This window comes from Cyanistes caeruleus, chromosome 17, assembly GCF_971803275.1.
Source record: "Cyanistes caeruleus chromosome 17, bCyaCae1.hap1.1, whole genome shotgun sequence".
NCBI classification, from domain to species: Eukaryota; Metazoa; Chordata; class Aves; order Passeriformes; family Paridae; genus Cyanistes; species Cyanistes caeruleus.
Genome location: NC_141717.1, coordinates 12,323,868 through 13,461,376, shown reverse-complemented (window position 1 = coordinate 13,461,376; position 1,137,509 = coordinate 12,323,868). Strand labels below are relative to the sequence as shown.

At 44.9% G+C, this 1,137,509-nt stretch overlaps 20 protein-coding genes and 12 long non-coding RNA genes across 86 annotated transcripts in view; 16 read left to right on the top strand and 16 right to left on the bottom strand.

The window, feature by feature from the left end:
* TNRC18 (trinucleotide repeat containing 18) overlaps positions 1 to 53,029 on the top strand; it is a 53,975-nt gene extending 946 nt beyond the window's left edge. Inside the window, exons 2-28 of one of the 4 annotated variants that reach the window (XM_086853759.1) lie at positions 15,682 to 15,807; positions 16,182 to 17,993; positions 21,055 to 21,157; positions 21,560 to 21,765; positions 21,967 to 22,113; positions 22,624 to 22,805; positions 23,576 to 23,999; positions 24,486 to 25,433; positions 26,081 to 26,256; positions 26,953 to 27,089; positions 27,553 to 27,681; positions 29,489 to 29,663; positions 30,683 to 31,043; positions 33,450 to 33,737; positions 40,812 to 41,054; positions 42,978 to 43,420; positions 44,237 to 44,401; positions 45,199 to 45,340; positions 45,688 to 45,805; positions 46,065 to 46,140; positions 46,497 to 46,605; positions 47,508 to 47,624; positions 47,891 to 48,055; positions 48,604 to 49,910; positions 50,216 to 50,452; positions 50,925 to 50,999; positions 51,568 to 53,029. In XM_086853759.1, the coding sequence (XP_086709885.1) occupies positions 15,682 to 15,807; positions 16,182 to 17,993; positions 21,055 to 21,157; positions 21,560 to 21,765; positions 21,967 to 22,113; positions 22,624 to 22,805; positions 23,576 to 23,999; positions 24,486 to 25,433; positions 26,081 to 26,256; positions 26,953 to 27,089; positions 27,553 to 27,681; positions 29,489 to 29,663; positions 30,683 to 31,043; positions 33,450 to 33,737; positions 40,812 to 41,054; positions 42,978 to 43,420; positions 44,237 to 44,401; positions 45,199 to 45,340; positions 45,688 to 45,805; positions 46,065 to 46,140; positions 46,497 to 46,605; positions 47,508 to 47,624; positions 47,891 to 48,055; positions 48,604 to 49,910; positions 50,216 to 50,452; positions 50,925 to 50,999; positions 51,568 to 51,774 (8,618 nt within the window). In that variant the 3' untranslated portion in view covers positions 51,775 to 53,029. Of the gene's footprint in view, positions 1 to 15,681; positions 15,808 to 16,181; positions 17,994 to 21,054; positions 21,158 to 21,559; positions 21,766 to 21,966; positions 22,114 to 22,620; positions 22,806 to 23,575; positions 24,000 to 24,485; positions 25,434 to 26,080; positions 26,257 to 26,952; positions 27,090 to 27,552; positions 27,682 to 29,488; positions 29,664 to 30,682; positions 31,044 to 33,449; positions 33,738 to 40,811; positions 41,055 to 42,977; positions 43,421 to 44,236; positions 44,402 to 45,198; positions 45,341 to 45,687; positions 45,806 to 46,064; positions 46,141 to 46,496; positions 46,606 to 47,507; positions 47,625 to 47,890; positions 48,056 to 48,603; positions 49,911 to 50,215; positions 50,453 to 50,924; positions 51,000 to 51,567 lie in introns of all 4 variants that reach the window. The other 3 variants (XM_086853760.1, XM_086853758.1, XM_086853761.1) reach the window with 3 other exon arrangements.
* Positions 53,030 to 53,481: 452 nt separating this feature from the next.
* Positions 53,482 to 61,519, bottom strand: SLC29A4 (solute carrier family 29 member 4). 3 transcript variants are annotated; one of them, XM_086853763.1, is made up of 12 exons: positions 61,444 to 61,499; positions 60,859 to 61,027; positions 59,328 to 59,497; positions 58,552 to 58,683; positions 58,327 to 58,440; positions 58,118 to 58,246; positions 57,660 to 57,734; positions 57,029 to 57,294; positions 56,807 to 56,942; positions 56,091 to 56,278; positions 55,591 to 55,831; positions 53,482 to 55,516 (listed from the first exon to the last, which is right to left on the bottom strand). In XM_086853763.1, exons 3-12 carry the CDS (start codon positions 59,485 to 59,487, stop codon positions 55,374 to 55,376), a joined length of 1,584 nt encoding a protein of 527 aa, XP_086709889.1. In that variant the 5' UTR covers positions 59,488 to 59,497; positions 60,859 to 61,027; positions 61,444 to 61,499; the 3' UTR covers positions 53,482 to 55,373. The 3 variants fall into 3 exon arrangements, with proteins under 3 accessions (XP_086709889.1, XP_086709888.1, XP_023792608.2); XM_086853762.1 differs by lacking the exon at positions 60,859 to 61,027 and having other exon boundaries at positions 61,444 to 61,519; XM_023936840.2 differs by lacking the exons at positions 60,859 to 61,027; positions 61,444 to 61,499 and adding an exon at positions 59,608 to 60,029.
* Positions 61,520 to 71,502: 9,983 nt separating this feature from the next.
* Positions 71,503 to 98,558, bottom strand: WIPI2 (WD repeat domain, phosphoinositide interacting 2). 8 transcript variants are annotated; one of them, XM_086854980.1, is made up of 13 exons: positions 93,481 to 93,627; positions 92,062 to 92,226; positions 89,465 to 89,547; positions 84,535 to 84,704; positions 83,230 to 83,326; positions 82,563 to 82,660; positions 82,076 to 82,168; positions 81,215 to 81,285; positions 80,447 to 80,554; positions 79,524 to 79,688; positions 78,402 to 78,509; positions 77,111 to 77,241; positions 71,503 to 76,299 (listed from the first exon to the last, which is right to left on the bottom strand). In XM_086854980.1, the coding sequence occupies exons 5-13, from the start codon at positions 83,273 to 83,275 to the stop codon at positions 76,187 to 76,189; spliced, it is 933 nt and encodes a 310-aa protein (XP_086711106.1). In that variant the 5' UTR covers positions 83,276 to 83,326; positions 84,535 to 84,704; positions 89,465 to 89,547; positions 92,062 to 92,226; positions 93,481 to 93,627; the 3' UTR covers positions 71,503 to 76,186. The 8 variants fall into 8 exon arrangements, with proteins under 8 accessions (XP_086711106.1, XP_086711100.1, XP_086711099.1 ...); XM_086854974.1 differs by lacking the exons at positions 92,062 to 92,226; positions 93,481 to 93,627 and adding an exon at positions 98,145 to 98,558 and having other exon boundaries at positions 76,986 to 77,241; XM_086854973.1 differs by lacking the exons at positions 92,062 to 92,226; positions 93,481 to 93,627 and adding an exon at positions 98,145 to 98,558.
* A 4,109-nt stretch (positions 98,559 to 102,667) lies between these two features.
* On the top strand, positions 102,668 to 119,592 carry MMD2 (monocyte to macrophage differentiation associated 2). 6 transcript variants are annotated; one of them, XM_086854972.1, is made up of 7 exons: positions 102,668 to 103,166; positions 114,489 to 114,570; positions 115,200 to 115,360; positions 115,446 to 115,520; positions 115,800 to 115,901; positions 116,147 to 116,216; positions 116,359 to 119,592. In XM_086854972.1, the coding sequence occupies exons 1-7, from the start codon at positions 103,120 to 103,122 to the stop codon at positions 116,434 to 116,436; spliced, it is 615 nt and encodes a 204-aa protein (XP_086711098.1). In that variant the 5' UTR covers positions 102,668 to 103,119; the 3' UTR covers positions 116,437 to 119,592. The 6 variants fall into 6 exon arrangements, with proteins under 6 accessions (XP_086711098.1, XP_023792603.1, XP_086711096.1 ...); XM_023936835.2 differs by having other exon boundaries at positions 102,829 to 103,166; positions 116,658 to 119,592; XM_086854970.1 differs by having other exon boundaries at positions 103,036 to 103,527; positions 116,658 to 119,592.
* A 1,626-nt stretch (positions 119,593 to 121,218) lies between these two features.
* Positions 121,219 to 145,899, top strand: RADIL (Rap associating with DIL domain). Its single transcript, XM_086855190.1, has 16 exons — positions 121,219 to 121,310; positions 125,056 to 125,160; positions 128,148 to 128,706; positions 134,116 to 134,411; positions 135,440 to 136,093; positions 136,262 to 136,299; positions 137,287 to 137,447; positions 138,088 to 138,200; positions 139,027 to 139,264; positions 139,719 to 139,891; positions 140,171 to 140,321; positions 140,589 to 140,779; positions 141,602 to 141,989; positions 142,073 to 142,212; positions 142,942 to 143,081; positions 143,642 to 145,899. Exons 2-16 carry the CDS (start codon positions 125,125 to 125,127, stop codon positions 143,745 to 143,747), a joined length of 3,384 nt encoding a protein of 1,127 aa, XP_086711316.1. The 5' UTR covers positions 121,219 to 121,310; positions 125,056 to 125,124; the 3' UTR covers positions 143,748 to 145,899.
* Positions 123,397 to 130,922, bottom strand: LOC147650070 (uncharacterized). Its single transcript, XR_015277601.1, has 4 exons — positions 130,808 to 130,922; positions 126,802 to 130,724; positions 126,572 to 126,657; positions 123,397 to 126,018 (listed from the first exon to the last, which is right to left on the bottom strand). It is a non-coding gene; the product is annotated as an uncharacterized LOC147650070 (long non-coding RNA).
* LOC147650069 (uncharacterized) lies at positions 136,099 to 139,506 on the bottom strand. Its single transcript, XR_015277602.1, has 2 exons — positions 139,216 to 139,506; positions 136,099 to 137,776 (listed from the first exon to the last, which is right to left on the bottom strand). It is a non-coding gene; the product is annotated as an uncharacterized LOC147650069 (long non-coding RNA).
* Positions 145,900 to 146,237: 338 nt separating the features above from the next.
* On the bottom strand, positions 146,238 to 155,615 carry AP5Z1 (adaptor related protein complex 5 subunit zeta 1). Of its 4 annotated transcripts, XM_086855194.1 has the most exons (18): positions 155,491 to 155,609; positions 155,146 to 155,283; positions 154,575 to 154,764; positions 153,497 to 153,638; positions 152,490 to 152,602; positions 151,830 to 151,998; positions 151,021 to 151,161; positions 150,621 to 150,658; positions 150,379 to 150,541; positions 149,965 to 150,143; positions 149,325 to 149,467; positions 148,710 to 148,769; positions 148,433 to 148,582; positions 148,116 to 148,227; positions 147,622 to 147,719; positions 147,228 to 147,360; positions 146,884 to 147,098; positions 146,238 to 146,639 (listed from the first exon to the last, which is right to left on the bottom strand). In XM_086855194.1, the coding sequence occupies exons 1-18, from the start codon at positions 155,586 to 155,588 to the stop codon at positions 146,375 to 146,377; spliced, it is 2,547 nt and encodes an 848-aa protein (XP_086711320.1). In that variant the 5' UTR covers positions 155,589 to 155,609; the 3' UTR covers positions 146,238 to 146,374. The 4 variants fall into 4 exon arrangements, with proteins under 4 accessions (XP_086711320.1, XP_086711317.1, XP_086711318.1 ...); XM_086855191.1 differs by lacking the exon at positions 148,710 to 148,769 and having other exon boundaries at positions 155,491 to 155,615; XM_086855192.1 differs by lacking the exon at positions 148,710 to 148,769 and having other exon boundaries at positions 155,500 to 155,609.
* Positions 155,616 to 159,965: 4,350 nt separating this feature from the next.
* Positions 159,966 to 213,714, bottom strand: FOXK1 (forkhead box K1). Its single transcript, XM_086855195.1, has 9 exons — positions 213,307 to 213,714; positions 186,577 to 186,774; positions 176,082 to 176,238; positions 174,681 to 174,827; positions 172,760 to 172,953; positions 171,457 to 171,623; positions 170,520 to 170,801; positions 168,145 to 168,369; positions 159,966 to 165,907 (listed from the first exon to the last, which is right to left on the bottom strand). Exons 1-9 carry the CDS (start codon positions 213,687 to 213,689, stop codon positions 165,687 to 165,689), a joined length of 1,974 nt encoding a protein of 657 aa, XP_086711321.1. The 5' UTR covers positions 213,690 to 213,714; the 3' UTR covers positions 159,966 to 165,686.
* LOC147650068 (uncharacterized) lies at positions 206,708 to 209,257 on the top strand. The gene is made up of 2 exons (XR_015277600.1): positions 206,708 to 206,790; positions 206,878 to 209,257. It is a non-coding gene; the product is annotated as an uncharacterized LOC147650068 (long non-coding RNA).
* Positions 213,715 to 239,626: 25,912 nt separating the features above from the next.
* LOC147650067 (uncharacterized) lies at positions 239,627 to 249,431 on the bottom strand. Its single transcript, XR_015277273.1, has 2 exons — positions 249,302 to 249,431; positions 239,627 to 246,357 (listed from the first exon to the last, which is right to left on the bottom strand). It is a non-coding gene; the product is annotated as an uncharacterized LOC147650067 (long non-coding RNA).
* On the top strand, positions 239,912 to 251,288 carry LOC111936103 (cytochrome P450 3A9-like). The gene is made up of 13 exons (XM_023936830.2): positions 239,912 to 239,997; positions 242,653 to 242,746; positions 243,304 to 243,356; positions 244,464 to 244,563; positions 245,110 to 245,223; positions 245,500 to 245,588; positions 246,559 to 246,707; positions 247,547 to 247,674; positions 248,330 to 248,414; positions 248,745 to 248,905; positions 249,331 to 249,557; positions 250,359 to 250,521; positions 250,672 to 251,288. Exons 1-13 carry the CDS (start codon positions 239,927 to 239,929, stop codon positions 250,768 to 250,770), a joined length of 1,533 nt encoding a protein of 510 aa, XP_023792598.2. The 5' UTR covers positions 239,912 to 239,926; the 3' UTR covers positions 250,771 to 251,288.
* A 16,477-nt stretch (positions 251,289 to 267,765) lies between these two features.
* On the bottom strand, positions 267,766 to 272,821 carry LOC147650066 (uncharacterized). Its single transcript, XR_015277597.1, has 4 exons — positions 272,304 to 272,821; positions 272,074 to 272,194; positions 271,245 to 271,416; positions 267,766 to 270,625 (listed from the first exon to the last, which is right to left on the bottom strand). It is a non-coding gene; the product is annotated as an uncharacterized LOC147650066 (long non-coding RNA).
* Positions 272,822 to 274,599: 1,778 nt separating this feature from the next.
* Positions 274,600 to 286,815, bottom strand: LOC111936102 (cytochrome P450 3A12-like). Its single transcript, XM_023936829.2, has 13 exons — positions 286,657 to 286,815; positions 285,731 to 285,824; positions 284,571 to 284,623; positions 283,369 to 283,468; positions 282,860 to 282,973; positions 282,178 to 282,266; positions 281,447 to 281,595; positions 280,862 to 280,989; positions 280,461 to 280,545; positions 279,664 to 279,824; positions 279,264 to 279,490; positions 277,687 to 277,849; positions 274,600 to 275,731 (listed from the first exon to the last, which is right to left on the bottom strand). The coding sequence occupies exons 1-13, from the start codon at positions 286,725 to 286,727 to the stop codon at positions 275,636 to 275,638; spliced, it is 1,530 nt and encodes a 509-aa protein (XP_023792597.2). The 5' UTR covers positions 286,728 to 286,815; the 3' UTR covers positions 274,600 to 275,635.
* LOC111936101 (uncharacterized) lies at positions 286,772 to 299,330 on the top strand. The gene is made up of 3 exons (XR_015277598.1): positions 286,772 to 288,263; positions 288,635 to 288,740; positions 297,298 to 299,330. It is a non-coding gene; the product is annotated as an uncharacterized LOC111936101 (long non-coding RNA).
* Positions 294,460 to 679,600, bottom strand: SDK1 (sidekick cell adhesion molecule 1). Of its 6 annotated transcripts, none has more exons than XM_086855185.1 (46): positions 679,193 to 679,600; positions 677,299 to 678,665; positions 570,149 to 570,308; positions 564,595 to 564,701; positions 560,546 to 560,693; positions 498,167 to 498,300; positions 448,477 to 448,588; positions 447,314 to 447,504; positions 438,753 to 438,836; positions 433,444 to 433,638; positions 432,138 to 432,254; positions 431,716 to 431,883; positions 429,623 to 429,725; positions 428,363 to 428,539; positions 420,264 to 420,400; positions 413,492 to 413,639; positions 412,503 to 412,643; positions 408,862 to 409,043; positions 401,211 to 401,326; positions 398,047 to 398,239; positions 395,021 to 395,119; positions 390,342 to 390,533; positions 388,345 to 388,466; positions 381,108 to 381,217; positions 378,533 to 378,683; positions 376,507 to 376,744; positions 370,626 to 370,741; positions 370,178 to 370,367; positions 368,260 to 368,358; positions 359,691 to 359,885; positions 355,547 to 355,748; positions 353,647 to 353,750; positions 351,522 to 351,592; positions 346,570 to 346,705; positions 344,638 to 344,697; positions 342,524 to 342,625; positions 327,657 to 327,772; positions 325,791 to 325,977; positions 324,924 to 325,061; positions 321,766 to 321,927; positions 320,534 to 320,659; positions 312,300 to 312,464; positions 309,537 to 309,674; positions 307,485 to 307,605; positions 307,146 to 307,275; positions 294,460 to 300,703 (listed from the first exon to the last, which is right to left on the bottom strand). In XM_086855185.1, the coding sequence occupies exons 2-46, from the start codon at positions 677,756 to 677,758 to the stop codon at positions 300,428 to 300,430; spliced, it is 6,819 nt and encodes a 2,272-aa protein (XP_086711311.1). In that variant the 5' UTR covers positions 677,759 to 678,665; positions 679,193 to 679,600; the 3' UTR covers positions 294,460 to 300,427. The 6 variants fall into 6 exon arrangements, with proteins under 6 accessions (XP_086711311.1, XP_086711310.1, XP_086711313.1 ...); XM_086855184.1 differs by having other exon boundaries at positions 679,200 to 679,600; XM_086855187.1 differs by lacking the exon at positions 344,638 to 344,697 and having other exon boundaries at positions 679,058 to 679,463.
* On the top strand, positions 511,862 to 514,090 carry LOC147650065 (uncharacterized). The gene is made up of 2 exons (XR_015277599.1): positions 511,862 to 511,998; positions 512,819 to 514,090. It is a non-coding gene; the product is annotated as an uncharacterized LOC147650065 (long non-coding RNA).
* Positions 679,601 to 679,817: 217 nt separating the features above from the next.
* CARD11 (caspase recruitment domain family member 11) lies at positions 679,818 to 783,326 on the top strand. 6 transcript variants are annotated; one of them, XM_086853633.1, is made up of 30 exons: positions 680,905 to 684,153; positions 685,391 to 685,595; positions 686,858 to 687,139; positions 691,338 to 691,524; positions 692,411 to 692,605; positions 733,480 to 733,545; positions 760,291 to 760,503; positions 761,098 to 761,235; positions 761,876 to 762,201; positions 762,547 to 762,726; positions 764,268 to 764,420; positions 764,514 to 764,639; positions 765,140 to 765,337; positions 765,830 to 766,009; positions 766,794 to 766,838; positions 767,026 to 767,080; positions 768,296 to 768,405; positions 769,555 to 769,658; positions 772,293 to 772,345; positions 772,888 to 773,020; positions 773,504 to 773,705; positions 774,141 to 774,267; positions 775,346 to 775,586; positions 775,998 to 776,094; positions 777,149 to 777,244; positions 778,185 to 778,317; positions 778,854 to 779,033; positions 780,189 to 780,313; positions 781,133 to 781,248; positions 781,809 to 783,326. In XM_086853633.1, the coding sequence occupies exons 5-30, from the start codon at positions 692,563 to 692,565 to the stop codon at positions 782,011 to 782,013; spliced, it is 3,645 nt and encodes a 1,214-aa protein (XP_086709759.1). In that variant the 5' UTR covers positions 680,905 to 684,153; positions 685,391 to 685,595; positions 686,858 to 687,139; positions 691,338 to 691,524; positions 692,411 to 692,562; the 3' UTR covers positions 782,014 to 783,326. The 6 variants fall into 6 exon arrangements, with proteins under 6 accessions (XP_086709760.1, XP_086709761.1, XP_086709763.1 ...); XM_086853635.1 differs by lacking the exons at positions 680,905 to 684,153; positions 685,391 to 685,595; positions 686,858 to 687,139; ... (1 more) ...; positions 692,411 to 692,605; positions 766,794 to 766,838 and adding exons at positions 679,843 to 679,959; positions 736,447 to 736,505; positions 737,309 to 737,388; positions 739,927 to 740,049; XM_086853637.1 differs by lacking the exons at positions 680,905 to 684,153; positions 685,391 to 685,595; positions 686,858 to 687,139; positions 691,338 to 691,524; positions 766,794 to 766,838 and adding exons at positions 679,852 to 679,959; positions 736,447 to 736,505; positions 737,309 to 737,388.
* Positions 783,327 to 802,286: 18,960 nt separating this feature from the next.
* GNA12 (G protein subunit alpha 12) lies at positions 802,287 to 843,430 on the top strand. Its single transcript, XM_023936823.2, has 4 exons — positions 802,287 to 802,843; positions 814,274 to 814,489; positions 835,279 to 835,329; positions 836,271 to 843,430. The coding sequence occupies exons 1-4, from the start codon at positions 802,523 to 802,525 to the stop codon at positions 836,838 to 836,840; spliced, it is 1,158 nt and encodes a 385-aa protein (XP_023792591.2). The 5' UTR covers positions 802,287 to 802,522; the 3' UTR covers positions 836,841 to 843,430.
* A 4,744-nt stretch (positions 843,431 to 848,174) lies between these two features.
* AMZ1 (archaelysin family metallopeptidase 1) lies at positions 848,175 to 864,334 on the bottom strand. Of its 3 annotated transcripts, none has more exons than XM_086853632.1 (7): positions 864,263 to 864,334; positions 856,192 to 856,511; positions 855,409 to 855,576; positions 854,420 to 854,548; positions 853,917 to 854,080; positions 852,335 to 852,511; positions 848,175 to 848,877 (listed from the first exon to the last, which is right to left on the bottom strand). In XM_086853632.1, exons 2-7 carry the CDS (start codon positions 856,493 to 856,495, stop codon positions 848,308 to 848,310), a joined length of 1,512 nt encoding a protein of 503 aa, XP_086709758.1. In that variant the 5' UTR covers positions 856,496 to 856,511; positions 864,263 to 864,334; the 3' UTR covers positions 848,175 to 848,307. The 3 variants fall into 3 exon arrangements, with proteins under 3 accessions (XP_086709758.1, XP_086709757.1, XP_023792590.2); XM_086853631.1 differs by lacking the exon at positions 864,263 to 864,334 and adding an exon at positions 857,039 to 857,223; XM_023936822.2 differs by lacking the exon at positions 864,263 to 864,334 and having other exon boundaries at positions 856,192 to 856,764.
* A 10,063-nt stretch (positions 864,335 to 874,397) lies between these two features.
* Positions 874,398 to 886,288, top strand: LOC147650064 (uncharacterized). The gene is made up of 2 exons (XR_015277524.1): positions 874,398 to 875,619; positions 881,047 to 886,288. It is a non-coding gene; the product is annotated as an uncharacterized LOC147650064 (long non-coding RNA).
* BRAT1 (BRCA1 associated ATM activator 1) lies at positions 878,902 to 887,519 on the bottom strand. 3 transcript variants are annotated; one of them, XM_086855026.1, is made up of 13 exons: positions 886,789 to 887,519; positions 886,329 to 886,483; positions 885,463 to 885,610; positions 884,209 to 884,593; positions 883,999 to 884,118; positions 883,435 to 883,526; positions 883,077 to 883,195; positions 882,404 to 882,590; positions 882,206 to 882,279; positions 881,520 to 881,622; positions 881,149 to 881,247; positions 879,987 to 880,165; positions 878,902 to 879,799 (listed from the first exon to the last, which is right to left on the bottom strand). In XM_086855026.1, the coding sequence occupies exons 1-13, from the start codon at positions 886,964 to 886,966 to the stop codon at positions 879,074 to 879,076; spliced, it is 2,565 nt and encodes an 854-aa protein (XP_086711152.1). In that variant the 5' UTR covers positions 886,967 to 887,519; the 3' UTR covers positions 878,902 to 879,073. The 3 variants fall into 3 exon arrangements, with proteins under 3 accessions (XP_086711152.1, XP_086711153.1, XP_086711154.1); XM_086855027.1 differs by having other exon boundaries at positions 885,463 to 885,607; positions 886,789 to 887,371; XM_086855028.1 differs by lacking the exon at positions 885,463 to 885,610 and having other exon boundaries at positions 886,789 to 887,494.
* On the top strand, positions 887,401 to 914,947 carry IQCE (IQ motif containing E). Of its 11 annotated transcripts, none has more exons than XM_023936817.2 (22): positions 887,406 to 887,563; positions 889,290 to 889,337; positions 889,952 to 889,994; positions 890,954 to 891,094; positions 891,387 to 891,518; positions 892,494 to 892,564; positions 893,092 to 893,205; positions 894,351 to 894,421; positions 894,645 to 894,717; positions 895,128 to 895,177; positions 897,753 to 897,910; positions 898,371 to 898,426; positions 898,714 to 898,922; positions 899,706 to 899,810; positions 900,558 to 900,660; positions 902,903 to 902,998; positions 903,217 to 903,240; positions 904,133 to 904,228; positions 905,240 to 905,370; positions 906,059 to 906,174; positions 910,346 to 910,437; positions 913,725 to 914,947. In XM_023936817.2, exons 1-22 carry the CDS (start codon positions 887,522 to 887,524, stop codon positions 913,812 to 913,814), a joined length of 2,061 nt encoding a protein of 686 aa, XP_023792585.2. In that variant the 5' UTR covers positions 887,406 to 887,521; the 3' UTR covers positions 913,815 to 914,947. The 11 variants fall into 11 exon arrangements, 6 of the variants coding, with proteins under 6 accessions (XP_023792587.2, XP_023792585.2, XP_086711157.1 ...); XM_086855031.1 differs by having other exon boundaries at positions 910,346 to 910,465; XM_086855029.1 differs by lacking the exon at positions 913,725 to 914,947 and adding an exon at positions 912,246 to 913,554.
* Positions 914,948 to 919,621: 4,674 nt separating this feature from the next.
* On the top strand, positions 919,622 to 991,754 carry TTYH3 (tweety family member 3). Of its 6 annotated transcripts, none has more exons than XM_086855019.1 (15): positions 919,622 to 919,933; positions 956,587 to 956,756; positions 963,612 to 963,723; positions 964,340 to 964,560; positions 965,331 to 965,426; positions 967,944 to 968,016; positions 968,379 to 968,454; positions 974,799 to 974,854; positions 976,150 to 976,242; positions 976,358 to 976,450; positions 977,257 to 977,393; positions 979,256 to 979,432; positions 980,329 to 980,404; positions 982,450 to 982,551; positions 987,841 to 991,754. In XM_086855019.1, the coding sequence occupies exons 1-14, from the start codon at positions 919,811 to 919,813 to the stop codon at positions 982,528 to 982,530; spliced, it is 1,584 nt and encodes a 527-aa protein (XP_086711145.1). In that variant the 5' UTR covers positions 919,622 to 919,810; the 3' UTR covers positions 982,531 to 982,551; positions 987,841 to 991,754. The 6 variants fall into 6 exon arrangements, with proteins under 6 accessions (XP_086711145.1, XP_086711146.1, XP_086711151.1 ...); XM_086855022.1 differs by lacking the exon at positions 919,622 to 919,933 and adding an exon at positions 940,533 to 940,692; XM_086855020.1 differs by lacking the exon at positions 982,450 to 982,551.
* A 7,211-nt stretch (positions 991,755 to 998,965) lies between these two features.
* LFNG (LFNG O-fucosylpeptide 3-beta-N-acetylglucosaminyltransferase) lies at positions 998,966 to 1,010,446 on the bottom strand. The gene is made up of 8 exons (XM_023937145.2): positions 1,010,004 to 1,010,446; positions 1,002,879 to 1,002,927; positions 1,001,950 to 1,002,049; positions 1,001,656 to 1,001,809; positions 1,001,480 to 1,001,565; positions 1,001,041 to 1,001,206; positions 1,000,730 to 1,000,815; positions 998,966 to 1,000,642 (listed from the first exon to the last, which is right to left on the bottom strand). Exons 1-8 carry the CDS (start codon positions 1,010,397 to 1,010,399, stop codon positions 1,000,576 to 1,000,578), a joined length of 1,104 nt encoding a protein of 367 aa, XP_023792913.2. The 5' UTR covers positions 1,010,400 to 1,010,446; the 3' UTR covers positions 998,966 to 1,000,575.
* Positions 1,010,447 to 1,059,202: 48,756 nt separating this feature from the next.
* On the top strand, positions 1,059,203 to 1,064,432 carry LOC147650063 (uncharacterized). The gene is made up of 2 exons (XR_015277302.1): positions 1,059,203 to 1,062,295; positions 1,062,409 to 1,064,432. It is a non-coding gene; the product is annotated as an uncharacterized LOC147650063 (long non-coding RNA).
* Positions 1,064,433 to 1,067,153: 2,721 nt separating this feature from the next.
* On the top strand, positions 1,067,154 to 1,069,951 carry GRIFIN (galectin-related inter-fiber protein). The gene is made up of 4 exons (XM_023936361.2): positions 1,067,154 to 1,067,165; positions 1,068,571 to 1,068,650; positions 1,068,742 to 1,068,904; positions 1,069,790 to 1,069,951. The coding sequence occupies exons 1-4, from the start codon at positions 1,067,154 to 1,067,156 to the stop codon at positions 1,069,949 to 1,069,951; spliced, it is 417 nt and encodes a 138-aa protein (XP_023792129.2).
* A 13,140-nt stretch (positions 1,069,952 to 1,083,091) lies between these two features.
* On the top strand, positions 1,083,092 to 1,085,354 carry LOC111936092 (galanin receptor type 1-like). The gene has a single exon (XM_023936816.2). It carries the CDS (start codon positions 1,083,173 to 1,083,175, stop codon positions 1,084,499 to 1,084,501), a length of 1,329 nt encoding a protein of 442 aa, XP_023792584.1. The 5' UTR covers positions 1,083,092 to 1,083,172; the 3' UTR covers positions 1,084,502 to 1,085,354.
* An 11,477-nt stretch (positions 1,085,355 to 1,096,831) lies between these two features.
* Positions 1,096,832 to 1,097,091, top strand: LOC111935822 (uncharacterized). Its single transcript, XR_002867876.2, has 2 exons — positions 1,096,832 to 1,096,949; positions 1,097,033 to 1,097,091. It is a non-coding gene; the product is annotated as an uncharacterized LOC111935822 (long non-coding RNA).
* A 1,462-nt stretch (positions 1,097,092 to 1,098,553) lies between these two features.
* On the bottom strand, positions 1,098,554 to 1,100,614 carry LOC147650062 (uncharacterized). Its single transcript, XR_015277381.1, has 2 exons — positions 1,100,465 to 1,100,614; positions 1,098,554 to 1,099,775 (listed from the first exon to the last, which is right to left on the bottom strand). It is a non-coding gene; the product is annotated as an uncharacterized LOC147650062 (long non-coding RNA).
* Positions 1,100,615 to 1,113,523: 12,909 nt separating this feature from the next.
* CHST12 (carbohydrate sulfotransferase 12) lies at positions 1,113,524 to 1,122,460 on the bottom strand. Of its 4 annotated transcripts, XM_086854887.1 has the most exons (3): positions 1,122,382 to 1,122,460; positions 1,121,022 to 1,121,104; positions 1,113,524 to 1,115,285 (listed from the first exon to the last, which is right to left on the bottom strand). In XM_086854887.1, the coding sequence occupies exon 3, from the start codon at positions 1,115,188 to 1,115,190 to the stop codon at positions 1,113,940 to 1,113,942; it is 1,251 nt and encodes a 416-aa protein (XP_086711013.1). In that variant the 5' UTR covers positions 1,115,191 to 1,115,285; positions 1,121,022 to 1,121,104; positions 1,122,382 to 1,122,460; the 3' UTR covers positions 1,113,524 to 1,113,939. The 4 variants fall into 4 exon arrangements, with proteins under 4 accessions (XP_086711013.1, XP_086711010.1, XP_086711011.1 ...); XM_086854884.1 differs by lacking the exons at positions 1,121,022 to 1,121,104; positions 1,122,382 to 1,122,460 and adding an exon at positions 1,120,611 to 1,120,730; XM_086854885.1 differs by lacking the exons at positions 1,121,022 to 1,121,104; positions 1,122,382 to 1,122,460 and adding an exon at positions 1,120,467 to 1,120,623.
* Positions 1,122,461 to 1,122,595: 135 nt separating this feature from the next.
* On the bottom strand, positions 1,122,596 to 1,132,079 carry LOC111936089 (uncharacterized). Of its 3 annotated transcripts, XR_015277462.1 has the most exons (6): positions 1,131,754 to 1,132,079; positions 1,126,640 to 1,126,823; positions 1,125,023 to 1,125,127; positions 1,124,377 to 1,124,525; positions 1,123,588 to 1,123,730; positions 1,122,596 to 1,123,102 (listed from the first exon to the last, which is right to left on the bottom strand). It is a non-coding gene; the product is annotated as an uncharacterized LOC111936089 (long non-coding RNA). The 3 variants fall into 3 exon arrangements; XR_015277463.1 differs by lacking the exon at positions 1,123,588 to 1,123,730; XR_015277461.1 differs by having other exon boundaries at positions 1,123,588 to 1,124,525; positions 1,131,754 to 1,132,040.
* Between the last annotated feature and the right edge of the window lie 5,430 nt (positions 1,132,080 to 1,137,509).

The window sequence follows — 1,137,509 nt, the reverse complement described above, 5'->3', positions numbered from 1 at the left end:
TTCCCCCTTCTCAACGCGCTTCATCCTCGGGCAGCCCCATGGCTGTATCTCCATTTAAAAAAAAAAAAAAAAAAAAAAATAGTAGACACTGAAATATACGCAGTTTATTTTTTTTTTTTCCCACAGTCAGCTTTTTATTTATTTGTTTAAATTACTTTTGTTTTTTGGAGGTTTTTAATTTTTTAACCCTTTTCCGAGCTCCCTTTCCCAGCGGTCGCGGAGTCCGGCTCTGCTGGGAGGACGCTGCCGCACTCTCCTGCCCACACCTCCTGCTCGCTGCTTTCCCTGGGAGGACACAAGGCATTTCTGACCGTTTGATTTCCCTCTCTGGCTCTATTTTTAATTTTTTTTTTTTTTTTTTACCCGCTTTCTTTCCCCTGGGCGTGGAGAGGTGACTCGGAGTTTACTTTAGGCGTTGGGAGGGTGACAGGTTTTGCAATAATAAACCTGCTTTTCTCCCAGCCGCCCGGGATGAATGACTTTGAAATTTGCAAACCTGATTGCCAACATCTGCAGAGAAGGAAGCAGCCTGAATCGAGGGAAAAAGATTTATTAGTTTTAGACTAGGTGGCAGTGCCAATTTCCCAGGTGCTAAGAGGAGAGGTGTAAAGTGAATGGGGCTATGAAGCCAAGCACATGGGCAAACACCTTTTTTCTTTCCCTTTTGTCTTTTTTTTTTTTTTTTTCCCTTTTTTTTCCCCCCCCCCGGTTATTTTTTCCCCCCTCTCCTCCACCTCCTACTGCGGCAGAATATGATCTTCGCAAAAATTCATCTGGACAATCTCAAGCCAAACCGAGTGTGGGTTCTTGGTATTTTTAAAATTATTTTTTATTGAGTATTTTTTTTTTTTTCCATGTTTGTTTCTTCTCCCAAAGTTTCCTTTTCTGAAATCCAGGTAGGATTTTTCCCAGGAGGGAAGCACAGAGCTCTGACCTCTTCCAAGCTGACCAAGCTCTGTGATGCCGTCTGGGAGCTTTCCTACCGCACTGGGAGAAAGCCTCAGATTTGTGTCCCCTCGCAGAGAGAGTGGGGTGTGTGATACCTCCAATTATTTCTTTATTGAATTCTTATTTTATTTTTTAAATTATTTTTATTTTCCTTTTTCCTGACAGTTGTTTGAAATCCCCTTTCCCAGCATCTCAGTTGCGCCCGGTCTCCCCGGCACAAAGCTCAGCTTTTGTCACGGCAATTCCCAGTCAGGCAAAACTTCATTAAAAAGATTTGTACAATTAACAGCCGAAACTCCAGTTAAACCACAGCAGTGGGATAGGCAGGGATATTTTTGTTGTTGCTGTTTTTTACGGCTTTAACAATATCGCCTGAAATGATGATTGCTTCCTGCTACAGAGGGGCCCTTTGTAGGTTTGCATTCGCAGTGCTGTTGCTGTGTGGTTTTGGTGCTTTTTTTGTTGTTGTTGTGTTTTTTTGGGGGGGGGGTTTGTTTTGTTTTTAGGAGGGTTGGAATGCAAAGGCTTGTGCAAGGGGTTAAGAAAAGTGGGCAGGAGGCGAAGCCTTTAAATAGAGCCAGTTCAAACCGATCCTTAAATTCCGCCGGGTTGAAGAAAGAGACTCTTGAATCTGTCCCAGCGTCCTCCGAAAATAAATACGCCCCTGTAAAAATAGCATGATTGGCCATATTTGAGAATGCAGTTATGGCCGGCACCGACTCCTTGTTTTTCCCGTACCTTCTGCTCGTTCGGGCAGCCGGGCTCTCCTTCCCCAGCCCCTGTGTCCAGTGACCCCTGGCTTGGCTCCTCTCCGGGGGATTTCTGCTCCATGGCAGCGTTTTGGGGGCCGGGGGGGACAGGGATAGAAGCTCCTTTGTTGGAAGTGCTTGGAGGGAGGAGGGAGCTGGAGGCTGAGGAGGGAGCTGAGCCAGCCCTGCATGCGGGGATGCCATTCCCTGTCCCCCCCTGTACTCTTGGGCATCTCCCCATCCCTGAGGAGGGCAGGGGGTGCTCCCCCGATGGGAATTGAGGAGGGATAGCAGAGGAAAGGGACTGTTTGCAATGGAATTTTATGCCTGGAGCTCGCTGGGAAGACGAAAAAGGCTGCAATCGATGGAACGAGGCAGCTGAGTCCATTAAAGCAATGGCTCGCTCCGCTCTGCAGCAGCTCAAAATACGGAGGTTTATAATTTTACTCCTTCCCTATGCCACTGTCTTTGGGTCCCGGTCTGGGCTCCATCCCAGAGGAGCGTGTTGTTCTTGGCAGGCTCTGTGTTTTGGGGGAGGTGGAAAAGGCTCCCTCGGACAGATTGCGAAGGGCTGCTCTGGGACCGTGTCCCTGCCAGGCAGCAGCCAGGCTGTGTGCGAGCAAGGATCATACCCAAAAACAGACTCCTCGAGTTTAAAACAATGTTCATAGCAATTAATAAAAATGGGCTTTTTTGCTGTGTGCTGAGGTATCCCTTCTTGGGTGGGGGGCTGCAGGAACAGATCTGTGTTTATATAAAAGGATGCTCAGCCTCTTCCATTAAAATATGCTTCAGAAACACTTTTCAGGGCTCGGGAAAAGGGACACGCCACTATGAGCAGGGATGACTGTGTTAAATCCAGCTCCAGAGTAGTGGCTGGAAGAAAATCGGGGCAGACAGAGGGGAAAGATTTTGGTTTCCCTGCTTTCCTACTTCACATTAGCATGTGCATTCAAATGCAGGGATTTAAGGCAGATTGGAGACCGTCCTTGCTTCCAGGCCTGCTGTGCCCGGGGAGAAGTTTTCCAGACAGCTGGGCCAGGTAGGAGCATAGGAAAAGAAATAAAAATGCCCTTCCATCCCCCAGGACAGTGCTGCTGTGCCAGCAAAATCCCGCCGTAGCCATCCTTATAATGGCAAAATGGTGCTTCTGCTGAGCCCGCAGATTTTGCAGGAGGCCTTGCCGTCGGCAGTGCCAGTGGAAGCACAATTCTCTCATCAAACTGCATCCATGCTAAACTCACTTTGCTGACAGAGAGACCGGGATAGCACGGGTTGGGCACCGGAGCCATCCGTGCCGGGCTCCTCCGCGCTGCTCGGAGCGCGATGGCTCCTGGACCAGCCCGTGGTTCAGCGCGGCTCCTTTAGGTCCTGTTTTGATGGTGCAAGGAAAATACCATCGGTGTTTAATGGCCCTTGAAATCGCGGTTCCCCCTCCCTGCCTGCCCAGGGGGTGGTTCGAGGGGGGCTCCTTGGGGCAGGGACACCGGGAGGAATGTGGACGGGCCAGAGACCTGCCTGGGAGGATGCTTCCCCTCCCCTGGGGCCCTGGTGAAACGAGATGCTTTTTGAGATGTGTTTTCAGGCAGAGCAGGGAGTGTGCCTGTCCCAGTGGGGCTCGGGGAGGTGGTGCTGGGCAGCGATGTTGTGCTGGGTCCCGTCACACGCTGCTCTTCACACTCGGCATCCCCGGGGGTGGAGGAAGTGCTCGGCCATGGAGTGATGTCCCTGCAGCTCCCTTGGGCTGGCGGCCAACTTGCAGGCTGTGAGGAAGGCAGGAGCAGTGTCTGGGCTGAAGTGGTGGAAAAGGCACTTGCACGTTTTTGGGAGTCTCCCACCCTGAGCTCCCTGTTTTCTCTGATGTCCCAGTGGTTTTTCCCAAGGTCCTTTGGTGGGCTGTGGGGTGGCATCTCCATCCTTCAGGAGCAATGGGAAGGACTGTCCAGCCTGTGCTGCATACTCCGTTGTAGTGCCCATCCCAAGCAGTGATAGCTGGTTAGGGATGTTGGGCTTGGAACATGGACAGGAGCCCAAGGGCCAATGTGGTGACGTAAACTTGCTCGGAGCAAGGTCCTGCGGGATCCTCTGCTGTGTGAGGCTTTCCAACACCTTCCCAGGTGAACGGGCAGGAGTCTGTCCTTGCCTCTGGTAACAGAAGGCTGGTAAAGGTGTCATTTATTAGTGTGGTTTCTAGCAGCCTTTCTCCCACTTGGAGTGAGCCTTGCCTCCTACTCAGTACAGAGTCTCCTTGGTAGGGTCGGAAAACCACTGGTCCTATCCCTGACTGATGGTGTGCCAGAGAAAATCTGATCTGGAGGATGAGCCGGCACTAGAAATCCTAGCCAGGGGTGGCATGGGGCACTGGGTAGGTCCCTGGTGTTGGGGACAAGCTCCTGCTCTTTCCCAGCAGAGCAGCTGTTGGAGAAATGGAAATCGCTGGGAATTAATCTCACTGCAGACGTGGTTAGCAGAGCTGGGCTTTCGTAAGGGAAATTTTAGATCTTCTTGCTAGGATAACCCAGGGTAAAGCTGAAATTAGTTTATAATTATATAGTAAATAACCCCCCATCTTGTCATTTCACCATCTTCCGATGAATATGGAAATGAACATTGTTAAAGGGAATTAACGTCATTATGGCAGCCTTCCAGGTGAGCGCCTTGCGGTTCGACCGCGGCCGGCGCGAGGGTGTCGGATCACCTCCCCGAGCTGGGGTTAGCGCCCGACGAGTCCAAACAAGGCCCCCTGTGTTTTCACCGTGTACTAAACTGGTCCAGTTAAAGCTCCGGGCAGGAGGTGGTGCAGGGAATCGGGGCCAGCCTGGCATGTGCTGACACGAAAGCTGCCGTGCCGGGACGAGGAGATGTTGGTCTGGGTTAGGTAACGCGATCCAGCATCGCCTGCTCGAGGTGCTGAGGACAAGGGAGTGCTTTGTTCAGCCTCGCTGCTGAAACGGAGAGCGCGGTGTGCCCTGAACAACCTGAAAATGCAGGCGGGGTGGAGGAGCCGAAGGCAGCCCCGAGTTCCCTGCCCGTTGGATCCGGGGCGAGGGAGCAGTGCTGTGTCCAGCTGCACAGCTTCTCTCTGCTTTTCCAGATGAGGATGCTCTTTAAAAAGCAGAGCTGGGGAGGGGACCGCTCCGATGTGGCTGCCTCACCCTCACCACGAGTTACTGGCAGTTTCCTTCTCCCGGCGTTTCCTCCCATCCCCACGATTCTGTCTGGCTGCGCTCCGGGATGGCACAGCTGGATTGTCCGCAGGCATCGCGACGCACCCACCGACGCCGTCCCTCTCTGCTGTTTATTTGCTTTGCTTATTGTTCGCTTCTCCCCAGCTCTTAAACACCAGGGGGACGGCAGCCACACAGCCCCTGGAGCTCCGTGCCCGTGGGGGACGCGCGGCAGGAGCCCCCGATCCGGCAGCGACAGTTGGGCTCGCTCCCCACGCCGCCAGGATCAGCTGTTGGGTGCACAATATGCTCCCGTTTTCCTCTCCAGCTGTTGCTGCTGACGGTTATGGGAAGCGAAAGGTACTTGAGAGTTTGGCATCGCTAAATCAGGGAAGTGATGGGCAGAAAGGAAGGGCTGAGGGGGGGCTATGTGTGTCTGAGGCTGGGTTTTGTTTAAATCCAGACAGATTGAAATAGTGGCAAAAGGATCGAAGTGACCTTGGGAATAAATTTTATTGCCAGCGTAGCAGTGGCCAAAGAGCCATTTTGAGGGAGCTGGATGCAGGCAGGCAAGCCAAACATGGTGGGCTCGGAGCAAGGGAAGGAGCAATATTCAGAAGGGAATATGTCTTTTTAGAGAAATAACAGAAATTTTAAGGCACTTAGCCCTGCCTCTCTGGAGCTGTATCCCCGGCAACTTCTGCAAAGGCTGCTCCTGCTTCTGTCTCCATCCATCTTATCCTGACACATCCCTGCCAGCAAAGAGCCCTTTTTACCTTCGGTAGTTGGATGTATTGCTCCTAATTCCCTTCATGTCCCCATCCCTTCTCAGCAGAATTCCCTGTGACTTGAATACGCTTTTAACGCATTTGATTTAATTGCTTTTAATTAAAAAAAAAATAAAAATGATATCGACAGTGTGCTGGGGAGGAAGGGTTTTGGGGGGATCGGGCTGTGTGCCGCTCGCAGGCGCTGCCGGGCGCTGTGTGTGGATGTAGCAGCTCCCGTGTTGTCGCCAGGCAGTGTGTGTCATCCTGGTGTTTGTGTCCTGCTCTGCTGGGTGTGGGGACATCCCACCTGCTGTGTCACGCACAAGCCAAGCAGATAATGCTCCAGCGAGTAGAGATGCGGGCGGGTGAGTGAAGCAGGGTGCAGGCTCCTTGCTGGGGTGCGGGTGGAAGCCCCGGCTCTGCTGGGATGGGAAGGGCACGCTGTGCCAGGCTCCTGGAGCGTGCAGCGTGCCGGGGTTTCCCTTTGCAATCCCCGCACTGCAGCGGGGCTTTCTCCCTAATGAGATTAGTGACACAAAGCAGCAATTCTTCTGCTACTTTTAATGGATGTTCGGGGTTTGTGTGGGATCGGAAATTCCTACTTTCATCAGATGAGCCTTCTCTGTGACTATTTTGTGGACAGATCTTCCTTTCCTCAGCTTCAGGGCTGACAGTCATATTGGCACAAGTGTTTCCTGCCCCCCTCTGCTGCCTGTTCTCCTGAGCCCTGGACACGATGGATTTTATCTTCTGTCCTGCTTTGAATCTTGCCATCACCCCAAGCTGCTTCCATCTTGTGGAGGACACAAAAGTTTGGTGGCTTTCCTTGGACACACTAAACGCAGCTGGGGGGAGGGAGAAATGCAAAAGTCACTCTTGAACCCTTTTTGCAGGTCTCCCTAGCTGAGATGTGCAAGCACATTCGTGTGTGTATGTACATATATAGGGCACCCGTATAGTGCCTCACCTGATGGAGGACTGGCTGTCCCTGCTTGGTGTCATCGGGGCCAGCCTGGCAATTTGTCAAGAGCCCAAGGGCTGTGCTTCAATTTGAATACGGATTTGCATAATTCATCAGGAATTAAACCATGCTGCCATAATATTTGCCCGTGTGTTTATCTCCCATTATCAGCAGAGAGGAGGTGCGGGGTCCTGGGCGTTTGCTGGTCGCAGATACACCTTTGCTTCACGGTTCAGTGCCTTTTCTGGTGCAGAAGAGGTGGGGTGGGCTGATGTTCAGGAGGGTGTGGGAAGGGCAGGAGCCTCTGGAAGGAAAAAAGGTGTGGGGTCAAAAGGAGAGGCTTGGAAGAGGCTGAGCTCTTGAGCCTGGTTTCCTAAGGAAAAGAGTCTTATGAGATTGTGATCCATGTGTGGATCCCTTTCTTCCACCCCCAAATGCCTGCAGCCTGTTGCTGAATTTTTCCCAGGGTGGTTCAGATCCCTGCAGATGCTGTTTAAGTCAGTGCTGGGCTCTGGGAGAGGGATGCATTCACTCCTGTGGCACACGGATCAGCACATCCAGCTTCACCTTGCACTTACTGTGTCCTGGCTATGTATGTATGTATGTATCCAAGGGGAATCATGGAGTCGGAGCTGATGAATTCGTTTGGGTCACTGGCAGTGTCCTTGCTGCAGCCCTGGGGTGTCTCTCAGAGGCAATCCCCTCTTTCTGCTGGCCCCCTGTGTTGTGCTCAGTGACTGCTGAGCACGCAGGCAGTGGTGGTGTGCCCAGGTCTGATCGTGGGGCCGTGCCTCAGTTTCACCTTGCAGTGCCACCCCCTTTGCAAAGCACCCTGAGAGGTGCTGAGCCGCAGCAGCCGCTTTGCAGACGAGGGTTTAAAATAAGCACCGACGGAGGCTGCGTCTCCCGGGCTTTGAGTCATCCCGGCTCGTGCTGACTGCGCCTGGCAGGAGCCTGGGAGGCAAAACAAACCCACATCCAGCTGCCACCTCCCTGCCAGATGTTACTGGTGGTGTGGCTGGCTGGGTTTCGGTGGTGGACCCACCAATGGAACAGATGGAGCTGCTGTGGGGAGATGCCACCTCGCAGGTGGCTGTGGTGAAACCCTGGTGGAATTGGTGGCTTGGGGCAGTCCTCAACTTGGGGACTTGCAGTTGGGCCATTGGGAGGAAAGGGGTGAGATGAGGAGCCCTGGTCTGGCACTGTGCAGGCCTGGGTTTGCAGGATGGGGGTTGCTGAGGTTCCCTCCAACACTCCTGACCTTGGCACCATTCTGTCCGTGAGCTGTTACTGTGCTGGACAGGAGGACAGGCAGGGAGGAACCCAGGGGTGATCCTGCAGTGAACCCCAACTCACCACCCCATGCAGAGGTAAGGCAGCCAGGACAGCGGGTGTCCATGGCCAGGGAAGGGAAGCAGAGGAGAGGAGCAGGCAGGTGGCATTTACCTTTCTGTGGGCACCTGGTGCGTGTCCAAGGCTGGTGCTGCCCATCACACAGCAGTGTTTAATTTCTCAATGGGAGGGCAGGGAGATGATGCTGCACAGTCCCATTTAACCTGCTGGTGACCTGATCTTAAGTCATCGTGGCTGAAAATAGACCGTGTTCCCTCCGGGGCACGGCTAATGGTGCTGGGAAAGCTGGGATCTCTCTTTGAAGGCTGATTTAATTGCTGCTGGCAGGCACGGTGCAGGTGATGTGGGGACCAGCACCGGTGCCATCCCACAATAACCTCCCCCACTGAGCTCCTGTAGCTCTCCTGGCTCTGGCAGCGAAGGGTAACGAGCTCTTTTCTAATGAAGGCACGGGACAGTGCGTGGGTGGTGCTGGGTTAAATGCACAGGCAGGGCTCAGGGAGGGGGGAGCTCGCTTGTTTGTATTGTCTTCTGCACTGAGTTTGGGTGATTTAAAAAAATAATAAATTATTTAAAAGTGAGGTGGGTTAAATTTCTGTGCTTAGGAAGGAGGGGAAGCACCTGTACTGAAAGTGTGCATCCAGTGCCAGGAGCAGAGTCAGCCCTGTGCTGGGACACAAGTGGCTAAAGAGTGTTCAACATGATGAAGGGTGAGCCAGAGCAAAGGCATTTTCATGCTGTCCTCGAAAATCAGGAGAGGAAGGCGAGAGTGCAATCTAGCATCCAGTTTCTGCATTCCTGGGGATTCTGCTGATCAGTTTGAGAGTTTAAATTATTATTTTTTTCAATTTCCATACAGCATTTTAGTAAATGTACAGCTGAAGACTCCACCATGTCACTCCTTGCTGTTCAAGGAGAGCTGTGTGGTTGTGTAGTGAGAGCTTGGAGGTTTTGGTGGACCCCCATTGGAGTGTCAGGTTTAATTATGGCAGTGGAAAAGGAGAGACATCCAGCGTGGAGGGGGATTTCAGGCTGGGGGCATGTGGGAGAAGCTTCTGCTGTAGCAGTTGGCAGTGACCCAGGAGCACTGACACTGGTTTGAGTGTCAGGATTAGCGTGGGACCAGGTAAGTGCTTCCCAGACCTCATGTTTCAGGCTGGGTGGACTGGCTGCATATCATGTCAAGAATCCCACTGGGGTGGTTTCCATCTTGGCCCCTCCAGTGTGAGGAAAAGTCACCTTCATTTTGCCGGAGCGATTTGTGTCCCCACCTTGGTGGGTGGCTTCTTGCTGTCCCCATGGAGATGCTGTTAATGGGGAGCTGGTCAGTGACCTTGTGGGGGATCTTCAGAGTGTCCTGTTGGTGTCCCTTTCCTGAGGCATTGGCACACATTGGATTGCCTTTGTTTTGTTGCATGGTGGAAACTAAGTCTCCAGGACATTGGGGCAGAACCAGGCATGAACACCAGTCCCTTGAGCCACTTCCCATTTTCTCCTCCTCTGCCATCTCCAGGCTGTTGGGGCTGTTCCAGCTCCAGGGTGAGGAGGTGAGCGGCGGGGCTCGGCCTGATGATATTTATTTACATGGGAGCAGGGATCCCCCCCATGCCCTGTGCTCACACCCTGCCCTTCAGTGTCCTGTGGCTGTGGGGGGCTGGTGATCCACCACCAGGGTGACACAGCAGGGAAATCGTGGCATGGCATCGGCACCGGGGGAATGGCTGAGGGAGGGCTGGTCGGAAACCTGGCGCGAGCGTGCGGCGTTCCTGTGCTGACGCAGCTGCGAGTGATAGTAAATATTGAGCAAGAGCCACTTAAAAATAAAGCAGCCTGGACACAGATTCCCATGTGGAATAAAATAAAATTAAAAGAAACAATAGAGAGCTGTGCTGAGCTGGAGGGAGAATTCGCCTTGGCTTTTAAGGTAGTGATTTTTGCAGCTGAAGGAAAGCGGCGCGGCGCTGTTCAAGCCAGCAAAGTCTGGGAGTGTGGACCCCCCGCCGGAGGATGCTGTCTCCGAGCTCGCCAGGGCCCTTAGAAGATTAAATGGGGAGTTAAATTGCCCTGGCTGTTCTGGATCCTGGGGATGGGATCGAAGGCTTTCAGGGGATGCAGAGAATTGAGGTTTTAAATTAGGGCTTTGAAGCTCCTGCCAGTCCCGTGGCATGGGGTGTAAATATGGCTTTTGGGGCGGTTTTTGGCGCAGAGAGTGGTGGGTTGTGACAGCAGCCTGGGGCTGCTGGGGACAGGGATAGGGACCAGCCGCCGCTGGAGTCCAGGCACATCTGATCCGAGGGCTTTGGTTTCAGCCTGGCATGTTCAGGAGCTCGTATCGCTGGTGTCTCGTGCATGGCACAGAGTCAAAGCGGCTCCGGTGCCTCGGGTGTCACTGGAGCTGCCCCGGCAGGCAGGGGAGGAGGTGGCAAAGATTTACACTGTCAGCACTCCGGCTCGCAGCTGTTTGCAGCCATAAACGTGTGCATGAGGAATAGCTGCGGCTGTGCCTCACCGAGCTGCGTGGGGCAGAGATGGGGAGGTGTGTGCTGGAAGCCCTGAAAGTCTTCCCTGGGAATCTGCTGCTTCTGCAGGGAGAGGATGAGGGATGCACCGATGAAGGCAAGCACAGGCAGCTGGGGTGGTGTCCGTCCTGCTGGTGGTGGGAAGGTACTGACTGTGCTTGGACTTTCCCTGCTTTCCTCCCCTCCCTGCCTGCCAGGGAGGATGTAAGCGTTTATCCAGCTGTTTGTGGCATGGACTGTTGTCCCAGTTGGCTGCCTGTGAGGCACTGCGAGCTGGACTGGGGAAGAGGTGATTGTGCTCCCGGCCAAGGGCGGCTGCAGCTCCTGCTCTGTGCTGCACACAGCAGCCAGCTGAGAACTGGCTGCAGCCAGGCTGCAAATCTCCCTTGAGTGCCCAGAGTTCAAAACATCCCATGGAAATAAACCCAAATTCTCGCTGCTGTGTTTCCCAGCCCTAGTGGGCTCAGATTGGAGGGTCCAAGGGGTCAGGCTTTGTAGCTCAGGCTCTTCTGTGGCCACAGCCCTAGCAGAGCACTGCGTGGTGCCAGCATGAGTCCTGACAGTGTGTTTGTCCATCATGGCCCGGGGAGGATGGGGCGAGATGCTGGCGGTTGGAAATATTTCATAAATGGCAGAAACGTGTAACGGGCAGATGTGGCTGATGGGGGAGATTTACTTCACTTTTCCAGGGGTGCTGGAGGCCACTGGTCTTCCGGTGCCAGGGCTGTGGCTTCTCAGACAAGGATGGCTCATGCCCTGGGCTCAGCTTCAGGGTGTGTTTTGCAGCCAGCAGTACACGTGGCCACCTATTATCCCACACCAGCCACCGGGGCTGTCCAGCTGTGCTGGACTTGCTTAAAGGTCTTTTCCAACTGGAAAGCTGTCCAAAGGCATGAGCAAAGGCTCTCTGGATGCTGCTTCTCTGTGGTGTGCTGGTGCTCTTGGTTAGTTCGGAAACATGGAACCAGACTGGGAGAGTGAATTCCCCACTGAAGGGTGTCTCTGTGTTGCTCCCACTTGCTGCTCTTGACCCTTCATGGGGGTCCAAGTGAGCCATCCCCTCTGTAGCAGGTTGGCAGCAAGTGTGGAGGGCAGCGTGGGGATGCTGAAGGTGCCAGTTCACCTACAGCAGAGGAGGGGTGGAGCAGCTTTCCCAGTGCTGGCACACACCCGTGTCACCTCAGGCATGTAGCCTGGCTCATTGGCCGGAGCTGTGTCCACAGGGGAGATATGTTCAGTTCCAGCATGTTGCCTCTAGCATGCCCTCCTCCTGCCTGGCTCTTTCACGACCCAGGCTTGACTGACTTGTCCAGCTGGGACTGAATTTTAGGCTTGAGGTGTGAGGGGCCAAGTTGGAGAAAGCTCCACAGATTTAAAACTCCAGTGGCAGCCCCCTGTGCTGCAGGCGTGGCCGCCCGCCCTCTTTCTCCAGCTCTGCCTGGCAGTGCTTTCTGTCCACTCCCTCCTCGCAGGGACCTTTGGCAGCCCCAAGCGGGCTGAGCACGTGGGGTCTGTTTCCTTCCCACTTCCCCCAGCGTGACCTCCGGCCTCCAGACGTTTGGTGTGTGGTTTGTGCGGTCGCTGGTATCTCATCTCCTCATCGGTCACATCCCCTCTCGGTGGTGAGTCACTCGAGGCCGTACCTCTTCCCCCAAACCCGTGCCGTTTTCGAGAGCTGAGCAAAGATGAAGAAGATGTTTTCGAGTGGGCTGACACATCTGGACCCGCCAAGTTCCTCTAATAACAGCCCTTAGTGATTTATGTCTCAATTTTGCAAAACGGGTATGTTTTATAATCTTGGAACTGGAAAGGAGGAGGACAGGTGTGCTCATCCACTGCGGCAACTGGAGCATCACAGAGGTTGCATTTTGGCTGCTGACTAAAGGGATAAAGTGATTTGAGGGACAATCTCTGTGCTCTGAACCCTTTTACCCTCCAGATCTGGGCTGCTTTGGATCATGTGTGTCCCTGCTGGCATGAGATGGGTGTTGGTGGTGCCTTTCCCAGGCGGTCAGAGGCTGAGCTAATGGGCACATGCATGTGTTTGGCGTGGTGTAACTTGGCAGGGAAGGGGGGCACAGCCAGTCTGGGCTTGGCAGTGTTGCCAACTCGCACCTCCCTGCCTGTGCTGTGGTGCCAGACCGCCTCTGGGCAAGCAATTGGCTGAAGGAGCGTGGCTCAGCCTGCTGAGGCCTGTCGGCGTGTCTCTGGGCAAAGCGGATCTTGTGCTGGTTCAGCAAACACTCTGGCCCCAGGCAGATGGAGATGGTTGTGGTTTCCCCTTTTCCCCTCCCTTTCTCCTGGCAGAAGCCCATGGTTGGGGTGAGCTGTGCGTTGCTCACTGCGGTAGAATTTCTCCCCTTGGCATCGCTTTCTGGCACGGAGATCCAAGGAGGCAGCGACTCACCCGCGGCCGCCTCCTGCGAGTGCAGCTCCTCAGCACATGGAGGAGCAGCTTCACCTCCAGGTCCTGCCCGGGGCACTGGGGCAGCAGGTTTTGGGCTACGTGCGAGTCTTTATGCCAGCAGCCTGTCAGCATGGCTGCTGGAGGGCTGTACGGAGGAAGGGATGTTCTGGCAGTGCCTCGAGGCTGGATTTGCATTGGGTTCATCCCCAGGAAAGCTGTGGTTCAGATTCCTTCTCCCTACTCCAGCTCTGGTTCCTGGCAGGGAACAAACCAGGTAAATACAGCCTGTGCAGCTTCTTCAGGCCCTTTGCAAGGGAAAACAGTGTCGCTGGTAGACCTGAGGCTGGAGTTCAAGTGTTTCTCTGGTTTTGCTGATGCTCAGCTGTGTGATGCACCAAGTCATTGCACCTGCCTATGCCTCAGTTTCTCCACCTGCAGAGCTTTGGAATGTGCTTTGAGCTCCTGTGTTGGGCTTAGATCTCTCCAAGGAGTAGCGCTGCTGTTGTGGGCTTCTGGAAGTTGCTGGGAACAGCTGCCTGGTCTGGTGTGAGGTGGCTTTGGGGTTGGCTGGTGGCATCAGTTCTGCTGCTGTTTCCCAGCTGGTATGGTGACACTGCCCTGCAAGGTTCCCAACCTGTCCATCTGAACCTGTCCCCAGCCTGGACACTTTGCATTCCCCTCCTGCTTCTGCAGTCCTGAGCTGAGACGGGGTCACTCTAGCAGGATGTGATGATGCTGACCAGAGAAGAAGCCCCAGAACATCTGGAGCTGGGACTGAGTCTGTGTTATCCCTTGCGGGATATGATGCCAAAAGCAGGGAGGTGCCCTCGTAGGACCACGGATGTAACTGGTAGCAAAATGCCTCACATCAAAAAGCTGTGTGTAGGTGTCCCTGTGCCTGATGGCAGTGCTGGAGTGTGTTCCTTCCCTGGAGCCCTGCAGGTGGCTTCATGTCCTTACACCACGTGCAAGTGGGGACATGCCATGGGCATCTGTGCACAGTGGTGTCTGCAGCATGGGATGCGTCTCGCTGTGATCCCCGTGCCGGTGTTTCCGCCTGCTGGAGCAGCTGGGATTGATGTCTGGCTGGGAGAAGGGGCTCACGTGGGGACATGTGCGGCCGGAGCCTCCAGGCTGGTGTGGCATGGGGTGCTCCAGGGGCTTTGCCATGCTGCAGACATGTGCTCTGCCAGATGGGACTCCCCTTGGAAATGTGTCACTCCTGCTCCAGATGCTGGCTCCTTGCCAGCCCAGTCCTGCAGGAGCGGTGACAGTGACACTGACACGGCCGAGGCATATACAGTGTGGAGCAGCACTGCTCATAGAGCTCTCTCCAGCTCTGGAGTAAGAAAAGGTGTTTGGAAACGCTTCAGTGTGAAGGTTTTGGGGTTACCAAGGAGAGGCGTGAACGTGTGTACGCGTTTCGCGCCTTTGCAGCGCTGTGCTCAGGGTTAAACAGCAGGTTTTACCTGCTGGGAACGGGCTCTGCGTTGAACTGCACGGGCACAGCAGCTCCCCTGGTCCCGCTGCTGGAGGGTTGGCGTGTGCGGGTGATGCCGCTGGGATCTGTCGGGCGATGGATGCGGGCCAGGAGCTGTGCGGAGCGCCGCGTCGGTGAGGCACATATGCCGGGATGCAAACATGTACGCGAAAGAGATCCTGGCTGTCTAAATAATGTGAAATATTGACTAGCTCTCGCAGATGGTGCTCCACGTGCAGCTTCGGCGGCTGAACTTCTCCGTCTCCCCTTGGGTTTTGGTGTGATGTTGTTTTGAGCCAGTTGGATGCCGGACTCTTGACAAACTTGTTGCCTGGTTGCTTTCAGTGGGATCGTTGAATTTGGGGGAAGTTGGTTGTTAATGTGGGCTGAGAGGAAGGGAGAAGGGTTGCAGAGGGCTTGACTGGTTCCTTGCAATTCTCCTGATGGCTTTAACTCAGTTTTTAAATTATGGCATGGACTGGGATGCTGGTTCTGGTGAAGGGTTGGGTTTGTAGTGTTGCACGGGTGTCGTTTGGTGGCAGTGTTGGAGAGGAATTGCTGCCTGTAGCAAACAGAGTGTGTGTTATTACCACTATTACGGTGATTGTATTCACTGAGGAAATGCTGATGAGGATGATTTGCATGAGGGCGTTGCTGGGGACCCAGTGTCCAGGACATCCAGACCACTGGCAGCAGGGTCGTGAGGATGTGCTGCTTTCATATCAGCTCATGGATGGTTGTCACACTTTCTCCTCTGTTTTGCCTTCCTCTGGGATAAGATGCTGGGTTTGGTATGTGAAAACGCACTTTTTGTGAGCTCCTCTGGAGGATACTCATGTTTTCCCAAAGCATGTAGCCAGTGCTGAGCACCTGCAGCAGGAATGAGCTGTGTTGGCAAAGCTGTGCTGGCAGGAAGGTCTTATCATGGCTCTGGAAGCATGTCGAGGAGTGTCCTCACCCACAGGTTGCTGTACTTGTGATAAAACATCTTATCGGCCAGGTGGTTTGGTCAGTGAGCCCTCAGGTGTCAGGCTGTGCTCAGGAAGCAGCATGCTCCATTTGCTGCAGAGCTGGAGCTCCACAGAGGTGCCTGGGTTGAGCTGGGGGACCTGCAGTGGGGGGTCAGTTCCTGCAGTGGGGTCCCCGAGCATGCTGCCCTGGGCTGCGTGTGCTGTGTGTCACCGCGTGCGTCCCCGCCACCGCCGCCGCTCCTGGCGTGCGAGGGACCGACAGCCACAACAGTCTGTGCTCCTGCGGGGCTCGTTCCAAGGCAGCGTGCTGCTCGGGATAAAACATGTTTCCCTCTTCTGTTTCCCGTTTTCTGCAGGCTTTTCCCATCTGCCTAGCGGTCTCTACCCATCGTACATTCCCCTGAGCCACCTCGAACCTCCCAGTGCCGGCAGTCCGCTCCTGGCCCAGCTGGGACAGCACAGCCTCTTTGAGTCGCAGAAAGGTGAGTCTGGGACCCTTTTGGGCTTGTTTGGGTGCTGGAGCAGCTGGATGCTGGAGTGCTGGGGGTGAAGGGCAGGAACTGCCTTCGGTGGTCAGCCAGGGATGTATCCTGGGCTGAGCAGTACCAAGGTTTTGGATATGGCTATCCTGTAGGAAAGCTGACCAGGTCCCTCCTTGAAGGCCCAGTATGCACCAGAGACAGGGCTGTCTTGCATCCCACATGGAGGAACCTGCTTGGTCTCCTTTGCTCTGGACATTTTTGTTTAAGACATCCTTGAAATCCATTCTTTCCTGGTTTGCTACCTCTTGCCTGTCTCTGTGTAGGACTGAAGGGGTTGGAAGCCTGTGATAATTTTGGTTGCTTTTATTCTGCAGATGGATTCTACCTGTCCAGCCATGCAGGCCAGTCTGCTTTGCACCCACAGCCTCCCCTCTCAAGGACTGTGGGCAGCCACACGTCGAGCACTTTGCTCCGGGAAAAGGACTTTGGGCAGCTGCACAAGAGCTCGAAAGAAGGCCTGAAAGACCCCGGTGGGAAGGAGCGGGCATGCCGGAGCGATTTGTCCCTACCCTTTGCCAAGAAGGAGAGCAAGCCGAAGGAGGAGCCCCGACCCCGCAGTGTGGTCGACCTCACACAGGACACCAAGCCCGACAGCGACCGGAAAGTGAGCGTGGTGGAGAAGGCGGTGAAGGTTGGCGAGCGTCTCTCACCGTTCCTGGCTGAGCACATGCCAAATCGGGGCGCAGGCAGTGGGGAACCCAAGTCCAAGAACCCGTTGCAGAGCTCTTCCCTCAGCAACTGCAACGGTGGTGGGGACCCCATGCTGAAGGTCCTGGGTGCCGAGCAGGACCGCTGTGCCAAGGATCCCGCTCGACACGATGAGAACATGAGGCCTTCTGCGCACGCCCACGCGGAGCGGCTGAAGCGGGGGGAGCCCCTCCTGCCCTCTGTGGGCGCTTTGCACATCTCCTGTAGCTGTCCATCCCCACACCCCTCGCAGACGGGGAAGATGACGCCGGCCACAACATTCCCTCCGCAGCCCGTCCATTCCAGCATGTACACCATCTTCCCACCGGCCAAGGAGCTGGGGAGGGAGCACAAAGTAATCGCCCCCACCTTTGTGCCTTCGGTCGAAGCCTACGACGAGAGGAGCGGGCCCATCCAAATCGCCTCCCAGGCCCGTGACAACAAGGGGAAGGACAAGGACCTTGGCAAGGTGGGGGTGCTGCAGTCACCCACGGAGCGGTGCCTTGCAGATGCCTCCCGCACACTCTTGTCCCAGGACTTTTCTTGTCACAGTGATGCCAAAAGGATGGAGGTTCTGAGAGAGAAGGGTTCGGTGATCAGGACGAACTCCATGGCACTGAAGAGACAGGTCACTTCAGAGCCCTTCCTCAACCGGCCGGGGCTGGGCTCTCCGGAGAGCAGGGAGTTCCTGGCCTCCAAGGATTTGCTGAAGCCGAGTCCGGAGGCAGAGCATCGCCCCTGCGAGCGGGACCGCTTCCAGCGATCCAGCTCCAAAGAAGCAGCAAAGGTCTACGGCACTTTGGACTCTTCCCGGCAGCACCTGGACCACGGTCAGCTGAAACCGCCCGAGCAGAAGTGGAAGCCCTTTGAGATGGGCAACTTTGCCACCACGCAGATGGCGGTGCTGGCCGCGCAGCACAACCACGTCAGCCGGGTGGAGGAGGAAGCCAAGAAGGTGTACCTTGACCCCAGTGGTTTGCCGCGGTCCTCGGTGGTGGGCTCGCGGGGCGCCGCAGACGTCCTGCACCCTGCCTCGCACGGCGAAGGCTCGGCCATGCAGAGCCTCATCAAATACAGCGGCAGCTTTGCCAAGGAGACAGCATCCCGGCAGAGCTGCGGCAAGAAGAGCCCCTTTGGGGGTTTAGGCAATGTGAAGTTGGACTCTGCACAGCTGGGAGCCTCCAAGGTGCAGCAGCTGCTGCTGCAGCAGCCTGCAAAGCAGCTAAAGAGGGACCCTGAGAGACCCGAGAGTGCCAAATCCTTCGGCCGTGAGAGCATCGGCTCCCAGGGCGAGGTGGAGGTGAGGCACTTGCCTGTTGGCATTGCTGTGGCTGTGGCCCGGCAGAAGGACAACGGCAGCAGCAGCAGCAGCAACAGCAGCAAACTGGGGCCCAGCTTGGCAGACCGGGATCGCTCGCTGTCTCTCAGCAGCATCAAAGGTAGGTTCCCTAGGGCTTGTCTCAGGGCATCCCTGGAGGATCTGGTCTCTGGGAAGAGCAGCCACCCAGTGCAGGCTGTGTGCCATGAACTGCATTTGGCATCTTCAGCTGGGTTTGCCTCCCTTGCCAGCCAAGGACATGTTGTAAAGCACAGTAGGAAGCAAGACCCCCTGTGCAAGATGTAGTCAGTCCCCTGTCCCTGCTTCCATCCCCTCTGGCCACCTCTGAGGACAATCCTGCTCCATGAGTTTGATCCATTAGCAAAGGTAGTGATGGAGAAACCTCTCAAACCACTTTTGTGCTGGTGTTGTAATCTCATGATTTCGATTTAAGCCGTGGTGCTGGCAGGAGGGGGATGGCACCAGAGAGATTTTGCTTCTCTGCTTGGCTTGTATAGCAAGATAACACCCGGGGGCTACCCGGCACGGGGCTCTGGTGTGCCAAGGAGCGATGCCAAAATGAACGGCTGGCGAGCAATGCTCGGCTTTCCAGTTTTAGCCCTTGCCTCCCCCATTTTTCTGCCTTCCCCCCCCCCCCCCCCAAACTTCAGTGGAAAGAAGCAGTTTCCCTCAGGCAGCAGCCCCTCTCCCCATTCCCATTGCCTCCCAGTGCCCTCCCCACAGCCGGGCGGGAGCCGGCCGAGGACCTCGTGGGCAGCACAGGGAGCTGTTTGTTCAGCCGTTCAATCGTCCCAGACGCTCCCAGCTTGCGTTAAATGTAATTTACTGAGCCGAACTAAAAGGCTGCAAACAAGGGTTGAATTCTGGCAGGCCTCTGGGCTCGTTGCTAAGTGATGCAGTTGGCTTTCAGACAGAAAACAAGACTGCTTTTCTCCTCCTCTCGCCCCCCAAATGCTGCCCCCCCTTTGTGTGCCAGGAGATATTCGTCTAATAACATTAGCTTGCTTGCGCTGAGTGGACGGTGCTTGAATGTTTAGACCTTTTAAGAAGGAGAAAGCAGGCTTTAGTTGGCTAATCTGTAGTATTTGGCAAGTAAAATGCAAGTATTTAGTACTGGGCATTGGTTGTCAAGGGAACGGACCTAAGCCTTTCCTCCATGCATAACTGATTGAATTTTTCTATGCAGTCCGTGCGTCATGTTCATATATATAGACAGAATGATCATTCACTGTCTGGACAATCATCGTTCTGTCCAGAAAAGGGACTTGTCCTGTTGGTGGGATGGAAGCTGGGCGGGAATTAGAGGTCCTACAGTGTTTGTGTTTGGATGGTGGGGGTGGAAAAAAGATGATAAACTCGTCTAGAAATAATGGAGTGCAAGGAGTGTAGATGGGAGAGGGAGGAGCGATGATAAAATAACAAAATAACGCCTTTCTAATGAAGGGCTGGGGCTGGGGGTTTACTCACTTTATGCCAAGGAAGAAAGGGAGGCTGTGGACTCTCCAAGGAATTTCTCCATATTGCTGACACCAAAGAGACAGCTGGGCATTGACTGGGGGAAAGAAAGAGGAAAAGGGGCTCCAAAGGGGAAAAAACCTGGGCTGAGGTGTGGAAAGGGAATGCTGGTGGAGAGGCAGTGGGAGGTCTTTGGGCTCCAGAGGGATTTGTGAGCCCCTGTGCTGTGGAGGCTGGGGAGTAAAAGTGAGCAGTGGAGGCTGTGTGAGGCATCATTCAGTGAGTCAAGGAGGGGCTGGTTGGGGTTGGTTGGGCTGCACGTGGTGTCCTGGCAGAGATGTGGTGACCCTGGAAAGTCCTTCAGGAGGGAGAGCTGTGTGCCAGGTTTTAAAGCATCTTTGTTTTCTGCCTGGAGCCCATGGAAGGAGCCTTGGGGAGAGGAGCTGGGAGAGATGTTGTCTTGTTCCTGGATTCCTTCTGACAGTAAAAGCTGAGGGAATTGGAGACTTGACAGCAAAAAACCCATGGGCTGTCCAGGTTTGTGGAAATACACACTAGAGCTCTCCTTGGAAAGACTGCCTGTCAGCAGAATAGACTTGATGTTCCGAGATGTTTTCCCATGTGCCAAACCATATCCAGACAGGAGAGTGAGGACCCTGGGAAGGGCTGCTGGGGTGCAGTCCTGTGAGGCTGAGTGCTCTCTGCGAGCAGGGCTGGGATTTAGGAGCGGATTGTATCACCAAAGCATAGTGCAGAGAGGGGCAACAGGGAATTGTATGAAAAATGAGTATGCAAGAAAGAAGCTAGGGAAGAAACTAGGGAAAAGCAAGCTTAAAATCAGGCAGTTGGAGGGAAGACCTTGGATAAAGGGAAGGATGGACCCAATACCTGGTCCTGGCAGAGCCAAGCGAGGCTCTGCTGCTCTCTCCTGTGAGGGTGCCTCCTAACCTCTCACAGATGCAGCTGCTACCATGCCAGGCTGTATTTGCAAGAGCTGTGCTGATTGTGGACAAGTGATTCCTCCAGCCAAACATCCAGCTTCCCTTTTTGGATTCCTGCCCTCATCTGCCATATGTGTCCCTGCCTCATCCGACCCTCTCTTGTTGCATGTCTCGAGGGGGATGCAAATTCCTGCTAGTGGTTGAATTGCAGAGTGGAGCACGCTGGTTTTGTGAGGATCTGTATTGTTGGTTCTGCCTGTTGCAGAAGGACAGGGATTCAGAGCATACTCAGTGCTCCCAGACTGATTTACAAGATCAGAAGATGCTTCAGAAAAGTGCAGAGTTAAAATCCTTCCCCTCTCTGAGATGTGCTAAGCAGGACTATGTAGTTTGATGCAGGATTTAGCTGCATCTTGGCTCTTGTTGGGATGGGAAAACTGTCCTTCAGCACAGTGGTCCCTTTGGTCCTGTTGCTCCCAGGCTAGTGGCTGTGCTGGCCTGGGAGACTGACCTGGCATGGCAAGTAGTTCCTAGATGTCTTGGAGGCACGAACCTCAGACTATATGCACTTGGGTGCTACCAAGAGAATATCTTCATCACACAGAGAGCCTTGCCTGGTCTTTCAGGATTTGAACCTGGAACATCCTTGGGGACGCTGGTGTTTGGGTACACTGGCTCTCAGCTACTCTGCTCCATGCCCAGAGGAGAGGGGACAACTTTCTCCAGGCCATTTCTCCTGTCTGATGGTGCTGGGTTGTCTCTTAGGACATGGACGCTCCGAAGATGACTGTGGGGATGAGAGGAGCCGCCACCGGGACAGCCACCTCCTGGCAGGGCGCTTGGAGCGGGATCAGGAGAAGCTGCTCAGGTGAGGCTTGGAAGGAGGTGAGATCTTTTGCCATAGTCACAAGCTTAGCTCAGGGACAACCAGTCCAGAGAGGACACAGGATTGCATCCATCCTGGTGTAGGTGCTGGCACCAAACTTGCTGGTTTGGAGAGGGATGCTGAGCTGGGTACACGGGGCTATAGGCAAATCCTAAGTCCTCAGCAGAGCAATCCTAATAGACAGCTGCAAATCCATGTCTGCTCCAAAGGGCTGGAGAGATGGAATGTTTTATTCTAGACTTGACACTTCCATCATAGCTCTCCTTGAGCCACTGACCCTGCTTTGCAAACAGTGGTTCTGCAGGCTGGTCCATACTCCTGGGCTCCTCCATCACTTAAACCTGCTCTCACTCTCTCTCTCTCTCTTGCCTCCTCCATCCCCAGAGAAAGCAAGGAGCTAGCAGATTTTGCCCGAATACACCCCTCCAGCTGTGCCACGAATGGTTTAAACTCCAACCTCATGGTGACAGGAGGCCCAGCCCTGGCGGGCTCCGGGCGCTGGTCTGCAGATCCAGCTTCGCACTTGGCAGCCCACCCCTGGCTCCCCAGGACAGGGAGCCCCTCCATGTGGCTGGCTGGCCACCCCTACGGTGAGTACCCTGGGAGGGAGCAGTGTCCAGAGGCTGTTAACACCAATGAAATCCAGGGAAAAGTGTTGCTACAGCCCAGTGAGGCTGTTTGATGAGCTCAGGGAAAAGGGAAAGAGGCATTTCGGAGCATTAGATGACTTCTCGTGTGGGTGGGAGCTGTCTGCATCCCCTGAGTTGTGACTTTGGTGTTTTTTCTTCCAGGACTTGGTCACCCTTCCTTGCACCAGGGCATGACTCCAGGCTTCCCCCCTGCCATGGGGGGAGCTCTCCCTTCTGCCTACCAGTTTGCCAGAGACCCACAGTCAGGGCAGCTCGTTGTGATCCCCAGCGAGCACTTGCCACACTTTGGTAAGGATGTGAGCTTGTCCCAGAGGACATTCTTTGACAGCTGTGGGAAAAACAGACTTTGGAGAGGGCCAGAGAGGATCATACCTACCAGTGGGGACCAGCAGCCACAGCTGTGGGGTGGGTGTGAGCAGGCCTCTCGTTAAGGTGTGTTCTGGAGATGGAAACATGTAATCCTTAGCAGTGGCTCTTCATCCCCTGCAGGACCCTGCAGAGTTTGAGCCCTTGGTTAGGAGAATCTATTCCTAGGCTCAGGCATGGACAGTCAAACCAAGGGCTGGAGAGCAAAGCAAGTCCAGTGGCCCTAGGGCACAGGGGTGGTGGGATTGGGACTGCAGAGGGGAACACAGCACACTTTTTCTTCTGGTTTGTGGTTGTATTTCTGCACAGCCTGGTGTTTGGCATCCCCTACACTCTGGAACTTTAGAGACCATTTCCCTGAGCGATCCTGAATCCTTTATCCATCCTTACCCTGCTGTCTCCCTGACTGCATCTCTGCTCATTCCACAGCAGAGCTGATGGACCGGGCACCACCCCTGTGGCCCGCTATGTACCCCCCGACCAGGAGCTCCCTCCAGCACGCTCACCAGCTGCAGCTCCTCTCCCATCAGCAGCTGCTGCGGCAGCACGAGCTGTACATCCTGCAGCAGCAAGCAGCCCACGCCATGGAGCTGCAGAGGAGTGCCCAGCTCGTGGTATGTTCTCAAGAACTTCTTGCTTGGCCATGAAACGAGCCTGAAGTTGGAGTGTCTGGGGAGAAAATGAAAACACAGGCAGCTGTGCCTGTGTGGCAAGTGTGTCTCAAGGGTATGGATGCACTGAGTGATCCTGCCCTGGTCTCTGGGATATGAAGTATTTGGTGTATCCTGCAATTAGAGTGGGTTTGGAGGGGTTTGGTGTAGAGCCACTGAGCAGTGCTGTCAGAAGAGCTCCCCAGCAGCAGCAGTGAGACCTAGATTCCTTCCCATGGGATGTCTCTGTATAGTTGAGTGCTTTCATCCCTGGTCACCCCCAAACAAACCTCCTGAGCAGCTCAGAGAAGCAGCTTCAGGACTTGCAGCAGTCACACTGGCTCCTGGAGAGAGCTCCCATTCATGAAAAGGTTTTGGAAGCCAAGAGCTTTCATTTGGGTGTTTTACACCTGTTCATTTTTATAGTGGTCCTCTGGTTTTCAGCCATCATTTTACATGTGGGTTTGCTAGGCTGGAGGCTTGGAAATAGAAATGGTTTCCTTTGGCTGCAAATGGAAGCTGAGACATTCTTCTCATGACTCCTGGAGCTGGGAATTTGTAACAAAGCTATTGCAGATCAGTGTCACCCTCCATCAGATTGGTCTTCAAAAGGTCTTGCACTGGGGGACGTGTTTTATTCCACTGCATATTTGATAAGACCTTGTTTTGGTCTTGCTTGGTGGTAGTGCCACTTTCCAGATGCTGTGCTGAGTTTTGCTCTGTTCTTGTCACAGGAGAGGTTGAAGGCAAATGAGCAGCGTGTGGATATGGAAGAGAAGGTGACAAAACGGAGCCTGGACAGTGCCAAATCAGGCCTTTCCTCCTCTGCCCCGGGACTGGTGCACCGAAAACCACCTGTGCTATCTCCCAGTGCCTCCACGTCCTACAGCAAGGCTGTGAGTCCACCTCCCCTCTCTCCCAGGGCCTCACCCGTGTCTGTGCTCAAAGCTGAGGTGATCCAAAAGATGGAGGAGCCACCTTCGCAGCCAGCCTACTCCTACCCCGCCACCCCCAGCTCCCATCCTTCCAGCCCACCCCCTGCCTCTCCACCCCCTGCCCCTGCCATCCCTCCAAAGGAAGAGGCACCCGAGACCGTGGAGAAGAAAGACCTGGAGCTGGAAAAAGAGGCTGCTGGTCCATATCAGGCCTTGTTCCCAGGTAAGAGAGCCCTGCTTTGGCAGAGTCCCGTTGTGTTTGTGCCTGCCTCCCTTTTTCTCCTTGGCTTTTTCCTGCTTCTGTCCCTTCCCCTAGGGAAAGCCACATAACTCCTCTAAAAGGCAGGGGAGAGGGAAGAAGCAGGGCTGTTGTGATGGACTGGGATTGGTGCCTGGGGCTGTAGGCTCTCTTCTTCCCTTGGGCCGAGCCTGGGTTGGTTCTTCCAGGGCTGGAGTCCCAGTGGGAGAGGATGCAGGAGGCAGATCTCTCTCCAGTTGCATGAAAGTGCTGGAAAGGTGCAGAAGGGACCTCTGAGGTGCTGCCTGTGGCAGCTTGTCAGGAGAGAGGTGCCCAAAGCAGCTATTGCTTGAGAACGGGAAGAGACCAAAGATGATGGAAGCAAAGGGAGCTGACTCCATGCCTTAGTGAGAGAGAAGTTGCTTTGGAGACTCAGCCATTACACAGTCTGTCCCTTCTGATATCTTGCAGAGATCCCCCCTGGATACCCATTCCAGTCCCTGCCTCCCTCCTTTGGAAGACACTATCCCTACCTCCTCCAGCCCCCCGCAGCATCTGATGCGGATGGCCTGGCTCCTGACGTCCCGCTGCCTGCTGAAGGCTCTGAGCACATGGATCTTTCCTCAGAGGTCAAGCCCATCCACTTGTCTCCGTCCAAAATCCTTGAGCCCATCCAAGCAGCAGCAGAAGAGGAATCCTTGGAAGAGAGGGTGAAATCAGAGGTGCAGATGGAGGAAAGCCAGGAAAGCATCTGTGAGCAGGACATGGGGACTCTGAACATCACCACCTCTGCAGCCGTCCCAGTGCAGAACGTGGACAATTGCAATCTCCTGTTGCACCAAGGCGAAGCCCTGGGTGCTATGGAGCAGGAGCAGGAAGACCTCCAGAGCTGCCCACCTCCTTACCAGGTTGTGGCCTGTCCTGCAGAAGCAGAGGCTGAGGCAGAGAGCGGGAGTGGAGCAGAAACCTGCTCCATGCACATGGACTATGACGGTTTGCTCGTGCATGCAGAGAGCAAGCCACCGGAGATGGAATTGACGCCCCAGCGGGAGGAGGCCTCTGTAGCCATGGATCTGCAGAGCTCTGACGTGCCCCGGGTGAGGGAGTTTCCCAGCCTGCCTCCTGAGGAGGGGGAACAGGGGCCAGAGATCCCTTCCTACGCAGAAGAGGCAATCACTTGCCAAATCCCAGATCTGGACATCAAGCCGGGTGACCCACTGGCTGGGATGAATGCTTTGGTGGCTGCTACAGAAATGCCTCAGGCTTGTTCCTTGTTGACTACCACCACTGTCACTCCACCCCAGATGAAGGTGGAGGTGTTAACTGACCAGACCCTGGAGCACTCCTTCCTGCAAGGGATCACTTTGCTGAGTGAAATTGCAGAGATGGAGCTGGAGAAACGGAAGCAAGAAATGCAAAGTAAGTTTTGAGTGGGGAGTCTGGTCAACTTTGGACCATGCTGCGTTTCCCAGCTTATTGTCCCTGTGCTCTCCATGTGGGCAGAGGCGCAGAGTCACGGGTGGGATCCCTTGCAGTCTCAGCCAGGCAGCAAGGAGAGCATTGCTCTGAGTTGCATGAGTAGCTGGTACTTCAGATGGGGTTGGAGCAGGGTTTTTGTTGCAGCAGGCTGAGCTACGTGTGGCTTTTGTACTGCTCTCCCTTCCAAAGGCCCTCGCCATGTCTAGACAGTTTGTGGTATGCGTAGCGGAAATGGAGCCCCAGTTGCTGAGAGCTGCCAGGGCAACACCCTTCTGGCAGGCACTGAGTCCACAGTCTGTTGGGGTTTGGCACCAGAGGCCCCAGTAGCTCCAGATGACGCTTTCCAAGAGCTTGGCAGGTCCCGAAAAGAATCTCACCTTCCAGTAACTTCCTGAGGTGAGAAGTGATGGGAACTGCCAGTTACACCATGGTTGAGTACAACAGGGGATCTCAAGTGGGGGCCGAGGGTGGCTGGGGGCTCCTTGAGCAGCCATAGTTGAGAAAGGGCCATCAGCCCCTCCTTGTGCCTGTTGGAGAAGCAGTCTTGGAATGTGATCTTCTATAGCTTTTTTTTCTGTCCTTCCCAGCAGGTCCAGAGAGTTTCCCTGTCCGGCCAACACTGGAGAGTTTGCTGGCTGCCAGCACCCACATGCTCATGGAAGTACTTTCCACCCCCTTTATGGAAAGTCTGAAAACCATCCGGCTGCCTCGAGAGCTGAATCCCAACAAAAAGTACAGCTGGATGCAGAAGAAAGATGAACCAGTAAGTAGCTCTTAGTGTGGTTGAGCCTGGAAAGCCCCAGTGCATCCACTCACACATCTCACTGTCCCAGCCCCAGTTTGGGGGCTCATGCTGGCTCGTGCTGCCCCCCTGCATTCAGCAGAACAAGCTGGTTGTTCCCCCATGTCACATTCCTGGCTGCATAGGAGTCAGTGGGCTGGAATTTAGGTTTTTCCCTTGTTTGTGAATCAGGGTTCAGCAGGACCCTCAGCAGCCCTGGAAGTGGTGTTTTAATGTGGAACCAGAGGAACCTGTGTGTTACTGTTTTTGCCAGAGGATAAATAAAAATAGTGGCAGCAGAGTTTTTCCATGTTTATTTTTAATTTGCTGACTCTTCCCTGTGGAAGAGACTGATAAATTATTTTGTACTGAGCAAGTAAGTATTCCAAGATAGGGTATATTGTTATCTGTCTTTTTAAACAAGGTAAAAAGAGCATTTTATCGTGCAGGTTCTCCTCCAGGGCTGCAAACCCTCAGAGCTGATGCCATCCAGTGCATAAGCCACAGAACATCTTTGCTTTGCTGTTTTTCTTGGGTACCACCCTGGGGCTGTGCTGGTGGGCAAGGGGTGTCTGCTCCCCTCTCAGCACAAAGGGCTTTCTGCCAGGCTGCACACCTTGGCCATTGCCAGGGCACCCAGTGGACATGTCCTGACCCTCTCTTGCCTCCCCACCCCAGATGTACTCCATCAAATCAGCCATTGAGAACATGGATGCCATGGAGCTGGACTACAGGATGAGGCTGGCGGAGCTGCAGCGGCGCTACAAGGAGAAGCAGCGGGAGCTGGTGAAGCTGCAGCGCCGCAGGGACTCTGAGTAAGTCAAAGGCTGCTCACCCAAGTCTTGGTTTTTTTCCAGCTGGGCACTTTCACTGCCTCTCGGCCTGGGAGAGAAAACTGCCCTCCATCCCTCCCTGCCTCCTCTCCTCTCCTCCCGGTACATCCCGCCAGAGCTTTGCACAGCACACTCCTAGGCTATGTGACACAACAACCTGGTAACTGGTGACTGCAGCTGGGAGACTGTGGTAGAGACAACCTTGGCTTCAGCAGCTCAGTTTAGCAGTTTGGTGGCAGGTGAAGGTTCTGGGTTGGCTCCCGTTCTTGCTTGCTTTCTTTTAATTATTTTCCCTTTTTCTTCTTTTTGGATTTATTTTCTTTATTTTTTTCCCTGTTTGTTTTGCTTTTAGGTTGCAAAATTTGCTTTTTTTTTTGTTTTGTTTTGTTTTTTGTTTTTTTTTTTGTTGCCTTGGTTAACAGTGAAGCGTGTGGTTTTTTTAAAGGGAAAAGCATGACGAGAAAAGTAGAAGCTTGGCGAGAAGAGGCCCTGGAAGGCCCAGGAAGAGGAAACTTGGATCAAGCGCTCTGTCACCCATTAAGGAGAGAGGGAAGAGTGACAGCAAGAGTGGAAAGTAAGGCTGGAATTTGGGGAAGACGGGAACATGGCAGGGTCACTGTGCCAGGGTCTGACTTGGGGAGAGCATCTCGGATGCAGCGGGGGCTCGTTGTGTTGGCAGGCCGGCCGCTGGCTGCGGCGGTGGAAGCGCGTGCTGGTAACGTGAGTGTGTCCTTTCGGTGGGAATGCAGTGCCAGCGCCCTCCCTCCCCGCAGCTAGAGCGTGTGTCTGGTGTTGGGTGCAGGCAGGACAGGTGGATTTGAGCAGCTGTGAGGTGATATGGCTGGCAGGGAGCTGTAGGTGAGGTTTTGGAGTTGGGGAGCGTGTCCTCATGTGCTTTTAGGAGAGCAGATGTTGCTGTCAGGTGCTGTAGAGTCAATTGTAGTGGTGTTGGTGTCAAAACCGGGAAGGACAGTGTTGTTATCTACTTTGTAGGACCTTTCTGCTGTGTTTCTTCCTCTCTGTTCTCTGAATCAGTGGGAGCTGGTTTTGCCTGACATCCCTCTTTCAAGCATCTGAATTATTCTGTACTCTGCTTTCTACTCTTTTACAAGTCCAGCTGCTCTTGTTTGGATCTCACCATTGTTGGCCATCTATCCTACCATAGATGGCCTCTCCAATGGGAAGGCATTTCCAAGCTGCCTCCCTGCGTGCTCCATGTTTTCACAAATACTCTTTTCAAGACTGCAAATCAGAGTCAGGTGCCCAGCTCCCACTGACCAACGCTTCTGAAAGTCTGTTCTCTCGGTGGCTCCGTGTTTTGCTCTTGGTGTTTGGGTGACTGGACAGGCTGGAGGCATCCAGAGGCACTGGAGTTGTGCATGTGTGGGTGCTGTGTGTGTGCATGTCCCTGGATCACAGGAATGCTGGAGCAGGCTGCTCTGGGACATGGATGTGCACCCTCAGCCAGTGTCCAGGGCCTTTGGTGTTGGTTTAGCTGTCTGTGCAGGTCAGCAGAGCGGACAGAGGGAGGGGAAATGCCTGGAAGCTGAGGAGGCTGCCCCGTGTCAGTGGCTTTGTGGTGGTGGTCTGACCAGCAGGTTTAGTGTGAAGGAGGCAGCAAATGAGAGCTTGAAATGGAAGCTTGGTAGGAATCTTGAGGTATTGACTGATCATCCATAGTTACTGGAGATGGCTGGGGAGCTGGGAAAGATGTGCTTATAGTCTCACCTACTTTATTTTTTATTTTATTTTCTTATTTATTTACCCTCTCCTTTCCCCCCAAATCCCAAAGCAAGTCCAGTGACGTAGATCACAAGTGCCTTTCACTAGGGGCCTGACTTGGAGACTGGAGTGAGCCAGTCCTTGCAGTGCCTTTGTCCCTCCCTGTCACCCCATGTGGCACTTCCTTGCCACCTCCAGCTCATACCAAAGCAACCAAAGCAAGTGTCTGGGCAGTGAGGCACCTCCCTGGGCCTCAGAAGTCTCTCTCTGCACCTCCAGAGTCCATGGAAGTAGAAGTGGGAAAAGACCTTAAGGGCCACCTCAGCTGTCAGTCCTTCCTGTTGCTGCTCTGTACCAAATCAGGCACTTTTTGGTGGCTGTTACCGAGACACCAAGCACTTCCTTTTAGAGACCACTTTGCTGGTCTCTGATTTCAGGCATCCTCATCTCTCCTGGTGGCCAGGAGTGTGCACAAAGGGCTCCTTGGCTCTCCAGTTTGGTGGGAAACCTTGTTCAAACTGCTGTTACTTCACAGTAGACTTGGCTCCCACTGAGGATCCCCACTGTCTTAGGAGGCATTTAACCTCACTTTTGAGCTTGGTGGGGACCACAAGGAGGAAAGCCCCCCCACCTTGACCCGTCCTGTGCTTGGCTTGCAGACTGAGCAAGTCCTTGTTACTCTCTGAAGACTCTGAGACTGGTGAGGGCATGAAGAAGAGGCACAAAGGGGCCCTCCCGGAGGAGGACGAGGATGTGGAGAGCAGCAGTGGCAAGATGAAAGGGAAGAACCCAAGCTGGGAAGAGCACGATGCGGCTCCCAGCTTCTCAAATGAGGTCAGTGCCCTCATGGGGAACATGGAGCCAAAAGCCCATCTCTTTCCTGCTTTGCTGGTGTTGGCTTGGACTCCTGATCTTTCAGTGTCTGCTTTTCAGTCCACATGGGTTTAGATGCTCCTCAAGAGAGGATTGTGTGCAGTGGAGGGGCTAATGTTGGCTTACAGAGGTTGAACCTCTTTGGAAGGCAGCAGTCAAGTGCCTTGGAGCCAGCCAGAGCATTCAGTGCTGCACTGGCTCTGAATCCAGAGCAGGGCTTCTCTTACCCCTTTGCCTATTGAGAGAGCACAGGGAAATGGATCTCCCAAAGCAAGGGAGGAATGGGAGCACAACCTTGTTATTTCAAATGCAGGATTTTCTTCTGCTCCTGTTGAGGCAATGAGATATTTACTGGAGCTTTAAGCTGCTGATGAAGTCCAAAATGCAAGCAGGCAAAGTACTGAGTTAGAGCTGCTGTTATCTAGCTGTAGCACATGTAAAATATATTACTTTTTTCAAGAAGCAAGAAAATACCGAGAAGGATGTAACAGCTCTGGCTGTAGTGCAGTGGTGCTCATCCTCATGCTGAGAGGTATTTGGGTTTTTTTGGCATTCCAGCCTCTGGAGCTGGTTGATAATGTGGAAATCCGTATTTATTTGGCTGGTTCTTGGGTAAAGAAGATTTTTAATCCTTGTGATTTAGAGAAAAGCTTGTAAAACCAACCCAAACATACCCTAAAAACCAGGTGGTGCAGAGAAAAAAGAACGCCAAAGTATGTTGTTCCATGAACATATTTGTTTTGGAAGAACATTCAGGTTTCCTATGTTAATCTTGCAATTTTGTAGAGCTCAGTAAGAGTAAAACTCTACTGTTTGCTGACATCTTCCTCTTCTTCCTCCCTAGAACCATGTTGGGTTATGGCAACTGGGGCTGAGACTGATTATCTACATGCATGACACAATTTGGAGGGCTATTAAAATCCCTCAGGTCTGCCATATCTGCTCTATGCTCACCTTGTCTCTTCCTTTCACCTCGGCAGTTAAAGCTCAAAAAGAAGAAGGTGCCATCAGATCAGGAGCAGCTGGCCAGCAAGCTTGACAAGGCCCTGTCTCTCACCAAACAAGACAAACTCAAATCTCCCTTCAAGTTTGCTGACAGCTCTGGGGGAAAGCTCAAAACCAGTGGAGGTGGCAGCAGGTACCTCCCAGCTCATGAGGCTCTGCCAGGCAAGGAGGAGAAGAACCTGGCCAAGAACCTGGGCTTGTCACTGAAAACTGCCAAGGAAGGTAAAAACAAAGTGACTGCCAAAATGAAGAAGATGGAGGTGGGGTTAAAAGTCAAAAATCAGCTCAAGGTTTCCCATTCACCAGCAATATCTGAAGTTAGCAGCTACTCCTACAGTAAGTAACCTCTTTTGTATCTCTTCTATCTGTAGGAGGGATTGTGGTGGGAGTTTCTGGCCTATTGAAAGGGGTCTTGCAGATGGGTCTGGTTTTGCTCAAGAATGAAAAGTGACCTTCTCCTCCCAGTGGCTGCTGCTGCATCTTTGGGGTCAGTGTGGGCTGTCTGCCCATCTTGCTGTCCAAGGGGAAGCCACGATCAGTGTGTCTCTTCCTGACCTGTGCTGTATTCATCATCAGTGGGGAAAAACACTTAAAGAAGTTGACCCATGCTCTTGCTTTTGGTGGGAGTAGACACTCTTCTTCTACCTGTCAGATGAGCAGGTGGAGCCTCTTCTCTAGGAGGTAGTTGACTTTTGAAGTCCTTGCTGAGTTCATTTGGCTTGGCTTTAGGATTATGCCATGGAATCTGTTGGAAAGGAAAAGCCTGCCAGTGACACTGATGTTCCTGAGCATCCTCCTGCCCTTCAGTGTCACAGCTTGCTTCCTGGCTGGCTGTGCTGAGCCTTCCCATCTGTCTCATCGGTGTTTGTCCCCACCCCACATCAGTGTGGTTATTGTTAGTTCTGAACCCAGAGTGTGCCTGAGGTGAAGGTTCCAGCAACTGACCCCTGTTACAGAAGGAAAAATCTGAATTGCTGACTGTGTTGGGAAAACAGTAGAACCAAACATAGGAGAGTCTTTAACAGTTCAGGCAGACATTGGGGCAGAGTTTATGGTCTGAGACCATTGTGTAATGGTCTCAGCTCACTTGCACACACATCTTTCCTTTTGCTTGCAGCTATTTAAAACCATGTTAAAACCTTTATGGGGTGTTTGTGTGCATAACAAATATATCTCCTGGTGCAACACTAGTTTAGAAATTTCACTAATGGGGAAGATGAGCTAGTGACTCTCCAATGGAACAAATGTTTGGCATGAAATTAGCCATTTAGATGGCAAAATAGGAGTCATTGTGTCCACTGGACTTGAACACAGCCTTTGGCTTATTGTGCTGTACACACTACCCAGCAGTTCTCTTCCTGACTGTGCTTTACTCCCAAGGACAGACACATATCTCCTAAACTGTGGGTTCTGCAGCTAACGGGAATAGGAAGGATGGGCTGTTGCTGGAGCTAAAGCCTTGGCTCATGCAGAGGGAGCTTTTACAATGCCTTCACACTTGGCACTGTGGTTTCATGAGCAAAAACTCCCTTTCAGACCTAACAGAGCTTCTATCAGACCACTGTCCAGTGTACCATTCCTGGTGTAGGAATGTTCCCCTTTGTCACTCAGGTCTCAGCTCAGGATTGTTGCGACTGAGGAAACAGCTCGGCTTTGGTTTTTCAGCTGTGTGCAGGTTCAAGAGAAGGGCCTCAGCCTGTCATTTCGTCACTCAGGCATGGTGAATTTGGGGAGGCAGGTCGAGCATATGGCAGCACCTCCCATGATTGGTGGGCTGCTCATGTGGAGAAGGAGAAGTGAGACTGGTGCCAAATCCTTCTGCCTCTTGACCTCAGGATTTTCTGTCTTGAGTCCTGAAAACTTTGGGCATAGATCCAAAGGGTGAACCGAGCATCCTACTCCCACAAATTTTAAGAAACGTCAGGTGTCCAAAATAATATGCATGTTTGGGCTTTGAGCCTCCTAAACTTGCCATTCTTCATGTCTTCCTCTCCACAACCCAGTGCACTGGAGTTGGGGAGTGATGCCACAATGTCTGTAACGTTGTGGAGATGAGGGCAAGTCCACCAACGGGGAGGTGACAATTTACACCCACTTCTATTGCATCCGTGGGTACCATATGCTTTTTGTCCCTTTCATCAGATACCAGAGGGGATGGCTGGATAACTTCTCACTGCCCACAAGGCTTAGGAGCTTCGTAAAACCGTGGTTCACCGACCGAGGAGTGGCTTGGTCCCTGCTCTTTCACGGTGTACGCCGTGGAGCATCCGAGGCAGTGTGTTTGGAGTCAGACATTTGGAGTTATGCATCCTGCCTTCTTGGCAGCTGGGCTTGCTCCAACCACACGTGTTGAAAACCCTTTGCGAGAGGTGGTTCATGTAGAAAAGGAGATTCAGGTCAAGAGTGTTGAATACCACCATAATCAAGGCAAATTCAGTTTGATGGTCCAGTTGTTGACAGTTGATTGTTACTGTGCCTTTGGTGGACATTTTCATAGTGGAAATGTTTGCTTCATTTTTCTCTTGCCAAGCTAAAAACACTCTTTGGATCTTGAGGGAAGACAAGGAGATGGAGAACATTTGTGATAGAACGTAGGAAATGTGAATTTCTATGGTTGTTGAGCACAAGGCTTATGACGGAGCACTTGGGCAGGGGTGGACAGCTGTGGCACCAAAACCCCCCAAAAAATCCCCAAACCCGCATTCGGTGACGTAACGCTCTTCCCACCCGCTTTGACCACAGATACGGACTCGGAGGAGGAGGAGGAGGAGGGATCCCTGAGGGACGAGTGGCCAGCGCAGCCCCCGTCCGCTGCCAAGCCGCGGCCGCCTGGCCTGTACAGCTCGACGGGCAGGAAGGGCGGCCGGGCGGCCGGCGGCCCCAGGGCGGCTCCGCGCAGTGCGGCGGTGGCCGGGCGGCCGCTGAGGCCGAAGGCGGCGGCGGGGCGGAAGCAGCCCTTCTGCCTGCTGCTGAGGGAGGCCGAGGCGGGATCTTCCTTCAGCGACTCCTCGGAGGACTCATTCGATCAAGGTTATTAATTTATAGCAAACGCACCCCGTGCCGCGGCCGTGTGGGAGCGGGGCGGGGGCGAGGGGCCTGGCGGGCCGGGGTCAGCCATTTTGATGGTCGGAGCCAGGGCGGCCATCTTTGTCCTTGGCAGCGTAGCCTGCTTTATCACCCCAACGGTTATTTTTTTATCCTTTTTGTATCTGTATCGTTGTGATATTTTTACTGGCTGGCTCTTTTAGAGCTTTTATATCGACTGGCTTTTAGTGTCCACCTCTCCCTACTTTCCTGTTCCCTTCCTCCCTTCAGTTTTAACCTCACTTCCTTCCTTGCTGCCACCACCACCATTATATTATTATTATTACTATTATTACTATTATTATTATTATTATTTTAATTATTATTATTTTATTTTGGCATGAGCCTTGTTGAAGTTTGAAAGGAGCTTTTTTAATTACTTTCCTTTTTTTTCTCCTTTTTCCCCCCCTTTTTTCCCTCTTATTTTTCCCTCCCTTTTTCTTTTTCCCCTCTTGCTTCTTACCTCCCCTTTTTTTTCTGCCTTTTTTCTCTTATTCTCCCCCCCTCTTTTTTATTTCTTCTCCCCTTTTATTTTCTTTTTTTTTTTATTACCGGGGTACTGTTGTGTGGCCGTGTGACTTGATGTTTGTACTGCAATTTGGTTTACCAAGCTTTATTAAACATACCGAGTTCATTTTTAACTAAACCTGTGTACCTTGTCTCTCTTGCTGTGTCTCTTATCAGGCGATTAGGTTGCCGCTTCACTCCATCCTGCTCTGCATCCCCCTCCTGCTCCCACTCCCCATCAGTAGAACTGGAATTAACCTAGTCTGGGGTACTCTCTATTATTCAAATATCCCTGCTGCCTTTGTCCAGATAAAGCCTAGGCTTCCCCCTTTCCCCCTGACCCCTTTAAGTTAATTTTTTTTTTTTTTTGTTCACCCATTTCTGGTTTTATCTTTCTTAGTTTGTTTTGTAATAGACTCTCTCCAAGCAGGCACATAAAACATGGAGGCACCGACTCCTTGTTGTTGCTGCAGGAGGGTGCAGGGTGTATTTAACAGCCAGAAATTTTTCTTTGTAATTTTTTAAAGTGTAAATGTCAAGTTTTTGTGTCTCTTTTTGGGTGGTAGTTTTGTTTTTTTTTTACAGATGCCCAGACGTAACCCAGGGTGCTCAAGGATGTGGCAATTACTGCATTAAATTTGACTCTGCAGTTTCCCTCCCTCACCCTCACCCCAATTTTTTTTCTTGCAGCTTTTTTTTTGGTCAGCCTGTCATTAGTACTTCAGTGGGAAAAGAGATTACTTGAGACTTTTCCTCCAGAGACACAAGGGGTTTCTGTTTTAGAGCACACTCATTAAATAATAATCATGGGGAAAGGTCATTTTAATGAGCCCTCAGCTCCCGAAAGAAAGTAGCTTGGCTGGGCTGAATGCAAAGCAAGAGCATCCCCAGTTGTTATCTAAGTTACATGGCAGAGCTGGATGTAGCCCAGCAAAAGCCTTTTAGTGTTTTACACTGCTCAGGGCTGTTAATTGAAAAACAGGGCTGGATAGTTTTTTTTGTTTGGTTTTTTGTTTTGGTTTTTTTTTTTTTTCCTGAGTTTTTTGATGTTAATTTCCTCTGTGCACCTGTTTGTTTTTTCTTCCCTCCAAACCCAACCTCCAAAGAAAGATAATTAAAGCTAAAAAAAAGAAAAAAAAATAAGAAAAAGAAAGAAAATTATCAAACACAGAAGAAAGATACAGAATGTTGATTTGGTTTGATGTGGCTCTGGGCTGGACCCATCAGTACATTTCAAAGAAAACCCAAAAGAGAAATACATGTGTCAAAAAAAAAAAGTGAAAGAAAAAAAATAAAAAATTGTTCTTTAGAGAGCCCAAAAAGTTATGGGGATAGTGGATTTTATGTAAAGCTGAGATTGCCACATTTCCATGAAGAGTCTGCGTTAACTTCCATTCTTCCCTTCCTTGTTCCTTCCTGCATCTTTTCTTTGTTTGTTTTGCTGCTGTTGGAAATTTTGAGGATATCAATCCCTTTTAGGTGCCAAGTTCTTGAGGGGGGTTTTGGGTTTGCTTTTTGGTTTTGCTCCAGGTAAGCAGAGAGGTAACTTGTCCCTTTGTTTATTTTTCAAGTAACCTGTCTGCTTTATTAGAAGAAATAAACTAAAAGTCCCAATTTTATAGGATAAAATCTGGGGAGGGGAGGGGGTATGGGAGGAGGTTGGGGAATCTGAAACAAATGGGGAAATGATTGTAAATCCCACTGGGGTGTCATTTAATGGTGGGGAAACCAAAGATGCAAAACCCCCTGGGGTGGGAGGTGGGTACGGAGAGGGAGGTGGGAAGGGATTATTGATTACAATTTGGGTTTTTTTTTTTTCCTGAAAATATTTTTTTTTATTTTTTTGTTTGGTTTTTTTTTGTCAGAAGCATTTCTTGAAGGGATATTTGGGTAATAGGGTTTCTAATGGCTTTCCCTGAATACTAAACCGATTAATAACCTCAGCTTTTCTAGAAGTGCTCGCTTTCTCCTTGCAGCTGCTTGACCAACCCTTTCACCCCTGCCCCTATCCATGATGCTTTGAATGTCTGTGTCGGTCTCTTGCATTTGCTCTCACGCTGCACTAAAGAAGCAAAGTGGTTGGCTGGTTGTAGGGCAGACACTTCTCAGCGAGGGTCACTAGCCATGAACCTGAACCTTGACCATTGTTATGTAGGTAGGCAAAATAACTTTTCTTTATGTCATCTGTCAGCCTCAGACGTTTCGATGTTGCCTCCATGAATAATGACACGTAGCTTTTTTGCATTCTTTTGGTTATTTCAGTTTTGAAAATGATTGCTGTCCGTTCTCAACTCTCCTCTGTCCATGAAGAGTCTCGCTTGGAAGGTTTGCCACGTGCGTGTGTGTGTGTTTGAGGACTCCAGAAATGCTTTGCTGTTTGCAGAACAACTTTTTGGAGAACACCTTAGCCCAGCCAGGGAAAGGATTTGCAGATGAGAGTCCAAGATGCAAACCTTAAAGGTTTCTGGGCCACGGTGCAGAAATGTCCCTGTGTCAGGGATATTGCTTGGCCCTGCAGTATCTGTGTCAAAGGTGGGATTAGCTGCAGAAAAATCTGTTTTCTGTCAATCTGGTTTGACATAGATGAGAGGGGGACACGCTGCTTTCTTACAGACCAAACATCACGTTGCCACTCTTATCAGAGGCAAAACTTGTGGCTTTTAATTTAGTGACCTTGGAGAGGAGACTGCTGATGCGGGTTAAAACCCACCAGGATAGGTAATTCCTTGAGCTTTCTGAAACCAAAAACCCATAAGTCCTCCCTCCTCCATACTCTGTTTTCCTTTAGAATTTAGTGCCTTCTTCTCTGTTCTCTTTTTCTGATTTGCAGGATGCTTTTATCCAAATTAAAAAAAAGCAGTGAGGGGTAACCAGTTCCCTACACATTCCCATGTGATAGTTGTAATATTTTTTAATTTTTCATAAGCACTTCTGGAGTCAACAGCACAGCACATGGAGGGGGAAAATCTTCCAATGAAGAGAATTGGCTTATTAAAAAGAAAAAAAAAATTAAAAAAATAAAAGGTACAGTCTTAAATTGGACACTCATAAATAAGTAACCTCCAGAATTTGGACAGATCACAGAAATCAGATGTTAATGACCCAGTAGCTGTCTAAAGTCTGCCTGTACTTAGCCTGCTTTGTATGCTGTAGGCCTGCTTGGTGTTATGAGAAAATCATGCTGTTTATTTTTACAAAGTGAAATGACTGTTTTAAGTGTGTGTTTTTACTCCCTCCCTTCTCCAGCCTTTCCTCTTCACACCCCCCTCAACCTGTCTTGTTACATACATCAGTCTCTAAAAACCAAATTGCTTAACCAACTTCTGTTCATCATTAACAAATCTTCATTTACTGCTCTCCTACAGTGAAATACCATGACTGCTTAGCTGTTAAAAGCAATGAGAAAACTTAACATTCTTAACTGGGTTTGGGTTTTAATTCAGTGCAGGTAAAAATTAAAATAATCTTCGGCTCCAGTTTATCTGGCATCAGTAGCATTTAAATATGAATGTGTTGTTTGTTTTGGCTGTGGAGTTGTATGTACATGTGTGGTTGCATGTGTGGGTATACACACACATATACATGCTCTTAAAAATGCCAATTAGAAAAGATATTTTTAACTTTGAGCATTTTTTTCCCTTAGCCTCTCTCAGCGTTAACAGAATTACCATTCAAGGAAAAAATGATTTTTTTTTTAATTGTCTTTTTCCCCATTGCTAGCTAAAAATCACCTTTTCAGAACAAAAGAAATATTGAGGCTTCAATTGTGTGAAGGCATCTGTGCACAGTTAATTTTAAACACACACATAGTTTGGTAGGAGTAAAACTCCTGCTTCCCATTAAATACAGACACCAGTCTCTCCAAGGAGCTGTACAGATGGACAGAGAGCACCACCAGCTTATTTGTCACCATGGCCAGAAGTTTGGGGACTTACTTTAGAATCATGTGGGCTTAGAGCAGAGCCCCAAATGTCTTCTTTTTGCTTCATTTGTTACTTTTTGTCCCTTGGAAAATCAGAAAGAAGAGGAGCAGGGATTGGGTTGTGTATGTGGAGTGGGGTTAGCAAGATCTATCCTCACCATGAGAGGTGGAGGAGGATAGATCTGTGCTGTGAATGTGTTAAAATGGGGTTATTTTCAGGCTGGAAATTGTATCTCCTGCAGATAAAAATAAAAGTGTTGTGGTAAAAATGCTGACAAGGGACTGTCTTCAGTTGTCTTTCCGTAGCGTGACGCCGTGTATGAGCAGGAGGTTGGAATAACCACCAGGCTCCTCATTGTATTGTATATTTTCTGTAGCCTGAGGTACAGCCACTGCCATCCTGGCTTTTAAATCTGTTTTAGCTGAGTGCCTCTGAAACATTGGAGATGCTTTTGCCCTTGCTGAAGGAATGGTGCTGCTGGGCAGTTGATGTGGCTGAGCCAGTGGGGGTGGACTGGTCATGGAGGGATTTTCCTGCAAACTTTCCCCTTTTTTTTCCCCCCCTGTTTTCCTCCCTAGCTGCTCACTGAGCCACTCTCTGCTCAGATACCTCTCATGTCTGAGGGGCTGTACAGTCATGAGGGGCTGTACAGGTTGATTTTTTCATTTTTTCTCCGTTTTTGCTGAAAATTGCTGGATTTCAGAGCTAGATGGGATGGATGGAGAAAGTCTTGCTACCCCACAGAGTGTCACTGAACTTGGGCATGGTTTTGCTGCTTTTCAGGCAGGTGGTTTTCACATCTCAGAATAAAGTTCATCTGGATTTATTTTCTTTTTGGCAAAATGTGATATAAAAACAGCAGTTGTGCCCTGTTTTCTGGTAGGAGAAGGAATCTGATCCCAATTTGCTGTGGATTTTTTATTTTTTATTTTAATGTGTTTTTTATGCAAGGAGTGAACAGGGCTGTGGATTTCTTGGTATAGACTGCAGGACTGTAGGTTTAGTAGCACTTTCATATCACAAGTAACCAGTCTGAGCAACTGAAATGGGGAAGGAGTTTTTATGCAGTTAAAAATTAGTATTCTGTGACTATCAGATGTATGCTACAGAGATAAACCATCCATGTTAATAAAAAAAAGTAAAAAAAAGCTGCCAGTTATCTCAGTTGCTAAAATACAAGGTTGAGAACATTGTTTTCTGATATTCCTGTTTTTTTCTAATATCATGGAAAAATAACACTTGTGTTATTGTGATTTTTTTTTCTGAGCAACCAAGTGTTGAGGACGTTTTTATCTATCCCAGAGGGCATATGTGAAAAGAAAAGGATTTTCATGTTCATTCCAGCTCATTTTGAAGGGATCTGGTTTCTCATTTGGCTGGATTTCAGACACAAGGATAGTGGCTGGTAGGAGCTGGGGAGTGGGCTCAGAACAGGGCTCCTGCTAGTGGTGGAAATTTTCCAGCAGCCTCAGTGATCCTACTTAAGCCCTCAATTTCAAGAGAAATGAAATATCTTTCCCAGACACACTTTTCACAGTTAAAAATATATTTTTTTATAGATCTCTGTGCTCATATATGTGTGTGTATAAGTGTGTGTGTGTGTGTGGTATATGTGCATTTGTGAAGTGGCTTGCTCACCAGCACTCACTGGATGAGATGCTGTTAAAATTAATTGCCTCTGAGCTGCTGACATGACAGACTCTTGGGAAGCGCTGTAGGGAGGGAGAGGTGCCACTCTCTGAGCATCTACCCCCAAAATACCTGCTGTGTACACACCCTAGAGGAAACCCTCAGCCCACTGCTCTGCAGGTGTCAGCCGAGACAAGCAGTGAAGCTGATTTCTTTGCCAGAATTAGATTTTGGCTGTGGGCAGCTCTTCCTGCCTGTGCTGAGCCCAGCTTCCCTATCCTGAGCTGTAGAGAGGGAGATGAAAGGCAAGGAGAGTTCTGAGGCAGAGGGTTCAAACACTGCTCCTTGTCTCCAACACTACCTACACTTTCCTCCCTTATGCATTCCAAATCCATTGCTTTCAAATTATTATTTCTACCCCCCTCTTTGCATTTTTGCTTCCTGCCCCTTCTCCTCCCTGTGTTCCCCTTGCCTCCCGCCATGGCACAGGCTGCTTTCTGGTATTCCCCTTCCATGCTGATCTCTGGTTCTGATTACACTAATGGATTTCATTATGGAGGAAGTGTTGGTGGGCGGGAGGGGAATCCCACAGCTCCCAGGTTGGGATTTTCAAAGGAATTAAGCTTTTAATTCCTCCTGAAAGCTGTAGGGAAGGGGTGCCTGGCATCCTTTTCAAATCTGCCAACACCCTGCTCTTCCCTCCCTTGCCCTGAGTGGGTCGTCTTTGCCGTACCCTGTATTGCTGTGTCCTTCCAGGGTGGTGACAGGCAGGGTGACACCGGCTCTATGGCTGCAAGGACACACGTGTGCCCGTGGCCAGCATCTCGTGGCTCAGTCCTGGGGGGCTCAGTGCCGCTTAGGTGGGCACAGAGCAACAGGAGAGTTGCGGTTCGGGATGGGAATGTGGCTGGCGCACAACTCCGTGAGATTTGTAATGGGCTCCCTGTTTTCTGCGTGCCAGATTCCAGCTCGGAGGAGGAGGAGGAGGATGACGACGAGGAGGAAGAGGAGGAAGCAGAGGACTATGGCACGGATGGCACAGACAGGCTGTCGTCACCTGCCCTGGATGAGAGTGGCTTGGGCCTTCTGGCCAGGTTTGCTGCCAGCGCCATGCCCAGCCCCATCGTTCCCCCTCCGCTTTCCATCATCCAGCTGGAGGCCAAGCAGAAGGCAAAGAAGAAGGAGGAGCGGCAGAGCCTGATGGGTGAGTTCTGTGGTGTGGGGTGGTGCTTTGGGGGCAAGGTGGAGGGTTTGGGAGGTCCCAGCTGTGCTGCAAGAGGGCAGGTTGTGTACCCTGACACTGAACTGCCCTTTCTTTGCTTTGGCTGCTTGGTCCTGATGCTGAAGGTGGAGAAAGGGGCCTGATAGGGAAACAAAAACCAGTCACGGACATGGCAGGTTAGCAGCTGCAGCTGTGGCTTCCCTAGGGACAGCTGTGGCTTTGTCAAAGTTTCCTCTTTTCCTACTTGGCAAATTCTCAACAAGACATGCTGCAAGGGCAAGCAGTGGGATGCTGCATCCCCTTGGACAGAGTGCAAAAGGCAGTGAAGTGCTGTTAAATTTTAGGGAAGGAAGCATATGCTAAATGCAGCTGATCTTGGATACCCAAGGGAAGCACAGACACCCAAGTAGAAGAAAAGCTCTTTCCATCAGCCCATCCCATTAGCTTCCTTATAGAAACCAGCAGTGAGACTTGAAACAAGCATTCCTTCCTCTGCTCATGTATTTGCAGTGCCAGAATCTGGGTTTCTGCCCTGCCTCTGTCTCAGTTCCTATGTGTTGGGAGTTTCATTTCTTCCCCTCCCCATGCCCTGCTGCACAAGTGCCCATTGGTGACATTGTTCCTGGTCAGACAGATCTATATGGGTTCCATTTATAAATTCTCTATTAATATTTATTAAGTGATAATGGAATTTATAGCATGCTTCAGAATGGAAAATGATGTCCTCCTCAGGAGCCTGGCTTGTTTTAGCACTGTTTCCATGCTATATTAGGCTTTTGCCAACTTGTTCCAACTGCCTCTGCTAAGAATTTATTGTCTTGTAACCTGCCCTCCTTGAAACTGGAAGCATCTAGAAATTACCTCCTGCAGTATTGAGAGAGGAGAAGAAGTGTTTTAATTTCCAATGGGTTTTTCATTTTGAGCCTTGCCAGCTTTGTTTTTGACTTGCTGGCTCTTTTTCTCTTCATGCTGGGGCTGTCTCAGGGGAAGAGGGTTGGGTAGAAGATGAGAGCAGCTTCCTGCAGACTGAATTTACACAGGAAAGTGAGTGTATTCAAGAGAAGATGCTCTCCTTGCTTGTGCCATGTACATTTTCATTTTCCCACATGAGTGTTGTTTCCCTGCCTCCTGCCTGCATTGCTGGGTGTGTAAGTGCTGCCTCAGTTTCTCTTCTGCCCCTGGAAACACAATCTTGCTTTCCTTTATCAGGTTCAGGGGAACACAGTGAAGGTGGGCAACATCTTGGCATTACTGCAGAATTTCAGGCCTCTGGGTACTGCTGTGCTCACAGTGCTGAGCAGAGGACAGTGTGAGGGGAATTCCATTTGCCACAGACAAAAGATCATTTACTTCTCTTGACTTTAAGGCAACTACTTGAGCCAGTAAAAAGATCTGTGGTGTCTGTTGGCCAGTGGGAAAAAATAAGCTTGAAATACAGGTTTATTCCATTTGTTAAAAGACATTGTTCTCCTGAAACAAAGGTGAAACTGGAGAGGGCTCCCAACCAGGAGGGAAGGAGGGATCAGCTTATGGGATTTATGCTTGCTTTCAGTTGAGCAGCTCCTTTTTGAGGAGGGGCACATTCAAGTATCTTTTCGGAGCTGCTCTGCAGGATTTTGCTTGTGGGAGAAGGGAGAAAATGGAGGCAAGGAACACACTGAACCACACTGCCTGAATGATTGGGCTCTGGTCTGGAGCAGGGTAGGCTTATTTCCAGGGAATTTCCACAGTGTTTTGTGGCTCAGAAATGGAGGTCTGAGGGATGTGGAGATTGGAAAGGGGAACAAGCAAGAGCTCTATTGAGCAGGCACAGCATCTCCCATGGAGCTTAGAAGTTTCCAGCAGGATGTGTCCCCTCTTGTCTCAGCCAGGGCCTTGACTGATGGTGAAATCCTTTGCACCTAGGGACAGAGTTTGAGTACACTGACTCGGAGAGCGAGATCAAGATCAGGAAGAAGTCTCCTTCAGGGCTGCTGCGTGGGAAGAAGGGGCCGCTGGAGTCCAGCAGCATCCCGCCAAGCCAGGCCCCCAGCAGCCTTGACTCCGGATCTGGGAGCGCTGACAAGGCCAAGCTGAGCTCTGAGAAAGGCCGCAAGCTGAAGAAATTTAAATCCCCTAAGGACTTGAGCTTTGAGTTTGGGCTGGAGGCCAGCGATGATGACCTGTGGAACCGGCGCCGCAGCGAGCGGATCTTCCTCCACGACGCCACCACGTCCTCGGCCATGCTGACAGCCACGGCGCCTGCCAGCTCCACCCCGGTCTCCAAACCTGGCCGCTGTGGCAAGGGGGCCCCCATGAGCCCCAAAAAGGAAGGCAGCAAGGGGAAGGAGAGAAAGGAGCTAAGCAAGGTGAGGAATGTGCTGGCCAGATTGGTGTTGAGACTGCTGGGAGCTGAGGGAGAGGGGAGGGAAATTAACTCCACTGAGGCAGAGGAGGGTTGAGTCCTGTCTCAGCAGTTGTTTGGCTGCCCCTTGTCAGCACTGTCAGCCCCATGTACACCTGGAGGCTCTGTCTGATTTGGATCTGGCTTTCAGGGAGTAAAAACCTGTCCTGTTTGCATAGGGCTGGTTCCTTCTGTCGTCCTCCATGTCCCAAATCCATTCTGTTTGGATGGCTAGAGTCAATGATCCTGCATTAAAACAGATCCTGTGAAATCTCTCTCCCACTCTGCATGAGCTTGTCCTCCTGCTGACCTGTGGCCCTCAGACTGGACTTTAAGGCTGTTCACCTTTTATATGGTGACTTCTGAGGTCTGTCCCTGGCTGGGGGTGACAGTGGGCTTGGGGTTACTGGCTTTTCATCTAAGCTGAATGCTTGACTCCCTCTGGCTCCAGTTCAGTTCATGGCAGTGTTATGGAAGAACACTGATGGGGAGAGTTAGACAAGTTAGTTGTGACATGAGGCCAGCTGGGATCTTCTTGAAGCTCTTTGGAGGATGATTTGATGGGCAAGAGTTGCTCTCCAGGGTAATGAAAAGCTCTTCCCAAAATGAGTGAAGCCAGAAAGCAGAGCTGGGAGATACAGGATGTGATGTGGGCAGTGCTGTTTGCTGAACACAATCCTACTGTGCATAGCCTACCTTGCTCCACCTTTTCCCTTTCCTTGGAGCCAGATCTTTACCAGGCTTCTCTTTACTGATGGAAGTGTTTTGTTTCTATTTTTAGCAGCGGAAGAAGGGTAAAGAAACACCCTGCTGCTCCTCCTCCTCTTCCATGTCTCCCCCTGGCATCCCCAGCTCCCCCTCTGATGTTCGGGTCAGCCTGGCAAGTGCCCTGGGCTCCATCAAGAAGAGCAAAGCTAAGGTGAAAGCCAAGGAGGTGAAAAAAGAGGTGAGGGGCTGGTTCTAGTATGGCTGGACTGGAGGGTGGCTGGCAGAACCCTGCTGCATCCTGGACTGTTGCAGTGTGAGGGAGGGAAGACAGAGGTGCAGGTTTTACTGGGTGTGTTACAGGCAGAGGGCTGGTTTGAGAACCCAAAAATCCAAGCAAGACTCAGAAAGTACCTGCTGCTACCATCTGGTGTTCATTTGCCTTCATCCCCCAAATCAGTGAGCAGGCAGGACTTTCTCTAGTGCTGCCATGGGGTGGAGGGAGAGCTTGCATGGACAGCAAGGACCAAGGAGATGGTGATGGAGTAGCCTTGCTCAGCACTGGGTCACAGCTGGTTCCTGCTCTGCTGCTGTAGCCTGTCATCTCTCATAACACACATTGCTGTCTTCTCACATGATTTCTGTGTGATGTTTATGGGCCTGCGTGTAACAGCAAGGAACAGATCATGGAGATTGGAGAAGAAATAGGAACAGTGCCTGGTGCGTGTTCAGTGAAGGCAGAGGCTCAGGAATGCTGTGGTGAATGCAGAGCAAAACTACAGCTCCACAGCATCTCTCCCAATCTCCAGGAGTGAGGATGTGGGGAACAGCTTTTGGTCAGCTGCTGGTGATGCTTGGGGATAAAGACAGCAAAAGGGTTGGATACACCCACTTAACTGTTAGTGAGATGAACATTCCTGAGGATGGAGACAGGTTTCCTCAGGTTATCTTCAGGTTATTTTTTGCTGGCTGAAGGTGAGATGGTATCACACTGTTTCCTGTGGTGATCCAGCTGATGTGCTGCTTGCTCTCCTGCAGAACCGAGGGAAAGGAGGAGCTGTCAGCAAGCTCATGGAGAGCATGGCAGCAGAGGAGGATTTTGAACCCAACCAGGACAGCAGCTTCTCAGAGGATGAGAACATCCCACTGAGCATGCTGGTTGAGAGGCCACCCACACCAGGTAAGGGCAGGATTTTACAGGTAGAGAAGCTGGGCAAGTTTCCCAGAGCTGCTCAGAGGACAACTGTGCTGCTTTCACACATTCCTCATCCAAAGCCATGAGTCTTTGGGATGGAGATACCATTTCTTCAGTCAATTCAATGAAAACTAAGCCTGACCAGCATGGCTCACTGTGACGTGTAGTTGAGGCCCAGTCTCTGAGTTACCCTATTTTCATTTACTGGCATGCTATTATTACCAAGAGAGGGGACAGTGGTGCTGGGAGTACAAAGTTTTCTTCTCCCCTCACTGTCCCTTTCCCATGTGTGGTGCTCTCTATAATCCCCATCTTGCTGCAACACCTCACAGCTCCCCGCTCCTGCATCATTGACAAGGATGAGCTGAAGGATGGCCTGCGTGTCCTCATCCCCATGGATGACAAGCTGCTCTATGCTGGGCATGTCAAGACAGTGCATTCACCAGACATGTGAGTTGAGGGGCTTCCATATCCACCTGGGATCTGCCAGAAAATGGGGACATAGCTGCTGCATGGATCAGTTTGTGTAGAGCTGGCTGCCCAGAGACTGGCAGTGTCTGGCAGGGAGGGAAGGAGAGTTCACTCTGGTTTATCAGCACTGAGGGAAATCCAATTATGTCTCATTAAGTGCTCTCACATCTTCAGAGGGAGGAGCTGGTTGGGGTGGTGTCTCCCCAGTGCTGTGTGTGACCGAGCCTTTGTGTTTCAGATACCGGGTGGTGGTGGAGGGCGAGAGGGGAAACCGTCCCCACATTTACTGCCTGGAGCAGCTCCTGCAGGAAGCGGTATGTGCGGCCAAAGGCTGCCTGTCCTTGGTGCCCATGCCCTGTTCTGGGGTGGGGGAGGCTAGCTGGAAGCTCTCTCTCCTCCTCCAGCTGCAGGGAAGCCCTGGTCCTGCCCCCATGGTCAGTGTGGGTACTTGCTGCCCCATGGCCAAGCTCCTGCACTGGCAGCAGGCACTAGTCCTGTTCCAGCAGGGGTGGTCCTTCATGCAGCCCTGTGAGCACACAGGAGGCCATTCCCCAGCAGGGAAACTGTCCCTTGCCTTCTCCAGAGCTGCTTTGCTCCATGCTAGGTGTTGTGGGATGGTCTGTGCTGGTGCCAGGGTGGTCAGTAATTGCTTTCCTCTTGCCCTGAGCAGATCATCGATGTGAAACCCCCTTCAGTGCGGTTCCTGCCCGAGGGCACGAGGATTGCAGCCTACTGGAGCCAGCAGTACCGCTGCCTCTACCCAGGGACAGTTGTCCGAGGTAAGGCTGCCTGGCTGCTCTGTGCTGTGAACCTGGGATGTCTCTGCCCTGTGTGTCCTCAGGGATGTCAGGCTTGTCTGGGGAAGCTTGAGTGTCCTGGAGGTCACGGCTTGGCCTGTTCTCCAGGTCATGCTCTTCTCATTAATGATGCAGATTTAGGAACATCCTGCAGGTTCAGGAAGAGGTTCGAGCAATTTAGGAGCTTAATATATCAAGGACATTTAATACATTTCAGAAAGTCAGAATTTATTCCAGGCATCAATTATTTCTGAGGCTGTGGAGGTTTCTAAATCACCTGGGCTCCCACAGCTTTGCTCTGACACCAAATTCTCCAGTCTGGTCTCATTAAAAGTTGGTGAATTGCTCTGGACAATTCTGCCATGACTGGTCTTGTTTTTGGGCTCTTGGTCATACCACATGTATAACAGGGAGTAATTACTTATAATTTATAAACCAATAATGCTGATACAAGTAGAGAGGGTGAGAACACAGCTTATTTCTCTTGGAGAAAGTGAAAATAAGAAGCTTATGATAGCTGAGAATAGTTACAAAACACAGGTTAAAAAAAAGATGTTTCAGTGAAGGGAGAAAAGTGAATTTCTGCAAGAATAGAGGGAAATAATGGAGAGAGGTGGGAAGTCAAACTGGAATGGCTGTTATGTTTTGGAGCAGTGCTGCTGGTGGGGAGTTTCACACTGAGTGGGCTGGTTTAGTATTATCAGGGACTTTCCATTGCAAAGTGAGCCTTCTGCACCCTCCCTGCACAGCCTAGGAAAGGTGAAGTGGGATGCTTTGCAGCTGGTGTGGCACCCCTGTCTTTCCCCACGTCTCCATTTCCCTTACAAGGGGTTTGTACTCTGATGTTTGTTCCTAATCCCATCTTCTGCTCCCCCATCCCACAGGAACCCTGGATCTGGAGGAAGATGGTGATCTCATCACAGTAGAGTTCGATGACGGGGACACGGGACGCATCCCACTGTCTCACATTCGCCTTCTGCCACCTGACTACAAGATCCAGTGTGAGTCTTGCTGTTCAGGTTTTTTGCAAGACACTTCCCACTCTGACATATTTGGAGTTTTGGGCCACATTTTGGGCCAAGTTCACAGACCTTCAGTTACAAAGATTACACCATCAATTATAGAACACAGGGCTGGGGTGGGATATCACCCATAAGGAAACAGTCCCAGTCCCCATTGCAGGTTTGGTTGGGATACTTTCACTATATCACATATCTGTTTTAGGTGTTATTTGACTGCATCTGAACATCTCTTTGACCTGTTCCAGGTGCTGAGCCTTCCCCTGCACTTTTGGTGCCCAGCACCAAGCGCCGTAGCCGTAAATCCAGCAAAGACACTGGAGAAGGAAAGGAGGGAGCTGCACTGGGGTCAGAGGAGCCCGTGTCAAAGGGCAAAGGGCGAGGGAGGAAGCCGAGTGTCAAGGCCAAAGCTGGTAAGTTGCCACACCGCCAGGCCTGGAGCTGAGGGAATCCTTGCACTGTTCCCCACTGTTCTCCCCAGGTTAGGGCTGTTGCTTGGAGCAGGATTTGGGTGAGGATGGATGCATTGCTTGAGTGCCAAGCCTCCATGCATCTCGCTCTGCTGTGGCTATAGTTTACAGCAGGCTGGCTTGGAAGGTGGCCTGTGCTGTGACAGCCTCCTTCTGTCAGTCAGGGATGTGGAGCAGAGGCCCTTTTTCAGCTGAGCATCTCTGCAGCCATCAATAGGGCCAAAGGTGCAGGAGATTTGTAGTTTGGTTCTCCTGAAGTTGAAGCAGCACCCCTGGGCATTGTCCATCACTTCTCACAAGTACTGGCACCAGGCCAGGCTGTTCAGTGAGCAGTGAGGACACCCCCTGTGTTCCTTTGGGGGTACCTGAGCAGGCTGGAACAAGCCATGCTTGGCCAGAGACCGGTCAGCACTGGTGTCTGGTTGTGTCTGAGCTAATAAAGCCCATCTGGAGGGATAACATCATGTCTTTGTGATTCTTCCCCTCTGCAGAAGAGGCTGCCTTGCCTGAAGAGAAGGATCAGGTGGAGTCTTCACCTGTTACCTCCTCAGTCCCAGAGAAGCCTGCCTGCTTGAGCAAGCCAAGCATGAAGGGGTCACGAAAATCACAACCGCTGCCAACTGGAGGCTCTCCTGCTCCCACAGAGGAAAAGCGGTCAAAAGCCAGCAAAATGAAGATCTCCACAAAGCTGCACAGCCCCCCACAACCCTCTTACCAGCCTGCTGTGTTTGGCAGCATCCTCGGCACGGAGCCCTACAGCGATCTCCCAGGAACGCTGGCGGCCTTTGGCTCCGGCGATGCTTCGGTGTCCAAAGCCAAGGCCAAGAAAGGGCGGCCCACGGAAGAGACACAAGAGTTTGGCACCATGGTCAAGGCTCAGAGGAAGCATGACAACGAAATCCTGATCAAGCTGGACCATGAGGGTGTGATGTCTCCAAAGACAAAGAAGATGAAGGAGGCGATGAGGATGCTGGAGGACTCAAACCTGGCCAGTCGCAGAGATGGGAAGAGTCTCTTGGGGCTGGGCTATTCTTCTGCAGTGAGTGTAGAGGGTAAGCAGAAATCTTCCCGAGCCAAGGTGGCTGAGGGAGACCCTTCCCCTGCCAGCTTTGGAGGAAAGTTTGATGCCTCAGCAGAGAGTCTTGCTGCTTCAAAGGACCAGGAAGAAAAGGCTGCAGCTCCAGCAGCTGTGGAGGAGTCTGAGAGCAACAGCAGTGACAGCAGCTCGGACTCAGAGGGAGAAGAGGAGGCTGAGAAGAACCAAGGGGAAGCCCAGGACAGCAGCTCAGCCAGCTCAAGAGCATCCACCCCTCTCTCTTCCTCCAACTCCTCCTCTTCTTCCTCTTCTAGCAGCAGCTCCTCTTCATCTTCATCTTCATCCTCTTCCTCCACCTCATCAACCTCTTCTTCATCGAGCTCCAGCTCTTCTTCCTCCTCTACTACCGATGAAGATTCCTCCTGTAGCTCTGACGACGAGGTAGCTGAGGCCCAGCCGAGTTCCTCGGTGCAGCAAACGCTCCCACCCAAGCAAACCAAGCAGGCAGGGAAATCCCGGGCGTCCTCCCACCCGCAGAGCCAGAAGCCGCCGGCGCAGCAGCCGGCGCAGCAGCCGGCGCAGCAGCCGGCAGCGCCGCAGAGCGGCAACAAGAGCCGGCCCAAGAAGCGCGAGGGCATCCACCTGCCCACCACCAAGGAGCTGGCCAAGCGCCAGCGCCTGCCCTCCGTGGAGAACAGGCCCAAGATCGCTGCTTTCCTCCCGGCACGGCAGCTGTGGAAGTGGTTTGGGAAACCCACACAGGTAAATGCTTCTCCAAAGTGCTTGGCACTCAGCACTGGAGCACCCTTCTGGTGCCTCTTCCCTTTTCCTGGGGTGGTGGGAATGCTGGCGTGGTGTGCCAAGTGTCCAGTTTGCAGGGAGGTTGGGGTTGGCTTTGACTGTTGAGGAAGCCATTCTGCCTGGTGTGTCCTTCTGCCCCAGTTCCTGTGGGAATACTGAGGCTCTGCCAACAGCAAAGGGATGCATGCAGGACAGGGCAAACAGTGGTGTGTAGGGAAAATACGGGTGATCCCTGGCTGACCACCTGCATGGTCCTCTCCTGGCAGAGACGAGGAATGAAAGGGAAGGCCAGGAAGCTCTTCTACAAGGCCATCGTGCGGGGCAAGGAGATCATCCGCATCGGAGACTGCGCCGTTTTCCTCTCCGCTGGCCGCCCCAACCTGCCCTACATTGGCCGGATCCAGAGCATGTGGGAATCCTGGGGGAACAATATGGTGGTCCGAGTCAAATGGTTTTATCACCCAGAAGAGACCAACCCTGGGAAGAAACTCAATGAAGGCAAGGTAGGCTGGTCTCCTTTGCTGAGAGGGCTGCAAACCTTTCTCCCTTTTGTTTCCAACAGTGAGGAAAGCACCCAAGGAGGAAAGGCCCAGTCTATTACTGTTACCCTGAAGGGGGTGGCCTCATTCTTTCTTCTTGTGGGGGCTGCCTATGGCGTGGGCAAGCCCTGTGTTGGCCCCATGAAGAAGGGAGGGGTGGGTTTCTTTGTATTAGGAAATAAAGACTTTAGTGTTGGTCCAAAAAGAGTGTCAAGAGTCAGATCAAGCCTTTAAAGTGTAAGAAGGATGGGCGTGGTGCTCAGAAACACTGAATTTTGCACGTGTGCAGCTGGTTTGCAGCAGGATTTATTCCTAGTAGCGGTGGGCAAGGGCTGAAGTTCCAAAAGGACATGTGGTGGGCAGGAGGTGATGGCATGGAAAAACAATGAATTCACCAGGTTTTAATTTCTGTTTCCTCTTTTCTTCTTGGGCACAGCGCTGGGATCAGAAATCGGGCAGGAGTCTGTCCACAGCTTTGCAGGCATCCAACCAGAGGAAGGACTTTATGGAGGTTGGTGAGACCAGGGGAAGGCTGGGAGGGGATGCTGGGTTCCCTGTAACACATAAATACTGCTGAGAAATGCCCCCCAAACTTCTCTGGCTCTTTCTTTTTTTGCCTTGGCTGCCAAGCCTGCAGTGCCCAGGACTTGGGATGAATATTTCTGGGAGGGTGGGAGTAGCTGCAGGTGCTGGGTGTGGGGAGGAACAGGGAGCTGGTATCCAGAACCCATCTTTGCGTTTGCATCCTTGAAATGGGGATGACAAACTCCTGGTCTCTCTATTTCCCTGTATGTGTGCTTGGCAGCTGCAGCATTCCCATCAGTGGGAGCCAAGTGAAAGCAAAGGTTCAGGTTCAGTGGGCTGGAGGGATTGTCCAAGCTGTCCATGGGCCTGTGCACATTCCCAGTGCCCCTTCCCTGGGCTGGCTGCTGGAATGAGTGAGATGTTCTTGAGTGTGAGCAGAATCCTATCCCATTATGATGGGTGTTTTTCCTACTTACTGAAGAGGATGCTGTAAATGCTGTGTGATCTAATGGCTCCTTTTTTCCCACCTCCTTCCTTCTGTTCCTGTTGTGCAGAGAGCCCTCTACCAGTCCTCCCACGTGGATGAAAATGATGTCCAGACCATCTCACACAAATGTCTTGTTGTTGGTCTGGATCAATATGAGCAGATGCTAAAGACGAAGAAATACCAAGACAGTGAGGACCTCTACTACCTTGCAGGGACCTACGAACCCACCACGGGCATGATCTTCAACACTGACGGGGTCCCTGTCATCTGCTGACTGCCCAGGGGACACATGCCACCCCCTGGGAAGGGATGGGACAAACCTGAGGACGTGCCTGTTCAGACGACATGATTGTTTCTTTCAATGCTCATTTCTGTGTCACACTACAGACAGGAGAGCGCGAGAGACACGAGGAGGAAGGAGAAGGCTGAAGAATGGGGTTGGGGAAGCAGTTACAGGACTTGAGGAAGATGCCATTGGGGGTGGTGGTGGTGCTTGAACCCCGAGGCTCTTCTGGAAGTGGCTTTAAGTAAGGTGACACTTGACCAACTTCTCCCTTCCTCCTTTTGGTCCAGGAAAGCACATGGGTCTCGTGATCATTTCACCAGCGGGACCCCTCAGCAGGAGGGATCCCTTTTGTGTCATTTTCCCCATCAGTAACTCGGAAGCCGCCCGCGTGTGGAAGGACCCTCTTGCCTTCTGCGTGCGCTCCTCTCCGTCCTTATATTCCCTTTCCGGCTTAGTTTCGCATGACCCTTTATAGGAAGGACAGGGTGAAAGAGAAAGGAGATGAGTCTCTCTCAGCGCCTCGTCTCGATCCTCTCAGCGCCTTTTTGCCGTTCCCTTTCCCTGGAGGCCTCTCCAGCAGCGTGTGGAGCAGGACAGGGCAGGGCTGGCCCCAGCACGGAGATGGCAGGAGAGAATCCTCTGGGCTGGGAGGAGCCAGGTGGAAGAGGAGCCAACATCCAGTCTGGAACACTGCCTTCCCGCTGCCTTGAACAAACGGTGTGAACCCTCTGCAGCTCTGCACCCCTTCTGCCCTGCGAAGTGCTGGAGGGAGCAAGGAGGTGACACATGGCAAAGTGAGACCTCGTCTTGGAGCGTGCAGTGAAGGGGCAGGAAGTGGCTGGGAAAAGCTGCTGCTTGGTGCTTGGAAGAGAGAAGATCAGAGACCACTGGATTCTGGCATCCCCCACCCAGCTTTACCTGCCATGCCTTGCCTGCACTGAGACGTGGAGCTGCTGGGAAGCTTTGCCCATCATTTGAAGGGAACGGGGACAGTGTGTGAACCTGGCTGTGCCTGCCTGCGGCGTTCCTACAGCCAGAGCCCCGCTGCCACCTCGGGCTCAGGGACCGCACCGTTCAGCTTCCTCCATCCACAGAGGAGCTGAGCTCCCCTTGGGCACCGCCACTGCTGCTCCGGGGATAAACCTGGCGAGAGGAAACACCGGAGAGGAACCTGAGGAGAACGACGCACCATCCTTGCACTTAAAACAAAACTCCAAGAGACGCACTGATCTTTGCAACTCCCGACTCGCACTACGGATCGCCGGGACGCGGAGCGCGGCCCGGCTCGGCCCAGGCTCCGGTGGGGAGACGCTCAAGCCAAGGACAGATTGGAAACTTTCCACCCTGGCTGCGTACCAGAGACTGGAGGCTCAGGGGTGAGGGACAGCCCTGCAGAGTTACTCCTCATCCTTTAAACAAACACCATGGTGCTGAGCTCGTACCATCTCCACCCCGGGCCACCGGTGCCTCGGCACGGCGGACAGTGACGGTTCTAGCCTGTACAGTTTTAATGTACCAAAAGACTCTTTAGCCCTCCTGTATTATAAGTCTTTAAATGGATTCAACTTTTTAATTATAAATATAAATATAAATATATATATATAAATATAAACTTTTTAAAACTGTGAAAAAAATTATGAAATTATAAAAAACAAAAAAAGAAAAAAACCCACAACGGCAGAAATGAACACAGTCTGACGTTTAGAATATTATTTTTTATTTCCTGTTGGATTGTGATTGTAAATGATCTGGGAACAGGCACACCCCCCACGCTCAAAGTGTACTGTACTTCTAGAAGCAAATTGTGTGAGCATATTTTAAAGAGCGAGAGAGAGAGCGCGCGAGAGAGATTTTATGCTAATGTTAAATAGAAAGCACTTAAAACCCACTGCCTTCTATGGAACACAAGGATATTTCAGACAATCGAGAGGAAAGGAGAGCCAGGTTTTTGTCTTTTTGTTTTGTTTTGTTTATGTTTTGTTTAAAACAATTTTTTTGGCATTCTGTTTGTTGGAGAATTCAGTGTGATCTTTTTTCATAAAAAAAAAAAAAATCTAATTGAAAAAAAGCAACCCAACGAAGCATCTTTCTTTGTCTCACTTGTCCTGACCACAGGGTTGTTCTCCCCTTGGTGGCAATGATGGCTTTTTGGCTCAGCCCCTGCCCTGGAGAAAGACACAACCCAGGTGCCTGGTGGCTTTTTGGGGAGAACCCGTCTGTGTGACGTGGTGGCACCGATGGACAGGACTGGACACTGGAGTAGAGGTGTGTGCTGGACAGGGCCTGTGGGCTGGAGGTGTGAGTCCTCCCCCTGCCACCATGCTCAGGATGCCGAGGATGAAATGCTGGATTTGCTCTTTTTGGTGTGAGCTGCACTTCATACAGGCAGGAGCTTGGCACAGCCAGACCCTCCCGTGCTGCGGGGGCCGGGTCAGGGCCAGGCCTGGCTCTCACTGGCTCCTTGGGCTTGATTCCCTGCGAGCTGGCACCCGCCAATTGGCACAGTGAGGTGTAGCTGGTCCCAAAACGTGGCGTTGGCACCTTCTGATGTTTTCTGTTCCTCTTGGCCTGTTCCCTCTCCTGTGTGCTGCCCACGGCAGTTTGCAGGCTGGCAGGAGTTTGGTGTAACCTGGTGACGTGTTCAACCACCCCAGTGGGCCCTGAAGATGGGGAGCAGCACAAGGGGCACCCCAAGACCCAGCAGGACAAGCAGCAGGCACCACCCTGTGTGTATTTCCCAGCTCAGCCCATCACCAGCAGTCAAGTGCCACTAGGGGCACAGCTAAGGTCCAGCCATCGTTGCAAAGATATTTTAATTATTTAATCAGCTTTACTTACGTCCTGTGCAATAAATCTTGAAGCTCAGCAGTGGCCTGCAGGTGGCACTGGCAGTGTTGTAGCCTTGGGACCCCCCTCTACCCCTTTCAATGGGACAGATTCACAGTGTGGGGTGGGGGGAGGCAAGACCCTGCCTCTCTTGAAGTTGAGGGGGTAAAACAAGATACAATAAAAAAAAAAAATAATCTTTTTTCCCCCAACCATCAGAAGTGATTCGCATATTTAGGGAGGGACTGTGATTTCAAGCCATTCCTGGTGAAAACCTGCAGCACCATCAATGGAAGTCAACACCCACCTTCCCAGAGCCACTGGGGACTGAAGGAGCTTTTCCTTCCTCTCTTGCTCCTCTTCTTCCTCACCAGCCCTCCCATCACTCTCCTCCCCAGTGCTGGTCCTATTCCCTTTGGGATTTGGCAGTATTTTCATCCTCCTGTCAATGGCTTGGCTCAAACAGATCCCCAGCCTTTGCTGGAGAGCTGCGCATTGCTGATGGGGACACCCCCAAAAGCAACAGGAAATGTCCCTGGGGTGGGAGGAATGTCACCCCAAGCAGTGGCCCTGCACAGTGCCTGGCTGGGCAGCACAGGCCGTTTTGGAACGCCACAGCCCCGTGCTGACAGGATACCAGTCCTTGTCCATGCTGGGGTGGCTTTCTGGCTCCAGGCTCCCTCCTTGAGGAGGGATGTGGGGCGCTGGGGACCATGGTGGGAAACAGGTCCCATCCTGTCCCCATTGCCCCGCCCCAGGGCTCAGTACCCCGAGGTGAAGGAGCCGTTGGAGGTTTCGGTGTAGAAACAGGTGCTGTGGGAGGTACTGGTGAGGCTGTAGGCAAAATACGCCACGGCCGAGCCCAGCGTCAAGCCCGTCATGTAGGACACGGTCATGGTGTTCCCTGTGGGAAGGGACACGGGCTGTCAGGGGGCTCTGGCCACACCACCTGGGATTCCCGGCAGGGCTCGGTCCTACCTGCCAGCTCCCGCTGCTCCGGGCTGACTTTGCCTGCGGCCAGGATCATGGGGACGCTGCCGAAGTAGCCGTTGGTGATGCCCATGAGGAGGGAGAAGATGCAGGGCCAGGCGGGGTGGCCGAAGGTGGGCTGCCCATTGGGGTAGACGCACATGATGAAGAGGGGGATGAAGACCACACGGAGGCAGGAGTAGACGAGGAGGTGGGTCCCTCTCCAGTCATAGGGCAGGGCAGCCAGGATCTGCAGCAAGGGGCAGAGACTGCTGGGGGGATGAGGAGGTTGGGGAGGGCCCTGCGGTGCCCAAAATGGGGCAACAAGGAGAGGAGATGGTGGAAAGACCGCCTGCTGTGGGAACCTAACCTTGGCCGTGCTGGTGAGCACCAGTCTCACACTGGTTAGACACCCATGGCTGGAGATGACCCTTGGTGGAGCCAAGTGGCTCAGAAAGAGGACACCAAAGGACAGATGCCCACTGTGCTGGCTCTGGCCTCTCTCCTACCTTGCCAACAAAGTCAGAGAGGTTGAAGATGGCCATGATGAGGATGGGGAGCCATTCTCCCAGCGTGCAGTTGTGGATCTCTGACTCCAGCCCGGGAAAGAGGCACAGGGTGATGAAGTAGGTCATGGCGATGGACAGCATGTAGGCCCAGATGAGGCGGGACACGACGTAGCGGTAGAGCAGCATGTCTGGCAGGGACAGACAGCACAGCTCAGCCAGAGCTGCAGCCTGGTCCCTTGCAGAGCCTGACAGCTTTGCCTGATCCCCAAGGGCACCTTCCAAAGATGAGTTTTCCCCGTGGTTTTGGGCACATCATTAGGAAAGGGATCATGGAATCATAGAATGATTTGGGATGGAAGGGACTGTTAAAGATCATCCAGTTCCAAACCCCTGCCATGGGCAGGAACATCTTCCACTATCCCAGGTTGCTCCAAGCCCCTTCCAGCCTGGCCTTGGACACTTCCAGGGATCCAGGGGCAGCCACAGCTTCTCTGGGCACCCTGTGCCAGAGCCTCCCCACCCTCACAGGGAAGAATTTCTTGATAATATACCATCTAATCTTGTCCTCTTGTCAGTTTGAAGCCATTTCCCTTTGTCCTGCTGTTCCATGGCCTTTTCGCAAGTCCCTCTCCTGCCTTGGGGATGATCCTCCCCCATAACTCTGGGTCACTTATCCCACCCCACGGGCATGGCTTTCCCCTGAGCCCCCCACTCACCTCGGAAGCTGGGCCAGCTCCTCTTGATCTTGGGCCGAGGGACATCGAAGCGCATGTAGGTGCCACTCCCAGCCAGCTCAGCTTCGGGGCCGGGGCTGCCCTGGGGGGAGCTCGGCTGCCCCTGCTCCCGGTTCTCCTGGATGAGGGGAGAGGGGACAGCAGTGCTCAGGTGCAGTGGCAAAGAACCCAAGGGGCCGGCAGGGAAACCCACCCTTGGCTTACAAATCGGACATCCTCGGAGGTGACATCGTGGTGGACGCGGTAGCCGGTGCCGGGGTCGCCGGCCCCGCGGCTCTCGGGGAGGCCCTTGCGGGAGCAGTCGGTGTAGTAGCGCACGAAGCGGGTGCGCTTCACCAGGAGGTGCAGGATGAAGCATGTCAGCTCCATGCCGATGGAGATAAAGAAGAAGATGACGGTGTTCTCCTTCTCGTCTGACAGCAGCAGCTTGGTGAAGATGCGGCTGAGCGAGATGATGACCCCGGCGGTGCCTGGTGGTGTGGGAGAGCTGTCAGCGCTGTGCCCCACTGAATCCCAGCTCAGGGGTCCTCATCATCCCCCACTATGTGGATGTGATGCTTCCCGGTGTAGAGGAGCCACCAGCAGTGATTTTTGGGCAATAAAAGTCCTGGCAGACATCCCCACCCCCAGCCTGGCGTGGCAGCGCAGGGACTTAGGAACCAGTAAACATCCTGGTTTGCTGGGGAGCACCCTGGGGTGGCCCTGATCTGCTGACAACCCAGCTGGGCTGTGCTGGGGCCAGTGGGGACCCAGGTGTGACTCATTGGGGCCCCAGGAGAAGGTGCCAAGTCCATGTGGTGGGATGTGGACGTGGTCAGTGGCTGTGGGTACTTACTCTCACCAGTCATCACTCCCTGCGTGTAGCGCTTGGGCAGCAGCCCCGTGTAGCCATAGAAGCTGGATTGCTGCACTTCAGGAGAGATGCACAGAGGGGAGAAGGAGGGATTATTGCTGCAGCCGAAACTCTGGGATGGGGAAAGAAACCCCGCAGGGAACCCGTGTGCTGTGCCAAGCGGGAGCTGCTCCTTCCAGCAGCCTCCTTGCTCCAAAAGCAGGAGGGCTTTTTTTCCCTCCCTGGATGCTCCACTATGTCTGTTCCCACCCGGAGTGGCCACCAGCTGTGGGGGTTTGGGATGCCACCAGGGTGGCCCAGATCAGTGGTGTCGGTGACCCACACATGGTTTGGTGCTGGTGCCCCTGGGCAGTCCCACAATGCCTGCACAGAGGTGGAGGGGATGGGGCTGTTTCCCACCCCTACCTGCCATGTCCCAGCCCAGCTGCTCTGCCACATACCTGTGCAGCCAAAGGCCACCACCCCGACAGCCACCAGGTTGATGGCGTAGGCTTGTCTGCGGCTGAACAGCTCCAGCCACACGTCGCAGATGCTGACGAAGAGCAGGGGCCCCAGGGCGAAGAGGTAGCCTGTTGGGGGGGAGACAGAGGTGGTGGCAGGGGCACAGCACGGGGACAGCACTGCCTGGGGGTGCAGGGACCCCACTCACCCACGGAGATCCGGGTATGCAAGCTCAGCAGCTCCACCAGGGCGTTGTTGAGGATGACGGCCACCAAGGCCACCAGGATGTAGGTGAGGCTCATGTCAAAGACAATGGAGGTCCCTGAAGAGAGGCAGGTGATGGGGGAACAGGAGTTCAGCTCCCTTGGAAGCGGGATTGAGCTCTCTCCAGGTTTGGGGTGCCAGAGAAGTGCTGGAGCTGCTGCAGACCTACCTGGGTATTTGTGGTGCAGGTAATCCACATCGGTGATAAAGCTGTTGTAGGGCAGGAGAAATCCCACCCCAGCCAGCAGCATGGCAAAATAAATCCCATGGTATCGATCCTGGGGCTCGGGGTCCTCAGAAACTGCCCCAAAAGAGGAAAAAAAGGGAAAAAGTTGTGACGGTGGCACTGCTGCACCCCTGGGATCCACATCAGACCCTAGCCTTGAGGCAATGAAACAGCTCAGCTCCCTGTAGATGTACAAATAAACAGCCCCAGCTCTGAGAAGTTCCTTCCCTAAATAAAGACATTTCAGTGGAGACCCAGGAGGCAGGAAAACATCTGGGCTTTGGGGGTCTGGTGAGTTTTAATTGCAGCCAAACAAGCTGAGAGCCAGGCAGTGCAGGTAACAGCACAAGTCGAGGTGCAGGCAGGGTCAAGGTGGATGTGGAGGTGGACAGGGCTGCCTCAGGATGTGGAGCAGGGCTGGAGTGAATCCCAGGAGTGTCCCTGAGTCCTGCATGATGAAAGATGAAGCTGCAGGCTGGGGATGAGCCTGGCAGAGCCAGGATACCAATCCTCAACTCCTTGCCAGCCTGCAGAGCCCACTGTCACGGGATGTACATGGATACAAAAAAGGGGTGAAAAAGGGTAGTGGGCAATATTGGGGCATTTCAGGCTATTCGTGGCTATTAAACCCATCCCAGGAAGGGATTAACCCATCCTAAGTGGGTGGGAAACCAGCAGAGAACCTGGCTGTGGTCAGGTTGGGCTGTGCCTGCCCTCACCTGGCTCCATGAAGGTGAGGACCCCCTTGGCCTGGCTGCCCCTCTGCAGCTCATCCTCCTCCAGCTGGTAGCTGTCGAAGCTGAAGCTCATCACCACGTTCCCCTCCGGCGTCGCCGCCGGGCTCAGCTCCTTGAAGCGCTCGGCTCCCACCGAGCCCATCGTGGCCACCCTGAGAGGATGGAGAGCAGTGACACCCCCGGGGTGCCCACACAGGAGCTCCTGTGTCCCCCCCGGGTGATGCCAGGGGTCTGCAAGGGACAATGGCACCTGAGCCTTCACCTCGCTCTATCACAGCCCTTCTGGTGTTTTTTTCCACCGAGGCAAACGGGATCCACCGACCTTCTGAGCAAAGTTTGGCTTTGGGGTGGTGAGCAGCGCTCGTGGGGGACCCACAGGAGCCACCCCCGAGGCACAGCCTGCCGCAGCAGCTCACTGGGATGCTGCCGAAGACAAACGCCACTGTGATTTCCAAAAGCAATTAGAGAAATTAATGGATGAAAAGCACTCAGGGAAGGCGGCTGCGGGGAAGATCCCGGCTGCCTCGGGAAGCCCTCGCTCCCTGCAGGCAGCACACTTGCTCTGCTTTTTGCCCTTTTCAGCATCTCTGGTGCCTGGGGCTGGGGCAGAGCCTCCACACTCCTGCAGCTTTTAGAGAGGGGATGGGATTTGACCCTGCTTTTTTCAGATCTGCTTCTCTGGGAGATCAGAGCCAGCACAGACCTGCTCTGAGAGCTGCCAGAGACCCCAGCATCACACCTGAGAGGGCCCGCATGGAATGCATCCCAAAATGAGCTCTCCAAGTACCCGACACCCTCCAATAACCCCACCAGAGCCACCCAAAACACGGTTCATCCCTGTGGTTCACCCCAGGGGGCTGCTCTGAATTCCTTGCCTGTCCCCAGCCCACCTCCTGCAGATCTCCCTGGCATCCAGGGGTGGTGGTGGTGGTGAAAAAAATCTCCTCCGAGGCAGTAGGTTGAGTCAGGCAAGGGAGGAAAAATCAATGACAGTGATTTCTTTGGTCTCCCTGCCAGACATGGCGTTTGCAGGAGCAGAGAGGTTTTCCAGCTGCCAGGATGTGTTGGATGCTGGAGGGCCCTGAGGTGGGGGGCAAACGTGGTGCCCACAGACCCTATGAGTGAGTTCTTGAACCCTAAAACGCTTCTCTTGCTGCAGGGGCTGGTGCACAGGGCAGCTCTGCCCCGGCTCCGAGGCTGTGCTGTCACAGCACTGCTGGGGGGCTGGCATGGGGACCCCCTCCCGCACCCCAAAACCTGGGGTCCACCCCAAAACCCCCCATCCCAGAGCGCCACCAGCAGAACAACCCAGCAGGGCACGTTGTTTTGGGGACACCGCTCCATCCTGCTGCTCCCAGAGGAGCTGTCTGCAATCCCCTTCACCCACACCCTCCCGTGCCCGCTGCCGCCCCAGGCAGTAAAACCCGGTGGGAAGCATCTCCCGGGGTGCCGGGAAGCCTGTTGCAGGGTTTTTCCATAGCAGGAATCCCAGCTGGAAAAGCCTCGTACGTACTGTGTGTGGCCCAAACTTGGCGGGGCCGGGAGCGGAGCGGGATGCGGGATGCGCTGCACAGCCGCGGCTCTGGACCAGCCCCCGGCGCTCTCCGCCTCGCTCCCCCGAGCATCCCTGCGCTGCCGTCAATTGCATTCTCTCCTCCCGCTGGATTTACATCCGTCTGCCCCTATGGATTTACACCCTGCCACCCCGGAGTGGGGGCGGGGGTGGGAGGTCTCCCCCGAGAGGAGCCCTTGCCCCGCTGCCCCCCTGCTCTGCGCGACCCCCGGGCACCGCAGCCCTCCTCTTAGGGCACAAAAGCGGATTTTGCTCCGGCGGGAGGGTCCCCCGACATCTTGCCAGCGGCGAAGTTGCCAAAAACGGGGGAAATTCAGTAGCCCACGTCCCCGGTCTGAAGGAGAAGCTCCCGGCCGGGCGGAGCGGGGGGAGCGCGGCCCCGGCCGCGCCCGGAGGATGCTCGGGGGGCCGGGAAGATGCTCGGCGGGGCCAGGGCGGGCAGGGGCTCGGGGCGGCGGTTTCCCCTCCTTTCCCCCCGTTCCCCGGCGGTCCCGGCCGAGCACAACAGGTCGCGGCGGTTCTTACCTCGCTCCGCAGCGGCGGCTCTGCGGCACCGGCGCTGGCCCGCCCCGCTCAGCCCCGGCGGCCGCCGGCCCCCGGCCCCGCCATACCGGAGCCTCCCCGGGAGGGGGCCGGCACCGAGTGCGGCGGCGGCGCGGAGCGGGGGCGGCCCCGGGTCTGCCTCCCCCCGCTCCTGCCTCCCCCCGCTCCTGCCTCCCCCCGGGTCTGCCTCCCCCCGGTCCTGCCTCCCCCCGCTCCTGCCTCCCCCCGCTCCTGCCTCCCCCCGGGTCTGCCTCCCCCCGCTCCTGCCTCCCCCCGGGTCTGCCTCCCCCCGCTCCTGCCTCCCCCCCGGTCCTGCCTCCCCCCGCTCCTGCCTCCCCCCGCTCCTGCCTCCCCCCGGTCCTGCCTCCCGCTCCTCCCCCGAGCCCCCCCGCCGGCCCCGGGGCCGCGGGAGAGGCTTTCCCGATGCACGCCCATACCTCTGTCTATAGGTACCGCCTATAGGTACCGCCTATAGGTACCGGCCAGAGGTGCCTCAGAGAGATTTCGGAGGTCCGGAGCTAATTGCAAAGAGAGATTAATTAGGAAGAAAGCCCCGGAAATTTCATTCAGGCCATGAGCCTTTCAGGGAGAGGGTGACTGCTGCCCTGTGAAGGGTTTTGTCTAAAGGGGGCTGATGGAATCAGGATGGATGGGTGGACAGATGGGTGGACGGATGGATGGAGGGATGGATGGATGGATGGATGGATGGATGGAGGGATGGATGGATGGATGATGGATGGATGGATGGATGGATGGATGGATGATGGATGGATGGATGGATGGAGGGATGGATGGATGGATGGATTACAGCTCTGGCTAGCAGAACAGCAATCCCCCAGCTTTTTGAGGAAAAAGCCAAGAGGGTCTCTGCTCCCCTCCAAAACCAGGGAATGGAAGCAGAGGAGGAAGGCAACCAGCAACATGGGGCAGGGTGGGTACCCATCCAGGGAGAAGACACGTGTTCCAAAGGTGGGTGACCCAGGCAGGTGACCCAGGTGTCCCCACCCCTCCTGGGCTGGGTGAGCTGGCCCAGGCTGCAGGCTCCATCACGGGGAGCTGATGCTATCAGGTTTTCTCCAGGAGCAGCAAGGCACAGAGGGGGGAACTCAGCAGGTGCCCCCTCCCAGCAAAAACTGGACCTTGCTGGGCTCTCCCCACCGGAGTGTGTGAGGATGGAGGCAGCAGGAAGGAGGGGAGGAACCATCCCTGCTCCCAGCCGTGGCTGCACCACGCCGGGCTGTGAATTACAATCTCCTCGCAGTCAATAAATGCTGCGTTGTGTAAATCAGCGTGTGGGGCCGGGGATGCGCTGCTGCTGCTGCTGCTGCTGCTGCTGCTGCTGCTGCCACCAGAGGAAATTAGAGACACAACGCCTGTACCGCCCCAGCCGCCCTTCTGCTGCGAGGGGCTGAGGAAGGGGGCTCCTGCAAATTCATCACAGGGAAGAAAACAGGCCAGGTGGAAATTTCCATCTCTTCTCCTTGGCTGAAATAGCCGGAGTTTGGCTCAAAGCGCACCCGACTGCTGTGCCAAGCACGGCCTGGAGCCGGGGCTCAGCCTTCCCTGCTCCCCTCTGGGCTGAGCACCTGCACAGCTCGGCCCTCTGGTGCAAAGGGGGATTTTTTTGGGCTGTTTGCTCATCTCTAATTTCATTAGTGTCATTGTCAAATCTCAAAGCACTTCACTCTGCTTGGGGTACATCCCCTTGCCCTACACCAGGCTCCATCACCCTCTTCCAGGAACCTTGGAAATGTGAAAAAAAAGGGGGGGGTGAGTGTGGTGGGGGTTCCCTGGCCGTGTCTGCCACTGGTTGGCACCCAGACAGTGAGAGTGCTCCATGAAAAGAGCAGGATGAGCTGGAGCATATGTGCACCCGCCTTTTCCCGGCGCTCGCCAGGCAGCATTACTCACCACAGGGATTCCCCCCAGGAGCTGCTTCTCCCCATTCCAACGCCCTGGGAACACAACCAGAGGTGCTCCTGTAGAGACAACCAAGCTGGGGGGAGCATCTCAGCCCCCAAATGGATGTGGATGGATGTGGTGTTCACCAAGCTGGGTGGCAAAGGTCAAGTTTTAAACCTCTCTCTAAAATCACACGATCAAGAGATCCCTGTTTAAGGGGACAAGGGGGTTCCCTTCCAACTACTCCTGCTCTGGGTGTGACAGAGCCATGCTGGGATACCCAAGGAAATTGATACAGCTTGGAATGCCACAGGGAACACAGGAAGAACTTCCCTGTGACCTCTGGGCGCTTTCTCTCTGCTTTCTCCATCCCCAAGGGCATTAGACACAAACTGCACTGTCCCCCCCTCCCAAAATGCCCAAGGTGCCCCCTGAGCATGGGCAGGCTGAGCTGCCTCTGCCTGACAAGGGTAGGGGGGTCCCATGGGCTGTGCTCTCCTGGAGTTTTGCTGGGCTTTTCAATTTTTTAAGCTGGCCCTGAATAATTCAACTCCCACATAGTTGGCTCAAGGTTGGTGAGCTCAGATGCTCCTTGGGTTTCTGCTTGACCCACTTTAACAGCCAGGAGAACCAGCCAGGCATGGTGCTCCTGGTCCCTGTGGCATCCTGGTCCCTGTGGCCTGAGGGACATCCCTTACACACAGCCCCAGCCTGGAGTCTTTCCCCCTCACCCCACACCCCACACCCTCATCCCTCATCCACACTGCGGATTTTTAGAGGTATTTTTTCATTCTCTCTTTCTCCTGCCTCTCCCTGCTGTCCTATGACTCCCAGCACGAGTGGGTGCATCCCAACAGTGTTTGCAGGATTACAAGGAGGGATTTGCTTGGCTCCATGAACCAGCCAACACCCTGTGGCCACCTCTCTTTGCTATGCAGAGCCTCACCTCACTTCCCAGGAGCCTGGATGAACATTGACTAATCCTGCAGGCAGAATAAGAAGCTGTTGATTCATTTGGCTCCGAGATGCTGGATTAGGACAATCTCCAGAAATGTCCTGTATTGTTTTTTTCCTTGCCCTTCCAGCCGAGTCAGGTTTTATTAATCATTGCTGTTGCAGAGGGGAGAGGAAGGAGAGACCTTTCAGCTGTCTGCACACCAAAAACCTCAAGCCAAGGCTTTCATCTCCTGGGGACCATGGGAAGGGGCTGTCCCTACTGTCCTCATCCCTGTGGGCACAGCCACGAGCCATCCCTTGCTCAAGGTGCTCCTTAAGCAAGCTGTGCTCACCCTGCCAGGCTGCCCTGGTTATTCTGTGCCCAGTGGGTGCCCCCTCTGCACCAGCTGGGGTGGGGGGCACTGAGGGGAGCAGGCAAAGGGATGAACCAGCTGCACCCCCTTTCCCACAGCCCCTCTCTCAGTGCTCCTGGGAGCTCTGCAAACCCATCTTTTCCACTTCACGGGAAGAAGAGGCTGCTCTCAAGCCTGCAATCCCCTCTTGGAAAAGCTCCTTTAAATAGCACTGCACCCTTTGCATCCTTCCCCGGGGTCTGCTCCCAGCGCTGGCCGAGCGTGTCGTGCCAGCACCGGGAGCATCCTCGGCAGCAGCGGCTTTGCGTGGGGACGGCGGGGATTAATCAGGGATGCTGCCTCTTGGCCAGAGTCACACTTGGGGGATTACTGGGGCCTGCAAGGAGCGGGGAGCAGCCAGGGAATTTGTTCAGTGCGAGTGGAGGGGTTTGTCACAATCCGATTGCAGGCGAACAGAAATCCCCAGTGCTGGCAGGGGCTCAGCACTGGAGGCCGCAGGGATTAAATGGTTTTTCCCCAAGCTTTGCAGCAAGGCTGGGGTGGGAGGAGATGCTCTAAGCCCAAAGCTCTGGGTTTAAAACCTCCGTGGAGATGCAGGGGCTGAGCTGAGCATCAGCTTTGGGGCACCCAAGCCTTGTCCCAAGGCCAAGAACCAAATTCTTTCACGTGGATGCCCCAATTCTCCTGCAAGGCATTACTCTGCATCCCTCCTGCCCTCAAACCAACCTGGGAGAGCTGGAGAAACCCTGGGAGGAGACCCATGGCCTTTGCATTCCCCCTCGCTCCTCTTTGTTGGAACAGATTTGCATCCATCACTAATTAATCCAAGACGAGCTCCTAATTCAGCTCCTTGATTGCAACTTTGCATAATTGCTGCACGCACAGGCAGAGTGGCAGGACGGGATAAAAAAAGGAGACAATCAGCGGTGGGCGGAGAGGAAAGAAGGCCGGGAAGGGCCGGTTCAGCTCGCTCCCACTCTCCGGGCTATTCACAGACACAGGTTGAGGGAGATTTTTCTCTGGAAGGAGAAAATGTGACATTTACCCTTGGAGGGGGTGTTCACCCCGGGTTGTGCTCACCCAGCAGCCACAAAACCTTCAGGCAGTGGGAAAAGCGGGAATTACAGGCCAACCCTTTTTGGTATTCCTTTCCTTTTTGCTGCTGTCCTCCTCCCCAGGCTCCCCTTTGCTGTGTCCCAGCACTGTCTGGAGCTTTCAGAGCGAACATTGCACAGAGGTGAGCAGGGCAAATGCATCCCCCTGAGCCAGGCTCCAGCCTCCTCCCCCGGCACCCCCTTGCCTGTAAAGGCTGTTAACTCCCCAAAACAAAGCCCAGAGGCTGGTGAGGGTGGACTGACCTCAGCCCTCAGTGGCACAGAAAGTGGGAAAAGCCCAGCTTTTGCTGCCGGTGATGCCCAAGCCATTGCCAGAGGGCTCCAGCAGGCACCCTGAGCATCCGCTGCCACGCAGCATGGACTGGGTGTGCACAAACCAGCTCTGACACTGCCCCAGGGCTTCTTCTAGCACCTTCCTCTTCCTTCTCCTCTCACACCCCAGCCACAGCCATCCCCTCTCCAGTGAGCAGCTCCACACACCCCGAAACCTGAGCGACAGGGCAGCAAACAGCGGCGGACAGCTCAGCCTGGCGCTCCCCATTCACGGCCTGCCCTGCAAAAGAAAACCTTTCAGCTCCAGCCTTTTTTTCTTTCTGGAAAAATGCAGCTCCCATCACCGAGGCCCCTTGGCTGGCCCCACGGTGGGGGTTGGAAGGGGGTTTGGGCAGCCAGGCCCCTCTTAATCAGCCGGGGCATGCATGAAGCCTAATGCTGTCGCCAAGATTTGGGCACTATTGACACACACGGAGCATTAAACTCCTTACGGGGGATTTGCATAAGCTCGGGGAGGGAGGAAGAGCTCGGAGAAAAGTGTTGACAATGGGGAAGTAAATGCATTAAAGTGCTTAGGGGGGAAAAAAAAAATCTGATAAAGGAGTAAACCAGTTAAGGGAATATATTACTCATAGCCCCGTTATTCAAATCCCGCCTTATAGGAAATCCTCTTAAAGCGATCAGCTGATTGTGTGTTAAATTCCTAATTGAATAATAAAGGAATTATGTATTTCTTCCATAATGGCACAAAGATGGGAGCCCTCGAGGATGCTCGGTGAGGGGGGAGCTGGTGGCAGAGGAGATGAGGGGAGAGGGGTCTTGGGGCAGCAGCATCCAGGAGATGTGATGGGAGATGTGGGAACTGGGAGGGATGGCTGGGCAAGGGGAAAGTCGCTGGGCTGAGTGTCTGTGGGCAGTGGAGAGCTTTGCTAGGATGGCTTCAGGAATGACAGTGCCCAGAGGGAGAAAGATGTGATGGAAACCCAGGGCTCCTCCACTGGTGCAGGAGCTGAGAGGAGACACCAGACGTGGTCCCTGGCCTGGAGCTGCTGAGGAGCAGAGGGAGGGCCCACATCCAGCCCTGGATGCTGCAGGAGAGGCTCAGCCCCTGCTGCCCCCTCCTTTCCCCAGCCCCTGCACGGCCTCTCCTGATGCTCCTGCCCTTCCCCCCAGCCCCACGCTATAAATAAGATGCAAAAAAAAGGAGAGAAAAAAAAGAAGAAGCAAATAAGAAAAGAGCACATCACCTGGCACTCAGGAGGTGAGGGAGAACAGCAGGATTGACACACACCAAACCCTCAGACTGTGCAAGGAGGGTGGGGGTGGAAAGGGGGGGGAGAAACAAAAGAGCTAAAAATAGCCCAGGGAGCTGCGTTCTTCCCGGAGATCATTTTTTTTTCCTACCCAGCTGTTTCATTTAATAAACAGGATGATTTATTTCTTTATTTCTCCCTCTCTTTACTCCACTTTTTACTTACGTTTTTTATTCAGTCAATGCGACTTTACCCATCCTCAGGTCTCCTTTAAATGCAAGGTAAAAGCACGAAACCAAGGGAAAAAAACCCCCTGAAATCAACGACCTCGATGCCTCCAGCAACATCTTGTGTTGCTACAGCTCTTTATAGGTAATTGAATATCCCAGAGTTGCACCTGCTAATGCAAACTCTGATATCAATAAATGGCACAGTGAGGGCAGAGGCAGCAGCTGAGAAAACAAAGCCCCAGCGCCCAGCAAGCCCCAGCCAAGCTCCAGGCTGCCAGAGGCTTTTTGTTAGGCAGGACTGGGTTGTTGGAGCCAGGCTGAGGTCCCAGTCCAGGGCGAGTTGGGAGCTGGAAGGAAGCAGAGCTTGAAGGGAGATGGGGATGGAGTTATCCTCAGGGAAATGACCTGTCTAAGCCAAGCTTGTGCAGGGCAGGGAGGTGCAAAGCCCAGATTCCCAGGGGAGACCCCCGAGCCCTAGAGCAGCTCACAGGTTTGCTCCACTCACATCTCCAGCAGCGCCCGTACCTCCTCCTCCTCCATCCCGCATCCTCCAGCAGCAGCCAGGGAAATCAGGGATGACAGGAGCAGTTAATTTGAGCCTGCAGAGGCCATCTTCCCGTGCATGTGTTGTTTTGTTTCCAAATAGACTTTGAATAATGAATTTCGGATGGTAAAGAGAAAAAAAAAAAGCTTCTCCTGACCTCTTGAAATGCAAATTGCCTTTCACCCTGGGAGAGATGAAAGGCTGTTTCCTATCTGAAACAGGTAAAAAGAGGTGAGATAACATCCCTGGCTCTGTCTCCTGGCTTTCATTTCCAAAATTGTTTTCGGGTAAGGAGAGGAGAGATGCTCTGCATGATTTCAGAGTGCTGGGTGCCCACAGAGAGCAGGGCAGTGCTCAGGGGACACTGGGGCAGAGAGCTCTGTGTCCTGAAGAGGGAGGGGACACAGCCCGGGCTCTGTATTTCCCTTCACAGCATCCCTGCTTCAGGCTGCAGCCAACAGCAGAGCCTGTGGGGCCAGGTGAAGCCCAGAGATTTGCTCTCCTCTGCCAGAACTCAATGTTTGGGCCCAATTCCAAAAGCTGCAGCATTATTTGCTCAGGAAAACGCAGCAGAGCAGCGGCACAGCCACACAGCCCAAGCCAGACCCACTCTGCTCTGGCCCCACCGCATTCCCCTCATCCCAGCACAGCTGGACCAAGCTCCAGGCAGGAGCTGGTGGCACACACAGCAGTTTTGGCTCAGGGATGGGTGAAGGCAAACACAGATCAATATTTTTTCCCCCCTCTCATGTTTTGCTCTGGGTCAAGGAACACAAGTTCAAGGCAGATGCCCCCACAGAAGGTGCTGCAGAGAGCTGCTGAAGAAGGGATGAGGGATGTCATGGGAGTAAACAAGGCAAAGAGCATGGATGCACCAAGGGGAAAAGTCTGGGATGCTGCCAGCAGAAGAGTAGGGAGGTTATGGGAGGAAGAAGACTGGAATGCTGCTAGGGAGCATACAGGGATGCTCTGGAGGAGAAAAGGCTGGGATGCTCCCAGGGAAGGAGCAGGGATACTCCCAGGAGAGGAAGGAAAGAACATGGATGTTCCAGGAAAAGAAGATTGGGATGGTACCAGAGAAGGGAAGAAAGAACATGGATGCTCTGGGGACAGAAGGCTGGGATGGTCCCAAGGAAGGGACAGGAGCACTCTGTGACCCCAGGCCCCTGCACAACAGCAGAGCACAGCCCCACTGCTGGCCCCTAGAAACCTTCCCTTCACCAGCCACAGGCACAGGCTCCTGGCCCAATCCTCTGCCTGCCCTCCACAGCTAAAATAAATTATCAGCCTTGAGCTGGAGCTCCTGAGGAGCAGCAGCTGATGGTGTCACCAGCCTCCCTCAAGCAGGGAGGAGGGGACAGCAGTGACAAGGAAGATGCTGAGGACTTACACACCAGGCTGGCACTCAAAACTGACCCTGTACCCACTGTGTGGACCTGATCACATGGATAAAAAGTGGATCCATGCCCCTGCATCACCTGGTGCTCCCCAGCTCCCAGCTACTCTTGTGAAGAAATGAGTCTCTCCCAGGGCCTTCCTTGCCCCTGCAAAACAGTATCCCAAATATCAGAGTACTGCCAAAACCCTCTAGCTTACTTTATGGACTTACCTAGATACAGCAATCTCCAAATCCTTCATTATAATCCATAACTCTCTGCTAAAATCCCCCACCCAAAACATAACCCAGTGCTGGAGGAGCCAGCATCAGCTGTCCTCAGCTCCAGCAAGCTGGGCACAATGCCCTCATCAGCTCACAGTTCATTAATTAGTCAAAAAAGCCTCTGCCAAGGGCCTGTCTGAGATTTGTGTGTGTTGGACGTGGCACAGGAGAGGTGAATGCTCAGGGACCAGCTGAGTGTGGGTGCTGCAGAGAGGGACAAGCTGCTCCCAAGCCTGGGTAGGATCAGAGTGGTGCTGGTGCTCACCTCTGGCCCCAGTATCTGCTTTCTGCCCACTGGCTCTAAAAATGAGTGATGCTGCATCCACCTTGCAACCCAGCCAGGCCAGGGGCAGTGTGAGCTGCTCTGCCTGGTCTCTCCCTCCTTCCTCTGCCCCCAGCAGTGTGTTCAGCTCAGCCACAGCCCAAGTGGGGCTGTTCACACCAGGATTGTGCTCCTGCTCTATCTTGGACTCAAGTCCTGAGAGTGAAGGGTGCCAGGACCTGGCCACTGGGCAATCATCACAGCTAAACCCAAAAGCCTACTCAGTACCAAGAGAAAGCAAGGAGGAGCAGAGGCACGAGCCCATGTTTACTCTCGTAATAACAGAAATAATTGGAGATGGGATTGCTCAGTCCCTTCCCTGGAAACTCATGCTCAGAGGGTCACACTCAGTACCAGCACACAGATGTGAAACTGCTGTCCTGAAGGCAACCACAGCTGCCTGTTTCAGGGCTGGGCATGACCCACTGTTCACAAAAATTTTCCCCATGCTTACTGGAGAATATTCTGCTTTGCTCCTCTAGGGCAGGAGCAGAGGGGCTGTTGGACCTCCCAAAGCATCAGTGGGTCTGGATGACTCCATCCACCTGGGACCCAGGGGACAGAGGAGCTGTTGGCATCACCACAGCAGATGGAAGTCACTGCCACTTCCTGAATCCACCAGCAGCTCCCCTCAGATCTTCAGTTTGCTGCAGGCAGGAGACAGGGAAACATCACCAGCAGCCGAGTGAACAGTTTGGAGACTGATCTGAGCCAATTTTGCCTGGAGCAAAGGGAGGCACAAAGCAGCAGCGACAGGGCAGCATTGCCCTCCAGAGCTGGATCAGGGGAGGCAGCGCCTGCAGCTCCTCAGCAGAGACCTCACCATGAAACAGCCGCGCAGGAGAGCAGGGGGATCTCATCCTCATCTCATCCTCGTGTGCTCCAACACTGCCAGCAAGAGCAGAAAGGCTTTTGCTCCTCTTGTCCACCCTGATCAAAGGATGCTTTGCAGGAGGAAGGATACAGAAGCAGGAGCCGCCTCCTCTCCCATCTGCAAGGGCTCATCCACATCTTCCTCCAGGGCTTGAATGCGAGAAGCAACAAGCCTGGAGCGAGAGCACAGCGAGCGGGCTGGGGATGAGAGCACTGCTTGAGATGCATCCCATGGAAAAAAAAAGGAATAAAAGCACTTATCAAACTCACCTGAGCAGCATGAGAAAAATACACAAATGCAAGTCCTGGGAAGAGCAGCTTTAAGGAAGAACAAGAGGGAAAATTACATTTGCAAGCAAAATGTGCCAGGAAAAACTCAGCCTGTCCTTTCCCAGTCCCTGCAAAGCCCAAGCTGACAGTGCCTGTGGAGAGCAGCTACAAAGCACAGCTGAGAACGAGGGCTTAAAACTTCTGCTGTTCTGGTTTGGGCCACACAGCCTTACCCAGATCTTATCCAGCCCCATCTCCAAGTAGCAAACAAAAGGAAGAAGACACAGAATACTTATCACAACACAGATTTAATTTCTTATGCAGTTATAAAATTACAAAGAGCGACGGGCTAGCAGTGAGAGCCAGACACTTGGTGAGGTGGAATGTTAGACAGATTTTTCCACTTATTGACACAGATACCAAACAGTCAGTGAGCACTGCAGGATGCAGGGTTTTCTCCAGGTAAGGAAGCAAATGCAAGAGCAAATAGATCCAGGGAGACCTAGGGCTGAGTCAACGCCCCACAGAAACCCAGAGCTACAGGTCTGGGGAGAACTCCCCACTCCTGAGTCGGACACATGCAGGGTCCCTGCGGCCACATGGCCAAAGCCACAGCACTGACACCTGTCACGAGCACAACGGCAGCTGTTTGCAAGCCAGAATTACAACTTCTTACCCCTTATTTTCAAAGCAGTGTAAGATGAGATTTGCCAGTTGGAAGAGCATTAAAATGAAGGCATGTCATGATTAGAAAAATAGGAATTTGTTGAATTCCTTTGGTTGTACAACTGGAATCTGAAGAGATTTATTTACAGTCAGAGCCATGCTTTCATTGCAAGCCTTTCACAGGCCAGCAGATTCCAGGAAAAGAAAGGCCTGCTCTCCACATGTGGAGAAGACACTCAGGCCTTGCTCTCAGATATTAACAGGTTAAATAAAGTTGACTGTTAGCCAGGACAGCTGGAGCACAGAATAAAACTTCCCAAACCTCTGCAGTGATTAATCCCCACCAATGCTTTGGACAAAGACTCCTTTCGCTCTGCAAACAGCAGTGGAGCATCTGCACACACCAGTGGGATACTGAACAGCTCAGCAACCCACAGGGAAAGAAATTCTACTGTCCTACTGCATGCTGGTCAGTGCTAATGCCATTATTTGAGCCAAGAAAGCACAGCATGGGACACAACAGAGTGCTGTGCTTGGGCTCGGCGCTCACCCAGCCCGGGGCTCCTCTGCTCACTCCTCCCTTTTCACTATTCCACACAGGTCAGACCAAGTTTCCTCTGTGCAGACACCTGTCACTGCATTAAAGGTCTTCTCAGGCATTTATTTGCATTCAGGCAGACTTGAAAAGCCACCAGCTTTACCCCCACCCTCTGCAAAACACAGCCAAGAAACTCGCCGTGCAGGACCCAGAGCAGCCAGGTACAAGCACACACCTGATCCCAAAGGGAGCACTCGTGCCAATGTCTTGTCAACAGGGCATCAGAACAAACAGCTTTTACCAACCTCTTGATGCTTTCTACTTCCTCCTCCTCCTCTGCCAGGCCCTGCCTTTTAACTGTTAGATTCATATCTATTACTTATATTTTGGAAACAGTGACATAAGAAGAGACCAGGGCAGATAAAAGCTTTCTGCCTCAGAACTTGAACTACAGAGTAAACAGACAGATGTTGAGACAGCAGCTGAGGACCTGCACTTGCTGCCCATTTGCACATCAAGAGAAACAGCTCCTTCCCTACGGTACTCACTGGGAACTGATCCCACTGCAAGCTAAGACCTGAGTTTAGGATTCCAAGTTTTTCAGTGTTCCCCCCTCCCCAGCTTTGGTTGTTTCAGTTCTCTGCCTCAGCCCTCCACTGAGTTAAAAGCTATCAAGAAGTACAGCCCAAATGGAGAGAGAGAGAGACAGGCTGTACAGAAAAAACACTGTCCTTCCAAGGAAGGTCAGTCTAAACTGAGAGGGGCTGCACAGGTGTTCCCATATCCTGTGACCAGGAGCTTGTGGCCACAGCACAGGGCTCGAGCCTCCTTGGATTACCCTGGGTCTGTCAGAGCATCACAACAGAAATGTTTAATCACCACCTGATTCACAGAGAACAACAGTGCAATCACATGCTCCACACTCAGGTGAGGATGCAGCTGCAAACAGCATTTGTGGTTATGTTTAAAGGAAAAAAAAATAAATACAGAAACACATCTTTGTGTCACTGGGATAAACCCCCAACCTGAAAGGCTTCTAACTTTGGTAGCACACCACAACAGGGTGGTTACTGAGGGCCTAATGCCATCACAGGGAAATTATATCAGTCACATTTTATCTGAGAAAAATGTTCATATCCTCATGCAACGAACTTAAGACAAGCTACTGTCACAGCCAGTGGTGACCAGAAATGACCTGCTTCCCCCTACTAGCTGTTCACTAACTCAGAACATTAATATTTTTGCTCTATAAAAAGATTTTTTTAGTTACAACAGCAAGAAGATACTTTTAACTGACTTTCAGCTTCTACTTAAGAGTGAACCAAGTAGGGCACAGCAATTCCACAGTGTGTGGCTCATGAGCAGGAACACACTACAGCATATGGAAGACACAAATACAGCAAATATGGGATCTCCTACTCACCTGTGGAAAATAAGGCATGAAAATTAAGAAGGAAATAAAATTAGTACAATAAATGATCTCCATTTTTAACAGTAAAGTCAATAATTACATTTACGGGTGTAACATGGCCTTTGTTACACTCAAGAGTTGTAAAACTCATGTGCTTAGCAGACCTGTGTTGCTGGTGCATGTTTACTGCTAACTGTGCTTGTGGAGTCTAGGCCAAACCTCCAAGGGTGTTATCAGGAATGTTAACCAGCTTTAGTCTGGAATGAGCAGACATCTCCTGGGTGGTTCAATTTGCCAGCAAAGTTCACTGAGCTTATATTTACTTCAAGACTTGTATTTCATTCTGCAGCTTGGAACACCACAGCAAAGCTGAGAGCAGTAAAGCAGAATATAGATAAAATAACTGCACACCATGGAACTGAGCTGTCAGCCAGACCTTAAAGTCAAGAGACTAAGTGAGATTTCAGCATGACTCAGGGGTTTGCTATGAACGTGCTGGGTTCTGGAGAGGACACCACAAGCCACTCCTACTTAGGACAGTCAAGGATTTGCAGTGAACAAACAAGCCTGATCCCTTCTCTCCCACACACACTTGTGTACAAACACCTTCCACTGACGTGGACTCACAGCAGCCTCCCTGACAGAGCTCTCCTGGTGGGGCTGCCACCTTCTTTGTACCTGTAGAGGCAGGGAAGCCCATCTGCCCACACAGGGTTTTGGGGACAGAGCCCACTGCTTGCTGCTGCTCCAGGGAAGACTTGTTCATGGTGCTGAATCCTGAACATCACTGCCTAGCTGTGGTAGGGAGTTCACACATAGCTGGAGCACTCAGCCTCTGTCCTCCTCTCAAGATCTGCAATTTCCTTGCCTCTTTTTATATTTACTTCTTTGCAAGCAGTCAGTAGAGGGAAAGGAAACAACCCACACTGCTACATGGAAGGCAAAGCAGGCTTGTTTTGGCAAAGGGAAGTAACACTCACCAAGTACTTCACTAATCACTTGCTCAATAACTGTTATCCAAGACTTAAGAGAAGGCACATTACAACCCTAAAAATAGTCTGCAGCACTGCTCAGCCTTGGAAAGCCCTAGACAGTGTCAGGACAGTTAAGGATTTATTCCAAAACTGCCGAAGAAACTACCAGTCCTTGAGTGTATCATAAGAAGTACTCTGATGAGAGGGGGAATGGAAAAAAAACACCCAGAAAGAAAAGCATTGTTCTGCAGCAGTAGAGAACCCAGAAGTAAAGTGAATTTTCAAAATCATTTATATTTACAATCAGTATCTGAAAAAAAACCAAACCAATAACTTTCACTATTAGAGCAGTCTCAGCCCCAGATTGAGAAGAAGCAGGAATTGAGAGCCTTCTAGCAGGAAACCTTAAGGCTGTTTATAGAGCTGGGCTGCCAAACTCTACAGGGACTTCTCTCCAGCCTGACAGAATCCTTGCTTTGGATAATTTAAAAAGGTATAAAAAAAGGTTATTGCTACTCTGCCAAGAAAACAGGACAATCTACAGGAAAGAAAGTGCATTCCAAGTCTTTTCTCAAAAACCCACAAGCTTATCAGCCACCACAGGCTACAAACACCCAAGTACCAAAGGTGTACAGACAAGATTCTCTAACCTTTCCTCATTCTAGCTCTTCTTCCTGCAGCAATTCCTTTCCTTCCCTGTAAAGGCACTTTCTATATTCTATATCCTTACGCAGGGAAACACTTCCAGTTTTCCATCCCAACAAACAGAACAGTCCCACAAATACACAACATTCAGAAGGAATTTTAATTAACAAAATGGTCCAGGAAAGGGAAGGGAGAACCCAAAAAAAACAGGCCATTGCATTTGAAAGGTTGCATGTCAGTCACTAGGTATGCCTGCAAGCCCATGCACAGGAAACCATTTGGACCTTTGTCAGTGCAGAACTAGTCTCAGCTTCCAGAACCACTTCTCTACTCCTTCCTTATGTAGGCTAAATATTATATACATATATAAAAAAAATACAAACTTGAGTTTGTTATAAAGTGGCTTCTCTCTCTCTCTCCCCCTCCTATGCTTGCTTGGCACATGAATGCATGCAAAGCTAAGTAGGCTCTGAGGGCTGCACAAACAGCAGGTTTTGGCAACAAAAAAAAAAAAATAAACACAGCTAAAATAGATAAGCAAGATTAAAAGCCACTGAATTGAAAACCATATATTTTTCCAATTGTATAGAATTAGAACTACAGCTACGACTTAAAACTGTAAGAGTCTGTCATCCTCTCTCCCAACTCATGTCAAAGTTCATAGCAGCATAACACGAGATTCCTCAAGAAACGTCAAGCCAGTGTTCTCTGCTTCAGGAGTGAGTTCACAGGTCCAAGTTTAGTCTGTCCGAAGGATCATGGGGGGATGCTCACTGTCTTCGTCCAATCTAAGTGAGTTGGTTTCATCCTCCAGGCAAGCTCCACCCACAGCACCCAGGTCATCTGTATAGGCTGGAGAGAAAGAACAAGGAGTTGGGAAATCAGCAGCAACAAACTAAGGCTTGGATCCAGAGTGGATGAGTAGAGCTGAAGTACCAGGCATTACTTGAAATAGTTTCACTGCCACCCTATGTTTGTTTTTATCATGACTCTGTTTCATGACTGTTTCTCCAAGCCAAGAGCAGTTCGTGATCAAAATTAAACTCCTGTGTGTGTGCAATGCATCCTGGAGCTTTGGGCAGGCTGGTGTTTTCAGTCTCCACTGATGCAGGGCAGTACAGACATTGGTATGTGCTGACTGCCCTCCCTTGGCAGCGTGCAAAGCTGGGTGCCAGATGTGGAAAAGCTCCACTGACTTGGAGAGCTGCAGCATTAACCAAGTTCTCATCCTCTTGATTCAACATAGCAGTGAATCAGGCTAAAAGGTCACTGTTCCCATAAAGGAACAACAACAGCATTTATCAACTTTTAATAATTTATTTTTTTTTTTAAAAGGGAGCAGAGCTATAATTCAGTGCTTTGCACAAGATCTGGGTGCAGAACTGCCTCAAGAACCGTGTGGCAAGTACTGAAACTATCACTACAGCAATCAACCACAACTCAAGACAAAATTCTAGCCCGAAAGCAGCAAAGACAAGTGATCCATCCACCTACAGAAAGCTACTGCACACCACGAGTGCTCTTTTCCTACTGCTCACCAAGGCTCCACCTCGCACGCGTGGTTACGCAAAGCTCGGTGCGGACGTGGACCAGCTCACGCAGCCATCTAGAAGGAAGCAACAGGCAGAGGTGCTCCCTGCCCCATTCCCAGCCTTCTCCTTACCATGCCTGGTGGGTGAGGAAGGCACATATGTACCTTTAGTCACAGCAGCACTGTACGTCTGCGCTACCAACGGCCGGTCGTGGGATGCAGACTCCAGAATTTCATTGGCGGGCTCCATGCTGCCATCGAGCCTGCCAGGAAGGGAGAGATTAGCTGGAGAGGTGATCTGCCTGGGCACAAGACAGCTTGAGCTGCTAGCTACAGGAAAATAGTTCATCTGATGTGCAAGAATAACGTATATAGAAATGCAACAGGAGGAATTTGGTCCTTCTGTTCCTGAGGCCTGGCTAGAAAGCACCTGACAACACTTGGTATTTTCTCTGAAGACTCATCAGCATCATGTTTGCCTCTGACACAGCATCAGGATCTAAATCCTAGCAGCTCATAGCAGGAAAAGAAGACTCAAAACAAGACTGCATGATTAAAAAACACCATTCCAATCAGCAATATTATAGGTTATCTTGAGCTCTGTCACAACAGAGGCAGTTGCTTCATACACAGATAGCCCTCTAGAGAAAGTGATAGAGCATTTCAAAGATTCAGAGCTTGGTAAAAGCTTCCCTGTATGAGGCTTCACTTCATCTCTAACCAGAGGTCATGCCCTCAAGTGTTCAGATAAATGTATGATTCTTCACCGTAACTGTAGGTTGACCAAAGCTGCAAACCTAAATTATTATCAGGAGTTATTATCTTTAATTCTATGATTGATCAAGTAATTTGACTGTATTACCCAGCTTTTCCTGCCAACCCTTATTGAAAAACAGTGCATTGTCCTACTTCTCCAAGTGTTCTACAGTACTATTACAGAACACCAGCTGCCTGGCCTATATGCAAGGAAGTTTAATAAGGACACCAGCAGAGAGGGAACAGGGATAATTTCATAGGCCAGTTTCCCCTCTGTGAAGTCAGAGTAAGATCTTTCTCATGTTTGTAACCACCTCATTTATTGATGAAGAGGATGGTGTCACATGTTTCAAATTCTTGTTTAAGTAACTCAACTCAAAGTGCCAAGAGGAAACAGGAGCACAGAGAGAACAGCGATTGATCCCTCCCTGCACTGGGACAGGGTTAAGTTTCTGCTGGTAAAGCGGTGCTTGGTGTAGTGGATACCTGGAAGGAAGGCTCAGGGGGATTCTGAAGTTACTCATTCATGTCAGAGGTCTGGAAAAAGATTAGTTTGAAGAAATGAGCTGTTCTAAGTTAGACTTTTCCAGAACAGAACTGAATTTGAGAAGAAACTGGATTTTGAGAGGAAATAAAATACAACAGTTCTCAGCTAACGTGGACTTACTTGTGCTGCTTCATTAGTGTGCACTCGCCTCCTTCCTGGGGGTCTAAGTTGTACATGTAGAGATACCCATCAGCAGCTCCCACCAGCAAACGAGGGATCTTCTGAATTCTACAAAGGTTTAGAGTAGAAGTTATTAAAGAACAGATTATTAAATAACATAAGTAAGTATATTCTCCTCCCTTCTCATGATTTAATGGTTAGACTTGATGTCAGAGGGTTTTTCCATCTAAATGACTTTAAGGCATTATTTTCCACCCTTTTGCTCCTGGACAGGGGAAGCTGGTAACAGTTAGAGCACCCAGGAAAGAGCTGTGTGTAAAAAATTTACAGCATAACCACATTTTTGGGCTAACAGGATGCCACAGGAATCAAGCAATTACATAGAACTCAGTAAAACAGATTCAGAAGTTACCATCCTGTTATCAAGCTTTGTGCAACTCCAGAGACAAATATTCTAACGGGAAGGATTTACTTATTTGAGAAATGTTACAAAGCTTAATTATTGCTTAAAGGGTGCTTTGAGATCAGAGGAGTGAGAGTACAGACATGAAGTCAATTTAGCATAAAAAACTATAAAACCCCCACAAAATAAGTTTACTACTGCTCATTACTATTACTTTGGTAGCTGTGCCAAATGGGACCTGCCTTTGAGGAAGACAGCATAAAAGATTAGATTTAGTCCTCAAAATTAACTTTAATGAATGCTATGCTGTTTTAAAGACAAGAATTATATGAACTTGCTTTCAAAGACTTCTTTAATGGTTAGGCTGGATTGCCTAATTTTGCAATTCACTAACAACATACACCATCACTCCCCATAGCACTAATGGAAGCAAATGCCATAAAAGCCCACGGGTTTGTTCTCAATATTCTTGTTTCAAAATTAAAAGACATCTTTAAACAACACTTAGAAATGGGCTATTCCTATCCAAATATTATGTCCTTCCCTCCTTCTCTCACAGGACTGAGAGGTGCTAGCTCTGCCACATTGCTCTTAAACTGGAATGATCACAGGTGACCCACTGCTCTGCTGCAGATGAAACTGTGTTTTACAGTGGCAGCCTCTCCAGAGCCCGAGCATCCCAGCAGGGTGGGGAGTGCAGGCTCCATTTCTGTACTCACGTGGCAAGTGCACAGATGTTTTTGTGCCCACAGAAGGGCAGACGGACTGTAGCAAAGGCTCTACCCTGGTTGAACATCTCTGTTACTTGAGAGGGCAGATAGCTCGTTGAGGCCATCAGCACTTTTCCAAAGTAACCTGTCCAGGTTGTAGGCTCTTCCTGAGGTCTACAAAGTCAGAAGAGAAAAGTGACCCACTCTGCCTTCACTTTAGAGAGAAAAGTGTGTAAACACTTGAAAACATTTCATTTTAAAAGATATTAAGCAGCTGTTTCTCTTCAGAAATAACTAACACCCTTGAGAATTCTAACACACTTCATTTAGGCTACAGGACAAAATGTGTCCTCCAATACCCTCAGCCTGTTATTTAAGCATGTTTGATTATAAACTGGTACTTCTGCATATAAGACTGCCTTTTATAACATTCATTATACAAGAGCAGAATCTACTGGAAAGCGCTATGCTTCAGGATTTTATTAATTTGTTTATCACTAAGCAACAATTTTGTTTCAAATAACTTCCACTGAAATGGAATGAAGACTGTCCTCTCAAATCATAAATAGGAGCATTTTACAACTTAGTGCCTTTTAAAGCCTTATGCAGCTGGAAGGCATTGCTGAGATAGCTCTTCCCATATGGATGTCAAGGAAGGTGAAACAAATGCAACTGAAAATGTTAAAACTGCTCCACATTCCTCTGTGAAGGATGGCCAAGTTCTCTTTGGCAGAAAAACACCTTTTCTACTCAGTGGGAGAACAGTACACAGCTCAGCTGCAGTTGCTGATTCATAAGTGACTTCTTATGCCCTTAACTTTACAGTAAAAGTTCAAAAGAAGTCTGTCCACACTTTTGAGAACTCTTTCTGTTGAGTAAAGTCAACTTTGAAGCATTTTCCTTGAAAAATCTAAGGCACCTTTGAAACCTACTTTTCTTTCACAGTCTCAAGTTTGAAGATATGCACTGTCTCCGTGTTACTGGATGCAGACAGAAACATGCCATCCATGCTGAAAGCCAATGAACAGATGCTCACACACCTGGGAAAAAAGAAAAAAAGAGAAGAAAAACAAGGAAGTCAAACTATTTCGCTTGGTTAAGGTTTCTAAAGTCACCAGTACTTTGCAAGTAAGAAAAAAAACCCTTCAAAATAAGCATTCTGAATTCTCTGATAATTTCTTGAAGCTATTCAAGCATAAGATTAATGATGTTCAGTTTGATGTTTACCAGATATGGGATCAATTAGTAACATTCTGAACTCTGTCTTACCCTTTAAAAAGTACAGTAAAAGCACAGACTTATTGCTACCACAAACCACAACACCATTTCACAATGGCTATCAATGGCCACAGCATTAGAAGGATTTAAAAGAGATTAGGAATATTAGATGTACTGCCTCCAATTTCCATAACAATACAATATATCCTACAAAAGGTGACCCACTTTAAACAAGTTCCCTCACCAATAAATTTTTAAAAGGCAAGAGGGAGTACAATTCTGACAGGATTGATTTGTAGAATAGTCAAGTCCAAAGGAATGAAATTGGAAAACATTCAAGCTGAAACTGTTATAAGCATACATGCAGGGATGAATGAAGATGAAAACAGACAAAAAAATCAGGATGCCAGCTCAATTGCTGAATATACTGGAAGTCAACCATAAGGAATGGGTGTAAGATAATTAACCCAGCTGAACTTTACCTCTTCACTCCCCTTCGGAATTCAAAGAGTTTCTGTCCCTCTGGAATGGAAAACACTCTTATTACTGTCCCCTGCAAAGAAAAAAAGTAAATAGATCATTTTTCATTTCAAGTTCATTTATTGTGCACTAGCTCTAGTGAGCAGAGTACAACTAGAAGCAGCAAACCACTTTGCTGTTAACTCATTGCTGTGATGCAGCCCAGATACTACATGAAGTATTTATGGAGCTTGTTTGTAGGATGTGTTTGAAGAGTACAGAAACAAGAGGTGGGAGCTACTAATGCAGAGAACAAGCTGTGCATCAAAACCAGCCCTTCTTATCATATTTGATCATGAAAACGAGCACACTAGACAAGTACCATGAGTGCAGTCACTTGGATGTCTTTGTGCCTTTATCAGATGCAATCAGTTATACCTTTATAGCCTGAGCTTATTACCCAAACAGCAGAGGCTTCAGACTCTAATTTACACACATTACATGAACAATTTGTCATCACATGCCAAAGACTAGTGAGGTGCTTCTCTCTATTTGGATTTTAACTGTCTTGTTTTCATTAAGAAGACAGCATCAAAACAAGACAACTAATTTCTAATAAGTATCCTGCACTAAAAGGAGAAAAACTCAGAGGACTGCCCTAATTACATCCAGATTAAAATATTTTATTAAAATAACCTTATTATCCAACATGTCACAGCATGGAAATAGTGTCAAATATCAGTAACAGATCTTAACTTACATTTCCCGTTTTAACTGTAAGCCTTCGTTTCTGGCACTTGCACATGGAACTGTGCACACTTAAAATACTTAATGACAAATTTGATTTTTATCACTGTTGGCAAGGCAATCAAAAGCTCCCTTACCTTTTCTGAGGCTGTGGCAAGTTTAGTACCACTTGCATCAAATGCCAAAGCAGCCAAGGGACTATCATGAGCTGGGATCATGTTGGCAGCTCTCTGCAGTGAATCAATAAAACAGAACCTTAGAACAGTACAGGTTAAAAGCTACATGTGACTGCATATTTAAGCAATTCAAGGCAAAGTCTTACTTTCTGGACAGCAGCTTCAATATTTTTTTCAGTAACTAAGTACATAAAATTATCACTGAGGCATATACAGAGTACAAGCAGCAGGAAGACAATTCAAATAGAAATTACTTGGTTCCACCCATTTGCCCAATTCTACTCAATCAAATCTAGTATTAGCACTTGTAATTTCTTTGCTGACATTCTGTGAAGCAAGAGATGCTGCAAACTGTTGCACACAAACCTAAGTGTCCAATAATTCCTCTTTGAGCAAGTTATGTAATTTGCAAAACCTGCATCTTAAGAGGTGGAAACAGCATTCTTACCAGATTGATGGTGTCAAAGACTTGTACTTCTCCAATAGTTGCACTTCCTGGATAGGCCAGGTAGCAATTATCATTGTTTATTGATAAAGCACACAACCCTAGAAGGGATGCAGAAACAGGATTAGAAACAGGCAAATTCCAAGACTTATGCAGTAAACCCTTCTGATTGTGTGCTTGAGTGTCACAAAAGTAACTCAAATTATCAACAGAAATAGAAATAAAGATGAGTAATCTCAGAGTCAACCTGCAATATATTCAACTATTTAGCATAAGTTTGTTTAATATAAAACAGAAAAGAATGCCAATAGAATTACAATAACTGATTAAACAGTAGAACTTCCCATGTCTGCCATGATTCCTAAAGCATTAACCTGACAAAGTCTTTAACTATACCAAGTTCTGTCAAAATCCAGTTTTTATCTCCCCTGGTTTTTTTCTAACATTTTGACACATCCACTCCAGGAGACCAAAATGCTGGGAAGATGCAGTTTAGTGCAGAGTCTGCTTCTTGTTCTCAGCTGGATCAAACATGTAGGCTTTCAGACAACACTCATATTAGTTACTGTATTTGAAAGCAGAATTAACACCATGGTTCCCTGTAGGGAACCTCATACACTGACACAGAAAGCACTTTTCAGAGTTCTGCTGATTCTACCACCACATTTACCTGCAGGATTGGGAGGTGTCTCCCTGATTGTATGTAATACCTTCATGTCTCGTATGTTGTGTATATAAAGAGACTCTTCCAGACATACTATCAGCCTCTAGAAAAGGGAAAGAGGACAAAATGGTGATGTGGAAATGGAGTTCACACAGATTTATCAATCCTAAAAAAAATCTATCCCAAAATGCAGCAGGTACCTTCCAATAGAGGAGAGGTTGTACCCACCTGATGGGGAGAAGTAAGAGTCTGACAGAAGATACACAAGATCCAGCTCTTGACACAAACACTGCCCCATGGTCACTTGAACTGATCACTGCACCCCACTTCCCTCAACCTCACCAGTGCAAACCCAAGACATTCCCATTACTAGTTTAAGCCAGCAAGCCAGAAACCTTCACTTAATTCTTATTCTGTACCAATTTACATGTGGAAATAATGGAAACTACTTTCTGCTTTTGCTAAACAGAGAAAACAGACAAGAGTTTTTAACCATTCATAAAGCCTATAACTTATCCATAATAATTTGTGAATGGTGTTTTTTTTTAAAAAACTCTTACTAAGTCCTTCATCATCTCATTTACTTTGTAAACTACATGTGGATGACTAACTAGACATTACTCATTTTACACTAACTGCCTGTGCCAGAAATCAAATTACCCACTCTTTCTCTCATGACTTTAAGCCGGAAACCCCTCCTCCCACACTCATTTTTTGGGGGCAAAGATAGACATTAAGATTTTCTCATTCAGATGCCATTCTTTCTAGTTTGAATGAACTGGCTAAAGACAGACAAGCCTGTTTCTGCTGAAGAGCCTACTCATGGTTTAGTCATACAGCAAACTATGCTTCCAGGTACTTGAAAAATTCACCAGTTGCGTGATGTTTTTTTAGATTTTATTTTTTGAGAAGAATTCAGCAAACAGCACTTGCAACCATAACAATTTAATAGATAATTTTAAATTTTGGCCTGAAGAGAAAATGTCAGTTTTACATACTTTCAAATTTAGGATGAAAGGATGACTCACACTGGAATGGACCTCAGGAGGTCTCTAGTCCAGTGTCCTACTCAAAGCATAGCCAGCTTACTCAGGGTGTTTCCCCAAGTAAATACATAAACACAGAACCAAAAATACTTAATCAAATACAAGTACTGAGATGCCATACAGAAGCCACACTTGGAAAAGTACTACTAAATTTCAAGTAGCAATTCTGTCACTAAAGGAAGGGACATCAGTCAGCAGTGGAAGTGCCAGAATAAGATCCACAACCCCTTTCCCACACTTCCACCTAGGCAGAACCACTACTCACCTGTCTATTGAGTTTGACAGCCAAGATGGTGTTGGAGTAACTGTAGTTGCAAATCTCTGTCCCCTTCTTAAAGTGACAAACTTTCAGCTTGCGTGGAGCTTTAAGGCTAACTATGGCCACCAGACTACTGGAGAAGAGCCTCTCCACAATGCACACATCTTCTGTGTCAGCTGGGGAATCACAGGAACGAGGGAAAAATACAGAGGGACATTTCAGGGAAGAAGAATGATGCACATCAACAGGAAATACTGTCTAAGAAAATCATAGAATCAAAGATTCAGTCCATGTAAAAATACAGTTTAACACCACAAACATTCTGACACAACAGCTCAGAGTCAAGGTGGGACATGGGACAGGCTTTTAAAGCAGAAAACCTACACAGTGAATGCTAATTTCCAAAGATTTCCTCCCCCTTTCCCAAGGTGTTACACAAGTTTATGGTTCAGAACAGTGTCTACTCCTCATGCTCAGAATCCAACAGAAAAAAAAAAATCCCAAAGCTACAAAACCCAGAAAATTGTCAAATTCCAGAATTTTACAATCTTCTTTTATCTCTGCAGAAATTTAGGAAAGCAAATTTTTTGGGGCTTTTTTTGTGCATGTGTCTGAGTTTTGTTTTTAAAGCTGTATTATGCTTGAAGTGGTTTCTGATGACCCAAACCCCTAGCATTTCCATTTACCTCTCCATGAAGAAATGTTACAGTACAAGACTGCTGCAGCCACCAATTAGCATTTCCACACATATCATCTTTTACCTGACAGGTCCTAAGAGCAATTTGTGCAGGAATCACTGATGGCCAGCATTCATGCAGAGCCATAAAACATCAGATTTGCCAAGTGTTTCTACTATGGGAGCACTGAAAGCAAAGGAGGAACACAAATCCCTGTGTGAGGAGACAGCAGGAGGGAGCAAAGCCCAGGATCCCCGGCAGAGAAGCACTTTCAGAGCATTTGATCACAGCATTGGACCATGCTGGCAGGAGGCCAAATCCCACCACCAGTTATCCTGACATCTGTGCCTCCCTCTCCATCCCATAAAGCTCCTCTCCAAAACCCCAGGAACACAGTGGACACAGTTTTCAGGGCAGTGAGGAGCTAGAGAGAGTTTTACCATCCTCTGCAGCTCTTTCACAGCCACTGGCTACACCTGCCCTTTCATTACAGAACCCAATCAAGACAAGCGACTTGAGCACTTGGCCTTGATCCATCAGAACAAATTTTTCAGAAGTCAGCTTCTGGATTAGCTCAGTGCTTAACACATTCCAAACCATAAAACTGCCAGTAAAAAAAAAAACAACAACAAAAAAAACCAACCCAAAAGAGCTTGCTTCTGAAGGCTTCTGTTTTGGCCAAGAGAAACATTAAGTAATTAATTTGCACTGTTCCCATCAGCAGTGACAGAAATTCCATGAAAAAATGTTCTGTTCAGCATTCTCAGTATATGACACTGCCATCAGTGTGGGACACGTCTGCTTTCAAAGTACTTTTTCTGGGCAGTTATTTAAAGAAAATGAACAGAAAATATTTAATGTTCTATTTTTTTTTTTTTGAGAGAAGCAGCCTGCTTATGAAAAAGGAGCAGGTTTACACTCTGCATTTTCAGTACTCCATGCTACATAATTGACTTTTATCTACATCTTGTATTTAATATGGTACTTTTCCAGAGAAGACATAACAGCTCACAGAGGCTTTGAAAATTCAATTTTCTCATGCAACAGGGATAATGCATTTTAGTAATTACTTTGTTTTCAAGAAATTGTTCTCCATTTCTCCGATACTACACAAAACACATGAAAAAGAAATACAAAAATCTGCTTCAATAAATGTATGCAGAGACTTTGAAATGCAGAGGTCCATGTTCCTTGAATCAGAGAAGTTACATAAAAGACTCTCAAATATTTTACAGGATGGTTTATCAGCTTTCCATCTAAGCCTGGAGTCCTTCAAAATGATGACAACCTTTTACAAGAGTCAGAATACCAGCACACAGAGACCAAACCCCACAGTCTGCTCTGATCTCCAGGGTGAGCACAGCTCCTTTCCCAATCCAGGGACAAGTGTTCAGACACAGCTTCTGGGATTTATCACCCTCCCAAGCTGGCAGGAGAACTGGTATTTCAGAAGAAGAACAGCAGCAGAGATTCATATGGAAAAAGTGCTGCCCTATGCTGCACTGATGGGAAGGGTGGGCAGCAGGGAAAGCACACAGGGAAGAACACTATGAACAACTAAGCCACCAGACAGAAGAAAAAACTTTCAATAAGCAAAATGCCTCAAAGGTATTGATAATCCTTCAGTCTCACCATAAAAAGATTATAATACAGACAGTTACCTTTAGAAAAAGGCTTTGTGATGGGCATTTAATTAAATCCACTTTAAAATTACAGGATGCACCTCTGCTCCTTTGTCTTCCTTTAACAGGAAGAAGAGATAAAATCTCTTCACAGCTGCCAAGTAATTTATGCTTCCCAACAGCAACTATTCAAGAGGGTACCAGGCTATACTGCCCATCCTGCTGACCTGAATTAATAATATGTTTAGCAGCACTAAAGCCCTATAGCAATGCTGTTACTCAGGTTTGGTTTTTTTCTATTAGTATTATCTCCTTTACACCACACAATTGAGCATTGCCAGAAACTCAGATTCAAAACAGAGTAAGAACAAAAAGAACTGCAAAACAAATTAAGTATCAGCAGCGAGGGGAGAACAAGCAAACACATAACAAGATTAGTTTCATAAACACAAGCATGTAGCATCACAGACAAGAGCTGGTTAGAACCAGCTAGATTATGATCAGCTGTGCCTTTATTCCATTTTTAATCCAAGAACATGAAGCATGTTAGAAGCATTTATTAAGCCTTAAAGCACCCTCCAATCTAATGCTTGTTTTCACAGTGGGATCAAGTGCACAGGGAGTCAGGAGATTTGCAGTCAGAGGAGAAATCAGTGATGGGAGCAGCTGAAATCTCCCATCTCTTTTTGTATTCCTCTCAAAAACAAGACAGCTGAGGCATATTCTGCAGTTTAGTTTAAACACCTACACAAGAGTTGGCAGATCAATCTTCCAGAAGAGAAGGAGGGGTCCTTAGCAGGGCTCACTCAACACAAGAAGTCTTTAGACTCACTTAAATTAAATTGGGAAGTGGGAGGCACCGTATTTGAGAGGCCTCAGGATACCTTTCCTTGAGGAAAGGAGGTACCCAATGCACAGGAAGCCCTCCACCCTCATATCAAGTTTTAACAGGCATGGTTTGCAAGTCCAAGACTGAAAATGGGTTGACTCACACAAAGAAAATGAAGGCCTCTTGATATTTTGATCTGCTTTGAGTCAAGACTGCCTGGCTCCCAGAGGCCAAACCATCAGATTATTTTGTAGTGAGAGGACAAAGAGTAATGGGTTCAAATTCATAGAGGGGAAATTCAGTACATGGAAAAATTCTTCCCTGTGAGGGTGGGCAGGCCGTGGCACAGGCTGCCCAGAGAAGCTGTGGCTGTCCCATCCCTGGAAGTGTCCAAGGCCAGGTTGGACAGGGCTTGGAGCAACCTGGGATAGGGGAACTGGATGATCTTTAAGGTTGTTCCCAACACAAAACATTCTACTAAATGTTACCTCATAATCTGTGCTCAGCTGTCACACACTTAACACTCAGAAAAGTTAAAATGTCCAAGAGTTTAAGTCAATACAAGCATCCCAGAACAGTCTGAAGACAAGACTGGAATCAGCAGGTCAAAATTCCAATTCCAGCTGCTTTTATCAGGTTATTGCAAGATGTTGAACAAGGCACTTTATCCAATCTGTACTTTTTCTCTCAAGGACTACCCAGTGCAGCCGACCTCACAGGATATTTTTCAGTGTCTCGTGTAACAGAGAATCATCTCCACCATCTCCTGGGGTGATATGAGGCCAGATACTGTAAGTGCCTGACATACTGCAGAGGTCAGGTACATAAACTCCACAGCAGAAAATGGAATCCAAGCCACTTATTAACCAGTACAACCAGACCATGACTCAAATAGGAAGATGTAGCTACAACACTATTTAACCCAACCACAGGTGCCTAATTTGAACCTCACAATTACCTCTCTCCATTGACTGTGTACAGAAGCCGGCTGTCATCCCAGGTAATGGGTGATCTGAGTCACACCCCATTTCCAAATTTGACATGCCACAGGGTCAGGTCACTTTGGGAATGGAGTCTGAGGACAACTCTGTCATGGGATCCCACTATAAATGCTGACATCACAGCAATTGGTACCACCTGCTCACATGGAGTTTACAAGAAAGCAAGGATACTCATGCATAGCATTCATAGCTGACTTATTAGCATCTCAAAAAAGGGAAGTCTATGAACTGCTGGCAGAACAGGGGATACCACTTCTCCCACAGGCTTCCCTCCATTTCACCTCAGATCCTACTCAACTGTGATCATTATAGAAAAGTTATGGGAATCTGAGTTATTCACCCTTTTGGATGAGCAAGCCATCATGCTAAAGAATAATTTTCTAATAAAAAATATTAGGATTAAAAATATAATTAAGGCTCTGTTTTCTTATTTGATAAAGGTGTATTAGCGCTTCCATGCCCCAACAACCAGTATAAAGACCCAAAATACATTCTCTCACATGAGTAAATTATTATTTTATGCCCAGCTATGTAACCTGGCTGGGCATAAAATTAGAAAAGCAGGGCTGTCATAGCTCATAGTACCAAATGTCATATCATACCAGCTAAATTTAAATACAGAACATTGTTTCATAGTTTTACCCTGCCTGCAATTACTGTTTTGTATTTATGTGATATTAACACTTAAGGTTCCTTTTATGACAGTATCAAACAACCTGTGAAAAAGTGAAACATTTCTTGTTCTTCCCAAATGAAGCCAACTGAGGAGACTAAAAAAAATAGGAAAAGAAAAAAAAAAATACTCACTGCATTCATAGATCTGCTCTAATTTGTCCACAGAAGAAAGGGAGAAGAATTTGTAGCCTGATTTACTGCCAACTGCAAGGGATCTGCAAAAGAAACAAGCCAGTCAGGAACATGAATTCCATCAGCTGTGATTACCCTTGGACAGATTCTTACCCACTTCTAAATCTCCAGCTGGATTAGCTCAGTAAGGAAAGTGATAAAAAGTTTGTCCAAAAAAGCCATAACAGACACAGACAGCTACCTCAATTCTGATTAGACCAAACAGCTTCAGAATTACAGAATTTGGGTGTGGAATTCAGCTTCATGTTTATGAAATAAGAGCTCAGAGCCTAAAGTAAACCTACTGCCCAATTCTCACCGGTGATTTCTTCACACAGGCTAAAAGCTTTAGTGTGGAGGGAAGATGATGACTTGAATAATGTAATGCAAACCAATTACATCATTGCCTCATCATTAGAGGTGACCTCCAAGACCTTTTAAACTGGGCTGTCTGGGGATTTTTGTTCTTTACAGTGTAACCGTCCCCGAGCATCCCAAAAGAGTTTTCATATTAAAAAAAAAAAAAAGTAATTAAAGACTGCCAACTCTAATTTTCTCTGGCTTTACATGATGATGTTCTAGCACCTCCATTGTTAGGTCTCAGCCTTACAAATACTCATACTGAATCTTTGATCAGAGGCACCCTCTAAAAAGTGCCAGTCACTGATATTAAACAGATTGAACAATAGCAGAACATTAAAAAAACTGACTAAAAATCCTTCTTTCCTCCATTACTCAATTTTCACACTTAGCTCACAGACCATTTAATTGCTTTTCCAGCCAGAGTCAAAGGCAGGTCTTAAATTTTAAGCTAGAAAAACCTTTAGCCTGTCTTGCAGGTCTTTACACATCAAGGCAGCGGACAATGGCTCATTCTTGTGTCCCCTCCCCATTTGGAGGACAAGTTTATGCCACAGATAAAGAAAATTAACAGTAAAATTTTTACAGAAGTGCATTAGTATGCTTATAGTTCATATATTTCTTACTGCCAAGAGACATGGAGGAAAATTCCAATAAAATACATTTTGATACCCTAAATTGTGGCAAATCATTCAACACAGGGCTGCAATCCAACCCTGCCAGTCAGCTTGCCAAAAACGCTTTTCTGAACTCAGCAGGATGATTCTCTACAGCTCAGATGCACTAACAATTAATGCTGCATTTGGAATACAATGAAGATTCCTAGATTTCATGTTCTTGCTGTATTTTCCACTCGTGGCTCCAAAGTGAGTCTTTTTTAAGTTTCAGCATACCCAGAAGATTAAAAATTCTTCCTCATATAGTTCACCTTCTAAAATTAAGCTATAAAATCAACTTCCGTAGGATGGTATGACCTTCTCTTCTACAAGAAAATACAACTGGCACAATCTGGTTAGGAAATTATGTTTGAGAAGGTTTAAACCTTCAAATTAAAATATGAACCATGCAAGCAAGAGATTCAATTCCACAGATTCAATAACCAAGATATTAAAAAAGCATATTAGTCTTAAAGATAGAGAAGTGATCATAAAACAAAATTTTGTTCTCGCTTCTCTAAGTCACCCTAGAAATACTGAATTTAATTTTCCTCCAGACAAAATCAGTATGTTCAGCAGTCTCCATCTGATTAACCACCAAAGATACTTCAGTGGTTTTGCTCAACTACTTTTGTACAACTCAACAAAAACTCACGTTATCTGAAGAATACCCTGGAACTCTAATTTGGTAAAACAAAGCAATGAGTCAGCTTCCCTTATATCATCTACTGCTTTCCTCAAAAGAAAGTTTAACAAAGAATGACATCAAAACTGTCACTTTGCAAAGGTAAACAAGCACTCTGCAGAATTAAAAATAAATGGAGTCACAAGACTCCTTGCAATATAAACGATCCACAAAAGATCCAGGATGATTCCCTCACAGAGAATCCCACACAGCAGCTATTTGTATTACTAGGCAGAACTGATTCCTGAATTGTACTTACTGCTTTAAATTCAAAATACTGCTGAATCACTGTTTTACCTACAGCATCACTGAAAGCAGTAAGGAAGCCCATTTTTCTTGTCCTACAAGGATATCTCATTCAAACGAGCTGTAGACAATGGCAAACAAGAACTGTGTACATGATAAAAATCATCAGACTGAGTAGAACCCAAAATGCAGAAGCACAGAATGGACCTCTCCATCCATGACAACTGCTTTTTGTTATTTATTTCAGGATCGAGGTGATGAAGTCACAGATTATTTGTTTACATAGAGCAGTTCAAGTTTTTAAATCCATTTCAGCGCACAAGTGTAACTGGAAAATAACCCCTTTTTCTTCTGGAACAGCAGTCTTGCTTTTGGAGGGTTTTCTTTGTCGGTTTGGTAATGTACTCTTAAATTACTTCTTATGAAACTACTGGAAAAAGGCTTTTTATATGTAATAAGAACCCACTAGGCTGAATTATACCAGCATAATCACAGTGATTTAAATCTCCCATCTTCCTCTGCACTGATATTACACTTAAGCCCTTAAGACACCCCACAGCCATCTAAATGGCCAAATCCACAAAACAAGGACCTAGCCAAAATTACCTCACCTCTGAAAAAATGTGCAAGCATATGGGGAAGAAATATGATCGATAAGCCATTCAGCTCTTGCTCAGATAGACAGAGGCCAACAAGAAGCTGCTGTGGTTTATCAGAAACTCCTTTTACAGCATGTTATGCTTTATGATCACTGATTTTCAGAAGCTGATGAGAGACTGAAATTGAAAATAAAATTAATATTCTCTAAAACAGCCTTTTTTTCTTCTAACATTATGCTATACACATGTGGGTTTTTAGCTCTATTATGTGTGGCCTCTATTACACACTTTAGACTGTAGACTCTGAGCTATTTCATCATTAAGATTGTCTCCTCAGTACAAAATTATCAATATAGCCATGATTTATAGAACTGTGTTTATCCACTTTTTGCAGAGATAATGCTGCTGACTGATCCAAGACTACATAAATCTTGATAGTACTTTCAAGACTGACTACCATAAATAATTAAAACTATCCTCATCAAGCAAACAGTGCTGGGAGATTTCACACAGTCATTGGAAGATGCTGACTCTCTCTCTAAGTGCACTCCCCTTAAGTGGCAAATCAGCTGCTTCAATCTCTCTGGCTCTTTAGGAACAAGTTTTTTCAGCTGGGTTAGAATCCTAAGGTTTTCTTTTGTTTCTTTAATATACATATAGAAGGAAAAAGCCCAGTTTTTCCCTTTCCATATCACAGAGAACCTTAACTACTAATCAGAAATATTCTACATTAATCAGAAAGTTCCTAACAAGGACAGCTCTCTCAAAGATTAAATCAATTGCAGCTGCAGCATAAACATGACTCTAAAAGTCATTACTACTTTAAATAACTGGTTAATTAAGCCTACTTTCATTATGATACAGTCTCATTATACTAATGTTCCATCTCATTTCAAAACCAATGTAAATTTCCACAGACAAAGCATTCTGGCTTATGATGAAGAGGGGGAAAATAATAATGATAATAATAATAATAACAACAATAATAATAAAAGAAAAATCAATGAAGACATAAGAATTGCTAAAGAATTACTAAGGAAATGTATCTTGCTTTATTTCCCCCTCCAAAATACCTGCTGTAACATCTCAAGGACATCTCTTAATATCGAAGGTCATTATTTTGGAAAAGAGATACAGAACTTCATACATTCAATGTTTTTGTCAGCAACATTCTGACAACCCACAGGAGATTTTCTCATTATTCCTGCATTAAAAAACCCACAAACATAAATCTGCTACAGCAAAAGGAGACCACGCCTGCTCATCACTTAACATGCAGGCTGGGACAACAGAAAGTCCATAATCCAAATAAATATCACTATTCTTGGGCCAAATCCCCATCCAAATGGTCACACAGTGAGGAACGGCTCCTCTGACCAGCCCCCCTCAGCTGCTGTGCCCTCTGCAACAACAGCAAGAAACACAACATACGGTTGTCTCTCTCAGCTATCCTCCCTGAGTGTAGGAGCTACGTGACCGCTCTGTCCTTCCTTTTTTTGGTCTGTGTTTAGCTTTAAGGTCTCCTTGGAATAGAGAGCTCTCCTGTCCTCAAGGATCACGGGTGAAGGACACCTGAACCTAGGAGAAACAAAGGCAGAGGAGTGAATGCTCAGCACCTAACCCTTGTTCCTCCCACCACAAGCAGTTCACTACAGAGATCCAAACATCACAGAATAAGGGAATGAGAATACAACTTCTGGGACACAAAGCATGCCAGATGCATATAGAGACAACAGCATTTGCTCACAATGTAGAATTAAATTGATTTATTTGGGAAATAAAGGGCAGAATTAAATTGGAAAGAAGAAATACACAGCCTGATACCTGTAACGTGTGACTCTACACATAAATGAAAACAGAGCCTGAAGAAATCCTTGCCAATAAGGCACACACCAGTGTTTTCCTTAGAAGTCCAAATACAAGGTTTCCTCTTCCCCTTTCATCAGGAGTCTGTTTTCAAAACTGCAGTGACTACTTTGTTTCCAAACGGTGTCACACAATTACTTATTTTAAAAAAAGATGACTAAAACTTGTCTAGTCTGCCCACTGGTGTTATTTCACAAGCAGGCTGTTTGGTGGGGTTATATTTTGTGGGTGGGGGGAAGTGGGTGCATATTTGTAAATTGAATGCAAACACCGTTTGTAAGTACTTCCAAAGAACACTTGTGCAACAGTTTAAATATTGAAAGTTTTACCTCTAATATAGATACATATAAGCTCTGGGATCTTGAAGTCATGCTTTGCTTAAAAGTCAAACTTCTAAACCATTAGCATTTCCCTTATGAGATTCAAGGCTTCTATGAGTTTGTGAGGTGTTTAATTTTTCATAAATGTATCTGTGCTCAGTTTTAGCAGTTCTCCCAGAAGTAACACAAACTGCACTCGGGTTTTTCTTCCCAAGTACAATTGTTAAAGATTTACAGCTGCAAAACCTACCTAGCACTGAGGCCACCCACAAGCTTCCACTGCCTGGTTTTGCTGGGACACCCGAATTCCGATCGGTTGCTCCACTTTGATCTGCAAGCTGGAGCTTCTGCCTCTCAATCAGGGAATGCCAGTCATGCCAAGTTGTGCAATGATTGATTCACTGGGGAAAAGGGCTAGGTCCAAAACAAGCACACTAACATCTTCTGAAAATACCCTTCTCTGTGTTTTTACTTAATGAAAACATTGTATCAAAGAGAAGCCACAAACCAACCGCTTCTGCTGCATTATAGGTGAAGTGTTTTCAGGCAGAGTTCCAGTCCCAGCCAGTAATTCAAAACTCTCATGTAAATAAAGCTTAGGGCAATGTGGGATAAACAGGCAAGACAACACTTGCAATAATGCAGATACTATTCCAAGAGACAATGTCACTACACACAGCATCCACGAATGAATATTAGCCAAGTCTGGGAAAACCAAGCGACTAAAAGCAGGATAGAGGATATCTGCTTCAGTTGCCAGGGATTGCAACAACTGGGAAAAGCAACTTTTATGATGACAACATTCTTCTACCAGCAATCCCATTTCCCAAGACTGAGAGCCACCATGAAGCTCATCTTCCTACAGCAGGGAGTAAATAATTACCAAATCTTCAAAAAACCAAAGAAAAGTTAGCTTGATACTTATTTTCAGCAGTAACAAGCTCCATCTTTTCCCAACACACGGAGCTTACTCTTTCAGGTAAGCAAGACAGTTAAGCCTGAGTGGAACTGGCACCTTGTTAGGATGAAGGTAAAAGCTTTAAATGTAGTAATAACAATGAGCCCATGTCATTTATTTTCCAGTTTTGTCTGTCAGCAATTTTTCTAATTACTGAAGCACCTTAAAGCATGATGTGAGCTCTACTGACTGGGCAGACATAAACAAAGCTTCTCTTTCATATACTGCCTGAAAGAATATACATTTGTTTACCTTGCCTGTCTGGAGAAGGGCTCCAGTTACCTGTAAAAGTTGAAAACAGGTGAGCTTTCTGAGGCCCAGCATGGGAAAGTATAAGTCATTCCTAATAAGTTCTTTTCAGCTCTTCTCACCTGGTTAACTGTGATCTAGATCTATAGAATAGTATACTATGAACCCAGAGAGCTGCTTTCTTGTTTCTCTGCTCAAACAAGAAACTAGGAGAGACCACGGGTGGGAAACAGAAAAAGAAATAAATTAAATAAACTTCTGTTTAAAGAATGTACATAACCACTAAATTCTACTCAGTTTAGGAACTTGAATGCAACTTGGTTGTTTGGGCCACTTACCACATCAGACAAGTGTTTCACTGAGAAGCTGCTCACAAAGGCATCTGCAAGACTGGTTTTATACTTACTACTTTGTTGGGGAAGTTTTATTTATGACACTGTAAGAAGAGACTGTTCCACATCATCAACCACCTCATTTATCTCAAATTAAGTGGCCTTTTAAATTAATCTCAGAATTTTCAGATGGAAGTATGAAAAGGAGCTTTTTTATATTTCTGTAATTTCTAAATCAGACACTTGAATTCACATATATTCAAAAATGACACAAAAGACCCAGTAACCCAAAACTTGGAATTGCAAAGGTCTATGGGCAAGGTCTGCCTCATATAAAAGATATAGCACCAAAATTCTCATCAGCTAATCTTAAGGTGATTTATATATCAATCATATTAAAAAAAATATTAATTTATTGACAAAATGTATATTAGAATACCAAATACAAAAAACTAACTCCAAACCAGCTACCAAAGAACATTTTTTTGTTATTCACAAAAATGAAATGGGAAAAGTAGTGCAGTAGCACACCCAACTGAGGAATGAAATCATTAGCCAGGTGACCCTTTTCTCTCCCTATAAACTCAGTTATAAAGGACTCACCCCTGCACTCCTTAAAGAAAGATTTCAAGGTGCACAAGCCAAAACCCACCTAGATAAGTTTAGGTTGTATTTGGTTTCTTTTTATTTCTGTCTTGGTTTTGTTCTAAAGTCAACCTGCAACTCTTTCTCAAATTAAGTGGGGATTTTTGGTCACAACTCCATGATCTCTAGATACACAAAGGTCTCCACAAAGCTAAGGTGCATCTGAAAATGCAGGGGTGCCACACTGGAGAACAGAGCTGAACTTCAAAAACTTATATAATGACCTTTATAAACTGCAGAAGAAAGAGGTGACAAATCCCCTAGTTATTATGACTTGTTGTTTGTTTTGTTTTCCAGTAATATGTGAAAAATGAATGGTAGCTGGGCAAAACTTGGGCATGTTTTATATGGACAGAGAGAGTGAGCTCTATATGGCACCCACTGAAAAAACGTGAAAAGCAGTTGCAAAAGTCTCTGGCTTGAATCAATATATGGATAATAATTTACTTACAAATACACAGAGCACTACTGCTCCCTGCCACCATTTACCACAACTTATTTACCACCACATTCTCTTGTCTCAAACCTATCAAGCTCCAATTGCTCATCTCTTCACCCCCAACAAAACCTACAAGAGCAAACAGAGTCTCTCCTGCTGTGATGTAACTGCTTGGCACTCACCAGAAATAACCTTCTCACCTTCACAACTCCCATATGTTACAGGACATGCTGAGGACAGGCACAGATCTCCCTCGTGAGGGCAAGATATTGTTGCTTGCAAAAAGAACAAGTTGTTAAAAAAACAAACCCTCCACCACACACGTGGGCTACACTTTGTGATGCCAATCTGAGATCATTTCCTCTTACTCACTTCCTAAAGCAAAACTCCTTTCTCGAGTACAAGTTCTTTCAGTTCTTACTCCCCAGTTTCATCTCTCAGGATTTAAGACTGTGCAATCCTTCTTTAAATGATCCTCAGTGCTCCAATCTCAACTAATAGGGGGTTCCTAAATTAAAACTATTGCTTTATAATACCTCATATAAAAACTAATATGCACTAATTGATCTAAATATGCTGCAATGATTAAGTAATTTGCGAGACGTGCAGCTTGAACCATCCAAAGCCCAAGGAAGTAGAGTTTCAGGGATCAGGGAAAGGCCTCTTTTCAAAATCAAAACCAAATGTAGCTTGGGCTCATAAAATACCTTCAAGCCAAAGTCTCAGTGCTTCAACATAGCAGGTCACAATTAAATAACTGTATGAAAAGACAGCTGTGAGAAACTTTTAGATGAAGTCTTGGCACGTCCTGGAAGACTTGGGGCTTCATGTCAGGCCCTCCCAGGGCTGAACACCAGCAAGGAGCAGCAGGAGCCCTCCTTCCGTCCCCTTCCCCAAGGAACACTGAGCGATGCCTCCCAAGCCGGAGCAGCAGCTCCCGCAGGGCAGCGACCCGGGGCAGGGAGAGGGCACCACGCTGCCACAAGCCCACAGCTGCGCGTCCCGGCGGAAGGAGCGGCCTGGCTCCGCGGCTCCACAGTGAAGCCGGAGGGCACAGGGAGGCCGTTCCCAGCCCTCCTCCCTGCGGGGTCCCCGGCCCCGCTCCAGCCCCGAGGCCCCGGGAAGGGGCGGCTCCAGCGGCGCTCCCCGCCATGGGAAGGGGTGGCACCGGGGAGACCCCACCACGCCCCCCCCATCCCGCGGCCAGGCCTTCTCGGGGCCCCCCCAAGCCGCTGCCCCCTCCCCGGCCCGGGTCCCCTCATTCCGCCCCCCTCAGCCCCCCTTACGTGTTGTCCTGGTTGAAGTTGGCGAAGAGCAGATGGCCGCTGCCGGCGTCACCGCTCTGCCCGGCCAAGTTCATGGCGGGATGGCCCTCGCCACCCCCGTCCGGCGGGGGGAGGACGAGGAAACACCTCCAGAAAGCTGCACCCTCAGCCGCGGCCACCCCGGTCCCGCCGCATCCCCGCCGGGCCCTTGTTTACACGGCGGGCGGCGGAGCGGCCCCCGCGCCTGCGCCCTCCGGCCCCTCCCGGCCGCCGTACAGCCACGGCGCCTGCGCACGCGCGGCTGCGCTGAGCGGGACGTGTTTGGAAGCTAAGCAGGGTCCGCCGCGGCCGGCGGTGGATGGGAGACCCGGGAATAGCCGGTGATCCCCGGCTCGGGCGCGTCCCCGCTGTCCCCAGGCTGAGCGCGGCCACCACGGTCCTGTCACGGTGGCCTGGCGGTCACACCCCCGCTGTTCCCGCCTCCCGTGCCTCTGCAGTTCCCCTTCGTGCCACGGGATGGCCCCGAGGCTCAGCGGATGAGCGTGCGGGGGCTCCGGACTTGGGAATAAAGGGAATAAAAAAGTTGGGGCTGTTCAGCCTGGAGAAGAGAAAACTGCGTGGAGAGCTCAGAGCAGGCTGCAGTATCTGCAGGGGTTCTTGGTCAGGGTTTGAAGGAATAGGATAAGGTGGAATGGATTCACATTGAAGGGGGAAATAGATACACAGAAGGAATTCTTTACTGTGGTGGTGGTGAAGCACTGGAACAGGTTGCAGATGTTCTCCCAACCCTGGCAGTGCCCAAAGCCATTGAGCATCCTGGTCTAGTGGATAACACTATTTATTTAATATATATAATATATTAATTATATATTATATATACATATAATATATATAAATATATTAATTATATATTAAATATATATTAATATACTAATATATAATATAATTAATATTATATTATATATAATTAATATATAATATAAATATATAAATAGTATATAATATAATTAATATTATATAATTAATAATTAATATATAAATATATAAATAATATAAAATATTATATATATATATAAACGTATATAATCCCACAAATTGCAGGGGGAAAAAAAAACAACTAAAAAACCCAAACCAAATCAAACAAACAAAAATCGCAACAAAAAACCCCACCCACCTGGAACTGAAAAAGCAATTACTGGAAACAGGATCAAAATCAAGGGATTAGTATGGAAAAGGGTGTTATAAATGCATATCATATTATTGGCTTTTCACAAGTATTATAATGAATATTATATGTATTAGATTAGAAAATTTAGCTGTAATAATGTAGTCTTTATTTCTGTTATTAATGAAACTTAGAAATAGTGGTATGATACATGTATGTTAAGCTAGGACATAGCATTAAAACAAAAACTACTTTTGTTTGTGTAACCCAAAGACTGAAAAAGATAGCTGGAGATCTTTTTTTCTTTTGTAAACTATCTTATCCAGATGAAGACAGCAGTGACCAGAACTCTGGGGGGGGAGGAATTAATTGCATTTCTGGTATCAGGGAATGTAAATCTCGATGGCACCAAGAAGATTGATCTATTGGGAAGGGGGCAAGAGAAAACTAAAGAGAAGAACACCAAAGATCCTAAGAAGAATGTGTGAATATGTATGAGAATTTATGGATATGTAGTAGGATTCTGTTTTTAAGGGACAATCCTTTGTTAGTAAGGTGTGCTCTCAGCTGAATGCAGAGACACCCAACCGTATCTGTATACTTTATTTTTTTTCTCCTAATTGTTTTTTTATTAAACTTTTAAATTCTATAAAAATTATGTGAACCTCGTTTTTCACAAGGGCAAATCTCGCAAATACGAGCCACCAGGTGCTGGGTTTGTGCCTCTGGGGCCAGCTGGCCCCATGAGTGATGCTCATGGAGCAGTGTGGAGTGATGGAGCCTCCTCCTCACCAGCCTCCGAGGCAAAAGGACCTCCAGCTACTGGCACGGAGATCCCTCCAAATGACTTAAACCCAAGTGGCTGTGCCCCAGCTCCCTGCTACCCTGTAACCACCCTGCCACATCCACCAGAGCCAGTCCTGTCCCCCACACTGTGCCCCACAGTCACCTCTGCCTCCGCTACACCTGCCGCCAGCACATCCACGTGTCCTGTAGCTCTTTCTACCCATCTAAAGCCTCTTTTCTCCCGGGGAGACTTTCCCTGCTGATGGCAGATTTTAGTCTCAAATTGTCTCTTTTTATACCTGTTGGCTCTGGCAGTTTCATATGCAGGAAGCTGAGATTTCCCTGTGGAAATGGGATGACAGCGTGTGCTGCCAGGAGAGCCCAACGCTGCCGTCTCTGCAAAGGTGGGGATGCTCCCACTGTTCACTGCTGGCATCCCCTCCCTCAGGGACAATGCACAGAGGTGTCTGCAGCTGTGGAAATCCTGCAGAGAATCACAGAATATCCTGAGATGGAACACACACACACAAGGATCAGAGTCCTGGCCCTGCACAGACACCCCAACAACCCCGCCCTGTGCCTGAGAGCATTGTCCAAATGCTCCTGGAGCTCTGGCAGCCTTGGGGCTGTGACCATTCCCTGGGGAGCCTGGGCAGTGCCCAACCACCCTCTGGAGGAAGAATTTTTTCCTAATATCCAAACAAAACTCCCTCAGACAGCTCCAGCTGTTCCCTCGGGTCCTGTCACTGGTCAGCAGTGAGAATAGATCAGAATGAAGGAACAAAACATCCCTGGGCTTCATGAGCCATTCCTCATCTGAAGGAAAACTCTGCAAACCCCCTCTGTTTGGTGACATTAAAAATCAGGGTACCCCAGAATACTGGAATTTCTCCTTAACACCCTTACAGTTACTCAGATCTTTGCAAGGTGGGGAGTGCACCAAGGATGGGAGAGGAAAGAAAAACAAGGTGGGCTCCTGGGCAGAGTACATGAGGAGAGATGCTGTGCAGGGAGGGGACACATCCCAGTGGGGTTCAGGTGGTGTGAGCATGGACATCTCCACACCCCACCTTGGAGCAGCCCCTGGCTGCCTGTGATTCTGTCTGCCAGGTTTGGAGGTGTTGCTGGGGCTGGAGCCATTCCCCAGCACGATGCTCCAGGCTTTGGTTGCCATAACAACTGGATTCAGGCTTCAAAAATAGTAACTTATTTTTCATTCAATTTGCCTTTTGCCCTCTGAGATGGATCTATTTTGGGATGGATGGTTTGCTTCAGGTGTCCCTTGCCAGCACTCTTGGCTGTGGGCTGGGGGCTTTGGGGATGGGGGCTGTTTTGTAAAATGTGGTTTGTCGTCCTTTCTTCTTCCTCTCCTCTTCAGGCCCAGAGAACAGGTACAGCAGGGCACAGGAATCATGACATAGGCTCTGACAGAGCCCATCGTCTGGGGAAGGAATATGAAATAAAATCTTCCCAGATAAGTGGCAGAGCGTGGGAGATGTTTTCAGAGATGATCTCACTCTGCATCTTAGCTTGGACCTGCCACTCTCAGCCAGGGCTTGGATGTCCCAGATACCCTACTGAAGATGGGGTTTATTTTGTTGCCATCCCCATTGGTGTCCTCCATCCACAATGGGAATTGTGCAGGAAGGCTGAACCTGCTGCTGGCTCCTGGGGTGCTTCTTGTGTGCCTTGGGGACACCCCACAGTGCAGCTGCGCCTGCAGCATCCCCTGAAGGACTGAGCTGCTTTTTAGAAGGGGTTGGAGAGGGTGCCAGGATTAATTCATGCCTTGAATTCCTTCCTTTTTTGTCTGCTTTGGCTTTTGGAAGATGTACGTGCGCTCGATTTCCCATGGAAACGGCTGTACGAGCACAACCCTTCCCGTCAAGATGTCCTCAGCTGTTCCACCTTCAGCATCACCACGGCTTCAGCAAGGAGAGGTGGTGTTGGGGTGAGCAAGACTCTGCTCCTCCAGTTGTTGCCCACCTCTCCTTTCTTGTCCCTTGGCTGCTGGCCTGAGGGTGCCTGCAGCCCCTGGCACACCAAGGACAAGGATGACGCCCATCTGCCCCCAGACAAGCCCCCACCACCTCTTGTGTCCCTTCTGAGCTGCCCAACCTCAGATGTACCTCGGGATGTCACCTCCTGTAGGAGCCTGCCTGAGGGATGTACAGGAGGGAGAGGTGAAGGCTTTAGGGTGGAGATGGGCTGATTTTGGGGTCCTTAATCCTTGCCTTGCTGTCGTGCTGCTTTACCCCACTTCTCCTGAGCCGGGGGGGATGCTGGGGCGCTGGAGTTGTGCCCCCACCCAGTGGCACCACTCAGCGATGGGGCTGAGACACAGCCACCCACTCCAGCTGGGGCTCCTGGAAAAGAATAGGGAAAAAAACCCCCATTAAAACCAAATAAAAATAAGCAAAGCCAAACAAACCAGCTCCTTGGGGATAGCGCTGCCCGGGGCGGCCGGAGATGCTCCGAGGACCCTCGGGGGGACCCTGTGGTGGGCAGTGGGGCCGTGGGGAGCAGGTGGGTACCGGGGGAAGCGGCCCGACTGCCGGCACTCGGCTCTCTCCCCCTCCCCGATGCTTTAATCACATTTTCAATTCAAATCTGCTGCTATTTGATCCCCCGGGGGTGGCAGCGGGGAGGGTGGGGGATATTTTTAGCTGTGCTTAAAGCTGCCGGGGGGCGGAGGGAGATCGCGCAGGTTGCTGTGGCCGGCAAGAGTTGGAAGGGATTCCCCCCCTACCCCCCTTTCTTTTTTTCCTCTTCCTCCTCCTCCTCCTCGTTGCACATCCGAGGGCGGCAGCGGGGCTGGCTCCCCCCTCCCGGAGGTCGCCTTTGTTTTCCCCGTGTCGCTTCTCCCGAGCAGCCGAGGGGGCGGGAGGGGGCCGGGGCCGGGCTGGGCTGTGCCCGGCTGGGCTGCACCGCCTGCCCTTTCTCCTCCTCGCTCGCCGAGTTGCTGCCGCTCCCCCGGGCAGCGTTCTCCCCCCGCCCCGGGGCTGAGCAGCCGCCGCCCCCCGGGACCCCCATGGCACCGCCGCGATGTTCGTGTCCCGGCTCCTGGATTTCCAGAAGACTCGCTACGCCAGGTAAATCCTTCCGTGCGGCCGTCCCCGACCCCCGGTGCTCGCCGAGCCCCCCGGACAGCCCCAAACCCTCCCCGGGCTCGGCTCCGCTGGGATGGAGCCCGAAAGGACCTTCGAAAGCTGCTGAGCGCCTCAAAGCACAGGGCAAGTGCGGGCTGGGCTTTCGGCTACCTGCTTTCCTGCATCCCTAAAGGATTCTCAGCATCCTTGGGAGCCTTCGCTGCTTTTCGCTGAGTCTAACTTCACTGCCGCTCTCCCGCTGCCGGGGGAGCAGGATCCTGCCTTCCCGAGGGAGCAGAGCCTGGCGCTGGCTCCGAACCCCCCTTGGAGGGATCATTGTGCTCCGGGGTCCCGCTGCACCCAGGTGAAACCCTCGGGCTGGCTCTCCCAGCCCGGACCCGCAGGCTCAACAGGGTTCCCGTGGGATGCAGAGGTGCTGGATCCTTCTCTCCCCTCCATGAAATCCCCAGGGAGGGTTCCCAGCAGCAGCTAGGACTTGTTTTAACAGCTCAGGTGTAGCAGGAAACCTCACGGCGTTACCTGTGCAGGGGGAAACCTGAGGATTGCTGGGCACAGGTCAGAGGGCACTTGGCCACACGCGCTGCTGCGGGATCAGATGTGGCCTTTAGGAGGGAGCTGGCAGGTGACACGGGGACAGCATCTGCTGGCAGCCCGCTGTCCCCCGGGTGGCCGGGATGGGTCAGATGGCACCGGGTGCTGCACAGATGGGGACCAGGGAGCTGCTGGGGGTGCTCAGCTCTGCACCGAGGACACGCTCCCAGCTCCCTGGGACTGGGCTGGGGATGTTTTGCTGCCTGGGTAGGGTCTCACAGAGCTGGCACAGCTCCTGCGGGCACTGAGCTCTGTGCTGCCACTTCCAGACTCCCAGTGGTCCTGTTAGGGGCAGATAGCAGAGAAAAACTTGTGTGAAAAGAACTTGTGATAGTGTTTCTCGCCTTCTCCAGGCGGGATGGCGTGTGAGGAGTGTTTGTCTGGGCTGGGTAAGGACAGGAGACCATCCTCCGACCCCCTCCAGCCGTCAGCTCCTTTCCTTCCAGGTGTCCCACGGGGAAAATCCATGCTTGCATCTCCAAAAACCTGCCTGAAACATGGCCACTTGCTCAAAGACCGTTTTGATGCTGTAGCTGCCTCCTGATAAGCTTTGCTTGGGGGAGAGGCAGGAGGCACCCAGCGGATCTGCACAACGTGCCTGGTACAAAACCTTGTGAAAAATGGAGAATTCAAGACTTCTCCCCCCACCTCTCAGCTGGCATGCAAAGGACAGAGCTGGGGGAAATGGAGCTGAGCAAAGCTGTGTACCCCCCAGAGCAGGAGGCAAACCGTACCTTTACCCCATGGCAGGGGTGCAGAGGCTCTTTGGGAACGGGGCAGCAGATCAGGGGCTGCTCCACTGACACCAGCCTCCCCCAGCAGAACCCATCTGCCAACCTGTTGCTTGATTTATCCTGAAGCAGCTCCAGCCTTGCTGTGGTCCTTTCTGGAGACAGCTTGTTAAATGGGATGAGGCACTACAGGGAGCTGTGCAGGGACGGTGCCCATGTGTGGGGCAGGGGCCGTGGGGCACAGGAAGGGGCAGATCCACAGGGAATCCTCCAGCTCTCACTGTGTGCCAGGGCTGGAAGGGGAGCAGCAGGAGATGGGTGCTCCCTTGGCTTTCACCCCAAGAAAGTCCCCAGCACGTGATGCTAACCCAGGGCTTCCTGTATCATCGCAGAGATCCTCTTAGCCCAGTGCTCAAAAATAACAGTGGGATAATCCCCGTCCCCCCCGCACTCCGTGCACACCAGCTCTGCTCTCCATGGAAATGCTCTGCTGGGGAATATCCAAAAGAAACCCTAAAGCTGCTTCTTCCTTTGTGCCAGGGATGCTCTTTCAGCTGAGCTCTGAGGTGGGAATTGGGGCAAGCAGAAGCCAGGGGACTCACGGTGGCACGTGTCCTTCATGGCAGCAGAAGCATCTCAAATCCTGTGTTCAGTCTGCACTACAGGAAAGATGTTGGAGTGCTGGAGCAGGTCCAGAGAAGGATAATGGAGCAGCTGAGGGAGCTTTGGGGGGCTCAGCTTGGAGAAAAGGAGGCTCAGGGGGGACCTTCTCACTGACCACATCTCCCTGACGGGAGGGTGAAGCCAGGTGGGGGTCAGGCTCTGCTCCCAGGGAACAAGGGACAGGATAAGACAAAATGGGCTCAAGCTACAGCAGCTTGAGTTTAGATGGGATATTAGGAAAGATTAAAACAGGCTGCCTAGGAAAGTGGCTGAATCACCATCCCTGGAAGTTTTCAAAAACCAGGTAGATGTGGCACCTGGGGACGTGGTTTAGTGCTGGGCTAATGGTCTGACTCCATCTCAGAGGTCTTGTCCAACCTTAACAATTCTATGATTCCATCTTGCAACATCTTTTCAGAGAATGTGGCTTATGGTGTTCCTTGAAAAAACAAAAAATATCAAAGTTTTCCTAGTGATGGAAAAGCCTGGAACAGGCTTCATTTTTTTTCTTTTTCATGTCATTTTATCTAATTTTGAGTGAGGACCAAGAAGGGAGGAACTTGGCCATTGATACATCCACCAAAAGGAATAAATAAAACAGTGTGGTGATGAAAGACCTGTTGTGTGAGAACAAAGAGATGAAAAGCAGTGATCAATGTGGGAACGTTCTGTGAACTGCCAGGAGAAAACTCAGGGGCTGGAGGGTCACTAGGCTGTCTCCAAATCCCTCCTGGCTGGGTTTTGGAGGTGCAGAGGGGAAGGAAGCAAAGGGAGGAGCAGGGCACAAGGCACCATTTGAGCACTGAATGGTTTTAAATGAGAAACTCGGTGGTTTCTGCTCTGCTGTGGGGCCCAGGAGGCTCTGCCATCACGGACACCATGGAGAAATGGAGTTTCAAAGCACAGTTGCTGCAAGATTTTCCCTGTCACTCACAACCTGCACCTTGACCAGCAATATCCATCTCCTGCCCGACAGGCTGGGTTTAACCAGGACACCAGCACAGCACAAAATGTGAGCTGATGTGATTCCTCCTGCTTAATCCTGCACTCCCCCTCCACCCTTCCTCCCAACTCACCAAAACAGTGTTGGGTCCCTCCCAGACCAAGGGATCAGACCAAGCTGCACCTTTATCACCAGGCTCATTGGTCAGGTTACACTGACCTGGTAACCAAACCCTCCTCGTGCCTCACCACCAGCTTTGACCCTATTTTGGCCCAGTTTTAACTCAAACACGGTCTGGTCCTTCCTGCCCACATAGCTGCCATGGGGCTGAGTATCTCCCAGTGGAGACACTGAATGCTTCCCAGACTTTGGGCATCCAGAGCTGTAATTGGAAGGAAACATGATTAATCAGGGAGCTGCTGTATCCGGCCAGCTTCAGCATCTCTGGAGCAGCAGTGGAGAGGGTTTTGCTGGGAGCTGCAGGGCACTGAATCATCCTCACAAACTGATAGCAGCTCCTTTGATTTGTTCATGTAAAAGGCTCCAAACCTTGCTGTGTTTGTTTGGCTTGCCCTGCATGGAGTAACACAAAGAAGAGCAAATGGGAAAATCCACATTAATGTCTCAGCCCAGGAGCAGGGGCCTCTGGAGGGATCTCTGTGGGTGCATGGTCCAGGCTTGTCCTCACCTCCCTGTGCCTGCAGTGCAGGCATTGCCACCTCCTCACCAGCATGAGGGGATGGAGGTCTGAACTGTGCGCTTCCTTAAACCCAAATCTTCCGAATTTGGGGAAAGGCAGCTGGGAAAATCTTCCTTGTTTCTCCCTGCACCCGTAATTCTTGAGCAAGGAGACATTCATCAACAATTCCAGCATCTCTGGCCAAGATAGGAAGAGGAGAACCAGCAGGAATAGGAAATGTTGGGGTGCTCAGACCCCAAACACAAAGAAACCTTGGGGAGACCTGTTCCCCATCGCTTTGCCATGAAAACATGAGCAGCCCTCGCCTGCTCCCACACACTCCAAGATGCTTCCCAAGAGCTCTGCTTTCCCCACAGCCCACGTGGGATGAAGCAGTGAGAGGGGAAATGCTTTCAGTGTTGATAACACAGCCTGAAGCTCCTCGAGGGGCAGGGGCTGCTCACCTTGCAGGCACCAGCCCCATCAAGACCTGCCAGTCTGTCCCCAGCTGGGCAGACAGAACCCCCTGATGCAAAAGACACTGCTCCAAGAGATGGGGAGGGCCCCAGAATACCTGGGAAAACCAGGATCAGCTGATGTTACCAACCAGTTCCACGCTGGTTGCTTTGTGGGGCCAGGTTGACTCGGATACCCTCTGAAAATGGCACCAGGAGTTACCCCACGTAGCTCAGGGTGCATAACTGGAGCCAGGCATCGAGGACAGGCTGAGGTGGGGGCCACCACACTGAAGATGTGCATAAATGGGCAAACCAAGCCCCATGCCCTGTGCTTTTGGGGGAAGGATGGTCTCTTGGCTGCCTGGGAAGCACATGATCTTTCCCCTCCTTCAGCTGGTGTTGGATATCAGCCTGATGTGATTCTTTGGCACAGTTTGCTGTGTCCAGCTTCACGAGGTAGCAGCCAACACATCCCATGGGAAATTCAAGCCACTCTCCAGCACGGCAGGTCAGTGGCTGTGAGAAATGGGGCTCTGCCAGGACTGCTCCTGGGCTCCCTCCTCCTCCTCCTCCTCCCTTCCCACACCCCCAGCTCCCCAGCGAGACAAAGCCATGCCAGCAAGTACAACTCCCAAAGAAAGGAAGGGAAAAGAGCACAACTTATTCCAGTCCTTCCCTCCTGAGGGGTGCCTGGCTGCAGCTGCACGAGTTTTGTTGAGCCCCCAGAGATGCTGCTGCCAGGGGATGGATGCTCAGGGCTGGGTCTGAGAAAGGCAGAAGAAACGTGGCCAAACACACAGATCAGGTCTCTCCAGGTGTGACAAACTCAACATTTTCATGCAGTGGGAGTCCAGGGCCTGCTGGGCTCTCTGTGATAACACTGCAACCTCTCATGATAACACGATATCACGGTGTTGTGTTCCTGGTGGATGAGTCAGATACCACTGAGTTGAGCCAAGCAGTGCTGACCTTCAGGAGAATTTGGAGTCAACTCTGTGCTCCTGTTCGAGTTTACAGCCCAAGTTCACTGCTGCTGAGCAAAGGATTTTATTCAGAAAGGGATCATCAGGTCAGGGCAAGGAGCTGCCTCCTCAATGTGCTGAGCAGCTCACTCACTGAGGCACAGCAGCATTAGACACAGCCCTACTCTCTGTTGTAAGTAATACTAATGGGAATCTTACTATCTGCATGCTTGGCTGGTGAAGTACATGATTTTCCTTCTGTGCCTTCGCTGTCCAGAGGCATTTGCTGAATAATTTACAGATATGATTTGTACTTGAGCGGCCTCTGGAATTTGGAAGCAGAATCCAAATGAAAGCCTGGCTGTGTCTCTCAGGCCGTGCTGTGGGGAGATTTTATGAACCTGGGACACGGTCACCTGCCCGTGTATTTCACAGTGACAGCCAGGGTTAGAGCCTGGGGAAGCTCCAGCCCTCAGACCATCCAAATCTACTGCCAGCAGGCACAGGATCCAGTGGTCACGCTCACTCCTGCCCACCTTGGGCTGTTGCAGTTAAATAGGCAGAGCCAGCTCAGGATTTATCCCACTAACTCCTTGCTCAAGGCAAGGCAGCAAGGAACATGCACAATGACTTTCTGAACAAGAAATTAATGAATAATAGAGGGTTTGCAGTTCTGGAAACAGTCCTTCCAACATTCACAAAACACCTGGGACATCAGAGTCATTTTGTGACTAATCAGCTGTTGTTGGATGTCTCATGAGTACCAAATGAAACAAGAAGTCCCAGCTCAGAAAGTAATTTGGGAAACACTCACCAATCCCATCTGTTGTGCATAAACAAACAGCTCTGCTGTGGTTGCAGGGTCATGAATCGCCTTGGAAGAGTTAGAGATACCATCTACATAGAGAGCTGGGGGGTAGAAGAAATATCCCTGCCCACTGGTTGGGAATATGGACAATTAGCACCCTGTTGGGAATTACTGCTGAGTTTCCACCACCAGCCAAGCCCTGCTGGGTGTATATGGGCTCTTGTGGGTGCAGAAATGGTCAATGCCTGCATCCAGCATGGCTTGGAGCCTCCTGTGCTCGTCCCTGCTAGGCTGAGGAGCAAGAAAGGAATTGTGTGTGCCCTTGGTGTGTCCAGGGGAAGAGCAGCATATTCCCTCCTGCACCTTCTGAGGCAGCAGGATGTATCAGGGGGTTGCCTCCTCTGTCCCTTCTCAGGGGACATCTGTGCCTGTGGCTCAGAGCCAGGTACAACACGGACCTGGCTGAGTGCACGGTGTCTGGGAGCATCTCTAAGTCAGCACTTGCTCGTTGTTTCTCAGGGCATGCAGGCTGTGTAGGGCAGGGATGGTCTGCAGCCAGCCCAGGGTGCTCCCACACGTCATGGTGCTGGGAATGAGCAAAACTGGGATGGGAGGAATGAGGTGATGGGTGACAATTTGATCTGCAGCCTGTTTTGAAACAGGGAAAGCAAGGCTTGCACCAGGGGGATCTGGGTGGGTCACTCCAGAAATCTGGTAATCTCCTAATTTACCCATGAGACAGGTAGGGAAATGCTGGCTTAGATAAAATACCTTCCATTTCCTGCTCCCTGCCAGCTCCTTGGGCTAGGAAGTGTGACAGAGGAAAACACTGAGTTGTCCTGCCCCTCTCCCAGGGGACAGGCTGGAGTCACAAGAGGACATGGACAGGTCTGCCCCATCTCCCCTGGCCCAGGAGCTGACCCCCAAGCTTCCAGCAGGCACAGCTCAGCTTTGCCAGGCAGCAGCGCCGCGTGGGAGCGTGCAGGCACTGAGCAATGGGCATGGAAGGGAGGTTTCAGCTCCCAGTGGGTGCCACGCACGTGCAGCGTGGGTGGTTCTGCAGATGGCAGTGCCGGGCAGCCTCGGCGTTCCTGCCTCCCATGGCAAACGTTCCCACGCCAATGGGCAGGGAGGAAAAGCAGGATTTTGCGAGCATTCCTGGGCTGGATAAAGCAGTAAAGTCTGGGGGATGTCCTGGGCTCAAGGTGGGCCATGGGTGTTTCCTCGTGGTCTGAGCCCTGTGATGGTGTGCTGTACACAAACAGCAGCCAGGCTCCACGCCAGCTCACACCGCTCCCCAGGACCCAGCTAATTACAAACCACAGAGCAGCTCAGGGCATTGAAGCCTCTTACCAGGGATGCAGCTGGAGCGTGACCAGAGTCCGGATCAGAGGCAGAGCACTTGCCAAGCCCCAGCTTACGGGGATGCCACCACAGCAGCTCCCACGTGAGCACGAGCCCAGGACCAAGCCCTGACATCTGTGCTGGGTGTGCAGAGCAAAGCCAGGCCATGCACTGAAGAGTCAGAGGCCAGTCTGCCCTGCAGGGACTCATCTGCCCCATCACTGACACCTCAGGCATCACAACACTTATCCTTATCAAGGGACAGCCCCAGCAGGACTTATCACTCACCACTGCTCATCCAGCAAAGCCTCAAGCCTTCCTCTCTGACCACCACCAGGATCTTCCTCTGTTGCTTTAGAAGCAGTTGTGACATCCAGTCAAAAGAGGAAGGAGAAATCATCTCACCTTGCAGCCAGATCCCAGGAACTTCCCAGCAGGGAGCACAGCTTGGAAAAGCCCTTGTCCTTGGGCAGGAGGGTAGATGCACGACAAATCCATCTCCACAGGCTTTAGGCCAACTCCTGAGCAAGCCCAGCCCTTTTATAAGCCATTTTCAGGTGAAACCTGTTGAGGTGAGCCGTTCTGGGAAGATTTGTATCACCTTGGATAACCTTGGGCTTGCTGACTGCTCTTTTGTCCCCTTGGCACCCAGCCCACAGTGCACAGACACATGCACAGCCTGATTTATGGCAGGGCTGGGGAGGGCAGGTGTTGGGCCAGCTCTTTCCAAGGGCAGAAGCCCAGCTCACACCTCCCCATCCACATCTTAATGGTGATTTTACACCCTCCTCACTTTATCCACCCACTGGCTTGCCCAAAGGATGTCAAAATTGTTATCCTCACTTGGAGAGAGGGGAAAGGGGAGTGAGAGGGACGTGAAGAGATATGGCAGAGGCCAACCAGGGACTTGGGTCAAAAAGCAGGGCTGAACCCCACCTGTCCCAAATTGCAGCCTGGCTTGGGTCTCCTTTGGGGCCATTCCTCACGTGTGCAGGGGACAGCTTTCCTGCAAGTGTCCTGTGGCTCTGCTTGGTGAGCGTGGAGTGGCTGGTTCAGGTTCTCTTGGTGCCCTCAGGAGAGCTCAGATGGTCCCACATGAGCTCTCCTGAGCAATAATTTAACTGTGTCCCTTTCTTACCTTCTTCCCACCCCGGCAAAAGCAAGAGCCACACAGATCTGCATGATTTTTGAGGCTGGAATTTTGTTCTTGGATAGAAGTCTTTTAAAAACACAGTAAAAACCCTTAAAGCTATATTACAAAAACCCCAACCCAACAGAGTGGGAGAAAGAGCAGGAGAAAGGAACAGGCCTGGGAAGCCAGCTCTGTATTTTGCCCCGGTGCCCAAGGACAAGGAGCTCTTTGTTTCCCTGGCCAGAGCCTGCTGTACTGGCCCTTTTCAGGCTCCCTCCCTGGGAAAGGGGCCAGGGGAAAGCAGGCACAAGCAGGGCAGGCAAAATCCCTGGGGCTGCTGTGAATAACCCCTGGTCAGACCCTCAGCAGCCTCCCCTCTTCATAGAGGCAGTTGTAGGGAGTCTGCCAGGAGCAGCACCAGGAGAAGGTGCCCGGGAACCCTTTGGCTCCCTGCTTCCCACACCCCATCCCTGGAAATGAACATGCTCCTGTTCCTGCTGCTCAGCTCTCCGTGGGCTTCTCTGTGTCTCTTGGACTTTGCCATCCTGGAACACCTGCTGAACTGCACTGGAGCACCCAGGGGTGTGTAAACACCTGCTCGTGGCTTGCTGGAAGAATCACAAGTGCTCATTCCAGGTGTATCCATCTGTCTGTCCAGGCTGGACAGTGCTTTGAGGCTGGTTCTGCACACTGGTGTGGCAGCTGTCTGCAGGCTGGGGATGCTGCACTGCCCTGCCCTACACCCACACCAGGGATGACATGAGCTGGTCCATAAAATCCCAGGAGGGTAGGAGGGGAAGTGGCCTCTGCACCCCTGGGAAATAAGGTGCAGCCAGGGATTTATCCTGCTTTGCCAGGAGATGTGCAAACACCAGCTGATCCCATTTCTACAGGGCACAGAGGACCACAGAAATGTGCCAAATTAGCCCCAAAACACAATGCAGATCCCAAAAGTGGGGCTCAGGTTTACCCAGCACGGTGCAGCCAGGTCCCACATCCGTGATGTTCCATTTCCCACCATCCACAGGATGATGCTTACTAGAAAGCAGGCCAGGAAAATAAGAGCAATCTCTCCCCAGGTCAAAAAAATGTTCCTCCTCAAGGCTATTGCCCCTCTAGGAAAAACAGGAGTTTGTGGTGTCTGGACTTCAGGAACATAAATGCTCTTCAGCCTTATTACAAGGGGATGGCTTGGGTGGTCCTTCCCGTCTTCTATTTGGATATTTGAACCCCAGGGACACCTTCCCAAAGGGTCTGGGTGCCCCCCAGCCCTGGGGAGGGGGCTGTGGGATTGGTTCTAGGTTGCTGCTCTGAACAGCACCAGCCAGAGCAGAGGGGAGATGGAGCAGGCTTTGTTAAAATCAATAAATTCAAGGAACAGGCCTTGAATGTGTTTCCTCAGCAACTGTGACGTCACGTGGACGTCTGGCCTCCCCTTCTTCCCCCCCTCCTTCTTATTATTACAAGGGAAAATAAAGGGAAGAAGACAGTGAAGGGGAGCTGGGGACAGTCTCCTGGCAACGCTGGGGACAGCACCATCCTCCTGCCAGGGGGACATGGCTCCAGCACAGGCAGCCCTGCCAGGCCTCGTGGCTGCACTGGTGGCATGGAGAAGGCATCCCTGGTGTCCCTGGGGTGGAGGTGACAGTGCTCTGGCCACAACCATGTCCCCAGGGATGCCCAGCTTCTTCCCAGCCCTGCTGAGCCCAAATTTACCCTGTGTGAGTCCTTGGTGAGCAGAGCAGTGGGGGCTTGGGGCCTGCATTCCCCCTGTGAATTGCAGACATTTTTTGGTGATGAGGACCGTGAATGTCTCCCCACAGTGCCAGGCTCTGGCAGGAGGCACGGCAGGGCAGGGGACAGGGTCACTCTGTGGGCTGTCACTGACACCTGCTGGGTGCCCCTCGCCCTGTTGTGGCTGCACAATTCCCCCCACACCAAATCCTTGTCATTTGAGCTATTTAACCCACCCTGGCTCAGTTTTAATGGGCAACAGCTCAGGGAGTGGGGCCAAGCAGGAGGGAGGTGGCAGAGGAGTCCACACAGGCGTGGGTGGCTTGGGGACAGGGAGAGGGGACTTTTCCAGCCTTTCCAAGCATCCCAGGCTGAGGCATCCCCCTGTGCCCAGCAGCAAGGTCTTGCCAGCCCCTGAGCCCCTTTGCTGGGCTCAACTCAGCTGTGAAACGCCACAGATGGTGCTGGAGCTGGGGGCAAACAGGGTCACAAAGCAATTAGCCCAGGTCCTGCCGAGCAGCCCCGCTCAGCTCGGCTGTCCTGACCTGAGCCACAGCAGGAAAAGTCTTAAAAACCCTGATTCTCAGGACCAGGGAAGGGACCCCCTCCATTTCCCTGTTTCTCCTTCCCTTTGCCAAGCCTCCACTGCTGTCTCCTGCCAGAAGAGGGTGGTGAAGGAGGCTTTGCTCGGAGCTCTTGTCCCGGATGCACATTTAATTTGTTGTTACATACCCAGCAATGGAGTGACACTATTTTTTATCTCTGTGTGTTGGCCCAGCAGGGGAAATCAATACGTTCCTGTGAACGCCAAGAGCAAGCTGATGTCTCCTAAGACTAAGAGAAACAGAAATAAAGATGCAGGCTCCCAAGGGAGGGCAGTAAGCTTTCCCTCACAGTAATCTGTGTTGGGATGTGCAGCCCTGGGGGTAGATGCAGGTGGTACCCAGAAACCAAAGGCATTGCAGGGATACCCTTGTTGCTGGGGCTCTTCCCACCTCTGCCCACAGCACCTGGTAGAGCTGGCTCCTGCCTTCTGCTCTCCCAGGAGCTGCTTCAGCCTGAGCCATGGCTGAGCAAGACCTGGGGACCTGGTACTTGGGGACACGCTGTGCTCTGGTGTCACTTCTGTGGGGTAGCTGGAGCAAAGCTGAGCCATGGTAGGGCTGCAGGTGGGGGGTGGGCCTGTGCAGACCCTTCCAGAAGGGTTTTACTCCATCCCTGTCCCCTGAGCATGTTTCTCTCCCTGCTTCTCGCTGCAGGTTCATGAATCACCGTGTCCCGTCCAACTGCAGGTACCAGCCCACGGAATACGAGCACGCAGCCAACTGTGCCACCCACGCTGTGAGTCCCTGTCCCTGTGTGAGGGAGGATGGTGCCCAGAGAGATCTCTGGGGATCCACTGAGGAACCTCAAGGGACACCTAAAAACTTCTGTGTTCAGCCCTGGAGCAGTCACTGGGAGTCTGAGGGCTGTGATGAGGCAGAGGTGCCCAGTGTGCTCCTGGGGACTGGGATGTTCTCCCTCCTCCTGCCCTGGGAAGTTGATATGCATCTCTCTTGCTCTTACCCTCCGTGGCCCTGTGTCCCTGGGGAAGCTGGCTTTGGGCTTGGTGGGGCAGGGGTATTTTCAAAGCTCCCTGAAAATGGATTGTTTCACAGCAAGAACTGTGACAGCTGCCCATGGGGCTGCAGTGGGAGGGACCTCTCCCCCCATCAGGGTTTCTTTTGGGAGCTGACAGTTCCCACTCTGAGTCCTGGGAGATGACTCAGAGACAATCATCCTCCTTGTGCCTTCCTCCTCCTCCATACCTTCTGGACAAACTATTTTGGAGCTGCACCATGCAGGGAGGGACCCTGACTGCCCCTTACAGGTGGTAGCTTTGACCAGAAGCTAAAGAAACACCTAAAAGGAAAAGTGGAGGCTGCTCAATGGAAATGCAGAATCAAGAGTGAGTTTGCTTCCCCTTCCAGTTCTGGATCCTGCCCAGCATCCTCGGCAGCTCCATCCTCTACATCCTCTCTGATGACCAGTGGGAAACCATCTCAGCCTGGATCTATGGCTTTGGCCTGTCCAGCCTCTTCATTGTCTCCACCATCTTCCACACCATCTCCTGGAAGAAGAGGCATCTCAGGTATTGTCCTGGATTGCCCAGGGCTTGGGAAAGGGGAGAGGGTCCAGATGCCCCCAGTGCTGTGACCCATCTGTCCGTCCTGCAGGACTGTGGAGCACTGCCTACACATGTTTGACAGGATGGTGATCTACTTCTTCATCGCCGCGTCCTACGCTCCCTGGTGAGTTGCTGGTGGCTGGGGGCCTTCACCTGGCCCCACTGAAGGGGAAAAAATCATCCTGGTTCCAATAAATAGAGTTTCCCTCTCTGGCTTTGCTTCTTCTTGAGGCCATACCTTACCTCTTTCCACAAAACCTTCAACTCCTGTAGATTCCAACCTCCTGAAGCTGAAGTTACAAGTTGGGAAGACCCTTTGGTGGGACAGCCATGGGGGTGAGGGGGTGAGCCCAGCCCAGGGTGCTGCTCTAGACCCACCTCACCACAGCCCTGGCTCTTGCAGGTTGAACCTGAGGGAGTTGGGTCCCTGGGCCTCCCACATGCGCTGGATCATCTGGATCATGGCATCCATCGGGACCGTCTACGTTTTCTTCTTCCACGAGCGGTGAGTGCAGGGACATGCTGCCGTGAGTTGCTTCCTCCACGTGGTGGCACCAAATAAAAAGCCAAAGGCCCCAGACGTGGCCCCGAGATCCCAAGTGCCCGGTCCCAAGCCAGTCCACACATGAGGACATGGGACCTGCCGTGATGGCACCGCCACCCCTTCCCCTCTAGCGCTGCTGTGGAAATTACAAGTGTAAAACAACCTCTCTGTGTCCCTGCTCCAAGCTGCCTCTCTGTCTGCTGCAGGTACAAGCTGGTGGAGCTGGTGTGTTACGTTATCATGGGCTTCTTCCCCGCCTTGGTCATCCTTTCCATGGTAAGCCAGTGCTGGGGAGCACTCGGGCTCAGTGTGAGGGACAAACCCCAGGAGGGATTTGAAAACCCAGAACAGTTTGTCTCCAGGCTGTGTGAGGGGTAAAGCCATCCCTGGTACCCCGTGGCTCACCTTGGTTTTGCAGGTTCTTTGGATGCCCAGCAGGCACCACCTGCGTCTCTCCCAGATCTCCTGCCTGGGCCCCATTGTCTGGAAATTGTAGGATCACAGAATCATAGAATGGTCTGGTTCGGAAGGGAACTTAAAAATCATCTAGTTCCATTTCTCCTGGCCCTGCTGGGTCCCTGCTGTCTTGCTGGAGAGGAGGGGGTAGCAGAAGGCAGAGAAGTCCAGAGCTGCAGCTGGACAACCCTTCTGCTCTTAACGGGGTGGTGGGGAGAGGGCAGACGCCCCTTGGCCTCACTGAGCAGAGCCTGCCCCCAGCCCAACAGGGACGGCCTCCTGGAGCTGGTGGCCGGTGGGTTCTTCTACTGCCTGGGCATGGTGTTCTTCAAAAGCGACGGCCGCATCCCGTTCGCCCACGCCATCTGGCACCTCTTCGTGGCCATCGGAGCTGGCATCCACTACTACGCCATCTGGAGGTACCTCTACCGGCCCGGAGCGCTGGACACCAAAACCTCCCGGTAGAAGCCTTAAGGACATTGTTGGTGCCACCTGGCATGTGGGGACACAGAGGGCAGCGGGGACACAGCCTGCCCCGTGGGCTCGCCCCAAAGCGCCCCCTCACCCCATGGACAGCAGCCGCTGGTGCCCTTCCCGCACAGACAGGAGAGCCCAGAGGTTGATTTTAAATGCTTTTCTTTTTTAACCTCGGGAACTGTTTATTTTTTTAGGCAAAGGTTTCAGAACACAGTGACTGACTGGGCTGTGGGTGATAGGGGAGTGACCACTTCGCTCACTCACCCGCTCTCGAGCGTCCCACGGGACTGGGAACCTTGGCCCCACATGCCCCTGGCTATGACACCCTGGGTTTGGCTACTGGAGTCTTTAGTGTGTGCCACTGAGGGGACTGGAGGAGTCAGGATGAGGGGAGAGACCCAGTGGTGGAGAGGGATGTGGTGACATCCCTGCACCACCCGGACTGGCTCCTAAATCATCCCAAGTCCTGTCAGCACTGCCAGCTCCATCCCAAGTCCTTGAGGGGATGGTCCATACTCAGCAAGCCTTACAAGAGATTGAAACTTGAATCTCTTCCAGGGCATCCCAGTCCCTGAGCACTGGGAAACCCTTTCTCTAAGCCAATATTAAGTGCACAACTCACTACATCCCTGGGATCCCCCCATGGACATTTTCTCCCTGGTTTTCCTCTCCGGCCTCGGTGCCAGTGGCAGCCTGGAGCACAGCCCTGCTCCCAGGCCCTGCTGCACGTGTGCCTTCAGCAGGGAGCAGAGCTGGGATCTGGCTCCTGGCGTCTCCCTGACTGGGGTCAGCCCCTCCATTTCATCCCTTTCTCCTCGAGGGAGGGAAGTGAACCTCCTTGGACTGGGATCACGGGGCGAGCTGCCTTCCCTGCTCCCATTTTGCTGATGAACCTATTGCTCATCAGATTTAATTCCACTTTTGGAAAGATTTCTGGCATTTTCAGGATTGCTGCAGGGCAGGAATGCATCCACACGAAGCCTGGGTGTGAGCTGGGACAGAGAGATCCTAGTGATACTCAGTTTTAAAATGCCTAACCATGGCCACAGGCCAAAGAGACATGGAACATCCATCCAGCAGAATGGGAAAACCACACCTGATCCTGCTCCCCAAACACCCTGACAGAGCTGCTGGAGCCAAGGAGGGTGTGGTGCGTGCTGGGCTGTGCCTGCACCTTCCCCATCAGCCTCCAAAAGAATCAATCACCTCTTTTTGGCCTTTGATTAATCACAGCCTCTGGTTTGATGTGGCAAGTGAAGGAGATCTGCTGCCACCATCCCACATCTCCTGCAGCATTCCAGGGAGCTGGGCAGAGCTTAGGGCCCCCCAGCCTGTGGCACCCCAGGACTGGCTCTCCAGGGCTGTGCCATTTTGCAGCAAATTACCAAAGAGGAAGCATCTGGATACTCACCCCCTCCTGATGTGCTGCCTGCGGTTGCCAGGATGGCAAAAATATCCGGAGGGTTTTCACTTCCATGGGCAGAAGGTTCCTGTAAAAGGCTCTGGGAGCTGTACCCAGCACCCCAGCCTGACCTGAGGCTGCTGGGGGTCAGTGCCCAGGGCACCCCAAAGCAGCCTTTGGGCTGGGGCTGCCCTTGGGGTGATGGGTGGTCTTAGGGATGGGGGTGAACGAGCTGGTGTGAGCCCAGACTCTGCTGCTGCCTCTGCCCAGCCCTGGCCCTGCCACCTCCTGCAGATGGAGAGGTGGAGAAGGACAAGCTGTGAGTAACCAGCAGTTGATGGAGCATATCTGGGGTTGGAACAGCGGGATACAGAGGTCCCAGAATGGGAGATGCCATATTTTCTGTCTGGCAAGTCATTACCCTTCTCTGTGCCTCAGTTTCCCCATCTGGAATATGGGGGCAAAGACCCTGACCTACCTGACAGGGCTCGTGTGAGGACCCTGTGAAGCACTTGGAGGGCAGCCAGAGCTTCACAAACACCTGCTCCAATTTTCACTGAGTCTGGGGGAGCAGGTTCCCAGAGCCACCGTGGGGCACGGTGACAACCTCGGCTTAGTGTGCCTGGCTCTCCTCCTTCTCTGTCACCAAATCCCACGGGGAGCCACCCTGGGGTCAGACCATGCAAACAGCAGCCACAGGCAAATGTCCCCAGGCAGGAGCTGAGGATGCCCAGGGACCACCAACGTGTTTTGCCCGTGGGCTTCATCCCAAGGGATTTATCTCAGAAACTGTTTTGCCATTGTGGTCTTTTTGGCCCTAAATCTGTCCCAAGGGCTCCCGAGGCACAGGGAGGTGCCAGAAGGACCTTTCTGAGGTGGCTTCATCTCAGTCTCCTGCTGAAAATCCATGGCAGGAGAGATGCCCGGGCAGGAATGGATGGTCGGGCTCTGTGGGGAACATCGCCACCCTGCCTTCAGCCTGGATTTGCAGAGTGAGCTTCTCTGTAACTGAGAGGCTCCCCCTCTTCTCTTGTTCCTAAATCCTCCCCTGGCAAAGCATGGGGGACACTGAGCAAGTTCTTGGATTGTCCTCCTGTTTTATACTAATTTTAAATGACTCGTAACATTCAGGGTGTTTGTGGAGGAGGGCTCGAGGGATCTTTTTAGCATCTCATGTTTTCACCATCCATCCTTGTTCAAGCAGTATTTTATATTTAACACAGTATCGGGTCAAACACAAACAAATGTAAGGAAGATAACGCTAGTGGATATTATTTCATGTGGAGTAGGATTGAAATAAAAACTCAAGATACCTCACTCTTGCCTGCTTGTTAAATCAAAATTAGTTCCCCTGCAGCATCAGGAAATAAACTCATTTTCTGTCTGACTCATCCCACATGGTTTTGCTCCCTGGTGAGGAGAGGAGCCACTCAACCAGCTGCAGGGTGCTGGGATGCTGAGCACTGACTCACCTTGGTGCAGGGATGGCATTGCCGGCTGCTGAACAAACAAACAAACAAATAAATAAATCAGTGAGTTTGCTGACGGTGCCCCTGTGCCCAGAGGTGCTGGCTGAAAGATTCATCAGCATCTCATCACAGCAGCTTCAGCACAGAGCCTGCTCCAGCCCTGCCGTTCCCTCTCCTCTGTGGCTGAGTCAGAAGTCGAGGTGTGGAGCCCCAGGGCGGGCACTGGGGGGGATGAAGGATGCCAGAGCCACGGAGGAGAAAATCCGTGGCAGACTGGGCAGAGGGTAAGCACAGCTCACTGCTGATCCCACAGAGGAAAACCCACCCAGCAGCTCCCATCAGGTTCTCCCGTGGGCTCTGGCTCCTCTCGGAGGGGGAGGATTTACCTCAGTGCTGGAGCTGCCTGCCCTGGCCTCTGCACATCCACTGTCTGCCCTCTGCCATAATTACACCGGGCTCAATTCCCCCAGGCTGCCACGCTCAGCGGCTTTCCCAGAAAGCCAGGAAGGGTTCCCTGCTTCCAGGGGCAGCTGAACTCACCCCAAAACCTGACCCACAACTTCCACCTCGCCCATCATTTCTTTGCTGCTGGCAATTGGGCTGGACTGGGAGGCCTCCTGACTTTGCTTTGGTGCTGTCATTCCCAGAGGGTGTCTGGGTGGTGGAATTGCTTTCCCACCCAGGGCACCCCTGGACAGGGAAACACCCCTTCACCGAAAGGAGACATTTTCACCAAGGAAAGCAGAGCATCAGTGACCATCTCAACTCGAGCAACTGCCCAGGGCAGTAACGATCCATCCCTTCCTCCTTTCAGGCACCATCCTGTGTGCAGCCTCAGCAGTCTCCAGGTCAGCTCTGGAGCTGGTTTGATAAAACCTGTTTGGCCAAAGGCAGCCTGTGCAGCTGAGGTGCTGCTGCCTGCAGAGCCCTGCCTGGCTCGCTCCTGCCATTTTCATAGAATCCTAGAAAGGCTTGGGTTGAAAGGAACCTTAAACCTCATCTTGTTCCAACCCCTGCCATGGGCAAGGACACCTTCCTCGAGACTGAGTTGATCAAAGCCACTTCCAACCCGGCCTGGAACACTTCCAGGGATGGGGCAGCCACAGCTTCTCTGGGCAACCTGTGCAGAGTCCCTCTCCATCTTTCTTGGAGTCCCTTTAGCCACTGGAAGAGGCTCTAAGGTTTCCCTGGAGCCTTCTCTCTCCATCCTGATCACCTCCAGCTCTCCCAGCCTGGCTCCACAGGAGAGGTGCTCCAGCCCTTGGAGCATCTTCACAGCCTCACTCCAGCAGCTCCACATCCTGGCCTTTCCTACATCCCGACCCTTCCCCAAATCCTGCCTTTTCCCAGTACCGACCCTTCCTACATCCCTTCCCCATTCCCGAGCCTTCCCCGCTCCCGTTCCCGTCTCCTGCCGGTGGCAGCGGGCGGTGCCGGTGTTTCCGCACGGGGGAGCCGCAGCCGCGGTCGCTCCGCCCCGGCGGGACCGGCCCGAGGTCCCCGCCAGCCCCGGCGGCTCCGGGCGCTGCCGCGCCGGGGTCGCGCCGAGCCTGCCCCGCTCCGACGGTGAGTACCGGGGCCGCGGGGGGAGAGGGAGGACCCTACCCCAGGGACCCCCCTTTCCTGGGGGGCAGATCCCCGCCGCTGTGTCCCCGGACGCCCTCGCTGTGCCGGGCCGGGAGCGTTTGTTTCTCGTCCCCTGGGAAGCGGAGGCGGGAGGAGCGCGGAGCTCGGGGCTTGTCCGGTTGCCGTGGGAGACCACGGGGAGCCGCACCGGGCACGGCCGGCGGTGCCGGGACCCGCAGCGCCCGAGGGTCCCCGGCCCATGGCCGGGAGCCTTCCCCACGCTGCCTGTCCCCGGGGATCCGTGTCCCATCGCACATCCCTCGGGATCGTCCCCGCTCCATCCCCCTCGGGCTCCTTCTCCCCACTGAACTCTCCTTGGAATCCTCGTCCCAGTTCCATACCCCTCGGGATCCGTCTCCCCACTGCATGTTCCATGGGATCCCCCTCCCAGTCGCATGCTCCTTGGGCTTCTTCTGCCCCTTGCACATTCCCTGGGATCCCTTTCCCCATTCCAGACCCCTTGGGATCCTTCTCCCCTTTGCGTGTCCCTTGGGATCCGTGTCCGCTCGCACAGCCTGGGATCCCGCTGCTGTCCCTCCGTTTCACCTGTATCCGCCGCTGCGGTGGCATCCCAGCCCGTGGCAGGGAGCTGCTGAGATGATCTGTGCCCCTGTGAGGCTGGAGCAGTTTCATGCTGAGCTGTAACTTCAGCAGAGAAAACTCAGGGGAGTTTGCTACTTTGCTTGGGAAGTGCTTATTTTCAGCTCTCTCCAGGACCAGTTAATTATCACTGGAAAAAAAAAGAAAAAAAAAATTATTGCTAAGATCTTATAATTAGGCAGCCTACGGAGACTGTGGAGCTCGGGAGGCAGCAGAAAGCAAATGCTTTTTGTGCAGTGTTTCTGGGGTGTGTGAATTGAGCTGCCCGGGCACAGGGCTGGCATTTGCGCTGGGGCATTGCCGGAGAGCTGGTGCACGTTGGCGGCTCCCTGCCAAATAATTACAGGGAAAAACAGAACCAAGAAAAGAAAACCTGCTGAAAGGACTCCCGTTGTCCTTGTGGAATCAGGTCCCAGGCTGTTACAATGTTTGTGGAGCTATAGATGCCTTTGGGACAAGCTGTTGGTGTTTGCGGGACCGGGGCTGCGGGGTCCAGGCCTGCTGCTAATAATAACGTGGTAAGGAGTTTACCCACCCTGATCCGGCTAAAGACGGCACCGGGGCAGGCATGGACATCATCAGCCTCCGGTCTGCCCCTAGATTAGATGGATAAAACTCGCACAAGGAAAGGCTGGGCTCTGGAGCGGAGACTTGATCCCAAAGGGAACAGAGCGGGGGGCTCCGCTCAGGGGTTTGGGTTTGCTGAGATGGGATCTGCAGAGGGGCAGGATTTGGAGCCCAGGGCAGGATTTGGAGCCCAGGGCAGGATTTGGAGCCGAGGAGCGCACGTCAAAGCCACCGCTGCCAGGGCGTTCTCATTTCCTTTGCTCTCCGAGTTCTAATTTGTTCCACATTGCAGTGCCGGAGCGGCCTCTCCCTCCACTTGCAGCATCCAAGCTGCGGTCACTGCTGTCAGTCCGAGGCTGCCACTCCAGAGGTTTCCATAAAATAAAAAAATAAAAAAATAAAAGAAAGGCAGAAAAAAGAAAAAGAAGGGGAAAAAAAAAAAAAAAGAAGAGAAATTTTTCAAAGATCTGAGGAAACAGCTTTTCTGGTTCCTGTTCTGGAGTGGTTATAGCTGAAATCTCACCACCCATCCGTGTGCTGGGATGAACCCCGGGGAAATTCCAGATGATTAAAAGGTGTTTGAATAGTGTTGTTGCTCTTCCCAAAAGGGAATAAGATGACCTGGTAGCTACAGGTTGATTGGCTTGATAGCATCCCCTCAGGGATAAGAGGGAGAAACCTGGCTCAGGCTTGAATTGATTAAAGACTTCAGCACCAGGAATAAATTCCTGCCATCCAACGTGGCTATATGGAAAATAACTCCTGGCAAGTAGAAATTATTTCAGTCTCCAACATGAGAGGTGACTCTCAGGCTGTAATACACTTCTGAGAAGCATTTGAGTTATGGGAGGTGATATTCTTGTAAAAATCTGCACTTTCCAGTATTAAAAAAGTCAATCCAGTCCAGTATTTAGAGCTGACATTGTACAGTGTCAAGAAAGCTGGTATTAAATAAACGTGATCCATTCTCAAGGCAGTTATCAGGGAGATTATCACTGCTGGGCACTGCTAGCTGGTAACATGGGCTTGGTGTTTTTATCACTAATCTGGAAGAAAGGAGATAGAAATGATTTCTGGAAAAACCTGGATCTGACCCAGAGCAGCTGAGTGTTAATGGTTTGTACAAATCTGGGTGGTAAGCTGAGAGAGCGAAAGGCATCCTAACTGGAGCAGAATGGAACATGGAAATCTTTTACACCCAAAAATAATAACTGTGCCTGTATGTGGTTTCCTGTCCCTAATCTGGATGGTGAATTTTCAGCTGGAGCTGCCTGCAGATGCTGGGAGAGGCAGCACAGGGGTTCACCAGGCAGCAGTTTGGGAGGTGGCTGCCTGTCTGTCCCCATTTCTGCACCAGAGAATTGAAAATTTTCAGGATAACATGAAATTTTCTCTGGGGAAAAAAAAAAAAATAGCAGTTATTTGCATTTCTGGTCAGAACTAAATTTGGGCTTATGGCAGCTCCTTCTCAGCAGAGGAGATGTGGAATCCCAGGAGAAGGGAGCAAGGGGCTACAGAAAGGGTCTTACAGCTGGAGAGGAGGGAGCCATCCAGTGAATCCACTCATAAATCAAATCAAAGAGGAAAGAAGAGGGCTTGGCAAAAGCATCTAAATACTCTCGCAGAGAAAGAAATACACAGTAGCCAAAATCTCGTTAATTAAGCAGAGAAAAGATGGCAAGAATCAATATCTGGCAGCTGAGGGCAGGCACGTTGGAAATAAAGCATAAATATTTTACCAGGAGGAGCGATTAATCATCGGAAGACACGTGGAGCAGCAGAGGTGGGGTCAGCACCTCTTTGCCTTTTGCACCACCACTGGCAGAGTTTCTGCCACAGCCCCGAGGCTGGGCCAGCAAGAGGGACTGGATCGAACCACACCGAGGCCCTGATTAGGTGATTTAATTAGAGGATGATGCATTTATCTTTAATCATGGTGGAGCCATGGAAAAGAGTAGTTCTTGTGCCCTGATAGCTCTTTCCCAGGAATATCTGGCAGGGTCTTAGTTTAGTTTGTCTCTGGGTTACCAGTGGTTGTATTCTCGCAGATCTGTGGTGGGAAGGTGAGGGGACAGTGCTTGGTGGCTCTTCTTGATGTCCAGCAAAACAGGCTGAGGTTCAGGGAGACAAATCTCGGTGACCACCCAGCATGCTGCTCACTGCTCCAGGGCTTGCTTGTCCACCCGTGGGTCAGAGCATCCCCAGCCTGGCATCCCTGGGGACACGTGTGCTTAGGAGAAAGAGATAAAGGCCACGGGGCTGTTGCTGGTTCCATCTCCTCCCCTTTTCCTTTCCTTTCTTTTCCTCCTGCTCCCTCTCCTTTCCTTTCCTTCCTCCTGCTGTTCTCTCCCAGTCTCCCACGCGATGGGGTAGGTGCTGTTGGTTACAGGGGGTATAGATGTGGTTCAGTAGCCCACGGGCAAACATCAAGACCGTGTTGCAGAACCTCTGAGCCTTCCAAACCCACCACACTGCGAGCAGCCGATGTCCAGGACCTCTCCTCCTCTTCCTCTCTCAGAAACGTGACAGACGCCTGCCCAGGATGATGCACAACGAAGGGCAAAGATTGTTTTGAGAAGGAGGATGAATGGAAGGGAAAAAGGCACGTGAGAAGGATGGCAAGGTAGGGAGAGGCTTTTCCTGAGCGCTGGGTGGGGGCACTGGGAAGGAGCTGCTCACCCATTACGGGAGCAGGAACCTCAGACCCGAAGGAAAGTCCCTGGTGGTTGCAGGGTCAGGGTGATGGAAGGACATGTGGTGGCCACGTGAGTACCAGGGGCATTTGTCACAGCTCTGCAGAGCTCAGACAGAGCTGGCTGTGGAAAAGGGCTGGTTTTGGTGTGATCAGGCACTGGCTGTGCAGAGGTGAAGGATTCCTGACAGACCTCGCTGGGAGGCAATCCCAGGCTTTAATTCATGCGTGGCTCTTAGAGAGACAATGCCCTGAACGCTGGAAAAAGGGACTGGTGGGAAAGTCAGGGTCATGCTCCATAGCTGCAGGCTCGTGTCCTTCCAGGGAGCTGTCCTGCAGGGAGAACGGCGCTCAGCTGGGCTGGGGATGCCCAGGAGAACGTGTCCCACTGGCCGGCTGGATGGTGTGATGCTCTTGCTGGCTTGTCCCCGGGCAGCTGGAGCATCCCTGCTCCCGCAGCAGGGCTCAGAGGGACTGCACGTAGCAGAGATTTCCTCCTGGTGGGAGATGCCGGTGCCCAGCGTGCCTGAGCGCACGGATGTGGGAGGAGGGCATTTCCTTATCACCTTATCCTGTCCATCAGAATCCTCAGGGGGATTAACACCGGCTGTGTTCAGCTGGCTCCAGGAGAAGGTTGTGAATTCTCAGGTCACCCAGGCTGGTGCCTGGTGAAATCACACCGGTGCTGCTCTAGATGCTGAAAATTGGGGTGACCAGGCTGGCACCTCCTCCTGATCCAGGCTTCTGAATTTTCCCCGTGAAACGTCTTTCCCCCGAACTCTGTAGGAGCTGCGTTTGATAGAAAGAACAGAAAAATAGCTGAGCTATAAATAACACATTCAAAACCAGGCAGGGACCTGCAAGAAGCAAGGATGGTGTCTCTGTGATGTGGGCTTGGAGGAATGATTTTGCCACCAGCAGATGGTAAAAGGTTTCCCTTTTGTGCTGGGGGTTCAGGGTGGAGGAGATTAAATTGATGAAACCAGTGATTTGATGACAAAGTTTTGTCTTTTGCATCCTTGATGACAAGGTCCTGTGGGGACTCTGGGGCAGTTTTCCTTCTGGTCAATGTTAATGAGGGCTGGCAGGGCCGTGCTGCAGCCTGGGGCAGCTGTTCCTGAGCACTGCCAGTGCCCTGACCTGCTCCCCAGGTCGGGGCTGCCGCGGCACTCCCAGGAGATGTCACACAGCAGACATCAAGGGATGTCCCCAGGGATGTCCCCAGCGGGAGCAGCAGCTCCGGGCTCAGCTGGAGAGGGAGGAGCAGCGGTGTGGGGGGAGCCAGAGCCCCAACCCCATCCCTGACTCAGTTTCCCCACTTGCAAGGCAGGAGCAGCCTTACCTGAACCCGGCGAATTTGGGTGAAGTTCTGGGACAATATAAAACACAAGGTCCTCAGCCCTGCTGTCCTGTGCCAGGACTCCTGCCCTTCAGCACACCAGGAGTCAGTTTTGGAACCAGCAGGTTGTGAAGAAGAACAAACCCCATCATTTTCATGTTCCTGGTGGGGCTGGGAAAAGGGAAAGGGGTAGCATTGCAGGATTACACAGCTCCCAGCCACATCCTTAGCACCTGCTGCCTCAGTTTCCCCATCTGCAGCATTCCATGGGCCTCTGGCTGCGGGATGGGGGGATGCACATCCTGCAGCCAGCCTCCACGCGCGGCTGGGAGGTGGTTTCTGGGTTAGAAGGTGACCTCTTCCATTAGCAGCAGGGACGCTCTTTTTTCCTGAATTAGATGGTGGTTTGGAAGCTTTCCAGGCCCGACATCATTCTGCCTGATAGCGCTGAGCTTGCTCCAGAGGCGCGGCTGTGCCCGAGCCAGTCGGGGCCGCAGCTGTGGGAGGCTGCTGGCACCTCGTGTGTCCCCAGGAGGAACACCCAGATCACCCCAAGTGCTGCATCCAGGCAGTTGGAAACACGGAAATATCCCCAGCTCCGATAGCTGTGGATGGGACATTTTGGGGTTTCTCTGTGTATGCAGGGAGCACCTGCATGTTACAGATCCAGGGGTAAGGGAGATCCCAGTCCTGTCCTGATCAGGAATGCTCAGATTGTCTTTCCAGACCTCCCTGGCAGCCAGGGTGTGTTATCAGCACCTGTGGGTTATCAGCACCTGTGGGTTATCAGCACCTGTGGGTTATCAGCACCATGCAAGCACCAGGCACTGGTGCAACCAGGATGGGATTTCAAAGCCATTGGCAGATGGTGACAGTGACATCAGGCAGGAGCGCTACCCACCTAAATCCAGAAGTTATTTGTGGCTCCCAGTCCATTCCAGGGGGTTGAGGAGCACTGGGAGCTGCCACACGGCCTTGGCCACATCTCCTCTGGTCGCTGCCCGCTCGGGGCTGCCCTGGGCTAACGTGACAAGGGCAGCCTTGCCAGCGATGCCACCCTGGGCCTGAACGTCCTCCACAAACAAGCAACAGCCAAGAGATTTGCCAGAGTCAGGACATTTTTAGAAAGGCTAATTAAAGCCCATTTTCACCCCGTGCCTCTCGCTGAGCAAAAGCATTTAGCAGTGACCTCAGAGTGAGTGAATTTGCACTTGAGCTTTCTGTTTCACCTCTAAAAAATGGGATTGCTCCGTAAACTCGTTAGTGAAAGTAACTCTGATGCTTTGGCTCCTCACCAGGATGGGCCCCGCCAAGTCCCGCTGGGCTCTGCTCTCCCCTCACTGCATTTTGCCTGAGTAAGAGGGACCTTGGAGAAATATGGGGCATCTCCAAGCTGTGTTTTCAGGGGCAAATCGAGCTTTTCCACTGGTGTTTTGGGTTACACAAGGGAAATGGCCCTCCCTTGATCTGTCACCTTGGAGGTGACAGTGGCTCCTCCGTGGCCACCAGCTCGCTCTCCCCTGCTGCACATCTGGCCTCCAGAGCGCTCACCTTCCCCTTTGTGCTCTTCCCTGCCCAGCTGTGCTTCATGACCACCTCTCGCACCATGTTTTATGGGCCGTCCTCCACCATGGCTCCGCCGTCCAAGAACCGGCTGAAGCGCCAGAGCCGGCTCTTCTCCCAGGTCCTGTACCGCACCCTGAGCTACAAGGACCGCGGCTCGGCCTCCGCCTCCCCGGCCGCCGCCGAGGACGACCCGGCCGAGCTCTCCACCCAGCTCTCGGCCCCTGGCATCCTGAAAATCTTCGGGGGCAACATCTGTGCGGGCACCAACTACAAGAGCGTGCTGGTGACGGGCAGCTCTGGTGCGCGGGAGCTGGTGAAGGAGGCCCTGGAGCGCTACGGGCTGAGCCAGCTCAGCGCTGGGCAGTACGCGCTCTGCGATGTCATCGGCCGCTTCCAGGGCCCCGAGAAGCAGTGGCAGACAGAGGGGCTGAGGGTCCTGGGTGACCACGAGAAGCCGCTGCTCATCCAGGACCTCTGGAAGCCCAGGGAGGGCTTCTCACGCCGGCTGGAGCTGCGCAGGAGGGCAGAGGTGGAGGAGATGGCGGCCAGGGACGTGGACACCACCACTGCAGGTCAGAGCTGGGTGTGGGGCAGGGAGAGGGGTTGGGATGCACCCCCAGACCGGCAGCTTTCACGCGTGGTTTGGGTGCAGGGGGTGGTGCAAGTGGGAGAGTGGCCACATTTCCACATTTTAGCTGCAAGGCTCCTGGGTTGAGGCAGGACTCTGCACTCTCCTGCATCCTGGGACCTCAAATATTTACCCCAGCCAGTTTAGGGGTTAATAACAAACCCTGCCCATGGCTGGGGAGCAGCAGGCCAGAGCATCAGTGCTTTCCTGCTCTTCCCATCAGTGAAGCAGAACCCCAGCCTCGTGCTTGGCAGAGCAGTGCCCTGCTCCCCTGCATCCCCATCTCCCTCTGGGTATCCCCCAGGCCTCACACCCCAGGCAAATCTGCAGGAGCAATTAAGGAAAATGAAAAGCTAATGAAGACAGAGCAATGTAGGGCAGGAGAGCCCCTGCAGCAGTGCCTGATGGAGGCCAGGGCTGGCAGGAGGAGATAAGTGCATCATTAGGAACCAGCAGGTTAATAAGCGACCCCAGCACACAGTAATGAAGCTTTCCTCCTCCCACCCTCAGATAAAAGCCCTGTGAGGATGAGGGCAGAAAGGTTTAAAATCAGATTTTTACTTGTACAGTGTGCTTGCTGGGTCAGACCTGCTGACAGAGGGGTCTGGACCAGGCTCCAGAGGTGTCAGCCACAGGGTTTTGCTGGGATGGGCCCTGAGCATGCAGAAAAGGGCTGTTACTGTCAGAACTAAACTGATGGTGATGCAGGATTACTCTGTGTGCTTGGCAAAGAAGAGCCAAGTTTCTGCCCCACCAGCAGCAGAACAAATGGTCCAACCTGTCCCACACCAGGGGGGAGCTCCTCTCCCACCCGCCCTAACAAAGGCTGGAAGGAACTCGAGCACACAGTGAGGGAATCCAACCACAGGCATTCCAGGGAAGAGCAGAGGCAGCTGGAGCCTGCCCAGCTGCAATTTTCCACTGGGATTTCACCTGGTACTTGAGGAGACAGGGCTACCTCCATCCTCACCATGTCCAGTCTGTCTGCTCAGGGAGATGCCACAGGTGGACACAGAGGTGGCTCCTGCCAGAACTTGGGCCAAGGAGGTGGATGCTCTGCTGATCTCTTCAGCTCTTTCTCCAGCCAGGATCAGAGAGATGTGAAGCGCTTTGGGAGAGCAGCGACTCTAAAAACAGCTTCAGTTGAACAGAGGGAAGGGCAAGTGCCCAGTGTGGTGGTTGCAGCACACGGTGGGCAGCACCACGTGGCAGCTCCCTGCCAGAGACCAAGGTCACATCCACTTGGCCTCAAATCCTCCCCCTCAGATGCAGAAAGCAACTTTCCTCCCTGTGACCTGGATCCTGGGTGGGATGGGAGCCATGGGAGTGCAAGGCTCCCACACAGGCAGGGGGAGCAGCAGGGTCTGGGCTGCCCAGCACGGGTCAAACTGGCCTGGGACTGGCACCCTTCGGTCATTTCTGATGGAGGAGCAGTTCCTGATAGGATCCTGTGCTCTGGATCTGGAAATAAGCCCGTTATGCTTTCGTTATCACTTCATTTGTTTCAGCACTCCTGGGTGGGGCTGTGGAAATTCCTCATTTTTTAACCTTTGGGCATTTTCCATAGCTGACCAAGCTCTTCCAAGACAGAAGCTACACCCACAGTCAGGCTGTCTGCTCTGCAGACTACACAGCCATAGCTGCCTCACCTGGTAAAATCTCACTCCTGCAGCCCTTTCTTTTGGTGGCCCCAGGGGCTCTGTCACCAGTCTCACCCTGTGCTGGTGGCCCTGGGACCCCCCTTTCCTGCCTCATCTGCAGGCTGCCAGGAATGAATGTGAGTGATGCAGCCTGTGACTCAGCACCCCAAAAGACACAAAACTCCTGCTGTGGGGGGTATTGACTATGAGTGCCCTCCACCAGGGTCACCCTTGTCACCAGGCTCGGGCTGGCAGAGGTCCCCTTGCTGAGCAGCAGCTGCCTGCCCAGGGTGGTGAGGCACTGGCATGGAAAACACAACATCTGTGCAAAAATAAAGGGACTTCAGGCTTGCAGCTCCCTCAGAGAAAAGCAGAGGGGTGCTCAAATCATCCCCAGGGCAATACCTGCAGGCCCTTCCCCACACAGGGCATCGCTGGAGCAGCAGGACTGGGATGGCTGGGACCACTGGGGTCATGCAGGTGCATCACTGGCTGGGGGAAAGGCTCCTCATCCATCCGTGACCTGTCAGCAAATAGCTTAAGAGTTTTATCTGCTCAGTTACCCATTATCCTAATTAGTTTATTAGCTGCTTCCCAGTGGGGAGGACGGTGCTGGCTCCTCATTCCACTAATTAGTAGCACAGGTAGAGCCCTGCTCCTTTTGGGGAGCACAGAGGCAGAAGTCATGGAGTTGTAGGGAAAACACCCCCAAACTGTGGGGTGCTGGAGGGAGGTGCAGCACTTGGCATCTCAGTGGCATTCATTTTCCAAAATATCCCATTTTGTACCAGGTCCCATCCTAAGTGGAGCTTTCCCAAGAGGCTGGAGGCAGAACTGCACATCACACATCTCCAGAAACTTGGGATTTAAGCCTGTTATTCTCAAAGATGCTCTGGCAAGTGCCTTTGAGGATCTGGCTTTGATATACCTTAGCACAACTGCATGCAGAGAAGATTCCCTGCAGAGTCTGCTGAGCAATTACATTAGGAAGGACTAGCCTGGTCTTAGTCCCTCCTGGGTACCTTCAAAGCATTTCTTCTTTCCTGGGGCCCACGGAGTTATTTGTTGATTTATTTCTCAGCCAGGAAAAGCGAACCTCTTTCCTCAGCTGGAAAAGAGGCAGATCCCAGCCAAGATCCCAGGCACCACAACTAACAGCTTTCACCCTGGGCTGCAGGATGGGTTTAGAGGCAGCAGCTTGGTGGGGTCTGGTGGGTGCTGCCCACAGGGTGCCCAGCTCTCCCCAGGGATGAGATCCCTGTGTTAGAATCTGATTAGTGAGAGATGCCTCTGCCTGAATTGAGGTGCAAACGAGACAAATGCTGAAGTAAATAATACAGATTTTATTAGCAATCAATGTGAGGTAGAGAGAGAGAAAGAAAGAGAGAGAGGGAAAAGAGGGGGGACAGAGAGAGCACTCATGTTTTGAGCTGGTGGTTTCTTGGGTTGGGGTTTTGATTCTCCCCCTGCCAGAATTGCCTCTTACCCAGTCAGGGCTGATTCAGCACAGTTGCTGAATTGCTTCTATTAGTTTCTTCCTTATCTTGGGAGTTCTGCCAAATGTCCTTGTGGCCTGTAAATTCTGTATTCTTTGTGCCCACTATCAGTGGTACATCCTTTTTCCCAAGCCTTGTTAACCTCTCCCTTGGCCTGAGATCATTGGAGCTTGTCTAGCCCCAAACTTTAACAAGGCCTAATGCCCTGACAGTAGAACCCCCTTTACAGTCCAAATCCTGGCTATCCAGGGAGGAATGTAATATTTGTGGATGCTCTTTAACTCCTTACATGCTGTTCCCATCCCAGTCTCCATGTGGATTCAGCAGCTGCTGCCTCTGCCCTGGTCACGCTGCACTGGAGATGTTCAGACTGAGTTTTGGGTGGGGTTACCTGCACCTGCTTGGGAGGACAAAACAGTACCAAAGGATGAAAAAAACCTAACCCAGTTTTATGGAGGGACTTTGTTATACTCAGGAAAAGAGCTGTGTTTATGTTTCCAGCTCAGCCCCGGGGATAGTGGGAGCCTGTGACGGGGGCTCTATCAGCAGGGAAAAAGCAGCTTTTTCCTACACAAAATAAATACAGAAGTTTCCTTTCCTCTCGATAAGGGGCTGGTGATGGCCTGTCTCTGCAGGCAGTGGGACCCCAGTCCTGGCAGGCCCTGCTCTGTCCCACTGAGCTCAGCAGAAGCTGCTCCCCAGGATCCGGCCCCACTGCTGCCTGCTCCCACAAGGATCTGCATTGTCCCAGCCGTCCTTCCTCCCTCTGGCCCATTTCCACACTGTGGGTTGGGGTCAGGGCTGCTGGGGGGAGCTGAGCTGTCCTGCAGACACGTTTGGGGTGGCCTTTGGCATCCCCAGCAGCGTGGCTTGGGTGGGCTCGTGGTTCTCCCTGGATGTCCCATCCGTGGCCGATTGCCTTTTTAAGAAGGACACGGGGCACGGGACTTTGGGGTGGCTTTGACTGTGCCTTGCCCTAATCCCAAGGCATGTAAACAGCAGGGGCTATTTTCTCCCTGTCCCACCCCCCTCCCCATCCCCATCTCTTTGATTTTCCCAGCAAAGGAGCGCTCCATTTAAAACAAACAAACAAAAAAATGTATTTCTGAACCAGCAGCCCATTCCTCACCAAATAAGGCAGATGATTTTTTAATTTTTTTTTTTGGATCTGAGCTTGTGAGTGTCCCTTTAAGCAGCCCTGGGCACTGGGCTCTCTGCCGTCCCCAAATCCCTCCGGCTGTCCCCAAACCTCACTGTCCAAAGCCTCCTCCCTGGTCAGCCGAGCCAGGAGCGGGGCTCTGGCTCCGGTGCTGCACCGACAGCGCTGCACTGCTGCTCCTGCAAGCAAATCCTTTAGGTTTTTCCCCCCTCTCTTCGTCCTCCCCGAATGCCAGGAGGCTCCCAGGACGCTGCCCAGCTGAGGTACGAGCATCGCCCGTCGGACACACAACTTCGCATTTCTCCTGCGGAGCTCAAGCCACGCTTGCAGCGCGGAGGGACCCGCGGGGACCCCCCGGCTCTGGGGGTGCCATGTGAGGGGCTGCTTTTGCAGCTCGGCCAGGCCTATTCATTCACTCCGGCTCCTGTTTGTCTCACGGAGAGACAGCTCTGCCCGAATTGATGCTTGGGAGAAGTTAATTACAGCCTGTTCCTGCTGCAGCCGGGCTCCACTGCAGCTCCCATGCCTGGCTGATGAATTCCCTCCGGGGAATTTGGGGGGGGTCCCTGCGGTTCCCACTTGCTGCTGGCGACCGAGTGCCGAAGGGCTGAAAGCCGAATCCAGGCTTTTTCTTCTTTTTTTTTTTAGCAAAGATTGAGTGAAATTTTTTTTTCGGAGGGATTTCCTCTCCCCCCAGCCCTGCAGTGTGGCCAGGGCAGATGGGGGGATACTATGGACCGGCTGCTCTCCATCCAGTGAGGTTTGGGGGGCCAGGGAGGGCTGGGACATCCCCTTTTCTAGCGGTGACATTAGGACACTAAACTCTCCGCGCCGGTGCCTTGGCGTCACCTTTCGGGGAGGGCAAAGGAGCAGGGACATGGAGGCAGGGTGGGTGCGCAGCGCCGGGAGGGCTCCGGCTGCTCCATCCCCGCTCGGAGCCGCAGCATCCCTCCGGATCCTCCGGATCCCTCCGGCCGCGGGGTGTGCGGCGGGGCGGGGGTGCTCCCGGGGGGGCTGCAGGGGCTGAACGCCGCTCTGTCTCCCCCCCATCCCCGCAGGCATCAACGCCCAAGCGCGGAAGCTGCAGCGGCACCGGGCGCGGGGGGCCCGGCGGGCGGCGGGGGCTGAGCGGCGCGGGCCCCCCCCGGCCCTGCGGCGCAGCCTCAGCGAGACCAGCCTGGGGACCCCGGCACGGCGGGCAGGGAGCGGGGCCGGGGCCGGGGCCCGGCTCCAGAGGCACTGCTCCACCCTGCCCGGCAGCCCGGCGGCGGCGCGGAGCGGCGGCAGCAGCATGCGGTACTCCCTCTACCAGTCCCCGCACCTCCTGCTCCTGCAGGGCTACAGCCAGCAGCATGTAAGCACCGCGCCGCCTCCTGCGCACCCCCCCCGCTTCCCTCCCACCCCCCAAAGCCCCGGGGAGCGGGGCTGCTTGCATGGCCGGAGCTGCTGGGGTCGAGGGAGGTGGTGGTGTTTGTGGTGCGGATGAGCATCCTTTAGGAAACGGGCTTGGGACTTGCAGCAGTGTCCTCAAGTCTGTCCCCAGCCTGTCCCCAAGTACGGGGGACGCGGAGGCAGGAGCCGTGACCCCCTGCGATGCCCCAGAGGGATGTGAGGTGATCCCCGAGCAGCATCCCTGCCCCGGCCCGAGGGAGCCCTGGTTCTGCGGGTGGTGGCTGAGCTGCCCCGTCCCCTGTCCGGCTGCTCCCTGATGGGATCAGGGGCTGCAAGGAGAACGGTGCGTCTGCTGGAGGCGCTTGGAGAACTGCAAAGGACAGGCTCGGCTCTTGCAGTTAATGGCTACTTTGTGCCCTTTGAGTATTCGGCTGTTCCAAGCTCCTTGGCAGGGTGACACCGGCACTGCGGGCATCCCGTTGGTGCTGCTGGGGAAACTGAGGCAGTTTCCTGGTGGTACCCAGCTGCAGACAGGCTGCAGGGAAAGGCAGGGCCAGGGGTGGATGCTCTGACCGGGGTCCCACTCTCCCCATGGGCAGGGGGTGCAGGCATCGCTGCAGTCTGGGGGGAGAAGGTGGGAAGGAAAAGCAGCTGCAGAAGGGATGAGGAGGAGAGGTGGAAGGAGGGCTCCTTCTGCCCAAAGCAGCCCCATTTACTGCATGCCCAAAGTCCTTGTACCCATTTATTGGTGTGCCCAAGGCAGGGATCCCAAGCCCGAGACTGCTGTCCTGCTTGGCGGCGAGGAGAATAAAAAAAAGAAATGTTTTTGCCAAAAGAAATGTTTTTGCCATGCAAAGGTGCATGGGGGACAGCTGGGGACAGCGAGGGGACAGCTGGGGACAGCGGGAGGCTGCAGCACTCACTGCATGGCAGGGAGGACGGTCCCTTCTCCCCCCTCCCCGGTTCATGCTGCGTCTCCTGGCTTGGCAGGACAGCCTGGTTTACCTCCTGAACCGCGAGCAGCACACGGTGGGCCAGAGGACGCAGGCGAGCAAGCCCAGCATCAGCCTGTCAGCCCCCGACATCCTGCCCCTGCACTGCACCATCAGGAAGCTCCGGCCTTCCCGGCATCGCTCCGAGGAGAAGCTGGTGCTGGAGCCCATCGCCGGCGCTGCCGTCTCTGTCAACTTCTCGGAGGTGGCCGGGCCGGTGGTGCTGCGGCACGGGGACCTGCTGTCCCTCGGCCTCTGCTACCTGCTCCTCTACAAGGACCCCATGAAGGCGCAGCCGCTGCCGGCGCAGACCCTGCTGAGGCTGCGAGCCCTGCACCCCGAGGGTCCCCACGTGTGCGGGGCGTGTGGCAGCCTGCTGAAGGACAAGGAGGCTGCCAAGAAGAGGGGCTCCTCGCCCCACGGTGGCCCCAGGACACCCCGCAGGAGGCTGCAGCTGGAGTTCGAGCCGGCGGCCGAGGATGTGCTCCTGCGGCGCATCATGACCCTGATAGAGCCCGGGGGGGACGACCACAAGCTGACACCCGCCTTCCTGCTCTGCCTCTGCATCCAGCACTCGGCCACCAACTTTGAGCCAGGAGACTTCGGGCAGCTGCTGCTCAAAGCGGCCAAAATGATCCAGAGGACGGTGTGGGTCAGTCAGCGGTGGGACGGGGTGTTTGTGGGGTGGGGGTGTTGCTCAGCCCCTCCCTGGGGGGTTCTCAGCCTGGGCTCTGGTGGCAGCAAGTGCTGATGGGGGTGATGCTCGGGCCACCCCATCCTGCTGGTTCTCACCGTGCTTTCCCCTTCTCTCCCTGCCCAGGAGCGGACGCGGGAGCTGGCTGAAAAGCAGTCTCAGCAGTAAGTGTGACCCTCCTTGTTCTGCCTCAAAACAGGGGGAATTCAACCTGCTTCTTCCTCCATGAGTGAGGGAAGTTTGTGGCTGGTAAAACCACACTCCCAGCCTGTCAGCAGCGATGCATGATGAGTTTTCCTGCTACATCTCACACATTCTGCTCTCTGGTCCTTTAACCACAATGCCTGCACAGAATGTCTGGGTTTGGAAAAGCTCGGGAGAGAACAGGACCTGCAGCAGCTCTGGGGTTTTCTCTGATCCAAGATCTGGCCAAGGCTTTGTGGCTTCATCCCTGAGTGATAGAGTAGGAATGCCCCTTATGCATGAGCCTGACCTTCCTCATGCTGGAAACCCCTCAGTGGAGCTGAGAGGGAGCTGGCACTGCATGTGTGCATCCAGGGGTGGTGGCACAGCATCCCAGTGCCATTCTGGGACAATCACAGTGGTACAAAGAGCTGTCTCCCCAGCCATTTCCAAAATGCCATTTCCAAAACGCACTGTTGGTGCTTGCTGTGAGCTCTCCTTTAGGATAAACTTCATGGATGATTCCCAGGCCCTTCCTATAGCAAGAAAAAGCAGTTTAGCAGTTGAGAAATTTTCTCAGATGCTTTTTATTTTATTTTTGACCAGTCCAGGGCGGGTGAGCTGAGTTTAAGTGTCCAGAGCACATACCTCTGGGGAAGGGCTGCTCTTCAGACACAAGTATTTGGCACAGTCCATCTCTATCAGGGGAAATCGGCCCCAAAAGTGGCATCCCACAAAGGCCAGGCGGCCTTGGTGAGCCCAGTCCCCACAGGGTCCCCTCTGCCACCCCATAGAGCAGAAACCACAGAACTTTTCCTTGCAAAGGGTCCTTCTGTGGGGAGTGTTGCCTTGGGGGTGGGGGGATGTGAAAGCTCTCTGGCATTGCCCCAGGCTGGCTGTTTCCTCCCCAAAAGCCTGAGTGGGGATGCTGAGGAGCAGCAGGTGTAACACCTGCTGTGTCTCCCCAGCCAGGACCCTGCCACCCTGTCCCGCTTCACCATCACAGACCTTCTCCCAGACCTGCAACACATCGTCTTCTGGATGGCCAATGCCATCGAGATCCTCTACTTCGTCCAGCAGAAATCACCCACCTACATCCAGAGCATGGAGGAAGAGCTGGACATCAAAGGTAAGTCTGGATGCAGAATCCTGTCTGTTTTTCCAGCTGGAGCAACTCTGCTAATCCCCAGTCACAGGTGGTGGTCAGTGCCCTCGAGATGCTCCATTTAACCCTCTGTAATCCTCATCAGCAGGGACATCTCTGTGCTGTGGGCTGGGGAAATCTGTGGGAGGAGCAGGCTCACATGCTGCCGTGGTGCTGCCTGGCTGCAGAGCCAGCTTGAGTTGTGTTCACACACAAGGATCCCCTGCCACCACAGCAGCTTGTGGTTAATGATCCGGGGGACTTTCTTCACCCTGGATCTGCAGGTAGCCCTGCAGAACTGCTCACTGGTGAGCCTGTGTTAATGACAGCAAAAGGAAAAAAATAAAAGGTGTTAAACCAGCCTAAGAAACTTTTTGGTCTATGCAAAAAGTTAAAATGCTCTTAGGCCAGGCAGGTGCTGGAAGGAAGGCCTGAGCTGCCAACAGTGACGGGAGCTGTGGGGGATGGCAGGTGGGAGCTGCCCCGGGCCAGAGGAGCCTCTTTGCCCTGTCAAGGGATTCCGTGGGGATGATACAAACCTGGAAATTCTCATAACCCACACCCTGGGAGCTTGGGGGCCTTGCTGCTGCAGGATTGCTCCCTCATCCTCCTCCCCTCCCTGCAGGCTCCAAGGAGTCCCTGTTCTCCTCGACCATCACGGCCAGCGAGGAGGCGATGACGGTGCTGGAGGAGGTGATCATGTACACCTTCCAGCAGTGTGTCTACTACATCTCCAAGGTACAGGCCACACGGGGCCAGCACGAGCATCCCCAGGGCTGTGCAGGAGGGGTTTTTTTAAGCTTTTACTCCTTGGCAGTCGCACCACGCTGAGGTGTTTTCCTTCGGGCTGAAGTGCCCCGATTTTTGGTCGCAGCCCAGGAAAAGTATTGAATTACTGCGGCGCGTTTCCTTGTCTGCAGTGCAGCGGCTCGGGGGAGGTGTTTGGGGAGGGCTGCTTGGCTCGGGCCAGTGCAGTATAATGGTGTGATTCAGGGCGTGATGGAAAGGGGCCCCTGGCCCGCTGGACCGCGAGAGCCGGGCGGCAGCAGGAACAGAGCGGGCAGTGTGAGGCACAGAAAGGCTGCCCTGTGCAGGACAGCTCCCTGTCCACTGGCACATGAGGGCTGCTCCTGAGCCTCTCCAGAGCTGCACCTTCCTGCCCTGCGCCCTCCCCTTCCCTCTGCCCTGGCAGAAGCGAGTGCGAGGCACTGCTCTCCCATTTAAGCATTACGGAAAATCATCCCCATTGATGTTGATTTCTCTTTCACCCTTGTGCCCAACTGATTGGTTGCTGCCCTGGCTCACATCAGATTTTAGCTGGCATCACACACCATCTCTTCCAGCTGCTAGAAGTGACCAACATATTAATTTTTATAACTTTTTAAAGTTTTGTACAACACCGGAGCCCATGGAGGCAGGGGGTGAATAGGAGGAGCAGCTCCTTGCTGGAGCAGCACTGGCAAGGTTTGCTTGGCTTGAGGAGCTGAAGGAAAGGCTTGGCTCGTGCAAAAATAGAAAAACCCAACAAAGTGAGTTTGCTGTGAGCTTGCTGCTCTCCCTGCAGTGTCTGTACGTGTCACTCCCTGCCCTGCTGGAGTGCAACCCCTTCCAGAGTGAGTGCCGGGAGAGCTGGAGGGGGACCCCGCCGCTGCCCGAGGAGCTCCGCAGGGTCGTGCTCATCTACCAGGCTGTGCTGGATCTGCTCCACCAGTATGAAGTGCATGCCGAGATCACCTCCCAGATGTTCGCCTACCTCTTCTTCTTCTCCAACACCCTCCTCTTCAACCAGCTCCTGGAAAAGGGTCAGTCCTCCTTGAACTGGGTAACGCGTAGGGGACTGAGTTATGGGGACACCTCCCAGTCCATCCCAGTGCCACCTGAAGGGGTACAAGAAGGAGGGAGCTGGAGATGGGCAGATCTCAGCATGGTTACAGGGAGGCCAAGCACAGACTCAGCTGCTAGCTCCCCGTTCCCAGGAGAGACTAAACCCCACAAGGATCCCATCCCCATTCCACTGCCCCTTCTACCCTGAGCAGAGGAGGCTAAGGGCAGTTAATATGGGCAGCTCATTAATAAACTAGAGCAGCCTGAGGTGCTCATTAGCCCTCATTAACACAGCTTCCCCATTTAAAGTGCCAGGCAAGGTCCAGCCAGCACCAGGAATTACAGGCACAGGATGCTGGGGACATTAACCCAGGGCTGGGGGACAAGGGGGGCTGTTCCCTCATATGGCTGATGGATGCTTTGCCTCCTCAGGCTCCTCTCTTGGCTGCTACCACTGGTCTCAGGGGGTGAAGCTGCGGGCCAGCATGAGGCTGCTCCTGGAGTGGCTGCGCAGCGCTGGCTTCGAGCAGCTCTCCCAGCAGTTCTTCGCCAAACTCGCCAGCGTGGCCAACCTGCTGGCCATGCCCGGCTCCCAGCTGGTGCAGGTGAGCAATGCCCAGCCCAGGGCTCGTGCCATTGGGTAGGCACAGGCAGGAGAGCTCCTGCTCAGTGTCTGCAGGCTCCCTACACTGATGTGTCCCTTCTGTGACCTGCCACCAGCTGCCCTTCCCCAGGGTCCCAGTGGGCAGTACCTGGGAGAGGATGCTCTGGTTCTCTCCATCTTGCCTGACGTCTCCCTCCTGTGCCCCCTGCAAGCTCCTGCTCCTCAGAGGAAGCAGTTTCTCACCTCTGCCATTTGCCTCCTGCTCTGTCTCCTCACACAGATGAGCTGGCCATCCCTGCGAGCCGAGTTCCCCGCGCTGAGCCCTGCGCAGCTGCATCGGGTGCTGAGCCAGTGCCAGGCAGTGATGGACATGGGCTGCATCTCAGCGTGGCAGCCCAGCGAGGAGGAGAGCCCAGCCACCTTCCAGCCCGGTGAGTCCTGCTCAGCCTGCTCCAGTCACCCCCAAACAGGTAATTCCCTCGCCCTTCCTGGGCAATTGGTAATAACCATAGCCCCGAAATTCAGATACTGCAAAGGATGCAAAGTGCCTGAGGCTTTTTCTGCTGTCCCAAGTGAGGGATGCTGCTGGCTCAAGCTGACTAAATCCCTGATCCCAGTTGGGAGACTGGCTGAGAGCTGGGAGGCAGATGTGGGGTGCAGCCTGAGCCAGTGCTAACCTGCATCCCTCTGCCTTTCAGATGAGATGCTGGAGTCCTTCGACAACCACCCACCCATCATCCTGCCCAGCGGGGGCTTCAAAGTGGACCTGGAGGTGGAGACGTTGGATGACAACATCTACAGACACCTCCTTTACATCCGCCACTTCCTCTGGAGCCTGCAGAGCAGGAGCCCCCACACCAGCGAGGGGTCAGCCTCAGCACTCCCAAAGGTAGCCCGTGTCCCACGGGGGGGTGTTCCTCTCCTGGGTGGGCAGGAGGGTCTTGGGTCCCTCTACAGACCCCTCCAAGCCCAGAGCCAAGGGCTTGCTGCCCTCGCCTGCAGCCTGGAGCTGTGGCAGTGCCCTCATGGAGAGCTTCTGGAAGGATTAGTGCTGCTAATCCCCCAGCATGGGGGGCAAGGGAAGGTGAGCTGGGAGGACAGGCTCTTCCCAGCAATCTCGTTAGCAGGGAGGAAGGGGAGATGTCTGTGGGCAGAGCTCCCATTCTCCCTGTGTGTTCCCTGTCCTCCCTGCGCTGCACCCTGCCTGTCCCCAGCAGCCAGGCTTGCACAAAAGCACTAATTAGCTAATGCCTGTAAAGCACAGGGAGGGTGATACGTGCTGTGGGTGCTAAGCTCAAGTGCCATGTGGAGGCTGTCCCTCCAGCAGGTCCCCTTCTCCTGTCCCATCCTGTCCCCATTCCCTGCAGCACACACAGGCACCACTGCCTCCTTCTGTCACCCCGGGGCCACATTGCCCAGCCCTTGTGGCACAGGAGGAGCTGTGCTACCCCAGTGTCCCCTTCCAGTGGGATCCCCCAGCAGGGACATGAGCAGGAGTCCTCTCCTGCCTGGCTGTAACATCCCCAGCACTGCCCTAGCCACCAAATGGGAGCTGGGAGCTGTGCTGGGAAGCCAAGCCAAGCCTGGCAGTGTCTGAATTGCCAAAGCTTTGGATGGATTTGGCAGCTAGGAGAGCAGCAGGGTGGTGGGGTACAGGTAGGGAGTGAAAAGCGCACACAGGGGGTTCCACAGCATTTTCCTCCTTCTTAAGAAAGAGGCATGCACGACGCCGGAGGTGCTGGAGGTGAGCGAGGGCCCGGTGGCCACCCTGGGGAGCCCCATTGCCCAGGAGGATTATCGCTCCCTGGGTGGCTGTGCCGAGCAGAAGGGGAACCCCCAGCTCTGCCTGACCCCCAGCCCCTGTGAGCCCCCCACCGGCGAGCCCCAGCTCCAGGAGAAGCTCAAGCAGCTGCAGCTGGGCAGGAGCCCTGTCCCCAAGGCTGGCACGGCGCCCACAGACTCCTCGTGCCTGCTGACACCACCCACCACCCCCCTGAACTTCGACTCCATGAGCCCGGGGTCCCCGCAGGGCACCGGCAAAGGGCCGCAGGACCCCCGGAGGAACGGCATGAACGGCACCAAGGGCAGCACCCCCGAAGGTACCGAGAGCTGGCGCTGCCCCGGGGGTGTGAGGCTGGGTTTGGGCCGTGCCAGGGCCGTAAGCCGCTCTCTCCGCTGCCAGGCTGCTCGCCGACCCCCTATGACTACCCCACGCCGGAGTCTTCCAGCCGCAGCTCTGCCACCGACGACTTCTGCTACGTCTTCGTGGTGGAGCTGGAGAGGGGACCCATCGGGCTGGGGATGGGGCTGATCGACGGCGTGGTGAGTTCTCAGCTGCTGCCCCTCACACAGCTGGAGTGGGACATGTGGGACGTGGTTTGTACCCCAAGAAAAGCCAGTAAAGAAGCTGATGGCTTCTCACGGGAGCTAGGCTGCTTCTCCTGGGGACAAGGAGGCACAGAGGGATCTCTCAGTGGATCTCTACTCTTAGGTCACTGTGCTCTGCATGCAAAGTCCACAGCTGTCCTGCAGCTGGGAAGAGCAAACACCCTCAGCTCTCTTGCGGAAGGAGAATGACTCAGCCGAGGTCTTTCCTCCACCCTTCAGTGGTGGCAGGGGAGCAGAGAGGCTTACAGGGTGTCAAAACAGCTCCTCCCTTGCATAAGGAGAAATCTGGCATTCTGGGGTGGATCATCTTTTTAAATGGTCAGTAGGAAACAGAGCATCACCGAGGCCTGGGACAGCGTGAGCAGAGCTCCCATCCCAACACGGCTGCAGGTTAATGATGCTTTCCTTACTCTTAATTAAATTGAACAAGAGCAGACTGCCCCCACATCTCCTGTGTATAAATTGATATAAAACTAAAGGATTTATGTTTTCCTTCCTGTTACTGTTAGCACCATCCCCATCATGTTCCTAACAAGGTCCCCCTTGCCACCAGGCTTGGTTGTGAGCCCTGGGGGAGAGTTACCCTGCCTGGGAAGCTCAGCCCTTTGGGTCACACAAATCTTTGTGTCCCTTTTTTCACTCGTTTCCTTCCCCTGCCAACAGCACACCCCTCTCTGCTCCCCGGGGATCTACATCCGCACCCTGATCGAGGACAGCCCCGCGGCCGCCGACGGCAGGCTCTCCATCGGGGACCGCATCCTGGCTGTCAACGGCACCAGCCTCATCGGGGCAGACTACCAGAGGTGAGTCTCACCTCTCCAGAGGGCCTGGGGTGGTACCAGCACTGCAGGAGTTACTGTCAGGTCCAGGTTTCTGGCTGTTTTGCTGTGAGAGTTGCCAACGCTGCAGTCCTTGCGGTACCAGCAAGCTGCAGGGAGAGGAGTGACCTGCACAGGACACCAGAGAGGGGGCAAGGCTGTGGGTTTGGAAGAGGGATTACAGAGCAAGAACCGGGAAGCTCACATGGGAAATAAATAGAGCTCCAGAGGTGCATGTCAGCAATGCAATGCTGCAGCCCCATCCCACCCCAGGTTTCCTCTTGAAGGTGTTGGGATGGGGCAGCTCAGAGGCAGAGCCCAGGTGCCCACAGCACAGAGCAGCTTTGGCCTTGTTTGCCCTTGTCCTGGCACCACTAACCTGGAGGCCAAGCCCTCCACAAAGCTACAGGCAGGAGGGGAACAGCCCCTGCTTGTAGCCCTGAGCAGGGTGATTGGCAAAGGGGGATGTTTTGTGAATGTCCATGGCTCAGCAGGCTCCTGATGGAACCAGAACTCACCTCTGTCCCTGTTGCTGCTCCCTGCAGTGCTGTGGACCTCATCCGCTCCGGAGGGAAGAAGCTGCGGTTTCTGGTTGCCAAGTCAGACATTGAAATAGCCAAAAAAATCAGTTCCAGCTCCTCTTCCTCTTAGTCCTTGTGGTACAAGGATCCTTCTGCAGCAGCTTGTGGCTACAGCTCTGGTAAAGGCTGACCTCAGGGAGCCTGGAGTGCAAGAGGGAGGACCAGGACTCCACAACAGCTCTCAATGTGCTTTTGGACACTTTGCCCCTGCACTGCAGCAGATGAAAGGACATGCAAGGATGGTGCACGCTTTTCCTACTGCACAGGCTGGGAGCATCGTTCTTGATCCATTGCCCAGCCTCACCTGATACCCAGCACCATCCTTCTCAAGAGTTTTCCTCTTCCTTTGTCCCCTCTGGCAGGGGGAGGGAATGGAATGATCCCACCATGGGGACTTGTAGGCAGGCTCCTCTGTTCCTCTAGGCTGGCAGCCCTGTGTGATATTTTATGCTGGCATGCAGAAGGTATGAAATACCTTTGGGTTTTGGAGAGAACACGGGGGGCAGGCCTGGGCTGTGCTGTGGCAACCTGAGGTGCTGGCACATCAGGCTGGAAAAGTGTGCCCAGCTCTGGGGGTGTGAAGGCAGCACAAACACCCGGGAGTGAGATCCCACACAGGATGCATTGCCAGGAGTTAATTCCCCTGGTGCCATACACTAGCTCAGGTGCCTTTCTGCTGCTGGGCTAGAGCCCTGCTTCAGGATGGGAAGCAGCTACAGCAAAGGGCTGACACCACCAGCAGCTCCTGTGAGAGCTCCCTGCAGAGAAGGACTCCCTTGCTCTTGCTCCGCAGATTTATTGCCCGGCTCTGGCACCACAATCCCAGCTGAAGGCTGCCAGGACTGATGGCAGAATATTCCCACAGAGAACTGGTGCCACCAGGAACCGGAGTGACCCAGCAGCACTCGGCACTGCCACCAGCCCAGGCAGACAAATGACAGCTTGGCACCACGTCCTGCTCCTCCTGCTCCAGCATCGCCAGCCCAGGCAAGGCCAGCCTGTTCTGTGCCCTGCTCAGAGCATCTCCCAGGAGCGTGCTGCTGAAATACCGACAGGTGATGATGGACAGCAGAGACTCCCTTTGGGAGGACACTTGTGAATACCCCAGGAACCGCTCTGCTCCTGCTGCAGACCCCGGTGTGACTCAGCCGAGGGCTCAGCTCCATCGTGTGGCTGCCCGGGGCCCCGCACAGCCGGCTCCTGCCCGAGTCCTCCCTCTGCTTTTAGCACCATTAACGGGATAAACCCGACCTGATTTCCGCATATAGACAGATACTGAGACCTAGTTTAGCTGAACCCTATTAAAACAGCCTGCAGCAAAGCCCTCCATCACACCCTGCCCGGTGCAGGCTCTGGCAGTGGATCAGATACTCACATGGCATCTCACAACAGTGCTCTGAGGATTGTGATGCTAAAACAGGGTTGGCTTTAATTACGCCTCGCTGCTGCAGTTTTGGTTCCTGTGCTCAGTCTTGCACGTCGTAGGAGAGGAGAGATGTCAAAACACTCCATGCAAGGGAAATGCTCCACTACTGGATTTCAACACAGCCTGGCCTGCTTTTCTAGGCAAGAAGGACCAGGCACCTTCTCTGAGACACGAGTGCCTTGCTGCTCTGCTGGGCCACGGGGTGCTGCCCCAGCACGGACTGGGAGCAGTGCATCCTCCTGCTACTGACTCAGCTCTAACAGGCAGGTGAGCAAAGGCTCAGGGCTCCTGGTGATTCACTTCACTTTCAGTCAAGTAGGTATGCTGGCCTGTCATCCTCCACAGAACTTGAAATGGGCTTCCTAAAGCCCCTGGGCAAACTGCATGCACTCTTTACTCCCCTCTGCCCCCGAGCCAGGGCTTGGTGGGGAGGTGTGGTTTGCACTAGACAGTGCTGGGGCTGCATCCTGGCACGTTGCAGCGGTACCAGCGCAACCCACTGAGCACCCCTGGAGCTGGAAAACAGCCCCAGAGCTGTGTGTCGCTCACAGTGCAGTCAGGTATGGAAACAGACTGTAAATAAACCCTGCTATTTACTAGTGTGCATGAGGGCTGGCTTCTCCCAGGAGGAGCAGTGGGATGGATTGACTTCCCTGTGTTAATACTGTACAGCCGAGATGTGTATAAAGCTCTGGTGCAGGTACTGAGCACAGCATGGCGTCTGTCGGACACGGTGGATGTTAAGAAATGCTCTGTGTCAACAATAAACTGGATCAATAAATCTCTCTAAGCCCTGCTCTGGCAGCTGTCTCTTGGATCTCTCCCTTTTCACTCCAGTGGTGAGGGCTCCCAGATGTGGTGGAGTCAGTCCTGCTTCCTCCTGACACAGGCCTTTGCCTGATCACCTGCATGGAGAGGCAAGAAAAGCAGCACGTGCAGGTGTAGTGAGAGCAAAGGGGAGGGGAGAAATACATCTCCCTCCAAAGGAACAGGGTGTGCTGGCAGGCTATTAATGCACCATTCACTCTCCTGCAACATTCGCACAAATCCACCAGGATTTTCAATGCGTGCTCACCAGGAAGGGATAAGACAAGCTTAGGAGATAAAAAAGCAACAGGCACTAGGACACAGAAATACAAACAGCCTCAGCTCTCCTTATTCCTATTCTCTGTTTCATTCACAAACATTTGTTCCTCTTTTCCAGTTAAGATCAGGGCCTCAGCCTTGAGTGTCAGCAATGTCCAGTGATTTACTCCAGAAACCTCCTGCCCTCACACTGGCATGGAGCCTGGAGCAGGCTCCAGGAGCTGGGTGACCATCCTCAGGGCCAAAGGGAGGGAATCATTCACGTCCCTCTGAAACTGTGTGCTGGCCACAGGAGGGGTGAACACAAACTGAGCCACGCTGGGCATTTTCAGCAGGTTCATGAGCTCAGTTGCTCGAATGAGGATCTCCTCAAGGTCTTCCTCGCAGTAAACAGAGGTGACAGCAGGGCTCTGCACAAATGTCCTCATCTTGGACAGGAACATGGACACTCTGCAGGAGAGAAGGACACAGACATCAGACAGGTATTTTCACCCAGAGAGGTCACTACTTGTGTGTAAACTCCAACAGACTAGTGCAGGTGACAGAACATCAGCCAGCAGCTGAATCCCACTCCTTCAAACTGAGCCCATCCATTGTCCTTTTTCAGTTGCCAGACTCAATTATTAATTACCACCACCAAACCCACATTTGGACCCACGAGACCTGAACCTTTCAACCCTCTGCCAGTGCTCACCTGGGGATCAAGTCCTGGCTGCGGGCTGCCAGCTTGGTCAAGGTGGCCATGAGGACACTGATGGCACGGGGGGCACAGCTGGGGGTGCTGGCCTGTGGCCGGAGCTGGGTGATCTCAAAGAGCACAGCCTCGAGGGTCTCGAAGAAGCGCGTGATCTGCTCCACTGTGCAGCGCTTGTCGTAGGACACCGACAGGTACTCACCGATAGCCCACACCTGGGGCCAGGACACAGGGAAGCACAGGAAAAGGGAATGGAATGATTTTTAGGGAATAGAAAGTCAGGTTAGCTAATGCTAGGAGAGAGGAGGAGAGGGAAGGTGAGCAGCTGTGGCAGCCCTGCTCACCATGTGGGTGAAGATGGCCTCCTTGCTCTGGATGTTGCTGACGGCTCCAGAGAACTCCAGGATCTCCGTGGACAGTTCCACCACGAGCGCAGGGCGCAGCCTGCAGAGCATTGCCAGCTGTGAGCCCAGCACCCTGGAGCAGAGAGAAGGGCACAGCTCAGACCAGGCAAGGTGGTGATGCCCAAAGCCAGGAGGGGCTGGCAGCACCCAGCCACTGGCACAGGGCTGTATCTTCAGGATGTTCCCAGCTGGGATGAAGGTGCAGCCCCCATTTTGCACCCTTCAAAGATATGTCACAGTGGGGACTGGGCCAAAACTGAAAAGGCTCTTGGGCTGCCCTGGGATGCCAGGAGGAAGGGCTGGGAGCTGGGCTGTGCCTCCTGTCTCATCTCACCTGTACACATCCTCTTTAAACGCTGGGATCTCATAGAGCTGGTCACTCCTCTGCAGCAGCAGCACCACCAGCTGGTTTATCAGAGACTCATCTGCAAACTGAAAGCCAGCCCTTGTTTCAGCAGTACCAGTGACATCCAGCAGTCAAACCCCAAAATAAAGAGCCAGGTGAGAGCTGGCAGAGAAACTGCCTGATCTAGGAGGGGGGCAGTGCACAAAGCAGGTATGAGGCTCTCACTGTGCTCTCATCTCTCTCCTTTACAGCTGGCTGAGAGCACAGAGTGAACCTGACACTGCTCCACTGAGCTCTTCAGTTCCTCTGGATCAAGCGGCCAGCTCAGTGCTGGCTCATGCCAGTACCAATCCCACCCTCCCCTCATGCACCCCTCTCTTGGAGCTGCAGCATCTTCACAATTTTGCTTCTGTGACTGCTCTTCACATAACAAGAGATCCCTGTGGCATAACTGGGAACCAAACTTCCCCAAAAGGACCCACCTCTGCCACCACCCTGAAAAAGAGCTCCAGTAAGACAGGGACAGACTCTGCACACTGCACCACCCTTGGGCTGCCAGCCAGGGATCCCAGCAGCTGCCGAAGTGGAACCAGACTGTGGGCAAAAGAAAAGTGACTGTTGAAGGTTTGTTCCCAGTTGCCCTTCCCTATTCCCCACAGGGCCTTTGAGTGCTGGCAAAGCTGACAGAGGGAAGAGAAATCCACCTCAGGCCAGCTCAGAGCAGCTGTGCCATTCCCAGTGATGCCAGTGCTGCCTCCCAGAGCTGGATGGCTGAACCACACTCCAGGCAGGCTCCTACCTCTCGGGGGCATCCTGGGGAGCAGACTTGGTGCGGAGGAGATACTGGAACATGCTCTTGTAGAGGGGATGGCGAAAGGCCTCCAGACACGTGGCTGGCTTCCCAGCTGGGTCACCCCCAGCCTTCTCAGAGGCAGGAAGAGCAGCTGCCCTAGCAGGGAACACACAGAATGTGCTGCACTGTGACAGTGGGCCAGGGCAGAGCTGGGATCCTGAACACTGTTGTGGTTGAACACAAGTTGGTCTAATCTGGGCTCTCTGGAAGCCAGAGGGACAACCTGATGAGCTCAGGTCCCCCATATTCAGGCAATAGTTCCAGACTTGCTTCTGTGTCATGCCTGGAAAAGGGAAAAATGACACTGTATCCCCCAGTCACCCAAGCCCACCAAATCCTGCCTCTTTTCTAAGCACTTGAGAAAGAGCTGTAATGTCAGGAGGACAAGGCAGAGCAGAGGTAAAGCCAGTTCCAGTCCTACCCCATCTTCATGGAAACTCACAGCTCATAAGATCTCAGGAAGATAATTCTGTGTGCCTCCAGGAAAACAGAGCAAAAAAATAGGGCTAAGAGCAGGAAAGGAAGACCAGGTATTTGACCTCTGTATTGAAGTGGTAGCTCATGGAAGCCTCAAACACGTGGCAATCATTTGGAGTTGGACAGGGAGAGGGGATTGGTAACAGAGACAGTCCAGTACTGAAATGTGAGAGCTGGTCACCTTCTCTTCCCATGTACAACACATTACTAGGAAAACTGGCTGACATCTGTGCAGCCTTGTGTTAACCTGACTGCAGTGATGCCTCTTGCTCTGTGACAGCTGAGGCTCAGAAGTGTGCACTGGGCTTTGGTCAGTGGTATGGTGCTGATAAACAAGTGAAAGGAAGGGAAGGTGCATTACCTCTGCTGGATGTCCAGAGCTGCTGTCAAACAGGGCAGGTCAAGCAGCAAATGGAAGATCTCAATGGTTGTGCCTGGATCCAGCAGAAATGGGAGAAGGTCCACAAACTCAGAGATCAGAGGTGGGCTGTTCCATGCCAGGAACTGCAAGGAACAAGCACAAACTGCTGCACTATCCCTGCTGCTCCATCACACACCCAGACAACTCCACACTGTGACCAGATGGGATGGGGAAGGGAAAGTCACTTCTTCAAAGCAAAACCAGAGAAGACTGAGGGTTTGGTCAAAACCCAGGAGCCTGTTAGAAGCTCAACACAGGCCTCTGGCAGCTGGTTCAGTGGCTGGCAAGCTGCAACTCACTCAACTTTTCCAGAAACAAAGTGCTGTGTCCTGTGTTCACTGTGCTCCCCAGCCCCCTACAGTCCTGCCAACCCAGACTCTTCTCTCCTGGCAGTGCTAAACACACCCAGAACCCTCCATCCCTTCAAACTCACTCATTTTGTAACAATCCTCCTTGCCTCTGCTCTCCCTAGCACTGCCATGGAGGCACATGGAGGGCTCTGCAGTGCAAAAAGGAAGTTCTAGGGCACAGAAGGGGATGTGAAGCAGGCTCTCCCCTCTGCTGCTCCAACACATTGTACCTTGAAGAGATTTGGGAAGCTCTGCCTGAATATGCTGGAGGAGTCTGTGAGGAGCTGGCTGTTGTCTTTGCAGAACTGGACAAATTCGAAGGCCAGTGATGGGTTGTGGAAGAGCTGAGCTGGGATATCAGTGAGGAGATGTTTGTAGATGGCATCCGAGTCCACAGCTGCCAGTTTGCCTGGGAGGACACAGCACCTTGCTGAGCACAGCTCACCCAGCAGCCCTGCCAGGGCTCCAGGGGCTAAGAGACATCTGGGTTATGTTCCTCTAAAGAGCAGGGGACTCTCCAGCTCCTGGGTCTCCTGGGGTGGGATCATCCATACCAGAGCACAGGCAAGACTGCCAGGACAAAAGGCTGTGCTGGAAAAGGCATGACTGAATTGTGCAAGAGGGGGTGGGAGCTGAAGACTTACTGTGGTTCAGGAAGAACTGGGCAATGGGCAGCAGGGCCCTGGCATAAGTGGCATCCCCACAGATCCTGCTGTGCAGGACTTTCAGGAAGGAGACAGCACGGCACACGTAGGAGGAGTCCTGTTTGCAGATGATGTCCATGATTGTCACTGCCTCAATGAGACACTGCAGGAGAGCAAAGAGTAAGACTGGAATGGAGGAAGCCACAACTCCCAGAGTTTGAGCCCCACCTCTGTGTGCTTACAGCTTTTTGCAGGTCTCCATCTTCTTTCTTCAGGGGTCCTGCAGGAGAAATTAGTCCAAGTTAAGCCTTAAGCTCACACAGGAATATGAGGCTGTCAGTTTGAGCACTAACCCTGGCTTCAGGGCAGGCAGGAACACACACTGATCCTACATTCAGGCCAATGAGAACCAAGTTCCACAGCCTCCCCTGTGAGAGGCAGAACATGACTGCTGCCTCCAAATCCTTCCCAACACCCCAGCTCAGGGCTGGTCAGTGACGTGCCCCAGCAGCAGGCCCTATTCCTAGGAGCCGAACTGTGGATTCCAGGGAGTGAGATCCCAGCCCAAACATGCAGCAAACCAGAAATATTTTGGAGGACACTCCCAAGAGGGCTCCCAGGAGGGATCATGGCAAGACTCACGCCGGTTGCTCTGCTCGATGAGGCGCTGGCAGTACTCGAAGGCTTTGTCCCGCAGACGCTCCCCGGGGGGAAGCAGCCGCCCAGCCGTGGCTGTAGTGGAGACCAGGGATGTCACACACCTGTCCACTCCTGCTTTGTCATCTACACAAGAAACATCACACGTGTCAGCTCGTCACTGGCAATGTCACCCACGCAGCCCAGCAAGAGAAAGGCAGCTGACTGTCCCCAGGTGCAGAGTGAAGAACAGCTGAAGGAGAAGGGAGTGTTACAAGAACACTAAGGAGATGCTGTCTCCCACCACCCAGGCCTTCTTTCCTAGGAATCCATGGGGCTTTGTCTGAAAACAGGAGATTCACCCAACAAGTAATTCCCCAAGGAGGGATCAGTAAGTATCAGTCAGGAGGTTTAATGATATTCCTTCCCAAACCTTCCCTGCTACTAGTCCAAAATCTCTGAACTCTTGCCCATATTCCTGTCACTTAGAATCACAGAATGAAAGGATGCTTTGGGCTGGAAGGGACTTAAAGCTCATCCAGTTCCAAAGCTCCTTCTAGGGGCAGGGACACCTTCCGCTATCCCAGGTTGCTCCAAGCCTTGTCCAATCTGGCCTTGAGCACTTCCAGGGATCCTGGGGCAGCCACAGCTTCTCTGGGCACCCTGTGCCTGGGCCTCCCCACCCTGAAAGAGAATAATTCCTTCCTAATATCTCATCAGTTTGAAAGAGAGATTGCTGGATTGCTGGTGCAGCCACCTCATATGACATCTGAGAGCACACAGCCCTCTTGGGGCTACAGACCTTCAATCCCTACCTGAATTAAGGGTGCTCAGCTCCTTGCCCCCATAGCACAGCAGCCAGTTTCTCAGCATGGAGAAGGTCTGCACGTTGAGCCACTGGTCCTGTGTGTAGTGCTGAGCCACTGAGAGCACTGTGAAAAAGTCTGTGGCAACAGCACCGTCCACCTCTGTGATAGGAGCAGGCTGAGAGAAAAGATGCAGCAGGTCAGAGCCCCAGGGAAAGGCTTAGAGGGCAGGGAAAACCCTACTGAGCCCACAGAGACAAGTAGCCCTTGTCTGGGTTCCTAAAGGAGGGCAGGTATCCAGAGAGAGAAAAGGTAGCTGTGCTGGATCCTTCTCCCCAGCTGAAACACTCAACTTTGCTACTTTGACACTGGTCCCAGTCACCTTTAACTCTGAAGCACACGGACACTAAAATACTCTTCTCTAAAAACTACTTCAAGGATCAAAGCTCTGGCTCTACAGCTGAACTCCTAAATCTAAGAGCTGTAAATCCCCCTACTTTGCTTTCCCATGTGTCTCAATCCCACAAAAAATGCTGAAGAATAGCATCACTTCTAGGCTACTGTTTTCCAAAAGAAATTCCAAAAGAATTCTGGGAACCCAAACCAGCAAATAACTAACTAAGGCTAACAAATGCCCTTGTGAGGTCACCATGGCAACTCAGCACTCACCTGTTTGGTTTTGGGACTGGAGAAGAAGCCTCCAGAGGGCTGAGCCATTCCTTGTTGAATGCTTGCATACCTCAGCCAGTCAGCCATTTTTTTACTGACAACATTGGTCTGCTCTGTACAAGGGAAGTAACAGGGTCATTGCTAGACTGGACAAAGAAGCAGCCTCTGCAATATGGCCCTGACAACCCTCAACTGCTGGGCTTTTTCTCCAGCCTGGATCACTCTCTGATCCAGCAATCCATAAAGAAATTGGTACCCCAAGGTGGATGTCCATACTCCTCACACTACCTCAGTCAGGGAGTCAGTGCTGGAACCAAGGACTCTGCTACCAGATCACTCAAGAGATGCTTGTTCCTTTGTCTCCATTCACAGCTGCTATTAGGAGGAATGTGCAAAAACACTGTCACTTTATTCAGGCAGTGTGTGGCTTCAGCTTTGCAGCCAAAGGCACAACTCCTTCGCTGGGAACTCACAGAAGCTGGGACAGGTGATCCTTCCTGCTCTGCCAGCCCATGCACCCAGCCCAACATCCTCCCCAAAGCTTCTGCAGCACACAAACCTCACGGGAAACTCGCAGAAACTCACTCTGGCTCACAACTCCCCAGCATTTTAAGCCTGGGATGCTCTCCTAGGTCAACTCACCACTACCCATGCAGTGCTGCCTCTCTGATGAAGAGCACCTCTAGCTGTTTCTGCTGCTCTCTTGACCTGATGCACAGCCACATATCTGTTTCTCTCTCTCTGCTTGATGCTCTTCAGGATAGCTACAGTTTCACACTCCTGCTGCATCTGGAGACCTCAGCTAGAGTACATGATCCTGTTATACAAATCCATGGCCAGGATTTGCATGGCCCAGTCACAGTTCTGTGTGGTGGAATACATCTCACACAGTAAGTTCCCTTTCCTAGCAGAGATGTCACTTTTGACAGCAGTTTCCAACTGAGAGCCTTCTGATCGCTACCCAGATCACAGCCAGGTGGCAATCTCAGCCCTTCCTATAGATTTACCTTCTGTTAGAGATTCTGGTGAAAGGCTGATGACATTTGCCAGGACAGGAAGAAGGAACCGAGCACTCTGACCCTCAGGCAGTCTTCTTTCAAGGACTTTCACAACACACTGCCCCACAGCTGCTATTTCACCCTTATTTTCCTGAAAAATAAAGCAGAGGTAAAGATTGATACTCTACCATTACTAGAGACAAATCTCCTCCATCAGGCATCAATACCAAAGTCAAACAAAAAAGGAACTCATAGCACAGGGGATTTTACCACATTTTACAGAGATTCTCTGCAATTTGAGTTCACAGATCCCAAACTATAGGGCTGCTTATGTGTGTTTTTACATTGGGGAACTGCAGGACAGTCTCAAGGCTGGATATGGAAGAGTAATACATTGCTGGTTCCTGTTTCATTTCCTTTAGTCAAGTAGACTCAGATGAATGTCACAAACACTGGAGCCATTTCTAAGCACACAGTGAAACTCAGAACGAGAAGCTGCACAAAAATATTTTAACTTTAATAGGTACAATTAAAGTAAAAGAAGGAGAGGAAAAAGAGTAGTTTCCAGCTTGTTCCCTAGGCAGTGCTCAAAAGCAGGAAGGTCCTCATGTTTGGTTCTCTCCATGGAGAATCTGGACCTTTGAAGTATCATTTGCATTTACAGAGTTACATGTTTTATAGGTTCTATGTATGTTTTTTATATGTGAACATGAAAGCCAATATCATAAAAAGAATAAAAAAGAATATCTAAAATCTTTTTCTTTCCTCCCCAGGTTCAAGCAGCCCTGATTTGAAATCTATTCCAGCAGCCAGCTCTGAAGGATTCTTTTTTGCTTCCAGGACATCAGTGTCTAAACATTACAATTTTAAGCAATTTTGTTGTTAAGTGCTACACACAAAAATTTGCTACTTTTTTTTCCTATGCAAAGTAGAATAATGAGATCCCTTAAATGAAGATTGAAATGCCTCTGCTTTTTCTTACATATTCCCAATTGATTTTCACTCTCCTTGAGCTCAGGAGCAGGGAACAATCAAAGAGCAAATCCATATTGACAAGGGAAGATCTCTGACTTGACAGGTCATTTACCTGAGCCAGAAGGACGGAGGATACCAGGCTCAAGAGCTTTGTATCCTGAATCTCATCACAGGAGAGGAGGATAAGATCATTGCAAGGTGACATCTCTCTCAGGATGGCAGCACACAACACCTGGATCTGCTCAGGACTTTTGGGTAAGCACAGCACTGTCTGCAACAGCTGCACAAACTTGCCATCAAGCCTGCAAGAGTCCCAGTAAACATCACTGCAAGGCGAGAAAAGATGCAGATGTTTATTTCCTGCATATTTTCGGCTTTGGGATGATCCCCCTTGACAGGGACTAATGCCACTCATCACCTCCATTTCTGAGTGCTGCTCCTCAGTGCACTTCGACAGAGGGCTCAGTGACACCAACACTTGTTAATGTTGCTGCAAAAGGAGATGGGCACCTTCTGCTTAGCAAGGGGGTGAAAGGCAAAGCGGGGCGTTGTGTTTAAACTGAACTCAGGATTTTCAAGGCAGCGCGTTATTTTAAAGGCCTAACCCACACCCTTCCTTTCCTTTTGGTTAGGAAGGTACCGCTCTGCTCCTCCGAACACCCGAGACACACAGGGGCACTCACTTGCGGGGGTACTTGGTGGCGGCCACGGTGAGGTGCAGCCTCTGCAGCCCATCCACAGCCTCGGGGCCCGGCTCGGGGCCCTGCAGCAGGGCGGACACACGGGCGGCGAATCTCCGCAGCTCCTCCTCCTGGATCTCCCTGCCGGGGGACTCGGGGCTGTCAGGAACCCGGGCCCCCATTCGGGAAGCTCGGGGCTGGAGGGTTGGTACACACCGCCCTTCCCTCCGCCCGCCTCCCCGCTCGGCCCCGGGAGCGCCGCTCCCTCCGGCACCCCCGCCCGGCCCGCGGGCTCCGTGGCGCGGCTCCGTGGCGCTGCCCCGTGTCCCCCCGTGTCCCCCCGTGCACCTCGCCTGCCTGAGGAAGCTCTCGGCAGCCGCCGTGAACATCCCGGCCCCGCCGCCGCTGGGCCCGTGCCGCGGTACGCGGCCAAAGCCGTCCCCCATGGCGGGCGGTGCAGCCGCGCCCGCTCCGGGGGCACGCGGCGGCTGCTGCACCAAGGTTCCGCCCGGCGGGAAGGCTCGCAGAGCCGAGGGGCGACCAAAATCCTCGCTGGTGGCTCCTCACGGACTGCTCCAGGTGCTGCTGTCATCATTCCCCACCTCAGGAGCATGAGGACAAATCTGGCTGCGAGGCCACCCCGCCCTAGGCACTCAGACCTATGGAGAACATCATTACACAGCAGAGATGAGGGTTGGGGCTTCTAAGGGTGTGATGGTAAAAGACGATTTATTTCCTACAGCCTGTTCATAAAACGGAGCTTTCCAAAACAGGTACGAGATGTTAAACCAAGCTGCTCCGGTCTTCAGCACTCCCAGAAGTTAAAGATCCACCAGGACCTTCTCTCCTGCCTGCTAACACGGCTGAAGCTCTCAGCACCATGCTGAACCTGCAAGGAGAAGCCAGGGGATGGAACTTGGCACTTCGGTAATTCCCTGCTCTGTGCTCTCCTGGCATTAAAGTTCATTAACATCATACCTGGGTAATCAGCCAGCAGGGCAGCAGCACGGGTGGAGCCAAAGACAGGATAATTCTAAAAGATGACCCCCCAAAAAAGGGCTTTGGATGAATAGATTTGCTGTGTACTGTTATTTTTTAATTAGTTTGTCAATTAAAAAAAATCCACCTCGTAAAAACTGAAGGGAGACTACAAGAAAGATGGAGAGAAACCTTTTACAAGCGCATGGAGTGACAAGGGGGAATGGTTTCAAACTCAGAGGGCAGGGTTAGATGGGATTCTGGAAAGAAATTCTTCCCTGTGAGGGTGGGGAGGCTCTGGCACAGGGTGCTGTCGCTGTCCCTTGATCCCTGGAAGTGTCCAAGGCCAGGCTGGAAGGGGCTCGGAGCAACCTGGGATAGTGGAAGGTATCCCTGGCCATGGCAAGGATTAGAATGAGGTGATTTTTAATGTTCTTTCCAACCCAAACCATTCTGTGGTTCTAAAATTCTATGAATTACAGCTACTTTATGTCAGCTGAGGCCTTAGAAGATATTCCTATTTAATTCTGGAGCTAAGAATGTTAGTCAAAATAAACCCAGAACTTAAATTGTAGGTGCATTAGGAGGACAAAGGAGGAAAAGTCTAACTACAAGACAGATAAAGTACTGCTTTCTCTCCTCACAGGTTTAAATGAAAACAATAATTATAAATTAAAGGGGAACGCACTGGAATAGTTAAACTTTCAAAATAACAATGTTTCACTTCATGACAAAACAAAAGCTGGAGCTGGAAGAACAGTTTATAAGCCCCAGGGGAGGCATCACGGACCTCAAACACACAGGTCCATATGTTCACTCTGCTGTGAGTCAACAGCTGCCCAAATAACTGACAAGGGATCAAAAGTGGGGTGTCTGAACTCTAAACAGTGCAAGGTGTGCAGACACACACTTCCTTCCTACATGGAAAAAAAAGGAAAAAATATTAAACACAGTCCCCTCACTGCTGCAGGAAACTCAACTCCCCTGTGATGCTAGACTGGAAGGATCCAAGTCTGTCACCCAAAAACAGCGAAGCAATTTCAGGGCGTTTTCTCTTTCATATATAATTTTATTTCTGGTTATAGAAACAAATGCTAAGAGGAGAAGCAACATTCCCCAACCACATACATCAAATTAAGGTAACAGAACAGTTAAAATAAATGGAAAAAAAAAAAAAAAGTAGAAATTTAAACCTTTGTTATAGCTTTAAAATATTAACGTTCTCGATACATTAGAAATCACATTCAGATCTCAAATTACTTAAAAAATGTATGGCTCTATATTAAAAAAAACAAACAAACAAAACCACTGTATCCCATTTGATGTGGAAACACAGGTCCTGCTCCTGGGATGCAGGATCCCACACACTGGTGGGAGCCACGGCTGCCTTGGACATCTCACAGGAGCAGCGCTGCAAACATGGCCAGAGAAACAACATGAACTTCACATCCACTGCCCCACATGGAGCTTCCCCCCTTGGGATACACACCTGCTTTTTAAAAAGCACTGATAACGAAAACAAGTCACAAAAAAAAAAAATAAAAATAAAATAAAACAACAACTTTTGATATCAGCTGTAAAAAAAAAAAAAAAACAACCCCACAAACCTCGAAACATCTGGCTGGAGGTGTCTTGCACAGGCAACACCAGGAACTGAAATGCAAGCATGGCTTTAGTTTCCCCTTTCAATCACCTTCTTATTTTATAAAATAAGTGCCAAACTGAGGTGAAAGGGGTAAGGCTGGCCCAGATCTCTGTAGCAAACCCTTCTGTGAAGCCATTGAGGTATTTCAGGTTCTCCTCTCAGCCTTCCCCGGGGACTCGGTGGGAATGAGCGTCTGCAGAACAGGGGGAAAGTTGGATTTTTCTGAATCTGTTTTTTACTAAGAGCAATTATTCAGAGTTGGATCTGAATTTCCAGCTTTACCATCCATTGCTCACACACAGCTTTTGATTTATCCCTAAACAGCTTTTATCAGTCCTTTGGATAACAGTCCTTTGGATAGCTACAGACTCTTAAAATGCTCTTTTTGGCTACGTGGAGGTTGGCTGGCAGGCTGGACAAATCCAGCCTCCCCAGCACAAACTGCATGTCCAGAACCCAACACAACATATGGTCTTGTAAGATTTTCATATTTTAAAGCCATTTTCTGTATCACTGTATTTGAATGAGTTTGGTTTTGCTTTTGTTGTTGTTTTTTTTTTTTCTTTTTTTACATTCTGTTTTCTATTAAAGCAAAAAGATCTTACAAACAATACTCTGGTTCCCTCTACTTCAAGCCCATTTGAGGGAGAAAAAAAGGAGAGATTAAGCAAGTTCAGGTTTACAGTAATTCAATTGCTACAGAGCCAACTTAGCAGCCTGCCCACCTCCCAAGAGCAGCATATAAATCAGCAGAACATCAGGATGTTCTGCACCAGACTTTTAGCAGCAAGACAGTGAAACAGAAGGAATTCTCACTTTTTCTGCTCCATTTAAATCTCATTTTTCTTCAGCTACCAGACATTTCTCCTCACTGTTGCCTTTAGCTTTAAGGAAGGCTCTGCCTCAGACTGCTTTAAGTGAAACTGAGGTGGGGTAGAAGCAGGACAGAGATCCAGATCACAGCATAACTTGGCAGCAGACACGAGGCAACAACAAAATATTAGGGGAAGTCTGGGTTTCACAGGGGCTGTTTTCTGCTGGATGAGGAGGAAAGCTGCTTCCTTTCACTGCTCCTATTCTGGTCACTCTTCCTATCACCAACCCTTGTCCTCCCTGAAGCCCCATCAGCAGCCAGTGATTGCTGAGGTGAAGCTTCCACTCAGATCCTCATAGAGAATTTCTGCTTCTGGAAGAGCAATTAGGATTAGTCAAATATCACCTGCTTTTATTCTAAAAAGATCCAAGTGGTTCAAAATACACCCTTCTGTGAGTTTAGTGATCCTTGTGGAATTAAACCACACCTGAACTTTGGCCAGTTCAGTAAAATTTACTCCCTGTGAATGGAAACATTAAAAAAACTCTTCTGTGCTTGTTTTTAAGGGGATATAGACACCATCACCCCACAAAGAGACAGAAGCATGATAAAAGGAAAATAATCTCACCACAGAGGAAAAGAAACTATTTCCTACTGCCCCATTGTTAGCTTAGCCACCTGACAGGGAGGAATTCCTCAGCCTTACAGCATCCTCGTGGACCACCCATAAATCTCTTCTGTTAGAAATAAGGTCCCATTACTTACAGAGCAGAATCTGTAAAGAACTCCCTGATACTGCATTTAGAGAGAACTGCAGACAAAAAGGGATTCCAGCTTTCACTAGTGCCATTTGGGGGTTTTCTTGCCAGAAAAGCAGCGTGGACTGGGGTTGCTGAAAGCAGGACAAAGCCAGAAGCAGGGATCCTACACAAGGAAGATGCAAGTACCAAGTTGCCTCTTCTGCTCTGCGAGAGGAATGAAAGCAATCACTGAAGTAAAGCTGCTTCCACTGGCTGCTCACATTCATTACAAAAATAGGTTAATCGTTCTTTCAGAGTCAGTGCCTGGTACAGGAATTTACCAACACACTGTATAAAAGTCTGTGTAAGTACCATTTAAGAGAAAGAAATAGTCATGGACCATTTATATATCTACATTGACACACACGCTTACACACTCACACATTAATAAATATAGATTTCATGTTTACACAGATCTAATTTAATATTCTCTGAAAAAAAAAATATTTAAAGGGTTTCTTCCTTAGCTGCCACCCATGAATTGTCAATGGTTTTTTTTTTCTGTCTTGAGAGCAAAGGGATAGATTTGGCTCAACCACCCTCGTGCTCTGAAACTTAAAGTGACACATAAGGAGAGGACCAACCATACATTCTGAAAGGTTTTAATTCAGTGTTGGTAAATTGAAAAGGTATCAAAAGAATTTTCTGAACATATAAATACAAACGTCAAAAATTGATTCGAAATTTGGAATTTAAATATAGTGCTCCAAGAAAACCAAGTATTTTTCAAAATGTCTTGCTCAGGCCAAAGTAAAACGCTCCCTGGTGTATTATTGCCCCATGAAAGACACCCTAACAGAGAAATCCCACCCTCACAGCTATGAAATTCCCACTGCTGATTATGGCATGAGGGTGTATCCACACCTGTATGCACAAACACGTGCACTGAGCTGCAAACAACCCACCCAGCAGAGAGAGATGCTGATCTAACAAGTCACAGCCCAGAGATTGCCCAGCTGCCTTTGCATCAGGTGCAGATCAACATGCAAGGAGGCATCGCCTCCCAACCCCACCAGCTCCAGCAATCCAGATGACCTTGTAGTGTAACAGTTTTCTGCAGCACAGCTGGCTCCATTGGAAGCTACACTTTCCAGCAGTAGTGTATGCTATAATAGCAGCAGCTAGGGCTTAATTTTTCACCCAGGACACAAAAAGTTCTACAACAGATTGTTTACTCATGTAACTGCAACCTAACACAAGAATCCTTGCCAGATGCAAACCTTCAAGCAATGGAATTAATTTAGGAGCTGGATTAAAGGACTCTGGAGTTGACAGCAAATAGAGGGGGAAAACTGATGAGGAGCAGAAATAGGAGCTGCCCAAGAGACTGGCTGGCAAGAGAAGACAGATCATTTACTGAAGGATGGCATTTACAAACTCAAAAACTCAATGTGCAACAAAGGAAAATTATGAAGCAAGTCCTGTTCCTTTAGAGGTTCATTCTTAATGCCCTAGTCCAATTTATTAGCAGCAGGACCTAAAAAACCTCAAAGATTTTGAAGCAGGTAGAAACTCAAGGCAAGTTCCACATTGGATTGAAACTATCACTTGATAAGATAAAGCACAGGTATCTCTAAAAGTGATCAGGATCCTTCAGTGCTGCTTCCTGCTCAAAAAGACCCAAGCTAGGACTGTCCCTTGGAAGTGAGGGACAACATGGTTACATCTGCACAAATGAAATCCAGTTCACTCTGTGATTTGTTCCTTACTCTTTAAACTTGTCTTGCAGAAGAGACCAAACAGGTACTGGGCTGTACTGGCAAAAGTGTAGCTACTAGGCCAAGGAAAATTATTCTCTTCCAACCCATCCAGCATTTTCCAGATCACGTCTGCAGCACTGCCTCTGTGTTTGGGCTCCCCAGTACAAGACTCACAGTGACCTCCTGCAGCAATTCCAGCTGATGGACAAGAACAGACCAAGACAACCAGGCTGGTTCAGCCTTAAGAGAAGGAAGCAAATTGGAAAAAATCTTACTGGAATCTTCAAGTAGCTATTTGCAACATTCAGAGGAGGCAGAGCTGGGTTCTCCTCAGAGGCAAGGAACAAAGGCAGCTGCATGGGCAATTCTTATGTTGCTGAGAAGTTTTTACCTTGTGTGTGTGGATTCTCTAAGGAAAGACACAGAACTGCAGCTAAGTGAAAACTTTGTCATCCAAGATGCCCAAACCCAGGTATAGCAGGGAAACACTTCTCCTTTCACCCTACATTTTGACATTCACCTACACACTAGCACACACCAGTGACACCAAATAAATACCCCCTTGCTAACACAGATGAAAAGCTCAAACACCAAGTGAAAATCCCCAGCAGGCAGGGAGAAGTGCTCCACACCACACTGCATGAGAGCTCAGGTCAGATGCTCTCACTTGCTTAGATACAGGTCCCTAGCCTTCTGTGCTCCAAGTTTCATTCCATTGTGGGCATCTCCCTACTGAAAAAGGAAAAAAAAAATTGGAAATTAACTCTGAATGACAACTCTAAGTCAGTACACAAGACCAAACATGCAAAATCAAGTTTACTCCCCACAAAATCTGATGCTAGACCGTGACATTGATGGCAGAAGCACTGCAAGAGCTTGAGCTGTTACTTCGTTCCTCTCACAAAGCTTTAACATGTCTCTGAAAACACTCTCCTGAATAAGCTCTGCCCAACAGTAACATGTTTAGAACACTGCATGAAAATTAATACAAGGTAACCAAATTGACCTTTCTCAACCTGCTCTGGAGCTCCATGTATTCCACAGGTATTTTCATCCTTGAGTCCTCAGGTAGAGCTTAATGCAAGGTGCTGCTCCTGTCAGTGGATAAAAATGACTGGATATGCTACAGGGGACAGTGTTAATGGTATGGGGGAGGGAGGAGTATGGGAAGGAAAAAGAGTTGAAAAGAATATATGAGCTAATCATGAACTTCAATTTTGTGCTCAGCACTGTGCTGTGTTATCACTAAATCAGATTAAATTGATCTTTCTCTAAAAAGCTTTCAGTATCATAAGAGCCAAGGTCAAGACAAACATAGTGGAATTCTGGTGGAATAAAACAAAGAACAACTGCATCCAGCTCTTGCAAACTGGAGCAAAGAAAGTTGCTATAAACTAACTGTGATCAAAGTAGAATTAGTCAATGTCATTGCCTAAGGTGAAAAAAAAAAATCAGTAGGAATTGGTGGAAAGTGAATTCACACATTAAGAACTTGGCTTTATAGTTTTTCCAGGTCTAAGTTATGGCAGTTTAAATATTCAATATGCCTTGACCTTCATTACATAGACAGCAGAAAATCCAGTGAAGCCTCCACCTTCACTTCCCCTCAAACCTTCTTTAGTTAACATCATCAAAGAGGAGATGCAACTTTTTAGACAATAAAAACAAGTCAGATTATCAATTTAAAATAATCCAAGTACTGCTTATAAACATTAGGGTAAACATTTTCTTTCTAGCTGAAGACTTAATTCTACCACTACATTGATTTTCACGCCTCTGCAGTCTGGAGAATCAGGACTGGTATGTAAAAAGAACGACTGAGCAGCGTTGAAAGAATTCATCTGGAGGCCTGAAACAAGATGTAAAATGGATGAGGACCACACTTTTCCACAGCTCTCAACACGATTTAGCAAGAACAGTTATTTTACCTGGTACCAGGCAATGTTTAGGCAAACCTACAAAAAAAATCTGCAAGTGGCAGGACTGCTTCCTACAGGGATGCAGCAGACTGATAAAGCAAAACCCTCCTGACAGGATGAACTGACAAGTTCCAGACATCTTAAGCAGAAAAGGGGACCAGAACAAAGACATTTGCTTATCCTCAGCTCCCATTTGAATCAGCAGGCATTGTGAGCCACGAAAAGAAGAAAGTGTTACTCTGTTCTAAATACTCAGGAGGCAGATCTACCCATGCAACCTGAGGACAGAGCTTCTAGAGGTATCTATAAAGCAGCAGCTCTATGGTGGATGAAAACACTGTCACTTAGCTGGTATCTTTGGTGCTGGATTAGTTTACAGGAGGTCAGGGCTTAATTATTTAGACTCTTCAAGAGAAAAGCATCAGCGAATAAAAATCCACAGAATCTTGGCAGCTCCACATCCTGAACAGTTTTCTGTTGGTTTTTCATCTTGCTCTGACTCACCCAACGTTCTGGAAACCCAAGGACTCTTGCTCTTCCGGAGTGCTCCCAAGCCTCGGGGCCATTTCAGAGGCGTGCCTGTATCTAAACCAGCAGTCACCCCAAAGTAATGATTCACCACAGACAGACTGTGCTGCACTCTCACTTGTGCCTTCTGCCTTGAAGTTCATTTTATTGGCTCCTGGCTGTGAAAAGGCTACAGAAAACAGAGCTAATCCGTGCTTTTCTGCTGCGCCACACCTTGCCTTCCTAGCGGGAGAAGGGACAGCTGGAGGCCAGCCTGCTTCAATTACTTTGTGGTCTCTAACAATCCTCCTTCACAAAACCATTTCAAAGCACTAAAATCCCATCTAATAACTTGTCACTAAGGGCACACACCTGAATCCTGAAAGCCCAGCTGAGATAAATGATCTGTCATGAATATTTTATGTGTCTCTCTCCGCAGAAGTAACCGCAAATCATGAGACCAAGAAATTCTTTCCTTCTTTCAGCAATATTTCTCACAAAACAATGGACTTGAGAATTAAACATGTCTGGGTTTTATTCAAGTGGTGGGACTTGGTTATTGAATAGGATTTGGCAAAGACAAAGGAAACCTAGAAGGGAACAAGTGATGCCAGCTGTTACCTTGTGGATTTCCTCTCCAGATTCCAGCAGGCACTGAAGGGCTGTGCCTTACCCCTAATCCCCATGGATATGCTGACAGTATCATTTACTGCACATTGGAGAAGGCATTCTGCAATGTTTCTGCAGTGGGTTTTGCCTCTCTGCCTTGTCAGACTGCACAGGACAGATGGGGGATGGATGACCCACCAGAGGCACAGCCCACCCCTCCCAACTCTCCGTTGCCATTACCAAAGCTGTAACATTTGCTAAATTAAAAAAATCTCTGCTGTGCTGCCAGAAGACATGTTAGCCAAGGGGACTGCAAAGGGTGTAAGGCCAAAGGGGTTTGCTGGAGGCTACAGGCAGGGGTGGATTTCTTTGCCAGTCTTAAGGTGTCACAAGCACCCAGTGCTGCACATTGGCTGGTGAGTCAAATCTGCCTTCCTCAAAAGACACCCTTGTACTACGTGAGGAACCTGGAATACAGTTTGAGTAAAGGCCTCCTCCTACTGGCCAACCCCAATGGTCCTCAAGGCAGGAGAGACTGCTTTAGTGCAGAACATCACCAATACTTTCTCAAGTTCACAAAGACAGTGGCCATGCCTTCACTATAGTGCTAATTTGAGCAAAAGCTGGTGCTCCACACAAGCTGTGATCAATCAAATGCACACAGAACCTCCTGGAGACACCCTTCCCCACGTGATCCCCAGGCATCACAATACTTCGGCTGTTGTCCAGAGCAAGTGATGAATAATTGTAAGAAATTATTTGTAAAGATACAAACCCCTTTGTTTTTAACATCTTTACAGGAACCAAGTTAATACAGTTCCTCTGGCATCCTATTTATTCTCCCTCAGAGGGAACGGAGAGAAATTGCATCTGGAAATCCAGGTGGCTGAGCCCTGTAACTCTTCCTCCTGAATCCCCATATAAATAAACATTTATATTCAGAATTTTCTGTTTTAAAAAAACAGAATAATTTGCCTTTTTTTTTTAAGCTTGGTACCATGTTTCTTTAATGTTGTTGTGAGATAGTGCACCCATCTTTCAGCATTTGATTGCCTTAGGTGACCTTTTTAAAATGGTCCTATGGTTGAAAGCTCTCAGAAGTGTGGTATTAAGGCATAGAACGTGAGGAGTTTTCTTTCCAGGGAGCAGACTGTATTTGTATTACATTCCTTTAGGTTCTGAACTGCAAATTCCATCCCCTCAGAGCCAAAAGGGGAAAAGACAGTTAAAAATATCCCAGCAGTCATACAATCAGTTGTCTGTATTTTTCTGAATCTTAAAAAAAAAAAAAAAAAAAAAAAAAAAAGAGAAAAAGGAAAAAAATATCCCGTAAGTAGAGACAGAACAGAGTTCCAGATATGGGTTCTTGGGAGGGATTTTTCCATTCTTTTTGGCACCTTGTGATTCTAACAGCTGTTGCCCTCCCACTGAAAAATCTGCCTTTAAAAAGAGCTCTTTATCAGCTGTGTTTTGAGCTGTTACAGTTGTGGTTGGTTTCCTGTGAAAGCTGCTTTAGGGCTCCTGCCATCCCATGCCCACCCCGCCATCACTCCAGCTCCTCCCACCGGTTCTTCATTCACTGGTTGCCTGTCCTTGTGGCACTGTGGATGTGATGACTCCAGTCTGGGCTGGCACTGCTCCACTGGGCTCTTCTATCCGTGGTCTTTTCACTTCAGGCTCACTGGAGGAGGCTGCTGCCGTCTCTTCGGTCCCTGGCTCGCAGACCCGGCTGACTACAACAGGAGTGGACGAGCTGGCCTGGGCTGCAAGGAGCTGCAGTGGATTTGTAAGAGCTGGGAAGGAGGATGAGAAGCAGAATTAGTGAGGAGAAGCAGAACAAGCGTTTGCTATTCCAAGAAAAGCAGGAAAACAAAATCCCAGCGTCAAACGTGACAGCTGGCACACGGACAAGTGTTGTTTCCCCGTGCATTTGGAAAGCCTGGCTTGCCTTGTCCTTCCCTTTCCCCCTCCACAACCTCAGCTTTTCAAGTTTACCAAACCAACAACAACCCCTCTCACAGGAGAAGTTCCTTCTTCCCATCCACTCTTCCCATCCACTGCCAAGCAAGGCATTGCTAGCTAAGTATTTGTCCCCAGCAGGGGAGGATCAAGCCCTAGTTAAAATTACAGCACATCTCTCTGAGAGGCAGTTCTGATTGTAGGTGGCCAGAGAATTTCTCATGAACTCCACCATCCATGTGCTGGGCCTTTTATCTAGAGGTCTGGAGTCTCTCTTGAGCCCTGCTCGCACAAGAAGAACAAACCAGACTGTTGGGAAATAGAATCCAAATATTGAGGGTACTGACATCCCACTTGTAAAAGGGGCAGGAAAGAGCTTACCCTAGACAACCACATTATTCCCATCAGAACTGGGATCAGAACATAGAAATTTTTGGCTTCCAATCTTGTATTGCAGCACTGACACAAGGTCTTACCCTCCCATTAATAAAAGTGGTAAGAAAAAAGATGATTTAAGTAGCAATTCTCTGTAAAAATGTCTACAATTCCTAGTTCCAGACAGAGAATGTGCTTACACACTGACTTTGGCACACACCACTGCTTGGAAAACAAAACACATGCAGTTTTTGGACTCTGCATCAATCAGAGAGGAAGCCAAAGGGGACTCAGGAAACAGCACATCCTCTGCCCTCCAGACTCATTTGCAAAGGATGGAATGACTGAACATCAGTGCTGTGTTCACTGCTAAATGCATGAAAAAAAAGGAGCCCTAGGATAAATAAACAAAGCCAACAGAACAAAGGCCCTCAAAGCCCAGTAACTTCTACCAAGGCATGAGAAGAAAGCTGTAGAGTATCAAGAGGATGAAGAGAAAAAAAATAGGGTAAAGATGAGGGCAGTCAGCAATTACAGATCAGTGACTTAGGGAACTTAAATCAAGCAGTTGAAGAGAAGTTAACTTAGTACAGATGAGAATCAAGAGACTCAGGCTTTATTTTGTGAAGCAGAAAATTTACTGCCACTTACAAAAAAAAACTCAGATGCAACTGGAATACTTCCCACTTTGATGAGAGTTATAAAGCTTGGTGAAATTAAAATATTTTAACATAAAAATGGTAAATAAAAAACTGTGTGATTCTATATTAGACAAATGCTACTGCTGGTTAGTAGAAGCTTGACCTATCTGATCTATTAATATCTTATAATAATTGCATAAAAATCTTTATCACTATCGCTTTTTCATAGTTCCAATGAGATTCTTGCAATTCAAGTGCATGCCAGGTGATAACTGTGAAGAGTTATGGCAGGAAATTCTGTAGAAACATTCCTACTCTCATGAAAGGCATCCAAAGCCCAGCAGTGCCCTTCATTTCAAACTCCCAAAAGCACCAGCCTGAGGCAGCAGAAGTGCTTGGCCTCTCAGTGAAAAAAGCTGTGAGAAACCTGGATATTCCCATTCCCAAATTAATAAAATCTGAGGTGCAGAGCAAGCAAGAGGAGGCTGCCAAGACATGGCTTGTACGGAGTTTCAAAAAACCATGCTTGACAAATGACTAGAACACATCCTGTGTATACAAAAATCCTACATTCGTTCACCTAGTGAAATAGATCTTGTTTCTCTCAGGCTCTAAGACTGTAAGATGGGAAAGTATGTTATTTCTTATTACTCTACAGAGTCATGTTTCACAAGATCTAAAGACCACCATGGAAATTTCATTATTTGGCATGCTGCAAGCAAAGGCTGTTGGTCAGAAGAAAAGAAATTAAAACAGGCTCTCCACAAGAATCACTGACACTTTCAACAAATAACCTCAAGTGGTAGAGAGTCTCAGTACCAATAACACAAAGGAAGGTCAGGGCTTTTCTGCAGAGAACAGAGCTTTTCCCCCAGGAAAGGGAGCAGAGGTGGACAGAAAGGAACCTCCCACTGACTGACAGCCCTAGAAGTGGAAGCATTGCAATACCTTTGAGATGGACACATGGAATAACTCGATACACAGAAAGCAAGAGGAGAAAACACTGGCAGCTTTACACCCTGGCTGCTGAGCTCGGGGAGCAGTGCCAGACCCACCGTAGGTGCTGCCGGCGATGCTGTTGGTGGGCACGGCGTGTTTGCCGTTCTGGGTGACCGCCCGCACCGGGAGCTGGTGCTGGCCCAGGGCCACCGGAGCTGCCTGCTGCAGGATGGTGACAGTCTGCCCAGGGACACCCTGGGCCATCTGACTGGCCACGGTCTGGATAACACGGCTGGCTGTGGGGATCGTGGCAAATGCGATCGTTGGCTTCTCGTCCATGCCTGCGGAAGAGACAAGGATCAGTCGCTGGCCTGGCTTAGAGGCAGGTTTTATTCTCATTTACACTTCAGCAGGAATACATACACCAGGACTGCAACACCTCAGCACCACAGAAGGTCAGGGATGAGTATTTGGAAACACTAAAGTACTCTCTATTACACATTTACTCTATCAATATTAAGAACATTTTTCTTACCATATAAGCCACAAGAAAAAATAAAAAATAAAAAATCAAAAAATCAAACCCATCAATTTGACCCTTTGCCCTAATAAGGCAGCACTTCCCTTATTGGCACATCACAGCTGTGATATGGACAGCAAGCACTGCAAATCTCATAGCTTACTTTGCAATTTCAAACAAACTGGCCTGACTTTCAATACCACACAGCAGGAGAAGGCATTAAGATCTTAAACAATGCCTGGAGCCAAAAGTCTGCAGCAGCTTGCTGTCAGGCCTATATAGAGGTTGATTTACAAGAAGGTCTTCCTACAATTGCCAGGTTTTTGCTGTGGAAGTATAGGAAAAAAACAGGATGGAGGAAAAATAAAAAATAGAAAAGGAGAGCAGAGTTCCTAGGCAGAGGTAACTGCTTGGAGAGCACTAAACCACTTTTCTCACTTCCCAGGATAAGTAAGGGGTTAATTCAGCAGGTATGCAACAGATACAGGCATGCAGGAAAGGAGAGGAACCATTCTTCCAGGGGCTCTGTGTGTCTCAAAAGAGAGAGAGCAGGAAGCACAATCTCATTAGTCCTGCAGGAAAAGAAGGCCTCTCTCATTTTTACATTTGCACACAAGAGTGGAGTTAGATGGGACTAAGCACTGAGCTGAAACCTGCAGGCAAGCTGATGGGAATGGGGAGAGAAAAGGCAAGAAAAGCAAGGAGTTCAGGAAGGAAAATGCATCAAGCAAGGAAAGTAGAGACTACAAAAGGATATGAGTGGGATAAGTAGAGAAAGAACAAGTAACAGCAAGAACCAGTAAATGAAAGAAGGGAGCAGGTGACAGGCAGCTGCAACTGCTAGTGCTTCAGGAACATGTATGGGATCCAGACAGGAATTTCTACAGAATGCAAGTGAAACTCAAGCAAGATAACCAGTGCTGAACTAAAAATGCCAGTGGTCCTGCTGCTTCAAGAGGGAAAGCTCTTTGTCATTTTTTCCTTCCCTTAGAGAGAAGGACCACTGTCCCACCGCCCACACAAAAGCAGTCAGAGAAACCAGCCTTGCTGCTGGTACAACATATACTGACCTCGTAGCACTAAGACCTTCTGAAACGGGGAGCAGACAAGGTGTTGTCTAGATCACAGCAAGAGAATATTTAACTCACTAAATCCCCCAAGGCTGGAATTTCCAGCTTAGGGACAAAAAAAAGGCCTTTGTTCTAACTGGTTTTTGAAGACTGCTTTAATGGGGCACTGCCTGCACTTCCAAAAGCACATTCTTTCCTCTAGGAATCCAGGCCTGTAAAAAAGAAGGGCTCAATCATTTATTTACAAAGCCATCCTGAAGCAGAGTTGTAGCCTTTCCCAGCCTCTCTCTTTTGGCTGGAAAATACACACACTTTCATAGCCAATATACAGGCATAATATTGGTATTGGGGATAATTACCAAAAAAAATGGAGAGACAGAACAAGGAGGAATGGCTTCAAACTGAAAGACCAGGTATAGATGAGATATTAGGAAGAACTTATTTCCTGTGGAGGTGGTGAAACCCTGGCACTGGTTGCCCAGAGCAACTGTGGCTGCCATATCCTTGAAGTGTCCAGGACCAGGTTGGATGGGGCTTGGAGCAACCTGGGATAATGGAAGGTGTCCCTACCTATGGCAGGGGGATTGGAATGAGATGATTTTCAAGGTACCCTCCAATTCAGATCATTCTATGATTCTATGGTAATAAGCAAATTTCAAGCGCTGTATGTTTTCTCAGGCTCCAAAGTTTGTTAGTTTTGCTCCCCAGGAGACACGGGAACACAGTTTTTCTGCTCTCTGGTGGAGACAAAAAATGGATGAGCTCTCATTTGGTTTATGTTTTACCTGAAGAAACATCTTTTTTAATGGCTCAGTGCCTACTGAGTGAAAATATTCAACCACTCTCTCTCCTAGACTGCTCAAGACTTATTAGCAGAGTAGCAAGGGAGGTGAAACGCTACCTCGGTGGTCAGCAGCTAAGTCCAACACTGCTCCTGCAGCTTCATGAGCTCCTCCTGCTGTGCCCTGGTTTGTGAGGATGTATCCATTTGCAGAGTTTGCAGAGGAGGTCACCACTCGGACCATGGTAACTGTGGGAGCTTGCTGAACGACATGGATTGCGTGGCACGAAGGCTGCTGAGAAGTCACTATGGATGCTGGCATGTAGGCCACTGGTTTGGCCACCAGGGTGGATGGTCGGGGAGGAACAGCCATAATCACTGGCTGGGCACTCACTGGAGATCCTGAACAGAAAAGAGAAGCACATGTAAACAGGAGAGGCAAAAAGACCTCCATTTATTTCATCTGGGCACTTCCAGTCTACTCAGTGCTTCAGCACTGGCAGGAAGGGAGTCAGAAACAAACAAACAAAAAAAATCAAAGCTTCAAAAATAAAAAACTTCTCCCTCATGTACAAAAACCTTACTTGTCATCTTGTATTCTGTGAATAAAACCATACTAAACATTAAGAAAACACCCCAACCCAAGCTTTCCTTAATGAGCTCTGCCTTCCAACCTCATGCTACACTCCAGGTCAGCACAGATGACAAGCAGGTATTTACCAGGCCCTGGCCACAGCACCAGAGCTTGGTGTAGCCAAGCTGATCTTATCCAGAGGCTGGTAAATGAGAGCAAGTGAGCTGTGTGTTACTCTGCTGTCAGATCTTTACAGCCACGTAGCTCAAGGTTGGATCAGCTGTCTCTACACATTCTGCCCCTCATTCAAAGTGGAGTAAGAAAAATGGGTTGAAGTTGTACTTGCACCATCAGTCTCTAACAATAAAATGGAAAGTGAGTCCTGGATCCTCCAAAAAGCACTTGGAGAAGCCTTTCTAGGGTGTCCTCAGCATGGCACATGGGCCAAGTGAACAGCCAGCCTCTGGAACAAGAGCTACTCACCGGGTGCACTCTGGGAATACCGATACTCTGGAACTGAGGCTAACTTTGACCCAAAGTCGTGATCATGTGGAATGGGTGAGCCCTCCCGTGACAGGCACTCTGGAGTCTGTAGGCCACTAGAGTGAGGGGACAGCAGGCCAGGGTGAGTAGGGGAGGCAGGAGCACTCCTGAAACACCAAAACATAGTGTTGAAAAGTGCAGATGCGTTTTAACCACAAGACAGCAGCAGAGACCCAGAGTTATGTCCAGTACAGGATTCTCTAGGAAGGACAGCCTTTCCTCCACACCACCCACTGCAGTCCTGCTGGGAAGAGCTGAAAGGTACACAGGGACCCCACAAACACTCCAGCTCCAAATATTGTTGAGTTATTCCTTGCTGAAGGAAACTGGAGCCTTCAGAGAAAGGTGAACCTTTCATTGTTAGACCCACTGCTGACAGAGAATCCCCAAATCTGAGCCACATGCTCAGATCAGTTTTATAACTTGAAGTTATTCTCAAAGTATCTATATCAGACTTTGAGAGTGACAGGGAGGAGAAGAAAGATGCAAGTAGAGGCAAGAGTCTGGCCCTGCATATGCTTACAGAGCAGTTGCTTCCCCTTCTCCCCTGTTGCTTCCCTCCCCAACCCCTTGGTTCCCCCATCTCTGATCCCAAATATGTGAGGAATTGTACATTTCTTTAATGATAAACCAGAATAAAAATCTGAAAAATTCTCCTCCTGTTTCCTCCACATTTTAACAGAGAAAATAGGAGGTGTGGGAGGAATGTTCCATGAAACTGCTCCAGCTAGTGCTGAATTCCAAGTCTTCTCCTCACAGCTACAGGGCTCAAAGAAGCTGTCACTGCACAAGGCAGTGGAGCTGACTGGAGCAGCCACACACAACTCCCATTGCTTCACTGCTGACAACCACCATCAACATGATCTTCCCTATAGGAGAGTGTTTTAAATACCACAGAAGCTATTCCCACTATGATCTAATCCACATCTAAACACAGCTTTCCTGAAATCAGAGATTGGCATCTGAAAACACTCACTCCAGTGATAAGTGCTTTGAATTTCTTTGAAATGATGCCAAAACAGATATATTATTTGATGCATTTTTGCAGTTTGAATCTGGATTTTTTTTTTTTTATTAAACACTTAAGAAGTCAGGACAATTTTCAGATTATGCTTCAGGACTAACTATATCACCTCTCAAACTATAAACAGAAGCAAAGTTTACTCACTGCACTTCAGGAGAAGTTTTAGTTTATTTTCTTTGTAATGAGTTTGGGAGAGAGATGAGAGAAAACTGAAGTTACCTGGAGGAGAGAGGCCCAAAAGGTGTTCGGAAGCAGGACACTCCTCTTTGCCTTCTTTTTCTAAATGCTTGTTCTACAAGTTTGGCTTCAGAGGCAGGGTCAATTCGCCAAAAGGAGCCCTTTCCAGGCTCTTCTTGGGAGCGTGGGACTTTAATAAAGTAACGGTTCAAGGAGAGGTTGTGCCGAATGGAATTCTGCAGGAAGCAGAGGAATGAGGTGATTATTTTGCCATGTAGAAGCATGTAACAAAGACAAATGGGCTGCACCACACAGCTTGGAAAAATAAATCCAGGCTGCCAGAATCAGTGTTGAAGGTAGAAACAAGTCACTCAACTCACACGGCTCCAAAGTCACAGGGGAACAGCAGGAGAAAACCTGGGGGAAAGTGTCAGAGTTTCTCCTAACCAAGCTGAAAGATGGGTTTGCTTGGTGCTAACCATTACTTAAATACATCTGGAGCCAGTCAGAGCAGTGACTTCTCTGTGGAAAGCCATGAAAGCAGAGCTTTTGCTGAGGCAGGGGGAAATCACTGTAAACCACATCAGAACTCTCTCAAAAGACAGGCTTTATTCTCGGCAAGTGGAAAAAGCTGTCTGAGCCTGTGCTAACTGCTCACCTGCCAAACGATTACCAGGGTGCCCAAACATGCCCTAGAGGACACTGCATCTCACAGTAATCACAATGCAAGGCAGCCAACATGCCCTCAGCCAGCTCTGGGAGGAATCCATGAGCTCTGTGGCACTCTGTAGCTCTCTACATGATGACAAGACTGTTTATCCTTTCCATTGCAACAGCTCACCTCTGACAGGGTGTAGCGTTGCCTTTTGGGGCTGGGGAAGGGCTCAGCAAGCCCCTGTGTGCACAAACTCATCCCTCTTCCACTTTCAAAACAAAAATAAAGTTTTTCTAGCAGGTTTAGACAATCTCTTCACTGGTGAAGCCTTACAATGCCACTGGAGGGGAGAGAAAAAGGCAACTTCACTCCCTACTGAAATGCAGCTCTCTGAAGCAGGATGCAGCAACTGGTTCACAAAGCACAACTCTGCCGAGCAGGTTAGGGCAGGAAGTGAATTCCACAATTAATTAGAACTGCAGGGAAAAGCCAGGGAGGCAGAAATGTATTTATTCCAACTGCACTCAAAGTGCACCAAGCAGTTCTGCTCCTGCCAGTTGCACACAGTGAAATCAGCAGCTGCGAGAGCCTTTGCAGCTGTATTAGTGTATTACATTCAAATGCCAACACCCATGGCAGAGGTGTGATGCCAAGAAAAAGTCTGAAAGCAGGTGGAGTTGAGGCTCCTGACACTTTGGAAGCAGCCCTCAAGTGAACACTGAAGTTTGATTTAGCATGTGCTAACTACATCCAAGCTCTCCTCTGAAGTTGCTCAGATTTCCCTGAGTACCACAAGGAGTACATGGACTCCTAGTTTCCCAAGTTCCCACTCAAATTCAGAACTTGCAAACTGTGACTTAGGCAATGCAGTTGATACACTGGGAAAACAAAACATCTGTAATGATTTAAGGTGCTATAATTAAAAACTGGAGCCTCAGTTTTAGGTTGGATATCCTCTGCTTGGAGAAATCAGGCCAAAGATGAGGTGAAGGATTAAGCAAGTATCTGGCCAGAGGAGTGACAAGCAAGGACGTAGGGAAACCAAATACAAAATGAAAGACACAGGAATACAGCATTAAAAGAGAAACCAGAGAGCCCAACAGTAACACACTACATTGCCCTACAAAGTATTCAAAAAAACCCAACTAATCACCCACAAATGAACTAGTCAGCTTGTGTTAAACAAATTCACTCTGGGAACAGTCAAAGCAGCTCTATTCCCAGTGCCCCAAATCTTTAATAAATGCATTTCAAAGCAGATAAGCCATGTCAAAGTAGTTTAAAAGCTTGTCAGTGTCAAGAACTCACCTGCCAGCCTTTGTCAGCAGTCCTGTAATACGGATAATGCTTGGTAATGTGGGCATAGATCCCACTTAGTGTTAATTGCCTGTCCTGTGCTGAAGATATAGCCTGCACAATTAGCTGAGCATAAGAATAGGGTGGCTTGGATTCATCCTAAGCAAGGAAAAAACCAAACAAAAATTTAGTCACTAACTAAGAATTCTTACACTGCAGTGTACCACAACACAAACTTAAAAAGCACATTGGGATGTAATTTTCACTGATGGCAAGAGAGCAGCAGGGCAAAGAGAACATCAGCTCTCCCACTGCTGTTTTATGCTGCCACCACCCCATTTAGCACAAGCATTTGTGTGCAAACAGCTACAGGGCTGAGTCAGATGAAAGTACCTCCTTCCATCTCCCCACAAACACACATAAACCCCAACTTCAATCTGATTCCTTTCCCCACCAAATTTCTCACACATGCTTACACCAGCACAAGGGAAGGGGTCAAGACAGGCAATTGGAATGAAGAACTAGAGTACAGGTACACTCATTGCTTTCTGTGTTCATGAATTAAAGCCCTCAGTTCTCCCAGCTACAGCTCCACTCTGTTAGAAAGGTTTCAGGCAGTATGTTATCAGCCCTCCTCCCAGCAACAAGCCCAACATGAAACCTGATGCCACTCCTTCCCTTCTCCAGCAGGATTTGTTTCATTCTAGGAACTTTAATTTGCTTGCTAGATCTCGTATTTCCAACTCTTTGCATTACTTCATCAAGAACAACCCTTCTTGTCTCAAGGGAGAATTAAGTCTACTAAAAAAACCCATCTAGTAGTGTGCTCCTCCACCCAATCCCAAATCAGGTGGTTTTGGATACGGAACTTTTAACTTTGATCTGAAGATCAGCTCACCAAAATTACATTTTATCATTCTAAGTTATTTTTAAATCTAAATTCCACTTGCTACTCTCCTCGTTTAACGCCTACTTGACAGGCCTTCATGTTTCTTTCAAAGTCTGACTACAGACTTTTCATGACAAGGATCTGGGTTTCTTCCCCTGCTTCTGCTTTCTCCAACTGTGTTTTGCAAAATACCATTAATTAAAGAACAAAATGAGATGTTGAATTTTATGCGCCTCCTTTTTATGGGATCTTGATTTATCAAATAAGCAAAACAATTATTCTTGCTTAAACACTTTAGTGAGTGATTTGAATACATTCTGGGCAGCTAAGAAAGCAGAGACTACCACAAAGCCAAGGACAATTTGAAGGAATGACCTCAAACCCCTGCAGGATACTGTACACAGCACCCTTATGACCAGGGTGTTCTTAAACCCCTTTTAACTCTAACCAGGACAAGCAATAAAGCCCCAGGTTTTAATAATCCTCCCAGGGAGCACTGCAGGGTAAATAATGTTTGTGTGAACCTTTGGGCTGTCCCCGCCAGATGCATCTGCCTGCTGCTCTGATGCTGCCTTTGCCGCATACTCTGCTGCCAGCTGCAGATCCGAGGTAATGTTGTGAACAAAACGATATCCTGAGGATCCAGCACCACGTGGACTGGCTGGGCAAGAGTTGGGAACACTGGAGAGGCAAAAAAAGAAAAAAAAGAAATACAGTTGTTACTTCATTTATTACCAAAGCATGCAGTTCTTACTCTCGAAGGTACAGTAAAGCTCTCCGGCCATGGAGAACCAGATGCAATGGCCTTACTTTTACCCCTGTGGCTTATCCAAAGCCCAGACAGACTGAGAAAAAAAAACCACCAGAGATAAAACTGGAATTTCTACAAAATCCTGACACTCCCTGCCATATACACTTCCTGCAATCACAACAGAGCAGTGTTTCAAAGTATTAAATAACTCCTTTGTGTTTAGAGAAGCACTTGAAAGTTCAAACAACACAGAGAGTATCAGGGATGAATATTTAAGTAAATGAATAGTTTGTTATTATGGAACAACACACCAATCTCCTTGAAACACAGATCATATTTAATCAATCCTTCTAACAGACAGTTCTACAGCATCAGAGCTAAAAGAACCCAGAGCAGGAATCTGCCATGGAAGTCTCTAACATCAAATCTGAGCTTCACAAGAGCATACCCTGACACCACACAGCTGGAGACAGGTGTTTCCTTGATTCACCCCACACTCATGCAGCCAGCAAAGGGGAGCTGCACTCACTGCCTACACACAAAGATAGCCCAACATCAGTTTTGGCTGGAAAAGGCACATTCAGAGTGGCAGGGCCACCACAAGATGGCATTACAGGAACGGTGACTGAGCACTACAGGCTGTGAAAGGTGATAAAATGCTACAAACACATAAAAGGGGGCTAAAATTTGCAACAATCACTCAGGCACACAGAAATGAGTGCTACAAGATGAGAACTAATTAGAAAGGCTTGTCTAAGGATCACATGTCCTTGATTTGTAGGGTTGGAAGAATTAAAGAACGGTTTGGATTGGAAGAGACCTTAAAGATCACCTTGTTCCAACCCCCTGCTGTGGGCAGGGACATCTTCCACTGGACCAGGTTTTTCCAAGCCCCATCCAACCTGGCCTGGAAGGATGGGAAGAGAGGGATGAGTCTGGGAAGCTGAAATTCCCTTTTTCTCTCTCTCCCTTGCCCTGTGCTGTCCAGAATTGAGAGATTCAGTGCCAGAACAGCAGGATGCACAGCCAAATCCCAGGATTACAAATGTCTTCTAGGAGCAGAGAAACAGTAAACAAGAAAGCAAACCAATACACAGAAGATTTACATAGCAAAACGAGCAGTTCAAATTGTATGAAAAGATGCAAATTGAAGCTCACAGCTGGAACTAGAATTCAGTAAAACTGGCATAAACAATCCTCTTACTGGTGAAATGCCCAATAACTGACACACAAACTGACAAACAAATGCTGACACTCATCAGAGCACTGCACCAAATGCTGCATGAAAAAACACAGAACATTGGTCCCTTCCTCAAAAGGTGACTGTCTGGATAGCTTCTCCCACATGCACACAGGGATGGAGAGGAAGCAGTGAGACAACCCTTGTTTGCTCAGTGGGCAATACCTTGGTTGCAGAAGCAATTTGTTAGTGTAAGGAATGACCATTTCCTACCACAGTCCAGCCTGTAAACTGAGAAGTGCTGCTACTCCTTGTGGTGTCTCTGCAAATGGCTGCAGTGCTGAGCTCAGCACAACCCAGACTGGTTTCTTTTAAAAGTGAATTACAGAATGGGGAGGGGGGGGCTGGAGGGCAGAGGAAAGGCAGCACAATATCCAGCCACAACAAACCCTTCCAAAAGGGAACCCAAGCTCACCCCTGTCCCATATACCAGCTTTGTACAGCACCTGGTAACCCTTCCAGTGCCCACCAATAGTCCTGGACATTCATGGGTGATGCTGTTCAGGAGCACAGCACATGGTAAAGCTTTCAGCTGGTGCAAGATATAAAATGTGGATGAGCCCATATTTACAGATCTCCCTTTGGCAGCGATAAAGGCATTTCTTACCCAGCCTTTCAAAGAGCAGAGACCTATTTGTGCAGGAAAATGAATGAAAATTTGCTACTCCAAGCTTTGGAAGTGGGTAATACTAAACCACAGAAGACACTCATGATGTCTTAGTATTCACATGAGGAGTTGGTGTGAATTTAATTATTCTGCTGTCATTTTTCAATAGCTTCTTCATATACACACTTCTTATAATGTGCAGATAATTACAGCTGAAAGCCATTTTCCTACATGAAACAATGACGAACCAAAAACACGGCGATTCTTTTTGTGTTTGGCACCCGAGCAATTATTGTAACACACGGGCTAGAAATGGAATAGGATGAAACAGAGTTTTCTGATTTTGTTATTTGTCTGCAGAAATACACAAACAGCAAACCACAGAGACAGAAGCCAAAACTCAGGACAAAGATATGGAAGAGAGAAAAGTTCTCCAATAAATCCATGCTCTGCAGAGCTGTATTTCTTGATTTTTCTTTTCCTTTTTAATAAATACATAAATAAAAATAGATAGAAGAATTTATTCCTTTATTCTAGATCAGCAGAGCAAGCAGCTCAGTTTTTGTCTCTTCAGCTCTACCTTCTGAATTTTAAGAACAATCTCTTGCTTAAAAAAAACAAACAAACAAAAAATCAAAGGGAGAAACCATCCCTTGCAGGACTGTGACTCTCTGGAGTGTTGACAGAGCCCCTCCAAACTAAAGTGTTAATAACTTGTAGAAAAGCCAGCTGCCCCTTGGGACAGCCACAGGCCAAAGATTTGGAAGAGATATTATCTTTTATCAGAATGAAGCACTTTTGTCCAGGTAGATCTGCTTCCTTTCAGCCTGGATCAATGATCAAATCAAGAGATGTGGGGACAGAACAAACACCAGCATTTAGGCACTCCGTGCACAGACAGGGTAACACATGCTGCTGAGTGTTCAAGCTCTCAGTCAATCATCACAGCTCTTCAGAGGGGAGGCAGAAAGAGCTGACTACTGGAAAAAACAAGGAGACACAATCTGTTCCCCTCCCAACATGGGACAGAAGGAGTGAAGAAACAGTTTTACTAAAAATACTCCTCTGAGGGTTAAGTTAAAATTAAACATTAGTGCAGTCAAAAGAAAACAAGCAAACACAATGCAGTGACATCAGTTTCCTGGAGTTCCTGGAATTCTCCTCACCACCCAAAGCCAGGGGCTGGCCAGGGATGCTTGCATGCACTCACACCCCCTTTAAAAATATTATGAAACAAAGAGTTTTCCCTACAAACACCTGTTTGTGCTATAAAATAAAAATCAACTGCAAGGACAGTAATAATGATTTGTTGGACATTAACAGAGCATCAATGCTTGGCCATAACTTGATCCATGTTGATGCTGTGACCTTTCACTGAGAAAAGCACAGCTAGGTCTGCAATTTCACCCTGCTCTGACATCCTACCACACTGCTGTGATCCATGCTCACTGTCCATGCTGGCAAACCTAGCTTACAATCAATCCAACCTAATTTGGGTTAAGATTGTTTGTTATGGAAGAGAACATTTTGGAGAGGAAGCAAGTGTTTTACACCACTGAAAGACATACAGAGCATGGAAGCAACCCAGCTGCAGTTACCCACACACAGTCTTAATCCCATAGTACCATGCTTAACGCCCCAAGTGCCAGAGATCTTTGATATCCACTGAGGATTCAGCATCTCAACTTGAAACAGTGACTGCAGGCAGCCACTGAGCCACAGTTCTCTAAATACCACGCTGGGAACTCAGCTTTAGAATCAGACTACAACCACGTGCTGAATCACACCAGACCTCTGCAGCATGTTTTCCATTTCAGACTTAACCCTTCTTTGGCAGGAAGGCCAGAAAGATGAGGGCTAAAGGCAGTCTCTGCAATACACTCACCCATGGAAGTGGAAGGATGCCTTTTAAACATGGGGCTTGAACGTTCTTTGTAACACCACGATTCACTTTCAACTCCTGCCAAGAGGAACCCGGCCTGTAAGTTCACAGCACTTGCTAGCAGCAATTAACTCTAAGCTGCTGGAGAGTGTGTACAACGTGCTGCACTGCTATTGGAATGTCTACAATCAGTTTGTTTAACCAAACAATCGGCCTGCAAAAATAGGGTGTACCACTGTGTGCATGGTGCATTCACACCAGGACACCGTGTGGTGCTTGTCTACTCTCATAAAAAAAAGAAATGAAAAAGGATAGAGCAGATCTAGAGAAGGTACTGACAGGGCTAAGTAGGATGATTAGAGATATAGAATGGATTTTGTACAAGAAAAAATTGTTTAAGAGAGAAGCTGAGGTGCAAAGTGACAGAGCTATAAAAACAAGAGAAGTGTTTAGCTCCAGGCCTCTTACACCAAAAGAGATGGTGAGCACAAAATGAAACTAAGCAGCATGTCCAAAACAAAAGAAAGTGCTTCTACTTCTGTGGCTACCCTGTGGAGTGACATGCTGTAAGACAGGGCTGGTGATAAAGTCTGTGTGAACGGAAAAGACCAGTACACAAGTTCTTGGGGTGAGACAGGGAAGTCACCAGGGGCTTTAGAAAACAGGTAGTCAGGAAGTCCCTGCTTCAAGGCAGTCTCCTGTCCAAGAAAATGGAGGCAAACTACACCTAAGTCAGCATTACTCTGTTTTCTGTGTTCTTATGTGATCCCCAAGATACCCATGTCTGAGGCAGAACACTGCTAGAGGGATCTGTTCCCTGGGCACACCGAGATTCTCATGTAAAGATTTCCACAGCCTCACAATACTAGGCACGTTTTATGGACTAGGGGGTAATAAAAATAAAAATGAAGCAACAAGTGCTTACATTATTTATTTATGATCATATTACAAGTCTGTGAACAATCTGGAAACCGAAACACTCCCAAATTCCAGTGCCAACTTCCCCAGAAGGAGAGGCAGTAGTAGAATGCAGGAAAGTTGCCTTATTACTCAATCAAGGGATCAAGCTATGAAGGATAAATTTAAACCAGGCATAAGGAAAAGGTACCTATCCTCTCAATGACAAAGAGGAAAGATTACCTGGGATCCCATAAAAATTTGTTCACCTGATTTGGAATCTGCACTGCTAAAGAAGAACAAAACCATTGCTGGTTTAGGATATGGTATTCACATGGTAGTGCCTTTGAAAAATTCCCACGTGCACATTTGTGAAGCAGGTACAGAGACAGAGCAGGGATAAAAGTTACAGCCTTGGTAATGCTGCCAATATACAGATTCCAGTCTGACTGAGCATTTTTTAAGCCCCTGTTGGGCACTGAGAAAAAAAAAAATAAAAAATCACCATTTCTTAAAATCTTCCCCAGTCTCTTCCTCGAGTGCCAGCTGGAGGTGTGCTGCCCTAAGCACAAGGACCATGGTTAGAGAAACAGCACAAACCTCTGAATACCCCAATACTCCACTTCATGAGCCTGCAAAAAGGGGCACGAAGATACAGGGACGCTTTTTATGTGCAATAAGCAAGAATCAGGTCAAAGTACAGCCCTTGGACTTGCGAAACAAGCCTTTCCACGATACACCAATCAGCAAGAATGGCTGAGAATCCTCCACTGCTCTCACCTTCCCCGGCCTAGCCCCAAAATCCTAACTCAAAGAAAGGCAAGTTCTTGCACGTTGCGCGTTTCAGACAGGTTTCAGAAGCAATCACAAGTGGTGAGACTGCCAAACCAAGCTGGATTTTGATGTGAAAGGAGAAATCTGAGAGCTGCCTGCTTAATGCTGAAGAAAACCAAAGCTGTCGAACAAGCCACAATTGAGAGAAAGTGAGCTATCCACGAAAGGTGAAATTGTTATTACTCTTCAGTGCTCCAGTAGTTCCCCTGGAAAGGAAGTGACTTCACTCTGACTGTGGATTCAGTGAACATTTTATACTCATTGGGGAAGAGGAAGTGCTCCTGTAGCTGGTGACATCTGCAAGCCTTCCTCCAGCACACGGCTTGGCACATCTCCTCTAGCACACAGTCCATTATCTGCAATAAACATGCATAGGAGCTCCCCAGCCCAGCACAGACTGTTGCTTCTCCTATGTGATGTATATGCATCATCCTCCTTGGCTTGTGGTTTGGAGACTAGGGTGATTAAAAATAATCACCTCTCTGTCCAACTCTGTGGGAGTTGCCTGAGCTGTGCATTCTGCCTGAGTGCAGGAAGTAATGTATAACTGAGACAATGCAAAAGAGCCTGCAAAAAACCTGCCTTGGAGCTCTTCAGCGGCGTTTCAGTTCAATGGCTCACAGTGCTCTGAGAAAAGGCAAAGCCTGAATGAAGCAGAGCAGGGAATATTTATGCATCCTGCTCCAGTGAGTGAATGCATCCACTGAAGCCAGGCTTCATTCAGCCTCCCCCTATACACACCTTCAGAGTAAATGTGCAAATGCAGAGTAAATCCCAAGGGTTGTGAAACAGCAGTGCATGGCTATCCTAGAGCCTATAAAAAGCACCCCCCTTTTTCCCAGCCAAGTCTGGATCAAAGCAGAGCCAGCATTTGCAGGTCTGCTGGAACATGGCTCACACACACTCTTGTCATGCTTTACGGAATAAGAGCTCAATACATAATTTATCTACTACACACGCTTGTGAAGTAGTAATTACACTACGCATGCATAAGAATCAGACAATGAATTTAAATGACCTGTTAAAGGCCACAAAACAAGTTGGTGGCTAAGTCAAGATAATTGCAGCTACCTCTGAGTAATCTGCTATCAGAGCATGCAATGTGTTACTGGACTCATTTCTCTTAGTGAAAAAAGTACCATATGAAACCAAGCAATTCAGCTCACACCTTCTGGTTTACTAATCAAGCTTATAGAACAAAAGAAGTTGATCTTTCATTATTCACACCATTAACTACACTGTAAACTAGTTAACAAGCCTTCTAATAAGAAAGGGCATATTAAACGTGGGCAGGCATATTAAGTACAAACAGTTGAAATACAAATTTGGGTTCACATACAAATATTTACCAGCTTAGCTGTTAACACTGAACCTCACTTTTCAAGCAGTGGCTCTCACAGGGCCCTAAGGACTCTTACCCCTACATGTCAGAAATTTTTTTACTGATAAAGACTATGTTTGTGAGCTAAGAATCCATGCCTTTTCTGTGAAAAACCCAAACAAGTACAAAACAAAACGTTCAAGCCTGAAGTTATTCTATTGCAGAGATAAGCCAGAAGTAGCACTTGTAAAATATGAATAATAATACCGACCTCCATAGTACGACATTTAGTATTTCTGTATTGCAGTGTGTGTGTATCTATAAATCTATCTAGACATTGATCTCACTGAGAACACAACTGCTGTTTAGAATAGGGAAGCAAGTACAAATAAAGAATTTAATTTTCAAATATGAAAACCATCCCAGCTCTGAGGGGCAAGGCTGCAGAGAGATGCAATTTGGTAAACTGAGTTAAGTTACTGCTACAGGGCCATTAATAATGACTGGACTATAGTAAAAAAGAAGCTAAACACTATAAATCTGAACTCCAAATCAGCAAGACTTTGAGACCAGGAATTGAGCCCTGCATCACACCTTGTCTCTGTAGATCTGATAATAACCCAAGCACAAGCCACTCTGCACACTGGGTTGCAACAGAGTGTCACATACATGTAGATACTGTGCATTTATCACTAAATCAGGTAAAGGTGTTTGCGTATCACTAAATCAGGCAAAGCTAAGTGTTTGCAGCATAGGTAAGAAACTCCGCAGAACCACTGTCACTCAAAGAGGATCCTCCAAATCCAAGGTGCAGAAGCTTAAAGCCATGTACTGACAGTCAGTTCCTTAAATCCTGAAATTGTGACTCAGTTTTATCTCCCAAAAAGTAGAACTGAATTCAACCAAACCCCATATGATTTTCACAGAGCTTTTCAATGCCTTGAACCTACTGAGGAGTGATTTGGTGCTACTCTGCCCTTTCATATGTTGTGTAAAATGGCAGGCTGCTTCTACTGAGTTCTTACAACCACAGTGGCCTTTTCCTTTCTGGAAGATGCAAGTCTGACTTTTTTGAAAAGGAGTTTTGAACTCAAAGCAGGAAGAAATAATCCATGCCTATTCGTAACCCTCACAGCATGCTGCCAACCAACATTTTCCCTTACAGCTGTACAACAGCATTCAAAACACATCCACACACAGCCCCTCCTGGAGACAAAACACCTATCTGAGAAAACAGTGAGCACATTTTCTCCCCAGGAATAAGCAGGAATCTTGCTTTGCAAAGCTGCTGAGGGTGGCAGGTTTGGTTTTGTTTAACTAAAGCTCATTCCCTCTCTAGGCACTGCACTTTGCAGAGGGAAAATAAATAAGCTGGAAAAAACCCAGAAGCATGCAGGGGAGAACCTGCAGGGAAGCAAGCTGCAGTGTAAACAAGGAGGCAGAGCAGGGTTGGGGGTCAGGAGGGCAGGGCTGGATCTGGTTGGGGGAGTGCAGGTACAGCCCCTGCCCTACACCAGGGTGGAGGCAGGAAAAGGGGGCCAGGAGCCACTTTCCAAAAAGGAAATTTCACCCTGCCCAGGATTTCCAAACTGCAATAATTTTCCATGGGCCAATCAGGGAGGAGCAAGGCAAACGCACCAAATTAGGAAAGTAAATACTAGAAGGGGGAGAGGAAGGAGGAGGAGAACCCAGCAACCACCTCCCAAAGGCAGCACTGGGAGAGGGGTCTGAGTTACATGCTGAGCCCCACCAGCCCTCCCAGCTCTGCCTCTGGGAAGGAGGAGAGGACACTGTGACAGCCTCACCCAGCACTGTGAAGCCACCAAGAGAGCAAAGAACTGCCCTGGAAGTCAGATGGCCAGAATGCATAGCTACATGCTCCCAAAGGAGCATTCCCTTCTCAGGCAGAAACACCCAAATCACTTCCCAGAGCCTGGCCCACAAGAGAGAGCTGCAAGATCCTGCTGGGGGAGAGGGGAAGGCTGGAGGGGCTGAGCAGGGATGTTTACAAACGTGTCAGCCCCTCCTCTGTAAGAGGAACTCGGAAATGAAAGGGCTTCGGCAAGCGAAACCTCAGATGTCTTTTGAGGTTTTCTGAAGCCTTGGCTGGATTAGCTTCTGCTCAAGACAAACGGATGCAATCATTAATCATCCTTAGTAAACACTGCATTAGGGGCTGAGCACAATTCAACACTACTATTTCCACTTTCTCCTTATGCAAAAGAAACATTCTCAGGGAATCAAATACCGGTTGCAGGCATATGCCAGAGTCAAAAGATACAGCCTCTGTTAGTAACACAAACCACACTGTGCTGCTTTGCACAAGATGACTGAATGGAAACTAACTACCATATGTTGGCAAAGGAACCATCCCCCTCCCCTCCCAGCAACAAGCTTCATCTAAAAAGAGAAGGTTAAATATAAACTAAAAGCAGTCCCTGAACAGAGGACTAAAACCACAGCTACCTCCAGCCCCCTCTTTCTAGAATATCTGCACTGCACATCTGTGCAGCTCTGTAAGACGGTCGGAAAAACCCAAACAAGCCTCCAGATCATGCAAACCCAAACTGGCTTCATTGTGACACTGAAGTCTCGGTCTCAGCCACACAGATTTGAATACTACTCACTGAATTAGTGCTGTCAGAAGAGATTTGCATATTATACCTTTTTACAAATGTACAGACAGGAAAACAACCCAAAGGCTACTACTATTACCAGGCACACTCTTGCTATTTTGATGCTCACAAGTTTTAAAATTCTAATATATCATTCTATACCACAAGTCTCCTTGACTTTATAAATGAATTATACTTCAAGTAACAGATTTAACTTTAGAAGATTTCACTGAAACACTGTAACCTCAACTCTTTACTGAAAAGGAAGGAAAATACTCCATACAATAACTTGATGTTCAGCTTATTTCTACTGCACATCCACCGATCAGATAATTTACAAAACAGGATACTCACCCAGATGTACATTTAGATTGCTACAGCCCCATAGTACATGGTCAGCATCCTACCCCCATTTCCTTCCATTCCCAGGAAACTGCATGCCAATGGCCACCCTTGTCCCTAACTTCAGATAACAGCAGCACCACCCAGCAACAACAGAATATTACTGAGATAAAAATAAAACAGGCAGTCTTAAGATAGAAAGTATATGCCTGCTTTCTTTTCTCCATGCATATAGGTAGCTCTCAATAAATATTTCTAATTCCACCGCCAAAGATAGACTCTATATGTAACTCTATAGTGTGAAACCAACACTCACGTTTACCCTTGAGCCCTCTGAGCTCTTAAACAAAACCCTTGTGCCCTACTGCCAGCCACCATAGTGTATTTTAGCAGTCTTCCATTGTTTTGAACATCAGAGATTTAACCATCAGTTGTTTTTAATGGGGCATTTCTTGCACCAAGGACACCAAACAAAACAAGGGCTGACAGACTGATGCAGGAGAACACATTTTTGAGAATTAACATCTTACCTGATAGTGCCTGTGGGGGATGGGAGGGGACTGACCATGCTCCGGAGATCCGGCTCCGGGATGTGAATCTTCAGAGGTGAAATCTGAGGGTAAAGCGGCCGAAGGGGATGTGTTGAGGCTTCCTCTTTTACTTCCTCTTTATGGTATAAAGATGTGAACTGGATCTTTATAACCGTGCTAGGAAATCGGAAAGTACATCTGGAAGGGAAAGAAAGGGGAAAGTCAGTTTCACACATGATACTGAATGTATTTAAGAGGCTTTGTATGCAGTTGACGCATCATTAATTAAAGTCCACCATTCTCTACTGATCTTTCTGCCCAGTGTCTTGGGCAGAATTACTGATCACAGTAAATCATGGGTCATCTAGAGATGGGATGCAAGCTGAAGGTTTGGGTAAGTTCAGTGATTTCCTCAAGGCCATGTATTCAATCAGTGTCTAAGCAAGATGCACTCCTGTAACAACAAACTCTTGGGTTCCTTCTATGTATCAAGCACTAGGATCTATTTTTAATTAGCTCATTGCATACATCTCAGGAAGATCCAAGTCACTAAAAGTAGCAAACCACAAGCAGTAGGGAGCAAAACAGCCATGAAGTCCAGGCAGAGCAACGAACAGCCTCCAGGTAAGACCAGAGAGCGCTATTTAAAGACTTGTCTCTATATACTGTATAATTGTTATCCATTTATATTTGTGCACATGATGTTAAAGGATCATCTAGCAGGTTTCAGATTAAAATGCATTAATTTAGAAGTGCCTCCCTTTAGGGTTACAGCTAGCAGGTTTAGAACAGGGCCCCTGCAAGCCTGTGGGGCCTCATTTTTTCTCTAAGTAACACTTCTTTCTAGTTGTTATTTAGGAAAAAAAAATAACCACACATCTACAAGTGCAGCCTTCAGGAGACACTTGGAAATGCAAAAGGAATTAAGCACTGACATTTTCCATATTTGAACAGAAAGCTTTCTAATTTCCAATGTCTACAATGAGCACAGGGCTGTTAGAGCGAGTGTTCTGCAATTCTTCTTATTGCACTTTAATTAGACAATCATGTGCAATCAATACAAGCTTTCCAGGGATCATTTCACTGATACTAAGGTTAAAGCAGCAGGAAATATAAACCAGGTTTCACCGTGGGAAAGGCCACAGAGCACAGTAATTGTGCTGGATTCCAGCATCTTGCCTATAGAAGGAAAGCAAGGGATTTGGTGTTGTTCTAACACTAAGTGCTGGTGTGGGCTAAGCAGAATTCTTGTAGCCAGTACATTATTGAATCCTTCCAGGTAACAGAACAAGGTGACAAGTAAGTCAATGTGTTTTTGTGACCACCTTATCTTAATGCTTCTATTGACAGAAATGCAGCTCTAAAACACGCTTGCTCTTGGTTCTTTGGCACAAGCTGGTTGTGCTGTAAGCTAATGCTCAAAATTATCGTTCAGGCATGGGAAACTCATTCCCATCTCCCACCTCATCTCTCAAATGAGCTGGCTCAGCATTCAGTGGCTCACAATGGCTCTGCTAGTACAGCAGGAGTTTGCATTGCATTTCATTCACTTCAGAGGTCCTGCCACCTGCACTCATTAATGCATTAAATAAGAACATCATTGCTGGCAATGCAGCCTAATTGTGTTTATCTAACCCTTCTTAACAGGGTTCCCTGCAGACTCAACATGAAGGCACAGATCAAAAAAGCAGTGTTGGTGCCTTGCAGTGTCTGCCAGCAGCAGGCACGAACCTCCTGATATGAACCTGAAACAAGGATGTTGAGCCACTGCCCTGGATTTTAAGCTTTGTACTGCTACATGGATTTGCTTAAAAAGAAAAAGCTCAAAGTACATATATTTGCAATAAGCATCACATGGACTAAGGCTCAAAACCAGTATGAGCAAAGCTTCATCATTTCTCAAGCCCTTATCAGAGAAAAGCTGAGTTGCCTGCCACAGAGCGATGAAATTCTCTGCTGTAACACCAACTGCTCAGCATTTTCCAACACCTGAGTCAAGGACAAGTCTCTGTTCAGCAGTGCTCAGTGCAATCCCAGGCAGTTTTGCAGCATTGCTGAGGCCAGGAGATCCCCCACTGCAGCTTTGTAACAGTAAGGAGCTCTACCCCACTGCCACTTATGTCTTCTTTTTCAGAAGGACCCAGTGATGCAAGAGCCATAGCTCCTAAATTGCTCTGAGGTGACGGTAAAGTAACTCCTTAACTCCACTTACTGATGCTGCAGCAATATTAGATAAAAAGTGATACGTGCACCCAAACCACTGTGAGAGGCTGTTCCATCAGCCTGTGAGTGTGGACAATCTTAAGAAAATCTGTTACCTTTCCAAAATCATGGGTCAAGCTGAAATGTGAAGACTAAACTAAGGCAGTAAACGTGCTGCAAAGGCCCATCCAGCACTGCTTTTCCTGCGAGCCTCCCCAGAGCCACCCGATCCAGCCATGTGATTTACCCGCAATCTCAGCCTGCAACCAGGGAGAGAAACAGAGCCCGGGCTGACTACACAAGCAAACAATTTGTTGGCTGCTGTGATTTTGTTTTTGCAGACAGGCTTCTCAGTTCGCTGAAGCAGAACCCAGGATGTACAACCAGCTTTCATGGATTATGGTAACTAACAAGACATGGCCATTTTGTAAGGAACTAGTCCCAGGAAAAGCGGGGAGTGGAGATATGCAAGAGTGCTCACAGCTTTAGGAAGTCCTGCAGCCTGCTCTGTGCTTCAGTACTGACATGGCCTGCAAAGCCAAGCTGGAGGTAATGTAGCCAAAGTTATGCTTTAATCCTTGTCTTGGGTTGCAGTGCAAGATGGAACCAAAAGTATGTATTCCATTACCATCTGTTAAAAACAGGCAGTGTTCTTCATCTCTTCCAGGAGCCATCCTCCCTCCAGGGGGATATCTGCTGTTAATGAGCCATTGAGTCTCACTGCAGGACTGATAAAATGACAGCATCTCAGGGGGAGGAGCCAAGCATTCCTACCTGGATATAATCTGAGACTGGGAACACCGCAGGCAGCCTTTCTCCACTGGATTCCCAGAGCAAGACCAGACCCATCTACACCACCACTGGACCTTCAGAGGAAAGCTACACCCTTCTACAGTGTCACTGCTTCAACAGAACCTCATCTGTCACCCCAGGAGGACAGCAGCCACCATTTAATCAAACTGCTACCAGCACCCTGACCAGCAGGCTGTCAGGTTCTATTCTGTGTCAGTGGGTTGTTTTTGTACAGCAGCATTTTTATTTTAATTTTCCTAGTAAAGATCTGTTATTCCTATTCCCTTATCTTTGCCTGAGAACCCCTTGATTTCAAGATTATAATAATTTGTAAGCAGGGGAGTTTTCTCATTTTTCCATTTCAAGGGAGGTTCCTGCCTTCCTTAGCAAACACCTGTCTTTTCAAACCAAGACACTGATGTAAAAACCTGCAACCCAAGAAATGGAAATACAATGCAAAGCAGATTGTAAATTCCTGCGGAACTCCTCCCTTCCCTCAGGGGTGAGAAGGTGCCTGAGATTAAGGTTATTGTTTCAGTCTGTCACAACCACCACAGCAATGCAAACAGGGGCACCAGCACAACCCAAACCACTGCTTCAAATCAACACAGCCTAATGCTGGGGGCCCCTGTCAGTGAGAAATCAGAAAAAATATGATTCTGGAAGCATCTCATCGCAGGAAGCTCACTTTTCATTACATTGAACCTGAATGCAGTTTTAATAAACTTTTCTCTTGTTCCCTTAATTACCCTCTTTCCAGCCAAGAGGATAAACTTACCACGTAGTCCTAGTTAGGAATGAAGCACATTAGTGCAGGACTTAAACCTTTGAGAATTGCACTTCTACAGAAGATAAGCAGGACAAGACAGATAACTCAAGCAGAACTGAGCATGCATTCCTTAAGATAACTGTATATATTTCAGGTTATTTAAACTGAGTTATACTATTTGATCCATGTTGCATGATTCCTATCAAAGATGCAGTAACAATTTTTACTCCTGCTTAATATTTTCATTATGAGAAAAAGATCAAATCTGAAAGCACAGATTAGCCTAAACATAAAAAGCATAATGAAGTTAACTAATATTTCCAAGGGTGCCCAAGAAGCAATTCTTTCAAGCACCTCTGAAATTTCCAGCTGATCAGATGGATGAATTAATGGTCTGCAAAATCTTTGGTCCTGTCAGCAGCCAGAAGAGCCTGCCTCAGTTACAGATCTGCTGAATTTACTCAATAACCTGCTACAAACAGGTAGGAGCTGCAATCAATCCCTGGCCATAGAAGTCATATGGACTGAAATCACATTTATGGTATGGCACATACATCAGTTCCTTGTGGGAAAGGATTCCAATTTCTCTAGGATGCCTTGCAAGGCAGTGAGAATAGAAAGCTTTTTTTTTTTTCTTAGTGCTAAAACTCAAAACACACAGCCTCCACAAACTGCACAGATACAGTTCTTGCCTTCTTAGACTACAGGCAGGAGAGAGTCATAGAAAATGGATTGCTGGCTCTGAGTGCACAGAATCCATAGCAAGTGGCTGAATGCATGCTATATATACATGGGAGACTAAGGGGAAGAGGAGTGCACATTCCATACATGGTTACAGTCACATAAAAGATGTTGCTAGAATTTTGTTTGCTTGTTTTACACAAGACAGATTTTCCCCAAAGTTTCCTGGGTGAGCTCCTCCCACTGACAGCACAGCTTCCATGCTATTAGGCATCCTTCATGTGGTGAACCAGTGACAGTGACCACAAGCATTTCATCTACATAAAGTCTGAAAATAAAGTGCTAGGAAACACTAGACTTTACATAAACAGTCACCCTACAGCAGACTTCAGGAAAGATGGTTAGGGAACAAAACCCAACAAAATGACTACACACCCTGCATGGCTCTATAAAAAGCAGACATTTTCCTCCTCCTCAGAGCACCTTTTACTCACAGATGCAAAGGGAACGGAGATGCATTTGCCAAAACATAGTACCAGGTTCAATAGAAACCACTACAGTCACTGACTTCTTTGTTAAAGCACCCTGAGTGCTGTTAGCACCAAACGACTTCTGCTAAGATCTGCTGCATGACAGCAACAAAAGGCTATTTAAAGATTTTAAAAGGACTCAGGAAACTGTGCTGGATTTATGCTTTTACATTTATACTGAGGAAAAGCACAGTGACAAAAGAAGATAAATCATGAGAAAGCCAAGGTGAAACATATATATAAAATATACATATAACACGCATATATAAAACTTGAAATGATATTCCTATATATTATGTTATATGTATAAAAACCTAATGTAGTATGTTATGCTATATATAAACATCATTCCAGTTCATCATGCAAAAGAAATAACCAGAAAAGTAAGCTGGAACTACTACACATGTAATCAGCAAGTTGGTACCATCTTTGTCTACTTTATCTCGCCATAAGTTATGAAATCCTGTTATTCCTGATTGTTAGGGGTATAACTGCACCAGTAGCATCTGTGCTACAGTGCTGAGATGCAGGTTGAGCGAGAAACACTGTAGGAGGTGCTCTGTTAAAAATATCACTTTTTACAATTTGAATCAGACAGTACCAGAGACCCCAGGTTTCATTCAAAAACCTGCTTAAGCATGATTGTCTCCCTTCCGTGCAATGGCCTCTTTTCTTCTTAACCATGCAGTTACTGTAACCACCTGTGTCCATCACAAGTATCTCAAGCCTTCCCTCCATCTCTCTGACTTTCTATCAGCATAGGGCCAGCAGAACCAGGGCAGGGATTGTCCCACTGCAAGGTGAGGCTGCACCTCAAATGCTGTGTCCAGCTCTGGGCCCCTCAGTCCAGGAAGGACATTGAGAGGCTGCAGTGTGTCCAGAGAAGGGAACAGAGCTGGGAAGGGCCAGGAGCACAGTGTCCATGAGGAGCAGCTAAGGGAGCTGGGAAAGGGGCTCAGACTGGAGAAAAGGAGGCTCAGGGGGAACCTTCTGGCTCTGCACAACTCCCTGACACTAGGGGACAGCTGGGGGGGTTCAGGCTCTGCTCCCAAGTAACAAACAACAGGACAAGCAGAAATGGCCTCAAGCTGTGCCAAGGGAGGTTTAAATTGAACATTGGGAACCATTTCTTCACCTAAAGGGTTGTCCAACACTGGAACAGGCTGCCCAAGGCAGTGGTAGAATCACTGTCCTGGAGGGATTTAAAAGACCTGTGGATGTGGCACTTGGGGACGTGGTTCAGTGGTGCTGTTGGCAGTGCTGGGAGAATGGTTGGACTCGATGATCTTAAAGGTCCTTTCCAGCCTAAACAATTCTGTGATTCTGTGATATGTGGGGACTGGCCAACTCTTGAGAATGAGGCCGTTATCTCTACAATCAGTAAATACCTTGGATTCAGCAAAAGTGGCCAGCCAGAGCTCTAATCACAGCATGTCCTGATAATACAGAACTATGCCATTACTGGCTAGAGTTTGACCAAGAATGCCCACAAAAACCCTTGTAAAAGAGAAAAAAATCTCAAACAACCCCCATGAAACAGCTGTTTCTCTGTTCCCTGTAATTTCTCTGAAAATCATTTTTGTGCCAATTACACATAGCTCACCCCAAAGAATACAGTACTATTTCCATGCACGAAATTCCAAAATCATGTTGAGTTTCTCAGTACAAGTGAGAATTTGCTGTCAGTCATCTCTGTCAGCCTATTACCCTTATCAGCTATTTCAAGATACCTGACATAATTCTGCTGGAGGGCAAGATGGATACTTGTCATCCTTTCAGTGAATGTGTGCCATAAACACCAAGATTTCAGGCTACAATCAATGTGCAGGTGCTGTACAGAGAAGCCATTACAGAAAAGTTCCCAGTTACCTTCTGTAACCCATTTTCTTCATCTTCTGTAACCAGCTAAGCAAAGCACCACAAGCCTGCATCTATGAAAATCCTAAATCCACTCCCTATTCACAAAACTCTTTGAAGCAGTGTGAAAGGATGTGCCTTGGACAACATAAAAGACTCACTGGGAAAGTTTAAGCACTACGCACCAAAAATGAAACTAAATTTGGTTAGAAAAAGATAAACAGTTTACTTCACTTAACTAAACATATATCTAAGCCCTGAAGGTCTGCCCACAGAGAGATAAGCAAATTGAGACAAGAACAACTACCTGAGATTCTAATTTCTTCTAAAACAAGGCTCTGAGAATTGCTGTGACCTCTGCAACAGCTGAGCTGGGAGTATTTATTGCCCAAGACTTGTTGCTTTGTGATGCTGCACTCTGCCCAGGGACAGCAGTGCTTTTCAGAACTTCAGCTTTTCCATAGCACAAAGCCTCACTGCATCACCCAGTACAAAACAAAGCACTTCAACTGCAAAATATTTAGAAGGATGTCTTCCATTTCAGTAACTAAAATAACCAAATCAACGTTCTCTACCTTCATAAAAATAAACTCTACCCTTACATCCCAATGGCAATAATCAACAAAAGTACTTTGCTCAAAATGATTATGTTGCTGGAACAAAGCTGTCTGAAGCAGCAAAATGGGCAAAAGCACAAGTACAAAAAACCACCTTTCAATCACAAGTGAATTAAAATGAATATTAGTTTGAATGATTGTCATAACACCATACAACAAACTCTGAAAGCTGTCTGAGCTGTCACCAGAGATTAGATACCATTCACCCCTCCTTTGCAATAAAATAATAACAATAATAATAATATTATCCAACATTTCCTGTTCCATTCCCTACCCTACAATTTTTTCCCCCTAAACAGCACTTAATAAGCAATACCAATAAGAAACCAGTTATATCATCCACTTGGGTAGTGCTATCTCCATTCCAAACACAAAAGTTAATTGCACTGAGGCTACAGAGAGGTCTGGAGGAAAGATAAAGGAATAAAATGTATCTGTTAAGTCTAAATACACATCACAAAATAAGCATATGACTATCACCATGGTAATTTAAGAGTCACTATAAAGCTTTTCTTTACACATCTCTATAGGCTACAGGACACAGGCAGTGTAACTGGCACAGTTTTAGGAGTGTTTGGTTCATTTTGGAGATTACTGCAGTCTAAAAGTAAAGAGTTTTCTGTATTTGCTATTTCCCTTTCAACTGTTCTACTGCTCTGAGCAGTTTTAGCACAGAAATCCTACCGAAGACTTACTCATAAAGTCCTTTATCAAACACACAGAGGAATACCTCATGCCTGGTAAAATCGTTTGTTGTATACATGAAGAGATAAGCAAAGGGTCTGCAAGTAAATGGTGACGTCCAGAATCCACATTTGTTCTTCCTGTAATGAATCAACTCAATCTGAAGAAAAGCAAGACATGCACTTGGCCAAACAGCAGCAGGCCAAGAAAATAAACTGCAGAGCTGCCTGCAAAAATGCCTCTGGTATTATCCACTATTGTTCAGTGAGAGGAAAAGCTAGAAAAATCACTGTTACTCTTTGTAACGTAACTGACAGAAAATTAGATTTAAAATGTACTGAGATCATCTGCAAATAAAGGAGTACAGTGATCTCCCCCACTGCTCCTATGATAGAGCAACCCATTGTAATGTTTGGTCATAATTATTCTGTAAGTCACCACATGAGTTTAGATCTGGAGGACTGGTTCCTAACCTCAGAGTTACCCTAAGCTCACAAATCACTTGCCTTGCATGCTTTGTAGCACACTCACTGTATTTAATATATGCTGTCATGCTTAACACTGCAGATACACAAAGGAGTTCATCTGTCAGCCAAGACTGAACCAGAACTGCCTGTGTGCATATGTGAGTGAGCTCATGTTTGAAATAATTAGTTCAATTCAGAACACAGTGGTCCTACTTCTACTTCATGAATTTAAATTTTTTTTCTGTTGGAAACTTCTTCCAGAAAAAGTTCCAGCCAACTATTTCCACTACCACATTCTACCAGATGCACAAATAGCTGAACATCACTTTTCTGGGGTCCCTGGAATTACCCAAGCATTAGGTACTGCTCCTGTACTAGAAATAACATAAATCCAGTTTTAGTAAAGGCAAACTCACACTGAAGTCATCAGGAATTCCTCATACCCGATCCAGTCAAATTATTATTGACTACCCTGTAATTCCAGATTACTGGAAGGATTTTCTGTCCTTTCCCTGAAATACATCTCAGTTAGCTGGAAATCCTCATCTTTCTTGGACTTGCTGGGATGAGTAATGGGAAACTGAGTAAAATTCTGTCTCACGTGGATGGCTCACTAGTTTCATCTGCCTTAAAAATAATCTCCCCAAAGAGATATCAATTGTGTCACTAAATCTCATGTAGATTTATTTTAACACAATCTGATTTTGTCCTGTAAGAGGCATTTCTTTCACTCTTAAAACCATTCCTTCTCTTCTGCCATTTCCTCTCAGTATCTCCCTTGTGCCAACAGAACCACCCAAACTTCTGCACAGCAAGGCAAACCAGGTAGCTGGAATAATTATTAATCCCCTTTTTTGTTAGAAATAAATTGCCAGGCAATCAGATCCCTTAGCCTGCCTTCCAGATGGCATCACCAACACAGAGAAGGTGGAGGGGAAAAATATCAAGCAGAGAAAAGAGAGAAGAAGGTAACAGAAAAAGTGTTGCAGATTTTTAGTAGACTACAAAAAAGACAGAGCATGTAACCACAGACTCAGATTTAAGCATCACATGATCCAAAGACTGCATTCTCCTTTCAGAAAACAAACTGCAATTCATTCACTTTGAGAAAAGCTCTGGTCTTTTTCAGGCAAATCACATCAGCCACATGCTGATACTCTTGGGCTGGAAATTTTCAAGACTTCCTGAATCACAGAAGTCACCATTTTTTTTAATATTCAGCCTAATTATTTCAAACCCCAAGTCACTCAGCTCTGTACAAGAGGACAAAACAAAGACCAAAAATGTTTTCTGCATTCCAACAGGAGCTTCCTGTGGCCGTGTACCCATGGCAATCCTCCCATGGCAACTGGCAGGGTCCGTCTGCAGGAGCAGGTTTGTGTTTATCTCAGATGGGATACACAGGCTCTGCATGCTGCAAAATCAATGCTTTTTAGTACCTTTGTGCTTCCTGAGCTTATTCACTGAATGGCCTTGAGAAAGCAAGTGCAGTAAGATGGCTGAACAAGGACAATGCTTCAGGAAAATTCAAAATTGCCATTTCTTGGTCACAGACAAGACCTTTTCTTTATGCTCCTTGGTACTGTTTAGCTGGAATTGTATGCACGATAAAGGACATTTTCCCTTAATGAGAAGGCACCCAGGTTACACTGGGATTTGCCTAACTCTGCAGATCACCGAGCTTAAAACAAGGTTTCCAACACAGGCAGACAAAATTTCAGATGGGCAAAGAGCGTGTGCAGGCAAGTGTATCTACTTAAAACAAATACTACCAGCAGCATCAGGCAAAAACCACAACATATGAATAGTTACGTCTCTTAAAAGCACCAAGTAAATTAGCTGTAATGAATGTTTCTATTGAGCACAGTTGCACAGGGCTTCCCTCTATGCCATTTCATCAAGGTTCAAACAATTGAGAAACACTTCCACATACAGGCAGATTTTCAAGCAGGAATTTTAGCAAACTCTTTTTGAAGCCAGCAATGTTCACAGCAAAGTTTGGCTAAACTTCTGGGATTTTTCTCCCTGCCAGCAGCAGGCACACACACAGATGTACACAGAAAATATTTGTGATCCCTCAGTCCTTGCAGACATCCCCTCTCACAGCAGTGAGAACAGCAAGCTCTCGGCCACTGCCCATCCCAGGAAAAGGCAGCAAGTGAAATTCAGCCAAATAGGTGGTGAGGGGGAAGGAGTATAAACACCCCCAGGCTGATAAGAAAGACTAAAAAGGAAAAGAGATCCCAGAAGCCCAACCCAAAGAACTACAAAATGCTGGCTTGGTTCATATATTATCTTCTTTAAAAGCAAACAGAAGTGAGCATTTTGGTTTTAGGCTCCAACAAATGGATGCTAGAAGTAAAACCTTCAGGAGGGTTTGCACTATAGATATCATGCTGTGAAACTTCAACAGTCATTTTATTCTACACATCTTCCCCACAATTTCTTATCTTTCTTAGCAATCTTTTTAATTGCTGTCAGAGAGCAAATGGATAAACTGATTCAATTTTTCATTCAAGTGAGAGCATTGAAGGCTGTTTCACACTGGAGAATTAGCAGTGAAGAGCTGAATTTTTGTACATATGTCTTTATTTTACATTCCTTACATCTCTTTATTAATGTTCTGATTTCACTCTTTGAAAATTATTTGAGACATCAAGCGCAGTTTCACTTTCAGATTCTCCCCTTTGAGTAAAACAGCACAGAAAAGCGAAAAAAGAGCAAACCAGGTAAGATATTATAGGTGCTACTTTTTCAGTGTAATGAAACACCGCAACAAGGTCAGGGAATAAATTCATGGAGTATCAAAGTAGCAGCTCACAGAAGAACAGGGGAGAAACTGCCAAAACTGCTGAGAAGGGTGTTTCAATCTGCTAATGGAGAGCCAGCAGGAATAGCAGGAGGCTCCCTCTGAAGTTGCCACCCTGCCTGGAGAATTAACATTATTGACAGGTGTTCTCCAGATTCTACTATCCCCAGCTTGGCAGGACGCTTCTTATAATAATCCTGGTCAGTCCAATGCCAAAAAAAAACCCTACCAGGAGCTGCTCCAATGTTCTCCAGAGAGTCCTCAAAGTGCAAATGGTCAGGAATGTGCATTCTCAAAAATGACCTTTCTGAAAATTTTTCAGCAGCAACTGTAAGACAGCTCTGTCTGTTCATTCACCTTACTGCCTGCAAAAAAAGCTGAAGGATATTCTCAAAATACCACCACCATCACCAGTTATTTACAAACTCAATCCACACCAAACTAGGGATTAATTCACTTATCTATTTAAAACATAAAAAGCCTCAACTACTAAAACTATTGTTAAAATTGATCCAGAAAAATCTTGACAATTATTTTCAGACAAATGATAAGCAAGATGATGGCTTAGTATAATCAAAAGGCTATAATTAATAGGCTTTTATAACAAACACCATTAAGATGAAAGGGTCTCTGTTGAAGCCCACCACAAAAGTCACCTCTTAAATACTCTTAAATACTTAAATACAACACAACATGGCTGTTACTGGGTGCCCATCCAGCGGGCAGAGACAAACAAAGAGGTGGTGCTGTAATTGTACCTCCCTCAGCTTCACATTTCAAAACATTGGAGTCAGCTTCAAAATATGCCATTCATTCCAAACCAGGAGTGCTGGGCACAGGGCTGCCTATCAGAAGACAAATTCCTGCTCCCTTCCCGAGTGCTCCTATTCCTTTGCACACAAGCACGCTGCAGGTCAGCAGCACACAGGGCACATTTCATGGAGTACAGCCAGTGAAGATCTAACTCGAGTCTGCTAAGGTGCTAAATGTAGGAGCCTTAGAAGGTCCTGCCTACACCCACAAAAATCAGATGTGATTTTACATCAATATAAATAAATCTGCATCAATGACATCTACCTTTTGATCAATACTGGGTAGGGGTTTTGCTTGATTTTTTTATTAAAGGCTCCCCAGGTTGAATTCTGGCCCCACTTCCACCACAGCATTACAGAAGCTGCTCTGTTCTGCTGTCTAGTCCTTACTATAAACAACTTCATGTCTCTGAGCACAGCTGAGTTACAGTGAACTTTTTTCTGTGTGTCATATGGCAAACCACATCTTCACCCAGCACCACACTGCCAGACAATTCCACTCTCTCATTTATTCTGCCTTTCAGCTTTCCAGTACTGAAAAGCCCTGCAGTTGCACTCCCAGGGGTATTAACAGACCTGCAGAGAACATTTAGTAAAATGTCCTAAAAGGCTAAAATTAACCATAAAGCTGCTGTTTATTTTGAAGCTTGGGAACAGGGAGCTGTTTTCTGTGTCAGAACGAGTGGCCTGACATCAAAACCCTGATATGAAAATTTTCCACCGAAGAAGTGGGCTGGCACAAAGAGCAGACGAGGCTTTTATTTAAATGAAGTTGGCTGCCAGCACCAGAAAGTTTCACTATCAGCACTGCAGATGCCTGATACCATCTGTAACACACAGCAAGCCTATTATGTTATTTTGTTGTGTGTGTGGTTGTATACATAAAAATAAGGAGAGTTAAGAGACTATATAACACACAACAGCCTGTGTACCACGGCTGCTCTAATCAGGTATTCCAGCCTGTGGAGGTCTAGATCCAATCTTAATCATTTCTCCACCAGCCAAGAAATATTTGATCTTCAGAAAAAACGTAAACTACGTGCAACACGTGTGTGTATCTCACTTGTATAATCAAATCTTGTAAGTGCAAAAATCCCTTTCCATGTTAGGTTAACCAGTCTGTTAATTTTTTAGTATATTGTCAATATTCTGTTTTTTTTCTTAAAACTTGAAAATTATCAGTATCTGTGACTTGCAAATAAATAACCAAAACTTAACATGTGACATATAGACTCTCCAAAAGCTAAATAGTTATCTGATTTCTACATAGCTAAGAGGGGCCAGGAAACAAACTGTTTTAGTTCCAGAGAAGGCTTTTTAAAATGAACTCAGTGTTTTTAACTCCAATATTTCTGTATTTTGATTTATTTTTCTAAATAATGCTCACTTTCCAATCTTCCATTTTGAACTTCCTTGCATTCCTTATAACAGTGTTGTTTTTCAAGATGTCTTTTTAAAGATCACAGCTTAAAACTCCTGTCGGTCACAACCCCTTTAGCATCTTTCAAATCCTGATTTCTCTCTGTGGAGATCAGCAAGCCTCTACCACCAAGAGGAAAATAAAATCCCCTCCTTAAGAGCCATGGGATGTTTCCAGAAGGCCCAGCTGAAGAGAAAGGAGTGCATCACCTACACAAAGTGCCTTGCTCGAGCTTTGACTGTGTCACACAAAGGGAAAAGGCTGTGCTGCCAGGGATCAGTCCCCTGCCAGTGTTTTTGGACAGCAGCCCCTGGGACACACCACGGCCACTGCACAGACACGTGGATGTCAATAACATCACTACCAGCTGCAAGTAGACACAGATGACCAGTCAGCCACTCCCTCCTCCCAGCCTCCTTTGTGTCAATAAATCTTAACCTAGCTGTTTGAGCAATGTTTAATCATAAACAGTTGGGAACATGCTCCAGAATATAAACAAAGGTGAGTAGGAGAAAAATGGAGTGCAGAACCGAGGATCAGTCACCACTTGCTGCTGAGCCAGGTAACAGAGGGAAACAAAGAACTTCTGGGGAACAGCACACAAACACCTGGTGTTCATTTAAAGCAATGACCATGCAACAACATTAAAGTATCCAGAATTGGAGCCACTGAAGGATTTCAAGGACTAAATGCATTAACATTCTTGGTTCTCATAAAAACAAACAAAAAAGAAAAATTAAATTGCTTAGAACACCCACTCAGATGCATGGAAATAAACTACCCTCATTGATCTCATCCCACTGCCATTTACAACAGTCATCTTGATTCCCTTCTGTGTTGCTAATCAAGCTAAAATTAACTCCTCTCCTGCTTACCACACATGCTAGAGCCACAAAAATCAACACAGGGGGATTCAAATCAACAGGAAGCAGGATGAATTGTTTCTCTCTACAAGTGCAGCCCACCTTGCTCATGTGGCAAACGTATATTTGGGATTTACGGGATCTCTCCAGGGATTTTAACCACATTTATCACGGGGTTGTGTAGTTGTTTAGGCTGGGTGACAGAATAAATAGCTGAACACTTCAAACACTTCTGAACAACTTCTAGTCATTACTGGCCTCTATGAACCTCTGTAGAACAAGCTACAAGAAAGTGGGGATTTCAGTCCTATTCAGCCCGTGTCCATCTTGGAATAATCAACATTACACTTGTCACTCCTGCCCTGACTGAGAGCTAAGACGTGTCTTAAGGCAGCATCTCCACAAAGCCCTGGAGGACTCTTCATTCCCAGAAATTTGGAGCTTATTCAGAGGACACAGAGCTTCATTTATGTGGTTGTCACTCTACCAGTACTGGTAAAAAAAATAAATACCATATCCAAGTGTTCAGTTCTAAAGCAGCTCTTCATTTTAGATCCCAGTGTGATGTTTTAAAGGAAAAATACTACACCAAACCAAAATCCCAACCCTACCAGATAACAGCCATTAAACAAAGCTGAAGTACAGATCAAATTGGCAAAACTATGGAGTGGAACAGAAGTTTAAAGAGAAAAGTGAAGATAAATATACTTCAAGTGTATGCCTGACAGCAGCCAAGGTTTTATGGTATTGGAAAAATACAGAACAGTGATAAACAAGGTTAGTCCATCCACCCCCATAGTAACTTGCTGTCCTATTAATTCAAGTGCACAATGAAAGGCAGCTCTTATGAAACAATGCAGGATGACATTTAATTCTGTGTTCTGCTCTGGCCACCTCATCCTGCATCGATCCATTTTCAGACACCAAATTCTACACTGTAAGGCTGAAATGGCAGACACTGCATGGTCTTGGGTCAGGAGCACGTTCTGCTCAGCCCTTGTATGGCCTCAGAGGTCTGACGTCTCTCACCTTCCAGGATTTCTCATTCCCCACTTTCCCCAGTCCTAATGGAGCACTGCCAAACCACAGTTCCCAATCCCAATGACAACATGTAGTCCCTGGCTGCTTTGAGACTCCTGGACTGTGGCTGACATTGCTTTTCAGAGATGTCACAGAAACACTCAACACCAGCTCTGGAATATACACACACATTTACCCATTTTCTGATGCAGTGCACCAGAAAAAGCTGTCTAGCCCCCATTCACACTCAATTTTTCCCTGCTCCAAGATAAACCTTAAGATAAGAGCCTAAGTCTGGCTTCCATTCTACCACAGCAGAGACCACAAGAAGTGACTCAGCCTCTACCACTACCTCTCATTCCTTCCCTGCTTCTGTGAAATTCAAGAGCGCTTCTGAGAGGCTTTCCAAGCCTCTGCTGGTCCCACTGATCTTGGTTAAAATGAAAAAGGTCAATATTAACTATTTTCCTTCTTTGCTCATCTTGGCAGAAACACTCAACTATGTTTCCCCCTCAGTCTTAAACCACAATTAACACCTACCTCATTGCCAAAAGAAAAAGCCCCACCTGCACCCACGCTCAAGAGGAACTTCCCTAGACCAGCTTCTACACACAGTTCTGTTTTCAATAAGAAATTAAACAGCACACCAAGAATTAAATATGTACTGACAGTATGGAACTAACTGCAGGGCCACAGTTGGCCTCTACAAGAAGCACTGGTTATTAATTTCCATACCTCACTCAATACCAAGAATTTTAAAACTTTCCTTAACTGCCATGGAGCTTTCAGCTGCCTGCAGATCCTGCCTCTTTCACCACACAAGTCTGGCCACTGCTGCCACAGGCAAGCAGCAACTTCAATTCTACCCCCATTTTCATCCCATTTCCTCGAGAAGACTCTTCCTTCCTTACAAGTATCCACACTCTTGGGAAATTTTTGTACCCTGGAGAATAAGGGGAAACTAACAGTTTTAAAATAGCAGTTCATAAAATCTCCTAATAACCTTTTCAGAGAGAGGCACTTGTTTCAGCATCTTTGCTGAAACACTAGAGCAGTTTGATTCTCATGTAAAATCTCATTTACAATGCCATCAACTTTCTTCTAATGGACCATTCATCATGGTAGGGTTTGCTTTCAAGTAGCCAGCCCAATACCTTGAAAGGTCTCACACAAGTCATTTAGCAGACTCACCCTTCCAAAGCCAGGGAACTACCTATAAACACATTAGGAAAGGCTGTGCAAAACAAAATCACCTCAGTGAAGCTCAGGAAAAATATCCTAATTTCCACATATATATGCCAGAAAAAGCCTGTGTGTGGGATGGTACTAACCTTTGAATTCAATCAGACTCTCTAAGAGGTCTCTAACATGCAGAGCATGGCTATGATGTATTTTCCTTTGAGGCTGGTTCAGCTCATTTAGAAAGTGATTTGGAAAAGCTAATGTACTATTTATGTACATTATAAAAACTACCCATATGGAGTTAAAACTTTGCAAAATGTTCACATAAGTCCGCTTCACTCCCTCTGAAGACATTTCACAATCCATTCAATACCCAGTAGAGGAAGCCAGGATTACTGTTTTAAAACAGCTCTGAGGGTAGTTTCAATGTTTTAAAAGCTGACAACTTCTAGACTGAGAGCCAAATAAACATTTGGGGCAACAGAGAGCCTCTTACACAAGTGTCTACAAAGTGACATCCACCTGCATCCTTCCAAATACTGATTTAAAATAAAGGTTAAAAGAGAATCCCAGGCACAACCTTCCCTCCTACTAAAAAAGAGAATATTTTTACTATGATTCAGATGATGATGTACTGAATTGGCTCGTGAAAGACCACCTAGCAGGACATGGTTAAGATTTGCAAACAATAAAAAACAATCACAAGATATCTAAGGTTTTTAAGTCCTGCCACCATATACAACTGTGCTGAGGGGTTTAATCCTTGAAAAGAGTTTAACCAAGTGAAGTGACAATGACTCTTGAAAAACACAGCACATGTGGAAGTTGTCACCCCAGTGATTTCATTATTTTTAAATTAGGAAAATTTTAGAGAGTTATCTTGTCATATTACTAGCATAGTTTAAAGCTACCTTTCCTTTGTTTCAGAAGAATATACAGAATTAGGGAAACATTTTACTTTAATGGATTTACCTTACCTAGAAGATTTATATGAATTTCAGAGTTTGCAGTATCAGCTTTTTGCAAAACAGAATTCTGCTATAAGTTTGTTGTTTTTTTTTTTTTAATAGGAATGCTCATTCTTGCAATGGAGAACAAAGCAGGAAGAATTTGAGGAGAAGAAACTAATCCCTTGGAGAAGAGGATGCATCCACTTGGTGACAAGAGACCTCAGATTCAGAATCAATATCCACCAAAACAAACTTGTTTCCCAACTTCATCCTGTGGCTGTTTGCAGCGATTTTTACACAACTGTAAACAGATGATATACAAGTCTAAACTACTCGATTTTGCCTATTTTCAACAGCCAGCCTGCATATGCCTTGTTTATACAAAACACACAGCAAAAAAATGATAGCAATTCTTTTATTGAACCACTAGCAATCAGGAATTTTCTCCTAAGAATTCCTACGCTTGAAGGAAACTTCACTGCTTGCCTTAGTATTCCATAAAGACATTAGCAGCAAAGCTTGTGCCAGCCTTTGACTTCCTTTGCAGGTCTTCCCCAGGACTAAAAGAGTTTCATTATCTTGTCTCATTAGAGGGTGTCTGAGGGAGCCATGGGAAAAGAAGAGGTATAGTAATTACCCAGCTGAATGGACAGGGCAGAAGGAGGCAAAGCCACCCAATTGCCAGGCTTGTTGACAGCCAACACCCCTTTACTCCTGGTGGGCAGGCAGCCACCAGCACCATGTTACACCAGCCATGAGACAATTGAAAAAAGCAACGAGATCAATAAATAAATAGCAGTTGGCACACCTCCCACACCAAGAGCCTACCCTTACTAGCTCGGGCTACGCCTCAAACTGAATATGAAAAGCAAAATCATTTTTGGTCTACCCATCAGGTAGAAACAAAATTTGCTTTCTGTGTCTAGTCCTTTTCTCCTCCCACGCAATCAGGATTCCGAGTGTGTAAGAGTCCAGAGTTCTTATGCCCTCGAGAGAGGAAAGGCCTGAAGTTGCTCAAGAACAATTCCTTTAGCAAGTGCACAAACTGGCTCTGCAGGGAGTCCAGTCCTACTTAGACAAACTCTTGGTAGCTTCTGTATGTGGCCTGAAGGGAGATAGAAGATTAAAACAGTTTGTGTGGGAAGATTTCCCAAGGCTCTCCTTGAAGTGGCATGAAGCATAAAAAAGGGGTACAGCTCCAAGGTTGTATTTCAGAGAGAAGGGGAGGGACATCCTTTTCCACTTAGCCCACCTCTGTAAGGCTTTTTGTCTCCTCATTCTGTCCTAAAAGATGGAGTGGACTGTACTTGCACATGAAAACAGGCTCTTATTCTAGAAGATTCTTGGAGCAGGATAATAAGTAGTAACAATGTGCTTAAAGTTTCCTTCCACTTCTCCTCCTATCCTAATTACACAGCATATATTAACAGAACCAGACAAAGACTGTCCATCTTTGCTTCTTCAGCTAAGGCAGAGCTCCTAATTAACTTCAACATTATTTCTCCCCAACTGTCAAGATGTCCTCAAAGAACATGAAAATTACATATCTGGTACATTTAAAGGAGGGAGGAAAACCACCAAAGTAAATTGCACATGCACAACAAACCAACCCAAGAAATTAAACTCGCTTTTAAGTTACTAAAAATAGACAGGATGGGAGGGAAGGGACTATCAATCAAACTTTAGAGTTGCTGAATATTCAAAGAACAGCCTTGTAATAGACTGCTCTCTCAAGATTGCTTGAAATTTTTATGATAAAAAATGCACATGAAAAAAGGAGCAGAAGGATAACGAAGAGCAAAATACACATGACAGAAGTGGATAGAGAGTATTAATTAGGCCATTAAGGTACTTAAATGTTTTACTGTCCAATAAAATATGTACTTCATAAAAATTAAGTGCCACGCAGAAGGAATGCACACATTCATTTACTGAGCTGTTCTGAAGAAACCAAAGATGTGAATTACTAGCAAAAAACATTTGTGAACAAGAGTGAATAGACATTAGTAAAATTGTATTTGTACTATGAAAACAAAGAATTTACAACTGGATAGAAATTTTCACTCACATTTACTTAAGGGAGAAATTCATCTGCTCTATAAGCATCTCATCAATCTGCTTTTATGAGGAGTCTGCAGTCAACTGAAATAGGGAGACTTATAAATACTTGAAAAAAACAGTTCAGTGATTAATACTGAATTATTGACTGAAGTCAATGCATTAAGACCAGACAATAATTTGTGCTCACAATTAGTCGATTAACCATGTCTGGAAGTACAGCAAGATGTCTTTTCATAGCCCACATTCAAGAGACAGAAAAAAATGCTTCAGCTTTTTCGTCTTGCAAATTTGTCAAAGAAAAAAAAAAATCATTGCAAAAATGACACCCAGACCTTCAGCTCCACATTTTCCCTGGTTTCAGTCTTGCAATCAGTTACATCAGGGCCCATCAGCCATTACAGATGCATAAAACAACAGTTTAACTGAAGTTTACCTGTCAGAAAACACTGCAGAAGCTCAGGGGACTTCTAAGGCATTTGCTGCAAAGCATATGCAACTGTAAGAGAACAAAGACCTTCACCACCCAATACAGTGTGGACGAAGCTTTATAGCACATTTCACTGCCATACTTTTCTTTCTTTACAGTGGATATCCCAGTCATGAGTCTGGAACCTCAGGAAACTCCTGAATGTACAGGGACTGAACCAAAATAACAAAGCTGGTGTTGGGCATGGTTACATGTGAGAGAAGCCTCTGTGCTCTGGACAGCTATTAAGGAAAAGGAAAGAAAAGGGAAGGCAAGAATCTGTACTAAAAGCAAATGAGAAGTTTTCTCCCTTTTCATTAACATCACCAGCTCAAAAGCACATGATTTTTCTTTCTTTAACCACATTTCCACTTGGATTGGAAAGGAAAGCTGTCTCATCCATGTCTAACCATCAGTGAGGTGAAGTTTTTGCTCTTGGAAGCATTTCTGGTTACGGAGCCCCTTGGCTCTGACAGCAGAACACCCAGACACCGCTCAGACACTGAGCTAGAAGGAATTCAGAGTAAATCACCACATGCCAGAGGAACTGATATGGAGCTGAGTGCTAGCAGAGATCCCCCCAGAATAGGAAAGCCAGCTGGAGGGAACTCTGAGCGGTTTAACAAGCACCTCACCAGTCTGTGTCCCCTTTGTCACCTCATGCTGTCAACAGAGCAGCCCCATAACCCTCGCTGGCCCCGCGCTCTGCCATCGCTGCACCAGCTCCTCTGAGAACAGACACAAATTACCACACCTGGGCCAGCAATGAGCCTTTATTTGCACGGCATAAGCGGCAAATTCGAGCAGTTCCCTGTTCTCTACCAACATCCTGTTGCCACATCTACTCCTCCAGGAAACTGCAACACCGAGAGAGAGAATTTGGCGTCCCACAGAACGGCTCAGACGCCAAATGGCCAGCGGAGCAGTTAGTGGGAGCTTGCTTACAAAGACAACAGGCACATTAATCTGCTTGTCATTTATGCTTTCAGTTATTCAGTGCAAGGCTGCTTATCACGTTTACTGAAGAGGGAGGGTACAAAACAAAGCAAAAAGCATTATTTTGATTTGTTACCAGAACAGATGCTCTACAGTGAGTACGCTCACACAGCTGGCACCAAAGTAACTAGGATATGAATTACTACGTATTTCATCATTTTTATTCCCCGTTTTCAGAAAAGCAAAAACTTTCACATTCATTCATCCTCTAGATTTATATGAAAACACAAGAGTACCCACAGGAAGGAATCCACAGTCACCTAAGGATACGTGTCAAGATTAAGAGTTTGCCAGCACAAAGAAGTTACACCAGCACAACTTGAATCCACATTTATGACTTTATAGCTGAGACTCCACACAAAACTTTACAAGACAAGTGTGGCATGTTCTTGTTAGATTAATCTTTTCACAATCAACACATCAGCTAAGCTGAACCAAGCCTGGTTTAAAAGAATCCATAAGGACATATACTGAGTTTTGCATAACCTTAGTTTATATTCACAACCTGGCTTACAGCACAGCTATTTTTGAATCAACAAATTGAGCAGCAGTTTTACATGAGAGAAACTTTTCCTTAAATGTTTAATATAACTCATGACAAATTGAGCTGCTTAGCCAAAAATTACTACTTGACATAAATTCCATAATTAAAATCAGGTAATCCTTTATCACATCTTGCTGTGCAACAAAAAAACCTGTTCTCAGGTTTTCAGACAGCCTTTGAAATTAAGTAAGAGCATGAAAAATACAAGATGAAGCACTAAGAAAGCAAATCTTTAAAGGGTTTCTAGCAAGAATAAAAACCACCATCCACAAGCTGTAGCACAGCAAACAACGTATTTCAAACAAAGAACAACAACAACAAAAAAATAGTTGCAAATGCAGATAATGCAATATTTAAGAAGCAAAACTACCTGAGGAGTTACCAGAGACAACATACATATGCAGCATTTCAGAAACAACTAGTTCTGCAGTCGTGATTATGTGGTCAAAGCATTTCCTTAGTGTGTGTACAGAGGGTGTGCAGCTGCCCCCAGATGTAAGGACACCTTCCCTCGTACCCACCGTGATGGCATCACTCCAACCACGAGAACGGAGCTCGAGTGCTTGGTGAGGTCACCAAAACACTGCAGTGCATTGTGCACATCTCCCTTTTTCCAGAAGAAAACATTTTTTTAAACTTGAATTAGTACCTTGAGTTTCTGGCTATCAGACTGTATAGCCACATCCCTTAGAAACTGGATCTGATTCTGCATTTTCTGATTGCTAAACCCCAGTTGCTGAGACACCCCCGCTACCCAAATACCGAAGGGAACTTGTGTACTCACAATATGGAATGATTAATGCACGTGTAAAATTCTGCAGGATCAGCACCTTGGTGTGTGGTCAGAGTATTGGACTATTTATTTTTGTCAAGTTTATTGAGTACCTAGAAAAATCCCATTATAAATAAAGCAGCATGCTCTTAATAAAACTTGACATGCATGCTAAGTTTTCAATTTATAATGGGGCTTATATACATTTTTTTTTATTTTAACTCTATGTTTTAATTTGATTTCATGCATCCATATATTCATTTCCCTCGTATTTATTCTCAAGCTAAAAAAGCTCCTCCATTTATTTCCCAAATGCTAAAAGAACTACAGGTTTAAAAACTTGTTTTTATGCTTAGAAACCTCATACTGAAAGAACACATTTACACTGAAAAACACCAACTTCAGGCTCCATTAATTATGCTACTGTAAAAATTCTAATGGTCACAGAAGCAATAAGCAAATATCCCATGAAACATTCCCAGACAAGCATCATTTTCCAATCTATTGAGCTCACAGTTCAAAAAGCTCAAGTGCTATTATCAGGCTATGCTCAAGCAACATTTGCAGGTTTAGTCAATAGAACTTTTGTGTTTAGGAGCATCTGAAGACCTGACTCATAGCTACTTAAAATTCAGGTTAGCAAGTTTAACTTTCAACTGTTACAGTTCCTTCTGTTCTGGGGAACATAATAAATAAATAACTAAACAAATGCTTATTTTAGTTACTGGAAATGCATAACTTGCTATTGCAAATTATTTTTAAAACTGAGTCTATTTTGAAGACAACAAAGAAAAAGTTAATAATTCATCATAAAGGTGATCTTGTAAACACCTGATTACACCATAAATTTGAAGAAATTCCTGTCTTCAACAGGAAAAAATACTCCAATTAATGGTTCCTGCCCTTACACTTTTGCTGGTATCAAGAGTTTTTAAAATCTAGTGCATATTCTCCTGGTAGTTTTGACTTCCTCTCTCTCGTATAGAAAAATACCCAGATATTTATCTACAGATTTCCAGCTTCTACCAGCACAGCTAAAAAAACACCACAAGCTATAAAAACAGTTTCTAGCAAATCCTTAATTTGATTTGAAGCACTTATTTTTGATGTAAGTACTTCCATCATTTCATCTTGATTTATATTTGTAACGTCTGCTGTAGTGTAGCACTTATTAATTAAACTGATTAAGGATCTTCAGCTGTACCACAGGTCCTCCACTCTTCCACCCACTTTGTTCCTAACTGTCATTAACCTCTAGGAAATGTCCTCTTTGTTGGTTATTACTGTTTAATTATACTGTATAGTTATGTCATCACATCTGTGAAATACAACCTCCCATAACAACACAGCTGTGGAATATGATACTCCTGCCCAGCAGTAAAATCCTGGTTACAGCAGAGAATCCACACACACCACATTGATGGAGGAAGTGATACAAAGCTTTTCAAAAGCCCTTGATTTTGAGTAGGGCTGTTGAGACAGGAGGTAAGTACAGCCTTCAAGAGAGGTCTCAAACTCCCCCTCTTTCCTCCCATCCCTCCTGACAAGATCCTCTGTACATTTCAGGAATTACTTCTAAACTTAGCAATGAGAAGTTCTATACAGAAATAGTGAAGTGAGAAGGAACCTCAGGAAACAGAATTTATGAGCTCACCATCTATTTTTTAACAAATAGTATGAACTACAACTGAAAGACACTTTTTCCTGGAACCCTCTGCTCCATTCATGATCTCATGATGCACAAGCATTTCCTTTTGTAATGTATTTGCTTGTAATGTAACACCAGCAGAGACTGCAGTAGTCCAAAGAAAACAGCACTTTGCCCATTTCTGCCATCCTTTACAGGTGTGGAGGGAAAAGGGAGGACAACCACTCAAACAACTGGTTTTAGAATATTACCAGCAAGAGCTCCCCACATCACAAGGACCTCCCTCTAAAACACTGGATGGAAGGATCACTAATTCCTGAAATTAAACATAAACTGTACATTCTGCTGGTACACGGAAAAGGTGTGGCTTTACCAAACACAGCAGGAGTGTTACCATAATATGCAGAAAACATTGTGTATGTGTACTACAACCTGTCCTCACTTTGTCCTCCTTCTGACAACATTAGCTGGCAGTAAGCACACAGGCTTCTCTACAGGAAAGAAATGGCACTTTATGTTTACTGGGGAGAGATTTGTGTGTGTGTGTGTGTAGAGGGTGACTGGGAGAGAATTGTCTGATTTTTCAAGAGTGGAGATAACGAGATAACAGAAGACAGTTTCAAGCCTCAATCAAGACTGTGTACACCAAGCTTCAACAAGATTTTCTTTTTCCTCGTCTGGGTTACAAACCCTTGACTGGCCAGTAAGGAGTTGTTTACCTGACAGAAGCAAGGGGGCAAATTCCTTTAGATTGATGCAAAACATTTTCCTACTCTGGAAGTCAGAAAGGGAGGAGCACCGAGTTTATTTATGTAGCTCAAACAGCAGCCAAGCTACGAGGATGCCTTATTGTGTAGAGTTCATAAGTGTACATTAAACTCCTCCCTTTAAAGCAATGCAGAAGGAAAGTTGCCATTCCCGCTCCAAGGAGCAAAGGGGAGAGAAATAAGCAACGAAGGTGCTGTTTGACATAGTTTTCTATCACAATGCTTATGATTAACCAAGTGAAGAAACAGAATGACAGGGAGGAGAGAGCTTGCACAGACACCAGAGCCAGAGGGAATGACAACAGAAGTGCCCAGGGCTTTGGGTGGTCTTGTTTTACAAAGCCAGATTAATTAACCAGACACTAAAGGACATCTCTTTTAGAAAATGAACACGTTAGAAACCAAAATGCCTAAGAGAGAGAGCAGCTAGGGAGCTATAACGAAATTACTAAGTACAAAATGAAGCAGCCTGCAGAGGAAATGAGTAATTAAAAAACCCTCCCCTGAGCGACAGGCTGGTGAGAGAGGGATAACTCCAGGACCCTGGTGCTGGAGGTAAACAGTACCAAAGCCAAAACGTGACAGATGAAAACAGATGTTTTATACAAACAACAACCCCCGAACCTCCTGCCTTTACAGCACACTCAGAGATGGCATTAGGCACAGTCAGTCTGGAACAACCTGAGGGGATGTACCCAGGAATTACATCACCCACCAATATCATTCTGCTGCCCTGGGGTGAAGCACTGCAGTCGATGGACAGTACTCAGCAACTATAAACAATGTTTTCAGAGGAAGAAATGGGGTAACATCAACCTCCTTCCTCCTTCTGCAAGATAATTTAACAGAGCACCTGGTAGCACAGTAAACCCTTCTGCACTCCTCTCCCCTTCCTTAAGGGAGCAAAGATGCTTTGGACACCTGCTGTCCTGGTGAGCAGCATCACCTCCAGCCTGGCCTGACTCCTTCTCTGCTGCTCCAGAGACACCAGGAACAACACCCAACTTGCCAACCCTTAAGTAAGCAATTCTGGCAAAGTGGTTTCCAACTTTTTCCGCTAGATCTTTTCCAAGGAAGACAAACCTTGGGCGTAGCAAGTTTCTGCCCACTGAAAATCCTTCCTTCTTCTGTGTCTTTTTGAAACTCTTAAGAGCCACCAGTTGAACGTGAGTCTATCTGCAGGCAAGCACCGAGGATGATGACCATGGGGGACATCCTGTAGCCAGAGGCTCACACTTTTCCCCAGATATGGTTCCCTCAGAGGGAGTAACCCCAGTCCCAATGAACACCATCCCTTTTCTCAGCCATGGACCGCAGCAAGGCCGGGAAGGTGAGGACATCCCATGTTGATGCTGAGGACTTTCTCAGGCAGATGTCCCTCACCACCACCTCAGGCCCTCCACCAGGTGAGTGGTCCTCACCCACTGTGACCAACTTCACTGTTCCCTAAGGCTCTCTGTGAGCAGGGGGATCCCTCATCGCTATCTCAAGCCCTCCACCTTCTTCAGAGGCAGACCCTCACCATCCTCTCAGACCCCTGGTGGCCAGGGAGACCCTTGACCCCTATTTCTTTCATCAGCTGTGGCCCCCCACCATCACCACAGGCCCTTCTGGCAGACACACATCCCCTGCATGGGACATGGGCAGCTCATCGTCTGCTCCGTGGGGCTGGGGACTTCTCACCGTCCCCTCCTCGAAGAAGCCCCCGCTCCGCCCAGCCCCACGTCCCCTCCCGGGACAGAGGGTCCCTCTCCACCCCTGGGGCCGCTCCTGCCCTGCGGAGCGAGCCCGGCCCCGCCGCCCCCGGCCCCCGGCACTCACTGCGGCGGGAGCTGCAGGGCCGGGCCGCCGCGGCGCTGGAAGGCGCCGTCCACGAAGACGCCGTTCTTGCCGAGGCAGCGCAGGTAGAAGTGCGGCTCCTGGAAGCTGAGCTGCAGGTGCCGCCGCGAGATGAAGCTGGAGTGCCCCATGTTGACGTCCACGGAGCCCTGCGAGGAGTTGCGGCCTATGGTGACGGCCGGCTGCCGCATGAGGAACTCGAACTCGCGGCCCTGCAGCCGCGCCAGCACCGGCCCGGTGCAGGCGGCGGGCGGCGCGGCCGGGGGCGGCGGCCCGGGAGGGGGCGCGGCGGCGGGGCTGCAGGGCGCCGAGCGCAGCGCCAGCAGAGCCCGCGCCCCGCTACTGTCCTCCCCGACTTCGGCCATGTTCCCCGGCAGCGAGCGAGCCAGCGTGCCGGCCTCCGGGGCGGGGCCGGCGGGGCGGGGATGGCGGGGACGCGGGGCGGGGCGGGAGCCGCGCCGGCCGCCGCCTCCCCCGGCAGCTCCGCCGGGCGCGGCCGCCCCGCCGCGGTGCGGGCCGCTGGGCGGGGGCGGCAACGGCGGCCGCGCGGCGCCGCCTGCGGGCCAGGGCGGGCAGCGCAGCGCGGGCAGGTGTGAGGGAGCGGCCCCGGCCCGGCGGCTCCCGGCGGTTAAACCGCTCTGTGCCCCCCACAAACACCCCCCGAGCCGCGGGCTGCCCCCGCCGCACATCGGCCGGCTCTGGGCTTTCTGCGGGTATGGGGCAGGTCCGTGCCACGGCACGCTTCTGGTCACTGACATGGGCTCGATTCAGCGGCCTTTTGCTGCCTCTCCATGGAGTCATAGAATGGTTAGGGTTGGAAGGGACTTTAAAGATCGCTCAGTTCCTGCCCCTGCCATGGCAGGGACACCTTCCACTGTCCCAGATTTCTCCAAGCCCCGTCCAGCCTGGCCTTGGACACTTCCAGGGATCCAGGGGCAGCCTGTGCCAGGGCCTCCCCACCCTCACAGGGAAGAGTTTCTTCCGAATATTTCACATAAATTTCCACTCTTTCAATTTGTACCCATTACTCCTTGTCCTATCACTGCAGTTCCTAACGAAGAGCCTCTCCAAATCACCTCACCAACAGCTCCCTGTGCTGGAGAGATGCCCCAGGCCCAAACCAACCCGCTCCAAGCATTTTGTGGGGCAGGGACACATACATCCCCTGGCTGGGGTCTGGACTCTGACATGAACTGGGTTCAGTGGCCTTTTGCTGCCTCTCTATGGAATCATAGAATTTTGGCTTGGAAGAGACATTAAAACATCTGGTTCCATACCCCTGTCCATGGGTAAGGACACTTTACACCAGACCAGGTTGCTTGTAGCCCCATCCAATCTGGCCTTAAACACTTCCTTAATAACCCTGGACTGTTTGCCAAGGCTTGCTGAAGGAGAGATTTATCCCACATACACAAAGGTGTGAGGTTTAAAACACCTTAATGCACTTTCATAGAGGTTATATATATATATATATATATATAAATATATACACTCATATATGAATGCATATAGTGTTTTTATATAGCTTTATACTCATACAGATTTTCATTATAAGGGACTGTGTAGGTTGTTTAGCTTGCATTACAGCATTTCTTCAAATTACTTTTTTATATTTCTGTATGATTATGTATTGTATTTCTATCTATATTTATATTAATGATAAAGGTCATGTTCTGTGCCACAACAGCATATATTTGGCTCATACATAGTCTGTACTCTATGTACATTTCCATATATACATATATCCAGATTAAACAGATAAAATGTTTCTGTATAGGTGAACTGGTGATACTTTGCAGAATCCTGAATAGTTAAGTAGTCAGAAAATACAATGAATTTGAGAAACTTGGGAGAGGGAGCAGCTATAGTTTTGTATTGCTTCAGCTTGTGTGGGGAATGTGTCAGCTCGTAGCAAAGCTGTTCAACAGCTTCAAGGAGATGGGGGAAAAAAAAATCCCATAACTGGTCAAAAGTGCAGAGCAAATTTCAGCAATGAAAACTGTAATTAAACGAGCTGGAATCAGTCCAGGACCGCAAGGTTAACATCCCTCTTCCTGGAACATCTTCCCTGGGATGTCTAATGACTGCTGAGCAGTCGAGACCTGCGTTAGACATCTCACCCGAGACACCATCTTCGGTGAGTGCTCTTTGCCTCTGCAGTTCAATGCCAACCGAGAGGAAGAGAGAAAAGCACCATCTAAAAAACACCAATCCCACTTCCCCCACACCAGTGTCAGCTCTGCAGCGAGACTCAGCCGAGCTGGGCACAGCAAAAGGTTGCAGGAGAGGGGGGAAAGGCATCCACGGAGGGGACACGGGGAGGAGGGAGGTGGTCTGAGCTGGGATCTGAGCTGTCTGCCTGAGCTCCTCTCCTGCCCCAAACTGCTCAGCATCAGCAAATGCTTGTGGCCAGAAGACAAAATGTGGCCATCAGGTAGAGCCAGGGTCACACACTGCCTGACAAGAGTTGGCTCAGGCTTTTACTCCATCCACCCCTGGATGAGTGTGCTGTTACCTGAACTTAAATATGGACCCAGGCTGAATGGCAGCAAGCAGGGTGAGACCTTATATCAGAGCAGCCTGACCTGCCAAAAAGAAAAAAAAAAATTAGAAAGAGAAAGCAGTTCCAGAGATTTTAATTCATGTCTACAGCTTTTCTAAAATCCCAGATTTGACCAGAAGGACCCTGAATGGACCAGGAATAGGGTGAGACTGTTACCAGATGTTGTCAGTAACTGTTTCTAGGGCTGCCTGGGAAAACACATTGAGGGCAGGCTGGGTCAGGGCAGGAGCCAACCCCTGCCATGGGTAAGAGCAGGGCCCTGGTTCCAAACACAGGAGGTGCAGGGAAGCCCTGTGTGGCCCTCTGATGTGGGGCCAAGAGATGTGTTACTGCAGGACTGTGCACTGGAGTGGAGTTACTGTTCCCACATCCAATGGGTTACAGATTTCTGCAGCTCCAGTTAGGGAATAACCCGAGGGCTGACACGTGAGGCTGGCTGTGAAGGTCCTTGCCCTGCTCAAAGGCTCCCCAGCTGCTCAGGGCAGAGCTGGAACAACATTGCTGCTCCAGGGCTGTGGAACTGGTGATGTCAGTGGGCATGTCCACATGTGTCATGGTCATCTGCAGCCACTGGGACACTCCAGCCACACCAATTGATGAGATTTTTTTCTAACAAGTACTTTCCTTTCTACTTGGAAATTTCTTCTGAGTGGCATTTGCTGCTTAAGCCAGCACCACTGCCGAGATAAATCCCAGCTTCATGCACAATGTGATCAAGTGGTGAACAGAAACAGGATTCCTCTGAGCTGCCTGGTGGGCTGTGCTTAGCACCATGTCTCAGCAGCCCGTCTGCCTGCGGCATCCTTTCCCTAAGCTTCTAACAGAGGGCTCTGCTTGCAGCCTCCAACGCTCTGCTCAGCTCTAATCTGCCCTGCAACAGCATCAAACCAAGGGCCCTTCAGCCACAGCAACGTCTTGTGCTCCTCCAGTCAGCTAATCCTGCTTAAAGTCAAGCTGGCTGCCCCGCTGTAAATGCCTGATGTAAACGCACTCAAGATTGTTTGGATGAAGTTTATCTCGTCCTGCATGGCTGGACTTTATAGTTGTTCATTTTCCTCGGCGGCGTTTTAGATGGATGTGTCAGCAGATGTGGCCAAACTTCTTAATTCCATGAATTGCCTACCAAAATATTCGGGTGGCCAGGAGATGCCAGCCAGGTTTCAAGAGCTGTAGGGAGATCAGCACAGTCCTTGTGCCACCTGAGATGTGGGTGTGGGAATGGCACCTTGGCTATCCCTGGCCATCCAAACTGTCCTGCTCCAGCCAGAAATGTGCTCAGGTCCTACCATGGTGTGACACCAACACAAGCACATGCAGAAATAATCCCTCCTGGCACTTTGTAGAAGCACCTTGAGCCATTTTGAGATGCTGCCCTGCCTCACCTCTCTGTGCAACAGGACAACCTGAACTGGGAGGATAAATCAAACATTCAAACAAAGCAGCTGTGAGAGCAGAAAATAGCTGGGATGGAGTAAGGGTTACTCAGAGAGTGGTGTGAAACCCAACTGTCCTTTGTCAAATATTTGTTTGGCTGTGTGTCATCGCTGACTGTCTCAATACAGCAAGAATCTGTTTCATGCTATCAGTTGTGGGCAAATGGATGTAATGGGTTGTTATGGTCACCCAGATACCACTGCATTGGGCAAACACAAATCTTGCAAAAACAGTGATAAAAGGGCATGTTTCTGCTTTTATCTGCTGGATGGCGTCTGCTTAAAAACTCTGAGTTGCTAGAAGTGAAATGCTGCATTTCTATAGCATTTCATATGGCTGTTGCTCACTGTTCTGATGCGTGAGACTCAATACATATTTATCAAGCTCCAATTCAGCAAGGAATCTGCCCGGCTTCAGCACTGCAGGAAATCTGTTCTACCCCCAGACCAAAGCATCATTGAAAAGCAGCTTTGACAGAAAGGAATGATGAGAGCTGCACACTGGGCGTGAGCCACTTGATGTATTTACCCAGCAGCCAGACAACACATTGATGCTCACAATGAAAGGCAGCCTAATGTGCACAGCCCTGACCTGGGAAGGAGGAGGAGAAGAGTGAAGGAAAGCAATTACTCCAAGGAAAAGAGTCTGCTGTCTCTGTGCCAGCCCAGTCCAGCATTTCTCCTGAGCACAGTGCCAATGTAATGGGGTTAATGGCGATAAGGCTTCCTCTGATGTAAGTGTGCATCATTAGCAAGCGAGCAGAGACTTCAGCACCTGCATCACACAAACACTTTGATAAAATACAAAAGAAGAGGGCACTGTTCCCTCAAATTCCAGCCCATCTCTCTGCAGCAATTTTTCCCTTCCCCTCAGCCATCAAGTAGGTTTTAAATGCTGTTGTGGTTTTTGTCCAAACAGATTTAGAACAGTGTAAGTGATGAGCAATATGCCCCGATCTGTGGAGCTACTTTCCCCAGCACACCTGTGCTTGGGAGCAGCCTCACTTTTCTCTCCAACTGGGTGGGTTTTAATTGTGCTTTGTGTCTCAGTGAAATCACTGTGATGTGACACAGGAACAAAAAAGGGGTTGTGCTTATACACATCTGGTAGGATTTTCTTCTTAACCAACTTCTGCAGGAAGTTAAATAAAATTAATTGTTTTGAAATATATTCAGGCACACTACGGTATCTGATACACACTTGCACGGTGTATAACTCAGGCTCTCTTGGGCTTTCTACCTGTTTTCTCAATTCTTTTGCAGCAGCTGTGCTTTTAACTCAATCCTTATGTCTCTCAGTGATGACCCTTGTGCCTGATCTGAGACAACCACATAAATGTCCCTGCCTGCCCAAACAGCATCCGTGGCATGGCTCTCTGGGAGGAACATGTAAGGCTTGCAGTGGAATTGAGGATGTGAGCTGGCATTGAGGGTTTGGGGAGGACAGCCACACCCTAATCCCATCTGTGACACCCATAAATACCTTCTCTCGGTCAGAACAACTTTACAGATCTTTCACTGTGGCTCTGAGCCAGGTTTTAATCCAAATGGGCTGATAAGAAAGGGTTGGCCTGTGGAGGAGGTGATCAACTGATAGAAGAATTCTTTCTTCTTCAGAAGCTTGAAGAAAACCACATCAATGAGTCAGAAATAAGGAGGGAGCACTCACACTCCTGAAAGCACACAAAGGATACAAACCCTCCATTTTCTCCCCTAACCCCAATAGGTTGCTAAGCTGAAGGCAGCAGGATCAGAGAGAAAAAGGCAGGCAAACATTGTGACCTATAGCGAGGGGACACTGCTTAAACCCTGCTCGTCAGGGCTGCCTCCTGTGAGGTGCTGCGTGCCCTGTGCTGGGTGCTGAGCAGCAGCCCTGGTGCCTGCAGAGATAGAGCTAAATGAGATGCTGTGTCTGTTAGCTCCCTCCCAAGAGCAGCACAGCCTGCAGAGACTGTGCCTTCTACAGTAATGAAATTTTTTCATTTTTAAATCAGCTGTGATCCTGTTTACTGTAAACTCCAGCATGCTCGAAATGTTTCTATCACAGTTTATTTAGGCTTCAGAGAGATTTTTTTTGAATCACACTTATCAAGAATATATTTTCACAGCACGCTCTCTGAAACACAGTAAGGACCTAGAAACATCTGATGCCCAGACTCTGCCATTCCCTAAGATATTATATGATCTGCTCATTCCCTGTGAAGAAATGCTGTCATTTTCATAGAATCCAAGCCAGTGCCTGTCTGATGCATGACACCTCACTTTGGAAGGCCTTGAACAAGACAATTTCTTGTCAAGATACTTTTACAAAAGCAATACCATTTCATGGGTTGTAGTTAAAATAATTCATACATTTTACACTGCTCTGTGTGCTTTGGGCTTTAAACCTGCTTAGCTAACTTAACTTTCATTTTGGCTTGAAACTTGGACCTGGGTGAAATGCATAACACAAGCCAGGTCTGAATTATTTGCTTTAGTTCTTTCTGAACGATCTCATTTTGTCACTATCCAAAGATGTGAACAGAGGCAAAAAAAGCCACCACATACTTTTCAACAGCTGAAAACAACTGAACCAGTAAGTATAAAATCTGATACAAAACACAAAGCATTTCAGCCCAAAAGGAATATGGCTTTGGACTTTTATGAGCCACTGCAGCATATAGTGCCTGTCACTGCTGAAAACAAGCTCCATGCATTGTCTAGAGGGTTGGAAGCAGCTGATCTTAAATATCTTGCTTTACAACCTGCCTGAGAAGCAAGAGGAGACAGAAAAGCTACAAAATTTGCCCTGTATTTTTATAAAACATTTAAACAAAAGGCACAGGATGTGCATGTTTACTGTCCCAAATCCTATATCACGTTCCACACCTATGAGGATGTATCCATCGTGAGGTGCAGCCAGTGCAACGTGCTGCCAAAACCACAGCGGGCACGCCTGATCCCAGCATCTTTCCCCTGTTATCACAGGCATAAACCACACAGGGAAGGTCAGGGCAGTCTGGAGTCAGTTCCAAAGCCAGAATATTGTGTGTGTAAATGGCCTCTTTACTACTTCACCTCTATGCCATGACCCAGCAGCCCGGACTCTGCATCATCCCAGCCTTTGGAAATGGCTGTGTGCAGGTGCTTCTTCAATGAATTCCCCCACCAAAATAAACAGCCTCTCTTTCTCTTTTAATCAGCTGTCACCTATTAACCTGCTTGATACCAAAAATTTCCCTTCCAAAGGGACCAAAAGAAACCCCACCAAGCCACGCCATGAAAATAAGGAAAATGTCTGGATCCAGCCTTTCTCACTCTGCTCAAGGCTCCCTGCCTGGAGCATCCCAGGGATGCATGTACACCATGAACATTCTTTTGGATGGATTGGAAGGAAGGAATAATGATGTGGTGTTCATGTGGCACTGTTTTCCTCAAGTAAGAGATAGAGGGGAGGAGTCCAGTGCCCAGACATGGACACAACCAAGGTGTCCAGGGATCCATGTGGGAACAGCCTGGACTTCAGCCTCTGTGTAGCATCCTAAGAGAGGAAAGTTGAGTTGCTGTGATCTATTCTTAGCTTTGGCTGTGCACATGGGTTATCCTTGAAGCAGGGACTAGCAAAGGCACTTGTAAACCATAATTGCTTTCAGTGGGACCTGAGCATCTTTTGGGATCACTGGAGCCTCTCAGCAGGGAGCAGATGCTGCAGGAGGGGCTCTCCTAAAATATCCTGCAGTTCTGCAGACACCTCTAAAGCACTGAGCAAACCCAACTTCTGCTTATAGTTCCAGCACTAATGATGGTTCCCAGTAAAATACTGGATGAAGCGTGGAACTCTGCTTTTCCCACTCTGTGCTCCCCTTTTCTGGTTGGTTGCATTCATTAGGTGTGTTAATTAAGGACATTTGGTGTAAATGCTGGGAAACCCTGGTTTTACAACCATCAGGCACTCACTTTCAGGACCCACTTTCACCTTTAGAAAAACATCTGCTATAAACAGTTTTACTCACGTTACTAATAATACCATACTCTATTAAAAATGAAAGGATTTTAAAAATCTTACTTGTCCTCCAGTTTGGCCAGTGAAAAGAATCAATGAGATGTGTGTCACTTCAGTTTGGAGCACTTTTCACTCACCAGTTCCCTCATGCTGATGAACTTGCTTTACAGGAAGGAGAGGTCATGTTTACCTGCTTAAAAACTCCACCTGTGCACCCTGGAAACTGAAAAAAATTAAAACCTCTCAAAAAAAAAAAAAAAAAAGAAAAAAAAGAAGAGAGAGAGAGGCAAATAGGAAAGCATGAAAACATTATTGATTTTCTTCTTATAGATACATGTTTTACAGAAATGAAACTGCTGCTGAATTTGACTGATGACATTCTTCATCAACAAGATAATAATCATGTGAGAACTTAATGGTTGAATCTAATTCAGTTTATGTTAACAGGAAATCACTATTATGGAGTAACCTTTGATGAGATTAAAGATGTTATTTTCCTTTTTCAAGGTAGGATTTAAAACCCCTAACCATTAAAAGTAATTTACAGAAAGTTTAGGTTATGGGCAAAGTTTGCATTAGCCAAGCTAAAAGATAAAAATAGGAACTTTGTAGCCTTCAGAAATGTTGACTTCAACATCGACTGTAACCCCAAGGGCTCGTTATGCTGGGTTATGTGTTCACTTTGGGCTAGAAAGGGAGAAACCAAGAGAATGTGATTTGAAGCAGGTTTATGGATTTTTGTACCTTTACTTTCTGTAAAGCTCAGGGTGGAAACTGGGTGGATGCCAGTGGGTTCTCCAAGGCATCCTGGAGCCCCTGGTCCCTTCAGCCCCTTTAATTCCCAGCATCACTCACCCTGGGACACAATCCCTGGTTACAGAGGCACCCAAGATTAGGACGGTACCACCGCTGCTTGTACCGAATCCTTTCTGCCCCACTCACCCAGAAGTTGTTTTCCCTCATCATTTCTCCCCATTAGAGGTTTGCTCAGAAGCCTGCAGCAGGCACACTGGCTGCCAGCCTCCATTCCCTTTGGGATGTGCCTGGTTGGAGCCTGGGCACAGCCACAGATGCCCATTTGTGCTGCCCATGGCATGGGGAGCACCCCTGGCAGCACTGGCTCCCAGGCTCCCATGCCAGACCTTCCTGCTAAATGCCCAGCATGATAATTTGGGATTTTATTCTTCCTCCACCTTGCATCCTGGCTGTAATAAATTGGAGTGATACTGTCTCAGGCTTTCTCTGTGCTTCTCCTGGAGCTTCTAAAATTCAGCATTAGCAAAATGTGCCACTGGAATAAGGTCTCATAAAATATTGTTAGGATTGCTAGGCAACCCGGAGGCACGCTGGTAGCTGAAAGGAGCCTTAAGTGGGCGTAGCGAGCCTGTGCTGGAGTCTCAGATGAAAAAGAGAGGGTATTCTTTGTGTCTCCATGCTGGCAACACTTTGCCTTTGATTTTCTTTTGGAAAGAGGTTGAGATACGCTGCTTCCAAATGCACAGAGGTACATATCTGTGTAATTGTTGCTGTGCCGGCCTCTAACCTCAGATTAATCAGCTGGATGAGAAATGCACCTATCCAGGGCTTTTCAATAGCAATAAAAGTAAAATGAAGTTTTTATGGCCATGAAAATACCCATATTCCAGCTGCTTGCATCTTCCAAGGGCTCATTTTGTGAGAAAGAGAGGCCATGCTCAATAAGAACTTGTTTTATGAGGCCACTGAGGCGTTACCTCAACCCCTGCACACGCTGCAGTGGTGCTTAATGCAAACCGACTCTGGAAGGAAGGGAAACAAATAAGCACACAATTTATTGGCAGGGTCTAGCACGAGTAATCGGCTATTTGCAGATACACACGCAGGAATTAAAGGAAAATTGAACTGGGCTGGCAAGAACTTTGGGAGGAATTACTGTAGATGTAAATAGCTGGGGGTTACTGCTTATTTTGTTAGCTAAGAGGCTAAAGGGAGTTTCTGGTTTAGCCCTTCCTGCCTTTACCTCGAGAGCAGGAGGTCCTGCTCCCAGAATCTGTATCTCATCTCTCCAGGAACACCTTGGCTTGCCCAAAGACCTTCAGCCAAGCAGGCTCCAGTCCATCCTTGGGCAAGTCTGCTTTGCTTCCACCCCAAGCCAAACCTCCAGCTTGCTGCACTTTCCTTAGAGAAAACCCTGGAAAAACACACACACACACAGACTTTGCCAGCAAACACAGCACCCAGGTGCTGAAGCTGTCCTTGTGTCTGGCTTTTTGCTCCTTCCACCCAGCATTGCCAAAGGCAGATCCTGGTGGAAGGTCTTGCAGAAGGTGGATGTGGCTCTGCTGAGAACAGCTGTCTGTGCCAGAGGCCAGCCTTCCAGCCACGCTGAGAGTGCAATTTGTTTCCCAGGGCTTGGTTTAGCACATCATTTTCTGTTAAAACAGCCAGTGGCCAAACTGACTAACACATTGCCTTGGGTTGCAGTGCAAGATGGAACCAAAAGTATGTATTCCATTACCATCTGTTAAAAACAGGCAGTGTTCTTCATCTCTTCCAGGAGCCATCCTCCCTCCAGGGGGATATCTGCTGTTAATGAGCCACTGAGTCTCACTGCAGGACTGATAAAATGACAACATCTCAGCGGGAGGAGCCAAGCATTCCTACCTGGATATAATCTGAGACTGGGAACACCGCAGGCAGCCTTTCTCCACTGGATTCCCAGAGCAAGACCAGAACCATCTACACCACCACTGGACCTTCAGAGGAAAGCTACACCCTTCTACAGTGTCACTGCTTCAACAGAACCCCATCTGTCACCCCAGGAGGACAGCAGCCACCATTTAATCAAACTGCTACCAGCACCCTGACCAGCAGGCTGTCAGGTTCTATTCTGACTCTGTCAGTGGGTTGTTTTTGTACAGCAGCATTTTTATTTTAATTTTCCTAGTAAAGATCTGTTATTCCTATTCCCTTATCTTTGCCTGAGTACCCCTTGATTTCAAGATTATAAAAATTTGGGGGTCGGGATTTACATTTTTCCATTTCAAGGGAGGTTCCTGCCTTCCTTAGCAAACACCTGTCTTTTCAAACCAAGACACACATCCATCTGCTCAGTCTGTCCAGCTCCTCCACAGAAGGACTGCTCCCAACCAGATCCTTTCCAGAGGTTACAAACGGCTCCCCCTCCATCTCCAGCGCTCTTGGGTGACTGAAATCCCTCATTCAGACACTCACAAACCTCACAGACACTCACAAACAAAGGAAAGCACTCCTTTCCTCCTGTGCTGACACAGGGCTTTGTCTGCTCCCTTACTGGTGCAACACATTTCATCAGCACAAATGGAGGCACTGAAAATTAGTGGTGACAACAGGAGATGATGATTTTTACTCATCCTTTGTAAATGAAACCATTCCTCAAGCATCCAACACACCTAGATATTTTGATACAACACAGAAGGTAGATATGCATTTCCCAAGACTATCAATAAATCTTCCCATGAGGCTGTTTTTGGGATGAGGCATCATGGACATATTTTAAAGATGTATGGATGTGTGACTTGGGGATGTGTTTCAGTGGTGAGCCTGGCAGTGCTGGATTAATGACTGAACTTAATGATCCTAAAGGTCTTTTTCAACCTAAATAATTCTACAATTCTATGACCCTTTCTGTTGGAAGCTGCTCTTGAGCTTGATCTTGGAAAACAGAGAACTGATGGGAACAAACCTCAGATTCCCACAGTATTACAAGGTTTCTTAGATAACTACAGGTGGTATAGATATAAATACCCCTTTTATTTCTCACGTCCCTTTCTAGCCAGATTTAGGTCAGGAAAGAAGTCTGTGAGGTGTTTATTCATTCCTGGCAGCGAACTGGGTGATTTTTCTGCTCTGTTAACATTGCAGGTCTCATGATACATATTTCAGTACCAAATGGCCCAGGCCAGAGCTCTTGGCACTGCCACACTCTGCCCCTCCAGCCACAGGATGCTGGTGAAGTCACGAGGAGCACAGTGGGATTTCTCCTGTGATCTCTTTTTCTTCCCCCAGTTTCACAGGTCAGTTTTGGAGGCACGTGAAATTAGGCCAATTTCTTAGTTTCTTTCTCTTAGTTTTCTCAGCAAAGCTCCCTCTTCACAACGAGCCAGAGATGGGCTGCTCCTCAACATTATTCTAGCAGTTATTTTAATAAAAAAGGTGGCAGCTGGAAATGTAAGAAGGATGGGAGCCAGGCACCTTAAGAAATTATAATTGCAGACTTGGAGCAGTGCTAAGAGTTAACAGAGAGATGTTTAATCCAATTCTCAGCTTCTATTTTAGGATCCTTTTAACTTTCAAAATCAAAAAAAAAAAAGGAAGAGGGGAGGGGAAGAAAAAAAATAATCTCCATCACAGTGCAATTTCTCAAGCTTGTTCACAGCCCAAAGGTGAATTTTTTGTTCAAGGAGTCTGAAGAAAATCCATTCAGCTGTTTCAGAGGTTTCAGAGCATGAAAGCAACATCTGGTTAAAAATCAAAAATAAAGAGAAATTCCCTTTGCTTATCAGAGTAAAAATGTGTTTTTGTTTCACACCTCTGATTTGGTGTAGCTTGAGCTGTCCCCAGGAGAAAGGTGGCCATTTTTGCATTGATTTGAAGGGGATGAAATTGTGTTACAAGCCCCACAAAAAATCATAATCCAGCCAGACAGGAGGGCAGGTGATGCTCACACCTCCACTCCCATCCAGTCCAAAACAACATGGACCATGGCCCCTAAATTGCTGATTTAATTCACGAAGGTCTCCCACAGCCTGCTGCCTCCTTTGGATTATTTTTTTTTGGGTCGTGATGTGATTTTTGGAGCGTGGTTTGCTGTGCTCTGCGCTGCGCTATAGATGGCACTACAGGATGGAAATTGCAGCCTCTTTGCTCTGGAATAACAACCCTGGGCTGTGCTGGCTCCTGCAGCTTGTCCCGGCGGAGGAAACCAGCTCACACCGCTAATTTCTGCAGCTCTGCCTGCTAATTTCACCCCGTTTTTCACCTGGTTATTAATACCAACACAAACATGACCCCCAGAATAGAGAGCAAGCGTGACAAGGAAGCTCTCTGTAAATTAAAAAACCACACAAATGCTCAAAATCCGCTGGCAAATTTAGCTATCCTGTTGCAACACAGAAATATTTTGCATTTCAAAGGAGGCAAGCAGTTGATTTCTCTGTACATCACATCTATGATAAAACTCTGCCTGTACTGAAGCTCTGCTGCTGTAAATGAAAGCACGAACCCTCTCATCGTCCCATCAGTATTTACAAGGACTCTAAAATCTACCCAAATCTAACCATGTGCAACAAATATTTCTGCTCTCTTTGTAGAGTTCCCTGGAGTTCTGGGACTAAAAGTAAAAAAAAGAAGCAAAATCCCACTCAGGTCTGCAGTAAGAGACGCGATGCTGGCAGGAATAGGGACGCTATGGAAGAGATCAGGGTGGGAAGTGAAGAATATCATAAGCAATTACAGCAAAATGCTTTTGGAAAATCCCTCCAGGTACCCAGGTGCATCTGTCGATGCTTAAACACCTTCAGAAATCTGGCCACCAGCCTGGTGCTCCAGATGTTAAAAAAACCTCCAGCAATCAGAGAAGAGTAAAAGGTGTAAGAAAGACAAATTCCTTTTGCCATTGGCAAAATGAAAGGAAAACATGACTATTTTAAGGATTTGTGTGGAGGAAACTGCAGACAATAAATACCAGAAGCTGTTCTTTTCTTCCTTTGGAAAATGATGCTGGAGGAGATTAGGCACCTGCAGAAATTTGTTGTTTCATTCCAATGAAATATCCAAGAGCTCCCATCCAGCAGTGCCATCCCAGGACTGTGTGGATGAACCCCTGTAACTCCCTCTGACAAGGAGCTGTGCAGCACTTCTCTCCCACAGGAGTTTAATGTGGTCTTACACATCAAGAGGATTCAAATGACAAGAATGAAGGTTCGAGATTCTGATGAAATGATGTCCTGGCACATCCATCAGACTGCTCTGCTGTCAACAGAACACCCATCTCTGGAAGATGAGTGTGTTTTATTTTTACAGTGTTGGGGAAAAAAAAAGCAGGGAAAGAAGAAAAGCAGCTGTCCTCGAGTCTAATACTACACAAGTGTAACTCTGAGATGAGACACAGCCAGATACATGAGAGGAGGGCACAAGTGCACCCAGCTCTGTCTGAAGGCACGGGAGTGGGGTGAAGCCTGCACTGTGTGCAAGCAGACCTGGGACTCTGCAGAGCACAGCAGGAGAGACAAGACGAAAGACTGAAGGAAGATTCATTCCTTGCCAGCAGCATATGCAGACTTTGTGTGCCAATCCCTCAGCATTCATCTCGGAGAAGCAGATGTGGACACGAGTGAGAGGGAGCAAAGTGTAAATCTGAGCCTGCATGGAAGGAAGGACCACGGGGAAGATATTTGCTAAGCACGGGGCTGGGGGGATGCAGGGATGCAGATGCTGATGTTGCCCAGGCAACACTCACTTTTGCAAGGCGCCCCTTTGTCTCTCCTGATTTTTAAGTGTGGTTCTCACTCTAAAATGCAGATTCTCCAAGCTGTTAATAAGACTTATTATCTCCTAATGCTCTTCCCCTGTTTCTTTTCAGAGGCTGTTCCCAGCAGCACTGCTTGTGACTGACTAACACAGGAAATTAGGAGCAGCTCCACAGCTGTGGCTGCACAGGGTGGGAGAGGAGATTTCTGGAGAGAGGCAGAAGCAAGAACTGGTGCTGGGGTGGTGGGTGCAAGACACCCTGAGCTGCATTTCCCACCCCACTGAGCAAACAGTGGCTGTGGAGCCGGCAGGATTTAGGGGAAGGATGAGCCTTTACCAAAAGCCTTGAGTTTCTCCTTCATAAAGTCTTTCTTCCAACTTTCAGAGCCCCAATAAAGTTGCACATGGTATTGCTGCTATTGCTCTGTGCTGACTGCAAGGTTTCATGCCCAGAGCACAAGATTTAATGCTGCACTATCCCCAGCCTACATCTGTGTGCAGTGGCCAGCGTTTGCTCCCTCCAGAGTGCTTCCAAAACTCAGGGCTGACATCTCCCAGGAAGCACTGGGGATGATCAGTGTTTTCCCCAGGATGTTGTGCCCTGGTTTGCACTAATTATGAGATGCTGGTCCCATTATTATGAAGCAAAATTGGCAAGTGCTGGAAAGAGCATCACAAAAACTGGTGGAGTGGTAAGATTGAAGTGAGGTGGAAATAATATCTGCTCTGTATGGGAGGCCTGGATTTGCTAATTGGACATGGCTAAGGTCAGTAAGGTAGAGTGAGGAGAGCAAGACATCATGAGGGGGATGAAACTACCCTTCCTGATGAAGGGGCAGGCAGGAGATTCATGGGATAAATTGTGTCTCCCAACCAGAAAACAAGACTCAAACACAGTGAGAGAGAAATCACAGCAAGCAAGAAACCTCATCCCCAAGTGTAGAGGTGGCACAGAAAGAAGTGGGGCAGCTGGAGAGATGCATTTGCATTTGGAGTGGGGATGGATGAAAGCAGGAGCTTTGCTGCCTTGTGAAAAGCCCCCAGATTTCTTCTTCAGCCCAGCCTGGGTGGCTGCTGTGATCCCACAAGTGCAGTGTGACCTGCCCTGGGTGGGGGACAGAGCTGGCAGCAGCCAACTTGTTTTCATTGTTACGTAGCATTTGGTCGCCCTATTTTGCTGCTTTCTCTTTGATGCAATGAGCCTGTGGGGAATAATGCTCAGTGGGAGATTGCTTACGTGGTTTCTAACCCATTAGTTCCTTTTGTTGGCTGTTGCCTCAATAAAAAAAGAAGAAGAAGAAGAAGAAGAAAATCAAGGGAAAGTAGTTCAAGGTGTGAAAAATTCACGTGGCAGAAAAATATATAAAAAGTTATTGGCTCTGTCCCCCTTGGCTCCAACCTCAATCTTATCACCAAGCTGTGCATCTTTCCTTCTATTATGACACATATTGACAGGGAAATTCTGTACAAAAAGCCAGCCTGCTCCTCTCCCCTCCACCATGAGAAACTGTCCTGGCTTGGGCTCACATCGTTGGCATCTGATTTCAGCCTAGCAGGGTGTTTCACTACCAATAAACATCTTGTTTTCATGTGAAGAGCAGCTTCAGCTACATTCTTTCCCATCTTTTGTGAGCATCAAAGGCTCCGTGTAAAACTTTTTATTGATCACATAAATAGCAGCTCTGCTTCCCTACAGGCCCCGTCTCCACAAAGTGTTTTGATATCTGGAGAATGAAAGGCTCAATAGAAAACGGATTCCCTTGGTTTTCTGGGACTCTGAACACTGGTTTCTGCTCTCCTGGTCTGGGGAGGAGGGTGAGGGATCAGGGAGGGAAAGGTTTGGCTTGTTCTGGCTGTGTTTGAGGCAGTTTATACACGGAAACACTTTGTCTGCAACAAAGGCGGGAGTAAAGCCACTGTGCAAAGAGCTGGGAGCGATCATTAAAGATTTAATTGGTCTGAAAGCTTCCTGAAATAGCAAGGAGAGACTTAAACCACACCACTTGGAGCAGGAAGCCTCCCAAGCTGGACAGCATGGGTGGCTTTGCTGCTCAGGGGTGCTGGTATGGTGTAGGGGGAAGTCCCTGCTGAGGAATTCCCCAGGGATGGGATGCCTTGGCCCTTCCAGGGCATCCCAGGCAGTGAGGAGCAGCTCCTTCACATCCCCAAGAAGCTGTCTCATGTCTCTCAAGCACAGACTGAGACCTCTCCCTGCATTCCTTCAAGGCACTGCTGAGATACGGCAAAGGACTGCCCCAAAATGCAGAACCCAGACGGGATCCTTCCCATCCATGTCAGACCCATTGCACAGTCACCTTTTGGGCAAATGAAATACAAAACCTCTTCAGCTGCAGCCATGCACAGCTCACGGGGAAGAAGATTAATGGGAGCTACCAGAGAGCCTCATCAGTCCTTGTTCAGGAATCAGAAATCCCAATCGAAGCCTGCCGTGACTCACAGCCGTGTGCTGGCACAAACTCCACCTCGTTTGGATGAAAAAGGGCAGATCCTGTTCGGAGCCGTCTCAGAAAACCTTTGTGGCTGTGGGTTTATCACTCCAGGCTGAAAGGGCACTGAGGCTTTGCTGACCTTGCAGGTGGCAGAGTGTGACAGCCCCACGGGCAGCAGGGCTCTGGAGGGGTCCAGCCCAGCAGATGCCCTTGGCAGGTATAAAGGCTCCGCTCCTCTCAGGTGCTGCATTCTCAATTAATTTGAACAGGAATTACTTGAGATCCACACGCCTTGGGGGAAGGCAGGGTTTGAGGTGCCTGTGCTCAGCTCTTGGGGCCAAAGAACAGATTTGTCTCTAACTCCTGAGGTGCTACCAGGTCCTCTGTGGTGAATCTGTTAAACTCTCCTTGTCCAGGAGAGGAAGATGCTGAAGCATTTGCAGGCTGGAATTGGGTGGCCAAGCCAAAGTCTAGCACCCATTTCACCTCAAGTACCTAATCCTGAGTACTCAGAAAACCACTTTTCAAAGCCTCACCTACAAGAGGGGACAATGGTGAGTTATGGGGGTTTTAGTTTGCTTTGCAATTAGGAATTTTTGGGATTTTCTAGTTTTTCTTACAGGGAAAATCCTCTTGCAAACTCAAAGGTGAAGCTTGTTCCCACACCAGTGTTTCCCCTCCTCTGCTTCTCAGACAACTTTATTTGTAGGATGGTGATAATGAGAATTCTACTGCTATTGATTTTTTTTAAAAGCATATATAACTTTGAAACACTGTAGATATTGCATGGACTTTGGAACAAGATAAGAAGAGGTAATCACATTCACAGTACCTCTAGCCCTTTAATTAGTCTGGACAGCAAAGTCTAGCTGTATTCCTAGAGCAGACTGACTACCTCTCCTGAATATTCTCATTTTCTATGCAAATGTGGAGATACTGGAGGTAATTCAGCACCCCACAGGGATCTAACTTCTGACACTGTATTTTTATAAGAGAAAATTGTCATGGCCCTGCTTGTTTGAGACTGACTGCTGCACAGCTCTGTGGAATGGGCTGGAAAACAGAGAAATACAGGCTTGACTTCTGCTGAAATAGTGAACAGTATCCCTTTCTCAGAACAACCTTAAGATGGAGCAAAACTGTCAAGCTGTAACAATGTACTGCAGAGGAAAAATAATAGAGAACAGAAGATGAGAGGGTTATAGCCCGGCTTCCCAGAAACCTGATTGTGAAAGGATTGTCCCTGTGCATTTGTTCTGGGGTTTGCAAAAGACTCTGGGACCCAATTCCCCCCCATCATCTCCTGGGAATGGCTCATGGAGGGTGAGGTGCTGGAGCCAGGGCAGTGCCCTGAGCTCTGGTGTGCAGAGCCTGCTGCTGCCTCGCTCCTCACCCTTCCCTCCGGTGAAATCAATGGATTAAATGAGCACAAACGAGGCTGGAGCTGGCTCCGTGTGCTGGGGTGAGGCAGTGAGGAAGCTGGCCCCGATACATCCATCTGAAGCCTTGTATTGAATCGCAGCTGACAGCTCCAATAATGATAATAGATGTGGCCGGAGCTGCCTCCTATTTGGAGGAGGCCAGGTTCCTCCTCGCTGCTCTCAGGCAGGCTCACCACGCTGCCAGCTCTCATCTCCCAGGCATTCTGAGGGGTCCAAAGGCAAACCCTTCCCCTCACACTGCCAAAGCCCAAAAGGATGACAAACTAAGGCCTGGCTACCCCACACTGTCAATCCAAGTCCTCACTGGGGTCTTTGCAGGAATCCCTCCGGGCTCAGAGCCTCACTATCACCCCAGGATTCATCTTTAATTTAATCTAAAATTTCCCTGGCTTGGCCTAACGTGAGAAATGGTACCAGTGGGATGCCATAAACACATCCCACAGAGCTCTTCTCCAAGCAGAAGCTGCTGCTGCAGATCCAGCCAGCTCCCAGCCCACGGAGCCAAGGACAAGCGCCAAGGATGCCGAGTGGATCTGGGGACACGGCGTGGACATGGCTATTTCAGAACCTGCAAAGCCAGCCTAAGCTAACCCAAAGCTCAGTGACACAAAGTCAAGCTACATCAACATGAAAGGCCTCAAGAAAAAAATAAAAAAATCATGCAAAAAACTTCAAGGATCTGGGCTTCATTATGGCATTATCCATGCACACATGCTGAAAATCCCTTCGGACGCTTCGCCCCTGCAGCCAGCCATGCTGAGTTAGCCGTGCCTGAGCCCTGCAGTGGGGTTTAGCAAGGCTCAGGTTTTATCCCATATCCCAACCCCTGCTGAGCTGGGGTTGTGTCACTAAACAAGCCGGGTCAGGTAGAGATAGAGTAGCTCAGGGATGTTTGTAAAATAAAGGGAGATGAACCCTAAAGCAGAGGGCATGCCATGTGTTTGGGGAGCTAAGTCAGCAGGGAATAAATTGGGCTGCCTGCAGTAAGTGATGCTTCAGGGAGGAATAAAGCAGGGAAGCAGCTGGGACAGGTGCCTGTCCCTGCATGGGGTCCCCAGCATGTCCTGCTCCCCTGTGTTTATGCTGTGACAGGGAGCTCACCAGAGCAGCCTCAGGTTTTATGGTGTGTACACATTATTAGTGCTTCACGAGTAAATAATGTCATATTTCATTGTTTATTGCTGAAAATGCACAGGAAAAGGCTAAAGCCTGAAAAGCACGGGAAAATAATTTATGTGGGAGGAATGAATTTCCCATCATGTCAAAGCTCTGCCAGAATTTATCACGGTGCCCTTCAGTTTGGGTCTCTGTCCAACATTTTAAAGGTCTGCCTTTGTTATACACAGAGGCATGGGGAAGCTGAAGGTTATTGGGAAGAGTGGGAATTGCTGCTGGCTTTGGAGCAGGAGAGAGGAAAGCATAATGTGAAGGCTCCAAAAAGCCTTCCCCTACTTAACATGGAAAATAAGGAGCAGTGACCACCAAGAACCATCCTGGTGAAGGGATGAAAGGCAGGAGGTTCAGCAGTGGCTCTTCTTGAAATGCATAAATCGGGATGGAGATGGACAAGGGCCACTGGCCACACTGCTGGTAGTGATCCATATCTTAATAAATATCTGATTCCTACTCTCCACTCAGGCACTCAGCACTGGTAACTCAGGTCACAGATGTAAGGATTTCTTGGCTGTATAAGGATTGCAGGATGAGGCCGTGAAACTTCAGAGAAAGGTTTTGAAGCTGCTTTTCCCTTCCTGCTTTTTCCTTGAGAACCTGCCATGCTGCTGGGCAGGAGAATCAGCCTTAGGGAATAACTCTGTTTTAAAGCTACTATTTCTGTCCCTGCCATTTATAAGTGTCTTGTCAGATTTGCACCTGAATCCATCTCCGAGGTGTCGGTACCAACCAGCGTGGAACCACAGCCGGAGCGCTCTAGTGAGCACACGGCAAACTATTCTCCAAAATAAACTTCTCCCTCAATCTACAGAAGAGCTGGGACAGCCTGCTGTGGAAATAAACACCCCAAAAATTTGGGGCTTTGGGGCTGGAGGTGCCCCCACCAGCCAAGCCAGGCATTTCTGTGTAGAGGCAAGGTGCCTCCTGCCAGGGATGCGGAGCTGGTGCAGACAAGTCAGAGCCCAGAGGGGCACAAAATGGCATAAAAGCAGAGAAGGACCAAATGAAAGTCTCCTGCTCCAGAGAAACCAGATGTCCAGTTTCTTGGGACTGGTGGACATTTTTCTGGTGGGACTCATCCTCTCCCATGCTTCTATTAGGGATTTCCAGGCTCAGCCAGGTGAGCATCACCACACCATTTAGTGACTGGTTAAACATTCAACCAGGCAAACTGCAAGTCAGGCTGAGAGAAAGGTTTTTACATCCAGACCTGCCATCAGAACTGTGACATCCCAAAGGACTTATTTGTGTGAGCCTCTGAGTTCAGATAAGCCAGTTCCAAGAACCCTTTGACCCAGGTCCATGCTACTGAGTACTTTAAACTCCTTTGACCCCTCAGAATAATTTCCAATCTGAAATAACTATGATGCAACTTTTTTCTTTCTATTTTTTTTTAACAGACTATCTTAACACAAATACAAAAGGACTAATCACAGAGTGATTCAAACAACAAGCCTGTATTTTGCTTGCATAAGATGATTTTAGGGATTGGTTTTTAAAATAACAAAAAACAACCAACCAAACAAAAAAACACCCCAAATACCCAACCTGACTAGGCTGAAACCTTCCACCCTGAGAAACTTCTGTTTAGAAAACTAAAGAGAAGCAGAACATATCAGGATGTACTGACATGTGATATGAAAATAATGCCAAGATAATCCTTTTCAGACTTTGCAGGTTGCTGGAAGCAGATCAGGTAGTTGATGGAGGGAGTGGCAATTTGGAAACACACCTATTTAGGTGAAAAGCATTAACTGCCAATCATCTCTGTTATCACAGAGCCCTTTCAGGGACCTCCAGGTGTGACATCCCTGACATGGAGCACTTTGGCACATCCTTGTCAGGAGAGCTGCCACATCTCTCCCAGCCTCGTGTCAAATGATGGAGGCAAGTGATCTGTGGTCTGAAAAACACACTGAGAAAGGATCCTGGTTTCATTTATGACAAATCCTGGAGTCTCACGGTCCTTACTAACTGTGTAACTCCAACCATGATGGAGCTGAACCTAATGAGCTAATGGGAGCAGGTCACCCTGCGGGAGGCTGCAGCGGTGGCAGGGACACCGAGTGGAGACATGACGTTATTCCTGCCTCGGGCACAATCTCAGGCACTGCTTTGCATAACAAAGTCCTTCACAAACCCGATGATTTGTCACCCTCTCAAAGATCCATCCTCTGAATGAGTCAAGTGCCCTGACTTCAACAGGCTGAGACATCCCAGTGCAGAACTGACCTCCCAAAGCTGAGTCCTGACATCCCAAAGCTGAGTCCTGACATCCCAACGCTGAGTCCTGACATCCCAGTGCAGAACTGACCTCCCAAAGCTGAATCTTGACATCCCCAAGCAGGACTCTGCTGGGCAATGACTTGTGCAGCCACTTCTTGGGATGACTTTGCCAAAATGATGGCACAACAAAGCACCACTCATGCAGTTTCCCCATCAAATCATCCTCCCAAAAATATCCAGGAAAGAACATGATCTCCCCCTTGTTCTGGAAATACACCTCACCTACATTTGCATTTGTCCCTCACCTGTATTTGCCTTTGTCGGGGATTTTTGCTGCTGTTCCTTTGTGGGATATAACCTTGTCTTTCACTGCATTGTAGGTAAGAAGTCATGGGTGGAGCTGGCAGGGTGTTTTGTTCTTTCTTAACTCATTCTAAAAGGCTAAAGAACCTGGAGCAGGCTTTGGTATTGGATTGGGCAAAAGAATGCAGTGCTCAGAGTTAATTAGCCATCCAGATTTCATACAGCTTTTGTAGCTGTCGTTTCTTGGAATGAAAAGAAATATAATGATATATTGCAAAGATTATGAAGGAAGATTGGGATATATCAGGGATATTACTTTAACTGAAAAAAACATCAGGAAAATGTCCTAGTTTCTGTGTGATTCCAAAGCTCAGTATATGGAACAAAACATCCAGGGGAATTAATTACGTTTTTGTTGAGGTTTTTTTGTGAGCTTTTTAAATCCCAAGGAAATCTATGTGCAGGAGGGTATCAGTCATCTATACACAGAACTACATAAAGTATCATTAGAGAACCCTCCAAATACATTGATTTTTTTTTTCCCCAGCAGTAGTGTATCAATATTTTCACCACTGCAAAAAAAAAAATGTAACCTTCATTATGAAGTATTTTTCTGTGGGTAACTAAACCACTGCATATCAGGGAAAAATAAATAGTTGCCTCCCCACATCTGTGTAGAAAGTGAATTTGCACTGCTCTGGCAGAAGAGCTCTGTAAGTTTAATGTATTACTCCTTCCTCCCACTGGCAGCTGTCTTATCTCACCTCATTTTACATTATCTGACCTTTTTTTCCTCTCTTAACCCTATGAAGTAAAGACTCCTGAGCTTCCCAGGCCAGGACTGTGTTCATTTCCAGCCTAGCAGTTACTCGTGGCTGGATTATTCCCATTTGTCTCTGTGCCAACACCATAATTTGATTCAATAGCTCATCTACCTGGCATTTATTCTCGTAGCAACCTCCTTCCAGCCCAGCTATCATTTAGTCAGACTAAACAAACCAAGGGGTTTGGGGGCACCTCTCCAAGGGAGTGAAAAAAGCCCCTGATTTGCTGGACCCTCCCTTGACTGGACTCCAGCAAGTCTCTGTGTTCTAGCACTGGGCTGCTCTGAGTCAGGCACAGAAACAAGAAGATCTTATGGCCAGAACATAAAAATATATAATAGTGGACTTTGAACTGCAAAAAATCTTTGTTGTTGTTGTTTTTTTCTCCCCCTTCACTTCCTACTGGTTTGATTTATTCTGAGCATCCTTTCAATGCAGCTGTTCAGGCAGTTGAAAGTCTCTTGACATAGAACTGGCTGATAATATTAGCACTGGTGACTTCAAAAGGAGGTTAGACACAGCCTACAGTGAAGGTCCTGAGATATTCCACTGGTTTATTATTTGTCCTTTTGAAAAATGAGCCTGAGTTACAAACTTGGGTTTTGTTTACACCTAATATTAAATGAAATTAATGTGGTTCGTTCAACCCAAGGTAATATTACTCTTAACTGTCCTTCCAGAATATCTTAAATTACTTATCAATACTGAAGCTAAATCCATGTCACTGCTTGCCAGATTGGTGTTTCTCCAGGGCAGAAATCTGCCTCCTCCCTGCCCTACAGAGATTAGCTGAGCTCTGCATGATTAGCAGCAATTTTTATTATCTGTATCTAGAGAGTTTAAAGTACTCCATAATGGCACAATTTCCCAGCAATATTTATACCCTGAGTAGCACCGCAGAATCTCTGCTGGTCCAGCCCTGGGAATCTAAAACGAATTCCCCAAAGTATCTCAGGAGAACCTCTTTCACAATCATACTCAAAAGTGAGTTAGACCTAAAGATTCAGACTTTTCCAGCCTGGCCTTTGCTGTACCCATGCAGTCCTTTTCACCAGGAACACAAAATGTTTTCCATTTTTTTCCTTCCCCTCCAACAGCTCCTTCTCTTCTGAGCTGCTCGTTCCTCTCCACACCTGTGCCCCAGTCATAATTGCTATTCCACGGCCTCCTTCCAACCCCTACATCCTTTGGTTTCACAGCTTGTGAAAGAAATACATGCTCCTCTATTTTTCTGCCAATCCCCAGTCATTATTCCACAAAAATCCTGCCTGCTTATCACACCTTGTTCACAGCCTGGATTTGCAGCACTCCCTTCGTTACGCTGCACGTAACAACGCGTTGTTATTTTGCTTTCCTGAAAGCCATTAATCCATTAATCTGAGCTTCTTAGGGGCATTAGAAATGGGAAAGCAGCTCAGTTCTCTTCTGAATTTGTTGCAGATTTTGGCTTTTTTAACCTCTCAGCCTGTGACCATTCTGGAAACTCAGTGACCACAGCCTAAATGACAAGGGGTGAGCGTTGTGTGTGTCATTGTCACCCACGAACAGGACCCGGGGTGGCACCAGCAGGGTGTTCCCACAGCCAAAATTGGGGGTTGCACCTTCTCCCTGAGCACTCTGCCTCTGCTCCAGACACCTGGAGGGCTCCCCTAAACCCATGGTGGGGTGCAGTGGACATCAAAATGTCCAGGAGAAGCCGAGGATGGGTGTAAGAGCCTGCGGTGGTGAGGACTAAGATGTTATAAAGCATTTGGAAGGGTGAAGGAACAACTGTGCTGGACCCCCAAGCATCTTAGGGGATACCACAGCTGGGGGTTTACAGTTTTAATAGAGTGCACATTTGGGCATAAATTGGCTCTGAGTTGGGTTCACATGTGAAAATCAGTCATTCTTTCCCAGGTCATTGACTTTCCCTCAGCATGGATTAATCACCCGTGGATTTTTCTGTTTATCCACCAGCTTTCTCAAGGGGATGGTGGGGTTGTGCTGTTTGTTTGAAGTCAATAAGCACAGTCCATTTGGCAGAGACCATCAGGTCACCCTGCAAAACCACAGTAAGAGTTTGCACCTCTGGTTTTTCATACCACTCTTCCCAGAGTCTATAATTACCCCTAAAAATGACTCAAAGAGGACAAAGATTGAGGATGGAGATTTACTGAGGATGGAGAGCCCTACAACAATCCCACTTCCTGAATAAACTCTGTTAACCTATTTCCCAACACAGTGAGTTGGGAACATTTGGGTGTCCAGTAAACTCAAATTTCAAGGCTGTGTCAAAATAGGGAAAGAGGAACCCTGGAGCACCAATCACTGCTGTGACCAGTTCCTGAAAGGGAAAACACCTCTTGAACCACATGCTCTTGCAACATCTCTGAATCAAGAAAGGCAGGACCCAGCACAGGCTTGGAGAACTGTCTCATGAGCTCATCTGCTCACGTCAAACTAAAGCAAACTGTGTTTATTACAAAATAATCTACACCTGATCTGTCTCCAAAGGTCAGAGCAAAGGCAAAATGATACACAAATGCTGAGATAAGGCAGATGATGCTCCTTGGAACGTGAACTGGGGTCCACTGCTCAGTCAGTGCAGCATCAATCACAGCCACGTCCTTGCAGACACAACACTTCTGACATGCCAAAAAATTCAAACACCCACCTACTTGCCTCCAGTGCAGACAGTAAACTCCTTTCTGAAGACAGCAGCTCTTCTAATATAAAGGGAATTGCTCATTTTAGAATCCTAAACAAAGCCCTAAAATTGCAGTAGTGCACATCTATGCAAACCACGGAACTTCCTGCCCTGGCTTGATCCCCATTGACAAACACCATCCAAAGAGCTCCATTTTCTCCACATCATAATTTCCTCTCAGCACATCCACACCTGCTCTTGCTTTTCAGCACCATCCTTACAGGACAGCCTGTACAAAATCCGTGTTTTCCCTTTTTTGTGCCTTTTCCCCAGCTGCTGCAGAAGGGTGGGCACGGGTTTTATTAAGGAGCCAGGAGTGGTGCTTTGGAAAAGGTGGCACTTTAACTGCTTACAGATGTGGAGAGACAGTATTTCTCTTACAAAACACCTGGCCACAGGCCAGCAAAACAAGTGGACTGGACTTCTACAGCCTTCAGAGGGGACAAATTCCTGCCTGAGCTGGGAGCTGCTCCTGACTCACCGCAGGCAGCGCTCGCACTTCACAACATCTCCTCACAATATCTCTCTGAAAGAGAGATATTTCAAACAAAATCTTAAATTCTGTCAAAGTTGATTCATCTGCCAGAAAAGCTCTTGTCATACAATATGTGAATAACCTTTTCCCTTCTCTTTCCCTTTTGTAAACCAACCCTGACACCTGCTTTGGGATTTACCTTTTCATTGTAACTTGTTTTTATTTGGTTTGGTGTAGGAGCCCAGGGGCATGAGTCAAAGTAGTTATTACTTACAACAGGGAAACCAGCTGAAATGTTTGGTAACACATGCATTAAATAACTTAAACTTTAGACAGTCCAGAGAGGCACTTGTCTATCACATGAATGGTGTTTTTCAGATTAGCAGACTTTTCTACCTTTGCCTTCCACTCCTCCTCCTCCTTTCGTGAAGAAGGGAGGGCCCCTAAATCATATGACTAGATAAAAAAGATTGCACAGTATGAAACACTCCCACTTCCCACAGACGTGGGACAAGCACCCAAAGGCAGAACTCAGAGCCAGAGAAGAACTGAAATGAACCTGCTGCCTTCGCTCTCCACAGAAACATGGGCCCTTATACTTCTTTTTGTGGCCCTCCTGCTAGTGTGAGTAAAATATTCTTTATTGATTCTCTGCTCCTGCCATTTCTCTCTTCTTGCCATTGCTCACTTTCACTCAATTAATCTGTTGAAGAGTAGCTGTGATTTCCAGTTTTCCAGCAGCTAACCAGGCTCTGGGATGTAGCAGGGAAGTTTAAAGATTGTATAGGTGTGTGATCTTGCCCCAAGGTTTGGAGTATTCCCATCCAGTCATGAGGCTGCTGCTAAGGATCAAAGGAATAATTGAATAATAATGATGCCAGGTACTGGTTACCATCAGGGTGCTGCTTTCTGTCAGGGTCCTGATCCATCAGGTTATTCTTCACAGACATCCAGCTGTGCCTCCCTGGCTGAGGCTGCTCTGCAGGCGGATGACCCTGCTGCACAGGTGGAGAGCAGCAGAGAGGCACCAGGAAAAGAATATTTGTAGGATCAGTTTTTACTCCTTCTGGCTTCCTCCGTGGTGCCCAGCTGAGATTCTCCTCGGGGGCACCTGGACCAGGAGAGGTCCTTTGCAGAGGTTTGGTTTCCATCCCATGTCCCTCCTCACGGCCACCCCTGCTGGGGGCAGGAGTGGAGCACAGAGCAACATCAGCCACCTGCTCCTGGCTCTCCAGACAAAATCCCACAGCAGAAATTCACCCCCAGTGCTTCAGGGGAGCCCTGCTAGTGAGGAAATACTGTCCTTGGCCTTGCTGGTGCCTGCAGCAGAGCAGGGCTGGTAAAAACCCCTTTGCTGGGACAGAGTTTCCAGCAGGGGAGCACTGCCCTGACAAACTGGGCAGTTTTGACAAGCCCTGAGGCAGAAGGCAGAGCCTTGCCAGCCACAAGCCCCAACAATTGATGTGGTGCACACGAGCACAGCCCATTTGTCTGCCCTGGCAACTCTCCAGCCACGCAGCTCAGCAAGCTCAGAAAGTTTTAGCCGTGTTTTTCAAATCTGTTCCTGTGATTTGGATCACTCAAAAGCCTGTTTGGGGCTGACTCTTACAAAAAAAAACAAAACCCAAAACCAACCCAAACCACACCAAAACAACGAAACCAAAAAAGCCACCCTTGATCTGGACCCAAAGTCTCATATTTCAGTAACTCTGTGGCTATCTAAAATTGCTGGTTACCAAACTTGCACCTTCTGCAGGTACTTGTAAATTCTGTTGTGGCAAAAGGGACTAAACCCAGATCTTTGTGCTCTGATATTAGAGCTAAAATAGAAATTTCATTGCCCATTAACACAGCCAAGTTATTTAGGTGCTTTTTGTCCACCTGGGGCAACACTGTTCCAGTTCACACCTGAGGGAATATCAGGAATTTCTGGTTCACATCCATGGTAGGAAGAAGTAATGATTATTCTTTGGCTTTACACTGAATGCTCCTTTTCAATCAGCACAAAACCCTGACATGTTTTAGTTGTAGGAGTGTTAGACTACATTTTCCTGGCCATGTTTCAAGAGGTTTAAGCCTGTTTTCCTACAGTATTTCTGGGCTTTGTAACCAGCCCAGCCTGACATTTCCTGGTCCTCCCACAGCCCTGGCTACCTATAAACATTACAAATGAGAGTCCACAAACGTTTGATTCCTAGTACTGAATTAACCTTTGACAAAAAAGATTAAACATTGACAAACTGATTTCTGTGAAACCTGAACACACCCAGCTCCCCATTTTTCACCTCTGGTGAAAACCCATTTTTGGACCATGAGGTGGGATTTGCTTTTTTAGCTCTGTCAGAAGCTTTGCTGGTGGGGACTGATCACATTTGCTATCCCCAGAATTTCAAAAGCCATTGCTAATTGTAAGGGAGACCTTCCCTAAGTCTCAACTTAGATTTTGGCTTTTCAAAGAAGCATCCCCAGGATCCTGCCTGAGCAGCTGCTGCCTCTTGGCCTGAAGAGGATCTCTGATAACATCCCCCTGCCAAACCTTCCCTATTTTACATCCCTTCTGCAATGAACTGCTCACTTGGGAAGCTGCAGCTACTAACTAAAACCAAATATTTTGAGGAGCTCTTTCAACACAGCCAAAGATGAGCTTCAAAGGGCTGCAGCCCAGGCCCTTGTTGAGAAAGAGAAAGCCCCGAGGTAGAGGCAGTAACTTCAGAGCTGCCAGGAAGGGTGCTTCAGAGGAAAGAAATCTGCAAGGCTGTCAATAAAATCTAAAGAGAAAACCATCAAGACAAGGCTTCCACTGAGCTGATGCTGGACTAAGGGAGGGAGAACAATAAATGAAATTGAACTGCAGTTTGACAAAAGCCCTGCTTGGGACATAATTTCTGGCATTGCTTTGATTTCTCTTCAATAAAAACATGCAAGCTTGGTGTTCCTCCTTCCAGCTCCGTTTTCTGCCTCTCCTTTGGTAGGCAATGAGCTCCTCACAGGACTTTTGCTAAAGACTTGTGGAGATGCTGTCTCCACAGGTGCTCTGGTGGAAACAATTGCTTTCACACCAAAAGGCTCCCTCTGAAGCTCTGTGTGAGCCTTACCATGGTTTTTAAGTAGTTTTTTACAGGGAAATTTTCACTTGGACTGCTTTTATCCCACTTCTTGGATCAACCTCCTCCCCCTCACCTCCCAAGGGATGTTGCTGCAGTCTCCAGGTTTAGGAGATTACAGATTACAGCCCCAAGGCCACAGTGATGTAACACTGCTGTCTTTTCTGTCCCACAGATATGGGACCTGGCCATTTGGTTTGTTCAAGAAACTGGGCATCCCTGGGCCAAGACCTCTGCCTTTCTTCGGGACATGCCTGGAATATCGCAAAGTGAGTGCCTGGAGCCCTCCTGGCTCCAGCAGCCGCTGCCTTTGCTGGCACAGCTGCAGCTCAACAGATACACAGGGATGATAACTTATCTCCAAATGCCAGCTCCTCTGTCACGCAGGGCTTGTGCAAAGGCCAGTGTGGGATAAGGCTCAGCAGCACAGACCAAGGGGCATCCCCAAAGGAGCACTCCTGGCTGGCTGATTTCCAGCTGCCCTTTGCCAGCGCCCTGGCAAACAGCTCACTCAAAGCACAGAGCACATTTATGCTTCATCGTGGCTTCAGAGGGAAGGAACGCTCCTAAAGCAGGTCTGGACATCAGTTTAGAGCTATTTCTCCCCACCCACCATCTCCAGAATCATCCCCTCCACTGCATCCTCTCTCAGATAATTCAGCACCAAGACTGCCAGAGCTCAAGGAGCATTTGGACAACACTCTCAGACACGTGGTGGGATTTTTGGGGCTGCCTTGTGCAGGGCCAGGTGTTGGACTTGGATGGTCCTTGTGGGTCTCTTTCAATCCAGCATAGTCCATGACAATTTTCAAATTGCTTGCCACAGGGTTTCCTGGAATTTGACAATGAATGTTTCAAGAAATACGGGAAAATCTGGGGGTGAGTATGAACCACTGATCTCCTCTGAGAGTAAAACTAGAATCTGTACAAAGGGGAGAAGATATTCATTAGGAAAGCTCCCTTTTCTCCACCTGCAGCCCTGACAGTCCCAGCAGGATGAGAACAGGGACAAGGTGCTGCTGGTGGCTTATGTTGGAGGCTGGTGATGCAGAGCTGTGTCACTGCCTCATCATGCAGAAACTATTTTGGCCAATACTGTGAAAAGCAGTTTAAATCTTGGAACAAAAGGCTCTCACCTGCCCCTAACAAAATAATCAGCAGAACTATTGACTTAAGCAGGATCTGGAGCTGGGAGGTTGGGTTCCTCTGGTTTACCAACAGCACAGGAATGTGACTCCCTTTGGAGCTGATCCAAGGAGTTCCTGGTGCTGCTGATCCCTGCCTGCTGCAGCAGGAGTTGCTGCAGGTATGGCTGCTCTGTTCTAGACACCTCCTCCCACAGCTTTTATCACTGCTGTTATAACTTAGGTTACTACCTTGCATATTCTGTATGATGCATCCACTGGTCCCTACAGCAGCTTTAAAAAATGGAATCTGGAAAATATATCTTAGCCCAAATGTGTAGAGAGCACAAATCAGCTTAATCTACATCTGTTCCAGGAAAGCATTCAGAGCTGCCAGCTTGAAAAGACAAAAACAAGGACTGAGTTTCATCTCCAAGGATGTCTCAGTGCTGTCAGCCCAAGTCTCCAGACACCCAACTCAAGAGCCTGAAAGGGGTCGAACAAGTTTCCTCCTAATACTGTAATGTGTTTAAGTGCCTGGAAAAACACAGAGAGTCGGGGGAGGAAGTGAAGACACTTGCTTCATTTAGTATCTGGTGCTCTGAGCAACCGAGCCCTGCTCATTTCCCAGTGACTTTGGAAGGTGTTTATCCCCCTTTATCATTTGCAAAACCCAGGTGGGAAAAGGTCTGGGAGTCCTTTTCCATCTCCACTTTCTACATGCCTGTATTCAGACAACAGAGCAACAAGGCTGGTGATGGAAGAACATTTGTTCAACACATTTTGTCTGGTGGGCACCAGCCAAGCCTTACACTTCAATTATCTGGGGTTATTTACCTGCCTCCTCTTCTCCCCCCACCAGGATTTACGATGGCAGACAACCCACGCTGGCTGTCACAGATCCCCAGATCATCAAATCTGTGCTGGTTAAGGACTGTTACAGCACCTTCACCAACCGCAGGGTAAGGGCAGAAGTGTTGTCATCCACCACAGAGTCCAGGAAAAGTGCAGGAGGAGACAGGACATCCTTTGGGAACGGCTGGCTGCACTATAGGGATTGCTGAACACGACCACTGCATGTCACTGTTCCCCTGCCTTACAGCCTGGACTGCACACACGGGCTGCAGAGGGAGCAGACCAAGTCTGTTCTCACACCTATCTGTGTATTTATGTATCTTTGGATGGATTTGGGTCTGTGTGAGCGTGCAGGAATCTGTAAGGGTGCACAGCAGCTGGGATGCTGGGATGGGAGGTGGTGGGTACCACACAGGTGTTGGGCTGATCAGACTTGTTCTGGGGCTGGGAATGGCACCTCACAGCTGCTTTAGTGTGGGGAAGGGGATTATTCATGGATGTGTGTCTTGAGAGAGGCTGTTTGGCAGGTCACAGCCTGCTGCCAGCAGCTCTGCCCCAGGAAGAGCCTGGGCAGGGGCTGGCACTCCACATTCCCACCCTGCAAGGAGGCTGCTCCCTTTTCTGGGGTTAACACCTTCTCCTTTCCTCGGCAGCGCACGGATCTGGTCGGGGTGCTGAACAATGCCATCTCGCTAGCTGAAGATGAACATTGGAAAAGGCTCCGTACTGTGCTCTCTCCAACCTTCACCAGTGGGAAACTAAAGGAGGTAAACCAGAGGGGCAGGTACAGACTAAACCCGAGTCAGCAAGCACTGTTTTCAGGCTGAGATTATCACAGGGGTCTGATTTCTTTAGTCAGAGCCCAACAACTAAGCTGGCCTGTTTAATTTATGCCTAACTGAAACCAGAAAAGTCTTAAAATAAAACCTGAGCAGAGAGATCTTATTTGTAAATATTTGTGAAACTCCCTGTAGTCCTCATGAGCGTGTGTAAAGGAGTAAAATGTACTGTACTGAAGCGCCCATGCCTGGTTTGTGTTACAGATGTTCCCTATAATGAAGCACTATGGGGAAGTTTTGGTGAAGAATGTTCAAAAGCAAGTGAAAGAGGACAGCTCAATAGCTGTAAAGGAGTAAGTAACTGCTAAGAGCAGCAGGCAGAGCAAACCTTGTTTAAAGTGCTGTGGTTCACTGGCTACCAGCAATGCAGATCTTTCCCTGGGTCAGCCAGGGCTCTGAAAGGAGGAATGGGACTTGCTGAAAGCCTGACTGGAAATTTAAAAGGGGGAAATTTAATTTGGATGTTAGAAAACTTCCCAGAGGTAGATAGGAAGGAAAAAGCTCCGGCACAGCTTTGTGAATCCACAGATATAAGATAACTCCAAGCCTGGCAGGAAAACCCAGTTTCTCCTGCATACACTCAGGATCTCTGTGCAGCACCTTCTCCTCCCCCAGGCCATGGAGGCTGCTGACCTCTCTGTGCCACGCAGAACTGAGGGATGCTCATCCCTCACATGCCCCACTGCTGGGGGAATGAGGCTGTAGGGTGGCCCTGAGTGTTTCTGCCTCATCTGTGCCCTCCATTTGGCTCTGGACAAAACCCTGTGTATTGCACCCCCAATTGCAAAGCAGAAATGCAGCAGGGGCAGCTGCACACCTGGAACCACAAACCTGCAGAGTTTCCCTTGAACCAAAACCCTGCAAGGGGAGCTTGGACAGCTTGGACCAGGGGGCTGTGCTGGGTGGAACTGGACCACTCCCAGGGCTTGTTTGAGGCAAGGTGTGCTGCCACTCCTCCTTCAGAGGTTACCAGGCTAAGTTCCACCTTCTGTCCTTCCACTGGCCTGTTCCATGTTGTTGTAAATCCTTGGAAAAGCTGTCTGATTTCAAAACCTGTGCAGGCTGGAAAAAAAAAAGCTCTCTAAAAATCTACGCCCTTCTCTGTAAGCGCTGCTCAGTACCACAAAGCCAATTTTCTTTTCAAACCTAAGGCAGGAGGTCTTATGAGACTTTATATTTGAATGTCACATAGACATGAGGAAAAGATACATTCACTCAGTCCAAATATTTAACCACAGTCTATTTTTTTCCACTTTCCCTCAGCATCTTTGGGAGCTACAGCATGGACGTGGTCACCAGCACTTCCTTTGGGGTGAACATTGACTCCATGAACAACCCCAAGGACCCCTTTGTCAGAGAGATGAAGAAACTGGTCAAGTTTGACTTTTTTGACCCAATCTTTATCTTGTCATGTAAGTGACTCCAGGTTTTGCCTGGATAACTTCCCTTGCTAGGAGTGAAGTCCTACTGCCCCTTATCCCATCATTTCCTCCTTGTGAGCCTCATGCTGAAACCCTGGGGACGAGACGGGTAAAAGCTTCCTCCACCTTTGGCATCCACAGCGCAATAAACTTATGAACCACCCAGAAATATCCAATTAGGTGCTGGGAAATTATTCAAAGATTGAAAAGCAAGTGAGGCTTGAGGAGAGCGCTGCTATCTGAAATCCATTTTCTGGGAAGGAGCGCTGAGTGGGGACTGTAATTAGATACAATTTCCTCCAGTGCAATAGCTTAGCAGCAGTGGACCTTAAATTAAGGTTAGACACTTTGCTGAAACCCAGGGAAAGTTTGGATCTGTGCATAGAGGAGGTTCTGGTGCTGTAGATTTCATCAATCTATACAGAATATCAAGACCCAGTTTCTGTGAGGAAGGAAATGCTTTGAAAGGGACTTGAAAATGTTTGCATGGTCACAGCAAGGCAGTGAACAGCTCAGCCTGAACAAAGAGCTCAGAATTTTCAATATTTCTCTTCTGAGTTACTTCTGTTTCCAGAAGTAACCTGTCCTTAGAAAACAGAGCCTTAGAAATAGGAGGTGGAAAATGCCTTGGTCTTCTCTTAAGTGAATGATTATACCCAGCTTGGTTGTGCCCATTTGCCACAAAAACTATTCCAAGGGAATGAAACAGGAAAAAAGTTCGTGCTTTTCTCAGGTAAAGAAATTAAAAAAGGAAATCATTTCCCAGGAGCATCCACAGCTATCTGTTATAAAGATATTTACAGAGTGCAATTTTCTATTTGTTTTTTTAGTTATTTTCCCATTCCTTGTTCCTGTCATGGCCAAGATGAACGTAAATATCTTCCCCAAAGATGCCGTAGATTTTTTCATGAGATCCATTGCCAAAATTAAGCAGGAACGTGAAAAGGAGGCTCACAAGGTGAGTGGGAATTTGAGAGCAATTGTGGCAGAAAGTACACTGAAGTGAGACATAATTAGGGTGATGATATCAAAGGTGAAGCCAAAGTACAATGACTCAACAAAGCCCTGAGCCTACTCAAGTGTAAACACTTCATTTTAATACTGTCAGAAAAGCCCCACCTGACCTGTCCTGGCAGAGAGTCAGGGGGACTTTGTACATCCGTGATCTGAAGCTAAATCCAGATAAAGGCTCAGCAGAATTGGACTAAGCCTCAGTCTGCAGCACTTGTAATGAGAGAGTGAGAGACTCCCTGAAGGAGATTAGGCAGAGGATGGGAGAGTGCAGAGTAAGCAGCACATCAACAGCAAAATCACCTTTAGGGTTGTGCCTTCCCCATTCACTTTGCAAAATCTGCAGCTGCTTCCTGACAAAATTCTGCCTTTTAGAGTTTGGATCCCTTTCATTCAAAACACTGCTCTCCCACCCAGTGGCTCAATGGATAGGACAGGCAGGTTTCCAAAATAAAAAGTAAGCGTCATATTTTTCAGTAAGGAAGTGATGTGCATTTTGGGGATGCTCTCAGTCTAAAAATTGCACTTAGGCTGTGAAATCTGCTTATCTGAGCCCTCCAAGGAACCTGTCACCAAAGAGACTCTCCTGCTTTCCCTCACAGGGCAGGGTGGATTTCCTGCAGCTGATGATCGAGTCCCAGCGCTCAGACAGCCAGGGGAACAACGAAGCAAATCACTCAAATAAAGGTAACAACACCCAAATCCTCAGCATGGGCACGGGGGCTGTGGGAGGTGTTTGTGTCACCATCACCTTCACTCACCAGCTCCAGATGGACTCAGTCTCCTGGTGCCAGCACCAGGGCTAAGATCCCTGTCCAGAGAGCAGGACTGCCATGTCAGTATTTATACTCAGGAAATCACCTGCCTCCTCTATAAAATGGATTTTTCCAGGCAGGTGGGGCAGTTATAAAAACATTATCAGAAAACAGTGTCAACAAACCTGCCTCGACACCTCCTGCTGCTGCCTGGTCCTTGCTGAGACCATCAGCCAACACTGCTTTTCCCATCTCCCCACAGCCCTGACCGACACAGAGGTCCTGGCCCAGGCATTCATCTTTATTTTTGCTGGCTATGAGCCCACCAGCAACAGCCTGGGTTACCTGGCCTACGAGCTGGCCCTGCACCCTGATGTGCAGGAAAAGGTGCTGCAGGAGATCGACACCGTCCTGCCCAACAAGGTAAGGGGGACCCTGAGTGATGGGGAGCACTCCCTGACCCTGCTGCCCCCCCTGGTTCACTCAAGGCAACGAGAAATCTTCAGCTCCTAAACACCATGGATTGCCCAGGAGCTCTGGGGAACACACACTGACACAACTCAGCCCTGCAGTGATTCTCCTTTGGCAGCTGGAACTTTCCAGCCACCCCAGCTGCTCAAACCCGTTTGCCACACTCTGCACCCGTGCACAAGAGCATGTGGATTTCCAGGCATTTCCATAACTCAGGGGTGAAAAAACAAAACCAATCTCTCAATTTCTACCTAGCATTTTGTCCTTCAGCGAGTCTGGGTCCAATCTGGGGCAGTGGGGTACCAGATACTCTGGTTCCCACAGTCATTTTAGGACAACCCAACATACCTGGTGACCTTCCTCCCGCTGTCCTGCAGGCTCCTCTCACCTACGACGCAATCATGAAGTTGGAATACCTCGACATGACAGTGAACGAGACGCTGAGGATGTATCCCCTGGGGGGGAGGATTGAGAGAACCTGCAAGAAAGACGTGGAGATAAATGGAGTGACCATTCCCAAAGGAGTCGTGGTCACAATCCCACCCTACGTCCTGCACCGCGACCCCGAGTTCTGGCCCAACCCAGACGAGTTCAGGCCAGAAAGGTACAAAAAGCTTAACAAAAGGGAAGAAACATCACACTGCTTTTTCCTCAGTAATTAAGCATTAATCTCTGATTAGCTTCCTAATGGTGTTCTTCCCATCTTTTTACAAACAATGTGGATGAGAAATTGCAGGCTCGTGGGAATGTCATTTTGAGAAGAAAATGAGCTTTGTGCTTAAAGCAGGGTTTCAAACAGCATAATCTTATTGGGAGAACATCACCAATACCTCACAGGATCTTGTGCCCAGTTTTAAGCTTCCTGAGAGGGGCCAAATGTGGAGGTTTTGTAACTGCTGGCCATCTTCTGTATTATCCTCCTTGTTGAACCTGTTCCCTTCAAGCTTCTACTAAATATGCCAGACTCAACCCTTCCAGAATCTCCTTCTCTCCTTTTTTTCAAGGATAACCTTCCCTAGCTGGTCATTTTTGTAACTGATATTTATTTACTTCTCCTTCCCAGAGAAACTGAAGCCATAGGCTGCTCCTAACCAAAACAGCTCCTGGTTCTTCTCTCTCTAAATACCACAGACAGCAAATATCTGTCACTGCGGGACAGGATGTGGCCCGGATTTTCACCTTGCTTCCAACTTTTACTAATCTGGATGGACAGAATTAAAATCAAACCCTCAAGTGGGACCCCACACTGTCCTGGGCAAAGGTTCAGTCACAGCACTCAATTTCTGGGGTTTTTCTTAGGAAAAACCCAAAGCAGGCTCTGCAGGGTGAGAGATCCCTGGATAAATAAGATGTGTAGGTTCTGTGGTTCTGCTGCCTTCATTTCTCTTCCCCATCCATCATCCAGGTTCAGCAAGGAGAACAAGGGGACCATAGACCCCTACACATACCTGCCCTTTGGGGCTGGTCCCAGGAACTGCATTGGGATGAGGTTTGCTCTCCTGTCTCTGAAAGTCGCCATCACCTCCCTGCTGCAGCGTTTCACCTTCCAGACCTGCAAAGAGACCCAGGTGAGGGGCACCTGGAGGCTGGCACGGGCTGGGTGCCAAGGCCAGGTGCTTGGCACTTCCAGGCAGCTCAGATCCAGTGTGAACCTCTCATCTATCTCTGCATATTTCACTGATCCATCTCCACCCGTGTTTTCCCTCTCTCTGCTGCAGATCCCGATGAAGCTGAGCTCAGTGGGGCTCCTAACACCAGAGAAACCGATTATTCTGAAGTTGGTGCCCCGAACCAGCACTGAGGCTGCCAGGAGCTGAAACCCAGGCTCAGCCCCCCAGCATCCAGGGACTGCCATGCTAACAAAGGGATCAACACCACAGGAAATCTCCTCTACACGTACAGACACAGAAGAGCAGCTCCAGTTAATTCTGGAAGCAATTTCTACATATTTACTAATAAACATAGCTGTCAGAAACGTGACGAGCATCACTGGGCAGTGACAATACACAGTCTCCTTCATTTTGATTGCAAAACAAGAAATAAATCCAAATGAGAGGCTGATCATCTACTTCTAAGGGGACTTCTCCATCTGGAGGGAAGGAATTACTGCCACATCCAAGAAAAACAAGGTGTGATGGAAATTCAGACTGCCAGACCTCACCGGGCAGGGACGGGTGCTGTTCTTCTGGGTGTATCCATGCTTGAAATTCCATGTGTTCTAATCGAGACGACTGGTGTGAGACTACACATCCTAGTTACCAACCCTCTCCCGTGCCATGTGTTAATTAAACTAAAGTGTGTACAAATACTGTCATTAAAAATGTTTGAGAGCTGCTCTGTGTTGTGTATAGCGGCTGATCACTTCCTATTTAAAACCCGTATTCAGCCTCAACCCTTGAAATTATCCATGTACATTGCTTTCCACTTAATTTAATGAATCTGATCCTTCATTTAACGCCATCAAACCCTCCCATTTGTACGGTATTTTACAAACACTCCAGCTCCCACCTCTTACTTTGATTAAGAGGTTGCCTTCAGTTCAGCACTGGCCAACCCTTTCCCATGCTGGAGTGACAGAGGATGGATGAGAGAGAGCAGCAGCTCCCAGGAGGAGGGGACAGCCCTGCAGGAGAGCCAGTGCTCCTGGAGGAATGGTCTGCACACAGCCTGGAGCTGAGCCTTTCCTCCCAGAGCCATGGATGGGGTTTTGTCAGTGCTTGTGGTGGGGTTTTAGGTGCTTTGAGCTGCTCCTGTCACCAACAGGATGCTCTGACCCGATGGCTCGTGCCACCCCTGACCATTTAAACAGGGAATATCAAAAAGCAGCTGGGAGGTTCTCCCAGGTCTGAGTTTAATAGCCCAGTCCCCCCCAGTAAATTGTGCTGCTCTTGACACCTACTAACCAAAACAGATATTAGTGAAATGGGAAAGGTTTCTACAAGAGCTGCAAATCAAATCAAGTTATCCCTTAACTTTCTCCTGGCACCCTTCATTCCACCCTTCATTCATCCATATTTGCTGGATCATGGTCTGCAATTTTCTCCTGTGGCAACCAACATGCTTTTCTCTTCAGTCCAGCAGACAAAACTGCAACATGATCCAAATGCTGCAATCCCACATAGCACAAGTTTATTCAACAATTCAGATCCATTCTTTACCAGTGAATATTCAGGGGTTTGGGAGTGGATTCCTCATCAATGGAAATCCCCAAATCTAAGCTGTCCATTTTTCTGGAAGATACAGCAACATTCACCAGGCTCTAATTCAAGAGTCAGCAGCTTGTGCTGTCCCAAAAGGCAGATAAAACAATTATAGTGCTCCCTTCTGATCCATCATCTGTGATGGACTGTTTGGGTTGTGCTGTGTACCCAGCAAGGCTCTGAGGAGTGCTGCCAACGAGGCCCTGCCCCAGTTTAATCTGCTGCCCATCTCTTTCCAGGGGTTAGAAACCATCCCTGGGAGAGCTGGGCCTCTCTCACTGCCTGTGATGCTGCAGTGGCTCGGACGGGGAGAATGCAAAGCATGGACAAATCAGTTTGAAAAAGTCATTTTTCTGTAGAAAATCTGGTGCCAGGCAAAACTAACTCAGGCTGGAGGAGAGGGACGGAAAGAGGAAGCTATCATCAAAGCAGTAAACCACTTACATGCCAAAGAGCTGCTCTGAAGTTATGAAAAGTCCTTTTGGCACCTGATGAGCAAGCCCAGGTGCCTTTGCAGGAGGCCCAGAAGCACAAAGGGTTAATGCAGCCACACCCCAGGCCAGGCAGTCCCTTCCCTGCATGGGGCTCTCCAGGAATGAAGTCATTAAGTGCAACTGTACAGATTATTCTTCCAAATGTGAAAAATGTGACTAATTTTCCGGCTTCAGCCAATTATGACCTGCCAGGACTATCATAACAGCCCATAAATAATGTGTAACAAAATCATGGTAATGAGTCTTCTAGAAGAAAATTAGATCCTCCGTGTCTTAACTCCATAAAATTACCCTGCTTTTAAGGGCTGCCTCCATCATCCCCTCCCCTTCCCACTGTTTTGCTGGTCAAAATTGTTGAGAAAGTGACTGGAGTCTGCTGGTCAGAAACCTGGCATCCCTCAGGTTTCACTGGTTTGGCTGTTTCAACTTTAAATCAGGCATAGCACTGCTTAACTCACCTCTTGAATGGTTTTTGCTGATAAAACATTTATTTTATCTGGGCTCCTTGCTGATTCATAAAATCACAGAATCTTTATGGTTGGAAAAGGCCTCTAAGATCATCAAATCCAGCTGTTAACCCACCACCACTGAGTCATATAAACCATGTCCCCAAGTGCCACAAACACTTCCTTTGAACACTTCCAGGGATGGAGATTCCATCACTGCCCTGGGGAGGTGCTTGAGCACCATTTCTACACATCCTTGGCAGGCCTGGGACATTGAATTGTCACAAAATAGCTGGGTCTCATCAGAGGAAAGAAAACAGTGTAAGGTAGAAGTTAATTGTGGGTACACTTCTGTTTCTCTTCCTCACCCAAGTCCTCCCAAAGACCAAGTAAGGAAAAAAGAATGAAGAAAATTGCTGTTTCATCATCATTTTTCATGCAGTTTTCTTAAAGGCTTTACAGCCTTGTCTCAGAGAAGTTATTTTCACATGACTGCAGTGGAACAGAATCACACCCAGGGAAACACCAGCATCACTCAGGAACCTCTGTAAATATACAGAAATATATTCCCTTTAGCACAGAAAAGACCCTTCCACAGGAGTTTTGTACCCCATGGGATGAGAACTGTTACTCCCTCAGTCCTGGTGAAAGACAAAGGGTGGTTTGAAGTGGGGAGGTTTGTTTTCCTGTTTCCCAGTTAAGTACAGCAGAGCCACCCTCGCTCCTAGCCCACCCAAATGATGTAAATGCTTCCAGCTGATTGCAGTCACCAAATGGATGTTATGAAAAACAGGTTTCCTGCTTACAGTGAGGGAGAGTTTCCTGTGCTTCACCAAATCACTCATGAGGTATTTCAACACCAGGCTGAGCCCTGACAGAGAGAAGAATGGTCTGACTATTAGCAAACTAAGTGTCCCTAAAGTATTGAAGTCCTTTGCAATTCTGCTGTGCCTTTGAAGTGAAAAATGAAACATTTCCAGGCTTATTTCACCTGAAAGGAAGAACAGGCAGCGTTGCTCCTTTTCCCCCTACCAAGGCACAGTTTCTGTGGCACCAGGAGCCTGCAAGTCAAGGGACACAAGTGGAAAAGGCAGCACAAGCAGGACTGGGATTGATCTCAGTCCCTTCTTCCTCCCTCCATCTCCCTGGCAGAAATCACAAGCCAGCGTGGGGAATTACCAGATAGATTGGAAACATGGAAAACCTGTAGCTGAATTTATGCAACCACATCACTTTTCTCTGCTGTAATGGAGAGAATTGGATGTATCGAATTGCTCACCACAGAGATATGGAATTTTGAAAGCCCTTACTATTGCACAAATGTTGACAGGATATTTTATTTACTGCATCATTAGAGGTTAAAGAGACTCATTCTCCAAAGGATTCATTTTTTCAACTCTTAATATCAATTAAAGCTAATTTCAGCTCTAGCTAATGATTAACGTAAAATATGGAAAAAGCTCTAACTGAGCATTTCTGTTCATTACTCCAGTTCTCTTGTATTGCTGGGGCACTTTATAGGTACTGATGCAGCTTTGTATCACCCATGACACAGATAAATTTCCCTTCCAAGGTTTCCTTTGCTTTGTTTTGTTCTTGAAAATGTTGCAAATACGCTCAACATACCTTTGATGACTTGGAACTAAATTTTAATTTAACCATTTCATAGCTGATGATTAGAGATGTTCTCCATGGGCTTCCCTGCATGGCTGGGTGCAATGCCTGGATACAAAAGTACCTTGTTCCAAGGCCTGCAGTTTTCATATCATTCATATATATAATAAATAAACCCACTCTGAGGTACCTGTGCAGCCACAAGTTTGCAAATGGAGAGGGGAAGACACTGTAACTGCTCAAGGGAAAATGAAAAACCTTGCCTGCCACTTATGAACTGAAGCCAGTCCAGCACAGCTGGATGCATTTACCCATCTTCACTTGGCAAAATACTGATTCCATCCACACAGCACAGAGAGCCCAGGAAAATAAGCTACACTTCATCTCCTGGGCTGTGTCAGATGTTTGTGCAGCCCAGCTGAGGGGACACACCTCAGCTCCCCCATCCTGGGGCCATCCAGCTGGTTTTGCTTTGAAATTGGAGGTAGCAAAAGTGGAAATGACTTTTGGAAAACAGAGCACAAAGGCAACCCCCAGCATGGCCAGCACAGTCCTACACTAACTCGCCACGAGCTTGTCTAACCTTTTCAGGACTTGTCTACTTGTATCCTAATTTTAGGCTATTTATTGTTAACAAGCACTAATCTGGGATCAATCAGCATCCAAAGGTCACAGCAAAAGCCAGAGGGAAGGCGAGGAGTGGTACAGATGCTCTGAGGAAGGTCAGCTGCTGCCACTCAGGCTGTTCTCAGGGGTAACCACACATCAATCACCCCAGCAGCAGCCTGAACTACATCCAGGGGACTCAGCAGAGCCTGCTGCTCCCAGGGATTGCAGCAGCTCCAGTGGAGACCTGCAGGATGCACAAGTGGGAAAAATGCACGTGGAGCTGCTCCTTGCCAAGCAGGGGAGCATTTCCCACTCTGGCTGTCACACTCCTGTGCCCAGCACAGCTCTGGCCCAGGGCTACAGGTGTCTCACACGGGCCACTGAACAACCTACACTCATTTTTCCTCACCTTTTCAATCTGCAAGTGGCTTTCTCCTTCCCCTCCTGCATTTTCATGTCTAGCTTTCAGTGTCTGGAATTCATTCGGCCGGGAGGAAGTGAAACCACTCTCCTAAGTGGAAGAGCCACCTAATAAAGTTTTAATGGAAGATATCATTTCTAATCTTTACATTACATTAAAAGCCAGCCGGGAATTGAAAGCCCAGGAGGGTTAGGAGTGTTGGAAACACTCAGCAACACAGCCTTATCTTCAGGGAGTTCACAGAATAAGTGTTGCCCTGAGGAACAGAATTTGCAGCAAGCAGAGAGCCACGTGTAGATATATGTATTTATATTTGTGTGCATATCCACACACCCAAAGGGCAGAAGGATTTCTTAACCTTTGGACAGACTCTCCAAATCCAGCTGGGAGTGTCTGAGGTGATGAGCTTGGAGTCCAGGCCATGGCATGAAACATTTACCCTCTGTACCACCAAAATGCTCATCTAAACACCAAAACCACTGCCATCTTCAGGGTTGGGTTTTTTTTTTTTTGAGGTGACTTACATAGAATTGGTCAGTTTGGGCTCTTCAATAACCCACAACCTGAATTTAAGAAACCTTCCCACCACCAGTTCCTTGCTGTGCTGAACCTCCACACAACAGCAGGAGCAGTTTCAGAAATCTGTTTCCAGGAGCAATAGCAGAACCTGGGGGTTCTCAGGCTCCCCGTGGAGGGACAGAAACATTCAAGCACATATCAGACAGACAATTAAAATGGGGCAAAAGAGTACCATGCATTTTTGGAGCACTGGCATTCCAGTTTAAAAAATTGACCTTGAAAATTTGGGTTGGCTGAGAGGGACCACGCTTAGCAATTGATATTCCTTCTCCCAGGTGACAAGTGGTAGGTCGAAAGAAAACAGCATCAAGTTGCTCCAGAGGAGGTTTAGGTTGGATATTAGGGAAAATATCTCCATGAAAAGGGTTGTTAGGCATTGGATCAGGCTGCTCAGGGAAGTGGTGGAGTCTCCATCCTTGGAAATGTTAAAAACCTGTGTAGATGTGGCACTTGGGGACACGGTTCAGTGGTGGGCTTGATCTTAGAGGTCTTTTCCAACCTAACCAATCTGTGATTCTGTAACCACCACCAAGAGAAAAACATTCAAAAGCTGTTTTAAACCAGCAAAAGCCAAACTTCAAAAAACACCAGAGTATAAATCTTCTCAGGGACCCAGCAGGCCCCAAGGTGGCAGCAACGAAGTTTCTGCAGCAAGAACGGAGAACTTCCAGAGGCAGGGACCTGCCAGGGTGTCCAGACAGCCCCAGGGAAGTGCTCAGACCCTCTGCTGTGCTGACCCTGCTCTAAGGACAGCGAGAACAATGAGAAATTAAATTGCACCGTCACAAACCCCAGCACGCAGCAACTCCTGGCACCGCTTGGGTTTGTTTATTGTGAAGCCACGTTGGCTTTGTGTTGGGTTTTCTGCCTTTTCTCTGCTTGCTGGCAGCAGCTCCAGAGAAGATTTTTGGAATTTTGCTAAAAGTTTCAGATATTGGTTTCTTTTGCAGCACCTGCTCCTTTGTAAGGAGCTCCCTCCAGGCTCCCTCCCTGAGCACACACCACAGCTGCACAGAGCATTATTTGCCACATTTATTATATAATCACCAAAACGTTGGAGGTTTAAACCTTCTTGTCTCTTGCCCACCTCTGAGCTGGCTCCCAGGTGGGGTTTGAGCACCAGCAGCTGGTCCTGCTGGGCTGCTCTGCCCCAGGGGAATGTTCCTGTTCTCCAGATCCCCCCATGGAGCCACAAGGAAGGAAAATAAACCCATGGATCAGCCTCCCCTCGCTGCTCCTGCTCACAGCTGAAAGAGCAGTGCAGGGGAGAATCCAGCTCTTGGCTGGACACGTGTCTGAGTGAGATCCACACGTGCTTCCATCCCTGGGCAGCCTCATCCCCAAAGCCCTGAGCCCTCCCTGACAAAAATCTGCTGAATTCGTCCATTTGAGTATTCATCTTCCACTTGAAATTTCATTTTAAATCCTTTTTTTTTTTTTGTAGGGGTTGCTGGACTTCAGCCAAAATCGCTTTCAGAAATCTGGGAAATGTGAGAGGGGCTGTTTTCTATAGGAAACCTCACCTCACTTCAGGCCTGAAGTGCAGCCACCATCCCAGTCCCAGGGAGGGTCTGGCAGAGGGAGCAATCTGGGCTGCACATCATGGACCTCTTAGCCTGGCCTGCCAGCTGAGAAACCCCAAAATGTTCAAGGTTGATGGTTCCCACCGAAAATCAGTAAATAAAAAAATTCTGGTTTTGGGATAAGCGGGATCTGAGATTTTTTTTATCATTCAGGTGGTTTCTCAATTAAAGTTTCGTGGAACAGAGTGGGTACAACCAATGCTGAGATGCTGGGAAGAGGGAGCAGCAGCTGAGCCAGAAAGGATCTGAAGCTTCAAACACACCACAGGCAGTGGGTGGGCTTTTTGAATAAGGAGAAAATTCATTAACTCTGTGTCAAAGATCACACAGAATTTAACAAAAATCTTAAGTAAAAGATGCCAAGCATTTCTGAGGAGGCCTCCTGGATCTTTCCTTCAAGATCTGCAAAGAAATGTGAAGGAAATGCTCCACTTTCAGCACCACACTGTGAGATTAAATGTTATCCTGCTACACATTCTTTTTTTATAGCCCACTTTCTATTTTTATTCCTGTTCTGCTGTGGAAGTGTTTGCTAATAATATATGATAGGATGCTTTGTCATGAAAAAACCTTGTATCATTTATCTGTTTCTGAAAAAAGAAATTCTCAGTACAAATCTAATAAGGGAAAAAAATCCTATTCTAGCTCCTGTTGGAGGAAAGGGATTGATTTATGGAGAGAGATGAAAAGCACTAAGTATGTATTGCTTGGCAAAATGAGGAATTGTAGAGAACTGTCTTTATGCATTTGAAGGGTGTAAACATCAAAGAGGCAGAAGAGCTATTTAGAGCATTAGGAGGAGGCACATCTAGGAGACAAGAGCTGAAATTAAATGAACATCCTTAACTTAAAAATCATACTTCTGCCTGCAAATCTATTTCCTGGTATTATTACTTGCAGCACTCTAATGAGTATAAATGAAGCTTATAGAAAAAAACACCTAATCTATTTTTCATATCCGATCAGCAGATCTTCCTGCAATGTTTATGAAGCCCAGATCCGGCACCTAATCCAGAAATTTTGGGAGAAGAGCATCCTTTAAGCCTCCTCCTCCACCTTCCTATTGCCCAGCAAATGCTGATGGGTGCACTGGGTGACTCTGTGCCCATTGCAGCCCGTGTGGTCAGTCTGGGATCAGGGAGCTGTGTGGGTTTAACAGCTTTTACTGCAGCTGAGGGATCACTCTGCTCCTGAACAACCCTTCTGAGAAACAGAGCATCCTTGCTCATGCCCTGCAGGATGCCCAAGCCTGTCTGCTTGGAATTCAGATAATTGCCCACAGACCTGAGCTGAAGCATCAGGGGAGGAAAGGCTCTGCAGCAAATCTTAGCACAACGCTCCCAAAACGCTGGAGTGGCGCCTGGCCCGACAGCCCAGAGACCCCAAGGACAAAGTTTTGCTCTCCCACCTCAAGGATGAGGTTCTGCACTAAGGAGGGCTCAAGGACAGAGTCTTGTTCTCCTTTCCACAGGGCTTTGTGAGCCCCCTGTGCCCACCTGGGTGAGCCGACCCTCAGCCTGGCGGGGCTGCACGTCCGCATGGATGTGCCTGGATAATTGGAAATGGCACGCAGCTGGAGGCTCAAAGAGATGAAAAACATCACTTGCTTACACACCTCCCTTCTGATTCCTACCAGCCAGCCCAGAATAACAAGGCCTGTCCCTCTCTGTGCCTTTTCTCAGCAGCATTTCACAGGTGACAGATGCTGGAGGTGGCAGGAGAGGACTCCCCGCTCTCCCCAGAGAAATCCTCAAATCCTTCCAGAATTACAGGCACCATTTATATTATTTTTTTTCTGCACAGATTTTTAGTCTAAGGACAAGACTGCAGTCTCTTATTTGCCAGTAAAATGAAGTAAAGGAGGTGATTTCTGTGCTCCCTCCCCTCACCAGCAGGAAAAGAGGTAAAGCCCAGGGAAGCAGAGGCAACAAAATTGCTAAGTCAGATCACAGAGGCCACGCAGGCTGTGACTCCCCAAACATCCTGATCCCTTCAGCCAGAAGCCACTTCATCACCAAACAAAGCATTTCATGTGCATAAATAAAAAGGAAGAGAAATTATTTCAATAAGCTTCTGATAATAGCCAAGGTTCACAACTGAATCCGTGATATTTTAACAGAAAGCATATATTAATGTAAAATAAACATGATGCCAGTGAATGACAGCCTCTGATTTATATTCCTGATGTTTCCAGCCCTACAGCATCATAAGAACATTGTAATAAGAAATGTTCAGCAGCAGATAGGAAAGGATGGATCTCTGTGGGCAAGGAGGGAATTACGTTGTTTCCTGGGGCCACCGAGGTCCTGCGCTTGTTCACATCCAGAAACATCAGTTCCTAAAGGGATGGAGCTTCTGATGTAGCCACAGCTCTGTGCAAAGCCTGAGCAGCTGAGGAAAGCTTATCCAAAGTGCAGGGCAGCAGCTGTGGTGCTCAGACACGGGCAGGGGACACAGGGCTGGGGCAGGGCTGTCCCTGGCACTCACTCCCAGCATTTGCAGCAAACTCAGAGTACAAGTCACAAACCCAAAAAATCAAAATAATATCTTACCATGCTGGGGGAAAGGCCACATTCCTCAGGTGGGTGAGGGGGGTCCTTGGGAGGCATGGTCCTGCTTTCACTGGAGACCTGAACACCTCCAGCTGAGCTCAGGAGAGGAAGAGCACAGCCAGGCTGAGCTTAAGTGGGCTCTGGGCCTGTGGTGGGGTGTGGAGCCCAGGTGAGGCTGGGCAAGGTCTGCCTTCCCCACCCAGGAGGCCTTTGTCCATCCTCAGCTGGAGGAAATCCCTGTCTGATAGTTCAGGGTCTGTCTAGTGGAGGTCTGGGGGTCTCCAAGTTTGGAATAAATGCCAAGAGAATCAAGGGATGCACAGCACAGGTGCTCACCACCCACCCACCAAAGCCCCACTGGTGACCCCCAGTTTATACACTGAGCACGGTGCCCTAAGGCAGGAATATCCCTTTGGCCACTTTGGGTCACCTCTCCTGGCCATGGAAGGCAGGAATATCCCTTTGGCCACTTTGGGTCACCTCTCCTGGCCATGGAAGGCAGGAATATCCCTTTGGCCACTTTGGGTCACCTCTCCTGGCCATGGAAGGCAGAGCAGGAGACACTGAAAAGTCCTGGACTCGGGGTGAGCTCCTCTCAGCAACAGCTCAGCCATCGGTGTCACCAACACTGCTCTCACACCCAACCCAGAGCACTGCACCAGCTGCTCCAGAGAAAATTAACTCTATCCCAGCTAAAGCAGGACAGTTTCCTGTGCCCTTTGGTGTCCCCTGGAGCAGCCACTGTCCCTGCAGGCTCTCAGCAGTGGGGCAGGAACTGGAGCAGAAAGGCACTAACCCCGCAGGAACCACCCTGCTGAGAGATCCCTGCTGCCTCAGGCTGCTGCAGGAGATGCACCACGCCAGGGCACGTGGCTCTCCGAGGGAGAGATGAGTCCATTTATTTCAGGAGAGGATTTGGCCTCGGGCTGGAGCTGTTTTGAGTAAAGTTGGACGCGGTGACCTGTGGAAAGCACTTGTTCAGCACCTGGTTCAGTTGAGAGCCCAATCTGCAAACAGTAAAATCTGGATGCTCTACCAACCAGAACATGTCCAAACACTGTCAGAGATTTCTGGTGAGGTTAGAATTTTCCTGTCTCTTAATGGAGTTCCATCCTCAGGGCACTGTATCCATTTCACAACACATTTCACTGTCTCCTACATAAACATCCTTCCCTTAGTCCTTCCCTTTAAAGGGTGAGTGTGAACAAACTCCCCAAAATATCTAAAGCTCTTCTTGTGGTCAGGTATTAAAGCTAAGGCACAAGAAACATGCTCAGAGGTGAGGAGGTCACAGCAGAGAAAGGAAAGTCTGGGCCTGGGAGCACCCAGCAGAGAAGAAAAGCTGGAAGAGGAAGGTGTGAAAGATTGCCTTGTGCTGGCACACCATGGAGATTGGTGCATCTCACACACCCAGACCAAAAACCCCACTACAATACAGCCAAAATGAGGGGAGGCTGATGAATGAAGCCATTACAGGTGACAGGGGACAGAGACACAAAGCAGAGGAGTTGAAGTGTTGCTTAATGACTCGTGTGGAGATGTGGAGGAGAAGGTGCAGAGACAAAACATCCCAATCACTGTCAGCTCCTAATGGGTACAAAATGCTCATTGAAAACCCAGCAGAAGGTCACTGGCCCCTGGGGAGTACAGGGATGAGGCAGCAGCCAGAAACCCTTGTCCTCTGTGTCACCACAAATAGCCCTGAGCCACCTCTGGACACATTTTGGTGCTTGGGAACATGTGAGTGACCTCAGTGAGTGAAATCAGGTTTGTTTCAAAAGTTCACCTTCCTCCCCTGCACTGTCCCCAGCTGGGGCTTGTCCCACTCACTGGGACACGCTGTGGCATGAACTGCTGCCCAGGAAATGTGGGATGGGGGTTTTGGAAGCTCACTCCCCTCTGTTCACCTCCCCATCTCCTTTAACTGTGGGACTGTGGGATGAGGAGATGTGGCAGGGCTGTCTGGGATGGCTCTGCTCAGAAATCCTGGCAGAACTGGCCTGTGGCAGAGCTGTGCGAGGCTGTCTTTCTCTGCCCAGGGTTTCTTCAGCTTGCCATGAAACTCTGTGGGCTCAGAGATGAGTCAGGAAAGTAAGAAGCAAGACCCTCATCCAAAGTCTCCCCCATCCATCCCCAGGCTCCTGGAGGGAGGGAGGCAGGCCTGTGATTATTCACACAACCTGGGTGCAGACAGGCTGGGTGCATTCTGTGGGCACTTCTGCATGAGAAATGCTTAAAAGAGGAGTAATTATAGAAAAAACTTGTCTAGTAACTGAAAGAAAAAGCAGGAAAGAGTAAGCAGGTGTGACACTGCCTGGGGTACGTCAATCAGAGCAGGGCAGTGGAAGATGAGCAACTGCATCAACTCTTCCTGGGAGCTGCCAGCTCTGTGTCTAAATTGCATTTCTCAGCAATGCTGAGGAGCACTCCCCCTTCTCTCCAAGCCCAGGTGACAGAAGGGCTCCTGGGAGGTCTCTTTCCCTCATCCCTTCTCACACCTGCCCGCTCACCTGGGAACTGCTCCCTGCTTTGGGACCTCCTGTCACCAGCCCAGCACAGCTCAGGCTCTTCCCTCAGGACCAAATTCACTGCTCTGGTAAAATTCTGGCCTCTGCTTTGGCAACAATGGGGTAGCTGGAGATCCAAACACAACTATTTGCCTTTTTAACCCTATTCAGTCTTGTACTTCATAAATCTTGTACAGATTTGCACTGTTTGGGGGCAGGAGGATGTGGGGAATACTCTTCATGGAGCAGCAGAGCTGTGCTGCATTCCTTCATCCCTCAGACTGAAAATGTTTCACCAACTGATTTAATTACACGAAGCTTATGCCGGAGTTATGGAGGGATTATCTGAGTTTTATCATGGTTATTAGAGAATGATTATATTGTTACTATTACAGAGTTACAAAAAGTAAAGAGGAATCACAGGAAACTTGGCAAGGGCTCATTAGCAGTGTGGTAGTGTCTGCAGAAGCTAATTAAAAATGTCTATACCTCATAATAACCATTTATCTCATCAGAGCCTCCATTCCTTACGTCTCTTTCTCTGGATAGAGTGAGGGGGAATGATCTCTGCTCGCTGGTGAATGCACACACAGCAGCACATCCCAGCCTGGCACAGTACAAATGGCTTTGTTCTGGGATGTGAAGCCACCAGAGCTGCTCTTGCCTGCCTGAGCTGGGGCTGGCTGTCCTTGCCTTGCTGACAAGGACACAGAGATGCTCAGGGACCTCCTGAGAGTCACTTCAAGAAATATCTCAGCCAACCATCACATGCTGGGTGTGAGAGGATGGAGACAGCGAGCCTGGAGGAGGTGCTGGTTGGGAGGCATGAAAACAGCATGAAAGCAGCACAATGGCACAAGGGTTTGCATTTGCTGTGCCCAAAGTCTGCAGGTACTCTGCAGGTACCTCTGGTCTCAGCAAAACTCTGGTCTGAGCCGCTGACCAGGCAGGCAGGATTTCCTCAGACAACATCTGTGTCTCCTCTGTCACATCACTCCTTCTTCAGGCCTCCAAAGCAAACAGAAAAATGACACAGCTCCCAGTTAATCTGTGTTATCTGGAAGAAGAAATCAAGGTGAAATTCAGTTTGTCAACAGGGGTGTGAGTGCTGACAGGAGATGGATCGGAACAGGCGAATGCCAGCTGTAGTTTTGCCCGACAAGTCATTTCTCACACAATGCCTGGATGCTGATGGATATCCTGGAGGTGATGCTTGATAAACTTATTTTGGGTTGGAGTTTAAGTTGAAGGGGTCTGTAGGGAAAGCAGAGGAATAAATCTCAAAAGCCATGGTGGTTGTGATACCATTTTCTGCTCTGCCTCATGGTCCTGGCCAGCACGGAGGAGACAGAGCCGAGAGGCAGAGCCAGCCTGCCTCACTCTCCAGGGAGAGGGATGTGCTTCCACTTCTCAGCCCATCCAAGCTACCAGCCCCTTGGATAGAAATTCCTCGTCATCTTTAATCTTTGCACAAACTTTCAGTAAAGCAGAAGGAGTGGATGCTCAATAAGGAAATCCTCGAGCCCATCCCAGGTGAGTCAGAGGTAAAATCCCCCTCAGCAGCACTGAGATGATGCTTCTCTTATCAGCAGGGACCAAGTCTGAAACCCACTGGCCTCCAGCAGAACCTGGCTGGACCTCAGTGCTCAGAGATGCTGCTCCTCCTAGCAAGAGTTCCCAATCTCTTGCCCAACTAAAGGCTCTCCCCCGACCTCTGCTTGATACCAGCTGACCAAGGTTTTACTGTGTCTCTTTGCCCAGACAGAACTCTTACTCATGACTTTTGGCAGAAATCAAAACAATTTTGTCCCAAAGCATACATTTTTTATTGTTCTATCCTAAGGAGAACCTCTGTTATTTCACCTATTACTGTTACTCTTACTGCATGTGAACACAGATGATGAGTAGTGCCTGCTCCCATCCAGCATATCCAGCCTGACCTCCTTGGCAACTGGGAACACTTTTTCTTGAATCCAGTCAATTAAACCTCACCACTGCGCCTGTTGAGCAGCTCTGTCTGGCTCTCAGAAAATAAAACCAGGTACTGAAAGCCCTAGCACGTCCCCCAGAAGTATCACCCCCCCTTTTGAAAACAACACGATAAAAATCTGGATTTTGCTCCTGCAATTTCTGCACACTTTCTCCTTTTCAGCTTTCCCTGCCAAACTCCATCCTCAGCTGCATTCCTGCCTGGCTCTGTGTTGTGTCAGCCTGTCTCCCAGACATCCTCTGCTTTCTCAGGCACACAGCAGCCCAGCTGCTGCCCTAGATGGGGAAATCTCTTCTTGCACTGGCAGCAGTCACTAACGGCCCTGGTGGATGAAGCAACCCATGAGTCACTTCCACAGCTTTTCCAGGAGATGCTGGAGGCAGAGGCAGGACACTGAGCTCAGCTGAGAGTTCCCAACACAGGAGAGTCAAAGAGCTGTTGTAATGTTTGGGTGGCCAAACATGAGTCATTTCCAAGCCTAGATCATGCTTTTCTCCATTGAAATCAAATTATCTACTAAGCCAAACCAATAATTCCTAATGAAAACAAGCTGGAACAGCTTGCCTGAAATGAGGGGAGTTATGAGGAGCATGAACTTCTCTCCCCTTTGAGTTTATGGGGTGTCCCTCACACCAGGGACCAGGCTGAGAGAAGAGGTGTGAGACAGCACATATCCCATCAGATCCTGTTCTCTGAGACTGGAGTTTTGCAGTGCTGCAAAATCTCACCTGAAACAAAAACAACGCCAAAAGCCTGATGGAGGATCTAGATTTTCCTGTGGTAAATTACTAAAAGAGTAATTAAAGTAATTATGCAGTTGAGAATTGTTCTCAATTGTTATCTGAGAATTAGCAGAGATAAGCAGTGGGTGCAGGCTGAGAAAAGCAGGATTTTACACACATTCCATGCATGGAGCACGAGGTGTCCTGACAAACCCACAGAGCAGACATCAGCTGAATGGAAGGAAGAGCTTTGAGCAGGGAAAAATTAGGAGACAGAGAAAGGGAGGGGGATTAATCAGCATTAGTGGGGTTTTCAGTCCCCAGCTCCCCTACAGAAATGGAATTGCTTGATTTGCACAAGGTTACCCATTATCCACCCAGGCTTTCACCCCTCCCTTTCCTGGGAGAGGGCAGTGATGTCCTGGTGCTGCAGCCTTGGCTCCAGCACCCAAGGGTTAATCTGCTCTCACTCCCCACCTCTTTAAATACAAGTCATAAATGTGATTGTTTGCTTGCTTTTATTGCCAGAGCTGCAGCTCTCCTGGAGAAAATACACCTTGCTCAAATACACTGGAGTTTTCCAAAGGGAAGTTTAAGTCTCCTTCAGCAAACGTAACGGTCACAGGCTTTAAATCTTACGATGTGGGCAATAAGCTGTTATTGGCCACAGCCAAAATAATAGCCAAAAGCTATTATTGCCAGAGCATAAAAGCAAAATACAAGGCCTCACAGCCCAGAGCCTGCAGCTCCAAACCATAGATGTAACATAACTAACATATATAGATGTAATTCTTTGTATAGCTGCCATAAATACACGGCACATACCTATGGCACTTGCATACACACATAAATAAATATATATATGTATTTGAAGTGGCCACAAACAGTATTGGAGAAAAACAAGTCTCTGGTTTTCATTACCACCTGTAATTCCACCTGGGCCCATTACTTCTTTCACTGAAGTAATGAATAAAGTAATAATTCTCCCTAAAAGCTGTGTGGTCACCAGCCTCACATATCAATGGAGCACTGGGAATGGGCATTAGGAGTGGCCAGATCCAGGTATAAGAGCTGAATTTTTCCTCTCTACCCCAAATTCAAGAGAAACCTGGCAGTTTTAGGAGATATACATTTATTTTTGAGCTCTAAGCCAGAACAAAGTGGAGCTGGGATGTGGCTGCAAGCATCTGGAGGTGCTCGTGAAGCCAGCACTCAGCATGAGTTGAAAACTTGGCTTCGTGTCCCTGAATAAGCCAAAAATAGTATTTTCCATAGGGACTAAGTGACCTCCCTGCTCCCTTCCTAACTCTGTGTGCTTTATCTGATGGGCTTCAAGGGATTTCCTCCGATTATTGCCAACGCCTCTGGAGACACATTCAAAAGGATCCTGAGCGCCTGTTAAACCTCTCCCTGTGAAGTCAGCCCGTGGAGAAACCTCACGGAGGAGATGTAAATCTTGGGAGGGTTTATAGCAGCTCCTCCAACATCTGTAATTCCTGTATCAGCAAACACTTTACACATCCCTCTGGGATGTAGAGGAGAGAGAGTTATTTCAGAAAGCAACCACTTAACAGCTACAGCTCTACGTGGCAGCAAAAAAAAAAAAAAAAAAGAAAAAAAAGAAGTAATCCCAAATAGCTTTCCTAATTCAGGCTGTGTTAAAATGTGTATATATATATATATGAACTTACAGCATTTCACTCCCATGGTCATTTTCCACTGGCTGCCCATGGATAAACTCTCAGTCACGTCCAGACCCTGCCGTGCTACGACTGCTGGAATAGTTAAATATTCCTGCTGGCTCTCTTCTAGTGGTTTTCCTTCCTAAGAGAGGAAAATGATTGCCCTGCTCTGGATTAAAGGAGGTGAGTGGGTTGAGAGCAGAGTTTTATTGGGTGGTAAGAGAGGCAGCAGAAGTGGAATAAAAAAATGAGGGAGAAGGAGGAGGGTTTTGGTGCATGTTGGCATTTTGATAGCACACCTAATTCGGGCCAGACTAAACCCTCAGCCTGCTTTGGTTGCAGAGGGATGATGGGTTTGCAGCCTATTTTATAAACCCCAAATGTATTTTGATAAAAAGTGCCACAGCTATGAAAGGAATCAATACAGCAGTGCCTCTGTGTGTGTGTGTTTTATATTAAGACTTAGTTGATGACTTCTCATCATTTGAAAGAAATGTTCAGCCTCGGTGCTTGAAATTATCCAGCTGCAGCATTTTCTACTCAATCCAATCTCCAGTTAATTTGATCCTTCATTTATCTTGAACAAAGTCTCCTAATAAAAACATTTGTATTACAAATGATACACTTGATCAATGGGATTGCTTTAGGCAAGTATTTGATAATTTGAACACTAGCTATAGAAAGTTCTCATTTAATCAATGTGGCTGGCCAAAATTTGGAGGGAGAGAAAGCCCCAAACCTGCACATCACTGAACAGCCAGACTATAATTACATATCAGGTTATTTAGATGTTCTTACCAACATTATTGTAAGAATTGGCCAGTGTAATTGGTGTGATATTAGCTTTAATTATTTTTGGTAACACAATTAATTATTTAGTTCACTCAAAGTGACAAGAATGGAATGAATCAAAATAAGGAGCTGGCTGGGCTGGGAACTATTAATTTTCTTTCAATCCCATGATTCCTTCAGTCCAATCAATGAGATAAATAGGCAGATGGAGAAAGCCAATGGACACTTCCATTGAACAGGAGGATCATCCAGGTCCCAGGCAGGTCAGGAGATGACACTGGGCCCTTCACAGGGGCTGGGAAGTTTCCCTTGGGATCACTCAGGTCTGAGATGATGGTTTTCCAAACCTACAGGATCTTCAAGGTCACGGGCTGCTCTGCTAAGGGTGATGTGTTCCCCCCAAGGCTTGTGTCCAAAGTAGGAAACATTATCCCTTGGCAGCCAAAGTGAATTTCTGCTTTATTGCATCTGTTGCTATCCTTGGATGCTCTGAGAAGAAATCACATTGCTTGGAATGTTAGCCTGTGTTTATTTTCATTAACAGTGGTATTAATCAACACTTCCCTCTATTCTCCACATTTCAAGGCTCAGAGATGCCTTTGAAAAGCAAAGACAAATTCCAGGTCAGGGTTCCTGTTGTTGGACATTATTATATGTGGGAAGTGAAATTATTCCTCTCCTTGCTCAGATTTGTGCATGAGTACTGAAAAACTTCTCATAGCTCTCCTACCTGAGGAGCTTTAACACAGCCCCCAGCAGGTATACAACGAGAAAAGTTCAGAAGGGCTAAAAAACATGCACAGTGTACACCAGACTATTTCACTTTGTTTCTTCAGCCCTTTTAAATCAGCATTCTTAGGACTTCATTCGAAGTGGGAGACAGGAAGCAGCGCAGCGAGGACTCTCTGCTGTCACATCATGCACGGAGTTGTACAACACAACAGCCTCAAATCTCTTTCAATCCATCACTTATTTCCCTCTAGAAACTTTTTTTTCCTCCCCCTCCTTTCTGGGTTGTCTTTGACTGTTATTTATTTATTTGGTTAGTTGACTTCAAGGGACATTTCTGCTGGCTGGATAAAGACGTTTTACAAACAAATGCAGGGGAACATTTCTGATGAGGCTGCGGGTCCCCGTGGGCAGGTAAAGCTCTGTGTCACTCAGCTCTGCTCCATCAGGGAGCAGCGTTTTTCACAGCTGCTCCACCAACAGGCCCCGAGCAGGACCAAAGCAAGAGGAATTAAAGGGCTGCTCGAGGTTCTGTGGGGCTCTAAGGGCTCCCCTGGGGAGGATAAAAAAGAATTAGAAAGGGTTTTACTGACGTGGGTATGTTGCCTGTGCTTTGATGCGCACGCAGAGAGTAATTGTAAGTGTGGGGAGGAGGGTTCTCCACAGCTGAAACTATCATTTATACCCTGTGGAGAGTTAAAAAAACTCTCAGCAAAGAACATGGGTAGGCACGACGGCCCAAGGCCCAAACAAGGGCTACTAAACAGGCAGAAAGGATTTATAAAGCAGCAATAGATAACATTGCTCCATTTCAAAGAGCTCCACAGCTCCTGCAGCACCCCAAGACACCGAGAGGGAAAGACACCACCATCAGCAAAACGTGTGCTGGAAAAAAACCACCTCTGGGCAAGTGTGCAGCTGCCAGGGGAGAGGCAAACACGGAGAGGCATCAGCTCAGCATCTGGAGGGGAGAGCATCTGCTGAGAGACACCTCGACGCTTACTTGGAGTGAGAAATCATCACTCTGGCTGCAATTCTTCACGAGCCAGACGCACAAGTGAATGGAATCCACACAAATGAGGTCGTTAGCATAACTGAATATGCTCTTCATTCCTTCAAGAATGAAAAATATGAGTAATTCCCTGGCAAGGCCCAATTACAGCCTGCCAGCACTAGCACATGGGTAATATCTATTATGAAATAATAAGATAACATTAATAAGATTCCCAGAAAGGACATTAGACAGCTAATCTCACGACTGTGTACAACTGGTTTAACTATCCAGGCTGTCTCCTGCCTGCATGGCTCTGCGGTCTCCAGGTCTTTTTTGTCATTTTCACTGGGAAAAGTTCAGGTCTAGCAGCTTTTAAGCAGGGGGTTCTGAGTGGGAGGCAGGGTGAGCGCTCTGGGAGAGCTGAGAAACACAGGGTAGCTGCTCTCCTTCCAGGGGATTCAGTAACAGCCATAAACGTGAGAGCTCCAGCAAAGAATCCCACCACCCGTGAAATGTCCCTGTAGACAGAGCCATGCTGGCAGCTGTATTTTGGGTCATTAACCTGGGTACACAGGCAGGTGCTGGCAGAGCTTCCAGCCCCTGGCTGCGAGAGCACCTGAATAATCCTTGATTTTCCCCCGTGTCCTCGTGTCCTGAGGCACAGCACCCAGAGCTGGTGTACCAGCACAGGCAAGAAAATGGGTTTTATCTTTCAGATGAACATCACCCGACCTTCCTGAGACACCCACAGAGAGAAGCTGAAAAGAGAAGAAATGGACAGTAAGACGTACACAGAGTTGAACATAACAACAGACATTGCTCAGAAGCCTGCTAAGCCGAGATTTCCATCACTGTAATTTAACAAAATGCATCTCAGGCTCTCGTAAGGAGCATCCAGCTCCCCGGGACCAAGGACACGTCAATAGCAGCAGTCAGACCCCAGGAGTTTGGCAGGTGGCTGAATTGGCTGGGCAGCCTCGCTGGTCCTGCTCGGGGAAGGAAGGAAGGAAGGAAGGAAGGAAGGACGGCGGGTCTCAGCACAGAGGGCTCTAATGAGGATTAATAAGGCGTGTGAAGATGCTCTGTAATTGTCCGGCCGGCTGTTTCCTTTGCACCTTATGCTGTCGTTTATGCTCGTGCAAAGTGGCTGTAAAACGCCCCAGGCCTGATTCAATAGAACTCTGCAGGTTCCTCACACAGGTGTAAATTGTTCTGCGAGGTTCAGGGCACTGTCTAAATGCAAACTAATCTGATCATATCTGGTGCCTCTTTTTTTTTTTCTTCCTTTTTTTACTTCTGTAAACTCCTCTGCAGCCAACTGAACATTTTAGTGCCTAATAAAGTACAGAATATCAGATATTTCGTGCATGAACTTACATCCTAGAAACAGAATTCTCAGCGCTGGCCTGGAGGAGAGCTGGAGCTGCATCAAGATGCTGTGACTGGACCACCAGCACAGCAGTCCTGTGTGCTGGCTGCTGCCCACAGCCGTGGAACATCCACATCAGAAACCTCAGGGGCTGCTGCACAGTGACAACCAGCCTGAACCCTGGAGAAGCCATGAAAAACGAGCTAACGACATAATTTGGGAGGGAAGGGGCAAAAAACAATGCCTGACCTTGTTCAGACATAGGAAAAAAAACAACTGCAGAGCTACAGCAGATGTAAAATGAGCCTGAACTAAAATGTATGAGCTGGTATTACAGGGAATAACCCTTAAGAGGTGGAAGGCTTTGATAGGCGCACTCCTACAGGTAGCTTCAATCCCTGGCAGCTGCAAGGCTTCGGTAATGAATGTCAGACTGCTGGGCAGCTGTGAGGGGAATAAACAGCTATTTGCCTTCAGTGGAAGTAGCATCAGTTTGACATATGACATTCAAATGATACGAGCTTTAGAAGTGTGCCTAAACGACTGCTGTTTGACTTGGAACCTTGAGCCCGCCGAAGCGGCATCGCCGCCGTTTACCTTGGCTCTGTGGGGGATTGAAGCACTGAGCTTAAAAATGAAAGATCAAAGTGTTTCTGCAAATTCAGCCCGCAGTTTGTCGTGTGTCCAGCTGCTAGAGAACGTGTGCTGGAGTGATGAGAGGGGCAAAGGCGGGTCCTCCCCTTGCCGTGGCCTTTGGCTCTGGTGATGTGAGACTGAGGGGACACAAGATAGGGGATGAAATTTGGGGAATGGGATGAGAAAAAGGGTTATCCCCACCTGGTCCTTGCCACAGCACCCCCTTCTCCTGCCATCCTCCTCCTTCTCCATGTTGGTGGGTTCCTCTTCGAGGCCCTTTGCATTTTGCCTTGCAGGACACCAGCCCGCCCTGCACCATCTCCTGCTCGTTTTAGAGAAAAAAGTGATGCCAAAACTTACCTGCCTGTTTCAGGAGCCCTTGTTAGATCAGCCTGTCAGCTACCAGCACTCACAACCCCTTGCTAACCTACCTGCTCAAGTGCTTTGGCTTGCAATCTTCACACTGAAACAAGAGCTCAGGACCAAAGTTGCTGGAGGAAAAAATCACTGCTTGCTGACCTTTGGGCAGACTCTGTGGGCTGATTATCTCATTGATTTTAACTGAATTGAGCATTCAATACGGGTGTCTGGAGGCCTGTCTCTCCTCAGCAGCGCATACAGCACAGCACCAGCAGCAATAATACAGACAACCTCTGTGCAAGGCAGGGTCAGGGGCTGGAAAGCTCCAGGTTTCTTGTAAATTGTGGCAGTCATGATTAGCCCACCTGGACTGATGATCCACCTGGGCCTGGCCCCAGGAGCACTGGAGCACATGGGGAGCCCACAGCGAGCATTTCAGGGAGGGAGCACCCTGTGAAGTGCAAACAGGTGCTTGGAAGGAGCCAAAATAACTGAAGCAGAAATGGGTGGGAGCAGATTGGAGCGATGCCACTTGAGGGGGACTCTCCTTCCAGAAGGAGCTGGTGCTGAGCTGGAGCCTGTTTGCTCTGGGAAGCAGGCTCTGCTATAGGAGGAGGATATGCAGAGCAGAAGATGATTTTAGGGGGAGTGGAGGACTTGCTTCAAGCTGTCAGCAGCTGGAGTATATTAGGGGAGCTCCTGAAGCACATCTGCTTTAGTGCCCTCCTAAAAGAAACCCAGTTGCCCTCCCTGGGATCTTCCTAGAATCTGAATCAAAGCATGGCATAAGGTGGACACACATCAAATTTCACTATTGCCCAAGTGTAAACAATTTTAAAGAAATTATAGGTGCAGGTAAACTGAGACACCGGGCTGTGGAAGAGCACAGCTCCTTTTCCCCTGGATATGGGGGACACCAAACATCTCCCAGACAGCTGCTCAGTCTAGAACACACCCAAGAAACAGCATCCTAGGTACTGAACCTGCTGGAAAATTCAGCGTCCAAGCATTTCCCCACTGCAAGATCCCATCCACGCCGCTCCCCAAAGCCGAATCTGTGGGCAAACCTCCCTCTAGGAGACTTGGGAACCCATACAGATGTGTGCTTCTGGCTCTTCAGCACAAAATTCAACAAAACAAAGATGAAGTGTGACAGAACTCCACAGTTTTGTCCCTTTGCAGAACCCCACCAGGTGCTGAGGGATGAGGCAGTGCTGTGTCCATCCCTTTGCAGGTACAGCAGCGTTCCCAGCCCAGCTCTGCTCCCTCACTCCCTTGGCATGGGGTGCAGTGGATGAAGATGCCTTTGAACAGAAATGTGAGGGGCTGAAACCCTGTGACACCTCCAAGTGAACTGTATATTTCCAAAATGTTAAGCAGCTTTGTGAGAGAGATTATCCTGAAGGATGTTTTCCCGTAGTGTTGACATTTCTGTTTGAGTGATTAATTCCAAAACGGGCATGGGGTGAGGAGGCAAAATCCTTTTCTCACTGCCTCTGGGCAAGCTCTAGCCTTTGCCCCAGCAAGGCCACTAATTCATCCCTTTGACACTGCAGGTGACTTTGTCACCCTCATCTTGGTCACTTCTCAAGGCCTGAGGATTTTCCATGCCCCTTTTTATGAACCACTGTGATGGCACAGGCACTTTCCAGCTGTTTGTCCTCGAGGAGTCTGACTGCCTGTACATTTTGTCCATGTGCTGTCACAAACACCCTGCCCTGACTTTGGAAAAGAGGACAGCAACAGCTGAAAACAAGGATGGATTGTCATTTTTGGACACTGGTGGCAGAAGGGCGTTGCAGTGCTGCAGGTGACGATGGCAGAAGGGGAGGCCATGGCTGCCTCAGCTCCTGGGCATTTTCTAACCCTCTCACCCAGCTCATGGATGACTCTCTAGGGAAGCAGCCTCACTCCTCCCCTACAGTTCCAGTCAAGGGTGTCTTTCACTTTTAATTTGCTGCACAAAGGTTATTATATCCCTTCTGAGGTTTTCTACTCAATTCCTAAAAAATATAGAAAGTATGAAAAGAATATATATATATATATATATATACATATGAAAAGAATATATATGTATAATCTATCTACCTCTATAAAAAAGAATATAAAAGAAATATAAAAACTGCTATGAAGTGAATTAAATTCCTTTTGCAATAGGAATCACTTCACACCTTCAATGACTCTGCTCAGCTGATCCTTTTGGGCTGTTGTACCTTCAAATCTGCACCTCCAAGAGCAGCTCTTAGGATTTATGGTGCCCACAGGGACTCATCCAGGATAAAAGTTTTCATCACCTGTCCAAAGGCTTATGAGATCTACAGATGGAGTCAGTTGTGTATGGAGAAAGCACAGCAGCAGAGACTGGTATCAACTGGGCACAGAAGAGACAAGTGAATTTTTTATTGCAGTTAGCATTTCAGCAGCAGTTTTTGGAGGAATAATACGAAATTTTAGATTGTACAAAAAATTATAAAGTTTGGCAAGACTTTGAAGCTCTCAACAGGCAAAGGCACCTTTCTTCCAGACAGGATTGCCCAGAACATCTGAAGGCTCTCAGTGCTGCACCCTGCATAATTATTAATTAAGCTGGTCTTACAGTGGCCTGATATAAATCAGACTAAAAGGTGTCATGATAACAGCATGGGTGGTTCCTCTGTTGACAATCCCTCCCATGGCAGGTGGCTGCATGCCCACGATAGAATAAGCAAACAACCAGGAAACACATGCGGGACCCTTTTCTCCCACTCTGCAAATCTCCAGTCCTTAGGAGTAACTGCTTCTCTCTGGGCTCCTCCAGTTAACTCATCTGCACTTGGAATCACACAAAAGCCATCTAAAATAATACCAAAATCTAAATAAATCAGCATCAGAAAATCTGCTGCAGGCATTCAGTCCTGTAAGGACGTGACCATTTTAACACTTGTCAGGGTCATAGCACAGAGCTGAGGAAACAGCCCTGGACAACTCTGCATTCCCAGGAGAATAAAACCAGAAGACACACAGAGTCACCCAGCAGGCAGTGGGAACAGGAGAAGTGGCAGCATTACTTAACTATGTGCAATTTGCTCTCCCCATCTTGATTTAAATTACACTGCCAGAAGAGACTGACAGTGTCTGGAATCAAATTGCTTAGAAAAGTGCCTCTTCAGAGAGGGAGAAAAAAATGCCCAAATAACTCGAGTGCAAATGGTCTTGCAAAATGCCTATTGTGACTGGGGACAGCAGGACCTGGGGCTCATGTTCATTAGGACAATGCTCATGTAATTGTGCTGGGCCAAACCCCCATGAAATGGGGGGGGTTGCTCCCCTGACATTCCTACAGCGCACACATTAACCTGGTCTCCTCTCAAGAGCTGGAGGAGGCACCATTAAATAAGAGTCTCTTGCTCTGTTCCTGCTTCCTTCACTTCTTCAGGTCAGCCTGGGCTCTGGGGACCATCTTCAGGACAATGGGCTTCTTTGGCTGCATGAAACCTTTTGAGTCCAGGACCAGTGGGATCTTGAGCAGGAGGGGAAAAACAACAAAACAGCCATGTCAGCTGGGAGAAAGGACAGACAGGACAGCAGGAACCCTACAGCTCACACACATCCCAGCTACCTCTTGTTTCCAATGCATTTCCCAGCTCACAGGTGTACTTAGCACCATCACTATTGCTCATGCAAAGCAGCCACCAGCAGGTGTTTAACAGCCCTCAGCTCTTGGATAAACTGGTTGGTGAGTGCTGGCTTTCATGTGGTGAGGTACAAAGAGCTCTCGGTGCACTGATCAACAAGCTGCACGTGGAGGGAAGAGCAGCCAAACCCCACCCAGGGTGCTGCAGCTAAATGGGAGCATGCAGTGCCATTCTGCTTAATGCAGAGGTGTGTCAGTACTAAGAGCAGCTAGATCATAATGGGAGCTGGTGGAGCAATAAGCTCTCCAGGAAGAGCAAAACTAAAATTACTGCTCAGACCGAGCAGCAAAGCAAAAGCATCCTCAACATGCAAGGTTTCCACGGGGTGGGCTGGGAATCTCATTAGAAATGTTTAAAGCTGGTATTGGAGGGAGTCATCTTGCAGGGGAGGGAAGTGTGTTTTAAGCCTCCCTCACCAATGGATGCTGCTCATATCCTAGCTCCCTCTCTCCCCATCAGGACCAGGGTGGCACATCCCCAGCCCAGCAGGGCACATTCACCCCCCAAATCCCAGTAAGCTTTGTTTCAGGACATTTCAGCAATATGGCTTGGAGCCCAATGTGCCATCAGTGGAGCAGTGAGAGGCTGCAGCTTCCATACACATGTTCCAAAGGGATGTTCCAGCAGGAAAATTTCCCTCCCACTCTGATCTGATGTACATGACACCTTCTGTAGAAAAAAGGCCTGAAAGAGCCCCATAAACCTATGGGCACCAATAATACAATACATATTTAACTTGTCTCCTTTTAATTAAAGGCAGTTATGAAAAGAATCAATTTTATGGATTGCAGAGGACTAGAAAAATGTCATTAGACTTGGGGGAGGGTGGATAGGTCACTGCATTGTTAATGGACTATTACAGTCTTTCACCTCCAGGTTACTAGTTGAGCTGCAATCTGAATCTGCAGAGATTCCAGCTGAACACCCGTGCCAACTAATAATTTAATAAGGAGTTTTCTGTTTCTTACAACAAATGTCCTTTGAGTGACTTGTTGCCCCCTCTGCTCTGATTTCCCAAGCTCTCCTCACCAACAGAGTGTAATAATGGCCCAGCCTTTTGCAGCAGTGAGTGCAGGGAGCTGGGTCAGGCTGGAAACACCGTGGTGCCGCCTGCCTGAGGCACAGGAGCTGCTGTGCTCTCAGCAGGGCTGGACTGACACATCATTTCCAACAGCTCCTGCATTTATTTCATGTCAAACGCTGCCACCCTGCAAGGCCCATCCCATCAGTACTGAATGCAGCATTTACTGGGATCCTGGGCAAAACCATCTCTGGTGGAATCCTGCAGAGCCCCAAAGAGGGAGAAGGTCACCAATTCAACCTTAACCCAGATTGTGCTTGCTTGAAAATTGCTACCCTTTAAGGACTTCCCTGGCCCATAAGAGATGAATTTTGATGTCTTGGGATGTCCCACAGAGAATAGCCATGTTTGTGTTGCAGAACACAGCTTTGGAACAGGCTGGGGGATATTCTTTTCCTGCTCTCTGGAGCAGGGTTTTCCTAAGCTGGGTCAAACAGAGAAAAAGTGCACTGGGGGGGAGACAGCACCCCACAATTCAGGTGCACCTGGAGATAGGCACTGGACTTCAGCCTAAAACATCCCACCAACATTAAATGTGCTTCTGTAGGGGCTTTTTATAAAGAGCATAAGTAACTTGTGGTGAACCCCTTAAAATTAACTGAGAAGATTTTAACAGTTATTCCCATGTAAGAGTAGGACCATGTCAGAGGGTCCTAGACATGCCAGAGGATAAATACACACATCACCCCACATCCTCACCGGTGTGTCTTTGCAGGGTCTGAATGAGAAGTTCTGCAACAGGACAACCACAGCCACTTTCACGACGAGGAGAGCAAACCTCATCCCTATGCAGTTCCTGGGGCCAGCCCCGAATGGCAGGAAGGTGTAAGGGTCAATACTCTCTTTGTTCTCTTTACTGAACCTGATTATAATTAAAAAAACTGAGTTAGCAAGAGCCACTCTGTTTCAGGATATGTCAGCTTCCAAACCTGAAGTGATGAGGGGTCTGGGAAGGGAAAAGCTTTTTGTGTTTCTGTGAATATTAGAAGAATCCAGCTAAGTCCCTGATTTCTGCCTCAATAGATACGTTATGCCTCTGCTTTCATCCTACTGCTCAGATTTGGTTGTGCAAATCCAGGTGCATTGGGTGTCCTGGGAATACCTGAAATACGCTAATGGGATTTCATAACTGCTCTTTTCTCAGAACTCCCTCTCAGCTCCAAAACTGAACCCAGATTTCAAACCCTAAACCACACAGGTCTACAGCTCCACAGCCTCCCTGTAGATCAAAGGACCGAGTGAACACAAAGATGTTCTCCCCCTGTGTGACTAAAGGCAGGGCTGCTTTTGAGACATGCCAGCCCCATTCCTTTCCTCATCATGAAAAACAGGGAAGAACAATCAGCCTCACAGAGAAATTTGCCACTGAGCATTTTCAGTAATACTTCTTAGTGATCAGTTGGTTTTCATGTCAGAAAGCTTTTCATTCCCAGTACATGAGGTACAAACCTCAGCCATGCTAAGTCAGAAGTGAAGTATCTCACTACTGAGACACCAGCACATCCCTCTGATGAACTCCCAGCAAGGCAAGTGAGCCCTAAAGAGCTCCTGTCCAGCTGCCCATGCCAAGTTTGACAACTGGAATAAGGATGTGGCTGCTGGAGCAGCTGGTGTAGCCTGGCCCATTGCCAGAGCACTCACATTTAGGTGTTTCCTTCAGTTCCATAGGTGCTTCTGCCTGATACCACTGCCATGTTTTGTCTCAAAGGCCACCACATCCCCACACCAGGATTAGTTTCCAGGGGTATTTATTCCTGGTGCAAGGGAAGAGATCTAGTTGTGCTCTCTCTGGACCAAGCCTCAATGTCTTGGTGGCCACCTGAAGATTACCAGGTTCATGGTATCACAGGTCAGTCTTAGGCTATTGCCTCATTTTGCAGGGTCTGATACAGTTCCTAAGCAAAGATTGCTTCATAACTTGAGTTAAAAATTAAGTTTTATTTCCTACCCATCTTTGCCCTTCCACTGCTGATTTGCAGGGCATTGTGCCAGTCACCCAATGGCTCTTGCTTTAATATCTGGCCATAAACCCCTCAGTGTTACAGCTGCTGGGAGCTGCTCTCACTGTTGCTCCCTTCAATGCAGTTAATTAAATTCCATGCACAGTTTATGGATGTAGATCATAAAACTCCCCTCACGGTAATGCTGGGACTAGATGTCAGACAATGATAAATGCTTAATTTAAATGTTATAATCACGCATTCTCCACTTTTGCTGCCATTCCCACTCCCAGGGCTGAGGTTGAACATGCAGCTATTCCCCCACGTGTTCCTCACCTCTCAGGCCTGAACTCGTCCGGCTCCGGCCAGTACTGCGGGTCCCGGTGGAGCACGAAGGCTGGGATCACGACCACCATTCCCTCTGGAATAGTCACTCCACTGAGCTCCACAGTCTGCTTGCAGACCCTCTCGAGCCGGCCCCCAGCAGGGTAGAGCCGGATGGATTCATTCACCACCATATCCAAGTACTCCATCTGAGTGATGGCGCTGTACGTGGGAGTGGCCTGGGAGAGGAATGGGAGGACTGAGAACACAACACTGCAACTGCCAGCCCTGCAGCCCCCCAGTGCTTCCAGGGAAGGAGGAATCTCAGTGCCAGCACTTCTGCCACTCTGTTTCCAGCCTGAGTTTGCAACGCAAGTGGCAACAAGCCCAGCATCTTCCCCCACTCCTTTACCTTGTTGGGCAGGTGTGCATCGACTTCGTCCTGGAGTCGCTGCTGCACGTCAGGGTGGGTGGCCAGGTTGTAGGCTATGTAGCTGAGGGTGGAGCTGGTGGTCTCATAACCAGCAAAGACAAAGATAAGAGCCTGAGCCAGAACCTCTTCATCATTTAATGCTGAAAAAAGGCATAGAACCACATACAGGAAGCTGAAAATTACAGTGATTAACCCTTGGGAATTCAGGATCCCAGTCATCAGTCTAGGTAATGCTACTCCTAGCTACATGACAGTTGGTAAAGGGAACATCCAGCTTACCCTGCACAAAGGGGTGCAGGATGCAGTGCAGTGTGTCCTACAAACACCCTGTCCTGGCACCTCAAAAATCTAAAAGCATCCTGCCTTGAGTTGACAGACGAGGACCATGCCTTGACTGAGCCTTTATCTTCTTATTTACCTAGGATAGGGAACAGAGATGAGCTCATAGGTGAGCAAGGTACACACAGCATATGTGCTTTGTGTACTTTTTGATATACAGCCAGCATTGCTGGCCTTCAGAGACAACAGAGTAAGAAATGGGGATAAGGAGATACTCACTCTTGTTGTTCTTTGTTGCACAAACACACCTCAGAAGTTATCCCAGAAAATGAGATATAATAAAAATATGGCTGACCTATGATAATCATCATTATGGCCCCTACTACTGAGACCTTGAATCTTTCATGGGATTAACAACTAAAATCTCTTCCTACTTCTATTAAATGGATAAGGAACTACTGCTTTCTGCTGAGAGGGGGACACATGTCAAGACATACTTTTGTCCAAGTTGGTCTCAGCAGACTTGGGGCCATCATGTGAGTTCTGTGATTCAATCATGAGCTGCAGGAAATCCACGCGGTCCTGGAGAGAATCAGAGGCAGAGAAGATGTGGGTGGAGAGGAGGCAAACCTTGCCCAGGGACCAAAGTCCCTTGCTGAGATACCTGCTCCACTCACAGCTCATGGCTTCAGTACATGATCAGGTCTGGACTGCAGACCCTCCAGGAACACAGATACTTTCTCCACTTGGATGCCCAGGCAGGGCATGGTTCTGGCCTTTCTCTGATTTGGTGAGCTTGGAGAACAGGTGACACACCACAGCTTCTGAAGATGCCACCAGGTTCCTCCTGCACTCAAGACCTCTCCAGAAGAGAAGAGGCCACCTAGGCTGGACTCACCGTGCTGCTACCTTTTTCCCGTTCTGTCTTCATTTTTGTGAAGACGTTCTTGAAGAAGTCCATGACGTCTGAGGGTAACAGAGTCACCTTCATCTTCTCCAGCACAGGGATAACAAAGGGGAACAACACTAAAAGGAAAGAAGAGACCAATGCACTTGGGCTCAAAGGGCCCCAAGAAAATCAAAACTGGCACAAAGCATTGAAAGGAGTGGTACATCTGGACCTTGACCTTTTTTGTTGCCTCCATCCCTTTTTACCTAACCATGGCTGGGATGCAACAGCACTTGAGAACCTCCTCCATACGTTACTTTATGACCACAATGACCACACTAAGTGCAGGTCTCTGTGATAGAGAAGGGCTCCACCATCTCTGCAAACAGGGAGGACACTGCCAAGATCCACATGGGCTGTACAAATCCTGGCTGTGGTTTCCCTGGGGAAATATTTCTGCAGATCTGAGACTGTAAATCAATCTTGCAAAGTGTTGAGCATCTCCCATATGGCAAAAAGCTACTAAGAGAGCTACCAGAAAATGCAGCACCTTTGACATCAATTCAGGGCTGTATGAGATGAGGTTTCTCATACCTAAGAGTAAGAACACAGGACTTAGGAAACTGAATTGGAGAAATTTCTTAATGTTGGTGACAAAGGGGTCATTGGGGTTGTTCATGGAGTCAACATTGACACTGAAAGAAGTGCTGGTCACCACATCCATGCTGTAAGCTCCAAAAATGCTGAGTAGAGAAGAAGAGAGAGTGAATGAGATGAACCCAACCACAGCAGTAAATAAGAATTCATCTAGGAACAATTCTTGTGAGAGGGAATCTCTCTTAATGCACAGTCCTAACACAGTAGGTCTGTACTGATCTGGCAGTAAACATCATTTTATTTTTGAAGTTTCCCCATTGCATTCATTCCCCCAGTTTTTCTCAGCTTCTAAAACCCAAGCTGTAGTTTGAAAGCACTGAACTGCAGTCTAGGGTAACAATGACTATATTCCGATTTTCATCTGTAAAAGAGATTGCAAAAATGACATCCAAAAATACTGTATCTTGTGCAGCTTCTAGAAAAACGCTGGGAAATGCTTCCTACCTCAAAATACATCCCCAGTAAAATGAAATGGGGAAATGGCACAGCTCTCCCATTTGAGAAGAGCAGAGCCCAGCAAGCCCACTGCTGAGGAACTTGCCAAGCCCAGAGTTTGCTTCCACAGCTGACAAGGGATCCATGTTGCAGCATGGAAAAGGCTCTCCAGAACAGCCCCTTCCCCACACTGAATACAAACCCTTTCCTGTCAGCCCCACATAGTTACTCACTCCTTTGCAGTCACGAACTCATCATTAGCCACTTTCTTCTCAATGTTTTTCACTAATTTTTCACCATAGTGATTAATGATATGGAACATCTGAAATGCAAACCAAAGCAGAAAGCACTGTTGACTCTTTCCCTGCCACCAAACAAGGTTAGGCCACATGGCCATATGCCACTTGCCACATCTGGCTTGGGGAGGAAGGGTAAGCAAGGGGAAGGTCTCATTTCCAGGCCTCAGACATTGCTTTCTCTCATCCTAGCAACCTGTCCAGAGAGCTCATTTGACTAGATCTGAACAAGGCTCTCCTCCAGAAAATCCACACACAGCTCCTGCTCCAGTTTGGCATCCACTCCAGCTGGGAGCGAACGTGGCTCCTGGGTGCAGGGAAAATGGACAAGCCTGGTGTGGGTGATGTGTTTAGCAGGATGAACATACAGGCCACAGGGCCAACAGCCTCAGCTTGCAATGCCTTGTGTGCTGTTTGATCCCTCATCCCCTTCTCCTGGCTCCCTCCCCAGGACAGCAGACAGAGCCTGTATTGCTGAACGGTACCAACAATGCAGCTGCTCATGGATGTGCTCCTGGCAAACAGGGCAACTTCCCCATTTGAGGGGAAAGTCTGCACTCAGAAACAGCTCAGTTCTCTTCCAGCTGTGAATGCAAAGTACCAATGGCCTGGGCTTTACCTCCTTCAGCTTCCCAGTGGTGAAGGTTGGAGACAGCACTGTACGAATTCTCCTCCACTGCTCATCTTCAGCCACGTTGAGGGCTGACTGCAGGATCCCGTTCAGACGAAAATTCTGCACAGGGCAACAGGACACAGGTGAAGGTTTACAGCCCCCTTCCATGTGACAGAAATGCAAAGAAAAACCTTCCATGGAGTATTGACTCAGGCCCTGAAGTTATGTCAGCTCTATCTCAACCACCAAACAACAGAAATGGAAACAAAAGTCTAAAGAGTCATAAATGACATCAGTCCTTAGGGCACATCCAGGCTGACAGCCCCATGTCCCAGCCAGAGTGGCCCCTACACCTCCCTAACAGAGTTTTGATGTTGGTACCATCAATAAACTGGGGCACATCAGAGAGCAAGTACTTGCTGAAGGGCTCAGAGGAGAACAGAAACCAAGAGGAAACTCCTTTCTTGCTGCATGTGCTCTGTACTGGACAGCAAAGCACAGGACTAGGTACCTACCCGGCGATTAGTAAAAAGGTTGTAGCACTCTTTCACCAGGATGTTTTTGATGAGTATGGGGTCCAAAACAGCCAGCACAGGCTGCCTACCATCATAAAACCTAAGCCAAGAGAAACCCACAGTCAGTACATCCTTCATGGTCAGGTGGAGCAAAAGCAGCCAGCTCTGTCCATGGCCAGAGCCACAGCAGAAAGGGTTTGGGCCCTCTGACAAAACAGCTAGAAGGTTGAAGCTGAAACTTGTTTATTATATAGTTAAAGAGGAGAAAGGGAAAGAAAGTGGCAAACATGGGCAATAGGAGCATTTCTAGCAATTGTTTGTGGTACTGAAGAGTTGCCAAAGCTGTGTGGATTTAGATAAAAGGCAGCTTTTTGCCACAATATTGATCCCCTGCACTTGGGCTGTCTGAGCTGTTTCCACTATTGATGGCTGGAGACAAGAAATCCACACCAAGCAATCCACCTGTGGAGGAAAGAGATTTCCTGCCTGAGCTACAAGGCACTGAGAGGCGAAAAACTCATCTGTCTCCTCCATTTTCCAATCAACAGAGACAGAAAAACTTAAAAGTCATGGTGTGGGCTAAAGGGCAGGGAGCCCTGGGCCACAGCTAAGGGAAGCTGCCATCTTCAAGAAGCTTGAGAACATTTAATCTTTCAAAAAAATGCACCAGGTTTTGTGAAGCCTCCCAGGATTTTTTTTGCACAGCAATTTTGTTTTGGTTTGAGAGGTTCTCAGTAGAAGCATGATAAGAGGCCCCTGCACAAAACAAGCACTGTGCAGGGAGCAGGGAGTCAGGTTGAAAGGTAGCTTGTGCCCCAGCTCTGGGAGAAGCAGGGAGCAAGATGAAAAACACTGTGGCAGCCTGCAGCTTGCTTTCTGCTCCAGACACACAGAAGAGCAGCTTCAAAGGCAGAAGGCTCAGTTTGACACCAAGCAGTGGAGGTGATTTTCAAAACTTATGCAAAGAAATGACCCTACAAACTGGCCATCACCATGCCAGCCCTGCACCACAGTGAAATCCCAGCAGGAGAAAAGCCTTGGAGAGATGGGTGGAGACTTTCCTAGTGGTAAACCTCGATTCTCCCAGGCTGTCACTGCTGGAACTACAGTGCTGAGGAATATAACATCACTGTAACCTTTTCCATTCTATTCTGGGGCTGTGGAGCACCCCAAACTGGTAGCTTTGTTCTGCAGAAACTCACCCCCAGATTTTTCCATACTTTTCAAAGCACTGCTGATCAAAATTGTGGACTCCCTGGAAAAGAAGAAAGGAGAAATGAACAGCTTGCCAGTGAAAAGTGATCAAAGCAGGCCACAGCTGGCAGCACAGTGCATCCCATGGCACCATTATAAGTGGCAGAGGTTGAGGTTGGGAGGTGCATTGTCCTCTTAAGCATCACATAGATGCTTAGGGGACATTTGCATTGGAGAGAAAAAAGAGAACAGAGTAAAAAAAAAAAAAAAAAAAGGCACTTTCAACTTCCACCAGCCAACCTGATCTAAAAATGTAATGAAGACAAGGTATGACAGGGTACAAAGTTTTACTGAGCAGAGTTAGAAGGCAGATCTGGATCCCAGGGTGCCCTTTCACCTTCAGCTCAACAAGTTAGAGCTGCTGCTGCCTTGTCCTCATATGATCTTCCTCTGCAGTTACTGAGCTGAACACAGATTTTTATTTTGTTTCCCTTAGGGTTTTAACTGATGTTACATGTAACAATGAAACTTATGGAACAGGTAAGGCTCACTAAACCATTAGTAAGAGACAATGTACATGATGTAAACCCAGCAAATAAAAGTGAAACACCTCTTTTATTGAAGCCACTACACTTGTTCTGCATTTGCAATGAGCTACCTGGGTTCAGCTACTGCCTTGTCATTTGATGAGGTTTGGTAGCTTGATAATGTTTGAGTATTATTTAAAAATGTATTTGTCTGGTTTAGTTTCAGGCTGGCCCAAAAGTAAGTGGTTGGATGAAGCATTTCTGGGGGTAATTTGGCCTCTTCACGTTAATGATAAAAAGGGCAAAGAAACACGCAGTTCCCAGAAAACAGCAGTCTTAGGAATCTCTCCAATGATTTTTTTTTTGTTTCCAACAGAACTTCAGCTGCTTGAGAGCAGGTAGAAACACAGTGAGAAACTAAAAATTTAAATTACAAAGTAGTTTTAAAATACAGCACACCTCATTCAGGTCAGCCTGAACTTTTATGTTCTCGCTGTGCCCGAAGAGCTTCCTACCTAAAAGCATAATTTTCATCTGACTGAAACAAGGACAAAGGAAAGAGCTGCCCAAAGAATGGGGAAAACAGCACCAGGCACAAGAAGGGTCTAAGGCATTAGAGAGCAGCAGCTGCTGGTACTCACATGCCGGTACTCCAGGAAAGTTCCCACAAATGGCAGAGGCCGTGGACCAGGAATGCCCAGCTTCGTGAAGGTCCGGTAGGGCCATATCCCATAGCTGCCAAGCAAAGAGCATGTGAGAAGCAATTATGCAATGAAAAGAGAAGATACTTCTTCCTGAGCACAGAGAACTGCTTAAATAACTGGTTTCTGTCACTCAGGGAAAGCTGAAATTATGGACCAGCAGCAAATTATGGATCTGCTGAGGATACTCTTTGCAGTAAATGCAGGATCGCTTGGGGTACATTTTGATGGAAGACAAGAGCTATAAGAAGCTGCAGCCCAGCCTAAGCAAACTAGTATACCTGCGAAGCTTAGGGCTTACTCAGGGCTTCATTTAGCCAGCTCAGACAGCTGTGGCTCAGGTGACTCAGGAGAGATCTCGGAGCGATTGAGTTCTGAAGCAGAGACCTGCCCTTGTGTTTGTCTTTGCAAAGACCTCCTGCGATGCTCAGGTGGCCACGCTACAGCAGCATGGCAGGGACATAAATTACCACAGCAAAATTAAGTTTTTGCCTGTATAGCTCACTACAGCTCCCCTGAGCCACATAAGCCGAAGTTTTGCCAACAGAACTACTTAATCGGGGGGTTCAGCTGGCAGCAGCTCCGGCATCACCCTGCCTGCTCCCAGCCGGCACAGCCCAAGGACGCCAAGGGCGCTGTTGTCTTTAAACACCCCAAGTTACTCCTTCTTGGGAAAAGCTAAAAAAAAAAAAAAAAAAAAAAAAAATCAAACATTTCCTTTAACTTCCCTCCACGCCCGGCCCAGCTCGCTCCTTCCGCCATGCCGGGAGGGCAGGGCGGGGTCCCGGGTGGTTTCAGCCCTAATTCACCCACTGGCACCGGGCTCCTCTCCTGCCCGCTCCCCCAGAGGACCGGCCTCTACTTACAGGGCCACGAGGCACAGGAAGGCGCCGAGGAGCAGCCAGGTGACGGGGGAGAGGCTGGGCAGGAGCTGCATGGTTCCCGCAGTGCTCCCTCCTCTGCCGCCGCCGTGCCCCGGCTGCGGCCCGTGCCCGCCACACGTCAGGGAGGCGGCGCTTCCCCGCCCGCCCGGTGCCTCAGGGCCGGGCCCCGGGGCGTCCCCCGGGCTCGGGGATCTCCGGGACTGACGGTGTCGGACCCCGCTCCCCTGGGGCTGGAAAGTGCAGGAAGGGCGATTTGCGCAAGCCTAGCAAAGGGCGGCAGCGCCCCGAGCTCCTCGTGTTGCTTCTGGAGGGACGAGGAGCCGTTCCTGTGTCCCGTGTGCCCCAGCCCCGGGGGTGCCTCCTCTCCCACCTCCGTGTGCCATGCCCTGTTTCTCCTGTTTAGGGTCCAGGAGGGGAAGGGGCTGGAGGGGACCTGCACCAAACACCAGCCCGGGCTGCAAGGGGCTCGTTGCTCTGAGGCAGATCCCCTGAGGGATGGCAGCATGGCTCTGTGCCGGTGGAGCTCCCGCCTGAGCGGGGCAGGGCCGTGTGGGCAGGCGGTGCTGCGGCCTGGGCGAGCCGCGGGCACGGCTCCAGCACTGCCGGCCCTGTCACCTGGGCATGGATCCCCACATCCCCCCTGCCCCGGGCGTTCTCTCTGCACTCAGAGATGATGCACAAGATGATGACATTTGGCCTCAGGCAGCTCAGTTGCCCCCTCAGACACAGACACGGGGCTGGCTGCTTTCCTGTCTTTTTTTGAGGCATGGGAAGTGCGTTATGTGTGTAGGGACACAGTGGAGCTCCTGGCCAGTTTAGTTCCAGCGTATGCAAACACCCTGTGCTGGGGGTGGGTGTGGGGATGGGTCAGGACGTGGTGTCCTCTGTCCCCGTCACACTGGGAAAGGCCACAATCTCTTTCTCTGTCCAGTCCAGCAGTGACCCCTTCTCTGTGTTCCCTGAGCACACTGTAGACCCACACGGACCCAGCCAAGCACCTAAGCACATCACACTCACCTGCATCAGACCTGACTTTGGCATGCTCGGCCCTAAGGAAACCCAAGTGTTTCTGCAATTACCTGCCAGTCAGATCTCACGTGGCTCTGCCTTCAGGCCAGCAGTGGATTTTGCCTCTGCCCAAACATTTCTTTTGCCTCATAAAACACATGCAGCATGTGCTGAACTGCCAGTGGGTTCAGCAGTCACCTCCACACTTAGGCAGAAGAGCTGAGCAGCGGCACTGCCAGTTTTGGTAGGTCAGTGTCTCAGACATCTCCAGCATTGCACAGCCATGATGTGCTCAATGATTCACATAATCACTGGCTGGCACTAATCTATTAACCATTTTATGGAGGCACATCCCTGATTCCTGCATCTCCAGGCTGCTCTGAAGTGCTGAGCTGTAGCAGCTTTCTTGACAGGAACTTTATTCTCCATTTTATGGGATCTGCCCCTTTTAAGACACCTTGAAGCACATGTACTTGGGGAGTTATCCTTTCTCTTGCATCCAAAGGCTGGTTCTTCTCCTTGACAGGTCCCACACCAGAAGGACATAAAGAACAGCAGTGAGAGGCAGCAGGAAAAACCAGGTGCTGGAGCAGTAACTCCCAGGCTGGGATTAGCTGTGTTTCTTTTCTCACACAAGCCCTTTGATTTTTCAATAACTTTTAACAGCTGTTGTGATTTCTCAGTGGGAAGCGGGTTTGTGGTTCACTGTTTTCTCCTCTCTCACACAGAAACTGAAGCAAAGGCAGACTTCAGAGAAGAACAAGGATGTTAGCTAGCCCCCAAAATATGTAAATAAACTGCACAGCATCTTTGCATGCAGGGAAATTACTAATTTGTCCAAAACTGGTTTGAGTGGGAGCAATTTACTGATTTAGAGGTATGGTTCCCTGTGTGGCTGGTAAACCTCTGCAAACTCCTTATTTGTCTGACTTTTGGTTTGGTTTTTTTGCAGGTCTCTTGAAGTGCTGTCTCTCTCCAGTTCCCCAAATTTGAGAAAATCATAGTTGATAAAATGTCCACCTCCTAGTCAAAATTGCTGCTACGACTCAGAGCTGCAGGTGGGGTCATTCTGAACACTCACTGTCAGATAATTTTATACAAATTGCATGTATTAAAGTGATGCTTTTATCCTTACACAGCCCCTTAAAAGACCAAATGTGGTGGTATACTCTGTACTTACTGAGACTATTTTTTAAATGCGAATATCACTGAAATGGCACCCAGGAGGAATAAAGCAGAGGGAAAGACTCTCCAGATCATTCTTCTGGCACCATTTAAAGGGGTTTAGCATTGTGGGCAAACAAATTGCACAACAGGGCTGCAGGTGAGGGGCTGCTCTGGCATCCCAGCACCTTGTCTAAGAGAATGGAAGAAAAATTGCCCAGGTTTGGGCTACACAACTCTTGTCTGTCCAAGGCTGGTGATCCAGCAAAAACATCTTGTGGTATGAAGGGGGAGCAATGAGTGCACCCCACTGCACTCACACAGCAGATGTGCTAAAACAAGTGAAAAATAGCATCAGCAGTCTGCAAGTTGACATCAATGCTGCTTCTAATTCACCTCTTCCATAAAACTGTCACTTCCCCTCCTCCATTTCAGGTAATAACTTATTAATAGGAGATGTCTCCAAGAGAGCTGCTAAACCCCATTGGTAGGAGTCATGTCAATTCCAGTGACCTCTCTGATGTGCTGGTCTACAGGCATGATTATATATTAAAAGGCAGAGCTGGTTCACAGCCCTTGTGATGTTTCCAGGGTTAGAGACCTGTACCTATGAAGGACCCAGAGTGGTCCAAAAGCAATGTCCTCCTCTGGGTCACGAGCACACGTGGTCTCAGCCTCTCTGACATCGCCCTTCTTACTGACACCAACATAGTGCCACTGCTTCCCCCATTAATAACAAATCCCAAGGGCTCTGAAAAGGCTTGCTGGAGCCCTGGTGATGTGCACAGTGCTATTAAAAGACTGTTTATTCTTATGCCCTGGGGAGAGGAGGAGCAACTGAGTGTGACCCTCTTCCCCCATGGCAGGGTGTCCTGTGATGGTCCTGGGCAGCACTGAAGCCATGGCCCTGCCCTCCCACGCTCGTCCTCTGGCCACCATGTGATCCCTCACACTGCAGTGGTTCCTGGCATGTTTGTCCTTGCTGTGCCACCCTGGCAACAGTCCCAGGTCAATATTAACTCAGACATTATCTACCACTCCTCTTTGCAATGGCACAGCGCTTTCATGCACTGGGGACTCTTCTTGTGTTTGTGTTGGTCACCCCGGAGCACAGCGCCCTTCTGCTGTGCCAACCCTGCACTCCTGAGCTGGGAGGGAACAGCTGGCCAAGGAACTGATGTAAGTGGGGATTCAAAAGCTGATGGTCACCATGGCTAACACAAACAGGACACAGGAACTGTGATAACTGGCTGTAGTCACCAGTAAAAATGAGACAATGCAGCTTAGACTATCTGGAGGAGCAGCAACTGAACTGATGGGGCACAGAGGTTAAACCTCATGAAGAACTTTCTAAAAGCTTTGAGAGAGAAACAAAAATTTTAACTAGAGGGTCCTCCCTGAAGGAGGGGTGATTTTACTGCTGCTTGGTGGGACTGAGTGAGGCCAAGGGGAGAGAAGTCCTGCAAACTCCTGCAGAAGAGTGCAGAGCACTGGTGGAAGGACATCCCCTGCATCTCAGGCTCTCTGTTAGAGAGAATGAGACATTATCTTGAAAATAAGATAATGCTTATTATCTTATTTGCAAGATAATGTCTCATTAGCTGCTGTGTTACAGACACAAAGGTTTTTCTTTCCTCCACATACTATGGGAAAAGTCCTGTTGTAACCCACACAGTCTTTCTAACAGCCATAGAAAAATGTCATGTCCATTAATAACCAAGCTTTAATTCACTGACTGTCCCATCTTTAACAATTCTCTTAGTATTTTCCTCTCATCCCACAAATGGCATCATGAGCTGTTTATTCCTGGCTCTTCCTTACAAACCTTGCTCTCAAATGAGGCTCTTGAAAGGACTAAATGGGAAAGCACCAGATGTATGACATCCTCAAAGAGCTCCAGCAGCCAAGGAAGGACCAAGGGCTGGCACCAGCTTCTGCCTTCCCTCTCACCAAGCCCAAAACCACACTTCATGCCTGGGTATTTCTGAGACCTCTGCAGAGCAAAAAGACCACATTGCTCCTTTCATCCAGCAATGCTGCTGAATGCTCCTGAAGCGGCGACAGCTGAAACCCATCTCCCTTTCACTCCTCTATAATTTCTGAGCAAGGATGGAAAATTACAAGCCACAGCCAGTGTTAAAGTATAAAACCAATTCTGGAAAGCACGGCGGGGCAGTGCTGTGTGCACTCCCTGCTCATGCTTGGACACCAGCTCCTCCAAGGACAACTTCTCCTTTGCCTGTCTCACATTGTACCAGAGAACAGCTCTGGCTTTTCAAACCTCCCAGCTGGTAGCTCAGTCTCACTGCATGAAGCAGCCAGTGCTTTCCAGAAAGTGTCATTGCACCACTTGCAATGACCTCAATTTCTACTGAGCCATTTCCAAACCAGAAGTCAAGGCAGAAAAAGACAAAAATCATGACATGACCCTGAAGCCATCATCTCCAAACACATGACATGCAGCCCATTCTACCACCATCCCCTTACCTCCAAACCCGCCCTATCTCACGAGAACACATTAGAAACAACCCAGTGTTCTGGAATCTATTTTAGAGCCAGGATCTCTGTTCAGCCAGACCCAGCACTCACAGCCACATCGCTGCCCAAGGGCAGAGTTTGGCCCATTGTTTCTGTCTCCACTGCCTGGGTTCTGGATGTTTTCTCTGGACACATGCTGGGTATGTACTCAGGGCAGGGTGAAGCTGGCTCTTGAGTCATTTGGCATTGTGGACTCCCTATAAGCAGCTGCTGGATGTGAGCCATCCCCAACATGTTCAGGCACAGTCCTTGAGAATCTGAGCAGGTATGGCTGGAGGCTTATCACTCAACCTCAGAGGATTTCTCTATTGCAGCTAAAGCCGAGCATTTGGCTGGTTGGATTAACCCTTGGTGGCTTTTTGAAATGGGCTTCATTGAAAACAAGCATCTTTCTCTCACCTTTTAATTTCTTCTGTGGTGTGGAGACAGGTATGGATCAATGAAAGTGTCCTCATCGATCACTGTGGATGTTTTTTGCTGGACAGAGGATTGAAATTCTGAATCCTTCCTCTCTGCAAGTGCTCCCCACAGCTGGGGATAAAACATTTCCGGATTTACATCAGGTTATGTGAGGTTTAATCCCAGAGGATACACTCTCCCAGCAGATTAAATCAGTCTCATAAATACATCTGAAAATTTGCCCTCATTTATCCCAAATTTCCCACAGTTCAGCTTCTCTGATGACTCCCATTGCCCTGCTCCTCCCCTGCCCCACACCTCTGGGGTGTTTGTACCAATCAGATGTGTTTGTACATTCATAAAAAATTACTCAGGATTGAAAAAGTTTGTATTTACAAACTTTATATATACTGTTGGAATTAGGCTCTAATTAGGTCAGTCATGTTCCCCTGGTAGGGTAAGAATGATAGTGCTAGAAAACAGACAATTTATAAAGACCCAAAAATAACTCATCCTGCTGTTCTGTAGGAAAGATGTGTTTTCTTTGCCCTATGCTGAGGACATTGCAGTCAAGGCCACTTGGGCACACTGATAGCAGCCACACAGACTGTGGCTTGATCCCACAGGCAAAACTGACCTGTGCCTCAATTTCCTCCTATCAAAAGTGGGATATTCATCCTTCCCAATTTGGAAGGGCTGTGGTGAGGTCGCTTGTGTTTGTCAGGCATTTTGTCACTCTTGGCATGAGGCCCCAGGCTGTATTACACAGGCTGTTTTCCCCAGCTTGCCTTTTAGCCTTATCTACACCTTCAGTGAAGTGCAAAAAGGGCACAAACTCAGATTATGGAAGCTCAGGGTAAAGAACAAGTCCTTGGCTTTGTCCCAGGTGCTTTTCTAGGGTGTGTGTCATCAGCATAAAGGTTGCACAGAACCCCTTGGAAGTTGCACAAAGCAGGGAATTACCTTTGAGTGACACAGTGGGTGTTGGTCCCTTCTTCCTCTGAACACATTTTTGTCACGCAAACACGATTTGCAGCTTCCTCATTCCTCCACAGGCAGGTGCTGATCCTCGGATTCCACAAGACTTCACAGGTTTCAGCGCTGCTGACAAATTTGCCTTGTAAAGCCTCGAAGAATGACTTCACAGTCATTCTAAATCGTCTGATTTAGGATTATCCTAACTCGTTAACAAATGGTGATGAACATGCCAATTGCCTGCTTAATGAAGGTTTCTACCAGGCTGGGAAGTCAGTGGCCACACCGCCTTGGCTTGGAGGGACGTGCCCAGCATTTCCAAGTAAACAAGACAGCAAAGCTAAAGAACTCCTGGAGCACAGTGGACGTGAACAAAACCCCAACAAAAAACATGTGTTCACATGAAGTTCCTTTTGATTTTGTGGGAAATGCAGGTTTGAAATGAAAATAATTAGTGAGGCAAGAGGAAGAGAGGAAAAAAATAATAAAAACAAGAGTCAGGCTTACAAAAGAAAAACCAGAAAAGAAAAGGAGCAAGGAGAAAAATAAATAACCCTGGAGCAAAAACGCAGAGGGAAAAAGAGGGAACAAAAGAGACAAATAGCAGGAAAAGGATCAGTAATGAAAGCCCAGATTACTCGATTCAGTCAAGCCAGTGCTTGTGCTGTTCAGGGCAGGGCGGGAAGCCAATCTGTTTTCTCTGGTATTGTTTAGGCTACGAACACCGTGGCAGATTTCCCATCCACTCCCATGTTTATGTCCGTGCTCAAATCCTAGCCACAAAAACGTGTGGGAGAAACACATCCCGAGAAGAGTAAGGGCTGGAAGCTACAGCATGATACACTTCGGAGCCAAATGGCCCCAAAAAAGCACTTCTGCACCTTCTGGCAATTTTGCAGGATAATGTCTCGTTCACAAAATGCTGTGGCGGGAGGATTTTCATCTTCAAAATGGGTACAGTGATACCTCTGGGTTATTACAAGCTCCCAGCTGCAAAGGACTGCCTGTATTTATACAACACTGCATTATTTATAATATCCTTTTCAGGAGAAGGAGGATATGAGTTCTTTCCTTCACAGTTTGACTATTTTTTTTCTTCCCTCTCCCACTTGGAAAACATTGATTTCTTGCCCTCATTTCTCCCACCAGAGCTGTAGCTGACCTGACTGTGTTTAGTTTACTTCTGGAGGCAAGATGCTCAGTGGTTGAAAAGCACAACCAAGCACCCTGGAGTAACAGAGCTGCCCTGATTTCCCCCAGCTGGGATCTGCTCCTGTCTCCCCAACATCTGCACCTTTGTGGGAACTGATTAACAACTGCTACAACACTGCTGGGGAGGGGACAATGGCATAAAAAATGTTGGTCCCATGGGTTTCTGTTTCTGGGTGGGTTTTGACTCTCCTGTACTAAGGATCTGAGGAAGTTTATTGCTGCAAAATAATAAAATATTTAAGACTGATCAAATTTTGTGTGGAAACTATTTGAGAGTGTCAGCTTAGCTGAGAAGTACCAGAGGTTGTAAGATTTTACAGTCTAGAGCAAACAGTGAGGAATTCCAGTCCATGTTACATTCTCAGTGTCCTGAGCTGTTAACCCATGAGCATGCTGGCAAGGTACCCAGAAACTTCTTCAGCAACAGAAGAGTCTGGAATAAAACTTTTTTTTCCCTTCTACAGAACAAATGTACCAAGGACACAGATGTTTCCAAAAGGGTTCTTTTAATCAGAAGCAAGTCTGCAAAAGAAGAAGTAACTTTCTCATATAAAATAGTGGAGTGGTGAAGGTGAGGCTAACAAGAGGTGTGGAACAAAAATCCAGGGCAAATCTCCAAGGAGACACTGAATTAAAAGCAATGATCCGATAACCGGAGTACACCGAAGGGTAGCTCAGACACAGCTGTGTGAGGTGCTCCTACCCCTAAGCTGACAGCAGATACCAAATCAGAGGACAGACACCAGCCCAAGAGAGGCAAAGTGACCAGCTACAAACTCACCAGAATATGGGGTTCTTGCACCTTTCTGCTACCTGAGAGCTCCCACTGCACTGTGACAGGCCCCAGCAAGGCCCAGGGGTGTAATGACATCACAGGGAGCCCTGGTGGCACTTCCCACCTGCAGAATGCCACCATTCCATGGTAGCAGAAATTCCCAAATCTAGTGAATTGGACACAAATGGGAAAACACCTTGATATAGAACTCTGTAACCCCATTCCTGTCTGTATCCAGTGATTCAAGCCCCAAGAAAGTGCACAGTGATCAAACAGCATTGAAATAACGAATTTCCTGTCAAGTCTTGAGGCCCCAAGGCCATTTAAAGTGGGAAAGTGGCAGCTTTGAGTAGATAAAATTCTGAGTCAGAGCCTGAATCTCAAGTGCTAATGGTACTTCACTCTTTGTTCAAACAAATCTCACCTGTCCCAAGTGTCAGGTGTGTGCTTATCCACTGTGGCTCTCTGCTGTCGGGTGCGGCAAACTCTACACCTGCACAAAGTGCAAAGCAGCTTTCTTTTGCTGGGAGGGCAGGGGGAGGACAAAAGGAGTACAGAAATACAAAGAACAGAAGGGACTGGAAGTGCCCAAGGCCAGGTTGGACAGGGCTTGGAGCAACCTGGTCCAGTAGAAGGTGTCCCTGCCCACAGCAGGGGGATTCATACAAGGTGATCTTTAAGATCTTTTCCAACCCAAACCATTCTGGGATTCTATGACTTGTCAGGTGGAGCCATTTCAGGCTTGGGGTGAACATGCTCCTAATTCCAGGGTGGTTTTCATAAGGAGGTTTCAATGGGTTTTCTGGAACCACATCATCACACGTGTGGCTTTGTTTGAACACCACACCAACAAACCTTTCCCCACCTCCGGAACCTCGTAGCTTCTAGGAACGCCTTGATAATGTGTGGATTCCACATGTGCTGGCAACAACCTATACAAGCAGCCTTAAGGAATGTGACTGAACTAGCAGGAACTGCAGGCTGAGTGGAGCTGTCTGCAGTACAACCTGCCCATGTCCCAACACTCTGTGGTTCTTCCTTTCCAAACATCACCCCTCATTGCCCTTCTGGATGCTACTGGTACAGGAGATCAGTGAAAACCGGAGGTCTTAGCATCTTGGTCACTCTTACACACCACAGGCTTCTGGATTTCAAGGTTTCTAATGCCTCTGCCAGAGGTTATCTTTCTTATGTGGTTGTTTGCTTTCTTTTAAAGTTTTTGATAAATTCCTTTTCTGAAAGGATTTTTTGCCGACAAGTTGCCCTGTATATCTGAAAGCAATGTGTGGGAGAAGACACCAGTGCTCTGAATGTATAAAGATCTCTCCCCTCCTTTTCTGGAAAGTGGATTAGATAATCTTTGGATGACCCAATGGATTTCTTGAGGGAAGCAATGGCAAGGATAATAAATGCATCCCCATGTCAAGATACTTAGTCCAAACAATTGCTACAGCAGCTTCTGGCAGAGACCTTGGTATAAGGAAGAAAAATGAGATCTTGGCACATCTGCAAAACATCACTGGTTTTAACACTCAGAATGAAGAGGGAAAAGAAAATCTTTTGAGTAATAGATTAGTTTCTTTTCTGTGTGTTTTTATTTCTTCTCTCCAGTCATGCCAGCTGCTCCCAAAAGTGGGATCGCTGGCCAAAGTGCGATTCCTTTAGTAAATGCTGATCAAAGCCTTTGCTCTCACCTCTCCCTGCCCTCCCCATGAAGGCATTCCACAAGACATGACTGACTTGGAGGGTAGGGAATAAGACACTGTCACTGATGAAAGCAAGGGAGTGCCCTCCCCTGTCCCTTGTCACCACTGCCATTTGTACCTGCACAGCGCTGGCCCTGCCCAAACATCAGAGCATTAAAAGGCAGGAATGGAAAATGCTCCACCCAAGGGTGTGGGCCATGGTGAGGACACAGGACTGTGACACAGATTTTGGGGGGGATAAAATGCTCTATTCAGAGTGGGCTGGAAGAGCACAGCTCCTTTCATGTGTGCACTTCTGCACGTGATTTACGACAGGGACAAGCTGAGGTTTGGGGCTGGGAGCATTGCTGACAGTGATGACTGGTGTCACCTCAGCCCTGGCAGGGGGTGAAGACCTGGGCACTTTTTACCTGCAGGAGACTGGATATTGTTATGGCTGTTGCATGAAAAACAAGCTCCTATTAAACCACTCCCTGAAATGTCTCCCTTGGTCATTTCATGATGCTGCTTTCATTTTTCAGTAATAGCCACCAAGAGACCTGAGAAACAGGGGAAGTGAAATAAATAAATAAAAATAAAATATCCTAAGAAGGCATTCTAAACATAAGCCTTCATTTTTCAAGACTATTCTAAACAGGAAGATGGAAATGGAAGCAAATTCAATGGGTGAAGTTACTGTAACATGACAACTAATGTTTAAAAGTTGTATTTCAAGGCTGCAATTCCCAAAGATTGCAGCAATGAAATAGAGCTCTCTTCTTAACTGATGGAGTATTTCCTTCCAGATAAAACAATTTCCCTGATATGTGAAGTAAATAAAAGCCACCTATTAACCATATTTTACAGGTTGAGCGTGTTAGCAAGAAGGTGGAGGCATCACACATGGAGCTACACAGGATCCTGCACAGCAGAAAACACATCCTGTGCTCAGCTGAGGGCTGAGCAGGGCACTGCACCTCCTCACTCTGCAACTGCCTATCAAAAATAAACCCATGTGTCACAACAGCCAGCTCACCAACACAACATAACCAAGACTGACAACAGTGTGCACGAGAATGGGACAGAAATACCTTTGTTGGGATCAACAGGTCCTAAAGGAATCACACCTAACCTGGTATTTTGTCAGCAGTCAGAAGAAAAGAGCCACACAGCCAACTCAGCAGGTCCTCAGCAAGCTCAGGCTTTTTAGTTGCAGCTGGTTCTGAGAAAAAAGGAACAGTCTTTTCTCACTTTGTATAGATTGTGCTGCTCCCCATGTTGTCCTTCAGTGGAGCAGTGGCCACAAAGTCCATTTCCTTTATTCCCTGTTGTTTTCTTGGATTTTTTTCTCAATGTGGTATCAGATCAGCCCCAGGGAGTAACTGCACCCTACACCAACTGAGATCTGGCAATATTCAGAAGATGTGCAGTTATACTATGCTTTCCTTTGGAGCAAAGTCTTCGGTGTCCCATCTACCTCCTACTAATTTACATCCCTAAAGTCCTCAGTGGTCCTTGAAGAGCTTCTCCTGCAGCACTACCTCTTACACCTGTTGGACAAGTGCCATTAAATTTCCAAGAACAGTTGCTGTGTCAAATGTATAAAAACATGTTTAAAATATGTAATCTGATGCAGGAAATGACAAAGGAAAAGGAAAACAAATCAGAAAGTCACGTAGATAATTTTGTCTAAGAAACAAAAAACGCAGACTGAAAACAAATTTTGGCAGTTCAGTAATTAAAGCAAAGTCCATATGGCTTAAGAGAACAGTCAAAGTGCACAGAAGGCAGTGGGTTTTTTGTTTGCTTTCCTCTTCACAGCACACTCCAAGTCATCCTCTTTGGAGCCCCATCTCCATCCCACACACATCCTACCCAGGTGCAGAGAGGAGGATGACTCACGGGTTTTTGGCTCAGCCGCGTCTTTGTGAGTCCCTTGCCATCTAATGAGCTGCAGATCATTATCCCAAACTCAAAAGCCCTTAAACACACCCACTGGAGTTTTTGGTTTTTAACTTTTTCTTCCTGGAACCTTTGGAGAGGAACAGCAATCCAGTGCCAAAGCTATGCAGAGTCTGCATGCACCAAGAGCAGCAGTGCTCGGAGGCAGTGCCGGAGAGTAAAAGCAGTTCTGAGATTGTTTGCCCTGTCCAAGAGGCACTGAAAGGTGACAGCAAGGCTGAGCTGGCCCTTGGACCTCAGCTGTTCTGGTCAGGTGCCACCAGGACACTCCCAACCAGGCTCCTGGGCAGCCTGGTTTCAACAACCTGCTCTGAAGACACCGCCTCCCCCTGCCACAGATGTTCCACATCCCTTGAGAGGACAGGGACAATTTTCTATGGTAACAATGCCCACATGAGCCTTGACAGAACATTTGCAAGCACCAATTTTCCTGGCTTATCCACCTGGAAGGAAATGCCAGATCCTGGCATGGCAAGGACTCTCCTACTTCCAAAATCACTTTGCAAACTCTTATTATCATAAGTCTGCTGACCCAGGACTGTTGCTACGTCCAAGGGCTGGACTTGGATTCTTTCAATGCCTGACAACTTCCTTGTGAGTAAACAACCTGCCACTAAACATGACAGACTCAGGAAAAGGATAGAAAAGAAGAAAACAAAAAGTGAGCTGTACAAAAGGATGGAAAATAAACTAATAATCTCCTCTTTTCTTTCGAAAGGCTGTAGTTTCAAGTGCACAGAGCAGGCTGTAAACGTGCACAAGGTAATTCATGACCCCGATGCCTGAAAAACCTGGTTAGCTTTATTTGGAGACACTTTCTTGCTTCTCCCAGATATGAAGCTGCAGAATCAATAAAAGGCACCTGTGGACACCAAAACTAACCCAGTCTGTGTGGGGTGTCTTTGTATTTAAAAAAAAATAAAATCAAACAAACCCTGCCACTGTGTACTTTTTTACAGACCAGTAAACAGAACTGCAGAGTCTGGGTGAGAAAGAATGCTCAACTTCTGTTGGCAGGGTGTGGTAAATCTGATGATCAAAACCCTCATCAATTAGTAAACTCTCTAGGTTGTCACTGCAATTTTAATTGAAAAATTCCTTTGGCTTGCTGGGTTGTGTCCTTTGACTCTTAAAAAATGACTGATTCAAATGGTACATGCAGTCCACAAGGAGGATTAGAGCCACACCAAAAATAGACTGACCTTACATCTGAATTCTTCCCACTTGCTTCACCCACCACTGCCTACAGCACTCTTTTGAGCCATCTCCTCTTCCAAAGGCCCTGGAGTTGGAATATTTAAAGAATGCAGCAGGTCCCATTTGAAGAAGAAAGAAAAGCAGGTCAGTAATTCAATAGAAATACACCAGTAGTGAGCTTAGAGCAGTGATACATCTGAGCCTACATTGGTCAGCCAGTGCTCCTAATGTGTGGAGCAGTGAGGAGAAGAGAGGAGGTGTCTGCTTTTCACCTAAAAATGTGTCCATTTTCTATGTTTTACTACTTTACCTTGATGACAGAGAAAAATTAAAAAGAAGAGAAAAAAGAAAAAAAAAAAAAAAAAAGAGTAGAGAAAAAGGAAGGTAAAAGGAGCCTGGGAGGTTTTATGTTTTCTCTTCAAATCACATCACAAAGTCACTCATTGCATCTAGGGAATTCACCTGCTTGTTTGGGAGCGGTGGGACAGGAGGAGGGGAGAGAAAGAAAGAGGGAAGGAGAAGGGCATGGGAGCTGCTTCCTGAAGCAGTGTTACAAAAAGTGGTTAAAAAACCCCTACTATTCACAAGTGGTTAAAATCATCACTGTTCAGAATTCCTTTTTTTTCTTTTTGTTTTCTTAAACAAAGGTTCAGCTAGTTGAGCTCCGTGTTTTTATAGAGTTGATTGTCTTCAGAAAGAAAAAAATAAACCCAACCAAAACACCAACAACCCCAGCCTCAGGTGTGTTCCCATCCGTTTTTCTACCCTGATAAGAGAGGTCCCGCACAGTTCAGCATCCCGGGCACGCACACGGTGACTGTCCCACCGTGTCCCCAGCTCAGACAAACGAGGAGAATCCTGTCACTGGAGTCCGGGAGCCGGGAGCGGGCTGTCCCGTCGGGGTGTACACCCCTCCTGAGCTCTGTGTCGTGATGACAGTCTGGAAATAGGGTTCTGTCTCGCTGGCCGTGCACTCCTCGTATCTGTAGGACGCCGGGTGCTGCTTCACCCCTTTCTGCTGCCGCTTCCAGGAGTTGTAGTAGGTGGGGTCGCTCATGTAATGGTTCACGAAGGAGTGCTTGGGCAACTCGTCCTCGTAATCCGAGTCAGTGACCTGGGGCATCAGGAAAAACAGAATTAAATAATTGGTCATTAGCATCGATGAATTTTTTAGCCTGTTGTGCTCGGAGAGAAATGAGAGGCAGGTTTAGCATCACCGTGTAATCACCATGTAATGTTAAGGTAAGAGGGATGGCAGTGCAAGTGTGGTACGTGCTTCTGCTTTAGCCAGGCTCTGCTGCTGGAGGGAGAGTCCCCTGATGATAAATGACAGAGAAATCCCTTCTAATTCCCTGCAGAACAGTGCAGGGGCAGGCAGGAGCTCCTGTTTGGGCACAAGAAGCAGGCAAGTGTAGAGAGGTCACAGTGAAACCAACAGCTTTCAATCACAATCAGAAATATTGCAATTATAGCTGAGCATCTCTCGTCTGATGGAAGGACAGCAGGGATGCCTTCCACACAAACGCTCTGGTTAACCAGGCCGATGTTTGGGGTGGCCAGCCCAAGCTACCTGCACAGGATCTAGGTGCTAAGTATTGAAAATTAATTCTTTAACTGGAAGGGAGTTAAATAAAATCAGACTTTTTTACAGGCAAATAACACTATTTGCATGTTCCAGCTGATTATTGGTGGTACAAGGTACACAGCCAGCGGTGACAGAAGAAAGAGAATGCAAAATCTGGGAGAGAAGAGCTGCCAGGCAGGAGGGGCTGCTTCCTTGGGATGAGTCAGACCCAGCTCTGCGCTCAGAGCGGATCCTACCCCTGAAACATTTATGCACGGTGGCTGGAGAGCTTCAAAGCTCCCATCAATATCAAGCAGGAGCTCTATTGAGATGTAACCAGATAAGCTCTGTGCATCTGCCCCTCCTCTGAAGTGCTGCTGCTGGGATGCAGCTGGAGGAATCACAGAGGGTTTGTACATCTCTGCTGAGCACAGAGACCACGGCAAAGCTTGGCCACAGAATCTCAGCGCACATTTTCCTTCTGTTCCCACTGACGTTCCCACCAGTAACAGCCCCATCCCATCCAGCACTCAAACATTTACCCAGGCATTTCCAGATCTCACACCTTCCCTCCAAATCTCCAGTTAGACCATGCAAAAGCTTTCATTCCATTCCCTCCCCCTGCAATAACCTGCATTGCCAATTCTAGAGGCAATTAAATATCAAAGTAGGAGCTGCCTAAGATACACAAGAGAGACAGGTAAGTGCAGCTCATCGCTGTTCATTGCTGCAATTAGTTTCAAAAGGTTGGTGTGGTTCTGATCTATGACACCACCCAGCAAACACACATCCTTCTTGATCCTGCCTGCCACAAAACTTGTCTCTCCTCCTCTAAAGCGCCTTTTTAATGGTCTCTGAAGAACAATCCTCAAATGCCTTGTGAACCATCGTTTGAAAAGGGCACAGCATCCATCATCCCACTTCTTTGCTTAGGTAGCTGCTTCAATACTGTTCTGTGCCCATTTTCCAGCACAGAGGGTGATGGACAGAGCTGAGAAATTTTTCCCAAGGCTTTCCAAAAGTGAGCAAAGCAGCTCTTTACAGCTTTGCAAAACTTCCTTTCCACTATTACCCAGGCTTTGGCTCTTTAGGAATTATGTACTGATTGATTTTTAAGAATGAAAAGCTTCAGGTGCCTTGACAAGTAATTACTAATACAACAAAGCCCTACCAGCATTTAATAATTATTCCAGAAGGAACACAGCAAGCCTGTCTCCTAGAAAAACACTCCTTTGCACCAGCTGCCAGGCTTGGGAAGCCAACACCCGACTCCCTCCAAAGACCTTCCTGAACAGGTGGTTTTTGCAGCATTCCTGGAATATCCCCAGATTTGGACCACTTCACAGCCAGTGGGTGCAGAGAGCAGCTCCAGAGTCTTGGCACTGCTGCCAGGAACATCCTGCCAGCACTGGTCTGTCTGTTTTTGCAAGGGGCTCCAACAGGAGAGCTGTGGATGGCTGCAGATGTGGCAGCATGGCAGGGCCTGGCAGCAGGAGCTCAGGCTGGTCCTCAGCTGCAGACACAGCCAACTTCACCAAACCCTGGTTCTCTCTGTACTCAGCAGGAAACAAGTTATTACACTCTGCATCAGTCTCCAAACATGATGCTGTGTGTCCATAGTGTAATTTTAAGGTAAATGCCAGGGAAGCTGAGGGATGGAAGCTGATGTGGAAGCCTGTGCATCCTGAGTAGAGACAGGTGGATTGCTCACCAGGAGCAGCACCTGGAGGTGTGAACTCCTCCAGCTCCTGTGGATGTGCTCTCTCTATCAAAGACACTGCTCTCCTGTGTCTTCTGACTCCTTCCCACCATCACTTTTACTGACCCAGACACACCAAGGAAACAGCCCTGCTGAACAGAGGGATCGCAGCTGAGCTGAGGTGGCAGAAGCATGAGGAGCAAAAACACCCCCACAAACTTCTAGTGGCTCTTTGTGAGTCTTTCTGATGTCCCCATAGACACAGAGGATCTGTGGGGCTGGATAAAGCCAACTAAAAGGCTGGAAGCCATAAGGAGAAATGCAAAGAAGCATGTGACATGACTTTATAGCTGTAATAGTACTATTGTACTAGTACTGCAACCACTTGAGCTCTGTCCATCACCAGCAAAAAGACCACTCACTCACAAAACTAATATAATTTCTGTTCCTAAGCCAAGTTCTTTCAAGATTGCCAGAAGTCAAAATAAAGAGGAGAAATCTCGGGAACACTTTAAGATGAGCTGCTGCTGTTTGAAATTGAGGTAAAACAATACCACTTGCTGATAATTTGTCCACTAATTAGTTCATTATACCAATTGAAAGGGAACACTAATTTGGTGTAAACAAGGCCAGAGTCTTTCAGAAGGAACTGTCATGAAACATATAGAGCTACAGTAACTTCAGCCTTTCACCATCATTCAGCCTGATGCTGGAAAGAATAACCTGCTTGATAGTGTTGATACAACATATTTTTTCTGTGTTTCTTTCAGAACAGGCAGGAACTGACTATTTTGTCCGTGTTTCTGAAGTATCTCCTAAGGTCTGCTCTCAGCAAGACTCCAACAACCACCCTTATCAGCGAGGAGTGCTCTAAACTGGCATTCCACAGCCCGATGAAAATCAAGGAGAAGTAAGATAAACCTGTTTAGCATGACAATACAGACAGCTTATACTAGAGGATTACTCTTTAGTGGTTTTTAAACTATTGAGTAAATAGAAATGCTGCAGGGCTTTCTGCTTTGTTTTCAGTTTTCTCCTTTCCCTTCGACTGTGGCTGTGTTACCTTGGAAACCTCCATGGGCTGGGGCGTGATTGGGTTTGTGGTGACATTACACACTGTCAACCAAAGGTGCATGGATGTCTATGAAACAACAAATACAGAAAATGAGAGGCTATTTAGGTATATTTTTCATAGCATAGAATGCACAAGTGCCACTCAGAGGCAAGTCAGCCACCAGAGTGGGCTGGCTTAGTCAGTGGGAAATGTGATAATAAATTTGATAATAATTCCAGTTATCCTTTTAAGTGACTACAAAAGAAACAGCCTCATAAGATTACTTCTAAAAGTGTATATAACAGCAGGATTTTTTTTTTTTTTTTGTTGGCCTGAAATAAATATGCTGTAAAAGAGACAAGGTAACCCAGTATGCAAAATATTTCTCTGGACATGGGAACCCACTCTTATTTTATGTGTCACCTGCAGCTGGTTTCCACATAGTGCCCAACTTGTCAAAATCACTGGAGAGATTTACTGGGAACAAATTAAACCCTATTCCCTCTGAAGTGTTAAGTGGAAATTAATACCTTCCTACAGAGCTGAGAAAGCCAAAGCCAGTCAGACTGCAGAGAGCAGTGGGACACCCAGAGCATCCAGCACTGACTGATAACGTGTGCAACCTGTGACAGTATTTTCTCCTGGAAACAGTTTTTGGGAGACCACAAGGACATGTGAGAAGAAACAAACGTGCTCCCCTCTCCTCCTGCTCTGACTTGGCTGGATGACACTGCAGATGTATCATCAGATTTTGATATATGGTGATCACCAAATTTTTTCAGATTATCTGTCCAGAGCCTTGTCCACTTGACTCATTAACTAAAAGCCTATTATTATTAATCATTTAGAATTTACACTCATAACAGTCTCCTGCTCCGTACCTGCCAATTAAACTTCTTTAACCTCATTAACAGTACTGGTGCTTGGCTTTCATGACATGGAGTAAGTTCACCACTTGATTTATGAATATTAAGAGTCCTACTTGATTTCCTCTTTGTTTCCGTGTGTCTCTCCTCTCCAGGAGGGAGCTTGGAGGAATGCTCCCAGGCAGCTGTGTTTTAAGTGCAGTCAGTCAGCCCAAGAGTTCTTCATGTTTAGTAAACCCCAGGAGACTTGAAGCCAGTGAGCTTCCTTCTTTTCCATATGAAATCCTGACACCTCAGGCAACAGGCGTAAGACTAAGCAGTAACACGGTGACAAGTCGATTGAAGGCAAAGGCACAGTTTTTGTCCCTGCCTGCCCTGATGTGCATCATATTAAGTGGAATTTGAGACCCACACACAGATGTATTAGAGGAAAACAGCATCATGACCCTCTGCTGCAGAGGACCAAACCTGGATAGAACTCTTACATGAAAAGAATCTTTAACTCTTCATCTAATGGCAAACGTTTCTGCCTGCTAAGACAGATGGAAAATCTGAACCTCTCAGAAAACAGAGCTTGCCTATTAAGATCTCCCCTGAGAACAGAAACTAAAAGAAAATAAAAGACAAACAGGAAGCACTAACAGGTACAGGAACACTTGAAAAGAGAGTGGTCAATCATCTATGCCCACCTCTGCCCCAGCCCGCCCTCACTCCCTGTCTGCACCTGCCAACATAAACAGCATTTTCAGGCTGATCAAAAGGCAGCATCTCCTACTGCTACCTCTACTGGGAGCATATGAACATTTCATGACTAAAAGCACTTCCCACCACAGAAAAACCCAAACAAGCATCAAACACATTAAACAGGCAGGCTGCATATCCAAGCCCCAAGGAAAGACAGGGGCATATTTTGTGCACATACTCACGTGCCCACCCACATTCACAAAATCACCAGGATCTCAACAGCAATACAACAGTAAATAAACAGTATCAATAGCCCAAGAATAAACCCACCAAAATCACTTCATTCTCTGCTGTACAAACAGTGCATATAGGAGGCATAATGACACCCTGCAAGGAGACTTCAGCACATCACCAGGAAATACCACACGGGACATTGAAATTAATGTCAAAAGGTGCCAGCGCTAAATTCACGATCATGCTCAGCAAACTGTTTTAATGACAGGTTTAATGCTGGGTTGTTACAGTGACATGACCAAAGCACGGTGGGTTTAATCTGGAGGGTAATGCTGGAGCATTGCAGAGACAGCAGCTTGAGCTGCACCAAGGAAAGCTGCCTGCACAATGGGTCGGCCACAGGGCAGCACAAAGCAGCAGGCTGTCGGTGGTAATTAGCAGGAGGTGAGAGCTAGGTAGCCAGGAAAAGCAGCTGTAGCTGCAGGTGCAGAAAAGCTACAGATGAAAACTGTCATCTTCTTTCACTACTTGCTGCCTGTGATTTTTTCTTGCTGGAAGGGTCAGGTTTGGCACGGTTTGGCCCACTGCTCGCTTCTTGCGCTGTCAGTTCGGATTCGTCAGGATCTCAGCTGACAGCATCTGATTTTAGAGACAGATTTACCTTTCTGGATCTCCTTTGAAGTCTGTCTATTCACCCCTGGCCACTGCTGGACTTTCACAGACAGTGAGTACTTTCTTCCTTCTTACAGGGAATGTGAAACACAAGTTGGAGCCCTGCCAGATGGAGAATGCTGGCATGCACCACCTTCTGTGGAGAGCAGCCCAAAGGCAAGGCTGGGGTGGCCAGAGAGCTGAACAGGCCCTCGCAGCCATGGCCATTTGCTCCTTGGCAAGTTACTCACTCCCCACCTACTCCCTCTGTAACCAAGGCAGTGGCTGTCACCTCTCAGACTCTTCTGAATCGTGGGCTTTGCTGGAGCTGTGAAACTGCAAACCACATTCCACACTCCAGTCAGTGCAACAATCCAAAGCACATCTCACCTTTAACCTTGCCCAGACAGTAGCAGGCTATTTTGCAGCACATATGTGTTTTCCCAAAAGTGCTCCAAGTTTGCAGCCCACAGGCAGAAGGGGGTTTGCAGATCCTTCCAGAGAGGTCAGCACACACTCTGAGACTGATTGCACTTATCTTTCTACCTGAATATCTGCCAAGGCCAGGTCTGGAATCTGCCCTGGCTGGGTCCTGCTTATCATTCTTTCCTTTGATATTTTTATTTTAAGATGTCATGAAAACAGCCTGGCAAACTGAACCTTTTAAAATCCGTGAGACAGACAAACAATGACCAAACAGCATGATGCAGGTATGGGACTGGGATTTCAAAGGCTTGCCAGGATTCAGCATGGAAATGACTATCAGCAGTGTCTGTGCAATGTGAGGCAGAGGGAAATCCTTACCTCTGACTCTGACACCTCCAGGGGCTTCTCGTTGAGGCCCAAGCCCTCGGTCAGCACAGCCCCGTTGTACTTGTTGCAGATATCCTCATCAGAGTAGTGCAGCCCCCCTGGGCTTGGCCGAGGAGGAGACCTAGGAAATGCAAAGGATGAGTGCTTGGGATGTTGTTATTCCCCTGGAATTAATGAAATCACGATTTGAAGACAGAATCACAGCTTGAGGCAGAGACTTGGGTGTTTAAGTCTGTCCTCGATTCTTCAGTCTCTCCCTTTTGCCTGTTTAACAGTGTTTGAAGCTAGAAAAACACACATTCCAAAAGCACAGCATTCCCAGCTTTTTACCTGGTTCCATTTTTCTTTGAGAAGGTGCTCTTGATGTTCAGGTGTCTGCTGTTGAGCTCCAGAGCAGTGAAGCCTCCATTATCCAGGGTGACCGACTCCTCCACATTGGAGATGGTTTTACCTGGAGCCAAGAAATGAAAGGTTCAGCTGAAACAAAAACACTTTTTCCCCAAATAGAACTGCAGGAGCAAACTTGTCCTCCTTTCTGTTTTATGACATCATTAATTATTTGAAATTCTCTTTACTTTTCTTACTGGCAAGTGAGAACAGTGAAGGCAAGGAGTGTATCAGGAATGTGAAGAGGAGAAAGAAGTCATGGATGGATGGATGGATTTAATTGAGATTGAAGTATCTAATCTAGCACAGATAAACTGTGCTCGAAAAGTGCTTATTCTTGGTTTTTGACTATAAATAGAAACCAGGTAACTAATTTAGGTGGCTACTGAAGATGTCCTAAATCAGGTGCTGTGAATCCCATTCCATGCTGACTGGAGCAAAGAAAGAGAAAGTAAAACTAGAAAAGGTAGAAAAAGAAGAAGAGATGAAAAAAAAAAGGCAGGAAAAAAAGCAAGAGGCAGGAAAAAAGCACTCTTCCATTTGTAAGTGGAGAGCAAATGGGAAAAACATGCTGCAGCTGAAATGAGGATCAGGTATGGAGAAATGACCAGACAGTGTAAGGCAGGAATGAAGACAGGATGGGAAGAAGAAGGAAAACACAGCCCAGTATATAATTTCTTGTGATCAAATCTAGCAGGAGCTTGTTCTCTCCTGTGCTCATCCTCTGTCATCCTGAAGGTGTGAGCTGAGCCCGTGTCCCAGCGAGAAGGGCTGGCTGCCACTTTGCAGCAGACATGCTTTATCCTCAGCTTCAATTTCAGTGCTGCATTAAGGCTCTGTGAACATGGGTATCTGACAGCACAGGTCAGACCTGCCTTTTCATGTCTGTCCCCCAAACACACAGTAAAACTAAGAAGATGAGAGGTTTCCTATGAGCTGTGCATACAAATATGTAATAGTATTAACTTGGTAAAATGCCACGGTATGCATACATCTTATATCTCGTGGGACTGAAATCTGATTTTCTAACACTTGTTAGAAGTGAATTACAAAGAAAGAGAAGATCTTCACTTTGGGACTGAATTACTAAATACTGCTGGAAGACTTCATTACATTAATCCCTAAGAACAGGTAGTGCAGAGACCCATCCACCTGATTCTTCTCATTAAAGTGCCTTTTCTGGCACCTCCTGGCATCAGAGAAATTTCTTGCTGCAAGTGGGGGAGGCTATCAGAGAAATACACATGTGAACAATCCTCCTAGGACTTTATCATGTAGGGAGAAGAAAAGGTAAAAACAATAGTCAGAGCTCTCAAGAATGAGGCGTTTTGAAAGGGGACTATTTGGCATTCCAAGTTACAGAGCAGGTAGCTCCTCTTTCCTTTCAAGAGAGAAGACTGGTAAAAAATCATCACTAAAGGAAAATTCAAAGCTTGATGTTCACTAGATGTTAAAATTTAACAGATAACCAAGACACTTCCTGGCTGCTTGGCCCCCAGCCCAGCAACTGCAGCTTGGCTTAAGGAAGGAATGTGAGATGTAGGGCACTCAATACAAAGGAATTGTGATATAGTCCTCACACACAGAGATTTAGAATATCAACATTGTTACAGCCATGGAAAAGCAGAATCTTTCTCCTTCTCTCCGTCTTTCAGGGAATTATGACAAAGTTAAACAAAGTCTCAGCTAATTCCTGATTTATTCCTTATCTGCCAAGTGTTTGACCCAGACTCTTTGGCTTTTACTGCAGTCCCTGGGACTTCCAGAGTCTGTCCTGTCTGAGCCCATGGCTGGTCAGTGTCCAAACCCTGATCCAGTGTGGCTACAGACAAAAGCCATTTCTACCAAACCAGACAGCAAAAAGTTCCAAGTCTTTCACCAGGCAAAATAGCTCTAAACACAGTCCCTGCTGAGGAAATCAGGGGTTCAAAGGAAAGGTAATTCTGATCCCCACAGCTGCTGAGACTTTTGCACAGCACAGACATGATGCCTTACCTCCATTACAATTCTTGTACTTCTTGCTCTGGCCGTGCAGGACCAATGCAAACACCACCAGGAGGATGAGGATGAGGCTTGAGAGAGCCATCACCAGCAGAAACCACCACTCCTCATAGAAAGGGGCTTCTGTTTGTGCTGAAAGAGCAAAAAACAAATAACAGGTTTTCTTTATGCCCCTTTAAAATTTTCTCTTGTTCCCCACATTGAATGATGACTGCAGTGGTGCTCAGGGGAGAGAGGGTTCACACTCTTGAGGGGCTTGCTGACCCTTCTAAAATGGTTTGGGTTGGAAGGGACCTTAAAAATCATCCAGTGCCACCCCCCTACCATGGCAGGGACACCCTCCACTATCCCAGGTTGCTCCAAGCCCTGTCCAACCTGGCTTTGGACACTTCCAGGGATGGGGCAGCCACAGCTTCTCTGGGTAACCTGTTCCATCTCCACAAGCACCTTTCACACCCCTGGAGCAGCTCCACAGGCCCTTAGATAAGAAGTTACCACCAGGAGAAGAGAGGCAGGTTTCTTCCCACAGCTCTGCACGGCTACATTTCCTGACCATGGCAGGCTTGGCACTCCTGGGTCAAGGGAACCACTAATACACATGCCATGACCCATGATTATTCCACTTCTTGGGAGGCTTACCTTGCCAAAATGCTGTTCAGTGGCCCTTTGAAAAATACAGCTAGCAACAGGGAACAAAGTTCAGAGTCTTTCAGTATCTCCTAATGGAGAACTTCCAACTTCCAACACTCACTGCTGCTCTATATCACTTCTCCATCCACTAAGCCAAGCCTGATGTGCAGCACAGGGGTATCAATTCAGTTGCCTGGGTTTTGTGCAGGCTCAGGTCATTTCATCCCATTTGACCTCAAGGGACAACACATAATGACACAAACTTGCCCTTCCTGGAGTTACCTCATCAGCCTTGGGTTAAAGTAATAAGTATTGTTGTTTTCTTGCAGTGATTCTCTTCATCCTCCCTTGAGCTCCCTCAGCTTTGGGGAAAAAGTGCAGCTTCTGAGCATGAGCCAGCAGTTGATATAATTTCCCTGTAGTCCCTAAGGTGGAACACCACCTGGCAGGAATGGGTGATGCCAGGAGAACAACCCAACCCCTCACTATCACCAAATCCTCTTTCCCTGACTGTCCCAAGCCTGGATCTGAATTAAAGTCTGTTCTAAGCCTGACAATATGAGCTCGAATTTGTTCCAGATCACTGGGTATTCTGCAGCAGGGAAAAGCTGCCACACTTTTTCTTTGCTAGGAGGCCAGTCCAGGCCAATAAAATCCTAGAGACAAACTGCACAAGCCATGCTGGGCTGAGCAGATTCAGGGCAATTTAGACCTCCCTGTGCCAGCTGAAGTGGCCAGCCTAAAATGCTTTTTTTATACTTTTATGACTGTGAATCTCAATGGAAGCCTCTTACTTTCATGCAGCAATTTGAGAGGAACAGAAGCATCAAAAGGAGGCGAATTAAATAGTTCTCTTCAGGTGGAGAACTTAACAAACAAGCAGTTTATTTATAGAAAGCATCACAAGGAGATGCATGCCCTGCTTCAGAGGAATAATGTCTTCGAGCAAAGGAAAGGCTGACATGATTGCTGGTCCTTTACACTGTTAAACCTCTGTGAAACCCCAGACAGGAAAAACACTGACTCTTGGTGTTTGAAGTGGGTTGTCCATGCCCTTGTCCTGAAGAAGAAAAGCCAGGGTAGCACTCACAGTGAGATCCATGGAAGCTCTCACAGGGTAAGTGGTTAATTGTGTCAGGACAAGCGCAGCAGCCGCGATGGCGAGAGCAGCGCTCGCTACTCCTGCCTGCTGGGGAGTTACTGAATGGTGTTCATGCCTTTCACTGGAGCAGCAAAGAGATAAAAGCCACTCCAGATATTGGAGCAGTGCCAGGTTCTCAGGACTCTCCAGAATTTTGAATCACAAAGCCGCTTTATCAGTTTCTTTTATTCCCCTTGTCTTTGCTGACACAGCAAGGATGAAACTTATTGCTCAAAAGCAACCTTGAGCTTGGGGAAGAGGAGACCCAGCAAAGCCTTCCCAAGGGCAAGGTCTCTCACCTCTCCACAGGCCAAGGCACTCCAGCTGCCCAGCCCAGGCAAACTAAAAGGAATTTGATTTTTAAGGTATTCAAGTCCCTTTGGAAAACCAGAGGGTTGGGCTGCTCACTGGGATTTGGGAAGCACATTTAGGTCATAGCCCTGTGTTTAAGCACAGGAGAGCTGGGAGAGTGGGAAAAGTCCCAGATCATCAGCAGCAAGGTGATGGGACTGGAGGCATCACACTGGACCAGGAATGCCAGCACAGAGGATTATCAGGAATAATGTGAAACTGCTGTATTTGTGAGAGCTAAATACAAAGTAACACAAAAAATGTTTATCAGAGTACAGAGTAAAAAAAGAAAGCAGAGCAAACATAAAACAGACTAGGAATGGAGAAAAAGCAAACAAATTGTAGACTCTGCAAATTAGTCTTATGACGAGATCTGACATAAACACTCTGAGTAGGTTCTTTATCAAGCTTAAAAATGGCATGTGCATATTTTTCTTCTTGAGAATCAAACATACTGTCATTTCAAAGCTTAATTCACCCCTGTGTTACTCCAGTTTTATCTTAAAACAAGTGAAAACAAGCTGTCCTTGATTATTTGCTGCAACTAGAGAGTCTGGTTTGTTTCTTTTTCCCCTCTTCTCCCTCCGCCTCAGGAAATTCCATTGAAAAAGACTTAAAAAAAATTCCATGATTACCTGATACTGCCACAGAAGGAACACTTGGCTCTCCATAGCCAAATTCGTTGACAGCCACCACCCGAAATTCGTAGGTGACCCCTTGTCTGAGTTTGTCCAGGCCCACTGTGTAGGAGGTGGCGCTGCGAGGAATGTCCTTCACAAACATATCCCAGAGTCCTTCATCTAGGAGAGCAGCAAGGAGAGAAATGGCATCAGCTGTGTGCCCTGGGACTTCCACCTGCTCACAGAGATGTTGTCATAAGTGGTGTGCTGGAGCCACAGGCAGGGACACACTCACCTGGAGGCTGCCCTGTGGTACACACAAATGTCAGAATGCCCTGCAAGCCCCATCTGTGAATGCATTTATTCAGGATGGGATCTCTTCATAGCCCAGATGGAAGAGGTGTCTAAAATCAGCAGCAGCACCCACACAGACCTGAGCTGGCTGGAGCAGCTGCCACTCCCTCCTGAGTGGGTAAGGTCACCCATCAGCACATCTGTCATTTGACAGATCAGGTAAACCCAAGGCAACATTAATGAGTCCTAATCACAAAGGATTTTGTTTGCCTTTTACATTGCAAAATTTGCTTTGTTGTTGAAGCACTCAAGTGAGGCTTGGGCTAATGTAAGTCCTGGGAGGCACTGTGGCCTCGTGTGAACTGGTGCCAGGGGACTGGTGTCACTGGAGTGCTGCTTGTTCCATGACAGCAACAGTGTTGTGCCCTTTGCATGGCAAAGAGCTGGTGCTGCACTCTGTGCTCTGCACTTTTAAACAGAAATGAGTTTTGTTTATTTATATAAAGCTGCTGAAGTTGTTAGAAGCACAATGCCATTCTGATGGGAGGGTTTCAGTAGGGTAATTTTGGCTCTCCATAGCTATAATGACATTAATCCTGTTTCACATCCTGACCAGGCACCATTCCCATCCTTATCCACACCTGTAACCTCACATTTACTACACTGCAGCGGAATGAACTTTCAACGAGAGGGATGTTGGTTCCAGAAGGAACAAAACCAACTATAATTAAAAATACCACTCAAAATTTTTGAGGACAGGAATCAAGCATTAATTTGACTGATTAGCTTCCTGGCAAAAATTGGTGCTTAGCATTTCTGCTGAGAAAATGGAGTCTCTGTCTACACATGGGGCCAAACCCTCAGCTCACCTACCCAGCGTAGCTCTCACAGGCCTGACCTCACAAGTGTCCCATGGGCTTTTACTTTCAGCTATCAAAGCAGCTCCAGCACTATGTATTTTTCTCTCCATGTCCCACAGCAGCGGGAACAGGATGATAACCTCTCCACAGACACGACTTCAGAGTGGGAGCTGCCCGCTTTGAAAGACAGTCCTCTGCACCACTCGACTCCAGAGGCAGCAGGACTTGTGTAGCTCGAGGTGTTATCAAGGTAACAATAAAGCAGGAGCCAGCAGTGTCACCCTCAGTGACTCGTTCTGCTGCTGCAGCGTGAGGCAGGAATCTGTTCTCATTTGCTTTGCCTTTACCTGAGTGTAACCTAATTGGAGTCACTGCAGCTATTCCAGAACTGTGCTGGTGTAGCAGAGCAAGATCTGGCCCTCAGCCTACTCCTGTGCCACAGGGAACAGCAGCAAAGATGGATTGATTAACACTGCAGGTGCATTTCCATGTGAATGTTTTAGCTTTGGCACCAGTAAATACCGGCTCAGTGATCTGCACCGCGCTGCACGTCTGGTGACACACACAGTGAGTAACAGCCCCCAAACCACAGCTTTTCTGGTCAGGAGGATTGGCAGTCTCAGAGGATGCAAAAAGCAGGCTGGAATGTTATTGTTCCAGCTGCATTTGAGAAACACCAAAGAACAACAAAAATAGGTAATTTTCCTGCCGTGCTTAAAACTCGGACCAATACATTATTCACCAGCATGATCAGAGCATAATGAAGTTATCATAATGTACCATTGTTATGTATTAGCTGGGTATTACAATGGCTATAAAACAAGAGATAAAATATTGACTTCCCTTTTACAGGGCAATAGAAGCCGAGATTATTTCTACCACATAAAGTAACAATGTAATAAAAAGGGAGTTTGGGATTTAGTTTCTCTGAAGAGGGTGGAGTGAGGGATGCATTTTCAAAGTTGGATTGTTGCAGCCACTGATACTCAGAAGATGCATCTCACTACTATAAAATATTGCCATATTTGCTAGAATTGCCTAAGCTTTCATAAACACATTTGTAAACAGCAATAAGAGAATTTGAGCCCATTGTGAATTGTCTGAAAAGCAATTTGTTTGCATTCAAAGCCACTTAAACAGGGGAAGAAAAAGCAACAATAAAAGTGAATGTTCAGCACTCATTACAACAAACATGACTGTTCAGACACACACTTTCTCACTCATTTTCTCAAACCTATCAGGGTGCACACTGCAGAAAACCCAACAGACCAAGAAGTGTAAATTTAACTGTTCTGTAAAGCTTGCAGTAAGTTGGGAAAACCACCCCTGAGAGGTCAACATTGCATTTCCTCCTCTCTGTCCCCTTGGCTATGGTGGTGATGCTGTGGGGCAGCAAAGGATCCTTCTTCAGAGGTATTTCTGTCTCACAGGGACTCAGAGATGCTCTGGCTGGTGGCCACGTAGTCACTGGCCCAGCTCCCTTTCATTCACTCTAAGAATCTTTATCAAAACTGTTTTTTTTCCCTAGGGTAAGACTATCAGTGCTGAGTTAATGGTTGGACTCAATGATCTTGGAGATCTTTTTCAGCCTTAATGATTCCAAAATGGGACCCAACTCATTGTCCCTGGGGTCCCAGAGGTGCTGATGCAGATACAGTGGGCAGATGTCCTAAATCTTCCCCACTGCTGACCCCTGTGCACAGCACTGTGGCTTGCCAAGCCCTGGCCAACCAGATTTTTAGTTCCAGAGCCTCAATTAATTTACCTGATATCCACCTGAAACATCCAGACCCCTTTTGTAGACAATGATCACAATCAGATATATCCAAACTAAATAATCACTTTATTCCAGCAGTGAACTTTGTGATTAAATATTGAACACACACTTTCACTGCACCTCTCCCCCCATCCTGAAAACCAGATGTGCTCTAAATGTTAGAAGTTCAGCTGAAAGAGAATTCATTAGAAGGTCACCTGTGATAGCAAAGACTGGCCTTTAAGTTCAGGAGAAAATCGTTAGTGTACCACACAAAGCATTTTCTGCTCAGTTTAGGGAGGAAAGATGCACATGCCGTGGCTGGGACATCAGCTGGGTATTAACTCTTAGAAACCTCTGGGAAGAGCAAAGTTTGCAGCACTCTGCAGGGCTCAGGTGCAGGGCTCAGAGGGACATCCCGAGGGAGGCTGCCCTTGCTTTCTCTTTTCAGTCACATCAGTCCCCATCTTCATTCCCCGCTGCCTTTCTCTGGCCACTCAGTCTCTTAAACATGCGATGGAGAAGCGAGCGCTCTTCAAAAATGAAAAATTTTCCTTTGCTCTTTGTTTCTGCCCAGTTTTCCCCAGCCCTGCCCCACCCCAGCTCCTGCTGATGGGAGATTTGCTCTTCACCTCCCAGCCTCGATGCCTCGGTCCCATCTGAGCTTGATGTTCAGAGAGGATCTGAGTGTCAGGGGAAGGTGAAGCCACCTCTGCCCTAACGCAATGTCCAGCCCATGTTGGAGAGGAGCTGCTCTGCTGGCCGTGGCCCCGTGGCCAGCCCAGCGTCACAGGCCATTAATCAGGGTCTCCACGCTAAATAAAGCTGTCACTCAGCGAGGGAGGCTCCCAGCTCCACTAAATCCAACCACTGACAACCCAGGACATGGAGAGCTGTCAGTTATTTGGGTTTTAAACACCAGCAGTCCCCTCTCAGAGCAGGAGAGCTGGGCCATAAAGCTCCCTCCTAATTACACATTAGAAGGTTTATGAGGGGAGAAGCTGCTGAGAGTTAAGGCCCGGCTGAATGCCACTGGTGTTCCTCCTACAGAGGACACGATTAAAACGTAGCTCTGTTTGTCAGAGGCAAAGGGCTGGATTATCATGCAAAGCAGTGGAAGGACAAGAATGGGAAGTGAAGGCTGACAAACTGTCAGCCCCGGTGTGTCGCTCGCCAGCAGAAGCGAAAAAGGCCCCATGGCAGATGCCGGGGATGCAGCTGCACCCTTCACTTTGAATTTACTGACTTCTGCTGGTTCGTGTCCATGTTTGACACTGCGCTCCCTCATTTGGTTAAAAATAAATAGAAAAGGAAGAAAACAGAAAAACACTACTCAAGACACCAGAAAAGAAACTAAAGTGAGAGCTGCCCTCAGGGCGTGGGAAGCAAAACCCAGCATTTATGAGGTAGACAATTCCCACTCCAAGTAGACGGGTTCTTTCCCAAAATGTCTGTTGTCTTCATGGAACTCATCATCTTGAAAGCTGGAGAGAGCCTTTTTACAAGGGCATGGAGTGACAGGACAAGGGGGAATTGCTTCAAACTGCCAGAGGGCAGGGATAGATGGGATATTGGGGAGAAATTCCTCCCTGTGAGAGTGTTGAGGCCCTGGCACAGGATGCCCAGAAAAGCTGTGGCTGCCCCATCCCCTGGAAGCGTCCAAGGCCAGGCTGGATGGGGTTTGGAGCCACCAGGTCTAATACAAAATGTCCCTGCCCATGGCAGGGGGATGGAACTGGCTGATCTTTAAGGTCCCTTCCAATCCAGACCATTCCATTAAGGTGCAATTCTCTTCCAGTTGCCTGACATCATCCCCTGCTTGGGAAAAGCACAAAAGGTCCAAAACTGTGGTGGGGAGAAGAAGCAGAAAAGGAAATCTCCCTCTACTTGTCCTGGCTCAGGGAGGCTTTCTGAGGGACAGAAGCCAGGAAGATGTGTCACTTGTGGACATGGTTTAGTGGTGGACGTGGCAGCGTTTGGTTTATGGCTGGACTTGATGACTTCAAGTCTTTTCCAATTGAAATGATTCTGTGAGGCAGATTGACCCACACAGCTGCTCTGCACAGGCAGATCCAGGGGTGGAGGTCTGCTGGGGCAGCTCCACATCCAGGTGCACTCCTGGCATGTTTCACAAACACCTCCCTTGCAGACGGGGGGCACCGGGAAGGCAGCTCTGGCTGAGACTGCTGGGGATCTACAGGACACATTCCCACCACTAAAGCACAGCGACAGGAACCTTTGGATGTGACCTGGAGCTGGGAAAAGAGGGGTGAAGCCAGCTGCTCCATTCCTCCCAGCAGCACTGGGAACCTTAACATCGCTGTGCCATTTGTCTTTTGCTCTGTATGGAAAAGCTGAGGGCACAATCTATTCCCCATTCCTCAGCCAGCACAGCTGATGTCTGGGGAGCACTTACAGTGGCAGAGACAGAGCCTGCTTAATTGCATTTCTTGTAATGCACAAGGAGCTAAACTGGAATCCATTTCTCCAAGGACAGAGAAGTTGAAGGAAAAGAAAAACTCTTCTGTTTCTGTAATGTCTTCCTCTAGCACAGATCACTCTGGAAAAAATACTGGTTTGCCTGCTTCATCCCTGTGTATGAGTGTACTCAAAATGCAGAGGAGGTAGTGAGCCTGATCACCTTCCATAAAGCCAGCAGAGAAACAGGGAAATCAAATGAGCAGTCTCAGCTGCCTGCTGCCACCATTGCTAAACCCAGCAGGGCAGCAGAGCCCTGGGAGACACAGCAGGGCTCCACAAAATTCGAAGGGAAGTGACAAAAGGGAGTAGGGCTTGCCATTTCTGACAGAAAGGCATCCTCCTACTCTGATGGAAGACTCTTGGCAGGGAGCTACGGCAGGGAAAATGAGATGATACAGCATTTAACGTTTGGGGTAATGAGGCCTATAATAGATGACACTTGAGATGTGAAACACTAAGGTAGTGGTATTGCATTTAAATATTGGCAACAAGCTAAAGCTTTTCATCTGTCTGCTCAACGCCCCTTTTTTGACCTCAGAAGGATAAATATCTTTTCCTTTCTTGGTTTTATGTGAAGAGCACAAGTCAACTGCTCTTCTCTTGGAACAACTCCTTAAAAACAAAGGTTGCTCCAATCCACACTCTACTACCTGTATAAATCAACATGCAAAAGCAAATTCTTAGAATGATATTAAAACAGGAGCTGCTCCAAATGACCAGCCCTGAGAGGAGGAATTAGTTCCCTGCTTTTGTTAAGCTCGTAATTCAGATTTCAGACTCTTCCATGCAGAGATGAGGAAGAAAAGCGGCACAGAGAGGAAGCCAATGCTTGGGTGGAATAAGCAAATCTTCCAATTAGTCTGTCTCCTCTCCTGGATCACATTTCACGCTTCCTACAGCTGCAACCAGAACGAAGGATGAGAATCCAGCATACAAATGCCGAGTTCATTTGCTACAGCAGTATGAATAGGATTAAAATAATCTGAAGAGGAATTAAATGCCTCAACAGTCAGGTTGCAAGAGTGGGAGAATAAGAGCTCTTGTGTGCGTTTCCAGGATCAGTGGAGAGGGGCCAGCAGAAGTGACCCTGGGTTAATGCAGCTCAGACCTGCCTTGGAGGGACTATTTTCTTCCTGCTCAAAAGGAGTGGGCCCCAAATCCTCCATCCTAAGCCATGAGCTGTGAAATGTTTGTTCACTTCCAACGGGGAGTCAAGTGGATGAGTTTCCAATGTCACCACTCCCATGGGCTGGATTGCCAAGCTTGCAGATGATGGGCTGCAGGTTTCCCCCTAAAATACTCTGACTCACAAAAAAAAAACCTGTCTGGGGGAAATGTAAGCTGGTAAGTGATTTTAAATGAACAGGTTTGGTTTAACTTGCTACCTAACAATGCTGTTCAAAATAAGAAAATAGTTTCTGCCTCAGAAGAAATAAGGACAGAACTCAAAAAGCTGATGTAGGTGAAATAGAAGCAGTGTCATGACTCTAATTAAAAACAAACTTCATCACTCTGGGAAACCCCAATGCTTTGAGAAGGTTTGTATTTCCCTCGCTTTTATTTTGAAAACAATTGTCAAATTAAATGACAGAAATAAAAATATTTTTAGGATCAGAGCAGAGCCTCACTACAGATCAAATTCTATCAGATGCAGGTATGGAAATCTGCATCTTCAGAGATGACCTCAATAATTTTCTTACTGGTCTGGTTAAATGTATTTAAAATCATTGGTTTTAAATGCAACCTTATATTCAAGACACTAACAAACAACAGGATCCTCCACCTAATCAAACAGATAAGCATTCATTTAATCCATATATAATCAAGCAGTGTGCAAGCACCTAGAAGTGAAAGGGAAAGAACCAGCAGCCAAGATGGTTATGTCAAGTATATATCATATCTAATTTCCTTCTGTGCCAGAGTAGCAGACCTTGTCAATAGAGGAGAAAGAGCAGACATCATCTATCCTGACTTCAGCAAAGCTTTTGACTTGGTGACATTCAAACACGGCCCACGTGGAACGAGGAGCTGGTGGATGTATCACCAGCTGGAAAACTGATCCTGAACAGAGTGGTTATCAACATCCCCTGTCAGAGTGGAGGGAAGTTATCAAGGGAGATTACACAGAGGCCTGGCAGCACTCACTGGCTTTCCTTAATGACTCAGTTCCCAGGAAATCTGTGCTCTTTGAATTTACAAGGGCTACCAAGCTGCAATCAGGCTGGAGCACACAAATTACCTTGTCCAAGTGGGGGAACATTCTGGGAAAAAAGCAGAGAGCAGCTTCACTAAGATACAAATCCCAGGAGCAAAGGAGCTCTGGGAAAGCACCAATAAAAACTGTGGTGATGGGGAATTCCTTCCCCCTGCCTCAACGCCCTCTCTGCAGAACAAATGGGGGAAGAAATGTGGTGTATGTGCTGCTGAAGCCCTGGCCCTATTATTAACATTAAAACAGTAATTAGCTGCTGTGCTCTGCTGCAGAAGGAGACAGATTTCTATCTGTGGTCCTCAAAATACAGCTCACAAATACTTATTAGTCCTTGCTCACGAAAGATGCTGTAAGCATTTAAATGAGTTTTAATTATTAACTCTATTAGTTCATCTGTTGGATGATTTTCCAGTGATGTAGCACAGTGAAAGTCAGAGTAGTCGGGGTAATTTTCTGTGACTACTCCTAAAGAGGAGAAAATATGCTAAACACATAATAAACCACTAACATCTTAATACTGGCTGGAAATACATTCTCTCACAAAATCCCATTACCTTACTGGGATGACAAACAGCCTCTCCAGTTCAGCAGGGACTGAAGGAAGGGAACTGATGACATCAAACTCCCTGTATTTCCCAGGGCTTACCTGAGGGTCGTGCCTCTATAATGTAGCCAGTTGTGGGTTTTTCTCCTGAATCTCCCTCAGTCCATTGCAGCGTCAGCCCAGAAGCAGATTTTGTCACCAGGATTTCCTGAGGGGAGCCAGGAGACCCTGAAGGAGGAAAAGAGAATAGAAAATGAGGGTGCAGCATGAATTGCTTCTGCTGAGAGAGGGGAAAGATTATCTTGCAGTGTTGGTCAACAAATATGCATAATAAACCAGCTCTATGGGCTACTGACCTGATTTCTTCACTAGCTCCAGTAACAGCAGTTACATATCAATGGGGTTTACAGGTCATAGGATCATGGAATATCTGATGTGGAAGGGACCCACTAGGATTATCAAAGTCCAACTCTACAGGTGATAGCCCCAAGAATAAAGTAACTGTGTTAAGAAAGCAAGAGGAAAAAGGGCTTTCATTTTACCCATTGTCACTGCTATTTCTCATTTCAGAGGTGAAACCATGAGGTTCATGGAGAGATTCATGGGGACAGGCACTGCCCATTGGCTTGGGAAGATACAATGGTCAATTTAGAAAGGATTCCTGATCTACACTTGGTCTGTGGTGGGTTAGGCTGTGGAAGTGGGAAAAAAATCAGAGCTGTGGCCACTGCACCAATGCTCTGTGACTTACCTGACAGGTTGGTATCATTGGATGGCATTTACCTTGTTGGATTATCTGTTTACCAAAGTCACTGATCAAATGGGAAAACCAGCTCTTTTGGGTACAAGCCCTGAACCAAGTGGGGAACGCTGCCCTGCAGCTGCTCTTGACACAGCAGGAAATCCACAGATCTCTCCTGCTGCATAAACCAACGTGTCAGGAGAGAACAATTGTAAATTCTTTTTGGTTTTGCATCCAGGAACCTCTGCTGGCTTCGGCAGCTACTCCAGTTCTGCCTCCCACTGCAGAGCAGTACAGTCAGAATTATGCACTGCTCTGTCAGGCTGCAGCTCAGAAATCCCTGGCTGGCCTGTTTGCATTATGATTTATTCACAGTATTCTGTTTATTCACATTAGACTTCTAGGTTTCAGGAAGAAAAAGGAAACATGTTTTTCGAGGCAGTTGTGAAACACACTGAATCACATCCCGTGACTCAGCTTCTCCTTGGAGCTGGAAACTCACGTGAAGCCCTGAGTGCAGCATTCCCTGCTGGTGGCCTGTGTTTGTAGAAGTGATCTGTGACTTGTGATTTGTTTTTACAGACCCCCTCACCTTCTGCTGGCCCAGCTGTGATGTTGGCTTGCAGCTCAGGTCCATAGGCGATGGTTCGGGCTTGCACTCGGAATAAATAGGTCATGCCCTTGGTGAGATCCCGGACCTTCAGCCAGCGCTGCCAGTTCCCCTTAATGTCCACAGTCACCACCTTGCTCACCCCTGGAACAGCCACACAGAGAAAAAAATAAGAGGGAATTTCATTGCAAAAACAGAAATCAAGTGGAGCTTATTACATCTAGATGGTAAGTAAAATCATCTAACAGTTTGCTAAGAAAGTATTTCTTACAATTAGCAGGAGTTTAAGTAGTGATAATAGGCAATTTTCAGCACTGATAAGTATAATTAGAGTTTAAGCTTGATAAGTGGGTACTGACAAGGAAAAAACCTTACAACACAACTGGGAAATTACCAAGAGACTACATGTAACTTCACTAATTATTCTGGGAAGAAAGGAGAAGGTAAACGAAGAGGAGTGCACATTCCAGATTGCTTCCCAAGCAAGCATTTCTCCATTGCTGCTTCCCCAAATAACCTGCAACATGGTCTGGAGGAGGGAAAAGGGCCAGGTTTGTCCCATTCATCTCATCCTGCCACATCCACCATCCCATGTGGATGCAGAGTGAAGGATGAACCTTGGAGCTACAAACACCACGACAACAGGGGATGCAACCGAAGCATTGGGAGCTTAAACAAGGCTGGAGCTGTGACTTGTGTCTCATTCTTCTCACTCTCTCAGAATTTTTCTTACAGGGATCAGTTAAAATCAGAGCTGTTCCCTTCACCAAGGTTCATAGCTAGTTTCACCTTTAGGTTCTCAGTGGTGCATAATGGACCGAGAGTGGTTTAAAAACAAAAAAATCTGTCTTTCACTGAAATTTTCTAGAAGTAAGTCATTATAAAAGATTTTACAGAATAGAAAGTTCAAATTTAGAGTGTATTTCTGGTGGTTTTTTGGGTCTGTATATGTACATGACACATTTTAAACCAAGAAGGTAGGAAGCAGAAGGGTTTTCCCACTAGAAATGGCTGCCTGCTAGTTTATCTTTCCAAAAAATGCAGAAGGAAGATATTTTCAATCCAGATGCTTATTTTATGCAAATCAAGATGATGCTTTCAGTTTTAATCACTTAAATAAAAAGTAATGTCCAAGTGATTTCTGTTCAAAGTCTTCTTCCAGATACGATTTATAACTCAGGGAATCTTTTCCTTGGCTAACGAGGATGCAGTAAAAGTGCTTCCTCCTTCCACAGGTGAACTATTTCATTTCTCTGAGACAAATCAGGAGGCATTTGTCATTTTCAAGTTATGTTCCAAAAAGAAAAAGGGAAAAAAAAACCCTGTTGAAAAAGGCTCCGGGGCAATTTTGTTGTCTATTATTGTGTAAAACTTAACAGTGTAAAGCTTAAACAACAAAAGGTCAAGCAGGGATAAGACTGTGCTAAAGAACAGAGCACTGCTGGAAAGCTTGGAAAAATGGGCAGGTAAGTGGTGGCTGATGAGTGGGAAGGCAGAAGGTGCCACCACAGGAGGATGCTCAGCCAAAAATCAAGGATGGGTGGAAAGTCAAAATATGAAAGAGAAAAGCTCCAAAAGAGGGTCCAGTCCATCCAGGTTGGTGCACTGCAGTGCTCACATGGAAGAATGTGGGACATTTACTTAAGAGCTGGACTTGATGATCCATGTGGGTCTCTCCCAACTTGGAATATTTGTGAGTCTGTGAAAATGATGGCATCAGGGAAGGGATTCTTTTCCATGGCAGGAGAATAAAAATCTTTGCTGGAAGAAAAATGTTGGCACAAGAGCAAATGGTGGGTAAAGACTGGAAAATAAATTTAGGCAAGTGTTTTGCATCTGAGGAAGAACCCTCCATAACCTCCCTGCTCACATCAGAAATCTTCCAGAGGGGAAGGAGAGACAAGCTGGAATCAGAGGTAACACAGGCAGAGGTGGGGAAGAGAAGAAAGGACAACAAAGGTTCTGAAGGATGTTAAGTCACATACATGCATAGAAAACATGATTTGACATTTCCATATTTTCAGGGGAAGAAAGTATTCTATAACATTGTGTAGGAATGAAGAAAGGGGAGGAAATGCCCAACCAGCCTGAACCTCCTGCACACCCTGTGCACATTTCTTGGCCAGAATTAGAAATGCTTCCTGTATTAGCTCTTTGTGCTCAGACCTGCCAGCCATAAAGGCTGACAGTGCTTTTATTCTGGTGTTTTTAATCCTGAGTTTAACTTTCTCTGTCCATGAGACATGGAATATCCAGACAATATAGATCATTATTCCTTACAGGAGAAGCAAATACAAGTGATTGATATCCTTATTTCTTTGGAAAAGAGTTTAAAATGGATTGGCAATGGCTGAAATTACTCTCCCTGCTGTCACGCTGCCAAAGCTGGACATCCTATTGAACTATTGGCAATCTACCAGGAATTTAAAAATATTAATAAGGCCATCCACAAACTATGTCATCTTTTCCAATTCACCTTTGGAATGAATTTACATTTGTTTTCAGAGAAACTGCCAAATCCTTCTCAGTTGCTGTTCTGGCAAATTAATGGAACGTTTGTGGCCAGGACATTGTTGTGGTTTAAGTGAACTCTAGTGCTGGGTTCAAAATGCTGCCTGAAAACTCTGTGTGAAGAGACACAAGCACGTCTCTGTCCTGTTATCCTCCCTCACAGCAGAGGTGCTGCCAGTGATGACCGGCACATTTGATGCCTGGGCAATCTCTGTGATAACAGAAGTGACACATGATGTGATAAGCAACACAAATGTGCCTGACAACTATTCTGGGATGGAGCCTACTCAGCAGTTTCAAAGGCAACACGTGGAGACAATCAGGCACTCCCAGGCTGAGCTTCCTCTTCGCCCAGACCAGGTAATGACGGCTGTAAAATGACTTTTCAAATCACACAGGCTATAGTTTGTGCAAGAAAATGACAGAAGACAAGACAAAAGCTATATTCCACAGTATTATGGCTCGCTGAAGCGTTTTGGCAAAAGTGGAATTGTTTTATTTACCCTTTGCCACCTGGCTTCTCTCGGAAAACGGTAGGGAGCAGGTAGGAAATCAGGCAGAGATGAAAGGTCCTACAGTACTATTGTGTCATTTCTCCATGAATATGCATGATCAGAGGTCTTTCTTACCCTGGACAGGAGCCAGAGGCTCGTAGACAACTCGATAGCCCTGCAGGACTCCATTTGCTGCTGCTGGCTCGCCCCAAGACACGTTGAGGGTAGTGCAGGTGATTTCAGAGAAGGCCAGGAAGCTGGGAGCACTGGGTGCTGAAAGGATTGCACACAGATTGAATTGCAGCAGCAGCAGTCAATCTGATATACATATATATTATATAAAACATTGCTTTATTTGCCCAGCCTAAATCTAAAGGAAACAAGCTGAGAATTGGATTTGTCAGTTGTACCCAAATGTTCTATAATCAGTCAGAAATGTAGCCTGTCCTAAAAATACGGGCAGTCAGCTGCAAAACTGAACCTCCACAGCAAACAAGGAGACAGGGCATGGAAGGGAAGGGCCCTCAGAAGGGAGCCACCTCCTTTTCACAGCCACCACCAAGGGCATTGCCTTCACCCTGTACCAGAGCATTCCCAGCCCATCCAGCACAGGGACTGCTCAGCCAGTCAGGGAGGCTGCTGATCCAGCTTTAAAAAAAAAATAGGGAGGAATTTTAAAAAGCATGCTAATATTCTCACAGGAACACCAGGGCAACTTCCAGGCACAGGAGATGAGTTCCTTCTGATCTCCAGGTGTGGCAGCAGAAACCAGAAACAGAGCCACAGACTGTTTCCTTCTGGACCAGCTTAGTTTAGGGGCTGGTCCTTCTGCCACTCCGTTCTCATTTCAGCTGTACCACTCCCTTTCCTCACACTCCACTGATCTGACGCTTTTTTCCCTGCTTTCAAGACCCCTACAACCCAAATCCAAACAGCTGTGCCCTCCTGCACGCCCCCACTTCCCCTGGTGTGTGCCCAGGTGAGCAGGACAAGGTCCCGTACCCGCCTGGTGCGTCCTGCCCGGGGCAGGGCTGCTCCGGGGGCCATCCCCGGCCGCGTTGAAGGCGGAGATGCACACCAGGTACCGCGTGTGGCTCGTCAGGTTCTTGAGCCGCACGCTCGTCTCCGGGAGGAACAGGACCTTCACCTTCTCCGTGTCGTTCAGAGAGTCGCTCTCCCAGTAATAAATCTGTTGGGACAGCGAGATGGAATCCCAGCATTATTAAGGTTGGAAAAGGCCTCTGAGATCATGAGTCCAACCATCAGCCCCCAGGTTTGCCACTAAACCATGCTCCCAAGTCCCACATCCACTCGCCTTCGGAACACTTCAAGGCTTGGTGATTCCACCACCTCCCTGGGCAGCCTGCTCCCATGCCTGACCACGCTTTCTTTTGGAGAAATTTTCCCAAATATCTAATTGAGCCTCCTCTGGCACAACCGGAGGGCATTCCCTCTCATCCTGTCATGTGTTTTAGTACACCTAGAAAATATTTGACCATTGTAGCTACAAAAAACCAGAAAGGCAGTGTAATCTTGCCCTGGACTCCTCTGCTAGTTGGGACACTCTGGTTTATCAGCACATGCCAAATCTTTTCCTTAGCAAATTCCCCTGAGTCCAATGAGACCACGTAGCAGAGTACATCACCCAGAAACAAAGGCTGAAGAATATGGCTTAATGACAGCAGGTATGAGCTGCCAGGCTTCAGTGAGGACAGGTCAGTTTAAACACTCCCTGCAATGCAAGCTGCCTGTCAGCAATTGGCATCCTGATGGTCCACAACTCCCCTCTGCACACTCACAGCAGTCACACCACTGGTGTTCACAGCACAGCCCAGCCAGGAAAATGCCCTCCTGAAGAGGGTAACAAAGATTCTCCCTAAAGTTCCTTGAGGTGCTTTTACCCCTTCTTCCATTACATAATTTTTACCCTGATGCCATGAAATTAGGCTTCAGAGAAGTTGTTTCCAAGTGGAAAATTGGTGCCAGCCCTACTTATTGGACAGGCCTGGCAGTGAGAGCATTACAACAGGCCAAAGCAAGCCAGAGAGCTGAGAGAACAAGCCAAGGCAAGACTCCACCTTGGCTCTCCAAGCCAAGCTGCTGAAGCCATCTATAAACGTACAAAAAGGAAAGGACAGGGATTGATATATAAGGATGCTTGTTGCTGCCAAGAAGGGATGCCAGATTATTCACATTGGCTTGGCTTTCCTTCACTTATGGATCTAAATTCATGGAGAGAGGCAGAGCCAGACACTGAACCCAAGCCAAGCTCCAGTGTTTGTAGACTTGCCCATTCCCACTCTCTGAGGGTCCATTCTCATGCTGGAGATGCTGAGCAGCGTGTCTCTGCAACGTGCTCATCTCCTGCAAACCAAACGCAATTAATACTCTGATTTAATTTTGTTAGAGTTAAGGAAATAAAACAATGCTTCCAAAATCGGACCTGGCTCAGGCTTCCAGGTGAGAGAAAGTTCTGCTCTTCCTAAAGGCTTGTAGCATTTGATGGAGGTAAAGCTCAGTTAATTTTCTTAAAGACATTTCTTGCCCCCAGCTCTTGTGTATCGGTGTTGCTTTTTGGAGTAGATATGTTGCCTGCATAAGTGCAGCTGCCTCCTTATCTGCATTCCCTGTTTCCCCATGCTCTCCTTCTCCATAAATAACGACACACTCTCCCTTTTCTCTCCTCCCCCCTCCCAATCTCATTCTCTTTCTTTTGGTTTTGGGACTTGCTGCCGTTCCCTACTGCAGCCTGAGCACTGTTCTAATTTGCCTTATGCGGCAAGGGCGACTGCACTTTGTAGAGCTCTCTCACAAGTAAATAGCAATGCCAAGCAAGATAAATGAAAGCAGTAGAAATGGGAGGATTGCCTTGTAGCCTTGGATGTTCCCGTTCTGGCTGTCGGCAGGAGGGGGGTCCCAGGTGAGCTCCAGCTGGCTCGCGGAAAGGGAGTGGACTTGGATGTTCTGTGGGGCCAGCGCCGGTGCTAGGGAGGAAGGAGGACAGAAGAATTAACAGTGACAAGCAGAATTAGCTCATATCCAGGTTTTTCATTTGCAGAAAGACCCAGGACAGACTCTGTTTATGCCACAAGTCAGCAGTGAGCCAGCCCCAGGGTATCTGCGTCATCGGGATGTCTCGGCGCAAGAGGAGTGAGGAGCAGCTGAGCCTCGGGACGTGGTTGTGCTCTGCTCCACGCAGGCTGGCTTAGACACTGAATCAACTCAATCCTCCCAGCAGCTTTGGAAAAGAAAGGAAAATTTTGCCTTGGTTCCCAGGTAGTTTGGGGCTCACCTTTAGCAGTGGCTGGTGCTCCTGATCGGCTGTTCCTGGTGAGCAAGGCAGCCCCTGCCACCATCAGCTCAAATGCCACTCAGCAGCAAGACTTTGGGCCAAAATACTGCCTGAAATTACCTCCAAACCCAGTCAGCTGCTAATCAATTCACTAACATTTTATGTGTGACAGAATGACTTTTAGTTTCCTACTATGACTTTTTGTTAGCTCCACTTTGATTATACCTTCACATGCACACACCGACCCTCTTTGGCTCCTGATGACATTTCTTGTTTGCATTGTGCTCTGCTAGAAAACCAACTTTTGAGTGCACAAGGGTCACTCCATCCCTTCCCTTTGTCAGGATCCAACTTGGTGCAGGTGGATTTTCCTCCCCAGCAGCTACTGAGGACGCTCTGTTCTCCCGACCTGCTGTCTGAGCCTCCGGCAGGTTTTAACAAAGCAGCTCCTCCTGTTCTGCTCACAGAGAAGGCGCCGAAGCGTGTCCTGCTCAAACTCCAGAAGTGGGGAGAGAAAGGCAGGGCAAAGGCTACACTCCTCCTTTCTCTGTGTTCACAGTGCCATAGCCTTCTGCCAGACCCCCTGAGAAAGTTGTCTCTGTTCTCTCTGTCCCTTTCTGGGCCATAAATAGAAGTGATAAAATATTCACCGCTTGCACTGGATAGCCCCGGTTAGCTGCTCCTCTGGAGACTTCTTTCTTAAGAGAGAATGACCTTCATAAGCCACACTTTTCTACCAATACTCCCTCCCCCCAGAGTTATAAAATAAAAAAGTAATTAACACCCACTCAGCCTGACACCAACTATTTATTTTGTTCTAACTGTGTGGTTTCCATATTATCACTGCCCACCCTGCCGTTAATGGAAATGTTAATAACCAGCGCCAGGTTGTTGTGACAGATGCTTGGGCTCATTATCAGAAATTCTTATTTACCGCTCCATTAAACGACAGAATCGCACAAAAAAACAATTCAATCAAAACTAACTGGAGGAATTTTAACAGCCACATTAATAATCCAAAACATAAATAAAGTTAATGTCTTTTGCATGTTTGCCATCGGCAACTCTATTGCAAAATTATTGCCATACAATTAAAACGTGAAAGGTAAAATTGAAAATAGCCTTTGTCCCAGGGCTCAGTTAAAACTATTTATTTATTGTGGGTTTTTTTTTTTTTGTTTCCTTTTTGGCTGGATGGTGAATACATGAGGTGACAGTGACCATCAGTAAACCCCAGCTTGGTCACAAGGGTGCACTTGTCTAATTATTGCCCTGCCTTCTGTGCTCGCTGCTTGGCTGCTTGCCCTCTGTGCAAGGGAGCGCTGCTAGGGACCAAAAACCTCAAGATTTGGAGAATTTCACAGCACAAACCATAGCGTGAGGCCAAACTGATCACAGAGAGCACAGCTGAGAACACATCCCGGAGATCTGCCAGGATGACACGCTCAGGGAAACAGGAACATGTGCAATCACAGAGGAAAAAGGGTCCCTTTAGCAGTGTATCTCCTTTCTGGGGAGTGACACTACTGTCAGTCCTGAGCTGACAGCTTCACAGAGCTCTCAACACCCAGCTCCTACAAGAGCAGCACCTACAAGAGCATTTTTCTTTGGATGCCACACGCCAGCCTGGAACAAATACTGCTTCTGAGACGTGACCATCAGAGGAGACGGCGTGTACAGCCCACTGCCAGAAAAACACTGCTTTTCCTCAACCCCTTCATGCAGCACATGTAAGACACACAGTGGTTAAAACCTGCCAGTGATAACTCTGCACTCTCGACTGGAGCTGTGCTTCTGCTGGCACAGCGGCAGAAAATTTGATGGGAGGAACGAAAAAAAAATATGTGTGGAAAAAGACATTTCTCTTCACTACCCCAGAGCCTCCAGGAGATGCAAATTGTTTGGTTTTGTACCCTGTGAGTCTGTCCTTCTGTTCAACTTTCAAAGGCTGATGTGTCTCTCCTCCTCTAAGCACAGATTTCTTGTTGACAGCGAGGGACAGCAGAAGAGTGCTGCTGACGCTTGATGTGGCTCTGTGCCGACAGCACATTCCATTAAGGGTGAAGTGAAATACTTCAAAAAGAAGGAAACACATCCCTGAAGACCCCACCTGTTTGCAACCCCAAATCATTCCGTGAATGTATGGATAGCCTGTGCCAATAAAAGCGAGTGCACTTTAAAGGTGAATTCAAAAGGCTTTTTACCTTCTAGGAATGCACTTCAAGATTACTGAGCTCGGAATTTTTCATGGCTGTTGAAATCTCAAATACATAAAAAGCAAGGTTAGAGCTGCATACCTCACACTGCTTTAGGTGTTAGTGACATTATCAACTATAGCAGGAGCGACACAGACCCCCGAGGGTCCAAACACAGCTCTTGGCAGGTGGAAAGCATTTCACTTTCCCTGAAAAAAAACCATCTGTGTACTCATGAAGGCGAATTCCGTGCACGTATCCTGCCTTGGAATCTCATGCAGATATTTGTAAACATTTCTTTTCTTATCTGATTTCAATTTACCTTTGAGATTGTCTCCTTGAAACTCTCTCTTAGCAAGAACGTAAGGAGAAAGACTGAGCAGGTTGTATAGTAATTAGTAACAAATAGTAACAAATATGGGCTGGGCTGCTGTTGGCAGGATCACGTAAAGACAACAAATCTATCCAGAAACGTGGTGAGAGTGTCAAAATGAGCCCATAAATAAAGTTACACATCTAAATCCACATTTAAACATATCACTGCCCTCATTTCCCAGCTGCACTGAGCAGCCTCTGCTCTCACTGCAGGCAATTTGAGCTTGCAAATGCTTCTAACCTTTAAAGTGAAGGTGCTTTAAATCCCCAGTGGCCTCCCTGCTCCAGAGCTCTGTCTCTGCAGAAGGCTCACCCCAGCTCTTCTCACTTGGGATATTTGTTCTCTGGGCTGTGTGGCACCCAGAGCTTTCCATCACTATGGAACTACTATTCCTTTTCCCAGTGACAGTTGCCACGATGCTCTGTGGCACAGGTAGGCTACAAATCCTTGTGATTTATTGGGCAAACTTGGTAACTGGTTTTGTGAAGCATTCCTCACTGCTCTTATACCTGCTCCAGTTTCTGGGTAGCAGAGGATTTCTCCTCTACTGCTTTTCTAATTGTTTCTGCAGTGGCAGTGTTACTGGCAGGACATTCACAGACAAGTTTGGGGCAAGATTTCCTGAAATTTTCTGATACTCCCATGCCATTTAAATAAATAAGCAGGCCAAAAATGAGGAGAAAAACACAGTGAAAGAGACTGGAGGATTTCCTGTGCATCAGCTTGATCCCTAACAATCCCAAGCAAATTTCTGTTTTGTAAAGACTTCTGATCCTTTTCTATGTAGCAAGTGTTTCCCCCCCGGTTCTTCAAAGCATGAGTTGGAGAACATGCCTGCCTTTATTCTCTAGTAATCAATATGTTTGCATTTTGGTGTTAGCACCCAGAGGCCAGAATCTCATTGCACAATGTGCTTCATAAACACAGAACAAAGACACAGCTCCAGGCCCCCAAAGCCTCTAATCTGTCTCCACATTACAATGGAGGGGTGGCTGCAGCATGTTCTGAGTATCAGCTGTAATTTTACCTAGCTAGTGATTAACAGCAAGGCAGAAAGCACAGCAGTATTTCAGTTCAGCTGTGCTGATGGGGAAATCTTGCACACCTGAGCCCCCAAAGTTTACACACTGATTCCAGTCATAGGAAAATAGGGCTGAAAGGGTTTGGAGAGGACTCGGACATCCTTCTCCTGGGTCACACTGGGATCAGCTCACTGGTCAGATGTGCACATAATCTCAATCACTGACTTCTTTCCAGATTGTGCTGTCATTCCCACACAAACTCTGCCAGCATCTCTCTACTTTAACAACTCTTAAAATAGGGGTTTGTGTAATACCCATACTTTAAAAAGAAACAAAATAGGGATATCTGTAATATAACAATAACTCACAAAATAACTCTCGTATTATTCTTTTTGATGCCTAACCTAAACCATCCTCACTGTATTGAAGTTATATCCCTGCAGTGACATGGAGATTGCTTCTTCTTCAGCTGCACCCACTGCCTTCAAGTCACAGTGCAGATAAGCAATAGTTTAGTGGATTCTAAAGCCAAACACAACACAAGAAACAGAAGGTCACCAGATAAAGCAGTGAGGCTGATCTGCAGAACAGGCAAAGTGGAACACAAGGGGTTTTCCTGCAGTACAGGCTTAGAGAAGAAATGTGAGGATGGCACCTCCCAGGAATGACCAAAAAGGTGGATCTGCAGATGTCTGCAGTCGCTCCTTGCATGAAGGAGAAGTGGCATGAGAGAAAAATGTTGTGTTTACTGGCCATTTTCTTACGGTCTGGGAAAGAGTGGTGGGAGGATTGGAGCTTTGCGGTGCGTCAGGAATGCTGGTGAGTGATGCTGATTAGCTCAGTGACAATTAGTCAATTGTGCTTCAAAACCAGCTACTGCGAAGCTGCTTTCCACTGTGACAGAGCACCACAGGCTATATTTAGAATGTAAAACACACTTCCCACTAATTTCTGGCTGTTTTAGGCTGGGCTTCAACTCCTGATGGAAGGCAGTGCTTTTTCCACGGGCTGTGCTCTCTGTGGTTACTCAGATGTGGCTCAGAGGCACCAAGAGAGGCAGAGCCACATTCCAGGGATGTGGGTCTTAACCTCTCCAACACACTCCATTTGCTACGTGTGGCCTGAGTGCTCCTGCCCTCTCCTTTGGCACCACTGCTGCCCTGCCAGGCCTGTGACACTCTGACTTCATCAGGCTTGTGGCACCCTGAGACATGAAATGAGTCTCAGCAAAGGAGCAATCTGGTCTCCACATCATTGAGATGTTCAACTGGATGGGGGAGGAGGCTAAAACAGCTGTTCAAGCCAGGTTTTAGCTGGAAATACCCCTTTCCAAGGGATATTGATGTATCTTGATTGGCATACAAATGTATGTATAGATCAGTGTAAGAGAAATTGAAACATCTCCTCATGTACCAGTGGAAGTGAACACAAGAAAAACTTGAAAAACATTTCTCTCACCTCCATGAATACTGATGAAGACAGAGCAAAAATGCAAAAATAGAAAGACGTAGAATAGAAAGACAAAAAAGAGAAAGACAACCCATTATAGTGGAGAAGAAAGGGTGAAGAGGAGAAAGTGAACAGCTGTCAGGATAAGGGCTTTGGGAGTCTGGAACACCTGCAGCTGTTTTACTCTGGCCATCTTGTCTGGGTAGGCAAACACTTGGCTCTCTCTGCATACCACATTTAGTACAGTAGCTATGTTTTGTCACATCAATTTTTTAAGGGTATTAAAGTCATGAAGATACATAAATTAAAGCAGCTGCAAAGGATCCCCAAATGTAACATCCCCAGCTTCTATGTTTAGCACTGGGAAGCTTCCCAACGTTGGCACAGGTATCTTCAGCACCAGCAGAGATACAGGAGGGAGGGGGAGTGGAGGGAGGGAAAGATGACATTCCTGCAAACTGAACTCCTGCAAGCTGAAGTGAAACAAGGACTAAAAGTGGAGTCTCTTTTCCATGGACACAGATCTAGAGGCTTATCTGCCACTGCCCTTTTTGAAGTGAGGAACCATTCTCATCCTGTTCCTCACTATCTCTTACAGTGGTGGTGAAAAGACTTGCTGTGATCCCTAATCTTTTAAAGTGGGGTTTGTATTTCCTATGTGAGTGAGCCATGTGCAATCTGGGAATTTCATGGGGCAGACATGATCTGGGTGATTACAACCATGGCAAACCTCACAGAGCAGTGCTGTGAAAAAGCCTGTAAACAAAAACTACACACTTTTCTTTTGCTGAATTCCACAGTTCTACTTAGCAAACAGCACCCTAAAACAAGCTATCACATTGCATACTGAGATTATCCATCAAGGAAATGAGAGAGCCCGGCCCAAAAGTAAAATCCTCACAGAACTGTCAGACTTCCTCTGGGAAGGGTGTACAGGTGGTTAAAACAAGAAAGGGGTGAATAATAAAATGAGCTTTTCCCTCTATTTCTTTCATGTCAGCAAGGATATGATCACACACAGGCAGGCAGCCTGTCAGTCAGCAGAGATGGGCCAGGAGCAGGAGCAGCAAGAGCCTGCCAGCATTTGTATGCACAAACAGCCATAGGCACAAAGCTGCCAGCTAAAACCCCCTTCTCTTACACCCATGCAAATCAGGGGTAGCTGCTGCAGCCCCCTGTCCCTTACATCCATGCACACTGGGAGAAGAGGAGCACTGAGGAGCAGAAACAGTTTGTAAGGAGAGCAGTGCCAGCTCTGATGAGGGCAGGAATCACCCCCAAGAGGTGCTGAAGGTTCAAGGGATGGTGAGGAGCTGCTGTCTGATCCTCTCGTGTGCACTGAGAGCAGAACAGGGTGGGAAAGCACTGCCCTCCGCTCTCTTACAAGTCTACCCATTGGAGAGGCAAAATTACTGATTTCAGATTATTTCCCCAAACTCTCCAGGACCCAAAATTCCTCCTCCTCTATTTATAGTCACGTTCCACTTATTATAATTTGTTAATGCCACATTTGAACATCATAATACCACAAGTTCATGGCAGCTGACAAAAGCACCCACTTCACATCCACCAACAGCAATGGCAGCACCTACTGATCTAATCCTTCTGCTTCACTGCAGCCAAGAGAGCGTATCAAATAATCTCCACTGGCTTTGCCATCTACCAAATGTCAAAAGCTAAATCAGAAAAAAGTCAAAGGGCACAGGTGAGATCTGCCCCTGGAATAACCTTTCTCTGTGGCTTTAATGCCAGTTTGGGTAGCTGACCCCCACGAGGGATTAATTTAGAATTTACAGATTGCAATGGTCAGGGAACTCCAGGGAGCCCACAGAAATCTATGTTCTTGTGCTCCTGGGGAGAGAGAAATTAAATTTAAATTTTCTTGACTCTCAGTGAGAGTTTTCTCTTTCTTTCTTTCTCATCCCCGAGATCATCGCTGCGGTTTTACACCCCCATTCCATCTCAGTGCCTGGACTGCCGCGACCAAGGTATTTTAGACTATTGCTCATTCATACTTAAGAAAAGCTGGCAACTTTTTTTGTTTTCAGTCTACAACTGGAAACCTGAAAAGCCTTCACTTCTGTGATTGACGACGGATACAGCAAACAGATGTCAGAGAAGAAAACCAACTGTGTTTCTCCACAGCTGGCTTCACAGCAAAGCTGTACAGAGGAGGCAAAGCCACGGGAGTTGAGACCCATATGAAAATACTTACGGCACAAATTTTGCTCACATATCCCAGGATGGCTGCAAACAAGCAGAGCAGGACTGCACAATTAGGCAAAATAGGAATTTGGCTGCAAATATAACCCTTTAGTCAAAAGCACTCCAACTCCAGCCTGTGCCTGTTGGAATAGGAGTTATCAGCCAGGGGCTTCCCCACTTCTTTACCAGGGCGATTTCTGGTTCGTTTGACTTTATTACTGATTGCTCATGTTTTTTGAAAGGAAGGTTAATTCCTGTGCTTTTAATGGAGTGGCTGTGCTGTTAAAGCTCTGCACACACGATCAGGCTTTCCTGTGCTCTGTGCAGGGCTGTGCCTGCTCTTCCCAGCCCATAGAACACTGCAGCACAGCACTCATCTGTCCTTCCCCTCCCAACTGCAGCACTGAGCCATCAGCCCTCACCATGAATCCGGCCACGGGAACCTGCCCGTCTCGGCCTACAGAAGGCACCAAAAAATCAGCCTGAAATGGTCGTGGTTGTGAATTGATCAGCAGAGCAAAGCTGGCAGGCAGAGCCCAGCACCTCCCAGCCCTGCCCGGCCAGGGACGAGCCGCAGCAGCGCATCAAAAACCGCCGGGATTTTTTTGCTAGGACGGAAAAAACATCTTTCCTACACCGAGACGTGATAAAAAGAGGCAATTAGACCCGAGCTAAGCAGGAGCTGCCGCACTGCATAAAGCATCGTGCTGTACCAAAGGCTGCTGATGACCAATATTAACAATTTAATGAGCTGTTAATGAGGCGCGCGCTCGGCTTTTACTTGCAGCACGAAAACATTGCAAATCATTTTAGGGAGCTTCTGGAGTGTCAATGGAGAATTAAAGATGTCAAATAAGCCCATCAAATCTATGTCTCAATCTGGACACTGCTTTCCAGTGCATTCACTTAAAATTCCTTCTCCTATATGGTAGAATAACTTGCTTTGACAGCACTACGACTCTCAGACTTTGCTTCCTTCTGCCTTGACATTAGATTTCAGTCTCCAGAGAGCTGCAGGGATGTCTTTTTGACATGTTGACATTAAGGACACTTCTTCCACAGACTCACACTGGCACGGTTACTTTCTGTCTTGCCATTGTAAGAGAAGCTACTGAGCTAAGCTACCAAATCTGGAAGTCTAATTAGCAAACCTTCTCATCATCTGTAAACAGATTAAGAATATAAAATTACCCTTAAAAAATAGTCAGTTTGAGTAGGAAAGGGAGCCAAGGCTTACAGAGAAAATTCATTTCCATAACTCCCCAACATTGTAACAATACCAGTAGCACACAAGCAGTGACTAATGCTTTAATGTGGGCACACTTCAGTTTGTTATTTTTTACTGTCCTGTCACAGCCCTGCAGGATTAGATCCCACAGCCAAGCGCTATCAACACTCCTGTTACCTCCAGTGGAGGGCACTGAGGGAAACAACAAATCCAAATTGGACTTGCTGCAGACAAGCCCTTAGTGGAGCCCCTGTACATAGAGTGAACTTGGAGAAGTTTAAAATCCACCAAGAAACACTGATGGGATGTGCCCAGTGGCCAATCCTGCTCTCAGAAATGGGATATTGGCCTAGTGGCTTCCAAGAGAAACTGGAAAGAGGTTACTTGCCCAATCCAAACAGGAAATGTATCACCACTTCTTTCTTTCCTTCCATCTTCCTACAGTTTGCCTTTCTTCCTCTGCTCTGGCTTTACTCTGTCTTTTTATGCTGTTGGAGAACATGGCTTGCATTTTTAACTCCAAGCTGAGAGGAGACCTTCTCCTTCCTTGGAGAGGAAGTCTCTGGGGCAGGATGGCAACCCAGTGTCTCTCCTGGAGCAAGGCATTCCCAGAATGACAGGGGGAAGCTCATCCAGAACCGAGCATGACATTGGAACAGCTCTGCACATTCTTTAAATTTAAAGGGGAGGGGAAAAGGACAACCAGTTTCAAACAGCCTGCTGTGCCCCAAAAGTAGCCTTTTGCTGATGTCCAGATGTGTCAGCAATTAAAAGGCAAATACCCCATGATTTCGAAGTCTTGGTACTTTTCAAGTGCCAAAGTTGCCCTTTGTTTAAAGTTTGAGCAAGTGAAACCAATAATTCATTTACCATTCTATTTCCCAGTAGCTTCCCTCCATCCGCTTTTGTTTATCCAGGGAAGATTCCGTCCCCTAGGCTGACAGGTTTGCAGACTAGTGCAATGTGAAATGGCCATGATAATCCTTCTCTTCCCTTCTCCAGTGGCATCTGGGATGGCACTGCCCACCCAGCTCTTGCAGCTGTGCCAGCAGCAATGTGCTCCTATCTGCAGAGGCACAGCCAGCCCACGTGTCCCACTCAGATAGGGGAAAACAGCCACGGGCTGTGGCAGGATGCAGGCTGCCAGCTGGGATGTGCTGGAATGTGCTGGAATGCTGTCATTCCTCTCGGAGGCTGCTACCAAGGAGGCACAGGGGACTCCACACAACATCTCCTGTGCTGTTTGGGGCAGGGGAGGAGGAAAAGCTGCTGTGCTGTAAGAGAAAGGGGGGCCCCAGGCAGTGCTGAGGGACCTCCTTCTCCAGAAAGGGACTGAGATGATACCAGGGGGGGAATCTGGAGTGCACACATAAAATAGTGAGGCCTGAAGGAAGAGATTAAAGCACTCAAGGGCAAAGGAGCCTTGTCCTGCCAACTTCCCCTGCCTTCAGCACAAAGGGATGCTGCCCCAGCCCAGATAACCAGCTAAGAAGGGGCAAGAGCTCTGTGCTGGAAGCAGTTTCTAAAGGGGAGCCAAGTACTTGGAATCAAGTCTTTACTTCCTTACAAGGTTTCTTTATCATGGCTCGCTCTCTCAGTGCAGCCTTTTCTGTCCCAAACCTACCTCACTATTTTTAGTTTTGGAGCTTTCCAGGTGGTTTCTATTTCTGGCCTGCAAAATGCTGGAGATGGCCAGGCAGCTCCAAGTGCTGCCCCTGACGTTACTGGCAGAGCAGATCTTCCCTCCCTGTGTCAGCTATGGGTGAATAAAATAAAGTTTGTGAAGTCCAGGAATACCTGTGGAGCTGCAGGCAGGAGGGCAGATGAAAATAATTACACATCACAGGAAGAAATTTGGTGTCTGGTAGCTTTCCACTAAGAGGTGGATTCTGCTTTTGAAGATAGGTAAGACGCAGTCATCACTGTCCCATTCCTGTTCTTTTCCAAGCTACAGTTCCACTTGGAAGAAAATGAGAGGGCCAGGTAACATTTTCTGAAAGATGATGGTACAGGCCAAAGTGGCATTTAAATGGAGGACTTCTAAACAAAGGGATTTGTCTCCCAGCTCTTTTTACTCCTTGCCTTTCCCATTACAGAACCAGCTCTCAGAGATCATCATTAAAAAGAACAGCAACAACAACCCAGCCTCATCAGTTCTTGTGAATTCTGAAGGTCACCAATGTCACCATCAGTTATAATGACACACATCACTCCCCTCTTCACACAAATGGATTTACAACCTGTTTAAAGGCTGATGTCTCTCGGAGCACTTCACCCCTTCTGCCACCCCCTCTCTGCACACACTCACTCTACTCCAGCAACAGCTGCTGGAAGAAATGATGAATTCCATTACTTTTCATCCAAAACAGCTTTGCAGTATATGGGAGAAGCACTGAAGGCTGCAGGCTCGTTAGCACAGGATTTGTATTGCCACATTTTACTTTATTCACCTTCCCAAATTAGGTGAAGCACGTCTGGCCCAAACCTGTGATTTCTGTTTAATTAAAATGCAGGTAGTGGAGTCTCCCGAACTCCAGAGCCCCCCACACAATCAGGTAGTGACAGCAACCTGGTAGAATAATGCTCTTGATGTAGTGGCTGCTCTAACAGAGTCTTAATTTCAGTGGAGCAGAACAGCACCTCTGGTAGCAGCTGCGTTTCGGGCTGGGATGAATATCAGTACCCAGCCTCTCGCTGAACACTCACTGCCTCCCCAATCAAAGCCAGCATCCCTGACAGCTGAACTGTTAAATGAATTAACAAGGCGAAAAGGGGGCTTGCCAGCGGGGCTGCGACTCCCCTCCTAATTTCTGCAAGTGGTGGCTTTCAATTTTTCTGTCATTTGTCAGGAGATGCACATGGTTCTCTAATGAGCAGGGCAGAGCTGCAGCCAGCTCTAAAAAGGCAGCATTAGAGGATCTTCTGAGCCTTGGAGGAGAGGGATGCAGATGCTTGAGGCAGGTGGGGGAAGGACACGGGCTCTGCTCCGACTGAACAAGCAGCACATCCTTCCCAGCTGTGCTGAGCTCAAGGACTCCCAGCCTGCTCTCCCATCTTGGGGAAGAGCTGCTCTCCACACCAGTCAGTTTTGCCAATATCCAGGCAGAACTCAAAATGAAGCCTTTGATCTTATGGGCTACTCAAAAAAGGAAAAGCATTTCCTCCACCTGTAGAATAAAATAAAAATCCCACCACCAAAAAACCCCAAAAGATCCAAACCACTGGCATCCAGCTTTCCTGTTCACCAGGCAAGTTGGCCTACAGAGGTTTTTTCACTCAGGTCTGGCTCATTGTTCTCTCCCAGAATTTCCACCTGCCCATCAGTCAGAGGCAGAGAAGACCTGCTCAGGCTGCCCAAGGGGGCAGTTGGCTGGAGCACAGCTCAGGAGCACTCCAGGGCTGGAGAGAAACTCCCCATTTGGGTATATTTTGCTCATTTAATTGGCAAAACTTGAAGAAGGTTCGTTTTAGTGGCTTTTCAGGTGGTTCCATTACCTACTGGAACTTTTATTGTAAAAATACATGTATGATTGTAGGAAAATTTTCAGATCTAACAGGGGAGAGCACAAGAGGGAGGGAAGGAATCACAGACACTTCTCCTTCTGCATCCCTCTGTAGGAGCTGAGCAGCACAACCATCAGCAACACCAACACCCAACAGAAGTGGGTATTTTGACTGAACTGGCCCAAGCCCAGCACATTTCCCCAAAGGCACAAAGGCTGTATATCCCTTTTTACGAGCCAGAGAGGAATGTTCTCCCCTCTCCCAGAATTACTGCAATGCTTAGGGCAGAACAAGGCCCCATTTAACAGCACTGAGACAAGAGCTACCCGAGAGCTTCAGCCCAGGGACCGGCCACCTTCACGCACTGTGCCCAGTGCTGTGCCTGTGTCAGCACTTACTGCTTACTGGGAAGCTTTTCTCTGTTTTTAACCTGGATGCCCCATTGCTGGAGCTGAGCAGACCCATTTTTTTTCCAGCTTTCTGCTTAACTGCCTTTACCGTGGGTAAGAACATTGAGCAAACAATAACAGCAAAAACCTTGTATTTCCACAGCACACTTTAACTCAAAGGTGTCACAAATCAATTTAAAACTTAAATTGCAATACCATCTCCAATCACTTTACTCACAGGATAAATCACAGCCAGTTCTGGAGGTGGAAGAGGCAGTTATATAACAAAGTGTAATAACTTCACACAACAAGAGTGAAAATCGGCAGGAAGATCCTACATTCATCATCTCTGCTGGGTGAACATGGATGGTCCCTTTCCAGAGGTAAATCCTGGAACTCCAGAACAACAGCCAAGTCACACACTACAACTTCAGACACACCAGTCCTGCCTGGGAAAGGAGGCCTCCTGGATATCAGAATCATTGAATTGTTTGAGTTGGAAGGGATCTTAAAGCTCCTCTAATTCCAGCTCCCCTTCCTTCAGACACTCAGGGGTCCTGTAATTATCTCAGGGTCCTCTCAAGTCTGCCTCCTCCCACTGCCCCGTTCTCTGAGTTATGATAGGAAGATCTGGACTGTGGGATTAAAAGCCACAATATAACAGCATTTCCTTGTTTTCCCCAGCTGATTTCTCATGCTGTGTACATGTGTATAAGTGCATGTGCTGGCTCCATTTGCAGCAGGGAGATACTCAGCTCTGAAACAAAAATGTATTTTGAAGCCAGTTACAGTTGGCTCCACCTGGGACTTTCTTTGCTGCAGTTGCAGAAGTAAGTTGGAGCAGCAGCAAACTAGAAAAAAATGTAAATATTGCCAGCTGTCTCTCCAGGACGAGGCTGCTCTGATTAATTTATGATGTTTTCAAAGAAAGATGGTGAATGTTGCACCATATTTGAAATTAAAAGGTTAAGCAGAGTTTAAAAAAAGGCACAGTAGAGTTCTTAAAAAAATGCGCTTTGCTTGGTTTTGAGCAATAGAATGTTTAATGACTAATAATGAAATGAACTGGTGCTGGCTTTGCTAGCTGCTCCATCCCATGGCCCTGAGACAGAGGAACAAAGTTCAATCAGCTCCGTGGCTGGGCCAAGCAACGGGAGGGTCGAGCTGCCCTCCCCTTGTTCTGAGCTTCAAACGCTGCTGCTGCAGAAACAGAGACCATGACTAACGAGGATTTCAGCGCCAGCCTGTCTCCAGCTGGGATCACCATAAACACAGCCCCGCTGGCAGGGCTGCAGGAGGGCATCAGCTATTCCAGTGCTGCCCTTCCCAGCTGGAGTTTCTGGGGGGACAGAGTGGCTGGGGGTTATCTGGGCTCTGACAAACCACCCGCTTCTCCAGGCGCTCACAGAAGCGTCTGCTCAGCTCTTCCCTCCTGATTTCCACCTCCAGCCTTCCAGTGGGGGGATTTTAAAATGATCAAAAAGGACTCAGGCACCAGACCCAGCGTAAGGAAAGGCTGGAACAGTGTCACTGACTGGGATGCAGTGACAGTCTGCACATTCCAACCCCTGCCTCCAAAACCAGCATTAAACCAGACATGGCCATACACAAAAACACAGCCAGGTGTGGTGGCAGGCAGTGTCTCTACACAGAGGGTTATAAAATAAAAGAACCAGCTTTCCAAGTCTCCCTTGTTTTGTAGTTTTGTTTCTTTTCCCTTGTGGCTTTCCTGTGCTCCACTTTTCACTTCTTTAACTTGAGTCAATTTTTCCCTCAAGCTAATTTGGTATGAACAGTCATCCTCCTGCAACTTCAAAAATATTTTCTCTTCTTTCTTTCAAATGCCCTTTCTTCCCTCCTTCCACAGATCAACTGGTTTTCCAATGGCCAAGAAAACTGCCAGTGCCTATTTCAGGAGAGTGGGCAACAAAAAATTGTCAGCAATAACAACTGGGGAGTTTTTCAAATAATCCCATTCCTGGAAAATTATTGAACATTATCTGGGGAATACTACAACATGCTGGTACTTGAAAAAAAAAAAAAAAAAGAAATCAACTGATTTTCTTTTCACCTACCTGCTTCACCCACAAACACTTCCACTGGTGTGCTGGTAGGGCTCTCACCAATGACATTATATGCTGTCATTAGTACTTCGTATCTCTTGTATTTCTTCAATTCTGAAAAAGATATTACATATTAATATTATATATTAAGATTTATACTCTATTACAGCTATCTTTTAGACTCCCAACACCTCTTCATCTCCAGACTTGTCTCTCAGAAAATGTGGCAATAGAAGAGAACAATAGTACAATGTCTACTTCAATCCTTCCTGAATTCACACATCTCGACAGTATTTGCATCGTTTTGAATGATATTTCTGATGAAATGGCAGGATTTTGCAGTGTTTCCTCACAGTGTTGCTCCAGTAAGAGGAGTAACAATTTCTCTAGGAATATAGGCATTTCTTATGGATAACTAACTAGAGGAACATGTCTAGGTCATTCTTAAGTTCAGAAGATGGCAGGATTTGGCTTTGAATGTCACCATAAGGTCTCATTTTGATCTGCACTGCTAGGAAAGAGCCTGCCTGGCCTTTGCCTAATCCCTGGAATGCTCATTTAGAGGGAATTTGGCAACTGCACTGCTCTAGAACAGCTGAAGCAGGTGCAGAAGGAGAGCTGCAGTGGGAATCTGGAGTTCCACTCCAGGTACTCCACAGGGATCTTCTCCTCCAACGTGACCACAGCTCGACCATCAATCGCAATGAGACAGGAGAATCTGAAGGCTGGACTCCATTTGGCCACCAGGCAACAAATTTGTTTGCTGACACAGAGAAACTACTCTGACAGATGAGGCAGGAGAGTGAGAGAAGCGTGAAAAGATCTAAAAAACCCAATTGTTTGTGGGTAATTAACAGACACAACCAGGGCGGAGCAGAATCACATCAACGTCATTAGGGGAGGCAGCGCCTGAGCAGTTTCAGATTTTGCATTTTCAGGATGAAAGAATCAATCCCAACAGATATATTTATCATCTACAATACTTAACAGGGAAATTAGAGTAAGAGAGCAATCAATAATATAAATTGCCCTATTTAAATGAGCATTGAATTAAGACACGCATGGCCAGAGGTCCAAATTTCTCCCTTTGCCAATAATTTTCCCTGCTATCTATGAATCAGAGTCTCCTTAACTCGGGGGCTGACAGTATGCCATTGGTTTGGTGAGGTTCAAAAAGCCCAATTAGGCAAGTTTGTCTAATTTCAGTGTTACAGAACCATTTATAAATGTTGTGCTCCAATAGCTGACTGTGAGTTCAGCATCATTCCCCAGTCTCAGGCACACTGTAAATGATATCTAATATATCCCCATTTGTTTTTAAGGTGATATCACTAAATTTGGATTGACTGCAAAAGATGGAGGAAGCAAATCAGAAATAACAGTGCCGAGTTAATAAACAAACAATGGTAAGATACACACATATAGTACTGGGCAGCTTGCACAGGGAAACTTTATTTTCTGCCATGAGAAGTCACAAGGGAGATTTTAGTGTTAACTGGATGTGGAAGAAAATGGAACACGAGAGTTCATGCATGCAACTTTCAGTGGGGATCAGGCTTCATTTTTTTCTTTTTTTTTAGCCCATCACAATCTGTGACTCAAAAGCCTTGGGCAAAACCTATCTAGTGAACCATCATCACCACAAAGCAACTTGCCTTTTAACTCTGTCGAATGTTATTTTATTCATTTCCAATTGAAAACACCTCTGGAGATGCACATAAATTCATTGGGCCCTTTCTAAATTGGCTTTGTACTCCATGGAATGCCCGAGCATGGCAATGCTTGAATCATAGAACTAATGATGTGATACAGCTAAACTCAGATGGACTACAAAATATGTAGCAAGTGAATCAAAATTCATTTAGCATCAGCAATACTGGGTTGTTACAGTCAATAATGTTTTACCTTCCCAGCAGCCACATTTTTACAACAGCTACCTACTTGCATCATCGATGTCTCTGGGTGTAGGGGAAGCAAAGACTTAAAGAAAAAGAAACTGGAGAAGGCCCAGAGTCATTAATCTGTGTTGATTTCTGCTGGATCCACGGAGGAGAGCCACAGGAGTTTGCCCATGGTATATTTTGAACCATTACAAAGAGTCTCAACTGAAGGCAATGTGCACTTACGTGTTAATTCATATGTCGTTAATGCAGAGCTGCTGTTCACTGTCTTGAAGCTGCTTTGGGCTATTCAGGGTAAGCAAAGCAGAAAGCTTGTTACAGTGCAAGGAAATAGTTATTGCAAATGATGTACAGCAGAGACAGAGGCAAATGAGGCAGCACACCCATACACAGTTTAAGCTTTAGGAATATACCTTGAAGGGCAATAAAATCACATCACTCTCTCGTAACACATCGAGAGCATCTCGCCCACATGGGGCTGTTTCATTTCCTCCTCAAACAGAGGATACACAAATACACAACACAAAGATGTTCTGGCTTTTAGATTAAATAGAACAAATGAGTGAAAATGAAATGATTTCTAGGGGCGAAAGCTCTCAGTGGTGCGTTACATCCTGATTTCTCAAGATGCAAAATTCAAAACCTGAAGAGCTGCAGAGTACTGAGCTGGAACCTGGACCACCAAGTGAACACTCACATCAGGGCAGGACCTGTTTCTTTAAGAATGAATTTGATTTCCCACAGTTTCACTTAAAGAATTCAAGATTCCTGCTGTGAGTGAATTGTAATAATATGCTAAACTGTGCAAAACTGTGGGTCAGTGAGGAACAGAGGTGTTCTAAGGTGAGAATTATGAGGAGAAAGAGGGACATTTATCTTGAAATACAATAGTCTCCACCCCTTGCTCTCCCTGTCTCTTGACTCCCTGGAGAGATACAGCTCATTTTTTCTCCTCTACAGTGATTAGGAACATTGCTGCAGGGCCAGACAAGAAGAGGAAAAAGACAAAACTGGTTTGTTTCACAAGCTCCCCGTCTTGTGAGAGCATCCAAATTCATTATTTCATAATGTACACTGCTAGTAATTCAGTTTTTGTCTGAGAAAAACTCTTCTGCATTCCTACACCTAAAAAAATTTTACATCTCTGTCCTGGCTCAAGCTGCTCAGTTTGGGAAGTCTCATTAGCTCTGACCACATAAGTGAGGTCAGAGTTAGGTGCTTCCTTTATATTTAAAGCATCCACTTATCCACACCCTCATTAAAATTCACTCTTGCTTTTGTAGAAATCACTTCTATGGGTTCAGGAAAGCATGGCAAATGATGTAAGATATTGAAATAGTCTCATTGAACCCTATTCTGCTGCTCTTGGAATATTATTTTATCCTGAATATTCCAGGGACATCAAAGAGGACAAAAGCTGGTCTCTCCATGAGCACATCTCATTGCTGGACCTTATTCCTCAAGCTACTGAGTGTTCACATGTCTGCCTCACATCATCTTATTCTGCCTATTCTTCCCTCTGATTTCCTTTCTAGACTTTATCTAAAAAGGTCTTTTCATTTTTTTCTATTATTCCTCTCCCTCTCCACCTTCTTTCCATGTGAGCCATAAATCCCAGTGACTGACATGGAAAGGAGGCACCTAAAAATTCTTGCTCATTTTTGCTATTTTCTTTTGAAATATGGACAAGCATTTTAAAATTATAAAAATTCTATTTTAAAATTCTCCTCAGCTGTTTTCCTCATACTGTTAAAGGAAAAAACAAAATGTCAATTATAAAAACTATTGAAAAAAACAGCAAGAAAGGAAAAAGTTGCCAGCTGAGGAAAATGAAGTATCTGTCATTTAAAGGTGGAACAAAGTGTAGCAGGGTAATTATGAAGTGGAGGTAGTGGGAAGCAGGAAATCAGAGGGTACATGGGGGAAAGACCATCAATTCCAGCACGCTGGCAGAGATCAGCACAGACCATTACAATGCTGGTCACACTGAAGTCACTTGAATTTTTCAGCATCTTCAGGCTGATTGTGTAAAACCTGAATAATTCCTAGCACTCTTAGACTTCCATTTTATTTCCATGGGGCAAGAGGGGGTGCAGTGCCTGGTGCAATGACAGATTACCATAGTGGGATATTTTAAGGTCTAAACCACAGGCTTACGTGTGAGCTCTGCTCTTAGAGCTGAGGGGTTCTGGATGTTCTTGGATTCTGTCCCAGGCCCGGTGTCGTAATCCAGCTCCCGGTAGTAGATGCGGTACCCCAACAGGAGCCCGTTCAGACTCTCCACTTTGGGGGGCTGAAAAACATCCACGTGAACAACAGGCTCGTTAGGACCACATGGCAGCAAACATCCATCACCAGGGGCTGTGGCTCTGTGCTCTGCTCAACACAGACACCAATAATGCACAGGTTGGGTGGTTTGAAAAGCACAGGTTAAAGGCAACTTTGAGGATTTTGCTCAGCTGTGGCCATTGCAAAAGGCTCTTGACTGAAAAATCCACACCATGAACCAAACTCCTTTCCTTCTTGGCCCACAGAAACCTGGCTGTGATGGAAAAGTATAAATAAGCACTCCCTGGAGATGCAGGTTGCCTTCCACCAACACTGGAACACAAAGAGTGTTTCATTGCTTCCAAAAGGAAATAAACTATTTTATCACAGACAGAATTTCTTTCTTTTCCTTGGGGACCGATCACAGGACAGTCTTCATCTGCCATAATTTTACTGAAAGACTGATGAGCAAATAAAAAGGAGTAATATAAAACTGTTCTGGCTTTGATTAGGAAGACAAAATTAGGTCTAATAACAACCTCATACAGGCATTTAGACAGAAGTTACAGTGTGATGGGCTCTGGTGTGGGCACAGAAGGAAACCAAGGGCTCCTCCATAACAGCTCACAGCAGTTTGGCACATGCAGCCATGGGGTGGCTCAAATATGAGTTTTTTTCCCTTCTGCATCATGTTGGAAGATGCTCAAAGACAAAACACCTCAGCAAGGCTTCTCCAGCAGCCCCTCACATCCTCCTTCAGCTGCAGATACACAGCTGGCACACTGAAAAGGAGATTTGTGTCTGGGTGGATTGCTTAAGCAGAGACAAGCACAGGGATTCCTCATGTTTTGGAAAAAAAATTACTTTCCTGAGTCTAATGCAGGCTAAGAACTGCAGAGAAGAGATGCCTTGAGCCATTTATCTTCTAAAGATTCTTTAACTGAAATTTAAGGGGCTGGAAGTATAAATGAAAAGGATTTTAATGATGATCTTGCCTTTAATCCAGAAAGATCCCTACCAGCCTTGAGAATGTTACTAAGGAAAAACACTGTATAAAAATTAACTGCTGGTGTGAAACACTGTCACAATAGAAGGTAATGCCCCATTGTCGTGGTTTTAAACCAGTATATTAATAGTGTTACTGTGAGATAAAGGATTAAGTAAAGCAAAGCATGATTGTCTTAAGTTTATATAGCAGTGATAGTAAAATCTAGGGGTGGAAAGTAGTAAATATTTGTTTCTTCTTTTCTGTCAATTTATTAGTTTTTAAGTTGTATATTGAATATAATTGATAATTTTTGAGTAGGTGTTTACAAGTTGAAGGGGTGGAATGTCCTGGGGTGACTTTATGATACTGGTTTAAAACCACGACACCCATGTAATATTAATGAAGAAAGTAAGGACATCTTGATAGAAAGGAGGAAGATCTTTGGTAATAACTTGGCATTCTGCTTCCAGAAATGACATGAATTTTCCATTACTCCATTACAATGGCAAGAGGAGGGTGAGGACTGTCCTGTCTCAGTGCCAAGGACTTTTCTTTGGGTGAGGGCTGAAGGAATTAAGTAGAAAGATTGCAGTTTATGGAAACCAAAAAAGAAAATTACATGAACCAGAGTAAAAGGAAACTACATAGCCACCAGGAAAAGGAGCAGAACCTGCTCCAGCAACAAGCTGACTTCTTTTGCAGCTGTCCTGCACAGAACCTGCTGAAAACAACCCAAACTCTCTCAAGATTTCACTTGCTCTGCCTGGTTAGAGATCTCTTATTCATTGATTTGTGCTCATCATTGTGCTCCATCCTCTGGCAAAGCTCTGAGCACCTTTCACTGGCATTTGGTGTCTCCATCAGAGAACGATGCTGTGGATACAGGACTGTGAGGGACCTCGAGGACCATCAGGGCTGGGATCTCCCCACTGCAGAACCCCAGCTGCTGGGAGCTCCTTTCACAGACAGAAACACCTCTACCAGAAACAGAGCTGACCCTTCAGCTCTGCAGAATTCCTGTTGGGAAGCTGTTCCCAGCCTCACCACTCGGGCGGTTAGAAACCTTCATTTAATTTCTAATCTAAATAATTCATAGCCGGTTTCTAACCATTTGTTCCTGTGCTAACATTGCCTTTTGGGTTAAATTGTTCTTCTCCCTGTGGGGTGTTTACTCCTGTGATGTATTTTAGAAAGGGCAATCATATTCCCTCTACGACTGCATTTTACAAGGCAAATAAATCAAGCTCTCGAACAACAGAATTTCCCAGTCTCAGGCTGAGAGCCCCTTGTCCAAGGGACTAAGAAAATAGGCCAAATAAAGTGCCAGGTTTCTCCAGGGCTGCCCCATGAAGTTACTGCTCATGGACCAGCTGAAACACTCTCCAGTGCAAGAAGATGAGATGGGGTTGTTGGAAGTTATCAGTATCTTTCTCCTGATTTTTTCTTTTTTATTTCTTTTCCAATCTTTTGCCTTTCTGTTTTCTGTATTACACTGTAGTTACTTTAGCCCTGATGGTGCCCTTGCAGAGAAGGGCTCCACAGCGCAGCAGTGTCCTTGCCTACCTATGACTTTTCCTATTTTAATTACTAACAAACTTTGCTTAAATTTGGGGGAAAAAAAAAAGTTGAAGTGAAATATCCTGCAGAACTCTAAAAGGAAAACCCTGCTGAAGCTGAGGAGGAGCCTGTGACTCCCTGCTCTGTCATGTAACTGCTTAACAGGTAAAGCTTAATTTCTCATTGTGGCCCAACGCTGATCAGACCAGAGCAAACATTGTTTCCTTATGCTATCATGTGATTCTCCATTTTTAACTTCCTTGAGATTTAGGACAGGAAAGCTCAGAAAATAAATAGCTTGCAAACTGTCTCTCTTTTTGCCACGGAGATGATGATTCTTTCCTGGAAAGGAGCTCTGCTAAAAGGTCAGGTCTTCCGCTTCCTATCTGTCTTCTGCGGACAAAACTCTGCTTTTGATGTAATGGATTATTTAGGGTTTTGTAGAAAGGCCTGGGGGATCTGCTGAAATAGGTAAAATGGTGATGAGTGGCAGCCCATAATGTTGTACAGAAGTAAGAGAAACATTTTTGTGCTGTTTAAAGAGAAATAAATAAATAAAGACTGAAATGTAAGTTTGAATAATTGTTATCTCTAAGGTGGAAGCAGAACAGTACATGATCCTGATGTTAAGTGTAACATCCTCCAGAACATTTGAAATAACCCTGCATTATTGATACAACAGACCTCACTGGAAATTACTTATTTTCTTCCTCCTTTAAATTTAAAAATAATGGACTGATTGGACCAAGCAGCTGAAAGCCCAGATAGTGCATCCAGAGTTTGTTTTGTGAATTATTAACACAGCTCAAAGTTAAAAATTTAGCTTTGCTTGGAAATCCACTCTCCCATTTAGCTTGACTGCTGTTTTCAGTTTACATTATTTCTTAGACACTGCTGTGAAACTTCCTCCTAATTGGAGGCTATTGTGGGACTTGAAGATTTTTGTTTATTTGAAAAATATAGTACGGTTGAATTACCAGGGCCTATTAATATACATGTGGTAATGACATATAATCGCCCACAACTCCCTTGAGATGGCTCTGGCACAACAACCCCATTTCACTTTCATGAAATGAAAAGCATCCAATTACCTAAACAACCACCTATTTCACATTAACTACACACCAGTAATCAGTCAGCTGGGGGAACGCTTATTTCTGTGGTCCATCGTGCCTCACATCATCTTTGTCTTCTCTTTCTGTTCTTTTTTCCCCTTTGCTGGGGGCTCTTGTTGTAGGTGGGGAGGTAGATTTGCATCTCTCCATAATTCCTTTGGTAAAACTGCTCAACATGTCTCCTATTTGCTCAACATGCTGTAAGCAACGCTGCTGCTCAGGATTTTCCTGCGTGAGCTGGGGCAGGCACCCAGCAGCACAGCCAGGCAGATTTGAAAGTGCTGCACAGCAATAAACAAACCCTCATCCATATATTTTCCTTCCAAAAATGCAAGGAGTCCCATCTGTACTGTAAATGCATATGTACATTTTTCACTGTAATGCAATCTGTCCAAAGTCATCCTTGTGATGTGTGGGGGACATTGTCTGGGGAGCAGGGTGGGCAGAGGCTCTCCAGGATGGGTTATGGATAACGTGCAGCACCCCACTGGGGTCCCTCTTTTAATGCTCACTCTGCAAAAAGAAACCTCAGGCACTGGGTCACAAAATGTTCCTGCATCTCCCAGGAGGCCAGGATTGAGAGATAAAGGAAGGCAGAGGAAATGCCAATATAAAATGCAGACTTGACACAAATACTTCCCCATCCAACCCGGAGAGACTGCAGAGAGCTCGAACTTTCTTTTCTCTGAAGAAACTCAATGTTTCCCTCTCAAAGAGTCAAGAGGGTGTGTGGAGCTTCTCAGAGGTATGAATGGGATCTCAGGCACTGATCTCAGGCTTCTGATCATTCCAGCAGCAGGAGGAGGCTGTGCATGATGTGAGCTTTTGATTACCTGATCTTACCAACACCACTCTCCGTGGAATATTTTCCATGTAAAGATGCACATCCACGGATAGCAACGGAAGGGCAGGAGAATCTGACAATTAACAATCTTGGACATGGCTACAGACACTCCTTAATCTCCCAGTGGGGCACAAAGTAAAATCAACTGCCAGGGATCTCCATTCATCACTAAAATTTATGCTAGATCAGGCAAATAAGGAAGTAGCTACAGTCCTTCAATGTTAGTACAATACTTCCAGCTCAAGAAAATGTCCCTGGCAATTCACCCTTAAATTCAACGAGTCAAAGCAGCCAAAAAATTGTTCAAAGGAACATCAAAATTTTTCATTTTACCTACCTGCCACTGCACAAGGACAGAGGAAGTTGTGTGGGGAGTTACTAACACAGAACTGGGTGGTTCATCTGGAACTGAACAAGAGAAAAAGGAAACAAAAGCAGTTACAGCAAGAGGGTGAAAAAGGGGCAGCTTTTCTTTCATTCATCAGGTTCTTTTTCTTCACTGCTGAAGGAAATCTTCCATCCTAGCTGCTTCGTGGTGGGTCTCAAAAGGTGGATGTGGGTGTTGGAACCCAGGGAGAAGCCAGGCCCTTCTCTTACATCCCTTGCTCTATCTGTGGCCTTGGCAGCTTGAGCAGAGTAAGAAAAGCTCAGGGCATAAACCTGGAGGAAGCTGCAGCAGCCAGCTGCTCACAGACCACCAGATGCCCATCTGTGAGGAAGTTAAACCAGCTGTGTGCTGGCTCCAATGGGGGACAAAACTGCTCTCAGATTTTTCAGGAGATTTTTTGCCACCTTTGGGGCAAGTCCACCTTGAATTTAGGAGTCTGTGCCACATAGTCACGCCTCATTTTAGTCAGGACAGCTTAATTTACCACAGGTTAACCCCTTCCTGTGCCCACAGCCTGTGGCACTCCCACACACTCCAGAGCAGCTCAAAGACATGAAACTCCTTATCAGGAGCTCACAGCCCTCCACAGTGCAATGCTCTGTGCTGCTCAGCAGAATAAACGCTCAGTTTGTTGGGGAGAAGAGAAACTTTCACAGTTTTTCCTGGTTGTATTGTGATGAGGCCAAGCACAGCTCTGGATCCACTGTAGCTAAATTCAAAGGGAACTTAAAATGAAATTTTAAATTCCAAAACAGTGAGTCAGTGATGCCTCATTAGCACCAGTCACAGCCCGCACCGACCCTGCTGCTGCTGTGCAGGAAGGTGGAGAGTCAGGATGCCTTTAAGGGGCTGTTTAGCATTAGTCAGGTGTTACATGGGTTCCTGTTTAACTTCCCACGCTCCTGAGCTCTGTCCTCTGCTCTTCTGATTTCAAGATGACATTCCTTGGCAAAATGGCTTCCTATTTTTACATCTCAGTGTCATTTCTAACTTGTCACTCCTTGCTCTGCAGGAAATAATTCCTAGCACGATATATATGTATAGCCATGGAATCATTTAGGTTGGGAAACGCCTCTAAGACCATCAAGTCCAACCATTAAGTCAGCACTTCCAAGCCTGCTGTTAACTCATGTCCCCAAGTGCCACATGTACGTGGCTTTTAAATCCCTCCAGGGATGGAAACTCCACCACTGCCCTGGGCAGCCTTTGCCAGTGCCTGAGAAACCTTGCAGTGAAGGAATTTTCCCTAATATTCACTCTAAACCTCCCCTGGTGCAACCAGGTCATTTCCTTATGTCCTACCACTTCTTACTTGGGAGAAGAGATTGACTCCCACCTCACAGCACCCATGGATAAATATAAATTAATATAAATATAAATATATATTAATATAAATATATATTTATCCATGTGTGTCCCGGGATTACTCAACTTTCCAGGGTAAAAGCACATCCTGATGCTTTTCCTACTTTGCAGAGTTCCTTCCTCCATTCAAGACATCAGAGCTACTTCTGCATTCAGGCATCGACTTTATACAATCAAGGAATTAGAAGCTGATCTCTAAGGCTAAAAATAAAAGCCTTGTCAATGTCATTCACAGTTTATTAGTCCTGATCTGCAGGATTAAATGCTCATGTTTCCAGGAGCTTCATACTCTTTCTCACTTATACCTCAGCAATTTTGCCATTCTGCAGACTGATGTGGATTGTGAGGGGAAAACAATTGAAGAAACTTCTTCAAATGTATGCAGGGTTCTACATTTATTTTTAATGCTCTCTTGTAAATTATTCAATTTCTGCAAAGATAATGGTTAGTGCAGAGTTTGGAAGCCAATCAAACGAAGTTTAAATCCATTTTGAGACTCCTGAAAGTATGATTCATTATCAGAGGGCACAGCAGGACACTTAAAGGCTGTCTGTTAATTCAGCCATATCTCATTGCTACCTGTGTCAACTTCCTGTGGATAAAACTGCTTTGGCTGCTGGTTTTCACTCCAGTCTCCATGGATAACACCCTGCAGTGGTTCCAGGAGCCCCTCAGTGATGCCCCCAGTGTGCCTCTCCTCCTCCCTTACCATCCTGCAGGGTCGTGACCGCCTCTGTCTCCGCGCTGAAGTCGCTGTCCCCGATGTCGTTGGTGGCCTTCACTCGCAGTTTGTAAGAGGTGAACGGGTTCAAGCTGTGGAATGGGGAAAACAGGGCTGAGGGATGGAATCTCCCTCCCTCATCACAACTTGCCTCCACAGAGAACGTGCCCACTGCCCACCAGAGTCACTGAGCAGTTTGTCTCCTCTCCCCATCGCCTCTTCTCTGCTGTCTCCCCCGGCTTTCCCAGGTGTTCCCACCCCTGCTGTCACCAGCACCTTCCCAGACATCCCCTGCCCTGGGCTCCCAGAAACACTCATGGATTTGTTGCTGAATTAGGCACCAGAGAACACACCTGAGGCTGCAGCTCATGGAGCAGCCCATGAGTGGGGCTCGCTATCTGAGCTCTGCATGGCTGTGCAGAGCCTGGCTCTGCTGAGATATCCTCCAAAGCCATCTGGGTCAGCCCATCCTCCAAGCACGGGTGGGGAGGAGGCAGGAGATGTGCCCAGGGTCAGCCCAGCAGGCTCTGGAATTCAAAGTGCCAGCTCCTGACTAATTCCCTGCACCACACCACTTGATCAGTGCATTTCGCTCCTGCTGAATCCCAGATTAATGCCATTACTCGGATTATTTAATAAAGACAGCAACAACAGGTTCCCTGCAGCTCTTTTATCTATGTGGTGCTTTAAGATATGCAAGGAGTGACTTCCAGCTGACATAACCTTGCAAAGATGATTCTGTCTTGGCTTGGCAGGGGAGGTGAAGGGGAGGCTGCCTTTGGAGTCACAGGCAGAGGTTTGAAATGCAGAGCTGTAACTTACGGGGGATTTCACTAATTAATTGGTAGTGTCTAACCATCCACTGGCAGATGTAACACTGACTACAAACTCAAGTTACTTGTAAGGAATGATTAAACACTAAGGATGATGCATTCTGATGGGTAGCACTCTCAATCCCATGACTCTTCTGGACTTCCACAAGAAAGTGCTTTTAGCAAGGGGGAGAAGAAATTTCTTTCAGCAGGGCCACCCTATCAAGACAGAATTACTTACCTGCTTGATTAATGTGAATCATCCTTTTTCATCTTTTCAGTCATGCCAATGTCAAGTCTAAGTGACACAGATGGTTTCCTTGTTTTTACAGGTTTTGACTGGAAAGATACTGGCACTCAACCAGTGAGCTGCCATGTACTGCAGCCACCAATGCTTTTAATAACAGACCTGAAAAATCTGTATCTGAATGCTCAGAATACCTGATTCTCCTAAAGCTCACAGCCTTTTAGAAATAATCTGATTTGTACTGGCTCGTCAACAGAGGAAATGGACAGCAAAACAAGTACCTGCTCATAGACATTCAATTACTTCTGCTGATGTTACAAGGACTTTAATTACACCACTATTGCAGAGGTTATAATGAAGCCTGAATAACAAAGTTTAAACATTCTGATGCTATCTATAAACTTCAGTATGGAAAATACAGATAAAAATGGTTCTCATTTCATCTGGAAAAGCTTATATAGAGATAATTGCAATGCAGCATTCAGAGTGGATTTTAACATCAGTCACTACTGAAAGGATTTTTAACTAGTTGTATTTTACAGAGCACTGTGTAGCTACATATTTAGCCTGAGTAGTGTTATCTGTGGTGCTGAGCTTCCAGGAAAGGCTTCAAAAAGATGCACTGCAGTCCAACTTTAATTAGATTTATTGCATGACCTTCAGCAAATCTCCCAACTGCTGTTCATAACACCATCTCTAAAATGGAAGCAGTGGCCTCACTTAACCTCTCTCCCCCAAAAGGAACGTGAAGCTGAGTGATGCTTGTTTTGGTTTCCTAACTCATGGGAAAGCATGGGAATTTCTGTGCTAGCCTGGGCTCACGTGGTACCTTTCGATAATGCAGGATGTGGCCTCGTGGCTGATGGAGGAGGAGTAGGTTTGCCAGTCTCCGTGAGGCAGCTCCCGCACTTGGACTGTGAAATATCGGATCGGTGACGATCCGTCGCTGCCAGGGACCCACGTCAGCACCAGGCTCCGGGAGGACACGTCACCCTGCGGGGTCATCACCTGCCTGGGAGGTGCTGGTCGTTCTGCAATCAAACCAGAATTTAGCTGCTTTGAGAGGAAATCCAGAACAACGTAAAATGGGACAGCTTGGTCAGATCTTCCCAGTGGTAAAGCCATGGGCATTGAATTTTTGGATTTGCCACATGAAGTATACAACCATCCCATTTCTTAACCTTCTACTGCAAGGAGTAGAAGTAAAACTGATTATTATCTCCCTGCATCAAAGGTCACCATAGGATATAAACCTTTCACACAGTGGCCCTCAAACTTAGGGGGGAAACTTGACCTAGCAGGTTAAAGAAAAATCATTGGGACTGGCAGCCCAGCAAAGCAAGGTAATCTTTAATGAAACTCAGCTGTGCTCCTGGCTGCAATTGCTCTTTTGACAGAATCTGTAAATTAGCTCACTTTTTAACCTGTTCTTACCCCTTGGTACAAGGAACTCTGTTCTCTGTATGTTATGCAGGGTCCTCTTCCCCCAACTGAGACACAAGGAAGAGGAAGGGGTGAGCTGGAACAGGCTGTTGTGTGGCAGAGTCCAAGCACACACAGCTGAAGCTGAATTTCTGGACCAGGCAAGGAACCAGGAAGCTCCTGGTGCTGTGGCTTCCAAACCCCAGCCTGGAATCAGCACAGAGCTGGGGCTGGAGCACCTGGTGCAGGTCCCTTCCAGAGCTCCCCAACTCTTCCTTTCATACCCACTAACCTTGAACCTGCAAAGTCAAACCAGGCAGTGCTGAGGGAGATCTCTTCAGAGTAATTACCCTCACACCTCTGGGATGAGCAGGGAATGGCAATGCAGGTGTAAGCATGCCAGCCCCCAACTGTTTCATTACAGATCTCCTTTCCCGTCACCGCGTCTCCGCACTCCATCGATTTCAATAGAGAAACTCTATAGAGTGAGGAATAATTGTTTAATTGTTTATCATGAAGATTATTGATTCTGATTAAAATGTGTGGCATGTAATAAAGCAGAAATTGATTGGAGACACCGCAGTGACTTGCTTTTGAGAAGCAATTCAATTCAACTTCATCAGCACTTGTTTCCATAAACACACCTCTGCCTGCCTGATTCCTCACAGCTCCGTGTGGCCAGCGCTTCATTTCCCTGCCATCCCCTAAAACCATTTCCTGCGTGTTTTGGCATTTCTCTGCAGCCTGCTCTCGCTGACATCAGTGCCCAAAGACTTGTAAGCTATTAGCTGGAGGAAGCCCTGGGTGCCAGCAGCCTGCGAGCAGCAGCACGACGCGAAAGGTCAGTGCCTTACACTGACAGGCGGAGACAGGGACGCGGGGTTATTCCATGCCAGGGAGGGAGAGTCATGCAGGGATTTTATACATTCTGCTGATAAGCTCTGCACTTTTGGGCAGGTCAGATCTTGCAGTCAGTCTCCAATGATTGGGTTTCCTTCTGCTGCTAATGGGAGATCTTAAAATCTCCCGTGTTGCAGGATATACTCCCTGACTGTTTGTACAAACCCATTAGTATAAAGAGTTTATTTATGGGAGTTTAGCCACAAGCAAGTGCTAAGGTGAGACTGTCAGTGCAGGCTTGACTCTACCAGGCCACATGACTCTAAAGACTACTTTTAATTTCTTGCTACATTTAAATTTTTTGACCCAATTCTGCCTTGATCACCGGTGTTGACTATTCTGAAGTGTAGATTCAAAGCACTGCAGCAGAGGCTCTGGAGAATACAGATATACAATATAACTTGGGATCTATAAATCACAGGCATCACTGCAAAATGTAAAGATTTATACTGGGATTAAGCAAGGAATTTACAAGGGCAAGAGTGACCAATTTTGTTAATTTTCTAGAGAATTGTTGGGTCTGTCTACCTCAGTATCAAGCACTGTGAGGATATTAAATATATCTTTATTAACAGGAATTAAATATATTTTCATTCTAGAATATTTATTGTCATGTATACACTTTTCAGATTAATTTCTTGTTAGAAGGATAGCTGCAGTGCATAAATTTCTTTATCATCCCCTTTTATAATTCTTGCTGATGTGAGATAACACACTGTTATTCTTACACTTTATATGGGACCAGTAAACCTGTAGCTCCAAAGCACACAGAGACCCAGCAGAGCTGTCCATCAAAAAGAGAAAGGGATCATGTTACACTGTGATTTGGGTACTCGAGATAACCCTAAAGCATTGATAGCAACAAGGGGTCATTGTTCCCACAGCAGAGCTGGGAGCTCTGCCTTGAGCCATTGTGCATCCTTGTGCACAGTCTGGGGAATCTCAGCACATTTTATTGAGCAGGAGAGGCTCTGAGCTTTGAGAATTCTCTTTTTTTGGCATGGTGGGCTTTTTTTTTTTGAAGCCTCCACATGTCAGGCTTTGAACCTCCCCTTTGACAGCAATCAGACAGGGGTGGGAGAAACCTTGAGCTGATAAATCTCTTTGATGGACAGTATCTTTAACAGAGGCACTTCCAATTTCCTAATACATCTCTAGAGGTTCTTTCTCTGAGGACTGCACTGTTATGCACTGAGAAGGCTGCACATGATCTGCAGAGCTTTGCCAGAGGGAATTTTAAACCCAACCAAACAGGCCAGGATAGTTGAAATGCATCTCACAGGCTCTTGCTGAACATCAACTTCCTCCCTTCTTAGAAGTGTTAAAGGAAGACATTGTTGGCAAATACAACGGGAAATCCTTACTCTTGCAATAAATGTTGTGCAAGGTGTAGAAAGGACTTTAAACAAATGACTGCTTATCAAGCACATTTTAGGAATTAAATGTCATTGGTTGCATTATAGTGCATAACTTGGGCAAGAACCAAGAGCAGGCCACAAGCACATACACAAGTTCTAACAACAGTTGAAAGATGTCTGTGGAGGTCTGGCCTGGTGACCTCCTGGAGTGTGCTCCTCTCTGAACTGTGACTTTTACCAGGTACAGGAGTTGTATGGTTCTAGTTTTTGAGGGAGAGTTTTACTTAAAAAATATCAATATCCAGACATCACATGGCCCCAAACCCAGTGGTGCTGGTAGATTTACCCTGGCTTGTTTTGATTTTGGCAGCTCATGAGACCAGATACGTTCTTTGCAGTGGAACATGGCCTGTGTGCAAGACCAGGGAAAAACCCACACTTTCTTTCTCCACCAACATATTCACCAATATATCCTCTTTAGCACTGAATTAAAAAAAACCCTAAAAATCTTCATGCACAAGTAGAAAATGCAAATTTTTTTAACTGAAGCTCTACAGATCAGTACTAAAACTGGAGGAATGAGCAGTTCCTTGAGCCAAAGCATTAAAAACAAGCAGTGATGCAGAGCAGATCCTGTAATACCTTACATGTCTTTCACATTTTGGTACATTTGGTATCAAAGCATCTGGTTTCATTTACACACACATGTAAATGCCACCTTATAGATTCCCTTCAGAACAGAATTTGTCTGGAGAGTCAGGATGCAAACAAGCATTTCATGGCTGATGCAAGAAGCAGAAAAAGTCTGGGCAATCCAGATTCAAAGGCTCTGCTGGAGCGTGTGGCAGCGAAAGGCCAGAGTAATTACAAACACATTAGGTCAGGGCTGAGGCACAATGGAGGAGCCATGGAGAAATTCTGCAACGCCACTGCCTCCCATTTTGCGTTCCCTAATCAATATAATTCATCCATCACTTACTTTCTTAAGATTGCAATCTTTCTAGAAAACGAGAGAGCTGAAAAAAACCCACCCCATCTGACTGCAAAAGGAGGCTGCATATGGCCAATATAGCAGCTGATGGAAAAATCAATTCCAACAGCCTGGCAGGTTAGAAGAACTGTGTCTCATAAAAGTCTGCCTTGCTTTCTGAAATCATGATGTTGCTATGGATTGGGGCAGGTTTATGGGGTGAGAAGGAGGAGGCGTAGCCTGCTATTAAAATCCCCCTAAGTGCAGCGCAGGCTCCAGGGCAGGCACAGAAATTCCCTGAACCCACGGCTTGCAAGCATTACCTCGTTTCTCAGTGGTGATCACCGTGGCTTCCAGAGGCTCCCCCCAGCCCTGCCTGGTCTTGGCAGATGTCCTGAAGATGTAGGCTGACTCTGGGCTCAGGTCTGTAGCCGTGAACTGCCGGACTGTGGAGCCAACCTCCACCGTGGTGAACTTGTTGGGGCTGCTGCTGGCCAGGCGGTAGGCGACCTGGTACCCTGCAAGCAGAGAGGGGAAAACGCTCAGCTGGTTTCTCTAGCAGGGACAAAAGAGCACCAACACTATTAGCTTATCCTAATTACATGCTTATCTGAAGTCGGGAGAAAAGTAATTTACTGCCTTTGGTGTTATAAAGCTCTGTTTTTTGGCAGATGCCACACACCTTACAAAGGAAATCACTCACACACGAGGCTCTGCTGGATACAACTGCCATGAGACCAAGTTCACGTTCCATCCTTTAGGCCAACAAGATGCAAAACCAGTTTAATCTTTCCTGGGCATACTGGTACCTTTTTGGAAAGCAAAGGAACAGAGTTGGTGCAATGTGTCACCTGACTGAGGTGGTTCAAGGCAACGCTCCAGTTCCAGATTTCCAATCCAAGTTCACAGGTTGTTCTGCCCTCTCCCAGTTTCAGCACTGGTTTAAATTCAAGGTTCTTTAGCTGCAGCTCCAGCAGCTGGGTTGCCCAAACCATGCAGCCTTCACAGTACTCCAGTCAAAGCTTGCTCCTATTTCTGCACGTGCTTTTCCCTCAGCAGTGAGTGCCAGAACTGCCAATAAGGCCACCCTCCTGTCATTCAGCATCGCTGCCCCTGACCAGAGCCCGAGGAAGGAGCCTGCAAGCTCTGTGGTCCTGCTTCATCCATGCAGGTCTCAATAATCAATTTTGCTGATGCCTGTAAGCAATAACCCCCCTTCCACCCTGCCTGACAATCAAGAGCTCACAGTTTAGCTTGGGTTATTAATGATTCCACTGTGCAAGGAGGGCTTCCAGGGTTCTTACGCACCACTAGCGACAACTGTCCCCCAAAGAGGGTCTGCCAAATGTTCAAATTCATTCTGTAAACCCAGAAATTCAATCAGGCTCTTGCTTCTGGAGCTCAATGGTAACTTCCAGTCCAGCAGCTGACTTCCAAAATCAATTAATAGCAGAACTGACGTGGGGTTTTATTGCCCGAGCTGAATGTATGATTAAATGCTCCATGGAGTTACACAGGGCAGAGCACAGCCAACAAATCCAAATCAAACCAGCTGAAAACAAAACAGTCATGGCACAGTTCTGCCAACCCTCTGCTCATCCTCTGAATGACAAAAGAGGTCTGCAGCACCTGAGCCATCTCTTTCTTATGGAATTAATATCCCAGCTATAGTTTGAACTCCCACCGCATCTTGGCGGTAACAAGACCAAGGGGAGCCAAACCTGGCATGGTTCATTTGGGAAGGTCAGTGCATGAAATCTGAAGGGCTGGTCTTACCTATGGCTATTAGAGAAAACCCAATGACATTTATTTCCCACTGTGAATATGCCACGATTGCCACATTGCCATCCACAGAAAAGGCCCGGAGTTCCTGCAGTCCCTGGAATCGATGCCACTCGTGTGTGGCGCACTCTGACACAAACAGTGGCATTTAATTGGGATGCAGATGGTATTCATTTTGTTGTGCTGACTCTCGAAGTGCCACTGATGATGTACCAGGGTTTCCTTGTTCTTTCTTTTCTGGAAGCTGCTTGGGGATGTGGGGCAACAGTCACAGCTGCTTGACATGGAACAATTTGCACCAACACCTCGAGGAGTGAGCTGGCTTTTCCAAGCACCTGTGCCTTCGGCCCCAGCTCCCCCAGGCTGTGGTTGGTTTATTCCTACAGGAACACTTCCACACCCGGGTGGACAGCTTTAGATCTCTTCAAAGGCTGGGAATAATGTCTTATGAGGAGTGCCTGAGGACTTTGGGCTTGTCTAGGCTGAAGGCTGAGGGGCGACCTGGCTGTTCTCTGCAGCTCCCTGAGGAGGGGGTGTAGAAAGGGAGGTGCTGATCTCCCAGGGTGGGAAAACACTGCTGCAGAGAGGTGGTGGCTGCCCCATCCTTGGAAATACACAAGGTCAGGTTGGACACGGCTCAGAACAACCTTTTTTAGTTGAGAATGTCCCTGCCCATGGCAGGAGGGTTGGACCAGATGGCTGCTAACCCAAACTATCCGGGTTCTATGATCTCCCTGGGACTGATAGGACATGTGGGGATGGTTAAAAACTGCTTCAGCCAAGGTTCACACTGGACATGAGGAAGAATTTATTTACAGAGAGGGTGGTCAAACCCTGGAACTGCCTTCCTGGAGAGGTGGGCAACGCCCCAAGCCTGTCTGCATTTAAAAGCCATTTGGATTAAGCCCTTAATAATGCTGTAACTTGGTCAGCACTGAACTGGTCAGGCAGCTGGACTTAATTATTGTTATAGGTGCCTTCCAACTGGAATAGCACATTCTATTCTATTCTAATCAATTAAAAAGTCTCCTGATTTTTCAGTGCTCCCGAGTGTGCTTAGATCTCAGCAAAGTCTTGGGGGCTTACACTTTCAACATTTCATTCTTTCACCTGAAAATTATCTCCTTTTATCCATGGGTCTAGTTCTTCCATTACTGGTCCAATATATTTCAACAAAGTATTTCTGTACCTTTAATGCTGCAATATTTTGATCTTTTTAAAAAGTCCACAGAAAGAGAGCAACGGGGAGAAGGAACTCATATATATGATCTTTTTTTGTTTATACTGATGTGAAGAATGTGGGAGTGAAAACCCCAGTGCAGGATCTTAACAAGGAGGAAAAATAGTCAAAGAAAAGCACTGGGGAAATTTTGACAGAAGCAGGAAAAATGAAGGAAAAAGCAACTAAGATGGCTAAAGAAGCTTGATAAAGGGACATAAGACATAAAGAATAAGACCTGGAGGGAAACGGAGAACATTAAAAGAATAGAAAAGTTGATTTATCTAGTTATTAAAAGATAAGTACGATATCTGGGACATATCCTTGTCGCGTAATTTCCTCTCTTTTCTAAACCTTTGTAAAATATGAAGTGTAGTTTAAATGTAAGGGGGGAATAGAAAGATAACTATTTACTGCTAAATGGTGGCATTCATGCTGGAAGGCAATTACAAACACACCCAGGTTAGGAAAAGGAACACATACATATCTAGGACAATATCTTACACAAGAGTGGGTCTGTGGCTAATGAAAAAATTAATTTAGCTGTGAGAAAGAGGAAATCACTTGTCACAGCCTGTGTCTATGGCAGGCTCTGCAAACTGCCTTTCCTTGCATCCCTGTGAAAAACAGCACCAGCTCTCACTGCCCCCTCCTGCATCTGCTGTTAGCTCAAAGTCTGAGGAAATGTCTGTTTTCCTGAGTTTACAAAACCACAGCCATCCCGTTAACAGATTTCCTAAGAAACTCAACACCTCCATAGGTCTGATTCCAAGGCAAATACCCAAGCTCTACCCCTGAACTCAGCTCATTTTTATTGCTACCTACAACCCACCTGAGAGACACCCAGTACTTCATTCTGACCCCCTGCATCTTCAGTTAGTTCATGACAATGAGGATCCAGACTGGCATAAAAAGCATTACTTTTATTTTTTCTGAGTGGCACAGAAGACTCAGTACTTAAGCTACAGCTTGGATAATAACTAGGGCTAATGCAAGATCAAAAAGATAAAATTATTAAGTTGATGAATTTCAGCAGCAAGGGATAGGAGAAGAAAGGAAATGTTAAGTGAAATCAAACGAGGCAAATCAATAGAGGTAAATGGAAAGTGTTCAAAGAGAAATTAATGTATGCTTGAGGGCTATAACAGGCAATTGCTGCAGTGAAGGAATGAGCAGCTTCCTTTCCTTACTAGATTAGGACAATAAGATGTTACAGATATCTTAGGAAAAATAAATTTAAAAACCCAACGTTATGAATGAAAGTATAACCTTTAAAAGGTGATTGGAGGAAACTTGAGGGAAAGGAATATCTTAAAGAATGTGAAATATCTGGATGGTCAATAAGAATTCATATTATTTTCTTAACTTTTTTTCCATATACTATTAGATCCCAAATATTTTCTGCAAGCGGGAGTGCTGCCACTCACCAGGCCAAAACAGCATTAAAAACCCTCCTGAAAGATCAAGTCTTCAGGAGTTTATTTATTCATTGAAACGAGGCTTATTTTTCACTTTAACATCTTTTTGAGCATTTTTTTTGTGCAAGGAGTTCCACGAGCTGCACACTTCCCAGACTCAATAAATGGCAGCTGCCTGTTAAACGTTAGGTGACCGCAACACAGCCGCTGGATTCCCCAAAGCAAACAGGCAGGAGGAGGCTGACAACACCCCATGAATATCAAAAAGCTTTCAAGCTCATCACCATACAAAGCCCTTCAAGAAGTGACAGCACCCGTTGGTGCAGGCCACGGTGCAGCAGAGATACAAACACTTATTAATTTGTCACAGAACTCGGGGAGAGCCAAGCAATACCGCGAGGTTACGCTCGGCGCGGCGGAGCAGCAATCCGGTTTGTTGATTTTCCTGCTTATCTGTTTTAGGGCCAGGGGGTGTGCAAATGCAGCCTGGGATCAAAATAGGAATTTGTAAACATGGATTACATCCAATTTTGGTTCTAATTCTCGACGGAGTTCTTACACTTTTTTTTTTTTTTTTTTGTTGCAATAAGCTCCAGGTAAACGCTAAATACGAGGATACCGTGAGGAATATTAACCAGGGCCTGGGAGGATGTGGGTTAAGCTCTCGCTTTCAGGGGGAGCTCATAGCTTGAAGTGCACAAATGCACATTAATGCCTCATTTATCTTTAATAGTATTTGAGGAAATTATGTGGGTGCTGGCTGACCTGAGTGCAGAGAGGAAGACAGAGTGAAGCCTCAGATGGTTGGTGTAACATTCCCAGAAGGAAAAAGGGAAATATCTCACAGTCTTGCACAGTTAAAATATTTAAACAAACAAACAAGTGGTTTTCCCTCTTGGTGCCTGCCAGTATTTCATCCTGTTAATCTCTCTCTGAAATGCTAGAACATGTTTTTATATAGAATACAGAAATGTTAGCTGCAAAGGTGTGTGTATGCTCAGAGGACAAGGCAGGCAGAGCAGGAACATTAGTTCAAAGGCTCTGAATAGAAGTCGCTCTTGCAAAGCAAGTGGTTTTTCTTTTGAGCCCCATGAGTGAATAGAAGGGCAGCACACAAAATTACACTCACTTATTTTTCCCAATTAATCCACTTTGGTGCACTTGACCAGGGGGCTGCGGTAGTGTTTTGGAGGTTCATTATAGTAATGAGATGTAAAAAGTGTACAGGGAAAAAAGAAAGCCCCAAACTCCCCAAATTTGCAACCCTTCCTTAGAACGTTACACATTGTTTTTTTATCTGTTTTTGAAGCACAGCTCACTTCTTAGAAAAGATCACAGAAGTACCCAGCATGAGCAATTTTCCCTTTTTCTCTCTTTGCAGCTAACTACTTCCTCCAGGAACCTCAGTATTTCTACCATTGAGAAAATAAAAGTGAGAACTGTTGAATAAAGACAATGGACTTCAAAGAGGTGGATGGGGGGGACCGGCAGGTAACATCACCCTGGGAAGGAATTCTAAGGGAAAAAGGAATCCAGGTTAGCTGACCGTTTTAAGAGACAAAAAAAAAAATGGTACAACTATCCCAATGCAGACAAAAGATGTTAAGAGGCCAATATGTTTGCATTCAGAGCTCACTAATGACCTGAAAATCAAAAGCAAATTGGACAAAAAGTTGAAACAGGACACAGGTCTAAGGGAGTGTATAAATAGACAGCACAGGCACATAGGGACGAAATCAGAATGGCCAAAGAGCAAAGTGAGTTATCACATGAAGGGCAGAAAAGGCAATGAGAAAGATTTCATAAATACATTAGAAATCTGAGGGAGAGGAGGAGAACAGGTCAAACAGCAGGAAGAAAAAATGAGCACAAGACAGGTGAGGCAGAAAGGGAAGGAAGGCTGATACCTGCATTGCTGCATTTTCACACACAACAAGAAGTTGGTGCTGACAAGATCCTCCACAGAAATTAAAAGTGACAACAATGTAAGTAGGGATGTAGGGTGGAATAGAGAACAGGTTAACGAATATTTAGTTAAGCTGGATGTAATCAAGTCAGAAAGGCCTGATGAGATTTGCCCTGCAGAGATGGAGCCATCTCTGAATAATTAGCCATTCTCTTCTAGGACTTGTGGATGACAGGTGACATCCCAGAACATTACAAAAGGGCAAACAGAGTACACAGTCTTTTAAAAGGAGGCAAGACCAACTAAAGGAAATATGGACAAATCAAACTAAAGTTCAATACACAGAAAGAACCTGGAAAAAAATATGAGTCAATATACAAGCATCCATGAGGATAATAATGTGCCAAGGAACAGCCAATATCTGTTTGACTGGAGCAAATAATAAATATCAAATAATCTGTTTTCCATTTTGACAGTGTAATTGGCCAGGTGGGAAGAGTAGATATGATCCACATTGACTTTGAGTAAGGTTTTAATATGGTTGCACACAGTCCCACCAAAAGCAAACACAATAATAGAATCTAAGAAAAACACCACACATTTTGAGTTGAATGCTTAAAAAAAAAAAAAAAATTGTTATCAATGATTTGCTAACAACCTGTGAGGACATAGTAAGCAAGTTCTCATGAGACCTCATGAATGAGTCTGATTCTGTTTAATACTTTCATTAATGACCTGGCTGTTGGAATTGCCAATCTGATTGCAAACTCCAAAAATGAAACCAAGCTGTGCACACTTTAGAGGACACAAGTGTCATTTAAAGAGATCTGGGTAATGAAGAGAGATGGTTTGGGATCAGTGAGATGAAATTCAATAAAGGCATCTGTGAATTATCACACTTCAAGAGAAAAAGCTGAGTGTTCTTGTGAAAGGAGGACTGGCTGACCTGGAAGTTTACTGTGGGGAAGAGCAGGAATGAACAGTGGGAATGAACAGACTTAGTTCATCAAAGTAGCCAAGGACTGTGTGAAGTATCCTGGGATGCCTTACTGGGCATGGGCTGTGAAAGACATTGGAAACAACAGTCTACACACCAAACATGCCAAAGATTCTTCAAGGGACAGCTTTTCCCTTTGTATGGTTTTATCACCACCATAATGGCAATGAGCAAGAACCAGCTGCGGAGGGGATGAACAGCACAAAGCACTCTGCAAAGACAAAATAAAGGAGAGTTCCTACTCCACTGATCCTGCAGCAGCTCCAGCAAATGAGGCTGACAAAGTGCAGCAACCAGCGAGAGGTTGGAACACAGCTGGGGCAGCAAGATCTCTTTTGTGCTTTCTCATCATTCCTATCAAATTTTTTTTTCTCCTTAACCACATCCTGTGACTCAAATCTCAATCTCTGCTGAGAGCAAGTTCTAGAACACACAGTTCCTTAAAAAAAGCAACAAATCAAACCCACAAGACAGCCTGGAAGCCAAGCTTCCTTGAGCTGCAGAGAAACCCTGCGTGGATCCATCTCTGGCAGCTCAACTTTGCCAAGCTTCACACAGACTCCTTGTCATGCTCAGAAAATCCTGCCGTGTCTGCCTTTGGATGCTGTTTGATGATTTCCCTGTGTCTTCAGATGCCAGGATCACTTTGGTAAACTACACACCTGAGCAACTTTGAGTTCTTGACTTGAGACTGAAGTGCAATGCAGGATGAGTTCTGTATTTAAAGCAGCACCACCTGTGCAGGAGCATTTGAAGCAGGCACCTTCCAGCCAGCGAGGAAGGCTTTGGGGAATACTGCTGAAAGCCTACACGTGAGCCTGAACGATGGCAGTGAAATCAGAGCAGGAGGGCCTGGCAGACTGAGTACTAGATAAAAACAAAAGCTTTTGCTTCTGTTCTCAGAATTGAGACACAAATCTTTTCTCACCAGCCAGAACTACTGTAATATGTGATCAGCAGCAGCAGAAAACACTAAATTGCTTGGTAGCTATGAGCTACGTTAATTTTAGGGGCAGGAATGGATTCTTACATTGTAAAAGTCTTCACATTTTAAGTGCAACAGTGGCTGGTGCACATATTGCAAAGGCAACCCAAGAGTTATGAGAGCAGGAAGGTGAGAAGGTTTTTCACAAATTCGTGCTGTGCCTTGCTGCCTCTCTTTCCCTTGATGAAAGGGCAAATAGGATTTAACTCCCCATGACCTGGCAGACATATTATCTGAAGGAAGCAATAAAATGGAAGCACAAATAAAACTGAAACATTGGGCATGTCTGGCAAAGGTGGGGAAAATCCAGGTCTCCAGGCAGTTTTCCCAACAGTCACCCAAGCAGGTTACCAACCCAAACGAAAATGGGTAGGGAGATGACATTCAGACATGGGGCCTTGAACAACACCGAATTCTGGCTCAGGAAAACCCACAGCATGGAGCCTGCAGACTTGTCCCCTCACCACAGCCCCACAGCTGACAGCAACATGAGATTTGTTTACATGAAAGGCAAAGGAAAACCCAAGAGCTTGCTCTGATCTCCATCCCTCCACTCCCAGCCCGGGGTTTGCTGCTCCACCTTACCCAGAATGACTCCGTTGGGCTCCTCTGGCGGCTGCCACACGATGCGTACGGACGTCAGCCTCACCTCGGGGAACACCAGCCTCACGGGGGGCCCGGGGGCTGCAGGGGAACACAGAGCTCATGGCAGCAAGGGCTGCACATCACAGCCAGCACAGGGCTTCTCTCACCCTGAACAGAATTACAACCCAAGCTGCGCATAATATGCATTTATTCTGTATATAAATATACATTCTGTCCATGGATAAAGGCCTCCAGCACCCTCAGACACCAAACACAGCACAGACCAGAACACCCTACAGTTGTTTTTTATTGCACCTGGAGCTCTGAGCTCTCTAGGATTTTTCTCACTGCAGCATCACCACTGGTGTAACTGAGAACACACTGTGAAGCAAGAGACCAAGCTGCCTTTACAGAGAATTATATAGCCTAATCCACTTCATACCTGTTGGAATTCAATAATATCCCTTCCCTGTGTCACCAGCACCAGCTTTAAACTGCTTCCTGACTTTACATTTGCATCTTAAACACTGAGGTGTGATCAGGAGAACCCGAGGCAGGTGGAAGGCACATTAACACAGACGGCGCTGACCAGCCCAGGTTCACGAGGTGAGGAGATGCTAATTCATACATTACCATCCATGAATTTTCCCCTTCAGCACAAATTCCACCTGCATTACTCCTGGTGATACTTTTAATTAAGTTGAGCCCAGAGGAGACACAACATATTTATGCCAGGGGTATGGAGATGGAAGAACAATTTGTTTCATTTGCCAACATGCACTTAAGGAGGGAACTGCTATAATGGGGTTATCCAAAACAAACAGTTTTAAGTATTTCTCATTACAGCCTGATATGTACATTTCACTGAGTGCTTTTTCTCTCCCTGCAGAGTTCTGCTAGCAGTAATTTTTTCTTATTTTTCCTTTCTAAGAAAAGCCAGGTTCGCACTCGGGGAATATGCTGAGAAAAAGGCTAAAAAAATGTCAGGGAGTTGTTGTCCCTGTTCCTGACCCCACAGGCTCCCACTCCTTCCTTCCCTGCACTGCATGGAAAATGTTTTGTTAAGCCAGAAGTCTGAATGTGTTTTCAGCCCAGCCAAATTACCTTAATGAAACTGCTTGTGCAAACCAGTGTTTGCTCCATTATTATTTTGTAAAGATTTTGATGAGAAAGAGAGAGACTTGAACAGAAGCCTCTCACACTGATCTCAACCTATTTATTCCTGAAAAGGTAATGAAAGTAAAAGCAGTTTTAGCATCTGCAAAGCCCAAAAATGTTTCAAGAATTGAACTAAATTTCTGTAGAATTCCATCAGCAGGAAGGCTTCCAGCCCACCAGTGTGCTCAGGGAGTGCTTGCTTGGGTTCCTTCAGGACATCCAACTGCACTGGGCAAGGCTGGTAGGAATTATCATCCAAGGTCAATGCCTTATTCTTTTGGGGTAAAAAAAAATGGAGAGTGGATTACTGAAGTTGAAAATTCCATCTCTTTCCTTCAGACCAATCAGACCCAGATTTGTTTATTGCTTTCAATTGCAGAACTTTTTTTTTTTTTTTTTTTTTAGCATGATTGAACTTCAATAGGAATTTATAATTGGGCTCTAAAATTGTCTTCAATAGAAATTATCTCCACCAAGCTTCAGAGTTCAATATTAGAAGTTGTCTTCCTCTTCATTAGCTGCAGAAGAGGAGGAAATAGGGGACACTGGTTTTCTGTGCTTTTGCCAGATTCTCAGCCCATGACCAATGGGATACTGCTGAATTACACCAGGTACAGCCAACGTCCTTTGGGTTCAAAGCTGAAAATAAATTCCCCAAAACCCCAAATATTTGTCACCTGCACTTGTAGCACTGGAAGAAATCCGCTTTAAAAGACTGAATCAAATAAGATGGAGTTATTTTGGTAACCTTTAAACTCACCATCATCCTTGGTTCTCTCTGTCACTGCTGGGGAGCTGGGGACCCCATCCCCAATGCGGGTGAACGCCAGCACCTGCAGCTCGTACAGGACGAATTTCCTCAGGCCTGAGAGCAGCACTGACTGGGTGTGGTTCCCCCTCACTGTTTGGCTCTTGGGTTCCGAGTCCAAATCCTTGGCTTTGTAAAGGATCTGCAGGATAAATGTGGACGAGACATGGAAGGAAAGAGATTGTTGCATGAGGATTGAGGAGAGGGAGATTCCTCCTTGTCACCCAGTATAAAATGGGATTGCATTCACCAATCCCCCATTTCAAAGCCAGCACACTTCCCATATCTTCTCCAGCTGACTTTGGAACAAGAAGAATATCCAGCAGGTGAAAAATAAATAACAAATACAGAATCAGTAATACACTGAAAAACAAATGAGTATGAAGCTGCAGTTGCATACCTTGTAGCCCAGGATGAGACCATTCTGCTCAGACTCAGGAACTGCTGCCCAGGTCAGCAGGATCTGGGTTGAGCTCACGGCTTCAGCAGAGACATTCTCAGGAGGAGCAGAGGGAACTGGAACCACACAGCATCACCAAAGGGCAGAAATAGGTCAGACAGATCAGATCATTTTTCTCCATCTCCCTACCCACCCAGGAGTCTTCCAGGATCCCACAGAAGAGTATTCAAACCCAAAAGGGCTCAAATATGTTTTAGACAATCCCTTCTCCTCTTGTATTCATTCTACATCATCTTTATATTTCAGCCTGTCTCATAATTTCTTGCCAGTTCATCTCAGAAATGACAATGTTTGTAAAGAGCTAAACATTTAATACTTATCAGTGTCTACAGGCAGACAGTAAATATTGACAGCTATGAATAAATTTCAAATCCTATGTATTTGCAGTAATTAGAACCAAGTTTAAATTCCTGCACTTCTCCAGAAGCCTATCCCTCAGTATTTCTTCCCCATACTTTTATTCCCAATGCCAAAACCCAGAAATCGCTTTGAATATGAATTTATCTTATAGAATTATCTGTTCTAACAAGAAGTTTTATGCCCCTGTGGTTTCCTATGTTATCTGAAAGGAAATTATAACATCTTGTTTAGAGCTAGCAGTAATTTCCCCTGCCCCTGGGTAGCACCCACTTCAGTAAGAAGTTCCTTAACCTGTGCAGCCTTTTCATGATGTGGTGGTGCTCAGCATTTTCCAGACATCAATTAGAGATGGATACATTAACACAAGATGCATTTTCAGGGATTGATACAGTGTCAATGAGAGATGCCTATTTCATTTATGTTACAAAACTGGCTCTCATGAAACTGGAAACATCATTAGGACTGATGGCACAGGAATACTGTAATTTTCTCTGACTCCAGAGAAGAGCAAACTTGCATTTTCCCATGCCATTAAAACTCGAAGTGCTGCAGAACCACACAACTGCAGCCTTTTGTAGGCAAGCTTTAATAGCATGTCACGTTATGCAAGCAGGATGTGAGGCTATTTTTAAGAGTTCACATTTTATGCTGCCCTTTCGCATTTTTTCCCCACGGCATTTCCAACATCTGAAGGGTACAATCTTTTCTAAAGCCTGATACACCTGTCAGACCTCCAGAGAACACTCACCAAGTTATGTTACACAAGCACTTAGGGACAGCAAGGCTCGATTAGGGCCTGAATATATTACAAAAAGCAGCCCAAAGCTCTGCCAAAGGAATGCTTTCCTGGCTGTCCGAGTGAAAGAACAGATCTGCTGTTTTGGAGGCGAGCTCCTGAAGCTCCTAGCAACGTGAATGAGATAATGACTGTGACACCAGAATTAATAAAAATGGAAAACCCCCACCCCCAAAACGTGGCACCCCCACCCCTGTGCACTCAAGGTTAACAGCAGAGATAGTAATTTCTGAAACTACTTCCCTGATACTAATTATTTGGGGCATAAGAAACAGAGCACCATCACACGACATTGCAGCAGACTAAAATCCAATTCTTTTCCCCCTCCAACACTGAAGTGTCTTTTTTTTTTTTTTAAATCTTCTCCCTGATTTATCCCCCACAAGGATATAATTATGTTAAAGGAAAATAGATTGCCAGGAGCCATGAATGTCTTTGGATAGCTGCCATAACTTTATCTGTAGATCTTCACAAAGAGCTACTCCCACATGAATCACTCCTGGAGAGAGAAAGGGTGGAGGTGAGTCGCAAGAAACCAGGATGTGTAGAGGAAAGAAGCCCTTTCCAGCCACATTTATTTCTATTTTATCTGGTATGAGGCCTTTCAAAAGAGAAAAAGTTACTTTACTTTACAAATATTTCTTTTCCTCTTTGATCAGTGGCCAGGAACTCTCCTGAATTCACAGAAGGTGGAGGCTGTGCTCAGGCTGGCCCCGAGGGCATCCTGGCTTTGAGGTGAGGATGGCCACACTGCTGGTGGGGGTACTGGACAGCTGACAAAGGAGAGAAGAAGGTTCATTAGCTCAGACCTCTCTCAATTCCCAGGGACAGAGCAGCTGAATGCCCCCTCTCACTGGAAAGGAATCTAACTCCAGTGTCTGAATGGCAAAAATCCTTGGGTTCATTGACCGAGCTTTAAATCTTCAGTTCTCACCTCAGCGTTGAGAATTTTATTCTAATATGAATTCGGGACCTGCAAGTGATTTTATGGATCTTATTGTTGCCAGTCTTTTATCAAGTAACAGACTTTGATCGACCCTTTAAGAATGAATTGAAAGGTAACCTTCATTTCTCTGACCCATCTCCTCTCTCAGGAAGCTGTGATTCAAAGAAAGGACAGTTTGCTAAGACTAATTAGTGAGTGAGCCATATAATCCCTCTTCCCTCTGCAAGCTCCCTTCTCTAATGCTGGTTTCCTTAAACTGTTGCACTGAAGACTTTGTTATAAGCTCCAAAAAGCTGAGTTCTCATTAGTAACCTGCAAGAACAGCACAGAAGCCAAGCAACAGTGTCCAAAAAAATCCCAGAGCTTGAACAAAACGAACCGGAAACACGGAAAATAAACGATGAGCTAATCCAGCAAAGTGCCAGCACGGAGCACTTCAGAAGATCAAATGTAGGAAATCATAGAGTTACTGGCACTTTGCACTGGAACTTCAATAACAGCTCAAGTTTTTAAGGTTATCCACTTTGGCATCTAAAATCATGCATCCTCTTTCTACATCTGACACAGCCACATCTGATATACAGCAAATTATGTCGTTTTATGTCTCTAACTGGGCCAAAAGGAGCTTTTAATAAGCTAGTCTGTATTCTGGCTTTCTAGGAAAGCTAGGGAGTGGGATGCAGTGGTTCTCTGCATTTTTGCAGCTCATTTTAGCTGCACATCCTTCACTCTTTTTGAAAGCAAAAATTAAAGTGGCACATTGTACATCTGATGTCAGCTAAGAAGTGCAAATTTCCAGCAAGGTTCACGGCAGAAGTAGCATAGCTTCAGCACACATCCACTTTGCCTACAAAATTAGGTACTGCAGGCCAAATCCTCAGCTTGTACAAACTGACAAATTCCCACAGTGACACTGGACCACATTTGAATTATCAAGAGATGCTCCATCACAGCACAGTAACTGCTCTGTGAAGGTCAGACTCCCAAGCATTGGGAGATTGATCCTTGCCATGGATGTGTGACCATGCTCCTACAGTAGCTCATCCTGTAAGACAAGTGTACACATTCATGTAGCTGAATATTAAGAGCACAAAATCCATTAAGGCACTGGGTTAGGTGTATCTGAGATGAATTTTTTTGAAAGCAAGAGGGTCTGTATCTAAGAGGAGGCAGCCCTGCCAAGGTTGTTCTAATATATCAGATGCCTCTGCAATTTCTTGCTTTTTCTATATTGGACCTACTGTCGTTGTCAATTTATTGAGTGGAAACTGAGCTTGTTACTCTGCAGTTATTTTACACTGTAAAATTTAATGAGCTATTTAATTCCTAACATTACGAAAACATTTTGGATTGATAGAACCTGTCCTGTTTAAAAATCTTAATTCATCTCCTTCCACCTTCAGCTTCATGCAACCCTACCCCAGATTTTAATTTTAGGATTTCCCAACTGTTTTTCAAGCCAGTGTTACCAAAACCAACAGCATTATTTATTCTCCCGTAGTTTCTTTGCTTCTGATTTGTTTTATATATTCAAGAGCTTCAGAAACCAGTGAATATTTGTAATGACATGCCACACTATTGTTGTTGGCATTTGTGCTCAGCTATCAGTGCTGTGATTGCACAACCTAAAACAAACAAATGCTCAAACAGAGCTTTATTTTCAATAAAGATTTTGGGCCCCAGTGGCTGCACTGCCATCAGATACCATGACCTGGTTTAGTGCCTGGGCTCTACCCCTTGGATGGTGTAAAACATGGAACCAGGAGTTGTGCCAGTGAAGCACCACATGATCCTCTGGCCAGCTGTGTGGGATGTTTACAACCCCCAGCACCAGCAAAACCAACTTCCCTAAGGCTCTGTATCTAAGAAATGAAAAAAAGAAATATTTAGGACACCTGCTTTTGAAGTGCTTTGAGAACATAAGCGATAAATAGAATTTTTCTTATAGTTCTGAAGACAGACCTAGAAGTGCTTTGACCTTTCTCTCCTGCTTTAAATATCTTTTATTTGCATTTTAACCCCATTTGACTGTGCATACAGGTTAATTCCAGATTCCCTGAAGTGCTTTCATACAGTTTGCTGCTAAGTCAGCACATCTTGTATATTCTAAATCGAGGAAGATACAGCCAAATTCTGAGCCCTGACTTGCTCTATGCAAGAAATCAGATGTCAGTATCAAAGAAAACACATGGAAAAAACCAAATGAGTCCTTACAGCCTAGATCACAGCTTTGTGTTATTTTGATCCCGGGTTCTGTGTGCCTCCCACAATCAGTTTCAAGTCAACCTTCTCTTAATACTGCCAGAGAAAATGCCAGATCCACGCGTAACCTCTGATCTTTAGATGCTGAGCAAGAGCGCTGTAATCCTAAGGTTTTATGAAATGATTAATCTTAGTATTTACTACATTTCAAAAGGAGTGTTTGAAGAGCAGCGGAGAGGCGAAAGTGGAGGATGTGATATCTTTTTATTACGATACAGAACTGCTTTGTTTGGGTTGTGCTATCTCTAACTCCAGCACAAGCCCTCTTTAAAATACCTCTGGCAATCGCTTTCCAATTACTCCTTCCCAAAGAGCACCACTTCAATGGACGGGGATGACTTTGTTTAGCTCTCTCCCTGGCTAGTTCAAAGCAGAGTTATCTGAACCAGCAGACCAAACCCTGCCGTGCCTGCTCTCGCTTCCCACCAAGGAGCACTGCGTGTTGCACAGGGCATGGACACATCAGGCATTCATAGGATTAAATCCCAAAACTTCTTTAACGAAGCAAAAATATAGCAGGAAAAAAAATGTCAGCATTGAACCTTGCACAAATAGATTTATTAATAAATTTTCAAACCACAGGTCACCCACTTTGTTACTAACTTGCAACATAACTTTTCATTTCCCAGGTGCATGTAGGGTAGGTCTGGAAATAAGTTTTGGTGAAGTCAACAGCTAGAGAGCAGCTTTTCAACATCTGCCTTCACTGTTCTCCTGAGCTAACAGTAATTTACTGTTGCCTGAGAGTGACAGTTTCCTTCTGATATTTGAAGTCTCTGTGCTTGCCTGGACAATTCAGCTCAACAATACAGCCCTGCTGTTCTAGGTCTGTGAGCAGGTTATGTCTACACAGCCTTGTACACACAATTTTGGAAGACAGCTTTGAAAACGTGCCATCAGAAGCTCAGGTAATTATTTTATTTCTCTCTGTGTAATCAGCTCTCTAATGTGACTTGTGCCCTTTTAGAATTATTTGGTGCTTGAAATGAAATTTCAGGTAACCACAGCTGTGAGAAAATGTGCCTCAGGCTAGAAGCAGATGGGGAAAAGGGGAGGATTAGGGGAAATGGGGTACTGGGGAGGAAGAGGAGGTGTGAGAGCATCTCAGCCAGAAAAGTATCTATACAAGCTGCTTGTGCTGTCCATACTGGGGCAGAAATGGGGAGAGGTTGTTCTGCTTGCTTTAAATAAAGAACCTGAAGGTTTGTGCATGAAAGCAAGGTAGGAATATAAAAAAAGAAATAACCCTTCAAATGTCTGTATGCCTTTCTGCTTGCAGTGCATCTTCAGAACAGTTTTTTTATAAAATTTCATTTCAGATTTAATGGCCCAGCAAGCTAAAGTAACCCCACCCAACATCAAAACACCAAACTAAAAAATGAAAATCTGAACAGAAGGGCAGAAAGAGGTGACTTTCCTGGGTTTTCTGTGCCAGCAGAAGTGATGCTTGGACTCACCCGACTCCCGCGTCCGACCTCTGACGGCCTCGCTCCAGGGCCCTGCCCCGATGGCATTGAAGGCCTGGATCTGCAGCTCGTACTCCGTCCACTCCTGCAGCTCCTCCAGCGTGCACTCCCGCGCCAGGCGGTCACTGACCACCTTCAGCAGGGCTGGGGATGGCGGCTCCACGCGCCACACCCTGATCCTGTACCCCACCGACTCGGGGTTCCCGTTGTACTGCGTGTCGGGGAGCGGCTGGAAAACACAACGCTCCCGTCAGGACACACGGCCAGGGCTCTCCTCAACTCGTGTTCAGACAAAAATGATCAAGAGGTTGATTTTTCTGGTTTATGCTTTATGGTCTCTACATTTCTTTTGAGTTTTTACCTTAATTTTGAGCCAAGTAGGTTTGCTCACAAAGCCAAGCCCTTTGCTGTGGGTGTATCAACAGAGATGATATGAATACAATGTATTTCAGAGCTTTGTGATTAATTATGGAAATGAATGATAAATTGCTGAAGCATGTGACAAATTCACTTATCGTACATTTTCTACGTTTTTTTACTGACTCTCTGCCTACTCATTTATCAGCAGAGATTCATTCTAGTATTCTAACTCCCCAAGCAATTTCAGAGATTAAAATATGAAATAATTAGCCTACTTCGTGAAGTTTGGAGTTTTTCTGCTGCAAAACTAACTACACGATGCCACGGATGGCTGAGATTCAGTTCTGATTCACTGGGAAAGCTGGATAACATTAACATTTCACAGCTTAGAAGACTCTACCCCGCAGGCATGCAGGGCTAGAAACGTGACCCTCATTCTGCAGGGAGGGAGGAATCCCCAGCTCTCAGGGGAAAACAGATTCACCTGCAGGTCTTGAAATAAAAGAGATTAAACACTTTCAAATATTGATGTTATTAAGCATGAAAAGCATTTATCAGGTCATTTTTAGCTGTGGCTGTTGCTTCTCCTGAACCCTGCAGTTTGACTCAAGGAAAACAGGCTTCCAGGAAGCACAATCTTAATGTTTTAATGGCTGTTAAAACAACCTGGAGTTAATTTTGGTGGAAGATACGTAGGTCTGGATACAGAACCAACGTGGGCATGATATCCACACAGAAAAGCCATGACAGAGTTGTGTGGGGCCTCTCAAAGGAACTGCAATGGCTCTTCTGTGGGTAGTGAGGTGACACCTTCAAGCTTCAGGTTTTGTTCTGGCAAGGTTCAGCTTTAAGTGCAGTGTCCTGTCGAGAAACTGGAACTATTCCTTTCCAACAGGAGAAAAACCCTCTTGTTCCCAGCCTAATTTTGACTTCCAGCCATAATGAGTTTATGCATGGAAAAGCTAACATTTGGGCAAAAGGAAACCTGTGCTTCATCAACTTCACACCACAGTAACCCCGGTGGAAAATTCTGCCTAACAGGGGTGAAGAAAAACCATTCTGGAGCAGGTTAATTGCCAAGTAAATCCCAACGTGGCAACTCTGCAGGTAACCGAGACGGGCAAAGGGGCACAGCGATGTCAGCAATTGCCGCATCTTCGCAATTAATCATTTATCTCTGCATTTTAGCGCATAATTCCACACCGTTTCAGCTAAATCTAATCTTCCCACAGGAGTGCCAGCCTCGCTGCTGCTGCACCACAGCCCAGGATGCTGCCCATGGCTGGGGTGCACTTTCTGGGGACCGTTTTGTGCAGAGCAAACCACGGAGCCCTGGAAAGCGGCAAATTGGCTCCAGCGCCCCATTCCTGCCCCAGGTGTTGACCCAGACTGTGGTCCTGGAGCTCCTCAAAGCCAAGCTTTTACACACAGGCACATTCCCCTGATGAAGTGGCAGAAACAGTGGCAGTAGGCAATTTATTTGATTAATAAGGCACTTAAGGCAAGGCTCATATTTCCGACTAGCCTGGAAAAGGAAACGATTTGGCTGTTACTCCTTCACGCCGAGCGCGAGGAGGAGGAGGAGGAGGCACTTTGGGAGTACCCTGGCCCTGGGAGAGCAGCCCCATCCCCATCCCTGGTCCCTGGAGCTGCTCACCACCCATCGTAGCCACAGGCTGGTCTCGCTGGCCGTGCGCACGGTGACGCTGCCGGGGGCCACGTCCGGCGGGGCTTGCAGGGTCTGGATGACCCGCGAGGGTTGGCTCAGAGGGCTGGGGCCCACCACGTTCACCTGCCTCATCCGGAACCTGGAGCGGGGAGAGGGGCAGACAGCACTGTCAGGGCTGGGGGAACTCTCCCTCGCTTCTCCAGGGCGGGAGGACGGCTGGAAAAATACGAATTAGGGGCTTTCAAAATGTTCCGCAAAGGTCGCCGCACGCAGATCCCCTTTGTATTCACTGCTGAATGCATGATGGTAACTGCTTTCAGATCCTCTCAGGTATTTATAAAATGAAAATGAGATTAGCTTAGGGTCTATTAGAAACTTAGGTATTTGTGTGAGAAATTTATGTTAATTATACCAAGCCTGATGAGCTTATGCTGGCAGTAAGTGATTTTCTCTGGCGATGCTTACACAATACATTCAGAAAGGTATTAAAATATCAAACTCGGGATAGTCTCATTCCCTGTCAATATAAAAAATATACTGGTGATAACATTTCCCCTCAATTACTCGTTGAAAGAGGCTGATTTATCCCTGTGCTGCATTTTCAGCCTTCCTGCACAAGAAAGATTAAGTTATTTAATATGGATATGCATCTTTAAAAAATACCCTGTCTGCTTGAAACCATCTCTTCTACAATAGAAATCCTTATTGGGTCACAAAAGATTTAGGGAAATCTTTTTTTACAAGGAGCACCACATAATTAATATGTGCTGTATATTTCAGACACTCTCACCCTCGCAAGCAAGTGGAAGCACTCAGCACTTGCACATAAATATGTGACCTGCTCATATCAAAAACTTAATTTTTGGACCTAATGACTGAGCTTGGGAAAAGGATGAGCCAGTCAACACAGCAGTGTTTATTTACCTGCTCTAATCTCCCTCCAAAGTGCACTGAAGGAAACACATTAAACAAATACTGTCCTGATTTCACTCTCAAACTCTGGCCCAAAATACAGGAAAGAAGAATGGCCTGTAAAGATGTGCTCTGATAATCAGCTCTCACCATGAATTTCCTCAGTGGGCAATGACTGAAGTGGATCAGGGGACAAAAAATCCATTTGGCAACAGCTTTCCAGGTTTCAAAAATTTGTATAAAATTACTCAACACTGAAGGAAAATGGAAAAAGCTCCTATCAGTATGTGCAGGAGAGAAAAAAAATAGGCAAAATTCAAGGAGCTATTTTGAAATGAAAAAAAAAAAAATGAAAGGGGAACTGGATGTGTGAAAGATTCCAGCATAAGTGGGATCATTCCAGAATTTAGTGAATACAAGAGACAAATGAGATGTAATAATAAAATAAACAAAAAAGTTTAGCAACTGGGAAAAAGCACTCAACCCAAATTTCTCATATTCTTCATTATTTTCTATCCCAAAGACATTTCTCCATGCACCTGTCTGGGTGTGCAAGTTTTCCTTATCCTTCACAGACAGTGAACCTTGAACTGTGGTACAACCTGCACTCTCCTGCTCACACCTGCCTTTTCAGCTTTTAGGATCCCTTTTTATGAGGAGAGCAAAATCCTCTTAACCTGAAGGTAATTTTCCTAAGCCTCTGCACCAGAAATCTCTGTTTAAGTTCAAAAAAAATTTTCAAAGACCTTTAAGTAAAACGTTTAGCTCTGGAAGATGAGGTTTAAAACACTTCAGTGGAGAGTTAGTGAGAAATTCAGTATGTTCCTACATTTGTGACCAAGGGAGGAAAATTAACGTGCCAGCACTGAGTCAGTTGTAAATTGCATGAGCTCTCCTTGGTTGCACCTACTCCTGGCTTACACCAGCACATGGGTTAGTTAATAGCCCCTTCAGCCAGCACAAAATGGACAAGCTTCTAGAGGGTTGATTTAACACTTGTCACTGGATCTCCTTTCCACCTGCCTCTCCATTAGCAAGCTGGATCATGAAAGTCTTTTTCATTAGGGTTGAGTACCTCAAATTCTCCAATCTTGTCTATTCCATGGCATCGCTTGCATTGGATTGATTTAAAAATCAATCTCGTTTAACTGGGGTGCACCCACAATGCAGAGTCACCTCAATCACTTTAGGCATTGCTTATATCTATTAAGCTTAACTTGGTAAATTCCTATAAACAAAGGTTTCATCTAACTGATGTTACCAAATTAAGTTAAATCAATAAAGCGATGTTTAAGCTGATGCAAATATGTAATTACAGGTTTGCACCAGTTTAACTACGATTGATTTGTCACTGGCTGATGTTCCACTGGTGCTCTCTTCAGGGAGGGAAGTCACAGGATAGCAGTTACTTATGAAAATATCTCACTGAACACTTGAATTTCCTTCTTAATGTTATCAACGGGATTTCATGTGAATTACAATTAACAATATCAGATTAATAATTTTAAATATAACCTATGAAAACAGCAAAGCTTTTCCCTTTTGCTCAGATTCTAAAACCCAGCCAGATGTTTCCGATTAGGAAAGTTGTTCCATGCTGCTATTTACTCATTTTTTTTCCATGCTGTAGATAACTACCTGCTGTTCTTACCTGTAATGAGTGTAAGGAGTGAGGTTTGGTACCTCCAGCATCTGAGCATCAGGTTCATTCTCCACCTCATGAAGAGTCACCCATTCCTCCTCATCACCCAGCACACCAACCTGTACAAGGCAAAGGTAAGAAGGAATACAAAGTAGATGATATATATATATCTGTAAATACATATACAAATAAATATATATAACCTTTTATACAATGTGCATCATCACAGCAGTGGAAGCACAAACACTGTTAAATGCATTTTCCAGTTAATATTAATTTTTATATGACTACTTTATTTGTAAAGAGAAAACCCAGCCAAGTTAGCCAAGTCTCCTTGTACCTGATGGGACTTCACTGGATCCTATGATAAGATCCATGCCAGAAAAAACACCATGAGAGCAATAATACCCTGTTCAATCTTCCTGCCACAATACAAAAGTATCAAGTAGTAATATAGGAGAATGAAAAATAGCCTTGATAATAACTCGCAGGAACTGATGCATACTAAGTAAGTCTCAATGGAGGCAAAATGCCATGGAAATGAAGACAGAGAAACAAGAACAAAGTCAAAGAACAAAAGTGTTTTAACCTCATCTGCTGCTTTGCACTTAGACCAGACTTTTCCATGAGCAACCCTTTGTATTAATTAATCACAATATGTTGCCCAACATGGGCCCCCAGCCATGGCAGTGTTAGAAGGGACTAAACACTGATGAGAATTGAGCATTGCTTTCTATGCAGCTTTCTGGAGATTAAATGAAGATGAATCAGGACTTAAAAGGAAGCCAGCAGGGAATGAGAGAGAGGCCAGAGCCTGACCTGGAAGATGCAGCATGTGTGGGCAGGGCTGTGCCTGAGATCCATGAGAGGAGTGTGGAGAAGAGAACGGGCTGGGCTTCACTTTGGAGATTTGCAGGTGCTGAAACCCAGGGGAGCTCAGGTAAGCCCCCTGGAACAATTCCCCAGCACTGAGCACACTCCTCTGGTGTTCCAGCCCTGCCAAAAAGGGTGTGTGTAGCCCAATTCCCTCGCCCTGGTATCCACAATCAGGAGGTACCAGAAGGTTCCTGGGCAGCTCTTCCCTTCAGCATCTATTCACAGACTCAACATCCACAGACACCTCACCCTTTTTAACCTCCTGACACCCACAGGCTGCTGTAGCAGCACATTCCAGAACTCACAACCCACTGTGTAAAGAGTTATTTCCTTTAATCTTTTTTAAACAGATCCCTTGCAAGTTCTGTGTACGAGATCCAGCCACAGATGCTGTCAAACACTCGACAGGCACCACAGCCCAGAGTACCTCGCATACCCCGAGTACTTCAAATAGAAAATTAGGTTTCATTCACTCTTTTCTTTTTTTTCTCCCCCTTCAGGAGAAGCAGTCTGATTTATTTATAGATGTTTTAGTTCCTTGCTCACCCAGGACTTGATGTGCTGCATATTTATGTTTGTGCATGAAGAAATGACACAAAGAAAATTAGGCCAGAGAAATAAGTTCTGCATTGCGCTGTGGAAAGAAGCCTCTCTGATCTTCCCAGCAGAACACTGATTCCATGGAGGATGGGGCTGAACAGGTCTTGATGGGCCTTTCACACTTGTTGGGGAATCAAGGTCACTGCCACACACTAAACAACACCTAAAATAGACAGTAGTGAAAATTATGGACCTTTTAAAATTCCCAGTCCTAACCAAGCTCTGGAAATTGTAGAGAAGCTGAAGGAAAACAAGTTGAAACAGGTGTGCAGGGTAAAACAGAACATCCCTCAATTGAACCTGGAGAACAAAGAGTTGATAAAGAGATTTAAAAGGAAAAAAAACAAACAAAGAAAGGATGAGAGGGTTGATTTCAGTCAAGGAAACAGAGAACACATTTTATTAAATGAATTTTCTATTAATACTGTAGGAACTCTATAGTAAATGCTTATTTTTGCAAATCTTGCACTTAACAGCATCACCTCCAAATGCTGCAGTAATTGTATAGCAACAATCCACAGCTCTCTGGGGGCTGCAAATAATCTCCAGTGGTGACTTAGCTGTCTTTTTTGTATTCTAAGAGCAGTAAGAGCTTTTTAAAATATTTCTTGCCTAACACAATAATGAGAAAAAAAAAAGAAAAAGGCCCACAGGTTGCAATTGCTGTGCAGAACAGGCAGGTCATTAATACACATTAAGGACCACATGGCCCAGCAGGGCTGACATTGACTCAGTGAGAGATTTTCTGCTGGGATGCAAAGGTGGAAATATTAAGGATCTTTTTCTAGGCCCATGTTGCTCTGAAGAAGTTTCATTTATTTATTTTATATATGTATATATATATATGTATTCTCAGAAGTGAGCCTTAGAAGAAAACCTTCAGTGATGGACTTTATATTTTTAACTTCCCCAAAATTTATAGCAGATTCCAAGTTTCAGGCTATGGAAGGAAAAGGGAATTATTTTTGCTGAAACACTGTGATGTCAGATCAGAGGAAAAGTATCAGTTTCAAGAATCAGAGTACAAAGGGATTCCCATGGGGCAGACAGAACCACGGGCAGTGGTTGGGATAAAAGAGTCCTTTGAGGGGCAGGAGAGCCCACTCTGAGCTGCTCTGCAGAACATCAAGTGAAGTTAAAGGCTTCTTTCTTGTAGCTGTTTTTTTGGGTAACAGTGTATGCACACTTCAGAGCAGGATGGTGTTTGTTGACAGATCACACACGCTCGTGGGTGCTTTGTTTTGGGAGGCAGATGAGGCACCAACTGCTTTTCTGTTACCATCAGCATAAAATCTCCTCGAGGAACACACTCTGCACCTTCCCAGTTCTCCATGCCATGGGGCCACAGCCCCCAGGACTGCCACAATGAAAACCCCTCTGTCCCCCTAGACATCACAGAATGCTCCATAACCATCAGCCATCGCTGCTCAGCACATATTCACTGCCATCCCTCAGCTGCTCCCAAGGCAATACAGCCAATAAAAGGGCATATTCCTTTATTTTTGCAGAAATGAGACAGTGTAAAACAATATTGGGAGTGATGTCAGAACCTTTTACTTCCCCATGTGTTAGTTTCTCCAGTTCTTAAAAGGAAAATGTTGCATATTTTATAAAATGAGTCAATGTTTTCTGATGGAATGCACTGTGTGAGCGAAGTTGCAGAATTCTGCCTTGAAAAAGAAAACCCAAAACATTAAAATTTGGCATGAAAAGATAATGTGTGTAAGACAGCAACGCCTCCAAACCTTCAGTTACGAAGTACTAACTGCAGGAAAGGAAAACACAATGTTTCTGTACATTACAGAGGTACCCTGTGTCCTGCCATAGTTCAAGATGTGTCAGAGTTTTCGTTTTAGAGGTCCATAACTCACACATTTGAAATCGCTTTGGGAGAAATTCAGTTCAGGGCATGTCAGCCCGGGTACAATTTTTTTTCTCACTAAATCCTTACATCGATTCAGCCATTTTTGATTTAGAGATTGTCAAGGGCATAAAACTGTCAGAGTTTCAGACACTTTATTTACCAGCTCCAAAGTGAAAACGATACCCAGAGAATCACCTGGTGCAGTGGATGAATCCTATCTGGGTCACTGGCTTCACCCACAAAACCACACAAAGTCACGGGTAAAGCTGCAACTTCTTTCCCAACTCACAGCTTTAGAAGGCAGCACAGAGATAATACTTTAAAGGTTTTACCACTTTGAAACTCTGCTCCTGCTCACCATGACATTCATACAAAAATCTCTCTAAAAACAGCAGCAAGGCTTTAAGCAAAAACTCTCTATTATAGCCCATGCACTCATGGCTCCAGGAAATGTGTTAGCTCTTCAGGAACAGCTTTCAGCCCTTCTGCAGGTCTTGTGCTGCCTTGCAAATAATGTTAATCACCAGGAAAACACACCTGACTGGGAAGAAGTTATCCCAGATTCTGTCATCACCTGGAAGCTGTGAACTGAGCACCCACCAAGGCACAGCCAGGATGGGTTGAAAATGGGTGATCCTCAAGGTCCCTCCCAACCCATTCCATCATCAATTTATACACATTTTTCCTGACAAAACCCCAGGAAAAATCCAACACAAGAAAAACAAGAAACTGGATTGCAACTGCCAGAGAGTGCAAACATGAAACTACTTGAACACCAGCAGGGATTGTTGTCATTCCTGGCTGGAAATTGCCAAAAAAACCAAAGAAAGTCTGCAATATATGCTCTAACTGCATCTGAGAGGAGAGGATGGCTGGAAGGATTTACTGAAATTCTTTGTGGAGGAACATGTTACCTGTGAGTGTCAATGCCACAAGGCAGGGGGACCTCTGGTCCCTCTGAACAAGTGTCAGTGGAACTTTAATATTACATTTGAGCCTCTTCCCTTTAAATTATACTCTATGTAATAGAAAAAAAAAATCTTACAAAATATTTTTTAAACAGCATTGGTACATTTTTGTAGTTCTCTGTTAGGAAATCCAGTTTCCTCCAGTCCTGAGTCTAGATAAAAAAGATGGAAAAGAAACGATCTAGAGATTTTTAAATATCCCTTCCAAAGTACAGAATGTACCTTCACTAGAAACACAGAAATGGGATTTTTAACGCTTGATATTTCAGTATGTACCAAGACTAAACTCTTAAAGACTTGATCTCCTCTCATGTTCATTGACATAATAGAGAATTAGTTCCACAGTGGCTCCCATGAATTTACACCCAGGCACAAAAAGCAGAAACCAAGGCCAGATGCACAAAATTTCACGTCAGCTGGAATTCCCAGCTGTGTTTCTCATCCAAATTGTTCATGAAATATCAGACTTCAAAAATGGCTTTCAGCCAAACTGGAGCACTTGGAACATTTTCTAGATCTGCCCTCACCAAAGAAGCTTTCTGCCAAATAAAGGAACAAAGAAGAAAAACACGTTGGTGGCAGGTTGGTTGTATCTGTGAATACAAAACAGCTGAATTTCACCTGTAAGGATTCAGACATTGAGAGTGAAAGATAAATTCTCAGTAGAGATGGAAGAGAATAGTCAGAATTATCAGGGATGTCCAAAGCAAAGGTGTTGCCCAGCTTACAGAGGGGGAGGGACACAGACGAAGTGCCCAAATCACAGTGGAGTGTTTTATAGCTGAATGTCATCCTGTCCCTTGGCAATACCACCAGCTTTAAAATCACAGCATGCAAAACCACCCCTTAAGTGGCTTTTAATTTAATGCCAAGGCATGAAGCACTTAACACTGCTATTAGAAGCTGTACATGGGTCAGTGAATGAACGATCCAGGACAAAAACCCTCCCTCCATTTCAGCATTGTACAACCACAGCTCTTCAATCCAACACAGTGCTAAGGAACAATTATGGTTCTCCATGCTAAAATACAGATGTTGCAACATCAGCCTGCACCCCAGTATGGACAAATCCCAGCTGAGAACAGACCACATCGAAGGCAGAAATGGAGACTGGCAGCAAAAAACAATTTTGCAAAAGCTCTTTGAAAGGTGGGCAGGTCCAAGGCAGTCTGGATCCAAGTGGAGTCATAGGCATTCCTGCCCTTCTCCCTGCTCCCAGTGCCATGTTCACACCCCCTCCCCTCACAATGACCTGATCACACACAGCCTGTGCAGAGTTGATCTGTCTGAAACTCATCTGTTCTTGGCTGGATCAAAGCTCCAGGTCTGATCCTGTGTCAGCTCACACAGAAGGCAGGAGGAGGAAAAGCCTTGGTAAGCGGGATGGGGAGAGGGAACAGGAACAGGACAATGAGAGCTCTGCTTTAGATTGGCTCAAAGTGCTGTGAAATTGCACTTTCAGAGAGAAAGAGTTTGAGAGGAGTTCTGGTAGAAAGGGGCTGTGAACAAAGGATTATACGCAGCTGTCATCCTGGAAACAGGATTTGCTATATCCTTGAGAACTCACCAATTTCACTGCATACCTGAACTGATTTTCATTAATCAGGTGAGCAAAAGTTTTTATTTTTTCCTGAAATCCACTAGGATCCACAACATTTCTTGTTGTGCTGAAGCTGAGCAGTGAGGTGTGGCGCAGCAGAAACCTGTAGGGTTGCTGTGATTAAAAGGACTGCCCAGATCCACAAGGACTTGGCTGTGCTCCTTCCCCAAAAGGGGCAAATAATTCCTGATCTATGAGAACCAAAACCCCCTGGACTTTTCTAGTGATGCCTGAGATGTTGGTGAGGGTTTGTGAACAAGAAAGACCCTCCCTGCACACCAAGGACTGTTCAAACCACTGTTGGTACCCAGGGCTCTTCAAAGATGCAGATGAACTTCATGGTAATTATCACTACAGTTTTAAAGCATTCAAATTTGCTTCACTTCAGTAGCATTCTGCAACTCACTGAATTAACAAATTCCTAGTTATATCAATGTAGTGTTCAGGCAGGAAAATGCTCCTCAGAATGTGCTAAGCCACCATATTATTGGATTTTGGTGTTTAATTCTGTAATATGCCATAATGTGTATATAAATGGCACAAAATGTACCAACTTGCTCACAACAATCTCATTACCAAGTGAAGTGATTGTATCAACATGTCTAAGTGGTGATGGTGATTTAAGAAGTCCAACATTTGGTCTTAAAAACAGATTACAATATTTATAAAGACCTGTGGGTGGAAAGGAGGAAGCAAAGCTCATCTGTCAGGAGAACAAATGAGGAATATATAACTCCTCCAAGGCATAATGACAGCAGAAAGAGGGATATTGTTTAAAGCTGATGGAGAAAAGAATTAATCCTATTCATATCTACAGGCCTGGATAGAAAACCTTGGTATATTCCATGACAAGATAGAAAAATACATTCAATCTCATGAATAATGGTGTCTTTACTGTTCAGTACAATTCTTCCTTCTTTCTGAATCTATGAGATAAGAATTCCAAACTTTTGAAAAGACACCTCACAGAACCTAAACACAAATTTCAAATTCTTTTTGAAACAGATGGATGGACTAAAGCTCTGCTGTGTGTGCTGTTTATGGTGCACCTGGTGTTCTTCTGAACATAACAAAACTCTTTGTGAACTATTTAAAGGATAATATGTATACATATAAATATATCACATTTTTCTGTTCTGAACAGAAGTCCCACCTTTCCTCCCTGGCTGACACAGACATTTCTGAACCTTCCCAGAACCCCCTGGGCAGCCACTCCAGGCCATTTATAGAGCAGCTCTCATCCAAAGTTAAACAAAAACTGAAATCCCAACAGGAATTCGTTAGACTCTTCTTAACCCCCCCAGAAACTTCATTAAGATAATTTTGTCAGGGACATACCTGGCCTTCCACTATCCACTTGGAGATGGAGGTTTTGCCATCGTACCCTGGGCGGAATTGAAGTGTGGCAGAGCGGGGGCTGATGTTGGAAATCACCAGGTTGGTTGGAGCACCTGGAAGTTCTGGAGAAACAGAAAAGTGAGTGAGAGGTAGAAACACACTTTTATCTAGGAGCCAGTAACACAAGCTGACATTCTGTTTCAACATAAAAAACCACAAGGAAATTGGCTCTATTTTCCCCAGTTGTGGTTATTTTTCTTTTCTTTTTTGGCAGTTTTACACACAGCATTACTATTTCTACTCTCTGAGCATGCACCACATTCTTACAGATGGAATGAGAAAAGAAAGAGCCCATCTACAGAATTACAGGCACTACTTTAGAGAAGCTTCCCAATGAACAAACCCTGGTGGTCCTGGGGGGAAGGCACTTCCCAGCTCCAGGTCTGCCAAGCCACCTAATTCCACTGTTTCCCCAGAATGAAATAATAATAATTTTGATTCACTTCTTAGAGGACATACAACTACAACTGGAATAAAACTTAAAGTTTTGGATAGTGTATTTAGTATTGACCTATAAAATCTGGGTTTTCCAGGGCACTTCTAACACCTGATTAAAGTAGATTATTTTTTTTTTTTTTCAATTCCTGTAGCAAATAAAGGGTGACCACCTACAAAGAAAAATCTGAAGCCCCAATCAGATCTCTGTCTCCCATCAGTCAAAATTACAGTGGCATTTACATTTTTAATATCATCTGAATTAACAACAAAAGCCAGTCCAGGAAAGAGATTAAATATAGAGTGTTTAAAATAAATTCCCAATAGTTACCTGCACTTATTATAAGTGGAAATAACTATTATAATCAGTAATTATGTAGTGGAAGGTGTCCGTGCCCATGGCAGGGGGTTGGAACTAAATTATCTTTCAGGTCCCTTCCAACCAAAACCATTCTGTAATTTTATGATAATTCTGCACTCTCTGCAACAGGCCAAAAAGGGCAGGGTTTTGGCATTTATTTCAGGTATGCACAAAGACCCAGTATTTCTTGGTTCTTACTTCACATTTGTGGGAACCACGATCGATAAACTAACCCTGCCCAAGTGGGATAATGCTGTTATCTGGCAGGCATCCTGCCATCAGATATCATGGCATTGATCCAGTCTGCAGCTTGTCACAATTACCTAGGATTAGGGAAAAGAAGGGCAAACCTACTTTAGGACACACAGAAAAGTTAAATAATCCTGAAGAAGGGAAAAATTGGATTCCCTCAGTGATGAGTAATAACTGCTCCACTTTGGAAAATTCTACTTCTGTAACCTTTGTATTAAGTGAAACTGCTTATTTGAGGTATGAATTGGATGTTTAGTTTGTTTTTTACACTGGATGGGGAAGAGTGTAGAATTTTAAGGACAAAATACAAAAATGGCAAATGTACAGGTGCCCAAATGGTGACTCAGACAATGTGGGATAGAACTGCCTCCTGAAAAATATTTTCTCAGGCCACAACTTCACATTCTTGTACATAAGATTTTAGGTTCACTCTACAAGTGAAACACTCATAGTTGACATAAGCTATATTACTTCCACATGGAAAATCTTTTTCCCTTTTATTATCACCCAAACTCTGTTTTTTCCCCCAAAGCAATACTTTGAATTGATTCAGGCTTCATTCTGATGTCACTTTATAAATGTCAAGAGATTGTGTATTGTATCCACTTTATTACTTTGTCCATTCCATTGTCATACCTCCAATTTTTTTTTTGTATCTGTATTAAACACCCTCAACTTCCTGGAAATTTCAAACTGCAAAACGCCTTCACATTAACATTTCAGTCTGCTCCAAAAATTAAATCCAAATTACGCGGCAAAGAACTCCAGTGCTTTACAAATAAAATAATTTTTATTACCGCCGAACCGAAGCAACCCGCGACCTTTGGAAGTCAGAAACACCAAGAACCAGCACTTTTTGTTTTGTTTTGTTTCCTGCAGGCTGACCAACCTGGGGGCACTCCAGAAGAGATGGTGGAGGAGGTGACCCAGCCGCTGCCCTGGGCGGTCACGGCGGCCACCTCGATGGTGTAGGTGGTGAGGGAGGACAGCCCCGTGATCTTGTACTCCAGGGTGTTGTTGGACAGGCTGCGGGCCAGGCGGGACTCGTTCCTGCCATACACCTCCCAGGAGATCTGGTACCCTGCAAAACACACCCCCCACAGCTCAGGGCTTCTCCAGTAACACAGAGAATTCCCCCGTCTGCTTGCAGGCAGTAGCACATCCTTGTTCCTTATTCCTTGTGACCGCCTTTTATAAACAGAAAAAACCCCTCCTTCAAGTAAACACTGGATAAAGTACACAAGTATTTTTAAAAATATTGTTATTTCTAATATACAATTGATGCAGGTGCCCCACAGAGCATTATCTCCCTGTCAGATGGACATGGGGTCCCAACTATCTTTATTTTCTGTGCTTGGTATCAAACGGCCTGGAAACCTGGAAATAACCTGACAGAAAGGTGGACTTTTGTTCTGTGAACTCTACCAAAAACACTGGAAAAAACACAACATCCACTGGAATAGCTAATTAAAAATCTCTGTGTGCTTAGTAGGGCTTTCTCCCTTTGCAGGCTGAAGTAACCTTCAGCGCTGCCTGTCTAGAAATACTTAGAAATCTGACAAGAACAATCAGGCAGGAACATTGTGGGAATCTTCTAGGAACTGCAAAACCTCTACTCCCCACCGCTTGTTCCTTGCAGAAATCCTTCAGCAGGGTGAATCATTATCCTTTCTTTCAAAACCATCTTGGAGCCAATGCATTGTCCAAAGCTGCACCTGCCCTGACCTCCATATTATTCTTCTGTCATAACCAGGCTTTCCTTTTTATCTCTTTGATAAGCACTTGCCTTCCAAGAACTTTTGAAACTTTCCACTGTCTGATTTGCTCAATTTTACCTCCAAATCTGCTTGTCCTCCTCCTGCCCACTCCCACTTTATTCTCATTTGAACCCATGTGAACCTCGCTGTGCCAGTCCCCGGAGAGCATGTCTGAAAAGTTTGCTTGATTGCTGCTTTCTTTGTGATTTGACTCAGAGGGTGAAAAAAAAAAATACACATAGCTCTTGAATGCCTGTGAAATTGAAGTGAGTGAAAAGGACTAACAGAAAGGAATCCCACTGAGTGAACCATGCACAAGGCAAACTGGCTAGAGAAACTCCCTACTGGGTTCCTGTTCCCATCATCTAAGATGAGGAATTCAGACCAGTTGGAGGGCTTAAAGGTTTTTTTTATAAATTCTTTAAAAATAAAAAGACATGATAAGCTGATTAACATACATGAACTGACGTAGTAAAATCCCTCATGGTATTAATCAGCAAGAAAGCATCATCTCTTGAGCCAAAAGCACAGTGAGAGAAATGCTTCTGTGAGAGTCTGAGAGGTGTGAGACGTTCTCCATCCTCTCTTGTGAGCTGCCATCACTGACAGGGATTCATCTTAACCTGATTTTGCATGAAAATGAGCTCAGTGCGCTCACACACTCACTAATTACGTTTCAGGTGAGAGGGCAGTGATAAAGGGAAGTGATGCTCCAACAATTCCATCTACACCACAAATGCTCCTCTGACTTTGCACTGCAGAGGGGAAGAGGAAAAACTCCTGAATGCTCATCTGGAACTGGTTTTAAACAAGTGTCTGAGTGGGAATTAATTAACTCAGTAATTTACTGATGTCTCAGAAACACTGTGGTGTTTTGATGCTCTCTGAAAAGGCTTAAGAATGACTTGCCAGACCAGAGCTGATGTAGCACAGACAGGACTGTAATCTGTAGGAAGATTTTGGACAAAGTTTAAGGGCTCTGTTGCCTGAATTAACAGAGGATGAGCAGAAAGGTGGGGGCTGACTGTCCCCTGCATTTGATGCTCACTGAAGAGGCACGAAGGAGTACAAACAGAAGGACCATCACAAACACCCTTTCCTTTCAATAGCTGTGGGTGCAGCCTGTTCCAGACAATAAATAACCGGAGGAAGATAAGCAGGGGACTTTTAATGCTCCCTTTATCCATTTGTTGCTTACGGACAATAGAAAGTGTCACTCAGCATGCACCAGGCAATCTTCAGTGATTGAGATATCTCCTCTCCCATCTGGATAAGCTTAGGTTATACATCAAATGTTGGTGATTATTCTTTGGACATTTTATCTCTTCTCCCTTGTGACCACAGGATGAGAACCAGCTTTCCTGCCCATTAAGCACACAGTCCCTATGTATTAATTTTATTTAAAAAAAAAGTAAAAAAAAAAGAAAATAAAGTTCACTAAGAAAAGTATCCTGAGTTCCCATGTAAACTGAAAAAAAAGGCAAAGAGGCAGCATTTACTGTTGGGGACTTCAGTCCTCTATGTATAGTTAAATTCCAGTCATATAAAAGATGAGAACAGAAAATCTGTACATACACAGTGAGCAGACACAAAGCCAAACACAATCAGGCATAACAAAAACAGATGAAAGGAAAAAGTGCTGAAAGAAAGGAACAACAAGCACTGCACCCCCAAGCAGCACTTCAGCCACACTGGGTGGCAGATGGGCAGAACTCTGGCCGTGTGGCTGGTTGAGAACACATCCCCGTGTTACAGATGTGATCCCTGCCAGAAACTCGTGTGGGAAGGATTTTCCAGAGGGTTTCCCCTGGCTTTGGGGTGAGTGAGGACAGGGAAGGTGCCACAGATCCTTCCCTCACGCTTTGGCACTCCACAAAACTCTACCTAACGGGAACTAATGACCACAGGAGTTTCAGAAATAATTTTCTGTTGATGTGGAGTAAATTCTCTACGCGAGAGCACTACACCCAATCACAAACTGTCCATCCACATCCAGATCCTCATAAATCAATGTTTGCTGAGGGAACGAGGAAGATACTGAGATTTACAGCAAGAGTAATGGGCAATTTCCCAGAGCAGGTTGGCTGCTGGGCACCCCCTCCGTGCTTCCCTCCTCCCAGCGCCCGTGCAGGGAACACGAAGGTCCAGTAAAGACATCAATGAGCAGAAATGATGAATAATTGCCTCCCTGAGCACTCAGATCTCCAAGCAGCCCTCTCTAAAGCTTTGAGGTGCTGAGGGCATGAACAATTTTGCTGTTCTTCTATCCCAAATGCAATTTGCATCATTAAGGTTTCTTTTTCCTTACAGACTCTGCTGGGCATTTTCACACTGGCGTTTCATCCTGAATAAGAGAACGTCTTCAGTTAATTCCTTGTGAAACAATTTACCTCAAATATAACCCACAACCATCATTTGGCTCCATCAGGCTTCAACCCATTCTGGGAGGGGGCAGCTTGTTTTTACAAAGTAATTTTGCAACACCAAGCACAGAGCTGCTACCTGCTGCTTAATGAGGATCAGTATTACATCATCCTGGATGGAGGTACCTGAATTTAAGCACTTGGGCTTGAAAGGCTTTGGCCATCCTCACTGAATCAATACTGCTCTGCTTTCAGGAGTCATTAGTTTCTATTCTCAAACCACTTAAATCAGTGCAGATTTCAGGCAGGTTTCCATGGTGGAGAGGCAGAAGATGATCTGCATGAGGACTCCACAAACAGCTCGGAGCACCCAGCTACAAATGGTGCATGTCACAGATACACAGAGGAAAACACTGACAAGTGAAACCCTATCAAAATAATTACACCTGTCAAAGTTAAAATGCTTCAGGAAATTAGACTGATATAGCATTTCAGTGGTCAAGGGTCAGAAAATCTGGGTTTTTTAACTCCTAAGGCACATTTTTAAAAAAGATGGTAACACAATTTTAAAGAAAATTAAACATTTTAGCACTCAAAAATCAAAATATTTTGATCCACATGAAATGATTTTCTCCCTTCCCAACTGTCTCCAGAAATTTAAAATCTGGAAGCTTTTCTGTGCTTCAAAACCTTGAAAACCTTTGTTAAAAATGGAATGTCCTGAGCAGCTGCAATAGTTTCCCATCTGAAAACAATATTGCCTCTGTTGATAAGAACTAGAGGGTTTCTCAAGTATTTATACCTTCCTGTATGAAAAATAATGAAGTTGCTGCTGTTGTATCTACACTGGCATACAGTAAATAGATAAACAGCTTGTCAAATGGCAGACTCATCAAAGGGAAACAAGAGAGTTCTGAACCCTTGTGATGCTTTATAACAGATTAAGTAACGACATGCAAATTCCGTCACGCAGCCCACAGCCAGACCACTTGATCACAGAGGAAGGATTCTGCTGATTTCAGGCTTGGTCTTGATTGCAAACCTCAGCAATGCCAACCCAGACTTTGCAGCTGTGAACTCCGTGTACAGACCCCCCAACTCTTGGGGCAAAGGCCAAGCGCGCTCTCACAAATTTCCAAAAATTTAGTAAAGCAGGTGGAGGTCACGGAGGATTTAACAAGACCAGACACTCTGTGGGGAGCTGATTTCTAACACAAACTGCTTTTCCAGTAAGCACAATCATGAGCTGCCAGTAATTGGAGCTGTACTTTGTGTAACACTCCCTGGTGACATCTCAATTACCCAGAGGAGGGGCCAGGAAACCGGCAATAGCCCAAATTCTCCCTAAATGCTCCATCACACAGTTTTTCACTGCAACAACACATTCCACCCCACACACACTGAATTAGAAAAAAAAAAGAAATAAAAGCAGAGATAGCAGCTGATACCTGTGATGATGCCATTTTTCTCTACAGGTTCTTGCCAGCTGACCTTGAGTGAGGTGTCCAGAATCTCAGTGAAACTCAGGTGTCCCACAGCTCCTGGCTCTGGCAAATCAGAAAAGGCAAGCTGTTAATAGGTGAGCCCCACTTAACTGGGACCAGATTCACATGGCAGGGTTAGGGATGGAGAAATATGTCCCTGAGCCAGGGAAAGGGAGGTTGGAAACCCCAGTGAGAGGAGAATGCAAGGTGGGAAGAAACACTCTGGCTATCATCATGTCAATTATTTCACCCAGTCATCATCCCAAGTGTGTGGAGATCTAACAGAATTGCTGCTTTCCCTCAAGGATACCTGTGAGGTGTTTACCTGCCCTGTTTTGTGCAGTAACACCACCAGCAATCTCCTCACCTGGGAAGAGCCTTTTCCCTATGCAAGGTCACAGCAAGGACAGAGTCACGAGCCACTGCTTGGATAAATTCCCTCAAAACAACTCTAAAAATGTCCAGCATAATGGCAACTGTCTTCTGTAAAATGAATACAAGTGTGTGAAACTTTTTAAAGGGTTTTTATGATGTAGCTCAAGAGCTCTTAAAAATTTCAGCTCCCCAGTGTGCAATGAAAGAGCATAAAATGGAATGACTGTCAAGAATATGCCATCCTCCCTCAATTTTGATCTTCAAGAAAGACAACCTGACTGATTTTTGATCCAAATGCTGTTCTGTCCTCAATCGATGTACTGGAAAAAGGAGGTTTTTGTTCACTTTATATTCACTGTGCTTCTGTCATTGGATGCCTGCCCGAGTATCCTCCAGCTCCACTGACATCAGTTGGCAATTTCTTGTCTGCAATTTCATGTTTTGTTTCCTCTTCAATTTAGTCCAGCCTCTCATTCCCCTCCAGCTATGACAAAAAAAGCCCAAACCCTGCCAGTGGGTCAGCTACAACCCCATTTGCAATTCTGCAGTCCCATGGAGGGAAATTTCCAAATCCACTCTGCAATACCCAGTAGTCAAAGCACCACAGAAGAACTGCTGATCCCAGAGTGATCCCAGGAACGCCCAACAAGAGCATGGGATTGTCACTGGGACCATGGAGCTGCAGGCATGGAAACCACACACTCACAAAGCTTTGCTCCAGTCAGTCCCTGCAGTTACAGCCCAATTTTAAAGCCATCAGGAAACACAGGTGCAGGTGACTGCAGGCCAGGACATGACGCTTCTGACTGGACATCAGGTTTTGTCTGACCTACAGCCTGTCAGCAAACAGATCCCTGTTTTCCTAAAGGATTGCCTAACTTTGCTACCCAGACAGAAAATAATCACCTGCAAACATGAATGACAGGCCTTTCAAACCTTTTTTCCCACCACATAAATCCTGAAGCAACTCAGCTTCAAGGAGTTCTCTTCCAAGATGCATTACACCATCCTGCACGGAACTTCTCCGTCACTGTGAAAACCCTGGGAAGCAATTCTACAGGATTAATAAAGAAATAAATCAATCCTGCTCATCTCTCCTGCTGAGGCTCCTTGCAGCATGTAGCTGGACACACCAAGAAATGTCTCAGGGTATCTAGGAAATACAAGTCTGGCTGTCTCCTGGTTTGTTTCCTGATGGAATTCTCTTGTGTTTTAAGTGGCACATGATCCCAGGGTTTCCCTGAGACAGCCTCAGTGACCCAGGGACTCTGCCCCTGCTCCCACTTTGTGGTTTTAGGTTTAAGGTTCACTTCTGCAGCCTTTCCTTCAGCAGAAATATTAACAGTTTCTTTCCTCTTCCCAGCTGATTATTTTTTGTGACATTCAAGGAGTTTTGTGTCTTTGGTTTCTTACCCTTCTGCACTCACTGAGATCAGCCACAGGGTTCTACTGTGCTGACAGATGAACTCAAACACATTTACATATCATCACTGGCTAAAGCTTTTTTTTCCTTAGGAAAATGGGCAGAAAAGCTGATAATGCACAGAGGAACCTAATGCACATTTCTCATTCCACCACACCTTTTGCTTTCATCCCAGACACACAAGTTGGAGTTCAGATTAGTGACTCACACAGATTTCTGGTCCTTAAATTCCTACCTCTGGCAACCTGTTCTAGTACATAGAGGAGAGTAACCACACCAGGAAAAATCCATGGGAAAGTAATTTTCTCCAGGTTCCTTCAAAATTATCTCGTGAAAAATTGGATTAGCACTTTGAGCCTCACTCCTGTGAATGTTAATGATGATCAGTTTCTTCTTTACGGGAACACTGACTAACCCAAAAGATCCCTATTAAGGCAGAGCAGTATTTCTAAAAACAATATCTTAATGGATGAATTAGACACCTTTTATTCTGGTTTAAACCTGCAAATGTGCAGCAGTGTTTATGATGCTCCCAAAGCACTGTGGACACAGTTGGCTGTGAGGGCCACTGCAATTTATCTGCATCAGACACACACTGCACTTGTTAGGCCCAAATATGTCTTGAGAAAACAACTTCAAGGGGCCACAGAGACCAAACCTTTTTCTGATGCAGGAAATAATTTATATGCTAAACCATCCAGTTCATTTTATTTCATCCTGCCTCCAGTTTTTCTGGATGCAATATACTGCCTTGATGTGATCCTGCTTCTTTCACACAAACACTTACAATATAATATAGATACAGAGATTTTCAATTTATTGAGTAACAGCAGGAAACAATCATAAATTAATCGTTGACCTCCAGAGGAACTTCCAGAGCAGATCAATTCATATTTATTTGGGTGCCTGAACATGGATTTAAGAGCACAAGGATTCACAGACATAATGCATTGTGTGTTAGCTGAACCAGACTACGAAGCTCTTAGCTAATCATCAATATAAAAAAATTCATCCAGGTTTAGTCCATAATAAAACAAAAAAAATCAAATATTTGCCACAGGCTGAAAGAACACCCATGGAAAACTGGCTGAGGTCTTCAAATGACACGAGGTCACATGAGAAGAGAATGCAGAGTGGCTGTGAACCCCAGGTCAAATTTTAAGCAGAGAGATTTAAGAATTTGGGTACTCACTGTCTTCCAGGGTGCGCAGGAGCTGGGGAGGGCTGCGAGGGCCATCCCCTGGGGTGGTGAAGCACAGCACTGAGGTGTAGTAGGGGGTGAATTTCTTCAGGTTGGTGATGCAGCCACTGTGAACACCGTGGAAATCTGGAGCGATGGTGACCACAGTCACGCTCTCTGGAGCATCCACTGGCCACGCCAGGAGCTGGGAAATTTAAACATGGATGAGCTCTCATTAGAAGTTGTGTCTATTTGGAATCAAAGTGGGTTTGGCTGCCAAAACCATCTTAATCTGATTGCAAAGAACCAAGCAATGCTGTTAAACGATGTCAGCTCTGATGCTGAACAGATGGATGCAGCGCTGTGACACTGGAGGGATGTCTGTAACACTCACTGCTGATGGGGATACACCAGCATTGCAATTCTCCATGGCTGCTACTGAGCAATTCCAAAATTATGGCAAATCATTATTCAGATGACATGAGCCTTTAGTCTCATCAGCCTGGCCAGTCTCTGCTGCTGAAGCAAGCTGAAGGAAGAGAAGTACTTTCACTGCTACTCTGTCATAAATCCTTCATCTTATTTTCTTTAAAGATCCCACAGTCTGGGGAGGTTATTTGGATCAGAAGGAGGGAGATGGGGACACACACAGCCTCCTCCTCCTGCCAGAGCTCCCCCAGCACCCCAGTGAGCAGCCCTGCCTCACAGGCTGGGAGCATTACAAGCTCAGTGGACTGGGGACATCCACACCGTGAATGATTCAAGCAGCTCTGGAACTACAGAAAGAATAGAAAATGGTTGTAAAGATGATTACTACAATTTTCAACACCTGAGTCCAAAAAGTTAGAATCCTGAAGACGTTTTCATGCATTTAAAATAGGGTTCTTGTCAGAGGAGCTCAGTCTTCCAGGTTTCATTCATCTCAGTGGATGTTCTGGGCGATCAATATCTCTGGGAGTGCAATACCTCATGTGTAGGTACCTAAATGAGGACTTAAAAAATTCATTTTTGGCAAATGACTTTGAAATTCTGGAACAATTTTTGAAATCGCCTTAAAGGCTTAAGGTTCTAAAACTTGAATGTGTTTATGAAATTTTTATTTTGTCCAAAAATCCTTATCATGTGGCTTACAGGAGAATGTTAAAATTCCAGGCCTGACTCAGCATCTGTGTAAATCAAGCTCCTTGTATTGATTTCAGGCTCATAAACACGAATAGATACCTGAAATTAATAAGCCATATTTGACACATTTAGCCAATGGCTAGAGTCTCTGATAACCAGAAAGCACAGTTAGGGGACTATTAGGAGTAATTTTGTTAGGAGTATTTCATATTTGAGAAGGTGCACTTTACAACTTATTGAAGTGCAAATAAATTTCAAAGAAAAGATAAAAATGTATAATGGCTGAAGAGGACAGTAAGTTTTATTTTCTTTTCTAAATCACCTCTGTGGATTGCAATTGGCATTTATAACTTTGGAGGACTGAACTCTTGAGTGCATTTCATTGCATGTTCGTGAGGAAACGTGTGCAGAAAATACAGGCGAACAATTTTGTCAGTTAAAGGAAAAAATGGGTTTAATCCTTAAGAAAGGCAAAATAAGTCATACACAAAGCTACTCTGTTGAAATAAGTGACAGAAATATCTCACACAGTCTTTGTGCTGCAATTCCCAGCCCCTGAGAGAAACAGGATGGTAAAGCTGTGGCAATCTACTGCAATCAAAGAAATCTGAATTTGGATAATTTCAGAAGTTGTCATTGGCCACTGACAGCTACAAATGACAATTTTACTTCTTTTATAGCATTGTTGAAGAAATGAGAACATAAATGAGAGGTAGCTATGCAATGAGACGAAGGATCTTTAGGCTGAAACTCTGAATACAACAGAGAATAAAAATCTGAAATAAGACTTTTGCAAATGTGGGATCACTGTGCTTGGACCTACACCATAAAATTACAGTGCACTGCAGTCCACTGAACCCCAAAAGTGCTTTTATTCTCCAGAGTCTGAACAGAATCCAAGTGCTATTTCTATGCTGGAGTTTCAGGGTATTGTGCTGCAGCTCTGTCAGTCCCTGAGCCTTGAGAGCTGATTCTATCCCTGCCAGAAGCAGACACACACATCTCCACGTATTTACATTTACTTCTTCAGCAGTGAGATTCTCAAACCACTGCTGGTCTACATGAGAAATACATTGCTCTGGGAAGAAATACCAAAATTCCCATGCATATCTGTCTTAGTTTCTCTGAGACATCCTTCCTAGAGAAGGATCAAGTCTTCTGAAACCTCTCAAATCCATGTACAATCCCTTAATTCACATCTTGTCTTTTGAATAAAACATCCTCCTCAAATCACTCCATGTCCCTTCACCCAACACTCACATCAACCTTGCTCCTCCCTGCTCATAATCCACACCTGTCTACTCTTTTCCTGCTCTGAGATTCTTGTTCTCTTTAGGGAAGTTTCTAAACCCTTCATTTATTATGCTGAATCACTGATGGAGGTTCTATTAAGTGAGAACAAACCTCCCCACCAAGTTCCAGTTCCTCAGCAAACCCTCCACTGGTCAGAGGTGTTGTCAAGCACTCTCTGCTCTGTGCACTCCAACAGATATTGCCTGATGAATAAATTCTACATTCTCACATCTCCCAGATCAGCACAGTGGGAAAATTAAGGCAAATATTTAGTGTGATGCCTTGGTTCCCAGTGAAGTGAAGGGTGATTCTACATTAGCATAAACAGAAAGCTCAAGGTCGGTTTTCAGTCCACAATGACATGTCTCCTGAGGTGACTTTCCAAACTGACATGGAATTGCTTTCTGGCTCTGGAAACTCTCCAGGAAAATGACAAAAGTATGAGGAGTTCTAGGCCATGACACATTCTCTTTTCAGAACTTAGACAGATTGCAAATATTAGAATCACGGAATGGTTTGGGTTGGAAGGGACTTGAAGATTATCCAGTTCCAACCTCTGCCATGAGCAGGGACACCTGCCACTATCTCAGGCTGCTCCAAGCCCTGTTAGGAGCAGCATCTGTTCACTTTCCTCTTTATTTTACCCATGTAAGACACTCCTAAAAGCACAGAGTCACTTTGAAGATTCAGAGATCATAAGGTTAAAATTCTGGTTTACACCAGGACTGTTAGTGCAGACATTTTTGGACGTGTGTACTCACCTTGTATCCTTGGTTTATGCCGTTGATGAACTGCTGGGGTGGAGGGTTCCAGAGGAACTGGATGGTTGTGGAATTCACAGCTTCAACCTGCACGTTCTGAGGTGGAGCTGTGGGCACTGCTCCCAGGCAGCAGAGAGGGAACAAAACAGAACAGAGAGAGAATGAGGGGAAAAAAGAGAAAAATGAACACAGAACCCGCTGAGTGTCACTCACAAACCACAGAGTAGTAACAGCCTTGAGAGAGGGATGCACTTCCCCTGAAACAGCAGCGATTTGGGAAGCTGGGTAATTGGGTTAATTTCTCATCCTGTATTGGAGATTCCTTCAAGGGGAGGAGAAGAAATGGTTTCTGCAGCTTATTATCCTGCAGAGGAGTTTCTCAGAAAGACTTGAGGCAGGAGCCACGTAAGGATAGGTGAGCACAGCTTTTTCAGTCATCCATGAGTGCACAGAGAATGAAGAGATTCTGAGAGAAATTTACTGAGTCCTTTAATGCTGCTCAATTTCCCAGATCAGACAAGAAAACATGGAGTTCGCACAATTAAGGTTCTAATTGTGAATTATAATCTGGCAACAGCATCTGTTTATTATTTACTGCTGCTTAAAGAATTAGGACCAGTCATATCACATGCAGTAAAGATTTTTTCTTGGGAATTGGGAATTGTTCTCATTTTATCTTGATATGATATGCATTCATGTATATTGAATTGATTATATATATCCTGAGCCAATACATCCTCTAATCTACTAAAAGTTGCATAAACATTTTATGCCAAGGATTTAATTAGACACATGTTTTCTCAATACAAAAGAAAGCATGGAATATAACTGCATGCTGCCTTCAAACAACGAGAAACAGCACTTAAATATTTCACTGCTTAATAAAATGTCTCATTCCAAGCAATTTCTTCAACTTACTGCTTTAAGACATCATTTCTATCGTTCTCAGAGGGAAAAATATTAATAGACAGACTTATTTTTCTCAAATTATCAAGCTTATAGTAATTTTAGGAAGAAAACTGCTATCTGAGTACAAAAAAATGGACTAAGACACTTTAAATCCTATAAAATAAGCTTAATAATGCTTCAAAAATATCACTATTGACAGCCATGTGCATTTGTATTCTATGAAAGAGGAACTATCCACAAGTGGTTTTGAAGCCTGGAAGGCTTTGTTCCTTCTGCTTCCAAGGGAAAGTTTCTACCAAAGCCCAATGATCTGTGCTTCTAAGGAGCATCCACGATCCCCACTGAGAAATGGTGGCTTCCTCCACACTTTTCAAAAGCAGGGCAGAAGCTTGTAAAGTTCCAAACTACTTTTCAGAAGATGAGTCTTTGTGTGGAGAAGAAATGAAGAAAAGAAGTTAAAAAATGCAAAATTGCCTCTTTTCCCACCAAAAGTTACTATTTGCTTGGAAGAGACGTGGAGGGGCATTATTCTTAACTAGTGCAGACACCACAGTAAGACAGGACAGTGCACACTCACCAGAGGATGTGCACAGCCCAGAAACATCAACACAGAAAAATGGAGAAATCCTCAAGGTTGTCAGGTTTGAAATGACAAGAACATTCACTCCCATGCCCTCTGTCACTAAAATTCCCTGAAGATGCTGCCATGGCTCCATAACTTCAGTCTGCATTCTTGTTTTACCTCAGTAGCTGCACATTAGTCAGAACATTCTTGCCCTCATTTAAAACTTGATGGCACAATTTATGAACTATGCATAATTATTGAGTTCTGGAAGCAGAGTTTATCTGATAGTACCCTAAATTTTCATTAGAATCTGGGCCCTACTTCCTGCCATGTATCATAATTCCCTGTGTGCTTTTGGAAGGTTATACTATTATCTGAATGACCTGTAGACATCATAAAGTTTTTGTAGTTAAGAGATTCACCAAATCACCCTGAAATACAGTCATAAATATTAAAGTCACTCTGCAGTCATAATGAGTTGCTTTGGCTACAGTCCTCCACTAAATGCATTTTTTCTTATTCATGTTCTTGATGAAACTGTTTATCATGAGAGCCACAAAATATATTTGAATCTGCTTTTGTGTGCAATACCTCCTATAATTAATGGTTAACATGCATAAAAAATTTTTAAAGTCAAAATTCTTACTTTCCTGCATATTTAGATATTGTAACTGCCAGAGATTCGTTATTGCAGAAGAAAATTGTGTTACAGGTCTTCCTGTTATTTTGTTATCAGAAATTCACCAGGATATCACTGATAGATTAATCTCCTCCTGTCATTAAGGCTAAATCAGCTGAGCATCACCAAGCTCCAAGTTTTCATTTGTGGTCCTCACAGTCCTCAAAAAAGGACCAGGCAAACACTTGAGGACAGATTTATTACAGTTTCGTAGTAAAAGTATCCCTTCCACTAGGAATGTGGATTACCAAATGCATTAGTTATTTCTTTTTAAAAGGGAAAATATATTTTGTTCATTAGGAGAGAATTTTCTGAAACAAGAAAATATGATCATAGCAGAGAAAATACCTGCTGTAATACGAAAAATGGAAAAAAAATATGAACAGAAAACATAAAACCTTCAGAATGTTGGAAATCATGATTTATATCACAATTCCTCCTTGGATATCATTACTGAAAAATCAACATCTGCATCTCAATTAATGCATTTAAAAGATGGAAAGAACATGGCTCATCTGATATGCATAAGCTTAATTATACTGCAGAAGACATAATGTAATACATTTTTATATTTTTAATCAGTAAAATATTGGCATTATAATCTCAAATTTACTTCAAAGTGCCAGTATAAAATTCTCCTTTTATGTCCTGATATTAAAGACTTCCTTGGGTATCTGAGCAGTTCTGCATTTTAAAAAGAAAAGAAGTTTGAGGGAAGCTAAATCAGAAGTGACCTTCTGGTCACTTCAAAACTCAAATACTTTTCCAAGATCATGGAGAGTAACTTCATGAAGATGTGGCTGTCTTTTTTTTCTAAATTTGAAAAAGAATTTTTTTAATTTAGTGGTAAATATCTGTTCTCTCCCTACAAATTTGTTGTCAAGCTGTACAGAAGCTGCCAATGTCAAACAGGTGTTTCAAGAGTAATCCCCAAGTATTTACACTCCCAGCTTTTAAACCTGTACTTCATCATGTCTGCAAGTATTCCAAAGCCATCTCACACTGGAGATCCATCTGGGAGTCATCTCAGAGCTGCAGATCAAATTGGTCAGACACAACCAACTGTTACTTTCCTCCTGATAAAGTTCATGCGGTTGGAAATCTACGGAGAGCTCAGCCCCCGGGACTGCGGGTTAATGTACAGCATTCCAAGCAGAAAAGGTCATGGAAGCACTCTAGATAAAAACCATTAAAAGGGTTTCACTGACAAGATAATTGAGAGGAGACAAGGCACTGAGGTTAAGCATGTGTACATGGAATTATTCTGTCTCTGGCCATGTGCAAACAGCATGTAAATCCCACCGAGTTTCTGAACGCCCGACTCCTGCTTCTAAATATAGATCTTCAACACAGGCTTGGAAAAAAGGCTCCTCTGGAGCTCCTGACCTTCCAGGTGGCAGCTTGCCTGTCTCAGGCAGGCTTGTGGAACTCAGGCTTTCCTCCAGGTGAGGATTTGGTTGCTCCTCTATGCAGCAGCTTGAGGTGCTGAGCTGTGCATCCCCTGGGAGCGGTGGGATGTGCAGACCTGTAATTCCTCCTGGGAAGCCTCTTCCCTCTGCTCCCTGCTGCTGTTCTGGGCACCCAGTGGGTGTGCAGGAAAAGTGGTGCCTGTAACTCGACACATCTGAAAATGTGAATTCTGGAATTCAGCAGTGGGAGATCTGGCACTAATTGATCCATATATGGATTTCTTGAGCTGGGAAATGCCTCCTTCCCTTCCTGCATGTCTCTCACACAGAAAGATTTTATTTCTTTATTAAGAGCTGGGGGCCAGGGTCCTCTCTGAGACAACTGCTATTTTCACCACCTTGTGAAATCATTTATAGATAAAAGCAATAGATGGCAAATGACATCTAAGCAAGATAAAACCCCAGCCACTACAACTACAACCTGATTCTGCACTGGAGCAGCTGGGCCCAAAACAGCCATGGCTGCTCCAAGGCTATTGGGAGGCCCCCAAAGAAAATGATGTTTTTGCTAAAACTAAGGAAAATATCCTTTCACTGAGGTAAAGTGAATGGTTGAAGAGGACACTCTGCAGTCAAGGATTCCTTTTTCAAGATTATTTCCTACATAAAGTAGGAGCTTTTAGTTAACTGGTTTTCCTCTGGCTCTTCTATCTCAGTCAAATACATTTCTCTGATGCATCTCTTCGTGCCTGAGGAATAAGCTGCTTTGGACCTGGCTGAACAGACTCCTCTTGTTTTTGTCCTTTCCACACCATCAAGATTCACTACTCTGGTGGCTTTTATTCAGGAAGAGCTTTTGCTCAGACCTTCTTGGCCTGGCAAGGTGTCCATGCATGGCAAAGAAGGGAAACTAAAGCAGCATTCAAGCACACATTGAGATCTGTGACCTCTGGGACATAATAACTTTGGCTTTTGAGATATGCATCAAAAGAAAGACATGGCACTAAAAGCATAAATAGAAGTGGTTAATGTTAATGGAGAGGCTAATGGAAGCAATGTCTCTACTTGTAAACCTTGCCCTGCCTAAATCTAAGGCATGGTGGCAGTTTTTCAAAGAGAGAGAAGCTCAGAGATATTCACAGTGGTGAGATGAAAGGGACAGACCCAAAGTAAGGGGTGGAAGCTGCTGCTTTATCAAGTCAGCCTGCAGAAAAAGCAAACATGACCAACAGCACAGAGCAGAGACAATGCTGTCACCACAGAAAGATGTTTATACCTTCACAAAGCTATTCTTACATGAAAAGGTACTGGGAAACTTCAGGTTTTCATACAGCAATGAGAAGTCCTGCAGGACACTGCTTAAATAAGTAAAATTGCCCTATGCAGAGGGCTGGCACAAATCCCTGTGAAAAGTAACATCAAAGCAAGGAACAGCTGGAGAAACTGATGAAGAAAGACCTATATATACAGAGCATCAAAGGATCAGGCTGAATATCACTCTGAAAAGACTTTCAAGATTTTAGAGACAGTCAACCTGTCTGACCCTCGTGCTGGGATGTTCAGTGCTCTGCCAGTAAGTCTTTCTGACATTTTATCTCACTGACATTATGCACCAGTTCCCTCCAAGCTCAGATCCCTCAGCACCTCGTGAGCTTGGCTGTGCTCTGGAAGTTGGTGATTTTCGAGGAGCTTGGAGCAGCTGATTAGTTTTCAGTGGCTAAAGCAATGCCAGAGGACTAATAAGGGATTAATAGACTAGCTGCTGGTATAAATCCACAGCTTATATGGCCAGTCAATACCTGCTATGACAAAGGTGCCAATATGTTGATGTGCTCCTGCCAATGGGTTGATCTGCTCCCGGGGTTCATTTCCTCCCAGGCTCTGGCTGCACACAACACTTGATTAGTATGAGGTGTTGCAGGTATTTTTCATCTGCAGACAGACAGGTTCTTGCCAGCACAGCTCACATCATTCAATGCATGTCAGAGCAGAGGCAGTGGTGGTGGGGTGGTAGCAGGAGAGGGGGATGGATGGGAGTGTGTGTCTTTGACATTTATCTCTGCTCGTATTAAAATCAGAATATGATTTACAAGGCAGTTTTACACATGGCTTTTTCTTACTCCTGCTGGTTTGGTTTAGGAAAAATATTCTGGAGCAAGAACAGTCACAAGATTTTCCTGTCTCTTCTCAACTACAATAAACATAAAGGAGCAGAGATTTGGACATTATGTATTGAGACTGGATATTAATCTAGTTTCAAAGAGTATTTATACCAATCGGTCTCCCTTTTCAGTTCTAAATGTAAAAAGGCTGCAAACTCTTTTTAAAACAGAACATATGCCTTTGGTGATCCTAGCAAAGTTCATTAGGAGGTGGCAGCATCAATGAAGTAGTTATTAACAGCTATTAGCAAATACCAATATGAAATAAATCAGAAATATCCATTTTTTCTTCTATGTCTACCAAGCATTGAGGAATTACATGAAGCCAAAGAGGCCATTGCAGGTTGGCTTGCAGTCTGAACACTCCTGCTGATTAACATGAATGCAGGACTGACTACATCTAATTTATAACAGTGGATTTATACCCTTATAAATGACAACAGACAGCCAATCAATAAAGGATGATAATAACTGCACATAATATCAAGGGAAATTAGAGTCAATTACAGGGTTAAAGAAAAAAGAGTGTGAAGTCCAAACCTGGGCCTTAATAGATGGCAGGTTAAGGTGCTATGATAGCTTAAAATGTGCAAATAAACAAGGTAATGAATTACAAGCATAATCACAAAAGGGATTCAAATTCTGTGGGCAAACCAATTCTCTGCAGAGCTTGGGTCTTTAGTGGGACAGAAAACATTAATCCTGGCTGCAAGGAGAAGACTTCAAGAAAAACATTTCAAGGTCTGCTATAAATACTTCTAGAATGAGGTTGAGTGTGCCTAGGCTCCTCTAAACTATGAGACTTTACATGCCCTAAGACAGAACAGAGATAGCTCTTTCTCGATTTGTTGTGGTTAATTAGAGTTGCATATGAATAATCTTTTCTTAAAGATCTCTCTACACCTCAAACTGTATCTAATCATGTTATGACGTACTCCTAGTAACAATTAACAAACAACTACATCTTCTTCACTGATTGGAAATTAACTGATGCACTGTAAATCTGCAAGTTTTTACAACAGTGTAATTGCTTTATGACCAATGAAGTAGAGCCCATGTACTGTCCAGTGCTCAGCAACCAGCACAACCCTGCAATTATGGGAATATATGGAAGCCTTAAGGACCTGGCACTTAATTATCCTACAGATTTTTATACCAATCTAGAGGTGTAAACATGTCTTACACTGGTTGTAAAAAGTAATTACATATCCTTTTGTTGGTGTAATTTATACTCTTCTTAACGCACTTAGAAAAGTGTGGAGGAGCTGTAGCATAAAAATCAGGGCTTTAAGGATCTTTTTATCTTCCCCTTTGCAAGTATCTGCACCATTCCTGAAATGTTTCAGAACCCTTTCTCCACAGGCTGTATATCTCTCCTTATACTTTCCTTACAATTTATTCCATATTTTTAAAACAAGTTATTCTGTGATTATCAGAACGAATGCAGCTGGTTCACTCTGTCTCCAGTGTTTCCCACATTGCATATGCAGCATCTTGCATGCCTTGGCCATGATAAAACCAATTCCCTGCCATATTTTCTCTAACTCTCCTGGCAGGGTAACCTCAGCCCCTGCCTGTCACAGGTCCCATAAATCCATTCCCCAGGACCCCAGCTCTCATCAGCATTTCTATTTATTACTTCTGCTGCAGCTGACTCTGACCTGCAAGTGTGGCAACACGTCATCATGAGGGTCAACAAAACAGATAATTTTTGACTTCAGTCCCAGCTTTTTCTACACCAGAGATAGAGCAGAGACTCAGCTTTGCTCAGGCATTTGAAATTTTCAGATGCTTCCTGCTCCAAGCTGTCTATCAAATTTGACTGAAGTGACCATTGATTTCCCAGGTTCTAAGGTGGGACAGCCAGGCAGCCGTGCCCTAAGGAAGCTGTGGGATGATAAATTTGATCCTGGTGGGATTTTCTCACCTCCCTGCAGTGTGTACTCTGTCACTGGCCTGCTGAAGGCTCCCAGCCCAGCTCCATTGTAAGATGCCACCTGGATTTCATACTGGGTCCAAATGATCAGGTCTTTCACCAAGCAGTAGTTGATTTCTGCACTGGTGATGTTCTTATACTGGTACTCTCCTGGGAGGCCGGCCAGGCGATACCTGCCATATGGGGAGAAAAATTAGCTGGTTAATTAGATGGTATCAATTAGAGAAAATATCCTGACTGGCAAAATAGCTTCCTTTGTGAAGAGGCAATATGCAAAGTTTTACAGCAGAATTTTACCAAGAATAATGAAAAATAATCAGGAGGAACATAGCAATTCCTGATAAGACCATATCATGTTTGACTGCTGTAGTATTTATAATCTGATCTCACTGAGATTACAGGCTCAGGGCTAAACAAAACGGGTATTTTATCCTGTTTTATGGTTGCAGAAAAATTACAGCTTTTTAAATGTGGCTTGTCTAGTAAAAGCTGTGATTTAGTACAAAAAATAGCCCAAATGTGATTTTTATCAGAGAGCTGCTGTAAATCAGCCTGAGAAATGTTGGTTTTTTTCCCCCCTCCACTTCTGAAATCTGAAAAGGAAGAGCTCAGAGGGCTCTGACCTCCTGGAATCCCAGCCACTGACACCCCTGGCTTCCACCAGAATTTACTTCACAGAATGATTAAAATAAGGATTGAATACTACTGAGACTGAATGGTTGGGTAAGCACTGGAATTCCAGGAGAAGGGCTGTGTCAAACACAGGTGGGTGATAAACATCCTGAAACTCTTTCTGCTGAGGCATGAGAAGCTGAAACACCAAATATATTTTCCCACGTAAAAACTGTATCCCAGAAAACAGAGCCTCTTTGATGTGTCTCTCCAGGCCAACAAACTACAGAGAAGAATTAAATTATAGGAAACAAACAAACCTTGCAAATCTGAGAATGTGAATAATACTATTTGTTTTCCTTCCTTTAGGAAAGCACTACAGTGGATGCTCACAATATGCTAATTCACAAAAAAACCCAAAAAACCAGAGGCCAAATAAGGGACACAAGGCATTGCTCCATGAAAAAGACAAATATGGAAAGATTTGTATTTTTATTCACTGCACAACTTTTATACACTCTTACCCATCCTTTGCCTCACTGCAACCACCTAAAGTTTATTGACACAGAACAATTTCATTGACATCTTACAGAGACATTTTAAACTCATCTAAGCAAAATTGGTGCAATGTTTATGACTAGACAACTTCATGTGTTCAGCCAGAGATTTTTGTTCTAAAGTCTTCCTATAATGAGACCAGATCTTAATCACTGACAAGACCTCTATTTTCTGCTCCTCACTTGACCATCCTTTAGCACACTTAATATTTGTAATGCTACACTGGTGTGATTCCATTTACAAAATATAACTGGAAATGGAGAAATAGCAGCCCTCAGCTGCGTTTTGAGTCGTGCTCTCCCTTCCTCTCTCACCTCCTGTGCAGGGTGTGTGCTCCGTGGCAAAGTCAGTTCTTAGTGCAGCAATGTTCTGTCTCCTGCCCAGCAGACAAGCTCTAAGTGCTCCTGTGATTTAATCTGTTATGCTGTTAGCATGCAGACCCCTAAATGCAATACTGGCAGTGAGAAAAAGGGCAGAGGAAGGAGGCCAGTTCACAAATGTCATGTCTTCATGATTTTTCTCACCATGGACTTTGATGGATACTCCACATGACTTGTGCAGTGCACCTTCACTTTTAAAGATCAGGTGTTCCATCAATTTAGCATCTTGCATGTCTTGAGCTTTGGGTCTCTGAGATGGCTGGTGCTTTTCATTCTGCTGTACCCTGATTCTGCAGAAATCAGTGCAGGAACACTGTTCTTCAGTGCATATTGCTGTGACCACACAATTCAGCTTGGAAGAACAGCCTGGTTTATTACCTGGGACAGTTGTGATTTTATGTGATAATCTTAAATTCCTGTTGAATAAATGGTTTCTCTGCTCTGCTGTCAAGACAAAGCAGGAAGACACCAAAAGTGTTCACAGATTGAGCATAATGAATATGAGCATTATTAAAATGGAAAGAGATGTTACAGCAAGGTCAGAGATCAATTATGCAGATAAATACTGTAGAAAGTACCAAAGTTAAACCTTATTGGAAATGCTATATGGAGAAAACAGCACAGATTGCCATAAGTTAGAGCCTATGGGATTGCTTTTTCAAAGGACTTCATGCTGAGTCTGGGAAAGACTCCCTGGGAATACCTAAGGAATTAATCCTACCACTGAGGAGACCAGTTTGAAGGGAAGAATTGCATAAATGACATTTGCACCCTGTGCAAATGGGAACCCAGGACTCAGGGTCCTTCTGCAGGAAGAAGTTAAAGCACCTTTCCCCACTGATGGCTGTAAAAACATTTTAAACTGAGCCCAGCTCTAAAACCTTGCACCAAAAGCACTTGCACAGGGGGCTCACCTCTGCCAAGGGGCTCTGTGCAGGTGACAGGGAGAGGAACAGACTCAGCTCTGCCTGCAGACAGAGGGAACTTCCCAGAGCTATTCTGGGAGCTCACCAACACTCTTAACATGACAAAAGCCTTTCCATCCATGCCAGTGAAAGTAGGAGCACAGCATGAACAGGATGTTGGCATTTAAACTGCAGCATTTAGTTCTCTTTTACAGTTCTGGAGGACACTGTATTAAAAATGGCAGCAGCCTGCCCACAGGAGGCTGTAACCATCACTTGGAAATATTTCAGGGGCTGTGAGTTTCCCACAAAAACTCTAAATTAGATAATGTCTCACTCACTAGAGGTGTGGCCCTAGCTGGCTGCTAGCACTGCAGGGTGTGGAGGATGCCAAATGAGCAGCAATCTGTAGTGGAATTGGGTAGGAGTGAATACTGAGTCCCAAAAAATCACCTCAGGGAAATGCTCTGCAAAGTCTCTTGTGTGGCAACACCCTTTCCAGCACAATGAATCCTGTGTAAGCAGCCAGACTGGATGTGTGCAGGATTCCCAGTTACCTGCCTGAATGTGTTTCTCATCAATAAATACTGACAGGATCTTACTCAACTGGCTGATTTTGAAAACCAAACCAAGGTCTGCCACAAAGCATCTGACCTGTCATTCCCTCTCTCCATTTTGTTTGGCACAGAACTGAAGTTTATTGATTCTTTTGCTGCTCCTCCATAGGCAGGAGCCCTGTTGTGTCTTTGGTAAATTTAATTAACCTTTTGAGCAGGGAGCTGAGCTTGTAATAAGCAAATATACATCTGCATAGGCTGCACTGTACCAGCCTTCCACGTGAACACTTGCATTACTTGGTGCTTCACTTCCTTTGAAAATGGAATAAAAGGATGTTGGGAGTTTCCTCTGGGAGCTGATCCTTCAGAGCAGCTGATGGAGCCCCCAGACTCTCTAGGACAGACAGGCCAGAATTTAAGTGGCTGCACCCTTGTGACCCCTTGAAAAGTTGTTTTCTCACATTAAACAAACCAGGGCAGCCTGTGCATTTGCAAACAGTAACGAATATCTTTAATTCAATTAGAGACAGCTTTTATTTCACTCTTAAGTCACACCATTTGAAGTCCCTTATGCACCTCTGGACCTATCTCTGGACCTTCCAGGTTAATAAAGGACTCACCTTAGGATGTAGCCATGCAGAACCCCGTTGTGCTCACTCTCAGGAGGAGGCTGCCACTGGACCATGATGGATTGATTGGTTCTCCCACTGGCCACGATGTTTTTAGGGGGGGCACTGGGGGGCTCCTCAGGTAGCATCAACCTAAGTACAAAATAATGTGATGGACATAGGTGTTGAAAGAAATCATAAATAACAGTCTGTTTCCTGTATCCCCTCCAAGTGAACCACTTTCTTTTATCACAGTCTGATGACTAGGAAGAAATATAATGCTGATCAAACTGCTGAAGACATGCATGAAATAGTTACAACAAATCAACATAATAGGAAATCAGTTAAGCAAGCAACAAGACAGACAGCTGAGGTAACCCTATTCTCTTGGAATCACCCAGGCTGCTACAACTCTTTAAAAAGATTACAAGCCTGAATGAGTAAGAGCTCAGGTCCAGTGTCTGTGACTCCTTCCAAATTGTTTCTTTCAGCTCTTTCAATATTTTTCATATCAAACTCTTACATTTTGAAAAAGCCATTTAGAGTTCAGCTGTTCTGCAATTCAAGCTAGCAGCAAGCTTTGGTTCATAGAAGAAGAGGGATGCATTTGAAACTGAATATGATGAAGCCATCCTTCTCTGTCACGTCTGGGTAAATTCCAGAAGTGACATTGCCATGACAGGGTGAGAGCTCTGCTCCTGCCCAGGCTAACTGCTGGGGCTTAGCACAAGAGCAAAATACAATTTTCAAGATTCTGCTCAACTGATACTCTGGAGTATGAGGACACCTCTCCAACGATGTGCTGATCTCCTGCATCCCCCAGATGCCATCATCCCCAAGTCTTGCCAGCTGCAGAGCACTCTCCAGAGGCCTGGGAAATGGTAACTTCTTCATCTCCCAATCATTGCACAAAAGATTATTTTATTCTTTCATTCACAAGCAGCATTTTCTCCCTCCCCAGGTCGCTGTCCCTTTAGCACACAGATTCTGACTGTCATTACCTGCTGGTCTCGGTGCTGTAGCGGCCCTTGCCCACCTGGTTGACTGCACACACCCTGAACTGGTAGGTTCTGGCTGGAGTGAGGCCACTGACAGTGACACCGGTCATCTTTGGGTCAAGGTTTGACAGGTGAACCTTCCAGGGAGAATCTGTTGGGAAAATTAGCATGGGAAAAAAAGAAAGAAGATGAAAGTGCCTGTCAAAAGCCCTGCAGAAGGGAGAAAATGCCTCTGACTGCTCAGAGCTCTTTGTGCTTGCTTCCCTCAGAGGAACTTTGGGAAGAAGTTTCTTTTCAGCAGAAGAAACCTTCCTGTCAGCCCACACGGTTATGCAGATTGCACATTTGTCTACTGGAAAGTGATGCTGCACATGTCATGGCATAATAAATAAAAACTATATTCATTAACATTTTAATAAAAGAGGAAACAAGCATGATAAAGACAGATGGGCTGTGTATTTCACAACCCATCTGTTTGGCAGGCCATCACACCACCACACCCATGAGTGGCTCTGGTGGAAGAATTCTAATGAAATTCACAGTCAGTTTGGAATATCTTCCTACCCAGCTTGCAAGCAGGTGTAGAAGCGTGACTCTCTCTGCCAAATCAGTCCTTTGCTGCAAGACCTGAGAAAGCTTCTGCTGCTGATTCTATGTGTCTGCAATTTTTTTTTCCCCCTAGTGATAGTATTCGGCATGGAATCTAATTGTCCTAGGAAGATTCCCTGGTAGAAGGAGCCCTGGCAGCACTCTAAATCCCTCACTGTCAGTTTGCATTCTTGCCATACCGAGCTCCTCTGATGCCCAAATTACATTTACAAGTTTTTAAAGAGGTCAGAAATGAAACATGTTGAAAATTAAATATTCTGATTTCTTCCCTCCATAGCCTGGTGTCACGTATTCTTCCTGAAGCCACGACTGAAATAGTCACGAGAGGTGACATTTGGTCTGTGTTGCAACAGTACAGCAATGGAATCAGCCAATTTGAAGATTTGTTCAGTTTTTAAATAATACCAGCTGTTTTCATGCTCCCTGCTCAAAATTACTAACACTTCTGGAAATTGCTGAGGAGCTTGCTGTAGATTTTGGCAACGTTATCTGTGCATGCTGCTCATCAGAAGTGCATCATGGTTCCTGGCAGGTCACCTCAACGTCTGCCTGAAAATGAAGATGAGATGTCCCAAACGTGGAAGGCTGCTAAACTTCACACCAAGACAGAAGTCACTCATTTTGTGCTTTTCTGGCAGATTCCTTAGCAAGTTTAGTCCTCTAGGGTGTGATGCCAGTTGGGCTATAAACACTGCATCTTCAAATTACTCCAAAAGTATTTATTCCAGTAAGGGCCTTGCCAGAACGAAGCCTTTTTTAACAGGAAACCTGACGCAGCAGAATACTGGGAATGCTGGAGAGGGACATTTGCACAGCAGTCAAGGTCTGTCCTTGCCAATTGTTGATTTACCAACAGCCACTTTGGCTGCAAGATCTCGATGCCAATTTATCTTAGCTGAACATTGGATTTCTTTTAGAGAGCCCTTAGAGGAAGCACACCTGTGCCATCTAGGAAAGCGTTGCTTAGGAGTTTTTTGCACCCTAGTTCCTTCTAAATTTTCACAGGCTTCCCTTGAGACTTCCCAAACAGCCTTGTTAAGGCCAGAGTGCACAGCAACAAATCAAGGGAAACTGGAGGTAAGGTACAGCTGACCTGGTGCACTGCCTGAAGGAACTTCCTGAGGAAAATAGAAGAGCAGACACCAAGAGGGGAGTGAAATACCCCTGCATGAGCTACTTGGGCAGTGGTCCGTTTCCTAGAGCATTTCATTTGTTTACTGCCAGTGTAAACACCACCTGAGAGTGCTTAACCCAAGCAGCTCAATGTAGTGAGCAGTTTGATTCAACAACAGGCCCTATTAATCTCCTCAGCACCTTGGGGCTTTGCTCTGTTTATATGCTGCATCTGTAGAATACTTTATTAATTCTTTTTCCTCTCCTGGTGGAAGATAAAAGATCTGGCAGGAAGAGAGATTAAACTGGAAACTAATATAAACGAAGCCTATTCATCTCCTGGGCACTCTGATTCAGAGAGGAGGGCGGCTCCGGGACCATTCGCTCACTCCTGGAGCACTGGATACACTGAGTGTGCAGAGTATCTTTAAAATTTAAATGTCAAGTCTTTTTTTTTTTGACAATCAATAAACAAAACACTCCAAAAAACCGGATCTCCCTCTTTAGACACACACAACCAACCCCAGGATTGTGCAGAAGCTCTTTTCACTGTGAAGAAGAGCAATTCTGACATGGGAAACATGCCATAAAATTTTCAACACCACCTCTCCTGTCCTCCAGGGATAGCTGTCACTCACCTGTCCCAGGAAGCCTGGAGAAACTCCATGGTGACAAAAGACTTGCCAGGTCAAACTATTAAAAAAGCCTCTGTTAGACAAAACAGACTCTGCTAATCCTTCATTTAACTTAAGCTGCCCAGAACATACTCTGGGCTCTGCTGCTCTTTCCCCGTAATTGCCACTGTCTGAACAACTTCCATGTTGAGCTGTCTGTTGTCTTACAAATATTGGGCATTCTGAATTAACTCTGATTGCCTCTCCAAGTTAATTTATTGGAAATGAAGAATCTCACAGGCTGTTCTCTGGTGCACAATGTCATTTTGGGGTTTTAGAAATTACTTTATTTTTCTGTCATGAATTTCTGGATGTGCTTGATGCGTTCAATAACTCTGGCTATGTGCCAAGAGGCTTCTCTTCCCCATTTCCCTGCTACCGTACAGTTCATGCATTAATTGCAATTTCCCCAAAAATCATTTCTAATTTAGTATTACTGATCAGATCTGCTGCAGAAAGCTGTTTTTTGCAGGTTTGGAACACATTTCCATCTCTCTCCTTCTCCAGGGGGTTTTGCATAGATGGCAGTGTAGGAATCTGCTGTACTGCTGGAATTCACTGAATTAATCTTTCAAACCTTTGTAGCAATATGATATTGCAAAAAAATGCTAAATGGTGCACCCTTTGTTGGTAGGACCTATCTATACAAGGTCTAGCAGTGGTCTTAAAAAAAGTATCTTTTAAAATGATCTAGATCTGAGTCACGATCATAATGACAATACATTTTGATTTATTTTATTTTATTTTGATTTTTGCAAAGATTTATCAATGAGTTCAATATTTGCCATTTGACTATTCCTACTAAATTCAGGATGACAATGCACAGGTTTTAGTTAAGCATGTAAAGATGCTTTCCACAGGAACTTTTATTATCTCCTCACTGGCACAACGTGATGAATCTGAGTTATATCATTACCTCACACAGCACAGATATCCCAGAACACAATAAAACAAAAATGAGCTTTTATCTTAATTGTCATCAGCAGAATTCTGTAAGTCTTAATTCATTTCTTCATTTAAAAGACTATTCAGAATATTTTTTTTATTAATTCTTTCAGTCTAAACCCTTTTGGAATAAAATAAGCATATCCCCTCCTAACTCCATGAAGACACTTCATTGGAATTCTGAGGAAAATCGCAATGGGGCTAAACAGGTCATGAAACATCCAAAATTATATTAGTGCAAATGACAGCAATGCATGGTACTATTTATTTGAAAATCCTATTTCAAATCAAGGTTCACATTCTTGGCTCTGTGTGGGCAGGAATACTTAATGACTGTGTTTCCTTGGAACTGTGTTTTTCAAATTAGATTATAAATTTGCCCCCAAATGTTTAAGGCCATATGTTTCAAGTCACCCACAGACACAGTCTACTGTGAATACTTGTATTTTGAGAATTATTGCATTATGCCAAATACATTAATTCTAAAAATTAGGTGGCTAGAGTCGTTCATATTCCCAGCAATTTATGTGCACGATCTGCCGCTGTTTTTTCCTCTCTAATTAAAATAAGGGTTTTGTATCTCTTTACTGAATTGATATTAATGAAAAGGAGTTCTAATCCATGCCAGGTGGAGTGACACGCCTCCCTCTAATGCAGCTGGTAATTAAACCCCTGAAATTTATACTCGTTATTTTGAACCCTCTTTCTTTCTCTTCTCTTCTTTCAGCTATTTCTCTGCAACAGACACTGTTGTGTATTCATTTATGGTATGTGCTTCAAAACCTGCCGTGGATCCCAAAGCTGTGAGAGCTATCCTAAACAAAACAGCTCAAACAAAGCAACGAAGCAAGGCCACATTTCAGCACCTGTACCCAAAACACTCAAACTGCAAACATTCAAACTCCACAGAACTAAGAACAAAACCTGTGCAGCTTTGCTAACTGGAAAATAAACCACACATAATTGTGGTGTCCCTCCTTCACGTCTGGAAGTGAAGGGGGATTGGGATGGGAGGCACATTGATTTGCTGTGACAGTGACAGAGCTTGTGGTGTTCCCTGTTTTCCTGACAGTCGCTCCTTCTGCAGCACAAAACCCAAACAGAAATTGTCTTAGAAAAGCAAAGAGAGTTTCTGCACAGTCATATCAGACCAAGCTATACCTACACAACATCAAATGCCAGTTTGTGCACAAACAGTGCTTGGGATGGCTGGGAACAAAGGGAAGGTGATGGTTTCCAGAGGAGCAGGAGGACTGGAGAAGCTAAATATTAACCACACATCGCTGAGATCGAAATAACCCTGAAAAACAAACACTTCAGGAAAACAGAAACCAAAACAAGCCAGGAACAGTGTGCAGACATTACAGTCAGTGTTCCAAACCAAAGCCACTGCTGACATTGCTGCTCTATTCTGTATATAAGGAATAACAGAACACAGCAACAGTGGAACATCAGATTCTTCCCTGTTCTACTTCTGTGGGCAATCATTTACACATTGCACACAAAGTAAATAAAGACAAAAATGTAAAGGACAGCAAGACCTGAGATACATCTGGGAGTTAAGATGCTCAGTTCACAACAAACCTGGCCTGTCTTTGGCTTTTGCAGCTTTGAGCTGTGGCAAGACACAGACCTGTGCTTTGGGACAAGGAGACCCTCTCAGTGGCAGACTGCAAAGACATCAGCCAAAATTACCTGTGAAATTACAGAGGTTCACAGGACTCTGGTGCTCTCAGGGACTGTGTGCATGCTTTCCAAAGAACTACTGTTTATTTTGGCTGAGCCTTCAACAAATTTCAGTGAATTAATTCTAAAATGATGGCACATCTACCCCATTCCTATATAACTGCAAAGCATCCTTGGTAGAAAGGACTTGAAGACCTTCCAAACTCCTCCATGACACAAGAAAGATGATGGAACGAGATGATCTTTAAGGTCCCTTCCAACTGAAACAATTCCATGATTCTCCTGGCACTACCAGGAGAATCTCTCTTAGAGAATAACTCTTTTAGGGACTTGTCCCAGTCAATGCAGCCCACTGCAGGACCCACGAGCACATGTTCTGGCACCTCTGTGTGAATACAGCTCGAGGACCTTTGTATTATAGGACAGTATTCCCAGACTGGGACTTCACTAACTTGTCATCAACAAAGCCACTGGGAAACAAGGAACACAAGGGTAACATCCTTGGGTGAAAGAAGGAAAAGAAGTAAAACAGGCAGTTATTGGGCTGTGGTTATGGGAGGGAAGGAGAGAAGAGTGAAAATAGGAAGGAAAGTGATGATAAAGTAGAGGATGAGTGCAGGATCGTGGATTTTCTTATTCATTTGTTTCAAAAAGATCAGGAGTCTTTGCTTGAAAAGAACTATTTTAAGGACAGCAGCCCTGGGCATGACTTTGGATTTCTGCTAGGATTAGAAACCTGCACTTTGCTGAACAGTTGTCAAGACCATCGGTTCTGGGACCTCCACATCTGAGAAGTTATTCACTCCAGCCTGCAAAGCAAAAGGCTTGTATGTGATCTGAAGCTCAAGTTTCCCTTCAAGCTCTCCGTGTGGCAAAACAAACTGCTGCTCTCCAGATAATCAGAAATCAGAACTGTTTCACATTCAGTTATGCAGTGACTAATTTCCACATGTCACAAAAAGTGATGCTCTTAATTTTTTCATCAAGAATCAATTGTTCAGCTTGGATTTCCAGCTCCTAGGGTGATAGAGATTAGAAAGTATTGCCAAGGTGACCGATTTCCATATAACCTCATCTTTCCATCAACTCCTAAAGAGGCATTAGCAATGTCCCTGAATAACCTTGCAGACTGAGAGCCACGGAGGACCTGGTGCACAGCATGATAAAACTGGGAAGTGGCAATTCCCAATGCCCAGGTTTGTAACCCAGGAAGTCAGAATTTGGATTGCACTCAAGGATCCTCAACCACCTGCCTAAAGGAATGGTGTCAAATGATAGAGAAAGCAGAGAAAATATATGAGCCCACAGAGAGGTAAGACAGCAGTTCCTCTTGACATCCAAGTTTTTCTTTTAATAGACCATCAGTTCCTTGAATTATCACCCTCCCTGAATCTTTTAGGTGAAATCTGGGGCTTCGAATGCACCAAGAAATCCACAAAATTGGATAAAAAGCCATGGGAAGGAACAAACTGACCACTGCTGTTTTACTGAGAAATGAGCTGTTGTGCCTCAAGTCTGGCTGGCAACACTAGAGGTACAACCAAGCCTTTCCTGTAAAACAATCCCTCCATCTGAGCCCTCTTTGTCATTGCACTCTTTCAGTGTGCAAACACCTGAACGTAAAACCCCTTTGTGCAGGCTGGCTCCCGTTTAGCAAACTGCAGCAGCGTTTTGTCAGCAGCTCTGGGGAGAGGTGAGTGTGAAGGAATAATTAAAAACACCATCAGGCTGAGAAGTATTTGACTTACTGTTCTCAGAGAGCTCCACCACGTAGTAGAGCACGGGGCTGTTGCCGTCGAAGGGGCGCACCCAGGAGAGCATCACGCTGCGGCTGTAGGAGGAGTTCAGGGTGGCCACGAGGTTCTGAGGGGAGTGAGGCAGCTCACTGTGGAGGAAAAGGGAAAGAGAAGGGGGGGAAAAATAAAATAAACCAGCACAGAAAAATTAATCTACGTTTCATTCAGCTCCAGTCTTACAGGCAGTTAAAGGCGGGCGACATCAGCCCCGTGTGATGATGGATATAAAACCACCGGCAGCTATTGTACAATTAAATAAATGAAAGACATCACAGGATTCTTCTCAGTTTTATCCTGTTCGGGGGGGGAAAAAAATTATGCTGAAAGTCCCAAGGCTGATGCTTGGAACAGCTAATGGACATGTCGCTAAATGTGGATAAAAGCCAATTTTCATCCTGTTTTTGACTGAGAAAGTTGGTCAATAAATTTCCTCTCTCACTTTTTCTCCCTTCTTACAATGACGTCCCTACAATGTGACAGCAATGATACGTATAAACAGTAAAACACATGGGAGATATGATTTAACATGGAATTTTTCATACTCAGGGAAGCAGAAGACATTGACACTATCCACACAGAGCGACTAATCAAAATTACCATATGTATTCTTAGGCTACAGAACAGCTTGATTTACTCACGGATTCAGGCTTATCCTGTCATGGGTAGAATCCTTCCTCCCTATAATAAGGATTTTTGGAAGCACCCAACCAGAAAATGTAGTGAAAATGCCTACAGAAACCCCATGGAAATACAACATAAAACATTTCAAAAGCAAAAATAAAACAGCAGCTCAATTAAAATGTGTAATTTCTACACATAAAGGAAATTTGTGGAAAAACATTTCATTTGTACCCATTGGCTGCAAGTGGGAGCTGCATGGTGAAGTGAGAACACTAAATTCTGCTGCAGCCCTTAAATGCTGATGTGTTTTAAGAGATAAAAGCTCTTCAGCTTTATACTTAAGCATGATTTTTGCTCCTTATCATCCTGGTTCCTAAGGAGAAGGAGAATTTTGGAGTGAATGAAAAGCAAGGAGGGCTAGTTTTTACCCATTCCATCTGTCCTCCTCCCCAGGAAGGCTGAGGGTGACCCTTCCACAGCTCAGGCCAGAGCAGAAAGCCATGAGGGCACTCACATGTTTAAATTAAAAATGCAGTAATTCCTGCCTGTGATGTATTTTGCCACTGAAGGCTCAGAGTTATTTAAAAACTGCAACTCCTCAGCCACTCACAAAAGTAAATACAGGCTCTGGCTCCAAGCCAGAACAATAAATATGTCCTGGATTTCTGTTTCTGCAGGAAGATTGAGGAACATATGGAGAGCCAGACAATAGTTTTATTATTTTTCTGTTAAAGCCGTGAATGCTTTTGTTTACGCGTTTCTGATGGATACACACTGTGGAGTTAGCACCAAAGAAAAAAAAAAAATTAAAATATTGCTGGAAGAGCCAAAGAGTGGCAAGAAAAACACACAGCTAATGAGGCACCAGAAGCAGAAGGCACTTCCCTGCCCACCTCTCTCCAGGCAAGAGGGGTTGATATTTCCTAAGGCTAAACCTGAGACTCAAAGCCTTGTCTCATCTCATTTGACTTTAAACGCAGAACCAAATTAGCAGCACGGTGACCCCAGGCTCTTTCTGTAGTAAACATGGAATGACACCTCAGGGTGTGATTCAGATCTCAACTTCATTAAATCGCTTGCTTGAGATGCCTTGATGGTGAGGAGTTTGAGTTGACTGTTCTCACCCCTGTCTGGGTGTGCACTGACAGCTCAGACACGGCCACTTTGGAACTAAAACAAACATCAGGCACAGCAAGGAGCATGTGTGGGCCCAAAGGGAGTAGATTTTGAACACTGTGAAATTTTGGATATGCACATTTAGAGAGGAGGGGGACCTGGAAACAGAGCAGGAGGGCAGCTGACCTGGGAGACAGAGCGTGGCTGTCGCTAGAAAGTGTGGGGGTGTAAGATATGACCATTTACCCAGGGACTACAGGAGTGTGCTGCTTAATTTTGACTGAAACATTAAATTATAATAAACATTAAACCTCCACCACAATTTATCATTATGTCCTAGGAAAGCTGGTTCGAAAAGTTTTTGTGATTAAGCTGGCAAAGGAAATTACTGAAGAGAAGAGTGAAACGTCTTGTTGCTACATGGCTCACAGGAGTCCCAGTCCCCACTTCATTTATCACCAGTCTCTGTGGGGAAGAGCTCAGAGAGGGGCTGTGGCTCCAGCTCCTCCTGGAAGATGATGGCCACAGAAACAATGTGGGAGGAATGGCTGAGGGGGAGCTCACAGCAGATTATCCCCATATATCTGCTCTTCTGGGCAGCAAATGAACACTCCTGGTATAGATTCCAGGTATTTTCAAGGTGTGCATTTACTACTCTTGATGTCCTGTACATTAGAAGGGCTCAGTTAACAGCTCACTTGAAGACAGAGACTACACAATTAAGAAAAACTTAAAGCCCAGTCTCTTTGTCCAAATGCGCGAGACTCAGAAGACTTTGGAAGAAGAGGGGACATCCCCTTTTCCCTGTTTTTTAAATGCACTAACTGGGTTAAAACCTGGGTTTTATTTGATTAGGATTTGGGTTTAGTAGATTATTCTCTCAGCTTGATGAGGACAAGCAGCAGCAGCACGAGGGAAACGGGCACGTTCTGTTCAGACAGAGATTGAGTAGCGTGAGCTGCTGCCTCCACCCAGGACACCCCATCCACAAATATCACAAATACTGGCTTTGTCTTTACCCAAACGTGTCCATGCTGAACAACAACAGATGGTGCTCACAGATTTAAACCCCTTGAGGCAGACAGAACAAGTGCCTAAGAAACACACCTGGACAGAAATAAATATTTAAAGCTGCAAAGCCATTTCAGCACAGGAGTGTACCTCTCTCGTAGTATGCAAAAGCAGACATTAATAAGTAGTAATTTCTACTTTACCATGCACTTACACTTTGTCTCCTTCTCATTTGCTACCACATACCCTGTGGAAGAGATGATAAATGAGACCTGTACCACCATCATGAATATTCACATTCCCCAAAGAGATCATTGCTTCTGTTTTTCCTTTAAGAGGATTACTTTTCCTTGCTTCTAATGCCCAAGAAATTATTGCAGAGAATTCAAATTTCAACCCTTCCTCAGGTGAGGAGGACCTCAGACTAGAACTGGCCAGCACCAAGAAAGTGGGTGAGGTTTAGGATAATAACACCCAGAGCACTGAACAGACCTTGACCAGACACACAAATTGTAATTCCATCATTATCTTTCTTTTGTTCAGTGAAACCCCAACAGGAAATATATGGAAGTTTTTCAATACAGAGTATCTTAAAACCTCATTTTTCTAGTGCTGAAGAGTTGCATGGAGGCAAGTTTTCCATAACTTATTTTATGTGATAGCAAAATACATCCATGGACACTTTAAAATCTGTAATTGATAGATAAGCCCAGGGTTAATGGCATTGCCACCAAGGTGACCTGAGGGAACTCTGACAAAGCAATTAAAATAGTGCATTTGCAAGAAAAGAACATGAAGTCATTGTGACAATCTGGGAGAGAAATATTAGCCAGTTGCAGATGATACATGCTCAAAACAGAAACCCTAATGTTTTGAGTCAGCTCATCACTGCCAGAGGGCAGCTGAAAAATTCACTCAGCAAACACATAGAGTGTTTTATAAAATTAGCTAAAAGCAGACTATTTGCTGAGAAAAATAAACCAGACACGGTTTGGAGAGACTTCTGAGAAAAATGGTCCAACAGCAAGCAATAAGAGAGACTGTGACTGAAGATGGGATTACTAAAAAGGCACAGGAGATTAAACAAGTTTTCTTGTCAGGTTCTGAAAAGCCCTGCTCCAATTTCATAAACGATTCCCTCAGTCAGGTCCAGCAGGCAGGCTCTGCTCAGGAGCAGCTGCTTCATCTGCCACGGCCGATAACAGCACCGGGCTGAGGCAGGGAGGGGATGCAGCACTCAGCCCTGACAGCTCTGCTCCTTAAAGTTTATAATGGTTTAAATTAACAAACGTGGCAACTGTTGCTCAGGACTCTGCAGTTTCTCTTGCGAAAGAATCCTCTCCAATTTATAAATGCAGGAAGAATTCGTGCGAGGCAGCCCCGAGTTTTGAGGCTTTGTCTCTCACAGGTCTGTAACAAGGGGAATTTTTGGAACTAAAGGGTTGCTGAGTTCCAGAGTGCACAGATTTATTTCCCATTCCAATCTGCTCAGATCTGGAGATGACTTGGAAGAGAGGTTTGAATTTTTTGCTTTCTTTTTGCTGAAAACACCTACATTCCTGCTATACCTTCAGTGACAAACAGACACAATGGCATTTATTTCCCAATGCATTTCTGGGCAATATTTCTCCTTTGAGTATCAAGAGCACTCAGACTCAGCAGTGAACCTTGATTCTCGGATGACATCTCAATAGAGAGCTTGGAAAAATAAATAGAAGCCTTCCTTCTGGTGAGGAAGGAATAATATATTTTCAAGTTTGACATTCCTTCTGCTTTCTCTCCCTGGAGAAAGGAGAAGAGATGGGCTATAGCAACCAAGGGATGTGGGATCTGTATCAAGTTACATTTGCAATGGTATGTCATTTCTGTCTCTTACCCTGCATTGGTCATACCCACTTTAATTTTAGCAATAATTTTTTTATGGGATTATTGGGAAAAAATTGGAAGAAGCGGCAATTATAGATACTCCAGTAAAAAGGGTATCCAAATTCATGGATAGATGGCTGACAAAGGCAATACTGTGCATTCCTGGCAACCCACTGGGGTTTATTATAAGTGGTTAGCTTCCCTCTCCTGCTTTTGAAGAAGACAGGACAATAATAGCTCTTTCTCTGATGAAAAGGAACTGAAAGAAGATGAACTTGCTGCCAGGAATAAATTGCCTATTTTTGTATTACATTGTCCTTCCCATATTTTTGCATAGAGAAAGAGCCTAGAAGATTTTACTATATGTTGTGACATAACAGAGGCTTGTATGGGGCTTTGATTTTCCAACAATGCAGCATTACCATACTTTGCAGTCACATTCTTACAACAAAGAGATCCTCTAGCATGGGCTGCAGACGGGCTGATATTGAGCAGTGGGTATCATCAGGCACAGATAGTGGTAATTCTGCATATTTTATACATCCTGAGAATCCTCAGGATACTTTGAGCTGGAATCAGCAGAGTTTGCCATCAGGTGAGTGATACATGGTGATAATTCAGCTTATGCAGCTTTAGGAACAAGCCTTTTCTCCTCTGTATGTATTTCAGGGTGGTGTTTACAGGACTATAAAAGGAAGCTAAATGAAGCTGGGATGTTTCATAACATGCAATTACTTTCAGGATCAAACCCTGTGACTTACAGGGATGCAAGAGAAGCAGGGGGCTCATCACCAAACATTTCTGATATGCAGCTGAGAAACTCTACTAGGAGAAAAACAAGCCCAGTGTAAAATGAAAATCTATCTCTTGCAGAATAGAAACATCACTCGCAAATGTTTTACCTCATGCAAATCAAATGAAGTGATGTACATAGAGAATAAACACATTTAGAGGGAAGACAAATGAATGAATAGAGTATCTTGACTAGCAATTAGTTTCTGTGCCCAAGTACCATCAGTGCAAAATTGATGAGCAAGGTAACCTTTGGCTGCACTTTAGCAAGTTCTTCATTAGTTTTCTGGCTTTCCTTTGCAAATATTTTATTTCTTCCTTCATGCTGTGGAAGATGATCCATGCTGCCTGCAGCACCAATGTATCTGTGCTGTGCTATCAGTGCAGGTTCTTCCAGCAAGAAGCACCACCTTTGTCCCCAAGCCTGACTTCCAGCAAAGGGAGGCAAAGGAAGAGAGAGTTTTCTTTCCTTCTTTTCAGAGATTCGAAAACTGGACCACTCAGAGATTAAATAACCTGAAGGTCAATGGTTTTCAATTGAATCAGTTTGAACAGAAATCAGTAACAAACTTATTTGTGCCTTTGGAATTTCCTCTTGCTGGGCACAGAGGTGGAGGAAGGAGCATGCTGATTCATGGGGAGGAAAAAGGTTAGGAGAGATTTGGAGTTGTCAGGCAAGGCTAAGGGGACACAGTATTGTCCATTGGTGACTGCTCCAGTCTGTAACTGGTTGAGAGGCCTCCCCTGAACATTTGTCTGACATTAGTGCTACTCATGGCACTGAAGTGTAAGTGCTCATCGATGGGAACGTGCATACCCTGTTTGTTAATGCTCTGCACGAGGGAATTATCCGGGAGAACAGGGAATGTTATAGATCTGTCATTCCTATACAAGCTGGAATTTAATTTAAGCTTTACTTCAGACGTTTCCTTTCCACATATTTTCCTCTTCATTTCACTCCTGTTGTATCGTGTATCTTTCTTCCTCACAGATCTGTGCTGCTGAGCCAAACAATAATGATGAAAGCTGCGAGGAAATGCAATGTTGTCTGGCAGTATTGCACTACCTGCAGCCCTGCTTTGAAATGAGATGTCACAATTCAAGGTATTATTGAGTGACTTATCAGTTACTTGACTCTTCTCAAAGAGTGGGTCTGATAGATTCCTTTAATTCCTCCAGGAAAAACAGGAGATGGGTGATCAGCAACAGATCATCAAAGGAAGTAGAGATACAGGATTAAGAGGCAGTCCCAGGGCATGGAAACCAGCCAACACAGCTGGAACAGCTGGGGTGCCTCAGCAGTGCACACAGGACGAGCCTCTCCCAACCAACTTCTAGCCCAGATTTTATGGAAAATAAAAGAAACTCCTCAGTGCTCAGTGGGGAACTGCAAGTAAATCCAATTCCCTGTCCTGTACCAGGCTGCACAGGGCAGCTTTTGCTATTCAGCATTAGGAAACTGTGCTGCTGCTGAAGTGTTTAGCACATATTTATAGCTTTGTTTCAAAGTCCAAGCTTTAACATTCTTTTCAGTCTTTACTCTGTGATTTTCTGCCCTCCATTCAAAACCGCCTCAGAGAACAGCGAGCGTGGTTATGTAGCAGCAATATATTCTGAATTGTCTTCTGCTCTTGGATTCCAACCAGCAGTAAAATGCGCTCCGGGAGGAGAGCTGAGGAGTGCTTAATTAGAAAAAGAATGTATGACCGCTCTCGGAAAATGGGCATCTGATGGAGCCTTGGCACTGTCAGAATGATGCTGTATCAAACAGCCCTCTGCACAGCAAATCTCAGAGGTGAACTCATTACATTGCCAACCACACAATTGCCATCTTCTCTGAGACATCAGGCATGACCAGCAGAAACAGATGCAATTTTAGTTAAATTAAAGCGTGCGGCACTACTCGAGGAAATAAATAAATAAATAAATAACTCTACATAAAACATTACTTTTTTTTTTTTTTTTCCCCATTTGATCTGCTCCACACACGTACCAAACCCACAGCTGCTGCTTTTAGTGATAAAAATAAAAATGGAAGTGCACTTCACCTCAGTGGAATGACAGAAATAGAAAATATGGAACCATGTAATGACATTTTTATAATCCTTTTCCAAAGCTGAATGGCACTTTAAACATTTTCTTGTTTTTATTTTTAAAGATCCATAGGAATAAAGAAAGGCATACATAAAAATATTTTTTTCCCCTGAAAAATCATGTATAAAGAGAATGCAAGAATAAGCAATGCCCATCCAGGGACCAGCTATTCTGATAAATGTTCAACAGAGAAAAAAACACTAAAAGGAAGAAAACATTTTCTTCTTTTCAAACCTTGGCAGCACAGCACAGCACTTGGGCTTTATGGGAAAGCCCTACAGCATGGGGTGATAGAAAGATCCAGGTCTAAAGGGACCTTAGGAGGTCTCTGGTCCAAACTCCTGCTCAAAGCAGGCTCAGCCATGAGATCAGAGCATTTCAAAGCGATTTCATTGGCAACGAACCAGCCTTAATTTCCCTAAAATAAAAACCCTACACCAAAAAAATCAGAGCTGCTGACTCTCCACAACACCAAGAATTAAATACTAGAAAAAATCCCTGAGGGTATCTGAAAAAACCAGAGTAGCAAACATTTAAGCTGGGGCACTCACATCACTTCCAGCCGAGCTGTCCTGGAGTCGTTTCCTCCAGAAGAAATGACCTCACAGGTGTAATCCCCGATGTCACCCGACCACGTCTGGCTGATCAGGAGGGTCCCATCCCTCTCCACTGTGATCCTGGAACTGCTGGATGGATTTATTACAACACTGTCCTTCTTCCAAAGGTACCTGGGTATTACAATGTTTCAGTTATTGATTACTTCTGAGAACACCATCACAGATTTATTTAAACTCTGCTGGAAGGGATCAGCTCCTGTCATCACATGTTAAAAATGACAGGCCCCTGCAGCTACTTTAAAGAGCAGTGCCTTTTACAAATTTTAGATCAAGCAATCAGAATGAAAAATGTAATTCCATCCATGATATTATGTATTTTACAAGGAAAAAATGGAGTACTCATAAAATGTCCAAGTTCTTAAGTTCACCCCCACCAGAACATTAACTCAGCAGTTAATGGTGTTGGCCCAGCTCTGCCAAGGCTCTGTAACATGGGACTGCCAAGATTAGAAACTTGTTGAAGGTTTCCTGGAGCTCACATATCAAAAACACACCTCCCAACACATCACAGAGGTGTGGAGAGCCCACAGACTCACAATTTCCTGCCTCTAACTGCAATTTTTATACCCATATTTCTCTTTCCGAAGTTCTTTCTGCAGTTCACCCTTCAAGCACTCTGCAAGCTCTTCCTTGCATTTTATTTAATTTGTGTTGCTTTCAGACTACATTAATTTTCATGGCAAATTTATTTTCAAGTTTTGAGCTTCCTCTAAATGCTGTAATTCAAATTTTAATAGTCCAGACAAATTCTGGTTTCCTTTACACGGTTAGAACAGACTATAAGCCCAAGTTATTGAGTTGTTTCCAAAAACATGGGCATCTCTGGTGTGGCTTTTATGCACCCCAGAGTAAACACTTCTGAAATCCTATTCCTTCTCTTTGGCTTTTACTCTCATTAAGTACCAGCCTCTGACAAGTTGGTTTTATTGATAGTGTATTAACCTTGACAGTAAAATCATGGAAGGCTATATTGAAGTCATGAAGTGGAACATAGCTCATTGTAAATAATACATAAGGCTGAAATGGAAGATGGGATTTATATGATTAATGATACAGTGTACAACCTTATAATGCAGTAATCAGGGGTTTAGTGTGAAAATCTGGGGGTCCCAAAACTTTTCACCTAATGCTTTTCACACAGCTTATAAAATTAAGCTGGGATAAACCACACAAACGAGAAGTGACACCACCAACCTGATTGAAATTCTGGGGTCGTGAGTGGCCTCGCAGCGCAGCGTGGCCGTGGTTCCTTTGATCACCGTGCTGTCCTCGGGAGGGTGGACAATGCAAGTGCGATCTGAAAGGAGCACAAGGCACAGCTCAGGTGAAAACAGAGCTTCAGCCTCGGCTGTTCACTCAGAGAGCAGCCACAGAGCCTCTGGCACTCAAAGCGAGCGGGACACTGCTCTCGAAGGCTCCCCTCCCTCTGAAGTCCTTGTGACACAGATGTGCTGTGGGATGAGGAGAGCTTCAGCGGCAGAGGGCACGAGTTGAGCTCAGAGGAGAATGGTAAAGCTCTCCAAACTCTTCCCTTGTGCAAGGGCTTGTGCAAGTGTCTGTGGCAGCTCCCTAAAATCTTCACAAGAGCGTGGAAGCTAACACTGAGTCAGGAAATGAGCCATGTTGTTTGGAGTGGCAAAAACACAAAAAAGACCAAAGAAAATCTGTGCAAAGAAAAAAAGCACTTGAAAAATACCGAGGAAGAGGTAAACTTCAACAGCACCCTACAACCTCATCAACTCCAGGAAACTGGAGGAGCTCCTGGAAGAAAAATCTTCCATATAAGAAAGATATGTTGTTTACTCAAATGTTTCAGAACATCCTTACTCAAGCCCCTCCTGGAGGCTCAGAACATAATAATTGCTGTAACTACAGCAACCAGATCCGGTGTGAAAGATCCCCATTATGTGTCACACACAGGAGCAGCAGCAGAGAGCATCAGCTGAGGCAGGGAGACAACCAGGATGAGCATGGAAGATATGTGGATAATGTTAATAAGTCCCAAATCCCTACAGAGATAATCAGCATCTACTGTGATATCTCATACATGCACAAGAAGGAACCATCAGCAAAATCAAAGGCTGACTCTAAACAGGATGGAATTTTTAGCATTACTCCTGATGTACCCATAAAAGACTTCTGGCTTTGTAATGGTGCTGTTGCTATACAAACATTAGGTTATATTCACTTTTCTTCCCTCCATGCAGTATAATGAACAGGAACTATCTTTAATACCTGTAAGAACCATAGCTTTGAGGATTAATAGGATCTCCTTTACTTGATCCAAACACCTGGGTATCATTCAGTTTACACCATCCTGATCTCTCTACCAAGTCTGTGTTGTCAATAAGACATAAACATGATGGCCACATGACACAAATACATTACAGCTACTGACAGAAATGTTTTCAGGTATTTCCAAGTTCAAAAGGAAAAATATGGCTGATTCAGCTTGCAGAGCTTGGGGATTAATAAATGCCAAATATGCACCACACATCAGCAGCACAATCAGTGCTTCAAGTGCTGCAGAGGAGAAAAGGCCACAACATTTCTGTATTAATCCTCATCATCTTCATTATTTTCAGTTGCTCTTAGTCCCAGCTCATGGATCATTATTTTGCATCTTGAGTAGCAAAAACCATGTTACACTTCAATTTAACTCACTTAGGAGTAACATAGGCGAACCTCTTGGATCAGACTCACTTCCCCAACAGAAGAAATAAAAAATATAGAGATCAAGGGAATGAAAAAAACATTTTATAGGATGCCGTTTTCCACACCAGTCTGTACTGCGAGGGGTTAGCTGAAATCTGCTGCACTTTGATTTGGCTTCCAACAGCACCCAGAGACACAAAAAATACAAAAGTGTGAGGAAAATCCTATCTGTTGTGACTGTGAGCACAGCCTCAGTACCAGCATGGACTGTTCTGTGCTGCCTGCAGACTCCTGGAGGCAGAAACCACCTGCAAATAGCCAAATCTACAAGTCAAAAACTCAGACTTGCAATGTGAGGCGCCAAAGCAAAACCTGAGTAAAACTGTAATTGTGATTGAAGCTCTATTTAAATACACTTCCTTTCACAAAATAGAGATTTATATGCATAATTCTCCAAACAAAAAGGGTATTTGTGATAGGCTTCCTAAAATAGACACATTATTCCTATTAAATCATACAAGTAACTCTATTAACGAGAAAAGCATAATTACTTATGAAAATTTCCTGAGCGTACAACAAAAACTGATTAATACTTGATTAAAGTTAGACTTTAAACAAAGCATTATCCTTACTCCACACTGTCAGCATCACAAAAGCATTCAGAGCTCCTTCAGAGTTGGCTGCACAGCAAGTGTAATTGCCAGCATCCTGCAGGAACACGGGCGTTATCTGGAGCCCTCCAGACTCGAGGAGAACGAAGCGAGGAATCTGCACCGAGCCACTGGCTAAGATCTGCTCTCCTGAAACACACGGGGGGAAGCAGCAGGGTTAGTGTCAGGGATCAGGGATCAGGATCAGGGACTGCAATTCCAGCTCTTTCAAAATGTTACCTCCTGCCCAGGCCACCGGCTCGTGATGGCCCCACAGCGAACCTGCTGCTCACAGGGCCAGGGGAAGGGGGAAAGAGGCACTCAGTGGATCTACAGCATCTCAGTTACAGGAATGGACAGGAAAAGCTGGATCACAACTCTTCTACAAGCTAATAACTGGCTACCTTTCTTCCAGGAGATGGCAGGTCGTGGAGCCCCTGAAACTTCACAGGTCAGCACTGCAGTCATCCCCTCGGTGACTGTGGTGTCCTCTGGGGGCTGGATAAAGGCTGGCTTGATGTCTAGAATAAAAAATTCAAACAAACTCAATGCCTCATCTCTCAGAAAGATCCTTTAACTATTACCGTGGACTACTTTACATCCACTTTTATAGAGCTGATCATGGAGAAGGGCATGACAGTAAGACATGAAAATCTTTCAGCAGTGACTGTAACCTTTACTTATTCATCTCCCAGGAATTGCCTAATCCTGTTTATTACCTACACAGAAAATAAAAATCTATCAGTGCTTGTACCTGTACAAGTGAGATGGGTTAAGGAAAAAGGAAGATAAAGCTCAAAATGAGTGTTTGGGGGGAAACTTGAGAAATCTAGATAAACAAAACTATTTTCCTCCATCTTCATAACAGAGTTCTTTAAGATGAAAAGCAACTTGAGAAAGGCATTAACTTTGAAACTTAAATGTCAGCCAAAAGAATATAGAACCTGAGCCTTATCCAAGACATTTTCTAAGTTTCTTTCTCTCTTATTTTCCCCCAGTTGCATTTTAGTGCAGTTTTTTTCCTGCAGTTTCCTAGATCTATATTGAACTGGGGCTGATTTATTTTCTGTGGCCAGTAGGAATTCTGGTCAGTATGTGAAAAGTGCTCTTGGGCTAAAAATCAGCTTCCTGAAGGGAAGTTTAATACTGCAGAAATGACTGTTAATAATCACTGTTAAAAGAGACTACTAGGATTTTTAATTCTTCCATAGAGAAGCATGCACTTCATTAACAAAACCATTTAATCTGACTTTTTGGCCAAAAAAGACATTTAACTTGAACTTTCTTTTTTTTCCCTGACCAAATGTAGTTTCAGACAAAGGCAAATAAAATGATAGCATGCACAATCATGAAGCAGTGGCTCAAGTTCAGAATGGAATTACATTAGAGTGGGAATACGAAGGAAAGATAAAAGTATTACACAATTAATTTTTTTTTCTTTTCACTAAAATGTCTTTTTGCCGTTTGAAATAGGGGAGTTCACTTCAAGCCAAGCTCTCCTGATGTCATGGTGAGCTTTTCCACACAATTCAGCAGATTTTGCTGAGACCACAGGGGAATTTTGGGGTTCCTTACAGCTGGGGCAACTACCCTTGAGAAGAAATCAGGGTCGCGTGGGTTGAACTAAAGCAGTTGGGAGAAACGTGATGGCTGCAGGGTCACCTGCAGGGATGACACCTCCTGCACCCTGTGGCACCACTCTTCACTCACTGGTGACATCCAGGTAGGTGTAGGTGTGGATCTCCCCAGCCTGGTTGCTGGCGAAGCACTGGAAGATGCCGGCGTCCTGCGGCCGCAGCGCGTGGATGCGCAGCCCCCCGCTCAGCAGCACCTTGTACCGCGGGTTCTCCAGCCTGTTCAGGGGAACTGAGTCCTTGTACCACACCAGGGTGGGGATGGGAACACCTGTTCAAGCCAAAATAAATCACTGTTAGTCTTTGCAGAGAGTGTTTTAGGCTGTGTCCCTATTTTTTCCGTCTTTCTACGTCAATTGTTTGGATTTTTTCCAAGCTGCTTTAGATAAACGGAGGCTGCATCTCACATTATCAATGGCAATAACACACTGCAGGACAAGAGGGAATAAAACCACCAAATACGAAGGGGGAATGTTGAGAAAACATGTTATCAAATTACTTTCTTCACCCAATCATATTTCATGCTACTACAAAATAAGATTTGGAGCAATTTCATGTTGAAAGCCAGAATCATGCTCCTTAAACAGCAGCACTGTGGCAATACAACCAGCCTGTAAGACTGTTCCATCCCAAATAAGATTCTTCTGTGCTTCTGTAGCTAAGATAGCTGAAATACAAAGGAAATGGCAAATTACACATGAAAAATGAAGTGCTCACATGGCTGTACTTGAGTCCCAATTTAGCAGCTTAGTTTGAGCCAATGTACAAACAACATATTGCTGACAATAGGCTAGCTTTAAATTATTATTACTTTTATTCAGTCTCAAGCTTCACCTACTATTTGAAAAAAGCAAGCATAAAGAGAAATAAAATTCCTAGCCTAGATAAAACTTACAGTCCCATTTATTCCTGTTTTCTTTCATGTGCATGTTCCACAAACCCTGACACAGTTATTTCACACATATTTTTGTTGCTGTCATGTCCCCGTCAGCTGGAATGAAGTGGCTGTAAATTTATTATACACAAATAGTGTAGGCTTCTCTTTCCCTCAAGAGATGTCAGGGGCCTAGAACAGTCTTAGACAGCTGTTCCCATCCCACTGCTCGTATTGGACCATGTTTTATCTTTATACCCCAGAAATCCCAACCAGATCAAATACTGGGGGCTCTGTGCAGAGATTAGAAGCTTGGCAGGTATTTTATTACGTGATTAGATAATCACTGAGTAATTAAGACTGAAAACACCTCCAAGACCATCACCTTCCTGTGTGCACCTCCTTCCAATGTCTGATCACCTTTTCTGTGAAGAAATTTCTCCTGATGTCCAGCCTGACCCTCCCCTGGCACAGCTCAGCACCATTTCCTCTCATCCTGTCTGCTGTTCCCTGGGAGCAGAGCCTGACCCCCATCTCACTATATCCTCCTGTCTGGAAGTTGTGCAGAGCCAGCAGGTCCCCCCAGTCCTCCTTTTCTCCAGGCTGAGCCCCCCCAGCTCCCTCAGCTGCTCCTCACAGGATTTACACTCCAGACCCTTCCATTCATTTCCCTGGACACGCTCCAGCCCCTCAATGTCCTTCCTGAACAGAGAGCCCAGAGCTGGGCACAACACTTGGGGTGTCTTTGAACACTTTTCACTTAAAACCTCAGACCTACACAATCTCTTGTCATAAGGTAAGAGACAAAAAACTTAACTCATGGGTGAGTGAAATTTGCCCAAATAGAGAAGAAGTGTCACCGAAGCATGGAAGATGGGATGTCACTGATGAATTGAGCATCTGCAGACAATGAATTTCACTGCAATGCTGGCAGTTGATATTCTGAGAGCTAAAGTGCCATGGGAAGATCTATATAATCATCATTATCATTTTAAAACTCCCCAAGTTAAATACTACTGTGTTATGCTTCCATTCACATCTTCTCTCAGTGTACTTATTCTCTTTATACAGACAAAAGCGGTATTAACTCTGGAAAGAATGTACAAACAATGTATGGAAACGACTGAAAAACAACATCCAATTGCTGTTGTTACTTTTATAAACACGTATCATTTACTTCAATCACCTCTGATGCTTCTGCTCTGCTGATAAAATAAAATGTACTCATAATGCAGATAATCATCTCAGGAAGAAACCCACTATGCAGAAGTGCATTGTCTGATAGAGAATAGACGTGGTGTAGGAGCCTGCAATAGGCATAATTTAAATTTCATACAACAGCCCATATACAGAATTAACGTAAATTTCAATGTTCACAATTCTCGGTGAGAGTGTTATTCATCTCTTGAAAATCCTCCTGGGCAAATACAAATTATCACTGAGTAATGAAGAAACAGATGATGCAAAATGGAATAGTTCTCCTGATGCTGAGAAGCCTGGAAATGATTTCAAGTTTAAATAATAGCAACTCCATTTTCCCACACATTAGACTTGATAGGCACCAAGGAAATAATGAAATCCTGCATTCAGAACACTCAAACCTTTAACACTGGTGTCATTCCATAAATCCCATTCTACTAACAGTATTGGCAAACCTTCTAATCCTATAATCACTGTGAGATACACCTTCCTATCACCAACTCAGCTGACAAACTGGATATTACCATCTCTATTTCTCTACTTTTCAGTTACGGGTATCTTCCTCCACTCAAAGTTATGAGTCTGAATAATAGGATCTTATCTGAGCACTCTGATGCCTGTCAGCAGCATTCATTTGGGCTTTAGTGATCTTCCCAGAGAGATTTGTCTTCCAAGTTGTACACACGTTCTCTTCTAATTTTGCTACCTGTTTGGCTGTGAAAATGGTTAAAACCAGCATTGCTTTTCTTCCTCTTCTACCCACCCCACAACCTTTCCTCTCTACACAGACCCCCAAAGGAATTTTGCTTCTTTTATTCTCTAAAAGACTTCTGGTGAAAAAAATATGAAGAGAACACTTTAAAGACCTTTTACACTCTACCTTTCCAAGCAGCTTCAGCCCAACCCTGCTGCTCAAGAGGTGACAGTGGCCTAAAAGACTGGCAATAATAAATACAATAACCTTATTTCTCAGTTGTGTGCAGCAGCATTCATTTTTCACAGACAAATTAATCTAGTGTCAGGGGTAGGCAGGAAACAGAGACTCTGGTTCTGGCTTTGCCACTTCTTCTGTAACCTTGGACAAATAACTTATGGAACCTGAGGCTCAGCTCCTCCATCTGTGAAACAGCTGCTTGACTCTCTGCCAAATTTAACTTAAGAACCTCGATGAAAGACTCAGAATATTCACTGTGTCATCTTTGTTATTTATTTTTTACCACCTCCTCTAGATCCCAGCGAGCTACTGGGGAATCCCCAAAGCATCTCTTCCATCTACTTTCTAAACAGGTAGAACTGAAGTCCAATTAACTGCACTCCCCAGACACCAGCACCATTGCCTGCAGCTCTAAACTTTCCACAAGCAAATAAGAAAGAGCATTTAAAGGAAACCCATTGAACATTCAGGCAGCATCAGCCAGTGCTGGAAGATAAACAGCAGAGCCTGTTCCTGTGGCCTGATACCCTGAAAGTCCATTACAGGGAGCAGGGAGTTGGTTGCTGCAAGTTGCAATTTTATTTACAGTTAATCTCTGCTTATACTGTGAAATTAATCTGTCTCTCACACATCCATAGTGCACGAAGTCTTGGCAAATGGGCTTTGTGCACAGAACCTGATGGGGCTGGGGGAAATGCAATCTGTCTTCCAATTGTAGCAAAGGTAGAGGGCAGCTCTGCAGTTTCCCCAATGCTTTGTTCTCCCTGCTCAGAGCAGGGAGGCAGCAATCTTCATTTACCCTCTTTTTAAGTGCTGGTACTTGCCAAATTTGCTTAATAATGGATCAAAATTCCTCTATGCTTAATTTTAGTAGCTGCCCCTTTTATGTGTCATAGATACTCAACAAAACAGTCTAGAAGGAAACAGGCTTTCATGCTTCTGCACCACATTCATCAGCAAATCAGATGTGCACTACAAGAGTTGAACAGAAATAATTAATTTTGTTTAATAAGGGGTTCCATATCTCCACTGAGGACGGTTTTGAGTGCCCCATTAACCCCCTTGGAAACTAAACTGCTCAAAGGAAGAGTGAGAGGAGATGGAAGAGTTGAAGTCAACCTCAGGTCTCCCTGATTCTCCAGGTTCTAGGTTGGGTTGTCTTAGTATATATTTTTATAAACCATGAAAAAAAATTGTGGCAGCAGGTGGATTCCTGGGGAGCTCCACTGACAGCAGGTCCTGCTGTGTTTGCTTAGAAATCTATTAATGAACAAGAAGACATTGTCTTTTATCATCTGATAGCTCCATTTCCATAAGAGCTTTTTGCAAGAGACATCATCACAGGCTTCTGAAATTCCAAATCAGCCAGAGCACCCTTAACACACACACTTGCTTATCACACAGTTCACAAAAATTCTGTCTAGAAAAGCAGTGCTGACTCTTTCCTACATAAAACATGGGGAAAAAATGCTTAAATCATAGTGGCAATAACAGAATCACGCAGTAAAAATGTCTTTCTTGGCTCTGATTTGGAGGAAGACACCACACAAATAAGCTGTTACTTAGGTCTGGGTGCTTTTTTAATCAAGGATGTGATCTTTTTCCCTCAGGACCTCATGGTATTTTATGTGTGTTGCTTCTTAAACTCAGCACCAGGGAAAGTAAGACAGCAAAATGTTCAGCCCCTCGCCAGAGTCACGTAGAAATTTGGTGACTTTGAGAAACCTGCTGTAAGCACATGATGACATCTCCTACCTTACCAGAGTGCTGAAGTAGGTGGGGATTGTATTTCTGTGGAACTCAACTTGAAAAATGATTTTAGTGAAGTGGAATTCCAGATATTTGAAGCCTTTTGTATTAATAAACCACTTACTAATTAAAAACTGCCTGTAATAGTCCTCCTGCAGATTTCATAACTATATGCAGATGTCAGAGTTACTGACATTTCTATTCACTATAAAAGTTCCCCAAGTTTTAGAAGGTTTAGAAGAAAAGGGAAAATAAGGACTGTTTGCATTGCAGATGATGGGTTCCATAACCATGCTCTCCTCTCAGCCCATTTTCTGGCTCAAGATATTTAAATCTCTTCTCCAGTGACAACCGTGAATCACAGGCAGGATCCCAGAGCGGCAGGAGCAGAACTTGTGCTTCCCCCCCAGACAAACATCAACGTGCCAGCATTATTCCAAATTAAACTAAATTACAAGAATGACCCAATTCTCCAAGGGGCAAGGCCAACCTTCTTCCTTGTGATAACCAGCAACAAAACAGACTTCTAAACATTAAAGCTTCCAAAGATTGTTTATAGAAGATGATTTCTTCCAAACTGGACAGACATATGCCATCAATCCAGGTTGGAACATTTTTGTGCACTCACCCATGGCCTGGCACAGGATGTCCACGTCCTTCTCCACCTCAGCCAAAATCACGTTCTGGGGTTCAGCCGTAAAATACGGAGGTTCTTGGGGAAAGCAAACTAAAGTCAACAAGCAAAGCCACAGCAAAGGGAAAAACAGGTGCTCATCAAAAAAATATTCATCATAGAATCTCTCCACAGCTGGTGTATTTGATACAGGGGGTTACAAACAGATTCATTTGTCCAAGTTTGTCTCTATTTGGAGGCAGGGGTTGTTTTTGGTAGTAAAAGCATCATTTAAAAAGAAGCCTGGAAATTTTTGCTATGCTGAGTATGAATTCCAGAGTTGAGGCAATGGAAGGTAAAGATTTAGAGGTTGGCACTGCAAATTAATACTCAGAGCAGGGGCTACTTTTCATTTTATAGGACTGAATTATGGAACATGTTAATTTTTTGCTTAGAAAGGCCCTCCCAGAGGTTTATAAAGGTTTATATTTACAATGTAGCATTTTATAGGATAGTTTGTTTCAGTATCTAGACTGCATTTCACTTCAGCAAGGCATGAAGCATGTCAAATAAAATGCCATAGCATGTCACAGAGTCGACATCAGAGGACAAGTGCAGCATAATTAAAAGAAATTCCTCTCAACTGTTTTATTTCGTGAAGGCAAACAGATTTAATGCTTTAATTGAAGTCATAGTAATAATCATAAAAATCCCCGCTTTATCATTAGGGCTAAAGAAAAGATATTAGATGTTTAATTAAACAAAGACCAGACTGCAGAAATTGCAGGGTATGCTGGCATGTAACTCTTTCTTCTATGCAGCATAAAATTGAAGAGCATCATGTCAAAGTCCCAGAGGCACTAAGGTTGCAGTTATTATCATGGTAAATAAAGACTGTCATAGTTTGTTCAATGCCATTATCATCTGAGTACTGTTTTTAGAAGGATTTTGCTTGATTATAAACACAGTTCTCTTGTAGCATAACCAAACTCACTGGTAAGTTTTAGAAAATACAGAAAAGGCAATGTAAGTATCTTGAGAAACTGAGTTATTTGTATTTCCATTTTAAGGAATCGAGTATGTTTTAAAATACGTAGGAAGCTGCAAGATCCAAGGTCATCTGAGCTGACCTGCCCTCAAATCTTTTCACCAAACATGACTGGAAAAAAGGACTTGTGGTTGTATTATTGCTAGGACATCAACATTTTAGTATATAAAGTCAAAATCATATAAATTTATCCTGCAAAAACTTCTTGTTACCTGCAGCACAGCAAGTGTGGCTGTCATCTCACAGGGGGGACATCAGGAGGCTCCAGGTTAGAACAGAACCTCCCCTTTCCCAGCAGTTCTTCCCTCTGACTACAATAAAATACTTGCTTGGGTGTACAGAACTGGGGTCTGGTTTGAGCACCAATGGATATTACAATTCTGTATTCATTCCAAATAAAGCCAATCGATATTAGTCTTCAGCACGCTGTGCAGGGGAGGAGGGGAGGTTGCAAACAGCCTGGAATAGTTGTTTACCCAGCAAAACCAATAAAAACAAGCTACCTGATTTATTATATTCTAATAATATACATGTGTTAACATTATTGATCCTCACTGCCTAAATATAAAGCTATTAATAAACATGCATAATAAGCTGTGATTTATTGCATATGATCTCATGCGTTAATCTCCACAACAAATTGAAAAGCTGAACATTTAATTGAAATTCACTGATGGCACACACTTTGACATGTTTGATCAGCTAAGTTGCTGAGTCCTCTGCAATTCATCTAAGTCCATGTTTTCAAGCACTCTCCTTCCTCTCACGCCATTCTCCAAGCCCTGCCTGGTGTTTTCCTTGCGCTCCATTTCCCTGGATGTTAACTTTTGAGTTTCCAAACTTTCAGCCCAGTGTCCTTATCTATCTGTCCTGTCCTGTGGCCACACAGGTTAAGCGTCCACACGTCCACCTCTCAAAATGAAATCTGAATCTTTCATTCTATGGCAGTTTGATGTGATTGTGGGGTGAAGACAAAGCAGCACTGGGCCAGGAAAGCATCCAGACACATATTCACAATCCAAACATTCCCTTCTAAGTCCTGACTTCTTCTGTGAATGTCTCTCCAGTCACTGAAGTTTATCTTTTGCTTGGGGAAGTCCTGACTTCACCTTTACTTTTATAAAGGGTTCTGCCCTTAACCTGCCAATCTCTAAACTTGGCAACCTTCACCCACCAGCTCTCAAACTTTCTCCCGGATCAGCAACATACTCACACACCAGCGATAAATCTGCAGATTTATCTTCACCCTGGGCCTGCAGTCCAGCTGCAAAGCACTTAATGTGACCTCAAAGATGCTGGTGGTTCCATGACCTCTGTTGACGTGCACAGCTCCTGCAGTTACAGCTGGCATATTTACACAGTTGTCTTTCCCAGTGTCACTCCCAAAATCCTGAACTGCAACCCGCGCTCCTTCCTTGAAATCCCACACAGGCTGTTTGTCACCCTCAAAGAAACTTGTGACATTAAGAGATGCTATGGGGAGCAGGTATCAAGCAATGAATTATGTGACAAAGAGCCTGAAGTCAGTGACAACTGTCACTTAGCAAACGGGATGTGATGTTATAAAAAGAAGACTCATATCAGTTTTTCTGAAAGAAGCAGGGAGAAACAGAAGCAGACAAGACAGAGGAAGAGCAGGAGCAGCAGAAAGATGCAATCTAAAGGCCACAGGCAGATCCCAGAAGGCTTTTGGTGCCAACAGATTTGATTTCTAGTCTTGAAGCCCAGGCTCACCTTTTCCCCCAGACTAAAGCCTGCTGAACTCTGTTCACAGCCACTCCAGCAGCTGCAAGTGCTGCCAAATGCTACACCTGACACAGAGACAACAGCTGCCCACAGACGAGTCAGACTCTGCTCTTGAAAGATAAACACAGATATAAACCTTCCAAAACCTTCCAGAAGCAACTCTGCAATTTATGGCCTGCACTGGCTAAAGACTGAGACAAGTCTGGGTGGGATGACAAGGCTGATTGAGAAGGGATTTCTGCAAGATCCAGAATAGCACATGGACAACAGCGCCGTGGTCAAGTCTAACAGATGTGGAGAATTAGCCTTGCTGGTGCAAGGAATGAGGGAATTCCAGGAATATCAGCGTAGGAATACCCTAAGGGGATTTGAGGCAAACAAAAGAGTGATTCCACACAGAACCTCAGAATGGCTGAGGTTGGAAGTGACCCCTGGAGATCATCCAGACCAATCTCCCTGCTCAAGTTGGTTCATCCAGGGCAGGCTGCAGGTGTGTTTTTTACCATCTCCAGAGAATGACCCTCCACAAGCTCTCTGGGAAACCTCTTCCAGAGCTCTGTCACCCTACAAGTAAAGAATTTTGAGAATTTTGAGCTGCAACTGTGCAGCTTTTCCACACCCACGTGCCATTCACCAGCAGCATGGATGCTCTAAAGGTCCTGTGGCATCAAGAGAACTCAGGCTGTGGAGGAAACAGCTTCAGTTACAGGTGCTGGGCAGCTGAAACCTCAGCTCCTCACTTTTCAGAGGTGTCAGACGTATCATCTTCATGTCAGGTTTTGTGCCCAAGGGCCTGAATGCCCAGCATTAACTGCAAGGGAGAAATTCAGAGTATCTGAATTTGGCTTGTACAGCACCTGGTGAATGACTGTCAGAAAGAGGCCATAAAAATGCAGCACTATTTATAGGGGTCAGATGGCATTCTGAGGGGGCATTCTGGCTGTCTGTATATATGACTCCACTGCATATTTATAAGGCTTGGTTTGAATCACACAGTATGAATTTAACATTTATTGTTGTAGGCAATAATCATGTGTTGAAATTTAATATGTGTGGTGAAATTATAATGTCTTCCAAAGAATATAACATGCCAGACACAAGTCCCCACACACAGCAATTATTAGGAATGACAGTAATTTGCGGGTATCAGGTCAAACATTCGAATTTTTTGGAAATTAGAGAATCACAATAGTTAGAATAGGAAAGGACCCATTACTCTGACTTCACCCTGCTGGCACTGTGGTGTGTGGCAATGAGAGGGGTCACAGCCCACATTAGGCTGAAAGAAACAGATACTGCATTGTTCAGATATTGTATTGGTGTTTGACTGATCTTCACTAAAATGTCAAGTACAGGCAAGGGGGGAAAAGAGTATTTGAATATAAATGTGTGCTTTTAATAGTTGTTGAGGGTTTCGGGGGTTTTTTTGCACTCCAGCCATCACTGGAAAGATGTCTCTCAGAAAAGCCCTTGGGAGCCTGAAAAATTTGATCCTGTTCTAACTTCCCCTGTGCAGAGTTACATGGTCACTGATTTTAACATTCAAAAGATAGCAGTCAGCATCCATTACATACCCTTCAAGCTGCACTGGAGATGTGTGACCTAATCCTAGATACACACATGAAAGTCAGAAAGAACAGAGAAAGCCCCAGGGGCTCCTCCAAAGCTGAAATTCCTGCATCTCTCAGAAACTCAGGGCTGCATATTTAAGAGGAAAATTGAGCCTTCATCATGGAAGCCTTCCTCCAGCATTACCATAAACTAATTTATTTGGTGAATATCTTCTAAAGGAAGAGGAACTGGAAGCTTGACAGCCCCTTGTAGATACAAAGTCTGTAACTCCAGAGAGGAGATCAGACTGGCCATGCTGGGAGAGAAGCCCCATTGTGGATGCAGGTACAGCAGGCTCCTTGGAGCAGGAAGTTTCTTTGCATGAATATCAGGTTAAAACAGAGAGAGATGAAAAGATCCGTGTGGTTTCTTGCTACCCCTACTGCGAGCTGCAGTCTGTGTGTTCTGAAATAACAGCCTGGGGAACACATGTCCTGTCTGCAGGGCTGAAAGGAGGAAGAACTTGTTGGGAATATCAGAGACACAGCTGGGCTGCCCAGAAGTCCCACTACTCTCCTGTGGGATAGGTGCTGTAGTATTTGGGCCCAAGGCAGAATGTCTGTGTCCATCTCAGAACCTCTGAGGCTTGACAAATCAAAAGCTGCCAATGTTTCTTTTCTTTGAGCTCAAACTGTGCTTAGGCGAGTCTGAAGACATTTTGTATTGTAGTTTCCCTGAAAACATATTATTTTCTTACACAGTAGATGAACACAGTCCATCAGGATCTTCTCTTAAGGGCCACACATGAAAAATTCCTTCCACTGCTTTCAAAGAAAGCATCTGCAGTGTTTCAAAGTGTCTAAGCTGGAGCCACAAGAGCTGCTGTTTCCAGAGGTCTGAGCACGAGGCACTGAGGTGCTCGTAGCTACAGAGGGAAATAACTTCTGCTCTGGCAGTTCTGCACACACAATGCAAACTTCTGAGCAGCAGAAACGCACAAAGAAGACCCTTCAGCATCTGGACCCTCCTGGAGAACAGGGAGAGAGAAACAGCCCCCCAGTCCATGTCAGAGCCCAGCCAGGTGGGGCTTCAGACCAGCCCTGGAACTTTTCTGATGTCTTCCTGAATCCCGTGGTCCCACAGAGCTGAATTCTCCCAAGATGAGAGTAACATGTCTTTTATCTAGATCTCTGGGTACAAAAACTCCCCAAAAGAAGGGAAACCCCCTCCTCTGATTCTGCTTTATTAATTAGTATTCTTTTGGACCAACAATGCTTCAACACTCAGTTCTGTACAACCACTCACCATGCCAGGCCCTTCTTTCTAATTGCTTTACTCATTTTGTTCAGGCTCTACCTTCTGATACATTTAATTTAAAGAGCAGTTTGGATTTCATACAGTGGACGAGTTTGGTTCCCCATTTTCTTAAGCTCCTAAAATTCATAATTTCCCCTAGAACAGTCACTTAAGAAATGACTGTTGCCATTTGTCACCAAAACTTGCAGAAGTGGAGCAAAATAATTTAAGATTATCTCAGCTTTCAAATTGGTTTGTTCATGGGAAGACTCTTTAAATTACTTAATCTTCAAACTGTTAGTGATAAAACAAATGTGCTCTTATCTAATCTGCAACAAATCTTTCCCAAACTGTTTCTCTGCCAAGCGAGGAACATGATACCCTTTAAAAATTTATCACAACTGCAGCTAATAAAACCAAGGTTTGGAACCACCTCAGTTTATCTTTTCTGGAACAATATGAAGATGTCAGGGAGCTCTTTGCCACATTCAGAAGAAAAGTGCAGCAGCACACAATTAGAGGATTTTCTTCTTGTTTATGCTGTACTACTCTAATACATTGGAGATTCAGGTTTTTTGAATATTATTGTGATTTTAATATACAGGCTGAGATATATTCTCAGAAACATCCAGAAAAACTTCTGAGATAGTACTACAGGTCACAAATAATAATTTGTTGAGTAGATGCCTTTGTGCTAAGTTTCACTGCCTTCTAATAGAGCTCTGGTCACCATCTGAGCCACACTCAAATTGTGAGACTTAGCTGGGAAAGTCAAGGACTGATATATGTGGAAAAAGCTTTGATTAGCTCAGTGCTTGTGAAATCTTTGATGCATCTTTTTGTTACTACCCCAGTTCTACCTGTTAATAGCCAAATATTTTTCTCTATTTATCCACAGAAGCTCTCACAGCCATGCTATTGAGGGGCTGCATTTGATTTCTCCCATTCTGCAAACAAACCTCTTCTTTTAACCCAATTTCCTTTTTTTCTGTTAGTCGAGACCCCTCATTAAGTCCACGCTGTGTTATTCTCCCAAGAAGTACAGCTCATTATCAGCTCCCAATCTACACATCCACACTACAAATATTTTATGCATGCAAATGGACAAGCATTCCTGATTCTCTCTAAGTACTGCCCCCATGGACTAGGAGAGATACACTGCAGAAAGCCTTAGGTTTAAATCTTGTCTGCACTTTCCTCTAGAACCTGTCCCTTGACTAATTAAATGACAGCCAGATCCATCCAAGAATTCTAAAGCCGAATATAAGTTATGCATTAACTACCAATCCTTTGATTTGGCTCCCTGTTTAGAATTAGAGATCCATCTTGCAAGCTCAAGAAACTCATAAATAAAGAAATCTATCAGGCTTTGCTGACACGTTGAGTAAACACCTGCATCTGAAGTGTCGTGTTCCATCAGAAGGAAATAAAAGTAATTGGTAACCAATTTGTTTCTGCTTTCTTTCATCTGCTTGTTCTTATCTACAGACCTTTTCATAACTTCATTCCCTGACAGCCTCCTAAAACTGGATAGGAAATAAATAAAACATTTAAAAATAAGAGAGTAGGTAAGCTACTAAAGCACTGCTAGTTTAATATGATTCCCCAGTGATTATTTCTCAGTTTTATTGTAACTGTATTTAAGAATATTTTACATTAACCAAGAGGCTGCTTTAAGTATTGCATTAGGCTGGATCTGACATCACAGCAACAAAGGCAAACCAGATTCAATAAAAATCTTATGAATAAGGAAGAGTTTAAACAAAACCTATAAATAAATGAAATCCATCTCTGCTCCTTAAAGGGAAGGTAATAACTCCATGAGACAGAGGGCAAGGAAAAAGACTGGAACCAAACTTTGTCCAGCAGGTAATAAATATAACAGACACACAGTGCTCTGAATGAATCTGGAATGGAGCTCTGCAGAAGGAAGAGCTGCTTTCTCATATAACAGCAGCTACTACAAATTGCTTTAGCAGCATACAGATCATACAGCACTCTTTAAAATTGTATTTTCAGAAGGCACAAAGATGCAAAGAATCGTGGGCTGCATTCCCTCTGCAAAGCTCCAGGAGTGCACGTCCCTGAACCCCGAGCAGCACCGAGACTGGTGGCACTGCCAGGGCTACAACCTCACTCCCACAGATAAAAGCTTGACTTTACACAGTCATCTCTGGCTAGGCACACCTCTGTGTCCCTAGTTTAATCCACCTCTTTTAGTCTAAAAGTCCTAAATCACTGTGCTAATGTGCAGAATTTCATCAGACGTGCCAGGAACCACCGTTACCAAATTCCAACCTCCTCCCTACAGCACCACTCAGAGAGGAGGTGCTGGTGGAAACAGGCAGGGAAAGGGCAGCAATGTCCTTTTTACAAGTATTAATTCCAAAGTTTCCCTGGGAGCTGAAGGTACAGCAAACAGAGCTGCTTCCATGGCATTTCCCTGCCTGTCCTGTTGCCTCAGCAATGCTCTGTGCCTGCAGAACACCCTTGGCCCCTGACTGGCTCCTGCAGCACACCAGGCACAGGAGTGTTCCTAAAAGCCTTCTTTCAAAAACACAGCACTTGACATATAAAACTGGACGTAAGCAAGCCAGGAGTTAATCAGGATTTAATGCACCTAAAAGCCAAGATAGGGAGGCTGCCTATTAAGGATTTTACTGCTGTATTTCTCAAAATTCCCATTAAATGTATAGTTTCACAGGGGATTTACAATCACAGCAGTGTTTAAAAAAATCTATTTGATGAATTTATATTAGCAGGGAAGAACGGCTGAATTAATTTGGAAGATAACCCTCCTTCACCTCTTTTGTTCTGTTCTCTGAAGAAAGGTTCAAATGTAAGGTCAATGAAATATTAAGATATCAATTTTATTTCCTATTATACCTCAGCCCAGAGCCTTTTTTACTAAAAAACACATTGCCTTGAGAATTACCCAGTATAGAAAGGAAAGCTTTCGCTCTTGCTGGCTCCTCTGTGCTCTCTCTGAGTTTGGCTTCACAGAAGTACATCCCCACATCAGCAGAGGTCGGGTTGGTGATAGTGAGGCGTCTCCCAAAGCTGCTGATGCCACTGGTGATCTTGATTCCATTTCTCTTCCAGGTCACGCTCAGCCTCTCAAGAGGTCTGCCAAAAAAATACAGCAATAAAATCATAAAACATATATATAGTACAGAATAGTCTCTGTGTGCATATATATATATATTTATACACATGAGGAATATAATATTACAGATTATAAAATTTCTTTAAGTCTTCCTCTATCCCCAAAACACACTGTTAGAAAGTAAATGCATGTATAACTTCTACACATCAAGGACTGCAGACTACTCAAGTGGCATTATGCAAGTACAGCTAATTGATACAGCAATAGAACTTAAGTGCTAATAATTTGATTTCTCCAAGCAAAAAGAGTAAATACTGCTATGGGAATCAGCTGCACGGGAAGTGCTTTCATTACAACTCAATTACCAAAACAATATTAATCATATCAAGAACATCTCTGCCCTCAGAGGGGAAAGTAAATCAGTTGGTCTTATCACCCAAGGACTTCAACTATTCACTTCCACTGAAATTCAAAGCCATTCAAGGCCAGCTAGACAGAAACATAGGAGGAATGCTGTGAATTCTGTATTACAGTGCATTATGAACAGTTAAGCAATAATCACTGCAAAATGAGAGTGCCTGAAAAAATTACTTGATAGGAGATTCTCACTAAATTTATTTATTAGGAAGCATCAACTGTTCAACAGTATCACCTCTGCTATTCATAGGCAATAGCTGAAATATTACCAACCCTCACCATAATTTTTTCCTTATGATAATGTCTGCTACTTGAACAGGAAAAGGAAACTTCTTTTTCTTACATGTGAGGACAAGGTGGGAAAGCACCCCAGCCTGTGCCCTCATTTGTCCAGAAAAATCAATATGTTTAATTCAGTTATGTTGGACAAACAAGATCACTCATAATGTTGCTCTGAAGAGCGAGTGTCCTGCTTCAATCTCCAAATTAACAACAATAAAAAAATGAAAACAACATCCTCTGTCCTTCTCTGGGAAGGGCAGAGTCCCAGTGAGAGCTGTGGAGGTGTTCCATACCTGGCGCTGGCCACGCACTCCAGGGTGGCCTCGCTGCTCCCCGACACCACGCTGGTGTTGTGCGGGCGGATGACCATGGCCGGAGCCGCGCTGTCCGAGGGGCTGGTGGCACCTGCAGGGACACAGACACACCTGCTGAGGCCCCAGTGACAGCCAGGGCTGTGACAGCGAGGATGGCACGTGCCAGGCACCGCTGCAAACGTCACCCTTCACCTTCGCGCATCCCGCGGGGCCGTTCCCTGCGCTATTCCAACAAACCCATCCCCAAAACCCCACAGCTCCCAAGAACTGGCCCCTGCCGTCCATCCGGGAATATTCTCAAAGACAGAGCAAATAAATTAAGCATCCTAAAGGTTTTCTATTGTTGAGCACTTTTATTTTTATCAAACACTTGCTGACTTATATTTTTAAGACCTTTTCATGTTTTGTTTAATCTTACCCCTTCCACGCCATTTCAAAAGACTCTGCCAATACTCATGTTAGTTCTTTAAAAAGATTTTACACACTGGGGAACAAATATAAAATTAACAAAGCAGCATATCACAGCAACTTCAATCCCCTTTTCTTATCAGAAAAGTAAATAACCCAAATCTGTTACTCTTTTGTGAGGCTTCATACTGTAAATAATTTAGCTTATGCAACAGTCAGCAGACACTTAAAAAATGGTAAAAAGGCAGCTTGTAAATTTTCTCTGTATGCATTTACTAAGTGAATTAAAATACCCATGTATTCATAGGTACTTTGCTTCAAGCAACTCATTTGGGAAAGAAAAATTAGCTATTTTTTAGCTTGAATAACAGAGTAATAAAATTTTCAAAGATATGGAAACCAATAAACAAATTACAGAGAAAAGTAATGAAAATAAACCCCAACTGATGGAAAAGCAAGCAGTTCATCAATGTTTTCTGCACAGGAAGCTAGTCCATGCCCATTAAGCAGTGTGAGAACTGGGAAATACAAGGTACAGACCCTAAAATTTAAGGTAATTCCCTAAAGAACAGAAAATGGTCAGAAGATTCTTTGCTTAGATGATACCCAGCACACCAAAAGCCATTTGACATTGGATTTCATTTGTTGGATAGCCAAAAGTTTTGGTCATGAGGCTGAGAAAGTTCCCAAGGCAAGCAGATTTCTCACTGGCAAATCTTTAATTTTGGATGTTTTTCTAATTGACAGCAGTTAGTGTAGTATGGAATGGAAGTGTGGAACATCATTTTAAAATTTAAAGAATACCACTCACACTTCTGAATAAATTCAAGCATTCAAGAATAGTACTTAAAGCAGATATTTATTTCTTTCCCTAAATGTGCTCTGTCAACCTGACACACAGGATCTCAAAACACAAGCTGTTGATAAGTTTTACACCTCCTCGTCAACATTCCTGGAAATCTGATACCATCAGGTAAGAAAATCTATTTTCCAAAATTTCCATGCTGGTCTTACAGGTATTCATGGCAGAAATTTTGCAGATAGTAATTAAAATAAAAAACCAAAACCAAATAAACAACAACAAAACCCAGAAAACAAGAGCTGATGAGATTAGAAGCTCGTTACTGATGAGATGAAACAACCTCAGCATCACTGCTGCCCACCACTTCTGCCCAAGATGAAGGTTTACAACAGTGAATGCTAAAAGATCAACAAACCAGTGACTAATTTGGCAGTAATCATTTCTTATCTCCATCTGGAAGAGACAAAAACCACTTGTTAGAGTTATCAGCTCCCCACTAGAACCAGACAAGGAGGAGAAGTTGGCTTTGTTGTCACTCCCATCACCCCACACGAGTGGCCCTGTGTGCACCCAGCAGATAAGGAAGGAAATAAAAGTGCACATTCCCCGTCCTGCAGCCAGGGAAAGGCAGATTTCTTAGTGACTGCAACAAAAATCTAAGCAAAGCACATGTTTCTTATTATTTTTTACCATCCCTGGAACAAACTTTTTAAAAGCAGGCTCCTGCTAAGGGCTGTGAGTGAACTGATACTGATGTGAGACAGAGAGCTCATCAAAATGGTGAGACCTTGGGTTCCCAGGAACACACCTACAAAGAAAGGTCAGCTATAAACATAACAAGCACATGCAGAAAACCAACAAAATTTTCAAGTATTACCTAAACAGTATGGGGGCAGCACAAATATTCTTATTTTATATTCAAAGACGGCTCAAGTTTCCCTTTGCAGCACTAAGAAAACCCTTCCCATAACTCACTCTGGCCCCACTCTTGCCAAATCAAGCTCCACAGGGACATTGCCAGGGCTCCCTTTGCAGAGGGAAGTTTGCAGCTTTGTTTTATGGCTAATTGGAACACCAAAGAAGGATCTTAGTTTTACTTTAGAGTAAAAATCTCCATAGGGTTGTAACTTGGAATCTGTACCTTTCAAATTTCACCTTTTTGTAAGAAATCCACAGGTTGGACTATCAGAGTAGCCAAGATCCTAATGGAGATAAGCAACATTGGGATTTTGTTTGGATGATGGGATGTGGCAGATCAGTTTTCCATCATGCTGGGGAAGGCAGAGAGTTATTGCAAACAATCAGATAATGAACAACTACCCAGACTTCTCAAGTTTCTCATCCTGCCTGTCAATAAAGCCACTCCATCCTTCTCCTGCCACCACATGCACCACACAGATGTGATTCTACTTGACTGATGCTACACAAAAATCCAATGCAAAATGTCATTGTTAGTAAACAGACATTTTCTTTTAAAATCCTTTGTCGAAAACAATTGAATTTTTCTCCTTTTCACTGTTCCTTTTTTTACTTCATCAGACTTTTTGTTGCCTGAGCTTTCTAGCACATTGCTGCTTCTGGCTTTTCATCACATCTCCTCCTCCTCCCCTCCCTCAGCTTCTCTGCATTCATCTCTGGCCATTTTCCCCCCCTTTTCCATCCCATGGTTCCCTAATGATGTTTCCCACTATTTAAGAACTTAAATAGTTCTTACAGAATTCTACACAGAATTTCTAATATATCCTTTAATTTAATGATTGAACTTCAGCTTCTCTGAAGGAAATATTAAATACACTGAAATGGGGAAGTAATACAAATGCACATGGGAACAGAGCTACAGTGAGATAATTCCACTAATGGGGAACCACCATTCCCAGCTATAGTTTACTTTTTTGGAAAGAAAAGACATTCTTTCCTTTCCATCTGCTTTCTGGAGCCTCCTCTCAGCTAAGAAAGCAAAGCAACATCAGGGAAAAACAGCGACCCCAGAACTGCAAGCAGGGCATGCCTCACTATCAGACACAGTCTGGGAGGAACCTGTGGGAAGCTGGAGAAACAAGGCTGAGTGACACTGAAAAACACTTAAGGGATGTGCTCTTAATCTGATTTTAGCCCTTAATAGATGACTGGAAAGAAGGGCTGCCACAAGGAAGAGTCCTAATCCAACAGGGACTGTTCTCCAAGGAAGCTCACACGGCTTTATTTTCCTTTCTGTCCATTTTACCCACTGCACTCCCAGCATTTCCAATCTCCCCTTTGCCTCAAAACTTTCTTATTTATCTCTGTCTGAGCCATTACCAGGCTCTGCAAGGGCCCAGCACCTGCAGGACCTTCAGGAGGTCTGACCCCAAACAGTTTCTGAGGCAAGACTGTGGGAACCCCAAAGACTTGGACTCGGGACAGGAGTTTGTCCTCCAGTGGTTGCCATCCCAGTTGCTCATGAAACAGTTGAGCTGCCATTTACAGCCCAAGACATTAAGGTAAATTTGCACTGATATTATGTTTTCCAGATTAAACTTTTTTTTTTTTTTTTTTTTTTTTTTTTAAAGAACCAGAAAAAGGAAGGAAAAAAAAAAAAAAAAGAAACAAAGTTTCTGGGTTTTTTTTTTGTCCTTTGAACATAAGCTCCTCTCCAGACTGTGGAATTCAGGAATCTGGCAATCCCCCACAAAGCAGAGATAAATTGAGAGAAGAGAGGAGAAGAAAGGGTGAACAACTTCTGCATGGTCTATTTGTTTTTATCACCTGTGGCTGTGAATGGCTGCACTTCACTGAGCCTGCTGAACTGCCCCTTCCCTCCTGCCTGATCAGGAATAAAACCCATCCAAGGCCTCTCTAACACAGATTTTTTATTTTTTATTTTTTTTTTAGCACTGATGAGCTGTAGAATTTTAATCTGTTATTTAAATACAATAATTATGTACACTGCCCTATCATCTCTGGAAAGACAGTATTTTTATCTCTGTACATATATTGACATGTAAGGTACAGGGAATTTTAAATGTTGTAATTTACAGTTTATAAAGATCACAGACTTTATCAAAGCCACTTCAGGTGCTTAATTTTCTCAACAGAACAGAAATCTCACCCAGGCCAGATGACTGGAGACATACAATAGGTTCTTTCCCTTTCAGAAATGCATAAACATTAAGTTCTTCCCCAGATTTTACATTATGACATGCAAACTTTATCTGTGTCTGTATTTGCAGTGCAGAATATTAAGTGTATTACTTCAGTGGGTGCTCTAATTCATGTGACAGAGATATGAGGTAAGTCAGCCTCAACAGAAACTGAGAGAAGCTGTTTATCTCCTGAAAGAAGTAATAGTTTGAATTCAGACTTGAGCACAATGATAAGGTTTATTTTTGAGGCTTGCTTATAGGTCCCAACTCTCTGAAGAAGCTTAACAAACAAGGTGACCATGAGGAGGAGGGGGAGGATTGTCCAAATAATCGAGAGCCTGGAATGCGAGGTTGGCTGCACCTCATCCCTGCCCTTACTGTCAATTACTGCAATTACTGCAATTACTGCTCCAGGTCCAGCTTGCAGTGAAGAAGGGATTCCACAGGAATCAGTACCCAAAAATAAATTCACTTATTCATATTATGAAATTTGTCTAGGTGAGAAAAACACTTCACAGAATAGATCACCAGTACCCTACCCTCAAGCTATTAGAGAAATTGAGTACTTGACTGATGCTACACAAAAATCCAATGCAAAATGTCATTGTTAGTAAACAGACATTTCCTTTTAAAATCCTTTGTCAAAAACAATTGTACTTTTGTACAATTGTACAACGAGTACTTGAACAGAACTTTGAAACCATTTATAAGGCATCCTGGGAGAAAAATATTAGAAAACTTTCACCCTAAGCTTCCCACAGGCTTCCAGGCTTGCAGAGGATGCAGAAATACCTTGGTAATTACTATGCAGGATACATGCAAGGCTTCATTTTATCAAATTATGGACAACTCTATTAGAAAAAAAACAGGATAGGAGATTAGAGTCCAACACAAATAGCAAAATATTACATATAGTACAACCTTATGGCATCAGGAATGTACAATCTCTGCTTGAGACACAGAATATGAAAAAAGAGGAGAAATGACAATCAAAGGGTGTCTCAAGATTGCTGGAGGGGGTGAGGGAAAAAACCAACCTTACAAATACAAACTACCTAATGGAACACACTCCCTGTCGCCAGGTACAGCCTGCAGATGGTTTGAATTATGAACCCAGAGTGGATTAATGCCCCTTTCCCTCTCCAGTACAAGACACACAACAGGAATTGGATCCTGATCAATAATAGATTAATTTCCCTTCCCCTTCAGAGCAAAAGATGCACCACAGGAATTGGAGCCTGATCAACAGCAAAGCAAATGCTGACAACCACCTGCAGGCACCAGAGAGAAACATTATGTAATTAATGAAAAGGAAGTGTGTTCTCAATCATAAACCTCTGTCCCAAACCATGTCCATGGGTTCCCTGCTTATTAGTGTGATTATTAAGAGCTGATACAATAAAAGAGCATTAAGATAATCACAGTTACTGTTTCAGTTTCCCACTTTGACTCTAGGAAGGACTATTTATTTTCAAGAAAAGGGAAATATGATGCTGCTGTCACTGCACAGGTCTCTGCTCAGATTTCTAGACATAAAGAAAAATAACAGAATTTCCTCTGTGAGGCATCTTGGTCATGTTTGTTTAGTTTGATGAGGAACATAAAAACTCCAGATGGGGTTTTTTTTGGGACAATGTTACATAGTTATAAAATAATTCACAAACTAATGGTGAAGAGTTGGTGTATCAAGAATTTTCAGTACCCAATAATGTCTTCAGACTCCTCAAAAATGTAAGTATTAACATAATTTATTTAACTTTTGAGAACCCAGACTGTAGACCTAAAAAAGTAAATAAGGAGCAACATAAAAACTTAATTTTGTGGATCAAATTTATAGGGAAGAAACAGCCTAGTTGTTTGAATTAATCACAGCAAGTGAATTCTTATATATCCAGCCCTCGTCCTGAACCAGACATCAGACATCATGACATATGAATAAAACACCAGATATGAAAAAGATTTACAAAACACAAGCAAAACAAGTGAATGATCTAGGTCGGTTGTATTTATTGACTCATTACACTCTTGTCACTGTGAATAAGCTTTGTCCAAATCAGAACAAACAGAGGATGCATTTCCATTGCAAGGAAAGTTAAAAAAGAAAAAAAAAAAAAAAGAAAGAAAAAAGAAAAAAAGGTGAATAAAATAATAAAATTCAGAACAATATAGAGCAACTAGATCCCAAATTAAATATCTAGAGTTTGAGGAGGGATATGGTAAAGGAACAATTAGAAAAGATTTCATCAGCACTTGTTGAGGAAGTCTTGCAATAAATTCATTTTGCCTGAATTGCCCATAAAGGCTGGGAACCTCCCCTCCCTCCTTTTCCATTCACCCCTCCTGGGCCTGTGGGATTGTCTGAATATGTCATAATGACACTTCTGATGCACTTAACTTTGAAAAACAAAGATACCCACAGAAATTAACCCATACAAGTGGTTCTTCACCAGTTCAGGCCCTTTTTTGGTTGGAAAGCTTCCTAAAGCTTTTCTGTTCAGCCTGCTCCAGACACTCCTAATTTCCAGCTTAAATGGCCAATGCACTCCATTAGTTCTTCTGCCAGAGCTGATCTTTACAGTTTGAAGAGCTGCTCTCTCCCTCTGAGATAATTACATCCTGAAACATTTACAGAAAACAATCCTATTCTTACACAGTCTTCATTTTACTAAGTGAAGCAAGCAAAACTTTCCTAGCCTGGAAAGATTCACTGAAAAACACACAAACAAATGACAAGGAGCAAGGGTAAAAATCCAAACCAGTATCACTCTATAAATGCCTCCAAATGCTTAAACAAATAACAGCCACATTTTAAACAGCTTTTTTACCCCCACTTTGTAAGGACTTTCACAAAGACTGAAAGTGCTGTTAGTTTTAGACCTAGGGAAAGATTAATGGAGAACTCAGCTCTAGACACAAGACGATTTATACCCCTTTGTGTGTTAGATAGTCTAGTAAAAAGGAGATTTATATATTTTATTGGATAAAACTGAGTCTAAAACACAGGTTGAAAAGGTCTAAAACCTTATAGAGAGCTCCTAGGGCCTACTCCTGGGCACAATGAGAGGCTGGGGCCTAAATGCAGCTGATTTGAAGGTGGAAAATGTATTTCTGTAACCAACAAAGTGCCCTAGGAGAGGCAGCGAGGCCAGGATGTCCATGGTGACACAGAGTCTCCAGCCTGTCTGTCACCAGTTCTGCTCTGAAGGCTGGGACAGGGATGGAACATGTGGCTCTTTTCTTCATTTTCCTCTCTTCCTACAGATCATTAAGTGCAGGTGACCCAGCGACTGCTATTTGGTGGCTGAATTCCTCTTTTTTCTACTTCCTGAGGCCTACAGACCCACTTTATATCACAGGACTACCTCAGAAATAGATTTCTAGCATTGTCCCATGTAGTTTTAGGGAAACTAAACCACTGCTTAGTTACACAGCTCCCTGTGAATCAGCAGCTAAATTCAAAAGCAGACCAAATTTCTGCTCAAAAACTCTGAAATTCCCTTCTCACAACTCCTCATGCAGAAAGAGCAATTTGGAAGTTCAGTCTCTGTCACTGACCTGACCTTCCTCCATGCACAGTAAGGGGCTTCTTTCTGCCTGGAAACTTATCATCCAGCACATCATTAGAGCTTTTAACATGAAAAAATATATAGCCTCAAGCTATTCCAGTTAAAGAACACTCAGGTGGCTTTTCAATTCACCAGATAGCTTTAATACCAGCTAAATAAGTGGATACAGTGTGTAATCTTATTCAACAGCAGTTAAAAGGGGGAAAAATATCCATGGTCTGGCAGTGGAATCTATTAGCCTCAGAGTCATCTTCAAAGGATGCAGCAGGCAAAAAGGCAAAGCAGCTGCACTGCAGCCAGGGCCCACAGGGCTTCCCATGGAATCACAGAATTCCAGAATGGTTTGGGTGAGCAGAGACCTCAAAGCTCATCCAGTTCCAGCCCCTGCAATGGCAGGGACACCTTCCACTATCCCAGGTTGCTCCAAGCCCCTTCCAGCCTGGCCTTGGACACTTCCAGGGATCCAGGGGCAGCCACAGCTTCTCTGGGCACCCTGCGCCAGAGCCTCCCCACCCTCACAGGGAAGAATTTCTCCCCAATATTCCATCTGTCCCTGCCTCTGGCAGTTTAGAGCCATTCCCCCTTGTCCTGGCACTCCAGGCCCTTGTGCAAAGTCCCTTCTCAGCTCTCTAGGCCGAACAACCTCAAATCTCTCCCAAAACATGGCTATGTTTAAAAAGACTTAAAAATAACTCATTAGTGGGAATTACTTTTAAGAGGCTGTATATTTTTACGATGCACTTTAGTGCATTGCATGAGAAGCATCCTTTTAACCATAAACAGACCCTCATTTGGCAGGAGCAAACAGGTTTGAGGGGCCTGGCAGTGGCTGCAGAGGTTTCTGCACCACAAGACAAGACCCACTTTCTCCTAAGGACAAAACCCAAAATTTTAAGTGCTTCACACACCTGGATATTTACCATTTGCTTTCTTAATAATGGGAAATTTAAGTTAATAAACCACACATCAGTAGCTGGATGTAAAATAAATCAAAACTGTCACTTAATAATCATGTCCAGAAATGCAAATTCAGTGGGGAGATGGGCTGAGAGGAGAAACAAAGGAGGAAAGCTGAGTTGGGGACATTGCTGTGTGACAGGGATCAGAGAGCTGCTGCCATTTCAGGGGCTGCAATTCTCACCAGCAGATCCTGGTTTAATGTTGAGCAGCAGCAGCAGCAAAGACAGAAATGGGAGATAATAAAATCCTGCCTTCTATTTACAAATATGCCTTTGCATATGGCTTCATGTTAGGTTTTTTTTATAAATGCATTTCTTAACTCCTTACTTTGGCACAAATAAAATCACACAACTGACAGTCTACTTTTGCTTTTCCTTACTTGTAAGAAGTTTAAACTCTTCCTCTTACTTAGAAATGAAAGGATGGTAACAACTAAAGAAGAGAATCTCATCTATCCTTCACTGGACTTCAATAAAGAAAAGCATTTGCAGTGACTTTGGGAGAAATTCTTTAAGAAATACCTTCAACAATTTATTTTATGACAACAATAATGGAAACACTATTTTCAGAGGGAAGATTTAAGATTAAATACGCTCTGTAGAGCATAAAGCAGATATGTACAATTGATCACATGTGAGTTCCCAAGATCTATTTCTCTGTAGCAGTTTTTTAAATGAACCTGATATTGTGAGGCATAACATGGGAAGAACAGAGACTTGCATACACAGACTGATCACAGAATCCCAGAATGGTTTGGGTTTGAAGGGATCTTCAAGCTCATCCAGTTCAGGGACACCTTCCACTATCCCAGGCCACAGCTTCTCTGGGCACCCTGTGCCAGGGCCTGTCCACCCTCACAGGGAAGAAGTTCTTCCTAACTTCCTATATAATCTAAATCTCTCCTCTTTTAGTTTAAAAGAGCTCCATAGTTTATCTGCCCTTCACAACAAAAGGAAGGGTTTTTGTGTCACAGATATTTGGGGCATGTGTCCAGGCCACCACCTGGGCCCCATTCCCATATTCTTAAAAAACACTCAACCAAAGCCATGCAAGTCCATTTTTGCAGGTGTGGGTCAAAGTTTTCTCTAGAAAATCCACTCTAAGAACTGAGATTAAACCTTGCCACATACAAACATAATTTGAACTTTAAAAGAAATAAAAAAACCCCACCAAATTTAACAGCCTGTCCTCAGATCCCAGATCCCACAGGCTGGGCACAGTTCATGAAGGCTTAAAGGAGAGCAACTGTACAGAGAGGACAATGCTAAAATAAACAGGAATTCTTGGTTTCCCTTGTTGAACTTAACTCTTCAAACCCAGATGCACTCACTGAGCAGCATTTTAAGCTCAAGGTCAACTCTTGCTGCATTCTATTTTTATATATCTATACACACACACATCTGAGAAACATGTTTTGGGATCCAGATTGCTACCTTGCTCCCAAAGGTCTGCTATTTCCAAGCCTTTACATAAAGAGAACAGATCAGAAAAGCAAGAAGATACCCCACAGCCTTCTTCCAGCAGCTAACTCAACCAAACATATGGAATGACTTGTCAAAATAATATTTTGAGAAATAGGTTATTGGGGGCCTCAGGTCCACTCCATATGGTCTAAAGTTCTCCATCCCCCTGACCATATCATGCTACTTCTCCACTGTCTTCTATAAAGGGAGACAATCCTAAATGAAAGCAGAGTTGTTCAGGTCATGGACATTCAGAACCAAATAAAATTTCATTTATAATATTTAGAGTACTGTAAAAAAAACAAACACAAAAAACCAGGACAAAGCTATGCACACAGTAGAGCTCAGAATTCAAAGAAATAGTTTTCTAACAGAAGAAAGAATTTTGTTTCCCCTTTCTACCACAGATGTTTTTTTTCTAAATAAAGGGCAGCTTCCCCTTTGCAGTCTTTGTGATTATCAATCTTTGGTTATTTTATAATATAAGGTTGCCTCAGACCTCAGCAGGGAGAAAAATACACATTGCTGCATTTCCTCTGTCACAAGAACAAAACAACTCTGAAAGCAAAGAGTGTTCCAAAAGAGCAAACAATAACCCAGCTAAAGAAAGTCTACCAACTTATCCATTCAAAAATAATTCCACAGATGGATAAGCATTTAATTTTCTGAAGTGAGAATAAACCAGCCTCTCTCTTTTCTGGGATGTGGAATGGGGTTTTGGACCTGCCTATTTATACCCAGTACATAAATGCTGCTCAGAGAATGCTGCAATCCTGAAAAAAGAAATCTAAAGGAAAGTTATTACTCCAGGCTCTTTGTTGGTGTTTCTGCAGTCTGGGTAGTGCCAGCATTGTTACAAACAAACAGTTGTACCTTGCTTGGCCTGTACAAATGCTCTTTTTGCATTCATGTACTTAGAATCTCCTATCTGCTGTGCCCTGCCAAGAGAAGAGTGTGATATCTTCTCAATCTTGTACTGACTTCCTGCCCTCTCAGACGAGGGTTGGTCACAGTTTTTGGCTGTGTGGATGCTAAAGTGCCTCCCCTGAATATGACAGGGAATCACTGCTGTGATGAAAACCATAAGCTTATTTCCACAGGGTGCTCTTGACTCCCAGCTCATCCAGAACTTAGCATTTCATGCTGCTTCTTATTTGAAGTTTTCATCATTATAATATGACACTCAGATGTCACAACAGAATTACAGTTAATAAGGAAAATTAGGGGGAATAAATGAAAGATAAAGCAGCACATTAGAAAATGCACCATCGTCTGAGACATGAATTTCTATATTGCTGAGGCACAAGTAACATCTATTTCATTTTGTTTTAAAAAGAAATCAATTCACCCCTAGGTTTAGGAACACTCTGTCACTTCCCAAAATGTCCTTGGGTTGTCAGTTTGAAACAAATTGGCAACATGTCATTAGGCAGAACACAACCACATTGTTTCGACTTAATTAACCCATTTTATTCGGATTTGCCCCAAAAATAACCCTTAACAATATGATTCTGCTCTCCAGATGGTGATGGGCTGTGTCAGAGCAGAACTCTCAGCTGTCAGAGCAGCTAAACCAAAAACCAAACATTGCAGGGTCCACTTGAAACCCAAAACCTGTCACTCGCTTTCTCCCCTACACACTCATCTCCTGAAAGTGCTTACACAGGACGAGGAAGGATGAATCACTTAAACACAGACAATAAAATGCATCTAGAAGAGATGAAAATTACTCCAAGAAGGTAAAACGAAGCTGCCTGGAAGGCAAGCTGGAAGAGCTGGCTGCAGCAGGCACCTGGGGATGCCCAAACATCCCCAAACAGCCCAAGCTGGTGCTGTCACCTCCTGCTCAGTGGCTTCTCTCCAGGTTTTTGGTGTGGGATTAGTCCTGAAAGCTCAGTGCATCCACGCTCACCTTCAGTGGGAGGAAATACTGAAAGAATAAAGCATGTGCAGTGTCAAAAGCTGGTGCTGGCCTCTCTGCAGGCTACTGCCAGCACCCTACAGAGTGTCATGAACTGCTCCATCTCCCTCCCCTCCTTCCTTTCAAAAAATGTTATTATAGATAAGAGATTAATGTGTGCCAGACCATTTGGCTATTCAGGAGCAGAAGAATTTTGCAGCATAGACTGAATTTAAGACAATAAAATGTGTTACCTACTGAACCACAAAATCTCTGAGAGGACTCAGAAATAGAAGCAGCTTTTTAAAATAAACCATAATCTCTCTGTCCTGCTCCCAAAGTCTGCAGCTTCAAACAAAAAAACCCTGAAAAACACAAAGCCTGGTGATATATAAAAATAAAAGTACAGATGAAGCATTTTTGACATTTCTCTATCACTCTTAAAAATAGTAATAATCTTGAGCTATTGAAGTTGCTGAAAGAAAATAAAAATCAATGTGTTTTCACTTAGCTCTTCTGAAAAAGAAAAGGATCACTTGGCATTTCAGCAAAATGCTTTCATGCCACTCTGTAACAGAGCCCATTAGAAGGTGCAAATAAAGCTCTTATGCCTCAATCATCTGCTGCACCCCAGAATTAGGGACTGGGAAGGGAACTGGGACAAGGGTGCAGTTCCCAGTGTGAGGAGAGCAGAGCAGCCCCGGCCCAGGGTTCATAACCTGGAGTTTTCTGGGCTCTGGGAACAGCTGCCCCAAGTCCCACACACAAGGCAGAGACTTCAGACATATCTCCTGAGCATTTCATACATTAAATAAAGCCATTTATTTCCCAGAACATGGAAACTGCACTGAGTTTCTGCTTTCCATGCTTCCCGCTCAGCCCCGATCCAGCAAGAAGTGAGGCACAAATCTCAGGTGAGGTTTTGTTGTTGATTTGCTTTTTATTTTTTTTATTTTAAATAACATGCATGGAAAAAATTAAAAGCTTCAATGTGTACCCAAAGTTCTGCAAATGCTGGCCTTTAAGTGTTTCTCTGCATTTCCCAATTTCTGTCTGGTCACAAATTTTAGGTGTGCAACCGTAGGCAGGTCAAAAACAACCAAATTTCTGAGAGACATTGAGAAGCTTCTGCAAATCACTGTTATCTACTCACTTTGAAAGTGGTAAATGGCTGAACCTTCCCTCAACACAGGCAGGTTGGACATAAAATAGAGTATTTTATAGTGAATCACAAGTACCACTCATAATAATTAATAGCAACAGCCAATGTAAAGGACAAGAAAAAAATAGCACATGGCAAATGAATCTGTTTCTTTTTTCATACAGGAGAAGCACAGTCACAAAAAAATGCTTTTAAACAAATGTTTTTAACTGCTAACAATTTTTCTTTTGTTTCTGGTTCCTCTCTATGCATGCAAATGTATAAAATGTAAAACCCAGCAAAGAGGGAAAGTGGAAAATTTTATAAAGCTGATTTATTTCTGTATAAATCCTTTACTCCTACCATTAAAAAGTACAACTGATTACCATTGGAAAGCAGAAGGGATAGAAAGTGCTCTTGAAAAATAATAACTGTTTCTCCCAGCACACCAGAGACCTCTAGAGAAGATGGAGGAACCATTATCTCCATTTTATGTGTGGTGAAAATGAGGCGAGGACAAGCATTACTGAAATGAGGCTGCACCAGGTGCATCTGACCTGTTTATTACAACCTTTTAACACTTTAGGTTACACTCAAATACAAGAGGAGAAGATTTTATTTTTCTTTCCAGTCTTCAACTGCAAGAAGATCCAAATCCTTGGGGATCTGTCTGAATCTGTCCCCCTTCTCACAGTCCCTTTTCAGACCAATCCTCAGTTGAAAAATTCCTTAATGGGATGTGGAAATCTAAATTTAATTCTGCTGCTGGACAGTTATTTACAGCATCCTTGGTCAACAGCAGATGAGATAGGGGGAAAATCAGAATATTCTCCCAGAGCAAACTAGGCAATTTGCATTTCTCACAGTTATTGTTTCAGGCTGCCCACAGACTCTGGCACATGTCACCACACCAATTTAACTGAGCTTGAGCTGTTACAAAGCATTAGAAATGGATGCCTAAACCCCAGATCAAAACATATGCTAAGGCCATTTAGCCAGCAGGTTCCATCCCAGCGTTAAAAACCTGCTTTCCTGCCCCTCCATCCCCACAGTCATGTTCTGCCATGTCTTTCTTCTGGCCTTTTTCAGAGATCAAATGCTCATATCCAACACATTTAAAAGTTAAAAAAGCCAAGATGAAAACCAGTCTGAAGCATTGCAGAGATGGGTTCAGGGGTGTGAAGTGTCAGTGAGGACCCTGCACCTTCCCTGGGAGCCAGCCAGGAAAGGAGCCAGGGCAGGGGGGCTCCACGTCTTGGTGACACTGGATGCTCTGAACATCATTTATACCAGGGAAATCTCCAGGGCAGGAATTCAATTCTTGCATTTGCACATTAAAATGGTTTCTGAAGGTGGAACTTGGGATGAATTTGTTTTGCCCTGATCACTTGATTACCACAACCAAAAGTTGGAGCTGGGACAAGAGTACTCAGAGAGCCTAAATGACAGATATCATCCTATTTCTGTGAGGATGTTAAGGAATATTTGAGAAGGGATATAACTTTCTTTTTAGGATGAATGAAAAATAAATTGAATTTTTTCCCCTTAACCTTTACGAATCAGTTTCCCATTTTCCTGTGGTGACAGATTCCCGTATTTTTCCCAGAGGAAAACAATTTTCCTTGAGTAAGGGGAAGCAAAAGGCAACACAAGTCAAAATATTTTGATTATTTCAGCTCTTTCAAGGGCCACTTTCTAAGGAAGGAACTTGATGAATTCATCCTTACAGCTGCCCTTCCCAAGTGCTCTTGTACCTGCAGGGTGGGATGAATTCCTCAGGCCACCAGGAGGAAAAGTGGAACATAAATACATTCCTAGTTAGTACATCACTCTTTGACATCACTTAAAAGACTTGATTCAGCAATAAAAAAAAGCTTTTTGTTCTAATGGAGTAACATTGGACAGCTCAAGGATGAGGTTTTTATCAAACCAAGGACTATTAACTGAAAATTAGAATAAGAAATACCCTGAATGCTGAGGATGCATAGAATGAGCTGCTAAGTTTTGTAAAATCTCCTCCCCTTCACAAATACCCTTGGCTGGGGGGAAAAAACCTGTTTAAAAGACACACAATTAACTTACTAACTTTTAAAATGAAGGTTATAATCCTCAACCCTTCCCCTTACATTACAGGAAAGGCATCCAAAGATGAAAGGGAATGTTCACCAAAGCACAAATATCTGTTACCATTATTTGATGATCAGCTTCAGGTTAAACCTGTCTGCCTTGAGACTGGAGATTAATAGTGATAGCTTCTTTTAATGACTGTAGAAATGCCACAGTGCCTGCCAATAACAACTTGAGCAATGAACAGGTTGCTATAGAATGTATTGTTTATGCGCCACTGACTGCAATCTCTATACAGAAAATTTAATAGACCCTTTTTTCCCTCTCAGCAAGCTTATGTGGTTGGGGATTTAGAACTGCATTATTCCTTATGACCTGACTTATTTATCGTGTCAATCATAGTAATGATGTGTCAAAATTATCACAATTCTGAAGCTTTCCCTTTATCATCATTTTGAGAGCGTTCTTTCTCAGCATTACAAGTATGTATGACAGAAGAGACATCAGAGGCATAGATTTCATGCATGGCTCTAACAAAATCACAGGGTTAAACTGCTACTTTGAGAGCCAAAGCACCACGGAATAACTTCTTCCATTTTTCTAATTCAGTTCTTGTAATAGCAGCCAGACACGGCTGCAGCTGCAATTAAGGAGAAAAGATGGGGAATAAAACAGCACAGAGTCAATTGCCAAAGGTCAAATTAAGATGCTGGGATTTGCAGGTCCTGACCCACATAACACCATGTAGTTGGCCTTCTGATACCACCAGTCAGATTTAAAATTACAACTTTAGCAATTACTGTGAGTGAAGAACCAGACAAGCAGGTTACGTGTTGGTGAGAATGCCCTTCCCTGCCTGAGGAGAAAGCTTCCTCAAGGACTGCTGTTAGGGAAGAGAGGATAATGCAGATGGAAGGAATTCAGCCCTTGTTGGAGCAGGAGTTTCAGATGAGTGTGAGCAAGGTCAGGGCCAGGCTGATGAAGGTGACTGTCTCTGCCACAGGTGCCACAGCTTTCCCCACTAAAGCCTGGCCTGTATCCACACCAGGCTATTGACTCGGAGAAATTAAAGCATGAGAAATAGTTAACAACAGGAGTTCTGTCAGAGGTACAACATATATTCCTTGGTTCAATTTTCTAAAGCCTGAGGTCTGAAAGAGATGGAAGCCTCACTGAAAGGGTCTGGACAGCATTCTAAATTTCATGTACCATAAGTTTCTCTCAGTCACACAAGATTAATTCACCATTTATTCTGGAGGCTAGCAAGAACTGGGGGAGCAGGTAGTGTGTGCTGCCCTGGAGGAGAGAGACAGCAAAACCCTGTTCCCTCTGGGGCTTGTAACTGGGGCCGAAACCATTTTTAAATGTAGTTACAGTCAAGAAGAGTTTTAACAAGTTTGAACGCACACCTAACATTGTTACATCCTGAAATATGGATTCTCTAACCAGTAGCCTGTGTTGCAGCATAATTTTTGCTACAACAGCTGTCTGGAATGATCCTAAAAACCAAGCTAACACCAGACAGGTTGAAAAATACCTGTCAAGTCCAGTTCCGGCAGCATCACCGTGACGCCTGTTTGAAGTGTCCAGGCTGTGGATCAGCAAAACCATGCAGCTTAATAAAGCCTAATAAAACAGAAACAGCTTGTTCTGGGCAAGCTCTGATGGAGGTGCAGGATGTTTGCTGCTGAATTACCAGGGTGAGCATGTCTCAGGGGACCCCAGAATCAATAAAAGAGACACAACATGGCCCTTCAGCAGGTAGAGTTGAGACAGACAGGTCCACAAAATGAACTGACAACAGCCAGCAAGAACTGCTTAGTTAGGAGAAGTAAAGTTGTGGAGAAGAAAAGTGTAGGAGTTGGAAGGAGATTTAAGTTAAGCATAAACTTAATGCTATTTCAAAAACAACTAAAAATAAGCAACTCTGATGTCTACTCTAAACCTGCTCTCAGTTTGACGCCATTCCCTGTGTCCTGTCCCTCCATCCCTTGTCCCAAGTCCCTTTCCAGCTCTCCTGGAGCTGCTTTAGGCTCTGGAAGGGGCTCTGAGGGTTCTCTGGAGCCTTCTCCAGGTGAACACCCCCAGTTCTCCCAGCCTGGCTCCATCCCTTGAAGCACTTCCTTGTCCTCCTCATTTAGTGCTCCAGCCATCTGCAGCTGGATGGAGCACCACAAAAACCGTGCAATGAGGGGGTCACATCCACCTCTCCCATTCCCAGCCCAAGCCACACTCTGGAAAAGCTGAGGAATGCTTCTGGCTCCCATGCTCTGTCTACAGGGACATCACACCAAAGGGAATCATCTTATTGCTGCTGTGTCCCTGATAAATGAGTTCTATTTCTTAGGAATTCCCAGATAAAATATCTTCTCCATGACAGAGGACAACAAAAGCGTGAAAGTATTTCACGGGAGGAAGACAATGTACATGGAATTCACTACACCAAGAAAGTTTGATGTCTTCCTTCATACCATACTGAGGATGAACTGGGTTTCATGGTGACTTAAACAGTATAAAACCCACTTCAAAAAAAATGATAACATCATCTTGAGTGACTTAAATCTACAAAAGTAAAGAAATTAGCCAATCCCATTGTACGGATCATTTCTCAACGTTCCATTTAGCTTTTAATTACCCAACAGACTGTAATGGCTGCTCTGGAGCTATTACACTCCATTGTGTCAATTTGGCTGCTACAAATGCACAGCACAAAGTCCTCAAGCTAAAAATCATTACAAAATTATTGTTGAAAAAGATTGTTGGGCATGTGCAATAGCTCGCTTTTGAACTCCGATGTTTTATAATTTCTCTTTTTTATAAATAGCTGGAGCAATTAGATGCTGTTATGGAGCTATTCAAAACCTTTCAGTTTTGAGATCCAAAGCATTTCTTGAGTTACAGAACTGTAAAATTTCAGTTAAATTGGCAAAGTTCTGTTTGCAGTCTGTCACAGCCTCATATTTTCTCTTTACTTCTGTATACAATCTATTCAAGTTGTATTTTTTACACAATGTTCCATCAGAGAAAACATCAGAAAATATTTTAGAAAGTAAATGAAATAAATCTACTAAAAAAAAAAATCGTGTCTGCAGTAGAAGCTACACAATAATAAGAAACAGATGCATGTATAGAAAAACAGAACTCTAAGTAGCGCACCCAGCCTTGCCTAGACACGAGATTAAAAAGGGAAAGAAAGGATTTAGGAACATGGGCATGTGAAGAAAATTGAGGCTTCATGTAAATCAGAAGCCCAAAATAACAAGGAATTTGCATTGGTGGGATTTGCAGAGAATGAGCAATTAAATGGTTCATGGATTTAAGAGGAAGCTGCACCTAGGTGAAAATATCTCAGCTGTGCTCCCCAAATCAGGGCAATTCCAGCTCAAAGCACTGGACAGACTCAGACTGGGATGGAGTCTTGTCAAGGACATGGAGCAGGGCTTCAGAGAGGAACAGTTCATCACACAAAATGCAACAGTCACTGCCTCACAGATCTTGCAGTGCAAGTTATAAACCCCAAGTTCCCCCTCCCAAGGATAATGCAGCCAAACATGAAAGCAGAAGGAAATTATTCAGCTCTATTTGACAGCATATTAACTTGCTGGATCACACTCAAACTTTCTTGTAGGCATCCCAGCACAGACACACTTCCAGAAGGCACTTTGTAGCACTAATGAGGCAGATTCACAGGATTTGGTTTTATTTCCTGGAATAGAAGTCAGGAGCAGCATAGGAATTAGCACAGGTGAGACTGGAAATAGAACAAACAGGTAAGGGGCTGGGAATGGCTGAGGAGAGCCAGGAGCTGATCTGTCCTTGCTGCCTCCATGATGGGAGAGGTCATAAATCTCAAAAGAGAAGGAGACAAACTGCAGAACACAAAACGGGAGGGTAAAGGTGAAAGCAATACCTGAGAAGAACAGGCCTTTTAGTAATGGAAATGAGTTGTTAGGAGCTTTGACAAGAGTTTTAGATTTATTAGAAAAGACATATCATCACAAGACTATTAAAAATAAGAGGAATTTATAAATAATAGGCACAATATAAACATGAGGGATCTCAGAAGGTAACAGTAAGTAACTTCTAGGCAATGCCATCCTGTGGGATAAGCAGCATGTTTACATTCTCTGGGGAGTCAGCAAAGAACCAGAGGAAGAGGTGTGGTGGGATCTGGAGGGACTGCTATGGGAAGATAAATGTGATTTCTCAAAAGCGGATGACAAGCAGTTGATATATATCAGAGATTTAGAGGAAAGGCAAAAAAAGATACCCCGAGAAATGGGGATAAAGTGGGTGTTCTTTGAAAGGATGATTACAGTGATAGGATAGCAAGCAAGAATGGTGGCAAGGAAGCAGAAGTGATAGAGATTTTGAGGAGGATATGTGCTAAAGCATCCGAGGAGATTACCACTCCTTTTTAGAACTTGAACAGGTGTGAAAGATCAATGGCAAAAAGTGAAAGATCAGATTAAAGAAGCCTCTATGTTACCAACTTTTATATAAAATTAACCTTTGATAAGTTGTGTAATTAAAATAGCAAGAAGTTCTCAAAATTCCTCTATTTTCTTTCCTGCAGTTGAGTATTAAAAAAAGCAACATAAAATGTTTGAAGAAGAATCATAGACTCATCAGAGAATCCCAGGTTGGTTTGGGTTGGAAGGGACCTTAAAACTCATCCAGTTCTATCCTATGCCATGGGCAGGGCCACCTTCCACTATCCCAGGTTGCTCCAAGCCCTTTCCAACCTGGCCTTGGACACTTCCAAAATGGTACAGAAAGCAAGTTCTTGGAAAGGGCTGGAACACAGGACCTCAAGTGTGAAATGGACAAAAAAACAAGGAGCAAACAGAGCACTGCAGGTGAAATATGGCTGGGGTGACAGGGAATCTTGCTGGAACACTATAATTTTAAAACAGAGAAATGAATGCCATCAAAAAATTAGGATCTCAATCTAGGATATTCCTAGAGCCTTGCATTTTAACAATGCTGACTGGCTTTAAAACGTGCAAGCTCACCAGCAAACAGACGCCTCCGTGGGCAGAGAACAATCCTGGTGGCTGCAAGTCTGCACGAAGAACAAGTTTTTTGTAAGAGGTGGCTGTGAAATGCTTTTGTTGGGGGTTGAAGTATCAATACAGTGGGATAGTCTGTTCTTGTTTTTCCTCTTAAAATGGGAGAAAAACTAATCCTGCAACTCTGCACATTGTTTGCTGAACACAGACACAAAGTGCTGCACTCTCCCCAGAAAGCTGCTGATGCAGCACAGCTCAGAGCCAGGCACGGCACAGCTCCTACAGCACAAACACTCCTTCCACTGCTGCTTTCAGGGAAAATTAACAACATTCTTGGGCAGCTCTTCAGGTGTCCAAAATGTTCATTTTTACAGTCTCCTCTCTTCCTTTGCTTTCAAAGAAATTTTAGCTCTCGGCTTGTGTACCTACAAGTTTGGGATGTGTCTCTGAGAGGCATTTCTAACTAAAAGAACAGGCTCAGCCCCCATGTTCTAAACAATAATAAAAGGGAATAAGAAAAAATAAAATTACATCTCAGAACATAAGAAGCAGCAGCAGCATTTTGTTTATCAAGCATGATAAGTTGCTCAGCTCAATACAATGGACAAATACCCAGAGAGGCAGCCCAGCCTTCATCGTGCTGATTACAGAGGTTGTGAGTATGAAATATAACCTGAAAAGCTTTTTTTAAGCCTCTAAACTCCTTAGGTAAAAGTTAATTTAAAAAGGTAGACATCAATGCCAAAAAGGGCCAGGCCTTGCTCAGAAATGGCTCTTCAATGCTCAGCTATTATTATTTAAGATACAGATCACACAGCCTGGTTTTGCCATCTCACTTTTTTATTTCATGGAAATCAAACAAAAGCTTCTCCCGCTGTTTTAGGGCCCAATGCCTGTCACCTGATCCTCTCACAATTGCCAAAATACTGAATGAATGAGATTTTCTCCCTGAGGGGCTCAGAAGGGTCTCACACATTTCTGTCCTTAGCACCAAGCAGAAGCTACAACTTTGAATTGATGTTTCCAGGAGAAAAGAGAATCTGCTGCTCACCTCACATCACCATTCCAACCTGCTGATGGTGGGGGTTGCCTGGAAATTGCTTCACATTGCTTCACAAATTAACACTTTTACAAATATTCTACATGTTATCTTACTTTATTTTCATTTAAAGAAAAAAAAATTACATGTTCTCAGAATACCTTAGTACATACTTTTTAATATCAGTCAAAAATATAAAAAAGAAGCCTCATTCAACTCTTTAAGATATTGTCAAGTTATTTCACAAGATCTGGATGATAACCCAAAACATCTTTCAGAAACTCTTGATTTAAATAAAAACTTCTCATACTAATGGCAAAGGATTATTAAGTTTTACCAATGCTTGTCCAAGTGACCCCTAGAAAATCCAACAGAACTACAGCATAGGTGCACTGAGAGATTTGATTTCTTTCAGAATGAGGACTGTTTCCACACTCTGGATGATACTGGGGATCCAGGAAGTATAATCCAAGGTTGAATAGAAAATGGCACAGCATGATATAATTTTAATTGCATTTCCCACAACATTTCTTGCTCTAACATCAATGTTTATCAGTTAAAAGTCCACGTGAAAGTTCAGCAAGACACACAATCCTTCCTCGCTTCAGCCCTTAAATTATTGTTCAACTTTTTGTAAAAATGTCATTACAACAGTAGCTGTACTGAAGAGAAGGTAAAACATCTGCTGATAATCATACATAGCATGATTAGGGCAATTCTGGATTGCAAGTGATAGACAAACCCCACAATACATAATGCACACAATTTTGAGATTAGCACTGCTGACAGCATTTAACTTCAGCACTGCTGCAAGACTTTGATCTAACATCAATATAACTGACTGCAACCCTTTGGCTTAATTGCCATTTATAGAAGAATCTAATTAGACCAAGAAATATTAAAATAGTTTTAATGGTTAACATAAAGCTTCATAAAAACAATCACTGCTGGTTCAAGGACACAATCAATACCCCTAGTTTGAAAAATATTGTGGTTGCAATTATAACTAGACTGGCATTCAATCTATCCTCTCCCCTTTTTCATAAAAATCAGTATCTTGAAGAATGTTCCTATGGCACTACATGCACTGTAATTTTTCACCCTTTCTCTAAATCTCAGAAAATGTGCTGTAGATGGCCCCAGGAGCAAACACAGCAAAGATGAAGTAAAACTCGAAAAGGAGCTGTCTGGTTTAATCTATGAATGTTCACAGCAAGGGCTTCGTGTAAGAAATTTGTAATCAGGATTTCCACAAATGATGGTGGCAAGGTTTCATTGGAGCTGGTGTTCTTGTCATCTGCAGAGCCTGTCACAGCAACCTGCGAGCGTTTGCTGTTGCTGTGATTTGAGAATCCCCAAGCATTCTGCTTCTCCCCAGTGCCTGAACACACACACTAGATCTTCCTGCTCAGAAACCACCCCAGCTTAATAGCCACGCATTTGTTATGCTCTGCAGGGAGAAGTGCAAGAGCTGCTGAAACAAGCTGCTGGAGTCTCAAAATGCTAACCAAAGCCCCACCAAATGAAAGCTGTCCAGGATACAAGTTAGTGTGTCAATTAGGAGCAAACTCCTCGCACGGTGATGGGTAGGCGAGGGAGCAGGGGAACACCTGGGAAGGAACATGGGCTGTCAGGGCTTCTAACAGGGATGACTTCACTCCGGGTAAACAAATAACACAGACACGCTGGGTCTTGCTTCTTAAGCACGTTTGTGGAATAAAAATACCTCAGCAGCAGGAAAACAAAAGTTATCCTCCTGCTACCCCTTTTCTTCAGCCTTTAATTTAATTTGTATCCAGTTACTCCAAGGCAATTAGCTTTACAAGGGCTGGGGTGAAATTCTCATGGAAATTTCAGTCAGCCCAGGATGCTTCAGCAGTTCTGCTGCCTGGTGTTGACTAATAACGAGAAGGAAACAGGGACCTACAGTTATCCAGGGTCCCCTGACTGAATCAGGTCCTGATGCTGGTTCTGGTCCACAGCACTAGAGAAGAGATGCACACAGCTTCACCTCTCCCTGCAACTCTCAGACCCCAAACAACACCCAGCTAAAATCCAGCCTCTATTAAATGAGTAAGTCAAACAAGGATAATAAAGTTAAACTGGTACAAAGAAGAGAAGAACCAGTTCCTTGATGTCCTCCTTGCATCAGCCAAACCCTGCAGGCAGTTTCCAGCCTAGTTTTCTGTGATGTTTTCTCACCTTTTATTCTTTCCATTCTCGAGTTTTCCTGGTGTACAGACTGTGTATGAAGATGTTCAGAAGTATCATCTCCCAAAGCACACTCACCACAGGTGGTGATGGCACCTTTTCATCCAGAGCATCACCTCCCTACCCAAGGCAGCTCTCCTCATTGCTGCGGTTGTGAGAGACTTCAAAGCTTGAACTAATGATAATTAGCACCCTGGGATTATCATCTTCCTAAATGGGAGGGATTCTCAGTATCAGTGGGGAGCCAAGATGACCGAGGCACCCAAACCCTCCTGGCCCAGCTGGTACCAACACCAAGGCCAGGAAGAGGAGCAAGCAGCACAACTTCCCCATTTCCCTGGCAAAGAGCTACAGAATGATCACTTTGTGAGGATCAGTGGGTCCCAGGGAAGAAGCAGAAGAGAAAAGGAATTATGCTGGAATATGAAGTTTTACTGAGATTTAAGAGGACACCACAAGTGAATATCTGCTTGCAGTCAGGCCACACCAGCTGGGTCAAAACAGAAAATACAGTGACCTCTTGCCCAAAAGGTTTAATATTAACACCACTGCCACATAATATATTGTAACTTAATTATCATGCATATTAACATAAGACATTTATCTCCAAAATTTGGGGCTTGGACAGTAATCATTACCAACTCAGCATTTCACAAAAAGCAATTAAAAATGGCTTGCAAATCAGTACATGAACACTTCGACAGTGCACACAAAGTGTTCTCCCCCAATAATTTTTTCCTATTTTCCAATTTCAACTTTGGGTGATGTGTGTAGGGAGAAAGGGGAGGCTGGAAAGCAGAGATAGGTTTTATATCAACAATTCCCATTAGCATTGATGGGAATTGCACCCATAAAGACTCGGGTCACTGATGCTTTTCTTTACTCATTAGGTAATTTCCAGCATTGTATTCTTCTAGTTTCTGCTCTCTGCCCTATAATTTCCAATGCAGTGTTTAGATCCTTCCAAAAAGCTTCATTGTGTGCTGCCTGCCACTTGCAAGTAAATAGCACTGTGATGAACTTAGGAATATCTATTTCTCCCATAATTGGTTGGTACCAGTCAGTGCAGTCCAGCAGTGGAAAAAAACAAGGAAAATACACTGCAAAAAATTAGCTGATTCAAATACTTCCTGAAAATACAGATATTCCACTATGACTTCTCATTACCAGCAAAACACTAAGGAAAAGTATGATTCTGTGTCATCAAAAATAGCTGTGCCGAGCTTGAAAACTAAAGAACAAAGACCTGTATGTACTTTACTGCATTGTGGGAGGGGAAATAAAGCAAGATCTGTCTCTTTTTCTCTCTCTGTAGCATCAGGGAAAGCTGATCAGAGACCTTGTGGACAACACCAGATATGGTGTTCACAGTTCAACCGAATGTCCATAATGAAATATTTTGCCTGTGATGAAATCTGAACACCATTTATTTTTCTCTTGATTTAAGTATTTATGTTTAAAGCATCTGACCCTCTGTTTCTGCAAGAAAGCCTAGTGCATCGTGCCATATACCAGGGATTACAGGATCAGAGAGAAACGGACTGTTCTTTCTAAAATTCTGAATGTTGTTCATTAAGAGAACACAAAAAATTCAAGGTAATATTCATGATAAGTGCAAATTGCACTGATATTCCAGGATCAGCACACCTGGGCTTCAAGTCTACCCCCGAAATCAATCACTGCTGATAATCATCCTTCAACAGAGCAATGCAGATCAATTTTCATCTGTTAAGTGCTTCTGCCTTACTTTATTACACCACTGTCTCCTAAAGAAGACAGATACTGAGGTATTTTAATAGAAATTATTTGACACAGCTCTTATAAATTCCATAAAATAATTATCCTTGTGTTGCATATAGGAGTCAATTTTGTTAAGTGAGAAGAGCATGGGACCGGGAATTACAAAATGTGATTTCTAACCTTGTTTCTGCCCCTGATTCTAACTAAGTGATTTTAGGCTAATCACTTTTATCTTTCTGTGCATCAGTTTTCTCATTTTGATATTGGAATTAATAACCTGCATCTTGGTAAAGACTTTTGAGGAATACTGATGAAAAGCATTAGATATGAATCAGGCCTTATTATTAATAATAGAAAATTGCTTTGGGATTCTTGGATGATAAGTGCTATTTAAATTCAAAGAAAATATTGGGACTTTAATTGCTTCATCTTTCAGATCTACCCCAGTTTTACTTACTCACACACTGACAGGTAAATTGAACTCAAATTATATCAGAGTGGATACACAGAGATATAAATGTATGAGCCCCTTGCATTATTGCTGTTGCAGCTTCCAAGGCTTTGGAACACCTGCTTTGTGCTGCTCAAGATCCCACATGGCAAACATCCAAATCTCCCACTGCTGGTGGGATATTGGGTATTAATGGAAATGCTGAAATCCCCAAATTCTTTCAACAGTCCAACTTCAAACCTTCCATTTATGTGACGTTTTATCAAAGTCATTACAATTGTGATGAAACCGCTGTTGTTTTGAAATGATATAGGGAACAAAATGTCATTATCAAGTAGCTTCTCTGAGGGAAGATCAGAGCCACAGTCTATTAAAGTATTGCCATTGATTTATTCACTAATGTGCCCTATATTTTCATCTGCAGAAGCCTTTGTAAAACCCAGTGTCTATTAGTGCAATTATCCCACATAACTGCTCGGCAGGGCACGGCTCATTATGGTTCTTTTTTTTTGCTTTTAGTGCTGAATGCTGCCAGCAGCATCCGGGTACAGGAGAGGCTTCGGCGGGTGGTGACAGTGGGAAAACAACTCCAGCACCAACAGGAGCCTCGCCCACTGTCTCCATAACAAACTGCAGGGAAAACAACTGTAAACTGATATTATCGTCCCAGCAGCGCCCCGAGACAGAAACAGGCAACAGGCACGAGATGAAACACAAGGAATTCTGTTTAGGCACAAGGAGTTTTCATTTATTCCTTGACTGCCAGTAGTCAAACACTGGAGAAGGCTGTGGACTCTCCACTCCCAGAGATGCTCAAAGCCCACCTGAACAGAGCCCCCTGCAGCCTGCTGGAAGTGCCCTGCTTTAGCAAGGGGTGAACTCCATGGGAGCCTTCCAGCCTCACCCACCCTGTGATTCTGTGAGTAATAATTCCTCTCAGATCACCAGGTTGTTCACATGTGACCTATATTCACTACTGGAAATTAAAGAGAGCAGCTGCAAACACTTAAAATCTGGACTGGATAGAAGAATATGTCTCCTAATAAAACACTGCAGAGAAAACTTCGTTTTTCCTGTTTACTCATTTTCCACCTGAGGGAAGTAAAGCATAAACATGGCTCTTTTTAGCCATCCCTAATTCTGGCAAGACAGTAATGACTGACTTAATTACTAATCAGTTTGCATCAGAAATAAGCAGGCCAAAAGCAGAGTGCTGCATTAGTCACACAGTTTAATACCCAGTATTTTTGGTATTTCAGAAATATCTCTTTTCCTCAGAATTATCCAGCTAGAGCCCATTACTTTACCACAGTGTTCCCTTGCAGGAACATTATTTCCTCATTATAAACCAAATTCCAGCATGGGAATGGGATAAGGAAGCCTCCCTTGTTGCCTGAGCCTCTATTAATGACTTCAGATAGGCCAGGCAGCTTTTCACACCTTTGAGAAGCAAGGAGAACTCCATGGGAAAACAGAAACATGCTTTGTTTTGTTTAATAACAAACCAAATCAATTTGATGAGCAGTGATGGCCTTGGCCCCCGGCACTTCTGAGGAATTAACAAGCGACCTGTATTTATGGCCTAAAGCAACACTCCTCCTGCAGGGAGGGATCCAAAGCAGGAGCTGAATTTTCAGTCATATTTGCTTCTCAATGGGGAAGAAAGTGAAAATCACTAAGCAAAGGAATTTAGGTAAAAAGCTCTTTCCCCCCCCATGAAACATTAATTATGCTTTTTTTTTTGCCATTATCAGAACTGTGCCACCAGGCTAAGCAGCCATCAGTTCTGTTCAGTGCAACTTCTACATTTCATGGAAATCATTTTGGAGTTCAGGACTTGTGCATTTTGTATTTTTTTGTTAATAGTTTAAGGTGCTTCTACTACAAAATCTGCAAATCAAAGCCAACAGACTCTTTGGGGCCTGAACTCCATGATCTTCAGTACTGCTAACATCCACTTCATTTTCCAAAACAAATTTAAAGGCATATGCTTTTGTGGAGGAAAGAATAATGACTGCCAGTACCAAGTCTCCATATGGAAGGATAGGGACAATGAGAAGTGTATTATTTAAAAATACAAGAGGGCTGTGTTCCAGCCATAGTCAGGCACCATAAATATTTCAGCTACTTTTATAATTGGGTTCATTTAAAATACTATCTACTCCCAAAAGCATTGCATTCAAAATGCATTGTGCAGAATAACTATCATTTGTTTTGGTCACATCAAAATATCACTCAAAGAAAACATTAGGGATTTTTTTTTCTGGCTGTGATGCTGTAAAGCAACATCTCCCCGTGACCAAAAAAAATGATGTTGTAGAACATATAATTCATCTTGCCTCTGGATAAAATGACTGCTGTGAAACAATCCAAAAACTTTCAGCAGGGAGATAAAACAATGTATACTTTTGGCAGAAAACCTGACAGCACCTCATCTTAGCCCAATGGTTAAATCTCAGTCTCCTGGATAACGGTTTTTGTTTATCCCCCTAAGATAGGGTAATTATGCAGTATCTTTAATATCAATGGCAAAAATAATATTTGCAATATCATGGCAATATCAATGCCACGAAAGATACAAGTCCTGTACAAGAGCACTAGGCTTTACAGAACTTTGCAGTAAAGCCTTTTCCATTGAATTGTTTGAATTTCTAAGTGAAAATGTGAAGATGGATTTTTATCATGTTCTTCTTTAGTGTGTGTTTGCATTTAAGTTGCATTAAATATTTTTCTGTAAGAAATCAGCAACAAGGGAGACTGGCATTCTGAAGCTATATCAAATGGAGTACCCAACAGTGTTTTCTTTTTGTTTGCTAGTTTTGAACTCCCCATGACTTTGAATAAATAGGAGGCTTCATGGTTTGGATGCTATGGATTGAAACACAGCAAAAAACAGAGACAAAAATTAGAAATTCCTCACAGAGCCTTCCAGAAGAAAGGGTTTGTTCTGCACAAGGCAGAAGTGTTAATATCCTCTGCACATTCCATCCCCCTCAGATGTTATCAACCATGAATGTGAGAAGCAAGAACACAGAATAATCTCCCAGGATTAACCCAAACCTTGGCTATGAGGACAAACCTGAAAATTCCCTCACACTTTTTTCTCCAAACAGGAACACGGCTGATCAGTTTCCTCACGAGATGATCCCCCATTAACATCAGCTTTTGTACATGTGTCAGCTCTGCCTTTTTAGCACTTTTAGCCTTTGGTCTCGGCGACAGGCACACTCTTCCACCATCTCTCATCTGGGAAGCTTTGCAGAATTAAGTTAAATGTGATGGTGAGCAGCATTATTTACAGCAACAGCTTTGTGAGGTGTTCTGAACATCAGCCTTCAAGAAATGGCTAAAAAACTTCTTCACCTCTGTTCAGAAACAGAAAAAGAAAACTTCTGACGTTTGAGGGTTTTTTTCCCTGAACTAAAACTGTGGCAGGTCTAAGTCACACCAGAAAACATACTCCAAGCTCCAGGTTGTGCCTCTGTCTGGCAAGGCCAGACCTAACGAGGACAGGCATATGTTCTCTCCATGAACTGTTCCAATCCTCCTGCTCACCTGCTGATCCCAGGAAGTGCCTCTGGTGCTGTGGCCAAGCCTTGGCTGGATGGGGACAGCCCCTGTCCCCCAGCACCTTCCCAAACAGCCTTTGCCAGTCCTGCTGCCCCAGCCAGCTGTTAGGCAATGATCAAAATTGGACAATTATTGCTCCAGCCAAGAAATATTCTTCCACCAGGAATAAGAAATCGCCTCCATATTGCCAGTCCCAAAGTAGGCAAGGAAAATTACGTTCATTAAAAAAATCTTTCCATAATGACATCCTTCCTATCAAAAGGCTCAGGGATGACTGACCTTGGCGTCCAGGATTAAGGCAGCATTATTTTTCTTGATTACCAGCAGCAGAATAGTGGGGAAATTATAAAGCCATTGAGAGGATTAATACAGCCCTGATCTCTCTCTCCTGGCTCTTTATCTCAAGCGATTAAAGTTCTCCAGGAAAAAAAACCCTAAAATAAAATAGCCGTGGAGCATACGCCTGCTGCCATGGAGAGAGACAGCATCAGCTCCCCGTGACAGCCAGGGCAGAGGTTAATTATGCATTCTGTATATGGTTTTAATCACTTTAATCAGATCACCGCTCTGTTCCATCTCAGGCTGTAACTTCCTAAAAGCAAGAGGAGCCCTTTGGGCCTGGCTGTGTTTGTTTTTGGCCAGGGTAGGGGAGGAGGAGGAGGATGGAACATGCTGCATTAAGCACAAACAAAGCTGGTGCAAAACCTATGGGCCAGCCACAGCCTGAGCCTGGCCAGTGGTGTGAGAGGGCCAGAGTGGCACTGAGAGGTCACACAGGGAACATGAGGTCCCTTCCTGCTTCAGAGCCACCCAGAGAGCTGCCCCAGCCTCTGGAACAAAACACATCCCCAACAAATGCCCTGCACACTCCTCCCCACCTTTGTTCTCTGCTTCCAGAGCTGATACCCCAGCAAAGGCAGAGGAGAACAAGGGGAATAATTGCACTGCAACAGGAAAAGCCACATTAAGAAGGATGGAACTGGCTGGTTGGGAATCACAGGAGTCAGAGCTCCCGAGGTTATTATCAGCTCTGTTCAGGGTTTTGGGCTTGCATCTTACACAGACAAATCTCTCATTTATGAGCATTTGACTTGAAAAGAAAGAGCAGAATAGGCCTTTTTTAAAAATTTAATTAAGGAATATTGGCCCTCAGGAGGAAGGGAGGAAGTGCAATCTGTGGAATGGAGTGGGAGACAGAAATCTGTCTTTGTTCCCTTTGGAGCATACAGAGACATTGTTATATTCTACTTAAAATATTTTCAAACCGGGTGGCACGAGAAGAACATTCACTCTTCTCACCAACAGCCAGTATTTATTGCAACATAAAAAAACATCAGACATGGATGGGTTCTAACTTGGAACAAAACAATCCCTGAGCCAAACTGATCCTCGTTACGAGGCTCCCTCACATTGCCAGACATCACTTTAATACAAGGCCACACTTCCCCTGCCAGATACAGTTTCCAGGTTACTCCACTTTTATATCTGGAGGCAAAAACCCAAGAACATCATTCAGTCCCAAATAAGCTCCTTTTTACAAAAACATCCAAAGTATTTGACCAGTCTCGTGGGCTCTACTGCAATGTTTTATTGAGGAAAGAGAATCTTTAAAATAAATCTATATTCTTTCATAACAGCCCATAAATACTTCTCTATATAACACTTTGGATATACCTGGCTGTACATAAGGGACTCCAAAAGTGTTTGAAGATAATTTATTAATTTTATTCTTAAATCCAGCCATCTGGAGCTATAAACACATTTAGTGAATTACATAATAAGACCAATATCTAACAAAATCCTCCCATGTCTGCCTGGACAATTCCATCATCCAAAAACCCCATTCATCCTTAATCCTAAAGCTGTCATAATCTGTTGCTCCCAATTTTTGTCCCAGGTGCATGAAAAAAAACCTATGTTGAATTGCATTTATTTCTGCCTTTAATTCATAACTAACCTATATATTTTACCTTGAAAAGTATCTGCTATGGTCCAATAAAGAACAAAATAAATGAAAGTCGTGTTTTGGAGGAGACCTGCCTGAGACACTTTCTTATGCCTCACCTCAAATCTTCTCAGAAACACCTCTGGCCCCAACATCTTCCCATGCACAGGTGGGGAGTGAGATTTCTTTACCAATTAAGGAGCACACAGGTACCCAAGCTGGTGTAAGACAGACAATGTCTGCTCACTGGCTGACCAAGAATGAAAATGAATGCCAAGAAGAGGAAATAGCATTTTAGCAACAGCTGTTTTACTACAGAAAAAGTTCTCACAGTTATAAGGAAGGAAGTTTGATCCATTTTAGAATAGAGTTTGTCACCTGTGCGTTTTTGAAGCCAAAAATCGGAACCAACTGGAAGTGAGAGATTTACGATTTAGTTTTTAACATTAATTGATTAAAGAAAGGATTTGACTTTCCAAGGAAAGTTGTATGATGAGAGCATTGGTCTGTAGTTCATCCCCAGAGTCTGGGGGAGCTGACAGAAAGGTATCAGGATAGTTACAGGGTTCTCCCAAAGCCTGAGTTAATAAAGACAGGGTCACTGCCAAATGTCACCATCTCTTTATGCAACAAGCACCACTGGAGTTCTAAGATAAAAACACCCAGCTCAAAGGTTTTGCAAGTTGATATTATCACTACCAGAAAAATCACTTTGGAGCTTAGCAAGTAATGAAACACCTTTCAAAAGCAACTTAAGAAGAGGGGAGGCAATAGCAGGGAAAACAACCTGTTCTCAGGCAAGAGGCTGTTTTCAATAAATAAAACAAACGGCAGAACAAACCCTATTGCACAGAGAATGACCTTTCAGCAAGTCTAACCTTAGTTCAGTGTAAAGGAAATTAAAGTCTCTGGTACTGATGCAGGCATAGTCAAGAGCATCTTGTGCTGGCAGCAAGAATTCCTGTTGCTGCTTTACTTCTGACCTTTTGCATCCAGTAGGAGAAGAAAGGAGAGAGAAGGGAGCCCATCTGGATTTCCTGTAGACAAGATGTCTGTTCACATACATCATGACCCAGCTGGTAAATAAAGAAACCCTGGCAAGTGGTGGTAAGCAAAAACGTGTCCTGCTGATAGGATTTCTCCAGGAGAGGCAGCAGCTCTGAATAAAGTTCCCATTCTCAATAATCTGCTCATTGTCTCTGGGGGAAATCAGATTTAACATTTATTTGCCCTCTGGTTACCAGAGGAGCAGACTGACTGCAGACTGTCCTTTTCCTTGAGCCATTAGTAAAGTGGCCTTTCAAAGCTGGCTTCTCTAAGAAACTTTCATCTCTTTAGATGACATTTCTCTGAAATGCTGCTGTCCATTAACACAGGACTGGAAGCTGGCCCTGACAGAAGATCCCTCCTTCCCACCAGTCTGCTGCAATTTACTCCCTTCCTTCAACTGTGTGCTCTGGACATTTCTTCATCTCCCTCCACACCTCAGCCTGTGTGAAACACCAGTACAGCCACCCTACCATAGATCCCTTCCATCAATAACTTCTGAATCCTATGAGAAATGATAGTTATGAAGAGGTAGAGGAACTTTTGGAATGTTTTTTCAAGGTAATTGTGATCAGTAAGAGCTTGACCCAAAGGAGTCCACAATGGGCACATCCCTGAGAATTCCTTATTTTAGGAATAAGACTCCTCAGTTCCTCTATTTCCTATATTAAGAACCTGCATGGAAAAATGTTAGAATAACATGAACTCCCTTCTTCACAGAAGAATTCCCCTCAAATATTTATCCCAAAGGTGCAACACCTAACAGGGACTTTGGATGGCACTAAAATAAGAATGCTACTGCAGCAACAGCACAGCTAACTCTCTTCTCATGAATGAACCTTCAGAATAGTCCCAGATGTTTTGGCAAACCCATGGCAACCCCCAGGCTGCTGAGTGGTCTGAGAGCAAAGAACAACTGCACTGTGCACCCAAACCAGGTTATAGCCTGGAACTCGCTCAGTCCTTCAAATACACCAAGAAATCCTTCCCTGGGAGGGTGGGGAGGCCCTGGCACAGGGTGCCCAGTGAAGCTGTGGCTGCCCCTGGATCCCTGGAAGTGTCCAGAGCCAGGTTAGACAGGACTTAGACCACCCTGGGATAGTGGAAGGTGTCCCTGCCATGACAGAGGGTGGAACTGGATAAACTTTAAGATCCTTTGTAACCCAAACCATTCTGTGATTCTTTGATGAGGCAGCTTTATCTCTTGCTGCTTAAATAAAGTTCATTTTTCTTAACATGACAGTTTTAATCTCATTCAACTGAAAATTCTGTTCAACGGTATTTAATAAACCCAGTACTACCCAGAGACACATATACTACACAGAAATGATACCATTTATAGGAGTAAGTTATATGGCACATTTTTCAAAGTCAGTGATTGGTGACAGCCTTGCTTACTGCTCATTAATAAAAAATAAAGGCATTGCTTCTGCTGGATACTACTATGGTTTCTTGTTTACTTTTCCTTCCAATTACTGTAATTGACCTATAACTCACTGGAGTTCTGGGCATTTATTCTAAACTTTGCACAAAATGCAGCAACAATCCTTCAGCATGGCAGCTAAATATGTCAGGATTAACATTCTGCTAAATATTCCAAGAGAAATTACACTAGTGTTGTAAGCTGGGGGTTTATGAGAGGTTTTATGCAATTTGTGGATTCTGATCACATCTGGGACAATATTAAAGGGCAAGTAAAGGTCTGTCACAAATCTGTGTTTATCTCTCTGCTAAGCCAAAAATAAAAATCCAACCAAATCTCAAAGTCTGATTTGGGAAAGAATTATGTAATACTTCGCTGTATTTCCATAAGTTTATTTCATTTGATGCCAAACAAAACACCAATAACTGAAAGTAGCTCTGCTTGGTACGACCACAGGGTAACGAGACCCTTGGATCACTCAGGGATGCTCTTCCATCCCTGCTTTCTGCAAACTTTGTTCTCATGTGGGAACTTCAGCATCAATTCCTGCCTTCCAGAAAGATTTCTTTTTTTTGATCACCAGATATAAGGACCAGAGATGTGCTTGGACACGTGATGGTAGATGGGACTGTCTTGAAAATCCAAATTAATTTTAAGCGCAGCGAGCAAAAAATCCTCTCAGCACAAGGACTTGCAGGGTGCACCACGCATCTGTTGGGGAACAGCCTCCAAAGCTCCACAGCCAGAACTTGTCTGACAGCTGTGGATTACAAACCTCCTCCAAAACTGGCCTAGCAAATATCTACACTGCACCCTGCAACCCCTTGGCAATTTAGTAGCTGCCTCAAATTGTTTTTCAAAGCAGATTTCTCCCTTTGCATAGTGATGGAATAAACAAAAACTCTTCTAATTCAGTAATCAGGACAGATAATTACATCCTCTTAATTGTTTTCTTTTTCCAGCTTAAGTTCATGTTGATGGGAGATGGTAAAATTAGTCCACGAGCCATCTGAAGTTTGCCACTTGCTGATTAAAGCCTTAATTGATTCAGAATGTTTTACAAATCAATCTCTGAATTACTTTGGGATCATGGTGGTATATTGTAAAAAGGCATTCAAAAGCACACACACTCCCCTTGTGAATGAGAATCACATTCCCATAAATCCTTAACTGCAGAAACAACTCAGTTATGGTATTTCAAAATTCACTGTTTGACAAATTCAGAGGAAAATGACAAAATGAAAATTGCCTAAAATACAACCTGCTGTGACTTACAGAGTATTCTTATTCCTTCTTAAGCTTACTTTGCAATTTTTGAATGGATTGCAATGATACAATCTTGAGGGGGAAAAAAAGTAAAAAATATAACTGTCCCCATCTTCTGCAAACTCATAAAACTGTGATCTACAACCCAAAGCATTCTGAGCCAGATGTGTTTTTCTCATTCAGTGCACTCCTTCCCTCAATCAGGATCCACACTTTACACTGAGATTTTATATTCCCTATCAGGCAGTTCTGGTGAGCTTTGCACATTTCCAGAGACTGCTACCCTGGATTTCCATCTAAAACAGACATTTTAAAGTTCTCTTGGTGATCAAGGATGAAAAGCAGAGATATCTGACATTGTTCTTAAGGGTTCATCAAAAGGAATAGCTCTGGCTGTAAGGACAAGCCCCTCCCTTCCCAGTGCTGAATTTGCAGAGGTCAGGTGAGCATTAGACAACTTTGATGTCTCTCTTCTTCCAGAATTGATCATTCAACTCTGCTCACCTTTGTCTCAGTCTAACAACAGGCTCACTACACTTGAGGACATGGAGACCACTTCAAACACACTACTGTGCCCTTAAAAAAAGAAAAAGTGGGGCTTCTGTCCTGTATTTCAAAAGCTGTCAGATTTCACAAAACATCCCATTTTTTATAACACACTCTCTATAAAAACTGTGCTCTCCTCTTGTTTTTGTAATAGCTGCAGCTGACAAACACAACTGGAGGCTGAAGTGAGGTGGATTACAGAGATATTCCAGTGTTTTTCCAGGGACCATTTCCACTGGAGGCAGAAGGCTGGGCAGCACAGACAGGGTTGGTGTTTGCTGTTTGCACTCATGGACAGAACTTTCTACAGATCCCACACCTTTATGCCTCACCACAAAGGTTAAATTTACTTTGGAAAATTCTTTGTCAAAGATGCAGCTGACAAACTTCTATACCACAAATATTAGTCAGGTAATTCATATTCACATCTGATAAATATTTAAAGAACACCACTCAGTTAAGGATAAGGATTTATGAGAAACGCACCACCTCCAGCATTAACACACAAATGAGGTTTGTGCTTCCCATTCTGCTGCTGTGCTGTGCCATGAAGCATCTGTAAATGTGATATTAAGATACTAAAAAGTCATCAAAGTTGTTTGTGACATTGTGAAGTGAAAGTGAAATCAAGTACCTGAGTCACACAAACCAAGTATGGACTCGTTAAAATCCAGTCTTTCAAAAAGTGCAATAAAGTCTTGTCAGCTGACTTCATAAACCTCCACTTGAAACACACAGAAAATAGCTTTATTGCTTTAAAAGTAGCAAAATGTAGTTCAGAAAGGAAGCTGCTGTAAAGAACCAATGTGTGCAAAGGCTACAGGAAAACAGCTTGGTCATTATTCACAGTAAACTCATAACTTGTACGTTTTAAGTCTCACAACTCGGAAATATTTTGACAAAATTAAAAACACCTCCTCTTGTATGAGCAGCAAAAGAATGAACCAAGAAAAACACTATCTACCTGCATCTGCTAGCCATAAACTCGAGATAAACAGTGTTGCTTCATCCCTCTCACAGCTGCTACTGCCTCATGCTGCCACACTAATTGGAGGTCTGTCACTTCTTCCATTACAAACACCCTCCAAAGCATTTGTAACAACCTTGTAAAAAAGGATTTATCTGTGAATTTTAAGAATTCCACTGCTTTCTCCACCTTTAAATCATAAAAAAAGCCCTCCTCAAGTAACCCAGCTGACTGCAGGGACACGGCTACAAGCTGTAACAAAAATGCACAACCACCACAGACCTGTTTGCTCAAAATGAATTCTGCATTATGCTCAGCAACTCAGCAGCCACTACCAAGTCCTAAAATATCTGCCAGATTCCATATTTTACCCCATTAGATTCTGAGGTGCAAATCCCCCTGTTCTGCAGTGGACACCCAGAGCTGTCAGCCACAATTTAATCAGAGTTAAATTATTGAATTTATCCTCCTCACCTCCTCTAGACCAGGGCTGTGTTTGCTGATGATGCCATGGCACATGGTACTACTTTTAAAAGCACCCCAGGCCCTCCAGGTTAGAACACACCACATCAATCACATGAAAGAAGTGATCAATATCCTCCCCCAAAAGCAAGTGGCAACTGTTAATCCAAACTCTGTTAAAATGCTTTCAATATTAAGCAGCCTGGACCCATTGCTTGTGCTTACACTTGGTACATGACACTTCTTGAGCTAAAATTTAGAGAAAGGCTAAATTTGAATGTCATCTTGAGGGAGAAAAAACATAATATTGCCTTATTCTAATTCACTGCTTCTTTCAGTAGAAAAAAAATCCTTCTCTTTTTAATTCCCTGTAACATCTTGGGCACTGGCTATTTACATTACTTGTCTTTCCACAGTTAAATGGAAGTGCTGAACATCTGGTTAAACCTCCTCTCCCTTATAAAACACACCTGTTGCACTGACAAGCAATCCACCAAGCAATCAAGTTGAACAATTTTTAGAAAGCTTTAAAAATACTTGCATGGTACAAAAAGTTTTTAAAATGCTGGCAAGGTACAGATGTTTGTAACAGAGGTCACAGACCAGTTCCTAAGATAACAAGGTTAGAAATCTGTTATTGCAGTGGAATGAGCAGAATTCTCTATCATATTTACCAAGGGAACACCCACAAGTGAAAGAATATTAATTTTATATGAAGAATCAATATGCAACAAAACCACTGACATTAAAATGACCACAAAATTCAGGTAAGCAGAAATATTGTCTGAAGGAGAAAATGCTCCTCAAATGATTAAACAAATGATTCCTGTTGCACCAAAGATAATAAATAATAATTGCAAAGCACATTTATATAAATCTTCAGAATCAATCCCATGGTGTTTTCCAGTTTAAGAGCAGATTAGATAGGTCAGCATGATGTTGGAGATCAATACAATAATAATATGTTGAAGTATAAGCAACCATACCAAATTCTATTTGAAAGCGTGAAATTGGTCCAAAAGTGATGAGTCCATAATCACAATATGCACAAGAAAAATAACCCTCAGGCTCCAAGTTCACAAGCTATTTAGACCTATGTGAAAGCACTCTGCACTTGTATTAAATTTAAGTCAGCATGGCTCAAAATGAAGATCTTTATTTTTCAGTTTTATTTCTGTTTGCATCCAAAGTTTCAAGTTTAAGTCACGGAACAAAATGAACCTTAGATTTTTCAGCTAAAAACCAACCTTTGCTTTGTGAGATAAAGATCACCAAATGAAATTAAGTCACTTTACAGTATTTCTTGGCCTTGTTCCAGGGCAACGTGGTAAAGAAACATTTGTCATAATCAGTCACAATTGGGAAAGAACAGGAAAAGATCACTGTTAATGACACAGCTCTGCCTGGCACAGGGGACTCTGCAGAGCCATCACTGCTCAGTGACAACAGACCTGGGGTAAAGATCTGCATAAAACAGGACTGAGATGCACTGAGTTCTCTGCACATGAGAATTCACAGCCTAAAAAGAGATATTTAGTTCCACTTCCTTTGACACAATACACCCACTTGAATTCTCTTGCTTGCTGGGTTTTTTTTTGGTTGGTTGGATGGGCTGGAGGGGTTGGATGAGCATGGCACGCCTGCAAGAGCCTCTTTTCACACCATTATCCTCAGCATATTCACTTCTTGCTTTCATGGGCCTTTTTAGCTAGCTTTTACTGACTTGATTTAATATTCATAATCACCTTGAAAAGGCCATCTGCAATTTAATCACTCACTACCAATTACTTTCTTTAATAGCTTTGACAGTATCACTCACAGATACCTGATAAATCCACAAGGATGGCTGAAGGCAGCACAGGCTTTGCAGTTACTTTCCCAGCATTTGCAGAAGGTACAACACTGCTGACTTTTTAAGCCTTCACCAAGTCTTTACTAAGTCAGGTTTATAAGCAGATCAAAATGCAGCCACACGGAGTAAAAAAAGCAAAATTTCCTTTTATCCCTCCTTAGTGCTGAAGGAATGAGCGGAGAATAAAAAAGAACCACCAGACACAACTACTCTGCTTTTCCTTCTCAATCCAACGCATTTCCACTGCAGTATTTTCCCTACACACAAACAGCAGAAGCTACTTCATCCTCAGCTTGCAGAGATAATTAACAGCAAACATGGCTGGACAAAATTTAGTAACGATTTTGCACAAATAGGGCCTTGGAGACCAGGACATTGTGTGCGTTTTCCTGCTTGCTGTGCTCCATCTTTATCACAGAAAGCTTGCAGCCCTTTCAAGACATGCTATTTAACAATTATGTTCTCCAGTATTAGAGGAGTTCTAACTTTGTTCCCACATTCCATAGCTAGGACGATTTATCCATCCTCAAAAATAATCCATAATCCCAAAGTTTGCCTTTTTAAGGACCTGAAAGTGTGGACAAAAGTCTGCCCATAAAAAGAAAAGAGCATTTTCACCACCTTATAGCACAGTTTGTAGGGAAAAAAAAAATCAAATTTTGGATTGTTCCAATATCTAAACCACTCCCCAGCTGCACACAACAATATGTGAAACCCAGCAGGACAAAACCAAAGGATAACAAACATCCTGGACTGGCAATTTACAGCTCCCATGGTACAGCCAAGGGGACAGGAAATCAATGCAGCTTTTACATACATCAGGTGAAGCAAGCCAGGTTACGGCCAGGTCTGAGTTTCTCTTCCTATTACAAATGGGGTAGGAAGGACCAATAATTCTAAATTACTTTAAAATTCATACCAAGTCCTTACTAAAATCTAAAAAGAATATTTATAGCTGTATGGGTGACCTTGAATCCTGCCTGTCCTGACTCTCCAGTGCTTGGGTTGCAGCTGTAATCAGTATTTTTTCACTTTTTTCCATACCCAGGCCATTGTCTGCACTCCCACAATTACTTGGACAAATCACGTTTCCCTGGCAGAAGGATGAGACAGACATCGGAGGCTTTTCCATTCATATTCAATTTTCTTGTTTTATGATGTATATTGAGAAGAAATTAAAAACATCTTTAACATGAAGAGCTTTAAAAATGATAACCCTCCAGCAACCATATGTCTGTGAAAGCTGGAGATGAAAATTAGCTTTTGTGAAGACGCTGGGAGGGCAGCTCTGCCACGCAGACCTTTGGCACATGCAGGAATTTTTAGGCTTTTGCAGTAACTCAGTGCAGAACATACTCCACTGAACATCTGTTTTGACCATATTTACTCTTCCTTATTTATATTGTTTAAAAGACATTTCAAGCTTGCCTAACAGGACAGTTTAAAGAATGCTGTCAAATAGTTCCTGAAGTATTTATTTTCCAAATTGAAAAGTCCTTCTATGAATTAAAAAAACCCTCAAAACATGCTGCAAATTTATCTGGTCCATAAGAAATAAAATGTCACAGTTTCCTTAAGAAAGAGTTTGGAATCTCTGCACTCTCACTTCCAGACCAGCCAGGAGAACTTGTCTCACTGCAGACCAGGACAGAGCCACAGATCAGAGAACCATTGATTATCCTGAGTTGAAAGAGACCCACAAGGATCAAAGTCTAATTCTTGGATGTCTTTCTTTAAATGGGGTTGTTTGTTTTGCCTTAAAATAGCATATTTCAGCTCCAGCTCGCTTCAGTAAGTTACAGGTTCTTTGTTTCTTAGTAAAAAGCACCTTCAAAAAGGTTTGCCAACTTTAAATAAATGAGAATTACACTTTAAATACATCCCACTGTGTAAAGATGGGAATCAAAGCAAAATACTTCAAGTCAGCTCCTTGGAAAACTCCAGGACTTTGGCACAGCAGAAGGAGACTTACAAGAAACCAGGAGTTAATGTTCAAAAGGGGTAAATTGATACACCAGTCTCCAGTAGCTGCTCCTCCTAAAGCTTCAGCATTATTATCCTTACAGGAACTGAAATGCAAAGCCCTGTACAAATGCCTACAAATCACTGGGCTTCTGGCTGCTCTGGGAGTTTTTAGGCAGTGCAGTTGGATCTGGGGTGTACAGGATAAAGAGATAAATAGTTCCAGAAAAAGATTGCCAGACTGACAGGCCCAGGAAGCTGCCAACACTGAATGTTGTTTGACTTAAATCTTCTCAGTTTTATGATTTCTATTACTGTTATTATATTATTCATCTATATACTCGTTTTTATGGCATTATCAGTATGTATTAAAAAGCTTTTCCAAGATCCCACAGTAGTGCTTAAACTTACAAGTATGGATAGGAGCTACTACTCTCATGCCAACAATTAGAACTAATCATGAGCTCAAAGTACTTACACAAGAGTGAGAAAATTAGTTCACTTATCACTGCACTGAAATGGAAAAGAGAAACTAAATAGAAATATGTTCACAATAGAATGTGGTTAAATTGGAATGGGATTATTCTATCAATGTTACCATTTCTGCCCATGAAAGATGATTCAATCTCGAGTAACCAACATCATCTTTTTATGTCTGATCAAAACAATGTTTATTTCAACAGCTCCCTTTCATCTTATTCCACTCTGAAGTAGTAGTACAAGATTGACTGGAGAAAAACACAGATCAAAAAATTATCCTTTCTTTGTAAATTCTACAGTATTATTTAAAAACACTGTAGGTGGACCAATGAGATTGAAAAGTCTGTCTGTTGAACCAGCAATACTTTTCTGTCTAGAAAAGTTTTCTGGCATTTCTCTTCTGCTGATCTTCCAACAAATCATCACAGTTTGTTCAAGATGGCATTTTCCTGGATGGCATGTATAATTGATGGGTGTCACATTTTATAAAATGATTGCAAGGTAAATTCAATTTTCCCTTTTCCTTGTTTGTGTCCTCTAAGAATCCCTTATCTCCACATATCAATTACCGAGCAGTGACAGAGATAGGATACAAATCACTCCGATGAATGTAATAGCAAAAGTGATTAGAGATAGGGAGAGATTAATTGCATGTGTCAGATATAAATAAAGGGTTTAGGAGACAACCCAGGACTTGGAGCCTGAGTTTGTGTGTGCATTCCAGATCTCTCTCAGACACTATAACCCCCCCAAACCTCATAAGCAGACAAGTGTAACAAGAAGCCATGTTAAAATAATAAGTTTGATTATAGAAACCTCAGCATTTGCCGTTTTTCAGAGCAACATGCATAATGGATGTGCATCTGCTGAGGGAACAGACACTCGCTGCAGTTCTGTAGTTCCACCAGCCAGTGAGGAGTCCCCATAACAACAGGGTTGTTCTGTTGCACTTGGGAGAAAAGGAAATAACTACTCTTGCCATAAACCACACATTTAAAGCTTCATTACATTTGTTGATGTGATATGATGAAAATAAAGTGCCAGATATTTGAATAGGCTTTATGCTGCTTAGGTTACCTTTAACAGGAAAACTGAAATAATCTTACAGAAAGTTCATTTTATCATCTTCCCATGACAAAAGCCACCAGCAGAGGAGACCCTGCTTGCCTGGGGCAGAGGCTGCAGCAGATGCACCATGTGTGGCACTAATTTTTATCAAAAATAGTCCAGAGGAAGATGAAACTAGATTTTTCTGCTATTTATCAGAAAGAGCACTGATAGAATATTTGGAAAAAACAAGAAAAAAAAAAGCTTGAGCTGCCACAAAGGTTTCTTGGCTCACCTTTATTATTCCTGCAGTTTAGCAATCTATCATTTTAACCACAGGTTTCCTTCTCTACCTCTGCAGTTAAAAGTGAGCAAAGCTTTCCTTTAAGAAGAAAGGTAGAGAATTATGGAAGAGATCTGGCTGATGCTTTAGAAAAACCTAACAATGAAATCTGGAGTCCAAGAAGGCTGACAAATCCTGAACATCATCTGTTACTTCTTTGTAATGCATATAAAATCAGTCTACACTGCAGTACAGTGTCACTTTTTGCAGTAGATAATAGGGTAAAACACTGAGAATATCAGCTTCCACTGAAAATCCCAGCTCTGGATAAAGCTTAAACCAACATTTGTTCCAATATACCAAACCCAAATCTTTAACACTAACTCAATTTAGTCCTTTTTCTTGCAGCTATTATTGTTATTAAAATGTGTTTGACTTAAATACATAACCATGCATTTGAGATGTGTGTAAGTTGCACTCTATTCTCTAAGTAAGAAAAAAGAACCCCATTTAAAATGTATGTCCTTGAATATAGAGCAACAATAGAAGAAAAAGCACTTTGGCAGTATTTGACCAGGGTATTAAAGATGGCTTTTACACAGAATATGTCTTCAGCGTTGAGTGTTAGACCACAAACACTTCCACAAACTCCTTCAAATTAACATTTGGGATAACTGAGGCTTGGTTAGTGTCAATCAAATATTCAGTGTCACTCTAAGTCAAAGGCTCACATTTATTCATGATTTATTCATCACATATTTACTCCACCACAATATCCTTCCTGGGAATCCTGCTGGACAAAGAGAGAGCAAAACCTTTGAGGAAATGGGGAAGAAATGTGATCCTTTCAAAGGGGAACTTAAAACCAGTTCCCAGAGGGCTGAGCTGTGCTCTGTTGGACTCCCCCAGTATTTGGTCACAACCTTGGGAAAACAGGTACAGTCATGGCACAGAAATGCAATCTCATCTCATCCCATAGTCCTTTTTCCCTCACCAAAATAACACCAAAAAGTAAAAGCAGCATCAGAGAAACACTAAATTCATCTCCACAGCACTGACCCAGAGAGGCTAAAAGAAGTCAATTCTCTTGGCATGAACTAAAACCAGTCTGACAAGTCTATAGAGCTTGTGTGAATTTGATGTCAGAATAGAAATATCTGTTCCCTGGGGGTGCCAGCCCATTCCTTTTTTCCTTTTTCCTGCCTACACCTGAAAGCTGGGACTGGCTATGAAAAATTCATGCCTTTTGTGCTTCAAACATATCCATGAAGGATCCTCAGCATCTGCTGACTTGAACGAACCCTGATGGTTAATATGGAAAATCATGTTAGTGAAATGCTCTCTTCTAGGGAGGAAAATGTCTGCTCAGAATCTTCTGAAAACTTATCTTCTTACCACACCTGACAGGAGAATGTCAAGAGGAACATCCTGTCAAACACACCGACAGGTAATGGGGCACTTCCCCCCCCACCTCTTTCTTTCCTGACAACATAAAGAATATTTCATTCTTACAGACACTAAAAGTGACCTAAATGTCCTGTGCAATCATGAGAACCTTCCTTTACAGGAGAAAAACAAACAAACAAGAACTCTGAGGTAAATTCAGTCCCTGTGAGCCTGAAATGGGACTTTTGCCTTCTGTAAAGTTTATGTCTTGATACATTAATTGGAAGAAGGAAATAGGCACCAAGCAGAGACAAGCAGGGTCTGTTTATCCTCATGTCAGTGTCTGCCATAACAGAATAAAATTCTTCTGGTTGCGAGTGGAAGTTGGGCAGAACAACACAACACTCTCATACTTTAAATTAATTGCAATGCAACCAAGCCAGGAGTTTAATTTCCAGTCCCAAACTTTTTTCTTTCCCTACTACTTTTTTTTTGTTTTTAAGCATTGCCAGTGCCCAAGGGAAAAATTTATCTTCGTTAAATGATAATTGGCTTTATTATCTTTGACTCTTCAGAAATGCTGGCTGGCAAGGTTTTAAAAATTTTCATCAATCTTGTTTTCTGTTTTCACGAAGCATGCATCAGAAAATGACATCAGGCTGCAGAACACTCTGTATCTCTTGGTGTCACCAATAGTCCCCAGACCTATCTAATTTACTAATAAATCTATTGGAGCGACATGCATCTCAATATCTCACAGCTTAACAAGGAGGTGCAGGAGCAAGGCCCTGAATTGCAGTTCCGGATGATTAACACCGCAAAACCAATTGAAGCAGGACCATCTAAACTGTCACAACAGCTTACACACACCCACCTCCTGCAAGCCAGACACTGAAATCATTTACTGAGCCCCACATCTTTCATAAAATGCTTCAACCGGACTTGGAAAAAGCCAAGTGCAACACTAAAAGTTTCCAGGACCTGGCTGGTGGTGCTCACATAAAGCATTGTGCTGAAGTCAATAATGGAAATATTTCACCAGGGCTTTGCCAACCTCTTCCCAAGTGGCTCCAGAGCCTGGCCATGGTGTCACATCATAAAGTGGAAGGACAATGCTGTTCCCCACAGGGAATGGCTCAGCCAGCTCCTCACAGCAATAAAAATCTCCCTATGAATCTTTCTTTTTTTCTCCCCCTTCTAATAAACCCACTTCAACTCTTGATTTACATACTAGAATCCCTTGTGGTTTCATTAAGAAGCTCTAAACGCCCCTGCTCCCCATTTACCCTCAAAAAACTTTCATGCAATATTATTTTTTTTGTTTGGGTGTTTCTGGGGGTTTTTGGGTTTTTCTTTTACCATTACTTTTGGAGATTAGGGGTTTTGAGGTTTTTTTGTTTGGCTGTATTTTGTTTGTTTGTTTTTTAAGTTCCATACTACAATCAAAAGGGTTGTGATGCAGATTCAGAGACATTTAGCTGTTGCACTGAGAATGGCCCTCAAGGAAGTGAGGGTTTTACAATGGCCTTACTTGAATAAACACTTCAATCTTTAGGTGCCCTGCCAACACCTTAAGATCAAAGAATGTCACTTCATTCCCTGTCAAGTCACAAACCTCAGTAACAGACCTGACCATCTGTGCTGCAGGATATGTCTGGCTGTGGGAGAATGGGCATATGAAAGAAAAAGCCTAAAGAATTAAGGATCCATTTATGATACCATCATCAAACCCTATTGCTCAATAGATGGAAACAGGAATAAAACATTTAGGATTTTCTAAGTGTTGTTATTGGAGATCAGTATTTACATCCCAAAAGCTTGTACCAGCCCAGAGATAAATTCTCACCACTCCAATCGAGTTAGGAAATTCCAGCAATGGGGTTAATACTGAAACCCTCCCAAGCAGCACATTCTCAACAAGGAGTGAGTAATTTGAGCTAAAACCCAAAGTGAGTGTTGTTACTATTTCCACTGCCAAACTCTTGACTTTCAGACTTTCCGATTTTCCAAGCCAAAATGTAGTGTTATTTACATGAAAGCTTTGACATATGGTTAAAAAGAGAGGGGGAAAAAAAAAGTGGCAAGATTTTCATTAGTGTAGTACACAGTTCAACTCATTTTAAGACATTTTAAATTTAGGACTAATTTATGACACCTCACACTAATTTCAGATGTGACGTTATTCCCAATATGCTGCCTGCTGGACATAATTTTTATTTCCCCAGAGCCTGTCACCTCAGAGATGATCTAATCCTCCCGAAATCAGTGGAAATGAGTCCACTTGAAAGAAACATCCATGGTTTTCAAGCAGAGCTGGGTGGACCTCACCCTGTGTCACACTCAGACACATGAGTTTAGGGCAGGCATTTGGAACATGGGTGTTCAGCCAAGCTGGGGACTCAGCTGGGAAGGAAAAACATTGCTCAATATTTGATCTTCTCACAGAGTGACCAGATCTACTGGGAAATAAATCTTTAGTGCCTTTGTACAAGGAGAGTGTAAGGACTGAGCGATGGGGATGGGGCGTGTACTTGAAACACCCAAATGTCCCAAAAAATGGAGCTTTCTCCTAAGTCCTGGCACTCTGCTGTCTTCATTTCCCATGTGTGGCCAACCTCAGAACGTGGAGAAAAGCAAACTCAAGCACAGCCAAAGGAACCCTGACAAGCCTGTAGGCTTTCTCTGGGAGCTGTTTCCCAGTTTCTCTGCATGTTTGCAATCAGGGGCGATGGGTGGGTGTGAGACTTCCCAGTGTTGGACTCGGCAAGCGGCAGTTTAGACTGACAAGAAACAAAATGTCTTTACTATTAATACTCAGAGCCCCACTGGAGAATTCAATCTGATTGGGGCTTTTAGACTGTTTTTGAAACATGCTCAACATCCTCTAATCTTTTTATACCACATGTATCGAATACAGTTATTAATTGAAGGACAGTTCAGTGTATTTTCCAGGCAATTCTCGAGCTCCATTTACCTTCAGCCACAATTCAACAGCGACTTTAATCTGCAATATAAGGCCCTGTAACTCATCCTGTGCTCAGCTCAGAGCCAGACCTTTCTCCTGCTGTCATTCTTGTACTTTGGAGCAGAACAGGAGAGATTACAGCTTTCTCAGCTGTTAGAATGATTCTGCAAATATGCTTTTCTTACAGGCTGAAGCAAATCTGACACTGGTCTCCTTCAAGGAATAACGAGCTGTGCATATCTAACACTGCTCTCAGAGAATGACTGCCCTGGGAATTATCTCTAGGGTTTTTTTCCTCCTGCCCTGACAATAACGGTGGCAGTGTGCATGGCTGAGTCATGCAGCAAGGTTGTACTCAATAATTAATATATAATCTCTTTGCACAGAGATTGGCCATTCCACTTTACTTGGGGTTTATTGGATTTTGATTAAACTGTTTTTAAATTTTATACATGTCCTAATGGAAAGTTACAAGTGTCATCAATCCCAGCATGCCGTAAGATTCAGATAGTGACAAGTCAATGCAGTATCTTCCTCATCTGCGTTACCTTTAACAATCTGTTTCCAACCTCTTGCTTGAATTCTTTATTACTCCTCCAAAAATGTCATTTTTCTGCAACCATTTTCTGCATATTGCTTCAGGACTGTATTTTTGCCCGATTATTTTCTGTTACCAGACCAAAAATGTTTATTCATTTCTATGGAATGCATCACGTAAGTTTCCTCCCCAGATCAAAGTTCAGAACAACCACGTTAATCCAATTTTCTTTACAGACTCCAATGCCTTACAGCCAGAGCCTTCCTTCAACACACACACAGAGCCTTAATAGCCCTGGATATCAAGGTGTCAATTTGAAAACCTCATTGGCTGACATTAATTCTAAAAGCAAATTCATTTCTTGTTTTCCATCTTGTCTTATCCTGCATTTTCTTTTATCCATTTTATCTTTCCTATTTGCCACATTCCAGGCAGACTTTGCATTCACGGTATCAAGTCTGTGAGAATTTTGAAGTGTTTTCTTTTCCATATGCCCATATTACCTTCTGCTTTGCATAGCACTTGTTATGCATGCATGATCACAGACTATTTCTAGCATTAATTAAGACATGAAATTAAAGTGGGAAGTATGCTATTGGTCACATAATACAAACAACACAAATTTGCTTTAAAAATGAAATTACTAAAGTGTTAGCAAACCTCTTCATACTGTCAGAAATAATAATGTTTACAATCTACATGCCACAGAACAGCTGGAATTCACAAGTGGATTTGGAATATTATTTCCACTTCAGGAAGATACACATGAAACCCCTGAGCAGTTCATTTAGTTTAGATACTTGTCTGGAAGAAAACAGAGGTTTGTGTCTCCTGCTGCCTGTCAAACCATCCAGATGCTGCCCCCAGTGATCCCAGTCCACTACCAGGGCTCCCCATGTTTGTCTAAGAACAACTTTCCTTGAAATCCAATTAGAAATTTTAGCAGGAAAATGACATTTTCGTAGAAACTGAATGTTTCATAGGATCATAATGTTTCAGATGAACTTCTGACAAACACAGTCACAAAAGCAGTTTCCCAGATTTCCTGCCCAGAAACCCAGACTCCCAAGGTTTGCTATGGTAAAGAAATGAGCCAACAGGGATTGTCCAAAAGCTAATGGGACCCAAGATCAAGAGATCTGGGGCATCTCATCACACCATTGATCCAGAGCTGAGTCCTGCATCTTCTAGAAGCCCAAATTACGAGGGCTGCCACTGTCATCAGTGCTTTCCTCCATCACCTCTTCCCTGCCTGTACAAGCAAAACGAGGAACCTCCCCATTCCCACAGCACTAACACACTCCCTCTTCTCACTGCTACATAAATAATGCCTTTATCAAGTGCCTCATACGGGGATTCAAGCCATTTCACATGTTTAGAATATTAATTTTTCATGCAAACAGGTTTACTGGATGTTTTACAAGAGTTTGCACATTCACATTTCTGCTGAATGTGCAGCTTGGCAGACTCTGTGCAGCCATCTCCTGACCCCAGTGTTGTGCTGCTTTTCCCTCTGCTCTGCTGGAAAACCCACTCATGGAATATCTCTGGAGTGGTGGTGTTAATACAACCTGTGCAATGTAAAATAGTAAGTAATAACAATGAAATACCTGTTCCCTGGGACTCTGTGATAACTCCAGGTAAAAATAATGTCATAAACTGGGAATAGATTCATAAATAAATTTGCACTCAGAAGGATGGCTTGTTTACTTAGGCACAATGGAAAACAACACATTATAAACACCTGCATTAGAAAGAAATTATAACCACAACTTCACAATAAACAGTGAGGGATATCATCATGTACCTGCCTTGCACAAAGCAAACCACCAGACAAAAGGCTTTGAGGGTGATTTGTGGAGGGCATCTCCTCTCTTAGGTCCCTCTTTTGCACAAGGAGTTCAGTGTGCTCCAAACCAAGCAGGAAACATTGACCCTCTTTAAAGGTCCAGTCCTTTGTTAGCGAGGCTCTTTTTATTTGGGCAGCCTTTGTGAGTCCTGTCTGCAGCCTCAGTGTGCCAGCTCAGTCCCCACAGTTTGGTACTCACGTGCTACGCTGAGATGAATGAAGGGACTGGTCTTGTTCTCCCCGTTCTTCTCGTTGACTGCCTGGACATAGTAACCTCCTGCATCCATCACTGACACCCCCAGGATCACCAGCTGGTTCTCCAGGGTGATGGCTCTGTTTAGGGAAGAGAAAGATCACATTGAAACCACAATGTTATCCACACAACACTTCAAACCTGACAGCCTGATATGATATTCACTGGTCATATAAATCACGATGTTGCGGAATCAAAACCAGCCCCACTTCAAATACACTTACAGGAAATCAAGATCTCAGATGCCTCCAGGCCTTTTCTCTGTTTAGATCATGCAAGATGCTTATGGTGACACACAGAAAAAGCTTCAACTTGTGCAACAGGGGCTGTTTAAATGGCAGTAAGAAGTTATGGAAAAAACAGCAAATGACACCAGTGACTGCCAGGCTGCAAACTGCATCTTTGTGGGGTGACAACAATCCTGGCCATCATCAGGATGCTGCAAAGCCAGATTTATTGCAAACCTTCTCAACAAGTGAAAGGCAGCCTATTAAGGAGTGACACACGAATAACACAGTTCACTGAAATAATAAAGTGAAAATCAAAGGCAGCAGAACACCCAAAGGTAAACTTTCTGCATTTAGGGCATCACCCGTTATCACCTCATCACAGACAAGACCACGAGCTGTAACAGAGATGATCTGTGTGTGGATAGGGAGGGATTTGCTTTCATCCAAAGCAGGTAGGACAGCAGGACCCTGTAGGTAACTGGTGTGACCTGAAGGAGTCAATAAATGCCATTCTCTAACTCAAGTCTGTTCTTAGAGCTGCTGCATAACAAAGGTTTCTGTGAACTCCCTCACAGGCAGCACTACACACTTGGCTACTTCACTTTTCACATGGATTAGATGCCCTTTCCTTGACTACAAAAGACAAAGGATTAACCTAGAGAAAACATGTAAATATTCAAGGGTTTGAGGAACAGAACACAGGAAGCTCAAAGACCAGAAAGATAAAAGAAAATGTAAAGTTCCAGGTAAAGCCTGTGGAGCAAAGAGCTCAGCTACTGCAGCATCTACTGGGACAGGCCAGACTTGGAAATCAGTGTAAGGCTGGGAGGAAAAAACTCCCTTCGCTTCTAACACTTGATGAGAAGCCACACTGAGTTCAGCTGTGCTATTAGATATATCACTGAGCATGAGGGTGAAACAACTTATAGAATTATTATACTGGAAGAAACAAGTTCACACATCAATAGGCTCAAAAAGCATCAGCACCGAGTCAAAGCATTTGTGCACTAATCAGTCAATAATAAACACCCCTGCATTCCATCCTCCTGTTTTGTCATGGGGTGGTTACCCTTAGTAATAAACAGTTATTTTGCTCTGAAAAAACATTTAAAGGAACAGTGGAAATCACACATTCCTAGTACAGCAAACTGGTTTTTATATATAGGGAGGACATAAGAAATTACAGTGAGAACATGGCTGTGTTCAAAGCCAGGCATTTCATTCATAACACTTCAATTTCCTGATGTGGATACAAAGAAACCTGAACTTCTGTAAGGCTATCATGGAATCAGAGAACTATTTAGGCTGGAAAAGATCTTTAAGATCACAGAGTCCAGCCCTGGCAGGGCCTCCACTGAACCACATCCTTACAGCTTTTAAATCCCTCCAGGGATGGGGACTCCACCACTGCCCTGGGCAGCCGTGCCTGTGCTTGAGAACCCTTTTGGTGAAGAAATTTTCTCTTATTTCCAACTTAAAACTTCCCTGGTGCAACTTTAGGCCATTTCTTATTGTCCTGTTCAGGAGTTGCAGAGCAAGAAGGTCCCCCCTGAGCCTCTTTTTCTCCAGGCTGAGCCCCCCCAGTTCCCTCAGCTGCTGCTCAGATTTCTGCTCCAGATAATTAAAAAAAACTGCTGAAAAACAAAGCTAAACGGTCAGCTCTGGAATCAGCTGTCACCCATCACCTAAAGATCCTGTTTACAACATCTTCCTTGGTAATTTTTATTTTAAAAACTAGTAAAAAAAAACCAAAACTTTTTTTTTTATTTTATTCAATGAGACTGTACTAGTTTAATTGATTTAGAAAATTAATCAAAGGAACTGTGATAGATTTACAGAGTGGGGATATAAAATGAAATTAATAAGACATTTGATAGAGCAAATAAAGATAAAACTCCAGTGCAGTGCTAATAATTGAATATTACAAGACAATTACATTCACACTCATTTCTACTTTAATTCTGAAGAAAGCAGCATCAAAAAGATTATTTGGAAATACTGAAATATATTTCAGACTGCTTTGATTCCAGGTAAAAGTGCACCAAAACTTTTAAAGGTGATCCTTGAATACTGCTGAGATGGACACAGTTACTATCTGCATTAAATTGAGCATAATGGTTTAAGTGTAAAAATTTTCAGCCATTATATAATAATAAAGAGCAAAGGAAATGAAAATGAATTTATGAAGGAAATTGCTTAAAATTAAGTAGGGCTTTTTCATTTCGATATAAAAATTTTAACTGGACTGTGAGCAAAATGTTACATTTGTGACTGAAAAGTAAATTTTAGAAAATAATCTACATAAGCATAAAAGTTTGATATTAATTTTTTACAGAAAAAAAAAAAAGTTAGAAGATAATGCAACTCCTGAAGCAGCTCTTAGGGGTCATCAATTACATGGTCAAAGTTAAATTAAAACTCCCCAAATGAGTTATTGATATCTTAATAGTTCTGTGAAAAATGGAACATCCTGAGTTCATTAAGTGAGGCAGGTACAGAGCCAGGAGCCCTCCCAGGCTGCCGAGTCGAGGAGTTTTTATTTACATCACGCACGAGCCCCGCGCGTCAGGAAAATCAATTAGTCACATTTTAAGGACTCATTAATTCCAATGTTTCTAAATCATCAGAAGCTCCAGCCCCCAGCCCCTACCAGGGCTGCAGCCACTTTCTGCACAACAGCTGCACAGAGCACCCAAAAATTGGCTTAATGTGTTTTCTTGGGCTTATTGTTTGTTTTCATTGTCTGATATAACTTTTAAATTTTGACAGCACCACTCTGATGTTCCCAGGAAAATTTGATTCCTGGGTGCTCAGTTTAGCAGCACATTTGATGAAGATGACTGCAGCAGATGGAGTGGACCTGTCAGTAATTCATACCCAGCGTGCAATTCATAAAAAATATAAATATTGCTTTTTTAAAGCAGTATCGAACTTAACTCAATCTAACATTTTCGAGACAGAAGCAACCAGCAAGCAAACTAAGCAGACTGATCCTCTGGGATTCCTTAAGCATAGAGAAGGAGCATTTTAAAGCACAGTTTTTAACAGAAGAACTTTTAGGATGTCTCTGGAGCCCAGCAGAAGGCTGATGGGAACACGGCTGCAGTAACGGTGGATCCAAGGATCTCATGTCCAAAAACACCTCAGTGGCACCTTCACCACAAAAAGGAGCTGCAAACTGAACAAGACTGATCTCAAAGCAAAGGGGGGCATTTGAGATGACAAATTGTGTTTAGGGGATGCTGTTTAATCAAAAGTTATGGGCTGAGAGGGATGGGAAAAGGCAGCAGTGATGGACACAAATCATTATCCAGCTCATTATTCTAAACACCAGAACATAGAGCAGCACCTCCTGAGGGTTCCTCACTCTCTGCAGTCACAACTGAGCACTTGGATAGCTGGTTTAAAGTACAGCATCCCTGCCCATGGCACAGGAAATAGATCATTTATATGGTCCCTTCCAACCCAAACCACTCTATGACTCTATGCACTCTGGGATTTTTAATTGCACCTTTTCAAGTTGTCCAAATACTATAAACTCTGCTGCAAATAATCTCTAAGCTTGATCTAAAGCTTATGGGAATTCTTTTGGTAAAATCAATGGGACATGAAGCAGACTTTTACAAGATAATTTTTCAAAGGGGATGCCATTCTTATAGCCTTTAAGAGAAAGGTTTTGAAGTTAATGCTGCAAATGAACCCTTCAGTACCTCAAACAGGTGGATTTAGATTAATAATGTTTTTATGTGAAAATACCAAAATCTACTCTACAAGTGGATAATTCCCCAAAGTTAGATATTTGTTATGTTATTAGTCTACCAGATTACACAGAAAGTAGATAACATTGGGTTATAAAAACATAAAATGAAAATCAGAGTAACCTGATTAGGCTCTATCTCAGAAGACACCATCTGCTCCTGAGCCAGCATGCAATATTTTAGTACAAAGGCCTTCATAAAGCTTCTTTTCCAATATTACCTCCAGCTAACATGATTATCAATCCCTCTATACCAGATAATTTTTACTGGAGAGCCTCTGTTCCCCTTTCAAAAACTTTTGTCCACACTACACAGCAAGGCCAAATCTCCCCATGCCCCAGACACCACAAAATAAAAGTGATGCTGACAAAAAAGGGAGGGATTATGGAGTAATAACAAAATAATTACTGCAAGACTTCCCCCGTGGGTTTCCCTTCCTGGAAAAGCAGGGATTCCTGCAGTTGCACACACAGATGTTCCAGGGGATCCCTGTGCATGCACAGCTTAACCCAGGCAGCACTTCACCACCCTCCTGGCTCCTGGTGCTGAGGGGGGAATTATTAAGCAAAATTATTTAAATACATGTCTCTCACAAACAGCCTGTGCTTCTCAGGACTCAATCACAGGGAAAAATATTTGTGTTTGTGCTACAGAGCAGCATCTCCACAGGGACAGAGCACCAAGAGCTGTGACTGGATGGCAGTTTCATGGGATATTATTCAGGTTCCAGGTACATTGTTACTGCAAATCAACCATCTATTAATAAAAATTTTATACTTACACATGCACTGAATATTAAATAAAACTACACTGAATTTAGAATCAGGGCAGTTCATATATTGCTTCTCTAGCTATGTCAGGGCACAACACGTGTTTCTGGGAAGTGACTGGGATTTCTAGTCATGGAAACATCCCAAGGTTACACAACAATAAACAAGCCAGTCCTAATGGCCAGGCACAGCACAAACACTACCATCAAATGAAGAACAACCAGCTATTAAAGAATTTAGCAAGTGTATTTCCAGAAGGAATCGAGATAAACAACAGGATTTCCACATTTTATAATTGGCTTCCCTGTTCTCTGGTTTTGGGGCTTGCAGGGTTTAACAAGGCTGTAGACACTGCTCCCTGTGCTTCATCATGAACACATTACACTAAACCTGCTCTGGGAGAAGCAAGGGCAAGGCTGGAAAGGAAGTGGACAGAAAACTGCACTTGACAAATCATCAGTGTTCCACGACCTGACTGGAAAGTGAGAGCAGGTACAAACCCACAGGGTCTGTCTTTGGCCTGGCTTAATATTTTCATTGGTGTTTGTTGACTGAATATAGATTTCACTTACTACATCTGCTGATAAAGTCCCAGAGACTCTGAAAGACAGAATCAGAATTACAAATGCAGGAGATCTGCTCAAGCCTCTCCACTGACTGAGAGCTTTGCAGTTCAGTGAACAAGCTCAAAACCTTGCATTTGAGAAAGAATGTGACTGAGCAACAGGCAAACCTCACAAGGGGGTGTGCAAACAGCAGTATCACTGGGAAATCGAAGAAATAGCCCTGTTTCTCACCCAGCATGGCCTCCACTCAGCCCTGGCTATTAGATAGAAATTGTGGGTAAGTCTAGAAGAATTCAAACAGCACCAAAACAGTATCACAACCATCTACTCCCCTCCTCTCCCACCCATCTGATCCAAAGAATCATCCAGAGAATGTGACATGCAAAAGAACACTCAAACAAAAAAACCCCTCCTCGACTCATCACAAGCATCTTCATATATGTACAGGACTGTTACAAAAAGATATCTCAGATTTAAACAGAATCACCAAATATTGAGTCTTGCTATAAAAATCTTAGCAGCTCGCCCTCAGAAAGCTTATTTTTGGTCTTTGGAGATAGAAGCTCCCAGAAAAGATGCTCAAATGAATTATCCCAAATGTATATTTTTAAATCATGCCTATATCAAGCAATTACTTGTCTAGAGATTAAAAACCCCACAAAACAAAACCCAAGATAATCACTATATAATTGATCATGAGAGAGATATTTATGGGGAGAGACAATGCTGCCAATCCAGAGGCAGGGAATTACAGCAACAAACTAAGGAATAACTCTTAAGTGCACTATTGATGTTAAAACTGGTTTTTCTGGCTTTTTTTTTCTCCCCAGATTTTCAGTAGCTTCAATTCTTACTTGGTATAGCTTAATTATTATCACACAACTTTGCTTTTTGGTTTTTTTTAATGATTATTACATTTTAAGCAGCAAGTGTTAGTGCAGCTGATATAAGAACTTGGATGTGCTTAAATCCCAGCTCCTGGGATAATCTTGCTGAACCACACCGAGGTGTGGCTGGATGTGCTACACCAGCAACAGCACTTCTCAGGCTAATAAAAAAAAACAAAACAGAGTTTCAAGACAAAATACACATCTTAGTCAATAACAGAAAGCAAAGAGTCAGAATAAAATAAGACAATTTTCTCCAGTCTCGTCTTCTTGTAAAACTCTTGCAGCATTCAAGATATTTGTAAGCAGGGTGTCTATTTTCCTTCCCTCTCCAGTTTATGGTATAATCAACACTTTGGACTCCACTTGTGCCATCACCAGCTGTTGCCATGGACATTGCTGGCAACCATGGGCAGGAAGAATAATAGAATTTTTTTTAAAAAAATACAATCTAAACAAAGCATTGCAGTTAAAAAGTACCATAGGTTGTTGATTTACACAGCTGGCTGACTTCACTGACAGCAAGCACAAAGACTATTTGTAATCATTTGGGATTTTATAGTTCAATTTTCAGAGATAGACATGAATATTGCTTCACTTTATGGTAGTTCTCCTGAATTGATTATTTAAGGTGCTGTGTTTTTGGTTTTTTTTTAAACACTGATTTGTTCCTCTTTCCTTCACTGTGGAAAGAAAACTTGTGTTATTAAATTATATCTTCATTTCTGATAAAACATGTCAGCATAATGGTATGGGCTCTAGTGCTTTGTGGTGAAGAATAGAAGGGTTTCCTGTTGAATACTGTATATTCATACCATTACTTCACTGAGACACATTTGTTTTTATTCTGAGTACATAAGCCATGGCTGTGAACTGCACTAACTATAAAACAAATTAGCAGCAGCATGGCCCTGTCACAGGGCGATGCCCTGAAGGGATAATTGATCATGCAACAATGACAAAGGAAACTTCAACCTCTTAACAGCATATTTAACACATATATTTAGATGTGCCACAACTATGCCTACATAAATGCTCCCAACTTTCCTTTATTAATGTTCCTGAACCTGCCCCAGCATTATCTCTGCTTTTTTAATTCCTGATTTCACACAGATCTCTTTCAGAACCATTTCCATTTTCACATAGGTGTAGCTGAGAATAAGATTTGGCACAGCTAGGTTTGAGAATACCTTGTCTCGGGGACTCAAATCTGTATCACAGCAACTGAAATAGCCACACCATTTGGAAATAAAATATCAGATCTTGGGCTGGTTAATGTGTTTTCTCAGATGAAAAACTCCTTCAGCAGCAAAATGCATGCACATGAGTATATTTAAAACTAATTTCCAGAGTACACAAAGCAGGGACAGAAATCCTGTCTGGAATCAGCAAACCTCATGGCAGCTGATTTTCATCAATGAAGATGAAATCCACAGGTTAAAGACTCAAGAAGCCAGTACCTGCAGTGGCTACTTATTGTATGAACCAAAGGCTTTGGTTTCCTTTTAGTACCAGAAAAATACATCTGCAGCTTAACCCAGGAAAATAAACACCCAGGTGCACCACACTCGCTCTACAAGCAAGAGGAACAGCACCAACCTGGCCCCTCAGCTCCTTCAGGTGATAATAAAGACTCCAAGGAATAGGAAAAACTTTATAAGACATAGCTTGTAGGAGGGAAACTTGTAGCTCAGGACTAACAGTCTGCAAGCCCCTTAGTTTTTTAGATCTATTACCCTTCCTTTTAATGGCACCGAATCTTTAAACAAAGAGGAAGGATATGGTAAAAAGTGGCCACTGACCCAAGCATCAACCTCTGCTGCTGCCAGAGAGCAGCAGCACTACAGCAATTTATTTATACAAGTTTTACTATGAAAGATAATTAAAGATTTAGAGGCATGGATCGATACAACAGCAAACACTATCTGTGTACAGCACTGCAGTTTGCCAAGACCAGCATTTGTGTTACTGCTGCAGATCCATCATACAGGGCTATTACAGTGTCTCAGGTTTGCTGTCTACATCAAAATAGGGATTTTGTGGGGTCATTTCTACTCACACACCATTAGGACACAGACTACTGCTGTGCAGCAGAAATTGAGCGCAGGCCCTGGGGCCAGGTAAATCTAGGCTGGGTTATGAAGCCTTGGGTGAGTTATTCAGCCTTTCAGTCTCTGTGTTTTGCCAAGAGAGTAAAAGGATAGCACATGTGTATGTTTCTTTTTAGGCAGAAAAAAAAATTATGCAGAGGCTTAAATAGTTAATACCTGTGGCACTCAAAAGATGTAGATTATGCAAGTGCTAAATCTTAATACTCTTTACTTTCCCTGGCATTTCAGTTTGACTGTCAGGCATCTGATTACAACTTCAGGCAAAGCACTGATGTTCAACTCCTTTAACATCTCCTGTGCTCTACACACTAGGCAGGGGAGCACTGCTTTCCAAACACCAGAATTCCATGGAATTGCACAACTTCCTTCAGCAGAATCCCCTTGTACTGGGTACAGATGCACTCAGACACACAGACTCCACAAAATCCTGGTTATTACTGACAGTGATTCAGCAGTAGAAACTGCAAGCCAGTCAAGCACTAATTTACTTTTTTTAATGTCCATACTGCAAACACTTCCAAGCACTTCAATTTAGCAACAATAAAACATGAAAATCACTGGTTAAAGAGAAGAAATAAGCAGAAACTTAAAAAGAAGCAGCAAGTCCTTATTTCTATCACAAATAGGTCATGCAGTGACACAAAGTCAAAGCCAGGCTGGATTCATTCAACCAAATGTTGAACGAACAGATGGGGCCAAACACTGGAAACTATGGAATGAAAAGAAAACTGTGTAACATCAGAATAGCACTTTCTGTTGTGGTTTCTGCCAAAACATGATTTACTGTCAACAGTGTGTGAAACAGCACAGTAAACTACTGGAAAACATTGTTCTATCAATAACACTTTATCTTTTGAGGTAGAGGTACATTACCAGTCTAAAAATACAACTGGATAATTTTTCAGAAATAAAAGGAGGAATACTTCTTTCCAATTAATGAGCCAAACATACACAAAGCTGTTATGTAGCAAAGCTACAGAACCCTAAAAGGTGGAAGGCAAATTCATGAGGTTTATGTAAGAAACTAAGATGAAAAGAATTCTAGCTGCACCTAAGCATTTGATGATCCCAGTCCCAAACAATGTAGCACTACATAGAGTAAGATCTGTGAAACCTCAGTGTAAATATCAGAATCCTTTAAAATAAAGTGTCCCAGAATAGAGGCTTTAGACATTCCAAAGCTATTTTTTGGGATCCATTTGTATGTCCTGTTTGACACCCTGTTGCAGCCCTTGTCTCCAATTCATCAAGAACACTTCCGTGGCCAACTCGAGTGTAAATGCCACACAATTAAAAGACCATACAGATTTTTATGCCTTCAGTGTGGTGGTGTTGCCAAATCTGGGCACACAGATTTTTAAATCCACAGATTTTTAAATTACTTGTTATCAAGACACAGGTGGTTTTGCATGACTTACTGCATATTTGACTTCTGAGTCTAATGACACACATTTCCTTGCCCTAGAGCGATGAAATACGTTCAGGACTTCTGGCTGTAAAGCTTAAGGAAGTCAGGAGGCCAAAGCTCCTGCAGTAAATCTGGCCACTCCTCCGGTGGAATGACAGCAACTTCTACCTTAGAAATAGTCCCAGAGGTAAAATAAAAAGTGAAGAACTTCAACTCCCTCCCAATACTGAAGCTTTAAGCACCACACTTCCCCTGAGTGAAGGGCAAGCCTGCCTTGTTTGCATCTGCTGCGTGTCCCATAAACACTGTGCCCATCGAGCAGGCCAAGGAAACCCTCAAGTGCCAGGAGACACAGCGTGGTTACTCTGATTTTATGGCTTTGCAGAGCATTTTTATTCTCGGTGCTGAAGAAACACTCGGCTGAGTTCCGTGGCAGAGCAGCTCACAAATCCTGGGGAAGAGGCACGCGTGATGCCAGCCCAGCTCGGATTCCAGGGAGCACAGCGCTCCACACCCTGCCGCTCAAATAATTCCACATAAGAGTTGGACCAGAACAGAAAACCTCTGATGGCCCCAAAGCCTCCACTGCAATCTGTCTCCATGTATTTATCTCCGTACTTGCAGACATTCCTGCTGCAGAGGTTTTAGGGATTTGCTCCTGCAACGCAGCAAAATGCTGCTCCCTGCGATTCCCCTCATCTGGAGGAGAGCTTCTATTACCCAGTTAATGGCCAGTAGACACAACAGTTCCATCACCTTCAGTTACTGACTCTTTTTATCCACTTTGCCCTGTAATGAGGATCTCTGCTTGCTCACATTTACGCAGCAGCAGCATCAGCTCTCCCCTAATCCTGCCACACATAAAAATGGAAAGATAGATGCAGGAAAACATTAAAATGCCCTTATCACTTGGCTGCAGGGGTATAAACTTAAAATAGGAGATTGTTTTTCTGTTGGAAACAAACAAATAAATACATTTACTTAATTTTCTTCTTAAATAATCCTTATGAGCATTGGAAGGAGCCTTTGATTATTACTGTAAAGATAAACACTGGAACATTCCAGTCTATCTTACCCAGGTTAGATAGAAACAAATCCAATTCCTTCCTGTACATGTTTCTCCCAGGTGCATTAACACGCTCTTTACATTCAAGAACCAACTTTTATTACAAGCTGAGTGTGTAGGGAACAGGGAGATAGGGAAAGAAAACAGAATGAACAGAATGCTAATGAGAAAGAAAAATACAGCCCCAACAGCCAATTCCTTTAATTAGACAGACGTCTACGTTTTCAACTTCCAAGTTTTTAATCCTGTTGTTACTGAACTTGAAAAATGGAAAATAGAAACAATGCTCAAATAAACCCTGCAGGCTACCTTGCTAAAGGAAATGGGAAAATTAACCTCTTATCTCCTAAGATGAAAATACAGTAGAAAAAAGGGAAAAATTAGTATTTTATGAGAGCAAGATCCATGAGGCCAATAATAACAATATTGTTATTTTACAGGAGATAAGGAACAAGTCATGTAGGATGGACAGATAAGTGTCAGGTTTTCTCTCTGTATTCTTCACCCAGTAACTAAGAAATAAAATACATATTTGGTTATACTGTAGCCCTTAATCATGCAAAACAATCAGAAAAATAACCATATGCAACAAGTCCTGCTGAATTAATAATAATAAAGAAACTGAAAAGCAGCCTCTTGCAGGTTTGAAGTACTAAAGTCTCATTTCATGATAAGGATCTTCTTGCAATGGGCACAAACAAGTTCACAGACTTTCCTTGTATCAAGGCAGTAAAAGCACATTGTTCAAGAGGTTAATATTAACCCAGAAAATAAGTCCAACAGGTGCCCAGGGATTGTAACTTCAAGCTAAAATTCAGAATTACATTCCACAGACACGCAGGCTCACAGTTGCTCAAACCATACAAGTCTACACTTCAGCTCCACACGCTCTGCAAAGTCAGAGAGACTGCAGGGAAAAGGGAGCCATGGCACAGCTCGTGTCTAATTGAGTGCTTGCGTATGAGGATGAGCAGGAGAGAGGGCACACATCCCACAAAAACACACAGACACATCTCAGGAGAGGTGTCAGAGCTGCCTCTTGATTGATCCCTCTGTCAACTCAAGCACTGACGTTCCTCCTTCTCAGCTCATTCAGCAGCCCAGGTTTTTGATGTAGATACTTTAAATTCTGTTCCCCGGTGCCACAAATGAGCCAGTAGTGCCTACACGAGGGTAGGGTTTGTTATCATGCCAGGCTGGAGCTTTAAGACCTAACAATATTGCTCTACAGATAATTCCAGCCCGCTCAGTTTAGCTGACTTCATCCAAAAGGTCACAGATGGAACGTGTTCTTTTTCCTCCCTCTTTCTTTACTCTTCAATGCAGAGTGGCAGCTGAAAAGGAATATTTTAGAGGAGAACACGAGTCACCTCTCAAGAGCAGAGGCAGCACCAACACCACTGCACTGTTTTTCCTCCTAAGGCAGCAGAGGGACTGCCTCACTTGAAATCATCTCCTCACTCCAACAGCAACAGAGACAAAGGGAAAAACTCTTCACCAAAATCCAGCACTTTCATAGGAAATTTTTTCCCTACATTCCTATTGTCACTCAGAAGCTGCATGTCTGATGCCTCAAGGATTTATCAAAATGCTATTTGTTGGTAATCTCTATAGCAAGAACAACATTAATATAAAGCATTTTCCTAGAAAACACAATTCTCTTTCCACAGAAAGCAGCTGGAGGCTTATTAGAGTTACTGAGCCCCCTGAAACGCTCTTGTTCTACCCATCAGCCTTTCCTGCTGTGCACACTTCCAGCCTGGGACACAGCAGTGACTCTGTTCCACATCCCAGCCCTGGGACAAACTGCTAGTGCAGTGGAAGCCAACACTGGAATGTAAAGGATGATGTTAAGATGACCTGTGATGATGGATGAGGAACCCCAAAACTCTGTATTTCCATGTTGTATTGCCTTAAACCATATTTCATCCACTTAATCTAGATTTCAAACAGGTCCTTGGGATTTCTTTCAACCAGAAGCTTATTTTAAAAAAAGGAAGGTTAATAAAAGTTTGCTGGAACACAACACATTCTTCATATAATTCCACAGTCTCATTATTTTCTGCAACCATTTAACTTCGTACCAACAAATACAAAACTATGCTTGTTTCTTCTTCAACTGGAATTACCTGTCAGGGGAAACTGGTGCAGTTTAAAAACCATCAGCTGCTCCACTGCCCTGGGCTGCAGCCACACAACCACAGCCAGGCAGCACCTGACCTTCAGGAGACAAACCTTCAGTAGCAGAATTAATGCCTTTTCTCTCACAAGTTGCATGTCATGCCCTTAAATCTTCTCACTATCACCAAAATAAAATAAAATCAAGCAGGACTTTTACCTTTAAGACTGACCTCACAGCCACACTTCTCTCATTTGCTGCCTTTAGCCACAAAATGTCCTAAAAAGCCAGAAACACTGGCTTCAGTGCTGGTTCCAGCATCCACCCCAAACCTTTTGAGCCTGAGGCTCCTGACCTCCCCTGGCTGAGCAAGTGGCAGCACCTGCAGCTAGATATTTATATATAAATATGATGATAGATGATTATCAATCATTTAGAAATAACAGCAATTAATGGACTCAGCTGAGCCCTTTCCCACAGGGAGGGACCTCTCTGGGACTTCCTCTAACCCAGCATCTGCTTCCCACAAAGATTTTAGGAACTTCTACAGGTGCCCTCTGCTCAATGGGGATAATTTTCTCCCACAGATTCTGAAACTTTTTTCAGGAAGAAACCAGAAGCAGATGTGGGCAAACTGAACAATGGATACCACACAAGCTCCAGGTGTTTTAGGAGGAACCTTTGTTAAGACCCCAATCATTCCTCCATTTCTGTAATGAGTCCTGCAGATAATTATATTTTCATCACAAATTCCAGTGCTCCCAGCACCTCAGAACAGAAAGATCCGGAACCAAAATCCACATTTACATTTATCCACATGACTTTTTAGTGCCTGGCTACAGGTTCAAACTTCTGATTCCAGGGTATAAATTCTGTATACGTATATTTAATATACTTCTATATATTCTACACCAATAGAAGTGATATACAGAAGTATAGAGGGAGACTGTAATATGCTACAGATTATATTTATAGAATATATCTACAGATACTCTGTATTCTACAGGATATATCTACAGATATTCTATCTATAATAGGAAATTTGTAACATAGTCTCTATCTAGAGGCAAGTTTCTGCTGGAAGGACTGTGCTGCGGAGTCTAAGCCATTGTTAATTAAAAAAGACACCACTCAAATTGCATTTTACTCTAGTCCTTCATTTGTGTCTTCACACTGCCTGCATTTCATTCTTCAGTCAGTTGCTTCAAGAACTCCAGGGAGAAAAAGTAATGTGTTGCTGTGAGGATACGCCTCTTCTCCTATTTAAGTTTTAAAGTTGGCTTCCAACAGTCAAATAAATAGCAGGAAAGTGGAAGGTTAAAAACTTTGCTTTTCATCTCTGCCAAAACAGTAAAAGAAAAATGAGATTGCTGAATAGCTGACTGACTGCAGAATCAACACAGCAGTGATCTGCCTATAAGCTGCAAAGGGCAAACCCAAGGCATCTGCTTAAAAGCTTATGCCAACTGTGGGATAAAAAGTAAGGAAGCCACAATAAAACATAATTATTACAGGAGCTATAATTATGGCATTATTCTTTGGTGTATTCAATGTTGTGCACATTAAACCTTGTACACTGTGAATATTTAATGATTATATGCTTACTCAGAGTCCTTTCATGTCTTTAAAATACAGGTATTTTTCATGTATTAAGAAAAAATTACACATAATTTTTTTCCTAAGGATCTGCTGTTGAAAGAGATGGACAACATTCTGTGAGTCTTCTGCAAATTTAAATCTCAAAGCTTTGAAACCTGTGTGTTTACAGCCGCTGCATGCCAATTTTCAGTAGTTTTTGGAACAATGCTTCACTGTTTCGACCTCAAGAAGACAAAATGTAACCTGTGAGTGGTCAACTGCAGCTGCTCTGTCTTGTCATCTGTAAGAACTTCCCATCAAAAGTAGCAGCAGGTCTCTAAGGAGTCTGAAAAACTTTGGATACATGCAAACATTCCTCATAGTAACAAGCCAAAGATGTATTTCTGCACTCAGGAGCAGCAGGAAGGAAGATTCACCAAGGGCCAACAGAGCAGAAAACACAAGAGTTTCTACTAAACTGCCTCTCTATAAACCATGCACCCAGAAACCATGAAAAGAATTCAGGTTTTAGGATGTAATGCAGTACAACAAGGCCAGACATACAGTTTTCATTATTTTATAAGGATGTAAGTGAAAAATTACCTGATTTTTCAGGCATGCCTTGAGGTTTTAGTACAGTAAATATGGGCAATGGATTTCTGGTATTTTGCATGTTCCACCTTTACCTGAATGGCGAGTACAACTTGATGTGTCTGGGTTTTTATATTGGAAAATACTGACTTTTAAAACAGCTGATTGATTTCTTTGGGGTGTCAGCATTCTGGGCTGTTGTAAGATTGCCAATGGCTTTGCTCAAAATTTGACTTTTTCCAAACAGCCACCTTTTAATCACTGCAAATGAAAGCAGAAGAAACAGCTTCCACAAGTGCTGGATGGCTCATTTTGTCAGGATGGGAATCTTGCAAATCCCCCAGCACTGAACTGCTGCTGCTAACTCCTCTCAAAATACAATTTCCCCATTTTCCATCTCTTTGCTGGTAACTTCTGGCAGACCAGACCTTCCTACAACTCATAATGCAGTATCGAAAGCCCTGCTGAAATTAAGATGTGTGACATCTGCTGCTCCACTCGTATCTACCAACCACAGGGGGGTCCAGCACAACCCATTTCTGACACATATAAATGTATATTTGTCGTTAAATGACCTTTATTTATTTATTTATTTATTTTTTTAAGGAGATTACAATTAGTTCTTTTGGTTGCTTATGACAGCATTTTTCCAGGAATGAGAGGTGACTGACTGACATTTAATTTCCATATTTCTTTTTTTCCCTTTCCTAAAAACAGACATGACATTTCTTGGTGTTTTGCATCCCAAGCTCACATCCTGCATTCATTTCCCAGGAAAACTGCCAACCATTCCAAAATCATTCCGTGGGTTCTCCAGGTAACCTAGATAAAGATCACCTGTCCAATTGATTAAGAAATATTTAAGCTATGACATCAAGTACGAGGGATGGTTATATATGTAATAAAGATGAAATATTGCTTGTTTTGAAAAGCACCGTGATGTTCTCATGTTTTTTATTATTACTTATTTCCAATTTATTACCTCAGCAACACTGCCTGCTCTATCATTCCAGCTAGCCAGGGAGCACTTCTGATCCTCAGGATATGGTTTGTGGCCTTGAAAGGATATTGAGTTAAAAAGAAAATTAATGTGAACTAAATTAAGCCCCTCAATGCATGCCTCACTTTTTAAAACTGAAGCTAAATCACAGAACCACAGGCTCCCAGGTTGGAAGGGGACCTCAAGGGCGATGATGTTTGATAATTCTTCCCAAGCCTCCGTGGCAATCCAGCCCTGAGCGTTTGCTGCTTGCTCTGTGCTGCAGCTGCTCCCAGATCTCCATCTGGAGGACTCCAGCCATCCAACACAAGTCCCAAGGTAAATCTCAGACTCTGAGGAAGGCATTTAGATGCTTGCTAGAAGAGCTGATAAAAATATGAGATTTCCTCATCCCATGCATCTTAACACTCGGGATCAGGACAAGGGGAATGGAAGAGAACCAGGGAGAGGTTTCTGCATGTCCTGGAGGACCCAGCAGATCAGAACACACCAAGGCCCGTGTCTGGAAGCCAGACTTCATCTTTCCCTGCTCCACAGAATGAGGAATGGAGAGACCAGAGGTGAAGGCACTGAGATATGAAGAGAACTTTTGCTCGTTTTCAGTGGTTATGGTACAACAGGATCCATGTAGGACTGTGCTCCTTAGCATTGCCTGGAGTCTCTTGACCACCAATTTCTTGTTCTCAAACTACAAAAACCCAGCTGATGTTCTCCTTTAGAGTCATGTAAACCATTAAAACATTGACAAAGGTAGTTCTGGGCAGAAAAGAACAGCAGCAGAGAAGCAACATAGCCCCCCAGAACACCTGGGTATGTCACACACTGAATATTGATGCAAATTCTACTCAGGCCATCCTTCAGTAGACTTAACTACTTTAAGTAACTAAATATATATAAATAGGCCATTTACACAAGCCTAGTTGTTTGCAGTATTTCTTCAAGCAAGTTCCAAATGCTCCGGGGCCAGGAATGGGAATTCTTTTGTGTTAAGAAAAGGATGTTGAACACAATTTTATTTGCAAAGTCTCTCAATTTCTCAGCCAGCTCTGGTGTCTGGGGGTCACAGAAGTGGCATTTTTTGGTTTGTTTTTGCAAAGCAATGAATGTTTTAACATTTTCCATCAGTAGTATTTGTAGTATCCAAGGTTGGCCTGTTCCATGGCCTTCTACCACTTGATATTTAAAGGCTTGTAGATAATTGTGGAATATTTTGCATATTACTTGGTGCTGTATGCACTGTTCATAAATATGTATTACCTGGCACAGTGTGTGTACCAGTCATAAAAGTTTAATGGATTTAAGAATTACCTTAAGAAGAACAAAAATTGTACTGGATATTTGTGCATTTATGAGCACATACACCCTACCCTTGTAAGTACGCTTGCAAATGAAAAAGGAAATAGAATGGAAAAGGGATTTTTCTAATCCCACCTTTGACAAAATAATGGCATCATTATCTTTCCTGCATTAGGTAACTGTAGAATATTTCACTTTCAATGATTTATTTTCACTGTTTGTTTCTGTAAAATCTTTCTCATACCTGAGCAAATTGCAAAATGTAATTTCAGAACTCTAAAAAATCTGCTAATTCAAGAAGGTAGTGCTCTAAAAATATCTCTGTTATCAGGGGTTTCCAGGAAGTAGATGTAAAAAGGGAGAACTAATTCTTAGATTATGCAGTGTACCGATATGAAATCCATTTGATTTAAAATACAGAAAAACTATATTTTTTTCAACCAAGCCATAAATTTGATTTGTCTCCTTCCCTCTCAATTTTTAAACTAACAGCTCCAACTTGTTGCTTCATCCCAGGCACTTTTATGCCTCCAAGTCTAATGGAAAAGATCCGTAGTCACCTCAAATATCCCATTTGTCACTCCACAGCACCAGCTCCACTCAGAACTTCAAAGCATCAGGACAGACCAAATTGGGATCCTTGTTTTTTTAAAAGCACTGGCTCCACGAGATAAGAAAACCTTCATTAGCTGCTCTCTTTATGGTGAGGATGAATCAATTAAGGAATTCCGACTCCACGCAGGGAGGGGCCGGAATGTGAATGTACACCAAGAGAACTCGGTTCCAAACGTGGGAAACTTCTGATCCTGCTGATCTTGGAGCTGGGACAGCTCTGGGTTTCCTGCTCTCGTGGCAGTTTGGTTTTACTGAACAGCTCTGGGGCACGGCCATAACAGAGGCTGCTCACTTTGTCCTTCTGGAACGTCCAAAATGAAGGATTTGCTTGAGTATTGTTTGGGTTTTTTTTAAATTTCAATGAAATAGTTTACAGAAAAATTCAAATGATGGATGTTAAACATTGCATTCCACAAAAAGCATCTTGTGTGATAAGACCATCCTTAGTTTTCATACATGGAAGGATTCCAATTCCCTTTCTGGGGCTTGCAATTGAGCTGCTGAGAAGATACTGCTCAAAGATCCTTACAGTGGGAAATAAATTTGAATAGTTCATTTTCTGGAAGGCCTTGAATAAGTTGCTTTCTTATGCATTCATTCTTTAAAATTACTCAAGTTTAATACAGTCAGTGCCACTGTTTTATTGTTCCCCTTTTAAATTTATTTTTAGCACCAACATCCATACAAAGCACTATGACTATAAACCCCCATGGGCTGGTTTGACTTGGAATTTAAAAAATGCAGCGTTAGCAGGGGCAAATGGGAAGATATTTTTAAGTCACACACATAAATTAAGCAGAGGGAAAACAGGTTGCATTAGATAAGTTTAAATTTAGATCTGGCACTGCAGTTCTCAGTAGCGTTTTGCAGTACAGCCTAGCCTGAATAAATACAACAGTAGCGGGGAGTTATCAGAAATCTCCAGGTAAATTAGCAGCTCCATCCACAGCTGATAATGTGCAATACTGCCCAGGTTATTCTACTTCATGGAAGTGAAGCCCCATCTAGACAAAATTACACTTTTGCAAACTTTTTCTCAAAAAAGTCCTCTATAACCCCTGATTAAAAATACTGTTTTCAGTTAAAGCACTCTTGCATGTCTCCTGAAACAATTCCTTCACCAGTGCATAAAGGGGCCATTGCTGGGAATTTTACATCTATAAAATATTACAGGGAAAACTTAACCTGTGATATAAAAATGATTTAAAACTTATTTTGGAACAATAATAGAGGGAAGTCTAATTTTTTTTTCTCTTGAGGAAAAGTGTTTGCTTCCTGAATTATAAATCTGAATTTAGCATCTGACAAAGTCATAATTCCTTTCGAAATCACAGTGATGTTATGGGCTTTTTTTTCACCTTTTATGTCTGTAAACTGACAGTAGTCTATATATGATTGTATAAATTAATCTAATCCCTTGGCCAAAAAAAAAATAAAAAAAAATGGAAAATTGGAATGGAGAATTAACTAAACAGAACTTTAAAATCAAGAAATCACAAATTAGAAATCCTATGGAAGGCAGCCTACAAAGGAAAAGTCCCAAATCTGTAAGGACAGAGGTAAAGCCCACCCACACCCACATGCAGCCACTGAGATACAGTTATTAAAGGTGCTGAGAGGAATTCAATTTCCAGGCTAGAAGCAGAAATATCAGTCATGAGAGGGGATTTCTGCAGAGACTCGAGTAACTGCTCTGGTTCACAGATATTGATCAGAGCATGAAGATGAAAGGCAAACGCTGAGCTGGGTTTACAGACCAGCCAAAATATTATTGCTGTCACAAAATCAAGACGTGTCCCCTTTCCCCTTTTTAATTAGGCACTTCAGAAAGTGTGCAGTGTACAGCTCCTCCTAATTTCACCAATAACTGCAAGCAAATTCCCTCTTCAGTTTAAATGCAGGATTAAGCTGGTTGCTGAATCAGCTCACTGCTGCTGGAACTGCTCAGACTGACACAAATTTAGGAACTACTTCTTAGAGATGCAGAGTTAGTCAGAATAAATCCTGTATCAGAGTTCCCTCAGTTGCTAGGCCTTTCAGCTTTTGCTTTTAAAGGGACACAAGCAATGAATTGCAGTAAGTCAAGCTTCCCATGCTCTTCTAACAATTATTTTCTTTCTATTACAGTTGTTTGGAAAGCAACTGTGGCACAGCAATCTTGCCAGGAAGCCCCAAAAGCCCATCTGGATTCTGTAAAGCAGATATTGCTGCCTGACTTTGGGGTTAACTGGTCAGACTCTCCTTACCCTGGGAATACAGATAAATATACTGTAATAGTGTATTAAAGTGTATACAGTATTTGATATTTTATATATATATTTTTTTATATAATCTTTATATGATTTATTTACTCTGGAAGGCAGGGCTGGGAAATCAGGGATAGAGGCATCATTTCCTCCATGTCCCACCCTGCTCCATATGGAAAGAACTGAATATGTTCTGGCTTTTCAGGCATTTATAATGTAATACATATATATAATTACACAAGTATCAGGAATTTTCTGGTTACTGCAGACAATTAATGCCCAAATACACAATGTATCTGCCACAAACAGCCTCCCTCAGCAGATTCAAGGCCAGGGCCATTTCATTAAGCAGTGTTTGCCCGAGGCACAGCACATGAACTTCCCTAAATTGCTGCCAGGGTTCCTCGATCATCCTTTGGCTTCAGAAGGAGAATTTCTCCACAGCCACTGCCCCTCTGGGCACAGCCATTCCCAGCCTGGGAGAAGTGCAGGACACACAGCCCTGGCAGCTCCTGTCAGGGATGCAAATTAAATCTCCCAAGTCAAGGTGCAAGAAGAGAATGTGGCTTGTTACAGACAGTAAGTGGTGAAGGAGATGTGGCAAAGGAGTCCAGACCTGCTTGGAAACTGCTCTGGACTCCTTTGCCATTCCTTTAAGGCAGAATTGGACAAGAATTCTGAAAATGCTGTCAGGTAATTAAAGACAGATGCTACAGTCCCTGACTTTAAACGAAGTCAAGACCATTTAACACTTTGCACATTCAGAATATTAAACAAATATGATCAGAGAGGATGGTATCACACATGAGAAATAAGGGGTTATGTTCTGCATCCTTACTGCAGCTCTATTAAAATCAAAAACCTTGTCCAGACTAGGAAGAAATATTCAAAGGTTTCAGACCTTTTGGTTTCAAAGTGTCTGCTTATCAAAGGTACAGTTCTGCACATTGTGAATGTACAAATCAGCTGCATAAATTTCAGATACTTCAAGCACATTTTAGACTCAGAGATGATACCCTTCTCAGTTTTAATTTAAATTCAAGAAAACATTGATTTTTTTTCCTAAAAATATCCCCATATGCTACAGACCCAGAATACTCAGACACAAATCTGCAGTGGCTGAAGTCTCCCAGCACTCACACCCAGATCCTGGAGAACCTCAAGTGGGGAACCTCTGCTTTCTGTTAAAAGCACTTCTGACAGTTCCATAACATGATCTTCAATAACTTATATGGCCATTTAATCAAAATTCCATTTCAGAAACTAGACCAGCTCCTCAAGATCTGTTCTTTAAAATAAAGAAGGTGATGTTTAAATATACAATCCAGTACGAGTGAAAGGCTGTGATGCCTTGAGGAAGAGTATCAGAAGTCCTAATGGTCACTGCACAATTTCCAACTGGTAAAACAAACCCACAAATAATTAGGCTAAGAAAACCAAAAACAAACCCCCAAACAACAAAAAAACATAAAAGAGGTAAAAACTTCCAGATGTTTAAGGCAAAACAGTTTTTTCTCTACACATCAGACCAGTGTGAGATGACTTTTGACACCAGCTCTGCCTACTTAAAAGGTCCCTTTCTTACCTAACCTGCCAAAACAGCTCTCATGTTGAGTGATGCCATTGGAATGTGGTATTTTGATGTGAGATAAAAAGTCATCCAATTTGAGAACATGTTTGGGAAAATAGCATGAGCAGCACTGAAAAGCAGCTCACTTTGAAAGCTACTACAGTAAGGCAGCTTCATATGGAAAAAAAAGTGCTTTTATTTATTTTTACACATCACCTCCCACAAGTGTTAAAACTGTTCACCTTCTGGCATAGACTAAAAGCTCTTGCTGAGTTCACAGACATCAAAGACTTACTGGATTCCACCACATGGCTTAGCTTTTGCACAGAATTATTTTATAATAGTGGAGGAACGCTACTAAGAAGTGACCATAGGTTATGAAACTGAGGTGTTTTCAAATTTTCTAGTACTGTATAATATAATTCTAGAATATAAATAACAAAAACAGATTCTAGAGGTTAGCCTGAATTAAAACCTTTCCATACACTGGATTGGTGTTATCAATCACTGCACACCACCTTTGATACCTACAGAAGGAGCTGATGTTATCCTCACTTTTTGCCCCTTGGGATCATTTGTGACCCTGGAGACAACAGCACAAACAACAGATTTGGCTCCAGCACTCATCCACACCAGAGCAGGGATTTATCACAGCTTCTTTTTACACAGCTCCAGCCTAAGATGGACAGCTTGGCAACCTCAACATCTGCACTTTTTCTATTCAAAATCTATTTCACCGATGGGCATCAAACTGCTCTGCAAGACAGATTGGATGTTTATTTCCTAAAAGTGAATATACAGGGTAAGTTCAGGCAGAAGGACAGAAGAGAAAGGGAGGAGGGAAAGAACATCAATAATTTAGTGTTGTCTTTGTTAATTTAATAACTCACTGAGGTATTCTATTAAAGTGTCATGTACTAAAAGCACCTCTTCAAAAAGGATGCCAAATTCTCTTCAGTGTCAAGGAAGTTTAAGCCTCCAAAACAAACAGATACCTTTGTCTAAGAGCATTTAGCTACTTTGTATTCCTGCCTGCTAATGTCTCATGTGAATTGTTTTTAGTGGTAAAATTTTGTCTATAATGTGCAAGCATTGCAGCACTTTGAAGTAATGAAACCCAATGGACCCTTCATCCTTATTCTGTTTATGTTATATAATTATAAACTCATTATTTTTATATAAAATGCTATTCTAATCTAAAAAAGGATGCTACAAGATAGAGCAAATCAATCTGTCAACCCTGCAAACCAAACATAAATCTGTCAACCCCACGCTGATGACAATTGTTGTTTGGAATGGAAAAGAGATATGACTTATGATCATAAATAGCAAGACTCAAAATTAAACTGAACATTAAGCTCAGCTGTTTTCCTGCCTCTTTTTCATCCTAGCAATAAAGACTCTCATACCTGAACCCTGCTTGCTTCCACCTGTGCAGCATCACTGTCTGCACTGTGTCTCAGCACAGCACTGAGCCACTGTCTTGCCACTCCTGGTCATTCGTCACATCCCAGGCCTGAGCATACAACTCAAATTTTAAAAGCCCTGATTATTGCCCTCCCTTACACTGGCATTAATATCTATCTTTGAGACCCCATTACTATGCATGTACTCAAATTAGTTTTTCAAAAGTGAATTATTTTCACTTACATTTCCAATGTTCCTTATAGTCATGTCCTGTGGTGTTTTGGCTAAATCAGCCAACAAAACCCTCAGGACTGGGTTTGGTTTTTTCTTTCCTCATCACAGTCACTATCAGAGGAACAGCTTAACATCACTGGGGTTTCTTATCAAGTGTGCCAGAAGAATGACTGAGGCACCACCACAGCCATTCCTGTGGCAGTTTAGCATCAGGAAGAGAATCTCTGTGTGCTCTGGGTTTGTACTGCATTAAAAAAAGAAGAGGTAAAGAGCAGAATAAGCCCTCATGGCAGCACAACCGTCAGTGCTACAAGACCTACCAGCACAAGGAAATCTATTTTCAAAGCAGCTGGAATCCCACATGAGAAATCCTTACTCATTCATGCAAGAAAACATTTTTGTTGTAAACTTTCAGGAAACTGAAAGCTGCTTGTGAGGAAGGAATGGTTTGTCTAGGAACAAATGATATGTGCAAGATGACAACACAGAAGTATGGAGGTGGAAGGAACATGTGCAGCATTGCTGTAATCAACACTGATTGCTAATTTTTTTTTTACACTAAGTTTGGTGAGACAAGACTGTATCCTGCTATAAGTATATTGTGCTTAGTCCCTTGAGCCAAGATCATATTTTATCCAGCAATGTAATTCTTCTGTTTAAACCTGCTGTCAAAGCACACTGAGAGACAATCTCAATAAGGAAAAGGATGCAGTCGACCAGTAAATTATTCCTCTATATTACTACTCTTTTTTATCTTAAAGCTTCTCTCTTGCAAGAACTTAAAGCAGTTTATTTTTATGATGTTTTATTTGTTCTGCAGAGTGCTGCTGCCGAGTGGTGTCTCCACTTCAGTTAATGCAGAGTAATCCTGTTATACAATACAAGCCTGTATTCTCCAGAGTTTCAAAGTAACAGCTTTTCTGTTCAGACTCCAGAAGATAGGATGTTTTCTCTGCTGCTCTTCACGCTTCCAGCTGCTCTGACAATGATGGTATTTACAGCTGAGGAAAAATGGTTAATAAAATTACAAGTATCTGCTGGAGGAGGATTCAGGCAGTGACGTGCCACCAGCTTGGTCTCTCTCTGACATCTCAGAGCCATCCTGATGTAAGTCCTGGGTGAAGGCAAACTGAACATTTCCAGTCCCACCTGGCTAACATGTCCAATCTTTATCCTGCACATCCAATTCTGGTTTAAGACAGCACGTGACTCGAGTGCAGGAAAGGATGTGTATGATCAGAAAGGATTGCCTCACCTCTCACAGCTTAATTAATCACATCTCCATTTTCACACCGTGTCTCCAGGTCCCTGTGACAATACCAGGGGTGAAAGCTGCACTTACTGCAAACACACAGCAGCACTGCAGTGGTAAGATCAGTGTTCTGCTGCCTGTGCCATGCAGAACTGTGCTCTGGGGAATTTGTAGTAAAGAATGTGAGTAGGACATTCAACAAAAAATTCTTTAGTTTTTCACCCCAGACAAAGAGAACTCATGCTGAGGTAAAGGCATGGGCGCACACAGAAGGCACTGCCTGCTAAAAGCTCTGTTTTAAACAGGTCCATCTAGCAGGGGCTCCAAGATTTGGAAGAAATATTAAAGCTATGAGGATGTAGGATAAAGCATTGCCTGCCTATAGGCAAAGCCAGCAGGTAGAAGAGAGCTCAGGCACAGGAAAACATCCCCAGTCTTTCCCAGAGATGTTTCTCAGTCATAAATATCATTTGTCAACAACTGTCCTGTTCCCACCATCCCATTGACAACAAAAGGGTCCAGTTTATATTCTAGCCATTTTTAAGGTCAGTTTATGTTTTCTGTGTTCTCAGCACAGCTTAGCACTCCAGAAGATTTCTGAACAAGCCTAGTCAGTCTCTCGAGAATGCTTACTTCAGTAGTTTCAAATCTTTAAAAAGTGTAACTTAAATTGACTTCCCAGCTGACACTGTGATACCTTCCAAAGGGTCTTTTTCTCTGAGCTTGTTTCTGCCTGTAATCAGCATCCTGGAAGAAACCTTATCACTGTCAATCAGGATGGAAATATTAACTGGGGAAAACCATGTCTATTTAGGCATCTTTAGTTTCATCAACTCTCTAGAGTTTAATTATGATTAATTTTAACGTACAGGCAGAGATTTAGGAACTGTGTGAATAATAAATACAGATAACAAAAGGACAGAATCAATAGTAGAATAAACAGCAAGGGTCAGAACATTTTCAAGGAAAAAGAAATATTTAGTAGGTCTTACTCTTCAATGATCACTTCTGAATAAATTCACGCTATCACTAAAAGTAACATAATTTATTTAGAATAAATGGGTGGAAAGGTAAGTGTCATAAACCAGCTTTTAACTGACAGCTTATCAGAACACTCTACTGAAGATGATAACGTATTTTGGAAAAGGCTTTGGAAGAAAAAAAGAATTTTAAGGTTGAATAAATATTTGTAACTATGATGCTACACCCTCAAGAGTCCTGTTTACATCTTCAGGCATATTTTGTCAGCAGAAAAAAAACATATTAAATAAATATATCCCTGTTTTTTCCATTATGCTCCATATAATTTTACAGGAGGGGAGTGCAGGAGCCAGTGGTCACCATTCCCCATTCCTGTCCCATACAGAGATTCCAAACTGGGTTAGAATATTGGAAAGAAGATTTGAGTTAATAAAGCACACTCAGAGAGCTGAGCTGGTATTTTACTGAAGACCACTGATGCACATGGAAGGAACCTGGGATAGTGGAATCTGTGTGTGGCAAGGATTTGAACTGAATGAGCTTTAAGGTCTTTTCCAGCCCAATTCCATGGTTCTGTGTTCCCAGCCCACTGTATTGACTGAGAGAAGGATTTATGAGAACAAGAGAACAGAAAAATACATTGAATGCAGTTCTAAGATTGCAGCATAATTCACTAAAAACCCAGCAAAGTGACATAAACCAGATTTGAAATTACATACGAGGTTTTCAAGCAAAGCTCCAGCAGAAAGTTTAAGGTCTGGCTTCTCTCTCCTGAGAACACAGAATCATCTTCAGATCTTCCTCAAAGTCCCACTTGTGATGCAACACCTCTTTCCATCCAACACCTTGCCTTTAGGCCACAAGCCAAGCCAAGGATGTCTGCCTTTGACTCCCTCTTTGTTGTCTGCATTTTCCTTGTCACCATTTACCAGCACAAACAGAATCTCTGTGAAACACAGCTCTGCTCTCTGCACATCCCAGGCTCATTCTAGCTCCTCTCAAAATTATTGACCTTAAAAAAGGTTTTTAACTGGGTTAAAAAAACCAAAAGATGGACAAATATTATTTTCAATGGCTTCCACGATGCCAAAAATAAGCAACACCTACAGCATGGGTAAGTTTCAATATTCAGTGTTTGGGTTTAAAAATCTGATCACTTTTTTCTGGGCTATTTTTGTGCAAAAGAGAACCAGATGAAAGCATAGTTAACAAACTCCTGGGTCAGAGATTTCTAGTCCTTTCTCAGTCTGAATTAGGTGAGGCTCACAGAAAGAACTGATTCTGAAAAAGCTTTCATCAGCTACACTGGGAAAAGATGTTTGAATATCAAAAAAACCATTTTTCTCCATCCCCACAGCACCAGCTAACTCTCTAATCTTTAAATCTTTAAAATAAAACATCCAAGGAATGGGAGGACATGCAGTTTGCAGGTAAGGATATTTGGAGTGTATGTCTGAGATGGAGCGGGTTAGTGAAGCATGAACCCACCAAGCATTCAAACTGAGATGGGGGAACAATTAGTTTGCATATTTGACATTACCAACATCCATGAAATACCAAGGAGGTAATGCTGATCTCACAAGCACTGATAGGATTTTCTGTACGAGGAAAGTTCTCACTTATTTGTGCAGTGCAAGGTTCTGGTCTTCAAGTACAGGTTGTCACCTCTGGCACTGAGAAAAGGGATGTCATCACATCTGTGATGAACAAACTCCAACCTTCTTATCTTTCATTATAAGCCTAAAAGGTGCCAAACACTCACAAGCCCTCTCAATGTCTTTAAACTGTGCATGTGGATTGTTTGAGAACTGTAGTTTCAGTATGTGTTTGTTCTTTGGCCTACAGAAAATTAGTAAGGAAGATTTAGTCCAAGGTTTTCCAGTTCAGATTTCCCATTTGATTACTATGATTCTATAAATAAATTGTGAAAAAAATACTGTTATGCCAAAAAAATGCTATAAGAAAGACAAAAAGTGTGTTTCTCCCAATTTTAAATAGATAGTCAAGTTTTATATGCCTATAAATGGAATTACATCAGAAAATGTGAGAATCCATTTATAGCTGTAAAAGCTGAAAACCAAAAACTGTTCTAACAGCCCCATATCTAGCAAAAATGTGGGCAGAAAAATTGTGAAACTCAGCAGCTGATCTATCTCTATTTGATGATAATTTCAAAATTTTAATAAAGCAAAGATGCCCATAACTGTGTCAGACTTGGTTCAGTATCACTGAAATACAGACTACATTGCATCCATTGGAATGAACCAAATTCAGTCATTTGCCATTTGATCAATACTGCCAGGAGACTGACCCAGTTCTAGCTGAGTGGAAACAGTGGATTCCTCTAAAAAAATTATTCTCTTTTTCTTTGAGTAGCCAAGGAAAAACTAGTCAAGAATCTATATGTGGAATTTCTTTTTGTTCTATCCCATAAATTCAATTATAATTCTAAAGACTGTTTTATTAATAACACTCAACTTCTTTAGCCAGGCTTCCAAAACAAATTCAATTAATTCTTTTTGCCACAAGACTTTTACATTGTCTCCTCTATCAGAAGAAATTTAATGCAGATCCACAAAGCTGGCTGGATCCTAAGCTGCTCTCAAAGCTCCCAACACTGTGAAGAATTGTGTTCCTGCAGCTCCACTGAGTCCAGGAAAGACAGAAGAGCTTCAAACTCATCTGCAAAATCCCTTCTCTTTGCTTATCCCTGGAACTGTTCAGTGTTTTCCAGCTCCAAATAGCAGACAAACATAATCCAGTCCCTCTAGGAGAAAAGTAAATCTTTACAATTTGCTCAGTTTAAGGAATCTTCGACATCAATGAGTATAATACTGAGATTTACCACATCATCAAGTTCCAAAGGAACAATTTCATTTCCAGCCATTTATTCCTTATAGAAGTTCTAGTATAGCAAATGCTACCTAATCTTTTTAGACTTAAATTTCAACTCTTTTAAAGTTTGAAGAACTGTTTTACCACTAATTACCATTATATCTGTGTGGCAAGTGAATTTTTTAAGCCTAATTTAGTCACAGATGGGGAGATACAAAAAAAAATGGTTGCAAGAAAACACATTGGTGCTCATTGTGGTCACAGGAAGCTCTACCAATGGATGTAAAATAAAAAAGTTGAGACATTTTTGCCCATTATTATATTTACTTCAAACGTTAAGGAACTGACAGAACCACAGAAATTCCTTCATATGTGCAGTCACTGGTTCATTTTGTTCCAAACTCTTTTCAGTTCCTGATTGTCTCAATGCTGAAATATTTCAACTGCTTCTGTTCACCTTCCTGACCCTTCTGGGCTGCCAATGTCTAATTTTTGACTGCTCTAATTTCTGTTTGTCTAACACATTTTTGTCCCTGTTTGATGAAAGACAACTTTAGTTCTGGCTGTACAGAGAACAGAGGAAAAAAGAAAATTCATTAAAGTAGGAAAGCAGAGTCAAAGCCTGGGGAGCAGGTGAAAAGGGCATAATCAGCTCCTTAAGCAGGGAACCAAGAGAGCCTCAGCCCAGCTGAGCTCCAGGCTGAGCTCCCAGGGGGATACTCCAATGTCTAAAAAGGGCTGGAGCTTTTCTCACACTGGATGCATTACTGGGCTCTCCCTTCCATCCTGCTTCCCATTATCATCAAAAACTTTTTAGGATTCAAGACATCTCTCCCTCTTGTCAACTTCTGTTGAAATCAGCCATGAGCTTCCAGAGGGACTCTGAAGGTCAGGAGGGGGCAGAGGCAGGGACAGGAAGGTGTGGGACAGGGTGGAACCTAAGGGAGGTGATAGACAACAAGAGAGAAAGTGAGGGCTTTTAAAATGATTCTTTCATCTCTATGTTCTTTCAACTGTAAAATCATTCATTCTTTCAGTTTGAAAAATAAATCAATCTACTTAAGTTTCCAGTTTCAAGTTTTGGAGATAAAACAGTTTCTCCTTATTTACCTTTCTGAGTAAGAGACACATTAAAGGGGAGTGGAGTAGAGAGACAAGGGAGCTTATTATCACTCGTTTACCCTTCTGCTCAATACATGTTTCCATTCTATGCTTAATTTGCAATTCAGTACACTGCTTACTACCACTTGTACTGATCTTTTCAATTATTTAAAAAAGTAATTAGATAGATTATAATGTCTGGGTGGAATGTGGTGCTTTTCAGTGCTGCTTTATTCCCTACATATCCATAGCAGCAAGTTCAAGTTAAAACCATTTTCAGTATTATCTGCTGGACAACCCCACATCATTAACTCATTTCTCACAGTTTATCAAGCTGTCAACATGTGGACATGATTTTGGTCATTCACAGCCTTGCCTGAGCGTCAGTGAATGACAAGTGAGACATCCTCTGAATCTGTGCTTCTCAAGCCAGTGAGCCATCAAACATCTTTCATGGCCCCTCCAGTCTCCCTAAGTAAATTCCATTAAGGTACTACTGCTGCTGCCTGATTAATTCATTTTCCTCTCATTTCCCACTGTAGTGTACCACTCTTGCTTTATTCCACCATCTGAATATTTCAATTTTACATATTTTGCTTCCCTACTGAGTTGCTTTTATAATTTCCCCATCTCCTTTGCTGTACATTGCTTTCATGTTTCCTCCTGCTTCTCCAGATCTCAGTCTTTTGAATCATTTCAGTCCCCTCTGCACATGTTCCACTTTTATTCTGTGGGATACTCCCCTTGCTCCGTGCATCTCTTCATTCCAGGAGATCATGGTCTGACTTCGGGCACAAGCAGCAAAACCAGCAGGAGATAAGTCAGTGTTCAATTTAACACAGACAACTGAGAGGCTCTGTGCCCCCCTGGGGGTGAGGCACTCACTAAAAATCCGTGGCCAACAGTGCAATCACTTTGTCATCACACACAGCAGCTCTCACACGGCTGATGATAATTCACATTGTTGGACAGGCTCAGAGCAGAGCAGGCTCTGTTTACCTCAGAGATCAGCCCGTGCACACCTGCCCCTGGCCAGAGCTGGGAGCTCAGAGCCATTAGAGGCAAGAAAATCATAAACCCCACAAAAACTGGCCACAAATAAATAGCAGGCACAGCAACCCGTCCCTGAAGAGGAAACCAGTGACAGCTCCCAGTGCTGCCATTCGCTTTCAAAGTCACAAAAATGCTTTTGAACCTCTTGTATTCCCCTGACTAATGCCATCATTATTTCAACACTGGCTGTTCAGAGTGAAACAGGTGCTATCTTGTCAAACGAGCCTCTCAGCTTTCATCATCCCGGAGTTCTTCATTGTGTATTGTTAAGCTGACAAGGTTTTGGGTTGCCTGGATACCAGGTCATGCTGATATAACTGCTAGTGATCTCTGCATAACCAAACTTTCTTGGTGAGAAGCAGGCGAGGGGAGGAATGGCGTGGAAAGGAATTGTTTTATTCCCATGTCATCCTCCCAGCAAAAAGAAGTTCCATGAGTTTATCTCAGAGGGCCGTGGAGAGAGAGCTGGTGGAATGCTTCCAGCACCTGATTAAAATGATTCACTCCATAATAAGCCAGCATTTCTAGTCTCATTTCTAAAAGCTTTTCTTCCTCACTACTTACAACAGTCTACTAGATTCCTAAATAGAAGGGAGAGATTAATCTGTGCTAAATTACTTGATGCGGGTTTAAAATTATTCTGGCAGAAAAGTAGAACAAAGTTTGCCCAAGGAAGCAAAGAATGGAGCATCCAGCCCCCTCCTCCAGCTCAGAAAATGCAGTGATGAAAATACCCCAGGAGCTGTAGCACCATCCAAATCATCAAAATACTTAAACTCATTTGAATCAGGTTTTTGTTCTGAATTTTTCTTTATCTCTCAGGAGAGATACCTCTCAGAAATAAGTATTTTTCAGCCACATCCTTGTCGAAACTTTCCCAGGAAATTTTTCTGTAAACATGATGCTTGCAGAAAGATTGTTATAGGAAAGGGTTTGTTTTATGTAAACTGGTTTTTGGTTTTCATAGCAGTGAAGTTTTATTTACAAGGCATCATTTTCCACTGAGATGCTGGAGGCTCATCTTTGTTCTTGTCCTGTCTGGGACATGAAGGTTTTCTACAGTATTGCTTTAAACAGAAAAGAGCCCAACCTCACCTGCAATTTCCTGCACAAAATCTATGACTAAATTTCATAAAACAACTGAGTTTTATAAAATGTTTCAGACTTTGAAGACACAAGTTGTAAAACTCCAAACTTCTGAAGCCATAAACAAAGCAGGAAATCCATCTTCATCAATGGCACTCGTTCTCCTGTAGCCAAATAAGAAGGATTTGCCTAAATAATACGCTTTGGCAGCTTACTCAGGCGTATCAATTGAAATATTGAAGTTGATTGAAATGCTCCTCAAGCCTTTAATGTTTTAAGCTAATGTTATATGAAAGCCATCATCTATCACATGCTAGTTTGGAACCAGGCAGGCTTAACCAAGTAACAAGTTTTTCTTGGATGATGTCCTGATGATTTTGGGCAAGCAAGGTTTAAAGAAGTCATGAAAACCACTTTCTCTTAAATGGGGGAAAAAGATGTCCAGCCATGCACATAGTTCATCTAGTCTGCTAATTAATAGGAATCTTCTCAGCACCTTCAAGACAATAATTACTAAACACAGCAATTAAAAATTATGGAGAAATGCTCTTGATCACAACTGGTGAAAAAAAGAGATGTTAAATGGGTTGTTTTAATTTCCAGCCAAGCAAACAAAACTTCATTCAGGCCCTGGGTATTGTAAGAAAAATAAAATTGAAACAGATACAAGGAGAAGGCCTGTAGGACAGGGGAGGAAGAAAGTGAAGGGACAGAAAAGAAAGAGAGTTGTGTGGTGCACAGGGCAGAAACTAAAACAATACAACAAATTAGATCAAAAAGATGTGATTTAACATGAATTAAAATAAAGAAATCACAAGGAAGTTGGTGGTTATTTTACCAATCTCAAACCACATTGAATCGATCGCTTGTTTAAAAGGCAACAACTTTATTCTTACAACTTCAACAAATACTTGCATTGCTGTCATTCAGAAAGTGAAGCCAGAACAGAGATATCTGAGTCAGAGTTCACATGTGAGAGCATCCCAAATCTGATGGAAGGAGTTCATTTGACCTCCTCCTCCTATCACTGCTCCACAGCTGGAAAACCAAAAGCCTGTACAGGGAAAACAGTGATGATGCAGCTTTACAGAGCAGCAGAACATATTTGCAGAATTGAAATTAAATGGGAGGAAAAAAGATTTGAGAAAATGTGCACATCAAGTGACTTCCTAGCCAAAGCCTTTGGAATCTTTTGAACACGAACCCGTGGCTCCAAAGTACAGCCATAAAATTCCCCCAGCCCCTGATGGGCAATGCTAATAGGCATGCAACTTGCAACACTTTTTAACATGTATTTTTAATTCAATCCATTAGAACCACAAAGGAATAATGTATTAAAGTGATAAGTCTGTACATTCAGTAAATAAATATCAAAGTGAGAGTCATGAAAGCTTCAGGAAAAAAAAAAATCCACTCAGAAAAGAGGAAAAAAAAAAAAAAAAAGGAAAATTAAAGCCCTTGAAGGAATACATCACAGAAAAAAATAAATTGATCTACTAAATTAATTAAGTAAATTGATTGTAAAAATTTACTACCCTATGCAGTATAGAATAAATCTCACGGGAGGTAAGTTAGCAGAGTCAATTTGAGCCTTTCAACCATGAGAAACTTGTAAAGCACCTCATAAACCCTCTCAATAATACCATAGAAGAAAAATAAAAAGTTTCTATATATGCTGAATACCTCAAGCAATAATCTACAAAGTACCATCCTGCACTGCTTTTTGCTACATGTTCCGAGCCTGTCCATTTTTATTAAATCCAAAATAACAAAATATATGGTTCCTCCAAAGCACATTTATTTAATTATGCTCTCAGGATATGAAAATTTTAAAATAAAAAGGATCTGCTTGTTCTCCTTCTTTCAGTTGACTTGTTGAGCCTTTTATTCATTAGATATAAATAAAATAATAACTTCAGAACTCAGCACTTTTGGGAGGTGAGTGCCTTTCTAAATTTCCTACCCCGACAGAAGAACTGCCTATGAATAATAACCAATTCCCCTTAATCAGAGAGTCATGAATCACAGAATCAGCTATTTCTAGAGCAATCACAAGAGATCATCTGGATAAATCCTCCAGTTTAGGGCCTGACAGCAATACCTGGGCTATCACAAGGAGAAATTTGTCTTATCCTTACAAAAATTACCTGGAAAGGCCTTGTCAAAAGCTCTTCCCACGCAAAGTATCAGTACCCATTATTTCTGTTGCTTACAAAAACTTGCCTAACCCAAATCTCCCTTATAATAAATTATGCTCATTTATTTTCTTGTTCTATCTCTTTTCCCCACCAGCTATACAGAAGAACTGAACATCATCCACTTAATAATCTAATATGTGCTAGAAAACGTTATCATGTTCCTTCCTAATCTTCTCAAACTAAACAAATCCCATTCCTTCATCTTTTCATCATTTGCCAGCTCTTCTGGGAGAATTGCTTGCTCCACACTGACAGTGTCTCACAGCTTTGGGAAGATTTGATCTCTTTCCAGTTAACCCAGCAACAGACACAAGGAAATAATTTCTAAATTCATAAAGAACCGGTTGTGATCATGAAAAGCACTTCAGTCAATGCTTCTGACTGATATGCTAATTAACAGAGATAACCAGTCTTAATCAAACTAATTACATTGCAGATTAAAGGTATTTGGAATTTAACACAGCTTCCCCTACGTATCTACATTACATTATGGTGACCTGAAGCAGGAACCTGGAATAAATACGTTAATATGTTTTTTTAAAGAATTCTTAACACATCATTTAACCGCAGAACGTAAAAGGCAAGAGTGAATAAGAAGATATAATGGTTGTTATGATTTCTGCTTTTGTTTAAACTGTGGGGGGTGAAAAACCAACCCTGTCAGCTCTGGTAAAGATGAAGACACTTCTTGGGACCACTGGGCTTGAATTTCAGTTTGTTGCTGTTGTCAGGTCAGTCCCAGGGCTCGGAGGCTCAGAGGTGCCAGTGGCAGTACAGAGCCCAGTGTGCTGGGGACAGCACAGCACCCCCAGCCAAAGTGGCACTCAGGTTATCCTGCAGGATCCTGACAGATCAGGGATCATTTCCCCAAGGATGGGGCCGTGTGAGCCCAGCCCTGCAGGGTGACTGTTCCCCCTGTTCCCCCAGGGATGCTCTGTGTCTCTCCCCAGCCTGGAGGGTTCGGTGCCACTGGAACAGCACCAGCAAGGGCAGTTGGAGCACTGGGGGTTTGTGTGACCCTGAGCTCCTCAGCTCCCACTGCCCACCCACAGGGCTTCGCTGGCATCCAGCACCTCCTGCTCACACAGCATCAGACAGATCCCCAACTGCCCTGAGTAATTCTTCCTAGGAGAGCAGGTCCCACAAGGTGATCCTTAGCTGCAGAGTGCATGAAATCACCGTCTGTGCTTGGGGAGGTGTTTTATTTATCAACTTTGTTGTGAAATTCTCACTGCTCCTCTCAGATTGCAACCTCTTTGCTCTCCCCATTTCTGATACTGAGTGGCATCCTCCTTTTTGACCTTCTGTACCAGAGTTTTACATGAGGCCACCTGACAACGGTCTGAGGTGCAGAATGATAAAACGATGGACTATAAAATATTGTCTGTACCTATTATTTCCTTCTGCATTATGTTTAGTTTGCTTTTGCATTCTCACAATAACAAATGCCATGGCAGGATCACAGTGTCATCGATGCTAAGAGGTTTCCATGGTATAGAAAATAAGAATATTAAACTGTTAAATATCTGTGGAAGCTGGAAGGAAAACAATGGAGCAATATTATTTTAATTGCTACTGCACATTGTTTCGTAAGGTCAATTTGAGATACATTTATTTAAACTAATTAACCAACATGCTTGTAAATGTGGTATTTGTTCTTCTTCTGCAGAGAATAAGAGCTGAGAGTGATAAGGCAAGTACAGCTTCTCTGCACTACATTAATTAATACCCACACATGGACATGCAAGGAAGAAAAACTACAGATGAAAGGAATGGTGGAGGAATCCTTCCTGTATATTGCCATTACAGCAGTAAATGAGGTAAAAACATTGAACATTTCTCATTTTTCCCAATACAATCCTGGTATCAGCCATGAAATGAAAAAAAAATAAAAATTGATTTCAGATGGAACTGAATAATGCAGCTATTGACACAGTCATCTTTAAGCTGATTGTTCAGGTATCTAGACTAGGAGACACCTAGTCTTCCAAGAACAAGTTTGGGCCAAGAACAATTTTTAGGCCAAATCAGAAGTTACATTTAACACAGTGTAAATTGTGCCAATTACATTCCCTAAAGTCCTTAGGACTACCTCACCCTGCTCCTTGTGATATGTGCAATAACATGAAGTGGTTGTAACACAGGACAGGCCCATGTGAAGAGGTAAATTAAATGCCTGATTAAAGAAGTTAATACCCTCACTGTTTGTTCTCATCCTCTTCTTTAATTAGCTTCTTAATTGCTCACTTGTTCGAGCAGCTTGGTAACAGAACATCTGCAGCAGCTGTAACAGGAGTGTTTACCTGTATGGATACTTGCAGGCACTTGGATTTAGATTTCTTGACCTGTTTTGGATTGATTTCCCCTCGAGGTGTGAAACCCTTGCCTAAATCCAGGCACCAGGAGAGGTGATTGGGATGATGATAATGGCTGGGCACACCACACAAGGCACAGTGCAGAGCTGTGTCCTCCTGGAGCTGCAGCTGAGGGACGTGGGACCAATCCATCACTTCAGTAAATTCAGCTCTTGCTGATTCTGTTATTGATGACTGCATGTAACTACTCTAATAAACTAACTTCTACAATGTGCTAACCACTATAATACATTAACTACTATGATATATTGACCTTTTTGTTGATAAAAAGTTCCATGTGCAGGAAATAATTTTCCATTCTCTGACATTATTACTGATGACCTGCTCTGTTACCCTTTAGTAAACTACAGCAACTCTATGAACACTGGGGTTTTTTCTATTAACCTGATTAATAAAGGGTTCAACACAGAAAATTCCTAAACTTCTCAACTTTGAGACCGAGTTAAAAGCATTCAACAGCTTGTAGGAGTAGCCAGCAATGAACTGCCACCAGATAAGGGTTTGTAAGTGCTCTACAACTGCTTTGAGCTAGGAAACATTAACCTTAAAATGGACTGGAACTGAAGTACCAAAAAAAAAACCAAAAGAAGGAAAAACCAAAATGCTTCTACAAGATGCAATAGCTTGCAGAGGAAGCTGCTGATAAACATGGGCTCATCAACAGCCTCATCAAATGCCACTCTACTGAAAAACTAATTTTGATTTTTCTTCCATTATTCTGAATGACAATGAGTTTGTGATGAAAAAATTACCATCCCTTCCCATAGGTTATGAATGTCATAGAAGGAACACTAATGCAAAAAATCTGCTTTAATTACTGCATCTGATCATGGTAAATTTAACCAATTTTAAAAGTTAAAAAAAAAGAAAGTAAAGTAAAGTGTCTGTGTTTTTTCACATCACCAACAGCACTCAAGTTCTACTGTGAGCTTACCAGCAGTGTCTTCTGAAGAATATCTACACTGAATCACTCCAGGAGAAGTGGCCTCTGTGAGCTGGTGATGCCCAACATAACAGGGACTAAAGGCAGAAATGGATGACTGGTATAATTTACCACTGTGGTTTTAGGGTGCTGTTTGATAGGAGCTGTACTCTGAAGCAGCTTCCTCTTCTCAGAAAGCAGCTCCCCTGTGAACAGCCCTCAAGACACAGCACCTGCTCAGGGTTGCTGCAGCCCTACACCAGATCAGTCACTGTTAGGTGTCACTGCAACAATAATCCAGTACAGGTTACCAGCTCTACCTGATTCACACTTCTCATTCTCCTTAAAATCCACATCTGGGCTCACTCCTTAACCTGCCTGCAACCCTTCCAGCCCACCTCCTCTCCTTGTGAGCCTCTATGATACGTACTTACAAGAACTTCTTAGCACCGATATTTTATCTTCATGATCTTTTATTTACATCAGCTAAAGACATGGTGTTCAAGTGATATTTATATTCCTGTGATTTCTGTCATCTCATAGTAGGAGATGACAAGTTGATTGCGAGATGTGAAATTCATGTACATAAAACCCTTTGTGAAGATGCACAGGAAGGTGAATCTCAGTAACAAAGTAAATTAAAACATACTGCATTTGAGCGAACATGTCAGAACATGCAAAGGAAACAGCAGACCTGTCATGGTGACAGCTGTAAGATTCAAAGGTGCTGCTTCTCATTCCATCACTTTCACCATCAGAAAATTAACATCATAGAATCACAGAATCATTTAGGCTGGAAAACCCTCTAAGATCATCAAGCCCAACCCATTAACCCAGCACTGCCAAGGCCAGCACTGAACCCCATCCTCACATGCTTCATCTGCATGTCTTAAATTCCTCTAGAGATGAGGATTCCACTCCCTGTTCCAATGCCTGGCAACCTTTTTGATGAAGAAATTGTTCCTAATATCCTTCTGAAACCTCCCTTGGTGCAACTTGAAACCATCTCTTCTTGTCCTGTCCCTTGTTCCTGGGGAGCCTGATATCCTCCTGGCTGCACCCTGCTCTCACGGGGTTGTGCAGAGCCAGAAGGACCCCCCTGAGCTTCCTTTTCTCCAGGCTGAGGCCCCACAGCTCCCTCAGCTGCTCCTGGTGCTCCAGACTCTTTCCCAGCTCTGTTCCCTTCCCTGGACACGCTCCAGCCCCTCAATGTCCTTCCTGGAGTGAGGGATGCTGACACATTTACACCCCTGACACATTTACACCCCTCATGTCTTTGCTGCCCATGGGGCTCCATCCTCACCTGCCCCAAAACAGGAGCCCAAAGAGCTCCTTAGCACAGCCTCCCTCAAACTCTGCTGCCACCAGGCTCATCTCCAGGGAGCCTGGTTTTATCCCTTTCCTGCTTTAAATCCAGTGCAATACGAGGGAAGAATTTCTCCAAATAGGAAGTGCTATTCTCCAAATAGGAAGGAACAAGAAGATTATGCCAAACTGACATCTAAAATTACAGAAATTGGCTGTCTTCATTTCAATTATGGCTTATGTGCACCTTGTAACACCCTGTGAAACCATTTATGTGTTGGCCTGTTTCAGAACTCAGTGTATTTGACCTGATTGAAGAAGGATTCTGTTTTCCAAACATAAGAAATAGTGTTCATAAACGTACCCATTAGAAAAGCAGAAGCAACCTGTTTAGCTGGGAACAGCCTTCCAGAAATGCTGATCCAGCTACCAGTATTTTTCTCATCTTTACTGGTACATTTATTATTTCCATATAACTTCACCCCATCTATGATGCTGGGTTTTGTAATTGCTGGTGGCTGCAATTCCCCAGCATTAATCTTTCTCAAATTACTGTGTTTATTTGAAACCACCTCTGGTTATGCAGATCTCAAAATGTCATTTCATGCATTGCCATATTTGCATTGTCACCCTGATCTTTCTGTGTTTACAGTTCCAGTTTCAATGGGACAGTTCACAAATCTCTCAGCATACAGACAGATGATCAGAAGTGTCAAATTGCTGCAGCTTAGAGGGTCTCCATGAGTCACCTGAGCCATGACAGCTGACTCTGTGAATCCTCTTAATCTGCTCGAGTTACCGAGCAAATCATATAAACTGATTTATCTTCAAGGTTGTCACCAAAGGCTTATAATTATGTATAACAAAAATAATTTAAGCTACACATTATAGTTTGCAACTGGAGTGAGGAAAGAACAACTGCATCGTTACTAAATCTCACAACAACCTTTAGTTTCTATTTTAAGTTTCTAACAAGGACTGCCCTCATAGAGCTGTGGCTTTGTTCTCCACTAGAAGGGAAGAGTGGTCATAGTTCTGGATTCAGAGCTGTTAATATTGAGATGAAAGCTTTCCAATAAACTTCTCCAAAGCCAGAGAGCACTGAGGCAGGAGTGCTGCTGGTTCTGGGATGGGAGCAAAGCAAAGAGAGAGCACTGGGCACTGCTGACCCTGCTTGGGAGCCAGTAAGAGATGAAAATCAAGCCAGGTCATGGAACAGGACGTCCCAAAGGATGCAAAGAAGCCACTGCAAGTCCAGCAGCCCTTGATTATGTCCGAGTTAAAACATCTGAGTGTGAAGTGAGGTTAAGCCAACATCTCTTGAGGAGAGTTTCTCAAGGTCTGCCCTGCACCTCTGGCTGCACAAATCATCTCAAGCCTCCCTTCACTTGTAGCACCCTGAGAGGTCTCTGTGCCTGGCTGCCAGGAGCCCCAGGATCAGCCAGGAGCTGAATGGCAGGAGAAGGGAATGGGAAGCTTCAGAAAAGACAGAGACTGGGCTTTTGGGTTTTTGCTTTAACACAAAAGCTCACATTCTGGAGACCAAGCTGATAAACACAGCACAGAGCCCACAGCTGCTCTCTGCTTTGGACAACTCGGTGCACTTTGGATCTTCTGAAGGATCCAAACCCATGGATGGAAAGAACTTCTGGAGAAACTGGGGTGACGTCAGGAAGGCTGGAACATCAATACTTGGGTAGTGCAGTGATGACAAGTCTTACAAAGATGCTCTGTTCCTCTTTTGACTTAGCTGGGGGAAAAAAAAGCAGCTCAGGAAACCAAAACATCTGTAGAAAGGTCTGTGGCAGAACAAAAATAGACCAGGGAACTCCCCCAAGAGCTAGGCCTTTGCCACTTCTCCTGGTTACTGCAAATATGATCTTATCCATGGAAAGGCTTCCCCAAAAAAAAGCCAATTTATGTTTTAAAATGGGCAGGGCAAGATGGACTGAAGAAATGATGGATGGAAAGATAAAGAGAAAAAATGTGGAAGGTAAACAAAAACCGAGACATGTAAGAATCAATAAGGAAGTAGTAAATATTTATATAGTAAGGCTGGAAAAAAAAGGTGAAGACTACTAAAAAAATAATTATCAGCACTGGAAATTAATCCTAGTATTTTTTGCTGCTCTTTTCAATATTTTCCACTTCCTTAAGTCTTCCTAGCACATCATCTTTCATTCTAATTCTGGGCTTTTCTCCTTAAAAGCCAATGAAGCCTTGCAAACAGGTTTTCATCTTTTTAACTGGATGAGAAATACATCTCCAATGTCTCTTAAGTGGTTGCTTACTTTCAGTTCTTTATTCCTTTATTCCTGTGACACTCTCCTTCAAGGACTTTTCTGTATTAGAAGGCACTGAATGACAATTAATTTAGTTCACTTATCACATTTGTACTGGCTAGATACTCTCCAGATTCCTGAGCAGGGATAATTCTGCTCTCAACGAAGGCAGATCCAGTATTTTTTGTGCAACAGTAAGAAGATGTTATTTAATAAGTGAAGATTCTTCCCAAGAGATTAAAATGAAAACCATGAAGAATTGGTTGAGATGGCAAAAGGCTACGAAATTTTATTTGAAGTTCTGTTTTCCCTCAGCAGTATAATTCTGTGTGACAATTTGAGCATGAATCTGACTATAATGCAAACACTTAGAATGATTAAAGTATTTAGATAAAAAGTCTTCCTAATTTAAGAGACATTTTTGACATGAAGAGAAGGCGTAGAAATCTACAGTTGGTGTTTAAGGGGAAAAAAATGTGAATATATCTCAAAATCTTCATTTCCTGGTCACCACACTGTTGAACTGTTCACATTTTTAATGGCTATTTGGACAAATTAAAGCCAAATTTTCTGTTACAGTTTTAAATAGTGACCTTATACTTTCTGCCACTGTAAAACAACGTCTAACGCGATTTGCTGTGTTCCCTGCTTAGTGATTCTGATTATACATTAGATCTGTGCACAGGAACAAACAGTAGTCAGATAAAATCAATGCAGCAACAAGATTCCTGTTTAAATGAAAAGCATCTCAACTCTGCTTTGCCATGCAAACAATCACTGAGTGGTAGCTTTTCTCAATGTCTACTTATGATGCAAGACAAAATGGGAAAATCAATGCCCTTCAACAGAGGGAGCATCGGTGTCTCTCTGCAACCACAGCAAACGACCCATTCCTGTTCCTTATCACAGCCATGACACGCTTGTAGAGCTTAAAAAACACATTCCCAGCAATGTCAGTCAGCAGAGGAAACCTCTTTAATGATCCTTCACTAGGAAAGAGGTTATAAAGCTTTTCACAGATGGTTCTTATGTTCTACTCACAGACTGAGGAAAATCTCCTGGGATATTGATTGGTTTATTCTATCAGAAAGCAAAAAAAAAAAGGGAAAAAGTATATAAATATAAACCCTCCTGATAACAGCAAAATTCACTGGAAATGTTACTTTTTGAAAAAGATCTGTGATTTCTCTGAGTTTGATCATACAATTAATCCTTTTTTTTCCTAATAAAATAATGATTTTACCCAGGTCAATCCAAGGGGCTCACAAGATATTAGAGATTTGAAGAAGGGCAGAATTGAAGTTGTTCAAGATATTTCATTCTAAACAAATTTGTCCAAGAATCTTGCACTGGGGCTTAACAGAAGCTACACAATGTACACATTTGCCACTGATGGTAATTATATCCTGCTGTACATCTTACTGATCTTGCCTACATTTGTAAATGAATGGTGTAAGCCAATCTATTTATCTCTGAAGTCATTAACTACTTAAGACTGTTCAGAAAGCCACTGAGAGAGCACTGCTGAGATTAAAAATAGAATGATTTAATGTAACTTTCAACGTCAGTATCAAGCATAAAGACACTGAATGAAGGGTTAATTTGCACAAGGAAAGAAAGCCAAATAAGAGATGACACTTGGGCTATGAGACCATCTTCAGGCTGTGGAAAAAAAAATTGAATATATTTTCTCATAGCCCTAAGAAGAGCTTACAGCTGAAATGTCTTCTCTAATCTTATTGTTTATTTATAATCTGCATTTATTATCCTCTTTGCTTTTATTTTGCAGCTAACATCCTCCTGCAGGACCCTATTTGTCTCCAGATGTTGATCAGTGTACATTCTTTTTGCTAAACGTCTTCTGGATCTAAAGCCTTTTTCATACTGGGATTTGGTAATCAAACCCTTTTCTATCTTTCCTGCTTGGGTGAAGCCTCCTCCTGCAGGAACAAAAACTGACACTCACTGGAGTTACACATCATGTGAGCACATGCTGTGGAATTTTTCTCTGTGAGATTTTGCAAATATGCTTTATTGTAATATTCTGGCTGGGAAGAAAAAACGGAAAAAATTAAGAGTTCATTCCACTCCCTTCCTCAGTGTGCTGTAAGTGCACTCTAAGGCAGACTCCATTTAATGTTTTATGAAACTGGATTTTGACTGCTGTAATTTCAGACACTTAATTACAATTACAAATTCTGTTTTTAAAGAAACTGTAATTCAGTCACACTGTCCAAAAGGCTTCTTCCTGAAGAAAGCAGTAAATACAAGATTGCCCAGAATTTTTTACATAACAATATCTTAGATGTCTTTGGTCTTTATGATGGAAAATAATCATCAGGCATGGAAGTATTCATAGAACCCCAGAATGGTTTGGGTGCAGAGGGACTTTCAGGATCATCCAGTCCCACCCCCTGCCATGGCAGGGACACCTTCCACTATCCCAGGTTGCTCCAAGCCCCGTCCAACCTGGCCTTGGACATTTCCAGGGATCCAGGGGCAGCCACAGCTTCTCTGGGCACCTGTGCCAGGGCCTCCCCACCCTCATGGGAGAATTTCTTCCTTGTATTCACTCTAACTCTGCACTCTGGCACTGAGAAGCCATTCCCCCTTCTCCTGTCACTCCAGACCCTTGTCTGAAGTCCCTCTCCAGCTCTCTTGGATCCCTTTAGGCACTGGAAGGGGCTCTAAGGTCTCTCTCTGTCTCTCCTCTTCTCCAGGCTGGACACTCCCTGCCCTTGGAGCATCGTTGTGGCCTCCTCTGGACTCTGTCCAGCAGCTCCACATCCTTCCTGTGCTGGGTCCCCAGGGCTGGAGGCAGCTCTGAAGATGAGGTCTCACCTGATAAGAGCAGAGAGGCAGAATCCCCCCCTCAACCTGATGGGAAGGTTGGTTTTGATGCATTTTCACAAGTATTCAATAAAGTCCTCCACAGAAAAATGCCATTTTGTTTAGTTTTACCTTTCCATCTGCTCTTCCCTGACCGAGCAAGAAGGTTTCAAGGGCTGACCTTCAAATAACCCAGGGCATTGCTAAAGTTTGAAATCTCTTCAAGAGAAGAAACTGATGAACTGTGTTTTAACCCAGGAAAACATCCCATGCTAAACATGGCTGTTCTTGTGATGATTCATGAGTTATTGCCATGGACTGATGCCCAGCTAATCCCCCTCCCAAGGAAAGTGTCTTCACAACACATTAAACCTTAACCAGCTCATGGCAGTGATCAGGGGGCAGATTGGGAAAATGCTTCAGCCCATGTATAGTGGAGTAAAAGAGTTTGGGACATTTCTGCCACTTTTATCAGCAAAGGCTCAGAATTTTTGTCAACTCAGTAAATTTGCTTAGAGATTTCAAGGCATTTCTGTATCAGCAAAAGCCACAATGTGTAAGTAGTTCTATCAGGAACATCTGCAGTGGGATGTGTGATCCCTAATCCTGAGAAAAGGGTGGTTTTTAGTGATGAAAGGACAATTTATTTCAGGTATAAAATATCCAGGTATAAGCATGCTCACATCACTGGTGCACAGCTGTATCTGGTAGGAGACACCTCAGTGTAACACCCAGGGAACCTTTTCTAACTTAGTCCTTTGTGGAACAGCCCAGAAGCAAAGATGTAAGAAATATGAGATATAAGAGAAGCACAGTTCACTCTCTTTCTGGATGATGTTTAGAGAGTCCAGTGATAACCCTGAAAGTTCCTACAAAAAAAGTTTTTACTTTCTTTTTTTGCCATTCAGAACCCCTGGACTCACACACTCTTCCTCTACCAGAGAAATGCCACCTCTTCATCATTAAATTGGTGGCCAAGTTTGGGTTTCTTTCCTGCTTTTTCAGTGCCCAAGGTACAGATGATCCTTTTGGGGTTTTTTTTTGCAATAATCCTCATATGATCTGTTCTAAAAAATCAAATCTATGACTACATAAAGGTGCATTATAATTTTAATAATATGTAATGACAGAAAAGAACTAAAAAAGAAGGTGAATTTATGGAGGCTGACAACATCAGTAGGTTGAAGGGAGGATTAGACAAACTCATGGACAGCAAGTTTGTAACCAAATACTAGAATAACAGGCAGGGATTAACCCTCCAGCATTCCTAACCCAAAAATTTTGGATGCTGGAGGAGAAAAAGGGACAATTGCCTGCTCTCCCTGAGGAACATCTCATTTTCCTGGTGGCAGGACAGAATGTTTGGCTCAATGAAGTCTGAGCCAATAGGGCATTTCTTATGTTATAGGGGAAAACATAATTTATTCCTTGTAAAAGCCAATTAGACACCATGAAAGACAGATATTATTATCAAGTTAGGACAATCTGTAAATGGAGATACCAAGTTAGCAGCAGTCAGAGAAATGTAACTTGTGTTAATTGAATACTAATTATAGGTGCAATTATTCTGGATTACGCTGAACAGTGAGACAGTGAGTTAGAAATTGGTGTTCAGTGGAAGTTCCCCACTGAAAATTCAAAGTAAAATGACTGGTTTCCCCTGTATCATTTTACACAGCTTTTTCTTCAGCTTTTACTTCTGCATGATCCAAGTTCATGTACAAAACTCCCCTCCCATGATCTGTATTTTAAGGAGAATTACAGCAAACGTGCAGAGATGGAGAACTGGTCCCTTTTTGCCTTGTAGGGTTCCAGTGTAAGAAGCACAAGAGATGTGGGGAATTCCTGAGGCACATGGGGAAATGGGATTTATATCATCCTACTTCAGGTAGTATTTTACAGAATTATCTGAAATACATCCCCAAGATCCCAACTCATCATTCAGAAAGGGTCAAATTGCTGTAATTTCTTGGGCTGTGCAAACAGCATCATCAAGGGCCAGAAGTGCAGAGCTCTGGAAGCCTTAGAACAGCAACTCAGATCCTGGAGCAGCAGGGCAAAATAATTTGAATTCCATTATAGGAATCTAAACCAGCAAATTTCTGAAAATCATCTACAAAATGTAAAATGCAGCAAATGATAAAATCTTACAATCCATGTATTTCAAGTGAGAGAGAAAAAGGGAAAGGCAGAAACAGTGAAGGAATGAAAAAGAATATATTTGGTATTAGAAAATTCTTCATTCTTCAAGACTTTTATTTTTCTGCTTCTGTATCATTTCACTGAAGTTGCTTTAGAGGACAGTATTGTCTTAACTAATTTTCTATGCCTGACAATCCAAATGGGATTTCACCTGAGAAAATAATATCCTTTGCAAATCTTATTGCTACTTATGCTAATTTCTCTGTTAAGTTTAAGCTGGGACAACATCAGGTCAATCTATAACATAGCTACCCTGTAATTAATGTTGCATTTGCCAATTTAGCAACTTTTTCATAGGTTTCATTGATCTGTCTTTGTTTCAGTGCAAAAAAAAATCCTTAGATCATAGAATTTGGCATTATCATTGCAGATAGGAAAAAAGTCTCCTACCTGTTGAATGCTACAGAGGAAGCCAGAGAATGCAAACAAGAAATAGATACTTCAGAAAGATTTTCAAGCCAAATAATTCAGACAAGGATTTCAAACAGTTGCCTCCTCATTTCTGCTTCAGTAAAGCAAAGTAGAAATAATGTCCAGTAAAACAGTTTCAGGAGTCACATTGTGTGATTGGCCAGAGGGAGAGCTCCCTAAGCAGCCAAAAATAAACGTGGGAATTGTTTTCTGTCCTGGCACCCATCAGCTTAGGGCTGGACCAAAGGAGACTTGGAGGGAGGTAATTTACCTGGTACAACCCTGGGCCAGCAGAAAAAGCCTCACAGAGACAGCAACGAGTACTCTGTGCCCACAGCAGCTGTTCAAACAAGTGCCAACATCAGGTAGGAGAGTCAGGAAAGGAGGAGAGAAAAATGACCCCAGTCCTTCCATTATTTCCACAGTCTATCAATTTGCTGAATCTGCATACTCAAACCCAGAGCTCAGGCAGAAACAAATCAGTAAATGACACTCTCAGGAATTAAAGCAGGATGAATTTACCATTTTTTGCTGCTGTAGTGCCAACAGAGCCGTTCAGCTCCTCTGCCCAGGAATGATGGTCCCTAATGAGATTCCCATTCCAGTCATTCTTTTTGTGTCTTTAAGGACTGGGATTCTAGCAGTCACATAAGCCTTTGGATTTTACCAGGCTCTGAAAGATTTGTTAAAAACCAACGTTTTCAGGTAAGAACCCATCAGCTGGGTCCTTTAACACACTTACAATCAATTAGCAGGTAAGGCTTCTATTTATTCCACACTATTGTGTGGGTTCCCCTAATCCATCTAACTAACTCCATAGTGGCTTTTTCTAAATACAGAACCTTTAGGTCTAAAATAAGTATCTAACAATAGGTCCATACCTGATTTAGTTCGAATTTACTACAATTTAAAGCTTTTGCACTGCCCAACACCTTGAAATGGAATCAGCTATTAGTTAAGCCTGAAATTTCTCCATCAGAGCCACCAGTTGGCAATTTGCACAGAGGAAACCTCTTTCCAGGCAGTTCAGGGACACATCAGTGATGGCTGCAACAACTTGAGATTCTCAGACCATTTCTGTGGAACAGCTGAAACACAGCAAAGTAGGTCAAGCATCATCCATCCCCTCCAAGGTTCGGCAGGAAGCTCCCCAGGTGAGAGCTCCAGCTCCAGATCAAAGCCACACCTCAGACTGACACACTTGAGGATCCCTCTAGGATGTGCTTCCTCACAAAAATCTCCTGTCAAGGTTCCACAGGAGCTCAGAGCCTGCACGAATGGAACAGCAGCACTTCCTTGTTGTTGTACTTTACAGCTCCTTGAAACACGCTGTTATTCCCACCAAAGGCGGTAATTGAAAGTTATAAGTCATAAAAACTGATTTATTCTTGCTGAAGGACTATTTAAAATGATCTGAACTAACTGAAATTTAAAGTTTAAGATCCACATCAATAGTTCTACCCTCAACATTTATTTAAAAGAGGTTTTGAACGGAGCAATATGATATAATTTAGAAACAAATTCAACAGTTGTTTTCACTCCCTCTGAGAGCAGTTATTGCCTGTCAGATAATTAAGTGACTATGCCAGTGACAGAATACACAAAGGAGCAGGGAGCACAGAAAATACTGAAGCTTCCTGCAGCCCATGAGCTTTCAGCAGGAACAACCTGTCTAACATATTAGAGAGAGAGAGAATTAAAAGGCATGATCAGAAAAAACAAGAAATCACCATGGAAACGCTCTATCAGTGTATTTCACTCTGGGTGTGATCAATTCAGATGATTCTCAGCAAATTTTATGACACGTTACAAAACATACTGTAACACTCTCTCTCACATAAACATTTATTTTAAATCGATAAGTCAACTAAAAATAATAATAGACTTTGAGTAGCTATGCTGAATGAAAAAGAGACGTTCATGGAGTTTCACTTCTCACTGAAGATTCACATCAAGAATCCAGCTACTCTATTCGAGCCAGACTAATGTGCATGTGCAACTCTTGACACTTTTCAAAATTTTTTTCTTTGATTATAAGACACTTATGAAAAAGAAAAGGAAATAGCGGGTTCTTGTTCATCTCTAGACAGAAACAAAGTGAACAGGAAGTTTTGGATTGCTGAATTTTGCTTCTGAAACAAATGTAATCATTCTAAATATCCAGATTCCACAAAACACACAAGGTGTTGAACACTGCAAGCACAAAGCCCTGTGAGATGCAGGAGTGGCTTTTGGACACAAGCAGGGTGGGATTCCCAGCACAGCCAGTCCCCAAGTGACCCGAGCAGCCCTGGGAGCACAGGCTCATGGCCATGGGATTTAGAGGGGCTGGGGAGGAGACAGACACAGGGCAGAGCTCCAGGTTTTCCTCACTTCAGGCCAACTTCAAGAGAGGGTGTATCTTCCACTTCTCATGGCGTTATTTACTTCTGTGTTCTGTAAATAAATTTATTGATTTGTTTTAATCTATTCCTGAAAATTCTGAAGAAATTTTGCGGGAAATAAAAAACCCACCACCTTTCAGAACCTGAAACCCCAGTACAAAAGTTATTGTGTGAGCAAAGTTAAGAACATACCCAGGACTTTTCAAGAGTGGAGCAGTTCCCCAAAATCCTGCCAGGGGACAGAAGCAGTCACAGAATCCTAAATCCCAACACCACCCTAACGTGGCCACCTCAGCCAGCGGCACTCTGCATGTGGCCATGTCCTGCTGTTGTGGTGGCTGGGAACAGGGTATTTTTTGAAGGAACATATGGTTTCTGACAGAAATGAAGGTGTTTCTTCAGAGGCAAGCTGCTGTCGTAGCACCTGGGATGAATTCCTCTCCTCAGAATACAGAACTAAGCAGCAAATTTGGGTGCTGTGACTGCTTGCTGCAGCGCTCCACACATCCAGAACATTTTTCTGGAAGCTTCCAATTACCATGGAATTCTTCTTGGAGATTTTTTTTTTGTGTCACTGATGAAAGATAATCACGAGAAGAAAACTATGGCTACTAATTGTTGAAATTGTAAGGGAATATATTGAGATGATTATCGACTTAATGAAGCTGGCATTGAAATACATTTTCCTGATCTGCTTACTCTGTGTACTGTCTCCTAACTGGATAATACTCTGTGATTTACTCAGCCTCAGTAAATAACAGACTGATCTCCCTTGTTTGCAAATGACAGCAAACATAGTTCCAGGAAAAATCATAAAACAAACAAGCACAACATGCAATGCAAGTATCAACCATTTCAGGCTCCATGAAAATAAGCTTCGTGGAGAAATGCTTTTTTTAACACACTTCAACTTGATGCCAATTTGTAATTACAAATCTCATTCTGAGCTATTTTACTAATTAAAAATAATATGGGCTGAAAATCTTATATTAATGTCTTTTTTCTAGTGCAAATCCACACAGATTGGGTAACAAAGACAAGTTGTGTGCACCTTCTGAGGAGGAAAAGCTAAAATTATCAGTGAAAGTAGTCCATCCCTTCCCCTAAATTCAGTCAATGTTATTATCCCTGAACAAGTTTTTGAAAGCTTTTCTTTTATTATTATTATTATTTGCTTTTATTTACTCAGTGCATTGAGAATAATTTGAATCTTTTTTCCACAGAAGGAAGAGTGGTTGGGTTAAATTTCCTCCCTCCAGCCTACCACAGCTACTCAAAACTCTGTCTGTGAACATTCACTCTTCTACTACACAAATGTATTTCGGCTTCACTTCTCGACTTTCCAATACAAATCCTCCTTTTCAGGCACTGGAAATTTTGCAGCATCCATCTCAAGCCACTTCTGATCCTGTGATGGGTAGAAGATCACCCTTGCAAGGAAAAGCCACCCTAGTTCTGCACTGTGAGGGTTCCCAGTGTGAGGATGAGTGTGAATCCAAAGCATTTCCAAGTGTCTCCCAGAGTTCATCATGCAGCTGGGATCTTATGATCCAACAAAGCAGGATTAGTTGTTCTTTAAACAAACTAAATGTAGCAGATATTACTCTTGTGGGACAAATGATCTGTCAGTAACAAACACAGATGACGTAAAAAATTAATGTTGTTCTTCATCTCACAGTGTATACAGAAGAAATTAACTCTTGAGTTCCACAGATGATCGGTCTGTAGCAATTCTTGCCGTAAATTTAAAATTAATTATGTTCTAAATGCTGTACACATATTAACTAATTAACCTCACAAAACGTGAAATAGATTTGTAGGCATTTGCATATGCCCTGAAGCATGAGATTTCATTACCTTTACCATTATTTCAGCTTCCAGAATGATAAGTGTGCACAGTAACACAGAATGATCCAAAGGAAAAAGAGGTGCACCCAGAGCATTTGATTTGAAAATCTTCCAGGAGCTGCAAAGTTCCAAAGCTTGAATGCAAACACACAAATGAACATGTATGTAAATCCACAAACACATCACTGGTACCACTCGTGGTTAAAAAAAAAAGCCCAAACAAACCAAAACCCAAACCCCAGACAATTTCCTTTTGTCATTCATGATGCAGAGGCTGTGCTCGATTTGGAAGGAATAAGATGAGCCATTCACACACCAAAATGGCTCAGGACAATTCTGATGTAAATCAGAGGGCAACCAGATCTTCTGTGACTCTGAAATGGTTACAAGATTAAAGTACAAAGAGCTGCTTAAGTGTGACTCTATTAAAGGAGTAGGAACTGTTGGAAGAGAAAGTGAATGTCAGAGGAAGAGAGTGCCCCTTCAAAGCTCCCTCAATGAACTCAAAAATGTAAATTTAAAAAACTTATTAAAATACTAGATTTTATATTAGCATTTATAAAGCTTTACAAGCTCAGAGTCCTTTTCATAATTCTGGTAAATCCCTTTTGCAATTTAATAAAAAAAGAGATTTGACTTTTGCATCTAGGAATGACCCAATGGATTTTTTTTTATAACATCTGCATGGGAGTAAAAACTGCAACCCTGTGGAAAGTACTTTGATGTTATACAAAGGGAGGTTTTATTACTATGTTATTTCAGAGGTGTAAATGAAGTATAGGAAATTAAAAGGTTTAAATTATTAGGAAATCACCTGGCTGGGTAGTTTGGGTCTGTTATGCTCTTTGGCTCTTTTACATGGTGCAGGTGCTCTTTACCCTCACAAGTTACAGAAAAACCAAAGTGCACCAATGGAATGTGTTGTCCTTGCTCCTGGTGTAGAGCAATCCATCTGTGCCACCTCAAACAAACCTACTGAATGAGCAAAAATGTGCTGCATTTGATGAAAATTAGTATTTTAGTGGAGAAATGATCAAAATTCACAGCTACCAGTCACAGGATGCGTTAGAGCAGATTAAGGGAATATCCCATGGGGTGCAGCAGGTTTCAGAGGAACTGACAGCATTCAGACACCCCACAATTCACTGACAGAAACCTCCCAGCAAGGAAAAGAGAGCTCTGAAAGCTGATCCTCAAGCAGAAATTTTCCTACTGATGAAATAATTTTGCTGAAATAATTCAAAAATTCAGACATGATGTCCAGATCCTTTATCCATCCAGCACCACCTTCAAGGTTTCACAAGAAAAAGCAAAGTGTGTTTTACACACTCAATTTCCTACTTCATGCTCGGTATTTTTTTTCCCACTCAGGATTTGTTTCGTGTATAAAAGTGGCTTCCCAAAGAGACAAGAGGATGACAACTGGAATTGTACCTTTATGAATCTTGATTAGTGAACCTTTCAGCACCATAAAGTCTTTTATTTAGTGAAATTAGCACTGACAGCTATGGATTAAAAGCTATCAGGCATTCTAATATTAAAGAGACACTTCTCGTTATTTCTCTGAAACAAGAAGATTTTGCCAACTCCCAGTTTTTATTAAATTATGAGTGGCATGTTAGTTTATTTCTTGTGTTGGAATATTTAAATCAACATACAATAAAGACCTATTGACAGGATTTCTTCAAGATATATTAAAATTAAAATTTTAATTAAAAATTCTTAAAAATAAATTAATTTACTCTTCAAATAATGCTGTTAAAACCAGTTGGGTGCAGTCAGTACCAGATCTAGATCCCAGCAAAGCAGCTGTACAATATTCTCTGCTCTTGTGCTGTGCACCCTCAGCCATTTCTTACCAGTTATTTATCATCCCCTCATGCAGCAGGTTTTTAACTACATATGAGTGCAGAAAAATCCATCTGTGTGAAAATACAGCTTGAATTGTTCTAATTATGCTAAATGTGAATAAATTATTGATAAACACTCTGACATGAAGATGGGAGGGCAGATATTTTCTTTAGAAAGTGTTTTTTGAGGAAAATACTGCACCAGTGATTACATGATCTGAGATCAACCCTGTGAAAGCTCAGGAAGAGCAAGAACTGAGAATTTTCAAGGCACTTCCACTAAACCTTGTCCCAGGTTAGATCTGGGGCAGAAAGAGTTTGTGATGAGAGACACAACCAAAGACACAAAGACTCACTAGACTTGCAGCAGAATTAGAATTTTTTTTATTGGGGAGTCACCCAACCAAGCAGGGAACTGAGTCCCTTTATTAAACAGTTAATTTATCTGAACTGAACCAAGGCCCAGTGCTTTAGGAGCTGACAAACAGAGATAGGAAGAGGTTTTGCCAAATTATGCAGCAGCTTTATGAGATGCTTCCTGTTATTGGAAACTCCTCAGAGATCATGTGGGTGCCTGGAAAAATCAGCATTTCTCACCTTGCACCTCAGCACTAGATGGAGCATGTAACAGTTCCCTCCCACCCCCTATTTTGCAAGGCAAAGTATTTAATTAATTTATAGAATTTAATTCCAGCATGTTTATTAGTAAATATGATCTAATTTTCCCCAAAATGCTTCCTTGCAGGCCAGCTTCACCCTGTGATGATAAAATCAGTATTAGAAGATGGGAGAAGATGAGGGTTGTTTGTTTGATAGAAGGTCTGTGAGTAGAACAGTTTTTCAAGATTTGAGATTTGTCTTAAATGACTGCCTCACTTCTGAACCAAAATAATGTCAAACTCCAAAACAATTATTTCCACTCTAAAGCAGTTGGAAGAAAATAAAAAAAAGCTGATACATATTCATATCAATACTATACTCAATTAGTTGCCCAGTTACTCCTTCTGATACTGAAGTACTCCACACAATTCTACAGCAAAACAACATTTTCAAATCCACACTGCTACTCCTTGTTGATTTGATCAATGGGGTTTAAAAATGGTGGGGAAATAACAGAAATTAGGAGAATTTGAGCTCTGGAGCAGAAAGATGAGCTGCAGGCTTGGGAAAATGGTTATTCTGGGGCAAAAGGTATGGAGGAAATCAGACTTTGGAAAGCAGAAACTCTGGAATAAGGTTATCAAGCTGCACCTGAAAAGTGGGAGCCTCCAGCTATTTTTAGCCTCTCAAGGCAGGGCATTTTTCCATTCTTTTTTGTCCCAGCCCTAGTTAAAACACAAGTAAAGACACTGCATGGAAACATCCAATATTGACTGCATACGATGGAAATTACTGACATTTCCCTCTCCCCCATCATAATATTTCTGCTAAGTTGTGAAAAATATGAATAAAGACATAAATGCATTAAAATGAAATGTATATAGAATTTTTGAAGTGTATTATGAGGTTGTTGCAGCAATATCTGTTTGGTAAACAGAAAATGCAGCTGTCTAACAACAGGCATTGAAATGTGTAAGTATCCCAATAAACTCTGTTTCTTGTGGCTGCTGAGGCCAGTTTCAGTTCCCATGGAAACAGATGATGGATTGCCAAAAATGAGATTTGATGTTTTAAAATAATCAGTGATTTGAACTAGTGATTACTATGAAAGTATTGCAGTCCTCTTGCAGTGAGGAGGTTTTATGCAGGGAGCAGGAAAGGAACACATGGCAGCTGGCAGGCAGCAGCAGAGTTGTTAAAATTCTTGCAAATGGTTGTGGTTGCTGAATGACAACAGCAAATGCAGTTTCTTGAAAAATCATTGAGTAAAATCTAGCAAAACCCCATTTTATAAAGTGAATAGGCTTTGAGGTTTTAGAAAAAAGTACAAAAAATGTTGTTGTACAGCCCTTAGATGCAATGCTTTCAAGTGCTTTTCGTAAATAAGGTCTCCTTTAGACCTCAATTCTGAGAATTCAAGGAGCCAGGCACATACAAGCTTGAAATTGCTGTATATTTGCTCTCCTATGTTATTTCTCAATGACCCATTAGGTCCTGATTCTTCAAATAAGCCACAACAAACAGAAATAAAATGCTGGCAATGTTCAGTTTTCCAGAGACTGCAGGGAAGTTCCAGGGGGGACACAGGCCTGGGATGGATCAGTGGCAGTACAGGATGTTTCCTGGGAGTTTGGGTTGAGAAGCTCAGCAAGATTTTTTGGGGAAGAAACTAAAGAAAAGTGAAGGCCATACTCCCAGGACACTGACACTCCTGAGAGGTGAGGGAAGGAAGAGATTTCCTTCAGCATTTCCACTCCTCACCCCTTCCCTTTGCCCTGCTATGAAAAGCAGGTTGATGCATTCCACTCTTTCCCCACTCAAGTAGCAGGAATGTAGAGAAAAGCAAAGAGGGAATTTAGAGAGAAAAACACAAAAGAATGAAGCTGAGCAAGTAAGAGATGGCTGTGCTCACCCCAATAAACATTTGCCTCGTCTGTCTATGTCTAGAATTGGCCCTTCCATGTAAAACAAGGGGTTTGTGTAATACATAAAAATAGCCACAGGTGTGTATTAAGAAATAAAAGGTAGCACTAACAAGCAGCAGATAAATCGATTTCACACAAATTTTGGCAGAATTTGACTGTTTTCTCACTTCTAATTGCAAGATGCTTTTGCAGAGTTTCACCAGAGCCAAAAAAGCCTCCTCTCACACGGATCAGAGTGACCCATGGAACAGCAGACACCAAGGTTTGCCATGGATTTCAATTCATTTGGAACCTGTTTGGTAAAGGCCAAGCACAAAGCTGCTCCACTCCCCACCTGGGCACCTGGGAGAAGGCACAGGCTGCCAGCTCCTGCAGCACCAATTAATGTAAAACTGCTTCACATTTGCTCCCATGTAGCAAATTCTTTAAATTCAAGCTGAATATTGTTAACAAAGTAGACTTAATGCAAATCAGCCACAAAAGCCACAATACATCCCCAGAGCGCCAGGTTCTGTGGTTTTGGGTTTGTTATTTCTGGGTTTTTTTTCCTTCCTGAATCACACACAGCAGTTTTCATGATAAAAGTAAATCTGCCAAAATGAAAGGCTTTTAAAGTATTCCACATAAACCTGTATCTTAAAGCTACAAACTTGTATGTCTTAGCACCTTTTCACATCACATAAAAATCCACTGGAATCATGAGGCAACACAAAATTTGTCCTTTCCTGCACAGAAAGAAAATTAACAATCCTTTGTAGTACAGAGCCATAAGTACTGACAGATACATTTTACTTCAGTCAGTTTTGATTAATAAAAGTTGATTGCTAAACATAAGACATTACCTTTTGCTATATTTGATAAATCACAAGGATTTTGCATCTATTTCCATAAAAGCAGAGATACGTGAGGGGCCACAGGAGATAAATTGTTCCTGGGGATTTGTGAACAATTGCCACTTTTTAAGCATAAAGCAATAGTTTTCTTTTGCATATTTGCTCTTAAGAATAACTGCAACACTTTTAAACAGTCTTATCTTGCCTGCATATTAAAATATTTCCATTTGTAGGCAGAGTAGTTCAAAGATTGACAGAAAAATGGTTTTCCACAAAAGCACATTAGTTATTAAAGGATTATATTCATGATTTGTCCCTAATAGCATCTTTAGTTCTGATTAGAAAATGCAGCAGATGCAAAAAGTGAGCCTCAAAATATGATGATGAGTCTTCATATTTACTCACCTCTAGACTGAGGATGATTTTTTAAAAATAGTATATAACTCATCTTCAAAGAGTAATGCTATTAACACTTCTTTCACCGTCAATATTTTATTTCTCAAAGTACATTTGTCCCCAGAAAGCAACAAACTCATAAATCAATTTCAATGCAAGCTGTGATAAGTAAATCATACTTAGAGCAAAAAAGGTTTCCTTCTAGTGACACTTCCATTGCTTTGTTTTACAAATACCAAATCTATGATTAATAAGGGTAGTAGCACATAAAATGATTTTGTTCTTTATATGTGATCATCATAGGAAAAACAATAACCAACAGTCAGATTTTCTCCAAGACAGTGATCTTTGAAGTTTTATTGAAATTTACAGCTGTTGAAGATTGTCCTGGAAGATACTGTGGGCAGCTGAGGCCCATTAAAGCACAATATTAGTTCCAAGCATCCACTTTTTTCTAGCAAAGATATGGATTTTACAGCGCTACCATAATGGCAGCAACTTCCCCTGGCTTATGAAAAAAACATATATTACAAAACCCTCTGTGGTTTGCGGTCCAAATTTGTAATGAAACATATTGGTCAAATCCCAAAATGTGCCTCTCCTGGGAAGAATCCCCTTCCAAATGAGCCTTGCTAAAAGGCATTTTCTTTGGCAGCAATGTTTTCTTCCTGCTGTCCCTCTCCCACCTCAGAGGGGCTGTGCTGCTCCCACCCACTCTACAATCAGCATCCCATGGTCCCCAGGTGCCACCTCAGCCTTCCTCCCCCTCCATCAAACCCAACAACAACCACCAGGGAAGTTGAGAGGTCAGAATGAATTAATTTCTGACACGTTTAGAACCTGTGGCAAACAAACGACGTGCAGAGAGGAGAACAGCGAGGCTGGATCCAGACAAGTCAAACAGCTTTGGGAAATAATCCTGGGATTTGCTCCCAGGGGTGCTGCTGTTTCCCTCTGCTGAGCAGGGTGATACCCACAGCAGCCTCTGACAGCCAGTGATGCTCACACAGCCCCTGAGAGTGCCAGCACTCCTCAAACTCCAAGAGATGATGGGAGATCTCCCTGCAGTCCTTCCTACCCATACAGGCCTTGGAGATAACACTGAAACTATTGGAAGATGATTCTTGGTGCTGCCTGTTTCTCCAAGCTGAAATTACTCAGTGCAGAAGTTTGGTTAAATAAATTAACTACAGGGTGGTGGTGATGAATTTTAGTTTAAGGGAATAATTTAATTCAACCAAATATTATTCTTTTGCAGGTACTGTGACCTTAATATGGAGTCTGTGAAAGGTGCATACAGATAAACCCAGTATTATTGGGCTTTTTCACATCTTATTGCTGAGAGGTGTCACTCCATGATGTCAGCAGATGGGAGATCTGCAAATTTTTAATTTTTAAATTATTGCTAAGCTAATATATTGCAGAGTTGACAGTCTCTGAATTTATTGTTCAGTAATGATAATCATCATGATCTTAATGAAAGTATTATCCAGTGTATGTGAAAAGTAATTATGTGCAACTGGCTTAAGTTGTGTGACAGGCTGGTATTTGCAGAGAGATGCTCTGTGCCACTAGAATTGCTCACAGAAAAATGAAGTGTTGTTTGTTTTAAAGTGAAAAATATATACATGGCACATTAAGTCAGCAGCTATCATCAAAGCAAAACCTAATCTAAGGCTATTATCAGCCCCAAATTTGATATATTATTCCTAGATACTTTAATTTTTCTCATCTTTTAAAGTCTACTTAGCTACAGCTACTTTCTTTTTTGATGCTGCCATTAAAATATTTACAATTTTAATATATTTACAATTTTACTTTAACAAATGTCTGATAAATTTGCACCAGCTTTGTCTATTTGCAAAGTATTGTGAATCTTCAAAACCACAGCAAGTCATGAGAGAGTTGCTTGTGTATAATGCACTTTAATTTCCACAATCTGCCAGCAACTTCAGTCTCTAAGAGTTAATAATGACCAAATACATCCAATAATGAATTGATAGATATTAACCCATGTGTACCTGAAGGCAGTGCAATTCAGCATCCCTGCCTGGGGGGATGAAGTGCATTTGTGAAGTCTTTCAGTTCCTCAGGAGTTAATTAAGTGACAAAATGTCCATCCTGCTGAAAGGGACACCCCAGAAGTGCCTTTATACACCAAAAATGAACTTTCCTGTTTTGTGTCAGACATAATTCCACTGTCAAAATACATGAGTTAGCATTCATCTAACTGCAGCTTACATGGGGAAGATCAGTTTCACTGTAAGGAAGTTAATGAAGACAGTAATAACATCTGCATAGAAGTTTCCTTCTTAAAGAAAGTGAATTAAATTAATTGATGGCTGGAATGAACCTTTTCTCTGAGAAGTGCTTCACTTAGAGAAAGGTAAAAAATCCTCTAAGAGTACTAAGAATTTAATTCCTCAAAGGCACAAGTGAAAGGCAATTGTAGACCTTGATGGTGCCACTGTCCTTTGTGCCTCTCCAAGGTACTGTTTGTGCTCGTGTAAAGAAAGTTAAATGTGCTTTGCTTTTAAGCCTGATGAAGTACAGGCAGGCAAGGCAAGCAGAATACTTGAGATCCCAGAGTAGCAATTTCTTTTGATGCAGTCACCTTTAGAGAGCTGCTGGTTTTGGTAAGATGTGCAGGGAAACAGGCAAAATCACCCCATCAGTCAAGACCCTGGGTAACAGTGCAGCTCTAAGTCCACATTTCTCTGCTGGTGTATTTGGAAATTAATCTGTCTGGGTGGAATGTGAAGTCTCTTCTAGAACTTCTTGAGGAATGCAGAATAATAACAAACACCTCAAACCCTAATTCTTCTCCTTGCTCATTTTCTCTCGTTCTTGATCTTTAGGTCTCCTCCAATTCTCCACTTCATACATTTCTAGCATGTACAGAGCTTCTTTCTGTTCTAGAAACACCTATTGAAAACACCAGGCTTTGGTGACAGAGAATGCATAAAAGCCAAAATGAATGTACACCCACACTGCACTGAGCGAGGAGGGGATGACAGTGACTTTTAGGACTTAAATTTTTAAACACACAACATCATGTCCCACTGACTGCTGCAGATTTGTTACCTTAATTCATCAACTGCAGCAACAACCCCAGGAGTATGTGCAGGCCATTTGCTTCACACTTCTGTTTTATGCAGGGATTTTTTGACTCCACATGCTCACTCATTTAAGAGCAACTTGTCTTCCTACTCCTGTTTTTATCTGGAGGCTTGAACAAAATATTACCAACACCATTATGATAGGTACTAATATGTGATTATTTTCTGCAAAATTCCCATTACGAATAACACCAGCAGTTAAATTAAATAGAGTGTGGAGTTTGAAAAAAAATTGCTTGTGTCCCAAAGGAAACTTTCTCCCAGAAAATGTCACAGCCATGCACACTCTCAGAGTAGGATCTAAAAAAAGGTGAAGCCAAAGCTATTCACTGAACCTGAACAACTGACAAGGGCACACAGTGATAGGACAAGAGGGGATAGTTTTAAACTAAAAGAGGGTGGATATAGAGAAGAAATTCTTCCTGCTGAGGGTGGTGAGGCCCTGGCACAGGTTGCCCAGAGATGCTGAATAGCTGGCAGGGCCCTCCCCATAAGTGTCCTAAATACTGGTGAAGGAGAAATACATCAGCATTTACCACCTTAAACCTGCTAGGAAAGCCTTACTGCAGGGCCAATTAAATGTCATTCCATTAAATATCTCAAAAATGTCTTATTTTTTATTCTCAGAACTAGTGTTAGTTTTGATCTTTTGTACCTCTCACCTAAGGACAACTCTGTTCCCACATCAGTGAGATGAATCCATGCACACAAACATGAGCATCATTTTTATGTCATAAAAATGGTGCAGTATTAAGCTCATGTAAAATAAGGTTTTTGCATGAGGAAGACTTAACCAACTATTTGAATGAATTTCACCATAACCACCACTGTTCTCCCTATTTTTAACACTGTTCATGTCCTCACTCCTCATGCACCAGAGCAATGTCACTCCTAGAAATCATTATTACAGCTGACACATTAAATTATGGCTGATTGATTCAGCCAAATCATTGTAAGCTTGTTTAAGAGCATTAAAAAAGCTTTATATTGATTTAGCAATATAAGGTACTTTTAATCCGATTAAAGAGCATCGTACAAGGTGGTTGTATCAATTTCCCTGATCAGTTTAGCAGGAGATCCAGTGAGATTGATGCATCAGCCTAACTGGATCACTGGCTAAACTGATCAGGGAAATTGATACCTCCTGGTGCACAAAAAATGTGTGAAATGCACAACTTGCTCCACAGGTAAGAAACAACTCCCATAAGATGTTTCTGCATTTCTCACAGTTTTATACGCATCCTCTCCATGTCTCAGCTTTCCTGTATTTATAGGGCTGCCATATTTACTTCCCAAATTTAATGGACAGCAAGATGTGAGTGGATGCTCTCTGGTTTTTCCAATATTTTGAGACCTACTGCACACAGAGTGCTCTGATGATTGGTGTGTGTACCATAAATCTGTCACTTCTTGAACATATCAGACTCTCTATGCACCATCTATCAAACTTCCAAGGAGGCTCACACTTCCAGCATGGGCATTTCAGCTGCAGAAGTGCTCAGAGATTCCTACACAGGCCAGACAAATGTCCTCAAATGTTCCTTTCAGACAAAATTTCTGACCAGGGAAATGGGATTTCTGTGGAAACCTTGAGGTGTATTTCACCCCTGCTGTAGCCAGTGTTGCAGTTCTCCCATTTGTAAGCATGACCACATTTACAAGTGATTTTACCCCAGCAATTCCAATGGGGTAAGAGCAAGAGGAAAGCACAGCAGGTGAAATTCAGGATCTTTATATTAACAAACACATGACATACACAGCTCTACTTGCAATTCTCCCAAACTGTAAGAGAACTCAGTCAAATCTCATTTTTAGGCACTACAAGCTTGCCTTGGTCACTGTGCTCTGTTCCCTGTAAGGGTTCCCAGGAGACTCTCAGATATCAGGATAACAAGGCCTTGTCACTATCTGCAAATTTCTGATTTGTGTATTCTCAGCATCAACAACACAAAATTCGTAATGTGGCACAAGTGGAGGAAGTAGATCCTTAATGGTTAATAACTCAGGATTTGTCACTTAGCTCTACTCAAGAGATTGCCCAGGAACCCATTGTTTCATCTTCCAGCTGTTTCCCATCAAATTACTATTAAATTATTCATAAATTATTACATCGTTTCTTCACATCCCTGCAATACTAATTTTAACTACTAGTTTCAAAGCTACTCTAATACCAGCTTTCAGGTTTCAAAAAGGCACATAGCAGTAAAATATACTGTACAGATTAGCAAAATTCAAATTGAAGAGAAGTTTTCCCTTTGTAATATGAACTCTACAGGCTCAGCACTCCTGGAACACAGCAATATCCCATTACCATCATTTGCTAGCACATCTATATCTCTGAATACACAAAAATGTAATGCACAGTTAAAAACCAGCTAGCAACATTCCTAGCCTTTCAACAGCTTTCTAATAAATGAGACAAGATTCAATCCATATTTTTTAATGTTACAGCCAAGCCCTTCAGTCTCTGAATGAAACTGTGCAGATAAAAACATGGGGTGGCTTCATAACTGTTTCAGAAAAGGAGAAATGAGCACACCTTGAGATAATAACTAATCAAAGTGCAAGTTCTATGTCATTAGGGGTGAGCTGCTAATAAGCACAAATAAACAAAACTGTCATTGGCTAAAAAATAATGAAAATAATAACCAATATCTGGAATTTTATGGTGAGGAAGATAGTACTAAGCAGAACTCTGCAACAAACCCCACAGATTCATGTATTAAAAGAAAAAAAGCCTCAGAATTCATTAAGTTAGTGCACTCAAGTAAACACAATTGAGAGATGAACATTCCCTTTTCCAAAATGTATGATGGAAATGAATAGCATGAAGGAAGCTCAGACACTCTGCACATCCAGCCCCTTATGCTGCACCAGGACCATTAAAACCACATGAATTATTTTGTCAAACTGCTTCAGAAGTTCAGAGACAGTCTTAAAATAGTAATTTATCTCAAACTTAGTATGAACACAAATACTTTATTCTCTTTAAACCTTAATTAGTGTACTTAAAATGTAAGCTGTGTTATCAAATATAATTAATCATATTTTAGGGTGGGTGTATTTTGAGCTTTAAATTGACTTACATTCTGTTGCTTGGTATAATCTTGTGCCCGTCTCTAAACCACGTCACTTGGGGCCTCGGATGGCTCAGGATGTGTGGGAAGTTCAGAACAGCAGCTTGTCCTTCAGTCACTGTTTTTCTCTGGTCTGTGTCCATGAAATCTCCCATATCTGCAAAAATAAGAAAAAAAAAATTAAAATTAAAAAAAAAAAGAGAAGTTTTTCCTTTTTCCCTGTCCCTTTTCAGGGGACAGAGAAATCACCGTGTTTCCCAACAACCACTGGCACAGATCATCACTCTTGGGACACTGTGGATCACAGGACTGTTTGGATTTTGGGGTACAGAGGCAGATGAACAGGCAGGAAGGAAACCCCAGTGCTGCTGGTGCACACAGGCAGAGCAGCCACGGGCAGCCCTGCGTGGCCCCTGTGTTCTTGGGCAATAAATGAGGGGTTTTATTGAAAATGATGTTTTAATGGAGGTCTGTTTGCTTTGGTTTTTGGTTGGTTGGGGTATTTTTCAGACAACTCCATAACAATAAAAAAGAGGTGTATATAAATGTGTCCATTTTTGGTCATCTCTTTGGTTTTTATCCAACAGACAAGCCAGGCCACCAGAGAGTCAGAGCTGGGCAAGGATCCCAAGGATCCTGGAATCCCAAGGCCATGCTGGGGGCTATCAGCTCTTCTGGCATGACATTTCAATGTCAATAGTGCATCTCCAGGGTTAGAGAGCAGCTTTTAACAAAAATTTTAATGGAAGAAATGATACTACCTGAACCTCTGCCTCTGCAGGCTTTATTTCACTGGCAAGTTCAGGTATGTGGGGACACATTGGAAAAATTCAGTGAGTGCTTTTTTTCTTGTTTTCCCATTGCCTTTGTACTGCATTCTTATCAATTAAAATGAAGTGTAGGCTCTTGCTTCTTCACCCTCCAAAGAACTTCTCGGCATTGTAATTTGATTTAAACTAGAAAACTGACACACACAACAGAGAACTACTCCAGCTTCTGTCACTGAATTCCCTTTTTTTTTAAAGGACAACAGGGTTCTCTACAAGTCCTGTGCTGCAGAGAGGGATGCAAAGGACACAGAAAAGAAACTACTATCAGGTCTGTGAATGGCAGGAGATGAGACAGAACAAGAGTAGAAACTAAAAACATGGTATTTTAAAGAAGCTTTAATCATCTTTGTGATTTTCAAGTTATTTATTCAGACATAATCAGCATTGTACTTCCTCTGCTGCTCCAGATTCCTTACAACTGTAATCAGATCAGCTACTTGAAAAGAAATTTCAAACTGTGGAGGTGGATCTAATTAACTTCACTGTGGCATGATTATTTTAGTTTTCACAATCCAGGAGTTTTTAAGCCTATCCTGTAATTAAGATTTACTCAGCACTTTTCTCACAAATATCTGTTCCCATTCAGTTAAGTAATATGTTAGCATGTGTTGAGAATATTTTTTAAATTATTTAACAAGTTCCCTGCTACTTCAGATATCTAGGACATGGAAAATACCTCAGATCTTTCTCAGTGCCATTATAATTACACCTTTCAATTCTTCACTAGAGATTTTGAGTTGAAGTGTATTGGGAAGCATCCTCTACTCACCGGCAAAAATAGATCATTTCTTGCAAATCCTTCTGAGTTAAAAGACTAACATTTAATTCCCCATAAGTTTTGATGAGTAGCTAAGATGATTTTAGGAACCCCTTGGAACGTTGTTTTCTGATGTGTTTTGACGAATAACAAAAAAGCAATGTATGATAAAACATCAGGAACTTCACTACATCCACACAGCTTAAATCAATTAATTTCAATCAAAACCATTACAATCACATGGCATCATAATTACCCTGAGTGAAAGAGAAAGAGGATATTTAAAACTTGTAGAACACTTTAATCTGCAGGAATAAAGTACAAATCTGACTGGCAGTTTCACTACAGAAGCCATTTATGCCACAAAGGCTCAAGACCAAGGTTCTCCCACGTCACACAGGATCTGGTTTGCTTTGCCTCAGTGTCTTTATCAATGAAAATAAATGAATAAGTGAATTAATACATAGACTGCTTAATTCAGACAGATTTAAGAGAGAACCTTTTAGCCTCATTCAGCAATGCAGATCTACAAATTAAATGGGGAGAAAACTAAAACTGAAGAAAAGTAAACAATTGCACTTCTTACTCTCTCCAAAACAGCCAAACACAAACAAACCAGCCTGGAGAGACAAAATTCTGCACTGCAAACCTTCCCCCCATTCCATTCAGAGGGGAATACAGCTGTCATTTCAGGAGACAGCATTCTTCAGCAGCAGCACCATCAAGGAGAAGCATTCCTGTGTCTCCTTCTCACTATTGTTCCCACCAGGACTTCCTCAGGAATTGCTCCCTGCCCGTGCCAGTACAACTGTTCGCACAGCTGGGTATGGAGCTGGACAGGGAGGAGTTGGGACAGAATTTAACAGCCCAACAAAAGAACTGTTGCTCTCTTAGAAATTTTGGAGAAGTCTCCCAGCCCACAGCTGCTCAAAGATGTTTTCCTGCTGAGCCTAAAGCAGAGAGAGCTCCACTGCCATGCAGGAGTGGGAATGATTAGTGGGATGCAGGAGGGAATGGGCACATTTTCCCTGCAGCTGCTGCCAAAGCCTTTGTCCCCTGAAACCACACCTGGAGATGCAGGTCCAGAGGCATCCAGGCTCCTCCAAAGGCTCAGTGCTGCACAAGGAGAGGAATCTCACCCTCCCCTTCCCCTGCTAAACCCCTTGCTAAACCCCCTGCTTGCCCCACACATCACTCAAAGTTGTGTTCACTCACAGCAGCTTTCAGTAGAGCCTCTGTGACCTGACAGAATTCACTAAAACTGCAGAGGAGCATTTGGAAATATACTTGCAAGGGTCTGAGCCAGGTCAGAGTGAGCCCATGGCCAGTGGACAGCAGGGGCACAAGGGTTGGCAGAGGTCAGGGAAGGAAAACCCTATTTTAGCAGCAGTTTATTTTTACTTTAGTTCCCAGCAGCTCTGAAACAATAGGGAGACCAAACATCAAATTACTGATATTACTGACATTACATATATAGCAACAAAATCTACTGTAATGCAGTAAACTGATGAACATGATACCAAAGCTTACATGATACCATTTGCAACTGGTTTTATTCTAAAACACAGGAAATTCCATGTAATTTCCCTCACTGACATAATGATTAACTTGAATCAGTTCCTTCAAATTGGGTATTTAATAAATAATTCAATTTCTCTAAATTCTGCTTATCCAGTGACATTTACTGCTACTGAATTTCCAGTTACTGACCCTGATGAGGAGAAATTTGATCCCTGTATGAGACTTAGGTACAGCACACAAATCTGTCTCTTTTTAAATTTCTTTTATGCTTTTACTTTGGAAAAAGAATTAGGCCTAATTTTATTATTATTTCTAAAAAAGTTACTTGAACTTTATTTTCTATATGTTAACTGCAAAAAAAGAAATCAAGAGTATGTGATCATTTCTTATGTCACATTCATTAGCACAAACACCTGAGAAAATGAACTTAACCTTTCCAAATGGCAGCTGAATTTCAAAAATTCTGCAAAGTCCAAACTGAAGAGGGGAAACACTGGGGGGATTTGCTTCAGAAAGGAGTTGAGAACAGAATTTTAAAGTTTTTTTGTAAAACTGCTGATTTGGTACCACAGGGATTATGGTGTGAAATCTTCCTGGTGCTACCCCACCATCCCATTTCCTTTCAGATGCTGCTGCTTTCCTCTATACCTGTTGATGTTTTGATAGTTTTGAGTGACCTTCCTTAATTGAATAACAGTTCTCTCATGCTACAGATATCTCCAAACAATCTCATTTTCATGGCTTTGAACAGCTCCAAGACTCAGTGTTGCCCTGCTCTGAGCTGCTTCCAGATGATAACTAAAACATGAAACTTCTTGTGAAGCAGTAATTTAAAAATTTGTTAAACCTGATGTCTAACACCTGTTCAGAATCACAAATGTTATCATACATCTGGGTTTTTACCCAAAAAGAAGCTAATGAGTCACAGAGTGACCCCCACTCAGACATACATGCCACTTGGACTTGAGATCTCCTCTGCAGCAGTGCCCCCATCCTGTTCCTCACGATGCACTGGTAGAAGCCAGCATCAGCCCTCTGCAGAGCTGGGATGATGTACCTGCAGGGAAAAAGGCACAATTAGAGAGCACTTCTTCCAGGTTTACACTTTCTCTTACATGCTTGTTGTATTTTCTCTTACAAATAGCATTCTTGTGTGATCTCAGGTCTTTGGTTACAATATTGTCTGTTATACACAGATTTTTAAAAAACAGCTGACATGAAATACATGAAATACCTTTCAGTCTTCAGTTCTGAATATGATAAATTCCAAGTATATCAAAAATTCACATGAAAGAAAGACTTAAATTTTTTTCCCCTCGTTTTCTCTACCTTATTCATAAGGCAAAGCAGGTAATCAGTTCAGAGGAACCACAAGAAGACTTAAGTGTAGATATTAGGAAGACTTGCAAGAAGTATCAAAGCTTTGCAATGAAAGCTCTGCTGTGTGACCACTGAAACTCAGAGGAATCCTGGAAGTGCCACCGTGTGCTGCACTCTGTGTTTGCTCTGCCCTTCAAACAACCACTCAGGCCACTAATCTCACCTTCTTCATTCAGCTACATCTGATTGCTCAACATGAAAATGAGCTGATAGGCAGAGTTTTAATGGGAATAAAACACATGAATAATAGAGATAATCCTGCATTAAACAAACATTAATCACAAGCGCATATTCCCCCAGTCACCTTCAGGAGATATTATGGCAGGATTAATGAAAGTCTTTATGGAAGATAAGGAAAAGGAAAACTGCTGAATTTTAATCTTCAAAATTTAATTCCTCTAAAAGAAAACATTTCTTTTTAGACTCAAATATATTGTACACACCCATGTGTAGAGCTTAATGCCTGAATGGGATCAGGCAGTGTAAAACAAAGGAGGCAGAAGATTCTGGTGTCATCACAAAATACACCCCAGCAAATGGGTTAAACCACCAAAAACAGGGGGCTAAACCAGAGCCAAACACCACAGGCGAGCTTCAGACTGTCCAGACATAATCCCAGACATATCCCTGGGATTCCAGGAGCCCCTGGCTGCCCATGGATATGAGCTGGGACTCCTGTGACCTCCCCAGGAGCCACCAGCACATTCCCTTCCTTGGCTGTGGCAGCTGGCACCAGCAAGAAAAGGAAGATTCCAACCTGTGCTCTTTATGGGACTCACAAATAACACAAATAGTGACCCTGAAGCAGGAATGCTGTTTCCTCTTGCCTGACAAGCCTCACCATGGGGAATGGAGTGAGAGAACAGGTGAAAATACAAGGCAGAGGAGAGAAATCAATAGGACAGAAGGCTTCTCGAGCTCCTTACAAAATCATTTCCTTCTCCATCTTCTCTTCCAGGCAGAAGATTGTTATAAAACATCATTATAAAAAAAAATGAACAGAAGATTCTGACAAATACCGAAAATTAATTTTTACAGTTCTTTTTACCCAACATTTATATGTTAACAATCTTTCTTTGTGTCCCATAAAGATTTAGTGTCCTGCTTGGCTAATGCCTTGTCTATTAAATAAATCCCAAATTAAAGGCCTCTTTCCTGAGTATTCATCTCTACTAGGACAGTAATGCAGAGTTAGTTTTGCTGCCACCAGGACAAAACAAATCAATTAGATCAGAAGTGTCCTACTTTGGTTTTCTTTTCTGACTTATTAAAGTTTCAGCAGGAAACATTCTTAACATGTTGCCTGCAGAAATGAAAATCTTTAAAAAATTTACAGTGAAAATCCCATCTACCTTGGAAATTCCAAGGCAGCCAAAACCTCTAGCAGCTGGATTCTCTGTGGACCTACTGGGTATAATGTGCAGGTACAGCAAGCAAAATTAGAAGAATTAAATAACAAAAGTGGAAAAAAGAGATAGGACATGTGTTAATACTGTTTGAGACTAACTTAAAAATTGCAAACCTGGGCAAAGGATAAATATGAATTGAATTTCTGATTCTGTGTTTACAATTTTAAACAGTCTTTATGCACCTCATATGTCTTATTATTGTTTTAAAACCTACTTTTCTATTGACCTAACAGCCTCGATACTGCTTTTTGTGCTGTGCTTTTCCCATTCCACTTGTTTTCTGACCTGCAAGAAGGGATATAAATAGGCTTTCTAAGTTGTAAATAAGACTTTCTTCCCCAGAAGGAACTGAAATCAAAGGTTAATACAATTCCTTACAGTGACAAAACAGAATTTTGCTTTATTTTTGTCTATGCTCAAACTTTGAAGACAGATCTTCCCATTGTAGAGATTCCAGGAGTCTCCTTGAGGTTCCTGGGGATGTCTGCAAGGACTTTGGAAAGTCAGCCCTGACTTTTCCCTCATTTTGAATGGCACAGCCAAGCAGAACCTGGCATTTGGGAAGTTCCTGCAGAGAGATGGGAGGTGACAAGCAGAAAAGAGAAGCTTCAAGGGGAGTCTCCCGAAGCATGATGTGCTCCATCACCGCTCTGCAAAGAGCTCCAGCAGGGAGTGGCATCAGCCACCTAAGGAGAAATCCCAGCCAACACTTACAGTTCACTGCTAATCTAAAATTTAAACCCTCATTTTAATTTTAAATGCCCTAAGAGTTAAAAGGGTAGCTATAGGCTACAGGATTTAATAGTCACAATTATGGATACAGAATGAAAGCTAAATGCATTTTATTAGATATTCATGTTACTTTTTATCTACTCAAGCTTTTTGACAAAAGACTTATGGATCAACTGATATAACTTTTAGAATACAGAAGCTAAATTGAAATCTGTCCAATGTTAAAAACGTAATAATCAGATAATTTTAAGTAATTTGGTTGAAAGTGTATGGCTGCTTTGACATGACCTTAGTTTCTTAAATTCCAGTAAATCAATATCTTCAGGCCATAAAAGCAAATATGACAGACACACCTGGTCCAGAACTTAATTCAAAAGAAAACAAAAGGGGGGAAAAAAAGAAAACAGAAAAAAGACTGCCTGAACAGTAAAGTCTCTTAACTTACAGACATGACAAAATTGCTCCTGTGGCCAGCAGCATTGATTTGTTTTGATAACGTGGATCTCAGATCACAAAGAATTTATAAGGTTGTTTTATAAATTCTTAACACAGAGCAGTGTATGCACAGTCACTGGAAAAGCCACGCTGTGCACACAACCAGCTTCGTTAGACAAAGAGAAGCTGCTCACTCAGGGTCACCAATGTCACAATGCAAAGACTCCAATTAGTTCTTTACTCACTTGGGCTGTTATAATAATATATCTTCAGCCTGTTACAATATAGACATTACTTTAACTGAGACACACTAAGTAATATCAATTACCAAAAAAATCTTTGATTGATGATTCAAATTGCAGCAGAAGTCACTTACTCAGGGAAGATTCGTGCATTTAAACAGACTATTTACCCAAGAGAACTGCACAGCAAACTGTTACTGGGTCAGAGGTTACATTTTGTAACTGGAATTTTTATGTCTAAGCATATCTTTTCCTTGCTTTCATTCATCCTAATGCACCTAAGCCATTTTTTGAAAGCTTAAAGCTCTGCATTTCTATAGAATCAAAATCCTGTGTACCTGATCTCTGACTGTGGTGCAGCACTAGGGATGCAATTTCTAAATTAATATTTCTAACAATATTATTTTATTATTATAAGCCAGCAGCTTCCTCTGCGCCAGATCTTTTAATAAGAAATAGAAATAAGAACAATATAAAAAATGCAGATTTAATAAATATGGTTTGAATCATGACCTGACATTCACAAGAACAAATTAAATGCAATATAAGAAACAAGGTGCTGACTGCAGGTATGTGCACACACAGCTTGGGAGAGGTGCTCCAATAACTGACTCACACTGCCATCATAGTAAAATTCCAATTTTGTATTAGGATGTCCACTTGTTTAAGAAATACCATGGCACTTCGGTCTTATTTCAAAATGTCACACATTCTTACTCAGGTTTCTCCTAATACCATGAAATGTCATCTCCCAGTGCCTTGCACACCTGCAGGGCTGGAGTTCTAACCTTTGCTTGCTGTTCATTCCATGTTCATGTGTTTGTCCTCCCACACCATTTTTCCTCCCACTCTCTCAGCATCTCACATGGTCAAGGGCTGCTTTCAGCTCCTTCTGCCCAGCCACTACAACAGACTCTGCAGTTGTGGATCAAAACAAGTGTCATTTGCACAAAGCCATGCTCCAACATTCTGTGATTTGTTGTGCTATTAGAGCTATTTTCATTTTCTAGAAAGCATTCACAAATCTCCTCTTTATGTGCATGTGGCTCGTAATCCACATCCCAAAGGCTTGAAAGCAGCAACCATGAATAGATGTGGGGACTGAGAGGGCTCATCCAAATCAAGTCTTGCTTTTCTAGGTAACTCCATACAGAACTAAATTATTTGGTTTAATCAGTTGCTAAATACTTGAAGTGCTAAATGACCCCCAAAAGTTTTAAAAAGTAAATTAAGGGAATTTTTTTCCCCTAGGACTCTGTAAATGTAAATATCAAAAACAGAACCAGAGCTACGTTACAGTTTTGAAAATCTATAAGAAAAGTAGTTATGGCTTACCTTGTGTAACTATAGAACTTTATATCATTATCTGCATTATCTGCATTATCTGCATACCAACTTGTATTGTAATTTCTATCTGTTGTGATGCAATACCAGAGCAAAACTTTTCCCTATCTTAAGCCTTGTGTCCCAAAAATGCAGTATTTAGCTTGGTTTGCAAAAGGTACAGGTGCTGTACCTGGGCTCTCTCTGTCACATACCCACCCCTCACAACATCTGAACTCATCTGGCAAATTCTACAAAACCTGAAATCACCAAATAATTTGCATAAAAATTAAATTTCCGTAAAGGTACAGAAATTTCAATTTGCATGGAGAAAATCCAGTCAATCCTCCCACATTAGGGAAAAGTAGACAAAACTTGTCTGTGTGGCAGGTTGATACTTGGCCAGCCATGTGCCATTGTGGTTTTTCTCCTGTTTGATGGAATGTCTGTGGGATGGGGAGGGAGGCAGGAGGGAAGTCCTGGGGGAAAACTGCACAATCATTAAAGGGCCGTTTGTTAAACTATCAGCTCTGTTTTGGAATTCTTAGAATTGAAACAGAAAGTTTTGTGTGGAATTTAAGACAGACCACATTCCTCTAGATCTGATGGAGACACAGACAGTCCCAGTGAGCTCAGCTCTGTTCAAGGATGAGTTCACACATCATATGTAACATTTAGCTAAGGAATGTGTCTCCTATTTATCACAAACACAGGTAAAAGTTACATCTCCAGCAAATGACACTGCTGGTACTTAAAAATTCCATGTTAGGAACCACATTTTGAAGCATCAAATCTCACTGTTAGCAAAGGAATCTCATCTTGTGTTTACAAAACCCAATCTTCTTTCATCAAAAACCCCCAAGTCCCTGTGTCTGTATCTACAAAGCTCTTTGAGGCATTGGGAAACTGAGGGGGTGGGGTTTGGTTTGGGGTTGTTTTTTGCAATTCCACTTGCAGAAGGTGATTATATGGATGTTATTTACTTGTATTCACTGGAGTAGGAGGTTATTTCACTGTCGTTGTGCAACCACTTGAATTCCAAGGGCCAGCTGCCTTCGGCAAGGCACGTAAGGACCAGTCGGTTTCCTTCCAGGTGGATCTGGGGCAAGCCTGGCTCTGTCTTGAAGAATGGTGCAACATCCCCTGAAATACAAAGGAAAAAAAATGGGTTTTGAAGATATTTAGGAAAATATAGGAGGAACTACTGATATTTAGCTAATTTCTTCTCAACATGGTCATAGTAAAACAAGAAACAACATGATTCAGTTAAAGCTTGCACTGGCACATTCCTAACTAAAATTTATCTTTAGGGGCAGAATTACCAAGATCTTGATAAACTTTGTCCTTGCCCACTCAGACAAATTTTTGTCCGTGTTTACTCTTTCTCCAGATGAGAATTCCAACATTGTTTGCTGCAGCATTGAACAGCCCTATTGGCTTTTGTCCCCCCCTCCTTGTCCTTTCTGAGGATTAAATTCACTCAAAGCCTTTTTTTCTTTTTTTTTTTTCTTTTTTTATTTCTCAAATAGAAACCAGAAGAGTAATCTTGGATAGAAATGATTATCACAGCAGGAAAAGTCTCAGGGTAAATGAAGATTCTTGATAGGGAAAAGAATTTAGAAAAAAAGCCCTCACAAGTTTAATGTATTTTTCAATGTTCTTGCCAACCAAAATGTGTTAAATTATATTACCTGAAGCCACTAACAGATTAGGGTACTTCAGTAATATGCAAGGATCACTCAAACTCTTGTGTATCACAAATAAAACACTCCAAGCAGCAAAATTCTTCATGGGTAAATTGCCAAAGCTCTGCTCAAATACAGATTGATTCTGAGTCCATACCTCAGACTGGGGAGATCTACCCCAGTCACCTCTGGAAGATGAGGTGTTTCAACACTTTACCTGTCAAATTTCTACTTGTAACTGTAGAGGAGCTATAGGCTTAATTTTAGAAGCATACAAATACCTTCTATAAGCAAAGTTAACACAGAATGGCCTGGATTGGAAGGGATGTTACAACTCATCCAGCTCCCACCCCTGCCATGGGCAGGGACACCTTCCACTAGACCAGGTAGCTCCATCCAGCGTGGCCTGGAATACTTCCAGGATTTTATGATTACATATAAAACACAGGATTTACATTCAAAGTCAGAGGTTTAATATAAAATATTAATCAAACTGAATAAGTAGACAATACTGAGCTCTTCTTTAAAGCGTGCAGGGTGTGTGTGTGCTTTCTATATAAAGTACAGAAAAAAACCCAAGATACACAAATGTTGTCCCAATGCAAGTAATGGTTCAGTTAAACTTCAAACCTTCCTTTAAACATTTATTTTTACACAAGCTCAGGCTATTTTATACTTGCTGTTTAAAGAGTTTAACCTATTTTTTACAGTTTGGAGTGAAGTGCCCTCATGTGCTGTTCAAGGCTGGCTGGAATTTTTGAATCCACAGGTCCCAGAATCAGTGACATCCCCAGTACAGCCCCAGGAGCTCGGGGCAAGGGGTGCTGGTGGTGGTTTCCCAGTGGCCCTGATGTTCTGCTGGGTTTCACAGCCCAGCCTGGGCTTTATCTTTCACTTTGTCTCTGCTCAGGGGGTTTTTCTGCCTGCAGAGCACATGGCAGCACAGACTTGTTATCACTGAAGGGTTGTGGGGCAGAGCAGGGCTCCGGCTGAGCGTGGCTACACAGCCCCAGGCCCACTGCTGCCAAATATCTCCTGGAATGGGTTATCAATCAACCACAGCTCCCCACTCATCTGATGATTTGGATTGACAAACTGCCTCCCGAGTTTTTAAAATTTAACTTCAAGAACACAAAGCATTTATGCAGAAAGAAAAAACACACAGTCTTAAAGCAATGCTTATAAACTATCACACAAAATCCAAGCTAACAAACTGAATAAAAAACTGTACTTGGGGTAGGGCACTTTTCTGATTTGTAGCATTTTAAACAACCTGTCTTTCAAACAAACTGATTTATGATGAGTGCACATCAGCACTATCTTTTCTAAATTGGCTATATAAGAAACTACAACAATTCAACATATGAGAAAATTGGAACAGTTCCAAACTAGCAGATATTCCCAGACAAGCCAAGGAGAGTTTTTACACTTCTCCACACTATTACATGACTGAAAATATATTCTGCAAAACTTCTCTTTAGCTGCTGTTTTAATGACTACAATTACTGTGAAATCATCTTATCCCAATTCTCATTGTTTCCTAACTAGTAAAACCAAACAATACTTTAAATGTTATAAAGAAAAATTTAAGTTGGAGTTAGAGGATGTTCCTGTGAAATACAGTTCTTTGTGAAAAGCAAATTTTTACAAAGGTATTTCTAAACAAGTGAGAAAATGTTAAATCCTGTCAAAGGTATTTTGGGGAGTCTCCCAAGGGACTCTCAGACATTCTACCCTGGTAAGATTAAAGGTGTCAGGCTTCCTCTGGAGATGGAAAAGCAGCAGCTGGGAGCTGTGCTGGTGTTCAGGGGAAGATAACAGAGCCCAGTTGGTAAAGTGAAATGATTAGTGCTGAGTCTCCTGAAAACAACATTTACCTGCTCATGTACAGAGGCTCCTGGAATGAGTTCCCTAAACCATTCCTTCGCAAATAGTTTAGTCACTGAGGGAGAGCTCAGCAGAAGTGGTGTCTGCACCAAACCAAGTCATTTGTTGATCCTTGTTTTCAATGATTTACAGACTCAGCAGCACAACCTCCTTCATTACTTACTCTGAATTATTCACTTACTCCTAACTTACGTCTTTCCAAGAAAAAAATGAAGCATTTGGAAGACAAAGTGTTGCCCACAAGTCAGTCATTCAGCCCTACATTTCCTACTTAAATATTCCAAACCCAGTGATGCTGCAGCCCACTCAGAGCCATCTCCCATTTAAAGCATCACAATCAAGTTGTTATTACATGAAAATGATTCTCAAAACTCAATCCAGTTCTGTAAGAAGCTAAAATTTAATAGACCTACGGGAATATTTTTATAAAGAGTATAGCATGCTTTATAAATTACCCTGGCTCTCTGGAAGATTTACTTAAACCCTTGAAGTAATTTTATCTTCTAATCCTTTATTCCTGACTTTCTCATCAATCATATACCATCAGTTTATCAAATTCAATTATGCAATCAGAGCTCACTAAATATTCACTGGAAGCAGAAATGAAAATAAAATACAGAGCAAAAAGTCCTTGCAGAGAGGCAGCTTTGATGACGTTGGTATTTGTGCAGCACAGAGCTGCTCACACCTCAGGCTCAGGATCAAACCAGGGCTGTACCCTGGGCTTTAGTTACAGCTTTAAGCTGTAATGGAAAGCAGAATTTAAACCTCAACCTGCAAGGAAAGGTTTGGTTGTTATAGAGCATCCCAGGGAAACAGGAAAATTGGCAGGGAAAAAAATCAAAACCGTCTCAGAAGGGTTGTGGGAAAGAAATAACTGGCTGAGGGATGGAAGACACAAGGGGCTGTTAATAGGTATGAGATACTTGTACTCAGTAATTAACTACAGAAAGGGCTCACCAGGAGGAAACCTTGGCCAACCAAGGGTTTAGAAGCCAGGAAAGCATTTTTTGTTTTATACTCTTCAAGAATGGAGTAAAATACTAATGAAAAGACTATCTGAATCCTAAAACCAAAAATAATAAAATACTGCAATTATTATTCTTGGCCAGAATACTTTTCTGCCTTAAAAAAAAGATAAAAAAATTAAGCAAGCATTTATGCTATACACTGTTACTTTTTCTAAATGTGTTAATACTGCCAGCCTCTCTGGCTCTTCAGCGATTCTGATTTAAAAATAAAAGTAATAGTAATTAAAGAACTTTTTGAGTTGCAAGAAGGAGCAAAGGGATAAGGTGCCAATCTGTTGGCACATGTGTATTTACAGCTTCAGTAAATTTTCATTAAGTCTGCTTACCAAACTCTCCAACATCCCAACTTGTGTCCTTAACAGGATGCTGCAGATTTATTTTTATGTAAATCTCAAGAAGAACTAGGATTGAATATGCCAAAATTATCTGGAAATTTGCTCCCAAGCATTTCTGCCTTGCTTTTCTGCACCTTCAGACTGGCTGAGTTTCATTGCACTGCTGGGTTGGCCCATCCAGTTTCTTTCTTTGGTAAATGCACAGCTTTAGATGGATTTTACCTCAAAATAAAGATGCAGGACTAAATTCAACAACACCCAGACAGTTTTTCTTGGACTAATGCTGACATTTAAATACCAAATGGCGCTGGGTGCAACTGCCCTCCACCCTGGGCTTGTCCCCAGCGCTGGCAGATGAGATTCACCTCAGGAGAGCTGAAAGCTCCCTTGTCCTCCATTCTCCCTGAAAATCACGTTCAGGCAAAAGATTTACAAACAGGACCTGCAAGAGGAAAAGGCCTGGCTGGAGAGCTACTGGGAATTATTAAATACCCAAGGAACCCCAGTCTCATAAGGACTGCACGAGTGAACGTGACTACAGAAACAGGAGCACCACCTCAAGGACCTCAAACACTTCCTCTAACAAACAAATTAACAAGGCTCAGCTAATGATTCTTAGCCCTTGAAGAGCTTACATTTGTAAAACACACAAAGCAAAGTCAGCTTAAATAGATCTTTCAGTTACTACAAGGTCTTACAAGATCTTGAAAGCAGTAGCACAGTCCCATCCCTTGGGAATGAATAAATTTTAATTAAAGACACAATTTGATCTTGAGAACCTCTACCCTGTGGAGAAAAGGAAAGTTACAGTAGTCCAGAGAAGTACCACATTACCCTCATCAGTGCACTGCAAAACCCACTGCAACTACCCTCTTCAAATCTCAGCTTTTCTTTCTCCAGAAACGTTGGATACCAACAATTACAGGTAAAATCACGTGCCCACTTCCTGAAAAAAACAGTTTCTGTGGTGCTGAGCACTCAGAGGAAGGAAAATGCAAGGAGTGCTGAGAGCAGATTGAAAGATCCCCAGTGCCACTATTTGTCTTTGTAAGCATCTCCACTTTTACGTCATTTTTAGGTGAGCTAATACTGAATATTAAAAGTAGATCAACCTGCACATAAATCAGCAATTCAGAGCAAATACAGCTCAATCAGTTAACAAATACCAGCTGAGCAGCTGCCTTTCCATTGCTTAGTTGGCCCTACAGGTTCAGTATTGAAAAGAGAGTTTTGACTCAGATATTTTTCAAACTCAAAAGAAAAACACAATGGGTTTATTAAGTAGCACACCTCTATTGATTTTAGCTTATTAATCTCCAGTCAAAACATGATGCACATTACTGTTTCTTCATATGCTTCTAAAGCTACCATCAACAGACACTGGAAAATAAAGAACAGAATAATCTCTGAGGAATTCTCCAGAAAAATGAGGCAGAGGCTGAATGATCAGCCCAGGAGAAGATCAGCAATACAGAAATGTTTTTACTCTCAGCGCCTCCCAGGAAAGGAGATGTGAGCCACCATCAGTTGGGTAAAAGATGACTGCCATGGAAAGAGTATCCCAAAAGGTCAGTCTGGGCACTGAATGTGTAATACAAAAGAGTAGGTAAAATGGCAACTGGAGTCAGGAAACCCAAACTAGAGACAGGAAGAATATTTTCAGTAATCCACAGAAACTGCTGCAACTATGGACAACAAAACCCCCTTCAAGACCAGACTGAAGTTCAGCTGTGAGCACAAACAGTCGAGCACAAGCTACTCTGCTCTGACAGCAAATAACTGCAACCACCTGGGAAAATGGCTTTTCTTCTTATTCCCAAGTTGGATATGGAAAAGATTTTTCTCTGTTTCCTTTTCAAAAGGATCCTTTAGTCTTGCTATCTCAGTTTTCTAATCTTAGAGTTTCTGATATACGTGCATACATGTGCTAGCTCTGGATGCAAGTTGTATTCTCTTGTGGAAATGAATTTCAATAGATTATATGGCATATGAATTTGGAATTATAACACAGTAAATCCTGGGAAATGTACCAGAAAGTCAGATTGAACTCAGATATATTTGAATCAATCTTCTTTTGAATTCAAACCTTCTAAAGTGCATTGGTGAGATGCTGGGGAAGTTAGTATATGATCTATTCATAAACTGTCAACAATGTCAAACATACATTAGAGAATTCAGTCACTTTAACTGTATTGATTTGCAGGAAGTCTATTTTACCCAAAATATTGGATCTTTGAGATTTAAATTTTTGTGGTTGGGAGTGTGACATAAATCACCAAGTGCAACAATTAAATTTAAATTGTATTTTACTACCTCATTCTAAACCTCGATTGCAAAGGACTGATGCATCACAGTGAATATTTCATTAAAATATCAGGTTATTTTTCAAATATACTGCAGCAGCTAAGAATTTTCACCCAGTGGTGTAAAGCATTCTCTCAAAATGGATTTCCCAAACTTTCATCAAAGACAATATCTGATTTTATATTGGAAGAGTACTGAAGCAACTGTATTTAAATCAGTCTTTGTTCTGCAAATTCTCACATCAAGTAAATGAGCCCAAGTTGCCCATTTTTGTCATCCTAGAGATTAAAAAGATAACCTTCTTTTTGGGTACCTCCATTATAATCCCTGAATGCAAATACAGATATCAGCTGAGGTTGATGGATGGTGCTTTTAGAGGTTTAATTGGGGATGGAATTAAATTGTTTTAGGACTCGGCAAGTTCTGTGAGGAAGCCCACATATTTTTAGAATAAGTGACATTTATTTCTTTTACACGCACAGTCACAGGGAGACAAGATTTCAATGGGTAACTTCTTTTTTTTTTTGCCTTGAACAGCTCACATAACTAATTGGCAAGTTAGCTATTGGGTAATTGCCAATCATATATTTGATTTGGATGGAGGAAATATTGAACTAAAGATTGCAAACCTGTTGCAGCCCATCCCAAGAGGAAAACTAAACATTCTGTAATGTATAGTTATGATTAGCTTTCAACAATTCAATAGAATAGGAGTCCCAAGTGGAAAGAATGAGTGTTTCACACTGATAGTTAAGTAGATTTAATTAAAAATTCTTTTTTTTTTTTTAATTGAAGCATCACTTCTCTATTTCAGAATTACCTAAATGCACTGCAGATTCCAGTTGGCTCCTCTGCTCCTCATTTCTTGATGCAAACAGACCAAATGTTTTTCACAAATCTTGGCTAACATATAATATTGCTTAAAAGAACAAACATCCTAATTCATTCCCTTAGAAACTTCTATAATTCTAAGATAAACACCATGAAGTGACTTGCTACAGTAAAACCTGTTTTGATATTTTCATCCTTTCTTCTGTTTTAAGGCACAAACATTTCCTGTTATCTCTCTTAGCCTTCTTCCATTTTTCTCTTTGAACAGCTTTAGATGAACCACAAAAATCCATTTGCATCCTGAGACAAAAGAAAAAAGCCAGAGCAGATTTTCTTATGATAAAAAAGAAAATCTTACTATCACAGTCTGCTTAAAAGTCCTTAAACATAACCTGTTCTTTGTATTCATAAAATCTACCCCTTAACACTGCCATCTATTTAAAGACTTTCCTTTCATTCACTATACAATCACTTCTTGAAGAATTCCCCTTTGAGAAAAGATTTCTCAAGTTTTATTGGAAACACTCAAAACAGAACAGAAAGGAGGAGGGCCCCCAGAACCACAGCAGAGTTTTTATAGGACCTGGATTCTGATAGAAAAAAAACCCAAAAAATAGACAGCAGTTGGTAAGATCACTCCATTAAAATTCAACATAAACCTCTCTCAGTTATCCCCAAATACACCAAGAAACTTTCCCACATGCAATTGTATTATTCTTTTCTTAAAATTGATTTTTTAGCAGACCAGCCAAGGAGAAAAAAAATAATGAGCTGATATCGTTTTAACTGAGCCTCAAGCAGCTCCTGATGTATTAACCTAAAATCCCACTAAGGCTTCCTTTTCCCATTTAATTTCTACACCTCATGTTTTAGTCTCACTTTCTGACCACCTGTAATAATTCAGTTCAGTCAGGGCAAAAGACATATATTGGTTTATTGTTTATCAGAAAGCAGCCACTACTCATGGCTCTGTGAATTTATGGAGTACCACAGAATCCCAGAATGGTTTGGGATGGAAAAGACCTTGAAGTTCATCCAGTCCCACTCCCTGCCATGGCAGGGACACCTTCCCCTATCCCAGGTTGCTCCAAGCCCTGTCCAACCTGGTCTTGGACACTTCCAGGGATGGAAGCCACAGCTTCTTTGGGCACCCTGTGCCAGAGCCTCACCACCATCACAAGGATGAAATTCTTCTCAATATCCCACCTAAAGCCACCCCCTTTCAGCTTAATGCCATTACCTACTGCAAGAGTAAAAATCAAAAAGCTACTATGATGTTATTAAATTATGTTTAGTGTAGTTCATTCACAAAAAAGGCTCCAAAATTTTTATTTTCCTTTTAAAATATTCATGAGGATGTTTTTAAGAAAGTTACAAATGCACTGAAAGAAAAAGGCGCATCCATACAAAGCGGGTAAATGAAAGAGAGCCCATTAACTATGAAAACCAAAACAAAATCTCCAAAGAAACCTCCAGCCTCTGAATTTGGTATCAAAACACAACCTCTGTGCTTTTCATATTCTCTTCATACAGTGATGTTTACAGAGCCTCACTCAGAGACTCGAGGAAATAAGTTGTTAGTGTTTAAACCTCGGCCCTCAGCAGGTGGAAGGCAGAGCTGCCTCGCTGAAAGAGAATCCAAATATAGCAGGATTTCCTTCATTATTTTAACCACAAAGGAAACTATTGTTGCTGCTACATAATCTAAAATCTCCAACTCCTGTAGGGCAGTCTGATCACACTGATATGTAACCAGCAATTTATAAATATATCTACTACATATTCCAACTAACACTGGCACGAAGGAGAGATGAAACTCTACAGAACACTTAACAGGAGAGAAGAGATGAAAACATAAATGTTCTTTCCTCAAGTTCATCCCTGCTATAAGAGGCATTCTCAGTGCGCAGAAGATAAATTAAATCAAAAAAGGTAAACAGCTGAGGAGTGTCTGGAAGTACCAGAACAGAAACACGAGAGCAGCAGGAGGAAACAAAGGAACAGCAAAGGCACTGCCAGATCTGAAAGTCATGTCAGGCACCTATTTATGTTCTCAAGGAGAATTTATTTCTAAATAGCAAAGCAGCTATGAATATCCAGAGAAGATACAAACACATCTCTTTTGATGAAGGGGGCTGGAGGGGAAATGATTCATGCTCAAACCTTTGTTAAAAGCAATGCCTACTGCTCACTGCTATTGTTTTTTTGTTTAAACGTAACTTGTAGTTTAGTTATTTTTTTTCCTTAAACTTGAAAAATGTAAATAGGTTTAGAAACTGGCTAATGTCTGCCTCAAAAAACTCAGCTCAAAGGATCTCAGTGGTGTCACTGAATTGGAGGATGGTGAGCACAGGAGCCCACATTATGCTGAGCAGAGACAGGACTGTTCATATCCTTGTGTGATGCTGCATTAGGACAGAAATGCCAACAAATCACAGTGCAAAGTTCACAGGACTCAACTGAAACATTCCCACATCTTAAGCAAACAGGGACAGGCACCTGGTCAGAGACAGAAGCACAGAGTGACCCTTGCAGAGCTCTCAGGGATTTGTGCAGACACTCCCAACACGATGGATCAAAGGTTCTTTGGAAGCCTCACATAAACTGGGCACCTTCATTTTCCCAAATATCCCCACTTATTTCTGTGTCTTTTACACCAAATCCTTTAAGAACTACCCAAGTGGAATTCTTTTACCACTTCAAGGAAAATACACAGATCTAGAGACTATAGAATTACTTTCGGCGATACCCACAAAACATGTAATTTCTTCTTGTCAAAATGAGAAGAAACATATCACTGTTCTAGCAAACATAACTGAGCCTGACATATCTGAAGGCAAAGAAAAGGAGTTAGTTGATTAATCTGGATATTTTATTTAATTTTCTTTGGGTTATAAATAAGCAGCAAGTTAATACTGTTTTCAACTTTTGACAGTTCTAATGTTAATTACATGTACTGGATTTTATAAATCAATACTTCTTACATAAAGTGTTATTTAACTTGTCAAGTGCAGCAATAGATCAATGCATTTACTGTTCTTGGTAACATTGATGGATGACATACATCAAAAGCATATGTAAAGGAAAAATAAAAGACTTATTTGTAAGCCAGACAGGGTTAAACCCCAGTTAGGCAGACAGGGAACTTAAACAGTGTTTTGAAAATAACATTTTAACTTTATTAAGGTGTGAAAAGTTCTTCTTGTTTGGGTTTTTTGGAAGTTTGGGGTTTTTTAGAGTCTGGGGTTTGTTTGGGGCTGAGTTGTGGGTTTGTTTTTTGTTCCTTTTAATTCTAAGGCCTGTAGCTAGCAGCAGCAGACTGCTCTGTGTACAGAACTCTTATATTAAATCTGGGTATCAGAGAGGATACAGGAACAGTGAACTGCAGATCCCAAACTTCAAATATATTTTACTAAAGAACCACATCCCCATGTTCAGCACACAGTACTTCTAGCTAAACATACAAAGGTGCTAAAAAACCCCAGACAGTAGTTGATAACTACTTCACTATTTGCAAACATGCTGCAGTTAAAGTGCTTAAAATTTTAAAGGATGTAAATGAAAAATTTTGATCGTAAATCAACTTCAGAGACTGCATTCATTGCATTATGAGCTGTAATAAAAGAAACACTCAGTCAAAAACCATCCTAAGAGCCAGGAGTAATGCACCTGCACATCTTGAAGAGAGATACAGGTCACAATGTAACTAATGCTCGTTACTAATTTGTCCCATTTGTAAAGAAGACATAAAGTATATTAAAATTATGAAATCCCAAAGAACTGAAAGCTATTACTCTGTATATAACTACAGTAAATCAATAAAATATTGGTTAAAACCCATTCTCAGAAGCGTGTATATATACAGAATGTATAATCATGTACTGAAATAGAAGGGAAAATTGTTTTCCTTCTAGTATTGTTAGATTTTTCAGGACACAAGTTATAATTACACAGTATGTTTTTTCCAATTCACAGAATGACAAAAAAAAGTCCTTTTGCATTAAAAACTGTCAGGAAGATGGGCTTTGCAAAGTTACAGAAGGTAATGAATGTACATTGAAGTGTTATCCTTTGGAAGTAATTAATGTAATCATTACATTTTTGAGTAATTTATCTGATAGAAAATAAAAAGAGGCCTCTGTTGCACCACCAAGAGATTCAGTGAAGTACAAGGAGGCTCGACTCCATCAGCTCTGCTACTGTGGACAATATTTATGAGAAATAACAAGCAATGACTACAGTCTGTGAGTTGTCTTAGCATGTTTGAGAAACAATTAACAAAAAGGAAAAACTGAAAAACAGTGGTGAGTCTAAGTCAAAGGGAAGTTTGTAAAGCTGCCTTCAAACCTTGGAAAAAGATGAAGTTCTATTTAACAAATAAATTTAAACAAAAAACTATAAAAGAAACTGCTTAGTCTACTGGCTAACATGTGTCCTGCAGGACCTTGTTAACACTTTAAAATGAGGCTGAAAGTTAATGCAAAAAAAGTCATGAGCTTGTCTTCAGAGTTGGAGCATTTTTTAAAAAATAATCCAGCAAAAGACTTCTCTTCACAAAAACTCTTCTAAATTGTTAAAGGAGGGTACGAGAGAGAGAGGGGATCAGTGCCTCACGTACAGCTTGCATTTGTACATCTGCAGGATTTTCTTGAGCTGTCAGGCACCTGAGTGATGAGAAAATATTATCCAAGTGAAAAGCAGGAACTGTGCACATGTAACCTTTGTGTCCTGCTGGAAACTGAGTGAGGAGAAAGGAGAGACTGGCCAGGAGATCTGACACAGAGCACTTGGTGCTCACTCAGAAATCCAACTCCAGCTTAGTCCCATCCCACTGGCCCACAGCAGGGAGGAAAGCACCAAACCCTACATGTTCCACTGACCATGTGGATCCTAATCCTGCTCTCCCACCCAGGCAGCAGCACCTGCTGGAGACCAATCCAATAAATACAGCCAGGCTGGCCAAACCTGCTTAGCAGCACCAAACAAATGGAGAGCAAAGCTCTGCTCCTCTCTCTGAAGCCGGCCAAGCTGGCAGTAATGAAGATGTATATCCACCATGAGTGTGGAACCAGCCAGAACTTCGACTCATGAGCACTCCTGCATCATGTAAGAGGTGAGCCCTGGGTGGGTTTACAAGTTCCATAAAATTGCTCACTGGGGGAAACAATCTGCTGGCTCAATTCTCTGCAGGATTCCCCCAGTCCCTCCAGTCATCTGTTCCTGCTCTATACATCCACATACATCATCAAGCCGACAATTCAGAAACTGGACCAGATGGATGTATAACCCCAAACAGTGCTGTTTGTTAAATCTAAAAGCCATTAATCAGAGTAATTTCCTTTATTAAACTCTGTGGGAGAAAGGAACAAATATAGATGACGTATTATTACCTGAATTTACCAGGAGTGCATCACAGGATGACACACACCGAGCTAATTTTCACCCAGCAACACCAGAGAAAAATGGTGACAGCAGAAATGTTCCTCCTCGAAAAAGTAGATTATTGCAGGACAAAGAAAGCAGGAAAGGGCATCCTAAATGCTTTCTTTGAGTAGATAAGGCATGTTATTTTCCCGGGAGGAAATAATTACATTCTCTGAAAGGACTGGCAACTTCAAGTTATTTTTAAACAAAGAGCATTTCTTTGTGTAACACGAGCACTGTGTTGTTTCAGAGAAGCAATAGGTGAGACTGGATCAACGAAGTTACCTTCACCTTTCACCAGGCACTTAATGCCAGCCCAGCTGGAAAACAGCCTGGGCTGACAGAGGTTTATGTCTCACAAATAATACTTATTCTGCTCTCTCTCTTCTGACTCCGAAATTCCTCACATTTTTAGCCACAGGGCCCAAAAATATCAAGGTATACTTCCTGTCCTTCCAAACTAAAGCTTTAGCAGAAAATCATATATCTGCACCATGTGAAAAAACATTCCAACTTTAACAGCCAATAAACTTTTACAAAGAAATGACAGAAAAAGTCCTCTAGAAACACCTAGAAATGGTCTCTTAAACGATTTACAAAAGGAAGGAAAGCCTGTAGCTGTTTGCTTAACAGACAAAGGAAAACATTTCTAGACATTAATTTATTTGGGGATGGTCACTGAAGCAGAACACAGTTGTGATTCTTTAGTGATGCTCTGACACATTATTGCAAACAAAGCTGATTTTGCAGGTCTGTTGCAGGGCAGAGCAGCCCTACTCTGGCACAGCAGAAATCCCTGTGATCCCAGCAAGGGAAGTGACAGGGCAGGCTCCTGGCCACTTGCTCTGCTCTACCTCCCACCATGGTATGAATAAAACAGAAAAATTGGTCATGTCCCTGTTGGATGGGGCTTGGAGCAGCCTGGTCTGGTGGGAGATGTCCCTGCCCATGGCAGGGGTTTGGAACTGGATGAGCTTTAAGGTCCTTTTCAATCCAAACCATTCTGTGATCTTATGATTCTATGAATTGCTAAAAAAAAATAATAGTTTGACCCAAATATTATATAGTGACATATTCCTATTACCTTCTTTTAAGGGTTTATCACATAAATACTCCTATTTGCACATTTTTCACCATCAGAGCTTTCACTGATATGGTTGATGAAAATGTCTTTCACCAGCATGGACTTCAAAAGGTTTCTTTATGGAGGAGAACCTCTGCAACAGCCTCCTTCAGAACCCCTGTCTGCCTGAAGAGCAAACACACTGAAATGTTGGTGCATTATTGCTGGCTCATTAAGAAGCAAATTAGTTGTTTTTGTCTTTGTTTAGCAGTACTCCACAGGTACTTATTTTGACACTGCTTTAATGTGCAAACACATTAAATTAACGTGTTTCACAGTTACAGGAAACATTCTTTGGACAAAGGCCAATCCCACAGCCTCACAGCAAAAATTATTATTTTTATATTAAAGAAGTTAAACTACATAAGACACTTCTCCACATGTGCTTTTTGCCAACCCACTACATTTGGCAGAAGCTGATTTTTATTTATTTAATATTTACAATGTATCTCAAATACAATTTGTTACAAAATAAATGAAATTAATAAAAATGGCACAATTGGCTAAAAAACTATGGCCAGACATGACCTTCCCCTCTGTGTATACACCCAAATCATTACAATTGTGTGTGCAAAGTTCAAGAACAACCTCTGTTATTTGTCTGTACTATATACAGAATCCAAGTTCTATTAATAAACAGTCAGCCTAAATTAGCATTAAGACAATATTTATTTAGTTTAGACTTTTGGCCTTTAGTTTATATCAGCTTAGAAGTAAACAGAAAAAGTATAATAATGGCAAATAAAACAATGAAGCAGTAAAAATAACAGGATGATGGATTAAAATATATTGTTCTAGTTGGGAGTCAATAGGGCAAGTGCTTTATAAAAATTATGTTTTCCTTTGACAAAATCAGTACAATACTTGCTGGTACAAGCAATAAAAAAAACCTCCCATAAAACACTTCCGACTTCGCTTTCCATTTTAATGGCTGCAGGCAAAATTCAGAATACATTTGTCAAGTTGATATTATCAACACAACAGGGGTATGCCTGACTTGTTCTACATTTGTTCTGAAAGTTCACTTTAGAGGCCATCAGCCAGGAAAGAAGAACACAGGAAACCGAAATCATTCCTACCAGGCAGACACAGAAATATATCTTCAAATATTTAAGGGAAGTTTCAGTAAATATTATCACATATTACTCTGCAAGGCATCAATCACATCCAGTTTAACATTAAAGACCAACCATTCTGAAAATTAAAGGTGATTCGCACTCTCTCTTTGCTCAGTTTAATGAGACATCCGAGTCTGATCCATGACAACTACTGCCAACATCTTTAACTTTTTTCCTGACATCTGAAATTGATTTCAAAGACAGATACTGAGAAGGCAAGAATACTACAGAAAAGGACATAGAGAAAGCGTTGTAAAAGAGAAAAATCAAATGTATAGCCTTAGCTTTTTTCCCCCACTTTGGTACTTGGAAATCATCTGCATCATTAAGCAGCTGAATTTCCATTATAAGTTCCTAAATGTACCTGAACCTTATTCCTGTGCCTTTGAAATGAATACCAGACAAGTATATTAAAAACAATTCTTTGCTTTCATTCATTGTTCATTTCCTATTTTTGTTCACTTTGATAATGCCTGAGCTAGGGATTTTTCCATGTAATGAAAGCCTGTTCTTTCATGAAAATATATGTCCTTATGCTTGTACTTTCTTCTATTTTAATTTCTTAGGTTTCTCCTTTTCCAGACTAAAATTTACAGAGAGGACAGATTTATCATAGAGATCAAAAAAACAACTCCTGTAATTGTGTCATTCTGTGATTTGCCCATAGATGAATAAATGAATGGTCAGCTGAACTAACTGATAAAAGCAACATTTATAAGATCTTTCAAATGTCAAAACCAACTCCTTATTAACCATACACTGGCTGAAAATGCACTGAACTCTGTACACTGAGGCTCCCCATTACGAACCTCTAACAAAGACTAATTGTAACAGGAATTGGTGTCTCATTCAATGGATTCCAAGGAGAACAGAATGAGTTTGGGCTGCTTATTTTAATCAGGGCACAATGAGATGAGGGCAAGGAGCTTCACTTTGGCACCAGCATCATGCTTGTAAGAGAGGGATCTCAACAGCTGTCCTGCCCAGATGGTTGCTTTTACTTACAAAGTTTTGAACTGAAGAAAAATTCAATCTATGGATGAGGGACCTCTACCTTGCAGCTCTGTCTGCATAGCTGGCAGAGCAAAATAGCTAAGATAAACAAGACATTTATTATCATCCATCTTATGCACACAGGGTTTCTTAATGGACAAAACACTCTGTTTTATTTGATTTCAGCTGCGTGTGGTTCCCACTGTGTGTCCTGGAATTCTCAGAGAAAAAAAAAAAAAAGAAATTCAGCTTTCCTGTATTCCTGTCAGAATGTTCAATAGTCCAAAAACAAAACAAACAAAACAAAACAAACAAAAAACCCCAACCAAACAAATACAAATGACACAGAGGAAAAGAATCAGAAGTCAGAAGTACCCAGCACAAAAGCAGATTGCCACGCACTGCGTGACTAATGGCACATGCCTGTGTTCCAAGGTAATTAATCCTATTTTTCAAGGCTAGCTGAAAGTCTTGAAAGAGTCATTCCTGGGGAAAACTGTGTTTTTTCCTTAAAACAAGGCAAAAAAGTGAAGGATTTGATTTGCTGTGCTGACATAACCTCAGCAGGCAGCAATAAACACTATTCACTGAAAATGTATTTGTGTAGAGTTCACCAAACTCCAACTCCTGTGCAGGTCTGACCTGAGGTTTCCCTTGTGGAAGGCAGTTTCCAGACTCACTTTTTAGAGATCTTGGCGAATTCCTTGGTTTACTACAAGTGTTTACTGCAAATTGCTGCCTGATACCAGCTGTTCACTTGTCACAAGAGTATCCCCATCACTAGCAGGTTTTATTAAGCCTTAAAATTGGATATCAATATATGAGATAAAGAAACTACAAAATCTATGGCGGCTATTGCACAACTTCCAGCCTTTTACTGTTAATGAGTGCTTCTGGTGCACACTGAGGTTCAAAGGAAATATTAATTAATTCTATTCTGGCAGCTATGTACTGTTTGCAAGCCAAAATGGAAGGAATCTGCAAACTTCTAAGGTGAAAATTCATTTTAAATTGTGCAGAATTTGAGAGCTCTAAATTTTCTCAGGGGATTTAAAAGTGAAACCAATCTTTTGATTTTATCAACTGCATTTATAATAGAAATACTGCTTTATGAAAGAGAAGTGGATTGATAAAACACTACTGAAGCACAAAACCCCAGAATTCTAGAAGTCAAGGAGGTTGAACTTTATGTTACTTGTTTTCTTACAGTTAAAAAATATAAAATATACCCAGCAAGCAGAAAGGGAGAAAAGAGTGTGAGTTTTGAAATATGGTGTAGTTTTCAGTCTGAGGAGGTCAATACATTGGCAAAAATGATCTTTAACCCTAAAACAAGAGAGGCTCACTGGAAATTACTTTTAATTGACCATTTATTTCTCATGGGTAGATTCCAGATGAATTGTTTTCACGGCAGCCCTTGCAGGAGGCCGCACTCTGACTGCTGCCTTCGTAAGAGTTCTCAGTTTGTGGCACCAGCCTATTGACAAATGACTTTTGAAAACATGACAAGTCACGGTCACATCTCTGTGTGTATCCTGTAGGATAAAACCTCAATGGATCCCATTTCTCCTCCACCCCTTGAGGGAATGCAGCTCATTTCACAATGCTCTGATTGTGAGTCTTGTTGCTGAATCCCCACGCTGATAGAATTTGAAAACCTGAATCAAGAAACCACTCAAAAGTACATTTTCTCCTCATTGCTCAGTGAAAGAGCCCTGCATCAGCGCTCCCACGTTTCCCTTCTGATTTATTTACCTCCAACATGCCTTTTGCAATGCCTCTGTGCCCTCAGACACCAACCAGCACCAGCAAACCTATGGGAAGTATCAAACAGCTTCCTCACCTCCTGAACCTTGGCCAGATGGGATCAGGTGTCCACTTTTGTGACACCTCTGGAAGCAAGCTCAGAGACAGGAGGGGCCCAAACATCTCCAGCTCTGAACAAAAATACCCACAGCAACCACTCAAATAAAAAGTGCAATCTCCTCTTCTATTCTGAAGGTGTCATCAGGGATAAGATTATCAAGTATTAATATCGCATGCTTCTAATAAACAGAGTTGGGTCATTAATGAAAATAAGCTTCATGAGATCAAAATAAATCTTGGCACACACGTAATTTTAAACTGTCGCACTTCATCTAAATCGATGCAGTTTTTCATTTTTTATGGCTATAGTGGTTCTGCCATATATTTCTCTATGCAAGAAGACTTGAACTATGCATTCTCGTTCAAGCCTTCAAAAAAATTTACCCTCAAGCATGGCTCAGCATAAAATATCCCAGCTCAAAATTCAAGCAATTAAGAAAAAGTTTTCTGCAGCCAGATATGCCCCATAAAAAGTAAATATAAATAGGCAAGATAAATTAGAGTAGCTACACCACCACAGTGATACAGGTTTATGTAACAGGATACACATTTAATGCTTTCATCCTTCTCAACACTTGCCCTCTGTTCATTACCAAACACTGAAAATAGCCTTTTATTCTCTCTTTTCTTTCCTGGGAACCTTTGTTGGTCTAAACAAGCTATTCAGGGGAAAATGTAAGAGTTTATCAGTCCATCTTTCTCTCTATTGATACAATGATTAGAAGCTGTAAAATATCAAATGTTTATCTCAATGAACACATTAAGAATCCATTTATCCATTAAGAACCAAGGGTTGGAATTAGAGATGAACAAATCAGCACAGATTCTGCAGGGTCTGTGGGATGTAGGACTGTCACTTCTTGGAAGAAAACTGCAGTAAAACTGAAGATGCCTGAAAGATTCCCAAGCTTTGGAGAACACGTGGCAGCTGTAGGAAAACCAGCTCCATCAAGTGGAACTGCAAAGGAAAAGAAGCTCAGCAGAGCCAATGGTGGACATTTAACACGAAAAAGGCCTGGTAAGGGGGACTGAGGAACAGGTTGGGTGAAACCAGGGCAGCTCAGGCTCAGTGGAGATGGAAAAAGATAAGAACAATCTGAATCAGGCTGTCCCAGAGCAGGCATTTGTGTCTGAGATGGAAAAAAGATAAAAAATGCAACTTGAATTCTTACAAGAACACTGGCTCAAATACTGGAAATACTCTCCAATAGCAAGGAGTGTTTTGGTAAAATTTCACAAGAATTTTGATTCTGTGTATTGGATTCACCTAAAATATCCAGTATACAACACAATTTCTCTTTGCTTTAACCCGAGATCCAGAATTTTGCATGGAAATTTCAAAATCCAAGTAGGGTTCTAGTAATTCAACTACATTCTGTTCATGCTGTCTCTGGTTAAAAAAAAAATGGTGAAAACAAGTGTGCCTTTAAAATTAGAGGTAAATAAGTATGAATGAAATACAAAATAGAGATTAATAAAACTAAATGATTTCTTATTTGCTACTTATTTCTTGAAATTGCACAGATTGAAATTGCCAGGTGATATACACAGACATCCATTAACTGCTTTAACTGCAGGAACAATTAGAGGCAGACAAATGAGGGGTTTTGATTGGTTTCTTCCTCTCTTTTTAAGTCTATTTCCCCTTTCCCCACAGCTTCCATAGTCACTGGAAGCCTCTATGACCATTCCTTTCTCCCAAGCACACACCTCCAAGTCCACCCCTGAAGACAGAATTTCCCAAGTGACTATAAATTGTTTCTAAATTGGAGCCAAAACTGCTCTGATATAAAATTCATTTCTTTAACCCTGCTTGAAAAGCAAACTTTCCTCCCCCTTATCTCCCCTTGCCACCCAAATAATAGATGACAGTCATCTGTTTTATGTTAGACTATCACTCCCAGATCTCTCCTGCTGATTCATTCTCAGCTTTCACAGCACAGGCACAAGTTGTCAGGCAGAGCTACGCTGGCTGCGTTTCCCATATGGAATCCAACAGCTGGAGTTCATTCATTAGAGCAAGCAAAAAAAAAATCCTGATATAAATCAAAGAGAGCAAAACAACACAATGCCAAACACATCTTCCTTCACCTCGAGCAGGACTCTGAGAAGTGCTGTAAAGCAAGGATGGTGTTCTGTCTGACGGGGAATTAACAGAGTCCAATTAGCCATGGACTTGTTTGTGCCTCTGAAATTCTCCCATTTTCAAATTTCAGTAACCCCAAAGTCTTTCCCCTCATTCCTGACTCCCTCCCAGCCCCACACCCAGTTCCCCCAACATCCCTACACCTTCACTCCCCACCAAATCTAAAGTTTGCTTTGGTCTTAGAAAAATAATAATCAAATTTTCCTGTCTGTAGCTTATGCTTAAAAAAATTCCAAATATTTAACTATTCTTAAACTAAACTAGCAACTTTAACACCTCTGCCAAATTAGCTTCTATGAAGACTTTTATCCTTAAAATAATCAGCTTTCTTCTAGAAACATTTAAGGAGTCTGTAATACTCCATAAGTGACACTGAGCTAATGAGATGCTTCAAAATTTCTCTGTGGTATTTTTAACCAAATTTTTAAGCTGATGTCAAAGAATTTCCTAAATTTTCATGGTTTAATATAGAAGCATGGGATTCTTTTCACAGTTTGGATTTTTTTGCTTCCATAAAAAGACCTATTTTAAGCCAGGATTTCAGGGGTTTAAGTGTTATCATAATAATGACAAAATCAAGTATAGTATCTTTTTGTCCCAGAAGGAAAAAGTGCCTGGAGTAAGGAAGTGTATTAAAAGGGCCAGAAAGGTTAAACAGCAGGATGGAGAAGCCTTGGAAGAAAAGGTCCTTCAAAACATCAAAGTTCAAATGATAGAGAGAAAAAAATAGCTCAAAGTCTTGTGTGGCAAAATGTGAAAAAATACAGTGAAGGCCCCCATCTCTCTCTGATCCCCCTACTCAAATATTTTAGGACCAAAGAGAAAAACCCACCACCATCAAAACACAACCCAAAAAAAACCACCAAAAAGCCCCTACACGTGTATTTTATTTTATTCATTTGGAAATTATATATATTACAGAACAGAACATTTCACCACCAATTAAAGCTTCTTTTACAAGGAAAAAGGACATTAGTTTAAATAATTATCATGGCCACTGACTGAATGTTTGATATTAAACAGCACATTGCAAGACTAATCAAATATTTTAAGAGAATTATTTAAATATAGATATTTGAAAATCAGTGAGCCACCTGCAGATTTAAATTCTTGTGTCTGTGAACAGAGAATCATCCAAAGAACTCTTTGTATTAATCAGAGATGGTTTTAGTGCCAAATGGTTAAAAGAACTAAAATCTGAAGACTGTCTGATAATCCCTGAAGCCAGGGAGCAGATCCTAAGCACCACTTCAGATTTTCACTCTGTCATTCAACAGAAAGATGTGTCTGAGTTTTAGCATAAAGAAATTGTGCTGTAGTTCTGTAATTACTATTATTTTTGTCACAATAATTAATATATCCATATTAAAATTATAGTACTGCAAAGATACTTATGTGGAGAAAACAAAGTTTGGCATTACTCCTCAATTTTCAACATTTATAATGCTATTGATCAGTTTCTTCCTTTTCTTCTAGAAAAAGCCACCAGTATCTGACTTAATTTTTGCTGTTCTTTTTCTTCCAAGAAAAAGAATCTGGATATTAAAATGCAATTTACTTTTTCCTTAGGTGGAATAATTTTCCCAGGGAGCTGTTCCTGGGAAGGCAGCTCTTAGGTGAGTCATCCCTTATACCTTAAGCTGACCAAAACCCACAAAAAGAGTAAATATGCAGGATGGAAACCATGAAAAAGTAGCACATCAATAGAGAAACAAACAGAACTATCCTTTAAATATGAAACAGAAGGAAGCTCTCTATGTTTCAGAGGGATATTGATCTTACAAACACTGACGGCAAACTGTCCAAGCACCTTTATTTAAAGGAAGGCTTCAGTGAAATTCCTGGTCGATTTTTTTTTAAAAAATCTTAAAAAAAAAGCTATAAGGCCACGCATGATAAATTGGGAAAACTTCTGATGGATGTAGCATATATTTGTGGATCAAAAGATTTAATGTAAGAACTGTAAAACAGAGCGTCAGATAAAAGTCAGGCTCGCAAACAGCAGATACAGCGGCTCCGATTTATTGCCAGCCCCCACCCTTGTCATCCATCTCCTTTGTCAAGCGTTAGCAATGACTGGCATTAGAGGAGCCTTGGCCTTGAAGCTGTGTCAGTAATCAGAAGTGAGGCTGTGAGTGACAGCCAAAATTGACTGATTAGAAAGGAAACACGCCGGGAACGGCACGGCCGAACCAAGCGGTTTTACTGCGTCGAGCAAGAGAGTTGAAAACAGTTTGCTTGAGGGTAAATCAAAAGAGCTGGCAAAGGAAGAGCATGGCAGGAGGAGGATCTGGAGCTGTTAATGTATTTTTTTAGTGCTTTCTGGTTCTTGCTGTGTGCATTCTGTGCCTTTAGAGCAAGAAGTGATTAACGCTTTGTTTGCTGATGGTGGTTTTGGGTCATTTTCATCGTGTTGCTGATCACAAACCCAGCAAGGGAACAGCTGTAGATGCTCAGCTGGGCATGGGATAGTAAAATAGCTGGGAAAAAAAACATCCAAAGCATCATGTCTAGGAAAAGGGGTACAAAATTTTCAGCTGGGAGTGGGAAGAGTAAAATGAAGAACCAATCAAGGTGTGCAGTGAGGGGAATATGAAAGTTTAGGGATGTTTCACCCATTACCATGACACTCCTAATGAGGGAAGACACAAAACTTACACAATAACTCTCCCTGCACTACACTCAGAGAATCTTTTGATATAGAATTACCTTATGCAAATACTAGATTTAAAGCCCATCTTCCCTTCCAAAATACCAAGGGGAATAAGAAATACTTAAGAGGGCCTTGAGGCTTCCTAGGACATTTAATTCAGTTTTGCAGCACAACTTTTTCAGGAAAGATATGCTGCCATTACAATTAAGCAATTACTTTTCCTAGTTTATTATTTATTATTTTAATATAAGACTTACAGTTGCACTGTATAATTGCAATCCATATCATTGTATCATCCTGTCCCATAAAGCACAACTGTTGAAGTGTTTAGCAATTTACCACTTTGAATTATATTACAAATTTGCCTGGAAGTTGGTTCTTATACTTCGATCTAAAACTATTACCCAAGTCTTGTACAATGTAATTAAATAAATCAAACCAGCCCTTGGGGACCTTTTGCTCTAAAATGAAATTTCAGATCCAAGAGTGCCTGTAACCTTTACTGTAACCATGTCTAAAATGTTACTTGTAATTTCACAACTAATCAGATCTTGACAGAAAAGCAGACACTTGTTGATGGAACCCCTCCTTCCTGCCATCCCCAAGGATAAATTTACTACATCATGATTGAAACAAATCCTCTTCCAGCAGAGCCCATATTTAGACAGGGTATTCTGGGCTCTGAAGAAAGGCTTCTGGAATATTGCTGCTCACTTGTAATGCATGGATATCACTCAGCCTCTCCTCCAACCCCTGACTGGTCATCTCATTGAAAAAATTCATATTTTGTGACATTTTTCTTTCAATTCAGACCCAAATACCAGGCTGACTGCAATGTTAGCAGTGACCAGCTGCATTAAATTGGTACCAGGAAAGACAGAGTTGAAGATGTAGTGTCAAAGGCCACATTTAACACAAATCACTGACACTGTGAATGCAGGCAAATATTTCAAATCCTTTCTCGCAAAAAAAGAAAAGCAATAATCACCAACTGAAAAGTCATAATTAACTGGACAGACAGCAGCTTCTGTGTCATTATGAAAACATGAAATCAAAAAGCTGTACTCATAAGGAATGTAAGCACACAGTAAAATATGGGCTCAAGACAAACACAAGAACCAGTGACAAAGATGTGACAGCTGAAAATGTCACCCCTTGGTTCATGGACCAGGGGCTCTCCACAGCTCCTGCCATGTGCAGGGTGTGTGATTTTATCAGTTTGCACCCAGAAGTAGCAGGCACACGATGACAGGATGGATGAAGCCTGGCACTTTGATTCCTCCGTGCACAAGGACTCAGGAGAGGGACACAGCGCTGGAGCTGGGGTACAGCACATCTCACAGTCAGCTCAATGATCCCCTAAAGCAAGAACTGGGGGCCAGCCCCTGTTAGTGCTGCTGCTGCATCCTCTGATTTGTTTGTTATTTATTTGTTACTCTTGACCCATTAGAGTTTAAAGCCTGTCAGGGGCCACTGATCAAACACAAGGTTTTTTAAACCTTGGTTTCAGCAGTTAAGAAAGTGCCAGGCATTAACTGCTGCTCAAGACTTTGCATCCTTCACTTCACACGTTTTTCTTCTCATTAGAAGGTTTTTTATATGAATGACATTGAGAAAGAGAATGTTCTGCCATCTGAAAAATTTGTAATTTTGTCCATGGCAATAGGGCCATCATCTCCCAAGGGTCACCTACCACCTCCCTCCTCTACCTGACATCAGCAGAACGCTTTCCTTCAAGGTGCTCCTGTTCAAGGTGGCTTTGTAATTGAATCAGCATCAGTTGTGCTCCTGGAAGCTCTGGAGGAGACACAGCTGATTCCTCACCCAATCATACCTTCCATTTTTGCAAATGAAGCAATAATTTGACAAGTACAACAAATAATTATTTTGCAGTAAGCTCATAGGTTTTATCTTCAAGTATTGGGTATTTAGCTAAGCTGTATCTTCAGTGATCATTGCATTGTAACTAAAGACAGAATTGTCAGGAAAAATGTATTGTAAAAAAAGAATCTCTATGGAGATTCAAGGAAAGTGTTCTAATGCAGGTAGTTTCATTCTTTCCAGCTATAAAAATAACACACTATCCATCCTGAAACACAAAGGTAACCAAGAAAGCATTATGCCATTTGCAAAAGGTTCCCTTCCCTAGAGCAAAGTATTATTACTATTATTATTATTATTTAAATTCAGCTACTTCTGTATATTTAACTTTGAAAGAAATACCACATACTATCCAAACATTCCTGATGAATAACGAGCCTGTAACAAGAACTACAAATGAAGAGATATTAAGAAAACATTAATTTCTCCATGTGAGTGTTTTTAAAGGTCACCTCTGCTTTATTCATTTTTCCAAGTATGATCCTGCCTGGTCCAAAATACCTCAAGCTTTTACCCCACTTATTCTGCTTTTCTACAGGCCAGGAAAAATCTCCAGTGCTACATTAATCTGATCTCCCTAGCAGATAAATCAATATGTCTGAAGAGCATCACTAATTATAATAAAAGTCTGTTCATTAATAATATTATGCATTTTCACGCATAACTGAATTTTAAGTTTTCAAACACATCCTCTAAATAATACAGTTCCAGAGTTTCCATATGGAAACCCTAGAATGGTATCATTGCAGAATCTCAAGGTGCATTTGGGGAAGGAAAATATAAACACATGGATTTGTTGCATTACAGCCAGAAAAGTACAGGCAGCAAGCAGCCACCAATATGTCCAGGAACCAGGCAATTTATGTCTATATATATATATATATAAATATACATATTTAAATAACAACAGCCACTCCAAACCCTCCTGCCAAACTCTAGTTTCCTTATGCCAGCGACTGCATTTAGCAGCTTGGGGTACAATTTTCCCTATTTTTCACCCAGCAATAAAGAAATCCCTCCAGTTTTTCCATTGTTTTAATCTCTTTGTCCCCACAGTGAACTAAAATTCTGAGCAATACCAAGTGTAATAGGAAGAGTTGGAAAGGCTTTTTCATGTCCTAGCTCAGTGCACTCTCAGAGCAAAGCACCAGAAGGAATGACATTTCACCTCAGTGCCAATGAACCAGGATACTCTGGTATTTGCAGCCTTTCCTTTGTAGATATGATTCAATATGACATAGCTCACTAGGATTTAAAGACCTGCAAGAAATAACTGCTGCTTCTTACTTACAAATCCATTAAATGGGTTAAAAGTGACTTAAACTATTGAGTCTCAAAGGGGTTTTTTGTATCTTTCAAGTGATCTTTTACGCACAGGGTAGCAGCAGGTAACAAGATGCAAAAATTCCTGTGTCTGTTCCCCCATTCTCCAGGGGTCTGGTGCCTCTGTGTGACTTTGTACAGGTTATAACCTCTCTGGATTTCATTTACCCATCTCTAAAATGTGAATAATGCTTAACTTCCTCCTGGGAACTGTGTGGAGGCTTAGAATATTAATCCTGGTAAAGTGCTTTGAAATCAGCGAATTGAAAACAGCACAAAGCACCAAGTTTTATCTTGTGCATCCATTCCTTATTGCCTTTACCTTGTCAAACTCATACAGAATTAACTGTGATCATTTAAATCAGTTTAGCTTTTGCAATAATAATCCTGTCTACTTCAATAATTAAAGAAAAAAAGGAGATGATAAAGGTAAAATAACTTAAACCAACACTTCAGGTATTTCTGCTTACAGATGTAATACACACTGTGATATCACACCCAGTGCTGAGTTTAATACTTCTCCTCCCTGCTTTTCTCTGCCTGGATGAACAGTGTTTAAGGAGCCTTCTAAAAGCAACAATCTGTTTCATTATGAAAATCTTCTTTAAAATGGTTCTGCAGTGGCCTTAGTGGATGATTTTCTGTATTGGTATCAAAAAGCCTTTCCTTACATCTTTGTATGCATAAAATACATTAAGTAATTCAATTCTATGGAACATAAAATTTTGTTTAAAAGTTGTAAAAATCACTATAAAATGTGAAATATTTTTCTAGTTTCTATACAAATTAATGACCTCATGTTCAGTGCTAAAGAACAATAAAAACCAATGGTTTACTAAATCCCTGCTGATGTCCATTATACATAAATACAGTGAGGATTTGCTGGATTTTTTTTTTAAAGTAAAAAGCTTAGAATTCATAAGTATTTATGTTCTGTAGCACAGGCTATAAAAAGAGTTACTTTCATTAGAACTACTCATATATGTTTCAAACCCAAGAGAATGTGAAATCAAATTGAAACCCAATAAAATATGGGGGAGGGGGTCCACAATTAATTGTAATATATACAGAACATTAGCTAGAAAGAAACTCCATTGGCTAAGTAGGCACCAAGTGAGCAGTTGACTTTTCCAGAGCTTATTTAAAGATTTTGTTCCTCCTGCCTATCTTTAGTACATCTGCTTCTGCCTGCACCTCTCCTGAAATTCCTGTGATTTCTGCATGAGCAGGTCACGAGCAAATGAGTTTTCCTGTACTCACATCAGCCAGGCCTGGGCCAACAGGATCTTGAAATGTAAAATTCTCATAAATGGTCTTGGAACTCAGCTCAAATAGGACACAAGCCCCTGTGCAAACACGGTGGATCAAAGGACTCTGAAACAGATCCCTCTCAAAAATACATATTTTGATCTAGCATTAAACAATCATTTAACTGCATTTTTACCACTGGTGTCACTTACTGTGTGAAAAAAAATTCCCTTAAAATTCAAGCCTGCATTTTTAGGGAACATTAAGAAAGAAATGTGGAGGAGTTTAGAAATACACTCATCAGAAACACGGATGAAATTTTGCTACAAATTCACAAGTTTGGGCATTAGATTTAATAAAAATAATAATTTGTCAAACAGCTTCCTTCAACAATGAAATAAAACAATCTAAATATTCATTTTTTGGAAACTGCAGTCATGGAAGTTTGCTGTAATATACTTTAAAGCAGGCTCAGCACGAGGGCAGTTAAATCCCTGCAAAGCTCCTGCAATTGTTCTATATTGTTTTAGGGAGCCCAGGGGAGCAGCTCTCCCTGTATGTTTTAGTGATGCACACAGCTCTGACGACACTTCAATTATCTCTGCCTGAAATTGAATCTGTTAAGAACACTGTAAACCGAATAATCCAATTCTTTCTAATACACCAGGCTGAATCCCTAAGCCCTAATGAACATTTTTCCTTTTTCACTCCCTCTCCCCAGAGCCAACTAAAGAGTTGAGTCAAGAACCTGGCAATTACGTAGCATTTAAATATTTTAGTTTATATGCATTCATCATTTGCAACTGAGGCCATGATTGCAGTAAACTTCCCAACAATGATCTCTAATTTTAATTACCAGAAATCCAACACTGTAGACAAACCAATGCAATCAATATCCCAAAAAATGAAATAACTATGGTCATCAATACTGGAATTATAGGGAAACAAGTACAGGCTATGTGCAGGGGTTTTTAAACACTGTCTTTTTATGCACTCTACTCCATACATAGAAGTTTATATTAAAAGGAACAAAACAAAACAAACAAAAAACCAAACTAACAAAACAAAGCAAAAAAATCCACAACCAAAATGCCTAAAACTTTAAATACCTTGTCACAATGTGTTCTCAAAAAAAAAAAACCAACCTGAGAGTCTTAATAAACTTCCTAGTTTGAGGAGACTTCATATAATTCATTTTTCAAAAATGTCATAAAACTCAGCTGACATAATAATGAGCAATTGAAAAAACAGTGACAAAAAATCCCAGCAACAACCCCAAACTATTTGTATTATTCTTGTGTGGTTAAAGAACTTATTTTAAACTTATTTAAGATCACAATAAATGGTGATTTCAATGTTTCTGAAGGAAATCAGACATGTCCAAGGCTTTCAAAAACACTTGCCTACCATTATCAAAGTAAATGGATATTTAGTGAATCCATGCAATCTTCAGAAAATGTTATCAACATTTATTTATCTCTAAAAATAAACTTTAAATCCCAGTAAGTGCCTTTCCAAACCCCAAATGTGCAGCATTTAGAACTGTACGCAGCTGAAGCTCCTGAAAGCCATTTTAGAAGGACGTGATCATAAAAACACATTAGCTTTTAGCTAATAATCCTCACTATTGCATGTTTAAAAGTACTTCACAGTGTTTTCAGGCTGAGAACTAAAGGCCAATAATTTTTAAGATAAGAAGGAATATTGGATCTGGGAGAAAACATTGGATGCAAAATGTAAAATCCTGGAAAGTTGAACAGAAGAGTGGGAATGCTGAAAGGAATGGGCTTTCTTCCCTTTTGATCATCTACAGCAGAACAAGGCCCCAAAGACATTCCACAGAAATCAGAATAGCAGGGCAACAAGACCCACCTTGCACATGAAGCCTGCAACACATCCACAGAGTCATCTTCTCTTTGAAATCCAGCCAGAATCCGGCAATTTAAGGGAATTGCCACAGAATGGCTGGGATGGAGCTATTTGGAGAATCCCACAAACTGCTGTGGGATTTGGGGTTATTGCTGACCATCACACTGATTGAGGGACACAAATTACTGTAGCTTCTCAGAGGTCTTTACCAATAAGCCAGAGCAAACTACAATATTAATTTTCAAACAAACAAAGCATGTTTGGATCAATATTATCATATTGAGCAAAATTTGATGGTACCTTAAGTACCTAATACAAACTTCTACAGGAAGTAATGCAAATCAATACAAGAACATTTGATTTACAAACAGAAGTTGGATCAACAGTAATTGAAAAATACCATTTCCTCAGAGCTCTATTTTCCAGACTTTGATTCTGTTAGATCTTCAAGACACTTTCATGCCTTTATCCACATTAGAAATAAGTGGCATCTTGCTTCAAAGAAGAGTGAAACTTCTGCCTTTCCTTTCAGTGACTCTTTGGCCTCTCACCAAGATGCATCTTTCCTTGAACTTTTCATTCTATAGCATCTGTTCAATAATAACCTACACGACACTTTTTAAACCAGTCTGGAGAAATCTCCACCCTCTTCATCTCAGGCAAATCGAAATATTTCATTTTAATATAAACTAAAAGAATTTCATATTGGTTTAAGTTGTCCAGTCACTGTGACTAAGAATACTTTTCTTCAAAAGAATTTAAACCAAATGTTATTTTCCTACTCTTTTTTCAATGGCCAATTTAATGATTAGTCTGATGATACAGCACAATCAAAACAAAGTGTCACAGCATGGGGGTATTAGTTCCAGGCTTTGCAGAACTAGAGAACCTTGAGTACAGGCAATTACCAGCCACTGAGGACAATCCAAGTGCTTTCCTACGTGCTCATTAACTCAATTTAGACAAATGAATAATGTCAGTAATTTCCAGAAAGAGGTATGTACAACCTTCTTTACAAAGTGGACATCTTACTGTTCCCTCATTTCTCTTTACCCACAGCTGTTTTTCTCAAGTCTTGTTTCTTCGTTTCAAAAAGAAAAAAAAATATATCTAAACAACTGGAAGATTTTTTTAAAGGAGTCTGGTATCTGGACTACCCCTATATCATATTTGATTCCATGCCTTTTGAACCATAAATAACACCTTGTCTTCTAAAAACTTTCTCAGTGAAGTTACATGAATCTTGTAGCCATCCAAGCCATCTCAGAAATCAGCACTTGCTCATTTGGACTTGCAGTTACTTTTATATTTTACTTACAAGTTTTAATCTGCATTTGTCTCCATCTCATCCAATCCCATTTGGTGCCACCTCCACTGACACCACACATTTCAGTTACCTCCTTTTCAAACTTTCAGCTGTCCACACACAGATAAACTTCTTGGCAGAACTATAATATAGCACAACAGGATTATGATGAGAGATGACTTTTGGCCTAGGCAAAGCAGGTGACAGACACTTGCCAAGTGACTGCTTGGGGTAAAGTAAAATGTTTTGAGCACTTGCCTGTGTGAGAGGCAGCAGTAAATATTTTCCTGAACACTAGTAGGCATCTGCAGGATATTCTGTTCCCACTGTTTTCATAACCTGACCCTTCATTTCCCATGCTCCTTCTTCCTTTTGACAGCATCTTAATATCCCACCTGACTCCTCACACCAGTCTAAAACCTTCTGAAATCACCTGCATCCCACCACCCACCTGATCTTGCAGAGGACTTTTGTTTTTGCATAAGCATATTTTGCCTACACTCCTGAGAAGCCTTGAGACAGCTTCAAAATGTCCTTTAGGACTATCCACTCCCTTTTCACACTGGGTAAGATAAGCAATGTTAGCAGAGGTCTCCCAGGTCACTCTCCCAAGGAAGCAGTAGTGAAAGGATTGTATTGTCAATTTTTGGATAAGACTGAAAAATCAAGCCCTGGAAATAGATGATATAATTCAAGGGGTAATTAGTGAATTAATACTCAGTGTGGCTACTCACACTTGAGGGTTTATCTGGAGCTCAGGACACAAGTCTCACCTGCACTGCTACCCCCAGATTCACCACCTCCAGAACAGAGCGTGCCTTGTGAGTGTCACCTTCCTCCTGATTCATCCACAGCCTAATAAACTACAATTAATACTTGCTTAATTACTTCCACTTAAAATTCACAATGCATGCCCAAGTGACTCAGTCCAGACAGCCAAGCATTCAGAGAATCTCCATTTGGGATATGTAACTGTGATTCTCCCCAAATCCCTTCCCTTCCACAGTCTCTGGATTATTCTCAAATCGAGGCACCACCAATGCTTATTTAATTACTTTTGCATTTATTCTGGAGCCACCCACCCAACCTGAACTGCTCCCTCTGCACAGCTGACTAATGACCCCTTTGAAATAAATAACTCGTTGCATAAATAAATTTACATGATGTAGGATTTTATGTGTTGTTGTCTTTCCATTGGAACCACACATAAAACACTATTTAAACAAATGCCACAGCATTAAATTATTCTGCTTTAAAAGGTTCCAGACAGAAATCATAGAATATCACAGCCTGGTTTGGGTTGGAAAGGACTTTAAAGCTCATCCAGTTCCAATCCCCTGCCATGGCAGGGACACCTTCCACTGTCCCAGGTCCAAGCTCTGTCCAACCTGGCCTTGGACATTTCCAGGGATGGGGCAGCCACAGCTTCCTTGGGCAGCCTGTGCCAGGGCCTCATCATAAAAAAAATTACATCTAAAAAAATGTCTATTTGCTTGTGGTTTAAAAAATACTCAGGAGTATCCAACCAATATGTACCTGTTAGTTCCAGCTATTGAAATATTGAAAGAAATTGCGAGATTGTAGACAGAAATATCTACCTACATACATATAATATTTACGTGAAAATAGGGAAAGTTGGGGAGCTGGATAAAATATTTATCTTTTATGGGAAATTGTTGAAAAGATCCTGTCACTCTTCAGGACCAATGAGCAGTTATTTGTTATCTCAACCGTGGTGAACTCCAGCTCTCTTCTTATCTTTCTGGGATTTGAGTTGCCTCAAATATTCAGGTCTGTGTTTTGGAAAAACAATAGCATTTTACCACCAGAAGCCATATCTTCAGATTGCATTTTACAAATCAGATTGAAATGAGAGGAAAAACACCCTAAAGGTTAAGGCCTCCACATGAAACACGTATTTAGCTTGGGGTTCCACCAAGCTTTGGAGGATCACTCTCTTTAAGCCAATGATGATCAATAGGAGGCAGATGGCTGGGCTGCCACGCTGGATGGAGCTGTCTGCATGATAAGGTCACTGCATCTGTCAGTGGGGAAACGCTCCCCACCCGCACGGCTCTCTGAGGAGAGAGCACCAGGATTAGGATGTGCACTGGGGGAATTACAGGGGGTTACCACATCTGACAGCCTTTGTCAAATTATCTCATGCCACCTTTGCAGAGAGGTACAAGAAATAAAACTGCTGCATTATGCCATTACTCAGAAGAATTTGCCAACAATTTTCCCCTGTAGGGAGGTATTTTCTTGCCTTCTATTTTCAAACAACATTTGGATGTGATTTCTCACAGACGGTATAATTTTAATGCACACCACACTGTGTATCAGCTATCAGTAAAGCTATTACCATAATTAAATGTCATCTCTTTGAAGGGGACAGAAATTGCAAGTTCCTGCTATATCATAACTGGTATTGTACAGCCACTTGTAAAATCATCTCTCCTGCTGCTCCAAAAACTCACTCCAGAATAGCAGTGATTACCAAGGTACATTGCTCTTATCATTCCTGCTACTGTATAGACATTGATACGCTGCATCATTGTGGGGAAAAGAATTAATACAAACTTGAGCAGTTTTAAAACCAAGTAACTAAACCAAATTGTCTTCAAAGAAGGTTTGGAAATACCCAGATGTTTTCTTTGGTGTTTAAATGTCAGTTTTTAAGTACTAAATCATAACAGATAAAAACTCCTGCTTTTTTTTTTTGCTTTTTTTTTCCTAATAGCCTTAGAGCCTTACTTTGCTTTCCTAATACAATAATTAGTAGTAACAGAACCTACATGACTCAACTGAAAAGAAACTGATGAATCTGTGTTTTTTTCCCCTAAGATATTTTAGAATGAGTAGCTCTGTGCTAATAGCCTGAGTACTAATAAATAATTAACCACAGAAACAGTTTAAAATATTCAAAGATTGTTAGAATGGGACACTTATTCCATAATTTACATACAGTAAATTACTCAATTAAATTGTTTTCCCTTCATGTTCTTTACTTCATGGTTGTAAAGAACAAAAGAAACTATGAAAACAAAAAACTAGGATCATACATCCTCTGACATTAATAAATGTTCTCATCACATATGAAGGAAATTGCAACTACACTTCTTAAGTACATGGATGTAATAACACTTAAATAAACCTCATTAGTATTTCCAGCTAATAGAGAAAGTTTCATGTGTGTTCCCAGTTGTCGTGTATTTATTGAACTATATGGATTTAACAGCAGAGTACCTTCAATATCCAATGTGTCTGCAATACAAAATATCTCAAATTTACAGACACTGAAAACCTTTTAGATTCATAATCAGTAATAAAACATGAATGTTAAACTTTAAGACATGCAAACTAGAGAGGCTTAGAGGAGCACATGAGCTAGGAAAGGTGTTCATTGTATGTCCTAATCTCAAATTCTAAATCATCATTTAAATTTTGTTCTCTGCTCAGCTGGTTCTTTGATAACAAAAACAGTGAGTTCTTCAGGGAAATGCATTTTGAGGGTCCAGCTTTGAGCTCCCAGCAGCTGAATACCAAAAAGACAATTTTTGATTCCTGGGACAAGTAAATATCCATTTATTAGTTAGAACATTTCCACTACATTTCTCCTACTAAAATGGTGAGAGACTGATGCATCTTTTCTGATTAGTCTGAGAGAATTATTGCAACACTTCGGCTAAACTTCCAAAAGTTGCTCATTTTTCTGCAAAATAATCCAGTTCTGAACTAGACCGGTGGTGTTTTACATTTCACTGAGTTCAAACAGCTAAAAGTATCTGAAGTAATGAAGAAAATTCATCCAAGAAAAGCAGAAAGTGTTTGGTCTCTCTGCCTTCTAAGAGAATGATGTGTCTGTGCCATTTTATTCAAACTGAATTAGCATGTCTGTGCAGAAATTTAAAACTGACATTTAAAAATGAATAAAAGTACTTCCCACTGATAGAGCCTTCTAAATTTACAGCTTCCTGAAGAGCATCGTGCATCCAATGAACTGAGAGATGAGCCTAAGGAGCTTTCATGGGAGCAGGGTAGAGGGACAGAAGAGAATTCCCAAGTGCTGAGGACACAGAACACAGAAGGCCTCCCCAAAATCCCCTCAAGCACCGATGGACAGCACAGGGAAGCTCTGAAAGCACGCAGAGCTTCAAAGCCACTCGGAGGAATTTATGGAAACTACATCACTATATACAAGGCCATTGATAAATTCAGTAGAAAGGTTTGCCTTTGATTTTGCAGCTTTGAAATGTAAACTGAAGTCTAAACCAAGTAGATGATGTGCTGGGGGCTCCCCAGAGCAGAGACCTCCTGCAGGCAGCACCAGGGACCAGCTTGTCTCTTGCATGCAGCACTAAATGTGGTTAAGTTCTGAAAGCATCAAAAACACATTTCATGCTGATCTTCGTTACCAAATGAAGCTTCTGGTTCACACAACTCTAGCCACTGATTTTGGTTGGTTTTGTCACAGTTTTGATTTAATCCTCTCTCCTAATACTTCAGAAATAAAACATCTACCTTATCATTTGGTAAGCATACATATAAATTTATTACTTCGCTTCATGCTTTTATTAATCATCAATGCTATACAAAGCAAGATAAAGACTTTTTTTTTTTTCCAGTTGTATGTTGTTACCATTGATTAGTCCTATTTGCCCTGAACAAAACAGATTTCTTTAGTCTCCCATTTCTGCATGTTAAAAAATAAAAGTATAATATCATAGAGTGTAAATTTCCCCCCAAGGAAGAATTTTAACAGTCTAGGGCCCCATAATAGTCAGAGGACATTAAGTACTAAACACATTGTCAATATTAAGATACAGACTCTACCTAAAAAGCAGAAATATGTTTTATTTTTACTTCAGTTTATTCTTGGAAAAAATAAAAAAAATCTTACAAGTATTTTAGCTGCTCAGTAGGCATTAACCACAAAGAGGTTTTCAAAGGGGAAATGTTACTCTTCTCTGAGTTGCTTTCCTAATATAGTTCTCTCCACAGGAAGAGAAGTGAAGCTGGAATTTAAGAAAAAAAAATTGTGATACTTGAACAAAGAAAACTGTTTGAGTACTCATTCACAGGTGGAGAGATGAGGCTCATACACAAAAGACAGTTTAACTTTATTTAATGGAGAGGCTGAGGATGCAGAAGATGTGCAGGGGAGACAGAAATGAAAAAGAATAAAGTGTTTTCTATAGTCAATAACCTTATTCCCTTACATTCAGCAGGTATAATCCTGAAACACTGCTTGATAAATCAATGGCTTTAATGACATTTAAAGACTGATGGAATCTTGAAATTTCAGTGAGATTATGGGACAGAGCAAGCAGCCTGATGCCAGTCAGACAGGTCACAGCTGGGAAGGACACTGTGCTGAAGGGACTTCTCCACGCTCTGAGATTTCCAGTGCAGAGGGGATTTGCAAGCTGGAATTGGAATGCCAAGGACATTGGCAGGACAGGATAAATTGGTGCTACGATGCTGATTGTGCCCACAGCTTCAGACTTGTGCTCAGGTACCAATAACAGCACATCCACAGGAGAACAAGGCTGCTGTCATTTGGAAAACCTGAAAGAACTGGATGAAATGCTCTGGGGGTTTTCCTTATGCAGAATATTGGGCTGCTAGAGCTATTTATGGCTAAACTGGTGCTGTCTGAAGTCTAAAACCAGGCTCATTAAGTCTTCAGAGGTTGTGATGCTGGTCAGATCCCGTTTGCAGCATAGCCCGATCCCCATCCTCCCGTTTGCATTTGGTGAGCTGAACACAGGCTGTCTTTGACACTCACCTTGCTGTATTTATTCATCAATCAGCTCTGCAGCTTCCACAGAGGATTACTGAAAGATATACTGCACAGCCTTGCTTTAAATACTGCCTTGCTCTGGCTCAATCTGCGCAGAACAACTGTGTGAGATTTCCTGACCAGCTGGCAGTTAAAGGTTTGGGTCTGGCAGCTCCAGAAGACCTTCCTGTCCCTATGGTTTTCAGTTTATAGGATGGGTTTTCAAGAGCAGCAGCTCTTCTGGGTGTCTTTCTAGGGGAAAGGGATGTCAGTCTGAACTTGGGGTGTGGAGCCTTATAAATACAGCTCAGTCCCTTAATGGCACAGAAAATTTCATTTTCTCTGGGGATAAACACCCATCAATTTTGTTTGTTCTTTAGAACAAACAAATTACAACTCAAAAATCTGATCTATAAGAGGCAAGGAAAACAACCTATAATAATATTTTTAGGCCCAACAAAGCAAACAAGCAGGCCATAAAAGTGAAGATACAATACCTATTTTCACATTGGGATGTGATAATCTTTAAGCACCTCAACAAGAAAGACAGCTGTCCTCTGAAAGATAACAGGGGGAAGTACACAGAATCATTAATCATTCCTCTAATTGCCATTTGATGAGCAGGAATATTAACCTGAGTTGTTCTCAGCCCCTTCAAGAGACATTCAGTAGCTCAGCTGCAGAGCCTCACTAAGGCAGCCCAGCAGCTACAGAATGCAGCAGTTGCTGACAAATTACATTTGTGGTCATTTCACTGAAGGCACATTTCACAGCTAATTGGAGCCTAAACCCAAATATTAGAAGGAAAAAATACAGCCAAGATGGAAATGCATAGTGTATCATTCTTGATAAGTCCTTTAATACAAATAAATAAATAAACAATGGCATTTACAGGAAACCACCCAGCAATCAGGTCTTTAACTGTTTTTTGCTTCATAGCCAATGGATATAATTGGCTTTAAGGGAAGAACATTTTTCAAGCTTCCTGCTTAGCATATTCATGTAAGAAAATATTTTATGACTTTTTCAATTTGCTAAAATTTCTGTTGTGCATCTCTGGCTAAAAGACAGAGCAGTGTCTAATTTTAAATATTCATGGTTTAATGCCCCTTCACTGTCTCCATCACCTTATACTTAGCATGTAAATAATTGATACGGCATCATTTAAAATAAAGAACTTGCTTTTCTAGAGTTTCCCTAACATTTACTTTAAAAAAGAGGGATTTTTAGAAAATCAAAATCTTCAAACCATGAAATTCTTAAAAAAATAGTGTTAGATATTGAAATAGTTATTTTCAAAATTTGTTTCTTCAAATGTGGGACAATGTAAAAGTGACAAGTTTTTTTGGCACAGAAAGCAGATCCACTGTTCCTTTGACCAAACTAAGCAATCTTCTGTCAGGGGTTCCAGTGCTGATCCCCAGCAGACATCGAGAACACAGAACTATTTGGGAACAGGTTTTTTTAAGGGAAGAACTGATGCACAAAACATTTTCTCAAGGACGCCACCGACATCCTATGACAGCTCTGGGCATTTGCTTCAGAACAAGCTGTCTCGTTCTCACCTGAGCTATTTAGTGTGAAATCCTGCTCTGAAAAATGACTGTGCAATGATAAGAACATCGTCCTCCCCTGTGTCTTAATCAGTTAGCAACAAAAGTAATGTTAATACATCTACCACAGAACAGTGTTTTCATGCTGTACAAATCCCTTCCAGATGTTAGCAGTGTGTCGTGACCTCAAAATAATTTTTGTATTTATTTATCTACACCCTTAGTGCAATCCTTTTAAGCATCCAAATTATGGCAGAAAGAATTTATTACAGGAAAATATTGACATACATTTGAGACTGCATACCTAGATATCCACAGAGTTCTGAGAAATGGAAAAAGTTACAAGTTCTTATCATTCCTGGTGTATTCACATCATAGCCACACTTATTTGCAGTGATACAAGAGTTACTCATTTTTGCCTCTGAGATAAATTGAAAGAGTGCAATTACAAATTCATCCAACTTAATATCCAGCAATATCTTCACAGCGACCTTCTCCCACATCATGTTTATTCATCAGCAAGGTTATTTCACTTTGAGCCTTATTGCTTTGGCATGAGACTGTTACATTTTAACATGAGGAAATGCAAAGAAATGTAAATAAGAGGTAATACACATGAAGTATTATTTTACCATAGAGACCTTAGGCAGCAAGGGAGCAAAGGAAACCAAGAAATGCAGTTTTTACATTAAAAAAGCACATTTAAGTTTGAAGTGAGTGGTGAGGAAATGCTTAACTTTGTTCACTAACTATTGGTTAAAGATGTAAATCCATAGAATAAAAAAAAAAAAAGAGAGACATAAGTTATTAATCATAAACTTCACCATACAAATACTGCAATTATAATGAACCAGAATAGGAAATATGAAGTTCTTGTTTACAGAAAGAAGTGGATTTTAATAAGCCATTAATCCATCACTGCATATCACAAGTCAAGCAATTTGCAACTGAACACGAGAAAAACTTGTCTAGGTCACACCTGCTACTTACAAAGTGTTGACATTCTTGCCATGTTTCACAAATATACTGTCAAAACTTGAAAGTACATGACAAATTTATGCAATTAAGTTTTTGTTTGGATTACTAAAACAAGCCATAATTGATTGCTCATATTCTTTACTTCATTAATGACTCTCTAATTAGCAAAAAACTTATCAGGATCTGTGGCTGGAGGGTTAGCAGGCAGTGATGGAAATGCAGGTGTGAAATAAGCCAATTTACTATATCAGATGATGTTAATGATTTCACAGGACCAAGTAAGGTCCCACAAAACACTCTTGGTTCCTATTACTATCTACTGACAATCACAATTTTATATCACAAGAAGATTACTACACTTATCTTCTCATTAGTAGCTAATTTCACTCATTCCTCTTGCCAAACTAATTATAAAAAACTTTTCAGGCTGAAATGAATTAATAGGGCACTTGGACCCCACTCATTTTTCTGATGATAAAATAATTAGTAAGTACACACACACAAAAATCAAAATAATTCTGTTAACTAATTAGTGACACTAAGGACAATAAACCCTGTAATACACAAGAAGCAATAAAACCTTTTTGTGGGTAAGGATCATCAGGTTTCCCTAACTTGCAATTTTGTTACAACAGTATCAGAGAAATGAAAGCAAAATACAGCTATTGTATTAAAAATATTTCATTTTCAAAATCTCAGTAGCTGTTCCTCAAAATGGAAATGTTGTAACATTGCACCCCTGAAGTTAGTACCTAAATCAGTGTTGTGACTTATTCATGATTTAGAGGGACTGATTAATGATTTCACTGATTAAATTGGTTTTGTCAGAAAAACAAATTGAGAGAATATTTTAAAACTCCACAGCTTTGATATAAAAGCAGGAAGACAAAACTTAATATCTTTGAGCGGTGTTTATTTGCTTCTGTAGCTCTCCCTGGACTACCCCTGCTACATTGCACCACATTTAGCAGAGATGCCACCCAGCAGAGTGGCAAACTCCCAGTGACCAGGAAAGCACCAAGATCTCTCCAAACCCCAGCTTTTAGAGGTTGGGATACTTTTTGCCACCAACCAGAACATCCTAAGCTAAATTGAATAAGGATTTCCATTGGAAAATGAGGAAAGTACAATTGATCCAGAAGGACCAAGAGAACAGCTGGGTCAATGATGTGGTCTGTAACCCACCCAAACTGATGTTGCCTACACCTAACCTGTCCCTCCAGGCAAACCTAAAGTCCTTGGACCTCTCTTTCCACTCAGGGAGCAGCTGGTTCCATTCATGTTTCTGACAAAAGCCACAGATATTTTGATCCGATTGTCACTGATTTCAGGGGAAACAAGAATACAAATTATTAGAAATTCCAATACAAATATGTGGTCTCAAAGGAAGAAAAAGATAATGTAAATGTAATTTTGTGTAATGCAAATTAATGTAGCATTTAAATGCTTTGAATTATAATGTAGTCTGTAAGCATAGCAGACTTTTAACTTGCAAGAGCAAATTTCGATTTATCTGAACATCAGCACCTCAATATAAAATAAAAAGTGCTTAGAAACATATTCTGTTTCAATTACTTTATTGGAATCAAGCCCCTTGTAAGTCTCTTTAAACATAATTTTGACCAGAGGGTACTAGATTCATTCTCCCACTGGATTTTAACGAACATAAAGTGTTCCACAGAGAGCTGGGTTGGTTTTTTTTTGTTTATTTTTCTTTCCAAAAGATACAACACACATTCATGTATTTTCAGTTTTTGTTTAAAGAAAAAAAAACAAAACAACACTGTGATCACAACTCCAAATCTCAATTCCCTAAAAACAAACGAGCCAACCCCCCTAAAAACTATCTGACTTGAAAACACAGGCAGTATTTGCATTGGGAAAAAATGCCTGATAGCTTTGCTTTTAATCTATCTTTACAAAGCTCTCTGAAGATCAAAGAGGTCTCACTCAGACAGCTGCATTTTCATGCCAATGGCCAGCAGAAAGAATGGCCTTCAAGGAAACTGCTCAGTGAATCCCTAAGTAATCAGCCAGCAGAACAGAGGATAAAAACCTTCACAAAGGTCAGTGGAGATGGAATAAGAAATCTTGACTGTTAACTTCACGGTTTTTTTGGTTGGGGCTTTTTTTTTTCTGTTTGTTTAACTCCACTACCCTGGAGTTAAGCGCCAACTGTGGAATTTCGCTGTATTTGGCATCAATTTCTCTAAAATAAAGAACTGTGTTAATGAAAGCAACAACTGCTGCGAAAGAACAAGAAACATGCGAAATTCAAATCACTGTGCTGTTTCTGCTGAAGATAAAATGCCTTTTGTTTCTTATTTCTAGCACTACTGCTTAAGCAAATATTTAAAGAACAGCAAAAAATCCCCCAGGATATTAAAAAATCAACTGAGCAGATGATTAACCTCACTATGCATTTAATATAAACAATTAACAAAAAAAAATATACAGTGCTTCATAAGAATCAATTAAAACTGCCTTTTTGTAGCATAATGGGAATCTAACAAACTAATTCTAATCACATATCAACTCTTGCCATCTGAACAGATCTTATCCCCCATCCCCACATTATCTCATAAACTTAGCACTGCCATTTGTCCTCAGGAGGCTCCCACGTGCTGTTTACCTTCATTTCCCCCCGGATTTCTGTGGGAGCATTTATGCAACACTTGTTTCATCATTTTCTGTGCATCTCTAACTCATCAGGCCGGTGGCAATTGTACTGCACCAAGGGTCTGGTCACACACAGCGATTCTGAATCAATTCTGCATGTGCCATGAAGTTGAACCGAACATGGAAGGCTGCCAAAATCTCTTTGTACAAAAACATCATTTCCAGACGGAGCAGGAGAACTGGTGCAGTACAGCCAGGCATGGGGGATACCAGGCCAAAGAAACAAATGACATTGAGAGATCCTCGAGCAGCTTATTCACATTCCCTGCACTGGGTGTGTTGTTAGGTGTTTATTCCTTAACTAAAACTGTTTGCATTTGCATTTTTTGTTACATAATTCTTTCCCCCAGTGTGAGTTCACACCACATACATGCCTGTACTTTATTCTAAAGCTCTGAAGTGATGAAGGTGACCTTAAAACTCCAATATCAGCACAACAAGCCCTGCTGTCATATCAGCACTACTCAAATGAGCACTTGCAGCTTCCTTCTCTCCACCAGCCTTCTCATTTGGTGATATGGTGAAAGGTCCTTCAGCAACTTTTTCATTGAAACATGAGAATTACTTTTAAAACACTGAAGTAATACCTTAATGATGAGCAGGAGTACTTTTTCTAGCACCGATTAAACTGATAGATGGGAGGAGACAGCTCCACAGGATCCCTGACAGATCTCCTTGAAAAACCCTGCACCACGGGTTCCAAATGAAGACAATGCAAAGTGCTTACTAAGAGTAACTGGGACTTCCAGACTATTTTCTATATAGGCCAAAATGTACTTGATGAGGTTGCAGTTCTTTACATCAATCCTAAAGTTCTAAAAAAACATTCTATTACGACAGTCTTAGCTAAAACTTCCCAGGTTTACCTCAAGAACTGCAAAAGAGTGGTCCCTCCCTTCATTCCACTGCCCACACAAAGCTTAGAAATGAACAAAGCATTAAGAATGCTCTCAGTGAACCTCAGCCATGTAAAGTGCTCACAAGACTGGACTGTCACAGTAGAATTCAGCCAGATTTATGTCTGGGAGCTTAACCAGAGGTCCAGGTCTCCTTGCTGGCCATTCCATTAGCTGAGAATTTTCCAGGGACACAGCCCTGAAGGCAGGTGACAGGCTGGCTCATCCCCTCACTGCATCACAGCACACGGCCAGAGCACAAGGGTTATGTTTCATAGTACTGGGCTCTGAATCTCCCTGGGCTTACTTAAATACCATTTTCTGTGTATTTATCTGGTCAAAGTGTGTGAAACCACTTCAGAGTATTGGTTTTAGGACTGGGAACACAATTCTCTTTTGCTTGCCTGGAGTTTGATATAAAGACATGATGTGAGTGGGTTTTTGAGTGTTGCATTGCATTTTATTCTGTTGTGTTAGTGACTCCAGACAAACCAAGGCTGGCACAATGTGGGGGAAGACACGAGGAAGAAAAGCTTTAAATAAAACTCCTGCTTGTAAGTATTACTAGGGAAAAATAAAATAAAATAAAATAAAATAAAATAAAATAAAATAAAATAAAATAAAATAAAATAAAATAAAATAAAATAAAATAAAATAAAATAAAATAAATAAAATAAAATATGATTAATCAGAATTAATTGCTCAACTATTTATAACACATCTCTTACGTCACAGACACACTCCTACATTTCTAAATAAATCCCAAAGTAAACACAGTGCTTCACAGTTAATTTTATTGGTGAGATTAACCTCATTACTGGAATAGCACTCAGTCTCAAGTATGATCTACAAAGCACAAACTCTTAGACTGCTAGGAAGACTTCAAAATCTGGGTACAATTCATGCAGCTCTGAAAGGGAATTTTTTCACGTTTCTAGCACTCAGTGCTTCTCTTCTAAAATATCCCTTATATTCAAGATGGAAAATGAGATAATATTCATTGTCTTTGGAAATATCTCACAAAAGTCACCCTGGTTATGCACTGCAGCAGAGGGAAAACAGCAGGGCCTCCCCATTGGAAAGGTTCTTATCCAGACTAACCAGGATTTTGAACAACCTGTGCCATATGCATTGTTGACTTTGTTGTTCACTTTCTAATATTATACACTAACACCATCTCTGCAAGACAGTTTGCAACCTCGTTCATATGCCAGCAAAGTAAAAGAGAAATTAAAACAGATGCTTAATGAGTGTTTTCAAGTTCAGAGAGGACATAGCTGATATTTATTTTACCTTCCAAAGGCTGTTCCTGAGCTGTACCTGCCCCAGGGTTATGTGACAGCCTGGATGCTGTGAGCTCTAGAGGTGTGACAGACAAGAAAGTCACCTGGGACTATCCTAAAATTTGACAACTGAGCAGAATCTTTGAGCTTCTTCCTTTTCTCTAGTTCTGGAGCCTTCTAGGTTAAATGTATCCTTGTGCCTCTCTGCTTTCTGCAGCTGCTGAATTCTCTCTCTGTTTGCAGTAGCCCATCCCTGATCCAAGTCACAGCCCCTTTCCCCAACTCAGCCCTGGAGCACCTGTGCTCCCCAGTCCAGGTAATAATCCACAAAACTTCTCCACAGCCCAGAGTGAACCAGCCACAGTCCTTCAGCTCCTGCTCTCCCAAAACTGATAGCATTTACCTCATTGCATCGCATTTCAGCTAAGAATTCAACTGCAAGAGAGAGAGAGAGAGCAAGACCAAAGAACAAGCATGAAAGTGCACAGGAAATTTCAGGGGGAACAAAAATTACAGATGGGGAAACTGGATGCAATTATTGAATGGCTCCTGCAGGACAGCTGACCTTTCAGGGGTTCAGAGAACTCCCAAAACAAGTAAACAACAACCAAGACAGCATGGAAAAGCACAGGAGAGAAGTTCCTTGTTTCTTCTTCTCATCTTCCTCTTGCATTTTAGAACTGAACTAGGTGTTGAAGGGAAGGATTTCACATGCTTCTGCCAGGAGAGGTCTGTGTCCCCAGCTGGGAGCAAGGGATACCATGAGCTTTCGCACGAATTCATGGTCTCCTTCTGATAACACAACCCCAGTGCTCATCTTCCTTCACACAATGCAGAGGCTGGAGTTCCCATATTTCAAGGCCTGAGCTTGACTTAACTTCTGGTCCTCGGCCCTTGTGGTAGGTGCTGGAGCCACTGTCAACTGAATGGAAGTGAAAAAGGAAGAGATCTAAGAAATCCTTTGAAGAAGCAAAGAAAAATGCACTTGAGACAATGGGTGACAGGCTGCTAGTGAGTAAACTCCAAGCTGATGATTCACATGTTTTTCCCGTAGATTAACCTGTTTTATTTATGTCAAAAAACAAACAAAAAAAATGTATTTTGCAAAATTACTCTGATTATTGTGATCCCCTCCCTGCTGAGTCAGTTGTCAGCTCACAGCACTCCTCACATATGCACGAATAAATAAATCAGGAATACACAATGTAAACCGAAGAAAGGAAGCATAAAAAAGCACGGGAGTGGAATTTACCTCTCTCACCTAGGAAAATTCTCTGCTGTGATTTTAGGCAGGATACAAAAGAAGGGAACCTGAATTTTTTTCCATGACGTTGTCCTTTTAAATTGCTCCATGTCAAATATGATAACTTGAGTTTCTGAAAACTCCAAACAACACTTGTAGGTTTGTTGTATACACTTTAAGCCATTTGATTTTCCAGTTACTTCTTTTCAAGTTTTATTCAAATCATCATAGTATTTTAAGAGTTCAGCTGTTATGTCATCTTGTCACATCAACATGCATGACAAAATAGAGATAAGTAAAACTTATTCAACCACTGGATCGTGGTCACAACAGCTCCATGAAATTGTGAAATAACTCATCCGTACCAACTCGGATCCCTCCTGCTCATTTAAAGTTAACATTTGTTGACTTCAAAATCTATGAAAAACAAAACCTGTGGAAACATCCCAGTTCCAGAACCAGATGCTTTTAACTTCAGCATCACCCAGACCCTGCAACTGTGCAAGTCACAGCTGTCTCTATGGTCATCACACTTCTTCCTCATCATTCACAATGACATTAAACAATGCCTGAGTCTACTCGATAAATGATTTACTCCCAGAATGCACAGACATTCATAAAAGGTGAGGATGCCTTTTGTTCTTTTTAATGTAAAAAATATTCTCAAGTCACTGCTAAACCTTACACAAATCAGTTGTAGTAATGATAGGCTTATATCAATATATAAAATATAATCTTCTCCAGCCTATATTCCTATTTTACATTGCCCTATGATCAAAAGGAGATTCAAGTTTAACTATGCATTCTCACAAAAAGCCTAAGTAATTCAGCATGCAAGTCCAAGAGTCTGAAAGTCAGTCAATGAGAAACAGTAACCCAAACTGCATAAAATACTTCAACCTAGAATTTCTGCTATTTTCAATATTGTGTATTAATTGCAGGCTTTTCTAACTGATCAGAAACAGAAAAAAAATCTTCATTTATTCAATAACCATTTTGGTAAAAAAGCTAAAATTAATTCTTAATGGTACACTACACTACCATGTGTGAGCTGCATGATGAGACACACACACTTCAAATTCCCTTGAATTTTTCCTTCAGACATTGTAGCTACACAGATTCCTTTGTCAGGAATCAAAGGCTTCCCAAAGATCAATGAGTTCAGCAACAAGCTTTTGATTTGGAGATATTTACCTACTTAACAAAGGGAAACAATACAAAGCACTGATCAACAGCAGAATACAAATTCCCACAGCCACACTGGGTATTTTACCATTGGAGGAATAATGCAAATTTCTTAATGCAAAAGTCTCCTCAGAGAAGAAGCCTTACACAGACTTTTTGCAACACCAGTAAGACCAATAATATCTAGGACACATAACAGCCAGGGTCAGCTTTTCCACTGTCCTTGCAAATTGGAATTATGATGGTTATACCTACTTCCTAAGATAAGTGCAGGAACTTGTAACTTATAACAAAAAGGCTGAGACAACATTTCTGGTTTGAGCAAAACCAAATCCTGCCAGGCCTAAGCTGTGAGCATCTCCAGTGGAGCAACTTCAGTGAACCAGATACTGGACTACAAGTATTATCAATGATCATTCTGGTATTCAAAAATCAAAGAGTACTTTTCTTCTCCTCCCTGTTCTTCCTGTAGGTTATGGAATGACCCCTACAGCAGCTAAGCATCCATACAACCACTTTTTCCCTCCCCCCAGAGCAGAATGAGGCAGAGAATGAAGTGAGAAGACTCATGGGAGGGGATAAAGATGGTTTAATAAGTGGAAGATGGTTTGATAAGTGAGGGGAGTGAGGGGAGTGGGAAGAAGGAGCAAACAAGTGATGCAAAGCCAACCACTCACCACCTCCAACAGGTTGAGTGGTGCCCCCCAGTCTCTAAGCAACAGCACCTTTGGAAGGCAGCCCCCCACACTGTTTGTTCCTTGGGTTTGAGGGGTGAGGGGTGTTGTTGCTGAGCGTTTTATGGGATGGAGTGTCCCTCTGGCCAGTTTGGAGCTGCTGCCCAGCTGCATCCCTTGGCTGCAGAGGAATAGAAATCCCCGGTGCTGGGCAAGCACTGCTCAGCAACAGCCAAAACATTGGTGGGTTATCAGCACCATTGCAGCCACAAATTCAAAACACGGCACCATCTGGACTACTATGAAGAAAATTAACTCCATCCCACTACCCAAAAGGATGGGGCATAAGTTATTAATAGATAATACCTAAGATCAGAATAGATCTGTTTAAAATCCTCTTTCCATCTGCCTTGTCTATACAAGTGTCAGTGTTTGCTGTGAATTCTACTTGTCATCAGCAAATCCTATGAGGACTTGAATCTGCAATGAAAAATTCTTAGTTTCAAGTAAAACTTACTATGATTTTAGTAAAAAGATCCAATGTTCTAAAAACATCAGGAATTCTTTCTGTTTTCCATCTTGTCCTACTATTTTTAGCAATGCAGTCTACAAAAAATACCTTATTTCTATATTCCAAAGAACACCAATAGAAATCTCATCCCCAGAGTAACCACAGATTTAAAATTCATGTAAAAGAACTATGGACACTCCAGTACTGAGTCAGGTACATCATATTTATGTCGAGCCATTAAAAAGCATTTACTGTATTTATTTCTGCAAGCATCCTGCCTGCCTAGACATTTCTAAACTTTATGCTCCTATATGCAGGAAATATATGTAAATGGAGTAGCCACTGTAAAATACTCATCTTCTGCTCTTCTCATCTTTTTTTCTTGGTTGGGGAAGAGAGAGGAACTGAAGATTCTATCATCAGTTTGAGACAGAAATATTATATACGCTGGGTTATCTTGAGGAATTAAAATGTCCCTTGGTTATCATATTCCAAAGCAAAACCTATTACACTTACTCTGCATATATTATGAAAGTTTTAAATCCCATCTGACATAAATTCAATTAAGCACATCCTTAGAAGACGGCTGTACAGGTAACAGAACGACTCATAAGGATGTTTAAAACTTCATTAAGGGATGGAGGTAAATTGTATTAAGATTTATTCAACTAACTCAGCAATAAAATAACTCAAACGCAGTCTTTAGCAGGAATAATGTTCACTGACTAAATCAGTGCCTTCTGAAAAGCAAAGGAAATGCTGGGAAGCACCCAGTTTCCACAATTCCTTCAGGATTTCCTTTCACATAGTCCAAGTGGCCTTGTTGTGGATCCACTTCGCCATGAGGCCACCAAGGCCACCAAAAAGCGTTCAGAGACACAAATCCATGGGAATCAGCTGTGCTCTCACCCCCTCCCAGCCCCACACACCCAGAGACTCTATGCTATCCACAATCACAGCCCAGCTCTCTTAAAAACAATGACCAGAGTGCTTTATTTATAATTTCACATGCCAGGAGGGATAGCAGTTGGGAACCTGGTTCTTGGGAAGGATCCTGAATGCCTCGAGGGCAGGAATTCTTCTCTGTGCAAACACAGCACAAAGAACCAGCAGAGAGGTCACCCAGGTTTTATGAGGATGGAAGCACTCCTCTATTCAGAGAACTGCATTCCTACTTTCTCTTAAAAAAACCCCCAGAGTTCTCATGGCTTTGTCTTTAACAATTGTTAACAAATAGACTACTGTATAGAGATTGTTTTTCCGCATTTTAGGTATTCATTTTGCTGTTCCTGGAAGTAAAGTGAGCTTATTCTGAGGAATACCAATTTCGTTTCAGGTTCAAAGACAATATATGGATTATCTGTAACTTATTATACAAGAAATGTAATTCTTGTTGAATATAAATGTGCCATAGAACTTTTCATCTTTCAAAACAACAATTTCACACTTGTGCACCCTAAAACAAATTCTGATCAGAGCAAAATAATCCAAATGATAGCAACATTCACTGATACAAAGTGCAAAGAAAGTATTACTCTCAGCCTTGTAGCAGAATATTTACAACTATTGTTTTTAAATAAAGTATCTCCAGCACTGAGGAATCCTTTGCTTAGCATCTAAAATGAAGTCAAGTTTTTAATTTGGTTCTTAAACAATCACACCAATAATGATAACAGCTGCACCCTTTATCAAGGCAGAAAAGCCATCCTGCTGTGCCAATTCATCAAGAACATGAGGCTATTACAACAGAGAGAGTTTAAACCTGTTTAGTCTTGATTATGCTGGTGGGAAGGGAAACTGCCTCATCCTGGCACACAGCTGGAGCCCTTTCTGCTGTCTGGGGGAGAAATACCAAAGGAAAAGTGAGACTGCCTAGAGCATGGCCAGGAGGTGAGGGATGTGAGGACTGGCTCCAGTAAGCACCTGGGACACACCTCTGGAGCTCCATGGTCCATGTTCCCATTCCCTCATGCAGGAGGGACATGGAGAAGTCTGAGTCGAGCAGCTGAAGGGTGAAAAAAGGCACTGGGAAATCGGAGAGAGCACAGAAAGGGAAGGGGCTGGGAGGGGAGTTTGCTGTTCAGGTGGGATGCTGCAGCTCCTGCCTTAAACAAGGAGCTTAGATTTTGCTAGAAGGGATGGTAGCAACTCCTGCAAAATTCCTGAAAAAGTCCCACCTGCTGCCAAAGTGAATTTTGAGCCAGTAGATGTTGGTGACTCTCATGAAGCAGACCGTGTCTCAACCCTTTGGACAGCCACTTCCAGAGCACCAGGGAAATCAGTGCTTGGGAAGGGGCTGTGACCCAACCTGTACAAAACACAAACATTTCCTGCTTTCAGCAGCCACAAAGGTTCATAAACTTGATCTTCAGTGAGGTCATTAATAAACAGGGCTTTCTCTAGAAGTGCAGCAGAAGGTTCCCCCATTCACATCCAAAAACTCCTTTGATATTTATCTTTTTGAAAAGAAAAACAAAGAAACAAAAGAAAAACAAAGAGCTCCATTCCAGCAAGGACAGATGGATTTGCCACCCAAAGAAGTGAGAGTGGAGTTGTAGAAGACTAAATGTATTCTAAACCCAAACTTTATTTTGTTCAGGCTTTTTAGCTCCGTTTAGTAACTTTGAGGGGAAGAGCTCTCATTAATAGCACAGAAAAAAGGTCCCTTGAAAAACTACTGGATAGAGTTAATTACAGAAAATGGAAAATGTCCGGTTGTTTATTGATTACACTTTTGTATTTAAGAATACCCCTACATTTAAAGCACCAGTCTGGGAAAGTGATATTGATTTTAGCTTGATAATTACAACCCGAATAGTCCCTTTGTAATACAAAGCTTTATTCAATAAAATATTTACCATGAAGTTCTTTGGGCCATACAGTACAATCAATTACCACCCATGATTTCTTGCAGCAGCTAAACATTAATGTGGACATTTGAACAAATTTAGCAAGGTTTTTTTTTGTCTGCTTGGGCTTTTTTGTTGTTTTACTGTTTGGGTGTTTGTTGGGAGCGAGGTTGAGCTGGTGTTAATTCCTGGGGAGGATTCCTTTTATTTGTTTTAATAACTGAGACCATTAATGCTACCAAAAAGAGTAAAACCTCCTAAAATACTAGTAATTTTCTTCACCATGACAGAGCATAATTATGTGTTCCAAGCTTTCTACTTGCACGCAGTAAATAATCAGCCTCAAACGAGAGAGACATTTCCAAATTCTTTTGAGATTAAACAGTACAATTAACATATTAAATATTTAGTGGTTTTTAATTTCCCAGTAGCCCACACTACATTGCTTTAAATAATACAGCACTCAGTATAGAGGTCTACATATATAAAAACAGGAGAAATGCAGAGACAAAACCAGGTCAACAAACATGCAATGTAATCGATATTTATGCCTATTACAAAGCACTTTTTCTAAAAGAACAGTAGGTAATTTAATTAGAATGCACTAAAAAAGAATGATTGATAGTTCAGCTAAATTATACCTTTTCCTTATCATCATTTGCTTTATGATTACCTGTAATTAGAGACGACTTTCAATCAATTGAAATAAATCTGCAGCTACTTAATGAAAAATAGTCTGAGAACATTCTGAGCAAGGAGGGTCAGCAGGCCATGAGAATACTAAATCTGAATGTCTACAAAAGAGTATTCAGGATAAGAAAGAATATTTTATATTTATCTAGCACATTGACAATATACTCAGTATATTAATTTTTATTCAAAATTGAAAATAAGCTTAAAATAATGTATTCTAAGATAAGCTTTTCCAGTCTGGGATGGATGTGCAGGTCCAAACAAGCATTTTTCAGATGCTAGTCAGGGATCAGGCAAGGTCAGTCAACATGAATTTATTTAGGCAATAAAATAGATCAAGTTTTTTCACTCAAGAATTAATGTTCATATTAAATATTTATATTCTTTATACAATATAATTAATGTACCATATCTTGTGAAAACATCAAATACTGACATATTTGCTCCAAATATATATTTATATATATACATCCTTTTTTCCTCCCCTCTCCTCCTAAAGTCACTTTACTCCTCCAATAAGGGAACGTAATGGTGCAGAAGCAAAGCAAAGAAAGCCATGAGAGCATTTGTACCTTGCTGGTCTTGTTCCTGTAACAGAGGAAAATCCAGCAGCATCCTGGAAACCACACTGGAGCCAAACACTCTCCTGAAAATTGCATCAAGCCAAGAACTGGAGTTCTGTCGCTCCTCAAAAGTCTATTCTATACATTGCTAAAATTGAAACTTTAAATCTTTAAAAAAGGCAGCATTATGAAATCTGTCACTTGCTGTCACCATAGGAGTGATTTTAACTTTCACCAGAACATTGTTGGCACCCTGAGTTCTACCTGCAGGAAAAATAAATAACATTTGTGACAGAAACTAATATTTCCGAGTCAACACCATTTTTCCAAGGTAGTTGCATGAAGTAATATCAGTGTGGGTTTTTTTATAATAGACATCATTTGTTAAAGATCAAATTGGAATGGCATATGAACTTTCTCACATCTTTTCAATTTGTTCAGTATATTGACTATCTCCCTGATTTATGTACCCAGACGAAATGCTGGTGATGGCTACATAAAGATCTTTAACTGTGGTACAAGAAAATCCCTCTGCTCTAATGGTTCTATTCAATATCCTCTGCAAATAAGCATTTAAAGGTAGAAATAGGAAACCATGAATCTACAAATTAGAAATGCTCACCAAATATTCTGTAGAAAATTGGTACAACAATATCCACTGCCATTTTATTTCATAAATGCTAATGAGAGCCCTTCAAGAGGAAGCCTGAACATAATTTTTAAGCCACCAACAGAATCAAAAGCAGCTCCTCAAAGCTTTTACCTTTTCAAGGTCTTTGTAAATTCTAACATATTACATTACTTTTTAAAATTACTGCAAATCTTGAGTTTAACAAGCCTTTTAAAAACGGAATTAGTCCTTTTTAAAATCACACAGCAAAGTTCAGGAAATGCTGTATTGCAACAGTAGCCCAGTGTTAAATGCCCAATTAACCAGAAACCAGAATTTGTAACCTGTACTTATCTTATTTCACTGTTGACAACAGCCTGACCAGGATTTTCGAACATCTGTTCCCAAGCTCAAGAACCAACATCGAGATATAACTCCAGTCCTCCAAATACTCATGTATTTTGATTATCTGAGAGCGATCATCTTGAAGTGTAGTGGAAGTGAAGTAAGATGAGGAAATGCAGAAGTGGTGCTGTCTGTGATTTCAGTTCAGCACTTCAGTCAAGGTGAGTTCTTACTGTGCAGCATCTTTAAAAATCCAGTCACTTACTCAGGCAACTGTATCTTTATTTCAGTGTTAAATTTAGACAGGCTTGTATTTATATGAACAGTATAATTTATCTCTATAATATTTGTTTCTAAGATGCTGCACAGCCAAAATTCTAAAAGTGCTACTCCTGTTTATGTGTTATACCAGCCCTGTATTTTATAAAAATAAATAAATAAAAAATTACTGCTGTATTTTGTGTATCCACATGTTCATAAATTATTCCAGGAAAAGATGAGAGAACTACTACTCTATGAAGTGAGAACAACCATGTTCTCATTTTTAAAAAATCGTTACATTTTATTTTTTAAAAAAGCACCGTAGAATATCCTACTGGATCAGCAATTAAAAACAAATCCAAAAGACAGAGTCTTAGCTCATCTTCAAGGAGAAGCCTTAAGGCAGAGCTTTTCTAGCTCTCCTCTAAGCTTTCAACAGAGGATTTTTTAGCACTTAATAGATATTCTCAGGACAGTTGCTGGATTTCTCCTGTCAGACAGACACAGAGGCATTCTCACAGGGTGAGAAGTCAGTGCAAGTCCAGCAGCAGGTGCCAGGGATGACACAGCCAGCAAAGGCACCGGGTTCTGGCACAGGAGAAGGACAGAGGGCACAGCCTGTGACAGCAGTGCCACCAGGCTCCACATGTATTTCACATGTATTTCTGGGATCAAGAGGATTCAGCTACTACAGCACAAGCAGAAAATGAAAAGTTCAGCAGCTATGGAGAAGTTTCACCACACCCATCACGGTCCTGGGCCAAGAGATAAAAAAGCCATGATGAGCATCTGAAATTACCCTTTTAGTGCAAAGCCAAACACAAAATCCACCTTCCTGTGAAACAGCACTTTCAACTCCTCTGCATGAAGGAATGAGGAGGTTCAGGCAGAGAAGAAAAAACTTTGAGAGGAGTGCAGGGAACTGCTGCCATAGGCTCTCTCTGGCTGAAACTCACTGGAAAAGCCTAAAAACTCTTGCACTGGGCATGAGGGCTTTTGGATGCTCCAATAACTCTTTTCAGCTGGCTCCTATGCAATTAACAGGAATCTTCACGTGACCATAGAATGTTCTTGTATTAGATCCAGATCAAAGTTCAGAGGCTGTTAGTCCCAATGCACTTTTGTTTTTCCAGATCAATAGATCCAGTTTAGAACAGGATAAAAACAATGATCTTAATATATCTATATGTATATATGTATGTTAAAACATATTTATTATGTATTAGGATCTACAAAACTCTTCAAGAAAAGTCATTTCTAAATCTATACTCAGCTAATAATATTTAAGAATCATTCCAGAGAACCAATCTTGGCTCTAACTGTGAAAGAACAAGTCATATTATGACAACAGCAGCTCTTACACCTTGAAGCTTCTGTAATTCTTCTTTGAATCACCATCACTCTTGAATACATCCCCCCCTTTGTGCCTGAGGCAATACAGTATTCAATCACCATTGTGAAAATGTGGGTTTATCGTGTGTGCTGTGCTCTGGGTCTGTCTAATGTGACCCTTTTTATGCTGTATGGGATACAAAGGATGAGCTTATACTACCATATCAAGCCTCAGTGTTCTGGATAGAGTAAAAATTGACAATATTTATTCTGAAACCTTAAAAAGAAAAAAGGAGGTGACAGAGAATTCTGACTGACAGCAAATGTAGCAGAGGCTCTATGTTCATTTTCTTCCAACTCCCTACAAACCAATTAAAAATAAATAAATTCTGTATTAAAAATGTTAGCTGAGCTGCTGTTCAGCAATATTGAGTCAAGTATCAAGAGTCCAGCAGACAGAGCTCACCAGCTGCTGCCCTGGTCTTCAGAGTAAGTTTGGGGAGTTTTCTGCCACAGCCTCAGCTGAGGCACACAACTTAGCCTTGTTATTCGAATGCATGGCAGTGCCCTGTAATCTGTCTGTTTTCCAATGTATTAGATTAACATTTATCTCTTTAAGCACACAGCTTATCTGTCAAAAAAATCCTCTACAGTGTCTGGAGCGGTGTCTCCAAACAGAGTGTCCTAGTTCCGCTCAGGCTGTTATTTAGTGTCCCAATTTTCTTCACTTTGATAAAGAAGAAAACTATTCAGTTCTGACAAGTTGATTAACAACAATCAGCATTATTTTCAGAAAAACAGATCAGCTCTTCCCAGAAAAACTGCAAAACTACTCTCATCTATTTTTTGACATGGCAGAAATGTACATCAATTCCAAATATGAATGGCAGTGATAAAGTCAAAGCAGAATTAAAGTAGGTTTAAAACTCAGTAAGAATTACACCTTCTAGAGAGCATTTTTATGCTCCAAATGCATGACTCGACCCCAAAATTCTACTTTGAAAGATGCAATATTTTCTACAGATTCTAAAGCTTTCATTTCAAAATAAATCTTTCTAACCTTATAACCACAAAAATAATCTCTAAAAACTAGGTTGAAGCTGTTTTGCTGTATTAGCAACAGTAAGAAAACAAGCAAACAAACAAACAACATGCATTTCCTTTTATTCTATTCTGTTTCCTTCTATTTCTGCTCTCTAATGTGTAACACAAGTCAGCCCATCTCAGGAACGGCACTGGCTCTCATTAACTTCCCCAAGTCGGATTTTATTGACACTTCATGAATTATTAGGTCGATTTTGACTTCTACATTCCCATACAACTCCCCAGCTTTTCCAATTAATCCTACAGCAGGATTCAAAAGATGTGCTGCTTTGCAATAAATCTGTTCCAAAAAGGTGGCATTCTGCACTTGTGTTTTTCTGTCCACCTGATAAATTATTGAGTTTTCCCATTCAAAATTGGTTTTTAAAGATCCAGAGGAATTGTATTGAAAATCCTAAACCTGTTATAATAATCTGCCCACAGGTATATGGTTATAGTGTCAGAATATGTATTTTTGAACACATAATATTTTATTATTAATATTAGATTATTAAATATTATTATTAGACTAGAGCTGCTGCCACTGAAAAGGTGGAATACTATTAATAATAAATTCAGAAATATGCAGCATATGATTTTTCTTTGTGAAATTATATATTTGGATCAACACTTGGGCTATTGCTAATAAGTTATATTATAACCTAATCTTTGTGAGGGTTAATGAATTTTTACTGAGCATGGCATTTCTAGATTAGAAAATTAAAGGATTCTGTGACAGGGGAAATAAAATGCTGCAGGTAGCTTCAGGTAGAAGTAGATGGAAACTATGGATGGAAAGACAGAACTTCCCACATCTTGTGGTTAATAACATATTATTAATAATAAATTGTGCTGCTGCATCCTATAATAACTGGCTAAGTCTTGACTATCAGGATTACAAATAGTATTCTTCTAGGAAAAGCATTCCAGGAAATTTTGTATTAATTACAGTAATTTGCAAGCAAATTTCAGCAACATTGCAGCTCTGTGATTTCCATCTCAGTCAGCTGTATCACAGCTCAAACAGAAACAGAGTGATCACTGAGAGAAATCTCCCTTTTTACAATGGAGAGTTCATGGAGGGTTTAACTGCACTGACAGCAACAAAAATATGTTTGATTTTAAAACTTTCAACTTTGCCCCTGCTCCTCAGCAGGCAGTAACTTCAGAAAACAACTTTCTACCACTTGCAGGCATTTCCCATGGATGAACAGAATGCAGGGTACACATTACAGACTTCTGCAAAAGGGACACAGAGGGATTCCATCTGATGACCACGGTGAGTGACCCCATATGTTCAAACTGGGAGCCCTTCAGTGCTGGGAACAAGAAACATGAACTTATGAACAAGCTTAAAAAATTTCCTTTATCACACAGAAGCCCATTTCTGTGTCCAGACCCCTTCCCTCTCCCCAAAAACCCCAAATTAATGGCAGTATTCATATTTTTTTTTCATACAATGATGTTTTTTCCCCCTCAAGAGTTGATTGAAAAGAAAGCAGTGAGTAATTAACATTTCTCAGTGCTCCTCATATCCCTGTCTGTGTTCGGAACACTCAACACATTCCACTACAGTAATTTAAAGCAGTATTATTCAGGTTTTCTTTCAGATTATTATGATTAAATATAAATAGGTAATTCCTATTCAGCTTCTTTCCTAACAGAAACTTTGGAAGCCAATTTTTATTTCATTATATACAGAAGCCACATCTTCAAACATCAAAACAATCTTTGAATATCAGTGTCATAAACAGGACTCAGAAATTCAAAGTTAAAAATGAGAAGCTGGTGTGCGGATTAGTACTGAAATTTGGCATCATTTGCAATCCTAGACCACAGCAGAAGGAAGGCAGCTCATCACATTCCTTTGTCCACAGTAAAAAGCCACAAAATAATAGTCTTGCTGGTAAACTTTTACATTACTTGCTTGTGACTTTACATGGAATTTTGAAATATCCCGGATGGATTAAATGGAAATTATTCAGCACTTGGATGAAACATTTTAAGGAAGTTCTGCCACCAAAGAACCCAAGGTCACCACCTTCCATCACCCAGTGCCACACAGGCTCCACCAGCCACCAGCAGAGCCCAGGCAGAGCTCAGATGTCACAATCACCACTTTGCTGTACAAAACAAAGTTATGAAATGATCAATTTGACTGAGATTCCCTATTAGCAGGGATGTTTATTTCATGTCCTCTAAAACACTTGCAAAGAAGACTTTTATTTTTTTTTTTGGATCACTGCATGGCAAAGTGGCTGTCACAATGCATGTGTTAAGATTTATCTTTTGAACCTTCTATGGAAACAACTGTGAAAGGTCAGCAGAACCAACTACAGATAATTCTGCATAAAAAAACAGTAAAACAAATCACTTCTAAATCAGACCTCACTACTCCATAAAAGAAGATGTAAAACTTGCAATAAGGATATAAAACCAAAAGCAAAAGTATTCATAGTGTACTTCTATCACTAGGGTTTTTTACTAAATAAATCAGAAATTTTGCCTTAAAAACAGATCTGAAATACTTGATGAATTTCTTAACATGGAAGTGAAAGTACACTGATATAAACCATCTCAGGTTCAAGGATGCCAACCCCCCGAGGCACAAAAATTGCAATTACTACTTCAAACACTCACAGAGAATATCTGGTCTTACCACTATCAAACTGAATAATCTTGAAACACAAGTAGTTGATGTAAAATAAAAGTAGTTACATTGACTGTAACAAAATTACAAAACAAAGTTGAGGAAGCCTCTACTTAGAACTGCTTTTATTTCTGCATTAACAACATCAAAAAACATTGTGGTTGTGGGGTTTTTTTAATAAATGCAAGTTCTACAAAGGATAAAAGTATTTTTTGCCAGTAATAATAATTATTTTCATCTATGTCCAACACAAATGAGAAAACTAATACTACATCAGTGGCTTATTAAACGGAAAGTTTATAATTGAACTTCCCCTTGATTTGCTTGCAAAGCGAGAGCTGAAATCTCTTGCCAGTTAAACCATTTTTGTTTTCACATATATACTTTCAATACAGAGATTGCACATAAATATAATTTAAACTGACAGAAAAAGCCACAAAGAAACAGGATTTTGCATCGTTAGCATTATGCAGGTACTCTCTTGGTGCTGTTGAATTTTTCCTCTTACTCTCTCTTGGGGGAAAAAAAAAGTAAAGGAAAAAATCCATTATTTTCTATCTATCGAGATATTTCTTTTCCTACTGGGAATCTAAAATACCTGATCTCAGTGTGAGATCTCTGAAAGCACTAGTAAGAGAATTCTCCTGATAAGAATGAGAAAAATAAAAATTACAAATGGCTAAGTCAGCCTTATTACCTCCCTCGGTCACTTGAATTCATTGCTACTTAAAAGCAACCAGTTGCAAACCAATTTCCATAAATAAAAGGAAAATTAGACACCATCCTTTAAATCTGAAGTGCTAAAGAACATTGCCTGGAATCTAGAATGAGCCAAAGATTGTCAACTGCCAGCAGCATTTATGGATGGAGCAAACCAAGGGAGGAGGTAGGAGTTTCTTTCTACGAAACAAAACAAAACCCCATCAGAGAACAAAACTCCACCAGCACTGCAGAGTGCCTGGAAGGCATGGACTAGACACAACTTCCTCTTTTATTATTATTATTTTTGCTCTTTTAAGCACAAAAACTCTCCAACAGGCAGTGTGGAGTGACAGTGAGTTATAACACAGCCAGGGCACCTGCAGGAGCTTCTTGTATCTGACTTCAGCCATCTCTGCCTTGTCTGTTCTCAAATAACAATTTCCTGAAGTCTCCTGTTTTCCAGAAAGAAAAAGGATATGAAGAGATGACAATATGAAAGAGGTCTTGAAAATAATCTCTTACCGCGAAACAGAAAGAGGAGACACAAAATTAAAAAAAAAAAAAAATTAAAAGTAAGTTCTCCAGTATTTTTATTTTAACAAGTGGCAGCAGTATCTGTGGAGGAAGAGCAGAACACTCGAGTGCAGTGGAATGCAGAACACTTGCCTGTACAAAATAAGAAGCACACATGCTTTAGCAGAACATCTTGTAGTGGTTAGAGAGAGAAAGGATCAAAGATCTTGCATCATCACTGTCACTTTCCTCAGGAGTGATGTTTTTCCACTGTGTGAGCTTCAGATCTACAGCACTCCAAGCACTGAACTTCCACGAGAGGCTACAGAGAGCTGCTTTGTTTGCCAGGGAAAGGGAAGTACCTGATCCATATGACAGCCCAGAGCTTAGGAGGTAATTTAATTTTTTCATGAGATTATTAAAGACCATGAAAAATACATCAGTCTCCTTCCACAAGGACAACTGTAACCGTCAGTTCTAAACCTGTTTTGCTAAATGTCATCACATGTTAAACCTAAGTGCTCGGCTTCCCCGGGCTCTGGGAGCACGGCAAAGGAAAGGCTAGTGTGGGGAACACTCACAGCTCCTGACCACTGAGTGCTCTCACCCACAAGTCACAGCATTCTGGGGACAACACTGAGCCAGCTGTCAGGCAGAGAGCAAGAGACACCAAAACCAGTGTTTTACACTTTATTAATAATGACCTTCCTGAGCTGCCCCCCACAACCTGTGTGAAAGCTGCCAGGATGCAGGTGAGTATTTACCCCAGCAAATTTACAAACCACATCTTTCCTCCCCTCACAGCTCCAGAGCAGCCCAGCCACAGTCCTCCCATCACTATTTCAAGCTTCCTTTATTTTAATGAGAAGTGAAGTGTTTTGTGTTCTTGCTATTTATTCTCATCAGGCCACTGTAATGACACTCAGTGGAAAGTTAAACATGAGCAAAAACAAATACACAAGGTTAACCGCCATGACCGAGATGCAACACCCCTCAACAGTGAAAGGCAGAAAGCAGAATCACTTTAAGATCTCTCTTTATAAATACAAGAAGTCCAAGAGGCATTTTTGAGACTAATTCATGACAATAGAAATAGATTTTCTAGATATTTATGTAGAATGCCTGTTAATCTCTACTTATTAGACTATCATCTTAATTTATCTCATGATAAGTCAGCTATCATTAAATTCCTGATAACTTTATGGTAGAAAAAAATTCAGTCATCTGGTGTCATAAATTTTTAGCTAAATGATGTGGTTTCTGTTCAGAGCAAAGGATGCTCAGCTGAGCAATATTTCAGATGACCAGTTTGGGGGAAGCGAGGCTGGTGGCACTGCAGGAAGGTGCCCACACCTGTGTGCAATGACATCCAGTACAAATCTGCATTATTTATAAATGCTGGAGAACACTGGGGATTTACTGACTCGGAGAATGTACCACAGTCATACTGTTCACTAAAATGCCCCTATTTTTAAATCTCTCTTAGTCATAATGGTACCCTCTGAAGTGAATCATAAAGAATATCAGATGCCATTTTAATCATCACTGGCAATGCCTTTCCAATCTGGCAAACCACCCACTACACCAACAACTCACACAAAACCCTGTGCAACACAAAGCACACAAGTTCTTTCACAGCTTCCTGCCCAAGAGCAAGACTTGCCAGTGTGTAATCTGCCCAAATCAAGAGCTTTCATACATTCTTCTATTAATCCACACACCAAATATTATGTATCAAATATTAATATTAAAACCACAGAAGAATGGTAAACAGGATCTGAGATTAAGACTAAAAATTCCAACTTCATTCTGACTCAGTTCTGACTGTCATTAATCTCCAGTTTTGGATGAATCCGTTTATTTTTTTATGCCTCCGTTTATTTCCACAGACCATTGAAGGATTAGCTCAAGCTTCTAAACCATTTTAAACAAAAAGGGATTTCCCTATAATTGCTAAGTAATACAATTACTGAACTGAGAGAAAGGAATTCTTTTGGACACAAGTTTGCTTTTACAACGTGCTTGTTCTGATTATAGATTTTATGGCCCAGTAACAATGTAGAAAGTATTTAAACTGGCTTTACCATTATATTAGGTATTTTTTATTATATGTAATGCATAGCTCCTTGGGGTCCAATCTAGATTTCTTTCTCAAAGAAAGGGATGTTTGTTTTTTTTTTTTAAATCTGTAAAAGGTATACTGTAGGCAAAAAAACAAACAAAACCCCAAATCAACCAACCAATTTTTGCTATAATGTAAAGCAATCAAGGTTCTCAAATTAAGAGTTTTCCTGAGGTATTTCCACAGGCAGATTTTCCCCTTTTCTAAGCAGCTTTTTCAACTTGCTTAAGCTGGATAACAACTTCGTTTGAAACTCAACCCTTGTTCCTAGAAATATGAGCAGGATTACTACCAAGACTAAGGTACAGCTCATTGTGTAATGATGGCAAAAGAGTAGCTCTCCATCTACTTCATCAGTAATCTTGGCAGCCACATCCCTAAATCTGTGCCAGACATCATTTGCATGGAGAATCTGCTGCTAGTTCCAGGTTAAAGAAATTGAGATAAAGCTGCATTGCAAAGAAAGAGTCAGCCAGACCTGTAGCTTTTTCTCATTTCAGGAAAAAAACCCGGATTCTACCTGGTGACACCAGACAATGGATTTGCTACCTTGGCATTAGCAGAAAAAAAGGAAAATGAAAGGGGAAAGGGGGTTAAAGAACTTCTGGGCTCTAGAATAGCAACGATTTAATAGAAGAGTTTGTTGGTGAATATGAAAAAGAGTGGAAAAGCACAAAGAAAAACAGTAATTGTATCAAATGTCCTTGGTCTGTTCTCACCAATAAGGATTATAAAACAATGAGTTATAAGAGTACCTGGAAAAAGAAATCCTGGCAAGCTCTTCAGAGGCTCACCTTTTCCACTGCCACACAAATGGCTTGAAGTACTTCATGTGAAATGAAGGAGGAAAGATCCTGCAACAGCACAAATTGTAAAGGTACTCCAGCCTCCCACATCCTCATTTCACACAATAAGGAGTGTGAAAGATAAACTCTACTCTCGAATCAAACACACCCATAGTTTTAAACAGAATTTGAAGCCTAAGCAAGCACAAGATAAACACAAGGTTGTTGAGACGTGTAATAGAACTAAAACACACTGAAATAAAGAGGCAGGAAAACCACAGGAGGGGTTCACCAAGAATTAAGAATTTCAGCTGCATCCAAAACCTAATTACTGCTTTAACAGGAACTAATGAGTTCCAAAAAAATCCACAGAAGGAACACAAAGGTAGTGAAACCACTGGCACCGTGATACCCTTTGGCAACCCCATCCTGGTAATTCATCAAACAAAAAAGTAAATATTACTCCAGCTATTATTCCCTGTTAGCTCTGTTTGTTTAAAATTCATTAGGTTCAAAAAGTCAACTCAATGTACACCCTCAGAGTTCAAAAATTACAGACTTAGTGCAGAAGTGATTGATAAGACATATACTAAAATATTCACTGAGAGTACCATTCAAACCTTGACATTTCATAAAGATGTATACAATTTTTACATTACTGATACTTTTTCTTTTTGCTACTAACACACCAGGTCTCCTTTGCTCACTAAATCAGTGCAGAGCTGCTGCACACTTTGGTCAAGTACAAATCCTCCACTTTAAGCAGATCAGCTGCATTTAATAACAGCGAGTTCCTACCTTTTACAAACTGAAAGATCTTGAATTACTTTTCAGCCAATTCACGACTTCCACAGCTACAAACACCCTCTTAAAAATCTGAAAACCAAGAACTACTTCAGGGTTAAATTTTTTATATAGCCTTCATGCACTGCTGAAAACCAAGGGATTTCAGCTAGAGGTTGATTTATGCTCTTGTGCACTTGTCATTTCCTTCCCAAGACATCAGCTCATTGCGTGCACATGCTTGCCTTACAAAATCACTGCTATGCTAACTTCTAATTAGATACAGCCTAACTTGCTTCCAACACAACTAGGAAGGCATATTAAGACATGGAAGGTAATTTTTACTTCTTTTCACCCATTATTTCCTTTACCAGTTGATACTTATCTCCCAATCATGGACTATCAAAATACTGAATTTGTAAAATGTCTGGACTGTTGAGATAACTTTTTCTCCCATTTCTTTCACCACTCCCTGGTGCACAGCTGGAATTCTGGGCTTCTATAACCAAAGGAATAGAAATTGTATCTGGAACAGGACCTGTTTTCCCCACTGCCTCTGGAATTGTGCCATCCTGTGCCTCTCTGTGCCCACCATGAGACGGGAGTGCACACTGGAAGAACTGGGATCTCTGCCCATTGATTATTTTCAAGAGAGCTTAGGGCTGCCCCACTCAAAGTTCTTGTCTTCAGCACTCAATTTCTTTGGGTTTGGCTATCTTATGTGACCAGAACCTTTCACTCTGTGTTTTCCTTCCCTTTCTTCACCCACAAAACTACCTGAGCCCTAATTAGCTACTACTGAATATAAAACCCACATTGGCTTTTCATTACGTAAGAATTCCTCATAATATCCACACAGGAATATGTTTCTTCTTTCCAGGTTGCTGGCCAGAGTATTTTTCCAATACTGCAATTTTTTCTGCAATTCGGAAAGCCACGGGCTTTCTCAGAAAATCCCAGGCACCCAGCAATAATGCACTTTTTTGGGGTTTGTTTGTTTTTTCTATTTAAACCAACTGATGTAAAAAATTCTGGAACACAACTCAAGCAAAAAAAGCTGAACTGATTTTTTTTTTTTTTCCCAGAGTAACATCTTATTCTGAAGGCAAAACAGAACACAGAAGTGTAAAAATATTAGTTTGCTTCCCCAGAGACCAACACATTTACTCTGAAACAGTAAGAGCAGTGTCTTGGACGTAGAACAAGCTGCCCTGCTCCACAAAAAGCCATTTCTGATTGATGCTGATCCACCAGAACACACCAGGAGCTCAGGGAGTATTAGGTGATGATCTCTTGGAGCTGGCTGGACACATTCAGCACAATTCTATACCAAGGCATGAACAAAAATTGTGATTATTCCTGGACTGGCTTAATCTTTTTACAGTGCTTTGTGGGAGTTGCAGTGGTGTGTAGACACATTTGAGGGAACTGGTGTGACTAAAACTAACAAAGTTTCTACTGAACAAAGTTACACACTGGCTCATAATAAATGCAGTTTTCAATTTGTTGTTTCCTCCCTCGGCTACAGAGATGGGCCTCGACAGAATTTAATTCCCATTTAAGAACCTCTTACTCCCTAACCCATTAATTATTTAGTAATTTTAAAAACAAGTACCACACCTTATTGACAGCTTTCCCAGACAATTCCCCATCCAGTTTTTGACTATAGAATATCCCACTATCCATAAACCTCTTTTATGGTAGGCAAGTAAACATATTGAAAAGCAGAAAATAAGAATTTGAATGACTGCACTGTTCTCTCGTGCTACCACATCTCTTGCAGACCACACTTCAAGTATTAGGCTTGTATTTCTTAGCCATTAGAAGAAAAGCACAAGGCAGGAAATCTCTAAATGAGGAGCAGTGAGATCTCTACCCATCCTGTGATGCCTGCAGCTGGTACCCCCTTCTCTTCACTCCAGGAACGGGCCAGCACAGGATTCCAGAAGCAGCACATTCCCTGTGAACCCTGTGCAGAGCTCAGTGAGCAGGGAAGGAGCACCTGGGCTCCTGCAGAAAATAAAACTCCAACTTTACAACTGCACATGGACACTTTGTAAATGTAAATACAGTCTGGCATCTTTAAACAACTTTGAGTTTCCATTTCTGTGTTGTCCCTCCCTGTGAGTCAGAGCCATTTGGAGCTGGTGGTTTTTTTTTTCAGTGAGTTGGTTTTTTTTTCAGGAATTATGGAGAACTTCATATAAATAACAACTTTGGCAGAATTACATTACAGAACACAAAGACAAAAACAACCCACGATAAAGTCTGAAAACTCTTGATCTCGTTATTCCAACAAATCTACTGATTTGCCTGCACATTTTTACACAGTCAATCTGAAAAGTCCAAATCTTTACACTTTGAAGAAAGATTTGCAAGTTAGCCTTGCTAAGCTTTTTTTTTTTTTTTTTAATTCTAGCAGACCTTTTGCATTTGCTTCTGATTTAAAAAAACCAGTGATCATTATCTCAGCATTTAAAGGACTTGGACATGGTGTGGTTGGCCAAATTCACATCATTTATTGAGTGTGCATTGTTGATACTGCACCTATTGATGCCACTCATATGACAACTGTGGAAAGAATGAGCTGGGTCTCAGGCTGCAGAACCACTTCTCAACCATTTTGGGACCTTCCAGCTGCACAACTTTAGTTATAAATAACAGCAACAAAAAAAGCACAACAATAAAACTTCATTTTGAGTTCCATTTTAATAAAGCTCATCATGAATCTTATGGATACAAGTTACTAAATTTGTTTTTCTTTTCCTCTCTTTGATCAATATCACATTTTTTCAAAACATCATGATTCAAAATGGTGTTTTGCAGTACCCTAAATCTTAATTAAAAGTGTCTGTACTGAGGCAGGGATACAAATAACAACCTGCTAACAATCTTAAATCTTCATTTAAGAAATAAGAAACATGTAATTGTAGCTCTTAGCTTCCTTGTTTAGATAATCTTCCAAAGCGTGTGCTCACTATCTAATGAGTAACAATTTAGGAAGTTTACAATAACAGGTTATGGGTAAAATTGTTTCTTCTTCCCCCCCCTCACTTTTCCTCTTTTTTTTTTTTTCTTCTTTTTTTCTAATTAGAATTCACTTCATGCTGCAAAACTTGAGGAGCCCTTTCTTATCCTTCCAGCATCAACACAGACTTTCACTCCTGGAAATTACATTTGGGATTCCTTTGTTTTACACTTTCATTATGATTTATTTCTGAAGAAAACCAATAAGTGAAGCAAGTATAAAGGAGTGTTGACTTCCCTATATCTGTATCACCCTGACACAACATCTCAGATCAGTATGGAATTAATTGAAATCTGTTATTGACTCTGAAACCTAAAGATGGCAATTTAGATGTCAACATTAGCAAAGCTGATTTTAATGTTAACATACAACAACTCTGACAAATGAATTGATGACATGTACAAATTCCTGACATCTGTAACTTCGGACAGCAAATGGAGTTGACAAATGGATCTGATGGCAAATATTATGTGACTCCATAATTAGGGATGTACTGAAGTTTGCACTGAAACTACACTGGAACAAGAGAGTGAATTTTCCACTGACTTGCAGATTAGACAGCTATTTTCAGTTATGTGAAGCACACACAAGTTCAATTATTAAAAACCCCTACAATCTAATTTAGTGTTGTCCACATATTTCACAGAATCAATTAGGTTGGAAAACACCTCTGAGATCATTTCATAGAGATGCAAAGCAGGATCAGGCACTAATTCTCCCTTTTTTGAGAAATAAACAAAGAACAGTTGAATATTTACTTCAATTACAATAAATACTGACCAGAATCAGTTTCATTAATATTATATAGACATTTATTATGAGAACTTACAAAAACAATTCACTGGTTTATTAATTAAAACTAATGATTAGGTTTAATAACTCCAAAGAAATACATGAGAACAAGCATTTAAGTGAATTAATTTGTCCCTAAGAAGAAATACAAACTGAACTTGCTCTCCATACCCAAGGAGATCCACTTCCCTCATTATTTCAGTATTTTATATTATCACGGCACACAAAATTCCCCATCAGACAAGGGACTTTGCCCCATTGTGAAAAAACACAGCACAAAACGTAACAGGCAAAGTGCATCCTCGGAAATTAAATGGAAGCCTTTTCAGACCTATTTTAAATATGCAAATTGAGTAACACTTAAGCAAATAACTGGTTAAGTCCATCCATTAAGCTTTTCCTAAAATGTTCCGGTCCAGCTGCTTTCCCCAGGACACGAGAATGATCAGGCACAGCCCCAGTGCCAGTTCAGGTTTGCACACACTGACCCCCAGCACAGGGCTCTAATTTGGGGTGTGATAACACTCCAGAATCTGGGACAGCACTTTGCTTCCTTGGGCAGGTAGGGAAGCTGGAAAGTAGCCATGATGTTACAGTAGGAGCAGTGCTGAAGGGCAAGGAAAAGGGAAGCAGGGACTAATTTGGAAGGTTTATGTGCCTTTAGCTCCTCTACAATTCCAAAGCTGGTCTTAAGTACAAATTTAAATAATACTGTGAACTGGGCAATAGTCCTTCTGTGTCTACAGAAACCCCAAACGTCCTATGAACAGTCGCTTTTCTGTCCCAGGTTTGGATTTTGCCGTTCAATTTGCCATTTCTAAATGGTAATCACAGATTATCCACTGAAAAAGCAGCTGCAGTGAGCACTATTTACATACAGAGGGAATGCTCAGCCCCACAATTCTGCTCCCTCTCTATCTGTACTACCTGTAATAGCTCAGCTGGGTCACCACATTCAGCAAACCAAAAACACAACCGTGAAGTCATGTCTCCAGTTGGCCTTGTGCAAACATCATGGCCAAAATTCTGCTATAGGATAATTAATACTCTTCAATGTGGTTTTCCAAAATAAAAACATGCCAGGTTATGCATTGCTGATAGATACTCTCAGGCATTTTGGGAGTGGGGAGGGAAAATTAGGATTCCTAGCTATCCATCAAATTTATTTCACATTTCTTGGGCAATTCAACATAATCTGCTAAACAAACTGAAATAGATCTGCAACAGTTTTAGATCTATGTCTAGAACCTTCTAAATTCTGTACTGAAAAAATAGGCCATAGGGGAAAGAAACGGCCTAAGAATAAAAATAATTCATTTGATTCCTGTTGAAGTCAAAGTTGTCGTCATGAACTATACCTACCTTAAAAAATATCTTTCAAACTGCTCTGCTTTCTCAGGGCATAGTCTTGTTTCATTTGAAGAAATATAATTATATTTTTATGTATGACCTTTACAGCCCCTTTGTCTCAGCTCAATAACAACTTCCTGGTAATTTCTTTCCACACAACATTCAATCTTACTTCAAGAAAACTGTAATAGAAAACTCCAACAATTCACATAAACAATGGCAATTCTGCCAAATGTTAAACTTAGTTTTTTCCACCTCTCAAATTAATATTAGGTTTGACTTTTAGGCAGTTGAATGTGCAGAAAGCAGAGGCAGTACTGAAAACCCTTCATTTTAGGGGCATTAACCACCGAGTTTAAGTCAGGCATTACTCAGTTAAGTTACAGATAGATGATATTTAATTATTACCCAAGATTTTGTACTTGTGTATATTAACTTAGCAGAGGTTGATAATTGTAGAGGCTTTCACAATGATCAAACCATCTTTTTAAATGAAAAATGAATCTGTGAATTTCTATAAAAAGCCAGGAGGAAAAACTAGTCTAAGATATTTTAAGTTTTTAATCATTCCTTGTGATCAAAAAGTTATTTTTCATTCCTGAAATGATTCCCTGTCCTTACAGTTCCCACATGTGACCAGAGTGGCAGTATGAAAAAGCTGCTGTTAATGTTACTCATTGGTAATTCCTGTTTTCTTGTGAAATGGCTTACAGAACATGCAATTACTGAAAGAACCCAGGGTACCTTAAACAAGGGTGAGGCTCCTCCTCAGCAGCAACTCTGACTTTGGGGTTTTCCTTTCCTCCTACTCTACTCCCCATCCTTGTCCCCATTCTGCCCTTCACAGTTCCCAGGGCTGCACTGTGAATGTGACTGGGGAACTAATCCAGGTTGGGAACGGCAAAAAAAAAAAAAAAAAAAAAAGAAAAAAGTAGAAATGAGAGAATAATTAAATCAAATCAGCTTCCTGATTCAGTTCAGAGAGTACTCCCAGAAATAGCTGTAGGAACACATCCACAGGGCCAAGGTGAGTCCAGGGAGGCAAAAGCAGAGCGGATGGAACAGCATCAGCAAATGTTGCTCAATCTCACTTAAGGTACAATTACTAAAAAAAAAACTGATAAACATTCCAGAAATTCTAAATGTCAAGCATCCACTACTTCAATTTAATATTGTCTGATTTATTTTTTAATGAATAATCTGGAAAAAAACCCCACAAACCTACAATATTTTTTGCCATTCGTTCTTTCTATTAAAAGACATTGTTTTTACTCTCAAACAAAATACCTGTAAAAGTGTGCATCACATGAAAAACAAAGGGGTACTAAAGGGGGAGATTTCTTAATATTCAGCTCCTCTTGTTCTTTCTTCCACAACCACACACAGCTGAAAACCACTTCCAACACTCCCTTTTTAAAACCATGCTGAAAAGATTACGATGTATGGAAATCTTTCACTAAAATTTCTGTCCATGGACAAAATCACTGTCATCATGCCACTGTTTATCTATTTTACTTTCTAAAGTGGCTTGTCATTTTCAGCAAATGCCAATATTTAAGTAAAAAAAAAGGTAATTAGAGAATATGATTAGAATTTGCTATGAAAGCAGGAATAGAAAACATAATGTTTTAGTATCTAGAAGGTCAAAACTGTGCCAAACTCCACAAAGTTATTCACATATTTTATCATGGGCTTATTGCATATTTCTATGCATTAATTATGAAAACCTCATGCAGCTGTAAGTGCGGCTTCTATAATTATCACATTTCTGGAATACTTTAAAAATAAATGTACTTAGTGGAACAATTATAAATAAACATTCAAAACAAAAGGCAAAGTTGTAGTAAAACAGCAACCTGTTCTTCACTCTTTGAATTTTGAAAACATGGTGCTGCCAAAACTGCTGTAGCATGTGCCATACAAATATATTAGATTATGGTTGATTAGTACCATTAAAAATTACCATTAACACAAATGAGCTACACAGCAGAGCAATATATCAGGGCCACTGCAGAAATACCAGACTCAAGGCACGAAACCAGAAAATACCCAAGGATGTTTCTTCCCCCAGACCCAACTTTAGTGTCTGCACTGAGTGATTATCGATCTGCCAAGCACAAGGCTCAGACCCTATATTTCCATAGAAATACTAGTTCATAGTTAATAAAATTATATTGCATCCCTACAGAAGTTTTCTGTGATTCATTGTCATCTTTCACCTCAATTAAGAATTTAAGATGTGAAGTACGTGGGCCATATACTCCGGTTATTGGGCACAGCTGGCTCCATTAAACTACAGAAAGATGCAGGCACCCACTGCACAAATCCAGACAGGAATTTCAAAGTTCCTAGAAATTCTGAACTTGCTCAGTAGGTACCACCCAAACATAGGTGGAACTCTACAAAACAGAGGCCTAAAATATTTCGGCTTGCTACACAGACTTCAGTTTCAACTGAAGTTGCACCAAATGCCCATTTGTGTCCATGAGTAAATTCAGCTTTCACAGTCAGCACAGAGAACAGGCCTGGCACTGTCCAGTGTGGAGCAGCACAGCTCTGCCAAGCAGAAATATGGGCAACTGCATCAGAAAAATACACATACATAGAGAATAGATAGATAGATAGATAGATAGATAGATAGATAGATAGATAGATAGACAGATAGATAGACAGACAGACAGACAGATAGATAGATAGATAGACAGACAGACAGATAGATAGATAGATAGATAGATAGATAGATAGATAGATAGATAGATAGATAGATAAATTTGATAGATAGATTAGATAGATAATCTCTCCAGAAAAGAAAAATCAAGGCAGAGGAGGAATCCTGATCATGCACAGCTTGATCTTTACACCAGCAGGATTTCCACCCTTCGTAGTTATTGTAGTAAATTAAATTTAAGCTTCCCTGCCAGTTTGTTTTCTGGGTATTAGTACCTGCTCAAGAGCTGGATTAGGACCCTTCAAGGCCTTACAGCCATCAGCATGTGTAAACAAGGGTAAAGGAACCCAGAGAGAATGTTCATCTAAATTTAATATCTCTATGAATATATAATTTAGTACATTATATAGTAAAACTGAAGAACTAAATCTTGTAGTTAACATTGTTTCCAAAAGAATTTCATACATAATTATGTAAAGATGGCATCTGGTTCTATAGAAGAAGACACTAACTTGAGAGAAATCAATGAGTTTACACTGAAAGACTGGAAACAGGCATAAAATTAAACATTATTTTTTGTGTTGTCCCTCCTATTTGTTTCTGTTAGGTTTGTTGGGTTTGTTTTTTTTTTTCATTTATTTATGCATATAACAATTTCATAGCAAAATCCTACTTTTGGGATCTATTAAAAAATGCAGCTCCATTTCCATATCAAATTTGCTATTGCACAAAGAGCATTATACAGAAGATTTACTGGGGATTCCTGGTGGAAGGGATGGGTCTTAGAAAGATCAGCAAACACAAAGTTTAACCAGCTCACTAAATGTAGCTCCAGTGATAAGACATGGATCAACTTGGATAAAACTCAACCACTTCGTATTTCATACACCTTTGCAAATAAATGCTTGGAAATGTTAAAATCACCACTTTAGGAAGCTAATATAAAAGCACATTAAATTATGGGGTTCCTGGTTCTTTTCATAAGTAATGGGGTCCAAAGAGGATTTGGACCAGAGGAAGATGAAGCATGAGTGTGGACTCCAGAAGAACACTGTGTTAATTTAGCTAACGAAGGGAAAGCACTTGTGGCAATATTGTGGCACAGGCCACTTGGATTCCATTGACTGACCTGAAGACAACAAAACAACAGAACTACACAAGTTTTCTTTAGAAAATTAAATAACCTCCATTTTAGAAGTAGAATTGTCTAGAAATAGGAAAGGGGAAGTTACCTGTTGTGAAAAAGAGTACATAAAATCAGGGCACTGGCTGCTCCCTGCTCCAGGACTACAGCACCAGGCTCCATGGTATAAACAGGGAATTAAAACCACTACAGCAACTTCCAGCTCAACTTCTTTAGTGAGTAAAAGCAGCAATTACTTTAATAAAGAGACACTTCTCCTGTAGTATTTAATTCCTTGAAATAGCAGAGAGAATAGGAATTTAAACCTAAATAGTTGGAAGAATTATAAAACCGAACTAGTAGTTTATTCCACAGAACAAACACAGCTGAAATGATCTTTGATGTAAAATGCAAATTCTAGAGAAACGTTTCAAAACATTGGCAAGATTTTTCCAAGCATCAAAAACAACTGTGATGTTTCCTGCAAAACTCTGCAATTGAACTGGAGCAAGGATGGAAACACAGGAGAGCAGCAGCCTTGTCAAGAGCTGCATATGAAAGACAGCAAAATTCCCTGGGTAAAAAACTGCAGAGCAGATCAATGTGTCAATATTTAATGCTGAAACATGCAAGGAGCTACTTGTTTTCCCATATCCACACAACCCAAAAAAGTCCAGAATTATTCTGCACTGCGAACACTCAGTATCACTGCCTGTTAGTAAGGGTTAAACAGAATCAACCCCATGACCTGAACTTTCCAGGAGTGCACTCTGACACATACACACATTCATCCCAAACACAAGGGATCAGCAATTAATTCACATTATATAAATAACAGTGGAAAACTGACTGTTTCACATTTGCAGGTCAGCAACAATGTGTAAATATTTTCAAATGGCTTCAGGGCAACCAGAGGGCAAATACATCACCTTAGAGTTTAGCTAGGAAGCATCATGTTACAGGCTCAAGAGATTATTACAAGTGGTGGAGGGGTTTTTGTTTAGTTTTAAAGATGTGAAAGGGAAGATCTGATACTATAAAAGTGGAGAAAACCCTACAAGGAAAGAAACCAACTGAGATCTTCCATTGCATATTTAAAGTGCCATTTTTTCAATACTCTCTACAAAACTAAAATTCTCTGGGGACAGAAACAAGCATTGCTTAGACCTCATTAGAAAAGTATTTCAAGAAAGAACATTGCCTTGGCTTTTTTTAAAAAATAACATAGCAAAAATTTAAGTTACAGACTTTAACAGCTTTTTCTTACCTTACAGGAAGAAAAAAAAACCCAATTGAGATATTACTAAAATAACAGTAAAAAGTATTTAAGTGCTACTATAAGTAAAAGTGAATCATCAACTATATAGATATTTGCCTGAGAAATTAATGGGTCCATGATTTGCTATGGGCATTCTATTCTATGGAATATAAAAATACCATTTGTAGTAATTTTTCCTATTAAAAGACTAAATTGCATTTTACAGCTTTAAAGCTACCCCTTTTTAGTGACAAAACAGTACAATACAATTAATTTTCAGACAGATGTATGTTAAGTTTTACGCCCCAGAATTAACAATACAGAAAGGCTGAAGTTTGTCACGTTGTATCTTGTTGGTTTTGTAGCTGATTTAAAGGTTAAGACAACATCAAATCTGACAGGTGTGCTGGCCTCAGGTTTTTTCAGACTTAAAAATACATCCCTCTTCCACATTTTTAAGTAATTAAAATCAGCACTTCAATCTGAGGGACCTCTGTGGATCCCTCTTCAGCAGACAGTGCAGAGTGCTGGACTGACCTACAGAATCCCTTCACAAGCAACGAGTCATCAATTCCCTTTGCCTTTGCTATATTTCAAACTGAACAAGGAAAATTTCCTTCCAGTAAACACTCAGTGAAATGTTTTGCTGAAAGGCAATATCTTCTGAACTTGAGTTTATCCTGTGACCTTTTATAGCTTCCCTGCATCTGCTTATTTCTTTACCTTCATTTTCTTTGTGCTACAATCAACCAGATCTGATCCCCACCGTGTCTTCTGCCTTTTGCCCTTGCCCACTTCACAGTGAAATGAATATTCATTCCTAGATTGTTGTCATCTACAAGACCCCAATTTCCCCTGTTATCAGCACACTACCAGGTAGAACACTTGCTAAACAGCAATGACTCGCTGCACATAAATAAAAATTAGTCTCAATTTAGTTTCCGAAGTTTGAAAAAAAAATACTTTAAAACATGCAAAACATTTACATACAATAATATAATGTTTCATCACATTTTTATTGAGTTAGGACTATGAGTGAGAAAGTGAGTGCTAAGTTCAATTAAAACACTCACTGTTGATCATAAAGTAAGCTCCTATATCTTGGAAACACAAATTTTCCCTCCTATCCCACAGCTCTAGGCCTAAGATGCATTTTTCAATTACGTGTTGCCAACTATTGTTTATGTAAACCTCTGAGGTCCCTGGATCGGGGCTACTGTAGCCTCTTCATTGTCCTTGTAGAAGTTCATGGAATTTATTCATTTATATCTGTTCATAAATGGAAAGAACCCTAAGGCAGGAAACCTATTTCATTATTATCTTCAAACACAAAGTCCAGTGCCAGCAGGTAGCAATCAGCAGCTTCATACTCCCACAAATCCTTGACTACTTCACTCAACAAACACTTTTAACAATTTGTTTACTGCAGTTTTACCAAACGCACACATTTTCCCGTCTTCATGCATCTTGAAACCACTCGAAGACATAAATTCTTATTTCATTTGCACCAACTCAAGCAAAATTAGTTACTCAGATGTAGAAAAAAGTTTGTTATTTGTTCAGCCCCACCATCAAATAATCCCATGCAGGGTCAAGAGGCTTCAATCACACATCACAGGCACCTTCTGACACTATTTTTGTTACATGGAGTCATTTAACTTTGTGTTCAGAGGCCAGCAGAGCTCAGCTCCTCTATTAGGTGACTTTAAAAAGTGAGGATATTCCCTCTCATGTGGAGTTTCATGTGTTTACGGAGGCTCTGAGCTTCTCCTTGGCACAAACAAGTTCAAAAGAAGGGAATGAAAAGTGGCAGAAACAGGCAAATGATTTTCAGACTTCCTTTGTTTCCACTGACCAAAAATGTATTTCTTGGATGAATCTCTCCCTGATTGTACACTCAAACCCTTTGGAAAGGAAAACAACTTTGTCTGCTTGGGAAATTTCTCCTTTCCACGACCTCAGGATTGCTCTGATTGCAGGAACAAAGCACTCAGCGCAGGTGAACAGATCCACTGCCTGCAAACAAAGCATCTTCAAGATCTCCATTTTTTAAGACATTTTGCTGCCAAAGTCTCACGATTCTTTGTCAGGGATGAATTAATTTTCTTGTCAGATTACACTCTTCAGAGGAAATCTTTCTCTGCACAAATTTATTTGTGTCCTTTGCTAAGATGTAACAGTTTCATCTAATTTTTTTACTTAGCAGAACAAGTGCTTTCATTTTGAACCCTGGGATATTTTAAATATTAATAAAATCAACATTTTGCCAAAAACTACTCATTCAAAACTCAACTTTGCACTACTGCACTCAAGCAGAAATTTCTCTGTAAGAAAGAGAGAAGAATCTCCCTATAGTTACACATTTTGAACCTTGTCTGGGCTTCTGATTTAGCTTTTATCTTGTTTTAGCTTTTATTGGTCTCTTCCTGGGCTATTTGCACACTTAATAACACTATTTTTTGGGTCTTTTTTTTAAAGCAGAAGTGAAGTCTGATCAAACACCCAAAGATAAGCAATGTGGAGTATTTGAATTCATTAGTTAGAGTGATAGAATAAGAAAAGTGTTAAGATAATTCAGAAATTTTTGTCCTCCAAGAACACTACCACAAGTGATTTATCCAAGGAATACCTTGGATCATCACACTCTTCCTCACCCAGACCCTCCAGTGTTCAGCACAAAGGTCCATAAGGAAAAAATGGAAATATACGGAGCTAGAGCCAGTAACACCAAAGCACTGTTAGAACTGACATTTTCCCTTGCTCCAGCGGTATTTCCTGCTGTGCCTCCCTTCTCCAAAAAATGTTTTCCCTGGATCTCTTTTTCCAAGCAATTGTCTTTTTAAGAGATCAAGAGTTGCTCAGAAACAGCCTTTCTTTTACCATTAACATTTCAGAAGACAGACAGAAATAGGATAATCTTCTCCCCAAAAATGTTTCTCTCTGTGTAATGTCAAAACTGTAGAAATATAGCACAGGATGACATATGCACACAATAATTTTAGGTTTATCTCACTTACTAAACTAAAACCATATGGATTTTCATACCTGCTTATCCCTCACTGAAAGTTAGAGGAAATAAAAGAAAGAAAACCCACTAAATTAATTGTGACAAAAATCCTACCTATGGCAAAACTGAAGAAGTCACATTCCCAAACTACAAACCTTTTGAAGTTGGAGGGGATTTTTGAATATCCAGGTTGCAGATGAAAAATCTGATCTATCTTCTGTTTAACATATTTGATGTTTAACTTTTTGGACCCTCCTGAAAAGGATCCACAGATGGCCAGTTTGATAACTCAGAGAATTTTGAATGAACACGTAGATTAAAAGCTTCCATGAACTTCTGGTACCATCAAATGAAAACAACTATTTTTCTTGAAATATAGCTGAGTCTTGAGTTGACACTATTCCTTTTCATGACCTTATTTTTAGATGTATTCAATCAAAACCACCCTAGGACATGAACACTCCTTTCCCTTGTCCAAGGGTTTGCTATTTGTGCTCAGTAAGAATGTGGTGAATTGTTACTTTTCAGTTCTATTCCTATAATTAAAAAAAAAAAATAAAATCAAGCTCCCTTTATATTTTTCAAGACTTGGTCTATTTACAACAAAGCAGTTTGTTCATCATGTCTTGACACTCGAAGAGCCTTAAATAAAGCAGCACATAGAAAAAGGAAATATAACATGAAATTATACAAATAAGGGGAAAAACATCCACTTGACAACCAGGTTACAGAAAAATAGAGGTACAGAGAAATCTTTCATTAGTGCTTTGCCAGTGGCAGAGCTGGTGAAAGGCGTCACACTGGCTTGGTTGAAGGTCAAGGCTCCTTCCTGGAGGGCATGGGGTGTTTTTTAGCTTTCCTGCTAACTGACTTGCCAGCACAGTCCAGTAAACTCCATTTTCTCTTATTTTCCAGTATACTAAAAGCTTTTCTAAGGAACAGTCTTAATTTCATACTGTGTTCAATTGTGAAAAAAAAATCAATTTAACTTCTATTTCACAATACAGTCAAATCACCAATTGCTGTAACGATATTGGACCTTCATGAAAAACCGAAGAGACACACAAGCATCAAACCAACATGATCAGAGGTTTTCACCTATACTTATTAATTATTTTTAACTAAGAGTCTGAAAGAAATAGTGTTCTCTGATTTTTGCTTATTGGACAGGGAAATGCATCAAAACAAGATCTGGTTTCTTGTGATTGGGCTCAGGATAAGCCCAGAGAGGAGTCCCAGAAACTTAAGAAACCATTTTTTATGGAACAGTCACCCCACCCAACATCAAGGAGTAATTTTTCCTACACTGAAAAAAACACAAAAACCTCCTTTTCCATGATTTTAAGAAAAATAAAGACCTGTGGAAACCACCTGTCTGCCGATTCCAAGCAAAGCTTTGTAGGAAATCAAACCACACAAAAAATAAATAGAATCAATTTGCCACTCTATTTAAGAACATACAGGTGCTTCTTCCCAATATTTTAGGATAGATCAAAGAAATTAAAATCAAGACACCTGGTAACAATGATACAGGAAAATAAAGTAAGACCAATGCTTGTAGTAGGGAGTACCTTGCAAGAAGTCTAGAGAGAAAGGAGTTCACAAAGATAATCTAGAACGAACACACTTGATTTTCTCTCAGATACAATTAGTGATTGCTAAAGGTGCCAAAATTATTCTAGGTACAGAAGGTTATGCCAATGGCCATACACTGCCCTGCCCTAACTTAATTCACTAAAAAATTGGCCTAAACTCTACTCCATCAGCAACAAAATAATTCCTTTATTTACAGTGTTGGAATGAAAAAATACACATAAATTAAGAATACTACCTGGTCACACTCCATCTGACTCTTTCTTTCACCATAGATGAAGAGAAGAAGAGAAAAGTTCAAGTACAAGGGAGTTGACACCAACTATCTTAAAAAAAGCCTTCACAGCCAATGGGTCCACTGCATATACAGAATAAAACTGACTGAAAACAAGCAAGGAATGGGGAAGGCTGGCTGTTGGTTACCACACAGACAGTTTGCAGAAATCCTTTGTGCAATAAGGGAGTGGATTGGCCAAAAATAATGTCAAGTTGGCTGATTAAATAATAAAAATAAAAACAGTCAAGCAGCAATGTGCAAAAAAAGAAAAGCTTCAGTGATTGTTGAAGTCATTTAAGACTCTAAAGCAATTTGGAAATAAAATAATGTTCTATGATATGTGCTATTGCATTAAATTCTATTTTAGTAATAATCACAAGTTACTCCAGTCTTTTTAATGGGACAATGCATAGTTTTTCCTATATATTCAAGAAACGATATAAGAACATCCAAAATGAAAACATTTTAAGCTGAAATACTTGCTAGCAGAACAAATCTATTAGCATTTATAATGTGTCTTACATTACATATAAACACACAGTTATAACTAACATAACCAAATAAAATTGGAAATGAGCTGATGGAACTCTTAGGATTCATCTTCTACTAAAGTAAATTAAAAATATGCAAATTAAAAAGGTACAAGTAAGGGTTGCAGGAACACGAAAAACAATCCCATTTTCCTCAATATGAGATACCTTTCACAATTTCTGGGCCAATTTTTTACTGTATTAAAGAAAAAGATCTGAGAAAATGGTTCACCCTCCCCAGGTGTCCTTTTCTCCTCCTTTCCTTTGTACTCTGATGGGAGCTTTCCACACTGCAGTGGAACTGGAGGAATTGTAATGACTACGGAGCATTTGCACAGTCCCCGAGCTGGGCAGGGCTTCTCCCTCTCCTCCAACCCACTCTGATGCTATCCAAGGAAATCTTCAAGTTTGCTTTGGAGCAGATCAACATCCTTTAAAAAAAAAATAAATCAAATATATATACATTTTTAAGAAGCTGATTTATCAAGGTGAAATGATCAGCTGGATATTGAGGGTGCATCTGTTGCAGGTGTTTGTTCTTCACAAAGCAGGTAAATCTTAGAAAGGTTTTGCTGTGGTTATAAAGTTGTGGTGGGGTTGGTGCTGCTCGGAGTAAGAGAAGCCCTGATATGAAAACAATACTGGGAAATACTCTAGGAGGTGTAAAGAGGGAGGGGAAAGGTGGGCACGTTCCAAGTGAACTCAAGCCTCAGTAGTATGAGCCTGCTCACTTCCTTCAGGAATCAGCAATTCAGCGTATCCGAGAGCTGCCTGCTCAATCTGCCCACAGCACCTGATTCAGCTGGGACACTGGAAACACCCCAGTGGTACAAGAATAATTTCCCTGCTGGAAAGCCAAGAGAGTACTAGCACTGCAGATGAGCTTTACCAATTCAGAATGGTTTTAGTATTTAAATAATTGGCTGGATTTGACATGCTACCCCTGCTGTCTTCAACTCCTACCACATTATAATTCATATATTATGGATATATACATCCTGTTAGCGAGGCTAGCAGAATCTAGAAATGAAAAACCAGCACATTGAAAGAAAATTTAAATGAAACATTAAACTCAGGTACTAGTGAGAATGACAATTACACATTTACATAACACATGATGCTAGCACTAGAAAATTCCCTTCTATGTTCTGTACTGCTCATCATTTCTGTAAATAACACATTAATAAGTACATTTTTTAATCAGTCCTTCAAAAAACTTTGCTGTATACATAATGTCATTTAAACTTGCATCCAGATCATTATTTAATTAGACAATAAGCCCTCCTCTCTCATACTAACAGTAAATAACATTTATGTAAGATTATTTTGCAGTTTCCACACCGTGTTAATTGTTTTCAGCATTTCAAATTTAGCTTTTTACTGTGAAATAACCTTGAAGAGCTGGCTGCAGCTATTTTTTTAAAGCTTTAAAACAGTCTTAATTTTCCTAAGGTATTTTGCTAAAAAAAAGTTTTCCAAGACCAATGTAACTGAAGGTTACTCACTCAATACAAAGATATCCAGAAATTTGGACATGATATTATCTATTACCTTATGACAGCCATGGAAAGTTACTGGTTTTATTATTTTTTTTTTAATTCCAGCCACATGGTGGACACCAGAATCACAGTGTCTTGCTCCTCAATTGCACCTCAAAAATATTACCTGGACATCATGGAAGCTAGCAGGAAAAATACCTAAAAAGGGCACTAAATTGCACATTTATGAACTGCAGAGTCCTTCAGACACATTATTCTCCTAGTAACAATAATCCAGTGTACAAAGGATGCTTTTCCTTGCATAAGGAGGGGAGCTCAGGCCTCACAGAACGCTCAGGGCTGTGCAGTAGCTTGTTCCAACCCCAGTGAGTGGATGCTCCAGAAGGGGAATGAGTGTTATTTATTTCTCACCTGCTGTACACATCCCCTGCTCTGAGCCACTAAAGTTTCCATCAACCTCTGCCTGAATCATTTCCCTCTCTTATTCTGTTTTGTAAATAAAGGCAAACAATAACTGCTTGTTCTGTATGCAATATCTCGGAATTCTTCTTTCTTGACAGAAAATTAAATTTCCCTTCTACACCTGTTAGTCAGGCCTTTATTATCTAAATACAAGCCCACATAAAAATCCAGATAAGAAAACTGCTTTCTTATTTTCAAAACCAGAAAATAAAAGCAACATTAATTTGAATGTGCACAAAATAGCATCTGGAATTTATTTTAAAGGTCCAAGAATTAAAGTTTTGCTTTTAAATCACTACCTTACAGAAAACACTAAATCCTGACATTTAGAGGGGATTTCTGTGATTCTTAAAACTCTTTTTCTAAGATCCTGAGGTTTTATGTCTATTTCCTAAATAAGTTAAATTTTAGACTTCAAACTGTCAGTCTTGGTAAAGCACATAAACCAAATTACTTCCAACATCAGAAAATAAATCTCCTTGCAGTCAGTCCATGTACAAATCAGCTCTGCAGCAAGTTAGTAACCTCTTCTCTTAAATATCTCTTAGCATCTCCATGATGCTGCAATTGATGCACACATGACCTGAGGCAAATTTGGGATTTTCATGCTTCATTATCTACACAACCACGTTAAACACCAGCTAATCAACTCCATTACATTTCTATACATGGGTGTCCTTGGAAAGACAAAGTTTGAAAACTTACATTTCAAATCCAGAATATCTTTGAGTAATTAGATCAGAATTGCTATTTTGCTCTTCTTTTCTAACAGACAGTTGAGGGGGGATGGAGGGAGGTATTGACAGAGATTTCTCGATCCCTTAGGGGTTAACATTTGTATAGCTGTCTCTCTTTGTTGGCACAACCCAATTTGAAAAGAAAGAACCATCTGCCCAGCTGTCTGGAATCCAGCCCTGTCTGATAATTCCCATGTTGAAAAATAAACATTTCACAAACCCCATGCACTCAGGAAACCGATTCCCTTTTCCTACAGCTCACAATCAGGATGTCAAGCAACACCTTTGGAAGCCATAAAAACCACTGAAACTTTAATTTTGGTTGGAGCTCTGATGTTTCTCTTTACTTTTCTATGACATCCTATTTTTCAAGAGTTGCAAATTTTCAATTTGGCTCATGAAATAGAGCAATTACCTTAAAAAAACTCAATTAATCCAGTTCTAGCTTATGTGATTATGACCAGCACGACTATGAATGCTCTCAAGGAACAAGTGATCCGAGTATGATATTGTAATAACAGTTCTGGTGTGTAAAAATTAATTCAATAAAAAGCCTATAAAACAGTAGTAATAGCATGTTATGCAGTGATTATCAGAAAACTCTGTTCTTGAGTAAATAACTTCAAACTAGCCTCATTAGATTTTTCCCAAACATTACAATTACTGTTCAGATTAATTCAAGAGTGAGTAGAGGATACTAAACTACCACATGCTCCTAAACATCTGTACAGAAATGGCTTTATTTTTTTAATTTTCATATCTCAATTCAGATTTGGGGCCTTTTAAAAGATGGGATGGGGAAAATTGTTTTCTTATGTAGCAGAGGATATTTGGACAAGGTGGATCCATTCAACTCCCTCATCCTCTGAAGGTCTCAAGCATCAGTTGTGCAAAGCTGAGCTATACTCAGCTCTTACACTTCACTGAGTTTAAGACTGAACTAAAGTGCAATTTTTAGCCTTTCTTTTTAAAACTCAGTAGCGAGCATTGCCTTCCAGACTCATGAATCACAAATCCCCAGTTTCTCTCTCAAACTACCCCTCACACAGGCCTGTAGTTGAGGCAGTGTTTTCTTCTGTCTCAGTTACCATTAAATAGGGCATTTATAACTCCTCTGCTCACTCTGAATGACCCAGAGACACCTCATGACTGTAAAGGTTAAGAAATTAAGAAAAGGGCTTGCAACTGTGTAGCATTTAAACAATCTATATTATTGCTCTAGGATATCACATGTATTCTCAGGTAAATTAAGTTTAGAAGGAAATAATAATTAAAGTTCATCTGTTTAAGTATCCAGAATTAAAACATGTCTAAATGGGCAATTCCTTTTATACACTAGTTCAGAAAAGTGTAGATAATCCAGTCAAAAGGCTATTGCATATGTAAAAATGGCAGTGAAACTACTTCTGTTTCTTTGCTGTCACAAAATTGGGTGTTTTAAGCAGGACTAATTAGAATACATAAATAAGTAAAAGACTGCAAAGCATTCTTTGGTTTTTATAAGGCCACAATGCAAAGTCTCCATCTGAATCCTGTGACAAAGTGTTGGGAGGCATCAGTTTAAGGAAGAAAGTTGGTCTGATTGCAAAGCTTAAATTGCAGAATTTCTTTTTCCAAAAATAGCAAACAGCTTGTACATACAGAAACATCATCCTTATAACTACTAATTGCAGAAAAATAAACAGCCATTAGTTATGAAAATGGTTTTTTTAGCCCATAATTTTCCATCTTGAATGTTCTGTCTAGATCCAACAGTGTCCCACCCAGTCTGTGAGGATACTTCCTGTAAGCACAAATTTAATATGCAGTATAAAAATATCCCAAAATTATGAACCTAATCTCTTTCCTTATCTTTTCCTCCATTTTAATTACAAGCTATTATACTGTTCTAGACTATTTCTTCTCATCTTCACTTCTGCATCTTTCCCTATTGCAACACACTTATCTGCTCCTCTCCATCTTCAAATAGCGAGTGAAAATTTCAGCACTGAAGTATTTAATTTTCCTGCTCCAGCACTGTGCTCTGTCCTCTGATTTCTCAATCCTGCAGCAGCAATATGCTCGGATTTGTACGCATGAAAAATTCACAGCATAACCTTACCACACCACGTGAAACGAGAGACCACTCTCCTCGCTTTGACATGATAATTAAATAAGAGGAATGTTACTGCACTGATCCCAAGTGAAACACTATTATATGTCATCATACATCCAAGATTAATTCTTCACTTGAGCAGATACCAGGTTAAATTCAGACAAAATACAACAAATTAGCTTCTGCACTTCATTAATACTGTCAGCTTCACTATAACAAAGAAAACTCCAAGCCCCAACCACAAAGGAACCATTAGATGATCAAAAAAATGGAAGAGAAAATGTATGGGATTTTAAATATATGCTTTTTCAACAAAAAACCCACCAAAATTGTGTGATGCTGAATTGCTAAATCTTAACTCTTCCTAAATAATGCTTTGCTATCTGCCACAGCTCCCAGTTCAAACCCAAACCACTTTATAGCCTCTTCATTGGTGCAGTGCTCTGCATTAAACTTACAGAACAAAAAGCATTGTGTTGATTTATAATAAATTATTCCATGGTCTCACACCCATATGATACTCAAAAAAGATGTGTCTAAAAAAGCAAAGCATGGTGTGAATCTGAGACACTGCCAGCAAACACAAGATATTTGGTGAATTAGGCAGATAAAAACCATTTCCAGAACTTACACAGGTGTGAGAAGCAGTTTCAGGAATGTAAAGCAGAAATTCAGAATGTCAATACATGAATCATCTTTGCACCATGAATACCAGACAGCTATTAATAATCGTCTCCTTACTTGGGAAGGTAAAGAATTCAGTAACATTTCAAAAATATCCCAATCTTTCTGCCCTCAATTGCTTTCCTGAAAACACCAAAGAAGTTGGTTCATGCTTCCTCCTTGTTAAGGAGTTAAGGATGAGAATATGGAGACTGGGAAACTGTAGAACTGCACCACCACAAACTTTCATGTAAGGTTCCAACTCCTATCATATTTAAAAACATTAAAAAAAAACCCCAAAAACTAAAAAAACACCTTTTACTGCTTTTCAAAGACATTCTGACTGACTGGAGAGAACAGGTCATCTCTAGCTTTAATATGACAAGGAGATATAATGCAAAAAGAGACATTATTAAAAACTCAGTAGCAAACCCAGGCTTTCTTTCTCTTTTTTTCTCTTGGAAGAGTGGAGAAATCCTCAGGTTAGATATCAACAGAATTCTTATTGAAAACAAGAGCTTTCATAAGCACTGTGATGTTGTTACTTAAAAAGGTTAAGAAAAACTTTGTTTTTTGCAGAAGGCTTTTGAGGTTTCTGAATTTAATTATCTTCTTAAAGGTGAGAAGTTCACTTAAGGATTCCATATACTACAGTTTGAAATATACACTCTTAAATATTTCCATTAAAATGAAAACCTTATAAAAACTATTATTATTTTGATTTAAATGTCCCTGTGAAAAAAAAGAATGGCCATTTGATGTTGGCTGGGTTTCCTGAAAAGCAATTTGACTCCCCAGATGAAAGTTAAGTGTTGCACACACATTAACTGGGGATACTGGGTATACTGGGGATTAATTATAGAGTCTGCAATGCCTCTAGAAACTCCCCAACAAAGGGATGGAACTGCCATGAGACAAACAATATTGTGTGCCCAAATACCTGTTATAAAACAGACACCAAGAATTCCAAGACAATTGAGTAAAAGAGTTTTTTCAAGAAAGCAAAAGCCTTGTGTGTCGAAAATCAGGGACCTGGAATTATAAAACACCAAGACATTAATTTAGTTAAATACTGATATAATTAAGATAACATTAAAAAAAATGCTTAAAATCCAAATGTCAAGGACCTTGAGAAATTTCCCCTACCAAGCTAAAGGCAAATTAAATTGTCTATTATATATAAAACAGGACAAGTCTTGTTGCAGGGGAAGTTCCTGCCAGCAGGCTGAATTACTCAGCCTCCTTATCCAAGTGATGTGACTAATCTATTCCTGTTAACAAAACAAACCAGCCACACATGAAGAATTGCTTCATCCTCCAGTAGGCGAAGGCTGAGGTCCACCACCTGCTAGAGGTACCTGGAGTTGAGTGCTTCACATTCTATTTACCAGAAAGGAAGAACTCTCCTGATTTGTTTTGAAGCTGAGATTTCTATTCAACCATTTCATTTAATAAGTTTTAGTTCAAGGCAGGAGGCAGGTAATCAGATTGGATAGCTGGTGACTATTTAAAAAACACAAGAAAACAGACATACTTTGAATAAATGCAGTTTCTCATGGTTGGAGCCTCTTAAAATCACAGCTTTGATGTTTACCTATAACAATCTATTTTTAAACTAATGGAACTGAACTCCCAAGCACAACACTTTACTCAATTTGACACCCCCATACAGGCAGATAAACTGCACTGTATCTCCTTCCTGCTTCTTCTAGACAGCCAGATATCTGTGAAGGATAATGCAAAAGACAAGTTCCCATAAAATCCTGACCCTGTTAAAGTTACTGGGGCTTCAGCTGTATACTCAATGTAGTAGAAGATCTTGCATGAAATATTCCTTCAAATGTGCAGGCCATTTTCTGGGATCATTTTCTCTTGAGAAGGTAACTGGATAGCCAACAAGTCATTAGTTATCCAGAAAGCTTCCTGTAATTCTTAGCTCATCAAATCCTTCAACAGGTTGAACACAAAACTGAATCAAATGTGGTTTTTCTGACAAAAATCAAATGGATTTTGATAATATTGATTTATTTGCTGGATTAGCCTATACTTGGACTGAAAGGAGTGGAAAAATCCATTTCTCAAGTGGAAGAGGAACGTTAAAGCACCATCCTCAGCCATCTCTTTCACAAATTCAATTCTTAATCCTACATTAAACTGTATCAAATGCCTCATCTTCCCAAGCTGAAACACACAATGCCTCATAGACGGCACCGAAGGTGTTTTTACTGAGCACTGGCTACTCCAGGAATCCTGGAGTCCATACCCAGCCCCAGCGGTGCCTCTCGTCCCTCCGCCTGGGTACCGGGGATGGCGCCCAGCATCAAACGAGCCCATTTCAATTAACACCCAGGGCTCAATTAACACCCAGGGCTCAATTAACACCCAGGGCTGCGGGCGGGCTCGGCTCGGGGGTCTCTCGGGGTCTCTCGGGTGTCTCTCGGGGGTCTCTGGGGGGTCTCTGGGGGGTCTCTGGGGGTCTCTCGGGGTCTCTCGGGGTCTCTCGGGTGTCTCTCGGGGGTCTCTCGGGGTCTCTGGGGGTCTCTCGGGGTCTCTCGGGGGTCTCTCGGGGTCTCTCGGGGTCTCTCGGGGGTCTCTCGGGGGTTTCTCGGGGGTTTCTCGGGGGTTTCTCGGGTGTCTCTCGGGGTCTCTCGGGGTCTCTCGGGGTCTCTCGGGGTCTCTCGGGGTCTATCGGGTGTCTCTTGGGGTCTCTCGGGGTCTCTCGGGGGTCTCTGGGGGTCTCTCGGGGTCTCTCGGGGTCTCTCGGGGGTCTCTCGGGGGTCTCTCGGGGTCTCTCGGGGTCTCTCGGGGGTCTATCGGGGTCTCTCGGGGTCTCTCGGGGTCTCTCGGGGTCTATCGGGGTCTCTCGGGGTCTCTCGGGGGTCTCTCGGGGTCTCTCGGGGTCTCTCGGGGGTCTCTCGGGGTCTCTCGGGTGTCTCTCGGGGTCTCTCGGGGTCTCTGGGGGTCTCTCGGGTGTCTCTCGGGGTCTCTGGGGGTCTCTCGGGTGTCTCTCGGGGTCTCTGGGGGTCTCTCGGGGTCTCTCGGGGGTCTCTGGGGGTCTCTCGGGGTCTCTGGGGGTCTCTCGGGGTCTATCGGGGTCTCTCGGGGGTCTCTCGGGGGTCTCTCGGGGTCTCTCGGGGGTCTCTCGGGGGTCTCTCGGGTGTCTCTCGGGGTCTCTCGGGGTCTCTGGGGGTCTCTGGGGGTCTCTCGGGGGTCTCTCGGGATTTATCGGGGTCTCTCGGGGACTCTCGGGGGTCTCTCGGGGTCTCTCGGGGTCTCTCGGGTGTCTCTGGGGGTCTCTCGGGGTCTCTCGGGGTCTATCGGGTGTCTCTCGGGGGTCTCTGGGGGTCTCTCGGGGTCTCTGGGGGTCTCTCTGGGTCTCTCGGGGGTCTCTCGGGGTCTCTGGGGGTCTCTCGGGGTCTCTCGGGTGTCTCTCGGGGTCTCTCGGGGTCTCTCGGGTGTCTCTCGGGGTCTCTCCGGGGTCTCTCGGGGGTCTCTCGGGGGTCTCTGGGGGTCTCTCGGGGTCTCTCGGGGGTCTCTGGGTGTCTCTGGGGGTCTCTCGGGGTCTCTCGGTGTCTCTCGGGTGTCTCTCGGGGGTCTCTCGGGGGTCTCTCTGGGTCTCTCGGGGGTCTCTCGGGGTCTCTCGGGGGTCTCTCGGGGTCTCTCGGGTGTCTCTCTGGGTCTCTCGGGTGTCTCTCGGGGTCTCTGGGGGTCTCTGGGGGTCTCTCGGGGTCTCTCGGGGTCTCTGGGGGTCTCTGGGGGTCTCTCGGGGGTGGCTCCCGCCCCGCGCCGCCGCCGCCCCGCCCGCGCTGCCTGCGCCGCCCTCTGGCGCCCTCTGGCGGTAGCGCCGCGGCCTCGCAGCGCCCCTGCAGCGCCGCGCTGGTCCCTGGCAGCCGAGGGACAGCCGGCCTGTCCCCGCCTGGCCGCGCTCCACTCAAGCGGCTTCCAGGCTGCCTTGAGCTGGATATGTCCCAGCAGTGGCTGCTCATCTTCTTGTGATGATCTCAAAGCTTCCCGTGGGTGACACAGCCCCACGGCCCCACGGGCGGCTCAGGACAAGCACAGGCTGCACATCCTTTACCACCGCTCTCCTCCAGAACCCCGGCTGATACACAGCCTATTGACTCTAGGAGACTTGGGAACAGAAGCACAAAGTGTAAAAGAAGTCACACGATACATGATGACAAGATAAACAAAAAGAATTATCTTCCGATTATCAGTTCCCTTGAGCTTTTCTTCTATTCTTGAATGTCTGTGAAAATTCAGGATTGCAAACTTCAAGCCTTGGGTCTCTGATCTCCTAGCTTCTCCTGAAATGTGGATTCTGGTCCTACAAAGAGCTTTCTTTGGCAAAAAGTATGAGCTCCTATCTAAACAAAAAATCCCATTCTAAAATCTTACAGTCCTGCCCTTCTTTTTCAGTCCATTTAGATTCTTTTAAACTCCACTCCAACACCATTTTTTTTCATTCCCCAATAAAAATTCCTCCTTCTCCCTGCAGCTAAGCACATGCAAGCAGTCTTCTTCCAAATTAAATAACTTTGGCATTTCCTTGGGGAAAGAAACTCAAAACCTACAAGTACAATTAACAAAGCAATAGAATTTTATTTGAACCACAGGTAATATTTCCTTAAACTCTTGAAATCTCCCATATTTTCTATACTTCAAGATAGTTACTTTGTAACTGGGCTGCAAGCATTCAGTTCTGCAAGAGCAGCACTTAATGCAATTACTATGAAGCAAGAAGGAAGCTGGACTTGGGTCTCTGATAACCAAAATTCTGTATCTCAGTTTTATCTTAAGAACTAAGCTAATGGTGTTTCCTCCCCAGCTGAGCAATCCTGAGGAATTTATACCGAGGGGAATGCTGGGGGTGTCTGACTTTGCAAATGTTCAGATCTCAAGGATTCTCATCAGACATCCCTGAAAGGGGACCAACCTCAACATGAGAACACACTGAGAACACGCCAGACTGCACAGAATCACGTCTGGAACGAGCAGAAAACTCCACCATCCTCACTGAAGGCTGCAAAAATGCCAGTGCCTACAGAAGGTTGTTTTCTTGTGGGTGTTTTTGTTGTAGTGTTTTGGGTTTTTTTTCAAATGAAGGTCCTAACTGCCAACTCTTCCTCAGCACTCATGACTTTCCAAGCAGTTTTGCAAAACTTGGCTGAGTAATCTCTTGAGGACACAGTTTAGATAAGTGTTTACTTCACTAACAAAGAACAGCTCAGTTCCGTTCTTTTCAAATTTCAATGCAAGCAGCATAGGCTCATCAAACCCATGAAACAGAAAAGGATTATGGATAGCAGGTGTCCAAAATACCATCTATTTTAGCAATCTGGAGTACTGGTAGCAGCAAAAGCAATTAGACTCTGAACTCAAGAAAATTTGTTTTTTACAGCTCGGATAGTTAAATAGTGAACAGATTGACAATGGAATCTCCCTTACTGAAGTGCTTAGAAAACAGATTAAATAAATATCTATCAGGAATTGTGTTGGTATGATTGATCCTGCCATAGCCCAGGAGAACATGCTGTTGAACCTTTGAATCCCCTTCCAGCCCCCTTGCTTTCTTCTTCTCTTTGAGTCACTGGATTGCAGCATCTGCATCATTGTGTTTTAGTTAATTTATCTTTTAAAGCCACACTCAAAATTAAGCATATTTAATTCAGCCATGAAGCAGCAGATGACCACAAAAAGCTCACAGCCTTATGGCTATGGTGGGGAGGAGTGAGCCTGGAAGAGGGAGATTCCAGCAAGGCAAGAGGCTCAGAGGCAGGTGTGAGGAGCTGGGAAGGGGTGATGGTGCCAGGAAACCGTACTGAGGCAGGGAGCTGTGTCTGCCGTCCCTGCCACTGATGGAAAAGGACAACACCAGGAGGACTGGCTGACACCTGGCTGCCTGTGCTGAGGGAATGTCTTTAGCACAGCATGCTGAAGCAGTGTCCAGCAGCAGCCAGGGCTGGCTGTTCCCACAGGGAGAGTAAAGCAGGAGCCAAGCGTGATCCCAGGCCAGGGCCTTCGCTCTCAGAGCACCTGAGCACAGCAGGGAGGGGAGGAACAGGGAGTGGAAGCCACTGACAACCCCAGACAGGACTGGAGACAGTGACACTGGGGCAGAGCAGAGACAGAAATGGGTACAGGGACAGCACCAGGCACAAAGCACATCCAAGAAAACATCCAAAGCAGGTACATCTCACACAGGGCTGGGGTCCCTCCAGCAGGTAGGGACCAAACTCCCAGCCCTGAGCTGAAAGGGAACCAGGGGCACAGTGGTGGAGGGTGTGGGTGGGGGGCCAGGTGAGGCTGCTCAGGAAATTGTGACCTAATGTCCCCAAGGTGGTGACGGGCTCAAAGCTGGCCTTTGTGTACTGAGAGAGGCAAAGATGGCAGGTGGACCACAGCCACACCTCCACAGTCTGTCAGTCCAAACATAATTACTCCAGACAGCTGCTAATTGTGACCACCGGAAGCTTTGACCTTACTAAATGCAGTCCACTTTGTGTCAGGTCAAAATAAGACTAGTATAAAAAAAAGAATTAGTATAAAAAAAGAAGATGCCCTGACTAGAGAGCAAAAATGTGACACAAAACTTCAGTGATGCTCATAACAGTTTTTGTAGAAATATTAAACTACTGGCCCAAAAGTACAAGAAATTCTGCACACCACCCCAAAATCTCAAAAAAAAATATTTAAAAATCCAGATCAAACAATGCCAAGTAAGACCAATAGGAAATTCCTCATTTACTAAGAATAATTTACAGAAATTTTTCCTTATGAAAGACCTCAAATGACTGAGAGGTTTTTTTTAATACAAATGATGATATAATTGAGTAGGGTAAAGCATGCTTGACTTATCAATAATATCACTTCTCATGTAGCTGAAATTAAGCTTTTGCTGAAGTACCACACTGAATTTGGCCTATGAAAAGTGTATTCATTTCATTAATTTTAATAAAATTGTATGGAATCATTGCTCAATGATTTGAAGATGAGACTTAGCTAAATGAAAACCATAATCAAACCAGCCTTCCAAAACCAAAAAATAATGAATTAATTCTTGGAAATGTTCCTCAGCATCAGTTTCTACCAAAGAACCCTTTCAAACCATGAGTCAGGTCAAACTGCCTGTAGCTCTCTTGCCCTGGCTTAGCAAGTACCTCTTGTCTTGCTAAAATGGAGAAAAACATTTGTAAGAAAAGGCAAAAGTGTGCATGTAACATTTAATTGCAGCTGAGCTGAACAGAAAACATTTAACAGTAAAAGCAACTATTTCTGACATATTCTACCATTTAATATCTAACAAGTGGGTCTATGCTCTACCAAACTCTTTGACATCTGCTTCAAGCAGCTCAAATCACAAACCCAGCTTCAGTGTCACTTGAGAAGAGCTGGGCACTTGAGATTCTCAGCTGCTCCCAACAAGGAGTGGAAAACCTTGGAAAAGGTTAGCTGGAATATTTCAAATTGCACACGTGATCCACAGGGCAAGGACAAGATCACGGAACCTCCCACTTGAACTCTGCACCTTTACTGCAGGTTATTCCAAGGTACTCAAGACAGTTTCTCAATTCAGAATTTATCTCTGCACAGCCCTGAAGAATGGGGAACAGAAGCAGATCAACAGACAGTTGTAACAGATTATATTTCAAAAAAGAGAAAAAGAAAGACAAATCTCCTTCCATGTAAACAGCAGAATGATGGCAAAAGTAACTTCCTTTTTTTTCCTGGAGCTTTTTAAATTCATTTAGTTCAAGCTTTTCAGTCATTTGCTCTACAGTAGCAAAAACCTACAGAATTTGAATTTATCATTTCATTTTCCTTCTTTTCCTCACATAATATATGTGACTAAGTCCCAGTTGATAGATTAAAGGGTCATTTCAGTCAATCTTTTAAACTTGTTTTGCAATTTTTTTTCTGATATTGCTCCATCCCCCCTGAGAAAATAATCTTAATTATTTCTAAGCTAAATATTCCTTAATATATATAAACTCCTTAAATACAAACATATGTTAAACTGAGCTTTGCTCTTTTATTCACAAGTATTTATCTGCAATTTTTCCATCAGACCAAACCCCAAAGAAGTGCCGTGTAAAAGGGAACAAACACACAATTAACAGAACCTCCAAGACCTCTTCAAACATCTGTCTGCTTATAATGCAGATAAATACCCCAGATACTTCTCCAAGTCTTCTAAGTATGGTGCCACTGAACGTACTAATTTTCCCTGCCAATTGTACATTTTTATGTAATAGAAACTAGGTTGATGTCAAAGAACTGAAAATTACAAACCATATGTCACACCAGAAGCAGCTTATAAAGATTAGCATATTTATAAGACAAAAACATGCATTTTAAATAATGCAAATATGAAAACATCTTTTTATTTGTAAAAGCATTTTTTTCCATCCAAATCAGACTAAAGTATGCTTTTCTACTTCACTTTTACAAGATCAAAGAAATTAGATTTTATCCTCTAGGAAAGATCTTAGATAGAGTAATATCTGATATTGTGGAAAATACCAACAATCAATAATTTATCCTTTCAAACCGTAATTCTAGGCTCTAAACAATAATCCATTTGTCAAAGATAGAACACAGAAGTCAGTCAATTTGGCAATGGTCATAATGGCCCAAAACATCCCAAGCTGAAAACCACACAGGGCAAGATTGAACTTAGAGCTCTAGTTTTTGACTGAAATCCAGTTTTTTTGACACAAGCCTTTTTTTTCACATTTGTGTCTCAGTTTATTTCGACAAACTTTTTCAACATTTTAAAGCCCATTCAAAAAGTGTGCAAAGCCATGCTAATTGAAGATGAACAATAAAACCATGTGTTTTCAGTATATGACCAATATGCAAATTAAAATATTATTAAAACCAAAAACTAGTGGACAATTAGCAAGATATGCTTATCGTTATTATGGTCATTAACTTTCAGAGCAGCAATAAAACCAGAATAATATTTGTCTGCCTCCCAGAGATGTGGTTCTTTGCAAAGCTGAGGGACCAACATGAACTTCAATGTATTCCTCATGAATTTTGTTGCATTCCTTCTGTTGCTAATACATCATTTAGCAAACTGAATTATCAGAATAATCACAAAATCAGTGAGGCTGGAAAAGACCTCCAAGGTCATTGAGTCCAAATGTTGACTGAGCATCACCTTGACCACCATGGCACCAAGCACCTTCATTCATTCTGAAACACCCCCAGGGACAGTGACTCCAGCACCTCCCTGGGCAGCCCCTTCCAATGTTTAACCACCCTTCCAGTGAAGAAATTCTTCCCAGAATAGTAGGCCAGAGAAAACTGTGTGTTAGTTAAGTATATATTCTATCTAGCAGGAAAATGATTTATTATACAAGAGTCCTCATAAAAACATTCTCAGAAAAAGTTTTCAAAATGTGAAAACTAAAAATAACTTTCAATTAATAATTAAAAACACAGAAAAAAAGAATTTTAAAACTCCCTTAGATGAGGCCAGTTTCCCCCATTACTTTGGCAGTCTAAGGTCCCAAGTATCAGATTTTTTATATTATTAGCACTGCTCTATCAACTAGTCAATATAATAAAGTCCTTAGTAAGCTCTGATCAAACCATATTTAAAGGTTTGGTTCTTCTGTCTTTATAATTCTCTTCACTTCGACTGAGAGCACTCACACAACTTTATGATGCACCACTAATAATCTGTAATAGAATTAAATGGGTACTTTCCAGGAAGTCAGCAGTACAGCTACAAGAGTATTTTTGTTGCACAGTTTTTTTTTAACGTACTATTCATAGCTGAGAAAGTACTTTAATTTCCCTAATTAACTGTTCAGTAATACAGAAATATGCTAATTAAAATCTATTTTTCTTCTCTTAAATTATGTCATGCTGTCAAATAGATACAAAAAAATGAATGAACAAATGATATTTGCAATATCAATGCAATATTGACATTGTGCAAGTGTTCCATCAGCACTTGCTCCAATTATTTTGCCTTGAATGAGTTTGTATTGTTTAATTGTTCATAACTTAATAAACAATTCTGTAGATGATGTATGAAGAGAAAATAGGATCCAAGATGGCCAAATAATGATCAAGACACTATAGAAAATAAATGATGAAGAATTCCTCTGCCATCTAACCACAGTACTCAAGCTCCAGGATCCAGGAGATGGTCTGTGCTAAGTAGGTACCATTTTAAAACAGTTTTGGGATGTGCTATTTATTTTAAAGTGTAACAACACTAATCCTTGTTTGATGTGCAGAAACTTGCTGCTTCCATGCAATCTCAAAGATTCCATGTTGATTTAGATAAACAGGTCAGACTTCCTGGCACCAGAGGTGCTCCAGGGTGAGAGAGACAATTGCAAAAGCCTCAGGATCAGAGCAGAGCTCTACCCTCCACAGCCCCCAGAGACCTGCTTGGAGAAAACCCTTTTTAGCTAGTTCTCCTTTTGAACATTTTTTTCCCTGTACCTCACAGTTGTGAGATATGTGTTCTATTCTCTGCCCAGGTGGATGGCATCAGGAATTTATAGATAAGAACAAGGATAAGAACTCAAGATCCTTCATCTTCCAGCATGGGAAAAGCCATTTATGCAGTATCTCTGTTTTCTCCCACACAGGACATCCATTCTGCTAGCCAGTCTCTGCACTAGCTACAAAAGAAATAAATTAACAAACAACACCAAAAAACTCAATCAAAGGTAGGCAAAATGAAAAGGGGCAGGGGTGAAGGAAATCTCTGGGAATATGAAATGCTTGGCTTTACAGGAAGAAGTTTTTACAAAAGAAAAAATATACATAATGAAATATCATTAATTCTATTATTAATCTTTGGAAATCATGGCAACCAAAGGAAATCCTTTTCATTTACTTGCATTTTTCTGGACTGTGAAGTACCTAAAGACCTGGACAACTCTAAATATTTGTGTTACTGAGAACACATATCTTTCCTTTGGATCTAAGTAAAGGAAAGGCCAGAGTTCAGAATAAATACTGCCTTCTTGAGATTAGGGGATCTACACATCTGGAATAGCTAAGTACAGGGAAATGCAACCTACAGTTCAGTATTGCTGTTTCTGTCTGGAACACCTTCGTAAACAGCTAGTAAGATTTAAGACTTGGAAAAAATATCTAATTTATTAAATAGCTCACACATATTCAGTAGAAGATTGATGGTTATGGCTGTCTTTTACAAACTTGAGGAGGCATCACACTGCTCTGTGCAACTTGATAAGCAACATTAGTCAAAATGTAGTACTTTTTTTTCCTTCCTATACATATGAAGATACTGTCTCATGTCTTGTCTTTTCCTGGTTCAAACAAAATTTCTGTTTAAAAAAACTTATTGTGGTTTTGATCATGTCAACAACCTGATTCTGTTTGTTTTCTTAAACCTGTTATACAGAGCCAGATTATGACATAAAAGAAACCAACTCAAAAAAGCAACAAAAAAGCAACATAAAACTAAAAGTGAAACCAAAGCATGGGACTCCTTGGCTTTATTAAGAAGTGCTATGAAAACAATGTATCTCAAGAGTCAAATATTTAATCATAAAATCCTTACATTTCAACAGACTTTTTACCTGGAAATCGTAATACTTCCATTGCCAATCTGAGTGAGGGGACAAATCAATATTTCAGTTCCTGAAACCTGCTGAAACACATTGTTTTTCACACATAGAATCCCCCACATTTGGTTAAGGGCAGGAAAAAAAATATTAGATAAGAGTGACAGTAAGAAGAGGAAAGCAGTTTACACATTGACCCTGAAGAACTTCATTGGGATCAATCTGTGTAACTTCAGCAACACTTAGTAATAAACCCCACTGTATATATTAATTTTTCTACCAAATGAGTTTTAAAACCATCCCAACACAACTGAAGCTTTTAAATGTCTAAAGGAAAACTATGAATCTTGTAACTGCAATACAAATATTTAAAGCTTGTAACTCTTCAAAACAGTTTAAAGTATAAAGCACTATGTCAGAGAATGTTTCTAACATGTAATCTCTACTGAATGTAGGCTAAAATTAAAATCTCTTGCTTTCATACATCACATTATTATATTAGTGTAATTACATTTGTTATCGTGTTCAACTAACTCATAAAAATGTTACCCTTCCTTTTTATATTAGTTGAGATTGTCTCCTCCTAATGAAAGCATTCACTGCAATTAGCTTAACTTCTGCAAGTTATAAAATACAAATGTGCACTATATAAGGAAAAATATCATGCCTTTCTGTGCTAAATGAATATACAATAATGCACTTCATGAGATTTCCCACAAATTTAAAAACAGACTTAGCAAGTGACCAGTACTTATAAGAGACTATCCTTTAACAAGGATTCAAAGAGAAAAGGCTTCAAAGAGCTTGAAACCTGTTGCCTTTAGCTGTTTCTTCAAAGATGGTACGTCTGAGAGCTCTGAACTCTTTGTTTCTGACAGAACCGCTTCACACACAGTGATATGAAAAAGCACCACTAAGTAATTGAAAAACCACAAGTGTTCTGCCTCTAACACGATTACATTTCACAATGCAGATTTATGAGATTCAAGATCTCCATTTAAGATCATGCCATTTCATACAGTTTCTCTCAGTCAATATACAAGGTTCAAAATGAAAATGCATTTACAGATGCAGTCATTTGCTGGTTTGAGCTGGGGATGAGTCAATTTTCTTCACAGTGGCTGGTAGGGGGCTACATTTTGGATTTCTGCTGAACAAGAAATTGATAAGACAGAGATGATTTTGTTATTGCTGAGCAGCCGTTGCACAGAGTGAAGAGTTCCTTTTGTCCTTCTCACCATCCTGCCAGCGAGGAGGCTGGAGGTGCACAAGGAATTGGGATGGACACAGCTGGGACAGCTGACCCGAGGGATATTCCAGACCATCTGGTGTCATGCTTGCCATGTGAAGCTGGAGGAAGAAGGAGGAATGGGGGATGTTTGGAATGATGGGTTTGCCTTCCCAAACCATTGTTAATCACTGTTAATGAGCTCTGCTATCCTGGGGATGGCTGAGCACCTGCCTGCTGAGGGGACAAGGTGAAGGGACACCTTGGGTTGCCATGTTTGCACGCACAGCTTTTGCTTTACCTGGTAAAATGGCTTTATCTCAACCCATGAGTTTTGTCACTTTTACTCTTCCAATCCTCTTCCCCATCCCACTGGCAGGGGGGGTAGGGAAGTGATTGGCTTTGTGGTAGTCAGTTGCCAGCTGGGCTTAAACCAGAACAAGTCATAAACACAAATCATGCCTAGAAATCTCAAATTCAGCAATATATGCATATAAATCACAAGAATATTCTGCCTACACAAATCAGAACAGTAAAGGAACTTCTGACCAGCATCAGAAATGGGACTTCAGAAGTCTTGAATACACTGAAGACTTAAAAAACCCCAATATATCAATCACTACAGACAGTTCTTCATCTGTAGAGTACATGCTACTGCCAGCTTACTACATGAGCTCTGAGTAGCTATGTCTGGTATTCTATTTGCCTTGATGCAGCATCTAAACAAGCAGGCAAACACACCGTTTTTTCAGCATGTAGCCCCTTCTCCAGAATTTTGAGACAGCTGAGACTTTTGGATGTCTGGAAGAGAGCTGCAAATATGTCTGAAAGCAACATTTGCCTTTCACTCAGAATAGAAGATTTGACTGAATTATGAGAAAGCCATATCTGGCAACTCTAGTACTGGTTTGGGGAGCTTTTCAGTCAATGTGCGTAGAACTGCGCTGTAACTTTTATCTTGTTTTGTACTTATTTGCTGTCTTTTCTGAGTTTCACATATATATCCATATCTATCTATCTATCTATATATCCCCATTGTCTTTGTCACACATTAAAAGTTCAAGCAGAAGTCTTCTGGCAACCACACAGATATGGATGTTAATGAAATGACAAATGGGTGCACTGCACGTGCCCAACACCAACGCTCGCTAATTGGTTACAGAAAATGTGCAATATGCCATAATTTACCAAAGCACCAATGCCTAATCACTTCACGCTGCAATGAATTTCAAGCAAACATGAGTAATTATGCCATTAGTTTTAATAAAGTGACAGCTAGCACTTACTCCACTCTAGTGAACATTTGCGCAGAAGTTGGTTTATAATGTCCTGCAGCTCTATAGAAAGACTCTTAGAACATGAATTCTTTCAAGATTTGTTGTGACATCTATGAACATTTGTTCATATGTTAAGTATGGAAATCCAAAATTATTCAGCACCTCCTTTTTTATATACTACATGAAAACTTCAACTTCACTTTCAATTATTTGGATGAGAACTGTCCATATCTGCCCATGGGATCATTTGCAAAGCCATCTTGTCTTTTCTAAGTGGCTGCTCCAGTATTTTTTTATATACTGGAATTGAACCATTTGAAAAATATTGAAAAATTAAGTTTTAGATTTGACCTGGACATCCTTAACAGAATCAGTAAGATTTTCACTCTGAGTTTAAACAGGCACAACAGTTAACACTGCAGGTTTTTACTGGCACCAGTACACCATAAATAGGACTTGTTCAGGTTTTGGGTAGCAGACGACAGAGCTACATCCAGTATATGAAAGCTGAAAATTATACTCACAAGAAACCTGAATGGGATTGACAAGGCATCATTTTAATTATGATGCATTTACATATTGAATGTAACGGTGAATTACCAGCACTTAAAATTCTGAGTTTGACTTGAGTGCCATTGACTCAGAATTCTCAACTGAAGATTCAGAAAAATATACTTAAATATTTGACCCATTAAATGCTAATAATAAGCCATATATAATTAATTAAATCTGAGTAAGATTGCTATCAACACTTGACTAGAGAAACTTGAAATGAAGATGTTAGGTACTACATAAACAACTAGAAAAAAGTTTTCAAAATACAAATCTCGCTTTGTTATTGACTGCTGCTTCAAACTTGTGTAGGAATGGGAGGTTTATCATGAGAGTCACTTGAAATTTTTCTGTTGATGATTTCATTAAACAATAGCATCACTAGCCTATGTTGTAATTGAATTAAGCTAGAGTCAATTGACCTATTCTCTCATTTTCCTGAAATGAAACACCTAGAAGTGAAATTTTAGCCTTGTTCTCTGAATAATGAGCACTAGCACGATTAGGCTCTGTGAACAGGAAACACCTTCTCTCAGTTGACTAATTTTATGAAGTTACTATGTAAAATAGGTATTCTTTTCAAGAGGAGAAAAATAACCCAGAACATAACACTGACCTCTCATTAGTTCTTAAAAGCTAACAACCTTGCACAGCAGTTCCAAGACAGAAGACAACACACAACCTTAAAAAACAAGTTTAAGATAAAAAGAAAATATTCTTCCTAGTTAAAATATGGCATTTTAGAAAATTATGGTTGCACATGCCAATGCAGGAAACTACTTTAACAATAATCCAAATCTCTTTCTTCATTTAAGATACATCTGATGTTGTTCAACAAGTAAACAGTTATGTTTGTAAAAATAAAACAAATCCTAGAGAGAAGTGGGAAATTCGTTGATAGAATATATCTTAAAACCTGGTGTTCGAAGTGGCATTAAAATGGCTTTTAATTTCAGCTACTCCATCTTCAAAAACAAATCTAATGTCTTCATGGCAATAAAGATAGCAAAAGGTGAAACACAGGAGTTACTGTTCTTGATTTCTCACATTTTAGCCTTATCTAACATTTAAAAAAATGCTGGGATAATCTACCATTAAACAATCTTCCTGCTCATCTGCTCTCGGCCTCCAGCACAATAAAAGCCTGCTTAACACAATGCAAGTGTCCTAGAAAAGGCACTCTGTGTCCTGGGAGAGGATCACGGCAGGATCTGCTCCACATTGCAAGTGCAGAATCACAGGGTTTAAGCCTCCTCCTCAGCCTGTCCCTAGCAGGAGGCATTACTTGTACAACAGCACGGAGGAGCACTAATCTGAGAGCAGAAGCACATTGGGGTAGAGTCTGTGTCAGCCTGAGACAAAGGGATAAAGACAACAGAGGGAAGGGTGAGACACACAGATGGATGTGCACACAAACAACAGCACTGCCTTCACCGTGGCACAGCAGTATTGCCAGAGCACTGCCCAACAAAGCTGCTGTAAAAGTTTTTTATGCACCACAGCGTAAAACAAAAGTGCCAATGACTTTCTCCTCAACAAAAGGGACGGTGGGGAAGAAAGCACAAAGGTGCTGGTTTGCAAATTTATTCATATGATAGGTAGGATCTGGGTTTATTCAATGTCTTGACCCTGAAGGAAAGACACAAACAAGAAAAGTTTGTTGTACCTCTACACGCACAGATTCAAGAGAACTTAAAATTAAACTTATCAGTACACACATTCAGATATACTGATGGAGAATTCCCTTCACCTCCTCCCAAGTACTTCAATACTCCAGCAATGTGTTCCATGTTATGATAAATGTATTATCTTTGAACTGCAGGTATGGCACTGTACCATATATTTCTTTTCCAATAATCATATACCATTTAGTTACTTTGAAGTATTTAGTCATGAATGGCCTTTGCACTTCTTGATAGATAAGAAATAAGAAACAAGGAACATTCCCCAATGCACCAGCAAGACTGCAATGACAGCATTAGTACTGAGTCTGTGTTTAACATAAATGTTAGGTGAGCAAACAGCACTAGTTTAACAAAATACATTTTTGCTAAGTGTCTAAACATTTTAAATATTTGCACTATAGTTCCATTATTTCCTTAGCACCTTCCCTTAAAAAGTAACATTGCTACTGAGTTGATCTCCTATGAACTCAATGCCAAAACCACATATCAAAGCCACAACATTCTCAGCTAATAAATGCACAAAATTTGACAAATATGAACCTGAGGATGAAAGCACTGTCTACCAGATCTTCTGATTCTTTGTGTAATAATGAGCTACAAACTTCAATTGCAGCCTAGAATCAATGTGGGACCCTTCTGGCAACACACACTGGAGCTATGTTATCATTATTCTCTACTTTCTGGTCCAAGAGAGCAATACCCAACAAATTATTTTTTAGGTAACATGTTAGACCAAGGAGTTTATTAGGAAAAATATATGGCTTAGGGCTTAAAAGACCATAAAGTGGTTTAAAGAGACCTAAGGGACATTGATTTATCTACCAGAATCAACTTTCTCTTTTAGGCTGCCGCAATAGAGCATGGAAATGAGAAAAACAGGATTAAAGAATCACATTATCTGCATAAAAACCTCTAATGCTTTTTTGTTTATAAAAATGACACTTCAAAAGTTATTTGAATGGTGTGACGTAAGATTGTACAATCCACTTCCACATCCTGCATTAAGTGCTGTTAAAGACTTCCTTTAATCAGAGTTGGTGGAGATCACAGCTCCCCTTTTTAACCTACTGAATCTGTGCATTAGATAGAAACATTAAAAAGTAATACTGGTGGAATTTGCAACTTAAGTTGCAAAGTTTCCTTTTGTTTCAGAAGAAAAGTGTTGTTCCTATCATACATAATTGAGACATCAGGGGATTAAGGGGAATTTTCATATTACTTGAATTTAGCATCTACCTTATAAACTCAGATAGGGAAGACTCCACCTGACAGAGGGAGAAACTCACTGAAAGAAACTTTCAGAGAAAAAAAACTTTAAAGTCTTCTAAACCACCTCACTTCACTATTTTCTCCCCAGGAGCAGCAGCCTCCATATTTGTAAGAAGTCAGGCCATGTACATTCCCTTGTGTTTTGTCAGAGTTGGAAGATTCTCTCCCAGCTGAAGCTACTCTTACGAACGCTGCCAGGGTCATGCCCTGGCCAGGCTGTCCCATCACCTCGTCTGCATTGTCCCTGATGCCTGGGTGATCCCAGTCTGAGCTAGTCCAGGGAGCTGAACAGCTGAACATTAAAAACATTCCCCTTAAAAAGCCTAAATCTACATTTCTAATCTTAGTGAGGGTGCCATTTGTATTGCACCTCAGGGGCATTTCACTGATAAAACACAATTAGCAACAGACCAGTGTCTATTCTAGGAATAGATTTGTTATTTTCTGTAGCAAAGGCAGAACAAAAAAATCTCTCTTTGTAAACCAAAAATACAAATGTTCAAGATATGATACACCAATATCACATACATCTAGAAGTCAAGAATCTGTGCCATGAGCAAAGCCCAGTGACATATGTTTAGAAGTAATGAAGCTTGTATCACTTTAAAATAAAAGACTCCTCCCTTCTCAGTCGTTTCTCAGTCATGTCACCCTTTGAAGTCAGACCTGCAAGTGCTACATTAATTCCTACAGAACCTTCCAGAGCTGTGACATTACAAAGGCAATGTCTGTAAAGGAATTGAAAAGTCTTACTTTACTCCAGGGGCAGATATAATTTCAGAAACCCCAAATTCTTTGGGAACAGGCCTTTCCATGAAGTTATGTTTTTGTTTTACATGAGCTCTATGAATGGTGGAGGGTCATCTCTGAGGCACGTGCAGTGAAGAGTCTTTATTCACAAGAAAAGACTCACTTGATAGTCAGAAATAGAACCCAAATCTCACCAATTACTTGCTTTCCAGCTGTAATAACTGTAAGTAGTCTAATCCAATGCCATGCTATAGCTGCTAACAGTTCTTCCTTTGGTTCACACAAAAGTCTTCTTGTGCTGAATTTAAAAGATTTCAAGCAAATGAAAGATGGAGCCAAGCACTGACAAGAAAAACAAAATACTTAAAAACTGATCAGTGGGCAGCGCTCAGTTCTGACTGTGTAGAGAGGAAAAATAATAGGTATCACTTTAAACTTAATCATAATGCACATGCATAAAGAATTTGTATTAAAGATGCAAAGGTACCTTACTTCTGCCATTTTATAATCTTCACACAAATCTTATGAAAATTGTTCTATTTCATATGTTCTAACTTCAAGAAAACACAATCTTGAAAATATCAACATATCATCAATTTGTTCCTTAAAATCTGTTTAAATACATATTATGTATGTACATATGCAGAGGGAGGAGGAAAGGCCTATTTCTGTAATGAACTCAGCATGAACAAGATTTTGCTCGATGAGGAATCTAATTGCCTCTAATCAGCCCACAGATTCTTCATAGCCAAAAGGTCCAGCTGGACCAAATAATCATGACATCCAGAGTGTGATATTCAGGTAAAGCCGTATAGAAAGTTGATAAATGAAAGGAAATCGTTTGACTAGAGAATGTGTTCCAGGCTTGTACATAATGTATGGTGGTAAGAACAATAACAGAATAAAAAAAATCCCTCTCAAATCTCCAAAAGCCCAATCCCTTCGCTTAACAGCTTTCTGATAATTCACTTTGAGATTGTCTTTTTAGTATTTCTATGGTTTATTTACACAATCTTTAGAATATTAGACAACATTTGCCTTCGTTATTCAAAATACATGACTATGCACAGAGATGGCAGAACCTTCCAGAACAACTTTTCAAGACACATTTACTTTCTGTTCTTCATAAGGTGAAAGCCACAGAGCAGGACTGCCACAGCCTCTCTCCAACCCTGGTCATTCCTGCTGTGGGCTTCTCCTGCCAGTGCAGGAACACAATGATTAATTAAACACCCATTACTTATGGTCTCCCTTCTTCTCTAACAGGACCATTACACCGCACTCTCAAGGAATCATCTGAAACACTGCACTTGGAATGTTAATATTATCTGTTCCCAGCTCTTTGAACTTGCTGTAAGAAGTCTTAAGAATAGGTACTTTTCCAACAAAACATAAACATATAAAGCAAACCAAGAGTTACCACAGTAGAGAGAGTGAGACATCGCATGGTCTGGCCACAGAAAATGCCAACTATCTCCACCCCAGTTCTATTTAGACTGGGCCTGGATCTATTCCTCCAAATCAATTGCTTATTTATTATAATTATATACACAGAAAATTCAGCTGCTTAGAAACTAGCATGTACTTAAAATGTACATCTAAAGAAAAGAAACACAAAGAACAAAGCCAATACAAAATCTTGAGCTTCCAATAAACAGTAACAGAGTCTTTTCGGAGTTAGAAATTGTTCCTTCTACATTTAATTCAGAATCTTTCCTCACTTTCCAGTAGGTATTGCCCTAACATTTCACTGTCTTTCCATCCAACACCTATGCAATACTCTATGCAAGTTGTTTATCATCTCTGCCCCTAATGCAGTTTGAAATTTGCTTGAAAAGGCTTTTTACACTCAGCATATTTTTAATACACCAGATCAAATATTTGAATTAAGGAAGTTGGGCCCCAGAAATATTTTCATCTATCTACTGTGTCATGGCTTCTTTCAAAGCATAATGCAAATCAATACTACCTTAAATGTACATTCAGGTATTTGTAGAATTCTGAATACAGATTTGATTAAGCAGCATAAAAAGATTACAGTTCCATTGCCATAAAACTAAGAAAAATCAGACAAACTTCTTTTTCTTAATATTTAAAGATACTAGGCTCCTGCTGGAGAAGCTTAAAGCTTTGCTCTGCTTTTATCTATTTTAAAATCTTTCTGAACAACAGCCATCAATCCAAAGAAATATATTTTCAAAGTATTCTTTCATTCCTCAACAAAAGACAGACATTGGGAAGGTACTTAAATCCATTAAGATGCATGTAGAGTAGCCTCTAGCAACTTCCAACCTATTTAAATAACCAGAATTTTTCTATTTCCATACAAATATTCCGGTAGTTTAGTAAACATTTTGTACCTCAGTAGGCATCAGTGTTTGTTAATCTCATACATAAGGAATAAATTCCAATGCTGCAGGAGCTCTGTGTATTCCCAGGACTCTGCCCAGGCATGCAGACCCCTGAGCCAGACGTCTCTGCAGGAGGATGTTCCTCCAAGTACAGTAGGCAGCAACTGGGGCCAAATGATTCACTCCTACCATCACCTCGCAAAGTCTAATTTGATAATTACAGTGATTATCAATTAGCATCTCATCACTATTTGATGACACACTATGACTTGAGGCTAACTAGCATCTCGTACATCATTTAACAAAAATGCCAGGAAAAGAGGGCTAGTGGCAGAGGCCAGCAGGCACAGAGAGCTGAGTAAACAAAGGAATGTGCAACAGTTTGGGAGCTCTTACAGGTCAGCTTTTCTGAGATGGGTCATTGCAGACACCCCCAAGTGGGAGGGAGCTCTGTGCAGAGCCCCAGCCATCACAGGAGTGGGAGCTCCATTCCCAGCCTAGAACAGGCCACAACCTTTGTCTTCTGTACCTGGAAAGTCACTCCCACAGTGAGAAGGTCTGCACAACAACACTAAGGTTCCAAGAGAATCCTTTATTATTCAGGACAACGACCCAGTGTACATTTTAGACTAATTAAACTCACTTTGAAAAGGAAAAAGGAAGCAGATAAATTTTATAATGAAATATGTAACGCAACTATCAGAAGACAACAGCTGGAGCTAGCTTTGCACAAAATAAATTTACAAGTGGTTTTGTCTACAGTTCACCACTAGATCAGATTTCACATGGATGATCATTCAAGTTTAGAGAATACTCAACCAACCTGTTGCAGCTGAAACTCATTTCTTCCATTCACCTTGAAGTATAAGATACTTGATCTCAACAACTTTACCTGATCTGTTTCCTAGGAATGAAGAACTTGCATTTCAGTATGCCTGAAATACTTCTTATGTCTTTAATGCTGGAATAGTTATTATGGAAACATTAGCTGGTTATAGCATTGTATTATGATTCATTCAAAAGAGCCATGGCCCATATATTTAGAATGTTCCTTTTTTTATCTTATAAAAAGACTGAAGTCATGTAATTCTCTCATGCATATGACCACATCATTCCATTAGAATCTTCTGTGGCTGTAGCAGAATTTCCATTTTCATAAAGGACTTTTATAGGAATTGTCATCTTGTCTCTAAAGTAAATTTTTGCATAAAAATGATGAATGTCTTAGAATCCATTAGAATTCAGAGTGCAAAAAAGAACCGTAAGTTATAAATTAATACAAATTTTGTGAAATTCCAATAAAAGCCCTCTACATCAAGACCTCCACACTGGTTTATGCGTGAAATAATTCTTAAGAGGACTAACTGTAATCTTCAGCATTATATAAAAATTAAAATGTATTTTGCTTCTGCATTACATAATTGTTTTATCTTTCATTGTTTCATGCCTTCTGCACTTCATACCTTTATCTGCATCAATATTTTTCAGAACTAATATATCTTATTCTCTTCCCTTGCCCTCCTTGCCTTAAATAAATACTTTTAGTTACTTAAAACTAACTTGGTGTAAGGACTGTTTTGGAGGATAGTTTGTACACACTACATAACTCCCTGAGATATTCAGTACCTGAAACTGCTACTACTGCAAATGCTGACTAATCTGAAATATGCTATCAAAAAATTATGCTCTACTATGTGCTAAATAAAAGTTTCAATTCACTTTTAATCCAGTAAAATGGCTAGTTTACTACTAACCATAGGCAAACTGCCTTACATGTCATCTAAAATGATTCCTGAATCCCTGGCACCTAAAACTACCTTTCATGATTTTTTTTTTTATTTTTAATGTAAACAGCAAGAATCATCAGCATTAATCTGCCAACATCAAACATCATATTGGCACCTATCAACAAGTACCAAAAGCAAAAAAAGCAAAAAGTGACGTGAATTTTAATTTGCAGAGATCATTATGTCAGGTATGGCTTGTTTCAGGATAACAATACCCTGTTAGGGCTTGCAGGCCTCAGCAGAAGTAATTTGGGAATAGCAGTGACAGCATAAACAAAGCACTGAGAAAGGTTTACGAGGGTGGAGTCCATATAAAACACTGGATTAAATCTCTTCTGTATCCTGCGGCTCCAAACTTTCCGAGGATGCAGCAGTAAACCCAGAGCAGACAAACTACAGCAGACTTGGCTTCCAACCCCTCTTCCTCAAAACACGAGCCCCATCCACTTATTACAACTGAATGCACCGTTGTTCCCCGTGAAATACTTGAAAACAAAGAGCTAAAACACAAAGACTATTCCCCTTTATGGAGTATTAACTTCCGCTTTTAATAACTAACTCCTGGTCCCACACGATACAGTTCTGCATTGTCCAGCACACCCCACTTCAGCCAGACAATGCACACAGCAATAAAACTCAACCCAGCAAAGAAAGTGAAAGCTGCGTTTGTTCAGCGTGTTATTTGGCGCAGCCAACTGTAATGCTTCTGCCTGCCATTTATTGTTTACTCTGTCAAAGGATTATTAAGAATTAGGCTACATTTGGCAATTTTTTTGAGAAGGGAATTTACATGCAAAGTGACTGACACTTGGTATTTAAAGTCTATTGGTCGACTTTGACCCTTCGTTTACAAGTGACTCATTTGACTGCAAGGATCTCTGATGTGGAAATGCTCAGATACGAATCAATTGCAGTTTTTGTCTCGGGTAAATGTTACTTGGCAATCCAAAAGAAATGAACAATGCTGAGACCGAGGCTCACATAGAATAGTGCTCATATGTTTAAAGAATTCCTTTTACATGCTTGGTTTAGTTCTCGTCGGAGGATTTATGACTCCCCTTCTCCTAATAACTTATCTCAGAGCACAGTGGTTTTAAACATACATACACACACACACAGAGACACACACACAAACCCAGCAGTTAACTCTTTTGCTGCCTGAAAGAACAGCACAAATGCATTTAAGTACATTTAAAAAGCAGGTTTGGTGCTGATAGGGATTGTGATTCTCTGTGGGAGGTTGGGATAGGGTAAGGATAGGACTAGAAAGGGAGAGAAACATGTAGGTACAGTTTGCAGATCCCTGCTCCATAAAGAAACGATTGTACGTAAGAAAGGACCATTCCTACATGAATCAGCTCAGTGCGAATTCTGCAGTTTATCTCTGATAAAGATAAAAGTAAAAGGGTGTATCTGTATCCGAGCAAGATTCCCTTCCTCTCAGAAGGCAGATGCAGCATTTCTATAAACAAAAATGTCTCTAGCCCTACCTTGTGCCAGTGCTTGCAACATGTGGAGCTGAAGCAACAGAAACGCCCACCATCCCCGACAGAAGATGAAACAGAAGTTTAACTTTATCATCATTCCGCCTCGCCTGCTATTCCTTCGGGCAATAATTTCGCGATGCACCTTTCTTTCAACCGGTATTGCCTCAGTGATCCCCATCCGATCCGGCTGGCTGCCACTCCTGCCGGCGCTGTGCTCATGGCTCATTCCGCAGCCGCGGCCCGGGCTCTCTGTGCAGGGTCGGGAGCCCGTGCCCCGCGCTCCGGGGGGAAGCGAAGCCCCCACTCGCCGGGATCGGCGGGCTCTTTGATTTGTGCTCGCTCCGCCTGCAAGCCGGGAGCAGCGCTCCGTGTGCCTCCCGCTATGACAGTCGCCACCTAAGTCAATGTTTCTTGTGGAGGTATTGATTGCACCAAAACAACCAGTCAGAAATGTGAAACACATGTTTCTCTGCACAGTCACATCCGATGCCTTCAGCACAGAGGGAGTAAGTTCATGGGCGTCAGTATTTCAGTAAATCCGGATCCTTCAGCACGTCGCAAACAGGAGCAGGGAGAAACTGATCCATCTTAGCAGCCACCAGCAGACAATCCAAAGAGAATCTTTTATACCGCAACAGTGATGGAAACTGTTACCCCCGTCATTTTTATGGAGCGTGGTGAGTTCTCCAGCATGTGTCCCATTCTCCTAAAAACCCTCCGCTGCAAGTGTTGAATTCTCGCAGAAGGGGGAGGGGGGAAGCGACAAAGAAAAAGAGAAAAAACTAATTGAAAGTATCTCGTTATTCCTTGCGCTAAGGATTTATTTCAGACAATTTCAAGATTAGCCATGCAGACAGAGTAGTCTCCCGATATCCCCGCAAAGCTCTGCATAGTTTATATTAATCCGATTTTCCTTGGAATACAAATCTCTACCGTCAATAGAGGGGTTTGAAGGGTCCTCGAGCAGGTAAATGGAGCAGCTCTGGCTGTGATTCCAGCTCGCTGTGCAGTCAGTCAGCCACAGGCCAGTGCCGGTGTCACTTGAACTCCTCACGTTCAGCCGGAGGTAGGGAAAACATCAGTTGATCCTGTCTCCCTCCTCGAAGGCTAGCGCCGATCCCTTCCCTGCAGGGAGACCACGACAAAAATCACCTCGAACAGGGAAAGCGCTTTCTCTGGCCGGTTGTGGACGCAGCAAGGAAGCAAACCCTCAGCTGGACAGTGTCCGGGGCGGGGGGAGCGAAAATCTCCCGAAACAAACAGCAACAAGGTGAAATCCTCCCAGCTCTGCCGTGCCGGGCTCCTGCTCTCCGCGCTGATGCAGCCCAGGGATCCCGGTCCTTCCTCCGAGCGTCTCTGGCTCACAGGCGCTGTAAACACAAGGGGGAAAGCGCGATCACAACAGCGGCAATAAAACCCAACCGAAAAAAAAAAAAAAAAAAAAAAAAAAAAAAGGAAAAGCAAGCGCTGGAGGTTTTATGTTTGAACAATGCATCGGGTATTGTTTCAGTCCCGCCTTCCGTAAAGGGAAAACTTTCGTGGGAGATTCCCTCCCCCCGCCGTTAAAAGAAAGGAAAGGAGTAGTTATAAAAGAAGTGCACCCAGGATAAAGGGTAGTTAAAAACAAAGCACCTAAGCGCGAAGTTGATCAAACACAAGCCCCGCCAGCTCGCTCCCGCCCCCGAAAGCCGCCTCAACTTTTCTCACAGCCTCAGGCGGCGGCGCGACCCTGCCCGCGCCCCCCGCCATCCCCCGCGCCCACCTCGGCGTCCCCGCCCCGCGTCCCGGCTCCCCCTCAGCTCCCTCCGAACCGGCAGCGGCGCTGCTGGCTTCACCTCCCGGCTCCCCGCACGGCTCTCCCGCCCACAGCGCCTCAGCCCACCTTCCCCTGACCTACACCTCACCAGCGGGGCCGCGTCTGGGCTGGGAAGGGCGGAGGGGCGCGCATCCTGCGCGGGGCTGAAGGGATGTGTGCGCGCGTGTGTTTATCTGTACGCTCGTGTATCTGTACGTGTGGGACACTGTCGGGACTGGGCGCTGCGGGGATGGGGGGGGCTATTTTCAGTGCAGGTTCCGCAGTCGCGGGAGGGGGGACACAAACACGGCCATCGCCATCCCCTCACGCCGGGACCTGCGCTCTCTCCGGCCGGGGCGCTCATTGGGCGGGCGAGCGGGGCGGGCAGCGCGCGCGAGCAGGGGCAGCGCGAGCAGGGGCAGCGCGTGCAGGGGGCAGCGCGTGCAGGGGCAGCGCGCGTGCAGGGGGCCGCGCGCGCAGGGGGCAGCGCGCGCAGGGGGCAGCGCGCGCCCGCGCAAGGCGGGTGCGGCGCCGCGTCTCGCGCCCCGTCTCGCGCCCCTCCAGACCCCACCGCGCGCGCCGCCCTCAGGAGACGCGGCCCGCGGTCCCCTTCGTTTGTCCCCGTCCCCATCCCCGTTCCCATCCCCGTCCCCGCGGTCCCGGCGGGGCGCTCCGCCGCCGCGTCCCCGCGCTAGCAGCGCCCCCTATGGCCGCGCGGCGGTGCCGCGGGCGGGGACACGCCGGGCCCGCCCGGACAGGCCGGGCCGCCGCCGCCGCCTCATCCCGGGCGCGCCCCGCGGCGGCCGCGCTTCCCGTGCGCCGGAGGGCGAGGAGCAGGAATGTGGGGACAGAGCCAAGGGAGCCCCGAGGTGCGAGTTAAGCCCGTCCCTGTGCGCTGGGCTGCGCGGTGCTGTCGCGTCCCTGAGCGCCGTGCTGCTGTGCCCCGTGGAGGGGAGCGAGGGCCGCAGGTTGGCAGAGCCAAAGTTGGAGGTTGGCTCCTGTTCCTTCTGCCTTTTTGACAGGCGGTGTGTGATGATGGAGCCGTGCAGCAAACACTGTGCATTATCCCATCAAATACAAGGTTATTTTTCCCCTATTACTAACAGCCGGTTTGATGTGTGTCTGAAAGAGATGCGGTACCCAAGAAAGCACCTTTTTCTTGAGCCTTCGTTACTTTACAGGATACAAAAAGGTAAAGCAGGTTCACAGTTTGCACCCCAGTGCAGGGGAACACTTTCCCTGGTTCCCTGGCACTGTCCAACAGCTGTCCCTCAGCTGCCTCCCTGTCCAAGCCGTTCCATCCATCAACATCCAGAGCTGCAGGGCAGCTTTTCCTCCTGACCCACCCTTTGTATCTCCCAGGTACATCTGTCTGCCAAATTCCCTCCTACGCCAGTCCCTGCTTCTTCTAGTGTCCAACAGGTTATTAAGTTTATGACATCCCTTGTCTGCCCACCCTTTATCCTTCTGTGTGCCAGCTTCTTCCTGTGTTCAAGAAGTTGCTGTACTCAAATCCTCCTTATTGTGGCACCTTTTCTTGGTATGAGATATGAGATATGAGCACTCTTCCTTGTGGTAAATAGAGTGAAAATAGCGATTCTGTTGTGCCTCTCACGTCACACTTTCCTTTTTTTGTGCGTAGACCACATTAATAATTATCTACACATATCAGGAGTCACTGCTTATGATTTTCCCTGCAATACGTCCGTTTTGAGAACAATGCAAACTGAACCCAGATTGTGTTCAGAACTGACCTTAAGGAAGTAACAATCTGTTTGTAACTCCCATTGCACCATTAATAGTAGTTATTTTACTGCAGCTTGAAAAAAAAACCTTTTTATTTAACCAGTAATTTAGGGTGGGACTGATTTGCCTTAACTGGAAATGGAAAATATATTTAATTGTGTGTTGGGCAGTTTTGTTTTGGTATTTTTTTAAGCACTGTGTACAAAGGAGCACAAGGCTGCTCACAGAAATTGCAGTTTAAGATTTCAAATTCAGTTTGATGTCTAAGAAAGTCCTCGGTGTTTCCTCGTAAGTTCTAAGGGAGGCAGTTTGCAGTGCTTATGATAGTATTGTGAAAAGTCTGCTGCAGGACTCATTGTCAGACTGTTGAAAACAAGGTGCTACAAAGGAGAAATGCTCATTTCTGTAACATTGCTCAATTTCAGTGGAAGTTTATTTCACTTTGAAATTAACACGTTTTCCTTGTAGCCTTTTAAATCTGTTCTGCATGCAAACATAAGCACTGGAAAGGAACCTATAAACATAGGAAAGGAACCTATTTTCATCACTCGGGCCTTGCTTTCTTATTTAAATATGATTGTGTCTTTATACTTGACATTTTGGGTGAGATGTGAATGTCTGGTAGGAGAACAGCTCTCTCACCTGAAAAAAGCAGAAACAACAAATCTGATGGTCATAAAGACAGAAAAAAAGGACGGGATGAGTTTTACGGAATTTTAAAAGGAAACACAGGAACAAAAGCAGTATAGTTAGTTTTATTTAAAGATGGACAAAAATAAGGTTAAAAGTCTTTATATCAATGACTGTTGTGTTTTGAAATGAGGTGTAAATGCGGTGTGATAATGAGACAAAAGAGAAAGGAAAAAAAGGATCCACTATTCAAGACAGGCCATTTAACGAAAGGCAGCCTTCTAGCCAAGATAGTGGAATCACGGAACTACTTCCACAGGAAAATCTTCCCGATATTTTTTTACAATACTTTATATCTTCTGGGGTACAGTTTATTGACTCTTCAGCGTTTGGAGTTAGCTAAACTCCTACAGATGGAGCGTTTTCATATTCAGGTAACTTTATATGCTTTTTAAAGTTTTATTTGTTTGTTTGGGGGTTTTGTTCGATTTTTTTTTCTTTCTTTCTTTCTTTCTTTTTTGAGCACTGCAGCAAGTTGTTGGGAATCTGCTGTAATTCCTCATGCAGTCTCTGGTTCTTGTAGTCACTGATGGTGGTACCCAACTGTGGTCTAGATTATGCCAAGCATGATGTTTTTAAGCCAGGTAATTGCTGTGGTTTGTTTGGGCTGTCCTGTAAGCCCAAAAATTATATTGCATTCTCTTCTATTAAAACAAAAAGAAAATATTTTTTTTTTATTGCAGTGCTTTTCACCAGCACACTTTCTTTGATGATGACTTACTCCACCTGGAAAATGTTAAGTGATAAAACAAAAGTCTTTACCAAAACCTTTGAAAATTAAACACAGAGCAATATGAACACTATAACAGGCAAAAATAAAAGTTGTGAATTATGTAAATTTACTGTAAAGCAGTAAATTATGAAGAACTAGTAAAGTCTTCATCATAAGTAATGTAGAACAATTACTATTTTTAATTCCTGGGATATAAGGTATAGATCTTGTTGGTATCCTGAAAGCAGTTCCATGCGTTGTTCCTACACTTCCATTTTCCTTCACTCAAAAAGTGCAAAACTCAGGACAAGCAATTTTATTGACTACCACATGATAGTCCCAGAGGGTTTTTATATTGCCTTTCCCTTTCTCCCAAGAGGGACAGTGCTTTAGAAAACAATGACTTTGCAAGTAGAAAGTAACTTTCTTTCAAATGAGAATGTTTTCCAGCATATTAAATCAACCTGAATTCAATGAACTTTTGGGAGGGGGCTAAAATCTTCCCCAGAAAGGGTATATTCCCAAGGGACACTAGCCAGCTGCTCTGCTTTTATCAAGTAAATATGCTTCTACGTCAATAAAAAGCATTGGAAGAGAAGGAAGAAAATATCCCATTATGTGCTAGAAGTCCCAAGGGAGGCATTAGGCAATGACTTCACCACACTTCTGGAAGTATCTCCTGTAGCAAACGCTGTTGCAAGAGCAAGAATAAGTCCCATTAAATTTTACTGGGCTTAAATAACTTAATATGGTGTCAGTTTATAAAGCCCCCAAACAAACAGAATGACAAATTTTTGTTTTCTCCATGTGGTTTGAATTTACATAAAAGAAATTAGAATTAGATTTATGTACCTCTTAGGTCTGATTTTAAATTCAGAAATGCGAGCAAATTCAGAGTTAAATTCCTTCTCTTACAGCTTAATATGATTGTGCTGAGGAGTGTGGGAACAGGCGAGGCGCAGTTCTAAGGCACAGCGGTAAAAGTTGAGGGCAGAATGAATATATTGAAATGTTTCATGGCTTTTATGAGCCTGAGAAGGATCCTGCTAGAGCTGTAGCACGGCTCTATTTATGCTCAAATACAGTTAAGCTGATGGAAGCAATGTCTGTGCCGTCAGGACAAACGTGGTTTCTGAATTATCCCATCTCCATTATTATCCCAAGGTAACGATAGGCTTTCCCATTTAGCCATCAGAAGAAATTCACAATGACCCAGCCATGTTGCCCTGCTGTGTTTTATGGAGTAGAGAGTTAGCGAAGTAACATAAAGGATCAAGACAACAGGTTCTGCGGTTTTGAAATGTAGACGTTTGAAAACATTCTCAGAGCCTCGCAGAGGAAGTCTACAGGGTCTCTAATGATTCTACTCCAGACAAGATGGGCTAGAATGGAGAGAGAGATCTTCTCTTAAGAAGTCTGTGCCTTCAAACACCAGCGGGTCTGGCTACCCAGCCATGGGTTGCCGGGATCGGCCTTTCATGATTCTGATGATGCCCCAGGCATGAGTGACCTGAGCACTTTGAGAACTGTCTGAAATTGCCCGTAAATACTGGGGCAGGCTTTGGACAAAGACTAAATGTTTCCGTTGAACTTAACCTTTGTACTTAGGAGTGCCATCTTGGGGACTTCCTCAACTTTCTAGCTGATCAGGAAAAAAAAAATTAAGTAGAATCTGAAACCATAAATACAAAAGAAATCTACTGAATAACAGCTGAATATTACCAGTGAAATGCATCAATTCATCAGCTTACACTTGATCACACTCTGCAGAAGACTTCCAAAGAATACATCAGACTGGAGGAAGTGCAGTGTTACTTGCATTCTTTTTTCCCCCCATCCTTTTTCTTTTTCCTGGAACTAAACCAAAACACATTCACAACAGTAAAAAGTACTGCTTCTGCAGGACATGTTTCAGGTATGACATAAAATATTAAACACTTGGAAATGAGATTAGATTTCATTCATGTTTTCAATTTCTTGATAACTTTTATATGAAAAACCCAACAAACAAAGAACCCCTCAAAATCCTAAACTGAAATCCGTGTACCCCATGCAAGATCCATTGTGATTTCCGTTGATTACGTTTTTCTGAATTTCCTGATTAAGATGCTGTAACATGCCTGTGGTTTCTCCCAGAGAGGGCACTAGTTTAGTCATTAGTGAACTGGTTATTGTCTCCATATCCTTATTCAAGAAGATATTATGAAGGCCTGAATTACTTTCTTATAGACCCTGAACAGTGCAGAATACTGTTTTTATCAAGGGTATGGCTTATTTTCAGATGCAGTATAAACACCTTGTCTTAAATAAGCAAAGACATCCATTGAACACTTTGTGATGGGATTCCATCATTACAGTGAAGAACTGTGTTAAATGGATACATGGAGATAATATTCAAAAAAAATAACTATTCTTCAGATTCTGCAATTGAGAAATGCAAAGTGCTAGATGTGAGGAGTTAGTTCATGATTACAACCCTGCATTTTTCTGACCTGATTGATATGACTCAAATGGAAAAGCCTTAAAAGCAAAATGCCAGTGTGATAAGCAGATAACAAGAAGGAGGATGAAAACAATTACCATGAGCGTTTGAGCAGTCCTACTCTCTAAATGGGAGAAAACTGAACATCTCAGCCATGTTGCTGCTGCCATAGTCTACAATTTGTCCGTCATATAAAAATAAACAGGTCATGAAATGGCCAAGTGAGCTTTAAAGGATAAATAGAAGCTATTTGCAGTGATTGGCCACCTTAGCTATAGATTATTTTTTCCTCCATAGGATATAAATATATATTGATGAGTAGTATTTTAAATTAGGATTCAAATCCAGAGGAATCTGCCACTATGGAGATTTCAGCAGATGCTTGTCTGCCAAAATAAGACCATGGCTTGTCTTTTAAGGACATTTTGACTTTATTAATCTTTTGTGCCTGAACACTTGTGTAGCCAAGAATTTTCCAGATTTATTGATGACTGAAGTTGAGAAGTCAGTTTTAGATCCTGTTAACTCTGGTTTATAAAAATAAAAGATGGACCAGACTGTTGATTCAGGGAGATAAAGTAAGAGGGTTGATGTGAGTGAGCCAGATGGTTTTTACTAGTACTACTATTTTGGCATAAAATTAATGTTGTTCCAAAATATTTTTCGCCAGATATCTGTGCAGAGATTCTGACCAGCAGCTTCTTATATTTAGCAGCCAAAATAATGTATTTGTCACCACTGTTCTCCTTGGATGCATCTTTGTGTACATCAGCTCAGCCCTTCCCTTGACTGACTGTACTGGCATCTCCTCAGTGCTTCACAGCTTTTTCTAGACTGCTTCTCCTCAGTTCTGTGATTCTTCCTTTTCTTATGAGGTATTTTTTTCTTTTTTATTCTTTTTTTTTTTTTAAGATGATCAAAAGCAATTATAATATATCTTTGAATCTGTTCAAGATAGGACAAGACTTCAGATTAGCACTGAAGAGCTTTCCTTTCCACAGGTCTCTTATCATGATTCTGCTAACAGAAATTAATTTTGTAGAAATCCAGGCTTGGGCACGGACAGTACATTTCACCATTCTTACAGCTTTAGCTCAAGGTTATTATTGCTGCTCTGTGCTCAGAAGGAAAGACTGCATACTAATTACAGACATTTTATCTTAATTTCCATAGCAATTAAATGTTATTTTAAAAGGCTAATCTGAAACATTTTCTAAGTGATCCACTTGGGTGACACCCTTGCACCATTTTTATGAAAGTGATGAAAATGTATTTAAACATGTGCTAAGGCCTTGAATCCAAATCTCACTTTTCACTACTACTTTTCAGTAATACAGACAATATGAAATGCATATTCCTTGGAAGAAAACACCCACAACAAAGGAGTTCACACCTGTGATAAATTTAAACAGCAGCAGAATATCAGGATAGCTTTGACAGCATAGCTGATGTAAAGGAGAAATACTGGAGTAAAAATAAAATAAAACAATCTTTATTGAAGAAATTTATGTTTTAAAGGAAGTAGGAAAGCTTTGTGGTTATTTACATAGAAACCACTGGTTTTTCTTAACTGCTCTGTAATGCATCTATGCAGTAATTTAGAAAGCTTATACTTAAAACAGATGCCAGCATTATTCTTCAGAGAGTACTCGGAACACAGTGAGTATGAGACAGATGGATGCAGCAGAATCAATAGTTCAGAGAACTCCATCAGGTGCATGCATTTCGTATAGGTCAAGTTTGATGAAACCCCACCTTCGTGAATCAACACTTCCGATGTAAATAATTCACAGGAATAGAAAAAAATCCTCTGTGCTTATATGGGATGAATATAAATACACTTCAAAAATAATTGTTAGTGAGCTATAATATGATCTGACTCTTGTAGCTGGCTTATATATATATATATAATCCAATTAACACAGAGTTTTAGTACATCAAGAGATTGGAGATTTTTACTTTAGTAATGAGTTTAGTGAAATAAGGAAAACAATGAACTTTAAACTGTGAGGCATTTGCAATACAATAATGCTGCAGCCTCTTAGCTCTTTGAATGAATATACTGTAAGAAAATCTATAAATCTTCAATTAGTATTTAAATCTGATCTCATTCCTTATTTTGTATGCATATCTTCAGGTTCTAAGTATTCTAAGATGACTTTAATATGACCTCCCTTTGGGAGCAGCTCCACAGGGCTCTCACAGGTCCAAGAGGAAAAGACTCCAGAGTGAGGTGACTTGCTCTGTAAAGCACTTGGTGATCAGCACAGGACCCCTGTTGCCTTAACAGTGAAGTGAAGTGAAATAAAGCTCAGCTCAGTCTGGATCTCCCTAGAGATGGAACTTAATTATGATCCAGCACGTTTGTTCAACTGCTGCAGTCCCACACATTTTGGTGTCACTACTTCTGGTTTTACTGGTAAGGTGAAAGGAACCCAAAGCAAGTCGTGTTGTTATCATTTCACTCCTCCTCCCTGAACTGTAGTGGATTCCAGATCATGTAGGATGAGAATAAGAGCTACTTTGTTTTGCTGGGAATGTTTATTGCTTTTCCTGACAGACTTAGAGACAAAGCCCCCTCACAAGGACAAAAATTAAGTAGATGAAGGTGAAACTTCAATATTGAGTTATATTGAATTGGGTTCATTCACACACAACTGAACTCAGTTATGAAATTTATAACCGTAAAAGCCTAAATAAAAATAAAGATGGCTAAAGGAACTCATGGGAGGTGGTGTACTTTGTAGAGAAATAGCAATATATTTATTTGCTAGTCAAAATGAATACTTTAAAAGAGACACCAAGACAAATGTAAGATACCTTCAAATTTATAATGCTTAAATAATACAATATTATTTCATATTACATAGTGCCTGGATACACCATGGTTTCTTAAAACAACTGCTGAACAAGCTCTGTGAACTGTCAGTGTGTCTTTAGCAGTAAAATTTCCAGAGGTCTGGAAAGAAAACCCAATGTTGTGTAAATATTTTAAAGTTAATGACGCCATAAGTAATCCCAGACAAATTAATTGAAGATCAGTTCTCATGCACTTAACAGACTGCTTAAGATGGAAACAAGAAACAAAATTAACAATCAGTTATAATTGATCTGTTTTTTATGGAAAACAGATATTGAACAGGAATACTGGTGCTGTGGATGACATCACAGCCTTGACAGATAATCTTCCATTGCTTCATTTAATGTTCTTCATTTGGCCATAAAGTCTTGAGTGATTATGGTTTTAAAAACTAGTGGGTAATCTGATGTTCAGCCCTTTAGGTTGGAATGATAAACTGAAACAAACTTCAGAAAATAATCATTGGGTTGAAAGGTGTGTGCAGAAGTGTGTGTTTGGGGGAACTTTGTCAGATCTATTTTTAGGCCTGATTTAGGATCCTTCCTGAAGAATTACATTCTGAGAAATCTTTCATCTGTCAGGAAAAGCATGCTTTGGGACGTAAAAAAAAAAAATCCACAGTTGAAAAGTGGTGCTAAATTATTTCAGACCACAAATAAGAGTAGAGGTTGTCAACAGTGATTTTGCATCTCTATGGTGACACTAGAAAAAGCTCCGCTGAAGCAACTGAAAGTGTGAAATTAGAGAACATAAACTGAAGAATGATAAATCCCTTTGTGGATGTCATAATTCTTGAGTAATGTGAACTCTAGTGTGCTGGAGTTTGGAATTTAAGAGATTTTTAACATCTGAAATGAAATAATCACCATCAAGTTCAACGAGTTTTATTTATTGCCAGTGTTCAGCAGCTTAAGTTTCCTGATCCTGAACTCAGTTGAATTGATCCATTCCAGTTGGTAACTGGTCTTCACATACTTTACCTAGACATGCAATGGCCTCTCTGTCTGTAGAGTATATTGCTTATTTAGAAAATATTCTGTAAATAGACTTTTTGCTATTCCTGGTCATATTTTTCTTAATCTTCAATATTGCTTTCCAATAGAAATAATAGTTGTGTTAATATTCTAACTAAAAAAATACATTTGCATACATGATTTAACTTTAAAAATTCTTGGGAGTTTGCAGTATAAACGAACATTGCTTCATCAAACCTTAGAGAAACAGCTGCCTCACAAGCTGGGGTAAAATTCTGACCTTATCCATGGAAGTCTCTTCAGTAGTTTCAGGGAGAAGACAGGGAAGGAAGTTGCTGTTGCACAGTGGTTGATTGTTCTTGCTTTCACCTGAATCCATCTATCTTTGTTGATTATAATAGCAGCCAAAGAATTTCTCAAATGTGCAAGAAAGAAAACAAAAACACCAGAAAGTGTTCCAAATTCTGAGAGTCTTGTCAAGAATAAAATGTGTTAGTTGCTTTGGTGACAAGAACAAAGCCAGCAAGGAAGAATATTTGCAATTAAATCCTTAAAAAAAAGTTTGCAATTACATTTATTTGTAAAATGCATGGCAAAAAAAAGTGAGTTTGGGGTCTCCACACTTCTTTTATACCACAAGAGAAACTTTGCTTTGTGGCATTCATTGAACAATATCACATCTTGCTTTTTCTCTCTCAACTCGTGACTACAGCCTCTCAAAAGGAGATTTACACACTGTCTCAGACATCTTACATACGTAGATTAATAAGAAATAAATTGGCCTTGGATGTTGGCAAATCTCAAAACCATATGTTCAGAGAGTTCTTTCATTCAGTTGTAATTAATTTTTTACAAAATTAGTAGCTTTAATCAATTAGATACCTGGATGGAGTCTGAATCCTGCTATGGGTGTTTGAAGTCTCAGGGAGTTGTAGATCAAGCAAAGCTTTCATAGCAGTGGCCTTTCTCCTTTCACTATATACATCTGTGCTAAATAATATTGAGACTAATTCTGCCCTTTGTCATAATGATATAAATCCAAAATAAAGCCTTAATACTGCAAGGACTTAGTACATGTACTCCAGGCAAAGGACAAATCCGATATATTATAGCAGTAATATATACATGCTTAACTTGAAGCAGATGAGTATCTCTGCAGGATTTAATTTAAGCAGACACTTCTAGTTTCAGCAGATGTCACCTGGAGCAGAGCTTGGTGTGCTGGTTGGAGACATTGTGCCTTGCTTGCTGTTATTGCTTGATCTCTAACAAGTCCCAGAGGCTTCCAGTCACTTAGCGTTCATTATTTAGGCAAAAACTCATTTAAAGGCATCCTAAAATGCTGTAAAATAGTGATTACAATGCTTCTGAACAAAGAAAGAACAATACATCTTAAATTGCTGCTTGAAATACCTCAGATGTAGAATATTTTTGTTACAAAGCATTTTGAATTCTGTGTTTAGTTACTTTAAGGTATATTTTTAAGTACTATCCATAAATTTGTCCCTAGAAAAATATCAAAAGGGTGAAAAAGTACCCTTGTTTTAGTTGTGCCCCTGTTCTGAATAATCACACATTGCATTGGCTCCCTGATAAACATTGCAGTGGAGAGTAATTCTGAAAAAGAAAAATGGAAGAGCAGCTTTCCTTCCAGCACATTGCAGTATAACGTCTTATGACACAGCTAAGTATAGCTAATTTATTTGGAGCAAAGGGGTTATTAAGATGAAGATTAATGCACAAATAACTCTTTCCTGGAAGCTTACTGTGATGCATAAACTCACAAAATCTGTTGCATGGAAGGGTTTACAACTGGGCTCAGTGCAGCTGGGATCTTTTTACCAGCACAGTAACGCTCAGGGTACTCTTCCAGAGGCCACTGCACAGCAGGGGAGAAGGGCCTGGGCATTCCTTTTTATTCCCACAAGCATGTAAGTGTGTATACTGGAAGAGGAATAGTTTTATCTGGGGCTCAAGATCCATTCTGATTCCAAGAGGAGTCAGTACCATGATTCCATGCTGATAGAGAGCCTAAAGAAGACACTAAGCAACAAATGGGGATTGTTGTTTTGTGGTAACTGTTTTATAAATTACTAGACCATCATGGACTGCTTATGTTTTTCTTTGCCTTTCTTTGGAGACCTGAGTATTAGGTAGAAATAATATTGAGATTTTTAGTAAATCTGGGATCTTTCCCTGAGTAACCCCCCTATATAACTTCCTACATGCATCTAATGTGTACCATATGTCTGGGGTAATAATTTGCAGGAATATGTCAGAATGTCCCTCCAGTAAGGTTAGGGGTAATAAACTGTTGTTAGTAGTTCCAAGGTCAAACCTGAGTTCTTTCCATGGAAATAAAAGATAGCACTGCATTACCTTGTCAAGTTAATACAGTGTGATAGAGCAGCTCAGGCAGCACATCCTGAAAGACTGTAAATGTCTAATAGATTTAGGAAAACTGTACCTCAGGGAACATATTAGGAAGGATTCATCAATGGATCAAAACTGTCTTGGAGCCTTACTTATTGGGGACCAGCACAGTTTTAAATTATTGCTTTCTTAAGAAAAGCCTCAAGACAAATTGTATTTCTTAGATTAGCTTTACACGAGTGGTCAATAGTTTCTGTTGGAGAATTTCAAGGGTTTGTGGTGGTTTGTTTTCTTTTAACACTGGCATGAGCAATTTCAATAATTTGAACTCTGTAATTAAGTTTTGATTTTTTTCCCAAATGATTTTCAAATTGCTTAATATGCTGCTTATAGTCTGTCATTCTTTGCAGATGAAATTGGACATATTTGTGAAGTGTCTTAGCAGTGTGTCTCTACTGACAAAGAACTTTAATTATAAGATATGGGTTTGCAAGTTGTGCATTAATTAGACACGAAATTAACAAAGTGTGAAGTTTGTACACATGTTCACATACACGGAGAACATCAGGAAGTTTTCATCCATATATGTGTCCCAATGTATGTAAGCATTTGGAATCAATACTTGTTTAAGGGTAATAGCAATTAATAAGAATTCTGCTACTCTGTGTGTTTTGAATTGTTCTGCAATTCATCCCTGTGAAATCAGTTACTCAATATTTCCAATGTGACTGAAGTAGAAACTGGCTTCTATTTATTTTTCATGTATGATTTAATTTAGATCTCCCTATTATGCTTATGCTGTTTAAAGTAATGATGGATTGTAACTCACAGCTTAAACATGAAAACTTTATACCAAGGAGCAGATAAATAGGATTAAGTTAATAATTCTGCAGTTCTGGAGTAATTTCTATTTGCAAAGCACAAACTGTGTTTTACTGATGACATCATTAGAGTCTTGCTTTAATTAAAGTCTATATTGCCTGTGTTTTACTATGACTGCCTCTTACTGTAAATTGATTTTATAGGGCACTAATTTGTAAACTGAATATTGCTGCAGAATAAGACTTGATTATATTTTTGTGGCCTAAATGCTACACAGTATTTAAGAATGCATTTAAAGTTAAGTATGTGTTCAGCAATTTGGCTGAACTGTTGCTTCTTTTATTCCACTTCATGCAAACTCAGGCCTCAAATAGACATACTAAGGATCTGATCCTTGTAATCTTATTGATGTTGAGTAATGCCTTAATTGCTAGACTGTCATTTTGACATAGACTATTCTAATTTTGGAACAAGAAAAAACAAATGCAGGTTATTTAGAAAGCTGGTTCAAGCCTAGAATTAAAATGTTTTGACAGTATCACACAGAAGAAGAAATAAGATTTTAGATTTAGATTTGTCTGTTATCAAATATAAGCCATAGGTTGCATCACATGGAAAGGAATGGATGTGGTTTCTTTATCGAGTACCTATTGATTTTTAGGGTTGAGAAGAGTGACCAACGAAAATGAATTTGGAGAAAAATGGTGCTTTTTACTGATGCCTGCAATTGTTGGATCTCTGATATTGTAGTTCCCATAACAACATCCAAATGACTGAGGACTCTGCACCATTGCTGTCCATTGAACCTACAGGATGTGGCTGTTATTGCTCCAGTTTCCTCATTTCTCTGAGAAAGGCAAGTGCTTTGGGGAGCTGGCTCCATGTTTTGTTCCAGCAAACAAAACTTTACTGCTATGCATTGTCTGTATTTTTCCATCTATAAAACCAACAAAACCCAAACACCTAGTATTGGGAAATTCTTACATCCCACTTACAATTCATGTCTTTGTTCTCCTTTGAGTGCCCAGAGAAATACAGTACAGCTGTATATTTGTTGTTGGAAAATTATAGCAACCAAGAAATGAAAATATTCTTTTTGTAAGTTACATTTTATTTCCAGCTGAGTTGTATCAGCTTAGGCAGAACAATAGCAGAATCCAGCACCTGAAGAGGTTGAGGGACTATTTCTTTAAAAATAACTTTAATCCATTGGGATGTAAATGAATTAAGAGCATGTAAATGCTCTATAATAAAAATATTATTTTTGTGACCTGCAATTTACACTTTTCTAAGTTAGATATCATTTCACCAAAATTTTTTATTTGCTTCAGGTAAACCTGAAGCTGTGTTCTGGGATTTGTGTGCACAGAATGTTTTTTTCTAGCAAATTGACAGCACTCATACTCCATCTACCATGCTGACAGCACAAGTAGTTGATATATCTTGAATTTGTTAAGACATAAACAGGAGAAGGATTTAAAGGCTGGGGAGTATTATTTTGTTTATCCTGCTGATGATGAGATGAAACTATCGCTCCAAATATCTGATGGCAACATGCTATTTTAGAGATAAAAAAATGCCTGAACTTCCAGTAAAAGGGCAAATAACCTTCTTTGCAAGTAGCCATGATCTTTAATTTGTTTACTAAAGTTGTTTTCATAGAATATATATGTTAAACCTGACAGCTTGATTGCACTGGGGTCTTGCCCCAGGGCAGCTATTTGGATGCATCATGGACACAGAATATCAACACAAAATAATTTTGCTGGAATAAAAAATCTGTCTATCTTGCTGTCCATTTTGACTGTCTCAAGTGAACAATTCAACAGTTTTGTAAAATTGAATAGTATATGCTCCAGTTCTCTCTTGGAATGTTGAGATGTTAGGAAACTATTGTGTTTCTGTGCAGAAAGAGATGGATCTTTATTCCACAGAAAAGCCTTGCCTAGAGCATTATGATTTTTCCCTACCCATATGTTTAATGTGTGTTCTTATATACAAATTGCTGTGAAGACAAACCCCTTCACAACCAGCTCTCAGCCATCCCTTGCAAACTCTCATTATGTTAATTAAGCAGTTTTTGTTACCCCACACAAAAAATACTATGCCTGGAAGAAAACTGTTTTGAGAATACGTATTAGCATCCTTAAAAACATACAAATAGAGGTATATGTTTATGTCAGGAAAATGTAATAGCTATTCCAAACCCCAAAATTACCAAGTTAGAAAATTGCATTAGTATATTTGGGCTTAAATTGATCTTTGAGGCATGGAGGCAGAGTAGAGAGACTGAACGCTCTGTCAGCAATTCAATGCCATTCAGGGAAACTGAAGATTTTCAACAGAGGGGAAATATATGTAGAGTTCTTCAGGCTGCTTAAGAGTGCTGCAGCAAAGAAACAACATTGTCACCCTGGCAAAAATTAAAGTTAAGAACCTCTGCATTAAGCTCATAATTACAATGAAAATATGTTTGTAACACTGATTTAGATGAACTCAAGTTGTAAGCATATTCTTCTTTATTTTATGAATATCATACATGCTCAGAGTCTGACTACACAGCACAGTAACTTGGTCTGCAGGAATTCCCTGAGAACCACCTGTGCCTGAAGTTAGAAACAGCTCCCAGCAGCCAGGAGCTGTGGCTGCATTGGGAAGGTTTGGCTGGGATGTGCTCACTGTGCCACTTGGACTAGACAATTGTTGTAGGTCTGTTCCTACTGGAACTACTCTGTTCCCAGGGTGGATTGAATCTTGCAGGCACTGGCAGCTAAAATCAAAGTCTCCAATGAGCTATACAAGCTCAGTTTTTCAGATTTACAGCAACTAAACTTGGGCAAATTTTCAGAAGAATGGCAAAAGCTAAATCCATGAGGTGAGTTATAGGAACCTGCCAGTATCTCTGTCCCATTTCTAGTCCATGAGGCTTAATGTTCATTCTGTCATTGAGTTTCCCCTTATATTTATGTTGTGCTATATATAAATTGCTCAGTAATCCTTTCTTTAGCTTGTTAGATCCTTTGGTTTCCCTTTAAAAAAAAATTAGCAACCAAGCTCACAGCCTAGAAAGAGCAACAAAATAAAACCTTCAAATATAGAACTATTCTTGAGCTTTTCTAGCTGCAGCCTATTTGGGAAGTTCATCAAAAAGTCTAGGTGAAGGAGCAGAGAGAGTGCACCTGACTCTTTTAGCTGACATTGGAATAATTAATTTTATGAAAATGACTTCTATTGGAGGTTAATTTATTTTGGCTGACAGTCACATACATTAATAGACATATCTAATGCTGCAGTCAGTCTGAACTTTATTTAGAATAGTTTATTTATATCTTTGGGTGATTTCATTGCAAAGAGATGGAAGACATTTAGGATCATCAAGCATGAACATTTTTCCCAGTGTAAAAAAACACAAAAAACCAAAACCCCCCAGAATTTTGACTGCTTGAGTGTTTTAGCCTTCTGATAGTTAAGCCTAAAGTGGTTTGATTTCTTTCATCAGTGCAGCTTAAGAAGTCCCTTCAGACAACACATTTGACTTCCTTGTACAGTAAGAATCACCAGGCATCTTTCCTCTAATCCTGCAGTTTTTAACTTTAGGAACAAGGAAATGCCTCAGAAACTTAATATATGAAATAGTGCTTGTGTGCAATTCAGATGACTTACCTGTTCTTCTGGCCATAATTTGATGTTTATAATTGTCTTACTTGTAAATAGCTTACACAAAATGGCCAAGCACAATAATCTGTCTATTTGAAATGGCTCAGATGTGGTAGCATGGAATGAGTCCATATTTTAAAAAGCAGAGCAAACCTGAGAATATTAGTGGGTTTATATATTATTCTAGTCTGAAAAATCCAGCTGTAGAAATAAAATCTACATGCCCATTTCAATTGTATTTTTGAAAGGCTATATTATGATAATAATTTCCCTTGAGGTTTTTTCCCTTCTGTTTTTTTTTATGCATAAGGATGGAGTCTAATATAATTTTTAAGGCTTAATTTTATCCTACTTTATCCTTGTGTTCCCACTGACCTCAGATAATCAAGGAAACAAAACTGGTGAATTCTGTATTTATATAATTAAGTCAGTACTTGGCTTTATAAGTGTATGTGAAAAGTGGGTTGACAGTATTTATAAAAAGAGAGGATATGCTTAGAGACATAGCTCTTATAAACTTATAGACATGAGTAAGCTGCCAGTTTTGACCATGCACTGAAAATCTCCTGATAATCTGATGTCCTTTGCAAAATATGTTATCATGGGCATTGTGTAGAGTGGAAAACAATGACTCTCCCTACCCTGATATATGACATCTGCTATATCATTCATTTTCATAACCTTTTTCCATGGCTGGGGTCCAACTGTTGGATAGAATTTATTAATTTTAGTGACATCAACCTGTTACAGTGTCAGTGGTACAAAGTCAATCTTTGTATGCAAGCTGGATTGAATGATGTTTCCATTGTTCACTCTGCATCCTTGGGAAAGACATTTTGAGTCTAAAAATACTAAATAAGAAAAGGAGAAGCAAGAGAAAGAGCATTATTTAAAAGTATTGTAGACATCAGAGACTTAAAGAATCTTGCCTATATATTTCAAGAGAAGAACAGAGGAATTCTAGTACCAACAGAATCACTGGTTCAGAATAACTCCCTACATTTTGGAAAACTTAAACTGATGCCTTTTCTAGTTAGAGCCCCAGAATTTATACTGAGGCCAACTCACCTTTATGGTCTTTAGGAACATGAAAATAGCAACATTTGTTCAATTATCTTGGAGCTCTATTGTTAAGCATATATTGAAGTATGTTCTTGTGTTCCCCAGGACTTCAGTCCATGACCTCTGTTCATCCAAAGCACAGCAGAACCCATCCAGAGGCTGGCTGACAGCCAGGCTATGTGAAAACAGCTGGCATTAGATTAGAATGGGAGCAGTGGGGATTCACTTGTTTCTGCACAGCCCTGGAAGAAAACAAAAATATTAGTTCACACAAAACCCAAACCAGGGCTATGACACTCTTGGTCATATGGTTTAGTTTCAGGTAGACCTGTGAGGAGCAGGGAATTGAACTTTATGATCATTATGGGTCCCCTCCAACTTGAGATATTCCATGGTTCTGTGATTGCCTTAGGCATGAAGCTGAAAGATCTTTACTGTGTATTGGTGAACCTGTGAAACATGGCAATTTGTGTCATTGATATGTGCTAAAAGTAGGTTTGCCTTATGAGCCTGCTTTGAAACAAGATTGATTTTAGTAAAGCAAGGCTTTCTCTGCCACGTTTGTATCAGCTCTGTATGTGTAAGTGCATGTACTGAAAAAAACAAGAACTGCAGTGGGAATAGTATTTGCAGGTGATAGTAACAACTGAACTAATTATTCAGTCATTGTTGCCTTTTGGTTTTGTAGTCATTCATGCCTGTGTGGAATACATATACTGAGAGAGAGATTCAGTAGGATTCAATGGAGTCCTGCTTTTTTTTACAGTAGTAATTTTACAATCCTTTTGCACCCATGTGGCAAGCAGTGAGAGCGAGGTTTAAGCTATACCTAATCAGATTTATCTCAATTTAGGTACAAATTTATTCTATTTGTGTGGAATACCCAAGATATTTAAATGCAGAACATGTTTCCTGACTCTCTTCAGATTTAGGACAGAATATGAAACCCTGAACAGATATGCCTACAGAAAATGAAGCACAGATATATATTTCCAATTACAATTCAGTAGGTCAAATGGTGGGTCAGCTGCTCAGTCCCCTCAAAGACAGGCAGGATGAATGGAGCTGTATAAAGTTTGAGTGATGCTTTTCCCTTCAGAGATATTTTATCTGGCATGAGGCTGTGCTTCCCATTGCTCCTGCCACAATGGTAGCCATATAGATTTAACCTGATTTCTTTTTTTTTCAGTTATGCTTCATTTTCTCAATTGCAACAGTCATAATGCATCCGTTCATCATTCATTCTCCTTGGTTATTAATCTGAAGTATGAATCTGTTTATATTCAGGGAAACTTTCTTTAAAACCTTGGGGTTCACAGTTCTCAGTGTAGTCCCCCTTTTATAGATTTTGCAGATTCTATCGTAAGTGTCCAAGGTCGCTGGAAAAGAGAGGGTGAGAGGCAGACAATGCTAATTCTGCTGACGTTGAAGTGTTATGTTGAAATTGACCTGGAAAAAAATTCCCTGAAGAGCAATTGGGTGTCAGTGTGAACTCCAAAAGAAAAAAAACAGTGAAATTATTGAACTGTACCAAGTGCCATCTTTTTCATCTCCTCTAACTGTTAAAAGACCAAATAGTGTTCATAGAGCAAGAACCTGTTAACTCCTCTCACTCGAGGTTCCTCATTAGAAGGATGACTATTCTGGTAGTAGTCTAACAAACCTAATGTTAACTAAAAAAGCACAAAGTGTATAGAATCTGTAATAAGCACATCACCTCTTGCTGAAAGACTTCTAAAGTCCCTGTCCTTCATAGTTGTGCTGTGGTGTCAGTTGGCAGTGCCAGGATGTGTTTGGAAGGAGGCTGATGTTATAATACAGCACATCACACTTGCTGGACTTTGATTGTTCAGGACCTATGGAGAAAAAAAGTCCACAGCAGTGGAATTAAATGTTTTTTTCTCTTTTCACCTACCTCCCCCTTTTCACTGTTTTTCTTCCCTTCCTTATTGACCTAATTCTCTTACACTGGTTTCCTTTAGGCTTTCCCTGAACTTGTGGGCATATGGGTTTCCAGCTGTAATTTTATGCTGGATATGAAAATTGAATATATCACACGAAAATTCTGCTTTGTGTGGACAGTGCTGCTTTACATTACAGAGCTTGCCAGAATTCTGACACCATTTTCTCCCAATAAAAGTACAAGACAAGGGTGACCTTTGATCCAAGCTGGTTTTGGTCTGATTTCTGTTAGGTTGTAGCATTTAAGTATAAGGTAAGTATACCTGCCTTTCCCTCCTTCAGGAAACAGGTCTCAAGCTGGTGAACTGCATCAGCAACTCTGACCAGCAAGAATATATTCCCCTTGGATTAACATTTATGTGGGCACTGCCTTATAGTCCTTGTACAGGTACAATAAACCAAGTTTTATGTCTGAATCCCATTCTGCATTTCCAAAGAAGGTGTGATGCTGGCATCATAAAAGCCAGAGCAATTTATACATGGCAGCAGGAGCCTGTGATTGAATTACAGGGTTACTATTTAGCCATGAAACTCTATATTGTTATTGGCCATGTGTGTTAAGAGAATATCAGTGGTTAGCCCTCGGGGGCTATAATTTATAATTTACTTTGCAGGTGGGAAGAGTTTATAGTTCAAGAAACTATGTGTGTGTGAAATCATGTTTGTGCCATTGTGCAGGGAGGAGGCAGAGAGAATCAAGGAATATTTTAGTTTAATGGAAAAATCTGTGGATTATATTAAAATGAGGTAAAATGTTCCTCTTTTTTGCTTTTGTGTTTGCACATTGCGCTGTTGTCTGTGTAATTCTGGAGCCGTCATAACATTATGTACGTTTGCAGAATTGTTCTTCATCTGTAGTAAGGCAGTTTCATGCTTGAAAAGATGCAAAAAGGCTTCCTATAAATTTTTCACTCCGTGTTATTAAAATATACATGGAGCTCAAAAAATATACAGTGCACTAAAGAACATGTGATGAATGCCATATGAAAAGTTTTGTGTGGCAACACAGTTATTACATTTTAGGTACCAACTAAGTGAAAGTGAATTAAGTGTGTTGCACACAACTGTCATGTTCAATAATAAAAATTAAAATCAGATTATAGATTAAATTATTAATGTCATTGATGCTATTGCACATTCATTTTAAACAAAAATATAATTACTGTGCTGCTACTTGATTCCAGTTCATTCGTACTTTTGGAGACAATATTGCAAAAACACTTCTGCATTTTAAGAAGATAAGAATTGCCATGGCAGATCAAACTGGTTGTTCATTTAAGTCTGTATCTATCAGACAACTGAAAGTATAAAATATATTTGTTATGGAATTTGTATCCCTGATAATTAACTTCATTCTATCCATTGTAATTGTGGGTATTTCTGTCTAAATGTCTGGTCCTTTATTTGAATTCTGCTGAAATTGTGGACTAAGATTTAGTGTAGAGAGTTCATGAAGCCCATGATTCACTATAGCAATGATTTCCATGTGTTGCCATCATAAGTCACAATGAGACTAATGAGAAGTTCACATTTTATTGGGGAAGTGCTTTTTAAAAAATTAAAGGACTTTGTGGATTTTTTGTGCATACTTATCCAGACAGAATGCATATGCAAAAGTAGCATATTCTAGGCAGTTAGATAAGCATTTAATTTATTTATGTGAGCAGAACACTTCATCATGGGGAGGAATCAACAAGTAGTTTGTGATAAGATGAGCAGCTTCCACTAAGTTGTAGCAGACTATTGCCCAACTGAAATTCCATTAAATGATTAAAACATACTTATGTGTATGCCTTGCAGAATCCACAGTTTTAAAATAAGGCAGAAGGTTCAGTGATACACTGAAAGGCAAGGGTTACAGTGTCATTTCAAACAGTAAATTATTCATGAAGATCAATTAGGCAATTTGTTCTGTTCTTTGGAAATGCAAAGCTGCATGGAAGTACCAAGACACAGTATTAAACTTGAATTTTAGCTTTCTGAGGTCTATAAATTTGTATTCTTTCCTTTGTATGACATGATTTTCCATTATGTACCTCATTTTTTAGTCTGTTTTCACAAACACATAGCCAATGTTTGCTGTAATCACTACAAGACAACACTGACAAGAAATAATAATGTTTAAGTGACTTCTTGCTGTATGTTATAAACAACCAAATCTTTATTTTCTGTGCATTGCTGAGGAGCCAACATTTCCTGCAGGTGAAGTGGCAGTATCTCAGGTCAAGATAACTGTGTATGTGTTGTAGGAATTACAGCACTGTGTTCAGTGCTTTTAATACAGCACCGTTTGCCATGACACAATGCACACCAACAAAGCAGAAAGCTCCCTCACAAACAGTGTGTGAATTTTAGATGGGACACTCTTGTGGATTAGGCTGCACAAATACACTATTTGTTCTTGTTTCCTGTGTTTTGTCACTTTAGAGTGGTGTTTGTGCAGGAGTTCAGCATCTACCACAAAGCCAAGTTGGAGCACATCATCCCCTAAGATCCATGAAACGCAATCATTGTCCTGAGGGCTTAACTAATACAGTCATAAAAGCCATTGATAGAACACCTCCATGCTGAAGCTAAGTTGGGAATGTCTCAAGAGTATGACCCAGCCCACAGATTTGTTGACAGAAATGTTAGAAACTAAGCCAACCTTCCTTACTTAGAAAGATCATATTTTTAGCCTGTTGTTGTCCCAGATCACCCCTGCACTTATGAAATGACAGCAGATGGCTCCTTGTGTTTGCACAGCTGCCAGCACCAGTGCTAAGAACAATGCTGCTCTTGGCTTTTGTCCTCCCTTCGGTGTGACAGTCCCAGAAAGGTGTGGAGGGTGTTCTGTGGATTTGTGCTCTCCTGGAGAACATTCCCTGGGGACATAATTTGCTAGAGATTCCCAGCAGGTTTTCTCCCTTTCATTCCCCTGTGTCCAGACACCAAGGCAGCCCCCAGCTGCAGCCCTGCTCAGTATTTTTGGCTTGTTGTTGCCGACTTCTTTCTGTTCACACACAACCTTCTGATTGTTTTTTTGCAATGTTTTGATCGTAGCCTCTTTAGAGACCTCAGGATATATTAGATGCTGCTGAGATGGTTAGAGGGGTCGACAACAGTGAACAGGCTTATAATTGAAATTGGTGGTTTAACTGTGTCACTGTACTCCATGTAATATGTAGGCCTGGTTTATTATTTGCCACTGCAAAACAGAAAATACAGGCTGTCAGATCCTTGTAAGTTTGGCGGTTTAATGCTGAATGGGAGAACAGTTTCATTTAAAATGTCTGTGTGTGAGGATCTGTGTCTATACTGCACCTGAAAGCTTTGGCATCACTGGTTTGGATTAACCTAGGACAACTTCATAGAATTTGCTAGGATCTTCTTTGATCTGTAATGCTAAAGTTTGATTATCATGTGATTTCCTTTCTTTCCATTGGCACTAATTGGACTGTTTTCATTTGTTTACTGATCTTGCACATTTTCCTCTTCTCAGTCTCCTTTGCACAAAAAGGAAAGTAATTCTGTTTGCTCTGAAATTCCCAGACCACTCATCAACTTGTGCATCATTTCCAACATTTACAAAATTAGAATTTTATAAAAATCAACAAGAACTATTTCTGTCCCTCTATGAAAAGAGTTGTACTAGCTCTAGTGGGGGATATTGGATGTTCAGAGAAAACTCCAGTGTCTGGCTTAAGGGTAAACAAAAGCCTCTAAGCAGGCTTTTATGATACTCTATAAGTGAAAACATGAGGGAGAATGGGTTTTATCATCCACTTTCCTTTTTTTTCTTTTTGTTCCTCTTATTTCCTTCTTCTCAGTTGACTACATTTTCTCTCCAGTGTGCAGGGGACTGGAGTCTTGTTTTGCACAAGTCCAGCTCCAATTTCACTCAGCACTGTAAGCTGAGCATCCCCAGACTTGCTAATTGGACTCTTTCAAAAGAGGCATGTTCTCTTTCCCTAAAAAGCAATCCTGCTATCCCAGTGTACAGAAAGCCTCCAAGAAAGAAGCTAAACCCTTTGCTTTCACAAAGAGAAGTTTCATTTTGTTTATTTAATAGGGTTAAAATGAATGCACCATTATTTAAAAAATTGTGCACAAGGGCTGTAATCCAGCTGTTCTGATAAATGAAAAATGCTAAATAAATAAATAAATAAATGAAATGAAAACCAGATCAAATGTGCAATGAAATCCAGAACCTGTCTTTTGCTGGAACACTGCTCGAAGGTTATCTTGATATTATTTCACTTTGTCACTGGCCCCAGGCCTCATACATGTATTTTATTTTTCAGCATTTGCTATCTTTAAATGGATACATATAATTAATAAACAGCAGCCTATGTAGAGAAACTAATAAAGTGGAGATGGCATAGCTAGCAAGCTAAAAATGAAGTTATTTTCATTAAAAGTGCTCATCCTTTAGTGCAGCTACAGCATCCATCGATAAGAGGAAAGTGTGCCACAGAAAAACAGAAATAGAACGAGAGGAGGTTAAGGCCAAAGAACTCTGGTTTACAGAATTCCAATTGCCAGTATTATAAAAGAGAATGGCACATAGGTTCTTTGGAGAGCAAGTGCTGTGAGTCCTATTAAAGAAGGAGTGGGTTTACAGAGCTCTTCAATATTCTGAGTTCTGGAGAAGATCCTTTAATAGATGTGTAACTCTTTTCATCCAGAGATCTCCAAGCGCTGTGCAGAGGGATGAACGAGGACTCGGAGTAGTATTAATATTTACTCTCTAGCTGAGAAGGATTCTGTGATGCTTTAGTCATCAAGAACATCCTACATCTATATTTAGATATGCAAAGGCATGATTTTCAAAATTGCTGAATACCCAGTATTTTTCAGGCAGGAGTTATTTAGGAGTATAAATACTTAATTTTAAAAATTTTGGACAATGCTTTATAAAGTCACATATTACACAGCTATCAGCAGTAAATTGGCAGTTCAGGTTGCATTGAGATTTTTATACCAAGCAGGACTCAATTCAATTAATGATTGAATTTATTCTCCAGAATGGTTCTGTTCAAATGAAAATTGAGTTTCCTAGGAATTTTTTCTAATAAAACTTTTGCAAACTTCTGAAGAATAAATGCTTATTTAAAACAGCATTTGAAATATTCTCCTTCTTCATCCCCTTCTTTGTTTCCTGAGCTTTAATGACAGCAGCCTCCACTGCAGTTCTACATACTTTGTTGTGTCTAGAATTGTAGGTTTGTAATCTGCATTGGAACAATACTAAAAAAGCACTCTGAAATCTCTGCTAATGTAGAATCCTACTACTGCCTTGCTGCTTGGTAAAGCAAATTATCTTTGTTCTTTTTAGATCTAATTGGCTTCCAGTTTGTTTTTTGGTACACTTAACCTATACAGTGGCTGGAATGGTATTCATTCAACACAGCCTAGAGAACATCTCTTTTTAAGTCATATCTACTCAATTGAAATAACCTTAGAAGCAAAAAGGTGTTTATCAGGAACCAGAGACTATAGCAGTTTCCATTGAGGGGCAATTAATTTATTTCTTTGGTCCATCACAGCATAAGTGCATTAATCTTCACAAATTGAGTGAACCCCTGCATTTTCCCGGAGTCTGGCTAAAAAGGCATCACAGTGGATTCCATGGATTTGACTGAGTGGCTGGAGAGGCTCTGTATAAAACACAGGCACTTCCAAACTATTGCAGATTACCAGGGAGTTAATCGGTAAATCTACTAAGAAATAAGCATAAACTTGCTTGTCAGATGAAGAACTGAGATCCATTAAGTTGTTATGGAAATTCACACCGTCCTTCCAATTTCATGACAATAATTGCAAGCCAGTTTTCCTTTGTGCAGTGGAGATTGCAGGGCTGTACCTGGGGTAAGCGATTCCACAAAGCCTGAGCGAGAAACACGTATCACATAATGAACACAGAAAGTGGCTAAAATCAAACATGATGAGTTTGTTCATTTATTTTTTTTCTTTAATCATTTTACAACTATGTTCTCTGGCATGAAGGCAGTTTGGCAGAAATTACAATACTGGAGGGGAAATGGAAAGCAGTAATCTACAGGAGTCTAGATGACAGTCCTGGGCAGTGAAAAGCACACAAATGCAAATTACATAGCGAGCAGGCACAACTGCTGATCAGGATTTATTAGAGCCTATTTTGTGGACAAATGAATATTGGTGTGCCTGGAACCGTGCACACATGGGTCCTCTCAGGGTCATGGTATTTCTGGAATCATGCTGATCTGGGCTTTGCATTGCACTCAGTTGCACTTCCAGAATTGAATGGACTTCTGCCCCATACCCAGGGTTCTTTGTCTCATTGTGGCCTCATGTTTTCTATCTAGAACTGTCACTTGTAGTGTTGTGATGCCTTATTATGCTTCCAGAGTGTTTGAAAAGCAGTGATTGACAGTTTTACAGCCAAAATTATAAGACATACATGGAACAAAAGAGCAAATGTAACCACAGGTGTGTGTTCATAAGGACTTCTGTAATATATTCTAAATGTTCCCAGTTAAACTGGTCAAGTCAATCCAACATGATTTGTCACTGTGAATGCTTATGAAACATTTGTAGTCATTCCACATTTCCTGACTTGATGGCAGTTTCTGGTAGAGCATGAATTAACCAAGCACATGTCAGCACTGATAGTAATGGGAGTTTGTCAGCTTTAAAATGTGCAAATCTTTCTTTTCTCAACTCCTTTAACAGATAGACTTCCACGACATTATTTGTTCTCCTCTATCTGAAACATTGCCACATTTGTTTTCAAAATGTGTAAAGTGGAAATTGCTGTCAGGCTAAAAATTTATATTACAAACCTCTGCCTCCAGCAAATTTTCATAGTTAAATTAAGCAAGACTTATAACTTTAACACTGATAGACTTTTTATTACAACCACACCAATGTGAGAATCCCTAGTAGAAGTTTTTTTGAGATGCTGCTGCAGCTGGAAGATTTGCTTCCGTCCAGTTTAGTCGTTAACAGCTGATGAGCTGCACAGCAAACGCCACTGGTTACTGTAATCTGTCTCTTGGCTGTGCCCACATCCGACCATCGATCTCACCAGCGATTGTTCTCTGTTTGAAATACAGCTGAAACCAATCTAACAGTGTTTTCAAACATTTACATTACTTGGGAGAATTGAGAGATTGCAAACACAGACTCTTCCTTAATTAATCTTTATCAAAGAACTTTTGAAGACCCTTATAGGCAAATTTGCAGAGGTGCCAGGCAAGAACAGCTGACTTAGACAGATCTTTGCTTCCTAGAAACCTGTGATAATTTTATCCAAATTTTAACCAAAGTGTTCATGTATCTCTAGCACAAGTTGTTAGTGTTGGTGAGAGAGGTAGTACTCCATAACTTCACCAGGAAAATAGCTGCATTCTGTAGTAAAGGGAAATGTGCAAAACCCTCACACTTTGAATCACTATCCCTAGTTCTCACTGACATTTGCAAGAGCAAGGATATTACAATAGTGTGTACTTGCATTTAAGATTTGGAGTACTATACTTGGCATTTCTTTCAGATTATTTTAGTTAAATAGTGAAAATGTCCAAAGTCTGTTTGTAAGGGATGTTAGTGGTGTTTAGTTTGGGGTTTGGGTTGGGGTTTTTTTTGAGTGGGACATAGGGCAGAATTGTCTGTGTCTGCTTTCAGTGTAGCTCAGAGATCAAACCTGTTGATTTCTTTGTTCAGTTTGTTTGTGCAGAGAAAGCAAAATGAAACACATCAGCTGTAAAATACCAGGTGTGAATGGATGGTGCTTTTTAATGAGTGAATGGTTCAGATTCTCTGCTCCTCTCTTTTCTGGTTTGTCCCCCAAACCAGCTTTTGTGAACCAATTTAAATTTGAGTGTTTTACAACAGTACAGGTCATCTTTGGTTAGTCAGATTTACAGTAAAGAAGTCAAATAGTGTGAGGAGCATATTGTGCACAAATGAGCAGCATAAAGATGTCCAGTGAGTGGAACTTTAATATGTACAACTCACATAATTTGTTTCTTAACTAAGCACTGAAAAACAAGTCCAAATTCTAAGCTGAACATGTGAAGCTGACCTCAAGTGCTTCTTTATATCCACATCAGTTGCACAGTTGCTCCCTGCAGCTTTTCTCTCCCAGTGCCTCAGCCACCCATATTAACACTCTTTTGTTGCAGTCATTGATAGTGTTGTTAGCTGTACACAGTGATTTACAAGAGGTTGACTAACACATACAAAAGTAAATCCTTGCTCCAGGGGATTTGCAGATTAAAGGCTTGAGCAGTGCCCATATTCTGAGTTTATAAGAACCAGAACATAGAAAGAGCACTATATACTGCCAAAACTCTTAGAGAGTCTCATGTTCTGAGAGATTTCCATCGTGGAATCAGTTCCTCAGTTTCTTCACTACATCCCTTATCAGTGGCCTTCCCTCTGCAGGGCACATTTGTGTCTGCCCTCCTTTTGCACATAGCTTTCACAGCTTTATTATCTGTGCGCAGAGCCTTCTGCAGAACTTGGCCAGCTCCGTCTTCTTACTGGGGATCCTGGCTGAGAAGAATAATGATAATGAGATGAGAATATAGATATCACTTTGCTTTGAGTGACTGCATGGTGACCACTTCTGCCAAGAGCTGATATTGAGCACAGCTCTTGGTCTTTGCAGAGCAGGCTCAGTGATGGCTGACAGAGTGAGATCGCTGCCAGCCGCAAATTTTGTGAACTAAAACAATGATTATGTTACAATGGGCTGCAATTCTAATTGCAGCTAAATGTGTGTTTTCTGAGCCCTCCTTCTGCTCTGTCCTCGCCTCTAATTCTTAAAGCAGTGCTCCATGTCCTGTTGATCCCTCTGAACTGTGCTGAGGGAGCAGCTGCCTATTGATGCGTTTAACTTCTTTGAATGAGTGATGCTTTATAATGAGGGAACAATCCCGGCTACCTTTAATCTCCTTTTGATATTCAGTATGTGAATTAGAGCATAGGGCATCATGGTTTATATGAAATGGAATATTGTAACCAACTTCATCACATTTGGGAGGGAAGAGCCAAGTGGTGGGATTAGAATGGCTGCATCCCAGCGGCAGTCTCAAACTGCCGTGGTATTGTGCTCTCTGTCACTGATATGTGGTGTCTGGGTAGTGATTTTCCTAATAGGCTAATCTTGGTGGAGAGGAAAGCAGAATAATACATTCTAAATTGGAATAGGAAGTTATTCACACAGAGCAATTAGCTTTTTATTCTCCAACGTAGAATACAGAACAACAGAACTTTAGCTTTCCCTAAATGCAGTGGCCTGGGAGAGAAGAGGGACCAGCTGACATGAGAAACACGAAGTCATGAGGAAATATTAAGAGTGAACCAGTTTTTAGTGCATCTTCTGAAACCAATATCCATATTTTTTTCCCCAATTGCTTTAAAAAGAAACGGATCAAATGCTAATTGATTTGTTTTCCCCTCCACAAGGCTGCACTTTTTCCTTGAGGGAGTGCCCTTCACATATGTAGCTGAGAACTGGCATAAGTAATTTGCTTGGTGTTCCACATTTCTAGCATGGTATGGACCATGTTCTCTGTTGCTGGGTGTATGAGGTAAAGTGGTGTTGAATGTTGTATCTTCCCGTGCTTCTAATGTAGCATGAGAGCAAGAGCCACTGAAAGCACCCGTCTCTGTTCGTTATTATTTTTTTCTTGGAGCTTGCTAATTAAATCATTAAAATTTTATCATCACTTAACCATGGATAAAGCCTTTTGAAACATTTAATTAGTATGCTGCAAGAGATACGTGTGAAACCAAAAGCATTTATATGGTGTGAATGACTAAGAAAGATAGATTGAGAAAAGGAATATATGAGAATGTATTTCCCTGCAACAAAGCTGCCCATGTTCCAAACAGGCTGTAGATAAAATTATACTGTTGTCAGTAGGTGCAGTTCCAAGTGAGACAGTGGCACTCACAGGGAAATGCCAATAGCTTACTCATGGATTTAAGTACAACTATATTATAAATATGTTTTGCATTACAATGTGTCATGGTTTTCCTTTAGTAAAATGGGTTTGTTGTCCAATCTCATTTTAGGAGCGCCTTAGCTAAAAAAAGGAAATGTTATTTCAGTCATAACATTTTACTGCCCTGTACAATAATTTTACCATCCATATCGTGTCTGTTCTGAAATTCCTTCACCTGTTTTATACAGAAAAAAAACCTGGCAGTACAGTTAGGCAGAAGGGAAGAATCCCAATCTTTCAAAAACATTTTCAAGAGACTGAAAAGCCAGAGCAGCCATTATTAAGGGCAGTGATGGGGTAGTGTCTGACACAGGGATCAAACCTGTGCTTGAAACTGGAGTTAAATCTGAGCCTCGTAGATCTCCAGTGAATATCACCAGTTGTGTGTGGGAACTGGTGTCTTACACAGGAGATACGTGGGAAATAATCCCTAAGCAAGCATGTAGTATATTGCAGGAAGCTTAGGAAGACACTGGATGGCAATTTTCAGTTCTGTTCTTAATGTTGCCAGTCTGATTTCTTTAAGATCTTTTTTTAAGTAAGGAGGAAAGATCAAGAAAGGCTTGTTAGTCTATACCTGCTTTTCCATCTCCTCTCAAAGGGGAGTATTTTTTTATTTTCTTTCTTAACTGCACCTCTGTTCTTTCCATAAATAAATTTCTCTCTGGCTATTTTGCTGACAGACTGGCCTCCTCCAGGCATTTCTCATGTGTCAGAAAAGTTGCAAGAGTTGTGCAGGAAACAACATTAAATTAGAATGAAGAAGAAAAACATGTTTGGTTTTGCTCTCTTTTTCCACATCTAACCTAAGCACTGGCTTTACTGAAGTCTCCTAAGGTCTGCAAATATCAAAACATCTTGCAAAACATCACTGCTGTTATTGTGTGAGGTTACAGGAGTGCTGTAATAAGGATGTGAGGCTGGCAGCTCAAACAATACATAATGATGCAGTTCTCGATTTAGAAATGGCAATGACAGCTATTAACCTATTCTGTTTGTCACGGCGTAATAGTGCCGAGTAATCCCTTGATTTTGGTTAAGCAACATGAGAGTTTAGTGCTGCCCTGGAAGATGGAATCAGTGGATTCATTTAAAGGAAATTGCAAAATACGTTTTTGCCTACATTTTTGTTTTCAAAATTCTGTACTCAGAATTATGGGTCTGCAGTTTGGACCAAAATTTAAATTCACTGGTGAAAAAGAGGAACCTTACTTTGTTTCATTTGATCTTTAGTTCTCAGTCCTCAGTTCAGATATTGCTTTTCCCTTCAGTAGGACTTGATTAGTCCTGAATTCTCTGCATCTTGGTTAAGCAGTGAACTCTGACCTAGAAAGACTATCTTGTCTCAGTCAAAAGAAAAGCCTACCTTTGTGCTTTTTTCCATACTGATGTTAAAGAAGAGTTTCCAAACAGATTCATCATTCTTTCCACTGATGTTGAAGGTAAATCATACATGTGCTAATGCAAACCAGGTAACCCTGAATTTTCCCTTTCACTCAGTCTTTTCTTTCTGAAGCTCAGTGGAATGAATGTGAGACAGCTTGCCTTGGATTTTAAAAACCTTTTCCTGACAGGAATATGCTTTATCTCAATGTAAGGCAGCTTTTCCTTCTCTGACCCAGTACAGGCAGGTTTGGGACCACAGACTTCTTTAGGCACAGGGACCTGTGGCATCAGCTCTGCTCCCGCTCTGCCCTGGCATGGCCAGGCTGCCTCCATTCTCCTGGAGGGGCTGACAGGGCCAGAGCCTGGGAACCACAGAAACATCACCACCCCCAGCATGTCCCAGTGCCTCTGGATCACAGCTGGTTCATTATGCAGCCAGACAAGAACAAAGGATGCTCAGCACACAATTGTCTGCAGTTTAGACATGTCCTATATTTTCCCTCTCCATGTATAGAACTAGCTAACGATCCCAGTCAGTGTATGGGACTGAACTGTAACTGTACCAGTCTGAATTGCAGAGTGCACTCTGTTCCCATCAGCCTGGAGAAGGAAGGTGGGACCCAATCTCCAGAAATTCCTGAAAAACTATGCAGTATCCAAAATCTTTATAATGGTTTTGTTTCTGCCACAAATGTATTCACATCTGCTTTTCACAAACAGAACTTGGTAGTGTGAGGTAAGTTTAACTACCCTGCAACAGGCTGCTGAAAACTCAAACTCATAAATACCTAGATGGTATTCTCATGAGGTCTTTCTGTGTTCCTCCTCCCAGAAAATTCTTTGTTCCAAATAAAGATTTGAATGATTTTTAAAAAAAGTCAAACAAGAAAATCCATTTGGAGTACCCCTGAGGTTTACACTGCTTGTGAATTCTGTCATTGGTGTATTTATTCATATCGGAGCCAGAGGCTCACAATACAGCAGCTAAATATCAGCTCAACACAGCTGCAGACTCCAGCACACAATCATTTATAAATTGCTGATCAAATTCTACCCAGAGTTACATTTTTGCAATAGTATTGACGTAAATAGAGTTGTCTGGAAGTACTGAGGGCAAAACATGCCCCCTCAAATCTCTTATGATGTTAAGCCAGTTACCCTTTGATGACACCAGTTTCCCTAAATGTACCATGAAAGTATCATAGAATCATGAAATCACGAAATGGTTTGGGTTAGAAGTGACCTTAAAGCTTATCTCATTCCAGGTGTAGGGACACCTTCCTGTAGACCAGATTTCTCCAAGCTCCATCCCACCTGGTCTTGGACACTTTCAGGCCAGGGGCAGCCACAGCTGCTCTGGGCAACCTGTGCCAGGGCCTCCCCATCCTCACAGGGAAGCATTTTGTCCATATATGTAACCTAAATCTGCTTTCAGTTTGAATCCATTCCCCCTCATCCTCTCACTCCACACTTTTGTAAATAGTCTGTTCCCATCTTTCTTTAGGCTCCCTTCAGGTACTGGAAAGCTGCAATTAGGGCACCCTGAAGCCATAAGTAAAACAGGACACTATTATATGATATATTTTGGCTATATTTTATAGATAAAAATTCTATGTTCATTTATGTTTTGTGTTGTACTTTACTGGAATCACATCAAGAGAAACTGATTATCCTTTCCCTCACTAGTTTTCCTTCACTAGAGTAAACTCAGGATGCATCAGGCTTTTCTTTCTGAAAGAGGAGCTTCCTGCTGACATCACCTCTGTTTGAGAACTCTTCTCTTTCCTTTAATGATCATCCAGTAACAGCTCAACATGCAGAGCTGTGCTCAGGTTTCATGCCAGGGCTCTCCTGGAAGCAGCACTGAGAGCCATCCCCAGATTTCAGTGCCTGGTTTATAGTGACCTGGACTCCTGCAGACCTTGTCCCCAAAGAGCAGCTAGAACAGGGCTGGCCAGGCTAGCTGCAGTGTCTTGGGAGCTCTCTGCAGCCCAGGCTGTTCTCAGAACATGCTGCCAAATATTTCTCCTTCTCTCCAGGCACCATCTGCTATTGATGGGCAAGGAACTGTCCTTCCCTGAGGAGTCATCAGCATCCTGCAGCTGAGTGATCTCCACTCACCTGCACAAAGGTGGTATGGGAAGGATGACTTAAATAGAGGACTAGGAACTTTTAATGCTGGCAAATGGTTGCTTTCTTGGAAGGATTTCTGACACGACTACACATTTTATTGTGTTCAGAAATCTCAGTAGGCTTTGCCCTGAACTGACAACAGTGTTTGTACGAGTCGGTGGGAATGGGGCTTTTGCTCTTTGCCAACAGTGGCTGCTGAGAGCAGTGCAGTGCATGGGATGTGCACCCAGACAACCTCATAATGAGAATGAGAAGTGGTTTGTAATTCTCATTCTCTTTTTCTCTTGGAAGGAAACTATCCAGCTATCAAACTAAGACAATCAAGTATCCCCCATTTGGAAGAATAGTCTTGAAAGGATCAGCAGGGTCAACAAGTGCACGGTTCAGGATTCACCCTAAGTGCTGAGATCCTGCTTTTGGAAATGTTTTTTGAGCTTACAGATCACATTGGGATGAATGATATTTACATGAGTGATGTCAAAGTTTACAGCAGCATTCTATTATTGCAAATTCTGTTTCACTGAGCTAAAACTGGATTATTCAGATAACAAGATTCTTTCACTTAAAGATCCTTGGAGCATGATATGCATGGATGAAAATCTACTATTTGTTGTTGATAGGAAGAACTTGGGCCATTTCCCTTCCTTGGCAAATATGTCAAATTTGAATTATTCACCTGGTTTAGTGACTTATTTTACCTTTAACTCAGAGACATCACTGTACAATTACCATTTCTTTTTTGCATGCTGAAAACCCAATAAGTGAGTGTTTGTGCTCTGCTTTGCATCAGCCAACTTTCTGATTCTGATAAGGAAATCAGACTCCAGCCTCTCCAGCAGTTTTATCTATCTGAGGTTTTGCAATCCCCTCTCTTATCCCACTGTGGCAGGAGGACTTGCTAACAGCTACCTACCTACCTAGTTGAATAAAATAAAACAAAATTATATCTTGTGCAGGGCCCATGCAGATCCTTAGATCTTCTGTTTATTTAATTTTTTTCATTTCTTGTTCAGAATGAGGATTTTGCTGGTGAATTATTTATATGACAAGAGGAAATGAGAGGGGGAGTGGTGTGAAAAATTTCCATAAAAAACTTATGTAGTTTGCAGTAACGCAGAAAGCGTTGGGGGTTTTTTGTTTTCTTTGCAAGTTTCATTTATATTTCGTCAGTAGAGAAAGCTGCCACTGATTTAATTTAAATATTTATACAGAATTACAGTCTTAAGCTATATGCACACATTAAGAGAGCCATACATTAAGGAAGTTTATCTCCACATAAACTGGGAAAGGCTGTGTCTACAAACACAGTGATTCCTTCTCTGCTAATCACTGGCACCTTCAATGGAAATAACTTTCTACCAAAACTAAATCCTTTGGTCAGTGTTGAAAGGAGATGGAATGAAGGCATCTTCCATATACAAATAGCACAACACAGCCATTAAGGAAAGAAATGAGATAGGAGGGATTTGATTTGTCTTGTAGAAAATCCTAGAATTCCATGAGCAACAGCCATTCCCAGTCTTCATGCAGCCTCACTTGTGACAAGCTCTGTGTATGAACCATGCCTTTTCTAAGCTTCACTTCTTCAGAAATCTTTTGGCCATGAGTGCCTGTATTCTTCCTGGCTATTTTCTGTCTTTATTTTCCTTTTGTTGCATCACTAGCAATCCTGAGATGACAAATTGCGAGATAACATCCTCACTGTTTGGCAGCCTGTCAGAGAAATGAGATCTGAAATGAAAAGAACCTTCCAGCTCCAGGTGGGCAGGGTCAGCTGGCTCTGTGTGGAATTGTCCAAGCATGAATAGAGAGATTTGAGAAAGAGAGAGGTAAAACCCCAACTACTTAGTTCTGCCATTTACTCTCACTCAGCTCCTTCTTGCCTCATCCCCCTACTCCTGTTGGCTCACACAACATGCAGTGTGTTCTACCAGCTTCAGCATTATGGCAAAAGAAATCAGGACTTTATAGGAAAAGAGAAAGTATTTACTGTTTCACATCCTTACATCTCTTACTGTGGTAGCAAATGGAGAATTTGGCAGTGAAACTGAGAAAAGTACGCTTTGGTTGAAAAATGTCTTCAACCTTGATCTTAGAAAGACAGACAAGCCTGTAGCACCATCTCTTCTGTTCACAAAGCTTTCTGCTTTGATGAACGAGTTCAGTTCTGTACAGAACAATTCCCAGAAGGCTTCTGGAATGGGAATTAAAGCCCATAGAATAGAAGGGATCCCATCACAATGGAAGGATTAGTTTCATGTTTGCTTGAACATTTGGTGGGAAGTTGCCTCAGGAATAGCATGCTTGGACTAAAGGATATAAATATGTCCTAAAATCCCCATTTTGCTGGTTTCCTACATGCATTCCTGTAGTTGCCCTTTCCACTGGAGTTTGGAATCTCCACATGGCTGACACATCATACCACTGCTAACAGGCAGCTGTAAGCAAATTGTAAACAAATCAGATGACAGCTGCATAGTTTAACTCTCTATTGCAGGGTTTCTAAGTACCCCCTTCATAAGATAGCTTTTCTTTCTTTCAGGCTCAAGCTATCTGCAACCTCTTATCCAATTGTAATTATAGAATCTCTTTCCAGAACTGCAGTATCTGTTAGGATTTGTTGTGCTTAACTGTGGCTGAAGTTCCCTTGCACCTTGGGTCATGGGGTCTGTCGGGGGCCCACCATGGGCACAAGCATTTCCTCATTGCTGTGCTTGTGCCACTGATACAGTCAAGACACTGGTTCAGTAATTACTCCTCCTAAGGCACCACAGTTATGTATCACAGAGATATTCTGTATTGCTACAGCTCCATAAAACTGATATAATTGTTCTTTACTGCTGCTAACATTAGATAAAGAGAAAGCAATCTTGTGGTGTGGATGAATTTATCAGAATCAAAAGGCTCATATGGTTCATCCTGCCTAAAGCAAGCAAGGTGGTGAAGTAGAGCCTGGGAAGGAAAGGGACAGAATTCAGGCATATTTGGAAAGAAATGGAGAGTTATTACAAGTGATTTCAAAATAAATAATGTAAACACTGTCTTGGCATACAGTTTTGTATCTGACAATATTTAGGTTTAGATTTTACATTATTAGTTAATGATAATGAAAAGGAAGCATTGAGTACATATGAAAATAATTTGAATGTCAAGGAGTATTTTCCATCCTTGTTCATCTGCTGGCACACTGTGTTTATGATAAATCATTAATCCCATGCAAATGTAAGCATTTTCTGAATGTTCTCTTCAAGCAGTAGAAAACAGGGACTGACAGGAAGAAATGTAAACGTAAATCCCAAGCCTCCTTCCTGGTGTTCAGTTTCTGGGTACATAACCAAATCTGTAACTCATTTCCTTAATCTACACCCTCTGCCCCACGTTCGTAATGCTTTCCTTTGTAAATGATTACAAAGTAGCTATGCTTCCCAATAGTAAATGTTATATGAATTAATTGCATCTGTATTTCTTTTTTATTCCTTAACAGTATTTTCAGGTGGGTAGTATTTTTAAGAACTTTGCTTGACAACTTCATTAATGTTTGCTACTGTGCTATTTATTTTATAATGGAATTATATTCTCTTTGTATGTATCGTCATTGCAAATGTTATTCCACAACTTCTCTATGTATTTTTTTTCCTTGAAACTTCTTAAGGGAAACACTTCTCTTGACTATGAACTGCATTTTAAGGAGATGATATCAGCTAAATTAAGCTTGCCCCCTGTAAGTACATCAACAGATAAATAACACATTCATTTAGCAGGCTGAATCCACTTCTGCCACTCACCACAACTTCACTGGAAATGCTGATCATTTAGCAGTGAGGCTTGGAGACAGCCAGGCCATGTCCAAGTCTTTGTGCAGCTTGTAGCCTATGAGGGTTGTAATTGAGAAATTAAATCTCTATGGAGTTCTTTAGCCTTATGGTCATGTTCAAATGCTTGTTCAGCTCAACATTTTGAGGTGCCTTAAAGAAATTATTTCATCCAACCTACAGAATTGCTGGGGAAATATAGTGGGTAGGGCCTGCAGGAAAATCATGATGAAGCTCCACCTCCACCTCAACAAGTGAAGTAATGCTTTCTTTAGATTTTATTGCTGAATTTGAGGGATTGTTGCATTCCTGGCTCTGGGGCCATTAGGTGGCACACTTGGGCTTTGGGTTTGGCAGGGCATGAATTCGTGTGTGGAACCCAAAGTACATCTGATTAATCACACATCTTTTAATTTATAGGTGATGAAGCAGGAAGAATGCAATAAAATGACATTTAGGCATGAGACACTGTAAATATTCTGTCAGCTGGAAACCACTGAGCTTTCTGCATCTTTGGGTTAGGGCAGTAATGAAGGGGTGTCTTCAGGAGTCTTGTATGGATTTCATTGCTAATTTAGTAGAATTCCCAAGTGTTGTAGACAGCAGCTAAACCCCAGACAACCACTCACCCACGTCCCTGGTGGGATTGGAAGAGTAAAAATGAGAATTTGTGGGTTGAGATAAAGAGAATTTAATAGGCAAAGCAGAAGCCTCACGCACCAGCAAAGCAACCCCAGGCATTCCTTCACCTCCTTATGCATCTGCAGCCTCCTCACTGGTGGGCTGGGGTGGGTAGCAGAAAAGACCTTGATTGGGTGTAATTGCAGCACAAATACCAAAAACAGCCCCATATCAGCTTCAGTGAAGAGAATTAACTCTTCCCCAGCCCAAAGCAGCACACAGGTACTCAACGCACAACTTGCAGTGAAGCCAATGTGAGTTACATAAACATACACTTGTGAAGGCCTCCAAATGCTTAGGAAAGTACTATTGTTTATGCTCTTTAAAAAACAAATGGACCAATAAGAAATTAATTATTTCAGTTTTCTACACTTCAAGAATATATTTTTGATACAGCTATGGTGTCAGAGCTATATATTATGTAAAACTAGAAAAACTAAAAAAATACATACTTGGTATTATGTAGGATTGCTATGCAGTGCTGAGTGTTTCTGATGGTTGTGGAATTTGAGTCAACTGATTTCTTGGGTGAAAAAAATGAGCAAATGATACAGAATAGTGTTTTACTTGTGCCAATGAACATTTTGGCCAATCCCATCCCAATAGCTAATGATTTCCAGAGATCCGACTCAATTTAAATTTCTCCTGTTCTCCCAAGCTTCTCTCAGTTGACTTTACAGGTTTTTTTATTCCAATGGGATGTCACTGTCATGTGAAGTGCTAATTATAGGTAAATTAACTGTTGTTAATTTAAGACACCTGGGATTTTAAAAGGAATTTTTTACTCTCTAAGTACTGCAGCACCAATGGGAAAGTAGTGGGATGACTTTGCTCAAGCTGGATTTTGTTTCCAGTTTTCATTAATAACAGAATGAGCTGCAGAAATGACATCTGAAGGATCCATTGTGTTGTTGGCTGTTGGCCTGAGGATGACTCCTAATGAAATCAAAGGAAGTGTATGTATTCCTGGAATGAGAAAGAAACCCCAAAGATTTAAATTTGTTTAAAAAGCATGGGGAAGAAGCCTTCCATAATGAGGGAACTCAGCATGGACATACATAATTTTAATTTTTTTAAAATTCTGAGTTTATGTCAAACTCATTTTAGCTTTCCTTTGGCTTAATGTTAAGCCAGATGGCCATGCAACATCTAGGGCAGTGGGGTTACACCCAGATGTGCCTGGAAATGTACTGTATTTTTAAAAAGTAAAATAAATAAATCAATAGTATTAGGCTTTGCATATGAGCATGACCAGGAGTCTGAGTTTCCATTTTGTCTGGAGAGAGAAGCTGGAGTTACTGTGATTCCTCCATTTGGCCAGAGCTCTTTGTTTAAGCTTTTATGTCACCTGAAATTCCACTTGGATATGATTGCACACAGGTTCTCACCTATCTGCATTCTGATGTGAGAATTAGGTGCTCTTCTTATGTGGATTTTGGGATATTTATTTACATTTAAAATATCATGGGTTTGGGTAGATGTTTGTGCATGACCAGAAATGCACAAGTTGCTTGATGAAGCTTGATGAAGGCATAATATGAGATTAGTTAGTATGGAAGTTGTATTGTCTTTTCAGATTCTTTTGGCAATAAAAATCAGTTTCCAGGGAATATCTTGATGCTGAGTGTAAACAAACAATAAGTATACAAATAACTTGGCATCGCTTTGCATTGGGAAGATGTTTAATTTATGATCAGGTTACAGCTACTAATTTAAAGCTCTTAAAACATTTAGAATTAATCCTTTGAAATATTAAAATACTTGAAGAAATAAGCCTAGAAAGTGACTGTTTTACTAATCCACCACTCTGAGTCTCTCTGAGGCTTCTGCCCTCTTTAGAAATAAGGTGTTATTGGAGCTGGGGGTACTGGCTCAACTAAGGCAAGGATCAATAAGGACAAGAACAATGTCCAAATGATAAAAGTTTCCATCTAGCTGCTCCTCTCTCCAATTTCCTTACTGCAAGTAGCCTCTTTAAGAGAGGTAACGGTCCAGCAGTGAGCTCCACTATAAACCTGAAAAAGATGAATGATTCTTGTAATTTCTACCATAAATCTGCTGTGCACAGAAACAGGGTGGAACTAAAGCTCTGTTTTAATGATGACCAAAGAGGGAATCTGCAGGAATGCCACATGTTTGGGGTTTGCTGTGTTGACAGAGGGCCTATGGCCTGAATAAGAGGAAAGCCACAAACATCATTCTCAGAATATACTGAAAAATATCGGAGTTATAAAGAAACACTGGGGGAGTGAAATAGGAGTGAGTGCTCCAGAGCCAGAAAAAAACCCTTTGCTAAGCACATGGGTTTACTGGAAAGGTGAGTGGTACAAGATACATTAACTGAGTTGATGAAGCTGGGACTTAGATGAGTTTAAAATCAGGATTAAGGAGTTTTAGCAGAGCTCCTGAGGCCTAAACAAGTTTTCTAAAAATACAACACAAGTTATTGCATGAAAGACATTTGAAGCTTTCTATTCTAAAAGTGAGAAATGTTACCCTTTCCTCTATTTGTGTGAGAAAAGAAAGAACATTAACTAATTGGTATGCAAATAGGGATTGATCCTGACCCAGTTCTTCGCTGTCACTTGTCATCCTCTCAGACAGACGAGCCATTATTCCAGTTCACAGAGCTAATATTTACACAACCTGGGATGACAGCAGGAGGAAAGTTCAAGAATGAGCTCATGCCCTCCCCCACCCCTTGTATTTGAATTTAATACCTCTTTACATTTCCTCACCTCTGCTTCCAAAACTTTTCCTATGGGACTCTCTCCCTGCATATGGTCAGCAGGACACCTGATTTCATAGAATTACAGACTCACTGAATGGTTTGGGTTGGAAGGGACCTTACATCTCATCTTATTCCACTCCCTGCCATGGGCAGGGACACCTCCCATTATCCCAGGTTGCTCCAAGCCCTGTCCCAGCTGGCCTTTGATATGGACTCAGCATATGCTAAAAACAGTGTTCCAGCTACAGCAGAGCAGCTTTCTAGGGAATAGTAATTGTCACAAATGCTGGTGTCTGGTGTGTTACAGGGCACCACAGCTGAGGACACTGGATCTGGTTTCATCCTCTGAGAAGATAAGATTTCAGAAACCCAGATATTAGGGGGAAGATGATCTATGCTGTATGAGCTTCATTACTTAATAATGTCCTAATTGTTTTGATCACCCCCTGAGAGCGTCCCTAGCAGTATGAAGGTACCTCAGTGCCAAAAGAAGTTGACAGAAGGTGGCAGATCTATTTTAATTTTTTTGAGTCCTGTCAAACGATATTTTAGCGGACATTGAGATGAAAGACGTTACACAGACAGAACCAACTCTGTTTTGGGTATGAGCTGGGAGCAGGGATGCATTTTGCCTGCTCTTCCTGCGAGGTGGCTCTCCTCGGTGCTGGCTGTGTGTGCTGAGGCTCTGGGCACGGGGCTGAACTGCAGCAGGAGCGCTGCAGCAGCCCTGCAAAGCACAGAGAGCCGGAGCTGCCTGAGCACAGCTCGCCTGAAGAACTGCCTGCTCTGAACATATGCAATTCTAAATATGAAATATCTGTGTCTTGCTTTTTTTCCCCCAGCATGTTAAGAAGGAGGCTTTGTTGATTGATTTCAGTGCTATATTGCTGTGGCATATGCCATGACATTGTTCCACAGATGCTATCACCAGCAGCATGGTACAAAAATATTCATTTTCAAAGCTCTGTGACTGCTCAGAAGAAGCCCAAACCTCTCATAACTATTCAAAGAGATCTGTAGAGGAAAACCATACTCTTATGCTATATTTGGAAAAAGTCAGCATGTGCAACTTCATGTTCATTTCAACTTGTAGTAATTTGATGCGGCAGTTGCTCCTGGTGTGGCTGTCTCTGGACGTGGTGTTGGTGACTTGTTGTGCAGGTTTGTGTAGTGATGGCACAGCATCACCTTTTCTTGTGTAGCAGCACAGTCTTCCAACAGGACAAGTTTTAGAAGTGCTTCCTGCCTTCTCTTTGTTCCACGTGTGCACACACATGAACACAAACCCCTGCGGTTTCTCTGTGCTTTGTACTTTACGTGCTGTAGCTGTTTGTGTTGGGCATCTTCAGGCATTTTTAACAGCAGCTTATTAAAGAATGAAACATTAAGACAACAACCATATTTGTAATAACAAATCTGTGCACAGCAATCCAGTAATATTTAAATAATGAGCAAAAATGCCTGTAGTGGTATCCAAGAGTAGAGGAGGTGTTGCTTTTTCTGTGTTTTGTTGAAGTGGCAGAGGTGAAATGGTGATGAAGATAAGGATAAAGACTGGTGGCTGTGTGGCATTCCTGATGCACTGCTCGAGGGCTGATAACAGGCTTGGGTTCAGAATTAGTAAAGAGAGTTTATAAATCAGGCAAGTACTTGGAAATTCTGATCTTATATGTTTGGTCTCTGGGATTTATTTTTGTTTGGTTGGTTTTTATTGATTCACACACAGCTAATGGCTTGCTGGAATTTACTCTTAGTCTGATGTGGGATGTAGGGATCTTGTGTAAGGGAGATACCTCCTCCTTTCAAATCCCAGAGTTGCTGGAGGTTAAAACCTTGCAAAAACTGTGCAACAAAGAAGTGTTAGGAACAAATTGCCCTCTATTTTCTGATCCCAGTCACCTGACATAGATCCAGGTGATAAAAATGGAATGTCTCCTGTCACATGGCTAGGTTATTATCCATGGACAGGAATGATTTCTGTTGCTGTCTGACCTGTGATTTCCAAATTGCCATCACTTTGCAAGCGAAAAGTGTTTATACTGAACAAAGATATTTATAGTGTGTAGTGTACATATTAATACTGTGAATATACAAGAGACAACATCCACATTTGGAAATCTTATCTCCATTATTTTTGCCTTTGGTTGTTATGTGCATTTTAAGAAATACACATTTTTTGTCTTGCTCTTTTGAGTTCTGAGTCCTCTTGCAGTTCCAAAAAGAAAGGTGCTTAGATATGAGATGGTTTCAGATATTATTTTAAAGTAAACATTAGACTTCATGAAAGCAGAGATTCATTACATTCCTGCTAAAGGAAATGGGATTTAAGGATATACTAAAATTTAAGACCCTGATTACATTTGTTCAGACATCACTTTAGTAAGCACCATCCAAGGTTGTATAATTAAATACAGTAAATTGTCATTTTCAACAGGTTTTAAAACTGCATGCAGAGTTATATTCCTTGGAACTTCAGTGAAACAGAAGCATCTGATTCCCTTAGATGCCTTTGAAACTGTGCTAATGTGGATGTGGGGCAACACAAACCTTCAGGTGAATCGAGTATGCAAAGGCAACCTCAGCTGTGTCATTTTTGGACTAGGAGGTGATTATTTTTACAGCCATTTCTTATGCCAGCTTGGGGAGTGCAGCATTATTCATTGCAGTGCTGTGCACATTGCAGTCCCAGAAAAAGCCCTAGTAATTCCTGGGTATGTCTGTGTGCACCTAAATCAGCATTCCTGCTGAAGTTGTGCTCATTGATTGCAAAACGTCGTGTGCAAGAATATCAGAACTCTTCAGAAACACTTGAAGAGGAGCGAGGCTCCCTGGAAATTAACAGACATGGGAATGTGGAGGGCACATTACTGAGGAAGCAGCATAAGCAGGAGAACTAAAAGGCTGGGAACTGCACAGCATTTTTACTAGTGTTTTGTCTGAAATACAAAGCAAATCATGTTTGCAGAAATGTAATTTATGGTTTGGGTTCTGGTTGCACAATCCACTGGGTTCCCTCACCTCTAGTTTATGATGACATGAGAAGCCACAATGGAATCTCACTACCTTTAATATGTGTATAAACACACATTTTTGTTTATACTTTGTATAAAATCTTAAGTGAAATTAAGGCCCAACCTGAAATCTAATTAAATTCCTATGTGAATAGTGGGTCTCACAAAGTCTGCTTTTATTAGAGTTGGATTGTTTGGTGTGGGTTCAATATAACATGTACCTTGAGAACTGTGGCAGCAATAAGTAATTGAAAAAGTCCTTGTTTATAGTCTAAAATTCAAAAAATGGACACAAAATCCCACTCCTTGATCCAAGCATGAAGAAGTGACCTTTAGGTGGGGAAGGGTGAGACAGATCAGTGGTTTTTGAGAGCACAGCCTCAGAGGGGAGCAGCTCATCCAGCTGAGTGCCTGCTGCTGCAGGAAGGTGTCAGTGGGATGTTTGTCAGTCCTGGAGTCAGGGTAAATGACTGAATGAAGCAGCAGCAGTGAATGAAATCAGCCCAGTGCATCCCCAGCAGGTCAGAAACCCTGCTCAAGGTAGTCCTCAGCGCTTGTGGGGTGAGGTATAAGGAATTTGCTTAGTCACATGGCAGAAATATGGAAATGTTGCATTGACCATTGGTTGTGCTGTCACCCAACCTGCCAGTGATCAGCACTACCTTGGATTTTCACAGCTTTTGTCAGTCTGAAGTCACATTATATGTTGTATTATGTTTTAATATAGTTTTCCAGAAGTAATAGAATCAGGGAGAAGAAATGATAGCATGTGTCACATAAACGTGGCATAAGAGGCACAATACTGTGATAATGGGATACCCAGCATGCTGGGAGACCTTTGGAAATGAAAATTGATTTTCTTCAGGATTCTTTACTGGGTGAAATAAATTACATAGGCATTTAGTTTTACCAGTTTAAAAAATGTCTTTGTTAAAATAAGAACAGTGATAAAGAAACATGTTCCAATAAATTAAAATAAGATAAATTATATCCGGCAGCTTGTTGAATACCTCAACTTAGGAGGTTTTTTAAAATCTGAATAATACAACAAGGACTTCCCAGGGAAAAAAAGCCAATGGAGATCTCTGGAACACTTTGACTAGAAACAGATAATTTTAACTTTGATGATGTAACCATGTGTCTAGGGTCTATTTTCCTCTTTCACTTCATGCTTTTAATTTGATATGATTCTTCTTGTGAATATTTGAGGTGGAGTCAGTTTGCTTTAGGTCAATAGGCCAACTATGACCTTAGAAATAAGACAGTCAACCTCCAAAAGCTCCACAACTTCTACTCAGACACTTAATAGGTTTTTAGGACACAAATGAAACCATTGTAGTCATTTTGCTGGTATAATTTACTACATTAATGATAAAAAAAGTGAAAAAAACAGAGTAAAAATGTTAATTTCAAGCACCATTACAGAAATACAATACAATAGAATAAAAAAAAAATCAGATAAATGTTCATTTGCTGTAAACTGACGGTTGTTAAGAGCCCATTGCCCTAAAGCAAGCTATGTTTGGAGCAGCAGCAGACCGAGGTCACTGTCATTTGTGAAATGCAGATTACTTATTGGGGATTTTTGTTAATGTTTTAATAGAAAAAGAGGGTCATTAAAATGGTGTTTATTCAATAATGAAGAGTCATCATTGTTCTGGTGATGGTGTTAGTACTTTGCTGCCTGTTGCTGTGGTGGCTCAGGCACCCTTGAACAGATACCCCAGACCGAGGGTCAGGGTCTCCTGCAGCCCAGCCCTGCTGTGGCCTCCAGCTGCTGCTGCTCATGGCCCTGCTGATGGAGCTGCCCCTCTCTGCCCTGCCAGGGTGGGCAGGCAGGATCTCAGCTCTGCTCAGGGGCCCTGTAAGCCATGACTGCCTCACTGCCTGTTTGCTCTCCAGCTGAAGAGGAAGAATCACATATTCTGCTTTACTTGTTGCTGGTTCAAATGTCATAGCATCACTTAACTATCACAGTGACATAACTGTGTTTTCCCAGAACTGCAATCCCTGACAAAGGTCACATGTATAAAAAAACTCAGGTGACTACAGTAGATCCTTCAGCTGCTTCCCTCTGATGCAAATTATGTGTAAGGTGGAAAGTAGGAGATACTAAATATGAGGCATTCATGTTTAAAACTGAGCAGCATTTGTTGAAACGTGGCTCCTTTGAGAAGATTTCAGTCTCTGCAGCATTAGTCTATGCAAAATAGGTTTCAGAGCCATTCCCTCGGTGGGAACTGGGAAGCACCTTAACTGTTCACATTTGTTTAAAAGCTCAGTGCTGACAAGGCTGCTCAGGTTGAGGCTGTTGTGCATGTTGACATCGCAGTCTGGATCTGAGTCTTGTTAATCATTTGGTTTGCATTTCTTATAAATATCTAAAACCAATCTGATTTTTTTAAAAAAAACTAGTAATTGAGTACCTAAGGTATAGTAGGAGAAATGTAATTTGGAGTAAATATATATTTTTAAATAAAAAATCTTTTCCAGTGCTCTTTTGCATGCAAAACAGACCTAGTGACACTTCTGATATCCTTCATGCATTCTGACATTTTTACATTTTCAGCTAGAGAAGCATGCAGTACACAAGAGAAGTGATTGTATTAGCTTCTTACTTTCTGCACTGCCTGCTGTATTAAATAGTGGCTTAGAAAAATAAAATAAATCCAGTTCATGCATAAAGATGAATGGAGTAGAATAATCATTATGTGCATAAGTTCAGCCCCTGAGTGTGGTACATTCTGGGAGAAGCCGGGCTCGTGCCCAGTGAGTGCCTGCTCCCATCCTATGGAACAAGAGGGGGATTTGATTATTTATTTGATTATTGTCTGTCCCAGTCCTTTCTGTGGAGTTGTGGACACAGGAATCTCATGCTGAGGGATTCAGGTGAGCTCAGCTGCTCTTCCTTCAAGACTCTCCCAAGAGAGGCTGTGCAGAAGCTCCTGTCTCACTAGGAATAAGAGCTGAGGATCTGCTTCCTCCCCTCTCCTTGTGCCTGAACTCAGCAAACACTCAGCACCTCCTGGTGTGACCCCCTGGCACAGCAGGAGAGCCCCTCCCTGGGGAGCACCTGGACTCCTGAAATGAGGAATACATTTCTCTCCAAGTCTTTTTAATGCCAGACTGAGCACACTCTGGCCTGCAGAGGGTAGGTCTCTGTGTGCCCACATCCCCACTGGGAGCAGCGCGCTTGGACGCGGTGATTTGCACAGGCATCAGGAGCTGCTTGTGCTGGGAAACATCGGGTGTGACAGCAAGTTGTTCTCAGAATGAAAGGGTATGACCTAATTCTGCATCCTGTTCATTTTTATAGGTGTTTTTGCCGTGATTAGGCAGCAAGATTAAATGCTCTAATTTCTATGGTGCACTTGGAATGCAAGCAGGGATATTCTATAGTTTCATGAATAGGGAAACTCCCAGAGAAAAGCACTGACTTGGGACTACAAACCTCTCCACTTCCAGCGTTGTGAAAAGCATAGGAATGGACCAGAACAGCATAGAATAGTATAGAAAAGATCAGAACAGAAGCAAAGCCTTTGATTTCTTACCTGTTCAAATCCATTTTAACTTCTGAGAATGTATTTACTCCTTAAATGGTAAGAAAAAGTAGCCCAGAGAAGCACATGGAAATCTTAGGAAGGATTTAAAATATTCCATCTGTGAAACTGTTTATGATTAAAATATTGACACAAAATCAATAAACCTATGAAATTTTTCCAAAGATAACTCTGCAGTGGTTGCAAAATTTTGTGGGATAATTAATATTGGAATAGCAGGAACTAATTTAAGCATAGTATTAACAATACATGATTAGAATTCGAAATATTTTTTGGCAGAATCATAAGAAAAGACACTTAATAGAGATGAGCATTCTGCTTTCTCTTGGTTCTCACATAAGTTTGTGCTCTCCAACTTCTTTGGGCATTCTTCCAGCAAATAAAGCCCAAACAGCTCTTTCTGTTCAGTAGTTTCTGCTCTCAGGGATTGAGCCATAAAGACAAACCCAGGTTTGTGATTAAATGAATGGAATTGGAAGGGTCCAATATTATTCCAGATTTTTATTTTGCTGCAGATGCATGTACATTTGTTCTAAAATAGCTTGAAGTAGTGTTTAAGCCCATTATAATTTTATTGGGGAATTGTTTTAGTGTTTAATATAGGAATTTGTTTCTAGACTTCCACACAGATTCTCTTTAAAAATAAGAGAAAACAGAAAAGTAGGGTTTTTAATATTATGGGTTCATATTGCAGTAGATCTGAGATGATATGCTTATTTATCTTCTCCTGTGTGAGATCAAAGCTTTCTTTGTGAAATATATCCGTGATACAGAAAATAAGAATTGCACAGCAATAAGGGGAGAATGTCTGATCCCTGCTACCATAATCTGGACCCCCAAAGAAATCCTCACCTGGTGAAATTGCAGCTTTAAATAGAAGCAATGTTATTTATGATGCTCACAAACAAGCCCACTGGAAGTCAGGGAGTAGCCAAGATAATATCAGTCTCTCACAGGGTAGACATCAGCCAGAGCTGTATTTAAAATTATTTCTAATTGGAGTGTGATTCTGCATATTTTGTACCCCAATGCAAATGCAGTGTGCAGATAAGGTTCTTAAAAAGAGATGTTCAGAGCAGCAGACACTTGGAAAACACAGAGTGTGAAATCCAGGAGCAGTTGGTTGATAATTTTCTGTATTTTGTATGGTTTTTAGTGACCCAAATTGATTTGTTTCTTTATGAGAGAAGACACAACCTCACTAGCGTTCCCTACTGTGTGTGAGACCCACTCTGTGCGGACTGCTGGGTTTTGAGAATTAACAAATGAGCTAAATGAATGCAATAAAAATAAATCAGGGATGGTGCATGGCAAAATGGGCTTTGTTCATTTATTTCTGACATGAATGGTTTAGTTTTAATTATTTATAATCCTTCATAGCATTGTTAAATGTGCTGCAACATATTTTGTAGAAGTAATGAAGTTTTTGAAGTAGCAGAGCACAGTGCAGCTCTCACACCCAGCTGGGTCTGGTGGGGATTGAGCACTGCAGGGGGAGAGGAACAGGAAGGTGCTGTTCTCTCCTGTTTCCCTGTGGTGTGGAAACAGCTGCACTCCCAGACTCCGGGATCTGGATATTTGGGGTCTCTTGGCACTGTCAGGTGGAGGTGGCACATCAGACCCCAGCACCCTGAGCTGGCACTGCGCGAGTGTTTTGCTTAGGAGAGCAAAGCTGCTGCTCGTCCTCCTGGCCAAACCTGGGAGCTCTCTGCATGGCTGAATAAATCAGTGTCACACATGCAGATGGCACGGGGACAGCAAACACCAAGGCAGCCGAGGGAGCTGCGCCGCTGCTCCTGGGGAAGATAAACAGGGACAGCAAAGGCTGTGAGTGACTGAGCACATACGGGAATGAGAAGTTTGAAACTGCAACGTGTGCACATTCTCTGCTTCCACATTTTCACATCATTGCCTGCTCTCTCAAGTTGGCACTGGCAGACAAATGAGGACCTGGGTTTGGAGGCAAAGGTTTCTTAAATAACCACAGACCTTTTACATATGATTCTGCATGGGAACTAAGGAATGCAATAGTCTCTTTTCATGAAGGAACAAGGAAAAGGGTTGGGCACTTGGAGAGGAGGAAAAAAAAATTCAAAAAGAACCAAGTGTGATAATTTGATCTACTGTAGATACAAAATAAATGAGCTGAAGTATATTTTAATCCATCTTTCAATTTGTGCAAAGCTTTAAAGTTCACTTTTGTTTCCTACTCTACTACCTCCTGTGAGTTTGTAAACCCTGAAACCATTTCAGTTGAATTTTCTGCATTTTATTTTTAGTACTTTCAGTCTGGTTGGAGTCATTAGCTACCAGAATAAAAAGCTGATGTATGAGATAATCCTCTCTGCATCCATGTGGAGGTAATGGAAGATATCTGTTGGGGAGGGGGATTTAATGCAACTTGCTTGAGGCAGTGAAAACAGTCACAGAAACTCACCATGGAAATAATCTTTTTACCTTTCATGTAAAAACCCCACCTGAAACCCTCTCCTTTACTCTGCGTGTGTCATTCGTTGATAATAACCTGGCTAATGTCTTACCCTTGATGAGATGAAAGGCTGGATTTCACAGCTGTTTATGACATATGTTTCCCACTGTTGATAGATTCAGCACTGGAAATAATGCAGAGAAATTAGTGTCTTCTTTTTCCCATTTTATTATAGCAAATGTATCAATACAAATGTGGAGATGCTATGCAAAAGCAATCAAATTTAGTCTGGCTTTATATGTATGTAAATGTTTTATTTTCTATACTATTTGTAGCCTTTTGCTGCAGCAATCATATTAATCTCTGATGAGTTTGGGGAAGACCAGAAATGTTAATGAATAGTACAGCTTGTCTGGATTCCAGGATCTTAGAATTTATGGAATATGCTTTGCAGTCTACTTTATTCTAATATCTTTCTCATGAAGCTCCTTTCCAGGATTAACACAGAATTGAAAACACCATCCTTGATTCTGATCCTGCAGAGACTTATTAATGGCCTTAATTTTAAGAACTGATACTTCAGTCGGACTGCTCACAGTATGAAGAACCTACGTGAGACTTTGCAGAACTGAGATCCAAAACACTAGCTTTGCCTTGGTCTTCTTAATTATAACAGTGCACTATTTCCAGGGACAATTGCCAGCTGCCTCAATTACAGGGAGCTGCAGAGCAGCAGGTTGTGTTTGTGCACTGATCCTACAGTCTCTGACTTCACAACCCCAGTACCAACCAGTCCCTGAACCTACAGACAGCGAATATTCTCATTTTCTCTTACTCTCTTTTGCTCCATGACAGAATGAGTTACCCTTTGCTTGTGACCATTCCAGCAGCACAGCTGGGTGCTGCCTCCTCTTCCTCTTCTTTCCATCCACCAGAGCATTGAGTATTAGAAAAAAGAGTGGTACTATCATAGCCACGGTTGTCTCCTCTTTCAGAAGCCTCACAGTGGGTTAATCTAAATTCTGTAACCAAAAGGAATCGGTTGGGATTTGTAATGCCCCTTTCTCTGCTCTCAGGGTTGTGCCAGAAAGAATCTGTCCTTACTGCATCACCTTCACCCCCTCACAGCATGTGGAGACATTCTGAATTCAGCTGAAAAGGATGTATATGTCTTATTCCAGAAATAAGACGTGCCCAGTGTCTATTCCATGTGCACATTCCACTGCATCTCCTGAGAGTTCTCCCTATCAACCCTCCTCTCTTCAAGGACAGCAAGTTCCTACAAGGTCTCCTGTCATGATCTTGCTTTCCTCTGGGCTTGCCAGAGCAGACATTGTGTTCCTGCTGCCCTGTTGTAAAGCTGCTGAGAGTTATATAAACAAAAGTAGCTGTGCCTGGTACACTGCTTCACCCAAGTGATGTGAAGCTGAAGCGTTGCAGATGAGCCTGCAGTGCTTTTGTGGGGGTACCATGTAATGAGCCGATAAACCACACAGTTACTGCCTCCTCTCATGGCATTTACTTTCTCCAGGGCAGGGAAAGCCAAGCCGGGCTGAGCTGTAATGGTCTCCAGCAACTATAAAAGCAAAATGAAAAGTGACACTTTTCAACTCAGCAAAATACAAAAGTGAGCTCTCCTTCTCCACTCCTCTGAACACTTGAGCTTTTGCTCCCAGCCACGACTGTCAGTTTAGACTAGACTCAGCAAAGTGAAAGCCTCTGCTGAAAGCATTGTATCATCATCATCTTAATCCTTCTCCTCACTTCTTCTTGTTTGTTAATTCATCTTTATTAGGGCTTTTGGTAGTCACTATCATATTGTTTTGTTTCTCATACCTCAGGCATCCACAATGGTTTCCCATATGGGAGAAAGGCTGGACCTCAATTTTAACATAATAAAGATCAAGTTGTGCCAGGTCTTATGAGGCCACTTCTTGTTTGCCTCTGGTGAGAGTGTCTGTGGCTGTGGTGGAAAATTTCAAGTCCTGTTTCTTCTGCATGCGTGGGTCAATATTACCGAGCTGCTTTCTATGGGAGAGGTAGTGACTGCTGAGAACCCAAGATGAAGGTATTGTAGCAGTGTACAGTATTATTGATAGCAAACATCTGTTTTGTAGTGTTGTTGAAAGTAGAACACTACCACAGTCTTTAGAAACATAAACTAATTCCTGGTCTGTTTCAAGAAATCAGGACAAAAGCTCCCCTTTGTCTGTACATCTGTGCTTTCAGATATCACTCAGCAGCCTCTTCCACCAACACTCCATGTCCAAGGTTCGGTTTTCCTTTCTGTCCTTTCAATTTCATTATCTCAAGTGTAATATTCATGTATGATTTTTTTTATTCCCTTCAGATTCAAGCTTTTTTATCCCCTTCAGATTTCAAGCTTTCTGTTCTTCCTTGCTGTCATCTCTATTCTTATTTCTGAAGCCATCAATTACCAGAGTATTTCTCAGGAAGATCTCAGGCCAATGACTGATGTATAGTTTTCAGACTAGAACAGTGTTCTGTGTGTATGAAATCACTCTTAAGACAATTTCATTACCTTTCCATTTCCATTAGAGATTTTTTGCTTCTTTGTCCTTACAGAACTATAAAGAGCTACAGCTTTTGGCCAGCAGATTTCCACCTGTGGGCCACTAACAGCTTTTTTGTAAGAGTTAAGTCTGCTGAAAATTATGTGCCTATCTTCACTGCCCCTCTCTCATCTCCAAACCCTGTTTTCCTAATTACTTTGATTACATCATTGCTTAGTTACTGTGTTTTGAGACACAGGCTGTGTCCAAATGTGAAACATTTCCTAGACCTTCTGTATTAAAAATTAATTAAATGGGAAAAAATCAGATTTCCTGTTTCAACTTCTCTGATATTTTGTGAGCATCTTGCCTCTGGCATTGACCACTTAGGTTCTGTAAGAATAGAATAGGACAAAGATTTCAGAGAATGTTCATAGGAAATGCATTCCCTGCTGTGTAAGTGGAAGACCGATGGTTTTCCAAGCAGCTCGCAGCCTTCGTGACAGCCCGCTGTCAATGTGTTAAATCTCTTAAGACCCAAACCATAGCCTTATTCAAACACTTGACTTTTCCCCTGGGAAGCTTGCACAGCCAAAAATGGATTGCTGACCATTCCTGAAGGAAGTGTCCTGTCTTGTTCATTAAGTAGATGATGCTAAAAAACCTTGAATCACCTATTAGTGAGCAGTTAAATACAGTGAGAGCAAATCCACTCCATGCACACTTGCATTCCTCATGCTCAGAGAAATACAACAACCTGAGGTACAAGACAGGAATAACTTCTGCCCAGAAGAAAGGCAGGCCAGGCCCTAATGACAGGGAGGTCGTTAGCAAAAGGCTGTCTGGGTATATTTTGAGAAAGAATTCTTTTGTTGTGGATAAATTGTCAGGATTAGTGTGAGTAGCTGTTAAATTCCTCAGTTATATTGGTGTAGAGAGAGAGCTCGATAGATCTGTGCTAGAATAGAGAATTTAGTTTGGTTCATGGTGTAAGGATAGGAATTGGATACAGTAGTTACAAGGGGAATATATCATTCTCTAAATCCTGATATAAAATGGTAGTTCCCTCTTTCTGTCAATACTCTTCAGATTATTGCTTCTTTGTCTCACTGAAAGTCCAATTTAGGAGTCACTGGGGTTTCTTAAAATTTACAGGTTTCACTCACTGGAATTTTAAGCCTACAAGTTTATAAGCAATTTTTCATATTTTGGTGAGCCAAAAGAGGATTAATGCATAATTTCATATCTTTTCAGAAATAGACAATATGGTTTCTTTTTTCTCTCCAAAACTTTTTAGACTTTTAAATAAGTCTAAAGCACTATGCAGTGCTGTAAATTTTAGACAATTTTTTTCAGCTTTATATGAAAGGACTGTGCCCATCTCTCTCTCTTGTCCTTTGTCTCCTTTATACAAAATATAATGTAGGCATATTTCTATGAATGAGTGGGGGTCAGTAAACTCAGCAATGGTCTGGTATGTTTTATACAAGAATCAGTGATTAATGCATCAAACCAGATAATTAGTGCAATGTCTCATAAAATCAGGCTTCAGTTTTATTAGATATCATTATCTATTAATGTAATAAATTTAAGAAGTTATTAAAATCATGGCAATTTAGATCTACAGATAAAAACCTAGACCTATGTGTGCTTGAATTAATTTCATTTCCATTACTTATTTTGAGATGGGTTATCTATATTCTATTACATCAGGTGCATCAGAAGTAACTCCATGAATGATAAGTGAATTAATGTTTGTTAGAAATTTCATGGCCTGTAATGAGTGTGGGTATGTGGGCATTGGAATGAAGTGAAAGTCCCATCGATGTAAATATTGTATTAAATATTCTAATACACTTGTCATGCAGTGAGAAATCACAGCTTCCAGAAACCTACACTATTGTTTCAAAGAGAAATATTAAAAATTCCAACCCAGGTATTCATTTATGGATCAATAAATAGCAGTCATATAGTTTTATGGCTATGTTTAATCTCACATATGTAAAATGTGCTGTGATATATGACCACTATTTATATGCATCCTAAGAACTCTTCTACAGGAATGCTCAGAGTCCTTCCCTTGGGAACTACACAGTTAAAAAGAAAATTAACATGAGATCTTGGGAGAACAAATACATCCAAAGATGAAAAAGTAATTTATAAATAGCAAGTCATAGAGAAATCCCACATACTGATCAAGTGGGACATCGGGATTTCTGTCAGCTCAGCCACTGGGGCCAGTTCAGTCTCACAGGCTGTTAAAAACCTCTCAAGAACTCTCCCCTACCTGCTGCTTCTGCCCTTTTTCCCTTGCTTGGAAAACATTAAATGTTCCTATCCTGCCTCAGAATCCTCTGCTTTCAGAAATGATCATTGCTGTTTTGGCAGAATAACTCTCGATGTGATGTTGGCTAAAGCTTGTTCTATTTAAGGGAAACAATAAGGAGAAATAAGGCATAACATGGTAATATCTCAGTCTGACCTCTGGGATCTGATAACTTTTCCATCAAATTACTAACTTAGCCCAAGTTGCTTGTGGCAAATTCCTGTTTCATAAGCTTATCTCTGTTCTCCTCTGTAATGAACCAGCTCCTGTTCCTGCAGTGGAGCTGCATTTACGTAAGGATGGCTCCAGTTTCCAGCTTTGGGAACATGCACTTGCTCTTGTCTGGCAGAGATGGATCTCTGGTGTGACTCAATACAGGAATTCTTGCTTTTCTGAGGTGTACTGATGATATGCTGACTTGGAGCTTCATGCTCTGGTTTTGACACATTTATGTAACAGTTTCAAGTTGAAAGGTGTGGTGGTTCTCTTTGCAGGGGAGGAGAGAGAAGCACCGGTGGATTCTGTGAATCATGGCGGATGCAGAAGACCTGTAATGAAAGGTAAAAATCTCTAACTTCCAGGTCTGTGTTGCATTCCCTGGATATTTAAACTGTGGAAAATGTCCCCTTGCCATTTGAACTATGTGGATTAATATATAACTCTTGGTTTAGAAATTACATCATTCATATTATTAATTAACCCTAACATTGCTATTTCTGTATGGTATCTTAGTGCTCTCAGCAAAAGTTTTCCTCCTCCTGACCTATTGAAGAATCTGTATAGATTCAAAAAGATAAAATGCTGAAGAATGTGAGCCATTAAAACTGAGCAGTTGTTTTTCAATTTGTCTCTATTAAAATATGCATACTTTTAATTGTAATAAATGCTGACCTATAAAGAAGACAAGAAACATTTCCAATTTCAAATAAACAAACAAACAAAAATAAGTAACTCCCCTCTCCTGGCATCTACTAAATTTCAAGTTTGATGGATTATCCTTCAGATTCCAGATATGTTAAATCCTTCAGTCTAATATTCAGAATATATATTGACAGTGCTACTATCATATAAATTGGGAAAGATGACTTTGTGTTTTAAGCAAAAGGTGAGATATGAGACTGATTAATTTATTTTAAAAAAAAAATAATAGAAGTTGTTGAACTAAAATAATTTTTTCCTGTATTTGTTCTGGTGACAATGATCTGAATTCTATCCATGCTTCTTTTTTTTCAATAATAGTAATTGGATTTCTTCCTCTGCCTCTTTACTTAAAAAAAAATAAAAAAATATTGTTTTAGAAGTGTCTGTCATGATCTCTTAACTTTTTCCTGTTGTGGTGGTATTGGTTTAGTTTTTGGGTTTTTTTTTTTTAATAGACCAAAATATTTAACTGTGTGAAAAAACTATTTTTACCACTTTTAAGGGAGAGGAAACATTCCTTTGTTACCTCTCCAATACTTTGTCTCATCATCCATTGAGGAAGGTTATGAATATATAAGTCATTGGTTGCTGTGAAACTAAATCATTTGTCTGGAAGGTTTAAAGATCCTTGGATTTTAAGCCCTATGGACATGTAATTAAGAACATACGGAAGAGCATAAGCACCTGAGCTATGGCTCATGCCCAATTTTGATGAATCATGTAAGTGTAAGAGGAAGAGAATTGCTGGAATAACACTAAATTAACTCTGACTCTTCTGGAGAGAGCATCACAGAGTCTGGAGTTTCTCTCCCTTATGCCTCAAGAAAGGGCACAATTGGTCAGAGAATCACAGAACTGTAGAATCCCAGACTGCTTTGGGTTGGAAGGGACCGTAAAGCCCATCTTGTTCACCCCCTGCCATGGGCAGAGACACCTCTCACTATCCCAGGTTGCTCCAAGCCCTGCCCAATACAGTCCAGAACAATTCCAGGAACGTGGGAGCCACAGCTTCTCTGGATAACCCTCACCACCCTCTCAGAGAGGAATTTCTTCCCAAAATCCCATCTAAATCTACCCTCTTTCACCTTAAAGCTATTCCCCTTTTTCCTATCAAAAACCCAGATCTGGGTTCTTTGCTTCAGTGGAGGGCTGGTCTTTTGTGCCATGGATTGTGAACGCAGATCCCAGAATGGTTTTGAAGCCAGATTTTCCACAATGGGTGAATATGCTAACAGGTGACTGGGATAAATCCCATAACACTGTCAAACTTGACAGAGACTGTACATTTTGTGCAAAACCACGTAAGCCCCACCACTGTCAAATGAAAGAGGGAATTTTATGCTCTCTGTTCCTCTCTGATATATGTTTGGCTGTCATCTTATTTCATAGTTGAGGCAATTGAAACACTGTTTAAATGTGTATCATAAACCTATAGATGAGAACATTTCCCTGCTGGATTTAAACCATTACCCCCAAAGGTGCTAAAGAAACCACGCTGTGTGTCACTTTTTAAGATCAAGGGGCATTTTTGATGTTAATGCCTAGAAAAGGCAGATGAACACTAACAGCTGCTTATGCACAGGCTGGTGAATTGAATAGGGAAATACTTCTGTTCTGGAAGTCAGATCTCCAGAGAAAAATGATAAATTGTGAGCATCCTTAAGTAAGAGTGATAGTCTCTAAGGATAGTTGAGCAAGGCTGATAATATAAAATATGTAAAATGGGGAAAATATTTAATACTTCTGTTTCTCTGCTCTAAGGAGTTGGAAGGGTTGTGTTAACAATATATACGGTGCTGCTGTGCTCAGGCATGCAGGAGAAATGCAATATATTAGTTCTCAAATCAGTAGTTTGTGAAATGTGTTTCTGGTATCCAGGGATTTTCAGGACTGTTACACTGATAAGGAGTCAAGGGCAGTCTCCTCATGGGCTGGGATGGCTCTCTTGGGAGAAGAAGGGAACAGAAGAATAAGAGCAGCAGATTACAAGCTGGACATTTTAGTGTTTCTTTACTTCCAAATGTTGATTGTTTTTTTTTTAACTCTTCATTTTGCAGATATTTAAAGCTCTGAAGCAGCTTCAGTTCTGACCTAGAGCTGATGAATCTTTAAAAAGGCCTTCTGTAGGACATTGTGGTATACAAGAACCTTACACCAATATTCCCATAGAAATTATATGTATATGTGATTCCTGTTGAGAGACAGAAGGAGAAAGGAGAGAAACTTTCCCTGTAGACACCAATAATGATGTTCTGGTATGAAAGTCACCCACGGGCAAAATGTGTAGGAGGCCAGCAAAAATGGGGAGGAATATCTAAGATTCCAAATCTTCTCCACTGGTTGATCACCTAATAGAATAACCTTGAAATTTTGCTGGCTTTTTTATGCAAGGAACTCAAAGTAAAAGCCTGGAGGAAGGGAAGGTACAGTAGCACCAAAGGATTTAAAATGCAACCTCATTCAGGTTGTACCACCAGGGCTCAGATCCTGCAGAATTAGACCAATTGGAAGGAACTAAATATTCCCTTTTTTTTCTGAAGTCTCTAGGAAGGAGGGAGACAGCAAATATTCCAGGTGTGTCCTTCCAGGGGACTCTCAGGTAAGAGGAGTTCCTTTGAAAGCAGAGGTGCAGTTTATTTTTTCCTGCACCAAGTTTAATGAAAGAAATCTGAGAAGCCATAGCCAACACCGATGACAAAAAAAGTCTTGTTTATTGTTACCCTTTAACTGGACAGCTTGTTAAACTGAAAATTCCAGTGGAACTGTAAAAAATAAAAATTAAAAAGAAATATTTCTTGCTTAGAACTCTATCTGTCAGGTTCCTAGACCCTGCATTTGGGCCAGGAAAGCCTCTGGTTCAAACTCTGCAGCTTTTTTCTCTGTTTTAGGTGATGCATCCAAAGTTTTTCATGTTTTTTTGGTTGCCTTATAGAACATAGTTATTTTCTACACTTATATTGTGTGAAACACATAACTTCAGTCTGCCAGCCTCAAGGAATTGCAGCCTCATCGTAACACTTTTTTTATTGCTTGAGAGAATTTTTTACACCTGAAAATTGGGATTAAGATTGTAAATTCTTTTAAAAGAGAGTTGATACTCAGTTACATGTGGCTTTGTGATTGATGACTGTATCCTGCTCAGCTAATCTCAGTTTGCCAGTAAACCCTTTATGACTATGAGAATTTTAGGTTCTTTGATTTCTATGATAGATTCCTTAAAGCTGCTCAGGCTTTGCTGGATAATTGCTTCATCTCTGTGGTGTCACTTTAAACCCATGGAAATGTGGCATCTTCTTTAAAACAGTTACTGTAGTTTTTGATGTGTTTGTAATCTACAGCATTAAACAAAGCAAAAGCAGGAACAGGAACAAATGATACCTAACCCCTAGCTTGGCTCTGTAGGGCAGTTTCAGAGTGTGCTGGCTGATACCCTGTTTGCTGAAGAAATCAAGGACAGAAGGACAAAGCTGTAATGAGACTTGGTGAGTTTTGATTTGAATTTTTAGGATGTTTTTGTCCTTTCAGGCTAGGAACCATGTGTAGAAGATCTATGATTTTAAAATTGAAGTGAAGCCACAAAGCCTCCTGCTAGCAGAGTTAGTTTCTCTGTGCTTAAAATGGTTCCTCTGTTGCATGCACAAATCAGCTTCCTCTGTGAAAGCAGCAGAAAGCTCAACTCAAAAGTGACTTGTATTGGTTTTGATGGAAGAATTACAGCTCTATTTCACAGTTTTCCCCCAAAGTTTCACTGATTTTCCCCTGGTCAGAAACTGCAGAACCTCACCTGTGCAGTTGTCGCATGGAGAGATTTTTGGCTGCTCAAAGCAGGAGTTTTTCCTGAACCTTGTCACATGTAGCTCCAAGTTTGTTCAGCACTGAATTTTGGTAAAGTTGCACAAGAATAAAAGTAGCACATCATGGTATAGTCCTCACTGGAAAAAAATTGGTAGGGACAAAGCAAGTCCTTCTGTTGCTCAACAGGAGACAGAAATTCCTGCCTTCCTTAATCTTGGAGGTCTTGGGATAGAGAACTGGAATTGCTGCTAGAATCCCTTTCAGAATAATCCTTATGGATAAACTTAGACCCTCACCAGTCCAGGAACAGTTACAAACATGTGAAATTAGAGAAAACACAGGGGAGGATTGGTGCAGAGCAGCCCACCATGTTTTGCTGCCTGGAATGTATTCTGCACCCTTAAAATTTTTGCAGGCTTCAGATTTTCAGTTTGGTAAGAACACTTTGTGTTATTGTAGCAAAACTTTGAGCCATGTGTTTTCTCTATTTTCTTTACATTTCTTTTCACTGTATCACCTCACTTCCTCTATTGTGCTCTTTGACGCTGCTCTATCCTTTAACAGTTTTTCCACTGTTCTTTTGTACTTATTTTCCATTTGTTGTGTTTTGCTTTATACTCTACCAAATACTTTTTCCTTTCTTATTATCTCCCTCCACTACTGTCATCATGCTTTCCCCCTACACACATTCCTAAATTATCTCTCATAGGTCACTTATGCTTATTTTTCTAGTGTTTCTGATTTTATTTCTGTTATTTTCTCTCAGGAAATAAACACATGCCCATGCCCATATATACACACTTGTTTTTTTCTAGTCACCCTCAAAGAAAAACTGAACCTTGCAAAAATCATGAGGGAGCAGAAGGTATTAAAGGCAGCAAAACCTGTGGGTGACTGCTCAAATTCCCCATTATTGTTCCTGTAATTTGATGAGTTTGCACTCGTAGCTGGTCTGGTGACCTTTGTGTCACCCTTGCACACTGGCATCCTTGTTACACTCATTCTTTCTTTGAGGGTTCTTGTCTCTGTGCTTCACACATCCAGAACCTGACTGCAGTGAGGTTTCACCTTTGCACATCTGCCCAGTGTAAATGTAGAAGCTCAGGAGTGACCAGGAGTCAAGCTGTAGCTGTTCTTGTACAAGAACCAGCACACCACGCAAGGGGTTTGGGCTCAGGAACCCTGAGCAGGGTGGCAGCAGCACTCAAGGATGTTTCTAGAGGTGATGGTGACTCCTGATCCTGCAGGACCCAGAGAACAGCAAAGGCAGGGACTGAGTGACTTTGCTCTGGTGGGTTTGGCTGTAGAGAAGCTCCTGGTTTCAGCTTACAGGTAAATGTCCTCTGTGAGACCCACCAGGGACTGGCTTTTCATGCTGGCCTTAAGCCTGGAGTCCAGCATTGAAGCAATACAAGATCCTGCAGCTTCTTTGTGTCAGAAAAGACTCCCTTTGGAAAACATTGTTTAAAGCATCCTTCAACTGTAAAATAATCTGATGCATAAAGCAAACTTTGTTGACTACTTTTTTAGCAAAAAAATCTTACAATAAAATCAATGCTTTGAGGAAAAACCTTTGAAACCTTGGGAAAACCCAGAACTCCTTTTACCTGGAACTGTTGTTCTTGAAACCCTGTTTTCTTCAGTTCCTTCACTCTTTTTTCTCTCCCACCTGCTTTCTACCAGCAAATGCCCTGAGACACCAGGGCTGCTGCCCTGTGCTGCAACAGGCACAGCACCAGCCAGGCTGGCGTTAAGCACATCCCCTTATACCTGAGGAAAACATGGCCTGGAAGTGAGCTGGAAGCGAGGCAGTGGAGACAGGAAACTTTTTGTGCCTGAGCCAGGTGTTTGTGCTGCCTCCACCTCTGCCCACCATTCTTCCTGGGGAAGGGGCAAGGGTGCCTCCTCATTTGCGTGCCTGCTGCAACAGGGCTCTGCTGTCACCTGCCTGCAGAGTCATTTGCAAACAGGCCCTATCGCTGGGGAGCAGAAATGTGTTTTTTTCAACCCGAAGCAGATTTATAGTCTGGTTTCCTGTCAGATCTTTGCATTTTCCTTCTCCGCCCCTCCCAGTCTCTGACACACTTTTTCTTAGTTTCTGTGTGGCTCTTTGCTCGTTCTGCCACCAGTGCCCCAGCCTCTTTCATTCCTGATTCTCCCGAAACTTCTGTACTTTGGGGGCCAGGGGGTGTTTCACTCCTTGAGTTTCCTTTACTTATCAACAGCTGCAGAGCACAAATAACCTCTCCAAGACTCTGGAGGGACACTGACAATTGCATGGAGACAACGTAGAGAGTGCAGCCTGCAGCAGCTGCAGCGAGGCAGCCGGTCACTCATGAGCACCCAAGGTAAGGAAAGGAGCTGGCAGAGCAGCTCCACCTCCCTGCTGCCTACCACAGCACTTGGCTATGAACACTGAAAGTTCCACTTTCACCTTTTTTTTGCATTGATATTCAAAAGTTTCTTTGAAAATGGTTGCGTTCGTGCTTTCCTTGCTCTCAACAGGTCTGGTACTTTGCATGCGCCGATCATTGGAGCCCAAGGTTCAGGGAGGCAAAGAATCTGTAGCTGGAGGTGCAAATGTGCACTGGGAAAGAGAGTTAATATGGAGGTCTAGAGAGGGGAGATGAAGGACTGATCATCAGCACTGGTCTCCAGGGAATTTCTTGTTCTGCCCATATTGTGCTCTAGCCCTCTCTGTAAATCTCTTCACTGAGATTTATGCTTTCTGTTAACAAGTAAAATCTTTCTTATTTGGTTTTCTTCCTCTTTTTATTTGTTCTTCTCACTTCCTTTTTTCTATTCTCAACCCTCTCTATTTCTTATTATCTTTTTCACCATCTTGTTATGCCTTTTTATGCCATCAAGAGTATTTTCTGTGTGACAAATATTTCCCTTCTTCATTCCTTTCCTTTCCCTCTGCCTCTATTGTGCCTGTGCACTAGACTGCATATCCTCTCTCAAGTTTTTAAACTCTCCCTCCTTCCCCTCTGTCAGTTCCTTCTTGCTCTTGTGTTCCCCTTTCCCGTTGTTCCTCCAGCTTCACACTTCACACTCCTGCCTCCTGGTCCATCCCCTCTCTCCTGTGTCTGCTGCCCTGGCAGGATCCTTTTCTGAGAGATGTTGCCTCTCCACTGGGCTGTCCTTGCACATACATCTCTCCTGTCATTCCTTTCCATGGCCATGTGCAGCATTTGTATATTTACAGTTTTGGGGATGCATCTCAAAATAGGAGACTTTTACACTTGCATTTGCTTCCTTGCAATGCCCAGACTCGTATTTAGTCATTCACAACAAATAATCACTGTCATCCCTTCCCTGTTTCTTTGTCTCACAAACAGCATTTTCTAACACCTGTAACCCCCTTTGTCTTCCTCTCCACTCTCAGATAGAACCTGCCCTGACTTTGTGTATTTAATCCCTTCTCTTTCTGCCATCCCACTCCTTCCTACCTCCTTACCATAACTCTCCACCAGGTTTCTCTATCTGTTCTTATCTTTATATTGCATTCAAATTGGGAGGAACTGCTGATGCAGCTGGGCTTGCACTGCTGCCTTACAATCCCTGCTGCCAGCCTGCAGGGGAAACAGAGGAAGTATTGCAGTTTCTCAGCTCCTCTTTCCTCTGCAGAATATGCAACCTGAGCAGAGAAAGAGCTTAGTGATGGGACTGAAGGTAGATGAAAAAACTGGAGAGCACAGTTCAAAATGCCTTTGGAAAATTGTAAAAAATACTTCTAATTGTTCAGAAATCTTTTTATTAAACTTAATAAACTACTGGAATTCCTGCCCCACAGCAGAATTTCTGATCTGACATGGGCATAGTTTTTGTCCTTTTGATTCCTATGGGATTCCAAGTCCCAGAGGTAGGAGTTCTCAACTCCAATGCTGTAGTGGCAGTAACTTTGCTCCTAGGATCTGGAAACAGCTCATGTCTTTTATACCAGACATATTGGTGAGTCACCAAGATCAGACATGGCTAAAAACTGCATCCAAGGACAATATCTGGTATTATTCCATGTTCAAATTTGTATGCTTTGAATCAGATATGACAAATAACTGCATTTCTTTGATGAAGCTTTTTAGCCTCACCTTCTTAAGCTGGACTATTGAGACTGAAGATTTATTTCTATGGATGTTCTGGTGTGGTCTTTTGGGAACTGAATAAGGTTCACTTATTAAACTCAGCTGAATTAATAAGAGAATTATTATGTGGGAGAATTCTCTTAGCAATCTGTCTGGCTCTCTCAAATTGTCCATCTCCTTATGAGTGAAAGGAGCTTAAATTTTTATGTTTGCAATTATAAGATATCCTTTCTGATTCAGAGCTAGAAAACTGTGGCCTTTGAGCTATGAGCATTCTCTTCTGAATACAGAAACAGGTACATTAAAATATCCTTGCCTTTTGGAACTTGCAAAAAGTCCACAAGCCTAGAACAATAAAAGAAGAGATGTTAATTTTATACATTCAGGTCTAATATGACTCTTTCTTACTCTGCTGCAACTCATCTTGTGATGGGAACAGCATTTGTATTCCTTTGAGTCATTCTACAAAACTTTTGGATTTTGTGCCTTGTTTTATCAGTATTTTCCCCCCTATTACTGGTTCTCTTTGTAAAGGTTCCCATAAATAAACTGGCTGAGACAATGTCTCTCTCTCTCTCTCTCCCCCTCCCTCCTTTTTCTTTTGCATCACATAGTTTGCTTGTGTTGAGTTAATAATGGACATTGTCAAAGGTGTGTTGTGACATTTGCAAGGGGACCTGGAGGCAGAAATTTTATTTTTTTATGTGTGTCTCTGTCCAGTTTCTTGAATCAAGAGGAGAAATATCAGCAGGAAAGAGCCTGGAAACTTTCTGTCCTCTGCAGCAAATTGCTGTGTCAAAAGAGCCAACCCCAGAAAAGAAATTCAGAATCACGTGTTTGACTCCGTGTTTTTATGCAAATAGTTACTTCCAATTAGATTTAACTCTTAATTAAGAGTTAAATAAACTTTAATAATAAACTTTCTTAATGAACTTTCAGTGTAGGGGAAAAGAAATAACCATCTGATTGCATGTATCTGCTACAATTTAAGAAAATTTGGACCTTCTCTAGAAAGATGAATCCCAAATAACTGGGATATGCTGAAGATACCAGAATGCCATCTACCAAATGACCTTGGTTTCTAAACAGTTGCATGGTGAAGGTTTTCAGCAAGTAGATATATGGGATGATTGCTCACAAAGGATGAAATTTATAGAGATCCTTAGCTACCCACTTGTTAGCAGATGGCTCAACTCTCTCTTTGATATTGAAATACATCTTTCATGAAATACAAATCTTTCACTTAGATATGGTCATTAAGTTGTGTAACTGATGGTGGAGTTTGACCTATGGCAGCTTTCTTTGGCAGTAGCCTCCACAGCAATCTAAACTTAAAAAGAAATATGGAAGTATGCCATGTGATTATCAAACTGAAGAGTAAAACCATAAACCCCACTAAGTCTGGTCAAGTTTCACCACTGATATGAGAGAAAAATTCTTTGTCTCCTGTCTGTTTTGCCACTGCTGCTGTCTGTGGGATTTGCATTTGCAGAACACTGTCTGCTTTGCTGAGAATCCAGCATCTGCAGTGAACCTGCAATTCCTTTTTCAGAACAAATGATGGGGTTTTACAGGTCTACATGTAATAATATTCTCCATCCCTACCCTTCCCCCAAATTTTCTCTAAAGTGCTGCCTTCACCCTCTAGTCTGGGTCACTTATTTAATGGCAATGAACATTTTCAGGAAGGTAACCTTTCTGCTTGTGATTTGTTCAAGGACTCTGGAATTATAATGGTTGCTGTCAAATGTATATAATTGGTGTCTGTGGCACACATCCAATGAGTGATAAAAGCTTCGTTGTCTCTGCTGCTTTAGTCTCTATTCCCTCCCTATATCACCCTCTACTTCTGCTCCTCTCAGGCAGGAGGAGAATGCAGTGCCAGGCTGTTTAAAGTGCAGTTAGACTAAACAGCAGCTCTGCCAGATTCCCTGTCACGGAGTATCCAGCTCTGGACAGTGGATTCCCTTGGCTGAGTTTTGCACAATGACTTGAGTTAAGCACAAAGGTCTCCTCTGGACTTTGATTTCAAACACCTCCCTTCTCCACCTCCACCTTCTGCCAAATATTTGGGCTCTAGGAAGGGGGATGGTTTGTAAGTACCATGAACTCACAATCTTAATGCTCTACATGTAACATTTTACCAGCGGATAAGAGCTTTGTGCTTTCATATATAAAAAGCAAATATACATTTCTAATAGCATCCAAAACTGGCAACATGTTGTTCACTGTCTGCTCCCAGTGCTGAGCATGTAGTGTGGAGACTATTCCTGTTATGTTAGTCCTGCAAAACCTATTTTATCTTCAGGGCTGGATTGGGCATTACTTTCAAATGCTGTCTACTTCAGTGAATCTGTTTAGCAGCTCAAAAGGAGAGAGAAATTTGTCAAATCCCACTGGAAATCTATCAGAAATGTCAAATGAAATGCTGTAACATTCTGGTTTTGTCAAAAGGATAAATGTATATACAGCTGTGTGTGTGATATTATTTGTAGTAATTGTTGCCTCACTGAATTTCTCTGTGTGAAGTAACTTGGTGTTGTATTAAGGGATGTGTTTGTTCTGGTCCCTGAGGCCAGCTTGGCTTTACACACAGGTACTTGATATTTGCCCAAGTCAGCCCTGGTTTTTGGAGTTCAGGGGAGGAATCAACTTCAGTGTAGCCAAAGAAAGGATTCCCACTGGCCCTCTGAGCACTGGGTGTTTGCTGGAAAATTTTCCTCAGGTTGTAATTGAGATGCTGAAGACCAAATGTAGCGTGAGGTTTCTGTTTAAAGGGAGATAAGGAATTTTTTCCCATCTGCATGCAGAAGAAGCTGTATGGTAGCAGTATATATATGGTTGTCATTAGCAGCTGAAGAATTGTTTCCACTTCATTTTTATAGCTCTAAATGTGTAGAAACATCTCCAATCTGGCTGTGCTCATATTTGAGATCAGTCTGAATGTACTTAATAGGTTGTTACATACATTTAATATATTTGAGCACAAAAATAAGTTCCTCCAAGATTTTAAACACTAGTGAAGTCAGTTATCAAATATTTCCCTCAGGAATTCTGAATCCTGATGAAACTGGGAAAATACCCAAAGGGTATTTCAAGTCTTTTTACACCAAGTACATTTCCAAACTACAATGAAAATGGTGTTTGAAACTCTTCTCTTTGATCATGAACTGAAAAATTATCACATCTGTAAGATCATTTGAAGGCTTTTGGCTTTTAACAACTCAATTCAAATACCAGTGACCTACACTACTCGCTGTCCAAACTGGTCCATTCCATGGAGTCTGTGTTTGAAAGAATCCTTCCTCCCTGGTTGCAGTTTCATCCTGCAGTGCATCCTCTCCAAAGTCTACTGGTGCATCCCAGTCTTTTACAAAAACAAGTCACAGTGTCCATCCAGCATCTGCTTCCTGCATCTCATTGCTTGGCTTTTTCTGAATCACAGAATTATTTAGGTTGGAAAAGACCTTTAAGGTCATTGAGTCCAACTGCTAACCCAGCATTGCCAAGTCCAGCACTAAATCATGTCTCTGAGCACCATGTGAAGGTAGTTTACATTCCATATGGTTTTTGTACTTTATAATGAGGTAGTTAGTGAGATCATCAAACTCTTTTCACTAATGATTTGCAGTGACTGAAAATAGAAAATTCCATCAATTTTTCCCACCTTCTTTACTATTGCTGAGCTGATTTTTTCCTGAGGAAAAAAAAAACATGCTTAAAGTAAGATTCTTCCCTGCTCCTACACTGCTAGTCTTCCTTCACAGTTCCTGCCAAAGCAAGTCAGAATAAGTCTCAAAATTTATTTGTTGAAGAATCTTGTGTGTGTGCTTCATCCTTCCAGTAGCATATTCATGTATTTCCAGTTACATATTTTTCAGAAAGACCCAAGACTAACATGTTTTATTTTTGAAGGTTTAATTTCCTTCTTTCTTTTATTCTGTCTTTTTTTTGCAATTTATGCCATGAAAGATACCAATGTAGTATGAAACAAAAAAATGTTTAAACTTTTGTGTTAGGATTGAAAAGAATATGTTTTCCTTTTGCTTGACTTGTTCAAAAAATTGAAGGAGTTTTACATTTCCCGAAAGGCTGGAAAGGCTGAATCTGTTGGGTTTTTTAATCCGCAAGTCTGTGGCCTGAAGGGAAAGTGATACTCGAATATTTTCATATGGAGTGTTATGCTGCAGAATGGTGTTTTTGTAACTCATCCATATCCACACTGAGAGCAGCAGGCAGGCAGTTTTGCTGGATTAAACACCATTGACAGCAGCACCTTCACTGAATCACTGCCCAGCCAGGCTGGGAGAGCGGGGCTGGCTCCGTACTGGCCTGAGCAGCTGTGTGAGAATACAGTACCAGCAAGAATTTCCACCTGCAAGGGACAACTGGAAAATGCTTGGTCTGAGGCAGAAGTGATCAGAATTTGAATGCCCCTTTGAAGGCTGTGGATTCAGTGACAAGCTCCTGATACTTTGTAGTATTTGCTGCATTGCAGAAAAATGTAAACTCGTTGCAATTGCATCATTGTAACATAATAGTAGTGGAGAAATCCAAAGCTTCTTGAGCAGGATAGTATTATATACATTGAATGCATTTAGGAATTTTGGCTATTAAATAGCCAATGCCAGCAGCACTTCAAGTAGAGTCTCTGGACAAAGGGACTGAACAGTAGAAATGATTTGAACATTCAAATATTGTGAGGGAAGAACATGAGAAAAGGCAGAGGGTGTTACTGCTCCTTTGGTCCTCACAGAACATCCCAAGTCCTCCTTCCCTTCAGCCTGACCAGTTTGTCTGACTCCCCTCACTTGTCTTGTTTACTATCTCCTTTCCTCCTCCTCCTCCTCTCTGATTCTGATTCCCAGCCCATGCATGGCAGTCCCATCAAGTGACAGAAGGCATCTGGCAAACTCCTCTCTGTCCAACAGACTTTAGAGCTGAAAGCATCACTCACCTCCAGTTTGTGACAGGGGTGAAGCAATGCATGAAGCACAGCAAATGAAAGAAAACCTGCCTGAAAACAGAGATGGGCCATTGTGCTCTAAACTCTCTAAAAAAAGTCAGATTTTCATTTGGGATGTTCTTCCAGTTCTTTTCTCTTGTGGAGAATGCTTCACACATACAGCTGGCTGTAGTAATCCAGGTTGTTTGGGTTGCTGTACTGGGTTTGAGCTCAGAGCATCAGCTTCTGTGGGCTGGGCAATGCCACATCCTGGAGTTCTCTATTATGTTGTCTGTGTCTAGAAGTGGTTCCTGCCCACCTCTCATCTCCCCTCATGTGGAGGCATCAAACTCTGTAACCTCAGACGAGAAATTTGCTCTACCTTGAATTTGGCCTTACACAAGCCCAAAACAAACTGAACAGCTTCTGCTGCCCAAACCAGCAATCCTTATTTCATCCGTAGAAAAAACGGTGGGTGGTTGAATGTGGTTTCTGAGCCACCAGCTGGACCATTCTGTTCTGAAAAGGAACAGCAACATTTTTGGCTAAGTGCTAAAAGTTTGCGTATAAAACTCCAAAAAGAGCATATGGGCATTGCTTTAAACTTGCCTTGTTCTTTAAAAATATGCTTTACCAGAATTGTCCATTTCAGACCCTCTAAATGCGGAGTGAGAAAGTTTAATTCCTTCTTTTTTCCTTGCTAGAATAAGTGGCATCATAAATACTAGAAAGAAACAGTTGTTTCAGGAAATTGAACTGGAATAAGTCTCATTTACAGAAATTTCCATCACCACTGCAGACAGTGAAGATGCACTGAAGATACCAGGGACTGTGCATCAGTTGTTTGGAGAAAGCTGTTGGTCCTTGCTCAGTTCACCTCAGCTCCACCATTGACCTCAGCATCAGCACTGCAGATAGAATGGGCAGTGTTACCCCAGACAGTCTTGTGATAACATCTCTGGGTGTGACTTTGCTATTGCAAGTGACTGACAGTATAAACTGATGTGAAACTGTCCTGATGTATGTAGGTGACCATGACCACCACTAATAAACTGCTTTTTACCCCAGAGAATGTTGTCATTGAGAGCACCCAAGAGGCTTGCCCACTCACAGAGGTACTGCTAAAGCTCTTCTAGCAATCCAGGAATTATTAATGATTAGTCACTCTCAGGAAAGGTCCTGTAAACACTTCCTCCCACACTGATTGCTGTGAACAATTTCAGTGTGAGTGTGGGGAGAAAGCACACACAGTTTGTGGTTAGTGCAGTTCCCCAGCCCTTTGCAGAGCTGTCCCACAGCACTTGCACCGAGTCCCCTGTCCTGTGCTGGTCTGTGTTCTGTGCTCCCTCACCGAGGCACCGAGTGGGGCCCCAGGAGAGCACCTGTCCCTGCCTTCAGCCCAGGTGTCTGTGCTGCTGTGCTGCTCTGAGCCCCTTCCTGCCCACTTGGGAGGGTGAAGCCAAAGCAAGAGCTCCCGTCCTCTCTGGAGCTCAGGGAGCTCCTGCTCCTGCTCAGGTGGCAGAGGATGCTCCCAGTTGACAGAATTCCACCCAGTAATGCTGACCTCAGTGCTGATGTCAGCCTGGGACACAGCTTTTAAAATTGCTAATAATGAAAATGCTGGACACATTCCTATTTGAAGAGGCTTTTTAAATTCTCCATATACTTAGTTTAAAAAAATTCCTGTAATCTTTCGGATGTTTGCAATACCTCAGAGAATAACGAGAGTTCTTTTCTCATTTGATGAGAAATTTGAGGATGTTTCAAATGAGGATTTGAAACACTTGCTGACCTGAGTAGCTCATGGCAAAACAGGATTTTGAATTCAGATCCAACTTGTTCTGCCTTGCTTTTTTCCAGTCCAGGGTGAACCTTACCTGTTGTTATTTTGTATTTCACATGATTGGATATCATAATGAAATAATTAGTGCCACAGAGAGGATAGAAGGGCCTTGCTCTCAGAGAAGGAAACCTGTGAAAAAAGCCCATCATTCTTAAAATACCTGAAACATGAGTGGAGAAAGGCAGGAGTTAAACTGGCTCCTGCATAACAGTTACTTTGTCTTACACTTGATGTTCCATCCCTGTGCCTAATTCCTCAGTCTTGTCTTCCATGGTGACTTCGTTAGCAATGAGATGCTAATTAAATTTCATATTTACGATTAGAAAATAAAATCATTGGACCTTTTTTAAATAGATTTTTATGAGTTTTGGCTCAGTTAGCTGAGTCAGCAGCAAGGATTCTGCAAGGCTGAACTCACCGGCTTTGAAAAAAAAGATAAATAGAGCAACTAATGATGAAAGGAAAGTCTAATCTAAAACCTCATACAGTTTCTACACTGTAGTAGCTTTTGAGCATAAGAAAAATAAATTTGTTTTGATTCCTCATAGAAAGTCATGTAGCAAGAACCTTTCTTTTATTATGTCTCAGATGGTTCAAAGCTTAAATTTCATTTAATTATTAAAATCTCAATTGTAGCTGGAGACAATATGCTGAAAAGAGATTGATGCATCTGCAGTGTTTGTCATCACCTGTTAGCTAGCAAAATATTTATTTCACAGTTTAGAATTAACACAGGTTAGAACTGGTACACAGCATCTGCCCTGTTCCCCATGGAATGTGCACTGCTGCAGAGTTTATACAACACTAGAGAACCAGAGCTACTTAAATACTGCTGCCAGCCAGATTTATAGGTGCTATTGAGAGTGGCTCCCTAGTCATGTAAAAATTAGCACCTCACAAAGCTTTAAAGGCCCATTCTTCCAATACCTAGAATTTGAAGAATGTTCCAGTTGTGAGAAGATTTTTGAAAGTGCTCAACTTCAATTTAAGTGTGTACAGAAGCCCTGATTGTAAAAAGTGCTTAATGCTCAGCAGCGCTGTGATTCATAACACCCCCTTTATCCCACACTCTGGGGCAAGGCTGGCAAAAATCTGGCCATTTATTTTGATGCCTAAATACCACCTGTGCTCTTAGAAAATCTGACCCTAATTATGAGCTGTGCCCTGGAGCAGGAATGAGAAACAGGAGAAATCTATCCTCACGCGTGGGAGCCCTTTGCTTGTGCTCATCTCGTGTGTAACCTCACCTCAGCCACAAATGCAACACTGCATTTAAAACAAGGGCTTTTCTGAACATTCTGCAAATGATTTTGTTGTCAGCCTGTGCTAAGGAATTGTTGTGCTTCAAGGCATAAGTTAGAAGAGTAAAACAAACTTCCCCTGATTCTGAATTGGTTACCAGCCTTTGTACTGTTAAACATCTGAAAATCAAGCTGTGGGTGCAAATAATCCTGAAAATCCTTGCTTTTGTAGTAGTTTTTGTAGAAGTTGTTTTAACAGCATCCTTAAAGGCTGGGATGCTCACAGAAGGAATGTAATTCTGGTATCACTTTGCAGTTTTCACAAATATTTTCTCAGTCAGCACAGAATTCATGCAATTCTCACACTTCTTACTTTGACTCATGGTCAAGAAGCACACCAGGTGAAGACAAACAGATTTATTGCCATTTTGGTACTTTGTTTCTTTGGTCTTCAAGAAAAAAAAATACACATTAACCATGAACTGAACCAGCCAGAGTTTCCTGATGAGAGCAGAGTTTAGTCTCTTCCTGTGGTTAGTTAATTCTTTGGGGATAAATTTTCCACATGAAAGCTTTACAGTATTTTATTCCCTATCATCAGAGCAATGGGTTTAGTTATGGAGAGAGCAACAGAAGATGCTTAATTCCTCCTTGCAATGCTTTGAACATAGAAAATATAGAATTGCCAAGTATTTGGCATTATCTCTTCCCCAAGACAGCAAGACAAGGTCATGGAGACATTACCACTACAGAAATAATGGACAGACAATGTACAAACAGACCATTTTTCCTTTAGATTGCTACAGAAGTGACTCACAGGAGCCCTTCTGCAAGACAGAGAGAGAATTCTCTCTGTTTTCCAGAGATTGCTTTCCTGCTCTTAATTGCAGGCCTTTGGTGTCAGGGGATAGCTAAGGAAACCCAGCTGGGTTCTCTGCAGGAATAAAGGACTTTTTTGAGGTCCTCCTCAGGCCCTTGCTGCTCCATCCAGAGCAGCTCCTGTGGCTGTGGGAGCTCTTCCTCTAAGACTTCCCTCAGCAGTGGTGTCACATCTGAAAGTTACCCCACAAGCTCTGTTCAGAAGAAAAGGGAAGTAAGGCAGCCCCCAGCATCTTTCTGCCTTCTATATATATAGGCTGTGAGTCTGAGAGGGAGGGTGGTGGGTGGAGGTTTCCGGAGCTGCATGTCACCATCCCACAACACTGGTGAAAAAAGAGAGAGGGCACAGAGCAAGAAGAGGAGGTGGCCAGAAAGCACAAGCGAGGAAGATCTATTCAGAAAAGAAGCACAACCATTTCCATGTACAAGAAGTAAAATATCAAGTTCCTTCTGATTCCTGGTGAGGGTTTGCCCTTCCTAGACCAGGCTGCTGTGATTTATTGTAGGGTTTTTCTCATCAAATGGCATCCAGTTGTCCTCTGTGTGTGTTGTGTGCTGCTGGGTGAGATGTTCTTGCAGCTCTGGGCAAGGTGCAAGGATCTGGCCAATGAGCAGAGCACCCAGGACTGAGGCAGACTGTGGCTAGGAGTGGAGCATACATAATGTATGTATGACATTGTTCCAGCTACAGTGGAGCTGCAGGACAGCAGCCTGCTCTTTAAAATTAGAGTTTATTTTAAAGTCTAAAATTTTAAAGTAATGGTTACAAAGAGGTCAAAAAAACGTCATAAGAGGTATAGATACCTGTTCTATCTACATAACCTATGCATTTACATAAAATGAGCAAAATGTATGTGTGAACCACCAGTTATCAATTTTAGGAGACTGTCCAGTGTTTGATCCAACAGGATATATTGTTGGAAATTAGAAGCTAAACACAAATGACTACATTTTCACAGAGCTAGATGGGAGCTATTATACCTTTGCAGAGTATTTAAGATACTTTACTAAATCATATTCTCCTGACAATCAGTGCCTGCTGCTCTTGTAATGCAGTAAACAGTTTGCACAGCGATTGTTTTTCATGTGTTTGGAGCAGTTTGTTAAGGTTGATCTTAAAAGGAGGGTTATCAGACTTGGCTTCTTATTTATCCTTTCTTTGTATTTTGTGTGTGTTTTACTAGCTGTGGGATTCTTTAACTGCTGGAGCTGTGGCAGGGGAGGTTTAGGTTGGATATCAGGAAAAGGTTCTTTGCCCAGATGTTGGTCAGGCACTGCCCAGGCTCCGAGGGAATGGTCATGGCACCGAGGCTGGCAGAGCTCTGGGAGCATTTGGACAACAATCCCAGGGGTGCACAGGGTGGGATTGTTGGGGTGTCTGTCCAGGAACTGGACTGGCTGACCCTTGTGGGTCCATTCCAACTCAGAAGATTCCATGATTCTATGATCCTCCACAGAGGTTTATGTCTTATTTTCCTACCATATTATAAAGCCTGCTATATGAAATATTATTTTCAAACTTTCCTGGGCCATGGTGAATTACAGTGAGATTATCTGACAGTGTTCAAGATTGGAGTGTGACCTTTTCTGTTTTAAGAATGGCCTACACATTTACTGTCAGTTGCTTCTGAATGTGGAGATTGTTTAAGTGAGTGCAGTCCTCTGCTCGAATGTGTTCTGTGTTATCCTTTGACTGCCTGGAGATGAGAGTATCACCTACAGAGGGTCATTATCTGACTAGATGGAAAGTGTTCTTCTCTCTGTTATTTTTTTAACTTCTGTAATGTAAGAGTTTGTAGAAAGTGACAATTTTTTCAAGAAACAGGCTAAGTAGGAGTTTTGTTTGGCAGAGCTACAATCCTTTCTCTCTTCCTGATGTGACTTATATTAATAGAAGTGAAATGTTAACAACACGGGTAGGAGTCAGGCTGTCTGTACCAGGGTTGTTTGGGTTTCACATGTACCAGTTAATGAATCTTTGTCCTTACCAGGTTCTTATGTAGCTCAGTCTGTAGAGATTCCTCACAAACACTGGCTCTCTGTACCAAAGAATGTGCTGGGTTTTGTAATTCGAACACACATTTGCTGGGATCTAACCTACTGTTGTCAAGCCATTTGCATCTTTGAGCAACTTGAATTTTCAATTCAAGACTCCCCCTAAACACACAGGACTTGCCCCCAGCTGTGCCTCCACCTCCTCCTGAGCTGGCAAGAATCTCATTATCAATTGTAAAAACAAAGTGAGTCAGTCTAAAGAAAAAATTAACCTGGGACCCAGTAATGACTTCTGAGGCCTTTGTTGGACCAGCATTCTCATGAGCCTCGGCAGCCCGAGGATGACAGCCTCTTTCTTAGATCTTGGCTTTTAGCACACATTAGTGGAAAGGAAATGCTTGTGTCAGTAGCTGATGCTCCAGAACAGAAGGGCAGCTATATAAACATATTTGTACTACGTTAGCACAGCGATTTCTGCTGCCCTCCTCATCACCATGCGGAACAGGACGGAGCATGTGTAGATTAAAGCATTTATTAAATGTCAGGCACTCAGCTCTCCACTGCTACTTTGCAAATCCTTTAAAATTGATGCACTGAAGTCCTGTGGTAAATTATTTATTTTAATTATTGTGCCATTATCTTGATTTGCATGCTAAGAAGTAGCGCTGATTCCTAATGTTTCAGGATCTGTGGCAGCTCCTTCCTTATTTATTCCCACATTTCTTGGCTTTGCCTTTAGTAAGGCCTTTCCTATTTTCATCTCTGTCTCACTTTTGCTCCTCACTTTCATTCTGCTGAGTTCCTCTTTCTCCTTCTTATTATTTTCCTTTTCCCTATTTAATATTTTCTTTTCCCTTAACCTCACCATTTTTCACCCTCAAATCTCATTTCTCTCCCCTCTTCACTTTTTTTTTCTGCATCTCTCATTGTTCATATCTCTCATTTCCATTTACTTTAACACATATTAGTGCTTAATAATGGCAGTATGACAGTTTCTGAAACCTGGGTATCAGATTCTGAAACAATATGTGAAAACAATAATACCCATCTAATCACCAGTGTAGGTATTGGCATCAGGAGGACAAATCTCTCTCCATGGACCCCAGAGGGAACCCAAGTGATTTGGGGTGGCTGAAAACCAATCTTTGGAAAGCATTCCAAGGTGGAAGTGTAAAATGGTGGAATGAAGAGTTTTGAACAGAGCATTTTCAATTCACTAGAGAGGAACTGGATTCTAAATTTATACCTAATTCAAAATGATGAGATAAATCCACCCCCAAAATTTGCTCTTCTCTCAGTCATGCTTAAACTGTGTGTTGCTGCCAGAGCTGGAAGCAGCTTAATTGTTTGCAGGAAATAGTGACACCCAGAGAAATGGCAGTTGTCAAAACATCATTTCAGCTGTTTGCAGAGGAGGATTTTTCCATTGTCTTTGTTTATTATCAATAATGTATATGACCAAAGCTGATTGGATGCTGCCTGTTGCATGTTGGTGGCAGCACAACCTCTCTGGCCATTGAACAAAATGAGTCATTTCCTTCCTGTGAGATCAGGTGATGGGAGCTCAGAGTCTCTAAAGCTGCCAGACTTGAGGAAGAGGTAGAGCAGATACTGCCAGCAGGTGGGGTGTGAAATGGGAAAAGACCAATCTCAGCTTTTTCTGAAACAGAAACCATTACAGGAGCCTAAGGAGTATTGCTGTGATGATTGGGGTCTTTGCAACAACATTGCATTGGGCAAAACAATGTTCTTAATGTGTAAATAGTGTTTTCCTCCAGAAAGCAATAGGAATTGTATAGAATTTCATTTGCAATTTCAAAACACACAAAAGCTCAATGTGGTAAGTGTGGAATTCAGTTTATCCTGCAGCATTGAAAACTTGTCTTTGTTGCACACGCTGTTTTCTGGTTCAGGTGCATCTAAGCAAACTTTTGGGTGTCCTGACTGACAGCACCAATAATTGATCCACGCTTTATGCATGAGTTACCCTTGTTTTTTCTGAGATGGGGTTTTATATGGATCTGTTCTTAGGAAAGTGAATAAGGACAATGAAAGTGATAATTAAACAGAATTCCAAGAGTATTAATTCTTCTGACCCCCTTCTGTTAGGACAGGAATAGTGATTAGACATAAATCTCTGATTTATTCAATCCTTGGTTTGGTTTGGCTTGTTTTTTTTTCAGAAGGGAGAAGTACTGAATCACAGTACAGAAATACTGAAGTACAGAAGGGAGAGTAACATGATAGAATTCTTCATTTCTTTTCGTCTCACTTGGGTTTTGAGCTTATAGTCACAAAAATGAAGGGAATTTTCTTTCTTTCTCTTCTGAAGCCAGATGAAGATGCCTCCAGAGCTATCTGAACCAGTTAGGGAGTTTGGTTTGCTTCCTTCTCCCTCTCTTCTGTTCAGAAAATGGGAGTGCCACTCATGTCAGTTACTGAAAATCTAGCTTTACCTCCCTGCAGCCTTGCAGGTGTGCTGGTGTTTGGGGTTGTAGGCTGTGTGGAACAGGAAGATTGACTCAGTTGAATTGAATAAGACATTTTGGTGCAAAAATAATCCTATTTTGTGTCTAAAGCTTCTTGCTCCTCTATTACTTTGGTATCTCTTATTCTCCTTTTTTTTTATATATATATATATATATATATATATATATATAGTTGAAATAAGCAAGCTGGTTGAATCCCTTGTATAAAGAAGGGGTTCTGAGATACACAGAATAGTTCTTTTCATGTGCATTACTATGACCCAAAACAGAAATACAACCCAGCCCAGTCAGCAGATCTGCTGCCTTCAGAAAGTGTTTTGAGGTCTGCCATCTGAAGTAACAAAACTGTACTAATAATAAATAAATTTCTTCTGTGGGCTTTCCATCTCAGTGGTTCCATGTGCTTTGCAGTCACTAATTAACAAGTCCTACCTTGTCACAAACATACCAATTGCCAGCCTTGTTTTCAGGTGGGGACACTGAGGGAGAAAGAAAGGATAGAAAGTGCAAATTCTTACAGGCAGATGAAGACACTGTCTCATCTCCTTTGGGAGTCTGGATTTAGACATCTGTGTCAAAAAAAATTGCAAGGATAGGTAAGCAAATTTAGCTGTCTTTATCAGTGTTTAAACCTTTTAAAAGTGGTTTTCAGTAGCACAGAACATCCAGAGAGCAGCCAACATAATTGGAAACTTCTGGTATTCAGCATTTCAGAAAGCCTGGAGGGCACACAGAGCTCTCCTGTCCTTAAGCAAAGGAATATAATTTCCTTATCACACTTTAAACTGTGACTTTCCTCTAAAAGTAAAAATAGCTTTAAATCCCTTTGTGGTTTTGTGGTTCTCTGATATTGCAAATCTGCACACATCCACACAAGCAGCTTTTGAGAAAATCACCCAGTTGTTACACTTTGTCATGTGAGGTGCTGTACAAACTGCAGGGAGAAAAGACATTGCCCCACAGACTCTGGAGATGTGCAGAGAAAGAGGATGTAGAACAACACCCTCAAAATGCTGAGGATAATTAGATACACAATTTTAGAGTGTTGTTTTCATCTTTATTTTTGAAGTATGATGATTTAGATGTCATTCTTTCATATTCAGCATTTACCATAAAATTCTGTTCTTATTAACTTAAAATATGCAAAACATTTTGTGTGCTGTGTTGATTTTTTTTAAATACTGCATCTGCGAACATCTGTGACAAATGCAGAAATCCAAAACATAACAATAGATTACCTTTTTAAATAAACTTTCTTCTGCTTCTCAGTACAAAGATAAAACTCTTTTTTCATATTTCACAAAGGGAATATCAGGAAATCAGAAACCTGAGCTGAAAGCTGCATTTGCACTTGGCTACATGGCAGTTCCTGAGTATTGACAGGCTGGCAGGAATTGAGAGCCTGAGGATGCAAATAATTAAACAGCTGAAGGGTTAATTTCTGCACCATCATCAAACAAAGCACAAAAACCAAAAATGAAGCTTTAGATGTGACCTGATGATGAGCACTTTATAGAACCCCTGGGTCTGAAGCCTGCAGGCTTTATTCCCTTGATCAGTGGAGAGTGTCACTGACATATGAGAGTGCAGAGTCTGAGTGAGAACAGAGAGCAGCTTTAACTGCAAGGTGATTTGTTCAGCTGAAAAATACACCACGAAAAACCCAGCAAACACCCAGAACGATTCATTTGTGTGTAACAGCCAGCAGAAGGATAGTCCCTGAGAGAGAAAAGGAAACAAGGGGAGCAGAGTGTTCTTTCTAATGTAAAAAGGGATTCTCTCTTTTATTTGTCTACATCTACAGAGACCTTTGAAAGAGATGGAACTAGCTGAGATTATTACTGGATTAAGCTCTCCTGCAGTTAAAAGCTATTTTGTGTACTAACTACTGAAAGGAGAAGCAGGAGAGCAATTTTTAACTGCTGTGGTGATTTCTGATTTCTTTTTGCTTAATGTCTGTTGAAGTCAGTCCAAGTTTGAGACGTCACACCTGTGATTTGTAATGGATGCCATAGTATTTCTCTGACATATCACAACTCCTGGATGTGTTAGTTTACAGCTCAAGAGGTGTTGGATTCACAAATTAGATAATGGCAATAAAGATCAGATTAAATAAGTGATTACACATTTGAAAAACACTTTAAATCTGTCATTTTTCATTTTATAGATTTAAACAACTTTCCTGCAATATCATCATAGGAAGAAAGGACAGAAGCAGGGAACAATTATTAAATGCCTAGAAAATGCATGTAGTGCTAAAAAACTTCTAAAATTAAAGCAAATAATACAGGACCTTTATTGGTTTCCCACCGAGTTTGAGTTGTTACATCTGGGTTTTTGACCAGCACACCAAAATTTCAACCAATGGCAAGCATTTTGTTTCCTATTCAACACTATATTAAATACTAAATCAAAGAATTATTTGCTCAGTAGGAGTGGTTCTGCACTAATATCAGCTGTTCATTGCTATTTTCTCTGGAACAGCTCCACAGGACACTGGAGCTCCATGGGGGTTGTGCTCTCACACCAGCCTGGCCTCAAGCTCCAGGAAGGGGAGGAGTGAGAGCTGTGACATCCCTGGAGCTGATGGGCAGCACAGGCACGACAGAGCTTGCCTGGGATTCTGGCAGGGCATTTCCTAGGTGAATTCCAAGAAGGAAGCAAAAGGGAGAGTCTAACATTCTTTCATGGCAGTGGAGGACCACTCCACTAAGTGTCATTTCTCAGGGCTTTCTTCTTACAGTAGACCGTGTTTAGCAGGAGTTTGCTACCAGAAATCTTTTAAAATTCTTAGCCACACATCTAATATACTTATTGCTTTCCCATTAAACATTATGTCCCCAAAATAACAGCATGGATGTATTATGTCCATACACAAGGGACTATTTGATAAAGATTTTTTTTTGATGTCAGGTAAAAAAAAAAACAAAAAAACATGTTGAAAATTATGCTGATGAGTGAACTCTTCTTTGAATCATTTAGTGGAGAAATCCCTTACTAATGTCCTGAGGGAACTGCTGACAGTGTGCAATAATTTCTGGTTCAGCGCAGCAGATTACAAGATATCTTGCATTTTATGAAATTCAGGGAAATGCTTCTTTTGCACTCGGAGGTCCATCCGTGAGCTCCCTGGTATGCTCCCAGAAATTAAAAGACCTGTGACTCTCCTTTTTTCAGCTGCAGTGGATGGCTGTGGCTGTGAGCTGACTGAGGTACTGTGTGACCTTCTGCTTCCCTGCCTTCTACTCCCCAAAGTCCAGCTTCTCCAATTATGTCGCGTTTGTTAAATTCACCTTTGAAGTGAAACACAGTTACTTCCACAATAATGGTGGAGAGTAAGGTTCATGAGAATGTGTGAGGATTTTAGATGAAGCTCGTTCACCTTTAGCATTCCTCCCACTGCAACCTGCTTTGTAAAGCTTTTTCTCCATTGTTTTACCTTTATTCTGCTCATTGCTTCAGTGTCATTTTTACCACACATAAATAATGGCATTCAGTGAGAATTTCACCCAGCCAGTGTGGAGTTCATAAGCTCAGGGAGATTTTCCCCCTAACTACAGCCTTGCCCCATGATTCTGCATCCCATTGAACTGCCCTGGTCTTCCTGGCCCTCTGGGGACTGCTGTCTCTCTCAGAATATGTAATAGCAGTCAGTGGAGTAATGAATCCCCATGCAAGCATCAAAGCAAACATGGAATAAGTGGCTCTTGGGATGTGAAACTGCAAAGAAAAGAACTCTGCTGGAGTACAGAAGAACAAAGCCCCTGCCAATACTCCCTTAACTTGTCCATACTGTGACAAACCATCCAAATTTTTCTCATAGAGATACTGAAACCTAGACTAGGATTTTTGACAAATTGGGAAAGCTTTTAAAAGCATCAAGCAGAGAGCATGCATTGTTTTTATAGGAATGTTCTGTATTTCATTATGTGAGAACACTGACAAACACATTATTTAGCAGATTAGCACTTTTGGCTTTAGTTTCCAAAATGAGGAATGAACAGCCCTTGGCTATGCAGTTCATGAGCTGGTTTTGCTCAGGGATGCTCAGTGTAACACAGGGCTGCTCACCAGTTCTTAAAGCTGGAAGCTGAGAAAAACAACATGGTTGTTTTTGAGGTCTTTAGTTACTTATTACCAGCAAGGCCTCATAAAGCAAAGCTCTCGTCTCATTTGATCTGAACTGCATATTCTTCTTCCACCACGGTCTCTGAACTTGAAATAGAAGTTTATGTTCCATGTGCCATCTGGATCACAAGCTCCTGTGAAAGCTAGAATGCAAGAATGAAAGTTGAAAGGTTAATATTATTTACAAAATAAAGAAGGATTTTTTTATTTTTTTTTACAAAGTTTATTTAGTTTTAATTTTAATAAAAGTTTTCTTGCCTCACTCTAGCCTGCCATGTAACCTTCCCTAATGAGCTGGGTACAAATTAGGAGCTGGCAGGAAATTGCTTCGCAAGCACTCAGAAACCGTGTGACAACATTTGCATGAGTCAAGAACATTTTCAGACTGCAGTGACACAGTGCTGTTACCTGCCCCCTCCTGCAGGGAAAGGCAAGGTTTGAGCTCCCAGGTACCTGCACTCACACCCCTCAGTGCATCCAGAGCCAGCTGCAGAACAGACCTGCCTTAACTATTCTTGTGTGCAGCCACTTACAGGCGCTGGCTCAGCACATCTGTGCAGGTTCAAATCAGTACAGCTGGGAGGAGAAAAGGAGGTAAGGATGAAAGCCTTCATTGCCTGAAGACAGAATTTGTCTTTGCTCTGAGCTCTGCAGGTTCATTCCCTTCTTGCCTTGCACTGTGCCCTTTGCCATTGCCTCTCTTGAACAGAGGTGTCCTCTGACTTGCAGAGAGCTTGGTGGAGGTGGCTGAGTGCAGATTCATCACTGGAGAGTCTCATATGCTCAAGACAGCACTTCTGTGAACTATCATTGCCCAGGTGATCTGTGGACAGGCTGCACTTCAAACAGCTTCAATATTGGGCAAATCCAACATTAGTCAGAAGTGGTTCTGAGCTCATCCCATAGGACATGGAAGCACAAAAAAGTACTGGGATTGCAGCTGTCCTGCTTGGTGTTCATTTGTCAATTGTGTCCCTTGTTCAGGAGCAGAGCCAGAGATGGATGACTGCCTGGAGACCCTGAAAGATGAGGAGGAGGCTTTGTGGGAGAATGTGGAGTGCAACCGGCACATGCTGAGCCGCTACATCAACCCAGCCAAGCTGACTCCCTACTTACGGCAGTGCAAAGTCATCGATGAGCAGGATGAGGATGAGGTGCTCAACTCACTCATGCTGCCCTCCAAAATTAACAGAGCAGGTAATTATCTGATCAGTGGCTGCATCTCTGTCTGAATGGCTTTGCTCTGTAAGTCTGGAGAGTGCCTGAATCAAGTTAAAGATTATCAGATGGAAACTCTTTTATCTTATTTACAGGAGGTTTAAAGTACAGGGGGATTCTGCTGCTATTTTGATAACAAAGACTCTTTCCAGTGCTGTGCAGACTGGATCTTGTGGAGTTCAAATTTCCATCAAAGACTTGGAAAATATTTCAGTTAACACAAGCAGCAGGCAGTGCCATTCCAGGAGTAGCTTTTCAGCTGTCTTGCTGTACTTTGTGATTTGTCACTGGAAGATCTACCATCTCTGTCTGGTAAAGGCTGCATTGAATAACTTGTCCTTAGAAATTTCTGTTCCAGAGACCAATTTTCCCACACTCCCTCAGAATAACGATCAGCACAAACATATAGAACTGGTGGCATTGCTTTATGGGTTCAGCTGAACTCAGTTAATCAGCCAGATTTTGCACAGCTCGTTGCTGTGGCAGAGATGAAGCTTAGGAACCTCAGGGATGTGGTATTTGCTCGTGCTGCTTGTGGGGCTGATGTGTCACCTCTGTGCTATCTGTACCCAGGCCGACTGCTGGACATCCTCCACACCAAGGGCCAGAGGGGCTACGTGGTGTTCTTAGAGAGCCTGGAGTTTTACTACCCTGAACTCTACAAACTGGTGACAGGGAAAGAGCCTACACGGAGATTTTCCACTATTGTTGGTGAGTAGAATCAATCACAAGGGAGTTGTAAGAAAGGACTCTCTGGAAGACTGGCTCAGTTTTTTTCAGGCAAGAAGTGGAAATAAAAGCTAATCTTGGTGTAGAATGCTTTTCAGTCCCCTTCAAAGCAAAATGTGGTAGGTAATGTATAAAGGAAAGGGACATCCCAGCTGTCTGAATGAAGCTGAAGAGCTTCAAATGGAATGATAGGCATTACCAGAATTCTCAGGAGAAGCTATGTTGGAACAGTGGACTGAATTACACTGATGACCTACACATGTGCAGCACATTTGAAGCATTCAGATTAATTGTACTTGCACAGATTCATTGCACAAAGGTTGTGCTATTTCTACAGGCTCAGCTGAAACAAGACAAACGTTAAGGCTTCATCCTCTATCTAGGCAAGCTGTCAGTGTGTATATTGTGATTGTGATACCATTGTGCTGTGTAATATTTGCACTGTTCCAAATTAGACATACAGATATGTGAGAATTTGTGTAAATTCTGCACCTCTGTACATATTCTGGGCCATTTGTTTCTTACATCTTTGTTTCTGCTGATCCTACTTATTACGTTATTAATAAAATAAATTAAATAGGTTACTTTACCAAACACTGATAAGCTGCTCAAACATTTTCAGTGGAGGAGGGACATGAAGGCCTTACCCATTTCCTAATGAATGAGATCATCAAGCTCCAGCAGCAGGTGAAGACAAAAGACGTGCAGCGCTGTGAGCTCCTGGCCAAGTCCCGCCAGCTGGAGGATGAGAGAAAGCAGCTAAAGCTGAACAAGATAGAGCTGCTGACCTTCCAGGAGAGATACAACAAGATGAAGGAGGAGAGGAATAACTACAATGATGAGCTGGTCAAGGTGAAAGATGAGAACTACAATCTGGCCATGAGATATGCCCAGCTGAGTGACGAGAAGAGTATGGCTGTGATAAGGAGCCGGGACCTGCAGCTGGAGGTGAGATAGATGTTCTGGGCAGCAATGGAGGGTGCCAGTGGCATCTGGGAAAATGAGACCTCCTCTGACAGCAGGAAGATGTGGAGTTCTCATTTGCTTTGCTTATCCAGATGATTGAAGGCATCACTGTACAGAAATGCCAACCACAGTGAGGTGTATTAATGGCCAAAAATGAATTTACAAAATAGAATGCAAGTAAAAATAACATTTAAAACATAACTGCTTGCTAAAAACATAGTTTTAGCTTTTTTAGGCTCAGTAATATCTTGGTACAGTTATCCAGCAGCTAGGGAGGATTCCCTTCCTCTCCTCTTTCTCCTTTTCACTGCTCCCTGGCTGCTCTAGATTGACCAGCTGAAGCATCGCTTGAACAAGGTGGAAGAGGAGTGCAAGCTGGAGAGGAACCAGTCTTTGAAGCTGAAAAATGATATTGAAAACCGACCCAAAAAGGAACAGGTTCTGGAGCTGGAGCGGGAAAATGAGATGATGAAGACAAAAATCCAGGAGTTACAGTCCATCATTCAGGTATAAAAGCAGCTTACACATACTCCAGTTACAGTGCAGGAAGTGTTGGCTGAAACCTCTGCCTGTAAAGCTGCAAGCAGCATAAGTGCAAAGTTTGGACAAACAGAAGGCTGCTTGTACAGCTCCCAGCTGCCTGGAGTGCTCCCTGTACAGACACATGCATGAGGAGGAGTTCTACAAAAATAGTCCGCTAAAAAAATCAAGTGTACATGAGAAATTGGCTCTTCCAAGAGTGCAGTGTTTAATTGCTGAACATTGTAGCAGCCTGTCACTACAAATCTGTGTTAAATAGCCAGCACAGAAATTTCTGACAAGGGCTCAATGTACCCCATGTTAGGCTGTTGTCATATCTCTGCCAAAAGTTTTTAATGAAGCAGAGGATGATAAAGGTTCCTGTACCTGAGTGGTCACTAAGAACCAGGGTGCAGAACCTGCACAGGGAGCTTCACCAACTTGTGTTTGGGCAGTTTGAGAAAACAGTTAATGTGCAGCACATTTAGGACTCTCTGTGAAGAACTTTGCCAAATATTGGGATACATGTGAGATTACTTTGCACTCTGTTAGAAAAGGCTTGTGGCATTTTAAAATGACACTTAAAAATTGTCAATAGGAGGCCTTTCAGAAATGGCTGTAGCCTCTAGCAGTGCCTAACGATTCTTAGTTCTAACACAAATCCAATTCAAAGGTTGAAAAAGAGTGTAGGATTGAAGATTCTGGGAGTTCTGGTCCATGTAGGTCTCTTATATTAAGTAAAATGGTTTTATAGCACTTAGAGAAATAGCTAAAAATAGGATTTAAATTCTCCTAAGTGAAAGTATAAATAAACTCAAACCAGTTTGGTTTAAAAATGCTTAGGTATGCTTAGAAATACTGGATAACCAAAATGTCCCTGAAATCTCCAACTCAGTCTAGGTATTTCAAAAATAAACATGCATATTCCTTGCTAGCATTTTATGCTTTTTTCATCTTCCATTTATGGTTCATTTTGGATGGCAATAATGTGCTGGAACCTGCTTTGGTAATCTTGTTAATTTTAAATCTGAAAGAAATTATATTCCTGGACAATGTAGAAAATGAAGCAGTAGTACAAGGTACTCCAGGCATGTTTAATATTCTCTGAGCACAGCCCTGAAAAGCCTGTGCATGCCTTAAAAATTCTCCTGAATATTTTCTTAGGCCCTGCTCTTTTGAAAAGGGTGATTTTTGTGCTCAGTTAGAGCTGATTAATAGAAAAGAGTTTTGAATGCAGGGCTTGGAGTGAAGAATTGTCACTGCATCCAGACCAGATCAAATTATAGCCAGTACAATAGACCAGTAAAACAGTTCCTTCATCAGACTATTCTGACAGCAAGACAGATTTTATTCATCTTTTCTGACTCTGCTTTAAAACGTGAGCAAATGTCCATCTCTTCTCCTGCTTTACCATTGCAGTACCTTGTTCTTCTGCTATTCCTCTTGCTTGTTATTTTCTCTGATACTTCTCTCCCTGCAAAACTATCTTCTGATTCCCTGGTCTGGCTCTAAAAAATGTCTTTCCTCAGGCTGACAAGAGGGGTTTGCCAGATTCAGACAAAGCCATTTTGGATATTCTGGAACACGACCGTAAGGAGGCACTGGAGGATCGCCATGAGCTGGTCAACAAGATCTTTAATCTCCAAGAGGAGATTCGTCATGTGGAGGACTTGAGAGACAAGGTGAGGAATGGAAGGGTAGAGAGATGGAATATCTCAGGCTGGTGGCCAAAATGCCTCTGAGAGCAGTGGTGGTTAACAGTGTGTCATTTCCAGTATCTTGAGGAGAAAGAAGATTTGGAGTTAAAGTGCTCAACACTAGGAAAAGACTGTGAGATGTACAAGCACCGTATGAACACTGTGATGATACAGCTGGAAGAGGTGGAAAAGGAGCGGGACCAGGTATCTCACAGTTAAAGTAGGGGAAAATCAATAGCAAAAGCCTTTGTCTGCTCTGTGTCACTTTGGGGAATTGTAGGTAATTGGACCCAAAATACCATTATAAAATAAGCAGTTAAAAGAATCACTTGTTGGGATTTGCATTATGGTAATTAAACACAGGGTAATGTTGGGTTGTTTCCACAGTGTAGCATCTGGCAGGCAGGACCAGGATCTTAACAGCAGCTCCTGCAAGGCTTTATGTCAGTGTCAAGTCACCCCATTTGTACTCTGGGACATTTTTCCACAAACCCAGAGGTTGCTGTAAATGAACCACCCTCATCATCATAATAATCATCATAATTTTTAATGGTGCTACCGTGGCTCATCCTGGTCGTGATTGCTGTGTTAGTGGGTGACTGGGTACCACTTCTGAAGTCCCCGTTGCCAACACCTTACAAACAAAAGCAGAGGAGGAGGGTCTGGTGCCCCGGTGCCAAAGCGGTTTCCTGCCCCCGCTGCAGGCGTTCCGCTCGCGCGACGAGGCTCAGATGCAGTACTCCCACTGCCTGATTGAGAAGGATAAATACAGGAAGCAGATCCGGGAGCTGGAGGAGAGGAACGATGAGCTACGAATCGAGGTGGTGCGCAAGGAAGCGTGCATCGTCAACCTGGAGTGCAAACTGCGGCGCCTCTCCAAGGACAGCAACTTCCTCGACCAGGTACAGCTGAGCAATCATCTGAGACATCATCTCCTTTGTTAAGACTTGCTTTTGCAAATATTTTGGTCTGGAAGGGAGAGAGGAATTTTCTAATTCTTTACATGAATTAACTGGAAAAAATAATCTCCTCCTACTAAATGTCAGTGTTGTGAATTCTTTGCTATAGTGTTTTTCAAGTTGTCGGCACATGGCCTTCTAAGGGCTGCAATTCCACAGCTTGACTTTAAATGGAAGGGAAAAAAATGCAGAAAAACAGTTATTTTCTACACTGAGGTAGAAACTACAAATATTTTTTAGGAATGTGAGTGAAAAAAACATTCATTCTGTGAACAGAAATCCCCACAAATCTCAGCCCAAATTACTGATTGGGTCTAGAGCCACATTCTACTTGAGCTTCTGGAGTGCTGGAGTTGCAATAGGTTCAATCAGATTACTCTAAAGGAAGGTCATGGGTTGTAATAAAGAAATAAAGTGTTCCCCTCTGATCTTTAGAGTTTGCCACGGAATCTTCCCATTACCATTATCTCCCAGGCCTTTGGGAATTCTTGCCCAAAAGCCAACGGTCAGGAAGCCGATGACTCCTCCACTTCTGAGGACTCTCCAGAAGACAACAAATTCTTCTTGCCTGATCAAGTTCGTCTCAAGAGAAGAGTGAACCTAAAGGGGATCCAGGTGTGTGTGAATCTGAGGCTGGAATGACACAGAGCAGGGACTTTTAGAACTATCAGATATAACACATGTTGTGGCTGTGCCTCTGAAACTGCTATAAAGATAAGAATAGATCCGTGGATGATAGTAAGCTGTCAGTTTTTGCCCTGTGGTGATTTGCATCTTGAGGAGCAGATCTAATCAGGCTTCATAGACTGTTTTCTGTTTTCTTCTCGCTTCTGCTGTTCATTCACATTCTTGGAGCGTTGTCAATAAATTGATTCTTTGCCTCCTTAACATTTGTGGGAAAAAAGAAAATGACATAATGCCGGAGGTCCAACACACACAGAAGGTGAAAAACGAAGCGTTGGTGGAAAAGCTCTCAGCAGCTGGAAGGAAAAATTGAAAGAAATGGACACAATCTAGAGCAAAATTAGCTATCTAATTTAGAATTAAATTATGGCAATTTCCTCACCCCTAACAGGAAGGGGTAGCATGAGTTAGGTTCATGCTTTCCCTGACTAGCTGCATTCACATGGCTGTTATCTGATGCTGGATTCATGAACTGTAATAAAACCCCACAAAAATCTAACATTCGGGCTTTTGAGGTTCTCTTTCTTTTCATCTGCATTTGAATTCTCCCTGCCCTTCATAACCTTTCTGAGCTCTGACTGTCATTATTACTTATGACGATAGAGCTGCATTTTTCACATTGCACACTCCAAAAGGATGCCTGTTGTATTAACAGCAGCCTGAAACCAGTCCCAAGGCACCCACTTCACCTTTTGTCTCTTTGTTTCTTCAGCAGAATCTGGAAGCAATGCACTTGGGCCAGGCATTCAAAAGTAGTCAGGTAGCTCATCCTTCATCACTGCTGTGGTATTTAGATACCTAAATATCTTCTAAATTTTGGGTCCTGTTGTTTAAAGGAGGGCAAGTATATTACAACATAACAGTGAAAAAAGGTGGTGAAAATATCTGGTTTACAGTGTGTGGTAAATATTCTGCATTTGTGCTGATTTTTGTCCTCTTTCTTTTAGATAAGTCCAAGAGCTAAATCCCCTGTCAGCATGAACAAAACATCAGACTTTCAAGGTCAGAAAGAGCACCCATGTCCTTATTCCTTTTCCATTGCTTTGTCTCTTTCACTAAATCCCTTTAAGTTGTTTTAACAAATATGCCAACCAGGGAAGATTTTAACTAAGTCCAAGTCAGTAAAAAAAAGCCAACACTTTCTCTCACAGTTACAAATGTAATGATTTAAAATAGTCAAGTGCTCTACTTCATTGTCCTCTCCATCCCAAGATACCTCCCCAGGCACACAATGTGCAGCCCACAGCTTAGCTAATTTTTCTGTTTTCTCAGTTTTCCATTTAGTTTACAAAAGTTGTAAAGTCATTTGTGTAACATCTGTACTAAAAATCATTATACCATTCTCTTTTTGCTGTTGGAAAAATCATTCAGGCTGAAAAGGCCCTAATCTAGTGATTGTCTAATGAGCTCCTTTGTCCTTCAGCAAAAGGGAATTAATTTTAAATCTAAAGCATTGCAAAGGCTGGGAGAGGGGGATTGACCCATGCCCCAGCCAGCTGCCAAGTTACCAAATATGTTGCTGTACATTGATGTTTGATCTATTCCTAATTCCTCTTGTTTGTGTAACACTACCCCTCCAACACCAAACACCATCAGAGACAGCATTTCCTTCAGTAGTTGTGTGTGCCCCTGTTGGACAAAATATCCTGAGAAACACAGCTCCTGCTCCAAGGAACTCCATGTTAAACAGCAGCTTTGCTGTCAGGCAGTGTGAAACATTAGTACCAATTAGAGGTGCTGAGGAAGGGAAGGAGTCCACATTCACTCTGTGTTACCTGGGGCTGCTGATGGATTTCAGGCTTCTTGGTCCCTGTTGTAAATTCTTTGTTGTAACAAAATGTAATTCTATGAGCCAAACTTGCAGGATGTCAGATTCAGGTGGTGAAACTGAAACATATATTCATGAAACAATCCTTCTTTAATTTTTCAAATAGCATTCATAGATCTATTACAAACATCTAGGACAGAGCTGAGAGACAAAGCGGGCAGGAGTCTGTGCAGAAGGGTGGGAATTTCTGTGCTTTGCCAGGGAAGGAACGGGAGCCAGAGCTGCAGGACAGGAATGTGTCCAGGGCCCCTGTCCAGTACAAGACCAGCAGAAATGGAAAGAAAACAAGTGCAGTGGCACATCTGTGAAGGGCTGTGCACTGGAAGTGCTCTGACATGCTTCTCTCTGGTGTGTTTTGTCTGTGTGTTTCCCTTGTCTGGTGAGTGCAGCAGTCAGAGCACAGGATGAAGATGGGGCTGAGGGCAGCACCAGCCGCACGGACACAAGCTCCTCTGTGTCCATCAGTAACTCCATCAGCAGCTGTGAAGTCACCAAGATTGTAAGGATGCCCCTTGTCTGTCTACAGCCATCTCTCCTAATGTGGTTCAGAGCTTTCACAACTCAGTATTAGCACTTGCCCAGCATCCCAGCTGTGATCCCATTCAAGGCCCTTGTCAGAAGCTCCCTTAATCCTTTTACCAGCATTTTGTTAGAACTGTGTTATTAGCCTTTCCCAAAACCACAGAATTGGTTTACGTTTATTTAAAGATATTTCAGAGTATTTATGACCTCTTGCTGTCTCCTTATGCCATTTAACATTTACTTTTAGAAGAATGAGATTTGCTTTAAAAGCTGCTTTGTAACTTATCTGAGAAAATTTTAAGGGTTTTTTGAGTTCTATAATGCTTTTCCTGTCTATAAGTAATAGTAAGTGAGGAAAGGGGTGCAGAACACAGTTGGAAATTTCTGCATACCATAGTCAAAACATTTCTTCCCTGCTTGCTGTATCCCCATAATCTTCCAAGGTAGATATTCCATTATACATATGTGGGCACTGACACAGCAGGACAGGCAGATAGAGAGAGTGCTCTTGCAGAGTGTTAATAACAAAGAACAAAACATCTTTCTAGAACACCGTGAAAAATGCTGCCCCCAGGAAATTAAAATTATACTCAAGAATAGCCAGGAAAGCACTTGCTGCCACTTGTAATAAGCTTAACTGGGATTTTTGGAATATCTGTTGGATGTTTAGATGACTTATACTGTCTTCCCCCTATTGCAATTCTGGGCTCAGTTTTCAGTGTACTGGAGGATTAATTATTTAATATATGTAGATCAGTATTTTTCTTCCTCATTCCAAATATATATATATATTTGTATAAGTACACATACAGCTTTTCATCCCCCTCCTCCTATGTCTGTGCCACACACAAAAGTTACAATGGCTCAGTAAATGAGGCAGTTATGTGGTCACAGGAGAAGGTGCAGTGGCAGCACACAAGCTGTGCATTGTGCTAAAAACTGGGATATACGAGTGCTCTTGGATTCTGCACAGCTAGAATCAACTTCTCTTCTTTTTCTGTGTGTGCTTCTCAGTGCAGAGTGCAGCCAGTGCAGAGCACCATTGCTGATGCTGCTGTGAGTTAGAAGTTAGAGCACATTTCAGCCAGATAACCTTTCTGACACCTTTTCTGGCTCTCTTTCAAAGCAAACCCTGCGAAGTCGCAATGACAGCATCATGTCGACCACCCCGGAGCCTCCCGGGAACGATTCCATCATGCGGCGCTGCAAAGAGGACACCCCTCACTGCAGGTGGGTCACACGTGGGGAGCCCTGCCCTGAGCCTGATGGCACCAGGTCAAGGGAAAAAGGGCTGTAGAGGTCCTCGTGTTTGCCTCTGGTTGAAGAGGCATAGGATTAACTCAAACTTCTCAAGGCTCAGCCTCTCATCCCGCATTTTGTCCAAAGCACTCAGGAGTGTCTGACAGTGCAGCTGGGATGAGTGACACAGTGATAGCACTGCAGCACTGACTGAAATGGACAGAAACACAAACAGGATTGGAATGACTTGGCACTGATGCTGTTGGAGAAAGTGCTCTCTCTACCTCCAGACACAGCTTCAGTTTTTGCCCCTCAGCTCCATGCTGCCCACATCCCTGTTCTTTCCCCTTCTCTTAAAGCCCCCCCTTTACTCTATGAGCTGCCAAAGTAGAGCAGAGCTGCTTGCACATCTGTGAAGAGTGTAGGGGAGAAGTGGAGGAGGAAGGTGGTTTTTGAGAGTCTCAGGGTCTGTTTCTCAGCAGAGAAGGAAGAGGAGAGAGGCTTTGCCCTTGGCTTCACCTTCTGCTGCAGCTTCCACTTCTGTCAGGTCAGGGTCCCATGGACTTCCCCTGGCAGTGAAATCACATCAGCTGGTGAGTGGGAAGTTGGAGGCAGGAAGGAGAGAGACCTCTCCAGCCTCATAGTTCCTGAAAGGACACTGACCCCTTTTCTAAAAGGTTTTTTGCAATGTGATATTCAGACATGCTATGTTGGTGTGGTGTCAACAGCATCAGTGTCTGCATCAGAAATACCAGGAGACACAAATACATTCCCTAAAGGTCTCAAGCAGAAGGAGAAAATAACAGAGCAGACCAATTTAGAAGAAAGCAATATAGTTGGGAGTTTAGATCTTTATTAGATCTGTTTTTAATATCTAATCTTTATTAGAACTTTATTCAGATTTTTATGTTTTTCAAAACAAGCTTATCTTGGGCAGACTTCCAGTTCTGCCTTTCTCTCTGGATAGGTTTGCAAGACAGCTTTCCACTGAGGCCATCCTCAGCTGGTTCTCCCACATAATTTTCTAGGCTGCTGAGGATTTAAGCAGTGTTTATTTTAGTCTCCCTTAGCTTCTACTTCATTGTCCTCCAAGTCCCTTTTTATAGTGTGTTGTATTAATTCAAAATGGAGAAATGGGTTTTTTTATTAATGATTTGAATGTTTTGTGCTGCAGGTGCTTGAGAAGCCTTTGCCATGTCTGAACTTTTCAATATTTGCAGTGTATTACAGAACACAGTAGAGATTACATGGAGATTATTCATCTTGTGGATTTATTTCACTGTAACTCTGACTCTATTTTGTCCTGTGTGGTAAGGCATTGGAAGACTGAGTTGTACTGAAAGCTGAATTTTTCCCTCATATTAGATATTCTTCATGTGGAAAGAAAAGGTACTCTGGAACAGGTCTGAATGTGGGCTTACTTTGTTGAGCTGATAATCACCAAAGTCAAGAGTCTCAAGAGTCTGCCCAAACACTCCCTGTAGTTTATAACTTTATAATTAGCATGATAAATTTTTGGAACCTATTTGTGAACATAATACAGAATAATTGCTGTTTGCAAGCCAAGTTGCAGGTTTCACAGTTCATCTCTTCTTAATTTGTGTGAAAAAAAAGGTGAGATCATCATTTAATGTAGGAAAAGGTACATTATTTCCCTGCTTATGCATGGTGTAAAAATAGCTGATACTCTGCAGCCTGGCTGCAAAAATTCACCCTTCAGCTGAAGCCAAATATGAGGAATATCAGCTCCACAGGAGACCTACAAATCATTTTGAATGGGAAAAACAACAAGCTGTTATTTAAACAGCTTTGCAACCAAAGGACATGCTTTAATGAAGTCCTTCTAGTGAAGCTGACAGATCACTCACTTGACTGGACAGCCCCAATACCCCTGTAAGAGCAAAATCTTAGTGAATTTAGAGTGGTTTTAAGGCCAGCCAACCTGATCACCTTTGCCAGGAGTGGCTGTGTCACTGGGAGCTGGGCTGGGTCTAGAGCTGTGGCAGTTCCTGTGCAAAAGCCCGGAGCACTTTACCTGCAGGTACCTGAGTAGCCATGCAAGGTACCCTGAAACTGCTATAAAATGCTTCAGGTACTTTAAATCAAGCAGAGAAATTACTCATGCTGCACCTCAGTAACTTCCCTTGCAGTCCCTCTGTCCATAAGTGAACTTGTGGCTTTTTGCTCTGTAGTGGAAAGCCCCCATGGTGCAGTGCATGCATAGCAGGCATGGTGCAGCCCTGTGTCTGTGCTGAACCAAGTGTGCTGGGAGTCACACACCAGACCATCAGTCAGCAGCTTCCTCTTGTCCTCAGCAAAATCTGCATTCCCTCATTGCTCTCGGCAGTTCTTCCTTCTGAACCTTCTTGCTGCTTCCCATGCTGGCTGACACATGTCTTCTGCCCTTTTCTGTGTCTTCTCTGGACCCTCAAGGATGGATGTTACTTACTTATTTTTTCACAGCTGCCCCATTGCCTGATGCAACACCTCCAACACCTTCCTTTTTCACAGAAGTTCCTCCTTCACAGCTTAATGAAATCTACTGAAGCTGGCAATCTGCTGAAAGCTTGGAAGTGTTCAGCTTTGTCTCTCTTCCATTATCTCATGCTTTGTTTTTAATTCCAGCCTGGCTGAAGAGGACAATGACAGCTTTGGATGTGATGCTTTGGAGCTGGATGGTAAGCAAGAGGATATCATGTATAATTGAATTATGAGCTAATACATGATCAACTCCCCAGCTACAGAGACTGTCAGATAATCAGCCCTGCTCTAAGTAAATGGGACACAAAGCCTGAGAGTAAATCAAGAAAACAAAGGGTCAGTGAGAAGGGGAAAGCAGTCACTCCTGAAGAGCTAAGTGGGAAAAGGATTCGTTTTGTTGCCATGAGGGTGGTCAAACACTGGAACAGGATTGTCCAGAGAGTTTTAGTCAAACTCTTCATCCTTGGAGATACCAAAACCCAGCTGGACAAAGTCGTGAGCAATCTCCTTGAGCTGACCCTGCACTGACCTTTGACTTGACAGTCTCCAGAGGTCCCTTTCCACTTCTTGTTCTGTGAGAGTGGCATTCCTTGTGACACATCCTATGGATATTAATCATACCTCTGCGAGAAGAATTTCCTACTTCAGCTGTGTCTGGGATCAATTAAAATTCATTTTCCCCTTTTCCATCTTCGTCATTTTATCTAGGACTTGTTATAATTCTTGTTACTCTTTCCAGATGACAGTCACGACAGGCAGTCACATGGAGCTCCTTCAGTGCACTCTTCCTCTTCTTCTCATCAGTCAGAAGGCCTGGATGCCTATGAGCTTGAGCATGTCAACTCCATATTTAGAAAGTTCTCACTGGAAAGGTATTTGAGATGCCAGTTTACTTCCCTTATAGACTGAGAGGAAAGGGTGCTGTGGTAGAAACTCTCTATTTATTTATTAGTTGCTGAAGTTATAACAGCAGAAGTGATTATAGTGGCAGCAGTATAACGTTATCTTGGAGCCCTTTCATGTACTGTAAACCCGTGAAGGTCATCCTGAAAGTTCAAAAACTTCAAGGCAGACAAAATGTTCTAAAGGCTTCAATTTCTCCTTGTGATCTTGCTATCTTGCTGCAAGAGCTTGCTGAGTGGAGAGCTGTTATACACTGAGTTTTCAGAGATGCACTGGGAGCAATCCAGATGCTCTTCTCCAGGACTGATGCAGTAACGAGGAGGATTTCTTTTGGAGTCCTTAGATCCCAGTGCTTGATAATGCTAGAAGTTTATTTGTATATCTCTCATTTCTCTTGCATGCATTTAACTCAGAGTGAGATAACCAATTGTGCCTTCCTCTCATGGACACAGACCCTTCCGTCCCTCTGTCACATCCGTGGGCCACATCAGGAGCTCGTGTCACACGATCCAGCGCGTGACACTCAACGGGGACAGCCTCAACTCCGAGATCACCCTGCTCGGGGGCAATGACAAAGGCAGCTTCGTCAGCTCTGTCAAGACAGGCTCCCCTGCAGAGAAAGCTGGCCTTCGGGAGGGACACCAGATCCTCCTGGTGAGCATGAAATCGTCACCAAGCTGCACTGGGGGTCTGCCCACCCACCTGTGCTGTCCCTGGCATCCCATGAGCCAAATTCAACAGTGTTTATGCCAAGTTTCTCTTTACCTAGTTTTCCCTCCATTGCCAATGCTCCCAAACCATTTTCCTGTTTAAATGCCTCCAAGAGGAAAAAACACCCCCTCACAATTTATATTCCTGCACTTCTTACTCCCAGGGAAGCCTGGGATTGCCCAAGTGCTGCATTTCTGTTGACTGCTAGCATTCCTAATTTGAGAGAAAAAGAATTATATAATTAGGATATAATATACATCCTGATAACAAAGTGTCTGCATTGTTTAATAAGAAAAAGATCATGGCACTTTAAAAAAATGGTTTAATTGACTCAGAGATTGAACCTGCACTGGAGAGTAATATGTCTTTCATATCTAGTTGGAGGGCTGCATTAAAGGGGAAAATCAAAGTGTTCCTTTGGATACTTGCACAAAGGAAGAAGTTCACTGGACAATTCAGAGGTGCAGTGGTCCAGTAACACTCCAATATAAATCAAATCATGAAGGTAAGACCAAAAATATTTCTTATCTCAATTAGTCTCAGGGCTTTTATAGCAACTTGTCTGGAAGAGAATGACAGGACCACCATATCTTTATATTGGGATAAATCTGGAGCATGCCACTGATGTTAATTACAGCTCCTCTGTGGAACTGCTTCAGCTTTTAGCCTGGTATCTGAGGAGAAAAACAACATGTGCTTGTCAACAGGATTCTGAAAAATTTACATGGTGGCCAATAGCAACATGACTCATGAAACATGCTCTAGCTTATTTTTATGTACAGTTTTCTGCAATACAATGTGGCAAGCTGAATGATCTTTATGCAGCTGGTCGATTTAGCATTTACCTGATGGAGTTGCCCTGTTTATTACCTTTGTGGCTTTATCTTATCTTTAACATCTGGAGTTCATGTGTGGCGAACAGAATTTGATTTTAGTGTTCAGGTTCTATAATGATAATTTCAGGTTATGGATCAAAAAGTACATTCCAAAATCCATTCTTTACTGATGTGTATAAATGGGCATTCATGATTTTATGTTGGTTAGAGAATTTCAGCTGCATAGATCACGCAGGAAGTGATGCCTTTGATTTTCTTTGAAGTTTTCAGTGGTAGGAAAGACTATTGCAAATTTTTGAGCATCACTTAACTGCAGTTAAAGCATGTTATAGATTCTGGGAGTGCCAATTAGAGCTAATAATAAGGGGAATAGCTTGTCATTAAAATTGCTAGCAGAACTCACATGGTACTTAGAGGGCAGAGCTATGGCTGTGTCTGTGTCTTTGCTGAGTTCTCTGTTCTACAGGTCATGTGGCGAGTACTGAGAATGGAGTTACCTAAAAGTAGCATTATAATGAGAATATTCCCACAGAGCTGACAGCAGCAGCTTGGGCTGTCCCTGAGTCAGTGCCCCATCAGTGTCTCTGAGATGCAGGCCCATCATCTTGCTGGAGCTACTGCAAGCAGCGCTCTGGAAGTACAAACCTCTCTGAGAGGAACCTCAGGAGTTCGTGCTGTGGCTTCTCCCAGAGAGAATGCAGCAAGAGCAGAGTGTGGGATCCTGCCTCACCCCTTCCCTCCCTGCAGGGTACCGCAAGCTGCTGTCGGAGCTGGAGGAAGGGCTCATCACCTCGGGGGACTCCTTTCACATCCGCCTGAACCTGAACATCTCCAGCCAGCTGGACTGCTGCTCCCTGTCAGTGAAATGTGATGAGATCGTCCACATTCTCGACACCATGTACCAGGGCAGGTGTGAGTGGCTGTGTGCCAGGGTGGATCCCTTCACTGACAGGGACCTGGAGATGGGGACCATTCCCAGCTACAGCAGGTGAGAGTGATACTGAGTGACCATCACTGAGAACAGGCATCTAGAAACAGGGAACTTAATTACTGCTGTAAGGAAAGAGGTGTCTATGTCTTAAATTTTGAGATAGGATGTTAAATTGTAGTATGAGCTATAAAACTTAAGAATGGAGATTCCAGATGCTACCTGAAAAAATAAAAATAAAGTGGGTTGCTCAAAAAGTACCATATACAAATATTCCATGGATATTCTTTAATCCTTAACTGCACTGCAGTCCTTTGTATTGTTTCGTTCCTGCTTTTACTGCATGGTTCAGTCAGTCCTCACCGCTATTTCTATTTAATCTTTTCTGTAGGCACAGACCCATTGCAATCCAGCTTTCTTGTGAGTGGTTTCAAAATATCTTGATCTGTATGATTTTGTCCTTTTTTTCAGAGCCCAGCAACTCCTTTTGGTGAAGCTGCAGCGGTTGATGCACAGAGGAAGCAAAGACGAGCCAGAAAACTCCTACAACACCCTTCGGGCACTGCGGGTAAATATCTACAAACAAAGTCTTTTAACACCTCATACTCCCCTGCTGCTGCTTTTTCATTTTTCATTTTTAATAATAATTTTAAAGAAATTCCTGTTTACACTATCTGTAGGTTTTGATTGTGTCAGGCAATGGGCACCTTCTGTTTGCTTTAAATAATAATGTCCCTGGGAATGAACCCAGATCTGGCTCTCTATTAACCCTTCCAGCTGGGAGGGACTACACTTTAAAAGTCCAAACTCTGTTCTGTGTTTTATTTTCCATTTACCTCTCATGCTTCTTTGCCTGTAAATGTTTAATGCATCTTCATGTACACGTGAAGAAGAAGCTGTGTCCTTGCAGTTAATAATCAGAATTATTTCTCTCCTATTGTGAATAAGCCTCTAAACCACAGAGTCTGTTGTCCCACTTCAGAAAGACCTTTCTCTTCTAGTGTGGATGCTGTGGAGAGAATTGGGATTATCAGGCCTTCACACACAACAGCCCTTCTAATTTTTCATTTTCCATCATTGCAGCAATTTGATTTTTCTTTCTTTAGACCTCCAAATTCCATTTTTACATAATTAAAACTGCCTTCCTGGTGTATTAGTTACTGTAAGTTATTTTTAGAGTCTGGGAGACTTTTCATGCTGCTAAGTTTTGCAGAGACAGGTAGACAGTGCTTGTGCTTGATTTCAGTCAAGGTTAAATGTCACACATTCCTTCTGTGCTCCCAGCCCCACTGATCAAAGGGACAGACATCACTGGCAGAGGTGCTTGTGAAAGCAAAAGCTGTGCATGCTCTTTCTTGGTGCAGAAATTATCTTTTTCTTAGATGTGGAGAGCAGTCTATGAACAAAGGAATGAGAAGAGCAGTGAAAAAAGCAGTGTTTGTCAGCACAGGCCATGCAATGTCCACTGTTTGTTTAGAACATTGTATTTGGGATAGGTATCAATCACTATTCCTTTTATTGGAAATATAAAATATCTAAAAATCTTTTGTTTCTCAAATGTTATGATTGAAAAACACAAAAAAGAGGGGGAGGGAGAAAAACTCCTATGTTATTTTTACTAGAATACATTGCAGCCAGAGGAGCCTGCCCTGCAGAACGACACAAAAACCAGCCCTCGCCTATCCAGAGCAAGCTTTCTTTTGGGCCAGATTTTACAGGTAATAAAGTTCAAATCCTCAGTGCAATGTCTGAAATAGTGGATCTGAACAGTAGATATTCTCAGGCTATCCTAATTCACCCAGAAATCCCAGCTCAGGCCTAGAGGTTGTATCGGAATTTGTTCCTATCAAAAAGAGATTTAATGCATGAAGGAGAAGGATGGGTTGTGTTTTCTGTTGTGATGTGGGGTCTTTGTTTTAAAGAGCATGGCTTCCATTATGGATGTACCTTGAGGAATCCCACACATCTGCCATCAGAGGCTGAAATGTGCTTTGTTTTTACCATAAAGACAAATCCGATGGGCTGGATCAAATCTTCAAGTCTCTGAGATAGGGCTCCATCAGAAAATAGTCCTTTAATTGTGGGCCAGTGACTCTGAGCATGACAGACTGTGTGGGTACAAGATAAAGCTTTGTGAAGGAAGGTGTTTGGGAAAGGTTAGCAAATACACAGGAGGAGGAGTTAATGTTTGGATAGAGGAATAGGCAGGTGGATGAGGAAGGAAAACACAAACCCTATTTCTCATGTAAAATGACTGTTAAAAAGATGCCATTTGGGAGTTTTTAAGTCTCTCTGGTAGAGCAAAGAAGAGGCAGTTTGGGTATAACCTGTGATACATTAGTGCACATATTCTGGGTATGATGTACACATCAGTGCTTGTGCTGGTGGTAGCAGGGAGCTTTGTGAAGGGAAAAGATGCCTCTTAAGAGCAGAGAACAAAACAACAAACCCCAAAGGGGATTAACACAGGCTCTGAAACAGATCTATGATATTTAAAGAGTCTTAGAATTCAGTCCACAGATCCATGGAGTCCTGTCTTTGATAGACACAAATGATTCAGATCTCATCGGTAATGAGTGTCAGCTGATGAATACATGGGAGTATAAATAATGCAAGAAATGAGGCTCAAATCTCTCCTTATTTTGTTCACCTTTTCAGTTTGTCAGTAGGTCTGAGAACAAATACAAACGAATGAACAGCAACGAGCGGGTCCGCATTGTCACAGGCTGGCCCTCGGGCCTGGCACTGAGCTCATCCGAAGGGAAGAAGCAGCTGCCTGATAAACTGGAAGGTACAAATCTAAAATAGCTTTTACACAGCACTGACACAAAGGCCTACATAAACATCTACAGAGCAGCATGGCTGCAAAATATATCACAGGTCTTACATTTGTAGTCAACTCTGCAAAAGTTCAACAGCAATTGTAACCAAACCTGATTTTGCTAAGTGCTTGGGGCACTGAGCCTTCACAGGCAGTTTTAGAACACTGAAATGTCCTGTTTGGCTTGCAGTTCTTCCTAGGTGCTTTCTTGCCTTTTGCTCCAAAACATTTAACTTGGAGTAAGTCAAGCTAACAAGCAGAAAGTCTCCAAGCAAATGTTGAGTTGAAGAGGTTAAGAAATAATCTCTTGAAAGCAAAAGGCAGTTGAATTATTTAGTATCAGGTTGGACATCATAGTGCTGTGAGTATAGTAAAGACAACCCCAATGAAAGGGAAGGACCACATATGACTAACCATGTAATTTCTGGTTCATGTGTGCCTCCTTTCTTTTCTCCCAATATTGATGGAGAAGAACCCAGAGGATAAATGTCTTGTTCTTTGCTCAGATGTGGATTCCGAGAGTGAAATCGATAAGAGGCTCAGTCTGATCCCTTATAGCTTGGTGAGACCCATCCACTGCGAGCGCAGGCGCCCCGTGCTGTTCACCCCCACCATGCTGGCCAAGCCCTTGGTGCAGAAGCTTCTCAACTCTGGAGGTGCCCTGGAATTCAACATATGCAAGCCAGGTAATGGGATAAGAGAGGGCCATGACTGTCAGCCCTCAGTGTTGGAAATACGAACATATATATGCATGCACACGTAGGGGAATGCACATGCGAGGGCTGCTTGAGGTACTTCAAGTCACATCAGAGTGATGTGTAGCTGTAAATCCTGCTTTTTGAGACTATCTGGGATATTTGAATGTTTTTGAGACAGCCAGTACACATGGTTATGAGATTCTGTGTCTATAAATATTATCCATGTGTATGCTGTGTGGTTGCTAGGCTGCCCCTCAGAGACTGAAATGCTGTGAGTGCTCTTTCTGTTTGCATACTGTTTGCATACTGCATATCTAGGCAATGTGAAATTTTGATTAATTTGTTTCTAGTATTTGCTATTATGAGGAATATCTTCCCTAGAGCGACTTTAGGTTTCTGTCTCATCCAAGCTGTGAAGATTGTGCATTTGATCTACTGGAAAGACTGATTTTCTTCCATGCTAAGTATTTACTATTAAAGCAGTATGCAGTGCCGTGATGGCTGCAGGGCAGGATTGTATACAACCCAGCATTAAACAGAGCTGACGTTTCATTTTTACACTAATATTGAATACCCACAGCATAGTATGCAGCCTTACAGTCATGCAGACAGAGAAACTGAGAAGTTAAGTATTATAATAAATATCCCCTGTCTTGCAACATAAAACAAAAGCTTTGATGTAGAGCTGCAATTCACAAGGGGGCTGGTATCACACATTGCAACCTAAGCCAAATTTTTTTGAAACTTTAAACACAAATGTTGGAACACTAAATCCTTATTTTAGGATCCTGTACTGAAGAGGCCACCTTTTTTTAGCACTTCTCAGCATTCTCCATTGCTGAACAGTTACTATATAACATTAGGTGCTGGAATTGTATTTACTGTTTTAATTTAATGCCTTCATAGCATTGTAGTAATTGCCCAAGGACTCATTGGTGCAGGATATAGCTGAGATGCTCAGCTGTGATCAGATTAGGCTTTAATTGAATTCAATGGAAGAAATGAGGCAGCTGTTAAGACAATTCATTGCTCATCCTCCTTCCCTGAACCATCCTCACATCCCATGTAAAGTACTACTGGATACTTTTCTATGTGTTCTGCTGCTGTAAATTTGATTTTGTCCCCATCCACATCTCCTCCTAGATATTGTAACAAAGGAAGAGTTCTTAAGGAAGCAAAGGACAGAGACAGTCATCTTCAGCAGAGAGAAGAATCTGAACACATACGAGTGTATTGTACCTGCCAACATCGAGGCTGTTGCTCTCAAGGTGCTCACAGTGCTCTGTGTCCCTTCTCTGTGAACCTCTGCAATGTCTTGGATAACAGACTGGCCAATTTACAGTTGCACATTCTCTCTCCTGCCTTTCTTCAATCTCAGATTTTTATTTGTTCCCCCAAATGGTTTTTATTTGTGCACTTACTTTTCCTTTTCTTTCACATCCTCAGCCATATTCTTTTGTATTCCCCCTCATTCCCTGTGATGACCCACATAGATGCAGTTAAATATCCTTTCATTTTCTGTGCTCCATCCTTTATTCATTTCCTTTTCATATCATAAGTATATATGAATACACGAGAAAGAAATACAAGGACCTAGACAAAGGAAAGGGAAGCCTGAAACCCAGACACAGGGGTGTAAAGAACAAAGATTACAATGCCCAAGACACAGATCTGATGTCAAGTAGAGTAGATTTGATGCACAGCATGAAAAAAAAAGGAGAATTAAAGTGATGTTTTTTTGTCTCACAAGTAGTTGCAGTAGATGTTCTTTCTGAGCAAAAAGCAAGTCTGTGTGTTTGTGTCTATATGTAAAACTGGTGTTTTATCATATTCTTCATCTATAGAGCAATCCATTTCCATTTTAAACCTTTTTAGAAAGCTGTTAAGCTCAGCTGTTATTTGACTGACTAGTTTTAAAACAGTAGGAGGAGCTGGACTTTAAATGTATATTTGATTAAAAGGTTTTACATCAGTACAATGGTAAATAGAGTGCTTTCCAAATGACCCCATAAGGGATAGGTATCGTTATCTTGAGATTCCACAGCAATGAATTTTCCTTTGTGACACTGTTATGACTTTGTTTTTAGAACAAGCATTGTCTCTTGGAAGCTGGAATAAGCTGCACGAAGGATTTAATCAAAGCCAAGATATATCCTATTGTTCTCTTTATAAGAGTCTCAGAGAAAAACATCAAGAGGTTCAGGTAACATGTCAAACCTTTTGCATATTTGATATTCCGTCTTATTCAGTGAATAATTCTTGAGTCCTATAATGTTCTCACTGAGAGAAATAAAGAACCTCATCCCTCTCCATCTGCTACTTCTATGTGCACTCTTTCCTCCCATGACTCCTCCCTGAAATCTAACAACCAGAGAAAGCAGGAATTCCCCAAATCTGGCACTCTTTCACTGTCACTGGTGGCAATGAGCATTGTGGGAGGATGAGACAGAAGAAAATGTGGTTTTCTCCATGCTCAGCACTCCCACAGCATTTCTTAAGGTAATGCAAGCTGGAAGAGGAGCGCTCGTAAACACTTGCACTCTCCCTCCATTCAATCCTCTTGAATTGTTTCCCCATAGCAAATATTTCTCCTTGGGGGCAGCATGGAGGTAAGGGGATGGTAGACCTGATGTGGCTGCATTACTCACTGCTTTTATTGCTTGTAAGTAGTTACAAGAAAATAAATTCTTGATGGGACAGCTGGGACTACAGGATTAACTTAAAATGCAAGACATTTATTTTTGGTCTGCTCATTTGATACAGGAAACTGCTGCCGAAGCCGGAGACTGAGGATGAGTTTTTACGGATGTGCCGCCTGAAAGAGAAAGAACTGGAAGCACTGCCTTGCCTTTATGCCTCTGTGGAGTCAGAGGCGTGGAGCAGCATTGAGGATCTTATCCGCACAATAAAGGACAGGATCGGGGAAGAGCAGCGGAAAACCGTCTGGATAGATGAAGATCAGCTATAAAAAGCCCCAAGTAACAAGGAGCTCTTTGGTGAGGAAAGGACATATCCAGGTGGAGCAGGGGTTGACAGAAGTCTCTGGTTAGGTGCCCAGAGCTCACTCCTGTTTCACCCTTGTTGGCTGGGCACTTCCTGCTGGCAGGATGCATGTCTGGAACGGGACTGGAGCTGTGTTGAAGAGCCAGACTCTCAGATGCTGAGATCCAGGCTGTGGGGCCACCACCACAATTCCTGATCCACTGGCATTTCTTAAGGGACAGCACCTGTTTAACACATGAGGACAAAGATCTTGAGAGGGAGCTTGGGGTAATTTATTATGTTCAAAATATGGATCTCTTTTGTCTCATTGAAAACATCTGATGAGACCAAATAAATGGAATCTGAAAGGGATAAGGCACGGGGACTGGGCTCCAGGATGTGGAATTGAGATGTGCCCCACACCCCCCTGAGGTGAGATTCTGAACATACCCAGTTGAGGAAGCTGAAGGCTGGCTGGGAGCAGCAGCAACACAACTGCTGATGGCGAGAGCAGCTCTGTAGACCTGTTTCTCCACAGCCATTTTAATCAAAAGAGAAGAAAATATCTATTCCTCCTGGCATTAACTAAAATGAAAATTTTCTCTTCCTTTTGAAACCCCATTTTTATTTAACAGTTTGCAGGTTTCCTTTGTAGTCCTGGTGCTTACAGGAAACAGACTTCACTGTCCCAGTGGCACATCAGATCTTTCCAGATCTGCCAACGTTTCATTTAGTTTATCCCTGCCTCTGCATCACATTCATCTGTACATCTCTCAGGTTTTAACATTTATTTTTTTTAACTCACGGAAAATGCCACAGTGTCTTCTTCGGACAACAGGTTTCTCTGTTTCCTCACTGAAATATTTCTCTACAACATCATTGCCTGCCAACATGCCTGCTCTCGACAGGAGGGACTATTCTTAGTAGGAAAGGAGAATTTCATAAGCCAGTAATTGCTGTGAACCACTCAGTCCTTGACCCGTGTGCCGTGACTGACAGCGAGGAGACCAGCGGGCACCACGCTGTGCTGTGGCCAAGTGGGATAATGCTTCCAGAAGTGTGTGTAGAGCTGAGGAGACCATGTCCCATTTTCAAAAGCACTTAAGTCCTCAGACAGTTTAAGTTCCACTGCTCATGAGTGTGACTTAGACTCCTAAATCTCTTGAGTCTTTGAAATCTTTCCTCTCGACATTAGACGCTGTACTGAGATTGCCAAATTGATCCAATAAAACTGACCCGAATATAATGACTCGCGCAATTGCTGATCTGAAATGCAATAAAAATTGACCTACAGATGAAGAGTGGTCCATCCCATTGTCCTTAGATCCTTCATTCCTTGCCATATCCCTCTCTTTTAAGGATGCATTTAATAACAAATTTCCTTTCCTTCTGCATTCATTCCCAGTCCCCCATCTTGGTGCTGTGGACTCATGTACAGCAGCCCACAATAAAAAAAACAATCAGAATCTAAACAGAACATCTGGCCTGGTTGCCTTCACTAGATTAGCTGCTCCCTTGCCTTTACAACAAACTTCTGCTGTGGGTGTCTCTCAGGTAGACTGGGTCAGCTCATGTTGGCTTGTGGGACTATACTTTTCTTTTATGCTCTTTTTTCTTTTATGCTCTTCTCTTTTATGCACATAATTTTTTAACTAATGGAATCTTCGAGAAGTAATTTATGTCACTTTACATCTAATTGCTGCTGCTGTGTTTCTCAAGTTATTAATGTTTGAAAGAATGCTCATAGCTAGCACTTCTCAGAGAATAGCTCTTTACCTGCCCAGTGCCATCTGCTTGGACTGTGCAAGCAGGGGGATACTTCCATGTGCAATCTCTTTACAAAAAGGACAGGCTGCATACACAATTTGCAACTCCCTCCAGGGCAAAGAATAACAACCAGTTGGGGTATATATAGAACAAATTGGATGATTCTTCAGAGAATATGTAGCTCAAGCAGAAATCAGAAAGCATCAGTTGGAAGAATTAAGCCTTCCAGGAGCATTTTGCATTCATTTCTAATGTCCTGATAATGCAACCTTGTGTAACAGCTGCCCGTGGTTTGTTCCTGCCCCTCTTGTGAAAGCTTTTGAGTCCACAGCAGAGCAATGGGAGGGACTGCAGGAACATTTCTCAGCTGCTTCAGCAAAAAGTTCAGCCAGGTCAGCGTCAGATGCCTCCAGGAGCCAGCAGCTGACTGCTCACCGGGCAGCGCGTGGAGGATGTCCGTGTGCCACTGGCTGTGCCACAGGGATCGCTACCATCTGCTGGAATGGCTGCAACAGATGGCAGGTGGGGCAGAGGGGATGGTCTGTCTCAGAATGCTGGGGTTGTTTCTGCAGTGATCTCCTCTCCCCACAGCTTTATGCCTCTTTGCATGGACAAAGCTGCAGATGTGATTTGTCCCACTTCACTTTCAGCACAGGAAAGGCATATGCCAAACTCTGGAGGAGGCTCCTTTGCAGTGAGCAGAGATACTCCTCCAAAGAGCTGTTTCTCTGCCTTACTGGAGATGGCTATCTAAGGGTGAGATGAATTGCCCTCTGAACTGTCTGGGGCTTTCATAGACTACAGCCAGAAACAAGAGAATTAGCCTGGCCTTTAGCATTTAGCTCTTTGATCTGTAATTTAGGACAGCTAAACCACCTTATGGGAAAAGTGGCAGAGAACAAGAGATCTAATTATTTCTGTGAAACAAGAGAGGAATGGATACATGAAGTGGACTTTTTTTTCATGTCCAAGTGCCTCTGTAAATTCCCAGCTCTGCAGACACTACAGGGCATTGTGGTTGTCTGCTCCTGTGATGCAAAACAACCAGACCCTGTCCAGTGCAGTTCATGGCACAGCTGAGTGCTGTACCTTGCACAAACCTCATCTCTCTGTGGCTCAGTGGAAGAGGATTGAAAACTCTATTCCCTCTTGACTTTTGGGTGTGAAGTCCAAGAGCAGATCCATGGCTGTGGTGGCATTGCAAAAGGAGCCCAAAGCGGCTTCTGTCATTTACACTGGCTGGGAGGTGCCTCTGCTCTGGAGCCAAGAGCTGTCCCTCTCAACTGAAGGAAATGAACCCCTGCACCTTCTGAAATACATTCAGATCTTGAAAAGAGGCCATCATTTTCCCTGAACATCAGAGTGCCTGAATCAGTGTGGATTCCAAGTCCTGAACCAGCAGATTTGAAGTGCAGAGTCAGAATTTGGGCTGTAGATCATTGTGGTATTTCCCATTCTGCTAAATCTCCCTTGTGAGGTATCACCCTCCTCACATGCACATCCCAGATACACAAACCTGGGCTCAGCACATGTACAAAAGCTCAGCAGGCGTAGCCAGCTTCAGTAGGGGTTGTGTGGTTGAAAAACTGGGAACAGCAATTAAGAAAACAAAATGAGAATTGGAAATGTTGTAAATGTTCCCTGTAAATAGTGTCACAATGGAATCTCAATCAGATTCTCCACCCGATCTCATCAAAGATGGGACAAGTTTAATGTTGATTTATTCTTTGGTTGTTTCTGTATTTTAGATAGCACTTGATCTGAGATTTGGGGTCAATAACTGGACTTGCAGGTACCACCAAAATTCAGATGCATTCTCAAAATCAGTCTAAAGAGGGAAATTCAAGCTGCAGAGTTGAGTTGAAACTGGAGGCTGTGCTTGGACACCAGAGCTCCAGCCTGGCTGCCATGTGTGGATCCCAGGTGTGGATCCCTACCTAAGGTAAGCAACATTCATAGCACACCCCATTTTAAAATCACTCATGGCTTTTAATATAAGTCTGGGGAAATTTCTCAGCAATTTGTATTTTAAGTTAGAAAGGAGGTAACAGAAAGCTTGGAAATTGCGCTGTGTTTGGTCTGCTGCTTTTACTGTAAGAGGTGTAAAACATAGAATAATAACTGCCTTTCAAAATGGATTATTTGAAAACTACTTCTTCTTGCCTTTAAGAGCTCACAAGAGCTTGTTGGAAAATTTTTCACATGCAGATTGTTCTTCTGAAAATGTCATTGAAAAATTGCCCACTAGAAAATGCAATTGGAATTTTTTTCAATGGAATATTGTTCTGTTAGAAAATATGTTTTCATCTAAATCAAATGTCTATGGAAATTCTTCCATTCTAACATTTCATTTTTAAAAAATTTAAAGTATTTCAATAATACTGAAGTAGTCATTTTCAATATTTCACATACTTTCATTCTTTTATCTGAAAACATTTTTGGGGTTAATTTTTAATTTTTATAGGTGAAATATTTTTCAAACTCTATGTTTAAACATTTGATTTTATTGAAACACTTGTTGTATTTAATGTTTGAATACTACAAAATAATGGAAGTAATGCCTTACAGCTCTCACATGTGGTACAATATCTGTGATCACAAGAGAAAAATCAAACTGAGTCTGGCTTTGCATTTTGTTTAACTCTGCTGCTAAAATGATGTATTGTATAAGTCAGTATCATGCAGTTCAGCACATTGGGGAATTGTTGCAGGTAAAAATTTCATGCAAACTTTATTACACAGAATTGGATATTCCTTTGAATCAGAATTCTGGCTGGAGGCAAAGCTGTCAATCGGTCCGGCTGCAGCACAGACAGCTCTGGCAGCACAATTTGCAGGGGGGTAGGAACACACACAAAGCAGACTTGTGCCTACAAACTTGAAGTGGAGATAGATGCCAAAGCTGGAAAAATGCCTGTAAACCTGTTAGAGGTTTCTGTATTCTTTGTGCCAAGCTATTTTCATGGCCCAGGGTTCGAGAGCTCAGTACAAGGCTGCAGTCAGGCACTGCTGAGCCCTGGAGCTGCTCGCAGCTTCTTCAGCCCTGCCTGGGCTGGGCTGTCTAAGCAGCAGTTGTTAAACTGTTCCCTGGAGACTGGAAAAGCAAGACACAGGAGTTTAGGGCTTCTGGAAGAGCAGCATTCTAGGATTTTGCAGTTATTTGTATTGTGTATTCCAAGTCACTCAGCCTTAATCAGCTTAGACCGTGACAATGTGTTCCCCTTTGGTGCAGTTTCCATCTCCTTTGCTCTTGTTCAGCTCTGAGAATTGAACAGAACCTCACAAAGAGACACACGATATCAAACAGGAGATTGTGATTCACTGCTTGTAAGTCACTTTGTCTCCCCCCTTCCTCCCCTTCTCAGTTTCCAGAGCTGCTTGCTCTGCACCCTGTGTACCACAGGGGCTGATTCGGAGTGTGCAGCCCTGAGGTTGCTCACCAGAGCAGCACAAGGCTCAGGAATGGGTGTCAATTCCAGGAAAATTTCAATCCAACAATTCCAGGAAAACCTCCTGCTTTTCCAGACTCAACTGCAATAAAAAAAGGAGGCTCTCCCATGCATGATCAAGGCCATGTGCCTTTTGGTTTTGGAGACCAAATCCAGTGTGAATTTTGGTTCAGGCACAGTGAATAGGGGCTCTTGAGCACTGGCAGCTTGGGTGGCAGTACAGTCATTGCCTGGGACACCATCCTGGCATGGCAGGAGTGACAGTGACCCTGCTGTGCCAGTCCTGCCCACAGAGTGCCTGCAGCAGCTGGGCTGACCATTCTGCCCAGCTCTTTCCTGGGAAGAAAACCTAATCCAGCCAAGGCTGTGCTGAAAGACTGTGGCATGAGATTTCATCCATGTATTTCAGGCACTGCAGAATTCTTCCATGCTCTTAGAAATCACACTTGATATCTCTGTTAAACTCTGTCTAACCCTCAGGGACAATCCCAGACCCCAACACAGAGGAATCTTCACCCTTCTTACGGATTTTTCATTCACTCCTTGTAAATTTTGAGGCTGCAGAAGCAAACAGAAGGCCTGGCATCCCTGCAGATTTCACCTGTAGAACTGGAAATGGCTATCACTTCTTTAAGAATAAGGTGTTGTCAGTGCCTGTAGGATGCAGGAGGTGACAGAGCTGAGGGCACCTGTCACAGGGGCCAGTGGCACAGCCTGGCTCCCCTGGGCTGCACTGCTCTGTCTCACAGCTCTGGACAGGAGGGTGAGGCCATCTGGCAGCTGGATCAAGGGTCTGAGTGGGGTTTTCCTTAAGTGGTGAGATTTCTAGTTTGATTTGAGAACCTTACCAGTAAGCCAAGTTAGAACAACAGGAAGCTCATCCACCCTCCCTCCCCCACCTCCTTTTTTCTGTTCCTCTGCTGCAGAAACTGTCTGATGTTCAGATCAGAGGCTCTCCGGGGTTAAATGCATCATTAGTCACTGGAAAAAAGGGAAAAAAAGACCTTTTAAAAGCAGATGGTAGATGATAGAGAACCTGTTTGAGAGTAACTATCTACAACAGTGTGTCTGCTTCATCAGATATTAGCATCAAAAGCTGTCTGACAATTTAGCAACAAACAGCAATATTGATTTTCTTCCAAAGTGCAGATGCAGAAAGACAAAGATGGAGAGGTGGCTTTTTCAGAGGATCCCCATTATGCTTTGGAAAAGACAAGGCAGGAAAGGACCTGCAGCCCCCAGTCCCATCAGCAGGGCAGGAGCAGCCTGCAGGTGAGAGGTTCTGATGAAACACGGGAGAGATCCACTGCAGCCTTGTCAGGAGCCTGTGCAGAAGGGAGGGGCACCATCCCAGGGATGAGGAACTGGGGCTGGAGCAGGCTGCTCCCACCAGGGAAAATGGGAAGTAGAGCAAAGCAGTGGAGCTGGGATGGAATGTGGAAGAGACATGGGATGTAGCTTGCTTCCCTTGCTGTGTTCAGAGGATATGTGAATTAATTGCTGCAAAGTAATCTGAGCAGTAATAGCTACCATTCCTTCTGTCTCTCCCTCGGATACAGCAGCCATCCTGCCAAAATAGCCATTTTAACACCTTAGCATCTGGAAAAATTCCACTTGAGAACTAAGATTTCTCCTTTATCTATTGTCCAAATAATTTCTTTTTCACACATTGGTAGAAAAGCCTCCTCATGGTCAGCAGTTGGCTCTTGGAACTATTTCTTGATGACAAGTGCTGGGTATATCCAGCTCTTTGGACAACAGCTCCCTACTTCTGATTTAAATTCTCTGCAACCAGTGGTCTCACATCAATTATGTACACTGCTCCTCATCTCTGTGTCTGAAATGTCAGTGAATCTGATAATTTTTGCTCACAAAGGTGAGGAACTAACAAGGATCTCTGGCACAGCCTGCAGTGATTGCATCTACCAAGGCATTAGCAAAACAGCAAGGAGACAGAAACGGGCACTGCCACTTGCTGAAGTTCAACCCCTTGCTCAAAGAGCAGCAGTCAGAGAGCTCCTAACAGAGTGCTCAGGGAAGCAGCAGGGCACATCAGGACACTGCTCAGGAAGGGCTGCACGAGGCAATCTCCAACCATGGCCACAGGAACATTTGGAAAGAGCAGGAAAGAAATAAACACAGTAAGAAATAAAGAATAACTCATAATTAAACTGATTCACTCCTGGCAGAAACGGACACAATTCCATTAACTTTCTTTTCCATCTAAATACACACCAGAAAGAAACTAAGCTGGATATCAGCTCTGACCTAGTTGGAGTTCTTTATACTAACATTACTGTATTGTTAAAATACTGTTTTAAGAACCAATTTTGGGCTGCTGCCTTCATTTTTGCGCCCTAGAGAAAAGCAGTGGGGTAAACTTCTATTAAATGAATGTGAAAAATTGATGCCTGGTTCTAAGTGCACATTTATAAATATAACATCAAATCCAGTGGCTTGCAACAGCTCCTCTCCCAAGGATCTCTGCCCTCTGAGCCTGCCCTGTGGTGGTCGTGGTGTCTCTGACCCAGCCTCCTGGAGCAGCCCAGCACCTTCCAAACACACTGGGAATATTCAGCTTTGTCATCGTGGCCTGTCTGCAGCATTTGCTTCCCCATATCCTGGTGCTGAGGTGATTTGCTCATTATCAGATTGCTGTTTATTAATCAAAGCGGTAACAATGGGACAGAGGAGCTGGAATACAGCACAGACAGTGCTTCATTTGTTCCAATTGATTTTCCTATCACATTTTATTACTACTATTTACTTTGTGTGCCTCAGGAAGATTGAACTACACTGTGCAGTAGGGGTAGGGATTTGAATTTCTCTTCTCTTCAGCTCTTTCTATTTCTGTGGTGATAGCCAGAACAGTGGGTTCTTCCAGCAACTAAGCCATGACCTGCTCTGCTATAAAACAGCATACGGAAATTCTGTGATAATGAGACTCCACCAGTGTGTGAAGTGCTGCAGGTAAAGTCCTAGGGAAATCCATGAGAATCATGGATACTGAGCACAAATTACCTCTCCAAGATGACACCTTACAAATGCTCAGCACTGGCCAGAACCACTGCTGGAGCTGAAGCAGCTGGAAGGGACAGACCTGCAGAACAGGCACCTGTGCTTAGGCTGGGATGAGCAGGTTGTACCAGGGAGAGGTTTTGTCCTGCAGTAAAATTAATGGAGCTGACGGTGATGATGGGATTTTTCCCTGCTCCTTCCTCTCTTCTCTAATGTCTTAGGTCACTGTTCACAAGCTGCATCTTGCAGTGTCCAGCCAGCACATCTAAGCCATGAGGGCAGAGCAGATGATTCCTGTCAGGAGGTCTGTGGTGCTTTATGGAAGCTGACGTGTGGGTCAGCAGGATGACACAGGGTGGCACACGTTGTAAAATCACATTAATCATCCCTTTGCTAGTAACAGGGCTCACTGAGAACCAAAAGCAACTTTAAAACTGACTGAAAAACTATCAAAATCTGTGGTGAAGCTCCTATTTTCAGCACAGCAGGGATTTCACTCTAGAGATTTATGTGTTTGAACTATATTTACTCTGAAATTGCCCCATTCAGTGAGTACAAGAGGAAACTCATGGTTGGCTGCAACTGTAGGTGTCAGATGCAGTTGAGTGGGGAGGTGATGAGAATATATGTTTAACAAAGGCTTTGTTTTCTACACTAATTTTAGAATTAGCCTAGTTGAAGAATGAGGAGGCAGCTCTCAGGTGGTAGCACGTGTCATTAATAAAGTTCAAAACACAAACCACAGACAGTCAGCTGAGTTGAAAGTTTCCGTGGACTCTTCACTGTTACAGGAAATGTGAGAGTCCTTCAGACAGGAATTTCTTTCTTATCACGAGTTTTATCTTGCTGAGATGCTGTTTTGTAACTTATGCAGAGTTATTGAGTGTGTGCATGTGCAAACTCATGCCTGTGTCACCACCCAGCAGAATGAGTCCATGCAGAGATGTGCAACATCATCCTTTTTGGGAACATGCCATATGACATTGAGGAGAACTGCTCCTTTTTCTTTCCTTCATAGCAGGACTGCTTCTTTTGTTCCACCAGCAGAAGCTTTGGGGTTTTAGAGCTGAGTTGTATGTCCTGGCCCCTCTCTGAATACATCCATGCACTTGTCACTGGGCCAACAGTGCCTGAGTGACTTGGACCTTGCCTGATGGCTCCCTGTCCTCCTGCTGTCAATGACCTTGAGCTGCACCAAATAATTCTTTTCTCCCTGATTTTTGGGGGTTTTTTTCAGCAGCAGTGGGGGTAATTGAATGATTGTAAAATAGGCCACTGGGCCAGTAGAGGTTAAGTGAAAATGAAAATAATACCATTGACAGGAACATTTTTTGGTCACACTTAAGGTCACAGTGAGATAAAGGGATAGGAAATAGCAGCTTGAGAATTTAACATCTGCAAGCACAGCCTGAGAGTGAGGGGAGGGGGTGAGGAAGGAGGGAGGGAGGAGAATGTGCAGACACTGGTGGTGGATTTAACCAGGACTGAGTTCAGACACCTGGAGCAGACTCACTCGAGCAATATTGATCAGAGTGGAAACATTAAGTATCTCTGTTAATCTGGCACTGTTTCATTCGTGCTGCATTATTATTGTTATTAGAACCTGTGATTTACCGTGTCCAGCCTGGATCAAATTCAGCAGCTGTATTTCTCCAGGTTATTTCGCACTCTTCCTTACTGAAGTGCAGTCTGGCAGCAGAAGTTTTACATCTCTTTGAAGGAATAAGGTCTCCCTCCAGTGGTAGCAGGAAACAGCTTTGAGTCCCTAAATCAACGATGGCATGTGAGGCTGGGTAGATGAGTGTGCACCACAATAACACTTCCATGGGAAATAATTTTTTGAAGGATTTTTTGAAGACCCTTTGCTATTAGCCACTTCTTATAGCATGCTCCCAGTAGAACCCCCCTGTGTCTTTGAGAATCTCCTCTGGTCTGGAAAACCTCCTTTTAATACTATCCCTTTTAACAAAATAGTGCAAGTAGCACTGAATTCCCACTCAATTTGCCTGTTTTACTCTTTCAGTAGTAATAGTTCCTATTGCTGATTGTCAAGTTGCACATGAAATACAGGGCTGGATCCCATCACCCCATGGCATGAGGTATTCAGTGCTGTAGATATTTTGCAGAAAAAAAATCCCTTTGGATTAAGCTGTTTTCAGTTCAGAAGAGACATGTCCGAGCCCTGGTCACCTTGTAACAGAAAGCCATATGACACAAGTGCACTGGGGTGAAGAGATATTGATTTACCTTCTGTAAAATGAATGTAAAGTCAAAAGTGTGAGCATTTTTCAGCACCTCTCCATACTCTGCCTGATTGGTGTGACACTGGCTGCAAGCCCCATGTCTCAGAACTTCCACTACACATCCCACACCTTCCTGATCATCCTCCAATTGCAGATTCATATTTTGAGTTGCAAAACTTGTGTGGTCTGTGTTGTAAGCCACAAAAGCTCCCTTAGTCATCCATTTTGTGTTCCTCACTCAAGTTCTCTGTTTTTCTTCTCTCTCTCCTCACATTTCCATATCTGAAGCAAACTTCATAAACCATTTTTCTTAACCTCCCTAGGCCTTACTCTAGCACCAGCGAAAAGGTGCAATATTAAAAAAGGTATTAAAATATCAGAGTGATACCTCCAGAGTGATGGGAAGCAGTGAGAAACAGAATTCTATTGAAACCAGTATTTAATGTTAATTATCTTTTCCCTTCCAGTAGTGAATAACCACTCAGTGCTGAAATTGGAAGACTTTCTCAGAAAGGGTTCCATGGGATTATTTGATTGGAATATGTCAGTGGTGCTTATGGTTACCATTCTCCTGATTTCATGCCAGAAACAGAATGGGCAGTGATAGCTTAAGAATCAGCTAAACAGCTCCTCTTCTTCTGAGCATCATAAATGGTTTCAAGAAAACACATCTGAGCATTTTCTTTTTGAGCTCTTTCATCATCAGAACTATGATATAGAATAGCTTTATTCAGTCCTCAGTGTATCACAACTGTTTCCTACAATATGAATTTATTTTTCAAGATAAAATTTTATCTTCTCTCTTCCAGGAGAATGGATTGTCCATCCATGTATTTTGGGTTTCTGTTTGTACTTTTGCCCTGTCACACCCAAATATTCAGTGTATGTTTCTTCCTTCTTCTAGCCAACGGTATAAATTAAAATTCAATTTCATTAAAGTTGTAAGTAATCACTCTCTGGCTCTCATTAGTAATGATTCGGTGCAGGGGGATCCCGGCTGCTCCCACAACTGTAATTCAATTGGACTCATCAGCTTGTGTTCACAAATCGCTTGAGCTGCACTTTCTTCCCAAATTTATAGCATCAGCACTGTCCAGAGGTTGAATTACAGCTGCAGGTTTGATCAGGGACTGCATTATTCTGCATCTAATCCCTGCATTGTGACAGCAGTGGGGGGAGCACTGTTGTTTTACAGGAACTCTGCATTGTTCCTCTGCTTTATGTCAGGGGCTGAATTGCCTTTGGAATCAGGGAACTGTCAGCCCAAAGCTACAAGCAAACAACCAGCTCCAGATGACATGGTGTATAAATAACAAACATGGAGACACTCAAAAGCCAGCACTCCTTCTTCTGCACTCTCCTAAATTACCGGGATGGTGATTGACCACAGCCTGTGCTCCCGCATCAGCGGATGCAATCTGAATATATTGATGCTTTCTGAATATATTGTTGGAATGTGACTCCCAGCTTTTACCCAGAATGAGGAATGTTGATATTCACTGGCGGCACAAAGTCACTTCCACATTGATTAAATATTTCAGCCAGAAGCCATGTTCATGCATTCATTCACATCCAAGCCTTTCCTCTTGAGCAGTGACCTGCAGCCCACGGCAATCCTGGCAAGAAGGGCTCTGGAATGGCAGGGAGCAGGCCCTGTGCCATTTTCCACAGAGGTGAGTGCCACCCCTCAGCTGACAGCCAGGACCTTGCCTCCTGCAATGCAATGTGCCCCCAAACCCCCTTGTACCCAGGGTTTAATCCCAGAGGGATAAAGAAGCCTTTACCCCTCCTGGAAACACTGTCCTTCAGCTGGCAGAAAGGGACTGGCAGCCTTAGTTTGGAACTGATCCTTGTTAGGAGCAGAGGAAATGCCCCAGGCACATCCAACCTCAGAACAGGCCAGGGGTGAAATGGTGCATTGCCTTTGGAAGCTTCTCCTGCTTTAGCACATCTGTGTCCATGTGCTCTGACAGCACAGAGCAGAGCCACAGCCAGCGGGTATCAGTATCTACCACTCATTTAATTGACCTTTGCTGTTAAATCATTAATGGAAATCACTGAACACGGGGCAATAAGGAGGTTTCACCACTGTTCTGCTGCTTGTGGCTTCTGCTAATTTTCTGCTGTAGTTTTGCTTGTTCTAATAGCAGAATCTGTCATCTTCTAGTTTTGCACAAATCCTGGGAGGCAAATTAGAAGAGATGTGGAGCAAATTCCCGTTGACTTTAACGAGGGTTGTGGTTTTTAAAAACTACGTTAAGAAGAAAACGAAGGTTCTTTTATTTCTTTATGCAACCTTGCCATTTTTATGCGCTTTGTGGTTGGAAGGACTCTGACATGAGACAGGCTATGGGAAATGTCTGCTTTCATATAACAACTCAGAGGAGCAGCATTTGGCTGCTGGACTGCAGCTTTCAGAGAGCTGTCAGCATCACCTGTTGTGTCAGTCCCCTGTGGCTGCAGATCCCCGGGCAGGATTCTCAGTCAGCCTCCCAGGTGGGTTCCAACATGTTTGCAGTGTATTTTAGTTCCTTCGTTTCTCCATTTTTTTATTCCTTTTCAAACTGAAATATATTTTTTCCATTCCTAATTAACTCCCTGCCACCCTACTTGTGGTAAAACCTGATTTATTTCTCCTTCTCTGCACTGAGAGGACAGGATACTTAATCTCCTCTGGGTGGACGCTGAAACACTGTCTGAATAAAATGCTGATCACTCATCTGGTTAGCTCCTGCCAGCTCTTCTCTGCATTCCTGCCACCTGGGTTTTGCATCATTTGCTATCGTTTCTTTAAGTGACAGAGCCTTTTCCTTCTCCATTTTTGGGAGAGCAATAATTCCTAAATTAGCTGGTCGTCGCATTTAGGTGTGGTGTGAGTGTTTATCTTTCATATTAATTGTGAGACCATGAATATTCACAGGCTAAAAAGGATTGTCTGAATAAACACTTCGAAAGGGTATTAAACCAATGTCTACAATCTATTGCATTTGCTGTTCTTTTGGGACATTTTTTTGTGGATAGGGAGCAGCTTTTTATACCAATGTCCACTTGGTAGCTGCAAAGGAATTAAGAAGACTTGGGATCCTTCCTTCAGGGAGCAGTGAATAAATATGTTGTAGAAACAAACAAATATTATCATTTTGAAAGGCTCTGTGTTTGACACACATCTGCAAAGTAAAATATGAATTTCAGATATATGTGCATGCATGTATCCATGTTTGCAGGGGCAAACCCTTTCAGATGGCAAAAACTCACTGTAACTGCCAACATTTTTTGCACATCTTGGAAATATCTGTGTAAAAATGGAGAGAGCAACGATTTCCCATCTGCAGTGTGAGTGGGGAATGCTGTGGGCAGCATGTACATGTGCTCAGTGAAGGGAGCCAGGTGAAAGAGGCGAAGAATCAAGGCTTCCCTCTTCTTGCTGAAGCCTTGAGAGACCCATTCAGTGACATGTCTAATGACACCTTTTAGATGCATCATCCATCCCTTCTGCCTCACCTCTGAAACCAACCCAGGCTGAGGAGCCTCACCATGGACTCAGCCAAGGGGCTCGGAGCCTGGCCCGCCACCCTGCCAGGGATCTCAGGCAAATACTGGGAACTCTGTTCCATTTATTCATCCTAAAGTGGAGGTGTTAAGAAATATGAGGCTGGTAAGTGGCTGACAGGCATCTGCAAGTGTCACCTCAGCAATTCAGGTTCACAGAGAGCCTTGGAGTAGGATTGCAAAAATTGCATCATTTGTAACCTTTTCAGAACCAGCCTTTTTAAAAACAAACTGTAACCAACAGCTTTACTTTGGACATGAAGAGAATAACTAAAGAGAACATCTGTTTTCCCTTTAGATGTGAAACTGCAATAGCAAGCCATGCATAAATTTTATTAAGGCTTGCTAATTTCTGACGAGTTTGGGGAGATACATGCTACCCATGGAGATATTTGGCTCTGCATCACCAGATGAAAAGTCATTTTATAAACAATGCAGAAAAAATGGACATAGCTTGGCAGCAAATGTATGAGGTTCTTCTCCCAGGGCTTTGGTTTTATTTGTGCAATTTATAGATTTGTGCCCTTTTTTTCCCCTCTTAATGTCACTCATCTTGTTTTCAGATGACTTTTGATGTAGATGACTAAACAAAATGCACCTAAACTGACAAAGCTACTTATTGCTGTAGCCTTTTGTACTCAAAATCAGAGGTCCAAATGCTATCAGGACTTAGGTCTGCTTTTAAGTTGTTTTTGCAATGCCAAGTTTTTCTGTAGCCCAACAGCACTTGAGCCAGCACGAGCCTGTTCTGTCCCTTTTGCTGCAGCAATGTGTCCCCAGATTTCAAACTCAGAACTTGAGAAAGCTCCACTCAGGTCCCACAGCCCCAGGTTCTGTGCCCTGTGAGGAAACACCTTGGAGAAGAACCTCAATTTCTGATCTTTCTTCATCATCCTGGGGCGTAGTCACAGTAACTTCACAGAATCCCAGAATGGTTTGGGTTGGAAGGAACCTTAAAGACCATAAAGTTCCAAACCCCTGCCATGGCAGGGACACCTTCCACTATCCCAGGTTGCTCCAAACTCTGTCCAACCTGGTCTGGAACATTTCCAGGGCTGGGGAAGCCAAAGCTTCTCTGGGAAACCTGTGCCATGGTCTCACAGGAAAGGATTTTTTCCTAATATCCAATCTTTGCTAAGAACTGCAGGATGCTTGGCAGGACATGCCTGGAATTACACAGATCATGCCTTGTTGAATGAAATAAGTAGGAAAGTCACAGGCTGGGTTCAAAATATCCTTGTCTTTTCTCAATAATTAATTGTTTGTGGATTAATATGAGGTTTTGTGTTTTGAAAGTAAACTAATCCACTCGCTGGCTGGTGTTTAATGAAGGAGAACAGGCTGCTGTCAAGCAGTCTGAAAATAGTGAAAACTAACTCCATGACGTGTCACGACTCACATATTTTATGTATATGAGTAATGTGTCTTCTGTGGGACAGAAGATGAAAATACCACACAGAAAAGAAAAAATAGTGGCTGCCAATTTAATAAGTGAAGCAGGAGTAATTGCTTTGACATAATTTGGTGTTTTGACTGCTTGGTGGCAGCTAGGCTGGGCCACTGCAAGAGAATCCACTGCAAGAGAACTCACAAGCAGTATGAACCAAAGGTGCTGGAGCCTCTGTATTCACAGAGCTATCAAACAGGAAAGAAAATATAATTAAAAATCAGAATACACTGAAATCATAGAGTTCCTCCCCAGCTGGAAGGGATCTCAAGGATCATCTGGTCCAGCCTTTCTTGGCAAAAGACTGGTCTAGACAAGATGTCCAGCACCCTGTCCAGCTGAACCTTAAAAGTGTCCAATATTGGAGAATGCACCACTTCTCTGGGGAGATTATTCCAATGACAGGTTGTTCTCATTGTGAAGAATTTTCCTCTTGTGTCCAGTCAAAATCTCCCCAATAATAACTTGTACCCATTCCCCCTGCCCTTCCCATGTGACTCCTGGTAAAGAGGGAGTCTCCACTTTCTTTGCTGCCATCCTTTAAATACTGGAACATGGTGATAAGGTTTCCCCTCAACCTTTTCTCAAGGCTGAACAAACCCATTCCCTCAGCCCTTCCAGTGGCATTAAAAGGGTCAAGACAAATACTGAGACACAAATTCACTAATAAGTGGATGCCAAACTACTTCAGTTTTCTTTGGCTTCACAAGTGTTAAGACTGCAACTACTTCAAAAAACTGGGATATCTCAGAAAGACAATAGAATAGGGATCATAAAGTCTTGCAGATAACAACCAGCCAAGGGCTCAATACCTACAGTAAAAAAACTAATACTTCAGTACCAGAAGGTTCCCATATACTTAATGATGTTGCTAGAAAATGGTTGATCTGTTTGAACTGCTCTTGTTCATTCCTGTGCAGGAGAATGTTATTCCCCTTGCCTCTCTGCACTTTTTCATTCTGCCATGGGGAGTGTGCAGAGAGAAGGCCATTGAAAAAGCCATATAAAACCTCGAGAATGCAATAAGCAGAACATGGCACTTTTAACACGACAAAACTACCAGCTTAGGTAAGGCTTGAAGTGCACATAAACTCCAGCACCTCCTCAGGCAAAGAGAGTCACAGTCTCAACAGAGAAGCAGAAAAAGGAGTTTAGATCATAAATGCTCTTCAGAACTACAGCCTTTGCTGCCTGAATGCACAATGAGCAATTCAAGGGCCCAGACATCTTCAAATCACCCAGGCTAAGGCAGGAGTGCACCTGCCCTGTGGGAGCTACAGTTCAATATTCTGACTCCAGCACAGGCTGAGTGATTTACCATTTTGGGTGATTTCATCACCACACACTTTCCCATGCTGTCCTGTTAAGATCTTCAGTTTTGTGCCTAAACTCTGGAGTTTTGATTGCATTTGCAATAGCTCCTGCATTGCTGCAAGGTGCTACTACTGCAGCAGGAGCAAATCCTCCTTGTGGCTTATGTACTTCTCAGTTTCACTGAGCAAAATGCTCTTTGTGGCAGTGCTGGTGTCTGGTGGGGCTCAGGGAAACAGCAGCCATGGCCCAGGTGTGGGCAAACAGCCAGTTTTTAATCCAGGGTCCATCAGCTGCACCCTCATCTCCAGTGGCAGCAGCTCCTTCCCACTGGGCCTCCTGCTGTCTCTCCCAAATGCAGTCAGGTCTTCATGCACAAGCAGCCCACTGCCTCCTCCAGCTGCCAGACACCTTTCCAGCTTTCATCTGAACATGTTTTCAAGGCCAGAGCCCCAAAAGTTTATTCCCCAGCCTTTCCCTTGAGAGCTCTCCATCTTCCTGCTCATAATTCAGTTGCTTTGTAGCCAAGGAGGGGAATGGAAATGTTTCCCTCATTGGCCCTTTCCTTCTACCCTCCAGTTTTCTCTTCCATCTTCTCGCCCTTTCCCTCTCTCTAAGGGAGGTTAAAGAAGAAGGAATAGAAGTAGCTGCACAATCAGCAGAAAGAGAACAGGAGTTATAGGAGGAAACAGAGATGGGAAAGGGGAAAACAATAGAAATAGGGGGGGAAAAGTAAAATTAAGGAAAACTAAGAAGGTAAAAGAATAGAAAAAGGAAGTAATTGATACTGCTATATTTTATTTTGTCTCAATATAAGTTGTTTTAATTTCAGACTAAGCCCCTAAGAAGGGAGATGAACCGGAAATCCTGAAGCATGGAGCTGGACAGACAGTAAGGAAAAGGGGAAAGGGAATTCTCTGAAGCTCCGAACAAACCTGTCTCTCATCAGGGACACTTTCACCTCCTGCTTACCTCATGACAAAGCCTCTGCAGGACCATCAATAGGGGTTATCATGTGTGGTTGTGAGCTCTGCCTAGCCCTGGGCACAGCCCCAGCCCTGCAGAACCACAGGAGCAAACAGAATTCTGCTCTGTGCTGCTCCAGGAGCAGCTTCCCAGTGATTCCAAGAGGAACCACAGTGCTGCAGGGGGTGGAGGGAGGGAGGGCTGGACCTGCTCCTTTTGACAATTAGGTGGGAGCTGTTGAAAGCTGCTTTCATGGATGAATGCATGGAGAACTAAGGATGTCTGGCAACAGATTTGATTAGTTTATTGTGTAGCACAATTTCTCTCTCCCAGATGAAGAAGGTCTGTCACTGGAGTGGGACTGCATAGTTACCAAACTCTCTGCCAAAACCCCTCAGCACCTCAGAAGTCTGAAGAGGACCTCAAGTAGGACACAGACAAAGCCAGAGGGGCAGGAGAAACCGAGCTAATCAGAAAGCGCCAATCTGGGCACTCCACAGTTCCACAGGCCTGATTTCCAGGCAGTTTAACATCTGTGGATTCCAGCGGGAGTCCTGAGTGCTCAGCTGTTGAGAAGATCAGAGAATGGGGGTTCGGGGTTGGGTTGTTTGTCTCCATCCCACCGGTGTGACTGGGTTCTGGTGGGGCAATCATGACATCCAGTGGGAAACTCCTGAACTACAGCAGCATTTATGGGTGGAATGAGCCGCTCCCGAGTCACAAACTACAATCGAAGGGTAAAACCATGGAAGGGAAACTGTTCAAGAAAGCTTCTGGATGAATGGCTGAGGACTAAGAGTTTTGTGCTGGTCTCCTGAAATCTCCAGTATTTAAATGTGTTTTGAAATGCCTCTTCTTGACAGGGAGAAAAACATTTTCTCTTTGTGGAAGAGTTGACAACAGCATCTCAGTGGGATTAATTCTCACAAAGGATTCTCACTTCCATGAAAGGTTTTCTTTAATTTGTTGTTGTTGTTGTTTACCTCTGTGACTCCTTGACCTTTCGAGATGTCTCAATGCCTACAAGGAGGATGGAGAGGAACTTTTGACAGGGTGGTGACAGGACAAGAGGGAATGGCCTTAAGCTGAAGAGAGGTAGAGTTAAATTGAATATTATTTGTCAAGAAATTGTTCCCTGTGAGGGTGCTGAGGCCCTGGCACAAGCTGCCCAAAGAAACTGTGGAAGTGTTCAAGACCAGGTTGGACAGGGCTTGGAGGAGCCTGGGATAGTGGAAGGTGTCTCTGCCCATGGCAGGGAGTGAAATGAGATGAGCTTTAAGATCCTTTCTAACCCAAATCAGCCTGGAATTCTTAGCATCCTTAATATTCTATGAAATTCCAGTCATTCTAGTAGTTTCCCTCAGCTCTCTATACTTGTGTCACCCCATGTTTGGAACAGGCCTGGGGAGAATAAATAATGTGAAATTAAAACTGGAATAGATTTTTATGGCATAAATAATTGGAAGCACAGACAGAAATAATGCAGAAAGGACAAATAATCTCATAGAGCTGAGTACATGTGCCTGTCTTTTATGATTTCAATCTGCAGCCAGAAGGTCTGGGATCCCAGCCACTGCTCGGTGATCACACACCAGCTGCTTCCCAAATTGGTTTTTTCCCTCCAGCACCTAATCACGAGACCAAGGGGGATTTTCTTTCAAACGTGTACTTTGATACTTTAATCCCCACCTCGCCATCAGCGTGGCACTGGATTACTCTAGCGTGTTTGCAAGGAATTACAGCGATGTCACCAGGGACTGAAGTGCCCCACAGGAGTGGGTTCACCCTGGGCATTGGGTTTTGGTCAGAGGAGAGGCCAGATCCACTCAGGACCAGCTCCTGAGGGCAGCTGGGTCTGTGGAGACAAATCTCTGCGCAGTGTACAATGGCTGAGTAAGGATCTACGCGTGCTGCAGTGCTATGGACGTGTGTTCCTTGATGACGTCAGCGATGACACATTTCTTTACGCCACTGCATGAGCTGGCCGCTGGATCTCTCTGGTGAGAACAAACCTCACCGGGTTCTGACCCACACGTTACAAACACCGCCCCCGGTACCGCCGGCTCGGGACCCCAAGGGCTCTTCTGACGTCATTCAGAACGCGCCGTGACGTCACGCCACCATCACGGTGCACTGCGTGACGTCACGCAGCGGGGGGTGTTCCCGCCCGCTCCTTCCGCCTCTCCCTCGGCATCGAGGCCACGCCCTCCCCCTGCTGATTGGTGCTCGCGCCTCTGTCCCCGCCCCCCTGCCTGCCCTGAGCCGCGTCCCCGCTTGGCTCCGCCCCGCACATTGGCTCCTCCAATTGGAGAACGAGTTCATTGAGCGACAGCGCTGTCGCCCAATGAGAGCGGCGCGGGCTGCTCCCCGCGCGGGCGGCGGCGCCCGCTGTGTAAGGGGCCGGGGCCGCGTGTCCCCCGCCCCGCCGCGGCACCGCCGCGACCCCGCGCCGAGGGTTCCGGGCGCCTCCCGCCGTCCCGGCCCCGCGCAGCCCCCTCGGAGCGGCCGCGCCCTCTCCTCGGGCAGGGCCTGCGGGCCGCGCCCCGCCGCCCCCACCCCTCCCCCGGCCGGCCGCTCCCTCCCTCCGCCGAGCCGGAGAGAGGAATGGGCGGTCCCGGCCCGTAGCCCCCGGCTGCGGCTGCTCCTCCTCCCGGTCGCAGCGTCTCGGCGGCCTCCGCCCGATGCTGGCGGAGCTCGGGGTCTCGGCGGCGGCGTTGTGAGCGCTCCGGCCGGGCCGCCGCCGCCATGTCCGGCGTGGTGCGCACCCTGAGCCGCTGCCTGCTGCCGGCCGAGGCCGCGGGCCGCGCCGGGGAGCAGCCGCGGAGGGACGGCAAGGAGCGGAGCCGCGATGCCGAGCGGGAGGCGCGGCGGCGCAGCCGGGAGATCGACGCGATGCTGGCCCGGGAGCGGCGCGCCGTGCGCCGCCTCGTCAAGATCCTGCTGCTGGGCGCCGGCGAGAGCGGCAAGTCCACCTTCCTCAAGCAGATGCGGATCATCCACGGCCGCGAGTTCGACCAGAAGGCGCTGCTGGAGTTCCGGGCCACCATCTACGAGAACATCCTCAAGGTGAGGGGCGGCGGAGGGGGGCTGGAGGCCGGCGCCGGCACATCCCGCAGCGCCGGGAGCTTGGGCCGTGCCCGGAGTCGCCGTCGGAAAAGAACGGGAGAGCTGGGCCGGGGCGAGCCCCGCCGCGGCTCCCGGCGCTCCCTCCTCCCGGGAAGGGGTCTCGGTGCAGGTGTTCGGGAGGGCCGGGACCTTTGTGCTGCGGGGGGCCCGGGAATGTCGGTTCCGGCTGAAGGCTTCCGTGAAAAAGGCTCAAAGGAAATTTTCCTGCAGAGGGGATTGAGAAAAGTTGTGTGGAAACGCAGAGGGAAGAGGATATAGGTGTGGCCTGCCTTCTGGGAAAAACATTATGAGAGCATCCTCGAAGTCGGAATTGGAGAAACTTCAAGATTTGAAGAAATGACGAGGATTTTATCTGCTTTTGCAAAGTATCCCCGTTCTGTGCACCTCGAGGTGGGGCAAGAAAGGGGTTCTCGTTCAGATGTTACGGCTGCAAGTGGTTGTTACTGGGTGTATCCTCAGGAACGGGGCAGTGTAGGCCCGCAGAGTTGGGCAGTGGGGGGGGTCTCAACAAACCTGGAGCTGAAATGGAAATCACTTTGGTTTGGTACCTCTGCAGAAAAGTTTTACTTCAGTGTGTGTGCAGGTTTTATTGTGCTGGCAACGTGTTTCTCTATTGACTGGAGACTAAAAGCTCCTGGTAGAGCCTTTGGTCTACAGAACAATATTTCCCTAACTAGGGAAAACCAGCCTTGACAAATACTGTTCCTTTCAGGGATACAAGCGTGGATGCCGTGTGAAGGTGGAAGTGATCACATTTCAGAAAATACCTGAAGATACATAAAAAGCTCACTCAGGAGTGTTTCTCTCTTCATCTTCATAATCTTTCCCTAAAAGAAGTGCTCCTTTCCTGCCTATATTTTTCTGTAGGACTGTCTCCATTCTTTTGTGGGCATGGATTTGTGAGGCTCTGTGAGATTTCATAGAAAGTTAAAGGGAACTGTGCAAGTTAAAGATAACGAGTTACTTTTGAATTTTGAGATTTGTATTTAAATAGAAGCTTTATGTGCACTTAATAAGTGCACACATACAATGACTCTTGTTTTTAAGAATGCTGCTATTCCATGAAGGGCTTTCACTCCTGTTAATGAACAGGAAAATTGTCTATTATTCTTTTCCTTTTTTTTTTTGTCCATTTTCAGGCTAGAGCCCATTAACTGCAAGAAAGTTGAAATTCAGAAACTTCTCTCTGATTGTAGTTATGTGAGCAAAGAGTGTGTTATAATTTTTTAAATCTATATGCCTAGAAATAAGGAGTCTTATTTTAGCTCTAAATGCTTATTGTGGTCAGTGATTTATTTTTTTAACTGCTAATTTCAAGAAGTAGCAGAAGCTTTTAGGGAAGCAGTTTGTGAAAATGGAAAAATCTGAGACTCCTTCCTCTTTAAGTTGTCTAAGCAGTAGCAGTGATGGTAAAATAATGTAATATTTTATGTATGCAGAAGGTGTAGAACTTTCAACAGTAGAACTTGGTGTGCTTTGGAAAGGAAAGTGTTTCTCCCCTTATAGTAGGGGAAGCAAAGTCACACACTTGCAACACCTGTTTGCTGGATGGCTCTGGGTAGATTTGCTGAACTCAAAGTAGAATCCTGGTCCTCAAGATAGCAGTCAGGTGTTCTGATAGTTAACAGCACTTCTTGGACTATGTCAGTTGAACCTTTTAAACTCTTCAAATCCTGAAAATAAAATTTGGAAATAGCTTTAAAGTGGGTTAATATGGTTCAGCAGATTGATTGCCCTTTTGGCCTTGCAGGTGGTGATTTGGGAGTGTTAGGTTAGGGTTCTCCTTTAGGTACGTGTCAGACTCTTCCTTCCCTTCCTTCTCCACATAACACAGGTGGCTCATGCATACAAGAATACAACTTACACTCCCCCCATAAGTTTTTGGGGAATGGCTTGGGAATAGTCACTACATAAAAAGTGGGCAGAAAGAGGAAGAACAAACAAAGAGAGCTAGAAAAGTTTTCTGGTGGGAATGCAGTAGATGTTTGCATTTTGCTCATCTGAGAGAAACCTGGTAACACCTTGATATTCTGTTATAACCATCAGGAAGAAATCAAATACCAAGACAGAATAACGGCTTTCAAAACAGTCAGTGCTTTTATTTCAGGATATTTGTGTAATACTCTCGTGCATTAAACTTTGTTCTGGGGATAAACATCCAGTGTTTTAAGTAAACCTATTTGGCTTCTTTGACATTGTAAATTGTCAAGTGCATGTGATTGCTGCTCTTTCTATAACAGAGTGTTTAGACTACAGGTTCTTTTCACTTTTTCAGGAAGTTCAGTGATCACCCACTAAGACTTAATGAAGCCAAGATCACCATGTGTTTAACCGACAGTAAAAGATCTCAGATGAATTTTTAGTACTATATGTGGACAATGTGAAGTGGAAATGATCCTATCACATAGCATTTAAATCTGTGTGACATTGTCAAGTACAGCTGCAGCAATCTTAGCCCATTTTTCCACACAGTCCTCAGCGTGGTCAGACAATGGTCCTGCTAAGCTTCTGCAACAGTGAGATCTGAGTTAGAAATGCAGTGTAAATCTCTGGGATTAAATGGTCAATTTTCATTTTCCAGCCATGACTAAACTTCTCTCTGAAGGAGGAGCATTCCTACTCTCGTAACAGAGCTGGATATTTCTGCAATGCTTATTGCAGTAGTGTTTAGGCAACTGTACAGCTTATGGAGAACGAAGAAACTGCTTTGGAGAACACAATGTGAAACTTCTTGGAAAATAACAGTGCTAAGTATGAATTGACATTGGTGTCAGCTTCCACTTTATTTTGAGTTTTCACCTTGCTTCTCTGATATCTTGTTAATGCTGAGTTCTTTGCTTCGCCTGTTTTCTCTGGTTCTCATCTCCCATTTTGGGGAAACCCCAGTCAGAAACAAAATGCTGAAGCAAAATAAACCTATGATACTGAATTTGCTTTTCCATTTAGTACAGGTGATGGTTCAGGGCCTTGCTAGCTTTTTCTGGCATTTGTGGGATGGTATTCAAATACAGGAGTTTTGCTTTGGTTTAAGGTAAATAGTCATCGGTTAACTCGGGTTTTGCTTGTTAATCGAGGCTAAGTTTCAAAGTAACTTTCTGGAACTTTTTGATGATTGAAGTGAAAAGCAGTAGTGTTAATGTTCTGGTATGAGTACACAGGCTTCAGGACTTCAGCACACCCACCTGGAAAAGGAAAGTGCACAGGACAGAGCTGTCTGGCTGCAGAGGCCTGAATTTTAAAGTGACTCCTGGCTATGAAGAGAAACTTGGAAAACTTTCATGTACCTTAAGTTTCAAATCTAAGCAATGTGTGGTGGTATTACAGAGTATTTTGATGCTTTTCAACTGTAGCTACAGGAATCTTTTGATACCTTCCATCCAAAACAGATGGGTTGGCCTTGCTTCTCTATTTGCTTCCTTTGATAAAAGTTAAAGAGCTCAGACACTCAACAAGTCACAACTCTGATATTCCTTGTCTAAATGTTTTCTTGTTTCAAGTATGTGAATATCATGCTGCTTAAAAAAACCCAGTTTAGTTGCATAAGAAAATAATTACAGCAATCTACAAGTGCCAGAGTAGTACTTGCACCGGCTTGTTTAGGAGATTTCAATCTGAAGAGAGAAAGTTCAGCTTTTAAAAGCCTGAAGTATAATCTGTTGAGCTCTTTTGGTTATGTTAGTTTTGCTGTTGAGAATGGAAAGACCAGCTCAAGGTTTCAGTACATCCATGAGTGTTTTCATGTTTGTGGCCTGAAGTGTAATGATTGACTAAGGAGTTGAAAACCTGGAATTGCAGAGGGAGGGACTACACAGGAAATTATGTGTAATTTCATTTGTGAGCTCTGAGTGGGGAAAAAACAAGGAATATTCTGAACATGTAAAATCTTTGAGGAACGGTCCTTTGGGACTTTTGAGTGCAGCTGCAATACACGAGGGGATACCTGAGAGCATTTCTCCTTGATAGCAGGAATATGAGTGGCAGTAAAGTAAAATAAGTGGTTTGTGCTGAAGGCAGCTTTAAGAGCTTTAGACTTCTACAATTAGTACTAAACCTGGACTGTTGCTAGGACTCTATGTACCTTGAATGTACCAAAATTGTATTTATAATGGCTGAATTAAGTTGGTTGTACCTCCTGTCATCAACAGGCAAACCAAGAAAGCTCTTTTGCAACTTTCAAGTTTCAGCCAGGTGCAGATACAAACTCTGGGATGTGGAAACAGATTATTCTATTTGTTTGGGAGCTACGCTTGTAAGTTACTACTCATTTATAATGTAAGCATATTTCTTCCAGTGCCCTGCAAACTCAGGTGGAATACATCGGGTAAACCCCAGTTACTCTTTAAATTGTTTTGACTCCACACCTCCTTGGGTTTACATGCAAATGAGTTTGGAAACCCATTAGGAGGTGATGATGGTCACACTTCATCTGTTGCTTCAGAGCTGGGCCCAGTTGTTTGAGTAGCTGGTCTCAGGACAGTGTCAATCTCCTTTCTGCTGGAACAGCTTCTTTTCAGAGGAATGACAAGGAGATTATAGCAACTGTGGTTAAGTAGAATATTTTCCTTTAAATTTAATATAGAAGTGCTAAAGTTCTATACTAGAATTATTTTTAATTCTGGTTATCTTTGCTCTGAGTTTATTTATTAAGAAAAATATTATTCACTAGTTTATGTAGAAAAGACAAAAAACTCTAATGAGTTTTGTAGATCTTGTTGTTCCAGATTAATTTCATCAATGGATCTCTTACTGATTTCCAGTCGATGTAATTTCTGTGTAAATTCCATTGGCTCTGGTGGTCCCTTTGCATTTGGGGTGTCTCTGGGTTGGGCTGGGAGACAGCAGTTTCTCTTCATGGTGGCAGATACTGGAAGAGGAGTAATGGTCAGTAGTAGATGATAAATATTCATAGTTGTTCCAAAATGGAGCTCACAATACTCTTGTGATGTAGTCATTAGTATTGCAGAACATGACTTAGTCCCTGGAGACTGCAGGCACATACTTTGATGTCTTCCAGACAAAAGTTTAGTCACTGGAGTGACTACATTTGGGAGCTTTATATTCACTTGGTTAACTATACATGTAGTTTTATAATTAACTTGGAAACAGTATTGGCAAAAAATTTAGCAAATTGTCCTGTTAAATGTTTACAAGAATACTTTGGAGCAAACTCTAGTTTACAGTGTGTCTGAAAAAGTAACTTCAATGCAAATTCTGACAAGGAAAAAGCTGAAAGGAATTGGAGGCTGCAGAGTTTCCAAATGAGTTTCCACCACTTGGCTGGGATTTTTCAGCCTAGTGGAGGTCAGGAGCTGGTCCCATCTTGTCATTGAAAGCCCTGTCTGAGCACATGTGCTGGGTACTGAATCTGTGAGGGCAGCATGGCAGGGATACATCTGGAACTGCAGATGCTGAGTCTCCTGTGCTGAAAGCATGAACTGACTGTGAACTAATGCTGGTGGGATTGTCTCAGGGCAAGGAGAAAGCTGCTAATACAATTCTGAAAGCATTAAGTGGGAACTTTTTGTGAGGTCCTGCACCCCTCGTCATCTCTGAGGTCATCCTCTCTCTACCTTGTGCTGAGTTACAAGTAAAGTTTGCAAGTGAGTATTTTCCTTCTACTGTATTTATCGTCATTTTGCTGGGTTCAGTCAAAGACAAGGACTCTTTTCAGAGTTTCCAGACAAGCAGACATCACTGCTGCTCCCAATCCAGAGACTCGATGGCTAATCCAAATGTTTTTTAATATTTGTGTTTCTGTGGACTAGGAAAATGACACTTCCCCTTTGTTAGCATTTTTTTATTTGTATGCTGGGCTGGAAGGTAGGTCATCTTTGCTGTTTACCCTGCTCTCACCTGGGTGGTACTGGAATATGTGAGTGCTGAAAAGACATGCAGACCTGGAGAGCCTTCTCGTTGTCTAGCTGGGCCAACTGGTGCTGTTGCCATCCCTACCCTTGTGTCTCGCCTCACAGCAAACTAAATAGCCACTGGAAATCTCTTTTTATATGAATGGCCAGGGTTTTGGTGATGTTTGCTCACTGGATTGTGGGCTCAGGCAAATGACAAACCTGTCAAACAGAAGAGGGTGGAACTCCACTGACAGGAAAGATGCCCCTTTGGATGGTACCTCATTGTCTGACTGTTCTGTAATGTGAAACCTTATCCTGAATGGCATTGGGTTCTCTACTGCTGCTTGGCTGTAATGCTCCAAGGACATAGATCAAAGAAAAACTCTGTTAATGCTTTTATGATAGTGTGCTATAAAAATCTGATTGTCTTGCTATCACTCTATTTGTAGTAGGTCACCTTCTGTGCAGTGTTCAGACAGCAATTTACAAACAGTGCATATGATTATATTTGCTAACACTGGTGACTTTATTTTTAAAAACTGTGCAGCTGTACCTGTGTTCCTGTGGCTGCATCACCTTGTACTGTTGAATATCTATGGGCTGAGGTGGGAGCAATCCTGTTGGCAGTAGCTCCGATGCAGATTGGTCTCTGTGAAATGAGATGCCCAGACTTTTGCCAGTTTCTTGTCAACAACAGTGAGGAAAAACACGCAGTAGGAAACACGTTTGAATGTCCCTGTGCCTGCAGTGTCCCTGTTGGTTTGCAGCTGTAGGAGAAGACAGCAGTGCCAGGTAGCTGTGAGCTGGATTCCCCCAGGGAGTGCTCAGCACTTCTCTCAGGACAGTCAGGTCCATAACTGATAAGTAGATACTGGAGATTTCGGCTGTTGCTGTGAGGTTAAACAGTGTGTTAATGGTAAAAGTGTAAAAAGAAGCTGTTACAGTATTTAATGCATAAAAGTTATTCTGTTGTCTCTGATCTCATACCCAGCAGTAGTTCCCTAAAATTATTTTGAGAAAATGCGATGTAGGAGACTTCTGTTTGTATACAAACTCTGAGCAGGTTTGCAAGTTCTCTCTAGACACTGAATAAGGTTTTGATCACTTGACTGCTGGTGTGTGCATGGAAGAACCTGGCCTTGCCTAAGAGTAAATGCTCCCCAAACCTGTTGCGCCAATTTTATGTTTGGTACTTAACTGAGGGGTGTTCACTTGGCCGCTGAGTTGGTCCATCTGGGGAAAGGTGTGAGGTTTTAGGGATAATGAATCCTTCAAGTACTGGAGCGTATGAATAATTTAAGAAGTGAGTGTTGTGTTTTATGTAGCAGTGTAACTACAGATGTAAGGTTTGCTTAAATCATGCTGCTCTTTAAATACTGCAACACTTCTTGTCCTGTATTGGCAAACATCTCTGGCTTCAAGTGAAATTAGCTCATGATAACCTTTCTTATAATTCCCACAAATTCATTTAATTATTATTTCAAAATACAAGAGAACCTGGATTTTTTTCAAAGCTAGGACACTTTCAAAAGTAAAGGAGAAAAAAATGTATTTGAGCCAGTCCTAGTAACGAGCATTTGTGTAAATGCTCATAAAACCTTCCTGCTGGTGAGTAGCAAATGTGCTCCAAACAGCTGTGCTGTGTCAGGCTGAGGAGCTTGGCCTTTGTCTGTGACATGAAAAAACATCCCACAACCAAAACCTGGTACGAGCACAAGGCAATGTGATCCTTTGGTGTGCACTTCCAGTTATTGGCAGCCTTTGGTTTCGGAAACTTCTTGAGCCAGGATTTGCATCTGGAATGTAATCGAATAGTCCTTTCTGGACTATGCTTCCATCTATTCTTCTTCATGGCTTTTGGAGTCTGTTTATGCTTTTGGCCAACATCCTGTGTAAATGCATTTACTGGCTGGGGGTGTGTAGGTTTTGAGTTTGAACTGTTTGATAACTCATATTTTTCTAGTGAGGGGAAGGAGAAAAACAGTCTTTGTCTATTCCCTTTCTGCAAGTGGTTTGTGATTTCTGTAGATGTCTTGTGTGTTATGCCTTAGTTGTCTTTTTTTCAAATCTATGGATTTCTAGACTTAGCATTTTCTTCTGTGTAAGATATGGTGCTTCATGAGGTAGATCTCATCACACTCTTGTTACACGTTTTTCTTCTTCTATCCTGAGATTCCATTCAGGTTTTGTGCATGCCAGGAATTTATACAGTTACTTGAATATATTAAAAATTATTAAGTAAGGAATGGAACAGAGAATTTCCTATTTTTTCTTCCCTAGCTGGTGTTTCCATTATCCTGCTGGTTTTCTATTTTCTAATGCCTAACACTGTCCTTATCTGTGAATTTTAACTCTTCCCACCTGTGCTTATTCTGGGTCTTGCTTTAACTGCAGCACAAAAGCTTTGCATCAGTTGAAGTGTTCAGAAGTTTATTTCCCATCTAAAGTTGGTGCTTCATTTTTTTTCCACAGCCCAGATTTGAAAACAGAATGGTAATTGATGGTGTTCAGCCTCATGAATTAAAGTCTGAATTGACATTTTATATGGCAGCAGAAAATCACAAAAATTGTCAGGAAAGGGGGTAGGAGAAGTGTCTAGCTTGTATTTCCAGTAAGAAGAAATCTTACCTACAGTAACTTCTCTGCAGATTAATGAGGCAAGGATTATCAAATGCTCAGTGAGGTTACAAAATACAGTGTTACCAGTAAGTCTGAGATGCGAGAATAGCAGTACATAGGATCTAAATTTAGTGATTTCTCTGTTTCTCCTCATCTTTCTGACATCTGTTTGTAGCATTTATGGAACTGTTTTGTGGAGATGGAGAAATATTAAGTTTAGATTCACTGGGGGTTTTGCTGAGTCACACTTTTAACTGCTAAGAGTTGGAAGGAAGAAACGTTGGGTATTTTGCTTGTTATATAAAGCTTTTATTCCTGATGTGGTTTAGAGACACATCTTGAAGCAGATATGCTCTAAAAATTGTGAGAGGTGCTGTTTCTGTGGGTGCACAGAACAGCATTCCTGCTATCCTCTCTCCTGTTTTTTCATTTCCTTCATGCAGTGTGTGTCTGTTTGTCAGCGCTGATGCTGGTGTCCTACTACTGAATCACTTTGTGCCAAATGAGCTTTACATGTGACTTGGTGGCAACATATCTGTCTCTGGAACAGCCAGAGGAAGGTGCTGATACCACCTGTTCCCCATGGGTGACCTTACAATAGTTAATGCACTCCCACAGGGTCTGTGGGACCTAGGTTTAGGTCCCTCTCCTGCCTCAGGGAGGGTCAAACCTGCATTTCCAGTGAGCAGCAGCCAGCAGATAAGTGACTATTCTGGGACTGAACAGCCTCTTCACCCTTGATTGAAACTGTGGTTTTCTCCACACGAATAATGAAACTTTACCTAACAACTAACAGTCCCTTGAGAACCTCTGTGTCTCCACTAGGAGCAGGGAAAGTCAGGACAGCAGTGTGGGGAAATGCACTTGGACTGAGCTCCCAGTGCTCCTTTATCCAAGCAGGAATTGTGCAGCCCTTCCTTTGAGGTGCTCTGCAGTGGCTTGAGGTGGAGAAGGGTTAAACCAGCCCCAGAGCTGGAGCTGAGCAGCCAGGGGAGATCCTGCAGGCCCAGGCAGGAGAGGTCAGAGCTGCGTGGGCTGGGAGGGGAGATGGTGGCCCATGGGGAGATGGTGATCACTGTCCCACACACATTGCTGATTAACCATTTCATGCAGAACAATTCTCACTGAGCAGAGACAAACCTGGCATGAAACACCTAGAAAAGACTGTCCTGCTGGTCTCAGTCACTACAATCCTCTGGAAAAATCTCCCAAGTTCCTGAATGGGTATAGTGGGGAGCTGACCCTGCCCTTCAGTTGCAGCCAGGATGGGGGTGTGTGCAAGGTATGGTTTGCAAAAAGTGTCTGAAGCTGGGAGATGTCATGGAGGCATCTGCAATTCAGAGACAGAGCCTTATAAGTGGGTTTTTCATGCCTCTGTTTGTTAGTGCCATTCAAATAACCATCGAAAGACTTCTGTTAATAAAGGGATAAACTCTGCAGCTAGGAATGAGAGTTGGCTTTTGGTCTGTATGACAGAGTTACTAAATAGTTATGTCTGGAATTTAAAGCAGCAGTTGGTAAATATATTTGATTTTAGTCTTTTCATGGTATTGTGGAGATAGATTCTCTACTTTATGAGAAGAAGTAACAATCAGTACAGAATCATAAATATTTACATTTTGGGAAGCTGCTCTTCAGAAGCACTGTTGGATAGTGACAACCACGGCACTTTGCTTTGAGTTCCTGTTCTGTGACACTCCACTAAGTTGCTTCTCACTTCCCTCTCTAATCTTGGTTGCCGTTGGGAAGTTACTGTTGTTGTGTGGTGCTGCTAAAGGACTGGAGAGCAGAAAGGTTCAAGTGTTGATCAAACATACACACAGTCTTGATAGCTTAAAGAATGCAAAAAAAAGATCAGTCCAATAATGTGGAGGCTCATTTGAGTAGCTGTGGAAACAGAACTTCACTTTCGGAGATTTTTTATTTTATTTATTTTCATATGTCTAGAACCAAAGGTCAGCCTAATGAGAAAAGTAATCCAGTATAACCCACAGATTTTACTTGTGAATTCAATGGTACTTGAGATGCTGAGTCACCATTAGCAGATTTATCCATTAGGAAAATGGGGCTCACTGTTGAGAAATAAACATTGGCCATTGGAAGCTATTTACTGCAGGTGAAGTTAGAGTCAAGATTGAAGTTTCAAATTTAATCTCATGTTGGCTTGTTGCTATGAATATAAAATTAAAAAATAAAAACTGCAAAATGTGAAACTAACCAGCTCAGTAATCCTGAATTGAATTTGAGAACTAGATCGCTTTGCTTCCAGATTTCTTTTCCAGTATTAGAGCAGCAAAACCTACCTGTCACACATTGCTTAGCAAGTGTGTGGCAAGTTCCAAGAGTAAGCTGATTCTGAGGGAAAACTGGATCTGCTTTCCTGAGCCTGGTAGCTTGGAATCTATATAATGTCTTCAGTCCTGTAATGCTCTTCTGCCCTCCCTAGTGCTTGAGAAGGCTGGGATGTCACTTTTGGTGTCAGAAATGCAAATGAACAGAAAAAGATGGAAGAATATGTTTTCAGGCATGTTGTTACTTTTAAAAGTACAGCTATGATGATCACTCATTACTTCCCAGACATTTTTCTTAATTCCCAGACACTTTTCATACTCTCACTGATGTTTACTTTCATTATCTGTTGGTAGCACTGCTTGTTGCCATTAGCTGTTGCTGCTAATACTTTTTCCACCTGGGGAAATATTTTGTGGCTAAGTTGCTTACAGAAGCAGGCTCTATCTTATTTCTGTTGGAGATGTTGCAATAAACAATGTTTATGATTCTCTCCTGAGTTCAGTCTCACCAGAACACTGTCAAAAAAATAATCTTCAAGTACCTTCAAGTCCTTATTCTTTTACACTTTAATCTTTATATCACTGACTTTCTTATCTGAATCATTCTTCAGGGCTGCAGGGTTCTGGTTGACGCACGGGACAAACTGGGGATCCCTTGGCAGTACACTGAGAACGAGAAGCATGGGATGTTTCTGATGGCCTTTGAAAACAAAGCTGGAATGCCCATCGAGCCTGCCACCTTCCAGCTCTATGTCCCTGCCCTGGGTGCACTCTGGAGGGATTCGGGAATCAAGGAAGCCTTCAGCCGTCGGAGCGAGTATCAGCTGGTGAGTACATCCGTCTCCACGTGGGAGGAGAAAAGTGCTGCTGTATAAATCTCTCTTCAGCTGAAAGACAGCTTGCTACGTGTGAGATGGAGCCACCCTGTTAGCTGTTTGTAGGAGTGCTGTAAATCTGAGCACTTCAGCAGCAGAAACAAGTGGTAATTGGAGCCTAACTTGAAAAACTACATGGCAGTAAGAGGGAGTGGAAAAGTGCATATGACTGGATAAACTGGAAGAGCAAGAGGAACCAAAAAAGGCAGGAATTGGTTGAACTAAAAATATTTTAGCAGCTCAGTAGGTCTGTTCATAGTAGGTCACTGATGAAGGCACACTTAATTTGTAACTTTCCAGTCCTGCCAGCTTGCACTATATTGATACTGGCAAACTCTTCCTGCATGCAGCTCTTTTGAAGTAATGCAACACCCATTCCGGCTGCTGCTCCCTGACTGTTTCTTTTCATCCTGACGTCTGCAAGTGAAACTTGGATAAGCAACTGAAAGATGACAGTGAGCATAAAAATGTGCTCTCTTCCCTGCTTTCTTGTTGTTAGGTCTTCATGCTCTGGTGCCAAAATAGCTGCACTTCTGGTATGGGATATGTTTCTGACAGCTGTTCATAATCCACTCCTTTTTCTTCATATGTACAAGATGGAGAGGATTTGCTTGACTTTTCTTTTTCTTCCCTGTTTTGTGGAACAAGGTACTGATCCAGACAACCTGGTACCACAATTGCTATGTTATCCCTGTTTAATTAGAGGGGTTAAAGGACAGAAACATGGCTTTGTATAGCCTCCTTTGGATTCTTTTACAGAGGAAGTCAATACATCTGAAGGAGAAGGAGATCTAGTGAAATTGAATAGTGAAATTCTGATTGTTCCCTCATGCTTCTTCTATGTGTGGGCTCTCTAGTGTCTGATACTGTAGTTAAACTCATGCTGCAGCCCTTAGGTACTCATCTGTCTCCACTAATGAGATGTCTGTGAGTCTTGTTGTTGCATATCTTTGAAATCTGTCTCTGAAGTATCATGAGACTGCCAAATAGGTAAAGAATAAATGAAATGGCGAAGTAAAGCTGTCACAGGATGATTGGATAAACCTCACTTCCTTAGGCTAAAAATGAAACCATTTCCATGTTACAGAACTGGGGGTGGGGGGAAGGATGTGCAGGGGGAGAGAGGATGGATTAATTGTTCTATTATTCCTCGCATCTGTAGAAACAGGCTTTGCTGTTCTAAGCACTGTTCAAATGTGGAATAAAAAGATGGTTTGTGCCACAGGGAACTTGAATTTGCCATGAAACAACTGTTAAGAGAATCCAGTATAGTAAGCAGTAGTTGCATCAGCAGCCTGTTAGGATTGTTTGTTTGGGTTGTTTTTTTTTTTCCCTGGGAAATGCTATGGTCAAGCATGGATTTTGTTTGCAGAAGGAGATTCAGATGGGGATCATGTGGGAGGTTCATTCCTGCACTGGTTAGCAATAAAATAGTATCAAACTGTGGGGGAAAAACATCCCATTCATTGAGTAAATAGTGTTCCAAAAGTAGTAGGCCTACCTCTGCATTCCCTGGCTTAGAGGATTAAACAGGAAATACCAAAAAAATTAAAAAGCCCTACAGTAACAAAGCAGAGAGGCATGCAAGTGATCATTTGATCTGCTGTCATCTTCAACATGGAGCTAGAGTTCCACGGTGCATCCTTGTGGATGCCATTGGTGTAACCTGTGTGATGTTACTGGGGCGCCTGAAATTGCTGCAGGGCTCTTACCCTGTCAGTACTGCAGCCACGTGTGTCACAAAAACTCTTAACTCCATGCCAGTCCTGCAGCTGTGCCACTGACAACGTGAAAATCTGAGTGCTGTTATTTTATTGTGCAGGCTGCATCAACAGGGGATTAGAAGGTGCTTCACTTGTAACTAAAAAAAAACATTTGGCTGCATAAAAGGCTTTTAAATGTAGTACATTGGTCTCAAGGATACAAATGCTGCTTCTGGATTACACGAATTACAAACACCTTAATACTTTGAACAAGTTTCCATATCTAGCTTCTAAGTTCAGCACAAGTCTGATTCCCTGAGTATAGGGGAATAAGCAACTGTACGATTCCTTTTAAAAAAAAAAACAAACTTAAAGCTACATAACATTTTAAAGAAAGAGGTGGTTTAAGGAGATGCCTAATTTGTAATTGCATATGATATGTATAAACCCATACCTTCGTTTAGTTTAAACCCTTGCTGGATATAGACTTGTGTAAATAAATAGAAGCCAGATATAGTGGACTCTGAGAAAATAAATCTTTTCTGAGCTGATTTTAACTCAGGCTAAAGAAAACCTCTGCATCAGCACTCTCTTTCTTCCCTAGTATAAGCGAGCTATTAAATGGAATATGCTTGGTTTAAACTGAATTTATTATCTTTAAAATAGTTCTTAAATCATGACCAAAATTTTGCAGTTTTACATTACTGTGATCTTTCTGAATGTGCCCTGACACTGTTTGAAAAAACAACCCTACTCAGCACGGGCATTTTCTTCACCCCCATCTTGCAGTCAACTGAACAGCAGCTTTGTTTTTAATCATTGTTGTTATTTTGGCTTCAAAGCTGTAGGGTTATTGGTCTGCCCTTCAATGCCCTGTTTCTTCAGGAAGTTGTGTGACTGTTAAAAAGTAAAACACGTTGGTTGGTTGACTAGAGCTGAAAATTGCAGTGCAGTGCAGGTGCCTTCCTACGGTCTGCAGTGCCCAGCTCAGTGACTGACTCAGCAGTAACAAACTTGTTGAAAGAAAACGGCTCTGACCATAACCCTGTGCAATCTAAAAGCTGCTTCTCTGGCACCGCAGAAGCTGCCTCTGGGCATTTGAGTGTTTTCTGCTTCATACTCAGTGCCTACAAGTGCTGGTTGTAAATCCCTGTCTGGGTCTTTGAGCGTTTCAGAAGTGAGTGGGTGGATTCTACAATAGCAGGCTGCGTTTTTTTGCTTTTGTCTTCCCAGCTTTTCTTAAAGTAGACGAACCAATTTTCCTTTCTTTTCACAAACATCAGCCTCTCGCTCTTCCCCTGCCCCAGCCAGTCCCCACCAACCCAAGTTCCTCTGTTCCTTGTATGGGAGCCAAGTAGTTTGGGGACAAAAGCTTCATTGTATGTTTGCTTCCATTGTCACGTCTGTCCTCGTTTTTTTAACTACTGGAATAGGAATTCCTTTGTAATCAGAATGGGATTCTTCTCCCTTCTCCCCTGCCCCCATTATCCCCCCACCCTGTTTTCTGTGTGTTAGAAAGGAATACATTGGTCACGAGTCTCCAAATGTCCTGGAACGTTTGGGTGCCCGCGGTCGTTTGGGAAGGGGCTGCAAATCCCCCAGTACCAGCAGGGGGAGACAAATCCCACTGGGAATGGTTCCTGGAGAGCAGGCAGTGGGAATTCCAGTGGGATTTCCAGCAGGATTAGCTGCAGGGGTGGGAGCTTCTGCAGTTTGAGCCTAATGACATGTGTTTGGGTGTATTTGGGAGTTTGAGTGTGTCTATGTGCAGGTTCTTTTTCACCCATAAATGAGATTTCCTTTTATGCTACAAACCATGGAGGCCAAGGCCTAGATAGGAATTGCTTTGGTCATGTGGTTTCCATTTTGTTTTGTGGTTTGGGGATTTTTTTTGGGTTTTTCCATCCTCTCAGGTCTCTACTGTGAGAATGTGAGAAGCCATTCACTTCTTCTTTAATGTTTCCAGAGCAAAAAGTCTGAAAGGTTAGATATTCTTTTGACTTCTTGCAGCTTAGCATGCTTGATGTCATTGTGGGTAAAGATGGGACAAACAGGGCTTATCAGGGAAAAAAATTCTATTTTTGTCAGAGGCAGAACAGATGGATAGTGATGGGCAGATCTGCCAAGGCCATCTTGTAGCTTTATCAGTTCTTAGAGCAAAGTTGACATTGTTGATTTAGAGAATATGTTCATGAACCATCACCAGAATATCAATTGAAATTGTTGTTATTGATGTATTAATATAATTATTGAAAGTTCCCTGCACTGTTAAAAGACTTTCTGGTGTTTTAATAGCTCTTTCTTAAAGAAAAAAAAAATAAATGTCAGCATTAATGGGAAGTTGTGGTTCCTGAGAGGGAAGTAAGACTCTTGCAAATATAGACAAAAACCTTAGTACTGTGGCCATAGCTATTTTTAGATGTGTGCACAGGGAATTGTATGGAACGCTTCCATTAATACTTCAAATACTGAGAGCCTCTGAAGCCTTGGATGTGGGAATACTCTGGAAAATGTTTTAAAGACCCTTTCTTTTCTATTCATTCACCATTTTCTGGGTGAGAGGTGAGGGGGAATTGGGGGATATTTGCAATAGGACATGGGTCACTCCTCTGAGAATTAGCTATGGGGTTTGTTGTTTTTCCTTTAGGCAGACCCTGGAATTGGTTAAATTGTGCCTGCCAGGACAGGCAGTGTGCTGGAGCACTGCAGAGGGAACAGCCTGCTCCTTGGGGTAGGAGAGCTTTGTTGCTGCATTCTCCCCATGCAAGGAGCTGATGGCTTCAAAGCCTCACAGGCAGTCAGCTGTGTGTTCTGGCCAGTGTGCAGGGGAGGCACCAGATATTCACACTAATTCTTGATTCAGAGTAGACAAACTGTGGCTTAAATGTCTTTATTTTTGTACAGAAATGCTCAGTACAGCAGTGATGTCATCAGGACTTGGGCTGTACATAGCCCCCGAGGCACTGGGAGATTTTGTGGCAGCATTTGGCCGAAGCCAAGTGAATTGAGAGATGGGGCAGCAGAAAACTGACTTAATGTGATTTTTGAAGTGACATACTCAATGAAATCTACAGCAATGGGCTGTATTTTGTCAGAATTCTTCAGTGCACTTTAACAGAGATTTCCTGAATCTTGAAGTATGAAGTTTCCAACTGATTATTTCTCTTTAAGATGCAATGGCAGAGTAGAGCCAGCCCTAAAAGCATGTTTCTAGGCAATTTGCAATTTGCTCTTTCAGCACATATGGCAGAGCCCTGAAATGCAGGGATACTTGTGCCTGGTGTTGCTGTAAAACACTTTGCACCAGAGGAAATACCGAGTGTCAAATCAAGCCCAGCTTATACAATTGGCTGTAACACAAAAATGAGCTCTTCTCTTTGCAAACTACTGTTTGAATATGAGCTTACACAAGAGACTGTGAATGTTGCCTATTCTGCAAGGATGGGTTTTTTTTCCCCCAGAGCTGTGAAACTCTCATATTTCATCAGTGAAATCCATTGGGGCTTGACCAATGCTGGTGAGATGTACAAAGGCAATAACCACACTGTTCAAAGTGCCAGCCTGGGAAATCTTGTTACCATTTAATGCATGTAATTGGGACTCACAACTCTGCCAAATTACTTTTGAGCTCTGCAAGGGTATTTCCTAGCTTGCAGAACTCCTGTGAAACTAAATTATTTCTGGGAAGTTACGTGGTTTTTTGTTTTCTTTTCTAGATCTGGATGGGACATACCACTCTATCCCACAAATTTTTTTACAACAACAAGGGATTGACAGTAGAGCTACAAAGCAGAAACTCATGTTTGCTGTTGCTGAGCCTTAATTTTTTATATTTGCACACTATTAGTGATGAAAGTCAAGTACATCTGTGTCTAACAATATTATGTTATTTCTTTTTGAAGCTAATTGTGAAGCTGTGGATGGTAAATTGGCTTGTCTGAATCATAGCTAGTACATGTAAGGAATGATAATGCTCTATTTTATATATATAACACAATAATAGTCAATTATAATCCAGGTTTTTTGTTAGAATTCTGAAAGAGTGGCCTTTTCTGACACAACATGTCATATTAACCCAAAAGAACACTGACTTGCAGACTTTGCCAAAAGATCACTGACTTGCTCTGGACTTGTATGGAAGGGAGAGTTATGAAGATGTTTCTTAGTTAAATATCTGAGCAAGGTTTTGAGCCAGTGTCATGGCAATTAAGTGCCAGAGATACAGATTTAAATTCTTAGTTCTAGTTCTGTTTCCAATCCCAAGACCTCCAAAGTTTATGGTCCAAAGGTTATGGAGTCTGACTCATCTTTGTACAGCAGGAGAAGTTAATTGCTTAAGTGTAATACTGCAAAGTGTGGTGGCTGCTTTGCAGCAGGAAGGATTAGCAGCTGGAGTCCCTGGCTTCTAATCCTGTCTCTATGACCAAATAGGAAAATTTTTTTCAGAGCAAGGTCTCAAGTAAGAACCCTTAAACAGAAGTGGTGTTTTGTTAAAGGTGTAAGTTAGTGAGCTATAGTTTAGGTTTTACTGAGAATTGAGAGATAGCAAAGAAAAATTCAGCTGAAAACCTTCACACAAAATTCTGTGGGTGCTGAGTACTCTCTAAGGCTGTAGTTTGTCAACTTGCATCTGCAGAAGTTCAGTCCTTAGTCTTATAGTTGCAATATTCTAAAAATAAATGTTTAAATGAGATATGTTAATGGGCCTGCTGCCACCAGAGAGCTCCTGGAGCAGGTGGGGTTTGGCTGTGCCAGTTTGTCTCGACACTCAGGGATTCAGCCTGAGGACTGAGCTGGAGCAGGAGGCAGAGTTGGAGATGTTGGCTGTCACCCACAGCAAGGAATCTTGCACTTGGTACTCTCAGTTTTGCTTTGAGTGCCATTGAACAAGAGGTGGGAAGATTGCATTTAAAGTAGGCTGGATTCACAACCATAATCACTGCAAACCAATTTGAATTCTAGCAAAATCTGCTCTTGCAAAATCTTTTCTCAGTGACAAGAACTGTTCTCTGAGGTAGAACCAACCTAAGAAAGCTGTGATGGGTAAAACAGTTAATAGCCATTCTTAAATACTTTCTGCTATTTGACAGAAATAAGAAGAACCAGAAAGGTCACGAATTACTACTTTTTTAAAGTAGTGCAAGTGGAAAAGACTTGGAGAACAGCAGTTTGTGACTATACCTACCTGAAGCCTCAACCAAGCATTGAGTGCTAAATGCTCTGTGGAAAAATAGAAGGATTCTTGCCATGAATTTCTCCTGACCTTAGGTTATGACAAAGTGCAACAGCTGGGTGAAATGTAGCCTGCATGGAATTGGGAGGATAAGTTGGAAAGTAATGAGCAGATCATCCATAATAAATAAATGGATAACAAGAAATTGATATGCCTACCATATGGGAGCTGAGATGGATCAGAATAAAAAGAGCTGTGCTACTGGCTGTTCTGGTATTCAGTATAGTGAATTCCCAGCGCTCAACAATTATTTAATTTTTACATTATTTAAAGATCAAAAACTAAGGGCAAAATCACCTCCAAAGTCTGTAAGATGTGCAATTAATGCACTTCATTAATGCTCTGCTGTCTATGGGTACCAAAAGGATGAAATTCAGACTTCCTTTAAAAGTAGTAAGTTAGTAAGGACATACTTTTAACTTAAAAATTCTTGAAGGGAGATTAAAAAGTCTGGTACTATGTAAGACTTCCTGTAGGAGCTTTTTGCTACTGGCCCTTGGAAGCCAATACATCTTGACTGTGTTTTTGGTGTGGTTAAGATAAATGAGAGAAACAACTTCATATTTACAACTCCCATGGTGAAAATTCATTGCAAGCATTTGCCTCCTGCCTAATGATTGCCATTATTTTGGTCGAAAGATTTCTTTTTCCTTGTGTGTACTTTATGGAATACAGACATTTATCTCTACCTCTTAGTAATTGAGCCCCTTAGAAAATGTCTGGGTGTCCCAAAAGGATTTTTACTCACCCTTACCTCTTGGTGTGCATATGGAAGTGGTTATTGTTTGCTGTCTTACCTTCAACAACAGCACTGAAACATTAAATCTAATGTTCTTAGGCTGGAAAAGTCCTTTTGGCTCCCAGCTCTTGAGAATAAATGCCACCTTGGTTCTGGAAAGAAGCTTTAATTTTATTATGCATAAAATAATTAGAAAAAATACTCGGTATGTTTGTCTTTGCAGAATTGTTGTTCTAAGCCCTAATTAGTGCTACTCTAAATCTTGCAGGACTGTATTGAATATGAGGATTTGTTCAGAGCAAGTACAGCTGTAATTAATCTTTGCATTCCCATCAAGAAATGCTGGCACATGCTGTGAGAAACAAGGAAGGAAACTTTCAGTTCAGGCTGTCTGAGCCAGTACCCAAGTGCAGCTACAAACCACTGGAGTAATCTCTTTATCCCTTTCTAGTGTGCAGGAAAGGTCTGGGCAGAGACAAATCCAGTCCAGTGAGCAGCCATTAGCTTTGATTATGCTGTTTCATTTCATATTTCATACTCAGAAAGTTTCTAATGGACCTTAATCATTCAGGAGACTTTAAAATTGGTGACTAGTATCACCTTAGAGATTCCCAGTAACGAAAATGTATTCCAGAAATCGGAGAAGTTAGGCACATTTAAAGTTGTACCCTTTGAATGACAAAGGTTGTCTAATGAAGAGTTCCTTCTGAAATTTGGAAGCAGGAGAGAGCTCACATATTCAGTAGTGAGCATCTGCATAGGTTAAAGCCATGGTAGCACAAGGACAACTTTTGAGTTGCTACAAAAATACTTCATTATGCAGAGACATTTATGTTAATGTTTATCTGCCTGAAAACAAAGAATATTGTTTTTAGTGGAAAGGCTCCACTTGTCAGACTGGTTTCATCTATTCAGTCTCAAATATACAATTGAAAAGGAGACTTTAATATTTGTGTTCTCATGATATGGGAGTTCAAAGGTTTTGGTGTATGAAAGCTACATGCATTACTTGAAGATCCAGCAGGGACTGGCTTAGCTGTGTGAAGGAAAAGAGAGAGCTCCTGCTACTTGCTGGCTGCTGTATTAGCAGTTTTCTGACCCTGTGGTTGATTTCAGGAAATTGGGGGGGAAAAACAGGCACTGTCCAAGAGGTGACTGGTTTCATTAAGCCCTGACAGGGCTCTCTCTGCTCAGAGCAGCAGTGCTGACAGTGCACTTCAGAAAGTTCCAGTTTTACAAGTCAGCCTTTTGTACCTCATTTATATGTTCTTTGTAGTGATTCAGCTTTCCTTTGGTACTCATTCAGCTTTTTATTGGTACCAAACCTTGTGCTTTTCACCTAGAATTGGGACAGTGAGCAAGGGTGTTTTCAGTGCCTTTGAAAATGTTCTAAAAGGTTCCCTTGTGAAAAAACAGTAAGAGGTTAAGACTTGGATTTTTCAAAGGGGCCACTGAATTTAATAGGATAACGGGTAATAAATGCTTTCAGGCTTTCCTGAATATCCTAGTTTATTGTAAGCTATGTAGGATCAAGAACAAGTAACACAAACAGATGAACAAATAAGCAATACATTAAAAACTAGGTCTGATTTTACAAGGAAGTCTTACTGGCATATCTTCTGTGTTTTTATACTTAGATATTTGAAGTTGTTCTTGTCACATTGACAGTGAATGATGTTTAATGAGCCCATGTTCTTTAAAAGATGGGACCTGAAAGAAAGCTGAAAAGGAAAATGCAGGCAGGATGGTTAGGCAGCAGTAACTTGCTCAGGTGGTGATGTACCCTTGCTACCTATCCAAATCCTGACCTTTTTGCAATGACTTCTCAAAAAGATCGTAATGTCTTTAACTTTCTGTTTCTTCCCCTGCTCCTGCTGTCTCCCAAACAAGCAGGTTTGCCTTAAAACATGGGGAGTTTCATTAATTGCAAACCACTCTTGGCTTCAGCTTACCTTGGGCTGTAGCTCTGGACAGAGTAATCCCAGTGAGCAATAGGAAATGGTGGTTTGGGCAGTTCTGCTTTGCACTGTGCTCTTGCTTGTGCTGGGTGGGTTTTTTGGAAGCTGTTCTTAGAGAAGAGGCAGATGGAGCCTGGGGGTGACTGAGCACAGCTGAGGGGGTGACACTGTGCTGCTGGGGAAGGAACAAGAAATGGACATAACAAGTGGGCACGAATTGCCTTAACCTGGTGCTTGCTAAGGAGTGCTGACAGTGTCTTTATCTCACTGACCCTTCTCCCAAACAATGGTTCCTTTCCTGATGCCAGTATAAGATGCCTGTACCTCAGAGTAGTTTTTTCAGTGTTTGTGCTCAGAGCTACTGGAGTATCTGAAGTGTTCACAGACAGTTCAAATCCAGGCTCTGTTTCACAGTTATTGAGTGTAGAGGAGGAGGAGGTGAGCAGAGGAAGGGAAGAAGCAGCATTTGACTTCTGGCTTTATGTGCAGTGGTAGCTGTACAACAGGGGAGGGTTTCATAGATCAGATGACTTAAGATACATCTGAATGTGATGCTGTTTCAGGAAATACCTCAGTGCTCCAAAGCACCACAAACCAACCAGCTGATAAGCAAACACTAGTGGTGGGAGCAGAGCTGTTGAGTGCTCTTCCCAAAGGAGAAGGGTAAGGTTAGCTCAGTGTTTCTCCTTTCTCAGCTGCACTGCTGGAAAAGCTTGTCACAAAGGCAGAAGGCAGTGTGGTCCCCACCTCCTCAGTGGTTTGCAGCTACACCTAAAGCACTCTGAGGAGTAAACCTGTTTGGTTCTATTATTGACTTAGAATTTGGGGGAGGGCAGGAAAACTTCTTGGAAACACCATGCAAGATTTTCTGTTTGAGAGAGTGGAAAACATGTTGCTCTGAGAAGTAATTTATTGACACCTTTCAAATGTCTCTTCTGTATACAACACAGATTCCTGCAGTCAGACTGTGGCAGACTTGTGCTTCACTTGGCTTTTCTCCTGAATAAACTGTTGCTGTTTGTCCTTAGAAGGTCTGCTCTCCACCCTGCCCCCAAAGCTCTTAATTTGACTTGCTTTCCTTGATACTTGCTTAATTCTACTTTGGAAAACTGAGTAGAATCTCAAACTGAAAAAGCACTGGTTTATTGATGGAACTCTTTCCCATTTAATTCCACCTCTGAATTCAATTCAAGACTTTGATCCATGTGGTTTCAGCCTGGTCAGAGTACAGTAGTGAATCAGTAATGGTGTTAGATGTGGGCAGGAGACAAAAGAGCCACCTACTATATCCTCTTTTTCTGTCTTTTCTTCCAGCCCAGCACTTGCATTCCTGGTTGCAGGGAGTTCAGCTGGCCATCCACGTGGCTGGACTGCTGCCCTCTCCAGTTCAGTAGGATGTGACCGAGGCTTTAATTAGGATTTTTTTTTTTTTTAATAGGTTAGTCTGCTCAACAGCTTGGAAAAGTTTGTTAAACTGACTTCATTTTCCACTGTGGCTTGATGAATTTATATGTGTAACTGAGGCCTTAAGGACAGAAGCTGTCACCTATTTTCTAATCACAGATTTCATCTTTAGATTTGTTTTCAGACCTGAAAGAGAGAAATTCTGAAATTAAATTAGAAGTAGTCTCTGTTGCATGAAATCTTCATACTGAAGTATCAATAGAGTGAAGGTTTAAGTGCAGATTTGGATAATTCCTCCTCATCATGCCAAAACAGGCATCAGAAAGGGAGAGAAAATTTAGAATAGCTGATATGTTTTGATGTGAATAGATAAAAAACCTTGCAAGATAATGCCTATAAATATGGTCACAGAGAAAACTTGAATTGATTGTAAATGGAAACTTAAGTTTATTTCAGGTCACCAAAGGTCCTTGGTGGTTCATTCATCTGCTGGACCCAACACGCAAGGCTGTCAGTGGCACTGGAGCAGGAGAGATGGTGTTGTGGGGAGGGCAGTCACTGCTTGGGTGAAACCCTCTCACAGACCCAAAATACAGCTGGGATCTAATGAAATAAAGTGTTCTTGGCATGTGACATGAGACAACTTGATCTTGGGAATTTACAGGTGTGTGTGAAGGTCAGACTGGGTGAATACAAGTGTGGATGTAAGTGGGGGACGTGAGGTGCTGAGGAGCTGCTCGGGGCGGAGAGCAGGATGAGAATTTCCACTGACTGGGAAGGCAGGCAGGGTAACAACAGGCAGAAACTGCACCTTCAGAGCTGGTCATTCTAAGTCTCTTAGAATTAACAAATACCAAGCTTGAAAAGGTTTTTGTTTCTGGGGCAAGCGATTTTTGAGAATCAGATGTGAAGCTGCCTTGAGGAGTCCCTCAGACTTTGAAGCCTTGTGGTTGAGCCTGCCAAGCACTGAGGTAATGGGCATGGGGCACGACTTCAGAGTAATGTAAACAAGGTGGAATTTAATTTCTTTCTGCACTCTATTCTCTTGATTTTATAGGAATCAAACTGTTAAATAGCACCTGATTGCAGCTAAGACTTAGAATTTTAGCTGAGTTTTACCTAAAGCTTTCAGATACTGAGCAGGTTTCTGAGTTTTGCTAGACCATCATTTTAGTCTGCCAATCTAAAAATGTCTCGGTTGTAAACATACAGACAAAATGAGAAAATCTTAATTTAGAACAAAATTTTAAAGAAATATGAGGGATGAATGACACTTTGCAATCCTTATAGTCACCATTTAACACCAGACAAATTTCAGTATGACATGTCTGAGCTGATACTTCCCCAGAAAGTGGAGCATTAGGACACTGCAGCAAATCTTTGGTGTGTAAGTGGAGCAGGAAGCATTGTTCTGCAAGATGCTCAAGGTTATGCCTCTTGTAAGTGCATCCAAGTTGCTGAGCTTTCCAGCTGGCCACCTGCCATGGAAAAGTCCAAGCTCAACATTCTCTCATGGCTGGTGTTAGCTGCTTTTTCAGCCCACAAGATCTAAGATATTTATTTCCCATCCCTTGATCTGATAAGATCTGAAAGGGAAACTCGCTGGTAAACTTGTGATTTAGTCTTGATCAGATAGTCAGTACTGCTGACTAGATTAATTCAGGAGGTACCTTTTTTTTGTCACTGTCTGTCTAGCTCTGCAGATGTCTCCTGTAAACAAAGCAAGTTTCAGGTTTGCATTCTGACCTGCTGGGAACAAAGCATGGGCCTGGGGTCATGGAATAACGGGATTGTGCATCATTCCAGGGGATGTAAAAACATCCATTTGCTTCTAAATTCTGCCATGTTAGTTGAAAATGCCCATTTTAACATGGCAGCTGCCCACTGAGAATAAATGGGATAATTTGCTGGTGATGGGCCAGAACCTTGGATCCATCCCTCCTTCTACAGCTGGGGATTTTGTTCTAACAGTGTCAGGAGTGGAGTTCCAGTTGCCTTTGGGACATTGAGCTGTCTGTGCCCAGAATGAGAAGCTGAGCCTGGCGTGCACTCACTGGAGAACCTCCGGTGTGGGAGATGAAAGGGCTCTGGCAGCACTTGCAGACAATGAATTCCCTTGGACAGTTGGCAGGGAAACAGGAAGGAATCCTTCCATGGGATGCTTAGGGAGTAGGTCTGGCATCCACTCGTGCCAGGACTGAGCTGGGCTTGCTGCTGATGTTGGATGCAGTTGTTGGACTATTTTTGTTGTTTAAACATAACTGTGATTCTTCATTCCTCATGAATTTAATCTATATCCCCTTGCATCCACTCCTTGACTCTTGCTAGCTGCTGGTCAGTGAAGAGTAGGACATGCTGAATCCCTGTGGCTGATGTGCAGGTCTGTCTGGTTAAGGATTTTTCTAGATTTATTTTTGTTAAAGCTAACATTTAGTGTGTTTGTGTTACACTTTGTGTTTTGTTTGTGGCCGGTACTGTTTTCTCTGCTGTTTGCACCTGTTTTTCTTCCAGCTACTGCAAATCTGTGAAGCAGAAACAGCAATGATTAAGACAGTAAGTATGAGTAAAATAAAAATTACAGGGAATTTTTGGTAAGGTTTCTTGAAGCTTTTAGTGTAGGATGGAGCCTGCCTTAGTCTATTAACAGAAAATTCCTTTCTTCCTGGAGGCACTGCTGCTGGTGTGCATATTTGAGACAAATGGACAGAATTGTTAACCTAATCCAAAAGCAATTTATCTCCGCTACATCCTGTTGATGTAGAAATACCTAGAATTTCAGGAAAAAATGTAACTTTGGTTTTCCCTTGCAGCACTTGGGAGAGAGAATTGCTGTATTTGATTGCTGGAGAAAGCTAACACATGTTAAGAGTTGCCCTTCAGCACAAGAACCCTGCTCCTGTATGAGTGTTTCTTAGCTGCAAGGCTGGAATTTCAGTCACAGGATTCCACAAATCTTAGTATTGATGTGGAAGCTTTGATTAGCCTGAAGTTTTTCTGGGGAATTAAATAAATATTTATCACCTATTTTTATCCATATGCTGCAAAATAGGCCATATGTTATGTAGGAGGAGTTAATTAATATAAACCCACCTTGACGTGTACAAACAAATTTTTCCATTGCCTGTCTGGACTGAGCTGACAAATAATGAATTTTTAAAATATTTTCAGACTTTAACATCTGATACCTCCCATGTGTGAATAGGCAAGAGAAAGGAGAGGTAATTTTTAGAAGTTTGGAACCATATGGTACTTTTTTTGTAGTTGGTATGTTTGTAGGGTCCAGATAGCAGCAACTTGGATAAGCACTGGAGCTGCTGGATGGGAGCCAGGAGCTCAGTCTGTTGTTAAGGAGGAAGTTAAATAACACTGGAGAGATTTGATAGCTGGAATTCTGTACAGCTTAAATAAGGAGAAGTGGTTGGTCTCTGCATTGGAGCTGGTGATTGAATGAAAAATTAATGTTTGTCCTGTGTCAATAAATTTCGATGCCCAGACAGGATGTAGAATATCTGTAGAACAGAATTGCAGTGTCCAATGGGCATCAGCATTTCAGGGCAATTTAGGTTACTTCAGCATCCTCTGGGGGAATTCTTAACAAGCACAGACTTGCTCACCTCCTTGGAAAATAATACTGAATTCATCAGCTGTCAGAGAGGAGAGAACACATTTCTGGCTGCAGTAAATCCATGCCCTGTTAGCAGTGAGGCTGAATAGAAGTGCACATTTAGAACTAATCTCTTGAAGGAGCCTGTGAGCTTGGGGAGGGGAAGTTTGTTTGTTTGTAGTTGTCCCTCAGGAGGATTTTAGCCCTTGGACAGAAGCAGGGTGCAGAGCCTGAGCCTGCTCACTCCCAAAGGAGGTGTTGTGGTGACAGAGTGTCACTTGTGTCCAGTACCTCTCACTAAGGAGAGCATTTTCTGTATCACTTCTGTATCACTTCTTGGTGATGGTGATTTTTTTGGTTCTAATTTCAGTACCCAAAAACTTGGCTGATCTAACTCCCAAACATTTTCAAATACTGGTCTCCTGATTATTTTGTAACCTTGCTCTTCCCATGGCTCTCTTGCTTTTATAGAAAATCTGAAGTGGTGACATTCAGACCCCTTACAGTCAAGAGGTGATTGACATCCCAGGAAACTTGGAAAAGAGGAGATCTTAGGGTTTGCAAGCAAATATTTTGGTTGCAAATTGGCTTTTTGTCTGTACATGTGTCAAGCAGCCCTCATGGAATGGTCCCTTAAATAAAGGCCAGCTTTGGATGAAATTGTATCAGTGCTTTAAGTCCATCCCATTTATGTATCCAAGATCTCAGAGCTGGGAGATTCCCAAATGTCTTTCTAGGGTCTCCTGGATTTCCTCTGTGTTTCTCAGCCCTGCTGCTGAATGTTTTACAGCTCCTGAGCAGAGGGTGGGTGACCAGCACTGGCATTTTATCTGGATCAGTGTTGTCCCTCCTTGCAGATTCAGCTGCAGTTTGTGGCAGGTATTTGCAGTATCTGTTTCTCTGGGTGTTTCTCTGTAGTATGGGAATTCTGTTGGATGTGTATTAGATGCTTCCTTGAAGTACAGCATTTCCTTCCTCTGTGGTTTAATCCATCATCTGAAAGAAGCTAAGACTGACAGGTCTACCTTAAATTGTGCACTCTAAATTTAGCAGCCAGAGACAGAATGATCAGGAAGGGCTAAATTAATATTATGTCAAAAAGGCCTTGGGACAAGGAAAGGAAAAAAGCCCATTTGGAACAGAGGGTCCCCTTTCAAGTCTTTTAGTTCAGAGCAGAATTTAGAGGAACTGTTTTTCAGCAGGAAAAGTTTGAAATGAGCCAGTATTTTAGGGAACTAGACAGTGGGATGTTTCACTGTCCTTTATGATCTGACCATGGCTTGCTCTGAATAACTGAGGGTTACAGTGACAGGTTGAGAAATTCTGGCCTTCCAGAACATGTGTACTGAGTTTCTGAGGGTATTTTAAAGTAGTCTGCATACGATTGCTGTGCATTTATTTTCATGCAATAAATACTGCTTGGGAACTGTGCCCAAAATGAGGCTATCAATGGCAAAGGAAGCGATGCCAGATTAGCTATAATATTTCTGTGTGGAGATTTCCTATGTGCTCTGAATGTAGCCTGAAGGGACAGGGATGTTGAATTCAATCAGTTATTTTCATGGTGACTTATTTGGAACTCATGTTAAGATGGCATTCACGTAGTACGAAGTATGTAGATTAAAAATTTCTTTATTTCATGGCTTTTACCCCTTGAGAATGCTGTGGTCAAAATAATCTAGCATATAAAAAGAGTTTTAGAGAACTATTTCAGGAAGCAGGAGTATATGTTTACATTTCAACTTTCCTCCCTTTCTCCTCCACCAGTCAGTTTTTAAACAAATTGTACAACTATTTTCTCTGGCTTCACCCAACTTTATACTGCAGATAGGCCAGTTTAAAAGAATAACAATTTTTTTTTTTTTAAATAATCCAATAGCGATACTGCATTGTGGGCTCATTGGAGGCCTTCTGTTTGTGTTTCTTGATTCCCCCAGTTCCCAGATGTGCAGTGACTCATCCTCCTGAACAATGGGAACAGCATCTCTTACTCCTTCTCTTGGTCCCAGTTGGCAGAACTGTTACTCAGAGGATCTGGACTGCGGCGGGAGGAGAGATCAGCAGTGACAGAATGAGTCAGCCGAGTTTTGTGGTCACTCTTGTGTGGGGAGCAAGGAGTGGAACACGGATGGTCACTGCTGTACTCTGGGGCACCAAAAAAGGACCATCTGAGCTACAGAAAATTCATAACTCAGAGGTCACTGTTCCCTCCCCCACAGCTGTCCTGTAAAACACGGGGTGAGGGTGCAGGAGGCACCACTGAAACATCTTGATTTATTATCAAGGAGGATGAAAATCCATAAAGATAGAGTACTGGTTTCTAACTTTACAATGTGAAATGTACTAATAGAACACTAGTTAAAAATAAAATAAAATAGATAAGAAATATCAGTGCATAAATGCTTTACTGGCAGACTCTGTGGGACTGTTGCAGAACAAGTCTTCCTATCTCAGTATTGTGCTGGTTGAAATTAAGTAGTCTTTCATATTTTAAGAGCATCATTTATGAATATTGTTAGAATATTTTTAAAGGAAATAGGGTACTGATAGGACAGTGAAAGATGTGAGTCTTTTTAAATCCGAAATGCAAAAGCTCAACAACCTTATATGAACGTCATTGATCTGAGGAAGTTTCTGGAGCTGCCAGTTTTTCTTGCAACATCAGCCTGTAAAAGATCTGATCTGGATCACTTTTGTTTGTTTTTTGAATGAACACACCATGATGTGATTATATTTAGGTAGTTACACGTAGTATAAATACACAGAGGGTATAAATATACATATATTATAAATAACTTCAGCTTTCATTTCTACTTTGCAAGCGTAGCTAAAAATAGATCGTGATGTTAAAATAACCTTTTTTTTCCAGTAGAACCACTAAAATACTGAAATTGTAGTCATCAATCTGCTTAAAGATATTTTTGGTATCTGATGAATCAATTGCAAATATTTGCTGACACTTTTATAGGAAGTCACGGTCATGGACCTGAAATAACTGGCTAAGATCTGGAGGAGGAAAGCACTTGAAGTGCTAAGCCAGATTTGAATGGAGCTTAATGGCCAAATGGATATTGGAGAAGCACTAAATATCTGCACTGGAAAAGCCAAACCAGCTTCTTCATGGCCAGTGTCTCGAAGAGAAAGAAAAAATAATTCAATATGAAAGGGGCAACTGATACTTTATTTTGATAATTATTTGCTTTGAATGGAAAATCCACTTTGATTTAGAAACTGTGTGTATATTTTTATCTGCATGCATTTATATATATAAGCATTTGTTAGTATGCATGTCTAATACCCAAAGCATCAGACAGCTTTGCATAAATAACAATTTATTAGTGGAATTCAAAAATCCATTGAAGTGCAGCTTGATATAAAACTCAATAAATTTGACTTTTAGATCTAATTCATATTGCTGTCTATTTTGTCTGAATGACTAGGAAAAATGAATATAGAAAGGAATGTTCAGTTAGCATAATTGTTCTAATTAAAAGCACTAATTACAAATAGTTGTGAAACCTGGAGTTTCCATATTTTCCTCATTTAATACGCTACGTGTTACTCATCAGGTCAGTTAATGCCCAGTGCATGCGTGTGCTGCTGGCTGGAGGAACTGAATGTGCTTCCCAGAACATCCCAGTTTGCTGTAAATCTGACTAAGATGTAGAATAAGGTTATTCCAGAAGCCTTTGGAGTCTGCACTTCCACAGAACTTAATACAGGAATCATTTATCAGGGAATTTCTAAAGCAGGAGGGTTTGAATGTGTGTGCTGGGCTTGGGGTTATTATTCTGGAAGGGTTTTGATGGGTGTTTTTCCTCCCTTCGTGTTTGTGTGCTTTAATGTTTTGAGGGTTTTTAAACTTCAAACTTCAAACCCTCTGGAGCTTGTTGAGGATTTGTTGTTTTGGCTGGAAACAGATATTTTGACTTAAGTGCTGGATGCCTTTGGATTCTGGGCTAGAAGAGCATATTCAGATTTTTTCAGATCTGTCAGACCATGCATATGGTGCTCACACCTGTTCCAGCCACCTGATTCTGTTACCCAGCTCTCCCAGTGTTTTGCCATTGCTGCTTAAAAATTATTATACAAATACAAATTACAGGGCTTAATTGCAACATTAATAAGAGCTGGGTAAGAATCTAGAGAAGTCTGTTTTCCCTAAATCACTGCAGAAATGAACATGTATTTTTTTCCATTAATCAGTTTATTTTCATGCCTCCCTATCAGTGTGCAGAATGTCAGAGTGATGGATGTGTGGGGTGGGAATTAGGGGAGGCAGAAGCTGTAAATCAGGTGATCCTTCCTGCCTGTGTGTCCCTGCATTTCACAGGCACACGGCTGTTCCCTGCTCCAGCGTGGGAGGCTGGATGGACAGGCAGACACTCTTAAAGCAAATAGCTAGAAAGTTGAAAGAATTTCTGTCAGAGATGGCCCTTTTGCAGTATTTTTGCACATCTGAAGGGACTGTGTGGGATGGAGCACAACAGATAGAGAAGGGGTTTTTTGTAGCTTCAGTGATCTTTTCTTTCTGGGCTCTCCCATCTCCTGAACATGACTAATGCTGTACAGGAAGCCCTTTTCTCTTATTCATGCAGTCTGTGATATCTCTTCTGATCCACAGAGTGCCAAAAAATACAGGAAATTACTTTCACCTTATGAAAATTCATGATTGTAAGGAAGCTCTTAGAGCAATTGTTCTTTGGAAACATTCCCTCTCCCCCACCCCACCCCCCCAAAAAATAAGTGGTTTTTTTTCTGCTAGCAATCCATTGCAAATCTTTTGTTGATACATGGTAGTCTTTTGCAAATCCCTGTGTTCTCTCTTCTTTATGAAAAAACACTTCCAGTTTTAAATGTTAGGAAATAATAAGCTCCAGCTCCTTTTGTGTGTGCCTTGTGCTGGGAGCGTGTACTTGTCCAACACTGAATCCTCTGATCTCCAGTCTGATTCCTCACAATGAACTGTTGTATTCATCTGTTTAGAGTTGTACTGGGGGCAGTAATTCTGTTCTGCTGTCTCAGGCCTATGGTGTAGAGGAGGATGTGTGGTTTTAGAGTTTATATTGCAGCTGGAGTCCAGGGTAGAGCTTGGAGAAAGTTCCTTTCTGATCTGGTGACTCGATGAGGGCACCTACTGTCATTTGATCATGGCTGACAGCCCTGCTCTGTGATAAAGAATGGGTTTTCCTGCCTAAAATCACTGAAAGGCAGCAGGATTGTCCATTTTATCATTCTCATGACATGGCTACAGATGCAAGACACATCCTGAACAATAAAGAAGACTTAGTGAATTACTTCTTGGTAAGGACTTCTTGCAGGACAGTTTCACTCCAGAGTAGGCTGCATCTGTGTGGAAACAGTTTTGTTACTTCTTGAAAAGTTGTGCAGGGCTTCTTGTCCCCACTTAATGCAAAGGGGCCCTTGATTTGAGTGGGACACACAAACGAGCTTGTTTGATAAAAGAACAAGTCTTCTTACACAAGAGTAAATTTTCACGCAAGAATGAACTTGCCCTGTAAACATTCCTATTTTTGTCTTAATATAACTACTAAAGGACATTGTACAAGATGAGCAAATCTATTATTAAAAGTCTTGAGCCCAGAAGGGAAGCTATCTGTAGAAGAGCAAGTCCTTGAAAATGTTCCTTTTTTTGTTTGTTTGTGACAAGCAAGTCTAGCTTAAATCATCATAAATTGTGGGGTACTTAAATCTTCCACTTTTCTAAAGATATGCCAGCCAGTCTAGGATATGCTTTTGTTCACTGTTATGAATTTTAAATAAAATACAGTGGGTTCTTATAAATGTGTTTCATTTTTTCCTCCCACTCACTGTCAGTTAACTGCACTTATCTTACAAGGGGAAAAAAGCCAAATTCTTTCAGTCAAAGAACTGACTCTAATAACACTTCTCTTTTATGGTAGAGATTTACTAGATATACACCTGAGCATTTGTTCAAGTCTCTTCTCAACTTTGATTTGTCCAGACCTGGTGATATTGCCCTGTTAGACCTCAGTGCATGTTGGGAAGAAGGCCTTGGTTCTGTTGGATTTGCTGTCCTAGAAAGCAGCTCAGTTCCCATGTCTTTCCTTTTCCACAGGGTGAATCGGTGAAATACTTCCTGGATAACCTGGATCGGATCGGTCAGCTGGTAAGAAACCTTCTCCTTCTGAACCACAAGAGACAAGGAAAGCCTGAGTGTGCTGTGATTAATGGGGTTTGGTTGGGTTTTTTTGGTTGGTTTATTAAATAATAATGCATTAAGTAATTTCAGGGTTCTTTCTCAGTAAACTCCAGCTTTCTGAAACTGAAGCTTAGCATTTGTTTAATCTTTTTTGACAGACAACAAATGGAAATTGTATTTGTGCACATATTTTACCAGCTCTTCTGTGCAGCCTCTGGATCTCATTTGCTTTTCCTGTTGTTCTGATGGCTGATGCTACTTAGTATAGCAGAATGAAACCTTAGCAAAATAAAAACCACTTGTAGGATTCAAAATCTGTAATGAAAGTATTTGTCAGGAGACTTGGAGGAGAAAGAAGGGAGAAGATTTTCCTAAACTGTAACAGTGATAAGGTTCTGAAGAACAAATTTTTCTACAGTGATAGATTGGGCCACAGCTTGTGGTAGACTCTGTTGCTGTACTTGCTGGTCATAGAGTGGGAACCTGGAAGAAGAATTTCCACTAAAGCTTTCAAGATGGTCCTTGCAAGAGTAATGAACTGTGGAGAGGCTAGATTTAAAAAAAAAAAAACCTTTCAGTGATGATTTGATTTGCTTTATTGTGGCAGTAACACTGTAGCTAAGAATTTCTTAATGAAAAACTGCACTTAAACCTGAAAAAAAGGCCTGAAGGATGAAAGTGTGAAGGAGTGAATTAGTCCTTTATTTTTGCTCTCATATGTCTCAGGATCTTCTGTAGCTGTTTACCAAAGTGTTGAGCTAAACAGTCAACAGGCCAGTGTTTTAAAGTTGAGTATTCATTCTTCATTTGATAAATCACCAGCTCCTGGTGATTTTACCTTCAGTATTCAGGCATTAGCCAGAATTTTTGAAGGACTTTTTCTGACACTTCTTTCCTTTCTTTTGCAGAGCTATTTCCCCAGCAAACAAGATATTTTGCTGGCCAGAAAAGCCACGAAGGGGATAGTAGAGCATGATTTCATCATTAAAAAAATTCCTTTCAAGATGGTGGATGTAGGGGGACAGAGATCTCAGCGTCAAAAATGGTTCCAGTGCTTTGATGGAATAACTTCAATTTTGTTCATGGTCTCTTCCAGTGAATATGACCAGGTCCTCATGGAAGACAGGCGCACAAACAGACTCGTGGAGTCCATGAATATCTTTGAGACAATAGTCAATAACAAGCTTTTCTTTAACGTTTCCATTATCCTATTCCTCAACAAGATGGATCTTCTCGTGGAGAAGGTAAAGACTGTCAGCATTAAGAAGTATTTCTCGGACTTCAAGGGCGACCCTCACCGGCTGGAGGACGTGCAGCGTTACCTGGTGCAGTGCTTCGACAGGAAGAGGCGGAACCGCAGCAAGCCCCTCTTCCACCACTTCACCACGGCCATCGACACAGAGAACATCCGCTTCGTGTTCCACGCTGTCAAGGACACCATCCTGCAGGAGAACCTCAAGGATATCATGCTGCAGTGAAGGAGAGCAGCCCCTGCTCTGTTGAAATTTCGCTGGAGGGTTCGATCGAAGTTTTTATCCTTTCTTTATGGCCCTTGCATGCGGCGTAGGACCCATGCAAATTCCTTGGCTCAGGAATGCTGTACACTAGCCAGTCCAAACAGAGGAGCTATAGGCCGGAGGAGTCATGTTGATGTTAGCTACTGAATCATTTGGACTAAAACACTACTGAAACCTGGCCGTGGTAGGTTCTGTACCGAGTTTGGAACGCTGCATGACACAGCCACAGTCTGCCTTCTTCGAGAACAGAAATCTCTGACAAACCATGGATGGAAGACACGTTTCGAATGAATGCGCTCATTTTTCAGAGACACTAATTTTACAAACTGCCTTTTTTTTTTTGTAGTTTGGAGGTGCTGAATCGATCAAACTAATCTAAACATGATGAGATTGGCAGCTGTATTGGAGAATGTTAATGGAAGTTCCATTCTTAACCCTTAGGAATATAACCAGGTCTTGCGCGTGTTCAGCTTTGCCGAAGGTCTAGAATCCACCTTCCAGGGTGGATGCACAGCTCTTGTCTAAAGGTTTTGCATGAGTCTCCTGAGGCAGAAGTCTAAAACTGTGTAAGGAAACTCATGTTGGAGTAAATGGGATGGGGACTTAAGGCCTTGCTGATATGGAGAAGGGTTTATTTTGCACTATGCGTGGAGGGTGTTACGTCATGGGAAAACTGATTTCCTTGGTGCAGCAGCCTGTGCTGGCGCACCCAGCCGTATCCCTGCACAGTGGGTGCTCGAAGGAGATGTGCTCCATGGCCAGCCAGCACTGTCCTCACACCCACAGTGGGCAGCATTTGTGAAGGTTCAGTATCTCTCGTGACAGGGCTTCATCTGTACTCAAAAGTTTAGAAGCTGACTAAACTCTAAGCAAAGGTTTTGGTAGCACAGCAGCTGCTTGATTAGTTCCCAACAGCTGACCTTGTAGGAAGACTGAACACCCTGGAGATCCCAGCTTTCCAGCTGCACTGATGTATTTGGACAGCAAGACCTTGCTGTAAAATTAGCCTTTAATCCGTGTCTTAATGGGATCTTTAGCCTATAGTGTTGCACGTGGAACTCAGAGCACAGTCGAGTTTGGAGTAGCCCCTTTTGGGCAGTGGTTTGGGTGTAAAATGGCAAGAGGCTGTGAGTAATTTGGATGTAAACTCCAAGTTTCCTTGTGCTCTCAATCTCTGCCAGGTGCCTTTTCTGTGTACAGACATTGACTCTTTTCTACTGCAGCGGGGTAATGGACAAACCTAAGATATTGTAGTGCTATCCTTTAGGTAACTCAAACATAGTTTACTGTGCAATTTTTGTCATAGTTTTTATCCAAGAATAAAACCTGAAGGGCTGTTTGTACCCATAAAAAGTCAGCAGATTCCCTGGAGTTCTTATCCCCTTTGAGCCTGTAATGGCATGTCAAAACAAGCAAAGTTTTACTTCAGCTGGTAATCCCATGGGAAATGTGGTCAAAGAAAAGTCCTGTTCCGTTGTCCTTTCATGTTAATTTGGATAAAATCTGGAATCTTTCTTCCCCTCTGAAGCTTGCAGATGTTCATATCAGTATTTTTGTGTAGTTTCCTGATGTAGCAGCCTCCTGGCTTTCTTTGTGCAGGCTCCAGAGTGGAAAAGCTGTGGCTCTTTCAGTGCCTGTAACGGGCACAGAATCGAGGTAAGAAGCAACGGAGAAGTCGCAGATGGGAAAATCTGACTTAAATTTGAGCAAACTTAAACAGGAATTAGCATCCTTGTAACAAGTCTTATTTTGCCAGGACCAACTCTGTCTTTTAAATATTTATTAATTTTTAGCCTTGAAGGGGAAGAATGTTATGTGACTAATATTCAGATGAGGGAAAAACCTTAAGATTATTACATTTGAAAAGGATAATATTTCACCACGGCGTGATGCAAACAAGTTTACTCATCACATAAGGTTGGTTTCTCTGAGCCCATTTGTTTGGCTGAAGACTAAGGCTGCTTTCAAAGCTTTCAGATGTTTTCTGAGTTCTTGGTAGTGGTTTTCACTTCACACAAGACACTGGGAAAGAGGAGGTAGTTGTGGGCTCACCTGACTTCTAGGTTGACTTGACTTTAGTTCATAGTTTGCTGTGAGCTTTATTCTTTCACTGAATTTTCCAGATGAGTTAATGTTATGCTTGTTTTCTCAAATTAGTTCAACATTCCCTTTCAACTGTATTTTTTTCTCAAGAATTACCTCAGTTTGGTGGCTGAATCTACTGTAGTTTTACCTGGGAACCATAGAGCGGAATTTCCTGTTCTGTTTTTCTCTTGACACTCATCCATGGTTTTGTATCCTTAGTCACCTTACGGATTTACCCTCAACAGAGCTAATGATGCAACTTAAAATATAAGTAACTTAAAATCTGCACCTGGAAAAGAAAACAGCATGAGAGATGTCACACTGAGCTCTCAAGCTCCTTTTTTTTTTGTATGATATGGCAGTTTTGCACACTAAGTCAGTTTTAGGGAACCAGTTTGCCCACCTTGGGCCTATTATTGCCTTTCTTGTTTTAATTGATGAAACAGGCCTGAGTTTAGGGCTGCAGGTGGAAAACAGTGGTTTGGCTCTGTGGGCTCTGAGTTCTGTCAGGTTTGGATAGTGATGGATCACACCAGGAACCCCTGGTGTATTCTCCAGAGAGTTCCCAGGTCAGGAAACTGTCCTTGCAAAAGTCAGGCACTTCCCAAGTGTGCAGAGGAGCTGTCTGTGAGTAAAAAGGACGTGGGGGACTTTTTTAAGTGTCAGTTTTCTCTGCAAAATAACTCTTCTTGCCACAACTGAGGGGACTTGGGTTTGTTTTTTTTCAAGGTAAGTAGTAGTATAATAAAGCCAGAAAATCATGTTGTGGTAAATCAGTGAATTATTAAAGCAGACCTTAGGTAGGTGAGGTTGTTCACCCATCTTGGGACAGGCCTGGCTGGTTGCTTAGTCCTTTCACCAGAAACAAATAGAAAACTTTATTTTAAGTGACATCCTGGAGAACTTTGCAGGTAAACACAGCTGGAGAGAACATCTTTTTTTGTTAGTTTTATAGGCTTATTGTTCATTTGGCTGGTCAGGAAATGGGTCACAGGCAGGATGATCATCAGATGGAGACCTTGAATGAGTACTTTTTTTTTTTTTAAGGAAAAAAGCAGCTTTTTGCTGTCCCTCCTCTGACAGCCGGGGTCAGTGACAGAGTGCTGCAGAGGGGTTGTCTCTGCTGAGGACAAAGAGAGGAAACTCTTGCAGCCTGTGCTTGGGGCAGAGACTTACGTAATTCTGGAGCTGAAGTAGAAAAACTAAATGGGAGTCATTTATCCAGCACTACTTTGTGTTTGTTGTCCTCAAAACAAGTGTTAAGCTAATAGAGTGTGCCAGTACCACTCCTGCAGATTGCAGTGCTGTCAGGCTCTGAACAATCCTTAGATGCACTGCAGGGTGACTTGGTGGAGTTAGAAAGGAAGAGTGGTTTTCTGGAAGTGACATATTCAATAGGCACTTGTCACTTGGAAGGAGTGAAATAGTTCTTAATGTTGAAAATTAACTAATGGTGGTTATGGAATTGAAATTACTGGCCACCCAGTTTTACAACTCAAAGATGTTTTCAGTTTCATGCAGAGAATGGATCTTTTTTTAATTTGGCAGCCTAGATTATTTGACTTACTAACTTGATAATATATTTAATTTTTTAATTGCTGCTGTGTAAAACCTAGAACTGGGCATGTTACAAGAATGAAGCTCCTGAAGATGACCATTCCCAGACCTTCTGAGGCAGGTAAAGCTGAGCTGCAGGCAGAGTAGAGAAACTAATGGCAAATAAACCATAGAGAAATGGAGTAGGAGGAGCTCATTTGTACATGGCACTGGAGACAAATGTGTAATTCCCCTAGGACAGCTAAAGTGATATTTGGTGTGAAAAGTGGTGCATTTGGAGTGTGTCCCATCCTGTCCATGTGTTGCCCCCCCATCCCCATGGCCTCATTCCCTCTGGGAATTCACCCATCCTGGTTACTGTGATCTGCAGAGAAATGTAGAATTAAAACAGTTAAAAGAACAGATGTGGTACCACTGAAGAAACCAACAGCTTTCTTTAGTGACAGACAGCTGCCTTCCACAGAACAGTGTTGTAAAAAACAGGTCCTTTGCTGCCTTTAGATGGCTGTCTTTGTATTAACTATGTTTTAACTTATATTAACTTATGTTTTGGAGTCTTTTCTATGTGTGTACTTCCTTATTTCTGGGGGAAAATATCCTTCTGTGCATGGACCTAGAGGATTTCTCTAAAAGGCCCCTCTGATTTTCAAGCAGTGAGTTTTGACACCTGACTTAGCTTGGCTTCTGTCATCAAATTTTCAGGAGTACCTGCTGGATTGATGGATGATTTGATGTGTGCCAGCTTGAGAGACATGATATGCAACAACACCTCCACACAGTGCAGTTTGTCATGTAAACCAAACACTGATCTCATGATGAGAACTGTAAGTTTAGCAGTACCCTCTTCTCTGTGTTCTCTTTCTAGTATAAAATCACGTGGTGTAGTCAGGGGTTTAATGCTGCCAACTCTTTACCTCATACTCTGTAATCTGTAACACAAAGTGGTGGGTGGGGTGTTTCAGTAGCAACTATAAAACATCTGTGCCTGCTTTTGTAAATGAGCTTTTAACAGTTTTTTAGGGAGCATCCATTATGGATCAGGACTGGCGTGGTCTGGGCCAGACTTGGCCTGAGTTAATGCTGACTCCACACAGTTGTAGGTGAGGACTGTCTAGCCTAGTGAGGAATAATTGGTAAGGCAAGACCTAGTGCTTTTTAATAATACCTGTTTTGTAATTAGCTGGGGTGATCTCTGCTTTGTGCTGTGACGTGGGCACTTCTTTGTTTTAACACTAATCTTTTCTTACATAGATGGAAATGAGTAAAGCCAGGAGATGTGGAGCTGAAACTGCCTCTCTGCTAGCCAGGTGATGCTGCCTCTTTGATCTTGGTGGTTGGGCAGTTCAGCTCGATCCTTGGCGTTTTTATCTTTCTAATGGCATTTGGAAAGCGGTGTTGAAGTTTGTCTGTGTGTTGATATGCTTGTGTTCTTACCGGGTGGGGAGTGTGGAGGTTCTAGATTGTCAGTGCTGGTGGTTCTGTGCCTAGCTTGAGGAGCTGTCCCAGCCCAGCTCTTGGCCTGTGACTGAAGGTCATATCTTCTGTCTGGTGTGGAATTAGAGGGGGGGGGAAAAAAAAGAGCAGCACTGACTTCCAAGGTGGGCATTCTGGTAAAAAAAAAGCCAAAGTATGTTGGAGGGGAGCAGGAGAGGGGAGCTAGTTTCTAAACAGATCCCAAAAGCTGATGGTGCTTGAGGACTGTATTGAAGTGAAATGCCATCTGCACTGACCCAAAAGCTTTGAGTGACTCCAGAGAGCCATTGGCTGTGAATAAAGAGCATCAGGCCAGCAAGGCTGGCCCTGCCGTTGTAAATCTCTCTCTTCATCTGTTCACTGGGTGCTAAAGCTCAATTTTGATAAAATACATTATGCAGACCTCTGGCTAGACAGTGCATCCTACTCCTTTCTGACAGCTGCTTAAACTTTCTTCAAGATACCAGAGCATGAGAAGGTAAGAGGCTGTTTCCATTCTTTGAATAAAAATTACAACTGATGGAGAGCAACATTTTTTAATAAGTAGGACCTGAGAGAGCATCTTTTGAGGGAAGTGGCAGGTTTTGAGTAGCACAACTTCTCTGTTGTGACTTCCCCTCGATCTCTTGTGCGGGTGGTTGGGCACAAAGGAGAAAAGGGAGCAGGGGGATGTGGAGGAGAAAGGATCTGTTGGGAGCTCACGAGACTTGGGAAGGTGGTTGGTGGACTTAGGTTTGGAAATGTGTGTTCAGAGTCCCTTTTGCATTGAAGCCATTAACCCTCTGTAGGATAGGGAGTGTTCCTCCAGGTTGTGTTGTCTGGAATGTGGAATGGGCTTGAATTGATGATACACATTAAAAAATATTTCTGGAGACTCCACTGAACAACAGTGCTGGTGTTCCTCTCTATAGTGAGGAGTTGCTTTGTTTGTGGAATCAAAATATACAAAAGCAAACTAACAAAACACCAGATTATTTGTGACACGACCACACAGCTTAGGAAGCCAAGTGATGTTATCTTTTATTCTGCAATGTACTTGCTCTCTGGTGCCTATGCATTAACACACATACTATGCAATATCAGTCTTTTTTTAAACCAGTTCACTACACTGGGCAAAAAAGCCCTGAGTTTAGCCTTAATTTTCTTAACAATTCACAGGAAAGTACTTTAAGAACAGTGACAAACTAAAAGGTGGAAAATGCATAAAGTAAAAGCACAGTCCCAGACTGCTCACATAAGTGTCTTTCTAGCACCAAAACAGCATCCGTGATAGAAGCAGCTACTTGCTGTAATAGTTTCAACTTATGAAAACTGTGTACTAGATAAAATTATATTGTGATGTGTAAAAAGTGTATTTTATAGCTTTGGTGACTTAGTTTACTGTTTTGTATATATGAATTTTATAAATCTATTAAAACTTGACTTGTTATACTGTTCTTTATGGGTTTCATCTTTCAGCGAGTGTCCAAAGTGACATTTTTTCTTTATTAAATTTTTTTCTGTGAGAGAGTTGCTTTTTGGACAAACAGCAGCATGGACTGTATGGAAGTGCAGCTGTCATGCCATGACATCTCAGTCTGTAACCTCTTGGTATCTCCCACTCCTCCAGTCCTGGTTGAATCGTTCTTCCTGGTGTGTCCAGGAGCTCAGGCTGGTGACACATTAACCTGTGTGAAACTTGGAACTCGTTCATCTGTGGCATTCCCAGGGCTGGCTGGGGCATTAGCACTGATTGGAAGTGGGAGGGGAGGCACAGCTGGATTTTGCTTGTGTATTCTGAGCTCAGCAAGAGAAGATGATTGGGCCTGTTGAGATAGGAGCACCTGTTGGAGATTCCTCAGCTCTGTGTAGGATCTGATAATAAATAGCCATGGGGACTGTGCCTGCTGCTTTCCTGGGGCCAGGCCCCTGTCTGGGGAGCACAGCACAACCTTTGCAGGGTCACTGGTGTCCCTGTCACACAGCACAACCTTTGCAGGGTCACTGGTGTCCCTGTCACACAGCACAACCTTTGCAGGGTCACTGGTGTCCCTGTCACACAGCACAACCTTTGCAGGGTCACCAGTGTCCCTGTCACACAGCACAACCTGTGCTGCCAGAACTCGGGCTCCAGTCCTTGGGAATGCTGTTAACCTTTCCTCACATTCCCTCACTTCAAAAGGTCACATCTGGCAGATTTTTGTGGCAAGTCTTGATTGTTTCTTGTATAAACTATCAGTGCCAAGTCAATTCCACTGGCAGTGCACAACTTGAAACATTTCATGGAGCATTTTTGGTCCTTTCTATAACAGTTGGAAATGCAGCACTTCAGCTGCACCAAGTCTTTGGGAATGGCTGACTGTGCCTGGAGCTGCTGGGCACTTTCAGGTGAGATGTGCTGCCAGTGTTCAGCATCTCTGCTGAGCAGCAGTTGCACATGCAGTATGCTCTAGTAGAGGTGCCCAGGTGTGATCACTCTAACCTGGAAAGCTCTCAGCAGCAGCTCCAGGGGATCTCTTTGGTGAGCTCTGTGGAGCAAAGGGGCCCTTTTGGGGCCTGGGTGTTCCTGTGAGATGCCCCTTTCCTAACTCAGCTGTGCAGATGTTGCTCTGTAAGAGCAGAGCTGCAGCAGTTGGTTCTGCAGGTGGGTTTGTCTGTTCAGTGCCAGTGAGTGCTTGTGCCCCAGGGAGAGCCTAAACTCCACATATTAGCTTGGAATTACCTTCCCAGGAGCAGCACAACTCCCTTTTCAGAACCAGAATATCTCTTCTGCAATTTCAGTAATCCAACACTGAAGATAAAAAGGAGAACATGTCTGTTTCCCCAGGGAGAGGCTGCTCTAAAATGCAAAGTATAGCTTGTATTTTTGCTCAAGTGTACAAGGTGTAAGGTTTGGGGTGGTTATAGTAATATTAAAGTATTTGTTAGAACTCTTTGAGGACAGAAATTAAATAAGTCCTTGTGGTTTCTAGCTCCAGCCTGGTATCTCATTATCCTTACAGACCTGGGAGGAAGTTTACTCAGCTACTAATCCCAAATTTCTTGCCACTCTTCCCAGGACTGACTGGCATCTTGGGAAACTACGTGGTGTTAAGGCAGGAAGAGTTAATTAGGACGAGTGTACAGGGATTTTTACCAAAAGCAGCTTTCCCTTAAAGCCACAATTTTGTACAGCAGAAGCAGGCTTCAGTAAGAAGTACCATTTTTAAGGGAGAGGGGCAGTCACAGCCACTGTTAAATCACAAAGTGTTGGATCATGCTAATGAAATGTCTGTGGAAGGTGCTGCTTTTTCCTCTCCCACCCTTGCAAGCTACTGTAGGCAAGTTCACCTCTAACTAGCATGGAATTTTTTGTTGTTTTGGTTTTTTTCTTCTGGACAGTTGCTTTGTTTCCCCTCTCCCTTCAGCCTACAGCAAGACCTTATTTTCAAAGCAGGAGTGGAATGTTCTGCCTGCTTATTCTTGGGAGAAGATATTTGTCTTTATGAGCTCGTAAAGCTATTTAGAGACTGTTTTTTACTATGTTTAGGATTAGACTTTAGAAGTTGCTTCAAAACAAGTATCCTTGAGCTTGGAGCAGAAAGGATGTGTCTGAGCTGCTCTGGTGGTGCAGGGTGCTGCAGGTAGCCACAGGATGGTGTGGTTTGGGAGATGCTGTCAGCCAGAGCAGTCTAACACAGATCTGTGTTGTGCTTTGGGGGTTGTTACATGGAAACTAACAGTGGCTTCTGCATGTTGGATTTATATATAGAGCACCCTACTCTTTCTTGCTGATGGTTGATCCACAGCTTGGCCTTCTAAAGTGACTCCTAATTATCTCATCTGTATTTCTGTTTCACAGCTTACTCAGAAGCTTATTAGCTGCAAGTTATGTTCCCACACCTTTCCAAGCAGAAAGATCTCCCTGGGAACCTGCTGCTTAAAATGCAGGAAATCTTATTTAAGGGCTTACCTTCACTTTGGCCTACTACTTATTCCAGTGTCAGCTGTTTTCTGCCCCCCTGCAACTCTGGTACATGCACAGAGGAGTAGGAACCTTTGTGCTTTAGTTCTGGTTATAACCTTCATTTTCAGTGTAAGCTGTGGCCAGTGCTTTAGTTCCTCTGTGACCCAGGCTGCCTCCAGTCCCTTCACTGGCGTGGGCTGTGTAAGCTGGGGCCAGGTGCTGCTCACAGACCCTGTGCTAAACGTGCTGCTGCAGCACTGGAAACCTTTGCTGGTGTGAAGAGCAGCCCCTCCACAGGAATGTCTTCACCAAACCCTGCAGTGGAATATTGCGGGGACCCTCTCCTCCAGCTGCTAAAGGACTTCCAAGTGTTTTCAGCCACTTGCTGCCTCTTACCTGTGGGCACTGCTGAGCTGCCCAGGTGAAGCTCTGAGTTACCATCCGATTTGTCTTACCTGGAGCACTTGTGGACAAGCTGAGCAGGTAAAGTGGTGGTGCTGGCAGTGATGGTGTCAGAAATACCCGTTTGCAGTCCCAAGAGCTCTTCAGCAGAAATTCCTGCTCTCACAGCAGCTCTAAGCTAAGCCAAGTGTCACAAGGAGTCTCCCATCTGTGGAGATGCACAGCCCTTCTGTGCCACCCCACTCCTCTGTTGTCTTTGGAAATCTATGACAGAAAGCTGCCTGTTCCCTTAGGCAGGATCATCATCCTGAGCCTCTTTCTGGAAAGTTTCTAAAGTTCAGCCTAATAACTCAGTACGGGACCAAGGAAGAGCAAACAGGGCTGAACAGAGAGTAATCTCTCGCTTAAAATAGTGTGTTCAGACAACAACTGAGCGAGTTCGGGGGCAGAACTCAGATTTGTAATTCAAGGAGGGTTTGGGAAGTTTCTGCTGCTGGGAAGAATGTCTTGGATGCGGAGCCGTCACCTTTGTGGCTGCCAGGAGAGGGCGGCAGCAGCGGCTCTGCTGCAGCCTGGAAAAATGTTTCCAGGAATTGCCGTCATCAGTCCCGCAGCCAAACTCCCTTTCTCTCCCGGTATGAATCATGCGGATGTGAAATGCTTGTGTTTCCAGAATCCAGCTGAATTTACTGCGAGGCCGTCTTTGCTACTCACCTGCGTGTGTAAATCTCCGGCGTTTTTCCAGTGTCTTCCCGTTATTCCCACTCCAGGATGGAGCAGGGGGGAGACCTCAAAGCGCACAGGGCAAGTGCTCCGGAAAGCCAAAGCTGCTGCCTCCTCCAGGGAAACATCCTCTCCCTTCTCCCAGCTGCCCTGAATCTGATCCTACCTGCTGGTATTTTTAGGCAGGAGAAATCTGGAGCTCGGCCACGTTGCCATGAGCTGTGGGAGCATTATCAGTGCTCAGGGAGCAGGGGATGGAGAGGGGTCAGCCTTTCCTGGCAGGAGCAAAGAACCCATCGGCCTCTTGAGCTCTGGCTATAAATAGCCAGGAGGAGCAGAGAGGAACAGCGTGCCCTGGCCATGGGAAGGGAGGCTCTGCTGCTCGGGGTGCCAGCACAGCTCCCTCTCAGTGGGTGCCTTATGGAGCAGGGAAGGGCCAGGGTCGAAACTTTCCAAGGCAAAAAGAGAAATGCATGTGTGGTTCCCCTTTTTACATTAATAATCAATGAGTCTGTGAATGTTTCCAAAGAGTTTCCTCTCCTGTGCCAGTCTGCAGAGGATGTGAGTAGTTCCAGCTCGTACTCCAAGCCTGGCTTTGTTTGAACTGAGGCAGCTCTGGAGATCCTCTTGAGAGTCTGCCAGGAGACAATCAGCAGACTAACACTGCTCTTTGGGGCAGCAGAGCTGCCAGGGGTCTTTCTGTTTTACTTTGTGCCCATCTCCTCCATCTCTCCCCAGTTCATAATGAGACTCCATCAGCCTGGATTGTGTTCCTGTGCTCAGCACAACCTCCAGCTGCTGGGACAGCAAATGGAGCACTCTGAGTGTTTGTGAGGGGGAGAGGAGAGGGAGAATCTCATCTGTGCTGGGGACTGAGGTGCTAAGCAGAGAAGGGCTCTTTGTGTGGGGGAGCTGCCCTGGTTTAATTTGCATGTTTGTTCAGATGGCCCAAGCTCCTGTGTGAGCATGTTCAGTCTTTAGTGGGGACCTGCCTGACCTCTTCCTGGCCAACTTCAGACCAAGAAAATAAAAGCAGCTACGTGGGACTTGAGGTGGGTGTGGAGTGGTGGCGTCATTTAGACCAGCAAGGAAAAAACCCTTAGAGAACTAATCACATCAAAACTGTGTTAGCAATGTCAGAAAACAAAACACCTTTTATTCCTGGGGGGAGCTGCTGTTTCTCTGAGACAGCAACAGCTTGGGGTGAGGAAGGCTGGAAGCCGGGCAGTGGTGTGAACAAAGCTGGCCCAAGGCAGCCCGAGCCTAATTGTCCTCCCACCGCCAGCGCTGAGGGGATGACTCCCCCTTGGACAGTTTTCTGGAACTCAGCTTCCTCCGCAAGGAAGAAAATTTGTCCCCGAGAACTTTGCGTAGCCCGGTGCTGTCCCTAGCAAAGGGCAGGTCCTTCCTCATAGCAGGCAGCTGGCCTGTAAACATTTCCCACTTCGCCAGGGCATCCACGGTCTTGTCCACTTGAGCCAGTTCCTCCTCAGAGACGTTCCTCTCCAGGGCAGCAATGCACATCTCCAGCCACAGCTCGTAATCCTTGATGGTGTCCGTGGCCTTGGTGTGGCCAGGGAGCCGGGGCTGGCTCTGTGCCTCCAGCACTGAGCCCGGCTGCTCGTCCTGCTCCAGCTCCGGCCCGATGGACAGGCCCTGGCTGCAGGTGTCGGGGGTCAGCGGCTCCGACAGGGAGGTCACGGCCTCGGAGTCGTTCTCACAGCACATCCCAGAGTCAGAGCTGAACGGGGGGATGTCCTCTGAGGCAGACAGCTCTGCTGACTCCTGCCTTGGCCACGTGGACAGCACGGTCTGTGTCCAAGCATAAAGCTTCTGTGGTGAGAGGGGAAAGGTTTCATTGTGGAGGATAAGAGAAACCAGTTACACCTTCCCCAGTGTTTGCCAGGTAAACCTATTTATCTTTGGTGGCTCTGCTGTAGCTGCCATGGTCCTCTCTGCCAGACCATGGGTTCAGACAACTCCTGGTGACCCTACAAAGCAGGAGCTTTCTCTTATCCCATTTTCTTGGACTGTAGCAGAGCTGCCTCCAGTGAGATGTGGACTTTATCTGCCCTGTTACTGAAGATGGTAGGAGAAAACTGCACCAGATCACTCCCTGCTGGTGAATGTGGTTCCAGGAGAGACAAACCAGTGTCTCTCCAGAGCAAACTGTCATTACAAAAACTCCTGAGATAGTGGTGAAGAATTGTGTTTCATCATGTTGTTAACGCCTGTGGTAATGTGTGTTTTATTCCCAAGAATAGCTCTTCCCCTCCCAAGCTGAAATGAACAAGTGGGAAGGCTGGCTCTAGGAAAAAATTAATGAAAGGAAAATGTCTGAGACAATTTCCTTTTTAAATATTAAATGCCACAATGAGGCATATAACAGGTTGCTCCTGGCACATTTGTTCCTTATGCTTTAGGGAATGAACCACAGTACTCCAGTCATCGTTGGGTAAAAGGTGATCTTGTCTGCCTTGTTTCCAGTGTTGGGAGTTTTTTGTGCATGTTTTTCAGTTTTTCACACTCCTGTGGCCTATTTATCCACCTTTACTTTCTGTAGCTCCCAGTGATCCATTTGCAAAGCCGCCAGTTGCTCGGCAGTGCCAGGATTAGCCTGGCTGTCCCCGTGGTGTGCCAGCCACAGAGCTGCATCCATCCCTGCTCAGCTCAGGGGGAGCAGGCAGGAGATTCCCAGCCTTGTGGAGCTCCCTTCTCTCACAGCCCCCTGCTGCTTCCTCCCCCTTCCCTCCTCTATTGCTCTCTCTTCAGGCAAGTGACAGAAAGGATAAAGAGCTCAAATTGAGTGGGTGGGAGAAATCGGCCCTGCTTCTCATTTCAGTCTGAGCATGGAGCCTCGGGGAAGAATTTTGTACAGGAATAAAATGGACTCTTTCAGCTTAGCTTATCCACCCTGCCCCCTCTCTCTGGGGCAAGAAAAATTGTAAAGGGACAACTTTTCTCCTGCCTCCTCCCAGCTCCAGCAGCCCTTCCCTCCCTCTGGCTTTATCCAACAAAGGCAGTGCCAGAAGCTGCAGTGGGAGCTGGGCTAGTGAAGGGGACAGCAAAGCTACTGGAAAGCTGCAAGCAGCCCATGATTTTGTAATGGCTCTAAATTCCCAAGAATAGTGAATCTAGAAAGGAATCCCAATTGCAATAGCCCAATTCCCAAGAAGAAAAAAGGCTGTGGAGATGTGGATTTTCCAATGGTACATTTGGGCTATTCAAGGCCAAAAAAAGGAATGATTGACTCAGGATCGCTACCTGAATTCCCAGAATCCCGTCAGTCTCTCTCATCCTTTGGGTGGCTTATTCATTTGAACTTTGGGTGGGTTTGGAGGGCTGCAGCCTCTGAAGTTCTCCTGTTTAACCAGGAAGGGATGAGCTCTGTGTGGGTTTTGTTTACCTGCAGGCAAGAGCAGCTGAAGTGGATGTCCACCCCAATGATGTCACTAAGACCTGCTGTCTGTGTGTGTGGCCACAGCAAACTCATCCAGCCGCATGAGGACAGCCTGGGATGCCGCACAAGCAGCAGGTGGAAATGTGGAAATGTTGATTGTGGTGGGGAAACACCAGGACAATTAACTTGCTTTCAGTTTTCAAAATGACTCATGCTGGAATAAGCAGCTGGAATGAAAAATGGAGTGTGGTTCTGAGTGCAACTCAGATAAATAAGTTGAGGAGCTCTTTCTGCTGCATAAGGACTGGTTTCCTGCCCCACGTGCTCCTCTGCTCCAAACCATGTCTCAGTTGCAGATCTGAGCAGTGTTACCTGCTGCTGCTGAGGCACAGCTCGCTTCTGGCATTTCCTGTGGTTATTATGAGTGTCTGAAGCTGTTTTGTGGCAGGTGGGGATATGTGATAGTTTTCCAAGAGGAAATGTGACTTCAGACTTACACTTAACGTGCTTGGCAAGTTAACTTTGCTCTCTGTTATTGTCTTGAAATGTTTTCTGCTCTCTTCTGTCAGGTTCCTTAACTATTTAATTCATCTCTGGCATTTATGTCTCCTCTCAACAGTATGGCAAAGCCTCTTAACAGAGATTATCACAGCTCTCTTACAGCAGCTTGTACTGTATCTAGTTGAGCTTTGCCTTCTTGAGGAAGCAGATGTGACATTTGGCAAGTGCATCATCCCTTCAGGTTTGTATTCCCTGTCACCAGAGGATGCTGAGCCAATTACAGTATTTATTGCAGGTGTAAAGGCAAAAATATTTCTAGAAAAGATTAATGCAGGTGGCAGTTCTCTTCCAGAAAGCATTGGCTGGATGCTGACAGCATGGGTGTTTAAATATAGCAGAATTTATTCTTCTGGTGGTCTGAGCAATTTAGGCACCTCTCAGACAGAACTAGGGACCAAACAGCCACAGAGCCAGAGAAGGGTCTGGCAGCACCACAGGTAAGAAAACCACAAAAAATATGTGTTTCCCCACACTCTTTGCCATGCTTCTGTGCATCTGATTCCACGCTGAAGGAAACTAGAGGCATCTCCTTTCTCATTCTGCTCGTATCTTGTTACAAATACAACCCACAGACTTTAAAATAGGCAGCCATGGAAAATCCTGCCTCTGAACATGATGTGTGTCAGACAGGAATTACAACCCGGGAGAAGATGGGTGCTGGGTGAGAACAGGGACACTTGCACCAAACATTTGGCTACTGAATCCTGCTTTTTAGACAGCAGAGGTAGAAAACCCCTTCAAGAGCTAAGGGTGCTCTTGCACTGTTGCTGATCTGTCTAAATGTGGTGTTAGCAGTGGTATGGATGGGAGAGAAGAGACAAAAGATGCTGGGACCTCATCTGGGACCCTCCATGTATTTGGGGTAATAATTTTGGCTCCTTTCTCATAAATTTAAACAGAGGAGCTCCAGCAAAGTACACACATAATATTTCCTCCCTGTTTCCAGCAGCCCCAGAGATGCAAAACTCGAGGGTGGCACAGGAAAGGGCGTAGCTGTGGGAATCCCTGCACTCCCTGCTGTTCCTGCTTGCTATCTGCCTGCCCTCCCCACCTTGTTTTTGAGATTAGAAATGTGTGGTTGGGCTGTGGCAGTGTCCTCTGGGAAGAGCCAAATCCCTGGAGCTTGTGCCAAGCACTTTGCTGGTCAGAGCCTGTGTAGAACACCCCTGTGTCGGGGTGTGAGCTGCTGCCTCAGCACCTGGCACTGATCTCCTGAGATCTCCTGCCTTCACCACGCTGCTGCAGCACCTTCAGTGCTGGGCTTTGGGCTGGGCCACCCTGTCCCTGCCCTGCCCCTGCTCCAGGAGGGACGGGGGGCTTGGGGCTCACCCTGTAGCGCTCGATGAGTTTGAAGCCCACGACGTGCTGCAGCTTCCTCAGGCAGATGGGGCAGGGCTCCAGGGGCCGCAGCAGGGCCTCGTCCAGGCTCAGGGCGCCCTGCATGATGCACTGCAGCCAGCGGCACGTCCCCAGCCCCATCAGGTGGCAGATCTCGTGACAGGTCACCTTTAGGGAAGCAAAGATCACAGCACTGTGTGGTCATTCCTGTTTCTGCTGCCTCCTCTTCTTCCTCTGCTGTTCCACCTTCCCTGCTCCCTGGTAGTCTGACCAACCTCTTGCTCAGCAATGGCACTCCTCCAGCCTAGGCTTTTCCATGGTGATCAGAGAACCTGCCCCTTCCCAGCTCCGTGTTTGTGTTGTGGAGAAGGAGGGGTGGGTGTGGGTGAGGCAGATGTGGGAAGCCCTGTAGGCAGCGTGTTTAGAGCTGTGGGACAGTGCTGCTGCTGCTCTTCCCCAAGGACAATGTGGTGTTTGGAGGTTTTTTTGTTGTTTTAGGGGTTTTTTTAAGGAGGAAAAGCAGTCCCACTGGGGCCTGAAAAGAGCATCGCAGCCTGTGTGAGAAATGTGCAAGAAGCTGTTGGCAATAACAGATATGGATCCTTCCAGAACAGACTCCATTAGCATTTGTGCCAAAGCAAAAAACTGAGCTGGAGTCAGCTGGCCAAGCATGACTGCCTTGGGAATTGGCAACTGTGGAAAGGCTGAGGATGGAGGATTCCTCTCCTCCTCCCATTGACACTTAATATCATTTGAAATTATTACTGGAAGAGACCTCAAACTAGAAAATCCTGAGCAAATTCCAGGGGAGCAAAGGGAAATGGCTTTGAAGGTGTTGGTGTGACTGCTCTGTGTGGGCCAGCTTTGGGAGGAGCACTGGAAGCACAGCTGGAGTATGGCAGATGTTGGGATGAGGGAGGACAGCACTCCTGAAGAGCATGCGTTGGAGGTGAGGTTTAAGGGCATCTGCATATCAATAGATGTGCAAACTTGGCTGAGGTATTGTTCTCATCCATCCACATAACAGGTCTGGCACAGGGAGCCCTCCCCTTTACACATACCAGTGTCTGAGGGGGACCCTCACCCTTCACAGCCATCCATTAGTTACACACAGCTCCAGCAGATATTCTGATTAACCTCCAAATACTGTATCAGCCCTGCTGTACCTGACAAGAAAAATGCTCAGCATTACCCAAGCACGAGCCTGGGAGGGGTTGTTTCAGTGCTGCTCTATGACATCACCTGCTTTAGTGCAAGGGGTCTTGGACAAGATGGCCCTTAAAGTCCCTTCCAACCCAAACCATTCTGTGATTCTGAGGCAAGTCCTGTAGCCTCCCCATAACTGATGTCATTTGCTTGCATGGTGAAGGGACTAGGAGTTGTCCATGCAGTGCAGTAAAATGCAAGCTCTTTATATCTGAATTCAGTGTGGATGTGGCTGTGATTGCCTGTGCTTCTGGGAGCAGTCCCATGGCTGCTTCACTGGGCTGAGGCATTATGGATTATGCCCTGGCCTGAAACATTTAGCCCTACACAGGAAGAAGCACAGGGTGCAGGAGGTTGCTGGTCCTACCTTACAGCACTCGACCATCTCCTGGGCGCTGAACTGCAAGGTCCGGTCTCTGCCCTCCTTGCTGACTTCACACAGCTCTTCCTTCTGCGTGGGTGGGTTCAAACTGCTACAACCAGCCTGGGGGAAATCCCCAGAAAACCTGGCAAAGCTGCAGACTCCCACTTCTGTGAAGAGAGAGGAGTACAAGTCAGGCATCTGCTCTTTGACAAGTGTCTCTCACCTTAGGCAGCATGAAAACACAGCTGTGGGAGCACAGTCCAGCTGAGCACACAAGCTGTGATGAGACCCACTCCCCAAAAGGTTTGTATCACCTCAGTTACCTCTGTCTGGATCAGGAGCCCTGATCCCCCTGATTTCACACTGGGAAAATCTAGTTCCTTTTATCAGGGAATAATGTGTTAAGGGTAAGATTTGCCCATTCCAGTCTCACAGGGAAGGGCTTTTTGGTACAGGAGTTCCTCATTCACACACTGTGCTAGATCACCATGGGACTCCAATCCCACCTTGTCCTGGCAGGAATTTGCTGAATGTGAAGCTCCAGGTCTCACATGGGTAAAGGTCCAGCAGGGTAAGTCCAAGGACACACAGTGCATCCATGGGCTTGTTGTTCTTCAGGAAATTCAGGATCCCATCTGGACAAATACAAGAGAGGTGTTCATTTAAATGAAGAAACCCTGGAGGGCATAGAAGCCAGAATTTCTGCTGCTGATGGGGAGGAGGATGTAATCCAAGCCCACAGGCAGGCAAAGCTGCTGGATTCATCATCTCAGGTGGAGAACCATGGCTGTGTAGGCCACCCCTCACATCAGAGACTTGATTTCAGAAGTGGTGCTGAGCACAGAGTTAAACCCAAGCAGAGATGCTGGTGAATTCAGTACTAACCCATGAAATGAGCACCTGGGAGCAGAATTTCCCTACAGGCATTTCAGAACTGACCTGGAATAGCCCCAGGGCTGCAGTGCTGGGTCTGTGCTGAGCATGTGCTGCCCATGGAACCTGCAAACATCTCATTCCAGGTGGATGTTTGTGCAGTGTAAGCTTGGCAGCCTGCAAACCCTGTCCCCTGGGGAACTGACACTTGAACCCAAATTTCCTATCATGAAGGGCCTGTGAGTTCCCCTCCTACACCACCCAGGCCAATAATTTACTTTGGCTCTGGAGAGGGGATGGGAGACCATGATTGCACCAAATCAACAGAGCCTTCCCGCAGAGCTGATCCGATCGCTTTGCAGAGCTGGACCTAAAATAATAGCACTGAAAAATACAAACAGCAGAGGAAAATATGATGAAAGTCACTTTGTTTTTTATTCCTGTTTCCAGCCTCAAAGCTCTGGGCTTTCCATGGGAACAGGATTTCTCCCTTTTCACTCCCTTCCTCATCCCCTCCCACCTCAGGCAATGAAGGGCTGTGTCAGGCATTTCCTAAGAGAGAACTCGTGCCCGTGTGCCAGGCTGGCGTCTGTGGGCTCCCCACTGCCAGCTCCTTCCTCACCTGCGTGGAGCTGCACCCTGTCCGAGTCCCGGCTGTGGCGGAAGCAGCAGTGGATGGAAGAGACTGGGATGGAGGGAAGGCACTTCACACGCAGACCCAGGAAAAAAGACTCCACGCAGCTCTGGAGGGAATCCAGCAGGGAGAGCCCAGCAGGCCCTTCAATTAAATCTGAGGAGAGAAACTCTGTTACCAGCCCCTAAAAGCCAGGGTGAACATTAGGTCTGAAGGGGTTTCATGGCACTGGCCACAGCAGCTGGGACGGGGGCAGGCTGGTTCATTCTGAGTTCATTGCTTACTTTGGGGTGTGGTGGACACCTCTGGATGGTTTTGGATATAGAGGAGAAGAGGGAGCTCTTTCTGAGAAGTTGCTCAAGGCATTAGTATGCTCTCATTAGCAGAGCAGATGTGCTGGAAGGTTGTCTCCTGTTTAAGTTGTGCAGAATGATTAACGTGGGAATGGGTGGCTGTGTTTAATGAACCATCAGAGACAGACCTCCAGAAATGCTGGTTTTTCCAGCATTGTTTCATACTTTGATATACATATATTCATAAATTCACAGCAAGCCTCACCCAGGGGCACATATACCATTTGTATGGCAGGCCTACCAGCATGGCTTGTGACTCTGGGCTGGGGGCATGTCAGAGCCTTGCCTGTTACACTTGTCTTTGCTGTGGCCATTGCATTTGCAGCTCAGTCCTTAGAGGAGGGCGTCAGCAGCGCTCCACAACACCCACCGCCCTCCTGTCTCTCCCCAGACAGCCCAGTGAAGATCCCCCCATTACCTATGGGCTGCAGGTAAATGTGCTTTCGACAGAAGTTCTGCTTCCTCCTCAGCATGGCGTGGTAGAAGGTCTCAAAGTCCTCGGGGGCATCGGGGTGGCTGAGCAGCCAGTCGAAGGCCGTGCGGATGAGCAGCGTGCAGAACAGCGTGCGCTGGGGGTTGTAGGCCTCGGACAGGAACAGCTTCTCCGCCCTGGAGAAGGCCTTGGCGTAGAGCTCCTGCAGCGCGGGGTCGGTGGAGATGAGCGCGTCCTTCAGAGCGCGGGGCCCGAAGCTGAACTCCTGCGCGTGTTTGCACTGCAGCATCGTGGGGCACCGCTGCCTGCGGGAGGGGACAGCCATCAGCGCCAGGCCTCGCCAGGGACGGGAAACCTCCTCAGCTCGGCCTCGCCAGGGATGGGAAACCTCCTCAGCTCGGCCTTGCCAGGGACGGGAAACCTCCTCAGCTCGGCCACACCAGGGATGGGAAACCTCCTCAGCTCGGCCTTGCCAGGGACGGGAAACCTCCTCAGCTCGGCCTTGCCAGGGACGGGAAACCTCCTCAGCTCGGCCTCGCCAGGGACGGGAAACCTCCTCAGCTCGGCCACACCAGGGATGGGAAACCTCCTCAGCTCGGCCTCGCCGGGGACCCGAAACTGAGCTGTGTCCTCAGCTCAGCCACACCAGGGATGGGAAATCTCAGCTCAGCTTCACCAGGGATGGGAAACCTCCTCAGCTCAGCCACACCAGGGATGGGAAATCTCAGCTCAGCTTCACCGGGGATGGGAAATCTCAGCTCAGCTTCACCAGGGACGGGAAACCTCAGCTCGGCCTCGCCGGGGACAGGAAACCTCCTCAGCTCAGCCACACCAGGGATGGGAAACCTCAGCTCAGCTTCACCAGGGATGGGAAACCTCCTCAGCTCAGCCTCACCAGGGACGGGAAACCTCCTCAGCTCGGCTCTCACAGCAGCGTGCGCCGATATCCCTGCGGTGGGGTTTGGTGGGAGGCTGTGAGCGCTGCGCACTGCGCTGGCCTGGAGCCCTACGCTTCGTGTGGGAGCGGCTGTTCTGGGGTTCTTCACGTCCCCAGGAGTGTCACTGGCTCAGAGACCCTGTGCCAGGAGATGGTGCTCAAAGAACGCACAAATGCTGCCGGGCATCTGGAGAAAACCAGATGGCTTGACTGGTTTGGGGGTTTTTTGGTGCTCTATCCTGAAGCCCCAACCAGATGGGAAACATCTCTGGATGTTGTGTAGCTGGTTGCACTGGACCTTGTAGGATGTGGAAAAGTGGTGCTCCTATTTTCTTGGGATAAACCACACTCCTTGGAATAGGCCCATGTCAGGAACAAAGAGGTTGGTATTGATCTTTATCTGTCCATCAGAAGCCTAAGCTTCTGACTTACCTGACACCAGTGAAAGCAGCTGTTCTCTGGTGACAATTTCCTCTAACACCTTTTAATCCTAGGTACTATCCCAGGGTGTCTGCTGGCTCCCAGTGCTGTTGTCAGGCTGCAGGATTTGGGGGGGGTTTGCCCAGCCAAGGTGGGGCTTGCCGTGCGAGGCTCGCGTGTGCTGGTGGTGCCTCTCTAGCAGGACACGCTCGGGCCCATTGCCATCATGTCCCTTTGTGAGCAGCTTCATGTCACACTGTGTTAGCATCAACAACGCTGGGGATGATGTCAAGTGGTAAATAAAAAGGAAATGAAAGCCTGCAGCACAAAGAAACTAATTTGGAGCATCCTGGAAATATCCTCTCCATGGTCCTTTCTATGTCTGGCATTCCCCAAAGCTGCAGAAGTCAAGCACCTATTTCCCACTGCAGTTTATGCACTTGGGGAGGTGCCAGTGAACACCTTGGGGGGAGGGAAGAGAAAGAGGAAACAAAGCACAGCCCCCGTGACTGGTCTATGTCTGGATTTTTCCTTTTTGTAAGGGGATCACACCAGGCAGGACTGGAGCATTTTGGAGCAGTGCTTTGGGCTTTTTGCCTGCCACAGGTAAGTGCTCCACCTGTTCACAGCAGAATGAGAAATTCAGGGGATATATGCACAAAAGCCCAGGGTTTCTAGGAATAAGTGTTACCTTCTTCTAGGCAAGTTCATAGTAACTTAAAAGGAGCCAGAAAAACTTTCTGGGTGGACACCAAATGCATCAGCTGCTGACCATCACTGCTCTAGCAGCAGCATTCAATCACAGAAAAAAAAAATTTAAATATTTTAAGGAGGAACTGATTAAGCCTACAATTTAAGTAGGTCTGCAGCCTAGTTCTGCCAGGTAAGTGGCATGCAGTGGCCCCTGAGGACAGCAATACAATTAAGAAAATTCAATATTTAAAAAAAGTAGTACCAAAATGAGCCAAAGCCTCTCCTCAGTTATGCAGAGGTGGTTTGCACAGTAAGAGGAAAGTGGCAGCCCATTAAAATTAACACTGAATTCTTTCTCATCTAACCCTTGGGAAGAGCTATGTATGTATTGGTAGTCCTTACAAGGGCTCATTTAGTGTGATCTTTTTTTGTCTCTAAGTGTGTGTAGCTTGGAGAGGGAGTGGATAAGCAGTTTTCTTTCATTTTTGCAAGCTTTTGTATTTCACTCTCATTAAAGGCTGACAGCAGGTGGCATGGGGGGATCTGAAGTGGTACAAGGGGCCTAATCCAGTGAAAGTTAAAAAAAAAATCTCTGATACTTTCTCAGCTCTTCTTGCTACCCAAAATTGTCCAAATTGCTCCACCTGGTTTTTACAATGAGCAGCAAGTTTGTGTGAGGTTGCTCTGCCCTTGGTGACCCAAATCTCTACATTTCTGACTTGCTTCCAGATTTAGGAGGACAAAGTGAGAGTCTGACCCCAGCAGGTCATCAGGAGTTTTGCCTTGGATTAGGGTGAAGATTGGCATTTTCCTAATGGACAAGATTTCACTTGTTCTGCACAACCTTTAAATACAAACATCTTTCTCCTGGTGATTGCAGAGCTTTCACTGGGGAACTGTTAGCAATATTCAACTCCCTGAGGATGGGATGCTGTGAGCTGCTGCCTGCCTAGTGCAAGTCAAGAAAGAGACTTTGCACTTGGTCCAGGTCATGTTAAAGGAGTTGAATTTAAAAATTTCTGGAAGCATGAGCTGCCTTCATAAACGTTTCAGGCAATGACTGCAGCGTTGGTCTGGGGAGGAGGAGCTGGTTAGAAAATGAATGGATTTTTCTCTGCTAAATGGGAAGCAGCAAAGAGTGGATGTATGTGACTATAGACACAATGAGTGCACAGTCTTGTAGTAAGTGTTCCCCCCAGGCTCCCTCGTGGAATACAGTGGGAGCCCAAAGCTATGGGATATACATTGTTTCCCTAGACTTCCTAAAAGGGGACATTCACCCAGCTCCAGACATTCCCAGCTGTGACCATGGGTGTTTTGTGGTGCTCCCCATGCCCAGGGGTGCCCATGACGATGCTTTAAAAGCTCAGGCACAGGAATGCATTTGCAGGAATTCAGTCTGGAATGACATGTGCCTCCTTCTCCTGGAGGGTCTGGCTTTGCTTCCAACACAACAGCAGCAACCCATTACACTCTCCAAATCCAAGACAATTACTTCTCTTTAGTAAACTTTTCTAAAATTCTTCATCAGAGAAAATCAGTGTTTCAGAAAATATTATGGACCAACTTTAATGGTTGAAAAAAGAAGCTCTTTTACCACATTAGCCATAGCAGATGCTGTTTGTCTTGGTCTGATATATGGATATGGTGTTTCATTAAGTGGAGCAGAGCAACAGGGCTTTGTAATTTTTAGCTCTTGTGCTGAGGGTGCCTGGTGTAACTCCCTGAGGCAGTTCCTCAGGAGGGAATGGCACTTTGGCTTGCATAGTTTCTTTCCCAACTCAGGTTTTAAGATGCCAAGGTGGGGATGAAGAATTGGAAGCCCCAATGCATCCTTCTGCCCTTCAGGTATTTTGGAAGATGTCTTGCCTTAAAGAAAGCTGATTTGGCCCCTTGTTCAATGACAAGCTGTAGGACCTGGCCAGCAAGTCCTGTGGAGGTGAAAATAACTCCTTTTGTTTAAGAGGCTAGTAATTTGTGGTTGAACTTGAGAAAATGCTTTAAGCAAAATAATAGAGATCTGCTGCAAGTGGAGACACTGTCCACATCCACTCCTGTGCCATTTCTTACTTTATGATTAAGAAAACGTCCTGTTCCTAACACATATTTTGTAGTTCTATCTCACAGCCATTTGCTAACATTGTAATTTTTCCTAAACCAGGAGCACCTGTGTTGGACCATAAGCCCATGGAGGTTGGATGGTCTTGGAGGTCTTTTCCAACCTCAGAGATTCCATGATACAAAGAGCAGCATCCCTGTGTGCAGGATGGAAGACGTGCCTGTGCTCTGGCACCTGCAGCATCCAGGGGCAGGGAAGGAGCCTGTGCTGGGAATCTCACCCAGTCCATGGAGATCCTCCTCTTTTTCTCTGTTATTTGCATATTTCATGTCATCCATCATCACCTCCACACAGGGCAGAGGAGACACAAACAACCCAATGATTTTGGCACTTGGCTCCTTGTCTGCTCCTGGAAAAACAGCCTTTTCCAAGGATTATGTTACAGGACCCCAGCTGTGGCCTTTCTGCTTGTGGTGCTCCTCAAGGCAGGAGCTCCAACACGCTCCCTGAGTCTGGCTTTCAGCACCACTCGGAGGTTTCAGATCAGATTGGGCACACTACACAAATCTGCTTATTATGGAATCTGACAGATTTTATTTTTGTGATGTGTGTTTGCGCAGGAAACGCCCCAAAATCCAGGCTCAGCACGTGACACATGAGCAGTCTGTAGACTCCCTTTCCCACAATAACCTGTTAATGTTCTTCATGGGCAATTCAGGTTACTCATAAATAATTCTCTTTGCAAATCAGACACATATAAATTATTCTCTGTAATTGAAAATTACCTATGAATTATTCTGTTTGTAATTCATAGATATGTCATTTATTCTCTAATATATTGACATTGCTTTCTTGGATAGAAATGCCTGGGGCTGACAGTAACAGCCTGATTCTCAAAGGCCAAGGCAATATCATACAGTGTGAGTTCATTTGGGATATTCTGACAAGACAGGGACGGTCTTGTGTGCAGAAATTCCATGTACAGGTCCAGAAAGGGCACTCAGTGCATTATGGATTTATTTGGTATTGTACTAAATTTGACCCTAACATTGCAGAGATTGTATTTTTTTTTTTAAGTTGGTCGTTCTAAAGTTATTTATTTTATTAACCAACTTTTAAACAATTTCTAGCTCTGACTCCCACAGGCACTGCAGATGCACAGGAGATTCCCTCTGTTCCATTCCCCTCTCAGCTCTTGTGAAGTATTTGGAGGCAAACTGACTTAACCCGGCTCTTTGGATGTCAGAGGGACATTAGCAGGGTCTCTTAGCACTGATTAATTACCTTTGTTAGGTGCTGTAATGTAAACAAGTGGTGATAGTGGAGGAAATTCATTGCCAGTCGACAGAAATGAAAAGCCCAGAGCAAACATAACGAGCGATAACTAATTATCAGCACATGCTCCAGTTGCTTAATAGCTCTTTCCCTGAGATTTGCACTTGGTGTCTGCTCCTGCTGCTCCAGGATCAGCCTCTCCTTCCCTGCACTTCCCAGTATTGCACCGATGACAGCCTGAAAGCAATTTTCTCAATTTATTTGTTGACATGTGTAGAAAGAGATTTTCCTTGACTGAGAAGCTCTTCTCCAAATAAAATTCTCACTGGTCCAGCTCCTTCCTCGAGGAGCTCAACACAGCCTCTCACACAGAGCCAGGCTTTGCTGCTGGGTAGGCTCAGCTCCTGGGGTCACACCAAATCTGTTTGGCCAGGTTCAGACCTGGTTTTGAGATACTCAGCAGTTTTCAGAATCAATCCCCTCTGCTCACAGAGAAAATCCATTCTGGACCTTCTCAGCCCTGCACTTGCACCCCCATGGAGCTCTGGCATCCTCTGTCTGCTTGGCATTAAGTGGCCACAGAGCAGTGAGTTAGATCTGTGTGTTCCAGCCCATAAACTCACATAAAGCCTTCTGGCCTCATGCAGTGCCAAACCCCAATAATATTTGTGTGTAATGCCTCTAGAATATGTCTGTGGCTCAGAAACAGATGGTCTCGAGAAGAGTCATTCCTGGTGCTGTGGAAACCTTCAGGGATTCACACGTGCATTTACCAGGAGGAGAAGAATCTGCCTGTCCTATTGGAACTGTGATTGATGTGTTACTGCTGCAAGATTCAGTCCTGGAAGTTTGGCCTCCCAGGAATCTGCCTCATTAATTAACTTGGACTGCTGGGCAAGTTAGATGGACAGCTCAACAATATGCAAAAAAGGTTTGCAAGGTGAAAGACAAGATTTGTAAAGGCCATTAAAAACCTAAGATGGAGACAGATGCATCCATTTCCTTATTTAAATATTCTTATTTAAGTGTTCTTAAGTATTTAAGAACACATACACATCCACTTTGCCCTTGATTTTGTTTTATGTTAAAGCTGCTGTCTCAAAATGCTCTGCTCATTTTAATACGTACTGAGGACATACATTATCCCTCGTTTCAGCCTTCTCTTCTGCAGATTTTATTTATTCTGTGCTTGTACAAAGCACTACCCTATTTTTCAGTGCCTGCTATTTGAGGCTCTCTAAGTGTCACACAAACATTCATGAACTTCTCTGTGCTACCCTCCAGAAAGTGAGCTGGCAGTTTGTGCCTTTCCCTTCCTCCCCCTCATCACCCATCTATTCACCATTTTCAGAGTTTTCTGTTCATTTTAGTCTGGTTCAACTGCCTGTGATGCTTCTCCCATGCACACATGTGATGAAGGGCTGGCTGTGTTCTCCTTCCCTGGCTCTGACATGAAATAATCCTCCACAATCCATGTCTGCGTGCTGTGCACTTGCTAACCAGAGATCCAAAAGCACGGAGCAGCATCTATCAGAGCTGCACAACAAACGTAGCACTGCAGAGATAGCCGAGCTCTAATCACTCAGAGCTCCAGGCACTTCGCTCTTCATCATACTTGTCTAGACAGGCTAAATGGTCTCTGCGAGACAACCCCGGTGTTAGCCAGGGAAGCGGCTGCGTTTTCCATCCGGATGAGCTCCCAGACAGGTAGGGCTAAGGGTGGCTGTTCCTGGAGCACGGGTATCAAAGTGCCTCATCCCGCGGGAAAAAGGGAACGCGGTGCCTCCTCCTCCTCCTCCCAGCACACCAAGTGCTCCTGAAGTGCTGCCGCCTGGCCGGGCACGTTTGTGGGCATTTCACAGCCGAGGAGAAGGAGGGGGCTGCAAGGTATCACTACAGCCAGCGTGTCTGGGGGGACAACGCCAGAGCCCCACGGTTCCCTAGGGCCGGCTGTACCCTGAGCAGCAGCCGGAGGCTCTGCTGCGTACGAGGCACGTTCTGGAAGGGCTGCAGAAGCAGGCGCTGCTCCTGGGACACCTGAACACCCCCCGGCACCGCTGATGTGGGAAAGGGGCTGTTGATGCTGCTCCCCGGTGCGGGAATCACACGGGTGGGTGTGCAGGGAGGGAACAAGTCCCCCAGCACTCTGGGACGATGCACCAAGCACGAACGCCGAGCCCAGCCTCCGGCACCGCAAAGCCCCGGCAGGCTGCACCAGGAGTGCCAGGGCAGGACCCCTGGAGCCCTGGGGGATGATGATGGCCGGAGCGCAGTCCTCAATCCCCGGCGGGTGATGCCCCGAACGCGGCCACCAGCCCCCGGAGGGGGACACCCTAAAGCGTGACCCGCCGCCACCGGGGAAGGATGCCCCGAGCACAGCCACCATCACCCGCCGAGCGCTCCGTGGCCGGGAAGCGCTGCCCATCACCCCGGGAGATGCCCCGAGAGCGGCCGCCCTCAGCCGGGAGCGGTGCCCGTCACCCCGGGGGCGATGCCCACGGTCCCGGGGATGCCCCGGCCCGCCGGGGGGGTCCCGCCGCACACCGGGGCCGCCCGGATTCCCCTTCCCGCCTGACCGTGCCCTCCCCCCCGATCTGCCCGGGGGGACAGGACAGGACAGGACAGGACAGGACAGGACAGGACAGGACAGGACAGGACAGGACAGGACTCACCGCCCGCCGGGCCGGGATTGCGGAGGCCGGGAGGAGCGGCCGGGGCACCCGGCTCGGGGCTGGCGAGGCGGAGCGGAGCCCGGCAGCGGCGGCGGCGGCGGCAGGAGGAGCAGCAGCAGCAGCAGGAGGAGGAGGAGGAGGAGGAGGAGGAGGAGGAAGAAAAGGGGGAGCAAAGGGGGGCCCGGCCCTGCCGCCGGGAGCCCGCGGGATTCGCCGAGCGGGAGCGCAGAGCCGCCTCCTGCAGAGAGCGGGGCAACCACGGGGGGGCGCCCGCGGGGACAGAGCGGGCCCGAGGGACACGGGGGGACACCGGGACACGGGGGGACACCGGGACACGGGGGGACAGCGGGACACGGGGGGACAGCGGGATAGGGGGGACACCGGGATAGGGAGGGGACACCGGGACAGGGGGGGGACACCGGGACAGGGGGGGACATCGGGACACGGGGGGGGACACCGGGACACGGGGGGACAGCGGGACAGGGGGGGACACCGGGATAGGGGGGGGACAGCGGGATAGGGGGGGACACCGGGACACGGGGGGACACCGGGACAGGGGGGGACAGCGGGACACGGGGGGACACCGGGACACGGGGGGACACCGGGACACGGGGGGGGACACCGGGATAGGGAGGGACATCGGGACAGGGAAAGACACAGCGTGTTGGAGGGGACACGGGATGCGGGAGGAACACGGGGTGTGGAGGGGACAGGGGTGCAGGGACAGGACAGGGGTGCAGGGACAGGACAGGAGTGCAGGGACAGGACAGGATTGCAGGGACAGGACAGGGGTGCAGGCACAGTACAGAGGTGCAGGCACAATACAGGGGTGCAGGGACAGGACAGGGGGTGTGGAGGGGACAGGGCTGCAGGGACAGGACAGGGGTGCAGGCACAGTACAGAGATGCAGGGACAGGACAGGGCTGCAGGGACAGGACAGGGGGTGTGGAGGGGACAGGATTGCAGGCACAGGACAGGGCTGCAGGCACAGGACAGGGGTGCAGGCACAGGACAGGGGTGCAGGGACAGGACAGGGCTGCAGGGACAGGACAGGGGTGTGGAGGGGACAGGGGTGCAGGGACAGGACAGGGCTGCAGGGACAGGACAGGGCTGCAGGGACAGGACAGGGGTGTGGAGGGGACAGGGGTGCAGGCACAGGACAGGGCTGCAGGGACAGGACAGGGCTGCAGGGACAGGACAGGGCTGCAGGGACAGGACACGGGTGGGACACGGGCTGCAGGGACAGGACAGGGGTGGGACACGGGCTGCAGGGACAGGACAGGGGTGGGACACGGGCTGCGGGTCAGGACGGGCCCGGCAGCCCCATCCCGGGAAGCGCATCCCCGAGAGAGCCGGGCTGGGCAGTGCGGCAGTGCCGGGGATGGAAACCCTGCAATCTCCGCTCTGCCGAGAGCCGGGCGAGGAGCGGGTGCCTGGGACCGGTTGTGCCGGTGGCTGGTGCCATCCCCGCCCTGCCAGCCGTGTTTGCATTCGCCTTGATGCCTCGCTCACAGCATCGCTCCCACTTGACCTGAATGCATTTCTGTGTCCCCCGATGTCCTTTAATTCGGGAATATTATCTGTTCTTGGAAAGGTTAATTACATTAAAGGAGAGGATCTCTGTTCCCATTTCTTCATGGCTTCATTTATTCTGCCTTTTATGTTTTGATGCTCTTCAGCGCTTTGATCCCTCATTTCTGCCATCCCGGGATAGGAGGAAAAAGGAATACCCTGGCTGGGACCCAGGCATGTCCCTAAGTGACATAAACTGAAATAAGGAAAACAAATTACATTTTACAGCCTCAGGAGCTGTAGCAGTCCTGGCAGCCCAAATGGCATCTGCACACCCAGCACAACCACGGGCCCTGCAAGGGCCAGCAGAATGTGCTGCTGGAGTCGTGGTGGCCACAGCAGTGGACAGATGACCATGTGGTGTGCTGCAGGGTTAGCCAGCACCAGGATGAGACCATCCCTGCTGCAGCCTGTGTGCCCGGGACCTGCACTGCTCTGGAGGCACCGGCAGCATCACTGGTGAAAAATTGCCCTAATTTGCTGCTCTCATAATCAGGCCAAGGCAAAGCAGCAGCCTCTCCTGGCAGCAGAGGCTGCTCGTGAATCTTCCTTGTGGGAAACCTTCCTGAGATTCAGCATGTGAGAAGGGCAGGAGGGAATTCTGAGGCCTTGCAATAGTATCTTCTTCCGCTTCAGCTGCTACCCAAAGCACAGGAGATGCCCTCTGTGCTGTTTTAATTGGTTTCTGCTTGTAATGAGACTTTATTTGTATTAATTACTTAAATTATGTATTTATGAGTTGCTCCGAGTACACCATCAACATGTTTAGAACCATAACAAGCCTCAAGGAGTCAGCTCCTGCATGAGGAAGCTGTGAACTGAAAAACCAGATACACTGATACAGTGTGCTCCCAAAACACTTTTTTGTTGCTGTTTTTAAACCTTTTGTAAACTTAATAATTAGTAGTTGGCTTAGCTGCCAAGCCACTGACTGACCAGCACAGGTAAACAGGAGTGGTGTTGTTGTTAAATGTTCTCATAATGATGCATTTATCCTGGGCAGACACAGGAGGAGTTGGGCAGTCCTTGCCCAGCAGGGCTGGCAGAGAGGGAGATGGAGGCAGGGACGGTGATGAGGAAACAGCCACTCAGTCACTCTGACTTCTTAGGAGGAAAGTGGCTTTATTGAGAGAGGATCAGTGGAAGAGAAAGGGAAAAGGGAGCAGGAGGTGGTGAAAACTCCGATGTGAGGACAAGCAGGAGCTGGAGAGAGCAGTCAGTCGGAGGGATGGGGATTTGGGAGGGGGTGGAAGGGTGCTGGGACAGCTGTGCTCAGCATTCGCTCAGCTGCCACTGGAGCTGGTCACAGCAGAGACGTGATGCTCACCACAAGTGCTCTTTATCTGCAGTGATCAGCAGCAGTCACCGTTCTGCTCTGAAACCAATTGTTTATGCAGAGCTGTGTTTCCTGGAGTGGCCACGATCTGAGTCCTCCACGTGGGAGGGTGTAAAATACAGGGGTGTGTGCCTTGGGCAGGTGAGAGCAGGAAACTTCTTGGGGCAGCACATCCTCAGGGAGAAGCAGAATGAAAAAAATCCCAAAAACTTCTGCCTGAGACTGGAGTTTAGGCAACTGGAGCTGTTTAGCTGAAGAAAGATGTATAGATACACAAATAGCTCCGTGGGGAGAAAAGGCAGGTACCCACGAGCTGTGTATGCCAGAGAGAAGAGACAGCCCAAACCCACAGCTGCAGGCTGAAGCCAGACTAATTGAAATGAGAAAATAGGCATTAATTTTTTAAAGAATGAAGTTGATTAGCTGCTGGAACAAATTACTGAGGAAAGTGAAACTCTCCCCATGTGATAGTGTTTTCTATTCAAGATAAGATGCCTTTCCCCAAGTGGGCTTCAGCCAAGCACATGTTCCTGTGCTCAGCAGAGCAAGGACGGGGTGAAATGTGGTGGTCTCTGCTCTGAGAAGGTGAAGAGCTGACTTTGTGGCCCCACTTTGATTTTAGGAAATGAATTGAAAGCCGTGTTCTTGGCATGGATTTCTAAATCTCCCCTGGATGGTGCTCCTAATTTCAGTTTGTGCTGCTACCACGAACCATAAATGCACACAAGCACACCTTCTGAAAGTTTGGACCTTAGCAGCAGCCCAGGGAGAGCAGAGGGGGTTCAGCTCATGTTGTCTCTGCTGGTCAATCACAAAAGCCTGACCTATATTTGGGCAGCACTGTAGAACTATCAGCAGCTACTTTGATGTTGGTCCTACAGCAATTGCAGCCACACCTGTCTCGCCTTCAGACTGTGTTGTGCACAAGGAGGAGAATTAGGGAATGCCCACAGAGAAAAAGAAAGAATCTAATCTCATGTTGCTGCTTCTATGGAAATAAGTACAAAATTTCCTGGGAGGAGCAGGCTCAAAATCAAAGGGTGAAATCTCCTACATGTTAATGGTGATGGAAAGGAGGAGAAACGGGACTGACAGGTTTGCACAGGAGATTGAGAGTTCCCATCCTGGGAGGTACTGGGAGGATGCAGCACTGACCTGTCTGGGCTCAGGTTTGCTCCCTTTGCCAGCTGAAGTTCTGGTGGTTCTGGTAGAAGGTCTGAGGCAGGAGAGAGGAGTTATTAAAGCAGGATTTCACCTTGAGCTGGGGAGTCTGAGTGACCTCATCTGACAAGACTACAGGAGGTTTTTGATTCCTCACTGAAATCAGTTGATTTGGCTCCAATCAGAGGATGTGGAAGGGGGATGAAATGTTCCTTGTCTCCTCCACTGATACCATGAAAAAGCAGTGCATTGTGCTGGTGCTGAGGAAGGCCCCTCCTTTGCCCAGCTGCTGCTCTGCATTGGGTGGTGCTGTCCCCATCGTGTGCTGGGACATGCCCTACAATGCTGCCTCCTGCTCCATCCATCACCCTTCCCCAAAAACCCCTACAGACAAACCCCCAGGAGGCGTGGATGAACAGCAGTGAGTGTGGTACTCGTGGATTTCCATGATTCCCTTCAGAAACTCGAGGGATTGGCAGCAGTGCAGTACCAGGATTTTGAGAGACAGGACCACTTAAAGACTCAAAGCACAATTTATTGTTTTTCTTCTTCAGTCTCATGAAGGAGCAAGTGCATCCTCACCTTATTCACTGGATATTCATGGTCAGTGGTCACAACACTACAGGTTACAGGGTCTTTTAAAAGTTATTTAGCCACTTAACTTTTGGCACAAAATAATGTTCCTGCTTTTACTTCAATAACTAATTATTTCATTTTATACATGTTTGCTGCAGTGTGGACTTTTTTAACCAATCATATAGTGACACACAAAACTACTTGTTATACCTTAAACTTCTTATCACCTTTATAACTACTTCTATATCTTACCTTTAAAACCTTAAAACTTCTCCCAACTTAATCTACTGTCTATTTAAACTCACATTCTTACTTATGATTCTAAGTCTGGAAACTCTCTCCAAGGTCTCAGGTCAAACCCCGTGTCCATGTCTATATCTAAACTTGAGTTTAAAAGATCTTGAGAACTTTCTGTGTTTGGGATTCCCAGAGTGAAGAACAGCTTCCTCCCCTCTGCAGGAGGTGACAGGAGAGAGGCAGAGAGCAGCAGGCACCTTCTGGTAGGTGATGGAGTGGGGGCATCATTGTCCCTAAGGCAGAGCCAGACCAGCAAAATTGTCCCTCTCTGCTGTGTCCTGGCACAGTCCAGGCTCTGTTGGCAGCTCGAGGAGGAGCTTTAATGAAAACAAATGTTTGGCTGGTGTTACTGTAGTGCCACAGACTTCAAGGAGCAAACGGAGAGAGCCCAGCCCCTCTTTGATTAGTGAGTGCAATCTGCTGCCACAGCTGATGCTGGAGGAGAAGATAAGAGAGAGAAAAAGAGAACAGCTCTGGAGTGAAGATGAAAACTCTGGGCAGAAGATCTGTGGGAGGATGAAAGGGAGCCATTTATTTGCAAATAAGTTGCTAGATCAGGCTTCATGTGCATCTGGGCAGCTTCTAATACTATGGGCTTATTCAGAGCTGAGAGTTTTGACTGGAGTTGGAGGCTCTTGATACATCAGCCCACACGTGGAGGCACCAGCTGGTCCAAATCTGTCTTGTGCCAATCTAAAGGCTCTTCTTTAGGGGTCTTCTGCACTTTTTACCATTGATTTTGTGTCTCTCTGCAGGAAGTCAGTGTGGCTGCTCCATGATTCATTCCCATGAGGAAGCCTGATTTCAGGTCTCCAGATGGTTGCAGAGGCAGAAGAGGGGGCAGATATGTATTTTTACCAGGAGAATGCAACTTCAGTGTACAAATTTGGCCTGGCTTAGAAGATCTGGGGAATATACAGAATGATTATTTACTTATCTATTTTCACAATTGTGTTCCTTTCAGCTCCTGGTTAGGCTTTAAAACACTGAGAAAAGAGGAGGCTGCTGCCTGAGCAATCCATCCCAGGATTTAAACTCAGCCTGGTATCTGGTCTGTGTGTTCCCTGGGATTCAGCAGAGTCCACTTATTGAGTCCAGCAAAAACAGCTTTTTGCTTCCTGGTTTCAGAGGAGGTGTTAAGTAGGACATGGATAAATTTGGGAATATTAGTAAGGGAAGAAGGGCAGCTATTTCTTTTGAAATAAATCTTTGATAACAGATCTTTGGGCACAGAACTGTGAAGAGCTGCCCTTTGTAGAGAGCTAGAGGCTGAGACATTTGCAGATTTGCAAGAAAGGAAACTTTCTGATTCCAATAAATCATTGGGCAGAAATGGATGTTTGGGAGCATTTCAAGTTTCTTTATAGGCAGCCCTGTCTGGCACTGAGTCCTGCAGCGTTTCAGCTCAGGGAGTGTCTTGCTGATGTCAACAGTTCAGGGCTGGGTCATGTCCTGCGTTGGCATCTCAGTCTAGAGGAATTTGGGAACCGCTGTGTGACAGTGCAGGTGGAGAGGTTTTTGGTGGCACCCCAGTTTTAAGGCTGATCAGAGTTTTCCCTGAGTCTTCCCTGAGATGCAGAGACACCAAGTTTCACATGGTCAGTAATGTGAAACAGGCTCTCTGCACAGAGGGAGGGAGGTCTGTGACTGAGAGACAGAGTCCTGCAATGCTCTGCGTAATTAAAACACTGCAGTGAGACGAAACACGAGATGGAGAGCAGAGATAGTTGGAGACACTGAGAAACAGAAGCATTTTCAAGTATTTTGCTGCAGAGGTGACTGGAGAATTTGCCTGATTTTCCCCTTCCTGCCTTTTGCCAGGTGACTGGTGCTGGGCAGCCGTGTGGACACATCACTGACCCAGAAACCTCCGGGTGCCAGGACAGGGGTGGGCACTAAACTGAGCTGGGGCACGAGGCAGAGGAGAACCACAGGCCTGCAGAGCCTTGGGTCAGAGCTCATCTCTGTCTCGCTGGGCTGATGCATGGCTGTGATTTTTGGCTCAGGAACTGACCACAGCCCAGCTTGCTCTGGGCTGGGCGAGGATCCGCTTGTGCCTGGTGACGCTACAAAGGCGGCTAAAGGCCAAGTGCTGTCACTGGAAACCAACTGTGAATTAATACACAGGGTGTGATTAATGTGCTTTTTAAATGCATTCATGTCCTGTCGCTCTGGCTGTGGCTCTTGTGTCACATTTGGTGTTCTCAGAACATTTATTAGCCTTACAGATCCCTTGATTATGGCTTTCTCTTTTATAATTAAGCCATGAAACTCAGCATGGTGCAGCTTATGCAGTATTAATTCATGGCTGGCATATTCTGCCTGTGCCCTAGGATAAGGCTAAATGCTGGCAGCTGGATTGCTCTCTGCACAGTTGCTATTCTGAAATTTTTTAATATGATTATAAAAATCACATTCTGCCTGCATATGGGCAACTTGGGGCTCTGCAGTGCCTCAAGCAGTGGGTGAAGCCTGACTTCCTCAAGAGCGGAATCTGTGCCCCTGGCAGCGCTGGGAGAAGGGGTTTCCTCCTGCCCCAGGTGCTGGCTGATGCTCTCCAGGTGGATGCTCTTAGCTCTGCTCCAGTGCAAATGCAGTCCCACATGCTCCCCACTCCCTGTCCACCCTTCCTAGGACGTGCCTGTGTAAATGTGAGTCTTGTAAATGAGTCCTCCTTTTCTTCATGTGAGAGTTAAGTCAAATTCAGGATTTCCTGCGAGGCTGCAGCTCCACGTCCCCTTTCTGTCAGCAGCAGCTGCCGTGGATGTCTGAATAGTTTTCCTCCTGGCTGGTTGCTCCTGCCCTCAGAACAACAGTTTAACAGTTTGTGTGGCCATGTGGTGAGCTGAAAAGGGAACAAAAATAGCACAAAACATGTCTGTTTTATTTAATTATTTTTTATTTTCCCTCTCCTGGGAGCTAGTTGTAGGAGTGACTGTGCTGGAGGAATGGGAGCTCAGAGCTACTGGGAGGGAAATCACTGGAATGACACAGACCCAGTGCCCCAGCCACTGCTGGCCCAGAGGTGGCAGTTTGAATGCAGAATTCATGAGGTCTTTGCTGGGCCACTCGCTGTTTGCTTTGGGTAAATCCAAGCAGCTTTGCAGCTGCCTCTTCTGAGGGTGAGCTGCAGCACAGGGTGATGGGCTCCAGCAGCTCTGCCCACAGGGCTCTGGTCTCCTGGGAGTCCCACCAAATATCGAATATGGGGACAAAGTGCCAGTTACTGGAGAGCAGTCCTGCCAGTGTCCCTCCTGTGCTCTTCACAGATTCCACAGCGGAATGGGTCTCACTCTGCTGTGTGTGTTAGTGACACACATACCCACACTGCTCAGGTTATTGATTACTGCTCATCAAACCATTTCTGGAGAGACCTGACTGCTGATCATCTCAAAGCTTCTGTTTCAAAAAACCAGTGCCAAACCCTACGTGCAGGATGCAAAGCTGTAGTGCAGAAACTCTTTGAGCTCAGACGTTTCCATGGAGATGAATCTTTGATCTCGCTGAAATAAATAAAGGGCGGAGAAGATGCTCCCAAACTGGGGAGGAAGGCAAGGCTGATCCCTACGGGGCAGAAGCTCTCAACAGGAATTAGGGTGACAGGAGGCTTCTCTTTTTATCCCCTCCCAATGCCATGTCTGTGGTAGCAGGGAGGGTGAGCTCCAGCACACGTGGAGAGCGTGCCTTTCATGCAGCCAGCCAGACACCGTGCACCTTGGAGTTGCCTGATTTAATGCTGCTGGAGAGGCAGACCTTTGTCTGCACTGCAATTTTCACCCCTTGCTGCAGGATTTGGAGAACAGAGACACAGGGGTTTAACACCAGTGTGAGGCACGCTTGTTTTTCTTGACTGAGGTGAAGCAATCTGAGCAATGAGAACAGCCAGGAAAAGTGCTCGGATAAAATATAGAGGGGGGAAAATAAATCACATTTTACTCTGGTGTAATGTGCAAACTAGAAGTGTTTACTGTGCTGACATGGAGACAGGGACCCAAGGCAGCAGTCGAGTTGGCTTTATCCACACGGGTGAGCTTTGACCGCAACTCGTGCGTTCCTCGAGCTGTCGGCAGGATCTGTTACTGCTGGCACTGGAAATTGAGGCTGCCGTGGATGGAGCAGAAGAGAATTCATTAGGGAAGGGTATAATTAGCAGAGTAGTCTGTGGGAGCTGCTGCTTGGCTAGCTGTGGCCGGGAGCTCGGGCAGGAGCGGGGCTGGAGCGGCCGGAGCCACGCTGGGCTCCCCTGGCCACAAGTGCGGCCTTCTCGCTCCGCTGGGCACCCGGCTGGTGGCTTGTCCTGGTCACTTCAGATCTGGTCACAGGACAGTGATGGATCTGTCCCTTTGTCTCAGCTGCCAGCACAGCCCCAAACAGGTTTTACTGCGGCGTGTAGGAGCGTGCAGGGTGAGCAAACTGCTGCGTACAGGTGGTGCAGCACTGGTTCTCCTCCTTCTTTTCCTAAATAATCTTCCTCGCTGCACTGAGCTGCCAGTCGTGCTAATTAGGGTCTCTGCTCTGCTCTAGGGGTTTTCACCCAGGCTAAATGGTGCTTAAATACCTTGCTCCCACCACTGCTTTCCCTGGAGCAAGTGGAGCCTTTGTGCCTTGCTGGATCTCCTGAACGACTTAACCATCATTTTGTGTAATTTTAAATGTACAGTTTGAATACTTTATTTATGAGGATAAATGTTGTTTACAGGTGTGAAATCTTACTGGGTTTTTTTCCAAATAGTGCAGAAAGCTTCAGTGTTCAACAAAGCCCACAGGTTCCCTTTAGAAGCCGACAAGTGGGGTTTTGTGTTGATTTTGTTGTTATTTCACACGATCCTCACTGAAAATACTGTCACTGCTCTCTGTTTCCAGAAATGGGCCATTTAACTGAGAAAACCATATTGTCTTATGCACTGCTTCACTGTGAAGAAATTATGTTGAAAGAGCATGCAATATTAAAGGTATTTTGAATCAAATTCACTTCAGCTGGTTTCAGGGGAAGATTTAGCCTTGTTTTCACAGGGCTCTTTATCAGAACCTAGAGCACAAAATACTCTGTTGGGTCAAAGTTAAGGTTACTAGACAGTAATGAAAACAGCATTTTTACCCTCAGTTACATGGACAAGGCGGGATTGCTGTGCAGCCACAGCTGTTTGTCACAGGGCTGTGATGGATGTTGTGACTTAGCAACCGCTGCCATTTGTGTTTTAACTGCAGCTCTTTTGTTGTTGGCACGTAATGAGAGTTGTAACGACGAGATCAGTCCTATCAAGGGTGTTTGTTATCGAGAGTGATGGGCTTTAGGACTCACCTGTGCCCAGCCTACAAGGGCTAAATTGGAAGATTTCATGAGTGATGGCTAATGCAGCTTAATAAGGGTTTGTTCAGGAGCTGGCTTGGCTGGGCCAAGTCATGCTTCAAGATGTACAGCCTGCATTCACCATCTGCCAGGCCTGGCTCTGCAGCTCCTTCATCCTCCCAGCCCTGCTCAGAAGCTGGTTTGAGGCCAAAGCTCTGAGTGCAGAAAGGAGGGACCAGCCTGGGCAAGCCTGGATGTCTCTGTGCACAGCAGCACCAGATCCCTGCTCCCTCCTGCTGACCCAGCCTGAGAGCTCAGGGTGTATGGGGGCAGTGGGGACTGGAAATGTGAGGAGTGGAAGATAATGAGATGGGAGAACTGGGGATTGAAGGTTTCTGTCTCCTGAGGGTAATTCCCACCTGCATTGACAATGAGGGAAAAGGGTCAAACCTATGGGAGTTCAAGCTCTGACCCTCTATAGGGACTGGTTAAGGTCGTGGTTTAACACCTGGTCTGACCTGATCTGACCAACAAATGTGTCTCAAAGACGTGGGTGCACCCCCTGTGCCAGACATTGGGCTCCTGCCTGGCATGGAGGTTACCAACCAGGCAACCAGGGAATAACTTGGTTTGGATGGGCTTGTTTTGGAGGCAGAGATGTGAAAGGTATCTTTGCAGCCCTGTTATATGTTCATTATTATGTAAATAAACCCTTTCAGCTGGTGTGCTCTGAGCAGAGAGTGAGTACTGGTATGATGGATAGAAACACTGTTTCATTTCAATTTGCTTTAACTGAAGCTGTTGTGTACTTGCACCTGTAGCTCTGCAGGGACCCTTGGTGAGGTCCCCCTCCATCAGGGGGATTTAGGAGAGCCCCCAGGCTGTGTTTCCTTACAGTTGCACATCCTCAGCTCTGCTCTGCCTTGTCCACATGAACACACCGCTCCTTCAAATCCCATTTCTCTGTGTGCTGGCCCCAAGGTTAAAGGCAGGACCTGTCCTGCCTCTGGGGCAGCACAGCTGACACAGGCCTGGCCCTGCTGAAGTGGGGCTTTATTTCTCAGCAGAAGACAAAACCCACTGCTCGGAGGGGAAATGACACAGACCACAGAGCTGCTGCTACTGGTAAGTTTTTCCACTGGAAATTGCTGAGATCTTCTGCAGTGAAGCTGTTTGATGAGTTCCTCTCTAATGCACACCGTTTTTTAGAAGCCTTGATGAATATGTATTGAAAGGTAGAGCAAATTTTATCAGAGGAGGATAGAAGGAATTGCATGGGTGTGCACAAATTGATCTGTAATCACAGATCACGTATATCTAAGCTGAAGCAACAGCCCTAGACATTTATGGCCCATTTTTGACTAAGTTGTGCAATTAGTGTAATTAGGCAAAGAATATTCTTTGTATTGTAAATGTCTAGTGTATTAAACCAGAAAATTAACAGCCATTCCTTTGGCAGCTTTCATAAAGCCATTGCTAGTGTAGGGCTGAGCCAAAGATGCTTATTCTCTCTAGTGTCTGAGTTGGAGCAGTTAAAGGATAAATCCTTTCTTCAGAGCTTTGCTGAAATATGTTGAAAGCAACTCTAGGAATTTCCCACCTATGTACAGATCAGACAATACAACATTGCTCCTGTGCAGATAAAGAGCTGAAATAAGCTTTGAAATTTTCTTCTGTCACAGCACCAGCCACCAGAGATGCAATTCTTTTTTAAGCTGTGGTGTTTTTTTGTCAATACCACCTGTATTTCTCCTGCTGGCTATTCACAGCTTACTTAAAAACCAAGGACAGTCCTGAGCCTGGTATCCTCTTGCATTGAGGCCCATGTCTGGGCACAGCCTCTGCCAGCATCAGCTCTGTGGGTGTTGGAAAAGCTCTCAGTGGTGCCTGCCTCCTGCAGGAACTGAACACAGCTCTGATGGGATGAACCCTGGAGTTTCCAGAGAAATCCATCCCAAAATGTCCATGAGAGCAGGCCAGGCAACCAGGTCAGCTGGAAGATACCTTCCTCCTCCTCTATGCTGTGTGCCAGAGCGAGCTGGTGGTAGTTTCTGGAGGGACAACTGTTGTGCTGTGGTTAAATAACAATGGCACTTGCTGAAGTGAATGCTCAGGATGCACCTGGGGGCAGCCAGAGCTGCTCAGAGCTGTGTCCTTGGGAGCCAAGCCTCTCCCCAGGTGAAGCATGACCACAGCTCCTTGGCAAGACTGCAGAGTGCAATTCTTAACCCAGCAGGAAGCTCTGTGGCTAGGATAAGGATCTTGTGGAACTGCAAAAAAAAGTCTGGGTAGGTAAGAAGTGGGTTTAAAATAAGTTGTGAGTGTAACCAAGTAGGGTAGGGCTTGTATGAGTCCTCAAGTGTGTGCAGATGGGCGTCCTAGAGAGGATATCCCAGCATGAGGGAAGACCCACATCAGTAGCTGTTTTGGTGTGTATTCATAAACTTGGTAGCTAAATTTCCAGCTCAAAAATCCCACCCCATTGTTTTCTGTAGAAAGAACTGTGGAGTTTTTAGTTTGCTTTCATGTCCCTTAATCTCTCTAGCCTTGGGCATTTGTTCCACACACTGCCCAGACATCCATGACCCTTCCTGTTTCTCCCAGCTATCAGGTGCTGGATGGCAGTGCCAGCACCTTGGTGTCTGTGGGACTCCACTGTCACTGCAGCAGCAGAGAAAACAAAAGGCAGAGCAGGGAGCTCAGACAGGACAGAGATACAGAGTCAGCACTGTGACAGAGTTGCTGGAGACCTGTTTCTAATGAAAGAGGAAACAAATCCTTAATACCCCTTCTAAAGATAAGGAGCCCCCCCAAGCTTGTTGTACATTTGGTTTTTAGTGTACAAGTGTATAAGCATGATTTTGGACTGCAAAATCATTGGCAAATGCTACAAACATAATGTCACTCTCACCCCAGCTGATTAAAAAGAAAAAAGAGTTCCATGAAAAATTAATAGGTCTGGGAGTTGAGAGACCTTGGTAATAAGCAGTGAATTTTCCTTCTGTAACAACTCACTTTTTCAATTTGCTGATATCTGAATAACTCCTTGGAGTCTCCTAAAGTGCACAGCTCTGAAATGACAAGAATTCCAGTGTTGAACAGGAGGGAGGGGTTCACCCAGCAACCTGCTGCCTCCTCTCCTGGAGCACAGCTGAGCTACTGTCAACACAGAATGCTGCTTTTGGAACTGCAGTGCCTTCACTGGACAGGACTGCTGGAACTCCACAAACGCCCCACACTTCTTTAAAAGCACGTCCCTGCTCTCTCACTAACCCTTTCCATTTCTGAGATGAACACAGTGGCAGGAAAAGCCCTGAATTTTAGTATCTTCTGTCTTTTGCCAGGTGCAGACCCATCTCAGGTAGAATTGTGTGTCAGAAGCAGAGCTATTCTCTCCTAAAAACAGCTGCTGGTACAAAACCCAAGGGCTCTGTCACACACAAAGCTGTGCACAGAGCAATAGGCAAGTATGCTGCTTTCCTCAAAAGGCACAGAGCAAACCTTCAGCTTCAGCAGCAAGAGATCCAAACTACACCTCAGTCCACTGTACTGCTGCAGGGAGCAGATTGTCCAAGTCCTTTCACTGCTTTGGATGCACCAGCCTCCACTGCCCCAAAATCAGCATCATGTTCCTGACTCCACAGGCTGCAGGAAGATACAGGATGCTCAGAAACACCTCAGTGCTGGAAAAGAGCCCACCATGGTTTGATCTACTGCTAAAGATACTGTTGGGTTTGGGGTTTTTTCTAGGCTGCAGAAAGCTTCTTAGCACATGGCAAGATACTGGAGTAAGTTGCAAACTGCACTCTTCCCCAGGATTTTAAAAAAAACAGGAATTTTTTTCTCAGAAAATCATGTTGCCATTCACACTATGTCTACTGGTTTCTAATTGTTACCAAAGCTAATCACAGATCAAACTTGCCTTGAAAAAGCTTTAAGTGTAAGTTTCTCTCAAAAGTTAGAAACTATCTGAGTTACTTCAGGAATGGAAAATAGGAGCACTTGAAAAAAAATATCAGCAAAATGGACTTGCTTCTGGCTTCAATTAAAACCAAAGTCAGCATGTTGGTGTCACTGCTGAGATCAAACAAGTCTGTGATCTATAGGAGAAAATTTGTAATGCTAAGGATGATCAGCTTTTGACTCCTTAAATGCCACCTTCTGCTCTAGACCTCAAAATGCACAAGGGAAGCTGAGAGCTCTGTTTTTAGAATAAATACAGAAAGGTCAAAACAAGTGTCCCTTAAAACCAGTCTCCATCAGTTTTAGCTACTCTGGCTCTAAAAGGAGCCTGCAACAGCTTGTTTTCAGTCACTCTTTTGTTTTTTTTAAATGCTTCCTTATGTAGGCATGGTCTGGTGCTTTCTTAAAAAACTTTTAAAAAACCAACAAATGCCATTCTCAATGTTTTTTACTTTGAAAAAGAAACAACAGTTTATTGGAAATGACACTTTTTAACAAAAAAAAAATTCACCAGTATTAAAGCAAAGGTTTTCTAACCCATTTAACAGCTAACAAAACCATCCTTCTCCTCCAGAAGAAAACTGCTTAGACACTGCTCCCTCAGAGCAAAACCTGTTCAGTAACAGTCAACTTCATTATCCTCTATGGTCCTTACAGCAGCAAGGATGTCCTGTAAGAGGGATTGAGGGCTTTCCTCCACATGGTCACTACTTTTATTTAGCTCATCATGCAGCTCCAGTAAGTCTATTGCACCCAGAGCTAACATCATGCTCTCTGGATCTTGGAAATCCACCCCATCACCACCATCTGTGGGGAAGTTCTGAGCCAGAGAACCCTGTCTTAGTGTCCTCTGTAACCAGGCAATGCCACGTCCTGCAGGTGAATCTTCAATCTCTTGTGGATTCTCCAAAGTACTTGTGGGGTAGAAATGACCTCTCAAGCCAACCAGCACATCACAGGCTCTCTGCCCCACGGGTTTGTCACAGTCACACAAAGATCCAAACAAAAACCCAAACAGCTTTGCTCGACAAAACACCTGCAGCAGCTCGTTCTGCAGGGTGGAACTTGTGACTGCAGAGGAGACAGGAGCATAGGGACACTGGGAAAGCTGGCAAATGGTCTGACTACAGAAAAGTTCAACCAGCTCCAAACCACCAAGTCTGACTTCCCAGTCTAGGTCATGCTCCACAGTCTGGATGACTCTAGAGACAAACTGCTCTGTATCTTCCAGCTGACCTGTGCAGCCTTCTCTCAGCCACTTGGTGAACATGCTGATCACAGCCCTTCGAGGAAAACCCTCTGAGTCTGTTGACAAGATTTCCTGAAGCTTTGCTACAATGCCCTAGATGCAAAAAGACAAAGCACAGTGAGGGGAGGAACACGGAAAGAAGAACAGCAGAGGTGAAAAAATCTTGTCATTACTGGTTGTGCAATCTGCCTGCATGAACAGGTAACTTGTGAATAAAGTTATAAACAGTACAGCAGTAAACTGATGGGTAATTCTGCTCATGCAGAAAAGGTTTTCCTACCTCTTTGTTATATTGATTGCCTATGGCAGGTGACTCTGGAGCAAAGCAAGTAACGAGGGCCAGGTGTCCCACCGCAGTCACGGCGCTCGCTCGCACGTAGCTCTCCGGGTCCTCCAGCAGGTTTTCTGTGAGCCTCAGCACCTCTGAGGACAGGAGACACTGCCTGAACTCCTTCTGGTCTGTGAACAAGACAGCAATCCAAAGAAGTGGGACTTTATTTCCTCTAAGCATGAAGCTGTTTCCAATGCAAAGAGTCCTTTGCCTCATACAAGGATGACCACTGCCTGCAGGGACAGCTGCCAGGGAGAGGAGCTGCTGCAGGGACCAGGAACATCTCTGTGTCAGGCTCCCCCTCTCCCAGCAGCTTTTAGTCAAGCCCTGACAGACACTGGAACTTGGAAAATGTCACTTAGAGTTGTTTTAGCAACAAGAAAGAACTTTCTGTGGGCAAGTGGGGACATGGTTCCAGCCTCATCAAATTCATGCCTTTGCTTCAAGGAGGAAAAAATAGTCCTCCTTTCCTGTTGTCAAGCATATGACAGAGAAAACAAAGTAACTGCAGCACTGAGAGGGGCTGCAGGTAAAGTGCTAATGCAGCTGAGTGTGCTGGATGCTTCCTTTGTGACCTGGGGACAAAAGCAGTTGACAACATTCCCCTCCCTTCCAACATCGCAGAGCTACCTTAAGAAAATTAGCATTGCCTCAGTGCTACCTGCTGCCATGCCTGAGCTATCAGTAAAGCAGAAAATCAGTAATTATTCCCAAGCATATAAAGTAGGTCTAGGCTTTTAGCCTCCTAAAGCCCAGCCCCCAGCCTGCTGAAAGAAAGCAGACTCGAGTGCAGAGCAAACTAAGAACCAGAAAGTATTATCTGCCATTAAGCACTGTCACCTGCCTTGACAGACATGTCTCAACACCCCTCAGTTTAACTCAACAAAACTGCCATTAAGGCAGGCACAGCAATCTGAGTTCAACAGAAAAAGCAGGCTAAGTTTATTAACATTTTTGTCAGATTTTTATCATGATCAGAGTAAAAATTTTGACTTCTTTCTTTTCTCAGCCCTCCAGTTACAGGTCAAAAGATGCTTCACCAGCCTGACTGACTTTCACAGCATTAAAAGAAATACTCCTCAAATCTGTACTGGTAAATCTTTACACCTACCTCTCAAACACTTAACCATGGCAGTGAGGAATTCCAGGGAAGAATCTCTTACTTCCCAGCAAGGACTGCACAAACGTTTCTGGAGCACCACAAACACATCTGTAAAAGGCAAGTGACAAACCTGAACAGACATGAAATGCAACAAGCCTTACTGAAGCACTCAGTGTACAACCTCTGCATCATTTCATCTGATACAATCCCTTTTGCTGCTGCTGTGTGCTTCTCCCAGAGTTCTGCAAAGCACTATTTGGGCAGCTAAACTTAAATTCAACATAACTGTGAATAAGTGAATCCAGTGCTTTGAGAGGAAAGGCAAAGATTTCATGTGTGCCACTAGCTGCTGTTTGTCCCAGCTGGAACAGCTTCATTACCTTCCAAAATCTTCTCAGTTTGTTGCCACTGACTGTTGGAGCAGGACAGTTCCTGTAAGTGCACCAACCACTTGGATGTAGCTTGAAAGGTTTTCTTTAGAACCTGAAGCAAAGTAAAGCAGATTGACTTTACTACAGGAGGAGGCAGTGTTGCCTTTATGCCTTTAAAGGTAAAATTCATTTTAGCCTCAAACTTACAGAGAAATTCTCAGAGTAAACAAATGCACATGCCTCCTTACTATGAAGCCAGCCACAAATAAATGGTGCTTAAATATAATTTCTAACAAACACCTAGAAAAATCCCTGTGTTCAGTTTAGTATTATGAAGTTCTAGTACCTCCAGCTTTGGATTTTCAGCTGCCATCAGAGTCATTCAAACAAATCAAAGCAAAAAAACCAAATCCCCCTCATAAAAAGAATTCAATACCTCATGACCATATCAAGTTGGGCATGTCAGTGCTACTCTTAGACATGATGGCTCCATTCCTCTCAGGAAGTCTCAATGTACTGGTCAGTTACTCACTCATTACAATTTTAGCTGTTTTCTGCAAGCCACCCAGGACAAGTGTTCTACATATTCTAACACAAAGTGTGCTAAGAAAAAAGTGCAGTCAAACCCTTTCTCAGAATTATACCCCACTGGGGCAGGCTAATAGACTTGGATCTCTCCCTAGTTCTATACTCACAGTAGGGCAGGTGTTTGGACTCTGCAGATATGCTAGAAGGACATCAAACAGACTTCCTATGAGTGTGTCACAGTCTGAAACAGAGAAAACAAACCCAAAGGACTGATACTGAGAGATGGAGCAGCCAAATCCCTGTTGAAATACAAAAGGCACAGAATTGTACAACTGTTTTGGACAAGAAAGCAAAGATTAACTCACCTTTTTTCTCTGAGAGTGCTGCAAGGACATCAAGAGCTGACTTCTGCACTCTGAAGCAATTGACCAAATTCCGGCTTATTTTGCTTCCCAGAGGAGAAGTTGGGCTCAGGAAGCCATTGCAGAATTGCAATATTGTCATGAGAGAGCGCAGCAAAGACACACAGGGTAAATCCACTCTTAAATGTTTCTAATGGGTGAGAAAGAAAAGAAAAGAGTTTCCAGCAACAGTCTCAAGTACAGAGCAGTTTTAAGTCAGAAGGCAGCAAAAATTGCAAATTCTAGTGAGTTCTTCAGGTACCACAGTGTCAATAACTGCAAATCTTCCTCTCTTCCAAGAACTATTGCACAGATAGAAGGAGACTCTTCCCACTGCTTGGGAAAGCAGTTCAATTTGTGTTTCTTCTCAGGATCAATAACTGCAATACAAATAAGCTTTGCTAACAAAGCTCATCAAGACAAATTTAAAACTTAAGACCAGTCCCTCTTTAAGAGTCTCAGTATCCCTCTGTTTTTCTATTCAGAGCCTGCTGTGCTAAATTTCCTTTAACTATGGAAACCCTCACTGCCAACTCCTCTCCACATTGTTATGCTCTACTGCAAAAGTTTGCAACCATCTTAACGCTGTCTTTCAAGTTTGATTCCCAGGCTGTTTTTTTCTCTCTCTGAATGTTACCAGAGACAGCAGCTTCTCCAGGTGAGCCAAGGTCTGACACAGGAGACCAGCACAAGATGTCTTGGAGGACAGAAGACTTTCAACAGTGACAGGATCACTGACAGACTCATCCAGCAAACCTAGAGGACCAAAGAAGGGAAGAGCTCAAGTCATCAATGAATAGAAAAGGCTGTGAATACCAAGATATTCAGGCGATGTAGTATGAATATCCCTTCAAATGCAACTGGCAGTAGGATTTACCATGAACACTGCTACTGTCCTTGACTCCTCCTACTATTTTTCCTCCAGTTTGGTCTGCACCAGGCGCTTAAAATACTGGCAAGAACACTGGCCTCTAACTTTTCTGTCACAACTGTACCTGCACATTCCAGAGGCTGGGAGGCTGCTCTCAAAATACAGTCCATTGGCTGAAGCAGAACAGTCAGTGCCTGAATTCTGACATCTTGTGGGCTTCAAGGAGGAAACAGCAGTTACCAACACAAGTACACTTCAATTCCTTCCCAAATACCTGCTCCCAAATGCTGAGCAGGACAATGCTTTTCATGCAGGCTTTTAAACAAGCCAGCAATGACAGAGCAACAAAAACAGTAGGGGACCTTCAGATAGCAGAAGGGAACCTTTTTCTAAGATCCCCTTGCTAACTGAAAGCAGAGGACAAATTGCTCTGGAATTTAGAAGCTGCTTTATCAAGTTAAGCAAATAGAGAGTGAGATCCTGTGCAAGGAGGCTGGGAGAGAGGCATATCTTGTCAACAAAAGAGTGTCCTTCTATCTTAGAATATGAGCATTACTTAGCCTGTAAATTAGTATCTGTATGTGCTGTATTCATCTGATGATTTTCTGCTGCTTTTTCACTATCTAAAGGAGAATCATGGAGCAGAAACACCTGCATATTGCAGAAATTTCATTGCAGTAAGTCCTACCATTTGCAGAGCTTCAAAAGTCCCACTGCCAGAGGACCTGCTTGTACTGGGGTTAAGTGTTCCAGAGCAGAAGTTACTAATGCCCAAAAGCTGCCTTCAGTGCCACAAAACACAGGGGACCTGAGAAGACAGAAGTGTAAGTGTAACCTATTCCATGGTGGCAAACAGATCTATGTCAGCACAGGCTCCAAGGTGCCAGAAGATCTTTACCGTGCAACGTTAAGCAAAAGATCCGCCAGCACAGGCTGTGCTTGAACAGTCTCCTCCAGCAGAAAGGATTCTATTTGCTTTGCTATGTCTAACCAAAGGACTTCAGTCCATGAAGCATAACAACTGCCAAAACAACTGCCAAACAAACTGCTCAACAGTTTCAGGGACTGCTCAATGTGAGAGGCAGAGCTGGACTGAAGTGACTCTTCTATGTGCTTGACAATCATCTGGGCACACGCTGGCCACTCACAGTCCTTTGTACTGAGAGCTTTCGGGGTTTCAGACTCCAGGGAGAAGGTGAACATGTGCACCAGGAGCTGGCTGGCAGCTGAAGCCACAAACAGGCTGGGATCACCTTGCAGAGTGAAGATCACATCCATGCCTCCTGTGGGAAAACAAAACAAGTCACTGGAGGAACAAACAACCATTTATGACTCTAATTCAGGTACCACACAGCGTTAAATGGTGATGGTGGGATTTCCGTACACTTTATTTTGTAATCTCTACTCAAAGTCAGCCAGTCCCTAGGAACAAGCAAATGGAAGAAGAAGATAAAATTGTTTTCAGATCCTCAGGGGTTTAATAACTCAGGATCAGACTTCAATATAACATCAGTAACATTAAGAGAGTTGACAGCACACTCAATGTGTATTTATGGACAGAGCCTGTACCATCTCTGGCCATAACCACTAGGAAAAGCCTGAACAGCAGCATCAGTACCACTTTCCCATCACATGGACAGCAGTTTGTGCTGCTCTTTAATACCAATACAGTCTTTTAGGCCCCTCTGTACATGGGATCTAAAGTTGGTGCTAACAGCACAATTTACATACTTCCATAACAACAACAGGATTGCAAATTTGTGCAAGCACAAAGACAAAAATGAGCCTCTGCTTAGTTTTTCTGCACTAAAATCATGCTGAAATGTGCCCTTTAGTAGCAGTTACAAATAGGAATACAGATAGCTCTTAATTTTATAAGGGTAATTTTGTAAGATTCTTTCCTCTCTTAAAAGAGCACCACCTTCAGTGTTTGGAGAAAAAAATACAAATGCATAACTAAATTAACAAAGGTTAACTTAATGTTCAGCTAATTTAACCAACATCTTTCAACGACTTTGGTGTTCTGACAAATGGCTTATTTTAATCTTAAATAAACAAACACTCCCATCTTGCTCATTCGACATGTGAGCAACAGCCTGGAATGGCAGGGACACAGCAGATGTGGGGGGATGGCAGCCCCAGCAGCACTCACCCGTGGAGCAGAGGAAGTGCAGGGCAGGCTGGTGGTGCAGCATGCTGTGCACACCCTTCAGCCAGGCGCTGCGCACCGACGCGTCCTCCCACGCCGCGCTGCCCCGCGGCCCCTCCTGGCCAAAGAGCCTCCCCAGCAGCTTCTCCTGCTGAGGCAGGGCAGAACACAGAGAAAACACTGAGCAAAAGGGCTGCTCTGTCCAAGTCAAGAGTATCAATACTGTAGTGAAACCTCCTCTTGCTAGAAGTTTCATTAAAATGGGCAATTTTCAGAACCTCATGCTTAAACGCAACATATGGACAAACCAGAGTGTTCAAAACCAAAACTGCTTTGTTTTCATGTGCTAAGGGATAGCTTATGTGTATCAGTTCCATCAAACTGCTTTATACACCTGCACACATCTCTTCCCTAAAGGAAGCCTTTTGGGTTTTGTATTAATGTGTATCCTGTTGCAGAATGCAAGGCTTTAAAAAGCTCCCTCATTTTTGCAGGGAATCAAAAATTTCCTGTCACCTTTCTATGGAGGGAAAATGGCATTTGTTAGTGCAGTTTAAATCTACAGGATGTGTCCTGGGACACACTACTGTGTAGTGATTGCTGTCAAGTAGTGTTACCCCATACATTCTTTTAAACCAAAAATGGGAAGCACCACACATCAGCATTCACAGTCCTGCTGCTGTGAGACAGCTGCGAGAAGCAGCTTTACGTGGGAATTGAACAGGAACGCTGATTGCAGGCCTCTGTTGTCATGTCACTTTTGCTGAGTTGTTCCATAAATTTACTAAGCAGAATATGCACACTTTCAGGGGTCATTCATACAGGAGGAGGCAGACACACAGCAGCAGGTACCTGGCTGGCCGACTCACCTGCAGGTGCTGGAAGCGGCTCTCGGAGGAGGCGAGGATCCCGGCCAGCTGCAGGGTGAAGGCCAGGATGCCGGGGCTGGGATCTGCCAGGGCCAGCACGGAGCTGATGAGCTCTGTCAGACACGGGTTATCCTGCACCAGCTCCACAGTCCCATCTGCCCAGGAGAGACCAGCAGGTCACTGCCAGGACTGTCCTGTCTCATTGAAGTGGTTCCCTGAGCTGAGGGAAGGCCTGCCAGTTGTTAGAACTGATGAATTCGGGTTCAACCACAGCATTTTCAGGTGTCACAGCACCTCGGACAGTTGTGGAGACACGCAAATCCCACCTGGACCTGTTCCCGTCTAGGGGACCCTGCATTGGCAGGATGCTGGATGATCTCCAGAGGTGCCTTCCAACCCGAACTATTCTGGAATTCCGTGATGGACCTCCGCTCCCCTCGGACCAGCCCCCGGCACTCACCGAACCACGTCAGGCTGCGGAACCAGTCCAGCAGCTTCTCCAGGCAGGTGTCGTCGAGGCCGGGCTGCCGCGGGTCGGCCAGGGCGGCGCAGACACCGGGCAGCAGCACGGCGCACTCGCGGGTCATGGCGAAGCGGCGGCGGGCCCGGGCCACGAACCGGGACTGGGGGTCGCACATGGCCGGGGACACCGGGCCCGGCACCGACACCGGCACGGACCCCGGGCCCGCACGGCCGCACGGCGAGTGTCGCAAAGGGGGCGTGGCCTGTGGCAGCAGGGGCGTGGTCACAGCCCGGTCAAGGGGCGTGACCCGGGCGCTCCCGGGACAGGCGGCGGGCGCGGGATGGCGCCCGTGGTGCACGGGGTGGGGTTGCGCCCTGCCCGGGCTTGTCCGAGTGCTCTCGGGCTGAAGCTCTTGGCCTGGCAGTGGAGCGGAGCCCTCGCAGAGGCCGCTCCGCCGCCCGCTGGGGTTTCGCTCGCTGTGGGGCCGCTTGGTGTCACCCGCGCTCCGCGGCCAGGCCTAGCGCCCCTCTCGGCACTGCCGGCTCTGCGCGTGTGCCACTACCCCGGGCCGCTGGGGGGCGCTGGCACTGCGCGGCGATTGCCATGGTTACCGCGACCCGGAAGTGCCGCTGGGAGCCATGGCCGCCCCCAGTCCTGAGCCGGCAGCCATGGCCCGAGGGGGCCCCCGCGGCCCCGCCGCCCCGTGAGGCCTTCCCGCCACTCTCCCACCATGGCCCGGGGGGCCGGCGAGGCGGCCGCGGAGGGGGAGCTGGTAAGGAGTGAGCGGCGGGGAGGAGGAGAAGGCTCCGGGTTTAGGCCTGTTTCGGCCCGGGCTCGGCTCAGGAAACGCTCCCGGCAGGTTGGAGTAAAACCTCGGAGCTCCCTCGGGCTTGCCAGGCCGGCGAGACGATGGCTCGGGTGGGGAGTGGGATGGCTTCTGCCGTCTGCAGCCCGCGGGACTCCGGGCTCTGCCTGTGTCTCCCTCACTGCCCCGCAGCACGGCACACAAGTGACGAACTCTCAAGCTGCGCCAAGGAAGGTTTAGGTTGGACGTTAGGAAGAATTTCTTTCACAGAAAGGATGATTAGATATTGGAATGGGCTGCCTGGGGAAGTGGTGGATTTGCCGTCCCTGGAGGTGCTTAAAGGAAGCCTGGACATGGCACTCAGTGCCCTGGTCTGGTTGGTAAGGTGATATTGACTCATAGGTTGGACTCGATGATCTTTTCCAACCTAATAATTCTGTGATTCTGTGTTGGTGGTTGTTTCCCACCCTGTCAGCAGCCAGATGGAGGTTTTGAGCCCCTTTGGGAGCCCCCACGTTCTGTTGCCTGCTGTAGGTGGCTCAGGTTGGGGCTGTTTTGTAGGAGCAAAGGGACTGTGAAGGTTACCAAGCAATAGTGGTGGGGCTGTTATTGCACGTTTGTATCTTGGTGAATGTTCTCATATTACCATTTATCAAGTCTGAGCACCCTCCACATTCTGTGATTCCAAATATGATAGCTGCAGTTAGGGAGAGAGATATTTCAGAATGAGGCGCCTTAAAATAACAAAATTAATCAGTGTGCTGCAAGGAGCATTGCCTCAGGAAATGAAAAACTGTATGGCCTGGTGTGTGAGGACACATCCCTGCTCTCTCTCAGCCAGCATGGCAGGCTCTTCAACCTGCTCTGTTGTCAATCCTTGCTCCTGTTCTGCCAGCCAGGGTTTCCAAAAATACTTCATCCTTTGCCTCTTGCAGGTACATATCAGTCTCTTTGTGTCCAAAGATTGGTGCTGAGTGCCACAGACTCAGCAGTAAGTGGGAAAGATCTTTCTGTGAGGGCAGCATCCACATAATTTGAAAGCTAAGTGGAAATTTTCCTTCAGCTGTGGATGTGCCTGCATTTGAGAGGGAGGGAAACTTGTCTTCCTTGTGTTTGAGGATTTTTTCCCTGGGCCTGAGCACTTCTTCATTTCAATATGGGAACTGAGCTTTCCCATAGTGTAGCAGGGGTAGGACAGGTGAGTGAGGAAGAGCTGAGTGAGTTGCAGCTTAGATGGTGGAGAAATTAATGCAAAGCCAACTGAAGGTTCAGCTGGTGTAGTGCTGTGCACTGCAGTGCCAAATCTCTGTGACTCAAGTGCAAAGTGTCCCTGCTCATGGCACAGAAATTGAAACTGGATGATCTTTAAGGTCCCTTCCAACCCAAAGCATTCTATGATGGTTCATTTCTGAAGTGACTTTCACAATATCCCAAAACTATTTGTACTAGAGCAACTGATGCTGGCTTTTGCAGCAAGAGCCCCACCATCTTTCAGTGACTTTAGTGTTTTTGAAAAATGGTTCATTTTTATCTTGAACAGTTTACATTTTAGCAATGCAATGGAAGAGAAACAGAGGTCACAGTGCTTGCTGTTTGAATTTATTGTGCTCCAACTTTGTTGAAGTGTAGAAGTTTTCTGGATGTGTATTACAAGCAGTTGGTCAATAGCAAATGTCCTGTCCGTGTTTCCTAGGGAGATGACAGCCTGTCTGTGATAACCTGTGAGTCAGACACAGCAATGGTGAGTTTTGATTAATGCTCCAGAAAGCATCTGCATGCCTGCTGCATCTGTGTGGTGCTTCCTGCTCACCAAGCACCCCTCAGAGAGGAGAGTGAACAGTGGTGCTGCAATGGGCTTGAATCACAAACCTCTGAATCCTTGAGTAATTCTGGCTTCCACATTCTCAGCACTGGGGCTGCAAATGATGTTTGGCTTTATTTTGCTGTTCTATCAAGCTGTGGGCTTGAGTAATCCTTTTAGAGAGTTTTAATGGAATTGAATAACTCCTTTATCTAAAGGGTTCTACAGATCAACCTCTGCTCTGGGATCATCTTGAATTTGCTGCCACTCATATTTAATATGGATGGGAAAGGTCTTATGTTCTGAGCAAGAATTGATAATTTATCTGTATAATCAGACTTCAGTTGGCACAACCTTAATTCTGGTGACCATTACTGTGTCCAAATCTACATATGCTTGATGCTACTGTTTTTCTTTTCTATAGAAAATGTTTTGTCTTATTAGACCAAAAGATCTTCATAGAAAATGGAGATTGAAGGCAATTTTGAGATTATATGATGAAATCTTAAAAATTGCGTATTTTCAATACATAAAAAAACCGATTTCTCTTTCAGAAATTAAAGAAAAAGATTCTTCACAAGCCTCCAAAGTCACCAAGTAAGTGTTCCAAAACTTCTTATTCTGCAATTGCAAAACCAGATACGTTTGTGGGATACAGGAACTGGGAGCTTTACTTGAGAAAACGTTATTCTTGTTATTCTCTTCAGAATTATTCACTGCTGTGTGCAGAACACATCTGTTTGAGGTCTATTCTGTAACCTGTGAAATGCAACTTAGACTAAAATATTGACATTAATGGATTGGTTGAATCCTGGACTCTCCAGCACAGACTACTTTTTTCTCATGTTTTTTCTTCTGATGGCAACCAATCAACTTCTTTGATTTCAACCAAAATTTTGAATTTTTGTTCTTATCTTTTTGGAGAAATGCTGATACTTGTTGTGTAGAGAGACTGTGGAATTAGTGGAGCTCTCTACCATCTAGTCATAGATATCTGTGTAGATTTAGTTGTTCTCTGTTTAATTTGTTGTGATGGGTTTTTTGTTGGTTTTTTTCACAGTACAATGTTGTTATTATTATTATTAGATCTGCAGCTTTAATATTGTTTGTCCCTTTTTTCTGGGGTTTATGTTTTTTGCTATACTCTTCCATTTACATTCCTTCATAGGCTTCTAGTGAATGTTTCAAAGAAGGCTTTATCCCCAAGTGTCATTAATAACAACATTTGGATGTGCAGGTATTATAGGGATGCCTATCCAAACTGTACACATAAATATTTCCACATGTGTCGAGTTATACTGCTGTCACTCTGCCTTTTTCTAAGCATCTTCATGTTTTGGAATTGTATTTTTTTCTTTCTAGTGGAGTTTTTTGAGTTTTGGGGCATTTTTTAATGTGACTGTCCCATTGCTCCATATAAGCCAGTATGGAACATGCTGTTAAATTCTATTTTTACAAGTAATAGGATTGAGTCTGGAAACTTTGAAGAACAAGACAAGAATTTTAGTGATCTTGAGCTTTTGAAGGCAACAGTGAGATATTTTCTTTTGCTATAGAGTCTCCCTACAGCTCAAGCACACAACTGTATCCTAAAAAAGCTTCAGCTTGGCGATCTCTGCAGGGAACGGGCAGTGCTTGTTTTGAGAATGCAGCTGTTAAAAACCCAAGGCAGATGTGGCTGGGATCTCTGAAACAAGGTATTAGTATAGAAATGTTGTTTGCATTTATGGATGAAATTCATTGTTGTGGATAGCTTAACATATAAACTATTAAAAATAGATTTGTATTTGATTAAAGGCTACATAGGAATTAATTCCACTGTAATTTATTTGGGTGGTTGGAATTATCTGATCTTGAGCATTGGCATTTATAGAGGGAATAATTAACAGCATCTGGAGCTTTCCATGTTGCATTTGCTCAGAATAACTCCACAAATTTAATTCAAAATTACCCCTGATTTTTGTATTTTTGTTCCATTTCTCTTGGCAGGAATGAGCCGTGCTCTGAAATCAGATGTTGACACAGGGCATATGCGAGTTAACATTTCCAGTAGCACTCCAGAATATTTGAAGGAAGCTCTAGGAATGAAGAAGCCAAAACATTCTCGTTCTTCCAGTAATGGTAAACTCTGTAATGGTGTGGTAGATAAAAGTGAATGATCTTTTTTCCCCTCTAAAAACATACACTGCTTAAGATCTTAGCTTCAGTAAAGCAAGAGCCATTTTAGTTTGCTAAAATGTATGTGTCAAAATATGATCCATGAGATACTTTTTGAGATTCCTAAATTGGTTAAGGCAGGGATTTCCAATTTTTTTGAGCAATGAATCACCATTAGCTTTCAGAACTTTTGCAAATTGCCATGCATTTGCAGCTGAAAACATTGCAAATATAATATGGTTCAATGGGACAGCTGTAGACAATTTATTGTGACTTCAAAACATAGTTTAGGAGCCATTGATAGAAACCATCTGCTTGCATGAAATTCTATGGAATTGACTCCTTATACTTCTTCTCTAGAAAGTGTTTTATCATGTGGTTGTGACATTAAAATCAAATGAGTTTTATGGGAAGAGCAAACATTCAAAGTTTTATTCTACTTTTCTAAAAGGAGACCTGTAAACTTTAGAATTCCACTTCCATTTAAAATGACACCTATACTTTTACTGGTGATACACAGTTTCTGGCAGCTTTACAAGGTGATATATTTGTGCATGTTAAGCATAAATAAAAAAAGGTATTCTAGACATCTTTTAGAAACCTTTTGTAAATTATGGATTTATTGGGGATGAGAAGACTGCAGTCTTCTGTGAAGTTTGTATTAGTCTTGAGATGGATATTTTAATATAACACCAGAGAAGAGAAGTAATTAGGAAAAAATTGGCTGCAAAATCTGGCATAAGTTTCATACAGTAATGCTTTCATTTCACCTCCGTTTCTAAAATTAATTTCCTTGCTGATTTTTCTTCTTTGAGGAAAGAAAAAAAACCTAGTTTCCACTTTGGTGCTGATCTAGATATTTCTCTTTAACTGTAAGGTTTCTGGTTGGTTAAAAATACCTCTTTTGGATCTACTTATTTTACATACCCCTTTCTGTAGGCTATATTCCTGGAACTCCTGACTACAAAGAGAAAGAAGATATGTATGATGAAATTATAGAACTGAAAAAGGTACAGTTTCTCTGATACTTACAGAAAAAGTCATGGCATTGCTCCATGCTGTACATATCCTGGCCTTAATGATCCAGAATACTTTGGTTTCTACAACTTGGAACATCCACCACATTTTTTGCATTTGTAATGTAGGGCTAAACTAAAACTTGTGTCTGTCTAAGACAATTTCACTGTGGTGATATGGTTAGGGTGGGTTTTCTGTAGAGGTTAGTGCAGTGTATGAAGGGTGAGGACTGGGCTTGTTGAGCTCTGAGGTTACCTATAGACAAATACCTTGGCTGTGGTTGATCATTTGTGTAATTTGTCTTTCTGTTAGACCTTTTCCTTTTATCTTCCCTCTGTCTCTTCTCTAAGCTGCCCTGTCCTGGTGGCTGCCCTGGTCCAGTGTGATGTTTTTGTCTTCTGTTGTTTTTTCCTCTTTTTCCATAATTGAATTGGTGTTGGCATCAAAATGTGTTTGCATGTGAAAACTCTGCATTTTCCTATTTCTGAAATGTGCTTAAGATTCTTCTCCCCTCTCTTAGACAATACAAGCTCAGAAGAATGAGGGAGACCGAATGAAAACGAAGCTCCGTCGACTGGAAGAGGAGAACAATAGAAAGGATAAACAGATTGAACAACTGCTGGATCCTTCCAGGGTGGGTATTTCTTGAGGGGATAAAGGTAGAGTAAAAGAGTAGGAGTTTGTAATGTGGTGACTCCTAGGAGTGATGGGCTGCAATATGGAGGTGGTGTGAAGGGATATCTGGTCTGTCATCTCAGATCAGCAGGCCAGCCCAGTTCAAAGAAGTTGATCCATGCAGTGCAGATAAGCTCTTTTAGCACAAATACCTTTAATTTCTGAAGGTAAAATAGAAATGCTGTCTCATTAGGGGCCACTTTCTGAGTATTTTGCCTGAGAGTAGAAGAGGGTTAACCTCTTGCAGGGTGATAGGTTCATGCAGTCCTGAGACCCAACCAGGAGGCAGAAGAGCAGCCTTGTCAGGCCCTGACAAGAAGTGTTTGAGGTTATAGTCAGACTTGAATCTTACTGAATTTCTTGTGGCTGTCACTGTGTGACCTACATTTTGGGAGAAATGTGCTAATACAAAGATATGGACATAGGAAGTTCCCAATTTCAGCTGTTGGACTGTGGAGTTGAGCAGGTTGGAAAATTCTGTGGAAAGAGCCAGCAGTAGAATAAAGCAGCAGAGTTTGTCACTTGCTTTTTCTGTGTTACTTTGCTGGTCTTTGAGCTGTCATGAGCTTTGTCTGAGAAGAAGATTGATAATGGATGGGTAAGAGTGTCTTCATCACTTCCTGCTTTCATTTGTCCTTTTTCCTCTTACTAAGGTGAAACACTGCTAAAAAAATAAAATAAGGTCAGAAAGATTAATCAATTAGGGAATCACATAACCTTTGTCTGTTAGCAGGTAAGGAGTCAGTAACAAAGATCTAGAATTAACATTATTTTGGGGAGCTTTATTTGTCATTGTGTTAAGTCTGTTTAGAGGGTATTCTCCCTATCATTTGCTGCTTTGACATTGGCCAGGTAATGAGCAATGTTGGTTTTATTTTATGGTTGTGTATCCATATTCTTAAGCTCATTATGAAATCAGGCATCTGATTTTATCAGTGTTCCGTTTTTCACAGGGTAGCAGATGTGTGTGATTTACTAAGTACTGAAATATGTAGAAATAAGTGTATCTGATTAGGTACAATTTATAAAGACGGGACAGACAGGAATAGACCTGTGAAGAGACAGATTATTCAAGGACTCACGAGCTCTTTGTTCTTTCTGTAGGTGGTTACTGGATTAAAGCAGAAGATTGTCAAGCTCGAAGAACAGTGCAAAGAGAAAGACAACACTATTAAGTATGACTCTGAGGGGGCAGGGGGGGTAGAGGCTTGTACTGGATGAGCTAATAAAGAGAATTAGAAATCCATGTTATTTTTCATTTGTGTTCTATTCCTTAAGACATTTTAATAAACTCCTAAGAACGTATTGGCAATTATAAACCAAAAAAATTATGAACCACCAGGTTGCAGTGTCTTCACTGATCTGACCGAATTATTTTTTGTGTCATTCTATTTTCAGTGAATTCCAGGCAGATGTGAAGACAAATAATTTGGAAGAAGTGAGGTTAGCCATGGAAACCTACTATGAAGAGGTATGTCTGGCAGGTCCTTCAGTGTGCATGCAGGACAGGAAACTGGTCAGCTGTTGAGTCAAAGCCTAAATGGAATGTTTAAGATAAGTTTCTTATAACTTAACAACACCTGTCATTGATAGCAGGTTTTCATAGTTATTCTCATAGCTCCAGCTGAACATCCTGAAAAAATCTTCAATTCTTCAGTAAGTTGAATGTGTTAATGAAAAAGGGCAAATAAAGAACCCACTGTACATCCATAAATGTAATGTTGAGATGGAAGCAAATTTAACAGTAGCCTGATTGTCAGTGATGGCATCATTAGCTCTGCCACTACCCAAAGAGTCTTGTTCTGATTTTCACCTAATGAAGAAATGTTGCTGTGGAAGCTGTCATTGCTAATGCTCCTTAATGGAATCTGTATTTCACAGGTTCATCGCCTCCAACTCCTCCTGGCCAAGTCTGAGACTATGAGGAAAAAGTATGTTTAATTCTTCTGATGCAAATGTTTGCATGCATGTGTTTGATACATCACTTGTGTCCTACTTTTACTGATGGAAAACTACTACATGGGAACAGTTTTTGTCATTTAGATTGCTGGATTTGCCTTTTGGTACTGCTTTGGTTGGCTTCACCGCCTTAAAATATGTCTTAGTCACATTTTTTTGCTTGTAGATAGATTATTTTGTGCATGTGGAAAAATACCAGAGCTATTTAAAAAGTACATGATAGCGCTGAAAATTTATCTCTGTTACATCTTCCCTCATAATCACACCTATTCTGGCATCACTGGTAATTGAAACAAACTCCCTGGATGTTTGGCATTTCACACTTGAGTCAGTTCTGCAGCTTGCTCTAGAGTGTGTGCTGCAAGGAAAATGTTCTTGGAGTAAACATTATTTTTCTTTGGTACAGAGACACAGACTAGTAAATTGTGTCAGAGAAGCTTGTAGGAGTGCTTGTCACTGGTGTGCAAGTGTGAGCATGGTGGTGAAGGTGAACAGTTTACAGAAGCAAAAAAGTCAAAGCACAAAGGCAGAAGATAAAGCCCTACTAAGAGAGCAAATCAAAAGCATCACTACAAGTGAGTTTTATTTAAGCTGAGAGAAGGGTAAGAGTGTCTTGTAGGACAGTAAAATTTGTTACCACACCACTTCAAAATATATTTACCTCCTAGTGTTAAGTACAGACAACTGTCTTGAGTGTAATTATTTAGATCAATAAAAACATGTGATAACTCCTTAGGGTCATTATTTATACTGCTTGTGTTCCCTAATTCGCTGTCGCTCGCAGATTGAAAACTGCAATTTGTTTTGTCACTTCTTTTAAAAAAATAAATATTTTGGCTCAGGGCTGCAGTGACCAGCCTCTCAAGGCTCTAAGCCATCACACCTAATTCATTTACAGGTAAAAACGAGTCATCTGGTCTCTTCCTTGTCCTCATTTATTCATAGCTTCAAAAAGTGGTGGTCAGGGCAGTTTCTCTCCATTATGTGACTGTCAGTCTCTGCTGGAGAGGCTGAGCACTGAAATAATAAATCATGTTGAAGGTCAGGACTCTGGCATATTGAAAGAGTTGTTTGAGAGTATTTCTTTCATGATCCTTGTCTCCATTAGTTCTGGCTGAAGTGAATGGCATTTGGCTTCTCTTTTTCAGTGTTAATAGTGAAGTATGGTTATTTATATGTGAAGCTGTAGTATCCAGTTATAGCTGGATACTAATATTTCAAGCCCTCAAAACGGACTGAAATAGATTTTTTAATTTAGATTTAGATGGGCCTAAAATAATGTCACTGAGTGGTGTTGTTATGATTTGTATCATCCCTGTCACTACCCCATTTTGATGGTGTGTTGTGTTTTGGTTTTTACTCTTTTTTTCCCCCTGCTGCCTGGGACAGCTGTGTGAATAGTCATCCATGACATCTGGACAGCCTTATTTGTTTGGTTTTTTCTTTATGGCCTTTTAATTTCAAAAAAGGAGGTCAGCTAAAAATTCAGCCTTTCACTCTGATACCCTAACTGTAGGCTGTCTCCCCTTTTACATTGTAATTATTCCAGTGGTTGGGATATAAGATTCCTTCACAAACTCTTCTGTGGCTGTCACTGGCAGTGGCATTTGTGCAAAACTAAGTCCATCAGTTACTTCAGGCCTTTATTTCCAGAAGTAAGTTTTTAAGAGTTTTCTCATAGCAATAAAAAAAATATTTTGTCTCACTAAAAATCTGTTTTGTGAACAAACATTGCAACATCTAGAAGCTCAGATTTTTTCCCTCACTTTATTAGAAAAAAAGATAAAAATCCCCTGTAGTATATTTAAAGTCATTTTAACACATAACAGGCTTTCCCATTCCTGATGCCTTTCATTTCTATATTAGTTGTATTCTTCAAATCTGTATCAAATCTCTCTGGGGTTTATAGGCACAAGGATAGCTTCTTTTACAGTAGAGCACTATTCCCAGTTACCTGAAAATACACTTGGGTGTTGGATTTCTTTGAGAGTTATTCCATCTCTGTCTACCCCTCTCTCTCTGCCCCCCAGTCTCAATATTTGTGAATGAACCAAAGCCATCCAGAACCTGCAGGTTGGCTTTCTGTGCTTTTTTTTTTGTTTTGTTTTTGAGGAGTCTCACAGTTGGCTGAAGTGTTTTTTAAATCAGACCTTCACAGAGTGCTAGTAAAGCATTATAAGGTTGGTTGACAAAACAAACAGAAAATAAGATAAGCAACATTCATACAGGTGCCCTTGTTTGTGCATAGATGGAACAGAGTGGGGGAGGAAGTAAAAGTATTAAATGCATTTTCTGTGTTTCAAAGTATCTTTTTTCTTTGACACAAAACAATTGTGGAAGTGTTGAGCGAGATGATCTTTGTGTGCTTTTTCAGAAGAGAACAGGTAACTGCCCAAATAAAAAGAAACAAGAAATGTTATTATGGAGAAACTGAGGCTGTCAGCTCAACCATCTGACTGAAATAGTGAAGCTGCTCCACTGTTTTTAATGCTGCTTCTTTGTTCTCTGCTTTTAAGTTAACTTTCTGGTTTTGACCCCTTTTCCAAGTACAGAGGGCAGAGACACCCAGAAACGACTAAAGGCACTGAATGCTGCTGTGCTGAGGTTGTCCAGGAACGTCAAGGAATTGCAGGCTGAGAATCAGAGGCTGAAGGAAGATCTGGATCATGTGCTGAGCAGTTCCCCTCCTCCCAGTAAAACAAAAAGTATGTGCTAGAAAATCAGTGAACGTGGGGCAAGGGATTTGGGTGCATCTGAAAGATGTGTGACAGGGACCCTACCAAGGTAGAAATAAGGGAGTTATTACAAAGGTGATTCAGGAGTGGCAAAGTTGGAATGAGAGCATTTCAGGAGTCTCTAATTTCTCCAGTCAGCTCTGTGTTTCCTTTATTATTGTCCCTGAGAATTCTAAACTGGAATTGGTAGAGGGAACCTTTTCAACAGCTGAGAACTGGAGAATGTGAGTGGCTTTTATTGATTTTGGAGCTAATTAGTTTAGAAGTCAGATATTTTAAGCCCGTTCTCATTTTTTCATTGGTAGATGTTTAAAGTTGGCATTCAGAAATCTTTAAATGGTCTTTTAATATAGCCAGAAGTTTTAAAAAGCAAGAACAATGTTGCCCCATGGATGTAGTTACATGTTTAAATCTTTGTTATTGTATTTAGATTATAGTGAGTGGAGCAGACAGAGGCTGGTGAGGAGGATTTCGGATCTAGAAAAAGTAAGTGGGTTTCTTACCTGTGTGGGAGCAGAAAATGCAGAACCACTGCCTTGTGCTCTTGGCATGTTGTCCTTCCTTGTCAGCCTTGTGCATTCTGCCTCATACACATAACCTGCTGCCTGTAGCATGAACCCTCCCTTCCTGTTTTCTTTTATCACACTTGTTAGATATACATGCATGTTTTAAAGCTGATCTTATCTCATGGCCTAAATAAGGTAATTTCATGCTAAATTTAATTTTCTTTTTTCTTTTTGTGCGTGTTTGCCATGTAAACTTGCCCTGCTTAGAAAGTGTGTGCCATGGAGAGCAGCAGGGTGTCCTCAGCTGATAGTGAGGCATCACAAGTGCTTGCTGTGTCATCTTCACCTTCTGTGGACCTGGATCATCCAGCATCCCAACCTTTAGACCATGGTGAGGAATGCTGTCGCCTCCAAAGGCTGGTGAAGAAACTGAAGAGTGATAGGAAGGCACTTCAGAACCTCCTGCTCAGTAAAGAGTAAGTGTGACTATTATCTGGAATGTTCTTTTGAAAGTGTGAATTACTTCATCATTTCTGATCTTGTTATGAAATGATGTCATAAGAACTTCACATTTTCGGCTAGAAAATTAATTTTGAGAATCCCTTCAGTTTTTATTTGAAAAGCTTCTTTCTAATCCTACTTGCTTCATAAAATTACATTGCAGAAAAAAAGCCAGAGGATGGAAAATGAGAATTTCTGCTTGTTTCTGGCACATTTTTCAAGGCTTATTCTTCTGCCAGCCACACTGAAAACCCTTTGAAGGGTTATATGTTTATGCAGGACTTCTTGCTCATATTGTGCTGTAAAAATTTGTGTGGTTTTTTTTTTTTTCAACATGGTTTGTCCTGATCTCCCACTTTCTCCATTTAAACCTGCCTTCTGCCCTCTGTGGCCTCTGCTCTCCCCAGAAGTGATTGATTTGCAGTTTGTATTTCCTGGACTTTTTGGTGTGTCAGGGCCCTGGGGCAGGTTAATCTGAGCACTGGGAGCAGGGACATGCCCACAGGGAGGTGTGTTGGTGGCACTGCCTCCTGTATCACCTCCCAACAAAAATGCACAGGGAGAGCATGTGAGGAGGCCTTTTGCTCCTCAGCAAAGGGTGCTTGCATTTTGTTTTGTTTAAAAGGAAAAATGAAACATTTAGTTACTTTATGAATTTGAGAAAACCCAACTGATTTAGAAGTTTAAAGAAAAAAATAACTACTTTGTGGGAGTATGAATGTCTTAGGTATCACTTTGATTTCCTTGTACCTTTGTAGATTAGATATCAAGCAGTTACTGCAGGCTAAGGCTGAAGTAGAGCTGGAGCTGCAGAAGTGGCAGAATAAGATAGAACAAAAGAGTACAGAAGAGCAAACTTTAAGGTAAAGCATTTTGTATTAATAGATCCTCTCAGAACCCCTCAAAAAAAATCTCCTAATGTATAATTCTCTTTTGAAGTGGCTCAAATTCTAGTGGAGCTCATCTGAACTGCAAGATGCTGGGGATTCTTTTAAGCAGAAGTGTTTGGAGGGATGGAGTAAGTTACTTAGGGGGAAGAGTTCTATAGGGTGCTTTTAGAGGAAGTGGAAGACTAAGGAGTATAGATCTTATAAAAATAAGATCTAAATTGTGATAAAACTTATAAGATAAATGGGAAAAGCTTTTATGTTGGGCTCAGACATTTTTTCTCTAGGAAAACATTGCACTCTCTTTACCTTAGCCTGTGTTTCTAGATCATTGCCTCTGTGTTATTCCAGTTACTCCTTGTATTCTGTACAACTGTGAGTGATAATCCTGTGCTAGGGAGACACAAAAAGCGATTCCAATATTGTTCTGTGAGAAAGGACTTTGACAAATATGATACTGTTGCAGATCTAAATACATTATTAATAGTATCAAGGCTATCACAGTAACCTTGGGACTTTCTTAGTTTTACCATAAGGCTGTGCTATCACAGATTGAGAGTTGATGTTATGTGTCTGTTACTATGAGAACAGGTATCATTCTGAGCAGTTTCCCTCTTTTTTACCCAAAGCAACCAAGTGCTATGAAATAGGTTCAGTATTTTCAAAGCAGAGTCAACAGAAAATTTCTGTAATCTATGAATATCTTTGCTTTTCCAACCATAGTGAGGAAATCCAGAACCTGACACAGAAAGTAGGGAAACTGGAGTTAAAACTGGAGGAAGAGAAAAGAAAAATGGCAGAAGATACAGTGGAAAAGCTTAATAAGGTACAGCCACATTTTTTGTTGTGTTTTTCATTTTTCCTTGTGCCTGATACAGATTTCAAATGGAGCTGGTAGTCTGAAGAGCTTCTAGTTGTGTTTTTTCAGAGATGCATTAAATCTTGTCTTAGAGATAATGATGGTTAACTCCCACTATTTGTTATAAATAAGTTATTTCAACAATTAGCAATTAACACAGCAACTTGAGGAGTTTTTGGAAGCTATTCTGTTAGTGATCCTCTGCATTACTTTTTCTCTTGTTCAGTGTTGCAAAAGCCTTAAACTCTTAAGTATCTGGGGCTTTTCCCAATGCTTAAATAAAAACTTTGTGGTTACTTTTGTCTTCTTACAGTGTCTGAGGCCATTGCCTAATTTCAGTCTGATTTTTTAGAGGAAGGGAGGTTTTGTAGGAATTGACAGCTAGATAAAGAATGGATGCAAATGTAGATGTGCTCACTGGCAGACTGACAAAAGATAAAAATCCCTTTTCAGTGGGATTTTCCTTTTTCAGTGTTTTTTTCTGCTGGCCAGGTGGTCACTTAGGGCCCAAGAGCTGTCTAGTCAGAAAATATTTGCTTGCTTTTCTGTTAGGGTGAAAGAGAGGTGCTTTTCCATGGAAAGATTTACAGGATGTGGAGCACTAATCATCATGGAAATTGAGAGGGTTTTAATTCTGCTGCTGGTGGAATATAATATTTGAGTCAAGAATTAAGGAAGATGTCAATACAATGAAATAAGTGAACTTCACTTCCAAGTGAAGCTTTTCTAGAGTTGAGGTATTCATAAACTCTTCTTTCTGGTTTTTCTCATACCTAATAAATATAATCATGCATCTGTTAATCCTGGACAGTCTTAAATGTGGTTCTGTAATCAGTTGGGGGTTTTGTGAAATATGTCTGAGCTGGATATCTTTACAATCTTATTTCCCTCTTCCAAATGTGGAAATTGGCCAGTAGAGATGGATGGGCACTGACAGAGCTGCTTTCAGAGGCACCGTGGCCATGTTAATCTCATTTCACTAAATGCTACTTGGAAATTATTACTGGAGATTTTGATTTGCACTTAAAAATAAATAGAGCCTGAAATACACATAGTAAAGAATACTAATAAAAATGTCTAGTGGCTTAAGAGGGTTCTGGTTTCTGATATACTGTGCCATTCTGTAGATTCTTTTCTGTGTGTTAGAGGCTCATGGATGCTGGAGGATGTTTTGAATACCAAATAACTGGAGTCTTTAAAAACAGCCAACAAACAGCTCCTTTTTCCCTCTGCAGACTATATATATTCTTGGCCAGTAACCATCCATTTATTGAAATGTTCCCATTATTTGTAATTATCACTAAGTTCCTACCAATTTCTCATTTTAATAGTAGGTTGTCATTTTTAATATGACATGATCCATTTGCTAAACTTAAGCCTGGAGCTCGGCAGTTTTAGGTTATAAATAAATCCTTTTCACAGAATCAAGAGGTTTTTTCAGAGTCTATAAAATCTCTTGCTCCTCTGGTTAAAAATTTACACCAACAAATTAAATTAGTCTTTTAAACTTGCAGTTAACTTTTGTTTGGCATGTGAGGTATGACAATTAAAGTGGGATAATTAGGGATCAGAAGGATCAAGTGGTGAGAGGTGGAATATGCAACCACACCTCAGAAGAAATTACTGGAACAAAATCTTGTTTTATTCTTGGTTTCTTCCTTTTTCCTCTAATTAATTTCATTAAGATAGAAGAGTAGATTTATGCCAACTTACACAAGCTTGGTGTCGTACAATGGCCAGCTCTCAGTAAGCTTAAAGAGATGATTATAGGGCCACAGTTTCCAGGATGAGACATTAAGAGACCTCCCTGGTTAATTAATACTTGTCTTTCCTGGAGAACTGCAAAATCAGATAACCTGAGTTTTGTTCTCAGTCTGTTGATAACATACAGATCATTTCTGAGCAACAAAGCAGTGGGTTAACAGTGCCTTAGCAATGCACAGAAAAACAGGAGTGTGTGCAAATGGAAACTTTTCCATTCCCATGCCCTGCTGAGGGCTGCAAGGGGGCAGGGATGTGTTTCATTCTTAAGAGTCATCTCCATGATGAGTTTGAGCACAAGCAGGGTTCAGAACTAAGAGTTTCCTCTTGAACTTCCTACTGCCCTGCAGGCAGGATGAGCTCTGGTGCTGATTTTCCTGAGTCATTTGTAATCTGTTCCCTCACAGCTCTGTCTTTACTGTTCTAACTTAGAGATTCTCCTTTGCAGGCTCCACCACTCTGCACAGTCACAGGCAAAGAAAATCACAAGAAAGAACAAGCAGCCAAAATTATCCAGAGATACTGGAAGATGTACAAAACCAAGGTGAGATTCTATCAGGGAACAGCAAGGACATCCCCCTCTGAATCTTAACTCTTGTTTTAGCATCTATCCACATATCTGGAAAGATTATGTTATTTGAGTTTGGCAGGGGTTGGGACAGGTGTTTTCTGTGTCTATTAATTATTGGGAAAATTTGGCAAATCTTTATTAGCTAAAACTTGTATGTATGTTGGCATTAACATGGGCATTTTTCATTTCAGAAAGAAGAAATTGCTCTGGATGAGGTGAGTGCATTTATGACACCCAACAAAACAGTACAACAGATTTAATTTGTATCAAAGGGCAAACAACCAACACAACATTTGTTCTTCAGGCTGCCTATAATTTTCCTTCTGACATCCTGATTTTGTTTCATGTATTTTGTCAGTGGTCTCAAATTTTTGGTCTCAAATTTTCCATAGTTGGCACCTTCTGCAAGGTGAAAGCTGCTGAAAATTCTGAACAAAGTCAGATACCAACAGACAAGAAATTTTTTCTAAAAGAGATAATTCTAATCCTGATTTAATGTTCATTATGATGAATCTTCAGAAAGACTTAAAATAGGATTTGAAGCTTCTGCTAAGGCAAAATGTTTGTGAGAATTATGAAGATACAGACAAATTTGTCACATAAAGTCGCTTCTTGATGAATGTTTTGCAAACAGGTTGTAATTAAACTTTTTTTTTTTTCAAATAGCACAGTGTAGCATCTTACATTTGTTTCTTCCCGAATGCTAAAAATCCCACTTTCAAAAATTAGAACTAATTCTAACCACGTGACACAAACAAGCTGTTCTAAATGCTTTTTGTTGATTAAAGCCCAGTAAAATCCCTGAAGGGAGTGGAAGGCCTTGCATTCAGTGTAATCACCACAAGGTCTGCCAGGCTTGGCTTGGTTTCTGATTGTAGCAGAGCATCTCAGAGCCCTCTGGGTAGCCAGAATCACACGTGGAAATGGGAGCATGGTGCTGTGTTGGTGAAATACAGGCTGGTGCTGGCAGCTAGAACTTCACTGCATGTGATAGGATCAGTCCTGACCACCTCCCAGATGGAATTTAACCCCCAGAGCTTACCCTGGAGGTGTAATGTCTGTGGGTTATCTTTCAGAGGAGCTAATGGCCACTTCTCTCCATGCCAGGCAGTTGTTCTGCTCCAGGCAGCTTTCAGAGGACATTTATCTCGACAGAAAGTGCTGCTGGATATCGAGGTACCTGATGCAAAGTCTCCTACCAAGGTAATTGTGGGGGCAGTTGGGTACCCCAGCATCACCCTGTGTTTATCTTGCAGTGTAAAGGACTTTACTTCCAGGCTTAATTGTTTTAATGTGGTGTTTGGCAACACCACTGTAACTCTAGAAAGATACTGAGCTCATTCCCTGGCTTCCCTTCCTACTTTCTGTAGTTCACACTTGCTCTTAGAAGTAAAGCTGTAACTTCTCAGCCTTGTGGTCTGTAAGACTGTAACTAAATTCCCCTGGTTCTCCCATCAGATAACACAGCCTTTAACTCTTTAATTTGGAGTCGTGTTCAAAGCTTCACCTGCTCTCAAGGGTTCACTACTCAATCACTGAAGTGATAGATAAACTTTTTTCAGCAAAGTTCAGCAATAAGAATCTGGAAAACATCTTTTATTGGATTTAAAAGTAAAGGAGCCTTGGTGAGGCATGCTCAGCCCAAGACTTGGTGTCCTCTATCCTGTCCAGTTTTCTCCAGATTATTTAGTTCTGAGTATGAAAAAATTTCTATACCAATTAAACATTCCGTTTCTGTGAATCATTTGCCAGGTTATATAAATATCCTTTGGACCTTTAGCAGGCTATAGTTATTTTGTAATTCTCCATCCAAGTTGTCCCTCTGATTGCACTTTCCATGCTCATTGATTCTGATAAACTGGCCCAGTGTAGGAGGAATGAATACTTGGCTTGATACAAGAAGATAAATCCATTATGAAAGTTGTCTTACCTCCTTAAACTTCAAAAGGTTTCCTTCCTGGAAAATAAATGAACTTTCCTTGCAGGTGTGTGCTCTTTCATTAATTGAATGCTGATACTTCAAAGCTTATATGATGATCAGATTTGCATTTCCTGCTGATTTAGTCTTACAGAATCTTAAAAACTGCAGCCCAAAAGATGGGGATGTTTGTTCTACTGCCAGTTTCACAATCAAGAGTGAGATTGTGAAAGGTTTTGTCAAGCTTCTGTGCAATCTGTAAAAGGTCAGTTTTCTTTAATCTGATTGCTTTGCAGAACTCCTGCCTGTCTTCCATGTCAGACTGCTTGAGCTTTTCTTCTGATTGCAAGGAGAGAGATGAGATTGTGACATTCATCCAGTCCATTTTCAGGGCTCACTTAGCACGTACAGGACTGCTTCAGGAGAGGTAAGCAAGGAGTAGATACTTATGCAACATGCAATAGCAAAATCATTTTTATTATGGGAGAGGAGTATTTTTTTAATAGAATTTTAGTGTGGCTTTCTTGGCAGAGGAGGAGAACAAGGCCATTGTTACAAAAAAGACTAGGGAGAGCTTGTTCTTGAGAAGATTAAAAAGATGTGCAACTAAGAGAAGCTTTGTGGAAGGAGGAGTTTTCCCATATCCTGCTGCATGTTCTCTTCCATAGCAGTGAGTAAAAGTAAAGTCAAACAATTACTCTTTGGAACAGAAAGGTTACTGTTGTTATCACACAGATTGCTGATACATTTGCTTAATGTGTGAATCTGAAGCCCTGACATGTGCAGGTGAAGGGTTATGTGGAGGAAGAGGGAAAAGCTAGAATGCCATCAAGTCACTTAGCTCAGGCAGGGTGCAGGGATTTGATTACTGCTTAGGTTTATGGTGACTTTATGGTGAAAAATACTTCCTTTCTCTCCAGGGTTTAGTGCTCTGAAAGTTTTTAATGTTGGCTGCTATGGTTACAAGAAGAGTTACATGGCTGTCACCTCTGTTTAGTGTCTGGGTTCACTTCTGCAGGTGATAAAGCAGCAACACAAGAAACTTTTCAGCACAGCCTGTGAAGAGAGACTGCAAACACTATTCTGTGCCTCATGCTCTGAGTGTCTCTTTGCAGGCCCTCTGTGCCCAGTGCTCCCAGTGGGAAAGCAGATCCTGCAGTTTACATCACAGAGAAGAAACCAGGCTCAGCAGCTCTCCAGAGACCTTCAGTCCTCACATCTCCTCTCCCTGGTAATCTCCCTCCCCTATGTTCAAAAGTCTGGGTGTTTTGAGTGGGTGCATGCACAGTTTTATAGAGAACATCTGCATGTGCACACACATGTGCATCCTTGTACTCCTGATTTGGTGACATGTTGCTTCTACTGGCACGAGCACTTCCCTACATAAAAAATAAAAGCTCTGACAGTCTCAGCACCAGCTTCTTCACAGTGCTTTGTCTGTTTGTCCCAGCTGGGGTTTGGAAGGTCTCTGGTATAAGTGGTAATTATTGAGGGAACATGGTGTTCCTCTGTATTGCCTCTCTGCTTCCTTTTCAGCCCTGTAGCTTGAATATGGTACTTCCCATCACTTTTTAGGCCCTCAGCCATAGACAAGCTGAGAGCATTTCCACCACCCTGACTTAGTTTCTTCACAAGACAGGCAGACATCTGCTAAAAAGAGCCATCCTAGGCAGCCATATGCATTTAGTCACCTTTTTTTCAGCAGTCTTCAGTTGCTGCAGTAAGGGGAAAAATGAAGTCCTTGATAACCTTGCCAGCAAGTACCACTGTAATACAAACTGAGAAAATCTGTCTCTTTTGTGGCTCTTGTGCCATGTGGTTTTCTTCTTGGATTCTTTATTGCTGTTTGTGAGAAGATGGAGTTAAAGGCAGAAAGGCTTTTAGGAGGATATTGGAAGTACTGAGTAAGAAAAAACAATGCTGCAGATAAGACAGCCTTGGACATGCAGCTTCAAAGGAGTTAAATTGAAAAGGGCTGGTTCTGTCCAGAGTGGGATAGTTTAGGCTTTTATGGATCAGTTGGGGAAAAAAAGGAGCAACTTTGAGTGTGACCTGAGAAACACTGACTCGTTTTTTCTGTCAATGAAAAGCTGCCAGTCCCTGCAGGCTTGCTCAGAGACAGAGAATGCTGTAAGCAGTGAGGCTGTTTCTCTAAGATAGAAGGTGGGGAGTAAGCCAGATTTGCAGGGCTTGTGAAAACAGAGGTAACACTCAAGTGGAAGAAAATATGTTTAAGAAACTCCACTGTGTTCCATATTCAGAGGCACATTCTACTTTGTGAAGGAGTAGGTAGTACTTGCTTCTGAAGATGTTTGAGTTTTGAGTGACTTTAATTATGTCTGGTGATAGTATCCAGAAAAAAAATAGTGCTGAAGCACCCTGTTTTGCCTGAGCTCTACTGCAGTAGTCATTGGTGTGCTCACTCTAAAGCCAGGGTAAATCAGTAATGAATTTCTACTCTAAGAGAAAGAACCCCTTAAATGCTTAGCCCTTCTAAGACCCAAAGAGGAGTGTAAGATGAGGCAAGCCCAGTAAACACAGTCATATGAATAGCAGCAGAGCACAGTCATTGTCTAGCTATGAAGTCTCCTAAGCTAAGTTTTATTGCAGATTATGATGACAAGTTGATGAGTGAAAAAGTTCTGGAGTAGTTTATACTGGAAGAGAGAGAAAGGAAACCATACTTTGAAACTTTCTTCCTTGCAGTCCTTTCCTGGTGAATATCAAAAAGGAGTGATTAGGAGCAGACCAGGTTTTGTTTGGTGCTGATTTTATGAATGTGGGAGATGTTTTCAAATTCTGGTATGAGGACAGAATGTATCCAGGTGGAGGCACACTGGGGATGTGCTTCTGTAACTGCACAGCTGCCCAAAAGACTGCCTGGCACTGAGCTCTCTGAAGTATTAAGTCCTGGGAGTGTTTAGCCAAAATCTCCTAAAAATGAATTGGGAAAAACCTCCTAAAGGAAGGAGAGCATCCTGGTGTAAATGCAACCCCTCAGTGATTGGTCTGGTTTTTTTTTGCTGTGTGGATTTATGTAGCTTAAACTAAAATTAAAGTTAACTACACATCCACCTCTGCCATTCTGAGCTCATGACTGATAGAAAAATCTACTGGCAAAATTGGGGTTTGATGGTAAATTGGGATTTCAGTGGTCATCCTGCAGCTTGGGAAGGATGTGAGACAAGGAGCTTGTTGAGCAGCTAAGTGATTTAAAAGCAATCAAATTCCTACAGCTTTAAATCATTCAGCTGTTGAACAAGTTCTTTCTTCATTTGTCCCAAGTCCAAACTTGCACTTCATGACCTCTAGGTCTTAAAATGATCTTAAGCTTTCAGTCAATATCTGTATTGCAATAAATCATTTTTATTCACTACCCTTTTGGCATTATTTTCAGAACAATGGGGAAGATGAGAATGTGTTTTAAAAAAACTTATACATCTGCTAGAATTAATATATATATATTTGGAATATATATAATCCTGGTATAGCAGTGCATACTTATAATCCATTGTTTGCATCAGGTTAGATGTCTCTGTATTTTCTAGGGGAAAAAAAAAACATTTTAAGAGTGTATTATTCAGTGCTGCTTTGCTTGTCCTCAGGAGCTGGAGATTTTATAAAACCATTTCTGCTGTTTCCCATGAAATGAAACAGATATTAACGATTCAGCCTGTGAAATTTGGTGTTATGTTTTGTTTTGTTCTGTCAGGGGAGTGACAGGAAGGAAGAATATGTTCTGTTCATGCACTGCAATCTTGATTAAGGGCAGTGTTTCTCTTTGCATATTATTGACCACTCTGGCTGCAACTGTTAACTTCATTTCAAGCTTTTTTGGAATCATAATGAATTTACATACAACCCTTAACTCTTATCAGTGCTTACCCTTCACAAGCACCAAGATAAAGTTGATCTCAAACTGAAAATGAGGACAAGAAAATCTTATATGTGAAGAGCAGGATATAATCAAGGATGATTTGGATAATATTAAGCTATTTCATGTATATGTTTATTCTTAGAGTTGCTTCTTCTGATTATCATGCCTGGTTTTGGCAGTTCCCTTTGCTCCTCCACATCACCAGTGGTCCTGTCTCATGAATCTCCCTGAAAAACCCTGACATTATTTGTTGACTGGTGCAGAGAAGATTTTTCACTTTACTGGGAGATCTTGTGTTTTCTTGCTTCTGTAGGCTGAAATCAGTGTCATGTAATGCATCCTCCTTGCCATTCACAGGCTCTGTCTGTCACTCTTCTCCTATTCCTGGGCCAGTTGTGGTCCCTTTTCTTTATTTCATGTTCCATTTTCTGTGTATGCCTGCTCTTCCACACCAGGATTTTTTTTTTCCTGTGTCAGGAATCTCTTATTTCACTACAAGACCCATGGCAGGTCTGTTCTCCCTGGATAATATTCTCTGTGTGCCCTCCAGTTCAGGTCAAAACCTCAGACTGTGGCTTCTTGCCTGTTTCCTCTTCCTACCACAGGTTGTCTTGATTTGTTTTCTTCTCTGGGAGAGTCCATTCAGAGAACTTGTGTTTGAAACTGAAAAATAAGTGGAGCTAAGGGAAGAATATTGTGCTAGAAGGTATTAATAGCTGAGGGGAGGATATTGTGCTGGAAGGTATTAATAGCAGTCATCATTTAGTTCCTACATCTCTTGCACAGGGGTTATGAGCTGCTAGTTCTGCTCTTCTTGTGTCAGGGACTTTGTACATACTCATTTCATGCCTCTGATTCTCCAGGGTTTACTGGTATCATCAGGAATATCTGTTCACAGCCTGAACACTTCTTCAAACATTGGAATGGTTGAGATGCATAAAAACATATCCAGAAAAATAGCCAAGAAACAAAATAAAAAATAAAGGGAAAAACCCAGTGGTGTGGTCACTGTTTTTTGTCATTACAGTACAACAGCTTGTGAGCACTACTGTGGGTGTTGTACATGTATAAGGGTTAAAGGCAGTGACTGGGAGCTTCCAGGTTTTTTTGCATCTATTTGCTTTTGATCCATCTATATCTGGATCAAGGTCTCATTGTGACCTCTGCATAGTTGAAACTTGGGCAATTTTTTCCTTTTCTGGCCATTTAATAAATATTTGTTTTTGTCCTTCAATGGCTTCAGCATCAAATGGCTTTTCTTGGTGTGTGTAACCCCTTGCAAGGATTTAAAGGCAATAAAAGAGCTCGTGCATGGTCAGTGTGCCAGCTCAACCCTTGCTGTGCACTCTGGCTCATTAAAGAGGAGCAGAAACAGCTCCGTGCACAGAAAGATCAGAGTCATCCATAACTGGCTGACTCCAGGGAGGCTTGGAAACAGAATGGCTCAGAGAACACCACACTGCCACAAGGATTTCTTTTGGTCAGTGTTGTTTGTTGATGACTTTGTTTGCTGGAATCATTTCAGGCAGGTCCTGCTCTGCTCCCTGTGTGCCCCTGGATGAGGCTCACTCTGACGACTCCGATGATGTTGTTGTTGTTGTCCCTCCCTTGCTGCAGGTGAAGAAAAGCCACACCCACTTCTAAGGTTTGGTAACAGGCTCTGGAGACTTTGAATTATTTGGTTCACCAACAAAACTATTTGTACCGAGATCAAGCATATCAAAGATAGGAAAATGGGGAATATCAGCCCCTTTTTAATGACAGTTCACTTGATTTCAGCCAGAAAGGAGTAATTCTTTGATATGTTGTCTCTGCAGACTTTATGTCTAAAAACCACTGACTGACTGTTAACCTTACCTTCCTGCTATGCAAGGAGTTTGGATTTAAAAACTCAACCAAAACATTTTGATGTTTTGCTTCACAATGAGGATTATAAATTCAGTTACCAAATTTATATGAAAGCAATAAAGCCTTAAGATATTTAATGTCAAACAAAGTTTTGTTTCAGGTCAACTAAAATAATTTGTTTCATCAGAAGGTGGTAAATGACATAACTCTAGTTTTCAGCCTGTGTATGCAAAGGGGTACAACTGGTATTTGTTTTCTCTTCTTCACTATTTAAAATTTTTCCTGTATCGTATTTTAATATCTTTTTTGTTTATTTTTATATTGAACATTTACAGTCTGTGCAGACCTTGTAAAGGCTTTTAGAAAGCCATTTCTTTGTCATAGGGCTATTCTAGGCCCACTGTATCAGCTGGGTTTTATTATTTATTGACCTTTTCCATGTGTGTGTATGATATGTGTAGTATGTTGAAATGTCTGATGACATAATCAGCTTTTGGGATTTGTCAGGGCAGGTGTGTAATAGCAGGAGTGTGCCGTGGAGGGATACCCTTGTGAGTGCTTTTTCTGCTTAAAAAGTCACAGATTATGTGTGTTTTGCAAGGTCAACTCTTAATTTAAGTGTAAAAATACTTGACATAGGAGATAGAGCTGTCTGAAATGTTCACCTGACTACATTGCTCATACCTAATCCAGGCAATTTGGTTTGGGAGCAGAACTGGTAGGTTGGATTATAACAGAAATTAGGACTGCATCCAGAAAAAGCACCCACAATATAATTATCCATGGAAAGACCAAAGGGTTCATGGGCTGTTGAGGATTTAATCAGGGGGGTCTTTCCAGATCTTCTCTGCAGGCTGTACTTTTTGACTGGATAGTTCCTACTGTTGCACCAATATCCTTCAAAGACATTGAAATGTGTATGTTTGGGTTTTTTTTAAGGTGAACTAGATAAATCATGATACTTATTGGAAGGGGAAATTAATTTTACAAGCACATGGTGAAGGTTTTCTGGAAACACTAATGGTTTCTTTGTCATCAAAGCATAATAAAGTCTCCTGTAAACAGAAAGCACACTCTTAAATATAAGATTTTTATCACCTTTTCTAAATTAAAAATCAGTCACCACTGTTTCTCAGAATACCAATAAGTCAGGGCTGTCTCAGTTTTGTGATTTCAATGAAGCACTATCTGAGGCTTATCATAGTTTGTGCCAGTACTTGCAGCCAAGGAAGAAACTGGATGGCTGCAGCACAATGCAGCTGATTTCATTTAATCCCATCGGTGGAAATGCTGCCTGTGCTATTTCCAAAGGCAGTTTTGGGAGCTCTCCATACCCAAAGCAGTCTGAAGAATGTCATTTGCACTCCCACTGGGTACATTTTTCCTGCTGGTGCTTTGGTCACATGACTGTCATCTGAAGGAAGGATGAAAAAATATACATAAAAGAAAAGGGATAGAATCCTTCTGGTAGAAGCTGGGATCTGTTTCCTTCTCTTTCTGGAAGTCATGTTAAGAAGAAGGGTCATTTTGCTAAATGGAAGCAGTGCTGTACTGAGTTGCTGTGTATAATATTTCAGGTCTGTAACTGTGACTCTGTCATGGATCTCTCCAGAGAGTAACCAGAGATGAGGTCTGACACATTAAAGGGAGAGTGTGTAACGTGTCAGGACCAAGGCTGATACCAAATACCTGCCTGGCTGTCATCCTATAGGGAAATACTGGGGCAGCAAATGCAATGAAGAAAGCATTCTTTTACTTTACTGTGCTGTAATGAGCAAGATGACAGTATTAGGAAGTTGATACAGAGCAGAAGGGCTTGTGTTTGAGCTAGGCATGTGACCAGCAGCAGCACTGTCAATAGACAAATTCTGGGATAAATGGGAGATAAGACCTTGGGATGACCCAGACACAGGCAGAAACCTTGGTGGAAAGGAGCAAGTGTTTTCTGGGGGGAATTCAAATGTGTCTAAAACTTCCTAGATTTGGGGGTGCTATCTCCCAGCTATCAAAAATCTGATACTAACCTTGACATGGCTTTCAAACTCTTACTTTGGAAGTTAATTATGTGTTCAGTACACATCAGAAGTTTGATGTGGTACAGTAGGAAGAGAAACCTGCACAGTATTAGCCTTTTGTGTTGTTCTGTTGTACACTGTGATGGAATGTGTTGGAGGGAGTAGAGATTGGCACTAGGTGTGGTTCTGTGGTTATCTGAATGCCAGCACCCATAAATCTGGGAAGAAGTGTGGCAGAAAGAGGGGAGGAAAAGTTAATTTTTGAATAAATGGCATTTTTCCTCAACAGGGAGCTGAGGACAGTAAAAATCAGTGTGGCTCAAACCTGCCAAGATAGGCCAAATACAGACACACTGTTTCTGAAAAACACCACTAAAGAAAGTCCTGGAAACCTTGTGGGTCAAGTTCTTGAATTAAAATTAAACTCCCCTGTATCCTCTGTAAACTAAAAACACACTTTCAATTCTGTCAATATGGAATAATGTTTCTGACTTAAAACCTTCTGCAGTTTGCAGCAGTGTTAGAGATTGTGTGTGAGTGCACAGATCTCTGACTTTAATGGGACGTTATCTCTCTTGATCTCTTTTTGCCCTTAAGTGCCTTTGCCTGTAAATCTTTACTGAGGTATCAAGACCTGTATTGTTTCCTGCATAGCTCTAAAAATAATCCCTGCACAGGCAACTTCTAATGTAGTCAAAATGGAAAAGGATTAATCTTGGCATATGAGAGCACCATTAATTTTTATGATCTTTTTAATATTTAGAACTGTGCAAGCATTTTATATAATTTATTTTGGGAACTTTGAAAAGCTAAACAATTGCAATGTATTTTCTTTGAACTGTTGAATTTTGAAATAAAGTTTATAACCGAATGTTGATGTGTTTGTTGTGCTACTGATGTATTTTTATTGCCCCTCTGGCCTCTGTTGTTCTCTTCTCTTTTCTCTTTGCACCTGGGCTGACCTTTTACCCCTGATTTCCTGCATGGACAGTAACAAGATAACTGAAACGTGTAGGGTGTGAAATTTCTTCTTTCTTCTAGTGCAGGTTCAAGGTTGTCCCATCAGGAATGAGCAGTGCTCCTGACCAAAGCCTGGAGGAACTGAAAGATCTGATTAGTTTTTTCTCTTAAAAACTGGTCTGGCAGCAGCTGAGGGACAGCAGGAGAGGAGAGTTCAACAGTTGGCTGACAGTGTATCCCCTCACCTGGGTTATTGTTGCTGTTTGTGATGCTCTGGAAGGAGCTAGGACATGTGCATTCCTTTCCAGGTGAACTGAAAAAGCCTTTAAGGACTCCCTAAAGGAGCCTTATGCTGGTTTATGGAAATAGAAGACCCTGTTCATTGCTGTGCAATCATGGGAATCCTGCAGTCATCCTCCTGTCAAGCAGAGTCCTTGGTGTAGGACTACAACAGTTACAAGAGGACAAGATGAGACAATCTCTGTTGGATGATTATGTTAATGAAATTTCACCTTTTTTTATTATTTCCTCTCAGCACTGGCATATTCTCTGGATTTCTTACAAGACACTTCAGTTTTAAATCTTAAACACCAGAGGTAATCCATGAGGCATGAATGGAAAAATTTGGTATTATTTCTTGGAGCAGACTAGTCTTGAATTCAGTTGAAAGCAATTAAACATTCACACTTAGTTATATTAAGCCATAATTTGTCTGCAGCTGAAGTTGGAATGCCCTTGACTCTTGCAAGCTTTGCAGCATCTCTCTGTGGTAGGTTTGTCAGCTAATGAATTGATTTCCTCATACTAACTTTTTAAGGGGAGAAAAAAAGTTTAATTCAATGGGTGTCATTAAGACCTGCAAAGAACAAAATTTCCATGTTAGACTCCAGGTTTTTAGGGAAGGATTTTCAGGCATGGTTGGTGGTCAGGTGCTGCATCAGTTCCTCTGATGTTTCCTTGTGTTTGCTGAAGTGCTGCTCTGCTGGTGGAGGCAGTGCTGACATCCCCTGCCCAATGCCCAATGGTTTTGCTGTTCATTGCCATTATCGAGCTGGAATCCTTATTTGGAACTAAGACAAATTATGGCAGAACCTTCTATTTACCTAACCTGGAAATTTTTCCTGAACAAGCTCCATATAATCTACTCAGAGAATTGGCAGTTTTCTTCCCTCTCTAGGCAGATATTTAATAGCCATGTATTGCATTTCCATGCTAGTAAACCTTCATTATTATACAAAATGTACCAGAATGTTATGAAGAAATACCTTAAATAATTAAATAGAAACAAAGAGTGACAAAACAAATGAGCAAAGTGCAATTTGAGCTGCGTTATTCTTTCCTTTTTATGTTCACTTATTTGCTAATTTGCTGAACTTACTGGACTGCAGTGGGTCTTGCCGTGATTAGAGAGAGTTTGCCAAGTTCCTTTGTAATTGTTTCTTTGCAATTAACTAAATAATAGAATGTTCTCTGTGTGGCTCTCTGGGGAAAAGAGCGGGCAGGTGCTTTTGCAATAGGATTTCCACATTTTCCACCCATTTCCCTAGAACTCAGTTTAAAAAGACCAGTAAAACATGAGAGTATTGCCTTAGGACTGGAAATGAGAGAATTAACCCTCCATTATTATTTCTTTCAGTTGGCTGAAAGCTTTTTTTGCTGGCCCTGATAGTGGCTATTCTTTGTGTAAACCTGAAAGTCTCTGGCAAGATGTCAGAGGAAAGTCATGAAAACCCAAATGTATGTTCCTGCCTGCAGATGCCTCCACTCAGGAAAAGTCTTTCAAGCTTGGAGGAGAAGGCAGCTGGGAAGATCCTTGGCAACGTGGCCTTGCTGGGAGAGCGGAGGCTGGAGATGGAGCTGTCATGGAGGGGGCTGGAGAGCAGCCCTGGCTTTGTTATTTCCTTTGAGCAGAAAATTACAGAGGAAGCCCTGGGAGGAGAGGAAGGGTAATTTTAATGGAGGCACAGTTTAGCTCAGCGGGAAGAGGCACGGCTGGATGTAAGGGCAGGGTTTATGGAGCGGCAGAGTCAGAGGTGTGGCCCCACAGCCGAGGCACGGTTGTCTCACTGACCTCCCCCTGACCGCCCGTGATTTAGTCCCTGTCTCAGGAGGGCAACTCATCCATCTGCTGGCACTTGGAGTGCAAACTTGCTTGCTTTTTTTTTTTTTCTTTTTTTAAAATTTGTATTGTTGGCTAAAACCTTTTGTAGCACATATTAGGTTTGACAGTCGGGGGAAGACTCTTTGCTCCACAGTATATTAAAAGCTGAATTATTTAATTTCATAGTGAATCAGAAAAGCCAGAGGTTGGAGATTGCTGTTTTAAAAGGTGCTCTCATTGCCTGTACCACTTCAGCAGTAGGGATGTCTGGAATCAGAAGCATGTGAAGGGTGAAAAATGCTACATTTCTCAGAGGGCTTCTGCAGACTGCCCTGTGGTCTCAAGAGGATGCAGGACAGCACTGGCTGCCTTGTTTTGGAGGTTTAAACTAGTCTTTTTATCTTTGCTGTCTTTAATGTGGAATGTTTCTCATCTGCCTGTTTTGTCCAGTGATTCTTTAGCAAAGCCACTGTCAGAGCAAGTTAGCAAGCACTACTACAGCTCTTTGGGTTACTTTTCAGCAGGATTATCAGTGAACAAGCTGACATTTGCAGTTTGCTTTGCTTGACTGTAGAACTGCTTTCCATGCAAGGGTGATTTACTGTTAGATTTTATTCCTGGGATGTCACAACAGTGTCTCGTTTGTTCATTTGGCTTCGCAAAACAGTGTGTACCTAACTGTGTGGGAAGGAAAAAAAAGGCTGCTATAATCTAAACATGAGAGCCTTGATAACTCTTGTCATGTAATCAAGACTTACCTGAACAGGATCAAATGAGAGATGCTAGACATCCAAGAATCGCAGATATTTCTTTGTGATGCGGTACAACGGGCTAAAATGCCATGGAAATTATGGTTAGTGCTGGATCCTGTGGTTTGTCTCTTATTCCTTGTTTGCTGAATCCATTCTGCTCTTCATTTTCCTGTATCATTATAAATAATTGTGGGGGAGAAATGAAAACTGTTGATGCCTCTGTTTCTCTGTAATCCCCAATCCCTATTCTGCTGTAATTTAATCCAGTTGTCTGGGCAGCAGGAGGCTGAGGGGAGGCATGCACACCAGCACTGCTGAGCTGCTCCCTTTCCCACCCACCCCAGGCCCCATGCAGCACCTCAAACACCCACCCCCATGGAACAGCATCCAGCTTTTCCTGTCATTTATTCCAAATTCCTTCTGTGCATTTTGATTTACATCAGCCCAATCAGACAAGATCTCAGTGTGGCATCCTGGCTGCATCTTCTATCCCCTGTCCCTCACGTGCTGACAGAGGTGCTTGGACTTGCAGCCTGCTGGGGGTTTTGTGTCCATCCAGAGGCCCGTGACTGCTGTTACATCTGCAGGACAGATTCCAGCCTTGAGCATTTTAGCTCCAAATGGCATAAACTCTGTGTCAGAAGGGGCTTACGCAGAGATCTCTTGCTCCCAGCCAGGTCTCTCTGCTCCTTGTCTTTGGGTTGTTAGAACTGGAGGTGAAATGTGTTAGATAATCAGCCCTTGAAATAATTCCTTCTTCATCCTTGCCGGCACTGTGAAAAAAAATGAAAATAATAAGGAAGACAATAAAATTGGCTGATGCTCAGCTGTCCTCCTGCAGAAAAAGAAACCCTTTTCTTGGAGACAGCTGGAGGGAGTTGAGGTCTTATATCTTGTACCCTTGTATATCTTGTACTTGTGCACGCAGCGCGTGGCTCTGAGCCCTCTGACGTGAATCTTAATGCTATTTGTGAGTGATAAGATTTCTTTTTAGCTGTGTTGATAATGCCCATATGAAAATCCCGTCCTAGTCAAAAGCTGTTGAAGTTGATGTTATACTTCAGAACATCAGCAGAAATATGTTTATTTGCTTCTAAGGGGTTCAATGGCCCGTTTTAGCATTTTTGCTCTCCTTATTTATGAAATGCATCAGTCAGGACAATGTAAAGCACAAAATCCTGGCTGCATTTGGGAAAAGCAATAAAATTGTACCCATAATGTCTACTGATCTGCCACCCTTTAGGAGAAAAAACCAGTTGGTGTTACCCCTTTTTTTCCCCAGTGGGATACACAGTACTCCAATACTTTCTAAGTTTTCACAGGCCATCACAGTTTTCTAATTCTAAACAGATGAGAGTTTCTCAAGCCTTCAAGACCTGGAAATCATTTGCCTGATGTCTGTTAGGGGACTGGATGGTCCTTTTTTCTATTTCCAACTCCCAATTACGTTGAGTGGTATTTAAAAGACAATGCTTTGAGCAATCAGCAATGGGTGAGGTGTGCTGCAGCGAGGCTGGGATGGGGACACGGGGATGGAGAGACTGAAGGTCTGGGAGATGGTCTGAATAGACAGGCCAAGTTTAGGAGCTCCTCCATTAATGCTGGGCCACACTGCATACTTACAGCAAGAATTTAGTTATTCATTCTATTCCTTTTAAAAGAAAGCAGCATTTTTTTTTTGTACATTTCAATTTCAACAGGAGCAGTCCAATATTTGTAATACAGCAAATGAATTCGGGATTGCTGCCGCTTATTATTATCTTTTCTATTTCACCTCACTATCCTAGCATTATCCAGAATATTAATGTACTTACTTGGTTCTGACATGATCCCCTGAGAAGGTATACTCATCTTTTTTACCTTTTACCTAAAAATATTTTCTGTTCTGTTTAGAAAGAAATGAAAAGCCTTTCCCATTGGGTCAGAGTCTAATCCTTGGGAAAGTGGTGTGTGAGTGGCTCTGTGGGGAGCTCACTGCACGCACAGCTCTGTGGTGTTATGCAGTTAGATTGCTGAAATATTCGGGTGTTTAATTCATGGCTCTGATTTTTGATGTCATCAAAACAAGCTGAGAGTTGTAGGTCACTTCAAGGTGATGGAGCAACACTCTGGCTTAGGGTCAGGGTTTGGATGAGGCCAGACCTTTGCCTGCAGGGAGAAGGGTGGAAGCTGAACCAAAGCACTGCATATCCGTGTGGAACAGGTGGAGGGCAGACTTGGAAACCACACAAGAGGCTTATCCATATCTTTAGACACCTGGGTACCTCTGGAAATTTCCCCCCGGGTTTTGGGCAAAGCAAGCCAGGCTCAGGCAGTCAGTGCTAGGGATGAAGTGCATCAGCTGGTGTGAAGGCATTGCTGTCGTCAGTGGCACCAGGGGCTGGAACCTGCAGGGTCTGTTTGGGGTTACTTTGGAGGGAGAGGCGCTGGTGTGAGGGGTGGGGATGTGGTTTGGTGCTGGGTGTGGACACCCACCCTCTGCCACACGTGGCCCTGTGCCCAGTACCACAGACTCATTAAGGTTGGGAAAGACGTCCAAGATCGCCAAGTCCAACCATCATCCCGGCACCATGACCACATTCGCTATTAAACCATGTCCTCAAGTGCCACATCCACACTTTTCCTGAGGTATTCTGAGAGATTCCAAGACTTTGTTCAAGTTATTATTTTATTATTTTATTAATTTTCCCCTGGTGCTGTCACACAGCGAGAGGTGTCTCCTCAATGTTCACCTGCGCTCCCGTTGCTGCCATTGCCATCTGCGTGCCCAGCCAGGGGAGTGCCGGATAACATTCTGCCTCTATCACTGTGGATTCAGGAAGGGCGAACCTGCTGCCTCGGGATCTCAGGATGGGCGTTGGGACGGGCTCGACAGGAACTCCCAAGAAGTGACTTTACGCCCGCCTTTACCGCTCGCTGTGGCACAAATCGCTTTTACCGCGCCGCGTTTTAGGCTAAATCCAAACCGCGCCTTTCTCCGTTGGAACCGAGCGACATTCACGGCGACGGGGAATCTGTGTGGATACACACGCTGTTGTGGCGGGGGCCCGGCAGTGAACCCCGCTCCCGGGGGAGAGGCGCGGGGCCGGGCCGGGCCGGGGCGGGGCGGCGGCGGCGGCGGCGCCAATGGCAGCGGGCGGGCGGCGCCGGGCGCGGGCGGCGGAGCCTCTCGGCGAACAAAGAGGGAGCGGGAGCGGGCGGAGGGACGGCGAGCGGGCGGGGGGGACACCCGGCCATGCGGGGCCGGCGGCCGCGGCGCGGGTGAGGCGGGCGGCGCTCCATGGCCGGCGGCTCGGGGTGAGGCAGGCGCGGGCATGGCGGGCGTGAGCTACTCGCCGCCCTGGTGGGTGAGCCTGCTGCACCGCCTGCCGCACCTCAGCCTGCGCTGGGAGCTCACCGCCGCCGACTTCCGACCGCACGACGCCGAGTACCAGCAGGTGGGTCTGCCCGGGGCTGAGCGGGGCAGCGGGGGCTCGGCCCGCCTGGAGGGAGGAGGAGGAGGAGGAGGAGGAGGAGGAGAGGAGGAGAAGGGGAGGAGAAGGGGGCGTGCGGCCCCCGCTGGGGCTCCCCCGGGGGTGGCCGTGGGTGCCGTGTCCCCCTGCTCCAGGTGCCCCCGCAGGGCCGGGGCAGGCGGGGTGCGGGTCACCACCCCCGGCGGGATGGGCAGCAGCCCCGAGCTGCCCCCAGCCTGCCCAGAACCCCAGCTCTTCTTGGGAGAAGGTGAAATTATAGACTGATAAAATCAAGAAGGTTGGAAAAGCGCTCCAAGATCAGTGAGCTCAACCTTCCACCGAGTCCCACCGTGCCCGCTGCCCCGCCTGGCCAGGTGAGCCCTGCTGGGTGCCCCGCTGGCCCGGCCGGCTCCCGGCGCTGCTGGCCCGGCCTGCCCGCAGCCCAGCGCCGGCTGTGCCCGTCCTGTGCAGGCTCCGCTCGCCATCCCCGCCGCTGCCGCCAGCCCCGCAGCGAGGCCAGCAGTGCCTTTCCAAAAGCAGCTGCCCGCCTGCTGGAAAACAGATGACTTAATGCACGAGAGTGGCGTTAGCATCAAGTGCACGGGAGGATGCTCACACAATACTTGTGCGCAGCTTTTTTTTTTTCTTCTTTTTTTTTCTTTTTTTTTTTTTTTTTTTTTTTAATGCTGCTTAGCCTGTATCCTGTGCTTGGTTGGCTAGGCATGTAATTAAAATGATTGTGGAGTGAATCTGTGTGCTCCAACATCTGTGTTCTCTGCTGTCATCTTGGAACAGAGCTGCAGTGACTCTGCTGCCTCGCTTTGCCACGGTCTCTGGTTTTGAAAACACCATTTTGCTTTTCTGAACCTACTTGCAGTGTCCTATATGCACAGCCTGCTATCATGCACACAGGCACGAAGGCAAAAGCATCTAAGCAGTTCTTTGTCCTAGGAGTAGAAGGTATTAGAAATACTTTAGGAAGCAGTGTGTTTTAGCTTTTTGTTCTAAACAGATGAGCAGATCTGAGGACTGAAGCTAGAGGAAAATGTAAGAGATGTATTTAAAGAGTCGTTGGTAGATAAAAGAAACATCTTTATACCAGTAAATCAAAGGGACTTTTGAGCTAACTTTGCATTTTGAAGCTTCAATTTGTTAATTTGTTTTAGTTCCCTTGGCTTAGCAGAGTTCAAGATGGCCACATGCAGATGTAATGCTGCACAGCAGCTGAACTGTATTTCCATGACCTCAGAGAGTAGCTGCCTTTAAAACAAGGGATATGTGATCCTGGAGATCAGAAGTTTAGAGTTCATCGAAAGATCTTCTTGGGAGTGCGTTATCATGAAATAAGCTCTTGGTGACCTTTTGAATAGACAGCAGATGTACTGGTTTTCACTTAAAATGCTTAAAAGCATTCCTAGCAATAATCTGGGGTTGTGTTTGTTTGTCAGATAATTTTTCTACAGTAATCATATTCCCACTTAGAGCCTTCTGCTGTTCTCCTCCTGTGTAGCTGCCTCCCCTCCCTTGATGACATTAAGGACTTCTTGCACAGCAGTCCATGGCCTTTTAAGTCTTAACATCAGCTCGCAAGAAAACATCTTATCAAATCCAAACTCGAATGTCTGGATTGCTGAGGTGCCTGTCATTAAGAGAATGATTTGAGCAGCAGCAGCTCTGCTGGTTTTGGTGTTGGTGAGGGGTAGCAAGCAGGCTCCAGCACTGCAGCCTGTGCTATCAGTGCCGTGGTTATATAACCACGCTGCTGTGGCTCTGCAAGTTGACTCTGGAGTTCGTAGGCACATAGATTAATTCCAATGCAGTGAAACAGGGAAACTTAATCCAGGACTGGGAACTGTAATGCTAAATGCTCTCTTGTGCTTTAAATGCTTCTGAAGGCCTTTTGGTTTGAATTCTAGGTTTTTTTATGAATTTGCACCTCTTGCTCTGTTTGCAGCCTGTGCTGGCATTGTCTTCCCTTATCTTTAGGAACCTTTCATATTTAGCAGGTGAGATCTTATACATCCTCAAAATTAGGAAGTTCATTTTTTAATTTTAACATTGGCTTATTTTTCTTTACTGAGTCTCACTATCACGAATTGTATATATTTTTGTTTTCTATTCCATTAGTGATTGATACTCTGATTCTTAAGTGTAAAAACTGTTAAACTACACAGTGCATTTGATTTCCCCAGGGGCTGAGGAGAGGTCAGTGGGAGGATGCTAGATGAAGTTTATGGGGACAGGTAAGGGCAGGGTGTCCCCAGGTGCACTAAGGAAGGATTACCTTTGCTAAACTATGTGACTCCAATTCATCAGGTAGCTGGACTGTTGTCATAAATAGCCATACAGCTGGGCTCAGTGCCCTGTTCCATTCTGATGTGCTTTGAGGAAGGAAGCAATGTACCCTTTCTGATTCTTCACTGTTTCTCTAGAAAAGATTTCCCAACCCATGACCACGGGAAAGCAGCACTTTCCTTATAAAACCCTTTTCTTTAGTAACCTTTTAGTAAATACCCACCTGTTTCTTGTACTTGTGTTTTGATGCTGGGCTTTGAAATTGTGCATCAACTGAGCATTCCACTGCAGCCAGAAGTGGAATGCAGTGGCTTGGGTTTGCATGTTGTCCTGTCACTTGTTGCAGTGCCACGTGCTGCTGCAGGTGAGGAGGCTGCTGCCTGAAGAGGCTTTGCACCTCTGCCTAGTGAGGATTAGTGTAATGCCAAGCTGCTATTCCCCTGGAGCAGCAGCCGAGGATTGTGCCCTGAAACCTCTCTGAAGGCAGCAGATAAGCATGCCCTGCCAGTCTTTGAAGTCTAGGTCTTTGTTAAGTCTTCTGGGACCCTGGGTGATGGGGAATGTCTAGCAGGATGTAGATCCAATGGTTGTTTCTGCTGTTCTGTCCCAGGCAGTCCCTTGGCCAGAGCAGCAGAGGCGCCCGCTGTGCTCTGGGCTGTCTCAAGGCAGCTGCAGCCATTGTGTACCAACCTACCAGGGCTTCCTCCTTTTGTCTGAGAGCATGAGAAATGCTTGTGGCAGTCCTGCTGCCAAGGGCTGAGATCAGTGCAGCTGCAGGTTTTGGCTGCACACCTTCTTCACCTGAGTTGGGCTCTAAAACACTCTCTTGGTATTACTTTACTCTTTATCTTCTCACACAGCATATCTTGTTGCATTAGGTTAGACCAATGTGTGAGTGTGGAGGAGCAGGACAGATGCTGCAGCTCTGGACTAGACTGTTTAAAAATGTATGTGTATCCTGATGTCCTTCAGATGCTCTGCTTCTGCCACAACAAGCAGTACAACCAGTTGTTTCCTTTTTCTGGGGGAGTTGAGGTGAATCTTCATGTAGAATGAGCTGGAGTTGTAATCCTTCTTCTGCATGGGTTTGGCATTGTGGTGAGTCCTATCAGAGCTGCCTTCGTGTGCTGCTTGCAGGTCTGGCTCCATCGTCCTCCCTACACAGGATCTTATCAGACCGGTTCTTTTCCTAATCCTCCCATGAATCATTGGGGTTGAAAATATCTTGATATGAACAGCTTTGTTCTGGCTGTATTCTCATCTGAGTCATACTGCAGTGCTCTGCAAAGCCTTTTCATTGTGTAGTGAGTCACAAATTCTAGAGTGAAGGGAATGTAAAAATGGAGCAGAGCTCCTGTTCCTTCTGACAGCATCATGCCAATACCAGTTCATGTCTCCCTGTCTTTTGCTGCTGATCAAATCGTGATGATCTTACCAGTACTGTCCATTAACTTTCCAGTTCAGTTGATTGGCCCAGTGAGATGGTCCTGGGACTGCTGCTGTCACTAGTTTAATTTATTTAGCAGCATAAGTACTCCTACTTGTGAATGACTTAGCTGCATGGCATTGAATTTCTCAGAGTAGAGTTGGTTAAGAGCCTTGAGGGTGGTGTGGAGGTCACGGGCTGGAAAGAAATAGAAAAGTTGAACAGCTTTGTAATACAGCACAACAACAGGTAATGGATATCTGCTCCAGTCAGGGTGTCTGGATCCTGACAGAAAAGGAGACACAGCACTTTAGCTCTGGAGTCTGACTGTGGGCTGAGAAGTGCGCTGTGAACAGCAAAGGAAAAAAGAGGCTGTAAAAGCTAAACCACGGAGCACTTTGGAGTTTCTGCTTTTTCTTCCTTGCTGGAAACTGGTGATGTTGACAGAAACCTGTGTAAACGCATAGGTTATGTGTGAGTCAGGCTAGAATAAAGAAAAATTCTCCAACATCTTTGAAACTCTTCCCTGGCACCGCTTCGTGCCTTCTCGGTACGAGTCAGAGCTGCAGATGCATGGTTAGTAGGTGTAATGGCAGCTGTTTGTGCTTTGGAAGATGACTGATGATTGATTCACACCAATTAAGATGCAGAATCGTGCTGAAGGAAGCAGCGATAAGAGCAGGGACATGCTCTAGTCCTTGGCTTTGAGATGCTTTCTTCAGTGTTGTCACCCAGGAGTTTCCTATCGTACATCTGTCAGTGCTTTCGTGTCATAATGTTCTTTTTCTCCCTCTGTACGTGTGCTGAGAAGGGATCCAGCAGGGAAAGGTGCTGTGTAAGCCCAATGATCCTTCCCTTTCTTTGGCTTGCACGCTCTAATCCAAGGCATGTGTGTTTGAACCCATAGCCAAAGGTTCAGCAAGGAATTAATTCTGTCAGGTACTTTCTGGCTCTGTGAGACTGTTTCCCTACACATAACAGCTAATGTCGTCTTTGGAAGTATTTCTTGGCTGGAGAAACATGATGGAGCCCAAACTGCCAAAAAACTTGGATTATAGAGATTGTTTTAGAACTTCCTCTACTGTACTGGCATCTTATTTCAATTTTGAAACCAAGAGTCTTTCTGTAAATTGGAAACATGTGTATAAGTCAAGTTGGATGACGTGTTTTTGTCTAGTTGGCTCAAAGTCAGAGGGTAATGTGCCTTTCTTAAAGGGGTTGGACTGAAGGTTTCTTTCTTTCTTTCAAGAGCAGATGGACCTCTTCCAAGGTCTGATCAGCTATCCTGCTGTAGCACCAGTTTGCTCATATTTCCAGAAAGGTTAAGTGACCCCTGTTAGTAGAATCCAATGTTTTCTGATGAAATTGAAGCTGGTTTTATTTTTTTTAAGAACTGCTGGTAAATTCCCTCCTCCCTTTACTCATCAGTGTTGGCTGCATGAGTAACCATGCAGTAATGCCTCCTATCAGCAAACCAGTGCTGTGCTCTGACTCTTCTGTCTTTGATCTGGAAGAGCCTTTACTGAGGAGCTGCACCACAATGAATAACCAAAAATGTAGCACCAAGGCAACTTTTGCTGGCTGATTTTTACCAAAGGCAGACATAAAATGTTTTCTGTTGACCATTCATCCAGTCATGCAGCAGCATATGGTATGCAGAGAGGAAAAAGGTCCACCTTTGCCAGCTTTCTGTTTGCAGCCTTGCTTTGTTTTGCTGACCCATGCTGTGCTGCCACGTTTTCAGATGGTCTCCTGAGAACTGACACTTTCTGGACATGCTGGCTGTAGATTACCTTACTCTAGTCAAAAAAATGAACTGTTCTAAATGTAGGGTTTTAGCTGAGTACAAGGTGTCTTGGAGAAATGTGAAACACCTTGTGGTGCATGGAGGAAAGGAGATGCAGGTGAGTGTGCAAAGATGCAAACCATGCTCGCTTCCTCTGGGTAGGATCCTAGAAGTATTAATCCTGGACAGAGAAGATGCTGGTGCCCAGCCTGGTGAGCTTCCCAGTCTAAAGACACATTTATAGAGCATGTGGTGCCCTGAAGGAACCATGCTGGTCTCAGCTGGAAGGGTAGAACCAGAGTTTAAAACGTGTCTGGTTGTGGTGGCCAGCCACTGGCACCCTGGTGCTTCTGCACTTACACAACATTTGTCTTCCTGAGAATGCTCCATTTTTATCCACACAAGTGTAACACCACGTGACTCCTGCTCTGCAAAACCTGATCTCTAGCAGTCTGGAGAAAGGGGTAAACAAATTCAGTTCAGTCTTACTGTGTCTTGTCTCTTTTTCTCCTCATGGCTTTTTGAGCAGAGGAACATCTGTGCTCTCCAGGTTAACAAAGTGCCTTTGTTTAAATTTTGATCCAATAAAGCAAGCAGTGCTTAAAGCAGATGTTGCTCTGGATTTTTAGTGCTCTTTATTTTTTGTTATTAGGGAAAGTGAGAAATTCTCACCCAGAAGAACATATCCCATTAGGCATGACTGGAGATTAAGGGTAGGAAGTCAGGTGCTTTCTCTGACTTAATCCCAAGGCTCTGAATGTGGATTAAGGGGCTGTGCCACAAGTCTTCTTGATCTCTTACTTGTATTTTGGGATGATATTTATTTTGGAACCTGTAAACAAAAACCTGTCCATTGAGTATGAAGGAAAGTTCTGGGCCTGTGTCTCATCAGGTTTCTTGGCATGTGTCTTCAGAGCAGTCAGTAAGAAGAACAGGCGCCCTCCAATCCCTTGGAATTTCTGTCTTTTTTTCTGTTCTTTCTGTTTCTTTCGATTTGTTTTTTTTTTTCCTCTCCTTTTTCTTCGAGGGCAAGGCTAATTTTACCCCTCTTCTCCTGCTCCCCCTCCAGCACTTGCTGCTGGAAAGGGTGAATGCAGGGTCGATGATTGATAGGACTGTGCTGTGGCAGAGCTTGCACAATGCTCACCCTTCCAGGGGATGCTCCTGTACCTGTGAGGATGGGTGTGCTGAACATGATGGCCAAAGCTCCTCCTGAAGTCATTCTTTCACAGTCTTTGATGTCAAGTGAATTTGCTTGGGTGGCTGCAAGCAAGCAGTGAGTAAGGTGGTGCTCACTCTTCATTCTCTTAGGGTGGAGGGGAGTCAGCACCTTGTTTGAATTAACCTCTTGGTGACTGTCTGTTCTCTTCTTGTCTCTGTTTTAACTTTCAGTAGTAACTTTTCCACCAGTTATAGTGAGATTTCCCATTCCTCTTGAGTGAGTAGGAGAACTTGGCTTGTTTTCAGCTGAATGTGATTCCCATAGCTGGGGGAAGGGATGTGATGTCTGGGAATTTATTTGCTCTAAGATTCAGATGAGACCTGAGTAACTTTGGAATATATCAGGATTACCTACTGTACTGAACCTCAATTCTTACTTTTAAGACGTGAGTAAGACTCATAATACTCAGGGGCTTGTTGATGTATGCTGAGGAAATAATAATAATAATAGTAACAACAACAGCAATAATAATAATAATTAAAAAAAAATAATATCCAAGCCCAGTAACTTTGCTTCTCTCTTGGCAAGGCTGTCTGCACTTTCTGGGTATGTCATCCTACCAGTTTTTTGTTTTAGCCAATGACAATGATTAACAAGACAGATGAGCTAAAATCAAGGAGGATCAAGCTCAGGCAAGACTTCTAGGCCTGGGGATGCTTTCATATGACAGTGAAAATTTTTTCATATGAAAAAATAAAAAAGTCATCACTGTTAGAAATCTTCTCCTCCACTTCAAGGGGTGACTGATGTAGTGTTGCAGTGGTGAAAAACTAGGAATTGGTTTACATTTTTTCTCAAACCAGAAATTATTTTTGCTGCATGGCAAAAGGGTCTCCAGATATCTAATGAACAGAGGCTGTGGGGCAGAGCCATGCTGATGCTATTTTATTTTCTTTTTTTTCTGTATTAGATAAACAAGGAAAGAACAAAACACAGAGCACTTTCATGTTGCAAAAGCTTTCATTTCAAACTTCTTTTTTTCTTTTTTTTTCTATTTTTTTTTTGCGTAATGAGCCACTTATAGTTGTGGAGTCTGATCTTGTAATTGTGAGCTTTAGGGTTTGGTAAGCTGCAAATGTGCCCTTTTTTGCAAAGTAGTCATTTGTGTGCTAGGGCTGCAAGGCTATTCTCTTGCAAGAAAAAAGAAAAGTAGGTTAGCGTGCAATCCATGACCACAGCAGTTGGTGTAACTCAGCCACGATACTTGTGCTGTTCCCTTCTCCAAGCACTGGGATATGAGGGGAACATTTGCAATAATGTGTGCTTTCACATGCTGATCAGGTTGCTTGCTTCAGCAGATGTAATGTGTGCCAGCCCTCTTTGAAGTTATTATTTTAACAAATGAGCTTTGGGTTTTTGGTCAATGGTAAGAGCAGCATTGGAACCATCCAGGGAAAGAGCTGACACTCCCCTTCACCTTTACTTAAACTGGAGCTGCACCCTCAGATTTGCAATTTCCTCGGTCACTACTAAATGCTTTTTTGGGCTGATATGGCTCAGAACGGTGCCACACGTGCATATGCATGAAAGCCCTTTGTAGTGTGAAATTAGGGATGAAAGATATTGCTAATCAGCCCTAACAATGCAGGATTTATTCCTGGATGGGGGAAAAGGGAATGTGGGGAATGGATGTTTCACAAATGTATAACACATTCGGACGTGTTGTTATGCCAGTGTTGGTGTCTGTGCACGGACGCCCTTTTCAGGCTGTAAAATGCTGCTGTTCATGCAGGGAATTTAAACAAGCCTTCTATTCAACACCAAAATTCAAAATAACGCCAAAATCCAAATGGAGGCACTTCAGTTGCATAATAGTGTCTGTTACAAGGAGGCCTTGGTGCAGTAGATGATGTAATGCTCCTTAAGATAAGGCCCAAGCTGGGGTTGGGGAAAAAGGGAAGACGGTGTCAGTGACAGAGCCATTAAAAGTATTGCTAATGGTATCAAAGCTATCCAGAGGGTGTTAATTAGCACGCCTGAATAATTCCAAAGTTGATTGTGTTACAACTGTACAGGTGGAAACACTGCTCGGTGCTACCTGTTTTCTCTGATTATAATCGCTTTTTCCCTGGGGTGAGCTTGCTTGAAGTTCAACAGTGTGCTCAGGTTCCTGTGGCTGATAAACTGGTAATTTTGACACTTGTTTTAGGAGCTAGGAATGCCTCAGTCTGCCAAAGAGATGCTTTCTGCTGCTTGCTGGAGCTGTAATGCTCCTCACTGGGGCTGTGCCTGGAGCTGATACTGTTCCGAGGCTTCCGGCAGTTTGGTACTTTATTTCCTCCTTAAGCTGGTGGTTAATATATACTTATTTTCTTTAGTTTAGGAATAGTCTTTGTTGCATCCTCGCTGCAAGCACCTCCAGTGTGTTGTTGTGTGGCCAGGGGGGTGACACAGGGTTGCTGCCTTACCTATGGCCCTCCCCATCCCTTCCTCCCTGGCTTTACAGTATTCACTCCAGGAAATGCTGAGAAAGTCGGGAGTAATGGAATTCATGAAATTCAAGCTGTGCTTCAATGAAAACGTGTTTTCAATTTCTGCCTCCTTGGGAGCCTGAGACTGAACTGTAATTGTAAATTGCTGGTGGGGGCTGGGGCCGGGATGAATGGAAGTGCCGGAGTCAGCGCTCTGCGGAGCCTCTCTCCGCTCTCGGCATCCAAAGGCTGCTGTGAGCTTTGTGGCAGCTTCAGGAAGCGTTTTTGTATTCAGCTGTCCAGAAAGCCCAGGCGTTTTCCTGCTGGGTTTGATCTGGCTGTCGGGGTCTGAATGACAGTGACACGTTGGAGAGGAACGGGATGGGGGAAGCATCAGCCAAGGGTGGTTTGTCCCCCCTCTCTGCTCCTGATCCTGCTCACCGTGTCCTTTGAGTGTCCTGCAGCCGATTAAGGGTGAGAATTATAATGGTGACTCAAAAGCCTTTGGTAAAACTCATTAATTCATTCCTCCTTTAATTAGACACCCAGCCATGGGCTTGTAATTATCAGAGCCCAGGAACGTTTGCAGCTGTAATAAGCTGTGCTGCATCAATTGCAGAAATTGTGGATTTTTGGCAAATGCAGATATGGTGACCTCTTCTCAGGTCTGGTTTTTGGTGAGGAACATGCAAGGGCACAGAAATGAGAGAGTGTTTGTTGTGACTGACCTCTGGCTGAATCTTTCCTCGTGGTGCTGAACTGACAGGAAAGGGTGGAGTTGTCCTGCTTATAAATATTTTTTTTTTCCTTGAGAGGTGTAATAATGTAACTTTCAAAGAGAGAAAAGAGGAAATGGAATCTAATGAAAATATTGTCTTAATATGGAGTATTGTGTTAAACCTTTAGCACCTGAGGGAATTACACTTTTGGATTAAGTGTAACAAGAACAGTTGCAGACATTGCACACAGCGCCCATTTTGCTTTTTGGAAGTTAGGGGATAGCTGGGTGAATGAAAGTACCAGGTACTTTTTTTGAGTCTTCACGGGGAAGAAAATGGGTAGTGAGTTTCTATTATTTTGTAATCTCTTCTCGTTTCTGGAATGGGAAGCAAGGTAATTTTCAGAACTAATTTGTGCAGCTGACCCCCAGCAACAGATGACTGGGGTGTTCTGAGAGAAGCTTGTTCTGCCTCTGGTACCTCTGAAATGCTCATGGGCTTTTTTCTTTTGTGGAAGAAGAACTAGAGGGGAAGGCTGGAAGGATTTGTTATTTCTACCCTATTGCATCTCTGCTTGTAGTTCTGATCCTTGCAAGTGCCATGGTAGACCCTGATAATGTGATCTCCTTTTAGCATTGGACTGACAGGCTGTCAAGTGCAAGCAATCCAGAGAAAGGCACAGACCTAGGAAAGGGCTAGGCATGGAGATAGCTGCTGCCACTGGGCTTAGACAGAGATAACTGAAGGGATAGGTTTCCTTTTTAATATTTTTTTCCTTAGGATTTTTACCTTGAGTGAGGTTAGAATGAACACTTTGGGCTTGAAAAAATGGCAGCTATTGCACAAGAGTAGAGCAGAGGTACTGCTAGGCAATGGCAAATATTAATGTTCATGTTCCCTTAAGAGGGAAATTGGAGTTTTGGTTGGAGTAGGTGGCAGGAAAAAATGGATCAGCTGTGTTTTGGGTCTTTTTCTGTCTGGATTTAGTGGAAAGCACAGATAGTACATCCAGTGAGGATGAAATGATTTATTTGACACTTCTGTAGCTAAACAGAAGTCTTTACTTCTGATGAGGGTGCTATTTTAAAACCACTGTACAGCACTTCTTGTGTGCCTTTTTGTATTACAATATGTGTCTTCTGTTTGTCCTTCCCATCCCCTCCCCACACAGTCTGAGTTATTGTTGGTTTGTGAGACTAAGTAATGCCTGGATCTCAGGTAGGACTGGGCTTCATCCCTGGCCTCTGAGGTCAAATATACTGGGTCTGCTGGCCTTTGCTTATTTCTGTATATATTTAAAATTCCTGCAGGTTAGACAACAAACATTGATCAACCTGAGCAGACAAAATAGCTGGAGCAGCAAATTTACCAGGTTAAAATTGCCTTTCAGTCTCATAAGTACAACTTGGTAAATATCCTGCTGAGGTTCTTGGCTGGTCTTGGAGACCATGTTCTGGGGCAGGTTTTGTACTCTAGCAGTGAACCTCTTGGTCACTGCAGAGGTTGGTTTTTTCCTGAGCTTTTTCAGCCTGACCTACTGCAAACTGAAAATCTCTTCAAACACAAGCTCTTGGGCATTTTAAATGCTCCAATATTAAATGGCAAACTGAAGATGATGAATATGAAATAGGTCAGGTGCTGTTGACAGAATTCTCCATGTGGACAGGCGGTGCTCTGGGAGGTGCTTCCAAGGTCCCTGCGTTAGCAGGCGGCTCTTGGAGAAGCCGTGTGAATGATCATGGATGCTGGGAGCGTTCTGCTGAGGTGTAAATAACAAGGTTGGACAGTTTACGCTGGCTCTGCTGTTTTTATTAGTGCAGCTTAGCTTTCGCCTCGGGTGATGTGGAGGTTGTGGGAGAAGGAGGAAGGGACAAGCTGTGAACCTGCCTCCTCTCCCAGCAGAGGATGATGAGAAGGTATGGGGATCTGGTTACCCTAATCCCCCCTTGGCATGTTAATTCTCCTTGCCTCTGTGCTTGTATCTCATGTCTGAAATTCTTACTGAGGCTGGGTCACGTGTGTCTCACTGCAGTGCCCTTTCAACCTTTTTTGTGTGGACTTTGTTGCAGCTATTAAAATTCAGTTTCCTGCTACAGTATTTCATTGCTGTTAATTTTGTTCTCAAGAAAATGTTGCTCTGAGATGTGGCTGCTCGTCTTATTCCTGTCCTAAATACATTTTAGCTATTTGCTAGATATGGCATCTGCCTGTGGTTGACCTGCCTCTTAATGTCCTCTGCAGATCCAAGTTAATTTTTGTGGATAGATCTGAATCACCTTCTGCTGATGGGGGAGATGTACCTCTTGGACCACAGCAGTGACAAATACCACTGGTGAAATGTAGTTCTGCAGGTGTAGCCCATGGGCTGGACTCTGATCACTGACTTAATTGTTAGGTCTGGTTTACATGTGCTGGCTCCAGCAAGGGTGGTCTTGACTATGTGATGCAATAAATTAAACACAAGGTTCCTAAGAAAGAACCAGTTTCCAGGACAGGCTTTGAATGCTCATCAATGTTCAAGTTCAAACCAGGCGTGTCTGTTTTCTCTCTGCCAAAGTGAAATTTGCTGCTTTGCCAGATGTAGTGAATGTTGATCTTCCTTTCTAACATCTGTGCCTTCAGCTGGGATTCACCAGCAGTTTAGTTCTTTACTTCCTACTCACAAACACATCTATCAGCATTTATTTGATACTAAAACTAGTCCTACAAGGCTGTCATCCTTGAGGATGCTTTTATCCTTGAGTTTGTGTTCAACTAGCCTTTGACATGCTGTTGCCTTCCAACAAGTCACTGGTCATGTCTCCTGGGAAAATAGAGATCCTGAGCATTTTCTGTGTAGCTGCACTCAGACCTTGGTCAGTGCATGGTCATGGCCTTGTGCTATGAATATGGTTAACTAAACAGGGCTGAGAGCTTCTGGAAACTGCTGTTGTCCTCAGCTTTATTCTTAGTGAGGAATATTGTTTTCCTGTTAAGAGCAGGACGCGTGTGAAACGGAACCGCAGCGCTGTTCTAACGCTGCAGTAAGGAGTATCCTGTAATGAACAGCTTGATGCTAACTGCAAGTTCTTTTTGTAGTCAAAGCATTAACTATACTGGGATAAAAATCTTGTTCTTGGTACACCTGTGGTTTGGCTCTTGGTGTTCCAGGACAGTATTTCTGCGGATGGAGATGGGTGAGCTGATGGCTGGAGGAGGAGTTTGTGCTTGAACCATCAGTTCACCGGGGGAACAGTGCTGGCCACTGTGTGTGGCCATCAATGCTGCACCTGGGGTGTTGATTCTTACACAGTCCTGGCTGTAAAGATCTAAAGCTCTTCCAGTGCTGCTGAGTGGGGTCTCAGTAGGTAGGAAAGCATCTTGTGTGATTCCCAGCTGCTCACAGAACAGGGTCTTTAGGCTGTTTACACTGCACTCTTTGCTGTCATTCATTTACCATCCAGGCAGCAGCCAGGTAAACCCCCAAGCTTGTGCCCCTGGTAAAAAGGCTTCCAAGTGGGGTTATGCATTCCAGGCACGTCCTGGCTCAAGCTGAGTTAGTCATGCGTCTCACTAAGCGTGTCAGATCTGAGACGATCTGTCTCTCTTGCTTCTGCTCTCTAAATCCGTGCTCTGTAAAAGACAGTAATCAACAAAAGGGCAGTTGGAGTTGTGGAGCCTGGTTACATGATCTTGCCACTTCTTTCACCCTGATCTTCAGAGACAGTGTTTTGAGTGGAGAAGTATTTTCAGGAGCCTGGGAAAGTGGCAGGGACTGCACTATTCAGCTGTAGGGCACTGTCTCAAATTAAATAGTGGCAGCTAGTGACAGGAAAATGAAAAATATCTCATTTTTTAGGAGGAAACCAAATGAAAACTTGATGCCATGCTATTCCCTCATGATCATATTCTGTGTCTGGAAGCTACTGCTAAAGCTACTAGTCATTACATGTGGGGCTGCACTATCATGTCTTTAAGTGTATGCAAAAACCTGTTCATGTGCCTTCCCTTACATGTTTTCCACCTGAGGGCATAATCTAGTGACAATACAATCACTTCCATAGCAACCAGCGTGTCATAAACAGGATTATGGCACCTAGACAGGATGGAGGCACAAGGAATTCAGAAAGGAAGTGCTCCCTGTGTGAATATCCTGCTTTGCTCCATGTTAATGGGGGTAAATAGTGACGTGTGTGTGGCATCCAGGGGCTGTGTCACCAGGGAACAGGGGAGGAGGAAAGGCACGTGTATGGTGCCTCCTTAAACTAATGTGACAAAGCCTTAAGAAGATGAATCTGTGTGGTTGGCAAGGCAAAGCCCACGGAGAGCCTGTTATGATCTCAAGGTGCAAGTGCACCAGGCTGCATTGTCCCAGCTAATGAGATTTAACCCCCGAAGGCACCAGGGACACGTTCCAGCCATCTCTTGCCTTCCTTCTTTCCGCTTCCCAATCATGGACACTCTTATCCTCCAGTCTGTAGAGGGTAAGGTTTGCCTGCTATAAAGTACTGCATTTTCCCCCACTAATGCTGTCTGCAGAGTTAAATTAAAATACTTTCTCAAAACACATTCAAGCTTGCGCTCTCTTTTAGTATAAACTTGAGCTGTTTTATTGTCAGAGATGATGGGAAGAACCAGCAAAACCAAAAGCTTCTGTCTTTAGCTCCTCCTGCAGAGAAGACAAACAGTGTCATGTAATGTTCTTCTGCAGACCCATAAAGGAAAGAGAGCTACTTTACTTGCACACTGCCAGTGTATTGTAGTTGGTTTTATGCTGCATAGATTTAAGTGAGAACAGTTACTGAGTGCTTTGTAAGAATGTTTGAGCAGCTGCTCTGCTCTACTTTGTTCTGCAGTTTATGCACCACTTGCTTTCATTCAATAAAAGGCAGCACGAAAACACGGGAGTTATTGCAGATATTTGGTCTGTGGCTTCAGGGTATCTTATCATGGGGCTGGTCAAAACTTCTTTCTAGTGAATTGCTCTTGCTCTTCACAGCGTTTGGGTGATGTAACTCGATTGCTTCAGTCAGTCAAAAGTACTGCTTGGCTCTCTCCCAAGAGCTTTAACACCTGCTAAAAGGGTGAAGAATTCTGGGCAACTGCTGCCAGCCCTTAAGGGCTGTGAAAAGTCTCTTGTCAAAGATCCAGCTTTCTGCCCAGGTTGGGAGTCAAGATAATGTTCCCCACTAATTTAATGGACATGGTCTAACCCTCTCTTGTTTCCCGAAATAATTTTTGTAGTGATGGTGTTTTTAGAGAGCTGAGTTTGTGGAAAGGGATCCTGATGACTAATGGTGATACAAAATTGCTGAGGAGGACACGACTCTCTTCTTTTTATTGTATTTTTACTGCTGGTCCTGCAATCAGTGAGGTCTGACATCCCCACCTGATTAGAGGATAAGCTTCAGTAAGAGATACTGTGAGTCCTGCACTGGGGCAAGTAGGGATTTTTGTTCCTGATTAGGAGGATGCTCACCCAAAAGACATTAACAAATGAGGATTAAAATACCTGGCTATTAAGAATAGAAAGAAAATATCCCTGCAGGGAAGGGTGGATCTTAAGCCTGAGGTATTTCAAGTACAAGTTGAATGTATGGTGCCGCCTGGCTTAGAAATATGTATAAAACTACTCATGCAAAGTGATACACCTGGTTCCCCTTTGTGGCAACCTTTATGGGAGAGTTCATACATAGCCTGGGGTTTTTCTGCTTCACACACCGGTGAACCCCACTTTGGCATAGTGTTCCAAACAGGCAAATTGCTGATCTGCACGTGTAATGAGGTATTTGGTACTTCAGAAAAGCTGTTTGCAAATGCAAAGTTAGCCATGAAGGTAACTGTAGGTATTAGCACTGAAGGTTGTTATAAAGCCAAGGAATGGCATTCACTGGTCAAGATAAGGTGGCTGAAAGTCCATCCAGCTGCAGCAGTGAACTGCAAGACCCTGAAATAAAAGTAAACACAGCAAGCAAATAGCAAATAAGTAACTAAGCACCAGTTCCTGGTGTAGATTTGTTGAAAATATGTTCCAGGAACCACAGCAGCAAGAAAAGGTGATATAATGTGTTTCTGCATTTGTTGTTCTAGAACCTCTCACTAAGAATGCTGATCTGGCACTAACAACTGTTTTTAAGGAGCCTAATTTAAAGTTTGTGTAAGTCCCTGCAGGACTGATAAATGCTGATTGTGTTGTTGTTGTTAGTGGAAGTGGCCAACCTTGGTGATGTTGCAAACATACAAAAGTCATTTTAAGGCACCACAAGGTGTGTGTGGAATGATAGGCCAGAAGTCAGAGCAGCCACAGGGATGGTTCATAGCAGGAATGAACCTGCTGTCAATGGCTGGATGTTGTATGGGATGCTGGATTAAATAATCCTTCCTGAGAGTTTTCAGGCCAGGCCTCTCTCCTGACTCTGTGTTGTTTCAAAGGGCTGCAGCAGATGAGTGCAGAGTAGTAAGTGGAGGAGGCAGCTGGCTGTTGTCCATTGGATTTCTTCTTCCTTTGCTCCCTCCTCGTACTTCCAGTTTGAATGCTGTGGGCTGTGTTTCTAACCTGAGATGTGAGGTTTAAAACAGCAGACTGAAGAGTTTGTGCTCCTGGGCTTTCATTCTGAAAGGCACTGTAACCCAAAATCTGCCAGTCAGCAGTTGTGAACATATTAGGGAAAGAAAAAGGGCCTGGTTTGTGGGTTAGAAGTGCAAGTCCCTCCCAGTGCCAGGTGAGGATCAGGTCAGCAGGAGCCCTGGTGCCTGTTCTTCAGCAGGTTCTGGTGAATCCTGCTCTGGTGGCTGCCCTTTTGCAGGTGTCCTGTCAGGGCTGTGGCCACAGCAGCTCTTCTGAAGCCTTTCCCTTGAGGTTTCTTGGGTGCAACACCTCGGGCTTGGCCTGTCAAGCTCTTCTGCTGTAGCACTTCTGTCTTGTTATGATTCTTCATGGCTAGAAACCATTGGTTATTAATCCAAAGGTAGCAGTAAAATACAGAAAGACACAATAGGTGCAGTAATCTCAGCACACCTAGGGAGAGACAAGAGAAAAAGGAGTTGGTGGGATGAAGAGCTCAGGATTACACTGTGAGGGGGAACTGTCAGACAGTCTGGGATGTGGAAGAAAATGTACTTCCTCCTTCTACTTCTTTATAGTTTTGGCCTCAGTGAGTAGTGGCTACAACACTGAAAGAAGGCTTCAGTGTGTTTAAGGTTTTCAAGGTCAAAGGCCCAGGAGTGCTGGCTGAGGCTGTCTGTTGGTGGGAGGATGTGTGATGCTTTCAGAATGCAGAACTGCACTTGTGAGATGAATTGTTTTTTACTGGGTGGAGAAGTGGGGGAAGTCCCATTATCAACAGCAAGTGTCCAAAGTGGCTTAAATTTCCCAATGAAATACAGTGCAAAGGGTAAGTTTATCACAAGTAGAGAAATCAAACTGTGGTCAGTGTCGTCTATAAAAGGCACAACTTTTGCTTTTAGCTTGTGGGGCTCACTTTTTTCCTAGACAAAAGCTGGTGTTCAGTGCACCTCCCGGCATTATGTAATGGTCCTCACAGCACACATTGCCAGCTGGAGGCATGTCAGGATGAAGGCTTTCCTCTCTGGTGTGACAGGAGCAGGGGAGCTGCTTGCTGTGCTAACACTGGTACTCCAGGCCAGGCTGGAGCAGCAATCCCAGGTAATGAAACCTGCTCAGTGGCTGTGTCCAAGTGACACACACTGCAGGGGGCTGGGCTGCTTTTATTTATAAGGTGTGGGTCTGTGAAGCTTCCACAGGGCATGTGGACTTTGCATTTCTGCCCCTCAGATTGATCCAGGCAGTGTTCTGCTGAGAGGTAGAAGCTTTGCAGTAATTTCTTCCCCAGATGTAGCTGCTATGAAAACAAATGTTGAAGGACTATTTCCTCACAATGGTCCTCTATCAAGGGCGCTTCAGCGTTCACAAGTTACAGGATTAGCATAACAAGGGTGGCTTGAAGCAATGCTGATAAGAGCAGAGCGTTTCCTGCTAGAATTATGATCGAGCAACTTATAATTCTGCTGTCTTGCACTTTTTTCAATCCTGGGCTTAAAAGGAAAGCTTTGGCTGCCTGAAGTGTCACCACTTCCTCTTCTGCATCTGTAAAGTGCAGAAGATTTGGTGCTGGCCAAGTCTGCAGTGCACAGGCTGGGGCTGGTGCTAGAAGAGGTCACTCTTCTGGGAACTGCGGAGCATCGCAAAAATATTTCCTCCCTTGTGCTGTGTTTGGAAAGGCTGTGTTTTTTTTCAAATAACCCAGATAAACTGTGTGTTCTCAAGTCCTGTGTGGTTTGAGTGTTTTGTTGTTGCTGGCGGTTTTTTGTTTAGATTCTTTTTGCAACGTGCAGGTGCTTAGATATACTCAAAGTGCCCAGGAGAAAACTTAGTGTTGTCACTTTCCTTACAAGTCAGACTAGAGTTTTGAAGTTCTTTTTAAAACCCCCAAACAATCAAACCCAAACATCTTTATGTTGTAGAAATCCATGCAAACAAATTGACTTTAGGTTTGCCTGTGTGTACACTGAAACCCCAGGAAATCCCATAGTTGTATGGAGCCCAGACTTTGCTGCAAGGTTTGTACTTGTAATCTGAATCTTTGAAAAATGGGTCTGTTTTCCTAGAGTTGCAAATCTCTTTTTTAAGTATTATGGGGAGGGAGATTCTGACCAGCACTTTCTGGCATTGTCTGTAACTGTATGCTCAAAGTCTCCTTCACTTTTTAATGACATTAAAGACTTTTTGTGGTCCTGATTTCCCATGGAATGGCACTGCTTTATCAGTGCTGCAGTGCCAAGACTTGTGTGTGTTGGTGAAACTGCATCCAGCACCCATCTGGAATAAATAAATTTATATTGTGTGGTGAACAAGATAAAGAAATGGATATACTGTATTCTAACATACTGAGCACTATTTAAAATTAGATTTGGGCTGTGAACATGGGTGTTTGTCTTTGATGGGCACCTACAGGCAGGACCTCAGCAGAGAAATAGTGCAGAATTGTGGTTTCAACACTGAGTCTTTGTGTAAATGACACCTAAATCTGAGGTGCTGCATGGGGAATTCTAACAGTGATGTGACTCTGAATAAAATTTGCAGCTTTAGACCTTTTAATCACACCTGTGTGAAGTGGAAGTTTGTGGTTCCTGAGGTCATGGTGCAGGAGGGTGGCTGGAACATTTTGCACTCTGGTGCTGCTCAGTGGCTGAATCAAGGAGCTGCCCAGGCTGGAAACAGGTTTTCACACCAGCTCAGAGGTAGCTCTGGTTCCAGTTATAGTGTAACTAGGCCTGGTATGCACAGGAGCAGCCCTGCTAGCCAGGGGCCAGGGTGTTTGAACAGCTGTCCAGTGAACCAGGCTGAACATCTGATCCAGGCATGAAACACTGGATATTCACAGCAGATGAATTGTTATAACCCTGGCCTGGCATAAACCTGCCATAGAAACAAAGCCCCTGTGCCTTCACAGTGCTTCAGCACCAGGAGTGGGGTGGAAGAGTGTGGGACACGACAGCCTTTGTGTCTAATCTCCCTTTAGGAATATCTTAGAGTGCTCAATGAAGAAGCAGAAATCAGGAACCAAATAAAAGGTTTCTGGTTGACTTCTGTCTTCATGTGACCCCATAAGGTTTCCTAAACCATCATGGAAAAAACCACACTTCTGGTTTTGGCTTATAGATGAGCTGTTCCCTGCCCTTTATGGCTTCTTTCTGGTTTGGAGTTGGAAATGCTGAGAGCAAATAGAACAACCCACTGCACTGCTGGTGAAAGGGTCTGTAATAGCATTTTATTTCTGGTTAATTTGCGACCTGCAGAATTGGAGCTGAGCAGGGAATATTCTTCTTAAAGTGCTAACATCAACCCATCCTTTCCAGAGCTTATTCTTTGTTTCTCTCTGCCCTTAAGACCACGCTCTCCATCACTTTAACAGTCTTGAGCAGTTCTTGTTGCCACGTAAGCAGGTGATCAACTTTCCCTTCTCCAGCAGTGGATTATCTGTGTTGTGGTGCTCTCCTTGGTGGTGTGTGTGCATGTGCTCCTCACCAATGTGCATGAAAGCTCTGGATGTGACCTGTGAAACGGGATGTGGCTGTTCTGTGTGACAGGGTGAGGAGAGGGTGTAGTGCCTCTCACAGCTGGACAAGCAGTGCCACAGATGGCTCCTCACCAGAGCCCTGGAGCTCAGCTGGTGTCTGAAACGTGGCTCCAGTCTCCAGGAAGGTGGGGACCTTCCCTGCAAGCTCCCCTCTTGCAAGTCCATCTGCATTTTGAAGCCCTCTTCAGAGTTGTACCTCTTTAGAAGAGTAATGAGGTTGGAAGTGAGATTTGGGGCTGTGTGACTGCGTTCAGGCCCATCCATTTGTCAGGGAAATGGTTTTCCAGTGCTGCATTCTGAGAGGAAATGTCAAGCCTGATAAATAGGCTCGAGCTTCCTTACTTCTTCATTTTCCCTAGAGCTTAGTTTCTAGAAAGACATATTGTTATGTAAAATATTGGAGATAGTCACCAGGGAGCAACCTGGATTGGAGACAGGGCAGAAATATTTTAATTTTGAAGCTGGCTGGATAAACATTTAAATGAACAAACACTTTCTTTTATTTTACAGGGACTTTTAAAAAAAGAAAGGAAGGGAACCAAGATTGATACATTGAAGTGTCTGGGAGGGAACATCCTTTCAGATGTTTGGTGTGTTGGAGATAAAGGCAGCCTCCCTTTAATCAGTGCCCTTTTTTCCAAGTGCTTTTTTAATGCAGTGCAGCCAGTGAGTCTGGGTTTCTGAGTTTCTTATTTCTGGGCACTGGCTGAAATAGCTCTTCCTGCTGGAATCACAATCGGAAATGACCTGAGCTACACATGCTGAGCAAGAGGAAGAAGGGGAGTGGCTTGCTGGCTGGAAACTTGGTAGTTGTGTTTATCTGTTCAGTAGCTGAGAAATAATTACTTTTCAAGTGTTCAGAATTTGGCTAGTGGGCCCATTCATTGTCTTGTTATCCATGGAAGTATGATGATGGGAAAAAGTGGTGTTCTCCTCTTGAGATTTTAGTTATGATAAAGTTTGTGACTTATGTTGTTATGAAAGCGCTTTTTTCATCAGCACCACTTTCATAGAGAGAGGTGCCTTGAATCTACATCAGATCTGTTAGTCTGAATAAGGGTTTTTATGTGCTTGGTGAACAGAAGGAAGGCAGTCAGGTGACAGCCACACGTGGGATATGGCTGGACATGCTTTAACCCTGCTCACATTGGTTTGCAATGTCACACTGGTCGTGTATGGGATTTAAAGTTAACTTTAGAACCAAGAACCACTTGAATAATTTTTTTCTTGCAATGTCAGCATGCATTTAAAAGAGTTAAGAGTTTTATTTTCAAGAGCATAAGTTATGTTCATGCTTTTGAATCTTTTAGTCTGGATTGAATAATTATAAAAGGGCTGCTTCTCTCATTTAATTTTTGTGGGAGTAAATTTTTCCTAGTACCTCTTTTCTGAGGAGTAGCCAAAGGACCTAAATCTTGACTATGGCTTAAATTTTGTTTTTTCAGTTGAGGGGAAAAGGAAAAGGGTGTCTCCAGAGGGCAGACTGAAGTGACCAGCATGTCTTAAATGTGAATGATGAGGCCTTCCTTAATGCTTTGCCCTGGGAGTCTGAGTGCTTTTACATTTGCTTTGGAATGGTCAGTATCTCCAGGCTGGCAGTAATTCTCAGGGATGGTGATGTTTTCCAGAGGAAGAAACTTCAGCTGAAGAACAATTATAATGTTGAAGTTTTGTGAATAGCTGTTCTTTCCTGTACCTGAGAGAGCCACTTTTGTGCCTGGAGAAATCACTGAGGAATTGAGCAAAAAAGACTGAAGACTAAACCTAGCTTGTCTAGAGATCAAATGCTCCACTATTAAAAATAGTTTGGGGAGCTAAAATGATCTTTGGTGCCTAGAGCAATGAACTACATTAAATAATCCTGCTCAAGTCCTGGGACATCAGAGACTTACTTTGAGCTGACCTCCCGTTAAAGGACTTGAAACGACAGCCCTTGCAATGCAGCTTGTCCAACTTGATTAGATTTTATCTGGAGCTTGATTGAATTTGTGAACAAGATTATGAAAAGCAACATGACTGTCAGTGAGGTGAACAATGGTCTTTGAGGGGAAATTCTCTGGTATCCCAGAGGGTTGTGCTTTTAAGTTCAGTTATGAATATTAGAATTCCTTGATTAAGTTGGTCACAGGTTTTAGTAAGGCGTTCTTGCTGCTGTGCATCCGTTTAACACAAAGCTTGTGTGGTGTTTGCTTCCATCTTGAGCATCCTGAACGGGAAGGGTCTTCTTCCCATCGTAGCTGTTTCCAAACTGGTCTTGGAGACCCTGGGATTGTGTTATTTTGGGGAAAGCTTTGACCATTAAGCACAGCAGCAGGAATAGTCTTGCTTGTTAGAGTGGAGCTGTGTCTGCTGTGCCTCGCTGCTCCAGCAGGTCAGATGGGAGATGATGACCTCTGGATAGTTCACCTTAAACAACACATCTTGGTACTTGTGTAGTGGATATCAAAGTCAGGCTCACTTGAGGACATGGGGGTTTACAGCCTTCTTTTGTAAGAGGAGAAGGAAACAGAGGAAAACCTGGATATCTTCCCTCTTTGGATGGGGTACATGAGAGGTTTTGGAAGCAGCTGTGCTACTGCTTCCTTTTCCTGGCTGTTCTAGTAAGGGTGGCCTTGTCTGCAGCTCAGAGACCCCACTGGGATGTGGTGAGTGATTGCTTGAGCCCAGGGAGAGCCACACTACCCATCACAGGCTCCATTGTCACAGCTTTTCATGGCAGCTTTCTTGGTTTTCCTCTCTTGCTAGATGTTCAGCTGAGGAGAGGAACAAAAAGTCTGACACCTTCATATGTAGCAGTGGCTGTTAATGAGGAAAGTAATGCTTTGTCAAAACTGGGGAGATCTCACTTATTTAAAACTATGCTTTTTACCTCTTCTTTTTCTTGAAGTAAAAGCAAGTTGATTCAGAAATAACAGTAATTTATAAGCTTGAGAACTGTGCCCATATAAATGATTACAGACCTTTTTGGATACTGCCAGATAATAAAGAAATCTAATATTTAGCTGTCTGCTTGTCAAATGTCTTTACAAGTAGTTTTGCTCAAAGCAACCAGCAGCAGATGTGACAGATTTTCAAACAAATTTGTGGGCTTAGTCCCTAAAAACTTTTAAATTGTTTTAGTACTTCGTAGGGTGGCAGGATTTACTCCTCTCTGACAAGAAAGTGTATGAAGGTTCTGTATTTCTTGGAGCTTTTCCCTGTTTGAGACAACCATAGCAGCAATGGGTGTGTGTTTGTTTGCGTGCAGGAAATCTGTGGGTTTTGTCTTTAAGATATTAAATCTGCTCTTTGTTCTATCCCCAACAGAGCTGGCAGCATGGATTGCTTCAGGGCCTCCAGTTTCAGTGCAGAGTTGGGTCATCAGGAGCTAAGCTTATCTATTTGACTTCATGCTAGTGCTCCTCATCTGCCTGGCTGCTGTTTGATCAGCTGAGGGGAAGGCAATTTAGGGCAGGCACTGACACAAAACACAGTTGTTTCTGCAGTGGTTTGGCTTTTGGTTTATAAATAGTGGGAAGCAGGTAGGTGTTCCTGGCTGCATAAACAGTTGCTGTAAGTACAGTTGTGCAATGGCAAAAAGGGGAGGTGCTGCTGCTTTTCCCTCCCCAAGTCACTGAGTGGGGCAAGCTCAGGGTGAGCTCTGTGGGACTTCACTGTCTGAGAAGATGCACCTGATCAATAGTGACTGCTCAGAAGATGAGCTTCTCCTGCACAGACTGGGATGTAGGGCAGAGGAGTTCATTCTTTTCTTAGCTCTAAGTGCTCCTGGAAGATAATGACTTGGGGTCTGGGTAGAGAGAATTTGAGACATTTCTTGTGCTAGAGCCTGCAAATCATTGCATTTGAGTTCCGTGTCTTAGATTAATTTTTTCTTGGATCTGTTGGGGATTTGGTTTAGGTTGTTGTGCAAGAGGGAAGCTGTAGCAGGCTCTCCTGCTGTGAGCTGTGGTGCTCAGGCACCAGAGCTAGCTTTGCTCCTCCACATCCCTAGCAGGCTTCCTGCTCTGTGGCTGTGGTGGTGGTGAGCCCAACAGCTGCATCAGCTGGTTTCCCACATGAAACCAGTTTCTGTTCTCTCTCCTGCTTGTTCTTTGAGAATCCTGATCTTCCATTGTAAACTTTGGTGTGGTCTGGAACCCCCTTTCATAGGGAAGCTGGGGCTGGGTAGCTTTCTCTGGAGAGACCACTTCCTCCCTCACTTTCCTAAATTAACGGAGTGAATCACCTACAGAAGCATCACTTGTGCTGTGCAGTGCTGCCTTTGAGGAGTGTTAATCCCTTTTGGGTGTCAGCACTTCTCTGAGCTGTGTAAGGCACAAGCACAGCTGCACATCTTACCCTGTCCCCTCCACCCCCTCCTTATTTCTGCAGTTCTGCCTTCCCTTGTCAAGGGAAGCTGTGACAAAGTTGTGGACAAAGATAGAGCATGTGATTATCCTATATTCTTGTGACAACTTGGTGTGGCTGCTCATCTGTTTAACCAAGGTCCTGCCTCCTTTGGCTGACCTCGGTTCGGGACATGGATCGATGCTGGGATGAGCTGGGCAGGATGAGCAGGATGCAGGGCTCTGGGGATGTGGAGGAGGGCTTGAGCAGGGAGCTCTCATGCGAGCTGGCAGCCTCCCACCTCCTGAGCTGGTTGCTGTGCAGCTCTGGAAGGCAGCAGCCAATGGGGCTCAGGAGCATCCGTGCAGTTGGGCTCACCCAATAACTCCCGAGGTGCCTTGTTTTCAGTCTGAAACATCTAACTTCTCTACTGCTGCTTTCCCCCTCTCCCTGCCTTTCCTCTTCTCTCCCCTCAGCTGTCTCATGGTATTGGTTGGAGGAGGAACATGCCCGCTCTTGGGTCTCTGGCTGTGCTGGCTGTGTTCCTCACAAAAATCTGTCACCTCTTGGTGACTGCATCAGGTGGGGTGGGTTGTACAGCTGGAGGCAAACCCCAGCTCTGAAGGCTCGTGCTTTGCCCTGTAAGCAAGCTGAAAGTAGCCCTAAAATGGGATCATCAGCCATTTCACATGCATGGACTCTCCTCCAGCTGGGTGCCAGCATAAATGCTGTGAATCTGCCTCGTGGGCTGGGGGTCCCAGAGCAGGAGAGGTGCTGGTGAGCTGGAGCACATGCAGGGGGAGGCCACTGAGATGCTGAAGGGAGGCTGGGAGGCCTGGGACCCTTCAGCCTGGAGAGGAGAAATGACAGATCCGTGAGCAGCCTTTGGGTAGCTGAAGGAGGGACTTGAGGAGGATGGTTCCAGGCTCTTCTCAGAGATGCCCAGCAAAAGGACAAGCTGACAACAACCTCAGGCTGGAATGGGAAATGGAACATGGGTGGAACTTATGAGCATTTTTCTTTATAGTGCTGGAGCAGGGGCTGAGGGAAGCTCTGGGAACTTGTGTGTCAGAGACACTCAAAATTATCCAGGCAAGACTGAGCAACCCCATCTATTAAATTAGCCCTACTTTAAGCAGCAGGTTGCACTAGAGTGACCTCCAGAGGTCTTTTCCAGCCTATTGTTTTCTACTATTGTATGGAATGTGTGGAATTGAGGTTTGTCTCTGAAATTTCAGTAACGTGTTGTCACAGCAGCAGTGACATGTTGACATACTGGAGTGAACGCTATGAAGCTGGAGCTTTAAATGTGGACATTTAACATTTATGGGAATTAACCTTTCAGGACTCTGTGTTGCCTATTTTTGAAGGGAAAGGAGATGAAATAACCATGAATGCTGCTTTCCCCCTTCTCTGTGGGGTGCTGAGTAAAGGCTGAATGCTGCTTTGTTTTCCCAGGTACCCCCTCCTGCCATTTTAGTGTGATCTCTGTTTTAAAAGTATGCCTCACATTCATGTATTGTCCATACAGTCCTTTCAGAAGAGTCAAGGCTAATTTTAAAGGCACAATCATTCTTATTTTCCCTTTAATAAGGTCTAGTGGTGTGCTAGTGGGTTAGAGTCTAACTGTAGTGAAAAGCTGATCACCAGCCATCTCCACCCTCTGGGATCCCAGGAGGTTACTGGAACAGCACACTGCCCCAGTTTCTCTTGCTGATGAGTGTGATGATTGCATTTTATAGTTTTGTTTGGTATTTTAAGCATGACTCTTGATAAGCTAGTTTGATAGCTGGCTGTTATGTCTGGGACCAGCATTTGACAGATGACTTCACAGGGGGAAAGCAACTTAAGTAGCTTAATAGGATTTAGCTCTGTCTACACCGTCCTGCCAGAGCACGTTATAAACCACTTTAGTGGGATTCCTTCTTTAAATATAGCCATGACATAAGTGCAGGCAGAACCTCTAAGAGAACTCTGGGAACTTTCCTGAAAAATCAATCTCTGTGGTTCAGAAGAATTGCTGAATGAATGAATATCAGTGCAGGAACTCGAGGAATCCCACCAGCACTGATCTCATGAGCAGGATAAAAGGATCTCTTAAGGCAGGCTGTGTGTGTATTAAATTACCTGTAAAATGCATTGATTTCTAGTGGATATGATGTGTATCTCATGGGAAAGCAAAGCAACTAATGAAAAATCCTATTAGGACACAGTGGGGCAAACACCTCCTCCTTTGAACTGATGTAACCTCTATTACAGCCAAATAGCCCTGTGTCCTACAGATTCCCAAACTTGGTGGTAAAGGAAGCTAAAAGTGAGGTGTGTTTGTCTTTAAATAGTTGATATAAACCAAGTACTTCAAATTTCTTTTAGGCCAGTGGTCCCTGACTGCTTTCAGCTTTGCAGGCAAACCCTAAGAGAGTTAAACAGCTTTGAAACAGTTGAAAGGAGACAGATTCCCCTCTTCCCCCAGCCCCGTGGGGAAATGAGGAAACTGCAAGAAGAGCTGCTCAGAGCCAGAGCCATGGAGTGAGATTGATGCCCTGTGAACATGTGTTGGAGCATCAGATTTGCCTTGTATTTGCCAGGGTTTTAATCTCACTGCATCTGCTATTAGCTGTGCCCCTGTTCCCTCAGGAATGGCATTCAGGAGGTGAGTTTAAAATCAGGATGATGCTGGGGAGCAGAAGCAGAGGGGTGAGGCAGTGACCACTCACCAGAACTGAGTGAGGGGCAGCTGCTGGGGGGAGCATCTGCAGCTCTGCACTGCTGCTGGGAAAAACTGCAAAGAAAACTCCCTATTCAGATTACATTTCCCTTCAGGGCAGCAGCCTGAGGAGGCCCTAATCCCTTCTCACATTTGGCCAGGAGCCTGCAGGAGGCCTTTCTTAGCTCCCTAGCCTCCCTTGCACAGGCTCAGGAGAAGTGGTTAATGACGCTCCCAGTGTTGTCAGTGGTGCAGAAACACGGGCTCCAGCTGTGACTGTGGTGGGTCTTGGCTAGCTTGGATAGTTTTTTTTTTATCTGCTTCCTCTGTTAGTCCCTCTATGGTATTTTTTTTTCATGGGTTTGAAGGTTCTCAGTTGTGAATATTGGTAGTCTTTGTCCCTGAGGGTTTTTTTTTTGAGAGTTTTTTTTTCTTCTTTAAAGAAAGAAAAGGAAAAAAGGCAATTCGACCCCAAAATAAAACTAAAGAAGAGTTGATATTGAAATGTTTCCTGCACATGAAGGAGTCTCTTTTGTGGGAAAGAAAGATACAGTTTTAAGTTTAAGGAAGAGATTTCCTGCCTTTCTTTCCCATTTTTTTTTAAATTATTTCTTTGTTTGAACTCTGACTGTAGTAGCCTCGAATAGTAGTTTGGAGTGAATTTATGGTGAGAAGCGTGGCACCTGTTTGTGTGTGGCAGTTAAATGGCACGTTGGCATTGTTTGTGCAGGGAGGTCAGTGCAGGTCCACAGTCAATAGATGGGTCAGAGGTCTCTGTTCTCCCTTCCCCAACCTACAGAAGCTGTCCCTACGGGGTATTGCCCCTTCCCAGCTCTTCACGGCCTCTCCACACGACCGGCATGCTGCACTGAAGCTGACTTCAAATACAAATCATTTTAAGGAAGATGTCATGTGGGCTGCTGGCTGTAGCACAGTGGGCTGTGACTTTCTGAAGATGTAGGGCAGTGTGCCTTTCATTTTGTTCTTTGTCCCCTCCCAGAGGTCAGTCCTCAGGGCAGCCAGACCAGAGTGTTTTGCTAATGTAATCAGGAGTGCTGTTTCTCTCACTCTGTAGTAGGCTTACAGTGCATTATGAACTGCACGAAGTTCTTGCTGTGTAAACAGACTTTTGACCTGCTTCACTTGTGTAGACAAATGCCAGTGAAGCTGGATAGGGTAAATATTATGGAAACTCGGTGCTCTGTTGTTTTCCTGTTGGTTATTTTCATGTTGTTCCAAAACTTCTCTCTTGTTATTCTGAAGATTGACTCCAGGTTGCAAACTGAGCACAAACTGGATGTGGATCTCTCTGTCAAAGACACCTCAGTACACTAAAATGACCCATTGCCATCACTTGACACATAAATGCAGAAGCCCAATTATTGCTGCTTACCTTCCTGTCCATTTAGTGCTAATAAAAGCAGTTTATGAAGCCATTTGCAGTGGATTTGTAATCTTGGCTAGAAAGTACATCTTTTCCTTCTAATGAATTTTATTTATTTTTTTTTTTTAAATTTGGGTGCCTTCAAATGCCAAAGTGTATGCTAGAGCTTCTCACTTAGACATTTTCCTAATAGCTGCAGTTTAGAAAAAGACCTCTTCATTGTGCTAATGATATGGAACAAGTTGTACACATTAAAAAAAAAACAGCATTAGGTTGCCTTTCAAGTCTAACATTAGTAACAATTTGATGTTAAGAGTTTCCATTCCAGTTTGGATTCTCTCTCTGTTATCTGTATAACTTTTGTGGTTCAGTGTAGCAAATGTTATGCTCGAGTTTATAGTGTGCAGCTGTAGATGCTCAGTGCCAAAACTCTCAAGACATAAATGGGATTAAAATGGTGCCTGAAGACAAACCAGCAAGTTCAGAATAATGCAAAGTTATGGCAGAAGGGAGCAGAACCACGTTATCTACAGCAGTCATGCTCATGGAAACACTGCCATTCCTGCTGATGGGATGGGCTAACCCTGTTGATGGGTTGGGGAAAGTTTCCACCACTGTGACAAGTGTTTGTTTTCTGTTCCACTTTGGGGTGGCTCTGCTCATTTCCATGCTCTTTCCTCTCCCTCCCCAGTGCCTTGTTTATCCACTCCCCAACAGAAATGGCAAAATACTGGTGACTAATGTCAGCAGCTTGCAGTGACCTCCCTGCCAGGACATCAGAGCCGAGGATTGGGCTCAGTGTCTTCAAACTCCGTAGTGGCCGATCACTTCAGATTTGGTTGTCTGGTTTAAGAAGAGATGATTAAGGAGATCAAGAAGTTGCTGTGAGCCTAAATACTGCATTTAATCTGAACTGGTGCCACATCTCCTGGAAAGGACAGGGTTTGGGTTCTGCAGAAGAGTGGGGGACTTGTAGATGATGCATGTAGTTACCTCTGCAGGAGAATTCTTAAAGCTCAGAGGGGCAGGATGAGCACTTGGGTTTGACACCCAAATCTAATAAGGAACAGCAATAGCTGAAGAACAGCTAACGTGGAGTAAAGCACAGACTCTGTACAGCTGGGGTCTTGGAATAAAATCCTTGAGGCTTCTGTCTGTGCCAGAGCATGAATGGCCACCATAGATTTAAAAAAAGCAGTGTCCCAGCACTTGGCTTGATAGAGTGTAAGGACAGGCACTTAGGAGAGATCATGTTTTTCCCCTCTAAATGAAGTGTATTGTCTCTGAGAGTGCACATTGTAGGAGGGGGAAGGGAAAAAAGGATGGAAATTGGATTAAATCACTGGGCTTTAGGCCTAAGCATTTCCTGCTTTTTTTTTTTCCTTTTTTATTTTTTAAAAACACACCAGTGCTGCCTCACTCACGTGCTGGGATCTGCAACTGTGCTCAGGTCCCTGCCTGCAGGCACTGCCACGTCTTTTTTTCCTTCAGGGAGTTCCAGGCCTGCAGGAGCATAGCTGAGCTCCTGCTGGAGGGCTGGGGATGGGGAATTGTCTTGGCGTGGGAATTTATACAGCACTTGAGCACGAGCCAGGTAATAGAGGCAGTGCTTGCTTAGCCCTGAGTTGTAGGAGCATTAAATTCATACTTCCCTTATAGCATGGGGTTTCTTTCCATTATCCAGTTTGCTGGAAGATTACCTTGTGAGGAGCCTGTGTTTTAAGGCATTAATGGATGGTACAGTTTTCTAATCAAGGAAATTAGGTGGCTTCTAAAAGACCTCGAGCAGAGGAGCTGCTGTTGGGTGGGAGTGTGTGGGCTAATCTTCTGTGGGAAAGGAATGTCTGTGGAATTGTGTGGATCTGCCATGGGTGAGCTGGGCAAGTGTAGATGTGAGTGGTGCAGGATACCTGCCAAATTCCTCCAGCCACCCTCTTGGTGCCCTTCACCTCAATACCCCAAATCATTACCTGATTCTTGCCTTTTAACAAAATTAACTAATGGCTGTCACTTTGTCCAGCTGGGAATACCAGGAAGAAATAACCTTCCAAAGCTTGAAGGTCTGTTCCCTGAGGATTCCTTGCACATTTTGCTGGTCTGGGATTTGGGGCAAAGATCTGCATGAACACTGATGCATCTGTGGTGGTGAGGTTTTTTAGAGTCCTGCAAGGGAATTTGCAGAATCCCCAGAAAGGAAATCCGCCTTTTCAGCGAGAATGCTCATTTGACAAGCTGCCAGTTCTGAGCTAAGCCTCATTTAATAAAGATTTAGTCTGTGGGGACCTGTCAGTGGAAACTGAGTTTGGTGAGAGTGTCTCATTCTTTTCATCACTGTAGTGCACAGAGGCTTTCAGCCAGCACTATGGAGAAACTAGGGATAAGAACATCCAATTTAGAGGACCCCCTTACCTCTGGGAATGTTTCCTTACTGTGTAAGATGGAGATTGCTGAGTTGGTAACAACTAAGGGAATAAATGGATTGTTATTTGACTTCAACCCAATAGGACTCCAGTGTTCACTGCTGATTAGCACAGCTCAGATCTGCATTCATGGGCAGGAAAAAATATCCAACCCAATTGTTAAGCAAAGCCTTTCTACTCTGTGCTTTCCCTCTCTCTGTGGTGTGTGATATGAGTTGCTCTGATGAATTTTAGCACTTGCCCCTGTGGAAGCTGAGGTGTGCAGACATACCTGAGCTATGTATTATTCTGAAAACTCTAGCAGTGATTATATTGAGCTGGTTGCTGCAATAAACCAACCAAGTTGTGTCTTTTTGGCCTCTACACTGCTGGCTTCTGTGAATTGGACCAAATATAAAGGCAGAGCTGAAAGTCTTTAATTATGAAATAAGGGGTCACAATGTTAGTATGGGAGGAAATGATGATGAATCTTGAATCAACCCTGCCTTGTTCTTAGTTGTTGCTTACACTTGAGAAATTAATCTGAACTAACGGGAGGAATAAATTCAAAACAGATTAGTTAAACCACTTTAGATGCACTAAAATGAATTAAACTACACTGAATTAAGGCCATTCTAGTTAAACTACATTAAAACCCTGTGTGAACACTCATTTGTAACTAAAGTGGCTTTAGTTCACAGCTCTAATACCAGTTAACTGTATAATGCCCATGCCTACATAGAGAGCTTTGCAGTGCTGGGGAAACTGTCCTGCTCATTTAACCAACTTGGTAAATGGAACTGAGCAATGGAGTCATGCTAAGACATGTTTCAGCTGCAGATCTGTTTTTATTCTAATGTGTCTGTTGTATTGTCTTAAGGTGTTTTTTAAAAAAAAAAAAAAAAAGCAAAACAGAAAAAAGAAGCATGACACAATCCTTGGCATTTCCTGCTTTCCGGAAAGGAAAGCCAATAGCCAAAAAAAGCTAAAGGCAAAGTGGTGGCCTATATTGCTTGCTCCAGTGTGGACTTGCCCTAAATAGATCTGTAATCTCCTGCCCTCCCTTAGCAGTGTACTTTCTCTGGGAGGTGTCTGTAGAAGGGGATGAGATGGTAGAACCTGTTCTCTGTTTCCATGGTGCTCTTCCCTGTTGCAGAGGGATCCCTCATGGAAGAGAATTCATCTCAGTACCGTGGGAAAAGCCTCTTGCACAGCACATTTCCTGCCCAGCTTTGCTCCTGCACGGAGCTGAGCACAGTAATTGGCCTGGGAAGGTCTGTCCCCTGCGATAGGGATGCTTTAGTGCTGACATCAGCAGCGCTTTCCACATCCTCCCCCGTTGGCCAATACATGGTTGGCCGTGTTCCCTACCCCTCTGCAGGGGCTGTGGGATGAGTGACATCCTGAGACACTCGAGTATCTCAGCAAACACCTCGTACAGCATTTTCTGAGTACTGAAAATCAAGTCTCTGAACACACAGCGTGTTCAGAACAAGTTGATGAGGAGGTCAGAGTGTTCCTCGTGTTGCCAGCATTGAGAAAATAAAAAAAATAAAAAAACATCAGCTAGCTTGGTGGAACGTAGCTGCTTCTCATCTGAGAGTATATCAGCTTTTTAGAGAGATGTCCTGAAGTCTGGAAGGAAATAAAAAAACAGTGTAGGAAGTAGTGTAGGCATGACAGTATCCCACAGCAGTTTCTTTTCTTGCTAAGATGACTTCCGTCCTTCATGGAATAAATAGAGATGAGTGCTCCTTTGGCAGCAGCCCAGGTTGCTTCATTTGTTCTTCTGGGTGAACGTTTTTCTCTTCCCACACTCCTTTAACCTCTTCTCTCTGTTTTATTATCACTATCTCAAGTCACTGCGTGGAAATGCAGAAAGAATACTAGCTGCAGATTCAATGGAAAGCTTTCTTTTGGCAAAAGCTAAGGTAAACCATTCTCAATCTGGCAATGATTAGGACAGCTGTGTTCTTGAGGTGCTCAAAAGCTGCTGCTCTTTTATTCTGTGGGCTGAAATGATGGGCATGAAAATGAAGTTTTAAGATGAAATACCTTTGAAATCATTGGTGGAAAATTAAAAATGAAACTGCACAGCTTCTCAGGAACCTCCTGAAGGCTTCAGCTTTGCTCTCAAGTTTCTTAAGGAGCTTTGGTAGACTTTCCAACCAGCAGTAAAATAGCAATCATCTATTCCATGTGAAGAGCTTCTCACTATTCTGTGCTGCTGTTACTGCAGTTAAGGTTTAAATATGGTAATTGGAAGCTGGATAAATTGAGATTGGTAAAATTTGTACGTGATAAACACCTAGATTGTTTTGAGCCCTTGTGTGTTCAGAATTAACTTCTTAAACCTATTCTGCTGCCAGGACATTTTGTGCCAAATAATCTTCATGGCAGAGGGAACAAGGTGGTGTGAAGAAGAGTCACTAAGCCAACACTTTACAGAAAAGTCAAGTGATGAGCAAACAACATTTAATGCAGTGGTAAACCTTGACATTTAACATGAATGCAGCCCAGAGTTTACCTCCTGCACTATGGTGCCTTGTGGCTTTATTTAGGCTTTCCCCCTTTCTGAGGAAATAAATACAACTTGTATATCCCTTTTCTTGTGTTCTTAGGTAGATCTCTTTTCTTTGTGACTTCACCTGTTGGATGGGATGAAATATACCTCCCTTAAATGCAGTTTCAGCAGCTAAAATCAGCCTCCCAAGACCAGATCATTCCATAGATATATTTGGATATCTGACAACGTGGATCACCCTTTGGAATTTACAAGCTGAAAATGGCTGTTTCATACAGAGATTTTTCACCCATCACACACGGGTGTCCCTTGGTTGATTTGACCCCCAGTAACGTAAGGCAGGGTTTTGGAGAGCGGGGATTGAGCAGACTGGAGGTTGATCTGCATGTGAGTCCTTAGGAATGATATCACCACCACACCTCGTGGAAGAGCTGACCAGCCCCTGGGTAGCTTTGTGGGGGATGTTTTTTGTTGTGCTCTGTGTTTCTCCTTTCTCTACATGAGGCTCTAGATGTTCTCTGCCCTTTTTTTGGCTTCATGCTCCCATGGAGGTGGTAAGTGCCACAAATCCTGGCAACCACACTGGAGCTGGGAGAGCTGTTAACGTTGCAGCAGCATCCCTGCACAACAGCGAGTGCTTTCAGGTTCCATGGTGCCTCTCCAAGCTAGCAGTGCTCCTGTGGTTACTTCCCTGTGTGCAGCTTTTATTTGGAAAGTGCTTCCTGGCACGAGTAGCCTCGTCTCCTGCCAGTCTGGTGGATCCCACTTGGATTTACTCTCATTTTCAGGGACTGCTCTGTCTCCACTTCTGCTATTACTGTCAGTGCGCTGGTAAAATGCTGTTCCTCCAAGTTGTCTCCATTTTCCTGTAAGGGCAGTTCATGCATCATTTGCTCTAAAGGTTCTGATAGCTCAGCAAATGTTCTAAGACAAATTGATGCTCTTTTGTGGCAAAAGGCCTACTGCATAATTTTACATTTACTTGGGATAATGTGGCCTTGGATAACCGAGTCCCAGATTTACTGTTGCAGGATAGAGTGTCTAAGGGTTTATCCAGCCACAACCTCCCTTTTTAAATACCGTCATTTAATCCTGACAAGCAGGCAGAGGAATATCTTTGGTTGTGACCAGGCTTTCACTGCCAGCCAGTCCCTGGGTCCTAAACTGACTCATCAGTCAGAAAGATTAATAACTGCTCTGCTGGATGATTTCACTTGCCATGGCACATATCCATTAATGGAAAACAAATATTCTCTGGAAAATTAAATGCAGATTGTGGTATAGTGGACAGCCAAGTCCTTTTGGCCAGATGCAAATTTAGAGCATGTATTAAGTGTCCCCTCAAAGCAAGGACTTCAGGTTGCTTGCTGGTTGGCAGTCTAATATCCATTTTTCCTTTTTTTTTAGTATTTCCTTTTATTTCCTTTCAATGGGGGCAGTTCCCCTACATCTGGAGCTGCAGTGTGGATTTTTTGCTGATAAAAGGGTTGCTGGGAGGATGTTTTCAGCTGAGTTTGTCTTTCCAGCAGTAATGCCTTTTAGCATGTGCAGGAGTGTTGAGGGTGTGAAGAAAGAAGTGCAGGCGAGCGGGGCAGGAAAGCTCTGCCTGACATGTTTAAAAAATAAAGAATATCCCCGAGGAGCTTTGGTATGCCAAATGTGTTAGTTAAATTAGCATGGAGTGCTCGTTCGTGGCAGGGCTTCAGAAGTGGGGGAACGCGGGGCTCCGAGCACAGCTTCCCTCTCGGAGGCCCCTCTCTGCTCAGGAGCTCCAGCAGCGCTCACACCATCTGGAGAAAGCATGGGAAAGGGGGATTGGGCTTTTTCCCTTCCACCCCCACTCCTCGCTGCTAGAGATCCCAGAGTTCACTTTGCACAGCGGGGCTGAGTTTCTGCTCTTTAGTTTGGGAAGGCAGCACCTGTGAGCTGCCCCCATCCCAGGGCGCTCCATGCGCTTCGGGAGGGTTTCCAGAGGCTGGGAGAGCCAAGAGCAAGGGGCAAAGTGGAGTATCTGTGGTGCAGCACTTGGGTTTAACTGGTGTGCACCTCCTTACATGTGTGGCTGACGTTTCTTGGCTGGGAAGGAGCTTGAGTGGCTTTTCTGCCAGGGTAATCACTCAGCAGGGAGTACCTATGGAGCAGAGCAGGGGAAAGAGGGGAAAGAAAAGCCTACAAGGAGCGAGTTCCTACCAGACCCTGTTAGAAACAGTCACCAGTTGTGAAAGGTCTTGACTTTAATCTCAGCACTCTTTGTTGTATTCCTTTTGATCAGAAGGAAGTTATTGTTTCAATCAGGAGGAAGCACATAAATGTTCTTTAAGGAATTTCTGCATTGGGAGGAAAAGAGATACTGGTTTGAAAACCCAAGCCTTTGTTCTAGGTTAGCTGATAGAGATCTTTATCTGCATTCCCAATATTGGGGCACCAGCAAGTGACTTGGACTCTTTCCAGATATTTAAATAACTTCTAGTAAGTTGGCATTTGTCACCACTAACAAGAATTTATCAAAAAAAAACCCTTATGGATAAAATTGCATCCTTTTGCTTGATTCATGCTGCTGGGAAAATGTGGCTAGATATGGTGTTGGAAGGGATTAATTTTTTTAAATTTTTATTTTATTTAACAAAATTGGTTTGCATTTTTGGATTTTAGGCAGGATGTTTCGAATAAAAATAAATTGGAAGGGAGTTAAACACTTACAACTTCCCTTTCCTCCCAGGAACATGACTAGAAATAGGTCTAATTCACACTAACTCAGCTTGTGACTGCTTCAAGTGTGTCTGTAGCATCCACGTTTGTTGTACCTATATATGTGGATGGTATATGGAGGGGTTTAGCATTTATTCTAGGTCTACCTTGAGCAGAAGCATTGCATGGAGATTGATTTTTAAAAAAAATTAATCTCATGCATGTATAATAAATTCCACCCCCTCTCAAACCCACTCATGCACTTGGATTTCTAATGAATAAGCCTGCGTATTTATTCATGAAGATTAAAAAACTGTACAGATAGAGGCAGCTGGCTGAACTAGGGTTTTTTTATTATTATTTTTGTTCTCTAAATCTGCTGACCTATGATCAGTAGTAAAGAGGAAACCCTCCGATTAACTTAGGCTGTTTGCAGACTGGGGCAGACAAAATGGCTCAGCTGTTTACTGCTGAGATTCAAAATGTGGTTTCACTGAGTGGGATGGAGAGAGCGGAGCAAGTGAGACCAAAAAAATCACCTCTTTATATTTTAAAAAAGTGCCAAAGCCACAAAATGACTTGTTTTCGAGGTATGCCTTGCAGAGCCCTCACACATCCCAGGCTGGGCTCCCCTGCCGTGGCCAGATGTGACACCCATGTCTGTTCCTGCAGGCCCTGCTGCTGTTGGGGGGCATCGCTCTCTCCTGCCTGGCTCTGGACCTGCTCTTCCTCCTGTTCTACTCCTTCTGGCTGTGCTGCCGCCACCGCAAGAGCGAGGAGCACCTCAATGCTGACTGCTGCTGCACAGCCTGGTGCGTCATCATCGCCACCCTCGTCTGCAGGTACGGCCCCGCACCGGGGACCAGCCCCATCCTTCGGTGTGTCCTGGCTCACATCCTCCCACGTGCTCCCAAATGCCTCTGCTCCGTGGATACTGGCAATAACCCCTCTTTCTGTTTGATGGATGTATGTTTTTAAACGTCTCTAATAGATATCCTTCCTTTCTGGCGCTGCCTGGTGGTTTGAGCAATGTGAAAAGGAATAGTTAATGCCCTGCTCTTTGATACTTTTCAAGTGATAAATCAAGGACCCTCCGTCCTTGGGAGCTTATCACTTAAACAGGATGGATACAGCTGAAATATTTATCAGGCCTAAACGCGGATTTCTCAGAACCTGGTGTCCAAAAAGAATCACTATGTGTGGGAGAGTAGATTAGGAAGAAAGAGTCACAGATGATTCTTTTGGGTTTGGAAGGATTGGTGCAGGGAATGTTCAGATTTTGTAGCCTGCTGTATTTTATCTGCACTAATGTGCCTTCTCCAAGGGCTGCTAGTAATGGTGCCAGGGTCAGCAGTGTTTCCTGTCATGACTGATAGAAGCTTTTGGAGGTGAGGTGGAAAGAGGAATGCCTGAAAACCAAGAACAAAATCAGTAATTAGTGGAGAGCAGCTGCAGGAGAATTTAGAAGGAGATAATTTCCTAGAAAGTGAATGCTGGGGCATCTGAAAGCAGGGATATGTTTGCAGATGTGGAAGGAAGGAGCCTCTGATCATGTTTCAACTTGGGCAGAATGAGTCCTCTGGATGTGTTCCCTATATTGAACACTTTCCAATTTGCATTTCTTTCCAATTCCAAGCACCATCTATTCTTGCCCAAGACTCCAGGTTGGTCTCAGCTGCCCCTCTGTGGGTCTGGCCGGTCTGGGAGCAGTCCCCTAGTCAGAGAGGAGGGAGCTGTGAGACGATTGCATTTGGCAGTGCCTTGTGGTTTGCTTTTTGCCTTAGCCTGCTGATGGGTGGTGGGTGTGCTGTGTGATCCCTCTGCAGGTGAGGTGTTCCTTGAAGGCTCAGCTTCAGGAGCCAGACTGTGCTGCTGTGTGTTTGTGTGTTTGCTCTTTCGAGGCACTCACTTAAGAGAACAGCAAAGCCTTGAAGTGTTGGAACGAGCAGAGCAGAGCAGACATTCTGTGGTGAGTTCAGCAGCTGGGGGTGGATTTGCCTGTAGAAGCAGGGGCTGAGGGCTGAGGAGGAGACCTTGTGTGCCAGCCAGTATTGCTGTGTTTGCAGGGAGCTCTTCCACGCTTTGCTGACCGCAAATAAGTGCCTGGGGTGGAAAGGCAAACCACAGAAAAACTTGTAAAGAAGAAATCTCAGCCTCATTCACCTTTTAGTGATCTTAAGAGCTTCAGCTGCATCCATTCCCATCCGCTGAGAGAGCTGTGGTCCTAACCCTTTCTTACAGAAGCTCTGGCTGGTGCTATTTATAGTTGTGCTGCTCCTACAGGCCCTTGTTAGCTATTGTTATGCAGCAAATGTGACCCAGGCAGCTGCTGCCCTGTGGTAGTTATGTTTGTTTTTGATTGCAGAGAGGGTGAGAAGGAGGTATTCTGCACTTCTCCAGAGCATGTGTGAGATAATTTAAAACTGGAAGCGCAGCATATAAATTATGGTAAACTTGATGTGACTCTGTCAAACCCACAAGCTGGAAAGCCGCTTAGGCTTCCTCGAAATCTGAACCACTGGTGTATCCTTGAATCCTTGGTGTACAGTTTGTTTCTGCAAGTATTAAATGCAGAACCATAAATCTAAGGTTAATAACGTAAGGTTCTATCTGAACCTACAGCGACATTGGATGATCATTTTTCTTGACTTTTTTTAATTAGTTGTTTAAGCTCCTCTCTGAAATCAGCATGCTTGAGCAAGAGCAGGTCGGTACCATCATGGTGAGGAAGGTGCTGTCCAAGAGCTGCTGCTCTCCTGCAGGGATGAGATTGGTTTTCTGCAGCAGCTGGATGCCACAGTGCCCTCAAAGCAGTTTCTCTTGGCACTCTGTGCTCAGTCTGTCCTGGGAATACAGATACAGCTCCCGACAAGCCGACTCCAACTGTTGGTATCTACCTGGGACTTCCTGCTAGCACTGGTTAAAGATCAGCCCACTGGATATATCCTGTCCCAGCTGTGTGTCACATGTAGCAGAAGAGCCAGACCAGCTGTCCTACTGGGCTGTACAGGATAGCTGTTCTGACTGTGCCAGTTTTGTGGCTCTGTTCGGGTGCTGAAGCAGAGAGAGGTTCCAACCTGCTGCATGCAGGTCTGGTCTGTCTGAGTACTCGGAAGGGGGACTATTGTGTTCCTAGCTGAGAACTGGTTAACTGTGCTTAAGTCCAGCTGTGCCTAGGACATGCTTCTCTAGGCTCCCTCAGTCCCAGGGGGCTGTTTGTGCTGGGAGTGCTGCTGTGCTCCATCGCTCTTTCCTAATGACTCACACCAGGGAGAGTGCTGAGCCAGCAGAGCCTTAACTGGTTAACAGGGGCTCTCCAACAAAATGTCTCTAATGAGTCTTCCCAGTTGCTCTAGCCACAAAGCTGCAGGAATGCTTAGCCTAGATTTTTCCATTAATGCTTCAGTTCTAGTCCTTACCGATTTTGATTGGTTTCTCTGTATGGGGAGTTGTCCTATAAACCATCTCACCCACTGGTTAGGTGACCCTAATTCTCCCAGAGGGGACCTCAGCTCTGAAGGTAGGGAGAAAGCTTTGTGAAGAGGGTATCAGAAAGAAATGGGTGCAAATAAATGGTAAAAACTTGTTTTATCAAGTGCCAGTAATAGCACTTTCCCCTGGTGTGAAAGTGCAAGGTGGTAATTAGACAGACAAATTAACATTCCTCCTGAGAACTTGAAGTCTAAAAAGGGCTCTTCTTATGAAGTTCCTGTAATTAAAGATGACTTGGTGTAGTTAGATTATTCATTTCTAAGGATGTGATGTGAATGGCTAGTGCTCATCTTTCCAGACTGGTGTCTGGGTACCCAGAGGGTCACAGTGTGTGTGTGGGTATTACAGCAGCAGGATCTCATCACTAGAAAGCACATATATCCTCTCTGTGTCAGACCAATGCTCTGATGTTCATCATGTGTAAATGCAGCAAACTTTTTTTTTGTTGTTTTTTGCAGGTCACGTTGCAAGCAAATTCAATTACACTTGATTGGTATTTCTGGTTCTTTACCCAGGTGTCCAGAGTACATGTGATTCACACAAACAACAGGAAAGCTGCTCTCCAGGCTTGGATTTCTTGAATCTTGCTGAAAAGTGGTACTGAAGTGTGTGTACCACCTGCAGGAGTTTAGATCACACTGTTGTATCTGTAGGAAAAGCCAGAAATCCTGGTGTGCACCTCTCCCATCTCACTGCTGCAACTCTTTGAAGAGCTTGTAGAGTTCTGAGTCCCTGGTGTGTGTCTGTGGGACTGCACTGGTGGTGACAGCTTTAAGCTCAAATTGCAATGTTTTCTTGACTTAAATAAGTGGGTTTCTTAAAACTTACCACAACTATTGAGTAGCCAAGTAGCTTTTTTAAGTGCAGAGCTGAATAGCAGGAGCAACTTTTTAGATGGCCTGTAAGGCCGTGATAAATTGATTTTTAAAGATTTTATTCAAAAATATGAGTGAGAGGGAAAGCAGAGGAGTGATGGTGGTAGTGAAAGTGACAGGAGATGACAGAGGTAGGTTTGGGAGGAGGAATTGAGGATGGGGCAGTATGGATTTGGGAGGAGAGAGGGGTGTGTGCACTCAAAGGGGAGTGCAACAGAAGCAAGACTGGCAGAAGTAGACATGACTTTCCTATAGAAGCATTGAAAATGTGTTGGAGTATCTTCCACAGGGTGCTAGGGTGGAAGAGAGCTGTGTCATTCAGGAATGCTGTTCTTGTATCCAGGCTGTGTGACAGAAATACATCCACTGGGTGATGATTTTGTCATCCTGTCATACTGGGAGATGGGTCTGCTGTATCTTAGGCTGCTGTGCCTTCCGGGGTTCGTGCAAGAAGCCTTGTGATTTATCATGACCTCAAGGACTTATGCTGTTGGGTTAAGATCGAGTTGATCTATTTTTATTTTAAAAGAATGCTCTTAAATAGAAGGAGCCCCTCTGTTTCCCTTTAATCATATAAAAGGTAGTTAAAAACTAGTGTAAATCCTTAAATCTGCTTTAAACAATAGCAACTCATATCAGTGTGTGTGGGCAGGGATTTGAAGCAACTGTTGGATTTAGATGAAGCCAAATGCAAACAAAGCTAAGCAGCAGCAGTTCCCCCCACCTGCCCTTCAGCTCTGCCCCCTCCCCAGGCACAGCTGGCCCCAGCCAGGGCTTCTGGGGTGGGTTCCTTCCTTCTCTGCCCTGATAGAAAGGGGAAGAGTCACAAAACTGCGTGGCTTGCTCCTAGGGGAAGGGGAAGGCTGTGTAAGTGGCCCTTGCTAGCACAGGGTGTGAATGCAGAGCTGGCTTTTGCAGGGCAGAAATGGAATAATTAACACTTTATGTGTAATTTGTAGGGAATGTGTGAGTCTCATGTCTAGAGGAGTTTATTACTTGGATTAAATGGCTTTTATCCCAGTTGTTGTGCTGTGGTGTTCTCTTTCAGGAGTAGTGACTGTGTCTGGAGGGTCAGGGCAGTGGGGGCTGTGGTTTGTACTGGGCAGGATGGGAAGCCTATGGAAAACTGCCAGGGTAGCTCTGCCTCCAACAGGGCAATGAGTTTAAAGTCACTTGTTTGTAGTGCCAGCACTTCATGGCTGGTACCTGTGAGTGAGCTGCCTGATCTGTGCAGCATCCCCAAGGAAGAGGTGTCTGCTGCTACTTCAGAGCGCTGTTTCTGAGTCTTTCCCACCAAAACTGTGCTGCTGTGCTGGGAATACTGAGAGCCAGGCAGGAGATTTTGGGCACTTACCAAGTCTTTGCTGAAAGAATAGGCTTCTAGTAGCTGTAAACAGGCTGAATAGAAATGGCTCTCTAATTAAAGGGGTCAGGTCTGCCTATTCAGTGTCCAGAATGTTCTGGAATTTATTTGGTGCCTATGGTAGGAACAAATATTAAATGTTTTCTGCAGCTCAGGGGGCTGAAAGGGTCTGTGAGAACTTCTTTGCTGTGATAAGACAAGGAGGAATTCAAGCCGTGGTTTTGTACTTTCTGTGATGGGGTGCTGAGTTGCCTTATCCTGGGCATAGCTCTGCATCTGTAATCTCTCTGCTTCAGGAGGAGGGGGTAGTGTGTCTTTTTTATTCCTTCCACCCCCGTGCACCCCAGGCATGTGTTATCAAGCTCTGATAATAGCTGCAACGAGGGAGGAATGCAGAGGGCTTTTCTCTCTTTAGTTATCAGCATAATTTGCATTAGGAAATTGTTTGAGGAATGGTGTTCTTGAAGAAAGAGGCCCATTTATTTTATTAATGCTAAATATTTAGTTACATAGCTGCTGCCTCTCTTTCTGTTTATGAAGGCTGCCTCTTGTCCCTAGAAGACTCCTCAGCTCAGTTTTTTATGGGCCAAGCTCTCTATAATTTATGGAGGTTCAATTGCTGGAAAAAGCATGAGGCTGACACAGATTTTCCTAGTGGATCTGCTTCCAGATCATGATCTTTGCCTCTGTTTCTTGTCATGTACCAGGAGAAATGTGACCAGGTGAACTACATTGTTCTGCTTACTCTTTTGAAGCAGAGTCCAGGAAAGGAGGAATGGATGTGTCTTCTTGCAGGAGAGGAGCAAGAGCAGGAGCAGTAGGCAGAGTTGTTGTGAAGGAACTAAATGTTTCATCCAGAATAAGTTTAGGTTTACAACAGGATCATCACCACCACCTTCCTTTGCACTGCCACAAACACAGCCTTGGTGTCTTGAGAACCTTCCTAGAAAAGGTCCTGGGTGCTCTCAAGCTAAATATAACATGGGAACAGAAAAAGTGTGTCTTGGTAAGGTTTGTCTGCCCTGAGTTTAGTTGTGTGATCCCTTCACAAGTTCTTTCCTCCTCTGTTATTAGGAAATACAGGCTTGGGAAGAGGAACTGTGAGTTCCTGCAGTGATCTCTTAATAGAAGAGGTATTGCTGACTTGCATGAGATAATCCTCTGGTTGCAACTCATTTACAGGATCTTCCTCCTTTAAGTGAGGCTTAAGCTAATATGGTTTACTTCATAATTGGGGCAGACTGATATGTGTGGACAATTATAGAAAATCAGCTGATAGGTGGTAATTTGCAAAGCGGCTGGAGTTGAATTGTGTCTGCAAGCTTGAAATTTGCTTGCTTTAAAAATAAATAAGCCTTTTGTCCCAGTAAGTTATTAAGCCTCCCTTCCCAGTACTCTAAATCAGTGTGACACAAACGTTTCTAATGGGAAGATAAATCAAGATAATGTTCATAGATATCTCACAGGACAGAGAAGGGGGCATGGAAAATGTATCTGGAGGAACCACCACAGGCAAGCAGTCAAAGCCAGCTCTCTGTGTCCTGCTTTAAAAAAATATAACCAAATAATCTGTATTTCATGTCCAGAGCAGGCACGTGTCTCCTAGCACAGCAGTGGCAGCTCTCGCAGGAGCCACTGCAGAGCTGCCTGGATGGATTTCTGTTTGTCCATGGCCAGACCCAAGCTCCCAAACAGCTCTCTAATAACAGATTTTCATCATTTTACCCTAAATGAAATACTCCTGTTGTGTTCTGCTCTTTGCCATGTGGATGCTGTGTGGAGAACTGTGAATGTTTGCAGGTGTAAACTGAGGAGCAGCGTGACCCCAGCTCTCTTTGGGAGTCACGCCTTCCCTTTTTGTGGAAGGTGCTGGCGTGACTCCCCAGTGCACTGTGGCCACCAGCCCCGTGTTACACACTTGCCTTTTAGCTTTACCTCTGCCCTTTGGTGCTTTTCTTCCTCCTCAGTGCTGGAATTGCTGTGGGCTTCTACGGGAATGGGGAGACCAGCGACGGCATCCACCGGCTGACGTACTCGCTGCGCCACGCCAACCGCACCGTGGCCGGCGTCCAGGACCGGGTGAGCACCCCCAAAACGGGGCCTGTGGCAGCCTCAGTCAGCACCCCTCCTCCTGAATCCGGCTGTGCCTGTGCCTCTTCCTGTTTTCTCTTCATATCTGGGCTTGGAGATGTGCTAAAATTTCCATTAGTGGCGGGGTGATTTCTTCCGCTCTTCTAAAAATAACGAAGCGACACAGCTTGTTAAGTGAAGTCTTCTCTTTGCTAGGTTTAAAAACAGCTTGTGATCAGCTCTCTCTTCCACACCCGGAAGAGGAGGCAGGCCAAAGCAGACAAATCTTAGTAAAATGTAGCATTTTGGTACCATTGCCTGTTCCTGTGCAATCTCTAATTTCATGGTATCGTACTGCAGCCCTGAGGGCTGCAAAATGTGTGCATGTGGTGAGGCTCAGCTGGGGTGCCATCACTGGACTACTTGCAAACAAACTCCCTTGTAGATGCTTTTAAGTTGTTTTTGAGGGGTAAGCAGTCTGAGCCTCTTAAGACAGAGGACTGGTAATCTGGAAGCTGTCCATGACTTGCTAGTAAGAATGAATTCCCCTTAACTTCCTTGGTTTTCTGTATTTTAATTTTTTTAAAAAATTTGTTTATCCCCCTTTTTCTTTCCCATACTATAGGTACTGGACACTGCAGTGGCCCTGAACCAAACAGTGGAACCAAATTTGCTTGTCCTAGAGGAGATGTTCAAGAAGCAGACAGACTACCTGCATATTGTCCAGAAACTGCAAAGTCTCTTGGATGACCTGGTCAGGCAAACAACTGAGATCCCCTTTTGGAAGAATGATGAGCTGTCTCTGGAGGAGCTGGCAATCCAGATTGACCTCTATGACTGGTACAGGTGTGTAGCTGTAGTGTAGTGGTTGTAGCATCTGCTTTGGCCTGCTTTGCAAAAATTATGTGCATGTCCTGGGTGGCTGAGCCAAAGGCTCTGTTCATTGCTGCAGGTGCTCTTGGCCCACAGAGCTGATTTGTTTCTTACAGCAGGACTGTGTTCAGTTTAAATCAAAATGCGCAGCTTTTTTTTTTCTTAAGTGTCTTTATTGCCAACTGATGAGAAATTTATTCTCAACATACAAAACCTGCAGTTTGTATTCTAGCACTGTGGAAAAAAACAGCCCCAGATACAGCTTCTGCTCAGTCCTAATAAGTGCATAAAGAACACATTAAATAAAGTAGAAAATTACACTAGTTCTGGAAGTTAATACCACAGCCTAACATTCCTTTTTATTAAACATATTAAATAAGGTTGCATCAGTTGTATTCCACAAAAGAAAATCTCTAGCCAAACATGTGGAATAAATAACTGAAGCATTTCCTAACAAATATCTACGAAGTTCAAGAAGCTGAAATGCCTTTTCTTCCTCTGCTGATGACCATTTCATAGAACATCACACTAGCAGTCTCATTTCTCAACAGCTGTTTGCACTGAGTGTGTCATGTGAGGCTTTTACCTGCCTCAACTTCCAATCCTACAAATACCCAGAGCTCTCTGGAGGTGGTTTTGGAGAAGAGAAGGACTATGTTTTCCCAGAAATCACAACATTTTTTTTTATCTGTGCTTTTTACACAGCAGTTTTCCTTTGCAGACTGTGTTTTTGTTTGCTGCAGGTGGCTGGGGTACCTGGGCCTGCTCCTCTTTAATGTCCTGATATGTTTGCTGGTGCTCTTTGGGCTCATTAGAAACTCCAGGGCCATTCTTATGGGGTAAGTCTTGACCTGGGGACAAGGCATAAGGGAAGCCAGCTGAATGCAAGTGCCTGCTAGTGGGAACTTTTACCTGTTGATATCAGGGACATCAGAAACTGAACATCTTACATTTGCCTCTGAGTAGAGAGACATTGTAGGGTGTAGCTCTGTGGAAATAGTTAGGGCTTCATACAAGAGATGTTCCCAGCGGGGTTCTTGAGCTATAAACTGCAATGCTGTTGGTGTTCATTCCCTCTCATCAAAGGTGAGGAGCTCACCCAGGCTGTCTGCTTTCCACTGGCTGGCATTGGAATCCTCCATTTGCTGGGAGATAATAATGTGAACATCCTTCCTTAAAATTACAGGCTTTAAAAATCTCCCCTTAATTCTCTGCGGTTGGGAAGGCGTTTGTTAATTGATGATAAGCACTGCACGTGTCTACACAACCTGCAGCATTGCCTTGTGTGCCACTGTCTGCTCTTGTTACCTGGGGCTGTCACACCTGAGGAAACATTAAACTGAGAACAAGCAATGGTTTGCACTGTTATGAGAAGGAGTCTTGTTGCCATGGTACTGCAATGTTAATGCATGTCTGTTTCTCAAAAGCACTGAAAATGCCCCATTACAGGAAAAAAAACTCCTCCTCTCCCCATCTCGTGGCTTGGCATATTTGGCAAAGGTCCTGGTATCATAAACACAGTGACAGTTTGATAACTGACATGGCCAAGGGTCTATCCTTGTTCGTGGTGATGCCATTAATAATTGGAATGTGTATCCAGATTGATTATTTACCAGATGATTTCATACCTGGCAGGTTATACAGACAAAAGTCCAAGTGTATGCACAGATGGCAAACCCAGGGTTTAAATTAGAATCTCATTCCCTGTTAGCCAGAAGTTCATATTGAGGCATTCCCTAAAGGGAGCACATGGCATAAAGAAACAAGTGTATCACAGCCAGGCAAGATGGTGAAATGCCAGTTTTAGCTCTTTTAGCCAAGCAATCAGTTACTGACCCAGTCATCTTCATTTAAAGTAAAACAACAAATGTGTCTTATTGATTAACATGCTCAGCTGGAGGCACCAAGCTGTGTTGTCCTTATGTCATAAACCCACAGAACCTTGCTGATCCATGGCTGATAATTTTTGCATCCATTTGGAAAAGGCATAATAAAGTCTTTAGTGTCTTGTTTCAGAGTGCAGCGCAGATGTCAGTCTGGTGAAACTTCCTTCTGAAAGATGAGGCATAGATCCATTCACAGAATAGGATTTGTTTGGAATTAAGATAAGTTAGTAAACTGAGGGATAGGGTTTTTTTTTTTAAATGGAGACCCACAGGTTTATTTTTTTAAAAGCTCTGGTATTCAGTGAGACAAATGTAGCAGAAAAAAGATATGTCCCTTCCTCACAGAGATGGTTGTACTAGGTTTGAATAAAGAATGTCTTGGTTATGAACAGGTTTTTGTATTGTTCAGGGTGTGGGTGGGAAGGGATCTACTTATGTTTCAAAGCTTGAGGGAAAAAGCATCCCTAAGAGAGCAAGCCAGTGTCTCTTTACTTTGAAGATAGAAACAGATAAAATGAAACTGCTTATTAGTCTGCAGCCCTGTACCTGAGGGAGTTGAGGAGCATTATAGCCTAAATATCTCTACCACTCATTCTGACAGCAAGGGTGAAGAGCTAATGTGCTGGCTGGGAAGTGCAAAGCCTTTTCCATGAGTGTGTGCTCCTGAATGTCACTGAGAACACTGCTATGTCATCTCTCTGCCTTGTGTCTGCTTGACAGCAGACAGGTCCCACTCTTTCTGTCAGTAATGAGGTCCAGCTCAGTCAGAACAGGACTTGAAATCTGTGCAGAGGTGGGCTCACGTGGCAGTGCTAGGCACCTGAACTGTAGTTCCAAGCTGTTTCCCTGCAGGTGACTGTCTCTCTCCTGGTGCTGTATGGGATGCTTGGGTGCTGTTCAGGTGCACCAGCTTGGAACCAAGGTGTCCTAACAGGGGCTGTGTTCCCTCCCACCATCTGTAGCCATATAGTGCTTACATCCAAAAACCTCATTTATTATAGACACAGGAGAGATTTCTCCAGTTTTGGATCAGTGTGGTTTTGTGGAGTTTTCTTTATTCTGCATATTTTTCTTTGGGTATCTTTGGACCTGGAAAATGAGGTCCAGAATGGAAACAGTGAAAGTGATGGGACTGTAGTCAGCCTCCTGCCAATCTGCCTCCCTTACAGCCACCTCTGTCTTTGTGCCTTTGGTTTCCCTGCTAGAAGCAGGATAATACTTTGCTTCCCTACTTCTCTCTTCCCCTGCAGCTCTAGGGCAGGTAATGCAGTAACCAACAGCTGGATGTGAACTTCTCTGGTTGCTGCTGTCCATGACATCTAAACCAGGATTGTTTATAACTGAACATACAGTCAGTGCTTGATAATTTCTTGGGTTTGGTAATTGCTTTGGACTCCAAATAATACATCTTGTGAAAGGAACTGCTTGAAATCAGAGCTGCTACATCTGCCATCTGTCTGTCTCCCACAGGGTGTGCTTGCTTGGGGTGTTTGCCCTGATTGTCAGCTGGGGATCCCTGGGCCTGGAGCTGGCTGTCGCTGTGGTAAGTGGCTCACATCCAAATCCCATCCACCCTTTGCTGCAGGTTTAGCAGACACCAGATCAGTGTTGTGCTGGGCCTGTTTTACAGCATGTCCTGTATTCTGATTATAGACATCTAAGTAACTGTCCTAGCAGTTTCCAGCTAGGAAAAGTCCAGAGCTGCTCCTTCTCCGTGGTGTGGCAGCTCGCGCTCCAGCACTGCTGTGGTTGTGTAAAGCAGTGCTGCTGGGGGTGGTGATGAGAAACTTCAGCATCTGAAACAGCCCTAAAATAGAGAGTTCCCTGATGTTAACCTGGCTCAACTGCTCTTTGATGCTGGTGTGCTTTGATATTCCTTTTGCCTTTTGTCTTCCATCTATCCAGGGCTCCAGTGACTTCTGTATCAACCCTGATGCTTATGTCTCCAAAGTGGTTGAAGAGAATGCAGTGCTCAGTGCTGGTGAGTGCTGGGACTGGCTTTGGCACGGGGTTCTGCAGCTCCAGCTGTCACACAGGAGCAGTGGCTGAGAATTTTAGGCTGTGTTTGAAACGGAGGAGCTGGCACACAGTGGGAAACAAAATTTGCGGAGCTCTGGTAAAACAGCACTCTGGTCAGAAGTGTGCATGTGTGCATCAGAACCACCTGCAGAACCTTTCTCCTGCCTTGACCCTTAGGTGGAAATAGCTGATAAGATGGAATAACAAAAGTCCCTGGATTATTGAATTATTTTGCTTTAAATGTAGCACTCTTGAGTCTTGTTCTCCTCCCTAAGTGACAGAAGTGTGGCAGTAGCAGTGTGAAGTTTGAGTTGTCATTTTTAAAACTTGCACTTGGGTCTGTATTCCTGAATCTAGCATACCTATTTTTATATCTGTTATCAACAGTTTATATATAATTTTTTCTCTTAATGGTGGCTGTAAATAGTAGCCTCTTTGAAGAGTGAATGGAAGCTGCCACAAAGAAGTATGAATTTCCCTTTCCATCATAAATGCAGTATTTTGACTGCTTTGTGTATTCTTTTCCACTTAAAGCATGTGCCTGCATTGTAGTGGTTTCCAGCTGAAGCACTGATATATTTGGGTTTTGTTGATCCAAATTTAGTCTGAAGTGGTTGGTGAGATGAGGGGTGCCTCCAGTTTGAACCTCAGTGGGGCAAAGATGGCATTCAGAGCCATCATTTTTTTAACAAAAAGGTGATTGGGTGCCTACCAGCAGAGATAAAATAATGCTGGAAAGGAAAAGTATTTTTAGGACTGAGTTTGCTGATTAGTTTAAAGAGTTAACTTTTTCCCCCCCTGCCTTCTCTCCCCCAATAGTTCCTTTATGTAGCTCAGTGTTTAGTAAAACAGAAGCAGGCAATGACATTGATTTGTAAAAGGAGTGACTTGTGTTTTTTTGGTTCTGATTTGGTGGAACCAGAGAACTTTTGCTGTGTGTGCAGAAGGTCTGTGCTTAGCCAGATGCTGTCTTACACTGTGCAACTGGTAGGAAATTAGGTATGTAGCTGTGGCTGAGGATGCAGGGATTGGAAACAATAAAAAACATGAATGTCTGGAGGCAGAATGTGATATAAAAGTATATGTACAGGTTAATATTGCAACCCTACATCTTATTTTTGGAGTTCCTTATTTATTGGTTTTGTGGGAAGGAGATGATAGTGCCAGGCAGCTCTCTTGGCAACAAAGAAATGTAGTGAGGGAAGAGAATGAGTGTTTAGCATAAGATGAAAATCCTCTCTTGGCTGTGAAGGTGACAAAGATGCAGCTTCAGGTGCCTAGCTGGGTCCCTGATTCTTCGAGGAGGCAAGTGGGTCAGTGAGGCCAAGGGGAAATATGTGATGCTACTGCCAGCTGTGTGCTGTGATAATTTGGTAACCCAGATTAGCTCTGGAGCGTGTTTGGTAACAATTAGATTGACCCTGGGAAACTAAAGAAAGGCCCCTTTGTGCTGCTTCTCCATTTCAGTTGTCCTGGTCTGCTGGGCTCCTGTGGTTTTCCATTGATCAGTCTCGTTCATTTGGAGGCTATCAGGGAGTGCAGGGCTGACATTCCATCCCTCCTCCCGCATTCCCCAGCAGGGACACTTGGCTCCCTCGGGGCAAACAGGCTCTGATCCTGCAGCACCACCACATAGCAGTTGTTAAAGCTCCAGAAATAACAGGGAATGGCTCTAAGGGAAGTGCTGAGGAGGAGGAGGAGCAGGTGCTGCCCCAGGCCTGGGTTGGAAGGATGACCCCTCCATGGGCACTGAGTGTGTCAGCTCCTGCTGCCACGCACCCTGGAGCTTTGGTGAGCACCTTCTCCTTTCTCCAGAAGGAAAGCTGTCCAGCTTCTGAGCCTGCCATTGCAGCAGGTAGCTGGTTGGGAGATGATTGAATCTTCTGTCTTCCCATGTGGGTTTTCATTGTTGTGTCATAGTGTATGATCAGGAAGTTATGGAAATGGTTCTTGGTCCCCAGTGTTGAGATCTTCCCGTGCATCTGAGCAGGAAGAAAAATGATGAGATGAGGACTGCAGTGTGTCAATTACACTTTAATCCAAATAAAACCTCTTTAAAAGTCTGGAATAAGTGTTAGTGTCCCTTGGCTGCACATTGTAGCAGCTGCTTTGTGATCAGCTGAGCCATATGTGTGAGAGTGATGAGCTCCAGGAGACAGGGACAGTCAGCTGGGAGCCAGCATCGATGCTGTCCTCTCAGAGGAAGAGGCCCTGTTTGAAAGCCCCTGGTTCTAGTGCTTTATGCTCTCTGGGTTGCTGTCTCTGCTCTTTGGATGATGTTCTCCAACTTTAACAGCAGCATAGACACACTAAAAGAGAGTGTGAGTGGCTGGAGGGGCTCAGCAAGATCATGGAAGAGGAATCCATGGGGAGTTTTCACAGATGCAGGAATCACATTTGCTGTGAGAATCACTTCAGCTGAAGTTGGCCTGAGATTCTTGCTGAGGTTTCTGCTTCTGGCCAGTGCTGGTGTCTGGCCTGCTGGGCTGGGTGCTGCCATCTGATTTTAAGGATATAAAAACCAACAAGCAATCCTAAGAAGCTTGGTAGTGCTGGGTCCATTTTTCTCTTTAATGACTATTTTTGGTTGCTGTTGTTACATACAATGTATTGTAAGGTTCTCTGTGCTCTGACATTCAGGCTGGGATTGAGTCATCATTATTTGCAATGTGTGTTTGCTGGTGGTGGTTGTAGTTTTCACAGAAAAATAACTTGAGTTGAATACTGGGCAACTAGTATGTTAATATTCTTGTTTATGTATTAACTGCTGTTTTCAATTTTAAATGGAATTAATGGAGCTGAGAATAATCTGATTAAGTGCATTATTACTGTCATGTTTTTAGCTGAAGAAGAGATGTTCTTGTTTCATAGATAAAATGTGCTGCATTAAAAAAATGATGGGGGAGAAAAGGGAGGCAAAGAACTTTAATGCAGATTTCTGAGAGAGGGAAATACTTAAATAATTTTGCAGAAGAGGCTGATGTATGTGCCTAACTCACCCTGTATTCATTAACTGGGATAAAGCCAATGGAATTGAACAGTGCCTGTATAATCAGCTCCTGCTGCTAGTAAAAAGACTTGGTGCAGCCAAGATGTTTATTTTCAAAGCAGGAGGCCATCTTCTAGTCCCATTCTTTTTCACTGATATTATATTATTATCAGATGACTTGTTGCATAAAATTAAATAAAAAGGCACAATCTGTCTAAACAACAGGAAGAGCTTTCTCCAGATCCTCTTAGCAGCAATCTGCGTGGTGAACAGCCACTCTCTTCATCCGAGGGAGCTGTGAACCTCAGGGGATGGATAATGGAGCCTTTTAGCTGCGGTCCAGCCGAGCTGCTCAGGCTGGATGCTGAGGCTGAGCTGCTCAGGTGTGAGCAGGAAGGGTTCTTGTCGTGCCCAGCCTCCCACTGATGGAGTCTCATCCTAAAAACCCAGAGCTGAACCAGCCAGAGGACTGACACCATCACCACCTCTGTTTCCTCTCTAAAGTAAGACCAGGACAAAACCTCAGGTGGGGCAGTCTGCACAGTTATTACCTGAGCTCAGAGCACACTGCAGGACAAAGTTTGCCCAAAGAAGTGCTCTTGAGAGTGCTGCTGAGCTAATGCTGGCATTGAGAAGCTGTTTTCCTGCCTGGTGTTGTTGGACTCCTGATTAGCAGAAAGCTTTGAGTGGAGGTTAAATGGGACAGTTACAAGCTCTTTGCTTTTACCAATACAAAAATAGGATGTATCAGAGAAACTAAATATTATGCAGTACCTCCCTTTGCTGTCAGACTGGTGCCTTGAGGAAACAAAACTCCTGGTGGAGAACATTACCTGGGCAAGAAACTACAGCCAAAAGAGCTGCCTTCCTTTGACACCGCAGGTGCTTTCTCTGATGATTGAACCCACAGAGACAGCCTCATCTGGGTGTATAGGCAAAATGAGCACTGCTAAGAGAATGTTCAATTAGAGATGAAGAAGAGCTGGGAAAAGCTGTTCTAGGTGTGAGGGTTTTTTTTTTTTTTTTTGGAACTAGGATAATTTTTTCTCATTGCTCTCTACAGACCTCATTGCCTTTTGGCAGGTGCATAATACCATTTTTGCATTTTGGCTGGGCTTTGAAGTGAGTAGTAGGTCTCCATGGTTGCAGAAGCAGTAAGTAGTTCGAGCAGCTGAAGCTGTCTTTAGTAGGAAGCTCTACTTTCCTTTCCAGGAAAAACAGACTTTGCAAAAATAAAGCATTTTAGGTAGTTCCCCTCCTTGCCTTCTGCTCCTGCAATGCCCGTGCACCAAGAGTGAGTCAGGAGGATTGCTGCTAGCAACAGCAGGCATGGGCAGCTGCAGATGTGACCCTGCCTAACCCTTCTGCTATGAACTAGATTGCCTAAAGGCCAGCTTCAAAAATCAGATCAACCTTCAGGAATTTTTCTTGAGAGGAAAATGCACCAGAAAGATAATTATAGTAAGAAATTGCCTGGAGCTGTTAGCAAAGTGCAAAGGATGGATTAGTGTAGCTGTTTTCTGGTCAGAAATACGAGATTTGGTGATGTGCAGGATAACCTCCACCAGATTTAAAAGAGGTGAAGGTGCCTCCTGCTCCTTCCTCTCTTCCTGATGGCATGGGGGCAGGGGACATGGTCCTCCTAATTTCCAGGCTTTGCAGTACAGGATGACCTGAAGGCAGCAGCTTCACTGCCTGTTGTAGCCGTAGATTTAGAGCACCACAGCTCGGGTTCAGTGCAGGGGAAAGCTGCTCCTGACGGCTGTGCCATTTTGGGAAGCATGTTTTATGTAGAGTGTCACAGTTGTCAGCAGCAAAGCCAGTGCTACCACAGTGAATCCTTGCTGATCCTGCCTTCCAGGGTGAAGCAAGGCAAGCACTTATTTCACTGTACTGCTTTTTGCTTCACTTGTAACCAGCAACCTTTATCCTGAGCTTACAAGCTGCAAACTATGATATCAGGAGCTCTCATCTCTAATCTGCCCACCAGGGACGATCCAGAAGACCCTTAAGAAACATTTCTAGAGCTCTGCATTAGCAGTGTGTCGTGCAACTTATTGCACTTAAAAAGGTGATGTAAGCTTGGGAGCTTAAGAGAAACTTTCAGTGTTTTGTTGGTTTAAAATAAATAGGTGACAAGATCACTAAGCTCCTTTGGGTCACCATGTGTGATGCTGTGGGCTGCTGCTGCTGTTCTCTCAGTGCAGGTGTGTTTTAATCCGTTTTCACACAGCCATTGTGTGTGATTTATGAGCTGGGGAGGAGCAGCCCTCTCCTTGGCTCAGTACTCGTGGACAGTCACTTCTGTGGCCTGCCCAAAGTGAGGCACAGAGCAGTTCTTGCTGCCCTCCTGTCTGCCCAGAATTTGCTAATTGCTGTTCAGAGGCTTGGCTGGGGAGATGTAAGTCGTCCCAGAGAAAGAATCGGTGGGAGAGAGATGGAGCAGCTGGCAGGAGCTGCCCCAGAGTAGGCTAATGAATTATAAATAACAGCTGTCAGGTTGCATTGCCAGCACACAGGGGCTGACAGGCTGTGCTGTAGCACTCGGTCTCCAGCGTGCTGCCTTGCCGAAAGGTGCATTCAATATTTATGGGAAGTATGGCAGAGTCAGGATACAGACAGGTCTGCTTCCTTCAGGGCTCTGCTTGCTTCTGGTTGTGCCTTTTACTGAATTCTGAGTTGGGACTCATCAGAATAGCTGTGCAGCCTGGAATGTGCATTACTGAAAGTCACAGACAGAAGATTAAAAAGAATGGAGGAAAGGATGCTGGTGGAGGGGGCAATGCAGAGGGTTTGTGTGTTTTAATGCTTTTGTAGTCTTTACCGCACCAACATCACTCTTTATTTTGCTGAGCTGGCATGCTCATATTTATCTGAAGAGGAACTGTAAATGTTTGAGGAATAATCTATAGGTATTTGGATGATCAAGTCTTTCAGAGCTTCCTTCTTTGATAACATTATTGAGGATGGCAGGGGAAAGCCTGGTGTTTGTAATTTGTGTGTGCTGGCAGTTGATGTAGTGTTGTAGAGGGCTCATGAGGGCACCAGGCTGGTTTGAATGAAGAGGAACACAGCTGTGTCTTCAAGCCTGGAAACAAATGCTGTTGTTAGCAGAGCACAGTAACAGTCTTAGCTGGAAGTTTGTCTTCACTGTACTGTAGCTGAACTTGTCCTAGACTGATGTCTTGTCTTAGGTTTATGTGATGGACAGTGCCAACTTCTGAATAAAACTTCCTCTGTGTTCATCTAAGTGGAGCAGACCCATACTGCAAAGCCAGATGAATCTGGCCTGACTTTCTTCTTTTGTGTCTTGACAGAGACTCTCCGTTATTACATGACCTGTAGTGCTGGGTACCCCAACCCTTTCCAGCAGGTGAGTGCAAGCACCCTTATCCCTTCCAGCCCTGGGTCTCCTCACCCTGCAGGGTGCAGGTTAAGTGCTCCTGGTGCCAGCAGCACTTCAGGGAGTGTTTGGTGTTTGCTTTAGGGAGTGCTCTGGCTGTTGGAAAAGCTTTGGCAGCTACTTCCCAGCTGTGCAGGAGGTGCCACTGTGATTTAGTGAGAAGTTTTTTCCAACTTCACCACTACCTGCACAGCATCAGGTCCAGGACACCCCTTTAAAAGGGCCTGTGTGTAATGTGATGAGAACCACGGCTTTGTTGGTGGTACCTCTGTTTACAAGGCACTTGTCTAAAGAGCAGCAATGTGGAGACACAGCATAATTAATGCCAGCTTGGGAAACCCTGTAACTCCTGCTCTGAATCTCTTCTTGAAGGTTCTTTTGGGTTAAACAGTGGTTACACTGCACTCCCAAAATGCAGTCACTTCTGTGGGTGAAGGAGTGTTTTTCACAGATGCCTCTTGCAAACCTTTGAACATCCAAGGGATTTATCTTGAAGCATAAATGTGAGTCACTATTCTTTTGTGTGGGGGCAGAAGAACAGCACCTGGGCCCATTCCAAACTTTGTCGTATGCATCAGAGGCCAGAACAGGCCCACACCACCCACCATTTGGCAGACACCAGCTGCTTCACCGTTTATATTTAGGTTTTTTTTAAAATGTTGTCTTCCTCTGTTTTAAAGGGTGGGGTAAGGAACACTTCAGGCTGTGGTTTGATGCACCTCTGCCATCTGTTGCATTTCTGGTTGCTCTGTCTGCCCTGACATGCTATTGCATGTGGAATTCTCATGGTGCTTTAAAGGGATGTGAAGGCTGCACCCTAATGCAAACAACTTCTACTGTTAACATTATGTCTTTTTCATCCATCTGATTTAGTAGAAAAATCCAGCTGTGTTCTGTGGTGAGAACTTGAGTGCTTTTTGTCTTTTCTTTCTCCTTCCCTTTTGTCCTAGAGCCAGCCCCAGCTGTGTGTACATTTTTGTGTATGTATTTTGCTCTTTGTTTATGGGTTTGTGTTTTTTGGGGGTTTTTTTCCCTTTTGGTTCTTCCCTTCTCCTCTTTCTCTCTGTCTGTACTTCTTCCAGTTTGCTGAAAGTCAAACTTAACCCTATTGCAGCTGCACTCATGTCAGCTGGGACATCTTTAACTAGTACCATTCATACAGATGATGCTTCAGTATTTGGGAAATAGGATTTCAGACTTTTCCCAGGAGATGTTGGTCCATGTGGCCTGAACTGCTGAAACATTGCATGTTTTGTGTTGAGCAGAAGCTGTCAGGAAGTCACAAGGCTTTGGTAGAAATGCAGGATGATGTGTCGGAGCTCATGAGGTCAGCGAGCAAAGAGCACCCCACCTCCAAGGTAACTCTCCTCAAGTTTCCTCTCCCTGTTCTTTGTGGCTTCCCTCAATTTTATACAGACCCCAGGATCAGCTCCTGCTAAGCATTCCCTTGCACTAATCACTTGCTGTTTGCAGGAGTATCTTACTCGGATCCAGGAGGTTTTGAATTCAACAGAGATCAACTTGCAGCAGCTGACAGCTTTGGTAGACTGTCGGAGTCTGCATTTGGTGAGTTCTTGGTAACTGGGCTTGAGCTAAGAAGGAACAAAGGGGGTGTAGAGCCTGTATTAGTTTGGAGCTCCAAATCTCTGGTGGAAGTTTACAACAGCTTTTTATTTACTGATTCTAGCAGAAGGGGGAATGAGATTTTGGATCAAGTTAGCTTTGAGTTTAAAGCTCAACACAGGAAGCTAGGTAACGTCTTCATACATCTACAAACTGCAGCCATAGAGGCCTTCAGGTTTGGGTTTTTTGTGCATAGCAAATAACTTTTATTATATATATTTTTTGTTATAAATTTTTCCATGCTCCACTTTGCCATGGAGTGCAGTGCCTTAGAGCAGTGTAGCGTGGCCTTGCTGTTGTCCTCAGTGCCTTTCTAAAGGCAGAGACAGACAGTTCATGCTTCTGTTCTTGGGCATGGGACATTGTGAGGGAGTTGAAAGGCTTAATGAAAAATACTGTATCTTCAGTTGGGTGGATAAGTTTGCCATGGCTGTTTATTTTTGCTCCTCTTAAAGTCTTATTGTGGGCGGTTGGAAATATTTCTGTGTCTAAATCCAAGCTGGTCTTTGTGAGGGGAAACAAGGGTTAGATCATTTATAAAAAAACACTTGAGTCCCTGAAATTAAAATAGAAATATTCTCTAATTTATATAAATTAAATACATTTATATATGAAATAATATAAATTACTTCTAATAAAGCAAAGGGAGTGCAATGTCTCTAAGAGTGTATTCTGGAGAAGGGTTTTTGAGTTAGATCTCAATGTTTACTCTGTGGTGATCAGGAAACTCTGCTTCTTTCCCTCTGCAGGATTACATCCAGGCTCTGACAGGCTTCTGCTATGATGGAGTGGAAGGCCTCATCTACCTGGTTCTCTTCTCCTTTGTCACAGCCCTCATGTTCAGTTCCATTGTCTGCAGCGTGCCACACACTTGGCAGCAAAAGAGGTACAGAGAGGGTTTAGATCCTGTAGCATTGTAGAGCTCTTTCCCAGTGAAGACTGGCTGCTGGATTTGTGCCCATGAGCATATGGAGCTCATTCCCATGTGATCCCAGGAGTGTGAGGGGTGAGGCTTTATAAGCACAGGTCTAACAGGAAAAAAAAAAAAAGGTTTTGTTTTGCTCTGGCTGTGGTTGATACTAACATCTGAACCTTATTGCACTGGAATACTCTGTGTGCAGAGTATTCCATACACTGTAGGACTGTGAGTCAAGTCAGATGAGTGATTATAGCTGCAATATAGAGGTAATGCTTGAACTATTGCTCTCTCTGTAAAATTCTTATTCTCTTACATTGTCTTGAGGCATTTGTTCAGCTATGGGGAAAAGAATTGGAATAAGAAGCAGTTTACACTTGCCTTTGTAGCTTTGCTCATGCTGAGGTGACTGACTTGCAGAGATAATGGAAAGCAGGAACTGTTTTGTTGTCAGCAGCATGGGCAGGTGAGATGCAAATTGGAGCTGGTATTGGTGATGATAACCAGATTAATCAGTAAGTCTTTAGCAAGCCCTCACTTCTCTGACTGGCTGCTGCACCACAGCTGTTAAAATTGAGTTTTCTACTCTTGCAGAAGAGCAATAGACTGCAGCAAATTCTCTTCTGTGGTCCTGATTTTTGTGGTGCCAGAGCTTGCCCAGCCTGCAGTGCCCACAGAGAAGTGGCACTAGGAAGTGTCAGAACAGCCCCTGAGAAAATGTCTGGTTCCTCACCTCATCCAGAGGCAGCTGCAGAGACCTTACCACGAAGAGCCCAGCCTGTGGGAAGGAGAAAGCTTTCCCCAGTGGCATCCCTTGTGCTGCCTTCCCTGTGGGCTGCCCTGCCAACCCCAGCAGGCCCAGGCTGCCAGCTGAAGGGCTCCCTCCTGCATTCCCTGGAGCACATTTCTCCCCCAGCCTCCCTCTGGCAAGGGCAGGATGTTGTAGTTTATGGCCTGCAAGAGAGGGTGCAGGCTGCAGTTCCTCGATCTTCAGTGCCACCGTGTGGTGCAGAAGCTGCAGGTGATGTTTGGGAGCTTCTAGTGGTGCCTGTGCTGTGCAGAACCTTTCACCAGCTTTAAGCACAGATATATTTCATAAAATATATGATAAGATAAATATATTTCAGACCATGGTGCTCCACCCCCTAATTAGGGAGATGAAATAGCAATGTGTATTATATAGGAGGGGCAAGAGAATATTATGGGAGGGAACCAGCCGGCAAACAGTTCTGCTCTCTATTGATTTAAAATCCTGACATTTTTGAGAAGGTAAAGCATTTAGAATTTAAATTTTGCAGCTTAGGCTCTGTAAAGACTTCTGTGATTTTGCTGGAAGCTGAAGCAGACCCTTTGCAACCAGAAGAGAAGTCTACAGAGGCTTATGCTTAAGAGTTCTTTGGACGAGTCTACAAGGAAGGACACAAATTGCAGTTTGGAAGGATGTTTCTATGGGGTGCATGGCACTACATCCCCATTGCCCCTCTTTTTTGTTGTTTGTGGGGTTTTTTAGCACTGTATATGTTGGGATGTGTATCCATCCTTCGGTTGGGCAGCTGGGCAGTTGCAGGGTGTGTGCCAAGCCCCGAGAGAAGGCTGTAGGGAGGCTGGAGGGGATCACGCAGTGTGCACCTCCAGATGGGATCTGTGGGAGGTCTGAGTCACTGTGGTGTGGGCTGTGTTTCACACTGCCACCCTGAGGCATCCCAAACGGGTACAAACGTGGAGGTGTGGAAGATGACTGGGAGGTTCCTCGGATTACCACGGTTTCCTGCAAACCCCACATGAAGGGGTCACTGTAGGGTTCTAGGAGGAACTTTTTCTCCTTCTTGCAGAGGCTCAGATGATGATGGGGAAGAAGAATCAGCTGCCCAAGGGAGTAGACAGACACACGATAATCTGTACAGAGTGCACATGCCCAGCCTGTATAGCTGTGGCAGTAGTTATGGCAGTGAGACCAGCATCCCAGCAGCAGCACACACAGTCAGCAATGCTCCCGTCACGGAGTACATGTGAGTATCCCCACAAGAAGCTTCTCCACATTGCTTCCTTCTTGTTTCTGTTGGCTCCAGTGCTGAAAGGCACTTCTGACCAAGTGGTAAAAAAGCAGTGAAGGATTTGCTTTTCTGGTTGGCGTCTAATGGGAAAAGGGAATAGCTTGAAAGTGCTGCTCTAGAAAGAGTTTTGTTAGACAGCATGCTCCAAAACGTGAACAGCTTTGTGCTCCAGGACTCAGGAAAACATCTGAAAAAAAAAAAAAAAAGTAGGAAAGTATTGTCTGGGCTTCTTATTACACAATGATTCTGATCACCAGAAGACTTAATTCTTCAGACAGAGCAGTCTTGCCAGAAGCCTCCCAAAAGACTGAGAGCCGAGAGAAAAACCTGTGGGCTCTCTCTTTCTACAGTATTTGCAGTCAGCTCTGACATCTGTTGGAGCTTGGAACTACCTAGTCGAGGTGGGATCTTCAGAGCTTTCTCTAGAAGTGCCTAACCCTGATTACATTTGGACTGTCACCAGGGCCCATCTTTTTTGGGCTGCCACATCATTTTGTTTATCCCCTTAGACGCTGTCCTCATTTTATCTCCATTTCTGCCACTTGGCAGTTCTGATGCTGCAGGGAGGCAGATTTTCACAAGGACCTATTTTTAAATCACTTGATGTGATTCATTGTGGGCCCTTCTGAGTAAGAATGTAAAAATAGTGCTCAATCTGAGGAAAATTATGATAGTTTTATGCCCTTGTCAGAAAAAGGGGATCCACCTGGCCTGTTAGAAAATCTTTGAAGGAGATTGACCTGCATCAGTAGTTTTGGGGGTGAGAATGCCCTGTCCTGTGTCCCCAACAGAGACCCTCCCCAGAGAAGCATGGCAAGTGCCCCGTTACCATGTGTGTCTTCCTTTCCTAGGAGCCAGAATGCAAATTTCCAGAACCCCCGTTGCGAGAATACCCCGCTCATTGGCCGGGAGTCCCCACCTCCCTCAGTAAGTCTCTCTTTACTGCTCTTCTCTGCTTCAGCAACTTTGGGGAATACACATTTGCCACTCCTGTGTACTCCCAAGGGAGCTGACTGTGCAGCCAAACACAGGATCTGGCCCATAAATGGCAGCAGCTTGAATAGACAAGCTGTGTCTCACCTGCCATGGAGAATAAAACCCTTCTATGCTACTTTGGGCATTGCACATGGAAAGACTAAAACTCAATTAACACTGGTAATCCTATGGGCCCAGTCCTGCCACCACTGAAGTGCATGAGTATTTTGATGGGTGACTTCAGCAGGATGATTCACTTGCATGCAGTGTATTTGCTATCTGTGCCAGTGGTTCCTCAAGTTTAAAAAGAAACTTGTTCAAACTGTAAATTCAGAGTTATTGCTGAACCTCTCTCCTTAATCTGCCCTCAAGAGATGGTAGGATGAAACCTGTATTATTTTTTTGTTGAGATTTTTTTTTTAAATCTTTCTTTCACAACTGTTTTACTTTCTTTGAAATCTATTTTTGTATTTAATTTCCTATGGAGGAAAAAAAAAGAAACTTTCATGGAAGGTTTTGGTATTTGGAGTGGCCTGATAGCCATTTCTGTATGCTGGATAAAACATGGGCTTGTCTTTGTGTCTGGGTAAGAACTAAATGAATCTTGCCCTCCCTTGCTGGATCCTATCAGCCTGATTTACAGCAGAACCTGGAGAACATGCCATCCCAGTGCTCACTAAGCCAGTAGTGTGATTACAGAGGATGAGTAGTAAAATACCTGATGACCAGCCAGTCTTCAGGTATAGGTAAAGAAAACACACTCTGTGGTGCCTGGTTCGAACTGATGGGAAGGGGAGGAAGAGGAGGTTGGCGGATGAAGAAGTAGGAATTGTGGTGGAAATGAGGGCATCACATTCATGGTTTCAAGAGGACCAGTTCATCTTGCTGTAGAGGAAGTGGAAATGTGCAGAGTGGATCCTTGTCTCTGTCCTTGGCCAGACCTCTTCCACCCTTCCCAAAGAGGTTTCCTGACCCCGGTGCTCTGGTTGCGAGCTCTGGTCGCATTGTGCGGTCTCAGCAGAACCCCTGACGTGCTGCACTGCTGGTGTTCCCTGGGGCAGAAGGGCCCTGTCCCTCTGGTGCTGCCAGGGCACATGTTCCTTCAGTGTCCTGCTTCCCCTTGCCCTACAGCTCTTCTGCTTCAGAGAAAGCACATTCCCTTCCACGGGGCTGGAGTGAGGCAAGGAGTTCCCTGGTTCTTCTGTTGGTGTTAATACCCTGAGTGGGAATCTGAGTCCTGGTGCCTGAGGCTGGGGTTTGGGAGTAGATAAAGGCTTTTTTCTTCTGAGTAGCTTGAGTTGGCAGCCATCAGTGTGGGCTATGGGGAGGTGCAGGGGCTGGGGAGGATGAGGGAGCAGCACTGCACCCATAGAAAAGGGAGTTTCTATGAGAGAAGGAGCCAGGCTATAGAGTAAATGTGTTTCCTGGAGGGATGTAGTAGACAGGCAGTGGAGAGAAGAAAAATGCTGTCTATTTTCATATTGACAAGCAACAGGGACAGGCTTTTCTGGGGTTTTTGTATTTGCAGCTCTCCGTAGCAGGTGGCTGAGACTGTACTGAGGCAGAAGAAATGGTAACTTTTCATAGCAAGTTGTCTGTGGGAGGAGAGAGATGAAAAGGGAATACCAATGCACACATCCCTGCCTCTTTTTGGGAGGGAGGAGAGGGAGATAAGCATCCAAGTAGGTTATGTCCAGTGGGTAGACAGAGCTGACCTATTCCATTTAGCTTTCTGTGAACAGATGGTGAAAACTAAGATGTGATGATCCTGCTGCATTGTTTGTCCGTTACTTTTCCTGGCTTTTTGTTCGTTTGTTTTGTGTTTTTCCTTCTCTCATTCCTTCTGTTTTCTCCTTCTTGCCACAGGGATATTCCCTTAGGGCGGTAGAACCCACCTTGTCGCTGACACACACCACGGTTTCACTTGCTTGCACTGTGTTTTTCATGCACGTTGAGGCTGCACTCTCTTTTTCTCTCTCTTTCTTGCGTCATCACAGTTGTATTTGGCTGCCATGGACAGTAGCAGCCATATGAGCTGGCAGCTTAAGCCCTCGGACAGTGCACGGACATACTGGTAACAGCGCCCGCAAATGGAACAGGTACTGCAAAAAAAAGGTCCTTCTTGCTCAACCCCTTCTCCACTCCCAACCGCTCCCTTCATCCCTGCACTGTTTATCCCAGGCCAGTGCCTTTTATTTCTTCACATTCCTCCCCTCTGCACCTCCCACCCCATTCCCTCCTGCCAAGGGTTAAAATGAAAATCCGTTTTGGCTCTGGTGCAGACTCGAGGAGCAGTATCGACCTTCTAGAGGCTTCTGGTGCACGTTGTGAGGGTTACAGGTGCCCTTGCCTCACAAAAGCTACCTCACAGCAGCTTCAGCTTGGATTCCACACTTCAGAACAGCTTGAACACCAAGTGCTGAGTGCTGCTCAAACATAGAAATAACCTTGCACTTCAAAAGCAACATTAGAAGCTCTCCCATCACAAGAAGCCATTCTCTACAAGTAAAGAGAACCAATCTAGCAGCACTTCAGTCAGGAATGGTTGTCTTAATTCAGCTTTTGGCTCTCCTTGAGCCCTGCTGCCATCCTGCTTGTCCTTAGTAGTCATAACACCCAAAACCATCAATATCAACCTGCCACAAAGTTTCAGCTCATTTGTAGGATTTTTAATTTTAAACTGTCCTGAAGAGTTACTTAAATTTCCTGTCAGATCTGTGTGCAGCTTTTCCTTTCGTCCTTACGTTTAAGGTCAGAAAGGAGCAAGTTTTTTAAAGAAAGCTTCCCTAAGGGTCCAGATATAATCACTAAGATCTATTTCATTCTGTTTCAAAACCTTTTACTGTTTTGTTTGTTCTGTGTGTGTCTGAATCATCCCATCCATGTCACAGATTGTGAGCAGGGCCCTCCTAGAACCATTTCACTGTCTGAATTCCTCATGGGCTGTAATTGCTGGTGTTCTCCAAGACAGCCAATGTTTCCTCCCTCATGACAAAGCCACATGCCCACAGAAAGAGGAGGTGGTCTGCATTTTTTGGGGGTTATTAGCTTGGTTAAACACAAGGTGTGATTAGGGCTACCAGACAACTCAGGTGGTGTGAAGGACAGCGCTCCTCCAAGGGAACTGCAGCCACGCAGTGACAGGAAGGTGTTGCTTCCACTGGGAACAGGGAGCCCGTTGCTTTTGGCTCACGCAGTCATATCTTGCATTCTCTTCCCAGAAATACATGTCCATAAAGCTGCTGCTGTTCCTTCTTCTCTGCTTCTTCTGCACTCTTCTCAGCCTTGCACTGGATTCCTTTCTGTTGTCTTGGTGCTTGGTCTGCATCCCCGCTGCCCCTCGCTGCCTGCCTGCCTGGGACTGCTGGGAAGGGTCTGGATCAGGTGTCTTGATGCCTCTGCCGTGGTGCATGAATGCAAGCAGCCTTGTCTGGAAGCATGGTGCCAGCACCCTTGAAAGGCTCACAGCTTTCTCCAGTCTTAAGCCTTGCTAAGACTGCTCTTGGGCCTCAGCTTGTGGTGGGTTTTCTGCTTTGTTGTTCCTGTAGGTGGTACTGTAGATGGTTAGATGGATCTGTTCCACGAAATAAAATATTGGTGAGGGTGGGGAAATTCTAGGGCCTTCATTCTAGACTTGAAATCCCTGGGCTGGAACATGACCTGATCTCAGTCTGCCCCGTCTTCTGTTTATCTATGGTCCCACCCAAGCTTAATATGGCTCTCTGAAGGGCTATGGAAAAGGCACTGCATTCTTTCCAAGGCTTTAAAAACAAACAAAACCAACAGAAGCTCTGTTCTTTTGACTTGAAAGACTTAAGTCCCTTTGAATTCAGAGCCCACTGGCTGGAATTAGCCGTTTCCCTGCATCTTGTACCTCCCATACATAATAACACCAAACCCTCAATGTTTACTGTGCTCTAGCTGTTTGAGATCAACCTTTCAGAACTTGAATCCAGAAGCTTTGGTCTTTATTGAATTACCTGAACAGCTCTAGCAGGAAATCAAAGTCAGGGTAGCTCAAGAGAAATTCGTGTGGGTTTTTAACCACAAATAGTAAATGGTTTGTACTCAGTCATGGCTTCATATGGTAAGTGATCTTTCAGCATAGCTTAGTTAGCTGTGAAGTACTCATGGATTTCAGAGGAGCCAGTAAAATTTATGGCTTCTAAAATGAACTGATTATTCCCTTAAATTATTTTTTTTGCAACCAAGGATTCCTTTGTACCCAGGCTACGTGTGTTAAGTGCCTAGCTAGTATGTGCTGGCAAACCACACCTAAGAAAGTTTATACCCTCAACAAGGCTTAATGCGAAGGAGAGGCTTTTATTTTCTTTGGAGAAATACAAAAATAAACCTGTGTGCGATCAGCTGTGTTTGTTGGAGCTGGCTGGTAAGTGACTGAGAGGCACTGTGTCAAATAGCACAGGAGACCAGCAGCAATGGTAACAAGAACTCTTTCAGGTGCCCTTTTTGGGGAAGCTGACAGTGAGGTGGAGCTATGGGGTGAAGCTTGTCCTCTGTGCTGTTTTTGAAAGGGTAAATGAGGGTGTATTATAGGCACATGGGTACTGGAAGAATGACTGAATTGTCCATGTTCTTTAACCTTCTATGAAAGCTCCTCTTTAAAGGAAACTAAATGCAACTGTGGACCTAACAGCTGTGGGCCTCAGAGCGGAGTCCAAGACCTCCTTGGTCTGAATTGTGCTCAGGCTTTCTGTCTTTAGAATCACTTTTTAAAGGAGTTAAAGACATAGAGATAGTTTTAAAAGCAACTGAAGACTTAATTATTTTAACTCTGAGTAATATAGTTTGGCTTCATATCCCAAGTGGCAAATGTCTGCTGATACATCTTCATCTGCTGGCCTGTCCAGATGTTGGGACCTGTGTGTTCCACAGCATCTTTCCTCTGCTTCCCAGCAGAGGATGCAGAGAAGGACTTGGAGGAAGGACTGCAGCATGTGGAGAAAGCACTTGTACCTGGAGGGTGATGCTGGGATGAGATCCAGAGCATGCTGATAGATGTGCTGGTGAGAGTGAACAGTGAAGTGTTGGCTCTCTACTGCCAGGTTTCAGTCATATTTATCATGGTCATTAAAAATACACTTAACAGAAAGAGTTAACTGGTTCAGTTGAATGGGGAAGAGGTACAAAGGTGCAAAAATCCTGAGTTAAGGAGAGAACATCAGCCCTAACTCTGACTACTCTTGATTTGTTCCTTGTGATGGATTTGCAGGTAGGTTTGAATGTAAAATGCTCTCTGCTTGACTCTCCAGATCTTGTGTTCCTGGTTACTTTTAGTGACACTTAAACAACTGTGGGGTCTTTTCTTTTTGGAGGAAGGAGGGAATTCTTTTCAACTTCTCCTGCCATGATAGATGTACTTTGTACATCTTTGAAATGAATTCATCAAGTGGTCCTCTTGACTTCAATGTTTTAAAGAAAATTTATGTTGCATGTTGTGTGCTGAACCTATATGACTTGTCCAGAAAGATGCACAATAACCTTCCATTATCTGAGATTTATTTTTTTTTCCCTAAATACTTCTTACAAAGCTTTAGCTGGAACCTGGAAAAGTTCTCTGTTCATACTCATCTCCTACCACATGTCACTACAGAGAATGCAAATGGAAAATGAGCACTCAATTGCATTTTTCCTTCTAAGGCCCTCTTCTTAGCATGAGGCTTGGCTGTTGACTTCAGCATTGCACTACCTGAAATGTGCCCTATTTACTCTGTGAGGAAGTTCTTTGACTTCTAAACCTCTCTGAGCCTGCTGGGTTATCCTCCTATGTATTAATAACGCCCTAAACTTTATTTCTGAAACAGTAATCACATTTAATAAACTGTATAGATTATTGCCCTTAAAGTAGCTCAGCTTGCTATTTTCTATCTTTTGCCCTCTCACTGACAAAAAATACATCTTAGAAAGAACAGATGTACCCTTTGTCTCCTAAATATAGATGCCATTTCTGGGCCAGGGTTTTATATTAAGATCCATGTGCTGAAAAAAGTTTTCCAATTATGCAAGACACTAAAAGCTGAGTGTGCAAATAAGCCACAGGTGTCTTCATCTTGTGCTGATGGGATCAGCTCTGCCAGAGGAGCAGTTTCTCTCTTCTATTGTGCAGAGGTTCAACCCAGGTCGGTCTTTGAAGGAAAACTGATAAAATACTGTTAATTCTCTGAAAACCCCCATGGACAGCTGAGCTTTTGAGAGCCTAAAGATGTCTCATAATGTTCTTTCCCAGTGGGCAAGATAAATCATACCTCCTGTTGTGGAGCTGCCTTTCAGTTGTCTCTTTGCCAGCTTAACTGGCTATTTTATGTGGTTCGGTTTAAGAGGTGATAAAAAGTCAGTATGCTGAAGAGCGCTCCTGGGAAGGAAGCTGTGGATATTATAGAATTATTCAGGCTCCAGAGGGTATAAAAAGAGGAATGAAATGTCTGTCCTCATTGCTTGGTTGTTAATATTGTGGTAGCAGAACCCAGAAGACATGGAACACATTGGCATAAAGAGGCACAGTTCTGTTCTTACTGCTGGCCGTTATTCACGTGTTTTTCAGCTCATTATTCAAAGCTGAATGACACATGTTACCTCAGTAGCTTCTGGGAGCTGTTTCGGATTACCTTGCTTAGACTAAAAAAGAGAGTAAGAGCAGCACCACCACCTCCAAATCGAACTAACCTTCATCTCTCTGACTTGCTCTTCTCACCCCCACGCTGGAGTCTCATCTGCTGCTGCACAGTGCACAGCTTGGATCCCAAACCACCCACCTGATAACTTGTTAGTATCATCCTGTTTGATGGCAGCCTGTTCCCAGCCTGATAGGGTCTGCTCTTTCTTGGGCATAAATCATTTTGTTATTCCTCACGTTCCTTTCAAGCTGCCCATCCCTGGCACGTGCAATCTTCTGATGCCCTCGTTGCTATAAAATGCAATGTGAAGATGCAGTGAGCACCCATTTTCTTTTCAACCTCCTTTTCTGGCATGGTTGAAAGCAGAAACATGACTAAGACAGGATGAAAATGTGGGGTGGGTTTTTACATCTGCATCATTCCCATTTCCCTCTCTTCTCCCAAGCAACATATGTCATGTTTTGACTTAGTGACTATTGGATTTCCTTCTCTAGAGAGCTTGGGTAAGTCACCAGCACATCTGCACTGACCTGGCCAGCACCCCTGCAGCAGCCTGGCAGAATGTTACTCAGAGTGAACTGTGCAGTGACTTGTGAAACTTTCCTCATAAGACTGAGTCAGCAGCTGTAAATACACACCATGTTATGCTGAGAAGCGGTAGAAATCTGTGGTTCCGTCGTGACATTAGTCATTCTGACTTAACTTTCTGTTTGTTTGTTTTGTTTTTTTTTGTCTTGTCTTTTCTCTCTCCAGTACACCTCCAGCATGAGAGCCAAATACCTCGCCACCAACCAACCTCGTCCAGATGCTGGAAGTGTGCATTAAAACGAAAAAGTGAAAGCAAAAAAAAAAAAACAAAAACAAAAAACAAAACCCACACGTGCAGTCAGACTAAACAATGTGCCAACTGCTGTGCCCCTGTGCTGTCCTCGTAGAACAATCCTGCTGTTCTGCCCAAAATCTAGTGCAGCTCCTTCTGTTTCTCCAGTCCAGACCACCCTTCCAACCTGGTACCTGCCCACTGAGTGGAAGCTCCTTTTGAATTTAAGCCTTCAGCTTGTAGTACCTGATGTGAAGAGAACAAACGTGTGCAGGCCAGCAGCTGACAGCACCCAGGCAGGAAACTGGGCCCCCCAGCCCACGGGGCAGCTTACCAGAGTAACCTGTGAGAAACAGGTGGTGAATAGCTTCTGCCCCCTTCTTCCCCCCTTCTGTTCCAAGAGGGACTTGGTGAAGGATGGTGGTAGATCTTCTTCACTTGTGCAGTGGGACCAGCAGCCTGTCAGACACTGAAGAATCAGGGCTGGGTGCCTGTGGCTGGTGTGCAAGGAGGGAATGCTGAGGGAGTGCACAGCGCAGTGTCTCGCTGGGAATCCTCTGGTGCACTGCCCTGGGCGAGGGAGGAGGGAGCTCTTTCCTCATGGTGTCACTGCATATCCACTGGAATTGGTTCTAGAAGAACAAACCATTTCACTACCCTGGTTAACTTTTTTTTTTTTTTTTTTTTTTTTTTTTTTTTTTAAAGTCCATTAAGAAAATGCCTTTTTCTTTCCCTCTGTATCTGTCATGTGAATTCTTGAGGAGGAGCAGGGGGGCCCAGCACCAGTCAGTTACCCTGTCCACTGCTCTGGACCTGACCTCTCTGCTCCATCAGGGAAGCCCAGGTATTTGCAGATGGCATTCTGGGTGCTGCCTTTCCTAGGCTGACACAGATCAAACAGGAGCCAGCCACTCACTCGGTGCCAAATTTTTCCAGGGAAAGACTTTAAAGACTTTATGGGGAGGTATTTTTGCACTAAAGAGTTTTGGCTCTCTGATTCTAGATCTTATGGGACAGTCAGCTTGCAAAAACAAGAGAAACTGGAAGCACCAATGGATTTATAACAAATGCAAGCCCTCCCCGCAGAAATGATCTGTGAACTCTACTGGACTTTCTTTCTTTCCTTTTTTTATAAATCATAATCTACAGCACAGGGTTGCTGAAATGGCATTGAAGGAGGTTTTTGGAGCCTCAGTCCTAACAAACTCATAAGATTGTCAGTGTATCTTCTGCGTTCTAGAATCCGAAACCTTCAACAACATTGTGACCGTCGGAACGGATTTATATTTTATTCTGTTTTGTTTAGTTTTCAAAGGCACATTGCTAACCACTATCTGACCATACTAATGCACATGTAAGGCAGTTTCTAGACGTGAGGCAGAGCAAGGCTTGCAAAGGGGCAGCTGGGTGCCTGCAGAGGGCAACATCCTTCTTTGGTGCTGTACTTCCCACTGAAGAGCAGTGCTCCAAAGGGCACTGACAGCTTCTTCTTGCTGGAAGAGGAGACTGCCTCTTGGGAGGTACTGTCAACTACTGCCCTTTCAGTAGGGTAACTCTGATGTTCCTTTTTGTCTTTTTACCTCTGAGTAGGGGCATCTTAGCAGAGCTGCTGAGCATTATATTAAATTACTGGCAGAGGAAATTGAGTGGGAAACATCTCTCAGACTGGAGTGGAGCCATTGGCAGAGGCAGTTCATTGTCACCTCAGTGATGTTCAGACTCAGTGTCTGTTTACCCCACGTTGGCTGTTTGGGGCACAGAATTACCAACCTGCCTTTACTCAAGTCAGTTGCCTTCTTGCAGTGAGGTGGGAACTGCTCCTGGCAGGCAGCTAAAGAGGGATCTGCTGGGAAATGATACCAGCTCTGTGGCAGAGCAAGCTTTGAGACTCCTCTTAAAATAGAAACCACTACTAAACTGCAAGGCCAGCTGTTACCATTCAGAGGAGTGAGAGACAGGGAGGAGGCATCACCATACAGACAGGAAGAGAAGGGTTTGGAATAAACTTCACGCTTCGCCATAAATCTCTGGAAGCAGGATGTTCTTGCTCAGGACTGAGTATGCCCTTTCAGACATGTTGGATGGGCTTCACACTGAAACATACCTCTGTTTAATCAAATAACAAGGGCAGGGAAACTTGGTCACAGGTGGTATGGAGGGACTCACGTGCCCCAGGGTTTCCATCCTGTCTTAGAGCCTGCCAGGAGATGTGGGTGTGCAGGGTGTGCTGTGGTGATCTTGCAGGGCCCCAAGCACCCAACTGCTCTCTGGGGGGAACCCCAACCTTTCCCTCACTTTGAAGAAAGAATCAAGAGCCATATAATCTTTATTAAGACTAAGTTGTTCTGCCATCATCCCTCCTTGAGGGGATGTGCTCCGATTGCTACTCACATTATCAGTTTTAGGGGAGCTGCCCTGAAATCTGTGGCCCAATCCTACCGGTGGAAGGCAAGTGTTTTGGAGGCTGTGGGGAACCCTGTGAAAACAACCAACTTCTTCATGCACAGAATGCACCCTGACTGCACTTTGGGCTGGGTCTGAATTGTCCCCGTGGCATTGTCTGTGCCACACAACAACGGGAGTGAGCTAATGCCTCTGTCTGCAGCATCTAACAGAGCAGCCACCTTGACCTGCTTCCTTCCAAGGTCTGGCATTGCCACTTCCAACGCCCAGCACAACTTCTGACAGTGTTTGGGGCTCACAGCAGGGCACAGCTGTGGAGATACGTGCTCTGTGGCTTCAACATATAACTGGAAAGAATGTTATGGAGATAACGTTTTGCTCTCTGGAGGCCAGCACAACGTGACTGCGGTGTGAGCGGTGTACCTGTGTCCAGCCAGCACTTCCTTTACTTGACATGGATATTGCACTTTTGTAAAGCATCCTGGAACTCTGCTGCCCCGCTGCATGCTGTGCAGAGCGCTGGATAGGAAACACAGATAAATGGGTTTCTTTTGGTTTATTATTATTATTACTACTACTTTTTTTTTTTTTTTTTCTCTCCTTTTTTATTTTACTGGAACCTTGAGCAACAGTGTGGCATTTCTGCAGGCTGGTCTGAATGGATCTGCTGAAGAACAGGTGGCCTTTGCCTATTCTTATGGCTGCGACATAATCAGTCTCATCCATATGGTCACATTTTGTCTGAGGAGGGGACTTTGAAAAGCCAAGATCTCCCAGACTCTGTGCCTCCCTCTCGGGTGAACAGCAGGTGCTATCTGGCAAAGACTCATCTGTTCTGGATGGCATTCATGGTTGAGGGAGTCCAAACTCTTCAAGCTGCAGGAGGTAAAGCTGTAGAGACTTCTCTCTCTTCCATCGTGTCTCTCTGTTTTTAATGTGACAAAATGCCAAGGCCATATCTCTTGGTGTGTCCCAGCTGACCTTATCGGACATTTCTCGTGTTACTGGTTGCTAGAAAAAGGGTCCAGAAGTCAGGGGAGCTGAGATTGGCCTCTGGACACCTCACTGGCTGCAGAGTGGATGGCAGCTTGTCCGGTTGAGGGTGACTGCATCGGTGAAGACACTTCATGTTACTTTTTCAGAAGCACAAATGTGGTCATTGGCTTGTCTGGTTGGCTTGGTTTATTTCCACTGCATCATCATGTGTGAATGACACTTTCTTTTGGAACTGAGAACTCTTCCAAGCACACAAACATCTCCACAATGTGAAATGTAAATAGCATGTTGGACTCTTGTGTCCAGTGTTCAAGACTGCATTGTAATTGTAAAGGAAATCAAATCAAGACTTGGCTGTGAATTTCTTGTGCTGTCTTGGGAATTATAACTGTAGTGTTTGTATCCTGTATGTATTATTAAACTGAGTTCATTTTGTGTGCTGATAAAAGGGTTCAAGCTAAGATTTTTAGCGTGCATCCATGTATCCAAATGTGAAGGATGGAGTGCTCCCTTCCCCTCCTGTCCTTTTTAAGTTTTCTCCATTTGATAGGTGTTGATTTTTCCGTGTACAGTCATCTCAGCCAAGACGCAAGGGATGTTCATTTGAGTGCTTTGAGGGGGACACAGTGCATGGGGTTTTGAGTGATCCTAAGTCAGGAATTCCGTAGCAGTTCCCTGAAACTACGTGAAAAGTTTGGCCTTTCTGAGAGTTAAAGCATTTCTCAGGGAGCTGCTCAGCCATTGCTCACGAGAGCTTTGGTGCTGCAGGGTGGTGGGACAGGAGTGGGTGGGTGCCCCCAGAGCAAGGTCCAGGTACCTGCGGGAGCAAACCCGGGCTTCACTTCTGCTGCCCCCTTCTCTTCCTCCCAGCAGCCACTGAAATACCATTCTGAGCCCTTTGAAGAAGAGAGAAGTGTCTTGGCTTGTTGATCCCTGCCACCCTCCTGATTCCAGGGGAGATGGGGTGGATGGGTTTCCCCTTAGCTCGGGAGAGGAGCTGTGTTTGAAGCACTTCCTACCTGGGGTCCAAGGAGAAGCCAGGATCTTCCCCAGCTCAGTGTGTCAGTGCCACTCAGTGAACATCTCTGGGTGTGAGGGGAAAAGCCCTCTGGGGAGGTACTGAGGAGCAGATCTCATGCCTTGAGACAGAGACCTGGCAAGGCTTGGTCTGTACCTCCTTTCGTCACAGCCTGCTTCCTTGTTCCAGAAATTGTGTGCATGCTATGGATGGCTTCCCTTGGCAGTCCAGGAGGCCCAGCAGAAGCGTGGGATGTTTTGGTAGCAGTTCCTAGATGGCTGACACGTGGTTTGTGCTTTCAGGGGGGTGTGGGATCCCTGCCAAGCCGTGATGGTGAGCGTGCTGCCCAGCTGGGAGACGAGGGATGGGTTACTGGTGGCCTGGAGCTCCCGGGTGCTCACCCAGCCCCTGTGGCTGCATGAACAAAGTGGAACATAAATTGATGTACAACCAGAAAGTTCAAAATACTCCTTTCCTAAAGAGGATAACTGTAGCATGAAGCTCTTAGGTGCTCTGCATATTTGATACCACATTGCTCCTCACTATGCAATTCCCAACTCCTTCCTTCCTGTTCCTCCTCTAATCTCACACCAAGACTTCTCCAGCGGCCTCTGCCCAGGAGGCTGCTGAAAGTCCCAGAAAAGCCTCATTTCTTCCATTGTTCTCTGCACTGGGTGCAGCTGCCCAGCCGTCACGTCGCGTGCCTCAGGTCCCTTGGTCACGGGAGGCCCCATGAGTTTTATTCACATCATTCAGAGGGAAGTTTATTTTCTTGGACACTGTGCACAGAAACCTAATGGTGAACATGTACCTGGCCTTTTTGTAACTTTTCTGTTTTGTTTGTTTTTTGGGTTTTTTTTTCTTCTTAACCATAATGGTTGTATATCATACCACTTTATATACATATATAATATATAAATATATATAATTTTTTTTTTAAACTTTGGACCTGCTAGTTTCTTTCAAGTGTTCCTGCACTTACCCAAAATGTTTTTAAATTGTGAGGATTAAAGAGGATTGAGCCCATTTTTGTATCTTTACTTTTAATTCTGTAGTTCTATTGATTGTAACGTAGCTATTTTTTACTGTAACTTTTTGGTTTGCAAATACTAAACAAAAAAACCTAAATGTAATTTCTGTGGTTTCTATTCAGCTTGGGTTTCATGTTTTAAAAATAAACAATTTAAAACCATTGTTTGTGGTTATTGATCTGTGCTTTCTCCCAGAGAGGGCGTGGGGCTGGGCTGGTGGCTGCTGTGGGGATGTCCTCGTACCTGGGGGCTGAAGATGCTGGAGCAGCCATGGGAAACATCATCTTGGGAGATTTCTCCTGTGCCTGGTGTGTTTTAACCCCTGGAACCCCCTCTGCTGCTTTGATTATTCCCCACTGGAGCAGCGGTAAACACGAGTGGTTCATTTCCACCAGCACAAGGCCAAGAAGTGTGGAAAAACGGCCTGGGATGGTGCCCCACCAGCTGAACCCTGCCAAAGGCATTCCTCTTTGAGAGGAGGAGATGAAACTCGGCTCACCTTGCCCAGTGCTGCCCCAGGGTATCGTGGGTTTGTTTTTAGTTCTGTTTGTGCAGCTCTCTGATCACGGGCCCACCACCACATCACTATCACGTAGTGAACTGAAACCTTTACCTTCCTCTCATTTTCCTGATCTGTTTTCTGCCTGGTCCTGCCAGTCAAAGGAGGCGTTGGGCTCCTGCCCCCATCCTGTGCTATTCTTGCCCTGACCTCAGCACCCCCCTTCCTAGGTGTGGGGATAAACAATAATTCAACTCTGTCTTTGTAAATGCTATGTAATTTTTTTTCAGTGCTGTGAGTATGGCTGAAGCCCACACCCTTGCTCTCAAGTCCTGCCCACGAGTTCAGAACCACAGAGGGCTCCTTGTTGTGACTTACCCCTCATGGCTGTGAATCTCAACAGGCACCAGTTTTCCTCCCTTCACTAATAATTGACAGTCTCCCCTCTCTTTTTTGATTCCCATCTAAAGGAGGAGCCCAAGTTTTCCATCTTCATCCCTGACCTGAGACGATTAAACCTGCTCTCTAAAGCTCTAAAAGGGCTTGGAGCAGTCAAGGGAATCTCATAGTGTGAAGGAAAATAAAGCCTAGGTCAGAGTCATCAGTGTAAATATTTTACCAGGTTTATGGACTCCACCAGGGATGGGAACGTGCAAAGGCCTGGTAACCTTTCCCAGTGTTCTCCAGCCACCCCCAGGAGCTGCAGCTTCGCTCACCCTCTGCACTGCTCCCAGTCCCAGCAGGAGCAGGGCAGAGCTCTCCTGAGCCATTCAGGGCTTAGAGAAAACAGAGGGAAGGGTGAAGAATGTGTTTGAATAAACCTCTCCTTCAGATCAGCCTTCAGTAGTGGTCCCTTAGATCTCAGTCCTCCGAGATAAGGCAGGGAGGGGTGCCCCGGGGAGATGCTTTCAAACGTGTTTGCTCTGTGGTGTGCTGAGCTGTGCTAACAGGAGCGGTGCCTCCGGGAGCTCCCGTGGGTTGGTGGATGGAAAACCATCAGGCAGAGCTGGTGGCTGTGGGACACGGTTACTGACTGTGTGTCCCCGGCTGCTGTCACCTCTTGGGGTGGGAAATGGCCCACACCACAGGTCATGTTTTCTGCTGAACGTGGCACTGTGCAGGCAGCTCCTGCTGCTGATGCTGCAGCCTGGTCTGCCCAGCTCCTTCCATCGGGTGCATTGAAGAGCTGGATCTGTGGTTCTTCACGAGGGCCCCGTGGAGTTTTGCATTCTCCATGAGTCCAGGAAGGCAGCAGGCAGCTGAAATTGCAGCTCATCCTCTCTAACCCCTCCTGGAGCAGCCTCGTTCCTGAAGAATCACCCCATCTCCCCACCCCGCTCTCTGGTGCTTTCAGGAGGTCACATCCTCTCCTTGTGCTACAAGGGAGGCCAGGACAGAGCTGAGTGTCCAGTGGCTCCTCTGCTGGAAAGAAAAGCCCGATCAGGGAGACTCTGATCGCTCTGACCACGTGGGGATGCTGGAGCCTCGTGCTTGGCAGTCGGGAGGGTTTGTGAGCAGAGGCAGCCACAAGAATGCTCCATCCAGGGCTCCTCCTCAGCCCTGTCTCCAGCCCGGCCTGCACCACTTTGGTTTGTGCCAGCACCCCAGTTTCTCCCAGCCCGTCTGGAAGTGTCCAGGCAGGGACAGAGGGTGGCCTGGCTGTGGCCACGATGATGAAGCACCCGGTCACACTGCTGTGCCTTTGTGCTGCTGGGTGGTAGAGAGGGGATGGATGGTGGCAGGAGCAGAGGACTTTTCCTTCTGCAGCTGGTGTCTCCATTGCTGCTGGGGCCGTTTGCCTCGGCTCTGCAGGCAAGGAAGGCTTTGCCTGGAGCAGGCAAGTGTTTCTCACCGTGACTTCAGCAAAAATCCCTGCTCAGGGATTTTTTTAATCCCTCCAGTCCGTGGAGGGAAGTGGGAGGAAGCACAGCTCCGTGCTCACTGCGAGGTGTTGCAGATGCTGGTGCTTCTCCCACCCGCTTCCTCTTCCCAGCAGGCAAACCTCACGGAGCCTGGCGCTTGCACCCCATAAATCACCCGGCCACTCATGGTCTGTTCCAAACACATCAGCTCTGGGGCCTGTGCATGGCTTGCTCATCAGGGAGCCAGAATGGGCCCCTGCTCCCCAAGAGCTTTCTAACTCAGCCCTGAGTAAGGGGGGCTGATGAGGACATGGCTGGAGCATCACCCAGTGCTGGCACGGTGGTGACACTGCTCTGCTGTGCGGTGTCACTGCTGCTTTCAGGTCCCTGTCCACAGTGTGGACAAGCACAAACCCAGCACTGTTTCCCTGGAGAGACCACCATGGTTTGGTGGGGGCTGAAGGGGGACACATCCACTGAGGAGGAGGAAGGAGGGGTTGGGAGCGGGGCTGTTCAGTGATGCTGCAGCTTCACAGATCTCATCTGGCAGCGCCGTGGGAAGTGTTTCCAGATGCTTTTAAGATGCTCAATTTATCTCCTCCTCCACTCTTGGCTTGCCAAATGGCTACAGCAGCAGAACTGGCCCCACTGGGCAGCTGAGGCAGACCAGAAACAGCAGTTGCTGGGAGCTCTGGGGCAAGGGGGATTGGTTTTGATAGATTCAAGGCTGATCTTAAAAGTCAGGAAGGGAAAAATAAACTTTGTGGGGCTTTTGGGTTATTTATTTTAACCACCTGCATGTTATGCAGGGGTGGGAAATAGTAGAAGGGTGAAAAAAAATAAAGGGACAGTGGTTGAGAGCTACTCAGCACATCCCAGTGGTGTCTCGTCCATCCCACAGCCATCACTCTCTGCTGCAGGGTTTCGCAGCCCCTCGCTCCAAGGCAGACAGTGCTGGGGGTGGATTAAGTCACCTCCAGCTGCACAGAGGTGGTGGGATGTAGATCATGCCCCCACGGGGGTCCCAGCACTCTCCCACCCAGCACTGGGACAGGCAGCTCCCAAAGCTGCAGCTGCATGCATCGCTCGGGCCCTGCGATTCGGCTGCTTTTATGTTCGTTTCCCACAAATATTCCAGTTTTCTGGGCCAAAGCAGCTGGAAGTGGCTCTTGGAGCCAATTCACACAAGTTTTGTTGTCTCCCAACACTGCCCTCCCACCCCAAGCCTCAAGTACTTCTCACTGCCGTCAGTTCCAGGATGGGTGCTTGCCCCATCGCCCTGCACACTTTCCCCTGGTGAAAGTCCCCACAGCCAGGCTGGGAACACGGTGACTCACATGAAGTCTGGGACTGCAAGTGACCCAAATGCAAATTCAACAACAACAACAAAAAAAAAATAAATAAAAAAGAAAAAATAGGAGGTGGGAAACAACAAAAAGGACTAAAGAGTGTGTTACTCTCTGCCCTCGATGTTGCAACCACCCAGAGAAGAGGAAAGCCTTTGGCCAGGCACAGTGCTGGAGCATCCCCTGGGCACAGTGGTGTCAACAGCAGGGTCCATAGTGGCACTGTCCCCAACAAGCCAGGATTGTCCCCACCCCATCACCACACACCAGACTCTCCAAAAGGTACAGCTGCCTTATCAGCTGCCTCGAGCAGGCGAGAGTAAACAGGACATCCCACACCAGCACTGGGGTTCAGATGAAAGCAGCCTGGCCTGCGGAGTCTGCCAAGTATGCGAGAGCAGCAGGCTTTGCTTTTGTTTTCCTTTTGTTTATTAATGCCTGTATTTATTTACTTTTCAGCCCACGAGTAGGGAAAGGAGGAGGGAAAGGCTGGGAGCCTGGTGGGAGACAAACTGGAGGGCTGGTGAGCTGCCTGCCCCTGCTCCTAAAGGCTCAGTGGGGTATTTTATATTTTATTTTATTTTATTTTGATTTTTAAAAATTTTTGTTTGTATTTATTTTACATTTAAAGCCCCATCCAAGAGCTGCACCATGCCCAGCATCCCCCTTTACCTTTACCCCTGCCAGGGGCTCCTGTTCCTTGCAGCAGCATCCCGACCCCAAGCCACAGTCCCTGGCTGCCCAGTGGGCACTTAACCCACATGTCCCCATCCTGTGTGGGGTGCAGGGCAGGGTCAGGCTCAGCGAGGGTGGCAGCACCACTGCTGGGAAGTGCCCACGCTGCCAAAACCGCAGCGTGTGAGCAATAGGAAAACTCGTGGGGCAGCAGACGGGTGTCAGAGCTTCCTGTGCCTGACACAGCTCCCTCCGCTGACCCCACACCAGGGGAGGGCTGAGGGGCACCCAGCACCCCATCCCTGGCCCCAGGCAGCTGGGGCAGGGCAGCACTGCTGTCCATCCAGCCTTCCCTTCCTGCAGGGCACTGTTTGGGGTGGCGGGGTCGGGGTGATGCTCTCCGAGGTGACACACTCAGCCAGAGCCTCACCTCACCGAGAGCTGCAGTTTTTTGATTTTTTTTTTATTTTGGTGGCTGTGTGCAGGGTGAGCACAGGGAGGAGGGGTGGCTGCTTCAGCACACGCCAACTTCCTGCCAGGCTGTATTTTTAGCAGGGCCAGCCCTTGATAACCCAGAGATTCAAGCGAAACTGTGAAGTAAGTAAATGTGCCTCGAAGAGGAAAAAAAAAAAAAAAAAAAAAAAAAAAAAAAAAAAAAAGTGTGCAGGAAGGCGGGGAGGAGGGGATGGCACAGGTGGAAACTGGTACCGGTGGCACAAACAGGACTGGTTTGGGGAGTGGGGGGGCAGATCTTAGGCTATCGCCACAGCCCGTGGAAGCTGGGGCTTGTTTCTGGCAGGTGGATGTTGGCTGAAACTGTGGTGGAGAGGGTGAGGGGAGGGCTGGGAGGGAAGGGGCTCGTCCCCCGCAGCCCCCAAGCTTCCCACGCACACGCCCGGCCGCCGGCTGTTAACAGCAGCCCGCTAACAACCGGCTCACACCTCATCCCACCGCCTCCCTCCCGGCCCTGGGCCTGGGAAAAAACAGCCCTCAGGTGCCAAAGCCTGTCCCAGCCTTTTGGGAAGGGGAAGGAGGAGAGGACCCTCACACCCTGGGATGCAAATGGCCAGCAGGATCCCAGTACCCGTGGGAAAAAAGGGATGGAGGGGCAGCCCCTCCTCGGGGCATCCCTGAGAGCTCGGCCAGAGGTGATAACATCTGCGGGGGATCAAGGGGTGTTCAGAGCAGCACATCCATAAAGAGACACCGGAGCCCGGGACCAGGTGACTGTGGTCAGCAAAAAAGCCGCTTTATTGGTGACCGCTCCCACGGGAACCCCGTGGCAGCGATCGGGTTCAGGTCCCTGAGAACACACTGTCCATGCTGGTTCCCCTTCCCACATCTATTGCTTTAAACACATCCTAGTTACAAAAAGCACAGAGTGACATTCCAGATACTGGAACATATAAATTAAGGTAAGTGATAGTTACAAGGCATCGCAATTTTTTTTTTTTTTTTTTCTTTCTTAAACAGATTATCAAAGGTCAGGGATTTTTCTTTTTCTGATCCACAGAAAATGTATAAAAAGCATTTTAAAATCTACATATTTCTCAATGTGGTTTTTTTTTCTCTTAAAAAAAAAAAGGCACAGTAAAAAAAATACTGGCTCAATAACATATTTACAACACACCCATTATGGGCTATTTTCACTCAGCTTCAAGTTGGAAATGTTCAGCTCTGGTTCGGCCCAGGGGCAGAGGGAGGGATGGTATTGGCAGGCAAGGCAGCTCTCGGAGGATGCTGTGTCCCTCTCCCTCCCTGGATAAATCCCTCTCCATCAGGGAGAGCACAGTGGGGGGGTTGGGAGATGCTGCCTGCCTGTGGCAGGTGCCCAGCTGCTCAGGTGCCGCCTGGGCAGCACCCACAGCCAGGGCAAGGCTGGAGGATGCTCTGGCCCCGCCGGGAACATCCACACAGCCCCAGCCAGACCTCGAGGTGCTCCTTTGCAGAGCTGCAGGGCTGCCCCAGCCGCACTGGAGGGAGACCCTGGACAAACACGGTGCCCACTCCACTGCGGCAGTTCCAGAAAAGCCCTCCTCCCACGCCCGTATTTATAGAAAGTCTTTACACCAGTCTATAAATAGTTCACCCGCCGATGCTGCCGGCAACACTTCACCCGTGTGGGGGAAGCTCTGGGAAATGGAGTTAACACCAACATCAGCACCCAGCCCTCCCCCCTGCCTCCCTCCAGTGAGGCTGTCGAGCACCCGGCAGCTTTGCAGGACCCTGGACATGCCATGTCCAGAGGCTTCCCCTGCCCACCTCTGCCTGCTCTGCCTGCCAAGCCAGGGAGCAGAATTCACAGGGACCCCTCATCCAACCTGGGAACCGGAGCTTGGCTGCTGAGATTTTGGGACTGGGAGAGAGGATGGGGTGGGTTAAGGGAGCGGGTTGGAGGGTAGATGCAAAGGAGGGAAGAACACACCAAAAAAAAAAAAAAAACAACTTAACATTTGAAAGGAAAAAAACCCAAAAAACAAAAAAACCAAGGAGAAGCAAGCCCGGGGTGGGGCAGGGCCCCGCGCTGCGGCCGCTCCCCACGCATGGCGTGGGGCCCGCCAGCCGTGGGACACCCAGTGGTTAAGTGCTCAGTTCCCGTCCCTCTCCACCATCCCGGCCGGACCAGGCAGCGGGCACGGGCAGCCGGGCAGGCAGGGCAGGGGTCAAGGGGCCGCACAGCAGCCTTCAGTACACACACACTGTGCAATACCACAGCAACGACGTCCGTCCGTCCGTCCGCCTCGCGGCGAGGCCGGACCGACACACCCGCACGCAGGTCCCGCACGCCCGTCGGATACCGGGGAAACTCGGGACGAGGTTGGAGGGCACGCGCTCCTCCTAGTAAACCATGTTGGTGGGGCACCACGGCGTGTCGGGGTACAGCAGGCAGTGCACGGAGCGGAACCTGCGGAGGAGAGGAGCAAAGCTGAGCACGGGGCGGTGGCGGCCCCAAGACAGCCTGGTTTGGGGGGGACAGGGACCCCCATCTCACCTGGATGGGTCCTCCTCGACAGAGAAGGCTCCCTTCATGTGGATGGAGTTGCGCTTGTTTTCGAACATGCCGTAGCTCAGTGTCACCTGGGGGGCAAGCACAGAGGGGTGAAGTGGCTGATGTGGCCATGATGATCAAGCAGAGGAAAGGGGAGCTGCAAAATTCACCCCACTTCCCCCAAAGCCTCCAGTGATGCCCCACATCATCCCACAGGGATGGGCCGATGGGGCTTTTCCCCTCCACTGTTTTGGTCACACATCAATCAATAGATCAGCCGTGATGCCCAATTTGTAGGTGACAACTTGGGGTACCTGTTTGTGGATCTCCGACTTGGGCACCTGGTGGAGGTTCTCCAGGTGGGAGTGGAAGAGGTTGCTCCGGATGAGCTTCACGCCCAGCACGGACTCGATGATGTAGCCGATGGTGCAGTCGTCGGGCAGGCGGATCTTCTCTGCAGTGCTCATGAAGTGACCCCCACTGCGGGGAGACAGAGAGGGGCTGCAGAGGAGCAAAGCCCAGGGGATGTGGGCACCCTGCAGGATTCTGGGGTTGGCCAGTGGGTGCCCAGCTCTGATTAAAAGCCAGTTTGGAGGAAATGAAGCCCTTCCCAGCTTGTTTCTAAGCTCCCTGCAGACACCCCCAGAACGGCAAAGAGAGAAAGGTTGTGGGACATGGTCCAGCACCCTTCACCTCTCTGTGCCCTGGGGACCATGAGGAGTCCCCATGAAAGAGCAATGCCAATGCTCTTACCTGGCCCAAGGGCTCATCTTCAGTGCCAGCCCCCGGCTGATACAGAACCCTGCTCCGCCCGTGGCAAACCAGAAATGCACAGGATGCTGCAAGAGAGGGGAACCAACGCAGTGAGACAACAGCTCCTTCTCCACCCAGCACAAATTAAACAATCCCCAAACTCTCCCCACACTCACCATCTTGTTCTCGCTGATCCTCTCCGTAGCCTGGATGGGCCGGTCCAGGCTGGGCTTCCCGATGTAGATGTCCTGCGTGTGGGGGTAGCTGGAGAGCAGCTTCACCAGCATCCGCACGTTCACGTAGTTGTCATCGTCCACGTGGCAGAACCACCTGCAGTGACAGCAGTGTCACACCCAACCCGGGCAGCTCCCCAGGCCCCACACTGAGGTACAACCCCATAACCACAAATGGTCTCTGTTTGCACCCCCTCAGCCCTGTCATGGCCCACAGCAGCCCTGGGCACCGCTTACTTTCTGCCAGACTCGATGAACTTGTCGTACTCCACGGCCATCTTGCAGGACAGGGCCTGGCGGCTGTGGGCAGCCGAGCAGTTGGTGTTGATGACGTTTCCTGCGGGGAAAAAAGAGGGGTCAAAACCCAGCACTGGTGCATCCCACACGTCCCCACGCACTCAAACGGTGACACTTCACCACACACATCCCAGGTGTGCCAGGGGGATGGAAACTCATGGATGATCCCAATGCTTAGTGACCCACATGCTAATTTGTTTTGGACAAATGATGAATTTTTTGTGGCAATGTCTTTTGTGTCTATGTGAGAGAAGGTAAGGGATGAATAAGGAATGTGGATGCAGCAGATGCACCACAGATCAGCCCTATCCATGTTTTAAGCATGATGCCACCCCACATCACCTTGCCCAGGGTGCACCAGCCACCCTGGAGGTGAAGGGGTGTCTGTGAGCCCCCTGAGCTTCCCCAGGACATGGTAGTAAAAAATCCTGCCCTGTTTTGTTTGCCCAGCTCAAAGGCAATCACTTCCCAGCCTGAAAAGGAGTCATTTGCATGGGGAGAATAGACCAGGCTGACCCCAGCCCAGAAAATGCTCCCATGAAACTCTGTCCGCGTTGCCATCAATCCCAGCTCACCCCAGGGACAAAGTGGTGCTAAGGCACCCCACCCTGTAACTGTGACCCCCACCAGCATCATGCAGGGCACGGGCTGGGCTGACTGGGGAGTAAACCTGTCCCCAGATGGGTACTTTAAGCAGTGGGTGCTCTAAGCATTAACAAATTGTATCATTCTCAACCCAGGTTACTGTGGCAAGGGCTTTTTCAGAGTTCATGGGACAGGCACCAAGCCAGCCGTGCTCCACAGGTGGGAGACCTTTCAGGGGACCTGGCCAGGTCACACACACAAAGGGACAAGAGCCACAGACTCACGTGCTTGCTTCTTCAGCTCCTCATCCTCCCCGTCAGTGAAGATGAAGGTCTGAAAGAGAAGACGAGGCACCTCTGAGGACCGAGGGGCTGAGACCATGTGGCTCTGGACGTGACACAGCACCCCTGAGTTCCTCCAGGAGGGTGGTGCTGACTTCTTCCCCCTTGTCAAAACCCCAAGTGGCACCGGAGAGCCGGGCACCCACACAACACACCCAGCTTCGGACCAAGAAGGGTGCTGAGCTCGCCTTGGGAGCAAACCCCAGCCCCCGCACGGAGCATCCCCATCCTCTTGCCTTTTGCACGGGGAGCAGCTGGCAGGGAGATTTTGGGGGCCACAGGGGCTGTCCCCAGCACAGGGCGAGGCGGGGGCATGGAGGGGAGCAGGTGCAGAGCGCGGCCTGATCTGAGCAGGGATTTCAGGCTTGAGCCGGCGCGCGTGGCCGCGGATGCCAGAGCTGCCGCCCGGGCAGGTGTGTTTGCCCATGGCGCCGACTCCCAGCCGAGTCCCCACCTGTGTCAACAGCACGTGGCTGTCCTTGGCCCCTTGCACAATACCTCCTGGACTCCTCTCTGCTCCTGTGGCCTACCCAAGGGGGCTGAGACCCTGGTGCCTGTGATTGCCTGGTTGCCAGCCCCGAGGAGGAGATGGTTCCCCACTGCCCCATCCCAGCACAGTCCCACGGTGCCAGGCAGCACCTGACCTCCTCCCCAGGCCCCTGAGCTGCCTGCCTGGCTGCACTCCTCTATTTACACAGCTAATTCCTGGCATATGTCACCCAGGAAGGAGGACTGGAGGGGCTGCTCTGGGCCTGGGATTTGGGGAAGGCCGAGAAGCAGGAGGAGAGAGCAGGGGGGTGGGAAAGGCATCGCCATCAATCAGCGGGCAGCAAACAAAGCTGGAGGAGAGAAACCACAACCAGCTGCCAAGCGCTATTAAAAACCAGACGTGCACAAAAGGGCAAAGGAAGAAAGACAAAAGGGCTGGGGTGGGGGGAAGGCAGGAGGCAGCAGAGGGGGGACGATGGAGCGCTGGGGATGATGAATTACAAGTGAGCTGGAAATTGGGTGCCACCCCGCAGCCGGCCCCGGGAACGCGCTGGGGTTTTGTGGCTTGTTTGAGGAGCTGGGTACAATAGTGGGGTTGACTTTACTCAGCGAGGAGAGTTAAGCGGGCAGCAGTCATTAGCATACAGCTGCACTGGTTAACCCAGCCCTGTTTGCTCAGGTCCCCAGCCGGGGCTGGTGGGGAGAGCCCAGAGCTGCAGCGAGGCTCAATGGGAGGGGACGGGGCTACAAGTGACCTTTGGGGCTTGAAAAGGAGAAAAGAAAAAGTTGGGGGAAAAAAAATGATGGAGGAGGTGGGAAGGCAAGTTCTCACAAATGCACGGCCTGCCATGCAGCCTTGCTTGTGGGGAGGGACAGAGGTCAGGAAGGCTCTGAGCAAAGGGGATGGGGAAGCACTGGTGAGGATGGGACAGCTGGGGGATGGAGACCCACCAGCTGCAGGACCAAGGATGCCCGTGGTTGCTGTGTCTCCATGGACACATCACTGCTGGGGTGGCACAAGGTCAGTGCTGTGTGTACAGGAGGCGGGGGTGTCACCCCCAACCAAGTCGGGGTACAGCTGCTGCTCCCCATTTCCCCCAGGTGCTCAGGGAGGGGTCAGGCTTGGGGTACAAATTGAGCCAGGGCAGCTGGACAGTATCCAAGGATGCCCGAGACAACACCATCACACTGGGGGGGGTTGGCACTCCAGCCCAGGTTTCAGCCTGGCTGGAGGGGGCCAGGGAACACACAGCCTGTGCACAGGCGAGACAGAAAATGTTTGCTTGATTAGCTCAGAAGCGCCGTCCAGCAACTGCCTTCAGCTGCTCCAAAAATAACCCTACAACTAATCCTGCACTCAGCCTCTATAAATAGACCACAGGGACAATTGTTTATTACTTGCCTGCACCGAAACGTTTCATCCTACCAAGGCTTCTCCCCTCGGCCTCTCCCCACACCCATCCCTGTAATATTCCTGCTGCGGGTGGACCAGATGGCACCTCAGGGACTGGGACAGGAGCACACAGCTGCAAGTCACCCCATGTGGGCACCTACTGGGGCCTCACAGGCTTCCCATATCCCTCCCAACCCCACCATGACATTTGATTAAAACTAAACCAATTGAAGCTTCATTTTTAAAATTAATTTTGTAATTAATCTGTGTTTTTTGGAGGGGAGATGCACCCTGCCTGCAAGGCCCTTCACCTGGGGCTGCAGGAGACAGGAGCAGAGGTGACAGCCAAGCCTGGGAAGGGATAGGCCAGGAAAGGATGAGAATAAGTGAAAAATACAAATCCACCTTTGGCATCTCCCACGTGGGATGCCAGACGTGAAAGCAGTGTTCAGTTTATTATAGTGGTGCAAGTGGACACTGCAGCCAACATCCCTGAGCTTTCACCTATAAATCACCACCTCCAGACCCAGCAGGGCCAGAAAGCACTCCCAGCCCTTACACCCACCTCTCTCCCACTTGGCCCCTGTGCCAGCCACAGCACAGAGGGGTGCAAGGACCTCTTGGACCCCTCCTGCAGTAACTTTTCCTGCTGGGTGCAGGAGAGGAAGGGCCCGCTGCCCCCCTCCCTCCCCTCCAGCCCCTGCAGGAAACCTCATTGTTCTCAGAACTGCAGCTTCAAGAAACACAGGATGCCAAATCCCTCCTGAACAATAGCTGCCAGCGCTCCTTGCAGCCCCGCGGCCGGGACTGAGCGGCACCCGGGATCCCCTTGGCCAGAATGGGCTCAGCCCCCTCCAGGAGCCAGGCAGCCGCCAGCAGCCCCCACTGCCTCCTCCTCACCCTTGGGGAGGGCTTTTTTTTGCTTCTTTTTTTTTTTTCTGCCTCCCCTTCATTTCTCCTTTCGGGGTGACTCATTTCCCCTCCACTGGTGGAGCTCGTGGGTTGCTCATGGCTGGGTGCTGCACAAGGTGTCCCACCAGCCAGGGCCACCCCGGGGTCACCCTCTCTGTGCTGCCTGGCCGAGTGGTTCTGTGACTTCCCAGAGTGACAAACTCTCAGCATCTGCCATGCCTGCCACCATCCCACCCACCAAAAGGGGAACCTCGGCCAGGCAGGCACCCCGTGAGCCTGTGGTGCACAAATCCTGACCCCGTGCCACATCTCACTTCCCCATGCTGGGAGAGGATGGAGCGCTCTGGCACCCTTCTCACAGTGACCCCACTTGGGTGCAGAGGAAAGAAGGCAGTGAAGAAGTGATGGTGGGGGGCCCTCAGTCTCCAGCTGGACAAGAGGCTCTGGAGCAGGTCAGGATGCTGCCAGAGCTGCCCAGCTTTGTGTCCCCCACAAATGTTCTTCTTTTCCCTCCAGCCTTGGGGTTTAGGGGTGGAAATCCCCACCCCTCTTCAACAAGCTGGGGACAGTGTGATGGTGATGTCCTTGCAATGGCAGCGTGCCACGATGGCAGCAGCCCCAGTCCATGGTGGTGGCTTTCCCCAGGACCAGGGGCAGGTCTGTGCTGGCACAGGATCCCAGGGCTGGGATCTGCAGAGGCGGGGAAGGGGCTTGCAGGGCCGCGGGCCCTTCCTCCCCCTTCTCCTTTCAGCAAGAGGAAGAATCCTCCACTGTAATTTTAAATGCTATAATTTTTTAATAACCCCCTCACAAACAATGAGCTCATTGTGTGGCAAGGGTCCCCCACCCTCCCGCCTGGTGCTCCACGCGCCGCTCACCGGCTCCGGGGCTTTTTTGGGCAAGGACAGCAGCATCGTTTGGGACAGGCAATTAAGGGGCCCCCACCCCTTAAACCCACACAGGCTGCCCCGGGGGACAGCAGGGAGGGACCCTGACACAAGATGCGAGTTCAGCAGTGCTCAGCAGGCCCTGGCACACAGCCCAGGGCTGGGGGGAGGCAGCTGCAGCGCGGAGCTGCTTTGGGATGAGCGGTCCCTGCTCTCAGCCGCCCTGGTGGGAGTGCGAGTGAGACTCGCATGCCAGCACACTCCAGCATGTGGGTGGGGACCCTGGCCAAGGTGCTAGAGAAATGTGGGAGCCGCCATCAGAGGAGCGTGCTCTTTGGAAGGCAAAGCCGTTCCCTTTGCCCCGAGAGCAGGAATTTTTCAAAGGCTGCAATTACGGCTCTGAGCGGGAGGCAGCCAGCGCATCCCACGCTGCCGGGAGCGCAGCCCTGGCGTGTGCCTGCATCTCTGGGGTGCCCCAGGGACACCCAGCCGCCTTCAGGGTAACCCCGGGGGCAGCAGAGGTGTCTTTGGCAAGAAAGCAGCGGATTTGGACTTGCTCCTGTCCAGGATTTCTGCTAAATGGCCACTTTCCTCCCCCCTCTCTTTCCTTTCAAGTGCAAAGTTTCTCCAGCCCGCACTCCAGCATCCTGAGGATACCGAGACAGCTGGAAACTCTCCCCAAAGCAAGGAGGGGAAAACCCATAACTCTCCTCCGAAAGCAGCTTGTCCGGCCTGGATTGTGCAACCCGAGGAGGAGATTTAGAAGGGAATAGGGATGTGCTCTCCCTGTGCAGAGGCAGGAAGGAGAAGGGGGTGCCCTTTGCAGTGTCTTGGAGGTGACAGAGGGCAGGAAACAGGGACTATTGTGGGCAGAACAAAGAACAGCCAAGGAAGGACACAATGGCTGTTCCCCCTATCTGCCAGGGTCCAGGCAGGAGCTACCTGCTGGATTTAACCCCTTCTCAGCAGGGTCTGCACCCTCCTGCCTGGCTAATGAACAGCCAGAGGTAGCTGGGGTTTGAGTGAGAGGAGATCGGGAGAAAGAGACACAGCGTCAGGCAGGGGAGATTCTCAGCCCTTGGGCAGGAACTTCCCTGCATTACTGAGGCAGCTCACATGCCTGAGCACCGTTAGTGAAACCAGAGAGAGAGGATGAGCAAAGACAGGCCTGACTCAGACCAAGAGAGATGTTTGAGCAAAGGCAGTGCCCCGCTGCCACCAAATCACCCTCCTGGGATGGAAACCAGGAGTCCAGGCAGGGAAGAGATGCAGAACTGCAGGGAGGCAAGAGAAAAGAGCCCCATAGCACCAATCCCACACTCTGCAGGCAAAAAACCCCGACCTGCTGCCAAGTTTGGGGAAGGCCAGGGTGTCTCAAAGCCTCCCAGAGACAGCGGCTGTGTCGGCGTGGGAAGAGCGGAGCCAATCACCTCCAGCAGCGCGGCTTCATCCCCTGTGCCTCGGCTTCTTCATCCCCTATGCCTCGGCTTCTTCATCCCCTGTGCCTCGGCTTCATCCCCTGTGCCTCGGCTTCTTCATCCCCTGTGCCTCGGCTTCTTCATCCCCTGTGCCTCGGCTTCTTCATCCCCTGTGCCTCGGCTTCTTCATCCCCTGTGCCTCGGCTTCTTCATCCCCTGTGCCTCGGCTTCTTCATCCCCTGTGCCTCGGCTTCATCCCCTGTGCCTCGGCTTCATCCCCTGTGCCTCGGCTTCTTCATCCCCTGTGCCTCGTGTCCCCACCGCCCTGCCTCTCTCCGCAGGAGTTTGTGCTGCCTCCAGCTCTCTCGGCAGCTCCTTGTCCTCAAGTGCTGTACAAGAGCCGTCACTCAGCGGCTTGGCTTGTCAGGCAGGCACCTCGCCGGGCTGCGGCCCCCCTGGCTTCATGGCCCTCATCTCTAGGCAACCTGACCTGGACACGGCCGGCTCCGGCTCCCTCGTTCCCATGGAAAGTGCCACACAAGAGGCTTCGAAGCCTTTTCTCTGCACCAGGAGAAAAGGGGCTTTGTTAGCTTGCCCAGGGGGACAGCGTGAGAGCCGAGCCTTGGGGCTCTGGGAATCCAAACAGACAAACGAAGCACAACAAAAAAAAAAAAAAAAAGAAAAAAGAAAAAAGAAAAAAAAAAACCTAGAAGAAAGCCGGAGCTCACAAGAGGGAGAAGAAAAAAAAGAGCAACCATTCCCAGGATCATCTGTAGGTGCTCAAAGAGCGTTTCACTCCACCACCACTCACCACCCCCTCGCAGTGACAGCAGAGCATAAAAAGGGGTTTCCATTAAATAACTGGACCAAGGAGAAGTGGCAGACCCACTGCCAAGCCCAGGAAACATGAGCAAAAAAAAAAAAAAAAAAAGGAACATAATTCACAGGGAAAAAAATAAAAAAATGTAGCAAGATAATTCTTGGGGTACGGTGCAGGAGCCAAGACCCCACAAGGCCCAGCAGACTTGGGTGAGGAGGGCAGGGGCAGGTCGGTCCTTCCCCCATGGCCTCCACCCTCAGCCACTCCAGATTTCCAAGGAAAACTGTTTGCAAGCAAGAAACTGAGTTCCAGGCCAGGAGGAAACACGTGAAGACAGTAGGAAGAAAAGGTTAGGACCAGGCATAACTTACTTTTGGGAAGCTGTCTAAGGGTAGAAAAAGTGTCTTAAGAGCAAATGGCAAAGCACATTTCCTAAGGAAACATCTTTCTTTTTTTTTTTTTTTTCCTTTTGAATTTTGTTTCAGTACTTGAAGGACAGAATAAGGGACAGCCAGACTCTGGGCAGGACATCAGTAAGGTCAGGAACCAGACTCGCTGGAACTGCCCCGGTGTGGCTGAGCCAGTGCAGACCCACAAGAGCTCCCAGCCTCTCCAGTCCTGCCCAGTCCTCTGCAAGGGGACCGAGAGCTTCAGCACGTCTCAGTTGATAAAACTGGGTGTCCTTTGAGCAGCACAACTGCAGGCACCTCACTGCAGGGGCCTGAGCTGGACTGTGGCACCCCTGCACCGTGCCTCAGTTTCACCAGCGGAAAGCAACTCAGACCAGCTCTGCAGCCGGAGGTGCACAGCAGAAAGGGCCCCAGAGCAGAGTTTGGAGAGGCTTCAGAGTGTGAGGAGCCAAGGTCGGGCTCTCTCCATCACTCACCCTGCAACGCTGCGTTTTGCCCTCCCGAAAGCACAGTCGGCTGCAGAACAGCCCAGCCAGCCTCGGAATACCACCCGGCTCCGAGATATGGGGGAAAAGGGAAGGGGAGGCGGTATTTGCAGGGTCACGGCACCACTCGGATCCCGCAGAACGGAGGGCCAGGAGCGCGGCGGAGAAGCGTGGGCTCCAGCCCGTCCCGATCCGCTCCATCCCGGCCAGCGGCGGGGACCGGCCCCGTCTCCATCCCTGTCCCCATCCCTTACCATGTCGCGGTTGCGGGAGATCCAGGTGTCGAGCAGCAGCTCTAGCCGCGCCTTGTGAAACTTCTTGGTGGTTTTGACGGCGATGAAGACATCGCGGGGGGAGATGTCCTCGGCCGGCGGCCGCGGGGGGCTCGGCGGGGCGGGGGGCAGCTCCCTCCGCGCTCGGCTCAGCCGCCCGAAATAATCGGCGAAGCTGCGGAGCCCGGGCGGCCCCTGCGCCGCCGGGGGAGCCACGGCCGCCGCCGCCCCCAGGCTCTGCAGAGCCCGCTGCGCCCCGCCGGCCTCCCCCCGGGCCAGCCCCGGCCTCCCCGGCGGCTCCACCATGAGCACCAGGAGGCAGGTGAACATGGAGCCCACGAGGGACAGGAGCAGTTTCCTCCCGCAGCTCTTCAGCATCCTTCCTTCCCTCCGCTCCTCGCCTCTCCGCGCCGCCGCCACCGCCGGCCCCCGCCGCGCCACCGCCTTTAAAGCGCGCCCGCCCCGCCCGGGGAGGGACAGAGCCGGGGCCGCCCCAAGCGGGGCGTGAGCACCGCCCGGCCCTGCCCGGGGACCTCCCGCGCCCCTCCGACCCCCGCGTCCTCCCCGCCAGCCCCTACACGCGTCCCGGCTCCGCCGGCCCCGGCCTGGCCGGTGCCGGGCTCTGCCCTGCGCAGCTCCGTGCCCGCGGCCGGGAGCGCACGGCTGGCTGCGGGCAGGGCACCGGCTGCTCCTCCTCCTCCTCCCTTCCCCTTGATACCCGGGGATGGGGACACTCTGGTCCCCTGTAGCCCTCAGCATCGTTCGCTGCTCTGTCGGCAGCAGCGGGTGCGTTCCCGTCCCGAGCTGTCGTTCCCCAAGGCCCTGCACAGAGATGTTCTCACAATCCTGTCCAAGAGGTTTCCAGAAAGCTGACCAGCCTGACCAAACTCTGGGCATCGTCCCATCAGTCTCCTCTGGAGGCAAAGCATAATGGAAAACAAACACACTAACCCCCAAAAAACCACAGCACTCCTCTCACTTCCACCAAGCTCCATTCTGATGGGTAATTCTGGGGTCAGGGAGCCAGGAATGTCTGTTCCCATCCTTTCTTCAGGGAGAGCTGGAGAGGCTCCCAGACTTGACTAGCCTCATGCCGGGCACAGCACCATGCTTTGAAGCTGATGAACAGCCCCAGAGTGCTGGGATATCTGAAAATAAATGTTACACAGGTACCAAGCAGCCCCCTCTCCCCGCCCCCAGTGATCACTAATCATTATAAAGGTTGCTTGTTAAGTGAGACACCATTTTTCCAGACAGCCAGTGGGAGAAGTGGTGGCTGTAAGAGAAAACTGGGTTCAAATCTGGTCCTGGATGTGCCACCAACTTGATATTTTCCTGGTGCCAAATTCTGGGGCCTCTTCTCCCCTTACCCTCTGTCTCTGCAAGCAGTGAGCTCTTGGGCTTTTCTTTCCCAGGGAGTGTGCTGCTACAGGGAAGCGGATTTGGGTTTGGGCCTGGGCTGCAATGTAATGCCATAATCAGGGGCTGCTGCATTTTTGGGCAGGGACCTTGTCCAACTTGCATTTTTCCTGCTGTCACGTGCTCCATTCATCTCTGGCACTGGATAAACAATACCATAATACCAGGCAGGATGAAGCAGGGAAACTGCTTCCTCAGGCAAGCCCCAGCATTTGCCTCCTCTTGATTTTAGGCTATGCATTCTCCTGGTCAGCACTTGAACCGTGATCCCAGGCTATAAACGCTCGGGGAGGCTGTGGGGTTTGGTTTTAGGGCATTGCCCACATCTGGAGACACATTTGGGTTTCCCAAGAAGCCTCCCATAATAATAATAATAATAATAAAAAAGGCAGTTGGACGGTACAAACACAGGAACCAAATCCCACACTCCCCACTTCCCGCTATTGCTGCCCAGCCTTCCAGTCTCAATTTGCTTTTTTTTTTTAATTTTTTTTTTGGGCGCCCTTTGTCTCCAACCCGATGGCACAGCAACCGCTGCTCGAGAGGCAGCTGAAAAGCCCGAACAGCAAAACCCTGAATGAAGAAAGAGCCCCTTTCTCCAGAAGCCAAAAGGGGAGGAAAGGCACTTTTCCCCCGAGCAGCTGCTCTGGCTCTCCCGCAGCCCCGGCACTGGCTGGGGACACGAGCTGTGGCCAGATGTTGGGGTCCCGGGCGGCGACAATGCGGGCTCTGTGTGCGCCGGCCCCAGAGATGCAGGGGCTTGAGGAGCCGCTGTGCCGCCACAAGGGCTGTCCCAGCCTTCCAGCCCCTCCTGGAACCCACCCCACCTGCCGCTCGGCTCGGCCCGGCTGCCCAGGACCCGCGGAGAGGGGAAGTTGTTCTTCCAGCAGCATTGTCCTGCCAGAACAAGACTCCTCCGGGATTGTCCAGCCGCTGGCCGCATCCCCACAGACTTCCTCTCCAGGCGCCTCTCCTCCTGGCTCGGCCCTCACCTGCCACGTGGGTGACACAGCGAGGCACTGTGTCCCCCGGGGAAACCATGGTGCGAGTGGCCACCCTGCTTACCCCGCAGTGGGCACGGGATGGGGCCTGAGGGGCAGGGAGCAGGAAATGGGAATGGGGAGAATGGCCCCAGGAACGTCTGGTGCCCGGTTCCTAAGTTGTTCCTAAAATGTTCCTAAATTGTCTGGCATTCAGATAATTTTTGGATACAAAAAGCCTAAGCCCAACAGGGATGACTCCAGGACCAGACGAATTCGGGTGCCCTCCCCAGGGGGCGGGGGAGCCGGCTTCTGTCACAGCTGCTCTGCAGAAGGGATGCCAAGGCTGGACCGGGAGGAGATCTCACTCCCTCTTCCCAAAAGGATCCCGTTTTGGACACAGCCCATAATTCCCCCACCAGAAGTGAGGTGAGGCTTGCTGTGGCTGCAGGGTGTGCTCCCCACGCTGCCTGACCCCACAGGGATGGCTCCAAGGCAGAGCATTCTGCTCGAATCCCCCAGACCACAAGGATATGATTGCTCTCTCTTCAGATTAATTTCACTGAAACTCCAGACTAATTTTCCACTGCAGCTAGCTGGATTCAGCCCTGCACCAAACCCAGGGCGGAGGCTGCACGTGGGGCATCTCCCTTTTAACCATACCACGGTATTAGGTCGGTTTAAATTGGTTTAAACTCTCCGCATCGCCCCTGCTCGCAGCCTGACCCCGGCACTCAATAGGTGGTCCCTAAGAGGCTCCCAGGTTCTCAGGGCTGCTAAAAATGGTTAATAAATCCCCAGTAATAAAGTGTTCAGGTCATCCGAGAGAAATGCCGCGCTCGAGCTGCAAAGCTGCATTGTGTGCCGGGAGCGATTTGCGCGCTCCGTCGGACAGGGGTTAAAAGCTCTGTCAGGCACCGACTTCTCCTCTGTCGAATTGTCGGGGGTATTGAACGGGGTTCGGCCCCGAGTGCGGCCGGGCAGCCGCTGCTCCAGCTGTGCAGCTCACGTTTGGGAGGGAGATGTCGGAGGAGGGCAGCCCAGGAGCTGGATCCTGCCCGTGGTCTGCCTCTCACCCCCCGCTTTTTCTTTCTGGGGATTTTCTGAGAGCACAAAAGAGACTTTGCATCAATTACTGGTAGGAAAACGGCAGCGCCCCGAGGCAGAACTCTGCGCTCCCGTTCCCGGTTTGGTTAACTTCCCATTGTCTGATAGGCTCCGCTATTCAGGGCCGGGGCAAGAGCTCAGCTTTTTTCATCTATCGCGTGTTTTTTAACTACCTTCAGAACAAAAAACCTCCCTGCCCTTGTAGCAGAGGGTCAGGCAGTGCCTTTGAGGTGGCTGCGAGGAGCGGAACACGCCAGCATCTCCCTGCCCAGCACGGGAATCTCTTGCAATGGGAGCCTGTGATGCATCTCCAGATGCTGAGCTGTCCCCATGCCCACCAAGCCCCGGTGCTCCAGCGCTGGCATCACCAGCTCCTGCCGCCAGCCCCCTCTACCCTCGGTGGCCTCAGACCTTACATCTCTTTCCCCTCCACCTCTGGCGGCTGCTGGTCCCCTCGGCGGGGCGGGAGGACACGATTCCATCCGTGCGGGGCACTCTGAGATCCCACGGGGCCGGGGGCTATACAAATGCAAAGCGTCATTATTTTCCCGGGGCTGAAGCAGAGGCCTGAGAAAGGTTGAGTGAGAGAGGCAGCGAGCAGGGAACAGCGGGGGATTTAGCTCCTGAAAAGGAGCCAGGGAGAAAAGCGGGCGAGGAGTTTCATTGTGCGCTGGGCAGAGGGGGTCACGAGCAAGTTAAACTGGTTAATGTATTGGAGCAGCTTCCTCCGAGCTGCTGGGAGCAAGCAAAGCCCTGCAACAAAAGGCCGAGGGAGCATTCTTGCGGGGAAAGTGGGCTCTCTTTAAAAGGATTTGATTTCTTTTCTGTCAGTTGAATGGAATTTGGTGGTGACTCCTCCAGGTCTAAGAATTCGGGGCTTTGGCGGTGGTGGTAGCGGGAAGGGACGGTCCCTGTCTCCCCCTCCCCACTCCTGCATTTTTCTCCATCTCCAGGCCCGCTGCCTCCAGCCTACAGCTCCCGGTGTGGCGGGGGGAGAGGAGCTGGGGGAACACAAGCGGCCCCATAGATGCTCTGATCCTGAAAGAAAGCCAGGGGCACGGGGCCGTCCCTGCCCAGCCTGGTTTCTCATGCTCCCTATTCAGCCCAGGGGAGGGGAGGTAGATGCGGGGAGAGGGGAGACTGGTGGGGTGTCCACTGCTGATTTAATGCCTCTCTCAGTGCTTCACGGTCGAGGTTGATCACAGGGGAGTTTTGGCAGTGTGTGCGAGGGGAGCTTTCCACTCCTTCCTTTGGGGCGTGGAATTTTGATGTTAAAACCATGGAATGAAGGTAAAAACCTGAGGGAAAGGAGACATGAACTAGCAAAATCAGCTGGATGGCTCTTTCCCACAGCCTGTGCATCTCTCTCCTCCCAACAACAGCTCGTCGGGCAGCAGAGGACTGTCCTCAGGGACCTGGCTTTGTCACCCCAAAATCCCTGGGCTGGTGGGCAGGAGCACTTCTTCATGGATGCAGCTGCTGGGCCAGGGGGGTCACACAGCCAGGGGTGCTGGGCTGGATGCAGCTGGCTCTGGCTGCAGGTGCCTCACTTGGTGCTGATCCTGAGAGCAAACCAGGGAGATTTAGAGCTGCCCTGGGCTGGAGATTTGCTGTTGAACATTGCTTAGATCAACTGGCAGTGTGGGTTTGGGGTAGAAAAAGACAATAGTTAAATAAGCAGTGAGTGTGAGTGGTAGCCCTGCACTGCATGAGGTTATTATAGAGCCAGAGCCTTCAGCAGTGCTCAGGTAGCTGGACAGACAGACAGAGATTAGTGAGGCTGCAGCTTTCCACTGACTGAGCTCAGCTCACTGTGCCTCAGTTTCCCAAGAGGTGGCATTGGCAGAGACCCCACGGTCCCTGTCCCCTGGGCTGGTGCCTGTTTGGGAGATTCCCTAGTGGGATGTGCATGGAGCCTGCACATGTCGGTCTGTACGTGTCCATCTGTACAGGCAGAGCTGGAGCACAACAAGCTGAGATCACAGATTGCCGTAGATGATGGCCAGCCTGTCCCAAGCTCCTTTCAGAGGTGTGGTCAGTGGAGCTTGCAGCTCCTGGCCTTTCATTTTTGGCCTCTCATTCTTTTTGGCCCCAAATTTTCTCATGTTCCTGTTGTGAGCCCTCCCTCTCTGCATTGCCTTTCTGAAGAGGAGCCAGAAGCTGATGTCAGGGGAAGTGTTTGATGATTACCCCAAGGAGGAGGCAGGAATCAAATCTCATACTGGGCTGGACTGGATGGACAAAGGCCCAGTGAACCCCAAGTCCAGCCTCCAATGCTGGCCTTAATAACTCCTTAAATCTCATGTTTTTGCCCACGTCTGACACAGTGGCTGGTTCCATTCCGTGATGCCACACTGGCCACCCTTTTCCTGGCCACAGCTGCCTGCAGCTCCAGGTCTCCCAAACCTCCTGGGGAGAGGCAGAAGGACCAGGGATGCATTTTAACTCCCTGCTCATCTCAGGGCCTGCAGCTGGCCCTGGAGCAGCAGAAGGTCCCACAGCCTCCTGTGCACCCCTCTGCATGTGACCCAGATCAGATATCTGTGTCACCTCTGCCTCAAAACCCCTGCAAAGGCTGTTTCAAAATGTTGTTTGCTCCTGGGGAATTTGGCTTCTCTCTGGGCCCCCACAGCTTCTTGGCTTCTTCCTTGCCCTTGGGGTGCCCAGATTTAGTTGCTGAGGGATTTTTCAAAGGCAGATGAGTGAGTCAATATTCACCCACCGCTTCCCCCAGCTTGCCTTGGTGTTTCCAAAAGCCCACCCCTTCCAATTTCCCCACCGCACCCCTGGGAAATTTGTTTGCTCCCTTCCCATCGCCGCTGCAAAAGGGATTAAAAGCAACAGTTCATTTTTCATGTGATGCAAGTTTAAATAGGAATTTCACTGCTCTGGCTTCGCCTGGTTTCCGGGAGCCAGAGCTGAGAGGGGATGGTATTAGCGCTGTGCAAGGCAGGGAGGAGGAGGAGGGAGGTGGGAGTTGAAAGGGGGAAAGGCGGGGGGGGGGGAGATGTGCGGGGGTGAAGATGGGATTAAAACATCCCATTAGAATTTCTGTTTTTGGAAAGCTCACAAAAATGTTGACATGTAGCATGACTAACATAGTGCAAATGTCAGCCCGGCTCTGCGATCGGGGGCCCTCGCTCCCCTCCCAACACACTGGCCCCCTTTTAAGGCAAAAATATACAATGAGCAGCACAATGGCCGAATTCCAGAGAGCCGCGCTAATTGTTCCTCGCTCACGTAGGGCTAATTGCTTTGCTGAAACCATTCGTGCCTGGCCTGGATCCCACGTGTTTTTACCATTTAATTAGGGCAGAAAAGCTGGGGCCAGGAAATGGGATGAGATAAAGACTGGCAGAGATGGAGGATAGGTCGGGTGCCCTAACCTGGAGAGGAGATGTGCTGAATGCGCTTGGGGAGTGGGTAGGGAACAGTCCCTGCTCCACACCAGCCTCCAGCGGGAATAAAGCTGGGGATGGGAGCGAGAGTGTGACAGCTCTTGAGGCTGGTGAGGCCAGCTGTGAGACACAGAAATGCTGCCAGCCACAAAGGTTTGAGAGAAACACCTTCATCCAGCTGCTTGGTGACTGCTCCAAGGCTCTGGCACACAACACGTGCACAGCTCTTCACCTGGTGCTATAACCAGAGAGCCTGTCCATACACAGACCATGTGCAAAGCACGATCAGGACTCGGAGTGAGAAACAATAGATGGGCAGGAAATGCCTTTTGATGGTGGCTTATTGTCTTCCACCTTCTGGGGGAACTGGAAGTTTAACTATAGTCTTCCTCTTTCAGGTATTCCTGTAAAGCTTTGTCCTCCTCCGAGGATGCGCCTGGACCACGGCACGGTCTGGTGCTGGGCTCCATTGTGCTCAGGAATTGTGCTCAGGAATGTGCATGTGTTTTTCCCCTTGAGTAGCTCCTCTGAGACTGCAGCGACCCAGAATCACTGCAGGGCCCAAGTTCCTCCCCTCTGGGGCAGAAGGGTTTGTTTCAGGGTGCCACTGTCTCCCCAAGGCACAGCACAGCAGCTCTGCTGCCCCTCAGCCCAGCCCTGTGCCGCAGTTACCCCCTGCTGTAAACAGGGGTGGGTGCACAGAGCTCAGTATTCATGCTCCCCCAAACAACTTACAGAGTTCTGCTTGCTCTACAGCATCCTCTGGGAAGCCTTCATCCAGGCCATGGAATTTCCTAGGCAGGGAAAGCTATTTAATAGATATAATATATATATTAAATAGATCTGATTCTGAAGTGCAGCACTCTCTAGGCTGGGCCCTGATGGAGCTGATCTGTAACTCTGGAGGTTTCTCATCTCCCTGTGAATGCAAACATCTAGGGCTTCCTCCACTGCCCATCTACACATCTTCCTCTGGTGACAGCAGCCAGCAAGAAGCCAGCAGCCTTCCTTGCTCCCCAGCCTGTACCACCCCTCATCCCCTACAGGAGCTCTTAGGGTCACTGCAATGCAATTTGCACTTGGTGGGTTTAATTGCTCTGTGGCCCCTGTCACAGAACAGCTCTTGGTCTTATAAGCAGTATTATGAGCAGTACCCTGGAGGGTCTGGGCACTCAGAATAATCATTTCAGATCAGTGTGAAAAGATTGTCACACAGTTCAAAGCACAAATCTCAAAGTGAACCTGGCTGCAGGAGCCCCAGGAGCTGCTGGGCTGTCACTCCCATGTGGGCAAGGAGCTGAGACATCTGTGGCCAGAGTAATTTTCTTCCAGCTGCCCCAGAGGTGAGCGATGTGCTGGGACTCTGCCTCCCTCCCAACACAAGGCTCTCATCTTTCAGGTCTCTTGAGAACAGGAGTAATTTTGCCCCACTGAAGATGAAGGAGGAATTAGTCACACAGAGCTCAAACCTGAGCATACAAGGTAGCCACTGAAAACAGAGAACACAAACTTCAAAAATTCTCCAGGAAAAAAAGTTGTAATTCTCTGTATTTAAAAAGGGTGATCTTCTCTTTGTGTTTCCATGAAAGCCTGAAGAGCACACCCATACCCTGGGGACAAGGATGTTAACAAACAGTGGAATTTACAGCAGCAATTTATTCAGCAGTAAGGCTGCAGGTGAAAAGGACTGATATTCGAACAAGAGATCGAGAATTCTTCCTAGATGCAAATGCAATAATTGTAAGTCAATATTTGCTCTTGCAATATTGGCACACACAGCAACGGTTTTCCAACATGAATAGGTTTCAGCCCAGCTGCTCCAGGATCACGTTGTTCAGAAGCATTCAGACACAATTCTTAAACTTCATTAAAAATGTGGTTTTTAAAAGCCTTTGGGGAGCTTAGAGTCTTTTATGACAAGTCCTTCTAGCCATTGAAATGCCGTGGGGTGGCCTCATGGTAGCTAACCAAGAACAGATGATCCCTTTGGGATGAGAATATTTAAAACCCTAAAACATAGACAAGACAGAACAAATCCATGTGGCAACGAGAGAATTGGGAACATTTCTCCTCAGATCAGTCAGTCACAGAGAAACCCCCAGATGATAATTCAGCCTGGGACTAGCCCCCACCCCATGCACATTTCCAGCTCTTTCCATGTGCTGGAATATCACACCAAGACACCCAGTGCTGCTCCCTCCTTGAGGTTTTGAGCAGTTCCCTGGAAGTCACTGTCACATGTGGATGAGCAGGGCCCTGGGGAGCCCAGGTGGTGTTAGGACATGCTGGCCAGTACAAACCAGTACAAACCAGTGTCCCTGCCCCAGCCTCTTGTGCCTGCCCCATGCACAGAGCCTGGTGAGGAGGTCCCCAGCCAAGGGAGTTGGGAAGATGCTCACAGCACCCAAAGAGGCCAGGAGCCTTTCTTCAGAGCTGGTTTAACTCACATAAAGAATTATAGGGAGTCTAAATATGGGAAATTAATTTCCCTCTCTTGAAGGGAACTAAAAAACCCATTTTAGTCCTGCACTCAGTGCTCTGGGAGCAGCTGTCCAGTCTGTGAGGTACAGCCCTGTGTCACTTGTTATCCTGCTGTAACAAGATGAGCCCAGAAGCCAAGATGCGATGGTTGGGAAGCCAAGATGTGATGGAGAACTGAGCAGTATTTCTGCATACCACTGGGAAAAAGCTTAGGTCAGTGATCATCATCAAAATCTGGGAGCAAAAAATGAGGAAACTCCTTATTCCTGTTCCCCATGGCTCATAAAGTTTTACATCAGGAAGGGTGGAGGCGATGCATTTTGTACTCTTGGAAGGAACCAGACGTCCTCGACGGACCGACTGCTCTTGTTGTTGCAGAGCAGCTGCTGTCCTTGTCCCATAGGGTCCCCTCATGCCCCATTCCCTGGCCTTGATGGACCACATCCAAGGAGGTGGTCAGGGGGATTTCTTTTGGGTTTATTTCAAGTGTTTCCCCATTAGTGAATTAGCTGCATATCCATCTAGAAATAGCATCCTAGGTGTGAGTTTCCCGCTCAGGTGGACAAAGGACATCATGAAGCAGTTATCCTGTTTTTCACACTCAGAGTGACACTGCTTTTATTCTGGAACGAGCTGGCTGTTGGCTGCTCCTCTGGAACAGGGCACAGGGAGTGTGCCAAGCCAGCAGAGGGGACACAGCCACCTGCCCCATAGGAAATGGGCCGGCAGCCAGGCGTGGTGTGCACACACCGCAGGACAGGCACCCAGCAGCAGCAGCATCCTCCACTGCCGACCTGGGCTGGAGTCAGGCTGGCAGCTGAGAGGGAAGAGGAAACCATATTCTATCGTTATCTCTCACCTTGCTTCCCTTTTGTAACAACCCCATCCCTCTGCAAAACAGAAAAACACACCAGGGCTTTACACTCCTGGAGCCCGAGCTCTGAGCCGGGGCTGGAGCTTCCCTCAGCCAGGGCTGTGCACAGACAAGCTGTCATTTCCCCAAACTGGGTCAAATGCAAAAGAGAAGAGCTCAGGGAACAGCAAGACTTTGTTTCCAGCTCGATCCCAGCCTCTGCAGGGTGAGATGCTGCTGCAGAGAGGCTGTTCTTCAGGAGGCACGATCATGCTCCTGCTGGTGCTCTGTCTCCAGCCTTGAGACCCTGCAGTGCCACCTCACTGCTTTTACCAGGAGTATGTATAATTGCTCAGGGATATGAATCAGAAAAGTGTGGGCAAAGAAAGCTGAGCTCCCCAGATTGTTGTCATTGTCCTCTCCCCCTGCACTGTGTGTGACCATCTCTTTTCAGTTCAGGCTCCTGATATCCCAATCCTGGTGTGACACAGTGCCTGTCTGTCAGTTCTGCCCACCCTGATCCCTCCATGGGGCTCCCATAGCAGCTCTCAGGAGCAACAGAGGCCATCTCTCTGGTTTCCACATGAGCTGGTTTCACATTTGTTTTTCTTTCAAACTTGAGGCTTTTCAGATATTAAAATATAATCCAGGAAGAGTTTGCTTTGTGAGGGAAGAGTGTGGGATCACGGAGGGGAGAGGGGTCACTGGGGGAGTGCAGGGAGGTGGGGGTGGCAGAGCAATTTTCATTTCCCCTCTGTGTCCCGTTGGGATAGAAATCTTTACTTCCCTGCAAACAATAGTGATCAGTACGGGACAAGTTAGAGACTTTGGGAGACTCCAGGCTCTCCCAAGACGGGAATTTCTGTTTGCAGCAGAAATTTTATACATTGCCTATGGAGAGGGGAGAAGGAAAGGCAAGACCTGGAGAAGATGGCTGGGACCATGGAGAAATGAGTAGAAAGGAGAGAAGAAAACATCTCTCCTGGTACTGTGTTGTTGTTTTGCATTAAAAAAAAGACAAGCAAACAAATCCATTATGTGTTATAGGTAAACAGAGGAACTGGGCAGGCAGGACAGGAAAGCAGAGCCCTGCACCATACAGGGAGATAAACAAGAATCCTAGCAATGTGGAGAGAGGCTTGAGGTGATTGCTCAACACGTGAGGAAATACGGAGCAAAAGGCAGATATCAGGGAGAGGAAGCTAGAAAAGGGCAGGCTGACAGGAGCCATGAGGTCAGCACGGCAAAAAATAATGTGGGAAGGCTTCATAGAGGCAGTGAGTCCACAGAGCACACGTGCCCCTGCTGATCCTCCCGCCTTAGGGGCACAGCTGGCAAGGGATTACTGGCCTGATATTGGGTTAAAATTGCTCAGTGGTGGTGAGTTCAATCTATCAAAGGCTCCTTAGCTACAAATCCACCTCACAGCACCTGCGGCTGAGCTTTATTTCCAAGGGACCCCTTCCACATTGACGCTGCTCCATTGGCAAAGCCGCGCTGAGCTGCCTGAGCTGAGGCCATCACCCAAAAATCACCAGGAACGAGTGGCTGCGTCCACTCAGCCCGGCCATTTCTCTTGAATGAGAGTAAAGCTGGCCCTGTCTGGCTGTCAGAGCGAGCTTGAGACACATAGGCTGCCCTCCCAGGCGGGGTTTGGTCTCCAGGCTGAGCGCGTGGTGAGCTCATCCCGCCCGGATGGCGAGGCACAGCGCTGGGAGCGCTGCCAGCTGACCTAAGGCCCTGTGAGCACTGGCAGCACGGTCTGTTTGGGTTCCTCAGATGCCAGGGGTCCCGGGGCTTGTTTTGAGTTCAGCTCAGCTCAGCGGTTTTGATGGATTCTCCCTTTCTGGTCTGGTCACAAGCAGTTGGATGCTCACAACAGCCTTGCTCTAAGACAAACAGAATCCATAAATCTCTGGTTGAAGCCAAGAGAATCTTGACTTTCATTACTCTGTGTTGTCCCCTCAGCCCTTTGAACCTCAGTGCCCTTGCATGGAAGCCTTAATCGAGGTCCTATCAAAAGTAGCAGAATAAATCTTGTTATCTCGTGAGGTAGGGTCACACTCGCTGTGTGGCCATCTGGCCATAGATGGAGCTGCCCCTTGGGTTGTCTTCTCCTTGCAGGAAGTCTTCCATCAACTCTTGCAAGGCATGAACCCCTGTGTCCTCCCAAAATGTGGTTTCAGCAGTTGTCCCTGCTGTGGTTTGTTCAGTGGGTCACTGCTCAAACCAGAGGATTTGATTATGATCCCTTCTACCAATCCACTGCTCCAAGGAAACACACTGGAATGTTTCCAGCCTTGCTCCCAGGACCTCACAAGGGATCTCCCATTAAGATCCTACACTCTTGAGTCACTTCTAAAATTTCATTGATATATGCCTGTTTTTTCTAGTTACCTACAGAATGAAGGATCTTGGAGCATTACAGTCCCTTGTGCTGGGACAGATTTGTTTCTCTGGCTCATCTGCCTCTGCTCTTGCTGCTCTGCCTCCTCACATGTTCCCAGTGATTTGTTAAAAGTTTGCACCAAAGCCTGATAAAAACTGCCTCTAACATCAATGAGTTTGGGTCAGAGCTTGAATTCCTAGAAAAACATCTTTTCCTGCCCCATTTCCCTGCCTGGACCTGCCGCTGGGGTCAGTGTCCCTTGGCTGCCGGGGTCAAGGACAGCCATGCTGACATAAACAGGCTTTTTCAGCTGATTTTCCCTTCCAGCCTCAGGCAGGGAAGAGAATGGGGAAGTCCTGTGGCCGCTTGAAGAGGACACAGAGTGAATAGTGACCACATCCGTGACAGTGTTTGTTTGCCTTTCCAGCGAGTCTGTGATAAAGCCTGGCTCCTGCCCGTGCTGCCCAAGCTCCAGGGACCATGGGAATGCCGGGACAACCATCTCCCCATCTGGGACAGGACACAGGACAACCAGTGACCAGTCTGCTGGCCCAGCAGCACACTCAGCTGGACACACATCCCCTCCAAGGGACAAAGGGACTCGCTGAGAGAGGAAGAACTCCTGTGTGGCCTACAGGAAAGAGGGGGCTGAAGAGGACTTGACTTCATCAGCAGCAGGGAGGGAAGATAAGGACAGAAAATCAGATTGTTTCCAGCTCATGTCTGGGCAGTCTGTAGGGGAGAGGCTACCAGATCCATGTGCAGTGTGAAGAGTGCGGAAGCTGGGCAGACTTGGGAGATCCTGGAGGAAACCCTACGGAGCTTCTTTGTCCCCATGAAGATGCTGTCTCCTGCCATGGTGGCAGCAGCATGAGGAGGGGCTGAATGTGGCAGAGTGAGGCCAACTCCACCATCACTCGCTGCCCTCCAACCTCTGCTGAATCTCATCATGGTTTCCCTTCTCTGAGCCCAGGAAGGATTATATGGAAGTATCCAAGCACCTCATTCCGTAGGAACCACTGTGCAGGGTAGCTGCATACAGGACATGCAGGACAGGCATCGACTGGCTCTGTGTTTCCCCTTCTCCTCAGTTCCCTCAGCCCTGTGTACTCATGAGGCCACCAGCAAGGAGCCACTGGGCAGGGACATCCCCTCCGAGAACAGGGACCCTGTTCTGCCTGTCACCCTATAGCCATGACCCAGTTTCACCGAGGCACTTCTCAACCCCCGGCTTTTTCCTTTTTGTCTCTGCTCTCACCATTCCCCTCCCTCCCCTTCACCGCTGGCATCTGATATTTACTTTCAGACTGGGAGGGACAGAGGAGGCTTTTCCTTGCATTGCCCCCACATTGTTCCCCGCTGGTATTTGGGAACAAGTGTGACATTCAGGGGAGCCAGAGCGGACAAAGCCTGCCTGCAGGTAATCATACCGCAGGCGGGCATATCGGGTATCCGTGGACACAGGGCATCCAGGAGCTTTTGACTGTGTCTTTTTTAGGAAGAGCTTTCTCAGCCCCGGTATCTCTCAGATTAGGTTTTGTCCCCAGAGGAGCCTGTTGTGCCTCCATTGTGGCGCAGCTGTGGGAACCCGCGGCCCGGCACGGCACAGGACAGGGGACAATGCCCAAAGGCGCTCCCAACCTGCCCCATGGGCGGCTCCTGCCGTGCCCCAGAGGGACTCTGATCTCTAATGAGGAGGCTGTGCCGACATCTGCTGCCCGGGGCTTGCTCCTCTGTGCTCGGCTGTCCACAAAAGAGCAGGGATGGATGGAAGGATGGAAGCCCTGTGTCCTTGGCAAGCATCCCTGAGCCCGTGGAGAGGGGGACACACACACACAGGACAGGTACACCAGGTACAAAGCTGGGTTGGTGCCTTGGATGTGCAAGGAGGAGGCAACACAAGGATGACAACACTTGTCATCCCTGGCTCTGTGCTGGAGAAGTAGCAAAAAGCTCAGAAACTCAGTGACATGTGGGAAAATGTAGAGGAAGGCCCAGGATTGTCTCCATTCCCTCCTGTGCCCCCTTTGGCATAGCCAGGTCCTGGGTACAAAACACCTGCAGCCCCCAAAAAGTGGGAGATGCTTACCCATCTCTGACTCTCTTCTGCACTTAGGGATTTTCAGGGATTCTAAGTGCTTCCTAGAGACACAGGAAGGAATATTGGTCCTCAGCCTCTGCTGCAGCACAAGCTCATACTGCTGGGTGTCCCATCTGAGGATGTCCAGCCCTATCCAACACAGAGAGAGCCTGGCTGCTGCATGACCCTGCCTGTCCTGGGATGGGACATCTAGAGCTCTGACAAGTCAAAATAGAGTGCACTGTCTTTCCTCCCCAAAGAAATCAGCACTCACCCCTTCCTGATCCCATTAAAATGCCTGATTTAGCACAGATACTGACTGCTTTTAGTCCATGCAGAACCACTTTTGGCTCTCATGCTGAGTAGCTGCGTAACCCCAGTGAAGCCTCACTGATATAAACCAGTCCCTGACTGATCCCTTATCTCCAGCCTTCTCGTGCTGACTGATCGGTTCCTCCCTCTTTCTCAGCCGAGCCTCTGCTCTGGATTCACACAGACCTTTCAACACTTTTAAAATCCTGGCCCAATAAAACATTAAAGCACTTGAACATGAATGTGACTGTTTACTTGCTTAAACTTAAACATGGGATGTAGTTGAGCCAAGACCTTTCTCTTCCTGCTCCTCCAGTGTCCTGGCTGCTCTCCTCGGCATCCTCTGTGCTTTCTCTGTGTTACGGTGCGGTGTCACGGAGAATTTGCAGTTTCCCATTTGTGACACACTGGTTTTGTCTGAGGTGACAAATGACCTTCTCTCACAGTGATAAGCCAATTTGCTCATCCCAAGCTGCATCTACTGGTTCATCATGGTCTGCCCATGGAGCCGAGGATTTCAGGTCTCAGCATCTGCGCCACAGCTGTTTGCCATTGACTTTCCCCTGGTGTCCTTCGCATTCGGCCACTCGCTATTGCACTTCAGCTCCTTGTGTTTCCTTTTATTACTCTCTGTTCCCTAAACCAAGCTGGCTCCTGGCTGCCTCTTCTTGGAAGAGCAATCCACTGCCAGGCCATGAGGCAGCCTCTGCAGCTCCACGTGGCTGAGCACGTTGGTTGGGTGGGAAATCATGAGCATTTCTGGAGATGATGGGACCTCTTTCCATGTCCCTGGATGGGGAGGGACATCCTTAGATGGGTAAAAATGCCCGTGAAGCAGCGGGGGAGGTGGCAGAGAGCCTGGGGCAGGGCTGGTTGGTGTCCCCAGTGCTGAGTGGGGACAGCTGCCCGCAGCTGCCGGGCCTGTGCCGCGTGCAGGAGCGTGCAGCCTGCTGGACACGGCCCCAAGAGGTGTTTGGGAGCAGGTCCAGGCTCATGCGAGTCGGGCTGGCTGCCCAGCATCCTCCATGCGAGGAAAAGATGCCTTAGCAGGGATACAAACACACGATGGGCAGGTCCTTGGATAAAGAAACTTCCCTCCAGCACATCTGGAAAATTACTCCCATCCTTTAGTAAACAGGCTTTCAGAGGAAGGTCTGTGCTGGTGTTGTCCTCCCTTTGGGACACAGTGGAGCCAAGGTAGGAAAACCCAGCAGGATGGGAGGATATAAACTCCCCTGGAATAACTTACAGCTGTCCTGGAAGCTCAGAGACCCAGAGGCCTGAGGAGAGTGTGGGCAAAGTCACATATTTAATCAGTTCTGTTTATTCTTGGCAAAGGGCCAGTGGAAGATCCGGTTTCCACAGGAGAGCAGGGATGATGGAGGTTCATCTGGTGTCCCTATTGAGTTCAGCTTTTCTTCCACCTCCATACACCCAGAGGAGCAGCAGCACAGGTGGTTCTCTGGGCCAGGCTCAGAAGAAAGCCTGGAGGAGCCAGAACAGCTGATATTTATCCTCCTCCTGAACAGAGGAGGTCCCAGAAACCCCCAGTGATGGAGTACCTTTAAAATCCATCGCATAGCCTCCAGCATCACTGACAATGGTTATGGTTTTCAGAGGCTGGTGAGGAGACAAAAGAAGCAGTGCCACAGCATGAAGTCATCTCAGGAAGGAGAAAGATCCAAGAGAAGGAATGCAGGTCCTCAGACCTGGAACAGAAATTTGGAAGGGGCTGTCTCAGAGATCCTGTTCCAGCACAAAGAGAACTGATGAGAAAGTGCTGTAGTCCTTGGACAGCAAAAGGGAGGGTGGGTTTGCTTAAATATCTGGTAACAATAATCATGTCACAGCTGTGAATGCCCAGAGCTGTTTTGTTGGAGGTTGTAAGCCCAGATATGGATAAATTGGGAAGCTTAACTCTCTCTTCAAGAGGGATAAGTGAGGAGGTTGTTCTCTAGTGTAGATGGATGTGAAGGCCTGAGTTCACTCCAGACACTGCAGAGAGATGTCACACATGAAAGGAAGAAGCCCAGAGGCACGATTCACACTTGGTACATAGAATATAATGCTGAGGTCCTGCTCCAGGACCTTGCTTCAGCCTTGTCCAGCAGCCCCAGGCACAGAAACCTCCTGTGTACTGGAGGGAGATTCTTCTTAGGAAACCAGGAACCTTCTAAATTCAGCTCTGATTACGTCCTTAAACCACCATGCCATAAATCTTTCCTGCAGCATCCTCGGCAAGGGGATTCTCCACCAAACACCTTGCTCAGCAGCATAGACAATGAATGTAGCAGCTGGTTTGGGGGCTCTAATTCTGCTGTGGGCAGGGCATCCCCAAACTACTGCCCCAGGGCATGCTCAAGCTTTGGGAGACCAGCATCATGGCCCTGAGGGGGTGACAGAAGATGTGAGTTTTCTCTCCAAGGCCTCTCCCAGCAGGAGCTGCCAGCTGAGCCTCCTCGGGCAGGGTGACAATGCAGACAGAGCAGGACATGTGGTTTTGAACGTGCCAAACCTTCTTCCAGCAGGACAACTGAGCAGGACAACAATTTCTGGCTGACCAAAGCCAGGCTCTCCTCCCCACACTGATACCCATGCCCTCAACAGAGTGAGAGCCAGGAGGTCCCAGGGCCACTCTGGATAGAGGTGAGCTGGAGCTGGCCACACCTAAAGATGGGGGCTCTGGTTATGGGCTCAGCACTGAGATCTGGAGGCTTTTTGTATTAGAAAAAAACATCTACAGGAGCCAGTTCAGACTGAGAGCTTCAGAACTCTCCCAGGCACTTCTTTCCTGCATATCTTCCACCCCCCCATCCCACTCAACCTCATCTCCTGCGAAATCTCCCAGTGACAAAAGGCTCTTTGGGGCTCAGCATCAGCCAGCATCATCCTGCCCGCATGGCTGGAGGACACGACCATCTGCTCCAGGGCAAATGAACCCCAGGGCCAGATGCTCTGCTTTGCTAAGGAGGCTGTATAAGCCTTGGACCCGGTTCATGGGAACCGCTTCCCTCTCCCCCGCCTCCTCCTCCCACGCGCATTTAACCTCTTTACTGCCGCTGATGTCTTTATGGTGACATCTGAGGGAGGAGCAGGAGGTGGGTGAGAAGGCACGGGGGTGGAGGGGCAGGATGCTGCGGAGGTGTCCTGGGAGCTTGCCTGACACGCTGGTGTGAAGTTTGCCGTCCTTCCTCCCCGCTTTGGGAAGGTGGGAATGAGCCCGTTCCCGGCGGGGGTCCGCGGGCAGCACGGGAGCGGCTGCGGAGGCGCCGCGGGGGTGGCAGCAGGAGGTGGCAGGATTGGCACTCGCTTTGGAAGTGTCCCCGCAGGGGTCTGCTCTCCGCTGCGGCCGATTCCCACGAGCCGACCCAGCCCCATCCCCCAAAGCCCGTCTCAAGGTTTCTGTGAAGCATCCTGACAGCATCCTGATGGTCCCGTACCTGGCGCATCAATCACGGCAGCCCGTGTCTGCTCCAGGCTCGGGTGAAGGGACAGGAGGGACCGTGTGTGTGCCCGCAGGTCTCTGAGGCTGTGGCCCTGCTGCAGGTCCCCCCACTGCTGGGAGGGGGACACACGGAGCTCGGTGTGGGAGCTGGGTGCCAGCCCAGGCCTGGCTCTGCCCTCCTGGGCACAGCTGGAGCCCTCCCTGCACAGTGCTGCCCTCAATTCCATCCATTTACAACAACACACATTTCCCCAACCAGCACGGTTTTAGGGGAGGGAGGGAGCCAGAAGTCCTGCCTGGTAGTCCCTGCCATGCTGCTAAATGGGAAGAAACCACATAACCTCTGTACTGCCCCTATTGCCTGCAGTAACAGCAAGGAGACGTCGGTGCCACCTGGCAGGGTGTTCCCAGGCAGGACCCCAGTTTGGGGCAGAGCTGGCGAGGTCAGGACTGTGAGGATGTGTCACCTGCACGCTGCTTTAGCACTGTGAAACCCACGAGAGCAGGTGAACACCTGCTGCTCCAGGCTGGATCCAGCTCTCCTGCCTGGACAAGGAGGCTTTCAAGATATTAACAAGCACAGGGCGATGCCACTTCCAATGAGATGAGATACCTTCCTCTCCCCTCCCTCCCCTACATGTTTTCTGCCCCTCTAAATTCATTTCCAGTCACCCAGGCCACCAAGGGTTAACACTGCCCCTCTCCGGTGGGCTGTCCGGGGGGGTGTGCCATGAGCTGGGGACATCACAGGTGGGATGCGAGTTTGCAAGGCGCAGTGGCCTGCTGCAAAAGACCTTGACTATTGAACCCTGAAAAAATCTCCTCCTTTCTAGCAGAGCCTTCCTCGCCCTGGTTCCCACAGGGCTCCCCGCACCTCCGGGAGGGTCACACGCCGCTGCTGTATCTCGCCTGGAGCGGTGGGAATCCGATTAACAACCGGCCCCCGGCTCTGGGATTGGGCCACGATGGGCGAGAGAAGGGCCCCGAGCCCAGGGAAGAGCTTTCCCACACTCCGTCCCCCCTCGGCGGCGACGGCGGAGGAAATCGTCCATATCTAAATGTGTCCTGATAGCTGCGCTAATCTGGGGCTGAATGCGCAGCTCGGGGTGGGCTCACCGGCAGCATCAGCGCAACACATGGCCCGCATTCAGCTCGCACAAAGGGCAGAATTCTTCCTCGTCCGCTTGGGCTTGGCATGCTCCAGTGGCAGAGGAGAGCGGGGCCGGGAAGGTGGGATGGGAACCGTTGGGATGGAGCAGCTGGCTCCCCTCGGGGACGCGGGGACACTTCTGACCCCGGGCAGGATTTGCTCTTCGCCCGATGTGTTTCCTCAGCAGGCAGAGGCTGAGCGATGCTGCGCTCACAGCCCGGAGATTTTGGCGGAGAACAGGAGAAACTGGGTTGTTTTAAGCGGCAGAGGGGTGTTTTGGGGTGGCTGCATGGCAGACTCCATCCCTGGTTGGCAGGGTGCTCTGCAGGATGGGGTTTCTCTGCTTGTTGTCTGCACCAAAAAAGTACCAAGTGGATAAAAGCAGGCAAGATATAAAAAAAAGGTTATTTCAGCCCAACCTGAAACATCCCTCCAACCAAATCCACAGTGTTTCCTTCCCTTTGCACCTTTTTAACCTTTATTCTCCTTTTGGCTTGTAGCACTGCTCAAATAGGAAAAGCTGTTTTGAAATAAAGAAGATAAAAAAAGCACACTTTGTTCTGAAAAAAACGTTGAAACAAGATGTTTCGACATCTTCCAAATGATCTGCCTCCCTTGTTTTGGCTGAAGCCCTGCATTTGCATTTGTCCTGGATTTGCACATTGTTGGTTCCCCACAAAAGGGCACATTTTTTAGTGAACTCAGCCCTGTTCACCAGAGGCAGCTCAGCTCCTGAGCCAAGCTTCTGTAAGCAGAAATTTTCAAAACAGTGTAATTGGTTGGTCTGGATAAAGGTGAAGATCCTCTTCCCCAAAGAACCTTAAAATATGCCTTTTCACCCCACAAAGTTCCCCTTTTCTGTTCCCCTTTTTCCTTCACTGTCTCTTCTCCTTTTTCCTTCGTACTTAGTCCAACCTCTCACCTAAACCTCATGTTTCCTCAAACCCCCTTTTTTTGGGTAGCTTAGTGAGTAAATAGTGCTGCCAGGCTTGGATGCAAATTCTTGAAGCCTCAGATAATCCAGAAAACCAAAAAGCTCATCACTAAGATGAGTAATCTACCCTTGGGGATCTTCTTGGCCACTGGATACTCTCCAGCTCTAGATATGGGAAAAATCTCCCCCTGGGGAAAGAGGTGCCCCAGCCCTGCCCCTATTGCCGAGCCCTGGGGGTACCTCGGGGCTGCAGGGAGGGAGCACTCTCAGGGATGTGGGGCTGTGAGCAGCCCTTGCCTCACCAGCCTTCAGCTCACATGGGCAGCCAAGTCCCCACCCTTGCTTGGAGCCCAGTAGTGTAGATGCCATCACTTCCCCACCCAGCAGTGTGACAAATTCCCTCCTCCTTGCCAGGGACCGGCTTGTTGGCATCGGCCCTGTGGGTGCTGGTGGGGGAGAAAACCCCCATGCTGGAAGCTGGGAAAGCAGCAGCCTTCCTGATTTCCACTGGGAAGGACAGGGAGCAAGGGGAGGCAGCCCTTCCACGCCTGGCAGATCCTTCACAACCCTCTTTCTGGGCCCTGTCGAAATCTGCCTGTTTTAACTTGTCTGCGTGTCTCACTGGAGAGATGGACTGGAAAACACAAGGCGGATCCAAGCAGCTTTCTCCATGGGGAAAACTTCCAGCACATAATAGTCTGGGGCTTGTTTGATGCCTGCTGTAAGATGCAGCTGAATAAAACCACGTAGAAGGAACTTGAATAGCAAAGGGCATCTTGAGAAACAAGCAGCCTTTTCTTCCCTGTCCCACTGCAGAAGCTGCCCCGGAGCTGCTGTGTGTGCGGGGAGAGGGGCTGGTTCCCATTTAATCTCAGGATGAAGGCTGCCACTATAAATAAAAGCAAATATATAATTCCTCCTATTCCTGCCCGGTTGCTGTGGAGACTGCAGTTTAATTAACCACAATGCTGATGCCCGGCATGCCACAGAGCTGCCCGGGAAAATATTACGGATGTCTCTATACATGTCAGTCCCGAGTTTTACTCACGTCCAGAACTTGCCAAAAGTGCCTGATTGGCACGTGGTACAACTTGGCAGCATCACTCAAGCTATGCTCATGCTTCCTACAGGATGGACTGGGAAGGCAGCAGCTACAAAAATGGGATTCCTTGCTATGATGTGCAGGCTGGATGGGAAAACCCACACACATAGGGCATTTCCAGAGAAGAAAGGGGAGAGATCAATAGCATTTAGTCTTCTCAGGAGCTTATTTGGAAAACCCACAGAGATACAGCTCGTGTGATCCCAGTTACTCCTGTTTTGTGGATTGTGGCTTGGCGGGAGGCAGCGGAGTGGGTGCAGGAGGCGGCTGCACGTCTCGCCTGTGCGAGGTGAGATCCCTAGACAGCCTCCAGCTGAGCCCCCAAGAAACCTTTGCAGGGAGCCAGGCTTGAAAGAGGTTTCACCTTCCTACTGGAGACCTGCTGGGGTATTTCCATCCCACTCAATCTCTGCTTGAGGGCTAAAGCTGCTGCTCCCTACAGTCCATCCCCACCAGGGAGCACTGGGGCAAAGCTGCCTGTACAGCGGGAGGTTTGCAGACCCCTCACTGCTCCCCAGCTTCTCCAGTTCCTCACTGCAGGGGAGCAGCAGCCCCAGGAGCTGCACGGGCCCTGGGGAGAGACCTGCGTCAGGGAGCTGGCTCAGGCACAGGAAATCCAGCTGTCGAGAAGACTCCAGCGTGTTCGCCCATCCCTGCCCTCCGGCTCCTTATTCTGGTGCGCGTTTGCGTTTCAGACAGCGCTGATCCTGCCGGCCAGCCCTTACCTGCCAGCAGCTGTCAGACACCGCAGCCAAGAGCAGCCCCAGGGCACGAACCGCCCGCCACCGGGCCCCAGCAGCATCCCATCCACCTCCGTGATGCAACTCCGTGCGCGCAGCTGCTCCTCTCGCTGCCAACAGCGGCACCCTTGGCACATCCCCAGCTGCTTGCTCAGCCCCAGCCTTGAAAGTCAATCTCAACAAAAAGTCAGCAAAAACCTTCCCGGGTAGAGAAGTCCGGGGGTAAAGTCTTGGTCAGTCAAGAGAAGTGATGACCAACACGTCCCCGTGCCCACACAGCTGCTGTCGCCGTGTGAGCTGTGGGGAGAATTCATCTCAGCTTCTGGCAGCAGGATGAGAGCCAGGACTGGACAGCCACCCCTGCTGCTGTCACAGGGACCCCGGGGCATGTGCCCATGCTGGGAAGCCAAGCTGTGCCCTTGGCTCGTGGGGTGTCAGGGCTTGGAGGGACTGTGATCAACTGTGCCACCATGCTGTGCTGTGTGTGACAACAGGTTTATTTCATAAATAAAAATAAAAGCAGGGCAATGAGGTCTTTATGGGGTCACATTTATCCAGCCAGGTCCTGGTAAGAGCTGGTACAGGAGAGCTGTGCCATTATCCCAGCATTAGAATCCACATGGGCTACACTGGCTTTACCACAGGCTTTCATCTGGATCCCTGGAGCAGCATTAGTACAGAAACAAGCACAGAAGCCCAAAACTCAGCTGCAGATGTGGGAGACACAAACCCAGGTATCAAAGAGACAAAGCTGGAGAATTGCAGAGAAGAATGAGTTGTCTGGCAGTCCCAAAATTTCAGATTATCTTGACCTAATCCAGAAGGACTCACTTCCCTGGCTCAACAGGAGAGTTTATTTTTCCTATTGGAAAATTTAGACCCTCATTCCCATTCCAGAGCTCCCCAGGGCACTGAAGGAGTCCTTCACTGTTTTTACAGTTTGCATTGCTTCCCCTCTCCCTCTGTTTTCCTTTTCCTCTTCTCCATGACATGAAGCTTAACTAAACTCTGGGGAGGGGAGAGGAGAGGGGGGAACAGATGCTGACTCTGGCTCAGCAGTTCTGCAGGATCCCCAGAGATACAGGCACAGATTTCAGTGTCCTGCACTCACATGGAGAGCTGGGGGATCACCAGCCAGAGCTGGATGAGTAATTCATCATCCTGGATGAGTTCCTTCACCTTTTTCATGGGACTTTCCGTTCTTCTCATCTGGGCTCGGATCTGACCACATGTGGCAGCCAGGATGGCTTGGAAGGATGTGTTTTTCTGGGATGATTGCACTTGCACTTTCTCAGTGAGGGAGGTTGATATCAATAGAGTTTCTGCCTTTTCTGCTCTCTCAGGTAAGATATTAGTAAAGCAGGGGATTTTTATTGCTGAAGAAGCCCATAGGATGCTCGCAGTGACCTGCAGCCTGGCAGTCAGGAGCCTGTTCACAGCTTGCCAGGCTGGCATCTCACAGGGACACTGACACCACTTTGGCCCATGTGGTGGGAACGGAGCTGAGGATTTCCAAACCACAGGATAGCTTTGAAAAGCTGTTTGGCAGGGGGCTGTCATCATGACTCTGATCCCTGTGGGACATACAGCACACAGAGCAGTGGGCATCCCTTCAGTTTGGCTTTGGCTGCTGTTTTGGAGCAGGTATTGCACTGCCAAAACACAGTCGGTGCCTCTTGGTGGTTTGTCAGTTTGGGGACAAGGGTGACAGCTCTCTTGGGAACAGCCCTGGAGTGAGCACCATAAATCACAGCCAGTGGGAAGAACAAAGGCCCCTCACTGGATGGGGTGTGGGGCAAGAGGCATTGCCCGGGGTCGCCTGAATTTATGACTCCCTCTGGCTCCTTTAGCAAAGGATGCTTTCGACATAGGACTCAAAGCAACAGCCTTAGAAGGGGAGATAAAAGTCTGGGAGAAAAGAAAGGATCATCTTTTTCCTTCTCTTTCATTTTTTTAAATCAGCAGAGGGAGAGGAAGCACCATGGCAACATCAGCCTCCTCAGGCGGCATTCTCAGAGCTGGAGACCTCATTCTAAAACTTCTCCAACTGAGCAGCCTTTGGCAAACCTCACTGCAAGGCCATCCCTGTGTCTGAGGCATCACAGCCCTGTCACCAGCATCTCCTGCCTGGCTGGCAGGAAAATCCATTCCCAAACGTGGGTCAGCCACTGCTGATGCAGTGCAGAGTCGGAGGGAGGGATGCGAAGAGGAGCGTGATCCTGTTAACAAACCTCGGCTAAACAGGCTGCTGGGGCTGTGCAGGCAGAGCCTCATTGATATTGAAATCAGGTACAATCCATCACCGGGAGAACAGGCTCCTTCCATGGGGAGCTGAAAAGAGCCACTCTCAAAGGGAGGGGGAAAAACTTGTCCAGGGGAAGGGCTAACCAAAGTGTGGCAGGTGTGGTATGGAGAGGGATGCTGTCCGTGCCAGACAGTGATTCATGGGCGAGCCTGCCGTGCCTCTGCCAGGGCGGGTGCAGACTGCAGGCCACAGAGAGCCCTGAGTGGCAGTGGGACAGTGGGACTGGGGAGGTGTTCTGCTGGGGCCTGGTCCTCCCAGCACTGGCACTGCAGAGCGACAACTGCCCTGGTTTGTACCACAGTGTGGGAAAGTCCCTGGTGGAGCAGTCAGCATGACCATGGGGGCAGTTTGTGGGTGTTTGGAAAGGAGGTGACACCAGGTGCATCCATGGGGTGAGGCTCCTGGGCCACCCTTCCACCTGAGCTCCCTCCCTGCTGAGTGAAAATGCAACTTCGTGTTTTCACCCGTGGCCTTTTTGGGTCCCCATGGGACCCCATGGGACAGCATAAAGCTGCCAGGCAGGATGAGCTACCCTCAGCCTTTTCACTGTGTTACCTCAACCAGCATCCTGCCCCAGGGCAGCACGGAGACTCCCCGGGGCATTGCCCAGCAAGGGATGACGACCAGACTGTAAAGGCCCTTGAACCGTGGCCTGATCTCAGATCTGTAAATCTAGATCAATGTTTAAAAAAAAGCCAAAAATATCCCCAAAACAAAAAACCCAAACAAAAACACCAAATCGAAGTGAAACTCAGTTTGGTTTCCTGTGTCTCCAGCCAAGTTTCCACCAAGACTGAGGGTTTGGTACAGTCTGAGGTGATGGGGACTGTGTCCTGGGGAGAGGGATGGGTAAATGAAAGAGAACTGGGGTTGGGGACCAGCCTCGTGAGCTCCCCAAAACTGCCTCCCCTAGTGCAGACAGCCCCAGGACTCGAGGCACGGTCGCTCTCACGAATCTTGTCTTTCAGTGTTGAGGGTCAGCCCGAGTCACCCCATCACTGCTCAAACTGAACGCTGCCAAATCTGCCCCAGCACCTCAGCCTCCGGCCCCAGCTCCCCACACCTGGACGCAATCACAATGGGAAAAAGCCTCAGATCCAGTTCACCACCAGATGCTGTTTATTGACCGGGAATCCTTCCTGCTCAGCAAAGGAGCGGGGAACCAGGCGCTTGCCATCGCCCCCGCGGGACGGTGCGGGCTGCGGGGGATGCCCCAGCGGGGTGGGGATGCTCTTGCCAGAGCTGTGAAAGGGCCGTGGCAGGTTCGGCAGTTCCCAGCGCAGCTCGGGGGCCCGGGGGAAGCCCAGATAAAGCCATATAAGCTCATATAAGCCCACATGAGCCCACATCTGTGTGCGGGGGCTCCTGCGGGGGCGGCCGCTGGCGGAAGCAGCCGTGGGGCTGCAAATCCCTGCGATCCCGCGGAGGCGGGGGACGTTTGCAAAAAAAATGGCATTCTTCTCTGATTTTCTTGCTCTTTAGTGTTTTTTGGTTTTTGGTTTTGTTGGTTTTTTTTTTCTCTCCCCTAAAAAATAGAAAATCATACGAGCTCTGTAGTTAATTAAGCAAAAGACTGAAAGGCTGGGAAGTGCTGGGGTGCAGCTATGAAAGCAATTCTGCTCCGAGGGGAGAATGGGTTTGCTTCTTGAAGGCTTCCCTCTCACGGTGTCTTGCTTAGCAGTGCCCGTGGGATGAGCCCTGGGGCTGGCAGGGTTCCTCCGTGCCCCCCTGGCATCCCCGGGCTCCCTTTGAGCATCATTCCTGAAGATGTGAAAGGGCTGAGCTCTGCTTCAGGGCTGCCATCGGGTTTGTCACTGCAGCAGAGTGACTTAGAGCCTCTACCCCCTTCTTGGCAGCAGACTTGGGCTTGTCCTGTCCCTCCTTTGAGCTTTAGCTTTGTCTCTGCTTTTGTCTGCTGTGTAGAATCCAAGCAGTTCTCTGGCAGAGCAGCTCTGTACACCATCAGTGAGATTTGCAACACTCCTGCTTTAAACAGTGAATGGAGCCTCCTGTCTCTTCACAGGAGACAGGAGTTCACCAGAGGAATCTCCTCTTCTAGCCCTGGGATTAGGGCATTTATCCCAGGGTTTGGGCTCTGCCCCACCATCCCTCGGGGGAAGGAGAAATGTCCAAGGCAGCGTCTCTGCCACTGTGCTCCACTGAATGAAGGGAAGGAGAGCAAAGGGTAAAATTAAACCTGCACCCTGAGTCTGGAGATAAGTTTCCTGTGATTGTTGTAGAAAAAAATTAAAAACCATTGGCCACAGTGTTCATTTTCTTCTTTTCATAACCTACTCGCTGTATTTGATCCTCCAACCTCCACCTGATAATTACAGATCAGTGTGCTCTGATAATCCTCAAAATTCCCTGTGACCAAGAGCAACTTCCCATTGCCACCTTCATTTGTCACTCTGCCTTTTGCCAGCAGCACTTTGCACCTGCCTGAGCCAGGTCCCTCATCCCCCAGCACCAGGCTGAGAGGCCAGGATGTGTGCCCATGGACCACTATGGCACTGACAGATGCCCACGTTGTCCTAAATGGCTGAACACTGGTGTGAAGGGGACAAAGCCACTTCCAGCCACTGCCTGAGCCACTTCCATGCTATCCTAAGCTTGCTGAGGAGCAGAGCTATTATCCTGGATGGGTTATTGCTGCCTTATTCCTTCCCATGTTGCTGGACCTGGGCTTGACTGGGCTCTGCCTTGACTTACACAGACCCTGTCAGAGAAATGTGGTGAGAGCTGGTGTCTGGGGAAAGCACTGGCCCTGGGGATCAGTGTGATCCAGGAAAGCTCAAGCATGGCTGGGATGAGGCTGCCACCAGAGCAGGACCCAGCCTTTTGGGCCACATTAGACAAACAAACACAGAGCCCGGGGCTGGCGGGGGCTCCAGGCAGTGATGGGCGATGTGCCAAGTGACCCAGCCCTGGGGCTGCCTTCTGCTGCTGCTGCAAGCTGAGGGACCCCAGGGCTCCCCGAGGGGATGGGAATGGTGGGACAGTGATGAGGAAGAGGAGGAATAGGGAAGGCTGCTCCTGGCAACTTTGGGAGTGGGGCTGGAGCAAGGTCATATGCTGGGGAAGACATATTCTGGCAGAATCATAATGGAAATAAACCTTACTAGACTTATTTTTAGCCCTGCTGATGATGCTGGGATTATTTAGGGCTGGCTGACACTGTGGTCTGGGGCTCTTTGACAAGCCTCAGTTATCTTGTGTTTTGTTCTTCGATCGTAAAATTTGGTGGGAAAGAGAGAATATTTTCTGTGTGTTGGTCAAGGACCCCATGCCTAGCATGCCTGGGCCCTTTGGTGTAGTAAATAATAAACACAAACAATAATTGACAAGGAATTTACTACGTCTGATGAAAACTACCCAGCTGGTCAGACAGGGAGAAGGAAATATGCAGGATGACTTTGGTCAGCCTAACAATGAGATGGATGCAGAATCAGACAGGTAGCTCAGCAGACCGTAAGGCAGAAGTTTCAAGTCTTTTTCAAATTCACATCAAAGCATGTCAATGAAAAAAAAGAAAACCTTTGTGGAGATGATTGGTATAAAGGTCAAATAATTAATAAAGGTTGTCAGGTCTTGCTGTGGGCACACTGGCAAGGGAGATGGAGTAGCTGGGTTTGAGTGACAGTGGGTGACTCTTTAAATCACACACGCTCCTGTGAGTGGACGGGTGGCTCTGGGCTGAGTCCTAAATTTGCTGTGTGGGGTCAGGAGTCAACCTAACGCACAGCAAACCAGCAGCTCTTGCACTTCAATCCACACAGAGGAACAACTTTTAGGGAAACTTACACAAACTGCTTTTTTGATGTCTTTAAACCCTCCCTGCAAGATGGTTTGACAGGGTAAACACATGCAGACCCATAAATTAGCTGTAATAGCTGAAGCCCCATTGTGTAGGCAATGGCTCGCAGCAAACAGCAGCTACTCCTGCCCAACAATGCGAGGAAAGTCGCCCTGCACATTTTTTATCCTTTGACACAAAGTGCAGCTGCAGAAATACCTCAAGCGGGATTTTACTAAAAGACAATCGTGCCCTTGCAGCTCTGCACATTTGAAAATGAACCCATGGAGATAACGGGCCCAGGCTCACAGTGATAAACATGTCAAGATAATTAAAATTATGTCTTTCTTCTAATAGAAAGGGCAAGATCCTAATCTGATATAAGATGCTGTAGCTCTGTATGGTCAGTGGAGTCACTCCTGCTCACCCCACTGGAGACTGAGCCCATGGAATTGGCAGCAATGAAATGAGATCCAACAACCAGGCTCTGCAAATGCAGCCTGGTCAGAGAGGTCACAGTTTGGTTGTGTGTGCCAAATTCTCATCTTTCCCCATCCAAAATAAATCCGGGATTTTTGTATGTGTGTGCAGATGTCATTTAGGAGCTAAGCTGAAGGCAGACAAGCTGCCTGTGCAATTCAAGAGTCAGCTTTCAGGGGAAAAAAAAAAGGTCTGGATGCTCAGCAAAGGAATCAAGTGAATTTTCAAAGTGGGATTTAGTCCAAATTTGGATGGGAGGTTGTTGTAGGGATCAGGGGCAGCAGGGTCACACACATGTTTGGGAAGGGCTAGGGGCAGATATAATGGGGATGAGAAACAACAAAATCCACAAGATAGGCTGGACCAGGTTCTTAGAGGAGTTTAAAGCAGGGAGAAGTGCTGGAAGAACGGCAGCCTGAAGGAGAAAGTTTGGAGAAGCCTCTGGCAGGCAGGATTGCCCTGCAGAGGAGGAGCAGGAGCATGCACAGGGCCGGTGTTGGGGCTTGTCTGCACAGAGCAGCATAGCAAAGCTGCTATTGTGGAATAAAATATGCTGGAATGTGGACACGCCTATTCCAGAATAAAGCTGCTTTTTCCTAATTTAACTTAATCCACTATTTGTTTTTATTATTTTTATCATCATCAGATGCAGCTAATTTGGAAAAGCTGTTCCAATTAATTTCCCTGCATAGACAAGCAGCTACATGCTGGAAAGCCTTTGTCTGTTCAGTGGCAGCCTGACCAGCAGCTTCTATTCATTTCAAAACCAGCTCCTTTCTTCTCCCCTCTGACCATTTTTTCTGTTTTGTCTCATCAGACCATGAAGGGAACAGGAGCAGGAATTTCTCCTGGGTGTGTGGAGCCTGGTAGCCCTGTTTATGGGAGGGAGAGCAGGAAAAAAAAGTGTTATTGAAAGTGAAGGAATAAAGAACCTCAGGACAAGAGTCCAGGGCAATGGTCAAGGAGACCATGATGACTTCATGGATAACTGTGAGGGACTTGGATTGAGGTAGTGTCTGCCATTATTCTCTTTAAATTGCTCAAGCCATGGGTAGTGCACAGCCTGAGACATCAGCACAGGGGGCCAGGGCACACCGGGTTGTTCATGTTGAGAGATCCAAAACTTGAGTCAGGCCCAGAACAACAGCTGTTGGTGGCACCAAGTCCATGCTCAGTTTCTAGCAGGTCCCTTGGATGCATCCATGGTGCTGGACAGTGGGAGCACCCCATGTCTGGGGGGGCTGTGGTGGCTGTGCTGCTCCCAGAGATCCAGAGCCAGCTCTTGAGGAGCCCAGATGTTGCAGAGGAAGCTGCTGAAGAATGATCCATCCTTTCCTTTGGCTCGGAGATGAAAGCAGCTCACATGAGCTCGGAGCTATGAGTGAGTAACTCATTAACCAGCACTCAGCCACTGCCCTACTGGTTTTGAACAGTTCTTCACCAGCCCCCCTTCAGCTTTCAGCCAGAGCAAGATGAGCTGGGGGAAGCCTGCACATAGGGAAAAACCAAGACACAAACCCCTGACCCAAACTGATTTTCTCCCTCTGATCCTACAGTGTCCCTTTTCCTACTTTTATTTCTTCCACCCTTTTTCTTGGAGACCCCACCATCTCCTCACTCCATCCCACTTGGTCTTGTCCTCTGGTACTTCAGATATTTGGCTCATCCTCCTGCTGACTAGCAAATGTTGGACATTCATCTCAAAAAGCAACCTGAAAACAGTCCAGTCCATCATCCCCTGTGCTCTGGGCAGTGAAGCCCATGCCAGCAGGAAGAGTCAAGCACATCCATTGCTTGTGTGGCAGGGAGCTTGCAGGAGAGACACTGGGGAGAAGGATGGAAGCTAAAAACCCAGCTTTTCTGCCAGATGTTGGGTGCACATAAAGAGATGTCAGCAGCTGGAAGGGAGGACGGACAACTTCTCTCTCTTCCAGGCAATTCCTATATTGTTTGTAGAGTCCCTTTCCCTCCCAAAGCTTGACCTTGAGAGACAAAATCAATGCCTTAAAATGTAGGTGCAGGACTGTTAGGAGCTATTGCAGCACAAAGTCAGGTTCTCATCTGGCTCAGTGCCTCTGTTTTTGTCTCCCTCTTTGTACCTTCCAGAAGGCTGTGTTTAGGACAGGCTCAAGGGTGACCTCCCCATGCCCAGCTTCTCACGAGTCAAAAACAAATCTGCTGCCCCACCAATGTTTTGTCCCCTTTCACCCAGTGCTTGCTGAGCTGTACCTCCCTGCCAGTGAAGCCTGGTACATTGTAGGGGCAGGCTCACACAAAAACAACAGCTTCAGTAAACGGGATGTGCTGCCAGCCCCCCTCCCTCCTCCCATGAGGGTTTGTATGGTCCTGATTTCCGCACAGAGACTCTGATCTGCAAGTTTTATTCATGACCATAAAACAGAGATTAGCTCTTATCTCTGGCACGCAGCAATATCAGGCACCAGCCCTTGCTGCAGAGCATTGGCAGCAGAGGACCAGACCAGAACACCAAGAGGAACTTCTTGGAAGAGGAGGAGGAGGTGAACAACATGGGGAAAACCAGTTGTGGGAGGTGAACACGGAGGATGGGATGATGCCAACCTGCCCTGGGCTGCCAGGGAGGCCTGAGAGGCAGGGGAGGAAGCAGTGATTAGACAGCAGCATCTGCAATCAAGAGCAGGAAGCGTGGCTGCCCGGAAACGCTCGCCGCTCTTACTGTGCGCGATAAACCCCGAGTGCCCTGTGGAGGAGGCACCAGCCCTTCCGTGCCCCCCTGGCACCGTGCCCGAGCCCAGAGCATGCAGGGACCTGGTCCTTGAGGCAGAACCACTGGAAATGTTCCCCTCGGTTTCCAGTGGCCACTAATTGCCAGGGGTCCTCCAGAAATCCCCAAGCCCATTGGTTTATAGCGTGGCTGGCCCAGCAGGGAAGTGTTCCCAGCATCAATCCTTCGCTTTTCCTGGCAGTGGGGTGGCGTTGTACCTGGATCGAGGGGCTGTATAGACAGGCAAAGACCCAGGGCTGGTTTGGAGTCCTACTCACTGCAAGACAAACACAGTTCTGCTTACACAGGGATTTGGATTGATTCAGCACTGGGGTGTGTGAGATCAGGCTTTGGTCATCCCATGGCTACAGGAGAGAAAGAGCAAGAGAGGGAGAGAGGATAGGGGAGGAATTAAAAAAAAAAAGACAAAGAAAGCAAGCCAAAAGAGAAAAAAAGAAAGGAAAGAAAAAGAAGAGAAGAGAAGAGAAGAGAAGAGAAGAGAAGAGAAGAGAAGAGAAGAGAAGAGAAGAGAAGAGAAGAGAAGAGAAGAGAAGAGAAGAGAAGAGAAGAGAAGAGAAGAGAAGAGAAGAGAAGAGAAGAGAAGAGAAGAGAAGAGAAGAAAAAAGAAAAGAAAAGAAAAGAAAAGAAAAGAAAAGAAAAGAAAAGAAAAGAAAAGAAAAGAAAAGAAAAGAAAAGAAAAGAAAAGAAAAGAAAAGAAAAGAAAAGAAAAGAAAAGAAAAGAAAAGAAAAGAAAAGAAAAGAAAAGAAAAGAAAAGAAAAGGGAAAGAAGAAAGAAGAAAGAAGAAAAGGAGAGAGAGAGCCTCTTTTGAAAGCCTTAAACCTGCCTCTTTATCTCCCTAATCTGTATTTTCCCCCCCCAGAGCCTCTTTCTGTACAGGATGAAAGCAGATTTCTCCTCTTTATTTTCGTTTTCTGTGTCCTTTAGGAAGGCATTTGCTCGAGACTAATTGAATTTTCTGCCCGTGAAGAGAAAGACATGACACAGAGTGAGTTAAAGTCTGACACCAGGACAGGGCGCAGGAGCCCTGTTAACTGGTGTGGGGGACAGCCCCTCACTTAACAAAAGTGTTTAATTCTGTCCCCTCTTGTTAAGAAGGGGCGGAAGGAGGGGATATTTATTCTGTTCTTTTCTCAAGGTTTTTCCTTTCGGGTCACAAAGTGCCCCCCACGCTCCTGGCCCCCCTCCTCTCCCTGCTTTTGTGGCAGCAGCAGCTGGTGGGTTGCAAAGGGGACAGGCTTTGTCTTTTGACACACTTGAACATTTCTGCACAGAGCTGGGGAAACCTTTCCCTTCCCACCTCTTGCCTTTACGGGCAAGGAGGAGGGAGCGAGGGGCAAGTGGTGGAGGAGTTATGACCGAGGGGAAAAAATGGCACAAAGGGCTGTGGAGCCACGGTGGACGAGGGCTCGGGGCTGGGCTGTGAGGGGCTGTGGTGAGCAGATGGTGATGGGCCATGGGGAGGGGGTGTGGGATGGCCCTGAATGCCGGGGAGGCTTGTGCCGAGCAACCTGTTGAAGGGAGAGGGGAAGAAAGCAAAGCAAGAGGCGGCAACCCCACAAAAGAGAGTGCAGGGGGCTGCCTCTTCCCAAATCCAACAAAGGAACCTCTTCTGTCCCTTTGTCGCCCTCCCAGAGTTGGGCCCCAGTTAATCTTCTGGCCATGACACGTGGAGGATTTGCTTGGTTTGTGCTACAAGTCCATAAACCAGCTCTTTTTTCTTCCAGCAGCACCCTTGATTCCTCCACAAAGGTTGTGCAAACCCTTCAGTCGACCCCACGAAGGATGTGCAAAGCCCTTGGTGTCTCCACACCTCCTTCAGGGATGGGACAATGTGACTGATCCTAAGGAATGGGTGTGATGCAGCCGTGTTTGACAGCAGGGCTTGAGGAATGTCCTGGTGCAACCTGCGGCAGTGGGCTGCCACTGGAATGAGGTCAGGCTCCAGGTAGGCATGAGCAGGAAATTGGGGCTTGACCCCTGATCTGACCCCATAGCAGTCAGTGTAACCTGCCTGTGTCCACCCTGTGCCCTAAAGGTTTGCAGGCTGGGAATGGCCCCAGCACCTTCTCTGTCCTGGGCAAAGCTGAAAGTAGGAATATTAAAATGAGCTAAAAGCAGGAAACTAAAAACCATTTCTCTCATGAGCTCACAGCTTGATCTGGAGACTACATCCCTCCACCGTTCTCCCCACGACCAAGAACTTCATGTAAGACTCCCAGACCTGTTCCTGGGACAGCAACACTTTTTTTTTCTGCAGCAAAACCCCAGCCCTCACAGCCTAATTAATGTTAGCGGGTGTTCACCTACAGTGCTACCCAACAGCTGCACAGGGAGATGCACATGTGGACACTGCAGCCTCCCAAATGGCAGCCAGTGGCCTGATTAAAGCCTGTTCAGCTCTCCCTTATAGTGGTGCAAGCTGGCAGCTTTAGTGTGTGGACACTGGGGTAAAACCAGTATGAGGTGAGTGACAACAGAGATGTGAATTTTAACCTTTGTGCGGCACCAAACGGACACACAAAGCTTCGGGAAATGCCTGGTTCCACAGGAGCTTTCAGGAGAGCCCTTATGAATGGAAAATAAATAGATACATTCATTATACAAATTGTCTTATTTTTGTGGTGCCTCTTGAATAAACCCACTTCTGAGGCCATCCTAATTGCTTTGCAATAGAGCAGAGATAAATATTTATCAAAGAGCTGCATCAGGAAACCACAGTTCAGAGAACCAGTATCGGGCAATGTGTCTCAGGAAGGATGAGTCTGAGTGGTTTTAGCTTTGCTGATCTATCAGGCTTCCTCCCTTACACGAGACAGAGCTTCACCCAAGCCCACACCCACGTGGCACCGCACCAGTCCCTCAGCATCACTTGGAACTGGTCACACAGAGCCTTTGGAGGACTCTTCTCCATGCTGGAGTGCCCCTGTTGTGCCATTCCATTGACCTGGTGTTTTCTGACACCTTTTCTTCCTTTGACTTCATGGCCTCTCTTGCTTTCTATTAAAAACCCCAGAAACGTGGCCCATATTCCTCTGGGAGACACAGTGCTAAAAGAGGCCCACATGCAAATATTTAGCTGCACTAATATTAGCGCAGAAACATTCGACCAGATGGCAGCGTTTCTAGGCCTCGCTGTGCAAGACTGGCTCTTCAAAATAAAACAGGCTGTGACAGAACTCTGTGACCACTTGCCAGTTCTTGAAATCCCAGACCACTGTACTGAGGCAGCTGGATATGCAGGACAAGGGCTTTCTAGCATTTTGCACATGTGGGACATCCCCTCAGCCAGTGGTGCTTCAACCGAAACGAGAGGAAATGATGATGAAAACCGAATTTTGAAGCTCAGTGCGTTAGAGGAGAGGGCTGGATTGCATGGGTCCAGAGCAAGAGTGTGCAGGTCTCCTCTTGCTCCAGGCATTCCTGATCCCTCAGCACAGAGTTGGCATTTTGCACTGACCACAATCAACGTGTGCCATCCATAGCTGGAGAGGGCAAAAATTCCTCTGTGATTGTTCATTGCATTAGGCAGCCTCAAGAACAAAGAAGAGCAGAATTTCCTCCTCTGCACAACTTGTGCCCACCCTTTAAAAAACTTGTCCTCCCAGAAAGGCTCTCTCAAGCTGGAATTGCCCAAAGAGATGATCACAATGCTGAGCACGAGCCAGCTGAAGTGCCGCTCTGAACCTTGGATGGATGACGTTCCTGTTTAATTGGGAGCGGGTGTTTCTTGACTCATGCAAAGGGCACGCTATTTTTATAATGGTCTGATTCCAGATCACAGCCTCCTGTCTTAGGCTCTGCACATCTAATGAAAGCCAGCTCCTGCCTAGAAGCCCGTACAATGGGCTCAGAGTTGGGAAGAGAGCTCCAAAGCCTCTCACCCAGGGGCTTTGTGAGGTTGCCCGCCAGGGTCTGTTTTTTCCATCCTCGCTCATGTCAGAGAAGTTAAATATTTACTGGAGCTATTAAATATTTATGCTAAGTTGGTCCTCCCATGGGGAAGCATCCTATGGCTGACTCCTGGGGCTCTGTGGCCAATCCACTCACGTGTCTGTGCTAAGCTCAGCTCTGCTCCGGTCTGCAAACACACGGGGATTTCACCAGGCTGCCATGTACTCTAGGGAAGGGAAATCCACGGTTTTGGCAACAATAATGCTATTAGGTGATGGACTTGGGGGTTCTTTGGGTGTCTTCCTTAAAGGTAAGTGCCCCATGGAAGTGTGGGTTGCTCTTTGTTGTACTTCCACCCCATAGTTTGCAATACCACCTCACCCCTGTTGTGTGGGAAGCTGAGTGAGAACATCCAGACCCATCTCCAGCTCCATTTGTTCTTCCAGCAGGTCACCAGCACCTCCAGAGAGCAGCAGGACTCAAGGCAGAGGGTTTCTATTCAACAGCATCCAAGGAGACCCATGGTCAACACGGTAAGAGCAGGAAACATGGTGACAGTGCCAGAGCACAAGCCAAATGGGAAAAGCCCTGTCCCACCCCTGGGGATCCAGCACCCATCCTGGGACAAGCTCCCCACTCCCATCCAGCCAGAGTGGGTTAATGCTGCTGCAACTCCATGTTGGAACAGGGCCAGAGGAAAAAGGCTCCACCATTTCCCGGTCTGCCTGGAAAACAGGCCAGCTGTTTTCTCCAGCAGCAGAAGTTGTTTATTCTGGGCCAGATTCAACAGCACATTGTCCACCCAGCCCCGCTCTCCAGCCCACAGTGAGGCTGAAGGGCACAACCTGCCTGGGGGGAGCCAGGCACTCTCCCACCTGGTGTGACCCCTCCCCGGGCGCCACTCTGCCCTTTCTGTCCCCATCCCTTTCCTCTCCTCGTCTGGCTCCAAGCAGGGCTGGGGACGCCCTTTCCTGCCTGGCACCCGGCTGGCCCGACAGCAGACACGGTGCTGCCAAGCACCACTACACCGTTTCCCCTCCACAATCCTGGCCAAAGCCCCACCACGTTTTTATCCTCTCTGCCACGGTATCAACCTGGAAAATGTGCCCGGGGAAGAAAGAAAGACAAAAGAAAGGAAAAAGAAAGGAAGAAAGAAATCAGCCTTTGGCTCAGGCGTGCCAAAGGGAGTGCGAGCGCGCGCGGGCTTGGCTCCCTTTCTCGCCAGCTCTTTTCCCAGCAGAGCGATAAGAGACTGGACGAGTACAATTGTGAGTGGAGCAGGTCCCAGAGGCTCGACCGGCTCTGGGCTGGGATAGCCAAGGGACACTGAGTGCTCCACAGGGACATTTTTCCAAAATAAAGTCATTCTGGTGCTCCTCCAGCCCCACCAGCCACCCAACAGCTCGCCGCAAAGCATCACTGCCGCCCCCACAGCCAAAATAAAGCTGTGAGGAGCCCTGACCCAGCAAAGGAGAGGCTGAGTGCTCCCCAGGCAGCCCCTTCCTCCAGCCACAGCAGTTCTCAGTGCGAAGAGCAGCACGTGGGCTTGGCCGGATGCACACGCAGCCCCCACAGCCTTCCCAGCATGGCCCTCTGCCCTGTCTCCTCTTCCTCCTGTCCTCTCCATCTCCTGTTTCTCCTCCCAACATTACTGGGACATGTCTGTCCCATCCACACACTCGTGATGGGACACAGATACAGTCTGTGCACCAGACTGGTTTGCTTTCTGCAAACTGAGCCTGGTTTGTCCTGAACACAGGTGGATGTTTGGAGCCCAACATATGGATGACATTGTTGAAGGGCAGCTGAGAGGAGCAATTTGAGCTGGTTCCTCAGCTCAGAGCTGTGCTGTGCACCCAGCCTGCTGCAAGAAGCGGTGCTGTGGGCTTTGGTTGCTGCAGGTTGTGTTTGAGTACACAAGCCATGGGAGTGAGATACCAGTTGCTCTGGGAGAGGGGCTCCACAGGAACCTCATAGCCGAAAATTAGGGCTGGAAAGGTTTGAAGTCATCCCAGGAGATGGAGCTGTGAAACCCGGATGCAGAGCCTTCAAGGTCCCACTTGTTCACCTCAACCTGTCCAATGGCTCCCCCAGCTCCACCCCCACAAACAAGTGCCAAAGTCCTTCGCCATTTCTCAGCAGCCCCACAACTAATCCCCTTCACGCCCACACACGTGGATGAAGAGCAAACCCTCTCCATCTGCTCTCTCATGGAACCCCACTCAGTTAACACTAGTCTAGAGGTTCTGGAAGTGGATCAGATCCTGAGAACCTCATCCACCCCACACAATGGTTCATGTGGTGGCTCTTCCCAGAAGGTGACATCCCCAGCCCCAAGCTCTTCACAGAACGACCTCTAAAATCCAGAGGCTCCACAAGGTTTGCCCACCTTGGTCTCCAGCACAGCTTGTAAATGTCACAGCATGCACACTTAGGTCACCCTGACAGCTGTCCCCAGCCCTTCCTCTTAGTCACCTCTTCCTTACTGTAATAAATTGAATATCAAATGGGTATTACTGCACTAATGGTCATGCTCCTAGCCCTCTCATCAGCATTAAATTAGCACCCCTGACAATGAACTGGAGGCAGCACCAGCAGGGCTGAGATAAGCAGCATAACAAAAGGAAATCAATTCTCCATGGGAATGGCCAGCTCTTGGTGTCCTGGCAGGCAATGTGTGTCTGTCCCACCACAGAGCCCATCTCCCCAGGCTCTCCACAGCAGCAATGTTCAGCACCCCATAAAGGACCTCAGCAAGGTGGGGACCAACAGCTGGGATCATCTGTGTGGGCCTGGGAGCCTGTGCCCATCCGTGGTGCAGAGGGGATGCAAGACGTTGAAGTGTCGTTAGAGGAGGCTGGGACTAAGCAAAGCCATGATGCCCCTACTGTAAACACTATTCCATGGTGGGAGCCAGGGATGTCTGTGGGACAACCTCTGCCTAAAATCCTCATCTGAAATAGCTGTGGCTGTTTCACCATCATGGTCCATCCCCAGCTGACATGAGCAGAGGTTGGCTTGAACCCAGCAGCAGAGGTCTCAGTGACATTTTGATCCTCCTTGCTGGAAGGGGCTGTCAGAAAACGAGCAGGAAAGGAAAAGTTGCACCAGTTTTTAGAGATCATTTCACTACAGCTCAGGGTCTGGATGGAGCAGTCCTTGGAGCAGACACTGCCAGGAGGGCTTGGGCTCTCCTCGCTCCCTGGAGAGAGGTGCACGGAGAGGAGGGACACACCCCCTTGGGAGGGGTTCCTGTTTTGAGGGAAGAAGAAAAGGACACGGACGTTGCAGTCAGGGATGTTCTGTTGGCCGTGCTAATAGAAACCCTCTGTATAAACAGGGAGAGGATCCAACAGAGATCAGAGATGGTTTTTCTTTCAAGAAAATTAAACATTTAAAACATTTGAGAACACACGCCCTCACCCCCCGGACAGTAATTAACTTCTTCCTGTGCAGAGCATGGAGCACTTTCCAAAAACAGAGCTAGATGGATTATTTTTCAAAGGAAATGTTGTTGAAAGGATCTTCTGTTATGTCCTAAAGTGGGAAAACAGTCACAGCGGCTGAGGAAGGGCTTGCTCCATGCATGTGCCACGCTGTGGCTGCCTGAGGAGGTGGTGCCACTCAAGATGATGCTGGTTTGGGGGCCATGTGGTGGTTGAGCAGCAGCCATGATGTTTGATGGAAAAAAGTCCTTGTTTGGTCATTATAGGACCCTAAAAAACAGTGAAAAGTAAACCAGCCACCAACAGCGGAAGAAGAATCCCAAACTCAATCCGTGAGGGGTGCATTGCATTTCCCCAACGTGACAGAGCAGGGCAATCCTGCAATGTGAGAGAGGAGATAAAATCAGGTGCAGATGCAAATATATGCAGCGTTCGAGGGATTTACATCCCACATTCCCTAATGAGCCCGTGTTCCTGTGAACTTGGGGAAGAGCTCAGCCCTGGTTCTCAGACCAGTAGCATGAAGAGGCAGCTGGTATGTGTGTTAAACAAGCACAGTGTGAATGACATCCCAGCAATAAAAGGGCTCCATGCTAGCCAAGGTGTTTGGTGGGAACAAAATAACTTCCCAGGCTGATCCCACCACTCTCCCTGAGCCTGCAGCCCTGAGCAGCACAGGGAGGCAGGGCCGGATAGAAATGGGCAAGAGCTGGTTTTGAGAGACAATCGTGCTTTGTAGCAAAGCTTGAGGTTTGGATGTTTGTTTTCAGTGCAGCGTTGGAAGGAAAATAAAACCCAACATTTTTTTGCGACACAGGCTTGTGGGGAAACAGCCTTTCTCTGGTTGAAAAGGTCAGGTTTGCTTTCCATATCTCCCTCACATCAAAAATGTCCTGCAATCCCTGGAGCTCGGGAGAAAATTTCCTCTTGCAAAGTTAAGTGAGGGCAGGCCTGCAGGGAGAGCTCATTTCTTTTTCTAGTCCAGATCGAGCCAGTTGGAAGGAATAAGTCTGGGTTTGAGCACCCAAATGCCCTTTGAGGTCTGGAATAAAGTCACCACACAGCCGGGCTGCTCAGCAGGACCCGCCTGCCTGGCAGCTCAGGGCATCCCACCCAGGGATGTTGACTCAGGGCCCTGGCCTGAAGCAGGGGACAGCAGGAGCTGTCATCAGCCTGTGCCAGAGCAGCCCTTGTGCCTCTCCCTGGGGACAGCATCCACAGGGGTCTCACGTGGCCCACAGAACCAGGGGACTGCGCCACTTCTGGCATGGGAAATTATATGCTTGGGGTGAGAAGCCTTTTGGCTCTGCTCCTGTAATGTTTCTTCATGCCTTTTATAATCCCAAAATCATCCCAAAGTTTCCAGATTCCCTTTGGGCATCTCTCCACTCTGACTTCATTCTACAGTCTTCCCTTGGCTGAGATTTAGCTTTTAGCATCTCCACTCCAGTAAGGATCCCTCTGTGTCAGCATTGCGAGGAGTTTTGGCACCGCTGACCAGAATCTCCCTCCTAATGAGACATCCAGTGCTCAGCCTGGGAAGATGGCAAATTCAGACAAAGAAAATATAATTCAAAGCGACAAGACAAAAGGATCTGTTGGATGGGGACCAGTGCATCTGGAGAAACATCTTTGTTTTAGAGGAAGAAGAGAGCAAAAGCAAGAAATAGAAAGAAAGGAAAAAGGCATCCGGAGCGGGATTGTTCCTGGCCTGCAGGTGTGTGTGTGTAGGGAAGGCAGGAAAGCCTTGTGCATTAAAAGCTTTCATTTCAGGCTGGCCACCTCTGGCTGTTCACTCCACACTCCCTCCCGGTGTTGTTTTCACGTGCCCACAGGCAGTGTGCTCTGTCCTTTTCTCTTTTCCCCACCATCTGCCATTGCGAATTCCCCCGAGCATCTCCCACCCTGGCGTAGAGTTTCAGCACCATGTAGAAAACAAGAGGGAGAGAAACCCAAATCCAACCTGTAACAGCATGAGGAGGGACAGGACCCAGCTGTGCCTGATGCCCATCTCAGTGTCCTCTGGCCTCTGCCATCGGGTGCTTTGGGGGCCTCTGGATGATGCTGGGGGCTGCCTGTCCCAGGCTGGGGCAGGGGGAGGATGAAGAATGCGGGGCTGTGCAAGCAGTGGGATCCTCTTTCCTTGTATGGCTGGGGCTGCCAGCGGCACAGTCCCCCCCTAACCCCATTGTTTCAAATTACAAAGCTGCCCAATCCCACTGAGCCACCTCAGATCCAAGGAAAGAGCCGGCACCTGCTTTGAAATCCAGACTGGAGTGTCTCCAGCAGACAGTGCTTTAAACAACAGCTGAGCTCCCTCCTCGTGGGCACAGCACCCCAGTACCCACCTCCCTGGGCAGCAGGGAGGGCACTTAGAGCGAGCACTCTTCTCTGTCCCTTGCCATGGGATAAGGGAAAAGAACTTTCAGACCTGAGGCAAGGCTCCCACAGCCCCCAGAGCAACCAGCGCCCTCCTGTATCTTGTGTGGCCAGTGTCCATCTCGTTTAAGAGCCTGGAGAAGTCCTTGGGTCCTGGTAAGAGATGCACAGGGATGCATTCTGCATCCCAAGACAACCTGGTCCACTTTCCATGGCCCATGCCAGTTGCTATGTCAGATCTCTCCTGCAGTGTGTGTCCAGCTCATTGACTCCTGAGAAATCAATTATGGGAAAGGGTCTGGAATCTATGCCAAGCTTATTGTCATAAATTTGGTTTAAACCCTTCTCTGCCCATCAGTGCCTGCAGCACAGTCTCCTGGCCTTGGGCCACTCACCCCTGAACTTGAGACACTCTGTGGTGATGGGAGCTGGGAGGATAGAAGGGGGAGCAGGGCTGGCTGTCCCATGGGCTGATCCAATTCTTCATGCATAGTTAACTCCTGCTTGGATGGTCAGGAAGGAGAGCACAAGGCCACGGCTGGGACAAACTTGGTCATGCTCAGCCACATTCCTGCCTTCAAAAGGGTCCAGGGTGCCTGGGCCTCTGTGGACAAGGGCCCTGGGAGATCACATTACTCGGGGCTTTTGTGGCCTTAACAGCTGTGACGGGGTAGCAAAAACTATTAGTGTGCAAGGCTGCGTGTGTGAGAGGGCCGGGACCGTCCTCCCCAGCTCAGCCTGGCATTAATCCTCCAAACAGATTAATGATGCTTAGTGCTTTGAAGAGGAGAAAAGGAGATGGGAGACTAATTGGGGAGATCAGCACGACGAAAGCTGGCACATGCTCCCCCCAAAGCCCCAGACGGTGGTTGGAAAATCGGCTTCTTCCTCAGGGAGCTGCATGGGGAGCTCAGCCTGCCCTGGGAACCACAGCAGGACAGAACTGTGTGGCTGAAACCTCTTCAGGGTGTCCCACTGACCAGGAAGGGGTGGCAGGGACCTGTGGTCATGGCTCGGAGCACAGCTGGAGCCATGGATCTGTGCCTCCTGCTCCTCAGGGAATGCTGAGCTCCCACTGCACACTTGGCCCGTGCCAGGAGCCAGACTCAGCCCTGCTGGGCCATGCAGCCCTAAGCCCTGGCACGCTCGTGCCGTGAGCAGCCTGAACCGATGCTGGCTGTTTGCAGAGCAATGCTGGCCCTGAGCCCGTGCTGGGCCCGTGGCTCCCAGCCCTTCCAGCTGCCAGCCCGCTCCCTGCAGCCCCCAGGGAAGGAAAAAAGCCTTCTGGGGGCTGTTGGGCAAAGAGGAGAGGATTTGTCAGCACAAACCAGTGAATCCACTGTGGGGGTGCATTGGCTGCCCCACGGGAGGTATCTACCCACACTGATGGGCCTGCAGGAGCAGCCTCATCCCTAAAAGCTGTTATACATCCTTCTGGCTGCTCCAGCCTCTTCACCAGGGTGGTCCTTCCCTCTCCATCAGCGTCACACCAAGCTGTCACCTTCCTGCAGCTCCTGATGCCCAGCCAGGCTCTGGCAGGGGTGTGAGCTGATGGTTTCCCAGGGCTTGGCCTGAGATTAGAGAGTGTGCTACGCTCTGGCATGAGGGTGCTCTGAGGGCTGCCATGGATCCTTACTTCACTAATTAGAAATATGCAGCCATCAGTAAGTTACCTGTTCTCCACTTAACACCTGCATGAGAGAGAACCTTTCCCTCAGCCCAGCTTTGATCAACCCTGCAAACACTTGGTGGGAAAAGAGTATTTTGCCCTCTCCAAGGATCCAGCCAAGGATTTTATTTGCTTTCATCATCCTGGCCATGATTAATGCTGCAAGGGCTGTTGGTATTTCCTCCATGCTTCTCAATAGCCCTTTGCAAAGGGCTGGCACTAGGAGAGGCTGAAAGACCTCCTGAGCTAAAAAGCACATGTCTCTACATCATGTTCTCTGGGGCCAGGTTCCCAAGCTGGGACTGCAGCAGATGTAAGTCTCTGGGTCACAGATGTTGATGAAACATCCTTCTCCTGAGCTGTCCTGGCCCCCCACTCTGCCTGTCTTGAAGCATCCGGACCTTTCAGCCCATCCCTCTTCCCAAAGAGGTATGAAAGCTCCCAGGACCAATTTACCCCATGTGGGCAGCAGGGAAAGCATTTAAGGTTTGGAGGTGTATCAGGGCCACTGCAAGCAGCAGAGAAAAAATAAACAACACAGGATCTCTCAGCAAACCAGCAGGCCTGGGAAGAGAAGGCACAAGAGCCCAGTGCTGGGCGGGTTTGTTCAGCTCTGAGCATCATTTTCTCGTATCAGACACAGGTACAGCTCCATGCTGGATACATAAACCCATCCAAAACCTGCACCTCAGCTGCCACACTTCCTAACTCATTTTTCTCCAAACCTGTCCTACCACCCAGTCAGTGGGTGACAGGCTTTGCCACTCCCTCAGCCAAGAAATGCCTCCCAGTTTGGGTCAGAGCTGCCTTTCTCCTCACCCCACTCACCTGATTGCTTCCCACTTCTCACCAAGAGGCTCAAACCACCTGCAGAGATGCTCTGGATGTGAAGGGGCATTTACAACACTAATGACTTCTGCAAAACTCTGCTCTTTGCATCATCTGTACCAAAATCCCGGTGGGAACCTTGTCCCTTCATCCCACACGCCTCAGTTCCCCATCCATGCTTGGGAATGCTTTTCCCAGGGGAACGGGAAGAACCTTTGTGGACTTTGCCTTCCCCCCCCGGTGCTCTGGTGTTTCATTTTCACTTGACTCCCCTCTGTCCCCCGGTTTGGATAGAGCTGTGTCCATCCCTTTCCTGCTGAGCTGATGAAAGAGCCCCCTGCTCCCCCGTCACCCTCTGATGCTCCATCACAGTGAGCCCCTGTTTTGCAGAACCAGGAATTCGAGTGACTGCTGATGTTTTCAGGCTCATCTAACGACTTCCAGAGCCTTAATTTAATTTAATTACCATCCCCTTCTTATCTTAGTCATCCTGCCTGTGTTTATAAACAAAACACTGCCTCCCTGCCCCACGGCTGCAACCTGAGCGCGGCACCTCCCATCTGCACAACCCATTACATTCCTCTCCTGGACCATCTGCCAGATGTCCGTGAGGAAGCCCGTGCAAGCCGCGACTGGAAAAGTCGGCTGGGAGAAGACGCTGCATTAACCACTCAGCTTTCATCCTCCGGCCCAGATTTCCCCGGAACGCCTCCTTTGCTCCATGCCCGGGGTGAGGTATTTGGGTTGAGGTTACCCGGCCCATTCCCGGCTCTCCTGCTGGCGGTGGTGGTTCCTTCCCTCTGCTGCCAGCTCAGCCTCAGCCCTTCAGTCGCGATGCATATTCCAAGCAGACGGCTTGGCTGGTTGATTCTGGGGGAAAACCGGGATGCTGTGACCAGCCAGGGTGGTGTCTGTGAATGCAAATATTCAGCAGAGAACACACAATCCCAGGGGTCCTGCCAGTGCCAGCAAGCGAGGCGCCGTGGCCGGAGCCGTCACTGTGGTGACACAGTTCCAAAATGAGCCCACAGGTGGAGGAACAGTCACTCCCTGCTCAAACCCACCGCTCCTGGGAATGCTGGGGGTCCCTGCCACCCAGTTTGAGCATCTTTTTCCTGCACTATGGATGTAGGGAATGTGAGTGATGCTGGGGTTCAGCGGGATGAGCGATGGTGCAGCTGACTCCATCCCTGCCCTGTGAACTTCAAGGCCCTGTTTTTGAGGTTCTCCCTGTTCCCTCTAAAGGATGTCTATCCTCAAAATATGTCTCTTCTCCTCCAGGGAATCCTGATAATCTCAGCCACAGCTGAAGAAAGAGCTGGAAGTTTTCCAGTAGAGCTGTTGTTTGGTGTCTCTCATGACGTTGATTTTCAGTCCTTCTAGAGCCCAGATTCCTTTGATTTTCAGTTCTTCAAGAGCCCAGATTCTTGCCAGTCTGGACAAACATTGCTGAGATAACCCAACTGTTATAAAGGTGAGGTGAGTGCCTGCTAACCAAAGAGACTCTCGTAAACATTGGAACAAGGGACTTGGCTCGAATCAGGCGTAAAAACAAACTTTGGCTTTGACTTCAAAAGCCTCAGAGTTTAAAAAGCAGTTATGATGCAACCTCCTTTGTATGTGAGCAGGGATGGCAGTGCTGGGTTCTGCAGGAGGGTGGGATGGGCTGGCTGGCCCAGGGGGGCATTTGCAGGAAGCGCTGCAAGCCCAGTGTGATTCAGAGGCAGCAGGAACAGGGGAAAGGGCAGCCCAGTGTTTGCCTTCTGCCTCCTCCAGCATTAATGAACCTTCTGAAGGGATGGAGGTATGGGGGAGGAAAGAAAACACCTTGCTCTGTTTTCTCTCTTTACTGCAATACTCGAGCTGCTCCCAGAAATTTCCTCTGTGGAACCCTGGCTGGATGCAGCGTGGCAGAAGTGCAGGGCATTTGCTCTGATGAGATGTGTCATGTGGGATGAGACACCAGCTTAAAGCCCCGTGCTGGGAAGAGGAATCAACCAAAATGTAAAAATCAGCCCTTTCCCTATCACTTGGACCCCTGGCAGATTTACACCCACAGGGCAGGCTCTGTGTCTGGCCACAGTTTGTATCTGTTGGCCCAGCATATTTGAAATAATTGGTCCCTTCTTGCAGAGACAGCAGCAGTAACTTTGGGCAGCTTTGTTTTTGTGACCTGCTGTCCTCACAGCACATCCCAGGTCCCAGAAGTCCCTAATTCATTTATTTCCATGGTGGTGGGTCCAAGACAGTCACACATCCCTGGGATCAAGGGAAGCCAACAGCACAGCCACAGCCAGTGCCTGACAATATCTCTCCTGAAAATGTTTGTTTATGCTCTGCAATTCAGCCTGCAGCCAGAGGAATGTCCTAGTGTCTGCCATCTCAGAAATAGAAGACATTCTGGAAAGGTTCTGGTGTGTTTGGTTGGGTATGAGCAAGCTGAAGTTTATAAGAAGGTAATTCTTCTGTTAGACAGATGGATAAATCAGGAAGACCAGGCTCCCTGGCAGTGCTGTGGGGCTTTCTGTGCTGGAGGTCAGGTCACAGCATGGATTTAGGGGAAGATTGGTTCAACTCATTGCAAACAAATCCTTTCCCAAGAACTGCAGCCTCCACATCACCCTGTGTGCTTGGAAGGACCACCATCCCCATGAGCAGGGGCAGGTTAAACCTCATGGAAGAGAACTGAGTGGAGAGAGCCCCCACTCCCCTGCAGCACCCAGGGCACAGCCACTCCTGCAGGGAGCAGACACATGGCACCACAAACAGCCTGAAGAGACCACACACAACCATTTTCATGTCTGACATTGCATTCCCTGCATGTTCACTGGGGTAAAAGAGATCAGAAAACGCTCTAAAATGTGGCCACAGCCTTGTTCTCTGCACAAGAGCAGGGCCAGAGCACTCCTAGAGCTGTTCCCCATGCTGCTCACTGGCAGGAAGGACACAGGTTTTTCCTATTATAGCTTATTCATGGGACTAATAAAGCCTCTTTAATCATTGTTCGTCGCTTGTACACACACGCACACAAAGGCGCACTCGGAGCTGAAGTGCAGAAGGAGTCAGCACCTGGCAAAGTCATTACTGGCCAGTTTAATTTATTTCTAATCTGATGCTAAGGAAGAGAAAAAGTTAAATGCAAACTGCTGCCGGGAGAAGAACTTGGCCAAGCTGGAGGGAAAGCTGTGATGGAGGTGTGTGGAGTGGAGAGGGAAACTGAGGCAGAGGAGGGTGCAAATAGCTCTATACCTGGTGAGATGGCCCAGTGGGGTGCAGTGGGGAGCCCTCACTGTTCTGGGGCTCTGAGGGGTTCCTGAGGTGTGTTATAGGGCTGAGGTGTGGACAGGGTACTGCATTCCTGTGGCTGCTTCCTCTTGCCACAGGATGGAAACAAATATTTCAATGAAACTCAATTCCTTGGTACAAACTGCAGCTGCCCTGGAGCTCTCTGACAAGGACCTTCCCAGCTATGCTTGAACTGGACTTGAAACTGCCTGGGTTTTACTTAAAACTTGTGTGCAGACTACTGAGTTTAGAAGAAGTTGGAGCTGACTAGGCCCCATCTCCTCAGGCTCCCCACCCCTTTATTTAGTCATCCATCAATAAGTCTGGCTGCAATAAAACCTTATCAACCCATAAAACTCACTCTCCTGAGCACATATTGTGGCGGCAGGGCTGTGATAAGGGGTTCAAACACAGGAAACCGCAGAGGGAGCTCAACAGCAAAGGCACTTGAGGGAGGTCCTACATAAACAATGTCCTGCTTGTGCACTAAGCAAGGGACAGGGCCCATCCCTGTGGCAGCATTCCATGTGTGTCTGTGGGCCTGATGGAGATGGGCCAGGATCTCGTGGTGCTGTGCCAGGCACGATATCCCATGGGTCACCACCCCTTTTTGGGCTTTGGGTCCCACAAAAATCCCATCCAGGTGTGCCAGGACAAGTGCAGCTGGTGGTGACGGCAGCTGCTGAGCCTGGGGTGAGCAGTGAGGTTACCTGAGGGAATCACATCAGGCAGAGTTCAGTGAAACCTTTACTCTTCCCTTTTTTTTGGTGTTTTTTGGTGGTTTTTTTGGGTTTTTTGGGTTTTTTTTTTCTTCTGGAATAACACATAAAGTTCAGCAAATATTATTCAAATATTTGTGAAGTCAAGGCTGGTATCCTCGTGTCTGACAGCAGCTTCCTTGTGTCCTTTTCTCTGAGCTCGGAAAGATCAACCCATCTGAAAGGAAAATACCTCAGTGACATGTTTACTTTTTTCACAGCTTGTTTTCTTGCCTGGATAGGAAAGCCTGAGGCCATCAGTGTTTAAATCTGGGTTTAAAACCCGCCAGCCTATTGTGAGCTGACAGGTGGAGGCAGAGCTGTGGCATGCAAGAATCCCTCACCCCGAGCTCCCAAATATTCTCTGCAGAAGTTAAAAGATTTCATGGCAGTTAGTGCAGGGGGATGGGGTGTTCCAGTCTCCATTTAAATTTTTCAGATGACCTCAGTGTTCATTCCAGCCCAAAGTTATATCCTTCTGTATTCATTCATTTGATCTTATCCCAGTTTTCCTGTTGGCCCAGGAAACCCTCTTCCCTCTCAATCCTGATATTTAGGGATATCATCATCCATCAGCCAAAACTTTTCAATACATTGTGCTAAAATAAATAACAAAAAATAATACAAAATAAACTGAACTTCTCCACCCTGTCTGCACAAGCAACATTTCCAGGCCCTGAATCACTTCTGGGGCACTTTTCCTGGACACTCCCAATGTGCCACCCTCCTCTTGGCAAGGGGACACCAGAGCTGGGGACATCTCCCTCCCTGCTCTCACCCCATTGTCACAGGCACAGGAAATGCACCCTCCATCCTCAGCCCACCACAGCCAAGGACAACAGTAGCCCCCACAGCTGATGGGGCACAGCCAGAGTTACTGCAGGTCTTTGGAATCACAAATCTGGCCCTGGGAGCCTGGATTACCCCTGAGGGACCACAGCAACGTTTTTAGAGGTTGTCCTACTAAAATAAAGCTAAAGGTCATGGTTCTGCCATGGCTTTCACATATTTTCCTTTCCAATAAGGAGGTTGTTCCATCCTATAAATCACACCTTTCCTTTTCCTAGAATCTCCTTGTGGTTGTACTAAAAAAGACCATTCTGGCTTGCACCAAGCTGAGTGATCTGGCTTATTTTTTAGCAGCTGTCTAAAAATGTCACCAGAAGAATTTTATTTTTTCACTTAACAGGTAAAACTAGGGAGGCTCAAGAACCAATCACTTTGCAACCCCACTGTGAACCCCACACACTTCCCCAGGACAGCTTCACCTCCCAGCCCCACTTGTCCTCCCATCAGGTGAGCTGTGATGGCTTTGCATTGTTAGAATTTATCAATTTATCTGAGCAGCACACTCCACTCCAGCTCTATTTGTACCACGGCCTGACGCCAAGTCAAACCACACAACCAAGGCTGTGGCATTGACAAGATCCTCTTTATCAGTCCAAATCCTAGCCCTGTAGAGATGAAGATGTTAGCAGAGGTCTATTTTCATCATTTTCTGGGATTGGCATCAGTTACACCCCTCTTTTAATTAACAACATGTTGCTTTGTATTCAAAGCCATCTCAGTATTTCAGCAGTGATGGATGCCAAGCTGGCAGCCTCCAAATAACCCAAGGGGCCTCATTGCCCTTTGCAAAATCCTGGCTTCTTTCTGGAGCTCCTCCCACAGCCCGAATTGAGGAGCAGGGTTTGGGTCTGGGACACCAAGACACCCATCATGCTGCCCTTCAGAGCACATCCCTGTCATGGGGTGGGCACTGCTGGTTCCTCCCCTGGGGAGCAGGACCAGAGGCAGTGATGCTGTGGAGAGGGTCTCACTGTTCTTTGCCAGCTGTTTTCCTTTGTGAGTGGGGTGAGGATTTGAACTCAGCCCGTCCCAAAGCTCCCAAGCATTAATCTAACAGGGTGCCTCCGTTTCCATGACCCTATTTCCACCCTCAGCGTTACACTCCACTCCAGCTCCATGAGCTGTTCCAGATGTTTTGGAAAACCCCTTGCAGTTTGGTAAAAGCTCCAGAAAACAAGATAATTTCTCCCATCAGGCAGATCTAAAGGAGGAGGAGGAGTAGCAGCAGAGGATGTGAGGAGCAGAGTCATGGTCGGATAACATCTCCCCAGGCTATGATCCACATCAACTACAAAACAGGATTGATGAAGTGCTGAGGCAGGTCAGAGCTACCACAGATCTCTCTTGAAGATGGAGGCCAAACCCCTGCAGTCCTTGTCCTTTTCCATCAGTGGGAGTTTTGCCCCTGGCTGCAGCAAATGGCATTTCCCTCTGAGCCTGCTCCAGAGCCCTGAGTGCTTGGAAACCCACCATCAGCCATGGCAGGAGCAGGGAAGATGGATACAGCACATTCTGGAGCTGCAGCTCTGTCCTCAGCTCCTGAGCGTGCCTTGGCTTCTCCTGAGCTGCTACTGAGATGCAGATGGGATTCAACCCCAATTCCCAGAGCTGCTCTGTGAGCAGAAAAACTGTAGCCAAAGCGTGGGTGGGTCTGGGTGGAGCCTTCTGTGGATTAAACCCCTTGCTGGACCCCTCCATCTCCCCACACTGTGCTCTTCCTGCCAGTTTGTGTCCCTTCCTCTTGCTGAAACCTTGCACTAACAAATGTTTCATTCATAAAGCATCCCTTCACCTCCCATGCTGAAATTCTCACGCTCTACTTGGTTCTATCCATAACTATATAGAATCAAATTATGTACAAACCCAGCACCAGAAATAGAGAGGGACTAAATCAACAGCTTGGATTCAGCCTCCACCCAAGCCAGGAGTTGCTGGAAGCTGGACCTGCCTCCAGACTTTGTGGCTGGAGCCCATCTGCAAGTCTAAAAGCCAAAATGAAAATAGAGAAGAAACCAAATGATATGGCATCTCCTCGTCTTGACCACAGGCTCCCTGGGGCAGGGGCTGTCTGTTTGTTTGTCTCAAGAAGAACAATTTCACTGTCTGTGAACGAGGAGCTGGAGCAGGGTCAGGGATCCTTGCTGCGGGAAGGGGCAGAGAGGAGCAGAGCTGATGAGGGGGAGGTGGGCTTGCTGCTCCTCCAGCTCCAGAGGAGCTGGCAGCAGGATGGGCAGCAGGAGACTCGGCTATAGGGAAGGCCATGATTCCCCTTCCCCTTCTTCATTCCTCAGCATTACTGTGAGCCTCAAAATCTCCAAAAAAACGTTGGTACCATTGGTTACCACCTCCTTGGCTCCCTCCTGGCTTTGGGGTGTGACAGCAAGGCAGCTGCTCCTGGACAGCAGCTGAGGAAGAGGATGGAGGGGAGCCAGGCAAAGGAGAGAGATGAGCAGGTCAGGGCTGGTGGGGCCTCCGGTCCTTTCCAGCTGAAACAGTCCCACCCTCACTGAGCTGCCACTCAGCAACTTGAATGTGTGCCTCTCCTTTCTCTCACTTTGAGCTATCCTGGTCACATCAGGAAACAAATGCATTTGGTTCCCTAAATGGGACAAGGTTTTTTTGTCATCGTTGTCATTTTTCTAGTTTCAGTCTTTGTTAGCAGCCCTTCCTCTTCCTCCCTGCTCTCTGAAATAGCAAAAAGCTGCATCCTCCTCCCCAGCTGCCTCTTGAAGGCTGCTGCAGCACCCAGCACCTCTCCTCAGCCACCAGCAGCAGAGCCCACGTGGAGGGGACCAGCACTCCAAGCTCAAGGGTTTGACTGGGTGGCCTGAAGCAGATGTGGGGTCCTGCTGCTACTGGTACCTTTGGATGTGTACCAGGCCCTGCCAGGCTGAAAATGTCCTTCCTACCCCCCACCCCGTGTCATCCCACCTGCTCCCAGAGCCTGGGATGGGGAGTGGACCTCACATCCCTTCTTCTACTGTCACTGTCCCTCTGATGCAGCAGGGCAGATGACAAGCTGCTGCTTCAGTGCAACAGGACCAAGAGAAGGAAGCAGTGGTGGTGCAAGGAGTGGGTCAGATACTCAGAGGTGGAGGAAAGACATGCTCTGGCTCCCAGAGCTGCAAGTCTCTCAGTCCATAAACTCTTTTCATTGACCAAACACAGCCCCAACAAACGCCTCCAAACCTCCTCTAGGCTCCCTGGTGGTCTCCTTGGGGTGGAGTTCCCACTTCTATCAGCAGCTCCAGGAGCCCGGCATGATGCCATCTATTGTGTCCCAGCTCTGGCCACCAGTGTTCTGCCTGGAGGAAAAACTGCTCATCCTGGTTGGAGGCAGCACCATCTCTGCCACCCTGATGGACAGTGGCTCCTGGACAGAGCTCCCCAGGCTGGCTGTGCTGGCTCTGGCCTTGGCACATCTTCCTCCCGGGTAAGCATTATTTGCACTTCTCTGTGCCTGGGAAAGGGCTGGGCTGAGCAATGGGAGGGAGGAGGCTGAAATGTTTGTGATACTGATGGTCTTGGTTTTGTTTTTATTTTTAGAGTTCTTCTCTTCTCTCCTCCTTTGGTGCCAGTCACCATCTGACCCCATACTGAACCTTCTCTAGGACCCAGCCTGTGGGACAACTGTTTTCAGGTGAGATGAGGATATCAAACAAGGACATGGAAAAGTTTTTATGAAGTCAGAACCTGACTATGACTCCATGTTAATAAATCTCAATAGAAAATGGTGAGAAAGCAGGACTACACAAATTCCGATGTTCTCCAGAGCCGAACGGTCCTCATGAAACCTGCCAATAGCCAGAAGGGCTGCAGCACACAGGAGACAACCATGACTGGCTGCTCCCTGAACCTCAGAGCATCCCCAAAACCTCACAGGTTGCCTCCCTCCCTCTTTCCACTGCTCCAGGCTTCCCTCTCCTCTGCATCTTCTCCAAACCCACCTGCGGGCACACGGCTGCGGCTCCAGCCCACGCGCTGCTGCCCGGGGCAGGAGCACAGGCTTTGATTCGTGGAGCGTGGCCCGCCTGTGCTGTGCTCAGGCCTGTTGCCACGTGGGCTACCTGGCCAAGGGGCTGGCACGGAGCTGGCTGGGGGAGCATCAGCAGGAAATGGTCGTGCTGTTACCTGTGTGCACAGCCGAGCGCAGGAGCGGAGCACACGGCCAAGCTGCAGCCCCTCCGGTGATGTGCCTCGTCCTCCCCCTCTGCTTTGGGGCAGTAAATCATTCAACATGGAATAAGAGCTGCTCAAACTGAGGAAGAATGGCTCCCAGAGACAAACCTTACCTGGGAAGCCACCGGGAAGCACTTCTTTATTGGCAAGAGTTAGCAATGGGGGATGAAGGGGGATTTGACAAGTCTGACACTGCTCCTCAGGAGCCAGGGGACTCGACATAAAAGTGAGCAGAGAGTTTATACATAACCTCCCTTCCCCTGAGGATCTGTCATTGCTGAAGCTCTGAGCCAGAGACCACCACGGAGGGACAAGCAGTACACCCACAAGCCAGCTCTGAGGAGCACGACAGGGCCAAGTGCCAGCTCTCCTCCTTCTCCATCAATCACCAGGAAGAAGGAGACAGATGTCTCCCCAAGGAGTTTGGAAGGAACAGGATAAATCAGGTCCCTGCATATACAACAGGGCAATTATTTACGGATCATCAAATATTGGCTCTAAAAACCCCAGGCATTAAACAGCAGCTTGTGCCAGGGTGTGTGTTTACCTTCTGCCTGCACCTCACAGAGCAGGAGAGATGGGTGACGATCAGCACCAGCCATGCCCCAAACCCATCACTCCTTTCCAGCTGGTCAGGGCAAAGGGACCTACTCTGACATGGTTTTACCACCTTCTCCCTGGGGAATTGAGCAGGAAAGGACAGTCCTGGCTCACCAAGCATGGCAGGATAACAGTGCAGCAGGTATGGGTACGGACCCGCTGGGATGTGCTGGCTGCAGGGATGTTGTGTCAGAGCACATGAAGCTGCCCCAAGCCAAAGAAGGAGGGGTAGGTACAACCTGATCTCAGCCACTCTCTGCCTCAAGGCTTTCACCTCTGGAAGACCCTGGTTCAGTTTCTGGCTGAGCTTGGCCATCCCCTGACAGGAGCAGCAGCAAGGTGGCAGCAGGCAACGCCTTGTGTGATGCCCTTATAAGAGCAAACTCGAGCTCCTGATCATAAACTAAACCCTCCTCTTTCATTTACTCATCTGGCCTGGTGGTTCTGAGACTGATAATGCTGGTTTCCTTTTAAGCAGAGGCCAGTCATAAATAAAATAAACCAGGCATGCTTTGTGTTTCCATTCCCTTGCCTTTCATCCCTGCTCCTCAAAGCCGCGGAAGGGAAGTCCTGAGCAGGGAGCAGCAGCCGGGGACAGCAGCGGCTCCAGGCTTGGCCTCAGTTGCACTTGTGTGGATTCATGGCCCTGTCGAGGGGTGGGATCACCTCCCCCTTTCCACCAGAGTGGGAAAGAGCAATGAGAGGCAGTGACCTCACTTGCAATGGGTTGCATTCACATCACTGTCCAGGACAGAACCAGGCTCCTTTCCTTACCATCCGCAAGAATAAAAGCAGAATTCCATACCCAGCAGCTACCCTGACAGCTGCTGGGGGAAAGAACATGCCCTTCCCTTCCCCAGCACCAGTGCCTAACTGGGAGGATGATGGGATGTGCTAACAGGAGCCCAAAGGATGGAAAATTTGACAAACACATCGTTCCCAGAAGCTGCCAGCGCCGAGGCCGCTCTCGTTAGCGGGGCTGACACCGCAGTGAGGGGCAGGAGGCTCAGCTGGCCCAGCAGCGTGTGCCAGGGTGTCAGCTTCCCCTGTTTCTCTTGCCACCTTACAGGGTGTGATGTTTTCCTTCGGTGCTCTCTGATGAGCTGCCTCGGGATGCTTGGGCTGAGCAGCTGCACGGGGCTGCTGCCAGAGAGCCTGGAGTTTCCTTACAGCAGGGATGAGAGCTGCAGGCTGCAGCACTGACCCCTGTCCCAGAGCAGCAGCAGGTGTTGCATCAGACTCTTCCAGAGTTAGAGGAGAGTTAGAGTTAGAATCATGTGTGAATTTTGTTATGATTTATCTCAGGGATTTGCCTGCACTCTCCAGCCCTCTCCTGGCCGGTTCCAGAAAGCACAGCAGCGTGAGATTGCAGAAATAGAGATACCACAGTCTGTGGCACCAAAGTTTAACTCACAAAGATTTTGTGGTTATTTTCTCTCCCATACTAAGCCTGGAAGTGCATTCACACCATCCAGCCCTGGCATAGCACAGACACAGCCAGTCCCTTGTAGACAGCAGTGCTGGAGAGAGATCCCCAGATCTCATCCAGAGTTTATGACAGAGCCATGGATCTGGGGGAAAGGGAATGGGGGAGAGCCAACAAAGCAACATCCCAAACCCTTCCTGGGGTAACACATTCCTAAAGCAGCATGGCTGGAGCACAGGGCTGACCCCTGTTTGCACGGGGGAGTTTTAGGAATTCCCTCAAGAAGATGAAATGGCTGCAGAGGAAGTATAAATACTGCCAGGCAGCAGATAAGAATGTCAGGAGAAGCCGTGGAGAGAGGTGTGCACTGGGGAAATCACAGCCCCTGATTTGGTCTGATGGGAAAAGTCTCTCTCTGGATTTGGGATGACCCAGACTCACCCTTTGAGAAGGAGCTGAGCCTGCCTGAACACAACCTGCTCTGCCCAAGCCTTACCCCCATCCACTGATGCCATTAAAATAATTATTTTAAACTTGACTTGACACTTTAGCTTGCAGACCCCTTCTTTCCTACACACAGGACAGCAGTTCTGCCTGGTGCTGCCCACCATCACTGTCAGTATCTCAATATCAGCCCTTTCTTTCTGCAGTCCCTTGCAGACAGCAGAAATGAGCAGAGAGTTATGATTTGGGGGCTGAAAGCACAATATTGGGTTCAGGCCATAAGAAGGGGAAAGATGCAGCTCGACAGATTGGAGGCACCAATGTCCATCCTCCTTCAGCAGCCCAAGCAGTGGCAGGAGGGATGTCCTGTCCCTGTCCTTCCAACAGCACCTCGGTGCCTCTGCCGCTGGCTCAGGGCTCCCTTGCACGTCCCAATGCTGCCATCTGTAGCACAGAGCTCTGCTCCTGCTCCCCAGCACAGCTCCTGCAGAGCCGGGGACAGAGAGACCAGACCAGGACACAGCTCAGCTCCACAAGGCTTGGCTTTCTGAGAGTCCAAATGGGCAAATCCTGGCCTGGGACTCAGCCTTTTCAGTCCCAAGAGACGCTGTTGGCTTCTGTGCCTGCTGAATTGCATTCTTAGTTGTCTGCCTAGGGCACCAGAGCATGGAATAGCAGTTATCATTCTGCTTATCTGCCAGAGATAAAAACAATATTAAATAATACCAGCACTGTGGCCTATACATTAAGGGGATTTTTTTCCATGAAAGCCATGGATTCCTGTAGGACCAGCCATGGACCATCACAGCCTCCCATGCAGACAGGGATGGGGACAGTGCTTACCGTTTTTAGGACATTTACACTGAGGAAAGGAGGGGGATGCACAACCACCCCTCCCTTCCCTAGCTTAGTTTCACAGCAGCACATGCTGCCTGCCAGTGTGAAAAACACCTCATCACTGAAATTCATTTCAACACTGCTCATTTCGTGGTGCATTTCCGTGTCAGGAAATATTGGACAAAGCCTCACTCACCCTGCTCCCAAATCCCTGCATTGTCCCCAGCAGGGAAGGGAAATGCTGGACTGGGGCATGCTGAGCTCAGCATCCCCAGCCTCACCCGCCCCGGGGCACCACGAGGGGGAAAAGCGACTGTGACAAAGCTGCCATCAGCTCATTTCAGGCCAGGCTGTGACTCACAAAGAGAGAAACAAGATAACATGGAGGAAAAGCAATCTGCCATGGTCAGGGTGAAGCCGAGTCCCTGTTGGAGGCACCATTTCTCCTCTGCCACCTCCCTTTGCTCTGGACCTTGGGGTGGATGTGACTCCTGGTATCTCCCTCATCTTTGGGAGCTCCCATCTTCCCTTCACACCTTAACCACATGTGACCCCTCTGGATCCCAGGGCTCCATGGTGTCAGAGCCCAGGACGGCGGGGCTGGATTGGTCCCACACGCCTGACCGGGCTGACCCTGCAGGGCTCAGCGGGATTTGCTGCTCCCCATCCATCCCAGCCATGCCCAGCGGCTCTGACAGGACACCTCAGCCCACTGGTGATGCCAATCCCTGCACACGTGGGCTCCTGGCCTGGCTATAAAACCCCTCTGTGCTGCAGCCAGGCTGGGCTGCGGGGCTGGCGAGCCATGGCACTGCGGGTAAGCGCTGGGGACAGATGTGGCACTGCCCGGGCTGGGGGTGACAGCACGGCCCTGGCAGAGGGGACAGGAAGGAGGAAGAGAAGGGCCAGACAGGTGGAAATCCTGAATAAAACAGGGGTGCTGTTTACAGTGCTGCCACTCTATGTCAATCTGGTCCAGGGTACTGCAAAGCTGAGTTTCACAGTGCTCAGTAAAGGGATACAGGACAGATTTTGTTATACCAGGGCTGGACTGGGGTGGTGCTGCCCTAATGGCAGCAATTGTCACTTGGAGGGCTTTAGCTGAGAGCTGTGTGCTGCCCTCCATCCAGCAGCAAAGAGGGAGCAGCTCTCTCCAGAGTGTGTCCTGCTGGGGCTGGTGTAATGATCACAAACTCACGGTCAAGGCAAGGGGAACCTGGGTGCTGCCATCACCACCTGCTCTTTGAATCCAGAACTCACTGTCTGTGCCTCACAGGGCTGAACACTGGTCACAGCCTTTCTGTGGCCATGTGGGGTCCCAGAGCTGCCCTCCTGAAGCAGCCAGGCAGGAGGGTATGAGGTTGGTCATCGCTAACTCCTGCCCAAATGTCTCATCTGCTGCCCAAAAACTGCATATCCCAAAAAAGCATTGGAAATAGGAACTCATGACAGAGAAAGAAACAGGGGAGTTGAAGTCCTGACCTGTAGGAAAGGACAAACAGCCACAGAGCTGCCAAGGCTGGGGAAATTTTCCTAATGGGAATAGGTTTGTGAGAGGGGATGCTCAGAAATGCAAGATCATTAGAGTGCTGAAGGAAGAAAAAAATAAAAAAAATTAAAAAATGGGGTGAAATGGCAAGAACTTATTAAAATGAGTTATTTAATAAAACTATGAATTATTCAAAAAGAAACATTTTCCAGCTCATTTTATGCGAGTTTAACCGTGTTGATGGGGAGAGCACGTGGAACAGGGATCAGGCAGGAACTGGTGGGAAGAATCAGCCGTGTAAAGCTGGATGAGCTCAGACTGGATGTCACTTTACACCTGTTCCTCTGCTTCAAAGCATCACATGAAGTTTTCTGCTTCAGATTTTGTATTGCTCAGGTGCAGAGAGAAGCAGAATATCTTTGTGTCCTGACAACAATGAAGGCATTCAAATTCTTCTTTAATTTTTTGCTCTTGGATCCCGCTCAGCTCTTTACAAAAGACCTCAGGGACAGCAAATCCCACCTCATCAACTGGATGTCATAGAGACTTGATTTCTTATCAGTTTAGAGTCCCTAATATTATTTAGGAGTGAGAAAAAGACGGGGATAGAGGGTGTGCCTGTGTGGGAAAGGGAGAGAAGGAGGATGACAGTGAAAACGTGAGAAAGAAATGTAAGGACTGAGTTGGGAAGTTAATTTCTGCCACCTTGCTGTGCCCTCCTCCTCGTCTGCAGTTTGAGGCCCTGCACCCAGAGGGAATCTGTCCTGGATGGAGCATCGTGGTCAAGGGTGAGACCAGCTCCAGTTCAAGCATGTAAGGACATGCTCTGCTCCCAGCTCTCCTGGCTCACAAGGACCTGAGACATCATTCACAGCTCCCCATCCCTTTTCTCTCACTGTCTTAGGTTTGAAATTAATTTGCTCTGTGATCCTGGAGATCAAATCGCTCTCCACTTTAACCCTCACTTCTCCAGCTCCAGAATCGTCTGCAACTCCTTCCTCAACAGCCACTGGGGGCAGGAAGAGGTTCACAACACCTTCCCCTTCAGAGCAAAGGAGCCCTTTCAGGTAACCCTGTGTCACTGTTAGCATTCAGGAACACACAACAACAGAATGATTTTATGAAGGAGCTTTATTAAAGAGCTCTGGGTGTCAGAGGTACACAGACCCAAATCTGACCAGACTTGGTTTTGAGTTGAACATGTTTTTATACTCTATCATTATATAACTTACATATTAATTATTAAACTTATATTGTTTTATTGTATGCATTGGTTTTACCCAAGCATGGATTTCTCATGATCCCCCCTCAAACCCCTAACATAGTTTGTCATGATTCTTTAAACAATAATTATATCTAATCACATCTAACAATTATTTTATTTATCATGTACTGATTACACAGGTGCAGTTTCACATGATATGAGCAAGCATGAGGTCTAACATTTCCCAGGGCTTACTTTTCCCAGGGTTTTCCAAGCCTAACTTTTTTTTCTAACTCCCTGAATTTTCTATGATTTTAAAATCTTTTACTATCATCACCCCCCAGGTCCCCTCAGATGTACCAGGAATAACCCAGACAATATTGGGGTGCTCCCCATTGCCTTTCCTGCCAGCACCATACTCAGCAACATCCCCTCTCTGGCTTTGTCTCCTGTTAGCAATTCTGTTATAACCTGGTGATTTATAACCAGTTCTGGCACAGACATGCAGAGCTCAGATAATCCCTGGACACTGCATTTGTTTTCAATTTAGGCTTTGCATTACCAGAAGATTTTGTTATCATGAAAAGAAAAACTCAGTTATTCCCTCTTTTTGCCCAGAGTGGGAGGGAGCAGTGTGTGTGTGTTGGCTCTGGCAGGAATTTAAGTAGGTGGACAGATCCAGCAGCTCCCTGAGATGACAGAAGCAAGGTCCAGCAAGTCCCCATGAACATAACAGTCTCTCTTTCAGGTTGAAATCTACTCTGACCAGGACTATTTCCACATTTTCATCAATGAAAACAAAGTCCTGCAGTACAAGCATCGGCAGAAGAATCTTTCATCCATCACCAAGCTGCAGATTCTCAATGATATTGACATTTCTTCAGTGGAAATCACCAAACGAGGTCTTTAATAAAGACCAGCCTTGGAACTCTCTCACAGACCATTCCCCCTTAAGCTTCTGATTCAGCCAAGGATCATTTCCTCCCCATTTTCACATGCCACCAGCAGCCAGGGAGACAGCCACGTGTCCTCATAGTGGAAGGGATGGCCATTCCCATCACAGCCAGCCACACTGCTGACCATAGCCCAGCCCATCAAAGACCTTCTGCCCCCACACCTTAGGGTGCACAACAGGCTTTGTAGGTCTGATCATCTTTGCTGCACATCAAAATCTGCCTTGAGTAGTGTGGACACCTGAATGTTACCTTAGAAATTGTGTTTGCCCAAGAGCAGGGTGTGAATGAGCACCAGTCCTCAGCTGGGCACGTGGGGAATGTGGATGTTAGGAGTGGAAAGGGATGCTTCTTTCCAAGAACTGGGGAAGAATTATACCAGATTTGCCAATAAAATCAACCAAGGAAATCCCTGCTGAGACATCCCTCCCTGGGCAGATCAATCTCATCGTTCATCCCCTGCCAGTCCAGGCACCTGGCATGAGCAAGGGCTGGTCACCAGGCAGGAGGACACTCCTATTTTGTGTGATTTTGGCTCTGGGAAAATCCTGCCTTTTTGTTTTGAGGGCTAATGCAAGGTGAAGGTCTCTGGTTTGCAGAAGAGTGTGACAAAATTCAACTTGCCAGGTGTTGCCAGGAATTCCTTTCACCAGCTGGGAGATGTTTGCTGAGCTCTACTCCTGCCAACTCCAGGCTTCTCAGACAGACCCCCAGAGTGATGTCGTGTGTCAGAGAAGGGCAAGAGTTGAGGAGACACAAAAAAGCAAATGGTTCCTCCCCCATGCACCAGAAATGCAGCTGGACTCCAAACAAAAGGAACTGAGCAAACCAGGGTCTAGAAATTCTGATAAGCTTGGAATGAGAAGAGTGCCTGGGGATATGCATGGATAGCCTCTGGCTTTTCTCTGCTTTATTGTTTTCTTTTCTTCCCCTTTTTAGTTGTCTTTCAAAACAATCCAGTTATCCCTTGCACCCTCTTCTCTTTTCTAGCCTTTTCCTTGGAGCACAACATATCTCTGACTCCTTGGCCAGGCCACAGCAGAGTAAAAAATGTTTTTTTTTACTTTGTTTTAATTACACGCATCATAAACAGCATAATGTCACAGTGTTAAATCTGAACAGGAATTTATTCCAAAAATGCAATTACAGCTGCCCCCTAATCACTCCTTTGTTCCTCAGATACAAGAGAGAACACATTCCTGATGGAAAAGGCAAAGATGATCCTGCCTTGCCAGTCCTTTTCGTTGAAGAGAAATCACTTAAGAAGAAGTCAGCCCTAATCCATCCTTGCCTTTGGAGGAGATCTCTGAAGGTTGCAGCTTTGCTCCAGCCTTTTCTCAGTGCTCAAATTGGCCATTCCCAACACTTCCTTCTATTTACAGTTTCAAGGACTTGTGAGGAAGAAGTGGGTGTAGAAAACCATAACACATGATGCCATAAACCTGACATTCGTGAATCTGTTAAGGAGTTTGCAGTGTTTTTCCAGACTATCAAGAACACTAATGGGAAACCATCCTGTTCTTGTAGCAAAGGGCTCATTTGGAACACAAAACGGTGCCAAATGGTACCTTTTGCCTCCAAAAGGAGCAGAAAACATGTTTTGGAAATGGCAGTGGTCTTGATGGCAAGTCAGGAAAGTTGGAGATGATGAGAACTTCCTCTGGCCTAGAATAAATCCATCACCACTGGGACAAGAGAGTTGACTCAAATTCTGGTTGTCGTGGTATAACCCAAGGCTTCAACAAACTTTGCTCTCAGGGTCATGCCTTCAGCAAAAAAGGCACAAACCCAGGCAAAGCCAGGCCTGCTGGGAGCTCTGTGACATCCATCTGATAATGCTGAGCAGCATTTGAAAGAAATTCTCCTTTCTATTTGTGCTTTTCTGGGGGCTGATAAAGACAGATCATTTTTCACAGAGGAAAAGTGACGAAATGATTTATAAGGGTAATATTTTGTACTTATATGGCCACCAGCTGCATCCATAGCCACTGCTGCAAAAACACCCCACAATTTCATTGTTCCCCAGAAACGAGCACAAAGGACCACAAACTGGGAAAAAGCCTTTCAAGTACAAATAAATAAAGAGATGCCACAAAAATCAGGCAGAGACAGAGGTTATGCCCTGGACACATCCCCCCCAGCTCCTGCCAGCAGCTGATCTCACTCCATTGCCATCCTCACCAAGAGAGCCCAATCTCTCCTGACACATCCCCAGCTCTGCTGCTGCCTTCAGGGTTTTATCTGCTGCCTCCTCCAGCCAAAATACAGCCAAGGGTGAAGGGGGTGGAAGAGCAAGAGAGGTCTGGGAATCTACTGCTGGAAGCAAAACTTCAGGGCTGGCTGTTTATAGCTGTTTTGCACAGTTTTATGGGGAATGAGATGCCCTCCAAGTCTGTGACCCTCATCTGTCCCTCGAGGAGAAACTCCAGAAAAAAATTAAGCCTCACAATTACAATGGTCAATTAAATTCTCTGGAGCAGGCCTGGAATGCCAGACTTGCAGAGAGGCATCATGTGCTGGTACTGAGGGGATCAAAGAGAACAAATTAATCCATTCTTCCAAATTTCAACCAGCCTTCCTGTTCATGGTTGAAACTGGGGGCAGAACTGATAGAAACAAGCTCCAGCCCAGGGTATTTTTGAAGAGTGGAGGTCTTTTGAAGGGGAAGGAGCTGCAGCAGCTGGGGTTGCAGCTCTGGAAGATTCCACCAGAATTTCACTGCCCAACCTCAAGATTAAGCTCCATTTTTTAGCTGTGGCCAGGTTCTGCAGAGGAGCCAGCTGGAATGTCCCAGAGAGAGCACTGCTGTGGGGTGGGATAGGGACTGTCCCAGTCAGGATCTGCAGATAAAGCAGCAGATGCTGCTTGTAAGACTTACACAAACCAGGAAGGGAAACTTACACAAACCTGGGAAAGAGAGGTGTCTCTCAGGAGGCAGAACTGACAGAAGCGATGGCCTCCCACGTTTTCCCTTTCCCACCAGTTCTCCTCATTTGGACTGGGTCTGCAGAGCTCAGAAATGCTCTGGTTCATCCCCAGATCAACAAGGGGGAAGTCAGGCACATAATCCTTCGTGCCTGAGCTGTGCCAGAACTCCAAGGGCCAAGGGCCCCTCTGGCAGTTTCACTGATCTCCTGTGGAGCATCTGCTGATGCATGAACTGGCAACCACCACACACCCCAGCAGCAAACTCCAGCAATTCCCTCACAGGCTGGTGAGCAAACAGCTCCCTCATCAGCCACAGTCACATCTCACCAGCACAGCAGCAGCCTGGGGACATGGGGCTCACTGACACCGTGCCAGCCTCAGCAAGCAGCAGCTGAATTTCAGCCTGGGCCCTGCCTGCAGGCAGGAAAGGTGGGGAGTGGGGGAAAAGGGCAAGGACTTGTTGCAAACCCAGTGACAAAAAATTTTGGGGAAGTTCTAAAAGAAGAAAGCCACACAGGCTGCATCTGCCCCATACTCACTTTGCAACTTGATACCTTTTCTTTCAACATGACCACCCTGCTACAAAAAAACCCAAACCTAGCAAACTTGATGCTGAGGGTCTAGCTACTTTCTCAATTCTAGAAGGCAGCTCTGGTGAAGAAAGGCAGGAGGAGGACAGTTGTTAACCATTGAACTAAAAATTCCCTTTCTCCTCCCTTTTTGATGCCCCCCTGAGCATCTCCTGATGGACAACATCTGGGCTGCAGCAGAGATTTTCTTCACTCACACCAAGCAGCTGTGTTGTGGTGTGGTGCAGCTCAGTGACCCTGGCCCCTTGTCTATGGCATCTCTAATTTCCCCCATTCCCCAAGGGCTGTTTTCCTAGCACAGAAATACCTGCTAGAAGTGCAGACCTTATCAGCAGGGACTTTCTGCATTGGATCTCTGAGTCCTTATCTAAGAGGTTGTTTTTTCAACCCCTGTGGGCTGTCAAACTCCTTAAATGCTGGGGAGTCACAGGTGTTTGCTGGCAGGACTGAGGAACACGGAGGGCAAATATTCTGCCTTTTTCTGAAGAGTGTGAGGAAAATAAAAACAGAGGAAAGGAGAAGTAACTCAGTTCTGGTGGGGGAGAGGAATTTCTGAGGCTACAGGCAGCCCCAGAATGCAGCTAGAAAAGAGTCTCTGCTGGAAAGCAGAGGGATGTTTCTTTCGGTGCAATTAAAGAGAAGTTTGTAAACCATTTTAACTCACAGCATCTCCATCCAGAGCCAGCTCAGACAGAAAAGCACACTTCCCAGCCCTGATTTTGTATCTATGGTGGCAGGTACCAGCTCCAGACATGAAAGGCTGGAGAAGGATTATTTTCTGTAAGAAAGGCTCTGGTCTAGAAGTTGAAGAATTGGAAGCTGATGGTATCATTTTATTTGGCAGCTGGGTTATTGTGCATCAATACTGCCTGAGGAAAGAGTGACAGAAATTAGCCTGATGTCCAGATTTGCTGGCCTTCCAGTCCCACAGTCTGTCCAAGACCCTCTTGCCAAAGCTAGATGCAATTTATCATTTTATTTCTTCAAGCTATATGAACATCAGTAGCCAAATCTCTGGTTTCAGGAGAGCACAAGACAACAACCTACAGAGATCTGGATGTTTTCTCTGCACCATCACATTATTGTAAGAGTTTTGGGGTCTTAAAAAGCACTTTAAAATATCCAAGTAAACTATAAAAAGAACTATCATAACACCCTTGTGCAGGTGAGGGAACCAAGGCACTTGCAGGAAATGAGAGCAGAAAAGGAAGGAGGGAAGCAGGAGTTTTTGTTTCCAGCCTGCTGCTCTCACCCTGACCCTGGAGCCTATGGGTAGGTGGGGCTGGGGCTTTTCATCATCCACCAAGCCTTAATGAGCCAACAGACCCTGTGATGAACCCCTCCAAGCTGCACATCTGAGCCAGCCCCTTGTCCCCAGTGAGGCCCAGGGCTGCTGAGCAGCTCACCAGCCCAAGGAGTTTCCATCCACCTGCACACAGATACCATCACTCTGCTCTCCCACACTAATCAGCATTTTTCCGGCTTGTTTCATGCTCCAGCCCACAAAATTATGAAAGAACCACCAACAAACCCTTCATTTTCTTCCCCTTCCTTGATACATCCCTTTTCCAAAGGCTTAGAAACTGCTGTGTGATCTATGGCATGAAAATCTGGTTTCAGAATTGGGAGTAAAACTGAGATGCAGCTATTTCACCTTGTCACCTCCTCCGCCTTTGTGCCGAGCTGCAGCTATTGTCAGCTTTCATTTCCTGAAGTTCCTCTGAGCTGTGAACACACACTGGAAACAGAAAGACAGATGCAGTCAGTGATGAGAGGACAGTGATTGTACTTCCAGTAAATTGATTGAGCCTTTCCACATGAGTCACTGCGCAGAGAGAGGTGAAGCATTAGGGAGAAAAAAGTTTGCAAATGATCCTGACAAGAGTTTAACAGCCCCTCAAAGCCTCTGCCTGCCTGGCTTTCTTTGGTTGTGGGGATTCCTTCTGAAAGGCTGCTGAAAATAAATAATAATTCACAGATTATCTTATACCATCAAAACACTGGAGAACATTCAGAACTAGTCTCACCTCTCCCTGCTTCCCAGCTGATCCTCACTTGAATCCAGAGAGCAGAAATCCTAAGAATTTCCTGACTGCAAGTATAAAATATAGGAAAGCTGATTTTTAAACCCATAACACTTGACTCTTGACTGATCACAAAGCCATCACTAAGCAAATAATTGTTGCAAATGTGCTCAAGTTCTGATTCTTACTGCAACCTGATCCCCGAGGTATCTGCTTTGTGACAGCTACTGGCAAGCTATCACCTAGGCTGAGAGCAAGTTATTTCACTCAGAAAGACAAACTCCCTCCTATTGTATTCTCTAAAATCTTTATCTCCTCTCTTATACTACCAGATCTGGGCCTTGAGAGTGTTTTTTTTTTTTTTCTGCAGAGTCTTTCCTTCCTCCCTCCCTGCATTTTTCCTCTGCAAGCCTCTGCAGCTGGGAAAAGGCAAAACAGTGGCAAATTTAAAGCCTTTGTCAGACTTTTTCATCCCCAGATGGCAATCAGCTGATGAAATCCAGGAAGATTTGTCATCTAAAAAGCCCTTTATTAGCCTGTTGCACCTGGGTATAGAGCACCAAGGAAGATGTATTGATATTCAAAGGTGGAGTGTGCAGGTATAAGGATGGAGGGAGGATTTAACAGCCCCTGCTCTCAGTGCTGTTTCACCTGGCTGTCCACTCCTTGGAAACATCAGTGGCAAACTGCTTTGAGTCACAACAGGATGAAATGCAGCCCCACAATCCTGTTCTGACCACCAGATTCCCTCAATCACCAAATCTGCTCGTTTTGGGCTTTGCTTTCAGTCTAGCTCTAAATATTCCTCCCCAGGGTTTGTGGTGACTGTGCTGAGCAAGAGGGTGAGAGCACCACACAAAACATGGGCATGGAGGAAATCCAGTTATTGCTTCAGAAGGTCCTAGATCCCATCTCCAGGGAGAGGGGGGCTGAATGAATGCAGTGTTAGAGGCTGCTTTGCATGTCAGCTGCCTCCTCCGCCAAGTCCTGGCACTCTTCATTTCTCAAAGGCTTGACCTGATGCTCATTATCACTTCAAAATCCTCTCTGTAAATGTGTGCAGTGATTTAGGGATCCACAGCACTGATTTATGCTTAAAACACTCACTCTGTTACTCATTACACATCCATTCAGGATCCTCCATTTAATGAGAGAGGGTCAAGTTCATTTGGTGGGGCTCTGCAGGAGCGTGTTTAGCCCTGCATTCCCAGCCTTCTACTTGCCTGAGCTTCTGCAAAAATCACAAGCAGAGACGTTAGAAAGACAGAATTTTCAATCACTCCAATGCCAAAATGGTGTTTTATTGTTCTTGAGCTGGTGAACATTGTATTAGACAAATTCTTCTGTGCAAAATTATCTTTTTCTTTCAGCCACTACATTTCCGGAGCACTCAATCTAAAAGGCGTCCAATAAAGAGGACAGAAGATATGGAATTTGGCACATATCTGTTTATGAAAACAGACCAGTGAATATTCTCAGACATAAAAATGTACATTCTCCCTATAAAATCCTCCAAAGGACACTGGAGATAGTTTAAATGTTTCATTTTTTGATTGAGAGAAGACTAGTGGGAGAACGAAGATTTTCGCTCTCATGGAAGTAATTACAAACAACAAACATCAATTCCCAGATGTTTTTTATTTCCTTTGGTATTTTATTTTCCAAGAATCTGAAGTGCACTTGGCATCTCCTTTGTATTGCCTTTGATTGTGAGCAGCTCCGGCCTCTTATCTCCTCCTGGATTCACAGCAGCATCAAAGCGCTGACATCTGTGAATGTCACACGGGAACTGGGATGAGGACCTGGACCACGGGGCCAGAAATAGCTCGTGTCAGCCCCAAAACCGCGGTGCCAGAGAAGCTCTGGCACGGGGAAGGAGCAGTCACCAGCAGAGGGAGCGGCAAAGCCAGCTCCGAGATCCCCGGGCCGGTGGCACAGAGGATTTGGAGAGTTTTGTTGCTGGGTTAGGGGATTTATAAGAAAAAGTCCCAGAGAAAAGTAGATTTATTTTTTTTTTAATGCAATATGAGTTAACGGTGATGTTGTTACTCTCTCCCGATGGCAAGAGAGGCAGGTTTCAGTATTAGTGGTGGTTAGAAATGCTCACACACAGCTTCCCAAGACAGAGTGTGCACAGCACTGGGACAGATGTGAGGCTGGGGGAGTCTCCCTTACCCCGAGCTCCTCCTGTGTCCATGCCATCGATCAAAAAGTGTGAGAGGCAGAAGGGGTAAGTGGTGATGAAAGTGGGTTTTAGCCAGTGCCTTCCAAGGGCAGTCTAAACAGCACCTCCCGGCAAAATCAAGGGGGAAACAATTTCACCAGCGCCAGTGTTCACCCCCAACAGCCTGGAATGAGCTCCTGGCTCACCTAACACAAGCAGCACCATTGCCAATCGGTCCTGGTAGCATCAATCCAGCCCTGCTTGACTGAGACAAGCCCTAATTTTGTTTCACCTCTGTGAAGTGGGCAAACACCATCCCACCTACGTGCTGGGCAAGCACAGAGGAGAGAGCAGCTATATTCTCACCACAGGCCTTCACCTCAAATCGTGCCAGCTGAGACACATCAGGCATGCCAGGATGTGCGCTGGGAGAAAGCCAAGAGAGCCAAGAGCCCTTTGGTTGGGTGCCAGGCATCACACAGAAGTCAGGGATGCAGATGCACTGGGAACCACACAGGGCTCTGTGTCCTCCAAGTCCTGGCAGGGATTTCCAGGGGGAAAAGTTAGAGTAGGGAGACCACATGAGCTACTGCAAGTCGATGCACAACCAGAGGATTTGCTCTGGCTTCACACTCTCAAGGTCCAGCACAAGCTGGAAAATCCTCAGGGTTTCCTGAATTTACACCCATTGCTGGGACAGGCAGAGCATCTCTGCGGCTCTGTGTGATACCCAGCTCCTGCTGCAGTGGGAGCAGGGAGGTTGTGCTGAGGCAGCAAAGCTAAATTTACCCTGGCCTGGGACTCTGATGCGCAGTGGGCAGGGCAGGTTTGGGCACATGTAGCTGGCATGGGAAATGTGAGGTTTTTTGAGATTCTGGCAAAGCCCCAAAGTGGCTGACTCACTGCTCTCAGGTCAGTTGTTCACAGCTGTAACTCCAGTGAGACCAGTGGGTTATTTCTGATGTGCTTTGCTGTATGATCACAGCCCAGCCCATTGCCCTTGCTGCTGAAGGATGGCTCTTGTCTCCAGTGGACTTCATTTAGTTTCCACTTCAAAGCTGTTCCGTAAGAGGCAAACCAACATGAAAAGGGTACGGCGTTTCTTTCAGTTGGAGATTCCCCATCTTGAGTTATCTGGTGACTTTGAACTTGTTAGAATCAATGAACTCATTATAATCAATGCCCTGTGCTCTCTGTCAGCTGCACACAGTGTATGGATTTGTCATTTGCTGCTAGAGATGACTGGGCAGTTGTGCCAATGGATGCAAAAGCAGATTCATTCTAATTATATCGAACCATTGATTAACTTAGTAATTTAGTCTTGAAGTCCTAAAGGTTCCTCAGCAGTAAATCATGCGAGTTACAAATAAAGTACACCGAGGAGACAAAGAGGAGTTAAATGTATTTATTAGCTTGATCACTTGGATGGCAACTACCTGAACAAAACAAGCCCTGGCACATTTCTGCTCTCTCTGTGTTCTGTTAAAACCCTACTAAAAATGTTGACTTAGACACCTCCATCCTGTGTTTTCCATGTGTAACGGCAGATCTGCTGTAGGGAGGCTGGCAGGGGCTCGGGCACATGGAGATTTCCAGTTGCCAGCTCCGAGGCTGCTCTCTGTAGCTGCCTCATTGCAACAGATCTATATTTGCTTATGGAGCAGCTGTGAAACTGCAGCAGATTTTATGTATCCATGGGAGTATCCATGCATTTCACTGTGTGGAATAATGTGTACCTTGTGCTCTGGGCAACACTCTGCAATTACTTTGTGGAAGTTGTTTGTCTCTGAAATACGCATACGCAGGACTGTAGGAGAATGAGCAGTTACACACTTAGAGCAAATGCATTCTCACGCAGGAGAGGTTTGCAGGCTGATCACATCCGCCTGCCACCTCCCCAGTGTAGCTCCACCACTGATCTTCCTTTCATTTCACGTAAGGCTGACCAAAAATGTTTACTTTATTCTTTCACATGCATAGAATAAAAAGGATGGGGAATTTCCCAGTGAAATCAAGGGTATTCACCATTCAGTGGCAAACAGCCTCCACTGGGCTGTATTTGTTACTTTGCTCTCCCTCAGAGGACGTAAAGAAAGAAAATAAAAACTCAACATTTCAGGCAGAGGTATGAATTCCTCTCATCAAACATTTTCTCCTGTGATATCCTCTGAGCACCTCCAGTCAAAAGTTCCATTTTACAAACCAACCTTAGTCCTCAAACAAGCACTCCAACTTTTCAAGAGACTTTTCCAATAAACGCTCCTTTTCCCCATTCCTTCAATTTAATAGAAAATACCAGAAGTTTGGTTTCTTTAGCGCTCCTCGACCGGGCGAGTTCCCATCACACCTGTGGTGTCGTTAACCCTTGGTGGGCCGGGATCCGCCGGAAACTCAGGATGGTGGGGGATGTTAGAATAGAAGTGAAGCTCCCGGGCTGCTCCCCGCTCTGCTCCAGCTGCACCCGGGGACCCCAGGAGAGGAGGAGCAGGCGATTATCAGGAATAATCCACGACTGTACCAGCCCCGCCCGGGCCCTGCCTGGTCCGTGCCCGGCCCGGCCGGAGCTGTCCCTTCAGCACCACGGCAGGGCCGGGCTCCTGGCTCCAGGCGGGAGGGGCGGCTGGCACGGCTCGGTTCGGTTCGGTTCGGTTCGGCTTAGCCTGTCCCGGGCCGGGCCCGGGCAGCGCTGCCGGCGGAGAGCGGGGGCAGAGTGGGGTGTCCGTGTTGGGGTGTGCGTGTTGGGGGGTGTGTGTGTTGGGCTGTGTGTTGGGGTGTGTGTGTGTTGGGGTGTGTGTGTGTTGGGGTGTGCGTGTTGGGGTGTGCATGCTGGGGTGTGTGTGTTGGGGTGTTCGTGTGTTGGGGGGTGTGTGTGTTGGGGTGTGCATGTGTTGGGGTGTGCATGTGTTGGGCTGTGTGTTGGGGTGTGTGTGTGTTGGGGTGTGTGTTGGGGTGTGTGTGTGTTGGGGTGTGTGTTGGGGGGTGTGTTGGGGTGTGTGTGTTGGGGTGTGCATGTGTTGGGGGGTGTGTGTGTTGGGGGGTGTGTGTGTTGGGGTGTGCATGTTGGGGTGTCCGTGTTGGGGTGTGCGTGTGTTGGGCTGTGTGTTGGGCTGTGTGTTGGGGGGTGTGTTGGGGGGTGTGTTGGGGTGTGCGTGTTGGGGTGTGCATGTGTTGGGGTGTGTGTGTGTTGGGCTGTGTGTGTGTTGGGGTGTGTGTGTGTTGGGGTGTGTGTGTGTGTTGGGGTGTGTGTTGGGGTGTGCGTGTTGGGGTGTGCGTGTTGGGGTGTGTGTGTGTTGGGGTGTGTGTGTGTGTTCTTGGGGTGCCAAAGGGCTGCGGGGGCTGAGCCGCACCTGCGTGTGAGGGCTCTGGGGGTGCGGGGACACGCAGAGGTGCGGGGGTGGGTGCTGTGGGTGGGTGCTGTGGGTGTGCAGGACACCTGCAGGAAGGTGTGTGCAGCCGAGCGTGTGCAAAGGGAGCGTGCACAGCCTGTAGGGTCTGCAGAAGAGCTCAGGGACGCGTGTAGGGTCTGTCGGGGTCGGAGTGTGCGTGCACGGGGGTCGCAGAACAGGAATCTGTGCGTGTGGCTTTGTGCGTGTGCGGGGCTGTGTGCGGGCTGTGCTGTGTGCAGGGGTGTGCAGGGGTGAGTGCAGGGGTGTGCGGGGTGAGTGCAGGGGTGTGCGGGGTGTGTGCGGGGTGTGTGCGGGGTGTGTGCGGGGTGTGTGCGGGCTGTGTGTGAGGTGTGCGGGGTGTGCAGGGGTGTGCGGGGCTGTATGCAGGGGTGTGCAGGGGTGTGCAGGGGTGTGTGCAGGAGTGTGCAGGGGTGTGCAGGGGTGTGCGGGGTGAGTGCAGGGGTGTGTGCAGGGGTGAGTGCAGGGGTGTGTGCAGGGGTGAGTGCAGGGGTGTGCGGGGTGTGTGCAGGGGTGTGCAGGTGTGTGCAGGGGTGTGCAGGGGTGTGCGGGGTGAGTGCAGGGGTGTGCGGGGTGTACAGGTGTGTGCAGGGGTGTGCAGGGGTGTGCAGGGGTGTGCAGGGGTGAGTGCAGGGGTGTGTGCAGGGGTGTGCAGGGGTGTGCAGGGGTGTGCGGGGTGAGTGCAGGGGTGTGTGCAGGGGTGTGCAGGGGTGTGCAGGGGTGAGTGCAGGGGTGTGTGCAGGGGTGTGCAGGGGTGTGCAGGGGTGTGCGGGGTGAGTGCAGGGGTGTGTGCAGGGGTGAGTGCAGGGGTGTGTGCAGGGGTGAGTGCAGGGGTGTGCGGGGTGTGTGCAGGGGTGTGCAGGGGTGTGCAGGTGTGTACAGGTGTGTGCAGGGGTGTGCAGGGGTGTGCAGGGGTGTGCAGGGGTGTGCAGGGGTGTGCGGGGTGTGCAGGGGTGTGCAGGGGTGTGCAGGGGTGTGCGGGGTGTACAGCGTGTGCGCGCCGCGGGCTGTGAGCGGGGCTGGCGGTGCGGTGGGTGCGTGGGTGCGAGCACGCGCGTGTGGCAGCGGGTCGGGCGCTGCCGCCGCACGGACACACGGACACGGGGACACACGGACATCGGGACACACGGACACGGGGACACACGGACACACGGACACGGGGACACACGGACACACGCACACATCCACGGCAGAGCTGCCGGCGGGAGGAGCCCAGCCGGCGCTGCCCGCCCTCCGCCCGGTGAGTGCTGCGGGAGAGACGGGGAACCGGGGGGGACCGGGGGGGACCGGGGGGACCGGGGGGACCGGGGGGACCGGGGGGGACCGGGGGGACCGGGGGGACCGGGGGGACCGGGGGGACCGGGGGGACCGGGGGGACCGGGGGCAGCCCGGGGCAGAGGTCCGGCAGCGCGGCCGCGGGACACGCAACTTTCTGGGGAAGGAGGGAGTGAGGGACAGAGGGAGCGGGGCAGCGGCTGCGGACCGAGGCCGGGGCTGCTCTTCGGGCTGCGGGGAAACCGGGGCTCCTTCCCGGTCCTCCCAGAGAGGCGCCGTCTCTCCGCGGCCGGGCAGGGGCTCCCGCCGGTCCCGCCGCTGCTGCCGGACCGGTGCCGGTGCCGGTGCCGGTGCCGGTGTCGGTGTCGGTGTCGGTGTCGGTGTCGGTGCCGGTGTCGGTGTCGGTGTCGGTGCCGGTGTCGGTGCCGGTGTCGGTGTCGGTGTCGGTGTCGGTGTCGGTGTCGGTGCCGGTGTCGGTGCTGATGCCGGGGCCGGTGCCGGTGCCGGTGCTGATGCCGGTGTCGGTGCCGGTGCCGGTGCTGATGCCGGTGTCGGTGCCGGTGCCGGTGCCACGCTGCCCAGCCCGGCCGCCCTGCGCTTCTCAACTAAGTTGAGGATAAGGCACTGCTGGCCCGGCAGCTCCCCGTGAAGGGCGATCGCTGCCCCGATCCCCCGCTGACCCCCCTTCTCCTCATCCTCTCTTGCAGGGCTGATCCCAGCCATGCCTGGAGCACTGGAAGCAGCGCAGAAGGCTCTGCCCCGTTAGCCCAGGTTGTCTGGGGGGGACTCAGCCATGGATTCGTCCCCCCCAGAACCCGGGGCTCCCCCTGACCCTCTGCAGCTCTGGCAGGAGGAGAACCAGACCCAAGGTGGGCTCTGGAATGGCAGCCAGGAGTTGGGGTGGGAAGAGCTGGAGAAGATGCTCTTCCTCTTTGCAAAGGAGCCTGTCACCATCAGCCTCACAGTGATGTACTTGGTGTCCTTCGTGGTGGGCTTCGTGGGCAACATCATGTCCATCAGGGTGCTGACCCGCAAGCGCCGGAGTCGGGTGTCCAGCCTGAGCGCCACCCGCAGCCTCCTCATCAACCTGGCGGTGTGTGACCTCATGGTGGTGTGCATCTGCATGCCCATCACCGTGGGCAACCTCATCTACAAAGCCTGGGTGTACGGGGACTTCCTCTGCCGGGCAGTGCCCTTCATCCAGGCTGTTTCTGTCTCCGCCAGCGTCCTCAGCCTGACGGTCATCAGCGTGAACCGGTACTACAGCGTGCACAACCCGCTCAACGCCCGCTCTTTCTTCACCCAGAAGAGGATCCTTAGCACCATCCTGCTGGTGTGGTTGTTGTCCTCAGGGATATGCATGCCTCTCATCTTCATGAACAAACGGGATGAGATCGGGGTGGTGGAGGGCTTGCCCCTGGTGTTTTCCATCTGCAGGGAGATTTGGCCTCAGGAGAGGCTCAAGCAAGCCTACAATTTCCTGCTCTTCTGTGCCCTGTACTGCCTGCCCGTCCTGTTCAACATGGTCATCTGCTTCCTCACGGTGCGCCGGCTGTGGAGCCGCAGCAGCCAGCTGAAGGAGAGCTCTGCCCTGAACCGGTCCCTGCCGGCCTCCCGGCTGAAGATCCGCAGGAAAGTGGCACAGATGGTGGTGGCCCTGGTCCTGCTGTTCGCCGTCTCTTGGCTGCCTGTCTACCTGATGGATATCTGGATTGATTTCAACATTCCCAAATCTTTGCAGGATGTGACTCCTTCTCCTTGGATCCTGCAGCTCAGACCTTTTGCCCAGTGGCTTGGCCTCACCAATTCCAGCCTCAACCCTATATGCTATTGCTTTGTTGGGAACCTCTACAGATCAGCCAAGGAAATGAAGAGCAAATACCACCAAAGGATGCTCTCTCTCTTTAATTTCTCTCTGTCTGAACGGACAACTCATTCCTCAGTCCCAGAGCTGCTCTCTTACCAGAGTTCAGTGGAGCTTGCAAGGAAAGGACCCTCCACCACTCCCTGCATGGGCAGGAGATGTCAGGGAAGTCATGGCCATAAGAACAAGTGTGGACACTTGAACTCCTGCCAGCATCCACCTCTGAATACTGTCTCCAGTGAGAACACTTCCTTGTAATTCTGCTCAGGGAGTGCCACTCATACCCTCATCAGCATTTAAGGACTCTGGAGATCTTTCTGAACACGGTATTTTAATGACAGAAAAGAGCTTTCTTCTAATAACTCTTGATACCAGTTCAAAAATGCCGTGACAGGGAACAAAACAGGTAACGAGATAAAAAGCTGATGTATTTTAACTCAGATGAAATTTTAAGACAAATTATTTTTACTGGGGACAACTGGATGTGCAGCCTGTTGCCCAGTCAACAGTCACATAATTAGACAGATCAAGTTCCCAACGAGTGAGCTCTCCCTGCAGCTCCATCCCTGGATGCAGAGATGCTGTTTGGATACAGCAACGATTTGACTGCTTGCTGCTGCTCACACTTGCTGATGAAGAGCAGTGATAAGAGGCACTCTGTGCTCCAGATCCATCAGTTGTAGTTGCAAGCAGTGAAGAAAAGCTGGAAACAGCATCATAAAAAGTAATAGTAAATGGAGAATTTCACACACTTTACCACTTGAGATTTCATTGTCTGCTCGTATTGTTTCACTTCTCCATGCAAATAAATTCTCCTTATGTGAAGAGACCATGCCAGAAGTACTAAAGCAACCATCACCATTCCACATCTGGGAATTCAGAAGAGATAATGTGGCCTCAGAGGTGATTTAGGAAATGAAACAGGAAAATATATTTTTTTGGCATCGGTCGTCTTTCTTACAGCGGTGTTCCTGTGTGTGGAGTGGAAAGAACTGGGCATCTATTAACATGATTTGCACTTGAAAAACCAGCCTTGTTCAGCTGTGTCTGTACCAAACAAAGTCAATGGCATGTGAAAATAAAAATAGAGAGTGGTTTATAGCTAATAAAATCAGAAACAACTAATGCAATGCTGTTTGTCTGGGAAGGAGAGAATCAAAGTGTTTGCTTTTCCTGAGCATCACAAGTAGGTTAAAACCTATTTCATCCATCTTCTCCTTGAAAGGAGACTTTGATAAATAAATTGTATACTTTTATTCTGTTAGCATTGAAAGACTCCAGTAAAGCTTGAGCATTCTGTTGTTCTGAGCACTGGATCTGTATGCAGAAAGGAGACCTTTCTTCCCAAGATCTAAGAGAAAACACATCAGACCAGGCAACAGGTAGGAGGCAAAAAACATCCAACAAAGATCCAAAAGGCTGGAATGACATCAGAGATGAACCCCTCCCCGATGCCAGGGGAGAGGGGATGTGCACCATCTCCTGGTGCCAGAGGAGCCCATGCCCAGCTACTTGTGCCCCAGCACCTGGCACAGCAGGTTTGTCTTCTTAGCAAAGCCCAGACTGAACACAGCAGTGTCCCTGCTAGAGAATTTTTAATTTAAAGGAACTCAGGCTTCTGATGACTGGAAGCTTTATTATTATTATTATTATTATTACTATTATTATTATTATTATTATTATTATTATTATTATTATTATTATTATTATTATTATTATTATTATTATTATTATTACTACTGAAAAGGGAAGGATGTTTAAGGAAATCCAAGTTCTATATAATATCCTGCTGCTTTCCAGGGGGCCTTTTGTTGGCAAAAAAGATAGAGACAAGAAAATAGACATTCAACCTAACCCTTGTAATGGTAGTTCAATAGCATTTAATGTTAACAATGATCTGCCTGGGAAGTGAAAGATTTCTCCTTACCAGGCACTGCCATCCACAATTTGTATCTCTTTATATGAACGAACAAGACATTACAACTACCCAGATTTATGGCTTTTATGTGTGCTAGAGATGAGAACATCTGCATTTTTGCAGGTGATATAGGAGTGTACCTACAGCCTGATCTTTTAGTAGCTGTGGAGAAAAGCCTGTAGAGGTTTTATTTTCTCTTTCAAAGCATATTTTTAGGGCTGGCAAAATGTGGCAGACTGAGGAGCATCAAAAGCTCATTCTAAATGCACTCTGAATGTCTGTAAAAAGATGTTCTTCATCCCCAGACCAAATGTTAACACAATATTGTAACCCCTACATTGCCCTGACCTGTATATTTAAGCCTGCCCTGAATAAACTACAATGAAAGGACCATGGAGGTGCCAGACCAGCTCCATTCCCTGTGGTGGCCTGGCTCTGAAAATGGACAGGATCAAGTGATGCAGTCAAAGATGCAAGATATCCGTATTTTAAAATATCCCAGAGGAGAATTCTTGTCTCTGAATTCATGAGCCGATGCCTGGGTCCTGCCTGGAAGTCTCTGTACCCTCCATGGAGGCAGGAATACCAGGGACTGTGTTCTCCTGAATTTACCTGAGCCTTTCCCTCCTGATGCAGGTGCCCGTGCCTTCCTCCAGCCCCACAGCACTCCTGACCACTGGGATTCACAGTGCCAAAAGTCACTTCCACTGGGAAAGGTTATCTCCTCTTTCACACTTCTAAATGTATTTTCCAGTTTTGTTCAGTGTCCCTGTTTTCCTATAATAAACCCGAATTTCTCACTTAACTCCTCCTTGTCTCCGTGGTGGCTTCTTCTCTGCCCCCCCCCGACCCCAACCACTTCTCCACTGTCTCTACAGTGAAATCTCCCCCTGCTTTTCCCTGTTATCACTCTCTGCCTGTGAATTGCCCTCATTCTAATGACCCATTCACGTCTTCACTCCCCTGATGAAAAATTCCTTGGTGCCCTGCTGATCTGAATGGCTCCTTTTGTGCTGCAGACACCTGTTTGCTGTGCAGAACGCTGATTTATTTTGCAAGGCTTTACCCAGTGGCTGCCAGGTAGTAATGGATTTCGGTCACTCTCACCCAAGGGTAAATGAGAAGCAGTGACGTCAATGTGGAAGCCACACAGCATCCTCTGAGCTGCCTGGGCTCTGGCAGTGATTTTATTAACCTGAACAGGTCTGTGGAACTCAGCAGTGCCTGGCTGACTCATCCTGGATCCCAGAGAGGTGAAACCTCAGCATTCGGGAAGGTGGCTTCTTCCCTCTCCTGTCTGATAAAAGATCTCTTTATATTTAGGGCTGACAAGACATCTGAGTGTTCTCCAGGCCACACAAGGTCCTCATTTCAGATGGCAGGTGCTTTGGTAGGTGTTCAAGGGACCCCTGGTCCTTCGAGGAACAGGGAGCAGACACAGCTCTGGCTGCTGAGCACAGATGGTTTCCTCACAGGAGCCCCAGCAGAATGTCTGGTACTCAGTGTGTGGTTGAGGAAAAGTGTTTCTCTCTAAATGTGCCCAGGCAAACTGGAAATGTGAATTTTAGGTGTCTCAAGGACAATATTTTCCCACAGCAATGCTGCTAATGCATCTCAGTCCCACTCTTCCCCCATGGGTCTTTCTTCTCTTCTTTGCTGTTTCAATCAATACAGGCATTTTACCACATTACCAAAATAGGATGTTTAGAGCAGCCTTTCTTAGAATCACTGAATCCTTTCAGTTGGAAAAGACCTCTAAGATCATTGAGTCCAACCATTAACTCAGCACTGCCAAACCATATTCCCAAGTGCCAAATCTTTTAAATCCCTCCAGGGATGGGGACTCCACCACTGCCCTGGGCAGCCTTTTCCAGGACTTGAATCCATTTGCTGTGGTAAGAATTTAGAAGCAGCTGCTGCTCAGTAACCCTCTCAGGCACATTCCATGATTTACTCTTGTACTGTCAGTACTGCCTCAAAGATGCAACAGGTTTATTTTCTGGGAACCACCAGGGAGATGGAAAAGAGACAATCTTTCGTGTCAGGTATCATTGAGGTACATACAATCATAGCTACTGCTATGAAGCTTTAGTATGGAGATTGATGAATCACTGTTCCTTATAACAAAATACTCAGGGGAAGGCAGTGAAAGGATTGTGCAGGATATGTGAGGGCAAGCAGCACCTCTTCTCACACCATGGCAGCTGCTGGGCTCACAGGCAGGGGAAGTGGTGAGGGCTGAAAGCAATAAAAAGTGTCCAAGAGGAGAGGACCCTTCAAGGCAGAAAAGGCCATCAGCAGCTCTTTAAAACAATAATGAAACTTCTGACTTAGAGTACATTGGGTCTGTAACCTGTAATTCCCACTCTTGCTCCTTCCCAGGATGTGCTAACAGCCATCACTGGGAGCTGGCTGCTGGGCTGAGCATTGTTTGATCTATTCAGTACCCTTCTTTTTACATCCCTATGAAAAATCCTTCCACATTAAAGAGCAAGGCAAGAGCAGAGGATGATTTCAGAGCTGGAATAATTTGATAAAAGTTTTGGTAAAACTCTGCAAGGCACAGTCACCTGGAGGTAGGGCACATTAACGCTGATACAGCACAGGCTGAGAAATGCTCACTCAGGCACTTCCAGAGCAAGAGCTGAGGAGCCCCAGGGGATGGTGCATGGTGCCCAGGCCAGTGCAACACAACAGAACCAACAGATCCATCCCTCTTCTAATGCTCATCAGCCCTCTCAAGGGGTCAGCACTTTCACTGCAACATCCCAGAAAGAATGCCCTCCAAAGGGAAACTCCTGCCTGCTGATATTTTATATATTATTCTTACAGATGCATTCAAAATAGGATGGAAGCTGGCTGGCAAGTTATCCACAACACCAGCAGCCCCAGCATAATTTCTGCTGCACAACCTTCACCGCAGCACATCCCACACACAACGACACCTGAGCTCTTCTGACGTGAAAGATCTGAAAGAACAGGGGGACTGCATTTCTTGCCTGGGTTCCCAGTGTGTTGTGATGCCCTTGCAAGGAATCAGAGATGCATCACTGTGAATCTTCTAGGAAAAAACAGTGCACCTCAGTTTACATTTTTTATTATATTTGTCATGAAAATAAATCACTGGCAGCTGCTAGAAGAGCAAATAAAAGGGCAGCTGTGAGCAGGTACAACAAAAGAGATTGGTGGAGCCCTCTGGGAAACTCAGCCTCCAGAAAGGTACTGCTTGCCTGGCACGTATAGGGATCATATAAGACTCTTCCCAAAATTTCTGGGGATGAATGACTACTGGTTAGGTCAGCCCAGGGGCACAGGGACTGCAGTAATTGCTTTCTCTGCCTGCTGAACATCTTTAGGCAAAGCCCTGAGAGTCAGAACTGACACAACACAGCTGCAAAGTCAGTGCAGCTTCGTGACTGCCACCCCCAGGCTCCCCTGCCAGACCCTGAAGGAGGCTCCTCCTGCCCTGATCTAGGGATTTTTTCCTTCCTTCGCTTGAAACAACCAAGGAATATTTTCAAATATTTCAGCAAAAAAAGATGGATGCAGCACTTGCAGAGAACTTTTTTCCAAGTGAGGAATCTGCACCAGAGCTTTCCTGTTTGGTGTCTCTTGCTGATTGCAAGACACCCCCAGAAGAAATCAATGCCCAGAGTGCAGTGGTGAGGAGCTGGCTCAGGACTGCCAGAGCAGGGGGCACTGATTACCTTGTGATTATCCTCACCCCATGGGGAGAAGGGGAAGTCTCATGGAGCTGCAATGTGACCTTTGATTTTAAATGTTTTCTACTCTCAACCTTTTCCTTCTTAACTCATTGCACTCTAAGGCAACTGATTCATGTTGCCCACTGGGGGGTGGGTGAATTATCCAAGGATAATTTATTTTTAAAAACACACATGAAATATTTCTGCACCTGAAAGATCCAGGAATTAACGACTTGTCCCTGCATGCCTTACCCTTGTCTCTGTGCGGTTTTATGGCACTGAGGAGCACAGAATGCTGTGTACACTGTAGGATAAAATCACCAAACTTAAACCATTTCATTACCTGGCAGGCATTTCCCATCCCCAGCCCTCTGCCAGGTGCTCTGGGGCCAATCTGCAGAGCAGTGAGCAGTGAGCAGTGGCCTCCCCCTGCCCCTGCCAGAGGTGGCTGCTTGGTGGCTGGCCAAGCACCTCCAACCAAAAGCATCCCTGAGTGTGCAGGCTGCTGCCCCAGGTGCTGCAGAGTCTCTGCCTTTCTTAATTTCCCACTTGAGGTGTTTTTCAGTCAAGCCCTGCTTTCCTGTCCTCAGTCCTTCCCCACAAGAATGGAGCTGCTGAGTTAAAGGGGTTTGTGGATGAGCCTTTAGGCAGATGTATCCCATTACCCAGTGCTCACAAGCCTTGAGCTGCTGTTTCTTAGTGTGAGGAAGGAAAATGTAGCAAAACATTCAGGAAATAAGCTAAAAGATAAAAAGAGGAAGAAGAGAAAGTCCAGACAGTGAAATAGAACCATCTTAAGGCAATTACTGGGGGGGAAATAGATCTGCCAAGAATATTAAAGCTCTCATCCACCTGCTAATCTTTTCTGATAAAGGTCTCAGTGGCTAAACTAATAACACTATTAAATCTGCTGTAATCAGTACCAGAGGCAGCACAAGGATCTCACAAAGTCACATGCCTGGAGGAAAACCTTTTCCAGCATGACTGGGCACAACCAGCAGCAGGTAAGCAGCAGCAGCACCTGAGATGCAGCATAATTGCTGAGGGACTGTGGCTCAGCCACCTCCCTAATTGCCTCCCTCAGCTCAGAACTGAACCTGGAATTCCTAAGGCTGCATCCAGCACTTCTGTTTTGTCAGATTGCTCTTCTGGGCTCTGGTAGCACAGGAGCAAACAGTAAGTTCCTGCACTGCCTCTCAGCACACATTGGTGTTTGGAGTGGGCTGACTTATAAAGCTCCCACGAAGGTGGGATATTCTCCTGCAGGAGCAAACAACCCAACACAGCCCCCAGCAGAAATGCATCAAGGAAAGGATATGAAATGGCAAAATTATCCAAAGTCCTCCTCCTGGATCCTCACAGCAGGGGCAAGGCTGCAGTCTGCTCCTCTGTGAGTGGGAGGGGAGAGAGACTGTGGGGGGACAACCAGTCCTGCAAGGTCCCCGTGGTGACCTGGAACATCAGGGAGGAGATGCAGAGGTGCATCCATGCAGCAACATGAGACAGTGATCAAGAGTTTGTGCAAAAGCATTTTTGGTGTCACCTCTCCAGCACAGCTCTGACTGCCCAGGGAGGCAGTGGAGGTGCTGCTCCTCTCTGACAGGAGAGCGTGCCCACGCTCCTTGCTCCCCAAAAACGTGCAGATCCCTCTTCTCTTTCATTCCTTCTCCACCACTGTTGGCTTCAGCAGAGTTTCTTCTGATTCATACCCGCAGGAGATTAGAGTGAAGCACACAGTGAATGAAATACTGCCAAGGTGAGGCTGCTGTCACATCAGCTGCTGTAATTCCATAGCCTTAATGGATCTACTCCTAATTTACAAGGGAGAGCTGGACCTGGCACCACAGGCTGAGTAAAAAGGTGACATTTTTAGATAGTCAAATTTATATCTGAAATAAATACCACATTAGAGCTTTCCAAGAGGTCTGAGCTGAAATGTATTCTTTTCTCTCCCTGTGGAAAGGTGAAATTCTTGCTAATGCTTTCATTACCCTCAGGTCTCGAGGCTGGATACCTTTTGGGCCAACTGCTTGCTCCACACAGATGGTCAGGGACCAAAATGGGCAACTGTGTCCTCCAGCAATTTGGTGTGAGAGATTTTAAGCCCCTTCCTTGTGGCTGCCTTCTGCAGGGAATGACACAGTCCTGATGATGTGCAGCTTCTTACAGCAAAAACTCAGATAAAGAATAATAAATAGTTTTCCATCTGTATGGGCTTTTCTTGTAGACTTCAGAAATAAGGAATGCATACCCATGAATATACTTCCAATTACAGTGTAAGTTCAGAACACCGTGGTCCCTCCATAGATTGGTGAATATCTGTGTGATCACAGGCTGTGAATGGAAATTCATGGCTTAACCAAGACCACGTCACACAGGACCAACTGTGTGGATTCAGATGGATCTACAGACACACATCCTGAAAGGAAAACACCTACAGCAGCCACGTTTCTGCATCTGCAAGCACGGCGTGGGAAGACTGAGTAGGATGGGAAAGTCTTTGCTCTTAAATAACAAAATGCTCTTTTTGATCTCATCTCCTTAATTCTCTTCCTGAAGTCCAGGCATGACAGCCCAGAAGTCAGAAAGCTGCCAAATTTGTCATGGAAACAGCAAAGCTTTTCTGCAAGGCTCGGTGCCAGAACTGGAAGCCAGAACTCCTAGAAACAGCAAACAACTCTTTCCCAGTCTTTTGCTTCATCAAGCAAAAATCAAAACTTGGGAAAATGTGGGGGGCAGTGATGGACATGGGGGTCTGAAAGTGGTAATGGAGCAGCTCCCCTTCCTCCATACCTGCTGCCAGGGGAAGCCAAGGGAGGCACTGCCAGGAGAGCTCCTCGCTCCAGGCTGCAGAGGTACCACAGGACAGCAGGACCTTGCATTTCTTATCTGCAGACTTGAAGCTGCCAAAGCAGAGGCTGCCTGCTCCTGTAGCACAGAAATAAGGGCCATAACCCATGGACTCCTCTGATGCTGGCAATTAGAAGTGACTGGAGGAAGCTCTCAGGGCATGGCACCTTCTGATGAGGGTCTGTATCCTGCTCCGTGGGAGCAGAGATGTGCAGTGCTGGTGGAAGAACTCAAAAGGAGTGGAAATGAGAAAAGCAGTGTTTCATTTGTGCTGATAAGCTTCAGCATGTTTGGTCCAGCAGCCTTTGCCCATGGGAAATGTTTTGATAGATTATTGTTGTGGGGTTTGTTGGGGCTTTTTTTTTTTTCCCAAGTCCTTTTCTCAACTGTGAGAAAAGCTAGGAATTGTGATTTTTGTTCCTTGGCATGCTGTGCTGGATAAGAGAAATCTGCAAAGGGGTGAGATGACAGAGCACAACCCTGAACAAAGAGCTGGACACAGACAGAGCTGGAAACAGCAGATTGTGAAGGAGAAGAGGGTACCTAAACTGAGTAACCACAGGTGAGCACTTCTGCTAGGAGGAACTGCTCAAGAACCAAACAACCAACACAGGGACTACACAAATTTGTCTTATTTCATATGCCTCACCTCTTACATGGGATGGACTGCTGTCCATACAGGGGACAGGGAGGACAACTGCCCCTGCCAGTCCCTGCTGTCCTTCCCATTGCCTCTCAAATGCCTCCCTTGTAACATCACAGGAGCCTCAGCTTGACTTGACTTCCCTCAGTCCTGCCATCCTTGAGGAGGTACCAGGAGCCTGGTGCTACAAGCTCCACAGCTCATGGCTTCTATCCAGGATGGGAGGGGCTGGAGCCACACAGGCTCCATTGCAGGGAATGGGATCTGCATGGGTTTGAAAGCATGGCTGCTTAATTGGTCCTTTCTTCGCTCCTATTTTTATTGCTAGCCATTTAAATTATACAAATGAGGTTTTCTCTTGTTTCATCCCCAGAGAGTCAATGCATTAAACAAAACATTAAAATATAATCATGGAAACTCTCTCATATATATTTATAATGTCAGAATTGCTGGCATTAATGCAGAAGTGGTTTCTTCACGCTTATCTCTTCTCGCTGTTTCTATATCCAAAATATACAGAGCACAAAAGATAAACACATTAAACTGCCCAGCCATTAACACATCTGCCATCCAGAAACAAATGCAAGGAACAAATTTACAAGGAAAAACCAGTGAAGGAGACAAACACAATTACAGTGATGTGTCCCCACCACTGTCTGATCACTAAGGATGACGATAAGGGAAGAGTCATTCCAAAGACTGGATATTTGGGAGCTGTTTCTAACAGGAAAAGCACCAAAAAGAGAAAAAGAGCAAAATGGAAAAGAGACTCAGGGCAGATGGGCTGGTTTGCTACCTCTGCAGGAACCCCCCAGAAATACTGGGGTACAGCTGGTACAGAAGGCAGGACTTAGCCCGTATTTTCCACAGTTACATCCAAAATACTTCCCATTTTAGAGAGAAACAAGACATCAAGGGCAGCCTCCTCCGCATTCTACAGGAGAGGGGTGTAGGAAAGGGTGAAGGTGCTCAGAGCTTCTCAGCACCAGCAGACAGAGCAGCCACCACCTGCTCCAGCCCCTCTATCACTCTCAAGCTCCTGAAGAAATGCTCAGCCCCATCTCAGCCAGTTTGGTGTTCCTTTCCCAGACCAAGTTCTGCCCTGGAAAGGTGCCACACTCAGGATTCCTCCCCAGGGGATGTGAGGTGGTGGCAGAGGGTGTCACAGCCACCAGCAGCTGTGGATTCTGTGGGGTCTTCATTGAAGTGATCACTAAAGAGATGGAAATCAAACTTTGCTTTGCTGGAGTCTCACTCCCTACTCATATTCCCCTTGCCTGTTTTTCCAGGGGAGGGATTACTGCAGCTTTATCCCAGGCTGGGAAGAGCCCAGCCTGTTGTATCTAACCAAGGAGTCAATCTCTTCCTTGTGCTCCAAGCACCAAAACACAGACACAAACCCTCTGGCACGCGCCGCTCAGCTGGGGCATCCTTGCACCCCCAGGAGCAGCCCCAACACTGCACAGCTTTCCTCCTAAGCCCCTGGAATTTTAAGGCAGGAGCTGCTCTCCAGCACACCAGCACAATAATCTGCCTTATTAAGAATCCCTCAGCCTCCAGATCCTATTTTGGACCGATGCTTTACTTCTGTTTGTAGGTGGCCAATGTCTGCTTGATTTGTGAGTACCCCTGAACCGCTCACAAATTCAATCAAGTGCCCTTGCGGGAATCACTCCCACAGTCACACCAAACTCGAGGGAGGTTGCAAGGAATGACCAGTCACAAAAAGCTGACCTTCTGCATCAATAACTGGTGCTGCTAAAGCTGACTCCTCAGACATTAGTAAGACTGACTGCTGTTCTCACCAGATGCATTGATGCCAAGTGCACCTTGAGTGTGCGTTAGCAGTAAGTTACTGTTGGTACCTCTTAGTTTCTTCCATCAAAAAGCAATCACCCTCCTCTCTTTCCCCATGGCAACCAGGGTTTAGTAATCACCTCATCACCTATTCCAAATTGAGGCTGTAATACATGTTCTCAAAGACTGAAAACTCCAGTCTTTATTAAACTGCAAGTATTTGTTACTCCCTTAGACAAAGCATCTTCCAGGCTGCATGTGGATAAGTGTTCCCTTCTCTGGTTTGAAGTATGGTGGGATGAGAAGGGCAGAGAAGATAAATATTTAAACAGCCTGCAAAAGGAAAGCCATGCTTTGAGACACAGGAAACCAAATGCTCCACAGGTGAAACTTCCAAGAAAAACGCAAACAAAGGATTGGGAATTAAGTATTGCGTTTTACCCACAGGGGAGCCTTCTCTCATATCTCTTTTTCTGGCTTTTGCAGACAAGTTGACAGCCTGAATTATCAAAGCATTTGTGCTTCACAGGAGGGATTCTCATTTGGGGGCTGGTGCAGCAGAAGACATCTAAGATGGAAATGGAGCTCGCCATTTGTTCCTTTGCTGCCAGCTCTGGTTACAAGAAATGAGATTCTGAAACCTCCAGCCTGGCCAGGGACAGAACCATCAGTGGGTCTCTCACTTGCAAATGTGCTGCTAAAATAAAGAGCAAAGATTCTCAAGATGTGGCTGAAGGTTCTGAGCACTCACTCACTCCTAACATTTCTTATCCAGAACCATTTGTTCCACAGAGTTTTCCAGCAACAGATTCTGTCCCAATAAAAAAATCTGAGCACTGAATTTTACTCAAAAAACTCAAAAAGCCAGGGAAATTATATAAACTCAAAAATGAATGATCAAAGCATAGGCTTCTTTTTTTTTTCTCTTAAACATTCGTGCAATAAAAATTATTCTAATAAGATGTCATTATGAAAATAGGAAAAAATTAAAGTAAAAATGTTTTCTGTGACATCCAAAGCCTGGGGGGAAAGCTCCTTGTAGTGGTAGAAGGAAGGAATTCTGCTGGGTCCTAAGACATATGCAGTGATTGAAGCAAACTTAAAATGCCTCCGACAAGAAACTGCTCATGTAAATGAGTTATTTGGTGGCACCATCTACTGGGTGTCACAGAAACAGCTGAGACACGGAGGAATTGGAGTCAGTCATTTGCTGTGTCCAGCAGACACCAGAGAGCAGAACAAGGTCAGGGTGTGATGTGGGATTGTCAGGGATGTGCAAAAGCACCTGCAAAATCCAGAGGAGCTCCTGGCTCCATCTCACAGAGTCTTCATCCCAGGTGAGAGACTGTTTTCCACAGGCTCTCTTTTCCTGTAGTCTTCAAAGAAAACAGCCAAGTAGGGTACTTGTGTTGTCATTCTGGTGAGAACACATGAATCCCACTCCAGAGTTCAACTAGGAAATTCTTCGTGCACATTTCTCCTCCGTCTTCCAAGAAATATAAACCTAAGAGAACTCTAAAGAGGAACATTAAGTTTGTTTTTGAACTCTCTTTAAATCCACAGAGAGGACAGGGTATTGAGCCAGCTCAGAAGAAAGGTTTGAGTTCAAGCCTACACAATGACTTCACAAAGAATGAAGGTGTTTCACAGAAGGCTCTGCCAGACTCACCCTCAGCTGGTGGTGACTCTTCCTTGTGCTCTTTGGGGGCCCTCCTTTGGCACACATGAAAGCACCCAGCCCCTCCACCATGCCAGGGGCTGGCCTCCCATGTCCTGCTGCCCCACATCTTCAAGGTCAGCTTGGATTTCCAATAACTCCTCCTCCCAAGCCCTGATCTCCCAGGCATTCATAGATTTCACCTCTGCTCTCTTTGCAGCATCTTCCATCATCAGGAACAGACCTCACATCATCTACATAAAGAATTACTGTTCTTAATCTTTTCCTTCCAATTTTCATAGATTATATAAAGATTTCCCAAACACTCACACTTGTCCCTAGAGAATTACATGCTGTCCTAGTCACTGAGTAAGATAAAGTCATGAGCAGTTGTAAGAAGATGATGCCAATTTAGCATGGCCCTCTGTTAAATTAACACTAATCCAAGTTTTTCACAAGACTGTTTTCAGATACTTGCTCAAAACATGTGATTATCTGGATTCAACCTCCACCATTACTTGGAGAAATAATGCACTTCATCATGATATAGGTGGCCCAGAGATCCTTAAGATGATATAAAACTAATAGAAGTCATGCTTTTTCCTGTGACTGCTGCTGCAGTGTGATATCTCATCAGACCTACTGAAAGCTATTGTACTTCCATTCCCCAGGTTTTGTTGACAGCTGGGAGTGTCATTGTGCACTAGAGACTCTCCAGTTCCCTGAGTGTGGGTTCTGGGATATTTGAAATGCTGGTTCATTGGATCTGGTCTTGTTGCAGCTCTGTAGGAAACAGCCCAGGATTCCTAGCCCTTACCTGAATTGCACCATTTAAAGAGTAATTAAAAACAATTTTGAAAAGAAACCAGCATAAAAATTATTGACTCTCTGGACTCTATAAAGACCATTTAATGTAATTCCCTTTCTTCTGTAACATATCCCAGACACAGGCAAATTGAGAGGTTTGGTTTTTAGGATTCAGCTTTGAAGCCTGGCTGATGGCTCAGCAGAATCAGTGCCCTGCATCCCACGCCTGCTCACATCAAAACTTCAACACCATGTCTCAAGGACAAAAAAAAGAGGATTTCCTCAGGGAGCTGTGATGTAACAGAATAGAAGCTGTTGATTGTCTTTATGATGACCTGGTGAGATACTGGAATCTTCATTCCATATAAATGGAACTTAAATTATTTATAGATGAGCTACTTCAATCACCAATTTTTGTGAGGCATGAGGGGATTTTTAATTTCACCACATTTCCCAGCTGGATATAAAAACAATCTGGAAAAGATTTTCTGCTGACTTCATGGTGATTTGGAACTGTAGTTGCTTCCTCAGGCACCAGTTTGGTGTCTGTCACAGGTCAGAGACATGGATATTGTTACATCAACTTTCATTTATGGTGAGAAGGGCCTTATCTCTGCTCTGACCAAGACTCCTCTGATACCTGAGCTTTTAAAACAAAGAAAAAAAACTGGATTTTGATGGCCTTTAAAATTGAATTGTAACTTTTTTAAAAAGCATGTAGCAATGGTTCTATTTTTATTCCAGCCATTGATGATGACCGTGTTTCGTGATGATTTATACATCAGAAGGATATTATTTGAGACGATTTCTGTATCTGCTACAGTGATATTTTAGTACTTTGTTCTTTAGATAAATAGACAGGAGTAAGCTGAGCTCCACAGAGCTGCATTTCAGAAACTAGGGGAATATAAAAAAAAAACAACAACTTGTGAGAACACTTGCTGAAGATGCTGTTTATCAGCTGCTGCAGAACCACGACAGAACACAGTTTAGTAATACATACTTTATAACACCAATCAATAACGTCATTGAAATATTTAAGACATTTCTTTCATGTTTTTCTTTTCATTAGAAATTCATATTAGACATTAGACACATTCTTTCAAAACCTGTGAGAGTTGCAGCTTTTTTTAAAAATGATACAAAGCCTTTTCCCTCTTCTGTCTTATCTCAGGCCCTTTGTATGTCTCAGGGTTCTTAGACCATGGTGCACTTAGAAGCCATTAGTCACCTATTGGCATATTTAGGAGGCTGATAGCTTTGAAAATCTGATCCTTGTGAGCTCAGAGTGCTTGGTCACATCAGGTGCCTGCAACACCAGATTACTTGGCAGCACAAATACAAAGTGACAGGAGGATGTGGACAGAATTGCCTGTTCTTGCTGCTGGACACGGTGACGATGCTGACTGAAGTCAGAGCTGGGCACACTGGCCCTGAGGTGGCAAAACACCCAGCCTGGGTGTCTGCCTCCCCAGGATCATCCTCCAGATGCAGGCAGGATGCTTGTGACAGGATTCTTTAGGACAGGACTTTCTCCCCTAATTCAGCTCCTGGCTACAAAAAGCACCAAGTCATTGCCCAGGCACTGTGTGTTTGTCCTCCTCAGTTTCCAAGTGCTGTTTTAAGGCTGCCCCTCACAGCAGCAGGAACTCTCCTCTGACGCTGGCTTTCCAAGTCTCCCTTTCTCAGTGAAACCTGGCGATGCTGAGAAATGCCAAATGCCCATACCAGAAATTGCTGGAAGTGCTGCTCATCCCCTGTCTGCAGGGCACGTGGCAAGTGAGAGCTGGCAAACAAACTGACAATAAATCAGATACTCTGGAGGCTTTGTTTACCTGAGATTCTTCAGTTTAATCTCTGCCTTCTCACCCTTCTACAGCAAACTGACATTTCTCCATCATCAGCAACCTGTCACAGCAATGAGAGAGAGAAGGGGAGGGAGACACAGAGGATCCACCATGGATCTGGCTTCCCAGCTGATGGTATTTGGCTTCCAGGCATGCAGGGAGTTTGCTCTGGGCTCGGGTCTGTCTGGGTCAGTAGTGTCATTGTTCCCTTGTTATTTGACAAACCTCCAGCCCATTGTGCACAGACTTGTCCTGTCCATCAGCAGCATCTCCTGAGCAGGGGAACAGCAGTGGGATGTGCTCAGCCAGCTGGAAAAAAGGCAGAGGTCTTCTTCAGAGCTCCACCAGCAGCTCCAAATCTACAAAACACTTGGACAGCAGGAGCAAGCTGCTCTCTGAAGGATGAGAGAACCAAGGCAGACCCAAACCAGTGGCTGATGGAACTTGTTTTCTTGCCTGATTTCCTTCTGGATCATCCCTGTCCTTTCTGACATCCCTCTTCACATCCAACTCTTCTGTCCCTTGTGATAGCCATCCCTAGGGTCAGCAGCTCTTTGCTCCTGTCCTTTCTCCCCTCCTTTTCCAGCACCACCTCTTCAGAGGTGCAGCAGGAATGACAGCAGTGGAACAATTCTAGAGTTTGAAGCCTGTTGTCAGAAATGAGATACCAATATGCCCTGTTGCCTCCCAATGAGTCTGACCCAGCAAAGTACCTAAATCTGCTCCTGCATCACTTTGTCCTCCCAAAATATTTATGGTCTCCCAAAAAAGTAATTCCCGCTGCTATTGCCTCCCCAAGGTGCAGACGGATGAGATTTCCCAGCTGGGCACTAGGTGGCAAAACGTCCCGAGAAAGGGAATTTCCACCTCGGCTCTTTTGGAAGGGGTTGCTTTGGAGAGCGCTTCAAACGCAGCTGAATATGCAGAAATTGCAAATGTAAGCGCACAGAGCCCAACAGAGAGAGAGAGAGAGGAGGTGATTTGTATTCCTGTCCTACCTTTGGGCAGAAGTATTTGCGTACAAGTGTCTGAAGGTGTTTGCTGCTCTGCTGCTGGCAGGTTGTGGCCGTGGAGCTCCAAACACGCCAAGCCGGGCGCGGTGAGGGCAGAGCGGCTCCTGCTCCCCGGGATGCGCCGGCTCCTTGGGCAGGCACGGGGAGAGACAACGTGCCAACCTCCAGCCCATCCTCCCCCTCTGGCAGCTCCTAAACAAGGAATGGCCCATTGCAGAGAATCACAGAGCGGTCTGGGTCAGAAAGGACCTTCAATGCCATCTAGTTCCAGCCGCCTGGCCGTGGGGAGGGGTGGCACACACTGCTCGGGGCATCCATTCCCATGGATGGGCATCCGCAGCCTCGCTGGGAGACCTCTGCCCATCATTTTGGCACTCCCACACACCTCTCCGTGCCCTGCCACTTTCCCCCTCCTCCTCTCATGCCTCTTTGTGGTGGAAAAGATGCGGATGTTGCACTCACTGAGGTGAATCCCTGAGGGGCTGGAGTCCTGTGTCCTTTCCAGGTTCTGCCCTCTGTCACTCACTGCTTTGCCCAGTTGCAGAGATGAAAGCCACCTGTCCTGAAAAGGGACAGGTCTCCAGCTCCTTGCCCTCGTGATTCCTGTGTGATTCCCATCTTTTTATCCCACAGTGATCTGCCCCTTGATGGGACTCAGGGACCCAGAGATTCAGCTGCAAGGTGATATCACTCATTTTGGCCTTCCCTGACAGCAGCTCTCCTTCCCCAGCTATAAAACACCTTGCATTGGACTCTGCTGGCAGGTGGGATCTGGAAGAAACCTACAGATACTTGACTTCAAAAGCTGCTTTTTCCTCTCCTTGTAGCTCTCAGGACATGAATCCTCACAGGGATCTCTCCTGACTCTGCTCTTCCACAGCCCCTTTTCTCAAAGGCCCTGCAGCAATTTAAGGTGTGCTGATTTTGCAGATGACAGAGGCAGTACTGGCCAAAATGGGTGACACCAGGCAGGGTCCAGCTCTCCAAACCCTGATGCTCTGCATTGCTGGTAGCATCTGTGGATTCACACATCCCTGCCACCTTGCTCCAGGGTAACTGGACAAGAAGAAGAAACTGAGACCACCATCAAGGAGGAGATGTGGGGGGATTTGGGGGCCCAGAGTGGCTGAGCTGTGTCAGAGCAGTGGGCACCCTCAGCCTGCATCACAAGAGTCTGGTGGAGCACTTTAATCCCAGGTGAAAGTACCATAAAGGAATGCTTTGCCAACTCCACAGCCTGGCAAACAGAGGGGAAAATGTGCTGAAAGCTATGACTTCCTGAGCATGTTCTCTGTCTGGAATCTGCCTGCAAAACAACTCAAATTTCTCAAAGGGGTTCATTATTCAAAACTATTTGCTGAATAATTTCTCTGAGTAATTGCAGGTCTGAAGCTTGTCAGCAAACAATTCATCGTGAGCATCTGGGCAGGCAGCTATAACCATGCTCAGGCTCTGCTCTGTGGGTGGATAACCCCAGAGTTGGGGGTAGGAAGGGCAAACAAACTTGTTTACAAAATCAGGACCTTGACAAAAAAAAAATTAAAAAAAAAAAAAAAATAAAATTGTATCATCTTAAAATAAGCTGCTTCCACCACAGTTTCTAGATATAACTGACCAAAATAATCTGGCAGAGAGAAGTGGGCATTGGGCACCAGCCCTGGGCTGCCACATCCCTGCAGGTGGTGTGTGGCTCTGTCCTCGTGCTGTCCCCATGTCCCTGAGGGAGCAGCCAAACTGCTCCCCAGGCAGGGAAAGGAAAGGAGCAGGAGATGGGGAAGGAGGAGCTGCCTCCATCCTTGCAGGGCCCTGAACATCATGGGGAGAGCTGGATGATGGAGAAACATGTCACAGACTCGCTGTCCCTATAAAACATCACCAAGCAGCTCTGAGAATTCACACACACACACTTGGAGAAGCAGCAGAGACCCACTGGAAACGTTTCCACAATTCAGGGCTCAGCAAGTGCACAGTAGCACTGGGCTGGGTACCAAAGTCATCACTCAGGCAATGTTTCCTGCTGAAATCATGAAATAATAGATGTCCAATTAACTGGCAAAGCAAGATGCAAAGAGAAATATTGCTTGCAGAGAGCTGGCATAGTGCCCATGGAGTTATAATAAGAATATTTTATTTGCCTGGGCTATAGATAACCTATTTCTCGTCTCTCTCTTGCTGCCTCTGGGGTTCCTGAGAGTATATGGGTTTTCTTGGAATAACTTTTCTCTTCCAGCAATCTCTGAAGTCCTCTCCCATTCCACCAGCTCAAATTTATTTCAAATACTGCTAGACTAAACACAGCTCTAATATCTGGTGTTAGAGACTGGACTATCAAATACACCCAAACTGCACAGATTGCAAATTTGAGGCTGTGGTGCTTTCCAAAATGTGCCTGTGTGGGAGCAGGAAGGAGAAGAGGGGCTAACCTACTTCAGCCTTTAGAATAGGCAGAGCAGGCAAAGTTAGAGCAGAAAGAGGAAAAGAAGAAAAAAACCAAACCAACAACACCCTAGGGAAAAAAAAAATTAACTGGCAGGAGAACAGCCTGCTTCACATTGCAGTTTCCTAAGTCAAAAATAAAACCATGGAGGTGCCAATAGGACTGGACAGATATCAGCTCACCATCAACCTGCCCAATAAGTTATTAGAATCCAGAGACCATTGCATGCAGAAAATCTTGTGCACAGTGCCCTGGAGCCTATACAAGGCACGTATTGCACATCCCTGAAAAGCACAACAGGAGAGGTTCCAAGGGCAGCACGCCAGCCTATCAGCTACACGTGATTTGGATTAAGGGTAACTAGCATGAACTAAAGCCTCTGAACAAGGTGTCCAGCAAAATGAGATTTTTAACGGGTCAGTCCCTCCCTGCAGGCGCTGCAGCAGCAGCTGAGCCTCTTGCTGGACTTGATGTGTAACCACAGCTCAGGGTGGGAAGGAACTGATTCCTTTAATTGTTGCTGCCATTAACCTAAAACGAGTTCTCTGTATCTGTTTGGCCCAAGAGCATTTCCAAATCCTTAGAAACAAGTCAGCAGTTATAAGCTCAGTAAAACTGGAGGCATCAAGCAAATAAGTGACTCACTGAAGGTCAGAGCATGACCCATTTGCAGAACTAAGAATGGAAAATCCTTTGCCTCTCAGTCTTGTATCCCAGTTGCATTCCTGGTGGTCTCTGATCCTGGGGAAGGCGATGCAAAGGAAGTTCCAACACACACACACACACAGACACACAAAGAGGAATTTATTTGAATTAAATTGCTATTGAAACAGCCCAAAAACATGACCTGTGAATTCTGTTTCCTTCTTTCTTCCCTTTTAATTCTTAATTTCTTTTCTTCTCAAGCCTTTGATTCACAAAATTCTTTTATTCTCCCTTTCTTCTTTTATGTTCTTAAACTTCTCATTTTGCAGTATTTCTCTTTATTTGCAGAGAACAGACTGGACAAAACCAAGAGGTGCATCCCTAGTGGGAAGAGAGCCCTTAAAATCACCTGCCAGTTAATCACTCTGCTGCTGGTGGCTGTCACTTTCCCATCCTGACAGCAGCCGGGAGCACAAGGGTGGATGGCTGTGGAAATGTGCAACGTGAGCTCGGGGTTTTACTCTGTAAAGTGATGACAGAGTGAGGAGGAAAACACAGGATGCGACTGGAGAGTGGAAGATGTTTCCTCTGCGACAGCGCCGTTCTGGGAGCCCAGCAAAGCCCCAGTTCTCACCAGTGGAAGTCTGGTGCAGGTGCAAAAAAGAAATCAAGTAACCAAAAACACAATGAGACAGCCTTTTCCTGCCACTTCTTGACCTCATCCTTTCTCAAACCAAACACTGCTGTTCTTTCAGGAGGGAAAAAAAAATCCCCTGTTGCTTTTGACCAAACAAGAAAAGAAGAAAAACAAATCCCAATGCAGCTCCCGCTATCTGTGGGTGACTGTCTGAGCAGGGCTGAGGAGAGCTGTGCCTCTGCTCCACGCTGTCAAGCCTTGCAGCTGCGGGCAGGGAGCAGCAGTAGCACAATGGCCTCAGAAATGCCTTGCCAGGGTCAGGCAGATCAAGCCAAACACGTGTAGTTCCCCCATTTTTACTTGGAAGGCACCACATGAGATCCTGGAGGCAAATATATAGCATCTAATAACCCCCAGAATCACAGAGTCGTTTTTGTTGGGAAAGACCTCCAAGGTCAGTGAGTCCCAACTTTGATCCTAAAAGATCAGAAGATGAGAGAAAACCCAGGTTGCCTCCAAAGCCCTGCCCACATGCTGCTCCTTCACTAGCTAGTTAACTCCATCCTGATGGAATTCCTCCTGCCATTGCACTCCCCTCCCAGTAAAACATACAGCTCCAGAAGGGCCAAGAAAGGATCCTACAGAAAGACCTTGCTTGTGGTATCACGATCTCTGTAGTGTGGGAACAGGCCTGTCCAAAGCAAATACCAGCAAAAAAAAAACCAACCCAACAAAAATAATGAAAAGATCAAACTCAGAGTTAAGAAGGAGGCAGCCAATTGCTGTGTGTTCTTGCACTAAGTGGCATCCCTGCAAGGAGCAAGTCGGAATATTTTAACAAAAATATTCCAGTAAAGAATCCATTTCTGGCGACTAAGCTGTATTGGAAATTTCCTTCCAATCAGCATGGCCAAAAAAAAAAAAAAACCCAGCTAGCACTGACAGCAGCAGCCTAATCCATACTGAAATCTTTTTCCTGAATATTGGAGGAAAAAACAAAGACATAGAAAAAAATAATGCAAACCCACCCTACCCCCAAAAAACTTGTCCCTCATTGGCTTTTTAGCCTAAAATATTAAGAGCTAAATTTTCACTGATGTCTCAATTCCAAAGGTAAACTTTGCAAGCAGGCAGTTTTCTTATTGAAAATAAAGTGAAAAGCACCAATCCCAAACCTGCAGACTTTCCAAAAGCCAGGAACTGTGTCCAAGCACACTGACCTTTTGCTAAGCTCTAAAAAATGTAATAAATGCAAAGTGCAACAGCATCTGGAACCTGCCCTGACATCTTGAATTCACATTCTCACTTGCTGATGAAAGATGCTTTGCTTCTTCTTTTAAACAGGTTTGCTCCCAAAAATCTTGCTGGAGCCTGGAGCCAGAGCTGTGCTGAGGGTTCCAACCTGACCCAATTTTGACACATGAAGGGCCCCCACCACAGAGCAGCTTCATCCTGCTGCTCTGCCTCTACCTGGTGCTGTGTGGTGGAAGAGAAACACAGTTTGCCATGGTCTTACAAAGAGTTTTTGTTATCAGGCTGTTCCCAGCACCCTCACTTTCCCCAGGAAAATCTGTGTGTATGATGCAAAATCAATCCAAGAATTGCTTCTGTCTGGGAGTACCTATGGAATAACACTAAGGATTTTACTGCCCACCATAGGCTGTAAACTCTTCTTGCAGCTGCAGGGCTTCGAAGGAAACCTGATGCTATTTTGAGAATCCAACAAATCCAGGAAGCTCAGACTTGAGGTATCTAAAGGAGGGAAACCCAGCACGATCCCAATTCCATCATTTTGGGATTGACTCCCAGCCCCTAACCTGGGCTGGATGATGGCAGTGGAAACCGGAGGGTGCAGCCGTGCCTGTGTTCACTCTCTGGCTGTCAGGGCAGCTGGAGCAGGGACAAAGCAAACAGGTCAGGGATGGACAGCCAGGGGACACAGCAGAGCTGTCCCACACCCACAGCACCCTGGGGGCTGCACAGCACAAACCACCCCAGCACACAACGGGGGTTTGCTCAGGAGGACTAACAAACAGACTGGGATGATGCAGAGAAATGTCCCAGAGTCCAAAATGCATTGCAAGGTAGTAATTGTAACCACAAAAATGACCCTCTGCTGATAGAAAACAGAAGGCCATCACTTGATATATTTCACTCCATCAAAAATGTGATTGCTTAAACCTTTCACATGTGTTCACCTGCCCAGAACTGTGGATTGGTTCTGACACCTGACTTCACAGACACTGCATTCACACTCACAATACATAAAATACAAGGGAAGATAATCAAGAAACACAAATCTAGGTCGTCGTGACCTGAAGCAAGAACCTTTATTTGGAAGACCTGCATGCCCAGACTGCTACTGGGTAGCTGTGTCATGCCAAGGTGGGTCCCCCACTGTGCACAGCAACACCCAGCCTTTGGGAAATGCTTAGATACACTCAGTTCACTGATTTATCATTAGCTAAAGGTCACCAAAGGCTTTGTAAAAAGCTTTATCCTCTCAGCATGATCATTCTAGGTGACAAATACTTCTGATTTGCCCAAGAAACAAAATATACAGAGTCAGAAATCAATAAAGCACACAAAGAAAGAAAGAAAAACTGGAGACAGACAGAAGTGCCCAGTAACATGTGAAATGTCACTGGCACCATCTCTCCTGCACTTCCACTCCCCATGGACATTGCCCTGCTTGCAATACCAACAGCTGGTAGTGCTGCAAGCCTTTCCCCCCAGCACAGGCAAGCAGAACCTTAGACCACCACTCTTCTTAGTTTGTTCTAAATAACTGTTTGGTCCAAATCCACAATGCCCAGCACCACTCATGAAGACACAGGAATTTCAGATCATCTGTCCCCACATCATGTATCAGACAGAACCCCTGGATTTGCCTGCTACATTATGATAAGTTTCACCATCTGATTTTTCAATTATTTCTTTTCTCCTCTACTTTGGCCCCAGGTTCCCCCCTGGAAAAGAAGACAGGACAGGTCTCCATGCTGCAGCAGATGGCACCTGGTTTCTCAGCAGCCCCCCTCACTCACCTCAGCATTTACCCACTCTGCAGAACCCCCATTTTGATTAGAGATGCCCTCCACTCCCCCCACCCTTTTTATCCTTCAGAAACACATCCCCAGCCCTGCTCCACTCCCTGCTGACCACTCTTTTGGCCAGCACTGCCTTTTTAACACATCTTCTTGGCTCTTCTGTGTCCCCTGCACTCCTCCCATGTTTTCCACAGAGACCTGTGTAGTGTCCAAACAAAACAAGAGTCAGTCCCAATGGCATTTTGTTCCATCCATTTTGAATTCCTACAATGACAGAGAAATAAACACTGAAACTGCAGCTTCTCTGCCACAGAACGTGGCTTTGCCAAAGCTGCGTGTGATCCGTCTGCCTGGGGGATAAAACATGGAATTCATGAAGGCACTGTTTGGTGGGTCAGGAAAAGTCTCCCTCATTTGTTGAACACATGGTTTGGGCAAGACTGGGAGTGTTTTGATACTGGCACAGTCTGAGGATGAGAATCTGAGGTAAAATTACAAACCCCTTCATTAGGTGAAAAGTGCCAGCTCCACTAATGGCATCTCAGCTGGCTGAGCACACTCTGCTCAAGAATGCCCAGCATTTCCCCAGATGAAGAAAGACATTTTGTTCAGATTGATGGTACTCTCTGTACCTCCTCTTCCTCTGGAAGCCAGCCAGGGGCAGAGGAGGATGGTGAGCTGGTACCTTTGCAATTCTGTGGCAGAGTTTTGCTCACAGACCCACATAAGCCCTTGAGCTGTCCAAAGCATATGTGCTTCTTGGATCAATACAGCTCTCATGCCAACAGCTAACAGACCAAACCCATGGCACAACATGCCTGGGTCGAGGCATTTTTGCATGGCTTTCACTGCCAGCACTCTATCCCAGCACTCCCAGCCAGTCACTGCTCCTCCTGGAGAGCTCCAGATCTCCTGTGGACACAGCTCACACACAGGAACTCTCCAGAAAGCAGGTGCCTACCACTCCCCCTTTATGGAGGACAAACAGGAGGCAGCTCGAGGAACTCACCAAAGGGCTCACAGCTACAATTAGCACCACTGATAATTAAATACATGCTCCTTAGCTCTGTCTCGTGGCTTGAGGAGGAAAACATGACCCATTGCATGAGTCTCTGGGTTCACATCAGTGCCTGCAAGGGAAATTCCTGCTGGCCTGCATCCCACCACTGCCTGGGTGTCACTGTCCCTCTCCAAACACAGGGGACCAGGTCCAGAACTCACAGCCCAGATGGCAAGGACACCAATACCTGAAAAGCCTGAAAAGATATAAAAAATATAAAAGGCAATAGTCCTAAAGTATAAACAGTGAGAAGACTGATGGACAGCCACCTTCACTTTCCTTGCTTCCCCTCTGGGGCAGTCTGCTAAAATTACTGCAGCCTTCTCCATTATCACCCCTGGTGTGACCCTTGGGGAGGTTCTGGGCAGGTCTAAGAGCTGATCTCAATGATCCTTGCAGGTCTCTTCCACCTCACGATAGCCTATGATTCTATGATTCTGTATCTCTTTTAAAATCACCTCCTTCTGTGAGGTTTTCCAGAGCCTTTAGTATTCAGTGGCAGCAATTCATTTTCCAGTCTCAGAGCCAGGCTCACCTGCAGCAGAGGTTGTATAGAAAAAAGCTCCTGCTGAGTGCAGGAACCGCGCTGTGGGCTTGGGTTGTGCTTTGCTCATGGCCTCGCAGGGCATCAGTGATGGGAGCTGCTGCTGACAGCGGCTGGAGGAGATGGATTCCTGCTGCTGCAGGAGCCAGGCCGGGGGGAGAGGCAGCAGTGTCTGTCAGAGCCCAGGACATGACACGGGATTCAGAATGGGTCACTGTGGAGCGGCTGCACACCCTGCTTCCCCCAGAGCCACGCACAGACAGTGGCCAGGAGAGGCTCAGCCAGCCCCGCCGGCTGCCGAGCATCGCTCCCGTCCCAGCACAGGGCTCCTGCATCCCTTCTGTCCCAGCACAGGGCTCTCCTGCATCCCTTCTGTCCCAGCACAGGGCTCTCCTGCATCCTTCTGTCCCAGAACAAAGCTCCTGCATCCCTTCTGTCCCAGCACAGGGCTCTCCTGCATCCCTTCTGTCCCAGCACGGGGCTCCAGCATCCCTTCTGTCCCAGCACAGAGCTCCTGCATCCCTTCTGTCCCAGCACAGAGCTCCAGCATCCCGGGGCTCCTGCATCCCTCCCATCCCAGCACGGGGCTCTTCCACACCACTCCCAGCATAGCATGCCACTCTGCTGCAGCCCCCAGAGCAAATGCTCCCCAACTTCTGCAAGGACAGAGCTCAGCCTGCACAGTCTGAGCTCGATCCCTAATTTGATTGAATCAAGGACAGAGGAGAGCTGCACTGTGCCAGCTCCAGAACCAGCACCACCCATCCTCCCCATCTCTTTCCCAAACAGCCAGGTATCAATAGCTTTATTAAATTATGCTTTATTTATCCCTTTTGCCCTTGACTAGAGGGTTTATGAGCAAGACCAGCAAGGGCAAGCCCTTAAATTCAAGCAACACGATTTTCTTTTGAGCCACCACACCCCACACCCTCCCTGGCACCGCTGTGCACCACAGCCCCGCAGCACCCTGCCAAGTCACCGGCTTTCCCCCGCGGGCGCTGCGAAGGTCCAGCTTACGTAAGAAGGAACAAACTGGCTTTTCTTCACCACCCTTTCAATGCTGCCATTCATCCCCTGCCCTCCATCCTCCCAGTGCCACCTTGAAGGATGCAAAACACACAGCCAAAACACTTCATCTCCCACGTTGTCTCAGAGTGAATGTCGTCTGTGGGTGATGAGTCTATAATTTTGTCCCCCTAAACACAAGTCAATTAAAGGGTTAAGGCAAAAAAATACTGAGATGCAAAGGTACCTATGTGTTAAAGACACTCCTGCCCTGACAAAGTCACGTCACTGCTCAAAAAACAAGGAGTTCCGACCTGACAGCCCTTTCCTGGAGCTGCAAAGCCAGGTCACACACATCCCACTCCACCAGAGAATCCGGCATCAAACAGCGAGGGAGCAAATCTGTTCAATGGTTGTGTAAAAATTTTGGCTCTGATGCTGAGCAAGCACTAAAGCTGGTTTCAGTTCTACCCAGCTGGAAACATCTTGGTTAAACCCCAGGTTATTTTTGCATCTGCACATCAGTTCTGCCTCGTTAGAGACTCTGTGCTGTCTTTGGCCAAGTGGTCAACCCCAGGGAAAAGCAAGCCAAGAGGGGAACAGGACACAACTTTCCAGGCTGAGCATGAAATGACAAAGCCAGGTTTATTCAGACACAAATAGCCTGCTTCAAAGCATTTTCCACCCCTCATGGAACTGATACTAGCATCATGACCATCTACATTCCAGGATTTTCAGCCCTCTTCTGACTTCAGGCCAGCACGGATGCATTCTGCCTGCCATTATTTGTCAAATACCAAATTCCAACTCCTTTACGAAACCAGGGGGGAAGGAAGCATGGCTGGTTGAACTCTTTGTCCTTCTCCCCACCACATACACACTTTCACATCATGAGAACAGAGCAAAAAACCCACAAAAAATGCACATTTCCAAAGCCAGAGGCTACATCCCAGTTCTGGCAACCCAGTGGTCTTACCACAAAGCTCAGCACAGCCTGGATCCCCTTTGACTTCTTAACAATACATTCACAGTGGTAGCAGGGTGGAGAAGAAGGGCTTCAAAAGGGAGGAGCAGCAAGGAACAAGTTATTTTGAATCCAGAAGCCAACCACTGCAACATGAACACTCCCCATCAGAGTTTTACTGCTCCTCCAGGGAAGAGCTTTGAAGCGTGGCAATGGAAAATGAGGAGAGAGCCAACAGCACCCAGCACATTGGCTGGGGACAGTTCTGCAAGCACAAAAATGTCTAAGATATCAGTTAAAGGCTGGACTTGCTGAGGTAAAAGAGGGTAAGTAGAGAACACAGGGCCTTCGGTGGCCTCATGCCATCGGTACATTCTCCTTCCTGCCTGCAGCTCCCAGGGAGGCTGATGAAGCCATTGGGATGCAAGCAGCTTGCTCAGCCTCACACATGGGATGTTTTGGACCTCAGTGTGATGCAGGGTTGTGTTAGCACATAAAGATGGAATTTACTCACTTCATCCAGCTTTGGATGTGGAAAGAGAAATCAGTGTGTTCCAAGTCTCCCCTGTCTAGCCAGTGGCGGCAAGGGAAGGGAGCCTTGGAAAAACCTTTTTCTTCTATGGCTGTTAAATCACAAGGCAGCCACATGGAGAGGATACACTCTCACACCACATGGAGCAGCTGCTGGGCAGATTTTGCAGCCGTTTTGCACCTTTTCTGCCCATTGCACAACCAGGACCTCGCTGCCAAAAATGATAACACTCTGCAACCCATTCCTCCCCTGCCCTGGATGACTGCCAGCCAGCGACCTTGAGAAGAGTTCCTGGGACAGGCTGTGGCCATGAATCACAGGACAAGTGAGGCTGGGGAGGCAGCAGCTGCTTTGCAGGGTGGCACTGGGATCCAGCAGCCAAGCACTGCTCAGAGGGGCAGGAAGAGAGAGAACCAGATCAGGAGGTGCAGGGGAAGCAGCTGGTGGGAAGCTCACATGGCATCTGTGCTATGGCCCCAGCCCCCCCATGCTTGCACATACTAAACATCAATTACATGGAAATTAAAAGAGGAAAAAATAAACACTTTGAAAAGGCAAGAGATGAAAACATCCACGCTGTGTTTTTTGAAGAGCGGGATGAACCCACCCTGAAGAAATGTAAATGTAGCAGGAATCAAGAGACTCCGGGGATTACTCATTATAGGAGACGAGACTCTACATCTTTCTGTTTTGCAGCAATTAACTGTTAACTAGGAAAAAAATTGAATAGATCAACACTTTTCTATTATTAGTTTTAAATAATGACTCAGAAACAGGCACTTCCTTTTTCCCCAAGCTATGAGGAGCAAAGCACCAAGACCCTGACAACTGCTTCAGGCTCATTTAAACTGCAAATATCTCTGTACAAATTACGGGAGAGTGGTGTGAATACAAGGAGGAAAAAAAACTTTGTTTTGAGTCTAACTACCATCAATTACCTCTCATTTGTAGGTTATGAAGCTTGATACAGCATATTTGTTAGGAAGAGCATGGAGTGCCCAGATGTACTTGTACAGAAATTGGGGAAGCAAGGAGAGAGAGACAGGAAAAGTCACACCTCCTGATGGTCTCGGAGAGAAACTGAGTAAAAGGCCAATACAAAGTCTCCCCAAAACACAGAGCTGTCTCCCAAGACCTGACCCTGGACCTTAATCACCAATACCATTCACAGTCCAGGGAAATAATTAAGCATTTCAGCTCTGAAAGAGTTGCCTGCCTAATCTGCTAAGCAAACAGTTTTTGCAGAGCAATTCAGAGAGAGAAAGAGAAGCAGATTCAGCTGATGAGACATAAAAAGTCTCTAAAGGCATTAATTTCCTTTGGGAAGCAGCCCACATGCTCCCAGCACAGTGGGAACCATCACTCTTGCAGCAGGTCCCAGCAAGGCAGATGATCAAATCTGCATCAGCCATTTGGAATAAGCAGAAAAGCAGCGTATGAGGATGTGGTGTCACGAGCAGTAGCTGGAATGCTGAAAACAGAAAAACTTTGAGTTCACCTTGACATCTGCTTATTGAAAGAAACCTTCTGGATCTTCTTCTCCCAAGGATAAGTATCTGCATCCCTGCCACGTTCCCATACAGGGTGCACAGGGATGATGAGGACACAGCACAGTTCTCAAGGGACTTGCACTGCATGCAGCAGTGACCAGGACATGGAGCAGCACACAACCAGGGCCTGCTCGCCCATCCAGGAGCACACTCTGCCCACCCTGGCTGGCCAAAACCCCTAAGAACTTCAGCACCCTCCTGAAATGGGACAAGTCATGGGACTGCTCCACACTAGCAAGCTATAGGGGCTGAACCTCAGCTTTGTGGACAGCAGAGTCCCACAGCAGTTTGCCAAAAGGTCAGGCAGTGCAGAGCTGTTGTGTTGGCTACCTGCATGCCCCAAAACACCCCACAAGACTTGTCACTGCTCCCAATGCCATTTCCTTCCTGTGACTCTGGTGTAACACTCCACACCTGTGAGCAGTGTGAGTCACCAGAGTCCTTCCAGGTGTTCTCCCAGGCCTGTTTGGCAGAGTCAGGCACTGACCCAATCCCATTGCCTTGGAGTGACCACCAGCAGACCTGGCACCATCAATATCCCAGCCCCCAGAGAGATCCAAGTGCTCTGCAAACCTTGGACCCCTGAAACAGCAGCCCTGAGACAACACACAGAGGCAGGTACATAATTTCTTGGGGTTTTCTTTTACTTTTTTTATTCCTTCCCTTTCCTTTGCCACGACATACGCTTTGTTTTAAATATCTTAAATATATTAATTTTTAAAAAGTATTAATAAAAAGCTACTGAAGGACATGATTGGTAGAGTGACCAAGGGCAGCAACCCATTGCAAAGTATGGGTACATTTTAAAAAACAGAAAATAAGTGATAACCCCAAAAAAATGGCATTTTTTGCATATGCACAGCTGGCTGGAATACCCTGGACTCTGGCATTATTGCAAAAATGGAAGGGGAAGCAGTAGAAAAAATATATTCCATTGTACCAACTTGCATTGGGAAGGGAGTTAAGAGCAAAAATTAGGAGGATTTAAACATTTTTGGTATTTCAGATGTTCCCTCCCACACCCACTGCCCAATCACTTTCAGTCTTTAAGCAAGTTTTCTGGCTTGGGGTAGCCAAAGAGTACAAAATCTGCTTCGTAAAGCTTGTAGAGCTGCTGCCTCCAAGCCAGTGGGATTTTGGCAAACCAGTTATCTTCCCAGCTGCTGGCAGTCCTGTTCCGGTAGCTGGGTGGGAAGCGAAGCAGCCTGTCCACTTTGAGGAGCTGCAATAAATAAGCAGCATCCTCATCCAGCGTCTCCAGCTTCCCGATGAAATCATAGTCTATCTGGCACGGGTGGCACAGACGGTAAACCTGCCTCCAGTGCTCATTGAAGGGGGCCATCTTCTCTGTCCTGGGATCCAGTAAGTACTGGATGAAGTCAGAAAAGGAGACTTTGAGGCCGGCCCCGAAGGCCTCGCTAACGGAGGTGGGAAGGTTGGTGTGGTTGGAGTAGAGCTTTAGCATGGGGATAGCGAAACGCCTGTAGAAGTCCTCATTCTCCAGCTCGAATTTGCTGCGAAAGGCGGAGATGAGGCGGACGAAGGGGTCTCGCACAAAGAGGAACTTGGTGTACTTCTTCAGCTTGATCTTCATCAGGTGCCGGGAGAACTTCCCGTAGCGGCGCCAGAATTTGTTGAACGTCAGGTGGGTGCTGGTGTTGTGGACGTGTTCCCGGGGGATATCCAGAGGGTTCCGGTAGGGGACCCCCTGGTCCAGCAGGCTCTCACTTAGCACGATCATCACACGTTTCCAGTTGGTGCAGGCCACCTTGGGCACGTAGCAGTAGATGACGCCGTGGCGGTCATCCACAATCAGGTGGTTGAGCTCGTAGTTTGGAATGTCATCGAAGGAGCGCTCCTTGGTGGGAAAGGTGAAGCTGGAATTGGCACAAAACTCCCGCAACGTTCTCTGCCTCTCCACCTGCAGCTTCTCTTGGTCCAAGCTGTTCCTGTCCTTGTGTGTAGACCAGTCATAGCCCCGCACGTTCTCCTCCAAGTTACTCACCACAGGCTTGTTGGAGCCCTGGACGAGGAGCTGCTCTGTCTTTCGGGGGACAGAGCTGTTCTGTTTCAGGCTCGAACTAAGCAGCTTTGCCAAAAATTCATCTACATCTGGCAATGCTTCCCAGTCCTCACCTGCCGTGATGGCTCCTGGGGAGCGGGGTCTGGAGAAGGATGTGTGCAGGTAGAAGTGAGCTGTCCCCACGTTGTCCCAGTACACAATGATCAGGAGGATCATGAAGATGGAGACCAGCACCACAGACAGACGGAGGAGCCGCGCTTTGGTCATCCTGACACCTACTGTGGTAGCTGGCTTTCACCTGGATTCACCTCTGGCTTGCAGAGTGAGGCTTGGGATCCAGCATGGTGCTGCAGAGCAGGAGCCTGGAAAAGTACGAGGAAAGAAAAGTTAGCTGAACCTTTAATCCTTCTGGTTTGGAGAGAATGGCCTGGCACAATCAATGTCATGGGGCTGACCATCACCATTTCTACATGGGGAGAGCTGTGAGAGTCAGAGGTATCCATAGAGACTCTGTGGAAAAGAGCTGGCTGGCCAAAAGCAGACAATGTGCTGCAATTTTATCAGTTTCATAACAATTATGGCTTTTTATTGATCTCAAGTTTCTGGAGTAGGTGATTTCAAGAGAAGCTCTGTCTAAATTTTATAAAAATAGTAAAATATAATTATTTCAGACCTAGAGTTTACAGAGGAAAGTTTGGGAGTATTAAAATATACAACCAGTCACAGAAAGTATGCAGAGCTAATCACCTTTCAGACCTCCTTGATTTTTACACTATCTAACACACAAGAAGAAAGAAGTTTCAGTCCGTGATTTCAGCTTTTGGTATCACACTGTGGTCTCATGTCTGTGTGAAGCTGCTCTGTGCTGAAAACAAATTTCTTATTGGAGTTATGAATACAGGGCTGAAGGTGCCACTGCCTCAGTGGCTAAAGAAAGCCCCTGATGAGAGAAGATCACTGACCTGAACACACCATGTCATCTCTCTGTGTGAAGGCACCCAGTAGGTGTTATCTTCATGACTTTTCTTGGTAGCTATTTCCTTTTGCCAGTAACAAAGATTACATAAACAGTCCACCTATAATCTTCCCACAAAGGGACAGAGTCCTGATAAGAGCCACGCATCAATAAAAATCTAAAGGAGAGATTACTTTTAACTGAACGGTTTCAGAGATTAAGAATGCTCTGGTAAATCTGTGTTCATGCCCAGACACTGTGAGTCAGGACCTCTTTTCCTGCTTTAATGTAATTTATATTTCTATCACACTCAACACTAACAACTCTTGATCACCAAAGAGAGGTGAGAAATCACTGTTAAAGAGTGCTCAGATCTTATGTTCTGAGAGGCACAGCAGGTTTGGGTTTTTTGCTTCAACCAGCCCCATCTTTTCACTGCTGTCTGCTTTTCATGACTCCTGTCCCCTTCCTTCCTGCAAGATCCTCAGGGAACACCCATCTCCCCACCCTGCTGGTGTTTTCTGGTCCAAGGCTCTGTGCAGAGGCAGGCTGGCAAACCTCCCCAAGCCAGCGAGAAGTCTGTGCCTACAGGCAGGGAAGAACAACACAGCAAAGTGAGGAGCTACAAGTAGTTACTGCAATGTTCTCCACCCCTCCCAGCATAGTCCAGACTATGATTTTAAACACAGCAGCACCTACAGATAAAAAATGAGAGCTGTCCTTTCCACAGACATCCCAAATCTTTCCAATGACTTCAGAACAAGCCCTGCAAACACCAGCTTTGAAAACAAAGCTACTTCAGGGCAAGCTGCCCTGAAAAGTTTTTTTTAAAATGAAGGCTGGGTGTCTCTTCTTCCCAAAACACAGAGATTGCTCCCCAACCAATTCACACCACCCTTAAACAGCATCAACCCCACTCTTCACAGGGATGCAGAAGAACTTGAGTCCAGATAAGAAAAAGTGCTGAGCTCTGTTATTCTCAGGGAAAAGGTGCTCAGCACCACTGCAGCCTTGCAGTGAATGACTTGGTAAAAAGACCCTGCATGGCTGTGCTTGCGTCTCAGGATTGACGGGTTTTAACAAATAAAGCCCGGGTTTCAAATATTAGACAAGAATTATTAATAAAGAGGAACAATACCAGACACTGTTACATGTCAAAGTTTTAGCTCAGCTTGTCCCAAGACACAAAATACGTATCTTAAGACCTATGGTTTCTCCACCCTGGTGTATTTATTTACAATTTGGAAGTAGGGAGAGCCAGAAATTCAGTAGAGCTGTAGCCTAACACAAAGCTTTGCATTGCAACACCAAAAAGTGCCCTTTCCTGAAGCCAGGTTCTTATTCTGCCTACAAAGAGGAGCTGGAGGAACTGCAGACATAACGTTTTACACTCTGCTGAGCAAGAAGCAGGTATTACTCAGCAGTAATTCTCTGTGCTTAGCTAGTCAAGATTGAGGATGGAGCAGATCGGAGAAGAAACACCCAGAGAGATCAGTAGAGAGCTAAAGAAGGGGCAAATTACATATGTGCGTCAGCACTTCAGACCAAGCATCTGAATCCAACAGCAGAAGATAATGGAGGGACACTGCCAAGCCTCCTGCTTGGCACACTCCTGGGTTTGAGTTTTGCCCAAATCTGTTCTTGCATTTGATCCCGTTTAGCTGCTCAGGGCAGGGACTGCTTCCTATTCTGGATGAATAGGGTGCCCACTGCGCACAGAATCCCGGCATGCTGTGCTTCCAGCGCTGCTTGAGACCTCTGGGCTGGCTGGAATGCAGCAAGCCTGGAAAGCTGCACGGAGCATCCTTTTCTGCTGTCCCCATACCCAGCAGCTTCCACAGCCCTGGGCAGCACAGCAGCCTCCCAGCATTCCTGCAGAGCTGTCCCAGCCAGGCATGAACAGATCACCCTCCTGGCAGCAGCGACAGGGGCAGACTGGATACTGTGTGTGGCACTCACATTCCTGGGGCAAATGGAAAGAGGGATCTTCACCAAAGCCACCCCACAATGCAGCTTTACCAAGTGCACCCCAAGGGCTCCAGCCTGCTTTCCAGGACACAGCACGCAGGCCTGCCAGAGAGTTTGGCTTTTCCAAGACACACACACACACAGCAGCGAGCAGCACAGAATCAGAAAGACTCCACTTCTATTAACTCTACCAGTGCCAGAGAGGAACCCTGGAAAAGAGCAGTAAGACAGTTTAATTCCCCCTCCGAAGAAAAACACTGCAGAAAACAAGAGTTGCTCTATTATGACCCATCCTCTTCCTGAGCACTTCATAAAGGATGCCAGACTGAAAGCACAAGTTAGAGGTCTCTGTGCACATTAGAGGGAACGTGCCTCTGTCCTTCCCTTGCCAGAATCAAAAGGAAAAGCTTCCAGAAAGAGCCAAGAATTTACATTCAAGTTCAACCCAAAGTCACCAGCCAACAGGAACGTGCACCAGGATCCACACAAAGCTGCCTCTGTGACACAGTGCTGGCAAACTGGAAAGTGGACCAAGCACTATAATCATCCTACAGGGTCCCCTGAGCAGCCATCCCGTGACCATCTCCAACCTGAACCTGGCCTGGGTGTGAGCCAAGAACTTTTCTCCCCATCCCAGGCCCGAGAAAGACACTGGGGTCTGAGGTCACTCACCCCATGACATGCCAAACCCCCTGCTGTCTCAAACAGCCATCTCTCAAACTCTCATTTAACACCAGAAAGCGCGAATGTGTCCCCAGCACTCCTACTGCAAAAGTTATTGCAGATGCAACTCCTCTGGGGTTTGGAAACTTTATTTCCACTTCACAACCCGATTGTAACTGTTTATTCTCAGGACAGATAAGATCTTAAGTAATTTGTGTCTCTTTATTCCTCTCCTCTTGGCTTTATGCAACAACTACGTTCTCTTCCGGTCTCTCTGCAGAAGAAACTCATTCCAGCTCACTTAGAGGAGCAGTAAGGCCTACAGAAAATAAAGCAGCTTACAGAAAGGCATGTGCCAGACACAGGGGACAATAAGCCCTCTCTATTAACAGTGGTGGTTTTGAAAGAAATGTGCCTCCAAAGGCTTGGGTGCAGATCTCTCTTCTTGCTTTGGGTTTTCCCAGCACTAAGCACCACCTAAACTCCTCCAGTGCCCACTTGACCTAACATGAGAAGATACAGGATTTCAGGCAGCTTACTTGGATTTTGCCTGCTTAGGAAGACAGAAAGAAGTGGAATAAGAACTTTTAAAACCACATAAAACCCCCACCAAATTCAAATGGATACTTTCCTTTGGGCCACTTCACCAGAGATCACTGGACCCACGCAGCCTTTTATACTCACATCATGGTACACACCAGTTTTTCTTAGGGAATCAGCAACCTCTAGAAAAGTGGAGCCAGTTTAATCTCCTAAAGGTGCAGGAGAACGAGCTCCCACCAATCAAAGCAGACTGTATCAAGAAACAAATTTCACGCACTCAACACATTGTTTCCTGCCCAGACTTCCAAAAGTCTAGCACCCTTAGCAGAGCAAGGAAGTTGAAACACATCAAATGACATCAATACATTAGTATAAACTTATACCATAAGTAAAAAATGGAGCTGCTTTGCATGTTGCACCACAACTTAGCCCGTAAGTGTTAGAGACCAGCAGAAGAACATCCTAATCTACAGTTTGCCAGCACCTTGCCCACCATTGCTGCCAAAAAGCCTGATTTGTACAAGCTTGGCAGCAATTACCTCCTTTTTTAATATCCATACTTGGAAGTTGTCACAGTTTCTGAAATTTCAGGAGGAAACTCCCCAAAACACAGCACATCCTGTTCATCCATTACCGTAGCCACAAACTTCCAGCACACGCACCATCCCCGGCTTCACAATCGCAGGAAACACCTCAGGCAGCCCCGGGGCTGCAGCCTGGGCCAACAACACCCGGGGACGCTTGTCGTGTGTCACCCCTGACACCCGCACTGGCTGTGGTCACCTTACAAACACCTGCTTCCGGCAGTTTTCAGCCTGAGCGCTGCAGTGGAGATCTGCACGTGAAGTTCAGGCTGGAAGAAGCTCGGTCCTGGCAGGATCCCCGCGGAGCAGCGCTGGAAGCCGGGCTGTGCCGAAGGGAGGCGGCTGCAGCCCGGCATCGCTGCCGCCGCCGCTCCTCCGCCGAGCCCGCCGGTGGCTGCAGAGCCTCAGGCCCAGCACCGCGGCTGGAGGGTGCCACAGAATCATTAAGGTTGGAAAAGACCTCTAGAATTGAGTCCCACCATCAACCTAACGCTGTCAAACCGTGACCCCAAGTGCCACATCTACATCTACCTCCAGGGACGGTCACACCACCTCTCCGGGCTCGTTCCCTGGGTGAGCTTGAGGCTGTTTCCTCTTCTTCTGTCTTTTGCTACTTGGGAGAAAAGACCGACACCCACCTGTCTACAACCTCTTTCCAGCTGCCCGTAGAGAGCGATGAGGTCCCCCCGGTCCTCCTTTAATTCAGGCTAAACCCCCCCAGCTCCCTGGGGAGCGTCCAGCCGGGAAGGTGCCGGGTGTGCGGAGATGCAGAGCTGTCCCACAGAGCCCCCGCAGTCCCAGCCCCGCGTCCCGCCGGAGCCAAGCCCTACCTGGCACCGGAGAGAGCGGAGAGACGGGCGGGGACACGCCGTGCTCATAACCGGGAGCTGGTCCGGCCCCGGGGCGGCACCGCCTCAGCGAGCCCCGCCCGGCCTCTCGGACAACCCCCGAGCCCTGCCCAGCCCCGCGCTCACCTCCCGCCCGGGCACCGCAGCCTTCGTCTTCTTCCCCTTCCCTCCTCCTCCTCCTCCTCCTCCTCCTCCCGCCGCGCTCCCGGCGCCGCCTCTCGCGAGACGCCGCGCGCGGGGGTCCCCGCGGGGCCGCGCAGGCGCCGCTCCGCCCGCCAGGGGCGGCCCCGGCCGCGCGCCCGCCCTCGCCTGAGGGAGCGCAGCGGGGGCGGCTCCTGACAGCGCCCCGGAGTCCTGACAGCATCTCCCAGCAGAAGGAGAAACCGCCATAAACTAAAAAACAAGATGCACCTTAGCGTGTCTAAGAACTGCTGCCCATGGAGAGGGGCAGAAAACTGGAGCAGGGTGGCCAGGGAGGGTGCGGAGTCTCCCTCTCTGGAGATATCCCAAAGCCACCTGGACGCGTTCCTGGCTCACCTGCTTTAGGTGACCCTTCCGTGGCAGGGAGTCTGACATGGTGATCTTCAGAGGTCACTCCAAATCCTGAGAATTCTGTGATTCTGGAAAAATTTAACGGAAAGCTCACTTTTAAATTAATTACAGATTACCACATCGTAATACTGCATGGGTATTTAATGTCCGTGAGGTTTGGATGGCCAGCAGTGATTATAAGGAGCAAAGTTAAGTAACTGGACACAGAAAGGCTAGAAAGTGCTGCTGAAAAATCCCAGGACAGTTTAAACTCCTTTTGGTTCTCTAGTTGTTTGTGACTGGTAAGAATCGAATCAAAGAAACATTAGCCCAGCACCGAAAAGTTCCACTTTGCACAAGACATGGGCTGCAGCCTCACATCCAGCAATAATCAAACCTACAAGTGATAATTTACAGATCCCACCTCCAGGATTTTAAGCCCCAGCTTTTACATAAATTATCAGACTTTAAAATACAGATTTTACAAACAGGGAAGTTTGCACATCACATGACTCTGTACTCTTCACAACAGTCATGGAAAATTATCAAACTCTGTCACACAAACTTTCCCTCTGGAGATGCATCCTCCAGAGACTCAGCTCAATTCAGCTCACTTGAAATGGCACCAAACACTGCAACTTTTTCATTGGTGATCCAGCCCAAAGGTATTTAGCAAAGATGTATATGCTTGGAAAGCTTCATTTTTGGTCCCACAGTGTTTGCAGGTCACGTGAGGTCTTGTAAATACAGTCCTGGCTCAGGACCTGCTGGCACAGGTTTGTCTTATACACACTCTGTGCTTATTTCATCTGTATGTCTTCTTTTTATATCTTTGTTTATCTAAAAGAGTCAGCTCTGGGGACAAGCGTTCCTGACCTTCCACTTCCCTGTCACACTTTTTCCTACTGCTTTCTGTTTCATAAGGAAAATCAGCTGCTTGCTACACCCACTCACTTGCATTGATTGCATCCCCACTTCAGGGACTTATGTTATTTATAAAGAAAAGTAATTAAGGTTCCTCATCCCTGGAGTAAACTATCCCTCATCTTCCCAACAGCAAAGCAAGAGGCATAGAGAAATAGGAGCGTGTACAGTGTCACCCAGTGAGAAACAGCACACAGGAGAATTCTTTGCAAGTGCTGCAGTTGAAAAAAAGCTTCTTTGTCCATTTGAAAAAAAATGCCCAAACCTACCTGAGACTGTCATCTTAGAGGGGGGAAGCAACTTCTGTTTGGGGCAAGGAGTCACTATTCCATGCAATTAATAGAACCATTTTATTTGCAACATATTTCAAAAGCCCCTTATTGGAGAAGGCTGACAGCTGAAGATGTTTCTTTCCAAAAAGAAAAGCACATTCCCAGTTTACCTCCAGGCTAGTAATTCTTATCATGGTCTTCACCTATCACCACTGCTGCCTCTCTGTCTGCAGTGAGATCTGAAATGCCCTGTAGATAGAAGAGAGCTTAGAGCAATCTCTGGCTGCTCTCACAGCCAAACATCTGCTCACCCAAACAGCATTCCAGACGTGCAGTACACCTCCCAGCTTCACAGCAACACACAGGGAAAGAACAGGGAAACTATTTCTCAGGCATTTACTTTTGGTTTTAATAGTCAGGGAGACTTTTGGATGCTTGGGTGGCATCCACACTTTTGCCCTGGGAAAAAAAGGCAGCTTAGGCTCCATGCTGACATCTTCTGGGAGACGACACTGCTGGGAAAATGAGGTTTTCCTCTTCTCCTGGACTCTGTTAACAGGCTATTTGTTTTAGACTGAAGCTAACAGCCAGAGCACACAGTACAGAGCAAAGACTTGAAGTAGGGATATAGAACAGGAAATATACAGTGTATAAGCTTCCTCTCCTCCCTGCTCGTAGCAGCATGTCTTCAGCAATGTGACACAGAAGCTTAAATACATTTTAAGGCACGCTTCTGAATCTGCTTCCTCAGCTTCCAGCAACCTTGAAATTGGAAATCCTTTGAGGCCAAAGAGTGTCCTGTTCATGGGTGACTTCTGTTTAGTCCCGGCTGGCTCCCCAGACAGGCGACTGCCTCTGGCTTTTGCCGACTGCTGGCACCATCTGCAGGCCCTGCAAGAGAGGGAAGAGGAAGAACTCAGTGAAGTTTCTCACACCTTGATTTGAGTTTTTTTGCCAGTCAAAATGCAGAAGAAACATATTGCTACAGGCTGTGGAGGGGTGAGTTTGGCAAAAGCCAAGGATCTACGCATTGCTGCCTCAGGAAGATCCCAAGGTGACACCTTCAGTGGAAGCAGTATGTTGACATGTTGCAAACTCAGATTAAAGTCTGTGTTTCACATATGGATTAGACTGGGGTTATGAACACCTTTGAAGACATTATTTTCTCTTCCTAAGAGGTTATTTTTGGCTAAGAGGGAGATGGAGTGTAACTCCTTCTGGAGCATTGCCCGTGTCATCTGTTGCAAAGAGAAAAGGCTTAAAACTTGGCTATAAAACCTCTACCCGTGTGACTGCTTTCACAACTGGACCATTTGTGTTGCATTTACAGCTCTTTTAGTTCGGATTGCACCAGAGCAAGTGCTGAAGAGTCTTACAGTTCCTCCTGTGCCAGCCAATCTGATATTTCATGCATTCACTTGTTTCTGTAGGTCCCATCCTTTGACGTGACCAGCATTGCTGTGCTGGGTGGTGCGTGAAGGAGCCTTGCCTTTTGGCAGTACCTTGAGTGGAGTCCCCTCTATTGGAAGCAGGGAGAGTTTTGTTATAAACAGTGGGAACAGAGCACAGTTTAAAAGCATTTTGCAGTGTGTGAGTTGCTAATATCTAGCCAAAATAAATTAGAGCATGGTAAAATAAACGTTAAGCATTTTTTAGTAAAAAAAAACTAACAAAAACTTATGAGCATCAGTAAACACCCCTTGCCAGAACAGTGAAAGATTCTGGCAACATTTCAATAGGATTTTCCTGTCCGGCTCCCCATAACTCCTCCTGGTCTTGTGTGTCTGCACAAAGCAAAACAACTGAAGCTGGCAGATGGTCAGTGCAGTCTATCACTGTGTCCTTGCTGAGGCTTAGGATATGAAACAAAGACTAAACTGAGATCAACAACTTGCTGCACATGAACCCAGTTGAACATTAATGCTTCCCTGTAGGATACAGAGGCATAGCTGAGGCAGTTCTCTATAAAGGATGTGCTTTCTTACACATCAAAAGCTACTTAGGCCATATAAAAAAATTGATTGTGTTACTGATAGTTCTGATCACTAGTGTTTACCCTGACTTATTTCTCCTATGACAATCCATCTTCTCCAGCAGAGCTGATGCAGGATGTCCCCATCTGTCAGATGTGATGTCAGGCACAGAGAAATCTCTTTGGCCCCTACCTGAATGGTGGCTGACAAGAACCCTGACCTTTGTGGCAATGGATCTGCTACTTGCAGCTTTGGAATGGATGGAAGAGGGTTTGCACAGGTGGCTCTCACAGACTTTGTCTGTACTGGGGCTTGAGGGTCCAGGGCTTATCTTTCAAGATCTGAAAAATATAAGATGAGTTAAACCCAGTGGTGTTGTCTCTGACCTGTGACAGTTGTCCACTTTGCACCAAAAATATTTCCTGCCCTTCCCACCTGACCGGCTCAGCTTGCTCTTTAGGCAGGAGGTCAGGGGTGTTATAGAAGAATAAAGATATTTAACTTATTTCCTCATGCAGTTTGTACTATGTTTCTCTTACTCTGCTTAAAAACCACCCACTCCCCTGGACCTATGCCTTCTGCTCAGCTCATCACCTTTAGAAAAAAACACTGAAATGTGTTTGTGTTCCCAGTGAAAGTTTGGTTATTTGCGAAGTTTTGTTTTGTGGCAATTTCTTTCAAGGTCTCTGGACTCAGTAGAACAGCAGCAATGTCTATGGGAGGCTTTTCACCCTGGAAAACCTCACATACACTAAGCTGCTCTGCATGTTCTGCCATCACAAGAGCAGGATGCTTCCCACAAGAAATGTGCCTTGAATTCAGTTCCTGCCATACTGACCTGCTGAACTGAGCTTTCTGGCAAGCCACAGAAAGTTGGGCTGAGATGGGTGTCCAGAGACAATGCTTCCTACAGAGTGTCATTTTAGATGATCTGTAACTGCCACTGTGAAGAGAATATGCCAAGAGGTTAGCAGATAAAAGCACAGACCCCTTATCAACAGGGAGAAACGAAACATGTCTAGCTGAGAGCTGTCAAGCTGTGGGGAAAGCCAGAAAGCTGGTAAACATGGTGATAAAGAACACAGCAAGGAATACTTCAGAATTCATTTCTGTCCCCTAATCCTCACTATCTTGGCTACTTTATTTGGTTTTAAAGCCTGGAAACAGAAGCAAATTGAAACATGTCCCATGTTTCTCTCTGCAGAGAAGGCTCCTGCTAAATCAGAGCTGATTTGCAAGGCCAATATACCAGGAAATTTTTAAAGGGATTTCAGTTTCTAAAGGTCCTTCCAGTTTTGGTATGTCCCAGCTTTGTGGACTGGGAGGTGCCAGGTCCCCTTGCCCTAGAGAATAAGTCTAATAATAAGAAAGACTTAGAGTACTTGTCTGACTCAAGGGTGATGGGGGAAATGTCAAATTTCACCCCCCAGGGAATATCCTTCATGTTCCCAGGCACACCCTTTCTGATCTCATCTTTGTTAGGATCCAGATGCTGACTGACATCCAGGGAAGGGCTGTTGTGGAGCTGCAGGAAGAGGGAAGAATGAGATTCTCAGCAGATATTTCTCACTATAAAGCCCCTTCTCTAGCCCAGGCTCTCAGTCGGTGTTACAAAGACGCTCTTGATAGCTCATGTGCTTTTACAGAGTTCCAGCCACCTGCTATTTGCTTCCCTCCTGTAGAGGGTCACCCAGAGTAGTGTAATTTTTCATATAACAACATGACTAACATTAAGTGTATTATTCAAGGTGAAACCCGACTCCATGCCCTGTTCATTCTAGACAATCATAATAAACAGGAGATGCTGCTGCTTGGACTCCCTGCTGAAGACTGGCAATTTCCTGGCAGCCCTTACTGTCTCAGAACACACAAGTTTTCCTGAGACAAAGCAGCCAGCAGCATCTTTCTGATGAGAAAGATCTGAAGGCTTCAGAACAACTGTGCCCTGAGCAAACAGAGGACTCTGAATGAGAGTCTCCTTCAGCAGTCACTTGGGGCATTTCATGTTTGGCCATCTCACCTTTGCTCTTCTGTTGAGTGGAACTCCAGAGACAGCATGTTCATAAAACAAAATCCCTGTGCAGCTAATAATGCCAACGTTGTGGGGTTGATCCCTGTATGGGCCATTCACTTAAGAATTTGACTTAATGATCCTTGTGGATCCCTCCCAACTCAGAATATCCTGTGATTCGGTGAATTAGCTCACTTACAGGTGCACAAGCTCAGGGGTGCTCTTCCCTCATCCTAAAACCCACAGGGACAGAGACAGGATGCAAATGATCCTAAGCTGGTTCCTTCAGCAGCCTGAAGTATTTGGGAGTCAGGTGCCTCACTGCTTTCACGGTGCCAGCACAAACCCATATGCAGCTCTGAGCTTTGCTGCTGCCATCCTGCCCTCAAGCACCCCCTGGCAGAGGCCAGACTGACAACCCTGAGGGCACCTTCCTCTCCTCACCTTCAGAGCCACCATCCTGTGCTGTTCTACCAGCGTCAGGTTGATCTCTTCTCTCGCTGCTGTAACATCCTGAGGTTCATGTGAATCCATGACATCCTTGTCTTCCTCTTCAGTGTTTCCTCCTTTCTCCTCCTTTGATGGCATATCATCCTTGCACGCACCCTGAGCCTTCTCTGGTTCCCAGCTGCCAGGAAAAAAAAGAAAAAAAGAAAGGAACTTCTGGGACACAGTGACATAGCTCTAGTGATGCATAGCCCTTCATTGTGTCTGTCCAGCTTCTTCTTCCATGACGACAGCAGAATTAATTAGTCCAGGCTGCTCTGGAGCTGGACAAACCACGCAAAACAACACAATTATCTTCCTCCCTTTGCCTCCTATGTGATCTTTCTGTGGAAAGAACACCCCAACACAAATTATTGCCTATTCACAGGTACTTGTTGAATATCTTTAATGTCCTCAAGATTGTTTTAACCATAAATGACCCATATCCTAAGGAACTAGAACTTTCAGTACCCAAAGGGAGCCTACAAGAAAGATGGAAAGAAGCTTTTTACAAGGACACAAGGCAGGACAAGGGGGAATGGCTTCAAATGGACACAGACAGGGTTAGATTAGATGTTAGGAAGCAATTCCTTTCTGGGAGGGTGGTGAGGCACTGGTGAGGGCTGCTCTGAGAACCTGTGGATGTCCCATCCCTGGAGGTGTTCAAGGCCAGGTTGGATGGGGCTTAGAGCAATCTGGTCCAGTGGAAGGTGTCCCTGCCCATGGCAGGGGGATTGGAATGAGATGATCTTTAAGCTCCCTTCCAACCCAAACCATTCTATGATTCTATAAAATTTACAGAGGCATTATGTGGTTGACTAGTGGTAGGGAACTGATACCTACTTATAAGTTTATCCAGAAGAAAAGGATGTGGCTGCTTTTGGAATCACACCTAGAGGCACTGAACACAAATGGAAACCACTTTAAAAGCACAAAGTGACTAGAGCAGGGAAGGACCAATCCAGTCTGTGCTTCCACCCAGTTTTCCCTTAAAACACAAATTCAGAATTAGGACCAAAAGAGGTGAGACATCTCCATACTTTAGTCATGAGCCTAAACTCGATGTTCTATGTGCTGGTTGCCTTATGGAACTATAGCTTCTCCTGGTGAGTTTGGAGGTCCAACTATACATCATGTTGGAAGCTAAGGAGGTTCTCTCACTCCGTTGTTAGGAGGGGCCTGCAGGTGTCCACATACAGCTCAATGTTGGTGTTTTCCAGCTCCATCAGGCTGTGACACATCTCTGTTTGTTCCCTGAAAGCCTCCATCAGCTGTGCCCTCAAGGTGTTCATTACCTGGCTGCTGTGTGCCTCGGGCCCTTGGTGCCCCTCTGCTGCAGGAGAAGACATTTCTGATCTGACATTAGGCCAGGTGAAATTCTGTGAAATCCCCCTAAAACTACTCTGGGACCAGGCCACATATTACAAGACATTCCTTTGTAAGACTCTGCTTCTTTCTGCAGTCTTGTCAAGTTCATCCTGTGCTGAAGAAGTCTGATACAGCTTTATGATTGCATTATTAGCAATAACTCGGGCTCATTGCTATGCTTTTGTGAATATAAAGGGGAAACTGCATTGCAGGGAGATCTCTTCTGCCTTTGCACATACCAAAAGGAAAAAGGTATCTCTTTCCTGTGCTTGTTATCTAGAAATAACCTTGGCTGTTGGTAGCAGAGGCCTTATTATATCTCATGTATAGTCTGTCAGAGAACTTGACTATTTTTATTTCATTTCTTGCCAGATTCACTGACAAAAGGAACAATCCCTGGGGCAGAACAATCAGTGTTTTAAAATCTTCACCCTGCCCATCTCTCTATTTTTTTTCTTTTTTAAAATTACATTCAATGGACCATAGAGCAGAGCTCGGTGTCCTGACAGCCTCAGAGCCCGCGGTGACACAGGCTACAATCTCGGTCACCTCTCTGTGAGAGACAGGACTCCCCACAGCAAATGCCACCATTTCATGTCAAATCTCTTTTCAAGGGCAGGTTTGTGAAATTCAACACATTTTAAGGCTGAGTGAGATGCTGAGAAGGGTGATACCCAGAGTCACAGAGGGGCTCATGCACAAAAACAACTTCATCTCCCACACGTGAATCAGGAATCAGCATTCCTGAGCCAGCTTCCTCAGCCATGAGAGACCCACCGAGCACCACCACAATCCCCACACACAGCCCCTTTCCTTCTCTCTTCCCTCCAGAAACCCCTGAGCTGTTCTAGCTCCTGCCTCTACATTGCAGAACCAAAACGTTGGGGCCAACTGCACTTTTCTCCTTCTCCTGCTTCTCAACCCTCTCCCTCAGCTGCTTGATCTCTCCACATCTATACCTGGCATGTCATCCTCTGCATTTCCATTATTCTGCCTAATTTCTTTCATTTTCATACTTCTCATCTCACACAATTTGTTTTCCACTATTCTCTTCATCTGCATTTCCTATCTCACTCACACCTCTACACCAACCTGCGCTGCCTGCTCCTGAAGTTTGCTCTTCCTTCATCCACTGCATCTTCTATTTCCACTTGCAAGCTTTTAGTCATAGAATCATAAAATTTCGGTTGGAAGAGGTCTTAAAGCCCCTCTTGTTCCACACCTGCCATGATCAGGGACTCCCTCCACTATCCCAGGTTATTCCCACCTCTGTCCAGCCTGGCCTTGACACTTCTAGGGATGGGGCAGCCACATCTTCCCTGGGCAATCTGTGGCAGGGCCTCACCATCCTAATCAAATCTTTAAGGTCCACCTCCTTGGGAATTGTTTGCTCTGGTACCTGTGTCTTGCTGTTTTTTGCTCAATAGGCAGAGGTCAAGGTCATTTGAGATTCTTCAAAGATGATGTGGATGTGCCAGGGTTTTATTGTTCAGGGACAACTGCTGTAGCTGGGTACCCTGCAGTTCATTGAGATTCTGGTGGAGAATCCCAATTAGGAGTGAAGGAAGTGCTGGTAAAATACCATTCATTAGGCCCTCTCTCCTTCAACAGTAAAATCAATAAGTAATTAACTTGCTACAAAAGAAGAATTTTTGCAAGAAAATCGCAATTTACACAAATGCACTGGCAGTGTCTCAATTCTGCTCATGAAAGGAGCCTGCCTTTCCCTCCATGTCTCCTCCTCCCCACTATCCTCTAGAAAACACATCTGTCATGCAGCAGCAGTGAGAGCTCAGCACCAAGGCTTGAGGCAAGGTTCATATATGAGGTTGTAAAGTATCCATAAAATAACCAGCGTGGCAAAGAGCGTGTCTGCAACCTTTCTGATTTCCTAAGGGAGAGACAACTTATGACAGCACACAGTCACTCTCAGTCCTCCCTCCTCCTGCCCCAAAAAATTTATTGTCCAATTTCAGCCAAGTCTTATAGAAGGGATGAAACATTCAAAGGCATTAAGTGAATTTAAAAACTCACTGATCACCTGTGAGCTTAGAGATGTACAACCCACATCTAGAGAATTTCTTTAACTCTATAGAAGCTCCTTCCTTAATCCTTTGAGAAGCAAAATGAACAGGTCTTTCCTGTTCTGTTAAAGACACAGAGAATAGCAGCAAAGCCCAGCTGCCACATGAGCAACTTTCCCCCACAAAAAATGATTCCTATTGATTTTGTCCTTCACCCCATAATTTCTGCCAGTTACTCCAATGTCTCACCCCCAGTGACACTGCCTGAGGAGAGAGACAGCGTGTGCTATCCAAAAAGGGTGACCAGAGGACTGGCACATGAGCAGACAGGTATGTTAACTGCTCACCTAGGTGTCCAGAGCTAGAGCTGCAGTCTATAAATGCTTTCTACAGCTACATCTGTTCTCCTGAGATCAGCCTCCAGCATTGCACAGATGCCCTTATCACTTCCTCCTTTTTAATGGGAAGATTTGTCTCTACTGAATTCTACCTTAATTAAGTGACTTTTCTAGCACGGCAGCTTCACTGTTACTTTAGCATTTAAGTGAGGTCCACACTTCCCAATGAGAATGGTATTTTAACTCTTCACCCTTATCCTCACAGTAAGCACTTAATTGGCTCTTTATTTGAGTGTTTTACAGCTATATTTTATTTCTCTGGAGCAGAACAGCTACAGGGACTACTTTACCTCTTGGAGCGTATGCAAAAATCATTGCACTGGAGCCAGAAATGACTCCTTCTATCAGGCTCTTTGTTGTGGACATATATACTTCCTCCTAATTCAGTCAAAAAAAGCACTAACTTTTGGTCAGGCACAACAGCTGTCCAAATGATCTATACCTAATTACATTCTCTGTGATTTTCTCACTGTGTTTTAGAAATTTCCTGGGCTTTGGAAGGATTTGCAAGCTGTTTGAATTCTGATACATCATAAGAATGAGCAGAAAAGCACAGAGGTTTATTGAATTTTCTAAAGGCAGGCAAGATGCAGGAGCCTACTGAAAGAAATATCCTTCAATATCATTATTTTATTGGACTCTGAACATGAAATGCTTTGGGGTTTTTTGTGTCTGCTGAATAAAGGAGTAAATTCACTCCCTGACCTTTATTGAGAAGTGCCACTGGGCTTCCAAAAATGTCTTAGGTAGCATACAAGGGTAAAGTTTGATGTGAAAGAGAACACAGGTGACTGAACTGCTGTGAGAAGCAAGGCTGCAGTCACATCGTGGTGATCACAAAATGCAGGCACTGATTAATTCCTCCCCGTGCACCTTTCCCCAGTCTGCAAAACACAGCTCAGGGAGGGCACCAAAGCTCCCCTCACGAACCTGTAAAACCACAGAGCCCAGGGAAGAGCAGCAGAGCCAACAACATGACAGTGACCTCATTCACCAGAGAGCTCGGGAGACAACGCTCCTCATCCCTGCTCAGGTGTGGTGCACCTGGGGAGGGCCAGTGGGGGAGAGAGGCAGAATGAACATCCCACATCTCCCCTGCTTCTCTGGCAAAAGGAAAACCCTCCCAGCCCTCTCACCTTCAGCACTGTCACCTTTTATCTGGGTGACAAGTGGCCTCTGGGCTGTGAGGTTCTGTTAACCTGCCAAAAACAATTACCTAAGCAGGGAAAACAATTCTAATATTAAGTCTTAAAAAAAAAAATTTAAAATAGAAGGCTGTTACCTGAGTTGCTGTGTGATCAAATACAAATGTTTTTCCTCAGGATCTGTTAGCTCACGAGATGCCATCTGGGTTTCTGCTTGGATCCATCAGGACCACCCTCAGTGATGGGATAAAGGCAGAGGGAGAACCGCTAGGTCTGGGTTTGGATGGCAGCCTGTCAGGATTCCTCACAGCACCATCCCTTGGCCAGAGGAATGCTGCACTACAGCCTTGCCTGGAAAACACACACACACAGGGCTGAGGCCGACAGACCGCGTTTTGCAACTGATGTAGCAACTTCTGCAATCTGGAGAACTGCAAAATCCTTGGAGGGGCCGTTGAGCAGCAAAACGGTCACTGGGGTTGGGCAAGAGCAGAGCCTGCAGGGACACAACAGAGGGGAGGGAGGGAGGGACAGCACCTCTTACCTCCATTTTCAGCTAAGATTCAGACAGAGGAAAGAAAATAGGCAGGTTCCACAGCAGCAAAATTGCCCAAAGCCTTTTGTGCAGAAGGACTGAGGGAAATATCTGCATTGCTCAAGGACAGAAACTTCATTCTGTGTCTGGCTTTTATTAAGGAAAAAAAAACCAAAGGTGGGACAGGAGCTGCAGCAGGTTACGGAACGGTTCTGTTTGTTCTCAGTCCTTTCAGACTTATTTCAGTACTGATTATCACAGTGTAGAGTTCCTGTGGAAAAAGGGGGCCTTTCCCCTCCACTGAGAGAGCTCACAAGGAGATGCTCAGGGGAAGGACAGAGAGCCCTGTGCCTCCTTCTGCAGAGCAGCTTTAGTGCTCTCTCAGGTGAACAGATTGTTAGATAAGCAATTAGAGCATAGACCAGCAGAATAACCCCACTGGTGCCCCAGGAGAGAGACAAGTGTCCAGGACAGGTGCCTATGGGGTTCAGGAAACTTCAGAACTTTGGGGTTTCCTTTTATTTTGCATTTCCCACTAAATTCCAAGTCTCTAACAAGTAACTCTTTGATCTGCCGAGTTTTCAATTACCAGAATTACTTCATGATTGTTGTTTTTTTTAATTCTTTCCTTTTCACTGGTCCAGATCAGGCTTTAAGAGCTGAAGCAACACAAGAACAAACTGCAAAGGGAGCTCCTGCTTTGTCCTTGGTGGCAGCATTTGCCTGCATAAGACAGACTGAGACATAATCATGTGCACAGGCAAGTGTGACAGGCGGGAGCAGAGCCTGGAGAATGAGGTCAGCCTGTTTCCTTGAGAAATTTGTCCTGTAACACTTTCAGGTCCCTTTTACTGAGCTCACTTAACAGCCAAATTTTGCTCACACAGTGTATCCATGCATCCAAGAGTCCTCCTTTTTTCCAACCTGGGGCTAATGCCTTGTCTAACTAGCAGTATTCTAAAAGCACAAATCTTCTGCTGTTTCATGGAGGCATTAAAATATAACAAGCCACAAGCAGAGTCAATTTTGAGTTAGGATTAATAAGCAGACAGAAGCAGTTCTAAATGAGTTCAGCTGGGAGTAAAAATAGCAGGGAACATGAATGCAAATCAAAAGAAACCAGGAAATTTAAGTACTTCGACTGCCCAGTCAATTAATTTGCTTCCATAATTACAGTTATTTGCATTATTAAGAGAAAAGCATTCTCATAGACAGAAGTTACTCAGACTAATGTAATGCACATTTCCTTCCCAAATTTCCATTAGAGAAAATACATCTTGGGGAAGATGATGCAAGTCTGAATAAGCTGTATAAAAATAAAGCTGATATCCTTGCAAGATTAATGGTTCCTTTAAAATAGGAAAAAAAAAAAGGCTATTTCATGAGTAAGGTGCTAAATAAAAATTGCATTTGTAATCCATAAAAGAGAAAGAAAGATTCATGCTCTCTTTGCTTCTGAGGGCTGCTACCATGTGATTTTTGTGTGGAGATAAGATATATTACAGAATTAGTGTGTGTTCAGGAAGGGTTCAGAGAAAGATCAGCTGAAGCACAATAAAAAATGAGATTTATATAGAAAATGAAGGTAAATAACAAGGGCACAATAAAAATATGTAAATAGATGTAGCAATGTAGAAGAGGCAAGCGAGAGCCTCCTGCCATTCCTGCCTCTTAGAGAGATCAGCAAGAGGTGGAAGATGCAGAACTGGAAAAAATGAAAGTGCCACTGCATGAGAAGCTGCATCCCTGCTGTGTCTCAGGAAAGGCAGGAGTTTGCAGGATTTGAAAGCAAGGGCTTGCACATGAACCAGAAGAGCCAGAGGCTCGTGGTGGCTCATGGGGTACCCAGCAGAGTCCCTGGTGTCCATCATGGGGGTACATGTACAGCCCCAGAGCCCACCTGTGCACAGCTCCCCTGCTCTCCCACTCTGCAGGCAATGAGTGCAGCTCCTCCTCCTCCTCAGCATCACTGAGGGCAAAGGGCCACCTGCACACACAGGCACAGGTGGCTTTTGTGTGCTGAGGCCACCCAGAGCTCCCTGCAGCAGGGCTCACCTCTGGGCAAGCACCAGCTGCAGTCACAGCCTCTTGCTGTGTCTCTTCTGCTGATCAAACTTGAAACATAAGAGCTTTAAAGCCTAGAGAGTTTAATGAAGTTTATAAAATTTAAACCAGTTCATTCTCCCATAATTCCCACCTTTATCTTGACAAATTCTTCCTCCTTCTGCCCCTGTTTCTGTGTCTAACACAGCAGCACTCTGACTGATTGACAGGGAAGGTGGCAGAGGGAACTCAGCCGTGTCATTGCTGCAGCCAGCAGGAACCTTCGGAGGTCTGGGACCGTGGTACCTGCAGTTGTAGAGCTGAGCACAATTACAGATTCCCCTGGTGTTCCCAAAACACCGATTAAAATTATCCATGACAAAGAAAGGGAATTGAATTTCACTAAGTAGCCTTTTTGTTTAATCCCAGGTAACAATCATTATGAGCCTGTTCAACCAGATCAGAGCAAGTTGGCCCTGATCTGTGCGGGTCCCGCAGGGTTCCTCAGGAGCTGGAATTCATCTGGAATTCATCACAGGACTGGAGTGATTATAAAGCAGAAATTAAGTGCCAGTGCCTTGTGCCACAACTCAATCAGTCAGAAACACTCTGCTCTGTTTGAAACACAGACATGATTTGACTCAAGGATTTAAAACACAATGGCACAACCTGTGTGTCGGCATTAATAACAGCCAAGAGCACATGTATTTGAGCCTGTTTAATGTGCAGGTGAAGCCTCAGAGGAAAAGCTGCTGTGGGGTTAATGGGCCCCCTGAAGCTGGGATCCTGCTCTGGCCCTCACCCACTGTGGGTGAGTGGCACAGTTCCAAAGCTGTGTGCCTGGCAGAGGTTCTGTTTGAAATTCCACCTAAAAAATGCCTTTGGGATTTCAGATAACAGATTTGAAAAATTCTATTTTCACCTTTCCATGGTTGTTTTCACTCTCATAAAACACAGTGACATCCCCTTTGCAGCTCCTGGCAGAAGAGCTGATGCTGCTAAAACATTTCATAACGCACAGGAATGATGCTGTACCCAGTGAGCACTTTTCAAAACAGACTTGTTCTACAGCCCTACCAGTCACAAGCAACTAGTTTCTATAGGAACCAGTTATCTCTACAATAATGAGCCATGTACAAATTAAATGAGGGTTCCACCAACAGCTCCCAGTCTCAAGCAGTGTAATAGACAATTTTGAGTGGTTCCAGCAGCAGTAAAGGAACATTTCTTCACTATGAACACCTCGAGTACCAGATGAGCTCCCTAGCTTTGGACAGCTTTTAATATTCACAAGGATAAGTTAATTGCAGTTTCAATTCAATCAGCTCTATATAAACAGGGCTGAGGGACACTGCTATGAGCAGCTCATCCTCACAGCTCTTCCCAACTCTCTAAAAAGCAATTAAAAATATTATCCTGCACACTATAATCACGAATTCTACAGGAGGTGGAAGGGATCGTGCAAGTCTCTCAGAGAGCTTAAACTGCAGAATAGTCCAGTTAATCACTGCATCTGGGAGCCCCAGCCACTGAGGGTAAGAAAACAAACCCAAATGAGCAGCATGTGGAGCCAGGTCACACCAAGTACTAAGGCTTTTCCTTGCATTAGAGAGGAATGCAAGGTATTCCCCATATTATTGACTTTATTTTAAGCGATTCCAGTTCGAGCAGAGGTTTCTGTGTCCACCCCAATCCTGTTTCAGCATACTGTGAGAGCAGTGCTTCAGTTTAACTGAGAGGCATGGGGTTGAAGGTTAAAACTTGGGAGAGGATTACATTTTCAAAGCATTCCTCTTACTGGGATCAACACAGAGATGCTGAGGCCCTGCAGGAATTGTGAGAACTCTGGCAGGACTTTAATCCCAGCTGCTTTTGGCTGCTTATTGTGAATCTGTCACTCAGGTCCCAAAGAGATGGAGACAATGAGGATCACTGTGACACCACCACCACCTGCCAGGTGACCCAGCCTCACTCACCCTACTGCACATTTTTCTCTGCAGATTAGTTATACACAACTTGCTTTAAGTCATGCACAGATAGCACAAGTCTGGCTTTTCCCCACCGATTGGACCAGGGAGCCCAGGAACACCAGTTGATGCATTATAACAATTCATAAAAAAGCCCCCATAAGATCACCCTTTGTATTCATTATTTATTGACAGTAAAGGAGTCAAAGCTCTTAAAAGTTGCAGCAAAGCTTAATGAAAAAATACTAGACTTAAAAAAGTTAAAACTTAGTATAGCAACTGACCAAAATTTGCTCTATGAAGTTTCATTAAGGGCTGTAGAGGGTTAAAAGGTCATGAGAATATTTATTACAAATTCAAGATAAAGATGGAGTTAAAAGCCCAGGATTATATGAATTGGTCCAGTTAATCCTGCTATTTAAGAGCAATCATTAAAAATACTTAATACAATATTTAACAAAACCAAGAAGAGATTATCTTAATGGTTAAGGTTTGTTTCCTTTCCCACCCAAATTCTGGACCCTTAAGGGCACTCAGTGGAGGTACAAGTGCTCTGGGAAGCCTTTTTCCCCACCATATACAGCTTCAGACAGTACCTACAAACCTGCTGCTGCTTTGACCATCTTTCTGTAGCCCTTCCAAAGGCACAGGCTGAAAAGCCATGGCAGAGAACTCAAAGCTACACAGATGGATCCAATCCCACAGGACCCTCCTCCCTACTCCAAGATATGGCAGAGAGGGTAATTTACCAAGTACATTCCCATAAAGCAAATTCAGTAGCACATAATTTGCAAAAAGCATGTGAAGTAAGAAACACAAGAGAAAAGATGAAGCAATTGAATTATTATGAAGTAATGATCATTCCACGATCACTGGAGAATTTAGTTGTGCTCTAAGTTCTTCTGCAATGTTTTTCTAGAAAGTATTTCTTTCCAGTCCAGTTGAGAAATGAGGCTGGGAAATACTATGGAGTAAACTTAAATCAACTGTACTTGTCTATATGGATTATAAATGAACAAATGCAGAAAAATGGAAATTAATACAGACTCTAGGAAAAACATGTGCTGGTTAGAATGAATTGTTGAATTCATGGGAAAGTAATTTTGAAAACTGCCTGGTGAAGAGGACATGGGAGTTAATTGAGGGATTTGTGCACTGGCCATCACAGCAAATTTACCTGATGACAAAGTAAGTGCTGAGAACATCCCTGGCCCTTGGCCTCCCATGCCAGAGCTGGCCCACCCTGCTGTACAAGTGAGCCCTGGGCTCAAGGAAAGCCAGCCAAGAATGCTCACCTTGGCAATTCCCCTGCCCAGCCCAGGAGAGGAGACAGGAACATCCTCATTCT

Excerpts from the sequence above, each read along its gene's own strand:
- SLC29A4 (XM_023936840.2), bottom strand. The coding sequence starts at position 59,930 with ATGCTGAAAAGGGCAAAAAGCAGAGCAAGTGTGCTGCCTGCAGGGAGC. Across the intron at positions 58,441-58,551 it reads CCTGCACCACAAATACCCAG|GGACCTCCATTGTCTTTGAC; the intron begins GTAGGTCTGCAG and ends GCCTCTCTTCAG. Across the intron at positions 55,832-56,090 it reads TCTCTGACTTTGTTGGCAAG|ATCCTGGCTGCCCTGCCCTA; the intron begins GTAGGAGAGAGG and ends CCCTTGCTGCAG.
- WIPI2 (XM_086854973.1), bottom strand. The coding sequence starts at position 98,218 with ATGAACTTGGCCGGGCAGAGCGGTGACGCCGGCAGCGGCCATCTGCTC. Across the intron at positions 83,327-84,534 it reads CTGTCAAACTCAATAGACAG|AGGCTGATAGTATGTCTGGA; the intron begins GTGAGTAGTGGT and ends TCCCTTTTCTAG. Across the intron at positions 82,169-82,562 it reads TCTTTGACACCATCAATCTG|AGAGCTGCCAACATGATCCC; the intron begins GTAAGAATGCTG and ends GATTCACTGCAG.
- MMD2 (XM_023936834.2), top strand. The coding sequence starts at position 113,052 with ATGGCTCCAGCACAGGCAGCCCTGCCAGGCCTCGTGGCTGCACTGGTG. Across the intron at positions 115,521-115,799 it reads GCCGCGTCCTACGCTCCCTG|GTTGAACCTGAGGGAGTTGG; the intron begins GTGAGTTGCTGG and ends TGGCTCTTGCAG. Across the intron at positions 115,902-116,146 it reads GTTTTCTTCTTCCACGAGCG|GTACAAGCTGGTGGAGCTGG; the intron begins GTGAGTGCAGGG and ends TGTCTGCTGCAG.
- RADIL (XM_086855190.1), top strand. The coding sequence starts at position 125,125 with ATGGAAGGGAAAAAGGCACGTGAGAAGGATGGCAAG. Across the intron at positions 138,201-139,026 it reads GTGTCTACTACATCTCCAAG|TGTCTGTACGTGTCACTCCC; the intron begins GTACAGGCCACA and ends CTCTCCCTGCAG. Across the intron at positions 142,213-142,941 it reads TGGGGCTGATCGACGGCGTG|CACACCCCTCTCTGCTCCCC; the intron begins GTGAGTTCTCAG and ends CCCTGCCAACAG.
- AP5Z1 (XM_086855194.1), bottom strand. The coding sequence starts at position 155,588 with ATGGGGGACGGCTTTGGCCGCGTACCGCGGCACGGGCCCAGCGGCGGC. Across the intron at positions 150,144-150,378 it reads CCAGTTCTTCCTGAACCACA|GCAAACTGGCAGCTGTGGAC; the intron begins GTAAGTCTTCAG and ends GTGTCCTCCCAG. Across the intron at positions 148,228-148,432 it reads CCCCAGGATGCCCCCGAGAG|TCTGGTTCCACTTCGGCAGC; the intron begins GTAGGAGCCTGC and ends TTTTGCCCACAG.
- FOXK1 (XM_086855195.1), bottom strand. The coding sequence starts at position 213,689 with ATGGCCGAAGTCGGGGAGGACAGTAGCGGGGCGCGGGCTCTGCTGGCG. Across the intron at positions 171,624-172,759 it reads TTTGGGCCTCTCTCCTCCAG|GAGTGCTCCTGCCTCCCCTA; the intron begins GTAACTTCAGTT and ends TTGGTGTTTCAG. Across the intron at positions 165,908-168,144 it reads CATCGCCGGCAGCACCTACG|CTCTTACAAATCCACTGCAG; the intron begins GTGGGTCTGGCA and ends CCTCCTTCCCAG.
- LOC111936103 (XM_023936830.2), top strand. The coding sequence starts at position 239,927 with ATGAACCTGCTGCCTTCGCTCTCCACAGAAACATGGGCCCTTATACTT. Across the intron at positions 245,589-246,558 it reads AGCTCAATAGCTGTAAAGGA|CATCTTTGGGAGCTACAGCA; the intron begins GTAAGTAACTGC and ends ACTTTCCCTCAG. Across the intron at positions 250,522-250,671 it reads AGACCTGCAAAGAGACCCAG|ATCCCGATGAAGCTGAGCTC; the intron begins GTGAGGGGCACC and ends TCTCTGCTGCAG.
- LOC111936102 (XM_023936829.2), bottom strand. The coding sequence starts at position 286,727 with ATGCAGCTCCTGCCCAGCCTCTCCCCCGTCACCTGGCTGCTCCTCGGC. Across the intron at positions 280,546-280,861 it reads GGGAAAAAGGTAGCAGCACG|GACCGCGTGGATTTCCTGCA; the intron begins GTGAGTCCAGCC and ends GATTCTCTCCAG. Across the intron at positions 279,491-279,663 it reads ATGCACACCTGCCCAACAAG|GCCACTCCCACGTACAGCGC; the intron begins GTAAAGGAGTGG and ends TTCCTCTCCCAG.
- SDK1 (XM_086855185.1), bottom strand. The coding sequence starts at position 677,758 with ATGTGTTTCACATTTCTGACTGGTTGTTTTGGTGCAATCAATACCTCC. Across the intron at positions 564,702-570,148 it reads TCCTACTCCAGTGAATACAA|GTACATCATCCCAGCTCTGC; the intron begins GTAAATAACATC and ends TTTTCCCTGCAG. Across the intron at positions 431,884-432,137 it reads TGCCATCTCCTGGAAGAAAG|GAGAGCAGATCTTAGCCAGT; the intron begins GTAGCCAGTTAT and ends CGTGTGTTTCAG.
- CARD11 (XM_086853633.1), top strand. The coding sequence starts at position 692,563 with ATGTGGCTGTTATTGCTCCAGTTTCCTCATTTCTCTGAGAAAG. Across the intron at positions 761,236-761,875 it reads GAGATTTTCCACTATTGTTG|TGGAGGAGGGACATGAAGGC; the intron begins GTGAGTAGAATC and ends AAACATTTTCAG. Across the intron at positions 764,421-764,513 it reads TGGAGGACTTGAGAGACAAG|TATCTTGAGGAGAAAGAAGA; the intron begins GTGAGGAATGGA and ends TGTCATTTCCAG.
- GNA12 (XM_023936823.2), top strand. The coding sequence starts at position 802,523 with ATGTCCGGCGTGGTGCGCACCCTGAGCCGCTGCCTGCTGCCGGCCGAG. Across the intron at positions 802,844-814,273 it reads TCTACGAGAACATCCTCAAG|GGCTGCAGGGTTCTGGTTGA; the intron begins GTGAGGGGCGGC and ends ATCATTCTTCAG. Across the intron at positions 814,490-835,278 it reads GTCGGAGCGAGTATCAGCTG|GGTGAATCGGTGAAATACTT; the intron begins GTGAGTACATCC and ends CCTTTTCCACAG.
- AMZ1 (XM_023936822.2), bottom strand. The coding sequence starts at position 856,531 with ATGGCTGTCCCCTCCCGCAGGCAGCGGTGCCCCACGATGCTGCAGTGC. Across the intron at positions 855,577-856,191 it reads CATTTACCTGCAGCCCATAG|ATTTAATTGAAGGGCCTGCT; the intron begins GTAATGGGGGGA and ends TTCTCTCCTCAG. Across the intron at positions 848,878-852,334 it reads AACTCATCGAGCGCTACAGG|AAGCTTTATGCTTGGACACA; the intron begins GTGAGCCCCAAG and ends CTCTCACCACAG.
- BRAT1 (XM_086855026.1), bottom strand. The coding sequence starts at position 886,966 with ATGTGCGACCCCCAGTCCCGGTTCGTGGCCCGGGCCCGCCGCCGCTTC. Across the intron at positions 883,196-883,434 it reads CCAGCCTCTGGAATGTGCAG|GTTTGCTGGATGAGTCTGTC; the intron begins GTACAGTTGTGA and ends TTGGTCCTCTAG. Across the intron at positions 882,591-883,076 it reads TGGAGAAGCTGCTGTCTCTG|AAACATTTAAGAGTGGATTT; the intron begins GTAACATTCAGA and ends CTCACCCATTAG.
- IQCE (XM_023936817.2), top strand. The coding sequence starts at position 887,522 with ATGGCCCGGGGGGCCGGCGAGGCGGCCGCGGAGGGGGAGCTG. Across the intron at positions 904,229-905,239 it reads ATGCAAAGTCTCCTACCAAG|AACTCCTGCCTGTCTTCCAT; the intron begins GTAATTGTGGGG and ends ATTGCTTTGCAG. Across the intron at positions 910,438-913,724 it reads TTGTCCCTCCCTTGCTGCAG|TGCAGGTTCAAGGTTGTCCC; the intron begins GTGAAGAAAAGC and ends TCTTTCTTCTAG.
- TTYH3 (XM_086855019.1), top strand. The coding sequence starts at position 919,811 with ATGGCGGGCGTGAGCTACTCGCCGCCCTGGTGGGTGAGCCTGCTGCAC. Across the intron at positions 963,724-964,339 it reads TGGCCGGCGTCCAGGACCGG|GTACTGGACACTGCAGTGGC; the intron begins GTGAGCACCCCC and ends CCCATACTATAG. Across the intron at positions 980,405-982,449 it reads GGGAGTCCCCACCTCCCTCA|TTGTATTTGGCTGCCATGGA; the intron begins GTAAGTCTCTCT and ends GCGTCATCACAG.
- LFNG (XM_023937145.2), bottom strand. The coding sequence starts at position 1,010,399 with ATGCTGAAGAGCTGCGGGAGGAAACTGCTCCTGTCCCTCGTGGGCTCC. Across the intron at positions 1,002,928-1,010,003 it reads TCTCCCGCAACCGCGACATG|ACCTTCATCTTCACTGACGG; the intron begins GTAAGGGATGGG and ends CTTCTCTTTCAG. Across the intron at positions 1,002,050-1,002,878 it reads GGAGCTGAAGAAGCAAGCAC|GAAACGTCATCAACACCAAC; the intron begins GTGAGTCTGTGG and ends TTTTCCCCGCAG.
- GRIFIN (XM_023936361.2), top strand. Across the intron at positions 1,068,651-1,068,741 it reads ACCAGCTCCAGTTCAAGCAT|GTTTGAAATTAATTTGCTCT; the intron begins GTAAGGACATGC and ends TCACTGTCTTAG. Across the intron at positions 1,068,905-1,069,789 it reads GAGCAAAGGAGCCCTTTCAG|GTTGAAATCTACTCTGACCA; the intron begins GTAACCCTGTGT and ends TCTCTCTTTCAG.
- LOC111936092 (XM_023936816.2), top strand. The coding sequence starts at position 1,083,173 with ATGGATTCGTCCCCCCCAGAACCCGGGGCTCCCCCTGACCCTCTGCAG.
- CHST12 (XM_086854887.1), bottom strand. The coding sequence starts at position 1,115,190 with ATGACCAAAGCGCGGCTCCTCCGTCTGTCTGTGGTGCTGGTCTCCATC.